Genomic DNA, 1,077,988 nt, shown 5'->3' on the forward strand with positions numbered 1-1,077,988 from the left:
TATGCTACTCCCAAAAATAGTACAGAGCAGGTGGGACAGCTGTAAATACCTAAAGAAATGAGATCTGGGAATCCCAAAATGTTGAACCAAATTTTCAAAAGATCTCAACACTCCGCTCTCATATAGGTCACAGAGTGTAGTAACCCCCCTCACAATCCACGACTAGAAGAAAGGGGACTTATTAATACATAATTTTGGGTTCAGCCATACGCTCATGGCAACATTTAAATAAATGTCCGAATTAAACACTCTGGACACTTTTAACGAGGTGTAATTTAACTTCTCTAGTTAGTTTGATAGAAAGGCTTTGCAATGGCGAAATAGAGGCAAGAACTTCCTTTTCAATACAAAGACAGGGAGGGGCTCTCTTAGGTGGAAGCGACCAATGAGCCAAATGTCTGAGACCGAACGCATAATAATAAAACACAATCTTGGGTAGGCCTAGCCCACCTTTGTCAATCAGCCTATGTAGCTTACTGGAATGTAATCTGGGACGTTTACATTCCAAATGAAGGACTTCGCTATGCTATCATATTGCTTGGAATAAGAGAGGGGGACATCTATAGGGAGTGACTGTAGCAGCTAGTTGAATTTTGAAATACAATTAATTTTAATAACAATAACCTTCCCAATCATCGATAAATGTAATGAAGCCCACCTGCCCAAATTTTACTCTAACTAAATCAGACAAATTTGCTGGGAAAAAAATGCTCAAATACTTAATGCCCTGTTTGGGCCACTGAAAGGCACCCGGCTGAGAAGCCATTACCAGGCAGTACGCTGTCAGAGCCAAAGCTTCCGATTTAGACCAGTTAACTCTGTATATGTAGAAAAGGAATTTACAATTCTGTGGAGGCAAGGCATAGATCTAGAAGTGTTGGAGATGAATAATAAAATAGCATCTGCGTAAAGCAAAAGCTTATGCAGCACACCTCCCACCATCACCCCTGGAAAATCATCCTCCTTTCTTATTGCGGCTGCTAATGGTTCTAGAACAATAATGGGGAAAGAGGGCAAACCTGCCGGGTGCCCCAATTCAGAGTAAAGTAATCTGAAATAAATTTTTTGTACCGCCGCTACCGGGTGTCTATAAAGTAACTTAATCCATCCAATAAATGTATTTCCAAACCCGTACATTTCCAAAATCTGAAAAAGATAATCCCATTCTGCCATATCAAACACCTTTTCGGTGTCAAGTGAGATGGCAGCAACCGGAGTCTGATCATTCGCCACTGACCACATGATATTGATGAAACACCTAATGTTATCAGAAGAGCTACAGCCCTGAATAAACCCCACCTGATCTATATGTATATGAGATAACTTCACTTAATCAGTTAGCCAAAATTTTTGACAATATTTTAACATCTAGCTGGATCAGGGAAATTGGACAGTAACTCTTACACTCGCTTGGATTTTTGTCCTTTTTAAGAATCAGACTGATCTGGGCTTGTGTCATGGTTGGCGGAAGATTTCCATTCTTTAATGATTCTGTATAAACTTCTAGCAAATGTGGAGCCAATTCTGTAGCATAAGATCTAAAAAACTCAGTGGAAAAGCCATCTGGCCCTTAATTACCTTGCCAAGCTCCTCCAAGTTTATCTCAGAATCAAGTGAATTTTTTGCTCATTTGTCAGTTTAGGGAGTTCTAATGGTTCCACAAATTTTCTGATATCTTCATCAGTAAACGAAGACATGGAACTACAGAGATCAAGATAGAATTCTTTAAAAGCATCTTTAATATCAATGGCCAAGGTAAAAATTTCACCACCAGCAGATTTCACAGAGGGAATGGTAGAAAAAGACTCTCTCTGCTTTATATATCTAGCCAAAAGCTTCCCTACTTTGTCCCCTGACTTAAAGTGTGACTGTCTTGCCCTGAATAACCAAAACTCCACCTTCCATGACAAAATAGTATTATATCTGTATTTCAATTGGGTCAATTCCCTGAGGCCATCAGACAACATTCGGCACTTCTAATATTCCCTTCCAACTCCACGAGTTCTTGTGCTTTGGATTTTTTTGATGAATGAGGCATACTGTATGATCCGACCCCTAAGAACCGCCTTAAGTGCCTCCCAAGCCATGCCCACAGAGGATACTGAGGATCAGTTGTACTGGTTATTTAGATCAGTGTTACTATCAGAAATAATTGATAATTATTTCTTTAGTTATTAATTATTATTTTAATTAATTAATTAAATCTAACTCATTAAAATTTCATATGGGGCTCCTGTAAATGTAGTGTGCTACGTTTAGGAGCGGGTTTGGTTATTAGCAATAATTAATAATTATCAAAGATACTGTCAGGACACCGGTTTGATCAGCCTAGTTGTGTTTGTGTATGTGCCGTTGTTCGTTCGGAATGCATGACTGTCTTGTTTTGTCCGCCCACGCGCTTCGGCGTGTGGTGTTTGTGTTCATTCGCCTGCACGTGTTGTTCTGTTGGGTTTGCCATGCGTTCAACTGTCAGTTTTCGTCCCGCCCTCTTGTTACCCTGTTAGTTCATTATTACACTCATGTGTTACCCCTCATTAGCTTCCCCTTATATTCCCTTCATGTTTTTTGTTCTGTGCCAGATCGTGTTTATGAGTCTAGATAGTTACGTCTTGTCATCTTTCCGTTCCTGGTAGTCTAGTTATCTAGTCAAGCCTTATTTTCTTCAGTTTTGATTTTGCTTTGGATTCCAAGTTATTTCTATTTTGCTTTTCTTTTGCTGTGTCTTGAGCTCTCTAGTTATCCAGCTTGGTCTTGATTTTGTTAGTTAATCCAGTTTATTTACTCCTTCCTTTTTCTATATTTTTTACTTGGCATATTTAATAGGTTTTTTCATTTTTTATTTTATTTTTTCTCCTGTGGCTTGCCTTCAGATCTGTTTTGTCTTTTTTTGTTTTATTTATTTATTTTTTATTTTATTTTTTTTCTCTCCTGTCTCCCCGTCTTATGTTCCCGCCACCTCCGGCTTCCCCGCTGCCATCTCCCTTCCCCCCATCTCACCTGCCACCACTGCCCGTTGCTCCCCCTGTCTTACTCGCCATCGTCCTTGACCTCCTGTGTGGACCGCTCTTGGCTGGGCGTTACCATTCCATGGACTTTGTCTATGTTACCTGAGGCCATCATTGACTGTGGACCTTATCCAGTCTAGCCCTTGCTTCTGTTTGTCAACCGCCTCCTCCCCCCCCCAACTCCCGTTTTCCCAATAAACTGTGTATTACCCTGTAAATTGAATCCTCTTCTTTCTGAACCCTGACAACATCATGCTAGAGGAAGTCAATTTGGTCAGGTTACTAGAACTAGGTATAGTGCCAGATATATGTCAATCCTATTTTCTCATTCTTCTGTAACTGTCAAAGGCAGCTACAGAGGCAGTACAGAGTATGTAACAAATCCATTTATTGCAAAAAAAAAAAAAACAAAAAAAAAAAGTCTGTTGTACATATCACATTCAAAGCTTGAGGGAATATTCCAGGTTCAATACAAGTTAAATTCAATCAAAAGCATTTGTGTCAGTGCTGATTACCACCAAAAAAAAAAAAAAAAAAAAAAAAAAATCTTCCTCGTTCTTCCTTTTCTTCAAATAAAGCACAATTTTGAGGTTACAGTGAGGCACTACCAATGTAAGGAATGCGGCCAACCTTTGGAGATTTTAAAAAAAGGCAAAAATGTGAAGCTTATAATTACATAAAAACACTTACATTAAATCTTCTGTTAAAACGTGTCATATTTGACCTGTTAAAGGTGCATTCAGTAACTTTTCTGTTTGTGTTATCTAGGACTTACACTGACACCTAGCGGCTTGGATGTAGCATTATTTAAAATCAATAGTTTTCAGTTTCAGATGTGTCATGTGTGTTTTGTTGATTCATGTCTTTTATTTTGAAAAGTTTAGTTCCTGTTCCCTTGTCATGTGATTTCATGTTTTCCCTCCATGTGCATGTGTCATGTTTTCATTGGTTTATTGGTTAATTGTCTTGTTAGCTTGTTATCAGTTCTGTTTGTTCATTGGTTTAAGTTCTCCCATGTCTTGTATTTAAGCCTCATGTTCACCATTGTCTTTTGTCAAGTACTAAATGTGATTGTAGATGTTTAAGTCAAGCCACATTTATGGCAAGCCATGTTTTACGGTTCACGTTTGTAGTTAGGGTTATTTGTTATCACGTTTGGATTACTGCACTTGGGTTCTCTACACTTTGTCATCATCATTGCCAGCAGCTAGCAACTACGTTACAAGATGCTATTGTAGAAATGTAGTATTCACAGTCAGCCATGGTTAATTTAATCATTGATTGAAAGTGTCAAATAACAGGATGGTTACTGAGATTCAGCAAGTAGTATTCGGCTGGTCATGTGATTCTAACATGGCAGCCCCTATGTGTGGACCCTCTCCATGTAGAATAAAACAGCTTTTATAAGGTTACTGTCATTAATCCCGCCTTTGTTGTTCCTCCCACCACCAGAGGGCTTCATCTGGGGATTAACTTTAACTCTCTGGACTCCATTTCCCATAATCCGCATACTTGTCACTGATTACCTGCGCTGCTGTTTCTCATTTACTAAGCTATTTAAGTCTCACTCTCACTCTCTGTCATTGCAAAGTCTTGTTTTGCCTTGGCTGACATTTCTAAGCGTTCTGAGTTTTTGAATTATCTGTGTATGATCCTGGAATGTTTACCCTGTTTTGACCCATTGCTGCCTGCCTACTACTACTGCCTTGTTTACCTGGAAATAACCTGTGATTGTCTGCCGCCTGCCCTGACCTCTTGCCTGTTTATTTTCTACCACTCTGGATTGCCTTTGTTAATACTTTCTGGTGATTGACCCTGCCTGTCTGTATTATGACATTTATCATTATTAAAGCTGCACATGGATCTCAAATCTGATGACTCATTACAGTTACTGATATGACTGGAGTCTTCATTTTAATGTGAGTGGTCATGATTTCCTACATATATTGCTAAATTACAATATTATGTCTTTAGGAGTTAAACTATTTTAATGAGGAAAAAAATTACTGAGTGCACTTTTAAGTTGTTTAATCATCACTTTTACGGTCATTTTAGGGATTACAGCATTACATCATGGCAACGAAATTGTAAAATTTAATAAAACTTTACACAAAGGTTAAGAAGCGATTTGTCACAATAAAATCATGTTAACACACATTGTTTACGTCTTGTGGCTATACTTTTGATGGTGAGTATTTTAATGTTTACAGATTGGCCCTATTGACTTCCATTGTAAATGCCTCACTGTAAACAACTTTTTTGCTCTTATATAATAAATAAAATAAATACAATTCCACGTGGAAGGACAAGATGAATTGTATTTATTTTTTTATTTTATTTTTTTGTAATCAACATTTTACCACAAATGCTGTCGATTGAGTTTAATTTGTATTGAACCCAGAATATTCTTAAAGAATGCAATACCAATTTACAAAAATGTAAAATAAATTTTTTTTTTTTTAAAAATAGCAAACTTATCAATCCAATATCTGCAGGAGGATCATCAACATTACAACCTTCATGCCTGGTGACAAAATTCCCAAGGATGTTTCTTGAAAATCAATCTGAGGGCTGAAAAACATTTAATCCTGTAAAAGAACAAGCTACATTGTTATACACCATCAAGCTTTTATTTCTATACATTAATTTCACACAACAAGAAATGTTCAAGCAACTATACCATGTACTCCTTGATGAGGTTGTCAGGATCCTCATTTTGGCAGACAAACAGGGCTTTGATGATACATTCCCTCTTAACATCAATGCATTTTAGAAGGAGATTTCAGCTCTTTAGGTCCATACAATGCAGGTGAATGGGTGCCAAGTTTTGAAGCTCCAAAAAGCAAATATAGCCATCATAAAATGAATCCATATGTCTCCAGTAGATTAATTCATGTCTTCTGAAGATGGACATTAGTAATGTGTGCAGTTATCATACCAGAGAAATTGGCCCAAGAAGTTCCCAGATCCTTCATCCCTGAACTCCCCCTCGCTTGGCAAAGATTCTTCAAAGGTTTTGGAGTGTGTTGCTCTAACTTGAAGAATTTTGACAGTAGGGGTACAGTTGTTATGCTCTCAAAATCAGCACATACATAAAACAGAGATAAAGAACAAGTTACAATTTTAAAGTACATTTAAAAATCCAGTTGCTGCTCCTGTGAATGGTGTTATAGATTGTATTTTGTACAATATAGGGTAATGCAAGACAAACAACAGAATTAAAAAAACAACAATAACCATTTATTGTAATTATAAAAGAAGGTAATCTGGTCAAGCAAAAAAATAATAGTCATAGAAATCCATTTAAATAAAGTTTAAATGTGTAAATTATTCTTAAGTAAAATGAACTCCAATAATCCTTGCAGTGCCCCCATTGAAACATTAAAATTGTTAACAAACTCATAATAATAAAATTGCAATTTAATTACTTAACATCAAATTTATCTCTTCAAATGAAAACACTTGACATCTGCTGTCGACTGTCTCAACTGTTTATTTTCTGCTGCCAGTTGCCCTTTCTGAATGAGCTACTTAATTGAAACGTTCTTTCAAATGAAAAAATTGAGTTAAGCTAAAGAGTCACCTATTCAAGTCAGTTTAACATGATGCAATGGTGTTTGAACAAGAAACCTGATACAATGATGTTAAATCAAAATTAATTGTTTAAATAAAGTGAACAGCCTCAAAAAATAATTTGAGTGTAGATAAAACTTTGTTACTTGCAGAATTTAGTGAAGAATTTATTACGTTTTTTTTTTTTTTTTTGTGGTTTCTCACATTTAATACAGTATTATCATCAACAGTTATACACCACGCTGTGTCACAACAACTTTTTTGTTTCATTTTCATTTTTTAATTTTCATTTTCACCATTCAAGATTGCTAAAAGCCTGAATGGCTGGAAATAGATAAGCATTTATATGAAAGTCTGGCAGGGCTAGAAGAGGAAGAAACTTATTTAGAACTATAGCTGCACCTCCAAAAAAAAAAAAAAAAAAAAAAAAAAGTGATGTCCGATTACTATGCACGCTGGCAGGAAAAATACATTTAAGAGAGATGAAAAAAAGAGCGATAGGTGGCACATTTTGTGGTGAACTAAAAGGACAGAAAGCAGAGGAGATTGAGGCCAAGAAAAGAACTAAAGTTTGCTTGCTTCCTTCTATTATTTACCGGAACAGAGTCATCAGCTGTGTCTTAAAATAAGGCCAGTCAGTCTATGACTTCACAGGCAATGTTTTGTGTATGACGGCAGCTCGTAAGGAAACATTTTTCTGACAGCTTTCTAAAGGCACCATAAAGTCATGTCTAAATGATCTAAAACAAATTTGACTGAGCTGTAGAGATACCCAAGCAAATATTTTGCAACTACAATGCTTATTTCTTGATAAAAATGGAAGTTGGTCAAATGAAAAACTGTACATTTATAAATCCATTTACTGCTTTTAACGGCTCCATAAGATGCCATTTTTGGTGGTGAAAGAGATATCTATTCTGCCTTCAGAAACTGACCAGATAAAGACATCATAGGCCCTGTTCAGACCTTGTTTTACCATCCATCTCGGGTAATCCGATCACAAGTGGTCAGCACTAAATACAGGTGCGAAAGGGTGCAAAACATTTTGTTATAGGATCACTCAAACCACAGGTCAGGGACGCATATGGCCACATTCCAGTTCTAGTGTGAACAGCAAATATGTCCTGATGTGTATTCGACAACACAAACAGAAATTGCATCATCTGTGTTGGATTTTTAGGGAGGCTGTGAATAAAAGGGTGTTCTTTAACAATGAACATGAATGCTACTGAAAATAAATAAAATATAGACACTTGCTTACATGACATGTTCACGTGTCCATCTTCCTGTTTACTTAACAATAAGAGTGACATAGTTTTCGTGCGAAGCAGACAACAACATCGAGGGGGAGGGTCTCTCGATCAGAACAGAAGTGGTGAATTAAAGGAATATTCAGGGTTCAACACAAATTAAGCTCAATCGACAAAAATTTCTTTTGACTTGTCCCTCCTTTTCTTTAAAAAAAAGCACACATCTGACTCCAGCCAGGTCTCCTAAGCAACCAAATTGGCCCGGTTGCTAGGGAGGGTAGAGTCACATGGGGTAACCTCCTCGTGGTCGCTATAATGTGGTTCATTCTCGGTGAGGCGCGTGGTGAGTTGAGCGCGGATGCCGCAGTGGGTGGCGTGAAGCCTCCACACGTGCTATGTCTCCGTGGCAATGCTTAACAAGCCACATGATAAGATGAGTGGGTTGATGGTCTCAGATGCGGAGGCAACTGGGATTCATCCTCCGCCACCCGGATTGAGGCGAATCACTACGCAACCACGAGGAATTAAAAGCGCACTGGGAATTGGGCATTCCTAATTGGGTTAAAAAAAACAAAAACACATCTGGGTTACAGTAAAGCACTTACAATGGAAGTGCATGGGGCCAGTTTTTTAATGTTAAAATACTCACTTTTTGCTATAGTATAAGTATAGCCGCAAGACGTAAACAATATGAGTGTTAACATGGTTTTAGTGTGATAAAATCACCTACTAACCTTTTCTGTGTAAAGTTATAGCCAATCGAAATTATTTTTTGTGGTAATCAGTATTTTGCCACAAATGCTGTCGACTGATCTTAACTTGTATTGAACCCAGAATATTCCTTTAAGACACATTGGAGACACATGGTGATGCCAGGTGCAAACTGCAATATGTCACAGCTGTCCACTTGTGATCGGATCACCCGAGACGGGTGTTACACTGTAAGCACTAATGTTGTAATTACTGGAAAAAATCAAGTTGTCTTAATTAAACATTAATTGAAATTTTTGGGCTCATAACTTAAATGTCTATGCTCTAACTTATTTATCTTAAAAATCTATAGACTTAATATTTTAAGTGTCAATAACTCAAACAAAACTGAGGCTATGGGGAACACCCATAATTCCTTGCGCTTGAATTATTTAATTATGTTTTCTTGGTCAAAGGGAAATTCTGGAGGCATTTATAAAGTTGTTATTAAGAATTCATAGAGCTTTTAGCTCTTTTGTAGTATTAAGTTTTTTGCAAATAGTTGTTTCGTGTGATGTCCCCATTCAAGTGATCTGTGTCCCCTTTTGACCAGTTGGACCCTGTTAACTCTATCTCAGTTATCCTTTTGCATCAGTTATAATCTTCTTTATTGTATGATCTAAATTTTAGTAAATTCAATTACAATTATTATGTATAACAACAATATTTAAATAGCAAATCTGAGTTTAGTCTACTTGCATCTACCTTAAATAGTTAATTCTGTATGAACACCAAGTTAAGTGAACTTAGTTACACAAGAAGCCATTACACAATTCAACTGAGTAAACGAGTTTATTCAATCAATTGAGTAAAGTTAATTTATTATGCTTTTCAGTGCAGGTCTGAACACGGCCTTAGATTTGGATACACCTTGATGCCTACCTACCTCCAAATGCACCATTTGTAGGCAGCATTTTTTAGGTTTTGGATGCAGCCATCATCTTCCCTTCATTAAACCAGCTGATGAAAGACATTCATGGGTAGTTCTTTCTGGGTGTCATTGTGTGCTGGTGCCGTAAACATGTTTGTCTGTTTATTAACAAAAGTATTTGATAACATGTTAAAAGAGGTGTTTAGTGTACCATGGCAAATTGTTTTTGGTAGGAGGCAGTGTAAAATGCCTAAAGGGATGGAGATTTCCTTTTAGATGCTTTCTGAAAAACATGAATCTTTAAAAAGGCTTTAAGATCCACCTAGAATCCAGCACAACAGCATTATTGCTGAGTTTAGGGTAGCAGGTCTGCACAGGAACACTTGGAACGAATGTTAGCAATGAATTATTTATTACATTTGTGTAAATACTTTACAAAGAGAGAGGGAGAGAGATGTACAAAAATATTAGTATTTTTTTAAAGGAAAAACTATTTCCATGCAACGTATCTATTTTCATACAAGGTGTATTTTTGTCCTTTTTGGAGCTTGACAGAGCATGTAATGTTGCTATATGGAAAAAGAGCTGCATGAAGATTATTCAAATTACTTTTTAGTGTTCCATGGAAAAAAATAACAGCATATGGATTAGGAATGTCAGAATTATAATGTAATTAATGACAGAATTTTTATTTTTGGGTGAGCTATCCCTTTAACAGTGTGAGATCTATCTTTCTCCTGAGTCACATTACATTATGAGTGGATTGATAAAGCTGCTTTGTTTGAAGCTGCGTTTCACTGCTTTGATCTAAGAAACATGAAAATTTTATAAGTAATAATTGATCATGCTCTGACAAAAGTCCATATATATTGCTTTATCTTTCTTGATATAGTAAAGCCCTAATGACAGTAAGAGAGTTTGGAGGAACAGAAATGTACACTAGCGGGACGCAAGATTTATCTTCCATGTGATCTGTAGCATCCTGCTCTCTGAGTGTTCATTTGATCAATACAGAGCGCTCACACATCATGCATTATGGAACATCCATAACTTCTTGGCGGCACCTGGAAGCTGACCAGGACACTGAGGTGCATTGTCGCCCTGGACCTTTTGAGTCCCCCTTTTATTAACCCTATCTGATCCACAGTGTTTAGAACCTAATACTGTCTCTAACTGGTGTGGATGGAGGGGTCGGAAAATGCCATCAGCAGCCTAAATGAGCTTTAATTACAGCTGATATCCAGAAATAGCCAATCTGTCAATCTCAACACTTGCCTCTGTCAGGCGGAGGCAGGGGGAGATGAAGGGGATGGGGGCAAAAAGGCTGGATTTAAATAGTGATCCATTAATTATATCTGTCCACCAGAGTGCTGCTGAGAGTAGAGAAGCGAAAGATAGGAAAAGATTAATCTAGTGCCACAATGCCTTTCAAATTGTTTTGCTGCAGAATTTGGATTGTGGAGTGCTGCTGCCCTCTGTATGTCATGATCAACAGTCACCAATATTTTGCCAATATAAGAATCAAAATGTTGTTGTTGTTTCTGGATTAACATTCCTTTCAAATAAGCATAGTCCTGTCCCTGACCCTAACCATAATCTAAACCTAAAAGGAGATGTTAGGCAGAATGTTATGGACCAACATTCACATATCTTTTTCCCATACAATGAAAGTGAATGGTAACTGAGAATAATACTCTGCCTTTTCTGTGCCACGTAAGAAGTCATACGGGTTTGGAACAACATACGTTTTAGTAAATTAATTTTCAATTTTGGTTGAACTATCCCCCTTTTATCTAATCCTCATCCAGCAAACTTATCAATCTTTCTCTCACTACTTGTCGGACTTTCTATCTCTCTATCTTTCCATGCTCTGCATTGATTGTGCAGTCACATTCAGAACATACATGTACACCCAGACTGCACACAAATCTACAGAGAGCAGGCCAAGCACATCTGCAGAAGAATTTGAATTATACACATGGTCATACATCTTTGTGATACTTGTATTTCTCTGGCTCCAACAGTATGAGAACTGTTTTGATAAGTGTAGAATAATGCCATCACATTCCTTGAGTGTGCATAAATGAATAGATAAGTGAAAAAGTACGTTTATGCACATATGTGATCAAAATGTTAAGCAATGAATGAATGGAGCGAGTTACGAAAAGCAGATGTTTTGCATGCACTTACGAAACACAAAACCCCCAAGGTGTTTTTTAAAAGCGCTGCAGTTTTTTTCCCCTCATAGTTTAATATGCATTTGCCTGGCCCAGAGCAAGTGCAGTATGGGAAGCTAATGAAGCTTGCCATCTGAAAACATTAAAAATCATCTAACCTGAACCTTGCTGTAACAGGAACTGTATGCTTGTACATTAATCAGCCCCCATAATGTAAATCAATATAAGTTCAGTTCTCTTGTGATTCCTCTGATGTAAATGTGGTCTGAACCACAAAAAGCACAGAGTAGGATGCATAGGCTTTGAGCTATGTAACCAATTTGGACACTGATGCACAAGTAAAAGGATGTCTGTGGGATGGTACATGATTGAATCAGCATGTCATTTTCATTACTAATGAATTGCTCTGCATGAGGTCTGCGCAGTCACCAGCGGTTCTATCATAATATCATGTCAGCATGAATTCTTGATGGTTTAAAGAAGGGGTCGGGGGTAGTAAAACATTTATTTTCTTCAATAGATTGAAACTTGGGAAACATTTTCTCTTTAAGTATGCCTTGAATTTTAACTAGATATGATCATGTGTGATAGAATGCTGCTCTAAATTCCATTATTCTCCTGTGTAAGGTGCAGATTTCAGTAAGAAGAATATTAAGATAGTTTGCTGTAGTCATGACAAATCTTTTCACCCCTGGAGACTACTTCTCTGGAGACGACGCTGACTGGTGAACTCAAGAGGGAAAAACAAGTAAAACGACTACAATTATAGGTCATTGACCTAGCAAATGCAACTAATTGAAAGTGAACCAAAACTCACTGTGGTCTATACAAACCCAACAGTTAAATCAACTACTTATTAAAAGGATAGACATAGAGATAAACCACTGACAGGGAGTTCGGAGACCTTAAACACTTTCCTGGGATAAATGTTACCGGTTTCAAACATGGGAGCATGAGTTAGTAACTGTAGAAAATGATGAGAAACAACACAATTTAACATCTGCAGCGTTCTGGCGCTTTCTTTAATTGCTTTGACCTTTTGCCAGAACGTAACTTCCCCATCAATATAGCGTAATTCGCCACCTACAGGCAATTTGTAGAAGACACTAAACTTAAATCCATGTAACTCTGGAACACTTAATAAAGACTCTGATTTATATAATAAAACTGAAAAAAAAAAAAAATTGGGGTGTCTAATTTTTTTAATTATTATTATTATTATGTATTTATTTATTTTTAACCTTAACTTTGTCTTTCACTATCAGACTTATTTCCAGTCTGTCACATTAAGGATCACCCAAAGGAAAATTTTATTACTCCTAGATTGCTCTTTCATAGCTCAGTAACAAACATAACAAATAGAAACAAATTATACTATTGCTGACATACAGTATAGAGCTATAAAATAAATATGTATAGCATAGCTCAGAGAATTTGGTTTTGTGAGAATTTGATGAGAAATGTTAATATTGAAATCTCTGACTTTTGATTGCAGACTAGTATCTGACTACAGTTTGTGACATTGTTGAGTTCTTGTTTGAAACTCTGAAGGTGAAACTTTAGAGATTATTTTGGAAATATCTGACAAGCAAGACACTTAGGTAAAGGTCACCATTTGCACTCAGTGGTCACCATAATCTTGATTCTGTCTAGGAAAAACAAATATGAATGTAAGCAATGAACAAGGAGAGAGAGAAGTTAGTGAACCCAAATGCAGTGTTTAATGAAGAAGACGAATATACCAATACAAATAACACAAGGCTTAATGAACAAAAGGACTACTTAGCTTCAATGCTACTATGGACGCGACTAGACTAGGAATAACTGAACATGAGGGTATAAATAGAGGCACAAATGAAGGTAAACGCAAAACAGCTGAACACAATGATGATGGAGGACAGGTGAGGATGATAACCAGGCATCTTGGGAAATGCAGTGCAGAAAGTGATTTCAACATAAGAGTCTCTCGCCCCAAAAGGGGCGGCTCCCGACTCCCAAATGAAGATGGTTGGTACTAAGGAAGGGATATCAGGCGGACGGCCGGGTCTGATGATCAGGAGGCCAGGGATGAGCCTGCAGACAATCAGGAGGCCAGGAATGAGCCTGTGGACGATCAGGAGACCAGGGATGAGCTACAGGGGGTGGAGCCACATTTGGAGTTGAGACTCAGGAGGAGGAGCCAGAGGTGGAGCATGCGGAGCCGCAGGAGGAGCAGGGATTTGAGTTCCAGTAGGAGGATCCGGAGGTGGAGCGGGTGGAACCGCTGGAGGATCAGGGCTTTGAGATTCAGGAGGAGGAGCAGAGATTTGCGTTTCAGGAAGAGGAGCCAGAGGTGGAGCAGGCGGAGCCACAGGAAGAGCAGGGATTTGAGTCTTGGGAGGAGGAGCTGGAGACGGAGTGGGCAGTGTCTCTGGGGGAGTGGATGGGACAGCTGGAAGAGGAGAGGGTGGAGTCGTGGAAGACTCAGAAAGCGGAGTCATGGAAGACTCAGTGGGCGGAGTCGTGGCAGACTTAGAGGGCGGAGTTGTGGCAGACTCAGAGGGCAGAGTCGTGGAAGACTCAGATATATAAGTCTCAATATAGGATTGTTCTCTTAGGAAAGTCGATGTCTAGAGAACATCGACATTCAAAAGGAAAACAATGACTTGAATCCGAGCACTGACATCCCCTGCCAGCCCTTGACACAGGTGCATGCAGAACAATACTAAAATATTTCTCTTTAAAGTATAACAAAGTTTACTGATGCAGTAATATCAGTTAATAATCAATACAATGCAGTCGATATCTTCCAACTTCCAACTACAAACTAAACAGTAACATGATTAGATATGGTAACAAATAAGCCTATAATACATGAGAGGAAGGTATGTTTGTGTGTGTGGGTGTAAGGAGAGAAGGAGGGCACAAAATGGCGGACGTGGTTCTTGTGTAGAGTACGTCACGCGAGGTTTCTGGCCAGAGAATGTGGCCGCGAATGTGGGCGGAGAAACTGGTTAATTGCGCCTGCCCATTTAACGCTTGTCTCCGCTGTTACGATAACTGACAAAGCTGGGCTCTATCACCAAGTTATCTGCTCGCCAAATGTGTGTGTGGGTATGTTTGTGAGGGGACGTGTGTGTGTGTGGTTAGTATGAGAGTGAGAGAACAGAGTGATGGCACCGAAGCCACTATAATCTAAAGCGATTTTTTTTAGATTATAGTGGCGAAGAAGCACCGAGAACCTTTTACTGCATGTTGAGAGTAAATGTTTGGTTTTACTTATTCCGTGTAATGTGTATCTAAAGACGAAATTCATGCAATCCATTCACATTCTTTACAGTCAAAAAAAAAAAAAAAAAAAAAGCATTTAATTCTAATCACACATATGTGGTAAAGAAGCCATTCGAATCCACTCTAGTTAATGTGCGCTCAACCGAAATACTTCTATGACGCCTGCTGAACTGCCAAATTCTTGAAGAGACAGTACTGTTTTAGGACATGTTCTACAGATGAATGTAAATACTTGTAAATAATAAAATTAAGCATGTAAACAATAAACATGTTACAAAATATATACCGATAAGTCAAAACATTATGACCACTCACAGGTGAAGCGAATAACGTTGATCATCTCCTAACAAGACCACATGTCAAGGTCTGAGTAAATTAGATGGTAAGCGAACAATCTCGTTCTCGTAGTCAACATGTTGAATGCAGGAGAAATGGGCAGGAGTAAATACCTGAGCGACTTTATTAAGGGCCAAATTGTTTTGTTCAGACGACTGGGTCAATGCATCTCTGAAACGGCAATGCTTGTGGGGTGCTCCCGGTCACTAGTGGTGAGTGCTTACCGGCAGTGGTCCGAGGAGGGATAAACCATAAACCGGTGACAGGGTGTTGTGCACCCAAGGCTCATCGATGCATGAGGGCAACGACGGCTATCCCATCTGGTCCGAACTGACAGAAGGTCTATTGTGTCACAAGTCACAGAAAATTTGAATGATGGTTACGGGAGGAATATTTCACAACACACAGTGCAACGCATCCTGCTGCACATGGGGCTGTGTAGCCACAAACTGGTCAGAGTGTCCATGATGACCCCTGTCCACTGTCAAAAGCGCCTACAATGGGCACACAATCATCGGAACTGCACCTTGAAGCAGTGGAAGAAGGTCGCCTGGTCCGATGAGTCACGTTTTCTTTTACATCATGTGGACAGCCATGTATGTGTACGCCGTTTACCTGGGGAAGTGATGGCACCAGGATGCACTGTGGGAAGACGATGAGCCGGTGGAGGGAGTGTGATGCTCTGGGTAATGTTCTGCTGGGAAACCCTGGGTCCAGCCATTCATGTGGAGGTCAATTTGATACGTGCCACCTTCCTAAACATTGTTGCAGACCAGGTACACTCCTTCATGGCAATGGTATTCCCTGATGGCAGTGGCCTCTTTCAGCAGGATAATGCACCCTGCCACACTGCACACATTGCTCAGGAATGGTTTGAGGAACATGATATAGAGTTCAAGGTGTTGCCCTGGCCTCCAAATTCCCCAGATCTCAGTCCGATTGAGCATCTGTGGGATGTCCTGGACCAACAAGTCTGATCCACGGCGGCTCCACCTCGCAAATTACAGGACTTGAAGTATCTGCTGCAATTGTCTTGGTGCCAGATACCACAAGACAACTTCAGGGGTGTTGTAGAGTCCATGCCTTGGTGGGTCGGTGCTGTTTTGGCAGCACAAGGAGGACCAACATCATATTAGGCAGGTGACTATAATGTTTTGACTATAAAGCTTAAAAAGCTTAAATGTGACCAAAATGATGTCAAACTAATGATAAAATAAAATGTGTAATGTTAATATTCTCACAATGTACCTAGTTATATGGTGTCCTGTATAAATAACAGCTGGGGTTAGAGTTTAACATAAAAAAGATGCTCATCACAAGTCTGAACTATCCATTTTATAATGCAATGTATTTTATGCAATGTACTGACCAATGTAAGGAATAAAGCTGCCTTCATAACTGCTCAGTTGTTTGTGATTCACTGTAATTCCCATACAGTAGATGCATGGACTGTCCAAAAGTCTTTTAAGTTTCCACTAATCATCATTGCGGAAAGACATAAAAGAGAAATCCAACCACCCACTGTCTCCCCAGACCATCCAATCACAATAAACATCAATCTTTTGTCAAGCAATTTCTTTTGGGATGTTTAAAACTTCCCTGTCTGATTAAAGAACAAAAGGAAATGGTTAATTATTTTTAGATGTGGAATGGGCTCCCACAAAGATGAGTTTAATCAATTGTAATTAATTCTGTTGGTTATGGCCAGTGGAGCTTGACGAGTCAAAGAAGGGGTTGAGGATATTGAACTCCATTGAAAACCCATTAATGCCTAATAAGAGAGGGGAAGTGGAAAAACTATGGCGAGATATAAAAGGATACAAACGTACAAATCTAAATTTGCTTTTTCTTTTTTGACAGATCTGGAACTTGAAGGTTCACCTTTACTCATGCATTCATCATGAGTGATTGTTAGAGATGACAAAATGGCCTTGATAGACTAATGCTTACAGTGTACTTAGTTGGGCCTCCGTCTTTTGGTTGCTCCCATTCTGTCAGTCTGTCCACTGCTTTGGAAATTCTGGACATCCCAGTCACAGCTAATTATCAAACATTTATTCTGTCTTTCAGGCTGAACAAAGGGAAATTGGTCTATACAGAACACACACTACCTACAAAGGCATGCTGACCTTGCCTTCACTTTACTTTTCATTAATTCGTTTAGTTTCGAAACTGGAGGGATGCAGGCTGACAATAGCACTTGAAAAATAATTAGGTGCTTTCACAGATGCTAATCAGGTCCATATGAAGTGCCTCAAATAACTTTTACATGTGCTTATTGCAGCATGTCATAAACAGTACAATAAAATGGAATGACTGATAAAGAAAGGTGTAAGGTGCTGGATATCAACTTAAGGAATGGCATGGTGCTGCTTGTGATGTCAGGTTGACTATAAAACTATTAAAATAATTAATTAAAAGCATATAGGGTCACAAAAATTAAGTAAAAAATAAATAAAAAATACCCTATAACTGCAGAATTCACTAACACACATATGCATCACATATCTATCTCCTGAACTGCCATAAAGTTAGGCTAATCAACTTTTTAATGCCAATCAAACAGCCAGCATCTGAAGTGCACCCAGCTTCTGCAGTTTGAGATCAGTAACATTATAGACATTACAGGCGTGACGTGACTCAAAAATATAGCTAGCTAAGCTACCACCTACTCTACAGAAAAATTCAGTGAAGTACCTTAAAAACTACACTTTACAGAAAGTAGCTAGTTACACTACAAGCTGTACGGCAAAAGTAGCTAAATTGCTACATTTAAGCTACTTTATTTTTTTATAAAAACTATATATATATATATATATATATATATATATATATATATATGAAATATCAAAAACAGTTAGCTGTATAAAAAACATCTCCAAACAGTTGTATCTTACACTGTGAATTTCACAGTACCAGTATTTCCTTTCAAAAAGTAAACTACTATGGCGTTACCATGGTAGAGTGATGGTATTGGATACCATGATATTCTGATGGACAAACATACTGAATTATTATTACCATTTGCATGTATATTCATGTTTCTTCAAAGAATACCATGGTACTACCTCGTTACATGTCAAGCCATAGTAATATACTTTGATGCATGATTTTTTGATTTGCCACACTTTTGTCTGGAATTTTGACTACCTATAGTAAAGAGTCGTTCGCAAGCTGCACATACGGGTGTTGAGTTTAATGATCTACTTCGTCACTGGCACACAGTATGATGCAGGTTCAGTTTCATTGCTTTTGGGTAAATATGTAAGAGATAATCCACGGCTAGGTGTGTGTTAAATGATTTTAATGCATGACGTGAAGCGGAGGATAGTTGCCTCTGCGAAGTGCATTCAAATGGTTTAACACACACCTAGCCATGGAATATCCCTCTTATACCATGGTCACTTGCCAGCATTGATTAATTACAACTGTCATGGATTTTTACCGTGCAAATTTTGACTGGAAGAATGACAATAATTGTTGAATTTACCTACGGGTCGATCAAATTTAAACAAAACAAACTGTTCTAAATCAGACACAGAGATAAAGTAGTGAGATAATATATCATTTATTTCAATGAATTAAATAAAAAGCTGTGCGAACAATTGGAAAAATAGACGTGAGTTTTTTTGAGACCAAACACTCTTTAAAATCCAGCAATAATAACAGCCACATAATGTAGAATGGATGGCACTCCTCAGAACATGTAATATTTAATTCCTTTTCTTTGTCCCACTTTATCCATCGCTCTTGTTTTTATCTGTGTTCCAAAGAATCCGTTTGCTGTTTTACGGAGTGAGAAACAACTCCAAATGAACAAGTTCGTGAGTGAGTTGTCCAAATGATTCAGACCGAATTGTGAACCGATTCAGACCGCTTTATTAAGCCATTTGACCAATTCATTCTTAAAGAGATAGTTCACCCAAAAATGAAAATTCAGTCATTATTTACTCACACCTGTATTGGTCTAACCCCATATAACTTTTTTCTTAACACAAAAGGAGATTTGGTGTGAAACAAACTGAAATCTAATGTATTATTTAGTAAAAATGTTCACTGACCGTTATTCTCCTCTGCGTGTTCATGAGTCTGCATGCAAGCTTTAGAGCTCTTTGCACGAGAGCAACAGTAGTTATGTAGTACACACAAGATGGGGCGTTCAAGTGAAAACACGTTTTGTTTCATTTCAACAGGACCACCTGTGATATTAACAACAGAAAACACAACATAGCTGCACACAAACCAGAGAACAGAACTTAAAAACATGTCTGAAGAGTTTGTAGTGAAAGAATAGGTACATTTCAATGTCATATGGGGTTATAACAACACAGGGGTGAGTAAACAATGACTGAATTTTAATTTTAATATTTGGGTGAACTAATCCTTTAAGAACCAATTCAAAAGAGTGATTCATTAACAAATTGGACATCACTTGTTTTAGTTCTGATTCTAAGCAGCCGAAAGAAAATTCCAGACAGACAACTTGCTGAAATTTTGTCAGGGAACATGTAACACTCTAGCGAGTATAAACGCTAACTTTCATTGCCTTATTCATGAGTTATGGTTATGGTGCAGTCAGTAACTTTTGTCTTTGTGTAATCTTTGGTCAAACCAGTCTGTGTGGAAACTTTTAAACCGTAAGTGTTAAAACTAGCCCTGCCTTAGTTTGTGCCCCGCTCTCCCTCTACATTCAAATTACACTTATATTTGGGAAAATATGTTCAATGAATGAAAACAGACGTTTTGTAGTATTTTGAAATATATGTTGCATATAGTATGTACAAGTACATTTGTGGCCATAAATATTGGCACCCTTGGTAAATATGAGCAAAGAGGTCTGTGAAAAATATGTCTTTATTGTTTATACTTTTGAACTTTCATTAAAAATATTCACAAAAATCTTTCCTCTAATGTATATCAAACAACAGCAAACACAGCAAAAATGTATTTTATCAAATATATGTGTGGCACAATTATTGGCACCCTTTTATTCAATACTTTGTACAACCTCCTTTTGCCAAGATAACAGCTCTGAGTCTTCTCCTATAATGCCTAGTGAGGTTGTAGAACACCTGGCAAGGGATCTGAGACCATTCCTCAATACTGAATCTCTCCAGATCCTTCAAATTCCGAGGTCCACGCTGGTGGACTCTCCTCTTCAATTTACCCCACAGGTTTTCTATAAGGTTTAGGTCAGGGGACTGGGATGGCCATGGCAGAACCTTGATTTTGTGGTCAGTGAACCATATTTGTGTTGATTTTGATGTGTTTTGGATCATTGTCCTGCTGGAAGATCCAACCAGGGCCCATTTTAAGCTTACTGGCAAAGGCAGTCAGGTTTTTATTTTTTATTTGTTGGTATTTGATTCCATGATGCCATATATCGAAACAAGATGTCCAGGACCTCTGGCATAAAAACAGCCCCACAGTGTTAAAGATCCGTGGGCATGAGGTACTTTTCCATATGGCTACTTCTCTGCGTGAGCCAAACCCATCTCTGATGTTTGCTGCCAAAAAGCTCCATTTTTGTTTCATCTGACCATAGAACCCGGTCGCATTTGAAGTTCCAGTAGTGTCTGGCAAACTGAAGATGCTTGAGTTTGTTGTTGGATGAGAGCAGAGGCTTTTTTCTTGAAACCCTCCCAAACAACTTGTTGTGATGTAGGTGACGTCTGATTGTAGTTTTGGAGATTTCTGACCCCAAGACCCAACTAATTTCTGCAAATTTTCTAGTTGTGTTCCTTGGAGAATTTTTGGCCACTCAAACCATCCTCCTCACCGTGCGTGGAGACAATATAGACACACGTCCTCTTCCAGGCCGATTCTTAACATCTCCAGTTGATTGGAAGTTCTTGATTATTGCCCTGATGGTGGAAATGGGTATTTGAATTCTTTAGCTATTTTCTTATAGCCACTTCCCATTTTGTGAAGCTCAACAACCTTTTGTTGCACATCATAACTTTATTCTTTGGTCTTACCCATTGTGATGGATGACTAAGGGAATTTGGCTTGTTGCCTCATATTTATATCCCTGTGAAACAGGAAAGTCATGGCTGAACAATTTCATGTTCCTAGTCACCCAGGTGTACTAAAAAAAAAAAAAAATATATATATATATATATATATATATATATATATATATATATATATATATATATATATATATATATATGAATGGGAATATACTTCAGATATATTTTACTCATAATAATTTCTAGGAGTGCCAATAATTGTGGCAAACGTGTTTTGGAGAAACAATTCAAGTAAACTTTCAATTATTTTACTTGAATTAAAGGTTAGATTTTTGTGAATAATTTGAATGAAAGATCAAAAGCATAAACAATAAAGACATATTTTTCACAGCCTTCTTTGCTCATATTTACCAAGGGTGCCAATATTTTTGGCCACAACTGTATGTGACTTTTTTATATCAGTGAAAACCTTATATGAATAAACATATATTTCAGATATGTGTATTGCATATATTGGCATATATCAGACTGCTGCAAGACAGTGGAAAGGATTTCTGGTTAAATGATTTGGAAGTGTGTCTTTGAAATGTCCAGGTAAACCCATTACATGAAATAATAAATATAGAATGATATTGTTGAACTTGAATACATGGTTAAGGCATAAAGCAGACAGAATAATAAAAAGAGAAAGACAAGGTACTTGGGAAAGAGGTTCTGAGTGAAGAATCTGGCATCAAAGACACAAGATGGATAACCAAAATCACACACACACGCACGCACACACACACACACATGTTGGTGTGGCTATCCTTATTAGGACTCTCCATAGACATAATGATTTTTATACTGTACGAACTATAGATTCTATCCCCAACCCTAACCCTAACCCTACCCCTAAACCTAACCCTCACAAAAAACTTTCTGCATTTTTTTAATTTTCAAAAAAACATCATTTAGTATGTTTTTTAAGCAATTGAAATTATGGGAACACTAGAAATGTCCTCATAAACCACATTTATAGCATAATACCCTTGTAATTACCAGTTTGTAACCTAAAAAAAAAATGTCCTCGTAAATCACCCAAACACGCCCACACACATATACACACACACACACACTTAATTCTTATTTGACACCTCTATATAGCAGCAGGTATCTACTCACAAACTTTAAAGCACTGATATTTTTATTTTATTTATGTCATTTTTTTTATTTAAGAACTTTCATTATCAGATGGACAGAGCTGTTAACCAATCTAAAATGTATGTTCTATGAGTGCCATCTGGTGGTGGGAGGGTCTCTAGCTCCAGTGCCAACTGAAATGTCATGCCAAGATTTGGAAGGTCTGGGCCAATTTAATACACTGTAAAAGGTTTTATAGTTGGTAATGGGTATATCCTACAGACTCTAATTAAAACCTCCTCTTTATATTTCTTTGAAATACGCATGAATCACTTGAATTGACGGGAATAGCTTTGGCCTCTCTAAAATAATTGGCACAGCTAATGAGTGCAACAAATGGGTGTTAAATCACCATATAGCTCTCTCTTAATGAAAGATTAATTAAATCCCAGCTTGTCTCACTCATTCACATGTCTGAGGTCAGCAATTCTCATAAATCAAACCTGTTCTCAGTTTCTTTCTTGCACCGTCAGTGCATCAACATAATTTCACTTTTTCTTTTCATGCATAAAGGACAGATTTGTCCACTCTACACTCCATCCTAACAAACCACAGTTCATATACCATTCTGACAGGAACTCATGATTGACGATTCATTTAATGAATATACAGCACAGGGATTTACTTAAATGTTTAATATTTCTTTAAAATGCATTATACCTGTGTGTAACATGGTTAAAATGGGAAAGGAGGCGGGAACCGGCTGAACAGTCAAAATAATGTTTAATGAAAACTTAAAAAGACACAAACATAAACACACACGGCAGCTGCATGTGGCTCTCTCTCTCCCGAACTGCCGCATCCGGCTCAGCCTTATCCCTCTCCTTGGCTGATTAGCCCGACTGGGGCCGGCCGTGTGCCTTCCTCCTCTTCACATACCTCCTTCCTTTGCCTCAGGCCGGGGAACACCCGGCATGACGTACATCCCACCCCTCCTTTCTGGGGGGGGTAGTTCTCCTTCCTGCCGCACCTGCCGGCAGACTTTCCCCTCCTTTTGAGACCTGGGAGGGAGACAAGGGGAGGGAAAAGAAGAGAGAGAAAAAAAATTGCTCGCCGGTTCCCAGACACGCCGTCGCCTGGTCTTCGACCACTCCTCCACCCTCTGGCGGACAACAGCCACTCCTCCCCGGGCGGACCGGAGCGAGTCCTCTGACCCCTGGCAGATGGAATGCCCCTCCGCCTTCTGGAGGCCGGTAGCGAGCCCCTCCGTCCCTGGCAGTGGCTCCACCGCTCCAGGCAGCCGCAGCGAGCCTCTCCTCCCCTCGCAGATGGCGGCCGTTCCTCCGACCCCTCCGCATTCTGGTGGCCAGCAGTGAGCCCCTCCTCCCCTCGTGGACGGCGGTCGTTTCTCCGCGTCCAGGCAGCTGGCAGCAACTCGGCTGCTCCTTTGGGCGGACGGCAGTGGCGAGGACTCAACAACAGCGCATCCCTCCTCCTTCCCGGGTTGCAGGACCAATGTAACATGGTTAAAATGGGCAAGGAGGAGGCGGGAACTGGCTGAACAGTCAAAATAATGTTTAATGAAAACTTAAAAAGACACAAACATTAACACACACCGCAGCTGCGTGTGGCTCTCTCTCCCGAACTGCCACATCCGGCTCGGCCTTATCCCTCTCTTCGGTTGATTAGCCCGATTGGGTCCGGCCGTGCGCACTCATGGCCCGGCCCCGCCCTCCTCCTTGTCAAACTGTGCAAGAGGAATGAATTATGGCTCTGAAATTTAAACGGAAATGAATCAACTTGTGACAGGGGAAATCCCATGTGTATAGTTATATATCTAAAGTATGTTTCACCTCATGCAGTACTTCTAATTGTATGTTAAAACTGTAGTAAGATTGTATATGATTTATGTATTTATTACTGTTAGAATATTTGTTTTACACAGAAATACTCTATATTGCTATGTCAATTGCTTAATAAACTCACTAAAAAGCTATAATGTTTTTATATTGAATTATATAATTATATTTTATAATGGTCATTATTCTTTGTAATGGCTGCTTGGAATTTGGAGCAATTTGTCTTGTAAAAAACACTTTAAAATAAAATATAACTGACATGTATTGAATTTAATTGAATAAAAAATAAGACAGTCAGCAAATAAGAACAAATGAAGGTGATGGTACTTTTTCTATTTTTGTAGTGGCCAATTAAAAAAATTTTTATAATATAATATAACATTTACCGTATATACAATTAATGTATAATATAATATAATATAATATATTCGATTTACCCAAATGCCTTTATTTTGAAAATATGGCTTTTATTGTGAAAAATGAAAACGCTTTTCCGGTTGACGTCAAGTAGCGTCACTTAAGTTGCCGAATTGTTTTTTCCGCGAATGCGCACTGTCTGCAGTCAGTGTACGGTTTAACACACTGGGCTGAAACAGATTGAGATTATGACCAGCTGAAGTTACAACTAGCATCAAGAACAAGTTTAATTCGAGTTCATTGCTGCAACTACAGCAGAGTGAGTTTAGATGTTTTAAAGTAGTATTCATGTTCAAATAAGACAATTCTGAACTGTCTTGCATGTTGTTATTTCCACAGTTCTGTCTGGATTTTTCCGACAGCATGTCAAATCCTAAAACAGCTGGAGCTGATGCTGGATCAGTGGTGTCGGACCCTCAGCACTCCCAAAAGCTGCTAAGGGCCCTTCAGTCTTTTAGGCAAGATGATTGTTTTCAAGATGCAGTGCTTGTTTTGGAAGGTGAAGAGATCCCTGTACAGAAGAACATTCTTGCTGCTGCTAGTCCATACATAAGGTATGATATAGTAACCTATAACATTTGAAAATCTCCTACATGTAATGGGTCTTAGACGTGTTTTTGAAACAGTTATGTTTGGGAGAGATCAGATGTAGAACTGGTGTGATTGCTCAGACATGTAGCAGACCCTTGAGCAATGTGTCATGTGGGTGTGCCAAACAGCCCCACCTTGCCTGTTTCTGTTAGTCAGTACTTTTAAAAAGTGTGACCTAGTTTTAAATCCACCTGACTAAACTTTAACAATAAACAAAATATTTTAGTTTCTGTTCTTTGTTTCATCTTTGTTGCTTTTGAAGCCTAAGAATAGAAATACCATAACCCAAATGTACATACAGCAGTCAGTGTCATACCGGGACAGAGAGGAGGGGATATACTCGAAGGATGGATGCATGACTAAATGCCCTAATGTTTTTGTTCTGTATTATAAACACAGGCTTCGCTCGCCTAGAGTGCTTTACTTCATTCAGGAGAAAAAAATTTGGTTTCTTCTATTGTATAAATTAGGTTTAAGGGTTTCCACAGTCATGGAAAAAAACTGGATTTCCAGGCCTGGGAAAATCATAGAAATTAAAGGTCAACTGAGAGTGGATTTTGCCGATGCTGATAACTAAGCTGTTGGAAAAGGCTGATAACTGATTAATCGGCCAATAGCTTTTTTAATGGATTTATTGAGTGTTTAAAATAAATATTTAGTCTTTCCTTACTGTGACAGGCACAATCATAAATGCAACAAGAGTCTAAAATGAATGAAATCCCAGATGCAGTTTATTGTGCAACCAAAATCCCAATAAAAACCAGAAAAAAATAAGACTTGGTCCATAACGCAGGGCTTTTATTTATAACCAAGACCAAAATACACCAGGACTGTTATTTAAAAAAAAAAACAAAAAAAAAAACAATTATGTGCTCCCAGTTCACACAACCACATACAGGAAACAAAACATTCACTCTTAGAATCATTTAAAATGTATTGCAATAGGCTAATAAATACTGTAGCAGTAATTCTTCAACAATAGATCATCATTTATTAATAGATCATCAGCGATTAGGTAATAAAAACAGACATTTTCCCTTTTCTTTACGGACCCCATCAGTCAAAATCAACATGAATATTAACATTAACATGAACTTATCATTAAAGTATATCTACTTAACAACAAAACATCTTTGGAGTTCTTATTTTATAACCATTTATAAATAATAATTAAAAACCAAAACTATAAAGGGAATAGAAAGAAAACAGAGAGATGAACAGGAATGTGGAATATGTTTGAAAAATAGACTCCTCGTGTGCTTTTTATGGGTTTTGCCCATAAACTTTACATGTGACCCTAACTGCTCACTCACATTAACATACATAAAGGGTATTAGTTTTATGTATTTATTTGTCTGCTATTATTAGTAGTAGTAGTATAATTAACCCCCCTTTTTTTCCTCTTTGAATCAGAGTAACTGAAACTGTTAAGTACTGTTTTGTGTCATTTATAATCTAATGTGGTGAGGAATTAAATTTATTTTTGCCCTTGTTTTTGGAATGAGGTACTCTGTATGTTTGTTGTGAGGAGATCTGTTTTTATAGAAGACAGGAAAATTTATAGGAAGCAATCAACGCAACAATGCTTTGCGGTTCTTCTTCTGTGTCTTTATTTCTTTCAAGAATGTGCACTGTACATTATGTATGATGATACTGATTATACATATCATTAATAAACCTAAAAAACCTAAAACTATTGGCAACTATTGGCTTTGATTTTTGCCGATAACTGATAGTTCCAAAAAGTAATAAAAGTTCTCAAATACAGTATTTAATCAAATAGAAATTGCTCTTTGTATGTAATCTTTATAAAGTAATTTATGAAAATACTTATCCAGTGATCACAAACGACAGGAAAAGTAATGGAAACTCATTGGTCAAAAGGGTGTGTGAACCCTGTAATATATTTAAACAATCTCTTTCTTGTAGATCAAAGATTTAGACTCATTGTACAACCTGTTTCTAGGACCAAATTAAATTACAGCCCACCAAAGGAGGATGGATCTGTATACAAAATTGAGTTACAAGGGATCTCTGTGCCCACCATGAGACAGATCTTGGACTACATTTTCAGTGGAGAGGTGATAATATTCATTTACATTTACATGTATTTATGACTGTGTCAAACTATTTGCATGGCTCACACGGTCATGGAATTTAAATTTTAATTGTAATTTACAAGCCTGTAGGTATCTGGGCATTTTTAATAAAATATTAAAAAGTCATAGACATTTCTGTAGTGAAGTATGCTCAGGTAAAGAATTATTTATCGTCAAGAAATAGCTCTTTGTGAGTGTAACATCTATGAAATGTTATTAAGAGTCCTTGTTAATCACAAATAACTGGAAAAATCATGGAAATTCATTGGTCAAAAGGTGTGTGGACCTTGTAGATAGTTTCCATTGTCATTTTGACAATCTCAGTTGGATGACTGTAAAGAGGGCCAAACAAAAGTCAGCTCTTTGGTGGTCTGATTTCTAGATTACCCTGAGTGAAGACACCATCCAGGATGTGGTCCAGGCTGCTGATCTTCTGCTCCTCACTGACCTCAAATCTCTGTGCTGTCAGTTCCTGGAGAGCTGCATTACCGCAGAGAACTGCATTGGCATCCGGGTCTTCTCCTTGCATTACTGCCTACACCATGTCTACCATGTGGCCACAGAGTACCTGCAGACACATTTTCGAGACGTGGCCAACACGGTGGAGTTCTTGGAGCAGCCGCCGGATCGCCTGTGTGAGCTGCTGTCTATGGAGAAGCTCAACGTGGGGAATGAAAGGCACGTGCTGGAGGCCGTGGTCCGCTGGCTCGGCCATGACATTGAAGCTCGGCGAGTGAGTGGGACGGGGGTTCTGGAAATGTCCCTAAAATTCTATATGAACCATTTAGGGATTCACTGATTTGTATGTAATCAGTGCATATACAGATATTATGTACAGTTGAAGTCAGAACACTTAGGTTGTAGTCATTAAAACCAAATTTATAACCACTCCACAGATTTAATATTAGCAAACTATAGTTTTGGCAAGTCGTTTAGGACATCTACTTTGTGCATGATACAAGTCATTTTTTCAACAATTGTTTACAGACAGATTGTTTCATTTTTAATTGACTAAATCACAATTCTAGTGGGTTAAAAGTTTACATACACTAAGTTAACTGTGCCTTTAAGCAGCTTGTAAAATTCCAGAAAATGATGTCAAGCCTTTAGGCAATTAGCCAATTAGCTTCTGATAGGAGGTGTACTGAATTGGAGGTGTACCTGTGGATGTATTTTAAGGCCTACCTTCAAACTCAGTGCCTCTTTGCTTGACATCATGGGGAAATTAAAAAAAATTAGCCAAGACCTCAGAAAAAAAAAAAAATTACTTTTTGGAGAAATGTCCTCCAAAAATGGTCTAGTGAAACAAAAATTAAACTGTTTGGACATAACCATCGTTATGTTTGGAGGAAAAAGGGTGAGGCTTGCAAGCCGAAGAACACCATCCCAACCATGAAGCATGGGGGTGGCAGCATCATGTTGTGAGGGTGCTATGTTGCAGGAGGGACTTGTGCACACAAAATAGATGGCATCATGAGGAAGGAAAATTATGTGGCAATATTGAAGCAACATCTCAAGTCATCAGCCAGGAAGTTAAAGCTCAGTCGCAAATAGGTCTTCCAATTGGACAGTGACCCCAAGCATACCTCCAAAGTTGTGGCAAAATGGCTTAAGGACAACAAAGTCAAGGTATTGGAGTGGCCATCACAAAGCCCTAACCTCAGTCTGATAGAAAATTTGTGGGCAGAACTGAAAAATCATGTGCAAGCAAGGAGGCCTACAACCTGGCTCAGTTACACCAGTTCTGTCTGGAGGAATGGGCCAAATTCCAGCAAGTTATTGTGAGAAGCTTGTGGAAGGCTACCCAAAATGTTTGACCCAAGTTAAACAATTTAAAGGCAATGCTACCAAATACTAACAAAGTGTATGTAAACTTCTGACCCACTGGGAATGTGATGAAAGAAATAAAAGCTGAAATAAATCATTCTCTCTACTATTATTCTGACATTTCAAATTTTTAAAATAGAGATCCTAACTGACCTAAGACGGGGATTGTTTTCTCGTGTAAACGTCAGGAATTGTGAAAAACTTTCAAAATTCAAAAGAATTGAGTTTAAATGTATTTGGCTAAGGTGTATGTAAACTTCTGACTTCAACTGTGTGTGTGTGTGTGTGTGTGTGTGTGTGTGTGTGTGTGTGTGTGTCTAATATATATATATATATATATATACAGGTGCTGGTCATATAATTAGAATATCATCAAAAAGTTGATTTATTTCACTAATTCCATTCAAAAAGTGAAACTTGTATATTATATTCATTCATTACACACAGACTGATATATTTCAAATGTTTATTTCTTTTAATTTTGATGATTATAACTGACAACTAAGGAAAATCCCAAATTCAGTTTCTCAGAAAATTAGAATATTGTGAAAAGGTTCAATATTGAAGACACCTGGTGCCACACTCTAATCAGCTAATTAACTCAAAACACCTGCAAAGGCCTTTAAATGGTCTCTCAGTCTAGTTCTGTACGCTACACAATCATGGGGAAGACTGCTGACTTGACAGTTGTCCAAAAGACGACCATTGACATGTTGCACAAGGAGGGCAAGACACAAAAGGTCATTGCAAAAGAGGCTGGCTGTTCATATAGCTCTGTGTCCAAGCACATTAATAGAGAGGCGAAGGGAAGGAAAAGATGTGGTAGAAAAAAGTGTACAAGCAATAGGGATAACCGCACCCTGGAGAGGACTGTGAAACAAAACCCATTCAAAAATGTGGGGGAGAACCACTACGCACAGACGTATGCAAGACATGGGTTTCAGCTGTCGCATTCCTTGTGTCAAGCCACTCTTGAACAACAGACAGCGTCTGAAGCGTCTTGCCTGGGCTAAAGACAAAAAGGACTGGACTGCTGCTGAGTGGTCCAAAGTTATGTTCTCTGATGAAAGTAAATTTTGCATTTCCTTTGGAAATCAGGGTCCCAGAGTCTGGAGGAAGAGAGGAGAGGCACACAATCCACGTTGCTTGAGGTCCAGTGTAAAGTTTCCACAGTCAGTGATGGTTTGGGGTGCCATGTCATCTGCTGGTGTTGGTCCACTGTGTTTTCTGAGGTCCAAGGTCAACGCAGCCGTATACCAGGAAGTTTTAGAGCACTTCATGCTTCCTGCTGCTGACCAACTTTATGGAGATGCAGATTTCATTTTCCAACAGGACTTGGCACCTGCACACAGTGCCAAAGCAACCAGTATCTGGTTTAAGGACCATGGTATCCCTGTTCTTAATTGGCCAGCAAACTCGCCTGACCTTAACCCCATAGAAAATCTATGGGGTATTGTGAAGAGGAAGATGCGATATGCCAGACCCAACAATGCAGAAGAGCTGAAGGACACTATCAGAGCAACCTGGGCTCTCATAACACCTGAGCAGTGCCACAGACTGCTCGACTCCATGCCACGCCGCATTGCTGCAGTAATTCAGGCAAAAGGAGCCCCAACTAAGTATTGAGTGCTGTACATGCTCATACTTTTCATGTTCATACTTTTCAGTTAGCCAAGATTTCTAAAGATCCTTTCTTTGTATTGGTCTTAAGTAATATTCTAATTTTCTGAGATACTGAATTTGGGATTTTCCTTAGTTGTCAGTTATAATCATCAAAATTAAAAGAAATAAACATTTGAAATATATCAGTCTGTGTGTAATGAATGAATATAATATACAAGTTTCACTTTTTGAATGGAATTAGTGAAATAAATCAACTTTTTGTTGATATTCTAATTATATGACCAGCACCTGTATGTATGTATATATATATATATATATATATATTAGTATACATGTGTGTGCATCTCATGAACGAGTGTGCACGGACCATTGTATGGTGTCTGTTTCAGTTCAAACTGAAAAAACATTACCACTGAAGTCATTTCATTCCCTAGTGCATCATGGTAACTCGCCACTGTCTGGCTGCTCTAGTAACATGGACAGCGCCAGCCTTCTACCAACAGGGTGTTATGCTGGGTCAAGTTTCAGAAAGAAAGTGCTGACCACAAATGCACCAACACAGGTTGTGTAATGCACACCCGACTTTCGACACCTGGAAACAGGTGCGAAACGGTTGTGACATGTCAACCGCCTAGAGCTGCTGGCTGTCTTTCTAGCTTTGAGAGCTTTTCATTCCGATATTGTGTAACACCACATTCTGATTCGTTCGGCTAATAGAACAGTTGTGGCGTATATATGTCGCCATGTCGCGCTTGCCCACGTATGGCCGGCGAAACGCAAGTATGTGCTTCCCCCAGTGAGCCTCCTTCATTCTGTCATCAGCAAAGTCCGAGTGGACATGGAAACAGTTCTGTTAATTGCACTGAAATGGCCCAATCAGTCCTGGTTTCTGGAGATGGTAGAAATACTGGACGGGCCTCTATGGGAAATACCGCTGAAGAAAGATCTTCACTCTCAAACACAAGGCACGGTTTGGCATCCCCAGCCAAAGCTGCAAAGCCTACACGTGTGGCCTTTGATGGAGTGTGCTAAACACGCCAGAACTGATGCATTCAGTCATGAACATCATTTTATAGGCCAGAGCGCTGTCCACAAGATGCCTCTACATGCTAAAATGGAATGTATTCACTGATTGGTGTTTTTCACATGGCAAAGACCCAGTAAACTGACCCGTACATTAAATTCTCATATTTCTTCAAGAGCGATTAGATGCAGTACTCACTCCATCAACTCTCAAAGTTTATGTAGTGATTATATCTGCGTATCACGCACCTGAAGCCGGCACCACTATAGGCAAGCATGATTTAATCAAAGTTCCTTAGAGGAGCAAAATGATTAAATCCACCTCGTCCCAACTTGGGACCTAACTTTGGTCCTAAAAGCTCTCACAGGGCCCCCTTTCGAGCCTTTGGACTCTGTTTATTTGCGCATGCTCTCCATTAAGACCGCACTACTGCTGGCTCTGGCCTCAGTAAAATGGGTCTGTGACTTACGTGCACTATCAATTGACAATTCATGTCTGGAGTTTGGGCCCCAGTCTTTCAAAAGCTACTGTCAAACCCAGAAAAGGTTATGTGCCTAAGGTTCTAACCATGCCCTTCAGAGTGCAGGTGGTTCACCTTCAAGCCTTTTTCCCTCCTCCGTTTAATTCGGATGAGGAACAATCCTTGCATTTGTTATGCCCTATGCGGGCGCTATGTGCTATGTTGAGTGCACCCTCCAGTTCAGACTGTCTGATCAGCTCTTTGTGTGCTCTGGAGGATGCACAAAAGGAATGCCTGTCTCCAAGCAAAGACTTTCTCACTGGATCGTTGATGCAATTGCCCTAACTTACGAGTCACAGGGTAAGATTTGCCCAATTGGTGTTAAAGCATGCTCAACTAGAGGCATGGCCTCCTCATGGGCATGGACGAATGGTGTGTCTTTACAAGACATATGTTTTGAAGCTGGATGGTCTTTTCAAAACACATTTGCAAGGTTTAACAACCTAGATGTAACGTCTCTCTCTACACAAGTCCTCTCTGTTTAGAGCGCTTGCTATTTTATTTGCCAAACATATACTTATGCCCCTCCCTTTAAGTACAGCTCTCCATCATTTTACACAACCGCCTGCATTCAGGCCGTTGTAATTTTTCCATAAAGTCACAAGCACTTTCATTATAAATAAACTCCCTTCCCGACTGGGTTCATGAAGGGGTTAATTCATACTATATGACTATAGTTCATATACACATTCTGAGTGCTCCCCTCATGGCCCAACATGAGGGTCACTCACTTGTGGCATACTTATGTCGGTCACCGTCCCGCAGGACTGCGGCATCATGTTTCCTCTCTGGAAGGTTATATCGTGTAGTACAGCATGATGGGATTATGTTCCCCATATGCATTAGCAAATGCAGTGTCAAGTGTACTGAGTCATAAGGGAATGTTTCGGTTACGTACATAACCTCGGTTCCCTGAGACGAAGGGAACAAGACATTGCAAACGCTGGCCACAATACAAGACTCGGAGATCTTTTGAGGTGCGAGCGATGGGCTCCTTGTCCCTCAGTCAGAAAATTCTGAGGAATGGTGTTTGCGCGCCTGCTTTTATAGTGAACAGCTTTGCGTCTAAAAGGATGGGGCTCAAACACCATAGCCAATATTAGAATATTGGGGTTATTGTAGAGAGGTTTCAACTAGGGTCATGTGGAAGGACACTCCCTATATTCGTTAGCAAACGAAATGTCTCGTTCCCTTCACCTCAGCGAACCGAGGTTACATACGTAACCGAGAAGTTTTCTTGACCAGCGGACGCGGTCCTCATCTGTGTCCTCGTCTGTGCGCATCACCTGTGCATGCGCTGGCCATTGACTGTAAAAAGAGTGTCACAAACAGTTGTAGTGTGCATGCGTCAAACGAGTTTCTATTCGTTCGTGTTCAGAAAAGTATAAGCAATGCGGTCGTGCGGGCATGTCTCTTTGGTGCAAAAAATGCGGGTCATTTAACATAAACAAGCCCAAAACACACCAAGGACTCTTTATTTTGATATGATGGAGATGTTGCTCTGTTATTATGCTCTATATTTAATAATTTACCAAAGAAACCTTTTTATAGCCCAGTGGTGAATTCACAGGGCCAGCAAAGCCTTCTCTGCTGGCCTAACATGCCAAATAAATAACAAAATTTCATCCTTTTATTCTCAATCACCTTTTTTCCTATGTATTTTTAATCGCTTTCCACTCTTAATTAATCTACAAGCAAATAGAGAAAAATTAAAAGTTTATCCAGTCAGAATTTATTCCTTGATGCTTACAAGCAAAGTGTGACAACTGTTTCACAAATCACATGCCCGAAGCAGCGCGTGAGTCTGAGCTCCACCCCTCAGGCCTCAGAATTTCCACAGAATCCCTCAACAGTGCAAATGAATGGGCATCTAATGTCAGATTCATCAGCCAATCAGATTGATTTATTTGTTCTTGGTGGGTGTGATCTTTAGGATATGTCCCAGTGGAGACCTTCTAGCTGGCCTTGAGTGATGTAATCATGCTTTAAATGACGTAATTTGAAAGCGAAGAGCGCGAGATCTTGCTGACGAGTCAACTGTCATTACTGCCGCTACCGCCATTGAGAAAGAGATCCTTATGGATTTACAAACCTGAGAAGTTCTGCATGACCATGTGATTGCTTAATTTATTAATCGGGAAAGGAGGACTGATTTTCACTTCAAGAAAATTGGTTAGTGCTTTTTGCATTATTGCAACATCAAGAATTTTCTAAGTGTAAATTATGCTGCTTGAGCATTCAGTGTCAGATCAAGTTTTGAGAAGTAGTGCTGCTTTCCATTCAATTTGGAAAGTCGGATTTTACAACTTCCTGAGAAATTCTCAACTCCGATTTCGCCGAGATGCAGGGGCATAATGTCACACAAACATGTCGACACTCAGGGAGATATACAAAGTAAGTGATAAACATTCACTTTATTAAGTAATATCGATAAATGAGTTCGTTTCCACATTACATGATATTAAAGCTTGTTTAACAAACGCCTGCAGAAACAGGTGTATAAAACATGGTAAATTATAATCTCTTTTGATAATCGTACACCTGAAGCACAAATGTTAGCGCTGCAGCATTGTTTATCAGTTGGGTTGCTAGGAGACATCTCTAATGAGAGTCAAACCCCTGCTAAGCTAATGGGAGTGTTGCAGTTCCGAATATCAGGGAATGGAATGCATTTATGGTCGGAGATAACAAGTAGGAAGATCTCACATCCGATTTGAATGGAACGCAGCATAACCATGTACCCTGACGAAATGAAATTTATTGCAAGCAACATTTAAATCGCAAATATTATTAGATAGATTTTTCCAGGTATTATAGACCTCCTTGGTCGATTTATATGAAAAATGATGATTTTTGAATGTCTGCTCGGGAGACGTTCATTTCACAAAACGGTCATGCTACAGTTAAAATTAGGCTTGCTTGAGCATTAAGTGTCGTTTCAAGTTCTGGTTTTCGTGCATGGACATGTTTTTTGTGATTAACTATTTTATTGATTTTTTTTTTTTTTTCCAAAGCAAACAAACAAATCATATATACAATAAATCAACATTAACTCCCACTACTACCCCTCCCCAATCAAGAACCCCACCCGACCCCAAACGAACATCCCTATGGTCTTACCAAAGTACACATTTATACAATGAATAAAATAATAACAATAATAAATAAACAAAAAACAAAAAAAATAATAAAATACACATACATACATATATATATATATATATATATATTCCACCACACATTCCCCTTCATTCACCCATCACAACCATTATTATTCTATAACACCCATACAGATATAGTCTTTCTTAAAGAAACTCATCTCTCCCTGCAGGAAGCTGAAAAATTTGGGAAGATTTGGGGTGGGCATGTTTTCTTTAGTGCTGGCTCAAGTAAGAGTAGGGGGGTCATTATAGTGATAAACATCTACAATTCAAATTTCTCAAACAGACTAAAGATAAATTAGGAAGAGTCATTATTGTTTTAGCTGAAATTCAGGGGCAAAGGTTGATTTTGGCTAATATTTACGCACCTAACATTGATGATCTGGGCTTTTTTATAGATCTTGAAGGGATGTTGCAAGCCGCTGGCACCCCTCATGATATAATATTGGGAGGATACTTTAATCTTTTGATGGACTCCTTGATCATAGTGAAACAAAAGTGTGTAAGCCCCCTAGAGCAACGGTGACACTTCACAGGATGTGGTCTTATAGATATTTGGAGACTTTTAAACCCATCTGGTAGGGATTATACATTTTTTTCCTCAATCCATAAGATTTATTCTAGAATAGATTTTATTTTTAAATATCTAAGTCCCTCATTTCATCTGTTGTTGATTGGTCAGTTGGAAAGATTTTAGTCTCAGATTACGCCCTGGTGAGTTTAGAGGTGTTGCCACATACGGAGAAAAAGAAATCATATAGTTGGCACTTTAATGTATCCCTTTTGCAAAATCCTGATTTCCAACAAATGTTAAAGACTGAAATCAATGTTTATATGGAGACCAACTGGTCCTCAGTATCTTCTGTCGGTGTGGCTTGGGAGGCACTTAAAGCAGTATGCCTCATTCACCAAAAAATCCAAAGCACGAGAACTTGTGGAGTTGGAAGGGAATATTAGAAGTGCAGAGGCAGAGCTGAAGCACAGAATGTCGTCTGATGGCCTCAGAGAATTGACCCGACTGAAATATAGATATAAAACTATTTTATCACGGAAGGTGGAGTTTTGGCTATTCAGGGCAAGACAGTCATACTTTGAGTCGGGGGACAAAGCAGGGAAGCTTTTGGCTAGATATATAAAGCAGAGAGAGTCTTTCTACCATTCCCTCAGTGAAATCTGCTGATGGTGAAATTTTTACCTAGGCCATTGATATTAATAATGCTTTTAAAGAATTCTATCTTGATCTTTATAGTTCCACGTCTTCGTCTACTGATGAGGATATTAGAAACTTTGTGGAACCATTAGAACTTCCTAAACTGACGACTGAGCAACAAAATTCTCTTGATTCTGAGATAAACTTGGAGGAGCTTGATGAGGTAATTAAGGCCTTGCCTACAGGCAAGTCTCCGGGGCCAGATGGTTTTGGCTGATTTTTTTAGATCTTATGCTACAGAATTGGCTCCACTTTTGTGTTTATACAAGTTTATACTGAATCATTAAAGAATGGGAAGCTTCCTCCAACCATGGCACAAGCCCGGATCAGTCTGATTCTTAAAAAGGACAAAGATCCAAGCGAGTGTAAAAGTTACTGTCCAATTTCCCTGATCCAGCTAGATGTACAAATTTTGGCTAACCGATTAAGTAAAGTTAAGACATCTCTTATACATATAGATCAGGTGGGGTTTATTCGGGGCCGTAGCTCTTCAGATAACATTAGGCGTTTCATCAATATTATGTGGTCAATGGCGAACGATCAGGCTCTGGTCGCTGCCATCTCACTTGACGCCGAAAAGGCGTTTGATATGGTAGAATGAGATTATCTTTTTAAGATTTTGGAAATATATGGGTTCGTGAGTACATTTATTGGGTGGATTAAGTTACTTTATAGACACCCTGTAGCAGCGGTACAAACAAATTGATTAATTTCAGATTCTTTTACTCTAAATAGGGGCACTCAGCAGGGTTGCCCTCTTTCCCCATTATTGTTCTGTCTTGCCCTGGAACCATTAGCAGCCGCGATAAAGGAGGATGATTTTCCAGGGGTGAGGTATGGCGCATAAGCTTCTGCTTTACGCAGATGATATTTTATTATTTGTCTCTGACCCTACTAGATCTATGCCTTGCCTCCACAGAATTATTAATTCCTTTTCCAAATTCTCAGGATACAAAGTCAATTGGGCTAAATCCGAAGCTTTGGCTCTGACAGCATACTGCCCATTAACGGCTTTTCAGAAGGGCACCTTCCAGTGGCCCAAACAGGGAATCAAATATTTGGGTATTTTATTCCCAGCAAATTTGTCAGATTTAGTTAGAGATAATTTTTACCCTAAAATAAAAAGATTTGAGCGATGTGGACAGGTGGGCTTCATTACATTTATCGATGATTGGGAAGGTTAATGTTATTAAAATGAATTGTATTCCAAAATTCAACAACCTGCTACAGTCTCTCCCTGTAGATGTCCCCCTCTCTTATTTCAAGCCATATGATAGCATAGCGAAGTCCTTCATTTGGAATGGAAAGCGTCCCAGGTTACATTTCAGTAAGTTGCATAGGCTGATTGACAAAGGTGGGCTAGGCCTACCCAATATTTTTTTTTTATTATTATGCATTCGGTCTCAGGCATTTGGCTCATTGATCGCTTCCACCTGAGTGAGCCCCTCCCTGGTTTCGTATTGAACAAGAAGTCCTTGCCCCTATTTTGCCATTACAAAGCCTTTCTATCAAACTAACCGGAGAAGCTCATTTGCACCCTGTTATTTTGCATTTGCACTCAGTATGGACAAAAGTGTCCAGAGTGCTTAATTCAGACATTTATCTGAATGCTGCCTCAAGCATTTGGCTGAACCCAAAATTATGTATTGATAAATCCCCCTTCTGCTGGTCAGAGTGGATTGCAAGGGGGGTTAATACACTCAGTGACCTATATGAGAGTGGAGTGTTGAGATCTTTTGGTAATTTGGCTCTACATTTTGGGATTCCCAGATTTCAGTTTTTTAGGTATTTATTGATGGGCGGTCATCAACGTAGGCAATAAATACATAAAAGATTGGGTCCTCACCAGTGTGATGATAGGCAGGCAGATTGTGATCTAGGGGGCTTACACATTTTTGCTTCATTATGATCAAGGACTGAGTCCATCAAAAGATTAAAGTCTCCTCCCAATATTATATCATGAGGGGTGCCAGCGGCTTGCAACATCCCTTCAAGATCTATAAAAAAGCCCAGATCATCAATGTTAGGTGCGTAAATATTAGCCAAAATCAACCTTTGCCCCTGAATTTCAGCTAAAACAATAATGACTCTTCCTAATTTATCTTTAGTCTGTTTGAGAAATTTGAATTGTAGATGTTTATTTATCACTATAATGACCCCCCTACTCTTACTTGAGCCAGCACTAAAGAAAACATGCCCACCCCATATCTTCCCAAATTTTTCAGCTTCCTGCAGGGAGAGATGAGTTTCTTTAAGAAAGACTATATCATGTTTCTTATGTTTAATAAAATAAATAACCTTCCTTTTTATGGGGTGCCCCAGCCCATTCACATTCCTTGTGGAGAGAGACAATCCACTCAAATTAACATTTGACATTTTGTTATAGTAGAAAAAATAAACTGTGTGTCAAAAATAAGATTATACAGACCACATTCCCCATTAGTACAACAATAAAATCCCAAACTTCCCCCCGAACAAAACAAACTGAAAAAAAAAAAATGTGCGCATTGTGCGCGGGGTTAATGGCGCCAACCGGCATCAATCCCTCTAAACTCAAAAGGTCCATGTTCACAAAAGAGAGCCCCCGCGACAACTTTGCCATCGGATTGCTCAAGTCCAGTGCTTCTGCGCAAATTTTGTGAGGCAAAATTACATAACAGAAAATACTTTGTAAAACAGACCCCAGCCAACAGGCAGAATAAATCGAAACAACATGTAGATTCATTCACAGAACTGTCTCGAAGGTGTGTTCCTCCACAAAACAAATTCTAGCTGATATAAAGCCGTTCAGTTTCCACGGACAGACAAACAATTGTTCAGTGAGCCGGCTGTTATGAGTGCAGCAGATGACGTAATCATTCTAATGTCCCTTAAAAACTTTCCACAAAAACAAACTCCAGCCAACAGGAGGCATAAGCACAAAGAACGAACAGATTCATCCACAACACTGTCCCGAAGCAGTGTAATTCCACAAAACAAACTCCAACCGCTAGGCGAACCAGCATAAAAAGAAACAAAATAGACATTCCGGTTCCTCGGATGATCAAGTGTGTATTGAGCGAGTCAAATTCACTCGGAGGCCGCGTAAAAAAAATACACATTGACTTACTCAGTCTGTCAACTTTATAAAGGACGTCCTTTATGTGAGCATGTAGATGTTTTGCGGTCATCCATAGTGACCATTCTCAATCTGGCCGGGAACTTCAGTGTAAAAGCGATCTTCCGTCAATGCAAAAGTTTCTTGGAGTTATGCCACAAAACAAACTCCAGAAAATATTGTGATACTTCCAAGAAAGCTTTCCTTTGCTCCTCGCCTGGCGCAACACGAAATCTTTATCGGATGATTTTGGCCAGAATTGATCGGGGCCTGTCTCCGTCAGCAGATCTGCAAGCCGGGACTCTGTGAGCTCACTCGATTTCCAGTTTATGGTCTGTTATGTCGAGCAGACTCGGGAAGAGCTCGTCCAGGAATTCCACCATATCTCTGCCCTCTTCATGCTCAGGAATTCCAACAATTTGTATGTTATTCCTTCAGTTCATATTTTCAAGATATTCCAGTTTTTCCAAAATGTGTTGCAAGTCTATTTCGAACGCGGGTGGATTAGCGGATAATTCCCTCTCCGATGATTCCAGATAATCGATTCCTTTTTCAACTTCTGTCACTCTTGTGACCAACTCGGAGAATTTTTCTTCCATCGCCGTAATCGATCGACGTATTACAGCGAGATCCTCCAAGTCAGCAACAACCTTCGTCAGCATCACCGAGATGTTGGACAGTTGATGCTGGATTTCTTGTCCCGAAGTGCTTTCCAAATCGAGTCCCCAGCTCGCAGTCCCATCAGAGGCCTCAGCTTGAACACGTAAGTGTCTTTTAATGTCTCCAGAGTCTGAGGATTTTGACTTCTTTGCCATGTTTACCTCAAAGAGCAAATATGTAACTGGGTGTATCAAATCTCACCGGATTATAACATAAAAATAATAAAAAAAACTAGCAAAGTGCACAGAGCCAGTCGCTCACACGTATGCTCCTCGCATGGCGTCACATGAGCCCCCCCCCCGCGTGGACGTGTTTTTAAAATGTCAATTGGTATTACTAGTTAGCTGTGACAAAATGTATGATGCCCAAAGGCACAGGGTGTCTTATTCATTGTGAAACTGTGTTTTCTTAATGGCATGAATCACACTGAAGGCCTAGACTTTTAATGCACGGCCCGCCACTGTTATAGCCTATATATTTACCAGACAAAGGGTTTTGTGTGTGTGTGTGAGAGTGTGTGTGTGTGTGTGTGTGTGTGTGAGAGTGTGTGTGTGTGTGTGAGAGTGTGTGTGTGTGTTTATATATATATATATATATATATATATATATATATATATATATACATGAGGTTTAAAGAGGTATAAACTATTATTATTCACAAGAAATGAAGTTGCAGACACGATGACAGAGTGCTGACAGAGCACATTTACCTTATACACACATTTTCTTTGCATACCTTTGCTTCAGTTTAGAATACTTGATTATCTAATCAAAATTAAAAAAAATGGATTGGCGTGAGGATAAAAATATGAATGAAAATTGTCAATGATCAAAGATTTAGATACAGCAAATCCCCACATGGTGTTAGTGATTGTTTTTATTTCACCTCTAGGGGCAGATGTTCTAACTGTAGAATCTTCTCACATTGGCCAGAGAGGAATAAAACAAAGAAAAAATTGGCATAAATATTCACCGATTATCCAATATTTCCAAAAAGCAACTTAATAAATTAATCGGTAAAACTGATATATACCGGTCTACCTCTGGCTGCAATATTGCCCTAATCAGGCAGATGCTGATCATTTATAAAACTACTACTAGCCGATACCGATATGGCCAATATGCCATACATCCCTAGTCTAGATTCTTTACCAGATTTAGCAGAACTTATTGTATATTCAGGTTTTTTTTTTTTTTTTTTTTTTGGCCAGTAGTAAATTAGGTTATTTCATTTGTGTCTCATTTTATGTCAAATCCCATGGTCTCTAAAGCAGGCATTTACATACAACCTAATTAGAGCATATGAAGGTGCAAACATCCCTACATTTTAGCAACTTTTTCAAACCCTCTGAGAGTTGCTTATCTGTGCCTTCTCTCTAGGTCCAAATGAAGGAAGTGATGTCTGCCGTGTGGATTAAAGGTCTGGACAAGAGCTACCTCCAGGACCAGATGCTGAGAGATTCCCTGATGAGGGAGGTGATAGGGAAGTGCTGCATGGAGTCTCTGGGAGGAGCAGATCAGCAGGGGGAGGCACTGCTCGCTGCATTTAAACCCCGCGGCTACTCAGAGTGTATCGTAATAGTGGGGGGTGAGGAAAGGATGTGAGTATTAACATGTGTAATATAATTAAAACTTGATTAGGAGAGATCTGGTTGATTTTACTGTGTTCCTTTGTGTATTAAGTGAAACTTCAGAGTGAATGTTCATGAATTTTTTTGTCCTGTGTTCGGTTTGTAATCCAGCTCTCGGAAGCCCACAGCAGCAGCACGCTGCATGTGTCCTCTTTATGACCGCAGCAGGCAGCTGTGGATCGAATTGCAGTCTATGAACGAGAAGCGCGTTGGACACGGGGTAGTGTCAGCAGGTGTGTTAAAATGCTTATTTTTAACTTTCAATTTAGACAATAATTAAGACATGTTTGGATGTCATGTAAATTATTAAAGGGATGGTTCACCCCAAAATGAAAATTCTCTCCTCATTTACTCACCCTCATGCCATCCCAGATATGTATGACTTTCTTCTGCAGAACACAAACAAAGATTTTAAGAAGAATATCTCTGCTCTGTAGGTCCCAACAATGCAAGTGAATGGTGACCAGAACTTTGAAGCTCCAAAAAGCACATAAAGGCAGCATAAAATAATCCATAAGACTCCAGTGGTTAAATCCATGTCTTCAGAAGCGCTATTATAGGTGTGGGTGAGAAACAGATAAATATTTAAGTCCTTTTTTACTATCAATCTCCACTTTCACTTTTACTTCATCTGTTGTTTTTGCTGATACACATTCTTCTTGTATATAGACTGGGCAGGGAGGAGAATTTATAGTAAAATTTGACTTAGGTGTGGGTGAGAAACAGATAAATATTTAAGTCAAATTTTACTATAAATTCTCCTCCCTGCCCAGTCTATATACAAGAAGAATGTGTATCAGCAAAAACAACAGATGAAGTAAAAGTGAAAGTGGAGATTGATAGTAAAAAAGGACTTAAATATTTATCTGTTTCTCACCCACAGCTATCATATCGCTTCTGAAGACAGGTATTTAACCACTGGAGTCTTATGGATTATTTTTATGTAGGCATGCATCGTCCATCCTGAGGATCAAAGTGCTTGCATCCATATGTATTACTGGTATAATGGTGGCTTGTCTCTCCGATTAGAGGGATACCTGTTTGCAATAGGAGGAATGGATGAGAACAAAACTGTGTTGAGCAGTGGAGAGAAATATGACCCAGAAACCAATACCTGGACACCAATCCCAGCAATGATGCAGGTATTCCTGCCAAACATGCACAGAACATCCAAAAAAGTTTGCTGGCCTTAGCTGGTCTTCTAGCTTCGTCGGGCTGATCTGGTTTGCTGGTTTTAGAGGGGTTCTGGGCACTTTTCAACTGAAGATGGGCTTGACTAAGCTGGGAGACCATCTTAGACTAGTTAAAACCAGCTTAGGCTACCAGCTGATGTGCAGGCACTTAATAAACAACATACATAGTTAATTTGTTTAGAAAGAAACATATATTTTATTTGGATTTGATTATGCTAAATGTATTCTTATTTAAATGGTCATTTTGATGTAGTTCCAGATACCAGCAGGTGTCAGAATTGTGCTACTGTTTTTTCTTGTTTCTGTTAAGGCCCGACAACACTTTGGAATTGCAGAGCTGGATGGTCTGATTTATGTTCTGGGTGGGGAAAACAAGGACACTGAGGTTCTGCTTACGATGGAGGTGTTTGACCCCCATTGCAACGTCTGGAGAACCCATCCAAAAATGACCACAGTGCGCAAGGTGAGATTTCGCTGTTTTTGCTGTAAAAATCCTCACCCTTACATTGCAATACTCTCCTACATCTCTTACTTGTGTGGATGTGTGTATCTTCATTTTCCAGTTTGGTTGTTGTGCCACCATGAAAAAGAGGCTCTACGTGATGGGTGGTGGATCGTACGGGAAGGTGTATGACTCTGTGGAGTTCTATGACCCCAAAACTCAGCAGTGGACTACAGTCTGTCCTCTTAAGGAGCGGAGGTAAAGTGATACATTTACATTTATTAGCTGTATCACTATTACTATTCCTCTCACTTGGTGCTAAAAGTTTTAACCTTCGGCCCATATGCTGTTACTCTTATAAGTGGTAAGACTTTCGATATTTCACCTCGTGGACGAAAATCCCATAGACTGGAGGAGGTACCTGAGGTATATCTAGAGACCAGAATATGATAGAGACTTTGGGGTGGGATCTTTTGACTTTGGACAGTAAGCACTAAAAAAACAGTCGTAACACTGTTTTTGGCAACCACCCACAATACTGCATTTAATTCAGGAAATGTACAATTCTAGTTCATTTAGCAGACACTTTATGCAGCTTGACTTATAAATGATGAATTACATGAGCATAAGCACAGTAATCTATTCATATGTTATGTTAAAAATAGACAAGAATTTGATTTATGATCAATGAGGTGATTTTATTTTCTATGTATCATTCACAAAAGTCCCATTTTAGTATCTAAAAATAAAAATGTGTTCGCAATTTTGTGTAAAGGTCTATATTTTCTATATAAGGTCTATACAAGGCAAAAATGTTTCAAGTTACAAATCCGTCCCCTAGAGTTTCATTGTAGAGCATCATTTTTACTTAAAAGACAGTGATGTAATTTTATTATGTTTAGGTAACCAGATCTTTAGTGTAGAAATGTGAAAGAGGTTACATTATTTTTAAAGGGATAGTTCACCCAAAAATTAAAATTCTCTCATCATTTAGTCACCCTCATGCCATCCCAGATGTGTATGACTTTTTTCTTCTTCTGAACACAAACGATGATTTTTAGAAGAATATTACAGCTCTGTAGGTCCATACAATGCAAGTGAATGATAGCCAGAACTTTGAAGGTCCAAAAAGCACATAGAGGCAGCATAAAAATAATCCATATGACTCAAGTGATTAAATCCATATCTTCAGAAGTGATATGATAAATGTGGGTGAGATCAATATTTAAGTCCTTTTATATTATACATTCTCCTTCCTGCCCAGTAGGTTGCGACATGCACAACGAATGTGAATCACCAAAAACCAAAGAAGAAGAATGTGAATGTGGAGATTTATAGTAAAAAAGGACTTAAATATTGATTTGTTTCTCACCCACATCTATCATATTGCTTCTGAAGACATTGATTTACCCACTGGAGTCTTCTGGATTACTTTTATGCTGCCTTTATGTGCTTTCTGGACCTTCAAAGTTCTGGTCACCATTCACTTGAATTGTATGAACCTACAGAGCAGAGATCTTCTAAAAATCTTCATTTGTTTTCTGCAGAAGAAAAAAGTCATATACATGTAGGATAACATGAGGGTGAGTAAATGATGAGAGAATTTTCATTTTTGGGTGAACTGTCCCTTTAATGGGAAAACAGCAGACTCAGTCATTCAGAGCAACTTGGGCTCCATTCATTTCAATCTGCAAATATTTTGAACGCTCAAATTGGTATGCACTTTGTAAATGTGAATTTAGGGAATGTTTTTTTCCCCACCCAGAGAAATGTCATAATTTTAAAGGGAAGGCAGCATGTCTTCATAAGGGTCTAATGACTGTGAATGCTTAGACACACCCTGTGATGTGTGATGCCTTGCAGATGTGTCTTTAGAACAATAGTAGACAAGGAAACTATCAGTCTAAACCCATGGAAACTGGAACTAACTGGAAACACTTGAGCTTTGACCCATCTGCATAAAAATAAATAGTCATTTTTCTTGATGTTCTTGTCTTGTTTGTGATGTAGAGTAATCATGTCCATGTGTGTACTTAAAAATGCAGTCAGTTTTTTTTGTTTTTTTTTATAATTGCTAAACTTTCAAAACATACATGCATAGTAATAGTAGAATAGTTTTAATATATTAAATATGTTTAAAATGATACACACTCACATGAGATGAAGACTTTTAGAGAAAAATTGTTAGTCTACATATGGTGCTGGGTGCTTAATATTACTGGATTTATCACAATGATCACTTGTAATTGAACTCTTTCACTTGCAGAATCAGTTAATCATGGCTGACTGCAAATAAATTCTGTCCACAGATTTGGAGCGGTAGCATGTGGCATTGGACTAGAGCTCTACGTGTTTGGTGGTGTTAGGAACAGAGACACTGACAATCCAGAGTCCAGCCAGATGACCATCGCCAAGTCTGAGTTCTTCCATGATGAATTGAAAAGGTGTGTTCTTCAAAACAACACTCAGACAGACCGGAGTCATGTTCATGCAGATGCTAATCACTCATTCTTTCTTTCATTCTCTCCAGGTGGATGTTCTTGGATGACCAAAACCTCTGTATACAAGCCACATCATCCTTTGTGTATGGAGCTGTTCCCATTGGTCCCAGTATATATGTAGTAGGAGAACTTGACACAGGTAAGCTTATAAGCGTTCTTTCTTTGAAATCCTCTGTCAAGGAGTTTTCTTTTTATTTATATTTCTTATTTAATAAACAAAATTTTCCTGGAAAACCAAAAAAGTACCTTAAAGCTCTGTTACTGGACCATTCTGGGAACATTCGATTTTGATTCCCAGAACGGTCCAATAACAGAGCTTTAAGGTACTTTTTTGGTTTTCCAGGAAAATGTTGTTTATTAAATAAGAAATATAAATAAAAATAGAAGGTAAGTGTTATATGATTCTTGTTTGCTCTTCACATCTGTTCATTATAATGCATTAAAAATCCCATAAACTAAAGTTAAATGAATGCTCTGGGTTCAAAACAAGCTTAGTTCATGCTGTTTTTTTTTTTTTGTTTTTTTTTTATCACAGAAAATATTTTGTCCTGCAGTTAGGGTTGTGTGGTATACTGGTACTAAAAAGTACTGCGGTACTGAAAGTCAGGGCCATTTCTGAGCATATGGGGGCCCTAAGCGAATTCCTACTTGGAGTCCCCCACTGTATCAAGGCCCACCCAAGAATGGCACCACAATACAGTCTTCAACAAATTTGAACTTAAAATTGGAACATATAATTTACACAAAATGCAAACAATGAACAATAAATTACCAATAAAGATCAATACAAATGAACAATAAATGACTATAAATAACAATATATAACTATATCCCAACAATTTAAATAAAATGTTTTTATATGTTTTTTAAAAATGACCTTGTATTGCAGGGCCCCCCAAGTGGTCGCTTATAGCTAGAAACGGCCCTGCTAAAAGTTTACCATTTAGATATCATTAAGCAAATTTCGGTACCTGACCCGGACGACAATGTGCTGCTATTCAACACCGTTCTGGCAGTATAAACAAGAGGTTTTCTTTGTTTTGTTTGTTTTTTCATTTAATTAAATAATATTTAACTAAATATTTATTTTGCTACATGAAATGCCGCACAGGGACTTCTGGGAACACTGTTGAATTAATCTGTGACTTGTTTTTAAAGTGAGTTCATTCAAATGAACTCTCTGAAAAAAAAAAAAAAAGAGTTCACTAAAACAAATCTTCCCAACACTATTTGAGAGAGAGATAGTATAGTCTAGGAAAGTATGTTTGCTTATTGCCTCAACTTGGTGGATTATAAGGCTGCGTGTGCAATGTGATGAAGAAACAGCGATGTAACCTTTAGCAAATTATTTGTTTTTACAACAGGTTAGTAGCAAAGTATTTTGAAAACTGCTGATATACTGTCGCGCTAATGTAAAATGTAGTAAAATGTTTTAGTATCACTACTTTTAGTTTCTTACTCCCCAAAACTGCTAAGCGCACAAACTGGTATACCTGTGTTTGTGTAGAGCATACTTACTACGTTATATATATTTCTTGAGTTTTTTTTTTTGTCTTCAGGTACTAGTTTTGACTATGTCCGAGAGTTCCGCAGAAGCACAGGGACCTGGCACCCTACCAGACCACTCATGCCTTCTGATCTGAGTAAAACGAGCTGTGCCGCCCTACGCATCGCCAACTGTAAACTGTTCCGCCTGCAGCTTCAACAAGGCCAGTTCCGGATCCGGGTTCAGTCCACATAAACAGAATTTACATCCTCACCACTGAGTCCTACGTTATGTCACTCCTCCGTCATCTGCTGGTATAGAGGAGGATGCCAGGGGTTGTGGAATTGAAGTGGCTACAGCTGAGGTTTGGTTTTAGTAAGAAAAAGGGTTGAATGAACTGGGCTTTTTTTTATGTTTGTTGTCTTTTGTAAGGGAATGAATTGGATGTTCCCTTTCTATTTTGAGTGATTGTGACAAAGAGTGGGCTGGGGGGAAATCGATTCACGATTTTTTTTTTTCAAAGTGTTCTGAATCAGTCCACCAAAAGTCATAATCTGAATTTTAAGTTACTTATTAATAATTGTGTTCATTGAAAAACATAAACAGGAGAGACTGTTACAGATAAAGATAGGTGCCATCCAATGCGCTGTATTGGGAAAAACATGAAGCGAAGGGTGCATCAGCAGCCACAAAAAGGTATGCTTATTCATGCAAACAAACAAACTCATGAGCCTTCAAAACATGCTTCGTTTTACAACGTCTTGTAAAACAACCAGCTAATTCTCTTTTTCATAATCTTTGAATATGTTTTTCACAGGAATCAATGTCACAAGACACAGTGAATGGAGTGTTTTAAAGTTGATCATTCTCTTGCACAGCTATTGAAAAAAAGATGCACGTTGATTAAGAACTAGAAAGTTTAAGATTGCTCTTCTCTGATGCGTTTTTTTTCATTGACGCAGAGCCACCTATGATACTACTTTATGATACCGCTTATTTTATTTTTATTTGTGGGTCAGAGCAGATATATTTGAGTCTGGCTTTAATGCAGAATATTTACACAGAATCTGGCAACAAGCCACCTTCTCTCACACAAGGTTTGCACGCATATGCTGTTGCTGAAAAACTGAGATTCATCAAGGATAATTTTGGAATCAGATTATGACTCCCTGAATCAAAATCGTATCGAATCATGAGATGCCTAAAAATTCCCACCCTTATTTTTGACTCCTATTCACAGGAAACACTGGTAGAATAGGGCCTGTTCTCAGTTTTCAGTTTTAATGGTTTATTTGAACAGTTTAAAATAGGATTTACCTGTCTGCTGCTTGTTAAACTAACACTTAAAAATTAGTGAGGGAGGTTAATGTTGCCTTTTATATACAGTTATAGTTGAGTATTAAATGTGGGTGCAGTAATAAGGGAACAAATCAAACACTTATCAGGGCTAGTGGTACATAATTTGTTGCTAAAGTTTCTGTCTACTGTACAATCAGTGTAGAGAAGGAGTGTCAGATTACTGAAATGGTTTAAGATGTCTTAATATTAGTACTGTTAGTGTTTTTTTTTTTTTTTCATTTATTATAGCAATTTCACTTTTTAAATTTGCATAAATATATTTTATTTCAAAATGCAGTGCATTAATTTCTAAGGCATTCAGTTAATTGGTGGCCTTCTCATTAACTGTATTTTAAACTTGTTTTGCAATATGAAGGCTGGTAATTACATTTAATTACATTACATTTGTTAGTGCCATCTATATTTAATTAGTAAATACAGATTGTTTTGTGTATTGAAAACAGAAACCTATGGTCCTGTTCTTATGCAGTCCATTTGTTAGAAAGCAAACAGAACAGAATGAAGCAGTTTTAATGTCAAATAGCTTAAATGCATTGTGTTATATAAATGCCATAAAAAAAAAAACTTAATTAATCTTAAAAGTTAACATGCTAACACTTGACAATAAGGTTCCATTCATTAATATTAGTTAATGGTATCATGAACAATCAACAGTATATTATTACAGAATGTGTTAATCTTTGTTCATGTTAGTTAATAAAAATAAAATTGTTCATTGTTAGTTCATGATAGTTCATAGTGCATTAACTAATGTTAACATACAACTTTTGATTAAAAATATGTATTACTATGTTGAAGTTAACATTAAACAAGATTAATAAATGCTGTAAAAGTATTGTTCATTGTTAGTTTATGTTAACTAATATTAACAAATGGGACCTTATTGTGAAGTGTCAACGTTAACGTTACCTTAGGCAGTCATAGTTAAAAATTCAAAAATAAAAATTCTCCTTATGATGAAAGTGAACGGTGACTGAGTCTGTCATTCTGCCTAACATCTCCTTTTGTGTTCCATGGAAGAAAGCCATACAGGTTTAGATCAACTTGATGGTGAGTAAATGATGACAGAATATTCGTAGATGTGTTTTTGATTTGACACGTGTGTGAGAGTATCACACCTGCCCCTATTAAGAGTTTTAGAGTATGTACACTAAGCTAATGGCAGATGTGTTGTATTGTCAAAATGGCAACCAAGGGTGGTGGAAGTTTGCATATTTTATGTGCCTGGCTGGCTATATTATAATCTGCCCATTTTATCTGATCAAATTTAGCTGTTGGTTTCATATCCAGGGACTCTGAAAGCCACAACATGTCAGAAATAGATGCAAGTCGCAGTTCTCACCCTTATGTGGTGAGATGTATTTTGTGAATGACCCCTGAACTGGCTTTCCTGTCAGTGTGGATGTTTTTTGGCATCTGGTGACCCCATTTGTTCTGTGCATGATTTAGCTGCTGCTGTCTGTTCTATTTGAAGGGACAAACATTGCATATTCACCACCATGGAAATGCACACCAATAGCAGAAATATAGAATAGAACACACTGGGCACTCTCATTTGTCAAAAATGATTCCAAAGCAAGGATTTCCTGAAGAAGAGGAATGTAGACACACAAAATACTAGGGCCAACTATTATTTTTGGCGTCCACACCAAGTGCACTGGTCACTAGATAGAAGGTATGCATTGTGCAACAACGTTTAAGTGGAACAGTGTTTTCTGTATCATAACAAAAAATGCAGTTGTTATTGACATCTAATTTCAAGTTGATCCAAAGTACTGTCCGATTGCAGAATACAAGAACTATGTGTTCATGGCCAAGACTCCATACACAATACTTGCTCAAGGAAATGATCAAGACAGTCACTTTATTATAAACATTGTCATGACTCAATTTGCACAAAACACTAAAACATTTCATGTCTGCCAGAACAGTGTGATTTAATCAAATGTAACAAATGCAAAGTGGTATTCTGGTGTTTTACTCTGTACTTATTTAATGTTTATGGATGTTTTGGCGAGCAAGTATGGCTATTAAATTGGCCTCTAATGTAGAAATATCTGTCTGCCTCTCAATAAAATATGATGCAGAAGTTCTTGTTGTTTCTTTTCCATGTTTATAAAAAAAATTGCATGAAGCCTTTAGATGTGAATCAAGAAATAAAACAAAGAATTAAGACTGTTTACACAATCTAAACATTTGTATTCTAACTTGTTCACCCAAAAATGACATTTCTGTCATCATTTACTCACCCTCATGCCATCTCAGATGTGTATGACTTTCTTTATTCTACAGAGCACAAATGAAGATTTTTAGAAGAATATCTCAGCTCTGTAGGTCCATACAATGCAGTTGAATGGTGAGCAAAATTTTGAAGCTCCATTGGTTTAATTTGTCTTTTGAAGCAATCCAGTCAGTTTTGGATCGCTATATATAGTAATGATAAGATTACTATAATCTTGACATCAGCAGTCACCTTTGCGATCATAATTTCAAGCTTGATTACTCTTACTAGCACCATCTAGGGCTCTGCGCATGCACTGGGAAATGTAATTGAGCTTGAAATCATGATTGTGCCTAGAGACTGCAGTGGCAAGATGTACAGTGAAAAAGGCTTCAGAAGACGTGGATTAAACCACTGGAGTATTATGGATTACTTTTATGCTGCCTTTATGTGCTTTTTGGAACTTCAAAATTTTGGTCACCATTCACTTGCATTGTATGGACTTACAGAGCTAAAATATTCTTCTAAAAATCTTTGTGTTCAGCAGAAGAAAGTCATACACATCTGGTATGGCATGAGGGTGAGTACATTTTGAGAGAATTCTAATTTTGGGGGGAACTTTTCCTTTAAAGAATTGCAGTTATAAACTGGTAAATGTCTCAACATTTCAAGAACACGTCTGGGTCAAATTTCACCCCAAAATCAAAACAAATATATACTGTATATATTATATTATATCATTTTGTCATTAAAATAAAGACAAATATTGACCCCGCCCAAAATAAAAACATTTAAATTAATTATTTATTTAAACTTCTGTCTCTCTCTCTGTCATTGTATTACAGTAATGGCAATGAGAACTTTTGGGTGAAATGTGCTTAATTTTCATGAAAATAAAACTGCAAAAATAATAATGGCTCTAAAATAGACTGGATTTTCTTAATGCAAAATATTGTGCATTTATTTTTTCCTTTGATTTTGGGGTGAAAATAGACTCTTTTTTTTTTTTTCATGCCATTCACTAATACAATGATAAATGGCATAAATGCAAATATTTTGCATTCATACTAGCTTTGAGAATGCCAGTTTACCTTGATCAGACCCTTTTAAATTTTTCCCCTTTTGAACTTTTTATTTGTAAATATTATAGATTCCCCTCCGTTATTACAAGTAAATGTTAGCAAGAGCAAAAATCCTTCCTTCAGGCAGAATGACAATGTAGTGAGTACAGTATTCACTGAGTACACAAGCGGCAAGCCAACCTCTCGTAAAACTGAAACTCGTGAGGAATTTAGTAATTTGTGGATTGTTGCATAACTCTGGTATGTTACCAAAGGTTGGATTTTTTTTTTTTTTTTTTTTTTTTGTGGTGTAAATGATGATGTGTTTGATGTGTACGAACATGTTGTGTCATGTGTGTTTGTATGAATAAACAGTGCGGGACAGGCGCATTATTAACAGGATTACTGAAGATAAACAGGATGGAGTAAATTCTCTCAAACTGGGCCGCTCACATGATGGCACGTAATTTAACCAGAGGTCTTATGACACTGATGGGTAGCTAGTGTTGTTTGGACAGACACTGGGTTTCTCCTGGTTCAGACTAGGTGTGTGGGGTCTAAACATGTCCTTTTTGACCCACGGCCCTGTCCACAAAAAAATCCTGAATATAAAATAAAATAGGGTTGACCAGAAACGTATGTTGATGTCCATCTGTTAAAAGCAATCCTATCAGGATCTCTGAAAATCCTGCAAGTATACATGGACTGAAATGTTTTTTTCATTCAGTGCAATGTTTTAAATTAAAGATTTGATTATAAGATTGTAGCTGAAGTTGTAAAGCATAGTGCCAGCAATGCCAAGGTCAAGAATTCAATTCCCAGGGAAAGTCGCTTTGAAAATGTGGAAATACTGCATGTTTGGATGCAGTGCGGTTCAAAAATCCACGTTGAAAATTTGGGATTCAAAATCTATTTGAAACCTGGACATAAAGTTTTACAATTTAAAATGTTTAAAACAAACAAATGACTGAAAATGAATAAGAAATAAATAAGATCGGTCACACATTTCCATCAGCAAATTTGTGACATTGACCATGTTCACTCCTTTATACTGTACAAAAGGTCAGATTTACTTTCTTTTATTGAAGCACACAAGATATTCTGTGGAACATTCTCAAATCATGCTGGGAAACATGAATCAACAGGTTTTGCATAATCTTGTGGAATCCATGCCAGCTCAAGTGCATGTCGTCATTATAGCAAAAGGGAGACATATGAAATACTAATAAAATCTGAGTTTCGTGTTCATTTTATGATGCTATAATACTATGTAAAAAAAATAAAATAATTTTAAATCTTGTCAAATTAAAAAAATGCTACATTTTCCAACATCAAACTCTTCCAAATGAAAACCTTTGGATCTCACTGTAAATGTGGAATATCTGCCAAATGTATAAATGAAAAAGCAGATTTTCTAACGTAAACCATCTCTGTGCAAGTCATTGTCATAAAAAGCATCATGACCGTTCTTGCCCATAAGAATGAATATAACTTCTAACTTACAATTGACAGCATTTTTATAGACTGCCCAAGATGTATGGGAGAAAAGAAAATGATTTGCATACTGGAGGGTTTTCCTGTAAAGACTTCATCATCAGAGAACCAACCAACCACAGACAGCTGTTTCACTTTCGGTCACAACATGTGACTCTATATTTACAGTTTGTGAATGGGTATTGCATATTTGGTCAAACACATGATAAAGAGCTTTTTTTTATTATTATTATTGGTCAGAGCAATGCAACAGTGACCGTTTACAAAAAGACCACAGCAAGAAGTACGTCTTGTTTCATTTAGTCTGCATGAATTTCATTGCATTAAATAACAAAATATCAAACCATGTTGTATCTGCACACAAATGATGAAAGACCTTTTCTCAGAACTCACTTCGCTTTTATGAGCAGTTTTTTTGCTAATAATTTAACTATCTATTCCCAAGGTGACTTTTGCATAGATGCATAAACTCAGTTCCTCTCAAGTTCACACAGGTGCCCTAGCAGAGTAACCACAGGTGTAGTTCACATTGTAAAAGTGTCCAAATACATAAAAAATGAAGTCATTACCCTTAATTTCATTTGAGAATTTATTTTAAAAGCAATTTAATTTCTTTCATTCAAATTAAGTCAGTTTCATTCAGCCTACATTATTTAGTTGAATTAGGTCAAATCAATGTACTATAGTAGTTTAACTCAACTTTATTAGGTTCATCAGACTAAATTTACTCATGTTTAATTTAATTTTCTTATGTTGGTCCAACTAAATTTATTAATTATTAGTACAGTATATGCCAGGTGAAAAAGTATACTGTCAATTTGATAGCAGAGAGCTAAGCAGCACTCAAATCAAACATCATTTGAAAGTGAAAGTCTGTCCTCAAACTAAGCACATGCGCCATACTTCACCACAATGGTAACCCTCAAAACTCCAGCCTAACAGACACTCTTTTTAAATACCAATAGAACAGAACATTAAACATTAATTTATCTGCTCCGATTCTCATCTTACTCAAAAATGCATAAAATAACACTTAATTTCAACTTTCGTCCACCCCATCCAGTCCCATGCTGGGAAATGGAAATCCCCTGTCCAGTTTCATCAATGCTACAAAAAGTATTCATTTAGTCCACACTCAAATGGATTAAATTTGACATTTGAATGTGGATTGCATTAGTTCATTTTAATTAAGTAAACTGACCAACCTGCATAAATCCTTTTTATAGTGTAATTTTGAACAATATATCTAGTGTTTTATCATTTGAAACCTAAAACTTTTTTTTTTTTTTTTTTGTGAAATGGATTGCTTTAAAAATGCATTTATGCTTTATTTCTTTAAAACAAATGCCATTTGGTTTTACATTTTGTTAATGTTATACAGTGCATCCGGAAAGTATTCACAGCGCTTCACTTTTTCCACATTTTGTTATGTTACAGCTTTATTCCAAAATGGATTAAATTCATTATTTTCATCAAAATTCTACAAACAATACCCCATAATGACAACGTGAAAGAAGTTTTTTTGAAATCTTTGCAAATGTCTTAAAAAAAACAAAAAAAAAAAACAACAAAAAATCACATGTACACAAGTATTCACAGCCTTTGCTCAATACTTTGTTGAAGCTCCTTTGGCACCAATTACAGCCTCAAGTCTTTTTGAGTATGATGCTACAAGCTTGGCACACCTATTTTTGGGCAGTTTCTCCCATTCTTCTTTGCAGGACCTCTCAAGCTCCATCAGGTTGGATGGGGAGTGTCGGTGCACAGCCATTTTCAGATCTCGCCAGAGATGTTCAATCGGGTTCAAGTCTGGGCTCTGGCTGGGCCACTCAAGGACATTCACAGAGTTGTCCCAGAGCCACTCCTTTGTTATCTTGGCTGTGTGCTTAGGGTCGTTGTCCTGTTGGAAGATGAACCTTCGCCCCAGTCTGAGGTCCAGAGCGCTCTGGAGCAGGTTTTCATCAAGGTTGTCTCTGTACATTGCTGCATTCATCTTTCCCTCGATCCTGACTAGTCTCCCAGTTCCTGCTGCTGAAAAACATCCCCACAGCATGATGCTGCCACCACCATGCTTCACTGTAGGGATGGTATTGGCCAGGTGATGAGTGGTGCCTGGTTTCCTCCAGACATGACGCTTGCCATTCAGGCCAAAGAGTTCAATCTTTGTTTCTCATGGTCTGAGAGTCCTTCAGGTGCCTTTTGGCAAACTCCAGGTGGGCTGTCATGTGCCTTTTACTGAGGAGTGGCTTCCGTATGGCCACTCTACCATACAGGCCTGATTGGTGGCGTGCTGCAGAGATGGTTGTTCTTCTGGAAGTTTCTCCTCTCTCCACAGAGAAATGCTGGAGCTCTGTCAGAGTGACCATCAGGTTCTTGGTCACCTCCCTGACAAAGGCCCTTCTCCCCCGATCGCTCAGTTTGGCCAGGCGGCCAGCTCTAGGAAGAGTCCTGGTGGTTCCAAACTTCTTCCATTTACGGATAATGGAGGCCACTGTGCTCATTGGGACCTTCAATGCTGCAGAAATTTTTCTGTACCCTTCCCCAGATCTGTGCCTCGATATAATCCTGTCTCGGAGGTCTACAGACAATTCCTTGGACTTCATGGCTTGGTTTGTGCTCTGAAATGCACTGTTAACTGTGGGACCTTATATAGACAGGTGTGTGCCTTTCCAAATCATGTCCAATCAACTGATTTTACCACAGGTGGACTCCAATCAAGTTGTAGAAACATCTCAGGGATGATCAGTGGAAACAGGATGCACCTGAGCTCAATTTTGAGTGTCATGGCAAAGGCTGTGAATACTGATACACGTGATTTTATTTTATTTTTTTTGTTTTTTATTTTTAATAAATTTGCAAAGATTTCAAACAAACTTCTTTCATGATTGTCATTATAGGGTATTGTTTGTAGAATTTTGAGGAAAATGATGAATTTAATCCATTTTGGAATAAGGCTGTAACATGACAAAATGTGGAAAAAGTGAAGCGCTGTGAATACTTTCCGGATGCACTGTATAATGCAATGACATTCTATGTCCAAATATTATTTGGGGCCCAAGCAAGCCAAAAACAAGAGACTTCCTCTGTTTAGTGTACCGCAGTCAGTTACGTGACCACGTTTAAAGTCATGGTGAATTGCATCATGACTGCATATGATCTGGTAGGCCTGATTCATTTCCTTGTTGATGGGAAATGCATCACTTGAATTGTAAATCAAGTGATGCAGATTGCTTTTCTTCTGTAATTTTGGTTGCTTACACAGCACTTTTACCACAGTATTCCCAGCAGGCATATTATACCTTTATACCAGCAACTGTACTTAGAAAAAAGTTGTCAGCAAAAGGCAGGCCAGCGTGCTTGAATGTTCAGATCTTCCTCCAGGGATTAATCAGGCTAGTATCAGTCCTTGAGGTGGTGATATCATTGTCTCCGAAATGTACACACTTTGTGTATCAGCATAATAGTCAGTGTAAAATTTAGTGGTCCCATCCTCTCCAACTATGTCATTAGGAATGGAGGCCATTTAAAAAGTAATTTGTTATATTTTTGTGCCAGTGACATGGTACACCAAGGAATATCTTTTAGCACAGTGTTTCCCAACCTTCTTGTCTTATGTACCCCCAAAACCCCTCATCATTAAGGCTCAAGTACTGTCATCAACCTCAAATCAGAAATGTGTTCATATTATACTAGATATCATTTAGCATTTTGATTAATATTATTATTCACTTTAAAAAAATAATCAATACTGTGGGTAAAAAACTGACTCGCAAAGTAGTACATATGTTTTGCTAAAATCATGAGATTATTTATTAATCAATTATTTATTTTAATCCATTGAAAGCCCACATATTTTAAAGTCGTAATTTTTCAAAACAAAATCATAATCTGTCCAAGAGCCTCCTGGAACATGTTTAAAGGGATAGTTCACCCCAAATTGAAAAATATGTCATCTTTTACTCACCCTTATATTGTTCCAACCCCATATGAATTTCCTTTAGCAGTAGAACACAAAAGGAGATGTTTGGCAAAACTTCAGTCCCCATTCACTTTTATTGTATATGTAAAAAATATGCAATGAAAGGAAATGGTGACTAAGGCCTAACATCTCCTTTTGTGTTCCATGAAAGAAAGGAAGTCATTTGGGTAAATGACGGGACTGTAATTTTTTTGGGAGAACTATCCTTTTTTATGTACCCCTTGGGTTACATGTACCCCTAGTTAAGAATTACAGTTTTAGGACACTAAACCCATAGCAGAAGAGTCAGATAAGCCACGGGTCAAATTTATATTGCACTATAATCACTAGTATATGCATTGTAATCTATGACAGAATGAGAGAGAAGATAAGAATCTCACTTCCCTTTACCTTACTGACATTTCATAAGTCATTTTACATCTCTGAACATTGGTGTATTTGAATTAAAGGTTTTATGCTTTGAATTTGTACAGTAGGTGTATGAACAAACACTGTTTCTGTTGGTTTTGGTTATTTTCTCTGCACTGTCACAGCTCTTGCTGAAAAGATATGTTGTCACCAATGCATAAATAAAGATTACAAGCACAGTAACAAAGTTGTTCTAGGCATGGGAGTGTTGTTTGGAGGGTGGGTTGCCCTGCTTACTGCGTCGTCCCAAGTAATCTCGTGCAGTTAATGAGAAATGTGAGCGGTCAAGAGAAATATCCTAGTTGAATAAATACCCAACACAAATGACCAAATGTGGGCCTATTTATTTTCAGACATTGCAGTTTAAGGCAAACAAAAGTCGAAAAGAGTCCTGTTAACTAAAACGCAATGAGAGGAATTTCAAACTTCTTAATTTTATAAGCATATTCCTTCCGTTCTATTGGTACACAATGGTAAAATCTAAAATTAATCACATATACAAACATACTTTGAAGCATATAGGCCTATATTAAATGGCTATATTTCAGCATCTATGTTTTGAGTAAAATATCCAGTTGCATAAATGTTTGTTTCTCTATTGGTAGATATACAGTATATGGTATGGTTGTATACAGTATTTGTATGTTATATACTGTATACAACTATCTTAAAGGGGTCATGAAATGCTCTTTTTTTTGTTTTGTTTTATTATCTTCCCTGAGGTCCATTGATAATGTTAGTAACATTTATTTATTTATTTCATTAAAACTGTCATTATTTAGTAATATATGATCAGTTTTCACCCTGTCATTGGCCATTTGTCTGAAACGCTCAGTTTTGGCCTAAGTGCCTCCCTAGAATTTCAACGTAAACACCCACTGTTATGATTGGCTTACATTGTGCAGCCCCTCAAATTCAGCTATTTTTAAAACTCAATCGAAAGAGAATGAACAAGCTCCACAACATTGTAAAATTAAATTTCAGGGGTTACACATAACGCACATTCAACACAATGCATCTGAATATATTAAACTGCTCATCTCAAGCACAACTGTTAACACTCACACCACACCAGACCCGAGAGTCGTGTCACATCAAAAGCAATAGAACCCATTACAATCAATGATGCTGTCTACCATGGAAGGGTCCGTTGCGGCACGTTGCGCCGACAGTAAACGCATGTCCCGTTCCATTTTGCGCTGCATGGCTAGTGCTACTACTGCCATCAACACAAATAAATGGTTTAGAAAATTTGTGTTGACACACTCAGTGTATACAGTCTCAAGCCGTTGCGTCATGTCAATGGACGTGCCCGGTGTAAACAGGGTGTCAGCTCCATAAACTATCAAACAAGTCATAACATTTGAAATATTCTTAAATGAACTTTTTACTTACTGTTTTGCATCGGTTCCAAGTGTTTTAACTGCCCCATCCTTCAATAACAGTGCCTTTGCAAAGCTTGAATTGTTTTATGACTGTTCACAAGCAATCCATGCTGAAATACACTGAAGACACATCCACGTGACATACAGAGTTCAAAGCACGGTGTAAACTACGCACACACATCCATTTTCCAGTATCATTCTGCCGGAAACACATCTAAATGGTCAAATACCATTGTTTTCATACACCAACAATTAAAAATAGCACAGATGGGCGAATGAACATTTTGTTGAACATCCCCTCTTCAGGGTTGTAACTTGACACTGCATCTTTTAAAAGTGGCGCAAGATATGTATTAAGTGGTCAAAGAAGTCTGTCTAGTGCATGTTTAAATACAAAAATAATTGAAAATAGTCCAGATGGGTCCCTTTTAGTGGTAAGGAATAGTTAGGTTACAGTAGGCCTTGTTGGTCCTTCACTCTCAGTTTACGAACTGAAGCACCAGAGAGCGGGCCAAGGGTGCGATGATGTGAAGTAGGCGTTGATGTTTTTGAGCTGTAGAGGCGGTCATAAATTAATGTACCCCCTAGTGACATAGGGAAGTAGAGAACAAGGCATTTTGCAGCTTGGTTTCATTTAATGCTTTTATTGCATTGGGGATTAAGTTCTAAATTCTGAAATTGACAATGTTTTTATGGTAGAAAGACCTCTTATATGTTAAAATGTCTAGGAAAATGTGATTCCTCATGACATGACCCCTTTAAATTTGCCCACTTTTTGTGAATTGTATCTAATATACAAGACTAAAATTGTAATAATAATATATTTTTAATAGCTGTTGGGTAAACAAGTAACCACAATGAAACCACATTGGGATATATTAAGACCGGGTTAGGGTCAGGGTAGATTTTGGTAGATTGATGGTAGATTTTAATCGAAAAGCTGAACTGTGTACTCAAGGTGTGGGCATTTTTCATATAAAGGTCAGGCTGGGGGAGTTTTTCACATGTTTATGTTGTAATTTTAAAGAATTCATTCATTACAATTTTGTTTACCACAAATGGTTTGATATACGTATTTCTTAGTTACCCTTCCAATTTTTACTGTCATGAATTGCTGTGCATTTCAAAATGGCTTTACTACCTAAAATGAGCAGAAAGCCTAAATAGCCCATAATGCATTTTAAATACAAGCAGACTTACCCCGCTGTAGGAGCATTGGTCACAAAAGGTCAGTGTGTGTTAAATTAATTGTATCTTTTTCCTGGGCAATAAAGGTGAAATGTTCAATAGCTTGTTTTGTATTCAAGACTTAAAGATGTGTCTATAGAGTAAAATAACCCTGTAGTAAAATTGTGACAGTTAGATCCAGTCTACCCTGATCTCATTCAGTCAATTTTTTTTTTTTTTTTTTTTTTTTTTTTACATTTAGGTGACATTCAAATGTTGTCAAATCAGCCTTTATCCAGCTGAACTGCGTATAATTTACGAAAGCTTGTGTTCCACTGGACAGATTGCTCATCTTCAGCAACAAAGAAGCCCTACAGCACCAATGTGGACAGAAGACAGTATGACATAAATCCTACGCTCTCTTTCTTTTCTCCATTTTGCGCGAGAGAGGGGAAGTGCGCGCTCCCTATCAAACAGAGACAGTGGCGAGAAAAAAAACGCACGGCGCGCATCCGTTCACCTCCCCATTGACGTCACTCCGGTATCACATGAACGAGCCGGGACCAATCCACACACAGTCCTATCGAAGCACTCGGTTCCTACTCTGAGATAGGGAGGAAAAAACGATAGAAAAAGCGGAACCATGACTCCCAGCATCTGAAGAACAAAACACTCTGTATGCGGTTATTGTTTGACATTTTTGCGAGGAAGACTGGAATAATATGCTGTGGACAGAGACGGAATGGATATGGCAATGGGCCGAACGTATTAAATAAAGGAAAGACATAAGGAAACGTTGGACTACATCGAACCCTTCCTCGTTTGGACGGGCTTGTTTAATGGCTTCATTTCTCGCCGTCACCGATTCTAGCCTTTTCTGTTCCACCAGTGTTATTAAACGCACTGAGGTCGAATCACGGTGGATCGCGTGAGCCAAACACTGGGACGACCATTAGGGGCTGTTCAAACCGAACGCATTTTTGTGCTAAACGACAAATAGAACGGAACGCAGTTGTCTCGAGACGCGTTTTTGATAGTTAACCTTCTTTTTTTTACCTGACGCGACGTCCCTGGGAAACAAAAAACAGCGCAGACGGACGCTTAAACGTGTTTGGTGTGAACGGCCCCTTATTCGGCATCGAAATCAGAAGACATCCACCTGATCTTATCCAACGCCCTCGACTTTCCCTCAGCTTCAACATGGATTTTAACGGCAGCGGCGGGGGAAACGAATTGCACAACAATCAGTTTTATCCGTCCGAAGAGAGTAAGCCGCTGCTCGGAGAAATGTCCGCGCAGCAGCCGCCGCCGCTGGAGGGGAATAATAATCACAAAGCGGGGCCCTGCAGCAAGAGGACCCTTCTACACTGCAGCAGCAGCGGGATGAGATACAAACTGCTCCAGGAGGGAGACATCCAGGTGTGCGTGGTCAAGCATCCGCGGACCTTCCTCAGTAAGATCCTCACCTCGAAATTTTTACGGAGGTGGGAGCCGCACCACCTCACCTTGACGGACAGCAGTCTAGTGTCTGCCACGGTAAGATCACCTCAGGAGGGCTTGGTTTGACGTATAAGCTGTAAATGCATCATGTTAAAATGAGGAAAAAAATAAAGGTTAAGTTTGGCGGATGTGTTTCGAAATAGGCTTGCAAACACATGTTGACGTCATAACAACAACTGAAAAGTTCCCCGTTACATTCTCTCCTTGTTTTCCGGGTTTGTGTATTATGATTTGTTAATTCATGGTAACATTATTGCAGATGCTTCTCTTTTTTGGGGGGCGGCATTCTCCATTACATCTCCACACAAAGTTTATCCATTCAGCATTAATGAATAACATTTCTCTCTCTCTCTCTCTCTCTCTCTCTCTCTCTCTCTCTCTCTCTCTCTCTCTCTCTCTCTCATGCATCCAATATACTCTTATTGTGAACAGACAAATACTGTCATATTAACATTAGTGCCAAGATACGAATCCAAAGATTACCGTCCAGAAAACTGTATTCATAAACTAAGAAACACCTGGGCTTGTTTTTCTGAGCTCAAATATGTTCACTGGCCTCAATTGGAGGACATTTTCTTTGTCCATGTATCTGTGCTAAAGGATTTGGGCCTACTACTTTCTGTATGCAATAATGTAGGGTTAATGTTTATCAGAATTATTAAGATAATGAGTGATACTCTTGCTATTCCAAAACATATGTTCTAATTTGTCAAATTATGCAGTGAAATAAGATTTACAGCTGGATGTGTCAGTACTGAATTGTCAGTGAAGATTTTTGGAGCAGCTATTCATTTACTTACACAAGTACAAACAATGTAATTGCTGTTTAGTTCTAGTTTTCCTGTTGTCACATTTGCAAGTGTCTCTGACATGTTTGAGTTGTTAAGTTATTCACAAACATTAGGAAGTTCATGTTATTGCTGCTCAAGAGGCCTGTCAATGGGAAAGTAATGGATTCATCAATCTGGGAGATTTCTTAGAATCCACTTGATGCCGGTTATTTTTAAAAAGTGAAAACATATGAAGTTGTGCAGGCTGTCACTCAATATTATCCATCATTAGGCTTGATGTGGAGGGGTCAGTCCTATTCCACAGTGTCTGTGTCAAATGAGTAGACTAAATCATATCTCAAATGTGCCTCTGGAGTCTTGCTAGCATGCTATGTTGTTTTCTCTTAGTTCAGTGTAGGTCATCCTTACAGTATGCCCATGGAGCAATTATTGCCATCAAATGGCTGATTAGATTAAAGGTATAACTTTTACAGCCATATTTCATCGTTCTGATATGATCGAATTAGCTGTTAACTTCTTCCTGAAACAAATGTTTCAAAATGAATTAGATTGCTTGTTGAACAACGGTCTGACTGTCAGATGAAGCCCAGTCGCTGATACTGAGAGGCCCTCTGGATTTCTAAAGCTAGTTGAGAATAGCCCAAGCCAGACATATTTTTACGTTTTCTGCTATATGTTGTTATTTTGCAAAGGTGTAAGTAATTTGATAGCGTTTACAGAAAATATTGAGTTCAAAAAGTCAGTCTACCATCAAAAAGTTTTTTTTTATTTATTTTTTTATTTAACATTGTCTGTTCTGTCATTAAGTAGTGGTTTTCTTGTAGTTGTAAGGTCTCTAATAGATGTGTAGCTAGTGACTCGTGTTCAGTTGACCATAGCTAATGGAGGTAGTAGTCTGTGGCTAATGTTCTCTTTTGCCATATACTGGCCTGTTTGTGATTTCTACTGAGCGTTATACCATTGTGCTTAAGAAAGAGGTCAGGAAGTCAAGAGAAAGGGTTTAATGTAGATATTAAAGTTGAAGTGTGTAATGAATTTTTACATTAAATCACTTTCTCCTATCCCTGCTTAAAGGAATAATTCAGCCTAAAATGAAAGTTCCCTCATCATTTACTCATACACATTTTCATACACACATCTGGTATGGCATGAGGGTGAGTAAATGATGAGGGAACTTTCATGTTTGGCTGAACTACTCCTTTAATATTTAGAGTAGGGATGCACGATATATCGGTGGCCGATATATTATTGGCTGATAACCGGAAAAATCTATATATTATTATTGCACTGATAATGGAATTACTGCTGATTTATTTTCACCAATAATTTGTTACGGTTTATTTGCTTGCGGCTAAGAATCTCTGACTGCCTGCGGCTTTGTTCCTTCAGGCAGGGACTCAGGCAGTCTCAAGCGACAGTGCGCGTGCCCATACACAACGTGTCTGTGTGAGTGAGAGCCAAGTTCATCATGGCGCTCTTTGAGGATTATTTCAACATCAATTTGGGCTGGTTTTAGTCATCTGCTGTAAGTAACGACATCTCATTTCTGATATTCTGTTTGTTTCATGAGGCAATAAATAAAAACTTGACAAAAACATGTTTGTTACTTAGGGACAAGCATTTTCACTCATTACTTCATGAAACATAAACAGAATGTGGGAAATAGCACGTTGTTACTTACAGAACAGCATGTGATTAAAACAAGTCTAAACACAACCTATAATAGTACATTTATCTCAAAATAATTCTCACAGAGTGACTTGATATGGCTAAAAACACTAGTTTCTGAGTAAAGTGAATGTGCATGTTGTATTTTACTAGTTGAGACTTTTCTACCGTTATGACTCATGACTATTCAATCTGTATGATCTTACCTATTCCCATTATGATTATTATGATCACATTTCATAAGTTTTACAGTGAAACAGTTACAGATGAGCGCTGTAACAAATGTCTGTGAATGAGACGCGCATAAGCACAAATACATAACACACATAAACCTCTGCTGCACTCTCAGTCTGGCTGCTGTCATAAGTATTGCACCACGCATACAGAGATTAGGGTTTGTATTGTGTGTTTTGTTTTTTAATGTTCGTTACATGTAGTTTATCACCTCATTTTGGTTTAATGCATCTACAGATAGTCATCAAGATTACTGTAAATACTCATATAAATAGGCACTATACAATTTATGCAAGTTTATTGTCATTTATTTATAATTTAAACCCTAATCCAAACCTTAAATAGCAGCAAGTTCAAATTCCAATCTTAAAATGACAGCTATTTTTCAAAAGAGAAGGTTTTGATGAATTAGCTAGCAGTTCCAGGATAAAGGATTAATAATGAAAAAACATTTTTAAATATCGGTTATCGATATTGGCCACAATGAGCTGTGAATTATCGGTTATCGGTATTAGGGCTGTCAATTGAGCAGAGAAGATAAATTAGAATTTTTACCTTAAATATTTTCAAAATTCGAATAATATTAGAATTTTAATGTCAGCTGATTCTTAAACTGACGTTGTTTCCTTAGTCCACAAGAGGGTGCAATAAATACATAAACCATACAGCACCATTATATTATTGCAAAGAACATTCCTGGCTGTTAAAAAAGAGCATTTCATTTTCTACTAATGTGCATAAAATAACTAAATAAAAAGTTTTAGCCGGTCCATATTCTTAAATGTTCAGTCAAAAGTAAAATGGGGAGGGGGGGGGGACGCTTCAATAGGCAGTCCACATGGTGTTACACATGCACTGATGCCACAGTATACTACCCCAGACACAAGCTGTATAATAACAGCGAAATACCACATTGTTTTTATTCATTAGAGTTGTATGTAGGGTAGCAATATTCCCAGATAGCAGAGGTATTCGGCTGAACTCAGTGGTGAAGCGACTCAGACTATGAGCACAGGCCAGGGGCTGTTCAAACAGATGGAACACAATAGACTGGAACAGAGTGCGAGGATCTCGAGACACACATAAACTAATTACTTAATCTGAGAAATGCTTATAAGAGTGAAAGACACAATGGCCAAGTACCTCCATCTACTGTAAGGGGCTGTTCACACCGAACGTGTCACTTTTGCAACCATCCCATTTGTTTTACTTTGTAAACATGCGCTAGATGAACGTCTTGTTTCGCTTTATTTTTTTTTTATTCAGCGTCTCGTGCAGGAGCACTGTTTTTTAGATGCTGTGTCTCATTAAAAAGAACTTTAAAAGTATATTGAGACACCTGATTTCTGTTCAACTGTATTTGTTGCGCTGTTTCTAGCCTTTTTAGCGCAAGAATGCGATTGATCTGAAGTCATTGTCAGTGCTTGGCACACATCTTGTGCTTGTTTGTCCATCGACAAATACCAATCGGTATCGGCCCAGAAATTCCATATCAGTGCATTATTAATTCAGAAACTACTATAAATAAGCCATATGTTGATTTCTCTGAAGTGTAAACACTGATTTGTGGAACTATCAAAACATCGCTCTGTTTGTTTAAGCATCTTGACCAGCCTGACACAGCAACATTGGCTTAACCAATAGAGCGCAATAGTGCCAGCCCACTTTTTCAGCCGTCTGTGTTCCAGAAAGTACAGGTGTATCTCAATAAATTAGAATGTCATGGAAAAGTTCATTTATTTCAGTAATTCAACTCAAATTGTGAAACTCGTGTATTAAATAAATTCAATGCACACAGACTGAAGTAGTTTAAGTCTTTGGTTCTTTTAATTGTGATGATTTTGGCTCACATTTAACAAAAACCCACCAATTCACTATCTCAACAAATTAGAATATGGTGACATGCCAATCAGCTAATCAACTCAAAACACCTGCAAAGGTTTCCTGAGCCTTCAAAATGGTCTCTCAGTTTGGTTCACTAGGCTACACAATCATGGGGAAGACTGCTGATCTGACAGTTGTCCAGAAGACAATCATTGACACCCTTCACAAGGAGGGTAAGCCACAAACATTCATTGCCAAAGAAGATGGCTGTTCACAGAGTGCTGTATCCAAGCATGTTAACAGAAAGTTTAGTGGAAGGAAAAAGTGTGGAAGAAAAAGATGCACAACCAACCGAGAGAACCGCAGCCTTATGAGGATTGTCAAGCAAAATCGATTCAAGAATTTGGGTGAACTTCACAAGGAATGGACTGAGGCTGGGGTCAAGGCATCAAGAGCCACCACACACAGACGTGTCAAGGAATTTGGCTACAGTTGTCGTATTCCTCTTGTTAAGCCACTCCTGAACCACAGACAACGTCAGAGGCGTCTTACCTGGGCTAAGGAGAAGAAGAACTGGACTGTTACCCAGTAGTCCAAAGTCCTCTTTTCAGATGAGAGCAAGTTTTGTATTTCATTTGGAAACCAAGGTCCTAGAGTCTGGAGGAAGGGTGGAGAAGCTCATAGCCCAAGTTGCTTGAAGTCCAGTGTTAAGTTTCCACAGTCTGTGATGATTTGGGGTGCAATGTCATCTGCTGGTGTTGGTCCGTTGTGTTTTTTGAAAACCAAAATCACTGCACCTGTTTACCAAGAAATTTTGGAGCACTTCATGCTTCCTTCTGCTGACCAGCTTTTTAAAGATGCTGATTTCATTTTCCAGCAGGATTTGGCACCTGCCCACACTGCCAAAAGCACCAAAAGTTGGTCAAATGACCATGGTGTTGGTGTGCTTGACTGGCCAGCAAACTCACCAGACCTGAACCCCATAGAGAATCTATGGGGTATTGTCAAGAGGAAAATGAGAAACAAGAGACCAAAAAATGCAGATGAGCTGAAGGCCACTGTCAAAGAAACCTGGGCTTCCATACCACCTCAGCAGTGCCACAAACTGATCACCTCCATGCCACGCCGAATTGAGGCAGTAATTAAAGCAAAAGGAGCCCCTACCAAGTATTGAGTACATATACAGTAAATGAACATACTTTCCAGAAGGCCAACAATTCACTAAAAATGTTTTCTTTTTTTATTGATCTTATGATGTATTCTAATTTTTTGAGATAGTGAATTGGTGGGTTTTTGTTAAATGTGAGCCAAAATCATCACAGTTAAAAGAACCAAAAACTTAAACTACTTCAGTCTGTGTGCATTGAATTTATTTAATACACGAGTTTCACAATCTGAGTTGAATTACTGAAATAAATGAACTTTTCCATGACATTCTAATTTATTGAGATGCACCTGTATTTTTCCCATTCATTTCTTCCACAGACTTTTAAAAAAATCCTCAATTAAAGAGTTGTAATGCATGAACCAAACAAACCAGCTCCAAGGCAAAAAAAGTATCTGAAAATCGGACAAAAAGACAGAGGTACAAGTCTGTGTACTTACTGTCTTTCATGAGGGTATGAACTACAATCCCATGAAGCATTGCAAATGACTTAATCTTATATAAAACTATGGAAATATATAAAACTATTGATTTTAGGTTGTTGATTATAAGTATAGAAACAGTATAGTTTGTTTATTGTGAAATATTCTGATATACACAAATATATAAGTAGTTTGAGAGTACAGGGAGATCAACTTGTTTGCGTCATTTAGAGTGAGTCATTGGAGTGGGCGGTCGCTTTCGGTATTATTTCACGGATCTTTCACTGTTGCAGCTGTACCACAGGGAGTGTAGTTGTTCACCAGGAATTCCACTATTAAAAGCAATTTTCAAACAATGAAGCATATACCATCAATAAACGACCTCGGAGCTCATGGTAGGTCTGTCTTTAAAGGTTTATAAGTTAGTGTTGAAAATTTATTTGTCTATGGAAGAAATTAATGGGATTTTTACTTCTGGAATCAAGAGTGTTGCACTCTAGAGTGTGAGTTTGGGGTGAAGTGATCAGGAAACCTGTTTGAAAACTGTTTGTCATTAATTTAGCAATTCCGTTTGGTGGTGTAGCAGTTAGTTCATCCAAAAACCTTGCGCTTATGTGGAACATAAAAGGAGATGTTAATCAGAATGTTAGGGACTGACAGCCTCAGTCACCATTCACTTTCATTGCATCTTTTCTCCATACAATGAAAGTGAAAGTCATACACTATTGGAACAACATGAGATTGAAGTGATTATAAATTAAGCCAATTATTTCCTTTTTTTGGGTGAACTATTCTTTTAAGTATATACATTTGGTATTTTCAGACATTTCCTGACTCCAGGCTCTGCTACCTTACCTGGTGTTTGGTGATGCCTCTAAAAACTGTGCTAGGGTGTCATTTAGATTGAAATTACATTTATCTCTGATGTTCTCAAAATACAGGACCTCATTCGTGTCGGAGATGGAACACATGACGGCAACCAGATGATAAAAATGCATTCTTTTTCTCAAGATGCTGGCTATTTTCCACTTTTTGTCTTAAGAACTAGGGACAGACAAAACATTTGGCATTTTGATAGCTAATTTTCGAAAAGTGTAGTCAGCTTTGTGGAAAATGATCTCACAAGAAGAGATGAAAGATGTGACTCACCCCTTGTCTCTAAGCTCTCTGAGCCTAAATTATATTTGCGTAACAGCAACCCATTATAAATACTTCCTGTCACTATTTCATTTTAAAAGACATCAAAAATCCTGCCTCTCAATGCACATTTATGTCTGTGCTCTCAAGCACTCACCATTTTGTTTGTGTTGCAGGGTATTGTTGCTGTTCAAGTCAGATCCTGTGAACTAGATAAAGTACCAGATGAGACAACAGTCTATGTAGTATAGACAATATGTAGAAAGGTGGGAGCTGCACAACTCTCTTTTGCTATTTTGTGATACCAGAGATCGATACTAAACACCTGGGTTCATTGTGTTTTGAGAGATAACAATCCATAGAAAAGGCTCTTCACGTGGTTGTCTTAGTTTAGCTCGAGGATACCTGTTTACAAATGTAGCTCTGTACAGTATGGTACACTTCTGATAGAGTTATGGCATTTTGAGGGACACTGATAACTAAAGCTGGTCCTGATGAATTCAGCGAAGGACAACCAGGTCATAAGACTTTTACAGGGTTCCACCATTCAGAACTGAAATGAGAATGCCTTAAAATTCCCATTTAAGTCCTGAATTTGAATTTAGGTAGCAAACAGGATGGATAATTGTAATTAAATGTGAATATAAAATGGCATGAAATTTAGTGGGGGGGGGGATGGGGATAATAGGGTTCAAAACAGTGTTACTATGAATGCAAACTTTAATACAGTGAAAAAGACACTCTGTTAGCATAACATAAATATATATAAATAAATAAAAAGTTCCAACATTCTTTTGAAAGTCCATGTACTAAAATATAATATTTGATGCCATGAGTGTAGCTTCATTTACTATTAGTACTATTTTCATTTACTATTAGTATTTATAGTATTATATTTAATAGTATTATTTTGAATGGCCATGGAAAATGAAGCAATGTGATAACAATTTTACCTGGTCGCAAAAAGTAGTCCGTTAATTTACCTGATGAATTTTCACCTTTTGCTGACCCTTTATGCTTCGCAGAGCTAATGTGTGCTTCGAAATCACTTGCACCTTTATTAGCAACTGACACATAAGCGCCAGCATTACATGTCATACATTCTGCTTCCCACGGATCTTGACCTGGATGAAAGCATGGGAATTTTTGTGCAAATCTTCTGTAAATTTGCACTTTCATTTGAGCATTGTTTCCACTCAGCTGTCATTTGCTGCTACTGTCAAGCAACTGTTTGATGCCGAACACAACAGCACTTCGCACGTTCGCGGAGAGATTGACAGGCAGGAATTTGGCCAATAGTTGCTGCAAGACTCTTATAATCGACCAGTTGGTGTGCGAGAAGGCGGGACTTACAGAGAGGGGTTAAAGCAATGCAAATATGCGCGCACACACAATGAAGCATTACACCAGATGCACATCATAATGCAGTTAAAGCCGAATCCCAGACATTGTCACAAATTTAGAAATCCCGGCCGGACGCTTTTTTAAGGTCCGAAAAAGAGGACTTGTCCGGGAAAAAGAGGACGTATGGTCACCCTATGTTAGATCATAAAATTTGTATCTTGTAAGACCTTTGATATTAGGGCAAAAGTCGTATTCTTGATGATAATGTTTGTATTGTTTTTCTATAAAAATATCTAAAAATCCTTAAAACAAGATTTGCTTTATTTTATTTAGAAACAACACTGCATAAGATATTTAGGCTTTTTTCAGATAATACATTTTTAACGTATATTTTGTCTTACTGTCCTGGCAGATTTTTTATATTCAAAACAAGTGAAAAAATCTACCAGTGCTGAAGAAGTAATCCAAAGTATTTAGAATACGTTACTGACCTTGAGTAATCTAATGGAATATGTTACAAATTACATTTTACAGCATGTATTCTGTAATCTGTAGTGGAATACATTCCAAAAGTAACCCTCCCAATTATTTTAATGTTTGTTTTAATGTACAATGATTAATTATGATTAATCACAGAAAAGTGTGCGATTAATTAGTTAAAAATTTGATTCGATTGATTAGCTGATTAGATAATCACATGAATAAGTAGGTGTACAGGTGTTCCTAATAAAGTGCTAGGTTGACAGCCAAAAGTTTGGAATAATGTACAGATTTTGCTGTTTCAGAAGGAAATTGGTACTTTAATTTACCAAAGTGTCATTCAACTGATCACAAAGTATAGTCAGAACATTACTGATGTAAAAAACAGCACCATCACTATTTGAAAAAGTCATTTTTGATCAACTCTAGACAGGCCCCATTTCCAGTAGCCATCACTCCAACATCTTATCCTTGAGTAATCATGCTAAATTGCTAATTTGGTACTAGAAAATCACTTGCAATTATATCAAACACAGCTGAAAGCAATTTGGTTTGTTAAATGAAGCTTAACATTGTCTTTGTGTTTGTTTTTGAGTTGCCACAGTATGCAATAGACTGGCATGTCTTAAGGTCAATATTAGGGCAAAAATGGCAAAAAAGAAACAGATTACGATATCGTAAATCTCAGTATCGGCCGATACCGATCCCAAGCCGATACCAGTGTTGTTTTTTTGCATAATCAGTTTAGAATATCTTTACATTATTGTGTGGAACTAATTGGGTGTACTCTTTAATATGTAAAGAAACACAAACCTCTAACTACACATTATTTCGATATAAATGTATAGCTTATTTAGAAACACTTTATTATTAATTAGTATACTGGATAATGTAGCAGCAAAATTAACAGTAATTCCAGTCTGTCAAGTCTTCAGTAGAAAAGAACCAGTGTTTTTTTTTGTTTTTTTTTTTTTAATGTTTCAAGTTGTATCTGGACTTTAAAGGATTCAGATCTCTTTTTTGTTCAATTTAATTGTAAGACATCAGTCCAATTTTCATTCACACAGTTATTTTTTCAAATTCATTTAACTTAAATATTGTTATAAATTGTAAACAAATACTAATGATGACAATAATAATAATTAATTGTTATTAATATTATTATTATTATTATTGACTTAATTTTAAATACAACAGATATATTTAAAATATATTTAAATCATGCACTTTTTAAACCCTCACGCTTTTATTTTGACAGTCTAAACTCTCCAGGAATTCCTGTATGTGTCTGTTTGTAGGCAAGTTCACAGAAGTTTAATTCACTTCTTATTCAAATTCTGGTAAAATGCATGTCCGGTGCCTTTCTAAATGCATATTATATGTGAACCGAACTATTGAGCATCTACATCCGAGATGCTGTTCTTGAGTAGCGCTCAAATATTGCGCACCGTTGTGAAGGTTAAAAATAGCCGCGAGTGCATCACTAGCCTGTGTGTGAGTTTGTGTCAACAGAGCAGCACCATTCACTAACTCGTTGGCGCTGCACATACTATATATTTACTTATTAAACAGCCTTTTGTGATTCACAGAGCTATCGCACATCTTCAAGTGGCTTTGAATAAAATGCACGAGTCATATGGACTACTTTATGTTTTAATGATTCTTTTATGTCATTTTTTGAGCTTAACAGTAACAAACATGACTAACACACAGTATCGGATTTGGATTGGGCTCGTCGGACCGATACCTGATCCATCTAAAAGCTTCAGTATCGGAGCCGATACCGATCCAGGTATCGGATCGGTGCACCCCTACTAGAAACTCATCAGTCAATCATTGTTTTGAGGAATGAAGGCTATACAATGCTTGAAATTGCCAAAAAACTGAAGTTTTCATACAAAGGTGTACACTACAGTCTTCAAAGACAAAAGACAACTGGCTCTAACAAGGACAGTAAGAGATGTGGAAGGCCCAGATACAACTAAACAAGAAAATAAGTACATCAGAGTCTCTAGTTTGAGAAATAGACACCTCACATGTCCTCAGCTGACAGCTTCATTGAATTCTACCCGCTCAACACCAGTTTCATGTACAACAGTAAGAGAAGACTCAAGTGGTGCAGGCCTTATGGGAAGAATTGCAAAGAAAAAGCCACTTTTGAAACAGAAAAACAAAAGGAAAAGGTTAGAGTGGGCAAAGAAACACAGACATTGGACAACAGATAATTGGAAAAGATTGTTATGGACCTTAACTCCATTGAGCTTTTGTGGGATCAGCTAGACTGTAAGGTGCGTGAGAAGTGCCTGATAAGACACATCTATGGCAAGTACTACAGGAAGTGTGGGGTTAAATGTCATCTGAGTATCTGGACAAACTGACAGCTAGAATGCCAAGGATCTGCAAATCTGTCATTGCTGCACGTGGAGGATTTTTTGATGAGAACTCTTTGAAGAAGTTAAGTTCTGAAATTTTTTTTCAAATTGTAATTTTTCACGTTATTAATGTCCTGACTATACATTGTGATCAGTTGAATGCCACTTTGGTGAAGAAAAGTACCAATTTCTTTCCATAAGAGCAAAATCTGTACATTATTCCAAACTTTTGGCTGTGTGTGTGTGTGTGTGAATGTAATATATACACACACACACACACACACACACACACACACACATATACATACAGGGTTGGGAGGGTTACTTTTTAAATGTATTCCTACAGGAAAACAATACAAAAATTATTATCAAGAATAAGATTTTTGCCCTAATATCAATGGTCTTAATTTCTTTTTTTTCTAGTATGATCCAACATGAATTTTCTTGATAAAAAAATATGATCGAGCCTTGTAACGTGCAAATGAAATGGCTAGAAATAGCATTTTAGCTTAGCGTAAAGCTGACAATTTACACAAGGTTTATTTCTATTTCGTCTGCTCCAAACTTACTCCTCTGTCTGCTCGTATGAATATAACACATCATAAGAAAGTGTTTCACCGCTGTTCAAATGCACTTTGGATCACATCATTTATATGTATAAATGTTTTCCATCTGAAAGAACTAAATATTAAATGAAACAAATGACAATAAAATGCAAAGTAATCTCTTCAGTAATCAAAATACTTTTTGAATGTAACTGTATTCTAATTACCAATGATTTAAATTGTAACTGTAGTGGAATACAGTTACTTATATTTTGTATTTTAAATACGTATTCCCGTTACATGTATTCTGTTACTCCCCAACCCTGTGTGTGTGTGTGTGTGTGTGTGTGTGTGTGTGTGTGTGTGTGTGTGTGTATATTCCTTATATAATAAATGGATTCAGATTTTATGTCCATGTTTATTTTTATGTGGTGGACATGAGTGGCAAAATTGTTAGTGCTAATTATTTTGATAGAATTGTATTGAACTTCATTTAGATAAACATGTTTAATCAAAAATAGTCATAATTATTCAAAATAACTATGTAATAATCAATGTTTTGTCACAAAACTTGTCATCTTGGACTAATAAATGTTGTGTGACTGTGTTGAATTCCTGTTACATTCATTAAAATTTAAATTCCAATTCAACTTCCTGTGTGGAATGGCCAGTTCAGTTCAAAGGCCAACTGAATTAAATGGAAGGTGATTCTAACTCATAATTTTGCCCAGCCATGAACACCTGTAACATACACTTTTTAACTTAAGTTTTGGGCTTTCTGTTGCAACAAACAAGACTACAGTGAAGACTAGGCACATAAACTATTGTGACTCCCTGAGATCCCTTCGGCTACCATCCAAATATGCACTGTAATTGAGATGTAGGAGCTGGCTTTGTTTTTTTGTAGCTCAGAAAACCCATTAAAATAAAATGTTCAAACACTGGCAGCAGGGTTTCAGATAAACTGTTTTGCATATACTAGGTGGTTTGTTTCTCGAAATTGTAGAGGTCTTTCATTATTGTTGCAGCTTGAAAATATGAAAGGAAATCGTTTTTGTATTTCATAGAGATGGCTTTAAAATAACATGTTAAACGTTAAGAATGCATATTCATAGTTTATACTGGGCCAGGTGAATCACATAATGCAGCCATGTTGATAAAAGATTCTGATTCTGAGATATTTTTTGATAGAGATCCAGCCTCAATGTATAGGGCTTTGTCTTTGGTCGTTCACATGATCATCTTTGGGGCAGTTTGGGGGCAACTTGGAATGGGATTCTCATCATATTTACTGTGTTGAATAGGTTAAGTGAGTACTTGATAAGGAATAGTTCATAGGAAAGTAAAAATTCTGTTATTATCTACTTATCTACATAGTGTTCTAAACCTGAATTACTTTCTGTTCTGTGTGGGACATAAAAGATGACAGGCAGAATGTTTGTCTCAGTAACCATTCACTGTCCTTGCATATTTCAAACTGTAAAATTGCATGGTGACTGAGGTTTTGATTCTGCCTAACATCTCCGTTTTGTGTTTCACGGAAGAAAGAACCATAATTGCCACAATTATGAACACGCTCTGTCATACTGCACATTGCAAAATGTATTTTAAAACAGAGATTTCACTGTATCTTGCATACATTGGTGAAGATTACGACACCCTCTGAGTAAACTGGCTTGGGGGTGGCTATAATTCATGAAGCCATACAATTAAAATGGCAGATATATCATTTGATATCAGTTGTGCCAATTATGTGTTCACTTTTTATCTGCAAGGCTGTTGAGGTTTAAAAACAGAATTGACATTGCCACATCCGTAATGTAGACACTCGCCACCGAAGTTCCTACGCATAAAGCATCTAAGATCATCGAGTTGTGGTTAGTCTGACGCATGAATAGAGGATGGGAGCCTGAAATTCAGCCTTTTCAGCCCACCAAGGCAAAAATGATTCTGTCCCTAGATAGTCGTATTTCTGAATTACAACAATACACAGAACAGCCACATCATCTGAAGTTTGTTGGTTTCACATCTATGAATCAGCTCTATTTTAAGCTGAAGTGTGCATTTTTTTTTCCCATGTTAAAATACTTTGTCCTATCCCATCTTATTATGCACAACTGTAAGACAATTATAAGAAAGCAATTTTCAGGTTGATTTCCTAGAAACATTAGACTCTGTGGCAGTATAAAAACATTGTTCTGTTTGTATTAGCATCCATACCAGCCCGACACAGCAACATTTGCTCAACCAATGGCATCTGTTTGTTGACCAATGGAAAACACTCCGTTTGGTGACTCTAGAGGTGCAGAAATTACACACTTTTGCACTGTACTTTGAAAACTGGTTTTAAAATAGGCTAGATATTTCACTTTATGTAACTATTTTTTTTATTTTAGCTATATTGTAAGTCATTTGCTATGTCCCAGGCATTTCTTTGGACTAGATCTTACAAGGGATATGTTTGTGTTTTGATCTTGCAAGTCCATGTGTCACATCTGCAGACCACATATCTGGACACGTATCTGTTTGCATTGCATGGTTTTGTGCCTTATTGCTTCATGTAGCTATGTGGATATTTTAAATGGATATACAGTTGAAGTCAGAAGTTTACATACACATTAGCCAAATACACTTAAACTCAGCTTTTAACAATTCCTGACATATAATTCTAGAAAACATTCCCTGACTTATGTCAGTTAGGATCACTATTTTAAGAATGTGAAATGTTAGAATAATAGTAGAGAGAATGATTTATTTCAGCTTTTATTTATTTCAGAAGTTTACATACAATTTGTTAGTATTTGGTAGCATTGCCTTTAAATTGTTTAACTTGGGTCAAACATTTTGGGTAGCCTTCCACAAGCTTCTTACAATAAGTTGCTGGAATTTTGGCCCGTTCCTCCAGACAGAACTGGTGTAACTGAGTCAGGTTTGTAGGCCTCCTTGCTCGCACACGCTTTTTCATTTCTACCCACACATTTTCTATCGGATTGAGGTCAGGGCTTTGTGATGGCCACTGCAATACCTTGACTTTGTTGTCCTTAAGCCATTTTGCCACAACTTTGGAGGTATGCTTGGGGTCATTGTCCAATTGGAAGACCCATTTGCGACCGAGTTTTAACTTCCTGGCCGATGTCTTGAGATGTTGCTTCAATATATACACATACTTTTCATTCCTCATGATGCCATCTATTTTGTGAAGTGCACCATTTCTTCCTGTAGCAAAGCACCCCCACAACATGATGCTGCCACCCCATGCTTCATGGTTGGGTTGGTGTTCCTCGGCTTGCAAGCCTCACCCTTTTTCCTCTAAACATAACAATGGTCATTGTGGCCATTTTGTTTCATCAGACCAGAGGACATTTCTCCAAAAAGTAATATCTTTGTCCCCATTTGCACTTGTAAACTTCAGTCTGGCTTTTCTATGGTGGTTTTGGAGCAGTGGCTTCTTCCTTGCTGAGCAGCCTTTCAGGCTATGTTGATATTGGACTCATTTTACTGTGGATATAGATACTTGCCTACCAGCATCTAACAAGGTCCTTTGCTGTTGTTCTGGGATTGATTTGCATTTTTCGCACCAAACTAAGTTCATCTATAGGAGACAGAATGCGGTTTGATGGCTGCATGTTCCCATGGCGTTTATACTTGCGTACTATTGTTTATACAGATGAACGTGGTACCTTCAGGCATTTGGAAATTGCTCCCAACGATAAACCAGACTTGTGGAGGTCCACTATTTTTTTTTCTGAGGTCTTGGCTTATTTCTTTTGATTTTCCCATGATGTCAAGCAAAGAGGCACTGAGTTTGAAGGTAGGCCTTAAAATACATCCTCAGGTACACCTCCAGTGGACTCCAATTTGCCAATTAGCCTATCAGAAGCTAATTGCCTAAAGGCTTGACATCATTTTCTGGAATTTTCCAAGCTGCTTAAAGGCACAGTCAACTTAGTGTATGTAAACTTCTGACCCACTGGAATTGTGATATAGTAAATTAAAAATTAAACAATCTGTCTATAAACAATTGTTGGAAAAATTACTTGTGTCATGCACAAGGCAGATGTCCTAAAAGACTTGCCAAAACTATAGTTTGCTAATATAATATGAAATCTGTGGAGTGGTTAAAAAATGAGTTTTAATGACTTCAACCTAAACTTCTGACTTCAACTGTATGAAGCTAATTGAAGCCAGCTGTCTTTTGGAATCTGGAATTTAGTATTGTGTAGGGTCCATAGACGTGCAGTCCTACCCGTTTGTACAGTAACACTTTTTGTAGAAGTTCCTCTGTTGCTTTTGGTGATTTATATAAACAGTATCTTGTAGATTAAAGGTAAACTCTAACTTCAGTGAACTCATTCATAATTTTGTAAAGACAGCTTAGTTGGTGGGAGACTTGCCCTGGGTTCCTCTTTCTAGCTTGCCATGGTTTGCTGTTAATATATCATTGGTGAAGTGTTTAGCCGGAAGAAGCCATTTTGACTTTGGGAGAGAGTGCATTGTTGCAAATTATGTCTACACACATTTGCATTTGCTTGTACAGTTATGCAAAAGCATGTGAAATGGCAAGTTTTTATGAGGGCTGCACTTTTTCTTGACTTGGACATTGATGACCATAAATGTATGTGGTCTTTATTCCATTTCTAAGACTCATTAATCGTCCGGTATTTGGCCATTTTGAGATCATCAGAATCGGCCAATAACTATGCATGCCTAACTAATTAGCTGAAGTGTTGGGTGATTCTCATGAAACCTGTCCTTGTTCTATTGAACCCCAAATCAATTAAAATTTTGAATACTAAAACATCAGAAATCAGAAACATCAGAAATTTCTCAAATTTCTCTCTGCAGTGGAACAAAAAAGGAGATGTTAAGAAGAATGTAAGTCTCAGTCACCGTTGACTGTCACTGCATCTTTTTTCATTCCATGAAAGTGAATGGTGACTAAAACTAACATTTTCCCTAACATCTTCCGCTGAAAAAAGAAAGTCATAAAGGTTTCCAACAGCATGTAGGTAAGTGATGACATTTTCATTTTTGTGTGAACTATCACTTTAGTGTACAGTCAATACTCACCAGTTACATTAAAAATGGCCGTTTTAATGTTTACAAAATGTATTGAAAATGTTTACAGATTAAATCATGAAAGAGAAACTTGCTGCATAATCAGTTATGTACATTGAAAACAGATAATATAATGTATAGTAAAGATAGATCATATTAACATATTCTATTTAAAATTAATATTATACTATTTAAACAATTTTATTATTATTTATGTAAATTATTTCATACTTATTATATTTGACTGATTCACATGGCAGAGAAAATACCTGTATACATCAGATGAGATGTTTACTCTAGAGAGATGGAGATAAGAGATGTAACTGGTGTTTAAGCCTTTCTATTCACCCTGCACATGCACATGAGTTGATCTGGATAGCTTTACACAAAGCATTTTTTTATTTCTGCCTTTCTTGTCAAAGGTGCTGTAATATGAGAGAGTGCCACGAAGTGAAAGGCGGTAAAACTAGATTGCTCCAGCCTCACGCACTTGCAAGTTGCAGCGGACAGCTTTGTTGATTATAAACGGGAGCAATCGTTTTATCGCATCGCTTGCTTAGAGACACGGTACAACACCATTTGCATGTCAGATTAATTAACCTTTATGAAGGTTTATACACTACCGTTCAAAAGTTTAGGGTCAGTTACTCATTCTTTATTGTAACTTTTTTTTCTTTTTTTTTCTACATTTTAGAATAATAGTAAAGTCATCACTATGGAACTATGGAATAATAGAAATGGGAATTATGTTGTGACTAAACAAAATCCAAAATAAATCAAAACTGTGTTATATTTTAGCATCTTCAAGGTGGCCACACTTTGCCTAGAATTTGCAGACATGTACTCTTAACATTTTCTCAACCAGCTTCTTGAGGTATCACCCTGGGATGCTTTTTAAACAGTACTGAAGGAGTTTCCATCTATGTTGGGCACTTATTGGCTGCTTTTCTTTATTATTTGGTCCAAGTCATCAATTTCAAAAAACGTTTTTTTTTTATTCAATTTTTGTTTTATAATTAAATAAATTAATATGGTTGCACAAATATATTTTTGTCTACAAAACTAATTTCAAACATTTAAGCATACACCTTCAGATCAAAAGATTTTTAAGATCATGAGAAACATTTCAGTCAAGTGTTTCAAAACTTTCGACTGGTAGTGTATATATATTTCATTTTTTTTTTTTTTTTTTTTTTTTTATATTGCCTTAGTCTTTCTTTACGGATACTGGATGGCCCAGACACAGAGACTACAAGAGTGCAAATTGAAAGAAATTCCAGATGCAGTTTATTGTGCTACTCCAATCCCAATCAATAATTACCAGAAGAAGAAAAAAAGTGCTACATAATATGGGACTTTTAATTATAAAGAAGCCCAATATACACTTGGGACTATTATTTTGAAATGTCTGCACTCTCAGATGTGAATCTGAATCAAACTGCTAACCTGAGCTCCTGAGTTCAAACCCTCCGTTCTTTTCAGGTGATTCATGACAAAGACCCGGTTCAAAAGAGTTATTTGTTCACGACTCTCTCGTGCTGGGTTTGTTGTTGCGTGCGGTGAAGCGAGCTCATCAGAAACAGAAAGGGGTGAAAGCGGCTCGAGACACAATGGTGGTGCGCGCTTTAAAGATGTGTTCAATAACTCACAAGATGATATCTGATGAAACCGCATATGAACACACACAACCTGACTGTCGCCAATGGCGACTAGATGTTAAATTATTGTCACAATCAATTATTTTTGGTCGCATTTGCGACCATTTTAGTCGCAGTCTGGAGTCCTGATAATATCTCTCGATGAATTTCAGACCCTGTGTTGACTAATATTATTAACTAATGTTAACAAATTGAATCTTGTAAATTGTTACCTTTTTGATTCTTTTGCTTTTGGAGTACAATAAGACCAGGACATTTTCTTGACAGGTTTCGTGAGGATCACCCTGTTAGTTCCTATTGTATCAGCTCCAAAATCTTCCAAAAGCCTTGTCAATAAAGGGAATATATTTCTTAAATATAAATTTCCATTTGCTATAATATACTAGTGGTCGACCAATATGGGTTTTTCAATGGTGGATATCGATATGTAGAGAGAGGGGTGGCAGATATCCTGATATATATGTGAAATAAGCTATTACAATGTAATTAAAGCAGCTAAGACGTAGATATACACTTAATTTAAATAAACATTGTCTTATACAATATTTACTTGAAATTCACTAAAGACATTTTTATTTTTATTTTGAATTATCCTTTGACAAGACTGTCAGTATTAGAGCTAGTGAACACATCTTTTTTTATCGGACAAGTGAGAATAGTTATCGGCAGATAAGATTTTATCAGCCTGATCGATATATCTGTATTATATCAGTCATCGGCCACCAAGTTCTCTGTTTATCTGTTTCAGCATTGGCCATATCAGTCAACCACTATTAGAAAAGGTGTAGTCAGTATTTCTTGAGCATTTCTTAATTTGTGCTTGCTATACTTGGAGTTCCTCACAGTTTGGTAGGTGCTACGCTGGCGGATGCTCTCTGAGATCAGTTTGTCAGTTATAGAGACGCCACCTGAACACACTGATGTTTTTCTCCAGATTGTTTTCCATCTGGATCTCTCTGGCAAAAAAAAACAACATATTTCTTCATTTCATCTCTTTGTTTCCATGGCAACATAGCAATGGTGAGAAGAGAGCTATTCAACTCCTCCTTAAGGAAGAATTGCACCATGAAAAACTGCCTTAAAGAGACAGAGGAAGAAAAATTTTTACTTCTGGGAACAGAGAAGTGGAAAGGAGGACAGATAGAGAGAAAAGGACATAGAGTGACACAAAGATAAGCTGATAAAGCATAAGGCTCAGCACAAGTTCGTATATCACATCGTCAAACAGGATATCGTAGCTATGACAACCTTTAAAGACATTTTTTATATAAACACTTGTGGTGACATTTACCCTGTCATTATTTACACACCCTCATGTTTCAAACCAGCATGACTTTCTTCCATGGAACACAAAAGGAGATGTTAGGCAAAATGTTAGCCTCTGTCACCATTCACTTTCATTGTATTAGAGCAGCATTGACAGTCTTCAAATTTTCTCTGTTTTGGGTAAACTATCCCTTTAAGAGAAACAAGTGTAGACCTCAGCCATTTATCTGGGATCCTGCCATCTTGGGCCCCTTGTTTGCTGCACGTGTGGCACGTGCTCCATTGTACACATGCCTGCAAGCGAATGCAAATAGCACACGTGATTGATTACTTTAAAAATGAGATATCATTAAAAAGATACTTATCACACAGGCTCTTTAAAATGAAGTCAGCTTCAACCCCCCCATAAGCCGTGCATCTCGAATCTACAGCAGATGGGGGAAGGGCCGTGTGGAGAACAGCCAGTTGGTCTATCACCTAAGAGTGGGGGATGTAAATATAAGACAGGCCTGGTTTATTCTGTCACAGAAAGAAGGGAGATATTGTGTGTTTGTTTGAGAGAGCGAGAGGTGCAGAGAGAATGAGTTAAAGAAAGGAACTGCTTGTTTGCTCTGTTGAACTGGGTGGCTTGACACAAATACAGGAACTGTGGTTTGGTTTGAGTCTAGAGGGAGAGCAGCAAAAATAAAGCAATAGCCTGTTTGTGCAAATGCGGAGGGAGGGAGGGAGGGCGGCTCTAATAATGGAAGAGCCTGTTGCCAGGCTGCAGGGGAGGGAGGGTGGCTAATAAAGTAGCAGCCGCAGTGAACAGCCTGTTGACATTTGAGTCATGTGACCACCAGTACTACTGTCAGGAGTGGAACTCAGAAAAGAGCCACAACAGGCTGTGTGACAAATAATGAAAATGAAGAAGCTCCTGTAGTCATTTGAAGATCCATGTGAAGTGAAGGTGAACCTTGTCTTTAAATACTCTGTAAATGGCCCATATGAGGAACCGGGTGTATGAAGAGTGTGTTCATAATCTATAGAGGAACTTATCTATTCCCTTTGACTTGGATCTGAGAACAATTTTTTCAGTTCACCAAAAATGAAAATTCTGTCATCACTGACTCATCAAATATGAATTATTTTCTTCTGTAGAACACAAAAGGAGAAATTGTAAAGAATGCTCACACTTCTCTTTCCCGTACATGGAAAGCACACAGTTACCAGAGAACAGTTACAAAAAAAAAGCACAATATGCAGTAAATAGTCTACACAACTTGCTGTATTCCAGGTCTTCTGAAGCCATATGATATCAATGAAACCAAACAACATTGCATCTTGTGAGTTATTTAACCAAGCATGATACCAAGTGTAGAAAAGTAAAATATGCGGAAAACGAATGGAATTTGAGAGCTGCGGCAGAGGGCAAAACTATCAGTGAATAACGACTTAAATTTTGGTCTGTTTCTCACACCAAACTATTGAATGGCTTCAGGAGACTTGGAATATAACACAAGTTGTATGAACTACTTTTTTATTGTGCTTTTATGGTGCTTCTTACTTGTAAGTGAAAGACCAATGTTAGTCAAAACTTCTCCTTTACAGTTCCACAGAAGAAAGAATATCATACAGGTTTTAAATGACAAAAGAGTGAGTAAATGATGACAGATGTTTTTTTTTTTGTTTGTTTTTTTAACTTCTGGGTGAACTTTATCTTAATATAAAAAGATGCAAGATAAAATTTCTAGAAATCAGTTTCACAGCATTTTCAGTGATGTTTTTGTATGTTTATTGCAAATATGAACATGCCTCTTCCTGTCTCTGCAGCCCACTGGATACATGGAGGCCCCTCTGTCTTACAGCACTATAGAAGACCTGCAGCTGTTTTCCTGGGACAATGCCCCTAAATACTGTGTCCAGCTAAGCTTTCCTGGAGGGACAGTCCTCCTGCAGGTATCACCAGCCCCCTCACATTTTCACTATGCTCACGCTGCAGTTATCTTCTTAGTCTGACTCAGTTTGCGAATGTTTGTGTGCACTCACAGGCTGCTAACAGCTATCTGCGGGACCAGTGGTTTCACTCTATACAGTGGAAGGTAAGGTCACACATATTTAGGAAGTCTACACTTGCAAAAAGCATTAATCTAATGACATTTTCATGCTTTTAAAAAGAGTATCATTTTATAGTACTGTTCATACATATAAGTGGACACTTAATCAGGGTTCACACAAGGTCCTTGAAGTATATAAAGTTCTTGAATTTAGCTTTTAGGAATTGAAGTATTTGTATGACTAAACATGCTCAGAAGTGCTTGAAATGAAAACAGAACACATCTTTTGCATAATGTGTGTCCATCAAAGATGAAATACACTCACTCCACTTTCATTGAATAATATGTCTTTTAATACTCTTTCTGTTTCTTAGTCATACAAATCCATGTAAACACAATGTAAATTCTTGTAAATTGTACACATTATTTCAAACTCTTATAATAACTTTAAGCTCATCATTATTATATATGCAATTTCATGACATTATTATGCAGAATTTGACGTTTTTAAAAAGATAAAATGTGGTCCTAATAATGATGACAAATGATAAACTATAAAAAAATTTAAAACATGGTACACTTTCACATTCCTTTATACAGTATATAGTGCATTACTTTTCAATTAATGTTACATTAACATTAATTGTTAATGGTCTGTTCACACCGTATTGGAATTACTGAAATTACGAGTTTCTGACTTAAATACTGTTCACGTCGCTTGTTATAAAAATACAATTGATGCTAGATCTTTCCTCATTACTAACTTGACTTTTCTAAGCCATTTTTCAATTACTTTTATCCAAAGCTCATTTTTAATGGAAGTCAGTTACCTTAAAGTACAGGAGTAGGTCATCACTTTAACAATGAACATGTTTCACTAAATTCAACAACCATTCAATGTCCAAAATACTTTTTATTTGAATTGTGAACTGTGTATCTATTATTTTTGAATTTAAAAGTTAACAAACTACTGTACTTTTTGTGAAATGTTCTGCTTGAAAAGTGTGCTTGTGCTATCTTTCTTTAAAATACAATTGGTTTGATAATTTATTGACATTCATGCATTAATGTCTCTTATTTGTCCAAATACTTAGAAAAACATTTTTAATAAAAAAGAATAGACTATACAATAAAGTCTCCAACCCAATCACCACAGCTTATTTCTGTGCAAATTCACTGTAATATTTCACATCTTAATGTAGTTCAACAGCTGTTATCAAATATGTGACCTCTGCTGCATTATAGCAGTAAAATGCGCACCGGTTTCATAACTGTTGGTTGCATTGGTAAAAGGCAGGTGTGTGTAATCTGGGTTATGCATCTGCCATTGATTCATACGCAGAAAAAGACCTACAAGTACCGCAAGGTTCTGAATAACCCAAGCCGCTGGGACGTGGTACTGAAGGAGATCAGAGCTCTGGTGGATATGGCCCTGACATCACCTCTGCAGGACGAGTCCATTCATCAGGCCCCACTACATATCATCTCCACCCTGCTCGCTGAGGTACAGCACACAGACACGCTTACCTAGCTATTTAAATGGGAACACACCATAGAAATTTAAGTAGACTTCTCTTCTGCCCTACAAAGCGAAAATGCTTTAACAACACAGAAACTGAGAAAAATAGCCAAATCCCACTTTGTTTTTTCTGAATCTGAGCATAGTTTAGCCAAACCCATCTGTCACAGGGCAGATCATAGTCTAAGAATTTAGACTCAGTTTTGAAAAATGTGTAGTTACAGCATTTTGGCAGTATTGTTCTCAAGTAAATCTGTCACTATTACTATTACTCATACTTCGGGATGAGTAATAGTAACAAAAATTTGAACGGACCCTAACCCTGCATACAGACATGAATTATACCTCAAATCGTGTGACTTGAGGAAAGGTGTGCTATTATGTTTCTAAGCATTCCGTCTTAATTTTATCTGGTGGATAATACAATGGACAAAAAAATTTATTTCAAGGAGGGTTCTGAGTCATATCTTGTGGCCAGAATATCATAGAGACTTTATCACCTAGAATCATCCTTGCAACCACACAGAATACACTAGCAACCACATAGCAACTCATTGGCAACCACCCACAACACCTTAGCATCATGACGATGACTTATGCACAGGCAAGCACCACTCACATTTTCTTTAGACAATGTAAAAAATCTAGTTGAAATACTACACACTAATCCAAACCCTTTAAGAAAACATTTTTTAAATGATCGAAACAACAATTTTTTAATGAACCACTTTTCCCTTTTAACATCCCCAAAAGGAGGCTTTGTCATCAGACTTAACATCTTTTGACATTTTTCTGCAAATAGTCCCTGCAGTGTAAAGTTACAAACACCAGCACTCGAGCGGTATCCGGCATTCTTCTTGGGTTATGAGTCTCATGCATTAATTGAGGTGCATGTTATATGTCTCAAAGTCAGTGTGCAGTTTTCTAAGTCTAACTAAGATATCTGTGGTTGCCTGTGTGGCTGTTGTTTAAAGAGGATGTGTTACATTTTAAATGACAACACTACGCAGTTCCTACGGAATGAACACTTCCCTTTCTTCAGAGTTCTTGCAGAGAGAGGATGCATAAGATTTAGTGCATGAAGATTAGAGGTCAATCGATACCGATAACTAAGGTCATGGAAAAGACCAATAATATATTAATCGGCCTATAGTTTATAGAATGTTAAAATATTTTTTTTATCTTTCTGTACTATGATGGGCACAGACACAGAGGCTTCAAGAGTCCAAAATAAATAAAATCACAGATGCAGTTTGTTCAACCAAAATTCCAAAATAACCAGAAAAAAAAAAAAAAAAGATTTGATAAATAATGCTGAACTTTTAACTATAACAAGCCTAAAACACACAAGGGACTGTTATTTTGATATGATCGAGACTTGGCTCCGTTACATATATATTTAACCAGATTAGGTTTAATGAGGAATAAGGTTTATTATTATGTGCTAAATGAGCATGTTTTCATATACTAAATTTTTTTGTTTGTTGTTGTTGCATGCCCTCGCTTCAATTTAGGACACTTGATTATCTGATCAAAATAACAAAAATACAAATTAAAGTGAGGATAAAAATATGGTTGAATATTGCCAATACGAGATGTCAGTGATTGTTTATATTTCACCTCTGGTGCTGTTAAAAGAACTGTTGAATCCTCTAACGCTGGCCACAGAGGAATAAAAAAAAAATCTATCAGCAACTATCGGCTGGGGTTGACACGATACAGTAGTCGGTACCAATACCAATAAAATGTCATGATTCTCGATACCAATTTCGTTACCACAATCATGCCATTGAACATGCTCCTTTAGCCTATTGTAACAAAGTTAAATGTATCCATGTAAATTATAAATAAAAAAAATTGCATGTTTGCTTGAACTGTTTCTCAATTAAGTAAATATTGCTTTTAAATTTTTTTTAAATAGGACCCTATGAAATTAGTTTGAATTATTTTTTCTACATTTTTTTCCATCCCATGTTTTAAAAGTTTAATTCAATTTCATCATCAAAATGGTGTCTAATTAAATTAATTAGAAAATAGAACGATTAATTTTCAACATAACATTGCATTTTTTTATCAAATGAAGTGCTTCAGTAAAGATCCTCACAGCAAAATCTAAAACACAGTATTGGTCTTAATTTGTCAAATAAAGTGCTGCACAACAGAGCATCACATTATAAATGAAAGCATTGATGAAAACTTAAATTCAATATGTGCAGTACTCTTGCTTGAGAGATATTGCTTAAATATAATTATAATAATGATTATTATTACAGGAAAGTAACGGTAGTAATATTTTTCTGTCGTGATTTCTTCCATTTTTACGCATCAAGCTTTTATTTTGATGTTTAGGTTTTTCAGTTTTTTTGTGTTTTTGATGGCAGTTTCACATCTCCAGATAAGACATTGGTCTTATGGTCCAGTGCGATTTTTAAAGTGCAAAATGCTGAGATTAAACTATATAAAAATGTAGTTTGCAGTCGTGTGTCAGTCAGGCAGTGCACGGGGACCGAATTGAGTCTGTGCTCTGTACTACCGGTACTGCAGAAACACTGGTATCGTTACATCTTTTTTAATTTTAGTATCAACTTGATACCAAAGTACCCGTAATTTTTACATCCCTAATATCGGCATAGATTTTTGCAGACAACCAATAGTTCCAAAAAAACAATCGCACCGATTCATCAATAAAACCAATATATTGGTTTACCTCTAATGAAGATTATTATTTGTCTTTCAGTCCCACTTAAACTAAGCATTTCACCGCACAGAAGGTTTCAAAAGTTCTAAAAACAGATCTCTTACAGTCCTTTTGAACAAGGGATTGTATGCTGGAGTCACACAGTGTTTCCTAAGAAGTACATTAACATTTTAAAAGCAGGACTCGTTGGTTGTTGAGTCACTTTGTTGTGGCACTGCTGCCCAGTGAGCTCTTAACGATTCATTTGTGTCATTTCCTTCCCAGAACACCAACCTCAGTGCTCAGGACCATGAGAACATCATTGTGGTGAGTGGGTCTGCTTTTTTTTTTTGTCAGTGGCTTTTAGAAAGATGAAGACGCATGTTCTTTACACAGTGTGTGTGAAACCCCATTGCTAACGAAAGCAGAGTTACGTAATGTGTCTTAAGGCTCAGTGAAACACACTTTAGAATAAAATTGACTTGAAAATGTAGATTCAACACCATAGAAACAGGATATGTATGCATAGCTGTGTTGGAGTAGCTTCTGAAGGTTATGCGCTTCCTTAAAATGTGAATGAAAAGCAACAAAACTCTACATGTCTGTGGGGAAGGTGAATAATGGTTATAATCTATCCATAGGCCATTGCACCCCTGCTGGAGAATAACCACCCTCCTCCTGACCTGTGTGAATTCTTCTGCAAGGTAAATGGGGCTACAAATCTGACTGTTCTTCAGAAGTATAGGTCCAATAGTGGTGTTTGCTAAGGCAAGCATCACTTTTACTGGTTAAAGCATAAATATTAAACTTTGGCTTGCACCTTGTTCATTTATGCTGCTGAAATGAAGGATACCTTAAATTGTGCAGCTCGTTGAGGAAAAATGTGCTGTTACTCTTCTAAGCGATCAAACTTAGTTTACATCTGTTGGACGCAAAACAGCCAAAACAATCCCATAGCTATCACCCAGAATACCCTAGCAACGTCTTGACAACCACATAGCAATGCACTAAAAACCACTCAGAACACTTTATCAACCTTATACTAAAGTCCTGGCAACCACCCACAACACCCTAGCATCATGGCGGCAAGTTTTGCATGGATAAGAACCACTTACATTTTTGTCAGTACATGTAAAAATCTAGCTCAGCATTGAAAAACCTTTAGCAAATAAAGCATTTTCATTTCCCATATTTCTTTAAGGGGATTACCAGTAATGATGTTTGTGATTTTAATAATGTATTCATCTATATGGGTTTTTGCTGTTCCTCTACTTAGCACTGTAGGGAGCGCCCTCGGTCGATGGTGGTGATTGAAGTGTTCACTCCTGTGGTTCAGAGGATCCTCAAACATAATATGGTAAGTGTGTGTATGCTACATTAGAGGTGCTCTCGAGTTCACACATCACTGCTCCCTTGTTTATGGACTCTTCCTATGTTTTCCTCTGGTTGCAGGACTTTGGGAAATGCCCCAGACTACGTCTCTTTACTCAGGAGTATATTTTGGCTCTGAATGAACTCAATGCTGGGATGGAAGTGGTCAAGAAGTTTATTCACAGGTGAGTGACGTTTTCCCTTCTACAAACACACAGCCCACACTTACCAGAGAAAGTGCTCTTTCCCTTTACAAGTAAAACTCCGTAATAGTGGTCGACCAATATGGCCAATAACAGATAATGATGGGAAATAAGACTTACAGTGGGGTCTGAGACCACATTGAAAATCTGACATTCTAAATCTAATTTCAACCTGGATATAAACAAACACATTTAGGATTTAGAGATATTAAAACAACAAAATATAATGTAATATGAATGAGAAATATTTAAGATTCTGCCCTATTTCTGGGTCACTAATCGAATGTAAGCAAACTGTGACATTGACCATGTTTGTACAAATGGTCAGATGTCCTTGCTTCCATTAAAGCACATAAGATGCTCTTTAGAACATTCTCAAATCATGCTGGATAACATGGATAATTAAGTTTTGCACCAACTTATGGAGTCTATGCCAGCTATGCCTATGCCTATGCATGCTGTCATTACACAAAAGGAAACACATATCAAATACAGAGACATTTTCACTGAAGTTGTTATGCTGATTAAATAAACTGTAATTAAATCAATTGTGTTAATTTCGAAAATTGCTAGCGGTCTTAGACTTCAAACCCCACTATATATAAAATTGCTGAAATTAAATGAATCTTATTTACATATTTACTCAAATTTCAAGAAAGAAAAAAATTAAAAACAGAAAATGATTATTACTAGTATGGTTTATATATATGTGTGTGTGTGTGTGTGTGTGTAGTTTATTATTAGTTTATTTCAAGGGGCACAGTTATCAGGCAAATCCAGTTATTGCTAAATGGCCAAATTGGCCCAATTTATTGGTCTCTCAGTACTCTATAAAAAGAACCCAGACCTTCATAAGTACACAAACTGTAAAATCCTTTTATCTGTCTAACTGTGTCAGTTTAATGGTCTCTTTAGGACCATGCCCTGTGCACTTACTTCCTGTTACAGCTTTGTTGTTTTTTTCCATCATTCTAAGTGTGTTTGGGTGTAGGAGTTCTGCTAACCCGACCTTTTCATACATGTAATGATTACAGCATGCACGGTCCCACCGGACAGTGCCCTCATCCTCGGGTACTCCCCAATCTCGTGGCGGTGTGCCTGGCTGCCATCTACTCTTGCTACGAAGAGTTCATCAACAGGTGCGTCCGATTCACTGATTAGTCTAGACTCATCCCTCCATGAAAACGTGATGTACCCTTGAGACCTGAGCTGAAAACATTTCTCTGAATCGAATTTACCTACGTGCTGATCCTTAAATAATCTTAAAATATTCAAGCCCACTTTTCCTAACTTTTCAGGTGTTTTTTTTTTTTTGTGTGTGTGTGATAAACAGTGACATGGCAGTGATGTGACATTTTTGGTCTCAGCTGTCGTGTTTGTGTCGTTACTCTGAGCTTCTGGGCCGTGGTGAGCCCACCTGAGAGGTATAAGGAACTATTTTCAAAAAGTTTCCATGATCCTCACTAACTAATGAGAGCGAGGCGCTTCAGAGCTCTCTCCCCAGACTTGCTTTTTCTTGCTCTCTGTTCACTCAGTCTCCAATGGCCGTTTGAATAATTTCCGTAGCTACAGTTCATGGATATTTTGAAGGTGCGCATTTACTTGTGTTTACCATGTAAAATTTGTTTATACCTTTCTCAGATGTTACATTTGCCATCATCTTAGTCATTTGTCCGATAGTTACTTGTTAGGTCTTTCAAATGATGTGTAGACAATTGATCATTTACTTCATCACAAAAAGGATGTGGAAAACACCATGTGCATGTAGCCTACTTTTTATTATAAATACTTGAGAACTATTTTCTTCCTAATAAATATTCAGTCCGCTATATTTTAATACATTTAGGCTGTCTTAAATTTAACAAATAAAATTAATACTTATTGTTCGATTGAAATATTTATTTATAAAGAAACGGTCCAACACTGATTACTTTTCTCAAACAAGCCAACAATGTACGTTTGTGTCGCAAAGGTAACATGACGTGCGTTGCACAAGCAGCTGTGTGCACTCTAGCTTTAGATGACTGTATATGCATTTTTCTCAAATCGCTCGCTTGTTTACTGAATGCATTTGCACTGAAATTGATTAATCGACAATTGGTAAGCGAAATTGTTTAAATTACTAATGAATATTAACCCTATCATCAATTAATCATGAACATCCCTATTTATTACAATGTGCAAATATTGAGAGCTGCCCCTTTAACTAGGGCTGGGTATTGATAAAGATTTCCTGATTCGATTCAGATTCACAAGCTTTCGATTCTGATCTCGAGTCGATTGGGTACATTTCAGTTACTATGTCCATTTTGATTACATATGAAAGAAATTCTCTCTCAGCTTATACTCTTAATTATAAAGGGACCTTCTAGGCAACTCTTCTAGGTCCAGTTCGAAAATAAATTTTACATATTATATTTTATCATTAGTTTTTCATCAAATTGGTCACAAATTTGTTTTTAATTTTTTTCAATTTTTTTTCTCCAAATTAACTCTATTCCATCAATTAATGTCTTGAAATTGCATATGTTATGTTGCATATATGTTTCTGTTACATGTTTGTTTACTTGCATAATTTGTACTATTTACAAGTATTTACATTGATATGTAGAACATGTGCTAAATCAGTATTGTCTTTTTAAGACTACTGGCATTGCCAGTGAGTGCATATAACCAGAAGATGTGCATGGTTTCTAAAGCAGATCCATGTGTGATTAGAATTAAAAGTTTCTTGGTTTTTTGTTGTTGTTTTTAATCAACAACTAACTGTAAAGAACAGAAAGGGTATTAAAAGAGACATTATTCAATGACATATGGATCCGTGAATCTTGTCTTTTAGGAGTTAAACTAAACTTTTACTCTCAACACTCTCAATACTACTCAATCACTAGTGAGAGAAATCTGAACATTTACCAGCCAGTGGCTAATCAGAGACATTTTTAGTCATATAGTGCGAGATTTGGTCGCATATGTGAGTGATTTACTTGCATTATAGAGGGCTGCCACATAAAGTGAAAGATCGATCTTGGGATTTAAGAATCGATATCCAGGTCGTTCAAATGAAGATCGCTACCCATCGGGAAATAGATATTTTAACCCAGCCCTACTCTTAACTATTTCTTTCTCTCGCTCTCTTGTCAGTCGGGACAACTCTCCCAGTCTGAAGGAGATCCGGAACGGTTGTCAACAGCAAAGTGAGAGGAAGCCGCCCATGCCCTTGCGTCTGCTGCGGCCCGAGCCGCCTATGCCACCCCTGAACACCACCCTGTCCCCTTCCCCAGCCCTTCCCCTCTCACCACCACCTTCCATCGTGAACTCCAGTGAGATCCTGGTGGAACTGGAGCGGAACAACAACACCGCTAACACACTTCGTAAGGCCCCTGCAGAGGGCGACAGTGAGCCCAACCTGATCGACTGTCTACTGGTCAGCCCTGCGCTCAATGCCCTGTCCATTCAGCTGCCTGCCCACGCCGACAGAGTGCTGGGATGTTTCGCTCTTATCCTCAAGATGCTGTAAGTGTGGCATCACTGGATCTTTCTCTGCTGAAATTACAATCTGGCCTGTTTAAGCTGCATGCATGTAAGGGCAATATAGCATTGTCTCTGATTGTCAGTGTTAGGAAAACTACTTTGAAACTTTTGAAAGGTTCTCAGAATGTAACATACTTACAACAGTCAAGTTATCCTTTTGAAAAGGTAGTAACAGAAAGTAGCTATCTACATTAAAGGGATAGTTCACCCAAAAATGTAAATTCTCTCATCTTTTACTCACCCTCATGCCATCCACAGATGTGTATGACTTTATTTCTTCTGCAGAACACAAATGAAGATTTTTAGAAGAATATCTCAGCTCTGCAGGTCCATACAATGCAACCGAATGTTGGCCAGAACTTTGAAGGTTCAAAAAGAACATAAAGGCAACTTAAAAGTAATCCATATGACTCCAGTGGTTTAATTCATATCTTCAGAAGCGATATGATAGGTGTAAGAAATTGATCTATATTAAAGTCTTTTTTTTATACAAGTCTTCTAGTAAAAAAGGACTTAAATATTGATCTGTTTCTTACCCACACCTATCATATCACTTCTAGATTTAACCACTGGATATCATATGGATTACTTTTATGCTTCCTTTATTTGGTTTTTGAACCTTCAAAGTTCTGGCCACCATTCACTTGCATTGTATGGGCCTACAGAGCTGAGAAATTCTTCTAAATATCTTTTTGTTCAGCAGAAGAAAGTCATACATATCTGGGATAGCATGAGGGTGAGTAAATGATGAGAGAATTTTCATTTTTGGGTGAACTATGCCTTTAAAGCTATTTAAGGGGATGAAATCTTTCAGATAGTTATCAGATATAATTTTCAAAAGCATTTTTTCCATTTATTTATTTATTTATTTTTTGGCTCTCAAGGATCTCAGTTGAGGTGATCGCATCAAACTTACTCGATTACTGCTCTAACAGTGTTTTATTTGTTGTATTTAGTCTTAATGTGTTCAACAAAATATTTATTTGCTACAGAAAGAAGTAAAATGATGTGCAGTGTCTGTTGGAAACACTGTTGAGTGATGATGCAAATAAATTGACGAAAGGAATCTATTTTTTTTTTAACCATTTCCTTGAAATGAATGGTGTGAACAAACTGATTCATTAAATTTGCTGAATTGAAAACACTACTTAAAAATGTTCATTTAGTAGCACCACTACTTAATTTAGTTACTACCCAACACTACTGATAAGACAAGTGTTCAAATTATTGTTTTTGTGGGGAAAAATCAAACTCAACCATGTGCAAACTTTGGAGGGAACTCGAGCCTGCCTGCATATTTGTAACAGCCACTTTGTTACTTCATTAACCCGGTTCCATTCTAGCCTTTACCACCTCCACCTGATTCTATTGTTAGCCATCAGGTTGCAGATCACAACTGGGCCTGGCAGGTTTCAGCTTTCACATTAAGCAGCAGCCATTGCCCAAATATACAAAATTACTTTATTTCCCTCTGTTCTCACTCTTCCTGCTTCATCTGTCTTTCTAATTTCTTGGCCTTTTTCTCTTTGCAGATCAGACTATGATGACTGGAGACCAGCACTGGCCAGCCTGCTTCAACCCATCCCCTTTCCAAAAGAGTAAGAGCATCCACTTCCTTCTCATCCTGTTTTACCTTTCTTTTACAACAATGGCTTTCTTTGGAATCTGTTGGTATGCGTCATCCTCTGCTGATCTATTAAAATTTCAACTGTTTATAGTAAACAATAGACCTTAAGCACTGGTCACATTATTTTGCTGAAGGGTAATCACTGGCACAAGACTGATAGCAAGAGAGATTAATATATATATATATATATATATTAATATATACACATACACACAGTTGTGCTCAAAAGTTTGCATACCCTGGCAGAAATTGTGAAATTTTGGCATTGATTTTGAAAATATTACTGATCATGATCATGTCTTTTATTTAAGGATAGTGATCATATGAAGCCATTTATTATCACATAGTTGTTTGGCTCCTTTTTAAATCATAATGATAACAGAAATCACCCAAATGGCCCTGATCAAAAGTTTACATACCCTTGAATGTTTGGCTTTGTTACAGACACACAAGGTGACACACACAGGTATAAATGGCAATTAAAGTTTAATTTCCCACACCTGTGGTTTTTTAAATTGCAATTAGTGTCTGTGTATAAATAGTCAATGAGTTTGTTAGCTCTCACGTGGATGCACTGAGCAGGCTAGATACTGAGCCATGGGGAGCAGAAAAGAACTGTCAAAAGACCTGTGTAACAAGATAATGGAACTTTATAAAGATGAAAGGATATAAAAAGATATCCAAAGCCTTGAAAATGCCAGTCAGTACTGTTCAATCACTTATTAAGAAGTGGAAAATTCAGGGATCTCTTGATACCAAGCCAAGGTCAGGTAGACCAAGAAAGATTTCAGCCACAACTGCCAGAAGAATTGTTCAGGATACAAAGAAAAACCCACAGGTAACCTCAGGAGAAATACAGGCTGCTCTGGAAAAAGACGGTGTGGTTGTTTCAAGGAGCACTCTGCTTTTGAGCACAACTGTATATATGTGTTTGTGTGTATATATATATATATTACACAGTATATATTTTTTGTTGTTGTTAATTTTAGAATCTGCATGGATAAACTATTGGCCAGTGTTACTCGACACATGGTAGTAATGTAGTTTTGTTGCCCTTTCCGCTCAGTATAATACTTGTGCAAATTAAAAGATGTTTCTGCAAACAGTATTTTAAAATGAGGACCTTTGCAGAATAAGAAGTCAACGTCTTGGAACATGACTCATGCGTATAATCATAAAAAAAGATTTTCAACTCTACATGCGTAGTCCTGAACATTTCACAGACAAAACACGATGACATGACACTTACAATCACATAACATGACATTACTTAAAGAGAACAAACATGACAACAATGAGGCCATCATTTGTTGATTTATTCATGCAGAGGTGCGTGCTGGGACACAGAGTCCAGCATTTAGCACTGCAGAAATCACTTTTTTTTAAAAAAATTTTTATGTCGCATAGTGATTAGCAATAAAAAATACAAATGACTTCTGGTTTTTAATGTCCACATCACTTGCCATTGTTATTGTGGCTTTTTGGCCTACTTCATTTTCTCTCTCTCTCATTCTCTGTGGTTCCCTTTCGTAACATGGAGAAAGCCTCGTATCAGGGGCTGTGTGTACGTGAGGTGGGTTGGTCTCTGGAGGGGTGGTGTGCAAGGGAAAGTACTGACGTGGGCGAGCCACAGCAGGGCTCTGCAGTGGGATTGTGGGTATTGGCAGAGGTGTCTCGGGTCCTTTGTGGCTCCTGTAATTGGCCCTGCAGGACGGGCCGCATCATTACAGATCTCCTACAGAGCCCTGCGGTTGCCACAAGTGGGGGGCTCACCTGCGCTCGTACGCCATGCCGAGCTTTCAGCCTTCATTAGACAAAGTTAACAACAGCCAGACACATCCCAGAGCACTCATAATAAAAACATGCAAAACACTTTATGAAGTCCGCACAGACACACACGACACTTGTAATGACTGAAATTGTAACATGATGCATGTCAAGGCAAGAACGCTTACATACAGTACAGGCTGAGAAAGCAACTTGTGTAATATATGCCTGATATACATTGTGTAAATCATATGCCTGATTCAAACCTATTTCTCTGTGTCTTCTCTCTTCTTCAGGGCCCTTGCACATGCCAAATTCACAAAGTAAGTGACATCAGTAATGCCCCTACTATATACAGGACATACAGCACATTAAAAAGAGAAACTTAAAAAGGCTTTATATTAAACATCAGTGACCTACTATCAGCTTTTCCTATGTTACAGTAAGTGTTAAAGGAATGTTTTGGGTTTAATACAAGTTAAGCTCTATCGACATCATTTGTGGCATAATGTCCATACCACATTTGACTCATCCATCAGTTTTTTTAGATAAAGCAAAAATAGCAGATAAAGCACTTGCAATAGAAGTACACAAGATCAGGCAAACCATTAAATACACACTCTTCCGAAATGCCTTGTTGATGAGAGAGGTCAACGGAGAATGTCCAGACTGGTTCGAGCTGACAGAAAGGCTACGGTAACTCGGATAACCAGTCTGTTCAATTGTAATGAGCAGAATAGCATCTCAGAATCTTGAGGCAGATGGGCTACAACAGCAGAAGACCACATCTGGCACATTATTAGGGCCATATTGTTCCAAATAAAGTACTCAGTGAGTGTATATGAAATCTTTCAACTCATGTCATGACCATGTAAAGCCAGCAAACCCTTAACTTTTGCATTATATGCATAAGGATACCAGAAATGGACTATGTAGATGGCGAAAATTATGCTGGTAACACATGACCAGAAGTTCATCTGCTTGCAATAGTAGTGGCACCACTAAAAGGGTGATTTAGACAATTTTAGACATCAAATAATACATTATTTCAATGGAAGAATTGTTGTAATCGCTACGGTATAACATAAATACGATTGTATAATTCTGCTTTTAAACACTCTGGTCAACATGCCCCATAGACTTCCATTATAAGTGGATTCATTTTGAATGTGATTTATGCTTGTTTTTTACTGACTGGGGAACTCGGCAGCAGCTTATTAGTTGATAGAACCTGACTTGTTTTAAACCCGGAACATTTCTTTAAGTTCTGAAAGTTGAGTGAATTATTATGAAACTTAAATAGTGTTAGTTTAAGCTGACATGTTTCATGTCATCTAACAGACTGGTTGTGTTTTATTTATTTTAACAGAGAGCTGAAATATGTCATTCAGAGGTTTGCAGAGGACCCCAGACAAGAGGTGAGACATGCAAATTGTAGTTTGTAGAAAGGGTGTTGTTTGATTTACGTCCAAAATAGAATGTTTGCTTAACTTTGCAACAGAAGACTTAGTAAACAATGGTTTGTTAAGCTTGATTCAGCATTTGTGAATGTATATATATGTGTCTCTCACAGGTCCACTCCTGTTTGCTCAGCGTGCGCTCTGGAAAAGACGGGTGGTTCCAACTCTACAGTCCAGGAGGCGTAGCTTGCGATGATGACGGAGAGCTGTTTGCTAGCATGGTATGAAAGTGTTCTTATGAAATAAGAGATGTCTTCCTTAACTCTCCCGCCACTGTATTTACTTTTATGGTCTGATGTCTTTCGTTCCTCACAGGTCCACATCCTCATGGGTTCCTGCTACAAGACAAAGAAATTTCTTCTGTCCCTGGCCGAAAATAAACTGGGACCCTGCATGCTCTTGGCCCTGCGGGGGAACCAGACCATGGTGGAGGTACAAATGACTGACTATTGCTCAAAAAATCTAGTGAGCTGTCCTCTCAGCCAACATTTTAGGAATCATAGGCACACTCTTAACATGATGCTGCTTTCAAAGATGCTCGTTTATGGTAGGCTCAGCTCTCAAGGGCATGTCCAAAGTGTAAATTCACTGACCGCCTGATGCATATTGCACACAAAAATGGCAGGAGGTGGCTGAATATCTGCAGTTCCAATCTGATTGACTGGCTTTATGCAACATCTGAAAAATGGGGTGCCCTCGTCTTACCATAAATGAAAGTTGTGTTTACAAAGAATTGGCTTGAAACAATGAGCACTTTTGATGAAGAACTTTAATCATTGGATTTGCCAGGTTTGTAGCATCAAATCTTTTGCACTTTGTTTTCAGAGTTATGTCTGTGAAAATAATCTTCACTTATTACTTTTGGACAGACAGAAATTCTGATTACAAAGTCAACACACATTTGTTGGGATTTCTTATGTGTTATTTGTACACTGCTAAGCAATTATTTAGTTTTCCATGCTGGTATCAACTATTTTGGATAAACCCGCCCCTCTTTTCTTTCACAAATTTTCTTGTCTAAGTGGGCAGTTCTTGGTCATTAGCTTAGCATCATGCTAACATCAGACATACAGAATCAACATTGATGGTGCATTTCAAGTTCTTCTGGGAAGTTCGAACTTATGAGGTCAGAAATCGTAAATACGATGTGATGTGCATTCAAGTAATTTTAGTCAGAACGAACAGACCCATTTTGCAATTTCATATTTCTTTCTCTCTTTTTACTTACTACTGTAGCAAAGGCAGGAAGCTTTTTTAGCACCAAATTCAACAAAATAAAGAGCAAAGCCACACATGAGGTGTGTAACTAATGCTTTATTTATCTATTTTATAATTCTTGTACGGCCAAATATAATGATAGGGAATGAAGTTTGGGTGCAAATGCTTGTTGCTGCATTAACCAACTAAATGAGTCTCATTTTCTGGCCAGTTTTATCATTATTCTTCATTAATATTACAAAAAATGCATGCAAACTAAATCCCTCACGGCCTTGTTTTCATTCACATCAAAAATAAAAAATGGTGCTGCTGTGAATAAGGTCTATATACTTTTGAATTCAGAAGTTTGCATACACTTAGGTTGAAATCATTAAAACTCATTTTTTAACCACTCCACAGATTTAATATTAGAAACTATAGCTTTGGCAAGTCGTTTAGGACATCTACTTTGTGCATGACACAAGTAATTTTTCCAACAATTGTTTACAGACAGATTGTTTCACTTTTAATTGACTATATCACAATTCCAGTGGGTCAGAAGTTTACATACACAAAGTTAACTGTGCCTTTAAGCAGCTTGCAAAATTCCAGAAAATTATGTCAAGCCTTTAGACAATTAGCTTCTGATAGGTGGATGTATTTTAAGGCCTACCTTCAAACTCAGTGACTCTTTACTTGACATCATGGGAAAGTCAAAAGAAATCAGCCAAGACCTCAGAAAAAAAATTTTTGGACCTCCACAAGTCTGGTTCATCCTTGGAGCAATTTTCAAATGCCTGAAGGTACCACGTTCATCTGTACAAACAATAGTACGCAAGTATAAACACCATGGGACAACGTTGCCATAATACTGCTCAGGAAGGAGATTCATTCTGTCTCCTAGAGATGAATGTAGTTTGGTGCAAAAAGTGCAAATCAATCCCAGAACAACAGCAAAGGAACTTGTGAAGATGCTGGAGGAAACAGGTAGACAAGTATCTGTATCCACAGTAAAACAAGTCCTATATCGACATAACCTGAAAAGTTGCTCAGCAAGGAAGAAGCCTGATGGCACAATGAGGAAGAAAAATGATGTGGATATATTGAAGCAACATCTCAAAACATCAGCCAGGAAGTTAAAACTCGGACACAAATGGGTCTTCCAAATGGACAATGACCACAAGCATACCTCCAAAGTTGTGGCAAAATGCCTTAAGGACAACAAAGTCAAGGTATTGGAGTGGCCATCACAAAGCCCTGACCTCAATCCGATAGAAAATTTGTGGGCAGAACTGAAAAAGCATGTGCGAGCAAGGAGGCCTACAAACCTGACTCAGTTACACCAGTTCTGTCTGGAAGAATGGGCCAAAATTCCAGCAACTTATTGTGAGAAGTTTGTGGATGGCTAACCAAAACGTTTGACCCAAGTTAAACAATTTAAAGGCAATGCTACCAAATACTAACAAACTTATTAGTAAACTTCTGACCCACTAGAAATTTGATGAAAGAAATAGAAGCTGAAATAAATCATTCGCTCTACTATTATTCTGACATTTCACATTCTTAAAATAGAGATCCTAACTGACCTAAGACAGGGAATGTTTTCTACGATTAAATGTCAGGAATTGTGAAAAACTGAGTTTAAATGTATTTGGCTAAGGTGTATGTGCATATGAGAGTAACTGTTAATGTGTTGTTGTCCATGAAGAGTGTTTCAAATCGGTCACTTATGAGGCTCTTTTATCCTTTAGGATGCTGCCTTTTGAAGGTAATTACCTAGGTAGACAGAATACAGCTCACTAGGTTTATGAACAGAGATTATCTGTGGAGAGTGTGTGTTCCTAACGCTTAGAAACTCTGTACTGTAGCAGTCATCTCTGTGTTTGTGTGTGTTCTAAGCAGATCTTGTGCTTGATGCTGGAATACAACATCATAGAGAACAAGGACACTCAGCTACAGATCATCTCCACTCTGGAGAGCACCCAGGTCGGCTTGCGCATGTACGAACAACTGTGCGACAGACAGAGAGAGCTTAAAGAACTGGTGAGTGCACAAACCAATTTCACAAATCAGCACCCGAGACATTTTTATTGCCATGCACAGACTTAGATAATACGACTGTCAGTCATTGCTGTGTCATGAGAGTGCAAGCTCTGCCTGTTGGTTTAACGCAGTGCTCTAATTGTCACAGAAACACACAAGTGACCCATTTACAGCCATCCTACATATACAGTGCTGAATGCACTCTCAAGCGCCACCTGGTGTTTGATCTAAAAACTGCAGAGCAACTAGTAAAAGATCGGTCTTTTTTTTCTCTCTTTAGCAAAGAAAAGGAGGACCCACTCGACTCACTCTGCCCTCAAAATCTACAGTGAGTGTGTTTGTGCAAAGAATTACTATCTAGCTATGTAAAAATACACTGAAGGGGTTTATTTTGCGATAATAACCAATAACCTGGACATTATCCTGCTTATTATGAAGCTATTGCCTATTATAAATAAATGGATGTGAATTGTAGTATGTGAGAAGAGACCACAGAGTGATATGAGAGACATGAAACTAGCACAGCTATGTAGGAAATCAGTTGCAATTATAGTAGGCAACATTCAATTATACAATTTAGCGGTTGTTATACAAAAATATCTGACTGCAGAATGCAACGACTGACCAATAAGTATGATAATTCCTGCAGGCAGTGTAATAAACTACAATGTATCTTGTGGATTGGAATGTTCCACAAGCCTTTTTCCTTCAACATGTGTATTTGTTTTTTTCTAGGATGCTGACTTGGCTCGTTTGCTAATCTCTGGTTCCTTCGGCAACCTGGAGAACCTCAGCTTGGCATTCACCAATGTCACCAGTGCCTGCGCCGAACAGCTCATCAAGCTGCCATCCCTCAAACAGCTCAACCTGTGGTCCACCCAGGTCTCAACTCTCTCTCTCTTTCCTTGTGCCTATTCCACAAAAATAAAAATCTCTACTATTTTGTAACTGTTTAGTAAGTGTGGCTCTGAACAAGTAGCTATATGAGTTTAAAAGCAGTCGACCCCATCCCAATAGTATATTGGAATATGCTACCTTACAATGCATTTTTTGTGAATTTAGGCACCTCTATATTTATTTAATGTTCTTGCTACTAAATATAGGCACTTCTAGATGTAATGTTCTTGTTCTTAAAGGGATAGTTCACCCAAAAATGAAAATTCTCTCATCATTTACTAACCCTCATGCCATTCCAAATGTGTATGACTTTCTTTTGCTGAAAACAAACGAAGATTTTTAGAAGAATATCTCAGCTCTGTAGGTCCCCACAATGCAATAGAATGGTGACCAGAAATGTGAAACTCCAAAAGCACATAAAGGCAGCATTAAAGTTAATCCATATGGCTTCAGTGGTTTAACCCTTTAAGCTCTGAAGATGTTTTATAAAGATTTCCTGTTTCAGTGGCATACCCAAAATTAAAGACTTATAACTCGACAAAAAAAACAAGGATGGTCAAGCTTTTAAAAAGTTTTAATGATATAGATTATGATAAATTCTGATACTCTCAGCCAAGGAAATCACAAAAAAACGTGAGCAAAAAATGACATTTTTTTTTCTACATTTTTCTGATTTGACATTATATATCTCAAGGTGTAAATAAGGTAGCTCCGAAAAAAGCTTTTGTTTTGTTCCCAATCATGTCCCCTGTACGCATATATACCTTTTGTGTTGATATGACAAAGCAATCAAAAGTTATAGCATTACAAAAATTATGTATCCTAGTGTCCAAAAACATCACCAGACAAATAAAACATAATAATTGTACATAAGAACTGATTACACATGCAAATATAACAATGACTAAACTATAGTTTTGGCAAGTCGTTTAGGACATCTACTTTGTGCTTGACAAGAGTAATTTTCCAACAATTGTTTACAGACAAATTGTTTCACTTTTAATTGACTGTATAACAATTCCAGTGGGTCAGAAGTTTACATACACTTAAGTTAACTGTGCCTTTAAGCGGCTTGGAAAATTCCAGAAAATTATGTCAAGACTTTAGAGAATTAGCCAATTAGCTTCTGATAGGTGGTGTATTGAATTGGAGGTGTACCTGTGGATATATTTTAAGGCCTACCTTCAAACTCAGTGCCTCTTTGCTTGACATCATGGGAAAATCAAAAGAAATCGGTCAAGACCTCAGAAAAAAAATTGTGGACCTTCACAAGTCTGGTTCATCCTTGGGAGCAATTTCCAAACACCTGAAGGTACCATATTTATCTGTACAAATAGTATGCAAGTATAAACACCATGGGACCACGCAGCCATCATACCACTCGGGAAGGTGACGCATTCTGCCTGAACGTAGTTTGGTACGAAAAGTGATCTAGTGAGCTGTCCTCTCAGCCAAAGGATCTTGTGAAGATGCTGGAGGAAATGGGTAGACAAGTATCTATATCCACAGTAAAACAAGTCCTATATCAACATAATCTGAAAGGCTGCTCAGCAAGGAAGAAGCTACTGCTCCAAAACTGCCATAAAAGAGCCAGACTACAGTTTGCAAGTGCACATGGGGACAGCATTTTTTGGTCTTTGATCTTTCTGGTCTGATGAAACAAAAATGGAACTGTTTGGCCATAATGACCATCGTTATGTTTGGAGGAATAAGGGTGAGGCTTGCAAGCCGAAGAACACCATCCCAACCATGAAGCATGGGGGTGGCAGCATCATGTTGTGGGGGTGCTTTGCTGCAGGAGGTACTTACTGGTGCACTTCACAAAATAAATGGCATCATGAGGAAGGAAAATTATGTGTATATATTGAAGCAACATCTCAAGACATCTGCCAGGAAGTTAAAGCTCATTCGCAAATGGGTCTTCCAAATGGACGATGACCCCCAGCATACCTCCAGAGTTGTGGCAAAATGGCTTAAGGACAACAAAGCCAAGGTATTGGAGTGGTCATCACAAAGCCCTGACCTCAATCCGATAGAATATTTGTGGGCAGAACTGAAAAAGCGTGTGCAAGCAAGGAGGCCAACAATCCTGACAGTTCTGTCTGGACGAATGGGCCAAAATTCCAGCAACTTATTGTGAGAAGCTTGTGGAAGGCTACCCAAAACATTTGACCCAAGTTAAACAATTTAAAGGCAATGCTACCAAATACTAACAAAGTGCATGTAAACTTCTGACCCACTGGGTATGTGATGAAAAAAATAAAAGCTGAAATGAATCATTCTCTCTACTATTATTCTGACATTTCACATTCTGATTTTCTCTCCAATTTGGAATGCCAAATTCCCAGTGCGCTCTAATTCCTCGTGGTGGCATAGTGACTCACCTCAATCTGGGTGGCGGAGGATGAATCTCAGTTGCCTCCGTGTCTGAGATTGCCAATCCACGTATCTTAACCCGTGGCTTGTTGAGCGCGTTACCACAGAGACATAGCGCGTGTGTAGGCTTCACACTATTCTCCATGACATCCATAACTCACCATGCACCCCACCGAGAGCGAGAACCACATTATAGCGAACACGAGGAGGTTACCCCATGTGACTCTACCCTCCCTAGCAAACAGGGCCAAATTGGTTGCTTAGAAGACCTGGCTGGTGTCACTTAGTACGCCCTGGATTTGAACTCGCAACTCCAGGGGTGGTAGTCAGCATCTTTACTCACTGAGCTACACAGGCCCCCTAACATTTCACTTTCTTAAAATAAAGTTGTGATCCTAACTGACCTAAGACAGGGAATGTTTTCCACGATTAAATGTCAGGAATTGTGAAAAACCGAGTTTAAATGTGTTTGGCTAAACTTCTGACTTGAGCTGTATGCTCTCTCTCCAAAGCATGTAGGCATGAGTAACGAGATCTCATTCAGTTCCATTCTGTGTCATTTGAGCCATCATTGAGTCTGTCATGTCAAAAGTAATTACAGTGAACATCGCTGCCCAAATTTGGATGACTTCCACCTCTGGCTTCAGCGATCGAAATCCTAATTCGATTGGTTTTGCGTTCCATGACGCTGGACAGTGTACTACATAATTTCCGATGAAGTCATCTGATCCAGGAAATCTGACGTGTTTTAGCCAGATAGCACATTATGTGCTGTGTGCACGTGCTTCGTGTGGATTATCTAATGATCTATGCATCCAATTAAGTTGTGTGTGGGCTTGTTTTAAAGGTAATCACCTCCTCTAAGTAATGTTATGTAATATCTTATGGTCTTTTAATTATTTGTGAAGTTATAAGCGAAAACATGGCAAATAAGCAACACCTGTTTACATATAACATGTATATCAAAGACACATACTTAGCTTTTACTCGGGTATATTTTTGTCTCTGGGTTAAAAAAAAACAACTTTCCAACAACATTTGACACATGGCTATTTGATCAGTTTGATGTTTTTACCAATTGCAATAATATGTGCAGTGCAATTTTTTTTAAATAAATTATCAAATTCTGATTTGTCTGCAGATTTCAAAGCACTTGTTCTGTTGTTGACACTTGTTTTTTTAAATGCATTATACAGTACAGCTTCTAAGTTTTCAAATGATACCTATTTTGTGTTGGTCAAGACTGTAGTTAGTAATATTTTGATAATTTTGTTTTTTTCCCATGGGCCCATCCGAGCTTAAAAAGGTTAATATGTGTTCCGAAGCAATATGATAAGTGTTGGTGAGAAACAGATCAATATTCTTGGGTGAAAAAATGCCTTTAAATTAGGCACCTGTTCACTTATTAAATGTTCTTGCTCAATTTCTCTTTAATTTTTTATTTAAATTAATTTTTTATTTATTTTTTTGACTTGGTTTGCATTCTCTTTCTCAGTTTGGAGACGCTGGACTGCGCTTGCTGTCAGAGCACCTGGCCTGTCTGCAGGTTCTGAACTTGTGTGAGACTCCAGTCACAGATGCAGGCCTGCTCTCCCTCAGCTGTAAGAGCACAATGAACATTTGTCTTACTCAAATCTGAGTTATGCAGCTCAGATTTCCCTCCCACCCAATATTCATATTAGTGGTTGATCAGTATGTCTACACTTCACCCCTTCAATCAATCTTTCAATTTCAAACTTTAACTTTCACATTAGCCTCTCCAACCAAATCTTAAACAACTGGTCACATCCAGGCAGTTTTATTAGACTATTTAGTTTGAGATGGACCACTTGAAATATGGCAAGTGTAGAAAAGGAAGTCCCGCCTTACAGGTAAAATAGCCAATTACCTTTTAGATGCAGACATCGCATGTCAGTTAACTCAAGAACGTGCATGTGCATTAGCTGAAGCAGCCCGAAAAATAGCTTTTTGTTTTTTTGTTTTTATTAATGATCTGTGCTAAAGAAGCACAATTTATGTTACCATTATTGTCAGATTTTACTGCTGATGTAAAATGTTATTTGATCGTAATCTTGACCAGCCATTTTGGATATTTCTGTCTTAACCCATTCAGGAGCTGTACTTTTATGCCGCTTGTTTACATAGAAAATAGCTGCCCGGAAGAATTCCCAACATAGCCACCGAAAAAGCAGTGCCCACTAACATTTCTAAAGATTGCATGTAATTTTGTAAATTATCTCGAGTTAAGGAGTCCTTAACAAATGTGAATTTTAATTTCACAGAGCAGTCAGTGCATGCTCTAGGTATTACACTGTATGTAGTACAACTGATTTAAATGACTTTTTCAACAATTAACTTATCTTTTTTTTTTTTTTTTTTTTAAGCTATGAAAAGCCTGTGTAGCCTGAATATGAACAGTACTAAACTCACCGCGGACACCTATGAGGACCTGAAGGTAAGAGGCTTATGATTCAAGCAGGCCCTCAGAGTGTGTTTAATGATTGCAGCATAGCTCTTCTCTTTCTCAGTCTTTGTGTAGTTTTTACTGAACAAAGTTTAAGGGCAACCAAATGTAGGTTTTTATTCTTTATATGCACAACGTGAATTAGGACATGTTCCTGGAACAATATTCCTAATGTCTTCTAATATCCTAATGATATCTAAACATCTTTTTCGTCCCACCCACAGGCTAAACTACCCAACCTGAAGGAAGTGGACGTTCGCTACACAGAGGCATGGTGAACTGTTCAGCATCATCAATTCTCACTGAGATTTCTAAACGCTGGAAATCGCAGACACATCATCAGAACACAACATAATCACAAACGTGGAGAAACGAGGACTGTATTTATAGGAACATCATTCAAACACAAGGACCTCCTGATATATCATAAATGTGTCTCATCCAAATATAAAGACGCTCTTTGTAGTGGCATCAAAATGCAAGAATATGTCTTGTGTGACATCATCAGCACAGGAACCTTGTTTCTAATGAATCATAAAGGGGACTTTTTCACTTTCAACTGTTTGTTTGTTCTTGCCTTTTATCTCAGACCCCTCGAAGGAACCGTGTCCCCTGTTAGTACCTGTGTGTCAGCCGTATCTGGCTTTCCTTACATCACCATCCCTTAAAACTATGGATTTCATCACTTTGTCCTTTTTTCCCAGAAGTCAATGTTGATTTGTCCTTCTTGAACTACATGGAGCCATTTCCCCTGTGGTACCAGCGTCTGGTGAAGGCCTGAATATTCAGAGCCACATTCCAGTACAGTTTTGATATCACCTCTTGTGTGGAAAGCCAAAATTTCCATTTTGTTACATTTGTGCTTGGTCCTTTCAGTTCAGTCATTTTTCTTCCTCTGAGAAATTCCTTGTGTAAAATGTGTCTAACAATGCTCACTTCTTGACACATTCATCTCTATCTCTCTGAAAATCATTTTTTATCAACTTGAAAAAGCATATTTTTCCATACACTGCTTTCATATGTATGTTTGTAAAGAAAAAAATATGTATCCCATTTTGGCATTTTTTAAGCAGACATTTCAGGGGCTTTGCTCTACAGCAAAACAGAAAAACGAAAATTTTTGTTTCTTTTTTCTTTTCTTTTTTCTTTTTTTTTTGCAGCCACATTGTACAGTGTAATTTTGATTTTACACCCATATTTAAGAGCACGTTTGTCCAGGAAGTAGTCTGGGACTACTTTGTATTTATGAGCCCCATTTATTTGGTTGCTCTGGTCTTTTTTTTTTATTTTTTGTTTATTTTTATTTTATCATCAAGTACTTTTGTCAAGCAAACTGAACCAAAATGGTGCCTAAAAACATTTTCTGTAAAGATTGCATCACTTAGCAACTCTGAGGTAAGTCAGCATAGTTGTACATAGATATACATTATTGACTTTAAAACCAATTAATAGGCTTTATTATTCCCTGTAAACATGTCGTGGTTGCCTCTAGCGGTCGATAGGAGTCCACCACGAGTGTATGGTTAAGAAAACTATCGAGCCAAGATTTCTGCTATGTTCATTATGGCTTGTTATGCAGTTTAACCTTTTTTACATTTTGTTTTTTCGCTCGTGTTAATGTCTCTCCGAAAACATATAGTTTATCATCATTGTAATAAGTTACAATTAATGTCTTGACTAGTAAAGAACTATTACAAAAGAGGCAGATCTTGCAAGTAATTACTTGTTGAAGAAATATCTCGTAGTGAGCAATAAAACTGTCAATTTAAGTTACAATTGTAACTTAAATTGAGAGGTTTTCTTTAGAAATTCTTATTTTGATCCATGTTTACAAAGGAGTGTCTGTCTCAACTCACACTTAAACTAGCGATAAATAGACTGTGTTCCGAGTTGCTGCCCCGTCCATGTGGCCGGTCTTTAACTTAGCAGTTTTTGATAGGTCGAGCTTGTGTGTTTTTTAAATTTAACACAGAAATAGACACCGTCCAGGGGAGTTCAGTGCTGGGTGCCATAAATGTCTCTGGCACCAACTTGCGTTCTGCCATCTTTGGTCTGAACCTTGCGTAGTTGCATACTGTATAATGTACATACGAGTGTATATAATTTCCCTCCACTCTCTGTCTGATATTTTTGTTTCTCTTTCTCTCATGTTTTTGGGAGACTTTTGTTGCCTTCATTTTTTAAATGAGTGCATATGGTCGCCTGTTTTGGTTCACTCCCTCCCACAGGCCAAGTGCACTGTCATTGTGTTCAGTGGTTATTTCTATTTAATTTTTTTGGACAATTTGATGTGTAATCCTTTTTTTTTTTTTTTTTTTTTTTTTGCATGTTGCATCTGCAGATGTCGCATTTTGTAATTTTATCATGGAGATTAAAATATAAAGGATAAAATCACTAGTTCTGAAACCAGCCTTACACTTCCACCCTTCAACCACTTACCATGTGGATCAGTACACATTTCTAAAAGCGAGTGGTGTGCGAGCCTGTGCACAACGCAGTAAACCGAAGGATTATATTGGGCTTGTGATATTGATGTTGAAGCAAGGTACAGTTCTGCATTTGTGAGTGGACTAAAAAAACTGCCATTTTATACACTGGTGGAAACATTAAAGTCACATTTGTTTAATGGTTTTCAGTCTCGGCGTATATCAGCAGACCAAATTTCTCTGCAGGGGAAGGAGTTGAGAAGGCTGGGTTCCCCCCAACCCTCATTTTGCTAAAAAAGATATACAAATACCACCTTTTTCTCTTGATCCAAAAACTATTAAGAGTGGAAATCTAGTTTCTACTTCAGTAACTTGGGAAACTGTTTCCTCCACACCTCTGATTTATTTGTTATATCCTGTGGAGTTCATTGTGCTATTTGTGTTTCCAATGTCTCACTACCAACATATTTTAATGTCTTGTTATTTTCAGCTCCCACCCCCCCCCCCTCCCTTTTTTTTAAAAAAGCACTTTCCACAATGTTGAATTGAGACTGAGTCTTAATATGATGTTGGTGGGGTTCCTATGGCCCCTGTGATACAGTTGTGTACATACAAATAAGAACTACATTTCCCATGATGCCTGGAGTTTCTTCTGTGTTTATCTGCTTCTATCTACAGCTGGGTTGCTGCTGCTGCTGCTGCTCTATGGCTGTTGTAATGAGAACACACAACCTTCAACAGGAAAATAAGCCTAATATGTGAACCAGTTTCAATCAAAATAAACTGTCTGAATATGTTTCAAATAGAAAGCTTGGAAAGGTTTTTTTTTATTGGTATTGATATTTTATCTGAATATTCACCCTTGTGATGTTATTTTAAAGGAAGTGAGAACTACTGTTCTATATCAAATAATAATGACAGTCCCATTTAAAACAAGTAACAGCATGTAACACTAATGGTATTTTGCCAATCTCTGTTGCATGAATCCAAACGTGAGCACATTGACAAATACACACCTAACAGTATATGGGCAAATGTAAATATCACAGCTAATTTAAATCGTATCTTTTCATTCTGGTAGCTCCTCTGTAGTACCCCCCCCCCCACAGTAGGTCCACAAGTTGACTTCACATCCTTGGTAATCTGGGGGCAGGGGGCAAGAACTGCCAAACAAATCCTTCACAGCAAAGAAATAAACCATATGCTTCTTTCCAACACATGGGCATTGTCAAGCCTTCTAATTTCTCTTAGGTCAGATTTGCTGATTACTTCAATCCTTTAGAGAAAACAAATGGACCCATATTACATCACTTTTCAGGACACTGTTTATTGCTCAGTGGAATGACAAAGACAGTCAAGGCCTTTTAACTCCAGAGGCGACACCACATTAAAAGTGAGGTGAATGATTGCTGTTAAAGTTTTGTTATTAGTCCATATCTATTTGCTTGAAGGTCATCTAGATGCTAGTGTACTTTTTAATGTTGACAAAATATATTTTCAGAAGATATAAGCATTTAAAATCTGCAACCTCTCTCTTTCGGCTAAAAAGATTTAGGCACATCCATGACATCACCTAGAGGTTGAGAAACCTTATCCAATCAAATGCTTTATAGAATGAGAAGACACCCTCCCCTACAACTCTTCAGCACTGGCTGAGTATTAACTGGTGCTGATCATGCCTTCACAGAGCACTTTGAGGGGAGCACAATCTAAGAAATGTCAATAAGAATCGCTTAAAAAGTGAGTTCTGTCCGACCATTATCACTTTTCAGCCTTCAGAAGCTCTCACAGTGGAGGGTAATTGTCTTTGAAGTGAATAGGGCGAGCAATAGGTATGATCACTTCTGAATGAGACCTGCCAACACGGGAGCTAGACTAGAGGAAAATTCCTGGAGTTTATGTATAATCTTTGTGCAGCCGGAGGTTTCTTGGAATGTACTGCTTAAGTGTTCTTTATTCTTTATGCTCAGGTGCACTTTGAAAACATACATGCAGTATACTGTATATTACCTTTTACTCACTTGTTTGTCGACTTGCACAATGGCTCCAGCCTCATCGTAAGCAATGACAGTGGTGTGCTGTGTGTGTTTGTGGGCTGGTTATGGATACATATTGTCAGCCTAGATCATCGTTCGGTTCTCAAGTCTTTGGAAAAGCTGGCCGATATAATCACTTCTCAAGTTCGCGGCTCTGACAAGAGCAACATGGTGGAAAGGGGTTTGTGTGTGTGGCTGAAAACCAAAGGGTACTGGCTATTTTAACAAATGGGATGAGTCGTTTGACAACCCGCCTCCACTTCCTGTTTCTGTAGGAAATTATTAAATGAAATGATGATGATGTGCTCAATGGCAGGGTTGGCTGGAAAGACGAGGAGCTTGGTCTTCGCTAGGTTGAGTTAGAGGGGGTATTCCTTTATCCAGGCCGAGGCAGGTTGTGCCAGCTTCATTTTCGAATGCCCAAAGTATAAAAACAGTGTTGATTCATTACACTTTTGCTTACCAAGCCACAGTATTGCCACAATGAATGCGTGTAATCATTATCTGAAATCTAAATTAAACATAATGATGTGATTGACAGTGATTGGCTGCCGACTGGTGTTTTCTACTAATTTGAATTTCTCAACTTTTTGATGCTCTCGACAGCCCTCAACGCTTTCTCCGCACCGCTGTCAATCCCACAATCCCCTGTGCTAGTGAGGCACTCGACTCCCACATGAATTAATTGAAAATGGCTGCTCAGCTCCATTCACCACGCGCCAAAGGACACGTACCGTCATTGTAAAAAACAACCTCGCATTTCAGTGTACACGTTCGGTTCAGGTGTTAATGGCTTCATAGGAATCCATTGTTTCTATTCAAAATGTTAAATGCTGTGAGAAATTTCCATTGGTGTGAAAAGGCCTTAATACTGTGGGGTTTTAATATTTCTGGTTTTACTTTCATTCCTGTGATGGTGTTTAATCATCCACTTTCACTGCATGGAAAACAGCGGCTTGAACATTTTTCAAAATATTTCCTTTTGTCTTCAACAAATGAAATAAAATACAGGTTTGGAATGAGGTTGAGCAAATAAAAACAAAATTTTCCATTTTGGGTGAACTACACCTTTAATACTAATAACTAATATTGGCATAGTTAATGATAAAGAGTTCTGACAGTCTAAAAGAGAGATATCAGTTTATGTGTTCCTCACCTTAACCTTCAATACTGTACATTTACATGCACAAAAAGAGATGCAAGCTCCAGGTTTTCACTAAACCCGTTCTTCAGAGGGACAGACCGATACCCTAATAAAAATAGTAAAGGGTCATAAATTGGATGAAATTATCACCTTTTTTCAGAGATTTCATTGGCTGTAGGTTTTTCAGTCTTCAACTAGTTCTAAATTTTGGGGCTTTACAGTACAACATTTAGCTAAAATATTTTGGATGGACTTACCTGAGCAAATACTTCTAAAAGGAAAGTTGCCTGGGCGAGAAAATTACCATCAGAGAACATATCCTCCTCATAAACTACAAAGCGCAGGAAAGAAATGTCAGGGTCATCCACCTCAAAATATTTTGGTGGATTTGTTGGGCCCAGCCACACTGGATTTAGTCCATTGTACTCTTTGAGGATATCATCAACATTTAACACTGTTGTTATCTAAGTCACTTAAAGAAAAAGGTCACTTAAAAGTGGAACACACAAGAATTTTTTTTTTAAGAACTGTTATGCAGCTCTTGCCATACAAGAACAGTTCATAGTGACCACATCTGTAAAAGTAAGTTTTGCTTCTTTTGAAGCTCAGAAGCCCCTGTTTATTGAATATCAGTTTAACAAACAGAATAACATTCTTTTTGTGTTCTTAAAACTCTCAGACATCTTAACCCTCTCCCTTACTGAAGAAAGCAGTCTTGAAACTAGTCATCTGCTTGACCTATACTGCTTCTGTATGGCCACAGCTCAACCTGCACAAATGGACCGATAATGTGATCCGGATTGGGAAGATGCCTAGCTGCTATTACCTGCAAGAAACAGAACATTGCCTTTTTCCACAGTTGTACCTTGCAAATATAAAGAGAAGAAAAACGTATTCTATTCTTGTATTCTGATTGAACAGTCATCATTCTAGAAAAACAATAGACTGAATTAACAAGGAATACAGTGTAAAATGAAAATTATTTACTCTGATTCTGATGTTTTGTTTTGATGTCTTGTTCTTGTTCTGGTTTAAGTACACAGCCTGTACCTCCATTCAAACTGAAGAGAGCTCTGTTTAGCTGAATGAACTTATCTGGGGGGAGAGAGAGAGAGATATCACTGAGGTGCTCCTTAAGGTTTAATTTGAGACTAGTTCTGAAGTTCAAAAATAAAGCAATGTTCTGGGTTAAATACAGTAAAGCTCTATCGACAGCATCTGTGGCATTCTGTCTATTAGGCTACCACAAAAAATATATCTTAAAAATGTGTTGACATTTACATGTTTAAAATGCAAGTTTATGGGGGAACATATCCCATTTTGCCCGACAGACTTCAATAGACCTTATTCACAGTAGCAGCATCTTTGACGGGAATGAAAACGAGGCTGTGAGGGATAAACTTAGTGTCACTTTAATGAAATGTACTGTATAAATCTAAAAGCTCCAAGATCACATCTGGAGTTTTTTGTCTACTGAGATCTCTTGAAAAGATATTTTTCAATGTTTCATCAGTGGAACGATCCAAAACCCTTTCAACAACTGCACAGCCCATTAAAGAGACTGTACACCTATCCCTCACAGCCTCGTTCATTCCAGTCAAAAATCAAAGATGTCGCTGCTGTGAATAAGGTCTATTGCAAGTAGTTCTCTTTCGAAGGAACTTCTACGTTGTGTAATGACGCAATGGGCACACGTCAGTGGTCACATGGTCTGAAGCCCTATACAATCATGCCAATTAATTGGCGCTTAAGCGACGCCCATAAGGAGCTACGTCATGGGCTCCTTATAGGCGCCCGCTTCGGCGCCATGGAGGAACTTCATCAAGAATCACATTTTCTCACTACTAGGTGCTATCCGGTGGCATTTGTGAAAATTTCGGCTCTGTGCTTGAGAAAATGGAGTACGGACGGACACTGGACTCTTCCTCATGTTTGTTGCCCTCCCCCCGAGCGAAAGTGCCACTCTTGCCCGTCAGACATGCTCTTGATGGCTGGCGTTTGGCCCAGCTCAGCGGTCATTTTCTGGTGAATCTGCATGCGAAGCCACGCGCTTCGTCAGACACCAACAATAAGAAACCATGTATAAGAACGGTAAGAAAACAAAATGGGTTTTGTGTAGTTCTAAGAGAGCTTGCATGAATGAGGCAGTTGGAGGCACGGCCTCTGCCTCTCTCTCTCTTCCCTGTTCGGAGTGCTGTCGTGTGGTGGATGAGATCCTGCATGGACTGGTGAACCCCGGCCGTGGAATAAGGAGGCTGGAATAAGAGAAAATTCCCCAACTGAGTGATGGCGAACCAATGCACAGAGTGCTTCGTTGGTGCCATTATTCTCTCGGGATTCTATCAGGAGATGCAAGGTATTTGAACTCATTTTTTGCCCATTTCAATGGATTACCTGGGCGTTCTTGCGAGAGAAGAGACACTCACTGCTATCTCTGCTCGATTATTTCGATGACTACGGAATGATGCTTTATTCAGACAGCTGTTGGATCTACAAACGATGGTTTTCCAGTCCAACCAAGTGCATCGCATTAAAGAGTGTCTGTTTGAATTCACAGACTTCGTGTGGACTTTTACACAATCTCCCTCCGCGGCTCATGCTGGGGAACGAGTCAGTCAAGGCGATGCTTTTGTTTGCGAAGGTGATGGAAAAACGGACTTTGTGCCTCCTCATACGAATTGAGGTTAGCAAACGCTTCCCCCCTGCATGTTCACTTCTCACATGAGCGCTTGGAGTTAGGATGGGCGCCGTTCAGATGACCGCAGTCTTCCGGCCAGCCAAAGCCCACTAACGTGTTTATTGATGAAGCAGAGGACATTATCGTGTCAAGTTCGCCGTTCATCACTCCTCGAACGTTCGAAATTGTGTCTCATTTCTCCCCCAGTGAATCACTTTGTGGGATTAATGTTGAGTACACAAAGCGGCATTAGAAGACCAGGTGCAGGATCGGGCGGACGGGGACAGTGGCCGCTGCTGGGCCATGGTCAGAGGAGTTAGTGGAGATCACTCGGCAGCGGGTGAGGTCAGAGGTGGCACAGGACAGGTCAGACCAGGCAGGGACCCTGAATTCGGATTCGTCGACAGCCAAAGGGGTCTGAACAGGTTCGTCAACAACCACAGGGGACTGGACAGGCTCGTCGACGGCCACAGGGGACTAGATGGATTCGTCTATGGCGGCGAGATTTGGGAAAAAACAGACTCAGCTACATGCACATATACACCACAAACACAGACAAACAGAAAACAGACAGGGACCAAGGGTCAGACGGAGCAGGATCACGGCACGTGGGGCCTTTAGCCCCGTTGTTGTACCCTATACATAAGAAATGGGGGGGGGGGGACTGAAAATATGTAATATAAAAAATAATTTATGTTTGGATGTGTAGGAAGAACATTCTGAGTTTCCAACATTTATCAAACAATAGTTTGGCAAAAGGGACTATTTCTTCCTACGTATATACGTACTTTGTGATCTTACGTTATAAACGTAAACATTTCCTATGGGTTTATCTACATAGGAAATACTCCAAAAATTACATAAAGGTCACATAAAAGTAATCCATATGTTCAGAAGTGATATTATAGATGTGGGTGAGAAACAGATCAATATTTAAGTCCTTTATTCCCATACATCTCCACTTTCACTTTCACATTTTTAAAGTAAAATGGAGATTTCTGGTTAAAAGGATTTATGTGATCTGTTTCTCACAAGTTTTATGTGGCCTTTATGTGATTTTTGGCACTTCAAAGGTCTGGTCACCATTCATTTGTATTGTATAGACCAACAGAGCTGAGATATTCTTCTAAAAATCTTTGTTTGTTTTCTGCAGAAGACAGAAGGTCCTACACATCTGGGATGGCATGTGGGTGAGTAAATGATGAGATAATTTTCATTTTTAGATGAACTATTCCTTTAACAGTAGGTGTAGAACATGAGAATATACTGTATAAAGGTAAACATACAATTTCCTCTTCTGTCACATACCAGCAGTTTGGAAGTTGAGAGCCACTATTTGGCAGCCTAATTTCCATGCAGGACAAGGGTCAAAGTTGTAGGAATCAACCTGGCCCTTGGAGGGATATACACAGGTAAGTGCTTTCTGGTTATACTCCAGAATGTCGTCTTCTTTTGGAATCATATCATCCGGAATGGAGCGGACCTCTTTGTAGCTGTATTTTTCTGAGATATCATACAAGTTGAAAATACAGAATGGAATATTAAATGAAATGTCCAGTTCAAAAAAAGTGTATGAGGTCTTTTATTTTGCTAAGTAAGTAAAGATTTTTCAAAAGGGCACAGAGTATTATTAATCTTTAATAATCTTTATGCTGAGAATGAGTGCAAATAACAGCTTGCATCTTTGGTGTGTATTTACACAGGTAATAAATGTTACAGATCTTACCAACATTACACTTAGATATGTCCTCCACACATTTACATTGGTTACCTAAAGGATTATCTTCAGCAACCTGAGTCAAATCAATTAAAGGGTTAATTCAGCCAAAAATAAAAACCATGTAATCATTTCCTTACCCTCATGTTGTTTCAAACCTGTATGACTTCCGTTGAACACAATAATTGTTAGGCAGAATGCTATGCACTGCCAGCCTAATTTACCATTCACTTTCACTGTATGAAAAAGGAGCATAATCAACATTTTTTTTTTAACTTTTTCCTCTTGTGTTCCATGGAAGAAAGTCAAATGGCTTTGGAACTACATAAAGGTGTGTAAATGATGACAGATTTTTTATGTTTGGGTGAACTAACCCTTTAATAAACCTGAAAGAATATATGAATCAAGTCTATTTTAGACCACTTCAAGGATGTAAACACTAACAAAGAAAGGAATTAGAATGTTATTGACCCTGAAGCACTTCTGGTATCATTACCGGATTCTTTAAATAAGGCTCTGAATTAACATACTTTCTCAAAGAACATCAAATGTTTACCTGAAGTGACTTATCCATACATGTTGTTTATATTAATTGCATCTACACGAGAGAGACGAAGAAATTGTATCATAGTTTAAATGCTCACAATTATTTCCTCAGCAGTGAGATCGGGAATATTGGATTGCTCCTGTTATAATCAATAAAGCTGTTTAATGAAGCTGTCTGCGTGACCTGCGGATAAGGTAAGGATTTATTTTTTTAAAGATAAAAATACTTTTCTGGATAAAATTGTCTGGTAAATAACTAAATGTAAAAGTAAATGACTTGTGCTGCCTTATTCATTATAATGGGGGCGATAGTCTCTTTTAGAACTCTACCTCTAAATCTTACAAAGATGTGTGATACAGTTGTTTATACTGCACGTATCTCGCTTCACTGCTGCAGTTCATGCGTTCATTTTGTGCTTTTTCTGAAATATAAACACTTTAATTTCTGTTTGTTCCAGGTATCCAGGGAGCATCCAGCCACCGAACAACATGATCCACATTTTAACCTTTTCATGAGTAGGGTCTAAATTTCCCTGCATTGCCCTCTGGAGTGAGTTATTTCTGCATGTGACACTGCACAGCCGGTAGAGGGGGCAGAGTGTAGATGAGTATTTTTTTATTTTATTTAAATGTTTGATTTCTTGTCATTAAAAAATTAAAAATACTGTAATATAGTAAACATGTGAACAAATGGGTTATGTCTGCTGTACTGTATTTGTTTTTTTGTTTTTTTTTTGTTTATATACAGCTATAATAAAACAAATTAACAAATTATATTAGCAGTCCGGTTTGCCTATGCACAGTTTGACATTTCAGACATCGTGTGTGTGTGTCTGTGTGTCTGTGTGTGTGTGTGTGTGTGTGTGTGTAACAAGCACTAATGTAAACAGAGGTGTCTGCGTGATAATCGCGCTCAACATGTGTTCACAGTGAGTATATAATTTTAAACTGTTATCGTGGTGCTTTTGTGATAGTTTGACTCTGTTTCAGAAAATAGATGTATTATATGCCTGAAAAGATTGTTTGAGTTGCTGTATGTGTGAATGAACCTGCACCTAAGCAGATGTGGCCGCATGCATGGGAAGATCGCGTTTAGATATGATGGCTGTGCAAATACAAGCTGTGAACTGTTATCATGGTACTTTGGTGACAGTTTGGCTGTTTGTTACATAAAATACACATATTATGTGCTTGAAAAGACTTTGAGTAACTGTTTGTTTGACGAATGACAACCGCTACTAATGTAAAGAAACATTTCAGCACGCATCGAAGGAAGATCGTTTTTGATGTATTGACTGGGCGTATAAGAGCTGTAAACTTTATATCATGGTACTTTGCTGACAAGTTGGATGTAATTATATAAAATGAACTTATTTTGTGGTTTAAAAACTGTATGAGTAAAACCGCCTTTTCACTGGATCCAACAAATGACAGACCGGAAGTCATTCATTTCCAATAGAGAGTCGCACGGGGGCTGCGTGATGTTCTGACTGTCTCCAGATGCGACATTTTCAGATCTGATTTGAGCCTCAGCTGCATTAAAATATTTAAATTCGTGCGACTAGACCATATGCGACCGCCCGACCGGAAGTGATGTATTCATGCAAAACTATCAGCGCGAATTAAGAAATATCAATAGATTTTGTCCTAAACTTTTTTCTAAATGCCTGCTACTTCTGTATTTTGTAAAATTAATAATGTAGAAGAAAATTGTTTACATTGCAAATATCATAAAAAGCTTTTGGAATTACAGTAAACATGTGATTAAATGTGTACATGTGTCATTTATTTCTGCACACGCAAAACATACAGTTGTGCTCAAACGTTTGCATACCCTGGCAGAAACTGTGAAATTTTGGCATTGATTTTATTTAAGGATAGTGATCATATGAAGCCATTTATTATCATATAGTTGTTTGGCTCCTTTTTAAATCATAATGGTAACAGAAATTACCCAAATGGCCCTGATCAAAAGTTTACATTCCCTTGAATGTTTGGCCTTGTTTCAGACACACAAGGTGACACACACAGGTTTAAATTGCAATTAAAGGTTAATTTCCCACACCTGTGGCTTTTTAAATTGCAATTAGTGTCTGTGTGTAAATAGCCAATGAGTTTGTTAGCTCTCACGTGGATGCACTGAGCAGGCTAGATACTGAGCCATGGGGAGCAGAAAAGAACTGTCAAAAGACCTGTGTAACAAGGTAATGGAACTTTATAAAGATGGAAAAGGATATAAAAAGATATCCAGAGCCTTGAAAATGCCAGTCAGTACTGTTCAATCACTTATTAAGAAGTGGAAAATTCGGAGATCTCTTGATACCAAGCCAAGGTCAGGTAGACCAAGAAAGATTTCAGCCACAACTGCCAGAAGAATTGTTCGGGATACAAAGAAAAACCCACAGGTAACCTCAGGAGAAATACAGGCTGCTCTGGAAAAAGATGGTGTGGTTGTTTCAAGGAGCACAATATGACGATACTTGAACAAAAATGAGCTGCATGGTTGAGTTGCCAGAAAGAAGCCTTTACTGCGCCAATGCCACAAAAAAGCCCGGTTACAATATGCCTGACAACAACTTGACATGCCTCACAGCTTCTGGCACACTGTAATTTGGAGTGACGAGACCAAAATAGAGCTTTATGGTCACAACCATAAGCGTTATGTTTGGAGAGGGGTCAACAAGGCCTATATTGAAAAGAATACTATCACCACTGTGAAGCATGGTGGTGGCTCACTGATGTTATGGGGGGGTGTGAGCTCTAAAGGCACGGGGAATCTTATGAAAGCCGCGCATGAGACGCTCTTGGACATTCCAGCATGACAATGACCCTAAGCACAAGGCCAAGTTGACCCTCCAGTGGTTACAGCAGAAAAAGGTGAAGGTTCTGGAGTGGCCATCACGTCTCCTGACCTTAATATCATCGAACCACTCTGGGGAGATCTCAAACGTTTGGTCCATGCAAGACGACCAAAGACTTTGCATGACCTGGAGGCATTTTGCCAAAACGAATGGGCAGCTATACCACCTGCAAGAATTTGGGGCCTCATAGACAACTATTACAAAAGACTGCACGCTGTCATTGATGCTAAAGGGGGCAATACACAGTATTAAGAGCTAAGGGTATGCAGACTATTGAACAGGGGTCATTTAATTTTTTTCTTTGTTGCCATGTTTTGTTTTATGATTGTGCCATTCTGTTATAACCTACAGTTGAATATGAATCCCATAAGAAATAAAAGAAATGTGTTTTGCCTGCTCACTCATGTTTTCTTTAAAAAATGGTACATATATTACCAATTCTCCAAGAGTATGCAAACCTATTGAGCACAACTGTATTTAAAATCACATCTATGAATTTCTGATTCATATTTGCTGAATTAGGGTTGTTGCTGCTGTTAATTATCAAAATATTAACTATAAAAACAGTAATATGATAAATAATACTGTTAATGATAAATACTGAGTGAATATTAATCCTTAATTTTATTGAATTCATTCATCTGCTCAACAAAATCACACACAGTATTGTCATTCTGAGGTAAAGCTCATTGCAAGCAAAATGACAATTCATCACGACTGCCACTAGGGGGAGAAATATGACAGTCATATGTGAATGTCTGAGACGGTGAAAAGGTGGCTTAACTGTGCGAATATAAATTACAGGCGCTTGACCGGTGCAGCCTGTGTCAGCGTGAAAGACTATCTGAATATGGCAACTTGTAACGTATCTGACTGTTGCAGAAACCCATATGTTTGACGCTACTCTGCAGGGCCCAGTTATTAACCGTCACATATGTGTGACAGTACCTATGAAAGTGCCTCCTGCTATTGTTTTGAATGAGTTCAACATATCTTCCTTAGGAATAAAATGTCTCTCTCTCAGTTTGTGCATCTCAGCCATGGGTTAATTTAAATTTCCACTCATGACAGAAATCAACATAAAATTAAAAAAAAAACATTAAACTTTTTTTATTTTTTTTTATGAATTTCCAATTATCAGCCAGTCAACATACATAATTTGCTATTATTATAAAGTCATATCTCCCCTTTCAATTTCTCTTTTCTCTTGAATTCTCTCACCATACAGAAGTGTTCTGCTAATTCTGGTGTTACAGGGTAGTGTAGCTTTATCTTGTCATTAAAAGGCTTCTTTTGAAAATAGTTGACCATCTCCACAAGGCTAAAAAACTCAGTTTTCTGACAACATATACATGATGTCATCTCTGTATATCAGATGATGCTCGATATCCCCTTCAACTCTGAATTTCAAGAAAACAAATAAACAAATTAAGATGAATACTGAGAGGTTAGTAAGTGCCTGTGAGGAATAGAGAGGAAAAAAATCTGAGGAACCTGATGAGGGAAAAGGTGTCAGGCTCTTTTCTTTGTCTGATGAGGAAGGCTCCATCTCGAGGAATCCTCAGCAGATAGTCCTCTGCCTCATCTGGACTGAGATTACTGTAAAACAACTTTAAGATGAAAACGGTTTGACATTTGGCTTTGGCTCTCTAGCTGTTTCTATTAGTTTTAATGGTATACAAACGATCTGTCATTCCACTGAAAGGCATACAGTATATACTCACTGAGTGCTTTATTAGGAACACTATGGTCATAATAAAGTGCCCGATGTGGTCTGTTGTAGCCCATCCGCCTCAAGGTTCAACGTGTTGTGCATTCTGCTACTACAATTGTACGGAGTGGTTATCTGAGTTACCGTAGCCTTTCTATCAGCTCGAACCAGTCTGGCCATTCTCCGTTGACCTCTCTCATCAACAAGGCGTTTCTGTCCACAGAACTTCCGCTCACTGGATGTTTATTGTTTCTGGCACCATTCTGAGTAAACTCTAGAGACTGTTGTGTATGAAACTCCCAGGAGATCAGCAGTTACATAAATACTCAAACCAGCCTGTCTGGCACCAAAAATCATGCCACGGTCCAAATCACTGAGATCACATTTTTCCCCATTCTGATGGATGATGTGAACATTAACTGAAGCTCCTGACTCGTATCTGCTTGATTTTATGCACTGCTGCCACACGATTGGCTGATTATATAATTGCATGTATAAGTCGGTGTTCCTAAAAAACTGTTAAAAGTTGATTGTCTTGATGGGACATTATAATGCATTATAAATTTGAAGAATTTATACAACTTATAAATACAATGTCTATTATCTCAATTACTTACCTTATTTTCATCATCCCTTTTCTCCTCAGAATAGTACAGCTTGTTATCTGAGATCACACAGTCATGCTTGTAAAACCATGCTTTTGTAAAAAAACATATTGAAAAAATATAAAATTGGCAGCAAATCAGTTATTAATAGGTGAACCAAACATCTGTATCTGTCTTTTTCTGTCTCAAAGCAGATCATATACAATATATATACACACACACAGAATATACACTACCGTTCAAAAGTTTGGGGTCACTTGCATGAAATGTTTCTCATGATCTTAAAAATCTTTTGATCTGAAGGCATATGCTTAAATGTTTGAAATTCATTTTGTAGACAAAAATATAATTGTGCCAACATATTAATTTATTTAATTACAAAACAAAAATGTTATTTAAAAAAAAAAGGTTTTGAAATGGATGACTTGGACTAAATAATTAATATTTAATAATTAAGATAATTAACTATCTTTTTAAGATTTTGGAAATGTATGGGTTCGGGAGTACATTTATTGGTTGGATTAAGTTACTTTATAGACACCCTGTAGTGGCGGTACAAACAAATGGATTAATTTCAGATTATTTCACTCTGGATAGGGGCACTCGGCAGGGCTGCCCTCTTTCCCCATTATTGTTCTGTCTTGCCCTGGAACCATTAGCAGCTGCAATAAGAAAGGAGGATGATTTTCCAGGGGTGATGGTGGGAGTTGTGGCACATAAGCTTCTGCTTTACGCAGATGATATTTTATTGTTTGTCTCTGAACCTACTAGATCTATGCCTTGCCTCCACAGGATTATTCATTCCTTTTCCAAGTTCTCAGGACACAAAGTCAGTTGGGCTAAATCGGAAGCTTTGGCTCTGACAGCGTACTGCCCAGTAACGGCTTTTCAGCCGGGCACCTTCCAGTGGCCCAAACAGGGCATTAAGTATTTGGGGATTTTATTCCCAGCAAATTTGTCTGATTTAGTTAGTGTCAATTTTGACCCTTTAATAAAAAGATTTTCGAGCGATGTGGGCAGGTGGGCTTCATTACATTTATCGATGATTGAGAAGGTTAATGTTATTAAAATGAATTGTATTCCAAAATTTAACTACCTGCTACAATCTCTCCCTGCAGATGTCCCCCTCTCTTATTTCAAGGAATTTGATAGCATAGCGAAGTCCTTCATTTGGAATGGTAAACGTCCCAGATTGCATTTTAATAAGTTACATAGGCCAATTGACAAAGGAGGGCTAGGCCTACCCAAGATTTAGTTTTATTATTATTCATTCAGTCTCAGACATTTGGCTCATTGGTCACTTCCACCTGAGAGAGCCCCTCCCTGGTTTGTTATTGAACAGGCAGTTCTTGCCCCTATTTCGGCATTACAAATCATCTCTATCAAACTAATCGAAAAAGTTAAGTTATACCCCGTTATTTCATATTTACACTCGGTTTGGACTAAAGTGTCCAGATTGTTTAAATTGGACACTTATTTAAATGTTGCCTCGAGCATATGGCAGAACCCAAGATTGTGTATTGGCAAGTCCCCTTTCTGCTGGCCAGAGTGGATTGTAAGGGGGGGTTGCTACACTCAGTGACCTACATGAAAGTGGAGTGTTGAGATCATTTGAAAACTTGGTCCAACATTTTGGGATCCCCAGACCTCAGTTTTATAGGTATTTACAACTGCGCCACCTGCTTTGTTCTATTTTTGGGAGTAGCACACATCCCCCCAAAGGAGGCAGATGCTTTGGGAGAGGTGATTGCGGCTTTTGGAAAAGGTCATGAGGCATCAGTGTACTACTCCCTGTTAATTCAGAGTATGGGGGATGGAGCCTTAACTTCTCTCAAGAGAGTATGGGAGAAAGATTTCAACTTGGCATTGGAGGAAGGAGTGTGGGCTTAGATTCTTAAAAACATTAAGTCTGCATCTAGAGATGCAAGGGTGCGTCTTATACAATTCAAAATTTTGCATAGATTTTATTGGACCCCATCTAGACTGTATAGACTTGGTCTTAAAGACACTCTCACCTGCTGGTGATGCCAGTCGGAGGATGGAGATATGGCCCATGTTTTTTGGTGGTGTGTCGAGATCCAGAAATTCTGGTCGAAGGTTCAGAATTTTGTGTGCGACGTGGTTGCACTCGGGTTTCGTTTTGCCCCAGACTTTGTGTTCTGAGCGATGGGGCGGTCATCGATGTGGGGGATGGCCATATAGAGAACTAGGTTCTGACCTGTGTAATGATCGCCAGGCAGGTTATTTTGAGGGGTTGGAGGTCAGCTGGTGCGCTCCCATATCCGGAGTGGTGCACGGAGGTGGGGAGGGTGGCAACTTATGAGGAGGTGTCATCGGGAAGACGGGGAGGCTTGGATATGTTTATACAGAAATGGGGCAGGTATTTGGAGTTTTGGAGGGCTCTCAGGTGGGGTGTGGAGAGAGTAGTGTAATATAGTTAGTATGATTATTATGTGTGTGTATGTATGTACTGTATGTATGTGTATATATACATACAGTACATACATGTATGTATATGTATGTATTTATGTTTTTTTATACATACATATACAAACATAAATGCATACACACACATATATATATATATATATATATATATATATATATATATGTATGTATATGTATATATATATATATATGTGTATATGTGTGTACTGTATATACATATATATATATATATATCTATATATATATACATATATGTATATGTACACACATGGTATATGTATATATTTTTGTGGGTATGTGTGTGTCTGTTTAAATGTTGATTTCTATATATATACTTATATATGATCATAGGTTTATTTATAGGGTTATGAGTATAAATATTGATTTATATATATATATATATATATATAAAATATATGTTGTACATTTCATTGTTATTGTATGATTTAATAAAAAATGTTAATTACAAAAAAAAAAAAAGAAAAGCAGCCACTAAGTGCCCAGCATATAGATGGGAACTCCTTCAATACTGTTTAAAAAGCATCCCAGGGTGATACCTCAAGAAGTTGGTTGAGAAAATGTCAAGAGTACATTTCTGCAAAATCTAGGCAAAGTGTGGCCACTTTGAAGATGCTAAAATATAACACAGTTTTGATTTATTTTGGATTTTTTAGTCACAACATAATTCCCATATTTCCATTTCTATTATTCTATAGTTGCGATGACTTTACTATTATTCTAAAATGTAAAAAAATAAATAAAAAATAAAGAATGAGTAAGTGACCCTAAACTTTTGAACGGTAGTGTATATACAGTATATACTGTATATCATTTTAAAGTACCTTATTAATCGGATCCCAGATGTAGAGATCTCCTTCCTTCTCTATTCCACTGCTTTCTTTACCTTTTCTGAACTGCTTTGAAAAATAAAAAAATAAAATTATTAAATTGAAGGACAGAAACTGTAAAAACACAAAATACCAAAAGAAGAAGAAGAAGAAGAAACTTATAACACCTAACACTGCCTTCATTTATTCAAATCCTTAAAATTTCACATTTATACTTTCGGCAAAAAGATTTTAAAATTGTTGGAGAAAAGGAAACATGGTCTAATATGGAGAAATAAAAAAATAATAAAAAACAGAAAGACAGGTATGTACAACATATGTACCTTCTGCCTGTAAATGTTTCCAATTGTTCTGAAGCTATCCAATTTTCCTTTTACACCCATGTTTCTTTTTTCTTCCTCAAGTTGTTCAGAACAAACAGAAAATTACACATAATAAGACAAATCAGAAAATAATATTAACCAACTTATGTGTGCATTTATTATGTTAGACATATGAAAATAGTTATTTTTTCATAATTCTGGACATGACGACTGTTACGTCACTCGCTGCTAACTGATATAGATATACCAAATACTGACTATACTTCCACTGTCTGAACAAACAAATGCAATTTCATAACTTTCTAAATTACTTTTGTGGACTCTCAGTCCAAAAAATCACATTTGAACTGAGAGCAGTGTTGACAAAGCCTTAGTAAACAGCCTTAGACTACTTAATTAATAGAAATGTAACAAAATATTATAAAGATATCATAAATAAATGTATAGTTAGGGTCGTTGGTGGATTATATATCCTTGTAATGTGATTGACAGGATTAGATGAATACGTTTCTGCCAGACTTTCTTTTGAACTCCATTTGTAGAAAGCTTTATGACTTTAATGGTGTGATCGTTGTCTTGTATTTTCTGGTGCTGTTAAAGAGAGTAGAGAATCATGCACTGTGACACACTGATAACACAGCATTGTTACTCAATGTACTGAACTAAAGCTTTGTTTTCTACCTTGATGATGATTTTACCCTTCAGCTGGTTTGGTGTAGGCAGTTGATCTGCTTCTGTTTCAAATGTCTCAGTCAAGAGTTTGTCTTGGAACACATCCCGTAACATCTTAGCCATCATTTTCTGTTGCGTGATATCACAGTGTTCTTCAATGGACAGCACCACAGGGTACCTGCCAAAAGTTTTACACTGATGTAGTAACATTGATATTGTTAAATTTACACTGAACAATGATAATGTAATCAAATAAATGTGTTAATAATATCTGTTGTTGAGGACTAACTCAACAAGCATGATCATTGATGGCCTTCACCACATCCCTAAACTTTATCTTTGAGGTCATGGTCTGACCATGGTATATGACAGGTTCCTCTGGACCATTCCAGCAGTCCACTGCATTACACAAAAAATAATAAATAACATTCATTTTAACCATAAAATATAAAAGTAACTATCCTTTAAGGCCAAACAACAACAAAAAATGAAGTCAACAACCTGGGCTGCATTTCCCAAAAGGATTGCAAGCTTAAGTTGATTGTAGAGACCATTGGCGTCAATGGTCTCTACGATCAACTTAAGCTTACAATGCTTTTTACAATTACATTTTTCAATATGAATCCTTTTATACAGATGAAGCAAAACGGACATAAAAAAAAAATTAGAAATACAGGTGTAGTTCATTAACACTCAATGCAGCGACAACCCAGCCTCAGGCAGCATACATAAGCTTCTACTGATGACTTACTGCACAGTTGATCACCAGTTAAATACCTGTGAAAAAAGTAAAAACATGAAGTAACACAGGAAGTCCTCAAGGAGCTGCGTGTGTTCCCTATCTATCACTCACTCGATGTTGTGTCGATGTAGTGACACTAGGGGTCACCCTTTGGAGCCCCAAACACCTCTGATCTTTGAGAAAAGGCCAATGGGAATTGGCGAGTGGAATTTGCATGCCACTCCCCCGGACATACGGGTATAAAAGGAGCTGGCTCGCAACCACTCATTCAGATTTTCTCTTCGGAGTCGAGCGGTTGTGTTCAGTGAGCTGAATTCCTCTGCCGGTCCATTCACCTCAAAAAAGCTGTTGGATTTACGGTGCATTACAGCGGTTTCTCCCCCTCGTGCACCGGTGGAGTGCAGAGAACGCACCTGGGTGCTTCAGCAGCATAAAAGAGTATATTCTTCTACTGAAAGAGTATATTTTCCTTCTAAAAGAGTGGCACTGACAGAGAGCGTCTTTTTAAAGATGTCTTTCCGTCTGTGTTTAATTCCTGGTTGCGGTCATTATCTCTCCGCTTCCGACGGCCATGATTGCTGTCTCATGTGCTTGGGCGCTGCCCACACGGAGACAGCGTTCATGGACGGGTCATGACCTCACTGCGAGAACAGAGGGAAAGCCTTCATCAGAGGGAAAGCCACCCCAGCGGCTCCCCGGCTCGGTCCTTCTACCTACAGGTATGAGGCCTCGTCGGTTAGCACTGGGGGCGATTTGGGGACCCCAGTGGGAGCTGCTCTGCCGGGTAACCTCCCAAGGACCTCCCAATCCCCATTATGCTCATTTGCCCTGGTCGAGTTCTGGGATGAGACCGCCGGCTCGTCTCAGGGCAAGTTCGCGATCTCATTCAGCTCTCGTGAAGTGGATGAGCTCTCGATCACAGCATCGGAGAGCGGGCTGGTCCAGTCTGACGCCGAAGACTCAACTGGGCTCCCACCTTCGGGACACGGAGCTGGCGGCCATGCTTGCCCGGGTGGCTGCGAGCGTCAGGCTGGAGTGGAACCCTCCACTCCCCCCTGAACCCTCACAGCTTGACGATTGGTTCCTGGGCTCAGAGCGCCGCTCACGGCCATGCCCCATCCCAGTCTCTTTCTTCCCAGAGGTGCATGAGGAGCTCATGAGATCGTGGCAGGCACCTTTCACTGCCCGGACCCAATCTCTCAGCTCCTCCGCTTTCACTACCCTTGACGGTGGTGCTGCCAGGGGGTACTCGGCGATTCTCCAGATGGATAAGGCGGTTGCGGTGCCGGCGTGCAGTCGCCTGCAGGAAGCAGACGCCCCCCCGTCTCATGGCCCACTGCCAAGAACCCGAGGAAGGCTTCAAAGCGCTCCTGAGATGGGCGACCCAGGGACATGGAGACCCGCTGCATTGGAGGTGGTAAGCAGACCACTCCATCCCCCGGTGGAGGGCCGGGAGGAGAATCTTTGGTTTTCCTTTTCAAGAAAAGAGCGGTTTCCTCATTCCCTGGGTCAAACATCCAGTGTTCATGGCCATCATTATCATGACCGCCGGACACCGCACCTTTACGGCAGGCACGGTGCTCCAGAGGCAGGCCCCCCGCCCCTGCGTGTCCAGCTGTGGCACAAACACACCCATGCCAGGGCGGTTGTGATGGACTATGAGGACGGTTTCCCTCCTCACCCTCCCTGACCAGTCCTATGGTGGGTATCTGGAGCCAGGAAAGTGCTTCGATGTCCCCAGTCTCAGCACGGCCACGAGTTCGGGATTCGAGCCCCCTCAACGTGGCGCCTCAGGCTTCGCCCCACCGCGAGGCCCCACCTGCTGGTACATCTGATGTGATTGTCCCCTTGGTCCCCCTCGCCCGGAGCTTGGAGGTGTGGTGTGCACTCTCCAACCTGTCGCGATGGCTGACCAGGACCATCCTACTTGGCTATGCGATTCAGTTTGCCAGGCATCTGTCCGGGTTCAACAGCATCCGTTTCACCTCAGTGAAGGGCGAGAACGCCGCTGCCCTGCATACGGAGATCGGGACCCTTCTGCGGAAGGACGCGATAGAGCCTGTCCCTCCAGCCGATATGAAGAAGGGGTTCTACAGCCCCTACTTCATCGTACCAAAGAAAGGCGGTGGGTTGTGGCCAATCTTAAACCTGTGAGTACTGAACCGGGCCTTGCACAGACTCCCGTTCAAGATGCTGATGCAGAAATGCATTTTAGCAAGCATTCGGCATCAAGATTGGTTGCGCCGGTAGACCTGAAGGACATGTACTTCCACATCTCAGTTTTACCTCAACACAGGCCCTTCCTGCGGTTTGCCTTCGAGGGCCAGGCATACCAGTACAAGGTCCTCCCCTTCAGTCTGTCCCTGTCACCTCGCATCTTCACGAAAGTCATTGAGGCAGCCCTTCCCAAGGGGGCATCCGCATCCTCAACTACCTCGATGACTGGCTAATTCTAGCTCACTCTAGAGACTTGTTGTGTGCGCATAGGGACCTGGTGCTCAGGCACCTCAGCCGGTTTGGGCTTTGGGTCAACTGGGAAAAGAGCAAGCTCTCCCCGGTTCAGAGCATCTCTTTTCTCAGGTTGGAGTTAGACTCAGTCTCGATGATGGCATGCCCTCGAGCGAGCATGCGCAGTCAGTGCTGAACTGCCTGAAGTTGTTCAGGCAGAGAATGGCAGTCCCACTGAAGCAATTTCAGAGGCTCCTGGGGCATATGGCGTCCTCGGCGGCGGTCACGGTGCTCAGGCTGATGCATATGAGACCGCTTCAGCGCTGTGGATGCACTGTTGTGGCAGGCCACGCTCAGGGGAGAGTGGAGACTCCACCCCAGGTGGTCCAGCTGATTTGGAGTCGATTCGGTCAAGCGCAGGTAGACCTGTTCGCTTCTCGGGAATCCTCCCACTGCCCGCTCTGGTATGCCCTGACCGAGGCTCCCCTTGGCACAGATGCGCTGGCACACAGCCAGCAAGTATGCGTACCCCCCAGTGAGCCTACTTGCACAGACCCTGTGCAAGGTCAGGGTGGACGAGGAGCAGGTCATCCTAGTAACTCCTTACTGGCCCACCCAGACTTGGTTCTCGGACCTCACACTCCTCACAACAGCCCCCCCTGGCGAATTCCCCTGAGGAAGTACCTTCTTTCTCAGGGACGGGGCACCATCTGGCACCCCGGTGGTAGACACGATCACTCAGGCTAGGGCTTCCTCTACGAGGTGCCTGTATGCCTTGAAGTGATGTCTGTTCGCTAAGTGGTGTTCTTCCCGACGCGAAGACCCCCAGAAATGCGCAGTCATGTCGGTGCTTTCCTTCCTGCAGGAGAGGCTGGAGGGGCGGCTGTCCCCCTCCACCTTGAAGTTGTACGTGGCCGCTGTAGTGGCGCACCATGATGCAGTTGATGGTAAGTCTCTCGGGAAGCATGACCTGATCATCAGGTTCCTTAGAGGCATGAGGAGGCTGAATTCTCCCAGACCGCACCTCATTCCCTCATGGGATCTCTCCATGATCCTACGGGGCCTGCGGGGAGCCCAGTTTCAGCCCCTGGAGTCAGTTGAGCTAAAGGCACTCTCTTTGAAGACTGCCCTCCTGACTGCGCTAACGTCAATCAAGAGGGTAGGGGACCTGCAGGCATTCTCTGTCAGCGACACATGCCTGGAGTTCGGTCCGGGCTACTCTCACGTGGTCCTGAGACCCCGATGGGGCTATGTGCCCAAGGTTCCCACGACCCCATTTCAGGATCAGGTGGTGAACCTGCAAGCGCTGCTCCAGGAGGAGGCAGACCCAGCCTTGTCATTGCTGTGTCCGGTGCATGCTTTGTGCATCTATTTGGATCGCACGCAGAGTTTTAGACGCTCTGAGCAGCTCTTTGTCTGCTTTGGAGGACAGCGGAAAGGGAACGCTGTCTCCAAACAGAGGATCGCCCACTGGGTCATTGATGCCATCGCCTTGGCATATCATGCCCAGGACGTGCCACCCCCCTTGGGGCTATGAGCATACTCTACCAGGAGTGTGGCGGCCTCCTGGGCCCTGACCAATGGTGCCTCTTTAGCAGACATCTGTAGAGCAACACCCAATACCTTCGCGAGATTCTACAATCTCCGGGTTGAGCCGGTTTCGTCCCGTGTATTGTCAGGTATTGCAGGACAACTGGCCATGTGTACCACTTGCGCATAGCACCTTTCCCCTCCTGGAGGGGGAGACGTGTGCTTTTTACCCCCCAGCCATGTTTACGAGACCGTGGACCCTGGATGTCCTTCCTCTTTAGCCCTGTGGCAGGTGAGTTCGCGGAGAAACTCGATGCTGGCTCAGTATGTGTGCTAGTATGCCCTGTACTGGGGTAGGTGCTACACATGCGCTGGTTGCCTGTCTGTAACCCCGAGTGATGTATCTTCCGTGAGACGGTTTCCCTGTTGGTAAAACTGCATCTTCCTTGGGCAGAGTCCCTCTCTGCCACTGGTCGCCATATTTGTAGAGCTCCATCCCCTCTGGGTAGGACCTACCACGGGGACTTCTCCACATGCGACACTGCCGACAAAACTAGGTAAGACCATGTGACGTATTTCCACACAATTACCTCCCCTTCGGGCAGGGTGTGGTCTCTGCGGTGACACCCCCCCAATGCGGACACTTATGGCCCCCAGCTAATCGATTTCCACTCTTTTTTTGGGGAGAATAAGGAAGAGAAGATGCCAAGGGTGGGGTAGCCTGTCCCCATTTTTGGGCAGTCAACTTGTCCCCGAGGTGCGGGGGACCGTATGACGCTCGTAGGAGCATTGGGGGAGGTTACGTGACGGCTAGGTGCGCTGGCTACGAGGCACGCAATGGTCTGCCCGTCTCGCACCACCAGTACACGTAACACAGTTCAGTTAGTTTTGGCGTTTCGTATAGGGACTCCTAGTGTCACTACATTGACACAACGTTGTGTCCCTCCTGTCACAACAATGAACTACCCACTGAAATGGCCGGGACCTCGTCTCGGGTCCTCAGCACAAAACCTGAATGAGTGGTTGCGAGCCAGCTCATTTTATACCCGTATGTCCGGGGGGGTGGCATGCAAATTCCACTCACCAATTCCCATTGGCCTTTTCTCAAAGATCAGAGGTGTTTGGGGCTCCCAAGTGTGACCCCTAGTGTCACTACATCGACACAACATCTCATTCCCTCCATCAGGGAATGGAGGTTATGAAAGTAACCAGGATGTTTTATGAGCAAGCATGAAGAACAGCAATACTGACATGTTGTGTGACGAGTTGATCCAGTAGTGAGTTAGAGGGTTGTTCATATCTAGTTGACAGATCTCTGAGAACTTCTCATCCCAAATAGAGGTTTCTTTGGAGAAGAGAAAACTGAGGAACTAAAAAGAAATCCGTGTGAAAATTGCAAATGCAAATGAACACAAAGCCTAACCGAATCACGGATGTTTTTACAATTTAGCCGTAACATCGGTTTGACATTGGATCTCATTTGAAAAGCCTCATATTTCTTCTGACTACAGTATTTTGAGACCTGAACATGATATGCAGATTCTTCATTATTATAATATTTTCTTTTATTGCTCTCGATTGCAATTGTTTTTAAACAGCAGAATAAGTTTTTTTTATTGATGAAACCAAACTAAACCAAACAGATCTTCATAACCTATACCTCTCCAATAGTAAACTCTGGGTCATTGGATTTCCTCAAGGTATCATCGATGAATATGGTCATCAACTTTCGTACTTGATTACATTTTTTGGCCCAAGCCTCCTACAGACAGAAACAAACATATAGTTCATTTTTGAATGAAAGACTGTTTTCCTCATGGGTAGGATGATATGGATGAATGGTTGTGTGACTGGGTGTATGGAAGGATGGATAATAGATAAGATTAATAGGATGGATAAGATAGATAGAAAGACTTCTGTCTACTCTTTGCTTATATAAAAGGAATAGTTGAAAATCATGGAGCAGAATTGCAGAGGAATCAGGCTTATTAGTGTTCCTGCAGAGAAATACATACAAAATACTCTTAAATCATAAAAAAAATATATATAAAATAATAATAATAATAATAATCTATAAGCTGCATGAGTTCACAAGGCCTTTAAAAAGTCATATCATGTTTTTTCCTGTGGTTACCTTTAATGTTATAATGTTATATTTATGTGCAAAACCAGTAATAAGTTAATTCAAACAGTCCAAGTTTTTAATGAAATTTTTTTCTGAAAGTGACAGTATGTTTTAATAGTACAATGAACTGTCTTATTTCAAAAGATCAAGGACATTTTAGTTTCTCATGATATGACCATTTTAAGCAAATATACAACATTTTACCTCATTATGAAGGCTGCGGGGCCCTTTTCAAACTCTTCTAGTATCTAACAAAATTATAAAGATAATATTTAAACTAGGGCTCATATGATAATAGACAAATAAACATGTTCAATACTAATACTGTAATGACCTCCATGTATAATGGAATTGATCACCAACTAACCTCTAACTCAAAATGCTTTCTACACAGCAAAACAGAATTGCACTCACCATTTTCTGGTTTTCAAACATCAGAAGATTGTAGAATTTGTAAAACTGCTCAAAATCCAGGACTTCTTTCTTTGCTCCCACCATCTGAAAATACAATGTTCAGATGTGTAATATATGACACAAAATACTCTCTACTCTCTAAAGAGTATTCGATAATAAGGAATAGTCTACTACATCATATGCAAAATATTCAGTTCATTCAGAATGTACAATGCAGGTTATATGCCACATACAGTTGAAGTCAGAAGTTTACATACACTTAAGCCAAATACATTTAAACTCAGTTTTTCACAATTCTTGACATTTAATCTTAGAAAACATTCCCTGTCTTAGGTCAGTTAGGATCACTACTTTATTTTAAGAATGTGAAATGTCAAAATAATTGTAGAGAGAATGATATATTTCAGATTTTATTTCTTTCAACACATTCTCAGTGGGTCAGAAGTTTACATACACTTTGTTAGTATTTGGTAGCATTGCCTTTAAATTGTTTAACTTGGGTCAGATGTTTTGGGTAGCCTTCCAAAAGCTTCTCACAATAAGTTGCTGGAATTTTGGCCCATTCCTCCAGACAGAACTTGTGTAACTTGAGTCAGGTTTGTAGGCCTCCATGCTCGCACATGGTTTTTCAGTTCTGCCCACAGATTTTCTATCAGATTGAGGTCAGGGCTTTGTGATGGCCACTCCAATACCTTGACTTTGTTGTCCTTAAGCCATTTTGCCACAACTTCGGAGGTGTGCTTGTGGTCATTGTCCATTTGGAAGACCCATTTGCGACCGAGCTTTATCTTCATGGCTGATGTCTTGTGATGTTGCTTCAATATATCCACATAATTTTCCTTCCTCATGATGCCATTTATTTTGTGAAGTGCACAAGTCCCTCCTGCAGCAAAGGACCCCCACAACATGATGCTGCCACCCCCATGATTCACAGTTTGGATGGTGTTCTTCAGCTTGCAAGCCTCACCCTTTTTCCTCCAAACATAACGATGGTCATTATGGCCAAAAAGTTCCATTTTTGTTTCATCAGACCAGAGGAAATTTCTACAAAAAGTAAGATCTTTGTCCCCGTGTGCACTTGCAAACTGTAGTCTGGCTTTTTTATGGCAGTTTTGGAGCATTGGCTTCTTCCTTGCTGAGCAGCCTTTCAGTTTATGTCGATATAGGACTCATTTTACTGTGGATATAGATACTTGTCTACCTGTTTCCTCCAGCATCTTCACAAGGTCCTTTGCTGTTTTTCTGGGATTGATTTGCACTTTTTGCACCAAACTACGTTCATCTCTTCGAGACAGAATGTGTCTCCATCCTGAGTGATATGATGGCTGCGTGGTCCCATGGTGTTTATACTTGCGCACTATTGTTTGTACAGATGAACGTGGTACCTTCAGGTGTTTGGAAATTGCTCCCAAGGATGAACCAGACTTGCGGAGGTCCACACATTTTTTTCTGCTGTCTTGGCTGATTTCTTTAGATTTTCCCGTGATGTCAAGCAAAGAGGCACTGAGTTTGAAGGTAGGCCTGAAAATACAGCCACATGAACACCTCCAATTCAGTATACATCCTATCAGAAGCTAATTGTCAATTTGTCTAAAGGCTTTACATCATTTTCAGGAATTTTTCAAGCTGCTTAAAGGCACAGTTAACTTAGTGTATGTAAATTTCTGACCCACTGGAATTGTGATATAGTCATTTAAAAGTGAAACAATCTGTCTGTAAACAATTGTTGGAAAAATTACTTGTGTCATGCACAAAGTAGATGTCCTAAACGACTTGCCAAAACTACAGTTTGCTAATATTAAATCTGTGGAGTGGTTAAAAAATGAGTTTTATTGACTTCAATCTAAGTGTATGTAAAATTCTGAATTCTGACAACGCAAATCTATTCTCCAGAAAACGACCACCTGGTACTGTAAAGTTCATCTGTGGCAAAAGAGACTTCAACTCTTTCAGGGTGATACTGTGGGAGACAGACAGCATGAAAGAGCAGTAATTGTGCGAGACAGGAACTATAATGAATGTTCTGTGACAGTGGATGAGAGGAGAGTGCAAAAGAAAGAGGAGAACATGTTTTTCTTTGTCTGATCAACAGAGTACATCTGCTTCCTCAGCCAACTAAAGTAGAGGGAAAAACAGTAAATAAAGCACATCATTAGTATTAGAGTTTACAGATCAACTACAATTACGTTGTGTGTGTGTGTGTGTGTGTGTGTGTGTGTGTAGGTTTTACTTTACCAAATGTCCCCACAAGGATAGTAAAACCTGAGATCACCTGTGTTGTGAGGACCAGCCAGCGGTCTTCACAAGGGAAATGGCATATTAAATGATGTTTTTTTGAAAATGTAAAAATGCAAAAAGGTTTCTGTGAGGTTTAGAGGTAGGGTTAGGGTTATGGGATAGAATCTATAGTTTGTACAGTATAAAAATCATTATGTCTATGGAGGTGTGTGTGTGTGTGTGTGTGTATACCTCTCTATAATCTCTGGTGTGTCAGTGTCTTCTGTCTGAGTAACTCCAATCCTGTCAACCATTTTTCTGCTTCTTCCACTGAATCAGCTGTTGAACATCAAATACTGTACCATCGCAATATAAGCACAGACAATGCAGTATAATCATAATAACATTGTGAGATGGTGTAGTGATCAAAGGTGAGCAAAACAGTGTGCCTTTTGTGTATGCTATCAAATATTTTAACTAGTTTTTTTACCATTTAGCTAAAGTGATATCTAATGCCATCTTGTGCATTTACGATGTGCAAGGGATTTTATGCCTATCACTCATACTCAGTGATTTTAGAATAAACTCAGATCCATAGAAGATGGTGAAACAGGTTTCACTGTCCTGCTGAACAACTTTGTCAGATTGCCGAAAGATTTTTTGAAATTTGTTTCCCCTGTTCTCATTAAATCGCTGGAAATCCTTGAATGTCTACCATTGACGGACCTCTTTGATCTAAAAAATGTCCACTGTAAATACACTTACAAAAATAAACATATCTTTTTTAAGAAAATTGTAAATTACATTTTTAAACACATCACACCAGAGCAAGGTACTTCCTACATTGAGTCGTATATTTTAATTAGAATTTTATTTAACTGATTTCATATTCCAGGATATGATGTCACGGGGGAGGACTTCTGACATTCACATGCTCTTTAAAACTTTCACATCTCTCCTCTGCCCTCCCACTCCCACATCCTCTCTAACAGCTGATGACTTTACCACTTTTTTCACAGACAAAATAACAAATAATCACAAATCACAAAAAACAAATAATGTTATATAAAAAAATTAAAATATATTGTCTACTCACTTTCCTGCAACAATAAAACAAGCAGCTTTAAAATATGTATTCTTTTTATTTATTTATTTATTGGATTTTCTCCCCTTTTCTCCCCAATCTGGCATGCCCAATTCCCAATGTGCTCTAGGTCCTCGTGGTGGCGTTGTGATGCGCCTCAGTCCGGGTGGTGGAGGACGAATCTCAGTTGCCTCCATGTTTGAGACCGTCAATCCATGCATCTTATCATGTGGCTTGTTGAGTGCGTTACCGTGGAGACCTATCGTGTGTGAAGGCTTCACGATATTCTCTGCGGCATCCACGCACAACTCACCATGCACCCCACCGAGAGCGAGAACCACATTATAGCGACCATGAGGAGGTTAACCCAAAGTGATTCTACCCACCCTAGCAACCGGGCCAATTGGCGCGTCAGGTCTCAATGCAAGATAACTGAAATATCCAATGAAAAAAACGCTTTTAGGATAAATGAGCCACGGGCCAGATTAAACCATGTGGAGGGCCGGTTCCGGCCCACGGGCCATAAGTTACCCATGTCTGCTCAAGAATCCATCGGACCTATACAGGTATTTTCTCTGTTATGGAAATCAGTCAATTAATTAATTAAAAGTATTTTAATATATACATAATAATACAGTAATATAAATACTATAATATTAAGAATATACATAATATGAAGGTATTACATTTACATTCCAAAGCGACTTACAAATGAGGAATACAGCAAAAGCGATTTGTCAAAATGAGGCAATAACATGAGAAGTGCTGCAATACAAAATTTCAAGTGCTCACGAAAGAGATTTGTCTTTAGATGTTTCTTAAAAGTAGGTAGAGAATCAGCTGCTCAGGTGGAGTTCAGAAGGACATTCCACCAGCGAGGAACGGTGAAAGTGAAAGTGAGAGAGAGATTTTGTGCCTCTGTGAGATGGCACCACGAGATGCTGTTCACCCACTGATTGCAAGCTTCTGGAGGGCACATAGACTCGAAGTAGTGAATGTAAATGGGGGGGGGGGGGGGGTACAGAACCAGTGGCACAGATAGGAAAGGTCTAATCTTCCTAATGTTGTACAATGCAAATCTTCATGGCTGTCTTTGCAATGTGGTCCGTGAAGTTCAACTGATCGTCAACCACAACCCGAGATTTCTGGTTGTCTTTGATGGTGTGACAGTTGACGGGTCTAGCTGAATGGTAAAGTTATGTTGTATCGCTGGGCTCGCTGGAACAACGAGAAGTTCCATCTTTGCTAGGTTGAGTTGGAGGTAGTGATTTTTCATCAAGCATGAGATGCCTACAAAGCTGGAATGAGAGGTAGAGTTGTGTGTCATCAGCATAACAATGAAAGGAAAAGCCATGTGCCTAAATTACAGATCCCAGTGATATCATGTATATTGAGAAGAGGAGAGGCCCAAGTACAGGACTCCCAGGTACCCCAGTAACTAGTCTGTGTGACTTGGACAACACTCCCCTCCAAGACAACCTGAAGGTCCTACCTGTTAGTTAAGACTCAAACCAGTGGAGTGCGGTTCCCATGATGCCCATTTTTGAGAGGGTGGAAAAGAGGATCTGGTGGTTAACCATATCGAAAGCAGCAGACAGATCCAGTAGAATGAGAACAGATGATTTGAATTCTGCTCTCGCCAGCCTCAGAGCTTCGGTGACGGACAACAAGGCAGTTTTAGTTGAATGTTCACTTTTGAATAAAGACTAGTTACTGTCTAGCAGGTTGTTCTGGGAGAGAAAAGAGGAGACCTGGTTGAATATGACTCATTCAATTGTTTTGGCTATGAAGGGGAGGAGAGAAACCGGTTAATTTTCTAAGATTGGAAGCTTTAGTGTGGGTTTGTTAAGCAGTGGGGTTACTAAAGCCTGCTTGAATGTATTGGGAAAGGTACCAGTGAAGAGAGAGGTGTTAATAAAGTGTGTGAGTGCAGGCAGGATAGGAGGAATGGCCTGGAGGAGATAGTAGGTGTTGGGCCTCATGTGTTCAGATAGAGGACAAAGGAGGGGACAAAGAAGACAAAGGCAGGCCTAACACAGTCGTAAAAAACCTAACTCAAGCCCCCACATTCCAAGTCATAAATTAAGAATTCAGACTGCGTAATCTGCATATAGGAAGCGGAGGCCCTAGTTCCATCTGTCTGTGTTTGATATGTAAGGAATTGAATAGTCAGCCATTTTTATCAAAAAAAAAAGAAAATTAAGTTGGTGGAGAGGAAAGAGGGTGTGGCTGTGTCCACTGGTTGAATCCAGATCTCAGTCAAGGCTTGGATGTTGAGATCTGATTGGCTAGCACTGGCAGGAATGAAGTCAGCTTTGTTTACAGCTGACTGGCAGTTCCAAGACCAATAACACATGAATGGCTCAAATCAAAAGTACTTAGTAATTAGTAGAGATGAACATTCTGCCTAACATCTCCTTTTGTGTTCTGACTTTACTGTGATCTTAATGTGATTCCAACTAGCTGTAAATGATGGCGATGGAGGCTTTTGTTTTGTTTTTTTCTTCCTTTTGTCTTTCTTTCTCTCTGGACAAGTAACTTTTTTACCCAAACAAGTGAATGACCAATTTACTACCATGAAGGACAAGCACATGACTATGTTTAATGTTGAGCCCTGCATGTAGGTAAATATGGTATGTTCGCTGGGTAGGGAGTCACCCTCGATTGTTTAGCTGCTATATACAGGACAATCGATGTCCCAGCGTGTTCATTTCAGCAATAGTACGGGACATTCTGGCTAATATGAGACAGCTGATACAGCTGGCAACTTTACTTGCATATACTACATAACTATCTTTCATTGCAATCCGTGCTACACATTCTTCTTAAAATAACTGACTCTCAAATCAGTATTTTGTAAGCAATTACGTATTTCTTTGGTAAGTAACTGTATTATAAGCACTATCCGTTCCACATTGGAGTCCTGATCATGGTTTATTTTGTGATAAAAATGGCTGACTATTCAATTCCTTACATATCAAACACAGACAGATGGAAATAGGGCCTCTGCTTCCTATATGCAGATTACGCAGTCTGAATTCTGATTCCCTAGTATGGTTATGGTTAGGGGTAGGTGTAGGGGTGCGCTACAGGGATAGGGGAATGAAAATCTAGCAAGAAGTCAGATTTCAGCACAACACAGGCCCTAGATGGAACACTAGAATTAAATGCGTTACTCACCAGCATTAATGTTGTGTCCAGTATAGTTGGCACTGTTCCATCTTTCCATATAAGTTTCATTACAAAGCCTGAATCATAATGATTCTTAAAAGTTCATTATCCATACAGAAATGTGCCAAAAAAGAATAGTCCGACAATGAGGCGTTCAGGAACTTTGTTTAAATAAATTTAAGCCACTCGTTCCTAACTTTGGGATCCTTCGGAAAGCTATGCAACCAGGAACATAACATCTGGGGACCTTACTGGACATCTTAATCTTCATTGGTTAAAAGCAAACTACATTAACAGTATGTTGTGGAGTTGGGGATATTCAAATGACACTGCACTGTGACATTACAATACAGCCGATTTAAAAACGAGTCTGTTTGCAGAGTGGAAACAATAGATGCTCTTTTGGACTGGAGAGGAGGTTTTGATTTCTGAAACTTACTGAATGTATTTATAGAACAATTACCTCTTATGTCAAAAAATCAAGGAAACTTGTATTCCTCATGTCATGACCTCTTTAAAATATGACGCGACCCAACATTCATGACTTTCATATGGACACATGTAGTATTAGTAATGCTGGCTTATAGGAATGATGATCTTTGTTGTTTGAGCTTTTTATGTTATGCTAATCTTCATTCATATGCAGAAAGTGACATCTGTTCCGTATTTGTTCCTTGTTAAAGTTAGTCACCAGTGCTTCTGTTGAATTTCAGTAGTCCTGTATTTGCTTCCTTGTATTACTTTTTCCCTTATGTCCAGGGGCTTTCCATTTTGTGCACTTTCATTTCTGAGATATTTGTAGTTTTCCTTTGAAGCCATTTTTCGTATTCCTTTCAATTTCAGTTATCAATGTCATATTGTATTTCCTTTTAGTGTCCTTTGCATATTTCCATCCATCTGTAGTGCTCTCTGACTCAAAACTTTTGTACTCCATTGAATTATAAATTATGTGGAAGCGTCTGGTTATCAAATCACCTGTTTTTTTTTTGTTGTTTTTTTTTTGTTTGTTTTTCATTCCTTCCTCTTTTAGCTCTAGATTATATCTATTTGTATGATAAACCTTATTCCTAGTATTAGGCCTAAGTATTGAATTCAGCATCAAGAAGCTGGGCAGTGCAGTCACTTGTTGTGTATGTGAATTCTTTTAATTTCAGCTTCCCTTGATTAGTGGATAGGATCCCACAGGACTAATCAGAATGATGGCGCGTCCATCATGCTGGTAATACCAGTATTTTGGCATGGCTAGAACAAAAGTAAGTAACAGCTGTGAAGTGAAATATATGTATTATACAGTACTACACAGTATATATACAGTTGTGCTCAAAAGTTTGCATACCCTTGGTGAATTGGTAATATTCATTTACCATTTCAAAGTACCATTTTTAAAGAAAACATGAGTGAGCAAGCAAAACACATTTCTTTTATTTCTTATGGGATTCATATTCAACTGTAGGTTATAACAGAATGGCACAATCATAAAACAAAACATGGAAACAAAGAAAAAAATGAAATGATCCCTGTTCTTCATACCCTTAGTTCTTAATACTGTATATTGCCCCCTTTAGTATCAATGACAGCGTGCAGTCTTTTGTAAAAGTTGTTTATGAGGCCCCAAATTCTTGCAGGTGGTATAGCTGCCCATTCGTCTTGGCAAAATGCCTCCAGGTCATGCAAAGTCTTTGGTCGTCTTGCATGAACCGCACGTTTGAGATCTCCCCAGAGTGGCTCGATGATATTAAGGTCAGGAGACTGTGATGGCCACTCCAGAACCTTCAACTTTTTCTGCTGTAACCACTGGAGGGTCAACTTGGCCTTGTGCTTAGTGTCATTGTCGTGCTGGAAAGTCCAAGAGCGTCCCATGCGCAGCTTTCGTGCAGAAGAATGCAAATTGTCTGCCAGTATTTTCTGATAACATGCTGCATTCATCTTGCCATCAATTTTCACAAGATTCCCCATGCCTTTAGAGCTCACACACCCCCAAAACATCAGTGAGCCACCACCATGCTTCACAGTGGGGATGGTATTCTTTTCACTATAGGCCTTGTTGACCCCTCTCCATACATAGCGCTTATGGTTGTGACCATAAAGCTCTATTTTGGTCTCGTCACTCCAAATTACAGTGTGCCAGAAGCTGTGAGGCGTGTCAAGGTGTTGTCGGGCATATTGTAACCGAGCTTTTTTGTGGCACTGGCGCAGTAAAGGCTTCTTTCTGGCAACTCAACCATGCAGCTCATTTTTGTTCAAGTATCGTCGTATTGTGCTCCTTGAAACAACCACACCGTCTTTTTCCAGAGCAGCCTGTATTTCTCCTGAGGTTACCTGTGGGTTTTTCTTTGTATCCCGAACAATTCTTCTGGCAGTTGTGGCTGAAATCTTTCTTGGTCTACCTGACCCTGACTTTCCACTTCCACTTTTCCACTTCTTAATAAGTGATTGAACAGTACTGACTGGCATTTTCAAGGCTCTGGATATCTTTTTATATCCTTTTCCATCTTTATAAAGTTCCATTACCTTGTTATGCAGGTCTTTTGACAGTTCTTTTCTGCTCCCCATGGCTCAGTCTCTAGCCTGCTCAGTGCATCCACGTGAGAGCTAACAAACTCATTGGCTATTTATATACAGGCACTAATTGCAATTTAAAAAGCCACAGGTGTGGGAAATTAACATTTAATTGCCATTTAAACCTGTGCGTCACCTTGTGTGTCTGAAACAAAGTCAAACATTCAAGAGTATGTAAACTTTTGATCAGGGCCATTTGGGTGATTTCTGTTATCATTATGATTTAAAAAGGAGCCAAGCAACTATGTGATGATAAATGGCTTCATATGATCACTATCCTTAAATAAAAGACAGATTTTTGCATGATCAGTCATATTTTCAAAATCAATGCCAAAATTTCACAATTTCTACCAGGGTATGCAAAATTTTGAGCACAACTGTACCGTATGTATGTGTATATATATATATATATAAAGTACACAGCATAAATGAGTATACCCCAAACACATTCATCTCTCTCTCTTTACAAATAAGACATATCTGGTGTTCATTTATAATGTAATGTTTAAGCAACTCTGGTTTATCTGATACTAATGAAACATGTCAATACTAAACAGTATAAAAATTACTTATTAAAATGATGAAAGGCCATGTTGCAAAAATGAGTACACCTTCCTGAAAGTTATAATATAAAACTTAATAAAATATTTTCTGGTGCTAGATGAGGGACATTGATCAGCAGATTATTCTATTGAACCATCACACTCAAATAGACATAGATGGTTAAAGTGTACAAGTTTTACTTGTCTCATTGAGTCACTCTCAGACTCAATGCTGACAACAAATGGACCACATGGGAGAGAACTGTCAAGTAAATGAAAAAAGAAAATGATTTAATTGCACAAAAGGGAACAATGGTACAAGAGTATTAGCAAATCACTGTTATTGGCTCAAAACACAGTAGCAAAAGTAACACAGAAATTAAAAAAGAATGGACTTGTGACAAGATTGCTGAAATGTTCAGGCAGTCACTGTAAGCTTTCACCTCATGATGAGCGATTTTCACTAAGAATTGCCAAGCATGTGCCTCAGAGCTGGCAAAAGCTGTGGGAAGCCAAACTGGAGGGATTGTTTCATCTCACACAGTAAAAGACACACCCTGCTAAGAAGTTGTCATCCACACAGGAAGGCACTGCTGAACCCAAAGCATAAAAAGCTTGTTTAGCTTTTGCTAAGGGCCCACTCTGATAAAGGTGCAGACCTTTGAGAATCTATTGTTTTTGGATCTGATGGAATCCAAAATGCATGGTGTCACACAGGAGTACAGTGGGAAGTGCATGGTACCCACAGTGATGTACAGTGGTGGTAAAGTTCTTATATGGGGATTCAGGTGTGCTGAAGGTGTGGGGGAATTGTACTTCATCAATGGCATAATGAACTCACAGATGTTTTTGTTTTTTTGTTCAAAATCTTAAAAGAGAAGATGGCACCCTCTCTTCCCACCACAAAGTTGGGCATTTTTTTTTTACCATGACCATGCCACTGCTGCATTCCTATGGATAAACAAGAAAGTATGTCACCCAACCTCAACCCTATTTAAGCACCTGTGGGGTGCAAGTCGAGCATCACTCCCCATTAAACAGAGTACTCAAGGAGGTCATCCTCCAGGAGTGGAAGAGGATGTGCGTGACAATATGTCATGAACTTGTACATGTGATGTCAAGAAGGGTCAGAGCAGTATTTAAAAGTTATGGAAGACTTTCTAAGTACTAAAATATTGTACACTATTTGAATTTATTCAAGGGCGTACTCATTTTTGCAACCCTTTACTTAAGCAAAACTGCCTAATTTAATTAATTTACAGATATTGATAACATATATTTCAATTATGTTATTAAGTATATGTTAAATACATTTCAATTTTGTCATCTTTGCATAAATTGTAATAGTAATCATTTAGAAATAGAATTATATCTTTATGTTCAGAGGGGGTGTACTCATTTATGCTGTGTACTGTATTGTTGGTGCCAGACAGGCTGGTTTGAGTATTTCTGTAACTGTTGATCTCCTGGGATTTTCACGCACAACAGTCTCTAGAATTTACTCAGAATGGTACCAAAAACAAAAAACATCCAGTGAGCAGCAGTTCTGTGGATGGAAATGCCTTGTTGATGAGTGAGGTCAACGGAGAATGGCCAGACTAGTTCAAACTGACAAAGTCTGCGGTAGCTCAGATAACCGCTCTGTACAATCGTGGTGAGAGGAATATCATCTCAGAATGATATTCTGAAATGCGGGTTGGTGCTGTTTTGGCAGCACGAGGGGGACCTACACAATATTAGGCAGGTGGTTTTAATGTTGTGGCTGATCGGTGTGTATATATATATATATATATATATATATATATATATATAAGCAGGGTTGGGGAGTAACAGAATACATGTAACAGGATTACGTATTTAAAATACAAAATACAAGTAACTGTATTCCACTACAATTACAATTTAATTCATTGGTAATTAGAATACAGTTACATTCAAAAATAATTTTGATTACTGAAATAAAATTTTATTGTCATTTCATTTAATATTTAGTCCTTTCAGATGGAAAACATTTATACATATAAATGATGCGATCCAAAGTGCATTTGAACAGCAGTGAAACACTTTCTTATGATGTGTTACATTCATACGAGCAGACAGAGAAGTAAGTTTGAAGTAAATTTGGAGCAGAAGAAATAGAAATAAACCTTGTGTAAATTGTCAGCTTTACGCTAAGATAAAATGCTATTTCTAGCCAATTTACAAGCACATGTTACCAGGCACGATCATATTTTTTTATGAAGAAAATTCATGTTGGATCATAATTTCTTTTTTCTAGTAAGACCTTTCATATTAGGGCAAAAATCTTATTCTTGATAATAATTTTTGTATTGTTTTCCTGTAAACATATCTAAAAATCCTTAAAACAAGATCAGTTTGATTTCTCTTGTTTTAGAAACAACACTGCATAAGATATTTAGGTTTTTCAGAGAATGTAGTTTTAACGTGTATTTGTCTTACTGTACTGGCAGAGTTTTTATAGTCAAAACAAGTGAAAAAATCTACCAGTGCTGAAGAAGTAATCCAAAGTATTTAGAACATGTTACTGACCTTGAGTAATCTAACAGAATATGTTACAAATTACATTTTACAGCATGTATTCTGTAATCTGTAGTGGAATACATTTCAAAAGTAACCCTCCCAACCCTGTATATAAGTATGGGTGACATCATTATGAAAGAAGTTGACTCATGCTTGTCAACTGTAAACTTTTACACTCAGATTCTAGGTTTCAATTCGACAGTTATCACTGAAGTCTACAGAGTAGCACTTTAACCTCTTTTACAATTTTATTACGTTCAATATCTGACCAAACCAGTGCGCATATTAAAAACATGAAAAGAAACTAAATAAATAACATGCCTTGATTATGTTATTTCATATAATGAATTCATTTTCAATAGAAGAGTTTAATACAGTGTCAAATATATGAATGAGAAATGATACAATCTGATAAAGACAGTCTTGATTAACAGTTTCACAGTTAACACAAAAATCCTTCATCCAGTTTCAACCCAATTTAAAGAGGTTTACAGCTTACAGCTCTTGGGAGTCTGGCAGAACATTTAGCTGATAGTTTACACCTTCAAAAGAGACTTTATTCTTGTGTGCACAAAAGTGAGATGGCTGCAACTTCCCATTTTTTGTGGCCTGTTAGGTCACCAGCAGTAATAGAGCAGCAGAACCCAAGAGGAAGAGACCCTTAAGAACATTAGAACCAGGGAGGGAGGCAACTAGACATTCAACAGATTTTTCCTCATGAGTAGAACTTGCTGTTGTTTATTTTTTGCTGTTTATTTATCCTGTAGAGAGAACGATGGACAGATATGAATATCCTCACAGAAAGTGTGATGGGTCTAACTAAGTACACTCACTTTTTCTCAGTGTATGTGAACTCCTGCGAGAGGTCATCACGGCGATGAGGGGCTGCGGCACGCTGTAGGTTGGAGTGAGTGTCATAGAGGCAGAATTCGCTGTTAAAATCTGCCTGCTTTTGCAATTGCTTTGAGGAGGAGTAGAGTTCTTCCTGTGCTTTCTGAAGAAACAAGTCAGATATAACAGGGGATTTCCATTAAACTAACATGTTATTTATTAAAGCCGAAGTGTGTAATATTTTAGATGTTAAAATACTTTCTCCAATTCCAGCGTAATATGCAGAGAAAAATAAGTAAGCCATTTATAGGTGGATTTCGGTGAAAAGTGTAATCACTGTGGCACTATCAAAACTTTGCAACCAACCCAACACAGCAACATTGCTCACCCAATGGCATGAGTTTGGGACGGGACTAACGGTTTGGTCGACCAATCACTATTTTTGTAATTCCGTTTAGTGACCCTTGTGGCGCTGAAAATACACACTTCAGTTTTAAAGCAAAATTTGATTTTCTTTCCTAAAACAAAAGATTTTATTTAGAGATCATGGTGTTAAAAAGATTTTAATAAGCTGTTTCTTACCTCCACCTGCTGTGTATCAACATACACCAGAAGAGATGCAAGCTCCAGGTTTTCACTGAACCCGTTCTTTAAAGGGACAGACCGATACCCTGTGCAAGCAACAAGCTTGTTTTGTTTTGTACCAAAACACCAATTTGTGTCATGGAATAGAGATTTACAAAAATGTCTTCATTTTGTAGTGCATTTGTGCGAGCTGACAGACTTACCTGTGCGAACACCTTTCACAGGGAAAGTTGCCTGGGCCAGGAAATTGGGGTCAGAGAACATGTCCTCCTCAAAGACAACAAAACGTAAAAAGGTGAGGTCTGGCTCATATACGTTGAAAGTAACTTCCTCTGAAGGCTGATGGTGCGGCCCAAGCCACACAGGGTACAGACCATTATCATCTGTGGATACAGACACATCAAACTCTGCTTATTTTGCTGCAATCTACCAAGGTTGATGGATATAAAGTTATAAAAGTATTATAAAAAACTAACTGTCAAAACTAACATTAATAAGTCATTAATTAAGCAATGAGGTACTATGCTTTCCTGATTTCTTATTAGGTATCTATTTTTAAAGGTCTAGCTATTTTATCTTGTTAAAATCTGATTCCTAATTCCAGATTCCTAATTGAAGAGTTTTTCTGTGTCTTACGGCAAACAATAGTCTTGAATTTGTTGTCATCTGTTTGGCCACATAGTTCGATCTCTACAAAGGGGCTGGCAATGCTGCGACCAGGTTTGGGTAGATGCCGTGCTGCTATCACCTGAGGAACAGAAAAATGTACATGCGACATCTAGAAACATAATCATACTCAGACAATTTTATATTCATTAATCTAAGTCAGGGGTTTTCAAAGTCATGGACAGTAAGCACCCCCTCTGAGAAAATGTACAAGACCTCGCCCCCCCCTTAACCCCCCAAAGTAAATAATAAAAAACATAGCCTAAACATTTTTAAATATAAATAAAGCAGGTACATTCTTGCCACTTATTTGAATATATAGGTATTTTCCTCCAGTGTTATATTATACACTGCCTGGCTAAAAAAAAGTTGCATATTCTAATATTTCGTTGGACCGCCTTTAGCTTTGATTAAGGCGTGTATTCGTCATGGCATTGTTTCGACAACCTTATGTCACAACATTTATTTCTGTCCAGAGTTGCATGAATTTTTGGCCCAGATCTTGAATTCATGACAGGAAAGTCAAACCACTCCGTAAAGTCTTCTCCAGCACATCCCAAAGACTTTCAATGGGGTTAAGGTCTGGAATCTGTGGTGGCCAATTCATGTGTGAAAATGATTCCTCATACTCCCTGAACCACTCTTTCACAATTTGAGCCCGATGAATCTTGGCATTGTTGTCCTGGAATATGCCCATGCCGTCAGGTAAGAAAAAATCCATTGATGGGATAACCTGGTCATTCAGAACATTCAGGTAGTCAGCTGACTTCATTTTATTGCTGCATAATGTTGCTGAGTCTACACCTGACCAACTGAAGCAAACCCAGATCATAACACTGCCTCCAGAGGCTTGTACAATGCATGTACTATGCATGACGGGTGCATCACTTCATACGCTTCCCTTCTTACCCTGATGCACTCATCACTTTGGAATAGGGTAAATTTGGACTCATTAGACCACATTACCTTTTTCCATTGTCCACAGTCCAATCTTTATGCTCCCTAGCAAACTGAAGTTGTTTTTTCCAATTAGCCTCACTAACAAGTGGCTTTCTTGTGGCCACACAGCTGTTTAGTCCCAATCCTGTAAGTTCTCATCACATTGTTCATGTGGAAATGCTCTAATTTTCACTATTAAACATAGCCGTGAGTTCTACTGGCGATTTTTTTACAATGTGACTTCAAGCGTTTTAGTGATCTCCGATCACAATCATTCAAGGTATTATTCCGACCACATTTCTTCCACAAAGCTGATGGTTCACCACTATCCTTCCATGTTTTAATAATGTGTTGGACAGTTCTTTACCCAATTCCAGTGATTTCAGCAATCTCCTTTGTTTTCTTTGATGCAGGCCAATAATTTGCCCCTTCTGAAACACAGTAACATCTTTTCCACGACCACGGGGTACATCTTCCGATATGGTTGTTTAAGAAACGAGGAGCTACACACTGCATCAGTTAGGGTTAAAAGAATTGTTGCCAGCTGAAACATATGAATCACTGCAATAATGATCCAATCATAGGCTCTTAAGTATCTGCTTATTTAAATCGAAACAGTAACTTTTTTTTTTGGCCAGGCAGTGTAAAAAGTCATCATATTTCAGATGTTGGAGCAATTCACCATTGCTGATCAATACCCTTAAATACATTCTGACAGACTCATTCAGTCAATGCGTCAAACACTGATGCGTGATGAACAGCTATAAAGGTTTCTATTAATAATATTAAACCATATTCTGCGTTATATTTATTAAAAATACAGGTTTGTTCTCATGACAATGAGAATATTTAACTGTTTTAGCCTATATCTGTGATAAACTCGCATCACATAAGCCAGTCTCCGTCTCTATTGTAAAACTGCACCTGTCACAAACACATGAAGACCCATCGACCCAATATCATGTTGAACTCGTAATAATGGACGCGTGTGACTTTGTTTCGCATTTCGGATTTTCTGCGTTCTTGATAAACTTGTGCAGCTGTTTGTCACTGAGGTGACAGAAGACGTCAGTCACAACAGATGATCTTAATTGACAGTTTTATTTGCTCACGCCTCTACATCATCAGCGAGTGTCAGAATATCATTCTTACAATACGAATTTAAATGTAATGCTGCATTTCCTAAAAACAAATTACCGGCCAAATAGCGAGTTGATTACTCAAACTCCAGTATCGTTTCTTCTTGACATAACACGTCTACAGAGGCAGAATATGAATGAACAGAAGCTGAGCTTTATGGCTTTATAATAGATTTGCCAATGCATAGGACACCTTTAGAGCACGCACATGGCCTCCCTGAGCGAGTGCAGGGAGATTTCATAGAGCAGCGTACTGTATATTTGAGAGCTGTGTCCAGTTTTGAGGGACGTCCCTATGTGAGCTGAGAGATTTGTGCTGGCACAACCGGTACATGGATGCACTCTCGCATGATATGCATGTTGTGCTCAAGACATAACAGTATTATAACACCATAGAGCTACAGTCTATTAAGCTGTACTATGGTCTATTAAGCTAATAATTTTCACTGATATTCACAATTAATTTGTATAGTATTTATGTATCTTTTGATTTCACTTGGTGAATTTATCATCAATCTCCGTGCCTCCCCTAAAATGCTCTGCTGGCTCCCAGTTTGAAAACCGTGGCTCTAAGTATTGATGAAAGCAATTTATAGTGTTGTTTTGAAGAAAATTTAAAATTAATTTAGGTAAGTTAGAAAATGTTCAGAAGTGGATTTTCCATGTCAAGCTGAACACTGAACAATTGAGATGCATCAGAATAACATTTCTACGTTAAAAAAAGAAGCAGGAGTTGTTCAGTTCTTAAACTCATAACTGAATGTTCCTCTGTGTGAATCGGGAATATGGATCATGTCTTACCCTAATGGTGATGGTATATTTGACATTCTTCTTCTCTTGATAAGGGTCATAATTATCTGACCGCATCAGCTCAGGCTGGAGCACATATCCTGTGCCTCCGTTCAGACTGAAGAGGGCGCTGTTCAGCTGAGTGTACTTATCTGAGGAGAGAAGTAACTAAAGGATTTAAAGGGCTAGTTCATTTTTGAGCATCTGTTATTTCCTCTTCTTATTTTTATTTTACAGTAGGGTGACCATACAACCTCTTTTTCCGGGCGTGAAAAATGCCCCCCCCCCCCCCCGAGATTTAAAAATGGACACGTTCTCTCTCTCCATCGCCTGCCTGCTCACTCTTTGCACATGCAAAAGAGATTGCCAGAGTGCTCTGCCACTCTCATCCAGAAACATCAATAACTTAAGTACACTTTTAAAAGTACATTCCCCAACATTTTTAACTGGAATTGCTGACCATATTGAAACAACATTAAATATACTACGTATCATAGAAATTTAAACTACTATGACAGATAAAAACAGATTGTGATGGAAATTTTACAACTCAATCCATCAGATATTTGTAGCGCAACCTCTGTATGTGACCTGTAAAGCTGGCACTTGCATGTCAATGGCAAAAAAGTCAGAAATACAATTAAAAAGGTCAGGTCATGTGAGGGGAGAAACAAGCCCTGGGTCTCTATTCACATAGTATCCATACAAAATATTGTGACGAGCACCAAAACTTTATTAGAGTTTGTAATAAAAAATTTATCTTTAGGGAAGTACACCAGGGCACAGCAGGAGAACTGAAAAGAAGTGTAGTATAAAAAATATTTTTAATAGCATCTGGACACAATAATATGGTCACCCTATCTTACAGTATTCTTGCATTATTCATAAAAGTTTGTATGTTTCTCACCTTCTCCTAATTTTAAACGTTCCTTAAACAAACCTTTCAATGAGCGCGTTTACATGCACACCAATATGCTGATTACTCCCAAAATTCAGCTTATTTTAAAAATTGATAAAGCAAGAAAACCGTGTTTACATGAGATTTAAAATAATCGCGTTATTCTCTGGTTTTGATGTCAAACCGTGAAGAGACGTGCTCAACATGTGCGTACATTGGATAAGCCGGTGAGACCACCGGCAAAGGTGTTTACATGCCACTCAAAATCGCCGTGATGGGCAAAAATCTACCCATGTCGACCGGTTTATTCTTACCGATAAAAGAACACTGTTTATTACGTTTACATAACCACACGCGTTTTCGGCTTATTAAGCATGATCGTGTAAGAACGTGCATGTAAAAGGCTCATTGTGTAATTATCTCTCTGCCTCTGCGTAATTATTACCTGCATTTTGAAAGTTAAGAGCCACCATGTGGCAGCCACACATCCACAGAGGATACGGGTCATAGTTGGAGGAATCCACCCTTTGTGCCTTAGGGTAAATGCGGCTCAGTGCTTTGCGGTTATACTTAATAAGTTGAGCTGACTTGCTTTTGTTGGGTACCTTATTCTCTATGAAGGAGCGGACCTCTTTGTAGGTATAATTGTCTGAAATACAAGAGAAAGAATTGTTTAGACATCACCGAGTTCTATAAAAACAATTTTCCTTATTATTATATAGTTATAAATTGATCTATGATACATACAGTTGCCCCAAAAGTATTTGGACCCTACACAATACAAAATATATGAATGTCAATGCATTATTACTAGGGTTGTAAAAAAAAAATTTGTATCGTATTGTATCGTATGATACAACGCTCACTATACAATACCATATGTACTGTACGATACATAAACAAACACATTATAGTGTAATTAAAACCAAGCAGCGCAATACTGAGAGCTGTGAAACAGTCTCCTCCCCGGAGAGGTGGCGCTGAGTGCTCACAGGAAAACAGAGCAACACACTTATAGTCAATCAATGGCAAATGGCAAGTAGATTGTACTCTAGCGGTACATTTTTTTTTTTTGCCAAACAACAGTTTCAGGTCCTGGTGCTACAGTACATCAAACATGTCGTTTTATTTATGCCGACATCACCGCACAAATCGGTGGATTTGTGAGGCAGAAACATTAGCAGTAAGTTTAACAGCCGCCTCTCCCAGCTGACACTGAGCGTGACATGCACAGTAAGACGCTCTTAAGTCATGAGACTTAACTATCAAAAAACAGCTTATTCAAAAGACTGACAACGTAAGAAACCCGCGATTACATGAGACTTATAATTATCTGCTTTTGACTTCAAAATGTCAACAGCTTTGAGAACAACACTTGTGCACATATTATAAGCTGGAAATAACGCCGGTAAAGTTTACATGCAAAGTGAAATGGGGGAAGAGAAAAGAATTATGTGTGCCGATTGGTTTTTGCTCAAGCCGCTAAATAATATTGGATTATGTACATATATTGTAAAACCAGAGGTCAGGGTTTTTTTTCACCACTAAATAACACAGAAAGGAGTTTTTTCCTTGCCACAGTCATTTCAGCTTGTTCACAGGGGGCTTTCAGACAACAAGGCATGATTTTCTATAATGCTGCTTTGAAACTATATGTATTGTGAAAAGTGCTATACAAATATAAATGACTAGAGTGTAGACAAACTTATTTTCTCAAGAAAAACATGAAAATTGTCAGTTCATATTAGTTTTTCTCAACAATCAAACAAAATAAATGCAGTGCTGCTGTTTAAGTTCATTAGAGCTCTGCTTTTTGTTGCCAATATCAGACACTTTTGTGGCATTTATGATTTAAAAGACATTTATGTCGAATCCTTGAATAAGTTTCAGCGAAACATTTGTGAGTGCTCGTTTCGTATTGTATCGTATCGTGAGGCTATGCATCGTATCATATCATATCGTGAAATTTATGTATCATTACTTGCCTAATTATTACATTAAAAAATATTACACCAAATAGCATTTATTTTACAGAAAGATAGCACAGGCACACTTTTCAAGCAAAACATTTGCCAAAAAGATTTTTGTTGGATTTGAATACACAATTCTAATACAACTGATATACTGTTGAAAATTAGGACAAAAAGTAATTGGACACTTTCTGGCTGCCAAACATTGTGGAGAATGTCCATAGTTAATGTGAAGACATTCACCTGAGGTTACTCCTGTGTGAACTTGAGGAGAACTGATTTTATACATCAATTAAAAATCACTTTGGGTCCAGTTGGTTAAACGTAATTGCAAAATGGACCAGAAAAGTGAAGTTAGTTCTGAGAAAAAGTTTAGCATCATTTGGTTGGAGATGCCATTTGGTTTAAATCTGTAGCGTATAATTTGTGCGCCACTAGTGCCGCTGAACGGAATTTCAAAAAGAAACATTGTTTTCAAACAAGCTTTCCGAATATGCCTTCCCTGTCTGTTACTGACTGAACAAACATATAGTTCTGCTCCCAACTCACGCTATTGGTAAATGTTGTTGTGTTGGTATAGACGGCCATTCAAAACAAACAATTTTTATAGCTGAATATAACTTACTGTTGTCTCTGGCATAGAAGAAATTATTTTAACACCAAAAAAGTTAACACACTTCAGCTTTAATAATTTACTATCTTATTTCTGAATTGGCATAAGTGTCCAAATACTCTTTAGGGCCACTGTATGTAATCTTATATGTAATCAAATAGGTATACATGCATATTTAATTCATCATAAAAATCTGAACTGTGACTGTACCAAAGCGGTCCTTATCTTTGCTGCGAGGCTGGCAGTAAACGACTATTTCTGACATCTCACTGGCGACCTCCTCTTTGCTCTCAACCTCGTTCTGTTTTATTTTCTGTAATGGGAACGTTTTATAAACATTTATAAACTTCAAACTTGCAAGTAGTCAAGTAATGCACCATATGTCAATTTGATTGATGAGGAGGCATGGCCGGAAGTAGCTGATAGATGTTTATGTTTGATAACAATAGCCGGAAATGGTAGTCCAGATATGTGTTTGAGAGATAACAATAGCCGGATGTGTGTTTGGAGGATAACAATAGCCGGAAATGGTAAACCTTCCGGTAGAAACGTCCGGCCACGCCCCCTCATCAATCAATTTGACTTAAGGTGTATTACATGACTACTCTTACATTATAGTTCCTGCCTAAATCCTCCTTAGGCCCTGTCTACACCCAACAATTAAACACCCCCTGAATCTGTCTGGTTAAAGTCAAACAATACTGTATATACAGGTTATGTTAAGTATCTTAAGTGAGATTTTAAATCATAGGAAGTGAATATGTTCAGTCCAACAGGCACTATAAAAGACTTTATACAGGAAAAAGAAGAAAGATCCAAACATGAGTGTGTGATCTGAGCATGTCTGAGACAGACCTCAAACTTTTGGTTTTCCTCTCTCTGTGTGATGTCCCAGGCCACCTGATACCATTCATACAGTTCCTCAGTGGTCTCAGTGGCCAAATCAAATGGCATCATGTCCTCTTTATTTTCCTTATTCTGCAATGTCACCACCACAGGCCTGCCATGTTTGGCTGAGCGAACTGGAAATGAAGTGAGAGCAAAATCAGTTTGATTAGCAAATTAAGATTTTGATAACATCACAAATCATATTGAACATTGCCTATACAGGTGTAAAAGGGATAGCTCAACCAAAAATAAAAATTCTGTCATCATTCATGTTGTTTTTAAACCAGTAAGACTTACTTTCTTCTATGGAACACAATAGCAGATGTTAGGGAGAGTGTCAGCCTCAGTCACCATTCACTTTCATTGTATGGTTGTAAGAAGTTGCATTGAAAGTGAAAGGTGACTGAGGCTAACATTCTAAAAAAAGTAATGCTGTTTGGTACAACATGAAGTTGGGTAAATGATGACAGAACTGTTTTCTGTCATTTTTGGGTGAATTATCCCTTTCAATGACTCGATGATTATGAAGATAATCTTACCAACAGTACACTTTGAGATGTCCACTACCCCTTTACATAGGTCACCTAATGGATTTTCCTCCTCAGCCTAAAAGAGAACATGTATTCTTAAAGACGTTCTGTGTTTTAATGTGGGTATTAGGGCTGCATGATATGGAGGAAAATGTGATATGTAATAAGTTGTTGCACAATGCAGTATGGAACGCGATAATCCTATGGTGACGCACGGAACGTCGGAACTCCCACCGCCCAAATAAACTGAAGTTTATTGGGCAAAAAAAGGACTGTCTATCCCAGAGATCACAAACATAGTTTCTAAAAAAAAAAATTGACTTTCCGACTAAACAAAATATTGAAATTTACAATTAGATTTAGTCCAGTTTTCAGCCATAAAAGCTGAGGGTATTTTTTTAACGTCTTGACATTATTTTTATTCATAAAGGACAACTTCACTGTTGTTATTTTATTATTTAAATTTGTTTCACGAATGAAGCAAGGGTTGTAACACCAGTTACAAATTCTCTTAAAAGATACATTTTCTAAGATGGTGTCAATGATCAGACTAAAATAAATCAATCATACCATTAAATTTTTTTTTCCAGTATAAATCTTTCACATGAACATTAAACAATGTAACACTAATGACATTTTTAAATGAACCATGTGCAAAAATGACAGGTAAAATGTAAATTATTAACTTTTTCAACATGGTGGGATTCAACAAAGAATGTGTAAAACAATATAGAGTCAGTCCATTTCTTATTAATTTAATAAAAGGTTAGGTTAAAGAATGCTACCTTTTAAACTGGGTTTCTTGACTATTTGCAATCTTTTGTCAGGATCCTGTCACTTTGTCAGTCTGGGTTTTTGTTGTGACAGGATCCTGACACTCTTGTTCTATGTCGGGTGTTGTATTTTGTTTGTTGTCTCTGTGTGAGCATATGGCTTCGGGTTGTGGTTTCCCTGCCGTGCGCTCTTCGGTCGGTCTTGTGTTTCATGTTCGGAGCATGGTGTATGGATCCTGACACTCCTGTCTGGTTCGTTTTTGGTTCTGGTGTCAGGATCCGTACACTCATACTCCATGTCTTGTCTTTTATTGGTGTGAGTGCATTGCTCTTATGTCATCTTGTGGCATGCACTCATGTCAGTTGTTTGTGTCTTGTCTCTTGCGACCTCGGGTGCGCTTCGTGATTCGTCTTAACGTTGTGCTGGGGTTCGGTCACTTCTGTCTTAGATGCTGGTTTTATTTGTGGCCGAACTCTCGCACAGGTGTCTTGTCTTGTTTTGTCGCCTGTTGCGTGCATCGCATGGTGTTTGCTTTGCGATGTATGCTCAGGCTTTGTCTAGTGTGAGAGTGCATGGTATGGCATTGCTTTGTTGCCGTTGCCATGCATTCTCTTGTTTTGTCTGTCAGCTGGCATGAGCGCATGTTGCCTTACTGTCCTGGCGATATGTGCTTGTGCCATTTGGGAGTTTGTGTTTTGTGAGAGCATGTGGCTTTGTTTTGTTTCTGTTTTGCCTCATGTCTCTCAGTCCTGCGTCATACCCCACCTCCTTGTTTGCCCATTATCATTTCATTTGTCTCATCTGCCCTGCCTGTTAATTTGATTTTTCTCCCTTTTTAGTCTCCTCGTGTGCGCTGTCCTGTGCCAGTTCGTCTTGTTCTCTCGTCCTGTCGGTCCTTTGTTTTTGCTCCTTTTTGATCCAGCATAGCCCTGGACCTTGTTTTTCCCCTATTGGGTAGTTTGTGTTTTTTGGCTTTGTTTTTGGTACTAATAAAATCTTTTTGCTTCACTCTGCGTTTGGGTCCTGCCTCTGCTAATCGTGACACCTTTTCATGATTGAAAAGTCAAGGGACATGTTTGTCACCATATTTTGATAATGACCCAGTTGTCTTATGTTCCAAATTGCAAATACACACTCACCGGCCACTTTATTAGGTAAACCTGTACATCTACTTATTCATGCGATTATCTAATCAGCCAGTTGTGTGGCAGCAGTGTAATGTATAAAATCATGCAGATATGGGTCAGGAGCTTCAGTTAATGTTCACATCAACCATCAGAATGGAGATCTCAGTGATTTAGATCATGGCATGATTGTTGGTGCCAGACAGGCTGATTTGAATATTTCTGAATATTTTCATGCACAACAGTCTCTAGAGTGTATAGAGAATTGTGCAAAAAGCAAAAAACATCCAGTGAGTGGCAGTTCTGTGGGCGAAAATGGCTTGTTGATGACAGAGGTCAGAGGAGAATGGCCAGACTGATCCAAGCTGACAGGAAGGTGACAGAAACCCAAATAACCATATGTTACAACAGTTCTATGCAGAAAAGCATTTCTGAACATACAACAGTCGAACACTGAGGCAGATGGGCTACAGCAGCAGAAGACCCCTCCGGGTCCCACAACTTTCAGCTTAGAACAAGAAACTGAGCCTGCAGTGGGCACAGGCTCACCAAAACTGGACAGCAGACAACTGGAAAAACATCACTTGGTCTGACAAATATGCTGAGGTACACAAATGGTAGGCCCACTCCATCCTCAGTTTTCTGTTCTTGGCTGACTGAAGTGCAACCCAATGTGGTCTTCTGATGTTGTAGCCCATCCACCTCAAGGTTTGACGTGCTGTGCATTCTGAGATGCTATTCTGCTCACTACAACTGTACAGAGGGGTTATCTGAGTTACCGTAGCCTTTCTGTCAGCTCAAACCAGTCTGGCCATTCTCTGTTGACCTCTCTCACCAACAAAGAGTCTTCTGTCCACAGGACTGCCGCTCACTGGATGTTTTTTGTTTTTTGCAACATTCTGAGTAAACTCTAGTGACTGTTGTGCGTGAAAATCTCAGGAGATCAGCAGTTATAGAAATACTCAAACTAACCCATCTGGCACCAACAATCATGCCACAGTCCAAATCACTGAGATCACATTTTTTACCCATTCTGATGGTTGATGTGAACATTAACTGAAGCTTCTGACCCATATCTGCATGATTTTATCCATTACACTACTACCACACGATTGGCTGATTAGATAATCGCATGAATAAGTAGATGTACAGGTGAACCTAATAAAGTGTCCGGTGACTGTATAATATTGCATATAATATATATGGTTTTACCATTAGCTACATATCCGCAAATGTAACACACCTCATCATTTGAGTCAGAAATAGTTTTTGGAGAAACACTATTTTTGTCCAGGCTTTCAAACTCTGTCAATTTTATCACGAAATTCAAACAAAGAAAATTTTGTTTTACTTTAATGCTTTGTGTGACAGATTGTGGTACCTGCCTATTCAAACGGAGTGGGGAACAACGCTCTCTCCAACTTATAGCACAAAAAAAACTAAACATAAATGAACATCAGAGGGTATGTTAAATGATACAATACAACTTACTGAAATGTCTCATCTCTCATGTAATTGCCCAATCTGTTAATGTTGAAATGACAATGGAGAAAATGAATGGGGAATATCTCAAGCTTTTCGGCCTATGCACACTATAAGCACACACACTAAGTGACAATCGCGTGCTCAGTCTACTTTCTGCTATTAGCGTTGCCATAAACATTATTTTTTACAGTATTAAAATCATTCAGTTATCGCAAGCCTTTGCAATATGCATATCACAATATATACATTCGCTATATTACAATACATGCAATATATCGTGCAGCCCTAGTGGGTATACTGTATGTTTGTATGCATTAATGCAAATGACTACCAAGTACCAATTGACATGTTTGTTTACACCCAAATTCTTCCTGAGTGAGTTAATATGGTTTACCTGGTAATTGGCCTCAGGTAAGGAATTGGCCACTTCTTCTACATAATTTGAAGGGAAATATTGCTGCAGTTTCCCTCCATAGTCTCCTTTCCACCTGAAAGAAATGACACAATAAGAAATGAAATAGTGGTGTGGTAATTAAATGTAATCAATCACAGACAGTATAATTACAGTTAATTACAGTATTTCATTATCTAGATAATATTAAGAGAATCTCACCATCCGTTAGCCTCCTTGGTCACATTATGGATCAAAGCACCCTTGTAAAAGCTAAGTTCATCTGGTCGCATGGCCCTGTAGTCATATAGGGCTTTCACTGTGCTTTGGGGCTGCAGTACAACAACACATCAACATGAGTACAATTTTGCTACGATTTGCAACAGCACTGGGGCAAACCATACAACTTCTTAGCAGTTCTAAGAGCCTGTAAGGCTCTAGTTTCCTGAAATCATTTCTCTTTAAAGAAATATTCCAGGTTCAATACAAGTTAAGCTCAATTGACAGCATTTGTGGCATAATGTTGATTGCCACAAAAATGTATTTCGATGTCCCTCCATTAAAAAAAGCAAAATCGAGGTTACAGTGAGGCACTTACAGTTGAAGTCAGAAGTTTACATACACCTTAGCCAAATACATTTAATCTCAGTTTTTCACAATTCCTGACATTTGATCATAGAAAACTTTCCCTGTCTTACATCAGTTAGGATTACTACTTTATTTTAAGAATGTGAAATGTCAGAATAATATTTGAGAGAATGATATATTTCAGCTTTTATATTTTCATCACATTCCCAATGGGTCAGAAGTTTACATACACTGTGTTAGTATTTGGTAGCATTGCCTTTAAATTGTTTAACTCGGGTCAAACGTTTTGGGTAGCCTTCCACAAGCTTCTCACAATAAACTGCTGAAATTTTGGCCCATCCTCCAGACAGAACTGGTGTAACTGAGTCAGGTTTGTAGGCCTCCTTGCTCGCACATGCTTTTTCAGTTCTGCCAACAAATTTTCTATCAAATTGAGGTCAGGGCTTTGTGATGGCCACTCCAATACCTTGACTTTGTTGTCCTTAAGCCATTTTGCCACAAATTTGGAGGTATGCTTGTGGTCATTGTCCATTTGGAAGACCCATTTGCGACCAAGCTTTAACTTCTTGGCTGATGTCTTGAGATGTTGCTTCAATATATCCACATAATTTTCTTTCCTCATGATGCCATCTATTTTGTGAAGTGCACCAGTCCCTCCTGCAGCAAAGCACCCCCACAACACGATGCTGCCACCCCCATGCTTCACGGTTGGGATGGTGTTCTTCAGCTTGCAAGCCTCACCCTTTTTCCTCTAAACATAACGATGGTCATTATGGCCAAAAAGTTCCATTTTTGTTTCATCAGACTAGAGGAAATTTCTCCAAAAAGTAAGATCTTTGTCCCCATGTGCACTTGCAAACTGCAGTCTGGCTTTTTTATGGCAGTTTTGGAGCATTGGCTTCTTCCTTGCAGAGCAGCCTTTTAGGTTATGTCAATATAGTAAGTAAGTAAGTAAAATGTATTTCTAAAGCACACTCAAACACAGCAAAGCTGACCGAAGTGCTGAACAGAAAAATCTACAATACAGTAAAATAAAATAAATACATTAAAATACATACAATAAAATGTGACAAGACAATCTCAATTGATACTGCAAAATGCTAGAGAATACAAGTGTGTTTTAAGCCTGCATTTAAAATAGACAGTGATGAAGCTTGTCTAATGTCAAGTGGTAGCTGATTCCATAGCCTAGGGGCAGCAACTGCAAAGGCTCTATCACCCTTAAGTATAAAACATGACCGGGGAATATGCAATAATAGTTTGTCTGCAGATCTTAAAGACCTAGTAGGTACGTATGGCTGTATCAAATCCCTAATATATGTGGGGCCTGGTCATTAAGAGCTTTAAAAACAAACAACAGTATTTTAAATTGTATCCTGAAATAAACAGGAAGCCAGTGCAGAGAGGCTAGGATTGGGGTAATATGATCAATTTTCTAGATGATGTCAAAAATCTGGCCATAGCATTTTAAACCAATTGAAGACCAAAATAAAGGGAATTGCAATAATCCAATCGAGAAGTGATAAAGGCATGAATAACAGTCTCCAGGTCTTGAAAAGATAAAGCTGATTTAAATTTAGCAATCATTCGTAACTGATAAAAACTGTTTTTCACTACTGAATTTATCTGTCCGACTAAGCCCAAGTCAGAATCTATAATGACACCAAGATTCCTTACATGCGAGTTAACATTGGGGAAGTATTGGCCAAGCTTATTAGCAAGAGTGCTTCTAGATTCAGCAGAACCAAAAATAATCATTTCAGTCTTATCATTGTTTAGCTGGAGAAAGTTACTCGATAACCACTTTTTTATGTCTTCAAAACAGTCCAAGAGAGGTTGAACAGAATCACCTGATTTCAATGGCAGATAAAGCTGTGTGTCATCAGCGTAAAGATGAAACAAGATATTATGTCTCCTAATAATATTTCCAAGAGGGAGCATATACAAATTAAAAAGAATTGGCCCCAGAATGGATCCCTGTGGGACCCCACAGAGGACAGGAGCTACAGATGAAGAGAAACTATCCATAGTGACAGAAAAAACCCTATCTGTGAGATAAAATTTAAACCACTGTACCAGTCCAATGTTCCAACATCACAAGGAGAATGCTATGATCCACTGTATCAAAAGCAGCAGTAAGGTCTAATGGAATTAGTACAGCATTTTTCCCAGAGTCAACCGTAGACAGTATATCATTAAACACTTTCAGCAAAGCTGATTCTGTGCTATGATAAGTTGTAAAACCTGATTGTAGAGGTTCAAAAATGTCTGTTGACTTTAAGAATGGAAGTAATTGGGATAACACCACTTTCTCTAACAATTTAGATAGAAATGGCAGCTTGGAAACAGGCCGATAGTTATTTAAACAATTTTGATCTAAACCAGGTTTCTTAAGTAGAGGTTGGACAGCTGCATGTTTAAAACATCCTGGGACAATACCATTTTATAGGGAAGAATTTATCATTTTTTGTATACTCGGACCGATAGTTGCAAAAGTTGTTTTTAAAATATTACCTGGAACAATATCGTGTGGCGAGGTAGTAGGCCTCATATCACTAACTATGTCACTAAGATCAGAGAGAGAGACATGCTGAAAACCAGAGAAATCAGCAGAACCAGTAACCAAATTAAATACAATATCCGATGGAGTATTGGTGAAAGGTGGCGAATGGTATTAATTTTCTCTTGGAAAAAAGTCATGAATTTGTCACAGATCACCCTAGAGGGAGCAACATTATAATGACAGCTTGTCTTGTGGCTATACCTTTGAAACAGAGAGTATTTTAATGTTTACATTTTTTTTTTTTTTTTAAGGAAAGCAGGGGCAAGTCAAAATTATTTTTGTGGTAATCAATATTTTGCCACAAATGCTGTCAATTGAGCTTAACTTGTGTTGAACCCGGAATATTCCCTTAAAGGGAATTTAAAGAGTTAGAAACATTGAACAGTGCCACATATATGTCATACAGGCTACACATGACATTGCTGTTTTAGTCAGGGTGCATTTCCTCTTTCGAGACGATCAGTTTCCTATGAAAGAAAAAGATAGCCAGCAGTAGCACTTCCTCTCCAGCCTACAAGAGATGACCTCTAGTGCATGCTAACATGTAACAGTATTTTCTCTTTAAAGTGCTTACCAGAGAAGGCTCTATCTCGTTGGCCTCGACATACTGTTTCGATTCATAAAGTGAAGCAGAAATGTTTATCTGAAAAAAAAGTCAAAAGGAAGAAAGTCGAAAAAAAAGTTTCTTAGACTTTTCTCCATGCACAATAGATTTAAGCTAACAACATTTCTTTGCTTGAACCAAGAAGGTGAATTTTATTGATTGTTAGAAAACTGTTTTGATCCTGGAAAGGTGAATCTGAAATCCAGATTTTCAGTGATATTACTAATTATTAAACAGCTGATTCTAAAGCACTGCTTTGGTTGAATTTCGAAACGTTTTAAAACAACAGGCAAACAATATACACATAAACTGATAAAATGTATATAAGATATGTGACTTTATGAAATTTTATCATTAGTGCTTGAGTAATATTCCAAAATCATTCCTTCTAAAATCTAAGATAGCATTGCCATGCTGTACTGTCTAATACTTCAGTATGCCTTTCTGTTGAGTATATTGTAGTCTAATAATATACAGTATTTTAATTCTTTATTATATTAAGTATATTAATATAAGCGTTGTGTATTATTCATGATTTATGTAGTTTTTACTCTGCATGTAATTTTTAGGAATACATATTTAATCCAGTTAAGATTAACTGAAATATATATTTGGAATATATATAAAATTTAAAAAATGTATGCTGCGCATATTATGTTGCTTATTCTAAATGGTTGGCCTGAGCTTTGACTGAAAAAAGGGGCAATGAAAGGTGGTCATGGTAACTGAACCAAGATAGCTACTACAGATGAAAGCATGCAAGCGTAACATGCAAACTGTGGCCTGAGCAGAGGAACACGTGACTTTGTTCACAACTTTGAAGAATCTATGCAAACACGGCATGCAGAGAAAAAAATGCTTTTCAATCACTGCACTTTGTTTTGTAGTACTGCTTGCAGCTTGTGAAGGAACATTGTTTTGCAAGGTTTTTCTTACCGAACTAAATCGCTCCACTAGTTCTGGTGTCACAGGGTAACGCAGTTTGATCTTCCGATAAAGAGGTTTCTTTCGGAAATAGTCGACCAGTTCCACCAAGCTCTCAAACTCACTTGAGGTGCCAAGCACGTACATAGCGCCGTCTTTGTGTATCCGACAGTGCTTCACCATCCCTTCACCTCTATATGTCAGCAGAGAGAAAGCTGTTAGAGATTTTTATTTTAACTGACATCCATATCCAAACTGACTTACTGCATACTTTTTGCAGGGATAGTCCCTCTGGAGCACAATAAAACACTTGCACAAGGGCATAATGATGAAAGATCATGAACCATGCCATGAATCATACCAGTCCAAATCTTTACCACTAGTCAACATGATAACATCACCCCAGTCTAAACAACAAATATATTTCTTAAAAAATGGCTGACTTGAATAGCATGAACGTTTATTAGAGTTTTGTGCCCTATCTACACTATTGTATATCAGTTCTGCTCCTGAAAACTGCACATTTTGGATATCTCCCTTATCTGCCTAAGGGCATTGCTAGTTGCTAGAGTTCCTAGTTGCTTCTGGGTAGCTTTTTGGTTACTTACTGGCTCAAGCCATAAAAGCCTACCTCAACTCTCTATGATATTCTGGTCCCTAGATATACCTCAGTCCCTCCATCAATGTAAGAGTATGACATATTTTGCCCATTTTATCGTCCGCCAGGCAAAAATCCAATCCAATCATGCAGAAAAGTAATAGCAGACCTCAAGTCAACAAGCTGCATGATTTTAAGGTATCCAACATGGTCGTAGACCATGAGGTATCAACCATGAGGGACGAGTTGCATGACTAAGTTTAATTCTTGGGTTTAGCAAGCACCACTAATGGGGACAAGGAAAATAAAGAGCAGCACCTAAAGGTGATGGCGTAAGAGTCTGAATCTTCTCTCTGTCTGATGAGGAATGCTCCATCTCGAGGGATCCTCAGCAGATAGTCTTCTGCCTCGCCTCGACTCAGATTACTGTAAAACCATCTGGAGATGAGAAAACCACAACTTCATGTTTACAACTTGAAGTTGTAAATTTTGAGTGTTAGCACAGGAGCTGTGAGTTTGACCACGTGGTCTTCTACAGCCCTTCTGGCCAGGATGTGGTAAACACCACATCCCGGGAGTGTGTGTGTGTGTGTGTGTGTGTTTGAGTAGAGGCAAGTGTAGACGAACCCTTCATGCAGGTGCTGGTCTGGTCGAGGCACAAATTCAGTGAGATGCAGGTTGAAATCCTGACAGCGCAGCAGGTTTTCTCTGTAATGCTGGATGAGTGCATACACACTGGGGAAGTGCAGGTTGTCTGTGAGGAAATACACAGTGTTTCCTCCGTCTATGCAGGAGCGGATTCGACAGTGCTGAACTCTTCCACCGCGCCTACAAAGACACATCAGGGTGAGCAGCTGCACTGGGGCATGGAGTGGAAGGGGGGCCCACGATGGCCGCCTGACAGGTGCTGAAAATGACCAAGGGCCACCTTCCCAACGCCCCCTATAACCCACCCCTTGCCCTATTTTTTTTTTCGAGGTCCACTAATGATGCTAAGGCTGACGAGTGTAGTTTCTGTGACACTTATGTCATCAAACGAATTGCAAAAATAAACATTGTTTTCAAACAGATTTTCGATTATTCCCCTTGTCTGCCATTAGTTGATATAACAGACAGTTCGCCCCAAACCAGTGCCATTGGTTGAGCCAATGTTGCTGTGTCGGGCTCCACAGGCTGATCAAACAGATAAATGTTTGAAAGAGCCACAATGTTTAAGTTTTGGTGGAAATAAACCAACAAATGGTTTACTTATAGTTGTCTTTGCATATTAAGCTGGGATAAGAGGAAGTATTTTAACATAAAAAAACTACACATATCAGCTTTGAGATTTCTGCACAAAAAATAATTTAATAATTTCGTTTTTTTAAAGCCAGTGTCCACCCTTTCTCTGACCCTGTTTACTGTCATGGCGGAGAAAACGTTTTAAGAGAATACTGCTGAGCAAGTAAGGGTAAAGTCAGTATATTTATAGCAGCTTTCCTGTATAATAACGCATCCAGTTAATGGCACAATCTTTTGAAGGTAACTCTATCACCCCCTGGAGTACCCAGGTTTGTTCCCAAAATGGTAATGCGAGAATGCACATTAGGCATTGTAGAGCCGAGGAGGGCGGGGCCGGGCTGGAATGAGACACACCCGGTACCCAATCAGCCTGATGGGGCGCGCGAGGGTTAAAAGCGGCCGGGGAAGACAGTTCGAGAGAGAGAGAATTGCAGGCAGCTGTACTGTGTGTGTTTTTGGTTGTGTGTTTTGTTTAAATTGTTTATTAAATTATTATTTAAGTTGTCAAGCCGGTTCTCGCCTCCTCCTTTCCACTAAACCCCCTTACAGGCATGTTAAACCGGACCGCACGTTGGCAATGAGGTGGCCAAGCACTCGCATCTGTGTTCACGTAGTTGCATAAGTATGCCTTTAGAATCAAACAGGCCATTTAATGAGAACGAGAAAATAAAATTTTAATTAAATGAGAAATGACCCACTTTTTGCAGCTTAGCTTAGACAAATGTTCTCTTTGAACTGGGTAGGACGTTTTGAGTTTTGGAAGTATGACAAAATGTTTTCAAAGTACAATTAAGGAAAATCTGATTCCTGTATTTGATGATCAAGTTTGAAAATTTGATGATATGACACCTTTAATAAAATATCAACTGCACAACCAGTTTCATCTGTTTATACAGATTTTGAAAAGAATAATGTAAAATAACATTAACTAAATATAAAGAAAAGAAAAAAAAATAAAAAATAAAGAGAAAACAGGAAGTGAAAAGTGTAAGAGCAGGCTCACATTACCAGAATGACAGGGTGCAATCGTTGACAAACGTGTCGCTCTCTCGCACCAGAAACGTTCCGTCAACCCCTCCTGATTCTGCACAAAATTCCTGCAGCAGTCTCTCGGCTGTCTGTCTGCCCTCTGACATCCTGCCGTGAAACCAGGGCTCTGCCTGATGAAGCTCTGTACCCTGAAATGACAAAGAATGACTTAATCTTAAAAGTGATGGTTCACAGACCTGGGTAGCTCAGCGAGTATTGACGCTGACAACCACCCCTGGAGTCGCGAGTTCGAATCCAGGGCGTGCTGAGTGACTCCAGCCAGGTCTCCTAAGCAACCAAATTGGCCCGGTTGCTAGGGAGGGTAGAGTCACATGGAGTAACCACCTCGTGGTCGCTATAATGTGGTTCTCGCTCTCAGTGGGGCACATGGTGAGTTGTGCGTGGATGCAGTGGATGTGCCTCCACACGCACTACGTCTCCGCGGCAATGCGCTCAACAAGCCACGTGTTGTGACGGTCTCAGACGCGGAGGCAACTGAGATTTGTCCTCCGCCACTTGGATTGAGGTGAGTCACTACGCCACCACGAGGACTTAGAGCACATTGGGAATTGGGCATTCCAAATTGGGGAGAAAATCAAAAACCAATAAGGGATTTTCACTCAAAAATAATCAAAGTTCTTTGTGAGGAACACAAAAGAAGATCTTAATGACTGATTGACAGTCTCAGTCATCATACACTTTCATTGTGAGAAAAAAAAGATGCAATGAAAGTGAATGGTGACTGAGACTGTCAGTCTTAAAATTCTGTTTAAACATCAACTTTTGTGTTCTACAGAAGAAAGAAAGTCTTACTGGTTCGGGACAATATGAGGGTGAGTAAATAATGAATATCATTCTAAAATAGCATCATGGTGATTCACCTTTCCAATGTCCTCTTCTAGTTCATTCTCTTCAGCATAGTACAACATCTTATTCTCGATCACACAGTAGTGCTTATACCATCTCTAAACATGGACACATTTACACAGAAACAAGAGAAGTTAAACAAAAAGGGCAGCAGCAGTAAGATCAAACAAACAGCATAATTAACCCTTTGTTAAACCCCACCTTAAAAACTTTACTGATCCATCATGCCATGGCAACTACTGCTATGAATTAGAACAGTTCAGTTCTTTTACACTAATGTTATCAGCTATAATTGCAGTCAAATGAGCTTAGCAAAGGTTCGATTGCTTAAACATATATCAACAGTCACATGATAAATGTCATCACACAAGCCCATGGTGGAGATGAATTTTGGTAAATTCGCGTGAATTTCGTGTGAATTTGGTGAATTTTGGTACCTCATCTATTGGATCCCAGATGAAAAGCTCTCCCTGCTTATCACCTTTCCGTAGATCCTTTTTACCAAAGGTTTCATCAATATTCAGTTTCTTGTGCTGTACAGAAAATTGAGTAGCAAACCATATTATATGACATTCTATTTCATTGTACAGTGAAGGATGACTGACAGTGAATGGCTCTTCAGGTTCCAATTAAGCTTTTTTTTACCTTGATGATGATCTTGCCCTTTAGTTGGGTTGGTGAGGGCAGTTGTTGAGCCTCTGGTTCCAGAGGTTCGGTCAGGAGTTTGTCCTGGAAAACCTCTTTGAACTCCTTAGCCATTATTTTCTGCTGCTTGAGATCACAGTGTTCCTCTATGGACAGCACCACAGGGTACCTGCCAACAGTGGCCACATTCATAAACACTTCAAAATGGCACTTGCATTTCCAGGCACACAAAAAACTACATGTAAAAGGCATAATTACAAAGTACTCATGTATACAAATGTAAAATATAGTAACGTATTTAAAAAGTAAATAACTGAAGAAACAGACAAGCAACTTTTGGGGAATATCATCAAATATTTCACCCCAAAATCAAAGGAAAAAGAAAACAAATAAAGAAAATTAAGCTTATTTTAGGACCATTAGGCTTTTGTGCATTGTGACATTATTTTCATGACAATTAAGCACATTTTCTCCAAATAAATCCCATTATCATAATGTGTCCAGACATTTACCCTTGAGTTTTTTGTAATTCCCATTATTCTAAATGGTGATCCTGATTAGATTTCCATTAGTGTACAACAGTACAAAAATACTGTAATACTATGATTTCAATTAGCATAAATTAAAGGTAGTTCAACAAATACTACTATAATGTACAAATACAATACAATTTAAATAATACATTATTATTCCTATATTAACATATTAATATTACAATAATATTCATATTTTCAACAGTAATAAGAATTTAGGGGAAAATGTGCTTAACTGCCATGAAAGTAATGTCTCAATGCAAAACATCCTAATGGTCAAAAGATAAACTTAGACAATTGACATTTCTTTTGATTTTGGGATGAAATATAACCCATACATGTTCTTAAAGGGGTAGTTCATCCAAAAATTAAAATTCTCCCATCATTTACTCACCCTCATGCCATCAATCATCCTTAAGGATGTCGTTTTGGCTGCCGCCTCACTCTGGAGCTGTTTGTTTGTCTTTAGTTTTGTTTCGTCTTGTTGTATTTACTTAAATGCACTTTTTTCCCTTTCGTTTCACACACCCATAAAATTGACATTTTTAGATTTAATTGGTGTGTGGGGTTGGGCTGCTCTGCTCACCGGCCTGGTACAGTGTCTTACCCAGTCTACCTGATTCCACCAGCCTGCTTACCTGGCGGCGTTTGCAGCGCGGTTGATGTGGACGGCGTGTCTGTGCTTTGTGACAGAGGGATTTTGCGGCGTGGTGCCTGTCATCATTGTGTGTTCCCGTTCGCCATTTGGCATCCTGGAGTTTGTACTTGTCTTGGCTCTGTGGCGTGGGAGATGCGGGTCGACGCGGGATGCTTGGTGCCATCCACTCCTCGAGGGACAACTCTGGTCATGTCATTTTTTTCGCCCCTCTGCTCATTTCTTTTGAACTATGCACTTCCACATTTTCACTTTGGACTATACATTTTACTCCTGGATTGTTATGTTGTGCTTTTGTGGACTGTATTGTTTTAGTGATTTGTGTTTGTGTGGCCTATTGTTTTTGTGTTTTGTTTTGATGTATTTATGTTTGTTGTTGCATGTAAATAGCTTTGAGCTCGGGAAAAGCACTATATAAATTAAACGTATTATTATTATTATTATTATTATTATCTTAGATGTGTATGACTTTCTTTTTTTCTGCTGAACACAAATAAAGATTTTTAGAAGAATATCTCACCTCTGTAGGTCCATACAATGCAAGTAAATGGTGACCAGACCTTTCAAGCTCCAAAGAGCACATAAAGGCAGCATAAAAAGCGATATGATATGATAGAAGCAATATGATAGGTGTGGTTAAGAAACAGATCAATATTTAAATATTTTTTTTTACCATAAATCTCCACTTTCACTTTTACGTACATATTCTGAAAGTGAAAACGAAAGTGGAGATTAAGAGTAAAAAAAGGATTTAAATATTGACCTGTTTCTCACCCAAAGCAACTGCATCCCTTCTGAAGACATAGATTTCACCACTGGAGTCATATAGATTACTTTTATGCTGCCTTAATGTGATTTATGGAGCTTGAATGTTCTGGTCACCATTCACTTGCATTGTATGGACCTACAGAGCTGAAATATTCTTCTAAAAATCTTTGTTTGTGCTCAGCAGAAGACAGAAAGTCATATACATCTACAATGTCATGAGAGTGGGTAAATGATGAAAGAATTTAAATTTTGGGGTGAACTATCCCTTTAACAGGCCTTTAAAGAGTTAGTTCACCCAAATCTCTGATAATTTACTCACCCTCATGCCATTTGAGACGTTTATTACTTTCTTTCTTCTACAAAACACTTTAGAAGATTTGTAGAAAAAGATCCAGGCCCAGCAGGTCCTTAGAATGGGAGTGGATGGTGATTAGATATTTGTAGGTCCAAAAAGCACAGATAGTCAGCATAAAAGCAATCCATCCTGTCTCCAGCGGTGACATAAATGTCTTCTAAAGTGAATCGATCACTTTGTGTGTGAAAAAGAACGATATTTAAGCACTTTTTAACATAAAAGTTCGCTTCTAGTCATGCATTGACAAATGGCCGAATTTACCCAAGCGCTCCAGTGACGCAAGCGCCATCCACTCCCATTCTAAGGACATTCTGAGCCTGGATCTTTTTCTACAAATCTTCAAAAGTGTTTTGCAGAAGAAAGAAAGTCATACACATCTCAGATGTCATGTGGGTGAGTAAATTATCAGAGAATTTTCATTTTTGGGTGAACTATCCCTTTAACAGATTCACCTATTAACCATATTCACATAAATGTGTTAATGTATGTTGTCAGATACTAACTCAGATGTTGCAAAAGCATGCTCATTTATTGCCTTCACCACATCCTTAAACTTTATCTTGGAGGTTCTGGTCCAGCCGTGGTATATGATAGGTTCCTCTGGACCATTCCAGCAGTCCACTGAAATACCAAACATGTAAACATTAAGGTCATTGGGCTCTGCCTTTAAACATCCATTGATTTAAGAACAAGTTTATCACTTCATTACCTATACATACTTCAATGTAACATCATAATAGGAAGCAGAAAAAGACATGCATTAGTTTAACAGAATATTTCTGAGAAACGCGGGTGTAATTCACTAACACTCAACGCAGCGACAACCCAGCCTCAGGCAGCGTACATAAGCTTCTGTTGATGACTCACTGCGCAGTTGATCACCAGTTAAATATCTGTGAAAAAAAGTAAAACACATGAAGTAACACAGGAAGTCATCATCAAAAAGAGGAGCTGCATATGTTTTATGAGCAATATGCAGAACTGCAGTACTGACGTGTTGTGTGATGAGTTGATCCAGTAGTGAGACAGAGGGTTGTTCATATCCAGTTGACATATCTCTGAGAACTTCTCATCCCAAATACAGTTTTCTTTGGAAAAGAGAAAACTAAGGAACTAGAGCAAGGAAAAAAAGAGAAAGTTTGTAAATGTATTACTTGAAAATATAATCAAAATAAACAGAGCTCAATAAGCGGTACCTCTTCAACCGTAAAGGCTGGATCATTGGTCTTCCTCATGGTATCATCGATGAAGATGGTCATCAACTCTCGGACCTGATTCACATTGTTGGCCCAAGTCTCCTACAAACACAATAAATTTACAGTACATTTCTGAATGAAATGGCATTTTCAATGTAAAGAAGGTATGGATAGAAAGATGTCAATCTTACTCTCTGCTGATATAAAAGGAATCTTTGGAAATCGGTAAGTTGCACAGGCTGATCATTGTTACTGCAGAAAAATGCATACAAAACACTCTTAAATAACCAATAAGATCTTCAGCATGAGCTCACAACAGACATTTAAAGCACTGATTAAACCAAAACAAAGCACAATTTCTCACCCCATGATGAAGGTACAGGTCTCCTTTTTAAACTCATCTAGTATCTAACAAAATGACAAACAACATACAGTGAGGATGAAAAATACTACATAGCCAAAAGTATGTGGGCACTCCCTTCTAATTAACGGGTTTGGCTATTTTAGCAACACGCTAACATTACTAACAGTTGTATAAAATCAAGCATGCAATCTCCCTAGACAAACGTTTTGTGTACCAGAGTGTACCAAAGAACTCAGTGACATTCAGCTTGGCACTGTCATAGGGCGCAACCAGTAAAAGTTTGTGAGTTTGGTGTGGTAGAACTTGACTGGCCTGCACAAAGCCTAGACCTGAACCACTGAACACCTTTGGGATAAATTGGAACAGCTGCTGCAAGCCAGGACCCATCACACAACATCAGTGCCTGACCTCACTAATTTTCTTGTGTCTGAAAGAGAGCAAATCCTGACAACCATATTCTAACATATAATGCAAAGCTTTCCCAGCAGAATAAAGACAAATTCCCCAAATGCTAATGACTTTGAATATTCAATAAACACAAATGGGTGTAGTGTTTGGGTTTCCACATACTTTTGGTCATGTAGTGTATATTTAAAAAGATAGTTCACCCAAAAATGAAAATTCTCTCATTATTTACTCACCCTCATACCATCCCAGATGTGTATGAATTTCTTTCTTCTGCAAAACACAAACGAAGATCTTTAGAAGAATATCTCAGCTCTGTTGGTCCTTACAATGCAAGTGAATGGTGACCAGACCTTTGAAGTTCCAAAAAGCACATAAAGGCAAAATAAAAGTAATCCATAAGACTCCAGTGGTTTAATCCATATCTTCAGAAGCAATATGATAGGTGTGGGTGAGAAACAGATCAATATTAAGGTCCTTTTTTTTACTATAAATCTCCACTTTGACTTTCACATTCTTTCACATTTTGAAAGTGAAAGTCAAAGTAGAGATTTATGGTACAAAAGGACTTAAATGTCACTTCTGAAGATATGGTTCAAACCACTGGAGTCTTATGGATTACTTTTATGTGATCTTTATATGAATTTTGGACCGTCTAAGTTCTGGTCACCATTCACTTGCATTGTAAGGACCAACATAGCTGAGATATTCTTTTTTAAAAGATCTTTTTTAGTGTTCTGCAGAAGAAAGAATGTCATCTGGGATGGCATGAGGGTGAGTAAATGATGAGAGAATTTAAATTTTTTGGTGAACTATCCCTTTAATAATTATGTACTAAACTTTGAATAATGGAATGGCACTGATAAATAAATTGCATCCAAGTCAAAACTCTTTCTTATCAGCAAAAATTGCACTCACCAACTTCTGGTTTTCAAATATCAAAAGATTGTAGAATTTGTGAAACTGCTCAAAATCCAGGACTTCTTTCTTTGCTCCCACCGCCTGGAATTATGATGTTCAGACTTTTAGTAAACTGAACACATCTTTAAAAACTATTTCTGGATCAAAATAATTCATCATCTATAATAATTCAAACATTTTCTTAAGAGAATTATTTTTTTTTTTTTTTTTACGTTTTGCTATATTATAACACAAAGCGTACACTTCAGCAAACATAATGGAAGAATGTAGTTCATACCGCAACCCTGTCCTTCAGAAAACGTCCACTTGGTACTTTAATGTTCATCTGTGGCAAAAGAGTCTTCAGCTCTTTCAGGGTGATACTGTGGGAGACAGACAGCATGAAAGAGCAGTAATTGTGCAAGACAGAAACTATAATGAATGTTCTGTGACAGTGGATGAGAGGAGAGTGCAAAAGAAAGAGGTGAACCTGTTTTTCTTTGTCTGATCAACAGAGTACATCTGCTTCCTCAGCCAACTAAAGTTGAGGGAAAAACAGTAAATAAAGCACATCATTAGTATTAGAGTTTACAGATAAACTACAATTACATTTTATATGTGTGTGTGTGTGGTTGGGTGGTTTACGAGGAATTTTTTTAATGTTATAAACTGGTAATTACAAGGGTATTATACTATAAATGTGGTTTATGAGGACATTTCTAGTGTCTCCATAATTCAAATCGCTTAAAAAAACATATTAAACGATGTTTTATTGAAAATGTAAAACTGCAGAAAGTTTTTTGTGAGGGTTAGGTTTAGGGGTAGGGGTAGGGTTAGGGTTAGGGAATAGAATCTATAGTTCATACAGTATAAAAATCATTATGTCTATGGAGAGTCCTCATAAGGATAGCCGCACCAACGTGTGTGTGTGTGTGTGTGTGTACCTTTCTATAATCTCCGGTGTGTGAGCAGCCAATGTCTCCTGTCTGAGTAACTCCAATCCTGTCAGCCATTTTTCTGCATCCTCCACTGAATCAGCTGTAGAAAAGCATAAGCAATCAGTGCTAAAGAAAATTATCGGATCCTTTTAGAAAACATGACCACACTTTTTAAGTCATTTCAAGGCTCAGCAATAAGGATGCTGCCAATAAAGTGATTTGAACTGAATGTTTATGTAATATGAATGAGAAAACACACGTACCCCCCAGACTAAGAGTGTTTAGAACAAACTGAGAGCCGTAGAATATGGTAAAGCATGTGTTTGGGTGTGTATTTTTGTCCTTGCTGTCCTTGAATCGATCAAAGTCCTTAGAGTTTTTTCCTGGTCGTACTTCCCGGATCTCAAAAAGGTCCACTGCAAAAAGATATTAATTCATGTAGATAAGCCACTGACTGATAGACTAGGTTCATCAAACATTGTGCAGAAAGTAAGTCAAGATACTGGAGAAACAACACAACAAAATGAGGAATTCATCAGATCAGATCAGAAAGATTGGAGAACAGTAATTTTAATCGTTTTGAACAATTATTTATTTTCATGAATGCATGCAAAATATAACAGATTGGCCTTTTTTTTTTTTTTTTTTTTTTTTTTTAAATAAAAGTGTAGGGTGTGTTAGTATAGTGGTAAAATTGTTGTTTAACTTGTAAGGGACACAGGTTCAAATACTGACCAAATAAATAATTGTTGTTTTCATAAACCAAGCAACATTGCACCTGAACTTGACAGATCATCATACATTTTCATTGTATGGAAAGAGCAGTTTTGACCATTTAATAAGTCCTTTCGTGTTTCACAAAAAAGAAATAGGAGTGGCACAAAGGTGGGTAGATAATGACAGAATTTTCAGTTTTAAGCAAATGATCTGCGGAAGGACTGACAAAATTAGGACAAGTTTTTTGGTGATTTCTGCCATACGGTTTTAGACAAACACGTTTTTAATATATATATATATATATATATATATATATATATATATATATATATATATATATATATATATATATATATATATATCGTGCAAACTAAATCATGCAACTTAATTAACAAACATACAAATAATATTTTTTGAAAGTTGCATTCGAAATACTCTTGGTTCAAAAATCTGATGGGGCAATGAGCATGACGGTTCAGAGTAACATGGTAAAAAAAGAAATAGGAGTCATATACAAAAGGAGGAGTAGAACAAAGATTACATGGTGATGAAAAGAAAAGTAGCCAAGAAAATGTGTTGAATGCCAAAACAAAGTGGAAGTTCAGAGGGTGAGAAAGACGTTACTGACAACAAAATTTCAGTTCACTGGTCAAAGTATTCACCTAAAACTTCACAGTTTCTTTGGTTAGGATTGTTGTCTGTGTACACAGCTGCCCACAGAGTCATTAGACAGCTCAATAAGTTTTGAGACACAACCCATCATTGATGTTTGAAACAAGCTCTCTATTATTGCCCATATCAACCTGTTAAGTCTGAGCACCAATTCATCTCACTGAGATAGTCTTTATATACAATTGTTAGGGAATTCATTTAAATTACTCTAGAAACAATAAAAAGAGCAACCCATATTAAATGTTTACTGCATTATACAAACATAATTCTAATATACGAACATAATTACAACAATTTTTTTTAAATAAATGCTCCCAAAGGAGTAACACGTGTGCAAGTCCTGTGGTCTTACATAGACATAGCCTTGGTTTGGGTCACATTAATCAATGTTTTGGTCTGGATATCAGCCTCGAGGGGTCTTAGTCTTGGTCTGGATGTCGAGGGTCTTGAGTCGTGAATTTGTTGCATATATGGCCACATTATATGACATCCTGTCAATTAGCATGGCGCTAGCAAAGCCAAGATCATGGGTTTGATTTCCAAGGAAACGCACTTACACATAAAATGTTTAGCTTGACTGCACTGTAAGCCGTTTCGGATAAAAGTGTCTGCCAAATATAAGTAATTACTATCATAATTACTATTAAATGGATAATTCACCAAAATTCAGTCACCATTCACTTTTATTGCATCTTTGTTTTGGCTTAAATGAAAATGAATGGTGAATGGTAACAATCTGCCTAATATCTCCTTTTGCGTTCCACAGAAGTTGTACAACATGTACAGAATTATTTTTGGGTGGACTATCCCTTTAAGTTCAGTTAGAGGGAAGGCACTCACACACTCCTTCGGTCTTGTCAGCGGTACGTGTCCAGGCCACCTGTCTGGTCTCCATGATAACTTGCACGGTTAACCTCTCCATTCTTTGTCTGTACACGGTCATCACTATTCCCATCTCCAAGTCCCGCTTAATCAGACTCTTCTTGTACTCAGTCAGGTCTCCCTGCTGAGTGCAGCCCGCCATCTCTGTCTTTCGCCACACACTGACAAAGACAAATGGGCACAAGCTTTATGTATGACTGAATCATATAGCAAAAAATATGAAGAAATATGTGTACTTTAAATGTTAAAACTAATTAATAATTTCTTTTTTTTTCAAGTGATTACATGCAGTAAGCCAGTCATTATTGCAAAAATGAACCCAACACCTAAAGCTAAGTGGCCTTGTATAATTCTGAAGGGGTTTATTTAAGCTAAAAAGTATGAGAGGCAGTGCTATACTCTGTTTCGTGTCATGCATAACAACGTCCTTCATCCGTGACTATATTCACAATATGGCAGTTTTCAATGCCTTATTGCTTTTATAAAACACTTACCACATAATAATAAATTTAGGGCACAAATGTTCATTAAAAAATGTAAGAATGCACACTGAGAAACACCTAGTGTCCCTGACAGTAAACAAAAATGTGTTATGCACCAACTTGGTGAAAAGGTCATAGCTGTGCTTTAGCACGAAAAAGCACGGCTATTGACAAATCAGCATCCAGGACGGAACTATCCGTTTTATAATTTGCAAAAATGATTGGCTAACTGTCTTTTATTTACTTATTTGGTTAGTGGCACTGTAATAAGTGGGATAATGTACAGTTAGCCAGTTGTTATCATAAAATAGTCCCCTTTTAGGATGAGACAAGACCCCTTCACTTTGTGTCAGGGTCCTGATCGCCCTGCTTTGGTTTTTGCAATAATGACTGGTTGACTGTAAACAGACATTAAATTTTGATTTGAGTCTAAATTATTTTATTATATGACAAGAAAGAGAGTGTGGAGTGATGCGAGACACGTGGAATTAGCACAGTGTAGGAGATTGTACAGTGTGCTCTTTCTATAGACAGATGCAAAGAAATTTACTCAATCTTATAAGTTGTATTCTCTAAAGCAATTTAAAAGTTGTCAGAATGATTCATGGCTTCACAGTGGCATCAGTTTACCCATTCCTTTACACCAGTTTTGGGTGAAAAAAAAAACTAAGAATCATTTGTGGATATGATGATGACAATATCGATACTGTAACTGCTACTACTGTAGTTTCCCAATCATGCATGCAAGCTCAGATAATAGAATTAATGACACCTACAAAGGAATATCACCAGCAGTTATCTGTGACTGCACAGTGCGGCTTTCATCGTGTTAATAGAGATGCCAGTTTTCCAAACAATTGAAGCATGACAAGCTAAATAGAATGTTTCAAGTCTCGTTCCCTACAGAAGATCATATTTGCATTGCAAATGAGCAAGTACAGTTGGGTATGGTGGAGCTGTCTAGAGAGCTGAACCAAGACCCTCTTTAAAAGTTATCTATTAACCTAGAAAATTCAATGTGGTTTCACTTCAGAAACCTTTGCACATTATCCCATACCCTCCCCCTTCCATTTTAAGCTTTCTCTGTGAAAGAAAGAAAATGAGAGAGAGTGAGAGCTCTCTTACATTACATTTTTACACAATCACCAATCTTTAAATCTTCCTAACAGTATTATATACCCAACAATCATTTGTAGTTTGAAATAAATGAAGACAGGACACAGATAAGGGGAGAGCGTGAAGATCAGTTATTCTACAATTTAAGGTAATTACACAATTCCTCTGCCACAACTGGGTTTGTCTTTATTGTTCAAGTAGCTAATTGTTGTCATTTAAAACAAAAGGAGGATGAGGAGACACACCTGCTTGTGAAGAATTAACATTTTATAGATCACAGAACTGTAGTGTACAATTTCGCACATTTTTATAGAGTATCTTGTTTTGTACATTTGCAAAAAGAAGATTTCAACTAACGGTTTTCCTGGACTGAAGATGAATAAAACATCTTCCTTGCTATATATATATATATTAAACACTCCTTAAACATGAACAATGTATATTTAGTAGAAAAACGTATTAGTTTTTATTAATTTTTAGGTCCAAAGCAGTATACAAATAAATAGCTTACATTACCGTCTTAATTGTATCATCCAGATGAAAAAAAAGCTGCTTACCCAAGTTTAGAGAATAAGATCAGTCGCCAATTTGAAAACGAATTGCTGTCAACAATCAAATTCTCAATTTAAAACATTAAAAAGTAATTTAGCATTGGGGGAAAAAAGTCTATGATCAGTCTAGTCACAATGTGGTCAGTTCCTCTATTCACTCAACACAAGGAAGTGAAGAGTGCATTTAGAGAATAAAAAATCCGGAAACAAAATTATCTATGCAAAATCCCCAGGGACCAGAGGGCGATGACTTTTGTGCACTTGCGCGAATGTAAAAGATACCAAAAGCGCAACTATGGCTTGCAGGAGAAGCGTTAATCTGAATGATAATTATTCAAGTTGACATATTAATCAAAGGCGCATGTTGCCATTGTTGACGTCACTGTCATCGTGACATAATTTGCCCCCTTTCACTCTCAGTTACATTTCGTGACATAGTAATTCATTACTTTTGACAAATTAGATGTATACACCCTTTTAAAGTAAAAAAAAAAAAAAAAAAAATTCTAAGCAGTCTTTACATCCAAGTCTCATGATATGAAAATGAAAGCACCTGTGAAGGCAGCTGGGCGCTGGCTGTCAAAGTGTTGATGAAAATGAGTCGTCCGAAATGATTTTAGCGACCGACTCCCGAAAAGATCTGTATTGAAAAATATTCCTTCTGGACGTGAGTTTTATGTGCCATGTAGCCTCGAATGTAAATTCCGTGTTTAACTCATGGTACCCCGATTTACATATCTAACGTCACTTTCCAGTTCATTTGCATACATCCAGCGTGAAAAAAGTTCACCGACCAGAAGAGGCTGTCGGGTTACTTGTAACGTTATAAACATCCCTTACAAACATGTACCATTGTAACCGGTTTACATTCAGAATGACCTTAGTTTCGACAGTTCCTACAATAAAACTTTATTTGGTACACTAACCACCAAATTAAAACGACATATTCTGAAAGCTCTTACAGTGGTAACAAAACTGTAGAAACATGTTATTTTGACAGAAACTAGAGTAGTTGCCATGGTTAGTTTCTGTAAAGTAACATAATCTGAGGAAATCTAGATTTGGGTGAGAAGTGGTGAACTGCCTTTCTTTTACATTTTCAGTGTGAGAAATTATTTGTGCTCAGACAATTCAAAGGTAAACATGTCATTTTTTAATTTTATTTTTTTTACTATCTGTTTATTGAGAACTATATTTCCAGCACATACAGACAAGACAAAATGCAGACATATAAGGCTGATCATAACCTGAACAGATATTTGATGTGAAATGTCAGCTCCAGTCACACACTGTCAATACTCTGTGTTTAACAGTGTTCGACAGTATGTCTTTGTGTGCACATTATAATATTCGACAAAAAGCAGGAAACCAGCTCCTAGCTTTTGCATATTAACATAAAAACTATACTGTGAGAATGGCTCAATTTGACTAGACAAAGTGCTTCATAAGAGTGTGGTTTCCTCCTGGCAATATCATATCTCATTTGTCATAATTCATGCCAGTCTAAAAAACAAAACCAAACAGTGAGGGAAAAAAAAACAATGTTCACACCATCACAGCCCGGCCACAACTTCCTCCTCGTCACACTCCTCCCCCGCCCAATTCAGGCCGGGGTGCTGATCTGACTAACTCCCCCCCATCTCTGGAGGGGAGACGCTACCCTTCCGGCCGTTCTGTCAGCCGGTGGTCCACACCGCCTCCTGGGAACCCGGGGGAGAGACAAGGGGAGGCATGGGGAGAGGGAAAGGGCGAGCGGAGACACACAGAGAGAGAGAGAGAGAGAGGAGAGAGAGAGAGAAGAACTTGCTCGCCGGCTCCCGGACACACTTTCACCCAGTCCTTAACCGCTACTCCGCCCTCTGGCGGGTGCCAGCTCGCTCTTCCCCCGGTGGATGGCAGCGGTTCCTCCAGCTCTCGGCGGCTGGCAGTGACCCCTCCATCCCCAGGCAGATGGTCGTGGCTGCTCCCCTGGCGGATGGCAGTGGCGAGGACTCCGCGTTAACGCATCCTTCTTCCCTCATGGGTTCTGGCACCACTGTAACAGCATAAGGATGGGCAAGGAGGAGGCAGGAACTGGCTGAACAGTCAACATAAAGGTTTAATGATATAAATGAACTTAAAACAACATAAAACATAAACGAACATACACACATGCAATGCGGCCATGTGCGTCTCTCTCTCTCTCTCTCTCGAACTGGCATCTCCGGCTCCCCTTTATCTCGCGCTCCTGTTGATCAGCAGATTCAGTGCCGGCCGTGCAGCCTCACGGCCCGGCCACGCCCTCCTCCTCGTCACAGAACCCAAGGAACCAAATGGAAACAAATCCACTTCTGTGGAACACAAAAGGAGATGTTAGGCTGTATGTTAGTTTCAGTCACCATTCACGTTTATTGCATCTTTTTTCCATACCATGACAGTGAATGGTGAATGAATGTGATTCTGCCTGACATCTTATGTGTTGAATGAAAGTAAGTTAATATATGTTTGAAAGAACACAATTGAAATGTTACACATTTCATTCACCCATGTGTGAATTAAAGGGTTAGTTCACCCAGAAATAAAAATTCTCTCATTTATGACTTTCTTTCTTCTGCTAAATACAAACAAAGATTTTAAGAATATTTCAGCTCTGTAGGTCCATACAAAGCAAGTGAATGGTGACCAAAAATTGGAAGGTCTAAAAAGCACATAAAGGCAGCAAAAAAGTAATCCAGAAGACTCCAGTGGTTAAATTCATGTCTTCAGAAGCGATATGATAAGTGTGGGTAAGAAACAGATCAATATTTAAGTCCTTTTTTATTTTTATTTTAATTTTTGGGTGAACTATTCCTTTAAAACAGTAACATATCATCACTGACCTGCTCCTGTTCCTCGGATGGCTGACCAACGCCCCACACCTCCAGAGTGTCCAATTTAAAGTCCTCCTCTCCTGACAGCTGAGGGCTGCCATATGTGGTGTAGCACGGTTGAGCTCTACCGTGGCCATGGCTAAAATTGCTGTCCAGCCACAACCCAAAAAACCCATGCTGACCACCCATACCCTAAAAAAAGACATTTTAAAGAGACATTTTGTTTAAAATAAACTACTACAAATAGCTGCATAGTGTACAGGTATTTGCTGCACATAAAGCCTTGAACAGAGTATAACACTGATCTCACCAACCATTAGGCATAGTCTGCTAGCCCTGGTTCAAGTGCATGTAATGAATGTGGTGCAGATGAACACTCGCATGAAAGGAAACACAGAGAAGAGGAAGCACCTGGAATCGCCTTGTGCAAAATGAAGCAAAACATTAATATCAATACACAACCATTCTCAATAGTGGCTGAAGATTATGTTTTAATGCTCTCATCCCACACTCTCACCATGGAATTGAGGTTTGACCTCCCAGCTTTGAGAAGTAAAGCCTCCAAAGATATGGCCTTTTGTGTCTTTTATCAACAAGACCGTGGGACCCTGGCCTTTGCAGTTGCCCACCAGTCGGGTGAAGCTATCCCCATGTATGTCTGTGGAGAATAACAACCTCCAGGGGGTGCTGTGCCCTGCAGGCAGCTGAGGTAGCAGGAACACCAGAAGAGGTAGATTCAAGAGACAGTGGAAATCACTCCAGGGAGCATATCGACACTGGGGCAACATAGTTGGGGGAGGACAGCCCGATTTCTAGGCCCTCGCCAATCAGGAGCTCCAAGAACAAAGCCATTGCTGAGATCCGGAACAGCCAGTCTTCCAGACAAGGAATGTCACACATATTCTGATCTATAGTAGCAATAAGTAATGATTAGTTCAAAACACATTCAAAGATTGATGACTTATGTCATGAAGAAACAAATATAATTTTTTTTTTTTATCTTGTGAGGTAAATATATTATAGTTTTAGTGTTTTATATCCATTGGCAACATTGGCATACCCCATGAATATGGTTGAATATAGTCCTGATGGGTTTCATTAAAGGAATAATCCAGGTTCAATACAAGTTCAGCTCAGTGAACAACATTTGTGGAATAATGTTGCTTACCACAAAAAAACAACAACAACAACAAAAAAAGTAGACTCGCCCCTGTTTATTAAAAAAGTAAGTAACTGATTTTATCACACTAAAATCATGTTAAGTGATTTTGTTTATGTCTTTAGGATATACTACAGAAACAATATTTATTTCTGCATTTATGGACTGGCCCCATTTCTTTTTTCTTTTTTGTCTTTTTTTTTGGGGAAATCACAAAAATCCCACAAATGCTGTCAACTGACCTTAACTATTGAACCCGGAATATACCTGTAGGTACTTGCCTGATTTGAGGATGATTTCCTTTAATGCTGCCACACTGTACTAAATGTTTGTCACTTTGCTAATCATTAAACTGGTGCAATAAAGCATTCATGTCTACTATGCTGTACAAACGAAGCTCTTCTCTAAACATACACTTTATGCATAGACTTAATTGTCATTTGAACTTAATGTAAAACTCCATTCCTATCATTACTTACGACACTGATACAAACCTGAAGATTTTAATTCAGAAGTCAATTGTTCTGCCATCAACCTAACGCCTTGAGGGCCATCATCCATGTGATCTGGTTGCCAAGCTCGCAGATGCCCCCTGTGCGTTAGAGTCTGTAATGCAGCAGAAACCAGGTCTTCCACTAGCTAGTGTCAATAAAACATTAAAAATCGCCATCTTAAAATCTTACAGCACCAAGCAAATTAGATAATATTCTAATTATTTAGAAATGTAATGGAGATGCTTTGTTGTTAAATAATTTAGCAACTGACTTAGGAACTGCTCGGTTGTTGCAGCAGCAGCTTTTGCACCCTCTGCCATCACCAAGAATAACGGTGCACGCTCCTCTGCAGTTCCCTGAAGAATATCTGCCAGAAATATCACTAACTGCTCTTGGTGACTTACCCCACCACCAGGAGGCAGTGGCACTCCTGGATCAACACTGTGTGTGCCCTGGAATACTCTCTTTATCATTAATTCTGAGGCCATCTTTCCCATTGCCATCTGCAACAAATAAAATAATAAATTAAATTAAATTAAATTAAATTAAAATAAAATAAAATTATATATATATAATGGGGGGATCATGGCCCCTAACCACAGTTTTAGCAATAAATGCGCTGAGTTAATATGCGTTATTAATAAAAAAAATTGTATACCCTTTCTTATATGCTGAAATTAGAACTTTCCTGACCCCTGACTTATTAAAACAAAAAAAAAAAAAAAAAAACATCTTTTATATGTTAAAAATAAATATATTTATTTTTATCTTTTCGATTATTTGTCTCCTTTATCTTATTTATGTATACATTTTGTTTGGTTTATACGTATTTTATTTTTTATTTATTTTTCTTTCTTCACCTGTACTTGTCTTTATGACTCAGTGATTGTATTTATACATTGTTTGATCTTACTGAACATTTATATAGTAAAAAAAAAAAAAAAAAATCCACCGTTTTAGCACCATTTGTGGACTTTTCGGACGGTCCTTTACCCACCATAGGCACATTTTCCAACTTCAATGTTAAATTAGCGATCTGGAACGATTTCACCGTGACGCCATCTGACCAGCTTAAATACGGGACAAATCACGTCCCATACTGATTTGATAGGGGACGTTTAATTTTATCTTTAAATACGGGACGATCCCGTATTTTACGGGACGGGTGGCAACCCTATCTACAACATTGTCGGTGTTCCCCATACCCCTGGAGAGCAATAACACAAATTAATATAAATAAAAGATTTAGTTAAAAAAATAAAAATAACAGGGGCATAAAGGAATATATGAATATATGCTTAGTTTCAGCCGCCGTCTTATACAAATGTTCATGGGAAAATATGAAACACAGCGCACACTTGAATTATGAGAAAAGTGAACTGAGAATTTAAAAACTTGACCCACGGTTCAGTTTGACATTTTAAACCACGATGTAAACACACATCCAAAACATTTCCTGGTTGCAAACTCACGTCACAGGCAGATGACCAATGAATGGAGAGAAACTTTAAACTGCTCGGTGATTGGCTGGCCCAGATCCGCGTTGCGTCGGAGCATAACGTTTCCTTTGAACTTAGTTATATATTAATCATTTTGTTTTATTTATCTGTTTATTTTGTATATATTATAAATTATACATATATGTATAATTAGTTTTTTTTTCTGAATTCAGTCCCATTGCTTTACTGTTTTTTATAGCTACTGTCCCATCAGGGTTGGGAGGGTTACTTTTGAAATGTATTCCACTTTTACAGAATACATGCTGTAAAATGTAATTTGTAACGTATTCTGTTAGATTACTCATCTTCAGTAACGTAATCTAAATACTTTGGATTACTTCTTCAGCACAGGCAGATTTTTTCACTCGATTTGACTATAAAAAGATAATAACAAGTGAAAAAAAAAAACATCTGTCAGTACAGTAAGACAAAATACCCTAATATTACAAATACTTTCTCTGAAAAAATCCTAAATATTTTATGCAGTGTTGCTTTTACAATAAGATAAAGTAAATGTATATTTTTTCAAAGGATTTTTAGATATTTTACCAGAAAACAAGAATAAGATTTTTTGCAGTACATCTTTGCCCTAATATTAAAGGTCTTACTAGAGAAAAATCATTTTCTAACATGGACTTTCCTGATAGAAAAAAATATAATCGTGCCTTGTAACAGGTGCATGTAAAAGGGCTATAAATAGCATTTTAGCTTAGCATAAAGCTAAATGTTTACATGACAATTAACACAAAGTTAACTATTTCTGCTGCTCCAAACTTCAAAACCCCAAGGAGTGTACACAACCACATCTTTTTCTGACTGTATTTATGTGATTCTATCCAGGTGCGGCTCGTCTATATGGGCAGGTAGGGCAGAGCCCAGCCTAAATGTTCATCCACTTTAAAACATAGATCCATACAAGAAACTGCCAAAAAGGTAATTTGTTTGCCTGTAAATGTGTTCGAAATGCTGACATTTGTATTGAAAAGCAGGCCTAGGATAAGTTTTGATCCAATTTTTAAGTCTTAAAGTAGCTGAAAGCTCCGTTACACAGTATTTGATGTAGATATACAAGCATGTGGCAGAAAGTCTGCTGCTGTCCCGAACTCTACAGCGCCCCTCAGTTATCTAATGGAAATCCGTGGTCAAATATGTTACTGCAACAAGCCCTCATTGAGACCCATTAGGGCAGAAATTAGTCTGCCCATACATAGCGTCAAACCAAAGGTAACTTTGTATTAGTGCGCGTCAGCAGTGTGACAGATTGTGAACATGGCGAGCATTATCGATGAACGTGTGTTTAACAGCGTATCATTTCTATTGCAAATTTAAGACATTGGCCATCAAATAGCATGGTCCTGTAAAGCCAAACATAAAAAAATAGTCTGGCGATCAAAACATAAGGGTAGGTGATAAGACATTGAATGTTTTGTATGACAACAAATTGTATGTCAAAAAGACTTGGCTCTTGAAATTTTCTGTTTTAAATTTATTGTGATTTAAATCATTATTATCATTATAAATCATTTAGTTTTTTAGTACTGTGGAAATGTGGAAATGGCATAGTTCTGTTTCTCTCCCTCTCCTCCATGGTGTTCTTCAACAGCACTTAACATTATAATATATATATTTTCTCCCCAATTTGGAATGCCCAATACCCAATCTCTCTAAGTCCTCATGGTGGCATAGTGACTCGCCTCAGTCCGGGTGGTGGAGGACAAATCTCAGTTGCCTCCTCATCTAAGACCGTCAATCCATGCATTTTATCACGTGGCTTGTTGAGCACGTTACCACGGAGACTTAGTGTGTGTGGAGGCTTCACGCCATTCTCCGCGGCATCCATGCACATCTCACCACACACCCCACCTAAAGCGAGAACCACATTATAGCATCCACGAGGAGGTTAACCCATGTGACTCTACCCTCCCTAGCAACCGGGCCAATTTGGTTGCTTAGGAGAGCTGGCTGGAGTCATTCAGCACACCCTGGATTCGAACTCGTGACTCCAGGGGTGGTAGTCCGCGTCTTTACTCGCTGAGCTACCCAGGCCCCATAAAATAACATTTTGATTTAGATTTTGATATGCAACAATTCAACATTTTAAGAAAAGCATTCTTATTTAGAATATCATAATATTATGTTCTAAGGGTGCCGCCTTGAGGTGGAATAATGCAACGGCATCACATATTGTGTCAGCGCGTTTGTGTTTGAATAATGAGTTAAACAAGTTGAATAATGTAAAAGAAATGAAAAAAATAAACGGAATGGGGTGGGGGAATCTGCCCCACTTATATCTGTGGTCACGAGCCGCTACTGATTCTATGGCCCTGTCCCAATACCCACACTTGCGGTCTTGGCCACTTGAGTGCACATGCACGCGACAGGAAGTAGGTGTTCAAGACTGTCCATGTCTAAAGCATGCAAAACTCAATGCACTTAACCCACACTGAATCCACACTAGCGTGAATACCGCTTTGGAGCGGTCTTTCAGGCTAAGTGTATCCCAGAGTTCATCAAATTCAGGAGCCACACCTGATATTTCATATTTTACAGCAGTTATGGACAACGCAATTTTACAGTTAAGCATTTTTTAATGTGCAACGTATTGAAAATCAAAATGAGTAAAAATAATTAACTTTTACAATTATTTTCACACAATAAAAACATTATTAAAAAAATTACTTACATATTTTCTACAGCACAATTCACTTCCAATAACCAGTAGTGTATTAATAAATGAAAAGATAGGTAAAATTTTCAGTTATTTATTATTTTATGTAGGCTATAACAGTCACTGCTACCAAAAACAATCAGTCTTCAGCTGAGTGAAAATACAAAAACAGCTGTCACAACCAGCACCAACATCTTTAAGTCTACAAGTGTTCCAGCGTGCAATCAAAAGTCATCCACAGACTCGCAGTCTTCACGTCTACTTGCACACTAGTGGCCAAACACCGGAAATACGTAAGACAAGTGGGTAAGTAGGCAAGACCAAAATCACAAGTGGGGGTATTGGGACAGAGCCTATCTATTAAGCTCCCAAAGGAAAAGTTCCTCAATGAGGTCATTTCCACCTTTTCACTCATAACAGTGAAAGTGCCCTCTGTCTCCTCGTGTGAATGTAACATGTAAGAAAGTGTTTCACCACTGTTCAGATGCTCCTCGGATCGCATCATTTATATGAATAAATGTTTTCCAAATGAATAGACTAAATATTAAATGAAACAAATGACAATAAAATGCAAAGTAATCTCTCAGTAACCAAAATACTATTATTATTAAACTTACTATGTAACTGTATTCCAATTACCAACTATTTAAATTGTAAATGTAGTGGAATACAGCTACTGCTATTTTGTATTTTAAATATGTAATCCCATTACATGTATTCTGTTACTCCCCAACCCTGGCCATTGTCATTTTGCAATGCTGTGAGAAATACATTTCACCAACCATTTCATCATGTGCATAAGGACTCTTACATAAATTATTAAGAAAGTTATTACAAAAGAAATGTCGACATCTTTTGTTTATGTGGCAAAAATACTAATATGTCCTTTTTTATGGGAGATACTAACATTATTTTTTCTACTCACATATTGGGAGACAATTGGGCAACTCCAAAACAGATGGGACGATGTTTCCCATTCATCTTTGCAAAACACACATTTACTGTATCATCTTTAATAATACAATCTTTGAAGGATATATATCCTGAGACTTTCTTCTTCTTCTTCTTCTTCTTCTTCTTTTGTTGACATTCTGACAAAAAAAAATATTGGAATTTTCCATTCAGTTCAGTTCAGTTTTTGCCCATAAAAGCTGAGGGTAAACATTTTTTAACATCTCAACATTATTTCTATTCATAAAGGACCATTTGACTGTTGTTATTTATTATTTATACCTAATTTTGTTTCACAAGCAAGCATTGTTCACCAGTGACAAATTCTTTTAAAATGTGAATTTTCTAAGATGTATCAATAGCATCACAAAACACTGATCAGACTAAAATCAATAAATCTTACCATTTTATCAATAAAAATCTTTCACATGAAAATTAAACAATGTAACACCAATAACATATTTAAATGAAGCATGTGGAGAAAAAAAATACAGTACAGAAAAGTGCACTCAGTAACTTTTGTCTTTATGTCATCTTAGACTTACACTGACACCTAGTGGCTTGGATGCAGCATAATTTAAAATCAATAGTTTTCAGTTTCAGATGCTATTGTAGAAATGTAGTATTCACAGACGGCCATGATTACTTTAATAAATGAGTGAAAGTGTCAAATAACAGGATGGTTACTGAGATTAAGCGAGTAGTATTCGGCTGGTCATGTGATTCTAACATGGCAGCCCCCATGTGCGGACCATCTCCATGTAGAATAAAACAGCTTTTATAAGGTTACTGATATGACTGAAGTCTTCATTTTAATGTGAGTGGTAATAATATTATACATTCCTTAGAAAATTACAATTTATTTATTTAGGAGTAAAACCTTTTTAATTACTGAGTGTACCTTTAAAATGTAATTTAATAACTTTTTCAACATGGTGGGAAAACTACTATATACACATTTATGCAGCCTGTTTTTCCTCTGAACTTTTACACAGTTTTCTGCATTTTCAAAATACAAGTTTTTAACATTGATAACATAAATCAAGAAACAATTTTTTTATATTATTTAAATGATTAATTATTATTTTTTATTTAATTATTATTATATTTATTTATTTATTTTGCTTTTTTGCACACTTGTTAGGCCTTTCACTAATGCTGGACTGATGAGTAAAAAATTAATATATAAATAACTGTAAATGTCATAGAAATTGTGTTTCAGATGAAGGGTTTTTTCAGGCAATTGACAAATTCCAATATTTTTTCTAAAACAAATTTTTTTAAACGTGTGAAACAATTTGGAATAAAAAAAATGTCATATTGTTTAATAAAAGGTTACGTTAAAGAATGATGCCTTTTAAATTATGTTTCTGGACTTTTTAAAATCTTTTTCATGACTGAAAATTCAAGGGACATGTTTGTCACCATATTTTGATAATGAAACTCCTATGAATAATCTGGTATGTTAATTCTGTAATTATCTTTGTTGTGAAGTTGGCCTGTTTGTTGCATCGATTCATCATACATACATTCTTCCAATTAATACAGTCCACATTAATATTCCAATATACAGTATCACATCAGCAAACTATTTTGACAGTCATTGGGAAGATGCAGCTTCTCTTGTTGACCAGAAGAGGGCAGACTCATGCAGCCAGTTAAACCAGAAGCCTTTTCGTTGCCGTGGAGCTTTACGGATCTTTCTCAGCAGGCGATGAAAAACGCCTTTTAAGGGCATAAGATTCATGTGAGAGCTGGGCGTGATGCTTGCTGACGTTCAACAGTCTTCTCCAGAAATGTTAAATGATTCCGTTTAAGGGCATTTCCATCAAAGGGACATTGTGTTATTTAAAAAAAAGGAAATGGATGTAGGCAAATCAGATGATCAGCAGGGATGGATAGTATTCACTTGGATGCGACTGAAACATTAAGTGACCGTCATGTTTGATAAATGACTCGCGAAACCCAAACTAGTGGAGTAGCGGACTGCGCATGCGCATTCATCATCCGCTCAGCAGGCTGTCATGTTGAACCCGGTGTCAGTGCTTAAAAGGTTGAGATTCTCTCTCCTGCTGTGAGAGGATTTCCTACCTCTCAGAAGTCAATGCTGGCAGATCATCACTGACCAAGACACAAATACTCCAGTATCAGAAATTAACAGGGCTCTGGGCAAAAAAACAAAACAAACATTTCAAGTGACAAAAATGCCCTGAATATTTAAATTGTGGGGGTGAAAATAGCTAACCTTTGATTATATTGTTTTATAGTCTGCTCTCTGCCTATCTAGTTTAGAATGGGTTTGAAATATTTGACATATAGGGATGACATGTAGTGTTTTATTTGGGGGAATTTTTTTTTTTTAATTTTTGTTAAAATATTGCCCTATTTAAACAGTTAATTTCTGACACTGATACACACTCACACACACACGGTGCGGCTATCCTTATGAGGACCCTCCATAGACATAATTATTTTTATACTGTACGAATTATAGATTATATCCCCTAAACCTACCCCTAAACCTAACCCTCACAAAAAAAATGTTCTGCATTTTTACATAAAAAAAAAAAATTAAAAAAAATCGAATGTTTTTTTAAGCGATTTTACACTAGAAATGTCCTCATAAACCAAATTTATAACATAATAACCTTGTAATTACCAGTTTGTAACCTAAAAAAATTTCCTCGTAAACCACCCAAACCCACCCCCACACACACACACAGTGCACTCTTTTTACTGCAAATCAACCTGCTCACAGTATGAACATGCATAGACCTAATTGGTTTCACTTTGTTGTTCCTGTGGAAGTATTGTGCTCACCGACTGACCATGAAGAACCATTGAACGCATATGGAGAGAAGTGAACTCTCATTTACTTCTTGCTGAGAATAACTGTTGAACTATGAGTTATTTATGGACTATAATATATACATATGTTATGGCTGTGTTTCCCACACTGGTTTCCTATTGCCAGAGTATGTGATTCCCTGTGATAACTCATTATTCGACCCCAAGTGTTGCAAGTGTTGCATAATATAATCATTAGTATTGAAAGGTCACATTTTATACACTAGCTATGTAGATCTCTGAACATGTTTCTGACAGGCACAGACAAAGCCTGACAGAAATGCATAACTATTTTAACAAAGCAAAAAAGTGGATAGGTGGCCTGTCTCTGGCTGTAACCTTACAGTCACTTTCTGTGGCAGGTCCAATCTGCAAGTAGAGACATGAGGTTTTGCTCTTTCTTTTCTCTGCTTCTTCTTTCTCCTTCCCTTGACTGCCACTTTCTTTCCACAGCCCTATATGGTAACAGTCTTTCAGCACAGTATACAGGAAATGGTGAAAAAATTAGCAACCCACACTCATAGAAGTGCTTGCACACACACACACACACACACTCACAAACTGTTCTGTCTGTTCACTTTTCATTCATTTGTGTTTATGCTTCACCATTTACTGTTACCACTGAGCCGTTTAAACAAGGAACCAAAAATGTTAAAAAAAATATATAATTCTTAAACTTTTAGTGTGTATATATATATATATATATATATATATATATATATATATATATATATATATATATATATATATATATATATATATATTTCTGACATATCCTGCCCTTTCATTTGCATTTCATTACACACACACATTACTTTATGTACTAACTAGTGAAAATGTATGTTAGCTTGCTAATTACATGCTGGACGGAAGCGCTACAGAGTATAGTTTAGTTCCTATGCTATCGTTAACACAGCAATTGCTCAGTGAAGCGAGAAATCAGTTTCATGTAGGAAATGTACCTGTCCTCATCATTAGCTTAAGCTCGACTCTTCCCCATTGTGGTAACCCCCAAAACTCCAACATAACAGAAACTCTTCTAAATCTCAACATAACAAAACATTAAATGCTAGCAAGTATCCCTTCTGAAAAACAAAAAACAAAAAAACAATAGAACTCCTCAAAGAAATTCTAATGGTTTTAATGCTAATTGTATTGGTTTTAATGGAAACTATAATAGTCTGGGTGGGTCTGTACTGGTAATGTGTTGGCTTCTATTGGTGTCATGTTATGTCTAGTGGATAACATTAGAGACCAATACATATCTATAATGGAAGACAATACATACAATTAAATCCTAATTGAATATGACCCAAAACACACTAGACTCGTAATGGTATTTGTAGTGGAAACCATTTGAATTTCTATTGTTTTTTTCAGCAGGAATATCCCCCTTTATATTTAATGGTTAAAAGACTAAATTACTAAATATTCATCTTTCACAAAAAGACATAAAACAATTTAATTTTAAAATGTACTCTCCCTATTGAATGCCATGAAAGCATGCTGGGAAATGGAAATTCCCTGCCCATTTCATCAAAGCTATACCGCAAAAAAGTATTCATGTAGTCCCAACTTAAATGGATTCAATAAACTTCCATTTTTACAAATTTAAATAGACAGAATGCAATTAAATTAATTGTGACAAAATATTTTAGAATTGTGTTGTTTTAGTTCAAGTAAATTAAACAAGCAGCAATAAATTCTTTTTTTTTTTTTTCTTTTGTGTTGGTATCTACAGGTGACATTTTATTTAAAAAAATTATTATATATATTTTTTTCTAATGGGACTGTTTCAAATTATTTTGGCTTTGCTTATTAGGTGTGAAGGAAAAGCAAACAAAACCTCTCTGATTGCTATGGAATAACACATGCAAAAAGAGTCACAAAGTGTGACATGTTAGAGGACTGAATATCTGAGTCATGCTACAAATGAATTTAAACAAAAGAAACAACTTAAGGAAAGAGCATAGATCATTTATTATTAAATGCTACAGAATCCAGTTTTCATTTAATCATACAGTACACGAGTGCTTTTGTGGTTATAACATTAGACAGCTGTGTGAGAATATCTGAGCAGAGTATTCCGGCAGACCTCTTGCAGACTCAATCCAGCTCTCAAGGGTGTAGATTTGGCTTGAACATTGGTATTTTCCAATACATATTGTAATACTACTCCATTTTAAAATTGAATAAATTAAGTCTTAATGAAATGTGAGGGGAAATGATGGCATGCATTTTATTACAGGGGGTATCCTTGAGAGATGAGTTTTAGAGTGATAAAATAGTCATAATCAAACACTCAAATTTGTTTGGGACTATAAAAACTGACCTTTTCACTTGACCTTTCATAGTAATGTATACAGTATTTCTCCGTTTTGGATTCCTATTAGCACACTAGTATGTGAAATTGATCAATAAATAAATACCTTTGTTACACAGCTCGTTGACCCATATACAAAAGAGTTATAGCCCAATTAAAAGCAAATTTCTTGTGGATAAACAATTCAAGGAGGTACATTAATTTGTTTTGGATAATTCAAATAGTGTCAAATCAGTTTTGAATAAGGAGGACCGGCTTTCTGGGGACGGTGTTATTTCCTGTTTCAGTACAGTAAAATTGAGTCGGTACCTGCTTTAATACATTTACAGTATGAATTTTGTCAGCTCCTATATTTTGTTGCTATATAACTAGGGTTTTTGAAGGTTAAATTCTGCCCCATACTTGAGGCTGTTTCCAGACCACCACTTAGTTAGCATTACAAATTGAGCCTTCTCATAGCTCTAGAACATTCAGAAGGGGGCTGAATCCAACCCACCAATGAATATACATACGGTCACTGAATGTGGGGAATGCATTAACTCTTGTACAAAGAGTGTTATATATATGCAAATGTGTGAAAATATTGCTGTTTTCTTGGTTGAATCAGTCTAATCTTGAGGCTATTTTCTCACAACCAGTCAGCATTTCTGGAAATCTGGTCATCAAATAACTCCAGAACTTTAAAGACATGGTTTTAATTACTTAGACTTATCACAATGACATATGAGAACAATGGCACTTTGGGCAAATACACTGTTTGGATTGTTGGGAACCTTATTGTCAATGGGGACCAAACTCTTCGCCAGCAGGTTAGTGACGATGGGACCACCAGGTATGGCTAGCTGGAGTACAGCTTGTTAGCCCATGACAAAAGCAGCACTGTGCCAGAATTTGAATGGTACAGAGGAACATTGAGAAGTGACCCATTCACTCAATCTCAAAGGGTCCCCCTTTCTCGCCCCAGTTCAGTGCCATCATCTTTCTTCCCCCCAAGATAGACTCAACCAATCTAAACACCAACAGTCCCTCTAAACCCTACTCACACCACATCCTTATCAGTGGCGCTAGGCTGGCTCTGCCCTTAGGCCCTGTAGATGTAAATATAAGTTTGGATGTAAACAAATTTTACAAATTTCCCTTGAACAGCAGCTCCGAAGAGTCAGAGAGTTAAGCCTTTGTAATAAGGCTAAAACAGCAGAACTATGAGTGAACCTTGCCCTCGACTTGGTTTCTTCCAGGCAAGAGCCACGGAAAGTTAACAACAGTTTGTTCTTGTCAAACACCTCCCACACTACTTGACAACCCGAAATCAAAATAAGATTTGGAGACATAAGATGTTAATACATATACTGGACATTTCCTTTATTTAATAGTCACACACAAACTCATCACATGACTTTAGCAATGTGTGTGGGGTATGAAGTAGGCTTGAACTGGGAGACCTCAGGAATGCAGGAAGGATCTGAGCAGAATAGCTGGCAGTGACTTCCTTGACAACAAGATGCCAAGGATTCCTTTGAAACATGTCCACACACACATACTTCTTCAAAACACACATTCTGTATGACAGGAAGATGTAGAAAAGCAAGCGAGCAATGCTCTTGGTGGAAGTTGTGGAGTTGTTGGAACACGCACACCTCATAAACAGGCAGAGAGATAAGAAAAAAGACTAGCCTGCATGACTGTGTGTGTGTGTGTGTGTGTGTGTGTGTGTGAGTGTAGGTTAAACAGGGCATTCTTGATGACAAGAGTGAATACAAAGCTGGTCCTTCTCTGTGACAAGAGACTAATTAACCTTCACGTGTAATTTATCTCATTAAAGCAGTCCCCACAGTAACTCAGCGACACCTGTCCTGCCCACACATGCTTTTTAAACTAAGCTCAGTTAAAAACACATCTAAACTAGATTTTTTACATGCAAAACTCGCTAGCACAATGCTAGGGTGTTCTGGTTGGTTGCCAGGGCATTGCTACTGTATGTGGTTGCTAAGATGTTCCGAGTGTTTTTTATCATGTTGGTATGCGGTTGCTAGGTGGTTACAAGTCAAAAGAGTCCACCCCTAACTGTCTCTGTGATATTCTGGTCCTTAGATATGGCTTGAGTCCCTCCTCCAATTAAGTCCATGGGATTGTCTTAGCCATTTTATCATCCACAAGGCAAAACTAAATAAATCTGATTGTTTAGAAAAGCAATAAAACACCTCTCCTCAACAAACCAAACAATTTAATGTATTATTCATGTCATTAGCACATGCCAAAGGTTAATACTTAGGGTTAAGGGTTGGGGTTAGTGTTTACAACCCCTAACTCCAAGTATGAGCAATATTAACAGTGATGTTTGCCATTTACAAAGCACAACTCATATAAGATGTGCAACACACCTCTCAACCAGCTGTCCCCTGTTGTGACTAGGCTGTAGCAATGCTAAGCTCTATTGACCTAATTGAGCAAACTATTAGGAGAATGCAAACACAAAACAAAGATGATCTTTCACATGGCCCAATTTCTGCCTCCTTTCAGAGTGCTCTCTTACGTCGACATTCCTCACGGCTCTTTGCCACCAAAACTCAGCATCATAAAAGCAGCCTGGAAGAAGCTTATAGATTATGGATTAAGCAATTATGCAGTTGGGTTTACATCTGTTGGACTAAATGGCAGACAGGGAGAGGAGGAAGAGAGATTGGGGGAGGAGAGAGAATAGAGGTTAGAAAAAGGGGGGTTGAAATGGGGGGAGGGGGGTATATGGGGGAGAGGACAAGCTTTGGAGCAGATCAGCTTGGCTTGAGGCAGCCTAACCACAGTGGTGGCCATGACAACAACCGGGACTCCCCCATGCCCCCTTGGATTGTTAGCATTTGTGCAGAAAAGCGGTGCCGTGCAAAGTGGCTTGCATTACCTAAGCAGGGCAAAAGGCCCAATCGTTCTCACTCCAATAAAGTCAAACATTCACAGAAACACAACACTCTTGTCAAAGCAAAATGGAATACACAAGGACAAATCATCTTGAAAAAAATGACAATTTTATTCTGAAATGATTGCTTTTGTGCTCATCTTTTTGCTTTCTTGGCTCCTGGAGGCATTTGTATTCCCAAGGATGAACCACAGGTCATATTGTTAATGTAAATAAAGCCTACAATTTAAGAAAAAAAAACATTCTTAGGGGTTTTTGATTTAAACTGAAATGAAGGCTACACTAGAGAAATGGCTGCTCCTTGGTTTGGTGGAGAGATAGTGATACAGCCAATGAAAGAAGTTCGAGGGCTATACGCTCATTTAAGTCTCTGCCCCCTTGCATGCAAGTTAGCCAGTCACAGTGCAGTGTCTGCAAACATACACACACACACACACACACAAATGCACACATTCTATTATGTCTACCTCTCCATGGGAGATTAAGACAGTAAACACAGTTATCTGTATTAGGAGTCAGCAGGGAGATGAACATTCATTTAAACCCCTATAAAGAATCCCATGCTGGACTCACATGCTCTTTGTTGCTTCCATTGTAAATGTTATGAAAGCATATCACAGTGATGACAACTCTGATCATAAGCCAAGGAGCTTCCTCAAAAACTCTAATTACAGTTACAAAAATGCCCCAGAAGAAAAACACAACCTCATAGCACTAGATGAGATGACAGTGAGATGATGCACAGTACAGTAGATAAATCATCCATGATCAGACTGGAAGAGGGATGGGTCGCCGTGATTTTGCCAAGTAAGATGTGTTTTTGGATCAACATATTTTGAGTCCTGGCTGGAACAATCCTAATCCTCCATAAAACCCTTTACCTAACCTGCACCTTAACCTATTTGTGAACTACCCATAAAATCAGAGGGAATGATAGATTAAATGGGTTACAAGCCCCTAACTTCCAACCCTAAGCCTAACCATAAACCCTACCCCTTTCCTGAAAATGAATTGGTTCATAGGAATGTTGTTCCAAGACCAATATAACAAGTATTTTGATGTATGAACACATCTTTCTTGGCAATATCACAGTTCCCAAGAGGGATGAGGTATGTATGTATGTTTGTCTAAGTGTGTGTATGTGTTTGTTTGTGGGTGCATGTCTGACATGGGTTTTCCCCCTTCCTTCTCATCCAGTTTGGATGTCCCAACCCCATAGAAACCCCTCCCCAAGTTTTATTCGGCCTGGGCATCGTAGTTGGCCCCACCAGCCTTCTTCAGCTCATTGCGAAGGTAGTCTTCCTCCAATTCCCGAGGATCACTGATCATAAACTCCTTGGCAAAGTTCTGCAAAGAGAACAGAGGAAAAACCCATGATTCCACTTAAGTGGGATGCAGAGATGGAAAAAGAGAGATTTTGTGCCTGAATGCAAAAATCAGTTTGAAGCATCAATGAAAACCACAATGATCTGTGCACCAGGGTGTGACTTATTTTGTAAGTTTGAGACTTGCATACAGGCAGAATTAGGCAACGCAAACTGAAAACCCACCTGAACGATGTCTTTTACCAGTGTCTTGTCAGTGCTAATCTTGGCCCTTTGTAGTCCACTGACATTCTCACCAATCCAGGTGATGAGGGTGAACTTGGCCCGCTTACTCATGGCATCACCTGTTGTGATCCTCACAAACCCGAAGAGACGGGCATCATCTGAGAGTCAGAGAGAAAGCAAGCCTGAACAAAGAGGACTAGTTTTGAAATAAAGGGAAACGTTTGCCATTTTCAACACAAAATGCAGTTCACAAACCATTTCACTTCTGTAATATGACTTATTTCAAAGTGGAACATAATATTTAACAAGGGAAAAAAAATCTAGGACAGGACTTGATTTTATCCATCGGGATTTGGTTGGATCCATGCCAGAATGGATCCAGGTAATTGGAAGGGAGGGGCTGAAAAAGCAAGAGGGATTCGTGAAATCAGCCAAAAAGGAAAGCCGTTTCAGTGGCGAAGTGGTGTCAATTAGACTGTTGACTTTAATATCAACATCACAATGTAATCCATTGTTTTGTCTTTACAGCTTATAGCTAAACTTTGTTCAGTGACAAGGACAAGCTCGATATGAATAAACACTATCCCCATTGTGGGAAATGTTTTGAATTTACACTATTGCATTGTTTTCATTTCTAGAGGAAGACATCATGATATGAAATGCAATCTGAGAACATCATGTGCAAGTGTTGGACAAGGCTGAGAAACTGAGCCACTATGATATCATAATAAATGAGGAAAAACAAGGCAGGGAGAAAGTGGATGAGGATGGGAGGTGTTCTAGTTAATAGACTGTATTGATAAGGGTGATTTAGGGTACAATATTTTCTCTGCAACACTCCCAATATACCTCTTTCTCAGACAGAGCTTAAAAATTAGCCACTCACTCCCAAATGTGCTACAACTGCATTGCAGTGGCACTGGGACTAGGTTCAAAGATAACATCGATTACACTTAACTCAATGGCTTGTATCTCCATTGGCTGCATAGACATAGTATCATTGATAGTTTTATACAGAGGACTGCCCTCTCCTAACAAATTTCTATTTACAGTACCAAGATACAAGGCATATTAGGTGTAACAATCAGCTGTACACTCCTTTGCACTTTGATCTCCTTTACAGATCTGTGAGAAAACAGTTCTAAAAAGCGTTTTCTTAACTTAAGGGGTCTGTTGCAACCATAACTTTATGCTTACACTACACAAACATATAGTATATTATATAGTTAAAGCATTTGCTATAGGGCAAATTAAGACAAAAATAATTAATTTGTTTTAAAAATGGCTGCTAGAAACATCACAGTCTAGTTCTGTCCTGACTTGAAACAATGTATTGTGTATGATTTACAGTAGTTAAATAAGATCCTGTAGGACTTTCCTGGAAAGCTAATGCCCAAGTGAAATCCCCTGGCGCTACTTGACAATGATATTATCTGGTTTTCTGTTGTTGATTAACTGGGTTTATAGTTTAAGAAGCTAAGTCATTGATACTGTCAGTTGTATGTGGCACTTCACCACAATGGCTTGAAATTCTCAAAAAAAAAAAAGAAAAGGGGGCGATAATTCTGAGTCACATTACAAAGACATCTGAAGGACCCCTGCTGTATTTTAACAGAAATGAAACCTCAAATTTGGGAAGTGAGCAATGCTTACCAGCACCCTGTGTGTCAACTTACCATGTCAGCTGTGGGAAAGCATAGACTCTAGTAAAAAAGACAATTGTGTTGTCTGTTTTACAATGCTGTGAAAACACTGCCGTTTTCTCAATGTGTGGGGCTTAGTTGCCCACACGACTACTTCCTCTTGTACGTAGGATGTACGGTCTAACTTCCAATTAGTCAGTGCTTGTGCTGACTATGTACTACATACTCTACTTTCAATATGACTATGATGATGCAGCAAAAATACAATTAAAATAGTAAATAAAGTGTTAGACCTCTCTAAAAGCCTTATAAAGTTAAATTAGCCACACATTTTTCAGATTTAATGAAATGCAAAGACAATTTATCAGAAAACATGTCTTCAGAACAATTGTCAACTTAGTAAAATCTTGCACTTGTGCCAGGGGCTCTTTATACTATCATAAAACCACATAAGCAGTTCATAATGCTGTTAGTTGATACTTTGATACTTCTTTACAAGCAGCAATTGATTTGATTTTGCACCATTCAAAACCGAGGTTGGGGACTGTAATGCCAACTGATCTATACCAAACAAAATAGCAAATAATCTTAATTATAGCAGGATTTAACAGTCTTATGTCTGGCTGACACATTAGCGATCATACCTTTTCTGTACATATATAAAATACACTACATAACTTCATAAATGAACTTTATGATAAAAGGATGTTACAAAGTATTCTCCAGCAAAAAAAAGAGTTGATATCTTTTAAAGGATGAAATCCTTGTTAATCTGTTAATCTACAGTGGCAAAAGCCAAAGTATTAAAACACTTCTTGTAAGTTTACGTTTGCCAGTGGCAGCACAACATACTCTTTTGCGACCGAGCACCACGCCCAAGTCTCTGTTCATTTAGGATGACAGAACAAGAGGCAAGAAATGACATCATTTTCATTCTTCAGTGGAACTGGACTCTCTGGTCTTCTTTACCGTTATAAAATACACTATTTTGTGCAGTATACACTGTGGCTCAATTGATCCCACAAACCATAGACACATTTGAATAAATATCAGTTGGAAGATGGTGCCTTATGTTTAAGTAATAAAAAAGGAATTCACAATATATTTATTTTTGTAAGAATTAAAATGCCTCTGATTAAACTGATCACCCTGACAATGCTGTAGCCTTTTCATTTCATCTTGGACAAGTATGAAACCATATATGGTATTGTCAACCTTGGAATATGAAAAACTTCCGTGTGTTCAATGTGACGCAGACCTTAACACATGATTGATTGATTGATTGATTGACTGATTGCCTCTGCTGAGCAAAAAGCCCCAACTTATACCTTCAGAACATTCCTCAACAATAATCAATTAAAGTGAACAATAGAGAATGAACTTACCTGTACATTGACTCTTGAATTCGCCATAGTCGGACCCGTGACCCCCTGGTACAATGGTAGATCCGTCATACTTAAAAGATGCCCTTTAAAACAGCAAAACGGATATTTTATAACTGTTGCCAAAATGTTACTGTGGCTGTAACTCAAAACCTAGAAAGTGCCCTACTTAGACGGCATTTACGTGCCTAATATGCGCGCCTATGTCCCAAAATGCTGTCTATGTAGGCTGCTCACTAGGTTTGTGTTAAAGAATCATCCCTACGTGTTGCCCTAGCGCCAAACAGTCATAATCATATAAAAGCAGCATTTTATAGGCTTGTTACAGTGTATCAGTAAAGAGATTATATTTGTTGAAAATGTAACGAGTTCAGCGACCGCGCGCCAAAACAGAGCACCGGTCTAGTAAAATCAAGTCAATCCACTGCAGGCTACACTCACCAGCTGATATCAGAGCCGTCATCTCGGACCAGATTGTATGCTTCTCTGCAAGCATCTTTGTCAATTCGCGTTGCCATTTCGACGATGAAAAGGAGAAACAATGAATCTAAATGCTGGACAATACCAACAGAAATGAGACAGACGTAGTTTAAATTCCAAAGTGTGACAAAGGAGATGCAGACAGGCTGGTGTGGCAGGGAAGTGTCTTCTCTCAGTGGTATGGAGTAGTAAGTAATTTCACAACTCGATTCATTCCCTGTTGCCTCTTAATGGGCGTTAGTGGTGTTTGTCTGTCAGGTCGCTGTTCCTGTGAATAAGGCAATGGTACTCCCTCCTAACGGCCAACCTGGGTATTGTGCTGAATTAAATCCACCCAGTTCTGTTTGATGTCATCTAACAGTTTAGAATCTCTGCCATCTTGTGGATCTTGCACAAAAAAGAAGGGTTGCACTCACTAGTTATGCAAGATTTGGATAACAGAGCATAATAATTAACATAAATGGCAGATTCTCACGAAGATATGTCAGGGTTACATTTCACCTCAAATCAAAAGAGAAAATGAAGAAATTGTACTAAGCATGAAGATAATGAAGTGTACTTTTAGAATCATGAAGATGATTTGCGTTGACTTGAGACAGCAGGACATGCATCGTTCGAGCACAAAGGGGTCATTCTAAAAAACAAAAACAAAAAATACTTTCCAACTTACAAAATGTTATATTCTGTTCCGTTTTCGCCCTTAAAAGCTGAGGGTAAACATTTATTTGTTTATTACATTCTGCCATTATTTTAACTCATAAAGGACAACTTTACTGTTGTGCTTTATTTTATCATTTAATTTGGTTTCACGAATGAAGCAAGGGTTGTAACACCAGTGACTATAACACCAGTGACAAATTCTCTTAAAAGATGGTGTCAGTGATTAGACTAAAATATAGAAATCATACCATGAAATACTTTTTTTTCCTCACATGAACATCAAACAATGTGACACCAATCACAATCAGAATCAGCTGTAATGGACAAAAATGGTGGGTTGTCTTATGTTTAAAACACGTTTTAAAGTACATAAAGCATGCAGCTTTTTATCTTTGAGTTTATCTGAGGCTGAGACAAAAGTTTGTGGGACCTTTTCAGTAATATTTAAATTTACTATATAAATGACACCCCACAGATGTACATTTCAACTTTTTTCAGAGGTCTGGTCTAATCTAGGGGAGCCATATATAATTCAATATAATATCAATATAACATTAAATGAAAGATTTTATTATTATTATTATTATTATTATTATTATTATTATTATTATTACTATTACTGAGTAGACTTTTATTTTGAAATAAAGAGTATGTGCGCCACGGATGTAATAACTTGTCAGGAGCTTCACTCTGTCACTGTCGTCTATGTTGATACCGAGTAACAGTAAACACGGACAAAGAATGGTAAAATGGTAAAATATTACCTTCATTGTACTGTTTGGAAATCACAGTTGCACCGATAAAATATGTGTAATTGCATTGAATATCAGGGAAACAGTCGCTAATTATTGTGTAATGCTTCTCTGCTTTTGTAAAACTGCCTAGCTCAACAGCAAAAGTTTCCTTTTGACTTTCTGTGTTCTTGTTTTCGACATTTCCTTTAATTAATATTTTTATATGATTGTTTTTGAGAGGGTTTGCTTAGCACAGCTATCTCCTTCTGTTGTATAGTTTACGGTTATATTTGAGACACTCTCATATTACTGAATAGCAGTATGACGTTACCAGAGCCATTATCATTTCTTATGATAATGAATTATGATTATCGAGTAAATAATGTTTATATTTTATAGATAGTCTCATGGCAGATGATACAATGGACAGTGGGAAGCAAGCTCGTCTTTCACGTCCACACAAAATAAGTGAATCTTCAAAGGTATGCTTGACCACTGTCACATTAAAAGTTTTAGTTATATAAAACACAGATTTTAATTTGTTGTATTATATTAACCCATTGCACACCTAATAATTTTATTATGAATAATGTTTTCTGTTTTTTTTATTTATTTATGTAGTAATTTAAAGGGGTAGTTCACCAAAAAAAAAAAAAAAAATAGCAATAATAAAATCTGCAATTATTTACTTTTTTCTTCCATGGAAAGCAAAAGATGTCAGGCAGAATGACAGCCTCAGTCACTATTCACTTTAATTGCCTCATTTACCCCCCCACCCCCAATGTAATGAATGGTGACTGAGGCTTTTGTGGTCCAAAGAAAGCCTTATGGGTCTAAATAATTACAGAATTTGTATTTATGGATGAACTGTCCCTTTGTAATGTATAGTAGGCTAACTTATTAATCTCATGAACAACAGGTGTATAGATGGGCGGACCAGGCTAGCTACCTCCTTCAAGGTTTGAATGAGCAAAGAGAGCACGGCCAGCTGTGTGATGTTGTTCTGGTGGCAGATGACCAGCGAGTCCCTGCACATCGGGCCCTGCTGGCAGTGTCCAGTGCTTATTTCCATGCTATGTTCACCTTGGGAATGCGAGAGGAACATGAGGCTGAAGTAGAGCTGGTGGGAGCTTCGTATGTTGGTGTCAAAGCAGTAGTAGACTTCCTGTACAGTGGGGAGTTACCTCTTGATGGTGGAAACATCGACTATGTCCTGGAGACTGCTCACCTGCTGCAGGTGTGGCAGGCTGTGGATTTCTGTTGCCAGTACTTGGAAAAAGAGGTACGTGAAGACAACTACCTGTATTTACAGGAGCTTGCCTTGCTGTACAGCCTGGATAGGCTGGACGCCTTCATAGACCGCTTCATTCTGGAGCATTTTTTCACACTATCTGTTACACCTGAGTTCCTGCAAGATGTTCGGCTGCCCAAGCTTTGTGCGTACCTGGCAGATGAACAGGTGCAGCATGAGAACGAGCGAGATCTTCTACAGGTCACCTTGAAGTGGCTGACTCACAGACCTGAACGTGCTGTTTTCGCACAACAGCTCCTCTCCATCATTCGTTTTGCCCTCATCCCACCCGATGAACTTGCAGGGAGTGCACTGCCAGCCATACGTTCCCTGCTACCTCCAGACGCAGGCTGTGAGGCTTTAGTGGAGGAGGCACTGGGCTACCACACTCGACTCAGTGCCCAACCTGTACTGCAGACAACACGCACAGGCCTTAGAGGAGGTGTGGAGCGTCTTCTGTTAGTGGGAGGGGAGGTGTCTGAACGTGGAGAGGAACTGAGTGCAGAAGTGTGCTGGCTGGATGAAGAAGCAGGAAAATGGGTCGTGGAGACTGAACTTCCAGCTCAGAGAAGTCACCATTGTGTTGCTGTTCTGGGTGGATTTATCTTCACAGCAGGGGGAAGCTCATCGCGAGACAATGGGGGAGATTCTGCAAGCAACTTGCTGTATCGATATGACCCCCGAAGCAACCTGTGGGTTAAGGTAATTTTCTTCACTCTTGACAGTCACAGACATTTAAGTGCCAACAGCAGGGCTCCAGACTGTCACTAAATGGTCGCTCAGTCCCACTGTCAGAATATTTTAACTTATCGCTATATAAATTAGGAGTTAATTAAATTTTTACAGATGTAATTTTTATCTGGGTCCCAACTAAAAATCAGTGCTTCACTGTGAATAATACAGTAACAGTATTATTGTTAATTGGTGCAATGCAATAATATTATCACTGTTATTATTGGTTTCTTTTCTTTAATTTTTCATGTTTAAGGTTTTCGCCAACTTGTGCTATCAAATCGGGTGTTGGGACCACCATTTGTAGAACTTGATGGCACCAGTGCCACTGCTTTCATATGTTAGTCTGGAGCACAAACAGGTTATGTTAAGAGTAGCAGAACAAACTAGAGAAGGAGGTACAGAAAATGTAAAGTCTAATACAATTCTGTTTTGTATTCTGTTCTGCAGTATAATATACTGCTTTACCATGTGACTGGTAGAAATGGTGCCATAGTTTAAAAGTTAATCCAAATGACCTCTTATTTGTAGGGTGCCCCCATGAATCAGCGGCGTGTGGATTTCTATCTGGGGACCATGGAGGACTGTCTTATAGCTGTGGGTGGACGCAATGATAGCGGTGCTTTGTCCTCTGTAGAAGTGTACCATCCTGCAGAGGACTACTGGTCCTACGTAGCAGGATTGCCCAGGTTCTTTATTTGTTTTTCATCAGTATCTCTTTAGTTTATTTGTTATGTGTTCCAGAGTTTTTAAAATTCTGAATTTGCTCTCTTTCCATTAGATTTGACCATGCCCAAAGTATGTTGAATTGTATTTTTTTTTTTTTAGGAATGACACGAAACAGAATTTATTGAATTACAATTCAAAGAAACTCAACACATTTATAGAACTGAGGAATTTTATTAGTGTGAAATAAACAAAATTGTGCAACAACAGGTCACTTAAATGTTTTAAGGTTTTCATCTTGTGTTCCATCAAGTTTGCTTTATAATGTTTCAATCCCATTTTAAGACTTGAAGTGACAATGAAGTGTTATTCATCATGATCCACAAATATATACATAAAATGAATACAGCTTTCTATTGGTGGCAAACAATGATTATTAATATCATCTAATGTTCCTCCAGTTTAATTCTATTTTATTCTACTCCTTTAAATCAGAATTTAAACCACAATTATGTACATCTTGTTTGCCACCTAAAATTCAGAAATTGAATTGTAATTTAAAAGGCATTCTCAATTCCATTCTGAATGGTGCACAGCCATAATGTATACATCTATTTGTACTTCTGTCACAAATAAAGATAATTATGTTGGCTTGACAAAGAAATGGAAACGTAATGTTCGTGATTTCAAATTTCAACTGTCAAAATGTTTACATTTAAACACAAATGAGCCAAGAGTATGAAACGGCATGTTCGTTATTTCAAATTCCAACTGTCTAAACATTCAAATTTAAATACACAAGACCTTTTAAGCTGCTATCAATGCTTTGTCAAGCCAGCATCAAAGTTTTTCTTGACAAACTTTATACACACACACACAGTGGTGGCCAAAAATATTGGTTCAGGTCAGGGGACTGACCATGGCAGAACCTTGATTTTGTGGTCGGTGAACCATTTTTGTGTTGATTTTGATGTTTGTTTTGGATCATTGTCCTGCTGGAATATCCAGCCAGGACCCATTTTAAGCTTACTGGCAGAGGCAATCAGGTTTTGATTTTTTTATCTGTTGGTATTTGATAGAGTCTGTGATACCATGTATCTGAACAAGATGTCCAGGACCTCTGGCAGACAGCCCCACAACATTAAAGATCCAGCACCACATTAAACCGTGGGCGTTGGGTACTTCATCTCTGTGTGTGCCAAACCCATCTCTGGTGTTTACTGCCAACAAGCTCTTTTTTTTGTTTTTGTTTCATCTGACCATAGAACCCGGTCGCATTTGAAGTTCCAGTAGTGTCTGGCAAACAGAAGATGCTTGAGTTTGTTGTTGGATGAGAGCAGAGGCTTTTTTTTTTTTAAACCCTCCCAAACAATTTGTGGTGATGTAAGTGATGTCTGATATTTTTTTTTTTTTTTTAGACTTTCTGACTCCAAGACCCAACTCATTTCTGCAACTGTCCATCTGTGATCCTTGGAGATTCTTTGGCCACTCACACCATCCTCCTCACTGTGCGTGGAGACAATATAGACACACGTCCTTTTCCGGGCCGATTCTTAAGATCTCCAGTTGATTGTAAATTGTTAATTATTGCCCTGATGTTGAAAATGGGCATTTTCAATGCTTTGGCTATTTTCTTATAGCCACTTCCCATTTTGTGAAGCTCAACAACATTTTGCGGCACATCAGAACTATATTCTTTAGTCTAACCCACGGTGATTGATAATTAAGGGAATTTGGCCTGTGTGTTACCTCATATTTATACCCTTGTGAAACTGGAACTCATGGCTGAACAATTTCATGTTCCTTAACACCCAGGTGCACTAAAAAATATAAAATATGAATGGGGAATATACTTCAGATATATTTTGCTCTTAAGGATTTCTAGGGGTGCCAATAATTGTGGCCAACGTGTTTTGAAGAAAACTATTTATTTAATAATGAGATATTTCACCTCTTTAAATTGTTTTACTTCAATTAAAGGTTAGATTTTTGTGTTTTTTGTTTTGTTTTGTTTTTTGGAGTGAAATATGAAAAGGTTAACAATGCAGATTCTTTTTCACAGACTTCTTTGCTCATATTTACCAAGGTTACCAATATTTTTGGCCACTACTTTGTGTATGTATGTATTTATATATATATATATATATATATATATATATTACACACACCGATCAGCTACAACCACCTGCCTGATATAGTGTAGGTCCCCCCGTGCCGCTAAAACAGCGCCAACCCGCATCTCAGAATAGCGTTCTAAAAAGATATTCTTCTCACCACAATTGTACAGATTGGTTATCTGAGTTACCGTAGACTTTGTCAGTTCGAACCAGTCTGGCCATTCTCTGTTGACCGCTCTCATCAACAAGGCATTTCCATCCACTGAACTGCCACTCACTGGATGTGTTTTGTTTTTGGCACCATTCTGAGTAAACTCTAGAAATTGTTGTGCGTGAAAATCCCAGGAGATCAGCAGTTACAGAAATACTCAAAACAGCCCATCTGGTACCAACAATCATACCACGGTCGAAATCTCTGAGATCACTTTTTTTCCACATTCTGATGGTTGATGTGAACATTAACTGAAGCTCCTGACCGGTATTGGCATGATTTTATGCATTGCACTGCTGCCACACAATTGGCTGATTAGATAATCACATGAATAAGTAGGTGTACACGTGTTCCTAATAAAAAAAAAAATGGCTAATAAAAAAAACCATATATATATATATTAAAAAAATATATAATTTTCTTATCTTTTTCCATAGATTCACATATGGTCATGCAGGTACAATTCATAAGAGCATTGTCTACATATCAGGAGGCCATGATTACCAGATCGGCCCATACAGACGTGACATGTTAAGTTATGAACCAAAAACTGGGGACACATGGACAGAGCGACAGCCCATGATTCTGGCACGAGGCTGGCACTGTATGGCCTCTTTGGAAGATAGGATCTATGTCATTGGAGGCAGTAATGACCATGAAGACAGTATGGAACGTTTTGATGTGTTGGGGGTGGAAGCTTTTGACCCACAGACTGATCAGTGGACCAAGATAGCCCCTCTCCTCTACCCTAACAGTGAAGCAGGGGTGGCAGTCTGGGATGGAAAGATCTATATACTGGGAGGGTATACCTGGGAGGCCATGGACTTCTCTCAGGGCACTCAAGTATTTGTTCCAGACAAGAGCCAATGGGTCTTGGGTCCAAACCTACCGAAGCACATTGCTGGAGCTTCGGCATGTGTGTGCCTTGTCAGACCTCAGCAGACCAGCAGTATTGAGGTCAGTACATCAGGACTCAAAGAGAAAGACAAGCAGAATCCCAACCATGAGCTACATTGGTGATTGTCTGGGGATCCTCTTGCACCCAAAATAGTGACCCAAGTGATGCATTGATCTTGACACTTCTATGGCAGAATTGATGGTTTCTGAATATGTTGGTTGTCATAAGCCTGCTGTTAATGGCTACTTTTTAACTCCTTTCAAAAAGTAGAGGACATCTGGAGATACTGTGAGGTCCGTTAGACCAGTTTAATATAAGTTTAAAAGCCCAGACTAACAGTGTAGTTTGTTCACCATTTGGTACAACCTTTCTGGAGTTTTCAGAAGGTCCTGTGACCTGCTGAAGGATCAGTCCTTCTGCGTTACAATTAAAACTGAAGTGACCATTTTACATGACTAGTTCTAGTGTTTTTCTAGATGGTGTCTTAAGTATTCTGTAATGCCTCAAAAGGATAGTTGAACCAAAAATGAAATTTCTGACTTTTACTCACCCTCGTGTTGTTCCTGTGTGACTCCTGTGTTCCAATGGAACAAAAAAGGAGATAATAGACAAAGTTAGCCTCATTCATGTTTCCACACAATGAGTAAATGATGACTGAGGCTAACATTCTGCTTAACATCTCCTTTTGTTTTCCACAGATGAAAGTTCAACAGGTTAAAACAATATGAGGGTGAGTAAATAATGGCAATTTAAATTTTTGGATGACTTATCCCTTTAAATTAAAATGAGAATTTTTGGGTGAACTATTCCTTTAATGTAGTTACAGTAAGAGCTGTGCATGTATTTAGAATATAATTTAATCATTACAAATGTCAGTGCCTAATTTCAGTTTAGCAATGTACATATGAAGAGCTGAACCTAAAAATCAAACTAATGTCTTTACTCCAACATCCTGATGTGCTTGGTCATTTTTTCTTGATGGGAAATATCCAAGGCTATCACTTTACTTGAAGGGGTAGAAGGGATGGGATTCCAGTCTAAGGGGCAACAACAAAGGCCAGTTAGCTGCTATCTAGCTGTAGTGTGTGAGATGTATCAAGGCTTCTATTGATACAGTCAATTAATTGCTGCTCATATTCCTCATTATTCATAACATAATATTGTATAACACATGAACAACTTGTGTTTTGTGACAAAGATGTAGCCTACTGCCAAGCAGGCAGTAGTATTCCATTCTGAGCAAAACCCTAGTTTGACAGTTATGCCAGTCCTCTTTGACCAGTCAAACACATCTTAACCAGTTCAAGGAATATTCCGGGTTCAATACAATTTAAGATCAGTCAACAGCATTTATAGCAGAATGTTGATTAACACAAAGAGAAATATCGACTTGTCCCTCCTTAAAAAAAAAAAGCACAAATCTAGGTTACAGTGAGACACTTACAATGGAAGTGAATGGGGCCATTTATGGAGGGTTTAAAGTCAGAAATGTGGAGCTGCTAATTTTATAAAAGCACTTACATGAATTCTTCTGATAAAATTCATGTATTGTTTGAGCTGTAAATTTGTTTAAATCATCATTTTTAGTCATTTAGGGGTTGTTGTCATTACATCGTCATGGTAACGAAGTAGTAAAATTGGCTATAGCTTTACACAGAAAAGGTTAGTAAGCGATTTTAATCACACTAAAATCATGTTAACACGCATTGTCTATGTCTTGTGGCTATACTTTTGAGTATTTTAACGTTTATGGATTTACTCCATTCACTTTCCATTGTAAGTGGAGCCCAGATTTTTGCTTTTTTTTTTTTTTTAAAGAAAAGGAGACACAAGTCAAAATCCATTTTTGTGGTAATCAGTATTATGCCACATAATGCTATCAACTGAGCGTAATTGGTATTGATCCTGGAATATTCCTTTAATTAGTTACGGTGTTTGGGATTATTTGAAAATTAGGCTGGTGTGTAACAGGGACTAAACTCAAGAAGGTACAGTAGATCTCAGTGACTCCAGCTCTAGATGCAGTAGGATGATAGAATGTCAGGTACTCTTACTGTGTTATGATACAGGCTTTCCAGTCACGATTCAGAGAGTTAAGAGCATTCATGTCCTCTTCATCCAGAGTGAAATCAAAGATCTGCACTCAGACAGACAATAATGACATCATTTCTATAATAAACCCTAACCTTAATCAAGATTTTAAATGTTTGGATTAATTCAAGATATCAAAAATGAGAGCTTTTGACCTTTATTATGTCAGTTAAATATTTTCCTTTGTTATGTGCTATGGTGAAACATGTGGAAATACACAGAATATTTAGAAATGAGAAGTTTACCTTTGTGTTCTCCAATATGTGGTGGGGTTTTGTACTCTTCGGGATCACTGCAATGCCTTGCTGAATGTGATATCTCAATAAAACCTGCAGCACAATCAAACACAACATTAAAACCCAAAAAGAGGATAGTAGATGTATGATGTGTGGAACAGATTTACAGAAGTTCGAAGATGTACATGACCTGTGCCGGGGTCCGTCTGTGCTTCTTGGCTACATCCCCAACCACAGGATCCTCCAGTAACTTCATGGGATCTGTGTCTCCTCTTTGGCTATGAGTAAAGACGCATAGCAAAATAGCATCTGGTGATGTCATGATTAGGTTATAATCTTAAAATGTTTTGATAGTACTTGAGTACCCAGTATTCTCATTAGCTTTTCTTGAGATTCAGATCTTTTGAGTCTTTGAAAACACAGGACTTGTAGTCCTACATAGTTTGAACTTACTATTGTGCAGGTCTCCCAGGTGAGCCAAATGGACTGTATGCTGTGAGAGCAATGTTCTTGGACTTACAGTAATCAATCAAATCAGTTTGAACCAGGTAAGGATGGAGCTCCACCTGTAGATGGAGATATATTGATTATATTTACATGTGCAAAAAAAAAAAAAAAAAAAAAAATCAAGGTTACCTTTAATGCCATTTTATCTAGATGATATATTTCTCAAGTTACTGGTGCACTAATTGGACTTAAATGCAGCATGGATGCAGAATCTTTTAAAAGCAATAGTTTTCAGTTACTGATGCCATTGTAGAGATTCACTATTCACAGTCAGCCCTGATTTATTTAATCCATGAGTTAAAGTAAAGCGGTTATTGAGATTTAGCAAGTAGGATTCACTGGGTTATGTGATCTAACATGGCCGCTCCCATGAGGAGAGACCCGCTGCATTCAAAATTGCATACTACCATACTATTATTTCTGCCATAGACAGTTATGGCAGAAGTAGTATGGGTGGTATGCAATTCCGAACTCAGCTATAGTGATAGGTCTTCATTTCATATGTGTGGGCATGATATTAAACATGTTTTTTTCTTTAGGAGTAAAACTTTTATTAATAAATAAAAATGACTGAGTACATCTTTGAATACATATCTAGTTTTTTGTTTAAGTTGGAAAGCTGTTTCAACAGCATAACAAAACCTCATTTGATCTATTGTGTAAGCTGTAAAAGGCACATGTAAAAACTAAGATAATATGGCGTTACAAGGATCTGAGTACCTGATTAACAGCTGGTGGGATTTTGGCCACAGACAGCAATCTCTCCAGTTGCATGATTGAAAAATTTGACACTCCAATACTTTTTACCTTTCCTGAGTGTTTTAAATCTTCCATTCCCTGCAAGATGTTACAATACACTGTTAAGACCATGAAGAATGACAACATAGAAACTGAAACCTGAGGACATTATTAGTAATCTTCACATTATATTTGGAGTGTTGCAGGTTAGCATTACCTTCCACACATCCACATAGTCAGTGTCACTTGTGAGAATCTTTCCATCCTTTTCTGGGAAAAGCTCATCGCCCATTTTCTGTGGGTTATTGTTAAACAGTAAACAATAAGTAGACTTTAAAATAGCAATTAAGATCATTTGGTAGAGTAAAATAACCAAAATAGTAATCCACTACAAATTGCTTATTTTTCTTTTTATTGTAATCAGATTACTTTACTAAGTACTTAATTGAAAAAGAAATCACATCACATTACTTTTACGTTACTTTTTAAAACACTTCTACTCAACAAATTTGAAATAATGTCTATCTTTCTTTCTTGTTCATTGTTACACACATCATACACAGCACCTCACATTTCTCCTTCACAATGACTCGTTACGTGGCCATAATTCATGTATTCTACATAAATAATTGTGGCATGGGGGGGCGTGGTCAGGTGCATGTAACAGCGGCCCACCATACCACAATAATATATTAGAAATAAGCATAACCCTATAAAAGTAATTTAATTAATTGAAAGCCAGTAACTGTAATCTGATTACAAGTATTTAAAATGTAATGCATCACACTACTTTTTTGACTTAAATGTTATTAGATTACAGTAACTAATTACTTTTTTAAATGGATTACACCCAAAAAATGAAAATAAATGATGCTCAGACTAAATAAGGGAAACTTATTTAAATAATTCTGTGAGATACTGAACATTCCAACAAACTATGTTTCGGAGGCTGTGCTAATAACTGATTTTGATTAATTAATGTTAAGGTGTATGTACACTGACCTCAAAAAGTAATTGGACATGTATTCCAACAAAAACATATGAATCTCATTGCATCAGTTAACAAAATATAAAAACAAGTGGCATTTATTAAAGTTGTTCATGAACACTTTTTGAGGAAAAGTTTCACAAAAAGTAGTTTATTGAGTTTTAAATGATAAAACAATGGGAAATTACATTCTAAATTTAGACAAAAAAGGTACACTCTCTGGTTGTCAAACTTAGTGCAACATGTCCGTAAAAGTTAAAGTGATAAACTACACCCGTGGGACCTGTTAGTTTAAAATAATTGCAAAAATGTCTTTGAAAAAAATGAAATTTGCTTTGAGTGCATTTTTAAGTGTTACATAAGTGTCCTATACTTAATGGGGCCTCTGTGTGTTCTTGTATTACCTTTAGTCCTACTGGAAAGTGCACTAGGTAGAGGTCAAGGTACTCCAGCTGAAGGTCATTTAGGGATCTGTTTAGGCAAATAGGAATGTCCTCTGGTGCATGGTGAGTACACCACAGCTGCGAAAGAGAAGCAGCATGTACATTTTTTATTTTTTGCTTCTTTTTGATTTGGCTATATATGAACATTGACTTTCAGCCAGGTGAGAGCACAGACATTATACCAACTTACTTTACTGACTATGAACATATCCTGGCGTCTGATGATGCCCTGCTGCATCTTGGATTCGATGGCCTTGCCCAGCTCTACCTCATTCCTATAACTGTAGGCTGTGTCTATGTGGCGATATCCAGCAGCAATAGCTGCTTCAGCTGCCCTCTGACACATACCTGGGCTAATGCCCTGTTTACAATGTAGTAAAATATTAAATCGTTGCTTGCTTCTATTGCATAAGATTACACAGTTAAACAGTAAAGGATTATCACTGTAAGAAAGAAGTAACATATTTAAATATATACTATCTATCTGTCTATCTATCTATCTATCTATCTATCTATCTATCTATCTATATATATATATATATACACACACACACACACACACACACACACACACACACACAACCTATACCTGTATGTATAACGAATAAATAGTACACTGTATATTTGTGTGTATACAAATTGTATGTATAAAAAGTGCAATGCCATACATACTGACATGTATCTGATATGTATGTGTGGTTAATATGAGGTTATTGAAAAAAGTAATGCTACCTCTGGCTTCCATGTTCCAAGTCCTAGCAGTGGCATGTACGTGCCATCATTTAGTTCAATCTTTCTAGGTTGTCCAGTTCTCTCCTCCATGTGAAGATTTGTTCTATGCAATATGAGTAGCAGATAAGTGAACTGAATTGTTCTTCCTGTATTTATCTTATGCCTCAATAATTTTCTTTATTAGATCTTCCTTTTTGCCTTCTCAGCACTGCCTTCTCTTTATCTTTGCAGTTAATCATTGAATTTGACATGGAGTGTTTCTCTCTGTGTGTGTGTGTGTGTGTGTATGTGTGTGTGAGTGCAGGCAATTTACCAGTATGGAGCCTTATGTGTGTTTCCTGAGTATATAGCCTGTTGGCACAAATGTGAAGGTGACCTTTAGAACTAAGCTCATGTGACCCTCCGTTACTTCCTTGAGATCTGGGTGAAAATCAGGAAGCCAACACGGTCTCTTTCTGTCTCATCCTTTATACTCTCGTACTCATAATCATTCACTCTCTCTCTCATTCAATTTTCAATTAAAGAAGTCCCCAAATGTCAGGGTTTTTTTTTGTGTGTGTGTGTGTGTCAGATTTAGCTCAGATTTCATACACACAAAGAGACTGATGCACAAGTGTCAAGTTTTGCTGAAAATACTTATTAAAAAGTAAAGAAAGGTACAGAAGTTACAAAAAAGTGTAGACAGAGCACAAGTTTGGTACTATCATTGTATTCTGTAATTCATATATCAAACAGCAGAGTGCAGCAGAGTAAGTCAGACAGCCACAGATAGAAAAAATGAAAGAGAGTGATGTATTTAGTGTTGGTTAAGTTACTTAAAAATAGTAATATACTACAAATAACTAATTATTTATATAAAATTGTAATAAGATTACTTAACTAATTACTTCATTTAAAAAGTAATCAGATAACTAATTAAATTACTTTTGAATTAACTTTCTAAAACATTTCCACTCAACAAATTCAAAATAGTGTCTATATTTCTTTCTTGCTCATCATTACACACAAGTCATATGCTCAGCATCTGAAACTGAAAACTACTGATTTTAAATGATGCTACATCCAAGCCGCTAGGTGTCAGTGTAAGTCTAAGATGACAGACAAAATTTACTGAGTGCACCTTTAAAGAGGGTTACCTGAGTATTTATTTAAGAAAATGTCTAAAATTGCTTTGCACTTGAAGTCTAATAAGACATTTTTGTCATGACATTGAACCTTAAAGAAAAAGAAAACTTCTTGAGATTTATATTTATTTTTTATTTAAATAGCATTTGATATGTAACACTTGAAAATCAAAATCAAATGAACATTAGATGTCATATTATATGCACCAAATATGTCATTATGATCCTACAAAATCTTCGTGAAAATGGTTGAGCATACAAATTTTTATTTATTTATGTCAGTAATTGGCATAACATGGCGTAATTGTTAAGATCATAAGGCTCATTACACCTATATTTTACACATATTCCCCATATTAAAAATATAGCGAATTGAAATAAATAAACGGATTACTGTTGTACATAATCATAATACTGAAGTGGGTCCTGACAACCTTATTATTGGTATACTACCTTCATTTTTATGAAATAAAATAAAGCAATAAACTTCCAGCCTTAAAGCAAATTACAAGGACAAATCAGAGTACACACAAATGCAAGGATGGAGTGGAGAGAAATAATATCAAGGAGAAATAAAAGGATGGAGTGGAAGGAAATATATTAGATGGGGAGATCAGTAACATATAAGATTAAAAACCCAAAATTTGAATAAAGAACTGCTTAAAGAAGTAATTATATATTAAATGATGATGATTATTTCTCTTTGGCTTTTCTGATTAATTGATTAAATAGAAATGTAATTAGCAATTATCCTCCCCTACAAAGGCAAAACGCAAAATTGAGTTTTGACTGAAATCAAGACTTTTAGACTATGATCTGTGCTGTGACAGATGAGTTTGGCTCATATGCTAAAATTCAGAGAAAACTTGATGTGAAAATGCAGTAACTACAATATCCACATCAAAATAATTTGATGGATGGACAGATAGATGCATGAATAAATGGAAAGTAATGCCATGTCAGCACCATAGGTTATTTTCATGGCAAAAATAGTTTAAAGCGCAATTACAAAAAACAACAAACTATCACAGCACTGTAAAAATATGTAAATAAAAGAGATTTAAGACGCGAGGTGAAGACAGCATCTCTCAGCGACACCGAACATACAACAGGGGAAACAGAAGCACTTGTCCTGTAAAACACAGTATCCAGCCGGTGCCGTGAACGGTACCATCAGCTAACATTGGCTGGTGTGGTGCTTTACAATTCAGGTCAAGTTTCCATTTCGCGAACACCCGCAGCGTAATTTTGGGGAGCTGAGGTGGAGGGAGAGGGAGATATTTGATGAGTTTGAAGAGGTTGCCTGTGGTACATTAACATAAGCCACATATAGTCACTGCTAGAGACACCACCAGGCTTCTTTACGGGCCCTAAACATCTATGCATTGCACGAAAATATGACATTATTACCATTCTTGCTCGCCTGATGTCTCGGACTCTCTGGTTTGCAGCAGCTGCTTCTTGAGTGTGTCGTTGCATTTGGCCAATGACAAAAATAGAAAAATACTACAAATTTCTAGTACTATTTTGTGATTGGTTGGGGCGGTACAGCCCACCCTCAATGTTTGCAACACATAGCCCACCCCTAAATTGCTTTTAACCAATGCACAAATCGTTAAAAATCTAATATTTTATTTAATTATGTGCCAAATGTTTGATTGGGTGGGAAAGACTCACGTTTGGGTGGGCTCAGCCCACCCCTGCCCATGCCTACATCCAGCCGCGCTTGTAAGGTATTATAGGAGATTTAAAATGTATGATTTTTGCACCCCTGGGTCTCAGATCCCACTGTATTTTCAGACCTTTGTCACATGTAATGCAAATAACTGTCTCCTCTCTTTCAACATTCTCATTCTGCAGCTTTGTTCACCATTTCAGTCTGCCCTTTAACCTCTCCTTTCCTCCTTTTTCTATGTCTCTCTATGTCTGTTTATTTCATTGGTCCAGTTCATTGCTGTCTTGACTGTAAGGTCGATAATGGCATGCACAGAACTCTCTGATCCGAACACAAGCCTCCACCATTGTCTCTTCTGGTACTGTTACCACAATTCGGAAGAAGTTTGGATATTCAAATGCCTAAAGAGACAGACATAGAGAAAACACAATATAATGTGATGTAATGTAATATAGTTTAATGTTATATTATATTATACAAAGAGTGTAACACATTATTGTAAAAAAATAATAGGTTAGACTACACAGTTAAAATAACAGAATAAGGTAAACAGGAGTGATAATTTATTCACCGTAGCAGGCAAACAGAACACAGATTGCTCTGTGACCAGCCGTTCAGTAAACTCCACATCATTTTGGAATTCTGGGAATTGCTCCATCTCAATGCCCACCTAAGGATGAACACACACAAAGCACATTAAACCTCTGCTAACTTGAAACTTTGCTCTTTACCTGCTCTTTTAGATGGCCATTGAGACAAACTTATATCCTAAGTGCCTAAGTGCCAAATATACATTAGGTAAGTGTCCTCCAGGCCATTTTAAAAAGTTGAAGTATGTAATTTCTGCTCCATTAGTGTGGAATTGCAAAAATAATGACAGTTTTCAAACAAGTTCCCTGAACACTCCCCCCTGTCATCCATTGGTTGGACAAAAAGATAGTCTTTCCCAAAACTGAGGCTTTTAGTTGAGTCATTGCTGCCATGTCATGCTGATCAGTATGCTCAAATAAACAGCACAATTGTGACAGTGCCACAGGGTTTATATTTTGGGGGAATCAACCTACAAATGGCTTGCTTGTAGTTGTCTCTGCATGTTAAGCTGGGACAGGATAAAGTATTTTAACATAGAGAAAATATAGACATTAAGTTTATTAACAATGACACTTCACTTTTATCGATTCTTATCTTCATGGAAATCAACAACATAATGCAGGAAATACACTCACCATAATGTACATGGCTCCAGATGGCATCACTGGATTCAGTCCGGGAACAGTTGACAACTCTGAGAAACATATCTCTGAGTTTGACTTAGAGAGAACATACAAAAGTGTGCTGTTGTCAGTTTTAGAAACAGAAGATTCAAAGTCTCTCACTGAAATTGTTCTCCTTTTACCTTAAGGAAGCTGATTGTGCTATGGTAGAATGATGGTGGTGTATTATTCAGAATGCCCTCTAATGCTCCCTGGACCACAGTACAGGGTCCCAAAATTCGCTGGCTTAGTTTCACAAGACCTTCCCGAATCTAAAGTGAATATTAGGATTGCAAGTTTGATATTAAGTCAAGTCAGATGTATTTGCATACTCTTATATTAATACCATGGTACTGATTATCACATTCACTGATGATCACCAAACTCATATACGATGGTATACTCTGTAGAACATTACACAGTAAAGAATATCATGGTACTTGTTGTAAGTGTAGTGCTTTTCATAATGCACAGAATTACAGAATTCCTTTACATTACTTTAAAGAATTTTATTTATTAGTATTTATTAGTGTGTTTTTTTCCTGTTATCTCTTTAAGAAAATACAGGTGAGAGGCTAATACTTACTCCGGTTCCAAAGATGTTGTTACGATCATGGATGAGGATCCAACCCATCCTCCATCCTGGAACCAACCACCGCTTGGCAAGACCACCACAGGACAGGATGGGCACATCACTGCTGAGGGATGCCATAGGGTGAAAGTCACAGCCAGGGAAAACCTACAGAATTATGTATATACACAAAATATCTCAGTCTACTCATTACAACACTGTAAATCATAATATTTATTCTTAAAACATGTTATTATATTATAGTATATTAAATTATTTTACTGTATATTACAATGGCAAGAAAAAATATGTGAACCCTTTGGAATTAGCTGGTTTTCTGCATTATTGGTCATACAATATAATCTCCTCTTCATTAAAGTCACAAGTATAGACAAACACAATGTGCTTAAGCTTACAACATACAAACAATTATAATATTTCATTTCTTTATTAAACACATTCCCTTAAACATTTACAGTGCTGTGGAAAAAGTAAGTGAACCTGTTTCCGGTAGCTGTGAATTAGACCTGCACAACGTTCAGAAGGAATTTTGGACAGTTCTTCCTTACAGAACTGCTTCAGCTCAGCCATATTCTTAGGATGTCTGGTGTGAACCAGGTCATTCCACAGCATCTCTGTTGGGTTAAGGTCTGGGCTCTGACTGGTCCACTCCAAAAGATGGATTCATTCTGTAGTGGATTTACTTTGATGTTTAGGGTCATTGTCCTTCTGCATTACCCAATTTCAACTGAGCTTCAGCTGGTGCACAGCCACCCTGACATTATCCTGTAGAACATCTTGATAAACTTGGAAATTTATTTTTCCCTTGATGATGGCAACTGGTCCAGGCAAAGCAGCCCCAAATCATGATACTTCACTGTTGGGATGATGTTTTCATGTTGGTATGCTGTGCCCTTTTTACGCCATACATAGTGTTGCATGTTCTTCCCCGTTTCATCAGTCCACAAATATTTTTTCCTAGTAGCGTTGTGGAGTGTCAAGGTGGTCTTTGCCAAACTTCAGGCACGCAGCAATGTTTTTGTTGGAAACAAAGAGGTCCTTTGTGGTGACCTACCATGGACACCGTGCTTGTTTAATGTTTTACATATAGTAGTCTCATGAACAGAGATGTTATTCAGTTCCAGTGATTCCTTCAAGTCCTCAGCTGTCACTCTAGGGTCCTTTTTTACCTCATTGAGCATTCTGTGGTGTGCCCTTTGAGTCATCTTGGCTGGAAGGACACTTCTAGGGAGAGTAGTCACAGTACTAAATCGTCTCCATTTATAGACCATTTGTCTAACTGTGAACAGATGAATATCTAAGTTCTATACGCCTGTCGGTGATGCTGACGAAGGTTGTAGAGGATCTTTCTGTAATACGTCGATCGATCACCATTCACTGAGATGGTTACAAGAATGGTGGATGTTGAGAAACGGACTGATTATCTGGAGTCATCTGAGAGGGAATTAGCTGCTCACCCACAAGCGACCAAGACGGACTTGCAATGTGTTTTGGAAAAATTTGAAGATTTAGAGAATCGTAGCCGGCGCAACAATGTCCGAATTGTTGGAATTCCTGAGAAAGAAGAAAGCTGAGATATGGTGAAATTCCTAGATGAGCTCTTCCACAGTCTGCTCGACATACCAGGTCATAATCTGGAAATCGAGTGAGCTCACAGATTCCTGGCTCGTAGATCCACTGAGGGAGACAGGCCCCGATCAATTCTGGCCAAATTTCTGAGATCAACCGATAAAGATCTTGTGTTGCACGAGGCGAGGAGTAAAGGAAGGCTTTTTTGGAAGAACCACAACATTTTCTTGTTCCCAGACTTTGTAAATTTGACAAGAGAGAAACGTGATCAATTCAAGAAATGCAAGAAATTCTTACGTCAGCAGAGGGTGGCTTTTGCACTGATGTTCCTGGCCAAATTGAGAATAGATACTAAGCATTCAAGGCCATATAAATATACATGCCCACAGCAAGCATTGTCCTTCATAAAGTCAATGGACTGAGTAGGTTATTGTGTGATGCTGTCTATGCGGCCGAGTGGACCTGACTCACTGAACATTCACTTGACCGTCCGAGAAACTGAGCGCCTTCTTTGTTCCTTTTTGTGCTGGTTCTGCCTAGCGGCTGGAGTTTGTTTTGTGGAGTAACACTCCTTCGGAACAGTTTGTAGATGAATCTGCATATTATTTGTTCTTATGCCTCCTGTTGGTTGGAGTTTGTTTTCTGGAATTTTTCTTGCAATCATTGGAGTGATTAAGGCACTTGTTGCTCTCGTGTATCAGCCGAGTGAGCCTGACTCACTGAACATTCACATGACTGTCCGGGGAAACTGAGTGCCTTTTTTTTTTTTGTTTTTTTTTTTTGTGCTGGTTCCGCCTAGCGGCTGGAGTTTGTTTTGTGGAATAACACACCTTCGGGACAGTTATGTATGAATCTATACATCTTTGTGTTTATCCCGCCTATTGGCTGGAGTTTGTTTTACAGATTATTTTCTGTTGTGTAATTCTGTCTCACAAAATTTGTATAGAAGCACCGGACTTGAGCAATCTCTTGTTGCAGGGGCTCTTATAGGCGTACATGGACTGTTTGAGTTTAGAGGGATAGACGCCGGTTGGCGCTGTCGTGCGTGGGGTTAATGCACATGTTTTGTTTGTTGCTCTAATATTGGAATGTGGTCTTTATAATTTTGTTTTTGACACACAATCTATTTTTTATAATATGTCAAATGTTAATATGAGTGGATTATCTTTCTCCACGTGGAATGTGAGTGGGTTGGGGCACCCCATAAAAAGGAAGGAAGGTTATTTCTTTTCTTAAATGTAAGAAATATGATATAGTGTTTCTTCAAGAAATGCATCTTTCCCCACTGGAAGCTGAAAAATTTGGGAAGATATGGGGTGGACATGTTTTCTTTAGTGCTGGCTCAAGTAAGAGCAGGGGTGTCATTACATTACATCTACAATTCAAATGTCTCAAACAGATTAATGATAAATTAGGAAGAGTCATTATTGTTTTAGCAGAAATTCAGGGGCAAAGGTTGATTTTGGCTAATATTTACGCACCTAACGTTTATGATCAGGGCTTTTTTATAGATCTTGAAGGGATGTTACAAGTCACTGGCTCCCCTCATGATATAATATTGGGAGGAGACTTTAATCTTTTGATGGACTCAGTCCTTGATCATAGTGAAGCAAATGTGTGTAAGCCCCCTAGAGCAACACACAGGCTTCACAGGATGTGTAAAAATCTTGGTCTTATAGATATTTGGAGACTTTTGAACCCATCTGGTAGGGACTATACATTTTTTTCATCAGTCCATAAGATTTATTCTAGAATAGATATATATATATATATATATAGTATAGTCCCTCATTTCATCTGTTGTGGATTGCTCAACTGGAAACATCTTAGTCTCAGATCACGCCCTGGTGAGTTTAGAGGTGTTGCCACATATGGAGAAAAAGAAATCATATAGTTGGCACTTTAATGTATCCCTTTTGCAAAATCCTGAATTCCCACAAATGTTAAAGGCTGAAATCAGTGTTTATATGGAGACCAACTGGACCTCAGTAACCTCTGTGGGCATGGCTTGGGAGGCACATAAAGCAGTTCTTAGGGGTCAGATCATCCAGTATGCCTCATTCATCAAAAAATCCAAAGCATGAGAACTCGTGGAGTTGGAAGGGAATATTAAAACTGCTGAGGCAGAGCTGACGCACCAAATGTTGCCTGATGGCCTTAGAGAATTGACCCAATTGAAATACAGATATAATACTATTTTGTCACGGAAGGTGGAGTTTTGGCTATTCAGGGCAAGACAGTCATACTTTGAGTCCGGGGACAAAGCAGGGAAGCTTTTGTCTAGATATATAAAGCAGAGAAAACTGCTGGTGGTGAAATATTTACCACAGCCATTGATATTAATAATGCTTTTAAAGAATTCTATCTTGATCTTTATAGTTCCACATCTTCATCTACTGATGAGGATATTAGAAACTTTGTGGAACCATTAGAACTCCCTAAACTGACAACTGAGCAAAAAAATTCTCTTGATTCTGAGATAACCTTCGAGGAGCTCGGCGAGGTAATTAAGGTCTTTCCTACAGGCAAGGCTCCAGGGCCAGATGGTTTTGCCGCTGAATTTTTTAGATCTTATGCTACAGAACTGGATCCACTTTTGTTAGAAGTTTATATGGAATCATTAAAGAATGGAAAGCTTCTGCCCACCATGACACAAGCCCGAATCAGTCTGATTCTTAAAAAGGACAAAGATCCAAGTGAATGTAAGAGTTACTGTCCAATTTCCCTGATCCAGCTAGACGTTAAAATATTGTCAAAAATTTTGGCTAACCGATTAAGTTATGACATCTCTTACACATACAGATCAGGTGGGGTTTATTCGGGGCCGCAGCTCTTCTGATAACATTAGGCGTTTCATCAATATTATGTGGTCAGTGGCAAATGATCAGACTCCGGTCACGGCCATCTCACTTGACGCTGAAATGCGTTTGATATGGTAGAATTAGATTATCTTTTTAAGATTTTGGAAATATACGGGTTCGGGAATACTTTTATTGGATGGATTAAGTTACTTTATAGACACCCGGTAGCGGCGGTACAAATAAATGGATTAATTTCAGATTATTTTACTCTGGATAGGGACACCCGGCAGGGTTGCCTCTTTCCCCATTATTGTTCTGTCTTGCCCTGGAACCATTAGCAGCCACGATAAGAAAGGAGGATAATTGTCCAGGGGTGATGGTGGGAGGTGTGGCGCATAATCTTCTGCTTTACACAGATGATATTTTATTATTCGTCTCTGACCCTTATAGATCTATGCCTTGCCTCCACAGAATTATTAATTCCTTTTCTAAATTCTCAGGATACAGAGTTAATTGGTCTAAATCCGAAGCTTTGGCTCTGACAGCGTACTGCCCGATAACGGCTTTTCAGCCGGGTGCCTTTCAGTGGCCCAAACAGGGCATTAAGTATTTGGTTATTTTTTCCCAGCAAATTTATGTGATTTAGTTAGAGTTAATTTTGACCCTTTAATGAAAGGTTTTCAAGCGATGTGGGCAGGTGGGCTTCATTACATTTGTCGATGATTGGGAAGGTTAATGTTATTAAAATGAATTGTATTCCAAAATTCAGCTACCTGCTACAGTCACTCCCTATAGATGTCCCCTTCTCTTATTTCAAGCAATCTGATAGCATAGCGAAGTCCTTAATTTGAAATGGGAAACGTCCCAGATTACAGTTCTGTAAGCTGCATAGGCCGATTGACAAATGTGGGCTAGGCCTACCCAAGTTTTGTTTTATTATTATGCGTTCGAGTCTCAGACATTTGGCTCATTGGTTGCGTCCACCTGAGAGAGCCCTTCCCTATTTTTGGGAGCAGCATACACCCCCCGCCCCTAAAACGGCAGATACTCTGGGTGTGGTGATTACTATTTTTGGAAAAGGTCATGAGGCATCAGTGTATTACGCTCTGCTAATTCAGTCCACCTGAGAGAGCCCTTCCCTGGTTTTGTATTGAACAGGAAGTTCTTGCCCCTATTTCGCCATTACAAAGCCTTTCTATCAAACTAACTGGAGAAGTTAAATTACACCCCGTTATCTCGCATTTACACTCGGTATGGGCAAAAGTGTCCAGAGTGTTTAATTCAGAAATTTATTTAAATGTTGCCTCGAGTTTATGGCTTAACCCAAAATTATGTATTAATAATTCCTCTCTCTGCTGGTCAGAGTGGATTGTGAGGAAGGTTAATACACTCGGTGACCTATATGAGAGCGGAGTGTTGAGATCCTTTGAAAATCTGGTTCAACATTTTGGGATTCCCAGATCTCAGTTTTTTAGGTATTTACATCTGTGCCACCTGCTCCGTACTATTTTTGGGAGTAGCATACACCCCCCGCCCCTAAAACGGCAGATACTCTGGGTGTGATGATTACTATTTTTGGAAAACGTCATGAGGTATCAATGTATTACTCCCTGCTAATTCAGAGTCTGGGGGACGGAGCTTCAACTTCTCTCAAGAGATTACGGGAGAAAGATTTAAACTTGGTATTGGAGGAGAGAGAGTGGGCTAGGATTCTAAAAAACATCAAGTCTGCATCTAGAGAAGCAAGTGTGCGCCTTATGCAATTCAAAATTTTACATTGATTCTATTGGACCCTCTCTAGATTGTATAGGCTTGGTCTTAAAGACACACCCATCTGCTGGCGATGCCAGTCAAAGGATGGAGACATAACCCATATCTTTTGGGGGTGTGTTAAGATCCAGGAGTTTTGGTTGAAGGTTCAGAGTCTTGTGAGTGATGTATTGGGCACTCGGATTTCATTTTGCCCCAGACTTCCTATGTATATGGGGCGGTCATCAACGTTGAGAATAGACACATAAAGAGTTGGGTCCTAACCAGCATCATGATCGCCAGACAGATTCTTTAAGGGGTTGGAGGTTGGCTGGAGCGCCCTCATTTCAGGAGTGGTGTTCAGAGATGGGGAGGGTGGCGGCCTTTGAAGAAGGGTCTTTTAGAAGGCCAGGGAAATTGAATTTGTTTATGGAGAAATGGGGCGGATATCTGATGTTGCTGGACGTGTGATTATTATTATTATTATTATTATTTTTATTTGTTATTTTTTTATTTATTTTTTTATTTTTATTTTATATAATCATGTGTATGTACTCATATGTGACCACAGGAATGTGGTCAGGGCGGGGTTGGGAATTGGGAGGGGGAGGGGTGGTTGTGTGTGGTTTAAATATTGATTCCATGTATATATGTTTTGCTCTCCTTTATTTAATGTAGGAATCAATAAAAAATGTTAATTACAAAAAATTATTGGATTCCAGGTTTGCCAACTACTGAGAGAGAGAGAGAGTTTCTTCCCCATAGTTTTTGTGGTCGTCCGCCTGGCTCTAATTATGCTTATGGCTTGATTTTCAGTAGATGGATCCGCCCCTTCTACCATTGGCTAAAATACTTTAATCTGCAGTGCTGGTCCAACCTTCTCTCACAAGCTCATTTATAGAAGCATTTAATCAGAAGACTTGTTGTTTTTAACAGGGTCCAGACGGCAGGGCTACCAGGAGGGTGCCTTATACTGCACCAGAACAAAGACACATTCTGTCTCAAAGTGGCCAGTCAACACGCAACCTGCAGTGACGTACGGGATGCGTCCCTCTCCTTGCTCTCTAACTTGCCTGCAATGCATCATCGTCACGTATGAGCTAATTACAAACATATGTGATGAAAAGTGCATAGTCACTGAGGTACATTGAAGCTGCTTACGGGTAAACAGTGGGACAACTGATTTATTGGGCTAGAAACACCCCAGACTACCTCCTGCTGATAATACAAAACTAAACATGCACCATCTCCACATAACTGGTCTCTCTTGTCCACTACTGTACAGAGTTGTGGACCTGTTGCCCCCAGCTCTAACATTACTTGTCCTTCATGACCTAAAGCTCAGAGTCCTGATGTGGTCTCCAATGCTGGACTGGGCTGAGCTGAGCCAGGGAAAAGCACACCACCCAACTTCCCTCTTTCTTTGTCTGTCACAAAGAATGTGCTTCACTGGTAGACAGTGAGGCCTTGAATGCCAGTGCCATGTTTCAAATAAAGGCAGCATGAAATCCTGGAACTTGGAAACCCCAAGAGCTGGAAGACTGCACCCATTACATGTAGGAGTAAGGGGCCATTCAAACAGGATACGTAAATGGGTCTGTCTTCACTTTTTTATTATTTTCTATGCACTAGACTGACGTTTTGACCATTGCACCATGTCTCACTGTTTTACAGTGTCTTGTGTCATGAGCGCAGCATGTTTCAGGTGCTGTGTTATGTTAAATGATTTTCAACTTTAAAAACGTGTCTTGAGACACCAGCATTCAGACAAGTTTGTTGCATTGTTCCAAGCTTTTTTAATGCAAGAAAGTGGCAAATACACGAGTCTGTTTGAAAACATGCCTTTTTTTGCAATTCCGTTTGGTGACATTAGTGTTACAGAAATTCCACACTTAATTTTTAAGCTGCTGACATTTTGGTTGTTTTTACATTGTCACAATGGTCATTCACAAATCCGGAGTTTCAACTTGTACTTACGAGGTCAACAAAGATGTGAATGGTTTTCACAAGTTAAAAAATTGTTATTACAGTAATCCTAACATGATGTGAATGCAACATGGCGTGAAGTTGCTATTGTTGAAAATTGTGTGCTAGCTTGAATGTAAGACACAGTCTAGTCATTTACAGGGTTATTTACAAGACTACTGTGATAATACCGGTGGTCTGCTTGACCTTTGAGTACCTGATCAAATTGAATGTGGACAGAACTTGGAAAATTAAGAGTTCTGAGACAGTCATTTCAATGTATTTGCATCTATATATGTTTTCTTATTGGATGTGTGCTCACCATGTCTCCATAGATTTCATCAGCAAGGATAGGGATGCAGTTTCTTGAGGCAACTAGACCACAAATAATATTAGTGGATTAATATCTTGGAATTTTCTGACAGTTCAAAAAATCTTTGCTCAAGGTATGTTCATAAAAGACGGTAATTAATTAGTGCATTTACCAGAGAGTATCTTCTGCAGGTGCTCCTTGTTGAACACAGAGCCGCAAGGATTGGATGGGTTGTTGACAATCAGGCAGGTTGTTTTCTCATCAACCAGACTCTCTAGATGCTGAAAATCAATCTCCCAGGATTTTTCTGGCTAGAAAATCAAAACATCAATTCAAGTTACAAAGACACTAGTATTAGGCATGGTACAGTCAATTTGAATTTGCAAAATATGACGCTTTGCTGATGTGGATGAGGCATCTACTGTATCATCATATAATCTCACTATTACCTAGCTGGAAAAGAGATTACATAAGCACTATTGATAAAGATTAAATCCATTTTATATTCAATAGCAAATGCAGCCCTATATTCTTCAATTTGTCCAAACAAAATTATTATTTACTTCAGTTGTGTTAGGACTTACTAAATATACAGTATGTTTATCATGATCAACATCATCAGGTTAATTTAAGTTGTCATCAAGGCTTTTTTTATCTATTAAATCTTAAAAACAAGTGTGTTGTTATTATTGCGCTATGTATGTCTGTGTGTCTGTGTGATGTATATGGTAGGGTTAATGGGGGGAACATTCCCCATGATTTATCGATCCCAGATGTGCAACATGTAAGAATGACACAGCTATTTTCCCTCCTACACTAGTCTTTTATCTTTAGAAACCTCCAAACCAACCCTATCCCACCCCCTGCTGTCACATGTTGTTTGTGTATTGCAATTATACATTTTTTCTTAACAGCATGGTGAACTTGAGGTCCTTCTCTAGTTTTGTAATTTGCTACTTTTTTCTATACATTTTTACTCTTTTTTTTTTTTTTTCTTATTTTCAGTCCACATGTTGACCAGGGTGATGAAAGTTTATGATTGATTTACACACCACCTCTTACTTATGTAACCTGTATGATTTCCTCACCAGCAGATTGTAAAGCTTGACATGGATGCCCATTGACACTGCCAGTGTCTTGTAGAGGGAGAACCCAGGACATGGAATTAATATATTATCTCCTGGGTTACACAACACACTGATGGCCAATTCTATAGCCTGACTACAACCACTGGCCAAGATCACATCCTACAGATAAATAAAAAACATATTATAAATATTATTAAAGTATTAATACATTTATGAAAATATTTACTTGTCATCTTTTCACAGTCAACAAACATCTTATAGATAAAATTATAATGATACGTGACACACTTTTGCTTCCAGTGGAGCTTCTGGGCGACTGCAGAAGTTTGCCACAGCCTCTCTGCTCTTTTGGTAACCTTTGCATTTGACAAACATTTGGTTAAGCTTTTTTCATGGAGACCAAATCGTGTTAATATACACAACACAAATTTTATCAGAATGAAAAGGGTGGATGTATTTTGTTGTTTTATGCCAAATGCAGCTATTAACTTCTCTGAACACAAAATCATTAAAATTCAGCATTACATCACAATATGTATTAATCTATAACATTGCATGTGTGGATTGTGAGCTGGAAATGAATGTGCAAGTCTCACCAACTGAAGGAGCATATCCATTGTATTTGTGCGAGTTTATCGCCTCCTTCATTGCCTGTAAAACAGAGTCATCTGTTGGCAAATTCCCAAACACAGTTGGGTCACCTGGTGGCAAATAAAAAGTTAAACAGACAAGAAAGAAATGTAGAACATATGGAGTATTATGTAGACAAAGATACCAGACTTTGCTTTAGTTAAAACAAAGGATTTCAAGAATGAAACAGCTAGCTACAGCTATTACATTTACACTCAAAAAATATAGATTTTAGCCTATTTTATTTCAATTTCAAATTCCATCAAATTGAATTGTGTAATGTTTAACATTAGATTAATTAAACTTAAAATATTTTGTTTTTCTTTATTTTATTTTATTAAACATTATGAAATTAAATTTGATGCAGTTTTGTAATTAAATTGAAATGCATAAATCTTAATAAATAAATAAATAAATAAATTGTGTAATATTGACAACAATTTTTTTTGGTTTCAGCTGTCTATTATAGTTGTATAAATGTACCTGCCATTTGAATAACTAACGAACTAACTAAAATGAATATTTTTTGTTTTAAATATTAATATAAAAACAATATTTTAATACATATTATTACACATAATTTTAAATATATTTCATATACAATATTACATTATATTATTGCAAATGTATTAGTATTTTAATATTTACACACTATGTGACTCAAAACTTACCAATGGAAAGGGCAATCATAGGTTTGTCAGGGTTGGGGGTGAGTTTCATCCCATCCACTATAGCTCGGATGGGGTTGAGTGTGTTCTTGGACATCTCTGATGCTCTGACGGTCCATCTCTGCCTTTGGCTCTTCAGTTTGGAGGGGTTGACAAGAGTGTTAATGCTCACATGATGCACACTGTTCCCATTCATGAAGTTCCCATTGATGCCATTACGGTGGATGCCATTCTGGACCCCATTCATTTTCACCACAAAAGATAATTTTTCCTTCTCTTTGAGCCTGTTGAAAGAGACAAAAAAGTATGACATGACAATTGCCACTCATGAAATTAAAAAATAAAAAATACAATAACTTAACATTTATACATGTTACTTTTATATTATTGGTTGTGATATTCCATAGATAAATCAAATTAGTTGCCAACATTCCATGGATAAATATATCCTATTTTTACATGCATTAAACATAAATCGCACAATTTACAATATTCTTTAGTGTCAGAAAGTAAGAAAGAAAGAATAAAACAATGCATGCACATTTTTTTTTACAGTAAATATACAGTAAATACATTTACCTGATCATAGAGAATTACAAAAAATAAAATTAAAAAGCTAAATATTTAGCAAAAATACCACTCTCTCTTTTTTAGTAAACCCCAAATAAATCAAACTCATATATATATACAAATGATGCAATAAATATGATAGCGACTCTACTATAATCAATAGCATGTGATAAATACCTTAGTATGTATTTGTTTTTAAATATCACGCTCCAAAGACTGGGAATGAGTTAAAAAAAAGTAAATATGTGTATCGAATGATTAAGTCAGTATACAGACCGGCTTTATACTGAACCCCCCAAAATGGGTGTTGAACCCTACCCATACTTTCATTGGCGGAGACTGAGGGCAGTCCAAAACTCCCCTGTTACATCATAAGTGTAAAATTCTTTATTTTGGGGGGGTTGAACCTCATACATCTCTTTCTAGAAGCTGCTGTGAACCTGCGATGCACCGGATACATGCACGGGATCCGTTAGACTGATGCGCAAAAGCGCAAGGTTCAATGCTTGTCATGTCTCCACAACCCAATCCTACTCATGAAACTGCGCTCCTTTAGTTATCCTTTCTTTTAGAACTATTCAATACGGCATCACTTCCTATTAATCAATCAGTCTTTTCAAATCGATTAAAATCTTTTCAAAGGATGTCATTTGGCGCATTTTGCGTAACGAAGTAAAAGGAGCAAAGAGAAATCATCCGATGATAACCTTGTGTCAAAATCGATAAAAGGTCCCTACAACAGCAGCTCCTGCGCCGTATGGTGACCGAACACTGTGGTGTATTTCAGTTTTTGATAGTATTATATTATTAACAGTTATCATCAAACATCTGTTTTGAGTCCTCTGCATCTGTAATGAGATAAAGGGACTGGCTGCCTCCACATCTGTCTTACATAAGTTAAACTCACGTTTTTTGGGGGGAGGGCTGGAGTTATTTCACCATTTTATTGGTGCTTCATCTGTTTGGTTATTCAGCTTTTATGTAAGCAAAGTGGTTTAGTTTGTGCAAAGCCTTTGGTTAACTATCTCAAATGGGGAGTCAAAGTTTTAGAGGAGTCAAAATTATTCCAAACCTATTCCAACTTTTGTGAAAAACCACATATTCTGAGAGAGATATTAACTTTATATGAGTGAAGGGTGTTTAGGATCTGTATGCCTTGTGAAAAGGTCTGGGATTGCTGCAGAACTGAGATGTTATGGGAACACTTTACAATAAGGTTCCATTAGTTAGCAACATTAGTTAACATGAACTAACAGTCAACAATACATTTACAGCATTATCTTGGTTAATGGTTTCAACATATACTAATACATTTTTAAAATCAAAAGTTGTGTATGTTAACATTAGTTAATGCATTATGAACTAACATGAACTAACAATGAATAACTGTATTTTATTCACTAACATTAACTAAGATTGATAAATGCTGTAAAATATATATTGTTCATTGTTTGTTCATGATACCTAATGCATTAACTAATGAAAACGAATGGAACATTATTGTAAAGTGTTATCGATGTTAGTTTTAGAAATACGTGTTTTTAGCAATGGTCTAAAGTCTTTGGAAAGGCTCTGTTGGCTTTAGTCATTGCCTGATTTGTCCAGCCTGTGTAAACATGATTTGATTCATTAACCAAATAAGCACACACTGACTTTCAGACATTTGCTATGTGTACATTATCACAATAACTCATCATAAAAAGGTGCTCTGATCTGCTTGTATGTGATCAGCATGTGATCTGAAACCCCATATTAATATGAATTAAAAATGAATAGGAAAAAAGCTGCCACTTTTTTCAACTCCTAGTATCCTGATCTTAAGATCAAGCTAAAGCAGTCTTCTTTATCTTGTTTACAGGTATTATTTAAGCTATTTTATCTAGCTCAAAACAGTGAAATAATATAGCACAGCTGAGCGGGCTATCTGACGCAATAATTACATAGTGTGGTTTAACATAAAAAAAAGTTTACACACAAGTCAGCTAAATACACGTCAGAATGGACAGTTTTGGACAGCACTACCCTTGAACTTTAAACCTACAAATCTTTTTCATGTTCTTCTTCAGCTTGGCGTAACAACCTTTTAAAGAAACCAACACATCTACACAATACACTCAGTTTACACACTAAACTGCCTCGATGTGATCTCTGAACTGGAAGTAGGGTCAATGCAACCTGGACAATGTACACTAATGTAGGGTGCGCTTTACCTCACAAAATCTCTCTCTAGAGGTCTGTCCTTACATAACCCTTACAGTTCAACCAGAAGAAGAATGTCAAAATACATTCACTGAAATACGTCACAACAATAACCCACCTTAAACCATCCATGTCACTAAACCAACAGCACATGGTGTTCCAGTCGTCCTCAAACCTGTTCCTGGAGGCCGCTCAATACTACATGTTTTGGATGTCTCCTCAATCAAACACACCTGATTCATCTCATCAGCTCCTTAGTGGAGACTCCAAAACTTAAATTGTGTGTGTCAGAAAAGGGGCGACATGCAAAATGTGCAGTGCTGGGGGGCCTCCAGGACTGGTTTGGGAACCACTGTGTTAGGCAACCATCTTCAGGGCTCCACAACATGATTGATTGCAGATAATACACTCACAGAGCACTTTATTAGGAACACATGTTCAACTACTTATTCATGCGATTATCTAATCAGCCAATCGTGGGGCAGCAGTGCAATGCATAAAATCATGCAGATAAGGGTTAGCGCTTCAGTTAAAGTTCACATCAACCATCAGAATGGGGAAAATATTTGATCTCAGTGATTTCGGCTGTGGCATGATTGTTGGTGCCACATGGGCTGGTTTGAGTATTGGTGGCAAAAACAAAAAACATCCAGTGAGGGGCAGTTCTGTGGATTGAAACGCCTTGTTGATGAGAGAGGTCAATGGAGAATGGCCAGACTGGTTCGAGCTGACAGAAAGGCTACGGGTCGGTAACTCAGATAACCACTAATCTCAGAATGCAAAACATGTCGAACCTTCAGGCGGATGGGCTACAACAGCAGAATACCTCATCTAGCACTTTATTAGGACCACAGTGTTTCTAATAAAGTGTTCAGTGAGAGTATACCAGACACACACATTGTTCTGCAAATCCAAAATGAAGTAACTTTTAATTTACCCGAAAATGAAAGTTTTAATTGGGTTTCTTTGACTATTATCTGTTCTGTCTTGAGACTCAAGCTCAACTATGCTCAGTTTCAGATAAAACAGAGACTATTTTAAATTTTCAGCTGGATAATCATAAAACTTTGAAACCATTTTTTCAGTTTCAGTGTTAGTATAGTTCTTGCATTTTGGCTTTGTAGAGAATTGTATTTTAGCCATAGAAATATTATTGTGCAATCAATGTTTTGATAAACAAAAGATTTATTTAACATAAGCATTTTGAAGTTGCATAGATTATTGAAACTGGTAAATTAGCTGTTTTGTTGTGTTACCAAAATGCAACTGCAGGATTACATACTCAGCTGGGTGGGTTGTGCCATGGGATAATTCACCAAAAAAATGACAATTCTGTCATCATTTACTCACCCTCATGTCGTTCCAAACCTACATTACTTTCTTTCTTATGTAGAACACAAAAAGAGATGTTTGGCAGAAATTTAGCCTCAGTCACCATTCACTTTCACTTCATCTTTCCCACCCATATAATGAAAGTGAATGGTGACTGAAGCTGACTTCTTTCTAACATCTCCTTTTTTGTAATATGGAAGAAATAAAGTTGTACTGGTTTGGAACAACATGCCTAAATGATAAGAGAATTCTTTTTTTAAAGGGATAGTTCACCCAAAAATGAAATTTCTCTCATCATTTATTCACCCTCATGCCATCCCATATGTGTATGACTTTCTTTCTTCTGCTGAACACAAATTAACATTTTGAGAAGAATATTTCAGCTCTGTTGGTCCTTTCAAAGCAAGTGAATGGTGACCAGAAATCTGAAGGTCAAAAAGCAGATAAAACAGAAAAAAAGAGAAACAGATCAATATTTAAGTATTTATTTTAATATAATAAATCTCCACTTTCACTTTTATTTTCACATCTGAAAAAGAAAGTGAAAGTGGAGATTGATAGTAAAACAAAAAAGACTTAAATATTGATCTGTTTCTCACCCACACCTATCATATCACTTCTGAAGATATGGATTTAACCACTGGAGTCTTATGAATAATTTTTATGCTGCTTTTATCTGCTTTTTGGACCTTCAAAGGTCTGGTCACCATTCACTTGCACTGTATGGACCCTCAGAGCTGAAATATTCTTCTAAAAATCTTAGTTTGTGTTCAGAAGAAAGAAAGTCATACACATCTGGGATAGCATTAAGGTGAGTAAATTATGAGAATTTTTTTTAGTGAACTATCCCTTTAAGCCCCCCTAAATACTTTAATAATTTAAATAGTCACATAGACATTATATATTTCTGGTGTTCTCTGCATTTAGTCCTCGTTAGGCTTGTACTCGGGGTCATCAGAGTCTGTTTCTGAGTCAGAGTCTGTATCAGAGTACAGACTATTTACATCAAAAAACATGTATTCCTGTTCTTCAGCATCTTGTTCTTTTTCTGAGATGTCACTGGCTGAAGTCGTGGCCCTGGCAAATTCCTCCTTGCTTAGTCTATGAAGCCGCACTTGAGGTTGAAGCCACTTGGACTGCATGAGAAAGCTCTGACTCTCTAGGGACAGTTTCAAATTGTGTCCATTGTTTTTGCTTGGATCAGTGAAGACAACGGAAGCTAAAACCTGTCCTACAGTTTCTAGAATCTGTCCTGCATTGATTCTTGGGGTGCTTATTAATTGCTTTGAGGCAGTAGATTTTGACGATGAGGAAGACTGAGGAGAAACCTGCTCCTTTGAGGATGTTGATGTTAAAATGTTTTGCTGATGTGAGGAGGACTCTGGTGAAAGAGTTACTTGCTCGATGTAGGACATTGAAATGTTCGTAGAGGATGAATCCTGGTGTGAGGACACAGATGTGTTAGTGGACAAGGAGTGTTGGTTTGGAGAGGCGTGTCTAAGGGCTACAGTTTGAAGAGGTGGAGTGCTTTGCGGTGATGTTGGAGTGCATTCAGCATGTACAGCATCCACATCAAGTTCTTCAGAACATTCCTGTAGGATGCTCTTCATTTTTTTACCATGTCTAGAGCACATCTGCTCTGCAAGTTCATGTTCAGGCTCTTTTTGTTCTGTGTCTAAATCAGTCTTTGTCTGTTTCTGCTGCCGACTGCTCCATACTGGTTCCTTCTCCTCATGCAGAGATGGGCTGAAGTCAATCTGATTGATCTCAGGCTCAAGTGAACCAGACACCTGCGTAGATGTAAGCATCGGTCCATCATCACACATTTCCTTTGAGCTTTGCGGAGTTAAAGTGGTTCCTCTGTCTCTGTTCTGCCACAAGCCCTGGGACAGACAGAACTCTTTCAAACATGTTTGTGAGAGTCTATCTTCCTTTGTGCTTTCCTGAGATGGTCTAAAGGCCACATGTAGGGTTCCATGGGATGGATTAACAACTTCAACGTTCCTCTGTTCCTCACTTGTGATTGAATTGAGTGATGGTGCAGTGCTGTCATCAAGGCTCAGATTTGTTGTCACAGCTAAAAGATCAAGAAAACACAGATGAAGTTAAAGTAATATTTTAAAGATGATATGACATAATCAGGGTCAAAACATTATTTCTCACCGCAGTGTAGGAGCCTCCTTAGAGCTATGGCTTGAGAGGCACCATCTCTTGAAAGTAATTGGTTCAGAATCTTCTCTCCTTTTCCCTGTGGATAGGTCTGTTTCAGTACCTGGAAATATTCACATACAAATACAGACAGATTAGAGAAGATGGAATCAACCAGAAATGCACCTAATCTAGATGCAAAAGCATATAAACAAACATGCACACTGAAGCATCATGTAATGTGGCTCCTAGAGATTTAAATAGATTCAAATTTTATAATAACTTCAAATCTAATAAAAATAAACAGATGCACACACCTGTTCAATGTATGTAAGCTGTGGCAGGGCTTTATCGAGCTCTTCCAAATAGTGTGATAGTCTCTCCTCCAGTTTCTGTGCATAGCGTTCACCATATTGCTCCTCTATTAAATCCTGTAAAATTGAATTACTGGGTAACACTTTACAAGGTTCTGTTTGTTAACATTAGTAAACAACATTAGTTAACACAAACTAACAATGAACAATATTTCTTAACAGCATTTATTAATCTTGGTTAATGTTAATTTCAGCTTATTAGTAATACATTTTTAAAATCAAAATTGTGTTTGTTAACATTAATTAATGCACTATGAACTAACAATGAAAAATTGTATTTTTATTAACTAACATTAACAAAGATTAATAAATGCTGTAAAAATATATATATTGTTCATTGTTAGTTCATGATGCCAAATGCATTAAGTAATGTTAACCTTACACACAAGTCAGCTAAACCTATGGAACCTTATTGTAAAGTGTTACCAGTAACTGCTTTTTATAATCACGTCACAAGCTTTTTGATTTGACAACCTGATGTTATGTAAAGTGCCAAAAAAAAGATATACTTTAAGAAAATTACAACTAAGAAGATGTAAAAAATATATTTTAAACACTGTAGGTCTGACAGTTGTACAAACCCGAATGTAAGCCTCGCGTGTTTCCCTGTTTCTCGCTAGAACGTGAGCAAAGGACTTGAAATCTTCTCTGTTCTTCTGCATTAGCTTCATGTGCCTTTGGCTCTGTAAAAAAAAGTAAAGAAAAGAAAAATGTCAAACATTTCTCCAGTGAAAAAAATCACAATAAATGAGAGAGATAGATAATGGCAGTCTGAAGAGAAAGAGAGAGAGAGAGAGAGAGAGAGAGAGAGAGAGAGAGAGAGAGAGAGAGAGAGAAAACACATTTACTCAGCAGCTGTATTTGAAACCCCATTGCAGCAGAGGTGACTAGTTTTTTTTTTTTAAATACCAGGGTAATATAACACAAAAAATAATGTTATAAATGTACATTAAATAATTAAAACTATTAAAAAGGTTGCTAGACTTACACTGTTAAAGGTGGATATATGCCATCACAGTGAAAAGTGGCCATTGATCCTTTATCTTTGCTCTTTTATGCTATTTTGTTGACCCCTGGTGGAAGGAGATTTTACTTACGCATTTGTGATACTCAGGCAGGCTGTTGGGAAACAGGCTTTCAATCTTTTCAGAGATTTTAGCAGTGATCTGGTCATTCCACAACATCCACATAACAACCTAAAGCCAGCACACAAAATAATTTATGATTTGTAATGCTGTTATACCAAACAGATGAAAAGAATAGTTCACCCAAAAATGAAAATTCTCTCATTATTTACTCACCATCATGCCATCCCAGACATGTTTGACTTTCTTTCTTCTACTGAACACAAACGAAGCTTTTTAAAAGAATAATTAAACTAATAATAATAATAATAAACATCCATACAATAAGTGAGCAGTGACCAACATTTTGAAGCTCCAAAAAGCACATAAAGGCAGTTTAAATGTAATCCATAAGACTCCAGTGGTTAAATCCATGTCTTCAGAAGCGATATGATAGGTGTGGGTGAGAAACAGATCAAAGTCCCTTTTTACTATAAATTCTCTCCCGGCCCATTAGGTGACGATATGCACTAAGAATGAGAATCGCCAAAAACAAAAGAAGAAGAATGTGAAAGTGAAGCTTTTGGAGCTTCACAAGTTTGGTCACCATTCACTTGCATTGTATGGACCTACAGAGATGAGATATTTTTCTAAAAATCTTTGTTTGTGTTCAGCAGAAGAAATAAAGTCATACACATCTGGGATAGCATGAGGGTGAGTAAATGATGAGAACATTTTCATTTTTGGGTGAACTATCCTTTTGATAATATTCAAACAATTTGAAAGACCATGAAAGATACATCAAATAACAATTTATGAAAGAGAGTTTATTTTCCGAGTGACCTGTTCGATCAAAACAGTGTCTCACCAGTGTCTGCAGACCAAACATGAGCTTCATGTGTTTGATGGGAGTCACCAGTCGTGGCACAAGCCTGTATGTAAAATCCAGAAACTCAGTGACTCTCTCAAAGTGCTCAATGTCTCTGGTTTGAACGATTCTCCAGACCTCTGCCGCCACCACACGGATCTTGCATGGCTCTTCAAGACTCAAAATATTCCAATCACCTTCTAGCCATAATGGAGGCCCGAGAACTGAAATGAGTAAAACATGATTGGACCTCCAATTTGGCCAAATGTGGCTTATTGTCCTTTAGCAATGAAATAGGACATTTTAAACCCATAACAATAAAATTACACCGAGTTCATTTAAAATCCAAATCCACCATAAATTTGAAGACGGGTAGGTGCCAAATAACTATGAACTTCACTTTTATTAACATCAAGATTTTAGCTTACAATCCAATAAAATCCAATATTGGTCGACCTCTACCCAAAAGTATTTCATGTCAACCTACCTAGATACTGTGCAATATGCAATCAAATCATGATGACAAAACAGAGTAACTAGTCTTTAATAAATGTGTAATTACAAACAAACACATGGATTCAAGGGGTGTTACTGCAATTAAAAAAAGTTTATTACCTTCTAAGACCTCCATCATCCGTTTACTCCAGGCATATTCAATGATCCATAATGGTAAAGAAGGAATAAGGACTGAGCAGGCTTTCTCCGACCACAAGTTTTCATTCATCCCAGCCATTGCAGCAGATTGAGTCTGCAACACTCATGTTGTCCAGGAGTTTCAGCAGCAAGCATCAGCATCAGTTGTTTTCAGTGCAGAGAAAGATTTGAGTCTGACATCCAATCACACTCCGGTGGGATGAAGCCCATTTAAACGTCAAATTCTGTAAGGCATGCCCGGGCAGGCTTAGGATGTAGATGACGGAACTGATGTTTGGAACTGGCTAGTGGGTAAAATATTTAAAAAAAACATCAAAGTTAGATCACGGAATAATTTAATCTTGACATCAGTGTTACAGCGATTGCAGAAAGCGTTCAAAGGTCAGTCCAAAAAAAAAAAAAAAAAAAAAAAAAAAACAACTGCATATGTGGACCGCGATGTTTTAAAACACGCACAACTGGAAGAAGGTGGCAAAATAAAAGTGCATTTCCGTAATAAGGTCAAAAAAAACTTTTAAACTACCACTCGGGGAAATTTTTACTGTTGGTATAGATTAATATAGATAAAACATACTGAAATTAGATTCGTGTCTGTGCTTAGCACTAATAACGTTATTGTATCATTAATAAAAATGCGATTATTTGATGCAAGAGAAAGTGAAAGTGTACAAAAAGGGGACAAAAAATTTACTACAGGGTCAAATAAATAAAATAATAATATTTTTTTTAACAACTTTTACTATACACAAAGGGAACTGTTTGATTCATATGTTTCCTGTGACCAGACAAATACTACGCAATAATTATTTTAGTCATACCTAAAAAAAGTTCTTTAAAAAAATATATTAAATAAACAAATAATGTCTGTTTTGAGGTTAAACATTTCAAACAGCAAATGTCTGCGAGTTTTTAGACAAAATCTCACTATACAATCCGAAATTTGCTATTTTAACCCTTAAATGCATGGGAATTTTACCAAACACTCTATCAAAAACGGATCTACAAAATACCCAGATACTGTAAAACTTTCAAAATATTATCAAGACAATTATTTTTCATATATCAAAAGAGATAATGCACCAAATCAGGACAAATCTAGAACAGTATTCATTAATTTCACACTTAAATTTCATGAGATGTAAGTGGCTGTCAAACAAATATTGAGCTACACATAAGATACACATAAGCTACACATAAACTACACATAAATATTTTCTCAGGCACTTATTGAGTCTAAATAGGTGCACAACTTACATAATTTCAATAGTATACCCAAATGACAATTGTCATGTGTTGTACTTGCTATAGTTTACTTCCATGTTGTTTCTTCATCAAATAGCAATGTCAAATGTAAATCAAGTCAATCACTGAAACAACAGTGTAACTCGAGTAAGAAATAGCATGTATAATATGTATGTTTACACGGATATGGGATACATATAATTCACCATTGTCGCTCAGAAAATCAACGTGATAGTATTTATTTGTTTGAAAATACTACTAACTTATCTTGTAATAAACAAAGAAATAGATATCCTGTGATAGTAAACTTATGAAATATTATAAAGAGGGGTTGGCACAACTCCAAAAAATGGATGAGGTACATGGGGTTGAAATGAGGTCCTGGGTCTCTAAAGACCCGAGGTATGTGTTTAAGGATTAAAACGTGACATGTATGGATCAGTTCTTTCGTCTATTTTATAAACTCATAAGACTATAATGGATTGGTAAAACACAACTATTTTCAAGGCAGTTTTGTTTATAAAGTGACTCACAAACTCTCAATAACAAACTGACTTTTATTTTGAAAAAAAGGTTTTCAGCTTCACACTTCGGACAGAAAGCATGACAAAGCGTTTGTTGGTTTGATGTGCTAACTTTTGGTTTGATTTTTTGTCTGCCGAATTTTGGAACATCCGATGTCACAACTTTTATTCTGTTGATAGGAATTCTAACGGCTGAATTTGAAGGTAAGAGTAGGCCTACCACACTCTTGTTTTATTAATTGGCCCTTTAGACAATGCTTGTAAATGTGTTTTTGAGTTGTTTATTATACATCCATGCATATATTTTATATACAGATGTTTCAAATGTATTAATGAGTGAGACTTGATACACCCATTTATTATTAAAATATATTTTTTAGATTATGTCCCTAAATAACTGTGTTTGCACTTTGCAGGGTATACTGTGATATTTCCAAGATGCCACCACGCGTCGATGACATAATGAAACTATGTTGCGAACTATCTGCAAATCAGCAAGTGAAGACAACAGTGAAGCAGTCTGGTAAAGGGGCAGCGGCAGCCGGTGGTCTTGCTTTTGCAGGAGGATTAATAGGAGGTCCTCTGGGCATTGCAGTGGGCAAGTACCAGTAGCATTCACGCCTTTAGTACAAGTGTCAACCTTACATACAAACCTTTATGATTGTGTTATGTTCAGTTCAATCATGTGCACTTCTGTCTTTGTAAGGTGGGGCTGTTGGAGGTCTGCTTGGCTGCTGGATGACAAGTGGACAGTTTAAACCTCTCCCCCAGGTTATCATGGAACTGACACCAGACCAGCAGCGCAGGCTTTATGAGGATGTTATGGGCATTTTAGACTCAATAACATGGACTGATGTTGCACAGCTGACTGCCCTTGTAATGGGAAATGCCACACTCCAGCAGCAGGTGACTGCTACCCTTCTTAGCTATATTCAAAGGGAGCTTCAAGCGGAGGTGCACTATGTAGATTGACACCATCTTTTTGTCAACATTTTAAAATCGTGTAATCAGATGTTGTTGATTGAAGGCTTGAGTACTGTAATTGTAATTGGCAGATGAAATTTTATATATGAAGTTGACAAGGAATGCATATTTTTCTTGAAAATAATTTCCTTGGATAATGTGTGGTTTGTTTTCAGGGCATATCATGATTAATAACTATTTAATGGTGGTTTGGGGTGTATCTCTTTAAGGACGCAGTTTACAGTTTTGAACAAATGTGACTATGATATTGTTGAAATTTATTTAATGATTAAAATATTATTATTATTTTTTTTATCCAACAGATCTCGATTTGTTTATTTATAACCATGATTTACAGTACATGCTTTAAAATATAATTTTTGTTATGAATTTGGCAAGACACATAAAAGCATTCAGAGAAATTGTCCATCGTCTATCCAACAATTACAGTGTCATCATCAGGAAACTCATAGTAAGGCACCTCCAGGTTGAGGGGTGCAGGTCCTTTTCTGATCTGTCCCGAGGCATCACAATGTGACCCATGGCAGGGGCAGTAGTACCCGCCATAGTCACCGGCATTTGCTAATGGGACACAGCCAAGGTGAGTACACACACCAATGACAATACCCTTGAGGGCTTGGTGACGTGATCTTTGTTATGCTGGGGATCTTGGAGCTCTGAGAGAACTACGTCCTGCTCAACTGCAATCTTCTCTGTTCTCTCCCATGACGAACAAAGAGCGGTTTGCCTCTCCACTTGAAGGTCATGTTTTTCCCATCTGGAATATCTGACAACTTGATCTCAATTTTGGACAAGGCCAAGATGTCAGCAGATGCACTCATTGAAGAAACGAATTGGGTGACCAGTTTTGGCCGTGTAGACGCACACAACAGCAGTAGATCCACTAGTTAAGAGAAGGCCTTCCTAGCATTGCTATTCTCCTGAGAAAACTTCTTTGGATCCAACATTTCAGAGTATAATCAGAGAACTCGGGGCCTTTGATATCAGTGTGACCAAAACGGACTCCAAAGTTGCCTAAAAGGACATATAAATCACAAAAACTCATTCCAGAGACTGTAGTATTAAAGTTAGCTTCATAAAGGATTTCTCTTTTATGTTAAATGGTTAGTTTAGTTCACTCAAATTTTAAAATGTCATCATTACTGAAAACCTCAGTCACCATTCACTTTCATTGTATGGAAATAAGATGCAATGAAATTTAATGGTGACTAAAAATGTTAATTCTCCCTAACATCCCCTTTTATTTTCAATGGTAAAAAAAAAAGAGTTATATAGGTTTGAAAGAACATGAGGGTGACAAAATAAAATAATTTTCATTTTTGAGTAAACCCCATTTAAAGGGATAGTTCATCAAAAAATTAAAATTGTCTCATTATTTACTCACGCTCATGCCATCTCAGATGTGTATGACTTTCTTCTGCAGAACACAAACAAAGATTTTCAAAAGAATATTTCAGCTCTTTAGGTTCAAACAGTACAAGTGAATGGTGACCAGAACTTTGAAGCTCCAAAAATCACATAAAAGTAATTCATACAACTCCAGATGTCTTCAGAAGTGATATGTTAGGTGTAGGTGAGAAACAGATCAATATTGAAGTCATTTTTTACTATAAATCTCCACTTTAATTGTCTGAAAGTGAAAGTGGAGATTTAGAGTAAAAAAGGATTGAAATAGTGATCGGTTTCTCACCCAAAATGATTGCATCGCTTCAGAAGACTGATTTAACCACTGGAGTTTTATGGATTACTTTTATGCTGCCTGTATGTGATTTTTGGAGCTTCAAAGTTCTGATCACCATTCACTTGCATTGTATTGGCCTACAGAGCTGAGGTATTCTTCTAAAAAGCTTTGTTAAAACGAGTCTTGTTTGACCACATATATCTATATTATGCATCTTTAATTTATTAAACATATGTAATATGTCAACTGATTTATTGTGATTTTATAAGGAGGTCTTACAAAGATTGATACACTGGTCAACAATCAGTGACATTAACCTCTCTGAAGAGATTCAAGCTAAGCAAAACAAGTAAATATCCTTTTGTAGAATACCTCCTCACCTCCTCCCCTCCTTCCCATGAGCCTGCAAGCAAGGGGACATAATTTTAAAGCAGTTTCCGAACCCCTCACCGCCCGTGGGGTCACACGTCACCGACCTTTGAGATAACTTGTACAATTCAAACCCCTCCTACATCTCTTCATAAGTCACCGGGCTACTGCCTAGGCGAAAAGCGCAAATAATAAAAATAATTCTTCCATAAGACCGTTTAAATGATAAAGTACATATATAATTTACGTATTCAATCAAATTAGTATCACTTTATAGTTTAATTATTTTATCTTTTGCAAATACTTGTTATACTTTTGTTCAGGCAGTTAAACGGGCAGTCTCTGAGAAATGTAAACAGTGGTAGAAATCCGCAGGATGGTCACCTGAAAATCAAACATGAGATTTTTTCGTCGCAAAATAGCGATAATAGTTGTTCTGGCTTATGCGATATTTTCACTGTATGCCGCATACAATGTGTTTTTCAACAAGAGGGTTATTAATCGTGTTCATCGAGTTGTGAAAAAAGGCTCTGCGATTGTAGGTAAGAGAATGAATGATCATGATGACCAAAATCGTCTCACGTGTTTGTTATATTAAATTAAATAAATTGTACACTACATATATTACATCACATTTAGTGTAAAGGCAATAAAAATCCTGCTGAAATTAAAGAAAGAAGCTAAAACCTGCCTAAGCTGGTAAGAGGGTCTGAGCAGCCTGACCTGCTACAAAATCGCCCCAAACCCCTCTAAAACCAGACAACTGTCTAGACTGGGCGACCAGCTGGGATATAAACTATCATGTTTAATGTATGCTTTTAATCAGGTGTGTCTAAATGAATGAGCGTAGCCATACAACTATACAGTTTGTGCATTATTTCCTATTGACCCTTTCAGTGACGTCACTTTTTACCCGCAGCCGCCACATTTGTGACCATCAGCGGGAGGAAACATTGGTGGTCACTGGAAAAACACCCATAAAGCGATATCAAGAAAAACATCAAAAATAGCTTTTGATCCATGCCAAGTCTCAGGAATGGTGTATACAGGTCTCAAGTCAGTGCAAATGTTGCCAAATTTGACTTTCGCCGACATTATAATATATTGTTTCTATGATTTACCACCGGACGCCGGCGACTATGATGCTGTCACACATAAAATTCACTCTGTGTTCACCCGCTATCGGCTTAGAATGATTTTCTTCCCGACCGGACTGATCCCGCTAAATTTAGATCTTGTTTCCAGAATCTCACATTTAAATTTTACCCTAAAGAAAGAGAGAGAGAGAGAGAGAGATTGGGGATAACAAATATAAAATGTAGGCTATAAAATAATTGTATTTGTTATTTTTATTTGTCTTATCAAGATACAGAATTCTTAACATTTTACTGTCAACACCGTAGAAAAATGTCACAGAGAAAAATAAATGAAATGCAACATCTGTCACAAAATTATAAGCCAAAAAATTTTAACAAACGAAAACTATTGGCCTACTAGCTATACTGCAAAATGAAAATATATATATATATATTTTACCGAACTATTTAAAACATCCATGCAAGAACAGAATGTTGCTGACAGAAGACGGTTTCACTACCGAACATCTCTCCTCCAAAATCCGACCACAAAGGCTGAATGCTCTCTCTGAAGGTTCACTCATGGCCGGGATGCAAAGAACATATCTTGCCAGGTTGCTCAGGGCAGAGAATTGGGAACTGTGTGAATGCCACCATTGCAGAACGTTTTGTTCACTTGATAGTTCAAGTTTCAGGGTGCTATATTCCTGAAGCTGGATATCCAAGGATTTTGATCCACACGTTTCTTCAGTATCGTCCTCTCAATCTGCAAATTTACAGAGAACAGCAGGCCTTTTGGCAGGTGTCGACTCAACATCCTCACCATCTGTATCAAACTTTAAATCTGCGATCATCTCCTTGACACCCTGTATTACCTCCTGTCTCCCTCTTTCATCCATCATTTTCAAACCTCACAGATTTGGTGTCAGAAAGATTGCTATTCGATAAAGCATGTGAACAGAATGTGGTGAAGTGTTGTCTGTTGACAGAAATTCCTTCAGCCGTGTTACACAGACGGATGCGATTTCAGAGAGCACAGGGTCCTTTGTGGCTGACGTACAGTGCTCAATAATCTCACTGACCATGGAAGAACCAGTGAGGCACTTGGAGCTGTGTTGTCCGTTTCCAAGTCGTCAGTTGCCTCTTTGAAGGGTTTAAGGAATGAAACAACCGACTTGGGCGTGTTGGTGCTGATGCATCCAATCTTGTCATAATTATTGCTTTCAGCCAGCACAGATGCAGTGTCTTCATACTGTTCCAAAACAGAATTCAGCATGTCAAAATTGGAGTTCCACTGTGTCTCAACGGATTGTTTCAGTGACTTTTTCAGCTTGCCCTGCTGTCCTGAATGTTTGAAATATGTGACCAACTTTATAACATCAGTGAGGATCCCAGCAACCTCTGGTGACATTTCCATCATGGCAGGAGCAAACGCACTGGACAGGGTCACGTTTAGTATGTGCACTGTGCAATTTAGTCTCGTGAATTCTCGTGGGGAACAGACCATGTTGGCTTCACGATCTGTAACAAAAACTATCTTTCTGCCCATTTCTGCTGCATCAATGCCAAATACTCTGAGATTCTGCAGCAGGTGCCTTCTAATGGCTTCACCCATCTTTGAGGTGCTTGGGTCGAAAGGGCAGCAAAAAGCACTCTTGAATGTAGCTCAGATTGGTCATTAATGTTATGAATAGTTGCCGACAAAAAGGATGTTTTGCGATAGGTTTCTGCCCATATGTCTGCTGTAATTGCACATCCGAATTTGGATATTATTGCAGTGATTTCGTCAACAACATTTCTACGTAGATTCTGAGCCCTCGTTTCAACATGTTTTGATACTGTTGTTGGGTGTGTTAGTATCTCACTGACATCGAATTTTCCTATTTTTGCTGCTGTGTTGACCAAATGTTGGGCTAGCTGATTGAAACCTTTTCCAGACACAGTATCATATGGTCGAATGTCTTGGCAAACAAATTCAACAAAATTTTCTGTGGTCTCTTTTATTTAACTGCTCTGGCACCAGCTTGGATTTTGTAAATGTCAGTTTAGTTTGTCACTTTGTGATGAGGCATGAGTGCTGCCTTAAAACCAGAGGTTCCAGTCTTGTGGCTGCTGAACGGGACAACTTTTAGACATTTATCACATCACGCAAAGGGTAATTTTTTTCCACCTTCGTCTATGACGTGTGAAAATGACTCCCATACATCAGACTTACCTGATGTGGGCTTCTCAGCACTAAACTGACCATTTTCCAGTCCAAGCTGAACATCCTTCAACGACAGCGTATCCACGCTTTGCTTTGTCATCCTTAGTTTGCTCTGTCACTCACAGACCACCTGCCTGCTCTGAGGACTGTTATTATGCACATGCTGTGCAACGTATGACTCAGAAAGCACTCGTCCGTGCGTGCAGCTCGTGCATAATACAGTCCTCAGAGCAGGCTATGCAGGTGGTCAATAAGAATGAGTAAAGCGTGGATATGCTGTTGTCAAAGGGTGTCGGGAGCGGGCTATTGTCAGACCACCCGCTCCCATCCAAAGTACACCAGAGTTACTGACCGCTACCATCTTTAATTCAGAAATTTAATCCCACGCCGCAAGAAGTCTGAACGGGTCCCGCGGGAGAGCCGCGGGAATGCAGACCTCTAGGATGGTGTTCTTCGGCTTGCAAGCCTCACCCTTTTTCCTCCAAACATAATGATGGTCATTATGGCCTAACAGTTCCATTTGTTTTTCATCAAACCAGAGAAAATTTCTCCAAAAAGTAAGATTTTTGTCCCCATGTGCAAACTGTAGTCTGGCTTATGGCGGTTTTGGAGCAGTGGCTTCTTCCTCGCTGAGCAGCCTTTCAGGTTATGTCGATATAGGACTTGTTTTACTGTGGATATAGATACTTGTCTACCTGTTTCCTCTAGCACAGGGGTCGGGAACCTATGGCTCATAATCCACAAGTGGCTCTTTGTTAAAAATCAAGTGGCTCGTCTGGTGTCTCACCATTCACCAACACATGATCGTTTAAAACTTTCTAGAGATAATTTTCCTGCAGAAAGTGTTGGCGCAATTACAAAGCTTAAAGTCAATGACACTGTTTGATTTCCTTTCTCCCAAATTTGTTGAACAGCTTCCAGGTGAACAAGGTTTGAAATTAATACCCACCAAATGCAAAGCAATGGGGGTAATTTTGCTGATGTACCAGCCACTGTGGAGGGCGATCTGTAAGACTTCTCGGAGTCATATATGACAAGAAATTAGACACAAAAACACGTGTTTGACGAAATGTGTGATTATATTTTGAAGAACAGAGTAAAGAAAAGCCGCTGATGCTCGTCTGATTTTATATGTGTACGCAGTGAGTTCTGCTGTTCACGAGTGCAATGAAAGTGCTTCTCCAAGACACGCACATGCATAGAGTTCTGGGCCTTATTTGCTAATAACTATTGATCTTAGCAGTTATGAGCATTTTCTATGAGCGATTTTACAAATGTTTTTTTTTATGTGCGCCCAGGGTGTGAAATAGCACCCGCCACCCGCAAAATGCGATGAGGCTCAATCCAGTTCGCGAGCTCCTTGTCCAAATGCAGGAATTTCATGTGCATTTTGTTCCTCTACCCCACAATAGGTGGGTGACCTCTAAGACGTCTTGGAGTGGCACATGACAAGAAATGCTATTAGTCACAAAGACACGCGCTTGAGAAACTTTATTATATTTTATCATATAAGAACAGACAAAAGAAAAGCCATCAATGCTTGTGTCTGGTTCGCTGTTTGTTCAGAGGCATGCAGCAGGACCCTGTCTCATGGAACACGCGCATGTAAAGAGTCATCACTCCTTTTTCTCTGTGTCGTTTATGAGAATGCTCCAAATGATCTCCGATCATCTCAGGAGGTGCAGTGAGTTTCGCTTTATTTCCATGGAGCAGTTTGGGGTTAACATGCATTGTGAACGCAACACTGCAGGTTTAGTAACATATATAAACTCAGCAAAAAAAGAAACATCCCTTTTTCAGGACAATGTATTTCATAGATAATTTTGTAAAAATCCAAATAACTTTACAGATCTTTATTGTAAAGGGTTTAAACAATGTTTTCCATGCTTGTTCAATGAACCGTAAACAGTTAATGAACATGCACCTGTGGAACGGTCGTTAAGACACTAACAGTTTACAGACGGTAGGCAATTAATGTCAGAGTTATAAAAACTTTGGACACTAAAGAGACCTTTCTACTGACTCTGAAAAAACACCAAAAGAAAGATGCCCAGGGTCCCTGCTCATCTGCGTGAACGTGCCTTAGGCATGCTGCATGGAGGCATGAGGACTGCAGATGTGGCCAGGGCAATAAATTGCAATGTCCATACTGTGAGACACCTAAGACAGCGCTACAGGGAGACAGGAAGGACAGCTGATCATCCTCGCAGTAGCAGACCATGTGAAACAACACCTGCACAGGATCGGTACATCCGAATATCACACCTGCAGGACAGGTACAGGATGGCAACAACAACTGGCTGAGTTACACCAGGAATGCACAATCACTCCATCAGTGCTCAGACTGTCCGCAATAGGCTGAGAGAAGCTGGGCTGAGGGCTTGTAGGCCTGTTGTAAGGCAGGTCCTTACCAGACATGACCAGCAACAACGTCGCCTATGGGCACAAACCCACCTTAGCTGGACCAGACAGGACTGGCAAAAAGTGCTCTTCACTGACGAGTTGCAGTTTTGTCTCACCAGGGGTGATGGTTGGACTCGCGTTTATCGTCGAAGGAATGAGTGTTACAACGAGGCCTGTACTCTGGAGCGGGATCGATTTGGAGGTGGAGGGTCCGTCATGGTCTGGGGCGGTGTGTTACAGCATCATCGGACTGAGCTTGTTGTCATTACAGGCAATCTCAATGCTGTGCATTACAGGGAAGACATCCTCCTCCCTCATGTGGTACCCTTAATGCAGGCTCATCCTGACATGACCCTCCAGCATGACAATGCCACCAGCTATACTGCTCGTTCTGTGCATGATTTCCTGCAAGACAGAAATATCAGTGTTCTGCCATGGCCAGCAAAGAGGCCGGATCTCAATCCCATTGAGCACGTCTGGGACCTGTTGGATTGGAGGGTGAGGGCTAGGGCCCATTCCCCCCAGAAATGTCCGGGAACTTGCAAGTGCCTTGGTGGAGTGTGGGGTAACATCTCACAGCAAGAACTGGCAAATCTGGTGCAGTCCATGAGGAGGAGATGCACTGCAGTAATTAATGCAGCTGGTGGCCACACCAGATACTGACTGTGACTTTTGATTTTGACCCCCCCTTTGTTCAGGGACACATTATTCCATTTCTGTTAGTCACATGTCTGTGAAACTTGTTCAGTTTATGTCTCAGTTGTTGATTCTTTTTAATTTCATACAAATATTTACACATGTTAAGTTTGCTGAAAATAAAAGCAGTTGAAAGTGAGAGGACGTTTCTTTTTTTGCTGACCGGTAGTTATATACACTACCGGTCAAAACTTTTGAAACACTTGACTGAAATGTTCCTCATGATCTTAAAAATCTTTTGATCTGAAGGCGTATGCTTAAATATTTGAAATTAGTTTTGCAGACAAAAATATAATTGTGCCAACATATTAATTTATTTAATTACAAAACTTAAATTTAATTAAAAAAAATAAAAAAAAGTTTTTGAAATGGATGACTTGGACCAAATAATTTATTATATTATTACTTTATTATAATTTGAAAAAACAAATTCTAATAAAGAATGAGTAAGTGTTTCAAAACTTTTGACCGGTAGTGTATATGTGTGTATATATATATATATATATATATATATATATATATATATATATATATATATATATATATATATATATATATACATTTGTGCTCAAACGTTTGCATACCCTGGCAGAAATTGTGAAATTTTGGCATAGATTTTGAAAATATGACTGATCATGCAAAAAAACTGTCTTTTATTTAAGGATAGTGATCATATGAAGCCATTTATTATCACATAGTTGTTTGGCTCCTTTTTAAATCATAATGATAACAGAAATCACCCAAATGGCCCTGAACAAAAGTTTACATACCCTTGAATGTTTGGCCTTGTTACAGACACACAAGGTGACACACACAGGTTTAAATGGCAATTAAAGGTTAATTTCCCATACCTGTGGCTTTTTAAATTGCAATTAGTGTCTGTGTATAAATGGTTAATGAGTTTGTTAGCTCTCACGTGGATGCACTGAGCAGGCTAGATACTGAGCCATGGGGAGCAGAAAAGAACTGTCAAAAGACCTGCGTAACAAGGTAATGGAACTTTATAAAGATGGAAAAGGATGGAGCCACGTGACGCCATGCGAAGTGTGAGAGACAGCTCTGTGCACTTTGCTAATTTGTAAATTATTTTCATGATATAATCTGGTGAAATTCGATACACCCAGTTACACATTTACTGTTTGAGGTAAACATGGCAAAGAAGTCAAAATCCTCGGGCTCTGGAGACATTAAAAGACACTTACGGGTTCAAGATGAAAGCCCAGACAGGCCTGTGGACCGGGGACTCGATTTGGGTGGCGCGGTGGGAGAAGGAATCCAATGTCAACTGTCCAACATGTCGGTGATGTTGACGAAGGTACTTGCGGACTTGGAGGATCTCGCTTTAATACGTCAATCGATTACGGCGATGGAAAAAAAATTCTCTGAGCTAGTCACAAGAGTGACAGATGTTGAAAAATGAATCGATTATTTGGAGGCATCAGAGAGGGAATTAGCCGCTAATCCGCCCACGACCAAAGTTGATTTGGAACGTGTTCTTGAAAAGCTTGAAGATCTTGAGAATAGAAGCCACAGGAATAACATTCGAATTGTTGGAATTCCTGAGCATGAGGAGGGCAGAGATATGGTGAATTTCCTAGATGAGCTTTTCCCGAGTCTGCTCGACATAACAGGCCACAAGCTGGAAATCTAGCGAGCTCACAGATCTGCTGAGGGAGAAAGGCCCCGATCGATTCTGGCCAAATTTTTGAGACCATCCGATAAAGATCTCATGTTGCGCCAGGCGAGGAGCAAAGAAAAGCTTTTTTGGAAGAATTACAATATTTTCATGTCCCCGGATCTTCAGCGGAAGATCACTTTTGCTTTGATGTTTCCGGCCAGACTGAGAATAAACACCAAGGACGGCAGCAAAGTATTTACATGTCCCAATCAGGCAATGTCTTTTATTGAAACAATGGGTGAGTAACCATTGGGTGTTTTTCTTGTGAGTGGATTGACTCACTGTACATACTTTGGCTTTTGGAGGAAGCTGGGCACCATTTTTGTTTCTTTTTGCATTGGCTCCGACGAGTGGTTGGAGTTTGTTTTGTTTTGTGGATTAACACTTTTCCTTAAAGAAACTTTTGCATTGACGGAAGATCACTTTTACAATGAAGTTCCTGGGTAGATTGAGAATCGACACTACAGATGACCGCAAAATATCTACATGCCCACACAAAGGATGTCTTTTATAAAGTTGGCAGACTGTTTAAATTATGGGATATACTTTTATGCGGTCTCCGAGTGAACTGACTCTTGACCATCCGAGGAACTGGGATGCGTGTTTCGTTTCCTTTTGTGCTGGTCCCGCCTAGCGGTTGGAGCTTGTTTTGTTAAATAACACTACTTCAGGACAGTTATTTATAAATCTGTCAGTTCCTGGTGCTTATGCCTCCTGTTGGCTGGAGTATGATTTGTGGAGTATTTTCGTGGGACATTGGAATGATTATGTCATCTGCTGCACTCATCAGCTGGCTCACTGAAGATTTGTTTGTCTGACCGAGGAAACTGAACAGCTTTATATCAGCTGGAATTTGTTTTGTGAAGGAACACATCTTCGAGACAGTTCTGTGAATGAGTCTACATGTTTTTTGTGTTTATTCTGCCTATTGGCTGGGGTTTGTTTTACAAAATATTTGATGTTATGTAATTTAGCCTTACAAATTTGTGTGGCAAAATTGAGCAATCCGATGGCAAAGTTGTCACGGGGGCTCTCGTAGGCGTACATGGACTATTTGAGTTTAAAGAGATTGACGCAAGTTGGCGCTGTCGTGCGTGGGGTTAATGCGCACGTTTTTCTTTTTTCTGTTTGTTTTGTTCGGGGGGGAGTTCGGGGTTTTATTGTTGCATTAATGTTGAAATGTGGTCTTCATAATTTTGTCTTTGGCACGCAATTTATTTTTTCTATTATATCAAAATGTCAAATGTTAATATGAGTGTACTATCTCTCGCCACATGGAATTTGAATGGGTTGGGGCACCCCATAAAAACAAGGAAGGTTATTTATTTTCTTAAACGTAAGTTTAGAGAGTTTAGAGGAGTTGCCACATATAGAGAAAAAGAAATGATATAGTTGGCGCCTTAATGTATCCCTTTTGCAAAATCCTGATTTCCAACAAATGTTAAAGACTGAAATCAATATTTATATGGAGACCAACTGGCCCTCGGTATCCTCTGTGGGCATGGCTTGGGAGGCACTTAAGGCGGTTCTTAGGGGTCAGATCATACAGTATGCCTCATTCATCAAAATATCCAAAGCATAAGAATTCGTGGAGTTGGAAGGAAATATTAAAACTGCAGAGGCAGAGCTGAAGTGCCGTATGTCATCTGATGGCCTCAGAGAATTGACCCGATTGAAATACAGATATAATACTATTTTGTCACAGAATGTGGAGTTTTGGTTATTCAGGGCAAAACAGTCACACTTTGAGTTGGGGGACAAAGCAGGGAAGCTTTTGGCTAGATATATAAAGCAGAGAGAGTCTCTTTCTATCATTCCCTCAGTGAAATCTGCTGGTGGTGAAATTTTTACCTCAGCCATTGATATTAATAATGCCTTTAATGAGTTCTATCTTGATCTTTATAGTTCCACGTCTTCGTCTACTGATGAAGATATTAGAAACTTTGTGGAACCATTAGATCTTCTTAAACTGAAGACTGAGCAAAAAAACGCTCTTGATTCTGAGATAAGCTTGGAGGAGCTTGACAAGGTAATAAAGTCCCTACCTACTGGCAAGGCTCCTGGGCCAGATGGTTTTGCCACAGAATTGTTTAGATCTTATGCTACAGAACTGGCTCTTCTTTTGTTAGAAGTTTATACTGAATCATTAAAGAATGGAAAGCTTCCTCCAACCATGACACAAGCCCGGATCAGTCTTATTCTTAAAAAGGACAAAGATCCAAGTGAGTGTAAAAGTTACCATCCAATCTCCCTGATCCAACTAGATGTAAAAATGTTGTCAAAAATGTACGCTAACCGATTAAGTAAGGTTATGACATCTCTTATACATATAGATCAGGTGGGGTTTATTCGGGGCCACAGCTCTTCTGATAACATCAGGCGTCTCATCAATATCATGTGGTCAGTAGTGAATGATCAGTCTCCGGTCGCCGCCATCTTACTTGATGCCGAAAAGGCGTTTGATATGGTAGAATGGGATTATCTTTTTAAGATTTTGGCATTAAGTATTTAGGGATTTTATTCCCAGCAAATTTGTCTGATTAGTTAGTGTTAATTTTGACCCTTTAATAAAAAGGTTTTCGAGTGATGTAGGCAGGTGGGCTTCATTACATTTATCGATGATTGGGAAGGTTATTGTTATTAAAATGAACTGTATTCCAAAATTTAACTACCTGCTACAATCTCTCCCTTTAGATGTCCCCCTGTCTTATTTCAAGCAATTTGATAGCATACGAAGTCTTTCATTTGGAATGGTAAACGTCCCAGAATACATAGGCCGATAGACAAAGGTGGGCTAGGCCTACCCAAGATTTTGTTTAATTACTATGCGTTCAGTCTCAGACATTTGGCTCATTGGTCACTTCCACCTGAGAGAGCCCCTCCCTGGTTTGTTATTGAACAGGCAGTTCTTGCCCCTATTTCGCCACTACAAAGCATCTCTATCAAACTAATTGGAAAAGTTAAGTTACACCCCGTTATTTCACATTTACACTCGGTATGGACTAAAGTGTGCAGATTGTTTAAATTGGACACTTATTTAAATGTTGCCTCGAGCATATGGCAGAACCCAAGATTGTGTATTGGCAAGTCCCCTTTCTGCTGGCCAGAGTGGATTGTGAGGGGGGTTGCTACACTCGGTGACTTATATGGAAGTGGAGTGTTGAGATCGTTTGAAAACTTGGTCCAACATTTTGGGATCCCCAGACCTCAGTTTTATAGGTATTTACAACTGCGCCACCTGCTTTGTACTATTTTTGGGAGTAGCACACACACCCCTAAGGAGGCAGATGCTTTGGGAGAGGTGATTGCGGCTTTTGGAAAAGGTCATGAGGCATCAGTGTATTACTTCCTGTTAATTCAGAGTCTGGGGGACGGAGCCTTAACTTCTCTCAAGAGAGTTTGGGAGAAAGATTTCAACTTGGCATTGGAGGAAGGAGTGTGGGCTAAGATTTTTAAAATGTTAAGTCTGCATCTAGAGATACAAGGTTGCGTCTTATACAATTCAAAATTTTGCATAGATTTTATTGGACCCCCTCTAGACTGTATAGGCTTGGTCTTAAAGACACACCCACCTGCTGGAGATGCCAATCGGAGGATGGAGACATGGCTCATGTTTTTTGGTGTTGTGTCGAGATCCAGAAATTCTGGTCGAAGGTTCAGAATTTTGTGTGCGACGTGGTTGCACTCGGGTTTCGTTTTGACCCAGACTTTGTGTTCTGAGCGATGAGGCGGTCATCGATGTGGGGGATGGCCATATAGAGAACTGGGTTCTGACCTGTGTGATGATCGCCAGGCAGGTTATTTTGAGGGGTTGGAGGTCAGCTGGTGCGCTCCCATATCCGGAGTGGTGCACGGAGGTGGGGAGGGTGGCAGCTTATGAGGAGGTGTCATCGGGAAGACGGGGTGGCTTGGATATGTTTATACGGAAATGGGGCAGGTATTTGGAGATTTTGGAGGGCTCTCAGGTGGGGTGTGGAGAGAGTAGTGTAATATAGTTAGTATGATTATTATGTGTGTGTATGGATGTATGTATGTTTGTATATGTATGTATATATATATATTTTTTATATATATATATATATGTGTGTGTCTGTTTGATTTTTATTTCTATATATTTACTTATGTTTGACCACAGGGTTGTTTTTTTGGGGGGCGGGGTGGGGTTGGGGAGGGGGGTTGTGGGGCTTAAATGTTGATTTTATATATATATATATATATATATATATATATATATATATATATATATATATATATGTTTTGCATTTTATTGTTATTGTATGATTTAATAATAAAAAAATAAAAAATAAAAAAAAAGATGGAAAAGGATATAAAAAGATTTCCAAAGCCTTGAAAATGCCAGTCAGTACTGTTCAATCACTTATTAAGAGTGGAAAATTTGGGGATCCCTTGATACCAAGCCAAGGTCAGGTAGACCAAGAAAGATTTCAGCCACAACTGCCAGAAGAATTGTTCGGGATACAAAGAAAAACCCACAGGTAACCTCAGGAGAAATACAGGCTGCTCTGGAAAAAGATGGTGTGGTTGTTTCCAGGAGCACAATACGACGATACTTAAACATATGAAAAGTATATTCGGTACTTGAATCTTGTGAAAGTTGATGGCAAGATGAATGCAGCATGTTATCAGAAAATACTGGCAGACAATTTGCATTCTTCTGCACGAAAGCTGCGCATGGGACGCTCTTGGACTTTCCAGCACGACAATGACCCTAAGCACAAGGCCAAGTTGACCCTCCAGTGGTTCAAAAAGGTGAAGGTTCTGGAGTGGCCATCACAGTCTCCTGACCTTAATATCATCGAGCCACTCTGGGGAGATCTCAAATGTGCGGTTCATGCAAGACAACCAAAGACTTTGCATGACCTGGAGGCATTTTGCCAAGACGAATGGGCAGCTATACCACCTGCAAGAATTTGGGGCCTCATAGACAACTATTACAAAAGACTGCACGCTGTCATTGATGCTAAAGGGGGCAATACACAGTATTAAGAACTAAGGGTATGCAGACTTATGAACAGGGGTCATTTCATTTTTTTCATTGTTGCCATGTTTTGTTTTATGATTGTGCCATTCTGTTATAACCTACAGTTGAATATGAATCCCATAAGAAATAAAAGAAATGTTTTGCCTGCTCACTCATGTTTTCTTTAAAAATGGTACATACATTCTCCAAGGGTATGCAAACTTTTGAGCACAACTGTATATATATATATAGATATATGCATGCATGCATGTATGTATTAAACAAAGACAAATGTGATTCAATCATAAAATAATACAAGACACCTTGAACCTAAGATTGATTTCTATTTTCTTTTCTTTAGGCAGCATTAACTGTATTACCAAAACGCAATACAAACACATTCGATAAGAACATGTATTTGGCAGCATTTTTTTGTGAACACATGGGAATTTATTAGGCTTATTTATTATGATTATTATTATTATCTTTACATTTATAATTGTCTTTAGTTCCTCATTTTTTGGCTATTAGTAATTTTTCACCTGTTGTCATTGACGGATGCTTGCGTGATGGCAAATGGAGCCTTTGGAGATGGTAAATGTTTGGATTTGGGGAGGTGGTTATATATAAGATTTTTTGATCACTTTGTTATTTTAATTGCTTTTTTTTTGGGGGGGGGGGGTGGTGTTCATTTAAAGTGCAATTTGAATTTAGAATTTAGCAATTTGAATGTCTTTTACGTTTTTCATGTTTCAATAAATTAATAGAATTTTTAAAGCAAAATCAATAAAGCAAAAATATTCACTGACCCTCGGCAGGGGGGGTTGACGATATAACCGGATATCAAGAAATTTTTTACAGCAATTATCGTTAAAATATTTTTTTACATATCGCCCAGCCCAAAAGGGAACAATTGTTAAATGAAGTAATTCTATGGAGACCCGCACAAACACGTGTACTCAATTCCATATTGCAACATGTTACCTATTAATTGTTGCATATTTGTTTGTTTTTGAGTATGGGCATAATAAACATTTTATTTTATTGTAAATTATTAGTTTGTGCTATGGCTCTTTCTAAAAAATGCATCAACCAAAAATTGCAAAATTGGCTCCTTAGTGAAAAAAGGTTCCCGACCCCTGCTCTAGCATCTTCACAAGTTCCTTTGCTGTTGTTCTGGGATTGATTTGCACTTTTCGCACCAAACTACGTTCATCTCTAGGAGACAGAATGTGTCTCCTTCCTGAGCAGTATTATGGCAGCGTTGTCCCATGGTGTTTATACTTGCGTACTATTGTTTGTACAGATGAACGTGGTACCTTCAGACGTTTGGAAATTGCTCCCATGGATGAACCAGACTTGTGGAGGGCCACAATTTTTTTTCTGAGGTCTTGGCTGATTTCTTTTGATTTTCCCATGATGTCAAGCAAAGAGGCACTGAGTTTGAAGGTAGGCCTTAAAATACATCCACAGGAACACCTCCAATTCAGTACACCTCCTATCAGAAGCTAATTGTCTAAAGGCTTGACATAATTTTCAGGAATTTTTCAAGCTGCTTAAAGGCACAGTTAACTTAGTGTATGTAAACTTCTGACCCACTGGAATTGTGATATAGTCAATTAAAAGTTAAACAATCTGTCTATAAACAATTGTTGGAAAAATTACTCGTGACATGCACAAAGTAGATGTCCTAAACAACTTGCCAAAACTATAGTTTGCTAATATTAAATCTGTGGAGTGGCTAAAAAATGAGTTTTAATGGGGGGCCTGGGTAGCTCATCGAGTATTGACGCTGGCTTCCACCCCTGGAGTCGTGAGTTCGAATCCAGGGCATGCTGAGTGACTCCAGTCAGGTCTCCTAAGCAACCAAATTGGCCAAGTTGCTAGGGAGGGTAGAGTCACATGGGGTAACCTCTTCGTGGTCACAATTAGGGGTTCTTGCTCTCAATGGGGCATGTGGTAAGGATCGCAGAGAGTAGCATGAGCCCCCACATGCTGTGAGTCTCCGTGGTGTCATGCACAACGAGCCACGTTATAAGATGCGCGGAGGCAACTGAGACTTGTCTTCCAACACCCGGATTTAGGTGAGTAACCGCGCCACCACGAGGACGTACTAAGTAGTGAGAACTGGGCATTCCAAATTGGGAGAAAAGAGGATAAAAAATAATAAAAAAAGAGTGTATGACAACCTAAGTGTATGTAAACTTCTTACTTCAACTGTACCTTTAGTCTGGGTGTTATGAATAACATCTTCCTATAGTGTATGTGCATTTCCAGTTTAATTGTATCCGACTCGATGATGTTATAAATATAATTGGCATGTGTACAGATAACTGATATGTCTGAATAAATGAGCAAAGACCCACAAGTGTTTTTATCCCTGCTCTCTCCTTTCATCGCTGCTTAACTTTGGAGGAATGAAGCCATGTCACTTAAAAGATAAAACTTGAAAGAAAATTTAAAGAAAAATAAAATTTTGGCTCTGGCAAGTAAACAGCAGTATCACTGTAGAATTTTTTTTTGCAGAATTTTGTCGCATCCCACAGCGCAGCACATTGAAAGTATATGGAATTTTGGTCACAGACATGGCGTCGCGTTCATACAGTGATGTCATATGAAACAAGTCTTTTGAAATCCTCATTAAAACAATGATTTGTTGAATTTTTGTCCATGTTTCCAGATAGTGGAAAAGCAGGAGAGGAAGAGTGGAACCCATGGGAAGAAGACGAGCTTGCCTACTCCATCTCAGTTCTGCAGAAGCGGAGAGATGCTTTCAGATCGTACCAAGATCAGATTGCAAAGAACAGGCTAAAACGATATAAAGTTCAGATCTTGGGCAAAGCAGCCATAGGCAAGTAATTGTTTGTTTGCTGATTGCATTGCATTGAATTGGCCAGTTAATTGTTAGCTGGTGGTTATTAAAAGTAAGCAAATGTTATTAAAGTAATAAGACATGTTTACCCTTAAAGGTTCACTCAGTAATTTTTTTTCCTCATTTAAAAAGTTTTACTTCTAAAGAAATGTATAGTAATTTTGATTATGTATAAAATCATGAACACTCATGTGAGATGAAGAGTTCAGTCATATCAGTAACCTAAAGCTGTTTTATTCTACATGGAGCAGGGGCACCTCATGGGGGCAGCCATGTTTGCATCACATGACCAGCCGAATACTAGCTTAATCTCAGTAACTGCCCTGTTAGTGGACAATTGACACTTTCACTCATGGATAAAATTAATCCTGGTTTACTGTAAATAGTGACTTTTTACAATGGCATTGGTAACTGAAAACTACTGTTTAGTGATGCAGCAGCAGGCCACTAGGTGTCAGTGTAAACCACTTTGACATATTTCAAAAAATTACGCACCTTTAACATTTTCCTAGGACTGTATTTGTGGGAGCATATTTTAGAGGGGCCTCTCAACCCACCTGACAAATCCAGCCAATGGAGAGAAGGGGAAATTCAGTCAGGGAAGATCAATTTCAGGTAAGATTTTCACAGAGTTTAACTAAAAGGTGGAAAAGACAGATTAACTATAGGACTATTTGATTTGAAGTGAAACGCACAATAAAGGCATTTTTAAATGGTCATATAACAACTAACCTTGTGGTGTCTTTCAGTGCCTCATTTTTGAAAAAGAAAAAGAAAAAAGTAATGTGTTTATCAGAGAGCCTGGTATTCTGTTTCAGGAACCATCATTTGATAATCTCTGTTATCACAATCTGTCCCCAGTTTCTACACAGGGCCAGCAGTAGTCCAAGGTCACATTTCTCTGGACACAGACAGTGTGGTATTGGTGCTGAATGGCCGTGAGCAACAAAAAATCTCCTACTCCATCCAGTGGCTGCAGTATTTCCAGGGTCTGGTGCAGGCCCACACTGTTTCTCGATTGGCTGTGGTGCTTTTGGGCAATGAGCAGTGCAATAATGATTGGATCAGCCCTTACCTTAAGAGGCACGGCGGGTTTGTGGACCTGCTCTTTCTTGTGTATGACAGTCCTTGGGTCAATAACAAAGACATCTTTCAGTGGCCTCTTGGTGTTGCCACGTAAGATCCTCCTTTTTTAATAATTATTACTGTTTTACATGTAGAATGTAGAATTTTGAATAGCATTTAAAAACATATACCTGTTTCTTTCAATAAGTTTCCTTGTTTACATTTCTCTGCAGATACAGGCATTTCCCAGTAGTCACACTTAGCATACAGATGGTGAACTCTGTTAGGCCATACCTCTGCAACTTCCTCGGAACTGTCTACAATAACTCCTCTAGGGAAACTCTGATGGGCATCCTAAAGCAGAACATCATGGAAAAAGAGTGTTTCATGCATGTTAGAGAGAAGTATGTATATCTGAAAGCAATGTCTGTTATCTCATCTGAAACTTTATTCACTATCAAGACCAAATTAAATATTACCAGATAAATGCAGTTGTAAAATACTTAAAGGCGAAATATGGAATTTTACTGCACGACTAGTGGCACCAAACAGAAAATAATAAATAATGACACTCCACTCATCTACAATTGGTCTGTCAAATCTATTCATGACATTAGTCAGCCAAATGTTGCTGTGTCGGGCTGATCAGGATGCTCAAATAAACAGAGCAATGTTTTGAAAGCGCCACAGAGCCACAGCGTTTACACTTCTAGGGTAAATCAACCTACAAATATTAAACTGGGATAGGAGCAAGTATTTTAACATTAGAAAAATTCACCTATACTTCACCTATAAGTTATGCTAGGTGTTTGGTTAATGAGTAAGTATATCTTGTAGTAATGTATTTACATTTTTGAGCTAGCCCATGTAATAATATTTTTCTATTGTTTACCTCTAAAACCTTCTGTTTTCAACTGCCAAAAAAATGTATCCTGAACATTGCTGGATTGTGCAAGTACTTTGTTTTCTAATACGTCTTGCATGTTGTGTCATTAGGTGGCTTCCTGAGGAAACGGCAGACACCTCCAGACAGTACCAGATGGCACTTGCGCAAAGTGACCTCACCCTTTGTCCAGTGGGAGTGAACACAGAGTGCTATCGCATCTACGAGGCCTGTGCCTATGGCTCTGTGCCTGTGGTGGAGGACGTCCTGACTCCTGGGGCCTGTGCAGCCAGCCATCGGTCCCCGCTTCGACTACTTAAAGATGCAGGAGCACCCTTCATCTTCCTCAAGGACTGGAGGGAGCTGTCTGCCATCATGGAGAGGGAGAGAGGCATGAGCCAGAAAGCAAAAACAGAGAGGAGGATGAGACTGCTGGAGTGGTACAGAGGGTTTCGTCAGCAGATGAAGGACAAATTCACAGAGGTCTTGGAGGATGCCTTTTTCAAAGTCAGCTAGGATGAGATCGGGGGAAAGTTAATATAGTCTCTCATATAGAATGAAAAAGCTGGTAAAGCAGATGCTATGCATTAACATCCATTTTGGTTGTCACTTATTTTTAGAGACATTTAATCATTTAGTTTGTACACAGTGATTTTGTTTAATTTAAGGTGTTTACCATCTGCTACTGTGTATTAATGCCCTCCATGTCAACTGTCAACTATTATTTTATTATAAATCATGGTGATTCCATGAAAATAACATTGCAAAAAAAATAAAATAAAAATAAATCTGTATACTTGCTTATGGTACAGTGAGTGTTTGTGTGTGTGTGTTTAATTAAAGGAATATTCAGTGTTCAAGTTAAGCTCAATCGATAGCATTTGTGGCATAATTTGATTATCACAAAAATGTATTTCGACTGGTCCCTTCTTTTATTAAAGAAAAGAAGCAAACATCTGGGTTACAGTAAGGCACTTGTACACATTCTCAGACTTCCTTAAAGTCTATGATGTTAAATAGTGCTTTTGACTCAAATACACTGGATTGTATTTGGCGGTATTTTGTTTTTGATGTCAAGGAAGATTGCTCGGATGAGGGACAGAGAAATGGAGTGCGTGTCTGACAGCTGTGAGCAAGGCTGTGCTATGTGACAAGCATTGCCGCTATGTCACCCATGACTAAAGGGAAGGAAAACACTTTGACAAGTTTTAAAGTTAACGACTGATAAGGGCATGATTCAGAGTAAATTCATTATTCATGATTCATTAGTGTTTTCATAGATCACATGCACATCTTTCACATATCTTTATTTTTAAGGGTGATGCCAGCTGCATAATTTTAGGGGGCTGAGATGAAAAACAGGGTCTAGCAATGCCTAAGCTCCAAATTTCTATATATATATATATATATAATATGTATAGATATATATAGATATAGTAGTTGGTTTGAACTGGATTGCAAAACTTCTAAATGTTAATATTGTATGTTTGATTTTAGAAACACTCTTGCTTATTGTGTAAACTACAGAAATATTGATATTAATCAAATATGGCACTGTGTAAGTTACTCTGTGTAAGCAATCTGCCGAATGCTGAAAAATATTTGAGTGAACATTGGTGGTGACTTGTTGGTAACTGGATGCTCTGATTTGATCGAAGGTTGTACTTGGCCTAAAAAGTTTGAGAAGCACTGTTTTATATCATGCACGAAGTTTCAGAACTGCACTTACGTGTAATAGCAAACACCCGCCAGTAGGCGTCCCACACAACACACTGTAATGCATCTATCCGTGTTGTTACTATATAGGAAAGCGAGTTGTTAAAAATAAAAACAACGCTTACTTTAAATCTTAGAAAAGTCTGTTTTTAGAAATTATCTGCACTTTTAAAGGATTCAGATTGTAGAGTAACGATTTTAAGCTTTTGGATGCATCAATCTCAAATGCACATTTCGCAATACGTTTTAAATATCTTTGTTTTCTTTATTAAGATTAGAATCCAATATCTTAGATTGTTTAGTTTTATTGACAACATAAAAGGATTTCAGGTTGACAATTGTTAGAAAAGTTGTCAATCCCGTCCACATTTCCGCTTCGTGCACCCCCTCCACCTCCAATCCCTCCCATTTCCAACCGCTTGCTTATCCAGCTGCTTTGAGGTCAGTCAGAATCCCTATAAACTGTCCAGACACACGGACGCGAAGAAGGGTGCTGGAAATCACGCAAGCCATCAATAACATGTCATTGTGTTGCTCTGTCTGTCCAGATCCGTCGGCGGGTGACTGAAGACAGTTCGGAGGGCTGCTGAATCGCTCTCGTTGGAACTAGCCGTGGACATTTGCCGAAAGAGAAGGGTTACTCGGGAGCGACTCATGTGGCGGCGCCGACAGGAAACTCTGAGCTTTGATTCCGCTGACGGCGACTCCTCAGTTCGATTCGGAATCATACTGAACTCGAGCGCGCGGGCATTGAACATTTGCGCCGTTTTCTTTTTGGGATTTTCAGCCTGAGCAACTTGAAAGAATCTTAGGAAGAAAAATAAACAAATACTAATTAAACACCCTTATTACTGCACTACTGATCAGCCCGTGGGACGATTGTAAAAATGTCGAGTCCTCTTCCGAAGTTCAAAAAGGATAAGGAGATCATTGTAGAGTACGAGAGTCAAGTCAAAGGTAAGAATCGCTAGTTTCGAAGAGCCTTTCCCCCCGTGAAACGCAGTAGGTTGGATGGCTTGTAAGTGAGGCAGTGGTTCAGTGAAAGTATTTAATCATTGAACATCTGCGACAGCTCACTAAGGGGAACTGAGCATCATGCAGATAGTGGGATGCACAGATTGAAAATTTTAGGCAAAGAATTGGAAGAACGTGCATAAGATAATGTTTTTGCAAACAACAGGTTTGGTAGAAGCGTATCACGTGTTGTTCCCGTGCTCAAATATGCAATCTGGTGATTTAGTGTTTGTACACACTGTGCTCAGCTCCAGTATTCAGTGTATGTAGTAAACATAACCCAGCACATGGTTTAAAGGCACATTTAAACCATGTGCTGGGTTATATTTACTGCATAAAAGTGCCTTTAGAGCATGTAATCTTTTTATTTATGGTAGTAGCAGAAATACAACTTCTGGCTTCCAATGTCATGTCAATTTAGTATTTCTAGAAATTCATTTTCCATTCCAGGCCTTTAAAAAAAAGTCATTGACTTACAAGGGAATGTAAGATTTCTGGCTCTAAAATTATCTGGTCAGAAATCATTCTGTGTGACAGCCATTTCTATAAAATGTCCTTATCCAGTAATAATCATGAATGATTGGAAAAGTCATGCAAATGTAATGGTCAAAAGTGTGGGAAGGTCAAAGGGGGTTGGAACAACATACAGTAAGGTTGTGTATATGATGACATAATTTACATTTTGGGGAGAACTATTCACTGTAGAAACAAACTTTATTAAAACGTCCCTCTTTTCAGAAAACTAGGCTGGATAGTCCATTTCCTTTTATTGGCATGAGCATCATTGGGGCAGGAAAGAGTCTGTTGATGCATTGTAGTAACCATGGGGATTTGGCATCATGCCAAGGGCTGAGTTCTCCAGGGCTGTGTGCAGACAAAAATGCCTATTATTTATGTAGAGAAAGAAGTGTGTTGGTTGGAGCAGCAGTGCTCATTTGGCAGAAATGTTCAGCCCATTGCTCTGATGATGACTGTTAATAGCACCATGATGCACAGAATCTGCCTTTGCAGAGCAACTCATCAACTTTGTCAGCCAAGCCAAATGAGCTTGTAATAACAGAAGACACCCCTCAGATTAACAGCCATGCTATTTTTTCCCACTACTGAAGGAAGACCTGTTCATGTACAAACTTTATAAGGTCGGGAGGTGTGTTGACTTTGTTTTATGACTTTGGTATTGTGTTCCAAAGGTAGGCATTCATATCAGGTAGAGGTGAATGAAACATTTTGTCTGGCTGAACACTTTTATGAACTTTCTCGTTTGCATGGAGCATTCATTTTCTGAGTATTTGCATACTGCAATGCCGTCATCATGACTTTTCAAATAATTTGGCCCTGTCACATTGTTACAGTGACTTGACCTTTCCATTAGAACGTAATCAACCTGACTTGGGACATTTTGGGGATAGGCTTCCTTTGCAACACTGAGGTTGTTGCAAATGTGATACTGTGACTGAGAGAAGAGTTCAGAACTATAACTGGAATCCCTCTTTATCAGCTTATGCCTGGGACTCGTGTCCTAAGTGCTGTGGTGTTTGTGTTACAGGCTCTTGGTGTTTGTTTGTTCCCTCAGCCTTCTTATCTCCTGATCTTTCCATTGCTTAAAATCATACATAATATTATTGATGCAAAGGTTCTACATTTGAGTCAATACCAGTTATAGTTTCCCAGCTATAAAGTCAACATGAAATGGCATTCAAACCCATTTTACTTCCATGGTCTGATAGATTTCCGAGTGAAACATAATATCACGAGATCACGATATGGTGGCATTTGATTTGATCCATTTTGAATGGATTGTGATAAGTGGGTGTTGCCTACCAGAATGGAGTCAGGTGGTTGGAAGGGGGAGGGGTAGAAAAACAAAAGGGCTTGGTGTAGGGCTGGGCGATAAAATGATCTCTATTTATCACGATAAAAAAATTCATGATATCGATAAGATTTTGAGTAATTTTTCGATATTTAGCCTGTGTTCTACATCTAAACGATCAGGTGCGTGTCGCTAAAAACGAAAGCAGTTTGGCTTTCTCAGACTGTATGAAGTTGCTAAAGTTAGCTGCCTTGCTAACGATTAGGCTACGCCAGTCACTGCGGTCCAGATGAGGACTGGCGCAAGACATCATGACGATGGTTGCGCCCTCTCATCGGCTCTAGTGAGCAGCATGACAAAACAACAGTGCTGTGTACACTAGATCTAATCTTTCTGCACTGTATTCTTAAATATTTTTCTCTAGCACCGAACATGTTTCATTTATGCCCTGTCCCGCTCTGCACGTGTTGCCTCTTTTCCCCACATGAGTAGACATGAGGCGCTGCATAAGTTAACGTGGTTCCAGAGTGCCTTTAGACCATAACATTGTTTCCTTCTAAATTTAGCTTTATTAATCAGTAAGTTATGAGCCTTAAATAATAAACAAGTAGATTTCTGTTCTAATATTGTGAAATTAATCAGATGACATCATCTCTGGCATGGATGACAAGACAATAAAATTACTAGTTTGTAGCCTAGTCTTTCTCAAATTAATGAAAATTAAAAAATGATCTATTCATACTTTTACATTTTCTAAATTTCTCTCAGGGGATACCGCTGAACCACTATACAGTATCATTTCTCAGTAACAAGGGCTTCTATGTCCTTATACTTGCTATCTGAATGTAACGAAATATAAAAATTATTGAATGTAAAAATTATATATTGTCATTATGCTTCAAAACAAACAGATGATCTTTTAACATTCATATCCAACTGCACTTGATTGATAAATTCTATAAAATATTTAACAAAAAATTTAGAATATTCTTCAGACACCACTGCTTTGGCTGTCTCTGGGCCAAATGCAGTTTTGTATAGGCTTTTTTTGACTGTTTAGGAATTTTTTTGAACTCTGATATGGGTTGGGAACAATGTTAGTGTTTATTTTCAGAATGTATTCTTGGGTGAATTATCCCTTTAAGAGTACTTCTTAATAGTAATCAAGCATTTAACATTTTTAAATTTGCTCAATACAAAGGTTACACTTCACATAGTCTTTGACTGTTTTGCACAGTTTCCACTTGTTTTGGTTTTTCCCATCTATAAAATGTTTGATCATTTTCAGTTTTAACTCTGAGTCATATTGTTTGCCTTAGCACCATTATGAGTCACATGAAGCTTATTTTAGAGTTATCAGGTTAGGTCAGCCAGCCAGGAATGAAAGGTGCGAGGATCCCACTGGTACTTTGTCTTCTCGCTCCACATAGAACTGCAGGAGAACCCAACAGTCAGTCTTATCAACACCCAAACCTGCTTTATCCATCACCTAGCAAGTCCTCTGTGCAACACTGACTACATAGAGGTAACAATGTAGGAGGAACAGAACAAAATATTAAAAGGTGCCAAGATGCAACACTGAGGCACTGATGTAAGGGCTTTCAGGGGAGCTGATTCAAGCCTTTAAAACTAGTTTAAGGTAAGTTTGGATGTTTGTTTTATTTTTGTATTCAGCCAAATGCAAATAAATTAAAAGAGTGTCATCCAAATAGAAGTGTATTTAGCCTACATTATAGTTTTTACTGAAAATACAAAATATTATTGTAACAGTTGAAGGTATGGGCACAGAAAGGAGGAGACAGGAAGCAATGACACATTTCAGGGGCACGTTCAGCCCCGACAAAACGTAGCAAAACGTTTATTTAAACAGAAATGGTGGTGCGTTGAACACCCTGTTGTGTTATGCAAGCATTGCAACTATGGCAGCTGAGAAGGCCATTTGCGTTCTTTTCGAAGAATTTTCGGAGCTTGATGAAATCTGTTTAAATACGTGTTTAATACTACAAAATATGCTTGATGTTACAATCACTGCCCTTGCCATCCAGAACAGCAGAGAACATCCCAATCGAGTGAAGGGATATGTGGAAACTGTGGTTCCTAATTATGGTGATCCAACATTTGCCTCGCATTTCAGGATAAGGCAAGCATTTCTTCTAATGTCTTCAATTGCTACACACACCAAGCTGCAGTGGACACATTTGTAAAGGACTTTTGTTGGATCCATTGTGCGCACTGGCTTTTTAATACGGTGGGGTTTATATATACGTCGCTGCTGATTGGGTAACACCTCTGACACACCCACCAAATGAGAGAAAACGTACCTCAAAGCCTGTTTCGCACCATTTCGAGGAAATGTTCAACCCGGAAACCATAGCAAAACGGTGCACACCGTTTTGAGATTGAACGTGCCCGAGGTCAGGCTTTATTTTCTTTAAAAAATAACTATAATAATTACAACCAGTTTGACGAGCCACACCATTCCCTCTATCCCGCAAACAGACACACAACCACGCCCCCATCCCCACAATAACCTAAACAATAAACTGTCTAATTATACTTTGTAAAGCATAGTAGTGTTACTTCATAACAAGTGTAGAGATGGGTAAACTTATAATCCAGACCCTTGGCCTGCTGGCAAAGCACAGTACCATTGTTTTCTCTGGCCAGATTGTTCGTTTGATGTCGCACAGTTGGCATTCCTCTCATGGCACCAGGTCATGACTCACTGGCTTTTCCTGCTGACTGCTGACAGGGCCGCTGTCCACAACCTGTCATGCAAGAATATTTCCCCCCATAAATATTATAACCTCTAACGCAGATTTCCAATAAGGCACAAATGCCTTCTCATGTTCTGCTGAGTGAGGCATCAGTTGAGCAGTAGCCCGTTTATGTTCATTTAATTTTATTATGTTTACATAATATTTTTAGTTGTAAGTTGTGACTTAAAAATAGAGTGGTTCTCAACTGGTATTGCTTCAGGACCCAGATTTTATATTGGGCATCATGCGGTGACCTTGCGTGGTACCAGAATATTTCTCGAACAAATATAATCAAAAATGGTCTTAAAAATAAAACATGGAAGTTTATTAATGGAATTGGCCATGTTGGAATAGGCCTAATTTGGCTGTTTTTTATTACGTGAAGTTGAATTTGATGAATAAGATGAATTTGCACCAAAATATGATTGGCATCAACAACGAAAGATTAGGGAAGTGTTTTCTCCTCCATTTTAAAAATGGGTAAGACTATTTATTTTGCTATCCTAACAATGCCGCATTAGTTGCATTTAATTATTTGCATTTAGCATTGTTTTTTTCCCCTGATGTCTGCGACCTGTCAGAACAGACCTGTGACTCATTTTGGGTCATGACTCACCAGTTGCGAACCACTGGTTTAGAGATGCAGGAAATATTTGAAATGTGATCACTGCTGGTTAGTTACTCATCTTGTGTAATTTTTAGTGAGCTTTAAGTTGTTACTTTTACTTCATCACAGTGACACCAGTCTTGATAAATTATGAAAGAGCTGTGAGTTCATTGTCTAAAAATGGCCTGAGTAATGTGCAATGTAGCGAAAGTGATCTTGTAGACTCTGTCACTGTTTGGGCTATCCTGAGGCTTGTGTAATGTTCAGTGCTACTGAATACTGAGTAAGTGCTCATTCACAGTTTACACTTCATTTTCTCTAGTTGAGCTTCACCATGAGTGTCTAATTATTTCGTAATAAGAGCATGGACATTAGTCATCATGAATACTGTCAAAGTCATCATGTGATCTTTGATTTTTGAATACTGACATGTTTGTCTGTGTTCAGTCCATATACACTGAACATAGACACCGACATGCCAGTGTTTAGTAGTAGCTGTTTTTTTTTTTTTAATTTACTTCCTGAGTGAGTAATCCAAACCAATTCAGTGAGGAGGTGAGTTTTCAAATTAATCCATGATTCAGATCCTGTGTTCTTTTTTGGATTGATTCACCAGTCCATTCGACTGATTCATTAAAAAGAATCACCCTAATTGAGGGATTCATTGGCATATTGAATTGTTCGTTTTTGTATGTAGTCAGCAATAGAAAGTTGTTGACCTAATTATCAATATATTATTTAGAGGCACCCAAACTTTCTCTATCTTCTAGGTAATGCATTTTTTTTTTCGATGTTAAAACAAGTTATCCAATCTTAATATGCAGAGACAACAATAAGTAAGCCATTTATAGTTGATTCACCCAAAAGGTGTAAACACTTTGGCTTATTTTATTTTGTCAAAATATTTCTCTCTATGCTTGAGCATCCCAACCAGCCAGACACAGCAACATTGGCTCAACCAATGGCATGAGTTTGTTTCAAAGTCATTATTTTTGCAATTTAATTTAATTACACTGGTAGTGAAGAAATTACACACTTCACTTTTATATCTAGTTTGAAAGTCTCAGAAAATTGCTTTTTATTTTAGGCTATATTATAAACAAGTTCCAAAAACAAACCCTAAAAAACAGTTTTTTTTTTTTTATTTTGGATTTTTCCCCTTTTTTCACCCAATTTGGAATGCCCAATTCCCAGTGCGCTTTTTAAGTCCTCGTGGTCGCATAGTGATTCGCCTCAGTCCAGGTGGCGGAGGACGAATCCCAGTTGCTGCCGCGTCTGAGACCATCAACCCGCGCATCTTATCTCGTGGTTTGTTGAGCGCGTTGCCACAGAGACATAGCGCGTGTGGAGGCTTCACACCATCCACCGCGGCATCTGTGCTCAACTCACCACATGCCCCACTTAGAACGAACCACATTATAGCGACCACGATGGGGTTACCCCATGAGACTCTACCCTCCCTAGCAACTGGGCCAATTTAGTTGCTTAGGAGACCTGGCTGGAGTCACTCAGCATGCCCTGGGATTCGAACTAGCAAACTCCAGGGGTGGTAGCCAGCGTCTTTTACCACTGAGATACCCAGGCCCCTCAAAAATCAGCTTTAAGTAAATAAAACATTGCCTTCTTTTCACACACATGCCATTAGGATTCACCACCCCAAATATCCTTCAAAGAAGTCTCCAAATACCTGCCATCTGCTCTGGCCTTTGTGCTTGATTCTAGTGCCCAAACAGTGGATGTTCACCCTTGATGATGGAGGAGTGAGTGGGGGTTATTGATGGGACCATCTGTGTCCACTATCTCTCTTTCTTGTTTGATAGACAGCCTGGTCTCCTGCCTGGTCTCCTGCCTGGTCTTTCCACACATGCTGGGCTTTTCTCTTAACCCTATAAAATTCTGCTTCTCTCCACCCTCCATGAGTCCACTATCCCAAACCTTAATTAACAATACCAGTGCAAGTCATGGTATTGTTATGGAACGTACCAAATAGAAACTAGCTTTTGTTTACAAGTTTAACTTCAGGCAGAAACATAATCTAAGCAGATACATGAACGCAGATGCGAGCTCTTGGCCACCATGTGCTGTCCGGTTGAACATGCTAAACGTGCGTTCCTGTGTTACCATGGTAGGAACAAACCAGGAAAAAACAAGTTCTTAAGGGGCGATAGAGTTACCTTCAAACGTCCGTTCTATTAAACTGGATGTGTTCTTATTCTAATAAGCTGCTAAAAATATGTTTATTTAAACTAACTTCAGCAATATTCTCTTCAAACAGTTGCGCTGCCATGACAGCGTTTGGCTTAGAAGAGAAAACTCATCGTAGATGTGGACAGTTCACACTAATCCTGCTATAGCACTCTTTGTGGGAACGCTGAGAATGCAACGTGAACTTGCGTTGGGTCTGACAAATTTCAGAACGCAATGACACGTGGAATAAAGCTTGCGTAGCAAAATGTGTTTGCATTCACGTAATTGCGTAGAGTATGTTTCAGCCTTTGGGCTGTTCCTTGTGTGTCTGTTATACAACATTGAAGTGGCAGATTTTTTTTTTTTATCAAAGGTCCTTTTTGAGAAGTTTTAAGCCAATTACTTTATGATATGTTACACATTGCGATACATAATCTAAATTGCATCACAACATCATAATCATGATTGAAACTATGCGACACACCTTGAGAGAGAGTGAATCTGCTGGAATTGTTTTAATCTTCATGCGATTTATTTTACTTGTCAGTATGGCGCCACATAGATACAACTCTTTACAGCACTGAGTTTCAGAGTTTGCGCTTTAGACGACCTGCATCTTCATCAATTAAATTAAATGAACTATTTGAATTTATGTATAAATGGATCTAAATCAATACATGGATCTAAATTGTCAATGCAGTATTGTGAGAAAAAGAATCACAATACATTCATATATGATTCTAATGATATCCCTGTTTTTGAGCATCATTTTTTTTTTTTTTTGTATGTGTGTGGCCACACCAGCACATATTCAGATAGAAAATCAGCAGATAAGGTCTCAGGTAAGCTTTCTTAGCCCTCAGATCTAAATACATTTTGTTAAGTAAAGCATCGTCATGGAATGAAGCAGAAGGTGAGAGATTTCTTCTAAGTCACGGTCCCAGCTCCAGTTTAACCTAATTGCTTTAATCTCTTCTAATCGCCTCTCTCCACCTATCTTGCACTCTCAGAAACTGAAAAGTGTATTAGTTGTCTAGTGGAGTGGCTCTTAATAATGGTTATTGTAAACATTCTGTTTCCTCCATTTGCTGAAACAGAGTGTTTGTCTTTCTACTTCTACTGAGCTTGAATGATAACAGTGGTTTGTTCAAAAGCCCATCCATTGACCTGCATTGATCTCAGCTGATTCCCAAGCAAAACCTTCCTCTGCATAATCATTGCTGTCAATTATATATTGAGTTGAATGAGGTTTTATATTAGGTAGGCTAATTGTTAATGGCATTGATTTCATTTTTCATATTAGATTGCATTAACAGGATGATTTTATTATGGAAGCTGATCTGAAATGTGCAATCAGCTTTAATTTGCTTCAGCAAGCCAATTATTGACCATTAAGAGAAGCAGCAAAGAATCAAGACAGCAATAAAGAATCGTTCCAACCATAAGGATGACGGTGCATTTCTTTGACACGCTGGCAGGTTTGCATGGTTTCATAAGATGTATTATTTCTGGGCAACTAGTCACCAAAAAAACAGAATTAAAAAAAAAAAAAAAAAAAAAGGTTTTCAGACAGGTCTTCCATTGGGTGGAAAAACATAAAAACCTTATGTTGGAAATTAGGGCTGGGCGATATATCGAATATTAACGATATAATAGAGATACTTTTGCTGACGATGTAAAATTGACGAATATCATTAATATTGCGATGATTTTAATGTGCTTTCATTTGGTCATTAAGTTTCATAAAAAGTGCATCAGTAGACCAATTTCACGATTCTTCAGGGCTGCACAATTAAACAAAATAAAATCAAAATGGCAAGTTGGTCATATGTGATTATTAATTGACAAAAGGTTGTGATTTAAAGACAGATAAACATGGTCTGTGTGTGATTCAGAACAAACCAGTGATGCGCTGATCTGTGTGCTCGCGCATGGCGGCGCTCTCAGATCAGTTCACGTGCATTGTGAAATCAAAGTAACGCAGGTTCAAGCATTCGTGCAATTCCAAACATTAGTAACAGTTACAAGTTATTATACAAATCTACAAACGCGGCACAGAATAACAGACAAGGAGTTGATTACAGCGTTTCAGGAAATGCGGAACATTGTAAACTGTCAAATACACACTGCCTTTTTTTGTCACAATAAAAGCTCCTTGTGAAGTTGAAGTAAATATGACAGTACTGTCGGTGTCAAAATAAAAGCCCCCGGGTGAAGATGAAGTAAACAGGATAGAAATAATATTACTTTTGCATAACGCAAATCTAATAATCAGAATAATAATGAGAATTCGGCATTATATTATAATGATCATCCTGACATGTCCCACGATAATAATTTAGTATTATGCAATGTTCAACTGGGGTTTCAAAAATAAGTCAGTGAAGTAGATTTGCACAATAAAAACATTTGAAGGTAAATAATGCTTTTTATGAAGCTACTATGCATCATTGTGTATGAAATATAAAGTGCATATCAATGAAAATTATCGAATTTCATTCTCCCTTGTGTTTATTTAATGAAAAAGGAATTATTAGATGTTTTATTTAATGTCTTTATCTACTTTGCTACAATGGCTGTTGAAAAGGATGTAATGATGGTTCCTCTGATTAAAAAAAACAAACAAAAAAACACTTGAAATGATTTGTCGGCATTATCGAAAAAATTGTTGACAAAAATTTCCGTTGCCGAATAGTCATTTAATCTCATTTAATGCAACATGAGATCACATTAAACTCTAATGATGACGAGAGCAGCACTGCAGTTTGCACCTGACTGAGGAGAGGAAGAATTACACAGCTCACAGTCCAAACGCACTCCAAACTTTCCAAACTGCTTTAGGTGATATAGATCGCAAAGTATGAGGGAATTGTTATGCAAAAATGCAAAATAATAAATACAGAAGCACTCTCGTTGTGGAATAAGCGGAGCCTGAGATGCCGCTTCGCTGAAGCAAAACTTGCAGTAACATTTAATGCGTTATAGCTTTATTAAAGTTCAAATAATACGGAAGCAGATCATGTAAATAACTACAAACTCCGAAACTGGCATTTCTCTGTGCAGTCAGAGCTTCTTCTATGAGTTGCGCGAATGTCCCGATCTAAGGGGGAGAGATTGAAACTGCACTCAGCTGAGGCACACTCTGTCGCAGGGACACTCATCCCTCGAGTGCGCACACTTAATGCAGCTAGATTGTAACGTGATGACTCGCGACTTATTGAATCATAATTTACTGTATGTGTCACTGTGCTTTTCTTACCGTGAAGAAAATTGGCAATACACAGCTTTATTAATAAAAGAGTTTCTTTTTTTTTTTTTTTTTTTTTTTTTTTTAAAAGAGTTGGAAAGATGGATTGAAGTGAACAAAAAAGTTAGAGAGGGTAGTCTTCGCCCCAATATACACTGCAACAAAATACGTTTTTGATTTGTTTTTGTTTTGGCTTGTTTTACAATATAAATATCTAAAACTCCTTAAAACAACATACATTTTCTTTAGCAGTTATATAATGACTATAATATTATTGTTGTATATAATATTTTAAATATTTAAAAATATCTAAAAATCCTTTAAAAAAAGATGCATTCACCTGAGAAGCAGCATATAAGATATTTAGACTTGCTTTTAGAGAATAGATATTTTGTCTTTACTGCACTTGCAGAAGTATAACCAAGTGAAAAAATACACTTATATACAAAATACACTTATTTTTAAGAGACATTCTCTTAAAGCAAGTCTAAATATCTTAAATGTTGCTTCTCAAGTAAATGTATCTTGTTTTAAGGATTTTTAGACTATTTTAAATGGAAAACAAGACAAAACACTTGATAACAATAGGATTTTTTGCAGGGAATTTCTTTACTGAATTAAACTTAATAAAAAGTATTTTTTTCCCTTTAATTCAGTGAATGTCATTTAGAGGTATTTTTAAAAGATGATTTTGTCCTCCTTTATTGTTAGTAAGCACGTTTAATACAACCTTTTAAGTCGGGGAACGAGCTGAATAAGAGCTAATCGGTTAAGAGCTAATTATTAATCATTGCAATAATCGCCGAATAGTCAAATAATCGTTCTTTAATCATTAGATTAACCGATTATCAAAATAATCCTTAGTTGCAGTCCTACGTTTGAGCCATTTTAGAGCAAATACATAATTATCGAGATATATATTTCGAATATCGTCAATAGGCTGAAAAATATCTAGATATAATTTAAGACATATCGCCCAGCCCTATTGGAAATGTAATATGATGTATTTTCAATTGAAACAGGATATTCATAAGAAAAAATTTTGGACAGGACTTCCATTGGGAATTGATTGGATCGTGAAAGTGGGTGTTACACACCAGAATGGAGCCAGGTGGTTGGATGGGGAATCCAATTAAAACATTGATTATTCACTTATCACAACAAAACTAAATGTTAAGGACATAAAACACAACAGTTCTTGGATTATTTCGAGTGAGTCAATGAATTCAGTCAGATTGTACCAGTCATTTCCGACTGAATCATAAGTCTTGTGTTGCAGTGCTGAAAAGCACTGTCTGTTTATTTTAGTCCAGTTTTCGGTCCGCTTCGCCGAAAGGATGCACGTTCAAGAACCGTTAACTGAACTGAACTTCATGAAAACCACTCTGTTCCGTTATTATAATGCAATAATTACCAGAGAATTTGTGTGTGTGTGATGGTTGTGTAATTAAAATGTACACGTATTTCCACTCAAAATCCGAGAGTGGTCTTCCCTCCTTCCTGATGGTGTGAATGGTCCTGAACTTTGCCTTCATCCTTCTTATAGATTTACAGCTAACTGAGTCTATCGATGAACAGCAGGAAACTATCCAAGGGCTGTTCTGTCTAAACACTGCAGGCCTTAGAGGCCTACAGATTCCCCTTGAAGACAAACCTGGAACATTACTTATAGAAGCTGACACAGACATTAACGGATAGGAAAAAGCACCCGCCAGAGTGGCGACACTGCAAAAATCACCAGCCAAATACAAAATGTACCTGCATTTGGCTCTTGCTGGGTGTTAATTTCGGACCCTGGCCACTGCTGAAAAGCAGTGCAGGAAACACAGATCTATAGGGTAAGTTTTGATATCATGGTGACTTTTTTTATTGTTGTACTCTGTTTTTCAGCTTTTGATGAATATTTAATGCAACTATTTCTCTCTTTTGCTTGCTTTTCTCCCAACAGATTAGAAGCCTCTGATGGTTGTGTATGTGTTTCCTTAGCAACCACACTGATTACTCTGTCATTGTTTATCGTTGGTTGCTCAAAGCAACCCAAGATGTCTCCTCGCAGCACCTGCATTGTCTCCCACTAAAGCACTCATCATCCCTTGGGTTGTTATTGATCACGCCAAGTCGTACACGCACATGGTTGCCCCGTTACAGATTGTAGGCTATTGCATAGTCATTTTATGCCATGTTTAAAGCTTATTTGTTGTATAACTTTGTTGCAGCTCTTTGCATTGGCCATCATGCTCTCTGAGTGTATGATTGGATAGTCTACAGACTTGGCTGTTCTTGCTGTATAACTGTCGTTGGCACTCAGCCCAGCTTGTCTTTGTTTGTGCATCCTACTTAAATTAATGCAATTGCAAACAATCAAATATTTGGTAGCTACCACAAACGAGCAGCTTTTATTGTGCTGACATGTCAGGCCATGTATGCCATCATCAAAATAGATGGTCTCATTTACCCTTAGTCAGAGTAGACACCATATTTTATTTTTCAAGAATGAAATGGCTTGTAAAGGGATTAAAGTACAGCCTGTTTAATGGATTGTACTGTTGTATAACTTTTTTTTTTTTATCATTCAATCGACGAAACATTAAAAAGAAAAATTTCCGGTGGACAAAAACTCTAGAATATCTTCCCAGACTAAAGGCCCAGGTATACTTCTTTTTTGCTGGTCGACAGCATTGCCTTTTGTGAGTATACTTTTCTGATTGCGAACGAATAGGATCGCGTTCGCCGCACGCGCACTACAACTGCTTTGTGACTCTTTTAGTACAGTCAGTGGCCAGCGCATGCACAGACGAGGACCGCATGTGCGACTCAAGAAAACCTAGGCGCCGCGCAGCTGCACTGATGATGCAATTTGCGTCACACATACTGTGCGTGGAGGGATCCGCAACGCGCATGCCTGAAGTTTTAACTTTGGCCTTTAGGTTTATAATAGTTAAGTTTAGCATAGGAAGTGATAACTTGGCAATTCATTTGTGAAATATTAAAGTTGCAGGACATCCCTAGTTGGTTCTATCAAAATCAGTGTGGCCAAGTGTGAAATCTTGGCTGCAGCCATTCACACTGAAAGTGATTTGGTCATACAAATCCACTAATAGTCATCAATTTCCAGTGAGAATTTTGAAGCGGCATGAGTGACAATGACCGTTAATGATGTGATAAAATTGTGCAGAGTTTAATTTTTAAATTAGCAATGATACAATGTGACAACTGCCAAAGACAGTGGAAGTCATGTGATCCACCACCTGATACAGTTAAATACTGTAGTTTAGTTTTAGCAGCAGGCTTTACTATGCCCTGTAGACAGAAAGTTTAGCAGGGGAAACTTGCTTCACACAAAATGTCCCAAAATATTGCTCTGAAATATTGTACTGTTTCTTTCTTAGACTGCGTGGCAATCTCTTCTGCCACCATAAAATTAATCTCCTGCCACAATTATCTCTACCCAACCCCCTTCCTCTTTTCTCCCGGCTTGACCCTTTGAACCGAAGGTTGAGGAGGTAGGTGGGGGGTTCAAACCTAGCCTAATCGGTAGCCAAAGGCCATGCTTTCACCAAACCTTCTTGAAAAGATGTCTGGGGCCACTGGCACTGAATCATTGGGGGTAGTAATCTTTTGGAAGCCAATGGTCAGGCATGAAATGTCAGGGAAAGGCTTTCCCCGTCTTTGTCTGCTTTAAGCCTGATTGATTATCACTTGTGACAAAGGCACAGCCCTGTCCTTTATTCATGCAAGTCATTCAATGCAGTGTCATCACAGTGAAGTCCTCCCTCTATGGTTTTGCACCTGGTAGGGTCTGTTTTTAGGGTTGATGTTGGGAATTGTTTGCCATGAGTTCTGTATCTTTCCCACACGATAAATTTGTGGTCAGGGTGTGAGCTGCGGTCTTAAAGACTCAGGGCCCTCAGGGCCACAGGCCCTTCTCATGTGCCGTGCCCCAGACTGTGCGGCTCTCTCCCTGGAGGGGAAAACTTCAGACAGGGCTGTGGTTCCAGCCACGGATGTGTGGGACTCCCCAATGAAAATCCCATTTATTGATACAAATATCAGCACCGTAGTTCTTTTCTAAGCTTGCCACAAGCAGTCACACTTGGAAAGCCTGTTATTCAGACCCTTTTAAGAAATTAAAAAAATCCTCTCCTTTAAATTGGTGCTTTGTTACAGTTCAGTGACCTTTTTAAGCTTCTGCACATAACTATTAAGTCAAAGTGTGATTTATTGTAAAAAAAACGAAAGGAATTAAAATGTTTTTAAATCCATAAGTTTATAAATCCATATTGAAGATTATACTTCCCAGTTGTTTTTACATAATTACATTTATCTATTTCAGCGTGGATGGAGAGTGCTTTGAAAACGAAAATGCCGTTTTAAAATGTATCTGGATTAATGTGGAGGTAGCCTGTTGGACAAAAAGCATGGAGGAGAGCGATTAATATGGATGCATTGATCTTATGTAGAATTTATGTACATTAAATGTACATCTTAAAAAAATATGTATGTGTGTGTATATATATATAGCTAAATATTAACACATAATGGCTTAAAATGATAAAAAGCATCATCTTTGCATTCTTCATGACTTGTAAATACAACATTTTCATTTTATATTTCAGTGATTTTCATGACTCCCACTAAGCATTGAAGTCTTGTGCAGGAAGTGTATTATAAACACTTGTTTTAACATTTGGGAGATGATAAAGAAGCCTGTTGTCTTTTTGTATAGATCCATCATATGTGAAAATTACTCACTAGAGTAGCATCTTTTGCAGTTCATCTGTTTTGTTCAGAGTAATTTTTTCCCACCCCCTGCACTGAGCTGCATATGGTCTGTGCATGCATCTGCTTGTGGTTGATGATTGTTATGGGGCTTTACCATTCATGTATAGAATACAAAACCCTCTCAAAGCAAAACTGTTGACTGTAGTCGAACCACAGAAAACAACACTACCATGATCATATTTTAGTATGTGTGGATGAAGCATGTGTTTTAACGATGCTCAGGCAATCTTTTGTGATATGTTGAACACTTAACTCAGGTTTCTGATCATTAAGGGCCTTGGGTCCTATCCAGATGTTACGCTGGCCTGTAGAATTAGCTAGAAAAAACAAGGCTGCATGGCACGCGTACAATCTGCACATACTGTTCTGATGATGAAATTTGTGTCGCATGCACTATGCGTGAGATGTACTGACAGTCTATGTAATTTATTAGTCTGTTTTATCATCCACCAGACAGAAATCGCTGTTCAAATTCCTAACCCTAAGTATGAGCAGTTCCGCTAAGTAGTTACATCATTGTTTTAGGTAATGTTGGTATTTCGTGCTGGTTGGATGCTCAAAGTGGTATGTTTTGATTGTGGCACAGGCTAAATTGGTTAAATTTTTCGGGGAAATCAATATACAAAGTCATACTTATAGTTGTCTCTGAATATTAATCCTGGATAGGAGAAAATATTTTTACATTCCTGAAATTAAACATCACCTTTAAGTCTGTTGAGCAGTGTTAGGTGATAACTGTCCATTTTGCACAATCTTTTATGTTCTTTGTCCCTTGCCTATTTCCTTTCTCACTGGTGTAATATAGCCTCTGGCAAAGCTGTGACTGGACATCCTGTGGTCACCAGCTTAAATTATTCATCCATTTTTTACATTGGGTTATCGCACGTTACAAAAATACCTTCTAAAATGCAGAGTAATGAGTCAATGAGAGGGAGTTTTCTAAGGTCACGGATAGTCTCCCTTGTGTTAATCAAGTTTTCCCCTCTACATTTCTGCTGATTTCCATGTAAAACTACCCTGAAACCTTGGGCTCAGTACAGGCTGTACAAAGCAGCAAGGTAGTGCAGGTTACATAGGATTTATATATTTTTTTTCGCAGTAGGGCTTCTATGTAGGTCTTTTGTTTTTCAGGTCGGATGGAAAAGGAGCATGCTCGCTTTGACGTGTCTCCCAGAAGAACTGGTTTGGTTTTATAATGGCTTGAAGTAACAGGGCTGACAGCCTGGTTGAGCATTGCTCTGCTTAAAAGAACAGTTACTCAAGGACACAGAGCAGCTAGCACCGAAAAAAGACAGCGCTTGACACTGTGAACATTGAAGTGCTTTTGCGCACACTTATATCCATGTTGTGCCGCGGCTCCTTTTAGCCAGAAGAGAAGCTTTTGAGTGAGAGCGATTGAGATGGGGATTCAGTGCATGTTTGCATGTGACATTCTGCCGTTGCCAATAAGTGCTTAGTTTCAAGAATGCAGTTTGTGCTAAATATTCATGGGTCTTAATGGGCGTAATGTGCTGCTTGAAACTAATTACCAATAGGTGAGTTATCTAGCTTAGATGAGAGGTTTTAATTGATCTAGGATGGAGATTTCGCAGTGGAGTGCTTAGTGCAGTTAAAAAGGAAATCATGTTTATCCACGGTGTATTGAAACTCCAATTTCTTATTCCCATAAGCTCTGTTCCAAACCTCAAGTTCTCGAATCATAATCACATCTATGATTCCTAAAAGTGTCTCACTAGGTTTAGGAACAGAGCTATTTTCACTCAAGTATCCTTATCAGGTAGAATAGGCTTGTTTTTTGGTCTTGCAGTAGCAGAGAACTAAGATCCATTGTCAATGATTTGCCTGTAAGATTCTAAACAAAAGAATGTTTCTAAGCACCTATATATCTTGCTTTTCCTTTAAACGAAGGTTCTGCTTACAGGGCAAGTGCGTGAAACCATTTTAATCAGCGTGACATGTGGTAACACTGTTGCCCCTCTGAAGGAGAGTGATTTGTTTTGTTTAATGGCATTTCGTTGTGGTGATAAATGGTCAGCTGGCTCAGATGCACGACCATGAACAGAGGGAAGATGTCTTTTGGTTTGGCGGAACAGCAGCACTGCTGATAAATGACCCTGTTTTGCTTTTACCTGCATACGAGACACCGGTATGTGTACTTTGGAAATATGACAGTGGACTATGTGGCCTATGCCTCTCAGTTCTTTTCTGCTAAAGGAATCTGAATGGATTGGTCATGATGGCCAGCTAGTCGACTAGTCACCCAAAAACCAACTAGTTGATTAATGAGGTCATCTAGTTTATCTAGTTTTTTTTCTTCCACTTTTTGGACTATTAAAACACTGTGCAGACAGATGCACATAACGCGTTCGGTTTGAATGGCTCCTTATGTATCTACAATTCTCCACAAGTACTGAGTGATTGATTTTGTACATCAGAATGATCCATGAAAAGCAAAGGCGAAACAGACCAGCGACATAGAGAAAAGGGCTCTAAAATGCCCTGAGAGGAAATATCCTGGAGATAAGAGGATGTGGTTTTCTCCAGTTCCACCACAATGCCTTCCACTGTAATTACTCAGCAATCTGGCCCCTAATGTAAGCAAGTGGAGGTTTATAAATTGGGTTAACCCTTGAAACCCAAGTAATAGTTCACCCAAAAATCTAAAATTCTCTCATCATTTGCTCACCTTCATGCCATCCTAGACGTGTATGACTTTCTGTCTTCTGCAGAACAAGATTTTTAGAAGAATATTTCAGCTCTGTAGGTCAAACAGTGCAAGTGATTTCAGGCTCAATTACGCTTCCTAGCACCATCTAGCACTCTGCGCATGCGTCAAGCACTAGGAAGTGTAATTGAGCCTGAAACCATGATCATGCGTTAGATAGCTTCAGAAGATGTGGATTAAACCACTGGAGTCTTATGGATTACTTTTTATGCTGCATTTATGTGCTTTTTGGAGCCTCAAAGTTTTGGTCACCATTCACTTCCATTGTTTGGACCTACAGAGCTGAGATATGCTTCTAAAAATCTTCATTTGTGTTCTGCAGAAAAAAAAGTAAACGTCTGGGATGGCAAAATGGTGGTAAATGATGAGAGAATTTACATTTTTGGCTGAACTATTTCTGTAAAGACCTTATTGTGCAGTTTAAATAGCTTTTATGAGAGATGATAGAGAAAAATTGGAACAGGGCTTGAGTGAAATTCCATCCTTTTTTATGGTTTCATTTTGGCCTGTATAGTCGTTCGTGTGCTTGTTAAAGGGGATGTGCAAATCTACCGATTTTCATTATTGACTAGTTGGTGTTAAGGATAATGTATAATTAGGCTTGTTTCAGAGGGATACACAGTCATTAAGTGGGATACACGGTTGTTAAGCGCAGCATGTCAACATGGTAGCGAATGGATATTCAACAAATAAACAGGCTAAATAACTATCAAAGTAAGAAGTAAGAGAGGCTCCAGTACAAAACCGCACAAAACTGCTTATGTGCATTCTGAACGCAGAATGACGCGCTTCAACGTAACCGGAGTGCTTCAGGGCGATCCTTGCTGCCCATTCAAAAGTGCAGAACTGCTAGATAATATTGCGGGCCGGGTACACATCTAGATGCGCCATCCACCGCGGGATACGCACTCAACTCACCACGTGCGCCATCGAGAACGAACCACATTATAGCGACCACGAGGAGGTTACCCCATGTGACTCTACCCTCCCTAGCAACCGGGCCAATTTGGTTGCTTAGGACACCTGGCTGGAGTCACTCAGCACACCCTGGGATTCGAAATAGTGAACTAGCGAACTCCAGGGGTGGTAGCCAGCGTCTTTTACCACTGAGCTACCCAGGCCCCGCTCAAAGCATTCTTTAATCACTCCGCTCCAGCTCCACTACGGGTTTTCCATTTCCCGCTACTCGCTCACATCACGCTCCAGGATTAGAGACACCCCGCTCCATGTTCGCTCCATGGCAAAATTAGTGCCTAACTACCTCACCACTGTAAAGTTTTTTCAGTATGCTTTTAAACATCACAACCATCCATGCAGATGTATTGAGTGAAAATAAATACACAATACTAGGAGAAAAGCTATAATGTGCTTTATTGGATCACTAACATTAGCCCAAGACTAAATTAAATTATTTTTATAGCTTACTTTTGAAACATGTCTGCAACATTCTCTGCATTTAATAAATCGAATAAATTACTAGACGAAAAAACAATAAATAAAAAATATAAATTACCAAACGAAAAAAAAAATGACCAGAACGAAAACAAAACATTAAATTAAATCAAATTAATAAATTACCAAACAAAAAACAAAACAAAAAATGATTAGGCCTATGTATTATTGCCTAATAATTGCCTATTATTTTCTATTATTGCACTCCTTTTAATTAACCGTGCCTTATAATTCTGTGAATGAAAAGTTCCATTCTCAGAGTGTTCTACACTTTTTAATCAAAACTAGATAAGACTATCAAAACTATGTCAAATGCAGAATTCATTTTAATACTAGCTTTTGATTTTTTTAAAGATTTTAAATCTACCTCTCTCTGTTCAAGTTTGCTGAGCTTCTTCATCTGCAAATGTATAATGCATAAATTAGCCTACAGCACTAAAATACATTTAGATGGCAATTTGATTGTAAGTCAAACTACACAATATTAACATATTGATTAGTTCAGTTGGAGTTTTAGGTCTTTAAAAGTTCAATTCTATTTAATGCTGAGCATAATAGCCTACAGTTAAGATTGCAATGCATCAGATGTCAAAATATTTAATAGGGGAGAAAGATATAGGCCTATATATGTATTACTGACCTTTAGATTTTCTCTCCACATGTAAATGGATTATAATCGTGTTTTCTTGACACGGCTTTTAGGATTTCACAATGAACTTTTGATCATGGCATAACACCTCCCCACTAGTGTTCTTCTTCACCCTCCCTGCATTAATTTTCAATATATGCCAGTTGATGTAGGAATAAAGAGACGAAACATGAGCATGAAGTTAACTCGAGCTTTACCGCAAGCTTACCTCAATAATGGGGAGCGTGTACAGAATACAGAGAGTGAAAGCGAAAGTAACCTTCACGCTGGCGGTTGAATTTTACCAAGTGCCGCTAGATTTTAAGATGTATTTTATTTTTTTATTTTTTTTATCACATTCTTCATGATTAGATCAGAAATTCCATCTTTCCTTCATGCCAATAGTGTTTAACACTGCTTAACACTTGGTGAATTATTGCACTAAGGGCCATTAACAGGTGTTGTGCTCATGACGGAGCATTAGTGGAGCGCTCTTGAAGCGAGAGAAAACAATGGGCTCCGATTATTTTATTTTTTTTTTATTTGTTTTTTTTAAAACCCGCTCCTCACTCCAGGCAAAATCATGCCGCTCCACTCCTCGCTCTGCTTCCACTCCGCTCCACTCCGCTCCACTCACATACAGTGCATCCGGAAAGTATTCACAGCGCTTCACTTTTTCCACATTTTGTTATGTTACAGCCTTATTCCAAAATGGATTATATTCATTATTTTCCTCAAAATTCTACAAACAATACCCCATAATGACAACGTGAAAGAAGTTTGTTTGAAGTCTTTGCAAATTTATTAAAAATTAAAAACGAAAAGAAAAATCACGTACATAAGTATTCACAGCCTTTGCCATGACATTCAAAATTGAGCTCAGGTGCATCCTGTTTCCACTGATCATCCTTGAGATGTTTCTACAACTTGATTGGAGTCCACGTGTGGTAAATTCAGTTGATTGGACATGATTTGGAAAGGCACACACCTGTCTATATAACATCCCACAGTTAACAGTGCATGTCAGAGCACAAACCAAGCCATGAAGTCCAAGGAATTGTCTGTAGACCTCCGAGACAGGATTGTATCGAGGCACAGATCTGGGGAAGGGTACAGAAACATTTCTGCAGCACTGAAGGTCCCAATGAGCACAGTGGCCTCCATCATCCATAAATGGAAGAAGTTTGGAACCACCAGGACTCTTCCTAGAGCTGGCTGCCCGGCCAAACTGAGCGATCGAGGGAGAAGGGCCTTAGTCAGGGAGGTGACCAAGAACCCGATGGTCACTCTGACAGAGCTCCAGCGTTTCTCTGTGGAGAGAGGAGAACCTTCCAGAAGAACAACCATCTCTGCAGCACTCCACCAATCAGGCCTGTATGGTAGAGTGGCCAGACGGAAGCCACTCCTCAGTAAAAGGCACATGACAGCCCACCTGGAGTTTGCCAAAAGACACCTGAAGGACTCTCAGACCATGAGAAACAAAGATTGAACTCTTTGGCCTGAATGGCAAGAGTCATGTCTGGAGGAAACCAGGCACCGCTCATCACCTGGCCAATACCATCCCTACAGTGAAGCATGGTGGTGGCAGCATCATGCTGTGGGGATGTTTTTCAGCGGCAGGAACTGGGAGACTAGTCAGGATCGAGGGAAAGATGAATGCAGCAATGTACAGAGACACCCTTGATGAAAACCTGCTCCAGAGTGCTCTGGACCTCAGACTGGGGCGAAGGTTCATCTTCCAACAGGACAACGACCCTAAGCACACAGCCAAGATATCAAAGGAGTGGCTCCGGGACAACTCTGTGAATGTCCTTGAGTGGCTCAGCCAGAGCCCAGACTTGAACCCGATTGAAAATCTCTGGAGAGATCTGAAAATGGTTGTGCACCAACGCTCCCCATCCAACCTGATGGAGCTTGAGAGGTCCTGCAAAGAAGAATGGGAGAAACAGCCCAAAAATAGGTGTGCCAATCTTGTAGCATAATACTCAAAAAGACTTGAGGCTGTAACTGGTGCCAAAGGTGCTTCAACAAAGTATTGAGCAAAGGCTGTGAATACTTATGTACATGTGATTTTTTTTTTTTTTTCATTTTTTATTTTTAATACATTTGCAAAGATTTCAAAAAAACTTCTTTCACGTTGTCATTATGGGGTATTGTTTGTAGAATTTTGAGGAAAATAATGAATTTAATCCATTTTGGAATAAGGCTGTAACATAACAAAATGTGGAAAAAGTGAAGCGCTGTGAATACTTTCCGGATGCACTGTACTCTGTTCATGACATAAAGCAGTTTAAACCTTATTTCTGCAACTATTTATTTAAGCAGTGTCAGTCAGAATCAGCAAAATACTTTAATCTCTCCACACCTCACAAATCCATCACCTCACAAATACAGGAATATTACTCACAGCAGAGGATTTAACGTCCGACAGTGATCATCTTGAAATGTATTGTTGATTTGGGGCTAAACCTAAAGCTTTTGAGACTAAACATCTTGCAGAGGTTTTTACAGTGATGACTGTTATTCAAGTTATCATCACGCAAAAACACTCTCCAAGTGTCTTTTAATTAATTTGAGAAATGTGTCAGTAGTCGACCCCACTAATCGACTACTAGTCAGTTGGTGGACGACTAGCCGATTAGACGACCATCATGGCACATCCCTACTTGGTATTATACCATGCTGCATTATTAAGCAAGCATTTTTGTCTTCTAATTAGCTGTTTAGTGGTTATTTGTTTTTGTTACATATTTACTATTCTTGTTTTGTACTTTTGTGTTTAATTCCGACTTGCAATGGAGACCACACAGACACTCAAACATGAATATGATTTCAGAAAGACATTTATGAATGATTTATCAAAGAGATTTAAGAATGTTGTTCAGTACTGTATATCATTACTGCAGTTTTGTTTACAGTATAACATACCGCTTACACGTCCTTCAAATCTGTGACCCTTCAAATGCATGATTTTCTGTCTGTGTGAGTGTTTATAGAAATAAGAGTGTGACGAGAGAGAGAGAGAGACAGGCATAGTACACATCTGTGGATCATATCTGTTGTGTGGTTGTCCAGCTGAGATGTGTCTGTGGCCCCAGCTGTTCCTTTAAGATAAGAAGCCATATTCTCATTTACTCAAACCTTATTCAAAGCACATAACCCCTGCCTTAGACAAACTTTCCCTTCTCTGAACATCTCCACATTAGCCTAATACACAGCCCTTTTTATGGGCTCGTTGGTTGTGCATGTTAAATGTGAAAGGTTATGAGGACAAATCTGTATGAAGATGTAGCCTATTGCAGATACATTTAGTTACTCAGCAAAGTAACTGTATGCAAATTGGTGAGAAGTAGGCTATAATTCAAAAACAGTTACTAAGTTAATTGAATTGGTGATTGGAATACAGTGATCCAGTGGTCGGCAACCTTTCTGACATGGAGTGTCATTTTTTTATTTTCCTAGTTAATGGCTGTGCCGACGTATAAAAATATTGTCATTTAGAGCATCTATTTGCAGAAAATGACAACTGGCAGACCTCGAATGATGCAAAGAAAACAAGTTCATATTCATTTTTAAACAACACAATACTAACGTTTTAACGTAGGAAGAGTTCAGAAATCAATATTTGGTGGAATAACCCTGATTTTCAATCCCAGCTTTCATGTATCTTTGCACGCTTTCCACCAGTCTTTCACATTGCTGACTTTATGCCACTCCTGGCACAAAGATTCAAGCAGGAATTCATCAGACACTGGAATGGAATATCGCGTGCCGTTTTGCGGCCCTCTTCAGCCTATCATGACACGTTCAGTTTATGACGGCCCGTTCGCCCCGTTTCTCGGCCGGCCCACCGGGAAAAGTTCTGGTTCTCCCTGTGGACAGTCCACCCCTGTGTAGAGATACTGATTTAAGAAGCATTTGGATTGGTCTCTTAATGTTTTTCAGAACTGTGTGTATATATACATATATGTATGTATATATATATATATATATATATGTATGTGTATGTATGTATGTATGTGTGTGTGTGTGTGCATGTATGTGAAGTTTGAGTCCACTTGTGAAAATGTTTCTATTTTGCATTTTTCTAATTTAATCATTTATTTTTTTTATTACAAATGATATTATCAGCATAACAGACTGAGTGACTTGAGTGAACCTGATGATTATGATATAATCATGATCCTGCATGTGAATTTTCACAGAGCATCTTAAATGCTTTAATGAAAGAAAACCTGTCCATTTGTAGGTTACTAAATGAGTTACAGTTAATGTCACAAATTTGCTTATTTGATTACTGATCATGAAATTGTGCAATCTTAAATATTTCTTCTATTATGTCATACTACATTTTCAAAATCACACAAAGGGGTAATTACTAGCACGCGATCAACAGCGAGAGTGTAGCAGGCTATTTTACTTGTACGAAGTTTTTCGCACCTGCATTCAAATCTACATCTTGATATAGTGTTTTCATCAGCTGAATCGGAGACTAAACACTATTAAAGTGCGAGGAGACTCGTGCTGCGTGCAAGTCATTTGCACATCACAAGCCGATCAACTATTTTGCCATTTTCGGTGAATCACACCTACAAAATCCTAAAACGTTATTTCCAGGTTTAATTTATATTTTGATTAGACTCAGATTTGTATGTTTTCTCTTTTCATCTTTTAATGTAATTTTGAGTGTGACTGGTTAAAGGAGGGTGTACTTGTTGCTGGGTTGGAAATCTCATGGTTTCATAGTGGTGTTTTCCTTATTACATCATGTGTTGTTCTGAAAGCATTAAGAAACAAATGAAACACGGAATGTAGGCTGTCATCCGCGCAGCCTGACAGAAGCGGGCGTGTTTACTCGCGTGATTAAGCGAACGTGAAGTGCTGCCAGCTTGCACGTGCTGCAGGAGTCTGTTGGGTATACTGCAGTCTCATCACATTTGAACTTTTTGTTTAGTCTCCCATTCAGCTCTTGAAAACATTTTGTGTGATCATGAGGAAGGATTACATCAAAATGTAGATTGGAATGCAGGTGCTTAATTTCATCTAAATAAAATAGTCTACTCCTCTCTCGCCGTTACTGGCGTGCCAGTGTTTACCCCTCCGTGTGCCAATGCTGGCACGCGTGCCATAGGTTGCCGACCCCTACAATGCTCCATTGTCATTTCACATTTTCTTTCCTGATTGGCCATATGGTGAGACATCATGTTGTGGTTAGTAATAATTGTGGTAATGCCAATCTGTGGCCTAATTGAGATCAACTAGCGTCCTTGTAGCATAGACAGGTTGCAAGGATGAACTCACTTCTTGATCTTATGTCCTTTATAGATGTAATCTGTTCTTCCTGGTTGACCAAGGACCACCTCACCACAGAGACATCCAGAGTAGTTGGCTGTTCAAAACAACACTATAGTGCTTTGCCACATCATATGTTTCCCATTTCTCTGACAATATCTTTTTATCCATGGCTAACACCTCTATTATGCATAGACTTCAACATTTATAGTACTGAATAAAAACATGTCTGAATACTTTAAACTTTTAAGTTGGATTTTTCACTTCTCAATTTAATTTTCTAAGTACAAACAAGAACAAAAAAAGCAACCTTATCCCATATAATGTGCTGTTCCCAGTATGTATCCTCATGTTAACTGCCTTTGTCCATATTTCAGTATCCTTTGTTGGTGATTATACAGTGTGCAGGTTTTGTTTCCATTCACTCTTTCTAAGACCTTCTATTTGTAGTGGATGAGCCGTTGTGTACGTTGTCGCCATTGTCTACAGCCCAGAGACGAACATATCATTGACATAAAAGAACAACAGGAATTAACATGATGTAATGCTGAGCGGGATCCACAACATAATACATGACATGTCAATAGTACATCTGCCTGTTCTCTCAGGGTAGACAAAAGGGTTTAGTCAATCAGTCAAAGGCACTCCTCAACAATTTCTTAATAGGAGGGATTTGTGTAAGTAGGTAGGTGTGACATATTTCCTGTATAATTGAAAAGTAGTTTACCTTGCAGCATTGCAGCTGTTTTCTTTACCCCAACGACAGGTTGATTTGGGTATCAAAAGTGAAATATTTGCCATTTTCACAGCCTTTCATATAGAGGTTGATGAAGTTACAACTTGTGCAGCTCTTTGGCATATTCAGACTTGTTGAATGCCAAAATTTTCCCATCCCACAAACTTCTTAGTAGCATCTCAGAACTACAATTATAAGCTCTTGATTCACAGAGGCTACTCTTCACTTTCCTGAGGGATAGAGAGTCTCTCATTTTACCTCTAATTACGTCCTTGTCACGTGAATCTTTCTCCCCCAAAGCAAACATACCATGACAGATATTCAAGCTCAACAGGCTTGGACTTGAATGTCAATGTGTCCTAAGGTTACTTTCCATGCACTTGTTTAGTTGAAAATGCCCGCACTTTTGAAGAGCCACTGGTTGTTTTTCACAGAATAGGGGGAGTAGGGAATTAGATGGGGAAATCGGAGGCAAACACGGTTTGATCTAGGAAATGGCCTAGGACAAGCACTGATGGGTAATGTCTGCCATGTGGCCCTGTGGTATCTTAATTCTAATTGTCCTCTGAAGTTGTTCATGATGGGCCACACTGTGTAATTTGTCTTTTAGGCACACATGTGTTGTCCTGCTGTGTGTTGTGGACAATTATAGTTCTCTTCTGTGTCTTGAGTTTAGTCCCTTGTTTTGTTTAGTTTGGTAAAATGAATGTGCTAATGGTGAGTATTTACATCACTTTTGGTGTGAATGGGCCATTTGTCTGTAATTTGTCTTTCTTTTTCACATAGTGTTAAAGGGCCTTAAGTCCATGTCCACACTAATATGTTTTTGGTTAAAAACTACGTTTTCTATGTCTATCATCATTGTTTTCCAAAGTAAAAAGTACTAAAGAGCACTTTCAAAAGTCTACGTTTTGGTATAGGAAAAGGTGCCCTAGTGTGGGAGGTGTAAACATAGAGTTTTCAAACAAAAATTATTGGTGGACGTGGCCTAAAACTTGCCTGAATGCAAGCATGATAACATCATTCTTAATAATTGTAGTTGTTAAAAGATTTTTACCTAACCTACAAATGATAATCCAGCCAATCTCTATACAAATGTTTTTTAAAGTTCTTATTCTGCAATTTTGCATAACTGGAAAAGTCATGGAAATTAATTGGTCAAAAAGCGAGGGAACCCTACATTCGATACCATCACTCAACCAGTGTACTGCCACAGTACGTTTTCATTAGGGAATTCAAAATCATAGTTTGATTTTGAGGCTTTTTACATATTACAGGCACAAAAGCACATTATTGCTTTTTTAATAAAGTCAATTAAACACAAATTTTTCTAATGTGTCAGTGTCTCTTATAAAATTAGACATCTGTTTATTACATTAAATGCAAATGTCATGGCAGGGTCAAGCTGGAGCATTTAGGTGGTTATGAAGATGGACCAGGCAATAAAATCTTTAATAAGTGAGATTTATGGCGTTTAAAACCAAGAGGATTTGCTGTTTTGTCAGAACGCCCATTAGCTTGCTAGCATTCAGCATACGAGCGGTTCTGCTAGCCTTGATCTGATTAGAGATGGTTGGCCTTTTAGAAGTAAACAGCACATAGACAGATTGGGTTTAGTGATTGTTTGTCATATATCACCTTTGTGGTGCTGCTTAAGACCAGGTTACATGAAAGAGTCAGTCATGGGAGCATAGACAGGGACTCAATATTAACTATCCAATCAAACAGTGTAGAGTTAAAAGGGGTTATATCATGCTTTTTTTTGTTTTGTTTTTTTTTTTACTTTTCCTTGAGGTTCAGTTATAATGGTAGTAAAGGCTTTTGCATAATTTAGTACTAAACAGAATTTTTCCACCCTGTCTCTGGCCTTCTTTCTGAAATAGGTTTTCTGTGCCATGTTCCCTGTACGACTTCAGTATACTGTGTTATGATTGGCTTACATCTTTGAAGTGCAAACATCCCCCGCCAACACTCATGGAACTGTTTTTTTCCAAGAATAAAAGAATGAAAACGTGCAAGCAATTTATAAAATCCCCTGAATGCATTCAGTCTAGGCAGTCATTAGCCACAACGGCCAATGGCCTTTGGCCCACTGATTACCCTTGGGCCAAACAAGGCCAAGTGGGGATTGAGTCAGGTTCAATGTCAAAGGAGTTTTGCCGAACTTGTCAGGATATGTATCCAGCGCACAACAGTATAAGTCCGGTAAAAAATAAAGAAATGCACAATACAAATCTGTTAAAACACACAATGGACAAAGCGGTGCCCAAAGAAATTACTTTCCATGGTTTGGTGAACTTTCATAGACTGTGTGCTGAGACATCGTCCTGCTGATAGTGGAGAGACCACTCTGGACACCATGGCATTTACAGTCGATGAGTTGTTATTGCTAATTTATCTTGCTAGCAAGCTAATGTTTACATTCGATATAAACTTGATATTCTAGATCACTAAATAACATGATACCTCAACTTGAGCTTCCCTTTTTCTTGTGAAATGGGTGAGGTGTGTGACGTTGGCACCTGGGCGGCGTATTAAGGGTGGGTTTTAGGGCAACACTGCGGGGCTATTGGCCCGATGGAGGGAACGCAGATCGATTTTGGTCTTGCGGCTCGAGGTCAGAGGCTATTGGCCCTGGCTGGACAGTTGTTAGCCCTGGCTTGCACTGGCCCGATAGTGGAAAAGCGGCTATTAATAGATGTCCCAGTTTATGTGACGCACACAATCAAACTATAACAATTGTTCTGACTGAAATAACAATCGAAAACTGAACAAACTCGACGAATACTTATATTATTAGGCATACAAAATTTGATGATACAATAATGCTTTATAAAGCTGATAACAGTGAAAATAGTTCAGACTACCACAAGCTGTAAATGTGACAAGTTAATAAATCTGTATCCAGCTGTAATAATAGACGGTCGATCCAGGTGTTCGCCTCTTTTGTCTGGCTGCTTCCACACATATCCCGTTTAATGGGTAATATGGGATATTCGCTGGGTGGGTAGACACCCCCTGGATTATTTCACAATTTGAATGGGGGAGGGGATCGCCCTTGACTGTTTTGCTGCTTGAATACGGGATAAGGACATCCCAGTGCGTTCATTTCGGCCATAATAGGGGATGTTAGGTTGGCTAATATGAGAAGTGAGACTGCAGCCACTAGCATATACAACACCTTTGTCTTTTGTTGCACTCTGCTTTATGCATTCTTCTAGAGATGAACGATTAATCTAAATTAAATAGAATCAAAATCGTGATAGGATGAATTACGATTATCAAACTGCAAAGGCTGTGATTTAAATAAATAGTCCGCACGTGCTGCATGCTGCACTTAATATATGAGTGCAGCTCTGTTCTCTGTAGTGTTACACATATTTAAAGCACACGTGATGCTAATGAGCTGAGCGCATTAAATTTACAGCTCTCTAGATACACTAATTGCAAATTTGTGTTATTCCAAATATTCTTGGCCACTAAAGTTACTTTCCAAATCTAAAGTAACCTCAAAACACCAGGTTTTTGTTGACAGAAGAGTGGATGAGAGCATTTCTCTGCATTAAAATGCCATTGTCAATTCTACTACTTCCTTCAGTGTACCACCAAAATAAAAGCTTCCACCAAAATAAGGGCCCGCATAGCTACACCGCATGCAGGTTAAGAAAATATTACATGAATATGGTTATGTTTTATAATAATATTAATAATAATAGTTTTTGTTAATATTATAATAATATTAATATTTTACATATATTTTCATAATAATTAATTAACTTAATAACTTACTATTGGGTTCCAAAAAATAACGATGTGGGCTTTTCATTGGGCTAAGACCCTATCACAAAGTCAACAAAAAACAGTTACATAGTGAACAGATAAAATGTGAAGATGATGTGAATTAGTTTATTTCCCTCTGTGTTTCACTTTATATATTTAGTTTAGTTATTATTAAGAGGACTCAAGTAGAGGTCGACTGATAGTGGATTTTGCCGATACCGATAACTTAGGTGGTGGAAAAGGCCGATAACTGATTAAAAGCTGAGTTTTTAAAATCGATTCGTAGAGTGTTACAACATTTTCTTAGTCGGCACAGACTTAGGGGGCTTTCACACTGGGCATGTTTGCTGCGGTCCGATTCCGGGTGCGATTGTTCCCGTTGCCCCCCGCAGCTTTGGTCAGGTTTCACACTCACTCGATTCTATCGAACCCCAGTCCATTTGCATTCATCTTACGTCATCACAAACACGCATGGAGAACACAATTTTTTTGTTATTTTGGTGCCATTATGCACAGTAGACTGAACGACAACTGCGTATATGTGCGATTCATGGTGTAACTCATCAGATGTCCAGGGGAAGGCGGCTTGCTGCTGCTCGCAAACGGCGTTTTTTTTTTGAGGAGACAGCTGATTGCAAGGAATTAATTTGCATCTTTGTTTACACTGCACGCTTACGCTCGTGTCCAAGGTGAAGTTATCGCCACTGTCATCTCCTATTATACCCTATATTTATAACCTATAATAGTATTTATATATAGTATTTATAAGGTGTATAGATAGATAGACGTCCTCATCGGCTAAAACGCATGCGCAGGTTACTTTACTTCCTGAACGAGTGCGCACCTGAGACCGAGTTGCTTTACATTCTCACGAATCGCACTACAGTTCCATTGCAACCGAACTCAGACCACCTCCTACAGGTAGTCTCGGGTTCGGTACCGTGGTGCGCTCCCTGTTCCGCATGACAGCTTTTCACATTACCAATTTTTCATGCGAACCGTGCTGTGTTTCAAACTAAATTGCCAGCGTGAAAGCACCCTTAGAGGCATAGTTATTTGCAGATTACAGATAGTTCCAAAAATCAACTATCGGCACTGATTAATCGGTAAAACCGATATATCAGTGTACCTCTAGACTTAAATGTGAACACCCTTTCTTGAACAGTATTTCTATTGGCAGTAGAGCATGTGTGCCAATTACTTTATTTTGGTCAAAATGAAACATACTAGTTTTTTTATGTTAATAAAATGCAAAATACCTCAGCCACTCAGTTCAGTGGGACGATTACGTATGTTGTGGAGGCAGGGATATTCAAATGAACACTCCATTTCTATGTCAATATGGGGCCAATGTCAAAACGAGTCGTTTTTGTAGGGTGGAAACAATAAATGCTCTTTTTGGACTGGATAGGAAGCTTACAAACATGCAGTATGTTTCATTGTACAATTACCTATTATGTCAAAATATCAAGGAAAATTTGATTCCTTATGACTAGACCCCTTTTGGTCATTTTCATTCAGAGATTTATGCATTATCATTGGCTTGTCCAAAACAGTGCCTTTATCAGTTTTTGTTATGCTTAAGACATGTTTTGTGGGGTTAAGTATTTTATATACACCAATCAGCCACAATATTATACCATCTGCCTAATATCGTGTAGGTCCCCCTTGTGCCGCCAAAACAGCTCTGACCCGTCGAGGCATGGACTCCACAAGACCTCTGAAGGTGTCCTGTGGTATCTGGCACCAAAACGTTAGCAGCAGATCCTTTAAGTCCTGTAAGTTGCGAGGTGGGGCCTCCATGGATCGGACTAGTTGGTACATCACATTCCATAGATACTCAACCGGATTGAGATCTGGGGAATTGGGAGGCCAAGTCAACACCTTGAACTCTTTGTTATGATCCTCAAACCATTCCTGAACAATTTATGCAGTGTGGCAGAGCGCATTATCCTGCTGAAAGAGGCCACTGCTATCAGGGAATACCATTGTCATGAAGGGGTATATATGGTCTGCAACAATCTTTAGGTAGATGGTACGTATCAAAGTAATATCCACATGAATGCCAGGACCCAAGGTTTCACTGCAGAACATTACCCAGAGCATCACACCGCTTCCGCCGGCCTGCCTTCTTTCCATAGTGCATCCTGCTGCCATCTCTTCCCCAGGTAAACAACAAACACACACCTGGCTGTCCACATGATCTAAAAGAAAATGTGATTCATCACACCAGGCCATCTTCTTCCATTGCTCCATGGTCCAGTTCTGACGGTCATGTGCCCATTGTACTCGCTTTCGGCGGTAGACAGGGGTCAGCATGGTCACTCTGATCGGTCTGTGGCTACACAGCCCCATACGCAGCAAGCTGCGATACACTGTGTGTTCTGACACCTTCTATCATGGCCAGCATTAAGTTTTTCAGCAATTTGTGCTACAGTAGCTCTTCTGTGGGATCACCAGATGGGCTAGCCTTCACTCCCCATGTGCATCGATGAGCCTTGGGCGCCCATGACCCTGTCGCCGGTTCCCTGGTTGTCCTTCCTTGGAAGGAACTAACCACTGCATACTGGGAACAGCCACAAGACCTGCCATTTTCTGCTCAGATCCTTATGCTTGCTCATTTTAGCTTCCAACACATGAAATTCAAGAACTGACTGTTCACTTGCTGCCTAATATATCCCACCCCTTGACAAGTGCCATTGTTACAAGATAATCGACGTTATTCACTTTACCTGTCAGTGGTTTTAATGTTGTGGCTGATCTGTGTGTGTGTGTGTGTGTGTGTGTGTGTGTGTGTGTACATTAGAGACCAAAAGTTTGGAATAATGTACAGATTTTGCTGTTTCGGAAGGAAATTGGTACTTTAATTCACCAAAGTAGCATTCAACTGATCACAAAGTGATCAGAACATTACTGATGTAAAAAACAGCACCATCACTATTTGAAAAAAGTACTTTTTGATAAAATCTAGACAGGCCCCATTTCCAGCAGCAATCAACACCTTATCCTTGAGTAATCATGCTAAATTGCTAATTTGGTACTAGAAAATCACTTGCCATTATATCAAACACAGTTGAAAGCTATTTGGTTTGTTAAATGAAGCTTAACATTGTCTTGTGTTTGTTTTTGAATTGCCACAGTGTGCAATAGACTGGCATGTCTTAAGGTCAATATTAGTCCAAAAATGGCAAAAAAGAAATGGCTTTCTCTAGAAACTCATCAGTCAATCATTGTTTTGAGGAATGAAGGCTATAAAATGCTTGAAATTGCCAAAAAAACTGAAGATTTCATACAAAGGTATACACTATAGTCTTCAAAGACAAAGGACAACTGGCTCTAACAAGGACAGAAAGAGATGTGGAAGACCAGATGTACAACTAAACAAGAGGATAAGTACATCAGAGTCTCTAGTTTGAGAAATAGACACCTCACATTTCCTCAGCTGACAGCTTCATTGAATTCTACCTCCTCAACACCAGTTTCATGTACAACAGTAAAGAGAAGACTCAGGGGTGCAGGCCTTATGAGAAGAATTGCAAAGAAAAAGCCACTTTTGAAACAGAAAAACAAAAAGAAAAGGTTAGATTGGGCAAAGAAACACAGACATTGGACAACAGATAATTGGAAGAGTGTTATGGATCTATTTTGTTATTAACAATTTTCATTGATTCCATGCAGCAAATCACATAGACATAACAGAAAATGCAACATCAAACCATTTGAAATCATAACTTTTTTTCCCTCCCCAAACATTAACCCCCCCACCCTGCAACAATAAAACCCTGAACTTCCCCCCGAACAAAACAAACAGAAAAAAGAAAAAGGTGCGCATTAACCCTACACACGACAGCGCCAACCGGCGTTGATCCCTCTAAACTCGAAGAGTCCATGCACGCCTACGAGAGTCCCCGTGACAACTTTGCCATCGGATTGCTCAAGCCCGGTGTTTCTATACAAATTTTGAGGCAAAATTACATAACAGAAAATACTTTTTAACAAACTCCAGCCAGTAGAAGGCATAAGCACAAAGAAAAAGCAGATTCATCCACAGCTGTCCCGAAGGTGTGTTCCTCCATAAAACAAACTCCAGCCGATAGGCGGAACCAGCACAAAAAGAAACAAAACTGGCATCCCGTTTCCTCGGACGGTCAAGTGATATTTAACGAGTCAAGTTGACTCAGAGGCTACATAAGAAACACAACATGATTTCCTCAGTCCATCAACTCTATAAAAGACATCGCTTGTTGTAGGCATGTAGATATTTTGCGGTCATCCTTATCACTGACCCGAGAACTTCAGTGTAAAAGCGATCTTCCGTCAATGCAAAAGTTTCTTGAAGGAGTGTTATTCCACAAAACAAACTCCAGCCGCTAGGCGGAACCAACACAAAAAGAAACAAAATGGTGCCCAACTTCCTCAGACAGCCAAGAGTAAGTAGAGCGAGTCAATCCACTCACATAAGAAACACCAAATGGCTTACTCACTCCAATGTTTTTATAAAGGACAGTGCTTGCTTGGGGCATAAAAATACTTTGCGGCCATCCTAAGTATTTATACTCAGTTTGGCCGGGAACATCAGTGCAAAAGCAGTCTTCCGTTGATGTAAGTGTTTCTTGCATTCTTTGAATCGATCATGTTTCTCTCTTGTCAAATTCGCAAAGTCTGGGAACAAGAAAATGTTGTCATTCTTCCAAGAAAGCTTTCCTTTGCTCCTCGCCTCGCGTAACACAAGATCTTTATCGGATGATCTCAGGAATTTGGCCAGAATTGAACGGGGCCTCTCCTTCCGTGGATCTGCGAGCCGGGACTCTGTGAGCTCGCTCGATTTCCAGCTTATGGCCTGTTATGTCAAGCAGACTCGGGAAGAGCTCATCTAGGAATTTCACCATATCTCTGCCCTCCTCATGATCAAGAATTCCAACAATTTGGATGTTATTCCTGCGGCTCCTATTCTCAAGTTCTTCAAGTTTTTCAAGAATGTGTTCCAAATCAACTTTGGTCGCCAGCGGATTATCAGATAATTCCCTCTCCGTTGACTCCAGATAATTGATCCGCTTCTCAACATCTGCCACTCTTGTAACAAACTCTTCAATTGTGTTTCCATCGCCGTAATCGATCAACGTATTACAGCAAGATCTTCTAAATCAGCGACAACTTTCATCAGCATCATAAATATGTTGGATAGTTGACGCTGAATATCTCCCGCCGCACCAGTCAAACCGAGTCTCCGGTCTGCAGGCCCGTCAAAGGTTTCAGCTTGAGCACGTAAGTGTCTTTTAATATCTCCAGAGCCCGAGGATTTTGAATTTGACATATTGACTTCAAAGAGCAAATATGTAGCAGGGTGTATGAAATCTCACCGGATTATAACACAAAAATAACTAAAAACTGGCAAAGTGCACACCTACACATCCGCCCCTCGCATGGCGTCACGTGACTCCGAGTGTTATGGATCTTAACCTCATTGAGCTTTTGTGGGATCAGCTAGACTGTAAGGTGCATGAGAAGTGCCCGATAAGACAGCCACATCTATGGCAAGTGCTACAGGAAGTGTGGGGTAAAATGTCACCTGAGTATCTGGACAAACTGACAGCTAGAATGCCAAGGATCTGCAAAGCTGTCATTACTGCACGTGGAGGATTTTTTTATGAGAAATCATAGAAATAGTTTAATAGTATTTGTAATAGTAATTTTTCACGTTATTGATGTCCTGACAATACATTGTGATCAGTTGAATGCCACTTTGGTGAATAAAAGTACCAATTTGTTTCCATAAGAGCAAAATCTGTACATTATTCCAAACTTATGGCCGCCTGTGTGTGTGTGTGTGTGTGTGTGTGTGTGTGTGTGTGTGTGTATGTGTGTATGTGTGTGTGTGTGTATGTATGTATGTATGTATGTATGTATTAACTCCCATAAACTCCCTTGCAAAATATAGGTGCTTCAACTTCACAATATTTTGGCAGGCCTATGAGATTGAATTATTTTTAAGTCAACCAAGTTATAAAATTTTTCCAATAACAGTGTAAAATGAGCTATAGTACAGTATCAGTGAGTATTTGTTGGGAAATGTGCTTAATTGTCATGAAAATAACAGCACATTGCAAAAGATCTTCATAGTCTTAAAAATTGGCTTCATTCTTTATGCTAAATAAAATTCCAGTTCCAAAGTTTTTGTGAGATTCGCCCAATTTCCATATCCATATAAGGTACTTCAAATAATATAATTGGGTTACTGTGGTACATATGCAAAACATGGTAATTCCATGGAACTTTTAAATGAAATGTTTAGGTTCTATGAATTCTTGCTCTAAGACTGCGATGCCTCCTGTCCATCAGCTTTAAGCACCCTCTGGTGTTAGTGTCAGGGGCTGTCAGGTTGGGTCGAGCCATTCTGGCTTGAGCGGTCTTGCTCTCCTCTGAACTCCTCACAGTGGGCAGTCAGACAAGAGACTTTTAGCCCGGCAGGGAATGCTAATGTTCTCTGACGGAACCTACCTCATGTCCACAGTGCACTGTAGTAGTGTGATGGGCTAAAGCCACTGTGACCTGTCAGCAGAGCCCTTGATCTGCCCACATGTGAAGTTAGTTAGTTAGTTAGTTCTGTCATCCTATCTAGATTACATATCTGATCAGCCTTTTGGTGAAAACCATCTTTGTCCTTTTGATAGAAAGTTGGCCTTGTTCAAATACTGTGTTTAGCTGTAGTATTTTATGTAATACTTTGCTAGCATTGTGTAAAGAATTAAAGTAATCATTTAGCTGAAGCTATCTGAAGTGGTTTAAAGCTAGGATATACTTTGTTTTTCTGCATGCCTTTCAGTCTCATGCCAGGTCGAGCACTTAGCCTTTCAAAGTATGCACTAGCTCTTTTAACCATGAACCAGTGTCAATGGCAGCCACATTTACTGATGCAGATTGTCCGCATGTCTAGAAACACCAGGCTGCACACGGACAGTCCGCGCATACTGTGCTGATGACTAAATTTGCGTCACGCACACTACGCTTGAGACATAGCTGCACACGGTAAACTAAGTATGCTTTAGAGAATGACGTGTGGTATATGCATGGGTGGGATAACATGTCACATGTCAACTGTTGGAGGATGGAGTTCTGCAGGTGTCTTATAGACTTTTGCAGTTGCATAGAATATTGGACAGTGCAGATGTGTGTTTGGATTCAACTAGTACTGTGCAGGTGTGTACGATTGAACTGCCTCTTGTGTGGTCTGTAGGGCCCCGTCAGGCTATTCCAACGTCCCCCAAAGCATTGAATGCATAAATTGCTGAGTTTCTTGAATAGAGTTATCACTTCAAACACCACACTGCAGGGCATTTGGACTAACTACTGCATTTTTACCACGATCATTGGAGTGGTATTTATAGAAGATTAGTTTTTCCTTCTTGACGTGAACAATCCGTTTGATCTCAAGTTGCGATAAGGTATGAACCTTCGTAAATTTACTTGGGCAAACATTGTTGTGTTTGAATATTCTTGACCTTCTAGATTTTGGGAAAACTCCCAGCTAATTAAAGGATTTCACACATTTCCAAGGGTTTTCCTCCAAATGTTGGTCTTCAAAGGGCATGTTCTGGCAGCTCCCTCAAACAGTTTGCCGATCAAACGTAGTTTTTACGATGGAAAGGGGATGAAACGTTAACCCCGGTTCTCTTTTTACAACTTTTCTCGCTGGCATACTCCAAACAAAAGAACAAAGCAAGCCCAAGAAGCATAGAGTGTCATCTTGCAACATAGTGGCTATTTTTTTCAGCCAAAAAATTTGTGAGAAAAACTGAGAAAGTAATCCTTTTGCAGTATGAAACTGAAGAATGAGTGCTTGTATTGAGTTTCTTGTGATGCTCTTTCCCTCGCCTGAGGGCACATGAAGTAGCTCGGGAAGGTCTAGATATAATTTACTGAGAGCAATTCCAGTCTTTTCTCACCTTTCCCTCTCTCACTTTGTTATTTAAAACTCATTTAAAGATACTTAAAGGGATAGTTCACTCAAAAAATAAAGTCTGAGCTTTTTTTCTGAAAATATGATCTTCCATTGGCTGATGTTTCTTTCATATGTCGAGCTCACACAGATATCAGACAGCAGCTGAATAAACAACATTCCCCTTCACAATCTACCAATTACTTATGGCACATCTTGCATTTCTTCGGCTCTGCTACTTTATTTGGTTTGGATTTGAGTGATGACTCTCAAGGGCCACTGTAATTATGGCCAATGATTGATGTACTGCATATATCTGCATGGAGTGAGCCTGTCTCCTCTTGTTGGGAGGTTCTGTAGAAACCACTTGAGTGTTTGCTATTGGGTCACTGTGGCTGAAACTAACTTTTCTCTTAAAGCTGCTGTAAGCAACTTTCATTCATTCATTCATGCACACATAAAATGTCCTTACTACCTGATTGATATCAGTGAAATATGTTCAGCTTGCCTGTGTTTGCCAGTCAAATGGAGAACCTGGAGGCAGTTCTATCAAAACACTAAGTTATTTGACATGTAATTTTCTGGCTCAGCCAACGATGTGAGTTTTGGGCGGGATTACATGTTTGTCTGAACAATTATTGATGGGGTCTGTGTTTGGAAAACCATTTTTTTCCCACTATGTAGGCCTATAAATTGTTGACTTCATTGTTCACATTTTCTACAACATGGAAATTGTTCACATTCGACCTCATTGAAACACATTTTCTACCTGAAACGGATATAGTCAAACACTTATCTGAGTAAAACAGTCAAAATACTTGTAGACTTCTACTGCCTTTTTGTATGTAAAATTATAGACAAATTTAGTCATTCCCATTCCTGAAATATAATACTATATAAATTTATATAGCATTATATTGTTAGATGTATACAAATTTTTTTAGATGTTTTCCTGGGTTCAAGTAGCCTAAATTATCTGGATTTAATAATTAGATTATTGTTTAATTCTTTTAGTTTCAGATTTGCTTTGCTTGGCCCACGCATAACAAAATACTGCCAAAGCTGGATTTGAGTCCACACTCGGCTCATTTATTTGTCTAACTTCCTGATATTTTTCTCAGTTTTGTATGACAACTTCTTAAATGCTGTTTCACTGGCTTCTGTGCTTTGCCTTGGTCTATTAAAGGAAATCTCCAAACACTGAGTTACTATGGGTATGCTATTGATACATGTTTAAAATTTGAGGAGAGCAGTGATGTTTAAAAGTGGAGGAGTTAATTTGAGGTCAGAGGAGTTCAGGCAGTGAGGTGTAATTTGGTCCAATTGAAGCCCAGAACAGGAAGGATCTGCTTCTCTGCTTCTAGGTCAGTAGACCACAGTCTGACCAGACTCCAAAGACTGATAAATGCCTTGGGGCCAGTCCTTCCTGTTTGTGTATGTTTTTGTATGCAGGCCTCCAGACCGTCTCAGAAAATGGTAATGAGCTAATAGCTGGACATATCCCTCTGAGGTTCAAACTTCCTATTGGGTCTAAGGAAGACTTGCAGTCAGAAAAAACAACATGGGAGCCCCGTGTTCATGTTGTCGCCACATGAAATGACTTTTATAGAGTAAAAACTACGAATGTCGTGCCTAAGTTTCACAGTTTTCTACATTAAGTCAGAAAGAAATTGTTTAATATGACATGCTTTGGAATATATGTGCAAAAATACATATTTTCAAAACTGAGTAGATGGGTTGCCTGAATGGCTAGTCGACAATTGGTTTAAAGAAGTTGTATAAATATGCTGGATTCATGTTTACCTGGGTGTTTACATAAGAACAAGTTATTTTTTGTTCAAAAATAGTTTGACAAAATACAGTAGAATGGAAAATAATTAAGGGGTGTCGGGATGTGATTTTAAAAGTTGGACTATTTTGTAATACTTACAATGCTGTATTAAAAGCACTGTACCCCTTGTAGAATGCCCAAAAATCAGCGTAATACAATGCAACGCCCAAAAACATCTGTCTGAATAGCTATAATGTTGATGTTTTATAAGCCAATGATTTTAAAGCTGAAGAATGTAACTTTTCTTTCAGATACTTTCTCATGTCCCAGCTTAATATGCAGAGACAACTATAAGTAAGCCATTCATAGGTTAATTTTCTCGAAAACTGTAAGCACTGCGTTTCTGTGGGGCTATGAAAATAGTTTTTTTTTTTTTTTTTAATTCTTTTATTACTTTTGAGGAAGAATTATTTCATACAACATATAAGATACAACATATAAGACATACAATACAATTCTTGTAAAAAAAAAAAAGCGTGTTACACATACTTTTTTTTTTTTTTTAGAGCTTACAGTAAATCCAATACCTGATTCTAACTATATTTTAAATAAAAATTCTAAACAAACAAAAAAATGTATTAATACAATTCCACTGACTCATACGTATCTTTTTTTTTTTGTTTTTTTTGTTGTAATTAATTTTTTTTTATTAAATCATACACTAGCTATGAAATGTAAACACATATATATATATATATATATATATATATATAAAATCAACATTTAAACCCTGCCCCCCCAAAAAACAACCCTGTGGTCAAACATAAGAAAATATATAGAAATAAAAATCCAACAGACACACACATATACATATATAAAAAAATAAATATATATATACACACATACATACATACATACATACATATACAAACATAAATACATATACATATAAATACACATACATCCATACATACACACACATAATAATCATACTAACTATAATACACTACTCTCTCCACACCCCACCCGAGAGCCCTCCAAAAACTCCAAATACCTGCCCCATTTCCGAATAAACTTATCCAAACCACCCCGTCTTCTGGATGACACCTCCTCATAAGCTGCCACCCTCCCCACCTCCGTGCACCACTCCGGATATGGGGGCACACCAGCTGACCTCCAACCCCTCAGAATAACCTTCCTGGCAATCATCACACATGTCAGAACCCAGTTCTCTATATGGCCATCCCCCACATCGATGACCGCCCCATCGCCCAGAACACAAAGTCTGGGGCAAAACTAAACCTGAGTGCCCACCACGTCGCACACAAAATTCTGAACCTTCGACCTGAATTTCTGGATCTCGACACACCACCAAAAAACATGGGCCATGTCTCCATCCTCCGACTGGCATCTCCAGCAGGTGGGTGTGTCTTTAAGACCAAGTCTATACAGTCTAGAGGGGGTCCAATAAAATCTATGCAAAATTTTGAATTGTATAAGACGCACCCTTGCATCACTAGATGCAGACTTAATGTTTTTAAGAATCTTAGCCCACACTCCTTCCTCCAATGCCAAGTTGAAATCTTTCTCCCATACTCTCTTGAGAGAAGTTAAGGCTCCATCCCCCATACTCTGAATTAACAGGGAGTAGTACACTGATGCCTCATGACCTTTTCCAAAAGCCGCAATCACCTCTCCCAAAGCATCTGCTTCCTTAGGGGGATGTGTGCCACTCCCAAAAATAGTACAAAGCAGGTTGCGCAGTTGTAAATACCTATAAAACTGAGGTCTGGGGATCCCAAAATGTTGGACCAAGTTTTCAAACGATCTCAACACACCACTTTCATATAGGTCACCGAGTGTAGCAACACCCCTCACAATCCACTCTGGCCAGCAGAAAGGAGACTTGCCAATACACAGTCTTGGGTTCTGCCATATGCTCGAGGCAACATTTAAATAAGTGTCCAATTTAAACAATCTGGACACTTTAGTCCAAACCGAGTGTAAATGCGAAATAACGGGGTATAACTTAACTTTTTCGATTAGTTTGATAGAGATGATTTGTAATGCCGAAATAGGGGCAAGAACTGCCTGTTCAATAATAAACCAGGGAGGGGCTCTCTCAGGTGGAAGTGACAATGAGCCAAATGTCTGAGACTGAACGCATAGTAATAAAACAAAATCTTGGGTAGGCCTAGCCCTCCTTTGTCTATCGGCCCCTATTACTTATTAAAATGCAATCTGGGATGTTTACCATTCCAAATGAAGGACTTCGCTATGCTATCAAATTCCTTGAAATAAGAGAGGGGGACATCTACAGGGAGAGATTGTACCAGGTAGTTAAATTTTGGAATACAATTCATTTTAATAACAAAATGTATCTTTGTTTTGAGCGACCCACTTATACCCGCCCCAACAACATTACTCAACCAATGGCATGAGTTGGGGGTGGCAGTATCTCTTTGTTTGACCAACGGCAGACGGGGGACATATTCAGAAAGCTGTTTTAAAAACAAAGTTTATTTTTGCAATTATTTTTGGTGGTGCTAGTGGTGCAGAAATTACATACTTCAGCTTTAAATAATAAAAGATTCTAGATAAATTAATTGGCCACTAATTGACTAGTTGGCCATCCTTGACCCATACTTTGGAATTAAACCTCAAACATCTAGCCTATTCATTTATTTTCTTCTGCAGTTATTTTAATTAACATTTGCACTTGATATTTTCACAAATGTTGAGTTACATTGGTGGACAAGAACTTATGACATCTGAATTGATGTCTTTTGGCCATTTATTGTTCAATCCTGCATGGATTGTTGCTTGATTATGTCAAACAGATTTTGTGCCAATAGGCAAAATTACAAGAGGTCTGTGATATCTGGTTTTCCCCTTGGGGATCAATAGTTCTGTCTTACCATAAGTGTGTTGTATGCCATTATTTTGCCTGTGTCTATAATATCAATCAGATGATGAATGTTGGGATTGTACTGCACATTGTGGCTACCATGCCATGCAAGACTGTGCTGAAACACTTGCATCTTGGCAGTAAATGGCCATTCTCATAAACCCATTTGAAACTGATTTTCCTTTTGGATTTTTTGAGCGATGCCTACTGCCCAGCCCGGAGCGGGCACTGCTGTGCTGCCATACACTGTAAGATAATGTAATGACATCACATAAAGTAATGAAAGCAATAGTTCATCCAAAAATGAAAATTATGTCATTATTTACTCAGTCCAAACATTGAAAGTGCAAAGACCTGTAAAAACATTTATTTTTGTACTCCACGGAAGTCATACGGGTTCAGGGAGTGAAATATGTCAGAATTTTCATTTTTGGGTAAACTGTTCCTTTAAAATGCATACCCAGATGGCTGTTTTTAGATCTTTTCATCTTGAAAGCGTCACAATCTAATTAACATCTTCTAAACGTCTTAGAAAGATCAGATTAACAAACATTTGTAATAATAAACGTCTCAAAGATACCTGCAGAATGTCTTATTGACATCCGAGAGGAAACGTCTTTTATACGTATTGTAGATGAGCAAACAACCAAAAAAAAAAAACGTCTTCCAGATGTAAACACGCACATTATATAGACGTCTGGGTGATGCATGTGTGCTATCACGTTAACGACTGACTCAAACTCCCATTGAGTTCTTGCAATATACTCTGGCACTTTTATGTAGAAAGTTTATGACTGAATTAGATATTTTGATACAACCCAATGACACCATTACTATGCAAGGTTTTAGTTTTGCATTAATATATGTTCCAGAAAGTAGGCAGCCTTTTGAACATCAAAGTCAACTATCAAAAGAGTTTGGATAAAGTTGTTGTACTTGATTTCTATTTAGTTTTAGCCTCACTGCAGAGATAGGGCTGTAGTACAGTTGAAGTCAGAAGTTTACGTACACTTTAGTTTGCGTACACATTAAAACAAATTTTTTAACCACTCCACAGATTTAATATTGGCAAACTATAGTTTTGGCAAGTCGTTTAGGACATCTACTTTGTGCATGACACAAGTAATTTTTCCAACAATTGTTTACAGACAGATTTTTTCACTTTTAATTGACTATCACAGTTCCAGTGGGTCAGAAGTTTACATACACCAAGTTAACTGTGCCTTTTAAACAGCTTGGAAAATTCCAGAAAATGATGTCAAGCCTTTAGACAATTAGCCAATTAGCTTCTGATAGGAGGTGTAGTGAATTGAAGGTGTATCTGTGGATGTATTTTAAGGCCTGCCTTCAAACTCAGTGCCTCTTTGCTTGACATCATGGGAAAATCTAAATTAATCAGCCAAGACCTCAGAAAAAAAAAATTGTGGACCTCCACAAGTCTGGATTATGCTTGGAAGCAATTTCCAAATGCTTGAAGGTACCACGGTTTATCTGTACAAACAATAGCATGCAAGTATAAACACCATGGGACCACAGAACCATCATACCGCTCATGAAGGAGCCGCATTCTGTCTCCTAGAGATGAATGAAGTTTACTGCAAAAAGTGTAAATAAATCCCAGAACAACAGCAAAGGACCTCCTGATGCTGCGATACTGCCTGCCTGATGGTAGCAGTGAGGGCATCCCATGGTTTGGGTGGCCGGAGTCTCTGATCCTCCGAGCTTTTTTTCACACAACGCCTGGTATATATAGTTGTGCTCAAAAGTTTGCATACCCTGGCAAAAATTGTGAAATTTTGGCTAAACATTTAGAGCAGGTTAGATACTGAGCCATGGGGAGCAGAAAAGAACTGTCAATAGACCTGCATAACAAGACAATGGAACTTTATAAAGATGGAAAAGGATATAAAAAGATATCCAAAGCTTTGAAAATGCCAGTCAGTACTGTTCAATCATTTATTAAGAAGTGGAAAATTCGGGGATCTCTTGATACCAAGCCAAGGTCAGGTAGACCAAGAAAAATTTCAGTCACAACTGCCAGAAGGATTGTTCGGGATACAAAGAAAAACCCAGAGGTAACTTCAGGAGAAATACAGGCTGCTCTGGAAAAAGACGGTGTGGTTGTTTCAAGGAGCACAATACTTGTTGATCCCTCTCCAAACAGTCAGTAGTGTTGAACTGTCCTTCAGTCTTGTCCCTGTACTGGCGTTTGGCTGGTCTGATAGTTTTGCGGAGGGCATAAGTCATGCTCCTCCGTGTTCCCGGAATTAAAAGCGGAGGTCCACGCATTAAGTGTCGCACGAACATCGCTATTAATCCATGGTTTCTGGTTAGGGTAGAGCCGTATAGTTTTGGTTGGTACAACGTCCTCTATGCACTTACTGATGAAACATGATATGCTATCAGTGTATACCTAGATGTCGTCATCAGAGGCGGACCGGAACATCTCCCAGTCCGCGTGATCAAAACAGTCTTGTAGCACAGAATCAGATTGGTCCGACCAGCACTGGATTGTTTTGAGGGCGGGTACTTCCTGTTTCAGTTTCTGCCTGTAAGCGGGTAGAAGGAGAACAGATGAGTGGTCTGATTTGCCAAATGGTGGGCGGGATTTGTAGCCACCCCGGAAGGGAGAGTAGCAATGGTCCAAAACCCGGTCCCCTCGTGTGTCGAAACTGATGTGTTGGAAGTATTTCGGTGCGATTGATTTGAAATTGGCTTTGTTAAAGTCCCCGGTCACAATGAATGCGGCGTCAGGGTGGGTGGTTTCCTGCTCACTTATACTCTCATACAGTTCCTTGAGTGTCCAGTCTGTGTCGTCTTGTTGCGGGATGTACACAGCTGTGATAATGACCGCTGTGAATTCCCTCATTAGGCAGAATGGCCGACACAGAAGCATGAGAATTTCCAGATCAGGAGAGCAGAAAGACTTGATAGAATGTACGTTCCTCTGATCACATCAGGATTTGTTGATCATAAAACATACACCACCACCTCTGCTTTTACCTGAGTGTTCTTTCGCTCTATCTGCTCGGTGCTCGATGGCTGAGTCTGGAATCTCCGCAGACATCCAAGTTTCTGCAAGACAGATAATGCAGCAGTCCCTCGTCTCACATTGGAAAGAGATCTGCGCTCTCAGCTCACAGAGCTTGTTGTCCAGAGACTGAAAATTTGCCAGTACAATACTGGGTAGCAGGGGTGGATTTGTGTGACGTCTTTGTCTGATGAGAACGCCGGCTCTCCTTCCCCGGGCTGCCCAGATAAAGGGCTCCACTGCCGTGTTTGTAAACAGCGGGTTGGCATTGAGGAATTTAAAGTCCGGTTTTCTGTGTGCTATTGCAGAACCAATTTCCAAAAGTGTTTGTCTATCGTAGATGAGGAGGCAGACAACATCCAAGACAAAAAACATAAGAACTGTAGACAAAACAAAAAAAAACTGCAATGTTTGGTCGGAGCTCGCAACGCAGCAGCCATACTCGGCGTAATCTTGAACTATTTAATTATGTGGAGATATTGAAGCAACATCTTAAGACATCAGCCAGGAAGTTAAAGCTCAGCCGCAAATGGGTCTTCCAAATGGACAATGACCCCAAGCATACCTCCAAAGTTGTGGTAAAATAGCTTAAGGACAACAAAGTCAAGGTATTGCAGTGGCCATCACAAAGCCCTGATCTCAATCCGATAGAAAATTTGTGGGCAGAACTGAAAAAGCGTGTGCGTGCAAGGAGGCCTACAAACCTGACTCAATTACACCAGTTCTGTCAGGAGGAATGGGCCAAAATTCCAGCAACTTATTGTGAGAAGCTTGTGGAAGGCTACCCAAAACGTTTGACCCAAGTTAAACAAATTAAAGGCAATGCTACCAAATACTAACAAAGTGTATGTTAACTTCTGACCCACTGGGAATTAGGGCTGTCAATTGAGCAGAGAAACTAAATTTGAATTTGTACCTTAAATATTAATTAATATTAAAATATTAATAATATTCAAATTTTAAAGTCAGCTGATTTTTAAATTGACATTGTTCCCTTAGTCCACAAGAGGGCACATTAAATACATAAACCATACAGCACAGTTATATGATTGCAAAGAACATTCCTGACTATTAAAAAGAGCATTCCATTTTTAACTAATGTGCATAAAATAAATAAATACGTTTTAGTCAGTCCATATTCTCAAATGTTAAGTCAAAAGTAAAATAAGGTGGGTAGACGCTTCAATATACAGTTCACATGGTGTCACACTTGCACTGATGCCACAGTATATATACTATCCCAGAATCAAGCTTCATAATATCAGCAAAATACCACATTGTTTTATTCATTACAGTTGTATGTAGGGTAGCAACATTCCCAGATAGCAGTGGTATTCGGCTGAACTCGGTGGTGAAGTGGCTCAGACTATGAGCCCAGCCCAGGCCAGGGGCTGTTCAAACAGATGGAACACAACAGAATGGAACCGAGCGTGAGGATCTCGAGACACACATTTTCAAGTTGAACATCTTTCATGACAAAGCGTTTAAAAAAACATATTGCTTAATCTAAGAAACGCTTTTAAGAGAGCAAGACGCAACAGCCAAGTTCCTCCACTAACCGTAAGGGTCTGTTCACACCGAACGCTTTTGCAACCATCCATTTGTTTTTCTATGTAAACTGTGCTAGACAAACATCTTTGTTTCTCTTTGTTTTTGTTTATTCAGAGTCTCGTGCAGGTGCGCTGTTTGGATGCAGTGTCTAATTAAAAAGAACTTTAAAAAGCATCTTGAGACGCTTGTTGTTAAACTGTATTTGTTGCACTGTGTCTAACCATTTTTAGTGCAAGAATGCGATCGATCTGAAGTGTTCGTCAGTTCTTGGCACACACAAAATTCGATTGCACAGTTTTTAGCATTCAATTGTGCATTTTTTTCTTAAATTAGATGAATATTCGAAATTCACATTTTTATTTGACAGCCCTACTGGGAATGTGATGAAAGAAATGAAATATTTCTCTCTCCTCACGGTCTGGTCACCTTGTCAGGTTTAGGTTCTACCTGACAGGACCGTGGCAGTATCGGCCTGTCTTTGGGTTTTATGTTCCCCCTTTGTGAGCACATTGGTCCAGTTGTTTGGAACGTCGTGCGCGCGTCACCTCCGTGTGCTCTCCGGTGATGTTATGGTTCTGTCAACTGGTCCGGTTGGGCTTTGTCTGACGAGGACCATGACATCATCATCCCCTGTCTGTCTTTTGTTTCATGTTTTGTGTGGTCACCTTGCCAGGTTGTGTTCGCCTGTGGAGGTCCGTGGCATCATCGCCCCTTGTCTGTTTTGTCAAAGTGTTTTTACGTTTTGCCCTTATGTGTCTTAGGTGTCGCTGGCATGCTGAATTAGCGTTTCCATGGGAACACTGATCATTACAACCTTCAGCTGTGAGCGACAACTGCCTCGTGTTTGTTTCTCTTATTTTATTGGCTGTGGTTAGTTCCAGAAGAGGAGTTACCTTCTGTGCTCATTGGTCACTGCCCTCGCCAGTTCGGTGCCCAGTTGTTGAGGAGGATTCTTCAGATCTCTGCCCGTGTCTCAGGGGAGGATCAAGTTTGCCTGGGCTTGTTTGATTTGAGTTTAAAAAGGAACTGTTTTGTGTTTGATTAATAAACCCAATTGATTGAACTTTCCCTTTGCTCTTGGGTACTGTCCTTCCCCGCATCGTGACTTCTCTACTATTATTCTGACATTTCACATTCTTAAAATAAAGTAGTGATCCTAACTGACCTAAGACATGGAATGTTTTCTGTGATTAAATATCAGGAATTGTGAAAACTGTATTTTAAATGTATTTGGCTAAGGTGTATGTATACTTCTGACTTCAACTGTATGTCCTGTGTTAATTTGCTGTGAGAACAGTGTGGTTCACTGGGTGCAACTTAACAAGACAGCCTTTTAGAGGTAGAAGGCAGCCTAACCTTCTTTTTGAGCTGTCAGAATTGAATAGACTCTCCCTGATGGACTGGAGTTGGTAAAAATCAATCTGACCACGGGCAATCACATTGCACGCATCTGTGTTCCTGAGCCAGAGCGTAAAGTCCACTGACTGACGTCTCCCAGCTGTGCTGAACTATGAAAACGGGATATTCCCTTGACCACTGACCACCTGCCTACCTGTCTTCAAAACAACAGTCACTATCTGTTATTTGTATGAAAGGGAAGTTTTGTTCCCATATAGAAGGTCTGCCTGTGATACTGATTTTTACTAGAATGGTTATTTATGATAGCTCGATCTTTCTAATTCATCATTCATACGGCTGCACAATTATTATTACTTTATAATGTATTGCCATTAAAGGGATAGTTTATCCAAATGTGAAAATTCTCTCAGCATATACTCACCCTCATGCCATCCCAGATGTGTGTGACTTTCTTCACAAATGAAGATTTTTTGAAGAATATTTCAGCTCTGTAGGTCCATACAATGTAAGTGAATGGTGACCAGAACTCAGAAGGTCCAAAAAAGGCATAAATGTAGTATAAAAGTAATCCATATGACTCCAGTGGGTAAATCAATGTCTTCAGAAGCGATATGATAGGTGTGAGTGAGAAACAGATCAATATTTAAGTCCTTTTTTTTACTTTAAATCTCCACTTTTGACCAGCCCCAACCAGTAGGTGGCTGAATGTGAAAGTGAAGATTTATAGTAATAAAGGACTTAAATATTAATCTGTTTCTCACCCACACCTATCATATCGCTTCTAAAGACATTGATTTACCCACTGGAGTCATATAAAATATAAATCAGTATATAAAGAAGCAGTCGTAAGTAAGCCATTGGTAGACCATTTGTTATATGGCTCTGTGGCACTTTCAGAGCAACGCTCAGTTTGTTTGAGAATCCTGACCAACCGAAATGAGTTTGGGGTGGGACTATTTGTTTTTTGACCAATGGAATATGGGCGGAGTGTTTGGGAAATTTGTTTGAAAACGGTCAGTATTTATGCAGTTTCGTTTGGTAGTGCTGCTTTCACAGGAATTACACAGTTCACCTGGCGTGTACTTGGTCTAATGTCTGTTGCTTTGTCAGAGAAGTAAAGTAATTTTTCTATTCATGGATGTTTAATGGAGGTTATTCAAGTTCATTAACTGTATCCCAGTAAGCTCTAAATTAACCCTGTCCCTGTTGTTAGCTCACATTCTTTCCAGCACTTTGAAGTATAGCATTTAATCTTAAATATAGCTCATCGCAGTCATTAGCTATCTCAGGAACCCATCTGTGGATACTGAATTGTTGTTAAAAGTTAACTGTAGAGACAGACAGCGGTGGGCTGATCAGCTTGGATTCTACCTTCAGGTCTTATTTGTGTAGTATCAGACAGCGCACAGGTGCTCACTTCTATCTTTATGTTTGAAGTGGATCACAGGGGCTTTGATCCGACACATGGTCTCTCACATGCTTCACCACAACTGCTCCGTACAGATGTTTACCATACACTTGACCTCACGGGACCAGGAATGCTCTTTGTAATCATGGAAGGTCACTTGATACCAGTGACTAGGAGAGACGAGTGTAAAAGTTAGAACTGTACTCAGAATCCTTTGAAAGTTTGGAAGGTAATGGTGTAGTACACTCAAAAATATAATTTTAAGATTTATTCATTTCAATTTCATAAATTTCCATCAAATTGAATTGAATAATCATAAAAAAAAAATTAAAAAAAAGGTTTCATTAATTTAATTATATTACACAACTCAATTCGATGGAAATTTGTTATAAAATTGAAATGCTTAAATCTTTTTTTTTTGTTGTTGTTGTTGTTGTGTATATTGTGTAAAGGATAATGTACAGTCATCCGGTGATTAATGCAAAATCAACCATGTTACTTGATACTGAAAAATACTAATACTGAAGAGCAGTATTAGATCAGTTAACAAATCAGATTTTTGATGTTTGGTGCTAGATAATAATATTTTGCCTATTTATCTTAAGAGAAATCAGCCAGATTTTTTTTTTATCCAAAAATAATAATAAAATAAAATAAAAAAATGTGTGAATAAGTAAACCGCAAAATAATATAGTGCAAATTTTAAGTTCAGAATTTCATAAATTTCTAGTAGGGATCACCTGCTGTGAGCAATGTTCCTGTTATGCTTAATCCTAGTTTTTTTGTGAGGACTAATAGTTTTTTTTTAGTTATTTAACACATTTTTATCATCTGATGCTGATCATACCCTTGAATATAAGTAATGTGAGAGAGGAAGTTTAAATGTATATCATGGTATGGTGCTGCAAAGCTTCTACAGTGTGCTGCAAATGTAATGAGCTCCATTTCCTGTGACAAGGGGGCAATAGAATGAGGAAACTGGAGGTAATTTGGTGAAAACTGCTTGTTAAATGAAGTGGAGTGCCTCCATGGCTGTACGAGCTGTACACACACTGGCTTAAGAGAATCATTAGGTTTGTTTCTGGGACCATTCCTCATTCTGGCTGTAATGAAACACAGGGCAAGGGTATTTACCTGAAGAGTCTGGATTACTTTAACATTGCTGATACTGCAAAATGAAACTGCTCGGGGCAAATTTGAATGCTTTATTTATAGAAGATATATTGTTGACCATTTATAGCATTGTAGCCTGACGTCACTAAGCAGCTAGCAATAGGTTTCCAAAGCACTTTTGAAGATGGCAGTGAAACTGTTCTGAATTTGCCTCTGGTAGTGATGTGCAAAATTACGTCTTTTCAAATCAACTTTTGGGTGGCTTGCCTGAACAGCTAATCGACAAATCGGTTTTAAGGAAGTCCTGTATAAACAGCCTAATTTTAGTTTTTGATAGACATTTTGTGTTTGTAGTTACAGGCTCTTGTTCTAACGAACCGTGTTTGATTGTTTGTTCAGAGATCCGAGCCCAGTTGGTGGAACAGCAGAAATGTCTGGAGCAGCAGACGGACATGAGGGTGCAGCTCCTTCAGGACCTCCAGGACTTCTTCCGCAAAAAGTCAGAGATCGAGATGGAGTACTCGCGCAACTTGGAGAAGCTGGCCGAACGCTTCATGGCCAAGACCAGAAGCACAAAGGATCACCAGCAATATAAGTGAGTGTGTTATGTGAGTGTTGGGGTTCATTAGGGATGCACAATATATTAGTCACTATATTGGACAATATATATATATATATATATATAATATTTTAAATTATTGGTATAGAGTGCAACAGTCTGGTCAAAAATCCAGTAAAAATCCAATTTATTTTTTCCATAGACTAATTTATTTTCAACTATAATTTATAAACCTTTAAAGACAGGCCTACGGTGAGCTTTGAGGTTGTTCATCGATAGTATATGCTTCCGTTAAAGCCATCCATCTGCGTTATTTCAACTTCATTGTTTAAAAATCGTCTTTAATAGTGGAAATCCTGTTGAACAACAATATTAACCATGGTCCTGCAGAGAAAGCTTTACCAAACAGAGAACTGCGGCCAACAAAGCCAGTGAAATAAGCCCGGAATCCCATGATGCTCTCATGAATGATGCAAACGAGTCGATCTCCCTGCACTCTCAAACTACTTGTACATTTGTGTTGTTGGGCCTCATGTATTCAGATAGAAGAAAAAGGCAGGCCTAACACAGTCGTAAAACCTAACTCAGGCCCACATAACAAGTCATAAATCTTACTGATAAAAACCGCGCCAAAATCAAACAAAGGGAGTCCAAAACAGACTACAAATCCCATGAAGCCTTGCTCACTAAAGGATCGAACTCTCAACTCCTATTGGATGAGGCACACGACAGAACGCCCCTCAACCATGATATCATCAGGAGTAGAAATACCTCTGAAATGCTTCCGGGATTTGCTTCCGGCAACTTTGCTCGCCGTGTGTAGACGCAGCTCATCGCTGCTCTCAGGTGTAGCCTCGTGGCACAAGGAAGTAACGTCCGACTTGAAACTGTGGCCATACAATCTCCATCTTGCTGGACGAGTTGAGATTACTCTGTGTTCCACCGAACACTAACGGATCCGAAGGAGACCGCTGAGCAATCCGCATCTTCATCCGTTTGCCTGCAGAAGTGAAGAAAGAAGATTTCTCTTCCCTCTTCCAAGTCGACGTCGCTGATTTCTCCGCCAGCCCGCCAAGAATCAGCAGCCGTACCGCCCGCCGACAGAGCGAGGAAACGGCCTCCCGTCATCACCCGAGCCTCGAGGAACCGAGTCGGAGTTAAAGGATGGATGAACACACATTCTGTATCCTCATGCGATTCAAGTTAGAGGTTTACGTCTGGGCAGAGATAGAATATTATAGTGTGTTATTCTTTGTATCAAGGTTATTGCTTGTACAGTTTACGGACCACCGATTCTGCTCATTGCGGCTAATACTCAGGGTATTAATTATCACGAATGAGATTTGCTGTATTGTAGTCCAACCACATTGGACTGTTGTGCATTTCCGCCATCGCGGGTGAAACCGGCAAACTGAGTTTATCCATTAAAGAATCAAAGACCGCGGGACGGTTTACGAGCCGTCCACCGCATCTCTGAGTGATAAACTAACAGCTGCTTTCTCTCCCACGATCGTGAAACCGGCTTTGGGGCCATCACTTAATTCTCTCTCTCGTACTAACCACACACACGCGACCCCTCGCAAACATTCTCGCACACGTTTTTGGCTAGTAGATAGCTTCGTGATAAAACTCAGCTTTGTCCCTAAGCTATCGTTCAAGCAGATACACGTGGTAACTGGTAGACACCATTAACTGGTTTCTCTCCGCCCACATTCGCGGCCATATTTTCTGGCCGGAAGTCTCGCGTGACATACTCTCCACGAGAGTCACATCCACAATTTTGTGCGCGTCCCTCCTTACACACACACACACACACCCTCATGTGTTATAGGATTATTTTGATTTCCATATCTAATCATATCACTGTTTAGTTTGTAGTTGTAAGTCGGACGTTTATTGACTGCATTGTATTAACTATTAATTGATATTACTGCATAAATAAACTTTGTTATATTTCAAATAGAAGTGTTTTGGTTTGTTTTGCATACACCTGTGTCATGCTGACGGGATGTCAGTGTTCGGATTCAAGCCTTCATTCATTGTTTTTTTCCCGAAAATCGATATTCTTCGGATGTCGATTTTCCTAAGAAAACAATCTAATATTGAGACTGTTTTACTATCTGGTTATTAGTCCCTGATTTCAGGGTGGTGCCCCGTCAATGTTAATCCTTATTAATATTCTATTGATTTTTGATAATTGATAATTATCTTTGATGATTGTTGATTTTGAAGGATCAGTAAGCTAGTGTTAATTTTAAAGTTTCATCGATGTTAATGATTAGTGATTATCTTTGATAATTGTTGATTTAAAGGATTAAAAAAAGCTAACATTGATTCTCATCAATGTTCTATTGATTTTAATAATTAATAATTATCTTTGATAATTATTAATTATTGCTAATAATCAAACCCGCTCCTAAACGTAGTGCACTACATTTACTGGAGCCCCATATGAGGTTTTAATGAGTTAGATTCAATTAATTAATTTAAATATTAATTAATAACTAAATAAATAATTACCAATTATTTCTGATAGTAACACTGATCTAAACAACCAGTAAAGCCCTACAGTGTATATCAGAATATTTAGCAATAGACTTAAACTATATTGTTTCTATACTTATAATCAACAACCTAAAATCAATAGTTTTATATATTTCCATAATTTTATATTTTATTACGTCATTCGCAACGCTTCATGGGATTGTAGGCTGTGCCCTCATGAAAGATGGTAAGTACACAGTCTTGTAACTTTTGTCTTTTTGTTGGATTTTCAAATACTTTTTTGCCTTAAAACAGTCTGTAATATTGCAATTCACCTCAGAGCTGGTTGGTTTGGTTCATGCTTTACAACTCTTTAATGGAGGATTTTATGAAAAGTCTATGGAAGAAATGAATGGGAAAAATACATCCGGAACCCAGACGGCTGAACAATTGTGGGTGGGGACTGTTGCGCTCAATTGGTCTGCTATTGGAAGCAGATGATATCAAGGTTTATTTTTTCCAGTTCAAAAGCATACATTTTTCTATGCCAGGTTACAGATGTATTACTGTTATCCATCTTTTCTATCGAACCTAAAATAAATTTGATGTTTGATTTTACTTGAAGCTTGACCATTTCTAGATTGGCGCTAGTTTGTAAACACGTTTTTTAAATTTTTATTACAGACAATAGATTTAGCATAGATTTATTATATCTGCCATCATATCGGTTATCAACTGTAATAAAAATAATTATCTCCTATCAGTATCAACCAACATTCCTATATTTATGCATCAGTAGTATGAATGCACATGTCTGCATGTATATGCTCTTTTATTAGCTGTCTGGATTGTGGATGGTTCTTGGATCGCCTCTTTTGGGGTTTGAACCTAGAACCAATTGCTCACCGGCCCAGATCTTCAACCAGTGTTATTTTACTTTATCCATTATTATTGTTGTCTAACAGAATTATAATTGTACTAAGATTGAACATTTCCACTTCTTTCAAATTACCTTGTGTACTACAGTATATATTTCAAATATTGACCATCTTTAAATCAAAATGATGCTGTTTTATCAGTCTTTTATTCAACAAGTGTTGAAAAAAAATATTTCTTGTGTTTGATTCCACATTAATAAATGGCATTCCAAAGAGTTGACATTTGATGCCATGCTCTACATTTCCCATCTCAAATGTATTCTTAAAATTTTTTTGAATTTATTTAGAAAAAAATGTATTTATTTCTTTATTAATAAGTAAACATGAAGAATAGAAATGCAATATCTGATCAAGGTAGGCTTGACAGGGTCGCCCATTGTTCTGAATCAATTTCCATATTTTATTCTTTCTCTAAACAAATTGGTTACCTCACACTTGCTCTACAGTAATATTCTCTCCTTACTAATTGGTCTTTGCAAGGCTGTGCCAAAGCCCTTATCCCAAGAAAATGTTTAAGTTATATATATATACATGTATGAAACTAATAGTTCCAACTCCAAATTTTGATGAGCTACATTGTAAGCCAATGTAAAATAACCCCTATACACACCTGTGGCTGTGACCACACATCTGTTGAATTCTGTATTAATTTTCCTAGTCTATATCGCTATTGCCCCATTAGTTAGGCTAATGAACTGTATTGGTGGAAGAATCATGTTGTGCCTAAGTGCCCCCCTTTAACCATTGAAAACTCATTGTAATTAACAGACCCTCATGGTCTTAAACCAGCTTTTAAAAATTCTTCTTTTCTACTAACATTTTCCCTGTATGGTGCTGTTTTGGGACCATGAGCCCTGTGACATGTTGACAGTTATAAAGCATGATCTTGGTCTCATTATGTCAGTCACTGGATGGAAAAGACACTCAACATCTACATTATGTTGCTACAGAAACTGCTGGTACAATACTAAATATTAAGTGTTTTTGCCTTTCACTTCTGTAAATAGATCAATGTCCAGCATAAGAGCCCAAAAATGAGTCCAGCAGTTGTGGTATCTGGTAATAGAGAATCTGGATCAGGGTACTTGCGGTTTTTGTGGCCTGTCAGTTTGTGAACTCTGTAAGCTCCGTGAGTCAGACTCCTTGACTGGTCATCATACATTTTCATTGTATGGAAGAGAGTAGTTTGGACATTCTACTAAACTTCTCTTTTAGTGTTCCAAGAAAGAAAAAAAGTCATGCAGGTTTTGAGTAAATGATGACGGAATTTACATTTTGGGGGAACAATCCTTTTAACAGATACAGAAATACAGAAGGGCAGTGTAAGATTCTTGGTGATGTAAGTTTCTCTTTTTTTTTTTTCTGGAAAATTGTTGGGAGATTAAAAAACCTGTGACATGCTGCCGTGAGGTTGGGTGGCCATTTCTAAAGCCAGTTTAGTTTAGCTGTTTGTGTTGGATGAATTAGGATCAAAATGAGCTTGTAGATTAGCCTATAATCAGCTGGAATATCCAGACACCCCAGAGTTGTTCGACAGAACATTTTTAAGCTTTTGTAATCAAGAAATTTTTACAAGGTCTCTATAAAAGCTAAACTTGGATAAGATGTCTTGTAACCACAGGGCTTCAGTAAAGAGGCCCAGTTTGTGACCTCTACATTGTATACCAATTTGTTCCATAGTCCAGAGGTCTGGAACTAGTGTCTGACCAATGGCGTCAAGAGGGAACCAGCTGAGCCATAGCAGAGGGTGTGCTTTATCACTTTAAATTGGCCGGACATATACTGTCAGCAGAATTCCGCAAAACAAGTGAGAGGGAAGATTTAGTGACTTTGTCAAGATACAAAAAATTTGCTCTACCTGTGGGATTATAGACACAGTTCACTGCAGAAAACGGAATCAATCTTCATAACATTTCTGTTGACTCAAGTGTGGAGGTTGGATATCAGAAAGATCATCTGTATCGTCAGATGCGTTAACACGCACCCTTTCAAGACAACTAAACATTATTTATTGTGAGCTGTGTGGTTAGTTTTGTGTCGTCGTGGCGACACAGCAGCTTGTGCTTAGTATAGTGATTGTATTTGTTGAGCTAACAAGCGTTGCACACTATTTGTCCAGGGAGGGATACTTGAGTCATGATGAGAATTATTTAATTAGATGCATCATACAGCTGCCACTCCTTGGATACCAGATTTTCTTTAGATTATTTGTCATTTAGCAGATGCTTGTTATCTAAAAAGACTGACTACAGGGACAGTTTCCCTGGAGGATCCTAGGGTTAGTGCCTTTTTCAAGGGTACAGTGGAGATGGCTCCATCACATCAACTCTTCAGTTTATGGATCATACCTAACAAGGATTGAACATTTAAACTTGGGAAAACCTTCATCTTGGATCTTTAACCATTACAACAGGGGGTCCTCCCACATTTGTTTGATTACTGTGGAATAATAAAAATATGTTCAGCAAAAATACAATATGAAAATACAATATGTTCAGCTAAATGATTCACTGTCCCTCCTACAATCACATGTTTTAAGTAAATTAAAATGTAATGTGCACGTCTCTAGACACAATTATTATTTTAATGGCTTTGCAATCACAACCATAATAACAAATTATGCAAATACTAAATGCATAATGTAATCATTGGTCAGGCTCTATTTAACGCATATGTAAGGCATCAGAGATGCCTAATACAGCAGTAAGTTCAGTTTGGTTTCAAAGCATTACAGATCTATTTGCCAGCATGATCAGTTCAGTTGATGACCTTGTTGTTAGTTGCCAAACCCTCCTACACTGGCACTTAAAAATCTATGAACTGTCAATACAATGTTTGCAATCTGCAGGATGTTTACACCAACATAGAATTAAGTTCCTCTGGCTACAGTGTTGATGTTTACTGTATTGCATCTAGTTTTTATTTATATTTACACTGTGATGGACCTATTTGGTGGGTGATTGTAAACTCAAAATTATCTTTTGGTTGGTAACCAAGTGTAATTCAATTTCCCTTACAAAAAATCTAAACTAGCCTCAAACTCATTATTTTCACATGCAAATGAGCATTTGATTCACCACAAATGTTTTCCAGAAGTTTCCAGCTCTTCGCCAGTAGTGGTGAACCTCCGGCAAACCTTTGGCAACAATGGACAATTTGCCGCAAGTTTACCGCAAAGCTAATTTGCATGTGAAAATTATTTGTGGTGAATTTGCACCAAGTTTGCGTCAAAGTTTCCATGAACTCTCAATTTTCGTAAGGGTTACTGTCACTAATGTAGCTATAAAGACATGGTAACACCTGGGAAGGGAACATTGGTAAAAAATGTTAGGCATTTATAGTGCATAATCAGTGATAATGAGACTGATATGTACTCCTTATAACAAAGTAAAAAGCAATCCTTTCTCATGATCATGAAGATTTTAAGCCTGTTTCCTCATTCTATTTCATCCCCATACATTTAATTTTACAGTTAAAGTTTTTTTGATGCCTTCTCTCCATTTCCAATATGTCTTTGCTCACTTAAGTATTTTAAAATGTTGATTTTCCTAAAAAGTCTACTACTTTACAATATACAGTGGTTCTGCTCATCTGCAGTGTGACACTTCACAGTGGATTAGTGCTCTGCTCTGTCATCTCATACAATGCATATGATTCTCAATGTCTGTGGAGTTTCCAGTTTATGAGCGGTCAGCTTCCCACATTCACTTTAAAGCACGCTGCTCATGCAGACTAAGATTGCCGCCTTTCGTGGTTTAACAATCACGCTATTCTTTTTTTTTTTTTTTTTTTTTTTTTATCAAAATGTTCGTACTTGTGTGTGAGCATTTGGAAGCACTTGCGTGTCAGTCAGACAGTGTGCAGGTATCGAACTGAGTTAGTCCTCGGTAATACCAGTACTGCTTAAACACTGGTAATCGCTATTTGGATTTAAAAGGGACCTATTATGCAAAATTCACTTTTACATGGTGTTTGAACATAAATGTGAGTCGGCAGTGTGTGTACACAACCACCCTATAATGTTAAAAGTCCACCCACTCCTCTTTCTTATATTTCTATTAATCTAAATCTGTGTCTCAAAGTGATTGGTTTTCGTTTCTGCTCTAACTTGACATCATGTTAGAGCAGGCCTCGCCCACGACTGGTGACGGCTCCACCCTATTATCATAGATCCTCCCCTGAGTGATCTACACACAGTCCGCCATTTTTTTACGCGCTGGAGCAGCTACGGTGAAGAATAATGTCTCAGCTTCGCAAGCGTCATAAGTGTTCTGTTGTTGGCTGTAAAAGAGACTTCATGTACTCCCGGCATCAGAGCCATTGAAGACGCAGTCGACAAGTTGTTTTTGAAGCAAATGTGCCCCAAGCAGGATTTTCCAAAAATTTGATTCTCAAACATGGATCAGTACCAAGTGTTCGTGTTCCAGCTTTAAATCCTGCAGATGTGAGTATCACACTTTATATTTTGTGAATGTTTGCAAATCGCCTTTCCGAATGTGCTTGTTAGCTGATTCCACGGCTAATGCAGCTAAAGTTACCATTGTCTCTGATTGTATTCACGGAGACCAGAGCTATGCCGTTATTTTTACGCTTACTGTCTGTATAATAATAGGGGGTGGGGAGCAGCAGCTCATATGCATTTAAAGAGACACACACGAAAACGGCGTATTTTTGATTCCACCCAAAAAGAGGCATTTACAGCATGGTATAATAAATGATCCGTGGGGTATTTTTAGCTGAAACTTCACAGACACATTCTGGGGACACCTGAGACTTGTATTACATCTTGTAAAAAGGGCAATAATAGGTCTCCTTTAAATAAGCAGATACTTAAGAGCCTGTGATTGGATCATTATTGCAGTGATTAATATGTTTCAGCTGGGAACAATTCTTTTAACCCTAACTGATACAGCGTGTAGCTTCTCATTTCTTAAACAACCATGTCGGAAGATGTATCTCGTGGTCGTGGAAAAGATGTTACTGTGGGGGAAGCGCATGAAGCGATGCACCCGTCATGAATTGTGCCCACTGTACAAGCCTCTGGAGGCGGTGTTATAGTCTGGGATAGTGTTGTCAAAAGTACCGGTACTTCGGTATCAAGTTGTACTAAAATAAAAAAGATGTAACAATACCAGTAATTCTACAGTACCGAGCACCGACTCCATCCGGTACCAGCGCGCATTATGACCGACACATGGCTGCTTTAAAATACTCACACCCTTATTTGAGCTTGTGCTCTGCTGCTCCTTTTACACTGAAATGCACAACTAATCAAATTAAAATCATGATATGGCCTAGTGTGATTATTAAACCACAAAATGCTGCAGTCTTAGTTTGTATGAGCTGCATGAGCTTTAAATGAATGTGTGAAGCAGACCACTCATTCACTGGAAACACCACAGACTATGAGAATCATTTACGTTGTATGAGAGATGACAGAGCAGAGCACTAATCCACTCTGAAGCATTATTTTTATATAATTTATATAATTAAATCACAGCATTTGCGCATTAACGATCACACTGAGCCAAGTAGCAAACTGTTTATCCGGAGAGGTTAAACTTCTGTCAAAAATACATGTAAAAATAAAGCACGATTCATAATAAAATCTAAATGCCTGAAATTGAAATGGCAAAAGAAATATATTATAACTGTATAGTAAAATGTAATCATCACTGCAGAAATTATAATAATGATTATTATAATAATAATAAATAATGATTAATGAATAATGATTGTAATAATAATAATAAAGCAATATATCACAAGCAAGAGTGCTTTTGTACTGAATAAAAGCTTGTTAAAAAATGCAATAGTATGTTGACAAGTAATTGTTCTATTTCTTTTACTTGTTAAAGGTTTTTTAAAAGTTTAAGGAAAATGTTTTGATTTAGACACCATTTTGATAATGAAATTAAATTAAAATGTAAAACGTAGAATTCTGGGAAAATAATTAAAGAATATGGGGAAAAAATAAAACAGATTTCAGTAGGGCCCTGCTTAAACACATGTTAGAAACATGTTAGAAGGAAAGATGCATATCTTTTAATTTATTATTTACATTGAAATATAACTTTAAATAGGCTAAAGGAGTGAATTCAATAGCACATTATCATATTAGCACATTTTTTCTGTGGTATCGAAATTGGTATCGAGAACTGTCAAATTTAACTGGTATCGGTACCGACTACTGAAATTTTGGTTCCGTGACAACACTAGTCTGGCGTTGCTTCAGTTGGTCAGGTCTAGGCTCAGCAACCTTATACAGCAGTTAAATGAAGTCAGCTGACTACCTGAATGTACTGAATGACCAGGTTATCCCATCAATGGATTTTTTCTTCCCTGACGGCACGGGCATATTCCAGGACGACAATGCCAAGATTCATCGGGCTCAAATTGTGAAAGAGCGAGGAATCATTTTCACACATGAATTGGCCACCTTAACCCCATTGAAAGTCTTTCGGATGTGCTGGAGAAGACTTTACGGAGTGGTTAGAGTCTCCTGTCATCAATACAAGATTTCTGCCAAAAATTCATGTAACTCTGGACAGAAATAAATGTGACGTTGCATAAGGTTGTCAAAATGACGAGTGGGCGCCATAATCAAACCTAGAGGTGGTCCAGTGAAATATTAGAGTTTGTAATTTAAAAAAAAAAAAACATTTTTGGCTGCAGTGTATAAACTGCCAATAATGTAATTTGTTTGCCCGTAAAAGTGATTAAAATGATGAAATATGTATTCAAAAGCAGGCCTAGTATAAGTTTTTATCCTATTTTTAAGTTGTAAAGTAGCTGAAAGCTCTGTTACACCAGTGGTTCTCAAAGTATGGGGCGGTATTGGTATTGTAAGGGGGACGCGGACAGGGATGTGGTCAGACATTTTGGGGGGCAGGGGCTCTAGTGGAAAAAAGGGCACTTCTCATAATTATTTATTTATTTTTTTTAAACAAAACGTTAAATATATTAACTGACTTCCTTACCAATTTTTTTTAATTCCCTCACACTCATGCAATTGTTTCATACTCAACAGATTTCTACAAAATAATCATTTCACACAGAGACCATGGTCTTCTTTAGTATTCACCTCAGGACATGGTCACGACGTCTCTGGAACGTCAGCCAAGATACTTAAAAATGGAACTTTACCAAGACGTTGTCACAACGTTGTCAGAAAGTAATGTCACGCTGACGAAAGGACGACTAACTGGCGACGTCGTCAGAATGTACTGTGTTTGCGGGGATGAAATATACCTTCTTTCTTAAAATTAGAGGAAGAATTAATGCTGATATCTCAACTGACTTGAACATGCTAAACTTACATGACACGATCAAGCAATTGTCCTTCTTCATTACGAAAAGCATCCTCCACATCCATGATGATTAATAGCAGTTGGCGCAGATCTGCTGCTGCCGTTCAATGTTCTACGCATGATTATCTGCATATTTAAACATAACATTTCAGGGGAAAAGACTCTTGATGCAAGTCATTAACTGGGGAAGTTCTGTGGTGATATGCTTTAATTATTTTGTTTATCCTATTCACCTGCAGTGCCTTGTCAAATGTATGCAAATTAGAGCATTTTAATTAGTTAACGCCTAATTTGCATATCAGTGTGGCGATTGTGGTGACGTTATTAGACACAAATTTTACTGTATTCACCTGTAGTGTCTCCATTAAGTACAGTACATTAGCCTGTATGGTCATGATATATTGCCTTAACTCAACCTTAGCTAACTTATTACATTAGCTAGTAGCTCATGAGTCATACATATTAGCAAGACACAAGTTAACTATATTTGTCTTTTGGCTAATTAGCTGTAAAGTCGAGGCACTGGTAGCTTCATCTTTTGTTCATCACCACTCACCTCCACACAAGCCAAGAAAAACACAACTGGCATAGGAGCTGGGAGAGGCTGCTGCCTGTCTGTGTGTCTGATGTGCTGATGTGTGCTGCACTGCTGCGCGGAGACACGGAGGGAGAGAGAGAGAGCGACAAAGTCTCATCTCACGACCTGATATTTTGATTTTTTATTAAATTAATATATTTGTTTGACAGGGAAGCTCTGCGCAAACAGGAATATATATATATATATATATATATATATTTATTAAAAAAAGCACCCCAGAAAAAAGGGCAGGTGCTCAAGCCCCCTTTGATGTCTATGTGTGCACGTGCCTGGACCCGTTCTCAAATCACTTTCACACATTCAGCAAAAATAGTGACAATACACGCAAGAACCAATGTGCGCAATTTCTACACCTCTGCTTTTTCTCCTGCTTTGTTTAAACTTTTGGCAGACACCGCAGCGCGAACTGCACAAAGCATGTAATAGTGTCAGGTGCGCTCTCAAGATGCGCTTATGTAAACAAAGATGTCTCGCGCACCAGTTTCAAAAGGGGGAAACGATGAATTAACACTGATTGCCTATTTCGGTCAGTCCCTCACACAACACTATCAAATGGCTTTTTGGAAGACTTGTATGGTGCTTTTGGAACTTGGACAGCCTATCACCATCCTTTCATCCCTCAGTTTTGTCGATGGCACGTAGTACCTGTTTCTTTTCTCAGCGCTGGCCAGGATGGTCCAATCACAGTCATTTATTATTACTTGAAGTTTCTGGAGTTTAAAAATCTTTTATAGATACTACTGAGGCGGATTAACATTCACAGGTATGAATCCTTGAAATTAATATTATTATCTTAAAAAAAAAAAAAAAAAAAATATCCAGTGTACATGTCTCCATTGAGAGAAAAACGTTCTGCTATTTAAATGCAGATGATTAGAGGATCCGGTTTGCAATGTGTTCATGCCCAGGGGTTGCTCCTGCAGCAGTATCACTTTTTATTTATTTATTTTCCTTCTGTTTTTGTATGGTTTGAAAGTATATAGGCATAATTAAAATGTTTTATGTATTTATGTAATACAGAAATTATACACAAAATAACAGAACAAATGTTCATTCATTCAGATTCTTTTTCAGTTTTTTATTCAGTTTTCATAGTATGTTTAAATGAAAATTTTTTACGTGATATGAAGATGAAAGAAAATTCTGATTTAGGTTTTCCTTTTTGGTGGGGGGGGGCACGAATGTTTTTGTTGTTTCAAAGAGGGACGTGACCAAATAAATTTGAGAACCACTGCATTACACTGTGTTTGATATACACTCAATGAGCACTTTATTAGGAACACTGTGGTCATAATAAAATAAAGTGCCCTACGTGGTCTTCTGATGTTGTAGCCCATCCGCCTCAAGGTTTGACATGTTGTGCATTCTGAGATGCTATTCTGCTCACTACAAGTGTACAGAGTGGTTATCTAAGTTACCGTAGTTTTTCTGTCTGGCCAGTCTCCGTTGACCTCTCTCATCAGCAAGGCATTTGTTTCCGTCTGCAGAACTGGATGAATTTAATTTTTGGCACCATTCTGAGTAAACTCTAGAGACTGTTGTGTGTGAAAATCCCATGAGATGAGCCATTACAGAAGTACTCAAACCAGCCCGACTGGCACCAACAATCATGCCATGGTCGAAATCACTGAGATAAAATTTTTCCCCATTCTTTTTTCTTTTCTCCCCTTTTCTCCCCAATTTGGAATGCCCAATTCCCAATGTGCTCTAAGTCCTCGTGGTGGCGTAATAACTTGCCTCAATCCGGCTGGTGGAGGACGAATCTCGGTTGCCTCTGCATCTGAGACCGTCAATCCACGCATCTTATCACGTGGCTTGTTGAGTGCGTTACCGCGGAGACCTAGCACGTGTGGAGGCTTCATGCTATTCTCTGCAGCATCCACGCACAACTCACCCACCCGCCCCACCGAGAGGGAGAACCACATTATAGCGACCACGAGGAGGTTAACCCAACGTGACTCTACCCACCCTAGCAACCGGGCCAGTTGGTTGCTTAGGAAGCCTGACTGGAGTCACTCAGCATGCCCAGGATTCGAACTTGCGACTCCAGGTGTAGTAGTCAGCGTCTTTACTTGCTGAGCTACTCAGGCCCCCATTTTTTTTCCCCACATTCTGATGGTTGATGTGAACATTAACTGAAGCTCCTGACCCGTATCTGCATAATTTTATGCATTGCACTGCTGCTACATGATTGGCTGATTAGATAATCGCATGAATAAGTAGGTGTGCAGGTGTTCCTAATAAAGTGCTCAGTGAGTGTAGATATTCAAACATGTGGGTCAAAAGTCTGCTGCCCTCCCGAACTCCACAACGCCCTTCCGTTTTTCCAATGGAAATCTGTGGACAAATACGGTACTGCAATGAGCTCTCAGTGAGACCCATTGGGGCAGAAATTAATCTGCCCATACGTAGTTCCAAACCAAAGGTAACTTTAGTATTAATGCGTGCCAGCAGTGTGACAGGTTGCGAACATGGTGAGCACTATCGATGAATGTGTACAGCTGATCAGCTTATCATTTCTATTGCAAATTCAAATTACAAATTGGCCATCAAACAACTTGGTCCTGACAAGCCAGACATAAAAAATAGATTGGCAATCAAAAGATAAGTGTAGGTGATAAGACATTGTAAGTTTTGTGATGATGACAAATTGTTTTTCAAAAAGCCTTGGCTCTTGAAACTTTGTTTTAAATTTACTGTGATTTAAAACATTATTATCATTGTTACATTATTATCAAATATGTAAATGGAAGGTAGATATTTCTGTTTCTCTCCCTCTCCTCCTGGGGGTTCTTCAACAACACTTAACATTATAATATATCAATTAATTTAGATTTTAATCAACAAGTCAACATTTTAAGAAAAGCATTCTTATGTAGAATATCATATGTTCTAAGGGTTGTGCCTTGAGGTGGAATAATGCAAGGACATCACATATTGTGTCAGCTTGTTTGTGTTTGAATAATGAGTTGAATAATGTAAAAACTTTAAAAAAAAAAAAGTTAGATCTGCCCCACCTATATCTGTGGTAACGAGGCGCTACTGGTCGACTTGGTAACAAAGTACTGGTAATTCTGACATCCTTAATACCTACACTGCCCTTGTAAATGATCTAGACTTACTACTCGTTTGCCCTGATTTTCAGCAACATTCTTTACTGGCTGGTTTCTTCTCTCAACTCATTGAAAAGATTTATAATCCATTCTGCTTTGTGCAATGATTCAGTAAGCAACAGGATTTGTGCTGCTGTGCATTAGACCATAGAGGTGGACACTCAGTAGCCCTTTGGAGGGACAGATGGACATTTGGAGGCCAATTATTATTTAATCTTGTCTGATCAGTAGCACTGATTTACAGCAACTTTGAATTATCCAGTTGGTTCTCTGTTTTTAGCAGAACTGGCTTTTATATCAGTCCTGATTAGTCATTTGGTTCCCAAATTAACTCATCATGCTCGACATGGGCCAATAGAATCTATATGTCTCGAGTGGATCGCTATGATGGAACTTTTATAATGTAAATTTATAATTTGATAACCCCAAATGGACTGAACCTAGTATGTCCATTCTTGAGCCCATAGAAGCCAGGCTTCCCATTACCTTCCTGCACTGACCTCAAGGACAGTATGCACCATTTCCCTTTGCACTTCCTGGACCCATCACCTCTCTCACTTCAGTCACACCCAGTTTTGTAAGGAAATAGTTGTCCCCAGAGTGCTTTCTTATCTAGGGACCTATTAATTTTTATTTGTTTTTCTAAATTCGTTTATATGTTCAATATTAATTTTTCTGGTTTCTATGTTTTAATATAGCATTAACCATCACAGGACACAGATGCTGTTCAGATTCATTCTGAATATAGCAGTTAGTGGTGAATTTCAGAGTTATTTTAGCAGACTTGTTTGTCTCTTCGACATTCCGACATTTTTATAGAATGTAGCACCAAGCATGCGAGCCCCTGACACAAACACAACTTTCCAATCAAAAATGGGTTGGCTCATTATTTTATTTGACAATTCATTACACCACAGCAGAAAATTTGCATTTTCAATACTTTATGATGGCTTTTGATTAATTTCATCCAAACTGTTCATCAAATTCCAGTTGATGTCATTATGACAACTGTATCCTGTGATTTTCATTTGGATTTGCCGCATTGTGGAAATCATAGGGCTTACTTTTTCCTGCACTGTGTTTGTCTTCTTCCCTAGCACACTGGACTCAAGTATTTATTTTTTTAAATCTAATTTGAAGTTATTGGCCAATTTAAAATGTTGCAATTTCCATTTATGTTGGTTTGTGAAGTAGACAATTACCTAAGATTGCTTTCGCATTCTCGGAACAAAATGCAGGTATTGTCCATGTGACTTTAACATTTCTATATTGTTATTCATGCATTCCAGCACTGGGGTGGCAAAAGCTATTTTTGCTACTTCATTAATCCAAATCACATGAACACTTCTGCTGTCCGACACAGCATGACTCCGTCACGTTAATAACATACAGTACACGCTTCACGCAGGAAGGAGAACAGAGTGCACACTTAAGAGTCTGAGACAGTCTTATGAAAGGATTTACAGTAATTGCAGACTGACAGAAAATGCACTGGCTCCCATAATTCTCCCTGCAATCTGAATCCCCCTCCTACGAACAGCATGTTCATATGCGACCATGCATCTCTAGGCTTTTAGCTCAATTACATTATCCATTTGATCCATTCTGGCATAGATGACTGATCCTTCAACTCTGGGTTTTGAAACATGTTACTTCGAGGAATGTCTTTCATCTAAGAGACTTATGGATTTAGTCAGCTGAAAGTTTGTTTCCTGTTTTGTAGAATGATATGAAGGTTAAAACTTTAATGTTTAAGCTCAGCTGCTGCGGATACAGATGTCTTTGTCTCTTTTTTACATTTTGGATGTCTTTATGGCTCAGGTCATAGATGTGTAGGGAGGCCAAAGGCCTTCACCAGCAGCGATGACATGCGTTGCCTGTTTTGTTTGCTGGGTTAAGGAGGAAACGGAGTTGAAAATTACTTCCATATATTTCCTGCCATACAAAACAGCAAATCCCACCCCCTCAAAAAAATATTTGTGGATCAAGGTTTAGTTTATATAAAAAGGTGTTGCATTCAGATTACAAAACAAGAACATTCTATGGTCTAGACATGCTTGGACAGTAGGAAATCCACTACTTCCCATTGTTCTCTATTTTAGGTGGTGCTTGCTAAATTCCATGCATTCTCATTGAATGAGGGACCTGAACCATATCTCGGGAACATAATATATTTGAGACTTAGGCCACATCCACAATACATTTTCGGTTGATTTTTTTATGTTGGTATGCCTCTGTATGCCATGGGCTTCCTGGGGCCAACTGCCAAGTGCCCTGGTCGGCCGATTACCCTTGGGCCAACTGGGGATTGAGGCGGGGTCAATGTCAAAGGCAGAGTTTCACTGAGTCAGGTCAGAAGTTTCAGCACCAAAATACTCCATTTAATCAGTTTTTCATATCTAGCTACCAGCTTACCTCAACAGATCAATGAAGAATGGAGAATCGGCAGTACTGGTCAGTAGAAGAAATCAGGGCTCTTCTGAATATTTGGGCTGATGAAAATGTGTAACGTCAGATCGATGTGGCATCAGCTGAATGAAGACGTGATTAAGTACTGAAGTTAAGTTTGAGGTCCGAGGCTATTGTTCCAAGCTGACCAGTTGATAGGCCTGGCTCACACTGGCCCAATTGTGGAAAAGTTTGTCTTATTTTACATCTTATAATGACTGTTTAATGGTCATTAAACAATTGTTTGTCATACTGCAGGTATGTTATGATCTTATAAGTTCAGAAATAGGATATCTTTCTGAAACTGCACTGGCACTGCATGCGTGCTACAAAGTATCTACAATCATGCATACTTAAATAGGCCACCTATCATAAAGGGAAGAGATGAGAGGGATGGTAATGCATGTGATCTACGTGCATAGCTTTTAGTGTGAGCCGAGCTGGGAAGATGGATCCGTATGCAGTCTCATCCAGTTTTTGAGCTAAGAGCACAGGTGGGCCTGACAGTTTGAAGAGGGGAGCCTTTCATTGGGTTTGATCATTCTCTCTCTTTCTCTTTATCTTATGCAGGAAGGACCAGAATCTCTTGTCCCCGGTAAACTGCTGGTACCTGTTGTTGAACCAGGTTCGAAGGGAGAGCAAAGATCATGCAACTCTAAGTGACATTTATCTGAACAATGTCATCATGCGCTTCATGCAGATTAGTGAAGACTCCACACGCCTTCTAAAAAAGGTCAGAACTGTTTTCCTTTTACTTTATTACTACTAATTTGTCCTCTCATGTGAATATTAAAGCTACAGCTGCCACAATTGTGACTACTTCATAATTATGTCATATGATGTATAACTTCTCAAAGATATTTTTGGCAACATAACTGTAAAAAAAAAAAAAAAAAAAAAAGCAGTTCCTAAAACTAGTGTCACTATTTTTTGTCTGATGTTATTGTTATTCCTCTTTCCTCTTTTTTGTAATTCATCTCTTTAAAAGTTTTTTTGTTTCCATTTATAGTCATTTCAAGTAGTTTCTGTTACACTTCCTGAAGTAAGGACTCTTCTAGGAACATAGGCTAAGTTTGGAATGGCATATATAGATAATAGTAAAAAAAAAAATAAAATAGTAAGCAATAGTATAATTTTTATATTTAGGAAACATTAACACAATATTCTCCTCATTTAAAGTATACCTGTTTGCACTTAGTTTTTGTTAAAGCCAGATGTGGGGCATATTATGCTTTTTGTGGTATGGAGTTATTTGTGTGCCTGTATTCGCTCGTCAGATTTACAATGTTGGTCCGACCATATGGGACCTCTGCTTCTAGGCTGTGGTTCTGTTTGAAAAGTTCCTAAAGCTTGAGCTCTAATCATGGCCTCCTGCCTCTCGTTTGATGTTTGTGGCCTCATGGCCGAGAAGACGTGGCGGTCCCTGCAACGCAGACCACAGAAAGGGGACAACGCCCAAACAGATTATGTGCTGCCATGCGTGCGAGTCATATGAGTCGACCATAACAGCAAATTACAAGGCTGGAATGTAGGAGGCAAATGTCCAACGAGGGTTATTCAAGGGGCTTGACCAGCAGATCTGACCTGAGGGATGTATAAAAGCAGAGATGGATAAAGGCCTTGGGGTTTTCTACTACCCCCTTTCCACCGACACTGCAACTGCTATTGCCCAGTCTATCCCTTTTCTGCACATTTCCACCGAACAAACATGGTTCTGGGCCGAAAAATCAGCTCCACAATGGCCCCTTGGAATATTCCGGCTTCAATACAATTTAAGCTCAATTGACATCATTTGTGCCATAAATGTTGATTACCACAAAAATGTATTTTGACTTGTGCACTTAGAATGGAAGTGAATGGGGCCAAATGGAAAAAAATTGCTTACTAACCTTTTCTGTCAAGTTATATCCAATTTTTAGTGCTGTCAGTCGATTAAATTATTTAATCGCGATTAATAGCATATTTGTTTTCTAGTTAATCGTGATTAATCACAGATTTTGAAAGTGCTGAAATTGTACACTATATATACTTATTTTATTGTCAAAATTTATTTATTTCCATCTTAGGAAGAAAACAAAACAATATTTAGCAATATAATGCTTTATTAACGTTTTCGTCCCCACTAGTCCCCACATAGGTTGCATATTCATTGCAATAGGCATTAAATCTCTTAAACTCTCATCATCCATACTATTAATCTGCCGGTAGACTGTGTCTATCAGCTTTCCTACAGCAATTGTGAAGCTGCATTCATGATTCGTGTCAGGGCAGCAACACCAGCATCGAGCGCCTCTTTGAACTCACCATGCACCTTACATAGGGCTTGTTTTGTACATCAAATAGCGCTTGGAGCTCCTTTCTCCATAATTTTATCACTGACAGGGTAGCACTGTCAAAGATTCTTTTATTTAATGAGATAACAACCTCCGCGGCTCTATCATTGGAGGGCACATAATGGTCAACTTTAGCACGATAAGACAGTTCTACCCATAGAATGTCTATGGGACTGCAGTGCTAAGCTTGTTTGCTATCCTTGGTAGAAGGGCTCTGGCGCTGTGGTGTGTGCGTCAGTGTAATGACTCCGGGCGAATACAATCCAAAGTTTCCACCTTTCACACCAGTGTGAATGTATTAACGATAAATGCATTAACAGCGATTAAGAAAAATTAACGCGTTAAACATTTTAAATTAATACGCATTAATTTTGAGAGCTATACCAATTTTACAACTTTTTTTGCCTGAAGACGCAACACTGTAAACCCTGTAATCCCTTTAAATTACGATTTAAACAACTTTATAGCTCAAATAATTCATAAGAGTACATAGAATTTTAACAGAAGAATTAATGTAAGTGCTTTTATAATACTATAAGCTTCATGTTTCTGCCTGTTAAACCTTTCAAATATTGGCCCATTGTTGAAAGTGCCTCACTCTAAACTCGATTTTTGCTTTTTTTAAAGAAATGAAGGGACAAGTCCAAATAATTTTTTGTGGTAATCAACATTATGCCACAAATGCTTTCAATTGTGCTTAACTTGTTTTGAACCCGGAATATTCCTTTTAATCTCTTGGTCTAGAATCAGGTACCATTAATGTCACTAACTGAGAGGTGGGATATTGTCCTCACCAAGTACAGTTTTCGAAACAGCAACATTTCAAAACACAAAACAAAACTACATTGTCATTGCTCTCATTATATTAAAAAAGGTGTCTATGCTTCAAGAGATTATGCGCATTCAGTTTACAGACACCACATTCTTGTTTCTGACACACTGCACAATTTTTTATATACACTGTATTGCCAAAAGTATTCGCTCATCTGCCTTTAGACGCATATGAACTTAAGTGACATCCCATTCTTAATCCATAGGGTTTAATATGACGTTGGCCAACCCTTTGCAGCTATAACAGCTTCAACTCTTCTGGGAAGGCTTTCCACAAGGTTTAGGAGTGTGTTTATGGGAATTTTTGACCATTCTTCCAGAAGCGCATTTGTGAGGTCAGACACTGATGTTGGACAAGAAGGCCTGGCTCGCAGTCTTCGCTCTAATTCATCCCAAAGGTGCTCTATCGGGTTGAGGTCAGGACTCTGTGCAGGCCAGTCAAGTTCTTCCACACCAAACTCGCTCATCCATGTCTTTATGGACCTTGCTTTGTGCACTGGTGTGCAGTCATGTTGGAACAGGAAGGGGCCATCCCCAAACTGTTCCCACAAAGTTGGGAGCATGGAATTGTCCAAAATCTCTTGAATGATGAAGCATTCAGAGTTCCTTTTACTGGAACTAAGGGGCCAAGCCCAGCTCCTGAAAAACAACCCCACACCATAATCCCCCTCCACCAAACTTCACAGTTGGCACAATGCAGTCAGACAAGTACCGTTCTCCTGGCAAGCGCCAAACCCAGACTCGTCCATCAGATTGCCAGATGGAGAAGCGTGATTCGTCACTCCAGAGAACGCGTCTCCACTGCTCTAGAGTCCAGTGGCGGCATGCTTTACACCACTGCATCCGACGCTTTGCATTGCACTTGGTGATGTATGGCTTGGATGCAGCTGCTCGGCCATGGAAACCCATTCCATGAAGCTCTCTACGCACTGTTCTTGAGCTAATCTGAAAGCCACATGAACTTTGGAGGTCTGTAGCGATTGACTCTGCAGAAAGTTGGCGACCTCTGCGCACTATGCGCCTCAGCATCCGCTGACCCCGCTCTGTCATTTTACGTGGTCTACCACTTCATGGCTGAGTTGCTGTCATTCCCAATCGCTTCCACTTTGTTATAATACCACTGAGAGTTGACTGTGGAATATTTAGTAGCGAGGAAATTTCACGACTGGACTTGTTGCACAGGTGGCATCCTATCACAGTACCACGCTGGAATTCACTGAGCTCCTGAGAGCGGCCCATTCTTTCACAAATGTTTGTAGAAGCAGTCTGCATGCCTAGGTGCTTCATTTTATACACCTGTGGCCATGGAAGTGATTGGAACACCTGAATTCAATTATTTGGATGGGTGAGCGAATACTTTTGGCAATATAGTGTATATCTTATGTATAATTTGATTACTATGATTTGTATTCATTATCTATTTAAATAACTTTTAACCTTTCCATAAAAGCATATAATGGCACAATAATGCCAAAATTAAATAACTTTGGATATTAAATTACTTTCTCACAACTAAAAGTAAAACTATTACATATTTGTTCAGCTTTCAAGTCAGTGGAAACATGAGCCGAGGTCTCCCGGCAAAGCATCAGTTTTGGTACCAGCACTATTTTGGTGGAAGTGGGTATGTGTTGGAAATTTAATCATGGTCTTATGTGGAGTGTTGTACCCTTCTTTCATTATTGCATGCTTACACAAGGGGAAGGTACCCATTACAGTAAGCAGGGTTAAAAACTCTATTTATGTCTCCTTAGTGCTCCTCACAGTGGTTTTCAGAACAATGTGTGCCTTACATTCAAGGGTAATAAATACATCTACATCACAGTGGAGGAGATGCCCTTGGCTTTATAGTAAAAACAACTAGTTGTCTATTAATACATCTCATAATCTGCAAATATAATGACATATTCAAAAAGGCAGGTCTCCCTCTATTGCCCCTGTTTACATAAACACTTATAAGTATGCAGCTCTTATGTGACTAGTTATATAACAAGGCCACTTCTTTCACATAACATCTTGCTCTCTTCTCTCTCAATGTGTTGATTAGAGTGGCAGAAGAGATAGGGTAGTGGGTTGGTTCCCCTCAAAGGCACTGTATGTTGTTTGTGGGGGGCAGTCAGTCACCCATGGAGTTAAAACTGCCCTTCCCTGTAATCAGTGCACCCCGCTTCCTTTGATCACAACATAATTTCAGTAATGATCCCCACACACAGAAGTCTGAAGCCCTTGCACTCTCCTCAGCCCTCCGAGGCACAGCTGCAACAGTGTCACAATGAGGCACTCTCTCACGCTCTTCTTCCAAGAGGTAGACTTTGAGAATGTTTATTTGAAAGATAGTAAGAGACTTGTAAGTTTTGTTTGCTAAGGCAAACATCATTATTACAGCTGCTCATTTGAACAAACCCATAACCCTAAGTATTTAACTTTGCCGTATTACTCGTCCCACACTGTTTTTAAGAAGTCCCAAGGCATTAGTTGATAAGTAAACAGTACGTCTGGTAAGTAATCAGTACGTCTACATGCAATTTAAAAGTTCGATTTCATTCAGACTAAAACAATAATAAAAAAAAAATAATGTAAACACTTAAGTTCAACTGAAAGATGTTAAAGCGATTTGCGATTGTAGCTCAGCTTTGTCTAACATGTATACGTGTAAATTGGACCACAGTCGGCAGACATGACGCGTGACGTGTATTCAACACCTCGGTTCCTTCAGTCCTTCCTTCAAATATTTTATTTTTTCAAACTCTAGGAATTGAGGTTCCTTAAAAAGAATGAAAATCTAAATGGGAAAGGATGTGCTAAAAGATCTGTGGAGTGATGTTGTAAATGTAATATACATTACCAATGCATCATTCGAGCATCCCACCGCAGATGGAGCACATGCTTCTAGGTTGCATTTACAATGAGGAATTCCATCACGGTTGAACAGATTTCATCACATGCATTTTGTTTTCATTATTTATGCTTTCACTAGTTTTGAAGAGTATTTATAGAATACAAGGTAGATTTGGAATTCTCATGACTCACTTAATTGCTCAAAGGAGAAGTTTGGTCTTTCATGGACGCCAATCATTTTCTTAGCAATGCTCACCTTATCAATCTAGTTGATAAACCCAGAGTCTTTCTCTGAACAAGTTTTATTTAGCCTTTATTTAGCCAGTGATGTATGTACTACATAATACTGTAGTAAAGTATGAATTGAAACACACAATACAGGCATGAATAAATAGAATTCCACTATGGGAGACCTGATCATAAAATATGATGCTGTAAAGCTATCTAGAGGCATCACATATGTTATACTGCTGTGAGCATTTTTATTTAGTTCCAGCTCAACTGGTAATGCATGGCACTATTAATACATACCCAGATGTATTCTTGGAATGTATACCTAGAATGCACTGGAAGCTGCTTTAAATAAAATTGTCTGCCAAATGAATACATGTAAAGTCTACTACCACCACTGTGACTTAACTGTTTGACATGGATTGTTTTTTTTTACTGGTTTCTACATGAGCTCTGCTTCTGTCAACTCTCATGTTCGTGCCTTGGAGGTTGTCAGTGTTTTATAGCTAGATTAATTTTAATGGAACATTGTAATTCTGTATATCCAGAGTATTGGTATGGTTATTTATGTAGTCCTTAAAGTTGACATACGGATGTAGTTCTACCTTGACATGACGTGTACAAGCCCAGCATCTAAGTTGCAAAGTCAGGGACATCCATATGCAAGCTTGAGATCCCATGTCCCACATTAACAGAAAAGTGATGATTAGGCTTGGTATGGGATCTTTGAAATGGTGTGCTTTAAGGAAACATGCCTGTGATTCAGTTGCATTGCATTAACATTTATATTGTACTTTTATCAGACACTTATCCAAAGCACCTTACAAACAAGGAATACAACTGTGATGAGGAGGAGGGCGTGGCAGGGCTGTGATGGAGCACGGCCGGCGCTGAATCGGCTGATCAGTGGGAGAGTGAGATAAGGGGCGGCCGGAGACACCGGTTCGAGAGAGAGAGAGAGATACACGCAGCTGCATTGTACACGTTTGTTTTAAGTTGAGTTCTCATTAAAGTTTATGTTGACTGTTCTGCCGGTTCCCGCCTCCTCCTTGCCCGTCCTTTATACTGTTATAGTGGTGCAGAAACCTGGGAGGGAGGAGGGATTCGCTGTCGCGGAGTCCTCGCCACTGCCATCCGCCAGGGTAGCAGCCATGGCCGTCTGCCTGGGGACGGAGGGGTCACTGCTGTCCGCCGAGAGCTGGAGGAGCCGCGGCCATCTGCCGAGAAGGGAAGGAGCGGTTCCGTCTGCCAGGGGCCGGAAGACTCACTGCCGTCCGCCGGGGAGGAGTGAGCTGGTGTTCGCCAGAGGGTGGAGGAGCGGTTGAGGACCGGGCGACAGCGCCTGTGGGAGCTGGCGAGCAAATTCTCTTTCTCTCTCTCTCTCTCTGTGTCTCTGCTCGCCCTTTTCCTCTCCCCACGCCTCCCCTCGTCTCTCCCCCCAGGTTCACAGAGGCAGGGTGGACCACCGGCTGACAGAACGGCCAGAAGGGCAGCATCTCCCCCCCTGAGATGGGGGGAGTTATTTAGACCGGTGGCACCCCAGCCTGAATCGGTCAGGGAGGAGTGTGACGAGGAGGAGGGCATGGGTATCTATTGTAAGGCATTACAGGATAACCAGGTATGTGTTGTAGGACATCCCAAAGATAACCAGATATCTGTTGTTGGACATCTGAAAGATAACCAGATATCTGTTGTTGGACATCTGAAAGATTTCCAGATATCTGTTGTAAGACATCCCAAAGATTTACAGATATCTATCATAGAACATCCCACATTTTTTCATATATCTGTTGTAAGAAAATGCTAAAATTTCCAGATATCTAATGTAGGACATCCCAAATATTTATAGATATCTATTGTTGGACATCCAGAAATTTCCCGAAATATGTTGTAGGACATTACAAGATTTCAAATATTTATTGTAGGACATTCAGAGATTTCCAGATATCTGTTGTAGGAAATGCAAAGATTTCCAGATATCTGTTGAAGGACATCCCAAAGATTTCCAGATATCTGTTATAGGGCATTCCAAGTTTTCCAAATATCTGCTGTAGAACATCTCAAGAGTTTCAGATATTTGTTGTAGGAGATCCTGAGATTTCCACATATTCGTTGTAGGACATCCTGAGATTTCAGACAGAGTTGAAGACAGAGTTGAAGTCAGAAGTTTACATACACCTTAGACAAATACATTTAAACTCAATTCCTGACATTTTAATTTTCAATTCCTCAATTCACAATTCCTGACATTTTAAACATTCCCTGTCTTAGGTTAGTTAGGATCACTACTTTATTTTAAGAATGTGAAATGTCAGAATAATAGTAAAGAAAATATTTCAGCTTTTATTTTTTTTTCATCACATTACCAGTGGGTCAGAAATTTACATACACTTTGTTAGTATTTGGTATCATTGCCTTTACATTTTTTAACTTGGGTCAAACGTTTTGGGTAGCCTTCCACAAGCTTCTCACAATAAGTTGCTATAATTTTGGCCCATTCCTCCAGACGGAACTGGTGTAACTGAGTCAAGTTTGTAGGCCTCCTTGCTCGCACATGCTTTTTCAGTTCTGCCCACAAATTGTCTATCAGATTGAGGTCAGGGCTTTGTGATGGACACTCCAATACCTTGAGTTTGTTGTCCTTAAGCCATTTTGCCACAACTTTGGAGGTATGCTTGGGGTCATTGTCCATTTGGAAGACCCATTTGCGACCGAGCTTTAACTTCCTGGCTGAAGTCTTGATGTTGCTTCAATATATCCACATCATTTTCCTTCCTCATGATGCCATCTATTTTGTGAAGTGTACCAGTCCCTCCTGCAACAATGAACCCCCACAACATGATGCTGCCACCCCCATGCTTCACGGTTGGGATGGTGTTCTTCAGCTTGCAAGCCTCACCCTTTTTCCTCCAAACTTAACGATGGTCATTATGGCCAAACAGTTAAATTTTTTTGCATCAGACCAGAAGACATTTCTCAAAGTAAGATCTTTGTCCCCATGTACACTTGCAAACTGTAGTCTGGGTTTTTTATGGCGGTTTTGGAGCAGTGGCTTCTTCCTTGCTGAGCAGCCTTTCAGGTTATGTTGATATAGGACTCATTTTACTGTGGATATAGATACTTGTCTGCTTGTTTCCTCCAGCATCTTCACAAGGTCCTTTGTTGTTGTTCTGGGATTGATTTACACTTTTCGCACCAAACTACATTCATCTCTAGGAGACAGAATGCGTCTCCTTCCTGAGCAGTATGATAGCTGCGTGGTCTCGTGGTGTTTATACTTGCGTACTGTTATTTGTACAGATGAATGTGGGTCCTTCAGGCCTTTAGAAATTGCTCCCAAGGATGAACCAGACTTGTGGAGGTCCACAATTGTTTTTCTGAGGTCTTGGCTGATTTCTTTAGATTTTCCCATGATGTCAAGCAAAGAGGCACTGAGTTTGAAGGTAGGCCTTAAAATACATCCACAGGTACACCTCCAGTTGACTCCAATTAGCCTATCAGAAGTTAATTGGCTAATTGCCTAAAGGCTTGACATCATTTTCTGGGATTTTCCAAGCTGCTTAAAGGCAAAGTTAACTTAGTGTATGTAAACTTCTGACCCACTGGAATTGTGATAGTCAATTAAAAGTCTGACTGAAGAAAGTCTGAAAAGAAACAGTCTGACTGTAAACAATTGTTGGAAAAATTACTTGTGTCATGCACAAAGTAGATATCCTAAATGTCTTGCCAAAACTATAGTTTGCTAATATGAAATCTGTGGATTGATTAAAAAATTAGTTTTAATGACTTTAACCTAAGTGTATGTAAACTTCTGTCTTTAACTGTATCTGTTGTTGGACATCTCAAGATTTCCAGATATCTGTTTTAGGGCATCCCATTCAGTTTAAATACCATTAACTCTAGGCTCTTCCTAATGTGTAATCAGCCATATTCAGTCTGGTTTTGACTGCACCTGTATACATTAAACCACTCCCTTTTCTCAATCTTTTACTCCATTCCCAACTTGGCTTGACTGCCTGTACTGTACTGTGAGTCACGGTTGATGAACTTCGCATTAAGCAGTGTGTGTGTGTGTGTGTTCCTCTGTGTGTCTGGATGTGAACACATGTACAAACACACAGCTGTCGGCTCTTGTGTTTGCTTTTGAGAGGTAGTGTAAAAGAGTGCAGTATGGTTGTTTGAAGACATTAACTGGATTAGTTTAACTCTTGACCTCCTGACAACACATGTGACCTGTGTTACACTTGCATTCCAGGACAATTTAAGTCATATTAGAGCGCTTTGACATTAGAGAAAGCTATGACGGAGTGTTTTTAAGGGATATGAATGCTTAAGATTTGTTTTGAGCAGGAGTGTAGCAACCGTTATTACTGTGAGGGCCCTTCCCACTTTGAGAAATTTCTAAGTTGAAAATTGTTTCCTAATTAATATTCATGACAGTGATTCATTAATATTCAAAATGTATATACAGTTGTGCTCAAGTTTGCATAACCTGGCAGAAATTGTGAAATTTTGGCATGGATTTTGAAAATATGACTGATCATGCAAAAAAACTGTCTTTTATTTAAGGATAGTGATCATATGAAGCCATTTATTATCACATAGTTGTTTGGCTCCTTTTTAAATCATAATGGTAACAGAAATCTCCCAAATGGCCCTGAACAAAAGTTTACATACCCTTGAATGTTTGGCCTTGTTACAGACACACAAGGTGACACATACAGGTTTAAATGGCAATTTCAACAGATCAACAGATGCCTATGTCAGAGTTTGCTGCAATAAAAGTTTACATTTTATGTTGCATGATGAAGCTTCACATTTGCAAACCCTTTCCCCCCCTCTAACTTCATACACCACACCATCCCCATTTTCTCTCACACAGCGTGAACTCTAGTATGAAATTACCCTGAAATGACTGGGTAACACTTTACAATAAGGTTGCATTTGTTAACAATAGTTTCAGCATATACTAATACATTTTTAAATGTAAAAGCTGTATACACTGACATAAGTTAATGCAAAATGATCTAACATGAACTAAGCATGAACAATTTTATTTTAATTAATTAACAAAGATTACTAAATTCTGTTAACATACAGTATATTGTTCACTGTTTGTTCATAATTCCAAATGTTAACAAATACAACCATATTGTAAAGTTTTACCAATGACCGAAATCCACAGAGTGTTGAATAAGGATAATATCTCCAGTCCCTTACACATGCATACAGTGAGAAAAAATTGTTTTGTTTAAAGAAGTTGTTGCCTCTGGGTTATCCAGATTGACTCCAGTCTATGCAAAAGCTGTAGCAGAAGGATTTGCTCATAGAACCCTTGAGCATTGACTGATTGTTAGGAATGGTGCGTGGAATCAGATTAGTAGAGATATAATTGGGTTAGTGGGAGTCTAGAGTGCCCTGCGAGACAGAAAGATCAGCTGCACATAGGTAATCCACACAAGCTAAAACTTGAAGCAAATGGTACAACTGCAACGTGCAAATCTTCAGTGTAAAGAGCTGGTGTAAAAGTGTGTATACAGTGTCATTGTGTTAGACATAGTTCATTGTATAGCTTGTTAATTTATTGCAAATTTTGGTTTATTGTTTGTTTGATTACATATGTATATGTTTCTGTTGATTACTACTGACAGCGATTAGGTGTTAGTAAAAAGCTGAAGTTTAATTTTTTTTATATTTATTTTTTTATTTTTTAAATAAATTGTATGTTTGATGTAGTATGCTTGTAAGGCCAGGGAGTCATGTTTATATGCATACATTAAATGCTTCATGCTGTGCACAGTAATTTGTTGATAGATAGCATATCATTCAATGTTCAAACTAGCACACCATTGGAATTTACAGTGTGAACACACACACACACACACACACACACACACGCACGCACACATGCACACACACAAACACATGCTTAAAGCACATATGTTTTCAGTTAGTGAAATGTGACCTGATTGCTGATGCCTCTTCCATTTTTTTGTATCTCTCTCTCTCTCTCTCTCTCTCTCTCTCTCTCTCTCTCACTCTTTAGAGTAAAGAAATCACCTTTCAGCTGCAAGAGGATCTGATGAAAGTCCTCAACGAGCTCTATACGGTAAATACTGTGATGAGACCACTCTCTGTGACAGCCTCTTAGTCTGATTTCAAGCCAATGCATATTTAATTAATAAAGCAGGATGGTTGACATTTGAGAAGCTACAGGCTGTACTGGGCCGGTTAAACTATAGTTGAACCATCTGCTATGACCTCTTGTGAGCTCCTCAAAGTAAAAAAACTTTCATACTCATATCATTTTGGAAACCATAGCTTTAGGCTACAGCAGACCTTGTCTTAGCCTGACACGTTACACCCACAGACTGCCTACAGTTTGTTCCAGTGATTGTCTGATGCATATTGCTCACTGAAATGCTAAACACTTGCCAAAATTGCAAGCTCAGTTCTGATTGGCTAACTTAATTGCAACTTTTGGACAGTCATTATAGTTTTAAATGTTTAATTTAAATTTAAATTTTTTCTTTCAGTTTAGTTTAGTTTTCATTTATTTATCAACCTTTATTTAACCAGGAAAGGCTCTTGAGATAACAAATCTCTTTTTCAAGAGTGTCCTGGCCAAGATAGGCAGCAGCAAGTCATTTCACAGTTACAAACAGACAACATGAAACAAATAAAATAAAAAAATACAATCAAAAACCTAACAACACTAGTTAAAAACATTGACAGGACAAAGAATCGGTCTCAAAAGCTTTCATCAATGACTTAAAAACACTTAGTGGGACAAGTTTTTCCATTTTTAGGCTACCTTGTAAGGCATTCTAAGACGATGGAGCAGTGTACATAAAAGCCCTTTTGCCAAGATTAGTTCTAGCATTAGGGACAGTTAGTAAAATAAGGTCCTGTGACCGAAGTGAATAACAGCTACTTTTAAAAATAATAAAAATGCACAAATAAGATGGGAGAAACCCCAGAATGGCTTTATAGATAAAAATATGCCAGTGACTGAGCCTACGGGTGCCTAGAGAAGGCCAGCCAACCTTTTCATATAAAGTGCAATGATGAGTAACAGTTTTGCAGTTTAGAATAAATCTCAGTGCTCCATGGTAAAGGGTGTCAGTTGATTTCAAACACTGGGCAGAAGCATTCATATATAAAATATCACCATAGTCCAGCATAGGCAAAAATGTGTCTAACACCAGCCTCCTTTTAGCCTCAAAAGAAAAACAAGCCTTATGTCTGAAATAAAATCCCAGTTTCAGCTTCAGTTTTTTTGTAAGTTGCTGAATATGGGGCTGAAAAGAAAGACTATCATCAACTAAAATCCCAAGATATTTATATGAAGTAACAGAATCAATTGAATCACCTTGAAAAGTAGTAATTGGTGGAAGCTTCTGGGGCCTTTTCTTTGCTTTAGAAATAGCATTTGGTTTTCATTCGAGGCTTAGTTTTAGTTTTTTCAGTGTTTTAAAATATTTCTCAGGGCTGTCTAGTGTTATCGCTGTCATGGCATTTTTTTATGTTTATTGAAGGCAGGATGTAAAGTTTAAAATTTTTAAATATACAATGAATTGTATACAATGCAATATTTTATTTTAAATATTATGTATTATTTCAGTACATTTTGTAGTCATGAAAATGTATTACGTTTTTGTTGTTTTTCCAATTGTTTTATTTCTATTTCAGTTAACGAAAATGTTTTCATTTTGTTTTTGTTTTCATTATCTCTGATTAACTATTTTTTATTGATTCACATATTGAACATAGAAAAACAAAACATATATACACAGAATCAACAATTAACCCCCACTATTATCCCTCCCAATCCCCAACCCCACCCTGGCCACCAGCAACATCCCAGTGGTCATACATGATTGTAGACACACACACACAAAAAATAATCACACATCCAGAAACACCAGATATCCGCCCCATTTCCCCACAAACAAGTTCAATTTCCCCAGTCATCTAAATGACCCTTCTTCAAAGGCCACCACCCTCCCCATCTCTGAGCACCACTCCTGAAATGAGGGTGCTCCAGCCGACCTCCATCCCCTTAAAACTATGTCTGGCGATCATGACACTGGTTAGGACCCAACTCTTGATGTGTCTATTCTCTACATTGATGACCACCCCATCGCCCAAAATACAGAGTCTGGGGCAAAATGAAACCCGAGTGCCCAATACATCACACACAAAATTCTGAACCTTCAACCAAAACTCCTGGATCTTAACACACCACCAAAAGACATGGATTATGTCTCCATCCTCTGATTGGCATTGCCAGCAGGTGGGTGTGTCTTTAAGACCCATCCTATACAATCTAGAGGGGGTCCAATAGAATCGATGTAAAATCTTAAATTGTATAAGGCGCATTTAATTTTTGTGTCTCTAGATGCAGACTTGATGTTTTTTAGAATCCTATCCCACTCTCCCTCCTCCAATACCAAGTTTAAATCTTTCTACCATAATCTCTTTAAAGAAGATAAAGCTCCGTTCCCCAGACTATGAATTAGCAGGGAGTAATACACTGATGCCTCATGACCTTTTCCAAAAGTGGTAATCACCCCACCCAGAGTATCTGCTGCTTTAGGGAGGTGTATGCTACTCCCAGAGATAGTACAGAGCAGGTGGCGCAGCTGTAAATACCTAAAGAACTGAGATCTGGGATTCTCAAAATGTTGAACCAAATTTTCAAAGGATCTCAACACTCCACTCTCATATAGGTCACCGAGTGTAGTAACCCACTCACAATCCACTCTGACCAGCAGAAAGGGGACTTATTAATACATAATTTTGGGTTCAGCCATATGCTCGAGGCAACATTTAAATAAATTTCTGAATTAAACACTGGACACTTTTGTCCATACTGAGTGCAAATGCGAGATAACTGGGTGTAACTTAACTTATCCAGTTAGTTTGATAGAAAGGCATTGCAATGGCAAAATAGGGGCAAGAACTTCCTGTTCAATACAAAACCAGGGAGGGGCTTTCTCAGGCGAAAGCGCCCAATGAGCCAAATGTCTGAGACTGAACGCATAATAATAAAAACTAAATCTTGGGTAGGCCTAGCCCACCTTTGTCAATCAACCTATGCAGCTTACTGAAATGTAATCTGGGATGTTTCCCATTCCAAATGAAGGACTTTGCTATGCTATCAAATTGCTTGAAATAAGAGAGGGGGACATCTATATGGAGAGACTGTAGCAGGTAGTTGAATTCATTTTAAAAACATTAACCTTCCCAATCATCGACAAATGTAATGAAGCCCACCTGCCCACATCACTCAAAAAACTTTTTATTTAAGGGTCAAAATTAACTCTAACTAAATCAAACAAATTTGCTGGGAATAAAATGCCCAAATACTTAATGCCCTGTTTGGGCCACTGAAAGGCTCCCGGCTGAAAAGCCGTTATCAAGCAGTATGCTGTCAGATACATAGCTTTGGATTTAGACCAATTAACTCTGTATCCCAAGAACTTAGAAAAGGAGTGAATAATTCTGTGGAGGCAAGGCATAGATCTAGAAGGGTCAGAGACGAATAATAAAATATCATCTGCGTAAAGCAGAAGATTATGCGTCACACCTCCCGCCATCACCCCTGGACAATTATCCTCCTTTCTTATCGTGGCTGCTAATGGTTCCAGGGCAAGACAGAACAATAATAGGGAAAAAGGCAACCCTGCCGGGTGCCCCTATCCAGAGGAAAATAATCTGAAATTAATCAATTTGTTTGTACCACCGCTACCGGGTGTCTATAAAGTAACTTAATCCATCCAATAAACATACTCCCAAACGCATACATTTCCAAAATCTTAAAAAGATAATCCCATTCTACCATATCAAATGCCTTTTTGGCGTCAAGTGAGATGGCAGCGACCGGAGTCTGATCATTCGCCACTGACCACATGATATTGATGAAATGCCTAATGTTATCAGAAGAGCTATGGCCCTGAATAAACCCCACCTGATCTATATGTATAAGAGATGTCATAACTTAATCGGTTAGCCAAAATTTTTGACAATATTTTATCTAGATGGATCAGGGAATTTGGATGGTAACTCTTACACTCGCTTGAATCTTTGATCCTTTTTAAGAATCAGACTGATCCGGGCTTGCATCATGGTTGGTGGAAGCTTTCCATTCTTTAATGATTTCATATAAACTTCTAGCAAAAGTGGAGCCAATTCTGTAGCAAAAGTTCTAAAAAACTCAGTGGCAAAGCCATCTGGCCCCAGAGCCTTGCCTGTAGGCAAGGCCTTAATTACCTTGCAAAGCTCCTCCAAGGTTGTCTCAGAATCAAGAGAATTGTTTTGCTCATTTGTCAGTTTAGGGAGTTCTAATGGTTCCTCAAAGTTTCTAATATCTTCATCAGTAGATGAAGACGTGGAACTATAGAGATCAAGATAATAATGCTTTTAAAGAATTCTAATATCAATGGCAGAGGTAAAAATTTCACCACCATCAGATTTAACTGAGGGAATGGTAGAAAAGGACTCTCTCTGCTTTATATATTTAGCCAAAAGCTTCCCTGCTTTGTCCCTCGACACAAAGTATGACTGTCTTGCCCTGAATAGCCAAAACTCCACCTTCCACGACAAAATAGTATTATATCTGTATTTTGATCGTGTCAATTTCCTGAGGCCATTCGACGACATTTGGCCTCGGCACTTTTAATATTCCCTTCCAATTCCACGAGTTTTTGTGCTTTGGATTTTTTGGTGAATGAGGCATACTGTATGATCCGACCCCTAACAACCACCTTAAATGCCTCCCAAGCCACACCCACAGAGGATACTGAGGACCAGTTGGTCCCCATATAAACATTGATTTCAGCCTTTAACATTTGTTGGAATTCAGGATTTTGCAAAAAGGATACATCAAAGCTCCAACTATATGGTTTCTTTTTGTCTGTATGTGGCAACATTTCTAAACTCACCAGGGCATGATCTAAGACTAATATGTTTCCAATTGAGCAGTCAACAACAGATGAAATGTTTAAAAGTCCAACCTACCAGATGGGTTCAAAAGTCTCCAAATATCTGTAAGACCAAGATTTTTACACATCCTGTGAAGCGTCACTGTTGCTCTAGGAGGCTTACACACTTTTGCTTCACTATGATCAAGGACTGAGTCCATCAAAAGATTAAAGTCTCCTCCCAATATTATATCATGAGGGGTGCCAGCGACTTGCAACATCCCTTCAAGATCTATAAAAAAGCCCTGATCATCAGCGTTAGGTGCGTAAATATTAGCCAAAATCAACCTTTGCCCCTGAATTTCAGCTAAAACAGTAACTCTTCCTAATTTATCTTTACTCTGTTTGAGACATTTTAATTGTAGATGCTATTTATCAATGTAATGACTCCCCTGCTCTTACTTGAGCCAGCACTAAAGAAATCATGCCCACCCCATATCTTCCCAAATTTTTCAGCTTCCTGCGGGGAAAGATGAGTTTCTTGAAGAAACACTATATCATATTTCTTATGTTTAAGAAAAGAAATAACTTACCTTCTTTTTATGGGGTGCCCCAACCCATTCACATTCCACGCAGAGAGAGATAATCCACTCATATTAACGTATGACATTTTGACACATGAGGAAAAAATAGATTGTGTGTCAAAAACAATATTATAAAGACCACATTCCAACATTAGTGCAACAGTCAAACCCCGAACTTCCCCCAGAACCAAACAAACAGAAAAAAGAAAATGTGCACATTAACCCCACGCACGACATCGCCAACCGGCGTCCATCCTTCTAAACTCAAACAGTCCATGTACGCCTACGAGAGCCCCCATGACAACTTTGCCATCGGATTGCTCAAGTCTGGTGTTTCTATAAAAATGTTGTGAGACAGAATTACATAACAGAAGAAAATCTATAAAACAAACTCCATCAAATAGGCGGGATAAACCCGAAGAACGTGAAGATTCATCCACATAACTGTCCCAAATGTGTGTTCCTCCATAAAACATGCTTCAGATGCTAGCAGAACCAGCACAAAAAAAAAAAGAAAAAAAAGCTGTTCAGTTTCCTCAGGCAGTCAAACGAATGTTCAGTGAGCCGGCTGTTACATGAGTGCAACAGATGACCTAATCACTCCAATGTCCTGCAAAAAATACTCCACAAAACAAACTCCAACCAATAGGAGGCATAAGCACAAAGAACGTGCAGATTCATCCACAACGCTGTCCCGAAAGAGTGTTATTCCACAAAACAAACTCCAGCTGCTAGGCACAACCAGCACCAAAAGAAACAAAAAAGGCGCCCAAAAAAGTCAAGTGAATGTTCAGTGAGTCGGTCCACTCGCTGCAAAGTGAGTATCACACAATGACTTACTCCATTGACTTTATGCAGGACATCGCTTTTTGGGGACATGTAAATACTTTGCGGCCATCCTTAGCATCTATTCTCAATTTGGCCAGGAACATCAGTGCAAAAGCGACCTTCCGTTGATGTAAGAGTTTCTTTCATTCCTTGAATCAATCACATTTCTCTACTGTTGAATTCGCAAAGTCTGGGAACAAGAAAATGTTGTGGTTCTTCCAAGAAAGCCTTCCTTTACTCCTCGCCTCGCGTAACACAAGATCTTTATTGGATGATCTCAGAAATTTGGCCAGAATTGATCGGGGCCTGTCTCCCTCCACGGATCTCCGAACCGGAACTCTGTGAGCTCACTCAATTTCCAGCTTATGGCCTGTAATGTCGAGCAGACTCAGAAAGAGCCCGTCCAGAAGTTCCACCATATTCTGACCCTCTGCTCGCTCGGGAATTCCAACAATTCGGATGTTGTTCTGTCGGTTACGATTCTCCATATCTTCCAACTTTTCCCAAATGTGTTCCAAGTCTGCCTGGGTCGCTAGCGGGTTAGCAGCTAATTCCCTCTCCGATGACTCCAGATAATCAATCCGTTTCTCAGCATCCGCCACTCTTGTAACCACATCAGTGAGTTTCGTATTCCTCTTGCCAATACGTTCATCAATTGTTGCTGAATTTTCTTCACCTCACTGGCCAAACTGACTCCCGGGCTTTCGGCCTGCTGCTCGAGGGCTTTAGCTTGAGCACGTAAGTGCCTTTTAGTGTCTCCAGAGCCCGTGGATTTTGAATTCTTTGACAGTGTCTTCCTAGAACAGTTAATGTATCATTAATATTGACAGGGTGTATCGATTTATGACACAAAAAGTATTAAAACTAGCGAAGTAAGCAGAGATCACTGTTCACATGTCTGAATCTCGCATGGCGCCACGCGACTCTGTTTTCATTATCAATAATGACACTGATTCAGAAGTTTACATTTATGGGAATTTATTTGGGGATTTCTATAAAGTCATTAGTTGACAGACACTGTGCCATTATTTGAATGAGTTTGCTCCTCGCAGGTCTATTATTATGGTATCATTGGTATAAAACACTCTAAACAACACATGAAAAAGAAAACGAATTGTGATTAGTCACTTTAAATCTCAGACAAACAATATCGTCCTGTCTAGGGGGTCGTTCACACTGAACACGTTTTCTGCTGTTTTTTACGTCTTTTTATGCAAACATGTGCTTTAACCTTTGTGCCGTATCTTGCCATTTTTCAGTGTCTCGCGAAGGAGCACCGCATTTTTTAAATAGCTTATTCTTTTAAAAAGAACGTCAACTTTTAACACCATGGCTCAAGACACCTGCATTCTATTCTATATGTTGTGCTGCATCTAGCTTTTTTAGCGCAAGCACTTCTTTGATCTGAACAGCCCCTGAGTGGATAGTTCTTAGAAAGTTTTTGCTGCAAAGTGGGCTTGACTTTAAGCAATAGTCAAAAGTTTGGCTTTGCGAGACTGCAGCAGACCGGAACTCCCTGACCCAAACAGGACATAGCCAATGGAAAAAGACCCATAAAACTGCCTGTACTTTCAGCATACATTTCACATCTCTGACCTTGGTAGATTACAATGCTTACACCAATAATCAATAGTTAATTCCCCACTTTAATTGCAGCTGTCAGGCCTACCGCAACTGCTCTGAAGATTCATGTGTCCTTTGCTTCCCCTGTGGTCTTAATAAGATGCTAATGTATTCTCAGGTTGTATAAACACCTGTGCAGACTGAGAGCTTGTCCTATGTGTTTGCATAGCGCAACATTGTGTTATGTGTTTTTTCTTTAAATCTGTTAGTTTTTACTTTAACTGTATATCCTAACAAGGTGAAAGACAATAAAGCATTAAATTGCATATCTTCAAAGTTATTGTACGTTTTGTCTTAACCAGCTGTGACAGTCAAAAGCGTGGCATGTTTTTGATGTGTCATGTGAGTAGCTCCACCCACAGTGTAATCTTATTGGCCTATGCATCAGTATTTGAAACGTTGAATGTGCTCTGTGTGATTTTGTCATTTCGGACAGCATGGGAACCCATTGAGAAACCTCAGCCTAGATTCTTTTATTTAAGTCATCAAGAGCTTTGTAGCATTTACATTTGGAGAACATTTGTTCTTTTAATCACACACCACTGCTCCATTTGATCAGTCTAAAAGTGTATCATTCCTTATGACCTGAATTAGCCTTCTGAGGGAAACACTCCTTTAGGGCCGTTGCATCAGAAACCCTCCATGCAAACCACAGCCAGTAAAATAACAGGTCTGTTGCGACTCTAAAATTGGTCCTTCTAAAACAAGCAGAAATGTAAACAGAGTTCCAGCCCAGTAAGTGGATAGCCTGGCCCACGGTTTGGTCTGCCATCCTAGCCATGTGTCTAATTATACATCCCTGGACAACAGAGCACTGTGCTGCTCTGACTGAACATATTTATAAACAATATTTAGTTTGGTTGGCGTTTTATAGTCAAGTTGCCTTTTTAGGCCTTTTGAGGCTTTACTGTACTATGAATTATAATGCTGCGTGACTGCCACAGCGATTATGGCCTGGACTGACCCTCCTTTCAGGGGTCTAACCATCAATGACTCCTTGTAATCAGCTGGGTTCTCAGTCACCTTTGATTGAGGAGAAGGCAGAGAGAATTTTTTAATACAGTCCAAGCTGATGAACAGAGCTTAACACTTGAGTGTTACAGTCAGGTTTCAAAAGAGGCTTATAATGCAAAAGGCACAAAAACCATTAAAGTCGTTATCTTGCAAAGTATCTTGCTGTTAATGGTTTCATTTCTTGCTATCTAACGGCTGTCCTCTCACCTTTTCCTTTTCGTCTTGTTAGCGGTGCCTGCTAAGGAAACATCACTATTACTATAGAGCGCAAGATCTGGTTCCGGAAGTAATCCCATTCACTTCAGGGGAAGGGATTTTTAACGATAACTTGTAAACCTTTAAAGACAGACCCACTGTGAGCTTCGAGGATGTTAATTGATGGTATATGCTTCTGCTGAAGTCACCAGTCTGTGTTATATCAACTTCACTTTTTTTTTTTAATCACGTTTTATAGCAGAATTTATTGCAAATGACTACACTACCCATGATCCTGCAGAGAATGATCTGCCAATCAGAGAATCTCAGCCAACAACGCACGCGAACAGAGCTATGTAGCGAACGTCCACTCCCTAACAAGTGGCTTTCTTGTGGCCACACAGCTGTTTAGTCCCAATCCTGTAAGTTCTCGTCGCATTGTTCATGTGGAAATGCTCTTACTTTCACTATTAAACATAGCCGTGAGTTCTACTGGCGATTTTTTTTACAATGTGACTTTAAGCGTTTTAGTGATCTCCAATCATGATCATTCGTTTTTTTTTTTTCGACCACATTTCTTCCACGAATCTGACGGTTCACCACTATCCTTCCATGTTTTAATAATGTGTTGGACAGTTCTTAACACAGTTCCAGTGATTTCAGCAATCTCCTTAGTTGTTCTTTGCTTGATGCAGGCCAATAATTTGCCCCTTCTGAAACGCAGTAACATCTTTTCCACGACCACAGGGTACATCTTCCGATATGGTTGTTTAAGAAATGAGGAGCTACACACTGCATCAGTTAGGGTTAAAAGAATTGTTGCCAGCTGAAACATATTAATCACTGCAATAATGATCCAATCATAGGCTCTTAAATACCTGCTTATTTAAATCCAAACAGCGACTTTTTTTTTTTTTTTTTTTTTGACAGAATTTTGCAAAATATTCAGTTAAATGCAAATTTATAATTACACTGTTTCACAATAATCTTAAAATATATTAATTTTTTTTTTTTTTCAGTTATGCCATTCGCAGTGCTTCATGGGATTTTAGTACATTCCCTCAATCACCTCGTTTTGTACCTTTTTCTTTTTGTCCGATTTTCAGATTTATTTATTTATTTTTTCATTAAGGATTTTATGGAAGAAATAACTAGGAAAATACCAGAACCAAGACGGCTGAAAAAGCAGACAGGCACTTTTACGCTGTATTGTTTTAAAGGCATAGTTCACCCTTAAATGTAAATTCTGTCATCATTTACTCACCCTCATGTTGTTCCAAACCCTTATGAATTTCTATCTTCTGTGGAAAAAAGGCAGAATGTTAGAGACTGACAGTCTCAGTCAACATTCACTTCCATTGCATCATTTTCCGTACAATGAAAGTAAATGGTGACTGAGACTAATAATCTGCCTAATATCTCCTTTTAGATTTTATTTACTGGCAAGCACTACTTTAGAAATTTTCTTCAGGAAATGTAAAAATCTAGTCTCAATATTGTCATTCACTTCAAACTTGACTCTTTCTCCTCCTTATTTCTTAAAAGCCTACTGACATTGCTTATCATGTTCAGTCACGCAGTGCCACTGTTACATTTTTTACATTGTGTCAAACCTTTTAGTGTTGATTAGGAACTCCTTCATGAAGAGTTTGACATTTAAGGCATAATTAGCTTGTTAGTACAGGCTAATGCTCTGAGTCATATCCTAATGCTTGTTAGAAAATTCATCTGATTAGGAGTAATAGCCACCTAACCAAAACAATGACTCAAAGTGGTCTGAACTACATTTACCGCACTTTACTTTGCAGTTTCATATCACAATAATGGAATATTATCACAGGAGTCTAGCACTCCATACTGTGTTATTCATCTGAAATGCTCAGAGTTTGATGAACTTAGTTGCTAAGGTACCAAAAATACTAACTGCACAGCATCTGGTTGATTGTTTAAAGGCGTTGTACACTTTTTTTTTTTTTTGTATTTTTTTTTTTGTATGTTAATATACTTTATCTTATCCCAGCTTAATATGCAGAGACAATTATTAGTAAGCCATTTGTAACTGCAATTGCCAGCACACTTCAAACTGATTGTTTTAGTCTCTCTGTCAGTACCAGTAGAATTAAGGGAATTGTTTAGTGAAAATATGAGCCCCAATATGGCCCATTAAGAGGCTAGCATTTCCCTAATGGTCAGAAAAAGAAATGAGAAAACTTTAAATGGTTCCTCTTTGAAAGTCTACTTAAAAGGGTATAGTAGTTCACCCAGAAATTCTCACTCATGTGTTTTCCAAACCTGTATGACTTGATGCAAATCAAGGTACACTACCGTTCAAAAGTTTGGGGTCGCTTGCCTGAAATGTTTCTCATGATCTTAAAAACCTTTTGATCTGAAGGTGTATGCTTAAATGTTTGAAATGAGTTTTGTAGACAAAAATATAATTGTCCCAACATATCAATTTATTTAATTACAAAACTAAAATTTTATAACAAAAAAATTTTTTTTAAATGGATGACTTGGACCAAATAATTAAGAAAAGCAGCCACTAAGTGCCCAGCATATAGATGGGAACTCCAATACTGTTTAAAAAGAATCCCAGGGTGATACCTCAAGAAGTTGGTTGAGAAACTGCCAAGAGTACATTTCTGCAAAATCTAGGCAAAGTGTGGCCACTTTGAAGATGCTAAAATACAACAGTTTTGATTTATTTTGGATTTTTTTAGTCACAACATAATTCCCATATTTCTATTTCTATTATTCCATAGTTTTGATGACTTTACTATTATTCAAAAATGTGAAGAAGAAAAAAATTATAATAAAAAATGAGTAAGTGACCATAAACTTTTGAACAGTAGTGCATATGAGGGAGGAAATTATGTAATTATATACTGTCTTAAACCATTTCAACATTTCCATTGGTACTTTTCTGCATACAAAAGTGTAAAAAAGCAGTTTCTCTAGAGAATTGAATTATTCGTGTCAAGTGGGAGGATGAAAGTGCTTTAGCTCAGATCAACAGCTGCTGCACCTCTCTAGATCTCAGCTGGCTGTTGTTGAACTTTGAACTCTGACCTCTGGGTTTCGCAGGTGATGAAAACCTACCATATGTATCACACGGAAAGCATCAGTGCCGAGAGTAAGCTGAAAGAGGCAGAAAAGCAGGAGGAGAAACAGATCGGGCGCACTGGAGATCCGGTCTTTCACATCCGGCTAGAGGACAGACCCCAGAGATGGAGCTCTGTGAAGAAGATTGAGAAGATGAAGGAGAAGGTAAATGAGAAAAAGTCTTTAATAGTTCATAACAACTAGGCTAAACCATGACGAACCCTTCAAAGCTGATGAGGACTCGAAAGAAACTATCAAAAAGAACTGAAAGAATCAAGTTTATGTTAGGTTTTCTTTTCACCAATGCACATAAAAAGTATACCGCATGAAGTGATTGAATATGCCCATCTTGGAGAATCCCAAGAAATGTCTGGAAAATATTTCACCCCAAAAGCAAAAAAGAGAAAGCGAGAGAGAAAATAAATTGTATTGTGCATAATGAAAGTGAAGCAAATTGTAGCAAAAAATACATCAGTGAATCTTACAAAAAAAAAAAAAAAAATGTCTGGGTCATATTTCCCACAAAATCACAAGAAAAAACAATAAAATATAATTTGCATAATGGAAATGAAGACTATTTTAGGACCATGTTTTGGATTGTGATATTATTTTTATGACACTTTTACTGCCAGTAGCCTACTAAAATGTGAGAAAATCTCATTCTCATTACTGCAATGTGAGAAAAATTATATATTTTGTACATTTTAAATTACTATTGAAAAGTTACATTTTAAGTATACATGATGGAAATGTGTGTTGCACTGAAATTAATTGAGCTGATTTTAAATCTTCAAGTCCTTTTCAAGTTATTGTTTCCAGACTGGATCATTACTGTGTAACACATTAGACGTTTTTCACATTACAGCTATTCTAGTTTGGAGGGACAATGTGTTTAATCGTCATGAAAAGAAATTGCACAATGCAAAAAATCTAATTGGTCCTAAAATAAGCTTTTCTTTTGGTTTTGGTGGAAATACAGTATGACCCAGATATTTCTTTTGAGATTCACCAATCTTTGGGATCCTAAATTTAGTGTTAAAAAAAAAAAAAAAAGGTTCATTCCACAAGGTGTGGACCTGTGTTTTAATGCGTTAGACTTTTTTTTTTTATGGAACCCATTCCTGAGCACTATTTTCCCAGAGCAGGCCACACTGTATCATCTTAGTTGATCTGCTTTCTGTTAAAGCCGGCTGTGACAAATGATTTAACAGCTGTGAGATTGTTTTTTCCATTGATACTTCCTGGAATGAAGCATTGTGGGATGGTTAAAATATGGAAGTTCAAGTGAGTCACTTTCTTTAGGTCAGTTACTCAACTTAGTCGACCAGCGTGGATCTGCATGTTTGTAATAAGAAACTCATGCAGGAAATGAGTAATACTTGTTCTGTAAACCTATTTAAACGCATACAGTGGGGTTCAAAAGTCCACATCGTAAATTTGACATTCTACATTTAAATCTAGAAATAAAGTTTTTGGATTTAGAAAAATAAATAAAGACATATTATAATGTAAAATAAATATGAAATATTTAAGGTTCTGCACTAGAGGTCGACCGAAAGTGGATTTTGCCAATACCGATAACTAAGGTGGTGAAATGGGCCGATAAACAATTAATCGGCAGATAGTTTTTAAAATCTGTTTATTGAATGTTAAAACATTTTATTAGTCTTTCCTTACTGTGATGGGCACTGACATAGAGGCTAAAAGAGTCCAAAATTAGTAAAATAAAAAAGTAAACATTGTCATATGGGCTAATAAATACTGTATAAGCAGTAATTAACAGTAGATAATCATTCATCAATAATTTCAAATTAATAATCTTAAACCATAACTATGACTTGGCTCCATTACAATCCTCAATGTAAATATTCAACAAATGTAGCTTTTTATAGCCTATATATATTCACCAGATGGCCACAGAGGAACTATCGGTAACTATCAGTGTTGTTTATTTCCGATTACTGATAGTTCCAAAAAGCAACCATTGGCATGAATAGTAGGTAAAACCAATCAGTCGACCTCTATTCTGCACTATTACTAGGTAATTTGTGACATTAACCATGTTACCTACTCCTTTGTTGAAAAGGTCAGATTTTCTTGTTTCCATTGAAACGCACAGGATCAAAAATTCTCAGATCATGCTTTTGCATAAACTTTTGGAGTCCATGACAGATTGAATGCATAATGTCATTAAAGTAAAAAGGGAACACACCACATACTAAGACATTTTTCAGTTCATCTTTTTACTGAAATTGTTATGCTGATACTATAATTTGTCTCAGACTTTTGGACTCCGTTGTAGTTGTGCCCTGTTAATTTGTTGCCTTCATTATTCTTTATGTACCTTGATTCTTTGCCATTTATATGCTTATGTTCATCTCAGTTGTTATTTTTGGTTGTATTTGTTTGCCAGTCATTTCACAAGAGATCTTCAAGGAACAGACTGTGTGCAGAGATAAAAGCAAGCTTTTGTGTTCAAAGTGTTTTGTTACCTATATTTAAACCTGTTTTCTCATTCAGTTTTTTTTTTTCCCTGCACTCTCTTTCTCTCATCAGAGACAAGCCAAGTACTCAGAGAACAAGCTGAAGTCGATCAAAGCTCGGAACGAATACCTGCTGACACTTGAAGCCACTAATGCTTCAATCTTCAAGTATTACATTCACGACTTGTCAGACTTAATAGACGTAAGTACCAGAGAAAGAAAAGTAGGTGCAGGGATTCTTTAGTAGATGAAGAAACTTTGTGTGACAAGTAGTACAGTTATAAATAGAATGGGATGGCTAAATATGAAAAAAAATTGCAGTCGTTTTCACCATTTTGTTGGATAAAGCCCCGCTGAATATGCGTCTTTGTCTATTCACCTGCTTTGATCAGAGGGAATGTTTAGACTCCCCACGAGAGCTATATCAACCTTGCATTCAAGTTTAAGCTCTTAAGAATCCAAATGCAGGTGTGTCTGGCAGGAATGAGATCAGTGTTTAAAAGTACACTGAGATTATATTGCATTGTTATTTTTATTGGACCTGTGTCTCCAAACAACCATTCGAACCTGTTATTAGATGACATTTTATGAAGCCCTTATTGTTGAATATATTTGTCTGAAAGAGAATGAGGGGTTTATAATAGCCAGCTACCTTCTAAGGGAGCATTCTAACCAAGATAGAACCTGATCAGCAATGCATTACATAGGCAACTCATTATGTTTTGAAGCAGAGTTCGTAAAATGGTGCACAGTAAGTGCTTCGTGTGTGGCATGAACTGGCCCTCATGGAGAAAAAGCAAAGGAAATAGTGGTGGTTTAGACATGTGGGTGGAGAAATACAGCACCATACCACTGACCCCATATCTAGCTATGCCAGGGTTTCTACTGTGCCATGAAACTATGCCCTCTTTTTGCATGATTTCTATAATTCCAGCAGACATTTACAAAAGAAAGTTTGGATTTTTCAGTGCAATGTACTGTCAGAGAAGTATATATTGCTCTACTTTCATACTTTTATATTAAGTTGAGTGCCTGTTTTATATTTAGAATAAAAGGAGAGGACTTTTCTGTGAATCTTTTTTATGAATGAATGAACGTTACATTTATATAATGCTTTTCTGACACTACACTCAAAGCGCTTTACACAGTGAACATGGGACTCTTCTCAACCACCACCAGTATGCAACATCCACCTGGATGATGCGACGGCAGCCATAGTATGCTCACCACAGCTATTTGTGGAGAGGAGAGGGTGGAGTGGTAGAGCCAATACATTTTTAGGAGGCCATGATTGATAAGGGCCAACAGGTGGAATTTGGCCAGGACACTGGCATTACACTGGCATTACAGCTCTACTCTTCTCAAGAAATGTCCTAGGATTTTTATTGACCAGAGAGAGTCAGGACAATGCCTTTTTTTACAGTAAAGTGTCCCCATCACTATACTGGGGAATTAGGACCCACACAGACCACAGGGTGAGCACCCCCTGCTGGCCTCCCTAATACCTCTTCCAGCAGCAACCATAGTTTTCCCCAGTAGGTCTCCCATCCAGGTACTGACCAGGCTCAACCCTGCTTAGCTTCATTGGGCAGCCGGTCTTGAGCTACAGGGTGATATGGCTGCTGGAAATTTTTAGAATAACCAGAATTAATGTGCTTTCGTTTACATTTCACTCTGCTGTGATTATAAAGTTGAGCATCCAGCAATATTATTTTCATATATGAAACTAAAGATTCTCTGCAAGGGGTTTGATAGGAGTGTTTCAGCGAAGTGCTTGCGTAGTTATTTTTTTAGACATTGCATTGAAGGAGAAAGAGTATGAGTCATTTTTCCACTGCGTTGAGTTGCTTCTAACCAGTTGATACCTTCAGATGTCTAGGGATGAAAATTATGTGGCTGTGATTCCATTTTCACTTGAAGACCCCATGAAATCAGAATTAGAGTTAATTAGAGGTTTGTAGCTTTAAATAGTTTTCTTCCATGTCTATTAGCTTTGAGACCATCTATATGTTAGTGTACTCCTAGAAGTTGACAATATTCAACTTTCTGTTACATTTCCAGTCAAAATGTACAATCTTTCACTTCAAGGAAAACAGATAAAACATATTGATGACTCATCTTGCACTACATGGATTTTTGTCCAGTCAGATGCTCTCTAGAATGAGACTGTTCCACCCCTCGATACCACCTGTATCCTTCTAGCAAATTGGGGTTGAACAGACTAGGCGACTACAACAAATGCGGTCGACATCGTCAGCCTGAGGTTAACTAGTCACTCGTTACATGATTTATAAAACTCGTCTGTATGAAATACAGCGGGTGTGAAGCCCAGTGGCTTTGCACTGAAAAGGCGCAGTGGCTTAAATATATGATGTGGTGTTCTTTCTAACTCATTGAATGACACGCACACAGAATGCACTTCAGAACTGGTGTTAGTTTACTGTGTCGCTCTGTTCGACAATGTAACCTGCAATATATGCAAATTGGCCACAAAATGGCCTTCAAATATAACCGAAATTCTAGTGTTATGCTGACCTGGATGCTGTTTGCTCCTTCAAGAACACGATTCGCCAACAGTTTAGAATAGCGCTTCAAGTTGGAGTCCACTGACACGACGGAATGCATCCCCATTGTCGTCTGCACGCTAGATCCTTTGGCCGCCTGAAATCCATCCAAACAAGCGGCTGCAAGAGGTAGTCTAGGCTAAGCTAAATATGTTCAAACACTTATGTTATCTTTTAGCTATGTTATAGCTCGACGTATACCTACCTGTTGTGGCACACTTCTAATGAAAAGGTGCTTACAAGGAGATAATGTTTTGGTTGATGTTTATTTCATCCGATCCATTCACATACAAAACAACACTTAGACCATCTGTCATTATTTTCTCCTCAGGTGTCAAACTACTATGGCAACCCCAGGCACAGTCTAGCTGTGTTTGTATTTTTGTAAATACATATAATTAGCTAAAACCATGTTTTTCTAGCAAGTCAGTCCACTGGTTGGCCATCTTTGGACTCTCTTTGGAAGCTATTTCCAGTCATGAAAGTGCAGCTCATATCTACTTGAATGGGGGAGCAAGATTATGATCAAAGAACATACACTATATTGCCAAAAGTATTCGCTCACCCATCCAAATAATCCAAATAATCCAAATAATCACTTCCATGGCCACAGGTGTATAAAATGAAGCACCTAGGCATGTAGACTGCTTCTACAAACATTTGTGAAAGAATGGGCCGCTCTCAGGAGCTCAGTGAATTCCAGCATGGTACTGTGATAGGATGCCACCTGTGCAACAAGTCCAGTCGTGAAATTTCCTCGCTACTAAATATTCCACAGTCAACTGTCAGTGGTATTATAACAAAGTGGAAGCGATTGGGAATGACAGCAACTCAGCCACGAAGTGGTAGGCCACGTAAAATGACAGAGCGGTGTCAGCGGATGCTGAGGGGCATAGTGCGCAGAGGTCGCCAACTTTCTGCAGAGTCAATCGCTACAGACCTCCAAAGTTCATGTGGCCTTCAGATTAGTACAAGAACAGTGCGTAGAGAGCTTCATGGAATGGATTTCCATGGCCGAGCAGCTGCATCCAAGCCATACATCACCAAGTGCAATGCAAAGCGTCGGATGCAGTGGTGTAAAGCACGCCGCCACTGGACTCTAGAGCAGTGGAGACGCGTTCTCTGGAGTGACGAATCACGCTTCTCCATCTGGCAATCTGATGGACGAGTCTGGGTTTGGCGGTTGCCAGGAGAACGGTACTTGTCTGACTGCATTGTGCCAACTGTGAAGTTTGGTGGAGGGGGGATTATGATGTGGGGTTGTTTTTCAGGAGCTGGGCTTGGCCCCTTAGTTCCAGTGAAAGGAACTCTGAATGCTTCAGCATACCAAGAGATTTTGGACAATTCCATGCTCCCAACTATGTGGGAACAGTTTGGGGATGGCCCCTTCCTGTTCCAACATGACTGCGCACTAGTGCACAAAGCAAGGTCCATAAAGACATGGATGAGCGAGTTTGGTGTGGAAGAACTTGACTGGCCTGCACAGAGTCCTGACCTCAACCCGATAGAGCACCTTTGGGATGAATTAGAGCGAAGACTGCGAGCCAGGCCTTCTCGTCCAACATCAGTGTCCGACCTCACAAATGCGCTTCTGGAAGAATGGTCAAAAATTCCCATAAACACACTCCTAAACCTTGTGGAAAGCCTTCCCAGAAGAGTTGAAGCTGTTATAGCTGCAAAGGGTGGGCCGACATCATATTAAACCCTATGGATTAAGAATGGGATGTCACTTAAGTTCATATGCGTCTAAAGGCAGATGAGCGAATACTTTTGGCAATATAGTGTATTTCAAATCAACATTAAAATCTGACAACACTGGTATCATAAATTGTGCTGCTTTACCTCAGATTACGCTAACAAAAATGCAGATTTCCTGGCTTGTCTTAAAGGTGGTTAGCTTTTTTACCTGTAAGGTGGGACTTTCTACATCTGTTGGGCGTTCCAATTTCTCCCAATATTTTTTTTATAGAAATGGCCCGTCTCTGCTAAATAGTCTCTGCTAAAACCCATTGCGTGGGTGGGTGGGGCTTTAGTCGGGTGTGTGGTGGTTTGGGTGTGGGATGACGTCACGACTAGTAGAATTCGACTCGACTAATGGGCTCGACTAGTCGACAATTAAAAATCAGTAGTTGTGAAACCCCTACTAGCAAGTAGCAAATAATGGTTCATGATTGTGACATAACTAAAAAGGATTTGCTATTAAAATAGGGACAAGCCCTTCAATATGATGTGTTTTAATAGGAGATACGTCAACACAGGAAAGAAAACTGAGCTCGTCAAACGGTTCTGGTTCCTTAACGACTATTTTGGTACATTTGTACTTCAGGAAGTATGACTGAATAAGAACTGGTGTTTGCTTCCTCTGCAATGTGCTGTCTCACCAGAAAGAGAGATGAAGGCAGTGAGACAGGCAGGCAGACAGACAGAGATGAGCTGGAACGGCTTTTTACTTCACTCTATCCACTGTTTTGTGCCGTCTCACCAGAATTGGGGAAACCGACAGCAATGGAGAGGCTAAAAGAGTGATCAAGAAAGAGCCAAAGAGACTGCAAAAAAATAAAAAATAAATAAAAATAAAAATTCTTAATCAGTATTTTTGTCTTGTTGTGTAGTAAAAAGTCATATTATATTATATCATATAATATATATCTACCTGTCATTAGGTTTATTTTTTTTACTCCATTGGGAAATAGTTTTTTCTTGATTTAAGCATAACTCTAACAATAGAATCAGAATCAGCTTTATTACCAAGTATGCTTACACATACAAGGAATTTGTCTTGGTGACAGGAGCTTCCAGTGTACAACAATACTAAAACAATACAAAAACAGCAGGAAGACATAGATAATAAAAAAAAAATACAACTAATTATACACATACGTACTGACACACACATACATACATACTTTTATACACATGGGTAGTGCAAACACAAATCTGTTATGTACAGTGCAAATGTTTTATTTTTATTTTTATTTTTATTTTTTTATCAGAGGAATGAAATGGCAGAAGAGGTTGGATGTGTTGGATAAATATAAGAAAGACTAAACTGTGTATTGCACATAGTTATTGCTCAATGGGGCAATTTAACTGTTCATGAGATGGATAGCCTGAGGGAAAAAACTGTTCCTGTGCCTGACGGTTCTGGTGCTCAGAGCTCTGAAGTGTCGGCCAGAAGGCAACAGTTCAAAAAGGTAGTGGGCAGGGTGAGTGGGGTCCAGAGTGATTTTTCCAGCCTTTTTCCTCACTCTGGAAGTGTATAGTTCTTGAAGGGGGGGCAGGGGGCAACTAATAATCCTCTCAGCAGTCCAAACTGTCCTTTGTATTCTTCCGATGTCTGATTTCGTAGCTGAACCAAACAAGACAGTTATTGAAGTGCAGAGGACAGACTCAATGACTGCTGAGTAAACCTGTATCAGCAGCGCCTGTGGCAGGTTGAATTTCCTGCTGGCGAAGGAAGTACAACCTCTGCTGGGCCTTTTTCCCAATGGAGTCAATGTGGGTCTCCCACTTCAGGTCCTGTGAGATGGTAGTGCCCAGGAACCTGAATGACTCCACTGCTGCCACAGTGCTGTTTAGAATGGTGAGGGGGGTCAGTGTTGGGGTGCTTCTCCTAAAGTCCACGATGATCTCCACCATTCTGAGCGTGTTCAGCTCAAGGTTGTTTTGACTGCACCAGACAGCCAGCTGTTCAACCTCCCTTCTGTATGCAGACTCATCGTTATCTCGGATGAGGCAGATGACAGTGGTGTCATCTGCAAACTTCAGGAGCTTGACAGAGGGGTCCTTGGTGATGCAGTCATTGGTGTAGAGGGAGAAGAGTAGTGGAGGAGCACACATCCCTGGGGGGCACCAGTGCTGATTGTCCAGGTGCTAGAAGTGAGTTTCCCCTGTCTCACAAGCTGCTGCCTGTCTGTCAGAAAGCTGGTGATCCACTGACAGATAGACATGGGAACAGAGAGTTGGTGTAATTTATTCTGGAGTATAGCTGGGATGATGATGTTGAAAGCTGAACTGAAGTTCACAAAAAGGATCCTTGCATATGTCCCTGGTCTGTCCAGATGTTGCAGGATATGATGTAATCCTATGTTGACTGCATCATCCACAGACCTGTTTGCTCGATAAACAAATTGAAGGGGATCTAGAAAGGGTCCAGTGATGTTCTTCAGGTGGGCCAACACCAGTCTCTTAAATGATTTCATGACCACAGACGTCAGGGCGACAGGTGTGTAGTCATTAAGTCCTGTGATTTTTGGTTTCTTTGGGACAGGAATAATGATTGAGCATTTGAAGCAGCATGGGACTTCACACTGCTCCAGTGATCTATTGAAGATCTGTGTGAAGATGGGGGCCAGCTGGTTAGCACAGGATCGAAGACACGCTGGTGAGACGCCATCTGGGCCTGAAGCCTTCCTCGTCTTTTGTTTCCGAAAGACACGGCTCACATCATCTTCACAGATCTTAAGTGCAGGTTGAGTAGCAGGAGGGGGGTTGCAGGAGGTGTTGGTGTTTGTGTGAAGTGAATGTCAGAGTGGGTGTGGGGTGTGAGATTGGGCCTTTCAAATCTGCAGTAGAACACATTCAGGTCGTCAGCCAGTTGTTGGTTCCCTACAGGGTTGGGGGTAGGAGTCCTGTAATTTGTGAGTTGTTTCATGCCATTCCACACTGATGCAGGGTTGTTAGCTGAAAACTTGTTTTTCTTGTTTTGTTTTGTTTTGTTTAAACTTGTTGAAAACTTGTTTTTCAGCTTCTCAGAGTATCTTCTTTTAGCCACTCTGATTTCCCTGTTCAGTGTGTTCCTGGCCTGATTGTACAAGACTTTATCCCCACCCCTGTAAGCATCCTCTTTGGCCTGACGAAGCTGCCTGAGCTCTGCTGTAAACCACGGTTTGTCGTTGTTGAACTTTAAATAAGTCCTAGTAGGAATGCACATACCCTCACAGAAACTGATATATGATGTAACAGTAACTGTGAGCTCGTCCAGGTCTGTGGCTGCAGCCTCAAAAACACTCCAATCCATGCAATCGAAGCAGGCTTGTAGTTCCCGCTCTCCTTCATTGGTCCATCTCTTTACAGTCCTTACTACTGGCTTGGTTGATTTTAATTTCTGCCTGTAGGTTGGAAGAAGATGAACCAGACAGTGATCAGATAGTCCCAAAGCTGCTCAAGGAACAGAGCGATATGCATCCTTTATTGTTGTGTAACAATGATCCAGTATGTTCCTGTCTCTGGTGGGGCATGTGATGTGCTGTTTGTATTTGGGCAGTTCTCGTGTGATGTTAAAATCCACAATAATAATAATAACTGAGTCCGGGTATTGTTGTTCCATGTCTGTAATTTGGTCAGCCAGCTGTTACAGCGCTGTTCAAACACGCGTTTGGTGCGATATACACGATAGAAAGGCTTACAGTTAATAAAGAGCGCTTCCAAATTAGGACAGCACATCCTCTTTAACGTTGTTACATCTGTACACCAACTTTCATTGATATAAAAGCATGTTCCACCGCCTCTCGTTTTCCCCGTTAACTCTGAAAAAAGCTGGAAGCCCAGCAGATGTAACGTGCTGTCCGGAATGGCTTCACTCAGCCAGGTTTCTGTGAAGCATAAGGCAGCAGAGGTTGAAAAGTCCTTGTTTGTGCAGGTGAGGAGATGAAGTTTGTCCGTTTTGTTAGGAAGAGAGTGGAGATTCGCTAAGTGAATACTCTGCAGCGCTGTTCGAAATCCGTGCCGACGGAGTTTGACCAGCGCACCGGCTCATCACCCTCGCGTCTCTTGAACAGCAGAGCTGCGCCTCCAACTAAAATGTCTAGCAAAACGTCTGAATATTCGAAAACCGGGAAAAGATTGTCTGGTACATGCTGTTGAATGTTCAGCAGTTCGTCTCTGTTAAAACTGACTGGAAAAAAGATTACTATACACAGGACAAACAAACAAAAACAACAAAAGAACTGAGGAGCTCCACACCGAGGCAGCCATCTGCGGCGCCATCATGATGATCTACGCCATCATGATGATCTGTGATGATCAATATAGGGAAAACAAGGACAAACTGTTTGCTAATGGAGAATAAGTTGAATTTAAGATATATTTTTGAAAACTAGTCTTATTATATTAAACAAGTTTGCTTGTCGAGTTAATTTATTATGTTCTAAGGATGTTTAGATGTTTTTACTGGAAAACAAGGCAAAAAACCTGATTCTTGCACTTAGAGAGAGAGAGAGAGAGAGAGCATTACATTTAGTGGGCAATGTGGACAGCTACAGTAGCTGGATCCATTTGATTGCTCTGGCTGCATCAGCATCAAAACTCTTAAATCAATCAGCAGACCAACAGGCTGAGCACTCCAAAATGATTATTAAATAAGATGGAAAGCAGTGGACTCTGAAGGTGGCAGACTCTTTGGGAGCCAAACGCTGGCAGCTATTCCAGTGACGAGCACAGTGAGATCTTAAATAACCTCTTCAAGGACGGCACATTTCTCCATATTTTATTATCCAGGACACCGTTTCTCATATCAGTTCCCCATGACTCCTGCTGTATATCAGAGTCTAAATCAAAATATGAAAACTCCTGCCAGTCTACTCACGTTTAGCCTGTAGCAACTTTGCTACCAGGCTGTTTCACACAAGTCTTCAGCGTCCAAGGTTATATAAAGACAGCACACAGAATAGAATACAGTGAGTATGTATTAGGCCATCTTAGACTGTTTAGATACAGGGACACAAATATTCTCAAAGCCACAGTGTGGCAGCGGGGGCGTGGTCAAGCATCTCTCCGGAGAGAGAGAAAGCGGTAAGGGCGCTTACACCTGAGCTAAATTATGTCTAACACCTGTCTCTAATTTCAGTGAGCACGGGGAGAGCGGCATAAATAGAGACACGCTGCAAATAGAACGGAGAGAGAACCTGGGCATGACAGACCCAAACAAGAAGCAAAGAGTTTTTATTACAAGTGATGAGAGTTTATTTTGTGAAGTGGTGTGTGATTGTAGATTTGCTTAGTGCCTAAACGCAAAGACTGTGAGACTGTAATTGTGCTGCATAGAGAGGAAATAAATCCTTACCTGAACCAGGAAAGCTGCTTCTCGCCGCCTCCTTACACACAGTTGCTCATAGAATGTGTTTGGAATGTCATACACTAGCTGTTAGGAAGATCTGACACTTGCTGGAACTGTGGTGGCGTGGCCTAGTGGTTAAAGATCTGGGCTGGTAACCAAGAGTTTGTAAGTTCGAACCCTTTAAGGAATATCACTCCCAGAAAATGAAAATTCTGATTTACTCACCCTCATGTCGTTTCAAACCTGTATGACTTTCTTTCTTATGCGGTTTTAATTAATATCTCGGCCCATCTTTTCAATACAATTGCAGTGGATAGTGCCTCACTTTGAAGATTTATGAAGGATGCAAAAGTATCATAAAAGTAGTCCATGTGATTTGTGCATCATATTCAATGTCTTTTGAAGGTATGCAACAGGTTTTGGTAAGAAACAACCCAAATTGTAATTGTAAAAACCCATGTGTGCATGAGAGAAGCTCATTTATGCAAGAATCCGCATTATTTTTGCATTAAGAAAGCAAGAAATATGAATACATAACATTGTAATTACCTCCAAGCTCATAAGTAGGAACTTTTTTTTAGAAGTAACTGAAGGCACCATATGCAGTATTAACTAGAGATATTATTTTTCCCTTTTTTTAAAGGGATGGTTCACCTAAAAATGAATATTCTCTCATCATTTACTCACCCTCATACCATCCCAGATGCATATGACTTTCTTCTGCAGAACACAAACAGAGATTTCTCTTAAATATCTCAGCTCTGTAGGTCCTTATAATGCAAGTGAATGGTGGCCAGAAATTTTATGTTCCAAAAAGCACATAAAGGCAGCATAAAAGTAATCCATAAGACTCCAGTGGTCATACTGCCTTTATGTGCTTTTTGAATCTTCAAAGTTCTCTGTGCCTCTCTCTCTGCCCTTATAGTGCTGTGATCTGGGGTACCATGCCTCTCTGAACCGGGCTTTGCGGACCTATCTCTCGGCCGAATATAACCTGGAGACATCCCGTCACGAAGGCCTGGACATCATAGAGAATGCCGTGGACAGTCTGGACCCCCGTAGTGACCGCCAGCGTTTCATGGAAATGTACCCTACTGCCTTCTGCCCACCCTTCAAATTTGAGTTCCAACCACATATGGGAGATGAGGTCAGATTTAAACAAAGCAATACCACCACACCCTTGAACATATGTGTACACTCGCACTTATACATTACAGTGGGATCCAAAATCTGAGTAGTGAAAATGCTTCTGTTTTGCATTTTTGTAAATCAATCAACGTTTAATGCACATTATCAGCTTAAAAATTATTTCGAAGTTTAAATTTAGAAATTTTAATCCCAGATTTACAATGTGGTCTTGGACTTTTAGTTTCCATTGTATTTACACAATAGCAACCACACTGACACCCAGTGCTTTGGTTCAGCTACATCCTAATTCTGAGATGTCTTAACAACCATTGTAACCTCACATTCCATACCTGAAAGCAGACATTACATTTCATTTGTACAAAAACAATGAGGTGCATGTGTGCCTCCCATGGTATACCTGCTAGCCCATCCGTTAACCTGAACGTTAATATTGTCTCAGCCTGTACTGAAATGTATGAGGTCATGCAGGATACAGAGTGGAAAAAAGCATGTTAATGAAATTCTGATTTAGATGTGGTCCGGGTTGCTTTATATCCCTATTTTATTGTGTCTCAGCTAACAGCATGGTGTTTACGCAGAGTTCTGGGAGCAGATCATATTGCATTTCTCACCGTCAAGTCACTTTTTAGAAAGCGTTTGTTGGATTAATGCTCCCTAATTGGCCATTTTGTCACTGATATAATGTTTATGCATGGTTAACAACCTGTTGTTTTGTGGTCGTGCCTGCACTCTCAGTTAGTGAAAACAACTGAGGTTTTGCGTAATAAGGGCAGAATATAATGCACATGCCAGGTGTTTAAGTTATATCTTCCAATCTGGGATGAGATTCCTCCCTTTGGGAGTTGTTCTATTGTAGTAGATTCTCGAATGGTTGCCGTCATCTTTTTCTTAAATAATTGGACATTATTAAAGTCAAAATGACCTTAATTTACTTTCTTAATGCACATTCCTGATCTTATTTTGCACAATTCATCAATGCACATTACTCCAAGTTAAAAAAAAATAATTAAAAGTAATAACTTGCTCCGCCTTTAAAACAAACCCTTCCCCTCCAACCTCCTTGCTCCACTTTCCATGATCCAATCATTTTGTAATATATAAAATCAAGTTTTGCCTTATTTTTTGTCTTGTTGAATATCTTGTTTAATTTGTAATATGTCCGATTATGTTTTCAAGTAAAATTGGTTGGAATGGTATTTCATGGAATTGTGTGCATTGTCTCAAAGGTACTGACAAATCTGCAGAGGAGGACAATTAGAGCTCTCTTGTAATTTGAGGTCTTGTCTTGTTTTTCAGGTGTGCCAGATCACGGCCCAACCTCCTGTGCAGGCTGAACTCTTGCTGAGGTTCCAGCAGCTGCAGTCCCGGCTGGCAACTCTTAAGATCGAGAGTGAGGAGGTAAGGCAGTGGTTCTCAATATTTTTGGTTCATGACCCCCTTTAAAACTAGAACTTTTTTTTATTAAAAGTTTGATAAAAAAAAAAAAATACTATGTAAACTGAATGCATACATTTTTCACTGATTTTTTATAAAAAAAAAAATGAATTCTGAAATAAGAATCTGAAAACAATCTTCTTCTTAAAATCTTAATATAAACTTTTTATCACTAAACCTACATTGTTCTGCTATTTTATGTATACTTTCTTTGTTACATAAATAAGATTTTTTTTTAACTAGGTTTATATATCTATTGAACATCCAAAAATATAATAAATACAAGTGATAGTGCTTGCAGGATATATATTAACTCAACATAAAATTAAATTTGTTATTTACTCAACCTTCTCGATCCAAACGAGTACGACTTTTTTATCCGTAAAGCACAATATTGAGGGATGAGAGGATCATGATTGTGACTGTCAAGCTCCAAAAGCACATAAATGCACCATAAATGTCCATATCACTTGTGCGCTATATTTCAAGTCTACTGAAGCCATTCAATAGTGTTGTGTGAAGAACAGACTGAAATGTAAGTGTTAATTCACTGAAATCTTCCTCTTCACCCATTCGATTCGAAAGAACATCATTGTTTACATAAACGCAGCTCAGTGAGCATCCCTGACACCACATGTGAGAACGTGAACTGAGAACCTCTGAAGTAAGGGAACCTTGCTCACGTGTAGCCAGATTTTTGACTTGAGTCATGATGTCTGATCCACATTGCAGCTTATTCTGGCCCAGAACCGCCCACTTAGACAGGAAGAGACATTCTAACTGTCATATTAAGAGACTTAACCACATTTTGTTTTGTTTTGTTTTGTTTTTATGCGTCATTTAGGGGTGTTCTAATAATGGCGCAAGGAGACATCCCAGGTGTCCTGGAACTTGAACGCAAAGTTTTCTGAAGACTTTCCCAGAAATGTGTACAATTCACTTTGGATAAAAAGCGTTTGCTAAATAGCAATTCTATGAGACGATGACCACGTTGAAGTGCGTAATTAAATTTGAGAATCTTGTTAAATAAGTTAGACAAGTCCAGGAACACACATCCCATAACTTCCCATTGCATTCGAGCGAGACCGCTTTGCAGTGTGTTTGCTTAATTGAGTTGGCAAGAGCTGATCATAAAAGAGGCTTTGGAAGACTTACAAGAAATACTTTTTTCGCTCCCTGCAGAGTTTTCGCTGTCCTCAAGATAACCACAGTGACGCACAGACAGGCTTCTCTCAGTATCAAACATTTCCTTTGTTCTTCTCTCAGACTGTGTGTGTCTTTTTCACATTTTATTATCTGTGTCTCCACCAAGGCTGCAACATTTTAATCAGTCTTTAAAGTTATCGTGTACATCATAGATGAACGAGTGTCTTGCATGTCCCCTTCTCTTATCTCCTTCCTGTTATTTCACTGCTGTGTGCAGATTCTTTTTAGCTTTTTATAGAGGGCTGTGAGTGGACACAGAGATTATTTTGATGCACAGACAGAGTCAGAATATGGTACTGACTGTGTCATTAGGTTCACATGATAAAGACTATATAGTATTTCTAGAGCACAGATTTATCTTGTGTTGTCATATAGGTTAGGACGAAGCCTCGAAGCTATCTTCATCAATATTTTGATGCAGCTTTGGAAAGATTCAAACTGCAGGTTGTGTTATTGCGTGAATCTTATGAAAACTTGTGCAGGTCACATTTCACCCCAGAATTAAAACAAACGCAGAAGAAATTGTATTTTGCATACAGAAAAAAAAGCCATTAAGTTTGTATAATGTTCCTCTCAAATTTAAATTTTCAATACAGTATAAAATTACATAAATACTTGAAATAATATATCATAGATTTTTCTGCATTACAGTAATGAATGTTTTTTTTTGTTTTTTTGCTGCATTACGGTAATGAATTAGAGGGGAAATTGTCACAATAATGTCACAATGCAAAAAACAATTCTAATTGAATGGTCCTATGTATAAGTTAATCATTTTTTTTATGCAAAATCAAAATTTGTTCACAAAAGGCTGAAAACTGTCTGAAACCTTTATTTTGCACAATGCATTTCCTCTAATTTCACTCAAATATATTCAGTGCATCTGGAAAGTATTCACAGCGCTTCACTTTTCCACATTTTGTTATGTTACAGCCTTATTCCAAAATGGATTAAATTCATTATTTTCCTCATAATTCTACAAACAATACCCCATAATGACAACAGTTTGTTTGAAGTCTTTGCAAATTTATTAAAAATAAAAACGAAAAAAATCACATGTACATAAGTATTCACAGCCTTTGCCATGACACTCAAAATTGAGCTCAGGTGCATCCTGTTTCCACTGATCATCCTTGAGATGTTTCTACAACTTGATTGAAGTCCACCTGTGGTAAATTCAGTTGATTGGACATGATTTGGAAAGGCACACACCTGTCTATGTAAGGTCCCACAGTTAACAGTGCATGTCAGAGCACAAACCAAGCCATGAAGTCCAAGAAATTGTCTGTAGACCTCCGAAACAGGATTGTATCGAGGTTCAGATCTGGGGAAGGGTACAGAAAAATTTCTGCAGCATTGAAGGTCCCAATGAGCACAGTGGCCTCCATCATCCGTAAATGGAAGAAGTTTGGAACCACCAGGACTCTTCCTAGAGCTGGCCGCCCAGCCAAACTGAGCGATCGGGGGAGAAGGGCCTTAGTCAGGGAGCGTGACCAAGAACCCGATGGTCATTCTGACAGAGCTCCAGCTTTTCTCTGTGGAGAGAGGAGTACCTTCCAGAAGAACAACCATCTCTGCAGCACTCCACCAATCAGGCCTGTATGGTAGAGTGGCCAGACGGAAGCCACTCCTCAGTAAAAGGCACATGACAGCCCGCCTGGAGTTTGCCAAAAGGCACCTGAAGGACTCTCAGGCCATGAGAAACAAAGATTGAACTCTTTGGCCTGAATGGCAAGCGTCATGTCTGGAGGAAACCAGGCACCGCTCATCACCTGGCCAATACCATCCCTACATGAAGCATGGTGGTGGCAGCATCATGCTGTGGGGATGTTTTTGAGCGGCAGGAACTGGGAGACTAGTCAGGATCGAGGGAAAGATGAATGCAGCAATGTATAGAGACATCCTTGATGAAAACCTGCTCCAGAGCGCTCTGGATCTCAGACTGGGGTGAAGGTTCATCTTCCAACAGGACAACGACCCTAAGCACACAGCCAAGATATCAAAGGAGTGGCTCCGGGACAACTCTGTGAATGTCCTTGAGTGGCCCAGCCAGAGCCCAGACTTGAACCCGATTGAACATCTCTGGAGAGATCTGAAAATGGCTGTGCAACGACGCTCCCCATCCAACCTGATGGAGCTTGAGAGGTCCTGCAAAGAAGAATGGGAGAAACTGACCAAAAATTGGTGTGCCAAGCTTATAGCATCATACTCAAAAAGACTTGAGGCTGTAATTGGTGCCAAAGGTGCTTCAACAAAGTATTGAGCAAAGGCTGTAAATACTTATGTACATGTGATTTTTTTTTATTTATTTTTTTATAAATTTGCAAAGATTTCAAACAAACTTCTTTCACATTGACATTATGGGGTATTGTTTGTAGAATATTGAGGAAAATAATGAATATAATCCATTTTGGAATAAGGCTGTAACATAACAAAATGTGGAAAAAGTGAAGCGCTGTGAATACTTTCCGGATGCACTGTATGAAGACAGAACATGTGTATTATCCATTGACGAGCCTTTGGTAGCCAAATTTAGGAGCTGACATAAGGAGGAAGGACCTTTGACCCTGTTTATACCTGGTATTAAGATGCGTTTCAGGTGATCCAATTACATGTGGTCAGCCCTAAATACAGGTCTAAATGGGGTCTTAAATGTTTTGTGATCAGATCAAAAACCACATAAAGAGGCAGTCAAAAAAGCATGTGACCACATCGCATTTGAAGTGTAAATGCTATCCGTCCTGAGTGCATCCTGGACAACAGCAAAGCGTCACCCCTCACATGTCAATCAACTGCTGCGCTTACATAAAAGTTTTAACTTTGCCAGTTACTAGTGGCTTTTAAAGGAAATAACCGTCTGATCGGAAAACTTGAAAAAGCGGATAAATACACAAGCACGAGAACTTCACAGAACTTTTTTCTCTGAGTCTGATATCAACATGCAGGGACACAGATGACAAGCACACATATCTGAAGCTCCTTTAATACAGGTAATTCACTAAAATAACGGATTTAATTCTGCTTGTAATGTTGCATATGTGCTTGGATTAATTTTCAGATGCATCTGGGAGAAACAACGCACCGATTTTTCACACATTCTTTGTCTTTTGTGACCTTTTTGGTGCTTTAATGTCATGCAGTAACACACGGACATATTGACTGATGTACACTCACTGAGCACTTTATTAGGAACACTATACTAATACTAGGTAGGGCCTCACTTTGCTCTCAGAACAGCCTCAATTCTTTGTGGCAGGGAATTTACAAGATGTTGGAAACATTCCTGTGAGATTCTGGCCCATGTTGACATTGCATCACATTATTTGTGCAGATTTGTCAGCTGCACATTCATGCTGTGAATCTCCTGTTCTACCACATCCCAAATGTGTTCAATTGGATTCAGATCCGGTGACTGGGAAGGCCACTGAACAGTGAACTCATTGTCATGTTTATGAATCCAGTTTGAGACAACTTTTGCTTAGTGACATAGTTCATTATTATGCTGGAAGTAGCCATTAGAAGATGGGTAAATTGTGGCCATGAAGGGATTCACATGGTCAGCAACAATAGTCAAATAGACTCTGGCATTCAAGCTATGATTGATTGGTAGTTACGGGCCCAAAGTGTGCCAAAAAAACATTCCCCACCCCATTACATCACCACCAGCCTGGACTGTTGACACAAGGCAGGTCGGGTCCATAACTTCATGTTGTTGGTGACCCTACCATCTGTGTGCCTCTACAGAAATCGAGATTCATCAGACCAGGATTCGTTTTTCCACTCTTCAACTGTCCAGTTTTGGTTAGCGTGTACCCACTGCAGTCTCAACTTTTTGTTCTTGGCTGACAGAAATTGAACCCGACATGTTCTTCTGCTGTTGTAGCCCATCCGCCTCAAGATTCAAAGTGCTGTGCATTCTGATATGCTGTTCTGTTCACCACAACTGTACAGAGTGGTTATGCGAGTTACCGTAGCCTTTGTCAGCTCGAAACAGACTGGCCATTCTCCGTTGACCTCTCTCATCAACAAGGCGTTTCTGTCAGCAGTGGCATTTGCCACTCTCAGGATGTTTTTTTTTTGCCACCATTCTGAGTAAACTCTAGGTGATGACCTTTGATTTGGCTCGCCTTGCTGTATATGACAAGAGGGGGTGAAAGAGGGGAAAAAATGCTATTGACACAGCTTTTCATTGCATTAATTTAGCAGATTGCAGAGTAATGATTTTTATATAATGAAATCATAAAGGAGGGGAACCAGGGCAACTTTCATATTTTAATATAATACAGTTTGCAGGGCCTGAAATTTGGTGCAGGATTGCAGGTATTGCGCATAATTTTAATAATTCCTGCAAGTTCCATGTTCATAATGCTGGAAATTTTGAATCCAGGGCGTGCTGAGTGACTCCAGCCAGGTCTCCTAAGCAACCAATTTGGCCCAGTTGCTAGGGAGGGTAGAGTCACATGGGGTAACCTCCTCGTGGTCGCTATATTGTGGCTTGCTCTCGGTGGGGCACGTGGTCAGTTGTGCGTCGATGCCGCGGGGAATAGCTTGAAGCTTCCACACGCGCTATGTCTCTGTGGTAACGCGCTCAACAAGCCACGTGATGAGATGTGCGGATTGACGGTCTCAGACACGGAGGCAACCGAGATTCGTCCTCCGCCACCCGGATTGAGGCACTACACCACCACGAGGACTTAGAGCGCATTGGGAATTGGGCATTCCAAATTGGGGAGAAAAGGGGAGAAAAAATAAATAAATTAATAATAATATCTGGATGTGTTAAATAGCCTTGATGTTAAAAAAAAAAAAAAAAAAAAAAAACCTTATTAATGATACAATAATAATTTTACAGAACATTTACCACTGTATAAATCATATCTCTGACTACTGTTCATTGTTAAATGTTTACTTTTGCATTGTTTTTGTAAGTTTTTTTTTTTTTAAGCTTATCATTCCAAATCTGGAGAAATGCTGTCATCTACTCCTGTGTGTCGGTGCATTAGTTTTGTAGGCTATGTTAATTTAATAGCCAAAATATTTGGAAATATGTGAATGAGAAAAAAAGTTTTGTTTCAGTAACTATGCACATTATGCAATGCAGAGGTCATGCAGTTGTTTAAATGAAAGTATTTGGCATAAAAGGATGACAGTCATTTTTAAGGCAAAAAAAATGACCTTTTTAAAGGTAAAAAAATGCCCCTCATATGAACCTTGTAAGGGGGGAATTCCCACCCACCCCCATTTCTTATAATGCTAATTTTACCTTCGGCCCACGGCCCTCAATAGGAAAAAGTTTAGGCACATCTGCTCTAGAGACTGTTGTGCATGAAAATCCCAGGAGATCATCAGTTTCAGAAACATTCAAACCAACCCGTCTGGCACCAACAATCAATGAGATCACATTTCTTCCCTATTTGGATTGTCGATGTGAACTTTAACTGAAGCTCCTGACCTGTATCTGAATACTTTTATGCATTGCACTGCTGCCACATGATAGGCTGATTAGAAAATAGCATGAATAACTAGGTGTACAGGTGTTCCTAATAAAGTGCTCAGTGAGTGTATGTCATCATGAAATGGAGACCCCTCCAAATCCGAGCACAAGTGGTCACAGTAGGCGCATTTAATCGACCAGGTATAAACAGCGATGTGTCTCGCCTGTCCCCATGTGATCGGATCACCCGAGACGCATCTTAATACCAAGCGTAAATGGAGTCATTGAATATCAGCCAAACAGCATGGCTGTATGTGTAATGTTCAGGCAGGGCAGGGCAGAGCAAGCAAGACGATGACGAGATGAATGTGAGAACCCAAGTGCAGTTTATTATTCAGTGCCAACAAAACATAAGATACAAAACAAGAGACTAGACTTGACTAGACTTGAACATTACACCAAAACAATACTCAACAAAGGACTAGAGAACATGAGGGCTATAAATACGCAGACTAGGTAAACAAGTTAACAAGACAATGAAACATGAACCAATAACAAGACTAAACTAATAACAAGATAACCAGGCAATAACCATATGAACCAATGACATAACAGAACTGATAACAAGACTCATGAACACAAACCAATGAGGAGACAGGACTAATAAACATAGTGGAACAAGAGGGTCATATGACAGTAACATGACAAGGAATTAATAAGAACTAAACACATGAAAACATGGCAGGAACAAGGAACTTAGTTTTTAAAATAAAAGACATGAACAAAAACACATGAAAACGTGACACATCCCCCCACAAGGGGCGGCTCCTGACGCCCAAACATAAACACACAATAGCGTTCAATAGGGAGCTGGGGGGGTGGCGGGGTCTTAGAGGCATGCGGTGGCAGAGACTGGAAATGACCTCCATGGTCATGAGCATGGGCAGTGACAGGGTAACAGTCTCCATGGTCGTGAGCATGGGCAGTGACAGGGGAAGGCCTTCATGGTCGTGAGCATGGGCAGTGATGGGAACGATCTCCGTGGTCGTGAGCACAGGCAGAGACTGGGGAATGACCTCCGTGGTCGTGAGCATGGGCAGAGACTGGGGAATGACCTCCATGGTTGTGAGTATGGGCAGTGATGGGGGAATTGGATGGCGGAGCCGTGGTAGGCTCGAGGGGCGGAGCCATGGGAGGCTTGATGAAGGAAGACGGAGCCGTGGCAGGCTCAGGGGATGGAGCCATGGCAGACTCGGGTCATGGCGACTTGGCATGACGGGATAGGCTTGCCGACTTGAAAAGGCGGGGCAGACATGGCGACATGGCAAGGCGTTGTTGACGTGGCAACAAGGCATAACCTGGCAGATGTGGCAACATAGCATGATAAGGCAGATATGGCGGCCGAGGCTTCAGGAGCTGGCTCTGGGACGGATGAGGCTCCAGGAGCTGGCCCTGGGGACGGACGAGGCTCTAGGAGCTGGCCCTGGGGACGGACGAGGCTCCAGGAGCTGGCCCTGGGGACGGACGAGGCTTGCAACGCTGGCTCTGGGACCATGGCAGGCGTGGGCGCTGGCTTGTGGGCGGAACTCTGGCTTGGCGGACTCAGACGATGGCGAAATCAGGGCGGCCGAGGGCTCGGATGAGACAGTTACTGTAGGAGTGCCGTGTTCCTCATCAGCCACTCCCACAGTGAAGGCTGAGCCACTCAGTCAAAGAGCAAAGTCAATATTTTAGACCAAAGTCCAACTATATCTGCCTCCAGGCAACATGGAGTATATGGGCTCATTTAGCCCAAAATGGAAAATGTACTTGAGGGTGATCTCATTGAAATCCACCTTGCTAGCCAGAGCGCTGAAGTCTTCTACATATTCCTCCACAGAACGGTTTCCCATTATTCAGTGCCAACAAAACATAAGATACAAAACAAGAGACCAGACTTGACTTGACTTGAACAACATTACACCAAAACAATACTCGACAAAAGACTAGAGAACATAAGGGCTATAAATACACAGACTAGGTAAACAAGTTAACAAGACAGTGAAACATGAACCAATAACAAGACTAAACTAATAACAAGATAACCAGGCAATAACCATATGAACCAATGACATAACAGAACTGATAACAAGACTCATGAACACAAACCAATGAGGAGACAGGACTAATAAACATAGTGGAACAAGAGGGTCATATGACAGTAACATGACAAGGAACCAATAAGAACTAAACACATGAAAACATGGCAGGAACAGGAAATCACATGACAGGAACAAGGAACTTAGTTTTCAAAATAAAAGACATGAACAAAAACACACAAAAACGTGACAGTATGCCAATACTGATAATCTCCAAATATCGCCTGAATAATTACCCTGATGAATATATTGGTTTATCACTAGTACAGTGCATTGTTAATTAGAATAAAAATCATATACTATATGATGAGTGTTCGTAGTGACTGGACCAATGACCAGGATAAAAGGAAAAGGAAGCACACAGCAAGTGGATATAAGGTCAGGGGACTTCCTGATGGCTTCAAACATGTGGCATCAGCCTCAAGGTCTGCTGAAGAGCCTCACATTAAACAGAAAATAGTGTTGGTACAAACCAAAGCCGAGTTTTTTGTGCAGCTGTTTCCTAGACCCTTCACTGCATTAGAGGACAAAAGAAATGAACTGATGAATACTTTATGCTTTAGACTAATAACAGCTATAAAGCACTCATCCTGGTAGGTTTTGACTTGGGCTTCAAACACACCTTTACCGCATACAAAGGAAGAATAAATCTTTTTTTGAAAACTTCCTGTCTCATCCTTTCTTTTTTTTTTTTTTTTCAGATATCATCCCCTTCATTTTACATTTCGCCTCTAGAGCTAATAATTGAATAATGTAAATAGTGTTTGCTCTAGAGATTAGGATAAGATTGGTCTTCTCTGAGGAGAATTGACAGTGTTATCTCTCTTTCTTGTTCTCCCTTTATCTTTCTCTCACTCCTATTCTCCCTCCCTCCTGAAATTCCCCAATGGATAATATGTTCACATCAGACACTAAAACCCTACTAAGGCATTTCACAGTTGGCTGTAGGAAGTGTCTGTTTGTTTTGCCGCAGATAATACTCTGGGGGGCACATCAAAAAGCTTTGAGATCTGCGTTGTACTCATACTGCTTTGTGAATCACTGATCGTATGATTGCGGCCCTCTCTGCTGCCTTTGTACTGATTATTGGGCCCTTCTGTTAGTACTAATACTTGATTGCCACAGTGATGCAGATGTGCCAAAACATCAACCATTTGCATTTCTTCTTATTACCCCGAGTAGATTGTTCTAATCTGAATTTTAGTTTTCAAGTACATTTTATGGATTTGGTGTATTACAATGCATTCAGGTTATAAATGTTTTATATATACTATGTGTGTTCCTTGGGACTCGAACCCATGATCTAGGCATTGCAAGTGCCATGCTCTACCAGTTGAACTACAGGAACATAGATTATTTTACACATGAAATTATTTTGTAATGCTTAATAATAACTTTAATTAAAAGGTAATTAACACACATTAAGCAACACTTAATAAATCAGTAGTTGATGTAAATTCCAATATGAATTCATATGGAAATGTTTAAATTACATTTTCATGACATTTCATTAAAACTTTATTTTTTTCAGCAAGTTAAAAGCCATCCTTGACCTTTGTTAAGGTTAATAGTTGGCCTCTATGAGCGCAGTGCAAGAATATACTCGTTAGCTAGAAAGTCTCTATTTTATAAAACTGAATAGTTTGGATAATATATATATATTTCTTTTTTTTATTTTTATTTTTTATAAATAATTATTTGTAAAAAATGTTTATTAATATGGCTGTGAATTGATTAAAATTGTAGCTAATTAATCGGACAGTTTTCTGTGATTAATTGCAATTATTTATGGTGGTACATTAAAACAAACATTAAAATATAATCATAACTATCTTTACTGTCTCAAAGAACTTGCCAGAAATTGGTTAGTTGTCATTCATTTTAATTATTTAAATATGCATGTTAATGTTTTTTTGTTTTTGCGGATAGAGTTAAACACATTTTTTACAGGTAAGTACAGTTGAAGTCAGAAGTTTATATACACCTTAGCCAAATACATTTAAACTCAGTTTTTCACAATTCCTGAAATTTAATCGTAGAAAACATTCCCTGTTTTATGTCAGTTAGCATCACTACTTTATTTTAAGAATGTGAAATGTCAGGATAAAAGTAGAGAGAATGATTTATGTCAGCTTTTATTTCTTTCATCACATTCCCAGTGGGTCAGAAGTTTATGTACACTTTATTAGTATTTGGTAGCATTGCCTTCAAATTGTTTAGCTTGGGTCAAACGTTTTGGGTTGCCTTCCACAAGCTTCTCACAGTAAGTTGCTGGAATTTTGGCCCATTCCTCCAGACAGAACTGGTGTAACTGAGTCAGGTTTGTAGGCCTCCTTGCTCGCACATGCTTTTTCAGTTCTGCCAACAAAGTTTCTATCAGACTGAGGTCAGGGCTTTGTGATGGCCACTCCAATACTTTGACTTTGTTGTCCTTAAGCCATTTTGCCACAACTTTGGAGGTATGCCTGGGGTCATTGTCCATTTGGAAGACCCATTTGCGACCAGGCTTTAACTTCCTGGCTGATGTCTTGAGATGTTGCTTCAATATATCTACATAATTTTCCTTCCTCATGATGCCATCTATTTTGTGAAGTGCACCAAAACACCCCCACAACACAATGCTGCCACCACTATGCCTCACGGTTGGGGTGGTGTTCTTCGGCTTACAAGTCTCACCCTTTTTCCTCCAAACATAATGATGGTCATAATGGCCAAACTGTTCAATTTTTATTTCATTAGACCAGAGGACATTTGTCCCCATGTGCACTTGCAAACTGCAGTCTGGCTTTTTTATGCCAGTTTTGGAGTAGTGGCTTCTTCCTTGATGAGCAGCCTTTCAGGTTATGTCGATATAGGACTCGTTTTACTGTGGATATAGATACTTGTCTACCTGTTTCCTCCAGCATCTTCACAAGGTCCTTTGCTGTTGTTCTGGGATTGATTTGCACTTTTCGCACCAAACTGTGTTCATCTCTAGGAGACAGAATGTGTCTCCTTCCTGAGCAGTATGATGGCTGTGTGGTCCCATGGTGTTTATACTTGCGTACTGTTGTTTGTACAGATGAACATGCTACCTTCAGGCGTTTGGAAATTGCTTTCAAGGATGAACCAGACTTGTGGAGGTCCACAATTTTTTTCTGAGGTCTTGGCTTATTTCTTTTGATTTTCCCATGATGTCAAGCAAAGAGGCACTGAGTTTGAAGGTTAAAATACATTCACAGGTACACCTCCTATCAGAAGCTAATTGGCTAATTGTCTAAAGGCTTGACATCATTTTCTGTAATTTTCCAAGCTGCTTAAAGGCACAGTTAACTCAATGTATTTAAACTTCTGACCCACTGAAATTGTGATATAGTCAATTAAAAGTTAAAAAATCTGTCTGTAAACAATTGTTGGAAAAATTGCTCTTGACATGCACAAAGTAGATGTCCTAAACGACTTGCCAAAATGCTAGTTTGCTAATATTAAATCTGTGGAGTGGTTAAAAATGAGTTTTAATGACTTCAACCTAAGTGTATGTAAACTTCTGACTTTAACTGTATATACTGTACATGCCATAATAAACATGCATCAAATGGGCAGATTCAATTCATATAAAGCTTTATTGGCAAGATAAACTTTAGTGTACATTGCCAGTGCATTTTTGGACACTTTACATACAGATATAAAGCAAACTGAATGCTGAAGTTTAATTTGCTGAAGTTTAAAATCTCTATCACACAGTTTCTCTTGCGTGGTTTAATTTTTGACTCTGGTTTAGATGACAGTGACAGATGTGTTTATTCTCCTGGAAATGTATATATACTGATTTTGGCCACAGGAAGTGGGGGAAAACATTTGTGAAGTTTCAGGAAGTGGGAAAAAATACTGGTTAATTGCACAGATTTTTTTGAATGCTTTAAACAGTCCACTATACATCGGAAATATTAATGCGTTAATTTCCAAGCCCTAATTATCAATGAAAGTTATGAAGTATTGCCAGTGGATTTTTTCACAGAATTTGAAAATTGTCAATCATTATGAATGACAGTATTATTTGATGGTAGGACATTTATTTATTTATTATTGTATTTTTTTATTTTTTTATATTTGCAGAAAATGTTTTTTATTTAATAAAACATTTCTGAAATTAAATCAATATTTATTTTACAAAATATTTTTACTCTAAATTCAATTTTTACCACATTTTACCACAACAAGTCCAATTTCCCCAGTCTTCTAAACGACCCTTCTTCAAAGCCCGCCACCCTCCCCGTCTCCGAGAACCACTCCTGAAATGAGGGCGCTCCAGCCAACCTCCATCCCCTTAAAATGATCTGTCTGGCAATCATGACACTGGTTAGGACCCAACTCTTTATGTCTATTCTCTACATCAATGACCACCCCATCACCCAAAATACAGAGTCTGGGGTAAAATGAAACCCGAGTGCCCAATACATCACACACAAAACTCTGAACCTTCAACCAAAACTCTTGGATCTTAACACACCAACAAAAGACATGGGTTGTGTCTCCATCCTCTGATTGGCATTGCCAGTATGTGGGTGTGTCTTTAAGACCAAGCCAATACAATCTAGAGGGTGTCCAATAGAATCAATGTAAAATTTGAATTGCATAAGGGGCACCCTTACATCTCTAGATGCAGACTTGACGTGTTTTAAAATCCTAGCCCACACTTCCTCCTCCAATACCAAGTTTAAATCTTTCTCCCATAGTCTCTTGATAGAAGTTAAAGCTCCGATCCCCAGACTCTGAATTAGCAGGGAGTAATACACTGATGCCTCATGACCTTTTCCAAAATTAGTAATCACCCCACCCAGAGTGTCTGCCGCTTTAGGGGGGTATATGCTGCTCCCAAAAATAGTACAGAACAGAAGAACTGTAATCTGGGAATCCCAAAATGTTGAACCAAATTTTCAAAGGATCTCAACACTCCGCTCTCATATAGGTCACCGAGTGTAGTAACCCCCTCACAATCCACTCTGACCAGCAGAGAGGGGAATTATTAATACATAATTTTGGGGTCAGCCATATGCTCGAGGCAACATTTAAATAAATGTCAGAATTAAACACTGGACACTTTTGTCCATACCGAGTGCAAAAACTTAATTTCTCCATTTAGTTTGATAGGCTTTGTAATGGCGAAATAGGGCCAAGAATACAAAACCAGGGAGGGGCTCTCTCAGGTGGAAGCGACCAATGAGCCAAATGTCTGAGATCGAACGCATAATAATAAAACAAAATCTTGGGTAGGCCTAGCCTACCTTTGTCAATCGGCCTATGCAACTTACTGAAATGTAATCTGGGACGTTTCCCATTCCAAATGAAGGACTTCGCTATGCTATCAAATTGCTGGAAATAAGAGAGGGGGACATCTACAGGGAGAGACTGTAGCAGGTAGTTGAATTTTGGAATACAATTCATTTTAATAACATTAACCTTCCCAATCATTGATAGATGTAATAAAGCCCACCTGCCCACATCGCTCGAAAAACTTTTTATTAAAGGGTCAAAAGGAACTCTAACTAAATCACACAAACTTGCTGGGAATAAAATGCCCAAATACTTAATGCCCTGTTAGGGCCACTGAAAGGCTCCCAGCTGAAAAGCCGTTATCGGGCAGTACGCTGTCAGAGCCAAAGCTTCGGATTTAGGCCAATTAACTCTGTATCCTGAGAACTTAGAAAAGGAATGAATAATTCTGTGGAGGCAAGACATAGATCTAGTAGGGTCGGAGACAAACAATAAAATATCATCTGCGTAAAGCAAACACTTATGCGCCATACCTCCCGCCATCACCCCTGGAAAATCATCTTCCTTTCTTATCGTGGCTGCTAATGGTTCCAGGGCAAGACGGAACAATAATGGGGAAAGAGGGCAGCCCTGCCGGGTGCCCCTATCCAGAGTAAAGTAATCTGAAATTAATCCATTTGTTTGTACCGCCGCTACCGAGTGTCTATAAAGTAACTTAATCCATCCAATAAATTTATTCCCAAACCCGTACATTTCCAAAATCTTAAAAAGATAATCCCATTTTACCATATCAAACTTCTTTTCGGTGTCAAGTGAGATGGCAGCGACCGGAGTCTGATCATTCGCTACTGACCACATGATATTGATGAAACGCCTGATGATATCAGAAGAGCTGTGGCCCCGAATAAACCCCACCTGATCTATATGTATAAGAGATATCATAACTTAATCGGTTAGCCAAAACGTTTCACAATATTTTAACGTCTAGCTGGATCAGGGAAGTTGGACGGTAACCCATACACTCGCTTGGATCTTTGTAAAAAATCACTGGAGGGTCTGGGCAAGCAGTGTTAGTGTTATTTAAAAAAAAAGGAAAAAAAAATCTCTCTTCATTTCAAGTCATTTAATTTGATTGCTCTCTGTGGGTGCCATCTGTAATCTGGATTTTTTTTAAATATAAAATATACAGAATTCCTACAGAACTAAGACCTTGTCCCATTTCAGATAAAGAAGACCTCAGAAGCCACTCTCACTACCATTCAGGACATGGTAACCATTGAGGACTACGACGTGTCAGAATGCTTCCATCATAGCCGTTCGACCGAATCAGTCAAGTCCACAGTGTCAGAAACCTACCTCAGCAAGCCGAGCATCGCCAAGAGACGTGCCAACCAGCAGGAGACGGAGCAGTTCTATTTTATGGTCGGTTTATGTGTCACGAAGATTTATTTTTAATCAGATGCTATAATCAAAGAAAAATGTTGCAAAGGCTTGTTATAGAGTTAGGTTTTCCACTTATGGTTTGATAGAAAACAGCTCAGCTCGAGTGTGCTTAAGTCACCTGCAGTCAAATACTTCTGGTCTCATGCTGGTCTCAATCATGCCTCCTCACAGAAATTCCGTGAGTATCTGGAGGGCAGCAATCTCATCACTAAGCTCCAGGCTAAGCATGATCTACTGAAGAGGACCATCGGTGATGGTAACGTTTGCCTTTGTATGGTCGTACTAACATCAGAACTTTGCACTGCATGGATGGATATACTGTATGTACTACATGAATTATATCACTTTAAGCCCAGACAAGTTCACTGAACTTAAACATTTTATGGAAACTCGTTGCCCTAAAAAAGTGAATTTTTCTGTGGTAAAAAAGTTGGTTTGACTCAACTTCACTTAGTTGTTATCTTTGCTTTGACTCAAGTTACATTGATATAAAATATAATTTTTTTAACTAAAGAATACTTGAGACAACAGGTAATACAATTGAAAAACCATTTGATTTAAGTAATGTTGACTTGACCTGTTTTATTCAAATATCATAAATATAATTAACTTTTTTTAAATACTTTTACACTTTGTCTGCATACTTTATGCAAAGTACACAAAACAATCTTTGCTATTTAAGGCATTAGCAAATTGCAACGCAAATACAGTATGTGATTACTAGTGAAGGAGCCATATGGACCTCAACATTTGACACACACACCTCAGTAATGGTGACAATCAGCAAACATCAAGTAAAAAGATGAGCTCTGAAAATCACCACACAACTATTAACTGTCAGTGATAACACAAACAACAACAGTACAGATAAAGTCTGCAAACAGCAAACAATAAGCCTATAACACTAACACTAACCATAAAAAAATATTCATACTGCAATGCATGCAAATCAGCAACACTGTTCAGTATTAAACAGTTTGTTTAGACAAATTTGTTAAGCTAGTTGGGACAACATTTAGGGTGATATTCTTTGTCTAACATGTGTTCAGATTCAAAGTAATTTACATTTCTCAGATTTTGCCATAAATTAAAGTTAACTGTTAAGTGACACCAGTTTTAGTTGATTCAGCGTATGTTTTTGTGTTGATTTGGCAAATACGCTTGTTAATTCAACTTAAATATACAAGATGATTCAATGAGAATGGACTAAAACAAGCTCAGATAAATTGATTGAACTTAAAAAATCCAGTTGAATAAGAGAAATCATTAAAATCATCCACCTATCTCAAAACACTTAAGTAATGGAGGTAATATTTTAGGATTTATGTTTGTTGTACTTACAATTTTGATCCAAATCCTCATGGCCAATAACTAGGAAAATATTTCAGTTAAAGAAAATTAGATTGTTGGAGCAATGGCACATGCTCCTGACACATTGAGCTTAGGTGCTCATGTGGGTGATGCTGGTTCGAGTCCGGCCTTGTCCTGATATTTTCCGGTCACTGTCTACTCTATATCTGTCTAAAAACAGCTGGAACATTTTTTTATTTAGTTTTTTGACCTGCTACTTTATTTTTGTTGCCTTGTAATCATCACTGGACCTCGTAACTGTATATATTAATTGTTATAGCAGAAAGCTTGTAATCCCTCTTCATCACCTCAGCACCCCCTGAACCCAGTGCCTTTCCATATTTTGGTGCCTGGGGCATTTCAGTTTTCTTTTGTAAACAGTAGACTTGACTGTCAGGGGCTGCTGAGCCTGAGTGCTGTGTGGGTGGGCTCGACAAAGCTGTCAGAAACCATGTTCCCTTATCTTTCCTTAAAATCAACCATAGCCTGTGTCTTTTTAGGCACTAGTCTGCTTGCAGGATTCTGACATTGTTATTTCAGTGTTTTTATAGATAAACAAGGTACTTGTAGCTAAAACTTCTCAGTTGCCATTGCAGCAGTTTGGAAATGTGATATTTCTCTACAAAACCTAATAATGTCCTAAAGGTGTGAATGTGTGGATGTCCAGTTCTAGACAGATGGCTGGCTGCATGTGCTTTACAAAGCATAAACAAAACCTTCCCCAGGGACTCTAAAGAACTGTCCTTTCATTCTTTCTCTCTCTCTCTCTCTCTCTCTCTCTCTCTCTCTCTCATGCAGGTTACCGGCCTGAGTACGCAACCACAAGGTAAAATCCTTCACTACCATATTCAAGGTTTTGTCTTGTCATGAAATATTGCATTATGGCTAGCTGTTTCTCAAAGATTGCAAGACTGTGGCATGAAATTAGTACTTTTACTGTAATTTGTCTGGCTCTATATGGTCTTCTTAGACTTTTTCTAACACTTGGATACAATTAACTGATGCATTGAAGCCCAGATCACACAAAATGTATAACATATCATAGCCTATGTATTATCCATAGCCTGTTTGTTGGTGAGGACTATCGTATTTTTTTTCTGCTATTAAAGCTATGCATTTAACTTTAACGTTAGTCTGAAACAAATTTGCCTTAACTGAAAAAGTACTTGTGAGAAAGGAGACCTGAAAGTTAAAGAGATAAGAGAGATGCATGAGAGATGGAAACAGTAGAACAGATGCTTGTGACTCTTCACTGCCATAATTCACCATATGACTCTGTTCCCCAGGGCTCCTCTTCACAATACATTGCTCCAATAGCTCCCTTTAGATTTGACTTCACTCAGAGACATAAGAAGCCTATTGGGCACAATTTGTAAGCAAATGAAAAGGCACTTCCCTACTGAGGAAGGGACATTTTTGCTGTATTGGTTTAGATTCTTTTTGACTCTGAAGAGTGGTGCTAAAACATTAGGTTTTGGAATGAATTGAACTAAGTGGCATTTACGTGAGACGAAGAAATAATGGAACTTGGAGGATGGTGTTTTTATGCTAAGCTGTTGCAAGCATGTTTAGACAACTAGCAGAGCTCACTTTATTCTATGTTTCAAGAGCTATTGGGAACATTGAATCAGTTCTGTCAGAAGACAAGGACTGCATTTTGATATCAAAATTAGCCAAAGTTTTAGGTACCCTTTACAATACCAGCAACCCCCAAACCTATTCTGAACCAAAAGATTTCGTGCCTTGACATCTCTCACAAACCCATCGCCTGCTGTTTCCAGCAGATATGGCATTTCCATGGCCTTTGATGTGTGGTGGAAGTGAAGTTTATGAACAGGACATTGGCATGTGCAGATCACTGAGCTAAGCACATAGGAGATTACCGCTTACCCCAAATAACCTGAAATCACATGTCCACCACTCTATCCTGTCCTTCCAAAGTTGCAAACACTTGTCCTATAAACCATGTGTGGGATATTTACACATCAGTAGTGCTTGCTAAGGCAAGCATCACTATTACCAATGCTTGTTCTTGTGATTAGGTAATTTTAACAAACCCCTAACCTAAATATAAAACTTTGGTGCATAACTTGTCCTGCACACCTTTTGCTACAATTATCAAATCATGATCTTGCTTGTTGAAGACGGTATGGTATAACTTTTCTAAGCAATCGGACATACGTTTTTTTACCTGGAGGACGATAAATGGCGCAAAAAGCCCATAGACTTGCATTGAAAGTTAGACCCAAGCCATATCTAGGAACCAGAATATCATATTGGCAGTGATCTCTTTTGACCTATCACCTAGAAAACACCTAGCAATGAGTTATAGCACCTTAGCAAATGCATGGCAATGCCCTGGCAACTACCCAGAACACCCTAGCTCTTTGGCAAGTTTTGCAAGCACACTTTTTATTCAGAAAATGAAAGACTGGTTTGGTCTGTCCATTTTAAGCAACCTGTCGGTTTTACTTGCAATGCTTTTGAATTTATTATAGAGTAGTAACACACAGCTTTTAAAAATTCACAAAGCACATTCTTTTTATAGGGAATGTCTTTGAATGTTCTCAGTTAAGTTTGGTCATTGACGAATAACTCTAGTAGGCTTTTTACAGGGAGTGACAGAGCGTCGGATATTCAAGATTAAACATGTTAACCTCTCTTTATAGGCCTCCCAGTCTTCCTCCTAAACCGTTTGGCACTCACAGGTCCAGGCCACGCTCTGTATTTAACGTTAAGCTGTTTAATGGCAATTTGGAGTCATTTGTTAAGGTACTTAGAGCAGTGGGTGCTGTACTACTACCTGTTCTGAACACCGCCGTTTGAAGCCATAATGATCCACAGCTACTTGCTTCTACTTGACTGATCATTATGGCTGGGGAACATTTTTAAACAGAGCAGAAACATGGGGGAGTGTGTGTGGATGGAGATAATGTGCGCCTCAGGCATCAACATTCACATAGTTGCTTCTGGGCAGCTTGAACGCTTAAAGAAATACTATCCCAAAAATGAAAATCCTTTTTAATATAATCACTCTCTAGTCGTTTCAATTTCATATGCTGTTATTTTTGTTGTCACACAAAAGTAGAATATTTAATTGTTAATTAACATTAGTAAATGCATTAGGTATTATGAACTGACAATGAACAATACTTTTTTTGTAGCATTTATTAATCTTGGTTAATGTTAATTTATGAAAATACTATTGATCATTGTTTGTTCATGTTCATAATACATTAACTAATGTTAACGTACACAACTTTTAAAGGGGCCATGACATAAAGGAATCACATTTTCCTTGATCTTTTGACATATAAGTGGTCATTGTTCTATAAAAACATACTGTAAGTTTCAGAACTCAAACCTTTCTCCTCACTGCAAAAAGAGCATTTGTTGTAACCAAGCTGCCAAAACGACTCGTTCTTTTCTTCCTCCACATTGTGATGTCACACTGTAGTAGACATTTGCATCTGACCACCTCCACAACAACACATCAACGCCTACTCTACCTTTAATCATTTCTAGGGCTCCAGATTGTGACTAAAATTGTCGCAAATGTGACCAAAAATAATTTATTGCGACAACAATTTAAAATCTATTCGCCATTGGTGACAGTCGGGTTGTTTGCGTTCATATGCCATTTCGTCAGATTTCATCTTGTGAATACATCTTTAGAGCATGCACCACCAGTGTGTCTCGAGCCGCTTTTCACACTTTCTGTTTCAGATAAATGTTTGCACCTTGTGCTATTACACAAGGTGCAAACATTCATTGATGCTCAAGAAGGCAACACACTACTATATGCATACTATGCTTTATGTAAATATCTGCTTATGTAGATTCTGAAGGGCAATACTAAATAAAAAAAAATGTATCTCTTATATTTGTATAAATTATGAAAGGGGTGTGAACAGTGATGAGACAAAAGGGGAACGCAAACTTGCGTATCTTCTCAACTATACACCGATCAGCCACAACATTAAAACCACCTGTCTAATATTGTGTAGGTCCCCCTCGTGCTGCCAATACAGTGCCAACCTGCATCTCAGAATAGCATTCTGAGATGATATTCTTCTCGCCACAATTGTACAGAGCGATTATCTGAGTTACCGTAGACTTTGTCAGTTCGAACCAGTCTGGCCATTCTATGTTGACCTCTCTCATCAACAAGGCATTTCCATCCGCAGAACTGCTGCTCACTGGATGTTTTTGTTTTTGGCACCATTCTGAGTAAATTCTGGAGACTCTTGTGCGTGAAAATCTTAGGAGATCTGCAGTTACCGAAATACTCAAACCAGCCCATCTGGCACCAACAATCATGCCACGGTCCAAATCACTGAGATCACATTTTTTCCCCATTCTGATGGTTGATGTGAACATTAACTGAAGCTCCTGACCCGTATATGCATGATTTTATGCACTGTACTGCTGCCACACGATTGGCTGATTAGATAATTGCATGGATGATTGTAGGTGCCAGATGGGCTGGTTTGAGTATTTCTGTAACTGCTGATCTCCTGAGATTTTCACACACAAAAATCTCTAGAATTTACTCAGAATGGTGCCGGCCCCCACCACCACAGCCTTGTTGATGAGAGAGGTCAACAGAGAATGGCCAGAATGGTTTGAACTGACGAAGTCTCCGGTAACTCAGATAACCGCTCTGTACAGTTGTGTTGAGAGGAATAGCTATTCTGAGTTGTCGCTGTTTTGGTGGCATGAGGGGGACCTACACAATATTAGGCAGGTGGTTTTAATGTTGTGGCTGATTGGTGTATATATATTTATTAAACCTCAGATTAATGGGTTATCAGCTGTCTTCCTTCTGCTTTCTATCTTGTTTCTGAGCAACAATCTAAATCGAGCAATTATATGATTTGGTGATGAAAAAGCCATTTTTTTAGTCTGGAGCCCTGCTTCCGTAGCCCGCCCAGTAGCGGTGAGCATTGAGATGGCAAGAAGAGTGAGCAGGTCCGTTAAGAGCGGAGAGCCAATCATAACAATGAGCGTTTACTGTAAAGTCTTAAAGGAGAAGCAGCACCTTATAACAGAGGGTCAGAATGAGTGTGGTTACAAATATATGACTGTTTTTTTTTGTCCAAAAGAAACTTTATTAATATTAGAAGTCAACCTAAAGGAACATATTAAAATAATAAAAAAAGGCATGTCATGACCCCTTTAATTACATTTTTTTACTGGTATATGTTGAAATTAACATTAACCAAGTGCTGTAAAAGTATTGTTCACTGTGAGTTCTTGTTAACTATTGTTTTAAATGATGTTAACAAATATAACCTCATTGTAAAGTTTCACCGAATTGTTATGCAGCCTTTGTCATACATGTGCAGTTCATCGTGACCAGGGGCTGACAAGTTTCAAAAATACAAATATAAAACACCATAAAACTATTATAAAAATAATCCATATGACTTGTGCACTATATTCCAAGTCTTTTCAAGAAGGTGACTTACCATTTTCAAATTCTGGACTCAACCACGCAAGCGTTGGAGGAGGGCAAGATTATCAGTGAATAATGATTCAGTGACTTAAATTTAGGTCTTTTCGTTACACAAATCTATTGTATGCCTTCAGAAAGGTTGGAATACACGATGAGCCAAAACATTATGACTTACTCACGGTTGACGCAAATAACATTGACCATCTCCTAACAAGGCCACATGCCAAGGTCTGGATAGATTAGATGGTAAGCGAACAATCAGTTCTCATAGTCAACAAGTTGAATGCAGGAGAAATGGGCAGGAGTAAAGACCTGAGTGACTTTGACAAGGGCCAAATTGTTATGGCCAGCTGACTGGGTCAGAGCATCTCTGAAATGTCAAGGCTTGTGGGGTGCTCCCGGTCAGCAGTGGTGAGTACCTACCGACAGAGGTCCAGTGAGGGACAAACCACAAACCGGCGACAGGGTTTTAGGCACCCAAAGCTCATCGATGCATCTGGTCCTGTCTGGTCTGAACCGACAGAAGGCCTTCTGTGGCACAAGTCACAGAAAATGTTAATGATGGTTACGGGAGGAATGTTTCACAACACACAGTGCATCGCACCCTGCTGCGTATGGGTCTGTGTAGCCGCACACCAGTCATAGTGCCCAGGATGACCCCTGTCCACCATCAAAAGCGCCTAAAATGGGCACGCGAGCATCGGAACTGGACCTTGGAGCAGTGGAGGAAGGTCTTTTCGTTACACAAATCTATTGTATGCCTTCAGAAAGGTTGGAATGGTCCGATGAGTCCGGTTGTCTATTACATCACGTGGATGGCCGTGAATGTGTGTGCCTTTTACACTGTGGGATGCACTGTGGGAAGATGATAAGCCGGTGGAGGGAGTGTGATGCTCTGGGCAATGTTCTGCTGGGAAACCCTAGGTCTGGCCATTCATGTGGACATCAATTTGACACGTGCCACCTACCTAAACATCATTGCAGTCCAGGTACACCCCTTCATGGCAATGGTATTCCCTGTTGGCAGTGGCCTCTTTCAGCAGGATAATGTGCCCTGACACACTGCACACATTTTTCGGGAATGGTTTGAGGAACATGATGAAGAGTTCAAGGTGTTGCCCAGGCCTCCAAATTCCCCAGATCTCAATCCGTTTGAGCATCTGTGGGATGTCCTGGACCAACCAGTCTGATCCACGGCAGCTCCACCTCGCAACTTACAGGGCTTAAAGGATCTGCTGCTAATGTCTTGATGTCAGATACCACAGGACACTTTCAGGAGTCTTGTACAGTCCATGCCTCTGCGAGTCGGCGCTGTTTTGGCGGCACATGGAGGACCAAGAGCATATTAGGCAGGTGGTCATAATGTTTTGGCTCATCAGTGTATAGTACACAAATCATTTAGACTTTTATAGTGCTTTTTTGGGGCGTTGTTGGCCCTCTTTAGAGCTTGAGTGCAGTGGTCACTATGAAGTGTCATTGCATAGCAATTTAAAGCTGCTTAAATATTGTTAAAAACATTCTCCTATTGTTTTCCACACAAAACAATATGGGTTCGGAACGGTTTTGAAATGACATGAGGGATTTTTGGTGTACTATTGCTTTAAACATGCATACTCAAATTTTAGATGCAGAGACTTAAAAATGCACAGTTTATATGTGAGAAAGTTATGGGATGAAAGGATATAATGCTGTGTCAGCACAAACATCCCCCCCCACCCACAACCTCTCTCTCTTTCTCTCTGTGAGGCTGAAGCTAATGGTGTCATTGGAAGACTAATAATGATGTTGTAGGCTGTTTTTGGTGGCTTTAGTGCTGGGACCAAATAACCTGGGGATCGCCTCTTTCTTTCTTCTGTGTTTTTTCCCCGCTCTCTTGCTGTATTCTCTCTCGTTCTGCTGTCCCCTTCTCATAGCCGCGGACGACGGAACTCTCACACAAGGCATCAGGTACAGAAACAGTCGGCTTGCTCTGAATGGCTCATTGCTGCACATTTGTCAAAGCTTCCTGCAGATCGACTTCCAATCACCTTTGCTTATTAAGGAGTTCTAAACCATGTATATTGGTGTCCCAAAGTCTGAGACCACATTGCAAATCTTTTTTTTTATTTTTTATAATTTATTTTATTTAATCATGGAAATAAACAGCATAAGGGGGACATACTAAATAATATGAAATTCTGAAATTCATGTCACTCATGTTGTTATGCTGATAAAATACGTAGTTGGTAATGAAATGTTTGTATTAGAAAAATGCTAAAAATAAGCATTTTCATTAGTCAAATCTCAGACTTTAAGACCCACAGTATGTACCCATGTATGTGTCATAGATGAGAGCATGTCCTTCTTGGACATCCCAGACCAAGATACCCACCATAGAAATCCATTAAGTTTAATGGAGAGAATGGAGCCCACATTGTTTCTGTTAACTTGATTAGAATTGTATTATTAGTTTTAAAAAAGTTTTATTCTGAATATGTCATTTAAATATAAGGCAATCAACATTCATTTACTCATATAGTGCATTTCATACACTGGTAATTCAGAGTGCTTTACACTAGCATAATAAAGAAAAGAAGAAATACATTTAAAAAAATAATAAAAATATGTTTATAAAATATGTATAAATTATTTTGAATAATATTTAAATACTTTAAATAGTATTTACTATAAATATAGCTACAAATGATTAAAATAAGTGAGAAATGAAGAAACCGCTAATTAAAAATGGATAAAAATTATTTATAAGGAAAGAAAATACCAATATAAGGACATAAATGGAACAAAAATAATGCCATGCCATAAAGTAGAACTGAAATGCAGCACAGTGCCTTATTTTATTATGTATTCTGCTACAAATTTGCACACAAATCCTTTTTGATTCAAGCATAGACCCGAGTTGTATTAGCCGGTAGAGATGTTTTAAGAATTTATTGAGACATATCAATATTTGAACACTCTCAGGGCAGAACATTTTGTATGCACCATACTGCACGGAGCATAGCTGGGAAATATAGCCCCTGCGAGATCTGCCTCTGTTCCTGGCACTGGCACAGAGCTATGGCTTGGCACATTCCCTGGGTTAAAAGCAGATAACAGCGTTTTTAAAGGCATGTAAGATAGAGTGCTGCCAAACACACAACAAACAGCTCTAACTGCTAACAACAGGCAGCTTGAACGTAGGATTTACATAGCTGGATTAACAAAAGCATGTCAGCCATGTTCAGAATCAGTGTTCGGCAGCAGCCAACATTTATTTTTCCACTCTTGGCATTAGGTCCATTCATATTCAAGAACCATGTTGACACACAGATTTAAGTTGTCATTTAATTTCCTGTCTCTTTAAGAACTTTGACTGGAGCATGATAGGGTAGAAGATCATTTGAATTTATTTGCTTTTTTAAATCTTAGGCGTTCACTTTTAAATAGCACTTTAAAAAATGTTTAAAACTAAAAACCAATGGGCTTTGTAAGGGTTTTCCAAGAAGGATTGCTCTCCCATCTCTGACACTGATGGTACGTGCAGGGTTCCCACGCTCATGGAAAACCTGAAAATATCGGGGAATTTTCACATTTTGATTCTCGGATCTGGAAAAGTCATGGAAGTTGATAAAAATATTTAACAAAATAATGGACATTTCTTCAGTGAATAAACTTTTTTTTTTTCTAGTTATCATCATTTCTAAAACATTTCAATGGCTTGAAATTGCTCTTTGTAAAATCTCCATAAAATGATTTAAAAAATCCTTATCCAGTGATCACAAATTACTGGAAAAGTCATGGAAATTAATTTGGCAAAAGGAGTGGGGACTCTGCGCATGGTGGTATATTTTCAATGATTGTATAAATGTTCATTAGATATTAATAGTTTAGAGCATAGATTGTTTGTACTAATGTTATGTCCACATTCGTTGTTTTTTAAGGACTCTGGACAAGCAATACCGCGAGTTGTTGAGAGTTGTATTCGATTTATTAATCTATATGGTAAGTTACATCACCAATAATACCTATAACTCCGCAGAATAGTCCACCATTGTCATTATAGCACCAGAATAAGCCAAAGAGGAAGCTAATATTTATGCATTTGTCATGAAATTCTTCTCAACTTCTCCAAGTTAACAGCTACCTGTCGTTACATTGTCCTCTTCCAGTTATCCCCAATTTGGGGCTGATCCAACAAGTTGTCAGTCCCGTTTTGTGTGCCTTGCCGAATCCGCCCCATTCCGGCCTAAGCCATGCAGAGACTTGCTTTAGCTCTATTTTCAGTTCAGTGTGCCTCCCAGCCGATGCCAGAGGACACTCAGTCCAAAGAGGTCTTTATCATTTTCGGCTCCTGTGTAAACTGTGCGAAGATGATCGTAGATCTTGCATGTCTATTATAAGCACTGAATGTTCTCTCTGTGTGGCCGTCTTACTGGAACTGTAGAGAAGTTTTTAATTAATCTGTTCTGACCCGTAGCCAGGCTTTCCATTAAAAGCTAATCCAGTCTGACGGATGTTTTTGTAGAAGTTGATTGCGGTCTCTCTTCTTCATTCAATATCTTTAATTAGAAAAAGGGAAATTTTCTAAAGCTCAGCTTTTGAGTTGGGGAATTGAATGTAGTTACTATGGACCAGCCTTTATTTCCAGCGGATTTAAATGGACGGACATATGAGTGAGACCCTGCATATCTCATTTAAAAGCTTAACAAACTAATTTTCTGTTTCTCTTTAGGTCTTCAACATCAAGGAATTTTCAGAGTTTCTGGATCTCAAGTTGAAGTCAATGATATCAAGAACTCGTTTGAGAGAGGTGGGTGTGTAAGGCCCCGTTTCCACTTGGTATTACGATGCATCTCGGTTGATCCGATCACATGTGGTCAGGTGAGACACATCGCTGTTTACACCTGGTCACTTAAATGCATCTCCTGTGACCACTTGTGTTCGGATTTGGAGGGGAGGGTCTCTGTTTCATGATGACATACATCAATCACTATATCAGTGCATATTTATACTGCATGATAATAAAGCGAAACAAAGTCAGAAAAGACAAAGAAGGCGTGAAACAAATGGCATGCTGTTTTTCCTAGATGCGGTTGAAATTTAAATGCTTGGGGTCATTGTCCATTTGGAAGACCCATTTGTGACTGAGCTTTAACTTCATGGCTGATGTCTTGAGATGTTGCTTCAATATATCCACATAAGTTTCCTTCCTCATGATGCCATCTATTTTGTGAAGTGCACCAGTCCCTCCTGCAGCAAAGCACCCCCACAACATGATGCTGCCACCCCCATGCTTCAAGGTTGGGATGGTGTTCTTCGGCTTGTAAGCCTCACCCATTTCCCTTCATACATAATGATGGTCATTATGGCCAAACAGTTCAATTTTTGTTTCATCAGACCAGAGGACATTTCTCCAAAAAGTAAGATATTTGTCTTCATGTGCACTTGCAAACTGAGTTTGAAGGTAGGCCTTAAAATACATCCACAGGTACACCTCCAATTCAGTACACCTCCTATCAGAAGCTGATTGTCTAAAGGTTTGACATCATTTTCTGGAATTTTCCAAGCTGCTGAAAGGCACAGTTAACTTAGTGTATGTAAACTTCTGACCCACTGGAATTGTGATATAGTCAATTGAAAGTGAAACAATCTGTCTGTAAAAATTGTTGGAAAAATGACTTGTCATGCACAAAGTAGATGTCCTAAAGGACTTGCTGGAACTATAGTTTGCTAATGTGAAATATGTGGAGTGGTTAAAAAATGAGTTTTAATGACTTCAACCTAAGTGTTTGTAATTCTGACTTCAACTGTATGTGTTGATATCAGACATACTAAAGAAGATCCATGAAGCTGTCATGAATGTGTATATATCCGCTTTTTAAAATATTCTGATCATACGGTTATTTCCTTTCAAAGCGGTTCATTGACAGGTGAGGGGTGGCGCTTCACTGCTGCCGAGATGCATATAAGTCACACCTACCAATGGCATTAAGATGATGTTTAGCAGCCAAAAGTTTGCCCAGGCAAACTGTTTATGAACCACCGAAACGAATGCAAAAACACCTTTTTGGCCAGATTGTTATGAAGTTAAAATAGTGCCTAAATGATTTGCATGTGCAGAGTAAGATTTATAAAAGTGTCAATTAAGTTACAAGCGTGATAGAAAAATGTGCATGCACAGAGTTAGATTTGTGAAAGCGTAAATAAAATTGCAAGCGTAAAAATAATTTGCATGGCCACAGAACGTTTTGTGAAGGCGTAAATCAGGTCGCAAGCGTAAGAAACAAATATTAACAATACTTTAATGCTTTGCATAAGTGTAATTTCATGTGTTGTGGATCTGTAATTGTGTATTAACACAAAGTAAATTTGGTGTGTATTCTTCTGACTTCCTTTTTTTCGCACTTACATTTCTGGCACTGTTTTTGCGCCTAAACATGGTCAGAAACATTGCAAACCTGCAATCAGCAATATGCAAGCAAAGAAGGGGTGTCATGAACAGCAAAACGGATGGACTGCGTAGATTCATAACACATGAATTACACTTATGCAAAGCATTAAAGTATTGTTAATATTTGTTTCTTACGCTTGCAACTTGATTTACGCCTTCACAAAACGTTCTGTGCGCATGCAATTTATTTTTATGCTTGCAATCTGATTTAAGCTTTCACAAATCTTACTCTGTACATGCAAATCATTTAGGCACAATTTTACCTTCATAGATTTTGTTCTAAATTATTTCACATTGTTTGTTTTTTGACTTCGTATCAAGTATATTGGAACCATTTGTAGGTTGACCTCCCAAAAACCTGTTTGGAAACAATAATCTTTGTTTGGTGCTACTAGTGGCACAAAAAGTATACATATTTACATTACTTCAGAGTTTTTTTTTTGTTTTGTTTTTTCAGGGTTATTCATTCATTAGATTATAAACATTTGATATTGCCATGTTGATAAAATGGTTGGCTCCTTTATGATAAATTGCTTGTGTCTACTAAATGAATAAATGTGAACAATCCAACTGAGAAGTGACATTTAAAGACATATGAAATGTCTCGTAGGTAATGATCCCCTGACAGATGAAGAGAATAACCATGATATAAACTCTGTGGCGGGGGTTTTGAAACTCTACTTTCGTGGTCTGGAGAATTCTCTGTTTCCAAAGGAGAGATTCAGTGATCTCATCTCCTGTGTCAGTAAGTGGATTCTTTTTTTTAATTTTTTTGCTATAGACTGAATAATATCAATGTATGTTCTAGGGATGTGCAAAACTACCAATTTTCATAATCAAATAGTCGGTCAGTTGTTTGAACGACTAGTCAAAGGGTTAGTGTTTTTTTTTTTTTTTCTTTTCTCCCTAATTTGGAATGACCAATTCCTGATGAGCTCTAAGTCCTTGTGGTGGCGTAGTGACTTGCCTCAATCCGGGTGGCAGAGGAAGAATCTCAGTTGCCTCCGTGTCTGAGACCGCCAATCCACGCATCTTATCACGTGGCTTGTTGAGCGCGTTACCGCGGAGACCTAGTGCGTGTGGAGGCTTCACGCTATTCTCTGCGGCATCCACGCACAACTCACCACGCGCCCCACCGGGAGCGAGAACCACATTATGGTGACCACGAGGAGGTTAACCCAATGTGACTCTCTCCACCCTAGCAACCGGGCCAATTGGTTGCTTAGGAAGCCTGACTGGAGTCACTCAGCACGCCCTGGATTGCGACTCCAGGTGTGGTAGTCAGCGTCTTTACTTGCTGAGCTACCCAGGCCCCCGAATAGTTAGTGTTAAGGATAATGTATAATTAGGCTACGCTATGTTCACGTGACAGATTAGACGCCTTTTAGAGGGATATACGGACGCTAAGTGCAGCACTTCAGCATGGTATCTAACGGATATTCAACAAATAAATAGGCTTAATAACTATAACATAGCACAAAACTATCAAAGTTAGAAATAATAAGGCTCCAATACAGAGCCGCACAAAACAGCTTATGCGCATCCTGAATGCAGTATGACATGCTTCAATGTAACCGGAGTGCTTTAGGGTGATCCGCTGCACATTCAAAAGCGCAGAACTGTAAGATAATATTGCATGTACACATCAAGTTCATGACATTAAGCAGTTTAAAGCTTTTTTACTGCAACTATTTATTTAAGCCATGTCAGACAGAATCTGCAAAATACTTCAGTCTCTCCACATCACCTTACAAATACAGGAATATTACTCACAGCAGAGGATTTCATGTCTGGAAGTGATTATCTTGAAATGTATTGTTGATGTGGTGCTTTGCTGTAACAACAGTGCAGAAAAATACTTTTTGAAGACTGTTTCACTGTGCTGACTGTTATTCACTGTTAAGCACAGTAAGCTGGCATCATGCAAAAAAGTTGCATCTCCCATTAAAACCACCACAACTAAAAATACTATGTTCATAGTCTACCCCACTTATCGACTAGTGGATTAGCTGACCACCCTGGCACATCCCTAGTATGTCGTGAATACATGTGTGTGCATGACTGAATGTCTATTGATGTGCAGCTGTAAATCTGTCATTGATTGTAAATGTGAATTAACAGTGCTTTGAATTGTGAATGTTTGCTCTCAGATAAAGAGAGCTTCTTCTTTTTGCCCACAACAGTGGCACAGTGACTTTCTTCTCTGTAGGACAAGACATCCACTGCCTTAGGCTAAAGCCAACAGCCTTGCACACACACTGTTACAGCAACCACAATATAACATATTAGCACTTCAATTGGTCCTTTAACAGGCATGAATGCAACTTTGTGTGAGTTTGAAAGAGTTCAGAAAGCATGCATTATCACGATCTCAGTGAGGGTACACTGCTCTGAATGAATGCAGTTTGATACCATGAAGCTTAATCTTTTTTGCTGGATTTGAGGGGTATCATTTGTCATCCACAGCTGGGATCAAGCAGAAAGAGAGTTTGTGGAGAGTTGCACCACTTTTTACTTGAGTTGTACAGAAGTAAATCTAATAAATCTATTAAAATTGTCTGCTAAATGCATAACTGTAAATGTCACACGCTGGCGTAAAAACATAACTTGTTAAAAAATAGGGCTGAAACGATTATGCGACATTATCGACAACTTCGACAATAACACATTTTCGTTGTTGAATAGTAGTTTGATGTCATTTAACATAACATGAGATCATATGAAACTCTAATGATGGCGTGCGAGAGCAGCACTGCAGCTCGTGCCTGACTGAGGAGTGGAAGAAAACACAGCTCACAGTCCAGATGCATTCTAAACAGCTTTAGGTGATGTAGATTGCAAAGTATGAGGGGAATTATACAAAAATACCAAATAAGTAAATACAGAAGCACTCTCGTTGCAGAATAAGTGGAGCCGGAGATGCCGCTCCGCTGAAGCAAAACTTGCATGTCGAGCGTCTTTTAAGGAAACACCCCGGCATTACATCTTTAATGCAGTTATATTGAATGCGTTATAGCTTTATTAAAGTTCAAATAATACGGAAGCAGGTCATGTAAATAACTACAAACTCCAAAACTGGCATTTCTCTGTGCGGTCAGTGCCTCTTCTATGAGTTGCGTGAAGTGTCCTGATCTAAGGGGGAGAGATTGAAACTGCACTCGGCTGAGGCACACTCTGTCGCGGGGACGCTCATCCCTTGAGTGCGCACACTTAATGCAGCTAGATTATAACGTGATGACTCGTGACTTATTGAACCATAATATATGTGTCACTGTGCATTTCATATCGTGAATATAATTATACACTGCAAAAAAATACGTTTTTGTTTTGGCTTGTTTTCCAAATAAATATCTAAAACTCTTTTAACACAACATGCATTTACTTCAGCAGCTATACTGCAGAAGAAAAAAATGTTGTCTGAGAATGTTGAATATAATATTAAAAATACGAATATTTTAAAATATCTAAAAATCTTTAAAAAAAGATGCATTCACCTGAGAAGCAGCATATAAGATATTTAGACTTGCTTTTAGAGAATAGATCTTGAATATAAGTGTATTTTGTATTTACTGGACTCGCAGAAGTATAGCCAAGTGAAAAAATACACTTATATACAAAATACACATATTTGTCTCTTAAAGCAAGTCTAAATATCTTATGTTGCTTCTCAAGTAAATGTATCTTGTTTTAAGGATTTTTAGACAATTTTAAATGGAAAACAAGACAAAACACTTGATAACAATAGGATTTTTTACTGAATTAAACTTAATAAAACTTAATGAAAAAAACTTCCCTTTAGTTCAGTGAATGTCATTTAGAGGTATGTTTAAAAGATGATTTTGTCTTCTTTATTGTTAGCAAGCATGCTTATTACAACCTTTTAAGTCTGGGCCCAAACTGAATAGTCGGTTAAGTGCTAATGATTAATCATTGCAATAATCCCCAAATAGTTGAATAATCATTCTTAAGCAGCCGGTAAACAGACTTTTCTTAAAAAGGGAGATGTTGGGTATGTTTTTAGTTGTGCAGTCAGTCGATTAATTTTTTTTATCATGATTAATCGCATAATTTTTCATAGTTAATAGCAATTCACTGCAGATTTTGGAAGTGCTGAAATTTGACATTCTTTTTTTGTCAAAATACATTTATTTCCTTTTTAGGAAAGAAAGCAAAACATTATGTAACAATAGAATGCTTTATTAACATTTTCCAAACAAAGCCTTCCACAGTATAAAGATAGAAATGCACTAAAATAGCACCAATTTGAGTAACATTCAACATTTACCCAAAGTCTAAGTGGGAGTTTGACTAATTGAAATAACTAGTCTCCCCACAGGTTGTATATTCATTGCAATGGGCATTAAATCTCTTAAACTCTCATCCTCCACAATATTAATCACTCGGGAGACTATGTCTATCCGCTTTGTTACAGCAATCGTGGAGCCACGTTCATGTGTCAATGCCAGCGTCAACCGCTGCTTTTATCTCCATATGAAAAGCAGTGCAGACAGCGTCTCATTCTACGTTTTCGTGATAGTTAAGACTTGACCTGCTCCTGTGGTAATTGCGCCTTAAAGAGGCTTTAAAGTACTTGCTTTCTTCTCTGGGCTTGTTTTGTACATACAGATGCCGTTAAGAGGTCCTTTCCCATCGCTGTTGTGGTGTATGCGTCAGTTTAATGACTCCATGCGGACACATTGCAAAGGTTCCGCCCTAGTTCCACCAGAGTTTTTGCTGGTTTATGCTATATTAATTGTATAAATGCGTTAATCGCAATTAAGAAAAAATAAAGCATTAAACATTTTTAATTAATCACATGCATTAACGCATTAATTTTGACAGCTCTAGTTTTTAGTGATCATAGCAGTAGCAGTTCATCAAATGATGGACAAGGATGTTATAACCAGGGATATATCAAGTAGTCGAGCACACTTTCTGCACTTTTACGAGCTGATTCGGGTGTCTTGATTGCAGTGGTGAAGCAATTCAAAGTATGCCAGATTGTGGTAGGCTGCTGCATCCTCCACAAGCTAGCATTCAGAACCGGCCTGCAAGATGGAGAACTGTGGCGTAATTGCGCCGGTACCTGATTTGCATAATTCATTTAGTGAACCAGCTGCTAAAACAAAACAACATTGACAGTGAGTGCAAATACACAACGCTATCAAGTGCCGCAAAACAAAGATTTCTTAGTTAATACCCTCAAAATCTGTGCATATCACTTTCCAAGTTCTCTATCCTCTGCAGCTCTATATATATGCTGTCAGAGTTTTTCATACACTGCTCTTAGGAGATCAGTTTGTGTTGTGTAGCAGGAGACATGTGTCTCCTCTGGTGAGTCTCGACTGCCTTTAAATTGCTTCATTTGCTCAGGATGCATGTTGGAAAGGAAGGAATAACACAGCTTAGCATTTTCCCAAAAGCCCCTATGACAGATATTTTTCTTCTGATGGTGACATGGTTATTTTAAGCTGCTATCAGAGGATGAAATCAGGGATATGGGTGCGCTAAAGCAGCTATGGATGACAGCAGATCACATTGTTTTTTTGTTGTTGTTGTTGTTCTACAGAGGCTGCCTTGTGAAAGTGCTGTTTGTGTTAGGTGACCTAACCATGGAATCTAAATAGGTCATATAGTTAATCTTAAGTAATGTTTGTAATGCAATATTGGAGTACTTCTTACTGCACAGTATACAGTGTTACTGTTTACTGCTGACTTTTTATACCACATGCAATATGCAACAATAAATCTGTCAAACAATAGTGTTATTGTCAGTGTTGGGTGTATCCGATTATAAAGTAATTAATAACTGTAATATTATTACTGTTTTGTCAAAAAAAAAGTAGTGTAAAACATTACATTTGAAATTCTTGTAATGAGATTACAGTTAATAACTTTCAATTAAAGTACTTTTAAGTAAATTAGTTGTGCTAAAGTAATATGTATAATACATCTAAAATATGAATTCATATGTATGTCTGTTAGCATTTCTGTGTGCGGCTGAAGGGCGTGCAACAATGAATTAGATGAGAAAATATAGACATTTTGAATTTGACCGGAAAACCAAAAGCTTTTCTAGGAAAACTTACTTTGAAAAAGAAAAATTATTTGTAAAGTGATTACATTTTAGTAGAAGTAATTAGTAATTTGTGGTGGATTACTTATTTTGAGTAACTTACCCAACACTGGTTATTGTTGTCTTACGACATTACATTCAATATTTGATTCAGAAAGTGGTGTCCAGTTATTATCGCAGAAAAATTTTGCATTTCTATCAGTTGTTATTATTTCAATCAAGACAGAGGTGTTAAAAATTGCAGTTGATATTACTTTTTATTCATTCACAACACTGAAAATGGATGGTCAAGTTGAGCACATTGCATTGCACTTGCATTGTAAAAAAAAAAGTTATCCGTTTTCTCTGTTGTATACAACACATTTTGGAAATTGTCATTTGGGTATTCCATGCATACAAAAAACTGGAATATTGCAAATAGTATACATGTGCATATAGCTAAAATAGTTTAAATAGCGTGGTCGTATGCTATTTCGAGCATAGCCTGACAACGCATGACTAAAGAGAGATGGAGACAGCAAGAAATGTGTGTTGGAATTCCAGAGGGGACAGGAAGTACAGTAAGTTGCAAGGGTACAGTAGAGAAAGCCCACTGAATATTGTGTACATTCACAGGCGAAGAGCTGCAGGAATACTCCCACAGATATCTGGGATTCCAGTTTTCTGGATTAAGCTTTAAGCTCCTTTGAAAAAAGAGTTGATTAATTTTGAGACTTTACAGCATTTAATGCTCTGTTAATCAGCTTCATTAAGTCCAGGGCACACCCACCCATTTAATTTAAATGAATACAAATGAATCGCTTCATTTTGTAGTCACTGTCCCTTAAAATAACTCTTGTTTAATGCAGTCTGCTCTGCCTGGTGGTAAAAACACTAAATCAGTGAGTGTGCGACCGATACACCTACACTATATGTTGTGTCCGCTGTTATGGACTTCTTTGTAAAGTGCAAGTATACTTCACACTAACCGCATTTACACTGTCAACAACTCCGATATTTTTTTTAAACAATAGACATTCACTAGACATTCTGCTGTTGACCCTAGACATACTGATGTTTTTGTCCCCATAATTAGCTCAGCCTTGTAAATAATTCATAGATGGTATGGTTATCAGTGAATACTTAGGATACTTAGGCCTGTTAAGTGGCGTGGATGACATTGGTGGCCCTAAATAATCATTGCTGAATGTCATGACAGAACAAGTGGAGTACGTTTTCAAATCTGATCCCATCATTCTCTCACATGCACGAATGTTAATGTCATCATAAATCTATGACATTTTCATGTGCTTGGCCATGGTCGCATTAAACCTAACAAGGTGTGTGGAACGCTTATCCCGTATTATGTCTTGAATATTGGTATGAGTTTTCTCTCTAGTTGTACTTGATCTGTTTTACTTGAGTTAAATTAGTTATTGTTATATTGACATTATTTCTCATTGTTTTTCTTTATTTTTGTTTCTTTCTCTCTCTCTCGCTCTCTTTCTCTTTCAGGAATAGATAATCTGTATGAGAGAGCTCTGTATATTCGTAAGATTCTCCTGACTGTGCCCAGATCAGTGCTTGTGGTCATGCGTTATCTGTTCGCCTTTCTCAACCAGTAAGTCTGAATGTACTCTCTCAAACATTCTGAAATCTTTAAAAAGTATTTGAAATAATGTACAGTTGTTTATTAATCATAAATTATATGCTGCTTTCAGTTAAAAAGACAATAGAACTCAAACTTGTCCACAGAGTATATGATTATTTATGGATTCATAATATCTAGTCTTGTTAGCATTACATCCAAGAAAGAATCTGAAGCACTTACAAATTTAATATGCACATTGTCATTGTGTAAATTCAGAAAATAAAGAGCACTACAATTGCTTTGCTCTGAAGAAATCTCCACTTTGAGTTAAATAGCAGTCAGATTAGAAACCTTTTGACTGACTGTTTTCCACATATCTTAGACGGGATATCTCAGTCAGTGGAATAAGGAGTGTAAACATTCAGTAGGATGTTCGGTTCGTTAACCTGAATCTTTAGAACACATCACTGTCAAACAAAACGGAGGAGTATTGCCCATTCTTTCCACATGAACAAATCTCACTCACAATTTATTCACTTGTTCACACAGTTCAATTAGAGTAAGCCACTACCTTTGCTTTTGTTTGTTCAGCTACATCTCTTTGAGCTAATGGAGCGTCGTACTGGTTCACTCTGAAGTTGTATTCCAATTTGACATCCAGTTACAAAATATGTCCCCAAAATAGTCTGATTTAAACTCCCCACAAGACCTCTGTGTGCATTTTCCCTATCCCTTTTTGATTTGTAACTAGTAGCACCTAATAAACAAACAAAAAAAACAAAAAATTCTAGAGCAAATATTTTTCCTAAAAATGTATGTCCACATAGTATGTGGACAGCGAGACTACGTTGTGAAATTTTAAATAGCACTTAGCTATAGAAAGTCAGATTTTTTTTATCAAATTGTTTGTTTCCAGGAGTGTTGGTTATTCATGCTTTTGAGATGTTACAGACATTACAGCTGATTTTCTGTAAATCTGAATAAATAATTTTTATTCAAAGTAATGTCCAGCATCATCCAATCACTGCCAACCATGTTAAAATAAAATGTAGTATTAGCAAATTCTGAATCTATGTACTGATTACTGTACTGAATCCATTGTCCCATGACTGCCAAACATGCTGAGTGGTCCAAACATCATCTGCAGCCTGAAACTGGACTTTTGGTCGGATTTTAGGAGTGAATGCACTTAGTTGCATAGGAAAGCTATAGGATGCTCCCTTGCTCCCTATTTAGTGAATGACTAAAACTCCAGTGTGCTATCTGTCTTCACTGGTCTCAGAACAGTTTGAAATGCACCTTATTTTCATTCTAAATCCATATAAAGCCTCTGAAAGCAACATTTTTCAGCTTTTGGATTAACCCATTTATTCTCAATGTGAAAATGAATGTTAATGAATAGAATCGTATTGCACAGTGATAACAAAATAAAATATAACACAATGTATATTAAAATGAAGTGAAATGACCCACAGATGTGTTAGAGCTGAAAGTTATTCAGAATAACTAACATGTTTTTTTCTACTTTTGAGGAAATGCAGTATGAGTTTCCACATATGTGGACATCATGTTTATCAGGGCACTGACGTGTGAAAAAAGGAACATATCTTTTAATGCGGCATGTCAAACGAAACTAGAGACTCTCCTCTTTACAACCAAACAAGTTTCATTGAAAAAACTTAAAGATTTCTTACCAGAGGCACTTTTGTTGGCGCTTCATCCATAGGAGCGCTTCAAGGAAATCAACGTCATGTTGTTGTGTCACATGACTCGGTGTGGCAGAAGTTTAACCATTTAAATGACAGTCTAGAGTCTTGTGAACAGTATTCAGCTGGTTTTTATTTATTTACATTATGCGTTGCGTATAGCGAAGTTAAAATACAATGTCCACGCATGTGGACACAGGGTCACACAAGGTTAAAGAACCCATGAAATCTAAATATTAATTTTAGGCTTTTTTTAGGCTCCATGTCTGTTAGCTTTGAAGTAGTTTATATGCTAGTGTACTTCTAAAAGTTAACGAAATTAGCCTGTATAATTGACAGTCTTTCTCTTCTGGGAAAACGGACCAAAATAATGATGATTCATCTTGCACTACACAGATTTTTGTTCAGTAAAACACTCTCTAGATAGAAAAACTTTATGTTAATGGTTAATTTAATGGCTGTGACATAACTAAAGCCTTTTGGATATATAAAACAAAATGGGTCAAGCCCTTCGATATGTCCCACCCAAACTTCCTGCTTCAATAAAAACATCAACACAGGGAAAATGTTATGGGGTCTTTAGTTTTATCAGGTATTATAAATAAAGTGGGTATTATGATATTACCCCAGTGTGAGATAAAAGTGCCTACATACATTTTCCATAAATGCTTAATTAGGTAAAGAATTGACATGTCTTTAAATGAAACCCTCTAAGGCTCTTGCTTTTTTGCTGGCTGTCCTCAGGCATGTACAGTAAGTCATGTCACGTGTAATAACATTTTTCTGCCTAATGTCCTGATTGCTTGCTCCTATTTACTGCAGCCTGTCCCAATACAGCGATGAGAATATGATGGACCCCTATAATTTGGCCATCTGCTTTGGACCCACCCTCATGCCCACCCCAGACACGCAAGACCAGGTCTCCTGCCAGGCTCATGTCAATGAGGTCATCAAAACCATCATCATCCACCACGAGACCATCTTTCCTGACGCAAAGGAGCTTGACGGCCCTTTGTACGAGAAGTGTATGGCTGGTGACGACTATTGGTGAGTGCTGTGATGGGAGAAATTTGGTGTAGTGTATTCATTTTTTTTTTTTTTTTTTTGTTAATTATTAGTTATTGTCTGGACAGCTCTGTCTGGGTATTTCAAATCAAAATCAAATCACTTTATTGTCACTCAACCATATACTCAAGTGCAACAGTGGGTGAAAGTCTTGTGTGCAGTTCCAAGCAACATAGCAGTATGACAATTACAATAAACATCTGATTTACACATAACACAGGTGATGTTACACAACACAATATACAGTATACACCTAATAATATACAATATACAGTATACACAAAATAAGAAGACTGTATACAATAATAATAATATACAATATACAGTATACCCAAAATAAGAAGACTGTATACAATAAAAATTCACTGTACCCTCCCCCCCATGTAATCAGTGGAAATAAATATGAAGTGTTGTGTTGACATTCAGCTGTTGGTTGATAGTCAGTTGCCAGTGTGTTATTAAGAGAAGTATAAATGTGAGTCCAGTTTGAGGCTAATAAAGTGGGCTGGTGCGGATCCTGATGCTGCGATACCGCCTGCCTGATGGTAGCAGTGAGAGCACCCATGGCTCGGGTGGCTGGAGTCTCTGATGATCCTCTGAGCTTTTTTCATACACCGCCTAGTATATATGTCCTGGAGGGAGGGAAGCTCACCTCCAATGATGTGTCTGGCAGTTTGCACCACCCTTTGCAGGGCTTTGCGGTTGTGGGGTGTGCTGTTGACGTACCAGGCGGAGATGCAGCCAGTCAGGATGCTCTCTACAGTGCTGGTGTAGAACCATGTGAGGATGTGGTGGTTCATTCCAAACTTCCTCAGCCATCTCAGGAAGAAGAGGTGCTGGTGAGCCTTCTTCACAACAGCCTCAGTTTGGACAGACCATGTGAGTTCCTCAGTGATGTGGACACAGAGTAACTGCTGACTCTCTCCACTGGTGCTCCATTGATGGTGATGGGGCTGTGTTCCCTGTCTTTTCTCCTGAAGTCCACCACAAGCTCCTTGATTTTACTGACGTTGAGGGAGAGGTTGTGCACCTCCTCTCTGTAGTTTCATCATTGTCAGTGATTGTCAGCTACCACTATTGTATCATCAGCAAACTTAATGATGGCATTGGAGCTGTGTTGCCACACAGTCATGTGTGTATAGGGAATACAGGAGTGGGCTGAGAACACAGCCCTGCGGGGCTCCAGTGTTGAGGGTCAGTGATGAGATGTTGCTGCCTATTCTAACCACCTGGCATCTGCTTGACAGGAAGTCCAGGATCCAACTACACAGCGAGCTGTTTAAGCTCAGAGCCCGGAGTTTCACATCAAGCTTGGAGGGCACTATGGTGTTGAATGCTGAGCTGTAATCTACAAACAGCATTCTCACATATGTGTTCCTTTTTTCCAGGTGGGAGAGAGCCGTGTGTAGTGTAGATGCAATGGCATCATCAGTGGTTAAGCAAACTGCAGTGAGTCCAGTGAGGCAGGCAGCACAGAGCAGATGTAATCTCTGATTAGTCTCTCAAAGCATTTGCTGATGATGGGGTCAGAGCAGCAGGATGCCAGTAATTTAAGCAAGTGATTTTGGATTGCTTTGGTACAGGCACAATGGTGGACGTTTTAAAGCATGTGGGGACCACAGACAAGGAGAGGGAGGGGTAGTGTGGGACCTAGTGGTTAAAGATATGGGCTGATAATGTTGCAGCCATCCAGAACATCCTAGTAAACACACAGCAAAGCCCTGGCAACTGGCCACAACATACTCACATCCTGGATGCTACTTTTGAATGTCAAAATGGAGTTAGTCAGAGCTACAATGTATCACTGATTTTGTTAGTACAGTTTAGGGATGTGACAATTCTAGTTGTTTCATCAGAGACAGTAGGATAGATACCTACCGTAAAGTACCTACCTACAATTAAGGTTTGACAGGAAGAAAATTGTGCCACTTTGCATAATTTATATTAACTGAGTGTGGATTCTGGTTATGATAGTAATTAATTTTCTTCCAAACTGTAAAATAGCTGAAAATGGTGTTTAAAATATGGAATATTCTGTGTTCAGTACAAATGAAGCTCAATCGACAGCATTTGTGACATAATATTGATTACCACAAAAAATAATTTTGACTTTCTCCTCCTGTTCTTTAAAAAAAAAAAAAAAAGTAAAAATCTAGGTTCTAGTGAGGCACTTACAATGGAAGTGAATGGGGCCAATCCGTAAACATTAAAATACTCACTATTTCAAAAGTATAGCCAGAAGACGTTAACAATATGCATGTTAACATGATTTTAGTGTGATGAAATCACTTACTAACCTTTTCTGTGTAAAGTTACAGACAATTTTACAACTTCGTTGCCATGATGACGTAATGTCAACAAACACTAAAACCCTAAAACAACTGTAAAAATTATGATTTAAACAACTTTACAGCTCAAACAATACATGAGTTTTAACAGAAGAATTAATGCAAGTGCTTTTATAAAATTATAAGCTTCACATTTCTGCCTTTTAACCCTCCAAAAATTGGCCCCATTCACTTCCATTGTAATTGCCTCACTGTAATCCAGATTTTTGCTTTTTTATTTTATAAGAAAATAATTTTTTGTGATAATCAACATTATGCCACAAATGCTGTTGATTGAGCTTAACTTGTATTAAACCCAGAATATTCCTTTAACTGACCATATGTTCAGTGTTAATACTTTAATTCTTTCTTTTTGAGGATATGGTTGGCCCTAGGACAAAGGTTTGTGTTTAAGACATGCTAAATATCGCAGGTATGTGTGCCAGGATGTAGAGATCCAGCTATGTCTTAGCTGTGTTTGGACTCTGTGGGGGTAATTTTGTTAACTGATGAGGTGTCAATGGGGAACTCTTAAGCTGAGGTAGGAAATGTTTTAGAGGTTAAAGGGTTTGGAGATCTGCTTCAACTAGGTGAACCAGACTGAAACCATCTCAGTAATTGCCACCATTAAGGTATGGAAAGATCGCCAGCCAATCCAATGCTCATTACTTTCCAAAATATACAGTGGGGTCCAAAAGTCAACATTGAAAATGTGGGATTCAAAATCAATTTTTAAGAAAATAGTTAAAGTTTTAGGATTTTTACTAATGCATAGAAACTTCAAATAAATAAGAAATATTTAAGATTCTGCTCTGCGGTCATCGTGTTAATAACTTTGTACAAAAGGTCAGATTTAACTTGCTTTCATTGAAGCACACATGATGCTCTTTGAAACATTCTCAAATCATGCTGGTCAATGCCAGCTCAAGTGCATGCTGTCAATAAAGCAAAAGGGTGGACATACCAAATACTGAGAAATTCTTGTTCTTATTTAAAAATAGGGAAAACTGTATTAAATAAAAAAATGTAAGCCTTTTCACTAGTGATTTCAGATATTTGCACCCAACTGTACATGGAGGAAAAAGGAATTTTCCACCAGCTCCACAGCTGTGTGTGTTGGCGTGTGATTTTGTTTTCTCAAAAAGAGCAGCCTAACTCAGCCTCCCCCTAAACTGAAGCAAAACACCTGCCACTGCAAGTATCTGTACAAGAGCATTTCAGATGTTACTACCTCTTTAAAGTAATGGTTTACCCAATAATGAAAATGTTCATGTTGTTTCAAACTTGTATAACAGTTTTATTCTGTGGAACACAAAAGGAGATGTTAGGCAGAATGTTAGCCTCAGTCAACATTCATTTTCATTGTATGGAGAAACGTCAATGGTGACTAACATACTGCCTAACATCTCCTTTTGTGTTCCACAGAAGAAGTAATGTCATAAGGGTTTGGAACAACAGGGTGAGTAAATTATAACAGAAGTTTAATTTTTGGGTTAACTAGCCTTTTAAACTCGGCAAAGTGAGTTCTCATATTTTCCCCTGTGGTGGCGTGACGTGGGAGTGGCAGTGCTCAGTTTGAAATGGCTTTATTTTGTGTCAGAGGTAATCTGCAAGGATGTGAAGGGCATTAGTGCCAGTCTCCGTAACCACGCTGTGTCACTGCCAGAATCTCAATCGCCCTCCACAACTCCTCCTGCATACTAATGACAGCCTTTTTACTTGATACAGAGTTTTACTCTGACTATTACTTTACCCACATTGTTTTTCCCTGTGTATTTGTTTTGCGCCCATTTAAAATTAATTAATAAAAATTTTAGTTTTGCAAAAATTCATACAGTACATAAGCATAAACTTCACAATTTATGTGTGCGTTTCAAAAAAGCCTTTAAATCAAAGGTGTTTAGGATAATGTGAAATATGGATTAATTTAGGTGTGTCCAAATTTCAGCTTACTGTATTTGGCTTTATAAATGGATCATCGGCTCTATATTCTGATTGGATGAGCCATGTTAGAAGCCTCCGTAAAATAGTTAGTATACGCACACCTGTTTCCACACTTCATTTAAATTCTATATTAAAGGGATAGTTCACCCAAAAATGAAAATTCTCTCATCATTTACTCACTTTCATGCCATCCCAGATATGTAGAACTTTCTTCTGCTGAACACAAACAAAGATTTTTAGAAGAACATCTCAGCTCTGTTGGTCCTTACAATGCAAGTGAATGGTGACCAGACCTTTCAAGCTCCAAAAAGAACATAAAGGCAGCATGAAAGTAATCCATACGACTCCAGTGGTTTCATTTATGTCTTCTGAAGTTATGCAATCGCTTTGGGTGAAAAACAGATCAGTATTTCAATCCTTTTAAGTATAAATCTTCACTTTCACTTTCAGAATGTGAAAGTGGAGATTTATAGTAAAAAATGACTATTTCTAGGATATTGATCTGTTTCTCACCCACACCTATCATATCGCTTCTGAAGATATGGATTTAGCCACTGGAGTTAATGGATTACTTTTATGCTGCCTTTATGTGCTTTTTGGAGCTTGAAAGGTCTGGTCACCATTCTTTTGCATTGTATGGACCTACAGAGCTGAAATATTCTTCTAAATATCTTCATTTGTGTTCTGCAGAAGAAAGAAAGTCATACACATCTGGGATGGTATGAGGGTGAGTAAATGATGAGAGAATTTTCATTTTTGGGTGAACTATTCCTTTAATGCGGAAAGTTGCTACAAACCATTGAAACAGTAAAGGACTATATTACTTGGTGTGAGAATTATTTATTGTGTTTATTTAAAATGCAATTGATTATTTATTAAACATTTGTTTTTTATCATGTTGCTGTTTCAGCTGTTTTTTTATAAGCAATAAGTCACTGTCCATTATGATGATTTTATCACAATAAAGAGGGTTTTAGGTAGTTTGCTTCACATTGTACCTAATAAAAACCTTTAACCATGGTGGAAACACTGTAATGCATGGCCTCTCATGGTTTCTTACTATAAAATAAGATGTTCATTGATTGTCTCCTCTTTTCTGGTTTTCTCTTGCAGTGAGAGTCCGTACAGTGAACATGGAGCTCTAGAGGAGGCTGATCAGGATGGAGGAACAGAGACCCACACCAGTGAAGATGGTATGTTTATTTTGTTATCAACACTCTGAAGGGGTATGTACTGTATGACATCCCTTGCCTGTGTATGTGTAAGACTGTTAAAGTGCTTTGATGAGGTCATAGGGTTAGGTCATCTATTCCTGTCCAGTCAGTGACCTTGCATTCTTTGAATTGGCTCAGCTGGACTTTAGCCAATAAGCATCAATCCTCTAGATTAATTTTACTTCATTTGACCTATTCTGATATGGCCAGTCAAGGGTTAATCCCTGTGTGCTCTGTCTTTTGGGTAATCCTATCTTTTACAGCTTTAAGTGAAATGATCGTTAAGAGAACAGAACTTGGTCAAACTATTCGGTTCTTTATTTTGTATTAGAATTCCTTGGGAGGAGAAACGGATCCCTAAACACAGGAAGGGGGTTTAATCAAACATGCTAAATGCTCTCGGTAGCCTTAGGTGCTTGCAAGTGCCATTGGATTGATATAAGCCTGTAATGGCAATATAAATAATCAATTTTAATGATGCCCTATAAGATGCACAAAAAACTGATTAATCTAAATGTACACTTATTTTACTCACTGCTTACTTAAGATTCACTAGAAGATCCAATCATCTGATTAATCAGCCTGAGCAGTATATCACTTGCCACATGTAAAGTCTCCACTGCAATGCCTTAAACTGAAGCTTTTGTGTAGTTTTAGTATTAAAAAAAAAAATCTCACTGTCACAAACACACACATACCAGATGCTTGGCTCTTCTGACATATGAACCAATTCCCGAATGTAATACGAGAAATAAACTGCTGTTTCAGGCTGTGAAGACTCTAGTCTTTCATTTTTTTCCTCCTGTATATCAAAAGAAAGAGATGAAAATATTGTTGCTGACCTGCATGCTACCCTACTGAAAATAGACACATTGCCTGTCTCCCTCCATACCTGAACAATGACTGTTTTCTTCTGCTTGATTTAATATGAGCAATGGGAAGTCTGTTTTTGCCATATCTAAGGTTTCTATGACAGACAAGACTGACTATTTTATCCTATTGTTCAAGAGTTAACATTTATGCAGGGAATTCACTCTTTATTCTCAGGCTTGACAAAATGTAGCAAAAATACTATAAACAGATGAACTTTGTGATAGTCACCCTGATGTTGTTGCAAACCTGTATGAGTTTCTTTCTTCTTTCTGTTGAACACAAAAGGAGATGTTAAGCCGCATGTTAGCCTCAGTCACCATTCACTTTTATTGTATGGAAAAAAAGATGCAACGAAAGTGAACAGTAAGGCTAACATTCTGCCTAACATCAACTTTTGTGTTGGAAGCAAGAAAGGTTTGGAACAACATGGGGGTGGAAAAACTATGCTTTTAAGACTTGACCTGTGCTTAAACATCATGAGGATTTGATACTTGTGTCCAACTCTGGCATCATGCCATCATCTATCATCCAATCACTGCTTCTCAAAACAGGCAGATCTCATATCTGCAGTAAAATAAACAGAAACTAAAGCCTCTGTAAATCACCATCAGACCTCCAGATCTGCATCTCTGCATGCTGAAGATTAGTTTTGACGGTTCCCATCTCACTGTCTATTTAAAACTCATATATTTTTTTCAGTCCTGGGCACTGAGAAGCCTGATACTGCAAGTATGTCAAGGTTTCCATTAACTAACACAGCCTGCAAGATTGTAAAATCACTCTCAGCTTTCATGGTTTTGCTCCAGATATTTTCCTCATGGAGGTATTGAGGAAGTTCTTCCCATTGGAGACTCCTTAAGAAATTGACCCTTCACTAAGCCCCCCCTTAAAAGCGTTTCTGACCAATCCTGTCAATCTGTTGCCCCACCACCATTACTCTGACAAGCGTTTGCCTTATTACAATGAGAGCCTATGGGAGTAATGTGTGTTTGAGCAAATTTAAGTGGGATTTTACAAAAATGATCGAACAAAAGGAAGAAAAAAAAAGTTGTTGCTGGGTCACAAGTAAATAGTAACACAAGGTACCTAGAGAGGATACACGCATTGTTTTTTCTTTCTTTTAAAAAAAAAATCTTTAAACATATATTGAGAAGAGCATGCTATGGATTAAAATGTGTCATTCCTCATTCCCAAATGAACGTATAACATCATCAAGGACACCCTACATTTGCTCCAAGGTAAATTAAATCTAATAACTTAACATTAATTAAAATATTGATCTTAGGTCTTAGTAAAGGTAATAGTAAATAAAAAGTTCACAGCATCAAAATGAGTGTGTTATGAGTCTTTATAAGCAGTTCTTTTTACTTACACTAATGTTATGAGGTTTGTTATTGCTATCAATTGACGTTTTTCTCTTTTCAAGTGACTGTAATAATCATTTGCCTCATTTCTGATCCACAGTCTACACAGTTTACAATCAAATTACTGTGTAATTTAACGATTTATTTTACAAAAAACGTCAGATAAATATGTCTTACAATGCCACTCTTCATTCCAGCCCACATAATAATATTATCCATTCCGTTTATGAGAATATTTTGCAAAAACCACACCGTTCACGGCAATCTCCCATTCATTTCAATTCAATTCAATTCCTATTCTTTTTAAGGCAATATTGTTGATATACCTTAAAAAATTCTGGTTAGGGTTTTTTATAAACCACTAAACCTAACTTCCACAATTTCCTCAGGCTTTCAGTCTAAAGCACTTAACATACAGATTACATTAAAAATTTCATTTGTAGATAATTTCAGTCGTAGGAGTGCTTTATATTTTTGTAAGCTGTATACTTGAGAAATGTAAGATTTAAGTTCAAAAATCTCCCATTGACTTACATTCATAGAATGTTCAGCATTCAAAATGTAACTGACAGTGATGACAGTTTTGCATACTGAATTGTGATTGACCCACTGATCAATAATATTATCTATTATAATAATATATTATTAGTGTTGTCAGTTGATTACTATTTTTAATTGATTAATTGCATAATTTTTGTAGTTAACACAATTAATCGCAGATTTTTAAAGTCCTGAAATGTGACTCTAAATATACTACTTTTCCTGTCAAAATGCATTTATTTCCTTAGGAAAAAAAACCAAAACAATATGTAACAATATAGTGCTTATTTATCATATTCCAAACAAAACCTTCCACAATATAAAGATAGAAATGCACTTAAATAGAACCAAATCAAGTAACATTAAATGTTTCCCAAAGTCTAAGTGGGAGGTTGACTAATTGAAAGAACTAGACCACATATTGGTTGCATATTCATTGTAATGGGCATTAAATCTCTTAAACTCTCATCCTCCACAAAATTAATCAGATGGCAGACTGTGGCTATCCACTTTGCTACAGCAATCATGAAGCCACGTTAATGATTCGCTTCAGGGCATCAACACTAGTGTCAAGTGCTGCTTTTAACCCCACATGAAAAGCGCTTGCAATCAAAAACATCTCATTCTGCGTTTTGGTGATAGTTAAGACTTGACATGCTTCTGTGGTAATTAAAATGTGCCTTACGTAGGCTGAAAAATACTTGATTGCTGTAACAAGTTCCATCTAGGCTTGTTTTGCACAACAAATAGCGTTAAGAGCTCTTTTCCCCATCACTTTATCCCTGATACTGAATCACTGTTGTGTGTGTGTGTTGTGGTGTGTCCGTCAGTGTAATGACTCTGGGCAGACATATAACAAAGGTTCCGCCCTTCCAACCAGTGTTTATGCTGGTTTATGCTGTATTAACAGTAAATGCATTAATCGTGAAAACGTTTTTTAATGAATCGCATATGTTAACGCGTTAATTTTGAGAGCTCTATATATTATATAATAAATATAATATTATATTATCTATATAGATATTTCTCAATTAGAGATCAATGGATTGACCCTGTCTGCTTTGTCAAATTTTATCCATTTATAACTAAGCTTACCTTAAACTTTATTGTTTTGCTACCTTGCATGCTTTTACACTATTGTTGCTGCAAATGGCCAGAAATCTCTTGTGTCTGATCTCAATTATGAGTAACTCCCTTACAATGTATATTTTGTCTCAGTTTCATATAAAAAAATTGTTGGGGTAAGATTACTTTCCTAAATCCTCTCTGAAAAGAGCACTCTTCAGAGTGTTCCATGTATTTATCAGCTGCCATTATTATAGAGAAATGTCGGCCCATGGGCCTGTTAACCCTGCCAAGGAAATGGTGCCTGGACTCTTAAACGTATAGCTACGTATATATCAGCCTGTTCAAGCCAGTGATTCAGCATCTGTCCTTAATCACTACTTCTGAAAGAGGGGATCATCTGGTCTCAGGATCCGTCTGGAAATCCACTTTGCTGAGTGAATGGATCCCCGCTATTTATTCAGTGTCATTTACTCATTCAAGTGAACTGGAATGAGCAGACTGAGGCCACGGCCACACTAATATGTTTTCGTTTGAAAACATATCTTTTTCTCAAAGTTTTGGCCTTCTGTCCACACTGAGATGGCGTTTTTGACAGCGAAAACTCAAAAATGCTCTCCCAAGTGGATACATTTAAAAACGTTGTCTTCACTTTGTAGTGTGGATGGGGGAAATGGAGATATCTGAAAACCATGAGGTATTTGTTGTCATGTGATGCAGTCATATGATCCATTCAACCCAAACAATCAAGATGGCGGCCCATGTTATAGCGGCATTGTTGTGCCTGCTATTCATTTTGATAGCATTGTTAAGTATAAATGTTACTTTGTACAGCCTTCACATTGCATTCCTTCAAAGGTGACAGGAAGTTTACCCGGAATTGCTTTCCGTGGACGGAACACGGGGAAAATTGCATTTCAGACCGTACGTGGAAGGACTATTTTCTGCATGTGCAGTAAGGGGATTTATGAGTTTTCATACAGATTTAAGAGGTTTCAGTGTGGATGAGCAACTTTTGGAAAATGCTTAAAAATGGTAGTGTGGACAGAGAGCGTTTAGAAAATGAAAACGCCATTTTCAAATGTATCCGGTTTAATGTGGACGTACCCTCAATACACCAATGGAATGGAAACAAGATGGAATCAGATTTTCAAAAGATTCTTAAGAATAAAATTGACAGTTGGTTGGAGAGGAGGAGCTGGAAAGTAAGAGGGTTTTGTGATGTCAGCAGAATGGAAATTTATTTCAGAGGTGGAGCAAGTTATTACATTTTAATGAGGTTACCTTTTTTCTTTTGAATAACTTGCACCGCAGGATTGTTCATAGTAAGACCAGAAATGTTTTCTAAGAAAGCAAATGTGGCCAGTTTCTACTTCATGTTGACTTGAGTATGATGTATCTGAAACATTTTAAACTTTTACAACATGTGGTTTTGCTACAAGACGAAACATTTTTAACGGACCCCTGACGATGTTGCAAAGAGCTAATTTTCTCCTCTTAATGGCAGAACTCTTGCAGTCTGTATGCAAATCTCTAATTAAAACATGTTAAAAATAGGAAATACAGCTTACCAACACAGTTTTCACTCTGTCAGACTCTTTTCTCCTGGGTCTGCTTGAAGTCAGCGGTGCTGGTGGGTAAGTCACTGCTACAGCAGTATAACTTTAGCTGGAACCCCAGCAAGAGTAGTTTGCTCTCCACTGTAGCAACAATAGTTCCATATGGTACAATATTCAGTGATCCAGGGCAGGTTAGCAGATGCAGGAACAACACTTTAATGTCTGCAAGTAAAAATAGCACCATAACAATAGAGTTGCAGCCTCTTTAGACCTCCAGAATTAATTAAGAGTACATTGCTGAAGTGCCTTTGTATAATTTAGCGAGCAGGGTTTTGGACCAAACAGTGAAGGTAAATGAATGTGTCAGTAGAATGTACAGTTGTTAAATTTTTTTGTTATAAATAGGGAATAAATATCAGAGGCTCAATTCATGTTTTAATATGTTTAGCAATGGATGTGTTATGACAAACTTCTCGTAAGCATTTTTGCAGGTCTGTAGTGCTTTCATAATCTCATTTTTGTACTTTTCTTTCCCTTGTTTTGATTGCTTCTCAAGATAAGCCCACACATAGTCTGGTAACTTCCTTCTTGCCAATCTTGTTCACAAGCACTGTCTTGGCAGCACTATAATACATGAACAGGCTTCCCAAGGATACTGAGGGAATGAGTGTGTCTGTCAGACAAGAGAAGGGGTCATGTTGATCTCCAACCTGTCCTCTTTATTAATCAGGTGTCTGGACTCAGAGTAGCCCTATTTATTCAGACATTAATCACATGGCAGTCATGTTTCATTGACTCATTAACATTTATAGACGTTTATATAAATTGGAAAAGCATTTCCAATTATATTTTTGGCCTCTCATTTGTTATAGGAGGCTTTTAGTGTCTTGCCTATTGAAAAAGAATTCGTTTTAGTTGCATTCAACTATATATTAGACATTTGTACTTCAGGTTTTATGGATGTGGTACCATGGTAATACTATGTTTTTTGTGGGTTTTTTTACATTACCATGACATGTTATATATACCAGCAACATGTTATATAATTATACAATATATATATATATATATATATATATATATATATATATATATATATATATATATATATATATATATGTGTATAATTATATACACACACACACACTGGTGGCCAAAAGTTTGGAATAATGTACAGATGTTGCTCTTATGGAAAGAAATTGGTACTTTTATTCACCAAAGTAGCATTCAACTGATCACAGTGTATAGTCAGGACATTAATAACGTGAAAAATTACTATTACAATTTGAAATTACTTCAAAGAGTTCTCAAAACATCCTCCACGTGCAGCAACGACAGCTTTGCAGATCCTTGGCATTCTAGCTGTCAGTTTGTCCAGATACTAAGGTGGCATATCACCCTACACTTCCTGTAGCATTTGCCATAGATGTGGCTGTCTTGTCAGGCACGTCTCACGCACCTTACAGTCTTGCTGATCCAACAAATGCTCAATGGAGTTAAGATCCATAACACTCTTTTCCAATTATTTGTTGTCCAATGTCTGTGTTTCTGTGCCCAACCTAACCTTTTCTTTTTGTTTTTCTGTTTCAAAAGTGGCTTTTTCTTTGCACTTCTTCCCATAAGGCCTGCACCCCTGAGTCTTCTCTTTACTGTTGTACATGAAACTGGTGTTGAGCGGGTAGAATTCAATGAAGCTGTCAGCTGAGAACATGTGAGGCATCTATTTCTCAAACTAGAGTCTGATGTACTTATCCTCTTGTTTAGTTGTACATCTGGCCTGCTACATCGCTTTCTGTCCTTGTTAGAGCCAGTTGTCCTTTGTCTTTGAAGACTGTAGTGTATACCTTTCTATGAAATCTTCAGTTTTTTGGCAATTTCAAGCATTGTATAGCCTTCATTCCTCAAAAAAATTATTGACTGATGAGTTTTTAAAGAAAGCTGTTTCTTTTTTTTGCCATTTTTGACCTAATATTGACCTTAAGACATGCCAGTCTATTGCAGAATGTGGCAACTCAAAGACAAACACAAAGACAATGTTAAGCTTCATTAAACGAACCAAATAGCTTTAAACTGTGTTTGATATAATGGCAAGTGATTTTCTTGTACCAAATTAGCAATTTAGTATGATTACTCAAGGATAAGGTGTTGAAGTGATGGCTGCTGGAAATGGGGCATGTCTAGAGTTGATCAAAAATCACTTTTTTCAAATAGTGATGGTGCTGTTTTTTTGCATCAGTAATGTCCTTACTATACTTTGTGATCAGTTGAATGCCACTTTGGTGAATTAAAGTACCAATTTCCTTCAGAAACAGCAAAATTTTTACATTATTCCAAACTTTTGGCCGCCTGTGTGTGTGTGTGTGTGTGTGATATATATATATATATATATATATATATATATATATATATATATATATATATATATATATATATATATACACACCGATCAGCCACAACATTAAAACCACCTGCCTAATATTGTGTAGGTCCCCCTCGTGCCACTAAAACAGTGCCAACTCGCATCTCAGAATAGCATTCTGAGATGATATTCTTCTCACCACAATTGTACAGAGTGGTTATCTGAGTTACCATAGACTTTGTAAGTTTGAACCAGTCTGGCCTTTCTCTGTTGACCTCTCTCATCAAAAAGGCATTCCCAGGAGTCACGTGACACCATGTGAGGTTCGGACGTGTGAATGGCGAGTTTTGATACTTTTAATGATATAAACCGGTGAGATTTGATACACCCTGAACCATAACTGTTCTAGGAAGACAACATGTCAAAGAATTCAAAATCCTCGGGCTCAAGAGACATTAAAAGCCACTTGCGTGCTCAAGCTGATGCCCCTCTGGAGGCGTCGGACCAGGGAGTCAATTTGGCCGCAGAGGTGAAAGAGATTCGGCATGAATTACTGAACATGTCGGCAATGCTGACGAAGGTCGTTGCTGACTTGGAGGATCTTGCTGCAATATGTCGATCGATCACTGCCATGGAGACGAAATTCACTGGTGTGGTTACAAGAGTGGTGGATGTCGAGAAATGGATCGAATATCTGGAGTCACCGAAGAGGGAATTAGCTGGTAATCCGCTAGCGACCATAGCAGACTTGGAGCGTGTCTGGGAAAAGTTGGAGGATATGGAAAATGGTAGTCGGCGAAACAGCGTCCGAATTGTTGGAATTCCTGAGCGAGTAGAGGGTCAGAATATGGTGGAATTTCTGGACGGGCTCTTTTCGAGTCTGCTCGACATAACCGGCCATAAACTGGAAATCGAACGTGCTCACAGAGTTCCGGCTCGGCGATCCGCTGAGGGAGACAGGCCCCGATCAATTCTGGCCAAATTTCTGAGATCATCCGATAAAGATCTTGTGTTACATGAGGCGAGGAGTAAAGGAAGGCTTTCTTGAAAGAACCACAACATTTTCTTGTTCCCAGACTTTGCGAATTCGACGAGAGAAACATGATCGATTCAAGGAATGCAAGAAACTCTTACATCAACGGAAGGTCGCTTTTGCACTGATATTCCCGGCCAAATTGAGAATAGATGCTAAGGATGGCCGCAAAGTATTTACATGTCCCCAACAAGCATTGTCGTTCATAAAGTCAGTGGAGTGAGTAAGTCGTTGTGTGATTCTCACGTTGCAGCCGAGTGGGCCTGACTCACTGAACGTTCAATTGACCATCCGAGGAAACAGGGTGCCTTTTTTGTTTCTTTTTGTGCTGGCTCCGCCTAGCAGCTGGAGTTTGTTTTGTGTAATAACACTCCTTCTGGGAAGTGTTGTGGATGAATCTGCACGTTCTTTGTGCTTATGCCTCGTATCGGTTGGAGTTTGTTTTGTGGAGTATTTATGGCAGGACATTGGAGTGATTGGGTCATCTGTTGCACTTAGGTGACAGTCAAATGGACCGGCTCACTGAACATTCATTTGACTGCACGAGGAAACTGAATGGCTTTTTTTTTTTTTTTTTGTGCTGGTTCCGCTAGTAGCTGAAGCTTGTTTTGTGGAGAAACACACCTTCGGGACAGTTATGTGGATGAATCTACATGTTCTTTGTGTTTATCTCGCCTGTTGGCTGGAGCTCGTTTAATAGATTTTCTTCTGTTATGTAATTCTGTCTCACAAAATTTGCATAGAAACACCGGACTTGAGCAATCCAACGGCAAAGTTGTCGCAGGTGCTCTGGTAGGCATACATGGACTGATTGAGTTTAGAGGGATGGACGCCAGTTGGCGCTGTCGTGTGGGGGGTTAATGCGCGTGTTTTTCTGTTTGTTTGGTTTTGGGGGACGTTTGGGGTTTGATTGTTGCACTAATGTTGGAATGTGGTCTTTATAATTTAGTTTTTGACACACAATCTATTTTTTCTAATATATCAAAATGTCAGATGTTAATATGAGTGGATTGTCTCTCTCCATGTGGAATGTGAATGGGTTGGGGCACCCCATAAAAAGAAAGAAAGTTATTTATCTTCTTAAACGTAAGAAATATGATATAGTGTTTCTTCAGGAAATGCATCTTTCCCCGCAGGATGCGAAAAAAATTGGGCAGATATGGGGTGGACATGTTTTCTTTTGTGCTGGCTCAAGTAAGAGCAGGGGAGGCATTATATTGATAAGTGAACATCTACAATTCAAATATCTCAGAGTAAAGATAAATTAGGAAGAGTCATTATTGTTTTAGCAGAAATCCAGGGGCAAAGGTTGATTTTGGCTAATATATACGCACCTAACGCTGATGATCAGGGCTTTTTTATTGATCTCGAAGGGATGTTGCAAGCCGCTGGCACCCCTCATGATATAATATTGGGAGGAGACTTTAATCTATTGGTGGATTCAATCCTTGATCATAGTGAAACAAAAGGGTGCAAGCCCCCTAGAGCAACATTGATGTTTCACAGGATGTGTAAAAATCTTGGTCTTACAGATATTTGGAGACTTTTGAACCCATCTTGGAGGGACTATACATTCTTTTCATCAGTCCATAAGATTTATTCTAGAATAGATTTTTTTTATATATATATATATATATATATATATATATATATATCTAAGTCCCTCATTTCATCTGTTGTGGATTGCTCAACTGGAAACATCTTAGTCTCAGATCACGCCCTGGTGAGTTTAGAGATGTTGCCACACACAGAGAAAAAAAAATCATATAGTTGGCGCTTTAAGGTATCACTTTTCCAAAATCCTGAATTCCAACAAATGTTAAAGGCTGAAATCAGTGTTTACATGGAGACCAACTTGTCCTCAGTATCTTCTGTGGGCATGGCTTGGGAGGCACTTAAGGTGGTTCTTAGGGGTCGGATAATACAGTGTGCCTCATTCATCAAAAAATCCAAAGCACAAGAACTCGTGGAGTTGGAAGGTAATATTAAAAGTGCAGAGACAGAGCTGAAGTGCCGAATGTCGTCTGATGGCCTCAGAGAATTGACCCGATTGAAATACAGATATAATACTTTTTTGGAAATATACGGGTTCGAGAATACTTTTATTGGATGGATTAAGTTTCTTTATAGACACCTGGTAGTGGTGGTACAAACAAATGGATTAATTTCAGATTATTTTACTCTGGATAGGGGCACCCTGCAGGGTTGCCCTCTTTCCCCATTATTGTTCTGTCTTGCCCTGGAACCATTAACAGCCGCGATAAGAAAAGGAGATTGTCCAGGGGAATGGCACATAAGCTTCTGCTTTATGCAGATGATATTTTATTATTCGTCTCCGACCCCGTTAGATCTATGCCTTGCCTCCACAGAATTATTCATTCCTTTTCTAAGTTCTCAGGATACAGAGTCAATTGGTCTAAATTCGAAGCTTTGGCTTTGACAGAATACTGCCCAGTAACAGCTTTTCAGCTGGGCGCCTTCCAGTGGCCCAAACAGGGCATTAAGTATTTGGGCATTTTATTCCCAGCAAATTTGTCTGATTTAGTTAGTTAATTTTGACCCCTTAATAAAAAGGTTTTCGAGCGATGTGGGCAGGTGGGCTTCATTACGTTTATCTATGATTGAGAAGGTTAATGTTATTAAAATGAATTGTATTCCAAAATGTAACTACCTGCTACAATCTCTCCCTGAAGATGTCCGCCTCTCTTATTTCAAGCAATTTGATAGCATAGCGAAGTCCGTTATTTGGAATGGTAAGCATCCCAGATTACATTTCAATAATTTTCATAGGCCGATTTACAAAGGTGGGCTAGGCCTACCCAAGATTTTGTATATTATTATTATATTAGGGGTGTGATGATACAATTAGCTCACGAGACGATACACGATACTGGGTTCACAAGAACGAGACGAGACAATATTTTAACACTATATACACAACCGGTCAAAAGTTTTGAAACACGTACTCGTCAAAACTATGGAATAACATAAATGGAACTATGGGAATTATGTTGTGACTAAACAAAATTCAAAATAAATCAAAACTATGTTATATTTTAGCATCTTCAAAGTAGTCACCCTTTGCCTAGAATTTGCAGACATGTACTCCTGACATTTTCTCAACCAACTTCTTGAGGTATCACCCTGGGATGCTTTTTAAACAGTAATGAAGGAGTTCCCATCTATGTTGGGCACTTATTGGCTGCTTTTCTTTATTATTTGGTCCAAGTCATCAATTTCAAAACTTTTTATTTATTTATTTATTTATTTTTATTAAATTTTAGTTTTATAATGAAATAAATTAATATGGTTGCACAATTATATTTTTGTCTAGAAAACTAATTTCAAACATTTAAGCCTACGCCTTCAGATCAAAAGATTTTTAAGATCACGAGAAACATTACATGTTTCAAAAATTTTCAAAACATAAATGTTAGTGTATATGACTGGAAAAATAGTATTTTATTCGACTGAAATCACAAAATGCAAAACAATGCAGGTGCATTTTGAAATGTTTTAACTAATCATCTTGTAATGAATGTCACTTCAGTTCTACTTTCTGAGTATGAATTATCATATGCAGTAAAAGACAGAACAATATGCAAGCACTGTATAAGGTTTTGCCACAAACTCAACTGACTGGCTTCTCTCCTGTATGATTTCACATGAGTCTCTTCAGACCTGGTTGATTTTAGTTGAGAGCTGCAGTGGTTCTGTAGGTGTCTTTGCATAGTGCTTGTGTTAGCCGCGGTGTACGGCACTATTTTCTTACAGTGCTTACATATTGGCTGTGTCTCGTTTGGAAGGCTGCGTCCTCCGGAGGTCGCATTTGTCGGCCGCATACGTCATCGAAAAAAATTAAATGAGACAGCTTCGATGACATATGCGGCCGATAAATGAGACCTCCAGAGGACGTAGCCTTCCAGACGAGACACAGCCTTTGTTCGCGTCTTGTCTGTCACTCTGTCACTGTTTATTGTTTCCTAAAATGCTGCCACACAAATAATTTAAAAGTGGCGGGGGCATCTTCTATGCTAATTTCACCCTCACACTCCGTCATGCTGATATCATGAGACAGCTTTTCACCTCAACGAGAAATATTGTCGAGAATCTCGAGAAAGATTTAAACTTAGTTTTGGAGGAGGGAGTGTGGGCTAGGATTCTAAAAAATGTCAAATCTGCATCTAGAGATGCAAGGGTGCGCCTTATGCAATTCAAGATTTTACATAGATTTTATTGGACCCCCTCTAGATTGTGTAGGCTTGGTCTTAAAGGCACACCCACCTGCTGGCGATGCCAATCGGAGGATGGAGACACGGGCCATGTTTTTTGGTGGTATGTTGAGATCCAGGAATTTTGGTTGAAGGTTCAGAGATTTGTGTGTGATGTGTTGGGCACTCGAGATTAATTTTGCCCCAGACTCTGTTTTGATTGATGGGGCGGTCATCGATGTAGGGATTAACACATAAAAAATTGTGTTCTGACCAGTGTAATGATCGCCAGGCAAATTGTTTTATGGGGTTGGAGGTCGGCTGGGGTGCCTCCATTTCAGGAGTGGTGCACGGAGATGGGGAGGGTGGCGGCTTTTGAGGAAATGTTATTTATAACATGGGGTAATTTAGATTTGTTTGTTGGGAAATGGGGCAACTAATATATATATATATATATATATATATATATATATATCAGTTGTGCTCAAAAGTTTGCATACCCTGGCAGAAATTGTGAAATTTTGGCATTGATTTTGAAAATATGACTGATCATGCAAAAAAAACTGTCTTTTATTTAAGGATGATGATCATATGAAGCCATTTATTATCACATAGTTATTTGGCTCCTTTTTAAATCATAATGATAACAGAAATCACCCAAATGGCCCTGATCAAAAGTTTACATACCCTTGAATGTTTGGCCTTGTTACAGACACATAAGGTGACACACACAGGTTTAAATGGCAATTAAAGGTTAATTTCCCACAAGGTTCTTTCTTGCAACTCGACCATGCAGCTCATTTTTGTTCAAGTATCGTCGTATTGTGCTCCTTGAAACAACCACACCGTCTTTTTCCAGAGCAGCCTGTATTTCTCCTGAGGTTACCTGTGGGTTTGTCTTTGTATCCCGAACAATTCTTCTGGCAGTTGTGGCTGAAATCTTTCTCGGTCTACCTGACCTTGGCTTGGTATCAAGAGATCCCTGAATTTTCCACTTCTTAATAAGTGATTGAACAGTACTGACTGGCATTTTCAAGGCTCTGGATATATTTTTATATCCTTTTCCATCTTTATATAGTTCCATTACCTTGTTATGCAGGTCTTTTGACAGTTCTTTTCTGCTCCCCATGGCTCAGTATCTAGCCTCCTCAGTGCATCCACGTGAGAGCTAACAAACTCATTGACTATTTATACACAGACACTAATTGCAATTTAAAAAGCCACAGGTGTGGGAAATTAACCTTTAACTGCCATTTAAACCTGTGTGTGTCACCTTGTGTGTCTGTAACAAGGCCAAACATTCGGGTATGTAAACTTTTGATCAGGGCCATTTGGGTAATTTCTGTTACCATTATGATTTAAAAAGGAGCCAAACAACTATGTGATAATAAATGGCTTCATATGATCACTATCCTTAAATAAAAGACAGTTGTTTTTTTTTGCATGATCAGTCATATTTTCAAAATCAATGCCAATATTTCACAATTTCTGCCAGGGTATGCAAACTTTTGAGCACAACTGTATATATATAATACATATATACAAACATACAGTGGCAAGTAGTAGTATGTGAATTACCTGCATTTATGTATAAATTTGTTTTAAAATCTGGTTTGACCTTAATCTAAGTTATGACAATGAACAAACACAATCAGTTTTAACAAATAACACAAAGTATTGTATTGGTATTGTACATATTGAATACATCATTCAAACATTTACAGTGTAGGTTGGAAAAAGTATGTGTACACCTAGTCTAATGACATCAAGAAGATTGCTTGATTATTCAGAGGATGAGAACGCCCCGTTCTGCCAGTGCTGCAGCTACTTCGCATGCATTGAAGTCTGCTGTCTGCTCTCTAATGAGTCCATACATAAAGGGGGTCAAGGCAGCAAAGGCGCATACAGCAGCAGATCAGAAATCCCCATAACACTGATGCATACAAATGTGCCCATTCACATGCCAATTCATTCGACTTAGTACCATAAATAGCACCAACCAGTGCATGAATGGTGCGTATTCTCTCCCTTTAGCCGTTTTATGTAGCATATGTCAACATTGCAGAAATCAATGACTGCACCCATGCGTAAAAACAAATTGATCACGCACAAGTTATAATCAGAAATTCTCTAATGGAAATCTTGTGGCAGTGATGATGGTGTATGATGAATTGTTCTTAAAGGGATAGATCACACATTTTTTTATTTTATTTTTTTTTTTATTTTGTTATTAACATTTTTATTGATTCATAAATTAACACACACATAAAAAAACAACATGTATATAATGAATCAGTCACTTTAAACATTAAACCCCCACCATATCCCTTCCCCCTACCAAACTCCCAACCCACCCTGACCCCCGCATGAACACCCCTGTGGTCAATAGAATATAGACACACACACACAAAAAAAAAAAAAAACAAAAAAAATAATCAAGTATAATAAAAAATAAAAAATAAAAACCTCTAAACTACTCCCTCCACCACCCCTCCTCGAGATTCCTCCAAAAATGCTAGGTAATTGCCCCATTTCTTATTATAAAAATCCCTAACTCCCATCCTTCTGCTCGACCCCTCCTCGAAGGCAGCCACCCTCCCCATCTCCGCACACCACTCCGGGAACGAGGGTGCCCCATCCGACTTCCAACTCCTCAAAATAAGCTGCCTACCAATCATCACACTGGTCAAAACCCAGTCCTTCTTGTACTTATCCTCCAAATCCATGACCTTCCCATTTCCCAAATTACAGAGTCTAGGGCAGAACGAGACCTGAGTGCCCAACACATCACACACAAAACTTTGCACCTTCAGCCAAATTTCTTGAATCTTACGACACCCCCAAAAAACATGGGTTGTGTCTCCATCTTCTGATTGACATCGCCAGCAGGTGGGTGTGTCTTTAAGTCCAAGCCTATACAATCTAGAGGGGGTCTAATAGACTCTATGTAAAATCTTGAATTGCATAAGGCGAACCCTTGCATCTCTAGATGCAGATTTGACATTTTTTAGAATCCTAGCCCACACTCCCTCCTCTAATACCAAGTCAAGATCCTTCTCCCACAATCTCTTAAGAGAAGCTGAAGCTCCGTCCCCCAGACTCTGAATTAGCAGGGAGTAATACACCGATGCCTCATGACCTTTTCCGAAAGCAGTAATCACCTCTCCCAGAGTATCTGCCACTTTAGGGGGGTGTAAACACTCCCAAAAACAGTACAAATCAGGTGGCACAACTGTAAATACTTATAGAACTGAGATCTGGGAATCCCAAAAAGTTGAACCAAATTTTGAAAGGATCTCAGCACTACACTCTCTTATAGGTCACCGAGTATAGAAACCCCCCTCCCAATCCATTCTAACCAGCAAAAAGGGGACTTGTTGATGCATAATTTGGGGTTCAGCCATATGCTCGAGGCAACATTTAAATAAATGTCTGAATTAAACACTCTGGACACCTTTGTCCATACGATCACAAAAAAAATTAACATTTAACATTTCCTTTGACAGAATTTGTGTGAGGGTGTATGTATGGAAGCCCAGGAATGCCATTTACAAAAGAATGAAGGAATAAATAATCAATCTATTAATTTGAAAATAAACTTTTTAATAAATAAATCATTTTATAAATGGACATAAAAAGACACATTTAAATGTGTTTAATTTATGTTTTAAAATGTACTTATATTTAGCAATAAAATAGCACATTAATAAGTCATTTTTAAATGCTCCTTTTAAATGGCGTTTTAAAAAGCATTTGGCAATTCATTTTCTTCATCCATTTTCCAGTTGCTTTTCTTTATTATTTGACTTTTCCTTTTCTCTTACCATTTGTCAATCCATAGCTGAAGCCCAGGAGTGCCAATTAAAAAAGAATGAAGTAATAAATTATCAATCGATTAATTTTAAAATAACTTGAATGAATAAATCAATTTATAAATCGACATAAAAAGACACATTTAAATGTGTTTAATTAAAGTTTAAAAATGTCATTATATTTAACAATAAAATTGTGCACTAATAAATCATATTTATTTCATCTTTAAAATGTCATTAAATGTAGCAATAAATTAGTACATTAATGAGTCTTTTAAATGCACTTTTTAATGCACTTTAAAAGCACCTTTAAAATTGCATTTTAAATAGGTATTTGGCAATTGCTTTTCCTCATCCATTTGCCAATGGCTCTTCTTTTTCATATTGCTTTTCATTTTCTTTTTCCTTTTCTTTAACCAATTGAGAATCAAGTTTAAAAAAATGCCATTGGACTGTTGACTCGTGAGAGCAACCAATGAAATTTCGGGTTTCTCACACACTCTACCTGTTTTCCTCTGATTGCACGCCTTACTTTATCTTTGGATTCTGCCCGCGTGTCGGGAGACTTGTTCTGGGCACCACACCACAATTCAAAGGATTGTTTGGACCTCCACAGCACACACATTGAAGGACACACTATCCTCGCTGTAGCGCTTTTGTGTAGACTGTTTCATTAAAGACTTGTGAGCTTTACCTCTGCTTTTGGGTCCTGTCTTTCCCCAGCATGACAGGCCCTACCTGAGTATGCACAGTGATATGTGTCCGGATATGTGTCACTTAACATAAATTTTACTGGGAAAAAAAGACCTTCTAGTCGTGTAAACGAAAGATAACACTTTATTAAGCTTTATAAACAGAAAACGTTTAGCAAAGTTTCATTGTGTCCCATTGCTTATTATCGATGATCTCACAGTGCACAGAGGGTACAATATATGGGCTTTGTTCACAAATATGGCAGAGAGAGCGGTCATTCAGTAATGAAACAGGTGAATACCTGTAAGGTCAGGCAGTGCAGAGAAGCAATTGCTTTAGTAACTTCCATGAAGTTTGCACCCCATATAATTAAATCATACCATTCGTTTGTGCTGATTTGTGCCACAAAAATGAACGGTTGTGCTGGTTCGGTGTTTGAGATATTAGACATAATTTTTTTGACTGTGTGACATCACTTTCCACCCCTTGTGGTCCAAATCACTTCAAACAGGTGCCGTTCATTTGTGCTCAATTTGTGACATTAAAAGAAACATCATAAAGTTTTCCATTCTTTGTATTTAACAAGCTTTTGGGAGCCGTGAAATCGCACAGGCTAAACCCTATGTCAATCACTCTCACCTGTCTCCATCGTTTGTGCTCGCTTCTGGTTTGTGCCGTGTTTGGTATCGTTGAAGCATTCATTTTTTGGCAAAGATTAATGATAACTTTTTCCTTTCTTTGTATTAAACAATATACTGAACCTCCTGTGCACTGTGAGATGATCGATCATAAGCACTGGGACACAATGAAACATTGCTAAACTGCTTCTGTTTATAAAGCTTTATAAAGTGTTATCATTCGTTTACACAACCAGAAGGTCTTTTTTTTCCAGTAAAATTTATGTTAAGTGACTGTTTCATTTCACACAATTCTAGCAGAGAAAGGGTAAAACACTTGTTGGTTATTGCTTTTTTTTTCCTCTCGGAAAATGTCTGGTCTAAATCTTGGACATTTTACCTCAAACATCTTTGACATGTTAATTGCCATTATCTGGGTCATTCAATTTTGCCTATAACATAATCGATTAAGGTACAATTAAAATGTAAATTCATTCAAAATTCAAATTCAAAATGTTAAATCCATAAGGCCTAGACTACAATTGTAAAAGAGGAATGTGATAAAAGAATGTGTACATTGTGTATTTACTGTGTGTATAGCTCCTGTCAGTCAATAAACATCTTTATGAAGATGAGCACAACAAAAGATTAAGCACAAACTTTGTGACATTATAAACAGATATACACAGCAGGTTGCTGTGGGGGAAAAAATAAATAAAAAATTATATATATATATATATATATATATATAAATATTAACTTTCATTTGAAAGAGACACTTTCATAATACACAACATTAGTTTAAACACTACCATTTGTTCCAAAAAAGTGTGCTCGCTTGCCTTCTCTGTATCATCAGCTGACTGTCATTCCGACAGTCCACCTTTTCTCGATCATACACAGGCAATTATTTTAATAAAAAGAAAATATTTAAAGATGATCATACCATGTTTTTGTTTTTTTTAAATGTGATATAACTGAGAGGGGATGTGTGTTTTCTTCAGTATAAGTTCTGTCCATTGGCTTTCTCCAGCGACTTGCTCACCTCCGTTGCGTGTTTCATTTCGGGGCGCAGGTCGAGAGGCTGGTTCTGTTCACAGCATTACGATTACCAGCTCCGATCCTGACACATATCACTGTGCATGCTCAGGTAGGGCCTGTCACGCTGGGGAAAGACAGGACCGAAAAGCAGAGGTAAAGCTCACAAGTCTTTAATGAAACAGTCTACACAAAAGCGCTACAGTGCCAGCTCGGTTGAGCTCAAAAGGAAGCTGCTGGAGCGGGGATAGTGTGTTCGTCAGTGTGTGAGCTGTGGAGGTCCGGAACAATCAGTTGAATTGTGGTGTGGTGTGAAGCAGAGCCCAGAACAAGTCTCCCGACACGTGGGCAGAAACCAAGGAATCCTCCTCGAGCACGATCACCAGGCAATGGTGATCTGATGGGCAAACACCACTGGAGACAAAGCAACCAACAGAATGGAACTTCACACTAAACAGGAGAACAACTTTAAGGTACAGCAAACAATAAACCAGCAAACATACAGGGAACACACAAGAGATAAAGTAAGGCGTGCAATCAGAGGAAAACAGGTAGAGTATGTGAGAAACCCATTACCGTAATCGACACCTCCCCTGAAGCGATCAGCGTTCCCATGGAAATGCTGATTAAGCTCACCGACTCCACCTGTGAAACACGAGGGAGAGAGAAAACAAACAACAGAATGAACCGGCAAACACCGGAGCCATGACTGCGCCACGTTCAGTATTTCACAGCAACAGTGAACGAGCCACCATTAACTTCTGATATGTTTTGCATCCGTTTCTTATGCGCAGGTTCAATAATATCATATAAACTGCTTGTACCATCGTCCAATGACAGGCCGTCTTACATCCTCTTCGAGTAGCATGTGGGAGAGGGGGTGTGTCTTATAACTGAATCGAAAGTTCATTGGATGCTTTCATGAGTCAACAGTCCAATGGCATTTTTTTTAAACTTGATTCTCAATTGGTTAAAGAAAAGGAAAATCAAAACGAAAAAGAAGAGCCATTGGCAAATGGATGAGGAAAAGCAATTGCCAAATACCTATTTAAATGCAATTTAAAAGGTGCTTTTAAAGTGCATTAAAAAGTGCTTTTAAAAGACTCATTAATGTACTAATTTATTGCTACATTTAATGACATTTTAAAGATGAAATAAATATGATTTATTAGTGCACAATTTTATTGTTAAATATAATGACATTTTTAAACTTTTAATTAAACACATTTAAATGTGTCTTTTTATGTCGATTTATAAATTGATTTATTTATTCAAGTTTTTATTTTCAAATTAATCGATTGATAATTTATTCTTTCATTCTTTTTTAATTGGCACTCCTGGGCTTCAGCTGGTATGGATTGACATGGTAAGAGAAAAGGAAAAGTCAAATAATAAAGAAAAGCAACTGGCAAATGGATGAAGAAAATGAATTGCCAAATGCTTTTTAAAACGCCATTTAAAAGGTGCATTTAAAAATGACTTATTAATGTGCTATTTTATTGCTAAATATAAGTACATTTTAAAACATGAATCAAATAAACACATTTAAATGTGTCTATATATTTGTCCATTTATAAACTGGTTTATTCACATTTCTGTTTTCAAATTAATAGATTGATCATTTATTCCTTCATTCTTTTGTAAATGGCACTCCTGGACTTCCATAGTTATGTTGTTCCAAACCCAAATTATTTTCTTTCTTGCATGGAACTCTAGAGGAAATTTTAGGCAGAGTATTAGCCTCAGTCACCATTTACTTTAATTGCATGGAAAAAAGATGCAATGAAAGTAAATGGTGACTGAAGCTAACATTCTAGGTGAGAAAATTATAGAAATTCAATTTTTAGGTGAACTATTCCTTTAAATATTTTCTGCTGATTCTTTTCTCCTGTACAGAGGGGGAGCCCATTGAAGCCATTGCAAAGTTTGACTACGTGGGGCGCTCTGCACGGGAACTGTCTTTTAAAAAGGGTGCGTCTCTGCTGCTGTACCAGAGAGCGTCAGATGACTGGTGGGAGGGCAGACATAATGGCATAGATGGCCTAGTGCCTCACCAGTACATTGTTGTGCAGGACATGTGAGTATCTGATAAATTGTTCTAGAAAAAAAGCGAAAGTCATGGTTACAGTAATTCAATTAACGATGCAGTAGAAGTACATGGTCCAAGGCATTAAGTATTAAAATACAATACTCTCTGTGTAAAGTTATCAACACTTGTTATGACCATGTAAAGCTAGTAAATGGGGTTACTATCGCACGATACATGCAAGGTTACCAGAACAGGACATGACATAACTATCTGTAAAGCACTGTTTAATTTTTGTTTAAAAAAATATAATTTACTCACCCTCATGTTGTTCCAAACGTATATTACTTTTTTCCTTATGCAGAATACAAAAGGATCATTTTTAATAAACATTCCAGTCTGTCTTTTCAGTACAATGGCAGTTGATAGTCACTCATTCTAAAGCTTAAAAATGACCCAAAAGAATCATAAAAGTAGTCCATGCGACTTGTGCATCATATTCCAAAGGTGCATCTAAAACTGCACACTTCTGCACTATTCTACGGCATTTTGTTGTGTAAGCAGTGCAAGTAGTATGTTTACACTGAAAATGCAACAAAAAGAATAGTACTACGAGTACGAGGATGATATACTTCTTGAACCAAAAAAACAGTGTGAAAATAGCTGTGTGAATAGGTACATTATTTGAGATGTGTTGAACTGAGTTTGGCTAACGTGCTAAAAAATAACGGCAAAACATTGCGTGCGTTTGAAATGTAATTTTCGTCAGCTGAAAAACAGTGAATGCCTCCATGTAGTAAAAAATCATTAGTGTGCCATTTGGGACAGTACTCCACTTTGAAATTTCATACACTACATGGCAGTGCATAGTGTAAAATGTATAAGTGTATGGTGCATCATTTAGGACACAGCTCAAGTCTTCTGAAGGCTTACAGTAGGTTTTGATGAGAAACAACCCAAAATCTAAGCCATGGGGAAAATAATTAGAACTCATAGAAGTCATACGTGTTCGGAACGACATGAGAATTATTAGTGAATAATGACAGAATTTTCAATTTTGGGTGAATTATTCCTTTAAAGTGCGTTGCATTTTTAACTTTCTTTTGATTTACTATATTGAAATTAAGCGAGAAATACTGGTTTTAGCTTAACTTGTATTGAACCTGGAACATACCTTTAAAATGCCATTATTTTCATTACTTCATACATTAAAACCTCATTACCCATACTTTTACAATAATATCCTTCCTAGAAATGGGCATCGCTTGAGGTTGGTTGTGCTACGAACTCACCAACTAACCACCACACAAATGCTACAGCCGCGTTGTCTGGGGTAAATAGAAAGGCTGAATAGCCGGTAATCCTAACATTAAAGTCTGTGTTGCCAGTAACTCGGCGTGAAAGTAAAATGTGTTAAACTATTGTGTATATGTTTGTGAAAGGCGGGAGTAGTTCCTAATACCTTAGCATCCCCAGCGAGCCCAATCGTCAGGTTTAGTTCAAACTAGAGGAAGATAAAGTCCCAAAATAGGCAATTACCAATTTGTCCATAAAACGGACAAAAGGGGGAAGAGAGGAAAATGGATGGCTTTTCTGAAGGAATTCGTGCGCACATCCGCTTCTCTGCCTCGCAGCATCTCCACCTATTTGGCGTCTCCACCAGATTGGTGTCACCTGGATCCGCCTCCACCTGGTCAGAGTCCTCTCTCAAATAAGCACTTCCCCTTCCATTACAGGAAATTGCAAAGGAATGCATAGGTACTCTCCCCCCCCCAAGCGGAGTGTGTATTGAGGAAGTGTGGTGTCTATCTGAGCACCTAATCTATTCCTTTTTTTTATTTATTTATTTTTTATTTGGCATGCCCAATTCCCAATGCGCTCTAGGTCCTCGTGGTCACCTCAATCTGGGTGGTGGAGGATGAATCTCAGTTGCCTTCATGTCTGAGACCGTCAATCCGTGCATTTTATCACGTGGCTTGTTGAGCGCGTTACAGCGGAGACCTAGCGCGTGTGGAGGCTTCACACTATTCTCCGCGGCATCCACGCACAACTCGCCACGTGCCCCACCAAGAGCGAGAACCACATTATAGCAACCACGAGGAGGTTTACCCAACGTGACTCTACCCACCCTAGCAACCGGGCCAACTGGTTGCTTAGGAAGCCTTACTGGAATCACTCAGCACGCCCTGGATTCGAACTTGTGACTCCAGATGTGGTAGATAGCGTCTTTACTAGCTGAGCTACCCAGGCCCCCCACCTAATCTATTCCTAACACCTGCAACACTATACTGTGCACCATCTTCCTCTGATAAACCCCTTTATTGTCATGGCAATTTGTTTCCCGCGGGCAATCGTTGGCACCTAGTTGAACAGATTATGTCTCATAAAGGGAAAGATCTAATGGATCAGGCAGAGTGCTGAGTGACTCCAACAACGGAGCCCATACCAGCCCACACACCACTGTGTGTGTGTGTGTGTGTATGTGTATCAATAATTCACATCATTACCCTCTGCTGATGTGTGTTCTCGTCTCGTGGCACTGGGGCTAGAGAATTTACTGCCCTGTGTGGAGAGGGAGTTTAAGAGCCCTTAGACCAGCAGTGTCAGACCCTCCTTCTCATAAAAGATCTTAAAAAGAGCTAGAGCTAGAGAATAGAGGGGATGGCAGAGGGACCGCTCACAAACAGACAGGATATCCTCTGTCAGCACTGAAAAAGGAGTGAAGGAATTAGCTGATAGAAGTGTCTTTTTGGTGCAATAAAGAAAAGGCACACATGCGACCCTATGAACTGTCCAATAAACATAAAACTAAAACTTTAAAGATGTACTCAGTAATCAAAAATGTAAAACATTCTTTTATGAATTAGCATTTAAAGTGTAAACAAGGGTGAGAATGCATTTTTGTGGGAATTGGAACTCTTCTATTATCTCAGTTGTCAAGTGTTGTTGCACTTAAAAGGGAGCACATGAGTTTATGACTGTTTGTTTTTGGTTTATGGCAGGGATGACACGTTCTCAGACACTCTGAGTCAGAAAGCGGACAGTGAGGCCAGCAGTGGACATGGAGGAGACGAGAAATTCTCCAGCAGGGACATGGGATCTCCAACGGACAGCAGGCTACCTGATCCATACATCAGTAGGTAAGTGTACAATTACAGATCCTAGAATCCCTCTTGCTTAAAACTATAAAAGGCAACATATACTAGTGCACTCCCTGCTGACTCTTTGACCATTTGAGCACAGTAAACTTTGATAGAGAACATGACATTGAAGTTAGGGGCCTTTCACACAGGACACGCTTTGCGCTCCATCTGTGCTATTTTTTAATCGTCGGTCTAAGTATAAATGTGCTCGACAGACATCTTTGGCAGCCATGTTTTTAAAATGCATTGTCCATTTAGGGGCCATTCACACAGGACAGGTTTCTGCATTTAGAAACGACGCAGCAATCACAATGGTCAAACAAGTCCATCTAGCGAATGTTTACATACAATAGAAAAACAATTAAAGGTGCTTTCACACATTTTGTTTTTTTAGTTTAGTTTAGAGCTTTATTAATCCCAATGGGGCAATTAGTTCAGACTGTCATGGTGCTTCACATATATAGACAACACTTAATACACATACATACAAATACTCAAAATGCATAAAATATATAGAGGGAAAAGATAAATAAATAATAGAAAAATGTATTGTGTTTGTTACATAAATGACTTGCTTCAGGTACAAAAGTCAGTCACTTCGTATCATTTGGGTCCAAACCATGGACTGATTGCTGCATCACCGTGCGTACAAGTGGTAGCTGTTTACCACTGTAACTAGGCAAAAACTTAGTAAGACATCAGCTTCACTATGTTATTGAAGTGAATTCGTCTCTTTGGATTTACCATCAAAACTTTACATGCAAAGAATGACACAAATGTTTGTCTGCCACGGATGCATTGAATGTGCAATGGTGTAAAGAATGTTATCATTTGTCTGTTGCGAGCCCGTGGATGCATTGCAAGAGATGTGGAGAATGTGAGCTGCTCTCTGTAGGCGATTTATTTGGAGAGAGGCAGGTATGAGAAATGCATTATACTATAATAATTGCGACCGTGAGCCTGCAAAGACACAAGATGTACATCATCAGGGTTGGGAAGGTTACTTTTAAAAAGTATTCCGCTACAGATTACAGAATACCTGCTGTAAAATGTAGCTTGTGACATATTCATTTCAATTAAAGGTCAGTAATATAATCTAAATACTTTGGATTGCATCTTCAGCACTGGCAGATTTTTTCAATTGTTTTGACTATAAACAAGTAAATAAAGTAAGAAAATACACTTTACTGTAAAAATACATTCTCCGAAAAAAAGCCTAAATATCTTATGCAGTTTTGCTACTCAAGTAAATTTTACTTGTTTTAAAGACAACAAGATTTAAATTCTCAGTAAGAATTAAATTTTTGCAGTACATCTTTGCCCTGTAATTCAAAGCTTTTACTAGAAAAAAAGTTATGCTCTAACATGAATTTTCTTCATTGAATTCATTATAAAATATAGTTTTATATATAGAAAAGATGCATGTAAAGGAAAGAAATGGCATTTTAGCTTAGCATAAAGCTAAATGTTCACATGACAGTTTACATAAGTTTAACTATTTTTGCTGCTCCAAAATTCAAAATCCAACAGAGTGTACACAATGACGTACTGTTCTGATTGTGTGTGGATTATGTTCATAAAATGAGGCAGAAAATATATTATTTGTAGCTTTTTATATGATGTTAAAGGCTACATTGGTTAGCATTTCTTGTAAAAATAAAAAATAAATAAAAAAATTCCCTAACCACATAAAAAACATTGACAAGACATGTAATCATGTATTTATTGGATTTATGTTTTATCTGTCAAAGCATTTCTGTTTTTTGTTAAGCTGTAGCTACTCTCTAAAGACAAAGTAATCTCACCTGTTGATGTGCATGCGCCCCCCACCGCCCCCCAAGAACTGATGTCACTTTGCTTAAATTAGTTCACATATACTATATAATCTAGTCAAAAAAAGAGTTAATAATGTTGACATTATAAAGATGTATAATTTGTCAACATTATGAACAATTTTGAACAGCACACTATATGGTAAACGTGAACTAATTTAAGCAAAGCAAAGACAAACCCATGGGTGGGGTCAATGAGCATCAACTTAAGTAATGAAAATACATTTTGAATGTAAGTATTCTGATTACCAATTATTTAAATTGTAACTGTAGTGGAATACAGCTACTAATATTTAGATTTTTAATATGTAATTCCGTTTCATGTATTCTGTTACTCCCCAACCCTAGCCATCGTCAATAGTGGTTCACTTTTTCGAATTAGGATGATTGCATTCATATTAGCAGGGAACCATACCAGATTTCACATGAACAGTACCCCAGACCACTTTTTCAAGGTGATTTGCGTGTGCACACACGAGTTCGGAAAAGAGCATTCACATAATCCAAACGCACCAATCTTTGAGGTCAAGTGAAAAGCACCCTAAGAAACTGCAGTTGGATGCAAGAACAAACTATCTATTTTCTAACCCTCACAAAACTTCATACGAGGGTTCTTAAGAGTATGAGGAACATTCTCAATTCCTGCAGTTTGCAGCTTATGACGGTTGAGGGCATGCCCTCATTTTGAACCTGTTTTGTTTTAGGCCTACTTTGAACATTCTTTGTGTTACTGTGTAACTTTACACTTGTGTTTGTTCTGCTCTGTTCTATATTTCATTCTGTTGATTTGTTTTGTATTCATTTTGTCCCTGGATTGCACTCTTTGTCACGTACATCTATGTTTCCTGCCTCTTAAATCTTTCATTGCATTTTTCTTTATTTCGATGTTCTCCATGTCCCTCCGTAAGTGCATTTATCAAACAAACTTCCTCAAGGAAGAGGATGGCTTCCTCTGCGATTTATAAACTGAATGAAATTATGGCAATCAAATCCTAAAGTGGTCTCCAAAAGACAAATATCCCCTTTGAAATGTCAGCACTTTTCCTAGAAGAGGGGGTGATGTACTCAAACACAAACTCGGTACGTTTACATTCAGTTTGCCAGAAATCTGAATAAGCAGTGACGGTGTGATTATTGCAGTACAATAACAGACTCCATGCAGCACAGTTGAAATAAAAGTACACTAAGAATTAAAGGTATAGTTCACTCAAAATTAAAATGATCATCATTTATTCTCCCTCTTGTTGTTCCAAACTCGTATGACTTACTTTCTTCCATAGAGCACAAAGGAGATGTTAGGCAGAATGTTAGGGACTGACAGTCTCAATCGTCTAGTAACATCTCTTCTAGTGTACCACGGAAAAAGATAGCAATGTGGGTTTTTAACAACGTGAGGGTGAGTAAATGATGACAGAATTTTTAATGTCCCGCATGAAAATATAAGTGGTCCATGCTGCAGTGTATCATTGCATTGCAGCAGCATTTTAATACAGTGCAGTACGCCCCCTGCTGGACAAACTTCTGCTCAACTGCTATATTGGATACAATTGCACTCAGATCCAAGCCAGTCCCTCTTACTTTAATTTTAATCATTGCAAGCAACACATTAGTATCATATGATATAGTTACATAACACATAAATGTATGCATCAAGGATTGTCAAAATGATTATAAGCGCATTAAGTACAAATTAAGCAGAGTCATGTTTGAACAGCTATGATAGATCTCGCTAATTGAGATCATTTATGTGTTATGTAGCAACCCACAGAAATTAGAGACCACGTGATGAAACAGTTTAGCTGTTAGCTCGAAAATGAAAACAACCTGTGATATGTATGTCATCTGTGCTTTTAAAGGGATAGTTCATCCAAAAATGAAAATTCTGGCATTGTTTACACACCCTCATTTAGTTCCAAACCCATATGACTCTTTCCATACAATGAGAGTTTAAAGTGACAATGCCTGTCAAGCTCCAAAAAAAGCACCATAAAAGTTGTCCATACAACATTTCAAGTCTTTTGAAGCCTTACGATAGTGTTGTGTGAAAAACAGGCTGAAATTAAGTTATTGTTCACTGAAAATTTCTTCTTTCACAAAAGTAGTTTTACACAGAAAAAAACAGCATACAGGTTTAGAATGACATGAGGGTGTGTAAATAATGTCAGAATTTTCATAATTGGGTGAACTATTCCTTTAAGCATTGAACCTTAATTGGTCAAGTAATTTTTATTTATTTTTTTTAAAGAGAGAGATATCTTGATATTTTAGCTTTATGCAACCTCTTTGGTTCCCAAATGTCGATTTTAATCCTCACCCCAGGCATCTTTTCTGTGAAGCTCTTTTGGTTTGTCTAAAACTGTGAAATCTGCAGTCATAATGCATCAATATTGCACATGCTAAGCAACATGTCATGAATATGCAGAGTAGGTCTTACAAAAGACACTGTGGAGATGCTTCTGACACTCATGCTAATTATGAATTAGTGCTGAAGGTTAGTGGTAAAAGCACACATGCTTGACGTTGCCAAATGCAGTGTGTGATGGCTAGTATGTACCCATGTGAGTTTAAACCATGTCCACCACGTAGCATTTAGCTAACAGTATTCAAAATAGTGAGTGTTGTGGAGGCGGACAGATTAAAAGGCAGGTATTTTTATCTCTAAACACCTCAGGTATGTAAATATACTTATTATACACTTAAATATGCATTAGAAGGCCAGAAGAAACTTTCACCATTGTTGTTTTTGACTCTTTTAAAATTTTTAAATGTGTAACCACAGTATTTGGAAATTGAGCAATCTATTTAAATTCCTCTCTTTCTTCATTTTATTCTCCACATCTTTTTGAAATTATATTAAACTGCTTAACAGAATGATTCCATTCAAACTTTGTATTGTAGATTGTAATTTTGTAATTTATTTTTCTGTTTCTATCTGTTTTTATAAGCATTATACTTTTAGTACATACAAAATTCAAGATTAAAAATTTACCATTGACTTAGACTTAAAATGTTTGTTATTCAAAATCTAACTAACAGCAATGATGGTATTGTGATATTTGCATACTGAATTGATCTATTTAACCATCTATAACCATCTTTACTCTGCAAAGACGGCACAGAAAATTATCATGACAAATGCAAATTTTCGGCAAACTGTGTTATTTCTGCTCCCCTATGTCGCTAAATAGAATTGCACTAATGGTGACTGATTTCTTAGTTTCAAACATGAAAACACTCCCTCTGTCTGCCATTGGTCAAGTGAATAGTGAATTTCTACAATGGCACTTGTAACCGAAAACTACTTTGTTTGAATGATGCAGCATCCAGGCCACTAGGTGTCAGTGTAAGCCACTTCAACATACATAAAAAAAAAAAAATAATGACTGAGTGCACCTTTAAAGATGACTCTGCATATTAAGTCGGGATAGGAGTAAGTAGTTTACATCTCCTTTCAGGGGTCTTTTGTGCATTTCATTTACACAGCTTACATAAAACCTTAAGTCATTTTTATTTGTATAGCACTTTTCACAACACACATCGTTTCAAAGCAGCTTTACAGGAAATCATGCATTAACAAAATAAAATGTAAACTGTAATATCTATAAAGTCTTAGTGATCATTATGTAGTTTGATTAAATATGATTGTAAATTGTGTATAGAAATTAAATAATTTAATATTAATTGTATTTAGAAACCCAGTAAGCAAGCTGAAGGCAAGCCAAAGATGTTGGTTAATGGAGAAAAATAACCTTGGGAGAAACCAGGCTCACTGTGGGGGCCAGTTCCCCTGTAGCTAACCAGCATGAATATAATGCCAATATTAGTTATTTGTGTGCAGTGCAAATCATGGTTTAAAATGAGTAAACTAAGTAAGTGTTAAGGTCCATTTGTTTTGTTTTTTGTGTTTTTTTTTTTTTTTTTTTTTTGTTTTTTTTTTTGGTTAAATAAAAAAAATTACATTTTTTATTTTAAGATTAATGACTAATGTCTTTGAAGTCCATCCTGGATTAACTGCATAAGTTCACATAGATGTATTGTCCTTTGTTAGGTGGCTGCTGAAGGCTTTTGTTGGCAGTTAAATGATAGTCTATTCTATTTTAAGAGTGTAGTACATCAATAGACAAAGGTGATGCAGTTAGAGATAAATGATGAGGTGCATCACAGTTCAACCTGCAGTTAATTTCGGTGGGGTCCATCCTAAATCCAAGGTTCAGGCAGTGGCGTATGAAGTATCCCATGTCTTACAGTTGGAGTTGGCATCACTTCATCCTCTGAAGTCAAAAGATTGAAGTGATGTCTGGCTGGCACTGGCTGTAGTTTGTCGTTATCTCTAAGCGACTCGTAGCAGTGGAGTCTGACACAAAGCAGGAACAGAGCTGGATCTGGCTGGCTCTGGTAACCTCGAGATATGAATCCCAAGGTTGAGACAGGGAAACAAATAAAATAATATTAGCGTAGATGCCATTCAATTTTATGCAGAGGTATAGATCAAGATGGATGTTTCTGGTTCTGGCAGACCTAACTAAAGCAGCCTAATTGTGAGTTGAAGGATAAATTAGGTGTATGCCTGGCAAAATAGAGTCTTTAGTCTAGACTTAAACTGAGTGAGTGTGTCTGCATCCCGGACAGTGTTTAACACAATTTTTTACTGCCTTCCAAACACTTGTATTTCCTTCAGGACATGCAAATCTATTTGCTTATAAATCTATATTTTTCTTCCTATCTTTCCTCCTTGTTTAGCCGACACAGGAAGAGAAGTGACCCCCCAACCCGCCGGCCTCCAGCCCGGCCCTCTGACGCTCACTGCATGGTCCACCCCTCTCAGTGCCACCACAATAACCACAGCAGCCACGGTAGTCACGGCACACCAGACTTGGGCTCCAAAGTGATGGGTCACTACAGCCCGCGGGACATGCTGAGGGGAAGAGGACACATACCCATGGACAGTCCCGAGAGACGCAGACGGATGGGCCACGGCAGCCTGACCAACATTAGCCGCCACGAGTCGATAAAGAAGATGGAAAGCCCGCCCATCCGCAGGTCCACATCTTCAGGCCAGTACACAAGCTTCACCGAGCCTCACGGCAAGAGTCTGGATGCAGAGACCATCGCACAGGTCAGCGGGAGGCGAGCGACGACGCCCCTCACACCATGCGCAGCAGGCCCAGCCCTGTAACATAGTCAGTTACTGCCTCATGTTACTAATGACTAATGCGTATCTGTACAAAACACACATAATCACACACACATACACACACTGTCAGATTTAAAGAAGGCCTAGTTATGGAACAAAGAACGACATCAGTAATAGGTTGAACCCTTAATTTTACACTAACTATCCACTCACTAAGTATGTGTAAATAATCACCAGTGGTTTCAGAACATTTATTGCGTCCCCTTAATACTGTATTTCAAGTATTGTGCCACTTATCCTCCTGGGACCCAGTAAAAACGTTGTTTTCGTTATTATACTATAATGTATTTTAGTAATTATAGTTTACACATTATTTTTAAAAACATGGACAAATAAAAGTATTCCCGACTTCCTTAAATTCTTTATATTTTTTGTTGGCATCTTGCAATACAAAAAAAAAATTATAATAATTAGAGTAGGTGCTTGGCAAAGTGTCACGGCAAAATCTCATATTTCATTCAGATGTTATTTTGGGGGGGCAATTCTCACAAAACCTGTCAAGAAAATGTCCCTGTCCAATTTTACTACAAAATCAAAATAAGAAATTTTATTTTTCACATACAAAATGAAGCCTATTTATAGAGCTTTTTTACATTATGGCATTATTTTCACAGTTTTCAAGATATGCACATATTACCACAATGGGAAAAAAGATGGTTATTATAATTCTCTCATTAACACAACGTGAAAGAATTATTTAAATTGAAAAGTATTTATACGTCATAGCAGTACATCCTTGGTACTGCCTTTAATTTTTGCTGATTTTAATTTTAAAAATCATTTTACAACAGCATCTTTTTTATTATAATACAGTAAAAAATGACTGTTACAGTAATGAGTCATCATTGAAAAAAATGGTAAAAGTAAAACATCCGGATGCATTACGGTAATGAAAATTGGGTGGTTAAATGTGCTTAAGTGTCCTGAAAATAATTATAAAAAATAAAAATGTAATGGTCCTCAATGAAGGCTTCATTTTCTTTATGCGAAATATACAGAGGGCATGTATAAAATAAATAAACAAATACTCTGAAAATTGAAATTAATAGTATGCCTAGTTGATTATACACCTACTGTTCCTTTTTCAAACATTTTTTTTGATGTCAGACATTTAAAAAAAAAAAAAAAACAATGAGTGAAATTTTCAATTACCAAAACCTCAAACATTTGGGATATTGGAAAAGCCCAGGATGTCCTCTTTAAGAGACACCAGAGTTACTGTTGAATGTATGATCTCAGAAAAATTCACTTAAACAAATTGCTGGGTCCCAGAAGGTTAAATATTAGCTTTGTTCATTACTAACAATCTAACCGTTTCACAAACTCTGTAAGTAAATTTGACATTATTGTTGTAACGATGGTCAGTGCATGGAGTGTACTTGTCAAGTTAACCTTGTGTGGCATGCACCGAGGAATGATAAATATTATTATTATAATTCTGTCTCAGTCTGTGCAGTTATATTGGCTTCAGTGGCTTTGTAGAAACTGGTTCGTTAAAGTAGTAGCGTCTGCGAATAAGGCTAGCTTGCGCATGTCCAACAGTAGTATCGCTGAGCTCAGTCAAATAATATTTCACTCAAAATCAAACTCACACATTCAGTACTGGCCCGTGGCTTAGCAGTTAATGTAATCCATAAATTTTCGGCCTTGGTGCTCATGTAGGAGATGCAGGTTTGAATCCAGTCAGTGTCACCCCATCATTTCTTTCACCTTTGTACTGTCAAAATACCATACTTTATAATCATCATATTCTGTATTACCATTCCCCGTCCCTTGTCTCTCTATGATTGTCTCTCTGTCTCTCCTGTAGGACATTGAGGAGACGATGAACACTGCTCTGAATGAGCTGAAGGAGCTAGAAAGGCAGAGTTCTGCCAAACATGCCCCTGATGTGGTGCTGGACACCCTGGAGCAGATGAAGAATGTTCCCACTCCGGCCAGCTCCACCGAGTCCCTCAGCCAACTGCACGGTCTCCTGCTGCGGCCCGCCGTCACCGAGCTGCCCATGCGCCGTAGCACAAGTTCGTCCAGCGACACCATGAGCACCTTCAAGCCCGCAGTGGCTCCACGCATGGGGGTGCAGCTCAAGCCCCCTGCTCTGCGGCCCAAGCCCATGGTGACCATACCTAAGACGGGAGCAGCGCAGCATCCGGCGCCCCCTCCACAGGATCCACTAGACAAATCCTGCACCATGTGACCTTATTCAGGGACAGAGAGGACACAACAGTTGAGGGACAACATAAGATAAAGACCACTGCAATAGGAGCTAGATTTATAGTTTGACTTCCATTTGTGGTTCTTCTTGTTGCTCTGTGGCATCAATGTCCTCTCCAACATTTCATTTGCTTTAGAGAGGAATGGACTAAAGCAAATAAACTGTAGGTTAAATACAGAAACTTTAATACAGATGTAGAAATAAGTCTCTTGATACTTTGTTACTGTGATCAGCATTACCAAGCTCACTAGCTGGGCTTTGAAAATGTGTGTATGAAATGTTAATGTTATAGGGTGAACTAAAGAGATAGTTCACCCAAAAATGAACATTCTCTCATCATTTACTCACCCTCATGCCATCCCAGATGTGTATGACTTACTGACCTTTTCCATTTTTGTGTAAATTATCCCTTTAAACAGGTGTGTACTATTTTAGAGGGTTATACTTGCTCTTGCGTGTAGGTGTAACTTGTCACTTTAATAAAACAAAGGGACATTCTTAGATCTTGTAGAGCAAGATACCTATAATGTACTGTTTGCTTGCATGTACAACACCTTATTTCCCTCTGTGATACTCTGTGTGAATAGATTAAGGAATTCAGACTTTGATACTAAAGAAAGCAACAATTCACTTTGGCTTCCTGTGTGGTTAGGGTGACTTTTTACATCAGTAGTTTACATCCAGACTGCTAAATGTGAATAATACAGAAACTAAGCGGGGTCTTTGGTTTCTTTGTGTGTTTACAGCTTACGGGAAATATAGTCTTTACATCTCAGAGTGTTTGTCTAGTTGAACCTGCCTGGTTGGCTTTTTGACTTTTTGGAGTGAGTGGAATGTTGATGTTGGAAACCTCACTGCCACATTAGGGCATGTAATGTTACATCTGATGCCCATTCTGATTGGCTGTTGGAGGCAGTTGGAAGTTGTCAACTCCTAAGTTGTATCTGCAAGGCTTTACTTTGAATATTATATTTTTTGATAATAATATTTGAATATATGCCCAGTGAGTTTGCATACACCACATCTGCATTGAACATGTTGAACAACCATTTCCCCAGTTGAATGGTTACTTTGTTCATTTGTTAAGTACTTCAATAATTTTCTTATTTAGATAGATATATATTATATATACAAATGTACATCCACTAAACCTTTTTTCTTATCTACATTACATTGTCCCAGATCAAAGAGTTGCTCACTAGAGGCAATGTTTTCTTTCTATATTTGTTTTAGTATCTGTCTGCTTGGTTAGATGTACAGTGCTGTGGAAAGAATCTGCCCCATCCTGATTTCTTCTGTTTTTGTGTGTTTTTCATACTAAATTGTTTTAGATCTCAAACATGATATAACATAAAACAAAGGCAACCTGAGTAAACACAAAATACAGTTTTCAAATATATATATATATATATATATAATTGAAGCAAAAAAAGTTATCCAACACCTATGTCACTCATGTGAAAAACTAACTACCCCCTTTAACTTAATGGCTGGTTGTGCCACCTTTAGAAGCAACAACTGCTAGCAAACGCTTCCAATAACTGGAGATCAGACTTTCACAACACTGTGGTGGAATTTTGGCCCACTCTTCTTTGCAGAACTGCTTTACTTCAGCCACATTGAAAGGTTTTTGAGCATGACCTGCCCATTTAAGGCTCTGCCACAGCATCTCAATCGGGTTCAAGTCAGGACTTTGACTAGACCACTCCAAAACTTTAATTTAGCTTCTTTTGAGCCATTCAGAGGTGGACTTACTCCTATGCTTTGGATCATTGTCTTGCTGCATAATCCAGTTGTGCTTGAGCTTCAACTCTGATGACCGATGACTGGTCATTGTCCTTTAGGATTTTTTTGGTAGAGAGCAGAATGTTTCCCTCAAACAAGGTCACCTGGCCCTGAAGAAGCAAAGCATCCCCACACCATCACACCACCACCACTATGCTTGACCGTAGGTATGATGTTCTTTTTGTGGAATTCTGTGTTTGATTTAAACCAGATGTAACAGGACCCCTGTCTTCGAAACAGTTCCACTTTCGACTCATCAGTTCACAGAACATTCTCCCAAAAGCTTTGAGGATCATCAAAGTGTGTTTTGGCAAAATTCAAACGAGCCTTAATGTTCTTTTGGGTTAGCAGTGGTTTTCACCTCACCACACTTCCATGGATGCCATTTTTGGCCAGTATCTTTCTGATAGTGGAATCATGAACAGTGACCTTTATTGATGCGTGAGAGGCCTGCAGTTCCTTGGATGTTGTCCTTGACTTCCTGGATGAGTTGCGCTGTGTTCTTGGAGGAATTTTGGAAGGTCGGCCACTTCTGGGAAGGTTCACGACTGTGCCAAGTTTTATCTGCTTGGAGATAATGGCTCTCACTCTGGTTCTTTGGAGTCCCAGAGCCTTTGAAATAGCTTTGTAACCCTTCCCAGACTGTTGTATTTCAATCACCTTTTTCCATCATCATTTCTTGAATTTCTTTAGACCTTTGGCATAGTGTGCTACTGGGTGAGACCTTTTAGCTGACTTCATGCTGCTGAAACACTTCTATTTATGTGTTGATTTGATTGAACAGGGCTGACAGTAATCAGGCCTGGGTGTGTCTAGTCCAGCTAAACCCTGTTATGAATGCAGTTTCATAGATTTGAGGATTTAGTAACTAACGGGGCAAATACTTTCACACAAGCCCAGTTGGTATTGGATAACTTTTTTGCTTCAATAAATAACATTATCATTTAAAAACTGTATTTTGTGTTTACTCAGATTGCCTTTTTTATATTAGATTTTGTTTGAATTTTTGAAACAATTTAGTATGAGATATACCAAAAAACAGAAGAAATCATGGGCAGATACTTTTGTGAATAGTTAAGTCTAGCTGACAAAAAACGTGAAGTTGTTCTACAAGTGCTGCTTAGAATGTGATACGGATAGTTTACAAAAAGCTTTCCTAGTCTGCTTAGCTGTCTAAATGCTCGGCTTGGCTCTATCCTATAAAGCATGAATGATAATCCTTGTAGTTGTGATGTGCAAGTACTTTTCTAGAAACATTTTGAAAAGATTTAAGGCAGTAGTTCTTGTTGTTTCACCAAACAAGGGAATGACACTGATAGCCATGGACTTAGAGACTGTTACTGCAGTACTTTAATGGAATAGTACTGGTTTTCTTGTTATCTCCCATTAACCCTTTTTAATAATGTCACTTACAGCGCCTCACCCAAATTAAAGGGATAGTTCACCCAAAAATAAATAAAATGTTTACTCACCTAGATGTTGTTCCTAACCTGTTTGATTTTCTCTCTTCTGTGGAAAACAGAAGAAGTAAGGAAGAGTGTTAGCCTCAGTCACCATTCACTGCAAGATACCCAAAGACGAAGAATTTGCACTCACAAAAGGCCAGTGATTTAACTCCAACCAGATAAAGAGCCAAAATCACAATAGCTGTAATGGGATTTCATTTATAGTATTTCAATCCGACAATAATGCATCCATTTCTGACATTAATGATGAATCGTACAAGTGCATTTATATTATTACAACAGTTTGACAACACAAAAGCTTATAATGTGTGTGTGCTTGTACTGTATTCATTGATAATTATACATAAATGTACTCACATTTAGGTAGAATATGTTCTGAAATGTGTTTGGATGACTATACAGAATTTTGCCCATTGTCCATTACTGAACCAAGGGAACAAACTGCATCTAACTTTAAGGAAAATATAAGCAATGCCTGTTTTTAACATTTAATTATAAGGTTGTTGAGCATACTAAAGCCTTTTGTTTACCAATTGTTACTGAGCAATATTACAAACAAAGTTTTTTTTTTTTTTTTAAAAGAGTACATTACATTGATAAGCCTTATAAAATAGTGTTCTCCCTGCAAATCTATAAACAGTAGCGAATCTCTGTACTTAATAGCTGTTATAACGGTGTTGCCATGAATATCTCTGTACTATGTACTTGTGAAGTGCCTTTAAAACTATTTTAGAGAAACTTCATACAAACGTCCTCTGTGCTGTGGCATTCTTATTTCAGATCCAGTGTACCCAGTTGGGATTACAGTAAATAAATTATTACTAACATGGTTCTGTTAATTAAGTTGTATGAATGGTCAAGTAAAGATACTGCTTATCCGTTGTGATGGCACTTTTATGTAAGACTGTATATTTGGCATGTGACATCCTAAAAAGTTGTAGAGCTCTTTGGAGGATTGCTCCTTTCTAATAAAGAACATAGTTTGGCAAGTCTACTGTGGTATTGGTCTTGTATCTCCATCTTCTCCACCCTATGAAAGCTTTTAAAGCTAATGTTTTTAAGAGACTATACTTTTATTATTATTATTATTTAGAAATGCACAGTACAGTATTATGTGTTTTTGTTTTTAGCGGTGTAGTTACAAATAAATAATTTTCATCATTATTAATACAAAGTATTATTATAAACATTTTTTAATAAAAATAATACGTTTTTAAGTATGGTCTTGATTTCCCAAATTCTACTGCTAATAAGCTCTGGTGCAAGCAACGGCAGAGCATTTTGAAAAACAAAGTCAGGTGACAACGTTGTTCCAAACAACCTTTATTATGTGTCTTGCTTTAGTGCCTTGTTTTGTAAAATTGACTGCTAAACTACATGGTTCATTGTTTCTCGTTATGTGCACTAGAGTCCTATTAACCCTTCATAATGATGTCACATACACCGCACCCAAATTAACAGGATAGTTCATCCTAAAATTAACAATCGTTTACTCACGCTCATGTTGTTTTCAAACCTGTTTGATTTTCTCTCTTCTGTGGAATACAGATGATGTAAGGAAGAATCTTAACCTCAGTCACCATTCAGTTTCATTGTATGGAAAAAAGACGCAAGTGAAAGTGAATGATGACTAAGACTAACAAACTGCTTAACATGAACAACATGAGGGTGAGTAAATGATGACAGAATTCTCATTTTGGGGTGAACTATCCCTTTAAATTACTTCAAAACTACAGGGATTCTTGAAATGACTAGGAAATACTGCTTAAGATGTTTTAACATTTCCTTAAATAATGTTGTCAGCACTAAAATAAAGATTTATTGAATGAGTTGACTTGAAATTTCAAGCAGTTTCAGCAGTGTCCTGTTCAGAACATTTTTTGTTCAGAAGCTTTATATGATGTAATGTTAAGATTAATTACTATGGTTAGAGTAATAAATAATCTCAAATTATGATTCTTGACATCAATAGGATTATTGTAAATTAGATCACTGGAATCATGTTAATGAAATTATAAAAGGAAATAATGATTAAAGGAAGGTATTCAAATTATTTCAGCTGAACCAATATAGCATTCAGTGAATAAAATTAAGTAGAATTGCAATTCTGTTTTCAATATTAGTTATTCACAGACATCTAAGATCTTTTTGGCAGATCATTCTTTACTAATTTAGAGACAATGACCTAGATTATGTGGCACTTCAAGATTCATTTTAATTTTAAAATATTTTGATTTAAAAAAATATACCATTTTGGTTAACTTCAAACCAATCATTAACATAATACTTTACAGAAATTCATTATGGTAGCCGTAATTTCCATCAAATAACTTACAGTTGTAAGAAAAAGTATGTGAAACCTTTGGAATTAGCTGGTTTTCTGCATTAATTGGTCATAAAATTTGATTTCATCTTCATCAAAAGTCACAAGTATAGACAAACACGTTCTTAAGCTAACAACACACAAATAATTATAATCTTTCATGCCTTTATTGAACATATTGTAATGGTGGCGGGCCCGAAAACCAGAATAAACTTTGAAATTTAAATAATTACAAGATAATTCGGGCACCAGACAGGTCTAAGCCTGTCAACTAGTAGAATTTAAACCCTAAAGAATAGCTCACAAAAACCACCAGTTACATATACCAAACAAAAATCAAACACCACAAACAACTGAATGCAGTTCAATATGATATATTTTTTACCCCATCCATAACACAATCATAAAGCACAGTGTTCAACAAAATATAGTTATAAATCAAAAATAAAAAACTATAGCTGAAAGTCTATCGGTGATGCTGGACTCCTGCACCTTTATTTTTTAATCAAAATCGGCAGATTTCGAGTGTCCCTTTCACTCAAAAGTATCAACCCCAAAACAACCCCCCCCCCCCAAAAAAAAGAACAGGGAGAAAAGAAATAAAGAAGAGTTAATTAGATCTGCACCAAAAAGGTTACGAATTTAAAAGGGGAAAAAAAAACTCTAAAGCGCTACACTCACTCCGAGCGAGGCGCAAATGTGGGGCTGTGAATGTATGCGAATAGGTGTGTTTGTGAGTGTGTGTGCGTGTGCATGCGTGTGTGTATGTATACCACTGACCATGGATGGCAGGGGGGACTATTCCAGGGGAGCTTGAGGTTCCAGAGAAGCAGACACAAGTCGAATACCTGAATTTGTTACTTGTCAACGCTCTTCGGCATTAGAAGATGACAACACTCTGCAGCCAGCATCAGGAAGTGCGTGTGTAACCCCTTCACTCCGGCGTTAACACCGGCCAAACACAGCGTGCGTCCCACTCTAGCTCAGGAACTGATCTCGTAAACCCTCAGGTAATCCGTGCACCTCTCTTTTTCCTAGATCCTCTCCACTCTCCCTTTTCTCCATCTTTACCTTCCTTTTACAATTTTCGCCTAATAGTTTCTGTTCCATATATGGGCATGGAAGGGGCGGATATCCCCCCTGGGAAAAACAACCCATGGTTGACGGTAATGAAAACGTGTGTGTGTTCTTTATTTAGAAACCCAAGAAATCCTCATCCTTGTTGGTGGTCTCCTGGAATATCTCCATGAGTTTTTCTCTTCCTTGGGACTCCAACTCCTCAGCAGTTGGGTAGCACAGTTTCGAATTCCAAATGTGCGCTGTTCAGACATCCTCCCCAGTTGACTCCAGCGCTATCTGATAATTTAACGGTCCTAATCTCTTTAACACTCGGTAAGGACCTTTCCATAAGGAAATTCCTTAACCAAACACGGTCTTTTTCTTTGAAGGAGGCCTCTCATCTTTTTTTTATTGTAGCTTCTTAATTGTAGTTTCTGGGCTTTTTTACAGCACTCATCTACTTTTAACTTCAGCTGGGCTAGATGGTTGACCATATCATAGGATGGAATGGATGGTGAAAGGTTTTTCCCATGTAGTAATTTGTCCATTGGGCCTTGCAGTTTCCTTCCCAGTTGGAGCTCTGCGGGGGACATACCAATGCTTTCCTGAATGGCTGAGTTAATTGAAAAACGGAGTTCAGGTAAATACTGATCCCATTTTTTGTGGTTGTCATCAACATATGAGGCAATCATGCATTTTAAGGTGCGGTTCACTCTCTCCGTCATATTTGTTTGTGGGTGCTATGCAGTTGTTAATTTTTGGGTGATGTTCCATTTAGCACACAGCTCCTTGAATATGGAGGAAACAAACTGGGTCCCACGGTCAGACAGAATTTAGTCTGGAACGCCCCATCGGGTGAGGATTTCTGTCCGAAGAATCGTTGCTATGGTTTGTGCATTTGCGTTGTGCATGAGGAAAAACTTGACCCAGCGAGAGAAGTAATCTATAAAAACCAGAAGGTACTCATGTCGATGGGTGCTGCTTGGCAATGGACCCATTATGTCCATCCCTACCATTTTGTTGTGTTATGATAACAGGTTGTAGCTTGCCAGCCGGTTTCTGATTTTCACTCGAGTGTTTGACATTTTATACAACACTTAACATGGTGTTTTACGTCTGTCCACATCCCTGGCCGAAAAACAACATCCTGCAGTTGTTTGTAGGTCTTATAGATACCTCCATGGCCACTTAAAGGATTAGAATGGTAGTATTGAAGGACAGATGGGACGAGACTGCTTGAGAGGTACACTCGGTAGTGGACTTGGCCATTTGACAGGTGGGTCTTGTGATATAATGTGTCCTCCACAACTTCATGTGTGTCTTTCCAATTATTGTTGTTCTCTGCCAATGCTTTAAATAACTTTATAATTGTAGGGTCTTTATGTTGTTCTTCCCAAATGGCGGCAGCAGAGACTAGAAGATTGTCATTCTCTTTCTGGCTGGAGTACAGGCCACAACCAGGTATGCTGGGAACTATAGAAAGAGCATCAGGTGCTACATTTAGTTTACCTTTATGGTATTCAATGACAAAATCAAACTTTTGCAATCGTAGGACCCATCTAATGAGACGGCTGGTGGTTTTCAGGGAGGTCATAACCCATTGCAGTGCAGTATGGTCGGTGACTACAGTGAACATCTTGTGCTCCAGGTAATGCTGCCATTTTTCAAGTGCCCATACGACTGCAAGACATTCTTTCTCAGTAGCGGAGTAGTTGGTTTCAGCTTTGTTTTTGGTTCAGATTGCATAGGCAATAACTTCCTCCAGTCCCTGGTCTTTCCTTTGTGCTAATACAGCCCCAAGACCTGTGTTGCTTTCATCTGTATAAACAGTGAACGGAAGTTGGAAATTTGGATGGCCAAGGATAGGAGGCGTGCCTCCAACTGCTCAAAAGCTTCCTGGCATTGGGGTGACCAATGAAAAGAATGTCCCTTTTTTTCAGTGCATTGATGGGTTCAGCGATCTTGGAGAAGTTTGGTACAAACCGGTGGTACCACCCGGCTAATTCAAGGAAGCGCTGGAACTCTTTGATGTTTTGTGGTACAGGGTAAGACCTGATTGCCTCAACCTTAAGTCTGCAGTGATGCCATTGATGCTAACAACATGCCCCCGGAACGTAATTTCTTTAAGGCAGAACTTGCTCTTTTTTAGGTTGATGGTCAGCCCAGCATCCTGTAGTCTGTAGAGAATGGTTTGGAGGTCTTTGAAGTGCTGAGCTACAGATGGTGAGTAGATAATAATGTCGTCAGTATAGACGAAACAAATACTTCCTCATAACTCTCCCATAGCCATAGTCTCCATCAGCCTTTGGAATGTTGCAGGTGCATTCTTTAACCCAAATCGCATGACATTAAAGTGTTAGAGCCCTGATGGAGTGAAGAATGCAGTCTTTGGTTTGTTTTGAGGGTCCAAAACCACCTGCCAGTAGCCACTGTTGAGGTCAATGGTAGAAAAAAGTGTTGCCCCAGAGAGTGATTCTAGGATCTCAGTGATGTTTGGGAGTGGGTAAGCATCATTCTCTGTGATAGCATTAACTTTACGATAGTCAACACAAAATCTAAGGCTGGCATCTTACTTTGGGACCAGGACGACAGGGGAGGCCCAGCCAGAGTGTGATGGTTCAACAATTCCTGCATTCAACATCTCCTCAAGTTGCTCCTTTACTACAGCTTGTTTGGCAGGGGACATGTGATAAGGATGCTGCTTGATGGGGACTTGATGGTGTGTGTAAATGCAGTGTTGCAGGACATCAGTATGCCCTTGTTGAAGGGAACACACCTGAGTGTTTGTCTCTAGGATTTTTCTCAGTCTGTGTTTTTCATCAGGAGGTAAGTGTGCTTCACTTACTGCATTGTCAATTAAAGTTTTTTCATCTGTAATAACAGGAGATGATATGAGTGTAGGTTGGGGGGGGGGGGGGGGTAATAGAACTTCATTGTGAAAGACTTCGGGTGAAAATCTTTGCACGTTGTCCTGTTTTCTGGCGTTGAGGGCTGATGTCAGGTACACTTGCATTGCCGGGTTGAAACGGATGTTCCTCCTGTGGGTTGGACATGAATGAATATTTTCTGTCAATTACGTTGATTTGTAGGCCACTGAAGAAGATGAAATCCAATCCCAAAACTACAGCATAGGCGAGTGCTTGGGGGGAGAGAACAGCAACAGGTAAGGTAAAGGTTTTGTTGTGAAAATGAATTTGTATCTGTAGACATCCTAAAGGCACCTCCGTTTCGCCATTAGCCAGATACAGTGGACCAAGAGACCAAGGGTGAAGTTTCTCTGAAGGTGAGAGCTTTTCCCACAAACTCATGGATCATGGTATAGCTTTGCCCTTGTATCCACAATGGTCTTTCCAGACCAACCGCCAATGCAGATTGGGAAGATTAACTGTTGAGGGATGACAGCAGGAGTAATAGGGGCTGTTATGAGAGGCAGTTTCTTGGAGGCTGACAAAATTTTGTTTGTTGTAGCAGTAGCCTAGTTTCCATCCACTTTTCATGCTTTGTTATCGACAAAGTGAAAATGCGTAAAAAAAAGAAAATGCAAAATTTGCCGTCTTCTGCCTGTTTCCATTCAAATGGCCTTTTATTGATAAAAATGGTGTGCGTGATGACGTCATGCCTAAAAAAAAACACTTTGTCGCATAGGTTTTGGTTTAGCGCAAAAGAAATCTGCCCTAAAGCCGTTTCTGTTCAGAAATGTGTGTTTATCGCTAATTCGCCTCCCAGATGTCCCTAATTTTTTTTTCCTCCAAAGTTTTGGTAAAATGGGGAGAGTATTGAGACAATTCATTGAAATTAGCCAGCTTACTGCCATTTTAATTTCACAAATAAATGCAATCAGAAGTGGAGGAATTGCAATCAAAAGGGAGCAGTTACCCTTCTGAGGACTGTAATATTGGTCCTCCTGATGTTGCACCTATTGGTTCCGACCCGAAAGCGAATCGTCATGGCCCTGTTCAAGCTGGCAACCTGCACCAAGTAGTGGGGGAAACTTTCGGTCTTAGTATAAGGACCATCCATCGATGTGTATATGCTGTGTGCACAGCGATTAAAGAAATACTGATGCGGTGAAATATCAGGGTTTACATACGATACATTCCTGATATTCAATAGGCTATTTTGAACAATCATCTAATCTAAAGCATCGCCATCACAACTGCATTATGTCCCGCATATTTGTCCGGCAACTTTTAAAGACCAACTGAACTTGATTGTCATCTCAAATTAATTTTAGCGTCATAATGCAATTTACATTTTCTGAAGAAGCTCAGCAAATGTGATGGTTAGATTTAAAATATTTAAATGTTTTAAAATGTTCAAAAGCTTGTTTTCTGAAAGTGAACTTAGCATTGGACAAATAGTTCTGATAGTTTATAGTCTTGAAAAAAGTCTAGAACATTCTGAGAATGTAATTCAGACTTTTTTCGCCTACAGAACAGGGTAAAGCTAATTTAAGTTTGTGTAAAGAAAAGGACTATATAGGTCTAAAAATATAATTTTTTTCGTTTGGTAATTATTTTTTTTTTAATTTAATGCTTTTTTTTCATTTGGTAATTTATTTAATTTAATACAGGGAATTGTGCCGGCATTTTTTCAAAAGTAAACTAAGCAAGAATTTTATAGAATTGGGCTATATGTTAGTGTTTCAGAAAAGCACACTGAAGCATTTCTCCTAGTATTTTGTATTTATTTTTAAATTTTAAACATCTTTGTGCACAGAAATGATGTTTTTTTGTATTTTGGTCTAATTCCATGACTGCTGTCTATTATTTTGAATGGTGTGGAAAAGCAATTTTAATAAATAAATGGATGACTACCACGATTAAATTAAATCACAAACTGGCCATTAATTTGTTCTCCGTGCACTTGTCAATGTGCATGATATGAGATATTTGTGTTGGCACTCCTGGAAGTGTCATGTTTGCAGCATCAAATCTATATGCCGTTAAGATCAATCCATAATCACGTACAATAAATTGGCTTTCAAGGATGTATACTGTTGTCATGATTAACACAGGCTAAAGTTAGGGGTAAATTCTGTTATGACACACTACATTTTTGCGTTAATGCCAATTTTCTTGACAAAGTGTTTCCAAATCAGGTTTTCACGACATTTGAAGCATCGACATAGTTTATGTGCTAGAGTTAAACGGAAAAATATTATGTCTACACTTGTGAAATTTTAACGATAATTTGCGTTTCCATCAGCTTTATTTTGATGGGCTAAAACTTTTCGCAAAAAATCCTTGGATAGAAACTTAGTGACAGAATTGTTAGCTGCTTGACTTCCCGGCTTATGAGAGTGAAATGTCCGTTGACTGTGCTGTTTCACAGATTGATTTGGTGATGAAGAGGTATAATGTGGACAGTAGCCTGGTGAATGGTGTCCCTTACATCTCCAACATTGCACTAGAGGCTTATCAGTGGATTTGTTAGTAATGGATTTTTGAGGCACTTCTGGTGAAGGTATTCGGCCCATACATCTTTCATATGTATCTCTCTCCAGCTGATGCTCCAATTTGACAAGTTCCTCAACTGTGTTGACATGACTGCGTTGCTGGCTGGTGAGGTAAGGTTTTATATTTTTAAGAATCATTTTGACCATTTCACTTTCTGTTAAGGAGGGCTTCCACCTTTTGCAGAGAGCTCTATACGTATTTGGGTAATGCACTGATTACACTCAGTAGATAGTTGCTCGTGATCTTTTTGAAGGTTCTTTTGTATAGCTCTAATATCCACCTGAAGTTCTACCTGGAGCTGTTCCACCATGAAGCGAACTTCAGAAAGCAAGGTAGACTTAACTCTTTGTAGTTCCTGTGTTATCATCACTTTCGTGGCCTTAAGTAATTGATCTGAATCTGCCTCTCCCTGGTGTTTAGTTAACATGGTGAGAATTTGATGTTGGTTGGCTTCCATTTTGGCAGTCAAGTCTGAGAGTTGCCTTTAGTTGTGGGAAGTTGCAGTTTTTTGCCCCTGGGTAAGTTCACTCACATCTCTCTCTTGATGTTTCATGAAATCAAACAGGTTGTCCCAATTACCTTGTATTTGAGCAGTAAGATGGTGAATTTCTTTTCCAGGAGTTGGGAGAATACCAGGCAGATCATGCTGTGCCACTGAAGATGGAGGTGAAGTTTGAAAAGAGGTGCATAGTTGCATGGGATCTGGTTCCTGTTGGCAGGTGTGGGCTTGGACAAGAGAGCTGCCATCTGGTGTCGGGGAGGCAAAATGCACATGGGTTCCAGGCATGATACTGCTGAACTGAGTGGGTGTGGGATGAAAGGTGGGAGCATGTGTTGGAGGGAAACCTCCTGATTGCTGCTGTAGTCATTGCACAGGTGGCCAGACTGGGGTTGATATGTCTAGAGGTGGATCAATTTCCACATAAGTGGATTTGGGGGGGGGGGGTCGAAACGGCCATCTTTGTAGTGTTTGTATATCAATGAAGCATGTAAAATGTTATGCAAATAATCAATAAATGAAATGAGTGAATTTAAATGTGTCAGTTTCTTGGGGCCACAGGGGGGTAGAAACAAAACAAAAAAATAAATAAACAGTCAAAAGGTAACTTTTCACAATTGGGCAACCAGTGTACCTTTTACTCACACACCAAGTACAAAACACAACACCAAGTATTCTGGAGGGTCATGTCAGGATGAGCCTGCAGGAAGGGTACCACATGAGGGAGGAGGATGTCTTTCCTGTGATGCACAACATTGAGATTGCCTGCAATGACAACAAGCTCACTTCGATGATGCTGTAACACACTGCCCCAGACCATGACGGACCCTCCAGCTCCAAATCGATCCCGCTCCAGAGTACAGGCCTCGATGTCCTTTGACAATAAACGTGAGTCCAACCATCACCCCTGGTGAGACAAAACCATGACTCGTCATTGAAGAGCACTTTTTGCCAGTCCTGTCTGGTCCAGCGAAGGTGGGTTTGTGCCCATAGGCGACACTGTTGCCGGTGATGTCTGGTAAGGACCTGCCTTACAACAGGCCTACAAGCCCTCAGTCCAGCCACTCTCAGCCTATTGCAGACAGTACGAGCACTGATGGAGGGATTGTGTTCCTAGTGTAACTCGGGCAGTAGTTGTTGCCATCCTGTACCTGTCCCACAGGGGTGATATTCAGATGTACCGATCCTGTGCTGGAGCTGTTACACATGGTCTGCCACTGCGAGGACGATCAGCTGTCCTTCCTGTAGCACTGTCTTAGGCGCATCAGCAGTCCTCATGCCTCCATGCAACATGCCTAAGGCACGTTCACGCAGATGAGCAGGGACCCTGGGGCGAAATAGGGGCAAGAACTTCCTGTTCAATACAAAACCAGGGAGGGGCTCTCTCAGGTGGAAGCGACCAATGAGCCAAATGTCTGAGACCGAACGCATAATAATAAAGCAAAATCTTGGGTAGGCCTAGCCCACCTTTGTCAATTGGCCTATGTAACTTATTGAAATGTAATCTGGGATGCTTATTCCAAATGAAGGACTTCGCTATGCCATCAAATTGCTTGAAATAAGAGGGGGACATCTACTGGGAGAGATTGTAACAGGTAGTTAAATTTTGGAATACAATTAATTTTAATAACATTAACCTTCCCAATCATAGATAAAGGTCATGACGCCCACCTGCCCACATCGCTCAAAAACCTTTTTTATTAAGGGATCAAAATGAACTGGGAATAAAATGCCCAAATACTTAATACCCTGTTTGGGCCACTGGAAGGCGCCTGGCTGGAAAGCCGTTACTAGGCAGTATGCTGTCAGAGCCAAAGCTTCGGATTTAGACCAATTGACTCTGTCAAATTAGAAAAGGAATTAATAATTCTGTGGAGGCAAGGCATAGATCTAGTAAGGTCAGAGACAAATAATAAAATATCATCTGCGTAAAGCAAAAGTTTATGCGCCACACCTCTCGCCACCACCCCTGGAAAATCATCTTCCCTTCTTATCGTGGCTGCTAATGGTTCCAGGGCAAGACAGAACAATAATGGGGAAAGAGGGTAACCCTGCCAGGTGCCCCTTGGCTTGTAAAAAGCGAAAAAAAAAAAAAAAAAAAAAAAAACAGTATTCACAGCCTTTGCCATGACACACAAAATTGAGCTCAGGTGCATCCTGTTTCCACTGATCTTCCTTGAGATGTTTCTACAACTTGATTGGAGTCCACCTGTGGTAAATTCAGTTGATTGGACATGATTTGGAAAGGCACACACATGTCTATATAAGGTCCCACAGTTAACAGTGCATGTCAGAACACAAACCAAGCCATGAAGTCCAAGGAATTGTCTGTAGACCTCCGAGACAGGATTGTATCGAGGTTCAGATCTGGGGAAGGGTACAGAAAAATTTCTGCAGCATTGAAGGTCCCAATGAGCACAGTGGCCTCCATCATCCGTAAATGGAAGAAGTTTGGAACCACCAGGACTCTTCCTAGAGCTGGCCGCCTGGCCAAACTGAGCGATCGGGGGAGAAGGGCCTTAGTCAAGGAGGTGACCAAGAACCCAATGGTCACTCTGACAGAGCTCCAGCATTTCTCTGTGGAGAGAGGAGAAACTTCCAGAAGAACAACCATCTCTGCAGCACTCCACCAATCAGGCCTGTATGGTAGAGTGGCCAGACGGAAGCCACTCCTCAGTAAAAGGCACATGACAGCCTGCCAGGAGTTTGCCAAAAGGCACCTGAAGGACTCTCAGACCATGAGAAACAATGATTGAACTCTTTGGCCTGAATGGCAAGCGTCATGCCTGGAGGAAACCAGGCACCACTCATCACCTGGCCAATACCATCCCTACAGTGAAGCATGGTGGTGGCAACATCATGCTCTGGGGATGTTTTTCAGCGGCAGGAACTGGGAGACTAGTCAGGATCGAGGGAAAGATGAATGCAGCAATGTATAGAGACATCCTTGATGAAAACCTGCTCCAGAGTGCTCTGGACCTCAGACTGGGGCAAAGGTTCATCTTCCAACAGGACAACGACCCTAAGCACACAGCCAAGATAACAAAGGGACAACTCTGTGAATGTCCTCGAGTGGCCCAGCCAGAGCCCAGACTTGAACCCGATTGAACATCTCTGGAGAGATCTGAAAATGGCTGTGCACCAACGCTCCCCATCCAACCTGATGGAGCTTGAGAGGTCCTGCAAAGAAGAATGGGAGAAACTGCCCAAAAATAGGTGTGCCAAGCTTGTAGCATCATACTCAAAAAGACCTGAGGCTGTAACTGGTGCCAAAGGTGCTTCAACAAAGTATTGAGCAAAGGCTGTGAATACTTATGTACATGTGATTTGTTTCGTTTTTTATTTTTAATAAATTTGCAAAGATTTCAAACAAACTTCTTTCATGTTGTCATTATGGGGTATTGTTTGTAGAATTTTGAGGAAAATAATGAATTTAATCCATTTTGGAATAAGGCTGTAACATAACAAAATGTGGAAAAAGTGAAGCGCTGTGAATACTTTCCGGATGCACTGTAAACTTCTAACAAAAGTGGAGCCAGTTCTGCAGCATAAGCTCTAAAAATTCAGTGGCGCAGCCATCTGGCCCCGGAGCCTTAATTACCTCACCAAGCTCCTCCAAGGTTATCTCAGAATCAAGAGAATTATTTTGCTCCGTCATCAGTTTAGGGAGTTCTAATGGTTCCACAAAGTTTCTAATATCTTCATCAGTAGACAAAGACGTGGAACTATAGAGATCAAGATATAATTCTTTAAAAGCATTATTAATATCAATGACCGAGGTAAATATCTCACCACCAGCAGATTTCACTGAGGGAATGGTAGAAAAAGACTCTTTACATATAGCCAAAAGCTTCCCTGCTTTGTCCCCTGACTCAAAGTATGACTGTCTTGCCCCGAATAACCAAAACACTGACAAAGTAGTATTATATCTGTATTTCAATCGGGTCAATCAGATGACATTCGGCATTTCAGCTCTGCCTCTGCACTTTTAATATTCCTTTCCAACTCCACAAGTTCTCGTGCTTTGGATTTTTTTGATGAATGAGGCATACTGTATGACCTGACCTCTAAGAACTGCCTTAAGTGCCTCCCAAGCCATGCCCACAGAGGATACTGAGGACCAGTTGGTCTCCATATAAACATTGATTTCAGCCTTTAACATTTGTTGGAAATCAGGATTTTGCAAGAGAGATACATTAAAGTTCCAACTATATAATTTCTTATTCTCTGTATGTGGCAACACCTCTAAACTCACCAGGGCATGATCTGAGACTAAGATGTTTCCAACTGAGCAATCCACAGATGAAATTAGGGACTTGGATATAAAAATAAAAAAAATCTACTCTAGAATAAATCTTATGGACTGATGAAAAAAAAAAATTATAGTCTCTCCCAGATGGGTTTAAAAGTCTGCAAATATCTGTAAGACCAAGATCCTGTGAGGCATCAATGTTGCTCTAGGGGGCTTACACACATTTGCTTAACTATGATTAAGGACTGAGTCCATCAAAAGATTAAAGACTCCCAATGTTATATCATGAGGGGTGCCAGCGGCTTGCAACATCCCTTCAATATCTATAAAAAAGCCCTGATCATCAGCGTTAGTTGCGTAAATATTAGCCAAAATCAACCTAAGCCCCTGAATTTCTGCTAAAACAATAATGACTCTTCCAAATTTATCTTTAATCTGTTTGAGACATTTGAATTGTAGATGTTTACTCAATGTAATGACTCCCCTGCACTTATTTGAGCCAGCACTAAAGAAAACATGTCCACCCCATATCTTGGCTTACTCACCCCATTGTCTCTATGAAGCATAATGCTTGCTGTGGGCATGTTATTATTTTGCGGCCAACCTTAGTATGTATTCTCAGTTTAGCTGGAAACATCAGTGCAAAAGTGATCTTCCGTTGATGTAAGAGTTTCTTGCATTCCTTGAATTGATCACGTTTCTCTCGTCGAATTCGCAAAGTCTGGGAACAAGAAAATGCTGTTTTTTCCAAGAAAGCCTTCCTTTACTCCTCGCCTAACACAAGATCTTTATGGGATGATCTCAGAAATTTGGCCAGAATTGATCGGGGCCTGTCTCCCTCAGCGGATCTGCGATCCGGGACTCCATGAGCTTGCTCGATTTCCAGCTTATGGCCTGTTATGTCGAGCAGACTCTGGAAGAGCTCGTCTAGGAACTTCACCATATCTCGGCCTTCCTCATGCTCAGGAATTCCAACAATTTGGACATTGTTTCGCCGATTACGATTCTCCAAATCCTCCAGTTTTTCTCCAAATGCGTTCCAAGTCTATCTTGGTCACTAGCGGATTAACAGCTAATTCCCTCTCCGATGACTCCAGATAATCGATCCATTTCTCGATGTCCCCAATTCTTGTAACCAACTCAAAGAATTTTGCCTCCATCGCCGTAATCGATCGACGCATTACAGCAAGATCCTCCAGGTCTGCTATGACTTTCGCCAGCATTACAGACATGCTCACCAGTTGCCGCTGAATTTCTCCCTCCACACCGTCCAAACCAAGTCCCTGGTCTGCAGGCCTGTCTGAGGTATCAGCTTGAGCACGTAAGTGTCTTTTAATATCTCCAGAGCCCGAGGATTTTGAATTCTTTGACATTTTGACTTCTTAGAACAGTTATGTAGCAGGGTGTATAGAATCTCACCGGTTTGATACAAAAATAATTAAAAACTAGCAAAGCGCACCACGTCTGACACCCGCATGGCGCCACGCGACCCCTCTGTATTCCAAAATTTTATTACCTGCTGCAGTCTCTCCCTGTAGATGTCCCCCTCTCTTATTTCAAGCAATTTGATAGCATAGCGAAGTCATGGTAATGGTAAGCATCCCAGATTACATTTCAATAAGTTACATAGGCCGATTGTCAAAGGTGGGCTAGGCCTACCCAAGATTTTGTTTTATCATTATGCATTTGGTCTCTGACATTTGGCTCATTGGTCACTTCCACCTGAGAGAGCCCCTCCCTGGTTTTGTCTTGAACAGGAAGTTCTTGCCCCATTTTGCCATTGCAAAGCCTTTCTAATCAAACTAACCGGAGAAGTTACACCACGTTATCTCGCATTTGCACTCGGTATGGACAAAAGTGTCCAGAGTGTTTAATTCTGACATTTATTTAAATGTTTCCTTGAGCATATGGCTGAACCCCAAATTATGTATTAAAAAGTTCCGTTTTTGCTGGTCAGAGTGGATCATGAGGGGGGTTACTACACTCGTTGACCTATATGAGAGTGGAGTGTTGAGAACTTTGAAAATTTGGTTCAACATTTTGGGATTCCCAGATCTCCATTCTATAAGTATTTACAGCTGCGCCACCTGCTCTGTACTGTTTTTGGGAGTAGTTTACACCCCCCTAAAGCAGCATATACTCTGGGAGTGGTGATTACTGCTTTTGGAAAAGGTCATGAGGCATCGGTGTATTACTTCCTGCTAATTCAGAGTCTGGGGGACTTGGTATTGGAGGAGGGAGTGTGGGCTAGGATTCTAAAAAGCATTAAGTCTGCATCTAGAGATGCAGGGGTGTGCCTTATGCAATTCAAGATTTTACACAGATTCTGTTGGACCCCCTTTAGATTGTATAGGCTTGGTCTTAAAGATGCATCCACCTGCTGGCGCTGTCAGTCAGAAGATGGAGACACAACCCATGTCTTTTTGGGGTGTGTTAAGATTCAAGAATTTTGGTTGAAGATTGAGTTTTATGTGTGAGGTATTGGGCACTCAGATTTAATTTTGCCCCAGACTCTGTATTTTAGGCGATGGGGCGGTCATCAATATGGAGAATAAGCACATAAAAAACTGGGTCCAAACTAGCATTATGATCGCCAGACAGATAGTTTTAAGGGGATTGAAGTCGGCTGGAGCGCCTCTCTTTCAGGAGTGGTGCTCGGAGATGGGCAGGGTGGCAGCTTTTGAGGAGGGGTCATCCAGAAGACTGGGGAATTTAGACTTGTTTGTGGGGAAATGGGAGGGCTTTGGAGGGCTCTCGGGGAGGGACAGTGGAGAGAGAGGTGTAGTTGATAATGTGTGTGATTATTATATATATATTTTTTTGTTTTGTTTTTTTGTTTGTTTGTGTGTCTATAATCATTTGACCCCTGGGGTGTTGTTGGAGGAGTAATAGTGGGGGTTAAATATTGATTCTGTTTGTATATGTTTTGCTTTTCTTTGTTTAATAGATTAATCAAAAAAAAAAAAAAAAAAGACGGCTTGATAGATTTGCAGTGATATCATAAGATGATAAATGTAAAAAAAAAAAAAAAAAAAAGATTTGTTAATTTTGTGTGTGTGTGTGTTCATTATTGTAACTTAGATGAAGATCAAACCAGATTAAGACAAATTTGCAGGTATTTCTGAATGGTTCACATACTTTTTCTTGACACTGTAGTTATTACAGCTATTGTTAAAAAATGTGACACACACACACACACACACACACACACACACACACACACACACACACACACACACACACACACAGCGTGCACAATTATTAGGCAAGTGAGTATTCTGATCTTATTATTTCCATGCAAATTTTCCAGCTCCAAACCATATAAACTTGAATGCTTGTTGGGTTCAACAATTTTCAGGTGATATATATTTGTGTAATGAGGGAGGGTGTGGCGAAAGTGACTAACACCTTATATCAAGGTGTGCAAAATTATTAGGCAGCTTCATTACATTAAAAAGATTTAACTGGCACTGAAAAGTCAAAAATTTTAAAATGCCTTTCAGATGGATGCAACACTCTTGAAATAGCTAAACTATTGATGCGTGACCACCAGACAATCAAACGTTTTGTTGCGAATAGTCAACTGGGGTGCAAAAAAACGTATGGAGAAGAAAAGGCGCAAATTAACTGCAAAAGACTTGAAGAATTAAACATGAAGCTACCAGGAAACCATTATCCTCCAATGCTACCATATTCCAGAACTGCAACCTACCCGGAGTGTCCAGAAGTACAAGGTGCCAAGTGCTCAGAGACATGGCCAAGGTCAAGAAGGCTGAAACACGACCACCACTGAATATATTCACAAGCTGAAGCATCAAGATTGGGCAAAGAAATACCTGAAGACAGATTTTTCCAAGGTTTTATGGACAGATGAAATGAGAGTGACTCTTGATGGACCAGATGGATGGGCCCGTGGCTGGATCACTAATGGACACAGGGCACCACTTTGAGTAAGGCGCCAGCAAGGTGGAGAGGGGTACTGGTATGGACTGCTAACATTAAGGATGAGGTAGTTGGACCTTTTCAAGTTGAAGATGGACTGAAACTCAACTCTCAAACCTACTGCCAGTTTCTGGAAAGTACTTTCTTCAAGCAGTGGTACAGGAAGAAGTCCTCAGCATTCAAGAAGGCCATGATCTTTATGCAGGACAATGCTCCATCACATGCATCCAAGTACTCCACTGCTTGGATAGCCAGTAAGGGCCTCAAAGATGCCCAAATAATGACTTGGCCCCCTTCCTCACCAGACTTAAATCCTATTGAGAACTTGTGGGTCCTTCTCAAACATGAGATTTACAGTGAGGAAGACAATACACCTTTTTGAACAGCAATTGGGAGGCTGTGGTTGCTGCTTCAGCGAAAGTTGATCGTGAACAGATCAAGAAACGGACAAATTCCATGGATTGAAGGCTCATGACAGTTATTGAAAAGAAGGGTGGCTATATTGGTCACTGAATATTTTTGAAAGGCCAAAAATGTTATTTAATTGTCATTTTGTGTTACTTATTTGTTGCGCTTACTCTAAAAATTGAGAAAACAATTGAGTTGGGAGAAATTATTTTTGTAATTCATTTGCCTAATAATTGTACACACTTATATATTCCCCTGAGAAAGACAAAACGTACTTTTTCTTTGTTAAACATTCAGGTTTGAGGTTCAATAACATTTTGGATTGACTGAGAGCATTGTGTTTGTTCAACAATAAAATTAATCCTGAGGAATACATTTTGCCTAATAATTGTGCACACAGTGTGTGTGTGTGTATATATCACACACACACACACACACACAGTATATATATATATATATATATATATATATATATATATATATATATATATATATATATATTGTGAATGCTTCTTACACACTTGGGAGGTACTATATTAGTTTATTATAATTTTACAGTAGTAACAGTAACTGTAGTAACTCGTATCCTGCAAGAAATTATGGTTACCATGAATTTAGTTAAAGATCTATATCAAGCCACAAACGCCAGGTGGCGCTTTTTCGCTTTCGTTTCTGTTTAAATGCCTCAAACCATCAGCAAGACGCAGCAAATCGAGAAACGAAGCACCGTCTTTAAAGGCCTCTTCGAAAATGGCATCTATCGTGTCTAAATACATTTATAACTTTCTCTGTAAAAACGAGGGCAGTTCAGATTACGGTAAAGTGGAGAAGAATTTACGGCAGAGTTTCACGGTGGCGGATCAGGTGTTGTCTCTGGTGCTCGATGACCAGGAGAGGTTTGTTATAAAAGAGGATGAAGACTCGAACACCAACTCAGTACTGGGTGCTGACAGTCTGATCATTGCCAAAACCTCGCTGTGAAGAACTGCACCTGTGCGGGTACTTCGTGTGTGGAAACTGTTGATTTGGGGAAGTGATTGTTCAGGTCTGTTGTTAGAATGAATACGTTGGAATAGTTCATGCTGTATTATATTGTAAAAATCACAAAATGTATTTCGACTAAATAACTGACCATAGCTTCCGACTGGGCATACTACTGTTGAATCCAAACTAGTTAATATGGAATCTACTTCAAAGAGTGTATAATCTGTGTCATTTATTTTAGAATAATTGCAATAACAATACTGTAGTTTTTGTTGAAATACCATATATAACTATGGTATTTTGGTGGAGACAATAGTTACCATGGTAACATTTGGGTAAGGGTTGGTGGTGCCATCAGTGCAAGACAGTTACATCTCAGTTCCGTGGACAACACTGCAGATACGTAGTAGGCCATACATGGGTTTTTATGCAACCATGGATATTTTTTGTCCTGTATATATGTAAACCTTTGCAATATATTCCAATACTATATATTGCAATATATTTCATTTGTTTATGTTAATCACAGGTTAAAATGCAAGAATTCTCATGACTTGGCCTCAGGTCAGTATCTATTAAATGTGTACAAGTTAGTTATCTCATCATGGTTTAGTCAAATTACTCTGGTTAAGGCCGGCACGTCTGGCTCTGGCCGACATAATAAATTACGTTCCAAGGTGATGTAATTTTTTTAAATACTTTTTTGTAGGCCAACTTAGTGATAGTTTGCCCCCAAAATTAAAATACTCTCATCATTTACTCACCCTCATGCAGTGTTAGGTGTAATGCATTACCAACTAATTAATTACTGTAACTTTTTCATTGAATAAAAAGGGATTACTCTTAATTTCAGTAATTTAATTAGGTACTTCTGATTGTGTTAAATACTGTATAGACTATAGAACAATTCTATATAAAACAATAGTGAATTTAAAATCTAAATTTAACATCTAATGTTAAAATATGTTTTCTAGTTTAACGCTGCCCCCTTAACTTCTTTGGCCTGTTCATGAATAATTTGATTTTATATGATTTATTTGAAAGAATTAAAAGAACAGTGTCATGTCTATCCTTGTATTTTTCATCTGGTCGAGGTTGATAAGGGTTTTAGAAAGTAATAAGTAATGCAGTTACATTTCAAACAAAGTAATTAGTACAGTAATCCAATTACACTGTAGAAGATATAATTAGTAGTGAGTTATTACTTTTTTAGAGTAACTTACCCAACACTGTCCTCATGCCATCTCAGATATGTATAACTTACTTTCTTCTGCTTCTAAAATTATTAGTTTTTGTTCAGAATATTTCAGCTCTGTAGGTCCATACAATGCAAGTGAATGGTGGCCAGAACTTTGAAGGTCCAAAAAGTGCATAAAGACAGCATACAAGTAATCCATATGACTACTGTGGTTAAATCCATGTCTTCAGAAGCAATATGATACTGTAGTCCTTTTTTACTATCAATCTCCACTTCCACATTCTTTTGTTTTTGTTGGCGATATGCATGAAAAATTCAAATCGCCACCTACTGGGCAGGAATGAGAATTTATTGTAAAAAAGGACTTAAAGGTGCTGGAAGCGATTTTTTTTTTTTTTTATGGAATTGCATGCAGAAAATCCACATAACAATCCCTGAAAGATATGACTGAAACAAGTGTCCTGAGATATCTCGCCCGTCTCTGTGACGGCATTAGACTGTGTAAACAGTAAACAATGTGACTGCGGGCACATTCTTTAATCAGCCAATCAGAAGACTTTGATGTGCTTTATGTCTGTCAATCATATTATACTTTCTCATAATGTAGTAGTTGAAGCGGTTCATTCAGGTATAACGTCATATAACAGTTGTCAGCTTAAGGCGCTAATGTGTTTGACAACCGCGTGAAGGTGACGGTCAATGCTATCTTTGGAGGGCGGTGTTTTGTGTCTCTAATTCAACGGCTCAGTCTCGTGGAAGTTCCAGAATGGCTAAAAGCTCTTATAGCACCTTTAAAAATATGTCTGTTTCTAACCTACACCTATCAGCAGTAAAATATTTCTAAAAAGCGCTATTCATGTCTGTGTAAAATTACTGAATGCACATTTAATATGCAAGACAACTATACTGCCCTACAAAAGGCAAACGCAGTAAGTACACCTAAACTGAGAAGAATAGTTTCAAAGATTTTTGATTGTCCAAACCTGTCGGTCACAGGACAGATCACAGTCTAAAAAGACACTATTTCAGTCATTACTCAGTTTTGACAATGTGGTTACTGCATTTTACATTTGCATTGTAGTCTCAGGGTTGGGCTGTAATGGATTACATGTAACAGCATTACGTTTTATTATTTATTTATTTTATTATTCTTTGCAAGTCCAATCAAATAATGGGTTAAGAAAGAATAAAATACTGTAGTTGACCACAAACTGCCTTCCGTTTGTCTTCTGCCTTCCATAAAAATAAAAAAAATAATATATATATATATATATATATATTTTTTTTTTTTCCCAACTCCACATCTAAAGAAACTAGCTTTTCAGATCCACTTAGATTAGTTAAAAGTGGAAATGCAGTGGTTCAGGTAAGATGATAACATATCACACATAATTCTTCCAATTGTGCCTTATCTTTATGAATATGTATTCTAAAAGTATTCTTGTATTCTGAAAACGTTACTTTTTATTTGATGTATTCGGAATACTTTACTGAATATATTGAAGAAAGAGTATTTAGTATTCAGCCCAGAATACTTTCTTAAAGTAATTTGCCCAACCCTGACTGTGGTATAGACCTTATACACAGTAGTGCCATGTTTAATTTTTGTCCAGAAAGCACAAGTTGTGAAAATTAGATGTGATTTGATCTTTATACAGCTTTTTACAGTGCATGCCATTGAAGAGACTCCAAGTCCATCCCTCATAGCTTTGTTTTCATTCACGTCTAAAATCAAATATGGCGCTACTGTGAATAAGGCCTACCTTATACGTAAACCATTCATAGGTTGATTCCCTGGAGAAGTGTAAACTCTGTGATGCTATCAAAACATTGCTCTGTTTGTTTGAACACCCTGACCAGCCCAAAACAGCAACATTGACTCAACCAGTGGTGTGAGTTTGGGACCGGGCTATCCGTTTGTCCAACCCATGGAAGATGGGGTTAGGGTTGGTGTTCAGGAAACTTGCTTAAAAATCATCATTGTTTTTGTAATTTCATTTGGTGACACTGATGGTGTAGAAATGATACATTTCACCTTTTCACCTAATTTTCTAGAGCAACTAGTTTTTCTAAAAATGTATGTCTACATATGTACACCAATAAGCAATGGCATACATATGTGAAACACACAAGTGACGCCGAGCCCTGGGAAAGAGTGCAATCGACATACCCTGCCTCAGGATCAAACTATTCTCTGCACTACCCAACATTCACTGTGACCAAATCACTGTAGTGAAATCAACATTATTTATTTTTAGTTGTATTAAAGGAATATTAAGAGTGGAAACAGGAAATCAGATCAGAAAGAGTGGGACAAAACGCAGATTAGAACCGCAGTCGCTAGGAAAACACTACTCATTAACGCACCGTCTTCATATCCCATTGCAACGAAACCTGTTGTTTAGTTTGTCATGTATTTCTGTGGTTCCACCAGACTATTGGGGTGGAAATAGCTGCACTGTGTGGCAGATGCTATTTACACCAGGGTGCAAACAAACACTCCAAATTTTTAAATAATACCAAGCTATAGAAAGTCAGATTTGTTTATGTTTCCAGTGTTTGTTATTCATGTTTTTGAGACATTACAGACATTACAGCTGATTTTCTGTAAAGCTGCTTTGGAACAATGTGTATTGGGAAAAGCACAAATACTAATTATTTGACTTGTTACAGTGTTTTTTCTACTTTGGCAACAGTCTCAAATGTTCTCTCTTTGCACTGTCAAACAAACAATTGATAGCTGGTGCTGAAGCACTTTACCAATCAGAAATTAGCATATTTATAAGTAATGGCCAAGATCATCCAATCACTGCCAACCATGTTAAAATAAAATTATACATTATGAATTCTGAATCTGAATCTATGTACGGATTATCATTGTCCCATGTCTGCCAACCATGTTGAGTGGTTCAAACATCATCTGCAGCCTGAAACTGAACTTTTGGTAGGAAGTTTAATCTAAAAATGTAAGCGATAAATCACTTAAATTTTAAAAATGGCATATCGGATGAAATTTGAGACTAATCATTTGACTCAAACAGGTTTCAATGTAAAAACTTACATAGGTTTCTTACCAGATGTCCCAAAGACAAACTCAGCTGAGATTGATGCCATGTTTTGTCACATGACTCTGTACGTCAGAAGTGTAACCTTTTTGTAACAGTTCAAGGATGGGCAAGGAGGTGGCGGGAACCAGCTGACCAGTCAACGAAAAGTTTAATGATATAAAAGAACTTAAAACATAGAACATTAAAGACGAACACACATGCAGCACGGCTACGTGCGTGTCTCTCTCTCTCTCGATCGAACAGGCATCTCCAGCTCCCCTTTGTCTCACTCTTCCGCTGATCAGCTGATTCAGTGCCAGCCGTGCAGTCTCATGGCCCGGCCACGCCCTCCTCGTCACACTCCTCCCCCGCCCGATTCAGGCCGGGGCGCCACTGGTCTAACACCCACCCCCCATCTCTGGAGGGGAGACGCTGCCCTTCCAGCCGTTCTGTCAGCCGGTGGTCCACCCCATCTCCTCTGAACATGGGGGAGAGATGAGGGGTGGTGTGGGGAGAGGGAAAGGGCGAGCGGAGACACACAGAGAGAGAGGAGAGAGAAGATTTGCTCGCTGGCTCCCAGATGTGCTGTCGTCCAGTCCTCAACCAGTCCTCCGTCCTCTGGGGACGCCAGCTCGCTCCTCTCCCGGCGGATGGCAGTGAATCCACCGGTCCCTGGCAGACGGAACCACTCCTCCCCTTCTTCGGCAGACCCCAGCTCGCTCCTCCCCCTGTGGACGGCAGCGAATCCACCGGTCCCTGGCAGATGGAACCACTTCTCCCCTTCTTCGGCAGACAGCAACGGTTCCTCTGGCTCTCGAAGGCCGGCAGTGATCCCTCAGTCTCCAGGCAGACAGCCGCGGCTGCTCCCCCGGCGGATGGCAGCGGCGATGACTCCACACCATTACATCCCTCTGGATCCTTTATCTTGCTCTCCCACTGATCAGCTGATGCAGCGCCGGCCGTGCAGCCTCACGGCCCAGCCACGCCCTCTTCGTCACACTTTTACTGACAGCCAAGAGTCTCCTGAATTGAGATCAGTCAGTTTAAATGAAATGAAATTAGGTATTGCGTATAGCGAAGCCAAAATACAACATCCAGACAACGTCAACGCAGTTTCCATGAGGTTAAGATGAACTACCGTGCCCTCCTCTCCAGCCCAGACAAATGCCATACTGTAAAATGGATTACAGACGTTAAGTGCTTACAGACCTTATGTGGCTCAGCCAGACTTTGTCCATTTATTTGAGTCCTTAATCTGAAATTCTTCTCCTTTCATAAGATACATTGTTGTGCCTCTTATCTCTGTTTATGTAGGTTGGCTCTCATTAAAACAAGGGGAATGGAGAACATGGCAGCTGTAAGTTTAAGACATCTTGCACCAGCCTGCACCTGTGCCAGCACTTCCTGCAGGATGACTGCAAGTTTGGAGCTGCTTGCAAAAGGGCCCACAGCTTGGATGCACAGGCTCAGAAAATTCTCAATGGCCATGGGGTCAGTCCAGAAAACATGTGCAAACTCCAAGATATACAAGAACAAGTTACTGATCACCTCTTCTCAAGAGAGACCCGTCAAGAAGAAAGAGCACACAGGTGAATGAAAAAAAGAACAAGAACTAGTGATTGTCTTGGTTCTGCTTTACACCATGTTATAAACAGGCAGAATGCAATAAGATTCCAGCAACCAGCCATTTGCCTCTCCACACTGAACTCGAAACTACCACGTGATGCAGCACAATTACAGGCAGTCAGAACATGATGTGTAATTTAGCGTAAACAGTGTACTGGGCTACACAGCACAGTGTTTAGAAATAGAAACAGTAACACTTTTCACATTAGTTAACAGGAACTAACAATGAACAATACTTTACAGCATTTATTAATCTTTGTTAATTTTAATTTCAACATAATACATTTTAAAATCAAAAGTTGTATATGTTAACATTAGTTAATGCACTATGAGCTAACAATGAACAATTGTATTATAACATTAACAAAAATTAATAAATGCTGTAAAAAATATATTGTTCATTAGTTCATGATACTGTAGTGATTTCTACTCAATTCACCGATGACCTAGTGATTTTTGAACACGTGTCACTTAAGGTGTGGTTATGAGTGTATCAGATGACCCCTCCCCCTTTGCAATACGGGGCACCATTTAAGAATACTATCTTAATTTAAGAACACTCCCAAAAGAGCTGTTCGATAATTTAGAATTAATGTAAACTAGATGGAGTTGGTCAGCTGATTTATCTGAAGGATTTGTGAGAGTCTGGACAACTAGTAGAGTCTTTGATCATCAACACAATGAAGACACAGGTGTAATAAAATTAATGAAATGTATTAACAATAGATATGCAAGAGTAAATACCACAACGATTAATAATGCTAATAACGAATATGCACTGCTAAAGGATAATAAACTAATAACCAAAAAGGAAAATACTGAATTAAAACAAATAAATGATTTGAACACAGAGTGGATAAATGCAATGCTGTTGAACTGAATGTAGCAATGGGAGAGAATTGTATAGGAATGCGCCTTATGGGAAACCACCTAATGGCTCTGGCAAAATGGTGATAAATAATGCTTATTTATCATTAAACAAATAATATACCTATTATTTGTAACAAGCTGACCCCAGGTAACTGTTATCTAAGCAAGTTAGAAAAACATATGCTGCAGGTATAAACTAATGCCAAGGTCTCTAGAAATTGGTTTGGTAATGTATATATATATATATATATATACACACACACACACACACACACACACACGTTCCACACAGTCGGGTGATCAGTCTGGCAACAGAGACGTCTTCCACTGGCGATGCGGGTAGCATGCAGTGGGAAGGGCGCAGAGTTGCGATCGTTAGTCGTTGCCACGCTGGGCTGGAAGATGCTGAACTTCAGTTGCGCCAAGGGGGTCCTTAAAGACTGGACTGGGCAGCTGGGTCAGTTGAATCTTCACAGGGTCCTTAGCAGGCTGGCTGCGTTACTGAGGAGCCGTGTGAGACAGGCAATGTCTGCCGATGCAGAGATCCTTTGTGGACTGGGCTGCGCTGCTGGAGGGGCCGTAAGGGTCAGATAAGGTCCCTCAATGCTGGGGCCCTTTTTCACCTAGAGTGCAGCAATATAGCAATAAAGCAATATAAAAAGGTTTTGCTCACAAAAGCTTAACCTCAACTATTTTGTAGCCTCTTTCCTCGTCAGGTCAGAAACTCCGGATGTGGTGTGTCTGCTAATGTCTCCTGCCCCATCAAGTTGGAAATGCAGGACAAGGGTGTGTCTACCCGGGGGACATATTTATCTCTTTCTGATGAGGAGGAGATTGAAATCTGGCGCCTTTCCGATCCTGGAGTGTGATTGGCCACTGGTGTCTGAAATAGCCACGGTGTTGCCCAACCTAGTATGGAACTCATTTGCATAGCATAAAGTACAGTGTTAAAACAGTGTCTTAAACGTTTTACCCATGCATTATTTCTTTACCAAACCTCTTTCAAATTATTAAAGGCATTGTATGGAACAGATAGTGAACAAACACGATAAGAAATGGTCAAGTCATCGTCCATGCATTCATTTATCTGTTAATAGGTCTGTCCTGTAAACTGTTGTGTTAACAGTCAACAACCATTAACATAAACTGTGCTTTCCATGAAGATAGATTGGATGTGTTGCAGTTTATATTAAGACCTCCAAACCTATAGATCTATAGAATAGATTTCTGTGGCCCTCCATTGCTGCTGTATCCGGGAGGTCCTGAAGGAATTTATGGCAGTTAGGAATGAGTTTGGAGGGTGCAGAAGGTCCCCCCTTCTTAAAACAGATGATGATCGACAGTATCGGGAAATGGCAAAGCCATGGATCTAGGAAGTTGCCAAATATATTAAACAGTGGCCAGGATGTGAAACTAGCACCCTTAAAATGCGACGAGGCTGAATCCAGTTTGCAAGTTCCTCGTCCACATGTATTTCATGCGTGGGTAATTTTGCACATCTACTCTGAGATGTGGGTTGTCACTGTTTTGGTGGCACGAGGGGGACCTACAAAATATTAGGCAGGTGGTTTTAATGTTGTGGCTGATTGATGTATATTACTGAACCTGCAGAGTTGCATTCACAATGCATGCTTACCATGTGGAAATAAAGCGAACTAAACTCACAGCACCTCCTGAGATGATCGGAGATAATTTGCAGCATTCTCATAGATGACATTATTCTTGCAAACAGTTTTCAGATGAATGAAACAGAGAAAAAAGGAGTGAAAACTCTTTACATGTGCTTGTTCCACATGACAGGCTCATGCTGCACATCTCTGAACAAACAGCGAATCAGACAAGCATTGACAGCTTTTTTTTTTGCCTGTTCTTGAAAATATAATAAAGTGTGGGTTAGGTTTCTTCAAGCGACTAACAGCATTTCTTGTCACGTGTCACTCCGAGACGTCTTGAAATACATTTGGACGAGGAACTTGCAAACTGGATTCAGCCTTGTCGCATTTTGCAGGTGCTAGTTTCACATCCTGGCCACTGTTTAATATATTTGGCAACTTCCAAGATCTCTAAAATTTTCTCAGAATGGTGCCAAAAACAAAAAACATCCAGTGAGCGGCAAATACTATTCCGAGATGCGGGTTGGTGCTGTTTTGGAAGCACGAGGGGAACCTACACAATATTAGGCAGGCTGTTTTAATGTTGTGGCTGATCGGTGTATATATTTGTATTACAAAAATAAAGATGAAAGTGATTAAATCAAAGTAATACAAGACACTTTCATCTTGAACCTAGAATTTAGTTTTCTTTTCTTTAGGCAGTGTTAACTATTACCAAAACGCAATACAAACAGAAATTCGATAAGAACACATGTGACAAGGACGGCGTGGCTGGGCTGTGAGGATACACGCCTGGCGCTGAGTTGCCTAATCAGCGGGAGGGAGAGACACACACGCAGCCGCTCTGTGTGTGTTTATGTTGCTGTGTTTTCAGTTTGATGTTCTGTTTAATTAAAGTTTTGTTGTTTGTTATTCCGGTTCCCACATCCTCTTTTCCCTCCCGGGCTTCGGCACTAATGTAACAAGTTTCTTAAGATGGGCAAGGAGGCGGCGGGAACCAGCTGAACAGTCAATGTAAAAATTTAATCAAACAGAACATCAAACTGAAAATACAGCAACAAACACACAGAGCGGCTGCGTATGTCTGTCTCTCTCTCTCTCTCTCTCTCTCTCTCTCTCTCTCTCTCTCTCTGTCATCCCTGGCTCTTCCCTTATATCCCTCCCGCTGATTAGGCAACTCAGCGCCGGGCATGTCTCCTCACAGCCCGGCCACGACCTCCTCCTCGTCACACTCCTCCGCAGCCCGATTCAGGCCAGGGTGCCATCCGGACTGGCTTACTTCCCCGCCCCCCATCTCTGGAGGGGAGACGCTGCCCGATGGTCCTCCCCGCCTCCTGAGAATCTGAGAGAGATGAGGGGAGGGAGGGGGAGAGAGCGAGCAAGTGGGAGAGACAGAGAAAATGCTCTTCTTCGGCTCCTGCGGGCACACCGCCCACCCAGTCCTCAGCCGCTTCTCCGTCCCCTGGCGGACAGCAACGGCTCCTTCTCCTGGCAGACAGCAACGGCTCCCCCGCTTCCCGGCAGAGGCAAGTTCTCCCGGACAGCGTGCCCTTCCTCCTTTCCCGGGTTTTGGCACCAGTGTAACAGTTTGGGAAAGGAGGATGCGGGAACCGGAGTAACAAACAACAAAACTTTAAATCAAACAGAACATCAAACTGAAAATACAGCAACAGAGCAGCCGTGTGTGTGTTTTCTCTCTCTCTCAACTCCCCCGGCTCTTCCCTTATCTCCCTTCCACTGATTAGGCAACTCAGCGCCAGGCATTTATCCTCATGGCCCGGCCAAGCCCTCCTCCTCGTCACAACACATTTGGCAGCATTTTTTTGGGAACACAAGGGAATTTATAAGGCTTATTTTTATTATTATTGTCTTTACATTTATAATTGCCTTTAGTTCTTAATCTGTAGGCTATTAGTAATTTTCCACCTGTTGTCGTTGACAGATGCTTGCGTGATGGCAAATGGAGCCGTTTGAGATGATAAATGTTTGGATTTCGGGAAGTGGTTAAGATTTTTTGATCACTTCGTTATTTTATTGCTTTTATTGTTTAGTTTAAAGTGCAATTTGAATTTAGAAATGTCTTTTGTTTTTCGTGTTTCAATACATTTTTAAAGCAAAATCAATTAAGCAAAACAATTCACCGACTCAAGGCAGGTGGGTTGACTATGTAATCGTATATCGCAATATTTTTTAAGGTGATTATCGATCAAATCATTTTTATATATCGCCCAGCCCTATAGGACACAGTGTTATTAAGCATAGATGTTTGTATCTGTAGAATTCTATGCTATTCATTGTTCTCCTCTTCTTCATGTTCATGGGAAGGTCTCTACCTCTAGACCAGGGGTTGCAACCTATGGCACGCGTGCCAGCATTGGCACGCGGAGGGGTAATCACTGGCACGCCAGCAACGGCGAGAGAGGAGTAGACTATTTTATTTATATCAATTCAGCACCTGCATTCCAATCTACATCTTGATGTAATCCTTCCTCATGATCACGCAGCGTGTTTTTATGAGCTGAATGGGAGGCTAAACAAGAAGTTTAAATGTGATGAGACTGCAGTATACCCAACAGACTTGTGCAGCGCGTGCAAGCCATTCACCTATCACGAGCAGGTAGTGCTTCATTTTCTCTTAATCGCATGAGTAAACGCGCCCACTTTGCTTTGGTCAGACTGCGCGGATGACAGCCTACATTCAGTGTTTCATTTTTTTTCTTTTTGCTTTCAGAATAAACACATGATGTAATAAGAAAAACACCATTATTAATCTTTGAGATTTCCAACACAGCATACAAGTACACCCTCCTTAACCATGGACATTCAAAATTACATTAAACAATTAAAAGAGAAAACAAACCCACATGGTGGGGTTAGAAAATCTGTTTGGCCTCCCATTCATCTGATGAAAACACACTGCGTGATAATGAGGAATGATTACATCAAGATATATATTGGAATGCATATGGGAAAAACGTCTATAAATAAAATAGCCTGCTCCTCTCTCGCTGTTGCTTGCGTGCTAATGATTAAATGATTAGTGACATAATATAATATTTAAAATTCCACACAATTTCGTGATCAGTCATCAAATAAGCAAATTTGTGACATTAACTTTGTTAACTCATAACACAAAAGGACAGGTTTTCTTTCATTAAACCACTTTAGATGCTCTGAAAATTCACATGCAGGATCATGATTATATCATAATCAGTGTTTGCACTAAATTTTCACTCAAACTGTTTAATATAATTTGTAATGAAAAATAAATGATTAAATTAGAAAAATGCAAAATAGTTGTCGGCACAGCCATTGACCAGGAAAAAAAAAATAAATAAAAATGGCACTCCATGTCAAAAAGGTTGCCGACCCCTGCTCTAGATGATACTTAATGGTATCATCATCTTCATGTAGGTCTTATTTAGTTCTGTGTAGTCTCACGTAGTTCTGTGTTTGTTTTATGTTGTTTTATGTAGCACCCTGGAGGAACGTTGTTTCATTTCACTGTGTACTGTACTAGCTGTATATGGTTGAAATGACAATAAAAGCCACTTGACGGGTCCTTTCAATCTATCTTGACTGCAGCTGTTCCAGCAGTGAGAGAGAGCACCAGACACAAATCCAGTAGCTCCATCCAGTAGCTCAGCTTCAGTGAAGCCGATCACAATTAAATCTGCCTCTATTTCGTACGCGCTGGATGTAGTTTCAAAGGAAATGATGATGTTGAACTCCTTAATTCTAAGGGGCTGTTCACACAGGACGTGTTCTAGCATTCAGAAACAGCTAGACACAGTGCTTTAAAATAGAACAGAATGCAAATGTCTTGAGAACATGTCTTGTGTGTACGACCCCTAATTGTAAGACTTGAGGACACTTTGTTAAATGTGTTTTATGGTCAAAATGATATATTATTCGTGTTTCTCCATTTTAGACAAGTGTGTCCATTTCCACCACCATCTACCCTATAAATGGCAGATTTAAATTAAATGAAATTTTCTGCCAAATGAAGAGGAGATCGAGAAGGCATTCTGTAGTCCATTGGATGATTTGAGGTATATTTGTTTTATTTTGTTGATTTGTTTACATAAATTTCATTTGCTTGTCTTTTTAAATCATTCCCACCTGCTCCATTTTCAACATTGCAGTATTACTCAGACCAGTGTAGGGAATGATGTGGTGAATTTTGTCTCAATGACATTTGGAGGGTCGTCAGTCAACCATTCACAGCATCCTCTATTACTAAACCCCCTCACTTTATACTGACCACTGAATGGCTGTGGTACTGGGGGGTGGGGAGGTGGATGGACGGAATATGGCAAAGGGGTCAGTGATGTAATTGTGATATTCTCATTTTAATTTCAACCTACATTAAGTTATTAAACCTGTTGAGGAATCATGTGATGTTACTCTTATTACACTGGAAAAAAAACAAAAAAAAAAAATCACGTACATCTTAATGGTATAAAATTAAATAAAATCCACTTTAAAGTGCTGCAAGCGATTTTTTTCATGGAAAGGTATGCAAGAATTTTTCCTACTCCCTGAAAGATATTAATGAAATAAGTGTAATAAGATATCTCACCTGTCACCTAGACTTTGTAAATGGCCAAAAAAAAAAACTATCATTTTGCACTCTCTCATAGTATTGTAGTTGCAGCAAATTGAGGCTAACTGACATTTTTATGCCATGTTGTTCATAACAGTTATATTAAATAACAGGCACTATTGCTGCTGCTGTTGTTTTAAACAACCATTTCTGCACGATGTTGGTCTCAAAGCTCATTTGTTATCTTTAGAGTGCAGGGTTTTGGAAAAAGGGGGCGTGGCTAATTCAACAGCTCAGTCTTGTGGAAGTAGAACGGCTGAAATCGCTTAAAACACGGATGACGTTGACAGTCAGAATTTTTTTTTATCATAAGTGGGTTATTTTGATGAAAACTAACTTTAGACTGCACAAAACAAGAATTTACCAATTTAACTAAATTAGCACACAAAAAAAGCAGTGTAAATAAACTTGCAAACAGTGAAACCATGCAACATTAATTATTCAAGCCCAGTGCATGCTGGGAATAAAAGCTTCTTAATTTTATTTACTTCAAGGTATCAAACAATCATAAATATTTATTTACAAGCTAGAGCATTAATGTTTATATGTTTGAATGTAGAATTTACTTGTTTTCAAGTTCACGCTTTAACTTAGTGTTGAAAATACTTAATCTTTTCTACTATATTTACTTCACCTCCGAATTATTTTTTGTGTAGATATTAAGGCTATTATTTAGGTTCAATACCTACAAATAATTATGTAAATAATCTGTTGGCCTTTGGTTTGATTTTACTCCTTAAAAGTTTAGCAGACATTACTGTTTGACTCTAACAGGAAGATGCAAAGCTTGTGGCCTCAGTCACTTCAGAAATCGTTGAGATTTAAATAACACAAAAACAACACTAAAATCACTTTCAGGCATGTATCAGCAAAATCTGAAGTGCAAAACTGTAAGAGAGATTTGAAGGAGACCACGTTTTGTGTCTGCTCAAGAAGTCAAGAGCAAAATTAAGGGGTAAGATTGCACACACATTATTTGATTCTTATAAACATGTTATTATTTATCACTAGTCTAGTGATGATAGGTGTGGGTGAGAAACAGATCAATATTTAAGTCCTTTTGTACTATAAATATTCACTAGTAAAAAGGATTGAAATATTGATCTGCTTCTCACCCAAAGTGATTGAATCGCTTCAGAAGATATGGATTGTAATTGTAGTCCTGCTCAGGTGGATGGCCAGCCCAAGCTGACTCTCCTTAGTTTAAGTTAAGTAGTAAGTTGGGATCCATTTGTCCAAGAAAATTCAAGTAAATCCAAGGCAAAACGAGGAAACAAACATCAAGTCCAGTATTGAGATATCCAGCAAAGACCATTGCAGCACACACCAGTCCTTTACCAAAAGCAACTATAATAGCTCATTATACAGGTGTGTTGCATTAACTGCTTTATGGTCCCAAGCCCCGCCCCTAATACTTACCAAGAAGGAGGGTTGAGAGATTATGGCTAAAATTATCTACAAAACAAAGTCTGTTTGTTAAGTGGTTCAGGCTAAATTAATTGCAGAAGTTTAATACCTAGGGTTAGAGTTTTAGGAAAACCCCTATTCCAAATCTTTTAGGAATATCAATATAGAGCTGCCTTGCAAACACAGTAATAATACTTTGAAGTATGTTCCATTTAATTAAAGGTATCTTTGTTTTTTCCAAGGCAAAAAGAACAAATGACTGAGATGAATGGAGGGAAGGGAGTCGACCAGCGTTACCTTTTCCATGGTACGGATGAGTCTGATAGAGGCCATATGTCAGCAGAACTTTGACTGGAGGATCTGTGGCAGTCACGGAACACTTTATGGGAGAGGTACAACATTTGTTTCATGCAGCATATATAGCAGCAATGTAATATGCGATAAATGCTATTTTTGAAAACTTACCCAAATGTTGAAAGTTTGCTGAATGTATTTATCAGTGTTTAACAGGCAGCCATTTTGCTATAGATGGTTCATACTCTGACAGATAGGCAAAATCCAGGACCAAGACCAAGAAGATGTTTGTGTCACTGGTGCTAGTCGGAGAGTTCACAAAGGGTAACATTACTTTAGTCCGACCTCCACAGAAGAAAACCAATCAAAACCTTTACGACAGCTGTGTTGACAATTAAACCAATCCGGCCATTTTTGTAGTTTTTGAGAAGTACCAGATCTATCCTGAGTACATCATTGTATACTCCTAATTTGTAGTATGATATCAAAACATGTTTGATTATAAAACATGTTGATATTGTAAGCAATTGTTATTTAAATTGTTAGGCTTACATATCTGGAAAATAACCAACATCTCTTAGCATTATTTTTCTGTCAGGTTAATTTTTTTGTTGTCTATCACTACAATACAATTTATTGATTTTTTGTAACTGAAATGTTTTTTTGTTTTTTTTCTAAAGTAACTTTACTGACATACCCTCTGTGACAGACTCTGTGATGAAAATAGCAAATTTTTTGAAAAAAAAAAAAAAAATGCAATAATAACTGTACTTGTTTAAAAGAAAACAAAATTAACAGCCAGATACAATTGTACAACCTGATACAGTCTACCTTTTCACAAGTGCTGGTATTATAAATCAATAGTCGATTTTTATTGCACTAGATTTTAAGCACTGATTTTTGTGCACAATACAAAAAAATACAATGTTAAGTCGAGAGCTGGCAAAATATAGCACCGTATGTACAACATCTGAGCATTACTCATGCCTATTTAAAAAAAATAATTTTCATGTTTTAGCTTTGGCTGTTGACATTGTATTTAATTTATGATTAATTAGGTGTTGATATAATTGATGTGAGCATACTGTACAAGACGGACAAGAGGAAGTGGAACATTTACTAGGTAAATCATTAGGAGTGTCATTGAATATAGAGACTTGTGCCACTGACCTCTGGTGGTAAGATTGAGAAATGAAGGGTGTGATTGTGACAGTCTCTGAGTAAAAAGACAGCATGTAAAACTTAACCAGACTAAAAGATTCTGCCCACTTTGCAACATATTTTGGCCAAGAACCCCCTGGTTATACAGGAAGTGGCTGTCTGATAAGTATAATCACCAACCACAGTTTGCTTGTTTTGTGAGGTGTACCCTCCTGGAGTTGTGCTTCTGTTAAAGGGGTAGTTCAGCCAAAAATTAATATTCTCTCATTATTTACTCAACCGCATGCCATCCCACATGTGTATGACATACTTTTTTCTGCTGAACACAAATTAAGATTTGTTTAAGAATATTTAATCTCTGTAGGTCCTAAAAATGCAAGTGAATGGGTACCAAATTATTGAAGTACCAAAAGCACATACAGGCAGCATAAAAGTAATCCATAAGACTCCAGTGGTTAAATCTATGTCTTCAGAAGTGATATGATAGGTGTGGGTAAGAAACAGATATATATTTAAACCCTTTATACTATCAATCTCCACTTTCACATTCTTCTTTTTTTTTTTCTGATGATTCACATTCTTTATGTATATCACAATATTGACCACTGGAGTCTTATGAATTACTTCAATGCTGCCTTTATGTGCTTTTGGAGTTTCAAAATTTTGGTATGCATTAACTTGCATTGTATGGACCTACAGAACTGAGATATTCTTATAAAATTGTCATTTGTGTTCAGCAGAAGAAATTCACACATCTGGGATAGCATGAGGGTGAGTAAATGATGAGAGAATTTTCATTTTGGGGTGAACTATCCCTTTAAGAAAACCACAAAAAGCTCAGTTGTTTAAAACTCCACATATTATAACTCTAAAAACACCAGATTTTTTTCCCTTGCATTTTAGTGTTTGTTATCAAAATAATGCAATAATGAGTATATATAAGATTATCCTCCCTTTATGAGTAGTGGTTGACCGATATGGGTTTTTTAGTGGCCGATAACGATATCCAGAGAGCAGGGTGGTCAATAAGCCAATACAATGCCGATATACAGTATAATGCCACACAATTTATTATAGTAAATAACACATACATAAAATTGCTACAATAAATATAGTACATTTATTTAGCACAATATTTACTCAAATTAATTAAAAAAATAAATTAAAAAAATCATTTCTTGTGTTTTAGATGGGTTTTGTTTAGTCATCAAATTTTTTTTAAAAGTTTTTATTTTTATATTTGCCTTTATATCATTAGACAAGACAGTTAAAAGTTACAAGGAACTGTTGATGAGAGAGAGAGAGAAACAAGCGAGCACTTCGTCATGAGCTCCTGCAACTTTTTCACGGCTCTGATATGCAGGACAGTTTAAATAAGACGTTGTACGCCGGTCTATTATTGTAGTAACACGATGGCAAGTAACAACACATCTAACTGTGACTGGTCGTTTACATGTCACAGACGGGTCTGTCACATGCAAGCAAGCGATTCTCTGTGCCCTCACGGCTTGGGAAACTAATTGGGTTAACAGAAAAATTTATCGGCCGATGCAGATCATTTAAAAACTCAGAATATCATCTGATTTATCGGCCTCTGCGATATATCGGTCAACCACTATTCATGATGTTCTTATGTTGGGTAAAAATGCAGCATTCAGTCCAACCTGAACCTCAATAATCATGTTAAGGTGCTGCACTGCAGCTTTAAGAAAAACAATTAAAGGATGTAAAAATATCATATCCAAAATAATTTCTAGAGTGGAAATAAGGCAAGACAGACCTCTTCTTTTAACTTAGAGGCAGTTCAGTTCCTTTTATAGTTACATTTACGTCAAAATTGAATTAACCTTAAAATCTGTCCAATTCTTTCATTCATATTACACTGAAAATCAGTTTTAATGAAATAAGATATATTTGACCATATTTCCATCCTAGTTAAAGGACATGATTATTATCTTCAGTGAGGGTAATAAGAGGAAAATCACATTGCTGAACTGATCGTCCCAGCAAAACAGGCTGTTGGACAATGTGTGCGTATAAAGGCTGTTTCTTAAAGACGTCTGCACTAGTACTGATATATTAAATTCATTTGTCAGCCGATTACAGAATAAAAGTTTACAGTAGACATTTGGTTAGTGATTAATTTGAAGTAATATGATTAGAAAAGAATCAGATTCTAAATCGTGGAATTGAAACCATTATCAGGACTCCTCAAATCCTCAATTCTCTCTCTTGGTGATTTTGACAAGAATACTGTTCTTGGGTCCAAGGGTGGTGCTTGACTTCAACTCCAGAGGAACCTGTGTGTACAAGACAAGAAAATGAAGACCATTATTAACAGTAGCGTCGTCTTTAATTTTTACGGGAATGACAACGAAGATGTGAGGCTTCAGTTGGTTGTACTTTTGTTTAAAGGGATTGTTCATCCAAAAATGAAAATTCTCTCATCATTTACTCACCCTAATGCCATCCCAGATATGTAGGACTTTCATCTGCTGAACACAAACAAAGATTTTTAGAAGAATATTTCAGCTCTGTATGTCCTTTCAATTCAAGTGAATGGTGACCAGAAATCAGATCTGAAAGTAAAACTAGACAAGTGCCACATGTGACTTTTAGATTGGAAAATGAAAGTGGAGATTAATGGTAAAAAAGAACTTAAATACTGATCTGTTTCTTATCCAAATCTATCATATCACTTTTGAAGATATGGATTTAACCACTGGAGTCGTATGGATTACTTTTATTCTGTCTTTATCTGCTTTTTGGACCTCCAGATTTCTGGTCACCATTCACTTGAATTGTATGGACCAACAGAGCTGAAATATTCTTCTAAAGATCTTCATTTGTGTTCAGCAGAAGAAATAAAGTCATACACATCTGGGATGGTATGAGGGTGAGTAAATGATGAGAGAATTTTCATTTTTAGTGAAATATCCTTTAAAGTGTTATGGATCGTACTGACCAAAAAAAAAAAAAAAACATATTTCCACAAAAAAAAAAAAAAAAAAACGTCAGTAGACAAAAAACATCAAGGAGCTTTGTACAGTGCATGCCACTGAAGAGACTTTAAATGCAAGTCTATCCCTCATGGCCTCATTTTCATTCACGTCAAAAATCAAATACCTGTGAGGTCTCTAAACCTGTTTCATGTCCTTAGAAAACCTCCAGTTTACTGGCTACAAATAGTTGAGAAACAGTATCTTCATTCAAGTTCCTAAAATGTGCAAGAAAAAATATCTAAGCCCACTGAAGTTGAAGAGGTTTGCTATCCGAGTGAGATGGGACCCGGTTCGGGTCGGTATTTTCAAGTATAACTTCGGGTTCAGGTATACAAATACTTTCATAATATATATTTAATACAATATAGGCTATATTTATGTGTCATATTATATATTTTATTTTAATGTAACTTGTTTAATGCATGCACTTTCACTTGCAGATGCGCAAACAGTTGAGCTGTTCACACCGAACGTGTTTTAGTGTGCGGCAGTTTTTATTTTTACCCTTTAACTCTGGTGCGCTGAAGTGCTTTGTATGTTTACTGTTACAACAGTATATTGTTACAAATTTGTTCTACAAGATAGTATACAACACAGATAGTTCACATTGTTCAAGCTAGCCAGCTAATATTCATTAAGAATATTGTCATTTTCTATTATAAACTTTTATCGTTATAAACATAACCCAAAACTGCTTGAAGAACCACATACACAAACAAACAATATACCATAGAAAATATTTATTGGCAAAATGTTTAATCTGTCCTAATTATTCCTTTTCTATAGATTAAAGTTATATTAACAGCACAAAAAATATTATTACAATAAATGTCACATTTAGCTTGGTTATTATTTAGTGGATTTAACTAACTCCAAAAGATTCACTGTCTGTCATAAACTCGTGACTCTGGTCTTCTGAATTCATTCAAAAGATTAGTTCATATTTGTTCATTTTGGCATAATTCATTAATTTGACCATTTTTGTAAAATCACACTTTTACGCCAGTAGGTGGCAACAAATTAACCTCTTATGTGTTTTGATTGAGTCAATCAAAAAAAAAAAAAAAAAAAAAAAGAGAACTGCTGAAACGACTCTAATTATACTTTATGAAAATGTGTGTGTCTACTAAGAGAATTCAGCAGTGTTTAAGCGTCATAAGCATTTCCCCACAAATGTCAAAGAAGCATAGCTATATGTTTTTGAACTGATGTGCATGACTATCAAGATATACAAAAAAGACAATTTCAGCCTAAAAATGGTTTCAGTTAAGTCCTGATGTCTTCGTAGTGTCATCTTGAGTCACTTTTACTCATAATTCATCCAGCTACTTTCTCTTTTTTTTTTTAATGAAATTACTGAACTAAACAAACAACATTCCTTCTCTCCTTCAGTCGTTCTACAGTAAAGACGCTGATCCTCACATGTTCATTAATAATTTTGTTGAAACTAAAATGACCAACAGTTTCAGTCTAGGGGCGTATTTGTTCAGTGTGTCAAACCAATGATATACTCCTACACAGCCCACACTCGAATGCTGTTGGCTCGCTCAATAGTCAGTCTTTACAAGTGGGAAAAGCCACCAAAACAGTCTACCACTTCAAACTAGTGCAGTACTGTCACTGTTTATAGACCTCACAAGAGGCGATCACATATTTGCGTGCTGATTGCTAGGTCACAGATTTTAAGGGGGGCTGAAATAAAATGTAGGGGGAGCTGAAGCCCTCTTAAATAAGGTCTAGTTTGGTTCTGTCTTAAAATTTGATTGATCTGATCATACAATCTCAGGTACTTCATCTTAAAGCCTGTGCAGACCTCTACAAAAGTTGCTCTTTCCCAGTCCAACATTTAATAACAAACCTCTGTGCCCTTGCAGCCCACAACATTGAACCTCCTCAATATGTGAACCAGAGCTACTTTAATCTCCAGCTGGGCCAATCTCATGCCCACACAGCTGCGTGGCCCTGCTCCAAACGGCAGATATACAAATGGGTGCCGGCTGGCCTTGGCTTCTGGAGTGAACCTGAGATAAAACACAGAGTTTAATGTTAGCAAATCACACGGCAGACTCTGTGTATGGCTCGTTGAAAAATATCTATAAAATATCCAAATGTGGACATACATTTTTAGGAAAACTATTTGGTCTAAAAAGATATATATTTTTTTCCTTTTTGCATGTTTCTTAGGGGCTACAAGTTACAAATCAAAAAGGGAAATGGAAATGCACACAGCAGTTACGCTTGGGTCTCAGGAGGTTAATAAAAAATTCCACTCGTGTGGCCATAAACATACTCTAGATGAGAAATTTGAACCCTAAAATGCTGCAGAATTATCATACATGTTATGCAAAATTTGCTACTTGATCTTTAACACTCAATTTGACAAGCTCATGAAAATCTGTGGCTGTGCATTTCTGATGCAACTCATATACCAATGCATACGAGTTGGATTTCAGGCCTTGTTGCTTCAGTAATATGGTAGTTACTGACTGCAAAATAGTTCACCTCTCTGGTATGAATTTCTCCGGTTCGGGCCAGTGCTCTGGGTCATGGTGAAGGAACCCAACAGGGATATCCAGGGATGCCCCTTTAGGCAGAATCTGTCCGTTTACCACACAGTCTGGCCCTATTTCTCGTGAAAACCTGTGACAAAATACACAAAACCAACAAGAACACATTCACTCTTGGAATCATTGCGTGCACTCCCAAATCATTTCAATTGTATTTTTATTAGATGGGGCTATGTCTTTCATAATAATCCGTGCTATTGGTTCCATGCATGCACATTAACTGGGTTATGAAATCGGCTGATGTACCTGAATGCAGGTGGGTAGAGTCTGAGTGCCTCACAGATGACCATGTCTAAATACTTCAACTCTTGGATATTAGTGTAATCTACTGTCTCCTACAAGAGAAAATTAAACACATTCAGCATGATAACACCAAGGCCTGTCTAGAATTATTTTTGCAGTCACTATGTATGATCAGTAGGGGGAAGCACCGCAGAAATAATCACAGCCACACTGAAGAGGAGGGTAATTTCAGTTTTAAAACATGCCATTGACTCGAATCCATTTCACAGAACATAAAAGGCTTTTTTTTTGTTTTTTTTTATTTTGTATAAATATAATAGAAAATGAAAATAAAAGACTGACCAACTATTCTCAGATCAGTTTCTATATATAATATTCTATTCTGTTTCTCACTGTTGTAATAATTTCTGTTGTTTGTTATGTCTTTGTGTGAACTGAACGAAGAAAGCCACAGCAGAGAAGGCAGTGCTGAGCAGTCTATTACTGCATGTCTCTGTGAAAATAGGGGTCAGACACTGATCACGCTCCCTTGCATTTCTGCCCACATCCTCTGCCTCTATGTACCCCAGACATTCAATGCGGGCATTATAAAAGACTAGCTGTTCAAAAGTCACTCTGTTCCAACATTAAAAGCATACGTTACAGGGATGAAAGGATGCAGTGGGGTGAGAAAGGGGCAAATTTTGCCATGCTGGATACAGTCCCCTGCCCCCCATTCTCTGGCTACACTGTCACTTATCATTAGGTGTCATTCTGGTGCGAAGTGACATGTCTGTAATGAAATGCTGGTAAGGATAGTATGCAGTATACAAGTAGGGTTTTTAAATAACAGACTCACTTGGGACTGAGAGGTGCTGTTGAATTTTTGAAGACTTGAAGGTTTTATAAGTCTCAGGCAGAGAGGAATTAAATGTCCCTTATAATAAAAGTGTGGTAATTCAGTAAAGCCACTACTGTTATTAAAAAGATTAAAATGAGAAAAAGACTTGAACTATTGAACTCTTTGAAGGAGATCTCATATCAATATATTATGAATTTTACAGTGGTAACAAGTACATTTTTACAGTTTTACATGTAGTTGATAGAGTGTTCTGGATGGTTGCTTACTGGCCCAAGTCAAGAGTCCATCTCCAAATCTCCATGAGTTTCTGCTCCATAGATACGGCTCAAACCACTTCTTCCAAGTAAGTCCATGGGATATTTTTCAATTTTATCATCTACCAAGCGAAAATAGTCTGATCACTGAGAAAAGTAGCACACCTCTTCCCAATAAGCCGCATGATTTGAGGTATCATTCATGTCCATAGCACAAGCGGTGCAGGACGAGTTACACACAAAAGTTTCAAGGAATGTTTCGGGTTCAATACAAGTTAAAGAAATAGTTCACCCAAAAATGAAAATTCTCTCATCATTTACTCACCCTTATGCCATCCCAGATGTGTATGACTTTCTTCTTCTGAATACAAACAATGATTTTTAGAAGAATATTTCAGCTCTGTTGGTCCATAGAATGCAGGTGAAATGTGGCAAGAACTTTTTTTTTCTCCCCAATTTGGAATGCCCAATTCCCTATGTGGAGGACAAATTCCAGTTGTCTCCACGTCTGAGACCATCAATCCGCGCATCTTATCACGTGGCTTGCTAAGCGCGTTACCGCGGAGATGTAGCACGTGTGGAGGCTTCACGCTATTCTCTGTGGCATATAAGCACAACTCACCACCGCCCCACCGAGAGCGAGAACCACATTATAGCAACCACGAGGAGGTTACCCCATGTGACTCTACCCTCCCTAGCAACCGGGCCAATTTGGTTGCTTAGGAGACCTGGCTGGAGTCACTCAGCATGCCCTGGATTCGAACTTGCCACTCCAGAGGTGGTAGTCAGCGTCTACTCGCTGAGCTACCCAGGCGGCAAGAACTTTGAAGGTCCAAAAAGCACATAAATGCAGCATAAAATAATCCATATAAATCAAGTAGTTAAATCCATGTCTTCAGAAGTCCTATGATAGGTGTGGGTGAGAAACAGATCAATATTTAAGTCCTTTTTTTTAACTATAAATCTCCACTTTCACTTTCACATTCTTCTTTTGTTTTTGGTGATTTGCATTCTGCATGCATATCACCACCTGCTGGACAGGGAGGAGAATTTATAATATAAAAGGACTTAAATATTGATCTGCTTCTCACCCACACCTATCATATTGCTTCTGAAGACATGGATTTAACCACTGGAGTCATATGGATTACTTTTATGCTGCCTTTATGTGCTTTTTGGACCTTCAAAGTTCTGGCCACCATTCACTTGCATTGTGAGGACCTATTTTGGCAGACAATGTGGGTACCATGGTGAATTTTTGTAAAATACCAATACTGCATATCTAACATATTTTAACTTCATCCCTGCCTAAAACTAAAATCCATGCAAAATTTACACTGTATGACATTTGCTTCAGTGTGTAAGGGGCATCTTTGATTCAGCTGGCACTGCTGTGTGTTATTTCAATAATTCTTTCAGTGGATATGAAGTATTCACCAAATTTCTGCCAAAACGAAAGACCCTGTCTCTGTTTATTCCCTGACTCACAGCCTGAAGTATGACTAAATTTAACTCCACTGAATGCACAATGATGCCTCAAAAATCACAAAGCAAGGTCAGACAGCCCTGCAGAGAGGCTTACCAATTTTTCTTGTTTCAGCTGATTCTCTTTTGTCTCTTCAGGCTTTCATCAAACAAACAACTAAACAAAAGCCCAGTGCAAAGATTCTGTAATGTCTATAATAGGTCTTACACAATGTACCCATAATGCATTCCTGTATGCATCAAACTGGATATGTTTTGCTTGAATGCTGCAATAATTAATGACTGTGATCAGGGACTAAAGGCAATTCTGGCTCAAAGTGGCTTTTCTGAAAGTATGCATCACAGAGTTCAGTAGGATACAATACAAAGCATAACAGATGACAGACAGGGTGACATCTGGCTGCTTTCATACCGTGTGCAGATGGGGGGAGGGTTAATAAATGTGCTAGATCCTGTGTAGAATTACTGTATAACCATGGCACAGAGTAGAGAATTTTGTGGACTGACACTTTAGTTAGTAGTCTCAGCCTCAGACGGCTTGCCTCTTTTAGTCTAAACATGTCTCCAGTATGTTTACAGTCACCTCACCCTCAAAAATGTTAATTATTGAACCTCTTTTAAAGATCAGAAGTATTTCAGATGTACTGTAAGCATTTTTCTAAATTCATGATGGGCTCTCTTTGAATTTAATTGCACATTTGCTTGTTCTCATACTACAACAACAAACACGCTCCCCTACAAAAGTACCCTAATGTATTCTCATTAAGTCACTTAAAAAGTAACAGAACATATCATTAAAATCCAAAAGCCCGAACTGTTTGAATTAATAAAACAAGAAATGTGGTCTCTACGGAAATATTTTGACCTAAAAATACCCAATCGTTTCCTTCAAATTCATTTAGAGAGAGACAAAAAAAGCCTTGCCGTGTTCAAAGGAGCACCCTGCTAAAACAACTCATTTCCCTGCATATTTCTGTGCCCCTTGGTATTAATATCAACCTCTTTTCAGAAAATGAGATTCATTTTTCTTGCGCGAGTGTGTGTATTAAGTGTTCACAGGCCTTGGAGCAGAGGCGGCCTGCCTCCTTACGTCTCCCTTCATTCCCGTCAAGCAAGAGAGATGATCAATCAATTCGGGGATTTTAGATATTTAACCTCCTGTTTATGGATAGCTGAACATGATGTGTGCATGTGTATTTGACATGCATGTTAAGACTGAATTTTCTACATAACTGGATGATCACATAGATTACATCAAAGGTTCTCAAGTGGTTACATTTCAGGACCAAGATTTTACATTGGGCATCAAGTGGCGACCCAACACCGTACCAAAATAGTTTATTGTACAAAAGTAAACAAACATGTTCATGGTTTTTGAGGATGAGGGCATATCATGCCACCTGTCTATGTTGGCATCTGCCTAGCTTCTACTAAGTGACAGATGAATTTACGCCAAAATACAAGAATGTTTGATTAGATGCACTGTTTTTGACATTAACAACAAAATATCTGGCTAATTTAAATGTTTTCTTGGCTATTTCAAAGAGAATAAGCCTCTTTATTTTGCTATCCCAACAATACACAATTATATGGTTAGTTGCACTATATTATTTGCATTTCGCATTGTTCTTTTCCTGCTGTCTGTAACCATATCAGAACAGACCTTCTGCCCATTTTTGGGTTGTGACCCACCAGTTGCTTTACATTATACCTTATTTTCCCTTTTTCAGGCCTTTTTCTTTCTTCGGACAATCATTTTCCCCCTTTGTAAATGTAGTCCCCTGAGTTCTATGGGAAGTGTGTGTTGGCGGGTGTCTATGGGTTGGAAACGGCTATGGCTCCTTATCTCGCCCGTCCCTTTAGGGTTTCCACAAAAACGGTTATTTATTGTTATTTATAGTGATGGAGGCATGCATTTTCAAAAAGGAGATTGCTCAGTGGGACTGTTTCTGCATCAACACACTGAATGTCATCTTGCATTGTCTTCTGATAGCATGGGAAAGGGGCAGATAGGCGGGAAGACTTATTGTGTTTCTGATACCAATAATGCACCCACAGATGTTCAACTATCATATCTTTTTAATGTGACGTCATGTGAATAGAGAAGGAACATTCAAAACCAACAATAGAAAAGAGGCTTTTTTTGTGAGTATTTGAAGAGCATTGTAAAACAAATGAACAACATTGGAGCAATATTATCATATTGCTGTTGCCACTATTTTATAAAACAATAAGCCACTCAAGACTATGCGTTACAGTGATTATATCCCAGTAAAAAAGTTATCACAGGTATGAGGTGTTCTGTTTTCATAGTAACGAGTCTCAAATGGCTTATTGCTTTACTCTGAAATTTTGAGTTGAGACTGAATCATAATCTTGGTTCCAAGTTTGAGTGACGGGATTTAATATTGTGGCTATTTCAAAAACATTTATTCATTTCTGAGCAATATATATAACACAAAAGATATTGCTTTTCCATTAAACAAAATTAACATTTAAATGGAAGTTTTGGGCAGTTTAGAACTGAATGAACACCTTTGGTTTCCTTCAAGCCTTGAAATCAGCCCCAAGCGGTGATTATTTCCTTGCCCAAATGGTTCATTAGGAAAGCTAATTGCAGGGAGTGTCAGAGACATTGATTGTGCTCTTATCAACTTGAGACAGCCTATGTCAGACAACTGTGGGCTGGCTGTATGAATGATGTCGTGCTGGCCAATGCTTGAACCAAAGAATGAGGGACAAACAATGGACAAACTAATTAAAAATGCTTAATTAAAATCACCTGAGCAGAAAATCAACACTTTGTCATGGTCTGAATGGTTGACGGAGGAGATATTGTGCCAGTGTCAGTCGCAAGGCCTCTATAGGTAGGGAAGAGTCTGGTGGATTTGACCATTTTAGCTCAGGACACGTTAAGGAGTTGCTAACTACTTTTCTTTTGAACAAATACTGTTTAGAAGGTGCGTTCACACTGGTAGACCTGTAAAGGTCATGTCAGGAGGAATCAACTTTTCCTTGATATTTTGACATATAAGAGGTCATTCTACTATAAAAACATACTGTAAATGTCAGAACTCAAAAATGAATCCCAAATGCAATAAAAGCATTTATTGAAACTAAGCTGTAAAAAACGTCTCTACAGCAGCAAAATCAACGCCTACTTTACATAATCGCACCCTTGGCGACCAGTTTGTAAACAAAGCGAAAGCAGAAATATTCCTGAACACCAAAGGGGAACCATCTGGACCATTTTTTATTTTTTTTGTATAAACATGCAGTAGATAGACCACTGTCATGTATCTCGCACCACTTAGATCATGGAAGCGGGTCAGGTTACTTTTGAAGTCTGATTAAATATGAACTATATAAAACATTTAAAAAGGAAAACATTTGACTAAAACTGATTTAATGACATTGCTGACGGTTTATTATATATTTGAAAAGTGCTACTGCATTAGTTGTAAGTTATAGGCAGTATATAAATAAATATAGATATACAAGTTTTTAAGGCAGTACTGTCCTTGCTGATTAAAAATGAACAAATCACCAAGGTGCATTTTCTCTAGACTGCATTAAGGCGCTAAAATTATGGTGACGGTCTACCTTTACAATTGTCGTACACAATCAATTTAGTTAGCACAATATGAAGAAACATCATCCGTTTCCGGACTACTTCAAGAGTAAGCAGACAAGAGACATTAATCCCAAAAGTTCAAAACTCAGTTTTGGAGGATGCCAGCACGTCAGAAGCCCGCCCGGTTTCTCCCCATCAGGTGCTCACCTCCATCTCCGCTCTCTCTACATCCAGCACAGTCACTGTTCAAGTGAATGCTGCAGGAATCTTACAAGCTAATCAACCAATTATAAAAGGTAATGTTGTTGTCTTTAATGAAATTGAGGAAAACTCGAGTCTCCTCATAAGTCCAAGTGTTCCTCTCCGATATGCTGTTTGTTGTGAGGACAGATGTGATGTAAATTCTGTCATGACACTACATTTTTTTGCGATAATGCAAAATTTTGTCATGTTTTTGACCAAAAATAGTTTTTGACTAAATCTGATGCATCGACAAAGGATTTATGCACTAAAGTTAAATGAAAAAATATTATGTAGACACTTGTGAAATCTTTTCGTTAATTTATGTTTCCATTAGCTATATCGGTAAACATTTTGATGTGCTAAATCTTAAAAAAAAAACAAAAAAAAAAACTACTTAGTTATTGTCGCTTTTATGCAGTCAAAGCACTGGCATTAAACAACAAAATTTAACCTGCCTTTGCCGTGGATGATTTCCACAACTGTGAAACAAATAATATGATTCAAGCTGTGTGTAAACCCTGAAATTTAGTTTCATGTTTTGGAGCTTGTTCATTCTCTTCCGACTGAGTTTCAAATATGGCTGTATTCCAGAGGCTGCACAATGTTAGTTAGTCATAACAGTGGGCATTTACATTTAAGTTTAAAGGGGGCGCTGAGGCCAGAACTAAGCGTTTCACACAGAGGGCCAGAGACCGGGTGGAAAATGATCATATATTACTAAATAATGTTTTGGTGCAAAAAAACTTTAATAACATTATCAGTAGTATTATCAGAAGATAATAACATTATTAACAAAAGAGCATGTCATGGTCCGTTTAATATTCTTTTATAGACAGCACTCTGAGAACAACTATGCCATGTATTTTAGAAGCAATTCTATGACAGATGCAAGCTGCATGCAAACAGAGTTTGCCATTTAAAAACACTACCACATAATTTATACAAAGTTTCTGATCTGGGCTCTGAGATTCTCTGTGCAGTTGGGGGGAAAAGCTACCTTGGGGCTTCTAAAATGCAATAGTGGGGGGACCCAAATCTACACAAAACTAACCCCCGTATTAAACAAATTATGTTTGCAATAACACTGTCATTCTTCTCTGGGATTCTCAGACTTACTGGTCTGCTGTTGAGAATGAGGTTTCCATGTATACATCTTTTATTAATTCAACAGTTTCAATGGTTTGTTCCATTCCAGCCCATGTATTTATTGAAGCTTCAGGAGAATTTGTGCAAATATCCAATCTAAAGCCGCTGTGATGGGAAGTGCATTGAAGCTTCAACTGAAGGCAGGTTGTAAAGGTTTCAAATGTTATAATAAACTTTTTATAAAAATCTGTGACAAGAACTGTGACAAAATCACAGTTAATCTTTGACTGTGACAACATTTTTGCTAAATTATATTGCGTGGCTCCTTACATGTATCGCGGCACTTCCAAGGTGAAATGGCACATGTGTGGCGCTAAAAGTGAGTTAAACATTTCCCAAACAAATGTTTTTTTTTTTTTTACATTTAATGCTCTATTGAGTTTTAAATCAACAAAACCTACCTCCCTACCCTTAACCTTAAACCTAATCGATAGTTTCATTAAAGCAAATGTGAAACAACCATGTCATTTTGTGGTACTCTTATGACACTTGCATGCTCTTCAGTACTCGTATCCTGGTCCTTTGCATCGCAAGTGCAATGCTCTATCAGTTGAGCTACCGCACAATTTAATCCCTCTTGAACAAGTTTGTAAATGTAGTTGGCTTTGTATGCAACGTTAAAATGTATGGTCTTACATGTCACGCCTTATAGTAAGTGTTTTGATGTCATAAGATAGCATTAAAACGGCAAAAATTAAATGTTTATGAATTTATAATCTGTTGTTTTACTCGTGAATTGTGTTAAAAGGAATAAAAGCCAATGTTGTTGTAGCGCCTCTAGTGTTCATTTCACCAAGAAAGTGCCAAAATGTGTACATGAGCCATGTAAAACTAATTTTGCAAAAATGTAGGTATAGTAACGTGATCCTATGAAACCAAGTGGTTTCAATTGTTTTTATGAATCATGAAAATATATTTAGTTTAGTTTCAGTTTTTCCAATTATTTTAGTCTTTTTTTTATTTCAGTTTTTTGCTAAAACTTTTATTTCAAAGTTTTTGCTAATGATAACAACAATGGGTTGGGTTCCAACAAGACCACATTAATCCCTGGCCCCATTATGCTTGCATCCCCACCGTCCATTCGGCTAGGCCGTGAACTCGCTGTGCGTCTCATCCATGTACCTGATGCTCATTATATTCTTCACATGGCCCTGCCGTGTGTCTGTGGTAGAGCTTTTACAGCCCAGCGCTGCCTTTGGGATTTAACACCCCCCACCCCCCACCCTCCCACAGACACGGACACCTTTTATTCAATTTGACTCAATGTGTAGGAAAATACAGCTGTAATGGACAATTAAATGACAGGTCATGAGGCTCCCTACCGCAAAAGCAATTATGAGGGGTTTTCGCCATCATGATTCTGCCAGAGACTGCAGCTAAAATGCTCATTACTGTGGATGCAGCTCCACGCAGTTTGGCTCACCTTTGCTTCCGCCAGACAGGTATGCTTACCTTCACTTATTATGCAAGGGATACTATGTAAATTATACCATGTTTCTCAGAAAGTGCACACATATGTTCACTGAGAAGGCTTTGTTCCCAGTGGTCGACTTGGTGTTCAGCAACTGACTAGTCAATTAGTGAGGTTGACTAATATATATATATATATATATATATATATATATATATATATATATACACTATATTGCCAAAAGTATTCGCTCATCTGCCTTTAGACGCATATGAACTTAAGTGACATCCCATTCTTAATCCATAGGGTTTAATATGACGTCGGCCCACCCTTTGCAGCTATAACAGCTTCAGCTCTTCTGGGAAGGCTTTCCACAAGGTTTAGGAGTGTGTTTATGGGAATTTTTGACCATTCTTCCAGAAGCGCATTTGTGAGGTCAGACACTGATGTTGGACGAGAAGGCCTGGCTTGCAGTCTTCGCTCTAATTCATCCCAAAGGTGCTCTATCGGGTTGAGGTCAGGACTCTGTGCAGGCAAGTCAAGTTCTTCCACACCAAACTCGCTCATCCATGTCTTTATGGACCTTGCTTTGTGCACTGGTGCGCAGTCATGTTGGAACAGGAAGGGGCCATCCCCAAACTGTTCCCACAAAGTTGGGAGCATGGAATTGTCCAAAATCTCTTGGTATGCTGAAGCATTCAGAGTTCCTTTCACTGGAACTAAGGGGCCAAGCCCAGCTCCTGAAAAACAACCCCACACCATAATCCCCCTCCACCAAACTTCACAGCTGGCACAATGTAGTCAGACAAGTACCGTTCTCCTGGCAACCACCAAACCCAGACTCGTCCATCAGATTGCCAGATGGAGAAGCGTGATTCGTCACTCCAGAGAACGCGTCTCCACTGCTCTAGAGTCCAGTGGCGGCGTGCTTTACACCACTGCATCCGACACTTTGCATTGCACTTGGTGATGTATGGCTTGGATGCAGCTGCTCGGCCATGGAAACCCATTCCATGAAGCTCTCTACGCACTGTTCTTGAGCTAATCTGAAGGCCACATGAACTTTGGAGGTCTGTAGCGATTGACTCTGCAGAAAGTTGGCGACCTCTGCGCACTATGCGCCTCAGCATCCGCTGACCCAACTCTGTCATTTTACGTGGCCTACCACTTCGTGGCTGAGTTGCTGTCATTCCCAATCGCTTCCACTTTGTTATAATACTACTGACAGTTGACTGTGGAATATTTAGTAGCGAGGAAATTTCACGACTGGACTTGTTGCACAGGAGGCATCCTATCACAGTACCATGCTGGAATTCACTGAGCTCCTGAGAGCGGCCCATTCTTTCACAAATGTTTGTAGAAGCAGTCTGCATGCCTAGGTGCTTCATTTTATACACCTGTGGCCATGGAAGTGATTGGAACACCTGAATTCAATTATTTGGATGGGTGAGCGAATACTTTTGGCAATATAGTGTATATATATATTATACAGTTGTGCTCAAAAGTTTGCATACCCTGACAGAAATTGTGAAATTTTGGCATTGATTTTGAAAATATGACTGATCATGTCTTTTATTTAAGGATAGTGATCATATGAAGCCATTTATTATCACATAGCTGTTTGGCTCCTTTTTAAATCATAATGATAACAGAAATCACCCAAATGGCCCAGCTGCATGGTCGAGTTGCCAGAAAGAAACCTTTACTGCGGCAATGCCACAAAAAAGCCTGGTTACAATATACCCGACAACACCTTGACATGCCTCACAGCTTCTGGCACACTGAAATTTGGAGTGACGAGACCAAAATAGAGCTTTATGGTCACAACCATAAGCGCTATGTTTGGAGAGGGGTCAACAAGGCCTATAGTGAAAAGAATACTAATATTTTGTAATGTTTTGGGGGTGTGTGAGCTCTAAAGGCACGGGGAACCTTGTGAAAATTGATGGCAAGATGAATGCAGCATGTTATCTGAAAATACTGGAAGACAATTTGCATTCTTCTGCACGAAAGCTGCGTATGGGACGCTCTTGGACTTTCCAGCATGACAATGAACCTAAGCACAAGGCCAAGTTGACCCTCCAGTGGTTACAGCTGAAAAAGGTGCAGGTTCTGGAGTGGCCATCACAGTCTCCTGACCTTAATATCATCGAGCCACTCTGGGGAGATCTCAGACGTGCGGTTCATGCAAGACGACCAAAGACTTTGCATGACCTGGAGGCATTTTGCCAGGATGAATGGGCAGCTATACCACCTGCAAGAATTTGGGGCCTCATAGACAACTATTACAAAAGACTGCACGCTGTCATTGATGCTAAAGGGGGCAATACACAGTATTAAGAACAAAGGGTATGCATACTTTTGAACAGTGGTCATTTAATTTTTTTCTTTGTTGCCATGTTTTGTTTTATGATTGTGCCATTCTGTTATAACCTACAGTTGAATATGAATCCCATAAAAAAAAAAAAAAAAAAAAAATGGTTTTGCCTGCTCACTCATGTTTTCTGTAAAAATGGTACATATATTACCAGTTCTCCAAGGGTATGCAAACTTTTGAGCACAACTGTGTATATATATATATATATATATATATATATATATATATATATATATATATATAAAATTATACGTGGCGGTTCTTTAATTAGCGTGCTGTGCTTTAGCTGTTAGACATTGTGCACAGTAAAACCCTTTCAGAAAACCTTTTCATCCACATTCAGATTGTTCTATCTGGTCATTGCGTTGCGTCCTGCACAGTTATTTGAGCGTTTCACTGTGAGTAGTTTTTTGTTTTTTTAATCACATTTTCTCCCAATTTGGAATGCCCAAATCCCACTAAGTAGGTTCTCCTGGTGGCGCGGTTACTCACCTCAATCCGGGTGGCTTCAGAGACAGTCAATGTCACGTGACTTATCACACGCATCTTATTACGTGGCTCGCTGTGCATGACATGCAGAGGCTCACAGAACGGGAGGGTCACGCTACTCTTCGCGATCCACGCACAACTTCTGTTCATCTGTTCGAGGTGGATCGTGCTATTCCCACAAGGTGCGTTCTTGCGTCTGTCATATTTTTGTTGGTCTATGTGCACAAGTATCTCACTGTGTTTGCATCACGTTTTGCTAGTTTTCAGCGTCTCGAGCATAAGCTGAGTTGTGCAAAGTTGTGTAAAGTTAATTGAAACCTTTAAAAACTGTGTCTCGAGACCAGTGCATTCAGATTTGTGCTCCATCCAGCTGTCTTTAAACTCAAGAATGCATCCTGCTCTGACTTGTTTTTTGCTGTTTTCTTTCAGTGAAAAGTGTGGTTCGTTTCCTGTACAGCTTAGGCTACGCTGACTGCCCCTTTCTGATGGAATTTATGTACGGCCTGATTAATTGCGTTATTTTTAAACGCGTTATTTTTTACATAATTAAACGCAATGAATTAACGCGTTAAAAATCGACAGCCTTAGTTTGAACGTTTCGCCACAAGTATTGTGTTTTTAAGATGGCATGTCAAGATAAAAATAGTCCTTTTTAAAACATGTTTTGTGTTAAACACATTCAGACGGATGTCTTTGTTGCGTCACATTTCGCACAGTTTTTTGTGTCTCTCGCCATAAGCGTTGTGTTTTTAAGACGCAGTATCAAGTAAAAAAAAAAAATCCTTTTTAAAAAAGCGTGTTTTGAGACATGCATTCTGTTCCATTTTGTTTTTCCTCTGTCTAGCTATTTTTGAATGCAAGAACATGTCTTATGTAATAGCCCCCTAAGAAAAATGTTCAATTAGGTGACCATTTTAGGTGACAAGTCATTTAGGCATCCTACAAACTGGCTGATTTAAAAAAAATATGTAGTTTTGCACATCTCTAGATGCTATACAGCTCTCATATATAATATATACACACCTTGTTTGAACAAAGCCTAACAATGGCAGGTAAATAATAAAACACATTTTCATTACCACCGTGGCTGCATCATTTGCATATCCCCCAGGATTCACAGCGGTGGTGATTCGCAAACAATGGCAGGCAGCCGATAGCTGTTGACATTCGACGTACACGCATCAGGCTGCGGTGCGGCTGACTGGCTGAGGTTCTGTTATGTTTGTTTAAATAAAGCACATTATAACTCTCCTTCCTTCCTGTCTCAAGGGTCCTTACATACTCTGGCTCCTCTACAGTGGCAGTAGAGGTTTGATGACTCCATCTGCTCCGTTCCATTACACATGCAGAGGAGATCGAAAGGCCGGAGCACAAAGACCAAATAACAAACAGGGGAGTCGTTTCGTGCTTTCCACAGTATCAACATCATAACAACACAATAGGGTCATCTGTTCTAAGGATGTGAAAAACTACAGTTGTTCTTTTCATATGTCCCTTGTTTGTTTTGTTTATTATTGCTGTAATGTTTTATTCTGCCATTTTGGCCACAAAATTATATATATAACAACGTTATTTTTCAAGTCACACAAGTATAGCTTCTATCTAATTGAATGGCGTAAGACCGAAATCTCCAAAACAGCTGGTCAAGATTATGTTCAAATAACATAATTCAAATCAGTAATATAATCTGACAACAATGGTATCAAAACATTAGCTCAAATCACACAAAAAATTGCTATTTTAAGTAAACTAAAAAGCATGGTCTCTATCAAAAAGCTGATTGGCTTTTTTATTTTTTTATTTTTTTTTATTAAAATTTTTTATTGTTTCCAAGACAGACAAAAATAAATTTAACCACAAAATTATGCATTTGGAATCAACTTATATCCCTTTATAGGGGTTTTAAGTTGCAGACCTGATGCTGTTTAGGATCTTAGCCCACTCTCCCTCCTCCAATACCAAGTTTAAATCTTTCTCCCATAATCTCTAAGACAAAGCTCCATCCTCCAGACTCTGAATTAACAGGGAGTAATACACTGATGCCTCATGACCTTTCCCATAAGCAGTAATCACCATTTCTGTCACCAGAGTATCTGCTGCTTTAGGGGGGTGTACACCACTCCCAAAAACAGTACAGAGCAGGTGGCGCAGATGTAAAAACCTAAAGAACAAAATGTTGAACTAAATTATCAAAAGATCTCAGTACTCCACTCTCGTATAGGTCACCGAGTGTAGTAACCCCCCTCCCAATCCACTCTGACCAACAGAAAGAGGACTTATTAATATGTAATTTAGGGTTCAGCCATATGCTTGAGGCAACATTTAAATAAATGTCCGAATTAAACACTCTGGACACTTTAGTCCAAACCATGTGCAAATGCGAAATAACGGGGTGTGACTTAACTTCTCTGGTTAGTTTGATCGAAAGGCTTTGCAATGGCGAAATAGGGGCAAGAACTTCCTGTTCAATATGAAATCAGGGAGGAGCTCTCTCAGGTGGAAGTGACCAATGAGCCAAATGTCAAAGACCGAACACATAATAATAAAACAATCTTGGGTAGGCCTAGCCCACCCTTGTCAATCGGCCTATGTAATTTATTGAAATGTAATCTGTGACGTTTATCATTCCAAATGAAGGACTTTGCTATGCTATTGAATTGTTTGAAATAAGAGAGGGGGACATCTGCAGGGAGAGACTGTAGCAAGTAGTTACATTTTGGAATACAATTAACTTTAATAACATTAACCTTCCCAATCATAGATAAATATAATGAAGCCCACCTGCCCACATCGCTCGAAAACCTTATAATTAAAGGGTCAAAATTAACTCTAACTAAATCACATAAATTTAGAAAAGGAATGGAGAATTCTGTGGAGGCAAGGCATAGATCTAGTGGGGTCGGAGACGAATAATAAAATATCATCTGCGTAAAGCAGAAGCTTATGCGCCACACCTCCCGCCATCAGACCTAGAAAATCATCCTCCTTTCTTATTGCAGCTGTTAATGGTTCCAGGGCAAGACAGAACAATAATGGGGAAAGAGGACAACCCTGCTGAGTACCCCTATCCAGAGTAAAATAATCTGAAATTAATCAATTTGTTTGATCCGCTGCTACAGGGTGTCTATAAAGTAACTTAATCCATCCATTAAAAGTATTCCCGAACCCATATATTTCCAAAATCTTAAAAAGATAATCCCATTCTACCATATCAAATGCCTTTTTGGCATCAAGTGAGATGGCAGCGACCAGAGTCTGATCATTCGCCACTGACCACATGACATTGATGAAACGCCTAATGTTGTCAGAAGAGCTGCGGCCCCAAATAAACCCCACCTGATCTGTATGTATAAGAGATGTCATAACTTTACTTAATCAGTTAGCCAGAATTTTTGACAAAATGTTTACATCTAGCTGGATCAGGGAAATTGGACGGTAACTTTTACACTCACTTGGATCTTTGTCCTTTTTAAGAATCAGACTAATCCGGGCTTGTGTCTTGGTTGGAGGAAGCTTTCCATTCTTTAATGATTCCGTATAAACTTCTAACAAATGTGGAGCCAGTTCTGTAGCATAAGATCTAAAAAAATCAGCGGCAAAACCATCTGGCCCCAGAGCCTTGCCTGTAGGTAAGGCCTTAATTACCTCGTCAATCTCCTCCAAGGTTATTTCAGAATCAAGAGAATTTTTTTGCTCAGTCGACAATTTAGGGAGTTCTAATGGTTCCACAAAATTTCTAATATCTTCATCAGTAGACGAATACATGGAACTATAAAGATCAAGATAGAATTCTTTAAAAGCATTATTAATATCAATGGCCGAGGTGAAAATATCACCACCAGCAGATTTCACTGAGGGAATGGTAGAAAGAGACTCTCTCTGTTTTATATATCTAGCCAAATGTTTTCCTGCTTTGTCCCCCGACTCAAAGTATGACTGTCTTGCCCTGAATAACCAAAACTTAACTTCCTGTGACAAAATAGTATTATCTGTATTTCAATTGTGTCAATTCTCTGAGGCCATTAGACAACATTCGGCACTTCAGCTCTGCCTCGGCACTTTTAATATTCCTTCCAACTCCACGAGTTCTTGTGCTTTGGATTTTTCGATGAATGAGGCATACTGTATGATCCGACCCCTAAGAACTGCCTTAAGTGCCTCCCAAGCCATGCCTACAGTGGATACTGAGGACCAGTTGGTCTCCATGTAAACACTGATTTCAGCCTTTAACATTTGTTGAAAATCAGGATTTTGCAAAAGGGATACATTAAAGCACCAACTATATGATTTTTTTTTCTCCATATATGGCAACACCTCTAAACTCACCAGGGCGTGATCTGAGACTAAAATGTTTCCATTTGAGCAATCAACAACAGATAAAATGAGGGATTTAGATATATATATATATATATATATATATATATATATATATATAAAAATCTATTCTAGAATAAATCTAACGGATTGATGAAAAAAATGTATAGTCCCTCCCAGATGGGTTCAAAAGTCTCTAAATATCTGTAAGACCAAGATTTTTACACATTCTGTGAAGCGTCAAGGATGCTCTAGGGGGCTTACACACTTTTGCTTCACTGTGATCAAGGACTGAGTCCATCAAAAGATTAAAGTCTCCTCCCAATACCATATTATGAGGGGTGCCAACAGTTTGCAACATCCCCTCAAGATTTATAAAAAAAAGCCCTGATCATCAGCATTAGGCATGTAAATATTAGCCAAAATCAGACTTTGCCCCTGAATTTCAGCTAAAACAATAATGACTCTTCCTAATTTATCTTTAGTCTGTTTGAGACATTTGAATTGTAGATGTTTATTTATCAGTATAATGACTCCCTTACTCTTACTTGAGCCAGCACTAAAGAAAACATATCCACCCCATATCTTCCCAAACTTTTCAGCTTCCTGCGGGGAAAGATGAGTTTCTTGAAGAAACACTATATCATATTTCTTACGTTTTTATGGGGTGCCCCAACCCATTCACATTCCATGTTGAGAGAGACAATCCACTCATATTAACCTTTGACATTTTGATATAATATAAATAATAAATTGTGTCAAAACTAAATTATAAAGACCACATTTCAACATCAGTGCAACAATCAAACCTGGAGCTCCCCCGTGAACAAAACAAACAGAAAAAAGACAAACGTGCGCGTTAACCCCGCGCACGACAGCGCCAACCGGCGTCAATCCCTCTAAACTCAAAGAGTCCATGTACGCCTTCAAGAGCCCCCGTAACAATTTTGCCATCGGAATGCTCAAGTCCGGTGCCTCTGCACAAATTTTGTGAGGCAAAATTACATAACAGAAGACATTTTATGAAACAAACTCCAGCCAATAGAAGGCATAAGCGCAAAGAACAAGCAGATTCATCCACAGCTGTCCCGAAGATATGTTCATCCACAAAACAAACTCCAGCCGCTAGGCGGAACCAGCACAAAAAAAAACAGGCGTCCTGGTTTCTCGGATGGTCAAGTGTATATTTAACGAGTCGAGTTGACTCAGAGGCCACATAAGGAACACACCATGATTTCCTCATTCCATCAACTCTATAAAAGACTTCGCTTGTTGTAGGCATGTAGATATTTTGCTGTTATCCTTATCACTGGCCGGGAACTTCAGTGTAAAAGCGGTCTTCCATCAATGCAAATGTTTCTTGAAAGAGTGACACTCCACAAAACAAACTCCAGCCGCTAGGCGGAACCAACACAAAAAGAAACAAAAATGGTGCCCAACTTCCTCATACAGCCAGAGTAAGAATAGCGAGTCAGTCCACTTACATGAGAAACATCAAATGGCTTACTCACTTCAATGTATTTAAGAATGACAGTGCTTGCTTGGGACATGTGAATACTTTGCAGCCATCCTTCGTTTCTATTCTCAGTTTGGCTGGAAACATCAGAGCAAAAGCGATCTTCCGTTGATGCAAGAGTTTCTTACACTCCTTGAATCGATCACGTTTCTCTCTTTTCGAACTCGAAAAGTCTGGGAACAAGAAAATGTTGTGATTCTTCCAAGAAAGCTTTCCTTTGCTCCTCGCCTCACGCAACACGAGATCTTTATCAGATGATCTCAGAAATTTGGCCAGAATTGATCGGGGCCTGTGTCCCTCAGCAGATATGCGAGCCGGGACTCTGTGAGCTCGCTCGATTTCCAGCTTGCGGTCAGTTATGTTGAGCAGACTCGGGAAGAGCTCGTCTAGGAATTTCACCATATCTCTGCCCTCTTCGTGCTCAGGAATTCCAACAATTTGGATGTTATTCCTATTCTCAAGATTTTCAAGTTTTTCAAGAATGTGTTCCAAATCAACTTTGGTCACCAGCGGATTATCAGATAATTCCCTCTCCGATGACTCCAGATAATCGACCCGCATCTCAAAATCTGCCACTCTTGTAACTAACTCAGAGAATTTTGTTTCCATCGCCGATCTTCTAAGTCAGCAACAACTTTCATCAGCATCACAAACATGTTGGACAGTTGACGCTGAATTTCTCCCGCTGTGCCATTCAAACTGAGTCCCCAGTCTGCAGGCCCAGAGGTTTCAGCTTGAGCGCATAAGTGTCTTTTAATATCTCCAGAGCCCGAAGATTTTGAATATTTTGACATATTGACTACAAAGGCAAATATGTAGCAGGGTGTATCAAATCTCACCAGATTATAACGCAAAAATAATTAAAAACCAGCAAAGTGCGCAGAGCTCATCGTTCACGTCTGTTTCTTGCATGTTGTCACGTGGCATTCTCCATTCATATAAGAATGACCCATCATCCTTATGATATCTCTGTCAATTCTCTAATAAGCATAAAAATGCATATTACACACAAATATCGGGTAGTTAGTCCATTTTTAAAAAGATTGTACTAAGTTCAATTAAATTCTGTTTAAATTGAATAAATTATATTTATAACTGCACACCAATATGCAAAATGAATAAATGTAGACAGGCACACGCACAACACTGGCGCAAATTGGAAAAGCCAGTAAAAACGGCAGTAAAGGAATTTATATGCAGAGTGAAATAGTGGTAATATGCAAAAATCTAGGTGTGCCGACTGGTTTATGATTAAACCATTTATGACATTAGTTTGATAAAAGATAATTGTTTTCATTGACCACACATGTTATTGGCCTATTAAGCATAAATGGTGGAAGATGTTGCATGTAAATGCATTCATCGACATTATTTTCACTTTGTTCTCTATCTTGGAATAATTTTTTAACTAATTTTGTCACAATGCTTTATGGGACTGCCTTAGATTTTGGCCAAAAATAAGATATCTTCCTTTTGAGACAGCCTTTGCATCAGGAGCATGCCTATAATGCCTTAAAATGAAGTTCCAAATGTAAGTTCAGGAAGAGCTTGTTAATCTAGGCCTGCCAATCATATCCCAAGGATATACAGTATATAAGCGGCTGCTTCCCTCGCACCTGTAACGATTATTCCGGCATCTGCATCACAGGAGCATTCATGTAAATTCGGCCATTTGCCAACGCCTGACTAGAAGCGATCTTTTATAGTTAAAAAGTGTATCATTTCGTTCTTTTTTGCACACAAAGTGATCGATTCCCTTTAGAAGACATTAATGTCACCACTAGATTTTTTTTAAATGCTGACTATCTGTGCTTTTTGGACCTACAAATATCTAATCAACATCCTCTCCCATTCTAAGGACCTGCTGAGCATGGATCTTTTTCTACAAATCTTCAAATGTGTTTTGCAGAAGAAAGAAAGTCATACACATCTCAGATGGCATGAGGGTGAGTAAATTATCAGAGAATTTAAATTTTCGGGTGAACTCTCCCTTTAATGCCTATTTATGGCATATCTTTCTCTCTCTCCATTGTTCTTTTCATCAATGCTCAAATAAAGTATTAAAATGAAAAGATAAAAGATGAAAAGAAGACAGGAACAGAGTAAACTGCACTAGAAAACACATGCAAGCTATTTGCATTCACTCAGGTAAGCAGCATACACATCATTTCCTAAATTGGCGAGGCTGTTGCATTAGGAATGAGAGAGGCAACAGCCACTTCAATGGGAACCGACAGATACAGCGCTGTGGTTCCGGAAGGATCAAAGGCTGTGTTATTGAATTTAGCTTTGAGCGCTTTCAGGGAGGGAAGAGGAGCCCATCAATGTTCTGAATAAGGGAAAGAGCCCCCTGGAGGCCAAGCCTCAGAGGCACGTCACCAATGAATTATTCACAGATAGGAAAGGCTGGCTACCGGCTGCTCTCTCTCACTCTGCGTCCTTCTGTTTCCTTCTTTTGCCATTTTTTCCCATCTTTTTCTCTGCTATTTTCAATCTGTATCCAAGTATTAACAGTATTCTGTTTGTGATAACCTCTTGCACTCAATAGATTGTTCATAAACTAGAAGAAAAAAACTGATTCAAACAGCCACCTAATTTGGTTTCCTGGTCTTAGGATGGTTAAGCTGGTCTCAACCTGATCAGTCTGGTCAAGCCTTCAGCTGGTCTTGCTGGTCTGCCAGCTGGTCTTCTAGCCTGACCAGCTGATAAGTGCCCAAATCCCTATGAAACTATTAAAATAGACAAGCCAATCCAGCTTGACCAGGCAGCGAAACTCGCTAACCAATGAGTGATGTATGCAGTCATGAAATCAGTGACGCTCCATTCAAAATCCGAACACAAGTGGTCAAAGGAGACGCTTTGAGACACAAATAAAGATCAGGTGTAAACAGTGATGTGTCTCGTCTGTCCACTTGTGATTGGATTGCCTGAAATGTATATTAATACCAGATGTACACAGGGACTATGATGTCTTAAAATGCTGTCTAGGTAGGCAGCTCACTAGATACTGGGACAGAGCTAGTATCTCTTCTCTCTGGATTGCTCTCTCTCACTTCTGGCGATGCTTAATTGTGTATTATGACTGTGCACCGCCAACACTTGTTGTCCGGATTTTCATTCTCCCTGTCCCTTCCTCTCTTCCTCCCTTTCTTGCACCCAACAACACACCGAGATATCACACTTGGCTGACCAGATCATTAAATTCTTTCCCAGAGCTATCTGGAGAGACTCAGTTTGTCAGTCAGACCACATCAACAAGATAATAACCGAACCCTGCTTTTTTGTTTAGGAACTTAATTATCTGTATTCTAATATCTATTTTTGGTTCAGCTTATTTTCCTCAAATACACTATCAGTCAAAAGTTTGGACACACTTTAGTGGATTTATGCCTAAGCTAAACCTATTTATCCTAAAGGGTGTCTACTTTGAAGAAGTTAAAATATAAGGTAGTTCTGATTTGTTGAACATATTTTGGTCACTATATTACTCCCATAATTCGATTTGTTACTTAAAGGTGCAATATGTAAATATTTTCATCTTAGCCTTTTTTTTTTGCCAATGTGTGAACAGCTTGTAACACAACTTAAAAAATGAGCCCTTCCTAGGTTGCCTATTAAAGCCTATAGACTGATTTTCATGCAAAGGGAACGGGTCGCTTTTGCCGGGAAAATCCAAAGGATGTGACGTTTATACGCGCTCCCGAGAGTCTTGCCTCAGTGCTTCCACTATTCAACAGCGACAACAAACTGCAACACTAGGTAACGTTATCTTAGAAATGGAATCCAGCAAACGGCCGGCTCCCAGTACAACACTGATTCCTACACAAACTCCGAGTAAGCCAAAAAAAAAAAAACATTTATCTACTGAATCCAGTCTAGCTAAGCGGGAACGTGATCGTGGTCGAGTGAAAACTAGAGTGAACATTGGCAAGGCATTTGATTCCTGGTGGGACCTTCGTTCAGTTTTGGGGATCAAAACCCCCCTGAATTGGCATTCTTCTTATTGGACAGGTAAGCTTACATAACTGCAAAGCATGTGAAATATAGTACCATAAGGATTGATCTGTGTAATTTTAGCTAACTTGGTCTTGCCTGCTAACGCTGACGAATTGCAAGCTACCTTGCTTCGTAATTTCAACGATCTTCTCTTTATACTAAAAGTCATGTATACAGGATAAATTTAAGCAAATAGGCTGGTTTCTTATTCATAGTACAACATATGACATACAAAATATACAATAGTGCAACATAACAGTGCAACAGTAAACTGTCTGGTATAGTTCGGTAGTATGTAGCTGTATGTGTGTATCAGTATGCTATGTTAGCTGATAAGTAGTTCTAGTTTAGTCTCAAAGTGTGTAGTAAACAATCATAACTGTGTAATTTTAATTATGCTACCTCTTCTGTCAGCATGATGCCAGTGAATCATGTTCAGCCTCTTTGTATGTTACGTCATTGTTTTGGTCGATGCTCGCTTGCGTCTCTATGGAGTGTGTGCACGAGCGTGAGCGCGAGCACAAGCAACAGGGAGCTGGCTGCAGTTCACTTAACGGCCACAGGTGTCATTTTGGTTGTCACAGGTGGTTTGGCTGTCGGACAGACGTTAGAAGCTCGTTGTTGTTTAAAATAAATGTTCATCAAGCTCACATTGTCAGTAAAACTCACCTGAACAGACTGTATCGATCAAAGATTCTTTTAAGGAGAAGATCTGCATTTATACACTATGGCCTTAATTTTGTTTTCCTGTTATGTTGTAAAGAATCAATACAAACAAGCTAATCTGTATTAGGACCTACAGTAAGCATTTTGAAACCTGATTTGGATCGTGAATCACATAAAAACATGTCCAGGTCACATTTCACCTCAAAATCAAAAGAATCAATATACAGGTCATATTTAGCAAAACAACGAAGCCTATTTTTAGGACCATTAAGATTCTTTTCTTTTCCATTGTGGAATTATTTTCATGACAATCAAGCACATTTCCCCCAAAAAATTCTCATTAGTAAATGTCATTCTCAACAGTGATTCTTACAACTATAATAAATCATTTTTAATTTTTAATTTTATTTTTATTCAGCACAAATGAAACAATGAGGGTGGCATTCAACTGATCACAAAGTATAGTAAGGACATTACTGATGTAATAAACAGCACCATCACTATTTGAAAAAATTCATTTTTAGGCCCCATTTCCAGCAGCCATCACTCCAACACCTTATCCTTGAGTAAACATGCTAAACTGCTAATTTGGTACTAGAAAATCACTTGCCATTATATCAGAAAAAGCTATTTGATTTGTTAAATGAAGCTTAACATTGTCTTTGTGTTTGTTTTTGAGTTGCCACAGTATGCAATAGACTGACATGTCTTAAGGACAATATTAGGTCAAAAATGGCAAAAAAAGAAACCGCATTCTCTAGAAACTCGTCAGTCAATTATTATTTTGATGAATGAAGGCTATACAATGCTTGAAATTGCCAAAAACTGAAGATTTCATACAAAGGTGTACACTACAGTCTTCAAAGACAAAGGTCAACTGGCTCTAACGAGGACAGAAAGAGATGTGGAAGGCCAGATGTACAACTAAACAAGAAAATAAGTACATCAGAGTCTCTAGTTTGAGAAATAGATGCCTCACATGTCCTCAGCTGACAGCTTCATTGAATTCTACCCGCTCAACACCAGTTTCATGTACAACAGTAAAGAGAAGACTCAGGGGTGCAGGCCTTATGGGAAGAATTGCAAAGAAAAAGCCACTTTTGAAACAGAAAATCTAAAGGAAAAGGTAAGAGTGAGCAAAGAAACACAGACATTGGACAACAGATAACTGGAAAAGATTGTTGTGGATCTTAACCCCATTGAGCTTTTGTGGGATCAGCTTGACTGTAAGGTGCATGAGAAGTGCCTGACAAGACAGCCACATCTATGGCAAGTACTACAGGAAGCGTGGGGTTAAATGTCACCTGAGGATCTGGACAAACTGACAGCTAGATTGCCAAGGATCTGCAAAGCTGTCATTGCTGCACGTGGAGGATTTTTTTCAAATTGTAATAGTAATTTTTCATGTTATTAATGTGCTGACTATACATTGTGATCAGTTGAATATATATATATATATATATATATATATATATATATATATATATATATATATATATATATACACACACTACCGGTCAAAAGTTTTGAAACACTCATTCTTTATTGTAATTTTTTTTTCTTCACATTTTAGAATAATAGTTAAGTCATCAAAACTATGGAATAACATAAATGGAACTATGGGAATTATGTTGTGACTAAATAAAATCCAAAGTAAATCAAAACTATGTTATATTTTAGCATCTTCAAAGTAGTCACCCTTTGCCTAGAATTTGCAGACATGTACTCCTGACATTTTCTCAAAATTAATGTAAACTTGCCCTCCTTTTCCTAAAAAAACAAAACAAAATCTAGGTTCTAGTGAGACCCTTACAATGGAAGTGAATGGGGCCAATCCGTAAAAGTTTAATATTCACCGTATCAAAAGTATAGCCACAAGACGTTAACAATATGCGTGTTAACATGATTTTAGTGTGATAAAATCACTTACAAACCTTTTCTGTGTAAAGTTATAGCCAATATTACAACTTTGTTGCCACGACAATGCCAACAAACCTGAAAAGATGACTGTAAAAAATTATGATTTAAACTTTAAAGCTCAAATAATACACAAGTTTTAACAGAAAAATTAATGTAAGTGCTATTATAAAATTAAAACCTTCACATTTCTGCCTTTTAACCCTCCAAAAATTGGCCCTATTCACTTCCATTGTAAGTGCCCCACTGTAACCTTGATTTTTGCTGTTTTTTTTAAAAAAGAGGACAGACGAGTCGAAATCTTATGTGGTAATCAACATTATGCCACAAATGCTGTTGACTGAGCTCAACTTGTATTGAACCCGGAATATTCCTTTAATCGTCATGAAAATAATGTCACAATGCAAAAAACGTAAAAAACAATAAAATGATCCTAAAACATGGTTTATTTTCTTTAAGCAAAATGCAATTTCTTATTTCTTTCTTCTGATTTTACCTGTCCTTGACAGGTTTCATGAGATTCATCCTATTGCATACAATGAGGAGGTGAAGCCTATGTGACAGGAGGTGAATGAGAAAGATGAAGACGTTAAGAATAAAAACAGGGATTATCCCTTGGACAAAATCAGCCTCTCTTGATACTGAGCCGTATGTTTGATTGTATCTCTCTCAAAAAAAAAAAAAAGAAGAAAAATGAAACAACTTAAACAACTAATTTTGCTCTGTTTCTGGCCCCCTTTGCCCCCATCTCCCACCTCTGGATAACTCATTAGGTAAAGCTCTGCTTCAGCTCCCTGTTATTTATGCAGATAAAAAAGGAAAATTAATGACGGGCACCTGGGGAGGCACCATGCAGCCCTGGAAGAGAAAATGAAAGGCTAGAGCTGCAGACACAATGTGTGCAGCTGGTGGCACGTTCACCAAGTCAGTTGAGCGAGCTATTAACATGTTTGTCACTTTAAATGTCCCAGTGGTAAAAATCAAGCTGCCAAATTGATGACAGTTATTCCAGAATTTACCCTTGACATATAGTTTGTTTTTTTTTTTTGTTTTTTTGCTTTTTTTGGGATTTTTCCCCTTTTTCTCCCAATTTGGAATGCCCAATTCCCAATGCGCTCTAAGTCCTCGTGGTCGCATAGTGATTCGCAGTCCAGGTGGCGGAGGACGAATCCCAGTTGCCTCCGCGTCTGAGACAGTCAACCCGCGCATCTTATCACGTGGCTTGTTGAGCGTGTTGCCACGGAGACATAGCGCATGTGGAGGCTTCACGCCATCTACCGCGGCAACCTCGCTCAATTCACCATGCGCCCCACCGAGAACAAACCACATTATAGCGACCATGAGGAGGTTACCCCATGTGACTCTACCCTCCCTAGCAACCAGGCCAATTTGGTTGCTTAGGAGACCTGGCTGGAGTCACTCAGCATGCCCTGGGATTCGAACTAGCGAACTCCAGGGGTGGTAGCCAGCGTATTTTACCACTGAGCTACCCAGGCCCCATGACATATAGTTTGTTAAGGCTACGGGTGTGTAAGCGAGAAATGGTAATTTATCTCAGTCAGCTCAATGGTTTATCCACAAATGCAATATCCTCAACCTTGTGTCATCCCAAACTCATTTGATTTTCTTTTTAATGGAACACAGAAGGAGAAATTTTACAGAATGCTAAGCTACTAAAATTTACAGAATACTCTTTCCAAAAATGAAAGCAGACAGTGAACACGGGCTATCCAAGCTCCAAAATGGACAAAAAGCAACATAAAAGAATCATAAAAGTAGTCCATATGACTTGTGCGCTATATTCCATGTCTTCTGAAGCTATACTGCCTAACATCCACATCTAGATGCATTTTTGGTTGAACTGTCCCTTTAAAATGGCAGTTTTATTGCACTGCTTGTAATCCTTACTGCTTTTATAACTTATAAATAAGCTGTTTTATTTGAAAACTTCATGGCAAGCAGGTTTATAAACATCTATTCGGTTCATGTTCTATCCCGAGGATCCTGCCAGATAAACTCAAAAGCAAGGGGAAAAATTTAAAGCATGATGGGTGAGCGTGATGTGTTGACAGCTCTTTTCCAGATGTGTTACTTAAGAAAACCATCAAAAAATTATGCATTATCATGAGACTCTTCAGAACAGATTTTTAGACTAACGGCAGAAACATATTTAGCGCAAGTACACAAAGGCTTACGCATATACTTAGTCAAAGCAGTGCAAGTGCTCAGTTAGTGCTATGACATTTACAAACCTTGGTACTCAAGGGGGTGATAGAGTTACTGTGCCATTAAACTGTAATATATTTAAAGAGCACCTATAATGGTTTTTCAAATATTACCTTTCATGTAGTGTGTTATATAGCTGTTTGTGAATGTAAAAAATCTGCAAAGTTTAAAAAATCAAAGTGCATGACAAATGGAGTTATTGACTCCCAAACGAAAGAACCGATTCTGAACACCTGAAACGAGTCGTTAGTAATTCCAGACTTACTTCCTGTACTAACCTACGTAATTTGGTAACAACAAACCTGCCTCTGGTCTTCATTCGCTGCTCGTGAACAGCTTTGACCCGTCCTCAAACACTACACTAAGCGGTAGACCAATCACAACAGACTGGGACATCTGACCAATCAGAGCAGAGTAGGCTCTCTGAAAGGAAGAGTTTATAATGAATTGTTTAGAAGGGATCATTGACCGAGTCATTTTTGACACTGGAAAAAAAAGGTAATGCTGCAATTTAAATTATGTGTTAAAGTGTTTTTTGATCTTGGATGCATGTAAATCTATTGTATGAGACCTTTAAAACAAAATTAGGCACATTTAAAAACCATAATAGGTAACTTTAAGGTAGCTAGCTAAAAACATTAATGTTGACTTTAACTGACTTGCTCAGCACGATTCTCTTCAAACTGTTGCTACACCATGACAGTAGTTGACAGAAAAAAGAAAATTTATTGCAAAAGACAGTTTATGCTAATATCTGCAATAGCGTCCCTTGCGATGCTGTTGTTGCATATTTCACTACAATTTGAAGAGAAAATACTTTTACTCCGATACATTTCTTCAGACACTTTCATTACTTTTGCGGCTGTACACTGCAAGAAAAAACACTGCTCCAAATATAAACTGCATGCGGTTCGGTGATCGTGATGTCTGATAGATGAAAGAATCATTTGAGGTGAATCTTTTGGTCAATTTGATCTTTTTGAATCAGTTAAACCAGTTCAAAAAGTGGACTGAATCTGAATCAAAATCACGAGTGAAACCCCAGACAACAAGTGTTTTTTTTGTCTCTCCCAGAATCTAAAGAGAAGAGACTGTTCATGTAAGTTTTAATCTTGGACTTCAAAGACATTAGTCATTAATCTTACAGTTCATACAAAATCTTTGTTTAACACTGACCCTTAACACTTACTTAGTTTAATATTTTTAAACCATGACTTGCACTATACATAAGTAATATTGGCATTATATTCATGATGTTAGCCAGAGGAGAACTGGCCCCCACAGTCAGTCTGGTTTCTCCCAAGGTTATTTTTCTCCATTAACCAGCATCTTATGGAGTTTTGTGTTCCTTGCCACAGTCGCCTTCGGCTTGCTCACTGGGGTTCTAAATACAATTATTATTTAATTATTTATTTTTAAACAATTCACAGTCGTATTTTAACAAACTACACAATGATGACTCTAAGACATTATAGATATTACAGTTTTATCTTCTGTTAATGTGTAATGAACTGGCCATGGAGACGGTGTTAGGATCCATGTGCAGGAAGTTTATTAAAGTACACAAGCAAACAATCCAAATCGGCAGGCAAATAGAGGTAGTTGTTAAGCAGGCGATATAATACAATAAACCAAAAAGACAGTCCAACAAGGCAAACAAAACAAAGGGCTATCCAAAAGGCAGTAAATCCAGGAAAACGGGCAATGGTCATTACAAGAGAACAATCAGCAATGGCAATGGAAAAACGCTTTGTAAGGCAGGGTAAACTGGCAATACTTCGCAATGAACAATGGAACAGCATGGTATTTATATAGTTCAAAACAGGAAGTCACCAAAGAAGAAATGGTACAGAGTTAGTATTCGGGAGAGGGCTCCCTCTGGTGGTTGGTAGGAGGAGTAACAACCTCGGATGTTACAGAACCCCCCCCCACGAACAACTCCTGGTGTTCTTCTGCTGGGATGTCCCCTTGGTCGTGGTGCTGGACGATTAGGATGGGCATGATGAAATTCTTGGATCAGGGACGGGTCCAATATGTCCTTGGCGGCTACCCATGATCTCTCCTCTGGTCCGTAGCCCTCCCAGTCCACCAAGTATTGCATCTGGCTCCCTTGTCATCTTGAGTCCATGATCTCTCTGACCATATACGCTGGGGCTCCATCTACCTCCAATGGAGGTGGTGGCTCAGAATCCATGGTTCCAGAGCCAGACGCCAGGTGGACGGGTTTCAGCAAGGACACATGGAAGGAAGGAGAGATGCGGTAATTAGCAGGAAGTTCTAAACGGTAGGTAATTGGGTTTATTTGATGGATAATTCTGAAAGGACCCACATACCTGCTTCCTGCAGGGTAGCTGCAACTTGAGATCCCTTGTGGACAACCAGACCCTCTGTCCTGGCTGATAGTTGGGATGGGGGTGCCTCCGTCGGTCAGCCTGGAAGAGTTGTGCTCTGACCGCTTGCTGTAGCCGGACATGTGCGCTGTCCCACACCCTCTTGCTTCGCTTCATCCAATCATCCACCGTTGGCACCGTAGAAGGTTCTCCTGACCAAGGAAACATTGGGGGTTGGTAGCCCAGCATGCATTGGAAGGGGGTTAGACCCATAGAGGTATGAGTGAGGGAATTCTGTGCATATTCGGCCCAGGGCAGGAAATCGCTCCACTTCTCCTGTTCACGGCTACAATAACTCCGAAGATATCTGCCTATCTCTTGGTTTAGACGTTCCACCTGTCCATTGGCCCGAGGGTGGTAACTAGAGGGGAGACTCACATTGATATCCAGTTGTTTTCAGAAAGCCTGCCAAACTCGGGACGTGAACTGTGGACCTCTGTCAGACACGATGTCCTCTGGTATTCCATAGACCCTAAAGACTTGGTGGAACAAATCATTAGCGGTTTCCATGGCAGTGGGTAAACCCTTGAGAGGGACAAGTCTACATGATTTAGAAAATTGATCTATTATTACCAGAATGGTAGTGTTACCATGGGAGTTTGGCAGGTCTGTGACGAAGTCGATGGACAAGTGGGACCATGGTCTTTGTGGTATTGGCAGTGATGCCATTCTTTGAGGGCTGTTTCATGGAAAGTAATTCCTTATTTCCCACATCATAGTTACGTTCTGCAGAGTTCAATTTTCTGGAGAAAAAGGCACAAGGGCAAAGCTTGCCTGGTGTTCCGTGACGTTGTTACAGGACCACTCCAATCCCGCAATCTGAAGCATCTACCTCAATGACGAAGGGAAGATTGGGGTCAGGATGTTTCTATCTGAGCAGTCGTGAAGCTTGACTTGAGGGAGATGAAGGCCTGGTATGAGGCATCATTCCAAGGCAATTTGTTGGGCTTTCCCCTTGAGCAATGACGTGAGTGGGGCTGCAATGATGCTGTAATTCCTGATAAAACAGTGATAGAAGTTGGAGAAGCCCAGAAACCGCTGTAGTTCCTTGATTTTTGAAGGTCGAGGCCATTCGGTGACTGCTGTTATCTTAGAGACATCCATCTCTACACCTTGATGGCTGATATTGTAACCTAGGAAAGTGGTATGAGAGGTATGGAACTCACATTTTTCTGCCATGACAAATAGTTGGTGTTCCTAGAGACGTGATAGAACTTTCTTGACCTGCTGGATATGTTGTTCCATGTCTTTTGAGTAGATGAGGATGTCGTCAATGTAAGCCACCACACAATGATTCAGTAAGTCTCTGAATATCTCATTGATAAAAGACTGGAAAACCGAGGGGGCGTTAGCAAGTCCATAAGGCATGACCAAATATTCATAGTGCCCCCTGGTGGTGATGAAAGCAGTTTTCCACTCATCCCCTTCTGGATCCTGACAAGGTTATAAGCACTTCTCAGATCAAGTTTGGTATAGATCTTTGCCTCACGGAGTTGTTCAAGGGCTGAGGAGATAAGCGGTAATTGGTAACGGTACTTTATGGTGACAGAGTTCAGGCCTTGATAGTCAGTACAGGGACGTAGACCTCCATCCTTCTTCTCTACGAAAAAGAACACTGCAGCAGCTGGGGAGGTAGAGGGATAGATGTAACCGGAGGCAAGGGCTTCCTCAATGTAATTCTCCATGGCGAGGGTCTCGGGGCGTGACAGTGCATATGTCTTGCTTTTCGGAGGGGCTGTATTGGACAGAAGTTCAATGGCGCAGTCCCATGGACGATGAGGAGGAAGTTGTGTAGCTTTGATTTTGCTAAACACCTCACTGAACTCTGCATACTCCTTGGGGATCGTGGGCTCCTTCTATGATTTGGGGCTCTCAATACTGGTGATAAGAAAAGGCATGGAAACAGAAACATGGAGACAATGTTTGTGACAAAAACTTGACCATCGCGTGAGCTCACCTTGGTTCCAAGTTATCGATGGGTCCTGGATGGCCAGCCAGGGATGACCCAGGATAAGAGCATGCTTGGGTGAGTTGATGACATATAGTGAGATTTTTTTCTACATGAAAAAGTCCAACCTTGATGGTTATCGGAACACTCTGTTGGGTTATGCCAGTACCAATAGGAGTGTTGTCAACAGTGGTGATGTTAATCGTTGGGGAGCATTGAATGGTGGGTATGTTGAGTTCTTGTACAATCTCCTGACCTCTATAAGTAACAGAAAATTATGTGAAACGTGTGATACAGTGTTCACTGTTCTCACATTTTGCCTTGACTCAGGAGAACTTGATTTCTTGTATGGGCATGCAGCGTTGAGATGACCTGGTGAGCCACAATAAAAGCAAAGGTTTTCATTGCATCGACGTCAGCGTTCGTCCATAGAAATGCGAGCGTAAGCAACTTGCATGGGTTCGGGTGATACGGTGGATGCCTGGGCCTGTACTGAGACTGTAGAATTTGAGGCGAAGCATTTTGAAGCAGGTTATCCATCTTGATGGCCATAGTTATATATTCAGAAAGAGTAGTACCTTCACCCTTACAGGTCAACTCCATCCTGAGTTTTAGGTTAAGCCCCTCACTGAAAACAGACTTCAGAGTGACATCATTCCATCCACTCTGAGCCGCTAGTGTCCTGAACAGAACTGCATAATCCGCTGCTGATCGATGACCCTGGCGTAGATGAAGAAGCTGAACAGAGATATCTTGGCCGCCCGCTGGATATTCGAAGACTTTGATTTGTTGAACGAAGTAATCAAATGAAACCTGGATTTTAGGATCTTTATCCCAAAGAGCGCTGGCCCAATAGAGAGCTTTGCTGGTATGCAGTGACATCATAAAAGCACATTTTCTGGCATCTTGATCAAATGATTCAGGTTGATTTGAGAAATATACTTTGCATTGTCATAAAACCCGGCATTTTTCAGCAGAACCATCAAACTTATCAGGTAGAGCACAGCTTACTGGTTTAGCATGGGGAGCTGGCAGTAAGTGAATGTATTGTGTCAAACATTTATTGGCAGCTCGTAGGTTGTTCAGCTGGTCTTGGTAAGCCCATAATACCTCGCACTGGTGCACGAATGCGGCCTGGAGCTGTGAAACTTCCGCTGGATCCATGTTGGGCAAAGTATTCTGTAACAAACTAGCCATGGAGACGGTGTTAGGATCCAGGTGCAGGAAGTTTATTAAAGTACACAAGCAAACAATCCAAATCGGCAGGCAAATAGAGGTAGTTGTTAAGCAGGCGGTATAATACAATAAACCAAAAAGACAGTCCAACAAGGCAAACAAAACAAAGGGGTATCCAAAAGGCAGTGAATCCAGGAAAACGGGCAATGGTCATAACAAGAGAACAATCAGCAATGGAAAAACGCTTGGTAAGGCAGGGTAAACTGGCAATACTTCACAATGAACAATGGAACAGCATGGTATTTATATAGTTCAAATCAGGAGGTCACCAAAGAAGAAATGGTACAGAGTTATTATTGGGAGAGGGCTCCCTCTGGTGGTTGGTAGGAGGGGTAACAACCTTGGATGTTACATAATGCCTGATCTTCTGTAAAACTGCTTTGAAACGATGTGTGTTGTGAAAGGCCCTATACAAATAAAAATGACTTGACTAAGGGGTGGGGGTCAATAAATTAATTGAGACATTTTTGTCTTAAACATTATGAATGTTGTAAAATGCTGATAAAGGTGTGAGCAATAAGATTTGTTCAACTCTCCTGCCTTTCCTCGAGAAGTGTTCATATGTGTAATATCTAGTTTGTAAGTCAATAAAATGCAGTTACCAATTACATTTTACCCAGATACCAATTGTATTAATCAGTGAGCACGTTTAAAAGCATGTTCTTACACTAATTATGCATAAAAAGCCGACAATGGGTGTGGTCATGTAAACGCATTAAACGGCTTTCCTCAGTGTAAGGTCACAAACCGCTTAAGAATAAACTGATCGACAAGGTAGATTTTTGGCCATTACCCCGATTTCACATTCTTGGTTTGACTGATTTTTTTCATAAGCTGATTTTGCGAGTTATCAGCATATTGGTGTGCATGTAAACAATATAAGAATGAATGAATGTGATGAAAGGGTAGACAGAAGGACGCAGAGCTGAACTAATGCAGCTTTTGATCCCTTCCTCCAGTGGGCATCTGCTAGGTCCTGGCTGCAGGCTTTAGGATTCAACAGATACAGGTATGGGTTTATGAAGCATCAGCCATTACCATTTACATCCATTCACATGTTTAATAAGCAACACTGCGGCTGATGGATATGATGACAGACAGCAAAATTAAACTGAATATTTACAGTTTTTGAAGAAAATGTGACTGGTGCTTGCCCATACAAAACTCACTGTCACAATGCAAGGGTGTTCCTATGTGGTTGCTAGGGTATTCTGACGCAGCAAAAATCAAAGCTAAAGTCTGATCGCTTAGAAATGTAACAAGATGTATGATTTGAGGTATCATTTATGTCCATAGCACAAATGGTGCAGGACGAGTTAGACCCTGAAGTTTAATACTAAGGGTTAGGGGTTTGTTCAAATCCACAATCCTAAGTATGACCAATAATTGTAGATGTTTGGTTTAGCACCACTAACTAACAGAGAAAAGGACAGATAAACAGACTAATTGGGACTACATTTTAAAGATTCAGAAAAGTTGCAACATTGTGAAGCAGCCTGTGTTTGGATGATTATGCACAGCATTGTGAATATTATGGTTGGCTTGTACAAGTGTTTGATTTGCAGTAGTTCATGTTTGCAATGATGATAGTGCTTCTGTTGATTTCATGTCTTATGTGTGCATAATGTGCATACTCATGAGAGAGATTGGTGATTGATTCTCAGTTTAAACCTGTAATTTGTGCTGCAGAGGGCCAGAGAGGGTGGATATAGCAGAGGAGGGGGAGGGTCAGTTGCAGAAAAAAAGTTTCTAAATCAGTGTGCATTATTAGAAGAGGCAGGGATGACTCAGTATCGTGTTGCTTTTTCGTGTTTGTTCCTCCTCATTGTCTCGGGGGTCACAATCCCCTGCAGTCTGAGGTTCCACCATCTCAAGTTAACAAAACATTTTACAAGATTCTGCATCATGCACTTTTAATGAAATCAGTGAAAATTAAGATTACATGTAATGTGTGTGTATTAAGATAAACTGTTAAAGAGGAGAATAAGGGAATGGGCAGAATCTTTTCAATATGTAGTGACAAACATTGCAATTACTATTGTTTATCCTTTTGAACAAAGTGTTAAACTTCCGACTTCACACTGTTTGTGCTATGGACAGGAATGCTAATTTAAATTGTGCAACTTGTTGAGGAGAAGTGTGCTATTATTTTTCTAAGCAATCAGATTTTTTTCTGGTGGATAAAAAATAGCTAAAACAAAATCCCACAGATTTACATTGGAACAGGTGGGCACTTCTGACTCCAGAACACCCTAACAACCACCCACAACATGGCAGCATAATGGTGGTGTCTCACAATTTTTTCAAAAAAGATAACAATGTTGTTCCACAAATGATTCTCACCAAATAATTCTTTAAAAAAATTGAAAAATGTTGGTTTACATGTGTAAATGGCATATTAATCTTTGACTCACATGTCTGGTGAAGAACTTGTCCACTTCCTTTTGGACTTTGGCCTGGCAGTCTGGGTGGATTGCTAACAGGTAGCACATGAATGCTAGTGTGTTGCTGCTCGTCTCGTATCCGGCCAACAGGAAGATGAAGGACTGACCCACGATCTCATCATCTGTTATCATTCTCTTCTGCTGGGTGCGCTTGCTGGATGCATGGCCAGGACTGTTTTCCTGTCCGTTGTCTGTCCCCTGCTCTGTGCAAGCCAGTTCATCGGCGTGGTTTACCACATCAAAATGCTCCAGAGACAAACACTCACTGCTGCTTCTCACATCCAGCATCAGCTGCAGGAAATCCCGTCGTCACTGTAGACAACAGTAAACATAGATCACAAAAACTGTGCAGTTTATACAATCCTAAAGTGGTTAGTTGGTCTCTCAAGTAGAGGTTGACCAATAGGGGATTTTGCCGATACCCATAACTAAGGTGGCGGAAAAGACAGATAAATGATTAATCGGCCAGTAGTTTTCAAAATCTTTCCTTACAACCATGGGCGCATACAGAGTAGCTACAAGAGTCCAAAATTAATAAAATGCCAGATGAAGTTTATTGTTCAACTAAAATCCCAATAATAACCAGAAAAAAATGAAGATTTGGTGCACAAAGTGGGACTTTTACCTATAATCCATCCCATAACTATACACAAGGGATTGTTATTTTGAAATGACAGTGTCTTGGCTCCGTTACAATGCTCTATATTTAAGTATTTGCCAAATTAAGCTTTTTATAGCCTTTATATTCACCAGATGAAGAGTTTTGTGTATTTATAGATATTTCACCAGATAAGGTTTGTGGAATAAAGTTAATTATTATTTAGAAGATATGAAGTTGGACACATGATTTATGTGCTGATGGGGCACGTTTTCATATGGTTTCATTTTTCTTGCACGCACTCGCTTCAATTTAGAACACTTGATTATTTAATCAAAATAACAAAATATGCACACTGAAGTGAGGACAAAATTTGGATGAATATAGTCAATGATTACATATTTTGATACAGCAAATCCCCAGGTGATTGTTAATCAAGAATACTAATAAAAATCTGCAACTATCAGTATAGGCTTTTGCCGATAGCCGATAGTTGCAAAAAGCAACTTTTAATCAGTAAAACCGATATAATTGTCTACCTCTACTCTCAAGTTGACCAAGCTGGTTAGGCTAGTCTGTTTAGATGGTTTTAGAGGCATCTTGGACACTTTTCAGATAGTCAGGCCAGCTAAACAATAAGGATGTGCAAAACTACATATTTTCATAATCAACAAGTCGGTGGGCTGCCCAAACGACTAGTCAACTGTCTTAAGGGAAGCCCTGTATATTAAGGCTGGTTTTGGGTTTACCTGACTCCAATCAGACGTTGTATCAGACATGTTCTTGTGTTCAGAAACAGCTAGACAGAGCACAACTAAACTGAACAGAATGCAGGGGTCTAAAAATATTTCGTAGTTTAAACTTGACATGCAGTATTTGTGGGTTACACTCAAAAACAAAGCAAGACGCAACGCAACGGCCAAAAACATCTGTCTGAATGTAAATGCCTGTAACAACAAAAATATTAGATACAAATATATACATTATAAGAAATTTTTTTTTATAAAGTAGTCGACCTCACTAAATGACTAGTGCTGCTGGACAAGCCGCCTCTGCCGCCTCTGCCCTGCACGCCATGGCTCTCCTGCAGGTCCACCAAGCCAAGGTGCTAAAAGAACTGCACGAGGGTAATTCCACCCCAGATCTGATGCAGGAACTGCGCTCTGCGACTGACCTCGCACTCCGAGCGACAAAGGTCACGGTGCGGTCTCTCGGGCGGACGATGTCCACATTAGTGGTCCAGGAGCACCACCTTTGGCTCAACCTGGTCGAGATGGGTGAGGCCGACATGACACGGTTCCTTGCTGCCCCCATCTCCCAGGCTGGCCTATTCGGCGACACCGTCGAGGACTTTTCCCAGCAGTTCTCAACGGTGAAGCAGCAGACGGAGGCTATCCGGCATATCCTGCCCCGGCGCGGCTCAAGATCCCGCACCCCATCTGCTCGTCGCCAAGGGCATCCCCCTGCGGTGACTGCACCGGCTCCGCCGCAGCCCGCCCCTTTGGCCCAGCCCCGGCGTGGAGCCCACCACAGGAAGCAGATGCCGCACGTCTCACGGCCGGCCACTAAGAACCCACGAAGGTCGTCAAAGCACCCCTGAGACGGGCGACCCAGGGTCGACGAAACCCAGTGCATTGGAGCTAGTAGTAAGACCACTCCATCCCCCGGTGGAGGGCCGGGTGGAGAATCTTTTGTTGCCTTTTTATTTGATTTCGCCGCATGCCCAAGTGGCTGCGGTACCCAACAGTTCAGCAAAAGAGCGGTTTCCTCCTTCCCTGGGTCACATACCCAGTGTGCACAGTCGTCATCATGACCACTGTCCATGGGTTTTTCCTTGCAGGATTGGTGCTCCAGCAGCGGTCTCCCCGCCCCTGCGTGCCCAGCTGTGGCACACATCCGCCCCCGATGTGACAGTCTCCAAGGGTAGCGAGGACAGGCCTCTTCCTCCCCTGTCCCAGGCTGTTCCAGGGTGGTCACAAGGAGCCAGGTAAGTGCTTCAATGTCCCTAGACTCAGCACGGCCACGATGTGGTGTGGCACCTCGAGCTCTGCCCCGCCGCGAGGCCCCATCTGCCAGTACGTCCAACGATGTTGTCCCTTTGGTCCCCTTTGTGCGGAACTTGAATGCGTGGTTTGCACTTTCCAATCCATCGCGATGGCTGGTCTGGACCGTCTGACTCGGCTACACGATTCAGTTTGCCAGGCATCTGCCCAGGTTCAGCTGTATCCACTTCACCTTGGTGAAGGACGAAAACGCTGCTACCTTGCACATGGAGATCGCTACCCTCCTACGGAATAGAACCTGTCCCTCCGGCCGAGATGAAGAAGGGGTTTTACAGCCCCTACTTCATTGTACCGAAAAAAGTCGGTGGGTTGTGGCCAATCGTGGACCTGCGAGTACTGAACTGGGCTTTACACAGACTCCCGTTCAAGATGCTGACACAAAAACACATTCTGGCGAGCGTCCGGCATCAAATTGGTTCGCGGCGGTAGACCTGAAAGACGCGTACTTTCATGTCTCGATTCTACCTCGACACAGACCCTTCCTGCAGTTTGCATTCGAGGGTCAGGCATATCAGTACAAGGTCCTCCCTTTCGGCCTGTCCTTGTCCCCTCGCATCATCATGAAGGTCGCAGAGGCAGCCCTTGCCCCGTTAAGGGAAGTGGGCATCTGCATTCTCAACTATCTCGAAAATTGGCTAATCCTTGCTCACTCTCGGGACATGTTGTGCACACAGGGACTTGGTGCTCTCACACCTCAGCCGATTAGGGCTTTGGGTCAACTGGGAAAAGAGCAAGCTCCTCCTGGTTCAGAGCATCTCTTTTCTGGGTTTGGAGTTGGACTCTTTGACAGCACGCCTCACGAACGAGCGTGCACAGTTGGTGCTGGCCTGTTTGAAGGCGTTCAAACAGAAAACAGCGGTTTCACTGAAACTCTTTCAGAGGCTCCTGGAGCATATGGCATCCTCAGCGGTGGCCACCCTGCTCGGGTTGATGCATATGAGACTGCTTCAGCACTGGCTTCAGACTTGAGTCCCGAGATGGGCATGGTGCCACGGGACACATCGTGTGGTCATCACGCCGGTCTGTCACCGTCTCTTCAGCCCTTGGACCAACCTCTCGTTTCTACGGGCAGGTGTTCCCCTAGAGCAGGTCTCCAGGTGCATCGTGGTCATGACAGACGCCTCCAAAACGGGCTGGGGTGCTGTTTGCAATGGGCATGCAGCCGCCGGCTTATGAACGGGCCCTTTGCAAACATCAACTGCCTCGAGTTGTTGGCAATTCTGCTCACCCTGCAGAGGTTCCGGCCGTTGATCCAGGGCAAGCACATGTTAGTTCAGACAGACAACACGGCAACAGTAGCATATGTCAACTGCCAAGGCGGTCCGCGCTCTCGTTGTATGTCACAACTCACCCGCCGTCTCCTCCTCTGGAGTCGCCAGCACTTCAAGTCGCTGCAAGCCACTCACATCCCGGGCAACCTCAACACTACAGCGGACATGCTGTCATGGCAGGTTACCCTCAGGGGAGAGTGGAGACTCCACCCTCAGGTGGTCCAGCTGATTTGGAGTCGATTTGGACAGGCACAGGTAGACCTGTTCGCCTCCCAAGAATCCTCCCACTGCTCGCTCTGGTACGCCCTGACCGATGCACCCCTCGGCAGAGACGCACTGGCACACAGCTGGCCTCCTGGCCTATGCAAATAGGCATTTCCCTCAGTGGTAGACACAATCACTCAGGCTAGGGCCCCCACTACGAGACGCCTGTATGCCTTTAAGTGGCGTCTGTTCACTAAGTGGTGTTCTTCCCGACGGGAAGACCCCCAGAGATGCACAGTTAGATCGGTGCTTTCCTTCCTGCAGGAGAGGTTGGAAGGGCGGCTGTCCCCTTCCACCTTGAAGGTGTACGTTGCTGCTATAGCAGCACACCACGACACAGTGGACGGTAAGTTCTTAGGGAAGCATGACCTGATCATCAGGTTCCTGAGAGGCGCCAGGAGGCTGAACCCCTCCAGACCACGCCTCATTCCCTCATGGGACCTCTCTGTAGTTCTTCAGGGTCTACAGAGAGCCCCCTTTGAGCCTTTGCAGTCAGCTGAGCTTAAGGCACTCTCCTTGAAGACTGCCCTCCTGACTGTGCTCACTTCCATCAAGAGGGTAGGAGACCTGCAAGCATTCTCTGTCAGCGAAACACGCCTGGAGTTCGGTCTGGGCTACTCTCATGTGATCTTGAGACTCCAACCGGGCTATGTGCCCAAGTTTCCCACGACCCCTTTTAGGGACCAGGTGGTGAACCTGCGAGCACTGCCCCAGGAGGAGGCAGACCCAGCCCTGTTGTTGCTGTGTCCGGTGCGTGCTTTACGCATCTATTTGGATCACACACAGAGCTTTAGGATCTCTGAGCAGCTCTTTGTCTGCTTTGGCGCACAGCGGAAAGGAAGCACTGTCTCCAAGCAGAGGATTGCCCACTGGCTCATTGACGCCATAGCTATGGCATATCACGCCCAGGAAGTGCCGCCCCCGGTAGAGCTACGAGCCCAATCTACCAGGGGTGTAGCGGCCTCCTGGGCCCTGGCCAAGGGTGCCTTTCTAACAGACATTTGCAGAGCAGCGGGCTGGGCAACACCCAACACTTTGCAAGGTTCTGCAACCTCCGGGTGGAACCGGTTTCGTCCCAGGTAGTGGCACACAATACAAGCAGATAAGCCCGGGATAGCCAGCCAGGTGTATCGCTTGCACATAGCGCCTTTCACCTCCTCTGAGCTGAAGACGTGTGTCATTAATTCCCAGTAGTGTTCACAAACTATGTTCCCTGGTTGACTTCCTCCGAGCCCTGTGGCAGTTGAGTTTTCAGAGAGACTCGCTGCTGGCCCAGTACACATGCTAACTAAGAGCCCTGTTCTGGGGTAGGTGCTCCGCATGTGGCGGTTCCCTGTAAGGTAACCCCATGTGATGTATATCTTCCGCTAATTCGTTTCCCTGTTGGCAAACTGTGTCTTCCTTGGGCAGAGCCTCCTCTGCCACAGTCTCCATGTTTGTAGCAACTCCTCCCCCGTTGGGTAGGATCTACCATGAGACACTCCACATGGTCGGCAAGACCATGTGACGTATTTTTCCACTTAAATATCCCCCCCTTTCTTTGGGTGAGGTGTGGTCTCCGCGGTGTCCCCTAGACCTGGCGGCCCAGTCGGATAATCCCCCTTTTTTTAGGGAGTGGAAAAAGAGAAGGGGAAAAGAGGCCACGACTGGGTTAGCCTGTCTCTATCTTATGGGTAGTCGATGTTCAACACTCATAACTATGTTGCGGGAGGTTACGTGTCGGCCTGGTGCGCTGGCTACGAGGCACACAGTTGTCTGCCCATCACACACCGCCAGTTCACGTAACACAGTTCAGCCAGTTGCGGCGTTTTGTATAGGGACCACTAGTGTCACTACATCGACACAACGTCGAGTGAGTGACAGATAGGGAATGTCCTAGTTACTTGTGTAACCTCCGTTCCCTGATGGAGGGAACGAGACGTTGTGTCCCTCCTGCCACAACGCTGAACTACCCGATGAAATGGCCGGACCTTGTCTCGGCTCCTCAGCATAAAACCTGAATGAGTGGTTGCATACCAGCTCCTTTTATACCCGTATGTACGGGGGAGTGGCATGCAAATACCACTAGGAGGTATTTGCCAGGCTGGGAGACCAGCTTAAAACAAGTAAAACCAGAAATCTACTATACCTTAGGTTGGTTTAAGTTGTTGCTTTTTTTGAAGGATTGAGCATAGCTGTACCTGTTCTGGAGGCAGATCATCCCTCTGTTTAATTATCTTCTGGATACAGCTGATAAAGAAACTTAATTTAATCTCTCTGCTTATTGGGGAGAAGGCCAGCGAGAGGTGCGAGGAGGAATGGAAATGCAACTGCAGAAAACCCCAAAATGGAAAGAAAAACATTAAAACATTATTTGATGGACCTTCAGCTATAAGACCAAGAACAATGTACCTTTTTCCTCTTACTCATATCATGAATATGCTAATCACAATATCTGCATAATAAAAATTAATTTCATATTGTCGTCTGTTGGGAGCACTTTCCAAAGTGTGATATCCATTGTCAAATAATTTAGACTAATTCTGTAATGAATACTTATGTTGGAAGCACACGGTTGCCTGAACTGAGCTCTAGTTTATACGATGGTCAGACATACGGAAGAATATCATCAGGGGTTGGAAAAAGGTGGAAGCGAAGAACTTGGAGGCGTGGTGCACGAACGGGTCATCTGGATTGTTCTGGGAGTCCACCTGCGTACCAAACGCCACACTGGCAATCACATCCATTGTGAAGCAGCCGAAACGCCAACAAAAACAGATATAGCATTTCATACTTCTTATTACTTATAATAACATAACAGTGGCATCTGCAAACAAATGATGCTAAACATTTTCCCAGAACTAACTGTGAGCCATTTTTGCAATTACTTTTAACCAACTGGTACCAAGGTGATATTTAGTGGAGGAATAATGTCAGTTCCATTCAAGTTCACACATGTACCACTAACATCTGACAACCACAAAGTATCCAATTACCTTTTATCTTAATTTTAAACAATATGTCTATTTTTTAAATTTTTTTATTTATTTGTATTTTTTATGTTTTGCTTAAAGAGGGTATTTGTGCCATATTTCTTTGAAATAAATGCCACTTCGTTTAATATTTTGTTATCTAATGCAATAGCATTCACTGTATTTAAGGCAAAGAAATCCATACTTGTGTATGTCAAAGCTGTCACCATACTTGGCATGGGTCTTCAGGTTTCTCAGTAACGTCTCTGTGGCTGTGTTGATTAGGGGAACCATCTGCAAAATGAGTAATGTGCCCACACAGACGTTAACATTAGTAAACACCACAAACCAACATAAAGGAGTTAGATTATAGCAAATTACCACAAAGCAGATAACACAAAATGACTGCTGTCTAATGTTCATATTTTCCTCTAAACTAAGGACCACAATTACACAGAACAAATAATGAAAATAATTTGTTTGATTTGATCAGATAAACAGATATAATACATTTTTTGCAACAGTCCTGAAGAGCACATGCGAGACAGCCGTGAGGTGAGCCCTTTAACACCTGTTTGTTCCTTGATACCATGACCAATGGGATGAGCTTGATATAATTATCTCAAAATAACTTATTAGCTTGCCCACAGAGAAAATAATGTTCAGTGTACCCTTTCAAAAAGTACTCTGGCAGTACTTGGTGTACTTTGGTGTTACGACCCTGGCCTTCCTCTCTCTGTCCTACGGTGGCAGTGTGGGATAGTTTCTGGTTGGCTGGGGGACGTAATTGTTTAATTGATTTGTTTGGGGGTGTGGTATATAAGTAACCCTCTTTTGTTCAGTCTAGGCTCTCTCTCTCTCTTTAGGGTAGGATCACCTCTCCAGAGGAGTCACAACTCTCTGCTCGATATTCACCTGCAGCAACCAGCCCCATATGATGTTTGTTTTGTTTAAACCCCTAGATATTTTTGCTTACTATGTTCATTTGTACTTAATTTATGATAAATCTATTTTCTTAATTGCATTTTGTGTCTGACTCCCCCCTTTATGTTGCGGTCTTTAACGAGCCAGCCAAAACATAAATTGGGGGCTCGTCCGGGATCATATGGAGCTGTGCTGGTGAGTATGTGATTTGAGTGCTCACCTTTTTGTGAATGAGTTAACTCCAGTTAGTGAGTGTGTTTCCAGCTGGAGTGCCTGTGCAATCCTTCCTACAGAGCACTATTTGTGGTTTTAGTTTATTTTGCCTTATTTTTTAAGGTTATTCTGGGTGGAGGTTTAAATCTCTGTTGGGTGTAGGCTTTTGGTCTTCAAGACTAATTGTCACAGAGTTAAGCGTTTAATGCTGCCCCAAGCCAGGTACACACTTTGAAGGCTAGATAGGGTTTAGTTCGTTTTATATTTGTTCAGCTAGGAACTGGAGTTTCTCATTAGTTAATCATGGTGACACTCACTTGTGTTACTACCTTGTTTTATTTGTTTATGCTGCTATTTGTTAGTGCCTACCTTGTTTGTTTGAAGAGGATCTTCAGTAACTTGTGGTAAGTCTTTGTGATTCTGTGATTAGGTAGGATTTGTAACGGGTGTGTGCTGTGGTTTTCTTTGACGCTATGGCATATGGAACTTGTAGTCGTTGCCATAGTAATTTTTAGTTGTGTCACACATTTGATGGCACTGTTTGCTCTGCACTTGTGTTAAGCTTTTATCCTTTACTGTTCAGACTTAAAATGTCTTCGGTACTCGAAGATTTCTCTGTGTGCCCTTTTGAAGTTTTACTTGAAAGGTGCACAAGGAAAATATTTCTTCCCCCAGCCAACCAGAAACTATCCCACACTGCCACAATAGGACAGAGAGAGGAAGGCCTGGGTCATAACACATGGTACAGTGATTGGTATCAAATGTTAAATACAACTTTTGAAATATACCATAGAATGGAATTATTACCTAAGAGAAAGAATAGTACTACCATGGTACATGCAAAAAAAAAAAAAAAAAAACAGTACATTGTGTTAAACATGATGGTTAATTCAGCAATGCAGTAATACTATAAATAATGTTGTCATTACTTGAACAAAACAGGTTTAAAAGAGGTGCAGTAAACAAAACTTTAAAATTATCAGGTAATTAAGCAGTGAAGGCCAGATGCATGATTGTGTGTATTACCAATTTTGTCCACTAAAAGGAGACACAAGATAAGTAGTTCTTGAGAGTCTTTAAACCCTTCAATGAGTTCCCTTTACTCTGTGTGGAATGTGTCAATGCGTGCATAAATAATAACAAATAAACAATATCTAGCCACAGCCATTAGTGTCATGTTCCAAGCATATAGGAATTTTTCATAATGACACAATGTTCCTTTTCAATTCAGTGTTTATTTCTTTAGAAAACTACACTGCTCCACCTGTGCTTGTTTGGTCCATTAATTCAGGAGGAGAGGAGAGGACCAGAGATGACACAAAGGGCTCAAGACAGCTTAAGCTACTCTAGGCACAAGATTCTGGGAACTGCCCTCTTTCACACCTGCCATCTCTTTTTCTCTTCCTTTCTATGTCAGCCAGATGAGAGGCTGCCCACACTCTATGTTCAGGGCTCTGACTCTCCTCTCTGACACCCATGACTGCAGCCGTGATAAGCCAGCAGCTCTTATAAGACCTATTGATCCTGTCTGCTCAAGAGGAGAGAGCCAGAGAAAGAGATGTATGATAGAACAGGAGAATGAAAAAGAAAACACGCAATATACAGGGTGTTCTGTCCAGGCTACTGTTGCTGAGAAGCCAGCAAAGTCATTTCAGCTTTCAATTACTTCACCAAAAGTAGATCAACATCATATCTACAATTTTTTAATTTAGGTACCCTGTTAAAAAGGCTTACACTACCATACATTTCCATGCTGGTCCAAGCTTTTCCCACCTATTTTTCTAAGGATTTTTTATATGCCCACCTAAAATGAGTAATGATTCATGTCAAAGGTTGCCAGAGCAACAAGCTGGCTTTTGTCCTATAACTTTTTTTAACTATTGAGGTCCGATCACACTACACTTCACGCTCCATTCACTACCATCCGAACGTGGGTGACTGGAAATGCATGCTCATGTGAAGAAATATAGCTTTTCATTGTGGATGAAAGTTCAAGTTTGGTGAACTCTGACCTGAGAATATGGATGGCTAGTAGAAGTGTGACCAACAGAAGATAACCTCACACAGTGACCTCTTTGCTCAATTCAAAGAATACATATTTCAAAGCAGAAAGTTTTAATGTTATTTTTATATTATATTATCTTTTATCATTTTAAATTTAATATTATTCACTATTTGTAATAAATTATTTCTCAAAACGTCATTATATTCAGTCTGTTGTGCTGTCTGAAATCATTTCGCATGTTCACATTTTTGTGACTGCCCCACTAAAAGTACTGTGATGCTGTAGTACTTTTAGTGAATTGTGGATTTTTTATTTTACTAAGTACACAGAGATTCTCTCTAAGCGTTGACCTGAAGTCACAACTCGTGTCTGACTTGGCTGAACAATCAATCAATATTTACCAACCAATCATATGTTCTGTTTCAGGAAGGAGGTGGGACATTTCCAGCATTTACAGTGAAAAGTTGATCTGAGAGTCATGATTACATATAAATGAATTTATTATAAGTGAACATGATTATGCATTTGAACACAACTTTTACTATCAATCTTTGTGAAAATATTAATTTCACCAGTGCTAGATTTTTGATGCTCTATGCTCGTAACTCTTTGGTTAGTTGTACCAGTAACCATTAATATCACTCGTAATAACAAGAACATTTCAATAAAAACTATCACTTTAAATAGAAACTCTCTTTATCTGGCTATGGGTCTTGATAAATTCACAGTATGCCCTCACAAAAAATGCCCCATCTTGATTTCCAGATAAACTTGAGCTTTTCAGCATTCTAGATGTATTTTAGATCAGTGGTTCTCAACCTTTTTGACTCCAAGGCCCCCCAATCTCCGAGACTATATTTGAAGGCGCCCTCGCCTGAAACTAGATGTGTCTGATTAAAATAATGAATCATGGATATTTTTTTTTTCTAGAAGTTTCAGTAAGAGTCAGTTTATAATTTGTAGGCATACATCTTAAAAAACATTTTTTTTTTTTTTGTGCATTTTTATTAAGTTTAATTATTTTAATATTTCTTATTTTAAATTATATCTTATATTTAAATTAATTTTAAGTCAACTTGAGGCCCCCCTGGAAGTGTGCTGAGGCCCACTAGTGGGTCCCGTCCCCCTGGTTGAGAACCACCATTTTAGACCACAAAGTGTTCAGTTTCTGGAAGACACACAAATGTAACTAAATTGTTAAACTACATAGTATAAGCTAAAGCTTTTTTATACAACACAATGTTCAACATTCTGTATTCACCAGTGGGTCAAGTGATATCTAAGTTTTACTGGAACAAATTAAATCTCTCTGAGGCTTTACTTTATAGTAGAATAAGATGCATAGGTGTGTGTTTGTGTTTGTGCGTGCATGCGTGCGTGTGTGTGTGAGTGTGTGCTGATGCATATTGACTGCATGTAGGCAGACAGATGAGGACGACTGAAGAGGCTGATGGAGAGCGACAGGAGTGGTGTCCTCTGTCTCTTTCTGCCACTACACCACAGCTAATGAAAATCAATACAGGCAGCAAGTGCATTTGCATGCACATTTATACACATACACACACACAACCTGGGGCTTGGTTATACATTAAATATTCAGGCAAGCTGAATTCTGAACCCTATTTGATTTCACATAAAATCCTCAGCCAGTAGCAGCTAATATTTAACAGTGGAACGTATTACTTGTTTGAAAAGCGTCAGGCCATACTGTGGTTTAAAAATGCAAACACAACAGTTCTGTTTACTGTAATTAAGTTAATGGACATGCTTTCAGAAGCAGCTCAGAGGCTTGGATTAGCATGCACTGTAAAGATGTTTACGAGCTCATTAGAAGTTTGCATATTTGCCACAGTGCAACAGAATTGATGTGTGTGGATTGCTAGTGCACGATGTCACACCATGCCAAATTTAGCTTGGGTGAATGTCACTCAAGTGTTATGGATATTCGGTGTCATGAGTATGTGTTTTTTTTTCTTCCCCTTTTTTCAGCACACACAAAGCAGCCCAGCAGCATACATGGGAAGCCCAGAAGTGCCCAGCAGCATACATGGGAACTCCTTCAACAATGTTTATTAAAAGGCATCCCAGGGACTGTGTTTTGATTTGAACGTGCTGTAATCCAGGCAAAGGCTGGCAACTTTGAAGAAGCTACGTTGTTTTGGTAACTGCATAATTCCCATATTTCCATTTGTGTTATTTAATCATTTTTATGACTTTACTATTATTCTAAAATGTAGAAAATTTTATTAATAAAGAATAAATTGGTGTGTCCAAAGTTTTACCGGTACTGCATGCATTTCTTTTGTTTTGATTTCTGTTTGTAATTATCTATTAAATAAGTTATTACATTTATGTAATTCATTAATGTTAATGATTATTCTGTATTTAACAAGCCTTTTTGTTTTGGTTCACTCAAGCAAAGAAATATACAGAGCCCCTTAGAGGACAGGGTGGGATGTTTTTTTTTTATTATTATCTAAAATAGTTTTGCGTTCCCTCACAATAAGTTTTGCATTCCCTCGCAATAGTTTTTCATTCCATCGCAATAAATGTACCATGGTTTTACAATAGTAACCATATTTTAATCTTGATTTTCGTAGTAAAACCATAGTAATAATACAGGAAAATGAAAACTATGGTAATAAAACACACGCAAAACTATTTCAGAAAAAAATTCCCACTCTGTCCTTTAAGGGGCTCTGTAGAAATACATATGTGGAATATGAAATTACATATGTTAATTTCAGCAGTGCATCTAAAAAATATCAATATTTTTGACGGTACACATATCCCAAAAGCCGATTCTCTCTTTCTTAGGGTATGAAATCATCTGCTATTCTTGGCAACGCTAAAAGAGGACACAAACTCACATAGGGCCAGCTTCCAAGAAATGTTTATGCCCAAGACTAAAAGATATTTTCGATTAAGAAATCAACATTGACAACATAATAAAAACCAGGACTCATTTAATCTGAGATTTGTTTAATCCTATTCAATCATTCAGTGGTACATGAAAAAGCAGTCACATGAGACACATGAGACACAGGAGAATCGATCGTGCTCTGTCATGTGAGAGCTGATGAGTGGTAATTCAAAACCCAGGAAGACAAACAGCAATTAACTGCTGTCATCAAAGACCACCCAATCACAACTCAGCAGTCACATGTCTCAGCCAATCACAGCTCCCTAGTCTGGCCAATCATACATTTTCAGCTGACAGCTTCATCTCTGTCTGTTTATTTTTGTCCTATGAAGAGAGTCGACTGTGCTTCTCTACTGTCCAAGAGTGATAGGTTGCACTCATTTCTCAGAGTCTGCTGCAGACATTACGACCTCAGAGGGCACCTCTTTACTGCCCTCTCCTTTCCATTCAGTGTTTTAAGGAGAAAAAAAGGGGGCAAGAGCTCCAAACCACCAGCAAACATATAGGGAGCCCCTAACCTAACCCTTTCCCTAACCGTGTGTGGAAATGACGCCCCCTTTTGGAGTTGTCACAAACCCCCTTTTGGAGTAACCCCTCCCCTTTCTGGAGTACCTCCACCCTCTTTTGGAGATTTTGCCCCCATTTAGAGATCTCTGGCCTGCAGCTATACCTACTGGGTTTTAAGGGGCTTGAGTCTTATCACCTAACTCTGATTGTATGGGTAGTGTGTTTAGGGTTAGTGTAAGGTTGGGGTAACTGCCTCATTAACATACTAATTCATGTCTTAATAAAAATCTAAAAATGGTAAAAGGTTTGTGAGGGTTTGGCTTAGGGGTAAAGTTAGGAGATAGAAAATATCATTAGCTCAGCATAAAAGCACCTGAAGTCAATGGAAAGTCCCTACCATCATGGAAAAACAAGCATGTGCATTTGCTTGTGAGAAAAAAAGGGTAGGGAAATTTTCATCCTTGTGGGAATCTGAACATCATGCTTATCTGAACATCTGATAGTGAATCTCATGGCCTATGCAGAATTAATATCTTATGCAAATAAAATCTTTTTGAAACAATTTTGAATGGCTAGAAACCCGAGAACCTCTAAAGATCCAAGTTTTTGTTCCAGCTGATTTTAAAAGTGCTACACTTCATTTATCAACTCAAGGGCGTAACATGTGATTACATAAAAACAACTGCTTCTCAGAAAAGCTTAATGTTTTGTGCACACAATTAGATTACAAGAAAGCAAAACTCACCTCTTTCATCTTGGCTGCACTGAAAGACGGTGTGAGGACGCTGCGGACACGTTTCCAGCGTTCATCCTTTAACATGATCAGACTCTCGCTCATGGGTTTAGTGCCGACTCTAAGTGTCTGCAGAGAGGACACATATGAGGGTTTTCAAAAGGACATAATTAACCAGATAAGCCTAACAGTTTATTTGAACCAGGCACAATTCGACTTGTTTCAGTGACAAACAATAAGCATGTCCACATTGAATGTAAAATTGTTGTTCGATATCACAGGATCATAGCCAGTTAGATCATATTTGATGTTAGGTATACATCTGTAGCATTATGTCAGTATTTTAAATACTTGAGTAGAGTATATTTCAGGACTAAAAGACAAGCCATCGGAAAGTATAAAGACTTTTCTCAGACTGAAAGTGTTTGAAAGTGTTAAAAGAAAGAATGGATCCGTCTTGGCAGTGTTACTTGAATAATAGTTTTGGGTTCATTGTATTGCACACTTCGCTGACCAGGCATAGTTTGTTAGGCTGTTGGGTTGACTTTGATGATTAGGGTTTGCGTGTAGATATTTGTTCATTTGCGCTAACAGCAGCCAACACATCCAATTTGTTTGTTTTTTTGGTGCCATGGCAATCTAGTTTATGAGTTCTTTCCCACTGTCGGTTAGACATGGTGTTTGGTTTCTAAATTGTAAATTTGCTTGTGTAAAGAGGTATGCACCCATCCATGCACACAAAGACACACAGGTCAAGAGGTAGCTGATAAGCCCCATTTGCGCACATGGATTTCGTATTGATCTGGCCCTGCCATAATCGTTTTTTTTTGCACATCACCCAGCAGGCTCTGCTCTAGTAGCAAGGCCATCTAATGACCTTTGACTCTGCTTTGATACATAAGTCATGTGATCATTAGTTTTTGACCTCTCTGGTCAGGCAGAGTTCAAAGCTCTGGAGCCTTGTGACAATGCCTTACCGTTCAAATAGTATGTGCTTTCACTATTCATTCATACTTACACATACACACCTACATAAAATCCCATTGACTGCGAAAAAACCGAATGTAATACATCAAACCAGTCCCTGTTATTGATTTAGTGGATTTTAAGATATAGATAGCATGTGTGATCATAAATGCTGAGCTATGTGATGACATCAAACAGGAATTTAATGATGCAAGAAATATTGTACACACTTCAAAAGTACGCAAAACACAGACGTGAATGCTTGTCCAACGCAAGCAAGTGTGCCGTTCCATTCTACAAACTTAGCGAGTTTTTGCGTTACTGTGGCTGCAAGAAACCCAAGCACTCAAGATAGCAATAGAGTTAATTTCAAATGTATGCAGAATTAAATAAGATACCTTATCATTCAAGTACCTAGCTATAAAGATGTCAACTTTGACTTAAAACCCCAATTCCGAAAAAGTTGGGACAGTATAAAAAAATGCTACTAAAAACAAAAAGGAGTGATTTGTAAATTATATTCACCAGCACTACAACTAAACAATGAAATTCCTTGTGAATTTCATTGTTTTTCGAAAATGTACAGTAATTTCAAATCAGATGATTGCAACACGCTCCAAAAAAGTTGAGACAGGCAATTTAAGACTAATAACAATTTGACGAGTTAAAATAACAAGGCAATGTGAAAAAGGAGATATTAAACAGGTGAGGCAATTGTGTCATAGTATATAAAGGACCCTCCAAAAACAGCCTAGTCCTTCATGAGAAAGGATCATTCGAGACTTGTCAATTTGCCAACAGATGCTTCTGCAAAATAATCCAGCACTTTGACAAATTGGAAGGATTTTGGGCATCTCACCCTCTACAGTGCACAATATATTTAAAAGATTCAAGGAATCTGGTCAAATCTCGGTGCGTAAAGGGCAAGACGAAAACCACTTCTGAATGCGCGTGATCTCTGATCCCTCAGACGTCACTGTCTTAACATCCTTCATCTGTAATGGATATCATGAACATGGGCTTGGAATTACTATAGTAATTACTTTGTTAGTCAACACCACTTGCCGCTGCATCTACAGATGCAAGTTAAGACATTACTATGCAAAGCAGAAGTCCTACAGCAACACTGTCCAGGAGCGCTGCCGACTTTCTGGGCTCGGTCTCATCTGAGATGGAAAGTAGAACAGTGGAACTGTGTTTTTTGGTCCGATGAGTCCACATTTCAAATAGTTTTTGAAAAACAGCCTTCGTGTTCTCCGGGCCAAAGAGAAAAAGGACCATCTGAGCTTCAGGTCCAAAAGCCAGTATCTATATGGGGCAGGGGTGTGTCAGTGCCCATGGCATGGGTAACTCGCACATCTGTGAGGGCCCCGTTAATGCAGACAGATATGTAAAAATTCTGGAGCAGCATATACTGCCATCCAACACCGTCTTTTCCAGAGATGTCCTGTAATTTTCAGCAGGACAACTTCAAACCACATACTGGCCGAATAAGCAGAGAGTGCGGGTGCTAGATTGGCCTGCCTGCAGTCCTGACCATCTCCAATTGAGAATGTGTGGTGCATTATGAAGCGCACAATACGGCAACAAAGACCCCGAACAATTGTGCAGCTGAAGACCTGCATAATGGATGAATGGGGGAAAATTCCACTTTCTAAACTTAAACTTGTGTCTTCAGTGCCTAAATGCTTAATAAGTATTATAAGAAGAAATGGTGATGTTTCACAGTGGTAAACACTCGACTGTCCCAACTTTTTTGGAGTGTGTTGCAATCATCTGATTTGAAATTACTGTACATAAAAAAAAAAAAATTAAAAGAAAATGAAATTCACAAGGTAAAACATTATATGATGTGTACTTGTATTGATTTCAATACAGCAAAGGGTGAATATAATTTATAAATAACTCCTTTTTGCTTTTATTAGCATTTTTCATACTGTCCCAACTTTTTCGGAATTGGGGTTGTAATGCTCAGCAAGACTGAGTGCCCCTTGAGGCAATGCAGAGAATGCAATGCGATTGTGTACCTGCTTTGCATTATTAATTGTGTTCTGACACATTTTGAAATGCAAAAATGCTAGAAATCGAAAGCGTTTTCATTTACATACTTTTGTTTTGGTCCTATTAATGCAACTTGAGATATGCATTGTTCAGTGTGTGTGTGTGTGTGGGCGGGTTATGTGGTTTACGAGTATTTTTTTTTTAGGTTACAAACTGGTAATTACAAGGGTATTATGCTATAAATGTGGTTTATGAGGACATTTCTAGTGTCCCCATAATTAAAATCACTTAAAAAAACATACTAAACTATGTTTTATTGAAAATGTAAAAATGCAGAAAGTTTTTTTGTGAGGGTTAGGGTTAGGGGACAAAATCTATAGTTCGTACAGTATAAAAATCATTATGTCTATGGAGAGTCCTCATAATGATAGCTGCACCAACGTGTGTGTGTGTGTGTGTGTGTGTGTGTGTGTGTGTAATTAGCCTGTGTAAATGTCACCCTCACCATCCTGTTGGGGAATTTACTGAATTCCTTCACCATCACCTGTCTGAGCATATCGGGGTCTGCTACTATCACAACAGGTCTCTGTCCTAAATAATAACTGACACACACACAGCAAGCAAACAAGATAAAATTAAACAGAGCACCAGTCATATTCCATGGGAATAGCAGGAGAGAAAAGAACAAAGGACAAACACACATAGACAACACATTAAACAGCATGTCTGTGGCTGCAGACCCTGCAGTCACCGTCATATCTGTGACAGGATTACAGATACACATCTGTCTCACACACCACTTGTGTGTGCGTCAAGGTCAGCTTAGAATAGAGAAGTTTGATGAGGCTGCTTGGTCCTTTTTTTTGGTCTCGCATGGCAGCTTTCACTGCTGAGATGGTGAGGTCATACCATCTACACTGTGAAATGGAGGATTGAGAGCATGTGTGTGTCATTGCATGTGCCAGCATGAGGGACTGTCTACCTCTTGGATGCAACTTCCTTTTGACTGCAATTACCTTCCTGATAATCAATTTTATGGGAAATAGCAGGAACAAGTAGATAATTAAACACATTTATTTTTGGATATGAAAGCTTTTAGGCAAATAACTAGAGCCATTAATCTAGTCCATACAAGCTGTGGAGGCTTCCCTTTTCCAGCAGAAGGCGATGCTAAGGTTCATTACCATGTACAGTGGCTGAAAATGCACATTTAAAGGGATAGTTCACCCAAAAATTAATATTTTGTCATAATTTTTATTTTAACAAAAGTTATAGTAAAAAAGTACTTAAATATTGATCTGTTTCTCAACTACACCTATCATATTGCTTCTGAAAACATGGATTAAACCACTGGAGTCGTATGGATTACTTTTATGTTGCCTGTATGTGGTTTTTTGACCTTCAATGCACCATTCACTTGCATTGTATGGACCTACAGAGCTATTCCTATAAAACATTTACTTTGTCTTCAGCAGAAGAAAGAAAGTCATACACATCTGGGATTGCACAAGGGTGAATAAATGATGAGAGAATGATCAGTTTTGGGTGAAATAACCATTTAAGTTCCCTGCTTTGATACAGACGAACTCATTTTTACTAGTTTGACACTCTGTAACAATTTGTAAAGAGCAATTGTTATACGGTCAGCTGAAGAAAATTATTTAAGGTTTATTTTATTATTTATATAAGTCATTTTTTGCATAGACACATACCTTAAAATTTTGGCTACAAAATTAAAAAATAAAATGGGGGTGGGGGGGGGCACTTTAAGAGGCACTAAACGATTAATTAAAAACAACAAAAATGGAAAAGGTAACATATCAAAATATCAAAACATTAAACCTCTGTAAAAATCTGGCTTCATAACATAGTTGACCCTTTGCCAATGTGGTTTGATTATGTTAGCTTGTTTACCAAAGAGTTATGACAAAAATATGATGATAGTGAAAATTGTATTTGGAGGGTAGAATACACAGAAATGATTCTAATTTAAGAGCGTTTGAACTAGTTGTTAGAAACCAACATATAAAACCTCTGCTACACAAAAAAAAAAAAAAAAACTAATTCGTGTAATTGGTCTTTTCACTCTAAATATTATCGTTACTGAGATTTAGCCCTTGTGAAAACATTTGTGACAACTAGCCCCAGTCTCCCATATATGGCCACATCGATCCATTGATATCAGTCGTTGAAAAACACATCTGCCTATAGGTTGACCACAATAGCAAATGGTGTCTTTCAGTAAGGAATGAAATCTCTCTCATGGCTTCTGGTTAGCCATTTCAAGATGTTCTAAAATCCAGTGGCGAATTCTCAGGGCCAGCAAAGCCTTCTCTGCTGGCCTAACATGCCAAATAAATAAATATTGTTCATCCTTTCATCCTCAATCACCTTTTTGCCAATGTATTTTTAATCGCTTTCCACTACTAATAGAGAAAAACTAAAGAATTTATTCCTTGATGCTTACAAGCAAAGTTTATTTTACTGTTTCACAAATCACATGCCCGAAGCAGTGTGTAAGTCTGAGCTCCAACCCCTCAGGCCTTCAGAATTTCCACAGAATCCCTCAACAGTGCAAATGAATGGGCAACTAAAGTCAGATTGTCAGATTCATCAGCTAATCAAATTTATTTATTTGTTCTTGGTGGGTGTGATCTTTAGGATATTTAATGGTCGAGGACTTCTAGCTGGCCTTGAGTGACACAATCATGCGACGTAATTTAAAAGCGAAGAGCACGAGATCTTGCTAACAGTTGGCTGTCATCACTGCCACTATTGCCATTGAGAAAGAGATTCTTATGGATTTAAAAACACGAGATGTTCTGCATGACCATGTGATTGCTTAATTTATTAAACAGGAAAGGAGGACTGATTTTCACTTCAAGTAAATTGGTAAGTGCTTTTTGAATAGTTATAGCAACATCAGGAGTTTTCTAAGTGTAAATTAGGCTGCTTGAGCATTCAGTGTCAGATCAAGTTTTGAAAAGTAATGCTGCATTCCATTCAACTCGGAAAGTCAGATTTTACAACTTCTTATTAGGAAAAGTGCAATGGAATGCATCTTGAAGTCAGAATTACAACTTGTAGGCTCGTGCAGAAATTTCGCCAAGATGCAGGGGCATGATGTCACACAAACATGTTGACACTCAGGGAGATATACAAAGTAAGTAATAAACATTCACTTTATTAAGTAATATCGATAAATGAGTTCGTTTCCACATTACATGATATTAAAGCTTGTTTAACAAATGCCTGCAGAAACAGGTGTATAAAACATTATAATCTCTTTTGATAATCGTACACCTGAAGCACAAATGCTAGCACTGCAGCATTGTTTATCTGTTGGGTTGCTAGGTGACATCTCTAATGAGAGTAAAACCCCTGCTAAGCTAACGGGAGTGTTGCAGTTCCGAATATCGGGGAATGGAATGCATTTATGGTTGGAGATCGGAGATATCAAGTAGAAATATCCCTCATCCAACTTGAATGGAACGCAGGCTAACGGTGTTACCTGATGAAATGAAATTTATTGCAAGCAACATTTAAATCGCTAATATTATTAGATAGATTTTTCCAGGTATTTTAGACCTCCTTGGTAGATTCATATGAAAAATTATGATTTTTGATGTTCATTTCACAAAACAGTCATGCTGCAGTTAAAATTAAGCTTGCTTGAGCATTAAGTGACGTTTCAAGTTTTGGCTTTCGTGCGTGGAACTAGTTAGTTTCGTTTCGTACTAGTTAGCTGCGATATAATGTATGAAGCCCAAAGGCATAGGGTGTCTTATTCATTGTGAAACTGTGTTTTCTTAATGGCATTAATCACACTGAAGGCCTAGATTTTAAATGCACGGCCTGCCGCAGCTCAAATCATATCTGAAACGTATTGTGGGGTAGCGCCCCACAATATGAGGAAAAAGAGGAAAAGCACCCTTTCAGCTCATTTTAAGCTGAGCGCTCCTGCAATGCTCTGCAACTTCTCAACTTAGATGACTGATGTCTTGTGCACTGAGAGCTGACAAGGGTTTTAAGAAAAGTGCAAACTGCAAAGCACTGATATGTATTTCAAAGCCCTTTGATTCTGGCGAGGAACTCAGGCTCTTGGATTACTCTAACTGAAAGATGTCATAATGTCTCCTGACATATATCCACATGACTCTGAATTAGATCCCCTTTTCCAGTTCAGACACCCAAAATAGACCCCCGATACCTACCCCAATGAGCACACAAACACACACGAGCAGACAAAACCACCATCATTCTGATTCTTTGCTCCTCCATTTGCCTCAAATTAAACACAGGAATCCCTGCGCCACATTGTGCTTTGATCTCCACCGAGAAGTCGGCCTCTAAGAAGCAGGCATATTAAAACACAATGTCTGGCCACTGACTGACTAAATTAGGGGACACTGGGTGCTCTGTGAGTGGCTGATGCTGTCTGAATATGAATGACATGACAGTGAACAAGGGCTTCATGGGTGCTGGGAGAATTTCATGTCGATTAAACATCTTATGCTCAGACTGTTTTTTGTTGAAGTAATTCTATAAATGTGGAAATGACTAAAGCAATCATGTCCCCTACTTCCATTTCCTTACAGAAATATAATCAGAAAAATAATTTTCTATTACAAAGTTGGTAATGAGAGATCTTTCATGTTTCACTTGGCAAAACAAATAGGTTTCTTATATTAATGTTTATTAATGTCTTTGAAAAAAGATCAAATAAAGGCTGTTTTCACTCAGACATAAGTCATAGGTTTAGTAATTACAGCATTAATTGAGAAAGAAACAATAGAAATGAGAAACTTCAATACATTTTCATTTACATTTATTAATTTGGCTTTTGGCCACAGAAGCTAAGAGTAAACTGGAGGAAGCCTTACCCACAAACTCGTCCATACTTGTTTATAATGTCTTTATGTGCTCCAAAAAAAACCTAAATGAAAGCAGGAAAAAAAATAATTTAGTGTGAAAACATCACAATAAAACTTTTCTAAGTCACACATATGGATCAATTTATTTTAAAGTGACAAATCATCCTCTACAATTATCTAAATCAACAATGAAAAGCTTAAGATGAAAATGCTTCCCAGCTGTGTTAAATCTTATAAAGCGGATGTGACAAACTGAGGGACAGGTTAATCATTTTTCCAGTACAGTCCCTTTAAAACAAAGGTGTGTGAAAGTATGTGTGTGTGTGTGTGTGTGTGTGTGTGTGTGTGTGTGTGTGTGTGTGTGTGTTTGTGTGGGTAACAGTGACTTTCCACAGAGACAATTTAACAGAGACGGGCCACTTCTATAGAGCAGTCTGGTTCCAGAAAAATCCCATTCATTTATTCCTTAGACTAATTGTTTTTTAATGATAACATATAAACCTATAAAGACAGACCTACCGTGAACTTCAAGGTTGTTGATCAATGGTATATGCTTCCGTCAAAGCCATCCATCTGTGTTATTTCAGCTTCATTGTTTAAAAATCATGTTTGATAGCGGAATTCATGGAAAACAACTACATTACCCATGGTCCAGCAGAGAAAGAGCCACCAATCAGAGAACCACTGTGAATGACATAATCGAGTCCATGTCCCTTTACCCTTAAACTACTTATATATTTGTACATATCGGAATATTTTGCAATAAATTTAAAATATATTGTTTCTATACTTATAATCAACAACCTAAAAAAAATAGATTTAGACTTTTTTACTGCACTTTCATGACTGGAAAAAGCTTCCCAAGAGTGCTCCAAAGATGGCCACCAGTGGACTGACTTGCAAGAAAGACTTTGCTTTCCCTTATTTTCAATGTTTATCCCAGACTCCTGGGCTACATCAAAAAGGCTTCACTGAATAAACAAAATACCTGAAGGGAGATCTTTGAGTTGTTGTTTTTAAAATTTACCATGGTGTTATTCACAGCACAGTTTAGATAGAATCACTACTGTATACAACACAATTGTATTGCTCAGAAAGACAGATCTGATTTGTTGAACTTTCAGCTTTTTGTTCTTAGTGGGAGGGCACTTTCTCCAAGATTAGCATTTTCACAAACATTTGCATGCAGTGTCAGTAATTATGTCAACTCTTTGACACTATGCTGCATGTATTAGATCTGCCACTAAGATCAGCGGTGTCAGTCTTTTGCAGCAACGGGATAATTGGGTGACTGCACTTGTCTACCAGTAGGGGACAATACAGAGAAAATACTGAGCATAGCATTGGCTCTATCAAAGTTTATTGATGTGTACTGAGAGTATAATACAAGTACATAGGTTACTTATTGTGATCACTGTGCATATTGATTGTTGTCATATCTATCTATCTATCTATCTATCTATCTATCTATCCATCCATCCATCCATCCATCCATCCATCCATATACCTAGTTTATATGGCTAGTAGGATATAGTTAAGCTGTTACACAACAAAACAACCACTGATCATTAAGCACAATCTGAGATCACACACACAGATAAAGAGTGCTGGTTTGGTATGCATGGCAGCCGGTTGCTCGGCTGTCTCTTCTAACGAAGGAGTCGACGGTGCTGGCACCAAATTCCTGCCCTCCCTTCTTCAACCCATTGTTCCTGCAGTCTCCCTGGTGGGCATTAGGCAGAGACGCATACTTGTGTGTGTGTGTGTGTGTGTGTGTGTGTGTGTTCCTCAGTGAACATTAAGCAGTGGGATGTACCCTTCTGTCCTGATGTCCTCTCCTTCAGCCTTTTATTACTGTTCTGTCATATGGAAGAGACAAGAGATAGACTGAGTGCATCTGTGCATGTTCCTAGGGGTGTGTGTGTTTCTGTGTGTGTCTATGTGCTGTAGTGAAGTTAAAGGGATAGTTCACCCAAAAATGAAAATTCTGACATCATTTACTCACCCTCATGTTGTTCCAAACTCACATGACTTTCATTTTTTGTTAAACACAAAAAGGTGAATTTTTCAAGAATATCTTGGCCACTTTTTCATATAATGAAAGTGAAAGAGGAGTCTAGCTCCAAAATGAGAAGATTCACCTTTAAAAGTATACAAAAGGTCCATATGGCTCATGAGCTACATTCCAAGTCTTTTGAAGTACAGTAATGTGATAGATTCGTGTGAGGATGAGAATGAAATGTAAAAGTAATTGACTGATTATGTTTCCCTCTGTAAACTGTTAAATGTTGTGACAGGATCGTTGAACTCGAGAACCGGATCAGTCCGATTTATGAACCAATCATTCAGACCTACAGTTGAAGTCAGAAGTTTACATATGCTTAGGGTAAAGTCATTAAAACATCCTGGTTACTTGCGTAACCTCTGTTCCCTGATGGAGGGAACGAGACGTTGTGTCGATGTTGTGACACTAGGGGTCACTCTTGGGAGCCCGAGACACCTCTGGTCTTTGATAAAAGGCCAATGAAAATTTGCATACCACTCCTCTGGACATACGGGTATAAAAGGAACTGGTATGCAACCACTCATTCAGGTTTTATGCTGAGGAGCCGAGACAAGATCCCAGTCATTTCAGCATGTAGTTCAGCGTTGTGGCAGGAGGGACACAATGTCTCATTCCCTATCTGTCACTCACTCGACGTTGTATCGATGTAGTGACACTAGGGGTCCCTATACAAAACGCTGCAACTGGCTGAACTGTGTTATGTGAACTGGCGGTGTGTGACGGGCAGACCACTGTGTGCCTCATAGCCAGTGCACCAGGCCGACACGTAATCTCCCCCAACACTGCTATGAGTGTTGAACGGCCCTTTGCGACAAGTCGACCTCCCAAAAGATAGAGACAGGCAAGCCCAGTCGTGGCCTCTTAATCCCCCTTTTTTTTCCCACTCCCCAAAAAAAAGGGGGATTAACCGACTGGGCCGACCAGGTCTAGTCGGGGGGGTGTCCATCCCAAGGGACACCACGGAGACCACACCCGGCCCAGAGAGAGGGGGGGGGTATTTAAGTGGAAATACGTAACATGGTCTTGCCGAGCTATGTCGGAAGTATGTCATGTGGAGAATTCCCATGGTAGGTCCTACCCTACGGGGGAGGAGTTACTACAAGCATGGAGACTGGGGCAGAGGGGCCTCTGCCCAAGGAAGATGCAGTTTGCTAACAGGGAAACGAATTAGCGGAAGATATACGTCGCATGGGGTTACCTACAGGGAACCGCCACATGCGGAGCACCTACCCCAGTACAGGGCTTTAGTTAGCACGTGTACTGGGCCGGCAGCAAGTCTCTCTGAAAACTGGTCTGCCACAGGACTCGGAGGAAATCAACCAGGGAACACAGTTTGTGAACACTACTGGGAAATAACGGTGCACGTCTTCAGCTCAGAGGAGGTGAAAGGCGCTATATGCAAGCGATACCCCCGGCCGGCTATCCCGGACTTATCCGCTTGTATTGCGTGCCACTACCTGGGATGAAACCGGTTCCACCCGGAGGTTTTAGAACCTTGCAAAGGTGTTGGGTGTTGCCCAGCCCGCTGCTCTGCAAATGTCTGTTAGAGAGGCACCCCTGGTCAAGGCCCAGGAGGCCGCTACACCCCTGGTAGAATGGGCTTGTAGCCCTACCAGGGGCGGCACGTCCTGGGCATGATATGCCATAGTTATGGCGTCAATGAGCCTGTGGGCGATCCTCTGGTTGGAGACAGCGCTTCCTTTCCGCTGTCCACCAAAGCAGACAAAGAGCTGCTCAGAGACTCTAAAGCTCTGCGTGCGATCCAATGCGTAAATCGCGCACCGGACACAGCAACGTCAGGGCTGGGTCTGCCTCCTCCTGGGGCAGCGCTTGCAGGTTCACCACCTGGTCCCTAAAAGGGGTCGCACATAGCCCGGTCGGGGTCTCAGGATCACATGAGAGTAGCCCGGACCGAACTCCAGGCACGTTTCGCTGACAGAGAACGCTTGCAGGTCTCCTACCCTCTTGATGGAAATGAGCGCAGTCAGGAGGGCAGTCTTCAGGAGAGTGCCTTAAGCTCAGCTGACTGCAAAGGCTCAAAGGGGGCTCTCTGTAGACCCTGAAGAACTACAGAGAAGTCCCATGAGGGAACGAGGCGCGGTCTGAAGGGATTCAGCCTCCTGGTGCCTCTCAGGAACCTGATGATCAGGTTGTGCTTCCCTAAGGACTTACCGTCCACTGTGTCGTGGTGCACCGCTATAGCGGCTACATACACCTTCAAGGTGGAAGGGGACAGCCGCCCTTCCAACCTCTCCTGCAGGAAGGAAAGCACCGATCCGACTGCGCATCTCTGGGGGTCTTCCCGTTGGGAAGAGCACCACTTAGCGAACAGACACCACTTAAAGGCATACAGGCGCCTCATAGAGGGGGCCCTAGCCTGAGTGATCGTGTCTACCACCGCGGATGTGCAGGGGCGGGGAGACCGCCGCTGGAGCGCCAACCCTGCAAGGATGAAAAGGTGGACGGTGGTCGTGATGATGGCCCTGCACACCAGTTATGTGATCCAGGGTGACCTTTTGCTGAAATGTTGGGTACCGCAGCCACTTGGGCACTTGGGAAATTAAATGAAAAAGCAACAAAAGATTCTCCTCCCGGCCCTCCACAGATGGAGTGGTCTGCTTACCAGCTCCAAGGTGGGTTTCATCGTCCCTGGGTCGCCCGTCTCAGAGGCGTTTCAAAGCCTTCCGTGGGTTCTTGGTGGCCGGCTGTGAGACGGGTGGCGTCTGCTTCCGGTGGTGGGCTCCATGCCGGGGCCGGGCCGAAGGGGCCATGGCGTGCAGGGCGGAGGCGGCTTGTCCAGCGGCACTGTAGGCTTTGGCCGTCAGGGACGACATGAACCTACAGGCCTTTTATCAAACACTAGAGGTGTCTCGGGCTCCCAAGAGTGACCCCTATTGTCACTACATCGACACAACATTGAGTGAGTGACAGATAGGGAACTCATTTTTTAACCACTCCACAGATTTCATATTAGCAAACTATAGTATTGGCAAGTCGTTTAGGACATCTACTTTGTGCATGACACAAGTAATTTTTCCAACAATTGTTTACAAACAGATTGTTTCACTTTTAATTGACTATATCACAATTCCAGTGGGTCAGAAGTTTACATACACTATGTTAACTGTGCCTTTCAGCAGCTTGGAAAATTCCAGAAAATGATGTCAAGCCTTTAGGCAATTAGCCAAGTAGCTTCTGATAGGCTAATTGGCTAATTGGAGTCAATTGGAGGTGAATCTGTGGATGGTTCATCCTTGGGAGCAATTTCCAAACGCCTGAACACGTTCATCTGTAAAAAAAAACAGTACGCAATTATAAACACCATGGGACCACGCAGCCATCATACCGCTCAGGAAGGAGACACATTCTGTCTCCTAGAGATGAACGTAGTTTGGTGCGAAAAGTGCAAATCAATCCCAGAACAACAGCAAAGGAACTTGTGAAGATGCTGGAGGAAACAGGTAGACATGTTTCTATATCCACATTAAAATGAGTCCTATATCCACATAACCTGAAAAGCAAGGAAGAAGCCACTGCTCCAAAACCACCATAGAGAAGCCAGACTACAGTTTGCAAGTGCACATGGGGACAAAGATCTGAATTTTTGGAGAAATGTCCTCTGGTCTGATAAAAACAAAAATTTAACTGTTTGGCCATAGCATCCATCGCTGTTTGGAGGAAAAAGAGTGAGGCTTGCAAGCCAAAGAACACCATCCCAACCATGAAGCATGGGGGTTGCAGCATCATGTTGTGGGGGTGTTTTAGTAAAGGAGGGACTGGTACACTTCACAAAATAGATGGTATCATGAGGAAGGAAAATTATGTAGATATATTGAAGCAACATCTCAAGACATCAGCCAGGAAGTTAAAGCTCGGTCACAAATGGGTCTTCCAAATGGACAATGACCCCAAGCATACCTCCAAAGTTGTGGCAAAATGGCTTAAGTCCAATGAGTGGCTATCACAAAGCCCTGACCTTAATCCGATAGACAATTTGTAGGCAGAAATGAAAAAGCGTGTGCGAGCACCTGACTCAGTTCCACCAGTTCTGTCTGGAGGAATGGGCCAAAATTCTTGTTGTGAGAAGCTCGTGGAAGGCTACCCAAAATGTTTGATCCAAGTTAAAAATGTAAGTCAATGCTACCAAATTCTAACAACGTGTACGTAAACTTCTGACCCACTGGGAATGTGATGAAATAAATAAAAGCTGAAATAAATCATTCTCTCTACTATTATTCTAACATTTCACATTCTTAAAATAAAGTTGTGATCCTAACTGACCTAAGACAGGGAATGCTTTCTACGATTAAATGTCAGGAATTGTGAGAAACTGAGTTTAAATGTATTTGGCTAAGGTGTATGTAAACTTCTGTCTTCAACTCTATTTGGTGAACCAGATCAAGTGTCTCATTGAAAAGATTGGTCTCAAAGCAAATGATTCATTGAATGATTTATGAATCAGATATTGCTTCTTTTCTCATGAACTCTACAAGGAAAGTTTGGACAGATGTCATGATTTTCAGTGAATAATGAATTAAATTGCCAGCTGGAATATAACTTTTATTTTGTTGTTTTTTTTTTTTTTGTTATTTTGTTATTTTATTTTTTCTTATACGCAAAAGAGTTATTCAGAAATTCACCTTTTATGTTTCACGGAAGAGAACAAATCATACGCGTTTAGAACAACATGAGGGTGAGTAAATACTAAATGATTACAGAATTTGAATTGTTTTGTGAACTATCCCTTTAACAGGAGATCAGAGCCCTGAACACCACAGCTCAGTTCAAACAAATGAGCCGCCTCTGCCTTTGGCTTCATTTGGGGATTCATTTTAGATGGATACGATCAATAAACCCAGACCTGACTGAGGCGGACAGTCAGCGATCTCCAGTGTGTCCTATTGGAATTCTCTTAAAAGATTAGCCACTTCCAGTTGTTTTCCTGCACATATTCGACCTTGACATCTAGGAGGGTTCGAACACTGCATTGCCTCTCTTTGTCTCAGCCACAAATAATATTTCATGTCACTCAGAGTTATGCAGGCAGACCTTCAGTGTGTCAAAGAGGGTGTGAATTGAGGTATGGGATATGCTTTTTCAAGGATAGATCTGTGAAAGAGAGACAATTAAAGAGGCTATATTCTATTCTACATTGAAGCTTTTTATAATTTTTTCCCCCTGAAGTGTGCTTATGATGTAAATCATCATCATCTTGTTTGGCGTGCTTTGTTTGGCGTAATGTTCTGATTGGTGGAACTTTATCTCCAGGATTCATGCGTAGTGTAGTCCTTCACCAGAAATTCTGCTTTTTAAATGAAGTTGAAATAATGCAGACTGATGGCTTTGACAGAAGCATATTCCAACAATTAACAACCTCTGTGCTCACAGTAGGTCTGTCTTTAAAGGTTTAAGTTATCATTAAAAAAACAATTACCCTATATGGAAGAATTAATGCGACTTCTACTTCTGAAATCAGACTGTTGCGCTCATTTAGATAGGAAGGGTCTGTCTGAAAGACATGTAAAGTGACCAATCACAGTTTGTTTTGTTTTTATGTGTCATTTGGGAGCAGGGTTTTTTTTATAATAATAGACTGGAAAACATTATGGTGGCATAGCAGACTCCATAAACGGCTGTCACAGTAGAAATTAGTGGAAAATGTATGTAGACTTTGTAATCAGAATTAATGTCCATCAAAAATACAAATTATCAATTTTCCACAGACATAAAAAAAAGCTCAATATACAGTTCTGCTCACTGGTCATGGGTCTAGTGTACTTGCTACTAGTGCCTCAAACAAAACTATATCATTCAAAGTTTCAATGCCATTTACCTTGCAAAAACAATAATTGTAAATGCCCAGAACCCAAACAAGAATTGACTTCCAGAAATGGTGTATAAATCAGGCAATCTGATTGGATCTTGAAATGAAGAAGGAGTTTCTGAAATCAAACTCTTATTTCAAAAGAGCAAGGACTGGTTTTTCACAATATTTTCCATGTGTGTGTGTTTGCAATACGGAGAGAAAGAAACTGCCGCTAGGTTGTTAATGACAGTAAATGGAGCAAATCTCATGTATTTGACTGTTGTGTTTTGTAATGGAGTGTGGCATGATAACGTGCTGTTGTGGGTTGCGAGAGACTCTCTCGTCTAGTTTCTAAATGCAGAAGTGGGTAGTAACATGCTACATTTACTCCGTAACATTTACTTGAGTAACTTTTTAGAGAAAATGTACTTTTAAGAGTAGATTTAATGGTGGGTACATTTTACTCTTCCTCAAGTGAAATTCAAATGAAAAAAATGTATTCTTCATTACAGTGGGGGACGTTACTGTCGTTACATTACTGGTTTTAATAAATGTTAATAAATGCGTAATTCATTGAGAGATTTTTGCATGGGATTTTACAGCACCGTAACTTTACAGCGGCGCTCTGTCACTCGAATCAAGTTCATCACTGCAGCGACAGCAGTAAGTGCTCAAAACAAACACTTTCTTTATTTCACACAGTGAAAATGAAGAGTTACGTTTATGCAATGCCTTCATTCAACACCAAAACAAGTGGGAATTTCAGCATACAGAATTACGGATTCAACAAAGAAAACATATTGCGGTAAGTTGTGGTGATAATGATAATGCAAACTTGTTTGTTATGGTAATGGTCAGTTTCAGCGTGATTCTGTACCTACGGGCTCTGTTGATCTCAGTTTTTAATTATACATTTTCTTATATCAGTGCTGCAATACCTCAGTACATATAAATTCATGTTACAAACTGTCTACAATGGACGCAAGCGATATCGTGTCGCAACACCATGCGGATGCATCCATTGTGGACAGCGTCATTGATTATAATGGGAGCAATTTGTGTTTGTCGCATCGTGCTGCACCTGCGTCTGATGTAGACAGAACTTTATTTTTATACAAGATAATGCAGCACGAGCATACAGCCATATGCGTTATAAATCACGTATGCGATGCATTTTTCTAAACGCGCTTCTAAACACAAAGATAAGGTGCAACTTCACTTTTTATTGCACAAAACTAATGATCCAAATTATTTTGTCAGTGTATATACTATAAGCTACAGAATATACTGAACTAAGAATCCATGCAGGACTATAAAAGTTGTGAAATAGTGACATTAGGCATTAATAACACATGATCTTGCTTTGGTTCATATCTAAGAATATACAATATTATACATAATAATATAAATGAGCCTGTGAAACATTATTTTTTTCCTGTAATAACTAATTTTCAAACCCGATCTGTCGAGCAACCTTAAAGTGATAGTTCACCCATAAATTATTAATATTCTGTCATCATTTAGACACACTCTCACTTTTCCAAACCTTTGTGTCTTTGTTTTCTCTGGATGCAAAAACAAGGTGTTAGGCAGAATGTTAGGGACTGACATCCTCAGTCACCATTCACTTTCAAAAATGACAAACAAATGGAAGTGAATGGTGAGGCTAAAATTCTGTCTAACATTAAGTGTGTTCATTGTGTCCAAGTCATACTGGTTTAGAACATGAGGGTGAATAAATGGTATCATCATTTTCATTTTTAAACAATCACTGTAACAGTGGGTATAAAGGATAACATAGGTGCATGATTCATGCATGTAAGGTGTTAAAATTAATAATCAGCTCTTTGCAATGTAATTTGCAATGTAACTAGGAACTCAATACTTGAGTAATCTTTTAATTCTATACTTTCTTACTCTTACTCAAGTAATTATTAACATTAGTACTTTTACTTCTTCTTGAGTAATTTTTATTTATTTATTTTTTATCCCCTTTTTCGCCCCAATTTGGAATGCCCAATTCCCACTACTTAATAGGTCCTCGTGGTGGCACGGTTACTCACCTCAATCCGGGTGGCAGAGGACAAGTCTCAGTTGCCTCCGATTCTGAGACAGTCAATCCACGCATCTTATCACGTGGCTTGTTATGCATGACACCACGGAGACTCCCAGCATGTAGAGGCTCATGCTACTCTCTGTGATTCATGCACAACTTACCATGCGCCCCATTGAGAGCAAGAACCACTAATCACAACCACAAGGATTTTATCCCATGTGACTCTACCCTCCCTAGCAACCGGGCCAATTTGGTTGCTTAGGAGACCTGGCTGGAGTCACTCAGCACACCCTGGATTCGAACTTGCGACTCCAGGGGTGGTAGTCAGTGTCAATACTCGCTGAGCTACCCAGGCCCCGAGTAATTATTTTTAAAAGACTTAATACTTTTACTTGAGTACAGTTTTTGGCTACTCTACCCACCTCTGTCTAAATGTGACTCAATCTGCCCCTCCATCCACGACATTGTCCATCTCTGTACATTACTTCCTGTTACCTATGATCCTCCCACACACTCCTGCTTCTCTCTCACTTTTTGTCCTAGAAAACATTCTAAATATATTATTATTGTTTCCTCTTCTTCCTTTCAGTCTCACACCCCTTTCTTTAGAATGGAATACTAACTTACTGTACAGTTGAAGTTAGAAGTTTACATACACCTTAGCCAAATACGTTTAAACTCAGTTTTTCACAATTAATGACCTTTAATCGTAGAAAAAACTCCCTGTCTTAGGTGAGTTAGGCTCACTACTTTATTTTAAGAATGTGAAATGTCAGAATAATAGTAGAGAGAATGATTTTTTAAGCTTTGAATCTTTGGTCAGAAGTTTAAATTCACTTTGTTAGTATTTGGTAGAATTGCCTTTAAATTGTTTAACTTGGGTCAAACATTTTGGGTAGTCTTCCACAAGCTTCTCACAATAAGTTGCTGGAATTTTGGCCCATTCCTCCTGACAGACCTGGTGTAACTGAATCAGGTTTGTAGGCCCCCTTGCTCGCACATGCTTTTTCAGTTCTGCCCACAAATTGTCTATCGGATTGAGGTCAGGGCTTTGTGATAGCCACTCATTGGACTTTGTTGTCCTTAAGCCATTTTGACACAACTTTGTAGGTATACTTGGGTCACTGTCCATTTAGAAGACCCATTTGCGACAGAGCTTTAACTTCCTGGCTGATGTCTTGAGATTTTGCTTCAATATATCCACATAATTTTCCTTCCTCATGATGCCATCTATTTTGTGAAGTACATCAGTCCCTCCTGCGGCAAAGCACCCCCACAACATGATGCTGCCACCCCATGCTTCACGGATGGGATGGTGTTCTTCGGCTTGCAAGCCTCACCCTTTTTCCTCCACACATAACGATGGTCATTATGGTCAAATATTTTAATTTTTGTTTCATCAGACCAGAGGACATTTCTACAAAAAGATCTTTGTCCCCATGTGCACTTGCAAACTGTAGTCTGGCTTTTTTGTGGCAGTTTTAGATCAGTGGTTTCTTCCAAAGGGATAGTTCATCCAAACATTAACATTCTGACATCATTTACTCATATGTTGTTTCAAACCTTTATGACTTTCCTTCTAACGTAGAACACAATAGGAGATGTTAGGTAGAATGTTAGCCCCAGTCACCATTCACTTTCATTGCACTTTTCCCATACAATTAAAGTGAATGATAACTGAGGCTGTCATTTTGTCTAACATCTCCTTTTTTGTTACTGCAAAAACTGCAAAAACATTTGCATACTCTGCAAAGCATAAGTGCTATATAAAGGAACAGTAAGAATAGTATGGTAGTATGCTATTCTGAACACAGCTAATGTCTTTATTTCTCCTTTTCTCTTTTGCAATGACTCCCCTTTCCTTTGTTTCTTTTTCCATCTCAGTGAATTTCTAACTTGAAATGCAGTCACCTGCCTCTTGAGAGTGGATTGCGTATGTGTCTCTAGTGCCAATAACATAAAACACTCACATATACACACTCATAGAGACCTACAGGATTTAGCTGAGAGGATGGCCTCTGGAAGTGGGTCAGAGGATTCTGCTGTAGCAATGCTCTGGAGACCAGTGTTTGTGAGACGGACTGTGCTGACGTGTGCATATATCCACACACACACACTAATACACACCCACAAAGGGTGCACTACAACATACAACAGCACACATAATAAAAAAGCACATACCATTTAGTTTACCTGGGGAGGTTCATCTAGACATGCAGTAATTATGCAAGATGAAGCCACATGCATATTGATGCCTCTCTCTCACTTCCTTCTAATAACATTTAATGAAAATGAGGAAGACTTGAATTGAGATGAAAAGAACAGATAAAGGAAAAGAGACAGACAGACCAAGAGGGAGCAAAGAAAGAAGTGGTCTTGTCATAACCAGGTGATGGAGAGATAGAATGAAATGAGCACTGCGAACGACAAGCTGTCCAGCCCACCATGACTGTCTGACAGTAACATATTGTTCTGGGAATCTATTCAGAACCACGAGAGTGTCAGTATTTTTTAAAGCTTGCGAGTGTGCCGATGGCATAAAAAACACACTGACGGGATGCTCCAACATGCTTTAATTTTAGCCCAAAATTGTTAAAGAGGTCATGTCATGAGGAATCAAATTTTTCTTGATATTTGGACATAAAAGAGGTCATTCTATTATAAAAACATAATGTAAATTTCAGAACTCAAAATTTAATCCCCAATGCAATAAAAGTATTTATTGAAACCAAGTTGCCTTGTTCTCTACTTCCGCGACTTCCCTATGTCACCAGGGGGCTCATTAATTCATGACCACCAATACAGCAAAAAAACATCAATGCTTACCTTAAGTCATCGCATCCTTGGGCACGCCCACAGGCATTCAGTTCGTTCAAACAGAGAGAGATCACGACAAACAGGCCTAGTGTGTAAACTATTCCTGAACACGAAAGAGGACACATCTGGACTATTTTTAATAGTTTTTGTATATAAACATGCACTACACAGACGTCATAACCACTTTGGTGCATTCCCAGCTACAGTGCACGATAATACTGTAAATGTGTGTGTCTTCATTGTGCTTTAGAAATTATGTATGTGCAGTTGTTCGGCTCATATCAGTGTGAACTGTATGTTTTTCCGGCTCATATCAGCGTGGATTGCTTGTAAACCAGTGATAATTCAACTCAAGCTTTGCAAAGGAACTGTTATTGAAGGATGGGGCAGTTAAAAACACTGTTGGATCCAATCTCAAAACCAGTAAACAGTGTCACTCATGAATATTTCAAATGTCATGACTGTTTGATAGGTAATGGTGCTGCTATGCTTACAGTGTGCATTAGGTGTAAACCCTAAATTTAGTTTTATAATGTTATGGAGGTTCCTTCTCTTCCGATCGAGTTTCAAATATAGCTGTATTTGAGGGGCTGCACGATGTTAGCCAGTCATAACAGTGGGCATTTACATTGAAGTTTAAAGGGGACGCTGAGGCCAAAACCAAGCGTTTTAGACGGAGGGCAAAAGACACTGTGAAAAATTCATATATTACAAATTTTGGTGCAAAAAATACTTTACTAATTTTATCAGTGGACCTCAGGTAAGATAATAAAATTATGTCATGACCCTTTTAAAAAAATAGAAGTCAAATTTCTATATATAGAAAATGAAGCTTATTTTTATAACATGAGGATTTTTTGCATTGTGACATTTTCATAAAAAATAAAATGCATCCTCCTCCCAAATCCTCATTAACATATGCATCTTAATTCTTATTATTCTCAGTGATAATTCTCATTAGATTCTCATAACTGTAATACAGTATTTTTTCCTTAACCAAATGTGAGTTTGGGGTGGGCCCATTTTTTGGGGGCCAACCAATGAAATGTGGGGGACTGGGGAAGTGTTCTGGAAACCAGTTTGAAAACAAAGTTATTACTTTCACAATTTTGCTTGGTGCTGCTAGTTGCGCAGAAATTACATACTTAACTTTTATATTTTATATATATATATATATATATATATATATATATATATATATATATATATATATATATAGTATATGTATATATAGTATATTTAGATATATTTTTTATATTTCAAATATTTTAAAGAATATATAGTTATTTGGGGCAGAATACATTTTTTAATAGGGATCATTTCTTTATGTAAAATTTATATAATTTCTTACTTTTTCCCCCCTTTTCTATTGTGGGGTAAAATATGACCATTGGGATCAAACAGCCCTACAGCTCTGAAATCTTGTCCTCTATCTCCTCTAATACACATCCAATCATTATCATTAAAACTAAAGAAAGAAGAAAATGAGTGTCCTGAAGGTAGCTCGTGATTTGCTATATTACACTGTGGGACTCAAAAAAAAAAAAACTGGAAGAAATAAACATGTTAATTTTGCAATATTAAACTCACCCACTCCTCACCTTTCCTTTATATTTCCATTGTAAAAGTACATTATTCTGCACAGAGGGTAATCTGTTTGGGAATCACACGGTATTAGATGTCATTAGCGGTGAGTCATCTTTAATGAACAAATCTAATGAAGTGCAGCTCAATGAGAGAAACATAATTTTTCCAGCTTTGGTGGGTGGTACAAGGTGTATGTGTGTGTGTGTGTGTGTGTGTGAGAGAGAGAGAGAGAGAGAGAGAGAGAGAGAGAGAGAGAGAGAGAGAGAGAGAGAGAGAGAGAGTGAATGCATTTTGTTTTCTTCTAAAATGAACAAAAGGTTTTACGTTTCGAAACAGCATGAGGTTCCCAAAAAATGGTGAGGGCTTTGGATGTTTGATGCTACAGCATTCCAAGACAGAGAAGGGGTAGACAGAATACCTATTAAAATAGAAAGACAGAGATGTTCAGTGAGAACCTCTTTACTTTTTGGTAAGTGAGTGTGTGTGAGCATTATGAGAAAACCACCTAGAAAGAACATGGACGCAATAAACAGAGAAAAAACAACTATAATCAATAGGAGTGAATTAAATTCTCCAAAATAACAGGCATATGCTGTCCAGCTCATTTTGCACTCATATGCGTATTTATTTTTTGTCCAAAGAACATGACCACCTCAGTACCACCTGTGCTGTGTCTGATTAGTAATATCAAGTAGCAAATCATAGTTCATGGCTTTAATGCAGACTATGTCTATTGTCTACATAGTCTATTGACTATGCAAAAAAAAAAAAAAAAAAAAGGTAAATTAGTTCCTAAAAGATTTGCTTGTGTAAAGTAATATTTGTAAAACTGTAAATAAAGTAACAAGCATGATAGAATGATTTGAATGTACAGAGTAAGATATGTGAAAGTGTAAATCAAATTGCAAGCATAAACAAAATTGTATGCACAAAGAACGTTTTGTAAAGGTGCGGGTAGATCCGCCTTGCACTTGCAAAACTCTTATGGGTGAGAAGGTCCAAAGCGTGCAAAATTATTTCTGGAAAATATTTTCTCCACAAACACGTCATTTAAATTTTACACATACAGACTGAATCTACACGGTCAATTCGTTTTGCTGTTCATGAAACCATTTTTTTTTTTTGGGGGGGGGGGGGGGAGTCAGAAGTCAGAAGAATACAGATGAAATGTATTTTGTGTTAATATGAAGTTACAGATTCACAAACATGAATTACACTTATGCAAATCATTAAAATATTGCAAATCTTTTTTTTTTTTTTAACGATTGCAATTTGATTTACACTTTCACAAATCTTTCTCTGCGCATTCAAATCTTTCTATGACGCTTGTAACTTCATTTACACTTTTACAAATCTTACTCTACACATGCACATTTTTAAGAACTAATTTACAGGACCTTCACAGATATGCCCCATCCAGACTTCCTGTTTCAATAGTTCTACGTCAGTAAATATTATGATACAATTTTCATTTTTGGATAAACTATTCCTTTAAACAGGGGTCTGCAACCTATGTCACCCATGCCACCACTGGCACGCTGAGGTGTAATCACTGGCGCGTGAACAACAGCCAAAGAGTAATATGTTTTTGTAACAGGTAAAGGATGGGCAAGGAGGAGGCGGGAAACGGCTGAACAGTCAACATAAAGTTTAATGATATAAATGAACTTTACAACATAAAACATAAAGGAACACAGACACACATGCTGCGCTGCCACGTGCTTCTCTCTCTCTCTCTTGAACTGGCGCCTCCGGCTCCCCTTTATCTCGCTCTCCCGCTGATCAGCTGATTTAACGCCAGACATGTATCATCACGGCCCAGCCGCGCCTTCCTCCTCATCACAGTTTTTTATTTATGTATATGAAGTCCCTCACACCTGCATGCCAATCTACTTCTTGATGTAATCCTTCCTCATAATCACGCAGCGTATTTTCTATACTTATGACCTTAATAAGAAGCTAAACACTATTAAAGTGTGACGAAACTGTGCTCGTCCGTTGACTAGCATGCAAACCATATGCGCATCATGAGCGCAATGTGGCGCAGATCAATTCAGGCAGCACTTGACTTTCATTGAATCATTCAATTAAACGTGTCCATTTTGTGACAATGGCGCTGTGCGGTTGAGCAGATGACAGCCTACATTCTCTTGTTTTATTTGTTACTTTTTGCCTCAGAACAACACTTGATGTAAACTAGAACATACCACTATCAATTAGAAATTTTCAAACTAGCACAAACGATGCTTAAACCACAATGACGGTGACTCTTCCTTACGAAAATTAACCATGGTTTTACTATAGTAATATTGTAGTAACAATGACTGTTGTAACCATACTTTTGGCAGAAACCATGGTTTGACTACAATAAAATTATTGTATCCATAGTAACGCTGGTTTTACTGTAGTAATATTGTAGCAGTAATTTTGTGGTTCCTATTGTTTTACTACAAATACCATTGTTAAACTGGTTACTGTAGTAAAACCATGATTTATTTTTGTAAGGGCTAAAAACTACATAATTTAGGGAATTAATAATACATAATTAAAGAGCAAACCCAAATGCACAAAATGGGGTTAAAAATTCGATTCAAAATTTAAATTAAACCTGGACCTAAATAATTACATTTTTAAACAAGGAAATGTTATAATTAACAAAATGAATAAGAAATATATAAGATTTCACACAATTTTACAAAATCAAATAAGCAATGTGACATTTACCATATTAACTCCTTTTGTACAAAAAGTCAGGTTCCCTAGCATTCACTGAAGCACACAAGATTCATTGTGGAAAATTCTCAAATAATGCTGGGATAACATAGACCATTAAGTTTTGTTCATGCCAGCTTGAGTGCATGCTGTCTTTAAAGCTGAAAGAGGACCTACCCATATTAATTGTTATTAAGAAACTCTGAAATTCATGTTAATTATAACATATTTAATATATGCAGTATATTAAATAAAACATGTTAATTAGTTATATTGTCATTGTGGACTCTAAACACATTTTTTTTTAAACAGATTTGGGGGGTTGGGGGTGTGTTGGCACAGTGATTAACAAGTACAATAAAACATGGCACTTCATGTCAAAAAGGTTGCTGACCCCTGCTTTAAAAAGTCTTAATTCAATGGAGAAAGAGAGTAGCGACACATTCACATTTGTTCTAATAATCACTGGAGCACCGAAAACCATTTGCAAGTTAAGATACACATTTATATGACTTACTAATCATGTTTGGCTAGTAATATCAGACTCTGAACATTGTGGCAGAAAGCAACTGCCACCCATCTCCCTGCAAAAAAAAAATAAAAAAAAATTACTGTACTGTAACCAAAAGATTCTGACATCAATCTCTTTCATAATCTCCAGCACAGCAGGAGTTCATTACCATATTAATTGTCAGATTAGAGAGCGGGTCTTAACACGTGCTGTAAAAAAAGCCAGAATGATAACTCATTTTATGACATGCTCTTAATTACACAGAGGCACGTCACATCCTCAAACTCGTCCCGGCTGTGAATGAGAATGAATCACCGGTCAAATCTGTCCAGATTCAGAACTAATTTTCACTCCAGCCACAAATATATCCCCCCAACAACCCCCCCCCCCCCCACCCCACCACCGCCGTCAGATGCTACAGACAGACCTCCTCTCGCCATTCAACCCATAATTGGTTTAATCTTACACCAAACTTCTGTGAAAGACATCCACAGATCTCAACAAGCTATCAGGATGAGTCAATGAGAAGATCGAGTTCTTTCCCAATAGTTGTGGGAAAGTCTTCCAGCAAAACAGGGCCAAAGTTGATTTGGCTTTCATAATTAGCAGATTGGAATACTGTCAACCGTCTGTTCCAGCTTTGGTGAGGTTCGATTGAAAATCTTTGGGAAACATTAATGTTTTTCTCAAAAGAGCAGGTGTGAATGAAGTGTGATATTGCCCATTTGAAGCAGAATGTAGCATATTTTCATTCTGAGAGTGCTATCTGTTTCATACTGGCACAGTTTACAATGTTGGTCATCAGCAATCAAATGTAAATGTGTGTGGTGTGTTCATGTCATGTCGGAATTCGTCTCTTCGTAGAACTCATAATTACAAGTTGTAAAATGAGAATTCTATGGAAGCTCCGACTTGTGACGTTATGTAAAAAGAACCAATATGGCAGCTGCCTCAACAGTTAAAGTTAGTTTAGAGATATTTCTGTTTGATATTCCATTTTATTATAGACAGTGTTACCCAGGGTCGGACTGGGACTAAAAAGTGGCCCTGGACTTTCTGGCCCAGAGCGGCCCACCAAACCCGGCCTGCAACACACCACACCATAACACACCAGCTCAGTGATATCATTTTCCGACTCAATTTCAATTTTCAAGTTGAAATAAAAATGTTTCTATTGACTGCTAGTCATGACAATGGGACCCACCAGTGCATAAACTTTAAAACATATAAAACCACTGTAAATGTGATGAGTGGATTTTTTAGAGAAAGCACTAAAAATAAGCACTATATAGCTCAAACATATAATATGTCCAAAACTTTTTTCCCAACATACAGATGTAAGGGTAAAATGTACATGAAAGTACAGGAGGAAGTGTGTATTTTAGGTCAGCATTTCTTCAAAGTTTTTAAAGATCTTAATCACGTTTCAACTTTGTTCTAGAAGTGCAAATTAACTATTGTCTTAATATGAGGTTGTGGAAACAACAAGTATAATAATAATTTATTATATATGTACAGTATATATAGCTATACAAGATCATAAAATGTTGTTTAAAATAGATGAAGAAAGTGTCACATAGCAGGACAATGATGACAATGTTTAAAATGTTTTTAAAAAAATAAAACATTTCTGAATTTACCCAAGTGCTCCCGTGACGTAAGCGCGATGGCACGTGAACTGACGCGTGACAGACACACAACCAATGAGTTGAAGGAACGTGCCAACGCGCTTGCATCACAGGAGCACTCAGGTAAATTCTGCCATTGTCACTGCCTGACTGGAAGCGATCTTTTATAGTTAAAAAGTGCTAAATATTGTTCTTTTTCACACACAAAGTGATCGATTCGCTTTAGAAGACATTAATGTCACCACTGGAGATAGGATGGATTTCTTTTTTGCTGACTATCTGTGCTTTTTGGACCTACAAATATCTAATCACTATCCACTCCCATTCTAAGGACCTGCTGACCCTGGATCTTTTTGTATAACTCTTCAGAAGTGTTTTGCAGAAGAAAGAAAGTCATACACATCTCAGATGGCATGAGGGTGAGTAAATTATCAGAGAATTTTCATTTTTGGATGAACTATCCCTTTAAAGTGTAAATCTTTGCAGATATTTTGCAGATTAATTGCTCATATTTTTACTCTATGTGAGTTTATTGCATCTTTATATCTGCAGTGTTTTAATTCCTTTCCCAGATTATTCTTGAGAAACAGTGAAAAGCCCTATGCTTTGACAAATGCTGTTTCTGCTATCCTTCAAACAAAGTAAGCCTCAAAGCCTCAAATATCCACAAAGTAATATTTTTCATGACTTATTTTCTGCATTTTTATCAGAAGTGAGTATTATTCAGCAAGCCGCACTTCTGCTCCTAGTAATGCTTTGCGGTATGAATAAATTATGCAAATTGTTATGTACTGCTCATAGCTTTACTGTTTGCCTATGTTATTTATGCTGCTGTTATTGTATTTGTTGTAACTTGCAGTTATTTTTCATTTTGTGATTATTCAGAGCTCATCTTATACTTAATATGTTGTCTTTAGCTGTCACCATTATTGTGATTTTTATGTCAAATAATGAAGTCCACGCGAGGTATGGTGTTAATGCGCACATATGGATATGCGCTCCGATGAGTAAGTAATTTCAAAATAAAGTGCCAAGGCAGAGCTGAAGCACCGAATGTTGTCTGATGGCCTCAGAGGATTGACCCGACTGAAATACAGATATAATACTATTTTGTCACAGAAGGTGGAGTTTTGTCTATTCAGGGCAAGACAGTCATACTTTGAGTCAGAGGACAAAGCAGGGAAGCTTTTGGCTAGATATATAAAGCAGAGAGAGTCTTTTTCTACCATTCCCTCAGTGAAATCTGATGGTGGTGAAATATTTACCTCAGCCATTGATATTAATAATGCTTTTAAAGAATTAAATCTTGGTCTCTGTAGTTCCATGTCTTTGATCCAACTGATGAAGATATTAGAAACTTTGTGGAACCATTAGAACTCCCTAAACTGACGACTGAGCAAAAAATTATCTTAATTCTGAGATAACCTTGGAGGAGCTTGGCGAGGTAATTAAGGCCTTGCCTACAGGCAAGGCTCTGGGGGCCAGACGGCTTTGCTGCTGAATTTTTTAGATCTTATGCTACAGAACTGGCTCCACTTTTGTTAGAAGTTTATATGGAATCATTAAAAAATGGATAGCTTCCACCAACCATGACACAAGCCTGGATCAGTCTGTCATTAACAATTTTTATTGATTCCACACTCAAATCAACACAAACAGCACATGAAAACACAGATTAACTTTCAACAAATATTCACCCCCTCCCTCCCCTCCCCTCCCCTCCCCTCCACCCAACACACATCCCAGTGGTCAGACACCGAATAATAACAGACACACATACAAGCAGACAGTCCAAAGAAAATACTCAGACATAAAAAAAAACACAAACAATTGCCCAACAAAAAGGGTTCCACACATCAATTAATTACATACACACCATTTATAGTGTCCCTCTCCACTGTTCCTCCCTGGCAATCCTCCAAGAAGGCCAAATAAGTGCCCCACTTCTTCTCCAAGGCACCCAAGCTGCCCAGCCATCTATGCGACATCTTATCAAAGGCCGCCACTCTGCCCAATTCGGTGCACCACTCATGAAATGAGGGTGCACCAGCCGACTTCCATCCCCCAAGGATCACTTTCCTGCCGATCATCACACTGGTAAGGACCCAGTTTTTAATGTGTGTATTCCCTAAGTTAACCCCTGCCCCATCAACCAAAATACAAAGTCTGGGGCAGAATGAAATCTGAGTGCTCAGGATCTCACAGACATAACTCTGAACCCTCGACCAAAACTCTTGAATCTTAATACAATACCAAAAAACATGGGCTATGTCACCATCCTCTGATTGGCATCACCAACAGGTGGGTGTAACTTTAAGACCAAGCCTATGCAATCTAGAGGGAGTCCAATAAAAACGATGCAGAATCTTAAATTGAATGAGGTGCATCCTTGCATCCCTAGACACAGATTTGACATTTTTAAAAATCCTACCCCATTCTTCATCCTCCAGTACTAAATTCAAGTCTTTCTCCCATAATTTCTTGAGAGATGTCAAAACCCCGTCCCCTAGACTCTGAATTAGCCAGGAATAGTACGCTGAAGCTTCGTGACCATTTCCAAAAGCCTCTAGTACCATCTCAAGAGTGTCTGCAGCTTTAGGGGGCTGCATACTACACCCAAAGATGGCACAAAGTAGATGGCGCAGCTGTAAGTACCTGAAGAATTGAGATCTGGGAATCCCAAACTGATGTGTAATATTTTCAAAGGATCTCAATGCTCTATTTTCATACAGGTCACCCAGCGTAGCAACTCCCTTCTCAATCCATTCTGTCCAGCAAAAAGGGGACTTGTTAATACACAATTTAGGGTTTAACCAGATACTTGCGGCAACGTTCAGGTAAATGTCTGAATTGAGCACGTGGGAAACTTTTGTCCACACTAACTGAATGTGTGAGATAACGGGATGTGTCTTTACTTCTCCGGGCAGCTTGGTAGAAAGACATTGCAATGGCAAGATAGGGGCAAGGACCTCCTGTTCGATAAAAAGCCAGGGAGGAGCTCTTTCAGGCAGATGCGACCAATGCGCCAAATGTCTGAGACAAAAAGCACAATAGTAAAACAATATTTTGGAGAGACCTAACCCACCTTTGTCAACTGGCCTGTGTAACTTGTTAGAATTCATTCGAGGACGTTTACCATTCCAGATAAAAGATTTAGCAATACTATCAAATTGTTTAAATAAAAGAGGGGAACTTCAATGGGGAGAGACTGTAATAGGTAGTTACATTTTGGAATACAATTCATTTTTATAACATTAACCTTCCCAATCATAGATAATTGTAATGAAGCCCACCTTTCCACATCACTCGAAAACTTTTTTATTAAAGGGTCAAAATTAACTCTAATTAAGTCACATAAATTTGCTGGGAATAAAATACCCAAATACTTAATGCCCTGTTTGGGCCACTGAAAGGCGCCTGGCTGAAAAGCCATTACCAGACAGTATGCTGTCATAGCCAAAGCTTCGGATTTAGACCAATTAACTCTGTATCCCGAAAATTTAGAGAAGGAATTAATAATTCTGTGGAGGCAAGGCATAGATCTAGTGGGGTCAAAGATGAATAATAAAATTAGCAGAAAAATAAAAGCAAAAGCTTATGCGCCACACCTCCCGCCACCTCCCCCGGAAAATCATCCTCCTTTCTTATCGCGGCTGCTAATGGTTCCAGAGCAAGACAGAACAATAATGGGGAAAGAGGGCAGCCCTGCCGGGTGCCCCTATTCAGAGTAAAATAATCTGTACATTAATCCATTACATTTGTACTGCTGCTACAGGGTGTCTATAAAGTAACTTAATCCAACCAGTAAATGTACTCCCGAACCCATATATTTCCAAAATCTAAAAAAGATAATCCCATTCTACCATATCAAATGCCTTTTTGGCATCAAATGAGATGGCAGCAACCAGAGACTGATCATTTGCCACTGACCACATGATATTAATGAAATGCCTAATGCTATCAGAAGAGCTACGGCCCCGAATAAACCCCACTTGATCTATATGTATAAGAGATGTCATAACTTTACTTAACCGGTTAGCCAAAATGTTTGACAACATTTTTACATCTAGCTGGATCAGGGAAATTGGACGGTAACTTTTACACTCGCTTGGATCTTTGTCCTTTTTAGAATCAGACTGATACAGGCTTGAACAAAAACTCAGCGGCAAAGCCGTCTGGCCCGGGAGCCTTGCCTGTAGGTAAGGACTTAATTACCTCGTTAAGCTCCTCCAAGGTTTTTCTTGCCCTGAATAACCAATACTCCACCTTCCGCGACAAAATAGTATTATATTTGTATTTCAATCAGGTCAATTCTCTGAGGCTGTCAGATGACATATGGCGCTTCAGCTCTGCCTCAGCATTTTTAATATTCCGTTCTATCTCCACGAGTTCTCGAGCTTTGGATTTTTTGATGAATGAGGCATATTGTATGATCCGGCCCCTAAGAACCGCCTTAAGTGCCTCCCAAGCCATGCCCACAGAGGATACTGAGGACCAGTTGGTCTCCATATAAACATTGATTTCAGTCTTTAACATTTGTTGGAAATCAGGATTTTGCAAAAGGGATACATTAAAGCGCCAACTATATGATTTCTTTTCCTCTGTGTGTGGCAACATCTCTAAACACACCAGGGCGTGATCTGAGACTAAGATGTTTCCAATTGAGCAGTCAACAACAGATGAAATGAGAGACTTAAACATAAAAAAAAAATCTATTCTAGAATAAATCTTATGGACTGATGAAAAAAATGTATAGTCCCTACCAGATGGGTTCAAAAGTCGCCAAATATCTACAAGACCAAGATTTTTACACATCCTGTGAAGCGTCAATGTTGCTCTAGGGGGCTTACACACTTTTGCTTCACTATGATCAAGGACTGAGTCCAACAAAAGATTAAAGTCTCCTCCCAATATTATATCATGATGGGTGCCAGTGGCTTGCAACATACCCTCAAGATCTATAAAAAAGCCCTGATCATCAGCGTTAGGTGCGTAAATATTAGCCAAAATCAACCTTTGCCCTTGAATGTCTGCTAAAACAATAATGACTCTTCCTAATTTATCTTTAATCTGTTTTAGACATTTTAATTGTAGATGTTTATTTATCAGTATAATGACTCCCCTATTCTTACTTGAACCAGCACTAAAGAAAACATATCCACCCCATATCTTCCCAAATTTTTCAGCTTCCTGCAGGGAAAGATGCGTTTCTTGAAGAAAGACTATATCATATTTCTTACGCTTAAGAAAATAAATAACCTTCCTTCTTTTTATGGGATGCCCCAACCCATTCACATTCCACGTGGAGAGTGATAATCCACTCATTTTAACATCTGATATATTGATATAATGAAGAAAAAAAAATAGTGTGTCAAAAATAAGATTATACAGACCACATTCCCCATTAATGCAACAATCAAACCCCGAACAGAACAAACAGAAAAAAGAAAAATGTGCGCATTAATCCCGCGCACAACAGCGCCAACTGGCGTCAATCCCTCTAAACTCAAAGAGTCCATGTCAACTTTTCCATTGGATTGCTCAAATCCAATGCTTTTATACAAATTTTGTGAGGCAAAATTACATAACAGAAAATATTTGTAAAACATACCCCAGCCAACAGGCAAAATAAACACAAAGAACATGTAGATTCATTCACAGAACTGTCTCAAAGGTGTGTTCCTCCACAAAATAAACTCGATGTTGGTGTCGATGTAGTGACACTAGGGGTCACTCTTGGCTCCCGCCTTGGTCCTTTTACCCACGGGTAAGAGGCCAGCACGGCTAGCACTGGGGGCGATTTGGGGACCCCAATGGGACCGCCTCCGCCGGGTATCCCCCCGCAGACCTCCCATTCCCCAGCACGCCCGATCGGGCTTCCGGGTGAGTCTGCCGGCTCGTCTCACGGCGAGTTCGACCTCTTATTTGGAGCCCGCGAAAGTGATGAGTTCTCGAGCGCAGCATCAGAGTGCGGGCTCGTCCAGTCGGAAGCCTCAGCTGGGCTCCTCCCTTCGGGGTCGATTGCCCAGTCACAGGCTGATGCGGAGGTGACGACATGCTTTCCCGGGCAGCCGCGAGCATTGCTAGAGTGGAACTCACTGCTCTTCCCTGAACCCTCGCGGCTCGGTGATTGGTTCCTGGGCTCGAGGCGCCGCTCAAATCCACGCCCCGCCCCCGTTCCTTTCTTCCCGGAAGTGCATGAAGAGCTGACAATTCTTTTCAGCTTCCCCGCCCTCACTACCCTAGATGGTGGGGCGGCCAAGGGCTATTCGGCAATCCCCCGGTGGATAAAGGCGCTCGTGGTGCACCTATGCCCGCAGAGCGCCACCACCTGGCGCGGGTGCCCAAAGCCCCCGTCCAAGGCCTGTAGGTTTACGTCATCTCTGACATATGTCATATGTTTATGGCATATGTCGCCTAGGACATGTCGCCCCCGGTAGGGCTACCAGCCCATTCTACCAGGGGTATAACGGCTCCCTGGGCCCTGGCCAGGGGTGCCTCTCTAACAGACATTTGCAGAGCAGCGGGCTGGGCAACACCCAACACCTGTGCAAGGTTCTACAACCTCCGGGTGGAACCGGTTTCGTCCCAGGTAGTGGCACGCAACATAAGCAGATAACCCTGGGATAGCTGACCGGGTGTATAGCTTGCACATAGCACCTTCCACCTCCCTTGGAGCTGAAGACGTGTGCCATTAATTCCCAGTAGTGTTCACAAACTATGTTCCCTGGTTGACTTCCTCCCAGCCCGGTGGCAGTCGAGTTTTCGGAGAGACTCGCTGCCGGTCCAGTACACGCGCTAACTAAGAGCCCTGTTCTGGGGTAGGTGCTCCGCATGTGGCGGTTCCCTGTAAGGCTAACCCCATGCGATCTATATCTTCAGCTAGTTCGTTTCCCTGCTGGCAAACTGCATCTTCCTTGGGCAGAGCCCCTCTGCCCCATTCTCCATGTTTGTAGTAACTCCGCTACCTTAAAGCCTCTCCACATGGTTGGAAAGACCATGTGACGTATTCTTCCACTTAAATATCCCCCCCCTCTTTGGGCGAGGTGTGGTCTCCGCGGTGTCTTCCCTTTGGGAGGGACACCCACCGACTAGACCTGGCGGCCCAGTCGGATAATCCCCCTTCTTTTTTAGGGAGTGGAAAAAGAGAAGGGGAAAAGAGGCCACGACTGGGTTAAGCCTGTCTCTATTTTTGGGTAGTCGACTTGTCCCCAAAAAGGGCCATTCGACACTCATAACTATGTTGGGGGAGGTTATGTGTTGACCTGGTGTGCTGGCTATGAGGCACACAGCAAGTCTGCCCACCACACACCGACAGTTCACGTAACACAGTTCAGCCTTGTGGCGTTTTGTATAGGGACACCTAGTGTCACTACATCGACACCAACGTCGAGTGAGTGACAGATAGGGAATGTCATGGTTACTGGTGTAACCTCCATTCCCTGATGGAGGGAACGAGACGTTGTGTCCCTCCTGCCACAACACTGAACTACCCGCTGAAATGGCCAGACCTTATATCGGCTCCTCAGCGTAAAACCTGAATGAGTGGTTGCATACCAGCTCCTTTTATAACCGTATGTCCGGGGGAGTGGCATGCAAATACCACTCGGCAATTTTCATTGGCCTTTTATCAAAGACCAGAGGTGTCTCGGGCTCCCAAGAGTGACCCCTAGTGTCACTACATCGACACCAATGTCTCGTTCCCTCCATCAGGGAACAGAGGTTACACCAGTAACCATGACGTTATGAGTGCAGCTGATGACATAATCATTCCAATGTCTTGCAAAAATACTCCACATAACAAACTCCAGCCAACAGGAGGCATAAGTGCAAAGAGTGAACAGATTCATCCTCAAATGAACCAAAGGAGTGTTAATCAACAAAACAAGCTCCAGCCGATAGGCGGAACCAGCACACAAAAAAAAAAAAAAGAAAAAAAAACAGGCATCCCGGTTCCTTGGATGATCAAGAGTCAAATTCACTCAGAGGTCATGCAAAAAAAAATACACCATGGCTTACTCAGTCCATCAACTTTATAAAAGACGTCCTTTATGTGAGCATGTAGATATTTTGCGGTCATCCATAGTGTCCATTCTCAATCTGGCCTGGAACTTCAGTGTAAAAGCGATCTTCTGTCAATGCAAAAGTTTCTTGGAGTCATGCCACAAAACAAACTCCAGCCGCTAGGTGGAGCCAACGCAAAAAGAAACAAAAATGGTGCCCAGCTTCCTCGGACAGTCGAGACACTAAACAGTGAGTCAGTCCACTCACATAAGAAACGCCCAATGGTTTATTCACCCATAGTTTGTATGAAGGCCAGTGCCTTTTTGGGGCATAAAAATACTTTGCTGCCATCCTTGGTGACTATTCTCAGTTTGGCCGGAAACATCAGTGCAAAAGCGGTCTTCCGTTGATGTAAGAGTTTCTTACATTCCTTGAACCGATCGCGTTTCTCTCTTGTCGAATTCACAAAATCCAGGAACAAGAAAATATTGTGATTCTTCCAAGAAATCTTTCCTTTGCTCCTCGCCTGACGCAACACGAGATCTTTATCGGATGATCTCAGAAATTTGGCCAGAATTGATCGGGGTCTGTCTCCCTCAGCAGATCCACGAGCCGGGACTCTGTGAGCTCGCTCGATTTCCAGTTTATGGGCTGTTATGTCGAGCAGACTCGGGAAGAGCTCGTCAAGGTATTTCACCATATCTGTGCCCTCTTCATGCTCAGGAATTCCAACAATCCGTATGTTATTCCTTCGGCTCATATTTTCAAAATATTCAAGTTTTTCCAAAATAGATTCCAAGTCTGTTTTGGATACGGGCGGATTAGCAGATAAATCACTTTCCGATGATTCCAAATAATCAATCCGTTTCTCAACATACGACACTCTTGAGACCAACTCAGAGAATTTTGTTTCCATCGCCGTAATCGATCGACGTATTACAGCGAGATCTTCCAAGTCAGCAACAACCTTCGTCAGCATCACCGAGATGTTGGTCAGCTGACACTGAATTTCATCTCCCAACATGCTTCCCAAATCGAGTCCCCGGCTCGCAGTCCTGTCAGAGGCCTCAGCTTGAACATGTAAGTGTCTTTTAATGTCTCCAGAGTCTGAGGATTTTGACTTCTTTGCCATGTTTACCTCAAAGAGCAAATGTGTAACTGGGTGTATCTAATCTCACCGGATTATGATATGAAAATAATAAAAAACTAGCAAAGTGCACACAGCTAGTCACTCATGTCTGCTCCTCACATGGCATCACGTGACTCCAGCCGGGATCAGTCTGATTCTTAAAAAGGACAAAGATCCAAGCGAGTGTAGGAGTTACCGTCCAATTTCCCTGATCCAGCTAGATGCAAAAACATTGTCCAAAATTTTGGCTAACCAAGTAAAGTTATGACATCTCTTATACATATAGATCAGATGGGGTTTATTAGGGGCCACAGCTCTTCTGATAACATTAGGCATTTCATCAATATAATGTGGTCAGTGGTGAATGATCAGTCTCCAGTCGCTGCTATCTCACTTGATGCCGAAAAGGCATTTGATATGGTAGAATGGGATTATCTTTTTAAGATTTTGGAAATTTATGGGTTCGGGAATACTTTTATTGGATGGATTAAGTTACTTTATAGACACCCGGTAGCAGCGGTACAAACAAATGGATTAATTTCAGATTATTTTACTCTGAATAGGGGCACCCGGCAGGGTTGCCCTCTTTCCCCATTATTGTTCTGTCTTGCCCTGGAACCATTAGCAGCCATGATAAGAAAAGAAGATGATTTTCCAGGTGTGGTGGTAGGTATGGTGCACTTTGCTTTACGCAGATGATATTTTATTATTTGTCTCTGACCCCACTAGATCTATGCCTTGCCTCCACAGAATTATTAATTCATTTTTTATTTATTTTTTTGGGATTTTTCCCCTTTTTCACCCAATTTGGAATGCCCATTTGTCAGTGCGCTTTTATTTCCTCGTGGTCGCGTAGTGATCCGCCTCAATCCGGGTGGCGGAGGATGAATCCCAGCTGCCTCCACATCTGAGACCATCAACCCGCGCATCTTATCATGTGGTTTGGCATTTATCACATGGCATTTTATTCCCAGCAAATTTGTGTGATTTAATTATAAAAAGGTTTTCGAGCAATGTGGGCAGATGGGCTTCATTATATTTATCTATGATAGGGAAGGTTAATGTTATTAAAATTAATTGTATTCCAAAATTCAACTACCTGCTACAATCTCTCCTTGTAGATGTCCCCCTCCCTTATTTCAAGAAATTTTATAGCATAGTGAAGTCCTTCATTTGGACTGGTACATTTTCATTTCAATAAGTTACATAGGCCGATTGACAAAGGTGGGCTAGGCCTACCCAAGATTTGTTTTTATTATTATGCATTCATTCTCAGACATTTGGCTCATTGGTCACTTCCACCTGAGAGAGCCCCTCCCTGGTTTTGTACTGAACAGGAAGTTCTTGCCCCTATTTCGCCATTGTAAAGCCTTTCTATTAAACTAACCGGAGAAGTTAAGTTACACCCCGTTATCTCGCATTTGCACTCGGTATGAACAAAAGTGTCCAGAGTGTTTAATTCGGACATTTATTTAAATGTTGCCTAGAGCATATGGCTGAACCCAAAATGATGTATTAATAAGTCCCCTTCCTCTTCTGTCACTCACTCGACGTTGTGTCGATGTAGTGACACTAGGGGTCGCTCTTGAGAGTCCCTCACTCCCTGGGTCACATAGCCAGTGAGGCAACCAGGCACTGAGCACCTGCGACTTAGACGCCGCGAACGCGGACCCCCCACCTTCGCGTGTCCGGTCGCACCACACTCACACCCACTGCCAGGTGGTTGTGACAGACCACGAGGACGGTCAAAAAGTCCCTCCTCCCCCATCGCCGACCCCACCGACGCCGGGTATATGGTAAGTGCTTCGAGGGTCCCCTCAGCGCAGCCACGAGTTCGAGATGAAGCGAGGCCCCTCGACGTGGCATCCCCTTCTCCCTCCCGCCGCGAGGCCCCACCCACAGGTTTGTTAAATGCGATCATCCCATTAGTGCCCCTCGCCCGGTGCTTGGACGCGTGGCTAGCGCTTTCCAACCCGTCGCGGTGGTTGGCCAGGACCATCCGACTCGGCTACGCGATTCAGTTCGCCAGGTGCCCGCCCCGGTTCAGCAGCGTCCGCTTCACTTCGGTGAGGGGTGAGAATGCCACCACCTTGCATGCGGAGATCGCGACCCTTCTGCGCAAGGGTGCGATAGAGCCTGTCCCTCCAGCTGAGATGAAGAAAGGATTTTACAGCCCTTACTTCATCATACCGAAGAAAGGCAGTGGGTTGCGGCCAATCTTGGACCTGCGAGTTCTGAACCGGGCCTTGCACAGACTCCCGTTCAAGATGCTGACGCCAAAGCACATTTTGCCAAGTGTCCGGCATCAAGATTGGTTTGTGGTGGTAGACCTGAAGGATGCGTACTTTCACGTCTCAGTTCTACCTCGACACAGACCCTTCCTATGGTTTGCTTTCGACGGCCGGGCGTATAAGTACAAGGTCCTCCCCTTCAGCCTGTCCCTGTCCCCTCGCATCTTCACGAAAGTCACAGAGGCATCTCTTGCCCATTAAGGGAAGTGGTTGTCCGCATACTCAACTATCTTGATGACTGGCTGATTCTAGCTCACTCTCGAGAGTTGCTATGCGCACACAGGGACCTCGTGCTCAGGCACCTCAGCTGGCTAGGGTTTCGGGTCAACTGGGGAAAGAGCAAGCTCTCCCCGGTTCAGAGCATCTCTTTTCTCGGCATGGAGTTAGACCTGAGCGAGGCTGGGGTGCCGTGTGCAATGGGCACAAAGCCGCTGGCTCCTGGACAGGACCGCGACTGTGTTGGCACATCAACTGCCTGGAGTTGCTGGCAGTATTGCTCACCCTGCGGAGGCTTTTGCCGTTGATCCGGGGCAAGCATATGTTGGTCCGGATGGACAACACAGCGACAGTAGTGTATATAAATCACCAAGGTGGCTTACGCTCATGTCGCATGTCGCAACTCGCCCACCATCTCCTCCTATGGGGTCAGCGGCGACTGAGGCATCTGAGAACCATGGCACCTCTCTAGCAGACATCTGCAGGGCAGCGGGCTGAGCGACACCCAATACCTTCGCGAGAATTTACAATTTCCGGGTTGAGCCGGTTTCGTCCCATGTTCTGTCAGGTACAAACAGGTAAGTTCAGGAATATGGACAGCTGGCCGGATATATTGCTTGCGTATAACGCCTTTCGCCTTTAAAGAGACGAAGATGTGCGCTTCTTTTCCCATGCAAGTTCACAAACCCGTGAACCCTGGATGTCCTTCCTCCCTAGCCCTGTGGCTCGTGAATTCAGTGGAGGAATTCACAGCTGGAACCAGTACGTGTGCTAATATGCCCTTACTGAGGTAGGTGCTCCTCAGGTGCCGGTTACTCTGGTAACTCCCTGTGATGTATTTTCCGCAGTACAGTCTCCCTGTCGGCAGACCTGCGTCTCCCTTTGACAGAGCCCTCTCTGTCCCCGGTTGCTGTGTTTGTAGAGTTCCTCCCCTTTCAGGCAGGACCTACCTCTGCGCCTCTTCCATGTGCGGCTCTGAGCCCACATGATGTGCTTGCCACATGTTACCTCCCTCCAGGCAGGATGTGGTCTCCGTGGGGTCTTTTCCCCCTGAAAGAATAGGATAGGAAAAGAACACCTTCCCCGGCGCATATATTGAGCGTTAAAATGGCCCCGCCGAATAACTGAATACTCTGTGGAGAGAAATTATAGAGAGAAAAGGCTACAGCTGGCGCGGCCTGCTTCCATACTAGAAAAACGTCAAGTCTACATCTAGAGATGCAAGGGTGTGCCTTATGCAATTTAAGATTTTACATCAATTCTATTGGACCCCCACTAGATTGTATAGGCTTGGCCTTAAAGCACACCCATCTGCTGGTGATGTCAATCAGAAGATGGGGACACAACCCATGTTTTTTGGTGGTGTTTTAAGATCCAAGAATTTTGGTTGAGGTTTCAGAGCTTTATGTGTAACGTATTGGACACTCAATTTTCATTTTGCCCCAAACTCTGTATCTTAGGCAATGGGGCGGTCATAAAATATAGGGGATAGACCATGCTGAGTGACTCCAGCCAGGTCTCCTAAGCAATCAAATTGCTAGGGAGGGTAGAGTCACATGGGTAACCTCCTCGTGGTCACTATAATGTGGTTCGCTCTCGGTGGGGTGCGTGGTGAGTTGTGCTTGGATGCCGCGGAGAATAGCGTGAAGCCTCCACACGCGCTATGTCTCCCCAGTAACGTGCTCAACAAGCCACGTGACAAGATATGCGGGTTGACGGTCTCAGACGTGGAGGCAACTGAGATTCGTCCTCTGCCACCCGGATTAAGTGAGTCACTACACCACAATGAGGACATAGAGCGCATTTGGAATGTTCGGGGGGAGGGGATTAATGTATATAATTTGATTCCGTATTTTATGTTATGTTTATTTATTTTATGAATGGAATCAATCAAAATTGTTAAGAACTGTAATTTCAAAATAAAAGACATTACATTATTTCAAACTAAAAATCATTTAATTGGCTTTACCTAACAGTTTACTGACTATTCGCTCTCTAATGGGGTTCGCGCGGGCATGTCGGACCCCAGGGTGGCCTCCTATATCGCCTGTAGGATGGGTCGGTACTTGTGCAGCAGCGGGACGGCCCAAATTACCCAGCGGCCCACTGGGAAAACGCCCGGTGCTCCCGATGGCCAGTCTGCCCCTGGTATTACCTGGAGTGCTTTCTCTGTTCTTAAACATTTTGCAATAACATATAGAGGTGATTTAATTAATTAATTTAGTGATCAACTATTTTGCTGTCAACAACATTTTGGCATTATGAATGCTGCCATAGAAACAAATAATTCCTCTGTACGAAGACATGAACGGCTCCTGTTTGCCATGATACTGTATGTCTGTTTAATAAGAACAGAAAAAGTGTCTTTTCTATTCTCCCAGAGAACTTGATATTATGGAATAACATGAGTTAGTTATAGATTAGTTTCCCTTGGCATAAGCCCCATCCTACAATTATCGCTTAGGCTTCCATTTCTATTCCATTTATATGACTATAGACCTCAACTAATTTATCTTATACAAAGTAACACACCACCGCTTGAACATCAAGTGTTGTTCAATGCAAGACTGAGCTGACTGACAAATCCAGTGAGGCATTTCCTCTATGTGACCCTCTAGTCTAGATAAACAGATGTTGATGTAGCTTATCAGTAAACATTTAACAGAGAGATGTGCCACAGGCTAAACACACTGGGAAAAGGCCAGAGTGCAAATGTTGGCACTTAAAATACCACTAAAACCCACACCCAGCCTGCATGTTAAATATTTACCTAAACTTCACCCTCTGTCCTAGACAAATTTGACTTTTAAGGTCTTTGGGTCTTCAGGTCTTATAAGGTAAGAAAGGAGCACTGTAGGGCTCCTCTCCTAACAACAAAACAAACACATACATTTGTCAACAAAAACGTATTAAATCTTTTTTGACTTAAAAAATGTATGTGGGTAGAATGCAACAAGAAGTCATAACTGGACATTTCTACAAACCCAAACTTTCCAGATTGGCTCCTCCAAGGTTTATATAGTAGTTTGTGGAGTGTTTTTAAAACATCCTGAAGTGATTAAAATGTATGACTTTAGGGTGAGTTCTAACTTTTGGGGTGAACAAGCAGGATTCTGAGTCCCTGTTAGAGAAGAAGAGATTGAAACAGCCATCTCTGACTGACAGCAGGTGACTCACCATGTTGTTTTCAGAGACAGGCTGAAGGGAACAGGCTAGCCAGTGTTCTCGTTAGGGACAAAATATCAAGTGCTAGAAAAGAGGTGAGATATATTGAAGGGGTGAACAAGAACTGAGAAATGAAAAAGGTGAGGTTGAAATTCAGGAAGGGTGAAAAAAAAGTTTGTTTTTTTCTTCTGGTCGCATCAAGCACAGTGAGCCATCTACAGAAGTACAAAAGTTAAAAAAAAATAATTATGCTGCCTTCAAAGATAGTTAGTTTTTGGCCAAATTCTGTGTATTCATGTAACCTTTGTGGAGAAAACAATTCCAGAATGCATTGCAACAACTCCTTGCCAAATCCATCCAAGATGGTGGACGAACATGTTGATTATAAATATACACTTTAATGCCATATGAATAAAAAAAGTTTTATCTCATTAAAAATTTACAGTTTTACCCAGCATTTGAGTGAGTTATGTATTTTTATTACATGGCTCTCAGAAATACTCAGTTCTGATTGGTCAATGGCACCACCTAGCGGTCTGATATTTCTCTGTAACAACCGCACATCCACGTATCAGACCGCTGATCCGGGTATTGCAAGCCATTTTTACTGCTACTTGGATCACTGTGTGATCTTATACAAGTAAGCTAATAAAATAATATCAACTAAAATCAATGTTTCATGTGCATTTATTTATTTCTTTAGTAAGTCGCCTTTAAATAAGCTGTATAATGAGAAGTCAGACGGTCATTAATTACAAAATAAACACCAACAGAACTTTCATTCCTTTTATATAATTACATAATTTAAATGCAAATAATTATTTTTTGTCCATGTTTTTATTTATTTGGTTAGTAGCCATGTAATAAGCGGGATGATGTACAGTCAGCCGGTTGTTATCACAAAATAAACCACATCAAAACTTATGGCATCATTAGCTTAGCAACATGCTAATGTCAAACTACTGAAAATGAGTTGAGTCCCCTGTAAGCTTCGTGTAAGGCGCACTGTTTATATAATGCCCATAGTTGCTGCCTATGTACAACATTCCAAATCAGGCTAATAATGTATGAGGTTCTATTACAAACAGTATGCTGTTTTAGAAGGCAGCTGCCTATGGAGGAAACAGTGTTGGGGATGCTACTTACTCTAGCTTCACACACTACAAGCGTCTCATAACTTAAAGTTAAACTACACTCAAGCTACACTCTTTAAAAAAGTCATTAGCTACACTACAAAATACTAACAAAAAATAACTAACTACACTGAAGCTATTTAAAGAAGAAAATGTTTAAATATTTAAATATATAACAACCAGACTATATCATTATTATTATTTTATTTAATAATATGACCTGATAGTTATATATTTAATCAGGGTGACATAAAACAATTAGGGTGACAACATTAAATTAAACATGAATTTATACAACATATAAAGTTAAAAAAAAAAGAAAAAAAAATAGAACACAGTCGAAATATAGTGATAAACAGCAGCAATTAACAAAATATTTTGCTTCAAAAAAGAATACGGTGACTTCTGGCAAAGTCCCTGTAAGGCTGTGCAGCCCAATGCTAAATATAAGGGAATAGTTTATTTTAGTCTGTTCATATACATGAACTGTTCAAAAGAACCGATTCACTTAAAAGTGAACTCAGCACCTTTTGCATTTGTGTAATCTTGGACCTACAGTGACACCTGATTTTGAAGGATGCAGCATCCTTCAAAATCAGTAGTTTTTAGTTACAGATGCCACTGTAGAAATTCACTATACAGTTAGCCATGATTACTTTAATAAAAAAAAAAAAAAAAGTGTCAACGCAGTTACTAAGATTAAGCCCGTAGTATTTGGCTGGTCATGTGATTCTAACACAGCAGCCCCCATGTAGACCCTCTCCATGTAGAATAAAACAGCTTTTATAAGGTTTCTGATATCACTAGAGTATTCATTTAATGTGATGGCTCGTGATTTTATACCTATGTTTCAAAATTACTTTTAATTTCTTAAGGAGCAAAAATTTGTAATGAGGAAAAAATTACTGAGTGCACCTTTAAATTATTTGGATTCCCAGTGGTACATATAAGAGAAAGAGAGAGGACGGTTTATGTGAGAGCGTTTGATTATCCCTTGGCTCCATTGCTGCGTTAGTAATACAATGTGACAAATTAAGCTTATTGTGATGCTGCAGCGCTACTAGTTGGAAAATTAGCTTGTTACTAGAAAAGCTATACTATTGTGAATACAGCGGAGCAACTGTCACGCTACTGAAAAATGTAAGCAAGTAGCATACTACTCCCCAACAGAGGTGTCTGTCAGAATGTGAATGGCATAGAGGAGAACAATACAAAGCCCGTCAGACCCTAGTAGAAGTTGCTAGTTGCTCTTAAATTACAGGCATAGAAGACAAAAAGAGATAGAAAAAGAAAGAGAGTGTGCTGGTGATGCATTCACAGATCCAGCATCACAGTGGATCTCACAACAGCTCTAATCAGAGGCAGGACACTGTGTACATGTGATGGAAGCATCCGAAACCTTTACACACATATTTGCACAGATATCACACACTGTGAGTAACAACAGAAGTCTTGCTGGAGTCTTGCAAAGGGTATTGCCACTTTTAAAGAAGTGAATTATCAAATGAACTCAATAAATGATAAATATGATAAATACGAGCTGTGGTTGATCACTTTATATGTTGGTCAGACTCTTTCTTCCTGTCTAATAAGTGGGCGTTTTTTGACCAGAATAGTGCCAATAGTCATAAGTCTGGCTACATGGGACAACTATCTCCTCCTAGTCTTTATCAAACTATTGCATCCCACAACTACACTACAAAACAAACATACTTTTAAGCCCTTAGCTTTTTACTAAATTCCCCATCAAGCTACATTTCAATACTCATTTTAAATGTTACGAAGCAGATGGTTCTGTCTCAAAGGACAAGTTAGTATTTGCCCTCAGACATACACATCGATCCTGCTGGGCATAAAAGCGCTGGCTATAATTGCTCTGAGCTAATTCTAGCATCTCTCTTGATCATCAATAACAAATTTGATTTATTTTCTGTTGTTAAGAATGTAGTAAAATGGGCACCAATAACAGAGCATTGATTCATACAGGATTAGCCTGTTGGACAATAGTTTCAGCATGGCCACAAAATCATAATCACAAACTATTCTCTGTCTCTTTCTCTCTAGTACACAGACACACACTAACTCCATAAAGTGTGCAGTTGCAGTCACATGGACAACACTATGCCAGCTCTCCACTCAGAAGTCCACTGATGGTGCTTTGGGACTGGGTGGGCTACAGAGTGGGTAAGGGATGCCCAGAATTGCTTAAGCGGTCTGGTGGTGGGCAGAGGATAAGGTCCCCTGTGGAGCGTGAGCAGTACCCAGACCTGGATCAGACACTTGCTGGTCACGCTGCAGTAGTGAGCTCAGACCAAACATTTATCTCAGAGAACAGAGAGCTGCTGCGATTGATCAGCTGTGGAAGAGGAGGCGAAATGGTCCAACACAACACTAAACAACCGGCGACGGTGAGGCAAGTAACACACAGCAACGACAAACAGAGAGCCAAATGACAAGTCAAAAAAACACATTTCAAATGTATGCAACAACTAAAAAATATTCCAATTACAAGGGCATTTTTGCCTCCACATTTTGAACTTCGGGGGCATTTTTGTCACTTACGGTGCCATTTTTGCCCATGGTTAATGTGGCTGTGTCTAGAAGGTAACCCCCCGGCAGCCAAAGTCTCGCGAGAGTCTCATTCGCTGTAACTAAGTTTAGGTTTAGGGTTAGATTTAGTGGTAGGGTTAAGTTTAGGTTTAGGGGTAGGGTTTCTGTAGGACTCTAAAGAAACCCAAAAACACAGTGTGTAAACATTCAATGCGGCTCTCCCGAGATTTTAGGTAACTGAGGGGTTACCTTCTAGACATGACCGGTTAATTTTTGACCCTGGATCAAATGTGGTTTAAAATTACTTCACTGCTCATTTGCATAAAGTTAAACTCTGCTCAGCAATGCATCACCAATAATCTCTGTCACTCCTGTTGTCTCAAATCGCCAAAAAACAATGAAAACATCTGGTCGCTTGGTCCTAGCAAATCACTGTCATTGTGAAGGCACCTTTAGCCTGCATCACCACACAAAAGACACACACATACAAAAAAATCAGGACTTTAAGCTTCTTTCTCATGGACACTATTCTCTAGCTATTCATGCATATTGTATTATCAAATAAATGCTGAGTAGCTTATTGAACAATTTAAACCTTGACATATTTACATTTGATTTTTGCACTGTAGACATTTATTTTTACAATGTTGTGCACTGTTACTGTACACAAAGTAATTTTTGAGAGCTTTCTGTGGAAGAAATAACCAACCTACACAACTGATGATGTACGATATTCTTGTTTAAAGACCCATGCCATCATGCTATGCAAACTAATGGCTGGATAAGTGGATAGGTGCACGTTAAAAGCCCTTTGCTGAGTTCTGAGGGCTTTTTTTTAATTACTTCTAATTTCTCTCATGCATCTAACAATCACATTTTAGCACAACAGCCTTTATTACAGTTTTCCTCAATCGCTTTGGCTCATTTTTGAAACAGTCTAAACATTCTCTAAACTGTAAGTGCAATGGTCACAACTGTTTAATGGGACATCACAACTCTATTGCATGTCTGAAAAATTTAACTCACCCAAAACATTTAATTCATGCTTCAAAACCTAGTTATCGTGTCAGTAAATTGGCCAATGCCACCAAAATTTTAAGTTTTTTTGTCATCATGTGAGCCGTACTGGTCAAAATGTTTAGATGTTTTTTCACCATGGCAGTCAACCCTGGAAATGTTATATACAAATTTCATTTTTGTTCTTCTTTTTTGTTGACACTGACTGTTTACTGTACTATACAAGAATGTCAGTTTTGTCTAGCTGAATGCTATTTTGTATCACACTGAGCTTTTTATATATCGATTTCAACAGTACATAAAAGTTTACTTGGAAAAGTCAATACTGTACAATACTGTTGTACACAGAAAAAGGATATGCACATTTGTATGTATACAGTAAATTTATTTTTGTAGCAATGTGTTACATGTAAACAGAAAATTCACATTTGCATGTCCATTTTTACACATTTCTTACATGTAAAGTCATATATAGTGAACAGAAAATTGCCACAAAATGACATTGTTCAGAGATTTTAACTTAATGTTTTGAAAAAAATTATTCTCATTCGAGAATTGAGCCAAAGCGATTGAGAAAAACTGTAATGAAATAGTTCACCCAAAAATGAAAATTCTGTCAGTATTTACTCAGCATTATGTCGTTCCAAACCCTTACGACTTCTCTCTTCTCTGGAACACATGAGGTGAACTTTCGAAAAATATCCTGACCATTCTACTCCATTTAAATGAAAATTTGTCAGGACTGGGTCTGTCAAGCACCATAAAAGTATCATAATAGTGCTCCATATATTTGTTTGTTATATTCCAAATCTTGGAATATAAAATGAATACAATTAAGATTCATTTGTGTGTGGAACAGACATAAATTTAAGTCATTATTCACTGAAAATTTTGACATCAACCCTAGCTAGGTATGACTAATTCGTGAACGAATCATTATTTTCAAGCACATCTTTTCAATGAATCGGTTGATCCAGTTCAAACAATTCCAGGTCTATACGATTCATTCACAAATCAGACTGATCCAGTTCTTGAGTTCAACTCACTGACTCAATAACAACAGACTACCGGAGAGGAAGATTATCTGTGAATAAAAGCCTAAAATCTGATCTATTCATTACACAATTGCTATTGTATACTTGGAATATAGCATATGAGTTGTATGTGCCACTTTTATGATGCTTTTTTATTTATTTTTTATTTTTTTAGCTTTCCTCACTCACTCTCACTCTATGAAAAGAGTGGCCAGAATATTCTTGAAAAATGCAAACTTTGTTTTTGTTTTTGTTTTTTTGAGCTTTCCTCACTCACTTTTACTCTATGAAAAGAGTGGCCAGAATATTCTTGAAAAATGCCTTTTTTTTTTTTTTTTTACAGAATAAAGAGTCATATGCGATTAGAACGACATCATTTTTGGGTGAACTATTCCTTCCACACAAACACAGACACAAAGTCCCTTCATGTCATAGTTTCAGTCCGTATCACCTCAATACTATCTTAACTAAGCATGTTGGCTGCAAAATGAATTTACCATCGTCAAACATTCATCAATGTGCCCCTTCAAATCGAAGAAAGTAGAGAAGAAAAAACAAAATAGAAAATGGACAGAGTGAGCAACTCTGAAAAGAAGTATATCTTGTGTTGTTACCTCCTCAACACTAAAGAGTATTGTGTGTGCAGGTGCACATGTGTAGCCAGCTGTGAGACAACAATAACCAAAAACAGGCTGAACATTTTCACTAAAATAGACATGTGAACGGGCCTGCTGTGAGATCTCTCTCGTCTGCATTAATCATGTTGATCCCTCCGGTTCCATTACACCTCCTTAGGACCCAATCCTGTTCTACCGAGCCTTTCCACACAAAACATGGTGCTATTTAAGGCCCTCAGCAGGGACTACGCCACGTCTCGGCAGACTAACTCGTTAAAGACGGCAAAGAGAGACTGTATCAATCTGAGGCCCTCAAAAACATGATGTAAAAGGGCACTGACTTAAAATGAAGTATGTAAGTGCACTTTAACAATAGATCGAGTTCCAGTACCCTATTGGCCACATTATGCCGACTCACTGACGAGTGCCATCTCCTTTCAGACATTTTTTAATCGGCTCAAGTGTGTTTACCTTCCCTTGTGGCGTGACTGGAAGTGCGTTGCGTCAGCAGCATGGAAGACCCATGTACGGATCCCACCTTGAAACCAGGAAATAATCATGTTAACCAGTGATGAACGCAATTCGGAGGTTGCATTTTCCCTCTAACATTAAATTATTATTCCACTGATGGTTAGTTTTAAGTTTGGGATTTGGGTTGGGGGGTTCAGTTGATAAAATATGCATTCCTCTTCACTGTGTTACAGCCAGTACAGCTGAAAACAATCCGCTTGCACAACCCACTTGCACAACTCGCTTGCACAATTTGCTTGTGGCGCCCCTCCGTGGACATTTCACCCAGAAAATGTAGCTCACATGTGCCCATTCGCCAAACAATACTTACCTCTTTGGCCACTGTGGGCAGTGTTTTGCATTTCGGTAAGTACAGACCGATTTTAGCTAAAAGTCAACCTACCGTTTCCGATTTCACAGTGAATTCAGTCTGGTGAACCACCTTTGGCTGGTTAAAGGTAGTTTTTTTTTTTCTAGGACTGGGCAATAAAAAAATATTGATATTTATAAAACATTTAAAAATGATATCGATGATAAACTTTTGAGTAAATTTCGATATTGTTTTACATGTTCTACATCTAGACGATTGGATCAGGTACATCTTGCTAAAAACGCAAGCAGTTCGGCAAAGTTATACACACAACTAGCTAACTAAATCACAGTCATGAAATCAGCCTGTTAGCTACAGTACCTAGCTTTCCGGCTAATATGATTCTGTTGTGCACCGAACAAGACAACACTGACAATGCAATACAGCTATTGACTGAACACAACAGCAACTCCAACATCAACCATTGCTGTTTATTTACGTATTATTTAGTTCAACTTTTTTTGCATGATCCATTGCTCTGTCACAGGAAAGAAAGTGTTTCTTCTTGTGATGTTTATTTGGCAGTTGGCAATCCAGCTTATGGTGAATTACCGCCACCTACTGAGCTGGAGTGTGGAGCGTCACAAAGTCCTTCATTGGAGTCAAACGTCAGCTAAAGATGATGAAATTGGTGGCATTTCATTGAAAAGAAGTCACACACACCTCATGTAGGATTAAATCCTAAACTGAGTATACTTAAAATATAGTTTACCCTCCGGGGTTTACTTGTAAACAAACAAGTTATATTTACATTAATTCCTGAAGTCTAACAAACAAGTGGAATGCATTTCGTTCCCCATTAATGGTATGAAATGTATATTGTGATAAATATTGATATCGAACGATATGAAAAAAATGCTATGATAATATTTTTGGCCATATCGCCCAGCCCAAGGACAAACTCATACACATAGAACATTTCAACAAACAACATGGAGGAAGGGCTTGGGGTCTTTTTTTGCTCTGATTTGCACAGAATAAGATGAAGAGTATAAAGAGTCTAAAAAATAAGCATGAGACATGGGCAGCAGTTGCTTCAGTTGCTAGATCTCAAACAATCTGGCTGCAATCTGAGGCTTTTGAGCTTCAGTCTTGTAGTTTGGGCTTGGCTTAAGAATACTGAGCCAGATACAAATGTAGCAGCTATGGAAAGATGATCTACTGTGAAATCATATCATAATGAGAGTGAATTAATGCAAGCTGCAGGAGGGCTCAACAGACTCCTTTTAGTGTTTTCCAGCCATCTGACAGCACAGCCAAACCACACCAAAGGCATTATGGAAGTGACAGCTGACTGTCGTCACCTTATACTCTTATAATTATATAACTATTGTGCAATATAAGATTTAATCTATGTATAACTCTCCTACGGCACATCTGCAGCAAAAGGTGTCAAGACAATTTGGTTACAGGCTTTAATGGTGTGTGCTAGGGAACTCTATTTCCATATTAGCGGGCCTATCTACCACGGCAGTCTCGCACAGCGAGCGCGAAGCTCATTTACAACAGAGGGTTGATCTGGGTGAAATTAGAGTAGATTACCATATTTAGATTTATTAGGTGCCTGTCGCTGTAGAAACGGACGAGCGTTGCAGAGGTGTGAACGTTTGATATGATTAACATCTGTGATGGATGAGCTGTCCAACGGCCCTCAATTAAACAATAACTATTCTACAGGCTGGCCAATGACAAAGAAAGTCAAGTGTGTGCAAGTGCTTGCCTGCCAAGTCAGCTGTCCACAGCTTGATGCGATCAGTATTGAATGGTCTTTGCTGAGGCTCTGCTTGCACACTGAAGGGCAGAGATAGTCACTTAGATTGGGCCACTGGGGCCCCAAAGGGAGCAGACAATCAAGCACTGTGGGGTTTCAAAGCAATGAAGGTAAAAAGAGAGACTGACTGAAGCTAACATGGAGGAATTTTAGTCCAACTAAACATACACTGTGCACTAAACATTCATAAAGGAATTGTTCACACAAAAATTTACATTTTGTCATTAATTACTCATCTTTATGTTGTTCCAAACCTGTATGACTTTCTTCCCTCTGTGGAAAACAGAGAATCTTCACGTCTTTTTGCCATATAATTAAAGTGAATAGTTACTCTGCGGTGTCACACTCCATACAGACAACCCCCCCCCCCCCCACCCAAAAAACAGTAGAAGTATTCGATATGGCTTGTGTACAATTTTGACTATTAATTCTTCTGAAGCTATACAATCACTTTGTGTGATGACAGACCGAAATTGAATTCATTAATCACTCTCAAATCAAATGTAATCATTGAACAAGTCCTGCATACAGTGCCCTAACCAAATATGGCGTCTCGTCAATAATATCAAACCTTACATGTCATGACATTATGACGTTGTAGGTAATGCAGCCTATCCATGGCTGTACAGTGCAATGCAAGCAAAAATTATAATATGGTATGACAAATTTGAACCCATGCACATGTGTGCAGTAAGAGTCTTGTAGATGCACTGCAACAAAGAACTTGTACAAGGGGTCTGATATCTGCTTTATTTTGCCAAATCTAAAGCACTCGAACTTTAGCGGGTTGCCATGGACACATTGTCACAGTTGTATTAATGTTCATTCTTGGCAACGTGGTGATCATGCTGATCACGATTCAAAATTAAAGTAGTAGTAAATAATAAAAATAGTGATAAATAGCCTAATTAAAAAAATTACAATAAAACGTCCTGGTTACTTGCGTAACCTCCGTTCCCTGATGGAGGGAACGAGACGTTGTGTCGATGTAGTGACACTAGGGGTCACTCTTGGGAGCCCGAGACACCTCTGGTCTTTGATAAAAGACCAATGAAAATTGCCGAGTGGTATTTGCATGCCACTCCCCCGGAAATACGGGTATAAAAGGAGCTGGTATGCAACCACTCATTCAGGTTTTATGCTGAGGAGCCGAGACAAGGTCCGGCCATTTCAGCGGGTAGTTCAGCGTTATGGCAGGAGGGACACAAAGTCTCCTTCCCTCCATCAGGGAACGGAGGTTACGCAAGTAACCAGGATGTTCCCTATCTGTCACTCACTCAACGTTGTGTCGATATAGTGACACTAGGGGTCCCTATATGAAACGCCACAACTGGCTGAACTGTGTTACGTGAACTGGCGGTGTGTGACGGGCAGACCACTGTGTGCCTCGTAGCCAGCACACCAGGTCGACACGTAACCTCCCCCAACATAGTTATGAGTGTCGAACGGCCCTTTGGGGACAAGTCGACTACCCAAGAAATAGAGACAGGCTAACCCAGTTGTGGCCTCTTTTCCCCTTCTTTTTTTCCACTCCCTAAAAAAGAAGAGGGATTATCTGACTGGGCCGCCAGGTCTAGTCGAGGGGTGTCCCTCCCAAGGGGAGGACACCACGGAGACCACACCTCGCCCAAAGAGAGGGGGGGGAATTTAAGTGGAAAAATACGTCACATGGTCTTACTGACCATGTGGAGATTCTTCAAGGTAGATCCTGCCCAATGGGGTAGGAGTTACTACAAACATGGAGACTGGGGCAGAGGGGCTCTGCCCAAGGAAGACGCAGTTTGCCAACAGGGAAACTAATTAACGGAAGATATATATCACATGGGGTTTTACCTTACAGGGAACCACCACATGCGGAGCACCTACCCCAGAACAGGGCTCTTAGTTAGCACATGTACTGGGCCGGCATCGAGTCTCTCCGAAAACTCGACTGCCACAGGGCTCGGAGGAAGTCAACCAGGGAACATAGTTTGTGAAAACTACTGGGAATTAATGGCAAACATCTTCAGCTCAAAAGAGGTGGAAGGTGCTATGTGCAAGCGATACACCCAGCCGGCTATCCCAGGCTTATCCGCTTGTATTGTGTGCCACTACCTGGGATGAAACCGGTTCCACCCAGAGGTTGTAGAACCTTGCAAAGGTGTTGGGTGTTGCCCAGCCTGCTGCTCTGCAAATGTCTGTTAGAGAGGCACCCCTGGCCAGGGCCCAAGAGGCCGCTACACCCCTGGTAGAATGGGCTCGTAGCCCTACCGGGGGCGACATGTCCTGGGTGTGATATGCCAAAGCCATGGCATCAATGAGCCAGTGTGTGATCCTCTGCTTGGAGACAGTGCTTCCTTTCCGCTGTGCACCAAAGCAGACAAAGAGCTGCTCAGAGATCCTAAAGCTCTGCGTGCGATCCAAATAGATGCGTAAAGCGTGCACCGGACACAGCAACGACAGGGCTGGGTCTGCCTCCTCCTGGGGTGGTGGGAACCTTGGGCACATAGTCCGGTCGGGGTCTCAGGATCACGTGAGAGTAGCCCGGACCGAACTCCAGGCACGTTTCGCTGACAGAGAACACTTGCAGGTCTCCTACCCTCTTGACCGCAGTCAGGAGGGCAGTCTTCAAGGAGAGTGCCTTAAGCTCAGCTGACTGCAAAGGCTCAAAGGGGGCTCTCCGTAGACCCTGAAGGACTACAGAGAGATCCCATGAGGGAACGAGGCACGGTCTGGAGGGATTCAGCCTCCTGGCGCCTCTCAGGAACCTGATGATCAGGTCGTGCTTCCCTAAGGACTTACCGTCGACTGCGTCGTGGTGTGCTGCTATGGCGGCAACGTACACCTTCATGGTGGGAGGGGACAGCCTCCCTTCCAACCTCTCCTGCAGGAAGGAAAGCACTGATCCGACTGCGCATCTCTGGGGGTCTTCATGTCGGGAAGAACACCACTTAGCAAACAGACGCCACTTAAAGGCATACAGGCACCTCATAGAGGGGGCCCTAGCCTGAGTGATCATGTCTACCACCGTGGGTGGTGAACTGCTTAGGTCTTCCGCGTCCCGTCCAGGGGCCAGACATGGAGATTCCAGAAGTCTGGTCGCGGGTGCCAGATGGTGCCCCGTCCCTGAGAAAGAAGATCCTTCCTCAGGGGAATTCGCCGGGGGGGGGGGGGGCTGTGTTGAGTAGCGTGAGGTCTGAGAACCACGTCTGGGTGGGCCAGTAGGGTGCTACCAGGACGACCTGCTCCTCGTCCTCCCTGACCTTGCACAGGGTCTGTGCAAGTAGGCTCACTGGGGGAATGCATATTTGCGCAGGCCAGGGGGCCAGCTGTGTGCCAGCGCATCTATGCTGAGGGGGGCCTCGGTGAGGGCGTACCAGAGCGGGCAGTGGGAGGATTCTTGGGAGGCGAACAGATCCACCTGTGCCCGTCCGAATCGACTCCAAATCAGCTGGACCACCTGAGGGTGGATTCTCCACTCTCCCCTGAGGGTAACCTGCCATGACAGTGTGTCTGATGTAGTGTTGAGGTTGCCCAGGATGTGAGTGGCTCGCAGCGACTTGAAGTGCTGCTGACTCCAGAGGAGGAGATGGCGGGTGAGTTGTGACATACAATGAGAGCGCAGACTGCCTTGGCGGTTGACATATGCTACCGTTGCCATGTTGTCTGTCCGAACTAACACGTGCTTGCCCTGGATCAATGGCCGAAACCTCCGCAGGGCAAGCAGAATTGCCAACAACTCAAGGCAGTTGATGTGCCAATGCAGTCGTGGGCCCATTCACAGGCCGGCGGTTGCGTGCCCGTTCTGACCACGACGCGCCTGGAGACCAGTTCTAGGGGAACACCTGAGGTGTGAGAGCACCAAGTCCCTGTGTGCGCACAGCATGTCCTGAGAGTGAGCTTGATAGTTGAGAATGTGACTGCCAACCTCCCTTAACGGGACAAGGGCTGCCTCTGCGACTTTCGTAAAGACGCGAGGAGACAGGGACAGGCCGAAAGGGAGGACCTTGTACTGATACGCCTGACCCTCGAATGCAAACCGCAGGAAGGGTCTGTGTCAAGGTAGAATCGAGACGTGGAAGTATGCGTCCTTCAGGTCTACCGCCGCGAACCAATCTTGATGCCGGACGCTCACCAGAATGCGTTTTTGCGTCAGCATCTTGAACGGAGGTCTGTGTAAAGCCTGGTTCAGTACCCGCAGGTCCAAGATTGGCCGCAACCCACCACCTTTTTTAGGTACGATGAAGTAGGGGCTGTAAAACCCCTTCTTCATCTCGGCCGGAGGGACAGGTTCTGTCACGCCCTTCCGTAGGAGGGTAGCGATCTCCGCGCGCAAGGTAGCAGCATTTTCGTCCTTGGCCAAGGTGAAGTGGATACGCTGAACCTGGGCGGGCACCTGGCAAACTGAATTGCGTAGCCGAGTCGGACGGTCCAGACCAGCCATCGCGACGGATTGGAAAGCGCAAGCCACGCATCCAAGTTCCACGCAAGGGGGACCAAGGGGACAATGTCATCGGATGTACCGGCAGGTGGGGCCTCACGGCGGAGCTCGAGGTGCCACACCACGTCGTAGCCATGCTAAGTCTAGGGACATCGAAGCACTTACCTGGCTCCTTGTGACCACCCCCGGAACAGCCTAGGATGGGGGAGGAAGAGGCCTGTCCTCATAACCTGTGGAGACTGCCACATCGGGGGCGGCTGTGTGCCACAGCTGGGCGCTCAGGGGTGGGAAGACCACCACTGGAGCGCCAATCCTGCAAGGAAAAACCCGTGGACTGTAGTCATGATGACGACTGTGCACACCGGGTATGTGACCCAGGGAAGAAGGAAACCGCTCTTTTGCTGAACTGTTGGGTACCGCAGCCACTTGGGTATGCAGCGAAATCAAACAAAAAGGCAACAAAAGATTCTCCACCCGGCCCTCCACTGGGGGATGGAGTGGTCTTCTTACCAGCTCCAGGTGAGTGAGTTTCTTCGTCCCTGGGTCGCCCGTCTCAGGGGCGCTCTGACGACCTCCGTGGGTTCTTAGCAGCCGACTGTGAGACAGGTGGCATCTGCTTCCTGCGGTGGGCTCCACGCCGGGGCCTGGCCGAAGGGGCGGGCTGCGGCGGAGCCGGTGCAGTCACCGCAGGGGGACGCCCTTGGCGACGAGCAGATGGGGTGTGGGATCTTGAGCCGCGCCAGGGCAGGATATGCCGGATAGCCTCCGTCTGTTGCTTCACCACCGAGAACTGCTGGGCAAAGTCCTCGATGGTGTCGCCGAATAGGCCAGCCTGGGAAATGGGGGCAGCAAGGAACCGTGTCTTGTCAGCCTCACTCATCTCGACCAGGTTGAGCCAAAGGTGGCGCTCCTGGACCACTAATGTGGCCATCGTCCGCCCGAGAGACCGCGCCGTGACCTTCGTCGCTCGGAGAGCGAGGTCGGTCACTGAGCGCAGTTCCTGCATCAAATCTGGGGCAGAAATACCCTCGTGCAGTTCTTTCAACGCCTTGGCTTGGTGAACCTGCAGGAGAGCCATGGCGTGCAGGGCAGAGGCGGCTTGTCCAGCAGCACTGTAGGCTTTAGCCGTCAGGGACGACGTGAACCTACAGGGCTTGGACGGGAGCATAGGTACACCACGAGCGCCTTATCCACCGGGGGAATCGCCGTATAGCCCCTGGCCGCCCCGCCATCGAGGGTAGTGAGGGCGGGGGAACTGCGGAATTGGGGCCGGGCAGTATAAGGTGCCCCCCATGATTTCATAAGCTCCTCATGCACTTCCGGGAAGAAAGGCACTGGAGTAGGGCGTGGCTGCTTTGAGCAGCATGGCTGCTTTGAGTGCCGTGAGCCCAGGAACCAATCATCGAGCAGCGAGGGTTCAGGGGAGAGCGGAAGGTTCCACTCTAACCCGACGCTCGCGGCCGCATGTCCGTCATTTCTGCATCAGCCTGTGACTGGGCAATCGTCCCTGAGGGGGGGAGCCCAGCTGAGGCTTCTGCGTCCGACTGAACAAGCCCGCTCTCCGATGCTGCACTCAAGAGCTCATCATCTTCGCGGGCTCCGAACAAGAGGCCAGACTCGCCGTGAGACGAGCCGGCAGACTCATCCGGAAGCCCAACTGGTGCAGACGAGTGTGTTGGGGAATGGGAGGTTCGCGGGGGGATACCCGGCAGAGGCGATCCCATTGGGGTCCCCAAATCGCCCCCAGTGCTAGCAGCGCTGTCCTCATACCCGTAGGTAGAAGGACCGAGGCGGGGAAAGCAAAACGAAAGCAAGCCGCGACCGCAACGTTGCCATGGTCATGTTCTCGCAGTGAGAACATGAACCATCCACGAACGCTGCCTCCGTGTGGGTCGCGCCCAGACACAAAAGACAGCGATCATGACCATCCGAAGTTGAGAGATAACGACCGCAACCAGGAATAACACACAATCGGAAAGGCATCTTTAAAAAGACGCATCTTTAAAAAGATGTTCCGTGTGTGCCGCTCTTTTAGAGAAATATACTCTTTTAGAGAAGTAAACTCTTTCAGAAAATATACTTTCTTTTTTCTGCCAAAGCGCCCAGGGGCGTTCTCTGCAGTGCACCAGTGCAGAGGAGGGAGAAGCCGCTAAAATGCGCCGTCAGATCCAGCAGAGGTGAATGAACAGTAGTTGTTCAGCTCAGTGAGCATGACCATTCGGCTCCGAAGAGAAAATCTGGATGAGTGGTTGTATACCAGCTCCTTTTATACCCGTATGTCCGGGGGAGTGGCATGCAAATACCACTCGCCAATTTTCACTGGCCTTTTATCAAAGACCAGAGGTGTCTCGGGCTCCCAAGAGTGACCCTTAGTGTCACTACATCGACACAATATTGAGTGAGTGACAGATAGGGAACAGTTTCAGCCATATTCTGTGTGCTAATGTTCTAATTTGTGCTAATGAATTTTTAAATCACTAGCACCGGTGCTAACACCTAAAAAAGCAAGCATACAGTCCTATCTAAAATCTTGACAATAGTTAATGCAGTAATTTAATGTTAATGCAATAAAGTTACAGCACTAACACCAAATAACAATACATTAAAAAAAAAATAGGGATTGGGATACATCAAGATGCTCTTGAGGTCCTTTGAACTCCAGTAAAATAGCCTCCTGAAAAGGGGAGTTGTCCTTCACAATCTATTGCAAACTCACATTCAGGTCTACATTCTGGTATGGAAGGCTAACATTTTACAATCTAATCAATTCCAAATTTATAAAATCAAGTACGGTGCCTAAAAAATGTTTTTCTCATTGAATATCCTGTTTCAATCAGAAATACAACATATGACTAATTCATGTGTCTTGCTTTAAAGGGTTAGTTCACCCAAAAATTTTATCATTTACTCACCCTAATGCCATCGCAGATGTGTATGACTTTCTTCTGCTGTACACAAACAAAGATTTTTAGAAGATTATCTCAACTCTGTAGGTCCAAACAATGCAAGTGAATGGTGACCAGAACTCAAAAACTCAAAAAAGGAGATAAAGTCAACATAAAAGTAATCCATAACACTCCGTTGGTTTAATCAATGTCTTCTGAAGAGATTCAGAATACAGAATACAGATTGTTTTGCATTAGAACAGACTCCCAAATATAACTCGTTTTCACTGTACATCTTGAATGCATTCTCCTTGGAGATCATGATTTCAAGCTCGGTTACACCTTCTACAGTGCCATCTAGTGCTCTGTGCATGTGTCGTGCACTAGGAAGTGTAATCAAGCTTGAAATCATGATCGTGCCTTGAGACTGCAATGACAAGATGTGTAGTGAAAAAGGAGTTACATTTTGGTTTGTTCTCACACAAAACCAACTGGATCACTTCAGAAGACATTGATTAAACCACTTGAGTCTGATGGATTATGTTTATGCTGACTTTATCTCCTTTTTGGAGCTTCAAAGGCCTGATCACCATTCACCTGCGCTGTATGGATCTACAGAGCTGAAATATTCTTCTAAAATTCTTTGTTTGTGTTCTGCAGAAGAAAGAAAGACACACATCTGGGATGGCATGAGGGTGAGTACATGATGAAAGACTTTAAATTTTCTATCCCTTTAAGGGCACAATGTTGGTGGCACATGGCTCAGTTCTTTTGGGAATTGAACCAGCAACCAAGTTACCAGCCGATCTTAACCACTCAACCCCATCTATGATCTCGAACATTACAAAGAGTGCGAAGTAAAACAGATCACATGGGGTGATTTTTAATTAAATCGATGGAATCATAACCTAACACCTCTGACTGGTTGCAATGGTTTAATTACATCATGCATGAGGATTACGATTTACGATTACGAGTCTCCTGCAATGAATCCAAAGAGTTCATTTTATGGACAAGAGATAAAGAGGGAAAAGGTGAAAGTGAGAGAGAGTCCTTATGATATCACAGCAGATGTCACAAATCTTAGTGCATGACCTTTCTGAAACGGTGCCTGTTGTTTATGCAGTCAGTCCAGAGGGCGACAGATGGGTTCACACTTGACTCGGTCTCTTAAATTTTATGAGAAGATCTATTAGAATATGTCATCTTCTCCAGTCAGCCTTGCCAGTGGAGAGATTCGGTCATAGTCACAAGGCTCCAATGCAGAGTGTGTTTAGTGAGAGGGATTAGCAAGTTTTCAATGAGGAAAAAAAAAAAAACTACTCCGGTTTCAAGGAAGGGGAAATTTACAGTCTTTATGGGGAACAAGACACATTTTGAATGTAATGAGAACAGAGAAACAACACAAGAAACTAGATGTTTACTTTTTTTTAAAGGAAATGTGAGTGATGTATGATCGTGCATAAGTTGCTGCCACAATTCTAGGGTGTTGTGGGTGGCTGCTAGGGCATTGCAATGCAGTTGCTAAGATGTTCTGTGGTGTGTTAGGTGGTTGCTTACTAGCCCAAATAAAAAAAGGGCACCCCCAATTCTCTATGATATCCTGTTTTTGTTGTTGCCTGTTTAATTGTCCAAAAATAGTAAGTCTGATCACTTACAAAGCTGGGATCTATAAATAGCACACCTCTCTTCAAGTTAGGGGTTTGTATTCATACCCCAGGTATGAATCTATTCATACCCCAGGTATGAATTATAATAATGATTCTTATAATAGTGATTATAGTGATGAATACTGATTAGAATAGTGATTCATTTTACGTGAAGACTTCTAAAAAAAACTGATTTAGTTTAATTAAAATTCTGATTTATATTCTTGACTTCTATATTTGCACAAAAAAAAAACAAAAAAAAAAAACAGAAGAGTTGAGTTGCTCGAGTCGTCATTCCATTTAATTTTTTTTCAGTGTCAACATGTAACTTTGAAACTGAACCGAACAGATTTAGTTGCCAGTAAGTGACGCCAGGACTGTCTCCATTCCCCTCTCATTAGGCGTTTGTGTGTAATGGGGCAGAAGGGGACAGAGTTCATAAAAAGTTCAGCTCACTTCTAATCATGCTTTGCTCACATTCTGATGACAGCAAGCATACGTTTCTATGGACCTTCCTTTATTATACGCTACAATTTACTGGTCCAAACTGGCCTTTTAAATATGGTGTAACTAGAGTCCAAAATCAATATTTGCCGAGCACCAAATCAAAATTTGTTTTGGCAAGTAAATAAAACAGAGTTACTTGTCAGTGACTGGTAACTTAATAAAGAACTCCAACATGGTTAAAGTCAATTTGTTTATTGTTTTGTTAGTCACTGGACTAATACATAGATCATTAAGGCATGAGCTAAAATGACAGATTGGTCCCATGGTAAAGTTTTCACCTCTAGTACAAGGTGTTTCCTAATGTAACTTCTTATTTTAATAAACAAAGATCGCATCTGCATGTCAGTGGATGTATATCATGAGTGGGGACACATCTGTTTGCATTTTGTTTTGCGAGTTTATCGCACGTCTGATGCACGAGAACATTGCCGCCTGCTTTCACTCAATGTCACTGATAAAAGCCGCATCATAACATTAAAAAATAGCAAACACCAATGCTGGATCGCCACTTATTATAACACACACATACTAAATGGAAACACCTGTTTAAGAAATGGAGATGTTTCTTCTGAATTAGACACTAATCTGACAAAAGCTATTTCAAAAAGTGGCAGGGACAAAATTGGCAGAAGCAAAAAGTGGAGGGGACATGTCCCACCTGTAAATGATGCCTGTGGTTAATTTTTTTCACGAGGTTCTTTTGCGTTTTGGCAAACCCTTGTTGCAAACAATTAGCTGTACTGATGCAAATTCACAAAATTAATTGCAATTTTTGCAATAACATTTCCTCAGAGGTAAATGTTCTTCCATAATGATGTCTTTTGTGTTTTAAGAGGTTTTGGCATGAATTACATGTTTGAAGAGCTGTGTCTCAAGGACACAAAAATTATATTTTACAGTGCAGTGAAGTCTCAAATCAGGGGACTAATCCTCTAATATGGCTAATTTGCCTGGGGACATGGCCAAAAAAAAAAATGCTTATTTGGACAATAAAGTCAAAAATGAAAATCATGTCATCATTCACTCACCCTCATATTGTTCCAAGGCTGCTTGGCTTTATCTATGGAACACAAAAAGGAGATGTTAAGCAGAATGACAGCCTCAGTCACCATTCCTTTACATTGTATAGAAAAAAGATGCAATGAAAGTGAATGGTGACTGAGGCTAACATTCTACCTAACATCTCCTTTTGTGTTCCACGTATGAAATTGCAACATTCCAATGGGTTTGCAACAAAATACCATAAGAGTAAATGCTGACAGACTTTTCATTTTTGTGTAAACTATCCCTTTATTGATACAGCCTCTTCGATATCTTACATTTTCTACAATCTTTGTCATGGCTAACCTCGTGCAGAAATGTTTCATCCCTTGATATAAATCTCCATTTGCACTGTGACAAAATGAGAGCGGTCTTACATAACTAACCTCTTTAAGTCCACTGTGAATGACAGTTGCTCCTTGCTAACAGACAGACATTTACTTGTTCTGAAAAACTAAGTGTGTGTGTGTTTAAGACAGCTAAAAGTTAATTAACAAGGACAACATATGCACCCTATGGGGGGAAGTAGTTGATTGCAATCTCATCTTTAAAGTTATTAATTTAATATAAATCTCTTTAAGATGTCAGTCTTAAATTTTCTGGAATAATTTGAATTTCTTAGATAACATCAGATAACCTATAATTGAATTTATTAGATAACCTTGAAGAAATAACTCCAGCACTGAAAGACTGCTAAGTGTTTACAAGTTGAGTTTAATGTATGAACATCGAAGAATGTGATTTTTTTTCCTGTGTGCTTGAATATTACACTCCTATAGTGATTTTATATAGAGCCACGGGTCGTGGCACCACTTAACAAAGCAGTGATGCTATTAACACCATTAAATAATGACCCCAATGGATATAAAAATTAGAAGAAAAACAAAGCATTTAACTGAAAGAAAAGACATTACTTTACATATTTTCCAGTCTAAAAAGATAAGTTCATAAACCTTAATTAACCTGCAAGCTCTGTTGTCCAGAGAACTCTTTTGTTGCTGTGGATAACATGAAAAAACATTCTACACTCACTGTCAGTTGAAGAAAATGAACAAGAATTTAGGGACTGAATAAGCTCTGTAAAGATGTGGCTGGAATTAAACTTGCTAATTCTACATGACAATAAAAAAGTTCTGACATGAACAAAACTAAATATAACCCTAACTGAGACCTGCAGCTCTAATCAGGTTGCCTCACATGTCTTGAGTCATTTCATTATAACTGCATTGTTAAAATAAACCTTCATTTAAATGCTGGGAACTTTACAGTTCCAGTTAGTGGCATCTGCTGTCTTACTAAAACATATATAAATACAAACACTCACTGAGCACTTTATTAGGAACACTATGGTCCTATTAAAGTGCCCAGCGTGGTCTTCTGCTGTTGTAGCCCATCCGCCTCAAGGTTCGATATGTTGTGCATTCTGAGATGCTGTTCTGCTCACTACAATTGTATAGAGTGGTTATCTGAGTTACCGTAGCCTTTCTGTCAGCTCGAACCAGTCATTCTCTGTTGACCTCTCTCATCATCAAGGTGTTTTCGTCCACAGAACTACCCCTCACTGGATGGTTTTTGGCACCATTCTGAGTAAACTCTAGAGACTGTTGCACATGAAAATCTCAGGTGATCAGCAGTTACAGAAATATTCAAACCAGCCCGTCTGGCACCAACAATCATGTCACGGTCGAAATCACTGAGATCACACCTCCTTGCTCGCACACGCTTTTCAGTTCTGCCCACAAATTTTCTATCGGATTGAGGTCAGGGCTTTGTGATGGCCACTCCAATACCTTGACTTTGTTGTCCTTAAGCCATTTTGCCACAACTTTGGAGGTATGCTTTGGGTCATTCTGGAAGACTCATTTGCGACAAGGTTTAACTTCCTGACTGATGTCTTGAGATGTTGCTTCAATATATGCACATATTTGTCCTTAATCATGATGCCATCTATTTTGTGAAGTGCACCAGACCCTCCTGCAGCAAAGCACCTCCACAACATGATGCTGCCACCCCCATGCTTACGGTTGGGAAGGTGTTATTCGGCTTGCAAGCCTCAACCTTTTTCCTCCAAACATAACAATGGTCATTATGGCCAAACAGTTCAATGTTTGTTTAATCAGACCAGAGGACATTTCTCCAAAAATTCAGATCTTTGTCCCCATATGAGCTTGCAAATTGTAGTCTGGCTTTTTAATGGCGGTTTTGGAGCAGTGGCTTCTTCCTTGCTGAGCAGCCTTTCAGGTTATGTCGATATAGGACTCGTTTTACTGTGGATATAGATACTTGTCTACCTGTTTCCTCCAGCATCTTCACAAGGTCCTTTGCTGTTGTTCTGGGATTGATTTGCACTTTTCGCACCAAACTATGTTCATCTCTAGGAGACAGAATGCATCACCATCCTGAGCGATATGATGGCTGCGTGGTCCCATGGTGTTTATACTTACGTATTATTGTTTGTACAGATGAACGTGGTACCTTCAGACATTTGGAAATTGCTCCCAAGGATGAATTTCTTTTGATTTTCCCATGATGTCAAGCAAAGAGGCACTGAGTTTAAAGGTAGGCCTTAAAATACATCCACAGGTACACCTCCAATTCAGTACACCTCATATCAGAAGCTAATTGGCTAATTGTCTACAGGCTTGACATCATTTTCTGGAATTTTCCAAGCTGCTTAAAGGCACAGTTATCTGGAATTGTGATATAGTCTATTAAATGTTATACAATCTGTCTGTAAACTATTGTTGGAAAAATTACTCATGTCATGCACAAAGTAGATGTCCTAAACAACTTTCCAGAACTATATGTCTGCTAATATTAAATCTGTGGAGTGGTTAAATTAAATGAGTTTTAATAACTTCAACCTAAGTGTATGTAAACTTGTCTATGTTCTAAAATAGATGATGAATTTCAATAGAAGTTGAATATTGGATGTCTGGTTATGGCATATCTTTGTATATTGCATACATCTTTGAACTTTGCACACACCTCCTTGTATCTATGTGTCAGAATAACCACTTTATCCATCTACTATACATACCAATAGAAAGATACACATCCATTATTGTGTGATATTTATTATCATTTGATCTCATGCTCTGATCCCAGCTAAATGTATCCAGAACAAATTGGAGTATGAAAACTTTGAATCAAGCTTTGAGATTAATTTATCTGAAGATGTTTATCAGGCCTTGATGATTACCTCTATCTTTACCCCTGTTGTCTGTTTCCACAGTTTTGTATTTCTCAGGCATTTTTCCAGGAAACTAATTTTTTTCTTCAACCCTGTCCTCGAATGACATTAAAATGGGTCCTGAATCTGGACACTGTCTGCAATCAAACAGTAAGACATTTAAATGCTAAGTGCACAGGCCCATGTGATTGGAATTTGATCAGATCACTCAGTTCTCCTCCTGAGGAAAACAAGCCTGAACTGTTTAGATCTTACTGTGATAAGAACATCTCACATCGGTCATGAGAAATTACACTGGCACTGTAATCTGTGGAGAACAAATTGTTTGTGATACAATAGGAAAACTCATGATGGAGGCGTAGGTTGAATCAGTAAAGAAGGCAGAGGAACAGCAGAAAGAGGCACACAGTCACAGGGAGTCCACTTGCCTCGACTCCAAACCATTTCAGAACGCCACCTAAGAGCTCCATGATGAGACCTGTCACTTACACCAATGGCTTCCTGCACACAGAGGAGATAGTGTCATGGAAGTGTTGGCAGGTGTTGCAGTATATCAGATTCAATTCAGTGGAAAGCACCACTCACATTGAAAATGCTTTAGAAAATGTAAAAATAAAAAGATGAACTTTCACTATTGTCAATTTTACTCAAACCTCTCATGTTCATATTAAAAACAATTTTTTTTAAATCATGTAACCAAGTGAACTTAAATTAACAGAGTTTACTTAACTAAAAAGATATCTTCTCTGATTAACTTAATTTGCATTGTTTTGGACAACATTCATATTTTTTTGTTCGGTTAACTGAAACTGGTCAGCGGATTTCAAGTTCCCAGCCGCTTTGCATGAGACTCGACAGAGAGAGTAAATGTTAAAATGAAGTGTTATTGTATGTGTCTTTGTGCAAGATGATTATAAAGGGGAGACTTGTTTGCGTTTAATGTTTTATGTTGAGATTTTGTTGCACTCAGTAGTGCTTCCAACCAGCTTGTGTTTAGCATGCTAACATTTCCTGTAATTATCTAGCATATCACTAAAATAGTTGCATTTGAGTTACTTTGACATGTTCAATTTTGTTGGGTTTACTTGATTCAGTTAGTTTTTCTCTACTTAAATTATTTAAGTTAAAATTACACAGACATTTTAATTTAAGAAAACTCATTTCAAACATGTGGAACCACTGTCCATGACTGAATCAAGTTCTACAAAAGAGTTATTTTTTGAGTGTATTAAAATTCAGATTAAACACAACAACTACTGTATCACCAGTCTAAATGCCACTATACTTAGGCCTAAATAAAATAAAATTGGTTGAATTGTCCTGTGACTCTTGTTTTATACACCTCACTCACTATCACAATGTTTATTAAGATAAAAACAAAATATAATTGTAAATGATTAACCAGCACAGCACAGTCCCTCTACAAAGAGGCACGTCAAACAATCAAGAAAGCCTGTTAAAACTATAAAGACAGCTTTTTTTTTACAGCTGTCATGAGGAACAGAAACTGCATATCAGACTACATTTATATAATACATACAAAATGGGAATTTTGAACATTACAAGAACCAATCAGAATACACCTAGTTTACATAATAATGTTAACTTCAGTGTCATCGACAAATGGATGTCGAGGTGATAAAATTGATACAGCTATAAAAATAAATCGATTAAAGGTGCTGTACACGGTTTTTTCTTTATTTATTTATTTTTATTTTTTATGGAATGGTATGTAGACAATGTTCCTACTCCCTGAAAGATATCACTGAAATAAGTGTCCTAAGATATCTCACCGGTCTCTGTGTCAGCACTAGACTCTGTAAACAACAAACAAAAACGTGTCCGCGGTCTTTGCCGCTTTCTGCCTTTAAATGATTGTGCGCGTTCTCGTAGAGTTGTACTTGAAATTATTGAGGCTTGATGCCATATTCAGATTCATAATAGCTGACAGTTGATGGCGCTATTTTGCTTCTGTTGTGTTTGGTTGTGTCCTTAACTTTGATGTGCAGTGTTGTAGAAAGAGGGGGCGTGGCTAATTCAACTGCTCAGTCTTGTGGAATATAGAAGGGCTAAAATCGATTACAGCTCCTTTAAACACGTGTTAAGTTCGTAGAAATGTAATCTTTGTGTCCAATTTTGTTTCGTACATTTTTGAAAAAACATTTATAGCATTTTCTAAAATAAATAAATAAATAATGTGGGGTAACCATCTAATAAAAGGTATTAAAATAATTTTATTGCACCTTGGCTTGAATACATGGAATACATACACCATGGCATGTACACAAATTAGCCTATTCATTAATTTTATAAATGTTTTCAAATATAGTTTTTTTTTTTTTTTTTTTTTTGCACCAAAAAAAAAAAAATAAAAAATAATTACAAATATCATTTAATTTTTGAGTCAAGAATATCAAGACGTTTTCTCAGGGTTACTACATATGACCTGAACAACATGTGTCTTTTCGTAAAAATGTCAAAATATGTGATATGTTTTAAAACTTCACACACAGTCTTGAGGGTCTAATTGGGTCCTCTCTGGTTTGTTTAATTTATTTTTATTTATTTTTTGGTCACATGACAACAAAATGGCAACCTACATGTTGGTTACACCAAATGACTTGGATTTGGTGAAGTTTTTCAAATATCAATAATATTTTTAAAACCAAATATTTTTCCCTGCTTACTTAAAAAAAATGAATGAAAGAAAAAAGACATATTAGCCTAACAAAATATTATTCTGAGGCCAGCATTTCTTTCTCTCTCTCTCTCTCTCTCTCTCTCTCTCTCTCTCTCTCTCTTTCTCTCTCTCTCTCTCTTTCTTTTTTTAGATTCAGCTTTATATGAGAGTGATTTTTTTTTTTTTTTATTGTCTTCGGACGGTTACACTGAAAACATGTTCATCATAGAAGAGGTAATGTACTTGTTGTGTGAACTGCATTTGTAATGTATTTTTGAATAACTTAATAGATTTGGACAAAAAAAAAAAAAAAAAAAAAAAAAATGAGCATCACTTAATGACACTTCAACAAGCAAAACTACCAAGCAGCAACTAAACCTTATTTTAAAAAGATGTGGTTAGAGTAAAGTAAGCACAGCTGCTAATACATGACTATAGAAAATGACCCTACATTGAGACAGCAGTTAACACAGGCAAGAACCACAGAAAGCGCATATGAAAGAGAAGTCATAAATATCTGGTACAGTGGGGGAAGCAAAATCACTTTCTTGCCTTTGTTCAGTTCACGCAGCTCAGAGTAACAAAACTCTTAAATCTTAACAATTTTAGAGGAGACTTAACAATTGTTGTTTACAATCAAATTCCTCCAACCTTCTAAAGAGTAATTTACACTGACCCAACAAACATGAACAAACCCCAACATTTCAAACATTCTAAAGTTGGCTGTGGGATTTAGAATGTTGTAAAACATCATTTTTATTGGAACCCTACAGTGTTTAGTCTGAGTCACATGTGTTTCATGATTTCTCTGACAGAGTTTTCTCTAAAGTCCCAAAACAGGCTCTCAATTGTGAGCAAAAGGTTCTGAGATGCAACATATGACCGAGTTCCTGTCAGCGAATGTGAAGATGCTCTTCCATGTCAGTGTGAGGTATGAATTTGCGGGCTAAAAAAAAAAAAAAGACGACATCTATAAGAGTCTGCTACTTGCCAGAACACACCAGCTGAAGGTAAAGAGTGCATACTTCAACAGGTTATAGTGATGTTTCTCCACACATTTTTATATTTGTGAAGCTATGGGTATACAATAGCCCCAAAACATTTTTGGACACTTAAAGCCCACTTAAAAATGTATGACTGGCTTTGCATTAGATAACAAAATAGCATTATTTTAAGGACAGTTCAAGCACACTTTTCACAAAAGAAGTTTGTTTATAATGATAAATAGATATAGAGATCAAAAATGAAGACAAAATGTTTGGAAATATGAAATTCATCCATTTTCTACGAATGGCTGAAGTGTCCAAAAATGTTTTGGGGCCACTGTAAATGACATGTTATATAGCAAGCTGTAAGTATGGATATCATTATTTTACTGATTTCTGTAAAACAGCCAGTTGGAGAGGTTATTGTTTCTGCTCTTTAGCACACCTCCCTGTCTAGACATTACTTCAGAAACTGTGGCTTTACAGATATGTCACAGAATAAGAAAAGCATCAGATACGGCTTACCAAGCACAGACATTTCAGGACATAGACCTGAGTTCAAGCACGGCCAAATCATGTTGCATTTTAACTTGCCATAATGACGCAATAATGTACGATTAACATTTAACAGATATCACTTATTCTGTGTGAACAAAATCTGAGTTTTGACAAATAAGTACATGCTCATTTGCTAAACACAACAGTAAGAAGAGATCAAGGCTATAAAAATAGAAATCACACTAATAAGAGGATGAATTATGACACATTACTCATGCTCAAACAGTGACAATGACATGCATTAATAATCTGTACATAAATAATTACATTTTAGGACATATAAAAGGTAACTGTTATTCTACGAAAACATGGGCGCAAAACTTAGAACAGCAATGTCATTATTGCAAAGTCAGCGAATTTGTACATACTATGTGATTGTGAAAGAATTGATGTTTGTTTATAATCCTGTGGCAATGATCACAGTGGTGTGTTCAAAAGCCCATCCACTGGCCTGTATTGATCTCAGCTGATCCCCAAAAACATTGCTATGCATTATTGCTGTCATTTATACTTTGAGTTGACTGAGGCTTTAAATTAGGTAGTCTAATTGTTAATGGCATTGATTTCAGTTCTCCTATTAGATTGCATTCGTCACACTGTTCAACACAATACTGCTGAGAAGAATATAATTCGTTAAATTATTTGATATTGGAAGGGCTCAATTATGTTATAGACAAGGAAAAGGTACTGGCTGAAAAAAAAAATGATTGTCATCGCCAAATTTGAATTTAAAACGTTTTTTTAAAACTTTGTTTTAATGTCTAGCAGTCATATATTCTTCAGGCTGTAAACTACCTTTAAACTACCTTTAAACCCAGTGTTTTGTAACCGACTCCATTCAGCAATGTACGTAATGTGATTATCATGGTCATTTACACAGGTAATAATGTTCCGCTTGTTTACGAGAAATTGTGCTGTTATAGTGTGATGAAAGGATTAGTTGATCACGGTAGTAAACAATTTAAACAGTGCATTTACCTTGTTCGTAAACAGGAGCTCATGCGATGATTTTCTTGGAACATGTAGTCTCGTCAAAAAAAATAAAAACAAAACTACACTTACTCATGCAATGGCTTGACGTACTTGTAGTTTGCACTGATATCAAGTTCAGCGTTTTCTACAAGGTTGAGGACTAGACACATATTAACACACACACATATATGTTATATAACATATATAAAACCTTTATTTTTTTTAGTCTTTAAATTATTTTGTTTTATTATTAATTAAAAGACTATTAATTTTAATACTAATACTACTAATAATAATAATACTAATTATTATTGTTGTTGTTATTATTATATTTGTAGTAGTAATAGTGGTAGTAGTAGTAGTAGTAGTAGTAGTAGTAGTAGGCTAGTATTAAAATAAGTAATAATGTTAAAAAGGCCTGAACTGAAATAAAAAAAATTAAATAATGGACGAAAGAAAATAAGATAGAAAGAAAAAAGAAATTCAATTATAATATAGAAATTTAATTTACTATTTAATACCAAATACACAATCATAATCCCCCTATTTTATTGTTTGCTTTTAATTTTTTACATTTGATTCATATAACAGTTATGTCATGATTTTTTAGAACAAAGTTTTAAGGATTAAATGTTGTTTGACCCCCCCAGTTGTTTTAATATATTCGGTACTGGATAACAGATTACTCACATCTAGCATGAGGCTTCGTAGTAATCCGATTGCGCTGGACTTCATTCTGTGCAAATTCAGTGACGTCACTGGACAGTCTCACTTAGACACGATTCGTAGCACGCAGAATCATCCAACCTGTGACAAAATTCATGCCAGTTCCTTTTTTAATTGCAATAATCAAATATCACCAATTTTTGGCCAAGAACATGTACAACTCACATTATGAACACACAGTGCACAAAGGTTAGAGCAAACAGATTATACTACGGGGAAATGAAAACTTAATTGATTGAAATTCTTAACAAAGATGTAAAATATTGAAAATATTGAAATTATTGAAACGACTATCCTGTATCTATAATGCAATATGGCATTGTTTTTTGTACATTTGTGCCATTTGAAACACTCAGAATATACAAGTTATTGTTCATAGTAGGCCTAAATCCTATTCAAGTAAGATATAAGTTATTATAGTATTATTACAGTAGTATTATAATCTAAATAATACATTGTTGTTTAAGTTTATTATTTAATGAATTGCTCCCAACATTAAACACAGCGAAAATAAATAATTCCATATACAATACCAATACATAATGTAATACAGTAGCCTACAGTCTAGCACACTAAATATACAAAACAATCCAATTACAGAATTGTGTTACAAAACAAAGTGCTGTGCAAAAGTTTTAGGCACTTGTGAAAAATGTTGCATAGTGAGGATGTCTTCAAAAATAACGCCATAAATAGTTTACATTTATCACTTAATGTCATACAAAGTCCAGTAAACATAAAAAAGCTAAATCAATATTTGGTGTGACCACCTTTGCCTTTAAAACAGCACCAATTCTCCTAGGTACACCTGGACACAGTTTTTCTTGGTTGTTGGCAGATAGGATGTTCCAAGCTTCTTGGAGAATTCACCACAGTTCTTCTATCTATTTAGGCTGTCTCAATTGCTTCTGTCTCTTTGTAATCTCAGACTGACAGGATGTTCAGTTGGGTGTTCAGTGTGGGGGCCATGACATCTGTTGCAGGGCTCCCTGTTCTTCTATTCTAATATTTTCTATTTGCAAAAGTAATGTTTGGGAGTCTAACATTTATATTTCCTATTGACACACTAAAGCTGAAAATATAAATAACCATCTTAAGACAACTGCTTTTGTGAAACAATTTATGTGCAAGACTTTTGCACAGTACTGTAAATGTTGGTAAAAGTGCATTTTAGCATAGTTATTACTACAATACATTAAGCAAATATTGTTACTAAATTAAACAAAATGGAGAAAGATTATGAAAGCATCTTATACTGTTTGAGACCCATATTCATCTATTTGATTTTTACAGCAGCAACATGTATGGTAGCCTATTTTTTAAAGAACCTTGTGAAGAATACCATGGTACATAAATAATCAGTACTACGGTATGTCAAAGCACCACTGTATTAACATCTGATACCATCGCTATACCATGGTGTTATCTCAGTACTTTTTGTAAGGGAACAAAAAGTGGTATTTTGGTAGAAAATGCATTTTGTATTTACAGTATATACAAGGGTGATCAGACGTCCCCGTTTTTTCCCGAGCGTTCAAAACAGCCTGCATATTAGTGAATTATATTACATGGCAAGAATCTTAGTCCGAACAGCAAAGCCTACCATGTGCTGTATATTTTGACCAGTAGAGGGGGCTGCTCGCTATAGCAGCTTCATATTCATTTGTCTTCCTTTACTGATTACGTCGGGCCAGTTTTGCCATTAAGAACTGGACCAGGCAATTGAAGAGGCTTATCATCATTGTTATAAACTTCAAGGTAAGGCACACACTAGCTATTTATGTTATAAAGTTATATTTTTATGTATTTTATAACAGGTTCTGAACTCGGCACAGGATTGTATTAGACGTTTGGCCTTCATAATGTGGGAATTCCTGCACAGACCACACAAACTTTAACATGCTGGTGAAAAGTAGCCAAATTAATCCCTGCAGATGAACAAATAAAATCAATAATTGTATCTTTAATCAGTGTGTGTTGTGTATATCAGCGCTATCGGCCCACCATCCCCTCTCCCTCCCTCTCGCACTAGTAATATCACACACTGACTAAAGAAAGTGCCTTCTCACATATTTGCTCATTTGTTGTTTTAAAATATATCCGAAATAAATTTCAAAGAAGAATTTGACATTAATAACATGGAAAAATAAATAAAAATGTATAATAAAATATCTGCATAGAAACGTACAGTTAGTACATCACAGCATAGATTACTGTATTTTTATTGAGTAAACTAATGGCACAATGGCAATGCACTGATATAGTGTAGTAGTAGTAATAATAATAATAATAATAATAATAATAATAATAATTCCACTAACTGTTACTTACTATACCTTTTTATTCAAATGATTATTTATTTATTTTATTTTAGTATCAAATGCTGTTTTAAATGTACTCAAAATTTAAAGGCAACCAGGTTACTTACTTTTTTAAGTTAAACCAAAATAATTTCTTACAGTGCATAGTTCAGCACATCACCACATTCACCATGGTCAAAATACATAAAATCCGATTTGTCCCCTTTTTTAATAAGTAGCATGAAATTTCAGTGACCTATTGACCACTGAACTTGAAATGTCCCCGTTTTTCATTTCAGAAATCTGGTCACCTTATACAAGGGCTGTGGGTCTATTTAACGTGATCGATTAGATCATCGTTTGATTAGGCATCCCGTTCAAAGCAATCGATAATCTCGTCGTTCGATTACCACTCAAAGTCTCTCCGCTCGCTCGCTCGTTTCTGCCCATTGCAACTTTTGCAGGCACTCACTCACTCCACAGACATGAACGCCAGCAGCTGAACACAACACCTGCAATCTGGCTCTTTTAGGAGCCAAAACAGACATCCAAACCCGTGGAGTTAACATACAGACATCCTCATTTCACATACCCTTTGGAGCGATCATCAAACTGAAATTCTGGATGTAATGGTTTATTCTTTTACCCCTTTCTCTCCCCGATGAACTGGGGTAGTAATGCAGGAGACAGCAGCGAATCTGTCCGCTGCTCAAGATGGCAGATTTTTATTGAGTTCTGAACAGTGCTGTCGCTTCATTTTTTGCCATGAATAACAGGAATCCTTGCACCGATGGCCCCTGTATACGAAGGTAAGATCTACAGCCTTCACGGGTGTGAAATTAATGTCAAACCTGCGCATAATTTACTGTCATTATTCACTCTCTCTGCAGAGAGACCGTTGGGTCCAGAGTTTTATTACCAATCTATTACTATTAAAGAGGATGCAATTGTTGCATTGTTGTTATTAACGCAACATGGGGTTGATCTACTATTAGTTAGTTGTTGAATTTGTGCATCTTTAGTTTGAATAATGACGATAATGCGTTTTAAACAGCGAACCCCCCTCTTCTTCATCATCGCGCATGCTGTCTCTCCCCTTGTGTTTATTCTAATAGCCTCTCATTATAATATATCACATTTGACACTTTTGATTGTTATGCGTATATATTCTCTATGCTATATAGCCTATAATAGTTCATATGAACGTGTTTAGGCAATAGACGAAACATAAAGAGAAAAGTGAATATGAAACGAACAGGCAAGGTGTCTAAAGATTGTAACATTATTAGCTACTTTTTTTTTTTTTTTTGTTTGTTTTTTTACATTTACACCCACTATTATTTCATTGTTGTGCTATATGCATATATTCTTTATGTTCGTATATAATAATGTAGATAATATTATCCTGTTTAGGTAATAGATGAAAAGAAAAGTGGACATGAAGCAAACCTGATGTATTAAGATAAAGCGTTATGACTGTAACATTACTCATTACTTTTTACATTTATACTCACTATTACAAAGTGCAGTAATCACAATAATACACGGTGTGTGCTGTAATGGTTTGGTGCAATTCATCAGAACTAATACCGGTGTGGTTTATGTGGTACACTGCAGTATTAGGGTGACTATTAGGCATTTATAGTGCACAAATGAACGAAGAATATAGTGCATCTATAACAGTGTTTTAACTTTCTCAGCTTTGTGGAATTTTGTACTCCGTGAGGGGTGAAATCGATTCATCAGCAGCCGTTTTGTTCTCCAGAGAGTATCCTGGGGTCCAACACTTCAGGACGTGTCTCAAAACCTCATGAGCTACCTACCTAGATAGCAGTTTTTGGGGCATAATAGGCGCGTGCAGCGTTATTGGCCACCATACTGTAGGTGCGTTGTCAACAATGTGGTCTATGTAGGCAGCTTACTACGTTTTGGATGGTTTCAGACTGTGATGAATCCTAAAAAATTTTTTTTTTTTTTTTTTATCATTTGGAAATGGAACATTGTGTACGAACATTCCGGTCCTTTATACTCCCAAAAATGCCATGTTCGGACAGCTGTCGTTATTGGCTCGTCCACGAATTCAATTTATTGTTACGTGTGCGTAAAAGGACAGCTGATGTATGCATAGAATGATTGAGTTCAATTTTTCCTGTCAATTCAGGAATTAGGATCATATCCTCGATTGATTAACCATGCTCCCTCTGCTGGTGATAGAGCAAAGCCCCCTGCATCTCCTAAGGGGACGTTCACAGTGCCACGATCACAAACAAAACCAACTAAGCTAATTTAAGAAGCAATCAGCAGGACAGTAACCCGTTAGTCACATGGTGACGCTTATAAAGTGTAAAGAGAAGCTGAAATTATACAGTACATGCTGTTTGGAGGTAGAAATGACAGTGTGCTGGTGGTTTCACTTTCTCTCATCTTGGAATGGTAATGTGGGACACGTCAAACATTATTCTGTATTATCCATATGTCTTGTGTGATATTCTACATTTATTTACATAGCTTTTACATACCAGATGCCTGGTAATGCAAATTGTTTTAAATTTTATTTTTTTATTTATTTATTTTTTTAAATATGTTTATCACTTTCATTCCTTGTTTCACTTTCAGTTTTGTTTCATTATCAAGTTACAAAATGTGCAAAAATGTAAGCCTACATTCTTTGTGACTTCACCTGTTTGTCTGCTTTAATGTGGCGATTTTGGCCGTGTTATTACCTCGCTAATGCTGAATAATTGCTGTTTGTTGCTTTTTGTGGTTTTGTCTGTCTGTTTGATCTACTCATTCTCTATTTGAATGCATATTAAAACTGGATGTGAGTGGATTTTATGACCATGCACTGGTCATGCTTGTTTAGCATTTATTTATGCACTGCTCATCTCATGCCTGCTAGATGTCTAGTGTAGTTAACCCAAAAATGGAAGTTCTGTTTCTGTCTGAGATTCACTCTCCTTCATGTTGTTCCAAAACCAAATGTGTTTCTTTCTTCTGTGGAACACAAAATGCTTGGAACTTTATGCAGTGGTACTTTCTCAGAGAAGGCAAGGGAAATTCGGACGAGAAATATAATCGACTGTACATGTATAGCAGTCATATTTCTAAAATTACACTGTCCAACAGCGACACCAGCAGATAAAGTTTCAGAGGGAGGCATCGCCTCTCTTTCCTCCCATTGAGCTCCTAAAGTTTGCGTGAATGTGAGTGGGGTAACCGTGGAATATAGGCAAAAAGTCACGTGAGAGGAGGCAACGTCTCCACTTTGATTTGATTTGTCATTACCCTGTCATTCATTCTTCAGTGCAAAAATTCCCAATCAGCCTATAATGCTCGCTGCAGATCGTCGTAAATGGAGTGAACTGGTGGAAGTGGGTGAATGATTACAGAGTAAACAACCAACATGGACAGCACCACTTCTGGTCACGTCAGAATCAAAATTAACTTAATAAAATTGAACATGTAATGGTCTGTGAGTGAGCAGGTTTTAGTGAGCACTTCTGTTCATGTAAAGGCACAGCTCCGTGTTATCATGACAACTGTGGTGCTTACCGAGGAGTAAATGATACGAAAATAAGGTGATTATTAAAAATAATAGCCGAGCAGCAATTTATAGTAATAGATACATGAAATTTTCTTGTTGCTGTATAATTGTAAGTATTGTCTTTGAAGCAATGGAAAAAAAAATAGAATGACTTAGTTTAATAAATAGTCTGTTAATATGAGCATACAAAACATTAGAGTACAGAATGCATGTTAATAATGTAAGTTAAAAGGTATTCCATATCCCTTACCATACAGAAATCTGATATATGGCCATAAACATTTAAACTGTAGTTCTTATATTTGGTCAGACATATTCAAATTCCAGTTTGATTTGAGATAATATATGTTACATATATGATTTTTTTTTGTAGTATTTTAACATATATGTTTTTGCATACATGCACAAGTATGTGACTTTTTATATCAGTGAAAACCATACATGAACATATATATTTGTTTTTCATACTATATATTGTAATATATCAAATTTCTATTTGAGTTTCACCTGAAAACTGTATAAATGTCAAATGGAATTGAAATATGAATTTACACTGGACCAAAAAAACAAACAAACAAAAAACAAACAAACCCTGAGATGACAATTTGCCTCCTAATTTCAAATGACCACCACACGCAACTGCCTTTAAAGAGCACCTATTATGGTTTTTCAAATATTACCTTTCATGTAGTGTGTTATATAGCTATTTGTGAATGTAAAAAAAATTCTACAAAGTTTCAAAAATCAAAGTGCATAACAAATGGAGTTAGTCGTTAGTAATTCCAGACTTACTTCCTGTACTAACCTACATAATTTGATAACAAAAAAGCCACTTCTGGTCTTCATTCGCTGCTCGCGAACAGCTTTGACCTGCCCTCAAACACTACACTAAGCGGTAGACCAATCACAACAGACTGGGACATCTGACCTATCAGAGCAGGGTAGGCTCTCTGAAAGGAGGTGTTAAGAATGAATCCTTTAGTACGGATCATTGAATGAGTCGTTTTTGATACTGGGAAAAAAAAGGTAATGCTGCAATTTAAATTATGAGCAAATTAAAGTGTTTTTTGACCTTGGATGCATGTAAATCTATTGTATGAGATCTTTAAAACAAAATTAGGCACGTTTAAAAACCATAATAGGTGCTCTTTAAGGCTCTTGCACACTTGTGTTTAGTTCTTTTCAAAACCAGGATTGAAAGACCTTTCAGTTTGGGAATAAATAACTGTGTTAGTTCTCCAGTTTAGGGTACTGACTGACATTTGTAATTCCAGTCCATAGTGAGAGCTCTTTGTTGTTGCCTTTTCCCCAACACTGATGTGTCTTTGTGGAGCGTTGTGCAGGCCCAGTGCTCTGGCTCAATCCCATACTGAAGAGTAATCTGGGGCCAGAGGATTCTTGGCACCTGGCCCCTCTGTTTCCATCCAAGTTGCGAATTTAATTCATGCGAAAAACCATATCGCGAAAACAATCTGTGAATAAAGCAGCGTTTCCATCCCATGTTTTCAAAAGAACAAAATAGTCACTTCCGGAGAAATTGTAGCCACTGTGACTCTTTTATTTATGAAATACTCGTGATTTAGAGCACACAGACAAAACACTTTAGAAGAACTTTGTCTCATGTCTTGGAGCGACAGAACGTCACAGTTCTGGGAGCACTATGTGTGTGCATTCCTCCTTCCTTTGGTCTTTGCCTTGCCAATCTATAATATATTTTTCAAAAGTGTCAATAAACCTGCTCTCGATATTGAAAAATGCGCATAAAAATATGTGGATGGAAACCCAGACATGTCGACAAGTGCCTGATGTGAGGACCAGGACAACCTGTCCCTACAGCAGAAGGAAGCAAAATAGACAAACATTTTTTTCCTTTGGAATAATTTGCACTGATGAATAGTTCACAATAAGACCAGGAATGCATATTAAGAAAATAATCAGGATACATTTTTGATTCCATGTTGACTAAAGAACCAACATTATTTTTTTTATTCTTTAAACCATGTGAAATTGAAAGTTTATTTTAGTTCTGTTTGACCTTCTTGGTTTCCCTTAGTTTGAGTTGAAGCTGTGTTCTCCACTTGCCAATTGTCTAGGTGCAACTTTTTCTAAGTTGTCTCTCCGTTTTGGTGAAGCTGATTAATATATCCCTAACTGATTTGAACCCATGCCCAAGGTCCAAGGTCATTGCCAGTCAAGCATTGCAGAGAATTGCAGGAAAATCTGTACGTTTGGAGGTCATTTCCTTTGAGTTTGCATTGTTGGCCCCTTGATTGAGAGGAAATGCTGCTTTTGTGATGACACTGAAGCACTGACACACTTCATTTGGCAGACACTCAAATGGTTACTCTCAAAGCTATCCATATTTGAAAACAACAATGGCTGTGCATGGCACAGGTCACTCTCATGCCCAGTGCATTATCCTCACAAAAGTCCTTAAGGAAATGTTGCTTCACTGTGGGTCAATGAATGAAGCACAGTCTTGCAGAAGGTGATTATGCTGTCCACATCTTATGCTCCTTTGAAACCTGAGGGACATTTGAGCTCTCAGAACTTCAGTGGGGAAATGGCTCACAGGTGTGCTCTGTTGCCCAAGGGAGCAGAATTGTGGGATATGGGGGTTGGTTAATAAATGGGATCTGTACTGACAGAAACCAAAAGTGTAGAGGATTAAGGCTGGGTCCTGTATTTCTGATGTATACCCTTCTCTTAAAAGAGCCCATGAAATCGTTTGGCAAGAACAGTTTTTTGTGTTGTATTTTGTATTGGATCCAGAAGTTTTAATGGGACACATCGAAGGACTTATTCCATTTTTTTAAATAGCTAATAGGCTTCAGTTATGTCACAGTCAAGAACCTACTTGATAGTTATAGTTGCCGGTGGCATTAGAGGGAGGGAGGATATTGTTCAAGAGAGGATTTAATAGGAAAACAATCTGTCTAGTGCAGGATGAGTCAAATAATATTTTTGGTGCATATTCATGGAAGAGAAAAACTTTTAAGATATACTGTCTACTTAATTTTTTTTTTTTTTTTTACTTTAAAGTGTACACTAGCATATAGATGGCTTCAAAGCTACTAGACATGGAATAAAAGCCACAAAACATCTTTAATTTCTGCTCTGTACCTCGCCTTCTTGGGCTCTACAGCACATGATCTGTGGATTACATTATGGGATTCTGTTATTTTGTCATATGTGTGTAATTTGCCTCCATGTCATGCTCTGAACTCATGTTGACTTATGTAATAATTTGTTATGTAACTTCATTTGCCAGTTTAAATGACTAATTTGCTTTTCTCTATTTGTGAACATCTTGGCATGAAACTATTATGCCACCATAAGGTTGCAAGGAGACAGATGCCTATGATGTTTGCCCAAGAGCCCTCACCACATGCACTCTGCCGGGGTAGGTGAGTTCAGCATTGATTCTCAGTCATGCGGAAGGAGGCATCCAGCTGCAAGCCTTTCTGTTTATTTCATGATGCGGCCGTCTGCCTGGATATAATGCAGCGCCAAGGGCATTTTTAGACAATGCCGAGTGTCATACCTTTCTACACCCACTCCTATCCTGCAGCGCTGATGCATTCTGAGATATGTGGCGTGTTGACTTCGTAAACAAAAGGTTTGCATTTAGTTGCGAGGCTATGTCAACATACGGTCACTTAGAGAGGTAAACGGCAATGAAAATGCAAAGGCAAATTTAGGAATAGGATAAGCAAAGCAAGCAAGGAAGTTTCTTGTTTTTAAACACCACAAACAGGCCTTTTTTAACTCATTCCGCCTGATCTGGTGGATGTTCTTTTTTTTCTTAAGGATTGGGGGTCTAACTGGCATGTTTCCTTTGATCAGATATGAGAGGATCAGTTCACGCTGTGGTCTCTCTCGGCTGCATTCTTCCACCAACAAAGAGAAATGAAAGGGGGGCTTTTTTCACAGCTGAATTTGCGGAGCTGTAATCACATGGCAATTACTCCTTCATGAAGGGAACCATTCATTTTGCCTTCACACCTATGGTTACCGGCACCACTGTTCTTATCAGCAGCCCCACTGACTGATGGAATTCAGCTGTTATTGTGCAATGCAATACTGCTTATTCATATACCTCAGGGCTACAGTTATTGTAAGAATAGTTCACCTGAAAATAAAGATTCTGTCATCATTTCCTCATTTACTGATGTTGTTCCAAATCGGTATGACTTTCTTTCTTCCGCGGAACACAAAACGAGATGTTGGGCAAAATGTGAGCCTCACTCACCATTCACTTCCATTGCATCTTTTTTCCATAAAATGAAAGTGCGTGGCGACTGAGGCTAACGTCTTCTTTTGTGTTGGTGAAATTTCCCTTTGATTCTGGTTAAATGCACAACTAAGATTAATTGTTTGGTGGCATAGGGATCTTTGTTTTTCATCCAACATATTTAACTGTAAGTACATGGAAATGCAAGGTGGTTTTGGGTTTTTAAAGACTTCATCTGTTTTTATGTGTACATGTGCAGATTTTCCATCTGAAGATGGGTTTTTGTAATATGGGTTACTGTGCATGATCACAAATGGATGAAACTGGGGGTTAAATTGGCTCACAATGCATTCATTGGTCATTCAGCAAGCTCTCCCCCAGCCCCCCTCCCCATTCTGCCCATGCCATGCCATGCCATGCCAGCTTGTTGGAAGCACATTGTCAGTGCCCTATATAATCCTATTGTTGTTGAGAAGCCCTCATGAAACCCCCAGCTCAGTCTGGCTGCATTATTGGGGTGTAATGTACAATTCGAACTTGATATGATGGATTAGCTTTGCCACTGCCCTGAAATATTTCACGATTAGAACCTGAACGCTGCAGCATGAAGAAGCATGTTCATGGGTGAGATATATATAATTTGTAGATTTAATCGCTGTCAGTGTGAATGCAGCTTCAGAGTCAATTCTTTTCTATTCTTTTGGCATTCTTGCCAATCAGGAAATGTTGCCATCTGGATTCGAACTTGCGTTGCCCATGTGAGCTTGTAATGTACGTTAACTAGTAGGCACTGACTCAGACTTCTTTTTTAAACATTGCTTGGAGGTGAAGTAGTCAGAAGAATAGAGAAGGACCTAAAAGAGTGTAAGATATTGTCAATAAAGTAGTCTATACAGTCACTCAATGCAGGGCTCTTCAGAGGTTGGTTGCTACCCAACCTCTCATTCTCATGTTTTTGTGCACCTCTTATATTGAAAGCACCAGACAGTGTTGCAGGTCAAAACCCTCCCTCTACAGGCAGTGATTGTGGGGTTTGGCTGTCCAGCCAGACTGTAGGCTCTTCACAGATGGCTGCAGGTAGTGTGACACGCTTGGCCGATAACCAAAGGACTTCAAAGCCCCAGACAGTCAGAACAGAGCAAAGCGAGTCTGCCCCACTTTTGATGTGCGCCTAGCGGAGAGAGCAAGCGACACTGGCGCGCCAACAGACCAATATGCTCTTAAGAGCCGGAGATGAATGGCCCCATTGCCCCTTAATGAGCTCTGCCTGAAAACCCATCATGCTCAAACACACACACAGGTCTTCTGTGTCAAGAAAGCTTTATGAGTTAAGATTAGTTTCTAGAGATGGGGAGGGTTCTTGACTAATCTTCCAACAACTGACTAATTGATTAGTGAGGTTGACTAGTTTATCTAGAGTTTTTTTTTAAAGCGGCGAAGTGGCCTCCTTAAAGGGACTGACAGCTTGCTAAAACCTTCTCTAAGAATTTGCATCTTTAAATACACCCACTTTTAAAGCACAACGCTACAGCCATCAGCGGGCCAGACAGAGAAAGAACGTTTCTATGATAGTTTTGTGCAATAAAGGGTTATAAAAATGTAGCCTGATTTTTTGTTGAATATCTCCCGTTAAAAACTTCTTAAGTAAAAGTCTTAACTTATAACTGATCTATTCTTGCTCTTTTTAGCTTCTTTGTTTTTCTTTGAATTTCTGGAGTGCGGTGAAGGTTGCAAAAGTTAGGAGGATGAGAGATATGCATTGGGTTACTGATGTGAGAAGTAGGCTATGGATTTCAGTCTATACACTCTGTTGACTGCCTTCTGAACCAAACCATCGTTCAACATACACTCGAGAGAAAGGCAGACAAGTAAAGTAAGGGTGTGGAGAGATGCGGTATCTTCCATCCTTTCCATCCTATCCTCTGCTGGGGTGCATCTTGCAGGGCAGATATCTCTGAGGTTAATAATTGAAAGGATGCTGGTGGATTGTTGGCAGGGGTGTAGTTGTGTGTTGTCTGTAACCTTTGTGTGTGTGAGTAGCCCTCCCCTCTATTAAGATCAATGACACATACAGGCCTGCCCTCCCCTCTGCATATCCCATGACCGGTCAGGGCAACTGTTCGCTTAAGCGGAGCCTGGAAAATCTCTCTCTACTCCCCTTCTCTGTTTCTAGCTCTGTCTCTGTCTCCTAGAAAGGCCAAGTACTGACCTTTTGCTATGAAAGCATGGCCTTTGCCGTTTCAGGGATTGTTGTTGTTACCTTGCAAACTTGATGACCATGAACAGGAGACTTAGCAAGAACAAGGGAGATGGAGGTTGAGGATTCTACAGCAATGGATCAGTTCTTGTGACTATAATATGCTCCTATTTGCTCTGTCCTCCTTGGACGCTGATACAATATGTATAATTGGGTGAAAACTAAGCATCAACACTGAGACTAGGGCTATTGAGTATTCACGCTATATTCTTGATTTTGCCAGCCAGATCACATGAGAAAGTGACGTGTAGCTTCCAAAAGTATACCACACCAGAGTTTCCGCTAAGAAATTTTGGTGCCGGTCAACGTGTCTGGGAATGATAAAGTTTGCCGGACAGTTTTTATTTTGTGCTGCGATGGGCTATGCATAATAATTATATATAATAATGACACAATGAATTCAAATGAACGGTAAACGTTTGTTCATTATAGCTGCTTTTCCATTCAAAATGAATTTCATTTTTACAGCCGTCATGGTATTAGCATCTAATTTAAATAATAATAATAAAAAATAAAAATAAAACGTTCAACAGAGGGCAAAGCAGAAAAAATTAACTTGAAATTTGCCACATCTTTTCGTTTACAAAGAAATATTAAAATAAAAAATCATTAGGATATTTCATATAATTTCTCACCTTGGCTAATTTTCCTTGGCTCTTTATTTTTCAGATTTTTCGTGGTAAAGAAGCGTTTTTCTGCTGAAGTGAAGTTAAATGTGTGGAGTGTTTCAATACAACTTGACATTCACATAAGCCTGTTGTCCTTTTCCTCCAAAAGACATAAACGCAAGGCTGTTTTAATGTAGGCTAATTCTGAAGTGAGAAGCTTCTCTCAAGGCACGCGGGAAGGGAATAACGGCTGCTTTTGCCAGTGTGCGGGATACAACGTGCTTTAGTTGCGGATTAGGATTTCGCAAGCTTCGGGAGTGTCCGATAATGTTTGAATTTTTCTGACAATAGGACATTTTAACAGTCAAAACCGGTAATTACCGGCTAACAGAAACCCTGCCCTATACCCATGTTCCCAAAAATTAACTCTATACTGCAAATTACTGACAAGCATCATGGCTCATCAGATATTTTTGCATTAGTTCAACACTGATACACTTTCTCTCTAGTGCTACCTCCAGTGCAGGTTCCAGTCCAGTGGGAACCAGGAAGTAATTGCGTTCACATAACAATGATGAGCATGATTCTGAGGTTGAATTTTCGCTCTAAAATTTTATTTTTACTCCACTAATGGTCAGGTTTTGGGTTGGGATTGGTTTTGCGGGGTAGAGTTAATAAAATATGCATTCCTGTTGACTGTATTACAACATTTACAACTAAAAACAACCCTTGCTTTTTGCACCTCTCTGTGGATTTTTCACCTGGAAACTGGAGCTTACACGTGCCCATACATTCAACAACACTTCCAGCTTTGGTCACTGGGGGGTAAGCACAGACCGATTTCAGCTGCAGAACGTTTGACCTACATATGCCAAATTTACAGTCTGAATTTTGCTGGTGATATAAATACACAACATCATATTTATCATAATTTGAACTTTTTATTTGGCCATTAAGTTTCCTAAATACTGCAACATTTATGCAATCTTTCCTTGTATTGATACTCATAAGAGTGTAAAGACTTTATGGTTGATTCATTTCTGTGAATCAGTTCAAACCTTTTTTTTTTAACGAATCAACTGATAACTCTGATTCAATGATCACTTTGCATCTACACTCAAAAAGGTTCACTGAAGTGTATGTGTGGCATTTAACATTTTTAAATAACTAAACATGTAAACTTACTGAAGTTTTAGGTTTTTATATCTTTATTACTATCTATTGTTATGCCCTGACTGGTGCATATGAATGAAAATTATTAAATATCATTCATCCTTGTGTTTACTTAGTGACAAAAATGTGTGGACAGCATGCTTTGATTTTTTATAGATTTATTTTTACTGTATATTACTTTTACATTAAGCATTTTGAATATAAATGAGTTTGGTATAAATGTTGAGATTGAATTTCATCGAAAAGGTTGATAGATATTACCAAAATAAAATTTGTTTAGCTCTATCGCCCAGTCCTAACTGAGACTTTTTCCCTTGTTGACTCTAGTTACTATAGTATTTATTTGAGGCTAGACACTCCCTTTCATGTGTCTTGCTGAAAGCCAGTGTTGCCTTTGGTGACATGGACAGGCTGACTGATTAGAGGCTTCTCTCTTTTAGGAGTATGAGACCAGAATGTCTCAATCCACGAATCCCTTTGGGATGTGCTGCGGGGACATTATAACCTCTAATGCTACTGACTCTCAACGAGGCTCAGAGACAAGTCCTGTCAATAATGTATATGTGTCCCCTTTTATCTTCAGAAAGAGTAAGAATGTGAGTCACATGTTTGTGGTACATAACAGAGGTTTTCTGTCATGTTTAAAGAGGGACCACAGCATGGATTCAGCCCTCAGGTTGAGAGAGATAGAAAGACAAGAGCGCGAGAGAAACAAAAGCTTTTTTCGAATGTTATTTGTAGGTTAAAAGAACAGTTAATTAAAAAATGGAAATTCTTTCATAATTTACTTACCTTAATGTCTTTCTAAGCTCCTAATATTTTCTCTCTTCTTCAAGTCTACCCCCATATATATAACAACTTCAATTTTGGTCTTTTCTTCAAACAAAGCTATCAAATGGCTTCAGAAGACCAGAGTCGTCTGAACTACGTTTATGGTGCTTGTTGGTCCTTTTGACAGCCCCTGTTATACTTTAATTGTACAGAAAGGAACAGTGTTGATATTCATCAAAACATCTCCATTTGTGTTCCACAGAAAAAAGAAAGTCATAGAGGGAGTGAGCAATTTATGACATAAATTTAAGTTTTTGGATGAACTATTCTTTTAAGTATTGATACAGATTTTCAGATTCACAAGTTCTTGATTCGATTCTGATTTTTAATCGATTCTATATCAGTTCATATGGGTATATTTCAGTTATTATGTCCATTTTGCTTATGTATAAAATAAATTATCTGCCAGCTAATGCTTTTATTTATACAGGGGACCTTCTAACTAGGTACATTATGAAAACATTAATTACAAAATATATATTTTATTTGTTTTTCATCATTTTGGTTACATTTGAGCTTTTTTAAAATGTACAAATCCATGTATCCCATCAATAAATATTATATTATATTGCATATATTATATTTTGTTACATGTGTATTGTTTAATGCATAATTTTTACTATTTACAAGAATTTCCATTGATTTGTAGAACACGTGTTAAAAATCGGCACTGTCTCTTTAAGAAAACTGGCAGTTCTATAAGGAGTATCTGCAAATGAGTGCATGTTAATGAGAGAGACCTCGAATGGCATCTTTACCTCATCTGTGCTGTGATTAGAATTAAATGTTTATTTTTTGTTTTGTTGTTTTTGATCAACAATTGACTATAAAGAGCAGAAAGAATATTAAAAGAAATATAATTCAGTGGACAAATGGATTGCGTGAATCTCGTCTTTGGACACACATTACACTGAACGAGTCAAACCAAACTTTTACTCTGAACCTGCAGTGAATGGATCTATGTGCTCAATTTCTTTGCCAATATACAGTACTTCTTAATCACTGCTGAGTGAAATCTGAACATTTACCAGCCAGTGGCTAATTACAGACAGAGAGTTGCGCAAATAAGTAAAAGATCGATCTTAGGATTTAAGAATCGATTTCGAGAGTGTTCCAATGAAGATTGCGATGCATCGGATAATCTATATTTTTACACAGTCCTGAGTGTGAGGGCCATTTTGCCACTGTGACTTGAAATGTCTCATATGGGTGACACTGCTAATGCCATGTGCATGAACTCTGATTCATTTGAGAGGGAAGGATATTTACACATACACATGTTGGTGCAGCTATCATTATGAGGACTCTCCATAGACATAATGATTTTTATACTGTACGAACTATTGATTCTATCCTCTAACCCTAACAAATTTGTCCCCAAACTAAAGCTAAGTACACACACACACACACACACACACACACACACACACACACACACACATGTTGGTGTGGCTGTCCTTATGAGGACTCTCCATAGACATAATGATTTTTATACTGTACGAACTATAGATTCTGTCCCTTAACCCTAACCCTAACCCTACCCCTAAACCTAATCCTCACAAAAAACTTTCTGCATTTTTACATTTTCAATAAAACATAGTTTAGTATGATTTTTAAGCAATTTCAATTATCGGGACACTAGAAATGTCCTCATAAACCACATTTATAGCATAATACCCTTGTAATTACCAGTTTGTAACCTAAAAAAATGTCCTCGTAAACCACTTAAACCTGCCCACACACACACACACACACACACACACACACACACACACACACACACACACACACACAATAGCCTCATGCTGAAGAGAAAGCAGGGAACAGATGGGTTGAATGCTTATCACAATATGACACATGGACTGTGTGTGTGTGTGGTTATCAGACCGTCACTGGTGTCAGTGCTGATCCTTTTCTGTAGCCCTGCTCTCCACCAGCCAGTGCTCATAAACAAACATGTTTTGGAAACAGTTCTGTGTGGCTTGCCATTGGCTGTTCAAAAGACTGATCAAGTCTGTCTGGTTCCTTGGCACTTTGGTGTGATCTGATCCTGAGAGATCTGTTTTAATGTGTGCCTGTAAATGTGCCCGTCTGTCTATCTGAGAGGAAGGGTACATATCCGTCTGTTTAGCAGAGCATGAAGCAAATGACATAACCTGTCATACATATTAGTGGTAATGGATTTCACAGCAATACAGGGCCACCCATATAACATATGCAAAGTTCCACACAAAGAGATTATATGAGAAAGAACACATTCTTTTCTGTGAATTCTATCTTGGGTGTCTGTGTCCTCTCGTAATAGATAGATAGATAGATAGATAGATAGATAGATAGATAGATAGATAGATAGATAGATAGATAGATAGATAGATTGATTGATTGATTGCAAGATAGATAGATAGATAGATAGAAAGATGGATTGATTGATTGATTGATTGATTGATTTCTATAGCTTCTGAAAACTCATTCCTCAATAGAGGGTGTTGTTTGGATCTGATAGAGTACACTGTCTTAGTCTGATAGAGCACAGACTTCTTGGATCTAGAAGTTTTCTTCTGGGTCATTCTTTATTTAAGGGCACTTTTTACTACTTGAATTTTCCTGATTTATTTATTTATTTTAAATTGATTACAAAAGGCAAGTTAAAAGTCTGGCTAGGCAACAAGCCCTGATTTAACTGTTTAATCCTTTTAAAAAGTAAAGTAACTCAAGAGACACAATGAAAAGTTTTAATGCTAGAATGTCCAAATGGCTATTGCGGACTCCACAAGACCTCTGAAGGTGTCCTGTGGTATCTGGCACCAAGACGTTAGCAGCAGATCCTTCAAGTCCTGTAAGTTGCGAGGTGGGGCCTCCATGGATCGGAATTGTTGGTCCAGCACATCCCATAGATGCTCAATCAGCTTGAGATCTGGGGAATTTGGAGGCCAAGTCAACACCTTGAACTCTTTGTCATGTTCCTCAAACCATTCCTGAACAATTTTTGCAGTGTGGCAGGGCACATTATCCTGCTGAAAGACACCACTGCCATCAGGGAATACCATTGCCATGAAGTATGTGGTCTGTAGCAATCTTTAGGTAGGTGGTACGTGTCAAAGTAACAGCCACATGAAAGCCAGGACCCAAGGTTTCCCAGCAGAACATTGCCCAGAGCATCACACTGCCTCTGCTGGCCTGCCTTCTTCCCATGGTGCATCCTGTTGCACACGCTGTCCACATGATCTAAAAGAAAACGTGATTCATCAGACCAGGCCACCTTCTTCCATTGCTCCATGGTCCAGTTCTGATGCTCATGTGCACATTGTAGGCGCTTTCAGCGATGGACATGGGTCAGCATGCAAGCGCAGCAAGCGGCGATACACTGTGTGTTCTGACACCTTTCTATCATGGCCAGCATTAAGTTTTTCAGCAATTTGTGCTACAGTAGCTCTACTGTGGGATCGGACCAGACGGGCTAGCCTTCGCTCCCCACGTGCATCAATGAGCCTTGGGCACCCATGACCACCAGTTGTCCTTCCTTGGACCACTTTTGGTAGGTACTAATCACTGCACACCGGGAACAGCCCACAAGACCTGACATTTTGGAGATGCTCTGACCCAAATCGTCTAGCCATCACAATTTGGCCCTTGTCAAAGTCGCTCAGATCCTTACGCTTGCCCATTTTTCCTGCTTCCAACACATGAAATTCAAGAACTGACTGTTCACTTGCTGCCTAATATATCCCACCCCTTGACAGGTGCCATTGTAACGAGATAAAAATGTTATTCACTTCACCTCTCAGTGGATTTAATGTTATGGCTGATAAGTGTATATTAGGGGACATAAAAGTTCCCCTTAAGAATCACCCCTATATGTGGGTATTTTGTGGTTAAGATAATTAAAGAAAACACAGTAAAGCTATTAGAATGGGTCTGGCTTTTATCATTTAATTTGTCTTTTATAAAGGTCATAAAGGGAATAAAAAATTTTTTTTGGCCAATGTACAACTCATTCATCATTTTATAGCCAAAACCAATTAATCTACTTAAGCAGACTCTGATAGAGTCATGGATTACATTATTTTAAAACTTATTGTTGTGCTCTGTGTGTATGTGTACTGTGTTTCTGTTTTGTTCTTTTGTTCTGTCCAGGCCTGTAATTCATTTTTGCCTCCCCAGAAAATGTCAGCTCGCTCAATAATCAGATTACTCATACTTTATAGCTTTTGCCGATGTATTAATATGTTGTATATGTTGTTCACTTATCACTAACGTCAGTGCCTGGCAGGACACCATGCTTTGTTTACAGAACTCTCAGCACTGCTGCTCTAGAAAACCTAATTTGTGCCTTAAACTTAAAGGAAAAGTTCACACAAAAATGAAAATTCTGTCATCATTTGCTCACCATCATGTCGCTCCAAACCTGTTTGACTTTCTTTCTATGCACAAAAGGAGACGTTAGGCAGCTCCTTAGGCTGCTATTACCAAGCTGCTGAAAGCATAACAGCTACGACAAAAGGCAAGATTCCAGTCTCTTCCTCACACAAAGCTATTATATGGCTTCAGAAGACTTGAATATTCAAGGACAAATTGTATGAACTACTTTTTTGTTTTTTGGAGCTTGAAAGCCCATGGTCACTATTTGCTTTCACTGTATTGATCTTTTCATCTGGATCTTTTATTGTATGTTTTGCATTTGCATTGGAGTCATTCAGGTTCCTGGGCAATACCATCTCACAGGACCTGAAGTGGGAGACCCATATTGACTCCATTGTGAAAAAGGCCCAGCAGAGGTTGTACTTCCTTTGCCAGCTGAGGAACCTGCCACAGGCGCTGCTGATACAGTTCTACTCAGCAGTCACTGAGTCTGTCCTCTGCACTTCAGTAACTGTCTGGTTTGGTGCAGCTATGAAATTGGACATCAGAAGACTACAAAGGACAGTTCGGACTGCTGAGAGGATTATTGGTTGCCCCCTCCCCTCCCTTCAAGAACTGTACACTTCCAGAGTGAGGAAAAGGGCTGGAAAAGTCACTCTGGACCCCACTCACCCAGCCCACTACCTTTTTGAACAGTTGCCTTCTGGACGGTGCTACAGAGCACTGAGTACCAGAACTGACAGGCACAGGAACAGTTTTTTCCCTCAGGCTTTCCATCTCATGAACATTAAAACTGCCCCATTGAGCAATAAATATGTGCAATACAAAGCTTAGTCTATTTATATTTATCCAACAAACCCTACCTCTTATGCCATACATTCCCTTGCACTGTATATAACAGATTTGTCTTATTATGTATTTCTGTATATACTTATATTTTCTATTCACTATTTATTTTTAGTCTTGTTGTTGTATTGTTTTTATACTGGAAGCTTCTGGCACCAAGACATATTCTTTGTATATGTATGCATACGTGGCAATAAAGCTCATTCTGATTCTGATTTAGGTTAAAATCATGTTTGAACAACATGAGGGTGAGTAAATGACACAATTTTCATTTTTGGGTGCACTGTTTCTTTAAAGAGGGGCATATTCTACCAATTTTTCCCCTTAAGCTCACTTATAATTAGTCAAGGATTTTGGGAGCAAAAACATTTATTTACAGTTGAAGCCCTGACATTTAATCGTACATTACATTCCCTGTTTAGGTCAGTTAGGATCATACTTTATTTTAAGAATGTGAAATGTCAGAATAATAGTAGAGCGAATGATTTATTTCAGCTTTTATTTCTTTCATCACATTCCCAGTGGGTCAGAAGTTTACGTACATACACTTTGTTAGTATTTGGTAGCATTGCCTTTAAATTATTTAACTTGGGTCAAATGTTTTGGGTAGCCTTCCACAAGCTTCTCACAATAAGTTGCTGGAATTTTGGCCCATTCCTCCAGACAAAACTGGTCAGGTTTTTAGACCTCCTTGCTCGCACATGCTTTTTCAGTTCTGCCCACAAATTCTCTGTTGGATTGAGTTCAGGGCTTTGTGATGGCCACTCCAGTACCTTGACTTTGTTGTCCTTAATCCATTTTGGCACAACTTTGGAGGTATGTTTGGGGTCATTGTCCTTTTGGAAGACCCATTTGCAACTGAGCTTTAACTTCCTGGCTGATGTCTTGAGATGTTGCTTCAATATATTCACATAATTTTCCTTCCTCATGATGCCATCTATTTTGTGAAGTGCACCAGTCCCTCCTGCAGCAAAGCACCCACACAACATGATGCTGCCAACCCTAAGCTTCACGGTTGGGATGGTGTTCTTCAACTTGCAAGCGTCACCCTTTTTCCTCCAAACATAAAGATGCATTATGGCCAAAAAGTACGATCTTTGTCCCCATGTGCACTTGCAAACTATAGTCTTGTTTTTTATGGCGGTTTTGAAGCAGTCTTTCTTGCTGAGCAGCCTTTCAGGTTATGTTAATATAGGACTCGTTTTACTGTGGATATAGATACTTGTCTACCTGTTTCCTCCAGCATCTTCACAAGGTCCTTTGGTGTTGTTCTGGGATTGATTTGCACTTTTCGCACCAAACTACATTCATCTCTAGGAGACAGAATGTGTCTCCTTCCTGAGTGGTATGATGGCTGCGTGGTCCCATGGTGTTTATACTTGCGTACTGTTGTTTGTACAGATGAACCTTAAGGCGTTTGGAAATTGCTCCCAAGGATGAACCAGACTTGTGGAGGTCCACAATGTTTTTTTCTAAGGTCTTGGCTGATTTCTTTTGATTTCCCCATGATGTCAAGCAAAGTGGCACTGAGTTTGAAGGTAGGCCTTAAAATACATTCACAGGTACACCCCCAATTGACTCCAATTAGCCAATCAGAAGCTAATTTGCTAATTGCCTAAAGGCTTGACATCATTTTCTGGAATTTTCCAAGCTGCTTAAAGGCACAGTTAACTTAGTGAAATTAAACTTCTGACCCACTCGAATTGTGATATAGTCAATTGAAAGTGAAACAATCTGTCTGTAAACAATTGTTGGAAAAATTAATCATGTCATGCACAAAATAGATGTCCTAAATGACTTGCCAAAACTATAGTTTGCTAATATGAAATCTGTGGAGTGGTTAAAAAATGAGTTTTAATGACTTCAACCTAAGTGTATGTAAACTTCTGACTTCAACTGTAGTTTTACATGACCATTTTCCACCCTCTCAATATTTGGTTAGGTTGATTGTGACTTCAAAACAGTGACTAATATCTAAATGCCCTTGTTTTGCAACTTTAATGAGTTTCATTATATAGTCTGGGTCTACTATGACTACATTACACTTTTTTATATTTTCCGCGACATGTCCCCTTTAAGAGTCTTAATGCCTTCCCATCATTCCATGTAACTTTCTGCCGTAGGGTTAAAGAGGTCGACCGACCACACACACAAACACACACATTCTTTACTGTGATGTATGTGAAGGAAGAAGCAGTCATTATGTATCCTGAAGAGTTCGCCTGCGAGGACTTTGGCATATTAGTCTTGTCTGTTTATCTCTGTGTGGTATTCTCCAGAACAGTCATTTGTGTAAAGGTTAAACTTCATGGAAAGAACAAACTGAACCAGCGACTGACAGATGTTCAGAATTCCTTAAGTTATACTAAGAAATGGAAGGTTCATTAACTGGTGCATTTTAGAACCTTTTTTTTTTAAAGAAAAATACAATGGAACCATGCAAATATATATTTTCTATCCTTTTGATGATACTTTCATTTTATGTAAGCTTTTTTGTTCATTTAGAGGCTGCTATCAACTTGTTTTTTGGTTAAAAAGAGTTGTTTTGTCAGGGTAAAGAATAAGGGTGGGAATCAATAGAGACCTGGTGATAAAAAGCTAGATTGATCGTCAGAGCTGTAGCCTCATGGACAAGTGCTTTGACATGTGGTGCAGTAGCATCATGGGCAACCTGAGTTAAAGTTCCAACTTGAGGTCCTTTTTCTCGATCCTGATCCCTTTTTCTCACAGTCATTTCGGTCTCTCTCTCTCTCTCTCTCTCTCTCTCTCTCTCTCTCTCTCTCTCTCTCTCTCTCCTACACTAACATATCTAATAAAGGTGAAAAATGCCAAAAATATAAAAAGTTATATTAATATCTGGGATACGATACAATAATATTGCAATTTCTTATGTTTGTGTATTACAATTCAAAAATGTTATATACAGTATAGTGAGCTTTTTGATGTTGTTTCTGATTCATCTAGAATAGCAAGACAAAATATGTGTATCCATTGGAATTACCTGCATTTACTGTATGTATAAATTTGTCTTAAAATCTGGTTTGATCTTCATCTAAGACAATAATGAACAAAAACAATCTGTTTTAACTAATAACACACAAATGATTGTATTGGTCTTGTACATATTGAATACATCATTCAAACATTCACAGTGTAGGTTGGAAAAAGTATGTGAACACCTAGGCTAATGATGTCAATAAAAGCTAATTAGAATCAGGAGTTGGCAAACCTGGCATCCAATTAAAAATGAGATTGGAGGTGTGGGTTAGATCTACTTTGACTTATAAAAAGCACTCAAACATGAGTTTGCTATTCACAAGAATCATCTGTTGACATGGACCATGCCTCACAAAATAGAGATCTCAGAAGACTTATGATCAAGAATTGCTGCTTTGCATGAAGCTGGAAAGGGTTACAAAGTTATCTCGAAGAGCTTAGATAGATCTCTACACAGACACAGTTATATAAATGGAGACGATTTAGTACTGTGGCTACTCTCCCTAGAAGTGGCTGTCCAGCCACTCAATGACTCAAAGGGCACACTGCAGAATGCTCGATGAGGTAAAAAAAGAAGCCTAGAGTGACAGCTAAAGACTTGAAGGAATCACTGTAACTGGTTAACATCTCTGTTCATGAGTCTACTATAATGAAAACATTAAACAGGCATAGTGTCCATGGCAGAACACCACGAAGGAAGCCGCTGCTTTCCAACAAAAACATTTCTGAGTGCCTGAAGTTTGCCAAAGACCACCTTGACACTCCACAATGCTACTGGAATTTTTTTTTTGTGGACTAATGAAACTACGGTTGAATTGTTTGGTAAGAACTCGCAGCACTACGTATGGCGCAAAAAGGGCACCGCATTCCAACATGAAAACATCATACCAGCTGTGAAGTATGGTGGAGGGAGCATCATGATTTGCAGCTGCTTTGCTGCTACAGAGTCTGGACCGCTTGCCATCATTGAGGGAAAAATGAATTCCCAAGTTTATCAAGATATCCTACAGGATAATGTCAAGGTGGCTGTGCTCCAGCTGAAGCTCAGTAGAAGTTGGGTGATGCAGCAGGACAATGATCCTAAACATTGAAGTAAATCCACTACATAATACAGGCTTAAAAAAAAAATACAGATTATATTACTGTATATGAAAGATTATAATTGTTTGTGTTTTGTTAGTTTAAGCACATTGTGTTTGACTATACTTGTGACTTTGATGAATATGAGATCACATTTTTTGACCAAAGAGTTCACATACTTTTCTTGCCACAGTATATCAGACTTTGGTTCTTGATGCAACAGGTGCTGAACTTTTTGCTTTACTTCATCATAGAGCCATATAAGTAACATAGAGCATAGGTACAAGAGGGTGGGGGGAGAAGACGTGAGGGAATTATATTGCAATCCATGGTGTTTACTGTTACACAAAGCCCTTCAATTGAGCGGTACTGAGGATAAATGCCTCAGATAAATACTGGCGTACAAATAAAAAAAGTTATGGACTTCTAATCTTGCCTCGTTCTGAGTTTGCATTTTGGTCGAAATGAAATAATTGAGTGTATGTCGTGCTAATGCTGCAGAAAGTTTGATCTTCTCGCACCCTTGCTCTGAGTGGTGGTCAGTCTCTTTTTACCCAAAAGTATTTTTGTGGGAAAATTTTTGTGGGAAAACAGATTCTTGGCATTGCGAGGTAAAACCCTTCCACCTGTAGTAAAGAAACACTTTAGTCAATGGGGCACTTTTATATATGCCACATTTATCCTTAGTGTCACAACTGCAGGTTGTGCTCTGTGTGTGTATGTGTGTGTGTGTGTGTGTGTGTGTGTGTGTTGTCTATACATGCCATATGTGTATGTGTGCACTCTTGGTGTCTGAATTTTGTTTCATCTGTGCTGGCTTGGCTCTGTGGTTAAAGTCTGGCATGTTGCTCAGGTCCCTTCCTTTGAAGTGCCAACAGCGCAGCAAAAACCTGCAAAACATACTTTCGCAAGCACATCGACACACATATACACACATACAGACAAGCAAATTGCTCATGGTTTGTTAATATACCTCAGAGATTCCAACGAAGAGAGCCAAATAAAATAAAACAAACCTTTACTTAACGTAATTAATGCATAATAAATTCACCTTGTCACAGTTGTTTTATTAGCACTGTTGTACCTCATGGAGAATGCTGTGGTTTAGTGGGTGGCTGCAGGAGTGTATCGATATGGTGTTCTCTCTCGCTGTTGTAGTATGATAACAGGACTGAACAAATTGTTTCTTATCGGGTGCTTGTCCCTAAACAGCGCTCTTTTTAGTTTTAATGCTGTTGGAGTGCAGACGGAATTAGTCAGCTGCTACTGAAGCATCGAAGTAGCTACTGTGAAGTCTTAAAGTGGCTTGACCCCTATACTCTTAAAGGGATAATTCACAGAAAACTTTAAATTCTGTCATCCAAACTGTATGTTTTTCATTCTTAAAACACAAAAGGAGTTATTTTACGCTGAAGCTTCTCTTTCCCATGCAATGGATGTGAATTTTGGAACATTGTGCCAAGCTCCAATAAGGACCAAGAACTTTGGTAAATTTTCATAGCCGTTCCCTTGTGATGCCCTTTAAACTGGAAGAAGCTTGGTTAACGTAGTTATCTCCCACCCTCCCATGATGTTTTCTCCATATGTCTTCAATATCCCCTCCTAAACATATGGTTTCCTCTCTTCTCCCTCACACACACCCATCCACTTAACAGCCTTGATAAGCAGTCAGTAACATGCTGTTTGGTGTGGCCATTAAGCCTGTATGCGACAGTGTGTGTGTGTTGTTTGTTTGCCTTTTCTCCGGCCATTAGAACACATGTCAATGACTTTAGCTGCTCCCACCCCAGCTGCTCTGCCCGCTTGGTGCACTAACACCCAGACTGAGCTTTTTCACCAAATACCACACAAGCACCGCACTAACGGGTCACGTTGGGACATAACATGCACGTGAACATCCATATCCCTCTTCATTCTGCATCATCCATATATTTATCTAACCCAGAGGAAAATTGTATTGCTCAGAGGTTGATATTTCAAAGCTGAAATGTGTAGTTTTTAGTGATAGACTGATATATCGGCCAGGCCAATTAATAATAACCATGTTCGCTTGGTCGATTAATAGAAGTGTCAACCTTCCCTTGTGTCAGTTCCCAAATCTACCAAAAGATTTGTCAGTGCATAGTCAACACTTTCTCTTTTCAAGTTTTTTTTTTTATGTTGATGCAGATTTGAGTAAATAAGTGTTTATTTCACTTTAGAAATTTTGTGTACATCTGATTTGCTGTTGTTAAATTGAACTATGTTTATCAGCATTTATATCGGCCATCCTGCTCTCTAGATATTGGCATCGGCCATTGAAAAACCAATATCGGATGACCACTAGTAGAGCCCGACCGATATGGGATTTTTGAGACCGATACCTATACCGATTTTAGAGGGGGGAAATTCACAGATTACCGATATGGTGGCCAATATAGCTAATTTTTGAGCTGGAATGAAAACAGACCTTTTCTATGTGGATTGTGCACCGATTTTGCACCAATATGACTATGCAAAGGTACTCAGAATGCTGCTTTCTTAAACAAATATTTTTATCAAAGAATATTTGACATTATTATTATACATTGTCAACAAATTCTAGAAATGAACACTGAGAAAATAAAGAATAAATAAAAATACAATAAATAGCTAAATAAAAATCAGTACTGTATGTTTACTATCGGTCAATGGCTGACCATTAAAATAAAGAATAAATTCTAATAAAATAAATAGCTAAATAAACATCAGTACTGTTTAGTATCAGTCAAATGCTGACCATTTAAATAAAGAATAAATAAAAATACAATAATTAGCTAAATAAACATCAGTACTGTATGTTTAGTATCAGTCAAATGCTGACCATTAAAATAAAGAATAAATAAAAATAAAATAAATAGCTAAATAAACATCAGTACTGTTTAGTATCAGTCAAATACTGACTATTAAAATAAAGAATAAATTAAAAATAAAATAAATAGCTAAATAAACATCAGTAGTACTGTTTAGTATCAGTAAAATGCTGACCGTTTAAATAACGAATAAAAACAAATAAAATAAATAGCTAAATAAACATCAGGGGCCGGTTGCACCAGCTATACGTACGTTACAACTTAGCCTAGTTGTGGCTTAAATGGGCACTAAGTCAAAATTTATGCACTACTAAATATTTGAGCGTTGCACCATTAAATTTAGGTAGGACGTAACCCTACATATAAACTAAATATTTACGGAAGCCTCCGACCAGGAGCAACTGATGGAATAAAAAAGCAGACTCACTTAATGACATCAGTGAGCTCATGTTTTGGTTGACAGGCTTCAGTCCTTTCGACATATATGATGGTGTTGGCATTTACACTTGTTTACATTTACGAGAGAGAGAGAAAAAAACATACTTTAAGTGGCTCTTCAGCATGAAACTGATCTAACGGTGCAGTTTTTAGGGTGTGTCGCCCGGTGTCAAGTTTCAACAGATTCAAAATATATATAGGATATTAAAATGAATAAATGTCTATTTTTCCAGCCTGTTGTATTAGTATTTATTTATCACCCCTTATTTATTTTAGATACAGTTCCTATATATTATTATTTGCTATAATATTTATTAAATCTACTTTTATTACGTATCCTATTTTAATGTCTGGAAAACCAGACTTTTAAATATTACATTTTATAAATGCAACAACTGGAATTGTTCAGTTGAAGGGGGTACCAAACTGTGAATCCTGAACAAAACAGTTTGGTGAATACATGTTTACACGCTGACAAGGTATGAAAGTAGCTATGTGATTAGCTAGTTAGCTATAAGCTCATTGCCACGGAGAGCAAAAGATGGACTTTATTTACTTTCCAGCATTGTGTTTCGCCAACTAGGTAACAACATAGCGTGAAATCAACACTCAACAGACACAATCCACTACCGCACCGTTGTCTGCTGAGCTGCAAAAAGATGCTCAAATGTTCACCTTTCAATCTGCTACATTACTGACTGCACTGACAAACTATAGCTGGCTAACATAACAAACAGATGTGTTCAACATGAGTGACATGGTTGTCAGGGACAGGGTTGTCAATGAATTTGGGATAATATCAGCCGACTGATATATCGGTCGGGCACTAACCACTAGTAATGTCTATGCCACTAGTGTCACCAAACAGAATTTTAGAAATGTTGACTATTGACTATATTCAGACGGGTTTCCCCAAACAATCCCTCTGTCTGCCATAAAACAGATAGCCCCTCCCCTAAACTCATACCATTTGTTGAGCCAGTGTTGCTGTATCGAGCTAATTGAGAGGCTCAGATATGCAGAGCAGTGTTTTGATAGCACCACAGAGCCACAGCCACGCTTTTAGGTGAAATCAGCCTACAAATGGCTTACTTATAGTTGTCTCTGCATATTAAGCTTGGAAAGCAGAAAGTGTTTTAACATAAAAAGTAAACATGCTATGTCAAAAAAAATATGTAGCATTGGAGAGTCATCCTTTTAATTGATTCACCCAAAACCGTCTCATATACCGTCGTCTCTTTCATATACAGGGTGAGGAATCTGATTCACTGTAGTCAATCAGTTCATTCAGAAATTAACAAATTCAAGATTCGAGTTCCTCTACCATACCAAAGTCTTTCTAGCTAGTCAGTCCACTGGCAGCCATCTTTGAAATGCAGCCAGTAATGAAAGTGCAGCTCCTATCTACTTTAACGGGGGAACACCGAAATCTCAAAAACGGTTGGTCAAGATTACAATAAAAGAACATATTTCAAATCAGCAATAAAATCTGACATCACTGGAATCATAAATTGTGCTTCTTCTAAACACTGAACACGTTCTCGAGTTGATTGACAGGCAATGTCTTTGTCTAAAAGGTGATTGGCTCTTTTAACTGTAAGGTGGGACTTCCTTTTTACATCAGTTGACCGTTGGGCATTACAATTTCTCCTTTTCATTTTAATAGAAGTGGTGCTCTGCTTAATAGTCTCTGACCATACATAGTATTTAAGGTATTCTTTTTTTATGCCGAAATATTTGTTAAAATGCTGCTGTTGATTACTATTTTTTTGTTTATAATTTAGGTTCTACTTCTTAATGTATGTAGTGTGAATTTATGTTCATGTTTAGGGATTATCAGTACTTAATTGAGATTCATTATTCAAAAACCCTGAGAACTTGGTATCTTGGCAAATCTGAGCACATTTTGAAACATTATTGGGATCTCATCTGAAACTCTAGAAGAGACATGTGGAATCACTGGGGTCTTTTCTCAAGCATAAAAATCTGCAAAGCAGGAGATGTAGCAAAAATCTTAATTTGCTCTCAGCCCAGTGCTGTTTTGGAGAAACAACTGTGATTTTAAAGAGAACTCATTTGTGATTTTTTTCGTTCCTATGGGCAGGTCTGTCCTTGCAACTTGCGTTTACATGCACATATGTGTGATTCATGCACAACCCTAATAGTAATCAGATAGGCAAACATTAGCACTAAGTGGTAATGCTTTATTTATGTTGTGCCTGTGTGAGTATGGTCTTTGTAGCTGCCTCTGTGTTTCGTTCCATAAATAGATTGGCATGTGATTTGTAAATGAGGACTGGGTGGTCAAGATCCTGCAGCATACACACTCTCTCGCTCTGTCCTTCTCTTTCTGGAGGTCTTATGGTTGAAGAGTTGAGCATGACTGTAAGCTCAACATGCAAACCAGACGACACACCCAGGCAGAAGAATAATCAGCCTAAGTAATGCTTCTGTGTGTGCTATGTGTCTCATTTCCTGCTGGCACTCTCCCTATCTTCACACAATGCACGAAGTGTGTGCTCCCAGCCGCTCAGAGCTCTCTGAAATGTGCTGGCCCCACTCTGCTCTGGAGGTGAGAGATACACCGTGTTATGAATAGAGACAATAGCCAGAGGTTTCCTGCTCCCACTCTCTGTGGAGCTACTGGGTTTTATTAGACGAGACAGACGGAGCGAGAAAGAGAAGGGGGTGGATGATAGAAGAGGTTAGAGAGTAATGGATTGAGGGGAGATTTTTTATTATTATTAAAACTATTTGTTATTATGGTTCCGCTGTAGCTTTCAAGTGTCATTCGCGTCTATCGAAATGTAGCTCATCAAGATGCATCGTGACTAAAATTAAGAATCCAGAATGCTTCTAATCTCTAATTTAAAGGGAGAGATAATGTCTCTTACTCTTTCTGTTGCTCCATTTCTCTAGTTTATATTTTATGATTAAATAAGTTGTTCCCTATCTGTCATTGTGTCGATGTAGTGACACTAGGGGTCACTCTTGGGAGCCCGAGACACCTCTGGTCTTTGATAAAAGGCTAATGAAAATTGGCGAGTGGTATTTGCATGCCACTCCCCCGGACATACGGGTATAAAAGGAGCTGGTATGCAACCACTCATTCAGATTTTCTCTTCGGAGCCGAACGGTCATGCTCATTGAGCTGAATACTACTGTTCATTCACCTCTGCTGGATCTGATGGCGCATTTCAGCGGCTTCTCCCTCCTCTGCACTGGTGCACTGCAGAGAAAGCCCCTGGGCGCTTCGGCAGAAAAAGAAGAGAGTATATTTTCTGAAAGAGCTTTTCCTCCTCTAAAAGAGTATATATTTCTCTAAAAGAGCGGCACACACGGAACATCTTTTTAAAGACGCATCTTTTTAAAGATGCCTTTCCGATTGTGTGTTATTTCTGGTTGCGGTCGTTATCTCTCAACTTCGGATGGTCATGATCGCTGTCTTTCGTGTCTGGGCGCAACCCACACGGAGGCAGCGTTTGTGGATGGTTCATGTTCTCACTGCGAGAACATGACCATGACCATGACCATGACCATGACAACATTGCGGTCGCGGCTTGCTTTCGTAAGAAAGCAAGCCACCCCAGCGGCTCCCCGCCTCGGTCCTTCTACCTACGGGTATGAGGCCAGCGTGGCTAGCACTGGGGGCAATTTCTCACGGCGAGTCTGGCTTCTTGTTCGGAGCCCGCAGTACACGACTACCGTCCACAGGTTTTTTTCTTGCAGGATTGGCGCTCCAGCGGTGGCCTTTCTGCCCCTGAGCGCCCAGCTGTGGCACACAGCCGCCCCAATGTGGCAGTCTCCACGGGTTACGAGGACAGGCCTCCTTCCTCCCCCGTCCCAGGCTGTTCCGGGGGTGGTCACAAGGAGCCAGGTAAGTGCTTCGATGTCCTTAGACTCAGCACGGCCATGACGTGGTGTGGCACCTCGCGCTCCGCCCCGCCGCGAGGCCCCACCTGCCGGTACGTCCGACGACGTTGTCCCCTTGGTCCCCCTCACGCAGAAATTGGACGCGTGGCTCGCGCTTTCCAATCCATCGCGATGGCTGATCCGGACCGTCCGACTCGGCAACGTGATTTAGTTCGCCAGGTGCCCGCCCAGGTTCAGCGGTATTCACTTCACCTTGGTCAAGAGCGAAAACGCTGCCACCCTGCGCACGGAGATCACTACCCTCCTACAGAAGGACGCGATAGAACCTATCCCTCCAGCCGAGATGAAGAAAGGGTTTTACAGCCCCTACTTCATCGTACCGAAAAAGGCAGTGGGTTGCGGCCAATCTTGGACCTGCGAGTACTGAACCGGGCTTTACACAGACTCCTGTTCAAGATGCTGATGCAAAAACGCATTCTGGTGAGCGTCCGGCATCAAGATTGGTTAGCGGCGGTTGACCTGAAGGATGCGTTCTTCCACGTCTCGATCCTTCCTCGACACAGACCCTTCCTGCGGTTTGCATTCGAGGGTCAGGCGTATCAGTACAAGGTCCTCCCTTTCGGCCTGTCCCTGTCTCCTCGCATCTTTATGAAGATCACAGTGGCTGCCCTTGCCCCGATAAAGGAGATGGGCATTCACATTCTCAACTATCTTGATGACTGGTTAATCCTAGCTCACTCTCGAGACATGTTGTGTGCACACAGGGACCTAGTGCTCTCACACCTCAGCTGACTAGGGCTTCAGGTCAACTGGGAAAAGAGCAAGCTCCTCCCGGTTCAGAGCATCTCTTTTCTCAGTTTGGAGTTGGACTCAGTCTCCTTGACGGCGCGCCTTACGAACGAGCGTGCTCAGTTGGTGCTGGCCTGTTTGAAGGCGTTCAAACAGAAAACAGCAGTTCCACTGAAACCTTTTCAGAGGCTTCTGGGGCATATGGTGTCCTCGGCGGTAATATGGCGTCCTCGGCGGTGGCCACCCTGCTTGGGTTGATGCATATGAGGCCGCTTCAGCACTGGCTTCAGACTCGAGTCCCGAGATGGGCATGGCGCCACGGGACACATCGCATGGCCATCACACCGGTCTGTCACCATCTTTTCAGCCCTTGGACCGACCTCTCATTTCTACGAGCAGGTGTTCCTTTAGAACTGGTCTCCAGGCATGTCGGGGTCACGACAGATGCATCCAAAACGGGCTGGGGTGCTGTTTGCAACGGACACGCAGCCGCCAGCCTCTGGATGGGTCCGCGACTGCATTGGCACATCAACTGCCTCGAGTTGTTGGCAATTCTGCTCACCCTGCGGAGGTTCCGGCTGTTGATCCAGGGCAAGCACGTGTTAGTTCGGACAGACAGCATGGCAACAGTAGCATATGTCAACCGCCAAGGCAGTCTGCGCTCTCATTGTATGTCACAACTCGCCCGCCGTCTCCTCCTCTGGAGTCAGCAGCACTTCAAGTCGCTGCGAGCCACTCACATCCCGGGCAACCTCAACACTACAGCGGACGCGCTGTCATGGCAGGTTACCCTCAAGGGAGAGTGGAGACTCCACCCTCAGGTGGTCCAGCTGATTTGGAGTCGATTCGGACAGCACAGGTGGACCTGCTCGCCTCCCAAGAATCCTCCCACTGCCCACTCTGTTACGCCCTCACCGAGGCTCCCCTCGGCATAGATGTGCTGGCACACAGCTGGCCCCCTGGTCTACGCAAATATGCGTTTCCCCCAGTGAGCCTGCTTGCACAGACCCTGTGCAAGGTCAGGGAGGATGAGGAGCAGGTCGTCCTGGTAGCTCCCTACTGGCCCACCCAGACATGGTTCTCGGACCTCACACTCCTCGCGACAGCTCCCCCCTGGTGAATTCCCCTGAGGAAGGACCTTCTTTCTCAGCGACGGGGCACCCTCTGGCACCCGCGCCCAGACCTCTGGAATCTCCATGTCTATCCCCTAGACGGGACCCAGAAGACCTAAGCGGTCTACCACCCGCGGTGGTAGACACGACCACTCAGGCTAGGGCCCCCTCTACGAGGCGCCTGTATGCCTTTAAGTGGCGTCTGTTCACTAAGTGGTGTTCTTCCCGATGCGAAGACGCCCAGAGATGCACAGTCGGATCAGTGCTTTCCTTCCTGCAGGAGAGGTTGGAAGGGAGGCTGTCCCCTTCCACCGTGAAGGTGTACGTTGCCGCCATAGCAGCACACCACGACGCAGTTGACAGTAAGTCCTTAGGAAAGCACGACCTGATCATCAGGTTCCTGAGAGGTGCCAGGAGGCTGAATCCCTCCAGACCATGCCTCGTTCCCTCATGGGACCTCTCTGTAGTTCTTCAGGGTCTACAGAGGCCCCCTTTTGAGCCTTTGCAGTCAGCCGAGCTTAAGGCACTCTCCTTGAAGACTGCCCTCCTGACTGCGCTCACTTCCATCAAGAGGGTAGGTGACCTGCAAGTGTTCTCTGTCAGTGAAACGTGCCTGGAGTTCGGTCCGGGTTACACTCACGTGATCCTGAAACCCCGACCGGGCTATGTGCCCAAGGTTCCCACCACCCCTTTTAGGGACCAGGTGGTGAACCTGCAAGCGCTGACCCAGGAGGAGGCAGACCCAGCCCTGTCGTTGCTGTGTCTGGTGTGCACTTTACGCATCTATTTGGATCGCACGCAGAGCTTTAGGATCTCTGAGCAGCTCTTTGTCTGTTTTGGTGCACAGCGGAAAGGAAGCGCTCCAAGCAAAGGATCGCCCATTGGCTCATTGACACCATAACTATGGCATATCTCGCCCAGGACATGCCGCCCCCGGTAGGGCTACGAGCCCATTCTACCAGGGGTGTAGCGGCTTCCTGGGCCCTGGCCAGAGGTGCCTCTCTAACAGACATTTGCAGAGCAGCGGGCTGGGCAACACCCAACACCTTTGCAAGGTTCCACAACCTCCGGGTGGAACCAGTTTCATCCCAGGTAGTGGCACGCAACACAAACGGATAAGCCCGGGATAGCTGGCGGGGTGTATCGCTTGCACATAGCGCCTTCCACCTCCTTTTGAGCTGAAGACGTGCACCATTAATTCCCAGTAGTGTTCACAAACTTTGTTCCCTGGTTGACCTCCTCCGAGCCCTGTGGCAGTCGAGTTTTCAGAGAGACTCGCTGCCGGCCCAGTACACGTGCTAACTAAGGGTCCCGTTCTGGGGTAGGTGCTCCGCATGTGGCGTCTTCCTAGGGCAGAGCCCCTCTGCCCCAGTCTCCATGATTGTAGTAACTCTACCCCGTAGGGTAGGATCTACCTTGAAGACTCTCCACATGGTCGGAAAGACCATGTGACGTATTCTTCCACTTAAATATCCCCCCCTCTTTTTGGGCAAGGTGTGGTCTCCGTGGTGTCTTCCCCTTGGGAGGGACACCCCTCGACTAGACCTGGCGGCCCAGTTGGATAATCCCCCTTCTTTTTCAGGGAGTGGAAAAAGAGAAGGGGAAAAGAGGCCACGACTGGGTTAAGCCTGTCTCTATCTTTTGGGTAGTCGACTTGTCCCCAAAGGGCCGTTCGACACTCATAACTATGTTGGGGGAGGTTACGTGTCGACCTGGTGTGCTGGCTATGAGGCACACAGTAGTCTGCCCACCACACACCGCCAGTTCACGTAACACAATTCAGCCAATTGTGGTGTTTCGTATAGGGACCCCTAGTGTCACTACATCGACACAACGTCGAGTGAGTGACAGATAGGGAACGTCATGGTTACTTGTGTAACCTCCGTTCCCTGATGGAAGGAACGAGACTTTGTGTCCCTCCTGCCACAACGCTGAACTACTCGCTGAAATGGCCGGACCTTATATCGGCTCCTCAGCATAAAACCTGAATGAGTGGTTGCATACCAGCTCCTTTTATACCCGTATGTCCGGGGGAGTGGCATGCAAATACCACTCGCCAATTTTCATTGGCCTTTTATCAAAGACCAGAGGTGTCTCGGGCTCCCAAGAGTGACCCCTAGTGTCACTAAATCGACACAACGTCTCGTTCCCTCCATCAGGGAATGGAGGTTACACAAGTAAGCATGACGTTTTCGACACAGCAAATATCTTAAGATTTTTACCCTCTTTAAAACTGGATACAAGAAGCATCTAGGGAGTGCCATTGTTACCAGTAATTTCAAGGTAAAGTTGTAAAATGTCTTTAAATTGGACTAATTTGAACAGTTATACTAAATGTGTGCTGTTATAATAGCAGGACTTTGTCTTCGTGAAAAAAAAAGAAAAATGAAAGAAAAAAAGAACAACGCAACATTATATTGTGTTCATGACCACAGTGTTGTATCCTTAATCCTCCTGATCCTGTCCTCCTGATTGAACTGAGTGGGGAGTCGTGGGGCCTGGGTAGCTCAGTGGTAAAATGCGCTGGCTACCACCCTTGGAGTTCGCTAGTTCGCTTGTTCGAATCCCAGGGCATGCTGAGTGACTCCAGCCAGGTCTCCTAAGCAACCAAATTGGCCTGGTTGCTAGGGAGGGTAGAGTCACATGGGGTAACCTCCTTGTGGTCACTATAATGTGGTTTGTTCTCGGTGGGGCACATGGTGAATTGAGCGTGGTTGCCGCGGTGGATGGCGTGAAGCCTCCACACGCGCTATGTCTCCATGGCAACGCGCTCAACAAGCCACGTGATAAGATGCGCGGGTTGACTGTCTCAGACGCGGAGGCAACTGGGATTCCTCCTCCACCACCCGGACTGAGGCGAATCACTATGTGACCACGAGGACTTAGAGCGCATTGGGAATTGGGCATTCCAAATTGGGAGAAAAAGGGGAAAAATCCCCCCCCCCCCAAAAAAAAACTGAGTGGGGAGTCTAAGTTAACACCAAAAGACTTGGAAACGCATACCACTAGTATTTTGGTGGAAATTTACTAGATTAATTTTTATAATAATAATAATATTTTTTTTTATTATATATATTTTTTTACCTTTTATTCTTTGATATTATCCATTTTATCTTTCATTTTATCATTCTTTTTCAGTTACTCTGCATATATTGTTTTTGGGTATCTTTCATTTTGCATGACTTGAAATGCAGCTAAGCTGAAAATACTTGCAATTATTTGTCACGTAAATAAAACACATTAAAACTGAAACAGGAGAGGGAAAAAAGGACAAGACCTCAAGAAAAAAAAATGTGCAAGACAAAGTCAGCAGAGGGATTGTTTGATTGCAAGAGTGTCAGGAGACAGCAGAAAGGATAAAGTGGCCAAATTAAAGGAGGATGGGTGCTGAAAAAGATCATTCCAGATCAGGAGAAACAAAACCTGGAGAGCTAACAAAAAAAGGTCTCATAGAAAGGTAGATAATGGGGATAGAAAAGGACAAAAGCAATGTTTTAAGTGTGTTTTTTAGAGATAGGAGAGTAAAGGTCTCCTGTTTTTCCTCCCCCCTGATGGCATGCTACAGTGGGCATCGCTCTGAACTACAGGGGATAATGCTTTGTCTAGACAAGCGGAGGTCAATTCATTAACCACTGATTTCTTCCCTGGACCATTTTCCCAAAAGCCTCTGTCCTGGATCAAACAGAACAGACAAAGCAAACCTCTGCAGAACATGGTCCTTTCTTTGTGTTTAACCCTTAAGCCAGACAGCAGTCTCAAAGTCAGAATTTTGAGAATTATGATTTAGTATGAATTATAGGACTTGAAACCAATTTTGTGTGTTTACTAGAATTTCTTAGGATTTAGTTAGAATTCATTGGAGTTAGCAATTTTTATTTAGTGGTGCTTGCTTTTTAAACAAGGCTTTTTCAAAATGCTTATCCCTAAGTATTACATTTTTGGCATGCAACTCATCCCGCACCGTTTGTACTGCAGACATGAGTGATACCTCAAAACATAAGGTTTGGTGAGCATAGATGTGCTATTACTTTTCTAAGAAATCAAACTTTTGATTTTCAACTGGTGAATGATAAAACGGTTGCAAAATCTCATTGACACGAGACCCGAGGCGTATCTGCAGTAGGGACCAAAATATTATTTGGTCCCAAAGAGTCTTGGTGGTGTGCTCTTTTAATTACACTGAAAATCCTTATAAGTTGACTCTACTCATTTGATTGAGTAAACTCGTTCCTTCAAATGAATTGAGTAATGGTGTCTCCAAAACATACGTAATTAAGTTCAATTAACATGGTGTTAATATAGAATGAACTTAACTTCAGTATTTAGGTTAAGTTAACTAGATGAAAGGAGACTTAACTCAGATTTGCTATTTAAATGTTGTTTCCACTGTTGTTCAGTTTTAGATCAAACAATAGCACAGCTCAAATAAAGATCATAACTGATTGTAGGTCAGTCATTAAATAAACTTAATTCTCCAAAGAAATGCATATATATCTGCACTTTAAATGCACATGCACAAAGAGAATTAGTCAACAGGGTCCAACCTGACCAATGGGGACACTGATCACACTAATGGTTACATCACACAAAGCAACTATTTGCAACAAAACAACATAAATAATACTAAAAAAGAGCTAAAAACCTTTATAAATTCTTAATTACAACTATTTAAATGCCCCCATAACTTCCTTTTGACGACGGAAACATAATTAAATAATTCAAGCAGAAAGCATTATGGCTATTCCCCATAGCCTCAATTTTGTACACAAGTTTGAGTTATTAACACTTAAAATCTTAAGTCTATGGATGTTTAAGATAAATAAGTTAAATGAACTTAAATATTTGAGTTATGAGCCCAAAACCTGATATTTCAAGTAATACTTAATAAAGAAGACAACTTGATATTTCCAGTAATGACAACTTTAAGGTTTACATTGCAGGGCCAGTAAGCAACCACAGTGAACACCCTAACATTGTGGTCTTGAGGTTAACACGGGTTGAGCACCACTAACATTTTCTACAGAAAATCTTCTTTATAATCTCATTTTCTTGCAGTTAAGTCACAGCTTCACTATGTTAATATTTTTCATAGAACAATTAACAAACTTTGTTGGACTGTGCATTTACCTAACCCCTGATCTCAAAACAGCAAAAAACAGAGGATTAACCAACCCTTCACAAAAGACAAATGCAGTAATAGGCCTAGTTCTTCCTGAAATAAACTGACCATTAGCATTTCAACGCACTGCTTGTAAAAGGCAGATAAATAACCCTCTGGTATGCTCAGTGGCAGTGCATTAAACCAGCCCACTCTGTGAGGTATGCCGAAAGCTGGGTGGCACTACCAGAGGCATTCCAGCATTGTAAATATGAAACAATGGCCCGGACTGGTTGTATTCTCACTGCAGAGTTCAGAAATTCAAGTAAACTTCACCCGTTGAGTTTCTACAGGGCTTTTCTATGATATCAATGCATAAACATCATTCCAACAACAACAGAGAAAGGGTGGAAGTCAACTAGGCCATAAACACTTGCACTGGTCTCATTGAATAGCTGTAGAGTTTGAAAGGGAGTAAATGCATTGTCGTAATGTGCATGTTGTTTGGAGATAACATCCTGACCATTTGAACTCTCACTCTTTGTTCTATAAAAGACATAGCTGCATTTGTTGAAGAGTGTCTTCGGGTAACAGCATGCAGTTTTGGACCGGTTGACAGAACTGTCACTTGCCTTTTTTGGCCAGTACTGCGTCGATGTGTTCTACATGCTGTGTTGATGTGTTTTTATGCGAACCCTTGTAATGCTTTGCAAATATTTGGTGTCTGTGCTGTCTTGAACAATGTGGTTGTTGAATTCTTCAGATTTAAATATAGCTAGGCTGATATAGATTTAAAAAAAAAAATTGTGGTGGGTTCAGTGAAAATGTTAGCAGGGCAAGTTCAATTCTCAACTACTGGCCTAAACAAAAATCACTATTATTGAGCTGTGGGCATGTCTCTGTTCAAAGTCAGGTTAGGACATAGACTTCTAGTTTGGTTCCTCCCACAAGAACATGACAGAGTATGACTTGGCGAGACATGGACTTGGAGGTACTTGCCGGGACCGGATTGGATTAAAAAAAACATAATGGAGCCATGATGAATTAGATAGCGGTTTTGTTGCTCAGTAGTATTCTGAATATGTCAGATGCCCCCAGGACTAGATTACCAGTCATGTCTGACGCAAAGAATTTCAGGGATGTTCCGTCTGATCAGCTATCGCTATGGGAGATTTATTACTTTGGAGGCTTCAACTCTAACTTTGAAATACACACATACGCATGCGCACACGCACACGCACAGCTTTTGACCATGTACAAATTATTTTTAGCGTATAGATCTGGCAAAGAAAGGCGTAATCCAAGGAGAGACATCTGGCGTAGTAGTTTATGGGATTAACATGGCCCTCACTCCTAATAGCCCTAGAGGATGTTCTTAATTATTTGCTCCATCAACATAATGCTATGAAAGGCCTAAAATATTGGAAACTGCTTGGATCAATATAAATATATAATATATAGCGTAATATAAAATATGTAGCATATATCATCTTGTATATGGGGTGTAATGTAGTAGTATATATTGAATATTGGGATATAAACTGTGAAGATTATAGAGGATCTACAGTACAAGCGGCTGGGTTTAAGCTATAGATTATGTGCCTCACATATGTAATATAGGTTACAGGGGATTTATGTTAAATTGTATGGACCGTATAACGCACGAATACAGCATAGACTGCATGGCTGATGTTTCTAATTAAATTAAAATGGTAATCAAATTTCAAAGTCTTAAAAAAAAAGGGCATTAGAGCTAAAACCAAATGACCATTGAAATGATGAGCACTGTCAAATATAAAAGGAAAGGAGATGGAGAGAGAGAGAGAGAGAGAGAGAGCATGAGAGATTTAAAAGTAAAAGAAAAAAGTTGAGAATCAGAAAGCTCATTTTAAAACTGTAGCTATCAAGACTCGTAATAATGATGAAGTGTTCATGCAAAGTTTCCTCCCTCTGTTTCCTGTCTTGAGAATATTGTTGCGTCAAGGAATTTCTCAAACCAAGTGAGATTCATTATCTTCTTGTAAGATGAGACCACAAAGGAAAAAGTAATTATTCTTATAGATGTTCATTTTGTATGGAAAACATCACAGGAGATCCATTGTATATTTTATGTCCCCTGTGGCAGAATAGAGACATTCAAGATGGCTCTGGTTGTGTTTTCTAGATACAGTGTATATATCAGTGTGAAAGACCTCATGAAATCACTTGACGAGCACAGTTTTTGTTGATGTATTTCCTATTGAAACAGGATGTTTGGGTAAATAGGATATCTAGAAGGGCTCATCCCATTTTCTGTAAAAAAAGCCAATAGCCTTTAGTTACCTCCAAGCCATGAATATTATTTGCTACTTTATAGTCGATTGCAGGTGGTATTAGGGGGAAGAACATTGTAATTTTTGAGATCATTTGATTGGACAAAAATATGTGTAGTGCAAGATGAGTCATCAATATTTTTGGTCTATTTTCTCAGGTAAATTTGGATTATGCTAAAGGATAATATTGTCAACATTTAGAAGTACCCTAACATTTTAGATGGCTTCAAAGCTAATAGGCATGGACTAAAAGTACATGTCGAAAGTACAAAACTACAATTTTGATTTCATGGGTTCTTGTAACGTTGGACTGCCAATGACAGGCAGATGAAAATGTGAACAAAACATAAACAAGAACTTGACTAACTTGACTATAAAACAAAACATAAACATGAACGTGAACTTGACTTGACTTGATCATGGAACTAACATTACACAAACAATACTCGACCAAAGGACCATGGCAAAAATGAGGGTATAAATACATAGACAAGGGTAACATCAACCAATGAACAGACAGAACTATAAACAAGATAACAAGACAATGAACTTAAACCAATGACAAACTAAAACTGATAACAAGACTATAACCAATGGGAAACAGACACAATGAACATGAGGGAAACAGGATGATCACATGACTTGACATGGAAACAGGGAATTACATGACATGGCAGGGAAACAGGAAATAACATGACATGGAACACAAAATAAAAGACATTAACGCAAAACATGAACAAAAACATATCCAAACGTGACAGTTCTTAAGGAATTAAGTCTAATATACACTCACTGAGCACTTTATTAGGAAGACTATGGTCTTAATAAAGTGTCCAACATTTGTCTTCTACTGTTGTAGCCCATCTGCCTTAAGGTTCAAGATGTTGTGGATTCTGAGATGCTATTCTGCTCACTACAATTGTACAGAGTGGTTATCTGAGTTACCGTAGCCTTTCTTTCAGCTCAAATCAATCTGGCCATTCTCTGTTGACCTCTCTCATCAACAAGGCGTTTCTGTCCACAGAACTGCTGCTCACTGGATGTTTTTGTGTTTTTGCCACCGTTCTGAGTAAACTCTGGAGACAGTTGTGTGTGAAAATCCCAGGAGATCAGCATTTACAGAAATACTCAAACCAGCCCGTCTGGCACCAACAGTCATGCCATGGTCGAAATCACTGAGATCACTTTTTTTTACCCATTCTGATGATAGATGTGAACATTAACTGAAGCTCCTGACCCATATCTGCATGACTTTATGCATTGCACTGCTGCCACAAAATTGGCTGATTAGATAATCGCATGAATAAGCATGTGTACATGTGTACCTAATAAAGTGCACAGTGAGTGTATATGGTTGTATTTGACATTGCCAATTTTCTGTGTAGTTTTCATGTATTCTTTTATTTAATAAGTACATAAAACCAACTCTCCTTGCAACATTTAATCCAACATTGAATCTTGATGTAGAAGGTTTTAAAGCATTGCCTGTGTACAATATTTGTGTCCCAGAGATCACAGGAATCTTCCATTCATGCTGGCAGCAGATTATCATAATTGAGACTTGCTTGCACAGGAATGTAGTAAAAGTATTGTGCATCACAATAGCAGTTGATGTATGTGTGGTAGGAAATGCACACCAGAGGAGCCTTTTATTTCCTAGTGGGCTTATTCAGGCCACTTTGGAGATTCCATAAATAGTGTTACAGCGTCCTCTGTATGTAATCCTCTCTTTAATGTAGTAATTATTTTAGCACTACAAACAGTGCTGTATTGCGAGGGCTATTTCTGGGTTGTTGTTTGCTTGGAGAAGCGTCACCTGATCTGGTGCAGAGAGAGTTCCCAGAACCCCAATCCTGCTCAGTTCTGCTTGTGCTGTTTTGTTTTGAGAATCTGAAGTTGAGATGTTATTCAGATGTTTCAGGTTCAAGCAGTTTTTCTTTTTAAATGCTTCTGGAAAAGCAATGTACATCTCCCTGAGGTAAACGGTGCAATGTGTTGCATCCGTGGGCTACATTTCTTTTTTGAGGAAATTGCAATCATTCCTTGAGACACGCGCAATTTGCTATGGCCTTGGTTTTGACGTGTGCTTGGTGATGTATTTTATTTTTCAGTGTCCTTGGAGGTCTTTTAAGTACATGCGGGTAGCACACTGTTTTTACAGAAATTCTTGAGGAACTGTAAAGAATCAATATTTTCTCTGCATACATTAATATTGCATATTTAGCCAATTCACTTAAGGATTCCATTGTGTAAACAGTGGAGAGCAGGGTCAGTGTTTTCGTGAAGAAAACCATCAGTTGGTTTATAACTGTATAATGATGCACACACAGATTTATTTAGCTATGTAAATGAAATTGTATAGTTGTATTGTTTTCAAATAAAGCTAATCATAATTACTACAGATTAATCCTAATAGATGTTTTGCATTTTGAAATAATAAAAGTAATTATGTTTTGGTACATTTATCTAACTTCTGGGGACATATTTCACCAGATTAGTCTGGGCTAGATAGATATGGCTAGGTTAGAAACACACACATACACAGGAGCTGTCAAGCCATGCATGTTATTGGAAAAGTTTTTTGATATATAGTTGATATATAATGTCTATTCACTTAATGTAACAATATTCATAAATATACAGTATATGGGAAAACCAGTCCAGGTGCTGACCTGAAGCAGGCTCTGTCAACGTTAGTTTTAAGCCTGAACACTGATGAGCAATCAAAGTGCAAGTGTGCAGGGTATTTGTAAAACGGTTATTTTATTAGTTAGCATCTGGACTCTAAGTCTATTAAACTGGCCTGCCGTGACCTGTAAGAGTTTTATTTAAAGCTTATACTCGAATTTCATTCTAAGTCTTACATTCCCTCCTCTCACTTTCTCTCTCTCTCTTCCCCACCTCTTTTTCTTCAGGTATGGCCTCGCAAGTGCAAGTCTTCTCCCCTCACACTCTCCAGTCAAGTGCCTTCTTTAGCGTGAAGAAACTGAAGGTGGAGCAGAGTTGCAACTGGGATATGACAGGGTACGGCACGCACAGCAAGGTCTACAGTCAGAACAGCAAGCAGAGTGTCTCAGTTGCCCCATTGGGCATCAGCGGCGCCAGTCTCCAGGTCTCCAACTCTTCCCTGTCCTACGAACAGGCCCTCCTCTTCCCAGCCGGCTCAGGGCACATAGTAGTGGCCTCGGCCAGCAGCACATCTGGGGCAGCTGGTCAACTGTTGGGCAGCACCGGCAGTAGTGGGAGCGGCAGTGGAGGCCACAACCTGACACGCCGCAGCACCGTCAGTCTGCTGGATACGTACCAGCGATGCGGGCTTAAGCGGAAAAGTGAAGAGCTGGACAACAACAACGGCAGTGGCAGTGGAAGTAGCGTGCACGTGGTCGAGGAGCAACAGCCAACCGCACCCATGATTCAGAACAGTTTGCAGAGCGGGAACACCGCTGCAACGGCGACAGCATCCACTACAGCGACGTCCAAGAATAGTGGGGCCAATAGTGAGGGTGACTACCAGCTCTTGCAACATGAGGTGCTTTGCTCTATGACCAACACCTATGAGGTGCTGGAGTTCCTGGGTCGAGGTACTTTCGGGCAAGTGGTGAAGTGCTGGAAACGGGGGACCAGTGAGATAGTGGCTATCAAGATCCTGAAGAACCACCCTTCTTACGCACGGCAAGGCCAGATTGAGGTGAGCATCTTGGCACGGCTGAGCACAGAGAGTGCGGATGACTACAACTTTGTTAGGGCGTACGAGTGCTTCCAGCACAAGAACCACACGTGCCTGGTCTTCGAGATGTTAGAGCAGAACCTGTACGACTTCCTCAAGCAGAACAAGTTCAGCCCGTTGCCGCTCAAGTACATACGACCGATCCTGCAGCAGGTGGCCACTGCCCTCATGAAGCTCAAGAGCCTTGGACTGATCCACGCTGACCTGAAACCCGAGAACATCATGCTTGTAGACCCAGCTCGGCAGCCCTACAGGGTCAAGGTCATTGACTTTGGTTCTGCAAGTCACGTCTCCAAAGCTGTGTGCTCTACCTACTTGCAATCTAGATACTACAGGTAAGGCAGTCGCCACTTGTTTTGTAAGAGAAGGAAATGTTGTCCTGGCTTTCATCAAAATTACTCCTTTTAAAATGTTCTCTGTAAAAAGTTATTTTTCAATTTGTAGGTAGTTGTCCTATTATTCCTGGTGGTGTGCACACTATATTAAAAAACCCAGAACTTCCACTACCTGTGCTGTTAGAGGGAGTCATAAAATTCAAAGGCTTGCTGAGAAACCGCTTCCTTATCTTGTTTAATGTGATAAAAACATCTTGTGTCCTGCTTTAAAAATTAAAATTGTCTGTTTAGTGTGTTTTACAACATGGTACAGCTTCATGGTGGCAGCACCTAGTAGATATTTGCAGCAGATCTTTTTTCCTCTCTTGCTTCAGTCTTCTCTGATCGAAAAAATCCTGCTTAAACCAGCCTAAGATGGCTGATCTTTTTGGTGCTCTTAAGGCTAGGGTATACTTATTTTTCCACATGCCATTCCTTCCAGCACACTTTCGAGCACTTAACATTTCAAAGTATATTCTTTTGACTGCACGCCAATATGGACTCGATCGACAAATGTTCACTACAAATGCTTTATGATACTCATTTATCATAGTCAATGGCATTATTCTTTGCTGGTCTTTTGCTGGCATTTTGTCTAGTATAAGATGGTCTAGCTGGTCTCCCTTCCTGGCCAAGCTGGTGTTCAGCTGGTTTAGCTTGTTTCCCAGCCTGGCCAGCTGACAGTGCCCAAAACAGGCTAGAAGATCAATTAGACTGGCAAACCAGCTGTTTTTTCAGTGGGGATACTGTCCTCATTGGAGTTCCTAGGAATAAGCAATATGTTTTGAAAAGCAGCCCAAAGAAATGCATTATGAAGGAGTTGTCTGTAAGCAAGGGGCTAGTTACATTTCGTCTCTCCTTAGGGATGAAGATATGGGGTCACTCTCAGTTCCCCAGCAATATTTTCCTGTAATCCACACCAGAGTGCCAACATTAGAAACAGATGCCTCACTTAAAAGCTGCTTATTTTTTCACCAGTCAACTCTTTCATTTACATATAGCCGTGTTTGGGTTTCACGGGCCAGATTGGGCAGTTTTGTGTAGACTTAGGCCCAGTTCACACAGAAGCTTGTTCTGTTGGGTTGCCGTGTTGCAGACTAAGAGTGGGTTAGGGTAGGTGTATGACCACACAGCAACCCCGAGAGAAACCCAGAGGAATGAGTCAGTCCAAGTGCTGCCAGATGTGTTCTACATAGACGTAACTTTTAGGATGCCACCAGCATTGCTACTAAACGAGGGCAGACATATTTCAAGCTATGAAAATGCTTGTCTTGTTTAGGAAATTACAGAGGAGAGTGGAAACTATCAAGAAGTGTGTTGACTGCTCGATTCTTCTTTCAAATTGTGCTTATGTCATTGGTTAAAATGTAGGAAAACGATCTAAGATCAAACAGGCTGAATATAACAGAACAACATGCTTTGGGCTCAAGGTCACAGTAAATGAGCATTTAATTAATGATCTATCCAAGTTTGTTGAAGAAGATTTGCAGAGGGATTTACAAGTAATCTGCTGCTGACAAACATAATCATCTCTCCAAACTCTCTAAAAACAAAAACAAGACACAGTGATTGGACTAAAAATATTCTTTCCACCATTTGTTAGAGATCTGTTTAAGGCAAGCAGTTTCAAATAGATTATATTAGAAACTGACCATCAAATGCCCATCTTATTGATAACTGAGCAATTGTCACTGTTTTCATTGTTGAATTAAGATGAAGGAGATGAGTTAAGTGCAAAGACTTGGATGGGAGGTGTTATTACTGGTAGCTTTGGTGTTCTCACTCTCTTGTGGAAGTCCATGCAGAAGATGATCCCTTAATTTCCTCTCTTCTGGAATAAAGAGTAAAAAACAGCTGACAATGAACAGATTCGACACACCGCCATCAGCCCTTAGCCTTGGTGAAAGGAAGAATAAGACATAAGAGAGACTAGGGCTGGGGGATAAACTATAGATATTTATCATTTTTTTAAAAATTGATATAGATGATAAACTTTTGAGTATTTTTCGATTTTCGATATTTAGCCTATGTTCTACATCCAGACAATCGGACCAGGTATGTCTCGCTGAAAATGCAAGCAGTTTGGTAAAGTTATATACACAACTAGCTAACTGAATCACAGTCATGAAGTATTAGCAGGCTAGCAACATAGCCCTGCTGTCACGGAATCTTTGTAATGAGGCTCGGTAGCCGCTAGCTAACTATCCAACTAATATCGTTGTGTACCGAACAAGACAGCACTGACAATGCTCCTACATCAAAACCATTGCTGTTTTATTTATGTACTATTTAGTTAAACGGGTTTTCATGATCCATAGTGCTGCCACAGGCAAGAAAGTGTTTCTTCGTGTGATGTTTATTTGGTTGTAGCAGTCCAGCTTATGGTGCATTACCGCCACCTGAGCTGGAGTGTGGAGCATCACAGAGTCTTTCAGTGGAGTCAAACGTCAGCTAAAGATTATGAAATTGGCAGCATTTCATCGAAAAGAGGTCACACACACCTTATGTAGGATTAAATCCTAAACTGAGTATACTTAAAAGGTAGCTTACCCTCTGGGGTTTACTTGTAAACAAACAATTTATGTTAACATTCATCCTTGAGGTTTAACAAACATGTGGAATGCATTTCCTCCTCCATTAATGGTATGAAATTTATATCATGATTAGGGCTGCAACTAACGATTATTTTGATAATCGACTAATCTAACGATTATTAGAATGATTATTCGACTATTCGGGTGATTATTTCAATGATTAATCATTAGCTCTTAACCGACTATTCAGCTTGTGCCCGAGTTAAAATGTTGTATTAAATGTGCTTTCTAACAATAAAGATGACAAAATCATCTCTGAATGACATTCACTGAATTACAAGGAAAACAAATACTTTCTATTGTTTAATTCATAAAAAATAAAAAAAATCACTGTAAAAAATCCTATTGTAATCAAGTGTTTTTGTCTTGTTTTTAATTTAAAATGATCTAAAAATCCTTAAAACAAGATACATTTACTTGAGGAGCAACATATAAGATATTTAGACTTGCTTTCAGAGAACGTATCAGAGAATTTATCTTGAATATAAGTGTATTTTGAATATAAGTGTATTTTGAATATAAGTGTATTTTTTCACTTGTTCATACTTTTGCTAGTGCAGCAAAGTCACCTGAAAGGAAGTCAAAACATATTATATGTTGCTTCTCAGGTAAATGTTTCTTGTTGTAAGGATTTTTTGATGTTTTAAAATATTTAAATATTGAATATTATATTCAACATTCTCCATTATCAATTTTTTCTTCTGCAGTAGAGCTCCTAAAGTAAATGTACGAGATTTCAATATTTATATTGGAAAACAAACCAAAAAAGACAAATCTAAAACCAATTTTTTGCATTGTATAATGGGCTAAGACTGCACTCTCTCACCTTTATGGTCACTTTGATTAATCTTTAACTCACAAAAAACAAACTCTCTCTTCCTAATAGAGCTCGAATATCAGATTTTTTTCACGATAAGATACACACCGTGACACATATATTATGATTCACTACATCGGGAGCTATCCCGTTATAATCTAGCTGCAGCAAGCACGCGCGAGTGATGAGCGTCTCCGGGCGAGACAGTGTATCAGCCAGGAGAAGTTTGAAACTCTCTCACGCTGTTTTTCAAGCGGCTCTGACCGCACAGAGCAATGCCAGTTTCAGAGTTTGAGCTATTTATACAACCTGCATCCTTATTATTTGAACTTTAACAAAGGATGCATTAAAGAAATAACGCCGGGGTGTTTCCTTTTTAGACACTCTGACAGGCAAGTTTTGGTCAAGCGGATCATCAGATACGACATTGCTTCTGTATTTACTTATTTTGCATTTTTGTATAATTCCCTCATACTTTGCGATCTACATCACCTTAATCTATTTGGAAAGTTTGGAGTGCATCTGGACTGTGAGCTATATTTTCTTCCTCTCCTAAATCAAGCACAAGCTGAAGTGCTGCTCTCCTGTGTCATCATTAGCATTTCAAATGATCTCATGTTGCGTTAAATGAGATCAAACGACTATTCGACAACGGAAATGTTTTATTGTCGATGTTGTCGATAACTTTGATTAAGCGTTTCAGCCCTAATCATGATAAATATCAATATCGAACAATATAAACCAAAATATCGTATTAATATTTTTTGCCATATCGACCAGCCCCAAGAGAGACTATGTTTTTGTTAATGATGCTTGCTAAGGCAAACATTACTATTTTAATACACAATTTACAATCATATTTAATCAAACTACACAATGATCACATGATTTTCTGTAAAGCTGCTTTGAAACTATGTGTGTTGTAAAAAGCGCTATGCAAATAAAAATGACTTGACTATTACTATAGCTCATCAGTGTGTAATCCGTCCTGAACCATTTGTAATACAGACTGAATGATACATGAATAATACCTAAAAATCATGCGGCTTGATGAGGAGAGGTGTGCTATTCCCTTTCTAAGTGATTGGAATTTCCGTGATGGATTATAAATAAGCGAAAAAATCCCAAAGATTTACATTGTAGGTGGGATCCGAGCCCTATCTAGAGATCAGAATATCAAAGAGACTTGGGGGAAACCCCAGTTAACAACTGCCCAAAACACCCTATCAACCATCTACAGTAGCAATGCCCTAGCAACCACCCAGAACACCCTAGCAACCGCATAACAACATCCTAGAATTGTGGCTGCATCTTTTGCATGGGAAAACAACACAATATGTAAAAATCAAATTTAAGAGACGTATTAGAGTTCATATTCCTTCTGATAAATTAATTGCAGTTCTAATTTAATATATATATTAATATCACTGCAGTGATTTGTTGTATTTCTATACTGAAAGTAATAAGATACTCAATATTTCAATCAGACCTTAGCCCACTGTATCCACTGGCTCGCACCTCATTTTTCAGTAACAGGACACACAGACAGAAATTTTGCCAGCAGCGACCCACCTGTAGAAGCCTCCCACAGAGTTATATAGCCCTGGGAGAGGATCGCACTGTTCTTGGAACACTCTGACTGTCTAATACAGGCTTCTGCTAAAACGGGGGCTTATTTTTCATTTCTCATAAGGAAAGAACTTAAAATGGCAATGGGAGAGAAAGATTGTGGTTTTCTAGGAGGATCAGCAGCATTTTCAGCAGCAATACTTTGCTTAACGGCTGCTACTGGTGAAAAATCTGCAGAGTGAAGTGAATACAGCGTTGATTTATCTTCGTACATCATATAATGAGTGTAGATTGTCAAAGATCCTCCCTGCTGGCTTAAGGAAAGAGTTCATCCAAAAAATTAAAATTCTAAAAACCTGTATGACTTTCTTTCTTCTGTGGAACACAAAAGGAGTTATTAGGCAGAATGTTAGCCTTTGTCACTTTCATTGCATTTTTTGTCCATAAAATTAAAATGAATGGTGACTGAGATAATGTAATAATGAGGGTGAATAAATAATGATAGAATTTAAATTTTTGGACGAACTATCCCTTTAATGGTGCGTAGAACAAAGCCACAACCAAGAACTACATCAAACCACTCTAGAATAGAAAAAAGACAGTAATCACTCTCGCTTCTCTCAATCTGTGTTGATTTTCTACATCTTGTCACGTCTGTCACGTCATCATCCCTTCTTGCTCACGGACTCTAAGTTTGACACTGTCATGGACTTTTATGTTGTAGTTTTTCCCCACACTTCATTTCCCAGCATGCACCATCATCATTACGTTACTTGTTTCCCATCAGTGTTCCCAGTTGTACCTTGTATTGTGATTTCCTGTGTTTGCGTATATTCCCTCCTGTTTCCTCACTCGTTGTCTAGTCTCATCTATTGTGGTATTGAGCTGAAGTCATTCTTTTGTTTACCAAGCCTAGTGCTATTTTTGTTTTATATTGTCTTCATCATCATCATTAAAATCTACATTTTGGTTCAACCAGCATCTCTCTCCTTGTTCATGCTGACACATCTGGACTGCTGATGAGAACAGCACTGCATCAAGGAAGATTAACACAGGCATGTTCTGTCATTAAACCTTATGAAAAACTTGAGAATTAATGCTAACTGATGCACCAAGGTTACCAAACATTTCTATTGAATTCAGGGGCTTTTAAGAGAACTTACGTAAAGACATACTTGCTCCTGCATCTTCCAATTTGTTCCCCTGCAGTTATTTGTTTTGTCAGTGTTTTTAAATCCAAGGGACTATTACCTGCGACCTTCGATAGGACATGATGCTCCAAATATTGCCTTTGCATATTTTTAACTAAAGGCCCAACAGCCCTTCTCTCCATCTATCTCTGCTTCCTAAAAGGCTCCACTTTAAGATGTGCCATCAGCTGTAAAAGTGACTGTGGAAGACTCCCAGCAAGACATTTTCAAAGTCTCAGCAGCTTGCTGTTGGCTTTGGTGTCATTCTCCTTCCGCAAACGACCTGTGAAAGCTTCCACAAGCGGATGTCAGCACTGGCAGCATAGACCCTGTCAGCTGTTCTTCATATCTTTACTGCTGCTGCTCAACGCAAACGCACAATCTGTCTGTTCGAGTGGTATTTGATCTGTTGAACAGGAGCAGTTGTAGTACATTGGATTTAAGAGCTCCTATAACATAAATGTAGCTAGATTTATAGATTTTCTTTTTGCAGAGATAAATTGACAAAAGCAAACAAAGCAATGCTAATAAGGTAAACATTAGCAAGGTAATCAACTGCGTACACATGCTAGCCACGGAAAAATACAGCTGAGGCTCGTGACTCGTGTTGAATTAGGTATTTACAGCCATATTAAAGTAGTAAACAGCAGTTATACGCTGTTTAAAGGTGAAGTATGTCATTTCGGCACCATTAGAGGCACCAAACGGAATTGCAGAAAAGAACGGTATGTTCGTTTTCCATTGGTTGTGCAGATGGATAGTCCTGCCTCAAACTCGCGTCACATGTAATTAGCAATATTTTGATAGCACCACAGAGCCACAGTGTTAAAAATTTTCAAGGGAATGAAAACATAAATGGCTTACTTATAGATGTCTCAACACGCACATTCAACTAGGATAAAATATTTTTTTTAACATCCAAAAACTTCCGCACATCCCATCAAAGTTTTTTTTTTTTTTTTTACGTTTGTTCTGTGTCTTAGAAGAAATACCTTTTCTTTTGTGTTATCTGGTACTTTTTACTATCTAGCCTTGCCAGCATGACATCTTTGATATATTTGCACAAGGCCATCATTCCATTGGTCTGAGGTCGTGAAACTGGCAAAGTCTTGCCTGTTCCTAACACTCTGTTTATTCAGGTTACGTCAGCGTAACTCCCTGTGCCCTAGCCGCGGTCTGAGCTAGCTAATGATGTAACAGGTAAATCTGACTAGCTTACCCTTGGACCAAATAAAGGAGCTTACAGTCTTGTCCCAGTTAGGCCTTTTGCCCCTTCTATCTTCAAGCTTAAGTATGTAACTTTTTCTGTTAAAATACTTTCCAAGCTTAATATGCAGAGACAACTATAAGTAAGCTAATCATAGGTTCATTTTCTTAAACTGTAAACACTGTGTATTTGTGGTGCTATGAAAATTCCTCTTGTTTGTTTTGAGTGACTCGTCTTTACAAACACAATAACGGTAGTTGTGGGCAGACCTATATCTTTGTTTGACCAACGGCAGACGGCGTATTCAGAAAGCTGTATTGCAGTTCTGTTTGGTGGCGCTAGTGGCACAGAAATGACATACTCCATCTTTAAAAGAATAGTTTAATCAAAAATAAACATTCTGTAATCATGTACTCACCCTCATGTTGTTCCAAATCTGACTTTCGTCCTTTAGTGGAACACAAAAGAAAATGTTACCATTCACTTTCTTTATATAGCAAATGGAGCAACAGATCAACATTCTTCAAAATGTTTCCTCTTGTGTTCCATGCAAAAAAAAAGTCATACAAGTTTGTAACGACATGAGCATGAGTAAATGATGACAGAATTTTCATATTTGGGTGAATTATCCCTTTAAATGGGAGATGATGGTATATTGCGAACGGAATTTCCTCGTTGAAGTTTGAGGTTTTTGTAAAATCGCAGTCATCAGCTGTGCATGTTGGAGTGTTACATTGACACGGCTGCGGTTGGAACGAGGAGAGCAGATGTGCGGCATATGCTGTCATGTGCAGTCTCTCTCTCTTTTTCTACATCCACCACCCGTTCCCCTCCAATCCCGCCCCTACCCCTAGCTGTCGTCAGTTCTCTGCGCACTTTGAAGGCCCTGCTGGGTTCGGTATTGTGAGTCATACCGGGTAGAGGTCACTGAGGAAGAGACAGCATGGCCACTCAGTGTGTCAGTCAATACTCTCCAAACGTCAGAGCCTTAATATAGGAGGGCTTGAGGGGGAAGAGAGCATGCTTTGCACATTTTCCTACGATAGGCTAGAATTCAGCTCAAAGCCAAATAGGATCTACAGAGCATGACCTTGCTTTCTTTAGAATGTCCAATGCACTAATGGCCAAAACTCGTAACCTGAGGAATTTTGCTTAAGAATCTATTTATTTGCATACATCGATTATAACGCTGTGGCCTGAATGTGCTATGTGAATGTTCCTCATAACCTGATCTTGAATGTATTGTTCGGATTTGAACAACCCCTAACCCAAATATTAAGCTTTAGTGTTATCAGTCAGACTTTAATTTCAACTAGCAGATGATAAAACGTGCAAACAATTCCATAGACTTACATTGAAAAAGGGGCGTGAGCTAAATCTAGGTACTAGAATATTGTAGAGACTTGGGGTGGGCTCTTTTGACTTGGGCCATAAAGCAACCACCCAGAACACCCTAGCAACTACCTAACAAAGCCCTATCATCGTGGAGGCAATCATATTCTTCAGACAATGTAACAATCAAATTGTTTCAGATGTTGTTTCTCATTCTAAACAGCACCAACAAGAGAGGAGACAACCCCGTATTATCAATATGTTCATCTAAAGAACGTCACAGGAAACATGATCCATTTCTGGGACAAAACAATAGTGTGAGCAGTCAAAAGCTGCCTATCTTATGTTTATAAATGAACCACCGTTCCAGGACATTTACAGTGGCTTCGTGGCAGGCATTATGAAGCACTTGATGAATGAGGTTGCTACTAGTTACTGTTCTCTCAAGCGTACGTAAGGCATCTTTTTATTCCAAAGCGACTGAGCAGTGGGATTTGCTTACACAGAGCCAAGCTTGAATATGAGTTTGTCTGATGAGTTTAGTCTGTAGCAACCAAATTCTATTGGTCCATCCATAATGCAACAAAAACATAAACTGGACACTTTTCGAAGACTGCAAGGATGTATTTCCGCCTTAAAGGTGCACTAAGTAATTTTTTCCTCATTAGAATGTTTTACTCCTAATGAAATGAATTGTAATTTTGCAATATATGTAGGAAAATGAAAACTCCAGTCATATCAGTAATCTTATAAAAGCTGTTTTATTCTACATCGAGAGGGTCTGCACATGGGGGCTGCCATGTTAGAATCACATGATCAGCCGAATACTACTCGCTTAATCTCAGTAACAGTCCCATTATTTGACACTTTCACTCATTAAAGTAATTATGGCCGTCTGTGAATACTACATTTCTACAATAGCATCTGAAACTGAAAACTATTGATTTTAAATGATGCTGCATCCAAGCCACTAGATTTTAGTGTATGTCCAAGATGACACAAGTGCACCTTTAATTTAGCAGGTTAAATTTAGCAATTTTTGTATTTTACATTTTTTAATTATATAATATGTATTTATTTATATCATAATATTTTGTGTTGTATTACACAGCATTAATATAAAGAAAATCCTAACATTGCTATGATTGAGTTTCAAATACAGCTGCTGAGGGAGTGACAGTAAAAAAATTGTGTTGTAATTGTAATCCACCTCTATCTATTTTCTGTTTTCTTTTTTCACATTTTTTTTTTCTTTTGCTGTTGGAGCAAATGGGAACACAAAAATAATATTAGCTGTGGTCTCCCATCCATTTCTAAAGAAGTTTACCCCTCTATAGTTGCATTCCAAATCCAGAAATGTGAGAATGGTACATATACATCACTGGGGTCTTAGATATGCTATTCACAAGAAAGAATGAGTTTGTTTGTAATGCTCAGATAGAATACTAATATAATAATGCACTTTGCCAAAGAGGTAGATCACTGTTATGGCAAAAATCAGCCGTGACATTTTCTTTGTTATTAAGATATTTTTTTTTCTGTAAAGAAAATGGAACAATGCACATTTTTTTTATTTTTTTTTTTTTATAACTGACGGACATAGAGGTGCATGGATGAAAGGGTGTTTTTTTTTTTTCCTGCTTCAGACCAGGAATTACTTTTATGAGACATTCAACCTTTTGTGAAGATGAGTGACAGAAATGTAATAACTGGCCCCTCATTTAATTTGCCTATGGGGTACTCGCTTCATAGTGTCTTACTTTCTCCCTAGCGGTGCAAGAGACAAGTAGCTAATTAACTCCTACTCAAGCATCTTAACACCACGCCGATCACTCAATGATTTTACCACGCTGTGAAATCACGCTGTGAAATCACGCCATTACCCTCCCATATTGTTTGGAAGGAGAACAGTGTGTGTAATCATACATTTGACAGATATCGATAATGCTAATCCATTTTAAGGTCAACATGAAATCAAAATTGACTTTTTTATTTCCTTAATACATATTCCAGGTCTTTTTGTGCATGATTCAATCAGTGCATGTTATTCTAAAGAAAATGTGGTAACACTTTATGATAAGGTTCTATTCGTTAACACTAGTAAATGTATTAGGTATCATGTACTAACAGTGAACCGTTGTTTTAAAACATTTATAAATATTAGTTCATGTTAATTTTTGAAAATACAATAGTTCATTGTTAGCTCATGTTAGTTCATAATGCATTAATGTTAACATAACATTTTTCATTTTAAAAATGTATTAGTATATGTTGATATTTACATTAATAAATGGTGCAAAAGGATTGTTCATTGGTAGTTCATGTTAACTAATGTAATTAACAAATATTAACGAGGGCCTGGGTAACTCAGCAAGTAAAGACACTGACTACCAAACCTGAAGTCGCAAGTTCGAATCCAGGGCGTGCTGAGTGACTCCAGTCAGGCTTCCTAAGCAACCAATTGGCCCGGTTGCTAGGGTGGGTAGAGTCATGTTGCGTTAACCTTCTCGTGGTCGCTATAATGTGGTTCTCGCTCTCGGTGGGGCACGTGGTGAGTTGTGCGTGGATGTCGCGGAGGATGGCGTGAAGCCTCCACATGCCCCAAGTCTCCGCAGTAATGCGCTCAACGAGCCACGTGATAAGATGTGTGGATAGACGGTCTCGGACATGGAGGCAACTGAGATTCATCCTCTGACACCCGGATTGTGACAAGTCACTACGCCACCATGAGGACTTAGAGCACATTGGGAATTGGGCATTCCAAATTGGGGAGAAAAAAAAAATATTAACAAATACAACCTTCTTGTAATTGTTACCGAAAATGTTTGTCTTCATAATATTTCATCAAAATGTAATAACTTGCTCCACTTCTGAAACGACTTTCCTTTTCATCTGACGTCACCTCCGCTATTTGGGCTGTTGGATTCTGTTAACCACAATAGCTATTTAGGCATCAATTTAGGCCACTGTTACTATAAATAATACAGCCTTTCTAAAATTTTGCAATTGGTTTTCCAATCAAGATGCAGGTGAGGGTGAACTTGAACTTGACCTTCAGTCTCCTTGTCCCTTTTAAAAACTTTTAAAAACTTCTTCAAAAGTGGGTGTCGCCACTTTTCACCATATAGTCAGTTCCCAATTACTAAAATGCTCATACATTTTCTTTTTCGTTGAATATTATTTCACTCGTAAATATGTCTGTAACACTTCTCCGTGGAAGGAGGAGGCGAGAAGCAGATTTCCTGGTTCAGGTAAGGATTTTTATTTCCCTCTCTACAGCAGGTGTACACTCTTAGAGCTTTTTATGTTGTTCAGTAAGCCACTTCACAAAATAAACTCTCAACATTTACAATAATTAAGTCTTCGCTTCACACTCTGGTCTCTGGTGCCCAGGCTCTCTCTCTCGTCTACCTGCTGTGTGGCTCTATTTATGCCGCTCTCCCCGTGCTCACTGAAATTAGAGACAGGTGTTAGACATAATTTAGCTCAGGTGTAAGCGCCCTTACCGCTTTCTCTCTCTCCGGAGAGATGCTTGACCACGCCCCCGCTGCCACAATGTCAAATTAAGGAAGTACAATATGTAGTGAATGCCGTTTTTATGTTGACTGAGTGCTCTTTCACAGATTTTTTCACCAGTGTGTCCTTAATGTATATGTTTTTTTTTGTTGTTGTTGTTGTTCTGAAGGTTACTTAGCTCTCGCTGTATTGGCTAGTACATCCCGTGCTTCATAGAAATTACAAGCTGTGATCTTGCCTGCCCATTTGTATGCCTTTGTGCCAAGGCGTTTCCATCCACTGTCGGTTATGAGACTTTTAGTAGTGACCACCACTGTATTCTCCAGTGACATTATTGCTTTTTCTTATATTGCATGGATTTGGTGACATCTAGTCTGTAGTCTCCCCAGACTAAATAAACCATAATCCCGTCTGCAAGCCTGGAGTTTGCACTCACATGCTTTATAAACCTTTCCATTTTATAGTTGCTATCACAAATGCAGAATTTTAAGATGCTGAACTCCACCTCATATTTTGTTTGATGTTGGTAGTGCCGCAGAAAATACATTCTTCAGATTTAATTATGTAATGACGGTGCTACCTTATATTATCATTTACAGTTAAGTGTTTCGCATACAATGCAGCGGTATTTCCACAGAAACAAATTTGTTTGGATGGTCAGTGTCCAGCTTTACTGTGGTAGGGTTTTGGGCCAGGTCCCAGGGCAGTTTATGGGCATTATGTGTTTTGTGAACATACAGTAAGTAGCCTGCTCTCCACTCATTTTCCAGCAAATGTCTGGCTCTCAGGGAGTTTTTTTTCAAAGTCATAAACATTTCCACCACATCTCAAGTTATGTATTGTGTTTGATAGCATTCTGTGGTGGAAATTACATTTAAAACATTTTTGAATTAGCATTTTATGTATCCTAAATATAAATACACACAATTAAATACTTTTTTTCAGTTTTTGCATATTTTGCAGTACCATACAGTAACATTTAACTATTGATATACAGTAAATCATTATCACTTAATAAATATTGAAATTTGTTTATTTCACTTTTTATTGAGATGATCAAAGGCAAAAATGTAAATGTAATAAAAATATTTGTATTATGAATATTCAAATTTTAAAATTGAAAGTCTGGGTGAAATTTTTACATGAGAGTTATTTGAAAAGTAGCAAAAAAAAAGATGATGGCATGGTAAAGTTTCCAATACCACCATATATATATATATATATATATATATATATATATATATATATATATTTTTTTTTTTTTTTAAATATAAATTCACCCCTTGCAGATAAAAGTGCCCGTAGTTAAAGAAAGAACCTTCTATGTATTCATCAATGACAGAGCTGTCTCTAATTTGTGTGTTCAAACAATGTTGTATCAATATATTCATAGCCTTGTTTCTGAAGACCAAAGTGCATGGTACATTCCTTTAAATTTATGATATGAAAATACCAGGCGTGAGATTTGCATGCTGTTGATATAGCAAAGCTCAGATCTGTCAAATCTTATTTCAGCCAAGTTAATAAATAATGAAAGATGATTAGAAGACTTTATAATGCTGAACTACATCAGTGTATTAAGTTGCATCGGTTTGGGCCCGAGACGTAATTTGTTTGGAAAAATAATTACTCATGTATCAAATCCCTATTAATTATTAAAGAGGGTTAGCATTCCAAATGTGCCTTTTGCAGTGAGGTCATCTGGAATAGTTTCTAATGTTTGGATGGACATGTTATAGCCTCAAACCAAGGGGGAAAATGGTACTCATTAAACAGACCTCAGTTTCTTTTATCTGCAAACTTTAAGGGAACACATTAAGTCTTTACACTTGCACTTTTTTCTTTTTTTTTTTTTTTTTGCTCTGTACAAAAAGTTAATGCATGGCCAAACACTTTGTTTATGATTGCATTTAGTTTTCAGTGGTTTCATGTTGGTTAAGGGCAGGGTCAAAAAGTAAATAACAGTTTGTGCATTGGACATTTGAGTTTTTATTTGCAAGAAAACAATTTTGCAAAGGGGCATTCACTGACAAAAAAAATACCATGGTTTATACCATGTTTTATAGAATTGCAATACCATGGTATTTTTTTTAATTTTTTAAAAAGTATCTGGGAGTACCATGCATATATTTCTTGATTTGTGACTGTGCTAATCATTCAGTACCATGATATATATCAAAGTACCATAATAGTATCATCTGGTACCATCATTAGGAATGTGAATTACATATTTTAAAAATTGACTAGTTTGTGGCTTGTCTCAACACTTTTATAAGAATATGTTTAATTTAATTTTGAAAAGAGAAGGAACAAGATAGCCCATTGCATCTCTCTTCCATAATTCTATATTGTCTTATTTTAGCTCGGGTGGCTGTCTCCTGCATGTGGTGAAAACACAATTATTAACAGACATGCTGAGACTGGTTATCAATGACAGAGGAACATTGTGTCCCTCTGTGATATCATCATCCTCAACACAATATTACCCTCATTAGGCTTAGAGAAGGGTGGCACAGGGACTGGAAGGACTTCACACACACAGACTCATATAAACACTCTTTAATTAGCCTCTGTATATGTCTGTCAGCTGATGGCACTTGTTGAGTTCTGGTCAAAATGCGCAACAGCCACATTTCTGAAAATATTGACCATTTTCATTAATCTATAAAGGACTTTATTGAACCTGTCCTTCCTTTTAAGAATGTAACCAAATATTTAAGATGGGGGGGGTTGGTAAATTATTGAAGTGGTTATTAAAAAAACCCACATTGATAAACTTCTAATCTGAATATTGGGGGGTATGAATCAGTGGGTGCCTCTCATCTATCTGTCTATCTGTCTGTCTGTCTGTTTAAATTACAGCATCCATCCATCCATCCGTCCATCCATCCATATAAAAGGTGTTTGTGTTTTAAGTTTGAGAATTTCACACTTAGCGTTACTCAAAGGTTTTGCCAGGCATTCTGTCCAGTGCAGCTTCATATTCAGAGAGCACAAGGATATGTTCGCAGAGAGTAAAAAATGGTTTTACAGGTAAGTTTGTGTGGAACGCCCTTATATGGTAATATGTAACTGCAGGTTTGCGCTTCCTCATTTAGAATAATCCGCATTGATCAACATTAGAATGTAAGGAAGACGAAATATCATTGCATACGCACCTGTGAGAACTTTTTCTGCACACAGAGGAACAGTTAACGCAATCATTATTAAATGAGACTTTATGTCTGTGGTGGTTATGTCCCTGTATCATTTACATAGACATCCATCTAAAATGTCTTTGTTTTTAAAGAGAGCACAGCACATACAATCCAGGCTATTTCTGTTCGTACCAAGTTCATGGCATTTCTTGTCAAACAAAATGAATTTTTGCAGGCTCAGGAGATCTCCTTGATAAAAACAAACTGACATTGCTACAGCGAACATGTTCACAATCTTTTATATTGCATGGATAATCCCCTTCTGTTTGCTTGGGTATATTCTTGGCCTGTTTGTGGAACATTCATATAGATAAGATATATGTTTAGATAATAAAATGCTTACATAAACTGTCACATGCATAGTTTGTGTGCTTACATAAGCAATCCTGAATTAAGCATGTCACTTCATTTAACTTCATGCCTTGGCTTCTTCCTAAATCAACTGGCATAAACCTGTTCATCACAAACCCACTGTGTCTTCAGAAACACTTGCTACCTGTTTCTATTTTAATAAATGCTATATTTCGACTCAGTAATGCATTGTTAATAGGAGTAATGTTGAATCACTCTCCTATGTTCTCTGCTCCAGCCTTTCGCTGTTCTTTTAACGTTGAAAGAGTGGCCTAACTAACCGCTCCTTCCCAGCATGCATTGCTCTTCTCATGCAAATCACCACCGGCCTCCCTGGGCTGCCTGCTTAAGTACTTTAGATTCATTAATGTGTGAAAGACGTGGGGCAAATGAAATTCTAAATGAAATGAATGTATGCATCGCTAAGTCTCTCTCTCTTTCACTCGTTCTCACTTTCTGCCACCCAGACACGGAGGGCATATTGATGAAGAGTCTTTTGTTTTTATGCTGGCAGGAGCCAATTCCGTTGCAGTTGCGTAGGTGCTGCAAACGTTGAGCGTGGAATATAGGGTTCAACTCCCTTTTTCGTTAAATAATAGTGCTTCCTTGCTATGACAGGCATCACTATTACTTTTGCTCATACTTAAGGTTAGGGATTTGATCGTACTTCGATTAACCTTAATAATATGGATTATTATACTTGGGCATCATACCTCAATTCATACGGCTTGTTGAGGAAAGGTGTGCTATTACTTTTCAAAGAGATCATACTTAAGATTTTTGCCTGGTGGATGATAAATTGACAAACATTTTTACATAAATTTACAGTGGAGGAGCCTGAGCCATATTTAGGGACCAGAATATCATAGAGACTTGGGTGTGGCTTTTCTGGTGAACAATAAACCTTATTCCTCATTAAACCTCATCTGGTGAAATATATAAATACAAAACCTTTTATCTGGTAAATATATAGGCTATAAAAACTTAATTTGGTAATTACTTAAATCTAAAGCATTTTAACAGAGCTGTCATTTCAAAATAAGAGTCCCCAGTGTGTTTTGAGCTTGTTTATAGATAAAAGTCTTACATTGCACCTTTTTCTGGTTATCATTGGGATTTTGGTTGAAAAATAAACTGCATCTGGGATTTTATTCATTTTAGACTCTTGTAGCCTCTATGTCTGTGCCCGTCATATTAAGGATAGAATAAGAAGAATTTTTTTAACATTCTATAAATCGATTTTAAATTGATTATTCAGTTATCTGCCTTTTCCACCACCTTAGTTTTCGATATCAACAAAATCCACTATCAGTCGACCTCTAGTTGGGAAGAACTGAAATGTGCAGTAGATGGTGGGAAATCAAAAAATATGCAGTACTTGGAGGATTTTTCTTAAGAAAAGTGGGCTGCTTCACTGCTCAGGACAAAGCAGGGACTCATGCACAACTATTACAAAATATACAAGCAGTCATTGATCATCAAGGAAACAACACACCATATCAATAACCAAGTTATTCATTTGTGTAAATTCAGTTATTAATTTTTGTTGTGGAATATATGTAAATATCTGTTATGTCAAATAGCTTCATCAGGACAGTGAATATGAAAAAACAAACCATTTTTATGATCTCACATCTTTTTTTAATGATAAATATGCAAACGCAAACATATACACTCAACTTTAATTGGTCTGGAACATATTTTTACAGTTGAAGATGAAGCATGCAGCAGTGTCAATACCAAGGATCTCTCAGTATCTCTACCTGCCAATCCAAACATACATATACGGAGAGACGCATACAGATGCATTCTTCACTCTCTCAATACCCAAGCGTGACCTTATAGTGTGCGGCCTGAAAAGAAAACATTGGATGTTCCTGCACCACCCACCTCTCCACTCGCAGGGGTTGTGGCAGTTAAAACTGGACACAAAACCCCCTCGACATCCTAACTGACTTGCATCATTCAGGGGGTCTCCATGGCAACGCAGACACAAAGGGATGGCCTGGAGAGGAGTAGTCAGTGTGGGGGTGTGCTGTGGAGGAGAGAGATTATTGTGATTAGACCAGCAGTAGATTATGTGGGGTTGGCCCCACCAGAAACACTGTCAGTGTGTCTGTGTGTACATACATATATATATATATATATATATGTATGTATATATATACATATATGTGTGTGTGTGTATATATATATATATATAGTATATATACAGTGTGTATATATATATATATATATATATGCTAGTGTGCATGCTGTCATTAAAGCAATGAGGGAGATTCCAAATAGTAAGTAATTCTGAAATAAATTTTGTAGCTTATTATTACAGGCAGATCCTATTTCTCCCCTATGCAGTGCACTGCAGGACCTGCTTTGCTTTTTTAACTTGCTAGTCTGGTTGAGACATTCTGCTTTTTAAATTGGCTGCACAGTGTGGGTGGTAGATATTTCAGCTTTTCAAAGTTTTTCCTCCTCTTTTGAGAACGGTAAAGCTTTAATTGAGCTCATTTTGTTGGGAATTTAAGTAACAGTTATGATCAAAGAGCCCAACCGCTGTTTAAGACATGTCCTTAACCCCTCAGCCCATTTGCCTGCCTTCGAGAATGTGTTATTTCAAGTGCACTGTCTGGCCAATATTCACTTTATAAACAATTAAGGCTATTGAGACTATCTATATATAGAGGATTAAAATATAACAAAATTGAAAACTAACTAAATATCAAAGAATGATGATTGATGTGAAAAAATGTTGTACTTTTAAAGATTTTTTGCACTTCTGTTTTTGCAGTTCAAAACAACAGAACTCACATTTTACATGTTTGTACTATATAAAGTAGAATATCACTAAAATTCATATTATCCATATGTTGGGCAATTCCCAGGAAATGTCAACCATTTCATGGAAAAATAAAAAGTTTCAGAAGGAACAAAACACCCTTTTAAGTTCTATTGTGGTATAACGGATAATGCCATACATGCCGCTAGAGAGTGCCACTTGCTTACACAATGCTGACTGAATCGCTGATTGCAGTCTATTTTTAAGCTTTCAAGGTTTAGTAATCATACAAGACCATATTGCGATTTCAGTCTTAACTCAATCAGTCGTGCAGCCTTAATGGATACCATACCAATGTCAAAGTTTGCTGGTTTCAAAGCGTTTTGGATGGTTTTACCTCATCATGTGTAGGTGTAAGTGCCTCTTTTACAACTGTCACATCAGTAACAACAGTTTTTCCTCATTAATGTGAGAACGACAATGATTAAAAATGAAATTTAATATATGCTTGGGAGTGCCAACCCTTCTACATTATTTCTGGATTATGCATTTGAATTCACAGAGTTTTAAGAAAGTGTGATGACAATTAATTATAAATAAGCCATAGTTATCATATCGCGTTTACATGTTTAAAACCGATTTGTCGATGGTTTAAATTTGGTCAGTAATTGGTTGATAAATATAAGTGGCCGATACATCAGTGCATCCCTAATTATATATATGTGTGTATATATATATATATATATATATATATATATATATATATATATATATATATATATATATATATATATAGACACATACACACACACACACACTGTATATCTATCTATCTATCTATATAGATACTATATAGATATAGATATAGATATGTATATATAGTTAACATCAACCAAGATTAATAAGTGTTGTAAAAGTAGTGTTCATTGTTAGTTCATTTTACTTTTGCGTTTACTAATGTTTGCGAGTACAACCTTATTGTAAACTAAAATGTATTTTTGTCTTTCTAGAAGCAATGTCAAAATACCAACCTGGTCTCACAGAATCACGTACATGTTTCTAATCAGAAACACTTCCTTTTTGCTCTGTTCCTCAAACAACGATATCTTACTGTATGACATCAAAACAACTTTACTATAGTGCATGACTTGTATTATTGTTTACATTGAATGACTAACTACATTTACAAGCTTATTTAAACAAGTTAAAACTGTGCTGTAGCTCAACTTGTAGACCAGTCTACATGTGAGCCGAAAGTGACACCACAAAATGACGTGGTTGCTTCAGCAATTGTCACATTTGCTTTTTATGACACTATCAGTTAGGTTTAAGGTTTAGGGTAGGGAGATTGGTTGGTTTTGTTGATTTAGAGCATAACCCTTAAAAACCTCATGTGTTTGGAAGAACATTTAACTCACTTTTAGCACTACACAGTTGACAGTTCACCTCAGAACTGCCGCAAAACGTGTAATGAACTACGTAATGTCGTTTTGCAAAAATGTTGCAACAGTCACGTAATTTTAATGAGATTAGGCTGTAAAATAGGCTGTCTTCCAAGTACACTGCACTGCCTTCTCAGATGTGATGCTACAGTATGGTAACTCCTTGGAGTTCTCCTCTTTTGTTTTCACTCCATGTATTTGTTTATTGTGTGATTTATGGTGGGGATGGTCGCTAATTGTGTTAGACAGGTGTATGATGAATGGTGCATTGTGGGAAGCACCTAAAACATTCCTACTGGATGAATGGAGAAGCAGGAAGAAGAAAACTCTTTTAGGTGAAAAGAAATTTAATGCGACTAGGACGAGCCACTGTGACCAAAGCAAATAATAACAGCCTGAATGGAGCTGGCAGCGTTCAATTCCATGACATTAAAGGATGAATCAAGAGCTTGGAACATCGCCTAATAGACAGACCTTGATAGACTCGGGATAGCGAAAGCAGGCATCCTTGCAAATGAATCAAATGCTTATGGAAACAATATATTATTGTCCGAAAGCTGTAGACCAAATCTAACATTCTTAGATTTCAATTATGCAGGTTCCAAACCCACTTTCTCCAGAGTTTGGAAAACTGCTTTCACACATCATCCCAACAAATCAAACTGACATCAAACGGATTTGAGGCCACCCCCTAGCTCCACCCCTGGCCCACACTGAAAGTTCTGGTGTGAAAGCACCCTTAAAATGAAATTTTTTGCATGATAATATATCTGACATGAGATCTTCAGGGAGTTGACCATGTCAGGTGAGAGAAACATGATGCTTATTTTCACATGAGCTGGTAAATCATAGCCTAGTCTAAAATAACAGGGTAGATTTACACTAAATGCTGCTTCCACTATCGCTGCCATTCACAGGAAATACACTCATGAAGCAGAAAAGAGCCCCATACCCCCCTCTCCCATCTTCAAATGCTATAATTTGCCTTGTGAAACAGGTTTTTTTTATTGTATATATAAAAATTGCTTTATCCTCAGGGAGGAACACATGGGAGGAGGGAGGAATGTATTGTTTTTTAAAGTGCCACTATTGGTCTACTGTATAAATTATGCATGTAAGGACATGCCATTCCTTTTTCTAATAATGTAAATGTTTGACCAAATGGACCGTCTCGGAAATATTTGATGGACTTTCTCACCTACAGTGGTTTTAAATGTGATATATCATTGGAGACATCTCTGCTGTTCTTGTAATATGATGCAATTGAGGTCTGTGAATCTGTAAACGGACAAGCTGATGTCTGTTTCCACCTTTGTTATGATTTAAAAATGGTTGGGGTTTTGCAACTTTTATTTCTAGGGACAGTGAAGAAAGAACAGGAAATGATGGTGAGAAGAGGGGCGAATGGAATTGGGAAATGTCACGAGCCATATTTGAACCATTGAACATCACATCTCCAACATAATGCTTCACATAATGTGTTTATGTGATTTCGTTTTTTTTATTATTATTTTTTTTTAATTAGAATTGGGTTTTCACTTGGAACTCTCGCCCAAAGTTTTGGAACTTTATGTAACATTGATATGGTGACGTAATTCTTGTGGTACTCTGCAGTTTATTTAATTGCTTATGTCACTGTTTCTTAACCAGTCGTAAATTTTAATTCCTACTTATATAATGATCTAAACGCCATAATAAAGTGACATAAATTAAGTATATTGCCTCTGTCAGATATACAGTATAGTCTGATTCCTTGAATTAGTATCACATACTTTATCTGACAGTGAAACGCATAATGAGTGGTCAATAATTATTTTCTCTTTAAGATGATGTGTTTACATATATTATTTATCTGACAGTGAAATGCGTAATGAGTGGTCAGTAATTATTTTCTCTTTAAGATGATGTGTTTACATATATTATTGATCTATCAAGTCCACCTCCATAGAAATGGTAGGCTGTGAAGCGTTGTTATGTTCCCTCAACATCGACAGGAGAGAACACTTTGTTCTAAGTGGAAAAATGATACACAACCCATCAGTGATTGAAGATTGATTGGTCTGTTGGGTAGAACAACATTGCTGTCTGCAAAAGCAATTACTAATTAATTTTTATAGGTTTCCCTTTTAATGTGAAATGATCACTAAGTAACTGTGTCAACTGTAAAAGTTTTACCCCTAAAGAAACGAATTGTACTTTTGAAAAATATGTTTAAAGTACGTACAGTATGAAAGTTATTATAAGTAAATATGTACACTGATATAAGAAAAAGAGTCTAGGTATTTCTATGGTGCCTTGTAATTTCTTGTAATTTTGACTATATCTCACAGTTGTGACTTTATTTCTCGTAATTGCGACTATAGTCTATATCTGCCAGTTGCGACTTTATTTCTTGTAATTTTGACTTTATGTCTCGCAATTGGGGCTTTATTTCTCGTAATCTCAACTATAGCCTATATCTGGAAATTGCGACTTTATTTCTTGTAATTGCAATTTTATTTCTCACAATTGCCACTTTATTTTCAATAATTGCAAGTTTAAATCTCGCAATTGAATTTTTATATTGGAATTAAGAAAAAAAGTCACAATTACGAGACATAAAGTAGCATTTTCTAGATAATTCATATTCAGAATAACTTTTTGTTTCTCCTGTTGCATGATCAAGGCACCTTGCATTTCAGTGGCCTAAATATGCCTATTTTTTCCTCATGTGGCATTTTAACCCCTCATGGTGGCCACCATCTTTAGATCCCCTGACCAGAACAGTACTACTCCCTGTATGTTGGTTACCCCCTGTTATTGGATGCTTTTGGTTGTGGAATAAATTAATCGTTTGTGACAAAATATACACCTGCCAATAAGGTTTTTCTATAATGTCATTGCTAACCGAAAACATTTGCTTTTGTGTGATGATCCATCTATGAAAGTAGGTGAAAGAAACATTGCTGTATTGGTCAGAGAAACTTTTAAAATTTACTTTACTTTATCTTTTAATATGCAATAGTCACAAATGTGAATCTGAAGGCCTTTTAACTCCACGCCTGTTGTGTCTAAACCAGAACGGCAGTGAAGCATCAAATATTTGCGCCAGAACTATTCGCACCAAGTCTGATGCAGAGTTTACATCACTCGCTGATAGAGATTGGAATGAATTGGTCACCATCTGAAAAAAATCAAAATAAAAATCAATCTAGCCTTTGAACAGACACAACAGATCATTGCCGCACAATATTTCAAACTTGGTTTGAAGAAATTTCTAAGATGCATTGTTTCGTAGCTTGTGTTTTTTCTGCTGAAAATAAGTAGGCCGTGACAGTGAAACAAATTAATGTCAAAGAAAAATTTTAATCCTCATTAATTTATATCCTTTCATTACACACACCTAAACTTGATGAAGGATTAGATAAGCAGGTTGTGGGTACTGAATTATTACTGACACATGCAAACTGTCACTCAGGAACACGGAAGGCAACCTTTTGGGATCTGAGTTGTCAAGCATGTCCGACATCTCCTCATACTTCACGGGGATATAAACTGTTCTCAACCCTTGGGAACAATATGACGTCATCACCATAAGTGGAGTCAACCATAAGTGGACCATCAGTGGGATGTGGCCCATCCAGCTGTTCACACCTGTGTATTCTTAAAGTAGTAGACAATCGGATGATGGTCTTGAACTTCATAACAATTATTTTTGTAACACCAGTTATTGTGGATGCAGCATCAGACAAAAGCAAAAGTTTTTGGTTTACCGAGGTCATTGATTAAATACCCTATTTACAGGCATATTTGTCACATGATAATGGGGGTCACTATGATAAAGTGAGTAGTATTAAGCTGGTCATGTGATTTTATTATGGCAGCCATCATGATGCAGTAACCTGCCCCATGTATAAAGAAATATATTTTTCTGAGCCACTGATCTTATGAGAGCGTACATCATTTTAAACATTCGCCAGCAGTAATAATCATTGCTTTAGGTGTAAACTTTTAGCAAGAGCTAAACATGCCCCCATAAACTGCCATTTGGGCAGGAATAAAAAAATAAAAAAATAAATAAATAAAAAAACATGTATTTCTATGATTGTTCAGCATTGCAACAAAGGGCCTTGTCAGTCTAGCCTATTCGTTAATGGATACAACATACTCATTTTCAGGGTCAGGGGTCAATATACTAATAAGATTCTCATGCAGTTTTCATACTCACACTTTGATACACACATGCATGCATGCACACCCACTCACAATAACCATGAACGTCCAGATTGTTTTTCTCCAAGCTTTGGCTGTTAAACTAAAATGTGCGATGCAGCAAAGTGCTGGTGTTTTCATTCTCTGTAATTAGAACATCCCACCAGTTTTGAAAAAAGAAAAAAAATCTAAACTAATGTTTAATTTGCCTCCTGCTCAAAGGCAGGCCTTTGTTATTGCCACGGCAATTAACTTTATGCACAAGCCTAGGCATTTCCTGTGACTAAAGTAATTTACATAGAACAAATCAGAAAAAACAATCAACCCCCCCGCGCACAAACACACATATTTAAATGACACCTAGCAACAGTGGCTGCCATGTTACAATGGCATTGTGGGAAGGATCCCTGTCCCCCATGAGTGCCAGCATCACCCCCCTCCCCTCTCACACCGTTACCACAGCGATGGGATTCCAGAGCCAAAGCTTCTAATTGAACTGCTTGATTATTAGGTACGAATGTAATTAGACACATATCCTTCCCTAACACACACATGCACACTATGTCGTGGATGGTCACACTTTATGCTGCTTGGTTTGGCCTTAGATGCTCTATAGAAATGTTCTACCGCTACTAACTGAGTCTGGTCTGGTATTAACCCTTTTCGATTTGCTAAGTGACCCACGCTGACCACTAAATTAAGCACACATGGTCAATATGTGCTTAGTGGTCATATTTAATGCAGTACACACCAAGATACATCAGCTTGCTGTAGACGTGCCTGTGGTGGAGCTTTTTGTGTTGGATGTGTGTAAACATTTGTGTATGTGTCTTACAGGTGTGTGTGGCTGCTAACAGGTGTGTTTTTGTCAGCTGGTTCCGGAGAGGAAGTATAGAAGCGTGACCATCTTTGCAGTTAATTTCGTAAAGATTTAAGAGATTTAGACCAGAATGAAGTTAACCAAAAAGATTATTCCTTCAGTTCTGCTTTTGAAAAGCTGAGAAGGTTACAGAATGAAATTTAAAGGTGAAGTGTGTAATTTTTTCTATGTTCAAATTGATGCTCAGCTTAAAATACAAACTACAAGTAAGCCATTTGTTGGTTGATTCTCCCAAAAAGTGTAAACACTGCGGTTTTGCGTTGCTATCAAAACATTGCTGTTTGTTTGAGCTTCCTGACCAGCCCGACATAGCAACACTGACTCATCCAAAGGCGTGAGTATGGGGCAGGACTATCAGTTTGTTAGGCTAAAAGCAGACAACAGTACTGTTAGGGGAAACCTGTTAGAAAACTTTTTTGTTTTTTGTTTTTGGTTTGGTTCTATTTGGTTCTGTTTGATTTGGTTCAGTTATGTTTTGTTTGGTTTTGTTTTTTTGTTTGGTTTGGTGTTTTGTTTTTTTCTGTTTAGTTTTTTGTTTGGTTTGTTTTTTGTTTGGTTTTTGCAATTCCTTTTGGTGCTGCTAGAGGGGCAGAAATCAAACACTTAAACTTTAAAGAACCATGTTTGTTTAAAAAAAATTTTTTTTAGAGATTAGACAAAGTTAGAAGGAGATGCAGACTGGAATTGGGACATGCAGTATGATGCAGGTTAGATTCGAACATACATGCCTCCATGAACATGTGTACTTCCCCATGTGCCACAACTCTAATAAAGAAAGTGGTTTAACACAGTTACATTCTGTAACTTTCTCTTTCCCTTTTGCTAATGGTTGAGTGAGAAGAACCCCTGGGTGTATTTTCGGTTTTCCCCGATTTCCTATTTTTTTTTTTTTTTTTTTTTTTTTTTTTTTTGTGAATCTCATCGTTATCTTCCCTTCCTCATTGTTCTCCTTTTTTCTCTTTTTTTCCCCTCACTCTCGCGTCCAGCCTCTTGCTGGAATGATGCGGCCAAGCTCCCGATCTGTATTTCAAAGGAAAGGAATTCTGTAATGAGTTTCCCATCTCTCTCCTAGTCGTGGAAGACCTGCTTTGGAAGCTAATTGAACCTGACACCTATGTCTGGGGGAAAGCTCTTGGGTGCTGCATGAATTTTTTTGAGGGTGCAGCACAGGTTTTTACAAAAATCTGTGTTTTCTAGGGTGAACAGACGCTTGTGTCTGACCCAATCATCTTGAAGTACCATTCAGGTCTGGATTAAAGGCTGTTCATGAATTACATTTAGACCAGTAAAATACCACTGTTGAATGAAATCCTCCATCTCTCACCTGTACTGACAAGATCAGAAATGTAAACATGTTTTTCCCCCACAGACCTCTTGCAGACCAAACACACAGACATTTCGCTACGTGAGTTACATGTGTTCTAGCTAGCAGACTGAAATTCCACACAAACACACACACAATCTGGGAGTGTTTTATGTCTCTCAGTCCATGCGGGCAGTATGTAATTTACTACCTGGCTCAGTGTTAGGAGACATGCTACATGCCACATGCTATAGACGCAATGGAAATTTACAGTCAATAGAGGGTAGAACATTTTTTACCACCTGTGTTTTTGCTCTTCGATTGAGTCTTCGATTCAAAAGTTAAAAAAATGAAGAGAGAAAAATGTCTACATAGAAAAGGGTGACCGTAAGCAACCATTCGAGAGTTGTTAAAGCCAATATGAAATCTCATTCCTAAGCCATTTTACTTCTAAAATGTGTCATTTTTCATAGTGAAACAGGATATTCTAGATTAAAAATTAAAAATAAATGTTTTTTCTTTAAGGTATTGTGCACTGATAAATCGTTCACAGTAAGACCAGGAGCATGCATTAAGAAAATAAATGGGTCAATTTTGATTTCATGTTGACTTTAAAGTTAAATGACATAAAGACGAGATGATTATGAGTAGAAGGCTGTATATTAAAGTCGGCAGGATAGGGGGATGTTGAAAAAGAGAAGGAGGTATGGATGTGTTTTAGGATGGGAAGGGTGCCGGGGGGGTTGCAGAAGTGTGGGGAATGGTGGCAGGTTCGGTGGATGTTATTTCATCTTATGTCACAGCAATCAATCAGAGTCATTATAAGCTGCTGAGGGAGCCAGCCCGTGCACGGATTGATAGCCGTGTAAATAATAGCACCTATGATTAGAATGGCCAGGCTGTCCAATTAAAAAATCATTAATTGAAGAGAGGGGATACTGTGTGTGTTTGTGTGTGTGTGTGTGTGTGTGTGTGTGTGTGTGTATGTGTGTGTGTGTGTGTGTGTGTGTCTGCAGCCGTCTACTGGAGGGTACAGCTCTTTTGACACATTGTGGTTTAATCTTATTTCTGCACTGGACTGGTACAGTCAGGATCCAGAAAAAACTATCGGCATGAGGCAAATGCAAGTAAATAATTGCCTTTGGTGAGTTAATAAATTGGTGTTACTGGCCTTTGACCAGTAAGTGTTAGAACGATAGTTACTCGTTTTAGCAGGGTTTTTTTTTGTTGTTGACATAAGCGAATACAATCAGAGAAATGTAGTCTGTCTGTCTGTCTGTCTGTCGTGTATGTATTTGTGTGTGTGTGTGTGTGTGTGTGTGTGTGTGTATATATATATATATATATGTTGAAAAGCCCATATAATAAATCTATTTAGGACAGATTGACAAATTCAAAAATGATTACCAATGATAGGATTATGTTCAATAATATGGAAATAAACAATAAATTGCCTTCTAAAGACACTTTTTGTATTGTCTTATCAATGCTTGACTCTTATGCCACAATAATGTAATTTGTATCATCTGAATTATTATATTATAATAAATATAATTAATAATTCTAATATATATTATATTTATAATTAAATATATTTATAATTATTTAATCATATCGAATTCTTGTTATTTGAGGGCCTTTCTTGGCAAATATGTGCGATTAATTGCTATTTGATTAATTAATCGACATATCATGTAATTAATTCTATTACAAATTTTAATCGATAGACTGCCCTAATATATATATATATATATATATATATATATATATATATATATATATATATATATATAGATAGATAGATAGATAGATAGATAGATAGATAGACAGATACTAAATATATATGTTGACTTAATAAAAGTCGATTGAAGATCAAATTATTATTATTATTATTATTATTATTATTATTATTATTATTTTATAGTAAAGCATCTGCCAAGAATATGAATGTCATAAAATATAAATTGTCAACTTTTAGGTGAACACACTCATGACCTAAAGCTAAAAGCAGAATATGGGCAATATAATTTTCTGAGAACATAAAACATGATGACTCTCGTGTGCTTTATGAAAGACAGAGGTAACGGTTGAACATGGGTGGCCTCCATCTCCTATTTGTATTTATTCAGCTCACACTAATAATGTTTACGCTTTGAATAAGACTTTCAATAATAAGTGTAATTTAATATTCTAAACATGGGGAGAAATAAAACTCGATTCATTAGTGTTTGTATTCTTTGCCCACGAAAAAGCTAGACTACAGCTGGCTGATAGGAGAGGGTTGCAGAGTGAAATAGAGGCAGAGAAAAAATACAGCTGTGTTCTTGGCATCCCGCTCTGTCCTGGGGTACGAGACAGACCAGCTAATTTCCTGTCTGAGGGCCAGAGTGCCCTCTTTCAGCACCCAGTTCATTTTCATCTATTCCACTATCCTTATACATACTCTCTCTCTCTCTCTCTCTCTCTCTCTTTATTCTCTCATTTTCTTCAACTCACTTCCTCCTTTTAGTGGTGTCTTATGTAATTGTCCAGATCAGAGATGACCAGAACAACACCCTTCTCTCTGCACTTCACAGAACAGCCCTGACTCACCCTTCCTCATCTTTCCCAGACTGTCACAGCTGTCTACAGCTCTGTCTCACTCTTTCCATCCGTCCCATTCACTCTCTCTGCTCTATTGCCTCTCTCTCTGTCTCACCCCTGTATCTGCTCCACCTGCTGGTGTCTTAGTTCTCCTTGAATCTTTAGAATACAGATCTGTTTGTCAGATGTGCAGTGTTGTGCTCTGTCTCGCAATAAAGCATGCAGGAATCTCCAGGGATAGTTCAGAGCCAGTTTACTGTTGTTAAGTTTGTCTTGCTTTGTCATATCTCTGATATGTGTGTGGGTTTGGGGTGTTGTCCTGACCTAGCTTGAGTATTTGGTATGTTTAGATAAGATGTCAAATTTCTGGAACAGCTGGAAATACCACAAGTCACCTCAACTTTTGTTATCCTCTCCATCCCCATGCTGTCATCTGATTGGCTTTGATAATCATGTATGCTTATGAGCAATTCCAGTAGAAGTACAAAGCTATTGTCACACCATTTGTATGTTATGCAGATAAGAGTCATGACATGTTTTTTTTCTTTTTTCTGTTTAGATTGGGAAATTAACTTGTAAATCACTGAAGCGCAGTAACTTCATACACTGTAAACCCTTACAAGTTAGCAAAAGTCAAAAAAATTGGAGACAATCAGTTACATCAAATGTTTTAAGTTAATAAACTCCCAAGTTTAAGATTTTGAATTTGTACTACACATCATGTTAATTGCTCTTAACCTGAAATATTGAGTAAGTTAACTCATACATTTTAATGTCACTAAACTTTAAATTTAACTCTTTGGCTGAACTTCAAATTACAATGTAAGCTCAATTTAAATACTTAAAGTAGAGGGAACCTAACTAGCTTGAACTAGCTAGTACTGCTAATGTTAGCATGCTCAATGCATGCTAACTGGAAACACTTGATTAGCATAGCAATTACTCAAAAGTAAAGCAAAATTGTAGAACATTTACTCTCCTTATCGAGTTCCATGCAAAGCATGCTAGAAAACAGAAATCCCCTGCCCAGTTTCAGTTAAAATTAAGTTCCTGTAAATTTATAAAGACAAGTTCATTTAACTCAATACAATTCAGGTTACTTAAAAGGTGTCAGTTTTGTGAACTCAGAAGAAAGAGAAAGTTCTAAATACTCATCAAGGTTAATTTATTTGAACTAATTTGTATGATATATTTTTCCCTACTCAAAATTATTTAATTATTTTGAGCAGGAGGGTTTACAGTGTAAATGTGTGCTTATTGATATAAGTTTTGATCCCTCTTTTGAAACCATGAGATATGGATGGTCAAAAAAATAAATAATGCAATTTCCTTAAAATCTATTGTATCTCTGTTTCAGTAAAACATAGACTTAAATTAACAATTTAAAGGGAGTTTTGTTATTATACCTTTTTTCATGGTATGGTTGACATTTTGTTGTGAACTTAAGGTAAACATTTTTAGGTACCGCTGTCTTTTGTGTCCAGAACTTTGTCACATCGTCAACTCTCATTGAAAGTAAATGACTTTTGGCCACTCTGTCGCTGCACATTACTGTCAGTGTGAATGCCCTTTTTTGTTGTACCTCTGCCAAGCATTTATAGACATTTGTTTGACAGTGGTGGCAAATAGAGCAAAAGGATTCGTACACAAAGTAGTAGTTCAATGACATGACTAATGAAAAGCGAAATAAACTGCATTAAAAGGTGTTTGCTAATATGTTCATTGATATGATTGTGTCAAGGACTCAACACCCTGTGTTTTTGTTTTTTCAATTTTAGGGCAATGGGTCTTGTAAACAAAGCCATCTTTGTGTGATGTTTTTGAAAAAGACAGGTTACATTCGCCACTGTGGACACAGCTGGTGCAACAGTTGCTTCAACACATGCCAATTGACTTCCACAGGAGCCGTCTACCTCGGGCTGCGATTCCAGAACCGGAAAGGCCTCTCTCTTCGGGGCTTTATTATTGCACCTTTGTTCACGAGACTGATAGTTCCCCTAGACCATAGAGGTGTATCTGTAAGGAAGTGACACCTGTTTTTTTCTCCCCACAAATCTCTAAATTAGAGCTGTCACATGCCTGCCTGTATCACGTCATAGCTATGAGATTGCCTACGCAGGGCTCTTGTTTAGAATGACGGGCAATTTGTCACCGTTTTAATGCCTTTTCTTTATAGTTGCTGTTCCCAGAGCAGGCCAGCCTGTTTGGTTTATCATTACTTGCTCAAGGACGCTTTGATGCCGTGATCAGTGCCGTTAGAGTGATATTGGTTGCTTATTTATTTATTTTTTTTTGCCTGATAAAAGGATCTGTCCAGATGTTTAGTGCCCCAGAGTGTGAGAGCAGAAGCCAGTCATGATACAAGTCTGCATGACAACACACACAAAGAAGAAGAGGGATGTGTCTGAGCACCTGAGCAGTTATGTGCTATCCAGACATCCTCACTCTGTTTCAAAACCTAGTGAGCAAAAAGGCAGAATTACTGAAAATTGCCATATCCCATCAGATATTTTTGCATAAATTCAAGTGTGATCATTTTTCCCTCTGGCACTACTAATAGCTTGTGGCTCAATCAACCTCCAAGAGACGGGTTCTGGTCCCATGGAAACCAGGAAGTAATCGCATTCACACAAACAATGGTGAGCACGATTCAAAGGTTGTATTTTCCCTCTAAAATTAAATTTTTACGGCACTGACGGTTATGGTTTAGGGTTAGGGTTTGGGTTAGGGTGTAGGGTTAATAAAATATGCATTAATTTTGACTTTATTACAGCTAAAAATACAACTCTCTTTTGGCGTCACTCTGTGGACATTTCACACTGAAACTGGAGCTCACACATGCCCATACGTTCAATAACACTTCCAGCTTCGGCCACTGGGGGCAGGGTTTTATATTTTGTCAAGCACAAAATGTCAGCAGCAGAACTTTAAAACTTCCATCTCTGAATTTGCCATGCGATCTGTCTGCTGAACTCAAACTTTATTTAAATTAAATGCTAGTTGAGTGCCATGTAGCTGCCTATGTAAAGCGTTCTAATTCAATAGAGCGCAACAGTGCCCCCCCCCCAATTATTTAACCGTCTGGGTTCCGGAAGTATTTTTCCCATTAATTTCTAAAAATTAAAGAGATGTAAAGCAAGAACCAAACCAACAAGCTCCGAGGTGAATCGCAACATTACAGACTTTTTTAAAGCAAAAAAGTATTTGAAAATCTGACAAAAAGACAAAGGTACAAGTCTGTGTACATACCGTCTTTCATGAGGGCACGGACTACAATCCCAAGAAGCATTGCGAATGACACAATCAAATATAAAACCATGGAAATACAGTATAGAGCTCATGGTAGGTCTGTCTTTAAAGGTTTATAAGTTAGCGTTGAAAATCAATTAGCTTATGGAAGAAATTAATGGGATTTTTACTTCCGGAACCAGGCTGTTGCGCTCTATAGCTTGTGAGGTTTCATGACAGTTAGAATGCTGCCTTAGAAGGCAGCTGCCTAAGTAGGCAGTAGAATGTGAGGCAGATCACTAGGTTTTGGAGCGGAACTCCTCTTTACTGTAAACACTGCATTTTATATGTATAATTTTTAGTGTGCGTGCATGCACTTACAGGTGAGGTGGCCGCATACTGTACATCTTGGCTTTATCCTTGTAGAGACAGATGTGCAGAAGCATTGTGTGTGTACACATTCATTCTCACTTTCTTTCTCGCTCTCTCTCTGGCAGCTGCACATAATCAGGATAATGCATCTGCATCTTCAGTTTATCTGACCCTGGAACTGTGGTTACTGTTTACAGTTTGCAGTCCATTATAACACAGTCCAAACAGTTTTCTCCTTGTCTACATTAGGGCTGCAACTTACTATTATTTTGATAATCGATTAATCTAACGATTATTAGAACGTCTATTCGACTATTCGGCGATTATTGCAAAGATTAATTATTAGCTCTTATCCGATTATTCAGCTTGTGCCCCGACTTAAAAGGTTGTATTAAACGTGCTTACTAACAATAAAGAGGACAAAATCATCTTTTAAAAATACCTCTAAATGACATTCACTGAATTAAAGGGAAAAAAATACTTTTTATTAAGTTTAATTCAGTAAAGAAATTCCCTGCAAAAAATCCTATTGTTATCAAGTGTTTTGTCTTGTTTTCCATTTAAAATAGTCTAAAAATCCTTAAAACAAGATACATTTACTTGAGAAGCAACATTTAAGATATTTAGACTTGCTTTAAGAGAATGTCTCTTAAAAATAAGTGTATTTTGTATATAAGTGTATTTTTTCACTTGGTTATACTTCTGCAAGTGCAGTAAAGACAAAATATCTATTCTCTAAAAGCAAGTCTAAATATCTTATACGCTGCTTCTCAGGTGAATGCATCTTTTTTTAAAGGATTTTTAGATATTTTTAAATATTTAAAACATTATATACAACAATAATATTATAGTCATTATATAACTGCTAAAGAAAATGTATGTTGTTTTAAAGGAGTTTTAGATATTTATATTGTAAAACAAGCCAAAACAAAAACTAATCAAAAACATATTTTGTTGCAGTGTATAATGGGGTGAAGACTACCCTCTCTCACCTTTCTGTTCACTTCAATCCATCTTTAACTCACAAAACAAATATTGCCAGTTTTCTTCACGATAAGAAATGCACATTGGCACATATATTATGATTCAATAAGTCACGAGCCATCACGTTATAATCTAGCTGCATTAAGCATACACACTCTAGCTGAATTAAGTGTGGGCAAACATCTTTTTGTATTAATGGTGTTTGCTTAGGCATGCATCACTATTTCTATAGTTCATTTTTAGGTTTAGGGATTTTTCAAAATCCTTAATATTAGTATAAGTAATAACTTTGGTGTGTAATATATCTTGCATTGCTTGGGCTATGGACAGGATTGATTCCTTAAATCATGTGGCTTGTTGAGGAGAGTGTGCTATTAGTTTTCTAAGCAATAAGACTTGTGAATTCCGCTTAGTGGACGATAAAACTGGAAAAATCCTGTTGACTTACATTGAAGGAATGAACTGAGCCATGTCTAGAGACCAGGATATCATAGAGATTGACTTAGGCCAATAAGTAACCACCTAGCAACAACCCAGAACACTCTAGCAACCACCTAGCAGCACCCAAGCAACCATCCAGTACACCTTAGCAACTATTCAGCAATGCAATTAAAAACAAATTAGAACACTTCAGCAACTGCATAGCAATGCCCAGGCAACCACCCACAACACCCTAACATTGTGGTGGTGGCTGGTTTTCTATTATAGTGTTTCAATGAACAGAGCAGGACAAAGGCAATTTACACCCCCACTCTTTTTGAACTGAGGTTACAGTGAATACGATAAGAAATCATTTGTTTATGTGTATTGAAGGATGAAACAATGGGTATTGTTATGGAGAGTTGATCACACTCTGCAGGCCACAGGTGGTTGTATGGGTTGGAGTTAATCACCTGTCAGAGCAAACGTTAATGAAGTTATCCCCTTCTGTTCTCATCAGCATGTGAAAAGACGCAATGTCAAAGATGGTATTTTCAGAGATATTATTGCAATTGCACTGTGCTGAATGGTAATGACAAACATCCATAGGGACGTTTCCTGGGGTTTTGTTTGAGAGTGATGTTTAATTTATGAACAAATCGTTCTTTAGAACTGATTCTTTTAAATGATACGGTCAAACCAATTTGGGTAGCATTTATAAATCACTGGAATTATACACAGTTAATATAATGTGTTCCTGTAGCTAACCTGTTAGAGCAAGACGTTACCAATGCCAAGGCCATAGATTCAATTCTCATGGAATGCATTTAATGATAAAACAAATAGCTTGAATTCACTAAAGTCGCTTTTAGGCCAAAAAGCATCTGTTAAAAGCATAAATATTCAAATCAAAAACATGGTAATAAACAGCAGTATTTAACTAAAAGTAAGTATTTTTATAAAAGTATTTTACTATAAAAATGTTATGTAGTCTAGAATGCCACGTTGAACCCATCCTAACAAACTGATTCACTAAAATGAATCCCTTTGAATCCTTGCATTTTTTTGCGCATGACAGCACAATCGTTGTCCCTGTTCCACTTTTATTAGTAATTATCCTCCCTTTCATCACCCCTGTGTGTGTGTGTGTGTGAGGGGGAGAGAGATAGTGAGAGATATTGTGTTTGTGTGAAGGCAGAAGAATGCAGCATGGCTAATTGCGGTGTAACGTATCTGCAGGCAGATTAAGTGCTCAGTTCTAAGGAGCACGATAAACGCAAACACAGCTAGTCTCTCTCTCTTTATCTCTCTCTCTCTCTCTTTCTTTCTTTTTCCATTGCAGCCTGTCTGTCTCTTCTGGTCAGTGGTTTTGTAGGGGTTTGTTGAGTAGACAGAAGAGCAGTATTGTTTCCCATTCATGGAACAGAAAGGAGGGAACAGCTTGGGGTTCACCACAGAGCTTCTGAGATTTCAGAAAAGGTGTGATTATTTTCAAGCTTTTGTGCACTATTATATGTTGACACCTCTCTCTCGAACCCAAACATCCACCCCTAAGTTGATTTGCTGGTTTACGTTGGTCTAGTTGTTGACCCAGCCTGACCAAGCTTGAAAACCACCAAATTAGACCAACCTGATCAGGGTGGTAAACCAACTAAGAACAGAAAACTGGCTTAGGCTTAGGCTGGTTTTAGCTGTTTCATGTACTGTTAATGAAAAAGTGTGTACTTTTGAGTATGTAGTAAGCCAATATATGCCATTATTAGGACATACTACAGTCATAAAATTGTGTCATGATACCACAGACACCTTGAGGCATACAATTATGTTAGTATTTGCATCTAGCTGAATTAATTGTTACTTAACTATGTTCCTCACCAAATTTCTTCCAGATAAAGTAAACTGACACAAATTTCACTTGCATAGCGTGAACACATTAGCCCAAAAAGCACGCACATACTGAATGCGTACTTTGAAAATCCACCGGAAATAGTAAGTAGTATTCCATCTGGGCGTACTATTTTCAACATACTATGGTTTTGGAAGCACTAATCCAAATCTAGCATACTTTATAAGATGTTATACCGCATGCTGTAAAGGGGTCGAGGGGGTAACGAGGGAACAGAGAGAGATGGAGGTGTGATAGAGGCACATTACTGATTTATCTGGTCAGTGTAGGTGAGAATTTTTCCCTCTCTTTGTCTCAGAAGCAGAGAAAGAAATAACAGACTTTATGCTTCTCAGAAGCAATGGTCTGAGACTGAGTGTGGTGTGTGGGCTCAGAACCGCAGCCATCCACAGCCAGCAGAACATTTCATGCGTTAGATGGACGTCTTTGACCGGTGCACCACATCTCTGTTTTTTTTTTTTCAGCATCTCGGTTTTGACACTGTGAAATGTTACTACAGTAACTGTTGTATAAATATCATATAGTATTATATTGACTATCGACTACCCTGCTCTCTAGATATCAGCATTTGCCATTGAAAATCCTTGTAGGGCGACCACTAGTTTGAGCATTGTACAGCAGACCACAACACTGAAATACACAAAAATTGCATGTCACGACACAGTTCACTATCACTCTTGTATGATGTATATTTTTCCAGACTACACACACACACACACACACACATACACACCAGAAAGACAACAAACTGTGTTGTTTATTCCACCCATGAAGCGTCTGAGGCTGTTTTCATTTAGGGTGTGTGTCTGAGAAAGTTGTGGGAAGAGAGTTCCACTTGTAGCGTGTTTCACTTGGGGCTCGACAGCTAATGTGAAAGTGTCCATTAAGAGTCTCATTCTTTAGACCTTTTCCTTGAGCAGAAAACTCTCAACGTGACCCACATACTTACAGAGGGTGCTTAAAAGAGAGCTGGAGCGAGGGACAGAGAAAAGGGAGGGAGAATGGGCAGAAGAGAGAAGAAGAGGTGGAGGAGAGTGAGGCTAAGAGAGCTTTGGGCTCATGGCTGGGGTCACTCAGGTGGTCTCTCTCTCACTCTCTCTCTCTCTCTCTCTCTCTCTCTCTCTCTCTCTCTCTCTTCCCCTTCAATTTCAATTTTCAATTTCAGAAGTGCTGTATTGGAATGCTTGTCTTAAACACAATATTACCAAAGCATCCATACAAGTTTGAAGAGCAGACACAGAAAAATGGTGATAGTAATAAAATAAATAAATAAATAAGCAGTCTCAGGTGGAAAAGCAGTAGGAGAATGAGACGTGTGTGTGGCAATAGATTACAGCCCTGTGACGCGCCGCATGGCTTCCCGCCCTCCTTTTGTTTGTTCAGCGGGACTCACAGGCGCCTGGGTGATATATGGATCAGAATACTAATCTTTGCTTCTTGCGTCTTTTCTTCTACATTAGTTGCACGCAAAGGAAGTTGTCAATGACACAGAGACTGATGAATTGTGTTTAAGGACCATGTGTGTTTTTGTGTGCTATCCAGACTTCTACCGGGCTGGAGTCAGTCTGGACACTTCCAGGACACCAACAGTCTCCATATTTAATCTCTACAGTAATTATGTAACATTTGTGGTAGAAATGACAAAGAAAATAAAGCATTTACTTATGTAGTTCCAAACCCGTTTGACTTTCTTACTTTAGAAAGTCTCAGGCAACAGTCACTTTCAATGTATCAAAAAAAGATGCAATGAAAGTTTATGGCAACTAAAGCTGTCAGTCCCTACAGTTCTGCAAAAGCCTGCTCTCATGAAGGTGTTTGTAACAGTGACATTTACAGAGAAGAGGCCATCAATTTGCTTTTTCTCTCCCCTTCTCTCACTCTCTACGTTTTCCCATTTTCCTTCTCCTCTTTCTGTCCTGGGAATGCTAATGACGGAATAAAGGGAGTTGAGAGAGTGACAGCGTCGTCAGCGATTTCCTCTGCATTTTGAAGAGAGAGAGGGAGGGAGAGGTTCACAGGGCCTTGAAATGAAAGAGCACTCCCACAATAAGAGTACAATAACAGGGAGGACTATTTCCAAGGTTGTTTTAGTAAGTTGTTGAAGCGCAGGGGAGAGATGACCCCACGCTCAGACTCCGTGGAGATAGAAATCTAAACAGCTTCCCCTGACTCCCTTGTTCTCATTCTCACACTCCACTGGACTGTTTGTTTTGTCTCTATCGTTTACCTCCCCTCCTGTTCCAGTGGATTTGGAGCACAGTGAATGATAATAGAATTTTCATTTTTGGAAAAACTATCCCTTTAAAATGCTGTCTACTCAGGCCCACTAGGTTTTGGAACAGAGCCCATCTCTTTTTTTCTCTGTCACACTGAGTCTCATTTTTCTCATGTCCTCTCAATCCATCTCTCTTGCAGTCACAGGTGTGGAGGAGGCATGGATCTCCCCTTGCTGAGCTCACCACGCAATGTTTATTAAAATGGCATGCCAGAAACTTTCGGCCTCTCGTGCTTTAGCAGGCTTTGATCACATGAATATTAAAATTGGTCTTGGGGTAGTGCGGCCATAAGCAGGCTGCTCAGATGATCAGGTCTCTTTTCATGAGAAGGAGAGGAAGGGGAAAGGAATGAAGCTGAATATGGGAAAACCACAAGAATATCACACCATTCAACATAATATAACCACATTTCTCTGTCATATATGAGTAAGTCAGAGTAAATATTATTATTACTGGGAATAATTTGTATTCATTGCTCTGATTTATTTATTTTAAAGAGACTTGAGATGGAGGTTATCAACAATATGTCAATATGGAATATGTCATTTAAAAGTGAGTTTTAATTAGGGATGCACAATAAATCTGTGACTATATTAGTATGGGACTATATTAGCTGGTTTGTAAATGATCGGTGTCGGTCAAATTAGGCCGATATTGGAAACAGATAATGTCAGGGTTTATTTTTGTTTTCCAGTTCAAAAAGCATAATATATTTGACATTTTGGAAGTACTAAACAGTTACAAGTATATTTATTACTGTATTGTAAAACATTTAAGGCAACGTCCACACTAATATGTTTTTGTCTGAAAGAGCATCTTTTTCTCTACATTTTGGCTTTCTGTCGACATTGAGACTGTGTTTTTGACAGCGGAAACGGAACTTTTCGAAAACACTCTCCCAAGATGATAAATTTGAAAATGCCATCTTCCAATGTAGTGTGGACAGGGGAAATGAAGATATCTAAAAACTATCATATATTTGTTGTCATGTGACGCAGTCATGTGATCCATTCAACCCAAACAATCAAAATGGCGGCCCATGTTGTAGTGACTTTGTTGTGCCTGCTATTAACTTTGATAGCATTGTTAAAGATAAATGTTACTTTGTACAACCTTCACATTGCATTCCTTCAAAGGCGATGTCCAGTGTGGACGGAGAGCGTTTCAAAAACGAAAACGTCGTTTTCAGATGTATCCGGATTAATGTGGACATAGCCTTAGATTGGAGCTTAAATGTGAGCGTTTTCTTTTTTGTTAAAAAAACAGATGATTAATAATGAAATCTGTGACTATATCGTATCAGCCAATAAAAGCTGGTTAGTAAATTATCGGTGTCGATTGGATTAGGCTGATATTGGAAAGAGATAATGTGATGGTTTATTTTTGTTTTCCACTTCAAACAACATACTATATTTTATGTTTCAGAAGTACTAAACAGTTATATTTGTTACTGTAATGTACTGTAAAACATTTTAGGCCATGTCCTTACTAATACATTTTCGTTTGAAAGTGCATCTTTTTCTCTACATTTTGGCTTTCCATTGACACTGAGATTGTGTTGTTGACAGCGAAAACTGAGCTCTTCTAAAAACCCTCTCCCAAGTGGATACATTTTAAAACGCAGTCTGCACATTGTAGTGTGGACAGGGAAAACTGAGAAATCTGAAAACAATAATGTATTTGTTGTCATGTGACACAGTCGTGATCCATTCAACATTTAATAATCAAGATGGTGGCCCATGTTGAAGCATTGTTGTTGTGCCTGCTTTTCACTTTGATAGCATCGTTAAAGATATATGTTACTTTACACAACCTTCACATTGCAATCCTTCAAAGGCGATAAGGAAGTTTACTCGGAATTGCTGTCCGGTGATGGAACACAAGGACAATTGCGTTCCGGACCGTACTTGGAACGGCGATGTTTTGCATTCGCAGTAAGATGATTTAAGAGTTTTCATACGTTTTTGTGTGAATGAGCAACTTTTTGAAAACACTTGAAAACGGCAGTGTGGACGGAGAGCATTTCGTAAAAGAAAACACCATTTTCAAATATATACAGATTAATGTGGAGGTAGTCTTAGATTGGAGCTCTAAACTTTGTAAGTAAACGTTAAACAGAAGTTGATTTATAACGATATCGGTGACTATATCGGTATCAGCCAATATAAGCTGGTTTGTAAATGAAATGTGTTCATCTGATAAGGCCAATATTAGAAATAAATTGATAAATATTAGATTTATTTTTGTTTTCCAATTCAAACAGCATACTATATTTGATGTTTCAGAAGTACTAAACATTTATATTTGTTACTGTAATGTAAAACATTTTAAATGTGAACATTTTCTTTTTTGTTCAATTTTAGACAGAACGTCGAGTGAGTGACAGATAGGGAATGTCCTGGTTACTTGCGTAACCTCCGTTCCCTGATTGAAGGAACGAGACATTGTGTCCCTCCTGCCACAACGCTGAATGAGTGGTTGCATACAGCTCCTTTTATACCCGTATGTCCGGGGGAGTGGCATGCAAATACCACTCGCCAATTTTCATTGGCCTTTTATCAAAGACCAGAGGTGTCTCGGGCTCCCAAGAGTGACCCCTAGTGTCACTACATCGACACAACATCTCATTCCCTCCATCAGGGAATGGAGGTTACGCAAGTAACCAGGACGTTCCCTATCTGTCACTCACTCGACGTTGTGTCGATGTAGTTGGCTGTGTGCCAGTGCGTCTGTGCCGAGGGGGGCCTCGGTCAGGGCGTACCAGAGCGGGCAGTGGGAGGATTCTTGGGGGGCGAACAGGTCCACCTGTGCCTGTCCGAATCGACTCCAAATCAGCTGGACCACCTGAGGGTGGAGTCTACACTCTCCCCTGAGGGTAACCTGCCGTGACAGCGTGTCCGCTGTAATGTTGAGGTTGCCCGGGATGTGAGTGGCTCGCAGCGACTTGAAGTGCTGCTGGCTCCAGAGGAGGAGACGGCGGGCGAGTTGTGACATACAATGAGAGCGCAGACCGCCTTGGCGGTTGACATATGCTACCGTTGCCATGTTGTCTGTCTGAACTAACACGTGCTTGCCCTGGATCAACGGCCGAAACCTCCGCAGGGCGAGCAGAATTGCCGACAACTCGAGGCAGTTGATGTGCCAATGCAATCGCGGGCCCGTCCACAAGCCGGTGGCTGCGTGCCCGTTGCAAACAGCGCCCCAGCCCGTTTTGGAGGCGTCTGTCATGACCACGACGCACCTGGAGACCTGTTCTAGGGGAACACCTACCCATAGAAACAAGAGGTTGGTCCAAGGGCTGAAAAGATGGTGACAGACCGGCGTGATGACCATGCGATGTGTCCCGTGGTGCCATGCCCATCTCGGGACTCGAGTCTGAAGCCAGTGCTGAAGCGGTCTCATATGCATCAACCCAAGCGGGGTGGCCACCGCTGAGGATGCCATATGCCCCAAGAGCCTCTGTAAAAGTTTCAGTGGAAACGCTGTTTTCTGTTTGAACGCCTTCAAACAGGCCAGCACCGAATGGGTGCGCTCGTTCGTGAGGCGCACTGTCAAAGAGACTGAGTCCAACTCCAAACCGAGGAAAGAGATGCTCTGAACAGGGAGGAGCTTGCTCTTTTCCCAGTTGACCCGAAGCCCTAGTCGGCTGAGGTGTGAGAGCACCAAGTCCCTGTGTGCGCACAACATGTCCCGAGAGTGAGCTAGGTATAGCCAGTCGTTGAGATAGTTGAGAATGCGAATGCCCACCTCCCTTAACGGGGCATGGGCTGCCTCTGCGACCTTCGTGAAGACGCGAGGAGACAAGGACAGGCCAAAAGGGAGGACCTTGTACTGATACACCTGACCCTCGAATGCAAACTGCAGGAAGGGTCTGTGTCGAGGTAGAATCTAGACGTGGATGTACGCTTCCTTCAGGTCTACCGCCGCGAACCAATCTTGATGCCGGACACTCACCAGAATGTGTTTTTGCGTCAGCATCTTGAACGGAAGTCTGTAAAGCCCGGTTCAGTACTCGCAGGTCCAAGATTGGCCGCAACCCACCGCCTTTTTTTCAGTACGATGAAGTAGGGGCTGTAAAACCCCTACGGTTCAGCAAAAGAGCGGTTTCCTTCTTCCCTGGGTCACATACCCAGTGTGCACGGTCGTCATCACGACTACTGTCCACGAGTTTTTCCTTGCAGGATTGGCGCTCCAGCGGTGGTCTTCCCGCCCCTGAACGCCCAACTGTGGCACACATCTGCCCCCGATGTGACAGTCTCCACTGGTCACGAGGACATACCAGCTCCTTTTATACCCGTATGTCCGGGGGAGTGGCATGCAAATACCACTCGCCAATTTTCATTGGCCTTTTATCAAAGACCAGAGGTGTCTCGGGCTCCCAAGAGTGACCCCTAGTGTCACTACATCGACACAACATCGAGTGAGTGACAGATAGGGAACAGTAATTGATTTATAATGATATTGGTGACAACATTAGTATCAGCCATTATTAACTGATTTATAAATTATTGTTGTCAATCTGATTAGCCCTATATTCAGATGCCAGAGCCTCAAATAGCAACTATGTGGTTTGGGTATTCAGGAGAATGTTGATACTGTTGTCAATGACAGAAGAAAGCTCTCTTTCACTTTGTTTGTGTGAGTGGGGGGACATTGACCCTCAACGGATGTCAAAGCAGGGAGGATGTTCACGTCTGTCATTCCACACCATGTAGGCGCTGACTGAGCCCATATTCACAAAACATTTACACCCTGGCAAGAGACTGCCTGTCTATACTTACACTCCAAAGTTTATTTTATATGTTGCAGTGATACTTATGTTGGGTGCAAAGATCTTCAAGCAACACGTGTTGTTCCTGTGCTTGTTTACACATGTTGATTTGTGGAGTTGTGTACAAGAAAAAGCTCCCACAGCTGTGTGTGTGTACAGTTTGGTTTAGGGTAGTTAGGGTTAATCTATTGTAATTATTTTTAGCTTTATATAAAATCAGTAGAAGAATGTGCTGTCATGCAAAGGCAAAACGCAGTAACTATACTGTACTTTAAATATGTATTTTGTCAAAATTATGACCAAAATCAGATCTCTTAATCTATGATCTGTCCTGTGACAGATGGTTTTGGCTCAGATTCATGTGCATCTAATTAAAAAAACTTAGAACCCATCTTTCTTGGTTTCAGTGTTGCTGTTGTTACTGTGTTTTGCCCCTTTAGAGAATTATGGTATGTTCCCCTTTAGATAGATCAGTAAATGTGTGCGAGTGTGTGTGTGTTCTTACTTTTAAATGTGTGTATATTCTGCATGTGGGCATGCCATGCAAATATCAGAACCAGGAGAAGATGTTTGCACTTTTACGCATCTTTTCACCCATGCATGTAGTACATTTCAGCTGCACGGCGACAACGAATGCAAACAAACACACACCTGTGTGCCACAGCCTGACAATCCTAACCATCTCACACATCTCACAAACTATGCCACAAATGAACTCAAACACACTCACTATTGGACCTCATATTTCCGTGTGTGTGTGTGTGGATATGTGTGTCTGGAACAGGGCTGTGAATTTTTCACCACAGATTTTTGAATTACGAGCAGAGGTTTTATACGCAAGAGAATGAGGATGGTGGTTAGTGCCGTGTGTGTGTTTATCACACCCACTGAAATTCCTGCATCAGCAGCTGCTGGTCAGTTTTGCATATGGCAATGGAAGGAGAGACAGAAAAGATGGAAGTGGGATGTGAATTTGCATACGTGGTGGCCATAATGTGTCCTCAGTGTCACAGAGAGTGATGTATCTTGGGATGGAGCAGCAGACACATGGGGCAACGTGGCATGACATCACATCACGTCATGCACCACATACAGTACTTTATTCATGCTGGCCATACTGGACCTGGCTGATTTATGCTGGTTTGATGCTGGTCTTGCTGGTGGACCAGCATTGCTATTAGGGCATAGCTATTAGGGCTGTGTCTATACAATCAAATATAGATATTTTTAAATACTTTTTCTCATTATATTGTATAGATACAGTAGATCCATGTATCGATATTTATATTTAACTTCTTGTGTATTCATATCACATAAACACTCATTAATCAATTTAATGAGCTCACCAAGAGACAAAAACATGATGTTTCGAGCTACATGCTTTTCATTAGACATACCCAAATGAATTGGAATTGAAATTGGAATTGAAAATTATGAAAATGTGATGTATCACAATATATGGAATCATGACGTGTATTGCAATACGTATTGTTTCGTGAGGTGCCAGGTGATATCATTCAGCTCTAATAGCTATGAGTCTCACAATCATAATGTAATACATATAACTAATAATGTTCTGTAAATGCAGATGTGGTCCTCGAAGAATTTGATGAGATAAGAAATGTTTTGAGTTCATATTGAAACATCTGATTTTGATTGCAGACTTTAGAGAACCAAAAAACTCCATTTAATTCCATTGCTCTCTAGGAGCAACAGTTGAGATAGAAGACATCTTTGCAATTTTATTTCCTACGATTGTTTGTTTTTTCCTTGACAGCCTTTTTGCTGAGCTGGCACCCGACAGGCACATTGTGTGTGTGTGTGTGTGTGTGTGTGTGTTTGTGTGTGTAATATACACATTTCTGACACCTTTAAGACTTTATGAAAGTCTTTTAAGGGATAGTCATCTGAAAATTAATGTTCTCACCACTGACTTTCTTTCTAATGAAACACAAAAGGAGATGTTAGGCTAATGTAAGTCTCAGTTACCATACCCTTTCATTGCATTTTTTTACATTCTGTCATTCTGCCTAACATCTTTTTTGTTCCACGGAAGAAAGAAAGTGATATTGACAGTATTTACAATTTTTATTTTTTGTGAAAAAAATGGAATGATGATTAACAAGAGAAAGGCCGTGTCAACCTAGAGTAATGCCATGCCACATGCTGTCTCTCACCTCCCACCCCCACCTGCAGTGTCCGTGGAAACAAATGTATTTAGAGTTTGTCTGTATTACACAACTCAGTAATCTTAAATGGTACAATGAGGTCTTAGACCTCACATGTAACGAATGCCAACTTTGGTTTTGATGGAACAGGTTGCACATTAACTGCTTTGGTCCAAAATATGTGAACGTCTGTTTTCCTTTGGCCTTCTGAGTTAAAGACCAAGTATTGCACCATAGATCAAAACTCTGTTTGAACTTACTATTCAAACCATTAACAAACCTATAAAAGTAAGGATACTTTGAAAATGGAGAAGTTAGCAGACGTTAGCAGCATAACCTGATAGTAGTTCAGGTCCAATGTTGCATGGTAGCATCAACCTGAGTTTGAATCTGGCTTAAGTCATTAAATTATAATTTCCTAGCTCTCTTACTGTCTCTGTTAAAATAAAATAGCAAAAATTAAATAAATAAATATGGAGAACAACTGAACATTTCAGATGGGTTTCTATCTCTGTCTTTTAAAGCATATGTCAGTTAAAGGTGCAGTAAGTGATTTTTTTCATGGTAAGATATGCTACTGCCTGAAAGATATTAATAAAATAAGTGTTGTGAGATATCTCACCTGTTTCTGTGACAGCACTAGACTCTGTAAACAGCAAACAAAATGTGTCCACGGGCTGCGGTCTCTGACACTTTCTGCCTGGCAATCATTGTGCGCTTTCTCATAGTATTGTAGTTGCAGCAAATTATTGAGACTTAATGCCATTTTTATGCTATGTTGCTCATAACAGTTGTCAGTTGAGGGCGCTATTTCACTGATCCGTGTCGGTCTCAACAAAGGTAATTTGGTGTCTTTAGAGTGTGGGGTTTTGGAAAGAGGGGGCGTGGCTAATTGTGGAAATTGTATAACAGCTAAAATCACTTTCAACACTTTTTGTTTACACTCTTAAAAATAATGGTTCTAAGTAGAGCTAGGAAAGGTTTTACAGTCCAACCTTTTTTGAGTTCTTACGATGCCTTCTAACAGCTCTCTAGAATACTTGATTCTGATTGGTCTGATTTGATGTCTCTCATATCACTCTGCAGTCTCTGTCTTCTCGCATAATTGAACTATTTCACTCAAATCAATATTTCATGTCCATGTATATGTTTATTTTGTATTTAGCCATGTAATAAGCAGGATAATGTACAGTCATCACAAAATAAACCCCTTCAGGCACCCTGTCAGTGTTTATTTAGCAAAAATGACCAGCAGACTGTATGTTACATAGGAGAATCTTTTTTAGTTCCATGGTTATTTAGAAAATCGTCTATAGCCTGGTGCTTCAAAGAACCCAGAAGGACTTCTCCTGAGACCTAGAACCAATATGCTCATTTGACAAACCTATTTGTGCCATCATGTTGGATCTTAAAGAGAAGAGTCTTCTTTGCTGAACATCTGTAGACCCTTTATTTTTAAGAATGTGTAGCTATACAAAAGTCTTAAATCTGATTTATTCTGATCTGGCTGTTCTTAAAGTTGATCATTAATTTCTTTATGTGTTTCTCTAGAGCTCCAGAGATCATCCTGGGTCTGCTCTTCAGTGAGGCCATAGACATGTGGTCCCTGGGTTGTGTCATCGCTGAGCTGTTCCTGGGCTGGCCCCTTTACCCCGGAGCATCTGAGTATGACCAGGTAAGACATGTCTAATTGTTTAATACATCGTGATGAAAACAGAATAGAGCTGTGAGATGAGGGCTGCCAAGGTTCCAGACATGTGATGATGGTTCACCTAGTCTAAAGTTTCCACCTAGTACATTTCTGTCATCATTTACTTACCCTCATGATTTTTTTTCTTCCGTGGAACACAAAGGAAGTTTATCAGAATGTTGACACTGCTCTGTTTCATTCAATAAAAGTAAATGGAAACCAGGGACTGTCAAGCTAAAAACTGACTAAAAGCAGGAACAACATGAGTGAGTATATGATTACATACCGGTAATATTAATTTTATATATGAAGAAATCACTTATTGGAAAATGAGTTTGAGATTTGAGTAATGAAATCCCTGATACTAATTTTTAAAGATAGTCTAAAACAAGGCAGAGGACATGTTTGATTTTGTGTGTGAGAGTGTGTGTGTTTGCGTGTGTGGCCCGGCCAAGAGCCATCTCCTTTCTCAGAAAAATGGCTGCAAAAACATCCCGCAATTACTGTTTGTGCTTAAAAGAGAGAAAACAACTGACTGCTGGCTAGGCCCCTGCACCCTCAGCTCTCCTCAAGTGCTGTGTGTTTGTGTGTGTGGCGTCTCTCAGACTTTCATCTCTCTCTGGCCCCTCCATAGTTCTGGACACATGCCACAAACTGCCCAATTAGCCCAGATCCTGAGCTCTAGAGCAATGCCTTCTCTTTAAAAACAGATCCTGGCTTCATTGAACAGCCCAGGGCTAATGTTCTAGCTCTAAGCAAACCAAGACCATCTTTAACAAGCTCTTAAACACAGCAAAGAACTTTGCAGATTTGTTCCCCACCATCTCTTTGTACCACAAATAAATAGGATTTTTTTCGACCCTTCATTTAAAGCATTTATGAGGTCTTGTGTTTGTCAAGTAGTTTGGGAGGCAATCAAACATTAAGCACTCATGGCATTTTACCTCGGCTGCCCCGTTTAGTCAAGCCATTTCTGGGTGTTTCTTGGGCAGTACTTTTGGCCATGTGAACTTCTCTCACTAGTTTATTTAATTTGCCTGCTAACAATGTCCAACAGTGGACATGCATGTCCAATAAGAGAATTCTCTCATTTTCTGAACGAACAAATGTCGTTTCCATCACATTTCAAATTATGTATTTGTTATGGAAATTACATGTGAAAAATTTTGGAATAAAGTGGCGGACTCTTTGGACTTTCTAAGGCTAATTTCATAGCTAGCATTTAATATATCCTAATATTTTATGCTTTTTACATAAAATTACTTACTGATTAGAAATGACACAAATATTCGGTCTCATTTACCTTGATTTTACTTTATTTTCTCTACATGTCACAAATCTCATATTTAATCTCAAGCATGCTATTCACCGACACTGTTGTCTCCTTGGTAAACAAGTAAACTAACAATTGAAAAACTCAAATTCTGATAAAAAATGTTGGAGAGACATTTTTTCATCATTTTCACACAATAAATATTGCTATGGTTTATGTTTATTGCACTCTTTTAATATGAACATAGTTTTAAAAATGTAATAATTAATATTTTTATGATGTATTGTCTTATCTTAAAGGGATAGTTTACCCAAAAATTTACATTCTCTCATCATTTACTCACCCTCATGCCATCCACTGGAGTAGTATGGATTACTTTTATGGTGCCACCATTTACTTGCATTGAAAGTACCTACTGAGTTGAGATATTCTTCTAAAAATCATAGTTTGTGTTCTGCAGAAGAAAAGAAAGTCATACACATCTGGAATGGCATGAAAGTGAATAAATGATGAGAATTTTCATTTATGGGTGAACTATCCCTTTAAGATTGAAAGTCAAGGTCTGGAGTAAAACAAGGGTAAAACAATACATTATATTCATAAAAGGCATTTGAAAAGTAGTAAAAGGCATGGTAAAAAAAACAAGTTTCCAAGACAGTTTTAATGTGACCTCCATATAACAAAAAGAAGTTGAAACAAAACATAAAAGTCCCTGAAGTTGAACAAAGTCTATGAAGGCCAACTGTGTACAAGGGCTACTATTGATTTTGACACTTAAAAACAGAGCTTGAGAAGTTATTTTTGAGTCCTTTTAACTCATTGCAACACTTTGAAAACATGAGCAAGAATCCTCCATAAGTAAACACACACACAAAAAGCTGAATTTTAATTGACAAATGATTCAACGCAATAATCAAGGTCTCATGAATAACTATGAGCTCAGTCTTTCGGTTTTTATATTGGTTGATTGGCAGGGGTCATTGAAGAGATTATTATTATTGTTGATTCTCTTGGCTGCCAAACCCTTGTATTTTAGCCTTTCAGGTGTGTGAATGACATTCAGTGTAATTGCGGCACCCAGGCAGACCTGTAAAAATACGTTTTGGCAGGGGAAATAAGTCTCGTGGTGACTGCATTCATCACCGATGCTGTTTACTCAGCTTCTAATGCCGGAATGTTGAGGTTGTGTCAATTAACGTGGCAGCTGAGTGACTGATATGTTTTTAGGCAGACAAAATGTCGTCAGCCTGTTTTCTCACTCACTGTTATGATTTTCCCATTGATAGCCCATTTATAATGTTAAGGTTTCCTGCACCAAGAACAGTCGTAATATAGTTTTGTGTGACCATTTTCCACCCTCTCTGGCTGTTAAACGGGCTACTGTACCTTTAAGACTTTAAAAAAATCTTAAAGTCGTTTCAAAGGTGGAACAAGTTATTACATTTTAATTAAAGATTACAAAGACAAACTTTTATTCCTTTGAAAAAATGTGCACTGAATCATGCACAATAATACCAATGTGTATTTAAAAAGTAAATAGGGTCAAATTTGATTTCATGTTGACTTAAAGTAAAATAATATTTTCCATCTGCTTTAAGTGTATCAAGGCAGATTCAGCACGGAATGTATGACATCAGTTCTAGATCTCAAATCACTTCTGTTTATGTCTTCCACTAGATCCGGTACATCTCTCAAACACAGGGCTTACCAGCGGAGTATCTGTTGAGTGCAGGGACGAAAACAACCAGGTTTTTCAACAGAGACCCTGACTCCACCTATCCTCTATGGAGACTGAAGGTAAAATCTCACACTGCTACTTTCACATTTCCTTGCTCTGTCTAAGGGCTTAGATTTGGCTTGAACATTTACATCTTTCCATTGATCATGGTGTAAATAACTGGGGGGTTGTACTTGCTTGTTTTGATTATGGGGGGTTTTGATTATTAGAAAGTAATTGTAATATGAAGCTTTAAAGGAATATTCCGGGTGCAATACAAGTAAAGCTCAATCGACAGCATTTTGACCATAGTGTTCCTAATAAAGTGCTCAGTGAGTGTATTTTTTCTGTTAAACTCATGTATTTTGTTTAAATAGTCATTTTTACAGTTGTTTTAGGGTTTTAGAGTTTGTTTACATTACATCGTCATGGCAACAAAGTTGTAAAATTGCATATAACTTTACACAGAAAAGGTTAGTAAGTGATTTCATCACACTAAAATCATGTTAACATGCATATTGTTAACGTCTTCTGGCTATACTTTTGAAATAGTGAGTATTTTAACGTTTACGGATTGGCCCCATTCACTTCCATTGTAAGTGCCTCACTGTATCCCAGATTTTTGCTTTTTTTAAAGAAAAGGAGGGGCAAGTCAAAATGAATTTTTGTGGAAATAAATTTTATGTCACAAATGCTGTCAAATGATCTTAAATTGTAGTGATCCAAGAATATTATTTTAAAGTGATCTGAGAATGAACAATACTTTTACAGCATTATTAAATCTTGACTTATATTAATTTCTACATGTACTAATACATTTTTAATATTAAAAATAAAGTTATGTAACATAATTAAGAACTAACATGTACTGTACTAACAATGAACAATAGTATATTTTTAAAGTAACATTAACCAAGATCAACAAATGCGTGGGGAAAAAATACATTACACGTGCATATGTTACCAATTACAAAATAATATTCCTCAAGCAACAACCCCCCATGAAAATGATTAAATTGTGTAAACTATCACTTTAAAGTTAAATTGAGGCATCCACTACAGCCTATAAACAAACCAGGAGGCTAATGTGTTCGAAATGGATTTTGTGTGAGAGGACTTGACAACCGAATCCTGCTTAACGTCCCTCTCTCAATTTCCATCTTTATTCTTACCTATTTCTCTCCACCTTCCCCATCCTTACTGGATCGTTGGCTGGTTGCCCATCGTCAATAAAGAGTTTTCTCTCCAGATTAACTTTGCTGAACTTTGAAAGCTTTACATGGTGAATCGTAAATGCAGACGTTTTATAATATTAAGCCCTTCTTGGTCCACCTCAATAAAACTAAGGTTCCTCCCTTTCCCGCCATACATACAGATCTAATAAAACTAGAAAAGCTTAAAACGTTCACTCTGCATTGTCGATACACCCTTGCACTCTGTGGCCTCAATGCTTGTGACTTGAAATGTTGAAATAGTGTCCTCGATGTTAAGTACTGTACTTCCCAAAAGAAATTGTTCTTGCTCAAATGATTGATCTTTCACAGCTTTAGAACAGGGGTCGGCAACCTTTTTGACATGGATTGCCATTTTTTATATTCCTAGTCAATGGCTGTGCTGACACCGACTGCAGTATACCCAACAGACGCGTGCAGCATGTGCAAGCCATTTGCGCATCACAAAACAATCAACTGTTTAGCCCTTTTTGGTGAATCACATCTGCAAAATCCCAAAACTTTATTTCCAGGTTTAATTTATATTTTGAATAGACTTTAAAAGCTTTTTGAACCCCACGATGTGGGTTTATGTTTTCTCTTTTAATTGTTTAATGTAAATTTGAGTGTGACCCTGGTTTAAGGAGAGTGTACCTGTATGCTGGGTTGGAAATCTCAAGGATTAATAATGGTGTTTTCCTTATTACATCACGTGTTGTTCTGAAAGCAAAAAGAAACAAATGAAACACTGAATGTAGGCTGTCATCAGTGCAGCCTGGCCAAAGCAAAGCGGGCGCTTTTACTCGTGCGATTAACCAGAAGTGAAGCGCTGTTGGCTCATGATGCGTGAATGGCTTGCACGCTCTGCACGAGTCTGTTAGGTATACTGCAGTCACGTCACATTTAAACTTTTTGTTTAGTCTCCCATTCAGCTGATGAAAACACACTGTGTGATCATGAGGAAGGATTACGTCAAGATATAGATTGGAATGCAGGTGCAGAATTTCATATGAATAAAATAGTCTACTCCTCTCTCGCCATTGCTAGCGTGCCAGTGATTACCCCTCCGTGTGCCAATGCTGGCACGCGTGCCATAGGTTGCTGACCCCTGCTCTAGAAACTTCATTGAGTTCTCAGTTATGTTTTTTTTTTTTTTGTGTCAACTTTGCATCAGATGTTTCTCCTAAAGTTCTTTGACATACAGTAAAAGTATACTGCTATAAAATGAGTGTGAATAGCATAGCACAGATCATTTGTTTTTGGATGAAATTGATATATTTGATATATTTGAGTTTGTACTGAAATCTCAGGCTTGGCAGAACTTTGGTATCTTGTCAAATCCGAGCACAGTTGAGATATTTTTTAGATCAAAACCTTGGAAATAGACACGTGAGATTACTAGGGTGTTCTCAGGAAGAAAAAAAAAAGAGAAGCGGTAGACAACAAAAGCCTCCATTTTCACTCCATTTAATCTCACTGTTGTCTAGAAGAACAAATGAGATATCTTTAATATCTCATGATTTTTCATTCTTATGAGTTTTGATGTCAAAATCTCTCTCTGTGTCAGTTTCCTTTGCCCATAAAATGTATATGTACACTCACTGTGCACTTTATTAGGAACACCTGTACACCTAATTATACATGCGATTATCTAATCAGCCAATCATGTGGCAGCAGTGCAATGCATAAAATAATACAAATACAGGTCAGGAGCTTCAGTTAATGTTCACATCAACCACCAGAATGGGGGGAAAAATGTGATCTCAGTGATTTTGACCGTGGCATGTTTGTTGGTACCAGATGGGCTGGTTTGAGTATTTCTGTAACTGCTGATCTCCTGGGATTTTCACACACAACAGTCTCTAGAGTGTAAAGAGTATGGTGCCAAAAACATCCAGTGAGCGGCAGTTCTGTGGACAGAAATGCCTTTTTGATGAGAACGGACAACGGAGAATGGCTAGACTGGTTTGAGCTGACAGAAAGGCTACAGCAACTCAGATAACTCTGTACAATTGTAGTGAACAGAATAGTATCTCAGAATGCACAACATCTCAGACCTTGAGGTGAATGGGCTACAACAGCAGAAGACCACATAAATAATTAATGTTGTGCTGCCATCTCTGTATATGCTATTCCTGATGTGAAAGCGCTTTTCAGTCTTAATAAGAACTTTCAAGTGGAGGCTATCTTGAGAGATGAGTCAGTCATATCATGGTACAGTAGGTTTAGATTGAGCACCTGCTGACAATATTCCTTTTTGTGCTTGCAGACACCTGAAGACCACGAGGCAGAGACTGGGATCAAATCTAAGGAAGCTCGCAAGTATATCTTCAACTGCCTGGATGATATGGCACAGGTAGGAGTTTGTATCTTTGTTCCTACCACAAAACCTGTCTCCAGCTTCAACAGAAGAAAACAATATGGCTCAACGCTAATAATAACCTTCCTTTCACTCTCACTATTAAAGTGTTTTTTCTCCAAACTGGTGTGGAGAGTTTCCAGTAATACTCACACCTCTGTTAGACAACAGAAACCTATGGTGTTATGTAACAAAGGACATGACTCAAAAGCACAATGGTGAACTAACGCTGCATGGGAACCTCAGTTCCCTGGGTGCTACTCAACGATGAGACACATGACATATGACCTTTTCATTCTGTGAGTTATTGAAATCAGCATGTCTCATCACCGGCCAGCCAATGTCTGAACAGGCCAAGTCACGCTTTTGCCAACAATGATGCAAACTTCAGTTTGGATATTTCCATAGGAACCGACTCCATCCCACCTCATCAGATTAAAACGGCTGATCCAATTTACAGCAAATTCAGATGAATTCATAAATAACGAATTATGCTTGTGCTCAGACATGCTTAATCTGCAATGTATTTACAATGTGTTTTACAAGAATTAGATCAGAGCTTTGATTTCAGGTCAGGTCTTTTGGCATTATGATGTAAGATATGATACTGACTTGCTCTGTGTAAAGAACTAGTTCACCAGGTTTTGCGTTGGAACGTGATGTCAAGTCCATCAACAGACAGATAGGCAGTGAAACAGGCAGAGTACATTTAGACAGACATTTTAATGTGCACAAAGACAATCAGTACGTTTACATGCACTTTAAATGTTCGATTTTCATCATGTAAACGCTTTAGCGAAGTTGGACTAATAGACCTAGATAATGCGTTTGTAGCTTGGCTTCATCCAGCATATATACATGTTAATTGGACCACAAGTGGCCACGGCATTGTGCGCTTGCTCCGAAAGACAGAGAGGATGCATGACATGTATTTAACCGTATTTGACATACTTCGTTGAAATATTCGATTAAGCATTTTATCATGTATACTTGGTCAGACCGATGAAGACTGTAGTTTGACAACACAAAAACCAGCTGTAGCTTGATTGACACTGCGCATGTAAACGTATTGAATGTATTTTTATTACGCAAGATAAACGTATTTCTAAGAATCTCAATCGCAAGAAACAATGTAACCAGGCGCAATGCAATAAGTTCCACCGACAAGCAATTTGTGGTGCTAACGACCGCGATAATGTTAATACATACTGATTCTACATGTTTGATGTTTAATGTACAGTTATGGGAGCAGGATTTTGGACAGACACAATGTCGTAAAAACAGAAACCAAGCGATCGACAGAATGTCCTTGCACCTTTTTATTGCGTTTCGCTTTATCACGTCGCATCTGTAAGGACACAATGTAACACGCTTACATGACAAAATGTTGTCTCCTATGATGTTAATAGTTTTATTTATTTATTTTCATTTTTGGCCACCACTTCATCACACTGTGATTGTCATGACAACACAAAATTTGAAATTGCCATTGATTTGCATTTTACACATTTACACATAGAACCCTGCCTCATTGAGGGATGAAAGAGTATAGTTTCACTAAAATACTCCCCCAGTGTGCCTTTGATAAGGAGAAAGGTATTAGACATACTCAAGAAAGCAAATAAATAAAGAATAATTATTAGAATTATAATAATGATTATATACATACTATTTTATTATTACTATTAATAATATAATTAATAATTATTATAATGATCATTAATAATAGTATTAAAATAATTATAATATATTATGTAGCAATATACAAATATAATTAATAATAAGTAAACAATATTGATATATTTATATATTAATTGTTTTGTATTTATTATAAAAGTTATTATTCATAAAATGAAGAAAATGATTGTTACTATTTATTAAATTATTTAAAATAAATATTATTATTATTATTAAGTAAACAATTTGAAAAAAAAAAAAAATTAAACAAGCATGAAATCTTTGCAATGAGCAACTGAACAATGTAAAGACACCTTCAGAGTCCCAAAGAGAACAGACAGGAAAGAGTGTGTGTGTGTGCTTGTGTTTGCTCGGTTTCTGCTGTTGCAAGCACTGCCAGAGTGTGTGTGGAGCATCTACACCGCTGTCTTCATGATATGCACCTGCCTTTAAATGTTTACACTCAGAGTAAGACACTTGTGCATTCACCTGATTTAAGCCGAACAGTCAGATCTGAGATGGAGAACAAGTTGAGAAGAATGGTTGTTCTGAATTTCATCATCTTCTAGAGACAGGTTACTAAATGTGTGTGCAATTTGTGCACAGCAGCTACTGTATGCAGTCGCTTCTCTCATGTGTGTCTCCCAAAGCGGCTCACATTCTGCACCCTGCTCTAGTCCAGCTGACCACGGGCTGATTATATTCCCCTCGTGTCAAAGATTATTTCTTTATCATGCACCAGGCTTTCAGAAAACAGAGTAGAGAGAGAGAGAGAGAGAGGAAGATAAAGAGAGCCAGAAAGAGTGGATAGGCCTAGAATAGCTTGCATAAAAAGAAAAAGGACTTAGATTTGCACACGTGACTGGCAGTTTATCTGATAGCTCGGGGAGGTTAGGCCACAGATAAACAGCATGCGCTAGCCATCTCTGAGCAAGATTCCCAAAAAACAGCTCTGCTTTACTGGCCAAAAACCCAAATCAGACAACACACACTCACTAATGCATTCACACATTTACATTCAGAAAGAAATAGTTCTGGTGCAGGTTGATTTCATGTTGTCTTATTTGACTAAATTACATGTCATACTTTTTTTTTCTCACCTTTTTATGTCTGCTTCAGTTTCTAAGATGTTACCTAAAGGTTTAGTGAATAGCAGTAAATATGAGAGCAAATATTTGGGAATATCAAAGAGATGGAAGATTGTTACTGTCCTCAGAGAACGACACATGCTGACTGACAGATCTGCGTGTATTATTAGATATGTACATGCCAAGCACTGCGAGACGAGGGGGTTATTCACACTCAGATGCTTGCATGTATTATTTACAAATGCTGTAAGATGTAAGTAGGCTCAGAAGATACTGTTGACAGATTCCCTCATTTGGGAACACTCAGGCTTTGAATGCTTACATAGAACACACATTCAGTCCTTAAGGATTATTCATTCCACAATTATGATTGCTAATTATCTCTATTTCCCAAATTCAGGGTTTAGCATGGTCCAACACGCATTTTATGCAGAATTTACAAATATTGTCTGAAAATGCTGCTTTTGTAATTTTGCTTAATCGCACAGCAATAAACTTTTTATCGCCTGGCCAAAATGGAATCAGCAGACTTTTTTTTTTTTTTGCATTTTCTATGCTAATTGTTTTGGAAAAAATCTGCTGACCGGTGTTCTAAGGCACTGTTCACAGAGAACATGTTTTTTGTGTTAAAAAAAGCTAGGTGCAGTGCAACAAACAAAACAGACTGCAGGTGTCTCAAGACGTTAAATAGAACGAGTTTACATAGAAAAACAATTCCAAAACAGCACAAATGGGCGCAAAAAATTCTGCTGAATTTTGTGGAATTCTTTGATGATATCTAAAGTAACTGATAAAGAAGCAGTCAAATTAAGAAGACAAGAGCTAGTAAACTACAATTCTTATTGCTTTCTGTCTGTCCCTTTCGCACCCTCATTTTTGCTGTTTGCAGGTGAATATGACCACAGATTTGGAAGGCAGTGACATGTTGGTGGAGAAGGCAGACAGGAGAGAGTTTATCGACCTGCTGACCAAGATGCTGACCATCGATGCAGACAAGAGAATCACACCCATAGAGACCCTCAACCACCCCTTCGTCACAATGACACATCTATTGGACTTCCCACACAGCACACAGTCAGTTGAACTATATCAGCAGTACCAGACCACATGAAGAGTCTTGTATAGTTTATAATGAATAAATATGGGTTATGGTGAAATGTTGCATTCAGATTACTGACCTTGTCCATTGTTCCTACAGTGTCAAATCCTGCTTCCAGAACATGGAGATTTGCAAGCGTCGGGTGAACATGTATGACACAGTCAATCAGAGCAAGACCCCTTTTATAACACATGTAGCCCCCAGCACCTCTACCAATCTCACCATGACCTTCAATAACCATCTTAACACTGTGCACAGCCAGGTCAGTAGTCACTCACACACGTTTACCTATATAATGTATATAAATGAAGATACAGTATATACCATATATATATATATATTTTGTTTTTATTTATTTATTTTTATGATAATTACTATAGACTAACCCTTTACCTACCCTTAAAAGAAAACTTGCATTTAAAAAAAAAAAATATTCCAATTGAGGATGTACCCAAATTTACCCAAAGGGTGGTTTTGTCAGATTTAGCTTACTGCTGGAGACAAAGTTTTCTCTGAACTAGGTAAAGGTAAACACACATTCACCTAAATGGTAGTTTCCTATCTATATGGCAATATCACATTACCTTCTGTTGTTCCTAAATAAAGCAAATTATAATCACGATTGACTAACCCAAACTCTAATCCTAAAAAAGAAAATAAATGTTCAGTCTCTTTATGATTCATATTTATATTTTTAGGGTGTTGCGTTTTTTTATTTTTATTTTTTATTATTTTGCTGACTTCTTGGATATTTTGCAGCAATTTTGACCACAAAAGTTTAGTTTGGTCAGAAACGTACATGCATTCACACTTACAAGCTGTATATGACGACATTTTCCCCCATATTTGAGTAAAAAGTTGCCATCAAAAAACTCAGATTTTCCTTGGCATTTCCCTTAAAGCTGCACATAAATAATTGCATTACATGCACAGACCCATTTGCAGTGGGACAATCTAAAGAAATTAGTGTAGCACTGCACCATTGACCACTGGCAGTATTGAATGACTTCCTTCTGGTGTCAGCACACCAGTCGTCATATAGGCCATTTGGGCTATGTGTGTGTGTGTGTGTGTGTGTGTGTGTTCAGCCTTGCAGCCCTCTGTCACAATGTGCTGATTAACAAGATGACAGCTTCTACTTCCTGCTTGGCTTGCGTTTTACTACTTTGCGGCCTTAAGGATTGCACAACTTTGTTTCCTTCTCTCCTTTTGTTTCCTCCTGTTTTGCCTCAGTGCAGTTTAGCTTCACCAGGGAGCGTTTGTTGAAACTGCTGACAGAGAGCCAGGCATGAATCTTGTAATTCCTTCATTTTGAGTTCTTAGATCCACCCGAACTCCCCTCAAATAAACAATGTCTGAAGTCAAAAAGTCATACAGCTGTAATGTTGTAGCATATACCTTTGCCTTTCTCTGACATCAAAATATGAACAAATGCAAACAATTATGGCACTTTTGCAAGCCGAATTTTAACACAAACTTGTCATTATATACACTTACCACAAGCAAACCTGTTTAATCAGGTGCAAATTGCGCTGAAATGGTGCTGTGTCATATATATTTAAATTAAGTCATTGACATTCTTTTCAGCACAAATACTATAAAATCTATGCTTAAAAAACATAGTGCCTTTTTTGCAAAACTCAGCGCTATTTATCTGGCACGACTGGGCGCTAAAACAACGCAGACATTGCATACAAATAAACGGCGCTATCAGTAAATGCAATTTCTTTTTTGTGAATTTCCCCCTCAGCATCTCCCTGACATAAGAGATTAATTTTATGTATAGTCTGGTATGTGTTGGTCTAAGTTCGCATTGAGTATTTGTGTAGTTGTGTGTAAGACAGAGGGAAAGATCATGTACTATAGCATTAGCCAGCTGCGAGGCTGAAGTGTTTATTTTGTGTGATGAATGCCATGGGGGTGTATTGATTAACTCTCTCCCCTGGTGCTCGTCGACCTTGCTAAACAGGGAAAATGAAAAATGAAAAGCACTGTACTGAATTCTCCCTGTACAAACTTTACTAAAAAGGCTATAATTACTAGCAGTAGCATGAGATGAAGCCATATTGCTTTGGTAACAGATGAAAGTGAATACCACTAGCCTCAATTAAACAAACAGGTTTTGAAGGGGCGTCAGAGTTTATCAAAGACAAAGACACATTGTTTTTTTTTTTTTGTTTTTTTTTTTTCAAATGTTCAACATTAACCAGATCTTGGAACCAGGTTAGGGTTAGGTGTATGGTTGTTACAGGACTCTAAATAAACACAGTTATGAAAATCACATGTGAATCTCACAAGACCTTTCACAGAACAAGGGTTACCTTCTTGACATGGCCCATTCGGACCTGAGACTTGACATTTCACATATGAGCACCACAGCTCAACATATCAGTGGCAGAGCATTTGGCTTGACCACTAAGTCATGGCTCTAATCATTCTTTTTAGTTCTTTAGTGTACAGAGAGGACAGGAAATCATGGGTAAAGAGAGGGGGAATTAGTTGGAAACATGATGCATGCCAGACTCGAACGCACATTTCCCAAATGAGCACCGCAGCTCAACATATCAATGTTGGAGCATGTCAAATCAAGTCAATTTTAATTTGTAAAGCACCTTTCACAACACACATCGTTTCAAAGCAGCTTTACAGAAAATCATGCATTAACAGAAAATGAAATTTTAATATCTATAAAGTCTTAGAGTCATCATTGTGTAGTTTGATAAAATACAATTGTGAATTGTTTAAAAATAAGGAATTAAATAATAATTGTATTTAGAACCCCAGTGAGCAAGGAACACAAAACTCCATAAGATCAGCATGTGTGCTGACCACTAAGCCATGTCTCTGGCCATTCTTTTTATTTATTTATTTATTTGCTTTTTGTCTCAGTTTATCTATAGAAATAGTAGAGTGAGCACAGGAAATCACCAGCCATTCTTTATTTTACTATTTCTTTTTTTGCTTTTTGTTACAGTTTATTTATAGAAATAGTACATTTACATTAATTCATTTGGCAGACGCTTTTATCCAAAGCGACTTACAGTGCACTTATTACTGGGACAATCCCCCTGGAGCAACCTGGAGTTAAGTGCCTTTCTCAAGGACACAATGGTGATGGCTGTGGGGATTGAACCAGCAACCTGATTACCAGTTATGTGCTTTAGCCCACTACGCCACCACCACTCCAGTAGTAGAGTGAGGAGAGGAAATCATGGGTAAAGAGAGGGGGAATTAGATGTGAACATGATGCAGGCCAGATTCAAACCCACATTTCCCATATGAGCACCACAGCTCAACATATCAATATCTGAGCATGTGTGCTGACCACGAAGCCAGTACTCCAACCATTCTTTTTTAGTTTTGGCAGATGTGGATGTCATCTTCTCTAATGAGTGTATGCACTTTCCTCTCTATGGTAATGTTATTGCACTCATATTTTTACTTCTAGCTATATTTTTTGTTATTATAGAGAGAAAGTGACTAAGATAGAAAGATCTGTACAGTTCTATCGAAGAACATATTCAGTTCACTGTTCTAGACCGGAGAGAGGGAGTTCCCTCGTTCATCGGCACAAATTCCACATTGATAGATGAATAAACAGATGAATGTGCTGCAGTCAGGCCGGATTAAAAAGCACTGGAGGGGAAATCTAGTGTGGAGGCTTTGAAGAACAGATTGTCTCTCCCCTCACCAGTTAGATCTGTGTGTATATTTAATCATAGCTTAGTGCAAAGAGGGATCATTATCTGCTGTTAATGAGACTGTGCAAATTCAATAAGTTGAAGAGTCTTGCATTGATGGAGACTGTAACACAAGAGCATTGATTGAAGCTCTCTCACCTCTCTTTTCCTCTTCCCTCTCACTTAATATGTCATTTTATGAAATATGCCTGAACCCTTATACAGCCAGCGCGGAATAACAGCTAATAGAGCATTTGTCTGGAAGTTGCTGAACATTGTTATGGTATTTGGACCGAGAAATTTCTCGAAATTTGACCCATGCTTGCTGTTTACAGTTGATGTTGTAGGGTTGCCATGTTGGTGTGACAAAGACAGAACAATAACCGATTAAAACTAGCCCAAATCCAACTCAATGCCAAAACACAAAATATGCCATTCTGAATGCAAAAACACAGATTTTATATTATGCATTTTCAGATTTCCTTTCATTTGATGGTCTGCTATATAAAGCTGTGGCATTAAAAAAAATTGCAAAGTTTAACATGCGTCAAGGTCATAACCTTTGAGTGGAAAAAAAACAAGCCTGATAAAGCCAATGTCATCATTGCCAGATGTTTTGTAAAATGTACAAAGTTACTAATGTTTTACTTTTATATTATATCAATTTAATAAAGACATGTACAATTAATATTGTTTGGGTTATATATCAAACCTTCAACTATGTTTAAAAGAAGTCCAGTTGCACAGAAAATTAGCACACCTGGCAACTCTGTGTCATTGGATCGCATTTTATTTGTACATCTATCTTCGTTTTGCTTATATCAACAGTTTATTTTCATTGTTTGCTATAATTTGGAATTTTGCCCCATAATCCCTCATTGTGGCTCCACCCACTTCCCATATACCACACCCACTTCTTCATGCTTTTATTTGTTTGTCTTTTGTTTGTTTGTTCGTTGAACCCATCAATTCCTTTAGGCCACCAACCTGGCTCCCTCTTCCACCAGTGCCACCCTTTCCCTTGCCAATCCTGATGTCTCCATTCTAAATTACCAATCTGCACTCTACCAGCCTTCTGCGGCCTCTATGGCCGCCGTGGCCCCCAGGACCATGCCCCTCCAGCCTGGTGCGCCCCAACTCTGTGCCGCCCGACCAGATCCCTTCCAGCAGGCCCTTATCGTCTGCCCACCTGGCTTCCAAGGTGTGTTATGCTAAAAAATTGGTTATACACAGTAGCTACATTGCAGATTTAATTGGCTCCTGATACACACTATTTATATAGATGATTGTACCAGCCATACTATGAATGTAGCCATCTAATGGTGTTCCCCATGTTATTTTTTCCCAGGTTTGCAGGCATCACCTTCTAAACACACTGGCTACTCAGTGCGGATGGATAATGCGGTTCCCATAGTAACACAGGCCCCTGGTGCCCAACCTCTGCAGATCCAACCAGGCCTTCTGACACAGGTATAGCAAGACATTGCCCCCATTGCCATAGCAATAAAAAGCCACATGTCCTAAACTAATTACACCCCTCAGACTTTCCCAAATTCACAATTACATCCGAATTTGGCTCCAAAGAAGAGCAATTAGCATGACCTACTTTGTTGTAATGATATAAGCATAATTCACTCCCCCTTCAACAAAGCCGAGATGACACTCTCATTTTGTGGCCAGTAGATTAATTGAAGCTGGGCTGAGTTTATCTCAGTATGCACTGCAAGCAAGTTAAAGGGATAGTTCACCCAAAAATGAAAATTCTGTCATTTACTCACCCTCATGTTGTTCCAAACCCATGTGACTGTCTTGCTTCCTTGGAACACAAAAGATTATGTCAGGCAGAATGTTAGCCTCAGTCACCATTCGCTTTCATTGCATCTCTTTTCCTTACAATGAAAGTGAATAGTGACTGAGTGTGCAAGTCCTAATGTTCTAACTAACATCTCTTTTTGTATTCCATGAAGAAAATAAAGTTCATAAAGGTTTGGAACGACATGAGAGGGAGTAAATGATGACAGAATTAGCATTTTTGGGTGAACTAATCCTTTATTTTTCACATTGTATGAACAACCGGCCTTTTGCTTGTTGGAAATTTTACCCCACTGTTGGGTTTCTTTCCAACCACATTTAAAGACCAAACAACAGTTTTCTTGAAGTTTGGGGTAGTCGTGGTGATGAGCATGATGAAGGTTGGTTAAAATGTCATACACTGGATCTGCCGTTGCTAGTTCGAAAGATGCGCACAAGCCTCCGTTACTAATACGTAAACCACACTTTGGAACTAGTTACGACAGCTTGGGTTGTTTCTGACAAGTTATTGGAAAAACAAGGATGTGTGTGTGTGTATGAGAGAGAAAGAGAGAGAGAGACGTGATTACCTTGCAGTGATGAACAGTAAAGCCGCCTTTTCACTGCATCCGACAAACGACAGACAATAGACCTGAAGTCATTTGTTTCCAATGGAGGCACAGGGGCTGCATGGGGATCAGACCATCTATGGATGCAACATTTTCGGATCTGATTTGAGCTTTGGCTGCATTGAAATATTTCAATTTATGCATCTAGATCATATGTGACTGCCCAATTGGATGTGGTGTATTCATTTAAAACTATCAGCGCAAAGTAGCCCTGAGAGCATGTCGCGACTCTCAGCTGTGATCGGCAGTAATGCTGAAGATGTTATTCTAACTCTATTTCTCTGCTATAGTTTTATAGCAAAAGTGAGAGACAATTCCGGATTAGCGGAGTGAGAGACAATTCCAGATAACTTGAAAGTAATTTGCGCACTGAATGACAACACAGTTTGTTAATGTCAGCTCGACTCATTCACAGGGCCCTGCTGAAAAGACCACACCAGCTTATGTTGTGTTTTAGGTGCTGGTCCCCCAGCATGGGATGCTGGTGAGCTGGTGTCTCCACCAGGCTTTTAAACTATCTTAACCAGCTTCATCAGAAAGAAAATGCAGGACAACCAGCTTCACCAGCTTGGTTTTGCTGGTGTAAAGCATAGCTACGCTGGTCCACCAGCTAGACCAGCACCAAGCCAGCACTAACCAGCAGAACCAGCCTAGACTAACATGGGAATTGCATGGTTAAGCTGGTCTTTTTAGCAGGGGGATGAATGAAAACTGACATATCTTACTGCTTGTGATTAACAGTGGTATGCCAGATTAAAATTGGCAACACATTTCCGTCTTTTCTCTCTGAATTCTTTAATGCTTCAGGGCCTCAACTACCCCCCTCAACCCAATCAGTCAGACCGCATCACTCTTGGTGCCAGTGGAGTGGGTCTCTACAAGGCCGCGGCTTTTATCTGGAACAGGAATGCAGAAAATGCGAAAACAATTGGCGAGGGAGCAGCGGTGCTCTCAGAGCCCTGGGGGTAACAAAAGGCTTTCACCCCGCGAGGGCAGAAAAGCTGTTAGAGGGGGTTAGTTTAGTTAAAGAGATTGCCTTGCATGGAAAACTCTACTCTTATCTGGGTTACCATGCCTGGGCAGACGGTACAATTACACAACCCAACCCAGAGTGAAAAAGGAGGATGCAAAGTGTCAGCAATGTAGGCAAAGGGCTTTGGGGACAGAGTTCTGATGGAAATATTCGTGTCTCTGTTGTCATGGGTGGAAAAAGTATGTAAAGGAAGCATTCAAGGTATGCACTTTAAAGCTGAAGTATGCCATTTCTGCGATACTAGTGCCACCGAACAGAACTGCAAAAATAAACAATGTCAAAACAGCTTTCTGATTCTGCTGTTGTTCAAACCATCAGATAGTCCCGCCCCCAACTCACGCCATTGGTTGAGTAACGTTGTTGGGGTGGGTCTAAGCGGCTCACTCAAAACAAACAAAGGAATTTTATAGTGCTAGTGCCACAAAGACAGTGTTTACAGTTTGAGAAAATTAACCTATGCATGGCTTACTTATAGTTCTCTCTGCATATTAAGCTGGGATAGAAGAAAGTCTTTTAACACTGAAAAAGTTACATATTTAAGGTCTCTCACAATAGCCTAAATGAAATTGCTAAATGTAAGTGCATTCCCATTGTCAAACGAATACATGCCAAACTTATTAAAAACATTAATAATGCCATTTAATAATGATATTATAATGTTTGCTTCAGACAAAACGCCATTTTCTTGCAATCCATGGCATGTGTTTCTAGTGCAACACTGCATCAATAAAGCATTTGGGGCCATGTGTTACAGTGATTTTTACCATGAGTAAGTGGTGTTCTCAGGCACATCGTGAAGTGGACACCATTATCCATGTTAAAATCACTGTAATGCATACCCTTGAGTGATTAATGGCTTTTATAAAACTGTGGCAACAGCAAAATGATATAAAAGACACCTATGTTCAATAAATAGTTATACATTTATTTAGAATAATAATCAGAATAAATAATTATTCACCAAGAAATGTAGTTCATTAGCCAAACTATAGGCTATTTATGGTAGCCAAGCTAAGAATGTGCAGTCACCGCTTTATGTGCATTTTACAATGACTTTGAGTGCAGCTCATCTATTTTCAAGTGAAAACTATCTGTTTTATAAATGGAAAAACAAAGTAACAGGAAATGTGTAATCACACCCGGACAAATATCGTAAAACGGGGTTACCACGGTCATGGATTTTAAACCTTAAAATGCCTGGAAAAGTCATGGAAATGTCTATAGTGAATATGAATTTTTGTAGTTATGCTAAGACCTGGAGGATCTTTCATCAGCTAGAAAATGCTCTGTGAGTGCAGTCTCTATAAAAATATCTTTAAAAATAAGTCATTATCCAATAATCTCAAACAACTGGAAAAGTCATGAAATTTCATTAGACAAAAGGTGTGGGAACCCTGTAAAAGTATTTTTTCCCTATCACCCTACCCTCCCTCTTTTGTTTGAGTGCTGTGGTCCATGCCAATTGGCCAGTAAATAGATGTGCAAAGGGTATTAAAGAAACAATTCATTAGTTGTACATTAAACTGCTAATCAATAAAGCTGCATTAAACTATTAGAGGTGCAGACAGTCTTCTTCAAGCTCACATCTTTAGACAAATTATGCCTGGCACTCCCCGCACTCCTCCACAGCCATACAAAGAAGCCCCTCACAAAGCCTCTGAATGGGGCCCCTGAATTTAATTAATGTCAGAGTTGATTTGGAAAATGTCTAACACATCAGCACACTGCCTGGGAGATGCCACATCTCTTTATTAAGGCAGACTCTTATCTTTTATACAAGCTGGAGCCAAGGCTGTACATGGTATGTATGGCCCAATCTCTGGCCTTCATCTAAATATTGGTGCCAAGGAATCGAGGGAGGGATATAAATTAAGTTCCAATTAAATTTGGGGAAGCTTTTTGTTATTCTACAGGGCCATATTTTTTGTTTTCTTTAATTTACTGGTGCTTTTCTTTATCAAAGCTGTCCTGCTCTTATAAGCATGCTTTTGTTTTCAAACCAAGGAGGGTGGTTGTGTTGCGATTTTTTGTTTTGTTTTTGCTTGTTTACAATGTATGGCTTCTGTGCATATTTCATGAAATGACATCTCCTGCATCTAGGCCTTGAATGCTGACAGTAGTGTGTCTTAAATAACTAAATGACCCCTTTGGTAGTTGTTTGGCACAGTTTAGCACTTACTAGTGCAAGTCATTTCTTGAAATAGCAGTATCCTTTTTCTCCTCTCTTCAAATACACTGGTGCAGTACACTGGCCTGTTTAGCTGTGGCATTGCCCTGTGACTAGATATAGCGGGTACATCATGGTGCTAGCAACACCAGGGTCATGGGTCCGATTCCCAGGGAATGCATGGAACACACTGATGAAATGTGTATGCCAAAAACACTAAGTCGCTTTGGATAAACGCATCTGCAAAATGCATTAATGTAAATCTAGATGTGCTGGGTTATGGCGGGTTCACACTGACAGCGAATAAATCGCTGGAGGTCGGAAAGTCTCTTTGCTGATGGATGCTAGTAGGCATTCCTACTTGACTGCAGCATCCAACTCTATCAGGAGGCGAATCACATGAGTTTAACTGCCTGCACTCTCGTTGGTTGTCTGTGTATAGAGTGCAACAGCGCCTGCCCACTTATTTAGCTGTCAGGGTTCTGGAAGTATTTTTCCCCATTAATATTTTGCATAGGCTTTTCATAAAATCCTCCATAAAATAGTTGTAAGCCATGAACCAAACCAACCAGCTCCGAGGTAAATCGCAAAATTATAAACTTTGTTTTGAAGTAAAAAAATTATTTGAAAATTGGACAAAAAAAAACAAAGATACAAGTCTGTGTACTTACTGTCTTTCATGAGGGCACGAACTACAATTCCATGAAGCATTGAGAATGATGTAATTGAATAAAAACAATGTGAATATATAAAACTGTTGATTTTAGTTTGTTGATTAGAAGTATAGAAACAATATTTTTTACGTTTATTACAAAATATTCCGATATGTACAAATATATAAGTAGTTTAAGGGTGAAGGTAGACCGACTTTGTTGCATCATTCACAGTACGTCATGTTAGTGGGCGGTCGCTCCGAGGCATGTTTCGCAGGCTTGGTTGGACGCAGTTCTCTGATTGATGAAGCTTTCTCTGCTGGACCATGGGTAATGTAGTTGTTTACCATGAAGTCTGCTATCAAATACAATTTTTAAACAATGAAGTTGAAATAACACAGACAGATGGCTTCAATGGAAGCATATACAGTACCATCGATGAACAACCTCAGAGCTTAAGGAAGGTCTGTCTAGGTTTAAGTTTTATAAGTTATTGTTGAAAATCAATGGAAAAAAATGAATGGGATTTTTACTTACTGACTGTTGCACTCTGTTGCATAGCTGCTTATTTGAACACTGCTAAACTTTGTTGCATCACCAATGCTCATGTCGCTAAAAATCAGCAACTCTTATTGAAATGACTCAAAGAAATGTTCCAGGTTCAATACAAGGTAAGCTTAATCGACAGCATGATTTTTATCTCATCCCTCATTAAAAAAAAGAAGCAAAAAATCATAGATACAGTAAGTCACTTACAATGGATGTGAATGGGGCCAGTTCATGTTAAAATACACATAACGTTATAGACACATAGACATTATATTTGTTATCATGATTTAAAATGTAATAAAATCAAGGATTTACTGCCATTTTGACATTACAGTATTTACGTTGTCATGACAGCGAAGTTGTAATACTGGATATAACTTTACATAGAAAAGGTTAGTAAGTGATTTTATCACAATAAAATCATGTAATGTTTATGTCTTGTGGCTATACTTTTGAAACAGTGAGTATTTTAACATTTACGGATTGGCCCCATTCACTTGCATTGTAAGTGCCTCACTGTAACCCAGGTTTTTTCTGGTTTTAAAGAATAAGAGGGACAAGTCGAAATTAATTTGAGTGGTAATCAACATTATGCCACAAATGCTGCCGATTAAGCTTTTAAGCTTAATTTGTATTGAACCCCGAATATTCTTTTAACCCTCAGGGTTGGATTTTTTCCTCATAACAGCGGAAACAGCTTCCATCGTTTTTGGGCATACAGATAAGTGTAAGACATCATTAGAAACTATAAAGGGTCTACTTTTATTTGTGTACACTCACAATAACAACAAAACCTTGTGCTTTTGTAAAGTAAAGAAAATAAACAGGGTGCGCTTTCAGCCGTCTCCGTCTCCGCAAGCATCTTTCTGAAACAAGTCAAAAAAATGAAGTGAAACTCTGCGAATACTTATCAGACAAACATGATACATATGTCTAAAGAAAGCTTAAAATTGAAATTTAAAACAAATATTCTCCTGCAATGTAATCTGTATGAAGCAAAGCGATGTACAGTTTCTCCTGGCTCAGCTAATTATCCCTAATGTGATCCCACCCACGTGCAGAGGGTGCTATTCATACGGTAATGTGCCGAGGCGATCAATGCAAATGGTAAACGCCCCCGAGGCAAGTTATATATATATTATATATGTGTATATATATATAATAATTTTTTTTTTTTTTTTTTTAATGAAATTTATTCCTGTGATCAAAGCTGAATTTTCAGCATCAGTCTTCAGTGTCACATGATCCTTCAGAAATCATTCTAATATGCTTATTTGCAATGTTGAAAACAGTTGTGTACAATTTCTTTCAGGATTCTTTGATGAATAGAAAGTTCAAAATAACAGCATTTATCTGAAAAAGAAAGCTTTTGTAACATTATACACTTCCATTCAAAAGTTTGGGGTCAGTAAGAATTTTTATTATTATTATTATTATTATTATTATTATTATTTGTTTTTTTTTGTTTTTTTTGGAAAGAAATTAATACTTTTATTCAGCAAGGATGCATTATATTGATCAAAAGTGACAGTAAAGACATTTATAAATGTCACAAAAGCTTTCTATTTCAGATAAATGCTGTTATTTTGAACTTTATATTCATCAAAGAATCCTGAAAAAAAAAATTATATATTGTGTATATGCCCTATATCAGATATTACATTTTATTCTGTTCCCAGAGGAGGGGTCTTTGTCTCCTCAGGTGTGAATCACATCAGTATTCATCATTCATGCCTCCTCGCATATGGCCTTTCTAACACTAAAAGTGTCTTACAAAAGTTAAATGACTATATTGTTTTGTATGAATGAGTGATCAGGATGGTTTTCACATCATTTTGTAGCAAAAACTTCAGGCTACAAGATCCAGTTCTCAAAAGTCTTGTGAACAAATGTTTAGTATGTGTTATATGGCCTTATTTCAGTGACTTAAAATTTTTGTTTTTTCAAAAACCACACATAAACGTTATTTTCTCAAAAATACAAACATTTACATACATGTTGCTCACATATTATTGTAGCCCAGTTTGTGCTGAATACAGTGTTATCAGACTTTAGCCATTAATATGTTTTTAAGCAACCGAAAAAAGCACAAATGTCAAGGCATGTCAAAAGCTCTCCAGGGCCCAAAACACCCTCAGACCCCAGAGGGTTAACCTTTATTGAATCTGGAACATTCCTTTAATGGATGTGTAATGAATGACTTTTGGTCATTTTGTCACTACAAATCATTGACAGTGTGAACACTCATCAATGGATCTCCATATGAGCAGAACCAGACCTCTTTGGTAGTAACCCTTTCTTTATCTTGCTTTCTTTCTCTCTTCCTAACCCCTTTCCCTCTACCCCGACCCTGCAGCAGGCCTGGCCGTCTGGCACCCAACAGATCCTCCTACCCCCGGCATGGCAGCAGCTTACACATACATCCGTGCAACATGCCACCGTCATCCCAGACTCCATGACCAGCTCGCAGCCTCTGGCCAACTGGAGGTGAGATACCACCATACCCTCACTGCTAAAGAGGACAGTTCTGCAGCCCTGTGTACAAGAACTTGCTAGATAGTGCATCCCATTTTCTCTTAGACCTTGAGACAAAGGGAGACAAAAATAATGAGTAACATTTGCAGCGCCCTCACTGTTTTTTTTTTTAAGCTGATCTGGTTCAGTTTCATCATGGTTTATAGGGACTCCATTGGTTTTAAAATCAATTAAATCCTCACAAATGCCAACTGAAAAGGGATTCATCCTATACACATTCTTGCTGATTCTAAACTGGTCTTGTGGAACTCAAAAGATCTATTTTAAGATATCTTGACTGGTGATCCATATATTTCATGACAGTTTGGTAGCGCAAGACTGGGTTTTAATAATCTTCTAGATCAGTGGTTCTTAAGCTGGGTGCGTGGAGAGTTTGAAAGGGAGGCCTAAACACACAGACTATTTATAATTATTCATTTATTACAGTTTTTTTAATCGCGAAAAAGTGCCCATAAATACTTAAGCAACACATGTGTTTTGGAAGTATTAATGAATATTAACTAAATTATAATAAGGATCCAGATATCCGGGAATGATGTAATTTGCTTGATGGCCTTTAATAGCAAAGGTCTACCATTAACAGACACACAGCTGTCACAAGTAAATGCCTTGAAGCTTCATATGCGGTCTCACAACACATTGCTAAATGGAAAACCTCACACCATTGGCAAGACATTGGTTTTGCCTGCTGCAAAAGCTGTGTGTGCAGAATCATGTTCGGTGAAAGCTCTGCAGTGCAATTAAGTTCAATTCCACTGTCATACTACACCCGTCAGTCGCAGAATATCTGATCACGCCAATGATGTTAGAGAACAATTACTGGACTTAATTAGGCAGAGCCCATACTATGCAATAAAGCTAGATGAGAGAATTGATGTTGCTGGACAAGCACAAATACTCTCTTATGTAAGGTTTGTGAAAGTCCAGAATATTGAGGAAAATGTTCTGTTCTGTCATCCTCTTCCATCCCACACAACTGGCGAAGCAATTTTTAGTGTCTTGGATCATTTCATTCAAGATGAAAAAGTGGGCCGGGAGAAATGCAATGTTGGGTATGAGTGAATCGTAATGCACATTTAGCGGCTCCTCTAGCAAAATGGACCCATTGCATGATTCTGTGAATCACTGGCAGCCAAAAAATGCCCTAACAACTGGAGTATGTTCTGCAGCAAGCTGTACATGTAATTCATTTTATCAAGGCACGGCCACTGAACTCACGCTTGTTTTTTTTAATGTGCCAGGAAATTGGGGTCTGAACATGAGCAGCTTCTCCTGCACACAGAGATCTGCTGACTCTCAAGAGGGAGAGTGCTGTAGCATCTTTGTGACATGCAAACCTTCTGCTTCTTGCTGACAAAATCAGTGCTTTTATTCCAAAATTGGACCTCTGGCGTGATCGTCAGACTTTGACATGTTCCCATGCTTTTCCGATTTCACCAAGGAATTAAGCCGGTCTATAGATATCTCTCCTATTACACCTGCAATATTAGCACACTTAAATGCACTGAAACAGCAGTTCTGATCCTATTTCTCAAAGGACTACAGTTATTTTTGTGTGTTCGAGATCCATTCATTTGCACAGCTAAAGATCTTACTTTGGAAATGGAAGAATAAAATTTCGAATAAGGGAGAGACAGCAGGTAAAACATCTATTTGGCACTTTTTCCATTGCCTTGTTTTGGGAGGTATTAATGGACGCGTATCATTAGTTGTGTGACACAGCTATAAAATTGCTTTTGCCTTTCGCCACCACATATTTGTGCGAAGCAGGGTTTTCAAAATTGACGTTACTGAAGAAAAAAAAAACGCTATCGTGCACATGTCGAAGACGATCTCGGACTGTCCCTGGCCAATATTGAACGCGGATTGAGCTGCTTTGCAGAACAATGCAAGCTCATCTTTCACACTGATAGGCCACATTTGACTGCATTTGTTTCTAGATGCATATAATAAAGCATATAAAAAAATATTATTCTCCTTCATTGATTTTTCTTCTTTTTCAACAATTGATTGTTCTTTATTAAAGTTCAAATTCTTATTCAATTTAAACTTCTTATCCAAGTTCTTATTCATCAATTTCTTAATGCCTAAAATAAAAAAGGGCATATTACAGACAGACAGAGTCAGGAGCTTCAGTTAAAGTTCACATCAACCATCAAAATGGAGAAAAAATGTGACCGTGGCATGATTGTTGGTGCCAGATGGGCTGGTTTGAGTATTTTTGTAACTGCTGATCTCCTGGGATTTTCACACACAACAGTCTCTAGAATTTACTCAGAATGTTGCAAAAACCAAAAAACATCCAGTGAGCAGCAGTTCTGTGGACAGAAACACCTTGTTGATGAGAGAGGTCAACAGAGAATGGCCAGATTGGTTCGAACTGACAAAGTCTACGGTAACTCAATCAGCAGGAGAGAGAGATAAGGAGGAGCCGGGGACGCCAGAGAGAGAGAGAGAGACACACACGGAGCAATGTTTGTGTGTGTCTGCGTGTCAGTGTTCTGCTGAAAATCAAAGTTTTATGTTGTGTTGTGTTTAATTAAAAGTCTTTTTGGTTGATTTCCCGCTTCCTCCTTTCTGATGAACAAGAGGCTTGTCTGCCACAGTGGTGCCGAAACCCAGGATTGGAGGAATGTAACATGGTTCGTTGTTGTGTGGGAAGGAGGAAGCTGGGACCGGGTGAACAATCCATGTCAGATGTTTATTGAACACTTTTCAGTGTATAACAAAAGCTTGCTTTTCAGCAGACACGTTCAACATAAAGACACACACACAGACAGCTTTGTGCGTCTCTCTCTCTCTCTCTCTCTCTCTCTCTCTCTCCTGCTGATTGGGGCAACTCGGCACCAGGCATGCACCCTCACGGCCCGGCCCTCCTCCTCATATATACGGTGTACTGTGTGTGTGTGTGTGTGTGTGTGTGTATATATATATATATATATATATATATACACACACACACAGTTGAAGTCAGATGTTTACATACACCTTAGCCAAATACATTTAAACTCAGTTTTTCACAATTCCTGACATTTAATCATAGAAAACATTCCCTGTCTTAGGTCAGTTAGGATCACTACTTTATTTTAAGAATGTGAAATGTTAGAATAATAGTAGAGAGAATGATTTATTTCAGATTTTATTTCTTTCAACACATTCTCAGTGGGTCAGAAGTTTACATACACTTTGTTAGTATTTGGTAGCATTGCCATTTGTTTAATTTGGGTCAAATGCTTTGGGTAGCCTTCCAAAAGCTTCTCACAATAAGTTGCTGGAATTTTGGCCCATTCCTCCAGACAGAACTGGTGTAACTGAGTCAGGTTTGTAGGCCTCCTTGCTCGCACACGCTTTTTCAGTTCTACCCAAAAATTTTCAGTCAGATTGAGGTCAGGGCTTTGTGATGGCCACTCCAGTACCTTGACTTTGTTTGTCCTTAAGCCATTATGCCACAAGTTTGGAGGTATGCTTGGGGTCATTGTCCATTTGGAAGACCCATTTGCGACCAAGTTTTAACTTCCTGGCTGATGTCTTGAGATTTTGCTTCAGTATTAATTTTTACCACATAAATCAACTTGCCAAAACTATAGTTTGCTAATATTAAATCTGTGGAGTGGTTAAAATTAGTTTTCAATTAATTTACAGTTTCAACTTAATTGTATGTAAAGTTCTGACTTCAACTGTGTGTATATATATTATACATTCAGAGTAAATTCTATAGACTGTTGTGCATGAAAATCCCAGGAGATCAGCAGTTACAGAAATACTCAAACCAGCCCATCTGGCTCCAACAGTCATCCAATGGCACATACAGTGCATAAAATCACGCAGATACAGGTCAGGAGCTTCAGTTAATGTTAACATCAGAATGGGGAAAATGGGGAAAACCATGGCATGATTGGTGCCAGATGGGCTGGTTTGTGTATTTCTGTGACTGCTGATCTGCTGGGATTTTCACACACAACAGTCTCTAGAATTTACTTAGAATGGTGCCAAGAACAAAAAAAAACATCCAGTGAGTGGCAGTTCTGTGGACAGAAATGCCTTGTTGATGAGAGAGGTCAACAGAGAATGGCCAGATTGGTTCGAACTGATAAAGTCTACGATAACTCAGATAACCACTCTGTAATATTGTGGTGAGAAGAATATCAGCTTAGAATGCTATTCTGAGATGCGGGTTGGCGCTGTTTTGGAGTCACGATGGGGACCTACACAATATTAGACAGGTGGATTTAATGTTGTGGCTTATCGGTGTATAGTGTTGATGAAATATGACAATGTTTACTTTTAAGTGTTTATACTGTAATACGTTGTAGTTTATTGTAGACAGGGGCGGATTATGATTAGCAAGGGTCCCGGGACCAATTTTCTTTTATAATTGTGAGAGCTTTGAAGGGCTGAAAGGTGTGGGGCTCAAAAAGAATGGTCATTTGGTCATTTTTTGGGAAATTCTGTTTGGAACGTCCCTACAGCTTGGTTACCATTATTTTTCCATCGAAAAGCCCTGCTAAGGCATCATTTAAGCCTTTTCAAAGTATCTAAAAATACCCTAGACTACATTACATTGACAGAATATTTAAATGAGCTATGAGTCTGTTTTGGAATGTTCGTAATTTCAAACTTCAGCTCTCAAAACTTACACACAAGCCCTTTAAAAGGTGCTCACATGACTGAGCTGTTGAATTAGCCACCCCCCTCATTCTAAAACCCTGCCCTCCAGAGATCATTTTGAGAACAAAACTGAGCAAAAGAGCGACATTATTTGTTCCTGTGGCTGTCAACAGTGTCACAATCGCACTCTCAACTGACAAACATTTATAGCCTCAATGATCCGCTTCAAATACAACACTATGAGCATGAGCAAAATGATTGACTGGTGAAAAGCGTCAATGTCCGCGGTCTGTGGACACATATTTGTTTGCTGTTTACAAAGTCTACATCTGTCACAGAGACCGGTGAAATATCTTAGGACACTTATTTCATAAATATCTTTAAGGGAGTAGGAAAATGTTTTGCATACTTTTCCATGAAAAAAAATCGCTTACAGTACATTTAATCTGCTTTAAGGTGCTTCCTCCTTTCTTTCTTACTGTTAAACCTGTAAAAATGTCTAACTTCAAGCATTTTAAACTTTCAGGCAAGGTTTTGTCAGACCAACATTATAGTTTGTCTCAACAAACTTTACATACTGTATCTAGTTTAATCAATACTTTTGAACCACACAAAGTAAAATATTAATATTTTCTTTTTCCCAACCACCTAAGCCTAAGTAACCCAAGTTATTTTTTTGTAATGTAGGGCAAACATGCAGTTGTAGCAATGAGTAGTATAATAAATGTTTTTGTTCGACAGCACTTTCATACAAAGAGTAAAGCTTAACCATATAAAGCCTAATTAAATAATAGTCAGAAAATTATATTTTTAAACCTATTTTTCTATAAAATAATGAAATTTAAAGCACATGTTGCTTGAATTCAATAAATACTAATTTTGGAATATCAGTAACAATATAAACATTATAGTTAATTTTACTTTATCAAAATCAGCAAAGATTTCACACAAAAAAGATGAGTGCATTAAAATATGAAGGTAGCTATTCTGAAAATTAATTTACAAGGTCTTCTTCTTCCAGAAGAGCATGGAAACTTTCACCAGGTGGCGTTATAAGATTATAGAGTGGCTCAAAAAATGTAATTAGAAACACGAAGGCAAAAGGCCTTATAAGAGGGCTGGGGGCCCTCATAGTCACAGGGCCTTGTTAAGGGGGCCTTGTATAAGCTGTGGGGCCCACATATTTAAGCATATACAAACATTTGTTTTCAAAGTTGATGGGCTGCGAGACCTTGCTATAACCTACATAAAATGTTTCAGTGTTGAATGAACAACTGATCCTGTTGATAGATTTAATTTATTGTTCCCCTTAAGGGAAGACATGCACATTCTGCAAAGACACTCAAAGAAAGTGAATTGCAGGCAGGAAAAATGCAGGAAACAGGAACATCATAATACAATTCATTTTAAACATGATAAAACATATCACTACTGTACATGTCTCATCTAATAATTATGGTCTTTCACTGTTGAATTATTCATTTAGAATCACAGCATGAAAACGTCACATCATCATCACTACTCACAGAGAGCTCAGGAAAAACACAGTTCCTTTTTATACTCAGTAATAATGCCATGTCAAAACATGTGAAGCATTCACAAAGGCCAACGCTGAATAGAAATGAACAAACTCTCAAAATTTCTAATGAACTTTCAGCACATGTACACACACCTGTTAGCACAATGATGCTATTGTTTATGTAATGCATTGCGCTCCGTTTCTGGACGTATCGTAGCCAGATCATAACGTGGATAATATAAGTAATCCCCACTGTTGACTTCTTACCAATAAAGTGAAAAGAGCACACAAACAAATTATTCCAGTCTTTTTCAAACAGATGTTCCTAAGTCAATCCTTCTGTAGGCAGCCGACAGAAGAAGCAGCATCTGGGACTGGAGCGCTTTGCTTTGCGAGTGGTTTCTGATCATAACATTGCTGTTTTAGATAAAAATTTAGTGTCTTTTGATTATTAGGATAATCATTAACTGCACATATTGTCCGGGGAATTCTAAAGACATCTTACAAAATTTAAAAAGCAAGAATCTAACCGCATGACACGTGAGCAAACAGAGACCGGCTACACACAAAACGCCAACCAATCTCACTTCGTCTAGCCAACTGGAAATTCCGCCCACCTAGTGAAATACAGTGGACTCACTGAGAATATTGTGGATAGGCTACCAATTTAAAAAATACCATTGGCAGATTAACTGGCTTTCTTTCAACATATTATCAAATCAGCACAATCCAATATCGGTCGACCACTAATTTGTATCTATTTATATAATGGTACATAAACCAATTTGAATGTGATATACACTGGAGGCCAAAAGTTTGGAATAATGTACAGATTTTGCTGTTGCGGAAGGAAATTGTACTTTAATTCACCAAAGTGGCATTCAACTGGTCACAAAGTATAGTCAGGACATTACTGATGTAAAAAACAGCACAATCACTATTTGAAAAAGTCATTTTTTATCAAATCTAAACAGGCCCCATTTCCAGCAGCCATCACTCCAACACCTTATCCTTGAGTAATCATGCTAAATTGCTAATTTGGTATGAGAAAATCACTTGCCATTATATCAAACATGGCTGAAAGCTATTTGGTTTGTTAAATGAAGCTTAACATTGTCTTTGTGTTTGTTTTTGAGTTGCCACAGTGTGCAATAGACTGGCATGTCTTAAGGTCAATATTAGGTCAAAAATGGCAAATAAGAAACCGCTTTCTCTAGAAACTCATCAGTCAATCATTGTTTTGAGAAATTAAGGCTATGCAATGCTTGAAATCATCAAAGAACTGAAGATATCATACAAAGGTGTACACTACAGTCTTCAAAGACAAAGGACAACTGGCTCTAACATACAGAAAGAGATGTGGAAGGCCAGATGTACAACTAAACAAGAGGATATGTACATCAGAGTCTCTAGAAATAGACGCCTCACATGTCCTCAGCTGACAGCTTCATTGAATTCTACCCGCTCAACACCAGTTTCATAACGGTAAAGAGAAGACTCAGGGGTGCAGGCCTTATGGGAAGAATTGTAAAGAAAAAGCCACTTTTGAAATAGAAAAACAAAATAAAAGGTTAGCGTGGTTAAAGAAACAGACATTGGACAACAGATAATTGGAAAAGAGTGTTATGGATCTTAACCCCATTGAGCATTTGTGGGATCAGCTTGACTGTAAGGTGCGTGAGAAGTGCCTTGAAAAGACAGCCACATCTATGGCAAGTACTACAGGAAGCATGGGGTGAAATGTCACCCGAGTATCTGGACAAACTGACAGCTAGAATGCCAAGGATCTGCAAAGCTGTCATTGCTGCATGTGAAGGATTTTTTGATGAGAACTCTTTGAAGTACTTTAAGTAGTTAAAATTGTAATAGTAAATTTTCACTTTATTTATTTATTTTTTCTTCGATTTTCTCCCCTTTTTCTCCCCAACTTGGAATGCCCAATTCCCAATACGCTCTAAGTTCTCGTGGTGGCATAGTGACTCGCCTCAATCCGTGTGGCGGAGGACGAATCTCAGTTGCCTCCGCGTCTGAGACCGACACTCCACGCATTTTATCACGTGGCTTGTTGGGCACATTACCACGGAGACATAGCGCGTATGGAGGCTTCATACCATTCTCCACGGCATCCATGCACAACTCACCACGCGCCCCACCGAGAGCGAACCACATTATAGCGACCACGAGAAGGTTACCCCATGCAACTGGGCCAATTTGATTGCTTAGGAGACCTGGCTGGAGTCACTCAGCATGCCCTGGATTAGAACTCGTGACTCTAGGGGTGGTAGTCAGATTCTTTACTCACTGAGGTACCCAGGCCCCCCTACATTTTCACTTTATTAATGTCCTGACTATATTGTATATGACTGACACACTGTGATTAATTGAATGCCACTTTGGTGATTAAAAGTACCAATTTCTTTCCATAAGAGCAAAATCTGTACATTATTTTAAACTTTTGGCCACCAGTGTATATAAACAACTAAAAAAAAAGAATAAAAAAAAAAAAAAGAGTTTTGGCCACATTTGACTGCATTTGTTCCTAGATGCGTACAATTACTCATATACAAAAACAATTATAAATAATGATTCGCCTTCTATATATAAATTTTTGACTCACAAACATTCCTTTTGCAAATAGAATAGAAAAGAAGAACAGGGAGCCCTGCAACAGATGTCATGGCCCCCACAGAGCCCCCCACTGAACATCGTGTCAGTCTGGGATTACATGAAGAGACAGAAGCAATTGAGACAGCCTAAATAGATAGAAGAACTGTGGCGATTTCTCCAAGAAGCTTGGAACATCCGATCTGCCAACAACCAAGAAAAACTGTGTCCAGGTGTACCTAGGAGAATTGGTGCTGTTTTAAAGGCAAAGGTGGCCACACCAAATATTGATTTAGCTTTTTAATGTTTACTGGACTTGGTATGACGTTAATTGAGAAATGAAAACTAATTATGGCATTATTTTTGAAGACATCCTCACTATGCAAAATTTTTCACAAGTGCCTAAAACTTTTGCACGGTACTGTATATTACTCATAATAACTCAATAATATAATCCACACTTTTTTATAAAGTGACATTTGGGGGTGGGATGCCATTGAGAACCACTGTCCTAGATTATGGACTAAGGAGATCAAATTATCTAGGTTGCTTAGTCTGCACCTACAAAGCCAACATGCCTTTTGAATTATTAATTTAGAATGAAGAAAAATAATATTTTAAGTAATTATTCCGGTTCAGCATATTGTATTTGGGATTCTGTATTTAGAATTCATGTTGAATTCTTGTATTAGAGGCATTCTTGTCTCAGATCAGTGTGTGCAGAAGTGCTTCTCTGGCTTGGACAGATTAATGGAGTCGGATCGTGCTTACCTGCATGTCTTGAGCGTATTATGGATAAATCACTTTAGCGCCTTAAACTCAGCCCACAGGGCTCAGTTGTCCTGAGACAGTCCTGTTGGAAAAGTGTCGCACTTTGACTGCAGAGTGAGGAATTTCTCCTCTGAGATCCATTGGCACTCTCTATGCTCTATTTACTGCAGTCACTGCTGCCTCCTCTGACCAAATGTTGCATTACATATATTCTTCAGTTACAGTAGAAACTGTTGTAAATGCTGATTGTTGAAGATTGGATACAGTTCTAGATTCTAGTCCCTAATAAAATGAATATGTTCAGACCTGCATGAAAGGAGCTGAGAAGAAGCTTTTTAAGGAGCTTCTTCTCAGTGTTGAGGAGACTACCTTAAAACTACCTACACGCTGCTCATAAAGTAGCAGTCAACCTACTCTTTTTGAAAACTAGCTACACTACAAGCTACTAACAAAATGACATTGCTAAATTCAGGGGTTTTGAATGAATAAATCTTGGTTAGGGTGGCAACATTAAACTTGAACAGATACGTTCTGATAAACAAAAAGAATATAACATCAAAAACATTATGAACAGCAGCATTCAGCATTTATTTAGGAAATATCTCATCTAGTTTTGCATCAGGTGAATTTAATAATGTTTAGATGTTTAGGACAGGATTTTTGCACTTTGTTTTAATACACTATTTATAGGACATGGCTTAATTTTGTTTGTTTTGTTTCAGGAATTCACATCCCCATGGCAGCCATTACAATCCCATAATGCAACAGCCGGCCTTACTGGCGGGTCACGTCACTCTGCCCTCTCAGCAACCTCTCAATGTGGGTGTGGCTCATGTCATGAGACAGCCATCAAACAATAACTCCTCCTCCAAAAAAAACAAGCAGCACCAGATGAACAACAGGTCAGCCAACACATACATCAATAAGCTCTTTCCAACTGCAGGTACTAAAACCCGTTTTAGGTCATTTTCCCCGGGAATAGTACTTTTTGTCGTTTTCGCACTTGAGGAACTATAGTTCCTCAAAGCCGTTTAAGGGGATATTTTTTAGCTCCTACTCCATGGTGGGTACTTCTTGGGCGTATAGGGACTTTGGGAGGTGCTGCAGCCTGTACTTTGTCAAAAATCTATGACACACAAAGCATTGAGAAAGGAGAGGAGTCCACAGCTGCCATCTTTAAACAAACTAGCTGCTAGCCTGCAACTCTGCTCTAATTTTACAATTCCCTTAACATAAATAACATAATAGGTATTTACGTAAAGCTGCGCCACCTGCTCTGTATTGTTTTTGGGAGTAGCACACACCCCCCTAAAGTGGCAGATACCCTGGGAGTGGTGATTACTGTTTTTGGAAAAGGTCATGAGGCATCAGTGTATTACTCCCTGCTGATTCAGAGTCTGGGGATCGGAGCTTTAACTTCTATCAAGAGATTATGGGAGAAAGATTTAAACTTGGTATTGGAGGAGGGAGTGTGGGCTAGGATTCTAAAAAAACTTCAAGTCTGCATCTAGAGATGCAAGGGTGTGCCTTATGCAATTTAAGATTTACATAGATTCTATTGGACCCCCTCTTGATTGCATAGGCTTGGTCTTAAAGACACACCCACCTGCTGGTGATGCCAATCAGAAGATGGAGACACAACCCAAGTTTTTTGGGGGTGTGGTAAGATCCAAGAATTTTGGTTGAAGGTACAGAGTTTTGTGTGTGACGTATTGGGCACTCAAATTTCATTTTGCCCCAGACTCTGTATTTTGGGAGATGGGGTGGTCATAAATTTAGGGGATAAACACAAACAAATTGGGTTTTGACCAGTGTTATGATTGGTAGGCAGGTTATTTTAAGGGGATGGAAGTCGGATGGAGCCCCTCATTTCCGAAGTGGTGTGCGGAGATGGGGAGGGTGGCTGCTTTCGAGGAGGGGTCAAGCAGAAGGATGGGGGTTAAGAATTTGTTTGATAGGAAATGGGGCAACTACTTAATGTTTTTGGGATCTCTCGGGGAGGGGCGGTGGAGAGAGTAGTTTTGTTTTAATTATACATGATTATTATATTTTCTTTTTTGTTTCATTTTTCTGTTTTTGTGTGCGTGTGTGTATTCCTATTGGGACCACAGGGGTCATCGTTGGGGGTTGGGGTGTGTGATTGGGAAGGGGAGGGGTGATAGTGGGGGTTTAATGTTAAATGTGATTCATATATATGTTGTGGTTTTTTCTTTGTGATAAGTCTATGAATCAACAAAAATGTTAATTTAAAAAAAAAAAAAACATAAAACTGTAATATACTTTGGAAGTACCATGGCACAGTGATGGTATCAGATGGTAATATTTATATGACAGGGTATTTACATAGTACTTCAAGGTACTTTCTTAGAATACCATGGTATTACTATAGTACATGTCCAGAAAACATGGTATCAGATTGTAATATTCATATGGTATTTACATGGTACTCCAAGGTACTTCAAAGAATGCCATGGTATTACTATGGTGATTGTCTAAAAAACATGATATCAGATGCAAATGTCTTCTGTTTAACAGCATAAGAATAAAAAGAAATGATTTGAACTGCTGTTCTTCGGTCTTTCACAGGAACGTTTCAGCCTATGACGTGTCCTCCTCCCAGGTGGTGGCGTCACCTCAGCGATCTAAACGAGTGAAGGAAAACACCCCTCCACGCTGTGCTGTGGTTCAAAACGGGCTGTCCTCTACCTGCGCCCCATCACAGACCTGTGGGGGTGGAGGAGGAGGGGGGTGGGGGGGAGAGCAGGCATGTAGTACCACACGAGACCACCACGGCCAGCACAAACCACTGCGCCAAACCATTGTCATCCCAGACACCCCGAGCCCAGCCGTCAGTATCATCACCATTAGCAGTGACACAGATGAGGAGGACGACCACAAACAGCCCACTAACACCAGGTCAGCACAATGAAAAACGTCCACTCTTTTGGGGGGCACCGTTTCGGTGTAGCTCACTCATTGGCTCCCCACAGTAGTAAAAGTTTTCTCCCAGGTCCCATGAATTTATACAACGGCCCTCCGTAAGGACAATGTGAAACAGCATTTGCAGTGTAATTAATTTCTGAAATATGAAATATTTTTGAATAAAACACAATGTTTAGCTGGTAATGATGAAGGCTAGAATTTTATCCATCAGGATTTAGTTTATGTTCAGCTATGATATCGTTTGTTATTATTTAAAAAAAAAAAAAATTTAAAGGTTCAAATTTATTAAATTTTGATGAAAGATTATAAGTCAGCATTTGTTTACTATGGAATAACGTACACTGATAAATCATGCACAGTAAGACCAGTGATATTTATTAAGAAGGTAAACATGATCAATTTCACTTTCATGTTGTCTCTAAAATGCCAACTCAACTCGGAAAATACAGGATAATGCCTTAAAATTAACATCTGTTTGGAGAGTTTAAGGTTTAAGCTAACAAATATTACATTAGTATGAAGGTTGAAGGATGATTACACAAAACAATGTTTGAATAACTTTAACATTATGCCCCACTACTATTACCAGTAGTGACTCACATGTTTTATCTTCTCCACAGCACGTCATCCAAACATAGGAAGAATGTGATCAGCTGTGTGACCGTCCATGATTCCCCTGACTCTGACTCCAGCAACACAAGCCCTTATGCTGTGGAGTCCCGGCCTAATGGCACCAACGCCAATGGCTATGACTCCAAAGGTGCAGTCCTGGACACCGGGAACCCCCGCACCATCATCATCCCCCCTCTGAAGAGCCAGAACGGCGAAAACATGGGAGAGTGTGATAGATTATTGCCTGGTGAGACACGAGAAGGGCTGATAAGATGACAGAGAACAAGGGATATTTGGCATGGCCTGAAACTAAAACCAGTTTAATCTGACAGCTCAATGCTGACTTACTAGATGTCTGTCATTGCCAAAGCTATGGCCAGTGTTGGGTAGTAATGGCCTACATGTAATATGGATTATGTAATGAAATAATAAAAAAATAAATAAAATAAAAAACAGGTACAAGTAATTAGATTATATATTGAATTTTTGTGATATGTGCTCAATCAGATTACAGGTACTTTTTCATTGATTACATGATTACATATTGATTACATTACCATCAGCAAACAGCAATAACTAGTGTGCAATTCACTACATACACTGAAGACATGCTGTCTCATTTGACCACATGCAAAAAATAGCTGGCAGCCAAAAGTTTGAAATAATGTACATATTTTGCTCTTATGGAAAGAAATTGGTACTTTTAATCACTAAAGTGGCATTCAACTGATCACAATGTGTCAGTCATATACAATATTTTAAAATACAAGTTTAGGGGGGCCTGGGTAGCTCAGCGAGTAAAGACACTGACCACCACCCCTGGAGTCGCGAGCTCGAATCCAGGGCATGCTTAGTGACTCCAGCCAGGTCTCCCAAGCAACCAAACTGGCACGGTTGCTAGGGAGGGTAGAGTCACACGGGGTAACCTCCTCGTGGTTGCGATTAGTGGTTCTCGCTCTCAATGGGGCACGTGGTAAGTTGTGCATGGATCGCAGAGAACAGCATGAGCCTCCACATGCTGCAAGTCTCTGCGGTTTCATGCACAGCGAGCCACGTGATAAGATGCACAGATCTCAGTCCAGATTGAGGTGAGTAACCGTGCCACCATGAAGACCTAGTAAATTGTGGGAATTGGGCATGCCAAATTGGGGAGAATTAATTTTTAAAAAAAATGACAAAAAACATATTCAGGGTGATAAAAAACACCATGTCAAAGTTTATTTTCTGATTGTAGTTGACTGTACATTATACATTATTTAAACAGATAACTTTGTAATCTCTGTATTGGTATGTTATTTGTAAAAGAGGATGACCATAACATGTTTTATCCATTTCAACAGATATAGTGAGCCACCAGAACTCCACCTACAAATTCAAGACCTCCAACGGAGGTTTGTCTGGCAACAACCATTTGTCAGGGGGCATGGCTGTAGGCGGGTCATACCGGCAGCAGCGCTTGGGGCCACACCCCTTTCAGCAGCAGCCTCTGAATCTAAGTCAGGTATTTCACGAGTTTTTTGTGTCTGCTTTCTTAATTTGTGTATTAATCCATAAAAGCAACATTTAAAACAGTAATATTATCTTGATTAGGCCCAGCAGCACATGGCAGTCGACCGAAACCGGCGGCAACAAGCCTACATCACCCCCACTATGGCCACCCAGGCTCAGTACTCCTTCCACAATAGCCCCACCCACACAGCTAACATCCACCCACATTTGGCCCCACCTCATCTGCCCGGGCAGCCTCACCTCTACACCTACACTGCTCCCACTGCCCTGGGCTCAACCGGCACGGTGGCACACTTGGTCGCTTCACAGGGCTCAGCGCGCCACGCAGTCCAGCACGCCAGCTACCCCCCAGGTATTGTCCACCAGGTGCCTGTTAGCATGGGCCACCGTGTGCTGCCCTCACCCACCCTGCACCACGGCCAGTACCAGGCCCAGTTTGCACACCAGACCTACATCAGCGCTTCACCTGCCTCTACTGTCTACACTGGATACCCGCTGAGCCCGACCAAGATGAACCAGTACCCTTACCTCTAAAGATGAAACACTGGAGCCCAGCCAATCGCTGCTTACCATTTGTCCCCCTAACCCCGCCCAGAGACAGAGAGACAAGCTGAATGCCCATCAACCCTTAAACCCGCCCCCTTGTTCCTTCATGCTTAAACTTGAAGACAATGAAGATGCTGATGGATTGAGGAAGTGTACTCTGAGAGGAAACGAAAGGGTACTAAGGAGATCTCGTTTAGATACGTTTTATTTTGCCTTCTTAAAGGGCCAGTTAACTTTTCATTATTTGGGTTTTTGTTTTCTTCTGAATAGAAGTTGAAGAAGTTTTAGCTTTCTTAATTTCTTTTACAACAAGGTCTCATTAACAGGCCATTTGGGAGAGACAGAGTTTTGTTTAACCAAGGTTTTTTTGGTTTTCCCGTTCTTGAAATCATTCGCTGACTGTTGAGCCGAGTTTGAATTCCTAAGAATTTTTTTTGGATAAGGTGAAATACGGATATCTGCTGCTCTTCAAAGAATAAAAAAAAATAATGATGGCCTTGAACTGTCTTAAACGTTTCCAAATTACATGTGGTGAATGGTATGCATATACTCCACCGCGCTCTCCAGCAAACACCTGGGAGGAATCTTCTGGAAATATGCCGAAAAGACAACAACATTTTTTTATAGTGTAATTATAGACTTTTCATTGTTTGTGTTAATATTTAGAAAAGAAAATACTGTTTGTTATTCAGTAGAACATTAGCCGGGCCCCTCTTTGTAGAATGTAGCATTCTGCACCCATTTATTTAATTGCGAACCTTTCTGATACCAATAGACTCTTTGTTTTCCTCTTTCAATGTGATTGCACAAAGTGGTTAAAATAACATAGGCATGTTAAACATGGTAGTCGGTCATGTGTTTTGCGTGCATGTGTGCGCGTGTGCTGCAGTCTGTCACGTGTGGTACACCCTTTGCACATCTGTGCAACGTATTCCTTCACAGTCTTAGGTTTATCATTGTTACCTCATAGTGCCTTACATATATTACAACAGTTTACTTGGCTGAAAACCCTGTAGAACCAGATATGCTAGACAGAGAGTTGGCTCCTATTTTGAACATCTTTATCCAAGCTGTTTTTAAGTTCCAGGTGTAAGCGTTAGCCCTTAAATGTTATTTATGCTCTATTTTGTAAATTCACAAAAAACAAAAACAAAAAAAAGCACTTACAACGTGCTTGTTTTGCGTGCATGAGGTCGTTTAACTTTAAGATACTTGCCTGGGGTAATGAACCAAAGTCATCATTTAAAAATAAATAACATTTGTTCTGGGTAGTGGATATAATTATACAGTATATAGCTTATTTACTGTACATACCGTAGCTATACGTTTTAGTCAGCTTGCAATCAATGCAATGTCACTGATTTAAGGCTGTATATGTCATAAAATGGAGATTACATGTATATTTGATGGGAAAAGCCAAGTATCACTCAATCAATTTAAGATTGCCCTGCTGAAATACCAGCTTAGACAAGTATGAATTTCTGTGCTGGTTTGGTGCTGATGGACCAGCACTGCTCTAGTGAAGCTAGTTGACCAAGCTAGGCTTGCTGGTTAAGCTAGTTAAGAAGCCTGGTGGAGACACCAGCATCCAAAACACAACATACACTGGTCTTTTCAGCAGGACAGGCTACACAATTCATCTATAATGAAAAAAATGGGCTAAAATTCTGCATGTGTTCAAATAAAGCACACCAGGCCTGGAGAGGATGTTGGAGAAGAGGAGCTGTTTGTGGAAGACTGAACTTAACAGTCTGTCTGAGCCTGGGCAGAAATGGCTTAGAAACCGTAAACCTGGGAGGGTTTGAGAAAGAGAGAGTCTTGTTTGGGGTTGGAGACACTATGGTGCTTGTGGATGGTGGTGGATTTTGGTGGAAATTGGTGGAGAGCAAGGGAAGAGGGCAAATCCACATTTTTAATGAGAATAGCATGTTGGCTTTGAGCACGTTGGCTGAAGGGAGCCGTGCAGCAGTAAGCACTGCATGACTGCACACCATACTCTGATTCATGCATTCACTAGAGGTTCTGTGAAGATCTTTGGGTTGTTAATTCTCATGTTCACTCTAGGGGCTCGAACAGCCCCCTTGCATGAGCTACAACAACATGCATCGGGACTACATCAAAATTGGTTTTGTATTTTTTACTATTTGTCTTACCGTAGGAATCACTTGTGATACAGGCGTCACGTCAGTAAAGAGATGACGAAAGTGTAGAAAACTGTGGGCCAATGCTTGTTTTAATGTTTTTTGCTGCTTAATTTAACATTGATATATTAGCCAATCATTTGATTTAAACCATGTCCTAAACTGGCACAACACGATAAAGTGACAAATGACTAAAGCTTACACAAAGTGGTCGGAAGTCATTCATTTACAATGACAACTGGCGATTTGAAGCGTCATGGGCAACAGAGGCCATTAGCGACACAACAATATTGAGCATTCTTTAACTTTATGCAAAAACAGCTGCACTCATGTGATTCACCTCATGATAAAGTTGGATACAGCAGTTGAGTAGGCATGCCTACAAGCAAACAAAAGTACAGTGACTTGGCGACCTTCCGTGATTTCATTGCTGTCTGTGTTTCAAACCAGTCCTGACAGTGGGCACGTTTATGCTTAATATGACGACAGCATGTAAGGTCATGTAAATGCCTTAACGGCGATCTTATATTGGGGTAAGAATAAACGACTTAAGCGAATAACATTCAGCACTTGTTGATTTTTGCCCATTACCCCAGTTTCACTCTTTATGTAAACACCTTTAACAGAGTTCTTGCTGGCAATGTGCATAAGTGCTTGTGTTTTGATGTCAAAAGCAGACAATAACCCAAATTGTTTTGAATAAGCTGATTTTTGATAGTTATCCGCATATTGGTTCGCATGTAAACACATTAATTGTGTCATTGTTTGGTTTGTATTTCTTCCTCTTCTTGCTGGATTGTCCTACCCACAATGAAATCTGATTGGTTGAAAATCCAGCTCCACATAACTGTACATTAAACATCAGATATGTTTTGATTGACTGTAATTATGTGGTCGTATAGCATAGCAATGTTGTCATCGCTGGAAACTTTGCATCATGCAGTGCATTCATGTTGCGTTGTGCCTGGTTAGGACTCAGTGTTAGTGTGTTGGTTTTGTTTTTATGTCTACATAATTCACATTGTGGGCACATGCATATGGAGTATTGAATATATCCCTTTTGCCCTCATGTTATGCCATAGAAATTGCATTTGAAGTAGTTTTGTTTTTACGTTGTTGAGATGTGTCTACTTTACTGTTTTATTTTGCTAGGTATATTGTGTTCCTGTAGAGTGTTGCAATACTTTTTGTGGATGTTTATTAATGCAAGCCTTTTATTGTGTTATTTGTCAAACATCCTTTTTTTTTTTTTTATTTCTGGTGGTCGATATGTAACCGTGGTGTTTGGTATTCAAATGTGTACCCTAGTATGGTAGAAAGCATAGACTTGTGTCAATGTGCTTTGCCAAGGTCTGACACCAGTTACATTTTGAAATAGAAGCTTTTGATAGCTTGTCAGTTTGATTCACAAAGCTGTGTGTTATTTTGTAGCCCAGTAAGGGATGCCAATAGTTTTTTTCTGTTGTATTTGTGCTTGAATGAGAATAGAAGAAGCTTAAACAAACCTACAGAACTCACAGTTAAAGAAAGGCTCCTTCATTGTTAGTCACAAAAAACAAAAAAACAAACAAAAAAAACACATTCCATTCCAGAAGAAGCCATTTCTATAGTCTCACAGGGACTTGCCTGTATGACCAAATCTGGGCTTTACTGGCATTTAAGGACATATTGTTCTTCCCACCAAAGATAATCAGCATGTAATTGATGCACAGACTTGTCTATTGCTGTAATGGAGAAGACAGAGTGTTTCAATAACATTTGAGAAAAAAAAAAAAAGCAGGTTTGATCAGGTCAGTGCCAGAAAGGAACATGTAAATGAATAGAATAAACAAAATATACAACACATTTACATTCAAAATATATGACACAAAATATATGGAACATTCACATTCTCTTAGATCATACATTGCCATTTGTTTCGGTGTGAGCACAGTGTTACCCTGTTTTTTGTTTTTTTTTTTTTTTTTTGTAGCTTTCACATACATTGTGTCAGTGTTAGTGCTCTTTGTGGATAATAATAATAAAAAAAAAACCCTCTCCCAATCACTAATTACATCTGATAAAGGATTTATATCGGAAAGTAAAGCCCTTAACCTAAGATTTTAAGATGTCAGTTTTCTTTTAAAGCTGGTTAAAGTTGATTAGCTCGAAAAGTGTAAACAATGTGGCTCTGTGGCGCTTTCATCATCACTCTTTTTTGTGTAAGCTGTCCGTCATAGCAACATTGGCTCAAACAATGGCATGAGTTTGGGGCAGAACTATTTGTTTGATTTACAAATAGCTGTTCATAAGCTTTACTGGTTTTGTTCTAACTAAATATTTAAGAACCTGAGAGATAAATTAGTGCTTCTTATTGTGGCCTTTATGAATTGAATCTGAGTGATTACGTTAATAAACTGGTCACTAGTGCAAAATTAATGTAAAATATCTGATGTACATGATCTTTGTTGTGTTATGTATATCTTGTCATTGTTGGACTGTAACACCGGCAAGTAATTACTAAAATGCAATAAGTCTCACTACATTAACTTGATTTAGCATTACTCTGATCAATACTAGGTTTTGAACGAATATATAAATTATAAATTTATTTTAATGCGAGTTACATTATAGAAAGCCCTATTGACCTTACAAATGTAAATGTCTGTTTTATGGAATTCTGAATACAGAAAAAATTCATAACATTTTGTGATGTAACTTTTTTTTTTTTTTTTTTTTTTTATGTCTGAACTGTAAACATTGAAGTATGCATACATTTTATATTACCAAAATGTGATAAGTCTTAAAAGGAAGCATTCATACAATTTACAATTTGTAAATTGCCATATAATGTAAACCACTCATGTCAAAATACTGCCATCTTTTCTATTAAGTGTACATGAAGCTTTAAGTAACAGTGGGCATGTGCTGTATTGGCTATATTTATTTTTGGTTTTAAAATATACAACCTACAATCAACACATAAAAACCAGCGTTCCCAAAAGCAATGGATCCCGCCAAACTAAGGATTGAAAAAAAACAAAAAACATTGCTGGTCAAGTCCATGAGAACTGTTGGATGGCACCCGAATCACTACAAGAATATTTCAAAGCACATGATTATGAATTAACTCAAAGCTTGTAGATAACAAAGGATTGTTGTTTATTTCTTGTTTTTATGCTCATCGAAATGGCCACATACTGACACATTTTGTTTTGCTTGTGTACCATATATGTTTTAAAATGATTGATTTTCCATGTGTGGGCAGAAAGAGAAATATTAGGGGTTTAAAGAGGTCATTGAACTTATCATGTATGAATGTGCTAAGAGGCCAAATATGACAATATGGCCATTCTCTATACATTGTTTTAGAAGCAAAGAAGGTAAACATTTTTATACTTATTTACAGCCCTAAGTCCCAATTAGGAAAATGTACTATGGAGTGACAAATGTAAGCATCTGTATGTATTAGTTATTACTGCAGTTTACAAGTGTAAATACCATTTATTCACTCTTGGACAACAAACACCAGTGAATGCAAGTGAACTTATTTGTGAAAGTTCTAAAGCTGTCAGTTCAACACTGACAGAAATGTAATTTGTCACACAAGTCACCACAGTAACCTGCTATGTAGCTGTGATGCAGAGTAGCCGTTTGTGCAGCCATTAACGTGAACAATTTTCTACTTGCACAGCAGCCAAACATTCACAGTAAAATGTCAAAACTAAATATTTTTCTACAATGTCTCAAGACCTAAGAAAGCATCTGACCCCGAACCCTAATTTTGTCGATTGCTGTATGGTTCATCTGTAGCGTGTACCACATTAGTTGTTGTCAAAGCTTTTGTGTGCTGCAGTATTTCCAGGTATACTTATTTGTTTATTGTCCATTTTTATTATTATTATTCTGATTTTGCTTTGTTTATTGGGGATTTGAAGAAGTGTGATGTCTTATTATTTCAGTCTGTTAACGTAGCACTGTATGTACCCTGTACCTTAGGCTAATATTATTAAGTATGCTATGAGAATGGATATTTTACTGGCTTTATAGAATGTTAAATTAAATATTATAATTACAATAATTAGAATGATTTAACTCCTAAAAACTGAGTTGCTACTAAGCGCTTGTGTTACCATTACAAATGTTGTGTGCTTCTCTTAATAATTTTCGTTGTAGAAAAAAAATGAGTGAATTTTATTAGGCTTCAACAACTAATGATAGCAGCAGTGTAAATTCACGGAGGATTTTTAACAAACACAGGTGGTTATGGAAGAAGATAGTTATTTTAATCATTCTATTTACTAACTGTAGGGTGTGAAGGGGCTCGCGTTGTGGTGAACTATGTTATAGCTTGTTATTCACTGTTACTTTTGATCATTTTTCGGTCTCCAAGGTGAATCGAGTTATTAAAGGAAATTTGTATGCTCACATATGCATATTGTATATGTGTAGAAATGTAATCACAATTTGTCTTGGATTTACATTAAACTGTTAAGTCACGGCATCAGTCTCGGCTGTTTGACTGGTTCTTCACACAGCTATTTTGAGTTTCTGACTCATTTCAAGTCCATACTTATAGTTTCAATATTGAATCTATTTTACACAAGACAATATCATATTTTACCAAATAAAAAGGATCTCTGTGGTAGGCTACACATTTACACACTCACCAGACATTCAAAAACTTAAACATACATTAAAGTATTAGGTTAATGACTATGGTCCTAATAAAGTGCCGAACATGGTCTTCTGCTGTTGTAGACCATCAGCCTCAAGGTTCAAGATGTTGTGGATTCTGAGATGCTATTCTGCTCACTACAACTGTACAGAGTGGTTATCTGAGTTACTGTAGACTTTCTGTCAGCTCAAATCAATCTGGCCATTCTCTGTTGACCTCTCTCATCAACAAGGCGTTTCTGTCCACAGAACTGCTGCTCACTGGATGTTTTTTGGCACCATTTGGAGAAAATTTTAGGGACTGTTGTGCTTGAAAATCTCAGGAGATCAGCAGTTACAGAAATACTAAAAGCAGTCTGTCTGGCATCAACAATCATGCCACGGTCCAAATCACTGAGATCAAATTTTTCCCCATTCTGATGGTTGATGTGAACATTAACTGAAGCTCCTGGCCCGTATCTGCATGATTTTATGCACCGCACTGCTGATTAGATAATCGCATGAATAAGGGGTTCATGTGGATAAAGTGCTCAGTGAGCGTATCTTCATGAGAAATGCCACATTTCACTGTAAAATCTAATTGATTGACCGTGCATAGATTTTTTTAAAGAAATCGTTTTGCATGCTTTTTTCTAAGTAATGTTTTTATTTCAATATTTAAATTGAGTTATAACATGTCTTATACAGTATAAGAGAAATTATGACTGGACTCTAAGTTAGCCATATGGCACACTGGATTATCCTCAGTACTTCTTAGTGCACAAAAATCTGCACTTTTGTAAAGTTCATTTGAGTGAAGAAGAATGACTTCTGGGGCCAATTTCATCATAATGGACTAACATTCAAAAAATATCCACTGACCCACAAACTGAAATAATGTTACTAGAATGGATACCAGTCTCAAATCGGAAAAGTGCATACATATTTTGCGGTAAAACTGAAGGTTAATAATAATAATAATGATAATAATATCTGATTACTGGGATTTGATTAGGTGAGGAACCTGAAGGGGAAATAAAAGGTTCCTTTTAAAATGTACTATTATTACTTTTACACTCTGGGAGCCCAAACATAAAAACACTAAAGTCAGTCTCATCAGAACATAAGGGTTAAAAACAAAAAAACAAAGACGATGCCAACCATTCAAATTCAGGCATTCATCTTCACCACGTTCATTGTCTCAAAAAAGCATGACGTCATTCTATATGTCGTCATGCGAATGTTGATGTTGCTCTCGATGGCCACTAGAGAGCGGTGTGACATTAGAAACAAAATATCTAATAAACCGCATCATTAGTCTCGTCGGTTGTGTCGTGTAGGATAAAGTAAATAAATAAAATAAATAAACTAAATGTTTTCGAACTTATTATTTGTAAAACATACAATCATACACAATCACCCCAGGGTCAGAGAGGTGAAACAGGGGTAATATGGGGTGAGCTCGGTCCTTTCAACTATACAAAAAAATCTAGAAGCAACATGGACGGATAACGTCAACATATAGCAGCTGCAGCACTTATAGCCGTTGTAACGCACAGTTAACATAATGCAATATTCTTACGCCCAAAGATCCGGTAACAATTCGCGTTGCCGTGAAACCACAGGCGCCGGTGGTGGTGTCAACCTAACCCAGATTACTGAAGGACGGCGCGGGGAGCCAATGGCCACAGAGACACTCAATATAGTCCTGCTGTATGGCAAGGGGAGGATTTAGTGCAATCCCGAGAAGAATAGTGTGGTTGCATCTGAGAAAGTAAGTGATGCTCAGACGCGATCCGCGTGAAAAATGTCTCGTGTCATGCAATCGTGGGAGACAGAAGGTTTAATCCTGATCTGGAATTAGATATTATGGACGCTAATGACTTCAGACCGCTGTAAAAGTTGGGTTTGAAGGTAAGGACATGCTTTTGTAGGTTGTGCATGTGCTAAAAGCCTTTCTTTGCTTCAAAATAAACTGATATAGATCCGAGGTAAAGTTGTACCGTAAATACTAGACTTGTGTTTAGTAACAACAAGTGGCAAAAGTAGGCAGTTAAGGTCCTCGAGTTAAATGCATCATCAACCAACCATGTTTTAATTTATGGACAGTGACTGATTGCAATCATTTGTCAAAAAGATACCGTTATTTTTCAGCCATCTACTACATCATAAAACAATATTATATCTACTTAGCTCCGGTAGCTAGTCCAAGTTAGCCCTAATAACACACCAAAGTCCCAAGATTTCTAACCATTTGGCTCATACGGTAGATGATTGAATGGTTATCCAGCACTGGAAATCCCGACTGGAAGCCTAATCCGCGTGCAACAGCTTAACCGGGGCTTTAGCACGCGCGAGCAAGTTCACAAACCCTTTGCATTGATCCCGATACATGTAATGAACGTGAATATGGACGTTTTGTCCTTTAAAAAGCACATTAGGCAAACATCGTTGAAATTTTGCTTTTAAAGTCTGAGCTCGTGCAACATGCACGGTTAAGGAACAAAGGAACTGTGCAGCTCGCGCTTGTAGTGTCACGATGAAAATGCACAACTGTCGTTTTAAATCTCATTATGGAGTTGTATGCGAGGATATTATTTGTTTAATGTATGATTAAATCGTTTAACGGTGTTATGAAAGTAGTGTCATGCTCTGAAATGTGACCAGAATCTGACCTATATAACAGTGTACCTGTTTGTTTTCATCTGCTGCAGTGCAAATACTAGTCAGAGGTGTGGATTGTGTCTCCTGGAATCACCTCGGAAGAAACATGAGTTTCTCTCAATGGAGGGTCTAATGATGGAGGGACGAGGGCAGGTCGCCATCTGCGTGCTGTTGGCCGGGTTTATGATGATGTTCGTCTCCATGGTGATCGCTGATTCACCTGCTGCAGGTAAGTGACGTCATGGTCTGCTTCATTTGGGAAGGGTGATCAGTTTTCAGCTCGTAACTGGATGGGTTCATTAGCTAGATAACAGGAATTTGGCCTTTTGTAAGAGACACTGTTGTAACGTGAAGTGGTTTCTTTCTCACATACAATTTTTCTATATAACATGTTAGCAGCAGCAGCTTACAAACAGATCTTGTTTTGCTTCAGGACCCAGAATTTTCAGGGGCTACCCAACACAGGTTGTTTATTGTACATAAGTAAACAAAAATGTCCTTCAAATCAAACACTGATATACATTTATATATTTATTAATGGTTATTTATTAGTATGAGCATGAACTTTGTTTTTGTAGTTGGAGTGTTTGGTTTGTTAATGCCGATTGTTTCATGCACTCTACAGCCAACAGTGTAAACCACAATGCTCAAAATAATTCATTCAAATAAATGAACCTTGATGAGTATTTACAACTTTCTCTTTCCTTTGAGTTCACAAAACTGACACCTTTTATGTAACCTGAATTGTTTTATTGTTTTGAGGTTTATTAATTAAATTTAACTGATACTCGGCAGGGGATTTCTATTTCCCAGCATGCTTTGTATGGCACTCCACAGGGAGAGTAATTTAAAGTGTTAAATAATGTGTCTTTGTGCAAGGTGAATGTATAGGGGGATACTTGTTAGTGTTTAATGTTTTGTTGTCTTATTTAGAAGAGTTTCTGTTATGTTGAAGTTTTTTGGGTTACTATTATGGTGAATAGTGGAACTTGAGCTTAGGTTGAGGACAGGTACAATTTAAGATTGTTCTACAGTACGTTGTTTTACTTGTTAAAGGTGCTGTAAGCAATTTCAGCTGTTCTACTTCCACAACACTGAGCCATTGAATTAGCCATGCTCACTCTTTCCAAAACCCCGCACTCCAAAGATAACAAATGAGCTTTACTGAGACCGACATCATGCTGAAACGGTTGTTTAAACAGTGGTTCCCAACCCTGTTCCTGGAGGTCCCCCAACACTACACATTTTGGTTTTCTCCCGAATCAAACACACCTGATTCAACTCATCAGCTCTTTAGTGGAGACTCCAAGACCTGAAATGGGTGTGTCAGAAAAAGGAGATATACAGAATGTGCAGTGTTGGGGGTCCTCCAGGAACAGGGTTGGGAACCACTGGCAAAACAACAGCAGTGAAATAGCGCCCTCAGCTGACAACTGTTATGAACAACATGGCTTAAAAATGGCAGTAAGCCTCAATAGCCACTTTTTCACCATTGGGCTGAATGGTTCTGAGCATGGTACGGAGCGGTTACAGTAGCATTTCCACTTGAGCATGGTTGGGCACGGCACGATTATAAACTGTTCTTGGCCCGGATTTCTCGGCACGTTTAGCTAACCGTACTCAACTGTGCTGGTGGAATGGCTTTAGTACGTGGTGAGTTGTTTAGTGTATCTTCATGATTTTATTATGATGGTTTAACTAGTATTGTAGCCTACATTTATTTTTCTACATGCCTTGTTCATCAGGGAAGTAGATTACTAGCTCATTTAAACTCAAAATACATCAATATATTCTCACTAACTATTTTAATATAATACTTTATATAATATTTTGTCAATAAATATCAGTTTGTAGCTAGTCTGGGAACTTATACCTTTCTGCATGTTCGTGTTTGGTAACAAACACAAGCCCTCAGCAAATGATGGTAAACCTCTCGTCTTATTCTCTTTACTTTCCTTTTTGCGGCATGGTCCATGTGCTGTTTGTTAGCAGAGTAAAACAAGGGAAAAAAGCAGTCGTAAAAACTGGGATATGTGATCATCCTCCATAGTGCACCGCATTCGCTCCACTGTTGACCTCTCATGCCATCGCCATAAGACAGATCTGTTGCGTACCACAGTGGAAAAAGAAACCTTAACTGTGCTATCTGACCCGAATAGGCACGGAATGGTATGGTTTTGCGATGAAAACTGTTCGGCCCAGTGGTGGAAAAGCGGCTACTAATTTGCTGCAACTACAATACTATGAGAATGCGCAAAATGATTGACAGGTCAAAAGCGTCATTGTCCGTGGCCCAGGGGAACATTTTTGCATACCTTTCCATGAAAAAAATCCATGTCCGTGGTAACTATTTTCAGCATCTGAGGTGCAAGTTGGCTCATCATGTAACGTTAGGCTATTTGTATTGTAGTTGAAGTAATCAAGTTGAAGTAACGCTACTGTTTTAACTGCGTCTCGTTTACCATGCTTTGTGGGTGTGACTTTTTTGCCGTGTCATCACCATTCATATCTATACAACCAATGTGTTTATGATTAAATTACTACTAGAGCACAAAATTGTTTACAAGAGCACAAAGTTCTTCATAGATCTAGCCTCTTAATTTTGCTCTCAAAGTGCACCAGATTGATGCCTTTAACTTTAAAATGTACAAAAGGTTCTTACGGGGGGAGCATGCCCCCGACCCCCATAGAGGGTCCGAGGTCCACCCACCACAGTCTCACAAAATCCTGTGGGAAACACTGGATCTCCTGGGATTTTCACGCACAACAGTCTCTAGAGTTTACTCAGAATGGTGTCGAAAACAAAAAACATCCAGTGAGCGACAGTTCTGTGGACAGAAATGCCTTGTTGATGGGAGAGGTCAACGGAGAATGGCCAGACTGGTTCGAGCTGACAGAAAGGCTACGGTAACTCAGATAACCTCTCTGTACAATTGTAGTGAGCAGAATAACATCTCAGAATGCACAACATGTCAAACCTTGAGGTGGATGCACTACAAAAGCAAAAGACAATGTTGGGCACTTTATTAAGACCATAATGTTCCTAATAAAGTGTATTTACTATATTCCATGTCAGAGACTTAAATGTATGGTTTTAGAACCCAAGCAAACATTACCTTTTGCAGACAACTGTACTAAAGTGCAAACTTAAGAGCCATGCTAAAGTTACTCATTCATTTTTAAAGATGTTAAAGTTTGTGGATGACACATTAAAGAAGGTTCGCTTAGATCAGTTGCCAGAGTAAACCCGACCGTTACTGTTTCATCCCATTGCCCATTTATTCAAGCTGAAAATTAATGTTAGGAGCTTATCATTGAGTCAGGTGTGCAGTGTTAAACACTATTGAGCTGCTTATGCAAACCTTTTTAGAACCAGGTGCAAGATATGCTTAAAGGAAAAGTGCACCAAAAAATAACTCACCCTCTTGTGTTCCAAAACCGTATTACATTCTATCTTCCATGAAACACAAAAGCAGATGTTAGGCAGAATGTTAACCTTAGTCACCATTCACTTTTATTGCATTTTTCCATGCAATCAAAGTCAGTCTCCATGGAAGAACAAGTAAGTAACTGGTTTGTAAATGATCACATTTTTTAGGGGTGAATTATCCCTTGATATCATACCTCTTCAGTATTTAACATTATAAGGGTAGTCCATATTGCAAAACTCCTAAGGACAGGGCTGTGTTTTCAAGGCATTTGGTATTCACATCAATCAGATCTGTGTTGTGAAAACACCATTACTGTCTTTCCAACCGTACCAGTCTGTTGTGACAATTTATTCAGCTCTTTGAGTCATCATATTCGAAGCCTGGAAGAGTCTAGTCAGTTCTGTCTCGTCTTTTTTTTCCCTTTTAAACCAAGACCGAATCCCTCTTCTTGTTCTCTGAGAATGCCTGGCATGAAGATTTAAAAACCTTTTCAAAGAGTGGAGTTGGATTATTGTATGGATATAGGCAGTATGAATATAAATCAGATTGTCCTGTAGATTTTAATGGGTTCAGGTCTTCTGATATCTTCCAATATCTTCCACTCAGAAACACTGGTATAATTCGAACACTGGTCACCACAGTGACACCAGAGAGGAGAGAGCTGGATTGCATTTGCGAATAGTCATTTAGCCCACATTTGCCAGATTTGAGTGAATGGTGTCAGTTGATACATCTGGTACATTTATATGTTGTAATGTAATTACTAACATGGGTGCCTGCAGGATTTCATCTGAGGGTACGCACAGAAATCTGCCTTGTACAACCTTATATCTAGGGGAGTCAGGGGGCATGCTCCTCCGGGAGAATTATTTTGCAAAAACAACAAAGCATTCAATTCTGGTCACTTTGAGAAAGCATTTTTCTTTTCTCGAGTATGAGTAGCGTTCATGTAACTATTGGCTAAAGCATTTCTTCCAGTAACCGTTCAGAACAGACATGTTCTCGTGCTAAAAAAGCAAAACGCACCACAACGAATAGAGCAGAACGCAGGTGTCTCGAGACGCGTTTTTATCAGTTGAAGTTCTTTTTTAACTTAAAGCGGCTTCTAAAAATGTAGCACTCCCTTGAGAGATCCTAAAAACACAGTGAAACGTGACGCAGTTGTCTAAAGACATCCATCTAGCGAATGTTTACATGGAAAACAATTGAAAAACAGCGCGAGCAGAGGCAAAAACATGTTCAAACTGAACAGCCCCTTGTTCACATGATACAGCACTAGCTCAAATTTCTCAAAGTTACCTCACAAAAAGACAGCCTTTTGTTTCAGTTGACTGTTGGTAAATTTGCACTGTATCCAGTGCTATATTCGTAAATATCCCGACACTGTTTTACTGTGTGAGAACCCGCTCCAAATGATTCAGTGAGAGAGCGCTCTGAACGAATTATACTGAATCACGAATCGATTCAGACCATTTTGCAAGACCGGCCAATTGGCCAATTCACTGAAAAGAACCGACTCAAAAGAATTATTAGTTCGCAAATTGGTCATCGCTGGTTCTTTTAAACAGCCACAGGACACACTTCATGATTGATGAAATAGTCTGAGAGTAAATATTTCTCACATCAGTCGGAGCTCTCATGGTACGCACAGTGTGTACGGCCGTACAGCTGGTTGCGCCACTGATTACTAAAGCTTAGCAGCTGAAATGTTTCCATCATCTGGTAGCACACTATGGAGTCAAACTTATTACATATATTTGCAAAAAAATAAAGTATTGCAAAAGACAAAGCCGTATTAAATTGCAAAAAACGATATATGTTGTAAATGAAACCCGAGAATTGAGATCCTTTTTTTAATCTGCAACAGACTTTTGGCATCAATTATTTTGCAACGCTTCTTTTCACTTTGCGGAAAGTATTTTTTTCTTTGCGATGCTTTTTTTAATGTTTGTGTTACCTTTTCCCTTTGCGCTTCATTTCTTTTTACGCTTCACTATGTGGCACTGTTTTGACATGGGGCAGAGTTTAGAGTATGACGACATCATGTGGGGCATGGCTTATTCACAGGTCAAGGAGCATGTGCAGTTTACATGCACCATGGGGCCACTAACTTCAAAACAAGTGGACGCGGTCAGTGGAAAAATGTCACTGCAATTTAAGGTTTGTCATTTTTAGGGTGAAAGTCCTGGTTACAGTGCCTTGTGCTACTTGTAGCTTTTTAGCTAATATCACTGGGATGTGTCGTTTGATGTTACAGTCTGCTATTTTCACCTCAACTAGGTTTTTAAAAACCCCTATTTACATAAAGGGAAGTATGTGTTTGTGCCATCAAAGCCTTGATTACAGTTCTTAATATTACCTGTCTGACCAAAACACTTGACACTGTTTCATGGTGTTTGTCGTTGTCAAAAGAATTGATGCCAAAAGTCTGATGCAGATTAAAAAATGGATCTCAATTCTCTGGATTCATTTACAACATACATTGTTTTTTGCAGCTTTGTCTTTTGCAATACTTTATTTGATTTTTTTTTCAAATATATAAGGCATCATATTGACTCCATAGCACACAGCTGTTTTAGTCTGACTGCATGCATTTTGAAATTACACTGCAAGCTTCATCTTGGTGCTGTGATGTAGGTCAGACGGTTTTTATATTACCTGAAAATGATAGGAGAGGCTAGTCATAATTAACATCAAAGGCATTAAACAGGTCTATAAAGAAGAGCTGAGACACACATATTCAACTATATTCAAAGCAGTGTAGAATAGACTGGGGGCTATGGGTGGGTGTATTCAAAGCCTCATCCGCCTCTTAATGGTGCAAGTCAATAAGGCATGTGTGTGGACATTTGTGTGTGTTTATACATGCTTTCATTTCTTTTGGTCTCAGCCAAAGGCCCAGCCCTCTCACCAGGACCCATCTACATCTCAGTACGTTCACATTGACGGCTTTCCTTGGCATAGTTTTGTATCACATGACCCTTTCGTTTAAGGTTTTAACTGGAACCTAAACAACAGCCTGCTTGTCTTCTCTGTGTTATGATGTGAATGTGCAGTATTTCTCGTTGGAAGCGAGGTGTTTGTGACCTGATTGAGCAGAGAGCATTGGTGATGCAACCAAGAATGCAAATGTGTCTCATGGCAGTGTGAAAATTTGGGTTACACCTTGTTCTTATGACTATTTATTTACTTAACTACTTAGTCATTTTAACAAAAACATACTTGCTGTATACTGTAATTAGACCAATTTTTGTGGATCATCATGTAATTATGTGTGAGTGGTGCTTGTGCGTGCAAAACTCACTGCCATGATGTTAGGCTTTCTAGGTGTTTCTATGGTGTTTCTAGGTGGTTGCTTACATTGGCCCAAGTCAAAAAAGCCCACCAACATCTGTCTGTGATATTCTGATTCTTAGATATTGGTCAGGTCCCTCCTTCAAATTTCTTTTGACCGTTTAATCATCCAACAGGCGAAAATCATACGTCGCATCACCTTGAAAAGTAATAGCAGAATTTTTCTCAACAAGCAGTATGATTTGAGATATCATTCATGGTACAGGTTTCACACCAAAGTTTAAAACTTAGTCTTAGGGGTTTGTTCTAAGTATGAGCAATAGTATAGTGAGGCTTTCCAGGAAACACAACTAGTAATGTTCCAGATGTTCCAATGTACCAGAGGGGTCATTCTTAAATAATGTTGACTTTCCAACTAACAAAATATTGACATTTCCAATTCTTTTTTTTTTTTTTTTTTTTGCCAATAAAAGCTGAGGGTAAAAATGTTTTACATCTTGACATTATTTTTATTCATAAAGGACAACTTCACTGTTGTTCTTTATTTAATTTATTTTATTTGTTTTACGAATGATGCAAGGTTGTAATACCAGTGCGATAAAACTAGTGACAAATTCTCATAAAAGATTGTTGTCAAGACTGATCAGATAAATCACACCATTAAATCAGTTTTTTCAATAAACATCTTTCACATGAACATTGTTTAATGTCACTCTAATTACATATTTAAATGAGCCATATATAAAAAATTACAGGTACAATGTACATTTAATTACTTTTTCAACATAGTGGGGAAAACCACTATATGCACATTTGAGCAGCCTCTTCCTCTGAATTTTGACCTTGGAAGTTATTTTCCACAACTTTTTGTATTTTTAAAATAAAAGTTTTTAACAGTGATAACACCAATGACATTAAATCAAGAGACAAACATGATTTTTAAATGATTTAAATGATTAATTACTTATTTTGTTTTGCTTTTTTGCACACTTATTAGGCTTTGCGCTAATGCTTGACCTGAGAAAATAAAATGAGTCAAAAATAAATGCATAAATAACTTTAAATGTCATTGAAATGGTGTTCGCAATTGACAAATTCAAATATACTGTATTTTCTAAAAAAATATAGAGTCAAACCATTTCTTATTATTTAGCTAACAAAAGGTTAGGTTATAGAATAATGCCTTTTTAAATGGGGTTTCTTGACTATTTGAAACCTTTTTCATGACTATGAAAAATGCTATTCTGAGATGCAAGTTGGTGCTGTTTTGGCGGCACGAGGGGGATCTACACAATATTAGGCAGGTGGTTTTAATGTTGTGGCTGATCGGTGTATGTAATAAGCCACTCAAGCTGTCCAAGTCAGTGCTTCCCTATAGGGCAATCTACTTTTTTTGTAGATTGCCCTATAGGGAATGTTTTTGCACATGGTTTTGAATGGCATCCGGTAAGTGATGTTCACGTGACCCCGATCAGACGCACTTCAGAGGGATATACTGACTATGCGCAGTACTTCAGTATGGTGACTAACAGATAGTCAACAAAAAATAAGCTAAATAACTATTACATCTCATTGCAAGACTCCAATACAGAGCGGCACGAAACCTTAACGCAGAATGACGTGCTTCGATGTAACCGGAGTGCTTTTCAAAAGCACAGGTATCTAGTTCATAACATCAAGCAGTTTAAACTTTTTTTACTGTAACTTTTAAGCAGTGTCAGACAGAATCAGCAAAATACTTTAATCTCTCCACGTCACTTCATAAATACGCTAGCATTACTCACAGCAGAGAATTTAAAGTCCGGTAGTGATTGGCTATGAAATGTATCGATGCAATGCTTTGATGGCTGGAACAGCAGTGCATAAAAAGACTAAACCTAAAGCATTAGAGATGAAACTTCTTGCAGATGGTTTTAACGTGCTGACTGTTATACATTGTTAAGCACAGCAAGTCATCATCATGCAAAAGGAAGCAGCCTCAACATTTTTCAAAAATTATACTCTTCTGTTCCATTGAAGAAAGTCATACAAGTTTGGAATGATACAGTATGAGGTGAGTAAATGAGGACAGAATTCTAATTTCTGGGTGAACTTTTCCTTTAATGTTCCTGTAAATGAAAAGCTGTCTCTCAAAATCTACACACGGTGTCAGAGCTTTCAGGAGAGCATTGTTGATTTCTTGTCATTGCGTGCGGTTCAGCACAAAACTTCTGGCTTATTACAAGTGTTGCCTCTTTTACAAGTGAAACCTGATCTGTTTGGGATGACAATGGGCACATTCATTATTCATGTGCTCTGGGGCTGGGGATGGAGATCAATACTACAGGCCCATCAAAAGCCACAGGAGCTGGATACTGAGACTGAATGGTGTATAAGCAAACAAAGTCCCATTGTGGAACTGTTGGAACTGGGACTGTTGGATCACGGCCCATTCAATGGCCAACTCTTGCATTGCCGAGGAGTTTTTGTAAGGATATTGGTTTGTCTTTTACTGTGGGGGATCAACTTGGTCAAGGTCAGGCCAGTGGGAGCAACATGATCACATGGGAAGTCGGCATGTTGTTTACGAGAGTTCCGGTATCCTACGATCGGCCACATCTCCAGCATGTTTAACTTTCCCATGGCGCGACTGGAAGCACATTGCGTCAGCAGCGTGGGAAACCCGGGTTTCGGATGATGTGTTGAAACCAGGAAGTAATCGCATTCGCATAATCAGTGACAAGCATGATTCAGAGGTTGTGTTTTTCCCTCTAACATTAAATTTTTACTCCACTGATTTTTTAGGTTTAGGTTTGGAGTTGAGAAAATATGCATGTGGAGCGGGACGTGGTTGTGTGTCTGTCACTGGGGAGAGAGGAAGCGGTAAGAGCCATCACCTGGAGATTATTGATACTAAACACCTGTGTCTCATTTCAGTGACGGCAGAGACTGGTGTGAAAAGGCCGGCGAAGAGGCAGAGAGAGTGCGAACCAGACACACCCCGAAGCTATACGCTGCAAAGCGTTTATTTAGTACTTTAAGTTCGTTCTGACTGTTATCAGTGAAGCTGTGTCTGCAAAGTGAAAAGACTTTCTGAAAAGCACCTTTCTGAATTAAACTTGGAGAATAAAATCACACTTACGTGGACTGCAACCCCAGCCCCCGCTTCCTTCTTACTGAAACCTGCTGCAATGCATTCCTTACAGCTGATAACAACTCGCTTCAGAACTCGCTTGTGGCGCCCCTCCATGGACATTTCACCTAGAAAATGTACACTGTCGGCCAAAAGTTTGGAATAATGTACAGATTTTGCTGTTTCGGAAGGAAATTGGTACTTTAATTCACCAAAGTGGCATTCAACTGATCACAAAGTATAGTCTGGACATTACTGATGTAAAAAAACAGCACCGTCACTGTTTGAAAAAAGTCATTTTTGATCAAATCTGGACAGGCCCCATTTCCAGCAGCCATAACTCCAACACCTTATCCTTGAGTAATCATGCTAAATTGCTAATTTGGTACTAGATATCACTTCCCATTATATCAAACACAGTCGAAAGCTATTTGGTTTGTTAAATGAAGCTTAACATTGTCTTTGTGTTTGTTTTTGAGTTGCCACAGTATGCAATAAATTGGCATGTCTTAAGGTCAATATTAGGTCAAAAATGCCAAAAAAGAAACAGCTTTCTCTAGAAACTCGTCAGTCAATCATTGTTTTGAGGAATGAAGGCTATACAATGCTTGAAATTGCCAAAAAACTGAAGATTTCATACAAAGGTGTACACTACAGTCTTCAGAGACAAAGGACAACTGGCTCTAACAAGGGCAGAAAGAGATGTGGAAGGCCTTGTTATGTACAACTAAACAAGTGGATAAGTATATCAGAGTCTCTAGTTTGAGAAATAGACACCTCAAATGTCCTCAGCTGACAGCTTCATTGAATTCTACCCGCTCAACACCAGTTTCATTTACAACAGTAAAGAGAAGACTCAGGGGTGCAGGCCTTATGGGAAGAATTGCAAAGAAAAAGCCACTTTTGAAACAGAAAAACAAAAAGAAAAGGTTAGAGTGGGCAAAGAAACACAGACATTGGACAACAGATAATTGGAAAAGAGTGTTATAGATCTTAACCCCATTGAGCTTTTGTGGGATCAGCTAGACTGTAAGGTGCGTGAGACGTGCCTGACAAGCCAGCCACATCTATGGCAAGTGCTACAGGAAGCGTGGGGTGAATTGTCACCTGAGTATCTGGACAAACCAAGGATCTGCAAAGCTATCATTGCTGCATGTGGAGGATTTTTTTTTTCTCCCCTTTTCTCCCCAATTTGGAATGCCCAGTTCCCAATGTGCTCGAAGTCCTCATGGTGCTGTAGTGACTCAATCCGGGTAGCGGAGGACGAATCTCAGTTGTCTCCATGTCTGAGACCGTCAATCCGTGCATCTTATCATGTGGCTTGTTGAGCGCTTTTCCACAGAGACATGGTGTGTCTGGAGGCTCATGCTATTCTCCGCAGCATCCACGCACAACACACCACGTGCCCCACCGAGAGCGAGAAACACGTTATAGCGACCACGAGAAGGTTAACCCAACATGACTCTACCCTCCCTAGCAACCGGGACAATTTGGTTGCTTAGGAGACCTGTTTGGAGTCACTCAGCACGCCCTGGATTCGAACTCACGACTCCAGGGGTGGTAGTCAGCATCTTTACTCACTGAGCTACCCAGGCCCCCCATGTGGAGGATTTTTGGATGAGAACTCTTTGAAGTAGTTTAAGAAGTTCACAAGTTCAAATTTTTTTTCAAATTGTAATAGTAATTTTTCATGTTGTTAATGTCCTCCTGACTATACATAGTGGTCAGTTGAATGCCACTTTGTTGAATAAAAGTACCAATTTCTTTCCATAAGAGCAACATCTGTACATTATTCCAAATTTTGGCCACCAGTGTAGCTCACACGTGCTCATTTGCCCAACAACACTTAACCGCTTTTGGCCACTGTGGGCAGTGTTTTGAATTTCGGGTGACCACAGACCGATATTAGCTAAAGAAAAGTCAACATACTGTTTCCGATTTCACCGTGATATCAGCCTTGGGAAAGAGAGGTGCTTTTTGACTTTGTAGTCACAGGATGTAGTAAAATGTACAAATAATAGATTTGTTGCTCTGTGGTGCTATCAAAATATTACTCAAACCAGATATATATAGAAATATTCGCTCAACCAATGGCGTGTGTCTGGAAGGGGCTACTGTATATTTTTGTCCAACCAGTGGCTGACAGTGCAATGGCGCAAAAATGGTACACCTCACCTTTTAATATACAGTTATGTGTGGTAGGATTTTGAACCAGTGAGATTTTATGCAGGCAGGCTACCCAGCATGACATGACAAATATAGAAACCAAGCGACCAATACAAATGCAGCTGGTTAGACTAAAACTCATATTAACAACAAGGTGTAAATCCAATGTTTGTAGGGGGTTTTATTATTTATTTACAGAATGAAGATGAAAGAAGCTTGAACTTAACTAAGTTTAATGAACACAATTTGTTCGCTCCATAGAGAAAGTGTGCACCACTTTGTGCTGTTTCTACCCCATTGTTTCAAGACATCTGCTAGTAATTTTGCCTCTGTTCATTTTTAGGGGTAAAACCCCTTTAACAAGGTATTTTTCCACAGTCTCATAGATTTTACATTCATTGAGCATTTCTTCTCATTTTACAGCCCACAATGACATAAAAAGCTCTGGGATGCACTAACATAGCAATACTTTTTTTTTTTTTTTTTTTAGTCACTGTTTCAAGCATGCGATCTTGACAAGCTGCCCGGCTTCAGCCAGCAAATTGTCAAAGTAAAGCTGACGTTTGTGTGTTTGTATGTAATAACTAGGCAGGTGTCTTATTCTGTCTGCATTACATTCACACTACGTTTATAGCAGACAGCTTGTTTTCTCTTTGTTGGTTGAAATTCATAATGGAGAAAAGCTGATCATAAAAATAAAAACAGATCAGGACTCAGTTGTCATACAACTTGTATGCTATATTCCAAGTCTATATTCTATACAGTATATCTGTATTCTATATGTACTATATTGTAAGTCTTAAGCCGTATAATAGCTTTGCTTGAGTAACAGACCAAAATTTAAGTCTGTATTCACTGAAAATATATCCCTCCACACTAGCTTGCAAATCATGTTCGTGCCTCAAATTTGCTGTGGAGCATGCAAGAACTAATGCCTAATGGCATCATTGACGTCAAACTTGGTGTGATGTGTCTTGTGCTCCTATTTCAAATTTGGACAAGAGCAAATTAGATTTGAGACTACCCTGATGTGCATTTAAAAAAAAAAAAAAAAACTGAACCCATAGGCCAACAACTGTTCTTCCGCTTTTGTTTTGTAGAGTAGTCACTTGGTGCGACACTCTAAGATAAGAGGGCTCTATTTTAGTTTTTAGTCAATGGAACTGAGTGGATGGAGACCTGTGAGTCTGAGATAGTGCCCAGCTCATGTCAGAGACATCGCACTATAGTAAGCAGCCTTTTTAAAACTACCCATTTGACCATGACATCCACTAGAGATCTATATACTGATATTTCAGTTATCTATCATCTTTGTTTTGAGTGCAGAGTTTAGTCTTTTTTTTCTTCTTATTAATACCAGACCTTAGGTTAGATTAATATGAATTCTGATTTCAGTTACTCCATAAACAGGCTGCATGTATGGTTCTGTGACTTTTTCAATCTTTTGTGAACTGTATTTGAGGTAGCTGTGAAAGCTTGACAGAAGGTTGACATGGATGCCATATTGTATTGGGCTGAGATCTCTGTATGGTTCAACTCACTACTAGATCATCTCACTCCTAACAGATTGTTACAACTGAGCACAGCCGAGTTTATGGGGAATTAATTCACCAAGCTCACACAAAATGTAATAAAAATAAATCATAGATATATCAGAAATCTTTGGGTAAAGTCATCAAAATTGTTGGCACTAGTTTATACAATTGAAAAATCTTGCTATGTGGTCACTACTTGACATTTTGCAATCAGATATAATAAAAAGATTATCCTCCACATACCACAAGAAATAAACATCTCAAAAGAGATCATTTTTTTAATATCTCAATTGTTTCTCCTATACAGGTATGAGATCAAATGGAGACTTTTGCTTAGATCTCTTGCTTCCCCAGTAATCTCATATGACTCTCCTATAGAGTTTCAGAAGAAATCTAAACAATCTCAGACTGTGCTCAGATCTGTCAGTCAGAGACTTCATTATGAATTCACAAATCTCTCATCAAATTCTTCCCAGACCCAATAATCTGATCTATGCTGTCCCCAGTACTTTTATAGCTGTATACTGTATGTAAAAATAACGATTTTCTGACGCAACGCAATCTTCATTTGAATGATCTTGATATCGATTCTTAAATCCCAAGATCGATCTTTTACTTTATGCAGCAACCCTCTACAGTGTGAGTAAATCACTCGCATATGTGACCAAATTTCGTGCTATGCAACAAAAAATGTCTGGGATTGCCACTGGCTGGTAAATGTCTCTCTTCAAAGTCCTTTTCAAGGCAAGTCAGTACTCTTGGCAGCCATCTTGGGAATGCTCCCAGGCAGCTATTTTCTATTAATACAAGCCACATACAGTACAGCTTCTATCTACTTAAATGGGGAAAGAACGATATCTCCATTTCCATCTCAATCACAATTTCATCATCAAAATGTGTCTAATCAAATTAATCCAAACTTCAATCAAATTAAAATAGAACAGTGACTTTTCAACAACAACAAAAAACACCTTTGGTCTTGTTTTATGTCAAATAAAGTCCTGCACAACAGAGCATCACATTATAAATGAAAACACTGAAAACTTCTAGCACTCTTGGCTTGTGAGATATAGGTTCAATATAATAATAAAATTCATTTTACTAAACACTAGTAATATATTTCTGTTATAATTTCTTAAAGCTGCACTACGTAACTTTGTGCTCTCTAGTGACATCTTTGGTTGAAACTTAAAATTGCAAGCAATTTGCGGAAGAACACTTTATGTGAATTGTGTTTCGGCACTGCTCTTCTGATGGATGAATCACGTGATTTGAGCTTTGCCTGTGTGTGATCATGACTGGAGATATTCAGAGCCGGAGTCATAACATGCTATTTTCATGTTGATATAATGTTATATAATTAAACATTTAAAACTGAAATATTACTTGCTTTGTTGAAGATAAAGAACACTCATATCCACATATTTTGAATGAGTTAATTTTACACTTATTTTGCTTTTCTGACACTACACTCAAAGTGCTTTTACATAGAGAACAGGGGATTCAGTCTTCTCAATCACCAGTTACAGTATATTTGAATGATTATTCAAGTGTTTGTGTTTTATCTACTATTAATGTTTGTTTTGTACTACACTTATTTTAAGAGGTGATACTCATGATATGGCTGATACGAGTTCAATAGAAGACTTTATTATTGTTATGTTGTATTGTAAATAAGGATTCAATAATGATGGGGATAAAATATAATTGAAAATAATAACATTCAACTAATATGCTTAAATATGCAATATAACAATTTTCAAGAAGTCAATTTCAGAAGTCATAAATATTAGTAAACATGTAACTTCACCGGACAACGTAGATACATCACGCTCAGTTAACACACAAGTAATGTTTGATTCATACAAGCATGACAAGCAATATTAGCTTCAACAACCCTACCAGACAACATATCCAAGCATTATAGCTGGTAAACAACTTCGCCAAATGGATAACAGATAAACATCCATCCAGATTTCTGTGATGCTGTCCTGATCTGTGTGAGTGTGACTGAACTGAACATAGTTTCTTTCTTCTTTTTAACAGCGACTCACAAACTAAAACAGTGCATTATCACCATCTGTTGTTTACATGCGAATGCGACAGCCGGTTCTTCTTCCCTATATTCACGGACATGACATATTGACGCAAGAATGTATGTCATAAGCCAGCGATTTCGTGCCAAATGGGACCCGACAGCTCAAAATACAAATAATGTTTTTAGGCTTACCGTAGTGAATCGGGGTAAGGTAAGAACATTGATTTGAACACTGGTTGTTTATGTACTCAATCAATAATGGCAATTTGCTCATTTTTAACCAAAAAATCTTACATAGCTTTTATTTTGAATCTAACTTTAATTTTGACTTGAAGTTGGTAGTTTCACTATTCCCGGCTTGTATAGCTAATGCGCATGCGCATTCTGGAGTTTATTGACAATTGATGTATTTATCTAAAAGGTGATTGGCTCTTTTACCTATAAGGCGGGACTTTGTTTTTTCTACATCAGCCGTATTGGGCGTTCCAATTTCTCCCATTAATTTTAATACAAGTGCTCTGTTTCGTGCTAAACAGTCTTTGCTCTCTTGTTAATGTGCGCTCAATGGCTGTTGTGAGTAGTCTTAAAGTTACAGTAACGATTTATCACGTGTTCTACTTACCAATGTAAATACTTGTAAGTAGTACAAATTATGCATGTAAACAATAAACATGTAACAAAAATATATATGCAATATAATATATGCAATTTCAAGACATAAATTGATGGAATAGAAAAGCTAAAATGTAACAATATGATGAAAAACTAATGAAAATGTAACTTGTAAAATTAATATTTTAAAATTGTACCTAGAAGGGTTGCCTAGAAGATTAGAAGTAAGTTTATAATTAAGAGCATTAGCTGAGAGGGAATTTATTTCATTGATAAGCAAATTGGGCAAAATATGAATCGATATCGAATCGGTATCAAATCAAATTGAGATCTTGTGAATCAGAGTCAGCTCAAACCTGGAAGTCTTTATCAATACCCAGCCCTTATAATTTGTCTATTTTTATTTGTTCTAAGGAATTTAACGAGAAACATCTGAGACAGTCCTCAAATAATAATATGAAACAACCAATAAACAACCAATAAAATGTTCCTCTGGGCTTTCATAATCATTCACAATTTGCAATGCATTTTATTGCTCTTGAGAAAAGATCTCGTCTGATGATGTTTTGGTGCGAGAGGTGCTTCACTGAGTCCTCTCTTCATGAGTCTGGCTGTTTTGTTGCTAAAAGGTCCAGAAGTTTATACTGCAAGTTGAGTCCAGCCCCGAGTACGAAGCCCGCAGTGACACAGTCTTAAGGGCCTCTCAGGTTACAGGCCTGGCCTGGCCTTCCTGTCTTCCGAAGAAGGGGTGGGGGGGTGAACGTGCAGGGAACTTGAGCGTTCTCCAGTGAATTACACAATACACCAGTTATGAAAAAGTCTGCTTCTCTAGAGACCATCGCAATGTTAGGATTTAAAGTTTGTCCCCACCTGCCTCATTACATCCCCTACTCTTTATCAGTCACTCTGTTTTTCTCTTTTTCTGACACATTTGGGGTGTTCCTGCACGAGGTTTGCACTCTTTTTCGCAGTTAGGCTCTTTGTTTTAAAGGGATAGCTCACCCAAAAATGAAAATTCTGTCATTTACATGTTATTCCAAGCCCATATGAATCTCTTTCTTCCATGGACCACAAACAATGTTAAGTAGTATGTTAGTCTCAACTGCTATTTACTTTCAGTGAATCTTTTTTTCCATACAATGAAAGTGAATGATGATTGAGGCTGTTATTTTGCCTAACATCTCTTTTTGTGTTCCATGGAAGAAAGTCATACAGGTTTGAAACTACATGAGGATCAGTAAATGATGACAGAATTTTTATTTTTGGGTCACCTATCCAGCACAGCACGTTTGCGCACAGCATCTTGGCTTGAAAAAAAAATGTGTCAGTTACTAATCACCTGCAATCCAGTTTAAACGGGCACTAAATATGCTGAAATTGCTGGTTTTTGCTGTGCCTTGTCTAGCACCACATTTTTGGTGTGTTTGCACAATGAACTGATTTGGATCATTCCTTTAGTGAATTGGGTACTAAAACAACAAAGACAGTGCATACTAATAAACAATGCTATCAGTGGGCTCAATTTGTTCATAATGAATTCCCCCGGAGTGTTTATGGTGACTATGAGCAGACATGACCTCAGTCAGATCAATGGAAACAAGCAGAGAAACACTGTTTGGCCTGACATGACTCAGCTCTGCTGTGTGCCATGTTAGGTAACATGTTCCAGCCTGGTTTTACTCGAAACACAGTCAGGCTCTGAACCCAAACCAACAGCACCAGATGTTAGCCTGGAAAAATCAGGCGAATTTGGTTATTTTTACCAATTTTTATTTTTTGGTGCATTTGAAAAGTTGTCTCAGCCTTGTGTTTATAATATCGAGAGTGTTCGTGATATGAGGGAAGCCATTTGTGTGCTGTGTTTACCCTGTTCTCATATCCTTACTTTCAGTCAGCAGTAGTTCAGTCTGTGGCCGTACATGGGAAGTTTTATTCATCCTGAGCACTTAGCCACTGATAAGACAAACAACAGATCTCTGTTCAGTGTCAGATGGACCATTCCATCCCTCACGCTTTTTTTCGCTAACACAAAAGAATGCTGGCTGTGCTTTGTCGACACAAACTTTGAATGTGTGTCATTTTTTATGAAATATTCTGTTATATTGAAAATATTTTCTAACTACAGCAGTACCTTGAATATGTTGGTACAATGGATGTCAGTTGTCAAAAGTACCGGTACTTCAGTACCAAGTCGATACTAAAATAGAGATGTCACAATACCAGTGTTTATAAATGCAGTAGTACCAAGCACCGACAATTTAATACCCGCTCGCTGTCTGACTGATGCAAGACTGCTTTCAAATGCTCACTCGCTAATTTGACATATTTGGCAAAAGCTCCAGACTAAAAAAATGACTTGGGAGCCATTGGCTCCTAAACTGAAACATTAAGGAGCCAAATAACTGTTTTTAGTCACCAAATCACAGAATTGCTCGATTTAGATTGCTGTAGAAAGCCAAAGAAAAGGAAGACAGCTGATAACCCATTAATCTGAGGTTTAATAAACAGTATATATTGTTGAGAAGATAAGTTTGCATTCCCTTTTGTCTCAAATGTTCACACCCATTTCATAATTTATACAAATATAAAGAAAATATTTTATGTAGTACTGCTCTTCAGAATCTACATTATAGATATTTACATAAAGTATAGGATGCATATAGTAATAATGTGTTGCCTTCTTGAGCATCAATGAATGTTTGCACCTTGTGTAATAGCTGTGTACAAGTCCCTCAATTGTCCTAAGTGTTAAAAGCTAGATTTTATATATATATATATATATATATATATATATACAGTTGTGCTCAAAAGTTTGCATACCCTGGCAGAAATTGTGAAATTTTGGCATTGATTTTGAAAATATGACTGATCATGCAAAAAAGAACTGTCTTTTATTCTAAGGATAGTGATGATGTGAAGCCATTTTAGTTATCACATAGTTGTTTGGCTCCTTTTTAAATCATAATGATAACAGAAATCACCCAAATGGCCCTGATCAAAAGTTTACATACCCTTGAGTGTTTGGCCTTGTTACAGACACACAAGGTGACACACACAGGTTTAAATGGCAATTAAAGATTAATTTCCCACACCTGTGGCTTTTTAAATTGCAATTAGTGTCTGTGTATAAATAGTCAATGAGTTTGTTAGCTCTCACGTGGATGCACTGAGCAGACTAGATACTGAGCCATGGGGAGCAGAAAAGAACTGTCAAAAGATCTGCGTAACAAGGTAATGGAACTTTATAAAGATGGAAAAGGATATAAAAAGATATCTAAAGTCTTGAAAATGCCAGTCAGTACTGTTCATTCACTTATTAAGAAGTGGAAAATTCGGGGATCTCTTGATACCAAGCCAAGGTCAGGTAGGCCAAGAAAGATTTCAGCCACAACTGCCAGAAGAATTGTTTGGGATACAAAGACAAACCCACAGGTAACCTCAGGAGAAATACAGGCTGCTCTGGAAAAAGACAGTGTGGTTGTTTCAAGGAGCACAATACGACGATACTTGAACAAAAATGAGCTGCATGGTCGAGTTGCCAGAACGAAGCCTTTACTGCGCCAATGCCACAAAAAAGCCTGGTTACAATATGCCCGACAACACCCTTGACACGCCTCAGCTTCTGGCACACTGTTTGGAGTGACGAGACCAAAATAGAGCTTTATGGTCACAACCATAAGTGCTATGTTTGGAGAGGGGTCAACAAGGCCTATAGTGAAAATAATACCATCCCCACTGTGAAGCATGGTGGTGGCTCACTGATGTTTTGGGGGTGTGTGAGCTCTAAAGACACAGAGAATCTTGTGAAAATTGATGGCAAGATGAATGCAGCATGTTATCAGAAAATACTAGCAGACAATTTGCATTCTTCTGCATGAAAGCTGCGCATGGGACGCACTTGGACTTTCCAGCATGACAGTGACCCTAAGCACAAGGCCAAGTTGACCCTCCAGTGGTTACAGCAGAAAAAGCCTTAATATCATTGAGCCACTCTGGGGAGATCTCAAATGTGCGGTTCATGCAAGACGACCAAAGACTTTGCAAGATCTGGAGGCATTTTGCCAAGACGAATGGGCAGCTATACCACCTGCAAGAATTTGGGGCCTCATAGACAACTATTACAAAAGACTGCACGCTGTCATTGATGCTAAAGGGGGCAATACACAGTATTAAGAACTAAGGGTATACAGACTTTTGAACAGGGGTCATTTCATTTTTTTCTTTGTTGCCATGTTTTGTTTTATGATTGTGCCATTCTGTGATAACCTACAGTTGAATATGAATCCCATAAGAAATAAAAGAAATGTGTTTTGCCTGCTCACTCATGTTTTCTTTAAAAATGGTACATATATTACCAATTCTCCAAGGGTGTGCAAACTTTTGAGCACAACTGATTTTTTCATTTTGTAAACACTTTATGAAGTAATTTGTTTAGTCACCATTTTGATGCTGAAGTTGAATTAAACTTTAAAACATGGAATTCAGAAAAAATTAATTGTAAAACACAAGATTTGGGAAAATATAAAATGTTTCATAGGGCCCTACTTGAAAAAAACTTGAAGCAATGTTTATTTAATTGAAAAACACTTAAAGGATTTTAATTTATAATTTACATTTAAATTTTAACTTTTTAAATAGGCCAAAAAAAACTGTTCAATAGCATATGATCAATTTTTGCAAGCGGAATCAAAATTGGGATCGAGAATTGTGAAATTTTAGTGATATTGGTACCAACTGCTGGTATCATGACAACCCTAGTTGGCACAGTTAGATCATTTTGCAATTTTATATAAAGAAATTTTTTTTAAAAACATTTTTATATTCCAAATAATTTAAGTTTTGTTAACATGCAAAAATGTGCAAGAATATAAACCAAAACAGTCATCTTGCACAAGTATGTAGTACACTGTACTGTGGGTTGTAAATGTATGAGAAACCACCTTGAATAACAGTCTTCCCCCCCCGATAAAAGCTGAGATAAATCTTTATCTGAGATAAAACAAATGTCATCACAGACTCTTCCTTGATTGTTCTATTAGGCTGCGCATAGGGAGTCTGTGCCAGCGTTAGCGAGAGGCAGTCACGCAATGGGATCTGCTCAAAGCAGAAACATGTGTGGACAAAGGCGATAGCAACAACCATCAAATGAAACTTTCCCTAGAATAAGCCTGGCAAATGAAAGGAAATGACATCATTTGGGGGTATGTCTTGGCTGTAGGCTTGTTTTTTGTTTATTTTCACAGCTGCAACATTCAAATTATCCAACCCTAACAATTAAGTGTAGGACGTCTCATAAATTGCTCATAAAAATGTAAAAAATTACAAAAAAATACAGTGGTAATACTACAGTATTTTTTTAACATGTGCCATAGTATTCTTTGAAGTACCTTTGGATCAAATAACATAATACAATGAGGTGTAAATATTATGGTACATGTACATGTTAATTAGTGGTACACCATAATATGGGCCAGGGTGATTAATTTGACAAAATTATATTTGGCCTCTAAGATTATCGACATTGGCCAGTAACCTGTCAGTTCGTCCGAATACAAAAATTATTATTTCCACCTTGTATCATTTGCAAACTATACTGGGGGCCTTGTCAATGAATAATAAAACAAATTAGTCATTTTTTTTAATCAGCATTTTTGTAATCATTTCATTTGCTGTCATTAAATTGTATTTTATATATCTGCATCATATCGGCCACCATTGTCTCTAGATATCGGTATTGACATCGGCCACTGAAAAACTTGTATCAGTCAACTTTATGGTAATCATGTAGGATTTTGGTATTTATCAAAGTACCAATGTACCATTTCGACTGGATTCAATTCAGGGGCCTGCGATCAATATTACGATGTTATGTACCTATTTTACACAATCAGTTACATTTATTATCTCACAAATGCAACCAAAATATAATTTGAATAATTTATTGAGCACTCTGACTTCAGTTCTTGCAAGTACTTCCTGTAATTCAGTTATTGGAAAAAAATTATATACAAAATAAAGTCACATACATGTGCAGGGCTCGACAGTAAGGACTGCCCGATGGCCCGGGGCCAGTATGAGAGAGATTCGGGCCAGTTGCTAGAACTGTCACTTGCCCGATCGGGCCAGTGCTGCATTTATAACATTAGTGCAAGCAAACAAGCAAGAGAGCACAAAAATTACACTGAGCAAATAAAGTATTGTAACCGACGAGCAAGTGCGATTCTATTTAGCTCGCAAAGATGCATGAGAGCATAATATACTGGACGCACCAAGGCACAGTTGCGTGCACGCATAAGAGCATGCAGACACCGAGCGCACTCTCCTAGCACTGTCCTCGCTCTTTTCCAAGTGTCTTAGCAGCAGCTATTACCAATGTGAAGAAAATAGCAGGAAAACCGGGCCAGTACAAAAAATCCTTAGCGTTGAGCGCTGATGTGATCATCAATCATTTGACAGTCCAAAATACTTCCATACCCACGACTTGTTTCCGACAGTAGAGTATGTGCTATCTGTGTTTTTTCTTGACTACATCTTCCACAGTTGTATTGAAAAATTCTGTTACAGTTTACTGTGATAAATGTTAGTAAGGGTGTTTATGTGTAGATGTGAAAAGTCTTGTAATTGATGTTGGTGCAGGGCAGGTGTTTTCTCTTTCCCTAGTCAGTGCTGCTCAGAATGCCAGTGCTGTCGAACCGTTTGACATGGTTGAATTGTTCCATCATACTTTAAAATAGAAAGACCACATGTAGAATTAAAATGGTCGCATGCGCCACGATATTGAGGGAAGCCCGATTTAATCGCGCATGTGAGCTGCTCTACGCTATCCTGTCACAGGAGCTCGTGCTCAAATTTAAATCCCTCCGCACACATCCGCGTCCCATATGAAAAGCATATTTAGTGCTTATAAAGTGAGATTAATATCATAAGGTTGCTGCATTGTATGACGGACATGTGTGGCATTAGTGTTAAAATAAACGTGTATCTTAAAAATATATACATCGATATTTACGCGTTGTATCAATGACATCGCATCGTTAGTTATTTGATCGATGCATCGATCCAGATCGATGGATCGTTACACCCCTACACAGTACAACTTTTTTTGTAAGGATTGGCTGAGACAAAAGAAGTCTGTATTGTTTGTAACCCTTTCTATTAAACACTGTTAAATTAATTCACTGCACAACACTTCAGAGGCATTGAGTATTTGAAAATAAGTCTGTTTTTGGCTTTAGACAGACTTTGTTCATGATTGGTTTTCTCAGTTATTTCTTCTGCTAACAAATGGACAGGAGTTTAGCGAGGAGCAAATTACATTTGGGTGTGCTAAATTGAATCATTTATATGGGTTTGATCTGATTTTGGCCTCCTTGTGGTTTCAGCCCAAGACGTCATCCAATTCACAAACAGAGAGAAAGAGAGAGACATACTAACATTGAACATAATCCTGTTTCTGTCTTAGTTCATTTAATTTTAGATCCCTTTGTGTTTTATTTTGAAAGCACCATTCAATATACTTCCATAGTTTATTAAGGAAATCGATCGTCCATCGGTTGTAAGTGTTATTTTGTTAACGATACAGCCATGGGAGACTCAAAATGGAGTTTAACTGTAGCTCTGTTTTGTCGTATGATAATTGATATGATATTGTTTTTCATGATATTTCTTTTCTTGCATTTATTTGCATGCAGAATTGTGATTGGTATTTTCTTTTTCTTATATTATTCTAATTATCAATAGCCACCTTTACACTGCAAAAGCAGCACAGAAGCCTACAATCTAAGCGGATCTAAAACTTTAGCACTATTCTTTTGCAAGCATTGCTATTACCTTAAGGAAATGCACATCTATTATTTAATCTTGGTCTTTCAAATGAAGTATTGTGTTGTTGTGTACCTAATTATTTAATTGTGCTCTGTACATAATGTTTTTAATGTCTAATAAACCTTTATTGGCTGGTTTTAGCTTTTAAGGCCATTTAAGCTAACACTTTGTTCATAAATACTTCCATGATTTAGAGAGCATTCGTGTAGGAACATACATAACAAGCATAAAGGAGTATATGAATATAGAACACGTTTATGTGATACAAATGACATTTGAACACAGAAAAGAAGAGATCTTTGTTTTTTGTTTTTTTTTTTTGGGAGGGGTGGGGGGGTTTTGTAAAGGAAGTTGGTCATTACGACATAGTGTTATGACGTGTTATGAAATCATTACAACTTTCAAAGTTTTTTTTAGTTTTTTTATTCTGGCCAGTATAAAGCTTGTGAATGGGTTTTTTTCCCCTTACCCTTAATAGTTTCACTGGGATTTGCTTTATGCCTTTTTATGTCTTTTCATTTCAAAGCATTATGCTTGAATAGTGTTTTATATTACACTGTTGCTGGTCACTGGTTTACATTAGACTGGCAATGTATGTTGAAATAGTTTAGGAAAAGTTTGGACACACTCATTCTTTATTATAGCTTTTTCACATTTTAGAATAATAGTATTGTCATAAAAACTATGAAATAAGGCACAAGTATGGTTGTTGTGACACAACATGTTAAATCCATCATATATTTTAGCTTCTTTAACCCTTTAAGCTCTGAAGGTGTTTTTAAAGATTTCCTGTCACAGTGGCATACCCAAAATTAAAGACTTCTAACTCTACAAAAACACATGGAGGGTCAAGTGTTTAGTATAATTTTAAAGAAAAGTTTTCAATATATTTAATGATATAGAATAGATTATGATACATTCTGAGACTATCAGCCTAAGAATCTGCTGAAAAATCACAAAAGACTTTCTTTTTTTTATTTTATTTAATCTTTTTTTCTTATTATTTTTCTGATTTGACATTATATATCTCAGTGTGTAAATAAGGTAGCTCTTTGTTTTGTTCCCAGTCATGTCTCCTGTACGTGAGTATCAATTTTGTGTTGATATGACAAAGGGATCAAAAGTTATAGCAATACTAAAATTATTTACCCTGGTTTCCAAAAAAGGCTCCAAACAAATAAAACATAATAATTGTACATAAGAACTAATTACACATGCAAATACAATAATGAAAAAAGGTATGCTCTCTCCAAAGCATGCAGGCTTGAGTAACGAGATCTCATTCAGTTCCATTCTGTGTCATTTGAGCCATCACTGATCAGTGTCATGTACTTGGCGCCATCTATGGTGCCCATATGTAATTAGAGTGAACAATCCTCTCTGTCCATATTTGGATGATGTTCCTTGTTTGGGGTAAAAAGAAGTTCTAAACAGCCTAGAAACGGTATACTGTTCACAAACATTCAGACACCTGCCACACCACTGTGGAAGGTGTTTAAAGGAGCATTTAAATATGATGATGCTACATGTAAAACCTAAACTAATGTGACATAAAAAATGTGTTATCAATGACTTTATGCCTCATTCTGTGAAGTCAGTAAAAGATGCTTTTTTTTTATCCACTCGATGAGTAATATATATGCAGTAGAAAATTTTTTTATTTGCCTTGTTTACACAGAATTCATGACACTAATGCGCTAACACGCTATATGAGTCCATAATATGCACGTATTACACACTTTTATTGTAATTTATGATGACACTCATACAATTGCAAAGATGGGTGTACAGTAATTATGGGCAAAATACAGACAAAAGAATGACGATAAGAGAGGCATATCTTACTTTGGGCGGATGTGTAATTGGCTTTCGCTGCAGTTGGCGCTTAAGAGTATTTGAGTAGATTTGATTCCTTTTGTAGACTAATTAAACAAAAAAATCACATGACATGGTCTTGCACGCCTGTGTGTTCACATTGAATACTGACTGAAAAGCGTAAACAAAGTAGTAGGTGGAGCCTCAGGTCACACCTGCCGATGACGTGGACCAAAGGCAGCAAGAAGGTGTTAAGCTGCCGGTTAGAAGTTTTCCTAAAAGTTCACCCAGGCGAGCTGTTCCGAACAACCGAATGAAACAGAAAAAACATATTTTCTAAATGACGTCATAACCATTCGTTCTCCGATTTCGTATGAAGTATATACAGTATAGGCCTTCATTTTAAGCAAGTAACTTTTGATCAACAGGTTTTTAATATTGCAAAAACATAAATTGAGTTTGACTCAATTTAGGTTTTGACTGGGGACCTGGGTAGCTCAGTGGTAAAAGACGCTGGCTACCACCCCTGGAGTTTGCTAGTTCGAATCCCAGGGCGTGCTGAGTGACGCCAGCCAGGTCTCCTAAGCAACCAAATTGGCCCGGTTGCTAGGGAGGGTAGACTCACATGGGGTAAACTCCTCGTGGTCGCTATAATGTGGTTCGTTCTCAGTGGGGCACGTGGTGAGTTGAGCGTGGATGCCGCGGTGGATGGCGTGAAGCCTCCACACGCGCTATGTCTCCGTGGCAACGCGCTCAACAAGTTACGTGATAAGATGCGTGGGTTGGCGGTCTCAGACGCGGAGGCGAATCACTACGCGACCACGAGGCCTTAAAAGCACATAGGGAATTGGACATTCCAAATTGGGGGAAAAAGAAAAAAAAAAAAAAAAAACTATTTACCTGGTATATTGGGTTTACATTTTGCATGCATCTGTTTTATAGTTATTATGTGTGTGTTTATCGTCCTATTGACATTTACATTTCTATTTGATATGTATCTCTTAGGTTGATCTCCCTGTCTGTGAAAGCGATAGCTCTAACAATGCCAGACTGTTCATGCGTTACACGGTTACTTTTCTGTAGCAGGTGGCAGAGGTAATTGTTGCCACTCTCTTCTGTAGAGTCATGGTATTCCTCCGCTGCCTGTCTGTCGGCTGAGAGGCTGCCTGCCATTTCTCAAGATAAACACTGTTAATTTGGGCTGAAGGTGACCCTCTGACAATGAATTATTGAACTCGTCTGTCGATCAGGATTATGGAGTCACTCCATCATTAATTACTTAACTATCTTTTCTTGAATGTTGTCTTAAGTTTCTATTGATGCCTTGATCATCCTGCTTGCACACAATGGTGACAACAAAAGAATGTATTGGTAGAGTAATGGTTTCAAAGATTAAATTTCATGGGATACTTTGACTTCTTGGGATTCCGCAGTGGAGATCAACAAGAAAGTTCACCCAGAAATTAGAATTCTGTTTACTCACCCTTATGTCATTCCAAACAAGATAAGTTCATAGAGACAAAATGTGATTATCAAAGCCTTGTCTAAAAGTTTAAAAGTCTTCTGAAGCCATATGATAGCTTTGTGTGAGGAAATTGTTATTCACTCAAAACGTTCCCCTCCATTTTCTTGTTTGTTTAGAATAACTGAACTTCACTAGAAAGAGCAGAGGATATAAACTGTGCTAGGGGACAGAGTCATCTTTGCTTGTCAGTCAAGGATATGTTCACAACTTGCCGTTAGATGTTTCCAAAACTGGGTCAACAATCTATTTTGAATAGCCTTGCATAGAAAAGCACTAGTGGTTGAGGCTTAAATCTTGAACGCCTGTCCTCTGTTATTGAATGGGTGGAGCAGGGGACGTAAGAATAGAAACATAAATGTCCGAGCTCTCACCCAATGAGGTCAGGCAGTAATCTGTGCCTCTTTTGTCCTGTTCATTAGCATCACTCTTGTTCAGTGACCTGAGAAATTGTGGATCAGCAATTGATGTTCGGTTGTGATAGTTGAATGCATTGGCATTCACACGTGTGTCATCATTACCAATAGTAAGGCTTATTAATTTCACTGACTTCACTTTCAAAGAGACTGATATATCAAACATAGACTCTTGATTCCTGTAGAGATCATAGCTTTATCAATCATGTAGATGAAATGCAATAATAATGTAGCACTGGGATTGTGGTTTCCTTACAGCTGTACAATAACACTCTCATTTAGTTTACTGAGATCTCTTGTTGATGTGCTTTACAAGACTTATTTCTGATCCCAATTTTCATACTTTTAATAGTATGCAAGATGAGAAGTAGTGTGTCCCAAATCTTGGGTACCTGGATGAAATACTTTTCTACTGCTTTAGGCTTGCTCTCTGTTTTTTAGTCATGATTGTCTGTTTTATTGGTCCGTCGTCTTTACAGAGGCCTCAAACACTTGTCCCTGAATATTGCAGTGAGTAATGCCATCTTATAGAGTATCAAAGAAAAATGTATCCTCAAGAAACCTAAAAGCAGAGAATGCTGGCCTGATTAATATAGCATAGGCTTTTGTGTGACTACATATGATAAAATCTACACTTAGAAAATTAATTCCAGAAAGATGCTGGTTATTTGCTGTTTCACTGTTGTCACTGATTTCTTTTTTTTTTTTTTTTATGGCTTGTCATCGCTTTAAAGTGGTCAGTGGACTTGGCTGATGGTATGGAATTTTCTCTAACGCTGTTTCTTTTGATAACAGAGCCTATGTTTTATTGGGAGGATTGTAATCCCTTTTATCCATGTCTTTTTTTTTTTTTTTTTTTACTTTTTGGGGGGAACAGATGTCTTAATATAGCTTTGTGGGTTAGAAGCCAGAGTGGATGATGTCCGTGTGTGGGATTCTTTAGAAGTCTGAGTGATGCTGAGTCACAAATATGTCTGGCTTATGCTTTGAATCTGTGATGTTTTTGAATGATTACTGTGATTCCATGAATCGTATTCAAGTTTATATTTTATCATGATGTCTAAATGTGTCATTTAATTATAATCTTGAGTTGCGTGGATTGGAATGCGATTTGTTGCAGGTGCCTATTAGTAGAATTTGAATATAAATTGCAAAGCAGTATACTGTATGTGTGGGGGGAAAAAACTCTTTAGATTCAGAACTGGTAATTGTGTCATATGAATGAAAGTGATTCAACCAGACATTTATGAATGTTAATTCCATTGGCAGCGCTAGGGCTGGGCTACCGGGGCTTAAACCACAAAAGTTTTCCATAAATCCCCAGATGTTTTTATTATTTTGTTGTGATGTCAGAAGTACCAGTGCTTCAGTATTTTATGTTGATACTAAAACATATTATATATTAACAATACATTTTAATATTAAGTAATATATATATAAATATATATATTTATATATATAATATAAATTAATGTTACCTGTCTTTCTATAGTATCGATAACACCAAATACAGACTCAATTTAGTACAAACGTGCTGTCTTGATGGCAGCTGCATTCCAACACTCATGTATGTGCACGCATGCAAGAAGAGCACTCGAAACACACAGTTGCGGCTGTGTGTGTCTGGTCAAAATTCCTGTCTTGGTGAGACCAAATATTTAGATGCATAACCCTGAAAACAAACAGTAATATATTTAGATGTGCTCGAAGAATTTGCAAACTTTACAAGCTAGGACATTTGCTTTTTTGGAAAACACTTTTATTAAGACAGGATGCAATGAACCTTGCGAACTTTGGCAATCTAGCAACAAATTTTTCTTATAGTCACTGGGCTTGGGATCAGTGCCTTTTTCACGCATCGGTAATCAGAAGATTTTCCCGATGATTATATATATATATATATATATATATATATATATATATTTTTTTTTTTTTTTTTTTTTTTTTCAGATATAAATAGAGCTGCTTGTTGTACAATAGTCATCGTCTCTTCAGACATACAGACAACACAACTTTGGTAAACTGTGAGCAGCAAGGTTAATTAAAGGAGTCGCACACGCTATTCTAAAATTCAAAACAATTTTTTTTTTTCTACAAATGTACGCACACACCGCCACGGGCGCAAGTCACATAGTTTTCCATTAAATTCAACCCAAATCATTAAACGTAAATAAATTGCATAATAAACATTGCGCAGTTACACCAGTTTCATACGTGAACCTGCAAGCTCATCAAAGTCACTTACAAAAAACCTTTGTAACTTTGGACTGCCATCTGTGTCTCTTCAGCACGTCCTGTGTGTGTGTGTTTGTGTATGTGTGTGATTGTGACCACAACCGGCTTCAGTAAATGGTATATCGCCCTCTTGTGGTCTCCCAATCTATTGTGCCAGACTGTTGAGGCTAATTTTAATATATTGATAAAATAATGTGCCAATCAATAATCGATATATCGATATTTTATGACATCCCTAATAGTCACCTATTTTAGCCTATTGACAGCCTGCTATCTTCTAAACTAACTTAAAAAACCAGATGAATCAATAGCCTAATAGGTTTCAAAATTGTAGATTGTACACAATGTGTGTCGAACTATGGAAAGCCAAAAGGGACAATATAGTGTTTGGTTTTTGTTTTGGGTTTTTTTTTATCACTTTTTACTGAACAAAGTGTTAAAAGCACGCAATTTCTAATATTTGAGCTCATCTAAAGCTGAGACAAAAGCTAGTGGGATGTTTAGTGTCTGCAACATTTAAAGATTTATTATAAAAATGACATCTCACAGATGTCACATTTAAACTTTTATTGTAAAGTGTGTTATATTCAAAGGATGGCCCCTTATGTATCCACAGAGGTCTGGGTTGGTGATCTGCCCCCAGTTAATACCAGGTGAAAATGGGGTGTTTTTATGTGTCTGTGTGGATTGAAACTGTCATTAAAATGCCTTTACTAAGCCCTCTTGTTGTAGTTTATCGGTCTCGCCACACTTCTTCACACACTCTTTAAGATGTTCTTATCCTTCATTAAGAAGCTCCTCACCTTTGCCTTCCATCCTCCGTCTCAGAATGGGCCATTTCATTAATGTGCAGCTGCCCAAACACTGGCAGCTTTTATGCCAACCTCTGCACCCGCTGTAAAGGCCAATGCTGATGGAAAGTTTATAAAATGTGTAGTGGAATATAAACCAGACAGACTGATGCTTCTCTCAGGAATCTGTATTGAAAGTAGAACACTTAATTATTTAAATACTCTCCTGTTTCCTGGTCTTGGCATATTCCAAACCACCCGCTCTTGTTCAAGATTTTGACAAGCTAAACTCATTCGAAAGCATTTGTGGCATATTGTTGATTACCACAGATATTAATTTTGACCTCTCCTTTTCTTAAAAAAAAAAAGAAGCAAAAGTCTGGTTTACAGTGAGACACTTACAATGGAAGTAAATGGGGCCAATCTGTAAACGTTAAAATATTCACTGTTTAAAAAGTATAGCCACAAGACATAAACAGTGTGCGTGGTAACATGATTTTAATGTGATAAAATTGCTTGCTAACCTTTTCTGTGTAAAGCTATATCCAGTTTGTATAACTTCATTGCAACGTAATTGCATACTGTGAAATTTAGTGGATTTTTTCTTTTGCTGTTGGACCAAATGGGAACGCAACAAAAGTATTTGCTGTGGTCTCCAAATCACATCTATAGAAGTTTACCCCACTGTTACCCCAGAAATGATAAAAAGGGTCAATGACCATGTTAAGCAATGTTATCTATCATGCTCACACCACAGGTCAAAACTTGAACTGATGTCTAGTTGTTTAATAGGAAATGCTAATTGCTCTATAGTGTGTAACCTTGTATAGGACCAATTTTTGAACTTGAATGTTGATCAAATTAGTCCACCAAATTTGCATTCATTATGAAAACATAAAATTTCATTCATAAGGCACATATTTATGCAATACATTGCACAATGTTTTGCTACTCTCTTTAGTTTGCATTGAATTGTTTCATTTATCGCTTTTTACTGTCTTTTTGTTTCACTTAGAATGGCCTTTGGAGGCTCCAAGCATGCCAAAGGAGTCTTCAGTGGAAGTGCTGCATAATGCACCCTCTGCCTTGTCTGGATCCATCACCTTGTCTGGATTTTCTCTTTCACCTAGTTCAGTTCCACCCAATGTCATAGAGAATTACAATTACAATCACAATGTTAACACTGTGTTTGGATCAGTATTTCCTAACTCCCTGAACTCTGCCCCTAGCCCAGAGCCTCTTAGTACACCCCCTTTACATTCTTTAGAGTCTGAAGAGGGACATGGATCTACCCCCAAAGTTTTCTCCAGACAGCGTCGAGAACTCAAGTCTCCAGTGCCTACGTCCCATAGTGCACCCTCATCTTGGGAAGCTATCAGTCTTGCTCCCCACTTCTCACAGGCTACAGACAATTCATCTCTGCTGTCTTCTTTGCCTTCTAATGGACTTGATTCTCCTTGGAGAACTCCAATGGAACCTCCTGTCCCTTCCCCTGATATCCAATATAAGATGGTGCAAATCAATGACACTGAAGTTCCTGTTGGAAACCGAGTGGAACCATCCAGCAGAATCCAAGACCTTCAATTACAACCCAGCTATAACCCGTATGTCCAACATGATGCAGGCTATCAGCAGTTAGAGCTAAGCCATGCTGTTTTTGTACACTATCAAATGACGTCGTCCTCCGTTGAGCCAACTATGGGTCCACCTGAAGACTTTTTCCCAACTAACACCATGGATGTGGACTATGGTTCTGGAGATTACTTGGAAACAATGTCCTTCATGGGATCTGAAGGAGATGACTACTCCATGACTACCAATGTACTCTCTGATGTGTACAATTTTGAGGACACAAACTTCGAGACCTATGACACCACGTTCCCTTCAAGAGTTGTGATGTCATTTTCCAGCAAACACATATATCCCTTCTTTACTAGTGTTACTAGTTCTTTCTCCAGTATACATGTTGAAAGTACTCCTAGTCAAACCTCCAGTTTGACGAGCAATTCAGCCTCAATTGTACCCACCTCTGATTGGGCAACATCTTTGAATTTGACAACCACTGTGCCCCTTACCTTGTTTACAACTCCAGTTTTTACCAGTAAACCAAACATTTTGACCACTGAGCTTGTCCACATTTCCCCATCCCTTCCAATCATCCAACCAACCGGAGTACATTCATTACCAATTCTCCAAACAACTTCAGATATTTTAAACCAGAATCAGTCAGTCAGTGAGAGCTCAGAGTTGGTCCCTGACTGGACAGGCACTATTACCATCCAACCCACAGATGTTCTTTTACCAGACATGAACAGTTTGGAGTATTACACCATTCAACTGACCAAGGACAATGGTAGCTCGCCAGATCACACTGCCAATCAAACAACCTCTAGTCTTTTCTCCATCATTCCAATCAGCACCACACATATTGTATCCACAAGAACATACTCCGTTGACCCAAGTTACATACTTACAGCTATGTTTGATGATGAGCTACAGCCTGCAGATAATAGTTCGTGGACTGAGGAATCCTCAACAGATATCTCTGGATTTGAGCCTTTTAACACCACTATCCTGGACCTCTCAGAAATTAGACCAAGTCTTACAAATACTACAGTGCCATATTTGGAACCATCATTCACACCGACACCCTCAATGGACCCTTCAGCTTCATTGGGGGATCAGAACTCAACCACTGATTGGTCCATCACACCTTCTGGAGCTTACAACACATCCATTCTGGTGACTTATCCTCCTTTTACCGAGGAACCAGATGTTCACCTGTCATCTACCATTAACGACAGCCAATGGGTTATCATCTCAGTTCCAACCCCCTCTGAGACCCTCTTTCCTAGTACTGTACTTACCAGTAATGTAGTCACCACCTCTATCAGTGTTTCTGCATACCCAACTGACTCGACCTTTAATGTCACCTCCACCCCTCCTCCGACAGACATGGTTGACGAGGAGTTCATGTCCGAAACTCCATCTGACACCCCTATCGCCATGGTTACTGATAGTGATAACACCTCACCAATTAGTAGCTTTACAACCACATCCCCCACAGTATTACATAATGACACAGCTGTGACATCATTTTCTATAACAAACTCCAACAACATAACAGTGACTACCCTGGAAGACTCATTAGTTACAACCCTAAGCACAACCCCTCCTACAACCACTGCCCGGAAGTATCTCTGCAACATTACCAAGCCTGACTCCTACTTAATCAGAGTTGGTAAGATGTTAAAAAAAAATTATTTGCTTCACAGGTTGCAAAGTTTTACACCAATACTTGTGTACATTTTTGAGAATCAATGTGCAACTCTATGCATAAAGCATTAATGTAACCTAGCAATAACTGGATTGACAACCTTGCCAAGGCTCCAAAAATAACATTAAGGCTAGTATTTGCTCTGTTTTAGGGTTTCCTCCTGGGTCTACTGCTGGATATGCCAAAGCCAAAGTCAGAGAGATTCTCAAAACAGAGTACAATCGCTCTGTGGAGATACAGGTACTCCAGACATTGTTTTTAAAGTTCTGCTCATACACAAATCTAATTTTTTATTTTTTATGGTTTCAAAGTGATGCCATTCAATGGTGTTGTGCAATTGTTTTTTCTTTAAGAAATGTTTGATATTTTGATTTATGTGATTTATTTCTTAGTGTTTGAGAGAAGTTAATCAGAAACACTTGTTGATTGGAAAACTTCAACAAGCCTCCATCAGGGTGGGGGTGGGGGCAGTTGGGTGAAGCTTAAGTAATTTATTTATTTAATTTAAAATTAACCAATGCAGTTGTAAAATTAGCAATAAAGTGTGGCATCTACCAATAAAAAGTAAAAAAAATATATATATATATATCCATGCCCCTTGTTTGATGTTGAATTTGCACGAGAATAACTACTTTAAATGTTATTTCTTTGTATTTACCAGTCACTTCTCAAGAAATCTATTGAAAAAGAACAAGAATAAAAATGAATCCTGCTATTCAGACTGAATCACTGAATCTTTCGAGGTGTTGTGTAATGACTGAACCCCAGTCTTGTGTCAAATTTCAGTTGGAGCATCAGGAAAAATCTTCCTTTCCTGTTTTATCTCTTGAGTCCTCATGAATAAACAACACTTAATTTGGCTCAAAGGGAACAAACTACGTCTTTGTAGCTGTAAATTAATCACTACTGATACAGTGGAATGCAAAAGTTTGGGCACCCCTGACCAAAATTTCTGTTGCTGTGAATGGTTAAGTGAGTAGAAGATTAATTGATCTCCAAAAGGCATAAAGTTAAAGATGAAACATTTTTTTAAACATTTTAAGCAAGGTAAGTGTATTATTTTTCTTTTGCACAATTTTAGAGTGAAAAAAAAGGAAAGGAGCACCATGCAAATGTTTGGGCACCCCAAGAGATTTGAGCTTTCAGATAACTTTTACCAAGATCTCAGACTTTAATTAGCTTGTTAGGGCTATGGCTTGTTCACAATCATCGTTTGGAAAGACCAGGTGGTGCAAATTTCAAAGTTTTACAAATACTCTGACTCCTCAAACCTTGTCCCAACAATCAGCAGGCATGGGCTCCTCTAAGCAGCTGCCTAGCACTCTGAAAATTTAAATAATTGATGCCCACAAAGCGGGAGAATGCTATAAGAAGATAGCAAAGCGTTTTCAGGTAGCCGTTTCCTCAGTTCGTAATATAATTAAGAAATGGCAGTTAACAGGAATGATGGAGGTCAAGTTGAGGTCTGGAAGACCAAGAAAACTTTCAGAGGGAACTGCTCGTAGGATTGCTAGAAAGGGAAATCAAAACCCCTGTTTGACTGCAAAAGACCTTAAGGAAGATTTAGCAGACTCTGGTGTAGTGGTGCACTGTTCTACTGTGCAGCAACACCTGCACAAATATGACCTTCATGGAAGAGGCATGAGAAGAAAACCTTTCCTGCGTCCTCACCACAAAATTCAGCATCAGAAGTTTGCAAATGAACATCTAAACAAGCCTGATGCATTCTGGAAACAAGTCATGTGGACTGATGAAGTTAAAATATAACTTTTTGGCCACAATGAGCAAAGGTATGTTTGGAGCAAAAAGGGTACAGAATTTCATGAAAAGAACACCTCTCCAACTGTTAAGCACGGGTGGATCGATCATGCTTTGGGCTTGTGTTGCAGCTAGCGGCATGGGGAAGATTTCACTGGTAGAAGGAAGAATGGATTAAATTAAATACCAGCAAATTCTGGAAGCAAACATCACACCATCTGTAAAAAAGCTGAAGATGAAAAGAGGATGGCTTCTGCTACCGTATAACGATCCTAAACACAACTCAAAATCCACAATGGACGACCTCAAGAGGAGCAAGCTGAATGTTTTGCCATGGCCCTCACAGTCCCCTGACCTAAATATCGAAAATCTGTGGATAGTCCTCAAAAGAGCAGTGCATGCAAGACGGCCCAAGAATCACAGAACTAGAAGCCTTTTGCAATGAAGAATGGGCGAAATATCCCCCAAACAAGAATTGAAAGACTCTTAGCTGGCCACAAAAAGCGTTTACAAGCTGTGATACTTGCCAGGGGGTGTTAATAAATACTGACCATGCAGGGTGCCCAAACTTTTGCTTCGGGCCCTTTTCCTTTTTTGTTTTTTTGAAACTGTAAAAGATGGGAATAAAAAAGTAAAATTGCTTAAAATATGAAAGAAATATGTCATCTTTAACTTTATGCCTTTTGGAAATCAGGCCATCTTTTGCTCGCTTAGCTATTCACAGCAACAGAAATTTTGATCAGGGGTGCCCAAACTTTTGCATGCCACTGTATATGCATGCTCATTGAAAAGCTTTTTTCTGTATTTTCCCATGTGCTTCAATTTGAAGTTGCTATTACAAATATAACATATCCTTGAGATCTTCTGTGCATAATAACTGCATTGTCTGTCGTAGGTTGTGAAAGCCCCTCCAGACTTTGTGTTTCGTGCTGTGTCTGGTGCTGTGGTTTACACTGCCATATCAGTCATTAATTCTCTGAGACTCTCTGCTTGGACCACAAGTTCCTTTATCAGTGTGTCACCCATCAGCCCTGAACCAAGCCTACAATATCACATACATTCAGGTACAGCATATTAGGACTACAGTAACAGTCAGTGGGAGATTGCTCATTACAATTCTTGAACCATCTTTCTATATTTTTTAGCTACCTACAGTATGTAAGGGCTAGTCAACTGGTCATCATTGCAAAATATACCCCAACAGGGTGATCAGTCTCATTATCAGTCTTATTTTGCGATAATGATCGGCTGGCTGTAAATTATCCCGCTTATTACACGATTGCTTACCAAATAAATAAATACAGTACATACCTAAAAAATTGACCTGAGTTTAAGTAATTTTATTAGGTTACTTAAACAATTACAGTATATTGTTATTATGGACAATAATCATTATTCAGAAATGTTTGACTGCTGAATGCTGCCGTTGACCAATCAGAATAGACTATGCAAGAGATCTGTGTAGTAATGGACATTAATAGCTCAATATGTTATGCATTTTGCCAAGCATGTTGATTTAAAATGGCAGGCTAATAGATTGAACAGGAAAATAATCAGTGATAAAATATGAGATGCTCATGATTTAAATACTAACATGTTTCGTAACATTGACAGAGTGTGTATAAATTTTTTCTGTCTTCAGTGCTTCAGTTTGTACCCAGCCATATAGATGTGCGAATGTGCACCTTCAGTGAGCAGATTGAGAAGGGTTTGATCTCAGCCTTAGCTGAAGTCCGCAGACGCTCACTGGAATCCACAAACTTCACTGTACATGTAAGTACAGTTTCCGCAACTGTCGCAGTTACTATGTTTTTATGTTAAAGCAAAGTCATTCGCCATATAAAAATCTAATGTTCTGATCATGTTTAGGTATAACATTTTGTTCCTATCATTAATTCAGTTTGTTATCCAGCTTATGGTGTAAAGAGCTCAACTCTCAATACGAGTTTCAGACAGCAATGACTTGATACTGAGCCCCTTCAGATTCTCTTTATTACTTCAAATTTTATTCAAATAGCTTAAATTTCTTTTAGTAATAAAGTAACTGCAATTAATTTAAATGTTCCAAATCAGGATTAAAATGTACGTTTTTTTTTTTTTTTTTTTTTTTTTTTTTGGTATGCTGTAACAAGGAAGTTTTTGATCTAGGCCAAAAAAAAACAAAAACAAAAAAAATACCATTTGTTTTTCAATTTTATTGAATCAAGCTCGTTTTGTGATGGAAATTCAAAACTTGTTCCACTTCAGTGTGAAGTAGGATGACATCATCTCCAGCTGTTTGTTCTGATTAGATTGAAGGAAAGAGCAGGATTGTTCAGTTCAACCGTTGTCAAGGCAACAAAACTAATGGCTCTTATTCATTTCAATTCAGATGCTGTATGTGTCATTTTAAATTGAATGTGAATCCAGGAAAGACTTTTGTGCTGAGCACCTATGACATGAACTTTCATTGATGAAATGTATATAGTTCATGTCTACTAATTAACCCACAATTTTTATTATTTATTTATATTTTATGAATTCTCATAATTTCCTAATTTGACCTGAAACTCTGGATAAAAAATATTAATCAAAATATATCCCTTTGATGTTGTTCTTTGCCGTCAGCAACAAAATTTCAAAGCTATTTTCTTACTGTCTGAATATAAATCTCTGGTTATAATTTCTCTCATAGATGCAGAAAGTTGCTGTAGTTTCAAATAATTGTAGCTTTGAGACTAAATTGTTTTGCAGATTTTAAACATCACATTGAGTCCCGTGGTCATGACGTTACAACAGCAGAAGATTCCTGTGGAGATCACGTTTGCGGTGCGTGATGTCCGTGGGTATGTGCCAGGGTCAGAGGTCAGCGCCCAGCTTCGCTTCCTTAGTGTAGTTGAGTACAGCTACTACCTGGGCTACCCAGTACAGCAAATCGCAGAGCGTGAGTCCACACTTACAAACACTAATTTTTGTTTGATCACAGGAACACACACAAATATTACAGCTTATCAACCATCTTGACAAGCTAATGATTATAAATGAGCAAAAGGTTTATGCTGTATTTTCTAGCAGGGCTGAAGACAATCTGATGTGTTGTATGTGTCAATGAAAATGGTGTTACATTTTAAAAGGATAGTTCACCCAAAAATGAAAATTCGCTCATCATTTACTCCCCCTCATGCCATCCCAGATGTGTATGACTTTCTTTCTTCTGCTGAACACAAAGATTTTTAAAGAATATCTCCACTCTGTTGATCCATACAATGCAAGTGAAAGGTGACTAGACCTTTTAAGCCCCAAAAAGCAAATAAAGGCAGCAGAAAATTAATCTGGTTAAATCCATATCTTCAGAAGCGATATTATAGGTGTGGGTAAGAAACAGATCAATATTTCAGTCCTTTTTTACTATAAGTCTCCACTTTCACTTTCACATTCTTTCACATTCTCAAAGTGAAAGTGGAGATTTATGGTCAAAAAGGTCTTAAATATTTATCGGTTTCTCACACAAATTGATTGCATTGCTTCAGAAAATATATATTAAACCCCTGGAGTTGTATGGATTACTTTTATGCTGCCTTTAAATTTACATTTTAATTAAATAAGATGTTTTTCCCCCTTTCTCTCCATCATTAGCTTTCCACTACCCTGAGCTGAATACAACTCAACTGCTTCGTTCCTCATGGGTCAGGACAGGTACTTATCTGCTAAAGTTCTTCCAGAATAGTAACACACTGGTATTCCAAAGTAATGTTAATATACCATCAAATAATCTTAATAGTCTTTTTGGAGAGATGTAATGATTCAGTTCTCAGATAAAGTCAGTGTTTCCTAATCAGTCTAAACATCCTTAAAACAAGATTTTTTTAAAAGATCTTTGAACAACATTTACTTGAAGCAAAATTGCATAAGCTATTTAGACTTAATTTCTTGAATCAAATAAATGTTTCTTAATCCATTGGCAATTATTTTCTTCTTGTTTTAAGTAAGATTTATGCTTAAGAAAAAAGTAATTCGCAAATGGTGTGTGTGTGTGTGTGTGTGTGTGTGTGGTCAGTGTTGTTGGGAGTGTTAGACCAGCGTGTGAGGGACAGGGTCTTCCAGGCAACCATTGAGCGTAGATTGGCTCTGCTGCTGGGTGATGCGCTGAGGACAGGCCGTCGCTTTAAGAGAGCGACTAATGTTGGTAACAACAGTGTGCAGGTTTGTGTAAATCTATTCCCATTTGTACATCTTTTACTTTTTATGTGCTTTTCTTCAGCGAATAGTGAAAAGTGTGTGTCATGGGACCATAGACATTTGCTGTATATTTACTCTTGCTCTCTTTGGATGAGATCATTAAATTAATTAACAGAGCTCTTCCTATGTGTCCGCATCTGATGCCTCTTTGGTTTCTTAATCAGTCTGTGTCTTTGTGCCACATCCCCACACCTGCTCTCCCTCGGCGAATCATCATTCAGGGACAGAAGTATCCATGGCAACACCCTCCTATTCATCCCTGGCCGGGGAGCCACTCAAAAAACAACCAATTTACTGGCGAATGGCTGGCACATCATACACCAGATAAATAATTGAACACAGCTAGCAGACAGCCTGAGTGATTTTTAAAGCATTAATTGTTGTTCTGCCCACAAAGTAAAGATTTTCCAGTTACATAGAGATTATGGAGTGCGGGACTGACCGTGCATTAACCTTCCTCAGTTACAGTTATAGCTGGCCGGTTTGGTTTCCGAATTACTTGGTGATAATGACAAGACATAGCGCAGTCATCGTAACACTGTCATTAAAAAACGAATTAGCTGGGAACAAATAGGGCTGTGTTAATGATGCTCTATGATGTACTTTCTAATTTTAGAGTGGTGACGAATTCTGAAATATCATACAAGCACACTGATTCTTAAAGTGAAGGTTAAAGACATCCAACTAATAAAATCTGCCAAGTAGTTGGATAGGCAAGCATCATTACTACTGCTCATTCTTAGAGATTTGAACAAATCCCTAACTCCAAGTATTAAACTTTAGTGCGTAAATCATTCTGCACTCTTTGTGAACCACTCTGAACCACTTAGCAACCACATAGCAATGCCCTAGCAACCATCCAGAACACCCAAGTTTTGTAGGGGCAAGCACCACTCACAAATGTAAAAATCTAGTTGTGATATGGAGTAGACATCCTCTATGCTACCTCTTATAATGCACCCTTAGGTACTGTAGCAGCACTCTCAAAATGAGCTTTTAATGTCTCTGGTCAGTGAGGGTTCACCACTCGGGGCTCTTAATGTGAGGTTAGCCCACATGCTGCCACTCTCTTTCCACCCCAATAACCCTGCAGACTAGAAATATATTAGAGCTAGATCTTAGACCCCCAGTCTGTCCCTCTCTGAAGAAAAATGTATCTTCCAGTAAAGCCTTTTTCGGTTTTGTCATGAAAATGTTTAAATTTAAGAAGCTAATTGTAACCTATTCAAAATTCATATTCCTGACTTGTGTTTGTGTGCGAGGAACAATTGGCATTTGTATACATGCAATTAAAGACCCCTTGAAATCACTTGACAAGTTTCCTTTTTTTTCTCCCCTTTTCTCCCAATTTGGAATGTCCAATTCCCACTACTTAGTAGGTCCTTGTGGTGGCGCGGTTACTCACCTCAATCTGGGTGGCGGAGGACAAGTCTCAGTCTCCGAATGTGGAGGCTCATGCTACCCTCCGCGATCCATGCACAACTTACAATGCGCCCCATTGAGAGCGAGAGCCACTAATCGCGACTGCAAGGAGGTTACCCCATGTGACTCTGCCCTCCCTAGCAACCGGGCCAATTTGGTTGCTTAGGAGACCTGGCTGGAGTCACTCAGCACGCTATAGATTCGAACTCGTGACTCCAGGGGTGGTTGTCAGCGTCAATACTCACTGAGCTACCAGGACCCTCGACAAGTTTCCTTTTCTGTGTTGATGTATTTTCTACTGAAACATGTTGAAGTATTTCCTATTGGAAGTTTGATTGGACAAAAGCCTGTGTAGTGCAAAAGGAGTCTTATATATTTTGGTCTTTTTTTTTTACTTTTTTTTTTTTTTAAGTATCTTGATGGTATCAGGGAATGACAAAAATTTTACTTTTGTGTTTAGTTGCATCAAACTTTGTATAAACAAGCCTCTTGTTTTTATTTTGTTCAGATTGTACAGACCACACGTCTGGTGGGCCCTGACAACCCCTTGGAGATTATCTACTTTGTAGAAGGAGCAAATGGACAGAGATTTCCTGCCGCAACCACAGCGAACATGCTCAACAGTCTGGACATGCAACATGCAGCTATTGTCATGGGTTTCCGATTTCAGGGAATATTGGCACAGCGTGAGCATTCAGAACTTTTAATTTTTTCAGTAGAAAAAATCATAAGAGAGAAACTATATAGCATTAACTTTATTACATGGCTCTCTGGAATACTTGATTCTGATTGGTCAATGGTGCCAACTAGAGGTCTGATATTTCTGAGAAACAACCATCAACAACCAGTTGTTATAGCAAATTAAACCCCTTCAGTGTGATACAAGACCCCTCAGCTTCGCTTCAGGGTCCTGATCTGCCTGTCGGAGTTTATTTTGCGATAACAACCGGCTGATTGTACATTGTCTCTTACATAATGACTACCACAGAAAATTGAATTTATCATTTAAATGATTTCCATATTTTAGTTAGGTAGCATATCAGACAGTGTTTTTATGGTTGTATTCTTTATTTCTGCTTGCTCTAAATGTCAAAAGAGTTGAGTTCAGATAGCATGAAATCTGTTTGAGAGCTCTGCCTTTTTATGTAACATTTATATGACAGGCTTACAGCTGCATCACCCACAGCAAAAACGGTGGATAAATTAGACTAAATATGGTAACTTCCTGTTGTATAACACCTTAGACCTGTTAAATGAGCTCAAAAACAGGACAAACCCAATTTATGGAATAAGTGTTTCCAATACAAGTGCTAGTGCTAAGCGCAGCGCTATGCCATAAGTCATTCACGTAAAGTCATTGAGCATGGCCAGGAAGTTTTGGTATTTTCGTGCAAGCATGCGCTAAGTCTAGGCGTAAGTGGGTTAGGTGAAATTGCACACGCAAAGCGCTAATGGGCGGGGTGCAATTTAATTCTTAGGTTCTTCTCCAGCACCATCTGCTTCCTATTATATAGTTGATTCTGTCAAGCACCAGCGATATAAACAAAGACAGCACATTCATAAGAAGTTGGTAGTGTAAATGGACTGCAATGACTTAGAAGAATAGAAATATAGACTTATGTTCTTATGTGCATTAGCTGTTGAATGTCAGGCATATTTCTATGACAATGACATGCTCCTTTTATACGCATGGAAAACGTGGTTCTCGTCAGGATTTGGATTTACGCTTCGTTAAATTATAGAGAATGTAAGTATTATTAAAAATTTTCATCTACTGACACACAAATCATGACTAGTGTTAAGTGTTTGTATCTGAACTCAATTTTACCAAAAATATTTCTAAATTCAAATTTCACTTAAAATATCATCAAAATAACTAAGTGGTCAAAAATATAATACCAAATTCAGACATTTTACTCTTCCACCGGCCCCTTTTGCAGACTTAAAAATCAATTTAAAATAACAATACAAATTAGGTCATAAATACAATTTTAAATATAAACATGATAAGAATTAATAATTGAAAATAAACCATGACCTTAAGATAGTTCAACACAAATCTCATAAATATTTGTTTCATAAAACGGCTACAACGTCATGGAAATAATTTTTTTCCACTATATTTTCAGTGGCTGCCTTTTTAGAGCGTTCCATATCAGTAACTTACGAGGTTCCACTTTGGTTAGGATGCTGCCTTAGAACATAACTACCAACTACTATGTAGGCAGTAGACAGCAAGGCAGCTCATTGGGTTTTGGAACAAAGCTACGTGGCGAAAATACTCAAACCATACTTGTAGTCTTAAATGTGAATGAGGCATGATTACCATACATGAGTGAATATTACATACTGTTCTTAGTCACTGACATGTATCCTTCTGCCCTCTCTGTATGTTCAGCTATGGAGAAACAGGCCTCACCTCCCTCAGACACTGAGAAGACCAACACATGGATAATCGTGGGGGTGGTGGTCCCTGTGCTGGTGGTGATCATTATCATAACCATCCTGTACTGGAAACTCTGCCGCACAGACAAACTGGAATTCCAGCCAGACACCATGAGCACTGTCCAACAGAGACAGAAGGTAAGAGAGAGACGGGAAAACTCGGTGTAATGATTTAAAAGTAATTAAATGTTTAAAGTGCTCTTTCAGCCCTCGTTATGAAACTCCCCCAGAGATGTCATAACTTTCTTTCCTTCTGAATGGGTCAGCAGTAGGTCATATGGGTCGTTTTTGTGTTTTGTTTTGTGTCCAGCATGTCTGCTGGGTTGTGTCAGTGATATTGCTAATCAGTCAGTGGGCTCCTGTGTGTCTGAGCTGCTTATCTCAAATCTCACTGAGTGATTTAAATTACTCTGTGTTAGGACGCTGGCTAGATGTGTGTGCGTGCGTGTGTGTGTTATATACGATCTGAATCGGTTACATGAAGAGGTGGCTTTTTAGATGGCTAACCGCTACTCTGCCTGTTTTTATACATACACAGTCATACTTTCATTGGGAAGTCTGATTATTATAGTGAATCATTACATTGTTTATGATTCCAGAATTTCACCCACCTAATAGTTTTACCCCAAAACATCTCTACAGTCGAGTGAATGAAAAACGCTTTGTGAAACTGTCAAACTGATTCACAAGTTCTTTTCTATTGGTTTGAAAGAATCATTAAAAAGAACAGATTCAAAAAGAATTATTTGTTTACAAATCGAACAACACTGATTTACAAATGCTTTGCAAATTAATTTGAACAAATCATTTAAAAGAACCCAAGGGCATAGATTTGGCTTGACCTTTGGGGTGGTTGCAGCGTGAAGCATTTATCCATATTTCCATTGATCATGGTATAAATAATGGGAGGGGGGGGGGGGGGTTACCAGTTAAAAATAATGATTTGTTCATGAAGTATGTTACTGGTGCTGTTTTACATCTATAACCAGACTTGTCATGCACAAGCACACACGCATGTGGATTCACAGCAGTAATTAAGTCTAATGCTCATCTGGCTTTTTGGTTGATGCTCAGCAGTGAAGGTCTTATCCAGAGCAGCACACTACTCCTCATGGTCTGAACTCTGGATTCAACCACACTTAGCTGAGGAGCACAAACTCATTATTCTGTACACTCCACATATGTCTCTTCACACATTTCTGCTCCATACCATACCACACCACCTTCAGTAACTCCCCCGCTCTCTTATAAACTCTCAACAGTGTCCCTTCTAAGTCCTTCAATGAGGTCCTCTGGTTTAATCATTTTAATGATAGTCTGGTTCTCACATTTTTCATTGTTAAGGTCTCTCCCTGGAAAATCTATTTTAACAGATTTTTATGGGCAGTGGGAGAGTTTTAATTATTTCTGCTATTCCGTTTGGTGCCACAAGTGCTACAGAAATGTTACAATTTTACCTTATAAGGTTATGCCTTAATCTTTTTAACATGGCTGCCTTATTTCACACCGAGGAATTGATCAGTGTTGTAAAGACTGTATCATGCATGTCTTTCATATCAATCTTTAATTTTCCATTGATTTTACTACTTGTGCACTTTCAAACACATTTGGAGATGTATATACATATAGAACCTCTCTCTTTCTTTCTCTCTCTCTCTTTCTCTCCCATGTTCTCCATCTAACACATAGCCATTCATATCTTAACACTTTATTTCCTCCCCCATGCTTGTACAGTCTACCACCTCATTACAGAAATCCATACCAGCAATCCAAAAATCAATGACTCCTATCAAGAGCAAAGAGCTTTTAGAGAGTAGTGATGAAGAGGAGGAAGAAGAAGAGGAGGAGGAGGAGGAAGAAGAAGAAGAAGAAGAAGAAGAAGAAGAAGAAGAAGAAGAAGAGGAGGAGGAAGAAGAAGAGGAGGAGGAGGAAGAAAGGAGAGAGGAGAAGGTAGAGACTGGTAGAGGAGTCATCGTAGTTTACTGTAGACCATAGAATAGTCCTCCAGTTAGTTCCCATACAGGAAGTACAAGACTCAGAGGAGTGTTGCGCCAGCATGAGTGTAGCTGTGTTAACATTTTCGGTGTTTGTACAGTTTTAGCGCTGCAAAAAAAGAATCTTAATTAAGCATCCTTAAAACAAGACTGATGTATTTGGTAAGCAAAATTGTGATACTAAGAATATATCTGGAATTATTTTTCTCACCCCATTTGCCAAATTGCTTTTTTTTTTTTTTTTTTTTAAGTATAAACCTCAAAAACTGTATTAGATTTATACTTAAAATAAGAGAAAAAAGTATTTACAAATTGGGTAAGAAAAAACATTGAATTCAAGATATACTCTCTGAAGACCAGAATTTACTTCTTATAAAATTTTGCTTCTCAAGTACACTTATGATGTCTTATGTTGTCTTAAAAATGACACAAAATACTAATTAAGAAAATGATTTTTGCAGTGAGTTCTGTCTGGACCCTTTTGACATGAATAGGTGTGTGTGTAGTACAGTCAAAAGAAGCGTTAAGGGTAACATGATCAGTTTCAATCAAATGCTGATGGAAACGCAAGCAACATCTAATTCCCACCTTCATCCAAATCAGAAACCTGTTATTGGCGCCAGAAGCATTAAGAAAAAGGAGAGTATTGAGGAAGAAGAGGAGGAGGAGGAGGAGGAGGAGGAGGAGGAGGAAGAAGAAGAAGATGAGGAGGAGGATGAAGAAGAAGAAGCCAAGGAAGAACCCAAGAAAGCTATAAAGAAACAGTTGCCATATAGTATGAGAACGCCGGAGGTATACCTGAACTGTACAGTAATCCATAGGAGTGGTGTGATGTAGTGATGTATTTCTTAGAATCCTGTAGCTAGTCCTATTTACAGTATTATCAATTGCTGATAATCTCCCTTCATGATAGCCACAGCAATCAGGACAAATATATAATCCCAACACCAGATGTATGTACAGTATTTGAATGTGTCGTCAACATCTTCATCTCTGGCCATTTGGTGTAAGTCTGGGTAACCTGGACTGAATTGTGGCCTAGATTAGGTATTGCTGCAGTGCAAGCTCAAAGAAATGAGATAAGAGCTTGCTTTGTTATGTACAGCCTAATTTGCATTTGAAAGGGAATGTGAAAATAGACATTGTCCCAGAAGATGAGCATATTTCAGTGAAATTGGCTCTATTGTGGCAGTTCTGTTCACTGCACAACACAAAAGCTTCTCGGCTTGTGCATTTTTCATACATTTCTGTGTTTTCTGGCAATGTATGAAACTATTTAACAGAATTTAACATGGCCCATTGTGACTTTTTGGTTTGTTTGGGCTGGAATATCATAAAACAAATAACCGTGATTCAACACCAATAGCTGTGCCGCATTCAGTTTATAAAGTTATAAATCAGTTGAACATTTTCAACCAATCATGACTGAAATCATTTTGAAATTTGATTACCGTAGCAACTTTTTTGTCTTGATTTTAAACTCTTGATTCCATTGGTCTTAAAGGGCTAGTTGACAAAAAATTAAAAGGCGTCAATAAAGCAAAAGTGGATGGTGATTTACAGGTGGGCTGCACAATTAATCAAATAAATAATTGAGATTACAATTACAGCTGTCACAATTAACTAATCGTGAAAAGTGTCAATTATAGCCATACATGTAGATCTACTCATGTTGTGTCAAAATTTTCAATTTCATTTTCTATTTTACATAGAAACGTTTTTGCTGTGGTTGATAATTTTATGACATTTCCTTTGCTTGCTTCTGTGTATGATTTATTCAAATTTTGAATTAAAGCTTTGTTTATATGCTTCTGATTGGGCCAATGTAAAGTTGACCGTTTAGGTAACTAGTCTTGATAAAACAACAAAGTCATTCATAAACATCGTTCTCAGCTAGTTTTGGATGTGTAGCCAACATAAAGAATATGGCATGCAGTTGATCCACCCCAAATAAGCATTTTTATGTAAATTCTATTAATGGAAATCAAACACAATTAGAATATAAAGAGAAATAATCAACAGTTATTATTTTGTCATAATTGTGCAGCCCTAATTTACAGTATACTGTCAAACTACAAAAAGGACAAAAAGCACCATAAAAGTAGTTCAAACAACATACCAAGTCTTCTAAAGCCGTACAATAGCTTTGTGTGAGCAACAGAATAAAATTACTCGTCCCCTCTGTTCTAGCTCTCACATCTCATTCGTGCATGCTCGCATTCAAACTTCAACCATGTTTAACGCCAGTGGTGCCAAACTGCGTATTTTTTCCTATTTTTCCTACTATTGCTTAAACTGCACCACATATAGTTTATATTTTGAAACTTTTACATCCAGCTGTTTAAATATGTTCAAAATTATCAGTCAATCATGGTTTAACCCTTTAAGCTCAGATGGGCATTACAGAACATAAAATATCACATACCATTACTTAGTGGAGGTGATTATCTTTCAAACAAGCCCACACACAAGGTAATCAGATGCATAGATCATTAGATAATTGATACGAAGCACAATGTGCGCACAGCATGTGGCTATCTGGCATTTTGCAGTCTGGCTGAAAACACGTTAGCTTTCCTGGATCAGATGACGTTATCGGAAATGATTTAGCGTCATGGAACGCTAAACCAATCGGATTTGGTTCAGATCGAGGTAAAAAGTCTTCCATATTTTGGCAGAGAGACATGTGATTGGTTACTGTTACATTTGGCCACCAGGAGATGGCGGCAAGTACATAACACAGACTCAATAACGACTCATGCCACTGATTCTGTGAAATCTCATTACTAAAATCATGTATGCATGCTATGCAAACCTTTAGTCATTGTTGTGTTTGCATGTGTAATTAGTTCTTATGCACAATTATTATGTTTTTTTTGTTTGGAGAGGCTTTTGGACACTAGGATAAATTATTTTTGTAATGCTATAACTTTTGATTGCTTTTGTTGAATCAACACATAATATTAGTAAGCTACAGCTGACATGATTGGGTACAAAACAAAAGCAGTTTTTCAGAGCCACCTTATTTACACCCTGAGATATACAGTATAATGTCAAAATAAAAAATAAATGTAAAAAAATTCAGCAGTGTCTTAGGCTAGCATTCCCAGAATTTATCATAATCTATATCATTAAAAAGTTTTCTTTAAAATTGTAACAAACACAATTTTTTATAAGCCTTTAATTTTTGGTATGCCTCTGAAACAGGAAATCTTTAAAAACACCCTCAGAGCTTAAAGGGTTAAATCACCTTGAAATGTTATTACCCTGAAAACTTGTTTTCTCTGTTTTAATCTCTAATTCCATTTGGTCTTTTTTTCGCAAAAAAACAAAACAAAAAAAAAAAACACATTATGCCTGTGTGATTCTTAAATGGATAGTTCACCCAAAAATATTCTGTAATAATTTACATATGACTTACTTTCACCACAGTGAACAAGCTTCTCTCACAGCGCCTAGGAATGTGCAGCGGATGTCAAGATTTTCACTGAAATGTGACTTAAATTTCAGGATGTTTCTCACCAATAACCACTGCCATTGTATTGGAAAGACAAAGAGGTGTTATTAATTTAAACATCTCCTTTTGTGATCTGCATAAGAAAGAATGTTATGTGGGTTTGGAACAACATGAGTTATAACAAAAAAATTGACAGTATTATTTTTTTGGGTGAGCTATTCCTTTTAAAGTGGGGGGGGGGTTTCTGCATGATCAAACCACAAGCTTTGTAAGCCTCTTGTCTTGAAACCCTCCACTGGTTTTAAAATGACTGCTGATCTCTAACAGAGCCTGTGGGCATTAGCTTGCTCTGCTGTTGTGTTTGTTCGGTTTGTTTAATCTCTTACAGTGCAGCAGACAGACAGGCCATTACAGCCCCGTCTAGCAGGTCTGGCCCGTGGTCAGTCCACTGACCTTTAATCAAGTGCATCCAATTTGAATGATCACTCTCCTGTTTTTGATCATTCTCTCTTGATTATTCTCATATCGGTTAATTACTGTTGCTCTTGCTCAGTTGAATACTTTGACTCAATATAATGGAGTTATGGAACCTGATATTCCATAACTCACAAATTGTTTATGCCTTGTTGCAAGGTTATTAGTTTTGAATTTTTTTTTAGTTTGTTTTTATTTTCAGTTTGTTATTTCAAGTTGGTCTAGCTTTCATTAGTTCTTAGTCTATAATTTTTTATTTATTTATTTATTTATTTTTGTATTTTCTAGTTTCAGTTTATTTTTTCAGTATTTATGTATTTTTGTTTTCATACTTAATGGCTATAAGTTAATGTGTTTACTGATATCATTTAAATATGTTAAACACTGTTTAAATCTTAAATCAGTCATAGTTACATAAAGCTGTCAAACTTTAATAAACTCAAATAAAATAAAAATGACCATTTAATTTATTTATAGTTTTTGATATACCGTATATTATAAAGTATTTTAGTTTTGTTTCAGTTTTTCCAATTATGCTTTTATTTTTATCTCTGTTTATTTCCATTGAATGTTATTTCATTTTTGTTAACAGCGATAACACTGCCTTGTTTATGTGTCCATTCACATTGGCATTTCTTAAGGCAGCTGGATCGTAGCCTGACCTGATTCTGTCTTGTTTTTTGTTTTTTTTATTAGTATGTGTTCTCTTTTTAAGTAAACATTTAGTCATTTAGCTTTCATTCCTCAGTCCCCTTTGCAATCCCTCTATTTCCTGCACAAACTTAACTCTGCATAAAAGTAAAAAAAAAAGATTCTATTAAAAATAGTCTCCAAATTAACTTTTCCTCTCTTTCCTGCTGTCTCTCTGGTGGTGGTCTTCAGCTGCAGGCTCCCAGTGTAAAGGGTTTTGACTTTGCCAAGCTGCACATGGGCCAGCACAGTAAGGATGACCTCATGGTCATACAAGAGCCGTTACCACTTCCTGTGACCACTAAGGAGCAGAAACCAACCGAGAACGCAGAGGTGCTCACACCAAAGTCCAAAACCTCCTCCAAAACTTCCCGCAATGGCCAGCGCCGCAGGGGCCAGTAAGTGAATGTTTTTTTCATATCCAGGATCAGAATTTTTACCCATAAATCAGTTAACAAGCATAACATGCAGATTTAATAGCATAGCATAAAAATAACAAAATTACATAAAAATAACATAATAATGAAATTACAAATGTGTTGCGTTAATAAAGTATGTTTTGCTGCATAAAACTCATATTACAATAACGTGTTAATTTATTTAAAGGCAGAAATTCAATTATGAGTTGAAGAAATACTGATCAATAGAAAGCTTTTTAGAAGGATTACATCTCACACACTAATCGATAGAAGGGTCTTTGGAGTTAAATTACCACAGATCTTGCAAACACGATCTTAGCCAAGTTGCCTGCACACATGTTATAAATAGACAGATGTCATATAATTCAAATAGATTCCAATACTGTATTAGTCAATATGGGATAATCCATATTTGTAGGCTATACTTACTGCTTATATAATAGACAACCAGTTTTTAGATTTTTGTACCATGCATCTGTAACATTTACCAACCAGTCTGAGCTAAAATAATCAGTCAGAAATGATAAATTCCTAATAATTAAGATGTTTCGAAAGTTAAAGATGCTGTAAGCAATTTTAGCCGTTCTAGAAATTCCACAAGCTGAGCCATTGGATTAGCCAGACCACCTTTTTCCAAAACCCTGCACTCCTAACATACCAAATGAGCTTTATTGAGATCGACGCGAGCAGAAATGGTTGTTAAAAACAACAGCAGCAAAATAGTGCCCTCAACTGACCACTGTTATGTGCAACATGGCATAAAATAGGCGTTATGCCTCAATAATTTGCTGCAACTGCAATACTATGAGAGCGTGCAAAATTATTGATAAGCAGAAAGTGTCATTGTCCACGGTCACATTTTTGTTTGCTGTTTACGGAGTCTAGAGTTGTCACAGAGACCGGTGAGATATCTTACGAAACTTATTTTATTAATATCTTACAGGGAGTAGTAAACATTTTTGCATACCTTTCCATGAAAAAAATCGCTTACAGCACCTTTAATTGATCCAATTTTTCTGGACCAATAGATAAACCTCCAGCAATATGTTGAATACGTAATGGAGCCAGCACCTAGTCACAACCCTTTGGTGGTCACATTATATCTGAAAGAGCACTTTAGAAGCATGACAGGATTAGGTCATCTTCTTCACGCTTTTCCCCTGGAGACTCATGCCTCATCAAAACTGAATGAGGATTAATATTGTTGTCTGTCAAAATGGATGCATAAAAGGAGATCCCAGAATCATGTAATGAAGTTATATCTGTTAAACATAATTTTTTTTTATTATTAGTCTTGTTGTAATTCATTGTTTTAGTCTTTCAATGGCTCAGGATACAGAGTTTTGTATGTGTCTTTTGCACAGAATTTCTCCATCTGAGGGGGATTCTGTAGGCAGTGATCCGTCCAGTGATAGAGGAACTCCTGATGAGGGTATGAGACCTGCTAGTCTGCCCAGCGATCCCAAACAATCACGAAAAGTTGTGGTTAATGGATTAAATGGTACGTTTATTGGCTTTGATTTTGACTCCAAGCATTTTGAGTAGTGCTGTGGTGACACAATCATATCCTCCTGAGACCCCACATCCACATGCGTGGACGTTACGTTTTGGCTTCGCTATAGGCTATGCATAATTTTTATTTCATTTAAACCAACTGATCTCAGTTCGTGAGACTCTAGGTTGTCCTTAAAGGGTTAAACCTTTGACGCACTGAGTCATGTGTTTTTGTTTATTTTTCATATTAATAAAGCCCATCTACTCCGAGTCCTCGCCCTCTCTCTCTCCAACCCAACCTTGACAAAATCAGCATAAAACGATCATAAAATTAATGAAAATGAATTACCATGAAATCAACAGCAGCGATATCGCTTGGGTCAAAGCTTTTAATTCTTAGTACTCGCTGATAGTCCATTACCTATTCCAAAGCTGAGGTGCAAGATATTATCTTATGAATAGCAAGAATATTCTAAAAGAGCAGGATATTTTAAAAGAGCAGAGTTCCACTGAGTCACACAGCTAACAGCTGTGTCAAGTTTTATGTCAAGTTTCATGCAGTGGACTCCAGTGCATCAGCAGCATCAGTAGAGCGATAGGCTACGTTTCATATTGCCTCATGTTTTGCAGTTGAATTATTGTGTACCCTGCGGGCAGGACCTTTAGCGATAGCATCCACTAGATCCATTGAAGCAATTAAATTCAGCAATGTAAATGCTAGGTCAAAGCTAACAGCTCAAGACTCTGTCACACTTACTTTTAACCCTTACTACTTAGTAGTAGTCCATCACCTATTCCTCAGCTGAGGTGCATATGCTCAAAATGTTCATCTGTAAGACTATAACACTTCGGGTTAAGAATATGATATTGATATGAAAATGATCAAGAAATTATTATAAATTTACTGCCGTTGACTTGTTAATAAGTAATCATGTAATCTATAAAAAGTAACTGTAGTCCAATTATGAGTATTTAAAAATATTTATTTAATCCAATTCCAAGTACTTGATTTGTGTAATCTGATTACGTAATCCAGATTACTTGTAATTCGTTACTACCCAGCACTGCTAATTTCTGATGTAATGTCTGTAACGTCTCAAAAACATGAATAACCAACACTTCTGGAAACAGTAAACAATTTGATTTAAAAAAAATAAAAAAATCTGACTTTCTATAGCTTGGTATTTAAAATTTCACAATTTAGTCCCACTGTCCCACTTAATTTTTTAGGAAAACTAAAACTATTTGGTGTAAAAAAAAAAAAAAAAAAAATTAAAACAAATAAATAAATATATACATATATATATATATATATATATATATATATATATATATATATATATATATATATATATATATATATATATGTATATATATATATATATTATTGTTATTATTATTATTATTATTTATTTGCATGTTTCTTAGGTGCTACTAGTTACAAATCAAAAAGGGGAATGGAAAATGTACACAGCAGTCAGGCTCGGGTCTCAGGAGGATATACTAAATTATGATTCTTTTTCTCACAGTTTTTCACTGATACTGAGATCTTTGTAGCAATACTATTTTTATTTAAATGTGTGGATTCGTATCATTTCTAACAGTTCAATGAGTGAAGAAGCAGATAATTTAAATAAGCACTAACTCTAATACCAGCATTTCTCAGTGCGGTCGGAGCCACGTCTACACAGAAATTTGTTTTTGTTTTGTTTTCTAGTAAGAATAGCTAAACATCAATAAAAAAAAAAGATACATTTACTTAAAAGCAAAAATGTATTATAAGATCTTTTTTTAATTTTTTTTTTTAGAAAATGTTTATACATTTTTCTTACAACATTGGCAAACAAATTGTTATTTTTTTATGCATAAATCTCACTGATTTATTCTAAAACAAGAAAAAGCTGTTTGACAAAGAGTTAAGGGAAATGCGCTTAATTCAAAATACCTTGTCTTATCGCATGCAGTTTTATAAGACTGTTTAGATATTTTTATAGGAAAATATGACAAAAAATACTGAAGAATATGTGATTTAAAAATGTACAGAGTTGGAAAGTAAGGAAACCTGCAACATTCAGGGGAAGATTTGTGGCTTTCCCTCTTGATTTGTTCTCCAGTCAGCCAGACCTCATTCATACTGTCTCATATGTGTGGAATGACTAACCCTCGACTTCACTCTTGGCTGCTTGGATTTCTCTCTCTCCCTTTATGTATCTCTCACTCTCTATTCTCTCTAAGTCTCTATGTGTGTTCTCTTTTGACAGTGCCTGTGGCGATGACCCTCTCTCAACACTCATTTCTGCTCTCTCAGACTAAATAGGATACAGTCTGACTAGCCAATAAATGACTCTTATCAACTCTCTCTGTCTCTCTTGCTCTCTCTCTGTCTGATTGTTCTCTTTAACGTATAAACCTCTTCTCTCTCTCTCTTCATCCCCCATTTTTGTCTGATCCCTCCTGCTTACTTTTTTCTTCGCTCCTCCCTTTCAAAAGCACTTTCCTATCCTTTAATCCCCCTCCTCTCATCATTATGTTCTGGTGATAACATTGTTTTCCAAGATAGTGTTGCCTTACCCTCTTATACATATAACTCATTTAATACAAATATTGTGTGTGGAGTTTCTACCCATTTCTCTTGATGTTCTCTTCATACCAATGTCTTCTGAGAACATGTAACTTTTCTCTTTCTCTTTTTCATTCCTTTCATCCGTTCACCCTTCTGTTACTGGCCCACAGGAAAGAATAGAATTGGTAAGACTGACTCTGTCTGCTGTGGTACTTTTAGCAGCTAGTTAAGTTCTCATTTATATATTAATATATTTGTTTCATAGATTTCTTGAATGGTCATTCTGATAATATTTTCTTAGACACAATGTATCAGAGAGAGAGATCTTTACCTTCATTTTAAAATGAGTGCCTATAGAATTAGGCAGACACCTAATTTACTGACAGCATTTATTTAGATATTGAGGAGCACATTAAATATGTGTAAATATGTGTGGAATCCACTTATAATTACCTTGGGAACAGTTGATTACAAATAACTGCAAAAATGGCTCAAGTTAGTTCTAGTATTGTGTAGTATCATTTGTATCCAAATACTTTTGGGGCCGCTGTATACAGAAATATAATAAATTAAATTGCGACCATAGAAGAACAATTGTACAATATGTCATATGTGTAATATCGCAGAGTACCCTTATATATATTTTCCTTTATAGGTCCACCACCAATGAATGGTATGGATGAGCCCTTATCTTCAGCCTCCATCTTTGAGCATGTGGACCGAATGTCCCGCGCAACTGACGGTCCCAAGCGTCTACCAAACAAAATCCAGCTCATCGCCATGCAGCCGATGCCAGCCCTGCCCCTACCCAGCCCTACTGCCAATGACAGGGCTGCAGAGAATGCCAAGCTCAACAAAGAGGTCAGTATTACTCAGTCGCCTTCACTTTTCATGCATTTCTACTAATTAAGCATTATATTGAGAACATTTGTTTTTGCTTTTGTCTTGGGTTTCCATTTGAATCCTCATGGTCCACAACATGAACTTTAAATAAAGTTTTAAAAACCATTATCAACATTTATAAATATGGGAAAAAGTGTATCCAAGATCGTTTGATATAAGCTCCTCTTTGACTGTATGCCTTTATGGTGACCAGATCCAGGTGGCTTTGAGGCATAAATCCGAGATTGAGCACCATCGTAATAAAATTAGACTAAGGGCCAAAAGGAAGGGCCATTATGACTTCCCCGCCATGGATGATCTCGTTGATGGGCTTGGTGACACTAAAGAGCAGGACCGGATCTATCAGAAGGCTCAGATGCAGATTGACAAGATACTAGATCCAGATATTCACATGCCATCTCTCTACACAGAGCCAAAGAAAAGGTAAAAGAGGACCCCAAGATCTATGACCATATAACTGAGAATGTGACTAATCCTGGTTAAGGAATATTCAAAGCATGTCCAAATTTTTAGTACAATAAACATGCATTGACAAGATTTTAATACATAACAGTTTGACTCTGTGAACTCAAATATAGTACTGCCATGATTTTTTATTTGGAGTCTAGATGATGTTTTACATTGTTTGAATGCTGAAAATCTCACTTCTTTCATTCAAGTATTTTAACTTTTTAACCCTTGTGTTGTGTTCGTTTGTGCTAACACGTTTTGTGTTCCCGGTCAAAAATGACCGGCCTACTAAGATTGATAATAAATCTGTTGTATTGCATATATTATCCCAAAGTACTGCATTAGATCTTTTTGTCAACTTCTTTTTTTAGTAATTATGACAGGTTTTGTACTTCTTTTTTTAACATATTTTAAATAATATATATAATGTATTTTATTGACAGAACGATTATTGAACTGAGCTCATACTGGGGTAGTTGGGGGCATTCCCTGCAGAAAAAATACAAATAATAATTATGTAATAAATGAATAACAACTTGGTTGATCTAAACAAAATATGTGTAATTTTAAAGCTCAGAATCTGGAGTTTACAATGCATATAAATGATCCTTCCAATTCGTAAATAATGCTTTTTAATTTGGTGACAAATTAGAACTGTTTTGTTCTCATAATTTGCAGATTTGTAATCACAGCAATTATATTCAGAGTTGGTAAAAACATGATAAAAATATGAAATAACCATGTGTTATATATCATTGGAAAGTTCTCAATTAGTAAAATGCAATGAGCAAATTAGTTTCACTCAGAGGCCAAAATGCAGTGGGTATTAGTGTATGAAATTCCCGTTGACACACATAAATATAATAAACAGGAGTGTCTTTTTGTCACCTTTTTCCTTATTACTTCCTGAAAAATACATATAACATGACATATTGTAACTTACAGCTGACTATCCCGATTCAAACGAGCCCAAACACAACATAATATGATTAGTAGATCTTGAAGTGTTTGTATACGTGCGTGTTTCAAAGTTATGAAAATGTACTAAAAAAAAATTGTGTTCAGATGCCCCGTGTGAACAAAGTCATGGAATTTATTCCAACTGGATGAAATAAACTACAGTTTTCAGAAGAAAAAAATACCGGAGCACAATATAAGGGTTAAGCTAGAACAGAATATTGTATACTTTTGCATCATTTAGACACATCAATGTGCCTTTAGGATTGGAACAGTCCCAGGACAGCAAAATCTCTTGTCCACTTAACATACATTTCTAAAGCATGTGTAATCACTTAGGATTGTGTGTGTTTTGCTGCAATAGAGGGAAGCATTCTCCTAAACAGAGGAAGAAACAGATTAACGGAGATCTGACAGATGCTGACAGAGCCCGACTCATAACGACAGACAGTGATGGGACATACAGGAAATACCCAGGGGTCAATAACATAGCATATGTGGTCAGTGCCCTGAAGAGACCTGTATTCTCTCTCTCTCTCTCTCTCTCTCTCTCTCTCTCTCTCTCTCTCTCTCCACTGTTATTCTTATGTAATCAACTTCAAACTTTCTTTCTTTCCTGTTCTCTCCATATATTTGTAATTCAAAACATTTCTATTTTAGGTATGATTTAATGGATGGCTGCACGATAATAGTTAAAATTATATTCACGATTATTTTGCTCAAAATTATAATCACAGTTATTAATAACAATTATTCTGTCTTTTGAAATTTGTATTTAAAAATAAGAGAGTAAAATAAATCAAACAAATTGAAATAAATTATTATTAATAATTAAATACAATATTAATGTTTCTGTAATTTATTTCTTGCAGCATTGCTCTGCAGTTACAAGCTTTTATTTTTTAAGGAAAACTGAAGGAAGAGCTTAAAATTTCTGTGTGTAGTTGAGTTGGCGACAGCTTTGTGCTCCTCATTTCAGATTAAAAATAAAAAAATGCTCTCATTTCCTCTTCTGTCCTCAAAACAGCAGTAACTTGCAGCGGCCAAACATATTTGGAATTATGCAAATGTGCAATTAAAGTAAATCTGGAGCACTTTAAATATAACACAGTCAGTGCATGTAAGCGAACCGCTCAAAGTGAAAAGCACATATAAAAATGATGTGAAAAACACAGTATTATGAGCCTCATACATGTTCTGAGTATGTTTAATATGCTACAGACAGAATGGAGCGGTGCAGGTATGAGGATACGACATGCGGCTGCGTATTTCAGAGCATGCTTGAAGGTAAAAAAAGATTTTCTGAAGAGAGCGTGATTGGTCAGTTGAGGCAAAAATGTACTTTTAATGAGTTTGTGATTTGGTCTATCTTCCGAGAATGTACAACAATTTGCAACTTTACCTGGCTGCTAATTTTTGCTTACTGGCTTAGTAATACCACAGACGATTATGCTTAATTAACCATGAGAGGCAGAAACTGTGATCATGGTTAAAATACTATTAGGGCTGCACAATTAATTTTATGTATTTAAATGTAAACCAAGAATTTTTCCACTTAGATAAGGGTTAAAGGCTAAAGAATGAGTACTAGCAGCAAATATGTTTAAAATGATGCACACTCTCATAACTCCAGGCTAGGCATGTGACGGTATCAAATTTTCACATCACGATAATTGCTGAAGCTTTTATCAAGGTATACGGTATTATCACGGTATTGAATTGCATTACAAAAATGGGTTAAAAGTTAAACAAACTTTATTAATGGCAAGTTTAATTACTTTTTTCATTACCAAACTAGCCTTTAAATTAACAGATAACAAAGACCTTTGAAAAGACCCCTGAACATTTTAATAAACGAATGCTTGTTTTTTCTGGATAGTAAGCCAGATGCTATTATATAGTAAGGTGCAAGCTACAAATGTAATAACCACTAGTTTACACACTGTATGGCAATGTAATATTGAATATTAATATTGAAATCATCATTGTGTAATTACATGACTTAGTATAAGCTGATTCCAACTGTATTTTAGTTGTTACTACAAGACACAAACGTTACTGTGTAGTAAGCAGAGTTTTACCGTACTACTCTTCAGCCACTTGAAAGCAAGCTACACGTTATCTGCAAATGGCAACAACAGTTCACTTTCTTTGTCATCTTAGTTGTCACTTAGCTATTTGTCTCATAGAGTGTTTTCTCTCAATTTTCAAAAACAGTTTGGAAAAACGAGCAGAACTGTCATAACTTACCTTTATCTCGCTGAATTGCACAAGACGATTGTCCAGCAGATGAGTGAACATGTTGCCAGTTTTCTGCCACATGTTTTACACAAAGGGAAACCATCCTCGACCAACAACCCCTCTGCATTTTTATGGAACCCAAAATACTTCCACACTTCCGACTTAACCCTTTTAGATGGCAAATAAATTCGGCTAAGTTCCTCCTTCAGCCATGCTTCTCATCCATGCTGTTTTGTTTACATCAAGAGTGTGCATGTGTCATTTGTGTGTTGTGAATCTCAATTCGTTGATAAAAAAAATACTATGCGATTTAGAAAAAACTAAATAATTATTAATGGTATTTTGAAGTGCCCACGATAACAATATCAAGCATGATAATTACTGTGATATACTGTATTACTGAATACCATCACATGCCTACTTCAGGCATATCAGTGGCCTAGAAATAGGTGTTATTTTACGTATGGTTGGTCGCCCCATCATGGTGGCCATTATGTTGAGACTAGCCAAATACTACTGAACTTTTGGTTGTGGAATAAATTAATCATGGGTGACAAATACACATCATAAAATGGCATCTGTAAACCAAAAATATTTGCTTTTGTGTGATGCTGTATCCAAGCTGATAGGTGTTATTATGAAGTTCAAGACCACTGTCATATCTGCCAGCAAAACATAAACAAAAAATTACTTTGTGCACCTTTACATTTAATATCTGTGACCTTATGCCAAAATGATCATACATTATGCAAATATTTTGTCCTTAGTTCTTTCTCTCACTTTTGTCTTGCAGTCGGATCCAGACCAAGGCCCTGATCATCACAGCCCATCACCGACGGATGATGTGTTCCATGGCCCGATTTCTCCTCCCCCAGGCCATCCTCCTCCCCCACCCCCATACCTCCCCCCTCAACCATCTATAGAAGAGGCCCGCCAGCAAATGCACTCTCTACTGGATGATGCCTTTGCCCTTGTGTCCCCTACCTCTCAGGGCAGCACAGCTGGCATTACCCTGCCCGGGGTTGGGCTCAACCCTGGAGCCCTGCCCCCCTCAAGCCCGCCATCCCGCGACCCGCGGCCCTGGGGCCCAGGATACCCGCCCCTGAATCCCTACACAGGGGTAAGAAATGATCTGCGGTGAATTATCAAAAAAATTGCACTTTTAGCACATACAATACCAATACCCTGTGGTTTTCAGAGATAACATACAGGGCAAATTCCAATTAAAAGTGATCATCCCTATGCCCTACTCACTCCTGTTCTACTCTGTTCCTTTATGTTCCTCAATCATTCATCATTGACAACATTCATCCATATATTATATCCTCACTTCAATGTATATTTAGTTATTTTGATTAGATAATCAAATTGAAGCGAAGACATGCAACGAAAAATGCGACTATATACATATACCACATATGCTTGACTTATGTATGTGATATAGCACCCCCTTTTGGACCCGGGTCCACAGGTAAAGTTTGTATATATACAGGTGTATACATATATATAAAACTCTTCATCTGGTTAATATATTGGCTATAAAACTCTTCATCTCGTTAATATATTGGCTATAAAACTCTTCATCTGGTTAATATATTGGCTATAAAAAGATTAATTTGGCAAATACTTAAATATAGAGCATTGTAACAGAGCCAAGTCTGTCATTTCAAAATATAAGTCCTGTGTGTTTCGGCCTTGTTTATAGTTAAAAGTCATGCATAATGTACCATATCTTAATTTTTTCTTACTATTATTGGGATTTTGGCAATAAGCAACTTCTAAGATTGTATTTATTTTGTACTCTTGTAGCCTCTGTGTCTGTGCCTATCATAGTAAGGAAAGACTTTGAAAATTTTTATAAATTATTCTATAAATCAATTTTAAAAACTATTGGCCAAATAATCGGTTATCGACCTTTTCCATCACCTTAGTTATCGGTATCAGCAAAATCCACTATTGGTCGACCTCTAGTAAAAATGTACCCTTCACTAACAGTCTTTTCTTTTGTTTGGAATGACGCTTCGAGATGCATCCACTTTTCATAATGCCTTTCAAGGGCGCAAAAAATGCCATTTGGAAAACTCCCACAGTGTCCTGAAAAAATTTTTATTTGTTGAATTAATAAATTACATTTAATTACAGCTCTGTGTGTATTTGCCTGGTTGACAATTATGCAGGCAACAAAATGACATAACACTAAAGGAGGGACCCAAATCATATCTAGGGATCAGAAAATTATAAAAACTTGTGGGTCTGATTTGGGCCAGTAAGAAACCATCTACAACATACAAGCAACCACGTAGCAATGCCCTGGCAACCACCCACAAGACCCTAGCATTGTGGCACTACTTACATTTTCTTCAGAACTTGTAAAACTCAAGTTGTTAATATGTTGTTGGAACACTATCACATGTCTGTCGTGTTTTCAGTATGCTAGTCCCTGGTTGAAGAGAATTAGATCCATACACTTCTCTGTTAAGGATGCACCCATCTGTCAAGCACACCTTAACCCCAGTCATCAGGGTCAAATTAACACAGCTACTGACCCTGGAACTGCCTCTCTTATTCCAGCTCTTAATTAACCTCAACCAAACTGATCACAGATCAGCTCTTGATTGCAGTTAAGCATTGATGTCTCTGAGAAGCCTACGACTAATTGTGGATAAACTCTCACTAATATTCCGCACCACTTAGAAATCTGCCCAAAGAGTCAGAGATGGCAAACACAATTTTTTCAGTGAATATAACAAAGTCTGATAAAGGAATAGTTCACCCACAAAATGAAAATTCTATGAATTGTCATTGTATGAAAAAAGGAAGAAAAAAAGTCATATTGTTTTTGAGCAACTTGGGGTGAGTAAAAGATGATGAAATGTTCATTTTTGGGTGAACTATTCCTTTAAATAATCCATTTTATGTATTAAATCATGGAGGATTGTGAAACCACCAAGAATTATCAGGCTATTTTAAGATCAAGAACTTTGTGTCTTTCTTTCTTTCAGAGATACGCTGACTTGGGTCTGCCTCCTTCCACTGTACAAGGTTTACTGCATAGGTGAGTTGAGTCTGAGGTTTTTGTGCCCCTATGCAATCTGTCCCTCCCCCAGTCCATCCTTTCTTTCTGTTCCTCCTTTCTGACTGTGTACTGTCTGACTGTCTCTATCTCTCACACACAGACAGGTCAGAGCATGGCTATTCATCTATTATACACACAGGTCATGTTTATTTCAGCACTGTGATGTTTCTTGTCTGTGCCGCATGTCTATTCGCTGCACTAGTTGAACAGACAGTGCAAAACAGTGTCAGAAATTAACTTCTTTATTAAGGTGCGATACTTGCCATCTAGAATAGATTTGTACCTTTATGAGGGCATTTTTTCCTAACATATAACACATAGGGTGTGTCCATTTATGTCTAATACTTCAATCATACCAATAACTAAATAGGCCTGGAATTGAATACTGTAAAATAAATCAATTATTACATAACATTAAAATGCATTTTAGTTACATGGGGCATTTTTGTCACTAAGTAGTAGCATTTTTGCCCTGAGCACTGTTTCATTTCTGACCTTGGTGCAAATACCTGTATCCATGCTTACATACACATACACACACACTTTTGTTTTTTGTCATGATGGGAACATTCCATTGATTTCTGCTGTTTTCAAACTGAGCTAATGATATTTTCTGTCAGCTAAACCCAACCCTCACACAAACCTTACAGCATTTACTTACATTACAACATTACTTAATATGTTTATTACACTATTTTCCTCAAAACAATGACTACAAATATTAATAACTAGTCTTGACCAACACAAAATTGGTATCATTTTAAAGTTTAGAAGCTGTACTTTACATGTACAGTATGTAGGCATTATGACCAAAAGTGAACAAGTGCTTTGAAATTTGAAGACAAATCAGAAGTGTTCTGTTTTGATAATTGAATAATAATTTGCACTGTACATATTATTGTAATCGGTAAAAATATAAAACTGATCAAATAGCTTGTGTCATATGTCGTTTGAAAGAGTAGAATTCAAACAAACTTTGTTTTTCTCACAGACAAAAATATAGCAAGTAATAGCCAAGTATGTCTTTGACATACATGTTACATGTAAACAGGTGTTGCTTATATGCCGCGTTTTTGCTTATAACTTCACGAAAAAGAAATTGAACATAAAATATCACATACCATAACTTAGAGGAGGCGATTATCTTAAATGAGAACACGCATAATAATCAAATGCAATCGAATTAGAATGCATAGATCATTAGATAATCTACACACAGTACAATGTGCACACAACACATAATGTGCTATCTGGCTAAAAATACATTAGCTTTTCTGGATCAGATGACTTCATCGGAAATTATGTAGTACGTTGTCCAGTGTCATGGAATGCTAAACCAATCGTATTAGGATTCAGATCGCTGCAACCAGAGGTGAAAGTCATCCAAATAAGGGCTGATCTTTCACTCTAATTACATATGGCCACCACTAGATGGCACAAGTACATGACAGAGTCAATGATGGTTCAAATGACACAGAATGGAACTGAATGAGATCTGTCATGGCTAAGAAAGCGAGGCAGGACCCAAACACAGGGAGGCAAGGATGTGGGCTTTATTTACAATAACATACAACCAAAACACCCACGAGGGGGGAAAAACAGAAACAGAATGATAAACTTGAAAAACTTAACCAGAAACCGACCGAAATTAATAACAGGAACAGGATCATCCAACTGGAGACAAACATTTAACAGCAAGAACAGCAGGGGGCCTGGGTAGCTCAGCAAGTAAAGATGCTGACTACCACACCTGGAGTCACAAGTTCGAATCCAGGGTGTGCTGAGTAACTCCAGTCAGGCTTCCTAAGCAACCAATTGGCCCGGTTGCTAGGGTGGGTAGGGTCACGTCGGGTTAACTTCCTCATGGTTCTCGCTCTCGGTGGGGCGCGTGGTGATTTGTGCGTGGATGCTACGGTGAATAGCTTGAGCCTCCACATGCGTTAGGTCTCTGCTGTAACGCGCTCAACAAGCCACGTGATAAGATGCGCGGATTGACGGTCTCAGACGCGGAGATTTGTCCTCCGCTGCCCAGAGTCACTACGCCACCACGAGGACTTGGAGCGCATTGGGAATTGGGCATGCCAAATTGGAGAAAATCCACAACAAAAAAACCCAGCAAGAACAGGAAACGATTCAACACAGGACTCAACACGAGGGGTGCTTAAGAAGGGAAAGTTTTGATAGGGAGCAGGTGCCGCTGATGATGGGATAATTGGAGAACAAGCTGTTGTCTGGGTAACGGAGCTGGTGTTCTTCACGTGGCACATGCGAAACACAAGAGGGAGAGAGAGAGAGAGAGAGAGAGAGACAAAACCAATACAGGAAAACACTGACAACTGACAGTCCGAGGAGACACAGTCAGGCTAGACTGTGACAGAGATCACATTACTCATGCCTGTATGCTTTGGAGAGAGAGCATACCTTTAGTCATTGTTGTATTTGCATGTGTAATTACTTCTTTGTACAATTATTATGTTTTATTTGTTTGGAGAGGCTTTTGGACACGTAGAGATGTTTTTGGACATTAGGATAAATTATATTTGTAATGCTATCACCTTTGACTGCTTTTTTTTGTATCAACACAAAATTGTACTCCGTTTCAGGTGACAAGATTGGGAACAAAACAAAAGCAGTTTCTTCGAGCTTCCTTATTTACACCCTGAGATATATAATGTCAAATCAGAAAAATAAGAAAAAAAGTGATTTTTGTGTTTTTTTTGTTTGTTTTTTTTTTCAGCAGTTTCTTAGGCTGAGAGTTACAGAATTTATCATATTCTATATCATTAAAAAAATTGAAAGGTTTTCTTTAAAATTATACCAAACACTTGATACTCCTTTTTATATGTTGTTGTTTTTGTCGAGTTATAAGCCTTTAATTTTGGGTATGCCATTGAAACAGGAAATCTTTAAAAAAAAAAAAAAAAAAAAAAAAAAAAACACCCTCAGAGCTTGAAAGGTTAAAGACACACTCTTGATGTTGGAATGCAGAGTAATTTGTTAACAGCTGATTTATGACATGCAGTCTTTTTTATTGTTACAGACAGGGTTTAGGGTCCGGCTACATCCCTTCAGGAGAAGCCCTTCCTGTTGAACAGCTGCTGTCAGAGTCACTCTACACTGGTCGAGGGTGTCACACAGATGAGCTGCCCTCCTCTGCCAGGCCCCGACCTGTAGGTGGGACTACAGGTATGTTCTGACATGATTAACTGGAAACAAACTGCTTAAATGAACTCAACTTAGTCAAACAATTCTAAAGTACAGTATTCATATTAAAATTTCTATCATCTGGAACTCATACTAATTTAAATACAGTAGGAATTCTATAAGAATCAAATAAAGATAGATCCTTTCTAGCTTTATCTTTAGAACCTTACTTGTACTGAAATGATGTCTTGCTAGTTGTCAGTTAAAGGAAATCACACAGGAAGATTAATATTTATTGATTATTTAATTTTTACGTTTTAATTAAATTTGAACAAGGGCAATTTATTCTTCTAATAATCATAGAAGCCCTATTTGGAACTTGTATATAACGTTTATGGCACATGTTTGTTTATAGGTACTCAGCTGCACCATTTAAACCACGTTGGTATGACGGGTCGTGTAAGTGAGAGCAGGCAGCCTGGTGGGTTAAACTGGGGCCCGTATCATGAGGACGACAACAAGCTTGCTAACAACAGAGAACCTGTAAGTTTGAAATGCTCCACAGTGTGTGGTTTTGAAAGAGTTTGATGTTGCAACCATGAGCACATTGACATATGACCGTCCAAATGTATGGATCAACTCAGTAAATTAGGGGGCACACTGACAATTTAGTCAGAAACAGAGCATGGTTTGCATGAAAAATTGTTAATATGAAAGCTGTTTTGTGGACCTTGGTATCGAACCTGAGATTACCTGTAGGAGCTGCTCTGAGTTCGGTTGCAATAGAACTGTGGCACAGTTCACATGAGTGAGAAAACAACCTGTACTCTGGTCTGCACTTGTTCAGGAAGTAAAATAACTTCATCAGTTGCACAAAAACACACACACACACGTGCACCATGAGTGGCAGGGGAACATAAGCAGTGCTGCTACAACTGTTCGCAACCAGCTCCTCAAAAAAGACAGTTTTCGAGCATCAGATATAGTCGCCTTCTCCTGGACATGCATATCTGCTAAATTATGGCATGCAACACACAGAGGTGCAAATTTTGTTTACTCTGGTGTGCATAATGACACCAAATAATTTTTTAAAAAAACACAAATATAGCGGCCCACGTTGTGTTCTCCATCATGTACACGTTTGCGATGACGCAAGTTGATGACGGAAAAGTATGTAAACCACCTTAGACACCCTGATGAACAATGCTGGTACGTTATTGTTAACCTGTCACATCCAAGGTTATTTACATATTGATGTCTTAAAAGTACAGAAGCAAAATCAGCCTGTTTATTTGAAATGGTCATGTAAAACCAAATTAGCATGGTTTTTGGTGCATGAAGCCTTGATTAACAAAAGCTGGGTTTGAACAGTGGCAAGAAAAAGTATGTGAATAATATTGGTATGCTGTGCCCTTTTATGCCATATGTAGTGCTGCGTGTTCTTCCCAACAATTCAACCTTAGTTTCATCAGTCCACAAAACATTTTCCCAGTAGCGTTAGCTGGTCTTTGCCAGTTTAATGTTTTCCGTATAGTAGGCTTATGAACAGAGATGTTAACCAGTTCCAATGATTCCTTCAAGTCTTTAGCTGTCACTCTAGGGTCCTTTTTTACCTCATTGAGCATTCTGCGGTGTGCCCTTTGAGTCATCTTGGCTGGACGGCCACTTCTAGGAAGAGTAGCCACTGTACTAAATCGTCTCCATTTATAGATAATTTGTCTAACTGTGAACAGATGAATATCTAAGCTCTTCGAGATGTCTTTGTAACCCTTTTCAGCTTTATGCAAAACAACAATTCTTGATCGTAGGTCTTCTGAGATCTCTTTTTTTGTGAGGCATAGTCCACGTAAGCAGATGTTTTTTGTGAATAGCAAACTCAAAATGTTTGAGTGCTTTTTATAAGTCAAAGTAGCTCTAACCCACACCTCCAATCTCGTTTTATTAATTGGATGCCAGGTTTGCCATCTCCTGACTTTATTTAGCTTTTGTTGACATCATTAGCCTAGGGGTTCACATACTTTTTCCAACCTACAATGTGAATGTTTGAATGATGTATTCAGTATGTACAAACACAATAATTTGTGTGTTATTAGTTAAAACAGATTGTGTTTGTTCATTATTGTAACTTAGATGAAGATCAAACCAGATTTTAAGACAGATTTACACATAAATGCAGTTAATTCCAAAGGGTTCACATACTTTTTCTTGCCACTGTAAGTGAACTTCAAGGAGGAAAATGAAATGCCACATATAAAAGTGTAGAATATGTCTTCTCTAAACTAACTTCTGTAGCTATTATTTTTTCTGCCTCTGAATGGGCTTTCTCTCATTTTCCAGTCTTTTAATAACTTTTTTCTTCTAATCTTTTCCTCCATGCTTTCCTTTTTTCCCCCCATTCATTCCTTCCTTCCTTCCTTCCTTCCCTCTTCCTGTTTTTTCCATAATTTCTTTGTGTAGGTTCTTGGCTCTCTTGACTACACCTCCATCTCTGTGTTCCAGACCTCCAGGAACGGCCTAAAGGAGCCATCTGCCACTCCTCCCCACCTGGACTCTCTCGGCCTGGGCTATCCTCCCTCCGCTCCCCCCGAGGAGCCTTCCCCTCCAACCCATTCATCCGCCTCACTCATCAAAGCCATCCGAGAGGAACTCATGCGGCTCTCCCAGAAACAGGCAGCGGTACCCAGCTACCACAGCTGAGACCTGCCCCTGTGGCTCCACCCCGTGAAAACTGCACTACACTGCACTGTACTTCCCATGGAAGTGGCTTTTTTGAGATGACGACGACTGTATGTCCTGTAACTGCTGTTGCTGCCGCCCTGTGGCACAAAAGCATTAGGACAGGAAGAGTAGACATTTATCCTTTATTCCCATGTTCATTTCCAGTTTTCTCCATAGTGTTGTTCATTAGCACATGCAGTGTCCCAAGACTGAGGAAGAACCTTTTTTACCTTCTATTCAGTGAGGTGTCATTGCAGCCTATACAGTTCAGTAGCAATTAACTTCTCTGTGGTCTCTACATTGACTGATATTGAAGCCAAAATATGGTCACCACTCGTTCTGTTAGAGGTGTGTGTGTGTTTTTATTTTCACACCGTGTTGTTTTTTTGCTGTGTACAATGCCTTTTTATTTTAAGAATTTTATACCTTGCACTGGCTCTTGATTCTCATCCATGAAAATGAACTGCTTTTTGATACCTTCAAAAACCTTTCTGAACTAATTTCCATATTGTCCAAAAAAAAAATGTAATTTAATTGTCATCCCCTATTTTCCTTTACAGAGGTAACATTTTTGCCTTAACCCTGAGTCACTAGGATAAGCCTACAGTAATTATTTTATTTTCAGAGGTGTTTGATTCAATTTGGCAGGAAATTTCAGGCATCGTCATTCTTCCTAGCTTGTTTGCATACTGTTCGTAAACAAAGAAAAATAGGTCCAATAGCAGAAATGCTACTTAATTGCTCAAACGACATACTTTCCAGATATACATCTTGTAGGACTTTTTTACTATCTGTGACTCTTTGTGTAGCTAGTCAGATCCACTCTGATATGATCATAGGCAACCATGGGTACCTCAAACCATCAGAATAATTTGTCAGAAGAACAATGCCGAAGATCAACTGACGTAAAAAACATGTTTCAACCACAGATGTTGATAGAGAACCCAGAAATCCGTACTGTACCTTTAATTATCCTTATCCTTTTTCTCCAGGAAAGATAGATACAGTATACAGTTCCATTTATGTCTTTGCTGAACTATGCAGTGGAGGACGCTGTCTTTACATTAAAGGAGTGTTATGGGTACTCGTCCCTCAGTTGTAAAGATGAACAAAAAAAATCTTGTTTACAATAATGCACTTACAAAAAAGAAGTCTACAGGGGAAGGCATTGCACTGGAATAATTGTTCAAAAAGCACTATTTTGAAAGTGAAGCCACAAGACTTAAACATATGTTTTAACATGAGGTGTGTGTGATTTGTTTACTAGTAAAATATATTGCTAACCTCGCCTGTGCAAATTTGGAATTCAGTATTTTGACTCATTGTAAAGCTGGTTAACAATGAGTTAAGTAGCCTACACTTTAGGCGCTACAATGGAAGTGAATGGGGCCAATGTTTGGAGGATTTAAACAAAGAAATGTGAAGATTACAATTTTATAAAAGCACTTTAATTCTTCTATTAAAAGTCATGTATTATTTGAGCAATAAAGTTGTCAAAATCGTTGTTTACTGGGATTACACGGTTTGCGGCCTTACATCGTCATGGCAACAAATTTGGACATAATTTTAAAATATTCGTTTTATTACTCTAAATTCATTTTAACACACATATTGTTTGTCTTGTGGCTATATTTTTGAAACAGTGAGTATTTTAACGTTTACAGATTGTCCCCATTCACTTCCATTGTAAGTGTCTCACTGGAACCTAGATTTTTGCTTATTTTTAAAGAAAAGGAGGAACGAGTTGAAATTAATTTTTGTGGAAATCAATATTATGCCACAAATACTTTCAATTGAGCTCCTTTAACTCTGTACATTTGTTGGGCCATTTCTTTGCCCAAAATGTAATCTTTCACATTGTGTCCAGTGTGGAACTAAGAGTCAGTAAGTGGTGAATGACACCCATAGTGTACTCTCCTGAGTATGTGTAGTATCACTACTGTGTAAATGATATTTGAAGACAATACTACATTTTAAAGATATGAAGAAAAAATTGAATTGTTTCAAGTTGAAGTATTTTAAGGTCGGGGTTAGGCCAACATCTTTCCTTTACTGTTCTGTGGCCATGAAGTGCTCATCAATCCATAGCAATAATGTTTTTGAAGTGTTTAATGTGTTACAGGATGCAGTGTTGCTCATTAAACTGCTGTTGATCAACTGGTAATACAATATGTTCCTCTATGACTCCGTGCTTGTAGAGCGTTTGGTGTGGTAGAAGTGCATAAAACATGGTCACTGTAATTATAGTATTAGATTACACTCAGTGAAAGTCTCCAGTTCAAAACACTGATCCTTCAACTATTTGTACCTTATTTAATGCTCAAAATGTGTTCATGCCTTGTGATTAAAACTATTTTTTATGTTGATGTTGAAAACAGGAGGATTATCTTGTTATCTCTGCCCTTGTTTATATGTTGGAATGAGTTTTCTGCTCGCTATTTTGTTGGAATTTCATTGATCTGTAGTTACAATTCTACTGATTCTTTATTTAAGTGACAATTAAAAAGTATTACCATATGGATGTTGTTTGCCTCATCCAACTTTGTTAAGTCATTGATACAGAGCGCAGAATCCTGATACACTCTAAAAAAGGCTGGGTTAAAATATGGGACAGAACACACGTTGAGCTAAACTAAACCAGCAAGTTAGGTTGTTCATTTGAACCCAGCAAATGGGTTATTTATTCAACCCAAATGCTGGTTCATTTTTTTAAGGAATGCTGGGTTAATTTGATCTCATAAGTGGGTTAATATTTTCAGATTGTTTTTTCCTTAAAGAAATATTGTAAAATAAACCACACCATAAACAAATGTGTAAACATGGTAGCTTATTTATTTTGGATTAATATAAATACATGTAATAAGTACATTTAAACTCATTTTACAAATGTTTTAATAAACAGCATGTAGAACAATAAAGTAACATTTATAATTCATGTTAAATACACTAGGCATTAAAAACATTAATGTATTAACAATACCCATTATATTATTAAAAGGATAGTTCACCCAAAAATGAAAAATCTCTCATTTGCTCACCCTCATCCCAGATGTGTATGACTTACTTTCGTCTGCTTCTAAATTTATTTGTTTTTGTTCAGAATATTTCAGCTCTGTTGGTCCATTCTGTGCAAGTGAATAGTGGCCAGAACTTTGAAGCTCCAAAAACTACATAAGGGCAGCATGAAAGTAATTCATAAGACTCCAGTGGTTAAATCCATGTCTTCAAAAGTGATATGATAGGTGTGGGTGAGAGACAGATCAATATTAAAGTCCATTCTTACTCTAAATCACCTCAACTGTTCTGACGCCGCCGCTGGGTTGTCGCATTGGGGTGGAGGGAAGGATGTATTTATAGTATATAGTATAGTTTCAACTTCCAGTGAAAATGACCCACAAAAACTACACAACAGAGAAAAATATAACCCAATAAAATGACCCAACAGGCCACACTCAGCATTTTTAAGAGTGAAGTGTTTATGTCTGCATAACTTTCCATGGACAATCTGAATTCAAACACACTTTGAACACCTAGCTGATGCAACCAAACCTTTTATTCACTTAATGAAAGACCTTTCAGATCTTTATAGGTTCACTTCCACAGAGTTGCTCAGCCTCCAGGATTTTGAGCTCATTTATTTGCGTTCAGCATGCGCCTTCCGCTATACTTTTTATTTGAAGAGCGATTTCTGAATTTTTAAAGTATTATCTGACTGAAAAAACATTTGCTATGAAATTACAGTCTACTAAATCCTTTTCGTAGAGTTTATTTAGCTTTTATAGGGTTTTACCATTGTGCATAGACTTTATATACGCCGAAAATATATTTTAGACTAGGGTGACCATACGTCCTCTTTTTCCAGGACATGTCCTCTTTTTCAGACCTTAAAAAAGTGTCTGGCCGGGATTTCTAAATTTGTGACAATGTCTGGGATTCGGCTTTAGCTGCATTATGATGTGCATCTGGTGTAATGCTTCATTGTGTGTGCGCGCATATTTGCATTGCTTTAACCCCTCTTTGTAAGTCCCACCTTCTCGCACACCAATTGGTCGATTATAAGAGTCTTGCAGCAACTATTGGCCAAATTCCTGACTGTCAATTTCTCTGCGAACGCGCGAAGAGGTGTTGTGTTCGGCATCAAACAGTTGCTTGACAGTAGCAGCAAATGACAGCTGAGTGGAAACAATGTTCAAATGAAAGTGCAAATTTACAGAAGATTTGCACAAAAACTTCCCATGCTTTCATCCAGGTCGAGATCCGTGGGAAACAGAATGTATGACATGTAATGCTGGCGCTTATGTGTCAGTTGCTAATAAAGGTGCAAGTGATTTGGGCCGTTTACACGACAACGTTTTCAACTAAAAACGGAAAAATGTTTATGCGTTTTGGGGCCTGAAAACGCAAACTTTTGAAAACAGGTTTCAAAGTGCACGTTTTTGAAAACGATATCGTTATCGTCTCCGTGTAAACATACAAAAACGCGAATTTGTGAAAACGATGACGTCATACGCACGCGTATTACGTGTTATATAAAGAATGATGGATTGATAGGCATCAATTTGAGATGTATAATTATCAATATGAATACTGGTGTCTGTGCAAATAACAATAATCAACAATTTATTCATTTGGAGTGTTTTGTATGAAGTGTGAACATTGTACAGTAGGCAGAACCTGCAATTTGAAAATCTTGAAATTAATGTATGGATTCAGATGGGAAAAATGTATTTGTATTTTAAATGTTATTGATTTATTTTTATTTGATGTACTTTTACCCTGCAATTCATTCACCCACCGCTTATGTATACAGCCTATAGACAGAGATGTGATACCATGTACAGTATTCAATGATATGCTTAGAATATGAAAACATGAGGCAGTGAAAATGCATGTTAGATCCAGTGTACACAAGACCTCTCTCTCCGTCAGAAGATATCCATATATCAGAGTTCTGTCTGATATACAAAACCAGTCAACATCAACAGCTTATGTTAACTTACTCTCCTACCAGCCCAAGAGTCAGCAGGGGGAATACAGAAGAAGGCAGGAGACGAAGTGATAGTAAAATGAGCAGAGTTTATTGAATAATCTTGAGAGTTCAGTCTATAGGCATGCGCGCGAGTACTTCAAAACAACGCGCGAGACATTCAAAACTACAATGGCGGACGACAGGCTGTGTTTGTGCTGCTCAAGATTTTGAGTTTATGGACGCTTCTCCAGCAAAGTGTAGATTTACTGCATTACTACTACGACCAGCGATCGCCATCTTCATTGTTTGTATTCACCACTCTGTGGAAGAATGCTTATGAGCGCATGCGCGTAGTGTTTCTTTACGTAGTGACATCGCAACTACTGTCCTGGCATGCATAATACAGTGTTTTAGTCGTTTTCGCGGATCCGTGTGAACGGGGATCGTTTTGACAACGTTGTCGTCTGTACGCGAAACTTTTCAAAAACACAAAGGAAAAACTTGTCCATAGTACATAGAAGCACACATTAGCTCTGCGAAGCATAAAGGGTCAGCAAAAGGTGAAAATTCATCAGGTAAATTAACGGACTACTTTTTGCGACCAGGTAAAATTGTTATCACATTGCTTCATTTCCCATGGCCATTCAAAATAATACTATTAAATATAATACTATACATACTAATAGTAAATGAAGCTACACTCATGGCATCAAATATTATATTTTAGTACATGGACATTCAAAAGAATGCTGGAACTTTTTATTTATTTATATATATTTATGTTATGTTAATAGAGTGTCTTTTTCACTGTATTAAAGTTTGCATTCGTAGTAACACTGTTTTGAACCCTATTATCCCCCACCCTATTTTAGACGCTTTGTTAAACCAACGAGTAGGGAAAAAGTCTGAAATGTCTTAAACAGACTACTCTAACACATACTATCTTTCTTAATTTTTAAGACATTATATGGTATTTTCAATCAAGATATATGTACATTAATCTAACTAAAGACGGCTCTTGAGTCATTCAGTGAATGTAAAGTAGTTTGTCTACTCTTGTGCATTTACAGTGCAAAAGCGATAGAGGGCGCAAAATGCTTTAGAATTAATATGAAATATTTTTTAAACTTGAAATAACCAACTAAACTATTAACTAAATTCCAATACTACAGTTGAAGTCATAAGTTTACATACACCTTAGCCAAATACATTTAAACTCAGTTTTTCACAATTCCTGACATTAAATCGTAGAAAACATTCCCTAACTTATGTCAGTTAGCATCACTACTTTATTTTAAGAATGTGAAATGTTAGAATAATAGTAGAGAGAATTATTTATTTCAGATTTTATTTATTTCATCACATTCCCAGTGGGTCAGAAGTTTACATACACTTTGTTAGTATTTGGTAGCATTGACTTTAAATTTTTTAACTTGGGTCAAATGTTTTGGGTAGCCTTCCACAAGCAAAGTTGCTGGAATTTTGGCCCATTCCTCCAGACAGAATTGGTGTAACTGAGTCAGGTTTTTAGACCTCCTTGCTCGCAGTCGCTTTTTCAGTTCTGCCCACAAATTTTCTAGCGGATTGAGGTCAGGGCTTTGTGATGGCCACTCCAATACCTTGACTTTCTTGTTCTTAAGCCACAACTTTGGAGGTATGCTTGGGGTCATTGTCCATTTGGAAGACCCGTTTGCGACCAAGCTTTAACTTCCTGGCTGATGTCTTGAGATGTTGCTTCAAAATATCCACATAATTTTCATTCCTCATGATGTCATCTATTTTGGGAAGTGCACCAGTCCCTCCTGCAGCAAAGCACCCCCACAACATGATGCTGCCTACCCCCACCCCCCCCCCCCCCCCCCCCCCATGCTTCACGGTTAGGATGGTGTTCGTCAGCTTGCAAGCCTCACCCTTTTTCCTCCACACATAACGATGGTCATTATGGCTAAACAGTTAAAAAAAAAAATTAATTAGACCAGAGGACATTTCTTCAAAAAGTAAGATCTTTGTCCTCATTTGCGCTTGCAAATTGTAGTCTGCCTTTTTATGGCGGTTTTGGAGCAGTGGCTTCTTCCTTGCTGAGCAACCTTTCAGTTTATGTCGATATAGGACTCGTTTTACTGTGGATATAGATACTTGTCTGCTTGTTTCCTCCAGCATCTTCACAAGGTCCTTTGCTGTTGTTCTGGGATTGATTTGCACTTTTCGTACCAAACTACATTCATCAGAATGCGTCTCCTTCCTGAGCGGTATGATGGCTGCGTGGTCCCATGGTGTTTATACTTGCGTACTATTGTTTGTACAGATGAACGTGGTACCATCAGGCGTTTGGAAATTGCTCCTAAGGATGAATTTCTTTTGATTTTCCCATGATGTCAAGCAAAGAGGCACTGAGTTTGAAGGTAGGCCTTAAAACACATCCACAGGTACACCTCCAATTCAGTACACCTCATATCAAAACTAACTGGCTAAATGTATAAAGGCTTGACATCATTTTCTGGAATTTTCCAAGCTGCTTAAAGGCAAAGTTAACTTAGTGAATGTAAACTTCTGACCCACTGGAATTGTGATATAGTCAGTTAAAAGTGAAACAATCTGTCTGTAAACAATTGGTGGAAAAATTACTTGTGTCATGCACATAATAGATGTCCTAAATGACTTGCCAAAACTATAGATTGCTAATATTAAATCTGTGGAGTGGTTAAAAAATGAGTTTTAACCTAAGTGTATGTAAACTTCTGACTTCAATTGTATATCATTAGCAGCTTTATTAGAAAAAATAAAACTGTTTTCGCATTCAGGTTCCTGGGCACTACCATCTCACAGGACCTGAATTGGGAGAACCACATTGACTCCATTGTGAAAAAGGCCCAGCAGAGTACTTCCTTTGCCACTTGAGGAAGTTCAACCTGCCACAGGCGTTGCTGATACAGTTCTACTCAGCAGTCACTGAGTCTGTCCTCTGCACTTCAATAACTGTCTGGTTTGGTGCAGCAACAAAACTGGACATAAGAAGACTACAAAGGACAGTTCGGAGAGCTGAAAGGATTATTGGTTGCCCCTGCCCTCCCTTCAAGAACTATACACTTCCAGAGTGGGGAAAAGGGCTCGAAAAATCACTCTGGACCCCACTCACCCAGCCCACTACCTTTTTGAACTGTTTCCTTCTGGATGGTGCTACAGAGCACTGAGCACCAGAACTGTCAGGCACAGGAACAGTTTTTTCCCTCAGGCTATCCAGCTCATGAACAGTTAAAAACTATACTATAATTACGTGCAATACACAGCCTAGTCAAATATATTATTTAACATACCCTACCTCTTCTGCATTACATTCCCTTGCACTGTATATAACAGATTTGTATTTGTACATACCATATATATATATTTTTGTCTTATTGTGTATTTCTATATATACTTATATTTCTACTCGCTTTTTATTTTTATTCTATTTATTATTATTATTATTATTATTATTATTATTATTATTATCTCTGTCTTGTTGTTGTATTGTTTGTGCACTGGAAGCTTCTGTCACCAAGACAAATTCCTTGTATGTGGAAGCATACTTGGCAATAAAGCTCATTCTGATTCTGATTCTTTTACATTTTACTTTGAAACTTTTACAAAAAGCAGTAATCGATGTTACAGTGAGGCACTTACAATGCAATTGAATGGTTGGAAGGTTTAAAGACAGAAATGTGAAGCTTGTAATTTTATCAAAGCACTTACATTAATTCTTCTGTTAAAACTTGTTTATCATTTGAGCTGTAAAGTTTTTAAAATCATAGTTTTTGTAAGATTTTGTAGGACTACCCCTCCCCCTCCCCAATCAAGAACCCCACCCCGACCCCAAACGAACATCCCACTGGTCATATATAAGTACACACACAGAAAATAAATAAATAAATACATAAATATATATATATATATATATATATATATATATATATATATATATATATATATATATATATATATATATATATATAATAATCATACAACTCTAAAACTATGCTTCTCTCTCCACAGTCCCACTCTGAGAGCCCCCCAAAAACATCAAATATCTACCCCATTTCCCATTAAATGAATCCCATATCCCCAGCCTTCTACACATGACCTCTTCGAAGGCTGCTACCCTCCCCATCTCCTCGCGCCATTCCCGAATTGAGGGCACTCCCACCGACCCCTTAAAACAATCTGCCTGCCTATCATCGCACTGGTCAGGACCCAATTTTTTATGTATTTGTCTCCTATGTCAAATGCCCAACACGTCACACACAAAACTCTGTACCCTCAACCAAAATTCCTGGATCTCAGCACACCACCAAAAAACATGGGCCGTGTCTCCATCCTCCGATTGGCAACGCCAGCAGGTGGGTGTGTCTTTAAGACCAAGCCTATTCAATCTAGAGAGGGTTCAATAGAATCTGTGTAGAATAAGTCGCATCGTTGTATCTCTAGATACAGTCTTGACGTTTTTTAGAATCCTAGCCCACACTCCCTCCTCCAACACCAAATTAAAATCTTTCTCCCATAATCTCTTGATAGAAGTTAAAGCTCCATCACCCAGACTTTGAACTAGCAGGGAGTAATACACTGATGCCTCATGACCTTTTCCAAAAGCAGTAATCACCACTCCCAGAGTGTCTGCCACTTTAGGGGGGTGTATACTACTCACAAAAATAGTACAGAGCAGGTGGCGCAGCTGTAAATACCTAGAAACCGAGATCTGGGAATCCCAAAATGTTGAACCATATTATCAAAGGATCTCAACACTCCACTCTCATAAAGGTCACCGAGCGTAGAACCCCCCCCCCCCCAACAATCAACTCTGACCAGCAGAAGGGGAACATATCCATACATAATTTTGGGTTCAGCCATATGCTCAAGGCAGCATTCAAATAAATGTCCAAATTAAACACTCTGGACACTTTTGTCCATACCGAGTGCAAATGCGAGATAACGGGGTGTAACTTAACTTCTATTGTTAGTTTGATAGAAAGACTTTGCAATGGCAAAATAGGGGCAAGAACGTCCTGTTCAATACAAAACCAGGGAGGGGCTCTCTCAGGTGGAAGCTACCAATAAGCCAAATATCTGAAACCGAATGCGTAATAATAAAACAAATTCTTGGGTAGACCTAGCCCACATTTGTCAATTGGCCTATGTAATTTGTTGAAATGTAATCTGGGACTCTTACCATTCTAAATGAAGGTCTTCACTATGCTATCAAATTGCTTGAAATAAGAGAGGGGGACATCTACAGGAAGAGACTGTAACAGGTAGTTGAATTTTGGAATACAATTCATTTTAATAACATTAACCTTCCCTATCATAGATAAACGTAATGAAGCCCACCTGCCCACATTGCTCGAAAACCTTTTTATTAAAGGGTCAAAATTAACTCTAACTAAATCACACAAATTTGCTGGGAATAAAATGCCCAAATACTTAATGCCCTGTTTGAGCCACTGGAAGGTACCCGGTTGAAAAGCTGTTACTGGGCAGTATGCTGTCAGAGCCAAAGCTTTGGATTTAGACCAATTGACTCTGTATCCTAAGAATTTAGAAAAGGAATTAATAATCCTGTGGAGGCAAGGCATAGATCTAGTGGGGTCAGAGACAAATAATCAAATATAATCTGCATAAAGTAAAAGCTTATGCGCCACACCTCCCGCCATCACCCCTGGAAAATCATCCTCCTTTCTTATCGCGGCTGCTAATGGTTCCAGGGCAAGACAGAACAATAATGGGGAAAGAGGGCAACCCTTCCGGGTGTCCCTACCCAGAGTAAAATAATCTGAAATTAATCCATTTGTTGGTACCGCAGCTACCGTGTGTCTATAAAGTAACTTGCTAATACTAATAAAAGTATTTCCGGGGGGGGCCTGGGTAGCTCAGTGGTAAAAAATGCTGGCTACCACCCCTGGAGTTCCCTAGTTTGAATCCCAGGGCGTGCTGAGTGACTCCAGCCAGGTCTCCTAAGCAACCAAATTGGCCCGGTTGCTAGGGAGAGTAGAGTCACATGGGGTAACCTCCTCATGGTCGGTATAATGTGGTTCGTTCTCGGTGGGGCGTGTGGTGAGTTGAGCGTGGTTGCCGCGGTGGATGGCATGAAGCCTCCACATGTGCTATGTCTCCGTGGCAATGCGATCAACAAGCCAAGTGATAAGATGCGCGGGTTGACGGTCTCAGATAGCAGTGACCAGAGTGATCATTTGCCACTGACCACATGATATTGATGAATAAACTCCACCTGATCTATATATATAAGAGATGTCATAACTTCACTTAATCGATTTGTTAGTATTAGTTAGGACAGTAACTCTTACACTCGCTTGGATCTTTGTGCTTTTTAAGAATCAGACTGATCCGGGCTTGTGTCTTGGTTGGCGGAAGCTTTCCATTCTTTAATGATTCCGTATAAACTTCTAACAAAAGTGGAGTCAGATCTGTAGCATAAGATCTAAAAAATTCAGTGGCAAAGCCATCTGGCCCTGGAGTCTTGCCTGTAGTTAAAGCCTTAATTACCTCGTCAATTTTTTTGCTCAGTCGTCAGTTTAGGGAAATCTAATGGTTCCACAAGTTTATAATATCCTCATCAGTAGACGAAGACATGGAACTATAAAGATCAAGATAGAATTCTTTAAAAGCATTATTAATATCAATGACCGAGGTAAATATTTCAGCACTAGCAGTTTTCACTGAGGAAATGGTAGAAAAAGACTCTTTCTGCTTTATATATCTTGCCAAAAGCTTCCCTGCTTTATCCCACGACTCAAAGTATGACTGTCTTGCCCTAAATAACAAAAACTCCACCTTCCGCGACAAAATAGTATTATATCTGTATTTCAATCGGGTCAATTCTCTGAGGCCATCAGACAGCATTCTGCGCTTCAGCTCTGCCTCGGCACTTTTAATATTCCCTGCTATTTTTGGTGAATGATGCATACTGTATGATCCGACCCCTAAGAACTGCCTTAAGTGCCTCCCAAGCCATGCCCACAGAGGATACCGAGGACCAGTTGGTCTCCATATAAACACTGATTTCAGCCTTTAACATTTGTTGAAAATCAGGATTTTGCAAAAGGGATATATTCTAGAATAAATCTTATGGACTGATGGAAAAAATATATAGTCCCTACCAGATGGGTTCAAAAGTCTCCAAATATCTGTAAGAACAAGATTTTTACATATCCTGTGAAGCGTCAATGTTGCTCTAGGGGGCTTGCACACTTTTGCTTCACTATGATCAAGGACTGAGTCCATCAAAAGATTAAAGTCTCCTCCCAATATTATATCATGAGGGGTTCCAGCGTCTTGCAACATCCCTTCAAGATCTATAAAAAAGCCCTGATCATCAATGTTAGGTGCATAAATATTAGCCAAAATCAACCTTTGCCCCTGAATTTCTGCTAAAACAATAATGACTCTTCCTAATTTATCTTTAATCTGTTTGAAACATTTGAATTGTAGATGCTTACTTATCAATGTAATGACTCCCCTGCTCTTACTTGAGCCAGTGCTAAAGAAAACATGTCCACCCCATATCTTCCTAAATTTTTCAGCTTCCTGTGGGGAAAGATGCATTTGAAGAAACACAATATCATATTTCATATCATATTTCATATTTTAAGAAAATAAATAATCTTCCTTCTTTTTATGGGGTGCCCCAAATCATTCACATTCCATATGGAGAGAGACAATCCACTCATATTAACATCTGACATTCTGACATGTTAGAAAAAATAGATTGTGTGTCAAAAACTAAATTATAAAGTGCAACATTAGTGCAATAATCCAACCCCAAACTTCCCCCAGAACCAAACAAACAGAAAAAAGAAAAACGTGCATATTAACCCCGCGCACAACAGCGCCAACCAGCGTCCATCCCTCTAAACTCAAACAGTCCATGTACGCCTACGAGAGTCCCCACGACAACTTTGCCATTGGATTGTTGAAGTCCGGTGCTTCTATACAAATTTTGTGAGACAGAATTACATAACAGAAAGTAATCTATAAAACAAACTCCAGCCAATAGGAGGCATAAACACAAAGAACATGTAGATTCATCCACATAACTGCTCCGAAGGTGTGTTCCTCCACAAAACAAACTTCAGCCTCTAGCGGAACCAGCACACACACACACACACAAAAAGCCTTTCAGTTTCCTTGGACAGTCAAACAAATGTTTAGTGAGCCGGCTGTTCATAAGTGCAGCAGATGACTTCATCCTTCCAAAGTCCTGCAAAAAAATACTCCACAAAATACTCCACAAAACAAACTCCAGCCAATAGGAGGTATAAGCACGAAGAACGAGCAGTTTCATCCACAACTGTCGCAAAGGAGTGTTATTCCACAAAACAAACTCCAGCCCCTAGGCAGAACCAACACAAAAAGAAATAAAATGGCAGAGCCATGGAATGCGGAGGCATGAGAGGCTCAAGGGGCGGGGCCATGGAGAACTGGATACCCGGAGAGTAGCCGAAGACTCGAAGGGCCAGAGTGCCGGTGGGACTGAGGACCAAGGTGGAGCCGTAGGGAAGGAGGTCCCCGGTGGAGCTGACGGATCGGAGGGACAGGGCGCAGCCAGAGGATCGGAGAGCCCTTGCCTGCTCAGGAGAACTAAGGGTGGGTACAAGGGCGGGAACCATCTCCAGGTCCAACTGTTCAGATGTGGCCATGACATGGCGTGGAACAGACTCAGGCGTGGCTGTGACGTGGCATGGAGCAGGCTCACGCGTGGCTGTGACATGGCATGGAGCAGGCTCAGGCATGGCTGTGACGTGGCATGGAGCAGGCTCAGAGGCATGGAGCAGGCTCAGGCATGGCTGTGACGTGGCATGGAGCAGGCTCAGGCGTGGCTGTGACGTGGCATGGAGCAGGCTCAGGCGTGGCTATGACGTGGCATGGAGCAGGCTGAGGCGTGGCTGTGACGTGGCATGGAGCAGGCTGAGCAACCATGATGAGGAACTCTGGCTCGGCGGCCATGACGTGAAACTCTGGCTCGGCGGCCATGACGTGGACCTCTGGCTCGGCGGCCATGTCGTGGACCTCTGGCTCGGCGGCCATGTCGTGGACCTCTGGCTCGGCGGCCATGTCGTGGACCTCTGGCTCGGCGGCCATGTCGTGGACCTCTGGCTCGGCGGCCATGTCGTGGACCTCTGGCTTGGCGGCCATGTCGTGGACCTCTGGCTTGGCGGCCATGTCGTGGACCTCTGGCTCGGCGTCCACCTCCCCCACAGTGAACGTGGAACCAATAATCTGCAAGGCGAGGTCGATATATTGAGCCAGGTTGTAGGTACTCTGACCGCCTGCCATCAGAGAAGATATGGGCTCATTTAATCCAAATCGGAAACAGTTCCTGAGGGCCACCTCATTAAAATCCACCTGGCATCCTAGAGCGCAAAAATCCTCCACGTAATCCTCCAGGGGATGATACCCCTGACATAGGCGGAGGAGCTGGATTGCTGGGTTCATTTTCCAGGTCAGGTATTTCTGTAATGTTGCGCTGGCACTGGCAATGACGAAGAGACGATGACGATGACGTGAAGAACCCAAGTGCAGTTTATTAACAAACGTGAAATCCAATAACCATTACTCCAAACGTGAACAAAAACAAAACATGAACTAGACTAAACTTGACTTGAACAAAACATAAACATGAACTTGACTTGACTAAACTTAACATGGCATGACTAGACTATGAAACATACATTACATCAACAATACTTGACAAAGGACAATGGAAAACATGAGGATTTAAATACATGGACATGGGAGAACAAACCAATGAACAAACAGAACTCTAAACAAGACAACAAGACAATCAACCAATGAAAACAAGACACTTGAACATGGAGGGAAAACATGAAATCACATGACAAGGGAACCACATGACATGAAATAGAATTTTCAAAATAAAAGACATGAAATACAAGAATCAAGAAAATACACATGACAGTAACCCATATTTCTTTCTCTTTTGTTTTTAAGAAAAAGAGGAACGAGTCTAAATTTATTTTGGTGGTAATCAACATTATGCCACAAATGCTGTTGACTGAGTTTAACTTGTATTGAATCCAGAATATTCCTTTAATTATGCAGGCCTCATGCAATCCTTCAAAATAAATGTAAATAAACAATATTATTATGCTATAGTAACTTTACATCATGATCCTCTCTCTCTCTCTCTCTCTCTCTCTCTCTCTCACTCACACACACACACACACACCCACACACACTAAGCTCATATTTCTCTATTGCTTATATGGTACCTTGGCACACTTGTGGTGGAGTGGAAGCAGCAGTCCCGTTTACATTATCGAACAAAAGGGCTCATCAATTTTTCAGCAGCTCTGCATTGTTCAATTTGTCCACCATGTGTAAAGTGGCGAGCGAGTGCTAACATTTGCCTTGTCAAATGCAGGGTAATGAGACATATTTTCAGACCTACTGTATCTATATTTACCACCACAGCACTCATGTATGTGATATTAAGTTGTAACAGAGGCCTACTTGCCTTTATATTGTGTGATTTCCTTTCCTGCCATGTGTTTTGTAGTTTTACACTATAGTTCATTAAAGAAAAGCCCAGCATGGCTTATCATCAGCATATGTTGTGTTTTGGACACAATTCCATCAATACGGTACGTTTTGCCACTTAAATGCTCACGTCTTAATTTTAGCCAAAATACAGGACAGTTGTCAACCATAGATGTGCTGGTGTACCCTCCAGACTTCCACACAATGCATTTAATCATTTATTTATTAGTCTCACAGGATTCTCAATATAAGCATATTTCACATTTAATGACCCCTGACTAGTTGACCTTGTTATTTTTTTTGTTTGGTCCCAATGTGTGGCTCTGATGACTCTGATAATGCTTTATCACTCATTTGTTCCTCACCACAATTTAGTTTCCCTAAGGGCCTATCAGTTACAGTGGCCCTGAAACCCAACACCTCTGCTTGGCACATTGGGATGTGCAAGAACAATGGCACATGGCCTTGGCAGGGGGAGTACCTGCTCAGGTAATCAAATACTCTGGACACCCCACAAACCCATCATTCACAAAGCCCCAGAGCCTCACATTCATTCTCATACAGAGCTGGTTAACCAGGAGATGGTGAACTACTTCTGACACAACAAAACGCAGAGCATTCAATAGGTTTTAAGCTAATAAATCGACAGAGATGTGTTTGGAAGAAGTCTCTCAGAAGCATTCATGGGCTTTTGTGCAGACATCATTAAAGTTTTTGCAGCTAGACTTGCTTGAGTTCTTCTACAAAACATGTTGAGGTACTGGACAGATCTTCATTGCTTGCAGCAAAATCCTTGGAGGTCAATATTTCTTGGATCTCGTGCATGGAACCATGGAAAAGCATCAAACAGTGATGGTATCCTGAAATGCTTTTGCGTATTAGGATCTCATCCATAAACTGGAATCTTGAATCAAAATGGGATCTGATTGGTTACTGAAAGCTGTATTATTTTTTGCAAAGTTACTGCTTCTATCCTCTGCCGTGATGCACGGGCTCCCGTGCTCGGCGTTGCAGTACTGTTTCGGTGGACCTCCAGAGGTGTCTGCCGAGCCTGTTTTATACCTGAACTCAGAAGTCTCCAGAAATGGGTCGGATCCTTCCATGGACCTGACTGTTTTCTCCCAGCCTGGCCCAAGAAACCCAATCAAGACTGAGAGCCAGCCTTCATTTAGCTGCATCTCTATCCAAGCCAAGACTAATGGGACTCACCCCAAGACCAAAGAGCTGGACAAAGACAACAACCACACACTTCATTCCTATCCAAGCTCAGAGGGGTTCTCAGAGAATGAGGGTACCCAGGATAAGAGCCCAGTCCTGGACACCAAATGGCCACATATTCCTCACCCAACCATCATTAGGCCAGCCAAAGTAAGAACATATATGTGTTAAAGGTACATTCAGTAGTTTGGAGCCAATTAAAAAAGTTTTACACATTAACGAATTAAGCAAAAAAGGTTTGAAGCAAGAAGACAGAATTGACCAGCAAAGGCAAAAAAACTAGAGTAAGCATCGGTAAGGAATCTATGTCTTCATTCGTTTAGTGCAAAGTAACTTGGCACAGCGATTGTTGTGGATTTTGTGTAAACCATGACTTGGGTTGCTTGAAAACAAAACAAGTTCGTCAAAAACAATATTCATGGACATCCTAAATTTGATCATCAAAAACAATTCTAATCTTTCCTTTACCTTGACATTCTGTATCACTAGATAATGAGGTTCATTTTTTGCTAAGCAGTTCTCTAATAAAGGTAATAACTGTCTTTAGAAATAATGTGAAACGTAGACAGTCTCCAAAGATTATTGATATGAGGGACAATAATAATTTATCCTTAACAGTAGAAGCATGCTCACTTGATTTCTGACGTTTGTTTTTAGACAAAGCATTTATATTATAGTAGTAAATAATAACTGTAGAAATGACCTCAAACTCCAAAATTTTCCAGATGCAAATGATTTTCCAGAGCTGGCGGGGGCAGCAAAGACGATCATGCTAATCCACATCGATAGATGGCAGTACAGCGTCTAACACCACTGTTGTATCGGTACCTAAAATACACGAAGAAGAGCAATGTTAGCTAGAGAACTATTGAATGCCCCTTTAAATTTCTACTGGTATTTTACTTGCGTTCTTGCAACATGTTATTTGATATGATGTCAAATCTCTTGAAATACGATACTGGAAATGCTCTTGCAATGCAAGAGTCCTGTCATTTCAAATCTAGGATAGTTTTAAAGGGATAGTTCACCAAAAATGAAAATTCCCTCATCATTTACTCAACCTCATGTCATCCCAGATGTGTATGACTTTCTTTCTTCTGCTGAACACTAACGAAGAATATCTCAGCTATGTATGTCCATATATTTTTGTCCTTGTGGGTTTGGGAATGTGGGAAAAATGTCTAGACAACTTAAACAACACATCAGTGAACATAAAAGTTCCATTAGACCAAAGGATATGAATGAACCAGTTGCAGTTCATTTTATTAATTTTAATCATGATGTTTCAACTTTACAGTTCATTGGGATTGAAAAGGTAAGGGTGCTACCTAGAGGTGGAGATATAGACCGTGTACTACAAAGACGTGAGTTTTTTTTGGATTTACTCTCTCCAAACTTTAGCTCCAATGGGTCTTAATGATGAGCTTCCTTTTAATGTTATGCTGTGATGATGAAATTGAGATGTGTTTTGTACACAAAATTATTTGTAAATGTATACTATGCAGTGGAAATTTAATTTTGATATGTTTTGTAAACTAATGTATTTTGAATTGTGTGTTTTATGTGCAATCTTGATGATGAATTATTGGATTAAGGGGATTATACTGTATAGCTTCTTTATTATTATTTGACTTTGGGTAGTTATTGTTTTCATGAATTTGTTGTTTCCTGGTGTCATTTTGATATGGTAACTTCAGAGGTTATATCTGTTTAGAATGTCCACTTGGAGGTGTACTCCTCTCTTTTGTCTTTCTAATAAAAAAAGGGGATAGGTTGTCACACTTTTGCTGATTGTCATTGGCTGTGACGGTTTTTGTAACTTCATATTTTAAATACGCATGTGATACACTCTTTTTCAAATACTTGATGAAGGTCACATGACCGAAACATTGTATTAATTCATTAAATTGTTTATTCGCAAGCAACAGCAGTGTGCAGGATTTTTTCTTGTTTACTTATCTCAGTTGTTTTCCTATGCACCTGCTGATACTTTATCAGGTGTGCGGTGGTTTTTTCTTCTTTTTTGTACATATGTCCATACAATGCAACTGAATGGTGACCAGAACTTTGAAGCTCCAAAAAGAATATAAGGCAGCATATAAGTAATCCATAAGACTCCAGTGATTTAATCCATGTTTTCTGAAGTGATATGATAGGTGTGGATGAGAAACAAATCAATATTTAAGTCTTTTTTTACTATAAAGCTCGACCTTTGACCAGCCCCAACCAGTAGGTGGCGAAATGCACAAAGAATGTAAATTGCCAAAAACCAAAGAAGAATGTGGAAGTGAAAGTGGAGATTTGTAGTAAAAAAGGAGTTAAATATAGATCTGTTTCTCACCCACACCTATCATATCACTTCTGGAGATATAGATTTAACCACTGGATACTTTTATGCTGACTTTATAGGCTTTTTGGACCTTTAAAGTTCTGGTCACCATTCACTTGCATTGAATGGAACTACAGAGCTCAAATATTCTTCCAAAAATCTTTGTTCAGCAGAAGAAATAAAGTCATACACATCTGGGATGGCATGAGGGTGAGTAAATGATGAGAGGATTTTCATTTTTGTGTGAACTATTGAGAAATAGAGTCAAATCGTATTAGGCTTGGAGACAATAAGTAAAATCTAGTCTACTGAGGTGCTCTTTTAACCTCTTTATCAGTATCTGTGTGTATGCATGTTTAGATAAGCCATCTAAACTCGTCCTCACAGACAAGTCAAACCGGTTGTGCACAAGTTTTATTTGCCCCAACTTTAGTGACTGAGAGGAATAGTTAACCCAAAAATTTTCTCCAAAAATACTCTTTTGTTTACTTACCTGCATGTTGTTTCAAACCCTTCTTTCTTCTGTGGAACACAAAAGGAGATGTTAAGCCGAATGTTAGCCTCAGTTACCATTCACTTTAATTGTATGGAAAAAAGATGCAATGACAGTGAATCATGACTGAGGCTGAGAAAGTTTTGCCTAACATCAACTTTTGTGTTCTACGTAAGAAAAAAAGTCATCTCAGCTCATCTCAAAGTCATCATCTTAACTAATCACAATACACATTACAGCACAAAAGTATGCATAGTAGACGATCAGAAAATGATAAATGTCACCATAATCTCTACTGGATACACAGTTTAAACAAATCCTGCATGATAGATAAAATAATTTAATGATGAGTATTTTTACAAATGTGCCAAAATTGGTTTAGATTTTTTTATTTAACAGAATGAGGGAAAGACTTTCCATTGGTTCTGGACTTTTAAGCTTAACTTGATTGGGAGCGTCACTGTAAAGGTTAGGACTAGCCTGGTCTGCTGTTGTTTAAGATGATTTGAGGTCTCTGTCCATGACCAAGGCTTAAAAGCTCCATATGTGCAGGGCTCAAACCATTTTTGTGTGTGCGCATGTGTGTGTGTTTGTGTGGCTGGCTGCATAATCGACATTTTGCTAATTAAACGGCTTTTGTAAATTTAACAAGCATAGACACGTGGTCCCTGTAAACAACGAAGCTGTAGGCTGCTACACATATGAAATTTGCTGTGGTTAAATATGGCAGTGTGCAATGGTAGGTGTGTTTTTCTGATAGTGTGATAGATTTTGATTGTGATCTGACTGTGCAAAAATACATTTTTTAATTTAATTTAATCAGTGGAGTAGTCATTGCGTAAGCTCACTCCTTTAACGGTCTGCTACACACAATAAACACAGAGGCTGAATTAAAACATTAAAATAAGGTCCCTTTTAACAATAGTGTCTAACCAGAGGAACATATTATTGCTCAGAGGTTGCTCTTTCACAGCTCAGAAGACTTAACGGAGTTCCCAGTTTTGCTATCTATATCTAAGTTTCAACTTTGTCCTAAATGTTTCTCATAAAATTTCTTAGGATTAATAAAAAATATACTCAAATGAGACAATTGCTGATATAGAGTAATATTATCGAGCAATACCATTAATGTGGATAGTATAGCTCAGATAATTTGGCTTTGAGAGAATTTGAAGAGAAATGTATGAGCTCACGTTGAAATTTCTCATTTCTGAGCACAATGTGAGGTATTGTTGAGATCTCTTTTGAAACTCTGATTACTGGGGACTTTTTCAGAATCAGGACACTTAAGCAACAGTCTCAATTTAATCTCAAAGGGCCTTATTCACGAAACACAAGCAGACCAAATTTCTGTGTAAATGTACAGTGTTGGGTAAGTTATTACAACAAAAGTAATCCACTACAAATTACTAACTACTCTAAAATTACAATCAGATTACTTTACTGATTACTTCATTAGAAAAGTAATCACAATACTAATTATTTTACTTTTAAGTTACTTTCTAAAACACGAAATAATAGGCTTGGGATCGACGCATCGATAATCGGAAGATTTTCCCGATGATTATCGATATATATATATATATATATATATATATATATATATATATATATATATATATATAAGGATTTTTTCAGATATAAATAGGGCTACCCAGTTCAAAATAGTCTGTCTTTTCAAACACATTTCTCAAAATAACTTTGGTAAAGCTTGAACGACAGGATAAATTAAAGCTAAATCAAAAATACATACAGAGAATTTGCATAATAATTTCTAATAGTTGTTTGCACAGTTAAACCAGTTTCATATACTAACCTGCAAACTTATCAATGTCACTTTCATTCTTGAAGTACAAAAACCTTTGTAAATTTTTTGTGTATGCATGCTATGCAAGGAGCTCTCAAATATATCACCCCCTTGTGGTCTCCCAACGCTATTACGTCAGACATTCAACAGAAGCCCAACTGAGTGAGTGGGAAAGCACGCAAATTAGGCTTCCAATTTAAATGTCAGCTAATGTTAATATGTCGATGCCTCAAAAAAATATAAATAAAATATGTGCCGATCAATAATCGATATATCAATATTTTATGACATGCCTACTAAATAACATATGAACATATGAATTCACATTTTAATTGTATTACACATAATATATTTTTTAGAAATATTTGTTACCCAAGTAATGTACTAAAAAATAATTACTTTCATTGAAAGTCAGTAACTGTAATCTGATTACAAGAATTTAAAATGTAATACATTACACCACAAAACACTTTTTGTTCCTAAAAATAATGAGATTACAGTAACTAATTACTTTGTAATCCAATTACTCCCAACACTGAAAATTAACATACATTTTTGTTTGGAATATAATGTGACTGTTTATGTACAAATAGGTTTATAAACGATTTACAGAGAAATTCAGGTTGTGTTTCATGAATAAGAGCCATCTATGTCTAGATGAAACAATCTGAGATATTAAAGAGATGTCATTTTTAATTTTTCTTTCCTCTGGGTAGAGTCTTATATTTTAGTTTAGGCTTAAGTGACAGTCCAATATGTTCATTCTGTTTTTATGTTTTGAACTCTCCTGTGCACTGGTTGTAAATGTCTGAAAGTACCATGTGACATCATGTGTGACCTCCGGATCCATAAAACAGGATCAATGACCCATATTTTGTAATGATAACCAAAAACATGCTTTTGCTATCACCCAGCCCTTGTATCACTGGTCAAATTAGAATCAAGTGTGCAAAATAAATAAATAAAAACAAGCTCCTGGTAGCTTGTGATGACGCACACTTAATGCATCTTGTATCTTGTAGCATGTCACCACTGCCATAAATTCAGCCCCTCTTCTCATCATCACAAGGATTGATCGTCCCTATGTGTGACCTCTGGTAGCACAGCCTGTCCTTCACTTGCCCCAGGGAAGTGTACAAGTAATGTTTAGATTAATGCCAAATAGACACTTTTGTCCCTGTTATTTGTCTTTTTATTCAAACAAAGAATTCCAAAGGCATGTCATCAATGATCCCACTGTGTCTGTCTTGATGTTCTGCTACAGGTGCAGATACAAGCTGAGTTTGGAATGGCACACTGGCATACTAGCATACCACTCTTTCTATTTCTGCTGTTCAAAAAAATTAACATACTTTGCACAGTATACATATTATATACTGCAGAAATAGTAAGAGTAATATGCTACTATAGTATGGCATTCTGAACTCAGCCACAGACTGGTTTTACTGTAATATCACACTAACATACTGTATACTGTACTCTTACTGTTGTGCAGCAGGTATATTCATAACCTATAATTGCAAAATAACTGTTTATTTCCAAGATGGTAACTAGACACCACTTGCTGAATTACCTGTAAACATGCAATGTGATGAGATTATGTGATCAATGACGTTAGGTCATGTGACAACAATCTACCAATATTACTGTTTGAAACATTTATTGTGGAAAAATGCCTACTGTTTCACCTGTTTCAAAGGGATAGTTCACCCAAAAATGAAAATTTTCTCGTCATTTATTCACCCTCATGCCATCCCTGATGTGTATGACTTTCTTCTGCTAAACACAAACAAAGATTTTTAGAAGAATATTTCAGCTTTATAGGTCCATACAATGCAAGTAAATTGTGGCCAGAACTTTGAAGCGTCAAAAAGCACATAAAGGCAGCACAAAAGTAAATTATGAAATTGTTTAATTTTTGGGTGAAATATCCCTTTAAAAAAAAACAGTAGACAGCATAGAGTGAAGGCTACAGCACAGTATTCAATAAAGTAGAAATCTAGTATTCCATTCCGAAGAAAGCCATACACACATAGACTAAGTTCAGAATAGCATACTATCTATATACTGCAGATATAGTAAGAGTGTTATGATAATAAACTACATTATTTTGAACATAGCAATAGAGATTCGCACACACAAAAACTGACAGTGTAGTAGAAGCATCTGATGAGTGTGCTCATGGTGAAATAATATGTTAATTTAAGACACCTGGCATCCACAAAGATAGGTCAGTTACGCTCTCGAGATGAAATGCAGTGAAAGTGTGTGTGTGTGTGTGTGTGTGTGTGTGTGTGTGGTCAGTTAAAGAGAAGTAGGGGGATGGATGCCATTAAAGGCCTATCACTTTTCTGTAGTACCCTCTAACTGTGCATGTGTCTGTGTGTGTTAGTGAAGTGTACAAGCTTATGTGAAACATGATTCAGAGATGAAATCATGTTACATTTATTAAGTTATCATGTGCTGTGTATTTTGTGCCTCATATAAAAGTCATGTAATGAGAGCGTATATTTTCTTCCTAAGTTACCACCATTATCACAAGCACAAAGTAATGCCTTCATCGCTGGATATAAAACACAGAATATGCACTTCAAATAAAATTCATCAAATTCAGTGAGGGACCATTTAGATTTAGTGCTAGACAATATAATTGTTTAGTTCTAATGAAGTCTTATAATAACAACAAGTTATTTGAGTTAATTATAACTTCACATAATCTTAACTTTAACTCTATGTGATTTAAAAGGGGTTTGAGTATGTAAGTGTGAAGATGTTTAGTGATGTTCAGTGGAAAATCTAGATGACTGTCCAAATCAACCCAACCACGCCTCCTTTATCTAGGACACAGGAAAAAGGAAAAGCATGTTGAAAAAGGGAAATCTGAATGTGTGCACATTGCCTGTCTATGAATTTGTTTGTGAACTCCTAGTCAGTAGTTGTAGAAGTGAACATCAATATATTTGTATTTAAGGATAATCCCTAAGAAAAAACACGAAAGATTCTGAACAAATTTGATAAGTATATAAATAAAATGCCAATAACTAATTTTCTTTCTTTCTTTCTTTCTTTCTTTCTTTCTTTAAACAGTGCCATTTCTATAAAATTTTCCAACAATCAAAAATTATGTGAGTGACTTGCTGCATGATCTAAAATTACAAAGCAAGTCACTTTGGAATGCATGTTTCCTTTCTAATTCTCAAAGTGATGTTATTTTTCTAAAGTAAGTCATAAGTCTGGAAAAAATTGCTGTGCAGGAATGTCGGATTTCTCAGACTGTCTCCAAGGAGCTCTTATTAGGCCCAGTGACTTTTATATCATTCAGGGTCAGCGCTCTGATTTCTAAAATGTTTCTAGTGGACGTTAGGAATACATCATTAAATGTTAAAACTATATATGTGTGTTTGAAACAGATTTACTGACAGTGTTCTTTATTTTCATTGTGTGCTGGAAATAGGAGCAACCAATCCAGGAAGACTTTCCAGTCAGTACCGATTATAATGATTCAGAGGGTGGAACGTTATCAGGTACAGAGAACACACACACACACACACACACACACACACACACACACACACACTTCAAGGACGGATCATTTCTAACGGGCAGAGGATGGACAGCTATCAGAAAACAACACAGATTTCCTCTTCTTCTTTTCCTCCCTGAGTTGCAGACAGAGATTTGGAGAGGAAATCTATTCAAACACACTCAGTGGAAAAAGACAGCGGTTGTGCAGCCTTTGTGGAAAATATAATCACATTGAATTGTGTACAGACAGAATCTGCAGCTTGGTCAAGGACCTTTTAATAAACAAGGGAAAACACTTTTTAGTTCTTCTTCTCATGTCTTATTATGGTTGGCTTGTTAGAGTATGTTTTGAGGACATATGGTCAATGTCAAGGTCAATTTATTTGTAGAGCACATTTTAAAACAACAAGTGTATACCAAAGTGCTGTACATGGGCAAATAAAACAATGAATTAAGGAGAAATAAAAAAGATTGACATTAAATACAATAAACAACACAATATACATTCATACAAATGCCAAAGAATATAGATACATCTTCAGACGTGATTTAAAAAGGTGAAGAGTAGGAGTGGATTTAATGTCCAGAGGTATGTTATTCCATAGTCTAGGGCCAACTACGGAGAAGGCACGATCCCCTTTAAACTTCAAGTGTGAGCGTGGTGTATGCAGGAGAATTTTATCAGAGGATCTGAGAGTCCTGGAGGATTGTTGATGACTAAGGAGTTCAGAGAGTTATGATGGGGCTAAACCATTTATAGCTTTCAAAACAAATAACAAAATCTTAAAATTAATCCTGTATTACACTGGTAACCAGTGAAGAGATGATAGAACAGGTGAAATACTTTCCCTCTTCCTTGTTCCAGTCAGCAACTTAGCAGCTGCATTTTGGACTAACTGCAAGCGATACAAAGATGAATGACCAAGACCCATGTACAAGGCATTACTGTAGTCAAGTCTGGATGAGATGAAGGCATGAATAACTATCTCCAAATCCTTAGATGAGAGCAATGGTCTTAATTTAGCAATCAACCTGAGTTGGAAAAAGCTGCCCTTCACCACAGCACTTATTTGTTTTTCAAAATTTAGAACCGAGTCAAAGATCACACCCAAGTTTTTAGCAAAGGGGTGAACATTTAATGACAGGGTTGCTAGATTGCTAGTGATATCAGAGACAGTGCTAGGGAGGCCAGACACAACAATTTCAGTCCTGCTCTCATTTAGCTGGAGAAAGTTTCTTGCTGTCCAGCATTTAATATCCTCAAAGCATTTAAAAATGGCAGAATATGAATTATCAGAACTAAGTGGGACATACAGCTATGTATCATCGGCATAACAATGATATGAAATGTAATATTTCCTAAAAATTTAACCCAGGGGAAGCATATATAAAGAAAAGAAAATAGGACCCAATATGGAACCTTGAGGTACCCCACAAGTGAAAGATGCAGTGGGAGAGGAAGAATTCCCAATTCCTATCTGAGAGGTATGATGTAAACTAATCTAAGGCTGTGCCATTATTACCGACTTCACGCCTAAGATGGTCTAAAGTGAGCAGTAAATCATTTGTCACCTTGAGTAGTGCAGACCCTGTGCTGTGATGAGCTCTAAAACCAGACTGTTTGTCTAAAATGTTGTTTTCAGATAAGAATGAAGAGATCTAAGAAAAACTCCTGGATTTTTTATGAAAATGGCAGTTTAGAAATGGGCCGGAAATAATTAAGGTTGGTAGGATCCAAATTTGGCTTCTTAAGAAGTGGCTGGACCACTGCTTGATTAAAGCAGGTTGGAACAATGCCATTATATAAGGAGCTATTCATAATAGTCAACACACTAGAACCAACAGTGTCCAGCCGAGCAGGAATAACATCAACAGAAGAGGTGGTAGGCTTTATTAACTCAGTGAGAGATATAGGTTCAAACCCATCAAACAAAACAGAACAAGTGACTGGTTCAGAGGTGTCATGACTACTAATGTTAATGCAAGATCGTAAAGCATCAACCTTACTGTAACAAGTGTAGGGCTTTACTGGTTGTCTAGATCAGTGTTACTATCAGAAATAATTAATAATTATTTCTTTAGTTATTAATTAATATTTAAATTAATTAATTGGATCTAACTCATTAAAACCTCATATGGGGCTCCAGTAAATGTAGTGCGCTACGTTTAGGAGCAACTTTGGTTATTAGCAATAATTAATAATTATCAAAGACAATTATTAATTATTAAAATCAATAGAACATTGATGAGAATCAATGTTAGCTTTTTAATCCTTTAAATCAACAATTATCAAAGATAATCATTAATTGTTAACATCGCTGAAACATTAATTAAAATTAACACTAGCTTATTGATCATTCAAATTCAACAATCATCAAAGATAATTATCAATTATCAAAAATCAATAGAATATTAATAAGGATTAACATTGACGGGGCACCACCCTGAAATCAGGGACTAATAACCAGATAGTATAACAGTCTCAATATTAGATTGTTTCCCTAGGAAAATCGACATCCGAAGAATATCGATTTTCGGGAAAAAACAATGAATGAAGGCTTGAATCCGAAAACTGACATCCCGTCAGCATGACACAGGTGTATGCAAAACAAACCAAAACACTTCTCTTTGTAACATAAAGTTTATTTATGCAGTAATATCAATTAATAATTAATACAATGCAGTCAATAAACTTCCGACTTACAACTACAACATAAACAGTGATATGATTAGATATGGAAATCAAAATAATCCTATAACACATAGGGTATGTGTGTGTGTGTGTGTGTGTGTGTGTGTGTGTGTGTGTGTAAGGAGGGACACGCACAAAATGGCGGACGTGACTTTCATGGAGAGTATGTCACGCGAGACTTCCGGCCAGGGAATATGACCGCGAATGGGGGCGGAGATGGCGTCTACCAGTTACCGCGTATATCCGCTTGTACGATAGCTTAGGGACAAAGCTGGGCTTTAGCATTTAAGCTATGTACGAGCCAGAATGTTTGTGAGGGGTCGCGTGCCTGCGTGTGTGTGTGTGTGTGTGTGTGTAATTAGTATGAGAGAGAGAGAGAGAGAAGTGACAGCCGTAAAGCTGATTTTGCGATTGTGGGAGAGAAAGCAGCTGTTTAGTTCATCGCTCAGAGACGTGGTGGACGGCTCGTAAACAGTCCCGCGTTATTTGACTCTTTAATGGATGAATTCAGTTTCTGTTTCACCCGCGATGGCGAAATTGCACAACAATCCAATTTGGTTGGACCACAATACAGCAAAACAAATTTGTGATAATTAATACCCTGAGTATTAATAATGAGCGGACATGGCAGTCCGTAAACTGTACAAGCAAAAACCTTGAAACACAAGAATAACACACTGTAATATTCTATCTCTGCCCAGACGTAAAACTCTAACACATGAGGACACAGGTAGAATGTGTGTCCCTCCGTCCTTTAACTCTGACCCGGTTCCTTGAGGGTTGGGTGATGACGGGAGGCCATTTCCTCGCTCTGTCGGCGTACGGTACGGCTGTTGATTCTCGGCGGGCTGGCGGAGAACTCAGAAATGTCAATTTGATTGAAGAAGGAAGAGAAATCTTTAATCTCTTCACTTCTGCAGGCAAACGGATGAAGATGCGAATTGCTCGGCGGTCTCCTTCAGATCCGTTAGAGTGTTTGGTTGAACAGAGTAATCTCAACTCATCCAGCGAGATGGAGATTGTATGGCTACAGCTTCAAGTCAGACATTACTTCCTTGTGCCACGAGGTTGCACCGGAGAGCAGCAAAAAAACTAAGTCTATATTCGGTGAACTAAGTTGCTAGAAGCAAATTCTGGATGCATTTCAGGATTATTTAAACTCCTGATGATGTCATGTTTGAGGGACATTCTGTTGTGTGCCTCATCCAATAGGAGTTGAGAGCTCGATCCTTTAGTGAGCAAGGCTTCATGGATCTGTAGTCTGTTTTGGACTCCCTTTGTTTGATTTTGGCGCGATTTTTATCAGTAAAATTTATGACTTAGAAGGTGGGGGCTTGAGTTATGTTTTTACGACTGTGTTAGGCCTGCCTTTGTCTTCTATCTGAATACATGAGGCCCAACAATTTCTTTATACATTGAAAAATGTCATTAAATGTCTATGTGTTTGTCAAGCCGGTCCCAGCTTCCTCCTTTGCCATCTTTAATTGTTACACAGAGAAAGTGGCTGGATGAATTATGAGTAAAAGTTATTGATTATATTACAATGACATCAGGACGTAATTGAATCACTAATTTATTATTTTTAGGCTAATATCATTGTCTTTTTGTATAGTCATGCACAGCAGTTCACAAAATGATAGCTATGCTTTGTTGCCATTTGTGGGGAAGACACTTACGATGATCAAACACTGCTGAATTTTTGTAGTAGATTTGTAGAGAAGTATAATTAGACTTGTTTCAACTGTGAACGACTCGGTGCTTTATCAGTGGTTTAACTCAAAACATATAAAAGACATTCATTTGTTGCTAGCTACTGGTTAAGTTGTGAATTACAAAAATTGTCACTGAATGAATCAGTGAAGAAATCTAAATGACAGACAAAGAAACATCATCTACTTTACTAAATAAATGTTACATTTATTGTAGTAATAGGGTTCCGTGATGTTTGATATAATTTTAAACTACAGAAGTTGTACAATTATTGATTCATGTTCTATATTTTATGTCAAAAAGATATGATTAAGACAGATGAAACTTACTGCCAATAAATAGACAGTAACAATAATATATGGTTTGTCTGTAGTCTTCAAGCGATTTTTGGTTATTTTTATAACTTTATAAGTGTTTAATGTAGAAAATGACCATGTTCTGAAAGCATATTAGCTGGCTAGCTTAAATGATGTAAAAACAGTTTAAAAAACAAAACACCATCTATGCAACAGAGTGTAATACATTAAATGCATACATCTTCTACCACACCTGGAGTCGCAAGTTCAAATCCAGGGCGTACTGAGTGACTCCAGTCAGGCTTCCTAAGCAACCAGTTGGCCCCGTTGCTAGGGTGGGTAGAGTCACGTTGGGTTAACCTCCTCGTGGTCGCTATAATGTGGTTCTCGCTCTCGGTGGGGTGCGTGTTGAGTTGTGCATGGAAGCCTCCACACACGCTAGGTCTTTGCTGTAATACGCTCAACAAGCCACGTGATAAGATGCGCGGATTGACTGTCTCAGACATGGAGGCAACAGAGATTCGTCCTCCATCACCCGGATTGAGGCAAGTCACTTCGCCACCACGAGGACCTAGAGCACATTGGGAATTGGGCATGCCAGATTGGGGAGAAAAAGGGAGAAAAACCCCCCAAAAAGTTTTACAAAATGCATACAAATTATAGTGTAATTTGGGGGGTAGATGGAGAATTTTCTGCGTTATGGCTTTTCATTTTTTTGAAAGCCCTTCATGTGTCAAAAGCTCCCAGTAAATAAACACACACTTGACAAGGCGATCATGAATAACCCATTTATAAAGATTCTAAGGTAGCTTTAAGCTATTCCTCCATCGATGCGTGTAAATAAGGGTCCGGCGATTTTATAGTTTATTAGATTCTATAAAATTAGATGGATTTTCCTTTTACTTTCTCCTTTTTTTTTTAAGATCTGTGTGTGAGTTTGTCGATATATGCACACTTTCAAGGCTTGTTTTTGAAGATTTGTGTGTGAGTGTGATTAGATATACACACAAACTGGAATCTGTGTGTGTGTGCATTTCTTTCCCCATCCGGTCTGAAGACCCTGCTGATTCAGCATATTTATAGTCAGTTGGTGGGTCAGTCAGGCTGTTCGCCATTGTTCTCTGCTGTTCTGTCCACCTCCAGTGCGTCATATATTTGATGTGCCCAGAGAACCGGAATTGCCCTACAAAACCTCTTTGTTTATGTTGCATATCTGTGTGTTCATGTTTGTGTATCCTTATGAGAGAAAATCAGTGTGTTGTAGCTACAACAGACATCCTTAATTCAGTGTTTCTTGTCATGTCTCACTAGAAAATCTGTCAGGAAGGGGGACAGTACTGTACAACAAAGATGAACAGAGCTCATGACTTTGTGGCACATTTTGACGTCTTATGGATAGTTGTGGGACTTTATGTAGAGATCAGCTAAATTTGAACCAGAAAGAATGGCTTTTAAAATGTTCATAATTACAACATAGTGCAGTATTGCTAAAATAGTCAAGTCAAAGTTTATTTCTATAGCACATTTAAAAGCAACAGAAGCTGACCCAAATTGCTGCACATCAATAAATCGTGCACGTGCACATCAGGTGCATGCAATAAAATAAAAATTTTTAAAAACATTGAAATAAATACAAATACACAGATCTACATAAGGTTAAGGATGCTTAAGATTTCTTAAATTGTACCAAGAACAACTATTAAAACCTCAAATTGAGTCAAAAGCTAAAGAATATAGATGGGGTTTTATGCTGGATTTAAAAAAAACTGGATTCTCTGACAAATATGAGAAGCAGGAAACTTAAACAAAAGTCTCAATTTAATCTCATTCCTGTCTAAGAGAAACAATTGAGATATTAAATACATTTCATTTGGGATTTTATTTCCTATAGGTGTAAAAAGGGATAATTTTCTATCCGTTCCGGAGTGGAACTTCAATAAACTGCCCTTGAAGGTCTCTGCGTTGTCTTTTCTGAGTGCTGAAGCAAAGCAATTATTGTTAATTCACACATTTGATTCCGTTATTCATTTTATCTGACTCCAATTTTATATTAATCTGACTCCAATTTTAAGTTGACCTCTAATTTATATTTAAGCTCTAATTAATTTCTGATCATTCTTTTAATTTAACATTTTTAGGTTATTGATTACTCTAAATCCTCTTCTATTCATTGTCCTTTTGATCTTTGGAGACTTACGCCGGCCGTTATTAAATTACGTAAACCTCCCAAAAATGGATAGCCAGTTCCATTCTTAGACAGCGGTTTGGCCTGTCTCCTAACCAGACGATATTGCCGCTTAGTCACGTACATACAACTTGCTAAGGTGGGCGGTGAGCAGTGACTGAGAGTCTTTAAATGGCTTTCTCCTACCCGGTTGTCCTAGGTGGTTGTCCTACCTGGTTGTCCTGAGTGGTTTAAATTCAAACTGAGAGTCTTTAAATGGCTTCCTCCTATATTAAAGCTCCAGTAATGATATAAATGATTTCGGAGAAATTCAGAATAAATCAAATAATAACAATTTATTTGTCAGGTAGGATATAAAACATTGTTGCAGAAATTCAAATCAAAGCCAATTTCACATGATCAGAATAAACAAGCATTACTAAAAATAAAAGACAAGTCAGAGAAACATATCTGACAAAACTACATGCAGCGGTACAGCATGGGAGATCTGCTCACAGATTCCCCGAGCTTCTTGCCAACTTTCCTTAAATACCCAGACAGAATAAACATTGTGTACCAAATGGTATTATCCTTTGAACAATGAGAATTTGGGGGTGAATGGGTTCTTGACTTCCTGGGGTTTAACCTTGTTAACATACAGGAGATCATTTAAATTGTAGGTCAAGGAGGGGGATAGACCTCCAGAATTATGCAGTATTTGGCAAAGACCTTATAACTTTGTCACCATTAGTTTTATCAACATGGGAGAGAGACCACTATACCAGTCGCACAGAGACCTCTTAAATGATATCAAACACATACAGTTGCATTCTTTGTTTTCATGGTATTTGTTATATTTTTACATCTAAATCTTGTGTCTTTGCATTGGTCCTGAGCTGTTGAAGGGGAGAAGGGGGAGAGAGAAGAGGGGGCAGCAAGGCGATTTGCAATTTATCACACGTGGTGATATTTCAGTGTAGATTTCAGCTTTTGTGAGAGAGTTCTATGACGTTGATTCTTGCAGAGTTCTTTGACTTTTACCGGAAATGGCACCTTTTGGTTGTAGACATCCAGGTGCCAGCCTTACATAGAACTGATTGCTGTCTGTCTCTCAGCTTGATTCTTTCACTTTCAATTTTTCTATCTCCTGTTTAGACAACTTGTAAGAGCATGTTTCCTTCCACCATTTCTTGCAACATTTGCAATACAGTTATGTAATACATGTGTGTGTGTGTGTGTGTGTGTGTGTGTGTGTGTGTGTGTGTGTGTGTTTCCGTGTACAGATGCCTCTGCAAGCATGTGTGATCTTGCATGTATCAGTTCTGCATTAAGACTTCACATCTAATACTTCAACCACGGCTGCATCCTCTAATGTGTGTTCAAAGCTTAATCGTGATTGAGTGTCATTGATACTTGGGAATTAAAAAAACAACCTTTTATATCACACACCTCTGCAACGCCTCTCTCCTGCACCAACCACTCCATTCATCCCAATCAGCTTCATTAGCTAAAGTGCTCAGAGTATGCCGAGATTCTGTGTGTGTGACTCTTTCCGGGTAGATGCTGTCTGAGTGACAGAAACAGCCTGCAGTTTTAAGACTGAGGGCTGTCTTTGAAAATACGATCAATCAGATGTAAATACAGCAAGCTTTATGTTACTTAGAACAGTCCAATACTCTTATAATTTATATTGAGGATTCCAGATGAGATCAACCTCTCTTAAGTGGATAAAGTGGTTGGATTCAGTCTGTGCGGTCATCTGTGGATGACAATAATTTGCATGACAAACATTTCAAATGGATATGCAAAATATTTAACAACAAGTGGATGATAAATAAGCTACTTAGTGGTTGGGACTGAGAAATCTCTCAATAATATGTAATAAGATAATGGGAGTGTGATCCTACACTGCATTATATTTTGTACAATGATTATTGATGACTCATTTAGTAATGGTCAATGTGTGTCTGAAAGTACTGAGCTACAGTTTTGGGAAACAATTGTCATCAAAAGTAAGCTAAATCTGACATAACCTCCATTTGGGGACATTTAGGGGCATTCCAATAAAGCAAATACATTTATTTTATGGCCTAGGGTTAAAGCTAATGTGTGTAATTTTTTCAGTGTTAAAATACTTTCTCTTATCTCAGTTAAATATGCAGAGAAAACTATACGTCAACTATTCATAGGTTGATTTCCCCGAAAAGTGTTTGCACTTTGGCTCAATGACACATTCAATATTGCTCTGTTTGTTTGAGTGGCCCTCCAGCCCATAGCAACATTGGCTCAACCAATGGCGTGAGTATGGACTATCTGTTTGTTTGGCCATTGGAAGAAAAAGGATGTATTATACTTATTATAATTAGCTTTATATAGAAACAGTAGACGTTTATGGGATATCCCCATTTAGATATAAACAGTATGTAAACTTTAAATCTAAAAAAGTGATCTCGCTCTTTTAATGATGATCTTATGCCAATGGACATCCTGTGATGTCATCATATAATTGCACTTCATAACAATGCTTTTTCACTTGAAGCAACCAACCGATAAGGATTTGATCATGTGTTAACTTGTGAGTATGTACATTAGATATGACTAGTCCTTAACAGAGTCTGATTATGATTAACACACAATTCACCCTCATATTCTTAATATAATTTTCCATAGTAGAGCCATAGTTTCAGGACACTGAGCAATTAATCTAAAAGAAAGCACTTTATTATTATTATTATTATTATTATTATTATTATTATTATTATTTCTCAGAGTAGGTTTATTTTTGAAAGTTCATTTCTCCATAGCCACATACTCTAGTCTTGGCAATAAATAAATAAATAAATAATTTCACAGATATTGCCCAGGAAAAAAGATACACTTAAATGATGAACACAAACTGAACTTTTGCTCAGCTTCGAATCATTTTTCTATAGCCAGTAATGCAACTGATAGTCTAATAGACTACACAGAATGCATTAAGCTTTCCTGTGTCATGTGGTACAGGACTAAGTACATTTAAAAAACACTGAAATGCTTGTACACTTTTAAAAGCATAGCTTAATTCAGTTACAGTGGTTGAGTAAAATGTACAAAGCATGAGTGAGTAAAATTATTTGAGAATTTCTAAAGTGAGTAGCCTTTACCTAAAAATATGTTTGTTTGTTTTTATGTTTGTTTTTTTAACAATTTTTATTGATTTCATTCATAAGACAAACAAACACATCATAAAATAGGGAATCAATTATATACAGTAAACCCCTCCCCCCAAACATGGGTTGTGTCCCCGTCTTCTGATTGGCATCGCCAGCAGTTGGGTGTGTCTTTAAGACCAAGCCTATACAATCTAGAGGGGGTCCAGCAGAATCGATGTAAATCTTAATTTACATCAGACGCACCCTTGCATCTTTAGATGTAGACTTGACGTTTTTTAGAATCCTAGCCCACATTCCCTCCCCTCCAGTACCAAGTTTAAATCTTTCTCCCATAATCTCTTGAGAGAAGTTGAAGCTCCGTCCCCAGACTCTGAATTAACAGGAGTAATACACTGATGCCTCATGACCTTTTCCAAAGGCAGTAATCACCACTTCTAGAGTATCTGCCACTTTAGGGGGGTGTGTGCTACTCCCAAAAATAGTAAAGAGCAGGTGGTGCAGTTGTAAATACCTAAAGAACTGAGATCTGGGAATCCTAAAATGTTGAACCATATTTTCAAAAGATCTCAACAATCCACTCTCAAACAGGTCACTGAGCGTATTAACCCACAGAATCCACTCTGACCAGCAGAAAGGGGACTTAATTATCCGTAATTTTGGGTTCATCCATATCCTCTAGGCAACATTTAAACAAATGTCAGAATTAAACACACTGGACACTTTTGTCCATACCGCGTGCAAATGCGAGATAACGGGGTGTGACTTCTCCGGTTAGTTTAATGGAAAGGCTTTGCAATGGCAAAATAGGGGCAAGAACTTCCTTTTCAATACAAAACCAGAGAGGGTGGAAGCGACCAATGAGCCAAATGTCTGAGACTGAATGCATAATAATAAAACAAAATCTTGGGTAGGCCTAGCCCACCTTTGTCAATCGGCCTATGTAACTTATTGAAATGTAACCTGGGAAGCTTACCATTCCAAATGAAGGACTTCGATATGCTATCAAATTGCTTGAAATAAGAGAGGGGGACATCTACAGGGAGTGACTGTAGCAGGTAGTTGAATTTTGTAATACAATTCATTTTAATAACATTAACCTTCACTATCATAGATACATTTAATGAAGCCCACCTGCCCACATCCCTCGAAATCCTTTTTTTTAGGGGGTCAAAATTAACTCTAACTAAATCAGACAAATTTGCTGGGAATAAAATGCCCAAATACTTATTGCCCTGTTTGAGCCACTGGAAGGCACCCGGCTGAAAAGCCGTTACTGGGCAGTACGCTGTCAGAGCCAAAGCTTTGGATTTATACCAAGTGAACTTAGAAAAGGAACTGATAATTCTGTGGAGGCAAGGCATAGATCTAGTGGGGTCAGAGACGAATAATAAAATATCATCTGTGTAAAGTAAAAGCTTATGTGCCATACCTCCCACCATCACCCCTGGAAAATCATCTTCCCTTCTTATCGCAGCTGCTAATGGTTCCAGGGCAAGACAGAACAATAATGGGGAAAGAGGGCAACCCTGCCGGGTGCCCCTGTCCAGAGTAAAATTATCTGAAATTAATCCATTTGTTTGTGCCACTGCTAAAGGGTGTCTATAAAGTAACTTAATCCATCCAATAAAAGTATTTCCAAACCCATACATTTCCAAAATCTTAAAAAGATAATCCCACTCTACCATATCAAATGCTTTTTCGGCATCAAGTGAGATGGCAGCGACGGAGTCTGATCATTCGCCACTGACCACATGATATTAATGAGATGCCTAATGTTATCAGAAGAGCTACGGCCCTGAATAAACCCCACCTGATCTATATGTATAAGAGATGTCATAACTTTACTTAATCGTTTAGCCAGAATTTTTGCCAACATTTTTACATCTAGCTGGATCAGGGAAATTGGACGGTAACTTTGTCCTTTTTAAGAATCAGACTGATCCGGGCTTGCATCATGGTTGGAGGAAGTTTTCCATTCTTTAATGATTCTGTATAAACATCTAATAAAAGTGGAGCCAATTCTGTAGCATAAGATCTAAAAAACTCAGCGGCAAAGCCGTCTGGCCCGGTAGCCTTGCCTGTAGGTAAGGACTTAATTACCTTGTCAAGCTCCTCCAAGGTTATCTCAGAATCAAGACAATTTTTTTGCTCAGTCATCAATTTTGGAAGTTCTAATGGTTCCACAAATTTTCTAATACCTTCATAAGTAGACGAAGAGGTGGAGCTATAAAGATCAATATAGAATTCTTTAAAAGCATTATTAATATCAATGGCCAAGGTAAAAATTTCAACACCAGCAGATTTCACTGAGGGAATGGTAGAAAAAGACTCTCTCTGCTTTATATATCTAGCCAAAAGCTTCCCTGCTTTGTCCCCTGACTCAAAGTATGACTGTCTTGCCCTGAATAACCAAAACTCCACTTTCTGCAACAAAATAGTATTATATCTGTATTTCAATCGGGTCAATTCTCTGAGGCCATCAGAAGACATTTGACGCTTCAGCTCTGCCTCAGCATTTTTAATATTCCCTTCTAACTCCACAAGTTCTCGTGCTTTAGATTTTTTGATAAATGAGGCATACTGTATGATCTGGCCCTAAGAACCACCTTAAGTGCCTCCCAAGCCACGCCCACAGAGGATACTGAAGACCAGTTGATCTCCATATAAATATTGATTTCAGTCTTTAATATTTGTTGGAAATCAGGATACATTAAAGTGCCAACTATATGATTTCTTTTTCTCTGTATGTGGCAACATCTCTAAGTTCACCAGGGCATGATCTGAGACTAAGATGTTTCCAATTGAGCAATCAACAACAGATGAAATGAGGGATTTAGATTTTTTTTTTTTTAAATCTATTCTATAATAAATCTTATGAACTGATGAAAAAAATGTATAGTCCCTCCCAGATGGGTTCAAAAGTTGCCAAATATCTGCAAGACCAAGATTTTTACACATCCTGTGAAGCGTCAGTGTTGCTCTAGGGGGCTTACACACTTTTGCTTCACTGTGATCAAGGACTGAATCCATCAATAGATTAAAGTCTCCTCCCAATATTATATCATGAGGGGTGCCAGCGGCTTGCAACATCCCCTCAAGATCTATAAAAAAAGCCCTGATCATCAGCATTAGGTGCATAAATATTAGCCAAAATCAATCTTTGCCCCTGAATTTCTGCTAAAACAATAATGACTCTTCCTAATTTATCTTTGATCTGTTTGAGAAATTTGAATTGTAGATGACCCCCCTACTCTTACTTGAGCCAGCAATAAAGAAAACATGTCCACCCCATAGCTTCCCAAATTTTTCAGCTTCCTGTGGGGAAAGATGTGTTTCTTGAAGAAAGACTATATCATATTTCTTACGCTTAAGAAAATAAATAACTTTCCTTCTTTTTATGGGGTGCCCAAACAAATTCACATTCCATGTGGAGAGAGACAATCTGTTCATATTAACATTTGACATATTGATATAATGAAAAAAATACATTGTGTGTCAAAAGCAAGATTATACAGGCCACATTCCCCATTAATGCAACAATCAAACCCCGAACTTTCCTCCTAACAAAACAAACAGAAAAAAGAAAAACGTGTGCATTAACCCTGTGCATGACAGCGCCAACCGGTGTCATTCCCTCTAAACTCAAAAGGTCCATGTATGCATACGAGAACCCCCGCGACAACTTTGCCATCGGATTGCTCAAGTCCGGTGCTTCTGCACAAATTTTGTGAGGCAAAATTTCATATCAGAAAATACTTTGTAAAACAGAACCCAGCCAACAGACAGAGTAAACACAAAGAACATGTAGATTCATTCACGGAACACGAAACAGACAATTGTTCAGTGAGCCGGCTGTTCTGAGTGCAGCAGATGACGTTATCATTCTAATGTCCCTTAAAAATACTCCACAAAACAAATTCCAGCCAACAGGAGGCGTAAGCACAAAGAACGATCAGATTCATCCACAGCTGACCCGAGGCAGTATTATTCAACAAAACAAACTCCAGCTGCTAGGCGGAGCCAGCACCTAAAGAAACAAAACAGGCATCCCGGTTCTTCGGATGATCAAGAATCAAATTCACTCGAAGGCCGTGTAAAAAAAAAAATACACCATGACTTATTCAGTCTGTCAAATTTATATAAGACATCCTTTATGTGAGCGTGTGGATATTTTTTGGTCATTAATAGTGTCCATTCTCAATCTGGCCGGGAACTTCAGTGTAAAAGCGATCTTCCGTCAATGCAAAAGTTTCTTGGAGTGTCATGCCACAAAACAAACTCCAGCCGCTAGGCGGAGCCAACGCAGAAAGAAACAAAAAAATCGGAGACAGTCGAGACACTGAACAGCGAGTCAGTCCACTCACATAAGAAACGCCCAATGGTTTACTCACCCATCGTTTGTATGAAGGCCAGTGCCTTTTTGGGGCATAAAAATACTTTGCTGCCATCCTTGGGGTCTATTCTCAGTTTGGCCGGAAACATCAGTGCAAAAGCGATCTTCCATTGATGTAAGAGTTTCTTACATTCCTTGAACCGATTGCGTTTCTCTCGTCGAATTCGCAAATTCCGGAAACAAGAAAATATTGTGATTCTTCCAAGAAAGCTTCCCTTTGCTCCTCGCCTGGCGCAACACGAGATCTTTATCGGATGATCTCAGAAATTTGGCCAGAATCGATCGGGGCCTGTCTCTCTCAGCAGATCTCCGAGCCGGGACTCTGTGAGCTCGCTCGATTTCCAGTTTATGGCCTGTTATGTCGAGCAGACTCGGGAAGAGCTCGTCCAGGAATTTCACCATATCTCTGCCCTCTTCACACTCAGGAATTCCAACAATTCGAATATTTTTCCTTCTATTCCTATTTTCAAGATCTTCCAGTTTTTCAAAAATAATTTCCAAATCTGTTTTGGACGCGGGCGGATTAGCGGATAATTCCCTTTCTGATGATTCCAGATAATCAAATCATTTCTCAACTTCTGACACTCTCGTGACCAACTCAGAGAATTTTGTTTCCATCACCGTAATCGATCGACGTATTACAGTGAGATCCTCCAAGTCAGCAACAACCTTCATCATGTCTCCAGAGTCTGAGGATTTTGACTTCTTTGCCATGTTTTCCTCAAAGAGCAAATACGTAACTGTGTGTATCGAATCTCACCGGTTATAACATGAAATTAATAAAACAAAACAGCAAAGTGCGCAGAGCTAGCCGCTCACACATCTGCTTCTTGCATGGTGTTACGTGACCACCCCTAAAAGCATTATTAATATCAATGGCCGAGGTAAATATTTCACCACCAGCAGATTTCACTGAGGGAATGGTAGAAAAATAATCTCTCTACTTTATATATCTAGCTAAAAGCTTCCCTGCTTTGTCTCCTGACTCAAAGTATGACTGTCCTGAGTTTCCGGGGACGCCATGCGAGAAGCAGACGTGTGAGACACGAGCTCTGTGAACTTTGCTAGTTTTTAAATTATTTTCATGTTATAATCTGGTGAGATTCGATACACCCAGTTACGTACTTGCTCTTTGAGGTAAACATGGCAAAGAAGTCAAAATCCTCGGACTCTGGAGACATTAAAAGACACTTACATGTTCAAGCTGAGGCCTCTGACGGGACTGCGAGACGGGGACTCGATTTGGACGGCACGTCGGTAGATGAAATTCAGTGTCAACTGTCCAACATGTCGGTGATGTTGACGAAGGTTGTTGCTGACTTGGAGGATCTTGCTGTAATACGTCGATCGATTACGGTGATGGAAACAAAATTCTCTGAGTTGTTTACAGGAGTGACAGAAGTTGAAAAATTAATCGATTATCTTGAGTCATCGGAAAGGGAATTATCCACTAATCCGCCCGCGTCCAAAACAGATTTGGAATTCATTTCGGAAAAACTGGAATATTTTGAAAATAGAAGCCGAAGAAATAACATACGAATTGTTGGAATTCCTGAGCATGAAGAGGGCAGAGATATGGTGGAATTCCTGGATGAGCTCTTCCCGAGTCTGCTCGACATAACAGGCAACAAGCTGGAAATCGAGCGAGCTCACAGAGTCCCTGCTCGGAGATCTGCTGAGGGAGACAGGCCCCGATCGATTTTGGCCAAATTTCTGAGATCATCCGATAAAGATCTCGTGTTGCGCCAGGCGAGGAGCAAAGGGAAGCTTTCTTGGAAGAACCATAATATTTTCTTGTTCACGGACTTTGCGAATTCGACAAGAGAGAAATGCGATCGGTTCAAGGAATGTAAGAAACTCTTACACCAGTGAAAGATCTCGTTTGCTCTGATGTTTCCAGCCAAACTGAGAATAGAAACGAAGAATGGTTGCAAAGTATTTACATGTCCAAAACAGGCACTCTCCTTCATAAGTACATTGGAGTAAGCTATTTGATGTTTCTTATATTAGTGGACTGACTCGTGGTTCCGTAACTCTATTATCTGAGGTGCCATTTTTGTTTCTTTTTGCGCTGGCTCAGCCTAGCGGCTGGAGTTTGTTTTGTGGCATGACTCCAAGAAACTTTTGCATTGACGGAAGATCTTTTTTACACTGAAGTTTCTGGCCAGATCGAGAATGGACACTTTGTATGATCGCAAAATATCTACATGCTCACATAAAGGACGTCTTTTATAAAGTTGATGGCTGAGTAAGTTATGGTGGTTTTTTTTTTGTTTGTTTTTTTTTTTTTTGTGGCCTCCGAGTTAGTTTGGCTCTTGATCATCCGAGGAACCTGGATGCCGGTTTTGTTTTTCGTGCTGGCTCCGCCTAGTGGATGGAGCTTGTTCTGTTGAATATCACTCCTTTGGAACAGCTGTGGATAAATCTGTTTGTTCTTTGTGCTTATTCCTCCTGCTGGCTGGAGTCTGTTTTGTTGAGTATTTTTATGGGACACTGGAATGATTATGTCATCCGCTGAACTCATAACAGCTGGCTCACTGAACAATTGCTTGTCTGTCCGAGGAAACTGAACGGCTTTATATCAGCTGGAGTTTATTTTGTGGAGGAACACACCTTCGAGACAGTTCTGTGAATGAGTCTACATGTTTTTTCTGTTATTCTGCCTGTTGGCTGGGGTCTGTTTTACAAAGTATTTTCTGTTATGTAATTTTGCCTTACGAAATTTGTATAGAAGTACCGGACTTGAGCAATCCGATGGCAAAGTTGTCGCGGGGGATCTCGTAGGCGTATATGGACTCTTTGAGTTTTAAGGGATTGACGCCGGTTGGCGCTGTCGTACGTGGGGTTAACGCGCACGTGTAGAGCCGAGGAGGGCAGAGCCGGGCTGGAATGATGCACGCCCAGTCCCCAATCAGCCTGATGGGGCGCGCGAGGGATAAAGGCGGCCGGGGATGATGGTTCGAGAGAGAGAATTACAGGCAGCTGTACTGTGTGTGTGGTTATGGTTGTGTGTTTTTGGTTAAGTTGTTCATTAAATTATTATTTAAGTTGTCAAGCTGGTTCTCGCCTCCTCCTTTTCCTCTAACCCCCCTTACACTGGTGCGTCATTCCAGCCCGGCCCCGCCCTCCTCGGCTCTACAGCACGTTTTTCTTTTTTCTGTTTGTTTTGTTCGGGGAGAAGTTCAGGGTTTGATTGTTGCATTAATGGGGAATGTGGTCTGTGTAATCTTGTTTTTGACACACAATTTATTTATTTTTATTATATCAATATGTCAAATGTTAATTTGAATAAGCTGTCTCTCTCCACATAGAATGTGAATGGGCTGGGGCACCCCATAAAAAGAACGAAGGTTGTTTATTTTCTTAAACGTAAGAAATATGATATAGTGTTTCTACAAGAAACACATCTTTCCCCACAGGAAGCTGAAAGATTTGGGAAGATATGGGGTGGACATGTTTTCTTTAGTGTTGGCTCAAGTAAGAGCAGGGGAGTCATTATATTGATTAATAAACATCTACAATTCAAATTTCTCAAACAGATTAAAGATAAATTAGGAAGATTAATTATTGTTTTAGCTGAAATTCAGGGGCAAAGGTTGATTTTGGCTAATATTTACGCACCTAACGCTGATGATCAGGGCTTTTTTGTAGATCTTGAAGGGATGTTGCAAGCTGCTGGCACCCCTCATGATATAATATTGGGAGGAGACTTTAATCTTTTGATGGACTCAGTCCTTGATCACAGTGAAGCAAAAGTGTGTAAGCCCCCTAGAGCAACACTGACGCTTCACAGGATGTGTAAAAATCTTGGTCTTGCAGAAATTTGGCAACATTTGAACCCATCTGGTAGGGACTATACATTTTTTTCATCAGTCCATAAGGTTTATTCTAGAATATATTTATTTTTGATATCTAAGTCCCTCATTTCATCTGTTGCAGATTGCTCAATTGGAAACATTTTAGTCTCGGATCACGCCCTGGTGAGTTTGGAGATGTTGCCACATACGGAGAAAAATAAATCATATAGTTGGCGCTTTAATGTATCCCTTTTGTAAAATCCTGATTTCCAACAAATGTTAAAGACCGAAATCAATGTTTATATGGAGACCAATTGGTCCTCAGTATCCTCTGTGGGCATGGCTTGGGAGGCACTTTAGGCAGTTCTTAAGGGTCGGATCATACAGTATGCCTCATTCACCAAAAAATCCAAAGCACGAGAACTTGTGGAGTTGGAAGAGAATATTAAAAGTGCAGAGGCAGAGCTGAAGCGCAGAATGTCATCTGATGCCTCAGAGAGTTGACTAGATTGAAATACAGATATAATGCTATTTTGCCGCGGAAAGTGGAGTTTTGGTTATTCAGGGCAAGACAGTCATACTTTGAGTCGTGGGACAAAGCAGGGAAGCTTTTGGCTAGATATATAAAGCAGAGAGAGTCTTTTTCTACTATTCCCTCAGTGAAATCTGCTGGTGGTGAAATATTTACCTCGGCCACTGATATTAATAATGCTTTTAAAGAATTCTATATTGATCTTTATAGTTCTACGTCTTCATCTACTGATGAAGATATTAGAAACTTTGTGGAACCATTAAAACTTCCTAAACTGATGACTGAGCAAAGAAATTGTCTTGATTCTGAGATAACCTTGGAGGAACTTGACAAGGTAATTAAGGCCTTACCTACAGGCAAAGCTCCGGGGCCAGATGGTTCTGCTGCTGAATTTTTTAGATCTTATGCTACAGAACTGGCTCCACTTTTGTTAGAAGTTTATACAGAATCATTAAAGAACGGAAAGCTTCCTCCAACCATGACACAAGCCCGGATCAGTCTGATTCTTAAAAAGGACAAAGATCCGTATGTGTGTAAATGTTACCGACCAATTTCTCTGATCCAGCTAGATGTAAAAATTTTGTCCAAAATTTTGGCTAATCGTTTAAGTAAGGTTATGACATCTCTTATACATATAGATCAGGTGGGGTTTATTCGGGGCCACAGCTCTTCTGATAACATCAGGCGTTTCATTAATATCATGTGGTCAGTAGTGAATGATCAGTCTCCGGTCACTGCCATTTCACTTGATGCCGAAAAGGCATTTGATATGGTAGAATGGGATTATCTATTTAAGATTTTAGAAATGTATGGGTTCGGGAGTACATTCATTGGTTGATTTAAGTTACTTTATAGACACCCTGTTGCAGCAGTACAAACAAATGGACTAATTTCAGATTATTTTACTCTGGATAGGGGCACACGGCAGGGTTGCCCTCTTTCCCCATTATTGTTCTGTCTTACCCTGGAACCATTAGCAGCTGCGATAAGAAAGGAGGAGGATTTTCCAGGGGTGGAGGCGGGAGGTATGGCGCATTAGCTTCTGCTTTACGCAGATGATATTTTCTTATTCATCTCCGACCCCACTAGATCTATGCCTGCCCTCCACAGAATTATTCATTCCTTTTCCAAGTTCTCAGGATACAAAGTCAATTGTTCTAAATCCGAAGCTTTGTCTCTGACAGCATACTGCCCAGTAACGGCTTTCCAGCCGGGCGCCTTTCAGTGGCCCAAACAGGGCATTAAGTATTTGGGTATTTTATTCCCAGCAAATTTGTCTGATTTAGTTAGAGTTAATTTTGACCCTTTAATAAAAAGGTTTTCGAGCGATGTGGACAGATGGGCTTCATTACATTTATCGATGATTGGGAAGATTAATGTTATTAAAATGAATTGTATTCCAAAATTCAAATACTTGCTACAGTCTCTCCCTGTAGATGTCCCCCTATCTTATTTTAAGCAATTTGATAGCATAGCGAAGTCCTTCATTTGGAATGGTAAACATCCCTGACTACATTCCAACAAATTACATAGGCCGATTGACAAAGGTGGGTTAGGCTTACCCAAGATTTTGTTTTATTATTATGCATTCGGTCTCAGGCATTTGGCTCATTGGTCGCTTCCACCTGAAAGAGCCCCTCCCTGGTTTTCTATTGAACAGGAAGTCCTTGCCCCTATTTCACCATTGCAAAGTCTTTCTATTAAACTAACCGGAGAAGTTAAGTCACACCCCGTTATTTCACATTTGCACATGATATGGACAAGAGTGGCCAGAGTATTTAATTTGGACGTTTATTTAAATGTTGCCTCATGCATATGGCTGAACCCAAAATTATGTATCAATAAGTCCCCTTTCTGTTGGTCAGAGTGGATTGTGAGAGGGGTTGTTACACTCGGCGACCTGTATGAGAGTGGAGTGTTGAGATCTTTTGAGAATCTGGGTCATCATTTTGGGATTCCCAGATCTCAGTTTTATAGGTATTTACAGCTGCGCCACATGCTCTGTACTATTTTTGGGAGTAGCACACACCCCCCTAAAGCGGCAGATGCTTTGGGAGAGGTGATTACTGCTTTTGGAAACGGTCATGAGGCATCAGTGTATTACTCCCTGCTGGTTCGGTGTCTGGGGGATGGAGCTTTAGCTTCTATCAAGAGATTATGGGAAAAAGATTTGAATATGGTATTGGAGGAAAAAGTGTGGACTAGGATTCTAAAAAATGTCAAGTCTGCATCTAGAGATGCAAGGGTTCGCCTTATGCAATTTAAGATTCTACATAGATTTTACTGGACCCCCTCTAGATTATATAGGCTTGGTCTTAAAGACACACCCAAATGCTGGCATTATCAATCAGAAGTTGGAGACACAACTCATGCCTTTTGGGGGTGTGTTAAGATTCAAGATTTGTGGATGAAGGTGCAGAGCTATTTGTTTGACGTTTTTGGCACTCAAGTTTTGCTTTGCCCCAGACTTTGTATTTTGGGTGACTGAGCTGTCATAAATTTGAGGGACAAATTTATAAAAAATTGGGTTTTAACAAGAGTTATGATTAGCAGACAAGTCATTTTAAGGGGTTGGAAGTCCGACGGAGCGGCATCATTTCTAGAGTGGTGTACAGAGATGGGGATGGTGGCAGCGTTTGAAGAAGGGGTATCTAGAGGATTGGGTAATTTGGACTTGTTTATGGGAAAATGGGGCAAATCTTTGGCATTTCTGGAGGGCTCTCGGGGAGGGACATTGGAGAGAGAAATGTAGAGGTTATGTGTGTGAATAATTATATTTTATGAATTATTAATTTTTTAATATTTGTTTTTGTGTGTCTATAATTATGTTGGACCACTGGGATGTTGTTTTGGGTAGGATTGGTGGGGGGGGTAGTAATAGAGGGGGTTAATTATTGATTCTGTTTGTATATGTTCTTGCTTGTGTGTGTTAATATAGGAATCAATAAAAAATGTTAATAAAAAAAAAAAAAAAAAGTATGACTGTCTTGCCCTGAATAGCCAAAACTCCACCTTCGGCGACAAAATAGTATTATATCTGAATTTCGATCGGGTCAATTCTCTGAGGCCATCAGATGACATTCGGCACTTCAGCTCTGCCTCGGCACTTTTAATATTCCCTTCTAACTCCACGAGTTTGATAACTGGTGGAAAAGGTTGATAACTGATTAACTGGCCAATAGTTTTTAAAATGTATTTATAGAATTATTTATGCACAAGTATTTTCTTACTATGACGGGAACATACACAGAAGCAACAAGAGTCCAAGATAAATAAAATCTCAGAAGTTGCTTATTGCTCAACGAAAATCTGAATAATGGTAAGAAAAAATTCAGATATAGTGCGTAATGCGGGACTTTTAACGATAAACAAGTTCAAAACACACAGGGGACTCTTATTTTGAAATAATAGGCTTGGCTCCGTTAAAATGCTCTATATTTAAGTATTTAACAAATTAAGCTTTTTATAGCCTATTTATTCATCAGATGAAGCATTTTATGTATATATGTATAAACTTTATTAGATGAGGTTAAATGAAGAATAAGGTTGATTTTTATTTACAAGATATGTTGCCATATATTCGTATTTTTTGTTGCAAGTCCTCGCTTCAATTTAGATACTTAATTATCTAATCAAAATAACAAAATATGCGTTGAAGTGAGGATAAAAATATGGATGAATATTGTCAATGATGAAAGATTGAGGAACACGGATCAGTAAAAAAAAAAAACTATCTGCAACTATCAGCATAGATTTTTGCTGATAACAGATTTCCAAAAAGTAACTATCGCAACGATTAATTGATAAAACCGATATTTTGGTCTACCTCTACTGGGAAGGAATAACCTGCTTCACTGATCCTTTAATCTCACTTTATATTAAATACATTACAAATTCAGGTTCAAATTATTTTGAAACCTATGGAAATAACATGCATTTTAAGTTAAAATCATGCATGTAATCCAAGATTTCTTGTTCACATGGCAAAATGCTTGAGAGTTAATTCATAAATAGAATGGAATCGATTGAATATTACAGTGGAACTCCAAAGAGCTGCAAATGAAAAACATATGCATGGCATTCATGTTACCTCGTTTTAGTGCTGCTTTTAATTTCTCTCTGCATACCCAATAAAAATATAGTCACTATGTGACTGACTTGTGGTTCCGTGCTGTTGGATAGACATGTATGCTTTTGAAAAAGAAAAAAAAAAGGTTAAGTGACATCAAATGATTCAAATGTTTCCTTTTAGAAAAAGAGTTTTTGGCACTCCTCTCCTAATCTTTAATAGTAACTTATGTAGAGAGTTCTGATTGGTCCATTGGTTCAATTATGCAAATACAAAACAACATAAACATACATACATTTGTAGATTTGCAGACAAAAATAACCAGAAAAAGAAACACTTGCAAACAATGACTGCAATAAACATGAACACATGTTGAACTCCATGGCTTTTCCCCAAGTGAATCTTGCTTGCACACTTTGACCAATCGGGCAACACAGCTGATTAGGGATAGTAATTTGCCTTTTTTTTAAAACACATCCAGTCAAGTTTTCCCTAGAGTGTAGTCTTCCCGAGTGTGCACTAAACGTTTAAACATATGTGACTCTTCATTTGACATTGTACTTTATGTCACAGCCTCATTAAAACAGATGGCCTGAAGTCACTTTTAAGAAAATAACACTTCCTCATTCCATATTAAACATAATATTTTGACTGCAATGCTATTGATAGACAAACTGTTATCCTTTCGATTATTGTGTAAAAGTCATATTTACATCATGCAAGGACCATATAGGCCAATGGAGATAAAAATTAGATGTTTTTACAGTATGACACCTGAGAAACAAAATATAATGGGGATCATAAGGACAATGTTATGGAGATTAAATAAAAAGTAATTTGAATCAGTGGAAAATGTGTAAAAATTAACTCCCAGTGTGACAAAACTCTGGAAAAAACAGGTGTATTTTCCTGTAACATGCAATCTCATTGGTTAAATGAGTCCCCAGCCCATTTAAAGTAGGTCACAGACATACACTATGGTCACAACCACTTATTTATAGTGTTCTGCTCTTTTGGCAATAAGCTAGCATGATCAAAGGGGACAATAGTTAAAGTTTAAACTCTGGCAATTGTACATCTACAAGTACATGAAAGTAAATGACTTTAGGGTGGGTTCTGTGTAACTGAAGAAAAATCCTTTAACGTTGAAGTGTGTAATTTTTTTTGGATATTAAAATGCTTTACCCTATTCCTGCTTCATACTGTATTCAGTGATATGCAACTGATGAACTAAGTAATCCATTTGTAGTTTAGGAAACCTTTTTGAAAATCATTATTTTAGCAGTTCCATTTGGTGACCCAAGTGGCAATTACATACTTCAGCTTCAAATATAATTTGTGAATGTAAATTTAAGAAATTTTCAGTTACACAGATCATCTCATACTTCATAATTATTACGAGAGTAATCTAACTCTAAAAGTAGTGTACCTCTCTCTAACTGGTATTTGAAGACATTGGTCTTCAAAGTGATTGCTTTAGGCCACCGCAATAGAGGAAGTCAGAGTCATTGCCATGTTTCAGTCATTTCAAATTGTAATTTCCTGTTGTATAGTAAACAGGTTGAGACTGGTTAGAGAGGGTACAGGAAATCAATCACAAGGATTATCTCAAACTGATAATGCAGATTGGCTGGAGCCAGAAATAATGTATTTCTTTCTTCTGCTAAACAAATATAAAGATTTTTAGAAGAATATCTCAGCTCTGTAGGTCCATACAATGCTAGTGAATGGTGACCAGACCTTTGAAGGTGCAAAAAGCACATAAAGGCAGCATAAAAGTAATCCACATGACTCCATTGGTTTAATCCATATCTTCTGAAGCGATATGATAGGTGTGGGTGAGAAACAGATAAATATTTAAGTCATTTTTTACTATAAATACTCCTACGTGCCCAGCAGGTGGCGATATACACAGAGAATGCGAATCACCAAAAACAAAAGAAGAATGTGAAAGTGAAAGCGAAAGTGGAGATTTATAATAAAAAACAACCTAAATATTGATCTGTTTCTTGCCCACACTTATCATATCACTTAAGAAGACATGGATTAAACCACTTCGGTCTTATGGATTACTTTTATGCTGCCTTCATGTGATTTTTGGATCTTCAAAGTTTTGGTCACCATTCACTTGCATTGTATGAACCTATAGAGCTAAAATATTTATTAAATAATCAGTCACTTCTCATTTACTGAACTTTACTGACCATGAACATGATTAGTTATAGTTCGATATACAGTAGATATGCCTAAAATATGTTTAAATCTCAAAGTAGACTAATTGTTGGTTTGTATTTAAAACTCTTGAATATGAACAGACAGATGGGAGCTCATTACAAACCAACAATTGGTCTACTCACATGCAGAACCAAACAGATTTTAAAGTAACTTCCACTTACCATTACACTTAAAAGGGCACAAGTTTGTAAGCACACTTTGTGGGGTTCATATCTATAACTACTACTTCTATATATACACTGTTTCTTGCATGAATGAACACATACTAATAAAAGATACAGTGTTTCGTTTTCCCTCCAAGTCCCTCTCACATCTTAGAGCTCACATACTGTGAAAGAATGGCTTGGGATTGCCTGCTTTTTTTCTGTCTCATCCAAACATTAGGACCCCTCCCAAATTCCCGTAACCTCTTGTTCACATACGTTCCCTGAAAGTCAGTTGGGATTGCATTCTGTATAACCTCTGGAGCAGTTATGACTCATGACTCAAGTTGTCTGGTGATTCTCTCTGCCTTGCTCCACACATGATCCATGGATGGAGAATGCATTGCATCAATACACTGATGTACCAGTAAAACCCACAAACTGGTTCTGAGGGAGCTGCCATTCATTAAATGATACAAATATGAATATGTAAGGGATAATGTAGAGTCAGTCTGTCATTATCTCAAAATAAACTCAGTCAGGGTGATCAGGACCTTGACGTGAAGTGGACTGTACTTTATCCTGCATATTACTTAGTTACCAAATAAATGAATACATAGACATGAAATTATTTGAATTGAAAACTAATTTTATCATGTGAGAAGACATAGGCATAGGATATGAGAGACATGAAACTAGCACAGCAATGTAGGAAATAAGAGACTTATCAAAACAAATATGTTTATGCCAAAATACACTGAAAAACATGAATAGTAAGATTTACTTAATTTTTATTTAGCAAGTTTTTGCACACAATTTTTCTAAGTAAATGGTATAAAATCAAGTAAAATCTACTTAACATCATGACATAATCTACTGATTAAAGTGAGTGAGTAAATTTAAATTAAACATTTCTCATAATACAATAATTTTCGCTTACAAATCTGACATACATGGTACTACTTAAATATAATTTATATGAACATTTTATTAGAACATTTCACATTTTGGACTTTCCTCATAAAAACATTCCACAGGAAAGCTTAATGCATGCTATGTAGTCTATTAGACAACATCATCTTGATTAGAAAAGGTGATAGAAAAAAAGATTACAGAGCTGTGCACGCAGACCACAACTCTTGGTGCAAAAAACACGATGACAGTGATCATCAACAGATACTTTTTTTGATCATGTATGGGTCATTTTGAGTAGAAAATGACCAAAACAAGAAGTTACCAAATGTAATGACAAAATCAACAATAAAAATGGTGTAAATAAATCTGAAACAGTGAAACCATGCAAGCTCATTAATTATTCAAGCCTGGTGCATGCTGGGAAAACCAGCTTCAAAATGTTAAGTAAAATGTACTTATTATATATATTTACCTGTAAAATTTACTCAAATTAGCAAATAAATATGACAACGTTTGTTTTTTTTTTTACTTTAGGATTGATACATGATGACACATTGTGAAGATAACAAACAAATATAAATAATATTTACTTAAAAGCTAGAGCAACCTATGGCACACGTGCCAGCATTGGCAAGCGGAGGGGTAATCACTGGCATGCCAGCAACTGCGAGAGAGGAGTAGACTATTTTATTCATGTGAAATTCTGCACCTGCATTCCAATCTATATCTTGGTGTATTCCTTCCTCATGATCACGCAGCGTGTTTTCATCAGCTGAATGGGAGACTAAACAAAAAGTTAAAATGTGACGAGACTGCAGTATACCCAACAGACTCCTGTAGCACGTGCAAGCCATTCGCGCATCAAGAGTAAAAGTGCCTGCTTTGCTTTGGTCAGGCTGCGCAGATGAGAGCCTACAATCCATGTTTCATTTGTTTCTATTTGTTTTCAGAACAACACGTGATGTAATAAGGAAAACACCATTATTAATCCTTGAGATTTCCAACCCAGCATACAGGTACACCCTCCTTAAACCAGGGTCACACTCAAATTTACATTAAACAATTAAAAGAGAAAACATAAACCCACATCGTGGGTTCAAATATCTTTTTAAGTCTATTCAAAATATAAATTAAACCTGGAAATCGGCCATTGACCAGGAAAATAAAAAAATCATAATCAGTATCAGCTTTATTGCCAAGTATGCTTACACATACAAGTAATTTGTCTTGGTGACAGGAGCTTCCAGTGTACAACAATACAAAAACACTACAAAAACAGCAGCAAGACATATATAATAATAAAAAATAATTATACACATACGTACATACACAGACACACACATACATACATACATACACATATACACATACGTAGTGCAAATCTAATACAAATCTGTTATCTGTTATGTACAGTGCAAATGTTTGTTTTTTTTTGTTTGTTTGTTTTTTTTCTCAGAGGAATGAAATGGCAGAAGAGGTTGGATGTGTTGGATAAATATAAAAAAGACTAAACTGTGTATTGCACATAGTTATTGCTCAACAGGGCAGTTTTAACTGTTCATGAGATGGATAGCCTGAGGGAAAAAACTGTTCCTGTGCCTGACAGTTCTGGTGCTCAGAGCTCTGAAGCGTCGGCCAGAAGGCAACAGTTCAAAAAGGTAGTGGGCAGGGTGAGTGGGGTCCAGAGTGATTTTTCCAGCCTTTTTCCTCACTCTGGAAGTGTATAGTTCTTGAAGGGGGGGCAGGGGTTAACCAATAATACTCTCAGCAGTCCGAACTGTCCTTTGTAGTCTTCTGATGTCTGATTTCATAGCTGAACCAAACCAGACAGTTATTGAAGTGCAGAGGACAGACTCAATAACTGCTGAGTTGATCTGTATCAGCAGCGCCTGTGGCAGGTTGAACTTCCTCAGCTGGCGAAGGAAGTACAACCTCTGCTGGGCTTTCTTCGCAATGGAGTCAATGTGTGTCTCCCACTTCAAGTCCTGTAAGACGGTAGTGCCCAGGAACCTGAATGACTCCACTGCTGCCACAGTGCTGTTTAGAATGGTGAGGGGGGGTCAGTGTTGGGGTGTTTCTCCTAAAGTCCACAATGATCTCCACCGTTCTGAGTGTGTTCAGCTCAAGGTTGTTTTGACTGCACCAGACAGGCAGCTGTTCAACCTCCCTTCTGTATGCAGACTCATCGTCATCTCGGATGAGGCAGATGACAGTGGTGTCGTCTGCAAACTTCAGGAGCTTGACAGAGGGGTCCTTGGCGATGCAGTCATCGGTGTAGAGGGAGAGGAGTAGTGGGGAGAGCACACATCTCTTGGGGGCACCAGTGCTGATTGTACAGGTGCTGGAAATGAGTTTCCCCTGTCTCACAAGCTGCTGCCTGTCCGTCAGAAAGCTGGTAATCCACTGACAGATAGACATGGGAACAGAGAGTTGGTGTAATTTATTCTGGAGTATAGCTGGGATGATGGTGTTGAAAGCTGAACTGAAGTCCACAAAAAGGATCCTTGCATATGTCCCTGGTCTGTCCAGATGTTGCAGGATATGATGCAATCCCATGTTGACTGCATCATCCACAGACCTGTTTGCTTGATAAGCGAATTGAAGGGGATCTATAAAGGGTCCAGTGATGTACTTCAGGTGGGCCAACACCAGTCTCTCAAATGGTTTCATGACCACAGACGTCAGGGCGATAGGTCTGTAGTCATTAAGTCCTGTGATTTTTGGTTTCTTTGGGACAGGAATAATGATTGAGCGTTTGAAGCAGCATTGGACTTCATACTGCTCCAGTGATCTATTGAAGATCTGTGTGAAGATGGGGGCCAGCTGGTTAGCACTGGATCGAAGACACGCTGGTGAGACGCCATCTGGGCCTGAAGCTTTCCTCGTCTTTTGTTTCCGAAAGACCCAGCTCACATCATCTTCACAGATCTTAAGTGCAGGTTGAGTAGCAGGAGGGGGGAGGAGGGGGGTTGCAGGAGGCGTTGGTGTTTGTGTGAAGTGAAGGTCAGAGTGGGTGTGGGGTGTGAGATTGGGCCTTTCAAATCTGCAGTAGAACACATTCAGGTCATCAGCCAGTTGTTGGTTCCCTACAGGGTTGGGGGTAGGAGTCCTGTAATTTGTGAGTTGTTTCATGCCACTCCACACTGATGCAGGGTTGTTAGCTGAAAACTTGTTTTTCAGCTTCTCAGAGTATCTTCTTTTAGCCACTCTGATTTCCCTGTTCAGTGTGTTCCTGGCCTGATTGTACAAGACTTTATCCCCACCCCTGTAAGCATCCTCTTTGGCCTGACGAAGCTGCCTGAGATCTGCTGTAAACCACGGTTTGTCATTGTTGAACTTTAAATAAGTCCTAGAAGGAATGCACATATCCTCACAGAAACTGATATATGATGTAACAGTATCTGTGAGCTCGTCCAGGTCTGTGGCTGCAGCCTCAAAAACACTCCAATCCGTGCAATCGAAGCAGGCTTATAGTTCCCGCTCTGCTTCATTGGTCCATCTCTTTACAGTCCTTACTACTGGCTTGGTTGATTTTAATTTCTGCCTGTAGGTTGGACGAAGATGAACCAGACAGTGATCAGAGAGTCCCAAAGCTGCTCTAGGAACAGAGCAATATGCATCCTTTATTGTTGTGTAGCAATGATCCAGTATATTTCTGTCTCTGGTTGGGCATGTAATGTGCTGTTTGTATTTGGGCAGTTCACGTGTGAAGTTTGCTTTGTTCAAATCCCCAAGAATAATAATAACTGAGTCCGGATATTGTTGTTCTGTGTCTGTGATTTGATCAGTCAGCTGTTGCAGCGCTGTGTTCACACACGCGTTTAATGCGATATACACACTCACCGGAATAAACGAGGAAAACTCCCGCGGCGAGTAGAACGGCATACAGTTAATAAAAAGCGCTTCCAAATTAGGACAGCACATCCTCTTTAACGTTGTTACATCTGTACACCAACTTTCATTGATGTAAAAGCATGTTCCACCGCCTCTCGTTTTCCCCGTTAACTCTGCGATGCGATCCGCTCTGAACACCTGAAAGCCCGGCTGATGTAATGTGCTGTCCGGAATGGCTTCACTCAGCCAGGTTTCTGTGAAGCACAAGGCAGCAGAAAAGTCCTTGTTTGTATGGGTGAAGAGATGTAGTTCGTCCGTTTGTTAGGAAGAGAGCGGAGATTCGCTAGATGAATGCTCGGCAGTGCTGTTCGAAAGCCGCGCCGACAGAGTCTGACCAGCGCGCCTGCTCGTCTCCCTCGCCTGCGTCTCATAGCGCTTTTAAACAACACAGCTGCGCCTCCAACTAAAATGCCCAGCAAAACATCCGAATATTCAAAAACCGGGAAAAGATTATCTGGTATATGCTGCCGAATGTTCAGCAGTTCGTCCCTGGTAAAACTGACTGGAAAAAGATTACTAAACACAGGACAAACAAACAAAAACAACAAAAGAACTGAAGAGCTACACACCGAGGCAGCCATCCACGGCACCATCTTGATGTGTATCATGTCAAAACGGTTGCCGAACCCTGAGTTAGAGCATACATTTTTAAATGTTTGAATTGAGTACAAATGTAGAATTTACTTAATATTTTCAAGTTCATGCTTAAAATAACCCATTCAATGTAGAAAATACTCAGCTATATTTACTTAACCACAAAATAATTTTTTCAGTGTATCAAAATTACTAGTTACTGTTCCTACAGTAAAATCATAATGATTGAATATGGGATTTACTTTAAACATTGTAAGAAACTTTACAATAACTATAGTATTTTAACTGTAACCATGGTAAAATTTTGTAAGAGAGAGAGAGAGAGAGAGAGAGAGAGAGAGAGAAAGAGAGAGAGAGTAGTTTTGCTTGTTGCATGACCCTCTATGCTTTTTATCTCTGTCCCATCGCTGCAGTGTGTCTTCACACAGGACATTCTCTTGAGTTCTTGTATGATACATCTGTGTTCAACTGTCATAGCACCACAGTCACAGGAATTCCGGTGTTTTACACAACACACGTCCTACACAAGCGCATGAATCGGCGAGGGGGCAACGAGGGCGGAGCTTTACTGATAGCTACTCTGGGAAAATAGGGGGTGGAAAAACGGGGTATCCTGTCGAATGACGGGGGTAGTGTGGCTTTTGTGGTCCAGACAGCTGTCCTTCCTAAGCCGATTATTTTAAATAATCCACTTGCAGAAACCAGTGAACAAAGTCAAATCATGACAGACTGCTATTTTTAAGTGTTTTATTTCAAACCATAAAAATATTTCTTTTTGTCAGGAATTATTTGAATATAGAATATGTTATGAATGACTGTACCGGTCCTGGACAGTCAGATTTAAAGGGATAATGTACAATCCTATTTGCTTTCTGTGCGCTGTATCCTTAAAGACCGTTCATACTGAACGCTAAAAATCTAGTCATATGTATCAGAAAACCGTCTGTCTAACGCATTTTTACAAAGGAAAAGAATGGAAAAACAGCGCGGACGGACGCAAAACATGTTCGGTGTGAACAGCCCCTTAGTTCCGCCCACCGAAACCGCACCACGCCCAGTCAGCTCTCGGGGTCTCCCCTGCTCATAAATAATCATAAGCACAAATGGGCGGAGCATCACATGTGACTAAGCGTTGGGTCATATTGTTCGCCCGCCCCCCATTAATTTACATTGCTAAGGGTCCTGTCTTCAACTGAACTGTTTCCAAAAGAGAAAGAGAGAGGGACAAATATTTAGCAGACACACCTTAATAACAAGAGAGGTAATCTGAAAGTGAACTGATGCCTTTTCTCCTTCTGAGGTCAGTCTGAAGAACTTTCCACAGAGAAGTAGCGTTCAAGATTGATTTTGAGGTATGTGTGTTTTGAAGACGCTTTGCATCGTAACGCATTTATTTATTGTAGTATAAATGAGACGGGCGTTATTGAAAACAACGTTTATGAACACAGTCATATGATGCATTTCTCATATAATGCATGGATCAAACAATGACCAACAGAACAATAAAGCGCTCAAATCACGCGCAGAACAATGGCAAACAAATATAAATAATTGAAGTCGTCATGTTTCCCATAACATATGACTGTTTATAACTTAAATATGTATTTTTTATTAGAAGTTTTTTTCAGGGTAAATATTTGAATGGTAAACATTATATTATTTGCATCACATTCTGAACAAATGAGTACATTAGAGAAAATAAATGCAAATTTATATTATTATAATGATGCAGTTTAAGTAAAAAGTAAAGCGTGAGTAGTTGTTAGGGACAGCAACAATTAAAAGCACATGGGACGTGTCATGTCTGTCTCACTGCATAACAGTGTCTCGTTCACTATTTACAGTCAAATCGTTCTGTTTCAGCTGCTTATACCTTAGATTTTATTTTTCAATTATTATTATTATTATTATTATTATTATTATTTTATGCAAACTGTAGGAGAACTTATACTATTTATTTGTGCACACCTCAAAACAGAGATGTCTGGTGTTATTCTAATTCACTCTTACAGCAGATATCATGCAGAGACAAACATAATCGGATGCCCAATAGTGTCTTTGAGATCAGCTTGTCACAAGTAAATTTTTCAGTATGTTTTTAATGTTCAGGATGATCATACAAAAATGGATTATGTGTATTGGAGGGGATATTGGGAGTAGGGAGGGGTTGGTCCTGACCACATGTGTTTGCAATTTTGAGGCTGTTTCGTTTAACGCCTTACATCTGATTTTTGCTCTTTGAACCAGTCCCCCCCCAGTGCTAGTGAAGCCTTCCGTTTCTGTGTTTGTATCTCTTTCTCTATCTTTTCTCTCACACACACATGCTATCATACTCTGTGCGGGGTTTTACGCTCTATATAACTGTGAATGTGAAATAGAGAAAGTGAGATTGAGAGAAAGACAGTAATGACTTCGGACTTCCCGTACATGATGATGTTGTCCCCTGTGGACGGGTAGGATGGGAGAGGAGATGAGTGATTAGAGCTTCTCAGTGAAGTCACTCTGTGTCCTCAGCGATACAAAACAGCAAAGGAGGTATTAGGATGTCCAGTCATGGTAGCGCACTTATGGATGTGTTGCCGTAATTAACATCCTATTCAGACTGTCCTTGTGTTCTAGAATCAACTCTGTTTCTGTAATTTGACCTTTCTCAATACAATACTGTCATTATTGCTTAGCCTCTTTTTCTTCAGTGGAACACAAAAAGAGAATGTTAGCTTCAGTCTTCATTTTAACATGGTAGAAAGTCATACAGGTTTAGAACAACGTGAGGGTGAGGACGTGATAACAGATCTGTTATTTTTGGGTGAACTATGCATTTTAAAATATTTTCTCATATCACAACTTTATAAACAAGCCATTTCTAGGTTGATTCCCCCCAAAAATTGTAAACACTGTGGCCCAGTGGTTCTATCCAGACATTGCTCTGGATGTTTGAGCACCCCGAACAGCCAGTGAATTTTGGCCAGGCTATGTTTGTCCAACCAATGGAAGATGATTATTTTTGCAACTCTGTTTGGTGATGCTAGTGGCACAGATGAGACACACTTCACTTTTAAAATAGGAATTGAAATGCAGTGACAAATAGAATAGCATCTAGAATGGATTATTTATTGCTTTATATTTTCCCATGGGATCCTTTAGTGTACTATCAACATCTTTAAAATGCTTGTATATTAAAAATTGACACTTGCACTTTTAATTCCCCAGCAAAGTGGAAGTGCCTGGGAATGTCCATTGTTGGAATTACCCTGTTTTTTCTTGGTTATCTGAACACATGCTCCTATGAGTCAGCATCACACTGGGTTCAATATGGAATGTTGTCTACACTGCATATTGAGCCAGTGTGCTGAATACTGATTAAGCTTATGAACATGTTGCCCTAGAGGAACTTGTTTACGGAACAGAGCATGGCCACTTCTGTATACTGCCAATGAGACTATGGATCTTTGTTTTGGTCTGCATGTTCACGTGTGTGTGAGCACGACAGTTCTCAGTGATGCTCAGTGTGCTTTGTTCTCTTCCAGTCTCTTTGTTTAACTGTTACCGTTTCCCCAGTCTGCCCATTTATAACTCAAAGCTTCTCATCTCTCCTATCTCATATACATATTATAAATCATGCTAATACATCATTTTAATATGACTGCATATGTGCTTCAGTGATACAAAGGAATGGCATGGATCTCCTCATTAAAGCATGATGCAATATTTATGTTTGGTTTGAAATCATATGGAGTGTGTGTTATGTTCTTTGTTTCCCGTTGCCATGGATTTCCACTGTGACGTTTTAATCCAAGTGCTGGATTTTGAGCTGTTATACTAAACTATACAGTCTGTTTTGGGTAGACATTAGGATTAAATTTTGTGATTGATAGTTTAAGATAGGAAATCTTAGAACTTTCAGAGAACTATGAAAGTGTTTATCAGAGGTTCCATTTATTATTGTGTCAAACATACATGCATACTGTTGTGTTTGTTTGGGCATGAACAAAAGAGTTTAGCCCCAAACCAGTTATTACTGTCTCAAGCATCTTTGACTTAATATTAGGAGAGAGGCGGAATAAAATGGACAGGTAATATGTGGTCTGTCAAGTAACGTGATACAACACTTTGTTTTAAATGTGAAACATGCATAGCTCAATATCTTATGCAGTTTAAGTAGGATACATTTTTAGTGGGACAATAAATCTAGGTTAGAGGGATAGATTGGGGTTTACAATATTGGTTAACAGAATCATTTTTACATCATAAAATTAAAAAGGTTTTCATTTCACATTTCAATTAAAATAGGAGTTGGAAAGTAGAGCTGTCAACATGGCTGAGAAACTAAATTATAATTTTTCACTGAAATACTACCAAAATTCGAATTATATTGAAATATAATATTCAAAAATGATTTCAGGTAGGGGTGAAAAATCTACAAGACATCTGGTTATTAAATCGACATTGTCTCCTACATCTACAACTGTGTGCTACAAATCAATATAAACTATCAGCACCATGTAGCAGCAATTGTTTATTGCAAAGAACATATCTGGCTGTTAACAAATGTGCGTAAAATGGCACAACTGCCAAAGACCTCCACCTCTGGGGTCGTTCACTATGAACGCATCCACTTTCCAAAATTCAAATCCTCATTTTAGCATCTGAATGTGTGTTTTTATCTTAAATTCGACAAATATTCGAATTTCAAATTTTAATTTGACATCCTAATTGGAAAGATAGAAGTAGGAAACGTAATGGTTTTCTTGTGTTTCCTGTAATAATTTGTGTCTTTTACAGCATCATGAAGGTCCATGCGTAATCTGTAGCATTTGCATGTTGTTTGTGCAAGAGTTCGGGTGTATGTTGTGTGAATTATAGATCTGTAGAGTAATCCAGACATGGACAGTTGTCTGTAAATCCTTTAGTCTGATCTGTCCAATAGCTGCCTGGCATTCTGTTGCTGACACTGATTTTTATCCCTTTAAATCAAACAGAGAAACATAAAAATCATATATCTCCTCTTCTCTCTCGCCCCACATGGTTAAAAAGAAAGCTCACGGGGCAGAAAGTAGGCTGGACTAATGGATATTGTGTTTGATTCATGACCACAGGATATATCACTGATCTCAATTAGGATGTTGAAGAATCTGATGAAACATTCTGTTCTGTGGCATGTTTCATATTAGTTTAATAGCAGCCCAAAGCGAATGAGGAGAGATGTGCCATCATACATGTATCTAGATTTTTTGCATTTTCTAATGAAAATATGAGCAGTACTAGTACATGCAAAACGTGCACCATGATGCTAAGATGTCTTGGGTGGTTGTCAGGGCATTGCTTTGCGTTGCGTAGGTTTTCTCAGTGCTTTTTAGTATGTTGATATATGGTTGTTATGGTGATCTAGGTGGTTTCTAGAGCATTAAGGTTGTTGCTTATTGGTAAAATAAGCTTCTATATGATATGGCTCGGGTCCTTTTAATGCATGTTTTCATCTGTTTTATCGTCCAGCAGGCAAAAATAATCATAAGTCTGATCACTTAGTAAAGAAATAGCACACCTCTCCTCAACAAGCAGAAACAGAATAGGAAGTTGAATATTAAGTGCAAATCCCTAAACCACTTTGCTAAGCATCACTTACTAAACTTGCTCTGACTTTAAGAAGAAACACAGATGCATTGTGGACACTGTAGTTTTTGCACAGGTTCTCATTCACTTGAAACGTATCTGTCTGTGCTGACAGGCAGCGCCAGGATCAGCAGTCTCTTTGATGGCTTATCAACATTATCATATGGCAGCAGTTAGCTATTTGTGCTATCACCCCTCTGTAAGTGAGTGTGTGTGCAGAAGTGCTTGTGTTTAGGACGATTATTTAGAGTTCCCTCTTTATGCACCTAGTGCATTAAATGTTTTGGTATTAACTAGATATGTGGATTTTGTTTATTTTGACCTTTTTGCCACTTTTATTTAAAATGCAGTGGAGAGAGGACAGGAAGTAATGAGGAAATGTTGCGAGCTAGGTTCAAAGTTAATTTTCCCATATGAGCGCCACCAGTCAATTCGTCCAAGCTAGTAGCTAGACCATGGGCTTGTGATTCTGATCTACTGTTATTGTCATTATTTGAAACATTAGTTAGGAATCGTACATTTTACATTCAAACACACACGTATGTCCCCACACACACCTCTCACCTCTCATACGCCCTTTAACGCAATGTGTGACACAGCAGGTGCTGGCCACAGCTGAGCAGAATCAATGGTCCCTCTGTTGTGCTGTCTTTGTTCTATAGCACACAGTTGCTTGATCCCTCATAGGCATACTCTCACACACCTGACCCATTCTGGACAGTTGCTGCACCCCCTGATTTGGTCCCCATATGGACATGGAGTTCAATATTGTCTTCAGCATTGAGATACAAATTTAGGTGTAGCTTACACTCCATTATAGCTCGACTTTTATCCATTGTTCCCATTCAAAAGCTCGTTCAGAACAACAAACGCATTGAAAAAACTTGGTGTGAACAGGTCTTAAGGCAGAAGTATACTTTGGTGAGAAGCATGACACAGACTTCGTCATCAACAGAGTGCTCAAGCACTGAACGTGCGCAGCATGATTTTTCTTACCATGCATCTTTGAATGCGCATGCGCCTGGAGTTATTTGCACTACTTAGTGGGTCCACAAAGTAACAACACACACACTTGAGCTGTTGCTGTCACAGAGAAGCACTAGAAGATGTAATTGCCAGTAAACAACAGGAGACAACAGTGGATGTGCACGTCAAGGAGGTTAGGAGATACCTGTATTTGCATAACTTGAGTCTGAATAATATAAAAACATATTTATGGCTCTAAACTCTTGAAGATAAATAGTCCGGTGTCTCATAGCAGTCATAGCGTGCATGCACCAACTGCCTCTGTATGCATACACAGTACAATGAATTATACTTTGACAGGTTCATGTTCGACTAGGCAGACACTAAGCATTCACATCAAAACCAAAGTATACTTTGGGCTTTAGTTGGCTGTGGGTGCCAATAGCACCCATAGAAGCTCCACTAGGCCAATGATCTATTCAAAGAGTTCAGTTTTTTGTTAAAGGTGATGTCATATTCAATATGTGTGTGTGTGTGTGTGTGTGTGTTAAAAAGCCTTTGCAGGTTCATCACATTCCTGTGATGTGACAACATGGTGTTTAACTCTTTCTGAATAATCTCCATTCAGACACTATCTCTCTGTCACAGCTCCCCTACCTCCGCAGGCCTCTCCAATGCACGCACACACACACACACACACACACACACACACACACACACAAACATGCGTTTGCTTATAGCAACACAATACACAGAGAACACATTTCTGTATAATTTTAAAACACAATCCCACTTATGACTGTTTTTGGTCATTCCAGTTTTTAGTCATAGTTGAAATAGAACAGAATTCAAGTGAAGACTGAAGCAGTAAAAGCAGAAGAAAGGTTTGTGGGGTTGGTGGATGAGAAGAACAGGAAGTAGATTTTACTTCTTACTGTTAGTACCACAATTAGGTGACCACAAAAATGAGTAAAGGCAAAAATGAGTATGCTTATCAGTAGGGGGTTGATGAGACAGATGTTTGAACACCAGTGATGCACCAGTGTTGTATACAGGGTGGTAGATTTCAGTTTCTTCTAGTAAAGATAACATAAATGTTGAACATTTGTACTTATTTGTTTCTTGAATCAGGAACAATAATACATTTTGTTTCACTGGTGTCACTGTGTCCCTTATTTTTTGTGTGAAGATAGCATTTAAACATGCACATGCATGCCTTTCAACTTCCTTCGTGAATATGATCTGTCATTTTTTGTTCATTGGTAAATTCACAGAGAAGAAGAGAATATGTATTTGTCTATATGTGTATTCTACAAGCTAAACGTCTTATAGCGCTTCACTGGAAAAAGTTGGTGAAAAGGTTTTTTTACTTTTCCCTACACTGTTGGTAGGTCCATTGGTAGCCGTGTGCGGCCAACAGCTGAGACTCTTCCTTAAAGTCTTTCATTTCACGTCGTTTCATTTGTCGCTAACGAGAGGAACGTCTGCACCTCGTTTATTGACCACGGCATGGTTTTGTGCACAGCCATTTCTTTGTATAATTCGAAAGTCACGTGAACAAATGATATTGCTGTCGCTGTTGCTAACTTGAAAACTAGCGGGTTGATGTCCCGTGTCGTTCCACAGGGCTTAATTCTTGGCCCTGTTTTGATTTCTCTATATATGCTTCCTCTGGGCTCCATTTTTAACAGATACGGAGTGTCCTTTCATCTCTATGCTGACAACACCCAAATTTATCTCCCTTTAAAGCGTGACAACAAACATGCCTTACAGCCCATATTAGACTGTTTAGATGAACTCAAATTATGGCTTACAAATAACTTTTTAAAGCTGAATGAGAGTAAAACTGAAATCATCCTGTTTTGCTCAAATAACAACAGTGCATGTGATTTTGACCTAGACTCTCTCTCAGCTTATAGGACCGTGTGCGCTAGGAACTCTGTGTTCAGTTTGACAGCAACCTACATTTGATAAATAGATAAGCGCTGTGGTAAAATCATGTTCTTATCATCTTCGTTTGTTAACTAAGGTTATGCCATTCTTGTTTGAAACAGTGATCCATGCTTTTGTTACTTCTCGCCTGTATTACTGTAACTCGCTTTACATTGGTGCCCCTTATTCGTCTATTTCACGTCTTCAGCTTGTTCAAAATGCTGCGGCTATGCTCCTTAAGGGGAAACGCAAATTTGAGCACATCACACTGGTCTTGATTTCATTGCACTGGCTTCCTGTTAAATTTAGAATTGATTTAAAAATTGTATTGTTTGTATTTAAATCTCTCCATAACCAGGCGCCACAGTACACAGTACTACAGCCAACTTGCTGCACCCGTACACTCCATCAAGATCTCTTAGATCTGGTGAATCTGAATTGCTTTGTGTTCCCAGGTCTAAACTTAAGAATAGTGGTGATCGTGCCTTTGCTGTTGTTGGACCTAAGCTATGGAACAGTCTTCCGGCACATATTAGAACTGCCTCAACTATCTCGGCTTTTAAAACTAAATTTAAAACGTATCTATTTTCCTTGGCTTTTAACATTCCTTGAACTTTTTTGTTTTGATCTTTGTAAGTTTATTGTTTATTGTTATTACATGTCTTGATTGTTGTCTTTTTATATATTGTGCAGAACTTTGGTCAACCTCAGTTGTTTTTAAATGTGCTATATAAATAAACATCGATTGATTGATTGATTGATTGATTGATTCTAAATAGTCTCTGGTGCAACTTCAAGGTAAAAGCGCTTCACATGTGCTATAAGTAAATGTCTTATTCACTATGCACTGTATGTATGTAAAGGACCTCTGTTCGGTCGGGAAAGGAGGAGGCAGGAGCCGGATACACATTCAACAAGACTTTAATTAACACAAACGCTGAACTGAAAGCATAATATCACACCATAATCACACACGAACACTGCTGCATGTGTGTGTGTGTCTCTCTCTCTCTCTCTCTCTCTCCGGCGTCCCTAGCTCCTCCTTTATCACTCTTCTGCTGATTGGGCAACTCCGCAACGGATGTGCATCCTCACGGCCCAGCCACACCCTTCTCCTTGTCACAATGTACAATTGGTTTGATTCTGTATTTTTTGAGCATATAGGATTGTTAATGTATTTACTTTTAGTAAATGCGACATGCCATCCATGGTTGCTGGACTACTGTGTGTACTGTTATTTCTTCTAACTAATATATTAACAATTTCTTAATGTGCAAATAAATTACAAAAATTTGATGACTAAACAGAAATCAGAAGAAACTGCTATCTATCATTTAAAATACAATATTATTTTTTTAGATTCTTTTTTACAAAATTTTGTGTGAAATTGAGTAAATATAGTGCTAAATAAGAGTTTAGTATTTTTTTTTTTTTTAGCAATTTATGTTTATATTATTTACTATATTAAATTGTGTGATATAGCAGCATTGTATCGGCGTATCGGCCTCCCTGCTCTCTGGATATCGGCACTGGCCACTAAAAAGGCCATATCGGTCGACCACTATTTTTGACATCCACTGCCACCGGAGAGCAGCACAAGGTAAAGTCAGTGATTCTGTTATTGTATTTTATTAGTTCCAGAGAGTGAGAGTCTGTCAGTCCAGATGCACTGTTCTCTGTTTGACCTGATTTGAGTGTTTATTCGAGTATATCAGTTCTCCTCTCCACTGGAGCAGAGACTTGAACACAATCCCCAATGCAATGCCCAGGTGGGTCAACATTGTTACAGATGGCATGAGTATGAGCGCTGTGTTGGTGTTTGCCTCTGTGTGAGCATATGGGCTGAATCAGTTTTTATTGTTATTTGTAGTTCTAATGAGCTGTACTTTGTACATGTGACTTGTTTTAATTATATGGACAATAGACAGGCTTTTAGTATTCAATCCTATTGTTAAAGAGGGTCAAGGAGTAATTATTTTCCTGATTCAGAGTACTGTAAACTTTGTCAGTTCAAACCAGTCTGGCCATTCTCTGTTGACCTCTCTCATCAACAAGGCGTTTCCTTCCACAGAACTGCCGCTCACTGGTTGTTTTTTGTTTTTGGCACCATTCTGAGTAAACTCTAGAGACTGTTGTGTGTGAAAATCCCAGGAGATCAGCAGTTACAGAAATACTCAGACCAGCCCATCTGGAACCAACAATCATGCCACAGTCCAAATCACTGAGATCACATTTTTCCCCATTCTGATGGTTGATGTGAACATTAACTGAAGCTCCTGACCCATATCTGCATGTTTTTATGCACTGCACTGCTGCCACATGATTGGCTGATTAGATAATCGCATGGATGATTGTTGGTGCATGGTCATGCGATTGATTAAACGGGAAAGGAGGACTGATTTTCACTTCAAGCAAATTGGTAAGTGCTTTTTGCATTGTTATAGCAACATTAGGAGTTTTTTAAGTGTAATCAATTGCATGATCATGCAGAACATCTCGTGTTTTTAAATCCATAAGGATCTCTTTCTCAATGGCAATACCAGCAGTGATGACAGCCGACTTCGATCTCGCGCTCATCGCTTTCAAATAATGTACATCACTTAAAGCGTGATTGTGTCACTCAAGGCCAGCTAGAAGGCCTGGACTGGGACATATCCTAAAGACCACACCCACCAAGAACAAATAAATCAGTCTGATTGGCTGATGAATCTGACAATCTGACTTTAGATGCCTATTCACTTGCACTGTTGAGGGATTCTGTGGAAATTCTGAAGGCCTGACGGGGTGGAGCTCAGACTCACGCGCTGCTTTGGGAGCATGGCTTCAGGTATGCGATTGGTGAAACAGTTGTCACACTTTGCTGTAAGCATCGAGGAATAACTTCTGATTGGATAAACGTTTTTTGCTATTTGTTTGTAGATGAATTAGGAGTGGAAAGCCATTGAAAATACATTTCAGTGAGAATGAAAGGATGAAAAAATATGTATTTATTAGGCCATTTATTATGTTACGCCAGCAGAGAAGGCTTTGCTGGCCCTGAGAAATCGCCACTGAGTGTATGTATATCTGAAGTACAGACTTAAAGGAATATTCCAGGTTAAACACAATTTAAGCTCAGTGGACATCTGTGGCATGCTGTCAATTTCCACAGAAACTAAAATTGACTCATCCCTCAATTTGTTAAATCAAACAAACAACAAAAAGAAAACATGTCCAGAAATGCACTTACAGTGGAAGTAAATGGGGCAACCATTGTATGCTTGTCCCATAGACTTCAATTGCACGTGGATAACTGTCAATGCATTTTTTGTTTTTATAAGCTGAGGTACCAGTCAAAATTATTTGCTGTGAATATCCTGGAATATTCTTTTTTAAGGTTTAAGACCAGTTTCTGCTCTGTAAATCATCAATGGTGGTCTGAGTGAAGGGAAAATTGACGGTGCATGAGAAAATGAGGGGTAGAAACAAATCATCTAGAGAGGAAAGTTGATACGAATTGATACCTCTGTGGTCTATAGGACTGGCGGGGTGGAAAGTGGGGTGGGGGATGGTGCTCAATGCCTTTATTGCGGGAAATAAAGGGTGGTTCACCAATAAGGTTTGAGTTGAGATTGCTCTTAGGAAAGGGTGTAAAGATTTTGATGGACAAAGTTGTATAAATTCAGTAGAAGTAAATGCAGTATAACGAATAGGTGAAAGTGACAGCAATAATGTGCTAATGAAAAGGTTTTTGGATTGGGGAGGGACTAATATACCCCCCTGCTGGGTTAAACTGTGCCCAATGAGGGTCAGATGGTGCAATAGACTACCAGCTGCTCCCTTCCTCCCTGCATGTCTCTATGCCTAATGAGAGGTTCAAAACAGGGGAACAAAGAAGTGGCATCCTTTCTACGTCCTCCTTGTGTGTGTTTCGCGTGCATGTGCATGAATCTCACAGATACCCTATTTTATAAAATGTGAACACAATGGCTAGGGATTTTTCAGGGTTTGTGTCTGTTTCCTGTTATTGCAGTCCCATGTCTTTGCCCAAGGATTCTGTGTGCGTGTGGATGGGCTTGTGTATTGAAGATGGGAGGGGAAACCGAGGGTGATTGATTGGGGTGTGCACGCCCTCTGGTCTGTCCTTTTATATTGTAGGTTGTAAAATGACCAACAAAAATGTATTGGGCTGTATGGAGGCAATAGCTTCTTAAAGCACTTTGTGTAGAAACATGTACTGACATTGCTGATCATGCTATTGGGGTCATGTTTCAAGACTGTGATTTTTGGATGTTTAGAAAGCAATAGCCACATGGCTTTTAGAAAAAAACCTCACAAACCATGAACTAACTACATAAACATAAACCCTAATTTCATTTAGAAATGGTCTGGGTAGCACCCTTATGGCTGGTGTTAAAAGGGAGAGGTGTTTATTTAACATGAAATTAATATTAACCCTATTTACTTTATTAATACATGTTCTTGGCCTTATCGTAAACGATTCGTCAGCCAAGATCTCTTATTTCTTGGTCCCTCCCCTCTGACCACCTTGATTCCAACAATTCCTGATGGATAAAATCAAGTTCCACTCTACATTGTTTCTTCGTTATTGCTGTTGAATAGCATGTTTCACTCAGAAATGTGTCACATTATGGAAGTAAAATGGGTTGTCAATGCTGACTTAAAATATAATGTTTAGACTTTCTTTTATGCAGCAATGAAAGTGTGTAGGCATCTGAGAACCACCCAATAAAAGTTACATAAAAATATAACTTCAAGAGTTAGTTCACAATGAGTTAGTTTTCAAAAATGAAAATTCTGTCATCATTTACTTGCCCTTATGTCTTTCCAAACCTGTATGACTTTCCTTCTTCTTTGGAACACAAAAGACAAATTTTTCATACATTGAAAGTTACGACTCTCGTGCAATGACTCTCATCCATTTCTTCCATTGTTCGGTAACAGTCTTGTTCAAACAGACATGATTAGTGTGGCCGCTCAAATAAACAGAGCAATATTTTGATGGTGCCACAGTGTTTACACTTTTCGGGGAAAATATCGATGGCTTACTTCTAGTCCTCTTGAAATTTTATGTTTTTAAGCTGTGCACAATAGCACATCAGCTCCAAATGTTTAACACATTAAAGGAATATTCTGGGTTCAATACAAGTTAAGCTCAATTGACAGCATTTGTGGCATAATGTCCACAAAAGAATTATTTTGACTTGTGCCTCCTTTTCGTAAAAAAAGCGAAAATCGAAGTTACAGTGAGGCACTTAGAATGGAAGTGAATGGAGCCAATTTTTTGAGGGTTTAAAGTAGTGGTCGACCGATATGGGTTTTTTAATGGCTGATGCCAATATCCAGAAAGCAGGGTGGCTGATAGGCTGATATAATACCGATGTATCACACAATTTAATATAGTATAACATAAACATAAAATTGCTTATTTAGCACTATATTTACTCAATATTACACAAAATTTTAACTTTGTAAAAATTAACCTAAAAAAAGATTGTATTTTAAATGATAGCAGTTTCTTCAGATTTTTGTTTGGTCATCACATTTTTGTAATTTATTTGCACATGAAGAAATTGTTAATATATTAGTATATATAGTAATATAATATATAGTATATTATATAGATAATAGATAGTCTAGCAACCATGGATGGCATGTGCGCATTAGTAGTCGCATTTTCTCACAAATTACCGAATCAAACCAATTGTACATACAGAGCATAGTGAAATGACATTTATTCATAGCGCATGTGAAGCACTTTTACTTTAAAGAGCCCATATTATGCTCATTTACAGGTTCATAATTTTATTTTGGGGGACTACTAGAATAGGTTTACATGCTTTAATGTTCAAAAAACACATGACTTTTCTCATACTGTAAATTGCTGCAGCACCTCTTTTCACCCTCTGTCTGAAACGCTGTTTTATCTCCTGCCTCTCTAACCCCCCCCTTCCGAAAAGCCCAGTCTGCTCTGATTGGTCAGCTGGCCCAGTCTGTTGTGATTGGTCAACCGCTTAGAGTGTGTGTCAGAAATGTAACGCCCCTTACCATAACCGAGTTTCAGCTTAAAGTAGCCCTTAGGCGGGCATTATGCTTATGTGTTACATAGTGACCTAGCTAAGTCATGTAAGTAAGTAATGGCTGGACTGCAAACCAGGCGTTTCAGGCAGTTCAGGAGTAGGGCTGCAACTAACGATTATCTTGATAATCGATTAATCTAACGATTATTAGAACGATTATTCGACTATTCTGCGATCATTGCAACGATTAATAATTTGCTCTTAACCGATTATTCAGCTTGAGCCTCGACTTAAAAGGTTGTATTAAACGTGCTTACTAACAGTAAAGAGGACAAAATCATTTTTTAAAAAATATCTCTAAATGACATTCACTGAATTAAAGGGAAAAATACTTTTTAAATTTAATTCAGTAAAGAAATTCACTGCAAAAAATCCTATTGTTATCAAGTGTTTTTTGTCTTGTTTTCCATTTAAAATGGTCAAAATCCTTAAAACGAGACACATATTCAGACTTGCTTTAAGAGAATGTATCTTATATATAAGTATATTTTGTATATAAGTGTATTTGTTTCACTTGGTTATACTTCTGCAAGTGCAGTTAAGACAAATTATACTTATATTCAAGATCTATTCTCTAAAAGCAAGTCTAAATATCTTATATGCTGCTTCTCAGGTGAATGCATCTTTTTTTAAATGGTTTTTAGATATTTTAAAATATTTGTATTTTTAATATTATATTCAACATTCTCAGATAACAGTTTATCGCGAGTCATCACGTAATAATCTAGCTGCATTAAGCGAGCGCGCTCGAGGGATGAGTGTTCCCGCGACAGAGAGTGCATGAGCCGGGTGCAGTTTCAATCTCTCCCCCTTAGATCAGGACACTTTGCGCAACTCGGAAGAGGCGCTGACTGCACAGAGAAATGCCAGTTTCGGAGTTTGTAATTATTTACATGATCTGCTTCGTATTATTTGAACTTTAATAAAGCTATAATGCATTAAATTTAACTGCATTTAAAATGTAACGCCGGGGTGTTTCCTTTAAAGACGCTCGACGCGCAAGTTTTGCTTCAGCGAAGCGGTTCTCCGGCTCCACTTATTCCACAACGAGAGTGCTTCTCTATTTACTTATTGCTTTTTTTGTATAATTCCCTCATACTTTGCGATCTACTTCACCTAAAGCTGTTTGGAAAGTTTGGAGTGCTTCTGGACTATGAGCTGTCTTTTCTTCCTCTCCTCAGTCTGGCACGAACTGCAGTGCTGCTCTCACGCATCATCATTAGAGTTTAAAACGACTATTCGACAACGGAAATTTTTGTCGACAATTTTTTATTGTCGACGTTTTCGATAACGTCGACTAATCGTTTCAGCCCTATTCCGGAGCAGTGTTGCCGTGGACTTTGTGCTTTGTAACTTTGTAGACATTTTACATGCACAAACAGCTATATTACACACTAAATGGAAGGTAAAATCCCAAAAAGCATAATAGGGTCTCTTTAAGGTTGCACTCACGTGTTCGTTCGGATCCAGCAATCTCCTGACAGTTTAAATGGGCTGAATGACCTGCTTGGATTGTCACGGACTGGCCATCATGATTTATGAATAAGAGGAACTTTTGATCCTGATCCTGAAGTATTAATTCTGGCTAATTGGATATGTGCTTCAGAGGAAGACGTATGAAGAGTGCTCGAATGGAAGAAATGGCTGGATTTTCATGAGGATCGTGAATTACATCTGTTTAAATGAGATATCTGCATATTTGCAGACAATATGATAGAAGTATGATATTTGCCTTTTTATCATTAGACAAGAAAGTTAAAAGTTACAGGGAAATGCTGAGGAGAGGCTGACAGAAAACGTGGCTTAGAGGAAGAAATACTGTATGAGCGCTTCACAGGATGCTGGATTTCCTAAAGTTTTGTGAGGTTTGTTTATTACATAGGTTTAAATGAGATATCCGCATATTTGTATTATATTAGTTTCATTTTTATTTATTTATTTATTCCCCCCCTTTTTCTCCCAATTTGGAATGCCCAATTCCCAATGTGCTTTTAAGTCCTCGTGGTCGTGTAGTGATTCGCCTCAGTTCGGGTGGCGGAGGACGAATCCCAGTTACCTCCACGTCTGAGACAGTCAACCCGCGCATCTTATCACGTGGCTTGTTGAGCGCGTTGCCACGGAGACCTAGCGCGTGTGGAGGCTTCACGCCACCCACCGCGGCAACCACGCTCAACTCACCATGCGCCCCACCGAGAACGAACCACATTATAGCGACCACGAGGAGTTTACCCCATGTGACTCTACCCTCCCTAGCAACCGGACCAATTTGGTTGCTTAGGAGACCTGGCTGGAGTCACTCGGCACGCCCTGGGATTCGAGCTAGCGAACTCCAGGGGTGGTAGCCAGCGTATTTTACCACTGAGCTACCCAGGCCCCTCTTATATTAGTTTCATTGATATTTTATGAAGGTAAAATAGTGCCTAAATGATTTGCATTCACAGGAAAGCGTAAATCAGATTGCAAGCGAATTTGTTTTGCGTGCACACAGAACATTTTGTAAAGGTGTAAATCAAGTTACAAGCGTAAGAAAAAAATTATCAGCAATACTTTAATGCTTAAGTGTAATTCATGTGTTGTGAATCTGTAATTTCATATTAACACAAAGTAAATGTGGTCCGTATTCTTCTGACTTCCTTTTTTTCCGCACTTACACTTTTGGCACTGTTTTTGTGCCTAAACATGGTCAGAAACATTGCAAACCTGCAATCAGCAATATGCAAGCAAAGAAAGGGTGTCATGATCAGCAAAACGGATGGACTGCGTAGAATCAGTCTGTATGTGTAAAATAAACTACTGCAAACGTGTAAATGATTTGTGTTTGTGGCATAAATATTTTCCAGAAATAATCTGATATACACTGTTCCATCTTCCCTTTGTTGCGCTCACACTTGGCACGAATGTCTTACTGAAAAGAGTTTTGTGAGTTTTGCTAGCGTGAGGGTGGAGGCGGGTCTACCTGCTTCTAGTAAACAATCAAATGAGGTTTTCCTTGACCAGTGTACACTGACCTGATTGTTTTAATAATGTGACAGACAGCTACTTCTTCATAAGGCTCAGCATCGTTACCTCTGGGCATCTCTCCTCTCTTAAATATTAATTTTTTATTTGTGAGAGTAAAGTTGAGCCGACACCTTTTATTGATATAAATATGATTCTCAATCTGGTGTTCAAATGTTTCTTGTTGTTGCTGTTCATTAGGCTATTTTTATTATATTTACTTTTAATTATCATTGGCAAGGCATTTTGATAAATAGATGGAATTAGATGGTATCACAGAACTCATGCTAGAAAACAGTTTAATAAAGTAAGCCATATTAAACAAAACTCTGAACAGATAGATAGATAGTTTACTTGTATCATTTTCTTTTATAGAATTAATTCTATGAGACCAGCAAGTTCAATCTATCCATCCACACATTTGCCATGCCAATGATAATAAAAAGTAAATAAAATATAATTAAAATAATAAACAGCATCAAGAAGAAACATTTGAACACCAGATTGAGAATCATATTTATATCAATAAAAGGTGTCGGCTCAACTTTACTCTCACAAATAAAAAATGTGTATGTATTAATATTTAAGAGAGGAGAGATGCCCAGAGGAACGATGCTGAGCTTATGTCATGTTATTAAACCAATCAGGTCAGAGTAAACTGGTCAAGGAAAACCTCATTTGGTTGGTTAATAGAAGCAGGTAGACCCGCCTCCACCCTCACGGTAGCAGAACTCTTTTCGGTGAGAAATTTGTGCCAAAAGTGTGAGCGCAACAAAGGGAAGATGGAACAGTGTATATCAGATTATTTCTGGAAAATATTTATGCCACAAACACAAACCATTTACACGTTTGCAGTAGTTTATTTTACACATACAGACTGATTCTACATGGTCAATCCATTTTGCTGTTCATGACACCCTTACTTTGCTTACATATCGCTGATTGCAGGTTTGCAATGTTTCTGGCCATGTTTAGGTGGAAAAACAGTGTCGGAAGTGTCAGTCAGAAGAATACAAACCACATTTATTTTGTGTTAATATGAAATTCACAACACATGAATTACACTTAAGAAAGCATTAAAGTGTTGCTAATCATTTTTTTCTTATGCTTGCAACTTGGTTTACACCTTTACAAAACGTTCTGTGCGTATGCAATTTATTTTTACGCTTGCAATTTTATTTACACTTTCACAAATCTTTCTCTGTGCATGCAAATTTTTCTATCATGCTTTTAACTTCATTTATGCTTTTACAAATCTTACACTGCGCTTGCAAATCATTTAGGCACTATTTTACCTTCATAATATTTGCCTTTTTATCATTAGACAAGACAGTTCAAAGAAACAGGGAACCGTGGCGGGAATCAGCGGCTCTGATATGCAGACCGTTTAAATGAGACTGTATTGCACAGTCTTGCAAATTGTCTATTATTGTAGTATCATGATGGCACGTAACAAAAAAACAAACAAATTGTGACTGGTCGTTTACATGTCTCAGATGCTTAACATGCAAGCAGGCGATTCTCATTGCCCTCGCAGCCCTAAGAAAAAAATCGGCCAAAAAGGGAAATTTATTGGCCGATGTCGATAATTAAAATATTCTGAATATCGTCCGATTTATCGACCTCCACGATATATCAGTCGCCCACTAGTTTAAAGGCAGAAATGTGAAGCTTGTAATTTTTTTTAAAGCACTTACATTAATCATTCTGTTTAAACTTGTGTATTGTTTGAGCTGTGAAGTTGTTCAAATCATAGTTTTTACGGTCATTTTATGGTTTGCGGTATGTCATCATCGCAACGTTATAGTAAAATTGGATATCAATTTAAACAGAAAAGGTAAGTAAGCGATTTTACACTAAAATCATGTTAACACGCATTTTGTTTGTCTTGTGGCTATACTTTTGAAACAGAGATTATTTTAACCTTTACGAATTGGCCCCATTCACTTCCATTATAAGTGCCTCACTGTAACCTAAATTTTTGCCACAGAAAAATTATTTTTGTGGTAATCAACATTATGCCAAAATGCTGTCAATTGAGCTTAACCTGTTTTGAATATTCCTTTAATACAAATTTGTCTGAAGTGCATGATCACACAAATTAATTGTGGCATTAAATGATGAGAAGTCCACACAATGTATATGTCTTTAAGGTGGAACATGGAAACAAACCAAGGACTGGCAAACAGATGCCTGCCTAACACCTTCAAACCTTCAGTACTTAATGAGTGAGTGACTAGACATTTTACAAGCATTCCCTTTATACTTACATGCACAAACACATAGGCCTACACAAGTGCAAAGAAATGCTCTCATGTATTATTGGCAAAATAAAGGAGGTAGTTCTATGCTTAATCTTTCTGAAAGTACATTGAAATGACTTGGAAGTGCTAGTGTGTTTATGCTTTGCTTTGGACACGCCTGTATGTTTAGTATTGTGGTAGTCACCATAGAGAGGTCTGTGCCCTACACGAGGTTGAAAAGTGCAGCTCTGTAATTAAAAGCTGGATATGGGCTTTTTTATTAAACACACTTGTCCAGGAGGTTTCCCTGTGTAGAAAATTATGTGAAAGTAAACCATGCTCGGAATGTTGTTAATACTGAGACAGGCGGTTTAATGGGGTTCAGTTCACATAATAATAGTGCGTGGTTGATTAAGTTTGTTTATAGAAATGTTAGATACTGTATAGTTCACCCAAATAAAATAGTTGTTGTTGGCGGCCTCTAGCGGCCATCAAGCGAACTGCAGCGCGTATATGTTTACTGCATATGGGATAGATTCTTAAACGTCAATGCTTCTTAGATTTATTTTATGCTTGAATTTAAATGCAGTACGATATCTTTTCTATAATAATGACAGTGTATGTGAGATAACCTTTTAACTTGGCTTCATCTAAACATTTCAACTTTGTGTTCTCTCAACGAATGATGTAGCCTAATTTTAAATGGCTATTAAAATGATAATGCTACATTGTGTCATATGGATTTATGAGCACTTTGAAACGGTGCATTCTGTACTCTTAATGTAGAAGCACTCTGGATACATTTCTGTAGCCCCTCAATGTTTAATATTTTCCTTCTTGGTACAATATCCAAAGTTTCCCCCATATTTGGAAGAATACCTGTGTGAATTTCTCTGTTGGGAGTGTTCACTGTGTTTGATGTGTATTTCAGGCAGGAGTCTTTAATGTTTATAATGTGGTAAAAGGTTAACCGGGATGTTTGAGGGAGCTGCTCTGTCAGGATTGGGTGGGCTGTGTTAGGTAATAAAGACATCAGGCAGAGTCAGAAGAAAAGTGTGCTGTTTATAGAGCGCTGCGTTCAGTCACAGAGATACAGAGCTGAGAGATTCATCTGTTTAACTGAGGAAAGTACAGTGTTCACCTTAGTTTTTTAATAACACTCATTTGCAAAGATGACTACCATGTTCAGATACCCTGTGTTTCCAGTCCTTCCAGGTGAGATTTTGGGCATCAAATGCATGCGGGTAGTTGATAAATAACATGGATATGCACTTTTTTTCCCCAACATCAAGATTGTAGGTTACATTTTGTAGGCTGTATATATGTATAAGGGAAAATGTTAGTTTTAGGTGCTGTAACTGGTCACAATGATCACAAATTTACCTTTTATCTGTTTTGCGATTCATTTAAGTAGCCTTTTGGTGTGAATTATTATTATTTTTAATTTTTTTTTAAAGTGCTAATATTTCATGTGGAGTCTCAATAATGTATGTAAAATATAATATAAAAACTGCATGTAAAAATGCTGTTTGAAATGATGTTTGAAATTTTATGTCAGTTACCCATGTACTGAGTTATGTTAATAACCTAGATGTACTTAATGATGTTTTGGAGCTCATAATTGCACATATATGTGTTATATATTGTTTTATAATATATTGTTCCCACTATAGTAATTAATTATACAGTAGAAACATGCAATATGTGTGACGTGCACTGATGTAAAGTGTCATCAATTGCTGTTTATCAAATATATTCTACAAATCGTTTATAAAGTTGATTCAGGATCGTAATGGGCACAAAGCTGCGTGCTAAATGATACATGCTTGTTTGTTTTGTTAATTTAAAATTAGTGTCAACCATATGCCTGTAAACAGAGAACCATGTGAGATAATCTGTTTAATGATATGATAATATGAGAGCATTTCCTGATATCAAAGTTTCAGTGAAAGCAAAAGTATGGATTTGATTATTATTTTATTGCTTTATATTTTTATTACAGATTATACAGGTAGTTTTTTCTTAATAGATTATATGTAAATACTCTTGTCAAACTCTTGACTTATTCTTTTCACATGCCATATTTATCTTATAATGTTTATATGGAGTGTGACTCATTATGTCACTTGCAAATGAAGTGCTGATTGATGTGTTTATCAATCGAAAACAGTTTATGATGTTTTTGTCATGATTGCAGTCTGTATGCATGCAGTTTTAGTTTGCAATCTGCAATAAGTTGCATTTAGTTACAGTTCCTTATTCATCAGATCAGTTACTGTAACTTTAATAAAAGAATAAATGGCCACATTTTTCATCTGATCTCTACACTGAGTGCATCAACTCCTGGTTATGTTATAATAGAACCAGTGTCAGAAATTAACTTTTTTTTAAAGGGGCAATATTTACCCCTGGATTTAATTTTCAGGGGCATTTTTTTTTCTTTTATGAGGGCATATTTGTCTCATCCGTTTACTTCAATTTAATCAATTCATTAATACAAATTGTCAAGATTTTGAATTAAGTTAGAAAGAAGATTTAGAATTTACTACCTCTTACCCTAAAAGTTCAATTAACATGCAACAGCCAACATGTGAATAACAAGGACTGTAATAAAATATTAAGAACTATATCAGATGCTACAAATAAAAAGCTAAATAATTTCATTATTTTGCCCCTGCATTTTGAATTGTGGGGGCATATTTGTCATCTTTGGTGGCATTTTTGCCATGAGCCCCCATTCATTTCTGACCCTGAATAGAACCTATAATAGATGAAGAATTTTAAGTCTCTCTCTCTCTCTCTATGGCAGTTCTGGACCAGACAGAAGTACCAGAAAGACTGTCCCGTGTGCGGAGCATAATGGCCGAGCCAGACTATATGGATGGGGACAGTGATGAACTCATTAAACCCCAGAAACTCATCAACCCGGTGAAGACTTCCAGAAATCATCAGGATTTGCACAGAGAGCTCCTCATGAACCAGAAAAGGTGATGCACCTTAAAGGGATAGTTAACCCAAAATTGAAAGTTCTCTCATCATTTACTCCCCTTCATGTTGTTCCAAAGCTGTATGGACTTACTTTCTTCCATGGAACACAAGAGGAGATGTTGAACAGAGTGTTAGCATCAGTCACCATTCACTTTCATTGTATGGAAAAAAACATGCAAAAAGTGAATGGTGATTTAGACATCTCCTTTCGTGTACCTCTTCCCTCATTGCATCTTGGCTCTCATTTGTGAAATGCATCCTTTTTTTCTTTTTTTTTTTTTTTTGCTACGCCCCCACCCTACTGCAATCTTGTTTCCTCCTCTCACATTCATATGTGCATCATTATCATCACCACTGCGGTGATGAGTCTTGGCAAAACACTTTGTTCAGAACATGCTGTGTGGCCATGTGAGTGATGTGACCATATATAAACTATGTTGTGGAGGACTTAAAAGCCAGGGTGGGTCTTGTTTCAACCTGAAGGGGGTTAATTTTGCATGTACATTATTCAGGTTATTACACTACTACAAAACAGATAAATGCACTTGAAATATTGATTTGAATTGAAATAATTGTATTGTGTTTGAAGATAGAGTCTATGAGGTGATATACAGTATAAGATAAAACTAGCACAGCTGTGTAGGTAATCGGTTGCCTTGAACAAGTTTAGCAGTCATTATAGAAAATATTTAACTGTAGAATGCTGCGATTGACCAATCAGAATCAAGTATTACAGATCCATGTAGTAAATGCCTAGATGTCTTCCTTATGTGCCACATAAAGATCAATTTCAGCTGTTCCACTGTTGCATAATTAACAAATGGGTTCTTGAAAAGTAAGAGTCAGTTTGAAAATTGATGCTACCCTGAGGACATTCTGGGTAAGATGAATGATTTCTCCCTGTCAGATCCATCTGTGTTTGTGTGCTGTATCTAGGTAGACGGAGGCCAGGAAAAAAACGCACTGGAAACAATAAGTTTGAGTCATTCGTTCTAGCCTTCTCTTTCTTTCTCTTTTTTTGTTTCGCGCTCATTGGTAGTAGTGGTTATGAACAGTGGCAGCAAGGAGGACACATACTCCCGACTATGTAAACCTTTTTTTTTTTTTTTTTTTTAATTTGGAAGTTATTAGGAAGATCCCTCGGAGGTAGATGTTGTTCTCGCAGCATTAATGTGAATAAGAATGGATAAGTCACAGCAAAAGTCCTAAAAGTCAGTTACCAAGATGATTATATAAACTGCTGTCAACTTACTCTCACCTCCTACTTCAGTTGTTATTAGTTGAACATGAAGAGATGATTGTGTCCCCTGCAGTTCAGTGCTGAAATATTGTAGTATTCCAACAGAAAAGGGCCAAATTCACCCAAAAATGAAGATTCTGTCATCATTTACTCACCCTCATGTTGTTCTAAACTTGTATGACTAAATCTTCAGTGGAACACAAAAGGAGATATTAGGCAGAATACTAGCCTAAGTCACCAATAATTTACTAAATTAAAATGATCAGTCCAAATGTAAATACTAAATTGCACCTGATTAAAATTTGTACAAATGTTGGTGTTTGCTCTTGGGTGATATTTCATACTGGTTTAGCTTCTATGGTATTTAAATTCCACTATATAAAGACTGCAACTGATTTTTGTATAATGTTTGAATTTAATTTATACGTAAATTCATTAACAGTGAAGTGTGGACATTTTTGTTAAAATTCTTCTCCTATCTCAGCATAATATGAAAAGTTAGCTATAAGTAATCCATTTGTAGGTTGATTTTTTTTTTTACCCGAAAAGTGTAAACACTGTGGCTCTGTGGAGCTATCAAAAAATTGCTCTTTTTTTTTTTTTGAGCATCTGCCCAGTCCCACATAGCAACATTGGCTCAACCAATGGCATGAGTTGGGGGCGGGAGCTGTTTTGTTATTCCCAATATCTGTTAACCTAGAGTGTTTAAGAAACCTGTTTGAAGGGGGGGTCACGTGATGCCATGCGAGGAGCAGACGTGTAAGCAACGAGCTCTGCGCACTTTGCAAGTTTTTAAATTATTTTCATGTTATAATACGGTGAGATTCGATACACCCAGTTACATATTTGTACTTTGAGGTAAACATGGCAAAGAAGTCAAAATCCTCAGGCTCTGGAGACATTAAAAGACACTTACATGCTCAAGCTGAAACTTCTGACGGGCCTGCGGACCAGGGACTCAGTTTGAATGGTGTAGCGGGAGAAATCCAGCGTCAACTGTCCAACATGTTTGTGATGCTGACGAAAGTTGTTGCTGACTTCAGATCTCACTGTAATACGTTGATTGATTACGGCGATGGAAACAAAATTCTCTGAGTTGGTTACAAGAGTGGCAGATGTTGAGAAGGATCGATTATCTGGAGTCATCGGAGAGGGAATTATCTGATAATCCTCTGGTGACCAAAGTTGATTTGGAACACGTTCTTGAAAAACTTGAAGATCTTGAGAACAGGAGCCGCAGGAATAACATCCGAATTGTTGGAATTCCTGAGCATGAGGAGGGCAGAGATATGGTGAAATTCCTAGACGAGCTCTTCCAGAGTCTGCTCGACATAACAGGCCACAAGCTGGAAATCAAGCAAGCTCACAGGGTTCTGGCTCGTAGATTGGCTGAGGGAGACAGGCCCCGATCAATCCTGGCCAAATTCCTGAGATCATCCGATAAAGATCTTGTGTTACGCGAGGCGAGGAGCAAAGGAAAGCTTTCTTGGAAGAACCACAACATTTTCTTGTTCCCAGATTTTGCGAATTCGATGAGAGAAATGTGATCAATTCAAGGAATGCAAGAAACTTTTACATCAACACAAGATCGCTTTTGCACTGATGTTCCTGGTCAAACTGTGTATAAATACTAAGGATGGTCGCGAAGTATTTTTATGCCCCAAGAAAGCACTGTAAACTAAATACATTGAAGTGAGTAAGCCATTTGGTGTTTCTCATGTGAGTGGATTGACTCGCTGTACTTACTCTTGGCTGTCTGAGGAAGCTGGGTGCCATTTTTGTTTCTTTTTGTGTTGGTTCCGCCTAGCAGCTTGAGTTTGTTTTGTGGAATAACACTTCTCCTTCAAGAAACTTTTGCATTGATGGAAGATCGCTTTTACACTGAAGTTCCCGGCCAGTGATAAGGATGACCGCAAAATATCTACATGCCTACAACAAGCGACGTCTTTTATAGAGTTGATGGACTGAGGAAATCATGGTGTGTTTCTTATGTTTCTTATCGTTAAATATACACTGGACCGTCTGAGGAACCGGGACGCCTGTTTTGTTTCTTTTTGTGCTGTTTCCGCCTAGCGGCTGGAGTCTGTTTTGTGGAGGAACATACCTTCGGGACAGCTATGGATGAATCTGCTTGTTCTTTGTGCTTATGCCTTCTATTGGCTACAGTTTGTTTTACAAAGTATTTTCTGTTATGTAATTTTGCCTCACAAAATTTATATAGAAGCTCCGGATTGAGCAATCCGATGGCAAAGTTGTTGCGGGGGTTCTCGTAGGCGTACATGGACTCTTTGAGTTTAGAGGGATTGATGCCGGTTGGCGCTGTCATGCGCAGGGTTAATGCACAAATGTTTCTTTTTTCTGTTTGTTTTGTTCGGGGTTTTATTGTTGCACTAAAGCTGAAATGTGGTCTTTATAATTTTGTTTTTGACACACAATTTATTTTTTCTATTATATCAAAATGTCAAATGTTAATGTGAGTGGATTGTCTCTCTCCACATGGAATGTGAATGGGTTGGGGCACCCCATAAAAAGAAGGAAGGTAATTTGGGAAGATATGGGATGGACATGTTTTCTTAAGTGCTTGCTCAAGTAAAAGCAGGAGAGTCATTATATTGATAAATAAACATCTACAATTCAAATATCTCAAACAGATTAATGATAAATTAGGAAGAGTCATTATTGTTTTAGCTGAAATTCAGAGGCAAAGGTTGATTTTGGCTAATATTTACACACCTAATGCTAATGATCAGGGCTTTTTTATTGATCTCGAAGGGATGTTGCAAGCTGCTGGCACCCCTCATGATATAATACTGGGAGGAGACTTTAATCTTTTGATGGACTCAGTCCTTGATCGTAGTGAAGCAAAAGTGTGTAAGCCCCCTAGAGCAACATTGACGCTTCACAGGATGTGTAAAAATCTTGATCTTACAGATATTTGGAGACTTTTGAACCCATCTGGTAGGGACTATAAATTTTTTTCATCAGTCCATAAGATTTATTCTAGAATAGATTTTTTTTTAATATATCCAAGTCCCTCATTTCGTCTGTTGTGGATTGCTCAATTGGAAACATCTTAGTCAGATCATGCCCTGGTGAGTTTAGAGATGTTGCCACATACAGAGAAAAATAAATCATATAGATGGCGCTTTAATGTATCCCTTTTGCAAGGGATAAAGACTGAAATCAATGTTTATATGGAGACCAACTGGTCCTCAGTATCTTCTGTCGTCATGGCTTGGGAGGCACTTAAGGCGGTTCTTAGGGGTCAGATCATAAATTTTTTACTAAAAAATCCAAAGCACGAGAACTCGTGTAGTTGGAAGGTAATATTAAAAGTGCAGAGGCAGAGCTGAAGCGCCGAATGTGGTCTGATGAATTTATTCCGGTGAGTGTGTATATCGCACCAAACGCGTGTTTGAACACAGCGCTGCAACAGCTGGCTGATCAGATCACAGACATGGAACAACAATACCCGGACTCAGTTATTATTATTCTTGGGAATTTTAACAAAGCAAATCTCACATGTGAACTGCCCAAATACAAACAGCATATCACATGCCGCACCAGAGACGGGAACATACTGGATCATTGTTACATAACAATAAAGGATGCATATCGCTCTGTCCCTAGAGCAGCTTTGGGACTCTCTGATCACTGTCTGGTTCATCTTCTTCCAACCTACAGGCAGAAATTAAAATCAACCAAGCCAGTAGTAAGGACTGTAAAGAGATGGACCAATGAAGCAGAGCGGGAGCTACAAGCCTGCTTTGACTGCACTGATTGGAGTGTTTTTGAGGCTGCAGCCACAGACCTGGACGAGCTCACAGATACTGTTACATCATATATCAGTTTCTGTGGGGATATGTGCATTCCTAATAGGACTTACTTAAAGTTCAACAATGACAAACCGTGGTTTACAGCAGAGCTCAGGCAGCTTCGTCAGGCCAAAGAGGATGCTTACAGGGGTGGGGATAAAGTCTTGTACAATCAGGCCAGGAACACACTGAACAGGGATATCAGAGAGGCTAAAAGAAGTTACTCTGAGAAGCTGAAAAACAAGTTTTCAACCCTGTAGGGAACCAACAACTGGCTGATGACCTGAATGTGTTCTACTGCAAATTTGAAAGGCCCAATCTCACACCCTGGAATATGGACTCAAGATGGCGCCGAGTATGGCTGCTGCGTTGCGAGCTCCGACACAACATAGCAATGGTTTGTTTTGTTTACAATTCTTATGTTTTTTGTCTTGGATGTTGTCTGCCTTATTGTCTACGACAGACAAACACTTTTGGACATTGGTTCAGCGATCTCACACCGAAAACCGGACTTCACATTCCTCAATGCCGACCCGCTGTTTACAAACACGCAAGCGGAGCCCTTTGTCTGGGCAGCACGGCCGCGGAAACGCAGGAGGAAAAGGGGAAACAGAGCCGGCGTTCTCATCAGAGTAAGACGCCGCGCAAATGGACCCCCGCTACCCACTATTCTACTGGCAAATGTTCAGTCTCTGGATAACAAGCTCTGCGAGCTGAAAGCGCGGATCTCTTTCCAACGAGAGACGAGGGACTGCTGCATTATCTGCCTTACGGAAACTTGGATGTCTGCGGAGATTCCAGACTCAGCCATTGAACCCGCGGGGTTCTCCATGCTCCGAGCGGACAGAGCGAAAGACCTCTCAGGTAAAACTAGAGGAGGTGGTGTATGTTTTATGATCAACAAATCCTGGTGTGATCAGAGGAACGTACATTCCATCAAGTCTTTCTGTTCTCCTGATCTGGAATTTCTTATGCTTCTGTGTCGACCATTCTGGCTACCGAGGGAATTCACAGCGGTCATTATCACTGCTGTGTACATTCCCCCACAAGCCGACACAGACCGGGCACTCAAGGAACTGTATGGGAGTATAAGTGAGCAGGAAACCGCGCACCCTGAGGCCGCGTTCATTGTGACCGGGGACTTTAATAAAGCCAGTTTAAAATCAGTCGCACCAAAATATCACCAGCACATTAGTTTCAACACACGAGGGGACCGGGTTTTGGACCATTGCTACTCTCCGTTCCGGGATGGCTACAAATCCCTCCCCCGCCCACCATTTGGCAAATCGGACCACTCTTCCATTCTGCTTCTGCCCGCTTACAGGCAGAAATTGAAACAGGAAGCACCCACCCTCAGAACGATCCAGTGCTGGTCAGACCAATCAGACTCTACGCTACAAGACTGTTTTGATCGCACGGACTGGGAGATGTTCCGGTCCGCCTCTGATGACGACATCGAGCTTTACGCTGATAGCGTAATGTGTTTCATCAGAACGTGCGTAGAGAAAGTGATTCCGACCAGAACTGTGCGAATCTATCCGAATCAGAAGCCGTGGATCAATAGCGATGTTCGCACGGCACTCAATGTGCGGACCTCCGCTTTTAATTCCGGGAACGCGGAGGAGCATAAACAAGCCAGTTATGCCCTCCGAAAAACTATCAAAACAGCAAAACGCCAGTACAGGAGCAAGATTGAAGGACAGTTTAACACCACCAACTCTAGAAGCATGTGGCAGGGAATTAACATCATCACGGACTTTAAAGGGAATAAAAACTCCGCCATGAACACCGCTGCCTCTCTACCGGATGAGCTAAATACTTTTTATGCTCGTTTCGAGGGAAATAACACCGCCCTCGCGGAGAGAGCTCTCACGGCCGAAGCTACAGAGGTTAGTTCACTCTCCGTCTCTGTAGCGGATGTAACCCGATCCTTCCGACGGGTGAATATCCGCAAAGCCGCGGGTCCAGACGGCATTCCGGGCCGCGTCATCAGAGCGTGCGCGAACCAGCTGGCTGGTGTTTTTACGGACATTTTCAACCTTTCCCTCTCTTTGTCTGTAGTCCCCACATGCTTTAAAACATCCACCATTGTGCCTGTTCCAAAACAATCAAAAATAACTTGTTTAAATGACTGGCGTCCTGTTGCTCTGACCCCCATCATCAGCAAATGTTTTGAGAGACTAATCAGAGATTACATCTGCTCTGTATTACCACTCAATCTTGACCCGCTGCAGTTTGCATACCGCAACAACCGCTCCACTGATGATGCCATTGCATCTACAATACACACTGCTCTCTCCCACCTGGAAAAAAAGAACACTTATGTGAGAATGTTGTTTGTAGACTACAGCTCAGCATTCAACACCATAGTGCCCTCCAAGCTAGATGAGAAACTCCGGGCTCTGGGCTTAAACAGCTCGCTGTGCAGCTGGATCCTGGACTTCCTGTCAAGCAGACACCAGGTGGTTAGAATAGGCAGCAACATCTCCTCATCACTGACCCTCAACACTGGAGCCCCGCAGGGCTGTGTTCTCAGCCCACTACTGTATTCCCTGTACACACATGACTGTGTGGCAACACATAACTCCAATGCCATCATTAAGTTTGCTGATGACACGACGGTGGTTGGTCTGATCACTGACAATGATGAAACAGCCTACAGAGAGGAGGTGCACACTCTGACACACTGGTGTCAGGAGCACAACCTCTCCCTCAACGTCAGTAAGACAAAGGAGCTTGTGGTGGACTTCAGAAGAAAAGACAGAGAACACAGTCCAATCACCATCAATGGAGCACCAGTGGAGAGAGTCAGCAGCTTCAAGTTCCTGGGTGTCCACATCACTGAGGAACTCACATGGTCCGTCCACACTGAAGTCGTTGTGAAGAAGGCTCATCAGCGCCTCTTCTTCCTGAGACGGCTGAGGAAGTTTGGAATGAACCGCCACATCCTCACACGGTTCTACACCTGCACTGTGGAGAGCATCCTGACTGGCTGTATCTCCGCCTGGTACGGCAATAGCACTGCCCACAACCGCAAAGCACTGCAAAGGGTGGTGCGAACTGCCAAACACATCATCGGAGGTGAGCTTCCCTCCCTCCAGGAAATATATACAAGGCGGTGTGTGAAAAAAGCTCGGAGGATCATCAGAGACTCCAGCCACCCGAGCCATGGGCTGTTCTCACTGCTACCATCAGGTAGGCGGTATCGCAGCATCAGGACCCGTACCAGCCGACTCCATGATAGCTTCTTCTCCCAAGCAATCAGACTTCTGAACTCTTGATCTCCCACAATCAAAATACATCAGCCCTGCACTTTATTACTCTTTTATCTCACACCGGACTGTCATAAATTATATTACTGTTATTATATGATGTCTTTCTTAACAACTGACTATCAACCGACAGCCTGAATGTCAATACAGTACAATACTGTACATTCTATATATATACACTTTTTTAATATATATTTTAATTTTTAATTTTTATTGAATAATGTGTATCTATATAGTATCCATATAGTAAAAAAAACAAAAAAAACAGCATATTGTATACTGTACAGTGTATGTTATTATTTGTATATTGTTGAGTGTAATTATGTGTATAACAGATGTTTAAATTGTGTTGTGTTAATTTGATGTTTTAAGTTGTGTAATTATGTATAACAGATGTTTAAATTGTGTTGTGTTAATTTGATGTTTTAAGTTGAGTGTAATTATGTGTATAACAGATGCTTAAATTGTGTTGTGTTAATTTGATGTTATTGTAAATTGGTATATGTCTCATCACTGTCACGACTGCTATGTTGATCGGAACTGCACCCAAGAATTTCACACACCATTGCACTTGTGTATATGGCTGTGTGACAATAAAGTGATTTGATTTTGATTTGATTTGACACCCCACACCCACTCTGACCTTCACTTCACACAAACACCAACACCTCCTGCAACCCCCTCCTCCCCCAGCTACTCAACCTGTACTTAAGATCTGTGAAGATGATGTGAGCTGCGTCTTTCGGAAACAAAAGACGAGGAAGCCTTCAGGCCCAGATGGCGTCTCACCAGCGTGTCTTCGATCCTGTGCTAACCAGCTGGCCCCCATCTTCACACAGATCTTCAATAGATCACTGGAGCAGTGTTAAGTCCCATGCTGCCTCAAATGCTCAATCATTATTCCTGTCCCAAAGAAACCAAAAATCACAGGACTTAATGACTACACACCTGTCGCCCTGACGTCTGTGGTCATGAAATCATTTGAGAGACTGGTGATGACCCACCTGAAGAACATCACTGGACCCTTTCTAGATCCCCTTCAATTTGCTTATCGAGCAAACAGGTCTGTGGATGATGCAGTCAACATAGGATTGCATCATATCCTGCAACATCTGGACAGACCAGGGACATATGCAAGGATCCTATTTGTGGACTTCAGTTCAGCTTTCAACACCATCATCCCAGCTATACTCCAGAATAAATTACACCAACTCTCTGTTCCCATGTCTATCTGTCAGTGGATTACCAGCTTTCTGATGGACAGGCAGCAGCTTGTGAGACAGGGGAAACTCACTTTTAGCACATGTACAGTCAGCACTGGTGCCCCCCAGGGATGTGTGCTCTCCCCACTACTCTTCTCCCTCTACACCAATGATTGCATCGCCAAGGACCCCTCTGTCAAGCTCCTGAAGTTTGCAGACGACACCACTGTCATCTGCCTCATCCGAGATGACGATGAGTCTGCATACAGAAGGGAGGTTGAACAGCTGGCTGTCTGGTGCAGTCAAAACAACCTTGAGCTGAACACACTCAGAACGGTGGAGATCATTGTGGACTTTAGGAGAAACACCCCAACACTGACCCCCCCCTCACCATTCTAAACAGCACTGTGGCAGCAGTGGAGTCATTCAGGTTCCTGGGCACTACCATCTCACAGGACCTGAAGTGGGAGACCCACATTGACTCCATTGTGAAAAAGGCCCAGCAGAGGTTGTACTTCCTTCGCCAGCTGAGGAAATTCAACCTGCCACAGGCGCTGCTGATACAGTTTTACTCAGCAGTTATTGAGTCTGTCCTCTGCACTTCAATAACTGTCTGGTTTGGTTCAGCTACGAAATCAGACATCAGAAGACTACAAAGGACAGTTCGGACTGCTGAGAGGATTAATGGTTGCCCTCTGCCCCCCCCTTCAAGAACTATACACTTCCAGAGTGAGGAAGAAGGCTGGAAAAATCACTCTGGACCCCACTCACCCTGCCCACTATCTTTTTGAACTGTTGCCTTCTGGCCGACACTTCAGAGCTCTGAGCACCAGAACTGTCAGGCACAGGAACAGTTTTTTTCCCTCAGGCTATCCATCTTATGAACAGTTAAATTGCCCCGTTGAGCAATAACTATGTGCAATACACAGTTTAGTCTTTCTTATATTTATCCAACACATCCAACCTCTTCTGCCATTTCATTCCTCTAAAAAAAAAAAACTAAAAAAACATTTGCACTGTACATAACAGATTGTATTAGATTTGCACTACCCATGTGTATGTGCTTATGTATGTATGTGTGTGTCTGTACGAATGTATATAATTAGTTAGATTTTTAATTTTTTATTATTATCTATGTCTTGCTGCTGTTTTTTTATTGTTTTTGTATTGTTGTACACTGGAAGCTCCTTTCACCAGACAAATTACTTGTATGTGTAAGCATACTCGGCAATAAAGCTGATTCTGATTCTGATGGCCTCAGAGAATTGACCCGATTGAAATACAGATATAATACTATTTTGTCGCGGAAAGTGGAGTTTTGGTTATTCAGGGCAAGACAGTCATACTTTGAGTCAGGGGATAAAGCAGGGAAGCTTTTGGCTAGATATATAAAGCAGAAAGAGTCTTTTTCTACCATTTCCTCAGTGAAATCTGCTGGTGGTGAAATTTTTACCTTGGCCATTGATATTAATAATGCCTTTAAAGAGATCTTGATATTTATAGTTCCACGTCTTCGTCTACTGCTGAAGATATTAGAAAATTTGTGGATCCATTAGAACTTCCTAAACTGAAGACTGAGCAAAAAAATTATCTTGATTCTGAGATAAACTTGGAGGAGCTTGACGAGGTAATTAAGGCCTTACCTACTGGCAAGGCTCCGGGGCCAGATGGTTTTGCCGCTGAATTTTTTAGATCTTATGCTACAGAAATGGCTCCACTTTTGTTAGAAGTTTATACTGAATCATTAAAGAATGGAAAGCTTCCCCCAACCATGACATAAGCCCGGATCAGTCTGATTCTTAAAAAGGACAAATATCCAAGCGAGTGTAAAAGTTACCATCCAATTTCCCTGATCCAGCTAATTTTGTCAAAAATTTTGGCTAACCGATTAAGTTATGACATCTCTTATACATATAGATCAGGTGGGGTTTATTCAGGGCCAAAGCTCTTCTGATAACATTAGGTGTTTCATCAATATCATGTGGTCAGTGGCGTATGATCAGACTCCGGTTGCTGCCATCTCACTTGACGCCGAAAAGGTGCTTGATATGGTAGAATGGGATTATTTTTTTAAGATTTTGGAAATATATGGGTTCGGAAATACTTTTATTGGATGGATTAAGTTACTTTATAGACACCCTGTAGCGGCGGTACAAACAAATGGATTAATTTCAGATTATTTTACTCTGGATAGGGGCACCCGGCAGGGTTGCCTTCTTTCCCCATTATTGTTCTGTCTTGCCCTGGAACCATTAGCAGCTGCGATAAGAAAGGAGGATGATTTTCCAGGGGTGATGGCGGGAGGTGTGGCGCATAAGCTTTTGCTTTACGCAGATTATATTTTATTATTCGTCTCCAACCCTACTAGATCTATGCCTTGCCTCCACAGAATTATCAGTTCCTTTTCTAAATATTCGGGATACAGAGTTAATTGGTCTAAATCCGAAGTTTTGGCTCTGACTGCGTACTGCCCAGTAATGGCTTTTCAGCCGGGCACCTTTCAATGGCCCAAACAGGGCATTAAGTATTTGGGTATTTTTTTCCCAGTAAAAGGTTTTCGAGCGATGTGGGCAGGTGGGCTTCATTACATTTATCAATGATTGGGAAGGTTAATGTTATTAAAATGAATTGTATTCCAAAATATAACTACCTGCTACAGTCTCTCCCTGTAGATGTCCCCCTCTCTTATTTCAAGCAGTTTGATAGCATAGCGAATCCTTCATTTGGAATGGTAAGCATCCCAAATTGCGTTTCAATAAGTTACATAGGCTGATTGACAAAGGTGGGCTAGGCCTACCCAAGATTTTGTTTTATTACTATGCGTTCAGTCTCAGACATTTGGCTCATTGGTTGCTTCCACCTGAGAGAGCCCTTCCCTGGTTTAGTATTGAACAGGAAGTTCTTGCCCCTATTTCGCCATTGCAAAGCCTCTCTATCAAACTATTCAGAGAAGTTACACCCCGTTATTTTGCATTTGCACTCGGTATGGACAACAGTGTCCAGAGTGTTTAACTCGGACATTTATTTAAATTTTTTAATGTGGGGTTTAAAAGTTGATATATGTGTGTGTGTGTGTGTGTGTGTGTGTGTGTGTGTGTTTCTTTATTATTGTAAGATTTAATAAAAAATGTTAATTATATAAAAAAAGAAACCTATTTGAAAACACGTGTTTTGTGTTTTCGTTAAGATGTTACTGACTCATACTTGATAGGGAGTGGAAATTATGAGTGCAAGTGCTTGTTTTGGTTTTTAAAGAAAGGGAACACTTCCATAACCTAAATGGGATTAGTTCCAGCTGTGGTGCTGGGAGAGATGCTGATAGATGTAGAGTTACATAAGAAGGATTACAGCATCCCAAAGACTTCCCACCCTCCCTTTCTCTTTCTTTCTCCCTCTCTCGCCCACCTTCTGTCTGCCCACCCTGCTGTGTACTAGCACACAAAGTGTTTCTGTACACTGAAAATGTTACAAAATTGCTTCTATGGCCAGGGCAGAAGGTGAAGAACATTGAGTGATGGAGTTCAGACTATATATAGTCCATTTCGTCATATATTAGATAATGCATTGAGTCAGGAGGGCAGGGGTGGACTCGGAGGCTTTTAAAGTATATAATCAAGGCCTGAATCTTTCTTGCCTTTTCTTTCTTTATCTGTCTCAGTCTGTTTCTCACTTCTTAGTTATTTTGTCCAGCTGACTGTGATGAGTAACCAGAGAGAAGTAGGGACAAACTAACAGTTTCTCAGGGACCAATGTGTTCCTGCAGACAGTACTGTTATATAATCAGTGACGGCATACATTGAATTACCAAGGTAGAAAAATCTTCAGGAATGCCAAAGCCCCTCTCTGTACACAGATATCTTTTCATTCCAGCTATTGAAATGATAACATCAAACCATCAGTCTTATTTCAGGGTTCCCACGTGTCCTGGAAAACCTGAAATTTTGCAATGCAGTTTTCCAGTCATGGAAAAGTCATGGAAAATGAAAAAATTACCTAAATATCCTGGAAAATAATCATTTGTCCTGGAAATAATTTTAATTTAATAGAACTATGTGACTGTGTTGTTAACAAGATGTTGTTAAATTTACAAAAACATGGTAACGATCGTAACAATCGTATTCGTATCATGTTGTCACACGTCAATTGTTAATGTTTAACTGTCATGAACATAACCTTGTCACATACATTTTCATCTGCCATCATCTCTGCTTTGCTCAGATGAAATAGTTTAAGTATTGATTTAGTACAAAATAACCACAAAAACATTATAAGTGAGTTATAAGAGTTATAAAATTTACACAGCGATGACGGTTGGACCACTGATCTTTTTTAAACCAATTCATACTCTGAGTTGGTAGTGTGGTGATTCGGCCTTCACACCTCGGTATGTGAATTAATTTTCAATAATTCAACGATCAGAGTCTGCTTATACCTCGGTTACCACATGTATTATGCGGAAAACGTGGACAGAGTCACAGAATCTAGTCATAAAAATGACATTAGCTATAAAACGCGGAATGTCTGAAATTCATTGTTTGAATGCACAATTAAACAAATCAAAGTTTAATTGAATAAATATATAATCTGCAAGTGATGAATGTGTGAAGCCGGCTGCTCATACACTGAAAACACCTCATCATGATCATCACACGCACTCTTGTGTGTGAGATAACAGAGAGCAGAGCACACTGAAGTGCGCAGCACATACAAACTATGTATTTATTTAATTAAATCACAGCTTTACAGGGATAAATAATCACACCGGGACATGTAGTGAACTGCTAATCTGGAGGAGAAAAATGACTGCCAAAAACACACAGAAAAGCCAAAATAAAAGCTTGATTTAAATGGACGCATGTATTTTTGCTTAAGTATTACACTTCTTGGGCACATAAAATGTCCTGGAAATGTCCTGGAAAATTGTGCCTTGAAAAGAGTGGGAACCCTGTAATACTTTGTGAAGGTCTTGTACAAACCTTGAAATTGTCAGTGCCACATGTTTTTGTTTTTTTAATTTCTTCTCTTGACATTTTCACCAATGAAACAAGCATGTCACAGCTCATGTTTTCAGTCCAGTGTCTGATGCAAATTTGTTGAAATTTGTCATTCAGACTGTTTAGTGCAACACAGAGGAAGCATAAATGCATTTGCACAGGAATCCCAATCGTGGGAAACAAGACCCAAAACACATCCTTATAGCAGGTGTAAACGGGGTCAAGGCGGCTATGATGTGTCATGTCATTTACGTAGAACCAAATCTGCATCAGAACCACGTCTTATATGCACAGACCCTTATAGGAGAGGGAGGGAATAACATTTCTGAAATAGTTTTGCATTCTCCCAAAATTGTTCGCATCCTCTCACAATATGTTTTGTGTTCCCTCGCAATAGCTTTATCCATCACTTACGAAAATTAACCATGACTTTATTACAGTGGTTAGACTGTGGTATTCGTTGTAAATGGAACTATGTTTTTAAAACTGGTCAAATAGCCATGTGTCATATGTCATTGGAAATCTCTCAAAGAGTAAAATACATCCAGCCTATTTGTTTTACTTACAGACATACATATAGCGGGTGATAGCTAAGTACATGTCTTTGAAATACTGTACATGTTACATGTAAACCGGTGTTGCTTTTAAGTGTTTTCGCTTATAACTTCACAAAATATAAACAGAACATAAAATATCATAGCATTACTTAGAGGAGGGGATTTCTGTTAAAACGAGCCCACGCACAACGTAATCGGATTCATAGATCATTAGATAATCCACACGAAGCACAATGTGCACACAACACATAATGTGCTTTCTGGTTAAAAACACGTTAGCTTTCCTGGATCAGATGACTTAATCAAAAATGATGTTTTTGATTGGAACTGAATGAGATCTCGTTACTCATGCCTACATGCTTTGGAGAGAGAGCATATCTTTAGTCATTGTTGTATTTGCATGTGGAATCAGTTCTTATGTACAATTATTATGTTTTATTCGTTTGGAGAGGCTTTTGGACACTAGGAAAAATTAGTTTTGTAATGCTATCACTTTTGATTGCTTTGTTATATCAACACAAAATTGTACTCCGTTTCAGGTGACATGATTGGGAACAAAACAAAAGCAGTTTCTTGGAGCTTCCTTATTTACACCCTGAGATATATAATGTCAAATCAGAAAAATAAGGAAAAAAGTTTTTGGCTCAAGTTTTTCTGTGATTTTTCAGCAGTTTCTTAGGCTAATAGCCTCATAATTGATCATAATCTGTATCCTTAAAAAATTGGAAAGTTTTCTTTAAAATGATACCAAACAATTCACCCTCTTTGTTTTTTTATAGAGTTATATGCCTTTAATTGTGGGCGTGCCACTGAAACCAGAAATCTTTAAAAACACCTTACTTATAGGGTTAAGTTCAATAAAGTAATCAAACCCAACCATTGTTCCACTTATTACTAAATGACAAAGACAGCACAACCATAAAACGACACCTGTGGACAGGTGGCTCGAATTAGAACAGTGTCTTTTATGAGGGCTCACAAGGTGAAAAAAACTTGTTTTTTGGTGTGTTGCTACGTCTTGTACACAGTCGAGCACTTAACATTTCAAAGAATACTCTTTCGAGCATGAGCCTATGCGGACGTGTTCGAAGCATGCGCACTACTACTGCTTTGTGATGCTCTTTAGTACAGTCAACAACAGGCTGTCCAGATGATATGCACAGATATGGACTGTCTGCATGTTTAGAAGAACTAGGCTGCACGCGGACTGTGCTGATGACAATTTAAATCACGTGCACTGTGCGCGAGACATAGTGTTGCGCGGAAAACCAAAGTATACTTTGTCCTTTAGAGTCTTGTTGTTAATTGTAGCAATAGATTGATGTACAGTTGTGCTCAAAAGTTTGCATACCCTGGCAGAAATTGTGAAATTTTGGCATTGATTTTGAAAATATGACTGATCATGCAAAATGTCTTTTATTTAGGGATAGTGATGATATGAAGCCATTTATTATCACATAGTTGTTTGGCTCCTTTTTAAATCATAATGATAACAGAAATCACCCAAATAGCCCTGATCAAAAGTTTACATACCCTTGAATGTTTGGCCTTGTTACAGACACACAAGGTGACACACACAGGTTTAAATGGCAATTATAGGTTAATTTCCCACACCTGTGGCTTTTAAAATTGCAATTAGTGTCTGTGTATAAATAGTCAATGAGTTTGTTAGCTCTCACGTGGATGCACTGAGCAGGCTAGATACTGAGCCACGGGGAGCAGAAAAGAACTAACAAAAGACCTGTGTAACGAGGTAATGGAACTTTATAAAGATGGAAAAGGATATAAAAAGATATCCAAAGCCTTGAAAATGCCAGTCAGTACTGTTCAATCACTTATTAAGAAGTGGAAAATTCGGGGATCTCTTGATACCAAGCCATGCTCAGGTAGACCAAGAAAGATTTCAGCCACAACTGCCAGAAGAATTGTTTGGGATACAAAGACAAACCCACAGGTAACCTCAGGAGAAATACAGGCTGCTCTGGAAAAAGACGGTGTGGTTGTTTCAAGGAACACAATACGACGATACTTAAACAAAAATGAGCTGCATGGTCGAGTTGCCAGAAAGAAGCCTTTACTGCGCCAATGCCACAAAAAAGCCCGGTTACAATATGCCCGACAACACCTTGACACGCCTCACAGCTTCTGGCACACTGTAATTTGGAGTGACGAGACCAAAATAGAGCTTTATGGTCACAACCATAAGCACTATGTTTGGAGAGGGGTCAACAAGGCCTATAGTGAAAAGAATACCATCCCCACTGTGAAGCATGGTGGTGGCTCACTGATGTTTTGGGGATGTGTGAGCTCTAAAGGCACGGGGAATCTTGTGAAAATTGATGGCAAGATGAATGCAGCATGTTATCAGAAAATACTGGCAGACAATTTGCATTCTTCTGCAGGAAAGCTGCACATGGGACGCTCTTGGACTTTCCAGCACGACAATGACCCTAAGCACAAGGCCAAGTTGACCTTCCAGTGGTTACAGCAGAAAAAGGTGAAGGTTCTGGAGTGGCCATCACAGTCTCCTGACCTTAATATCATCAAGCCACTCTGGGGAGATCTCAAATGTGCGGTTCATGCAAGACAACCAAAGACTTTGCATGACCTGGAGGCATTTTGCCAAGACGAATGGGCAGCTATACCACCTGCAAGAATTTGGGGCCTCATAGACAACTATTACAAAAGACTGCACGCTGTCATTGATGCTAAAGGGGGCAATACACAGTATTAAGAACTAAGGGTATGCAGACTTTTGAACAGGGGTCATTTCATTTTTTTCTTTGTTGCCATGTTTTGTTTTATGATTGTGCCATTCTGTTATAACCTACAGTTGAATATGAATCCCATAAGAAATAAAAGAAATGTGTTTTGCCTGCTCACTCATGTTTTCTTTAAAAATGGTACATATATTACCAATTCTCCAAGGGTATGCAAACTTTTGAGCACAACTGTATATCTAAGACCGATATAAGATAAGTACATCTTATTTACTAACATTAAATTGCATTAAATTAACTCCCAATAAATCAGCCCCTTGCCACTCTGCTCTCTAGATATCGTTTATCACATTGACCGATTACTTAATTATAATTTAGACTGCGATATCACAAATATTTGTATAGTCCGAGCAGGAAATAGTGAAGTATATCTGACCTACAAGTGAGCAATAATCTTTAGCAAAAAATAGGAATAAACCAACTAATAAAACACTTGACTAAGCCATACTGAATATCAATAGCATCACAGAGTTAAAAGAAGTTAAATCAGTTCTTAAAAGCCTTTATTTTTCCCCTTTCTGATTTGTTTTCCTCTTGTGAAAGAAAAGCCTCATCATCTTATCAGATGGAGCAAAAGTCGCCACTTAGCAACACAGATTACATGCTGATTTAATCATTCATAGGAAATGTGCCCTGAACCGTAAACCAATGAATAGTTTCCTAGTTCTGACTGATTCTTCTTATCAAGCTTGTGGTATGTAGCTGTATTGAAAGCACATTCATAAATTCCATGGATCAAAGAAGGTGTTATCTGTCCGGCTGATATATTCAACCCATACATCTGTGTAATTAATGTCTGATGTGCTGTTGTTCTTCTGTAACAGAGAAGAAACATTAAACACAGTGCATACAGCTGTTTTACTTATTGTAATGGAATGAATAGTTGGAGGAAGAAAGTGACAGTGTTCTGAAACTAAATAAGTGTCATGACAAAAAAATAGAGGAAAGGCAGATGTGTTTTCTGGACTCAAATGGCAGAGGTTCTCATAATTCCAGTTTTTTGTTCTCTCATCCTCAAGTCATATAACTGCTACCCAAACAGCCAAAACATTTCAAAGCTCTGATATTCTCGTCTGATCCTCTCGTTTTTTTCTTCATACTAGTCAAGTTTTGGAAGGATGGACAGAACGACAAAGCAGTCTAACAGTAATCTGGTGTGTTGTTGTTTATAACACTTAAATGACTTGATGCATGATAAATCAGAATTGTGGTATAGTAATAGTCTGATTTATGAGCCAGGGTGATTATTTGGTCAATATTTAGCAACTTTTTTATAGGCATTGTACTGACCGAAAATTGTGCCAGCTTAGGCAATTAACAACCCCTCCCTTGTCTAAAATCCAAAATCTACTGTCAGCCTTGTCAATGGATAGTGGACATATAGATGTATAGTGTATATAGACTCTGCTCACTCTTTTCTAATTACTCTGATGCTCTCTCAGTGTCAGCATCGGCCTTTGAAAATCCCTATACTTTGACTGCTACACCAAATATACCAGACAGGTTTCTGGGAAATTCATTACATGTGGACAATATTCTATATACTAGGGATGCACTGATGTATCGAAACAATTGGCCAAATTAAAACCATCGGCAAATTCGTTTTAAGCATGAAAACGCATATATGAAAAATCGATGGTTCATTTATAATTAATTATCAACACACTTTGAATTCAAATGCACAATCCAGAAATAATGATAGCCACAGAATGAAGAAGGATTGGCACTCCTAAGAACATCTAATATTTAATTTATAATTTTCATTCTCACATTGAGGAAAAAAGTAATTACAGACGTGACAGTTGAGAAAGCGGCACTTACCTATTACGGCTGGGCAATATGGACCAAAATAGGCTGAATGGTGATACACAATAAATATCTCTGTATTTTCTATGAGGTGGACTAAATGTTCAGTTGTAAGTCAAAGCCACAAGTGAGATGGTAAATGAAGCTTGCAACGTGCTTTGTTCGGGGCAGAAGACTTTTCGGGCTGTGACGGCTTCGTGGCTGGGGTTGTAGTAGCAGCACAAAGTTTAACAAATACTGCAGTTTATGATGCTGTTGTAAATTGTGGAAGAGATTTGAAGTGCTTCCACTTTTGGATGCAACCTGTTTATGGCATTCTCTACAGATGACATGCAGGGCTCGACATTAAAGCATTGTGATGTTGTGATAGCAAACAGTCAGTAAAAAATAACAAAAGAAAAGCAATGAATAGAAATAAAAAAAATTAAAAAAACACTATAGAAAAAAAATACAAATTATGAAAACAGTGCTTTTTAACAGCTTTTTAAAAAAATTAATAGTATCAAGTATTCAATTAAACATTCAGAATGAATTTGACATAAAACTACTACTGGTCTTCCCTGTATGAAAAATACTTTAATACTTTTATACTAGAGTTATACAAGTATAGTTATCCAGCCAAGAGCAGTTAGCGGCAGATCTAACATACAAGTCGTACATTTAGATACAAATCAGCTTTTCCCCCAGTGTTTACATTCACTTTATACATAACTCTTTGTGTTTACATGAACACCTTATCAAGACGGGCATTTTGGCGGAATTTTGCGTTCTCGGAGCGAAAGCGCGCCGCACACACACAAGCCGCCTGTCAGTCAAACAGCGCCCATCTCCAAATAATTGAACCATTGTTTTTCTTTTTACTAACCAGGTCATCTTCGGCAGTGTGAATTGGAGCTGTGTCTCCCATGTTGCAGGAGAACTTGTGAGTGAGTGGGGCGGGGTTTGCGAGCAGACGCAGAGGGAGAGTGGGGGCGGGGTTGCGTGGATATGGGCTTTTCCCAATCAGTGGGCATTTTCAATCCATTGAGATTCCCTACTTTCATTGGTTAGTTTAGAAATGCCCATCCCGGTTTCAGAAAGCCCACAGATTTCTACAGTGAGATTCCCTACTTTCATTGGATAGTTTAGAAACGGCCATCCCGGTTTGAAAACACCCACAGATTTGAAAAGGTCTCAGTTACGTACGTAACCTCGGTTCCCTGAGATGAAGAGAAAGAGACATTGTGTTTTGCTAACGCATATGGGGAGTGTCCTTCCACATGACCTAGTTGAAACCTCTCTACAATAACGCCAATATTCTAATATTGGCTATGGTGTTTGAGCTCCGCCTTTTTAAGCGCGAAGCTGTCCACTATAAAAGCAGGTGCACAAACAGCATTCCTCAGAATTTTCTGACTGATGAACAAGGAGCACATCACGTGCACCTCAAAAGAACTCTGAGTCTTGTAGTACGGCCAGTGTTCTCAATGTCTCATGAACTATAGTCATATAGTATGAATTAACCCCTTCATGAACCCAGTCGGGAAGGGAGTTTATTTATAATGAAAGTGCTTGTGACTTTATGGTAAATTACAACGGCCTGAATGCAGGCGGTTATGTAAAATGAAAAAAGGTTGCCTGTACTTAAAGGAAGGGGCGTAAGTATATGTTTGGCAAACTAAATAGCAAGCTCTCTAAACAGAGAGGACTTGTGACGAGAGAGACGTTATGTCTAGGTTGTAAAACCTTGCGAATGTGTTTTGAGAAGACCATTCTGCTGCAAAACATATGTCTTGTAAAGACACACCGTTCATCCATGCCCATGAGGAGGCCATGCCTCTAGTTGAGTGTGCTTTAACACCAATTGGGCAAATCATACAGTTGCCTTATTCCATTGAGCATGGGGAGAGTGGCATATAAGCAGCCACACCACCAGCAGAGAGGGTGAGAGAGTCTGGCACAAAGAAGGCCACAGTGCTCCTGAAGCTGTTACGTTTAACCTGTTATGTTTATGAAGCTGATGTGTTTAAGTGACTACGTGTTTATGAAGCTGATGTGTTAAACGCCTACATGCCTGTGAAGCTGATGAGTTTGTGAAGTTGTAAAGCACTGAAGTGGACTATTAAATGTCCTACCTGAGCCAGGAAAAACCTGCTTCCCTGTGTTCTCCTTCCCACCTGTTGTGAAGCTGTTCTACAGAATGTTTTCTATGATTAAATGTCAGGAAAGTCCCTACCTACTGGCAAGGCTCCGGGGCCAGATGGTTTTGCTGCAGAATTTTTTAGATCTTATGCTACAGAACTGGCTCCACATTTGTTAGAAGTTTATACTGAATCATTAAAGAATGGAAAGCTTCCGCCAACCATGACACAAGCCCAGATCAGTCTGATTCTTAAAAAGGACAAAGATCCAAGCGAGTGTAAAAGTTACCGTCCAATCTCCCTGATCCAACGAGATGTAAAATTGTTGTCAAAAGTTTTGGCTAACCGATTAAGTAAGGTTATGACATCTCTTATACATATAGATCAGGTGGGGTTTATTCGGGGCCGTAGCTCTTCTGATAACATCAGGCGTCTCATCAATATCATGTGGTCAGTAGCGAATGATCAGTCTCCTGTCGCTGCCATCTTACTTGACGCCGAAAAGGCGTTTGATATGGTAGAATGGGATTATCTTTTTAAGATTTTGGAAATGTATGGGTTCGGGAGTACATTTATTGGTTGGATTAAGTTACTTTATAGACACCCTGCAGCAGCGGTACAAACAAATGGATTAATTTCATTTTACTCTGGATAGGGGCACTCGAGGGCTGCCCTCTTTCCCCATTATTGTTCTGTCTTGCCCTGGAACCATTAGCAGCCACGATAAGAAAGGAGGATGATTTTCCAGGGGTGGTTGCGGGAGGTGTGGCACATAAGCTTCTGCTTTACGCAGATGATATTTTATTATTTGTCTCTGAACCTACTAGATCTATGCCTTGTCTCCACAGAATTTTCCAAGTTCTCAGGTTACAAAGTCAATTGGTCTAAATCCGAATCTTTGGCTCTGACAGCGTACTGTCCAGTAACGGCTTTCCAGCCGGGCGCCTTCCAGCGGCCCAAACAGGGCATTAAGTATTTGGGGATTTTATTCCCAGCACATTTGTCTGATTTAGTTAGAGTTAATTTTGACCCTTTAATAAAAAGGTTTTCGAGTGATGTGGGCAGGTGGGCTTCATTACATTTATCGGTGACTGTGAAGGTTAATGTTATTCAAAATTTAACTACCTGCTACAATCTCTCCCTGTAGATGTCCCCCTCTCTTATTTCAAGCAGTTTGATAGCATAGCGAAGTCCTTCATTTGGAATGGTAAACATCCCAGATTGCATTTTAATAAGTTACATAGGCATAGACAAAGGTGGGCTAGGCCTACCCAAGATTTTGTTTTATTACTATGCGTTCAGTCTCAGACATTTGGCTCATTGGTCACTTCCATCTGAGAGAGCCCCTAGCTGGTTTGTTCTTGCCCCTATTTCGCCATTACAAAGCATCTCTATCAAACTAATCGGAAAAGTTAAGCTACACCCCGTTATTTCGCATTTACACTCGGTATGGACTAAAGTGTCCAGATTGTTTAAATTGGACACTTATTTAAATGTTGCCTCGAGCATATGGCAGAACCCAAGATTGTGTAATGGCAAGTCTCCTTTCTGCTGGCCAGAGTGGATTGTGAGGGGTGTTGCTACACTCGGTGACCTATATGAAAGTGGAGTGTTGAGATCGTTTGAAAACTTGGTCCAACATTTTGGGATCCCCAGACCTCAGTTTTATAGGTATTTACAACTGCTCCACCTGCTTTGTACTATCTTTGGGAGTAGCACACACCCCCCTAAGGAGGCAGATGCTTTGGGAGAGGTGATTTTGGCTTTTGGAAAAGGTCATGAGGCATCAGTGTATTACTCCCTGTTAATTCAGAGTCTGGGAGATGGAGCCTTAACTTCTCACAAGAGAGTATGGGAGAAAGATTTCAACTTGGCATTGGAGGAAGGAGTGTGGGCTAAGTTTCTTAAAAACGGTATGTCTGCAAGTGTGCGTCTTTATACAATTCAGAATTTTGCATAGATTTTATTGGACCCCCTCTAGACTGTATAGGCTTGTTTATATATTGTGTGTATATATAAATATATATATATATATATATGTGTGTGTGTGTGTGTGTGTGTGTGTGTGTGTGTATATGTGTATATACATGTGTGTGTGTGTGTGTGTGTGTCTTGTTATTATAAGATTTTAAAAAAAAAATCATCATTCTGTTATTATTTTTATTTTTTTATCTTCTATTTAAAATTTTGGCCTGTCATGTGTTCAGATCTAATCAATGTTCAATGGAAATTATTTATTGTTAGAACAGAGAAAAAGCTTTTGTACCTCTTTGCACATTTTTAAAATATAATTCCTAAGCAAAACAGTGATCTGATGACAAAATAAGGTAAGTGGCAAAGTATTGGTATCGGCCAAAAACTTTCATATCGGTGCATCCCTACTATATACTTTAAGTTTTTCATAAATAACTAGGCCAGTGCTAGTTCAATTGGAGAAACATGAAATGGAGAATTGCACAACAACAATGTCAATGCAAAATAGTAATTTAAAATGGTTAATCTCTATGCTCTAAATGTACAGCAGCCTCTGGCCATCCAGCCATACTGGATTACACTATGTGGGGCAATCAGGATTTTCACAAGGACATGTTCACAGTCCACACTCTCGCATTATGTAACTGCATGGATTATTATCATCCACAAATTGTGTTAGATTCATGACATATTTTGCTCTCTCATTGAGGCGGACCCCTGATCTATATCATTGAGTGAAATTAATGTGTTATGAAACTGAATGCTGTTCTCATGGTGTTCCAGATTGTAGCACTTTTATTGTATTATTTTATATTGGGTTGTCTGGAAGAATAGTTACTGGTTATTCCTGGCATAAAGCCACGATAAATGGTGTACAGATACTGATTGGCAGTTAGTGGTGTTTGCTAAGACAAGCATCATTGTTATTATTGCTCATATTTAGGGTTAGAAATAGGGTTAGAACAAACTTCGGCAAATACAGTAACTGGTCCAGCTTGTGATACGAACATTAATGATACCTCAAATCATGCAGCTTATTGGGGAGAGTTGTGCTTATACTTTGATATGCAGTCAGATATTTTTTGCCTGATGGATGATAAAACAAATCCCACTGACTTTCTTTGAAGAAGGGACTTGAGCATATCTAGATACTGGAATATCATATAACCATGAAAATACTTTTTACTTATTTTCAAGTGTTCTTATTGTCTCCTTTTTTTATATATATAGAGGCCTCGCTCCTCAAAATAAGCCAGAACTCCAGAAGGTGATGGAGAAGAGGAAGAGAGACCAGGTGCTGAAGGCTCAGAAAGAGGAGCTAGAGGCCCACAAGAAAAGATCAGACCTTGAAATCGAACTCATGAAGAGACGGGAGACACTTGAACAGGTTGGTCCCATCCTATCAAAATAAAATTGACATATATGCAAACATTTATTTTGTCATTATTTACTCATCCGAATGTTGTTCCAAATTCATGTGACTTTCTTTTTTCTGTGAAACACAAAAAGAGATGTTAGAGTGTTAGCCTCAGTCACCATTTGCTTTCATTTAATCTTTTTTCCATACAATGAAAGTGAATGGTGACTGAGACTGTCAGTCCCTAACATTCTTCCTAACATGTGTTTTTATATTCCACCAAAGAAAGTCATACAGCTTTGGAACAACATGAGGGTATGTCAATGTTGGCAGAATGTTCATTTTTGGGTCAATTGTCGCTTTAACTATTTTCTTTCTCTATTTAGTTGGAACTAGAGAATCATAAAATTGAAGAGGAGCAAGAAAACACCCCAGAGTTCGTCAAAATGAAAAGCAATCTGAGAAGAACCAAACAGGAAGTGGATGGGCAGGAGCGTGCCACCTAGAAACATTTGTTGACATGACAACTAGACTGTGGTTTGTGGGGATTTCCTGGTGTTCCTCCCCCATGTGTCCCTGTGAAACATGTGACTATAAATGATTGGTTCCAATTGCCTGCTTGCAGACTCAACCAGTATTCACTTTTGTCCTGAACAACAATCAAATTTACACACATAATGTACGCAAACAAACTCTTGCACATGGGCACAGCCTCTTTGCCACTGGTTGACTGGCTTCAAAGAACATGCATGGTGGAACAGAGTCAACACGATTTCGTTGTGGGTGAGGGCTTTTTCTTTTCTTTTCTTTTTTTGGAGGGGGACACATTTTTTACTATTTCTATTTTTGAAAGCTGAAATGGGACACTGGATGGACTCTTTTAAGCCAAAAACAACGCTCTTTTATTTATGCTCAGTGTAAGCTTTTTGTTAGAAGTGGCTCCTCAAGTTCAAGACTCACATTTTCCTCTTGGTTGAGAATTAAAAAAAAAAAAAGAAAAAGTGACCTAAATATAAAATTCCAACGAAGTTTTGCTTGTGTGATGCGCCATGCTTGCTTTTTATAAATTGTAATATTTGTGCTCTCCCTCTGCTAAATTTCATAAGTAATACTAGTTCTAGGTTTGTGAATTTTCTTTTACAAATGTTTTTGTTATACTTTTTTACAAATATGTTACTAATAACTTAATACGCTTTAGTTCAATGTGATATTCAATGCAAGGGCATCAGTTTTCTTCACTTGAGTGGTAGCTGTTTGCAATCAGAAAAGTCGAAAGAGAACATAAGAAGTTTATTAAAAGAGACACTTGGTTTTGTGTAGATTTGAGCCAGTAAATAACCATTCCTTGTGTTCCCTTAAACCTTCTTTTAATAAATATTATTTTATCATGTTGAATTGTATGTTAATTCCATCTCTGTTTGAATCTCTGCATGAACAAAAGTAATCTCATAAAGAGATTTTCCACTACCACAATGGAAATTAAAAATACCACAATTAAGTATTTTATTCAGATGAATGTCAGATAGAATAGATGAGAGAATGGATAAAAAAAACATGAAGTCCAGCAAATTCAAGCATTCACAGAATATAAAAAGGTAGGAGCTGGTGAGTCATATGGCATCTGCACAGCAAGATCTGCACCTCCCATGAAATAAAATGAAACTGTCCCTGTGAAGGGATCAACATGAGTCTAAAACACCACTCAAAGCTGTTATTTTTATATCTGAACCCCTCAAACTCTACACCAGTCTTTACATTTCTTATAGTAAGTATAGTGACACTTTTTTTTTATTATTTAGTGTCTGACAATGCAGCAAACTTTATAGTCAAATGCATAGGGAATATGTTGCTACAATGTCGTGAGAATGACCTCTTTTTGGTCACTACACATAAACAGCCATCAAAATAATAAATACAGTAGATATGAAAATAGAGCAAATCTCAATTCCAGGGTTTCTTATGTTACTGCTCTGTGGAACAGCTGGCAACAGAGATTGGAGGGAGTAAACTATGTCAAAGAGACAGACATGGTTGTGAAAAATTGAGTGGACTTTCACAGCTGCAATAACTCAGAAATGTACAAATGTAAATGTAATTGTTTCACACTATTTGGGATATATTTAGCACATTGTGTCTCAAAGGGGACTTTTATCTTATGATCTATGTACGGTCTTTAGACGTTTTGGCTTATGGAAAATTAAATGGGTAGAATCTGCTTTTTAAAGGGGTCATGAACATACCTTTTTTTTTTTTTTTTTTTTTATTCCTTGAGGTTCACTTATAAAGTTAGGACAGTTTATTACACAAAATACAGTCATGTATTTGTAAAACATGATCATTTTCCACCCTCATTCTGACCCTCTGTCAGAAACGCTTGGTTTTGGTGCTTTTTCTCCTTTAAGACTTGCCAGTAAACGCCCACTGTTCTGATTGGCTCTCTGCTCTTGACTGACCTGCTCTCTCTACTTGCCTGCTCACTGCTCACTGCTACTGAGTGGGGCTACGGAAGGGAGTAAAGGTAAAGTGGGCGTTGATGTGTTGTTGTAGAGGTGGTCAGATGGAAATGTCTACCACAGTGTGACATCACAATGAGGAGGAAGCAGAAAACGAGTTGTTTTGGCAGCTTGGTTTGAACAAATGCTCTTTTTGCAGTGAGGAGGAAGTTTTGAGTTTTTAAACTTACAGTATATTTTTATAGTACAATGACCTCTTAGATGTCAAAAGATCAAGAAAAATTGTACTCCTCATGTCATGACCCCTTTAAGAAAAAAAAAATTGTCAAACTATAGAGCCTACTTTTCTTCTAGGTTGACAGTTTTATAATTGAGATTACTTACCTGATTTGAAACTAATATTTAAAAAAATTATCTGATCCAGGAAAAACTAGTTTTTTACATAAAGTTAATGTATCACTGAAAGTTTCTGCAAAGCTGTTTAATTAACATCTCGAAATACCACACACTGGAATCTATATTTGCGTACCATATTTATAAAAGTGTGAACAAAAAAGGAGAAAAAAGGTTCAAACAAAACTCATCTCATCAATTGTAATATAATTTTTTGTAAAAGTCAGCTAACATTATACTCTTTTTGGACATGTGCCATGGTAATACAATATTATTATTTTAAGGACCTTGGAGATCCATGTAAATACCATGGTCTGTGTTAATCTCTCAGTAAATAAAGAATTTATAATGCAATGACATAACTTAGCCGTAAGGGTGCATTTGTGTACTTTGAGTTCATATACCTTGGAGCTAATTTCCACTTGCTGGAGTATCAGCTAGGTATAGGTAAGTATGCGAGTTTGTATTTGAGTTCAATTGAAAATGTTATGGTTTGTGAAAAGGGAAAATAATAGTCCTTAAAGCAATATTCCAGGTTCAATACAAGTTAAAGGGATAGTTCACCCAAAAATGAAAATTCTCTAATCATTTACTCACCCTCATGTCATCTAAAATGTGTATGACTTTCTTTCTTCTGCTGAACACAAAGATTTTTAGAAGAATATTTAAGCTCTGTTGGTCCATACAATGCAAGTGAATGGTGACCAGACCTTTGAAGCTTCAAAAAAGGAGATAAAGGTAGCTTAAAACTAATCCATCAGACTCCAGTGGTTTAATCAATGTCTTCTGAAGCAATCCAGTTGGTCCGGGGTGAGAACAGACCAAAATATAACTCCCTTTTCACTGCACATCTTGCCTTTGCAGTCTAGGCACAATCATGATTTGAAGCTTGATTACATTTTCTATAGCGCCATCTAGTGCTCTGAGCATACATCAAGAACTAGGAAGTGTAATCATCTGGGATGGCATGAGTAAATGATGAGAGAATCTTCATCTTTGGCTGAACTATCCCTTTAAACCCAATTGACAGCATTTGTGGCATAATGTTGATTACCACAAAAATTAGTTTTGACCCATCCCTCTTTTCTTTTTTTTTTTAAGCAAAAAACTCTGTTACTATGAGGTACTTACAATGGAAGTGAATGGGGCAAATCCATAAACGATAAAATACTCTCTATTTATAAAGTATAGCCACAAGACGTAAACTATATGCACATTAACATGATTTTAGTGTGATAAAATCACTTACTAACCATTTCTGTGAAAAGTTATATCAAGTTTTAGAATTTCGTTGCCTTGACCACGTACCGCTGTAAACACTAAAACCCTTAAAGGTGCACTCAGCGGTTCCTGAGAAACTGCTGATATTCGAACTCAGCTGCCTAAACAAACACACCCCTCCCTTCAGTGCTCCTATGGAAGCTCCGCCCCCCAAATTCATGTACACTAGACGGTTTTAAGCACACCAACTCCAGACACTCACAACTCTCCTGCTACTAAATCTAACATCGCAACAACAGCATATATGGGTTCTGTGAAACATAGCAACATTTATGTTACCCACCTATCGAGAAATAAAAGAGCAACTTCTGCATCCGTCTTCAAACCTTTTACCTCTTGGAGGTCTCTCCACCACTGAAAAGCCTTGCCGATGTTGATGCAGCTCCTAGCCCTCAACTTATCATAATCCTTCTTTTTTCAGTTTATATGCGTCTGACCTTTTTCTTTTGGTCTGTTTCTCACCCATTTGTCCTCCTTGGAGTTTAGAAAGTTCACATCAACCAGATTTGCTATCGCTCTTCAAATGAGTTTCCCTCTCACTCTGCCCCCACCCCCCATCCTGTGCACACACAAGAACCACCCCCTGCTGCTGATTGGCTGGAGTAATGTTGTGTGTATTGGTCCAATCCACTTTGTTTTTGTCCCATTTCCAAAACCAGTGCTGTGTACTAATACTAGATTTTTTTTCAGCCCACCCACAGAACGGACAGCTAGCAGACTGTGTGGAGATATTTGCAGAATTTGACAAAAAGTGTATTGGATTAGAATTACCGAGTGCACCTTTAAACGACCATAAAAATGCAGATTAATAAAACTTTACCGCTCAAATAATAGTTTTAACAGAAAACTTAATTTAAGCACTTCTATAAAATTGTAAGCTTCCCATTTCTGCCTTTAAAACCTCCTAAATGTGTCCCCATTCACTTCCATTGTAAGTGCCTCAATGTAACTCAATGTTTTTTTTGTTTGTTTTTTTTTTAAGAAAAGGTGGTATGAGTCAAAATAATTTTTGTGGTAATCAACATTATGCCACCAATGCTGTCGAATGACCTTAACTTGTATTGAACCCGGAATATTCCTTTAATTTGTGTATAGTGTGGGCAAACTGTAACCTGTGACGCATATAAGGCTAGTGGCTCTGGCTCAGCAGCAGCCTGTCAGGCAATATGTGGGGTACCTCTAAAGAGATCACAATTGGGCGGAAAAGTTTCTATCTTCAACTGATTTACTCTGAGACATTATTGATTGTCTTCCTCCGGGGGGCGCTTGGCGGACCAGCAAACCAAATCCTCCATAGTCGCATTGAAATTGTCCTCATGTGTCCATTAAAAATACAATGATTTAAATCAATTACATGCAAGTAACAACATCCGACACACAAATATATACCCGACCCAATATCTTCTGCAAAACGTTTTTATAATATGCTTGTAACCACATTGGACTGACCAACAACGAGTTCCTTTAAATGTACCACGTGACAACACAGTCTATTTTTTTTTTTTTTTTTTTTTTTTTTTTTTTTTTTTTTTTTTTTTTGCTTCAGCAACAGTCTGGACAATAACTTGCGAATAATAATTACAAAGAGAGTTTAAATTAAAATTGTAAAAAGAAGAGTTAAAATAGATTACAAGTCCCATCGTTCCTGATCAACAATAGATGCCCTAAAGCCCCGCCCATTTCAGGACCCCGTTGTAATGATCATTTCCATTTTACCCACTTTTTCATTACTACACGATAACGTTTTTTATTGATTACCCCAAAACAACAACAAAATTAATGTTGGAAAAAAACATTTATAAAAGAAATAAATGCGTACATTAATTATGAGTGTGAATTAATATATATATATATATATATATATATATATATATATATATATATATATATATATATATATATATATATTTGTTTTTTTATTTACAAAATAAATCGAAAGTTCTGTTTTCAAACCGGCAAAGTCTCGGGCAGTCCAGTCACGCTTCAGTCATGGCGGCGCAGATGGCGGTAAATTCAGGTGTGTCATATTATAGCTTTATTTCTTTCCCCCTCCTCATATTTTGGTTCTTGAATTGCATTTTGTAGTCTAACTGGTTTCGTTTGCTATGTCCAGCTTCATGGTTTCTAACTGGAAAGCTTAATTAAGGTTTAGTAAATGTAAAATGCAGTCTGTTGATTTTCAGGAAGTTTTTTATTCGTTAAAAATACAATAAAGATTGATTACTGACAAAAGTACGTTATATAAACCACAGTTACAGATTTTAAATAAGTATTACTTAATCAACTCTCTACGTGAACATATTTTTTAACCATGCGTACACTTTGTTGTCATAACCGTTAAATTACATTATGTATTATAATGTAAATTAGTATTAATAGGTGTAAAGTCGTTGTAAAACAAGCATCTATGCGATATACTTTGTGGACTGTTGATTTTAATTTGAGCTAATTCAGTTCATGCCTCATAGCCAAAACACATGAAACTATACACCAAGTTGATATCATTTGGCTGTATGTTGTATTACGACATATTATGAAGGCGATTCAACAACAACATTGAATTAAAGAATTTATTTTTTTTGTGTGTTTACTTGTGCGTATTCTTGTTACAAATTGAACAGCATCAATCACCACAAACCAATTGTGTCAATTACCAATACAGAAAGTACAGTATGTACAATCTGAACAGCCCATCAACACTGCCACCTCCCCAAATCTCATTAACTGAGTGTCTTTATATATATATATATATATATATATATATATATATATATATATATATATATATATATAAAACCAAGATTTTGTGGCTATTTTGTTTTAAATGTTTAAAATGTGTTTGCAGGAGCCAGTCTGTGGGGCCCACTGAAGGAGCTCTGGGAAGCTGTGGAAGGAGCGATATGGAGACGTCAGCCAGAGAGTGTTCATCTGTTAGATCTGCAGTTGAAGAAACACAAGCCCTACTTTCTTTCCCTCTTCAAAAATCCAGTAGGTTTTCCTTTTTATAGTTTCAAAACACTGACATTTCAGTTATGTATGCTAGCATGAATTTAAATTTAAAGTAGGAAAATTTTGTGTACCCATAAATGTATGCACGACTTCTTGTAAAATACAGTCATTTTTCATTTTGCAAAACAGCCAAAGAGTGCAGAACAGAGGGAGAAGGTTCGGAAAGCAAGCACAGAAGGCATTGCTATACAGGGTCAGCAAGGAGCTCGGCTACTTCCTGAGCAGCTCATCTCCGAAGCCTTCATCCTTAGTGACCTTTTTGACCTGGGAGAACTAGCTGCCCTAGAACTGCTGCTGGCAGGTACACACAAGTTCTGTTGATAGGAGGCATACATTATCAACTTCAAGTTGCTTTTACTAATGTGATCTTTATGTCTGTCTTTAGGAGAGCACCAGCAGCCTCATTTCCCTGGGCTGACTCGAGGCCTGGTAGCTGTACTCCTCTACTGGGATGGCAAGCGCTGTGTGGCCAACTCTCTTCGTTCACTCATTCAGTCTAGACATGGGAAGACTTTCACCCTTGACTTGAGGTTTGGAGCTCTTCCTTCAGGAAACCACCGTAGTTTATCTCAAGATCTTGGTGTTTACCCAATTAGGATATATTTTTTCCCAGTACTTTAAAAACGGGGAAACCCTTGGGAGCTCTCAAGAAAATGGGACTTTGTTCCCACAGTCTTTGTTGCAGATTGCACTTTTCTGCTGTAAGCGATTTTTAGCTGTTCTAGAACTTCCACCAGGCTAGCTGTTGAATTAGCCACGCCCCCTCTTTCCAAAACCCTGCACACCTAATACAAATGCACACACACCCAAACACACCAGAGACTGTTGTTAATCTCTCTCATCAACAAGGTGTTTCCATCTGCAGAACTGCCGCTCACTGGATGTTTTTTGTTTTTGGCACCATTCTGAGTAAATTCTAGAGACTGTTGTGTGTGAAAATCCCAGGAGATCAGCAGTTACAGAAATACTCAAACCAGCTCATCTGGCACCAACAATCATGCCACGGTCCAAATCACTGAGATCACATTTATCCCCATTCTGATGATTGATGTGAACATTAACTGAAGCTCCTGACCCGTATCTGCATGATTGGGTGTATTACACTGCTGCCACATGATTGGCTGATTAGATAATCGCAATGATAAGGTGTACAGGTGTTCCTAATAAAGTGCTCAGTGAGTGTATATGGGCTGCCCTTTGAACACTTACAATGATTGACAGGTAGAATATCTTTTGATTGGCTAAACAAATGATCGGAGGACATCTTTTATTCTGCTTTTTATCGAGCTTAAGTCTGTTACAGAGACAGGTGTGATATTTAATGTCACCTATTTCAGTGATATTGGAATGGTAATAGAGGTGGTTTCTGCATGTTATTTAATTTAAAAAATCACTTACAGCACCTTTAAGTCCATGTCTGTTGTCTTTGAGGCCATCAGTATGTGACTGTACTCATAAAAGTTGACAAAATGAACTTTTAGTAGATATACTTCTTTAAAATTTACAGCCTTGGGAAAATGGATCAAAAATATTGAAGACTCATCTGACCATAATACAAGTTTTTCTCAATCGTGTTTTTATCCTTGGTTGGTTGTTTTTAATTTGAGAGTTTTATTTCATTACCATTTTTTCTATTGTTGTGTTCTCAACCCCTGCAGTCCCGAATTGGTGAATCTGACCACACGACTCACAGATGAACTGATGGCTCAGGGTTTGACAAAGCAAATTCTGAACTTGATCTCAGAAATCAGTCTGACCCGTGAGTTTGAGCGGCTTCAGAAGGAGCGAGGTCTTGGCAATGAGAAGCACAGGAAAGAGGTGATACAATGCTTCAGCTGGGCTTCTGTGCAGATTGATAATTGCATATGCAAATAATGCAAAAGCTTAACTTTCTTATTTTTTCATATGGTACAGGTATCTGACCTCATCAAAGAGTGCAGACAGTCATTGGCAGAATGTTTGTTTGCATGGACGTGCCAGTCACCTCTAAGCAAAGATGACACCCTGGCCCTCATTGGTTACTTGGAGACAGTGACAGCCGAAGCTGACGGCTCATTGGATAGCGTCAACCTTGCTTTAGTCATGGCATTGCTTTATTGCCTGGATGTTAGTTTCCTGGAGCAAGGAATGGAGGATAGAGAAGGTATTAATGCTTTAATACAACCCTCTTTGGTATCTATGGGTGCTTTATTACTATATAGTAATTATATATAGTAGGATAATTGAATATTTGCATTGTTATTGGATATATTTTATTATTGTATGGTTTAAAAGAATAGTTCACCCAGGAATGAAAATTGTCATTATTTACTCACCCTCATACATTTTTGTGTGTGCATTAGACTTGCTCCAGGCTTTGCCTTTATTGACGGAGAAGCAGTATGTGTCAGCAGTGCACAGTCGGCTGGTGGAGGGTCAGGGCTGGAAGCTGCCAGGACTGCAGGCAGTGGTGCAGTTGGCTTGGGCTCTGTCTCTGAGAGCCCTTTCACAACTTCCACAGGGAGCAGGTACCTACACACCTTACATGGCTGTGGAATGATTTGGACACACTCGAACTTGAAGAAATGTCATTGCATTAGATTTCAAAATATCATAAGTTGAATTCATTTTAAAGAGCACTTTTCAAGCAAAACATTTTACAAAAAGAAGTTTGTTTATATTATGAAATAAAAGATATTCTGTTGAAAATTAAGATAAAAAGTATTTGGACTCTTTCTGGTTGTCATACATTAAAGGGATAGTTCACCCAAAAATGAAAATTCTCATCATTTTCGCACCCTCATGCCATCCCAGATGTGTATTACTTTTTCTTCTGCTGAACACAAACGAAGATTTTTAGAAGAATATTTCAGCTCTGTAGCTCCATACAATGCAAGTAAATGGTGACTAGACATTTGAAGCTCCAGAAAGCACATAAAGGCAGCATGAAAGTAATCCATAAGACTGCAGTGGTTTAATCCATCTCTTCTGAAGTGATCTAATTGGTTTTAGGTGAGAACAGACCGAAAACTCATTTTTCACTGTACATCTTGCAATTGCAGTCTCTAGACATGATTATCTTGAAATCATGATCGCCAAGGAGATTGCTGATGTCAAGACTTATAGTAAAGAAGTATTTAAATATTGATCTGTTTTTCACCCAAATCCGATTGAATTGCTTCAGAAGACAAGTATTAAACCAATGGAGTCTTATGGATTACTTTTTTGCTGCATTTATGTGATTTTTGGAGCTTCAAAGTTTTGGTCGCCATTCACTTGCATTGTATGGACCTACAGAGCTGAAATATTCTTCTAAAAATTTTCATTTGTGTTCTTCAGAAGAAAGAAAGTCATACACATCTGGGATGGCACAAGGGTGAGTAAATGATGAGAGAATTTTCATTTTTGGGTGAACTATCCCTTTAATGGAACATGTCCTTATTTAATGAGGGAAATTCACTTTACACATCCTTTTAAATTGACCTTGGGACCAGTTGGTTGCAAAAATGTCAAATAAAAGTTTATCAAGTCAGTCTACTTCATTCTCTCTCTCTTTTTTTATTTTTTTTATTTTTATTTATTTTTTATTTTTTTTTGTCTGTTCAGCCTTAGTGGAGTTCACAGAGGCAGATGAAGCTCTGGCTGACCAGGCCCTGCTGGGAGGAGTCTTTCTCTTCCTTACAGAGGGCATCCTGGGTAGTGATGGCTTCAGCCAAGAGGAATTCTACACTCGGCGACTGCATTCTCTCATTACTGATTTCCTGGCTCTCATGCCCATGAAGGTAAGAGGAGATTGATTATGCAGTGAATCATTAATTTATTCACATTGTTATTCCTGATTTCCAATTATGATGTTACATATAGTGTGTTCATGAAGATTGTGAAAAAAGAGTGTTCTTTGCAGGTAAAGCAGTTGCGTAACCGTGCCGATGAAGATGCTCGACTGGTCCACATGGCTCTGCAGATGGGAAGCGAGTCGCCATCCTCTCTACGCAAGGATCTGGATCACCTCATGATCCTTGTAAGTCTTGCTTTACATTTAGCACTTACACTTACACACATGCAGTGATTAATTTTTGTATAAAATAACAATGCTTTGTATAACTCTACAGCCATGAAATGACTTATCTTGACCATTACTTCCAAAATTGCATTACCTCTATTTAATTTTGTCTTGAGGAATTACAGTGCAGAAATGTTATTTTATGCACCACATTTATTAGTAATATAGCACAAAACTGGGCTTTTTAAGAAATTCTAAATGCTGCAGACTGCGGTGTTGACACTTATGTGTGTGTGTTTGTGTGTCTGATTCTAGATTGGAGAGTTTTACAGAAAAGATCCATTTGGACTAGAGCTGGCCCTGGAGTTCTGGTGCTCTTCTGAGTCTCTTCAGCACACCTCACTCACGGGATCTTTTCTTGGAGTAGCTCTACAGCGACCCCCTCACAAACAGGTGTCAGAGCTGTGTCTAAGTTGGTAACCGAAAGGTTGCAGGTTTGAACCCCAGAAAGGGTGATCCAACTTTCATCATTTCTTTAGATTAATTGCCGGCCTACATTTATGAATATATATTTGTGTTTGTCACATCAGGTGGTTCTCTCTAAGTTTGTGCGTCAGATGGGTGATCTGCTCCCTGCTACTCTGTACATCCCTTATTTACGCATGCTGAGAGGACTTGCTAATGGTCCTCAGTGCTCGCACTATTGCTTCAGTCTGCTCAAAACCAACGGAGCTCCACACGGTAACCACACTTCTAGAGCATACAAGAAGATGCTGTAAAATGAGTGCTGTGTGAATGGCCCCTAAGAGTTTATTTCTGTGGACTGCTTCAGGAGAGAACCGTCAGGGTGGGGTGTCAGGCAGTCTTGTGTCGTGGGAGCACTTTTTCCACTCTCTCATGCTCTACCATGAGAACCTGCGGCGGGACGTGCCTAGTGTCGACAGCACGCAGTACCGCCACCCGCCAATCAGAGGCATCACTCAGAGAGAGCTGGAAGGCCTCACTGCATTCCTGCAGCTACTCACCACTATCATCACATGGGTATTACACATATACATACAGTTATAGATTACAGAATGCTATGAACCCAAGTGTGTTCAGTTCTACAGCACTGACTACTACAGTTAACACATTAGTCAGAAGTAGGGCTGGGTCAAAATTTTGACTTTCCAATGAAATATTAATTCATTATTTCCTACCTTGTGAATTACAATTGAATTGAAATGGAAAATTTGTGCTAATACTCAGCTCTATTCACGTCATCTAGCTATCATTTAGATATGATTGTTCTAGCTGCAGTTTTTATTCTCTTTTTAAGGTGTATGAGTGTTCACTCTTGTTCTTATGTTTTTCAGAGTGAGAATGCACGCCTGGCTCTTTGCGAGCACCCTCAGTGGACACCTGTGGTGGTGATGTTGGGCTTACTGCAGTGTAGTGTTCAGCCTGTACTGAAAGCTCAGATCCTTCACGCTCTTGCTGCCTTCGGCAAATCACCAGAGATTGCTGCCTCCCTCTGGCAGTCTCTGGAGTACACGCAGGTACACAAAAACCAAACAAACCTATGCTGGAAGAAAGAATTGAATTAACCACACTTAGGCCTGTTATGGTTATTAAATATTCATCTGATCGTGGTTATTTGATCTAACTACAGTTATTTGAGGTAATAAGAGATTATTGTGCTTCAAATTCCTATCACATTTTACTATATAATAGTGAATATATAAATGCCATGAATGGCGCGATTGTGTGTCATTCAGTTGAACTCCAAGCGTCATTGAGCTGCACCGCGGATGTCAACCAGAGCAGCTCCTGTCCAGAAGAGCATGTAAAGCACTCTGATGAAGTCCGAAAATATAAATGAACAAATAAAAACTTTGATAGTGAACACAAAGCACTCCAATTTTACTTTAACGATCGTGTAATGACATATGTTCCTGATAGAGGTTTCATACACACAGTGTTAATCAAACAGTGGCACAGAGACGTATGCCTACTCTATTTCTGTGGAGTGATAAAATTATTAAACTAAATCTCAAAGGTTTTGCTTCATGTGAAATAAGGGCTTGTGGGTTTAATTAAGAGTATTAAAATAGTGTGAAAGTGAAGAAATTAGGACAGAAATCTTTTACTTTATAATATAATATTATAATATAAGAAAAATATATTTTATATTATATTTTGTAATGAAAAAATAAAATATAATTTTTTTTAAATGAGTTCCAAAAACAACAATTGTCAATTTAAAATGTAAAAATGTATGTAAATGTAAAGTTGACCAAAAAGAGACATTTTATGTATTTAGAAATATTTTGATATTTAAAAAATATTTTTGTCATTTATATAGTTTTAAAGCCTTAAAGAAATCATATATCCCTATTGTATTATTTGATTTATATATTTGAAGTGAAATATGTAAAAATGACTTCTTAAGGTGTATGAAGCACACATGCACCTTAAGAAATATGACAATTTATATGACTACTAATAGTGAAAGCCCTTAAAGAGACAATTAATTGTCATAATCGCAGTTATTTGTTTGACAATTAATTGTCAGCCAAATTAATTCTTGTGACAGCTTTAACCACACTTACAAGTTTAGTAGGAGTCAGATACTTTGAAAGTGAAATAGGCAAACTGTTTTGGTAATAGTATTTATATGGTTTTTTACAGTTTATTTCCTTGGACATCATTGGTGTTGGTATTGATTGTTATGTTTGTTTAACATTCTCAGATCCTGCAGACAGTTAAAGCTCCTGGCCAGAAACAGGCAGCAGGGATTGAGGTGAGCTTGTCTTATTACAAACAGTGTGTAAACTGTACATATGTGTTCTACTGTGGCATTCACTTTTGTTTGTTTTTTCCTGTAGGTGGAGCTAAATGAGATTGAATCCAGCTGTGAGGAGTATCCCCTGACAAGAGCCTTTTGTCATCTGATCAGTACTCTGGTAGAGAGTGCACTTCCTGTGAATCTTGGAGCAGGACTGCGTGCACCAGGATTTCAGCCTTACCTTGACTTCATGCGTGACTCTGTTTTCCTGGCCTTCCCCACACGGGCCTACCGCCGCCCAGCAGAAAAGGTTTGATGCTTTCAATAGTTTTTTTCTATAGTTTTTCTTCTATATACACCAATCAGCCACAACATTAAAACCACCTGCCTAATATTGTGTAGGTCCCCCTCGTGCCACCAAAACAGTGCCAACCCATGCTATTGTTCTCACCACAATTGTACAGAGCGGTTTGAGTTACTGTAGACTTTGTCAATTCAAACCAGTCTGGCCATTCTCTGTTGATCTCTCTCATCAACAAGGCATTTCTGTCCACAGAACTGCCCCTCACTGGATGTATTTTGTTTTTGGCACCATCCTGAGTAAATTCTAGAGACTGTTGTATGTGAAAATCCCAGGAGATCAGCAGTTACAAAAATACTCAAACCAGCCCGTCTGGCATATTGATGAAATGCCTATTGAATGTTATCAGAAGAGCTGCGGCCCTGAATAAACCCCAGCTGATCTAAGAGATGTCATAACTTTACTTAATTGGTTAGCCAGGATTTTTGCCAATATTTTCTAGCTGGATCAGGGAAATTGGACGGTAACTTTTACACTCGCTTGGATCTTTGTCCTTTTTAAGAATCAGACTGATCTGGGCTTGTGTCATGGTTGGCGGAAGCTTTCCATTCTTTAATGATTCAGTATAAACTTCTAACAAAAGTGGAGCCAGATCTGTAGTATAAGATCTAAAAAATTCAGCAGCAAAACCATCTGGTCCCGGAGCCTTGCCTGTATGCAAGTCTTTAATTACCTCGCCAAGCTCCTCCAAGTTTATCTCAGAATCAAGATAACAGTCGTCAGTTAAGGGAGTTCTAATGGTTCCACAAAGTTTCTAATATCTTCGTCAGTAGATGAAGACGTGGAACTGTAGAGATCAAGATAGAATTCTTTAAAAGCATTATTAATATCAATGGTCGAGGTAAATATTTCACCACCAGCAGATTTCACTGAGGGAATGGTAGAAAAAGACTCTCTCTGCTTTATATATCTAGCCAAAAGCTTCCCTGCTTTGTCCCCTGACTCAAAGTATGACTGTCTTGCCCTGAATAGCCAAAACTCCACCTTCTGCGACAAAATAGTATTATATCTGTATTTCAATCGGGTCAATTCTCTGAGGCCATTAGACAGCTATGGCAAGGAGGAGGGCGGGGCTGGGCCGTGATGATGCACGCCAGGCCCCTAATCAGGCTAATGAAGCCCACAAGAGGGATAAAGGTGGCCGGAGGCGGCAGTTCGGGAGAGAGAGAGCTACAGGCAGCTGCCCTGTATGCGTTTGTGTTATATGTCTTTTGCTTTAAGTTAATTATTAAATGATTATTTATATTGTCAAGCCGGTTCTCACCTCTTCCTTTCCCTTTTACCCCGTTACAATGACATTCGGTGTTTCAGCTCTGCCTCGGCACTTTTAATATTCCCCTCCAAATCTTGTGCTTTGGATTTTTTGATGAATGAGGCATACTGTATGATCCGGCCCCTAAGAACCTCCTTAAGTGCCTCCCAAGCCACGCCCACAGAGGATACTGAGGACCAGTTGGTCTCCACATAAACACTGATTTCAGCCTTTAGCATTTGTTGAAATTCAGGATTTTGCAAAAAATGATACATTAAAGCCCAACTATATGATTTCTTTTTCTCCATATGTGGCAACACCTCTAAACTCACCAGGGCGTGATCTGAGACTAAGATGTTTCCAATTGAGCAATCTGCAACAGATGAAATGAGGGACTTAGATATAAAAAATAAAAAAAATAAAAAAAAATCTATTCTAGAATAAATTTTATGGACTGATGACAAAAATGTCCCTCCCAGATGAGTTCAAAAGTCTCCAAATATCTGTAAGACCAAGATTTTTACACATCCTGTGAAGCGTCACTGTTGCTCTAGGGGACTTGCACACTTTTGATTCAGTATGATCAAGGACTGAGTCCATCAAAAGATTAAAGTCTCCTCCCAATATTATATAATGAGGGGTGCAAGTGGCTTGCAACACCCCTTCAAAATCTATAAAAAAGCCCTGATCATCAACGTTAGGTGCGTAAATATTAGTCAAAATCACCCTTTGCCCCTGAATTTCTGCTAAAACAATAATGACTCTTCCTAATTTATCTTTAATCAGTTTGAGACATTTGAATTGTAGATGTTTACTTATCAGTCTAATGACTCCCCTGCTCTTACTTGAGCCAGCACTAAAGAAAACATGTCCACACCATAACTGAATATGAAATATTCAGAAATAACTTTCCTTCTTTTTATGGGGTGCCCCAACTCATTCACATTCCACGTGGAGAGAGACAATCCACTCATATTAACATTTACATTTTGACATATAATAAAAAATAGATTGTGTATAAAGACCACATTCCACATTGGTGCAAAAATCAACCTCCGAAATTTCCACAGAACAGAAAAAACAGAAAAAAGAAAAATGTGCGCATTAACCCTGCACACGACATTGCCAACTGGCATCCATCACTTTAAACTCGAACAGTCCATGTACGCCTACGAGAGCCCCCGCGACAACTTTGCCGTCGGATTGCTCAAGTCTGGTGTTTCTATACAAAAATTTGTTAGACAGAATTACACAAAAGATGATAGTCTATAAAACAGACTCCAGCCAGTAAGCGAAAAAAACAAACAAAAAAAAACATGTCGATTCATCCACTTAACTGTCTCGAAGGTGTGTGCCTCCACAAAACAAGCTCCAGCCGCTAGCGGAACCAGCACAAAAAATAAAAAATAAAATGGGCCGTTCAGTTCTTCGGGCAGTCAAACTCACTCAAATGTCCTGCAAGAAATATTCCACAAAACCAACTCCAGCCAACAGGAGGCATAAGCACCCAAAACAAGCAGATGTATCCACAAGCTGTCCCAAAGAAATGATATTACACAAAACAAACTCCAGCCGCTAGACGGAACCAGCACAAAAAGAAACGAAAAAGGCGCTCAGCTTCCTCGAACAGTCGAGTGTATGTTTAATGAGACAGGTCCACTAGGCGGCCACATGAAAATCACCAAATGGCTTACTCCAATGTTTTTATGAAGGACAGTGCTTGCTGTGGGCATGTAAATTCTCTACGTCCATCGTTAGTATCTGTTCTCAGTTTGGCCTGAAACATCAGTGCAAAAGCGATCTTCCGTTGATGTAAAAGTTTCTTGCATTCCTTGAATCGATCACGTTTCTCTCTTGTCGAAGTCGCCAAGTCTGGGAACAAGAAAATGATGTGGTTCTTCCAAGGAAGCTCTCCTTTGCTCCTCGCCTCGCGTAACACGAAATCTTTATTGGATGATCTCAGAAATTTGGCCAGAATTGATCGGGGCCTGTCTCCCTCCGCGGACCTGCGAGCCGGGACTCTGTGAGCTCACTCGATTTCCAGCTTATTGCCTGTTATGTCGAGACTTGGGAAGAGCTCATCTAGGAATTTCACCATATCTCAGCCTTCCTCATGCTCAGGAATTCCAACAATTCTAACACTGTTTCGTTGATTACAATTCTCCAAATCCTCCAGTTTTTCCCAGATGCATTCCAAATCTCCCTTGGCCACTAGCGGATGACTCCAGAAAAATCGATCCGTCTCTTGACGTCCAACAATCTTGTAACCAACTCTGAGAATTTCGTCTCCATGGAAGTAACCACTCGACTTAATACAGCAAGATCCTCCAAGTCTGCAACGACTTTCGTCAGCATTGCCGAGACATTCATCAATTCACGCCGGATTTCTTTCAGTTCACCGTCCGAATTGAGTCCGGGGCTTTCGGCCTGTTGCTCCGGGGAATCGGCCCGAGCACATAAGTGTCTTTTAATATCTCCAGAGCATGAAGATTTTTCCTAGAACTGTCTTCTTAGAACAGTACGAATCAGGGTGTATCGAATCTCACCGATTTATGACACAAAGAGTAATAAAATTAGCAAAGTGCGCAGAGCTCACCGCTCACACGTCCGCTTCTCACATGGTGTCAAGTACCCCATCAGATATGCAGCTTTTTTAAGGTTTAGTAATCAGACAGGGCCATATTGCGATTTCAATCTTAATTAAATCATGCAGCATTAATGGATATCATACAGTATATCAGAAGTCAAAGTCTGCTGGTTTCAAAGCATTTTGAAAGTTTCCCTAATCATGTTGCCTATAGGTAAGTGCAGTTTTCACAACTTTTTATGCACTTTTTCCGCATTAACATAAGAACGAGAATACAAATTATATATTACATGTTCTTAGGAGTGCAAACCCTTCTACATATTGTGGCTATTATTAATTCTGAATTGTGCATTAAAATTCACAAAGTTTTTACAAAGTGAGTTACTAATTAATTATAAATCAACCAGCAGTTTTTCATATCGGCATTTTCATGCTTATAACCGATTTGCCGATGGCTTTAATTTAGTCAATAATTGGCCTATAAATATCAGCAGCTGATACATCTGTGCATCCCTACTTATAGGTGCACCTTCTGTTCAATTTCGTTGCACTCCGTCTTGCTGTTTTTAATGCTGTGTGAATGGGCACTAATGCATCTATTTTAACTTGTTTAGTGGGAGGTAGCAGAAGCAGTGCTGGAGGTATTTCATAAACTTCTAAAAGAATATGAGCCACAGACGTCAGACTTTCTGCAGGAGATGGTGGAGTTGCAGGGAGAGCAGGTGCTGGCCCATAAGCCCCCGGGGCACAGCCTAATGTTCCACCTGCTGAATGACTCGCCCACCCTCTCTCTCTGTCTCAGCCTGCTGGAGGAGGGCGCCCACCAGCTAGACACCTATGCCTCCTTCCCTGGTTAGTATGAGAGCTGCTTTTTGGCAGAAACTTTCCATCATATTACAGCTGCAGAGTTGTCTGCAGTGCTTTCGTTATTAATTTATTTACAAACATAATATTTAACTATAGTGTAATACAAATTATAGAAAGTAAAATACTTCAATATTGTGTGAATTAAAAAAACAAAAAATTAAATACGTTGTCCTATCCCAGCTTAATTTGAGACAACTATAATAGAAGTCTAAATGAAAAAAATTAGAAGTCTTAACACTGTGCTTTATGGTACTTTCAACTTTGCTCTCTTTGTTTGAGCATCCCAATCAGCCTGACATAGCAACACTGGCTCAACCAATGGTATAAGTTTGGGGCGGGGCTATCGGTTTGTTCGACCAATGGAAGACATTTTTGGGTGCAGAAATTCAACAATTCACCCTGTGAATCTAAATTTAATGACACTTCTATTTGAGTTCAAATGAACTTATGATCTATTAAGCATTATAAAATATAATAATGTCAGTTTTGTTAAGTTTTTATATAGTGTTACCAATATTCTATATTTAGATAGCACTGTGCAATCCTGACTAATTTTTACAATTTCAAGTAAATGTTGAATGATAAATGTTGTTGTAGGTAAAAAGCAGTTGGAGTCTGCAGTGCTTCACTGTCTGTGTTTACTGGAGCTGGCTTTGCAGAAAGAGGTGACTTTTATAGACTTAATGAGAGAGAGTCAGACATCACTGTTGGTCTCTCCTCTGGAGCAGCTCCTGCAGGGTGTCTGTGCTCGGAGCAGGCGGGCCGATCACATCAGCAACATTGCCAGGTTACCCCTTCCTCCATTCACTTTCAAATGCACATTAGTTTTTGACCAGTATAGGTCTGATTCAGCGATACCCTGGATCATCTTTGGCTTTTTGCCCTCACAGGTACCTGTACCATAGCAGCTCAAACCCTGAGGCTGCATTCCAGAGCGCCAAGATCCTGCAGCGTATCGCACGCTACCCAAACATCCAGGCCAGACTGGTCGGAGACTTTACACATGACCAGGTAAGAGACTCTAGGGCCAGGGAGTCTTGACATTTGCCATTTAATAGAGATTCAAACTTGAATGGTTGCATGAATGTTACAGAATGTTTTTGATTTGAATAATGTAAAATAAGACTAAAATGTTTGTAATGAGCAGGCCTTGAGTGAGAAACTAATGGCTGGTTTTGTGGAGTGTCTGGACAGTGAAGAAGCTCAAGAAGGAGTAGCTGCAGATGGTGAGTCAGTATATAATAATAGAGCTATCTATAACCAATATTATAAATGAGCATTAGTAATTAATGTTTTATGAACAATTTAATTGTATAATTTATATAATTGTATATTAAATATATTTGTATATTTAATAATTTGACTATTAAATGCATTTAAAATGTTTAAAAAATAATAAATTAAATGCATTTGTACTTTTATAAAATGTAATCATAATTAAGCATGATAATTATTATTATTAATAATAAATTAAGAAATAATCATAATGAGGTATTTGAAAATAGAAAATGAGCAATTATGCATGTCTATTGGGGGCCTGGGTAGCTCACGCTGACTATCACACCTGGAGTCACGAGTTCAGATCCCAGGGTATGCTGAGTGACTCCAGCCAGGTCTCCTAAGCAACCAAATTGGCCCGGTTGCTAGGGAGGGTAGAGTCACATGGGGTAACCTCCTTGCGGTCCCTATAATGTGGTTTTCGCTCTCGGTGGGGCGCATGGTGAGTTGTGCGTGGATGCCACCACCGGATTGAGGCAATGCCACCACGAGGACTTAGAGCGCATTGGGAATTGGGCATTCCAAATTGGGGGGAAAATAAAAATAAATAAAACAATTATGCATGTCTATTAACTGGGGTGTCAAAATATTTTGGATTTGAAATGAGGGCAAGTTTATTGTTATTGGCTAATGCTGATTATCTAAAAATCGCCAAATATCAGATGATTAAGGGTCTTGGCCTATATATCATTACTAATACTAAAGCAGTGTCTTAGACCATTTGTTCTTGGTTCAGACACAGACCCTGAGAAACGGGAAGCCAAGATCCGTCATGAAACACAAATCCATATCCTGAACCTGTTGATTACATCTCTGGAGCTCAAGGGACCCAACCTGGGCCTGTATCTTCTGGGCTATGAAGTCAAGAAGCCAGTTTCTTCCACTAACCTGCAGGACCCAGGTGAAATCTCCACTCAATATTTAAAGCAGGGCTCTGATGTGTATCCCACACCATCACATGTTTTTATATGTATAGTTATGAAATGTGCAATGTTATTGTATTTAAATTTAAAATGGACTGTTGGTTGAGTCTATATAACTATAGCTTTGAACTGGAACCTTGTATTTTTTTCCATAAGGTGTTCTTGGCTGTCCACGGAGCTGTCTGCATGCGATCCTCAGTCTGCTCCAGAGAGGCAGTGAGAGCCGTTCTGGACCTGTGCTCACCAAACAGGCCCCTCACCTGGCTGAACTCTGCTACCAGGTACACACATTTACTGCCCAGTTTAATTGATTTACGTTCAGACACTGTCAAGCTAAAATATGTATGTTGTGTGTCTGTCTGTACCAGGTGATCTATCAGCTGTGTGCATGTCCTGACACCTCTGGGCCCACCATGCGATACCTCAGGACCAGCCAAGACTTCTTGTTTTCTCACCTGCAGCACTTGCCGTTCATCCTACCAGGTGAGTGCTAGTTGTCGTGTTTTTTACTGCCTAACATCTCTGTTTGTGTTCCACATAAGAAAGTCATACAGATTTGGAACAACATAGATAGCTATAAATTTATGAATCAACAGATAAAGTCCCACAGACATTCTGTCACCTTGTAAGCACAAGATTTCATGCGTACTGACAGTGGCAACTGGTGGCCGAGGCTGGTAGCACATGCTAATTGTTAGCTAGCAAGAAAAAGTTATCATCGTTGCTTTTTGAGGGGAAGAAAAATTTCAGAGAAAAAATATATTGAGATAAAAGAAAACAAAAAAACATTCACCTTGCGGTTGAAGGCGTCCATATTTTACGAACCGTCATTATGACAAAAAATTCACATATTTAAAATGTTCAGTTTTTTTTTTTACTAGACAAAATACTATCTCCCGTTCTTGTTTTGTTATTTTGATTGTCATGTGCTATGTAACCTCTGATCATCGTAACATGTTTGCATATAAAGTGTAAGAACCTCAGAGTGTCTCAGTTTTGATTGATTCAATGTTAATGTCCCATAGGGAATGAGATCGCTGCTTTATCTCAGATGTCCTGGTTGATGAAGACTGCAGCCATCGAGCTCAGAGTGACCTCATTGAACCGCCAGCGATCACACACTCAAAGACTTCTCAACCTCTTGCTCGATGATCAACCACACACATTACATGCAGCAGGTAATACACATAATCACACACAGCAATACAGCATTCCTGTCAGAGTGGAGGGGAAACATTCATGACAGTTTGTTTCTCTTTTGTAGCTGATGGAGAGACAGGCATGGAGGAAGAAAGTAGATCAGTCAGTGGCTTCTTACACTTTGGCACCGTCTCTAAAGGTAAGGGAAACCCTTTATGTACTGACCTAGTCACACAGAGTCAGACTTTTGACTACTGACCTAAAGTCTATCACAAATTGCAGCTTATTCTGATCAAGAACTTCCCATTTAGACAGCAAAGATCTGACAGATTTGTAAATGACCAACCACAGTCTGTTTTTTACATTCTGATGTATAGGGGAGGGTTCATCTGATCATATAGCTGTTATTAGGAAAAAAATTAGAAATGGTTTTCATCAGCTCTTGCCATTTTTGTGCGGGACTAGCACAATTAAGTACAATATGTTTTTTTGTTTTAGTACGCAGGAGGCTTTTGAGTATTCTGGATGCCATAGACTTCAGTCAGGAGGCCCCAGAGCTTTTGCAGCTTGACTTCTTTGAGCGTGCTCAGATTGAACAGGTCATCACTAACTGTGAACATGTCAACGAACAGGGACACACGGTCTGCAATGTCAAGGTATGTGGGTGTAACACTGACCTGTTGTACTATGCTTAAAAAAAAAAAAAACATTATCATGCATTAATATTTTGTTTGTTAATCAATTTGCAGTTGCTTCATCGAGTTTTAGTTGCAGAAATCAATGCACTGCAGGGCATGGCTGCCATTGGTCAAAGACCGCTGCTAATGGAGGTGAGTGTGTCTCTGAAATTTGAAGACAAAAAACACAAGTAATGAGACCTGAAAGCAGTAAACACCATTCCTTTTTTAATTATTTATTTTTATTATCAATTTGCAAAAAAAACAACAAAAAAAACATTTGTAACATATTCACAACAGAGCCAATAAGAAAAAAAACCTATGGGGTATTCTCTCAGCCATTTACACAAATGTATAGAATTATAGACTTCTATCAATTAGTTGGTGTCTTTACTAATGTACACTCTCCATTTCACCCAGTAACTTAAGTGTCAGAATTTGCAATGATGCTCCAGTATGCTGTCAAACCTAACCATGCTGCAACAGTCAAATCTGACTGTGTTGCAAAGAAAAGACAGAGTAATTGGTCATTTATTTCAAACAACAAACATTAAAATTCTAGCATAAACTTTGTCACACAGGGGTCAGACTCGGACTTAGACGTCTCTGGTATGCGTGGACCGGTTTGTCTACACTTGTGAGAGCCGAATGTCCTCACCAGTAAAAAAAAAAAAAAGGCACTTAAACATGTCAGATGATTTTGATCTTCAAATCTAATAATGTGCACATTTGCGGGATGGTTAGGTTTAGGGGTAGAGTTTGGAAATAGAAAATATCTTTAGCCTGATTTGAAATCAGTCGAAGTCTTTGGGAAGTCCTTACTAATATAGACAAACAAGCCTGTGTGTATGGGTGCGTTGTGGATGTTTTGATGGCCCTGTTTCCATCTGGTATTAAGATGCGTTTCGGGTGATCCGATCACATGTGGTCAGCCCTAAATACAGGCCAAAACTGGGTATAAAACGTTTTGTGATCAGATCATAGAAACCACATACAAATGTGGTCAAAAACACGTGACCACATCACATTTGAGGTGTAAATGCTAATCCGTCCTGTATTTGTCCCGGCTGCAGTGAAGAACCACCCCTCACCTGTCAATCATCCGCAGCGCTAAAACAAGTTTACATTTTGCTGGTTACGAGCAGCTTTAAAAGGAAATAACCGTCCGATCAGAAAATTTAAAAAGTGGATACATACACAATCACGAGAGCTTCAAGAATCTTCTTTACTGTGTCTGATATCAACACAGATGACAGAACGAACACCTGAAGCTCCTTTCTTTAAAACAGGTAATCCACTAAAATAACGGATAATCCTGTTTGACATTGCATTTGTGCTTGGATTAAATTCCAACCGCATCTGGGACAAACGGTGCACCATTTTTTATTTTTTTATTTTGTGTCGTCTTTGTCTTTTCTGACTTTGTTGTGCTTTCATATCATGCAGTAACGCACTGGCATAGTGATTGATGTATGTCGTCATGAAACAGAGACCCTCCCTCCAAATCCAAACACAGGTGGTCACAGGAGGCGCATTTAAACGACCGGGTGTAAACAGCGATGTGTCTCACCTGACCACATGTGATCAGATCACCCAAAATGCATCTTAATACCAGGTGGAAACAGGGCCATAGCCTCACCCCTTCATTTATGTATGTGTGTGTGTGTGTGTGTTCTGCATTGTCTGATTTATTTATTTTTATTTGACAAGTAGAAAAATTGCTCTGTGTTTTAGTCTCACCCATTCATTTCATATGGTGGGTAAAATTTAACCCGAACAGTATGAATGGGGTAGTGTTTGATAAAACCACCTAGACTCATCGAATCGAAGTCCAGTTTTTTTTGTGTGTTCAGATTGCTAGTGTAGGAAAAGTCACCAAGTCTCATACCACTCAGATAAAGGAAACAATTTTTACTAAATGAACTAAAAAGAAACAGGTCAAAAATGACCCAAAAAGTGCCTAAGGGTAAAGGGAAGCAGTCATGGAGATTAACTTCCCCCGTGTGACTGCCTTAGCAGTAAATAGTGGGGTCAACGTCCCCTGTATCATTCTCTTCCATACATGTCTGTATATCCATTTTTAATTGTCTAACAGTTTCTTTGATTTAATATTCCTTTGTTAAGCCTCCACAGTGTGCTCCTTTTTTGAGTATTCATATCTATTGTCAAATGTACTACATTATGATCTTAAAGGTCAGCTACACTGATTTTACATTCTTTCACTCTATATCACTCTATAATTGATTTGTGAGTAAACATTGTGTGGCACTGAATAATGAGTGTATCCCTCTCTAAAGGATGGAGATCCCTTCACACTTCCATTAAACCTAATTTTGCCAAATGAGTTCCTAATGAACTGTTATATTTGTCATTTGCTGTTACTGTGGCCAGTAGTATCCAAATTTTGGTCTATTACAACATCTAAGTCTCCTCCGATTCATAAACCACTACATCAAATAAGGTTTTAAAGTTCTTGCCACTTTCAGGGGAAGCATTCACATTCACCACAGTAACCAGTTTGTTCTCGATTTTACACCTGACAATGATGTATCTTCCTTCCTTGTCACTTATTTCTTTACAGCTTTCAAAACAGACAGAGTGGGGATAAGAATTGCCACTCCTCTCCCAATCAACACTTTTCATCACCTGTCATATATTTTCTAAAGCAAGCTTTCTTGTCCTTTTGTGTCACTTGTCTTTGTTCTCTATAATCCTGTGTCTCTCCTTTGGCTGATTGGTTCTTTGATGTCTCTCCATCTCTGTATCAGGAGGTGAACTCAATCCTTCAGCAGGTGGTGGAAAGGAACCGTGTGAGACGCAGTCTGAATGCTAAGCGTCACTCTCTGCAGAGCTGGAGGAGTCTGGTGGAGACCATACTCACTGCCTGTCCTGCAGAGCTCATCCCAGCAGACCAGAGACAACTGATCATCAGAGACCTGTTGCTAGACCTGCACGACAAAGTAGGAAAAACAGACTGAACAAAAGAGAGCATATAGGCATGTTCTTACGGTGGTTTATGGTGATTTGAGTTTCTTCTTTCTCTGTTCTCAAGGTTTTATCGGAAGATGCCGCAGGTGAACTGATGCCAATCGTAGCTGGGACAGTCTTTACCTTAACGGCTCACCTCAGCCAATCAGTGCTGTCAGAGCAGCAGGGGGCGGGGCCAGTGGGTGGATCTGCATCAGGATTTGCTTCAATTGCAAACTCCGGCCTTCACCTCATCCTAAGGAAGCTGCTGGACTTTATCTTGTGCACAGGTTAGAAGGGTGTGGTTCATTCTTGAGACTAAGCAGCTTACATGGGTATTTTTTATTGCACTGTCAAAGAGTAAATGGTTAACGGTATGCCTTTACATAATAAAGGTGGAGGTTTTCAGCGTCTGCGGGCTCACCTCTATGGTGCTCTGCTCTACTACCTGCAAATTGCCCAGAAACCTGAGGAACCGGAGACATTGCAGACAGGTATAATTTCCTGTTGCAAAGAGAATTTTCTCATTATAAATACTTATTGCATGTGAGCAAATGTTTACAAAATTGCTGCCTATTAAAAGCGTCTCAAATCAGTCACTTAGAGGATCAATTTTGGTTAGAATGCTGTTTATGTAGACATGAATGTTGTGTCTGCATGTGGGCATGTAGACCTGCCCAAGGTTTAAGACCCAGCCAAACTAGTGTTAAGCCATATATTCTTTATGTTCTTTAAACTATAAATTCATAGTAAATTACTAATTTGGTTTGAACTTGGGGTGAGTTTGCAGGTTCATCCATGTGGGAGCGCTTGACTGCCCCTGAAGATTGTTTCTCCAAGCTGCAGAGAGAGAACCTGGTCATCATCGAGAGCTACGGCACTGCTCTTATGGAAGTGGTTTGCAGAGATGCTTGTGATGGCCATGAGATTGGCAGGGTAAGACCAAACAAATCAACATCATTGCAAGTCATCAAAGAGTTGCTCAGAGAAGAGCTATTATCGGGGCTGTTGGCATAGCAGCATGTTCCTCAGTTCATTCAAGCAAATCCTCTGTTTTTTAGATGCTGGCTCTGGCCGTGTTGGACAGGGTGTTGTCTATAGACAGGCAGTGCCAGTGGCTGGTGTATCTGTGTAACAGTGGCTATCTGCGTGTGCTGGTCGAGAGCCTGAGACAAGATGACGTTGCCTTGCTAACTCTGCTCACACCTCAGCCTCCACTACTGAAACCTTTATACATCTATGAGTCCAAAATGGCACTGCTGACCCGTGTGGCTAAGACAGCACAAGGTGCGATGGAGCTCCTGCGGTGTGGGCTGGTCGGTCAGCTGGTGGAATGCCAGGTCTTCCATATGCTGCCTCAGAACGATGCACTCAGGTCAGAACTCTAGAATATAGAGTCTATGCTAAAGAAAAACATATGTTTCCGTTATTGGTTGCACTACTCTGGTCTTACTCTCTGCATTTGTCCATCTCTCTTCTAGAGTGTTTGGGCAGAGAGATCCTTCAGGGTTTATTCCTAGTCCTCTAGAGCGGTACAGACAAATCCTTCTTCCTACGCTCAGACTTATGCAGGTCATCTTAACCTCCACCACCACTCAGCACCAGCAGGGGGCAGCACAGGTAAGAACATACTTAAAGGATAATTCACCCAAAAAGTGAATAACTCGCCCTCATGTTGTTCCAAACCTATATAACTTTCCGTGGAACACAAAAGGAGATGTTAGGCAGAATGACTGCCTCAGTCACCATTCGCTTTCATTGTATGGAAAAAAAGATGCAATGAAAGTGAATGGTGACTAACATATTACCTAACATATGAAAGAAAGACAAATGGGTTTTTAACAACACGATAGTGAGTAAATTATGAAAATTGTTATTTTTGGGTGAACTTAGTAACTTTTGTCTTTGTGTCATCTTGGAATTACATTGACACCTAGCGGCTTGGATGCAGCATCATTTAAAATCAAACATTTTCAGCTTCAGATGCTATTGTAGAAATGTAGTATTCACAGTCAGCCATGATTAATCAATGAGTGAAAGTGTCAAATAACAGGACGGTTACTGAGATTAAGCAAGTAGTATTCGTCTGATCATGAGATTCTGACATGGCAGCCCCCATGTGGACCCTCTCCATGTAGAACAGGGCTAATCAACTTCGGAAAGGTCAGGGGCCGAAAAGCTGGATCCCTGTACCCTCAAGGGCTACACTATTAATTTGTATGATTATATATATATATATATATAGAAAGTTAAAAATTTTACTGTAAGAATGTTGGAATGTTAGTTAACGGGATAGTTCACCTAAAAATGAAAATTCTGTCATCATTTACTCACCTTCATGCCACCCTAGAAGTGTATAACTTTCTTCTGCTAAAGACAAATGATGATTATTTAGAAAATATATCTCCGCTTTGTGGATGAGAGACAGATCAGTATTTAAGTCATTGGCTTTTTTACCATAAATCTCCACTTTCACTTTCAGATGTGAAAGTGAAACTAAACGAGCGCCATATGTGACTTACAGATGTGAAAGTGGAGATTTATAGAAAAAAAGGACTTAAATATTGATCCGTTTCTCACCCACACCTATAACATCTGAAGACATATATTTAACCACTAGATTACTTTTATGCTGCCTATATGTGCTTTTTTGAGCTTTAAAGTTCTGGCCACCAATGACTTGCACCAACAGAGCTGAGATATTCTTCTAAAAATCTTCATTTGTGTTCAGCAGAAGAAAGAAAGACATAAACATTTAGGTTGGCATGAGGGTGAGTAAATGATGACAGAAATTTCATTTTTGGGTGAACTATCCCTTTTAGTAATTATTTTAAACATAAGGGGTGTAACAGTTCGATTTTCTGATATAGATCTGTTGTGTTGTTACTGTTATTGTCATCTAACAAACACCATTAGTGTTCAACATCACGTAAACCAGAGATATGTTAAAAAACGAGCGATATATCCAAAATTAGCACCAAATGTTTTTTTTTTGTTGTTTTTTTTTTTTCTCTGTAAATACTGTTGTCATGACGAGTACATATCTCTGATGAGCTATTCAAGAAACTGGACAGATTCACAGCATGTTGAGCAACTCAAGCGAGACTGCAAGCGCGCATGTTTGATTGACAGACCACACTTGAGGGCACATGTACTGTGTATGAATGTGCGTGCAGACTGACCGCCGCTCTCATAACATCAGCTATGCTCAGATTTTTATTTTATTATTTATTTGTACAATCCTCTTGCAGTTGAATTCCCTCTCTAACGTGATTCAGCAATGTAGAGAACTAGCGTAAATCCTCATGAAAATGGACACCTCACAATTCATACGGATTTGATAGGCTGCTGATAGATATATTTCTGATAATGATATAACGCAGGCCGCAAAAGAACGCTCGGGCCGCGTGTTGAGATGCGCTAATGTAGAATAAAACGGCTTTTATAAGATTACTGATATGACAGGAGTCTTCATTTTAATGTAAGTGCTCATGATTTTATACATACAGTATATTGAAAAATTTGTGCACCTTTAAATAATAGGGCTGGCAAAGTTAATGCATTAGAGGGATAGTTTTCCAAAAATGAAAATTCTCTCATCATTTACTCACCCTCATGCCATCCCAGATGTGTTTGACTTACTTTCTTCTGCTGAACACAAAGATTTTTAAAGAATATTTCAGCTCTGTAGGTCCATACAGTGCTTAAAGTCCATAAAGTCAATGGGGTCCAAAAACTTTGAAGCTTCAAAAAGCACAAAGGCAGCATAAAATTAATCCATACCATTCCAATAGATTAATCAATGTCTCCAGAGGCGATTCAGTTGGTTTTGGTTAAGAACAGACCAAACTGTACATCTTGCCATTGCAGTCTCCTTGGCAATCATGATTTCAAGCTTGATTACACTTCCTGCCACCATCTAGTGCACTGCGCATAGTAAAGCCCTAGGAAGTGTAATCGAGCTTGAAATCATGATTGTGCCTAGAGACTGCAATGGCAAGATGTACAGTAAAAAATGATTTACATTTGGTCTGTTCTTAACCAAAACCAATTGAATCGCCTCAGAAGACATGGATTAAACCACTGGAGATTTCTGGATTACTTTTATGCTGCCTTTATGTGCTTTTTGGAGCTTGAAAGTGCTTGTCATCATTCACTTGCATTGTATGGACCTACAGAGCTGAAATATTCTTTTAAAAATCCTTGTTTGTGTTCTACAGAAGAAAGTAAATCATACACATGGCATGAGTGTGAGTATATGATGACAGAATTTTCATTTTTGGATGAACTGCTACTACCTTATGAGTTTAATTACACGTTGACTGTTGTAACAGTTGTTCAACAATATTAATGCATTTACCTAATTTTTCTGACTGGTGGGAATAAGTGTTCATGCTCCAGGCTCTGCTTTACAAGTTAATGATGATGAAGAAGACTTTCTTAAAAGCCTATTTATTAATAGGACTGGGCAATAATACGATATCAGTATTTATCGTAAAAAAAGTTTTTGATATTGATAAACTTAGCTCGATAAACTCGATATTTAGCCTTTGTTCTACATCTAGATGATCGGATCAGATATGTGTCACTAAAAAAACGCAAGCAGTTCGGCAAAGTTATACACACAGCTAGCTAACTGAATCACAGTCATGAAATCAGCCTGTTAGGATGTACTAGCAGGCAGGTCAGCTGAAGATGATGAAATTGGCAAACTTTTATCAAAAAGTGGCCACACACCTACTGAAGGATTAAATCATAATCTGAGTATACTTTACACTCTAACAAACATGTGGAATGTAGTTCTGCCCCCATTAATGGTATGAAAATTCTATCATGATTAATATTGATAACGATCGATATGAGAAAAATATTGTGATAATTTTTTTTGCCATATTGCCCAGCCCTAATTATTCACAAATCAAAGGCAAATTCTGTTTTTGAGATACTACAAACAAATCATGACTTCAATTGTGATTGATTATTGTAGTCTATTGTTAGCCCTTAATAGTATTTAACTACTCCAAAAAAGGGCAGTGTTTACAGCAAAAACAGTTGGTTAATTTAAAGTTATTTGTGTGTATTTTATGTCATAGGTGCTCCAATGGCTCATTGTTCACTCTGATGTCATTCAATCCATCCTGCACGGTCATGATGTGAGTATGGGAGCTCTACAGGTACTCTCTCTGCTCATGGCCATCATCAGCAAGACTGCACTGCCAGGTACTACAGCAACAAAACTCTCAATGTATTTGCTTCATAATTATTATCATATTATGATCAAATGTAAGTACACTGAGATGACAGTGTCACAATTTTGTGTTTGCTTTTGTTTTTAAGGAGCACTCGAGATTGGACAGGAAATCAACAGTGCTGCCCTTATGGAGTTACAGGGGCACATTGGCAGATTCCAGGTGAAATATTTCAAATGAAACTAGATTTCTTGAAGAACATACCAGTGCAGGCATGTCAGTAAAAGAATAGCGTTAAATGCTTAAGGTGCACAGAGCTACTGTGTAGTAATTGCAAGGAAGACCCATTAAGCAAATTAAAGAAAAAAGTCCAATCACAATTCATTATGGGAGTGTTACAACGATGTCATCACTGTTTAAATACTGAAAATGCTACCAGTAAAGTATAACGTTTACAAACACAAAACTAGATAGAACACCTAAGGCTGAAATCATCTACAAGACAAAGTTTGAGTGGAATCTGTATGTTAAATGGTTCTAGAACAAACCCTAACCAGAATGTTTGAGCAATATCAGTGCAGTGCTGCTATGCAAGCTCTGTAAGTACTAAAATGTATTTCATTGGGGCCTTGTGCACTTGGGACACTTTTTCTTTCTTGAACACACAAGTGGACAAGTGCATATGCTTCCTCAGTTGACTTTGTTTCTCTCTCAGCGTCAGTCACTGTCTCTACTTGTGCGGCTGGTCGGTACTGATCGCGCTCGCTACCTGAAGCAGATTGAGGAAACCATTGCCCCTGGTGACCTTGCAGAGAAGAGAGAGGAGATGGAGGTTGCCATGCAACAGGTGTGATGTCACCATGGTGCCTGTGCCCACTGACTTTTGTCTGTAACCTCTGTAGGTGGTTTCAAATGTTACACTACTCTTTGTATCATGTGATTTTTCAGATTTGTGCAAATATTATGGAGTACTGCCAGACGCTACTGCTGCAGAGCTCAGCTGAGGCCCAGTTCACTCTCTGCCTCTTCAGCCCCTCAGCAAGTGAACCAGCAGGTTGGTCATTAATACAAGCAATAATATTGTAATATTAATACAATTCATATTTTTTAAATATAGTCTGATTAGGATTATTGTAGTTATAGAACTCATTGAATTAGAATTTAGTTTGTATTTATATTTAATTTTTAATTTACCTTTCAATTTAGTTCTATTTTCATTCATTTTTACTCTGGTTGTTAGTTTTTTCAGTGTTTTCTAATTTTAGTTTAGTTTTTAAGGACTTAATGGATTTTAGGACTTGAGGATACAAATTAAACGTTTAACACTTACATTTCTGAGGCCCATTTAATGTTATCGCTATCTAGTGGCGTTTTCATATTTAATGAAGGCGGGTTTGTAAAATTTAGTAAAATACTGTGCATCAAAAACTAAAATTAATTGATGGTCATTTTTATTTTAGTTAGTTTTGGAGTCATGAAAAATTATTTTAGTTCCGGTTTTTGCAATGATGTATATTTATATCAGTGAAAGGTGCACAGTTTTTTTTTGTTGTTGTTGTTTTGGATTACTAAAATTTTAAACAAAGAAATTCATTTTCATATTTCTGAAAAAAAAATTGTTTTTGTAATGTACACTCACATGAGACAAAGAAACTAGTCTATCAGTGTTAGAAAAAAAGTTGCTTTATTCTACATATGGCGCTAGGAGCACATTTATGAGATTCACCATGTTGAGACCATAAAACCAACCAAATATTACTCGATTAATCTTAAAGGGACAGTTCACCAAAAATGAAAATCCTCTCAAAATTTTCTCACCCTCATGCCATCCCAGATGTGTGTGACTTTCTTTTCTTCTGCTGAACACTATTGAAGATTTTTAGAAGAATATCTCAACTCTGTAGGTCCAAAAAGCACATAAAGACAATAAAAGTAATCCAAAAGACTCCAGTGGGTAAATCCATGATATGATAGGTGTGGGGGAGAAACAGATCAATATTTAAGTCCTTTTTTACTATAAATCTCCGATTTCACTTTCACATTCTGAAATAGTATATTAAAAAAGGAGTCATATGGATTACTTTTATGCTGCCTTTTATGTGCTTTTTGGAGCTTTAAAGTTTTGGACCCCGTTCACTTGTATTGTATGAAGCTACAGAGCTGAAATAATCTTCTAAAGATTTTCGTTTGTGTTCTGCAGAAGAAATAAAGTCATACACATCTGGGATGGCATGAGGGTGAGTCAATGATGAGAGAATTTTCTTTTTAGGGTGAACTGTCCCTTTAATAATCCCCTGAAATTGACCACTTTCTGTCACAGAATAAATTAATCATCTCTGACTGCAGTTAGCACATTTCCTATTGTCGTTTGGGCACTTATGTCAGCGAAACATAAAAATTAATGAGTGTACTTTTTAATGAAAATATTCTAATTTAGTTTTAACAGTAATAACACTGGAGTTTCCCTGTGTATCTTCTGTATCAGATGTGTCCATTCCCTCTGCGCGTGTTCCCAGCCTCGGTTTGGTTCTCCTCCTGCTGAAGAACAGTGCCACTGACTTCTTTAGATACCATGACAACCACAGACAGAGCCTGAGCAAGCTGGAGAGAGTGGAACAGCTCCCCCCTGAAGAACTTAAGGAGGTATACACAAAAGGATGGGGGAAAAAAACATGGTGTATATAGTAGTGGATTTTGCCGCTATCAATAACAAAGGTGGTGGAAAAGTCCGATAACCATTAATCAGCCTATAGTTTTTCAAATTGATTAATAGAATGTTCCAAAATGTTTTTAGTCGACACAAAGGCCAGAGAACAAAATGAATAAAATCCCAGATGTAGTTTATTTTTCAACCAAAATCCCAATAATAATCAGAAAAAAAGAAGTTTGGATGCATAATGTGGGACTTTTAACCCTAAACCAGACTGAAACACACCAGGGACTCTTTTTTGGAATGAGTGACTTGGCTTCATTGCAATGTTCTATTTTTAATATTTAACAAATTAAGCTTTTTATAGCCTATATTATTTTAATTATTATTCACAATATATGAAGTTAGAGACATGATGTATGTGATGACGAGGGACGTTTCCATATATTTGCATTTTTCTTTGCATGCCCTTGCTTCAATTTTTTTTTTTTTGGGGGGGGGATTTTTCCCCTTTTTCTCCCAATTTGGAATGCCCAATTCCCAATGCGCTCTAAGTCCTTGTGGTTGCATAGTGATTCGCCTCAGTCCGGGTGGCGGAGGACGAATCCCAGTTGCCTCCGCGGCTGAGACAGCTTCACACCATCCACCGCGGCAACCACGCTCAATTCACCATGCGCCCCACCGAGAACAAACCACATTATAGCGACCACGAGGAGGTTACCCCATGTGACTCTACCCTCCCTAGCAACCGGGCCAATTTGGTTGCTTAGGAGACCTGGCTGGAGTCACTCAGCACGCCCTGGGATTCGAACTAGCGAACTCCAGGGGTGGTAGCCAGCGTATTTTACCACTGAGCTACCCAGGCCCCACTTCCTTGCTTCAATTTTAAAAAACGTAATTATCAGAGGAACACGGAGGAATAAAAAACTATCAGCATAGATTTTTGCAGATAACTGATAGTTTCAAAAAGCAACTATAGACACAGATTAATCAATAAAACCGATATATCAGTCTGCCTCTAGTATATACACGTACAGTAGAATGAAATCAAGATGAACACTCTTTCAATACCCATTTTGCCCAGTAATGGTGTTGGTGCTGAAGCCAGCCAATGTTTCCACTGACTTGAGAGCTTAATGACAGTGTTACTGGCTACGTTACTTCATAAACTGCCCACAAACAAACATGGCACATCAGTCTTTATTTATAAGTCTTAGTCCTAGTAAGTACAGTAGTACTGCAGTAGCAATTCCTTTTTTGTTTTATATTCAGTTTTTCCTTATTGTTGGTTTAAAGTGTTTGTAACTGGGCAGACATAAGCTGCATATGTTTTATACTTCTTTGTGTACCTTATACAGCTGTGCCAGGGTCTGGTGTCAGGTTCTGCTGGAGTGGAAAAGATCCCGTCAGTGCAGAGAAATGTGCTTGCCAAACGCCGGCTTATCCAGTTGGTCAACTACCGAGCCAAACTGCTTTCCCTCTGCTCTTGTATCCTAACACTCACTTCAGCAGGCTCGGTTTATTCTATTAATTTCCTTGCAAAATTTAGGGGTGGCCTTCGTTTTTCTTTTTTTTTTAAAGCAGTATCCTCTGAAATATACTTTGTTGTTTGCTTTTATTTTGGGTTTGATTAGGTTTTGTGTGCATATTGCTAACACAAGGGGAAAGGCAACACCCTACATGTTTTTCTTGACATTTCTGTCTGAAGATATTATTGAGACATGCCTGTTTGTGATTTGGCGCCACCTAGAGTTCTACATGCTCTACTGTACTCCAAGTGACCCTAAAGACACGCTGCTGCCAGGTTACAAAGGTGAACTGACCCTAAATCTTTCTTGAAAGATTGAATTTGATTTCATGTTCTGTTGTTTTTAAATGCATAATGTATGGAGAGATGTTTGCCAAATAAGTCTGTATAATCCCTTTCTTTGTGTAGATCCTAATGCGGGCAGAAGGTTAGGTGTGTCAAGAGTGAGCCAGCAAGATCTTGAACAGGTGCATCTTTTAGAAAAATGTATTTGTACTGTGGTGATATTAGATGGTAATATCATAGTACTTTGATATATGTACACGTCATGGGTCTGAATGTATACCATATTAATGTACCATGGTATTTACATGGTCCAAAATAACTTGGTATAACCATAGTGGTTCCATGTTACTTTTTAATTTAGTGATGCCTGTATGAAGTAGGTCTTATTTTATTAAAAAGAGGAAATTATATGAAAAGTTAGATATTAAAATAATTTTTGGTGTGTGATGGTTGTTCTTGTTGACACTTTACTGTGTGTATAGTTGCAGAGTGATGTGGCAAACAGCTTTAACGAGCCACTACAGAGGAAGTTGTTGGAGGTGGAAGGGCTGTATGGCAAAGCCCGCTCCCGCCACACCTTCATACAGGCCCTGACGCGCAGGATCCGGGGACTAGTGCACCATGCCAAGGGCTGAACACTCACATTCCTTGAAGAAATAGTGTGACACATGGATCTTTTGGCTGAGGAGAGACATAATCTAAACTTTAATGACATGTACAAGTCTGCAGTTTTGATTACAATAATCACTCATGAAATTTTCTGGCTATGAGCAAAATGTCTTAGTGTACTGCTTTTTTTCCTTATGTGGTAAATAAACGATTTTCTAACAGACAACCCTCTTATTGTAGAGTATTTTCTGACTTAATGGTTTGTTAAAAAGGAAAGGCATTTTGCGAAATACAATGTTTTTTTTTGTAGAAATGTCAAATACAGTTGTTAAATCTTACACTGGAACTTTATTGTTTGTGCAAATACTAAACACTTGTGACTCCGATGACTTGCATGGTGAGGGAGAGAGATCTTATTTAATTTTACAACGTACACTTTATAGAAGACAGTAAAGCACAATAGATCTTCAGTTTCAGTTGGTACGTATAAAACGGGGTCTGTCTCAGCCCTGATTAATTCTACAGAGCCGGCTGAGGAAACAATGGAAGGGACTCTATGAACTAAAACCATCAGGTTATATTCAGATTGCATGGTATGGATTCTCTCAAATGGCAAATATTGTTGGAGCACACATCAATTCATGATGAATTTACAAAGATAGCACTTAAGTTGATTTAATTGCTATCTAGTGTGTCCATGAAAATGTGTAACAATGTATATTATAAAACAGACAATCCTGGTCCTCAAATCTGATTGGCTTAGTGGCATTTTAAGATTGCTGATATTTAGTATAACAGCATTGGGAAACTTAACTTTACTTAAGTGGTAAGTATAGAAACAACATAGTTTATGCTTATTGCGAAATATAACTATATATAAATGTATAAATAGTTTGGGATTTCAGGGAGATCAACTCGTTTGCGTCATTCAGAGTTTGTCATGGTAGTGGCTGGTCACTTCCATTCTTATTTTGCAGGCGTTGTTGGCCGCAGTTCTCTGATTGGTGGATCTTTCTCTGCTGGGCCATGGGTAATGTAGTTGTTTAACAGGAATTGCGCTTTTAAAGGCAATTTTAAACAATGAAGTTTAAATAACGCAGATGGATGCTTCAACGGGAGCATATACCATTGATGAACAACCTCGAAGCTTATGGTAGGTCTATCTTTAAAGGTTTATAAGTTAGCATTGAAAATCAATAGAGCTGTTTAGCCGTGACATCAATTTGTAGGCAAACCCGGAAGTCTAATTCGCCATGGGTTCCCTCTGAATTTTCCTATGGGTTTTTATAATGGGGTTTTTGAACCTATGTGTAAAATAAGGTCTGTGGTTAACATTACTCGACGATATGTGGACGTTTTTTTCTACAACATAAATTACATACAACTAAGACATGTGACTAACAGAAATGGAATAATGTGTCCCTGAACAAAGGCAGGGTCAAAATCAGAAGTAACAGTCAGTATCTGGTGTGGCCACCAGCTGCATTAAGAACTGCAGTGCATCTCCTCCTCATGGACTGCACCAGATTTGCCAGTTCTTGCTGTGAGATGTTACCCCACTTTTCCACAAAGGCACTTGCAAGTTCCCAGACATTTCTAGGGGGAATGGCCCTAACCCTAGCCCTCACCCTCCGATCCAACAGGTCCCAGATGTGCTCAATGGAATTGAGATCTGGGCTCTTCGCTGGCCATGGCAGAACACTGACTTTCCTGTCTTGCAGGAAATCATGCACAGAACGAACAGTATGGCTAGTGACACTGTCATGCCGGAGGGTCATGTCAGGATGAGCCTGCAGGAAGGGTACCACATGAGGGAGGAGGATGTCTTCCCTTTAACTCACAGCGTTGAGATTGCCTGCAATGACAACAAGCTCAGTCCGATGATGCTGTGACACACCGCCCCAGACCATGACGGACCTTCCACCTCCAAATCGATCCTGCTCCAGAATACAGGCCTCGGTGTAACGCTCATTCCTTCGACGATAAACGCGAGTCCGACCATCACCCCTGGTCAGACAAAACCATGACTCGTCAGTGAAGAGCACTTTTTGCCAGTCCTGTCTGGTCCAGCGAAGGTGGATTTATGCCCATAGGCGACATTGTTGCCGGTGATGTCTAGTAAGGACCTGCCTTACAACAGGCCTACAAGTCCTCAGGCCAGCCTGAGCACTGATGGAGGGATTGTGCTTTCCTGGTCTAACTCGGGCAGTTGTTTTTCCATCCTGTACCTGTCCCGCAGGTGTGATATTCGGATGTACTGATCCTATGCAGGTGTTGTTACATGTGGTCTGCCACTGCAAGGATGATCAGCTGTCCTTCCTGTCTCCCTGTAGCGCTGTCTTAGGCGTCTCACAGTACGGACATTGCAATTTATTGCCCTGGCCACATCTGCAGTCCTCATGCCTCCATGCAGCATGCCTAAGGAGTGTTCACGCAGATGAGCAGGGACCCTGGGCATCTTTCTTTTGGTGTTTTTCAGAGTCAGTAGAAAGGTCTCTTTAGTGCCATAAGTTTTTATAACTCTGACATTAATTGCCTACCGTCTGTAAACTGATAGTGTCTTAACGACCGTTCCACAGGTGCATGTTCATTAATTGTTTATGGTTCATTGAATAAGCATGGAAAACATTGTTTAAACCCTTTACAATAAAGATCTGTAAAGTTATTTAGATTTTTACAAAATTATCTTTAAAATACAGTGTCCTGAATAAGGGTTGTTTCTTTTTTTGCTGAGTTTACACACACACACACACATATATATATATATATATATATATATATATATATATTTATTTTTATTTTTTTTTCACACAATATGCAATTGCTTTGTAAGGATACACATCTGCCGAAGCACTGCGGGGAATCAGGTTGCTGAAGCAGCCCGTTCACCAGCGTGAAGATTCCACCCGCTGACTCGTGTATATCGACGGCGAAGGGTAGAGGGCTTCTAGACAAGAGATGAATCGCTGTCTTGAAGAAACTCTGAGGAAATGGTGCTTGTGCACCTGCTTTTATAGCGGACAGCTTCGCGCCAAAACAGGCGGGGCTCAAACACCATAGCCAATATTAGAATATTGGCCTTATTGTAGAGAGGTTTCAACTATGTCATGTAAGAAGGCACTCCCCATATGCGTTAATCAGCGCAATGTCAAGTGTACTGAGTCGTAAGGGAACAGCAATTTTCACAGCACGGTGTTTACAGTTTTAGAGAAAATTAACCTATGAATGGCTTACTTATATTTGTCTCTGCATATTAAGCTGGGATATGAGAAAGTATTGAAAACGTAAAAAGTTTTATACTTCAGCTTTAAAGGCCAAAACACGGAAGTGAATGAGAACGATTCATTCACTTAAAAGATTCGTTCAAAAATACTGATTAGTTTCAATGGAACACAGCTCGCGTGAGAGCAGTGCAGAGAGTAGAGTTGTGCTTGATGGCGTCTCTTGGAACAACTTTCGCAGGCGGAGAAGAAAGGCACGAACTGAATCACCAAATTTTTGTCTGAAATGTAAGTCGTTCAATATTATTTACTTGTTTGTTGAAAATTGTGTAACAGCAATATCACAATGGCAACCAGAGGCCGCGCTGAAGCACAGCCGTGCTTAATTAAACAATGTCCTTAGCACATCTCATTCAGAAAATATGGACACAGGAAAAAACATTAAAATAAATAAATTAATAATAATGATATATATATATATATATATATATATATATATATATATATATATACAACGCTCTCAACTGTAAAGATATATTTCAAGGTAAAGTATACTTTAAAATTGTAATTTCAGGTTCATTGATTTCACCACACAGTGTGCTTCCCTGGAAACGTCACATAATAGATTTTTAAATCGCGGTTTCTTATAACGAAATTTGCTTCATCTGTCAGATTAATGATTGTGAATGAAAGCCATTGCTTGCCTGAATCAAACAACTTTCAAGATGCTTACATTATGATGAGGCCAAAATCAATTAGCAGTGTGATTGTAACTCTGCACAGATTATGCAGGCCTAAAAATTAAGGATGGGCGGATCGATCCTCAAGTATCCATACTTCCGATACTGATGTTGTATCAAAAATATCGATCCTCACACAAAAATACTGATTCTAATATATATATATATATATATATACATTTCTCAAAGTCACATCTTTACAGGATGGTAATACTGTGCATACTATACCATTTTGAAAGAGTTAGGAATAGGATGTTGTTTCTTAGATATTCATCAATAATTTCCATCTGATTTTAGGGTAGGGTTAGGGTTGGTGTAATGCATGTACTGTATTACTACAGCAAACATAAACTCTTACCATGTAAAATCATTCACTCATCTCTCACACTTAAATTGAGCAGACTGGACTGCACATGCATATATTTATTAACATTAACCAAAGAGTAATAATGTGTTGTCTCTCAGATTGTAGGCCTATTGGATTGTATGGATTGTCCTGTAACTTTTATTCCACAGTTATCCACAAGGTGGTGATGAAGACCTAAATTCAACTCTTTGTTATCCACAAAAGAAACATTCCTCAATATTTTAATCTATTTGGACATATTATATCAACCCAAACGAACACATATATTTATTCATTTATTTACTGTATTAACGCTACTCTGACTCTTTTCTTTCATCTCAGCACTTGAATTGTTTCTCGATCTACAGTGTCAATGTGTCAATATTTGACTTGTGTCTCTTGCTATCACAAATACAGTATGTGTACTTACTCAGTAAGTTGCTTTAGCAGTGTCTGTCAAGAACAGAGCTGTAATTCCATTTCTCTTTTATTTTATTTTATCTAGGATTTTAGTCAGACCTGATTACTATGAAAGACTGATTATACGTTTAATATATAAAATAGTGAAATTAACCTAAATTGCATATTCTAAGAGATTTGACACATTTATAGCGGTGACGCGACAACAGCGGGTTTGTGTGTGTGTGTGTGTGTGAAGTTTGTTTTCACAGGCTGAAAGTGCGAGTGTCAGAGACACACCACAGGCGAGCACAGCATCACATCAGTGTGTGGCCACTGGGTGACATCACACTCCCTGAATAAATGATCTAAATGTTTTTCTGTTTTAGTTTCACATTGTTTTGCCACAGCAGCCCTGCAGCCGTGACACGGAGTGATTCGAGCCCCCTCATCGCATGCAGCGGAGCCAGGCTGCATTGTGGCAAATGAGGCAGACAGGCAGTAAATAACAGTTGCCGTGATGCTTTCAGCTACTGCAGCGCTGCCAAACAAGCCCTGAAACACCAGCCCTGCGGAAACAGCCATCCCGCCTCCACAATTTGTGCACTTAACACCTCGCTTGGCACACGACAGGTGCTTATTACCCTGCACTGGGGTCCCGTACTGCACTAGTGTTCATGTGAATAGAACCTCTCCCTCATCTTCATTATCATCATCATCTTCGGTAACACTTTACAATATGGTTCCATTGGTTAACACTGGTTAACATTGGCTAATGCATTAGGTCTCATGAACTAACAATGAACAATCCTTACTGTAGCCCCATCATCATCATATTCCTCATCTTCATCACCATGATCTTTAATTGTAATATTCTTCATCATCACCATCTTCATCCTTACTGTTGTACCATCATCATCATATTACTCATCTTCATCACTATTATCTTTAATCGTAATATTCTTCATCTTCATCATCTTCATCCATACTGTAGCACCATCATCATCATCATCATTCCTCACCTTCATCACCATTATCTTGTAATATTCTTAAACATCATCATCATCATGTTCCTCATCTTCATTACCATTATCTTTAATCGTAATATTCTTCATCATTACTGTTGTACCATCATCATATTCCTCATCTTCATCACCATTATATTTAATCATAATATTCTTCATCATCTTCATCACATCTTCATCCTTACTGTAGCACCATGATCATCATATTCCTCATCTTCCTCACTATTATATTTAATCATAATATTCTTCATCTTCATCATCTTCATCCGTTCTGTAGCACCGTCAACATCATTCCTCATCACCAATATCTTGTAATATTCTTTATCAACTTCATCATCATCTTCATCCTTACTGTAGCACCATCATCATCATGTTCCTCATCTTCATCGCCATTATCTTTAATTTTAATATTCTTCATCACCATCTTCATCACCATTATATTGTAGTATCCTTTATCTTCTTCTTCATCTTCATCCTTACTGTAACATGATGATCACAATCATATTTCTCATCTTCTTCACCATAATCTTCATTCTACATCACCTTTAGCGTCGTCATCATCATCATCTTGATGATCATCTAACCATGGACAAATAACCTTGATCAAAACTTCGTCTTCATCTTCCTTACCTCCTTTTTTTTCTCATTATTATTTAAAATTTAATTTCTGCCAATACTAATCCATTTGACACATTTAAAACACCCATTAAAGTTGTCAACTAGGTTGTAGTCTTGTTCTTAATGGTATTATATAAATTTTAGGCAATTGATTGCTATTCCTCAACTGTCGGAGCCTCAGATTCGACCTCTAGAACAGCATCCATGTTGGTCCTTGACATGCCCTCACTTTGTATGTGGTTTTGGGAAAAGCAAGAACATGCTCATAAATTAAGTTTATCTGGCTTCTAAGTGTAAATCATGACAAGCTCTCCGTCTCAAATTATTCTCAAATGAGTTCAAGATCATTTCAAACCTGCAGTTGTTTCACAGCTGTATATTTGCTCTTCTGAATTGGGAAAAATAGTGTATTAAAGCTGAAGTTTGGAAAAAAAAAGTTTGATGGAACACAGTGTCCTAATGAATAATTAAGCTTGAGAATGTCTCACATCGGCAATGTTCCTGGATTGCGATCACGATCGTCTCGTGGAAGTCCTTACCTCTCAAAGTTACAGTCTCAGCTGTCATTATCGTCTCCTAGCACTGTGGTTGACAATTCAAAAACATGACTGGGATCACAGCTCTTTTTGTCCTTGTCAATCACTGGAACGTCATTTGTGTCTCCGGGCCACAGGCGGGACTTTAGGGAGGGAGTGTCACACGGCATTACAGTCCTGCAAACAGAGCAAAAAGCAGCTTTTTAACATAACAAAAAACCACGCGATGCATTATTAAACGGGCAGATCAGGCACAATTTGAGTAAAGATGTTGAATGTTGAGCCGCGGGTTTCAGTGGTGAGCAGCAGCGACCACTCTGCTGCACGCAGCATGAATAAATTATGATCACAAGATCAGCAGCGTCCGACATGAACTCTGTGTGAGAGTCCAGTTGTAGTGACTGACACACACAAACACGCACACATGTAAACAAACAAACACTCACTTACACACACACTTCAGGTGGTCTTACACTCTTGGGTCTCTCTTACCTGATCAACATTAATTTGCAGTAGATGCAGTGTGGGCAAAAAGACCAGCAACGTCTCTAGAGAGAGAGAGAGTGTGTGTGTGTGTGTGTGTGTGAGTGATAGTGTGTATGTTGTTTTCTCTGAGGGGACGATGGTCTGATTAGTCTGTTTGGGATACACACTCTTTCTCTCTCTATGACCTTGGGAAGTTTTACCACAATCCTTGAATCAGACATTGCAAGAGAAAATAACACCATATTCTCAGATGCATTTTGCTTCTATATCGTACGGTTCTGTGTGTGTGTGTGTGTGTGAGAGAGAGAGTGTTAGACATCAGGTTTTATCAAAAATATTTGACTGAGACCAAGATTGCAATAAAGACCCCATTAAACCAAAATTTTAGCTCATAAAATAGTATTACAGTGTTTTTCTTTCCAGAAAATGGACCAAAAACATTGAAACATCATCTCCTCCACGGGGGCATACACATTTTTGTTCAATAAAATGCTGTCTAGAATGAAAATGTCCCTTCCCCGAAATCAGGCCTATTCAGCTGGTGTCCCACAGGTTAAATCCGCCCGTTTGAAATTTTCAGTGGCTCGCTTGAGTTTGTCAGCTGTCTTGGGGACTGTTCACTCTGTTTTTCAATTGTTCTCCTCTGCCAACCTGTGCTAGAAGGACGTCACACCACGTCTTGATGTTTTTGCAGTGTCTTGTACAGGAGCAGCACATTTTTAGATGCTTTTAGAGGTTGCACTACAAATAATCATTATCCTTCATTTTGACAGAATGGAAAGATTAAAGAACTAAAATCATGGAAGACTGACAAACGTGAGTTCGGAGCAATAGAAATGTTCTATTAATTAATTTGGTCAAGAAATTTGAAAAGTCAAAACACAGATTATTTATTTCTATAGTGAACTAATATTATTGGCTTACTATAACACAATATCTGTTGATAAAAGCTTTTCCATAACAAAATACCCTGGCTTGGCCTACGCACCCTGAAGATTTTTCCTATCTGGCCCACTTGTCGATGAAGTAGAATAACCCTGCCCTAAATTATAAATATCACCTTAGCAAGTAGCAAATCATGGGCTGTGTTTGGAAAAGAATACTACCATTCTACTCTTACTATATCTGTAGTTGTATGCAGTACATATTCTGTGTGCAGTATGTGAATTTTCTGTATACTTGAAATACTTGGACCTACAACATAATGTGCAATATACAACAGAACACACTATGATGTACTGCATCTTACAATACAATGCACTCAACTTAATCTTCCGGTTCATTCATCACACAGGAAATGGAAGTAAGATCAATCGCAAGTTTTTACATATTTCTTGGCTCAATATTTGATGAGGCATTGTTTTTACCCAAAATTGAAATAATTTTAATTAAAAAAATAAATAAATCATTTCCAAGAACTCGCTGAGCACATGCACCATAATTAAGTCATTTGACATCAATGTAGGATACTACTGTTTAAAATGTTTACCGTTACATGGTGCCTAATCTGCATATTTTCTCAAAACCAATAGGCATTTTACAATGCACAGTAATTATTAACTAGTATTCCATTCTGTGCATAGCCATGGGTTTGTCAGGCTTTGACATAAACACTATTTTCAAAACAAGGAAAATCCCAAAATCCCACTTTCAATGGAAGAGTATTTGTCCATTTTATGGGGTCTTTATTGTATAATGCTACAATATCCCTGCTTGTACTGGATGCTTTTATTTTGTGGTAATCAACATTATGCCACAAATGCCACCTCCGCCAGTGCCTTCAGTGCAGCTGTGGGGTCATCAGCTGAGAGCCACCCATCATAGATGTTTCACCCCATTAATCCTGGAACATCTTCTGGTGGTGGGGCAGCGGTCAGGGACGTCTACCTGCCACTCCCTGTAGCTGGACACTGGATCATTTCCATCGCCTCTTATTCTTGCCTTTCCATCAAGACATTCCTCCTTTACAGGACCCAACATGCAGACAAGGTTCAATGACTCCCCAATGAAGAAATCCTAACCTATGTCCCAAGGCCTCTGCAATGCTGACACATACCATACCCACCGTGCGGTATGTAACCTCCCATGTGACCATACGTGCCGACATGGTGGCTAAGGCTGTGCTAGCCCCACTGACACTGTTAATGCGTGTTCCGTGCCCCCGGTTCCATATGGCATAACCACCCATCGAACATGCGCTCCAAAACGGTGGCTTAGGTAGAATGTAATTAATATCGCTGTTATTTTTAAGCACTGTCAATGCAAGCAACCCCCTTACCCGGTCAGATCAAGCTGCAATGGAATATTCCAAGGTTTTACATGACTGGCAGGTTCGTAAATGGGTGAATGCGAGCCACACCACTTGTTAAGTTTGTGTGATTTCACCGTATACGCTCTTGCTAGGTGTCCGTGTAAGTCCAAGTCGATATAAACAAAACATTAATGAGTGCACTTTTAACTACTACTAACTAAAGACTAATGATAATGACGGCTATTGCATATCAATAATGACCAGTTAATAAAACCTGTAAGTGATTACAATAGAGCGTATCATGTTGTTGTTACTCATAGTGGACAGTATGATTTAAAGTCAAGTCATTTTTATTTGTATAGCACTTTTCACAACACACATCGTTTCAAAGCAGCTTTACAGGAAATCATGCATTAACAAAAAAAATTTTTTTTTTTACTGTAATATCTATAAAGTCTTGGTGATCATTATGTAGTTTGATTAAATATGATTGTAAATTGTGTATAGAAATAATTTTATATTAATTGTATTTAGAAACCCAGTAAGCAAGCCGAAGGCAAGCCAAAGATGTTGGTTAATGGAGAAAAATAACCTTGGGAGAAACCAGGCTCACTGTGGGGGCCAGTTCCCCTCTAGCTAACCAGCATGAATATAATGCCAATATTAGTTATTTGTGTGCAGTGCAAATCATGGTTTAAAATGAGTAAACTAAGTAAGTGTTAAGGGTCAGTGTTTAAAACAAAGATTTTGTATGAACTGTAAGATTAATGACTAAGGTATTTGAATTCCATCCTGGATTAACTGCAGAAGTTCACATAGATGCATTGTCCTTTGTTAATTGGCTGATGAAGGCTTTTGTTGGCAATTAAATGATAGTCTATTCCATTTTAAGTATGTAGTCAGAGATCAGTTAGGTGCATCGCAGTTCCAGTGGCAGATCATTTCAGTGAAGTCTATCCTAAGTCCAAGGTTCAGGCAGTGGCATATGAAGTATCCCATGTCTTATGGTAGGAGTTGGAATCAGTTCATTCTCTGAAGTCCATCATAAGAGACTGTAGTGATATCTGGCTGGCACAGGCTGCATTTAGTCATAATCACTCAGCGACACGTAGCAGTGGAGTCTGACACCAAGCAGGAACAGAGCTGGATCAGGCTGGCTCTGGTAACGATATGAATCCCGAGGTTGAGACAGGGAAACAAATAGAATAATATTAGCGTAGATCCCATTCAATTTATTGCAGAGTTATAGATCATGACAAAAGCCTAACTAAAGCAGCCTAATTGTGAGTTGATGGATAAATTAGGTGTATGCCTGACTGAATAGATGAGTCTTTAGTCTAGATTTAAAGGAATAGTTCACCCAAAAATGAAAATGTGCTGATAATTTACTCACCCTCAGGCCATCCAAGATGTGTCTGAGTTTCTTTCTTCATCAAAACAGAATTTAAGACTTTTAGGATTTCATTTCAGGCCTCCTCCTTTAAGCAATGCAAGTGAATGTACAAAATTTTTTGACGGTCCAAAATGCATATTTAATAAAAATAATCTCCAGTCGACAAATAAAGTGCTTCTGAACCCAAACGATTGATTATTTTTAGAAACAAAACATTACTTATATACTTTTAACTACAAATGTTCGCTTCCGTACATCTCTGTGACATGCGCTCATGAGAGGGATGACATAAGCCCGTTGGTAAGGTCACACGTCACGTGGAGGAGTCAGAAGGCGTGTCATTGTTTACAAGAGAAACTTGCACAGACCACAGACCAAGCGCCGTTCACAAACCAAAACAGTCCAAAACAATTTCAAAACAATATAAAATAAAATAAAAAATAATTTCCAAATAATAATAATAATAAAAAAAAAACATTACTGCAGTAAATAACCATCCTTTATTTCGGAGCAATGCCGTTGTATTGTCTACTTGTGCTTTTTCTTTAGCAGAAATATCTGGCTATATGACTGTCAGGAATTCAAGCCACACAAGTTGCACTTAGTAAAAACCAAGTGTCCTTTGTGTGAGACTTGACAGCGAAGTGGCGTGAAGGTGAATTATTTATGCAGGCAGTGATGAGTGAGTGAATTGAGTGCAGGTGCGGTGAATTAGAAATCAGGTGATAGTGTAGACTGCGGTTCACGTGATGCCATGTGAGAGACAGATGTGTGAGACACGAGCTCTGCGAACTTTGCTAGTTTTTAATGATTTTCATGTTGTGATCCGGTGAGATTCGATACACCCAATTACGTACTTGCTCTTTGAGGTAAATATGGCAAAATTCTCAGACTCTAGACATTAAAAGACACTTGCGTGTTCAAGCTGAGGCCTCTGACAGGACTGCAGACCGGAGACACGATTTGGACGGCACGTCGAGAGAAGATATTCAGCATCAGTTGTCCAACATTTTGGTGATGTTGACGAAGGTTCTTGCTGACTTGGAGGATCTTGCTGTAATACGTCGATCGATTACAGCGATGGAAACAAAATTCTCCGAGTTGTTTACAAGAGTGACAGAAGTTGAAAAACGAATCGATTATCTTGAGTCATCGGAAAGGGAATTAACCGCTAATCCGCCCGCGTCCAAAACAGATTTGGAATTAATTTAGGAAAAACTGGAATATTTTGAAAATATGAGCCGAAGGAATAACATACGAATTGTTGGAATTCCTGAGCATGAAGAGGGCAGAGATATGGTGAAATTCCTGGACGAGTTTTTCCCGAGTCTGCTGGACATAACAGGCCACAAGCTGGAAATCGAGCGAGCTCACAGAGTCCCGGCTCGCAGATCTACTGAGTGAGACAGACCCCGATCAATTCTGGCCAGATTTCTGAAATCATCCGATAAAGATCTCGTGTTGCGCCAGGCGAGGAGCAAAGGGAAGCTTTCTTGGAAGAACCATAATATTTTCTTGTTCCCGGACTTTGCGAATTCCACGAGTGAAACGCGATCGGTTCAAGGAATGCAAGAAACTCTTACATCAGAAAAAGATCTCGTTTGCTCTGATGTTCCTGGCCAAACTGAGAATAGAAACGAAGAATGGTCGCAAAGTATTTACTTGTCCAAAACAGGCACTCTCCTTTATAAATACATTGGAATAAGCCATTTGATGTTTCTTATATTAGTGGACTGACTCGCGGTTCAGGAACTCTATTATCTGAGGAAGCTGGGTGCCGTTTTTGTTTCTTTTTGCGTTGACTCCGCCTAGCGGCTGGAGTTTGTTTTGTGGCATGACTCCAAGAAACTTTTGCATTGACGGAAGATCTTTATCCCCCGGCCAGATCGAGAATGGACACTTTGGATGACCACAAAATATCTATATGCTCACATAAAGGATGTCTTTTATAAAGTTGATGACTGAGTAAGTTATGGTGTGTTTTTTTTGTTTGTTTTTTTTTTTTTTTGCGCGGCCTCCGAGTTAGTTTGGCTCTTGATCATCCGAGGAACCGGGATGCCAGTTTTGTTTTTCGCGCTGGCTTTGCCTAACGGCTGGAGCTTGTTTTGTGGAATTACACTACTTCGGGACAGTTGTGGTTAAATATGTTTGTTCTTTGTGCTTATGCCTCCTAGTAGAATGGTTACCTCATCTGCTGCACTCATAACAGCCAGCTCACTGAACAATTGTTTGTCTGTCCGAGAAAACTGAACGGCTTTATATCAGCTGGAATTTATTTTGTGGAGGAACACACCTTCGAGACAGTTCTGTGAATGAATCTACATGTTTTTTCTGTTATTCTGCCTGTTGGCTGGGGTATGTTTTACAAAGTATATTCTGTATTATAATTGTGCCTCTCAAAATTTGTGCAGAAGCACCGGACTTGAGCAATCTGATGGCAAAGTTGTCGCGGGGGCTCTCGTAGGCGTACATGGACTCTGAGTTTTGAGGGATTGTCGCCAGTTGGCGCTGTCGCGCGCGGGGTTAATGTGCGCGTTTTTCTTTTTTCTGTTTGTTTTGTTCCGGGGGAAGTTCGGGGTTTGATTGTTGCATTAATGGGGAGTGTGGTCTGTATAATTTTGTTTTTGACACACTCATTTTTTTAATTTTTTTTTTATTATATCAGTATGTCAAATGTTAATGTGAATGGGTTATCTCTCTCCACATGGAATGTGAATGGGTTGGGGCACCCCATAAAAAGAAGGAAGGTTATTTCTGTTCTTAAGCGCAAGAAATATGATATAGTGTTTCTTCAAGAAACGCATCTTTCCCTGCAAGAAGCTGAAAAATTTGGGAAGATATGGGGTAGGCATGTTTTCTTTAGTGCTGGCTCAAGTAAGAGCAGGGGAGTCATTACACTGATTAATAAACATCTACAGTTCAAATGTCTCAAACAGATTAAAGATAAATTAGGAAGAGTCATTGTTGTGTTAGGAGAAATTCAGGGGCAAAGGTTAATTTTGGCTAATATTTACGCACCTAACGTTGATGATCAGGGCTTTTTTATAGATCTTGAAGGGATGTTGCAAGCTGCTGGCATCTCTCATGACATAATATTGGGAGGAGACTTTAATCTTTTGATGGACTCAGTCCTTGATCACAGTGAAGCAAAAGTGTGTAAACCCACTAGAGCTACATTGACACTTTACAAGATCTGTAAAAATCTTGGTCTTGTAGATATCTGGTGACTTTTGAACCCATCTGGTAGGGATTATACATTTTTTTTATCAGTTCATAAGATTTACTCTAGAATAGATTTTTTTGTTATATCTAAGTCCCTCATTTCATCTGTTGTTGATTGCTCAATTGGAAATATCTTAGTCTCAGATCACGCCCTGGTTTAGAGAGATTGCCACATACAGAGAAAAGGAAATCATATAATTGGTGCTTTAATGTATCCCTTTTGCAAAATCCTGATTTTCAACAAATGTTAAAGACTGAAATCAATGTTTATATGGAGAGCAACTGGTCCTCGGTATCCTCTGTGGGCGTGGCTTGGGAGGCACTTAAGGTGGTTCTTAGGGGTCGAATCATACAGTATGCCTCATTTATCAAAAAATTCAAAGCACAAGAACTTGTGGAGTTGGAAGGAAATATTAAAAGTGCCGAGGCAGAGCTGAAGCGCCGTATGTCAGCTGATGGCCTCAGAGAATTGACCCAATTGAAATATAGATATAATACTATTTTGTCGCAGAAAGTGGAGTTTTGGTTGTTCAGGGCAAGACAGTCATACTCTGAGTCAGGGGACAAAGCAGGGAAGCTTTTGGCTAGATATATAAAGCAGAGGGAGTCTTTTTTTTACCATTCCCTCAGTGAAATCTGCTGGTGATGAAATATTTACCTCAGCCATTGATATTAATAATGCCTTTAAAGAATTCTGTCTTGATCTCTATAGTTCCATGTCTTCGTCTACTGATGAAGATATTAGAAACTTTGTGGAACCATTAGAACTCCCTAAACTGACGAATGAGCAAAAAAACTCTCTTGATTCTGAGATAATCCTGGAGGAACTTGACGAGGTAATCAAGTCCCTACCTACTGGAAAGGCTCCGGGGCCAGATGGTTTTGCCGCTGAATTTTTTAGATGTTATGTTACAGAACTGGCTCCACTTTTGTTAGAAGTTTATACTGAATCATTAAAGAATGGAAAGCTTCCACCAACCATGACACAAGCCCGGATCAGTCTGATTCTTAAAAAGGACAAAGATCCAAGCGAGTGTAAAAGTTACCGTCCAATTTCCCTGATCCAGCTAGATGTAAAAATTCTGGCTAAAATTTTGGCTAACCGATTAAGTAAAGTTATGACATCTCTTATACATATAGATCAGGTGGGGTTTATTCGGGGCCGTAGCTCTTCTGATAATATTAGGCATTTCATCAGTATCATGTGGTCAGTAGTGAATGATCAGACTCCGGTCGCTGCCATCTCACTTGACGCCGAAAAGGCGTTTGATATGGTAGAATGGGATTATCTTTTTAAGATTTTGGAAATGGGTTCGGGGTTCGGGAGTACATTTATTGGTTGGATCAAGTTACTTTATAAACATCCTGCAGCAGCGGTACAAACAAATAGATTAATTTCAGATTATTTTACTCTGGATAGGGGCACCCGTCAGGGTTGCCCTCTTTCCCCATTATTGTTCTGTCTTGCCCTGGAACCATTAGCAGCCGCGATAAGAAAAGATGATGATTTTCCAGGGGTGGTGGCGGGAGGTGTGGCACATAAGCTTCTGCTTTATGCAGATGATATTTTATTATTCGTCTCCGACCCCACTAGATCTATGCCTTGCCTCCACAGAATTATTAATTCCTTTTCCAAGTTCTCAGGATACAAAGTCAACTGGTCTAAATCCGAAGCTTTGGCTTTGACAGCATACTGTCCAGTAACGGCCTTCCAACCAGGCGCCTTCCAGTGGCCCAAATGGGGCATTAAGTATTTGGGCATTTTATTCCCAACAAATTTGTCTGATTTAGTCAGAGTTAATATTGACCCTTTAATAAAAACGGTTTTCGAGCGATGTAGACAGGTGGGCTTCATTACATTTATCTATGATTGGGAAGGTTAATGTTATTAAAATGAACTGTATTCCAAAATTTAACTACTTGCTACAGTCTCTCCCGGTAGATGTCCCCCTCTCTTATTTCAAGCAATTTGATAGTATAGTGAAGTCTTTCATTTGGAGTGGTAAGCGCCCCAGACTACATTTCAATAAATTACATAGGCCGATTGACAAAGGTGGGCTAGGCCTACCCAAGATTTTGTTTTATTATTATGCATTCGGTCTCAGACATTTGGCTCATTGGTCGCTTCCACCTGAAAGAGCCCCTCCCTGGTTCTGCATTGAACAAGAACTCCTTGCCTCTATTTTGCCATTGCACAGCCTTTCCATCAAACTAAATAGAGAAGTTAAAACACACCCCATTATTTCACATTTACACTCAGTATGGACAAAAGTGTCCAGAGTGTTTAATTCAGATATTTATCTAAATGTTTCCTCGAGCCTATGGCTAAACCCCAAACTATGCATTAATAAGTCCCCTTTTTGTTGGTCAGAGTGGATTGCGAGGGGGGTTAATTCACTCGGTGATCTTTACGAGAGCGGTGTGATGAGATCCTTTGAAAATCTGGTTCAATATTTTGGGATCCCCAGATCTCAGTTTTTTAGGTATCTTCAGTTACGCCATTTGTTCTGTACTATTTTTGGGAATAGCATACACCCGCCTAAAGCAGCAGATACTCTAGGAGTGGTGATTTCTGCTTTTGGAAAGGGCCATGAGACATCAGCGTATTACTCCTTATTAATTCAGAGTCTGGGGGACGGAGTCTCAACCACTCTCAAGAGATTATGGGAGAAAGATTTAAACCTGGAATTGGAGGAGAGAGAATGGGCTAGGATTTAAAAAAACATAAAAACTGCATCGAGAGATGCAAGGGTGCACCTTATACAATTCAAGATTTTACATCGGTTCTATTGGACCCCCTCTAAATTGTATAGGCTTGGTCTTAAAGACACACCCACCTGCTGGCGATGCCAATCAGAGGAAGGAGACATGGCCCATGTTTTTTTGGTGGTGCACTGAGATTCAGGAATTTTGGTTGAAGGTACAGAGTGTTCTGTGTGACGTGTTGGGCATTCGGATTTCGTTTTCGTTTTGCCTCTGTGTTTTGGGTGATGGGGCGGTCATCGACGTAGGTGATAAATACATAAACAACTGGGTGCTCACCAGTGCGATGATAGGCTGGCAGATTGTTTTAAGGGGTTGGAAGTCGGTGGGAGCACCCTCAATTCGGGAGTGGTGCGAGGAGATGGGAAGGGTGGCAGCCTTCGAAGAGGTAACATGTAGAAGGCTGGGGATATGGGATTCTTTTATTGGGAAATGGGGTAGATATTTGACGTTTTTGGGGGGCTCTCACAGTGGGTCTGTGGAGAGAGAGGTATAGTTTAGAGTTGTATGTTTATTATAGGTGTATGTATGTGTGTGTGTATATGTTTGTGTGTGTGTATATATATATATATATATATATACTGTATATATATTTATTTATTATTTTATTCTCTGTAAATGTGTGTACTTATGTAAGACCACTGGGATGTTCGTTTGGGGTGGGGTTCTTGATCGGGGAGGGGAAGTAGTGGGTGTTAATGTTGAATCATTGTATATATGTTTTGTTTTTCTTTGTTTTGAAAATTAATAAAAATGTTAATCACAAGAAATCAGGTGATGAGGAGCGGAGCACTGAGGGAGGTGCAGAGCCCGAGGGAGGCGTGGCAATGACAAAGTTTTCACACATACCTGAGTTCGCTGGAAAAACAGCACGGGCACAGCCGATGAATTCAGATATCGACCCTTTGTGTCATTCGATGGTCTGAAATCCTCAGGGGTAAAATGTTCACTGCACACCCTCCAATGTTTGAGAGAATGTAGGGGTGTACTGATATCCAGGTTCAGCGCGCTAAGCCAGAGTTTCAATCGCTCATGATCATGTATAGGCAATCGATGAAAAGTTAATATTTTTCCCGCCGTGCATTTTCTTTGGGGTTTCTGAAAGTTGAAGCATCCAGGATACACAAACCAAATGACCATTTTGAACAATACACTTATACAAATACAAATCTACAGCAAAGACAATTAAACTTTTGTACAGCTCTCCTTCTCTTGTAAACAATGATGTGCTTCCTGCCTCCTCCTCCACATGACGCGTGACCTTACCAACGAGCTTACGTCATACCTCTCATGAGCGCACGTCACAGAGATGTACGGAAGCGAACATTTGTAGTTAAAAAAGTATATAAGTATTGTTTTGTTTCTCAAAATAATCAATCGTTTGGGTTCAGAAGAACTTTATTTGTCAACTGGAGTCGTGTGGATTATTTTGATGCACCCTAAATATGCATTTTGGACCATCAAAAACATTCACTTGCTTTGTTTAAAGGAATGAAATCCTAAAAATCTTAAATTCTGTTTTGATGAAGAAATAAACCTTGAGGGTGAGTAAATTATCAGCAAATTTTCATTTTTGGGTGAACCATTCCTTTAAACTGAGTGTGTCTGTGTCCCAAACATTGCGAGGAGTTAATAATATTAAGAAGAGGTTCTGATTTAAAGCTCCATCCTCCTCGGGAGACTGCAGTGTGGTGGGCATTTTCAAAGATTTTGAAGCTCATTGTGTCAGGTAGACATCTCTGGTCAATCCTTTTGTTCCCACTTGGGAACCTCTTATAAAAAGACAAGTCTAGGTTTTTCGCTCTAAAAGCTCGTGCCAATAACACAGTTTCCATAGCGATCCAAGTGCATAACTGCCTAAAACACAGCATGGAGACAGTGCAGTCCAAACGACCTTTGACCCCTGACCTTCTACTAGATGATATGGATCAATAGGAGCTGTTAAAGTTCTTTGAGCTGAATGGAAATTTGTGAAAAGAATAACTGTGATCTTCAGCCAGTAAACAGTGTCAAACGTTTGAATAGAAGCTCCATTTCAGACTTGAAAATCTGTTTCTTCCTCAATCCCTCCTTCATCATCTTTTCTTCTTTTCCCTGAACTTGTGTGACTTTCTCTTTCTCTCTGTTTTCAGCTGAATTGAAGTGAGTGTTTGAAATTCACTGTTTAACTGTGTGTCGAGTTTCCCGGCATTGAGTGTACAAGCAGACAGAGGTCAGAGGTCACAGACTCGTGTTTTTGAGTAGAGCTGAGATAGAGGCGAGACCACAGGGCAACATGTGTGCACACACACACCAATCAGTCATGGCAAATTTACAACAAAAGCAGAGAAGATCCATGATACTAATTGCTTTTATGAGATCGTCATTTCAAAGCAGATCTTTTCGAATCTAAAGCATAAAGTGAAGAAAATGACACTCATGAAACCCTTTGTTAGTGTATTTTAAAGCACTGCAGTCTCAAAGTGTTACTGTAAAACATCTGTAAATTAATTAATAATTAAATCTGATTTTATATCATTTTAAATGTGTAATTTATATTGTTGTTAATGTTATAGACATTTTAGAAAATTAACTTGTCCTTTCATGTTCTCTTTAGAATGCAATTGATTTGTAATGGATCGTTGCAAACTAATCCAAATAGAAGCCCTACCAAGCAATGCTGTGTGTGTGTGTATGATCCACATGGTGTGTGTGTGTGTGTGTGTGTCTACCAGAGTGTGTGTGATTGGTTCTGATGGGTCCTGGTGGGTTTGGTTGGGCTCAGCAGAGGGTCGTATTGATGTGGTTACATAGATAAAAATCATCATCTCTCTTGTGATTTACATTTGCTGGGCATTCAGTTACATGATTATATATAATTGTTTTTACGAAACCTCATTTGATTGTATTCATTTTATTAAAGAATCATCACTGAAAGTAGGGGTGGGCAATAACACCAAAATCTTATATCACGATATGAGTAATTTTATATCACAATTACTAATAAAAATCAAAAAAAAAAATCTGGAAAATCAATAAAAGTATTAATTTTTATAATTGTAAACCTTATTGTAATGCCTATTTTTGATAACACAGTTAGTGAATTAGTTTCTAAATGAAAACTGCTTACTCTTATATAATTTCCTGTTTATTTGGAACTTGACAAATAAAAATAAAAAAACTTAAACTTTAAATTAACCTTACCATAATGCTAAATTTCACATCATGCCACATAACAGTCTGATATGTTGACCAGTATTATTATTATTATTATTATATTTTTTTCCTCAAGAAACTCCAGATATTCTCAAAGCAATGCAACAAAGGAAATAATACATAAGTATAAAAATTTTTTTTGCAGAAAATCAATGTCAAATAAATATAAACACAAAAATATATATTTTTGAGCAAATGAATGCGGAGCACATCTTTTGGCTTTCATAATATTCGTTTGCGTGCTTCATTTTGTGTTGGTAAAACAGATTGCTTGTATTACAATGAGTGATTATCGTCGCACAGCACGGTTTGGAGATTACATTTTTGAAGTTTTTGTTTTACTTCAAGATGCTATGGGAAACTAACTTGATTTAATTAACACCTAATTTTTATAGGGCTAGTAATCTTCTGAATGTGCATGAATACAGCATCTTACTGAGGTGAGACTTTGCTTTTAGTGAAAATGTTTATATTCTAACAAATATGAATTCTTTTCATTAGGCTCTTAAAGATCTCCACATCTAAAGGCAGAAATGGCCATTTTGTTTCCTAATATCAAACAGAATTTAGTAAGGGTGATGATATAGTTTAAAAACCCTTATTTTGGTACTTGACACGTTGTTGTAGCAGTTTTCCTCATCAGTGGTGGTTAGAATGTCAGGCTGTTTGAAATGTTTGACTTCGTCTATAGAGCTTTAAGGTAAACAAATCTTCTCAGAAGAATTCTTACGGGTCATTCAAGTTTTGTTGTCTGCGCCGCGATATCGAGAGAAGCCAAATTGAGTGGCGTGAGTGATCCCGCTCTGCACTCTTCTGTCTCTGGAGCACAGATATCGGGAAACCTGCTCGACTAGTGTGCACTTGCATGCTCCGGGTATTTAATTGCCTGAAACGGATGCGCATGTAAGATGAGAAGCATATTTAGTGCTTATGAAGCGCAGAATGCGAAATGAATGTCATAAAATTTGCTTCGGCATCCTGGAATTTGATAGATACGCCCAGGACACACACACGGATATTTACATATCGCGATATGTACAATATAGCTAAATCTCTATTGATTGACACTTTATATCGTCGCCAAGATATATATTGTCATATCACCCAGCCTTTACTGAAAGTACATTTAGTCATTTGGCAGAAGTTTTTATATAAAGTGACATTTTGTCAGTATGTGCGTTCCCTGGGAATCAAACCCATGATTTTACATGCACTTTAATAGTTCGATTTCAGTTGGCACTGTTAGGTAGTAATGGATTACATGTAATTTTGAGTAGATGTAATCAGATTACAAAAATATGCTTGTAATTGGATTACATAACATTTTAAAATGTGCATAGATTAGTTACATTTTTGGATTACTTGAATACATTTTTGATTACATTAATAATCAGCTAACATCAATATCTTGTGGATTTATTGATTATGCTCCTAACTTTTAATTTTAGTGGTCTGACCCCGAGTTATGTGCAATAGGCCAGGTAGAACTGCATACATTGAAGACAGTGTGGTCCCGTTCTTCAATTGACCACATACAAAAATAATTTTTTAAAAGACATGGGGAAAAAAGCCTTTTTGTAACTTACAAATAGCAAGTTACTGTTTGATTTCATGTTTACAAATCTTTAATAAATTAAGTATTAATGGATACTGAATACACTTAAAATGAATGATTACATTTTCAAAACATGCAATAAGTAATCCAAAATACTCAGATTAGATTACCCAAAAGTGTAATCTAAAAGATTACATTTCTGATTACAATTTTAGTCTTGTAATTTGTAATTAGTACCAGATTTCATTTCAGAAGTAATCTACCCAACAATATCAGTTGGACCAAAACAATAATTTGTCTATTTGAAATGTAATGTAAACGCTTCAGTCCGACTGAATTGCACCAGTCTGATTTTTGTGAAGTCCGAATAACAGACCTACAATAATGATTGTAGCTTGGCTTTATCCAGCAAGTATAAAAGTTAATCGGACCACAACTGGCCTCGGCGTTGTGCGCTTGCTCCGTATTGTGAAATCAGGACAAAAAAGTATGTTAAACGTAACCACAATCAACCACGTATATTGTCACACAAGCAAATGTACCTCAATATAAAATGTGTCAGTTCATATTTTTTTATATATATATATATATATATATATATATATATATATATATATATATGTTGAATTACATGATTCGGGCAAAATACCAATAATGGTGGCAGCAGTGATATAAATGTTGTCTCTTCGTCAATTAAACAGCACAGTCTGTGAGGTGTGCTTGTAATATCAGCGTGGATCAAATGTGTTTTGCTGATTTTATGGAATATACTGTGGTGGTGTCTAATGGCACACTTTCATTCAATCATATGAGTTAATGTGAGGCTGCAGTGTGCTAATATAATCTCTTCTGCTACCGTATGTGTCACATTTCAGCATGTCTGATACTAATGTAATATCCTTTCACTATGCCATCCATCCACACACCCGCCCAAAGGTGAGGTAAAACACTTCCATCCTGTCAGCAGCGCCTGACCAATAAAACTTCAGTCAAATGATTTGAGAAAGATGATGCCCTGATAAGCAAAAAAACTGTGTTCTTCCAAGCTTAAAAATGGCAACCCTTTCTTCAAAGATCTCTTGACTTGATGAATAACGGAACACCAGCTCTGAACTTCTTGAGTTCATCCCCCCCAACCCCCCCCACCCTCGCTCTTACTGCGTCCAGGCGCTAACACCCACCCCCGTCTGTGCCGTTGGGCCATAATGGATTTTTATCAGCCTAAAGTATCAGAACTGATTTGAGGAGTCCCTCTGCTGCTCTAGAATTCCTTTTGAAATGCCTTCCTCTGGTCTTCTCATTGCACTAGCCTGGGGCAATGGCCTTCAGAGATCACAATGTTATTAATATAAACATGTCAAAACGCATGCTGAAATTCAAAACAGGGGTGCCAAAATGTCAAGGTGTCAAACTGCTGAAATATAAATCACGCTTAAATATTCTAAACCACTGGAAAAATTGCCTTACTGCAAATAGCTGTTACAATGCAGATAATGCAGGAACTAACGACTCAAGATGGCGCCGAGTATGGCTGCTGCGTTGCGAGCTCCGACACAACATAGTATTGTTTTGTTTGTTTTGTTCACAATTCTTATGTTTTTTGTCTTGGATGTTGTCTGCCTTATTGTCTACGACAGACAAACACTTTTGGACATTGGATCAGCAATTTCACACCGTAAACCGGACTTCAAATTTCTCAGTGCCGACCCGCTGTTTACAAACACGCAAGCGGAGCCCTTTGTCTGGGCAGCACGGCCGTGGAAACGCAAAAGGAAAAGGGGAAACAGAGCCAGCGTTCTCATCAGAGTAAGACACCGCGCAAATCGACCCCCGCTACCCACTATTCTACTGGCAAATGATCAGTCTCTGGATAACAAGCTCTGCGAGCTGAAAGCGCGGATCTCTTTCCAATGAGATACAAGGGACTGCTGCATTATCTGCCTTACGGAAACTTGGATGTCTGCGGAGATTCCAGACTCAGCCATTGAACCCGCGGGGTTCTCTGTGCACCGAGCGGACAGAGCGAAAGACTTGTCAGGTAAAAGCAGAGGAGGTGGTGTATGTTTTATGATCAACAAATCCTGGTGTGATCAGAGGAACGTACATTCTGTCAAGTCTTTCTGCTCTCCTGATCTGGAATTACTTGCGCTTCTGTGTCGACCATTCTGGCTACCAAGGGAATTCACAGCGGTCATTATCACAGCTGTGTACATCCCCCCCCACAAGCCGACACAGACCGGGCACTCAAGGAACTGTATGGGAGTATAAGTGAGCAGGAAACCGCGGACCCTGAGGCCGCGTTCATTGTGACCGGGGACTTTAATAAAGCCAGTTTAAAATCAGTCGCACCAAAATACCACCAGCACATTAGTTTCAACACACGAGGGGACCGGGTTTTGGACCATTGCTACTCTCCCTTCCGGGATGCCTATAAATCCCTCCCCCGCCCACCATTTGGCAAATCGGACCACTCTTCCATTCTGCTTCTGCCGCTTACAGGCAGAAACTGAAACAGGAAGCACCCACCCTCAGAACGATCCAGTGCTGGTCGGACCAATCAGATTCCATGCTACAAGACTGTTTTGATCACACGGACTGGGAGATGTTCCGGTCCGCCTCTGATGACGACATCGAGCTTTACGCTGATAGCGTAATGTGTTTCATCAAAAAGTGTGTGGAGGACGTGGTTCTGACCAGAACAATACGGATCTATCCGAAAATACAAACCATGGATAAATAACGATGTTCGCGCGGCACTTAATGTGCGGACCTCCGCTTTTAATTCTGGGAACGCGGAGGAGCATAAACAAGCCAGTTATGCCCTCCGAAAAACTATCAGAACTGCAAAACGCCAGTACAGGAGCAAGATTGAAGGACAGTTTAACACCACCAACTCTAGAAGCATGTGGCAGGGAATTAACATCATCACGGACTTTAAAGGGCATAAAAACTCCGCCATGAACACTGCTGCCTCTCTCCCGGATGAGCTAAATACTTTTTATGCTCGTTTTGAGGGAAATAACACCGCCCTTGCTGAGAGAGCGCTCACGGCCGAAGCTACAGAGGTTAGTTCACTCTCCGTCTCTGTAGCGGATGTAACCCGATCCTTCCGACGGGTGAATATCCGCAAAGCTGCGGGCCCAGACGGCATTCCGGGCCGCGTCATCAGAGCGTGCGCGAACCAGCTGGCTGGTGTTTTTACGGACATTTTCAACCTTTCCCTCTCTTTGTCTGTAGTCCCCACATGCTTTAAAACGTCCACCATTGTGTCTGTTCCAAAGCAATCCAAAATCACTTGCTTAAATGACTGGAGTCCTGTTGCTCTGACCCCCATCATCAGTAAATGCTTTGAGAGACTAATCAGAGATTACATCTGCTCTGTGCTGCCTCTCTCTCTTGATCCATTGCAGTTTGCATACCGCAACAACCGCTCCACTGAGGATGCCATTGCATCTACAATACACACTGCTCTCTCCCACCTGGAAAAAAAGAACACTTATGTGAGAATGCTGTTTGTAGATTACAGCTCAGCATTCAACACCATAGTGCCCTCCAAGCTAGATGAGAAACTCCGGGCTCTGGGCTTAAACAGCTCGCTGTGCAGCTGGATCCTGGACTTCCTGTCAAGCAGACGCCAGGTGGTTAGAAGAGGCAGCATCATCTCCTCATCACTGACCCTCAACACTGGGGTTCTCAGCCCACTACTGTATTCCTTGTACACACATGACTGTGTGGCAACACATAGCTCCAACGCCATCATTAAGTTGGCTGATGACACGACGGTGGTAGGTCTGATCACTGACAATGATGAAACAGCCTACAGAGAGGAGGTGCACACTCTGACACACTGGTGTCAGGAGCACAACCTCTCCCTCAACGTCAGTAAGACAAAGGGGCTTGTGGTGGACTTCAGAAGAAAAGACAGAGAACACAGTCCCATCACCATCAATGGAGCACCAGTGGAGAGAGTCAGCAGCTTCAAGTTCCTGGGTGTCCACATCACTGAGGAACTCACATGGTCCGTCCACACTGAAGTCGTTGTGAAGAAGGCTCATCAGCGTCTCTTCTTCCTGAGACGGCTGAGGAAGTTTGGAATGAACCGCCACATCCTCACACCTGCACTGTAGAGAGCATCCTGACTGGCTGCATCTCCGCCTGGTACGGCAATATCACCGCCCACAACCGCAAAGCACTGCAAAGGGTGGCGCGAACTGCCAGACACATCATCGGAGGTGAGCTTCCCTCCCCCCAGGAAATATATACAAGGCGGTGTGTGAAAAAAGCTCGGAGGATCATCAGAGACTCCAGCCACCCGAGCCATGGGCTGTTCTCACTGCTACTATCAGGTAGGCGGTATCGCAGCATCAGGACCCGCACCAGCCAACTCCATGACAGCTTCTTCCCCCAAGCAATCAGACTTTTGAACTCTTGATCTCTCATGATCAAAATACATCAGCACTGCACTTTATTACTCTTATATCTCACACATCATAAATTATATTATTATTATGTTATATTCTCTCTTAACAACTTACTATCAACCGACAGCCTGAATGTCAATACAGTACAATACTGTACATTCTATATATACTATATATATTTTTTTATATATTTTTTTATTTTTTATTTTTATTGAATAATGTGTATCTATATAGTGCGTATTGTATACTGTAGAGTGTATGTTATTATTTGTATATTGTGTTGTGTGTAATTATGTGTATATTAGACTTTAAATTGTGTTGTGTTAATTTGATGTTATTGTAAATTGGTATATGTCTCATCACTGTCATGACTGCTATGTTGATCGGAACTGCACCCAAGAATTTCACACACCATTGCACTTGTATATATGGCTGTGTGACAAAGTGATTTGATTTGATTTGATTTGATTTGATTGAATTTGAAATAAAGTCATTTTGCTACACACTAAAGGTGGGGCAGACATATGCAGCTCCTTAATAAACTCTATAAGCAGGGTACCATTCAAGGTCAAGAGGGAAACAGTACATCCTCTGCCTAATTTGTACAATGTTGCATGTAAAGAAAACAAAAGTACATTGCACACTACTGGCCTGATAAAATATATAGTACTGTGCAAACGTTTTAGGCACTTGTGAAAAACTTTCAAACTGAGGATTTCTTAAAAAAATAATGACATAAATAGTTTTCATTAATCAGTTAACGTCATACAAATCCCAGTAAACAGAAAAAGGGCTAAATCAATATTTGGTGTGAACACTTTTGCCTTCAAAACACCACCAATTCTCCTACTTACACCTGGACACAGTTTTTCTTGGTTGTTGGCAGATAGGATGTTCCAAGCTTCTTGGAGAATTCACCACAGTTCTTTTATTTATTTAGGCTGTCTCAATTGCTTCTGTCTCTTCATGTAATCTCAGACTGACACGATGTTCAGTGGGGGGCTCTGTGAGGGCCATGCCATCTGTTGCAGGGCTCCCTGTTCTATTCTATTCTATTCTATTCTATTTGCAAAAGTAATATTTGGGAGTATAAAATGTACATTTCCTGTTGACACACTAAAGTAGCACATATAAATAACCATCTCAAGACAAATGTTTTTGTGAAACATCTTATGTGCCTAAGACTTTTGCACAGTGCTGTATAATATATATATTAAATGAAATGTAAATGCTACATATAGATGTGAAAAAAGAAAGTCATACACAAAGGAGTAAGGCGGTCGCTCAGCAGATACACACTTCCTGTGGCTAAAACTGACATTTCCAGTAATTTAAAAAAAATGCATTGGCAATGTACACTTAAGTTTTTCTTGCTAATAACTCTCAATATGAATTGAATCTGCCCATTTGATCCTATTATTAAAAAAAAGTCCACTGAAAAACGACAGAAGATTTTCCTAACTTTTAATTACAGCATGTCAACTGATTTTATGGCATGTATACATACAGTGCATTCAGAAAGTATTCAGACCCCTTCATTTTTTTCACATTTTATCTTGCAGCCTTATGCTAAATTGTTTTAAATGATTTATTTTTTCACATCAATCTACACTCCATACCCCATAATGACAAAGCAAAAACCAGATTTTTGATAACTTTTGCAAATTTATTAAAAAGAAAAAACTGAAATATCACATTGATATAAGTATTCAGACCCTTAACTCAGTACTTAGTTGAAGCACCTTTGGCAGTGATTACAGCCTCAAGTCTTTTTGGGTATGATGCGACAAGTTTTGCACACTTGGATTTGGGGATTTTCTGACATTCTTCTCTGCAGATCCTCTCAGGCTCTGTCAGGATGGATGGGGACCGTCGGTGGACAGCCATTTTCAGGTCTCTCCAGAGATTTTCAATTGGATTCAAGTCCAGACTCTGGCTGGGCCAAGGGCCTGCCCATCCTACGGGCAATACAGGCAGCTGCCTAGGGCCCCAACGTGCCTAAGGGATTTCCACAACCATGCAAAGTAAATGAACAAGTCATAAATTTAAGAAATATTGATGAATTTTATTTCGAAATTCTCCGCAGTTCAATGGTTTCGATTACGCACATAGGAGAGCATGCAACACGTGTGGAGCTTATCATTTAACATACAAATCACAATGATGGTGAAAACTAAAAACAAAATATTACGTATAAAATGAGTTCTGAATAATCACAAAAAGACAAATAACTGAAAGTTACAACAAATAAAATAACAGCAGTGCATATTAAATCAGCAAGAAGTAAAGCTTAGCAGTACACACTAATCTGCATAGTTTATTCATAACGCAAAGCATTGCAGGGAACTGGAGCACGCCTTCTTATCACAGTATTATTTGACACAGATCGCACACCTTGCTGAATAATGCATATGCCTGACAGAAGTCTTTAAGGTTTATTTTGTGTAAAGGATAGTAGAAACACTGCTTGACAAATCATTAGGGCTTTTCACATTTTCTCAAAATAATCTGATGGGGAAGGAATTCACACACTATGGATATAAAAATGAAAAAAAAAAAAAACTCAGAGTAAACATATAAGCAATTAATCTGGAAAATAACTAAACCATCCTATCTGCAAAGATCTCTGCTCTCTAAGAGGTATGTGTTTATTCTTTACATTTGTTTACAAATATATATTTCGAGGTGTTGTTTTTATAGGCCCTATTTAAAATATGCTGTAGTTCCCTGATTTTCACTGATGTTTTAACTTTTGCACACATTCTGGCCAACTCTAAATAAACATTTACACATAGTTATGTGGGTAGTTGAAATGGAATTTCAAGCATCATCAGCAGTGTCCTATACTATCTAAAACTATTTTAAACAGCATTTTCTTATTTTGTGTTACTTTGATGGGTAACACTTATGGTTGTATTTGTTACCATTACTCTTGGTAACTCTTACTCTTAATTAATAATACTTAATCATGGTTAGTGTTCATTTCTACATATACAGGACCATTTTTAACATTAAAATTGTATAAGATAATGTTAGTTAATACAATATGAACTAACATGAACAACCAATACATTTTTATAAATTAACTAATTAGCCAAGATTAATAAATGCTGGAAAATTGTATTATACATTGTAAATGATACCTAATGCAAACCGTATTGTAAAATGTTACCCAGTAATTATCATACTTGCAGTTTACATGACCTCATATTAATTGAGACATTGGTTTATTTGTACTTATAGAAAAAAGTTGAAAGGCGATCAAAATATGGCGATACAATTATGACTTGTCACAGCAACTAAAATACACATTTTACACAATCCCTTATGCATGCATGTTAACCTAACATTTTCATGTTGGGAAAAAAGCTATTGGACACGTTATTTGTCATCTACTGAACTATACAGTATAGTTCTCCTTTTTAGTGCTTTCTATTTAAAAAAAATTGGCTCCACGTTTGCAGTGGTTCTATGGATATTTTAAAGTTATGACTATTTTCACACTGGGGGGGCCCATTTTTATGATTTCGGGCCCCACAAACCCACAGTCCGGGCCACACAAGGACATTCACAGAGTTGTCCCTAAGCCACTCTTGCGTTGTCTTGGCTGTGTGCTTAGGGTCATTGTCCTTTTGGAAGGTGAAGCTTCAGCCCAGTCTGAGGTCCTGAGTGCTCTGGACCAGGTTTTCATTAAGAATATCTCTGTATTTTTCTGCATTCAGCTTTCCTTCAACCCTGACCAGTCCCCCAGTCCCTGCCGCTAAAAAACACCCCCACTGCATGATGCTACCACCACCATGCTGCACCGTTGGGATGGTATTGCGCAGGTGATGAGCAGTGCCTGGTTTCCGCTTGGAATTGAGGCCAAACAGTTCAATCTTCATTTCATCAGACCAGAGAATCTTGTTTCTCACAGACTGAGATCGGTGGAGTGTTGCAGTGATGGTTGTCCTTCTGCAAGTTTCTCTCATCTCCACACATGATCTCTGGAGCTCAACCAGAGTGACCATCGGGTTCTTTGTCACCTCTCTTACCAAGGCCCTTCTCTCCTGATTGCTCAGTTTGGCTGGGCGGCCAGCTCTAGGAAGAGTACAGATTGTTCCAAACTACTTCCGTTTAAGAATTATGGAGGCCACTGTGCTCTTGGGAGCCTTCAGTGCAGCTGAAATTTCTTGTAGCCTTCCCCAAATCTCTGCCTCGACACAATCCTATCTCTGAGCTCTGCAGGCAGTTCCTTTGACCTCATGGCAACATATTGTTTGTCAGATTATATCATTTAAAGACTGGCATTTAGTGATTAGACAATAAAAAAGTGGCTTTAGATGTCAACATATTGTTTGCTTTCAGCCCACAGTAATCCATTTTGCAATTGAGTTCATCAGTACGTCAGAGGTAGACATCCAATCAGATTTAGCAATGTGCTGAATTCACTGGTTAACGTTAAATAACAAATTATTCCATCAAAATTATGTATCTGTCTTGAAGAGAGTGTAAAGTTGAATCTCATCTGAAGTTGACGCATTCTTTGTGCAATAACTGATGCAACGTGGAGTGGCACTTCTTGTCTGGTATGTGACACCCTTTAAGGGTTAGGGCTTTGAGTTGAGTTGTGGTTGTGTTTGTAGTTTAAGTTGGGTTGGGGTTGTGTTTGTGGTTTGAGTTTGTGGTGGAGTTGAGTTGGGGTTAGGATATGTTGTGGTTGTGGTTAACTTTAAGATCAAGCAGAACATTCACTGTCCATGAACAGAGTGAGGGGGATCATAGTTACACGGCATGAAAAGCATTCATGTGCTTGTCATGCTGAATTAAGGTTAACATGTGGCCTGGGAATGCACTACATCTGTGACATAGAGTAGGAGAGCAGGCGGAGATACAGGCTTACCTGATGTGTTCTGTCACCTCTTCTGCCCTGCTGATCGCATACGGCTGTTTGGAGCGGCTCCAGGCGTCCACACATCACTGTGCATCTGTTCCAACGCAGAGTGGAATGCTTCTCGGCGACATCTGAAATGCACACACACATTTGATTATACAAACACACTTACTTTAAAATTTTCATTTGAATTTTAGCACTACTCTTTTTCATTTCATTTTTATTTTATTTTCAGTAACGTGCTAAGCAGTAGAAAGTTTTCATTTAATTGTTTTCCTCTATGTAAATTATTGTGACCATACCTTTTAATGGTCATCTGAGAATTAAATCTTAGATTTTAGTCAGATTACCAGTTTGAATATCCTTTATAATAAGGGTATAATAATAATATGATAATAATAATAATAATAATAATAGCTCTAATTAAATTAAATAAAAACAGCAACAAAAAAAAAAGAAAATGCAGCTGTAAGGGGGTTCAATGGAAAGGAGGAGGCGAGAAACGGCTTAATAACATAAATAATAATTTAATAAACAACTTAAACACACAACCAAAAACCACACAGTACAGCTGCCTGCAATTCTCTCTCTCGAACTGTCGTCCCCGGCCGCCTTTATCCCTCGCGCACCCCATCAGGCTGATTGGGGACCTGGTGTGTCTCATTCCAGCCCGGCCCCGCCCTCCTCGGCTCTACAGCAGCTTCATGGGTCAATGTAAATATCCAGAAAAAGCATAAAAACAATTACAAAAAATAAATAAAAAGAATAAGAAAAACTAGAACAACAAAAGTGTAATAATCTCAAACAAGATGAAAATTAGAAGAAAAAAAAGAGAATATAATTATTAAAAAAATGTAATCAAAAGATCATTTAAAAAGATTGTACATCTTCAGATGCTTTTATTAATATGAATGCTTGGAGCGTGTCTCAGCCAGGTAAGGCTGTTTAACTTATCCATTGTATACATGTATACAAATATATTAAACTGTGTGATTCGTTTAAATGTTTTGCCTAACTTGTACAGTAAAAGTGACCCTTGTTAAATGCAGCATCTGGAAAGCATCTTAAGACTGAAACTGATGTTTTTTTCTCTACTTTCCATGGTGAGAGTAAAGAGTCTAGGATAGTGGAATTATTTCTCCAATCACATTAAAGCTTGACACATCATCTGAAAAGTTGAAATTATACCCTGAACTTCAAAAGTGGCATCAAAATACTTTGACACAAAACATATTTTTCAGTAAAATATATTTGATTTCAGTGCCTTTAGCATTCATGTAAACAACACCGATATGACTGGAGATGTATGTCTGTGCTCTTTGATCTGCGTGTTCACCCTTTGATCTGTCTATGAGAGTGAAAAATTTATTTTCCAGGGGGGGCTGGGGCAGGCGCTGCTGTGACCCCTCTGAAGCAGGAGACACCAGCTCAAAATGCTCCTGGAAACCTGCAAATGAAAGCTCATTATACTCATATATGTCTATTAATCCATGACCTGTGATGCCTTAAAGGCTATAAACAGCTAAAATATTACATTTTGGAGAGATTTGTATGCTAAATTTGACAAGGCTTTTGGTCTCAATTCAGCTATATTTTCATTTTAAGAGCTGAAATCCTCCTCAGAGTGCTTCAAATACTAATGGTTCTAATCACTGGCCTTCAGAAACATGGAGCAATAGTATGAGAGTTTGCTCTAGCTGTTTGAGGCTATGAATTTCAAACCTGGAAGTGTCAGTATGTGCTGGGATCTGCTGAGATCATTAGCATATTACTGCTGCACAGCAGCTCATAGCTGTCATGGAGAATTTCTTCTCGCTTGCTGCCATTTTCTAATTGTCCACTCGGAGCTCTCAACTCCACTCAGAGCATTTGTTCTGAAACAAGGCCTTGTGGGTAGTAAGAGGGGCTCAATGGCCACTGGTGTGTCTTTACGTTGTAATGTGCCACTCTAGATCTTGCATACAAGCCCGGGAGGCCACCCAGCTTTGCGGGCGACAGGGCACAAGCACTAATATGAACACACATAGAAGGGGTTTATTTGGCAATAATAACAGGCTGACTGTAGATCATCCTGCTTATTACATGGCTACTTACCAAATAAGTAATTAAATGGACATGAAATATTGACTTGAGTTGAGATTACTTTATTATGTGTGAAGAAAGAGACCATGGAGTGTCCAGAAACAGCTGAATTGCAACCTCCGGTTTGTGTCAGATTTCTGTTAGGTGTTTATATAGCAAAAATTACCATCTAAATAATTGCCAAGTAAATAAATAAATGGACATGAAATATTGATTTGAGTTGAAATTATTTGATTTGCTTACTTGTAGAGATCGCAGAGTGGTATGAGAAATGGGTGATTCTCACGAAAACTGTCAAGAAAATGTTCTGCTCATATTTAAACCCAAATCTATAAAAAAAACAAAACAAAAAAAACAACAACATGAAATTATATTTTACATAAAGAAAAAGAAGCCTACATTACAGACCATTAAGATTTTTTGCATTGTGACTTTACTTTCAGGACACTTAAAGGTGTGCTCAGTAACTTTTTTTCCTCATTAAAAACGTTTTACTCCTAAAGAAATGAATTGTAATTTTGAAATCATGACCATTCACATAGTATTAGGACTCCAATCATATCAGTAATCTTATCCACCTTATTTTGTAACGTGGAAGTAAGCAGCGGCTGCATTTCCGCATAATGTGTAAAAGTTCAGCTGTTATTGACTGCAATGTAAATAAATAGAAGGATAATAATACCAGAATTTAGTGATAGAAGTTTATAAACTATCACAAAACCACAGGATGTACAGCAGAATGATGGCCTGATGTCAGATCATTTTCTAACTTCAGCATTTATAGTAAAAGAGTAAGTAAATCATTCACATGTTGCTGTGTGTTGTTGTATTGAAGAGACGGTAATAAAATCTGCTTCTTACTTTACCGAGATCGTGACGATGCAGTCTTTCTTGTCTCCATGTAAACCTCCATTTATATGTACCTGCATAACCTCCAATGATTTTTTTTTTTTTTTTTTTTTTTTTGTTTATTCCCAAAGGCAGTGTTTCACAAGCCATGCTGAATGCGAGATCTGCATGTTTGTTTACTATGCACTGCTAAGAAAGAGAGAATGCTCTCTGACAAGAACGGGTAGTAAAATGTGTTTATTATTTTGCCAAGATGAAACAAGATTCAGTTTTGGTGCAAAGAAAGTTAAAGCAGCATTTGCCCAGCAGCTTTCTGCTCTCTGCTGGTTGTGTAAAGTTTGTGGAGGCGTGTCAGAAGGCGTGGAGGACTGTCCTGTCGGCGCCTGATCTCTCATTCATTCTGTCTGTGCAACAGTGTGATAAAACCATGGCAAAATGCGATATACGGTAAAATGATATGCGTTCAAAACCAATGAGTTTATGAAAATAATAATTAATTATAATAATATGATGACATATATTGCCAGCCTGTAATATAAAGCAGTGTAATGTGGTATTTTTGTATCGTTAAAATAGCTGGAAGTGGCTGATACCAGAATTGGTCCACATTCAAGGTTGATGATGGCGGCGCCCTAGTTTTGCTGAAAAATAAGGTTGATAAAAGCTGTGTTATTCTGCATCGAGAGGGTCCCCTCATGGGGTTGCCATGTTAGAATCACATGACCAGCTGAATACTACCAGAGACTATTTAGCAGAGATGGGCGACTTCTATTAAAATGAATGGAAGAAATTGGAACGCCCAGCGGTCAACGGATGTAGAAAGGATGTCCCAACTTATAGGTAAAAGAGCCAATCATCTTTTAGATACAGACATCGCCTGTCAATCAACTCGAGAACACGCATGCGCATTAGCTATTTATTTATTTTTCTTCGTAATCTGAGGTAAAAAAGCACAATTTGTGATACCAGTGTTGTCAGATTTTACTGCTGATGGTAATTGTTGAAATATGTTTTTTGATCGTAATCTTGACCAACCGATTTGGAGATTTCGGTGTTTCCCCATTCAAGTAGATAGGAGCTGTACTTGTATGCCACTTGTTTACATAAAAAAAATAGCAGCCCGGGAGTGTCAAAGTGGACAGTCAAGTGGACTGACTTGCTAAAAAAGACTTTGATGCTACACAATGGATCTCAGTAACCACCCTGTTACTGGACACTTTCACTCTTAGATTAAATCAATCATGGCTGACTGTGAAGAATTAATTTCTACAATGGCAGATTGTGTTTGATAGATGCTGCATCCACACTACTAAGTGTCAGTGTATGTCCAAAATTAAAAAAATTACTGAGTGCACCTTTAAAGGAATATTCTGGGTTCAATACAAATTAAGCTAAAATGTGTAATTGTCATGAAAATAATCTCACTTTACATGGTGACATTATTTTCATGCCAACATCTTAATGGCCCTAAAAGTTGGTTTCATTTTTCATAGGCAAAATTTAATTTCTAGAACCAGGACATTTTTTTGACTGGTTTCATGACAATCACCCAAGTAGGAAAGATGACATAATACCCAGATCACTAGTGAAATATCACTTTATCTCCAGATGTGCAGCCATTATTCAGAAATATCAGACCGTTGGATGCTGCAGTTGACCAATTAGAATTGATTATTCGAGAAAGCCATGTAATATTGCACATATAATTACTGTAGAATAAATTCAGTGTTCACTTTTGAGGATGAAGAGTTTATTTTTTCATTGCAATATCAATCCGAAGTGTCCAGTTCAGAGATGGTTAAATGTCGAGTAGAGCAACTATCACAGGGTCATGTTTCAAGCAGTGTATTGTCTCTGCGTCAGTGTATTGATTTCTTCTTTTCAAAAGTCTATTTTTAAAAAGGCTTTAAGTGACCTGACACCAGCAGACAGAGGCACAGTCACTGCTCCGATGCATACAGTACTGTGCAAAAGTTTTAAGCACTTGTGAAAAATGTTGCATAGTGAGGATGTCTTCAAAAATAATGACATAAATAGTTTTCATTTATCACTTGATGTCATACAAAATCCAGTAAACATAAAAAAGCTAAATATTCGGTTTGACCACCTTTGCCTTTAAAACAGCACCAATTCTCCTAGGTACACCTGGACACAGTTTTCCCTGGTTGTTGGCAGATAGGATGTTCCAAGCTTCTTGGAGAATTCACCACAGTTCTTCTATCTATTTCGGCTGTCTCAATTGCTTCTGTCTCTTTATGTAATCTCAGACTGACAGGATGTTCAGTTGGGGGCTTTGTGGGGGCCATGACATCTGTTGCAGGGCTCCCTGTTCTTCTATTCTAATCTTTTCTATTTGCAAAAGTAATGTTTGGGAGTATAACATTTATATTTCCTATTGACACACTAAAGCTGAATATATAAATAACCATCTTAAGACAAATGCTTTTGTGAAACATCTTATGTGCCTAAGACTTTTGCACAGAACTGTATAATGCTTTACAAAGGCCAGCGCAAAGAAACTGTTGGTTGAAATATAACTTTCTCTCCAACTCTTGTATTAACTTTTTGAAGATGCATTTTCAGTGTAATTTTGAAAGATGTGAGCTCATATTTGTTAATTACAATCAAATTGTTGGGTTATTAGCAGTGAAACTAGTGTTTAGATTGGTCATCCAGCATGCGGCTCCAGATGTCTTCTGATGATGAGCTGCTGATGGAGAGAATTGACTGGCTCTCTACTGCTGCTACAGTAATACATTTGACTCACCATGAATGAGGTGCAAAGCAGCAGGTTTCCTGTCCATATCCATGAATCCACAATTAGACTGACAGGACAGTTACACAAAGTGACATGTTCATGTGTGGGATCATTGCACTGTGATTAATATAATTGATTGTATATTGAGGAATTTGTATATGGGTGAGAATAAAGTTTTGCAGCTCTCTATGAACTTACATCACTTGTTAAACACTCCTTTAACAGCGTATTTACTTCATTTATGTAATTCTAACATAAAGAGTAGTTTGTTTTATATATAGATAATGACAAAAAGATTTGCATGCACAGAGTAGGATTTGTAAAAGTGCAAATACAATTGTAAGCATAACTTTTTTTTTGGCATTCTCATCAATTGTTTTGTAAAGGTGTAATCAAGTTGCAAGCATAAGAAAAAAAGATTTGCGGTATTTAAATGATTTGCATAGGTGTAAATCATGTGTTGTGAATCTGTAATTTCATATTAACATGAAATAAATTGTATCTGTATTATTCACTCTTAAAATCTTTGTACTGTTTTCGACAAAATCTGGCCAAAAACATTGCAAACCTGCAAACAGCAATATGCAAGCAAAGTAAGGGTGTCATGAACAGCAAAATGGATAAACTGCATAGAATCAGTCTATATGTGTAAAAATAAACTACTGCAAAAGTGTAAATGATTTTGTGGTGAAAACAGTTTCCAGAAATAATCCAATACAAAATGTTCTGTCTTTCCATTTGTTGCGCTCACGCTTTTGCCACAACGTTCTCACTCACAAGAGTTTTGCAAGCATGAGTGGAAAGACAGGTCTACCTGTTTCTTTTAACCAATCAAATTAAGTTTTCGCTGAACAGTTTACTCTGATCTGATTGGTTAAATAACGTGACAGACACCAGCTTCTTCGTTTGGCTCAGTATCGTTCCTCTGGTAGAACAGGATCTCTCGACTCTTATCTTCCTGAGGTCCGAGCTTGACTGCTGTGTGCATTTTCCATTTCCCCTTTTGATTTGTAACTAGTAGCACCTAATAAACATGCAAAAAAATAAAATAAATAAAATTAGAGAGCAAATAGTTTTCCTAAAAATGTATGTCCACATATGTGGACAGCGGGACTAAGTTGTAAAATTTTAATAATTCCAAGTCAGATTTGTTATATTGTTTATGTTTCCAGGAGTGTTGGTTATTCATGTTTTTGAGATGTTACAGACATAAGAAATTAGCATAATTAATTCTGATTCAAATGAATGGCCAGCATCATCCAATCACTGCCAAATATGATAAATAAAATGATACATTATAAATTTGAAAAAAATCTATGTACTGATTACCATTGTCCCTTGTCTGCCAGACATGTTGAGTGGTCCAAACATCATCTGCAGCCTGAAACTGAACATTTGGTCAGATTTTAGGAGTGAATGCACATAGTTGCATAGGAAAGCTATATGATGCTCCCTTGCTCCCTATTTAGTGAATGACTTAACCTCCAGTATGCTGTCTGTTTGCACTGGTCTCAGAACAGTCAGAACCTTATTTTCATACTAATGCCATATAAAGCCTCTAAAAGCAAAAAAAAAAAAATAATAATTCTCATTGTGATAATGCACAGTAAATAGAGGGCTCATTCAATAATTGGTGGTATATTTCATGTCAACAAAAAAGTATTAAAAGTGCTCTCAATAAAACAACTATTGGTTTAAGTTCATATTTGTCTTTGATGTAACATCTGCTAGTTGCAAAGCTTAAGCATTAAACACCTTTTTTTGTATTATTTGTCAACTATGTTACATACAAACTGCATGCCCTTACAGACACTGATTAAATGCTACACTTCAAGTAAAACACATAATTAAGAGTTATTTTGTCTGTTCTGCCACATGTGCAGTAATTCTTTTAAAATAATTTTAAGAATTGTATGTTTTTGTAGATATTCATGTGATATTTTCAGCATGGTCACAAGTGACAGTAAAACATTTTATCATAAATCTGCCTTAAATATAAAATATTGGTAGTTTTAAGAGATGTTATGCAAAACTCTAAAATTTGAAGGAGATCAGAAGCAGCATTCTTTTTATTTGAAAAAAAAAAAAAAAAAAAAAAAAACAAGCAGTAACATAGCTGACCGTGTAAGTAACAGATGAAAAACCAATATCCTGCTTATTTCACAAAATACAATGACACTATTTACATAAGAAGATCATTGTTTTAACTTGCAAAGGAACAATATCTAGTTAATTTTGTCAAATCAATTAGAATCAGAATGAGATTTATTGCCAAGTATGCTTCCACATACAAGGAATTTTTCTTAGTGACTGGAGCTTCCTGTGCACAAACAATACAACAAGACAGAGATAATAAAAACATATTGAATAAAAAACGATTAAATGTCCCTTAATCCCTACTCATCATGATTCACATGCATACACGCACACATGCACGAGGGCAAACACCCTCATACAGGCCTAAATTATGGGAAAAAAATCTATTGAAAATAATTCATTATCATCAGTGGGCACAATAGGGTCATGTCAACTATGTTACCCAAGAGTTGGCCCTGGAGTGTATCTTGGTTGACAGATAACATTGTTGACAAGTCTCCCATTTTGACTCATAATTTCAATGGTAGGTCTTGCCTGGCCAACCACATGTCATTTTCTTGATCAGGTTAACCTCAAATTTGAATATATATTTTAGTTAAAATCATAAAAATATTGCAAACCATAATGTACCCAACATAGCTGACGGTCAATTAATATACTCCTTGACAATAAGCTATTGTAGTTAAAATATTGAAAAAAAATGAAAAGACACTTACCGTTATGTGTTCAAAATGTCCATCATAGAGGAAAATGACATCACATGATGTTAGTCACATGGTTTTGGGATACCCCTTTTTCTCTTTATTTTTTTTGCCGGGGGAGGGGGGTGTTTGGGTTGGAACAGTTGGCAGAACTTTTGTGGATATGAGTAAAATAAGATATCTTCTGTATTAAAATGTCAAACTCAATCTAAAAAAATTTTTTTAATTTTTCTGAAGTGTTTAGAATTGAGATATAAAATATGTTGAATTTAACATTTTTGATTCATTATTTTGAACTTCAGACCCACTCACTTCAAAAACGGACAATGCAAAAAATGTCAGTTAAGAAACATCCTGGCAATTTCAAGCAAAATGAAACATGGGGTGTACAAAATATTTGTGTGATATTAAAATATGCTTTCCCTTAATGGATAAAATGGGATATTTCTGAAGAAAACGGATAAAAATATATAATTATCATCAATGGACATTAAATGTACCCTAAAATATAAAATGAGCCATAGGATTTCTAATGAAAAACTTACACTGTCGTCCACTATAGTGGTCATTGTGTTTAACTGTGTGCCATTTCGCGATAAATCGCTCAAATTTAAAAAATGGCAAATCAGATTAAACTAGAGACTAATCTTTTGTCTCAAACAAGTGTAAATGTAAAAACTTAATTAGGTTTCTTACCAGAAGTAGTTTTGTTGGCTTTTCTCCCAAAGATAAACTCATCTTTGATCTGCGCCATGTTGTTTTGTCACATGATTGTGTACGTTGAAATTTTAACACTTTACTAGTGTTAAATAGAGTCTTCTGAACTGAGATCAGCATTGCATACGGGGCCTGGGTAGCTCAGTGGTACAAGACGCTGGCTACCACCACAAAATCATGTCCAATCAACTGAATTTACCACAGGTGGACTTCAATCAAGTTGTAGAAACATCTCAAGGATGATCAGTGGAAACAGGATGCACCTGAGCTCAATTTTGAGTGTCATGGCAAAGGCTGTGAATACTTATGTACATGTGATTTTTTTTTTTTTTTTTTTTTTTTTTTTTTTTTTAATAACTTTGCAAAGATTTCAAACAAACTTCTTTCACGTTGTCATTATGGGGTATTGTTTGTAGAATTTTGAGGAAAATAATGAATTTAATCCATTTTTGGAATAAGGCTGTAACATAACAAAATGTGGAAAAAGTGAAGCGCTGTGAATACTTTCCGGATGCACTGTAAATGCACTGTAAATATGCAATCTGGTATTCAAATGTTTCTTGTTGAACTATATTTTTAATTACTTTTTGGCCATATTTAGGTGAAAAAACAGAAGTCAGAAGAATACAGATCAAATTTATTTAATTTTAATATGAAATTACAGATTCACAACATAATTTACACTTATGCAAAGAATTTAAATACTGAAAATGTTTTTTTCTTACGATTGCAATGTAAATCTTTACAAAACGTTTGGTGCACATTAAAAAAAAAATGACGCTTGCAATTGTATTTACACTTTCACAAATCTTACTTTGCGCATGCAAATCTTTTTGGCATTAAATTATCTACATAGTTTTAGACCTCAGTAAGCAGCACAATGGGATAATGACAGCAAGAATAAAGGAAAAACATTGAGAAAACAAAGAAAACACCTGTCCTTTAGCGGGATTGAAAAATAATCCATCAGGACTTCAGAAAATCTGTGACAGTTGCTTAATAAGAACTAGCAACAGGTTTATCAGTTGTTGTACCACGGTATTGTATTTTAAAGAAAATTAGCGGAGTTGTTGTACGCTGTAATGAATGAGAGCCTTGAGACAAAAAGATTGTAGGATCTAAGTGCAGCCATAGATCCACCACCAAAACTAGAAACCTAGAAGGCAAGAACACTCCAACACTACAGCCTGGCAAGGACACAAACTGTCAAAGACACATAAAACATGAGGGCATTGTATTTCAAAAGGACTAACATTGGGTGCGTCTCAATCAGCTCCCTAGTTAAGTAGTCAGGACACTGATCAGTGAGTCAGCCATTTTTAGGGTGGTCTCAATCGCAAAATCGTTCCAGGGCACTGAAACGTTCGCTCCCTAAAAAATCCCACAATGCACCGTAAAAACCAATGTGCATTGTTTCTCAATATGTTCCCATACCGGAAACGTCATCATGTCTTCTGAAGTCTTTCAAGTCATTCGAAGTGTAAATATATGATGTCAAAGTCTTATTTTCTCTTTAAAAGAGATGTTTTTTGTAATGTCTTTTCTCCATAATGACCATGAAAGGGAAACAATCTTTAAAAGTAGGTTTAAAATACACTTATTTATATTTTTAATTCTCTATTTAATGTCCTTTAACTTTCATAATAACACTGTACATTTGAATATCTTGAACGAAAATGAACGATAGTGTCATTTATACAGCGATGTTACTGATTTGTAACATGCGCTTGAATGCATGAGCTCCTTATCGTGTCGCAGTCGAGTCATAAGTGTCCCAATGTTCAGTGGATGAACACCCTTGCCAGTGCCCAAATTCGTGTTCACGATAGGCTGATTCACGAGTCGACATAGTGAGCTGATTGAGATGCACCCAAGGTTAACAATACTTATTACAAAACACACCTGAGACTTATCACAAGGAAGACAGGAAATGAGACAAGACAAAAAAACAAGATCAATATTTTGTCCAAAAAAAAAGTGTTACAACCCCAGCTTTGCATTTTTTAAGAAAATTAGCTTAGGAATGGATTGAAAAGCAGGTTTGTGTTTGTTTTTTCTTGTTAAATTTAAAGAAACCAGAGGAGCTGGTGGCATGGATGGTGGCCTAGATTCATCAATTCTCACTTTAGGACACTTTTACAATGAGTCTCTACAATGGAAACATACTCGCCTCAAGAGAGATGGCTGAATTTGTTTCTTTCTGCCCAGAGGAAACATTAGGAAAACATTGCACATAGCATTACTCTGCGAACATTGTTGACCATATTGAGTTTATACGTGACCTTTGGGTAACAAGACTGATGGTGTCAGGAACTGGGACTTCCTGTTAGAACTCAATGCGGATGGAAGGTCAATTTGAGATTGTCTCAGAGGTACAAAGAAAGGAGGAAGGAATTTAGATTTAGAAATTAATTTAGCTGAGTGATTATGTCATGCTCTGACTGGATCATGTGGGTGTGAGTGTAGTAGTGTGATGTCTTAAACTCTTAACCTCTTATTCTAATTTTACTAAAACTAAAATTTTTACATCCTAGTTCTTCACACTTTGAAGTTCAAAGAGCATCTGAAGAAGCTCCAGTTGGAATACATTTATGTGAAGAGACTAACAGCACTTATCTAATACAAGCATTAATTACAAGAATATTTCACACAGTTGGAGGCATGGCCTTGTGGTTGTGCATGTGCTCCTATGTGTTACGCGGCAGTGCTGTTGACCTGAGTACGAGTCTGAGTTGGATCGTTTGTAACTCCACCTCTGCACCCCCACACAAAATTCTCCCTCTAGTTGACTAGAGTTTAGTCACTTCTAAACTTTCTTATTGACTTAAGGCAAAAGCCCATGAAAATAATTTTAAAAAAAAACTATATTACAGACAGAAGTCATGGATTTTAGTGCTACTAACAATGACTACCCTTGCAAAAATGGAGTCTTTGCATTGAAATGGCAGTTAATATGTTGTAAATTTGCAGCAAACAAAACAATTTGCCTCACATTATTGCTGAAAGTTTGCAGCTCGTGATCGGTAGCGGTTTACCTAAAACAATGGACAATTTGCCAGTGCTGGCAAACACTTCTATGGCAAATCTGTGGCAACAATGTGTTTCAAGGACACTATTACGAAGATGACTTCCTAAAAGTAGCTAATAAAAAAAATCCTACGCTCCAAGAAAACCATAAGATTTGAAATCATAGTGTTATTCTCTGCTTTTGACATCAAAATGTAAACACTCATGTACACAAGACTTGTGTACATTGGATAAGCCGGTAAAAGTTTTTACACATAACACAAAATTGGGGTAATGGGCAAAAATCTAGGTGTGCCCATCAGTTAATGCTTAAACAGTTTATGACCTTGCCCTTATAAAAGAAAACCATTTAAGGGGTTTAAATGACCTTCTGTTGCTGGCTTAAGCATAATCGGTACAAGACCGTGCATATAAACGCACTCAGTGAACCATCTTATAAATAAAGGTTTTGGCATGTATGGTTCCATGAAGAATAGGCTTGGGATTGATGTGTGAAAAAGGCATAGATCCAAAGCCTATTCTTCATGGAACCATAATAATCGGAAGATTTTCCAGATGATTATTAATATATATCAGGAGTTTTTTCTGATTTAAATTGGGTAGCAAAATAGTCTGTCTTTTCAAACATATTTCTCAACACAACTTTGGTAAAGTGTGAGCGGCAGGATAAATTTAATGGGGTCGCACACCGGACATGTCTGGCGGATAACATTCTAAAATTCGAAACAATTATTTTCTACAAAGGTACGCACTCACCACCAATGCTCAGCGTCAAAATTCTGCAGTGCCACGAAGCGCAACTTGCATAGTTTTCCATTAAAATCGAACCAAATCATCATAAATCATCATAAAAGGACAAATATTACTTACTCTAGCAATCACTGGATGATACATTGTGTATATGTATCTTTCATATAGCCTACACAATGTATTTTAAGTATGTTATTTTGTGGTTTGACAGCTTGAATGAAACCTATTCAAGGCTACATACAGAGAAATTGCATAAATGTTGCCTAACCTGCAAACTCGTCAGCTTCACTTGGTTCATTATTGAGGTACAAAAACCTTTGTAACATTGGACTGCCATCTGCTGTCATCCCCTGTGTGCACGTGTGTGTGTGTGTGTGAGAGAGATACCTCGACCGGCTTCAGTAAATGTTATATCATCCTCTAGTGGTCTCCCAACGTTATTACGCCAGATTGTTAAACAAAGGCCAGCTGAGTGAATTGGAAAACACACAAATTAAGCTTCGAATTTAAATGTCGGCTAATTTTAATATATCGATGCCTCAAAAATATATCAATAAAATAACGTGCCGATCAGTAATTGATATATCGATATTTTATGACATCCCTAATGAAGAACCTTTTACATTCTTGTAACCTTCCCATTGTACAAAATGTTCTTTAGACTATAAAAATGGTTCTTCTATGGCATCTCTGCGAAAACTCCTTTTTGGAACCTTTATTTTTAAGGTCATGTCCATTTTAATCCATTGAAGTTTGAAAACACATTGATTTTGCTACGTTACGCTTCTCATCCACACTTGAAGGCCGTTTTTTTCCACCGAAAAGGGAGACTTCCGAAAACGCTCTCCATAACTGCATACTTAGAAAAACAATGATGTTAGGAATCTGAAAACGTAAACAGATTTGTGTGGACATGGCCTAAGAATAAAGATTTTGGTGCAAAGCTCATTTGCATGTGAAAATAATGAGTGGCAAATTTGTGGCATGTTTGCCACAGGGGTTAGCCAAAACTGTAGACTTTTGTAAGGGTGCATGTCTAGCAACAGCTCCTGGTGTACACAACAGCATTAAATGCTTTAAAGAAATGACATCATCAGGGTACATTGGAACTGGACACATTCAAGCAATAAGCTTTTTGAGACAACATTTTTATGTCTTTTATAGTCAATACAGATTGATAATTCAATACATTTTATCATTAAAAAGATTGTGAAGAATAAATTCCAATGTCCATGTCCTCCCAAATTGTCCTTTATTAAACTTCAACCAGCCCATTTGAGCTGGGGATGTGCATGTGGCCGCAGTCATATGACATGCAGATTGGCTGATCTGCTGTGATGTAGTATATATGACATGCTGGTCAGAGCACATCCCTAATAAGAGCAATGAAGACACACTGGGGCAACAAAAGGCAGCTGTTTGCTCACCAGTCAGGTGGAATGACACGATTGAAGCGGCGAGTCTGAACTGAAGACCATCCGAGCAGAAGCTCTGAATATCTGCATGCTTCCAATTACTGGCTGACCTGCCAGCAGCCAGTAGCACACACACATACGCACACACATTCCTGAGCTCAGGGATTAATACTCCTTTTGATTAAGACAGCACTGAGCTTTATTGCTAAACCCACAATGTGGGTTATATTGCTTGAACTTTATGTATGTTTAAAACAACATCCAGTTTACATGTTTGTTTGCCAAAAGTTTTAAATGCTTGATTTCCGTGATTCTGTCTCAAGATTAAATAAGTTTAGGATCTGTCATTTTAAGGTTACTGTCCATTACATGTGATCTTGTCATGCAGATCAGTGGCTGTAATTGTTCCTGTTTACTTTCAAATTGGAGCCCCAGAATAAATATCAATATCAGAGCAGAATAAACGTCTTTCAGAGAGCTGACTGTGAAATTTTGAAAGAGAACAGAGGGAATTATTAATGAAGAGCAAACCTGCGGTGAATACACTTAATTCACGTATAGAAAGTGCACAGCTTGTTAACACTTTAAAGATGTCTTGGGGGCCAATAGACGTGTTCTCTTCACTTAATACAGTGAGGTATGTATTGCAGTATAGTTAGTGAAGTTGAGGCATTTGTTTATCGTCATATTCTTTGTGGTCATTTGGCCCTGTGGAAGAAATTTTTGGTATCAGTGTGATGGGATGGTGTGTGTGGAGGGGGTGGGGTGTTATAAAGCACATCTGGTCGAGTATGTGGGTGTTGCTCAGAGCAGCTCAACTTCCCGTACCAGTCTGAGCTGTCGCACGGTTGATTTACACCGCTCTAATGTCATGGAACAAAAACATGGAAACTGAGCCATATAGAGTGAATTCCTCATAAGTTGAGAGATTATGATTCAGTGTGTGTAGGGAGGAGTGTAGCTTTTACCAAAAGTACACAAATCTACACACACACACATTAGTTTTTTTTTTTTATCTTTGTGGGGACTTTCCAATGACTTTTTTTCCATTGATTGAGCTAATGAGATTTTATATCCCCTAACCCTACACCTAACCCCCACACAAGCATTTCTGGATTTTTGCATTTTCATTAAGACAATATTTACAACTCTCATGCTTGAATCCAGGAACCCTCTGTTTCTTTTTTCCATTCTTTATCCAGGGATAAATGCCATTTGAGTTTGTGTTTATTCATTGACACAAAAATTGTTTTGGCAATGACTCGGGCTGACTTCAGTTGAGTACTTGTCTATTCTGTTTGGGAGGCTCTCTGAGTGTGTGAAAGATTAATGCAAACTCTGGATTACCAATGCCATTGCAGGCATTACACCAGAGTCTATTGATTTTCCTTCAGCTCATCCGAAAGAAGAAAAGAGAGAGGGCTATTCTCCTCAGAGATGCTGCATGTCTGTTTTACCAAGAGCTTCTCACGTCCAAATTTACTCAGCTGAGTTGCTATCACAGGATGCTCTTCCCCAATAATATACACAATAAATGCTGGAACATTCTTATCAGTCATAGAGGGACTTAAAACGCACTGACATTCATAATTGACAGCACAGAATCATACTCTTCTATTCTTTAGACTTTAAACTTTATAACTTTAAAAACTGTGAGCGTTTACAGTAAAACCACCTTGATATCCCTATATATGCAAAACTCATGCGTGGCATATCCTCAATAGCTGTTTCAGCGGTGTAAGTGTGATGATGTCATTAAGTACTGGACACTTTAATCTACTTCTTTACAGCCCACAACGTTTGCTTAGACCTGCAAGTTGTCCTGCATATTAAGTACACTGGCGGCCAAAAGTTTGGAATAATGTAAAGATTTTGCTCTTATGGAAAGAAATTGGTACTTTTATTCACCAAAGTGGAATTCAACTGATCACAGTGTATAGTCAGGACATTAATAACATGTAAAATTACTATTACAATTTGAAAGAAATGTTCAGAACTTCTTAAACTACTTCAAAGAGTTCTCATCAAACAATCCTCCACGTGCAGCAATGACAGCTTTGCAGATCTTTGGCATTCTAGCTGTCAGTTTGTCCAGATACGCAGATGACATTTCACCCCACGCTTCCTGTAGTACTAGCCATAGATGTGGCTGTCTTGTCAGGCACTTCTCACGCACCTTACAGTCTAGCTGATCCCACAAAAGCTCAATGGGGTTAAGATCTATAACACTCTTTTCCAATTATCTGTTGTCTAATGTCAAGTCAAGTCATTTTTATTTGTATAGCGCCTTTCACAACACACATAGTTTCAAAGCAGCTTTACAGAAGATCAGGCATTAACAGAAGATAAAAGTGTAATATCTATAATGTCTTAGAGTCATCATTGTGTATTTTGATAAAATACGATTGTGAATTGTGTTTAAAAATAAGTAATTAAATAATAATTGTATTTATATCCCCAGTGAGCAAGCCGAAGGCGACTGTGGCAAGGAACACAAAACTCCATAAGATGTTGGTTAATGGAGAAAAATAACCTTGGGAGAAACCAGGCTCACTGTGGGGGTCAGTTCCCCTCTGGCTAACATCATGAATATTATGCAATATTACTTATGTATAGTGCAAGTCATGGTTTAAAATTATTTGTAATTAAAAAAAATTATTGATTCAAAGAGAAAACACAACAGAGAAAAACACAACATATACACATCGAATCAACATTTAACTTTTACCACTCATTAACATCCCTCCCCAAACACCAACCCCACCCTACCCCAAAGAACACCCCTGTGGTCACATAAAATATTACACACACACAAACAATAAAATAAAAAATAAATAAATAAAAATAAATACAAAATAAAATATATAATAAACATACATAGTTAAACTAAAAATCTCCCTCCTCATCCCTTCCCCTAGAGTCCTCCAAAACTGCCAAATAACTACCCCACTTCCTGAAAAATAAGTCCTCCAGCCCCAGCCTTCCATCTATTATCTTCTCATAAGCCGCCACCCTCCCCATCTCCGCACACCACTCCGGAAATGGTGGCGCTCCGTCTGGCTTCTATCCTCTTAAAATAATTTGGCTACCGATCATCACGCCAGTCAGAACCCAATTTTTTTATATATTTGTCGCCCGAATTTATAACTAATAAGTCTGGGGCAAAGTAAAATTTGAGTGCCCAGAATATCATGGAAATAATTCTGAATCTTTAACCAAAAATCTTGGATCTTAATGCATCCCCAAAAAATGCTGTGTCTCCAACTTCTGATTGGCATCGCCAGCAGGTGGGTGTGTCTTTAAGACCAAGCCTATATAATCTAGAGGGGGTCCAGTAAAATCTTTGTAAAATCTTAAATTGCATATGGCGAACCCTTGCATCTCTAGATGCAGACTTGACATTTTTCAGAATCTTAGTCCACACTCCATCCTCCAATACCAAATACAAATCTTTCTTCCATAATTTCTTAATAGAAGTTAAGGCTCCATCCCCCATACTCTGAATTAACAGGGAGTAGTACACTGATGCCTCATGACCTTTTCCAAAAGCTGCAATCACCTCTCCCAAAGCATCTGCCTCCTTAGGGGGGTGTGTGCTACTCCCAAAAATAGTACAAAGCAGGTGGCGCAATTGTAAATACCTATAATACTGAGGTCTGGGGAGCCCAAAATGTTGGACCAAGTTTTCAAACGATCTCAACACTTCACTTTCATATAGGTCACCGAGTGTAGCAACCCCCCCTCACAATCCACTCTGGCCAGCAGAAAGGGGACTTGCCAATACACAATCTTGGGTTCTGCCATATGCTCGAGGCAACATTTAAATAAGTGTCCAATTTAAACAATCTGGACACTTTAGTCCATACCGAGTGTAAATGCGAAATAACGGGGTGTAACTTAACTTTACCAATTAGTTTGATAGGGATGCTTTGTAACGGCGAAATAGGGGCAAGAACTGCCTGTTCAATAACAAACCAGGGAGGGGCTCTCTCGGGTGGAAGTGAACAATGAGCCAAATGTCTAAGACTGAAGGGTAGGCCTAGCCCACCTTTGTCAATCGGCCTATGTAACTTATTAAAATGTAATCTGGGACTTTTACCATTCCAGATGAAGGACTTCGCTATGCTGTCGAATTGCTTGAAATAAGAGAGGGGGACATCTACAGGTAGGGACTGTAGCAGGTAGTTACATTTTGGAATACAATTCATTTTAATAACATTAATCTTCCCAATCATCGATAAATGTAATGAAGCCCACCTGCCCACATCGCTCGAAAATCTTTTTATTAAAGGGTCAAAACTGACACTAACTAAATCAGACAAAATTGCTGGGAATAAAATCCCCAAATACTTAATGCCCTGCTTGGGCCATTGGAAGGCACCCGGCTGAAAAGCCGTTACTGGACAGTACGCTGTCAGAGCCAAAGCTTCGGATTTAGACCAATTAACTTTGAGAACTTGGAAAAAGAATTAATAATTCTGTGGAGGCAAGGCATAGATCTAGTAGGTTCAGAGACAAATAATAAAATATAATCTGCGTAAAGCAGAAGCTTATGTGCCACACCTCCTGCCACCACCCCTGGAAAATCATCTTCCTTTCTTATCGCGGCTGCTAATGGTTCCAGGGCAAGACAGAACAATAAAGGGGAAAGAGGGCAGCCCTGCCGAGTGCCCCTATCCAGAGTAATATAATCTGAAATTAATCCATTTGTTTGTACTGCTGCTACAGGGTGTTTGTAAAGTAACCTGATCCAACCAATAAATGTACTCCCGAACCCATATATTTCCAAAATCTTAAAAAGATAATCCCATTCTACCATATCAAACGCCTTTTCGGCGTCAAGTGAGATGGCAGGGACCGGAGTCTGATCATTCGCCACTGACCACATAATATTGATGAGACGCCTGATGTTATCAGAAGAGCTGCGGCCCTGAATAAATCCCACCTGATCTATATGTATAAGAGATGTCATAACCTTACTTAATCGGTTAGCCAAAATTTTTGACAATATTTTTACATCTAGTTGGATCAGGGAGATTGGATGGTAACTTTTACACTCGCTTGGATCTTTGTCCTTTTTAAGAATCAGACTGATCTGGGCTTGTGTCATGGTTGGAGGAAGCTTTCCATTCTTTAATGATTCAGTATAAACTTCTAACAAAAGTGGAGCCAGTTCTGTAGCATAGGATCTAAAAAATTCTGCGGCAAAACCATCTGGCCCCGGAGTCTTGCCAGTAAGTAGGGACTTAATTACCTCGTCAAGCTCCTCCAAGGTTATCTCAGAATCAAGAGATTTTTTTTGCTCAGTCGTCAGTTTAGGAAGTTCTAATGGTTCCACAAAGTTTCTAATATCTTCATCAGTAGACGAAGACGTGGAACTTTAAAGATCAATATAGAATTCTTTAAAAGCATTATTAATATCAATGGCTGAGGTAAAAATTTCACCACCAGCAGATTTCACTGAGGGAATGATAGAAAGAGACTCTCTCTGCTTTATATATCTAGCCAAAAGCTTCCCAGCTTTGTCCCCCGACTCAGAGTATGACTGTCTTGCCCTGAATAACCAAAACTCCACTTTCCACGACAAAACAGTATTATATCTATATTTCAATTGGGTCAATTCTCTGAGGCCATCAGCTGACATACGGCGCTTCAGCTCTGCCTCTGCACTTTTAATATTTCCTTCCAACTCCACAAGTTCTCGTGATTTGGATTTTTTGGTGAATGAGGCATACTTTATGATCCGACCCCTAAGAACCGCCTTAAGTGCCTCCCAAGCCATGCCCACAGAGGATACTGCGGACCAGTTGGTCTCCATATAAACATTGATTTCAGTCTTTAACATTTGTTGGAAATCAGGATTTTGCAAAAGGGACACATTAAGGCACCAACTATATGATTTATTTTTCTCTGTATATGGCAACACCTCTAAACTCACCAGAGCATGATCTGAGACTAAGATATTTCCAATTGAGCAATCAACAATAGATGAAATGAGGGATTTGGATATAAAAAAAAAAAAAAAACTATTCTAGAAAATCTTATGGACTGATGAAAAAAATGTATAGTCCCTACCGGATGGGTTCAAAAGTCTCCAAATATCTGTAAGACCAAGATTTTTACACATCCTGTGAAGTGTCAATGTTGCTCTAGGGGGCTTATACACTTTTGTTTCACTATGATCAAGAACTAAGTCCATCAAAAGATTAAAGTCTCCTCCCAATATTATATCATGAGGGGTGCCAGCTGCTTGCAACATCCCTTCAAGATCTATAAAAAAGCCCTGATCATCAGCGTTAGGTGCGTAAATATTAGCCAAAATTAACCTTTGCCCCTGAATTTCAGCTAAAACAATAATGACTCTTCCTAATTTATCTTTAATCTGTTTGAGAGATTTGAATTGTAGATGTTTATTTACCAATATAATGACTCCCTTGCTCTTACTTGAGCCAGCACTAAAAAAAACATGTCCACCCCATATCTTCCCAATTTTTTCAGCTTCCTGTGGGGAGAGATGTGTTTTTTGAAGAAACACTATATCATATTTCTTACGTTTAAGAAAAGTAATAACCTTCCTTCTTTTTATGGGGTGCCCCAACCCATTTACATTCCATGTGGAGAGAGATAGTACACTAATATTAACAACTGACATACTGATATAGTAGAAAAAATAAATTGTGTGTCAAAAACAAAATTATACAGACCACATTCCCCATTAGTGAAACAATCAAACCCCGAACTTCCCCCCGAACAAAACAAACAGAAAAAAGAAAAACGTGCGCATTAACCCCACGCACAACAGCGCCAACCGCCGACAATCCCTCTAAACTCAAAAGGTCCATGAATGCCCATGAGCCCCCACGACAACTTTGCCATCGGATTGCACAATTTTGCCTCACAAATTTGTAAGGCAAAATTACATAACAGAAAATACTTTGTAAAATAAGCCCAGTCAATAGGAAGAATGAACACAAAGGACATGTAGATTCATTCACAGAACTGTCTCAAAGGTGTGATCTTCCACAAAACAAATTCCAGCTGATATAAAACTGTTCAGCGGATGATGTAATCATTCCAATGTCCCGTAAAAATACTCAACAAAACAAACCACAGCCAGCAGGAGGAATAAGCATGAAGAACGAACAGATTAATCCACAGCTGTTCCAAAGGAGTGTTTTTCAACCGAACAAGCTCCAGCCGCTAGGCGGAACCAATACAAAAAGAAACAAAACCGGCATCCCGGTTCCCCGGATGGTCGAGTCAATTCACTCGGAGGCCGCATAAAAGTATATACAATGACTTACACAATCCATCAACTTTATAAAAGACATCCTTTGTGTGAGCATGTAGATATTCTGCGGTCATCCGTAGTCTCCACCCCTAAACCGGCCGGGAACTTCAATGCAGAAGTAATCCTTCATCAATGCAAAAGTCTCTTCAAGGAAAAGTGTTACCCACAAAACAAGCTCCAGCAATTCGGACATTATTCCTGCGGCTTCTATTCTCAAGATCTTCAAGCTTTTCAAGGAGATGTTCCAAATCGACTTTGGTCGCGGGCGGATTAGCGGTTAATTCCCTCTCTGAAGACTCCAAATAATCGATTCGTTTCTCAGCATCCGACACTCTTGTAACTATCTCAGAGAATTTTATTTCCATCACCGTAATCAATCGACATATTACAACGAGATCCTCTAAGTCAGCAAGAACCTTCGTCAGTATCACCGATATGTTGGACAACTGACGCTGGATCACCTCTCCCGCCACGCCATCCAAATCGAGTCCCCGGTCTGTAGGCCTGTTGGGGCTTTCATCCTGAACACGTAAGTGTCTTTTAATGTCTCCAGAGCCCGAGGATTTTGACTTCTTTGCCATGTTTTGCCTCAAAGAGCAAATGTGTAACTGGGTGTATTAAATTTCACCAAATTATAACATGAAAATAATCAAAAATTTAGCAAAGTGCGCAGAGCTCATCGCTCACACGTCTGCTTCTTGCATTGTCGTCACCCCGTTTTTTCATGGTTTAAAATTATGAAACTATGTAAGTGTTAAGGGCCAGTGTTTAAAACAAAGATTTTGTATGAACTGTAAGATTAATGACTAATGTCTTTGAAGTCCATCCTGGATTAACTGCAGAAGTTCACATAGATGCAATTGTCCTTGTTTGTTGGCTGATGAAGGGTTTTGTTGGCAATTAATTGATAGTCTATGTATTCCATTTCATGAGTGTAGTCCATCATTAGACAGAGGTGATGCAGGTAGAGCTCAGTTAGGTGCATCGCAGTTCAACCAGGCCGGTAATTTCGGTGAGGTCTATCCTAAGTCCAAGGTTCAGGCAGTGGCATATGAAGTATGCCATGTCTTGTGGTTGGAGTTGGCATCAGTTCATCCTCTGAAGTCCATTGTAATAAACGTTTACTGGCAAGTGATGTTTGGCTGACACCGGCTGCTATTAGTCATCAACACAGCGACACATAGCAGTTGAGTCCAACACGAAACAGGAATGGAGCTGGATCCAGCCAGTTCTGGTGACCTCAGGATAGGAGTCCCGAGGTTGAGACAGGGAAACAAATAAAATAATATTAGCATAGATGCCATTCAATTTATTGCAGAGTTATAGATCATGATCACTGTTTCTGGTTCTGGCAGACCTAACTAAAGCAGCCTAATTGTGAGTTGAAGGATAAATTAGGTGTATACCTGGCTAAATAGATGAGTCTTTAGTCTAGACTTAAACTGAGTGAGTGTGTCTGCATTTCGAACAGTGTTAGGGAAACTATTCCATAGTTTAGGAGCCAAATATGAAAAGGATCTACCTCCTTTTGTGGATTTTGATATTCTAGGAACTATTAACAGGCCAGAATTTTGCGATCGTAATGAACGTGATGGAATATAGTGTGGTAGAAGGTCACTTAAGTACTGCGGAGCTTGACCATTTAAAGCTTTGTATGTAGTTAACAGAATTTTAAGATTACATTTTTCAATTAACAGGTAGTCAGTGTAACAATGCTAAAATGGGGCTAACATGATCATATTTCTTGGTTTTTGTCAGCACTTTGGCTGCTGCATTTTGAACCAATTGAAGTTTATTTATTGATCTTGCTGGACATCCTCCCAGTAATGCATTACAATAATCTAGTCTTGAGGTCATGAATGCATGAATTAGTTTTTCGGCATCAGTAACTGAGAGCATGTGTCGTAATTTAGCAATATTTCTTAGGTGGAAGAATGCTGTTCTACCAACATTGGTAATTTGATTTTCAAAGGACAGATTGCTATCATATATAACACCTAAGTTCTTTGCTGTTGAAGATGATGTAACAGTACATCCATCGAGAGTCAAATTATATTTTAGCGGCTTATTTTTAGAGGTTTTTGGTCCAATAATTAGTACCTCTGTTTTGTCGGAATTGAGTAGAAGGAAATATCTGGCCATCCAATCTTTTATTTCATTGATACACTCTGTTTTGAAGAAATATAAAGTTGGGTATTGTTGGCATAACAGTGGAAACTTATTTCATGATTCCTGATAATATCTTACAGGGGAAGCGTATACAAGGAGAAAAGCAGAGGCCCTAAAACTGATCCCTGTGGCACACCATACTTTACTTTTGTTTGGTTTGACAATTCCTCATTTACATAGACAAAGTGGTAGCAGTCTGCTAAAAAGGACCTGAACCATGTTAATGCAACTCCACAAATGCCAACATAATTCTCTAGCCTATTCAAGAGAATGTTGTGATCTATCATGTCAAATGCAGCACTAAGATCTAAAAGCACTAGAAGTGAAATGCAGCCGCGATCAGATCAGTCATTTGTAACTCTGATAAGTGCAGTCTCTGTACTGTTATGAGGCCTAAATCCTGACTGAAATTGTTCATATATACTATTTCTCTGTAGAAATGAACATATTTGGGAGGATACTACCTTTTCTAGTATTTTCGACATAAACGGGAGATTTGAAATCAGTCTATAATTAGCCAGTTCTCCAGGATCAAGTTGTGGCTTCTTAATAAGCAGTTTGATAACTGCCATTTTAAAGTTTCTTGGGACATGTCCTAAGGGTAGCGAGGAGTTAATAATATTAAGAAGAGGTTCTGAGATTACAGGGAATTCCTCTTTTAAGAGCTTGGTTGGTATTGGATCTAACAAACATGTTGTGGCTTTTGATGTTTCGATAAGTTTTGTTAGCTCTTCATGACCTATGACAGCGAAGGATTGAAGTTGCATGTGAGGAAAATTATGAGATTGTTTTCTGAGGTGCTGTGACAGATGATTGCATAATTCCAATTTTATTTCTGATTATTTCAATTTTATCAGTAAAGAAATTAATGAAGTCTTTACTCTTGTGCTGCGACGGAATATCTGGTTCTGTTGAGGCTTTATTCCTAACCAATTTAGCCACAGTACTGAATAAACACCTAGGATTGTTGTGGTTATTTTCTATGAGTTTGCTAAAATATGCTGACCTGGCAGCTTTTAGTGCCTGTCTGTAGCTACAGACACTATCCTTCCATGCACCGCGAAATACCTCTAATTTTGTATTCTTCCACTTGCGCTCCATTTTCCGAGCTGCTCTCTTGAGAGCATGAGTGTGATCATAGTACCATGATCCAGGGCTTTTTTCTTTAATTTTCTTTAATCGAAGGGGGGCGACAATATCAAGAGTGCTAGAGATGACTGTATTTATATTTTCTGTTATTTCATCAAGTTCTTCTAGGCTTTGGGGTTTATTGAGTGTATGAGATAGATCTGGAAGATTATTAGTGAAGCTATCTTTAGTGGTCGAAAGAATAGTTCTACCTGAATGATAGCGTGGTGTAGATTGAGTAACATTAGCTGAACGCAGCAAACAAGAGACGAGGTAATGATCCGAGACATCATCGCTCTGCGGCAGAATTTCTATATTATCAACTCCATATAACAGAATTAAATCTAGCGTATGATTATGGCGATGAGTTGGTCCTGTTACATTTTGTCTGACTCCAAGAGAGATGAGTATATCGATAAATGCTAATCCCAGTGTGTCATTTTCATTATCTATGTGAATGTTGAAGTCACCAACAATTAAAGCTCTATCTACAGTAACTACAAAATCTGATAACAAATTTGCAAATTCACCAAGGAAATCAGAATAAGGCCCGGGTGATCTATATATTGTAGCAAGAGTAAAAGACGACAGAGTTTTTTTATTTATATCTGACGGTGTCACATTAAGCATTATTAGTTCAAAAGACTTAAACTTATATCCTGTCCTCTGAGTAACACCAAAAACTTCATTTTAAATTGTAGCAACACCTCCTCCTCGACCCTTCAGACGAGGCTCATGTTTATAACAATAACCTGGGGGAGCAGATTCATTTAAACTAATATATTCATCCAGTTTAAGCCAGGTTTCAGTCAAAGAGAGCGCATCCAAACTATGATCTGTAATAATTTAATTTACAATTAGTGCTTTGGTAGAAAGAGATCTAATGTTTAGTAGCCCTATCTTTATATGATGTTTATCTTTAATTTGTTTGTTTTGTTCAAGTTTGACCTTAATCAAATTTTTTTTAAATGATTTAGTGAGGGTTTTGTGTTTGGTAGTTCGGGGAACAGACACCGTCTCTATATGATATCTAGGTGTTACAGTCTCTATGTGTTGTAGTTTATGTGACCTGTGTGACATCTCAAGGCAGCTAGCAGACGTTCGGATTAACCAGTTTGTCTGCTTCCTGACTTAGGCCCCAGTTAGTCAAATACTATTATTATTAAGACTATGAGCCAAATTACTAGAGAGGAGAGTGGCACCTTCCCTGGAGGGATGGAGTCCGTTTCTCTTTAGCAGGTCAGATCTACCCCAAAAACTCTTCCAATTGTCTATAAATCCTATGCTATTCTCCAGACAGACACCACTCAGACATCCAGCCATTCAGTGACACTAATCTACTATAAACCTCTTCACCACGACGAGCAGTGAGGGGGCCAGAGCATATACAGTGTCTGACTTTGCAAATTCACACACCTCTTTAACATTATCTCTAGTGATTTCCGACTGGCGAAGCCAGACGTCATTAGTGCCGACATGAATAAGAATTTTAGAAAATCTACGTTTAGCATTAACCAGCACTTGTAAATTTGATGTCAGATGCTCTGGCACCCGAAATGCATTTAACAATTGTGGCTGGAGTCTCTATTTCCACATTCCTTAGAATCACCAATAACAAGGGCTCCTTCAACATGATTCTCAGTGGGTGCATCACTGAGTGGGGAGAATCGATTGGAAACTCTCACAGGAACGAGAGAGTGGTGTCGCTTTGCTGAGCGAGTATGCCACCGAGATGTCACCCAAACGCCCTGCTGCGGGGGCTCTACAGCCGGAACCATAGTGTGTGCGTTGCTCTCTGTACTGCCCGCACCTGAAACAGTATCTACCGGCTTCTCTTTCTCACTGACCTCCACTAGCGTTCGGATGCGTGTCTCGAACTCATTAACCTTCTCCGTCATTTATCACATGTGAATCCCTCACTGCTGATGGAAGAGGCTATTGTAAACATGTGACATGCAATGCAGGAAGAAATAACATGAGTGGATGCCATGACTTATCTCAGTTGTTTGTTGTTGTTGTCGGTTGTTCCTGAGCGGTGAGGGTTTGAGATCGATGTGAATCCCTCACGCAATTGTTTGTTGTTGTTGGTTGTTCTTGATAAGAGGTGCATTGAGATCAGTGCAATAATCCATGTAACACAGAGGAGAAAAACGGTTGCACGCTGTAAAATGCACGCAGTTTAATCGCGATAAAAATAGAAAGCAGATGCACGTGGAAAATGCATGCAGTTGAACCGCGATAAGAGAATAATGTGGGGAAAAACCTGATGTGTACTGAAAAATGGCAGATGTTAAGGATTAAAGGCTGAAAACAGATAGATAAGCGATGCTAAAAAAGCTAGCAGGCTACAAACACAGACTTGAGCTAGGTGCCAGCAGCAACAGGTAAAATACACACAGATGAAACAGTAGAAAAGCGGAAAAACCCGAAACACGCGGTAAAATGACAAAGGATAAAAAGACGAACGTATGAGAATAAGAATAAGCAATGCTAAGCAGGCTACAAACACTCATGCAGCGTGCCGTTAGCAACAGGAACAGGTAAATAAGGATGAGTTAGAGTCCGATAGAAGTGTAATTTTATAATGTGATTTCAACTGTGTTTGATATAATGGCAAGTGATTTTTCTAGTACCAAATTAGCAATTTAGCATGATTACTCAAGGATAAGGTGTTGGAGTGATGGCTGCTGGAAATGGGGCCTGTCTAGATTTGATAATATAAAATAATAATAAAAATAAAATAATATAATAATATTTCAAATAGTGATGGTGTCGTTTTTTACATCAGTAATGTCCTGACTATGCTTTGTGATCAGCTGAATGCCACTTTGGTGAATTAAAGTACCACTTTCCTTCTGAAACAGCAAAATCTGTACATTATTCCAAACTGTTGGCCGCCAGTGTGTATAACAAAATATATTTTTTTCCAGAATAAGTCATAAAACCTGTAGATTTACCATTGCCATCTATACTGATTTTGAAGATTTTATATGTTAAACCTCATCTTTACTGTAAGAGAGTATACACTAGACAATAGACACAAGATTTGCTTTTTCAAGGCCTGGGACGATTGATTCATGAACCCCAGGACTCTGTAGAGATACTCAACTTGTAATATGAAGTGTAAGTTACTTTGGATAAACAGTGTCTGTTAAGAAATAACCAATAAATGTCAGTGATCTTTTGAACATTTTAAGTCAAGTTTTAGGCTTAGGGTTCTATAAAAACCTAACAATTTTACCAACCACATGCTTAGACTGATACACTTTCATGTGAGAATTGTTTATTGGTAGTGGGTTATGTCTGGCAATGATGTTTGTCATTAAAGCTAGGGTGTGTAATCCAGAGAGGCCAGCAGTTAGCAAGCTAGCTTTGAAAGCATAGAGTCCACCCTCGCTTCAGAGGTGTCTCCAAAGCCACGCCTCCTCTATCACACATGAACACACACACAGAGCAGAGCCTAAGCGTTGTAGAAGTTTCTAACACGGTCTTTTCTTGTTTCCTTTTACTGGTGGCTCTATGGCAGAAATAGTAAGAGTAGTATGGCAGTATGCCATTACCAAGGTGTTTATTCTGACATTTTCAATTCTGTTAAACTCTCCAAATCCATGTTCTTATAAAAGTACTTAATGTTAATATCATGTTATATTATGTTTATCATAGTAATATCATGTTTATTCATAAAAAACAATTTAAAATGATTAAAAATACTCCTTTATTGGTATTCAAAATAATACAGGCTTTTATTGGACTTTCTTCTAGTACACACAGCAGACACTGTATTAAGCACCACACAACCTTTTCAAATAAATAAGGTTTCATGATATTATATGTAAAATTCAAGCATTGTCTATCTGAATTCCACTTCGTCTGCAATAAAGAAAGTAAACATCATGCGATCTTCCATGACTGAAGTAGGTTAAGCAGACTACTGAAAGCGCAAAGTGTCCGGCTTGACGGCTGTCTTTTCAAGACTCTTCCCCCGACTGCAACCTTGCAAATCTTGTTGATCGGTAAGTCGAGGCACACCTAATGAATGTTTTCCTGGTCAGATGTAGGCATGGACAGGGTGAGTTGAGCCTACCCAAATGTGTGTATTGCCCACCCAAATTAACCAAGTCGCCGAAACAATGGGGGTTTCCCCATTGCAAGTTGTTGCTCAAGATGACGTCAAAGTGACATCATTATGTTGTTTACAAAGAGTCGTAGAAGTATGCCAAAAATCATGCAAACACCTTTGTCTTTATTTTGGGGCCACCATGTATAAAGATTAATTTTAACAAAATTTTGTAAAATATAAAAAATAGCATTGGTGCACGTAACAACATAAGTCAGATAAGTTTGATTCAGCTGACAAACAATCAAAACCATCATTTCAGCTGGGCTACTTCCCAACCAATCATATTTTCCATTTCAACTGAGGGGTGGGACATTTTCAGCATTACCATGAAGTAATGCTCTTGTGCAGGGGTTGCATGGAATATAGTTTCCTTTATATTTCAGGAAGGGGTGTCCCTTGCAAGGGGATCATCATTTTTAGGGGTACTTGGCATCAAAAAGTTTGAAAACCCTTGCTTCAGTGCGAGTTTTATTGCGTTCCTACTAACAAACATTGTAAACATTCTTCATACATTTTAGCTTTTTTTAATTGCGTATGGCAGTTGCCAAACCATGGCTGCTAAGTAAATGTAAAAACTTATTTTAATGGAAACAATCAGAATCAATCGCAGAGTTTTAGTTTGTTTTATGACACAAAGTAAATTGATCAAAATAAGTAGGTTTAAGGTTATACGTAATTTCACCTCATGCATGCATGCACATGCATAATTCCATACACACGTGACAGTGTGGTAATGGTGGGAAGCGTGTGCGGTTGGCAGGGGCTGCTTGATGTAAAAAAACAAAACATAGATATCTGCTCAATATAAATTGCCTAAAAGGTTTTTTATGATTAACATTTTTATTAAAACACAGAAAAACAAAACATAAATACACAAAATCAACTTTTAACACCCACTACCAACCCTCCCCATCCCCAACCCCACTCCGAACCTCAACAAACACCCCTGTGGTCTTACATGAACACATACAAATGGAAACAAAATATATAAAATACATATATATAAAAATCACACACACTGACAATTACCGCTCTCTCTCCACTATTCCATCCGAGAACCCTCCAAGAATGCTAAATATCCACCCCATTTTCCAACAAACAAATCCAGATTCCCTAATCTTCTATAAGACCCCTCCTCTAAGGCTACCACTCTTTCCATCTCTGAGCACCATTCCTGAAACGGGGGCACTCCAACTGACTTCCAACCCCTCAAAATCACCTGTCTGGCAACCATAACACAGGTTAGGACCCAATCCTCCACATGTTTATTCTCCACATTGATTACGCCCCATCTCCCAAAATACAGAGTCTGGGGCAAAACGAAACCCGAGTGCCCAAGACGCCACATACAAAATTCTGAACCCTCAACCAAAACCCTTGGATCTTAACGTACCCCCAAAAAACATGGGTTGTGTCTCCATCCTTCGATTGGCATCGCCAGCAGGTAGGTGTGTCTTTAAGACCAAGCCTATACAATCTAGAGGGGGTCCAGTAGAATCTATGTAAAATCTTGAACTGCATAAGGTGAACCCTTGCATCTCTAGATACAGACTTGACATTTTATAGAATCCTAGCCCGCACTCCCTCCTCCAATACCAAGTTTAAATCTTTCTCCCATAATCTCTTGATAGAAGTTAGAGCTCCATCCCCCAGACTCTGAATTAACAGGGAGTAATACACAGATGCCTCATGAACTTTTCCAAAAGCAGTAATCACCTCTCCCAGAGTATCTGCCGCTTTAGGGGGGTGTATGCAACTCCCAAAAACAATACAGATCAGCTGGTGCAGCTGTAAATACTTAAAGAACTGAGATCTGGGAATCCCAAAATGTTGATCCAAATTTTCAGACGATCTCAACACTCCGCTCTCATATAGGTCATCGAGTGTAGCAACCCCCCTCACAATCCACTCTGACCAGCAAAAAGGGGACTTATCAATACATAATTTTGGGTTCTGCCATATGCTCGAGGCAACATTTAAATAAATGTCCGAATTAAACACTCTGGACACTTTTGTCCATACCGAGTGCAAATGCGAGATAACGGGGTGTAACTTAACTTCTCCAATTAGTTTGATAGAAAGGCTTTGCAATGGCGAAATAGGAGCAAGAACTTCCTGTTCAATACAAAACCAGGGAGGGGCTCTCTCAGGTGGAAATGACCAGTGAGCCAAATGTCTGAGACCAAATGCTTAATAATAAAACAAAATCTTGGGTAGGCCTAGCCCACCTTTGTCAATCGGTCTATGTAACTTATTAAAATGTAATCTAGGAAGCTTACCATTCCAAATGAAGGACTTCGCTATGCTATCAAATTGCTTGAAATAAGAGAGGGGGACATCTATAGGGAGTGACTGTAGAAGGTAGTTGAATTTTGGAATACAATTCATTTTAATAACATTAACCTTCCCAATCATAGATAAATGTAATGAAGCCCACCTGCCCACATCGCTCGAGAACCTTTTTATTAAGGGATCAAAATTAACTAAATCAGACAGATTTGCCAGGAATAAAATGCCCAAATATTTAATGCCCTGTTTGGGCCACTGGAAGGTGTCAGGCTGGAAAGCTGTTACTGGGAGGTGCGCTGTCAGAGCCACAGCTTCGGATTTAGACCAATTAACTGTATACTGAGAACTTAGAAAAGGAATTAATAATTCTGTGGAGGCAAGGCATAGATCTAACGGGGTCGGAGACAAATAATAAAATATCATCTGCATAGAGCAAAAGCTTATGCGCCACACCTCCCGCCATCACCCCTGGAAAATCATCCTTCTTTCTTATCGCTGCTGCTAATGGTTCCAGGGCAAGACAGAACAATAATGGGGAAAGAGGGCAACCCTGACGGGTGCCCCTATCCAGAGTAAAATAATCTGAAATTAATCCATTTGTTTGTATAAAGTAACTTAATCCATCCAATAAAAGTATTCCCGAACCCATATATTTCCAAAATCTTAAAAAGATAATCCCATTCTACCATATCAAACATCTTTTTGGCGTCAAGTAAGATGACAGCGACTGGAGTCTGATGATTCACCACTGACAACATGATATTGATGAAACGCCTAATGTTATCAGAAGAGCTGCGGCCCCGAATAAACCCCACCTGATCTATGTGTATTAGAGGTGTCATAACTTAATCGGTTAGCCAAAATTTTTGACAATATTTTTACATCTAGCTGGATCAGGGAAATTGGATGATAATTCGCTTGGATCTTTGTCTTTTTTAAGAATCAGACTGATCCGGGCTTGTTTCATAGTTGGCGGAAGCTTTCCATTCTTTAATGATTCTGTATAAACTTCTAACAAAAGTGGAACCAGTTCTGTAGCATAAGATCTAAAAAATTCATCGGCAAAGCCATCTGGCCCCGGAGACTTGCCTGTTGGCAAGGCCTTAATTACCTCGCCAAGCTCCTCCAAGTTTATCTCAGAATCAAGATAATTTTTTTGCTCAGTCGTCAGTTTAGGAAGTTCTAATAGTTCCACAAAGTTTCTGATATCTTCATCTTCAAGATATGGAACTATAAAGATCAAGATAGAATTCTTTAAAAGCATTATTAATATCAATGGCCAAGGTAAAAATTTCACCACCAGCAGATTTCACTGAGGAAATGGTAGAAAAAGACTCTCTCTGCTTTATATATCTAGCCAAAAGCTTCCCTGCTTTGTCCCCCAACTCAAAGTATGACTGTCTTGCCCTGAATAATTAAAACTCCACCTTCCGCGACAAAATAGTATTATATCTGTATTTCAGTCGGGTCAATTCTCTGAGGCCATCAGACGACATTCGGCGCTTCAGCTCTGCCTCGGCACTTTTAATATTCCCTTCCAACTCCACGAGTTCTCGTGCTTTGGATTATTTTGATGAATGAGGCATACTGTATTATCCGACCCCTAAGAACCGCCTTAAGTGCCTCCCAAGTCACACCCACAGAGGATACTGAGGAAATTGCCTAAAAGGTTCAAAGAATCCACAATATTTGTTACAAATTTAGATTCACATTTATTAATTATTTATTATTATTGTTGGATGCTGTTAATGTTTGCCAATTTATGCACAAATTACTTGCTTAATTTTTTAAGGCTTTATTGTTAAATATTTTTTATTCATTAATATGTGACCTGCTCCATCATTTTGAGTCAGTTTGACCTAGAAACACATTTGGAGTTGTATGCACACTATATAGTAAAAAGGAAGTCTAAGATTTCTAACTAAATAATTATTATGTTTTTACTCTCTGGGACGGTGACTCCAAAGAATCACATATATTTGTTTAAAAATAGCTATTAAAATTATATGCACAAGCTTGAGTTGGGAAAGTCCTCAGGGTGGGACATTTGTAAAACTGTGTGTGTGCTGATAGATCTTGCTCTAGTTGTGTCAGAGCGGTGGCTGCGTTAGGGCAGGTGTGTCTCTGGCTCAGACACGTATCACCATGAAACAATCAGCTCATTGTACAACATCCACATTCCAGTTGCCACATGAGCGTCTCAAAGCTGCAGCTCTTCACGGCCATCTGTGAGCCAGCAGTGACTGTGGCCCTGCACACCTACACCACTGCCTTTACTTCAACCATGCAGAGCTGTTTCTGGTTTTCTCTGATTCAAGACTATGGTTTTTCTTCAGTTCTGAATAAATATTCCGTTGTTTTGACCCCTTCCGTAAGAAGAACTTTTACTTTTGATTGTGCGATCTAAAGTGACACATTCTGGGAGTGTCTGAGCAGAATCCAGAGTGATTTTGTTAGGCAGGGTTGGGTGTCTGGACAAGGTCTCTAAGCTGTTTTATAGTTTAACCAGCCTTGACTTGTAGGATGGTGACATGTATCTGCTGACTAGCAGGATCAGCGCACTAAGCTGCAGTCTGATGCTTGAAAGGCTTTTGGCATGTGCTGCGTTTTTCACCCTTGACTGAAAGCATATGCTGCGTACTGTGTTAGTTTGTGTGTAATAGTCAGAGTATACATGTGTTACTATATGAATGTGTGTGTGTGTGTGTCCGTGTCCAGGGGTTCCTGGCCATTTCCGACACATCTGGCAGCGCTTGGCTCCTTCAGGTGAATCATGTCTCTTGGGAGGCTGCCTCCGTGTGTATGTGTGTGTGTGTGTGTGTGGGAAGCTGGCTTGCAGCAGTGTGGCATCTGCAGTGTGGCAGGAAGTATGTGAATCTGTCTCACAGTTAATTCAGTCACCACATGCTTTTCTAATTCCACCCCATCACCCCATCACCCCCTTAGCCCTTAAAGGGGAACGTCAGACACAGAATGTGTAATTACATGCAGTTGACGATCTTTCTGTGGTAGTTTGGGGTGGGTGCAGCTAACTGGTTGTGACAGAAGCAAAGGGAAGATTTAAACAGGAGAGGTGGAACACTTTTGAGTCATAACATCAGTACAGTAGCACATGTATGTGCAGTTCTGACAGCACGTCTTTTTGCATGGCCGACGATGAGCAGCTTTCACACCTGCAAGCCCCAACACACATCAGCTGCCTGGGGCGGCACATGCCTGCGTCTGTGATCAGCAGATAACAACTTCAAAACTGCAACCCTTCACCAATATCTACAAACATCTCAACATTTAACCTTAACTTGTGCTAAAACCAAAGATTGGAAACAAAAAATACTAACCTTAAACCTCAACTATAACCCTACACTCAAGGGAAGAGAGAAGACCTGATCTACAGATAGTGGAAGAACTCTTGAGAATTGTCTTTCTCCTTCTGTAACACAAACACACACACACACACACACACACACACACACACAGAGATGATCTCTCTCATAGTGTGTGTTATCAGGTGCAGGGAGTAGGGGTCATGAGGGAATCAGGCAGTGAGTGAGTTTATCTCCACCCTAATGAAGCGGAGTTAGGATGGAGACACAGAACACACATACACCCTCAAACTAAAATAAACAGGCTCGCCAGCAGCATTCATACACTTTCATATAAACATGCTGCACCCTACACTGACACCAGGTCTGTCTCTCTCTGTGTAGGGGTGTGATGGTTTACACCTGCTGGTTCAAATCACGATTTTCTTTACCTTCTTCATTCCATTCTACTGAATTATTATTACATTTATGTTGTATAATGTGCTTAGAAAGAATTTCACAGTTTTGATTGAGTGAGAATAAGTTATTGAAAATTATTGTTGAGAATTTTGTAATGATTTAAGCTTATCACCAAGGTAACAATATCTAGCTGGCTAATATTTAGATATTTAGATTTAATTAGAAATTACAAGAATAACTTTTTTGAAAGTTTGAAATTGTTTGAAAATAATAATAAAATAAAATAAAAAAATCAGTTATGTTTTGCTTTCCAGCAAAGCTAGGTTTTATTGTAATTTTTTATCAATATATACATTCATTATTTTTTTTTATATATTATAATAATATATAATATAATTAAAATAATATACTATAAAATAAAAATTAAATAAACATTTATTTTATTTATTTGTCATGGGGCCAGTGAAAATGTTAGCAGGGCAAGTAAAAATCTGAAAAACTGGCCTGACGGTGCTAGCAGAACAAATTCTTACTGTTAAGCCCTGATTCTCTATAATCATATAATACAGTTTTTTGTTTTTTTTTTTTCATTTTTTTTTTTCAGCTCTATTAAGAAATATAATCTTTGGCAGTAATGCCATTTTATATATATATATATATATATATATATATATATATATATATATATATATATATATATATAAACACTTAAAGGAATAGTACACCCAAAACTTTCAAGCACCACAAAGCACATAAAGGCAGCATAAAGGTACTCCATCCGATTTGAGTGGTTTAATCGATGTCTTCTGAAGTGAAACGACAGCTTCTGTCTGAGAAACAGACCAAAAAATGTAACACCTTTTCCACTATAAATTTGCAGTCTCCTTGGTGTGTTCATGAGAGAAGCTCGATAACACTTCCTCATGCTTGACGCATGCGCAGAGCGCATGTACAGCATTACATTTTGGTCTGTTTCTCACCCAAAACTGGTTGTATCGCTATATAGATTACTTTTAAGCTGCCATTATGTCCTTTTTGGAGCTTGAACGTTTTGGACCTGCATTGTATGGACAATAATGCACAATACTGTATATCCTTCAAAAAATCTTTATTTGTGTTCCTCAGAAGTAAGAAAGTCATACTAGTTTGAGGCAACATAAGGGTGAGTAAATGATGAGAGAATTATCATTTTTAATACTCTAAGCATTTAGCAGCTACTAAACACATACACCAGTTTCTTCCACTGACACTTAAATGTGTTATCTTTGATTTAACTTTATACACTCCTTATGAAGTTGTTTATGTATGTGTGTGTGAGAAAGCCACAAAAAAGAGGGTGTTGCAGAGTGATAGTGACACTGACTGGTGTGTGTGTGTGTGTGTATGTGAGGGTGGACTGCTGGGCGTTTGGGTGTGCAGTGTTTGGCTGGTAATTCTGATCGTGTCCCCTGCTGAAAGATTCCAGAAGCTTCGCCTGCTCTCAGGGGCTCCTGTGTCATGCGTTTGTCATCATGACCTCTGACCTCTCAGGCCAGCGTGGCAGCAGGAATGCAGAAGATGTTTACGTTGTTGAGACTGATGGAGTCCAGGTGTCCGTTTCAGTCGCAACATTTCTCTCTCTCTGTCCTCTCTTTCTCTCTGTCTTTCCTTCTTATCATTCTCTATATGTCTCTGTCACCCCTCCTATTCTGCCTGAGCTATTTGTTTTTATTCCACAGGATAAAAGGCATTATAATTTTAGTTTAAAATATCACAGTTTAAAATTTTTAATTCTGTTAGAACTTTGTTTTTTAGTGGCAAATGAATTATATGCACCAAGATGGAGTAAAGAAAGTGGACGCATTGTCAGCGTATGTGTCCATCTATCAGTCTATCATTGCATCTGCTGATGGCTTTGTGAAGTGCTCTCTAACTTCTGGAAAGTTTTCCATTCCCCAACGCCCCCCCCCCCCAGCACCACACCGTCCTTTTAAAAGGCCATTAAACTGTGTTGTAATGCAAACGGTAATTCTAAAGAGACCAAACAGGTGTCCGATGTGCAGGCAGCGTGTCTAATGTAGCTATTACATGGACAACAGCAGATTATCATAAAAGCATCTCTCCTTAATGTGGACTGGACTGATCAATAGCAGACTGATGATGAGACACACACACACACACACACACACACACACACACACTGCAGAATGGAACTGATATGCACTACACTTTATTAATCTTCTCTAGTGACACACACACACAGTGTTGATGAAGGTGTGTTTATGTTCACTTTGTGGTTGAGAGCCATTTGTTGTTCTGTTCATCTGAAATGAACAAAATTCCAGCAGGGTTCAGGTTAGGGTTTAGGATTACGGTTTAATTAAGAGTCTGGATGATTTGGGTTAGGGTTAGAGTTAACATTACCCCATTTACCTTTACTCTGCCTCTCTATACATCTGTGTGCGCTTGCCTGAGGCTCGTCCAGTTCCTCTGTGAGCGAAGAGAAGAGAGAGTTCAGAGGTCACGCTGCTCCTCCACAACCATCTGACATAACATCTTTCTGAAAGTAGCATGGCTGTTTGGTTTGAGTATGAGGACTTTTCATGGTTCACCGTGGCCTCCAGCTCATTCAAAGTCTGTATTTTTAGACTCACTATGAAATAGAAGGTGCTCTTCGCTGCTCTCTGCGTTTTTGAAGTACTCTCTGCGGGCACAACGCTTTTACTGATACCTTTTTTGGATTTAAAAGATCTTCATTAATGCACCATGAGCTTTTTCATCATTCCAGTGGAGTGAGAGAAAGCTTATTTAACGTGCTGTGAGCTTGGTATTATGTTTCATGTCATTTTGTTCAGTTCTTTGAAATAATCTATAAAATGCTTTGAATCATGGCATGCTACAGTGCTTTCTTCTATCCCAGCTTAAAATGCAGAGACAGCTATAAGTAAGCCATTCGTTGCTTGATTTCCTTAACCCTAGAACACGTATGTAACCCCCCTTGTTTATGCATATGTGGGTCAGAAATGACCTAGGTGAAATCTAGATGCTTATTCTTTATAATACTACTTTTCTTTTTTTGTAAAAAATCTAAAATTAAAAAAAAAAATCAAATTCAAATTTTTAAAAAGGTTGAAATATCTTTTATTTAATTCTGAAGAGTTTCAGACACATTGAAAATGGAGTAGGACTTTTGGGTGTTAATGGTGCACTTTATACTCTGAGTGTGAAGTTAAAAAGAAACTACCCACTAAAATGCTATCCTTGTCCATTGTGTCATGTGTATTTTGTTGATCCATGTTTTTCATGTCTTTTATTTTGAAATTCTAGTTTCTGTTCCCTAGTCATGTGATGTCCTGTTTTCCCTCTATGTTCATGTGTCTTGTTTTCATTTAATCATCTTGTTTAGAGTTCTGTTTGTTCATTGGTTTATGTTCTCCCATGTCATGTATTTAACATTGTTACACATTGTGAATATTCAGTGTAGCTGTGTACGAAGCACTGCCCACACAGAGATCACTGGCAAACCAAGCAACTTCCTATTGGTCAACGCGGCGAAATTCGCCTGTCAAAGTTCACAAAAGTTGAACTCCACTTCAAATCCGCGAGGGGAAATTCTTCATCACCAGAAGTCTATTCCGCAAAATTCATGATCGTGTGGATTCCCACTGAGATGACTGTTTCGCCTTGGCATCTTGCAATAGGTATAAAGTCAAGCACTTTGGATATAAACATCAGCTCAGTGACAAATTTCAATACTTGCATACTACACATTCACATATATTTAAGTACATAGCAAATGGAAACTGAAAACAAGCAGTATTACATAAATAATATTAGTGTTAAATGCATTGAATACCATAGGAAACAAATGCATTATAAAGGACCCACATATGCATTCTAGGGGTAGTGATGCAAATTCTTTTATAATAAAAAAAAAATATTCAACTAAATAAAAAACTTCACATGACAGAAGACACCTTAACTGAGGAATACTTGTAGAGACAGATCAAAAGACCACTTCATGTAAAAAATTATATCTTAAAAACTAGATGCTCGGTCATTTTTGACCTACATATGCGTTCTAGGGTTTAAGACTGTAAACACTCCCTGCTTCCGAAATCGCATATTGTCAGAGTATGTACTGTACTTGATGAAGGACGCACTTCTCGGCCAGTAAAACCATATGTTCTTTAGGTATGCATGCAAATAGTATGAATAGATTCTGGACATACTTCAATCCTGGGACGTGTGTATTGATCTGTGACCCGAATATAGAACAACAACCACTAATAATCTACTTTGGTGTTGTTATTCAAGCACCATTTAAGTACAAGAAACAGTGTTCTTGGTATATATAACACTTACAGATGAGAAGAGCCTTCCGACCTGTGGTTCCCTGCCATTCTTTTGAACATGATGTCGTCTCAGATCCCAAGGGATTATGGAATCGTAAAGTGTTCAGTTGATCCGCACTTCAGAATCTCATCGGAAATAGTAGGTCATCCAGGTATTTCTCTATGAATACTGAGGATTCAGACATACTACTCCATTGGCATCCTGCTTTTGGCATACTACTTAGTAGGGAAGTATGGATATTCAGACTCAGCAACTGTGTCACTGGGGCGCAATAAAAATATTGCACTGTTTATTTGAGCGTCCCGACTGCCTGACACAGTAATATTGACTCAACCAATAGCATTAGTTTGGGGCGGGACTATCTGTGTGTTTGATCAATGGCAGATGGAGGGAGTATTTGTAAAAGCTATTTGAAAACTGTTTATTTGTCAGTTCCGTTTGGTGGCAGATTATTTTGTTTTAATATCAAAATGTTACTGAGTCCCTTTTATGCTAGCTGATTTTATAGAAGTTGACTGTAATTAAAGCTATATATGCTGTAGGGCTGCACAATTATTCAAAATAAAATCACCAGTTGACCTTGTGTGATTAATAAACCGCAAAGGGCTGTGATTTAATTAAATAAATAAATTGTCTGCTCGCTTCAAAGTTTATGTGCACTGCTCTGTCCTTTATTTATTGTGCATTATTACAGTGTTTTCAGAGTGGTTCTGTGCTCCACAATTTCATCTCATGCTTAGAGTGTCAGAAGTGCTCCAAGTTCAGTTCCGTTTGTTTATGTGCGCTAAGTGCGATATATTTAATGCACTCCAGAGTCACTTTAATTTCACTTTTGCATCATATATGTTTGGCTGCTACAAGTTCATATACAAATACAAATAATACACCTCATGACACCAGGTATTTGTGTACAGAGAAGGAGATGTTAAAATGAGGAACACATTACACAGCTGTTGTAAATGTGAACTCAGCTACTGTACAGACAAACTATTCATGCAGATGTTGCCAAAATAAAAGTTTGATGGTTTAGAACTCATTGGTTTAACTGAACCGCTTAGCAATGCCCTGTGCAAGGAAATACATACAGAAATAATATACTGTTGTTTAATAATAATAACAATCAGTATTATATTACAATAAGTTGACTGTTCCAAAAAATTATGATGATAAGTGGACAAAGAAGAATGAAGATATGAACAAAACAAAAACATTACCACATTTTGGTCAACAGGAATCATTTACTAGTTTTTTGTTTACCATATCATAGTTTAAATCACAATCGCAATATTTTTCAAAATAATTGCAATATGACTTTTTGTCCAAATCGTGCAGCCCTTATATGCTGTATATGTATATGAAGTGATGCGTGTTTGCCTGCTATCACTGTTAGCAGTTAGTATGAGCCAGTGCTCAGCGTTATGCCGACTCCAGACCACAGCCTCAGGGAGAAGATCAGCAAAACGAATTCTGCCTTAAAAAAAGCAATCTTACAAATAGCAGCGCTGCAATCCAGCCAATTTCTGCATGTTGATTTGATAAGCATCCTCTGGGTCCCACTGCACTACTGCGGGCTTCCCATGTGTGACTTCATAAAATTTGCCTCTTACAAATAAAGCTTTGATCTGTAAGTAATACAGATTTAACTGAATATTTCAAGCTTCATTAGTTACACAGTAATAGTTCCTGCCATTTTGCTTGTTGTAAATGTGTAGTTATGGAGAGGAGATGCCCATTCACTCTATCTGTGTCGGAGTGCCGAAAACCTGTTAAAACCTGCTCTGTAATGGATTAAACACAGCGTGTTTTTACCTGCTATGTAATTGGTGTATTAAAATGCCAAGAGATTGTGCACAGTTTTTGATGAACCTCAGTCAAATTTCATCTCATCAGCATTGTACATATAAGTAAATTTCAAGAATCGATTTTTGTATATGGATGTTTCTTCAACTGCAGCAATTTTAGCACTGTGGATTTATAGAATGTAAAGTCTGGTTAAAACATTTTTCACTATATTTTAATTTTAATCTACTAACAATGTCTAAGTGTATGTACAAGCACAACAGGAGATTTATATCATGTTTGTAATTTCTTCTGAAATATAATAAAATTCCCATCATGGTGTCATTTCCACCACATCTCAGATTCTGTATTGTGTTTAATAGATATTCCGTGGTGAAAATGACGCAGATGGAAATTACATTTTTAAATAAAATAGTTCTTTAAATAAAATAGTTGCCTATTATGTTAATTTCAGAGCTACCCTTCTGCTAACCTTCTATGTATCTTAAAGACACACAATTAAATAATATTTTCACACTTTTTGCGTAATTTGGCAAATTTACGGCTTGATTTGAAAATGATGCCCAATACAAATACTCTGCTCACAAGTGATATTATCCTTGAATTTTTTTTTTTTTTCTTCCAACTTCACTTGTTTCATATTTCATCTCAAGATTTCTCTTCACTGATCACTTCTCTCAACTTGGTTAACAAAACTTAAAAAAAAAAAAAAAAAAAGAAAAAGAAATTTTAAATAGGTGCAAAATTGCTTGGTGTGGTAAAAATGACATCACAGCTGTACTGAAAAATAAAATGTGTTGGTTTAAATTAATTCAATAGTGGACATTGGTTCCATACAATGAAAATGAGTTTCTTTGATATGAAATTAAAATGTAGTCTCTACTCAAATACTTTGTGTAGCAAAAACCTAATTGAATTGAGTTAACCCAACTTAAATTTGATCTGTTCAAATTTTCAAATTTGATCTGTTGTTGCTAGCTATCAACAAGCACATTTGCGTATTGTAACATATATAATTTTGTATTGTATAACAAGTATGGTGCTGCTGAGAGTTCACAGATTCCCAATCAGTCATTAAACTGATGATCCCTCTGTATTAGCTTCATGAGAAAAGCAATACTCACTGGTTTTTCAGTAATAATACCCAACCTTGACCTAACCATTAGCTCCACTCTTCTCAACAAAAAATATTAAACATGACAGAAACAGAACATTAAACATTAACAAGTATCTTGATTGTTTAATTTTGCACAGAAATACGTTAAAATAACACTTCATGGTGGGACCTGGGTAGCTCAGCAAGTAAAGACGCTGACTACCACACCTGGAGTCACGAGTTCGAATCCAGGGCGTGCTGAGTGACTCCAGTCAGGCTTCCTAAGCAACCAATGGGCCCGGTTGCTAGGGTGGGTAGAGTCACGTTGGGTCAACCTCCTCAGGGTCGCTATAATGTGGTTCTCGCACTCGGTGGGGCACGTGGTGCGTTGTGCGTGGATGCTGCGGAGAATAGCGTGAAGCCTCTACACGAGCTAGGTCTCCATGGTAATGCGCTTAACAAGCCACGTGATTAGATGCACGGATTGGCGGTCTCAGACACGGAGGCAACTGAGAGTCATCCTCCGCCACCCGGATTTAGGCGAGTCACTACACCACCACGAGGACCTAGAGTGTATTGGGAATCGGGCATTCCAAATTGGGGAGAAAAAGGGGAGAAAAAAAAAATTACACTTCATTTTAAAATTGGCTTTCCCAATCCAGTCTCGTGCAAAGCATGCTGGGAACTGGAAATCCCCTGCCCGGTTTAAGCCGTATATTGATGCAACCAATATTATTCACATAGTTCCAACACAATTGGATGAAGTGAACATACTGTAGATGGATTGTACACAATGAAATTAAGTTAAAACCAAAATTCTAAAGAATTGTTTTGCATGAGCTCATTTTAAATAAGTTAATTGAGAAAGCAGTAAAAATCATGTTGAGTGAACAGCATCTGTTAGAAATCTGAATACCATTTAAACATTTCATAGCAATGTAATATCACTTTTTGATGACTGTGTAGAATATCACTTGGACTTCAAACAATATAATTAAGTTCTCATGTCAAACATAAATGTATTGAGTTGATCTCAAGTGTACTGGTTTAGTATTTTCAATAGAGCTGCTTTCCCTTTTTTCAGTGTGTGGGACTTATGGTACTTTTTAAAAAATTGATAGAAATCATTTTCACACAATACATATTGAAATGGTTTGTTTATTTCACTCTGTTTAGATGATCATAGTATGGGTCTGAAACAAGACTAAATCATACATATACGCATTTGAAAAGTAAAAAAAAAAAAAAGATGAAGGCCTGGTAAAAAAGTTACAAATTCAGTTTTAACAAGACAAAAAGTGTGTGTGTATGTGTGTGTGTGTGTGTGTGTGTATATATATATATATATATATATATATATATGTGAAATCTATTCGTTTTCATGAAAATCAACCCCAGGGAAATGAAATGGCCCGAAATTGAAGAAACACCCATATAGAGTGGCACAATTAGCAGAAACTTTCTTCAATGGATTTGCTGATATGTTCTTTAATCCAAGTGCTCTTGGGACGCTAAATGATTCATTGAAAAATCCTTCATATTGTTGAAGCCTCAGTCTTTTAACTGCCGGCGTTTGAACAATCCAGCAAGAGAGAGGTGATCATATCAAAGTGTTTTTGTAAAGAACATATGTCTGTTAGGTTATTATCTTATAAAAGCTTTGTGTTTTTTATTTATTTATTTTTTCAGGATTTGAACAAGACCATCAGAATTATCGCTAACAAAAACATTCTAGTGAGCAAAAGGCTTCGTTTTGAGATTGATCAGGGCTGTTAAAGCACGCACACACACATATACACACACACTGTGCTGGAGTGTGTCTTGTGCTGGGCTGCATTGATTTCATGCATTACTCAAACTGCTGGAGAGAGTGTGTTCAGGTTCAGCATCTCTCCTGACTGACTGCATTAGGAGCCTCCAGCCTTTGTGATTCCTTTTGATCAAATCTGTGTGAGAGACGCATGTCATGGCCTCATCCAGCCAGCTGTGAGGAGACTAGCCCGCCACCCAGTGGGGGAGGGGTGTGTGTGTGTGTGTGTGTGTGTGTGTGTGTGAGTGATCTCCTAAGGTGAGAGGCAGAGAGTACGGCGAGTGGGAGGGTCTCATTCCACTTCCAGCGCCCACTTCCAGCACACTCATCCTGGACACTACAGAGCGCGCTCACACACTCGCACGGGCCTGTGCACTCAGAGCAGCAGGAGAAAGTGTGTGTTGTGTTGTGTGGTTGAGTGATGGATCTCGCGCAGTAGAACTTGTACGGACAGGAGCTGTTGGAATGGCAAACTGCTCGGAAACACTGCAAACTTCAGTCTGATCAACATGTCTGAGGTGAGAAGTTTTCTGTTGTGTTTCTTTCCTTTTAGTGGCTCTACCGAAATTAATCAAGAACAAAGGATGTGGATTGTGAGTTATTTAGGGAATTGTTGCAGTGGAAAAACTCAGTTAGTTTGCTGCTCTGTGGGGTGTGTGCATCTTTGTGGGGAACTGACAACTGAATTGACAGCTTTTGGTGTATTGGTCATAAATTAGCTGAACTGTTCTCATTACTATGAATAATGAAAATGAAGTAAATATAGATTTATATAGATTCAGTGATTTGCTTACTAGATCTTCCAGGAGAAACTTTTTTGTAGAGTTAAAATGTGTTCACAATTGTGTGTGTCTGTCTGTGTTTTAGTTGGTCGCCTACTGGAATGTAATTCTAGACAAGAGTAATGTTCTTGTCACAGCCATAATGCAACAACTAGCCAAGCTGGGTAAATGTGTGTGTGTGTGTGTGTGTATAGAATAAACAAATGTAATATTAAAAACACTCGTTTCAGTCTATCAGCATTTCCACTGAACTCTTAACACACATTCAGACTCAGTGGAAGACTTTTGTGAATGGGATGTTTGGCAGACACAGACAACAGGAGACAAATTTGTTCCTTCGATTTCTATAAAGCAATTTGACTTCCTGGCAGTTTTAAGAGGTCTTCTTTTCCTTTGCTCTTTGTTCAAACTCTGAGTTTGAGTCCTGTAATGGGACGAAGACCCCGTTTCTGGGCGGGCGTAAATGGCCTTGGGGCGTGAAAGATTTGTGTGCGTGTGTGTTTTGTGTGTGTGTTTGTATGCAGCGTTCATTAAGCTTTTGTTGATCTGTCACCGCTGTTTGGTGATACAGGCCTGTGCTGTGATCTGACTGAGTGAAACTGTTACAGGTAATTCTACGGCGGCTTTTTTCTCGGCCAGTACTCACATATGCTAACTTGACAATTTTGTCTTAAACTTTGTGGTCTTTGTGGAACAGCAAACTTGTTCTGCACACAATATCTGTCTGATATTCCGTGATATTTAAACGTAACAGTTAATATTTTACTTGTAAACTTCAAATTTTAGTCATTTATTTAAAATCAATTTATAAAAAGTATGTACAAATGCAATATTCATAATTTTCATAGGATACTTATATTTATAAGTTATATGTAATATGTTTTTTTTAGAAATGTAATTATTTGTAAAATATGAATATCTATTAAAAATTGTGTAGACAGTCATAGCATCAGCCATTAAATTTTATTATTTTACTGCTTGTGAAAATATTAATTTGCACGTTTGAATCTAATGGCGTGTGTGCATTTTTTTTTTTTTTTTTTTTTTTGTTTAGTACGCTAGTGTTACTGTATTTCATGTTTGTGTGAAGGACATTCTGCTTTCATTTGAAGGTCTCAGGATTTGTCCTTCTGCATGAAATCAGATGTGCGTTCACAAATAAATCAGCTGGCTTTCTACAATTAACCATAAATGAATCCTTCTAAAAAAAAATGTGTATCAAATTTAATATCCCATTAATAGATATATAAAAAATGTATTAAAAAATGTACACAAATTAATTTTTGAAATAAAACTATTTTATGGATTATTTCGACTGATGACTTACTGTCCAATGACTCTCGTAATGTATGTGCATTGAAAGGTTTATAGGTATGTCCATTATCAGTTCTTTCTCGTCAGAGAGTTGCATAGTGCTTTCCGGTCAAATCTCCAATAACAATAACAGGACTACAGGCAGTAATAGAGCTGGGCCTTGTAGTTATAATGTTGTCTGATATCTTGGCTTATATCTTGTTTTATCGTAATGTAAATTTGAACTGTGGATGATGTACTTTTATTATTATTATTATTATTATTGTTCTGTAGATCCTAACGACATAAAACATTTTAAGACTAAAGTTTCTTTAATAAGGTGAAATTGCACAAAACCTGTATGAACCTCAGCAGCTAAAGCTGTGTATATGTGTGTACAGAGCATGTACAAGAAGTGTACAGAGGAGTTTATGTACTGAGGTCTAAAAATCTGAAACCACAAGTGAAAGTGAACTTTTTTGCATTCTTTTCTCATCAGACACGAAATTTGAAATTATACTATGTAAAAGTGAAAAGTCAAATTTTATTATTGAAATACTTTTAGTGAAAAACTGAATTCAAAAATGTACATGAATTTGAGAAGGTTTTAGTATTTGGTGTATGTCGTCTCTTTTGCTCTAATAACGGCATGAACAGAATCTGATGATCATGTTATCCAGCATGATTTGATAATGTTCCAAAGAGCATCTTGTGTGCTTCAATGGAAGCAAGGAAATCTGACCATCTGTACAAAGAAGTTAACATAGTCAGTGTTACAAATTGCTTATTTAATAGGTGATCTAGAAATAGTACAAAATCTGAAATATCTTCATTTTGCATCTCAAATGTTCAAATCGTAAAACTTCATCTCCAGTTGAATTTTTTTTTTTTATGCATTTGTATATACAGTATTTATGTGTGTATGAGTGTGGAGCCAGTTCTGAAGTGTTTTCTAGTAATTAGGGAACTTCACATTGACTTGAAAATAATGACAAGTGAAAGCATGACATACAGTACATATAACATTAGGATCTATGCGTTCCTGTAAAGTTATCGATATGCAACACAGAACACAGCGTGTGTAACATCGAAATGTGTATTTGAGCGTTTCTTGAATTATATTATTGTTATGTGTGTTTGAACAGGCTATTTGCTGTACGGTGGTGAATTGCAACTGTGACTGTTTCATACCAGGTAAACTGAGGCGGCGACTCTGTGAGCACTGCAGACATGGCTGGGTTGCCCACGGTGAGTTTTACATTTAGTACAATATTAACATTGTAATTGCGAATTAAATCTATGTGACTCAAAAATGGGTTCAGGTTACTAATGGCCAGTTTTGACTCCCAAGATCATTTTTGTTCCTCTTTATAACAGTTAATTGGTAACACTTTACAATAAGGTTCCTTTTGTTAACATTGGTTAACAACATTAACATGAATTAAAAATGAACAATACTTATACAGCATTTATTCATCTTGTTTAATGTTAATTTCAACATATAGTAATAATACATTTTTAAAATCAAAATTTGTATATGTTAATATTAGTTAATGCACTATGAGCTTACATGAACTTACAATGAACAATTGTATTTTTATTAACTAACATTAACAAAAATGTATAAATGCTGTAAAAAAAAATATATATATATACAGTGTTGTTCATTGTTAGTTCCTGATACCTAATGCATTAACTAATGTAAACAAATGGAACCTTATAGATGTTTTATAGATGATGATAATTTACATTTTTACAAATTTTTAGATTTTACTGACTATAATCTTTCAAACATTAATTACTAACCCTAACGCAATGTAAAATCATGTTTATGTCAGCATTCTCATGACATTTTGAAAATCGATCTGCACACTTAAACCCAAAACTATAAAATATTGATTTGTCTGTTTTGCTGAATTGCAGCTTTAAGTAAACTGAAAGTTCATCACATGTACCAGGGATGTCAGGTGGAGATTGTTCACTCCAACGTGGTGTTTGACATCTGTAGTCTGATGCTTTATGGGACCCAGGCAATCCCAGTACGTCTAAAGATCCTTCTGGATCGACTCTTCAGTGTTCTTAAGCAGGAGGAGGTCATTCAGATTCTAAACGCACTAGACTGGACATTACAGGACTATATTCGCGGTTATGTCCTGCAGGTGAGCCGCCGATCTCTTCCATTCACTTGACTGATTTATGTTCCAGCTAAACCCTACATACTTAAATGTGAGATGTGTAATTACAGTTTTGTCACTTTTTTTCCTCAAAAACCAAGTGGTGAGCCACCAAGATTTCTTAGCTCTATTTGCTTATCAAGTATTCAGGTTCCTCTGGTGGAGAATTTAAAGTTAAAGCCTCTTCAGACCTCCAGATGAATGCTGTATGATGAAAAATGTATTCTGGTTACAACATGAAGCTGCTGCATGACTTTCAAAGCCTGCTGGCACTCAAGAGTAATTACAGGCGGACTGAAAGACTTGCCCGACTCCCCTCTGATCTCTCCCCTCCCCTCCCACTCCGACAGGGAAACCCGCTTCATCTAAATGAAGAAAAATTACTCTCTAGAATGAATAACTCTGCTTCGGTAATTAGACCTCTGAAGTCTACATGCATTAGATCTATGGATGACTTGTTAGTTAGTAACAGTGTCAGTCTGTCAGAAGTTATGGAGTATTTTAGGGTCCAAGTGCATGAAATTTGTTGGTTTAAAATTCATAATGCAAACGGTATTCCTTGTGTGTGTGTGTGTGTGTAGGATGTGGCCGGTAAGGTTTTGGACCGCTGGGCCATAATGACTTTCGAAGAGGAGATTGTTACGCTGCAGCAGTTTCTGCGTTTTGGAGAGACAAAGTCCATTGTGGAGCTGATGGCTCTGCAGGATAAGGAAGGACAAGCAGTTGTTGTTCCAAGTACTCGAACCAATTCTGACATCCGCAGCTTCATCGAAAGCAGCATGCAGCGTTCTGTGCGACTGCCGGCGAAAGCAGAATCACCCAGCTGTAGTAACGGGCATCATTTTGAGACTCTAGTGAACAGTATGGCCCTCATGCTGCCACTGCAACTGCTGAATTCTGCTCCAGTGCCATTGCTGAGCTCCTGTAGTGATTCCAGCTGCCATGAGGCACAAACGAGACATGAGCCTTCGGAACGAAGCCTCAGCAGCTCTGCTCCATTCAACATGGGGCCTGTGAGGGCAGAGGTAATGCTGGACACAGAATCTACAAAGATAGAAGCAGAAGAGTTTAACATGAGTGGAGACTCCTCTCCCTCCACCCCCTGTACGCCCTCCATCACCTCTGAAATCACACAGATGTCCCCTGAGAACAGGATGAGGTGTTCGGAGAAGAGCGGAAGCATGAAAAAGGGTCGTGTGTTCTGCAGTGCCTGTGAGAAAACCTTTTACGACAAAGGCACGCTGAAGATACATTATAATGCTGTTCATTTGAAGATCAAACACAAGTGCACCATTGAAGGCTGCAACATGGTGTTCAGCTCCTTACGCAGTCGGAACAGGCACAGTGCTAATCCAAACCCACGGCTGCACATGCCGATGAACCGCAATAATCGGGACAGGGACCTCCGGGGCGGTCTGAGCCCGAGGCAGGAAGACGATGGTGAGGACGAAAAGAGGGAGTTCGGATCTGTCCCGGAAAGCAGGACCATCTCGAGTTTCATCATCCGCAACTCCGAGACCAAGCTGCACAGCTCTTTCTCCAGCATGAGTCAGACTGGAATCCTCTTTCCTAATCTAAAGACCGTTCAGCCTGTACTTCCGTTTTACAGAAGCCTGGTGACCCCAGCGGAACTGGCTCATACCCCTGGCAGCCTGCCCTCTCTCCCACTGCTGTCCTCCTCTGTTCCCATCAATGCCAGTAACGTGGAGACCAGCTCGGAGCCGGTGCCCAAAAAGAAGTCTAGAAAGTCCAGCATGCCCATCAAGATCGAGAAAGATGAGTTGGCAACAGAGGAGGAGATGCCACCCCTCAGCCCCTGTACTGACACAGAAAGGTGTGATGTCATCAGCACGGGGCGTGTAACGCATGGAGGACCTGTGGACTGTGACGTTCGTAATCAGTTGAGCCCCAACTCGCGCAACACAGAGCTGGAGATCAGTCATATCCTCTCGCAGTCTTCTCCTTCTCGCTACAACACCAAACAGAAGGAGAATGAATGCTCTAGTGAGAAAGAACGGGGGTCCCCAGAATCTGAGGAGCCACCATGCAGTTCACAAGCAGACCAACCCTGCGGTCACAATTGTGAAGAGAGAGGGCACAGATTGACAAATGTAACATTGCACAGAAACATCGCAAGCAACAGTGAAAACTGTGTAGACGGCTGCAGTGATCCAGAGACCGTATGCACAGATGATATAGAAGATGCATCCCACCCATGTGAGATCTGCAATAAGACTTTCAAAAACCCTTACAGTGTAAAAATGCATTATCGAAACGTGCACTTGAAGGAGATGCACATGTGCACTGTGGATGGCTGCAATGCTGCGTTTCCCTCCCGTCGCAGCAGGGACCGGTAAGGGTAACGGTTAGGGTTGAGGGAAATTTTTAAATATGCCTGAACATTTATTGTGTTAAAGGAATATTCCGGGTTCAATGCAAGATAAGCTTGATCGACAACATTTGTGGCATAATATTGATTATCACAAAAAATAAATTTGACTCGTCCCTCCTTTTAAGAACAATTCTGGGTCATAAAATGAAAGTGAATGGGGTCAATCCGTATGTTAAAATACTCACTATTTCAAAAGTATAGCCACAAGACAAAAACAGTATTCGTGTTAACATGATTTCAGTGAGATAAAATCGCTTACTAACCTTTTCTGTATAAAGTTATAGCCAATTTTACAACTTCGTTGCCATGATGACTTAACGCTGTAAACCCAAACCCAAAAACAACCGTTAAAACAACAATTTAAACAACTTTACAGCTCAAATAAAACATGAGTTCTAACAAAATAATTAATGTAAGTGCCTTTATAAAATTATAAGCTTCACCTTTCTCTTTTAAACCTTTCAAAAATTGGCCCCATTCACTTCCACACTGTAACCCAGATTTTATATTTATTTATTTTAAAGAAAATGAGGAATGAGTTGAAATTACTTTTTGTGGTAATATACATTATGCCACAAATGCTGCCAGTTGCGCTTAATTTGTACTGAACGTGGAATATTCCTTTAATGCATCAGGGTTAGTGTTAAGGTTAGAGTAAGAGTAAATGATAATTCTCTCATCATTTACTCATCCTAATGCCAACTTAAATGTGTTTTACTTTCTTCTGTGGAACACAAACAAAGATATTTTGATGGAGATATGATGTGATTATATCCATACAATGCAAGTGAATGGGGTCCAAACTTTGAAGCTCCAAAAAGCACTAAGGCAGCATAAAAGTAATCTGTATGACTCGAGTGGTTTAATCCATGTCTTCTGAAATGATATGATCCCTTTGGGTAAGAAACAGACAAAATTTAAGTACTTTTTCACTATAAATCTTGACATCTGGCCTGAATATAACACAGTGCAGGCTTCAAGACAGTGATATTTTGATGCTGTAAGCGGTTGCCAGGTCCTTAATCGCAGTATCATTATACATCAATAAGATGTTGCAATTGCCTTTTCTAGTGTTTACCATCAACCTTTTGGCCATCACGGTATATTTTAAAAGCTTGCCAAAAAGACTCAAATCTCCATCATTTTCTCTGTATTTTCAAAATAGCCCAACTGGTCTTGAAAAACGTGAAGCTGGCAACACTGCATCTGGTTCATGTACAGTGCTCTGCACATGCGTCAAGTGCATGGAGGTGTGTGGAGCGCCAAGCAGACTAAGGTCTGTTTCTCACCCTAACCAATCGTATTACTTAGAAGACATGGATTAATTAAACATCTTGTGTTGTGTGGATTATTTTTGTGCTGCCTTTATATGCTTTTTGAAGCTTGAATGTTTTGGACCCCATTGACTTATATTGTATAGACAAAAAATCCTCATTCATTCTTCAAAATATCTACGTTTGTGTTCTGAAAAATAAAGAAAGTCAGGCAAGTTTGGTACAGAATGAGGGTGAATGAGAGAATTATCATTTTTGGGAGAACTATCCCTTCAAAATTGTTTTCATACATTAAGTATTAAATAAGTATGTTGGTTTCCTCTTGAAACATTTTTTGCTTTTAATTCTCTAGACACAGTGCAAACCTGAATCTGCACCACAGGCTGTTGACAACAGATCATTCAGGAACGTCTTCTCTTCGCAGAGAACATCCAGACGTCCCTCACAAAGAGTCCCTGAGCCAGATGTCCGTCATCTTTAAACGGAGTAACCGCACAGGCCTTGTGTTCCCCATGAGTAAATTACTGGAGAGAGCAGATGAGCCAGTAGAGGACGCAGTGGAGGAAGAAGCCGTATTAGACCTGAGCACCAGAGGAAGTGCGCACTCTTCATGGGACTCTGATGTGGGCAGCGAGGAAGGGCTCCCTCTAGAGGACAGTGATGAGAGTTGCGATGGAATGAGTGTTGACGCGTCCACATCTCCGCCGTGCCTCAGCCAGCAGTCTCACAGCTCATCACCCATTACCTGCCATATGTGTCAGAAAGTTTACAGCAACAAAGGCACATTCAGGGCTCATTATAAAACAGTGCACCTTCGCCTCCTTCACAAGTGCAAAGTTCCAGGATGTGATACTACATTCTCCTCTGTTAGAAGCCGCAACAGACACAGTCAGAATCCAAATTTACACCGTAACCTTGCAATGAATACCTCCCTCAAACAGGAGTAGGTCAAACATATTATTCACACATATATACACAGAGCCATATTCTCATAAATCTAGTCATAGAGTCACTCTTGTCCAATAAGTTTCAAAAGCGCTCTATATACTATGTACTGCACATTCAAGAGTAATGTACATAACTGGAAAGAAACATCCATTAAGGACATGTTCAGATATGTTCTTCATCTCAAACGTGATTACTACTTAGGACCCTTCCCTTGTATTTATTGACTTGTACAGAGCAAGATAGACACAGATATTCCATATAGTTTCTCAATTGTGGGTTATGAGGTGACAAGTTTTCCATATAAAATAATTATTGCAATGCGAAGTGAAAAAGACACTGTCCAACACATGAGAAAGCATATGCAGAACCAAAACTTTCCTTGCTATTATATTTTAATTCCCCCCATTCATTATCCAAAGCCACATAAAGGCCATGTATTGATATCATTCCCTGCACTTATTCATTGAGGGAACACATCTTTCCTCAGCATGAGACTTAAGACAGAACATTGATAGAGCATGAGAGAGTGAGAGAGTGAGTGAGTGAGTGAGTGAGAGAGAGAGAGAGAGAGAGCAACAGTGTTAAAGTGAGTGTTGAAGTAAGCGAGAGAGTGAATGTAATTGGGAGAATAAGCTGTTTGACTGATGGTGCAGGGCTCACCTCATCATTTACTGCAGTGAAGTTTCTTGTAGTATACAAATATGTTGATTTGCTGTTCTGTTTTTATTACGAAGCAATCAGTAAAGATTTTGTTGCCGTTTGAATCAATGTGGTCTTTTAAGAGGCTGTTGTGTTAAGTAAGTTATTGTGTGTATGTTTTATCTTGTTTAATTTGTTATTCTTGTGGAGACCAAAGATTCTTAATCCAGGATGGTGTGTGAAGCAGCACAAACAACTAGTACATCCAAATGTTTTAGAAACTTCAGGCTGCACACCATAGTGCCTGTGAATGCTTTAGCACAGGCTGCTCTGAAGACATTTGAACACATTCTTACAATATATACACAATGATGTTGCTTTGCTTTTACTTTATGAAGCACATGATGCTTTAGCAAGGTCTGGTTTAATGACATTGGACTGAAAAAGCAAATTAAGACTTTCTGTAGTTATGCACATACATAAAAGAGTCTTACACTGGCAGAGCAACAAACCCAACACAAGCACACAAACCAATGGTACATTTATTTCTGTTTAACTGTATGTTTTATGTATACTGTATAATAATTTGTAACCTAAAAGAAAAAGGAAAATATATGTGCTGTAACTAAAGCATTCCGTTTACTGTTTCAGATTTGCATCAATTTTAAAATGATGTCAGAGATTTTTGACTCTGAAATGTTTCATTTGATAAGCAGGAATAACTAGGTTATAATACAGATCTATACCTAACCTGGAATCATTTATTCATGTTCTATTGAATATGTTTTGTCTGTGTTAATAAACAATTATTTAAAAACATCAGTAATATTCACCATTTCACTTTCAGTTAGTTGGAACTAATTTAATTTATGGGTCATTGATTTGACACACATTTAATTATTGTGTCCAAACCTATTAACTTTTTCATAAAAACATTCAAATGCATTTCATACAATGACTTGAATACACTTATTCTGTGATGAACATGTTTTACATTTCTGAATTAAAACTCATTTTGATATTTTGTATCAAAATGCAAAAATGTCAAGGTTGTATGACTGTCTTGAGATCATACAGAAATTAAGTCTCATTAAAAGGATGAAATTGTTATAAGAAAACTGCAGAGAATATGGCTAAATCTGTACTTCATGAGGATATTTTGTGTAAAGAATATTCAACAAATTAGAAGCTGTGAAAACAGGTGAATAATGTTTGTAGTTTTGAGAAACGTGGCTTAGTTGCAAGATTTTAAAGGGATAGTTCACCCAAAAATGAAAATTCTCTCCTCATTTACTCACCCTCATGTTATTCCAGATGTGTATGACTTTCTTTCTTCTGCTGAACACAAACGAAGATTTTTAGAAGAATATTTCAGCTCTGTAGGTCCATACAATGCAAGTGAATGGTGGCCAGAACTTTTAAGCTCCAAAAAGCACATAAAGGCAGCATGAAAGTAATCCATATTACTCCAGTGGTTTAATCCATGTCTTCTGAAGAAATATTATAAGTGTGGGTGAGAAGCATCAATATTTAAGTCCTTTTTTACTATCAGTCTCCGCTTCCACTTTAACATTCTTCTTATGTTTTTGGCAATTCGCATTCTATGTGCATATTGCCACCTACTGCGTAAATGATGAGAGAATTTCCATTTTTGGGTGAACTATGCCTTTAAGTAATGATTTGGGATTTTGGGCCTGTAGAATCAGTTTATTTTTATAGCAATCAAGAAAGAATGTATTATAGTGTTTTCCCAGCAAAAATTCTGACCTCCTCAAGTTTAATTAAGCGCACTCATTAAACTACCTAAAAAGTGCCTATTCAAATGTAGGCCTAAGTGTACATATAAAAAAAACTTGCCTTGAAAGTCTTCCCGGCATGCTACAGTAGGGGGGGCAGGAAAAACTTTAGTACTAATTTATTGGATTACTTACCTGAATATTTGGCGTCACCTGCTGGTTAATTCCGGTTTTGGCATCTACATTGGGTGCAATGAATTACGTACAGTTGGATGGGTTTCTAACCTCATCTCTGAAGCTGGGTGACCGTCTGGGCAGAGGTAGGCTTAGTCTATTGTATATATACACATTATAGAAGTCGTGAAGTCTTAAATAGGGGTGTCTAAACCCTGATTTCCCAATCAGCCAAAAGACTCGGGCATGCCAGATCTTACCTGATTTCAGAAGCAAAGCTTGGTTAGTGTGAGGATGGTAGGCCTCCTGTGAAGTTCAGGTGCTCTAGGTGTATACTTTGCATTGTTTAGTTTTACATACCAGAGATCATATCATTAATAGCAAAGTCAAAACCCCGGCTTTCTCAGTCAGCCAAAGGATTCAGGGCATGGCAGGTCTAGTTTGTTTCCCGAAGATTAAGCAGGACTGGGCTTGGATAGTAGTCAAGTCAAGTCCAGTAGTCAAGTAATACTACTTGGATGGGAGATTGTCTGGGAAGATCAGAGGCCGTAAGCCTATACTTTCAATTCTGTAAATGTACAAACCAGAGGACATAGCATATGTAGTGGAGTCAAAAGCACGGCAAGTAGTACTTGAATGGAGACTGCCTTGGAAGATCGGATGCTCTAGTCTAGGTCTATTCTTTCTTTCATTTGTTTAAATTTATAATCCAGAGGACATAAAAGTCAAAACACCAGTGTTAACCATCAGTACAAACTCTTGGTACATGCAAGCTCTAGCCAGAAATCAAAAGCTGGGCAGGGTTGGGCTTTGTTAATACTTGAAAGGGAGACGGAATGATCAGATTCTCCTGGCCTATTCTTTCAACCGATTTAATTTACAACACTATTGGGTCTGATCACTCTGTTCAGTCAGTGATAAGTGGAAATAGTCAAAAGAAAGAAGATAGGTTCAGGGGTATAGACCTACCAGAGGTATATATCTTTTATGGGATGTCATTGAATAAAGAATATCACAGATGTATTCAAAGGAACTGGCTGGTTAGGTTTTCTTTCTTTTTTCATCGTAAACCAAATACGTAGTTTCTCATTCCTTTAATTACTCCCTGAAGTATTTTTTGCTTTTTAACTCTTTAGTAATATGCATAACATATAGTCTTTTAAATGAAGTAGTTTAAGATCTTTAGGGGCCAAGCCTCGAAGAAGCCGTAGCCCCTATTGCATTCGTTAGTTTTCTGTATTATTATTCTTCTGGCTAGGAGTCTATGGCAGCTCATAGAACCGTACACTGATAGGGGTGGTCATGAATAGCCCCCATACCAAATTTGGGGTCTCTAGGACATATCAATAGCACCACCACCATGTCACAAATTCACTTTTCTTTTGAGTGTATCTTTTGAACTGTTTGTCCTAGAGACATAATTCTTTTTTGTCTGATTACTCCTCCTGTTGATTCCAATGGACTTCTTACATTAAAACTCATCTTGGATTATGATGTTTACAATTTAAACCTTTCACATCCTTTAAACTTGGTCTGATTTTCCCAAACAATGGCTCAAAATAATCTCCAGACCGAGCCGCACAGATATGACTTCACTTCATTTTGATTTTTGCAATTATTGAAAAGTTACAGCATTGTGAATTTAACAAGGTCGACGTGAAATAGGATTTAAGGCTAAATCTCAGCAACACTTTGTCCTATTGAAACGAAACTTGGTATGCTTCATCAGGACCATGATCTGAGGGTACATGCAGAGTTTGGAGACAGCGCCACCTATGGGTCAAGAAATTTGAAAAATTGTTGCTTTTGCCCATAACTTTTGAACCATGTGTCCTAAAATTTGAAAAAGTTGGTGTCTCTGGATTCCTTGGGTCATGAGGATTTCAATGATACCCATTTTCCAATATCGGCCATACTGCCTCTCTGCTATTTTGAATTATATTAAAATGTTTTATATCTTTTGAAGGCATTGTCGGAATTTTGATAGAAAATGTTTATGCTTCATCAACATCATGTCCTGAGGATACCTGAGAAATTTGGAGACATCGCCACATTGTCATCAAAATGCTTATTCAATATTAGCTAAAGTTTTCAGAAAATGCAGAGAGAAATTTCAAAATGTATTTATTTATATTTTATTTTAAATCTTCTGACTCCCAGCTTCATATGTCTCTTTAGCACTTTGAATATTATTATAAACATTTTATCTTTTGAATGCTTTGTCGGATTTGAATGAAAATTGGGATGCGTCTTCGACATCAAGTCCTGAGGGTACCTGAGCTGTTTGAAGACAGCACACCTATATTTAAAAAGAAAACCAACACTTGTATGCTGACTCTAAGCTCAGCTTGTCTCTTTGCCACTTATTGAGCATGACAGCTGAGTGGCATAGTGTGTTAAGCACTGAACTATAATGCTAAAACTCATGGGTTTGAATCATCACATAAGTTGGTCATCCAGTTTGATTTCTCTTTTATTGGAGTCTTTGTACTGTGCTTACTGAATGATTGCAGGGCTAACTGAATTTCGATTTTCATGTTTGTTGTAAAGTTACTTCAATATGAAGTTGATCATGGTAACTGCTGTGTTTGGCTGTGCTTATTGTCAGCATGGTATGACACTTTGGTGGCTGTCAACCATGAAGCAGCATGGTTCAGTGGATTGTGCACAGAGCTGTAATACAGAAAGGTACAGGTTTGAATGAACCCTGCTTGGGATGATTTGTATACAAGTGTGCATTTGCAAAATACACCATAGCCACTCTGAGAATCCTATAGGTCCTGTTGGCCATAAAGGCAATATAAGCTATTTTGGGGGCTTGGCCCTGGAATGGCTGCTTGCAGAGGTATATATATATATATATATATATATATATTATTGGCCCCTTTATTTAACACTAACCTAACCTTAATGTCTGAACCCTAGTCCTAACCATAATTCCTAACTCCTAAATCTGACTCTAACCCTAACCATGAACCTAAAATACTGAGAATTAGTGAAGCTAATACTAACATAAAAACCAAAGAACTGGTTGTTGATGTTAGGAAAACTAGGAGGAAGAACTACTTGTCAATGATGAAGCAGTGGAAAGAGTGTAATGATCACTTGTGCAATGTAATGTGTAATATGAACTGTAACATTCATCCATTTTAGAGATTATGTTCAATAAACAAGTGTACTAATACTAACCAGCATGAGAAAGTTTTTTTTCCCGTCATTTTATTTCATTTGTAGTATTTATCCCTTTAAAAGCAAAAAAGCTTGCATACATTTATTTAAGTTTGTTAATGAGGTTATCAACACTTACTTTATGCATTACACACATTATATGTGTGTCATTTCCCTTTATTTCAGGTAAAAAGTGTGATGGACTCCAGATTAAGGGACTGTTTATAACATCTTTCATCATAAAAAAATAATAAAAACTCAAATATATGTTTTGCCATTTAGTTGTACATTTCTATCATAACGAGATGTACATTTCTGTTTTGGAGACTCATTTAATTTGCAACAGTGAAATTTCTCAGATTTTTGTCAGTTTAATAGTGACTGAAATCCTGTTAATATAAAAGACATACTATTAAGACAATTGTTCTGTTTACAATTTTTGTGCTTTTCCTTTAAAAAAAAAAACTTGAATTCAAACACGTGTTTGTTTGTGTGTCTGGAATACATGACTGTACATATTCGACATAATGTAAAAAAAAAAAAAAAAAAAAAAAAAAAAAAAAGAATATGAAATGACAAAACCTCCAAAAGTCCCGTGAACATTTCATGACGACAGGACCGTGCTGTAGTGTTTGAGGAAGAAGAGAAGGGAAGAGCTGTTTCTACAGGCCTTTCTCCTCTTTCGTTATTTATTTCCTTATTAACGGCCATCAAAACATTGATGCTCGATCGTTCGACCTGCGCAATATCGTGTAGTATTTGACTTCAGTGAGAGTGTGTGTGTCGCGATGGCTCGCCCACGGCCTCGGGAATATAAAGCAGGAGATTTGGTTTTCGCCAAGATGAAGGGATACCCGCACTGGCCGGCGAGGGTGAGTACGAGCGGCAACCGAGCAGAGCGGTGGGGAGGCCGGTTACTGGAGTGTGTAGCGGCCGATACACACCCCCAACCCGCGCAGCGCGTGCGGCTCCATCTGCGTGGAAATAAAAAACAAATGGCGGGAAGATGTTCTTAATGCGTCAGTAAATGTCTCCGCCGCGCGGACCATCAGTGTGAAAGCATTTTTTGGCCTGTGGTGTGACTTTTTTCGCCCTGTTCACATGGTTTAAGGCTCCGTGTCATTATAGACGTTTGTAAAGTGTTTGAATGGCGGGAATGGTATGGTTGAGTTATTTTCATGGGTGGTGAGTGTATGTGTGTTTGTGCTGCTGTTAATATCCGGCAGCTCATATGGGCCGAAACCCGTCGGCCCGCGCGGGAAACACGTTTATTTACAACCCACTTGAATTACATTAAATTACACCGAACCCCACCAGACTAAAAGAAGGTTCCGTTTAAAGCGAACCTGTGTGTGTAAGAGAGAGAGAGAGAGAAGTAAATATGGGCCGCGAACAGCGTGTTTGGGTTTCGGTACATTTCAGGATCATGTCAACTGATTATGTATTCTTACATTTATTTTCATGAATGTCTATCTAGTTTCACAATAAACTCCTAAACAGAAGAAAACATGCTGTTCTGGAGTTTTGACACCACGACATTCGGAACTGAGATAAAAACATCTAATCTGATCCACAAAGTCTATTAAAAAGCAATTATTTAAGGTTTACAGTATCGCAACGATTAATCTGTGCAGTGTCAGGACTGAATACACGTGGCAAACACGTGTATAGCTGTTGGGGATAAATGGTTTTGATATGATGTTGCTCTTATAAAATTGACCTGTTGGTGTCAATCAACATTTCTGTGTCTGTATGTGAAATGGGGCAAATGTGTTAATGAAGTCGCTCCATGTTCCAGGTTCATTGCAGGTGTGTTATGATATCAAAGACAGAAAGTACAAACCAAAAAAAGTATGAAATGGCTGACAGATGTGTCAAAAGTTGATCTGTTTTGTTATGTCCTTTTAAAGGGATAGTCCACTCAAAAATGTAACTTCTTTAATAATTTATTCACCCTCATGTCATCCCAGATGTGTGTGACTTTCTTTCTTCTGCAGAACACAAATGAAGATTTTTAGAAGAATATCTCAGCTCTGCAGGTCCATACAATGCAAGTGAATGGTGACCAGAACTTTGAAGCCCCAAAAAGCACATAAAGGCAGCATAACATTACTTCCACAAGACTCCAGTGGTTTAATCAATGTCTTCTGAAGGGATCTAATTGGTTTTGGGTGAAAATAGACTAAAATATAACTCCCTTTTCACTATAAATCTTGACATCAGCAGTCTGCTTGGCGCTCAAGGTTTCAAGCGCAATTACACTTCCTAGCATTTTGCACATGCGTCAAGCACTGGAAAGTGTAATCGAGCTTGAAATCATGATCGTGCTTAGAGACTGCAATGGCAAGATGTACAGTGAAAAATGAGTTATATTTGGTCTATTCTCACCCAAAACCAATCATATCACTTCTGAAGAGATAGATTTGACCACTGGAGTCTTATGGATTACTTTTATGCTGTCTTTATGTTCTTTTTTGGAGTTTCCACTTTCACTTGCATTGTATGGACCTACAGAGCTGAAATATTCCTCTAAAAACCTAAGAAAGTCACACACATCTGGGATGGCATGAGGGTAAATCAATTATGATTTTTCATTTTTGGGTCAACTATCCCTTTAAAAAATCAACAATGTTTATTCCTTTACACTCTTATGACACACATTCAGAATAATCTTCCTAAACATTCCACAAGTTTCAGCACTGGTTATTGTGTCTTTCTCCTGATTGCTTGTAGATTGATGAGCTGCCAGAGGGTGCTGTGAAGCCACCAGCTAATAAATACCCCATCTTCTTTTTTGGCACCCATGAAACGTAAGTTTGTTTTGTGTAGAATGTGAGTGTGTAGTGCATGTGTTTGTGTTTCAGTAAAACATTCCTGATGAACGACTGTATAAATAATCAATAATCAGACACAGTATGTGTGTCTCTGCCCTCCCGCAGTGCTTTCCTGGGCCCAAAAGACCTGCTGCCCTACAAGGAATATAAAGACAAGTTTGGAAAGTCAAACAAGAGAAAAGGATTTAATGAAGGGCTGTGGGAAATTGAAAACAATCCTGGTGTCAAATTTACTGGTTACCAGGTCAGTTATGGGATTTTTGTGACCAAAATTTTTTTTTGTGAGGGCATGTAATGTGATAGGGCATAACCCTTAACTCTGCTACCAAAACTGTATGTTTAGGTCATGCAACAGCAGAGTTCATCAGAGACGGAAGGAGAGGGCGGGAATGCCGCTGATGCGAGCAGCGAGGGAGAAGAGGGCGATTCTGGCGGTGAGGAAGAGGAAGGAAAGATGAAGAGTGACAAGGTCGGGTCCAAGCGGAAAAAGAGTTCATCCTCAAAGGTGCAGAATTAGGATGTTTTCTTTTTTTTTTTTCTTTTTTTTTTAACTTGACACAGCTTTAAGTTTAATCAGCATTAAGTGTGATTTCATATGACTTAGAATGGATACTGCTGTATGTCATTCGATTTCTTTTTCAAATGACTTAGTTTTCATTTGGTTGGTGTAAATCTCATGTGATGCCAAAGGTCACTGCAGGCTCAGGTCAGTAGGGGGCAGAATATGCAATAGGATAGCTGCAAATTGTAGTGCAAAATATAGTGAATAGGGCTGTTGTAGTCCTAAAAACCAAAAGAGAATTGACATTTTCAAGCCATGGGTTCCCTCAGGAATTTCGAATATGGTTTTTGATTAAAATAATAGTACAACGAGTAAAATAAGGTACAACGTTGCTAAATAAAGACTACAACTACCATGATGTTTGTGACTTTATGTGCTTGACAAGTCCTACCATAACTGTTTTAGTCCTTAAAGGGGTAGTTCACCTTAAAAATTAAAATTCTCTCATCATTTACTCACCCTCATGCCATCTAAAACTTGTATGAATTTCTTTCTTCTGTGGAACACAAATTATTTTTATTTTTTTATGGTGTTTTTGTCCATACATTGCAAGTCAATGGGGTTGAAAACTTTTGAGCTCCAAAAAGGACATTAATAGATTTGTTGTGAAAAAGGAGTTACTTTTTGGTCTGTTTCTTACATAAGTGATTTTATCGCTTCAGAAGACATAGATTAAACCACTCGAGATGCATGGATTACTTTTATGCTGCCTTTATGTGCTTTTTGGAGCTTGAAAGTGTTGGACTTGAAATGTATAGACAAAACAAATGTGTTCTGCAGAAGAAAAAGTCATACGGGTTGGCTGAGTAAATGCACTATTCCTTTAAGAACTGACTTAAATTATTTTTTTAGTCGTAGTATTCCTTGTTTAAGTTAATAATGTTGGAAATAAATCTGATTGATCACAGTTGAAATTTCATCTTTACTGTATATTCCACACAGAGCGCTGCCAAGAGATAATGGTCTAAATACTGTATTTCCATAACCTCATGAAACCTTTGTACACTAGAATGATGAGTCGTCTCTGTTTGAATCTGAGTAATATTAATCAAAATCAATATTCAAAATAAGTTCAGCTTGAATAATCCAAATCTGACAGGTGTGAAGCCAAGTTCATCGCTGAAGGGTTTTATATATTTTAGAAAATAAGTCTGAATTGCTTACACCCCTGTCGCAGACCCCTTGCTTAGCAACAGCTGTTGCCTAGCAACAGTCTTGGATGTTCATATATGCAGGGAAGGTTACTGTGCTACTTGAACATGTTTAGTGTAGCCGCAGTTCTATCAGATTTCTTTCATTGCTGTTGATTTGTGAAGATCATTTTAGCTCATGAGCAGAACGTAGTTGAAGAACTGCAGCCTGGCAGGACAAGTGACCTGCTGCCCTTTAGGGTCAGGGGTCAACGTGTTTCATAAAGCATGTTTTCTGGTTAACATTCTCTTAGATGTCGTCCAAGCTGTCCAGGAAGTGTTCGGGTGATGAAGATCTGCAGAAGGATGGAAAAGATGAAGAGGAGGGCTCAGAGGCTGGTGACCATGACAACAATATCCTAAACTCTTCAGACAAGACATGCAGTCAAGTGGTGAGAACATTTAATATGCATGTCAAGAGCAATCTTTTATGATGGTCAGGTAATCATCATGAACAGGTAAAATACAGTAAAATTTCTGAAAGACAAATCATAAATGACTCTCAAAATATGAAGTTACTGAGTTGATTTGATCATAATTTATAACAGTGTTGAGTAATAACAGCATAACAGTATAAGTGCTCAGTAACTAGGGCTGTCTATTTAATGCATTGATTTAGAGTGGTTAATTATATAAAAAATAACATATAAAAAAATTAACGCAATTAATTGTACCCCCTGACCCATACGTAAATTCCCTGATAAAAGTATGTATTTTGCTACCATCGGAACTATTCAAGCTTGAAGTACATTTAACTTAGTGTTTTTTCAAGCCGCATCAGCAGAAGGTGGTCCGTGCACCTCGTCAAACCTCACAAGCAGCGCAGCCACAGAATGAGAGCCGGTCATACATGACACATTCTTGACAGCTGGACGAAACAACACAATGCAGGGGTCTCAAGACACGATTTTTTTTTCCTCTCCCCTTTTTCTCCCCAATTTGGAATGCCCAATTACCCAATGCACTCTAAATCCTCATGGTGGCGTAATGACTTGCCTCAATCCGGGTGGCGGAGGACAAATCCCAGTTGCCTCCGCGTCTGAGACCGTCAGCCCATGCATCTTATCATGTGGCTTGTTGAGTGCGTTACCGCGGAGACATAGTGCATATGGAGGCTTCACGGCATCGACCGCGGCATCCGCGCTCAACTCGCCACGCGCCCCACCGAGAGCGAGAACCACATTATAGCGACCACGAGGAGGTTACCCCATGTGACTATACCCTCCCTAACAACCGGGCCAATTTGGTTGCTTAGGAGACCTGGCTGGAGTCACTCAGCACACCCTGGATTCGAACTCGCAAACTCCAGGGGTGGTAGTCGGCGTTTTTACTCGCTGAGCTACCCAGGCCCCCCTTGAGACACGATTTTTTTGAGTTTCAACTACTTTTAACTTTCCACAGCATCCTAAAAAGACAGCATTTATGATGCTGTATCCAGCGAGATTCTCAAAGCGTCCGTCTAATGGATATGTACATAAACCGACAGTTAAAAATAGCACAGACGGAACACAAGTACGCGTCCTGTGAGAATAGGACAGAATGACCAACTCAATTGCAAAATGGATTTCTGTCGACTGTAGGCTTTTTTTCGATGATATGGAAATAAAACATCATACAGTGGCAATATTTTTGTTTGAAAGTAGCGGTTTCCTTCGTGGTGTCCTGCCATGGACACTATGCCTGTTTAATGTTTTCCGTATAGTAGGCTTATGAACAGAGATGTTAACCAGTTCCAGTGATTCCTTCAAGTCTTTAGCTGTCACTCTAGGGTCCTTTTTTACCTCATTGAGCATTCTGCGGTGTGCCCTTTGAGTCATCTTGGCTGGACGGCCACTTCTAGGGAGAGTAGCCACAGTACTAAATCGTCTCCATTTATAGATAATTTGTCTAACTGTGAACAGATGAATATCTAAGCTCTTCGAGATGTCTTTGTAACCCTTTTCAGCTTTATGCAAAACAACAATTCTTGATCGTAGGTCTTCTGAGATCTCTTTTTTTTTTTTTTTTGTGAGACATGGTCCACGTAAGCAGATGCTTCTTGTGAATAGCAAACAAAAAATGTTTGAGTGCTTTTTATAAGTTAAAGTAGCTCTAACTCATACCTCGTTTTATTAATTGGATGCCAGGTTTGCCAATCCTGACTCTAATTAGCTCTTTTAGCCAACCTACACTGTGAATTTTTGAATGATGTATTACATTTTTACTAGAGCAATATAATAATTTGTTTGTCTATACTTGTGACTTTGATTTGATTTTATGACCAATTAATGCAGAAAACCAGCTAATTCCAAAGGGTTCATAAACTTTTTCTGGCCACTGTATATATACTTCTAAAGCCACTATTTCTATTGGCCTATGATATCAATGCTTTACTTATCTGCCACAATAATGCAATGTATTTCAATCTGAATTAATAATTATATATTTGAATTATTATGTCTTAATTATATTGAATTAGGGGCCTTTCTCAGCAAATATTTATATATGCAGTTAATTGCACTGAATTCGATGAATTAATCAGCATATCATGTAAAAATTTGAATCGAATGACAGCCCTAGTAGTTATAACTATCTACACTAGTACCTGTCAGGTAAAAATCACTGAAGAAAACAATAGAAAAAAATTGAATTAGTGTGTGTGCTGAGAATCTAAGTCCGCTCCTGGATTGTTGTGATGTGGCATCATAACTGTGAGTGTTGTCATGAGTAATGTTTGAAGGTACAAAGTCAGCACTCTCAGTTAATATTTAATGACCCCATGAAACCAACATGATGAGAAGCATATTTGATTCATGTCTTTTAAAAGTCACATACATTTCATAGTTCAAAGTGTGTCCACTAGGGGTCCCAGTACTACAACTATTGTGTTTGAATTGTGTCTTCTGTTTGTGTCTTTTGCAGCAGAATCAGTCACTCCGGGAGGATCACTAGACTAGATGATCAGAAAATGGCTTGCGACGGCTCATATGTGATATTGTAAATGTACATTTTGGCAACTTATACTGATCGCTTGCAAACTCCTAGACATTATTATACATTTGATCATCTGTTTATTCTGGGTCAAATCAAACACATACATAGTAACACACAGTATACGTAATGCTTGGGATTAAACACAAACTACAGTCATTTCTTCATGCTGTTTTGAGTTTAGATTTAGCTCAAACCCATCTCGGATCTCTCATCTTTAGCATCGTTTCTCCTGTGCTGCTCATTAATGTGTGTTGTGTTTGACATTTCTTTCTTTCATTAGGAACAAACAGACAAACCGGTCAGACATTTGTATGTTTAACAAAATGTTTTCCCACTTTTATGTAATCAGACAAAAAGAATGGAAAAAAGTAGAATATGTATGAAGTATTGTGCACAAACAGAGAAAACTCAATATTATCTCCATACATTAGAATGTAGGACCTCTGTACAATTAGCCCACTGCTCATCTTTATAAGACAGTGAAATATCTGTTTCTGTGTCAGTGAATTGATTATTTTCTAGTGGCATGCTGGCTTTTACCTTCATTCCGTAGTTCACGTTTCATACTCGCGTTTCTGATGTTGAAAATGTCAGTCCGTTAATCCAGACCACGTTAATCACAAGTCCTCTTCCCTGCAGAAAACATGCCCTTGATTTGTTAAAATTTTATTTCTTGTCTTTGTTTTATATAAAGAATATATTCTATTTATTTTTTATGATAGTAGATGACACATCTGTGGTAAATTGTCACTCATCAATGTAGATGTCACTTTATTTTAATTTGTATTACCCTCATACATGTTGCATTTTCAAGGTTTGTAGCTACATGTAAACTGTTTTTCCTGTTTATTGACAACAAATTTTACAGAATAAACTCATTGGAATGCAAATGGTTTGCTGTTGGTTCATTTTTCAATATATTACATCTGACAGACAAAGTGAGTTTTCATTTCAGTCAGATCTTTATCATGTTTTATCGAAGTCTATTTGCAATATACTTCTGTTATCACTTTGTTCAATTTTGAGTTAAATTCTGAAACAAAATCAGGATACTGGTCCAACAAAAGCCACATTAAAACATTACTAACCCATTATTGAGCTTTTTAACAGAATACATACAGACAGTACATGAAACAGAACAGGCAAATATTTATTGTGTTAATAAATTTAAACTAAATTAATCAGAAGCTACATAATCTGTATTACACGAGTTTGCCACCAGAGAGTGTTTTCTGCAGAGTTCTGTCTTGCTTCTCATTTTAGTATTATAGACAGTCACTCCAGGTTTACTGTTTTGAAGTTTTGCCTGTGAGTGTTAAAGGGTTAGTTCACCCCAAAAATGAAAATTCTTTCGTCATTTACTCACCCTCATGCCATCCCAGATGTGTATGACTTTCTTTCTTCTGCTGAACACAAAGATTTTTAGAAGAATATTTCAGCTCTGTTGGTCCATACAATGCAAGTAAATAGTGACCAGAACTTTGAAACTCCAAAAAGCATATAAATGCAGCATAAAAGTAATCCATAAGACTCCAGTGGTTAAATTCATATCTTCAGAAGTGATATGATAAATGTGGGTGAGAAACAGATAAATATTTAAGTCCTTTTTTTCTATAACAGGGTTGCTGCAGACTTTTTACGACTTTTTTTTAAGACCTGAACAAAAACCATTTATACCGTATATCCATACAGAACAAACCCACACAATCTCAAAATAAATCATAGATTCTTTCACTTAAACCGGCTGGGGCACACATTCAACAAGGCCTTAGAACTTGTAATACTGCTTATCAGCAAAACAGTGTATGTGCAAGTTTAAAATACTCAAGACATGTTTTTATATATATACCCATCATATTAAAATTGGTTTATATACTAAAACATATTAATTAGACGTCGACCAATATTGGATTTTGCTGATACAAATAGTAATGTGAAAGACAAAAACAGAATAATCTGCCTATTATAAATTTCAATGCTTAATTTCTACCATGTGTGATCTGTGCAAATTAAAATAAAATGACTTAAGACTAATAGTTTTTAAAATCGATATATTTTTTTTTATTATTATTTTTATTATTATTATTATTTCTATCCTTTGACAGGACGGGCCAAAGCAGATTATCGTGCAACCAAAATACCAATAATAACCAGAAAGAGAAAGAAAGCAAAAAAAAAAAAAAAAAAAAAAAAAAAAAAATTTTGTGCATAATGCAAGACTTTTAACAATAAACAAGCCCGAAATTCACCAGGGACTCTTATTTTTGAAATGTATGTGCTTCACTGCTTCCAGCTGCTCATTAAAACAGATAAGGTAAATAAAATATGCACTCTCATGGTCATCTACAAGGTATTGCAATATAAACACTTAAAAGTAAACATTGTCATAATCAACAGTAGATCATCAGCGATCACTTGTCATAACTATCCGATATTCATTGATTTCTAAACGCTCTGAAGCCGCTGGAAACACTGAATCTCAAGTTCCTCCGCATGCTTTTTACTTTAAAGCCCGCACACACTGGCAAAATTGTGCTGTAGTAAAGACACCTCCACTTAAATCTCTGCGCTCTTAAAGGCACCTCCGGGCACCTTTACATTTGTGAAGGACACCTTTAGATTTGTGAATGAAAGGGGCAGGGGCTTACGCCCCTGTAGCCCCCATTCTGTGCATGTCAGGGCCAGGATTAGTTCAATTATTGTATCTTGGATTACAGATTTTGGATTTAAATGATCTACATAAACATTTGCAGATAATCCGCCTAAGTATGATGCATTACTGAGACTCGATTGATAACTCTCAAATTTTTCATTTTGTAAGCTGAGATGATAACATTTTACAATAAGGTTCTATTTGTTAACATTAGTTAATGCATTAGGTATCATGAACTAACTATGAACAATATATATTTTACAGCATTTATCAATCTTAGTTAATGTTAGTGAATAAAATACAGTTATTCATTGTTAGTTCATGTTAGTTCATAATGCATTAACTAATGTTAACATACACAACTTTTGATTTTAAAAATGTATTAGTATATGTTGAAACCATTAACCAAGATAATGCTGTAAATGTATTGTTGACTGTTAGTTCATGTTAACTAATGTTGCTAACTAATGGAACCTTATTGTAAAGTGTTCGCACAGAGATGAAAAAAGTAGGGTATTTTAGCTGCTTTGAAAGTTTTGTCACAACAAATTAAAACTTTTAATTAAAAAATGTAAAGCTAAAGTGTTTAATGTCTGCACCACTAGCTTCACCAAACAGAATAGTCAACATAATTACTGTTTTCAAACAGATTCCAGAAACCTTCCTGAATTGACATCTACAAATGAAAATGAAGTGAATATAAAATGAACTTGAAAGCAATCCCTCATGTGAAAATGTACCTTCATGATGCCGCAGGTGGATGTTGCTGTCCAGTTGTGTTTAGTAATCGTTCTCACTCAGATTTACTGCCACTTGCTGCTGTGATGAAAAGCACGAGGCGCGTGATGCAGCGGAAGCAGAGTGTTGATGCAGCAGCACATACAGCAGAATAAACGTGAGGAAAAAGTGCCAGCCACTCTGAAGTCATGCGGTATGTAAAGGGTGTCCGAGTGTGTAGTGACGCCCCGGTATGCATGAACTGAGCCTGACAGTAAACACGAGCACACAGATTTAGAGTAAGTGTGGAATGTGTGACTCTATTTATATCTGAAGCTTTCACATGCTGACACTAACTGTACAAAACAAACTTTTCAAGGACACACACACAGAGCTGCTCCAAACAACACAGACAGGCCTGTTTCTCTCTCTCTCTCTCACACACACACACACACACACTACTCGTTTTATAAGGGTGATGATGGTTTGGGGGACAGGATTGCCCAATTTCCATTGCACTCTAAGTCCTTGTGGTGGCGTAGTGACTTGCCTCCCTCCAGGTGGCAGAGGATGAATCTCAGTTGCCTCCGCGTCTGAGACCATCAATCCGCGCATCTTATCACGTGGCTTGTTTAGCGCATTACTGTGGAGACCTAGCGCGTGTGGAGGCTCACGCTATTCTCTGCGGCATCCACGCACAACTCACCACGCGCCCCACAGAGAGTGAGAACCACATTATAGCGACAACGTTACCCCATGTGACTCTACCCTCCCTAGCAACCGGGCCAATTTGGTTGCTTAGGAGACCTGGCTGGAGTCACTCAGCACACCCTGAATTCGAACTCACGACTCCAGGGGAGGTAGTCAGCATCTTTACTTGCTGAGCTACCCAGGCCCCCACAAGAGTTAATCATTATTAACACACAAGTTGTACTTCATCTTTGTAGCATGTTTACCAAAAGCATAGTTTTCAGTGCATAAAAAATATTCGTAATTTAACAAGAGCCTCAGACCACTCATAAATTCATGATGTGCAACTAAAACTTATCTTTCTCCTTGCTGTCACAATTTATTATAGACAAATTAAAAAGTTGCCAGTCATCTTACTGGTTTACTTGCGTACGTAGGCTAAGTTGATGTTAACTCGTATGACTTTCTTCTGCGGAACACAAATGAACATATTTTGCAGGTTATTTGAGATGTTGAGTTTGCAGGATATATTGCGTACTTTTAAAATGTACCGCGGTCACCAATAAGGTTGATAGTAAACACTAGAAATTAATATGCAATGTCTTATTGATGTATAATAACACCAGGATTGAGGACCTGGTAACCGCTTTCAGCATCATTGCTTTCAAAGCATCACAGTCTTGAAACCTGTTCTGTGTTCCACTTCCAATCGGGCCGGATATCAAGATTTATAGTGAATCAGGACTTAAATTTTTTTCTGTTTCTCACCTACAACCGATCATATCACTTCTGAAGACATGGATTAAACCACTTGAGTTGTATGGATTGCTTTTTTGCTGCCTTTATGTCCTTTTTGGAGCTTCAAAGTTCTGACCACCATTCACTTGCATTGTATGGATATAGTCACATCATATCTCCATCAAAATATCTTCATTTGTGTTCCACAGAAGAAAGTCATACAAGTTTGAGATGGCATGAAGGTGAGTACAGGATGAGAGACTTTTTGGGTGAACTGTTCCTTTAAAACTGTTATTCACAATGTTATTGTAAAACCCAGTCCAGCTCTGATAGAGATGTATCTGCTCACCAAGCCTCTAAGAATGCAGAATGCTGTGGCCACCACAAGGAGAATTGTAAAGATGAGGTCCACTGGTCTTTGTAACACTGTTTTCCTTTGGTCTTCCAGAATATTCTAAAAGAGAGTAAAAGCCAGTTTAAACTCTGTTGTCTTAAGGGCCGGTCACACTAGGCTTTGAGCATACACATTTTTTTCAGACAACGCAATGGACCAGGATATGATGTCACGTGGAATGGCTTTTTGTGTAAGTAAATACTAATATATTCAAAGTTTTAATATATATTGTCTACTCACGTTCCTGCAAAACTAAAAAAACACAGCTTTGAAATATGTATTCTTTATATTGAGTGTACGTGTGTGTGTCTGAGTGAATGTGTTTTCATGCCATTTGTTGTGGATCCAGTGAAGAAGATTGATTAAACACTCTGAAACACTTCCACACTAATACATAGACATATAACAGATGCAGCAGAAAGAGGATATTCAACTGGACACCCTATTTTCCTGAGAAAGCGAGACATAAACACACGCATACACTGTTTAACTCATAAATCAATATAGATTGACTGATACAGAGCTGAAAAACTAATCTTAATACTTCCATATATATTTAAAAGCAGCACTTCAGCAGTACAAACACTGATATTTCCTCTCATACTTACCCACAACATTCCCTGGAATGTAAACTATTATTCGCATGAGCACGGATCCGTCCCAGAAGGACCCAATCGCTCTGTATCTCACTCTACAAACACGACCATGAATGCATTAGTTTGTTTGTGTGCTGTTATGCACTTGTGTATGTATGTGGTGTGTGTGTTTTAACACAAGAGGACACACAAGTTCATTTGTGCATATACGTTATATGTGTATTTTGTTGGTAATGTGTGATTGTGTTGATGGTGTAGAAGTCAAAAATCCTCTGAAGAAAAATAAAAAGGGGGTTGTAAATATGTAATACTGTATGTAAGAGTGTTGGGTGTTTATAAAAGATGTATTGCTAGATACGAACCCCCACACTGTGGCTGTGACCATCAGCAGGTACGAGTTAATACACACAGAGAACGGTAATAATATACATAAATAAAGCAGTTAGAGTAAATGTATACTTATGTAGACTATTTATATATTACTGACAGGTAGGTCTAGTTAGTAAAACATGCAACTGTATAGAATTTCTTTATTTTTCTGTCCGTATTTTGGACAATTATATTGGATTTAAATAATATTGTAAACATTTCTATTATTTTAACAATTCATGTAATAATTCATGCTCAGTCTGCTCTGAACCCATTAATTTGATTGTGCTGTACTTGTCCAAATAAACCCCTCAAAGTCAAGTATATGGGGGTTTTCCATGGTTGATTATTACATTATTTGGTCCCCCCAGTCCTGAATATGTAGTGCTTAGTGCTGTTTGGGAGTGTTGAGCTCACAACTTCTTTCTCAACATTTAAACATGCTAATTTGTGTCTCCTTTCTTTCTCAGAGTGAATGTGTACCAGTGTTTCTAAAAGAGGTAGAGCTGCAGGTGAATATTATCTGACAGTCCTGTGTCCGCATGTCTATGTGTGTTGTGTTGGAGGTGAAGGATTTTAGCTGACTGTAAAGGTTAAGATGTTTTGTGTGTTTATGCCGTGCTTTGTTTAAATCTGGAGGTTTCTTAAAGGAGGAAACCAATTTGTTGTTAACTGGTATGTTTAGCAGCCTTTTGGTTCTTGTTCAAACTTGTGAAACTGTCTGTATATTTTATATATTATTAATAATAACAATACCTTTATATAGAACACATAGAATCAATTATAAGTACAATTACTAAATTAATAAATAGTTCAAACAAAAGCAGACATAAGTTCCATAGTAAGACATTAAAGTTGCAATATGTAATACATTTACTGTACTAATGCATAAAACATAATCATAATATGTTATCAGAGATTTAGGAAACATGCTAAGTTGAAATACTGGCTTCTGCGATAACAATGCTACAGCCAGTATATTCTACTTTGAAATGTCTGTTCTGGGCTGGAATTTCTGTTTGTGTTTTGGCCTGTGTGATCCCGCCCACTGCCCACTCACCAATAGTATTTTGACAACCGGGGTTGCCAGATCTGAAACTAGTTATCGAGCAAACACAGTGTGCAGCAGCCATGGAAGTCAACAATACATCTAGCTAACATTGACAGAGTTATAAAAAAATCCACATGAGCTGGTTTATAATGTGCAAACAATAAAAACATTGCAAACGTGTACATTAGCTCAGTGTTTCTCAACTGGTGGGTGGCGACCCAAAAGTCTTCACTTGATATTTCGGGATGCAGACCTCAACACTGATGTGACCCATTCCAATTCTAGTGAGACTTTTCTAGTTTAAAGCGTTGAGGAAGTGAAGTCAAACCCATCAAACAGTAGGCAGCCCTGACATGCCAAACAGCAATGAGGAGGAAATGAGCAACACTGTGCTATGTGCCAATAATAAAAAAAAACAAATTCATTACACATCATCACCTTTACAAAGTTTCACGATTTTATGAGTTATTTTTTTCATCAGTAATATAATTTTATTAATATCATTACAATTATTTAAGACTAGCAACACTGACCTAATCATGGTAATGAGGAGCCTTTCATCCTGTGTAATATGTATGTTCTGTTTGAATTATGTTTGAAATTAGGATACAAACAGGATACTAATGGGCTCATAGCATATAAATAAATATACTCTTCAATTTTTAAAAGGGGGGAAGAAAACTTCCTGTAACTTTTGTTGTTGACATCAACAACAAAAATAATGTCACTTGATGCATGTCCTTGTACTTGAAAACCATGAACAAAACTATGCAATATAAAAGGAAATGCGACACAGGATACATTAAATACAAGTTACGTTTTTACTGTAGTGGGTCGCCACTTGATTTCCAATGTAAAATCTCGTTCTGAAGCAAAACCATTTGAGAACCACTGCATTAGCTGATCAACTTACAGTGTAAGGCTGGTCACTTGCCATTGTCATTTTACTCTAGTGATGGGTCGTTCATGAACGATTTGTTCATTTTAAACGAATCTTTTATGTGACTCAGAAGAACGAGTAGTCTCAGAGAGTGATTCCTTCATTTTGTGTTGACCGCGCATGTGCATTGCGCAACCTCTGTTCGTTTGTTACGTGAAAACCGCATAGGCGCTGTACAGGAAACAGAAATGATTAGTTCACCTTTCAACTCTTTTGGTCTGAGTGGTTCGTTCTTTTGTCATGTGACAGCCGTATTCACTATGCATTGCTCTCACAGGAAACAGAAATGATTAGTTCACCTCTCGAGTCTTCTGATCCGAGTCATTCGTTCTTTTGTCACGCGTATACGCTATGCACATACGGCTGTCACGCGACAAAAGAACGAACGACTCGGACAAGAAGATTTCAGAGGTGAACTAATCATTTCTGTTTCTCATAATTTGTCCTTGGCTGCATTATCAATTTTTCCTTATTGGGACTATAATCAAAGTTTGCATAAGTAGACGTGTTGGGGGGGATTTTGCTATTGAAAATTTAAAAATTTAATTCTGCTCAAATGAACGAAATGACTTGAATGAAGATTCGTTCATTTTGCTGAACGAGACTCAAAGATTAAAGTCACTAAAATGATCCGATCTTCCCATCACTAGTTTACTCGTTCCTGTTGCGTGTCCTCAACCTGGCAACCCGCGTGAGCTTCGAGTCTGGGGTGGATTGGACGGGGGACACAACTTTCTCCAATATTTAGAATTTGGACTGCAGTACCCATTTTTAACGCTTGATGTCAATGTTACATATTGCTCCTTTAACAAAGCAGAACTGGTCAACCACTGATTAAATATGCTATATGCAAATCTATATAAATATGTTTCTTAGTCGGCAGATCTGATATTCTGAGCAGATTTTCCTTTTCCGAGGACATGAGGAACTTCAAATAGTCAGACTTCATTTGAAATGAATAATGGTGATGTATTAAAACCATTTGAATTCTCTATAATGAACAGCAATAGAGCAGAAGTGTCCAATATTAACACATATTGTTGACTGAACAACTGAATGCGTTACCATTTATTCCACATGGACACAAGGTCAGATATGAAAACATGCCCATAAACAGGGTGAAGATTAAGTTCAGATTTTAACCACATCTATCCATCTGTAATATCATATTGCAGCACTAGCTGGCAGTGCAGTCTTGTTTCTTGGTGTGGTGGCAAATAGAATTCACAATAGATTCACAACCTCAGATATAGAACCTTAAACAGTAATCCATGAACTGTAGTTAAAGGGATAGTTCACCAAAAAATTACAATTCTCTAAATATTTATTCACCCTCATGCCATCCCAGATGTGTATGCATTTCTTTCTTCTGCTGAACACAAACAAAGATTTTTAGAAGAATATCTCAATATGTTTCATCCCTCAGAGTGACCTGTCCTGGGATTTATTACTTTGCTCCATCCATCCATCCATCCAATAATTAAATATATTAATGTCACTTATATTTTTACTTTCTATAAAAGAATATTAATATTGATTAAATTCAGAATAGCCTCAATTGCCATTAAATGAATGTTGTATTGATACTGTCCATAAATGGCCAAAAATCACACATGATAAATCTTAAAAAGTTCACAGTGTCATTCGTCCTGCCATACATATATTTACACAGTGTACACATAGCTACAAACTCCTGCAAACAATCATAATCTTTCCATTTCCTCTCATTTTTATTGCATGAAACATTTGTGATAGATCTACATGGGTGTAGTTGCGTGTGTTTTGTGTCTTCTGTGTGCAGAGGCGGACCTACAGGACAGGCAAGCTAGGCCATTGCCTGGGGCACCAAGGTGGGGGCCCCCCGTGGGCGGCAGTAAAAGTAGTTCACTGCAACAACACTTGAAAGCAATGACTGGGTGAGGGGGTGAGACAGTGTGCTGCAGGGGGGGCCAAGAGACAGACAGATAACACAAGAACTGCTGTGTACCAGTTCACATGTTTGCCTGCATTGTGTAAGGGACGGACGGGATGAGAGAGTGAGACAGATACAGTGAGAGAGAGAGAGACAGGCATGACAGCACTGTTTCACATTTTTTCACACTCACTGTTGACGGATGAATGAGCTGCAGTTAGCCTGAATAATTCTGTTTGCTCAGACATCATCTACAACGTTTTTGTCTGTTATTTCTCAGGTGTGTTTGCATGTGCTGACTGCAGTGTGATGATGTATAGTGACTCAGATTGGACCTTTGTGTACCCATCAGCCCATACTGCTCTAGATGTGTCACATTTGCTTTGATTCATTCAGATCTGTTTTCTAGATGTGAATTCTGTTGTTATGCATAAAAGGAATGTTCATTTTTCACTGGATGAACTCAGACACTATGATAAAAGCTTCACTTTTCAGTAAGGAATGATTTTAATGATTTTACTTACACAAGAATGAAAGTACAGTTCAATTTAGAAGAGGAAAGAGATGCACGAGGCAAAACAAATAACCTAATTTCAAGTAAACACTGGAGATCAGATCGTGTGAACGTGTGATCTGTGTCAGTCAGGGTCATCAGGAGTCACCGGTTACTGTAATGTGACCTCTGACTGTAGGACTCGTGACTCGAGTATCGTTCACCGCGGCGGTCGTTCCAGCGGCGCTCCGGGAAATACTGTCCGCGACTCCTGCCCTCATGGTGCCGCTGCTCTGGACCTCTAAAGACACACATACACACGCATTTACAAATACACTATATTGCCAAAAGTATTTGCTCATCTGCCTTTAGACGCATATGAACTTAAGTGACATCCCATTCTTAATCTGTAGGGTTTAATATGACGTCGGCCCACCCTTTGCAGCTATAACAGCTTCAACTCTTCTGGTAAGGCTTTCCACAAGGTTTAGGAGTGCGTTTATGGGAATTTTTGACCATTCCTCCAGAAGCGCATTTGTGAGGTCAGACACTGATGTTGGACGAGAAGGCCTGGCTCGCAGTCTTCGCTCTAATTCATCCCAAAGGTGCTCTATCGGGTTGAGGTCAGGACTCTGTGCAGGCCAGTCAAGTTCTTCCACACCAAACTCGCTCATCCATGTCTTTATGGACCTTGCTTTGTGCACTGGTGCGCAGTCATGTTGGAACAGGAAGGGGCCATCCCCAAACTGTTCCCACGAAGTTGGGAGCTTGGAATTGTCCAAAATCTCTTGGTATGCTGAAGCATTCAGAGTTCCTTTCACTGGAAATAAGGGGCCAAGCCCAGCTCCTGAAAAACAACCCCACACCATAATCCCCCCTCCACCAAACTTCACAGTTGGCACAATGCAGTCAGACAAGTACCGTTCTCCTGGCAACCGCCAAACCCAGACTCGTCCATCAGATTGCCAGATGGAGAAGCGTGATTCGTCACTCCAGAGAACGCGTCTCCACTGCTCTAGAGTCCAGTGGCGGCGTGCTTTACACCACTGCATCCGACGCTTTGCATTGCACTTGGTGATGTATGGCTTGGATGCAGCTGCTCAGCCATGGAAACCCATTCCATGAAGCTCTCTACACACTGTTCTTGAGCTAATCTGAAGGCCACATGAACTTTGGAGGTCTGTAGCGATTGACTCTGCAGAAAGTTGGCGACCAATATAGTGTATATTCACTGAGCACAAAAAGAGTTCAGTGACCCCACATCATAATAAATAGACCAAACAAATTATATTTAAACATAACATAAATGCATTATGACTGCATAATAATATTTAGAGGGGTAAAGTTTAATTTAAGTTAAATATTTATTAAATATTCGCTTATGGTTCATAAGAGATCGTCTAAAAAGTCCACACACTGTGCTAAAACGTCACTGGTGTCCAAGGGTTCAAAGCAACTGCCTTGCATGTTCTATCTTAAACACTGTTATTAAAAATAACATTTAAACATTCTAAATATTGTAAATTGTATGTATAACTTACACTTTAATGGAATTAATTAATGAATACTTGGACACATCCGACATTTTAGTGCTGAGGGTGTAATTTTTAGACGGTCCCTTGAAAGCGCTAGTTAATGAAAGCCCAATAGAGTATTTTTAGGCATAATTCTCCAGCTACAACAAGCACTGACCGTTTGAGTTCAATGTCTTATGACTGTATGATATAGTCATATATTCTTTAACCTGATTAGGTTGGCTTGAAAGAGCCAAACTACTGATCTACTATTTAAGCTTATTATTTTTATTCTTCTTCTTAGACAAAATTATCATGAGTAACTCCTACAGTTTTTAAGCTACAACCACCAAATTCGCAACAGACCTTCAGGCTGTTCTGAAGTTTAATAGTTATTTCTTTTCTAACTGATCGAAATTACGGTATTCCCGTATCGGACTTCCGAACAGGACTGATTTTAAATTGTCTCCCATTCAAGGTGTGAAAACTTTTTCCTGTAATAAATCCTTTAGAGGATTCAATCTACTTACTATCACTCCACCACTCATACTTTCTATCTATCACTCCATCACTTTCTTTTTCTATCTTTCCATCACTCCACTCTTTTTATTCTTTCTTTCACTCTATCACTTTAACACCCTAGCAACTGCATACAACCTAGCAACCATTTAGTGCACCCTAGCAACCAAGACCCATTGACTTCCTTTCAAAATGGCTTAGGTGGATATCTCCTGATCAGAATGTCATAGAGTCTTCAGGTTTGACTCATTACACTCAGTCCAGCAAGCAGCCTTTTAGTATCACCCTGGCAACTGCCTAGCAACCAGATGGACTTACCCTAGCAACCATATAACAAAACAGCTATCTCTGCACCACAACATTGTAGAGACTTCAACTTTGGCTTATTTGACTCAAACCAGCAAGTAGCCTTTAAATATCATGCGGGAACATTTTTATCCACACCCTATCAACCATTTAGTGCACCTTAGAAACCAAGTAGCAAATCACATATCTCTGCAGCAGAACTATGTAGAGACTTACGGGTTGGGTCATTTGACTCAGGGTAGCAAAGTGCCTTTTGAGTATCATCTTGGTTGCTGCCTAGCAACCAAATGGGGTTACCCTAGCAACCAAGTAACAAATGACATATCTCTGTACCAGAACATTGTAGAGACTTCCGGTTTCATTCATTTGATTCATTGTAGCAAGGAGCATTTTGAGTATCACTTTGGTAACTGCCTAGCAACCAAATGAGCTCACCCTAGCAACCAAGTAGCAAAACACATATCTCTGCACCAGAACATCGTAGAGACTTCCGGGTTGGGTCATTTGACTCAGGCTAGCAAGGAGCCTTGTTAGTAGCACCCTAGCAGCTGCCTAGCAACCAGATGGGGTCACCCTAGCAACCGAGTAGCAAAAACATATCTCTGCACCAGAACATCATAGAGACTTCTGGGCTGAGACATTTGACTCAGGCTAGTAAGGAGCCTTCTTAGTATCACCCTGGTAACTACCTAGCAACCAAATACAAAAGCGTAGCCTAGCAAAGCAACATGCTAAAACATGCTATCAATGTCTAGCTATGTGTTACAACATGCAAGCAACATGCTAAAGCATATTAGCAATGCCTAGCTAAGCATTCTATCTATCAATAAACTTTCAGACTAGGCTTTTTAAAGCCAACATAAAGTTTGTCCTGACAAACTTCTCTAGTTGTGCTAAAGATATCATTGTAAAATTATCGGTTCCAGAGAGCGTGGGTAGGAGAAACTGAATGTGAAACGAATAACTAACCATCAACACCTGGAGATAAGGTAGAAGTTCAGAGTTAGTTTCGCATCTCTGGTGCCAGCTCCAGTTTCAGCTCTTCTTAATGTGGATTATACAAGCTGTTCTGTTATGCTTGCTCTTATAGTGCAATTTCCCCATGTTATGATCACAAAACCCGATCTGGATATAATATTCTGCCTTTTTGAATGCACCTGAGCCCAACTCATTAGAGATCGCTCTTATTTTGCAAGCATTCATTATAAAATATTTTTTGCATGTATAGCCTACATCTCTTTGGTTTTCATTTCTCGAAACAACATACAGAACACACTTATGTTATTTATAATGAGGTATTTTTGTCTTTTATTTAATGTTTTGCACTGATTAATGCAGAAGCAAGACAAATGTAGTGCAACAAGTTTGACAAAACAAACAGTGAAGCAACTCTGATGAAACAGCACACAGGAACAGATGTAAAGAAACAGGTATGAAGAAACAGCAGCTAGCATTATACAGGGTCATACCGCACCTGCAATGGCACACTTATTATGAAAACACTTAAAAACATAAAATTGGAACCCTTATAAACCATTCCACTATAGCCCAATTAAATGCCTTACCTTCAATGAGAAAGGCTCTTACCAGCATACACTAAGCTCACCACATCAACGCACTTCAGCCTAATAATATATACAGATTAGTTTTTCTCAATCGATTTGGCACATTTACATTGTACATTTGAAACAAATGTACAATTGTCAAAAAACTAAGTACAATCCTCACATCATGTGGTACATTCAGCACACCACTCTATGTGACCTGCAAAAGATGATTACTCAATCAAAAGAATTAACTCATGTTTCAAATGTAAATAAATCCATCAATGAATAAATCATTGTCATCAAAACAAAAGGTTCATTTATCATTGCTTAGACCAAGACAATCAAAATGCAAAGACATTTTGTCAAATGACAGTGTATTCTGAAAGTGTGATAGTTACCCACTATGTAATATTGTGCAGTTGCTAACATTTTATATGTAGGCAGCTGAATAGTATTGATTTCAAAAAGTCATGGCACACACTATACTATCAACAAAACATTTATTCAAACATTTCTCATCATTGTATGTACACACTTTACAGCCAACTGAAAATATGTAAAGAAAGCTTGTACAGAAAAAAAATATATACAACATTCAGGAACTACAATATGTGCAAGAAAAAAGAATATATGCTGCAAGTTCATCAACCTCATGGGTCTTCCAATCTCTCCTCTCTGTCTGGCCACAACATTTCATCTACATCACACCTGATATCCTCCCTAGCAATGCAACGAGGGAAAAATCTTTTGGCATGATGCAGCCACCCCCTACAACAATCTGCTGTGATATCCTCACAACCAGCATCCATTGCACCCAGTAAGGACAACTGGTCGTGAGGACAGTGATCATAGACCTTCCATCTCCATGCAGAAAATAACTCCTCAATGGGATTTAGGAATGAGGAGTATGGTGGGAGAAACTCCATCAAAAAAAGTTGGTGGGCAACAAACCATTCCCTGACTATATTTGAAGGATGGAAACTTACGTTGTCCCAAACTATAACATATGTTGGCAAGTCATTTCTTACCAACCCCCTCTCATTCTCAGGAATTGGGGGGGGGGGAGGGTTATTTGGCTTTTTTGGAAGGTTCTCGGGGAGTGACTGTGGAGAGGGATTTGTAGTTTAGTTGGGTATGTGTTTTATTGATTTTGTTTGAATGTATATCTTGGTTTTTTTTAATGTATTTTTTGTATTTATTTTATTTTGATGATCCAGTTGTTGGCGACCATAGTAGTGCATGTCATTCACAAATAATGTGAATAATTGATTCTGTTTGTTATGTCGTGTTTGTATATTTTATCTTTGGAATCAATAAAATTGTTAATAACAAATAGTCATTTGACGATTGTGCCAAAGTGATTGAGAAAAACTGTAATATTGGTACTGTTGGGTACAGGTGCAAGAATAAAAAGCAAATGCACAACTAACCGGGAGAAAGAGAACAAAGCTGAAGATTTGATCCTGCTGCTTCTCTTGCTAATTAAATGCAAGATATGCACTAAATAGTTTACAGGGAAGATAACAAACACAACGTCCTCTTTATGAACACCATTTATCAATCAAATACTTAACACACATCAATCACAAGGGAGAGGCACACGTGTGCTCAGTAACGGAGAACTTAGCTTAATATTAGCTACAGCATTCTCTTATAAGAGGCGCACACCAAGTGCGCTCAATAGGGAATGCGCATAGACACTGACATACATAATGATTAAAAAAACAAACACATTAAAGCCATCTCAGTCACTTATAATTATGATGCATGAAACTTTTTTAAACTCATAGTAATTGAGATAGATACCTTCATTTAAAAATGCACTTGTTACACTGGACTATTTAAAATGAACTAGTGAATTTAAAAATGTGCTTAAAAATTCTTAAAAGTATCTTAAAGGAAATGGTGACCATTTACAAGACCTGTACATGCTGATTATAGCCTACTGATTAACTTCTAACCTAAAATCTTGATGTAGCCTATCATTCAATTTATCCAAGAATGTTACTGGATTAGTCATTCTAAAGAACAGCATGACAACATGGCTTAAATGTGTGGGTAAAACCAGAATGTCAGGATGTACTGACTTATTGAAACATTTGTCATGAGCCTGTTTTTTTTGTTTGTTTGTTTTTTTTACTCAAATTTGGTGAATCTTTGGTTGTCTTTAAAAAATGTGCATGTCCGCAAATATTAAAACCACAAACGATGTTTTGTGTACAGCTGCCCCCCTACAAGCATACTCGGCACCACCCTGACCCCCCCAGTCAAAATGGTCTAGAATCGCCTCTGAAGCTCTCGTATTTTTTGTCATTGTGAAGCTTTGGTAAACAACGTACATTAGAAGATGTAATCCAAATATGTGTACATTTAGAGACAATTTTATGGATTCTCATATGTTTACTTCACATTTCTTTAGAATTGGATTGTCATTCAGTTTTCCTCTAAATTATGCGACTCTCATGGTGTGTTACATATGGACAGAAAAAGAGGGGTACATATAGAAGAGAGTTATTACATCACAGCTAGTTTATTTTTTCTGTCGAGTTTAGATAAGCAACTTCTACTATGTATTAGATCATTTATTTTTCATGAGTGGTTGAGATGGCATTGCTAGCTTTTGAACCTATACTGTGTTACAAAAATGAATGCTTGTTAGTGAAAGATAGTAGCTTAAATACTCCATGCTTTCTTTTCTCTTTCTAAGAGCATTACTGAAGTCTTTACAACACCCCAGACAAGCACACAATTCAATTCAATCACAATATGGTATTACTGATATCGATATGGCCTTCTCTCATTATTTTACCTAATTCTGTGTGTTACAATGAGAATATTCATGCTGAATTGATCTGATATCTGAATTTATATTATTATTTACTTAATTATTTAGCAGTTCCATGGACTTCCAGTGAAGCCTCCTGCTCTGCTCATGATGAAGATGATCTTCACACATCCAGCAGTGCCATCAGCAGTACCACAACAGCAGGTATTTCCATCACATCAACACCTCATAAAGAGAAAGAGGCCACACCACTCCCCAGCGGTATCACCTCAACAACAGAAGGCAGTCAGATCTCTGTAATAATATCAGATGACCCCGTGCAATGGTGTCAAGTGATGCTGTGTGCTGTAAAATAGCAGTCCTGAGTGCACGTTTAATGTTTTATGTTTTGTTTGTATTACAACGTGCACTTTAAAAAAGAATTATATTATTGCATGAATTTAATATATGTGCATTTTAAATATAGCCTACTGCAAATGTTCTGTTTGAAATGTTCATGTTACTTTTGGAAAATAAATGGTTAGTGTTATAAAAGGGTGTTTGTGTGTGTATTGGGGAGGGAGTTATGCGATTCTGCTGTTCTTCTGCTTTTTCTTCCAGTTGACTGTATTTATGTGACATGCTGCCTGAGGCTGAAGAGGGTGCTTTAGAGGATAAAAATAGATGAACATCAGCCACACAGTAACACACACTCATAAATACTCAAACATACTCACCTCCTCCAGGACAACACATGCTAACTGCACACACACACACAGAACAGCGTCTACACCAGTGATGCGGACTAACACGCCTTTAATTGGCACTTTTCAAGCACTCATCGCACAGTCAGTT

At 38.8% G+C, this 1,077,988-nt stretch overlaps 19 protein-coding genes, 2 long non-coding RNA genes and 2 pseudogenes across 39 annotated transcripts; 13 read left to right on the forward strand and 10 right to left on the reverse strand.

The window, feature by feature from the left end:
- The first annotated feature begins 24,736 nt into the window (after positions 1 to 24,736).
- On the forward strand, positions 24,737 to 55,070 carry LOC127455903 (gigaxonin-like). Its single transcript, XM_051724080.1, has 12 exons — positions 24,737 to 24,861; positions 24,942 to 25,156; positions 27,160 to 27,274; positions 27,675 to 28,025; positions 41,795 to 42,015; positions 42,157 to 42,278; positions 43,075 to 43,187; positions 43,549 to 43,701; positions 43,802 to 43,938; positions 45,990 to 46,124; positions 46,211 to 46,320; positions 47,741 to 55,070. The coding sequence occupies exons 2-12, from the start codon at positions 24,966 to 24,968 to the stop codon at positions 47,920 to 47,922; spliced, it is 1,830 nt and encodes a 609-aa protein (XP_051580040.1). The 5' UTR covers positions 24,737 to 24,861; positions 24,942 to 24,965; the 3' UTR covers positions 47,923 to 55,070.
- Positions 55,071 to 61,189: 6,119 nt separating this feature from the next.
- cmip (c-Maf inducing protein) lies at positions 61,190 to 110,626 on the forward strand. The gene is made up of 21 exons (XM_051724056.1): positions 61,190 to 62,277; positions 84,018 to 84,143; positions 84,236 to 84,286; positions 85,584 to 85,745; positions 88,723 to 88,764; positions 89,079 to 89,141; positions 89,714 to 89,794; positions 89,890 to 89,993; positions 91,046 to 91,150; positions 93,153 to 93,524; positions 95,075 to 95,140; positions 97,233 to 97,259; positions 98,306 to 98,354; positions 98,510 to 98,617; positions 98,712 to 98,828; positions 101,496 to 101,636; positions 101,917 to 101,964; positions 102,372 to 102,518; positions 106,405 to 106,510; positions 107,294 to 107,364; positions 107,598 to 110,626. The coding sequence occupies exons 1-21, from the start codon at positions 61,942 to 61,944 to the stop codon at positions 107,649 to 107,651; spliced, it is 2,376 nt and encodes a 791-aa protein (XP_051580016.1). The 5' UTR covers positions 61,190 to 61,941; the 3' UTR covers positions 107,652 to 110,626.
- A 35,552-nt stretch (positions 110,627 to 146,178) lies between these two features.
- Positions 146,179 to 180,782, reverse strand: plcg2 (phospholipase C, gamma 2). 2 transcript variants are annotated; one of them, XM_051724052.1, is made up of 33 exons: positions 180,569 to 180,782; positions 177,825 to 178,027; positions 175,859 to 176,011; positions 175,602 to 175,695; positions 175,148 to 175,195; positions 174,956 to 175,040; positions 174,676 to 174,759; positions 173,353 to 173,396; positions 173,180 to 173,240; positions 172,989 to 173,090; positions 172,787 to 172,905; positions 172,600 to 172,685; positions 172,296 to 172,413; positions 169,482 to 169,650; positions 169,274 to 169,369; positions 168,851 to 168,934; positions 167,949 to 168,118; positions 166,287 to 166,487; positions 165,978 to 166,097; positions 165,074 to 165,254; positions 164,108 to 164,176; positions 160,605 to 160,714; positions 160,386 to 160,479; positions 156,618 to 156,684; positions 156,046 to 156,212; positions 155,401 to 155,503; positions 153,053 to 153,256; positions 151,722 to 151,861; positions 148,813 to 148,924; positions 148,380 to 148,559; positions 148,174 to 148,262; positions 147,594 to 147,754; positions 146,179 to 147,521 (listed from the first exon to the last, which is right to left on the reverse strand). In XM_051724052.1, the coding sequence occupies exons 2-33, from the start codon at positions 178,006 to 178,008 to the stop codon at positions 147,476 to 147,478; spliced, it is 3,741 nt and encodes a 1,246-aa protein (XP_051580012.1). In that variant the 5' UTR covers positions 178,009 to 178,027; positions 180,569 to 180,782; the 3' UTR covers positions 146,179 to 147,475. The 2 variants fall into 2 exon arrangements, with proteins under 2 accessions (XP_051580012.1, XP_051580011.1); XM_051724051.1 differs by lacking the exon at positions 180,569 to 180,782 and adding an exon at positions 180,022 to 180,278.
- Positions 180,783 to 181,059: 277 nt separating this feature from the next.
- On the reverse strand, positions 181,060 to 185,005 carry LOC127456140 (MTOR-associated protein MEAK7-like; annotated as a pseudogene).
- Positions 185,006 to 197,808: 12,803 nt separating this feature from the next.
- Positions 197,809 to 203,019, reverse strand: LOC127455921 (coactosin-like protein). The gene is made up of 4 exons (XM_051724103.1): positions 202,733 to 203,019; positions 202,295 to 202,377; positions 199,267 to 199,424; positions 197,809 to 199,063 (listed from the first exon to the last, which is right to left on the reverse strand). Exons 1-4 carry the CDS (start codon positions 202,807 to 202,809, stop codon positions 198,953 to 198,955), a joined length of 429 nt encoding a protein of 142 aa, XP_051580063.1. The 5' UTR covers positions 202,810 to 203,019; the 3' UTR covers positions 197,809 to 198,952.
- A 1,070-nt stretch (positions 203,020 to 204,089) lies between these two features.
- On the forward strand, positions 204,090 to 210,212 carry klhl36 (kelch-like family member 36). 2 transcript variants are annotated; one of them, XM_051724077.1, is made up of 5 exons: positions 204,090 to 204,183; positions 204,565 to 204,647; positions 205,085 to 206,158; positions 206,720 to 206,877; positions 209,620 to 210,212. In XM_051724077.1, the coding sequence occupies exons 2-5, from the start codon at positions 204,573 to 204,575 to the stop codon at positions 210,200 to 210,202; spliced, it is 1,890 nt and encodes a 629-aa protein (XP_051580037.1). In that variant the 5' UTR covers positions 204,090 to 204,183; positions 204,565 to 204,572; the 3' UTR covers positions 210,203 to 210,212. The 2 variants fall into 2 exon arrangements, with proteins under 2 accessions (XP_051580037.1, XP_051580038.1); XM_051724078.1 differs by having other exon boundaries at positions 204,093 to 204,175.
- Positions 210,213 to 210,364: 152 nt separating this feature from the next.
- Positions 210,365 to 216,174, reverse strand: zgc:56622 (uncharacterized protein LOC326033 homolog). Of its 2 annotated transcripts, none has more exons than XM_051724096.1 (10): positions 216,129 to 216,174; positions 215,274 to 215,444; positions 215,045 to 215,161; positions 213,870 to 213,947; positions 213,635 to 213,751; positions 212,861 to 212,973; positions 212,598 to 212,685; positions 212,417 to 212,500; positions 212,135 to 212,217; positions 210,365 to 211,117 (listed from the first exon to the last, which is right to left on the reverse strand). In XM_051724096.1, the coding sequence occupies exons 2-10, from the start codon at positions 215,427 to 215,429 to the stop codon at positions 211,084 to 211,086; spliced, it is 870 nt and encodes a 289-aa protein (XP_051580056.1). In that variant the 5' UTR covers positions 215,430 to 215,444; positions 216,129 to 216,174; the 3' UTR covers positions 210,365 to 211,083. The 2 variants fall into 2 exon arrangements, with proteins under 2 accessions (XP_051580056.1, XP_051580054.1); XM_051724094.1 differs by lacking the exon at positions 216,129 to 216,174 and adding an exon at positions 215,816 to 216,112.
- Positions 216,175 to 217,048: 874 nt separating this feature from the next.
- LOC127455909 (tyrosine aminotransferase-like) lies at positions 217,049 to 232,091 on the reverse strand. Its single transcript, XM_051724090.1, has 12 exons — positions 231,990 to 232,091; positions 231,246 to 231,526; positions 230,541 to 230,645; positions 230,233 to 230,300; positions 229,945 to 230,103; positions 229,029 to 229,167; positions 228,866 to 228,918; positions 220,454 to 220,606; positions 220,011 to 220,139; positions 219,841 to 219,924; positions 219,186 to 219,284; positions 217,049 to 219,015 (listed from the first exon to the last, which is right to left on the reverse strand). The coding sequence occupies exons 2-12, from the start codon at positions 231,487 to 231,489 to the stop codon at positions 218,875 to 218,877; spliced, it is 1,374 nt and encodes a 457-aa protein (XP_051580050.1). The 5' UTR covers positions 231,490 to 231,526; positions 231,990 to 232,091; the 3' UTR covers positions 217,049 to 218,874.
- Positions 232,092 to 235,047: 2,956 nt separating this feature from the next.
- On the reverse strand, positions 235,048 to 240,858 carry LOC127455899 (uncharacterized). Its single transcript, XM_051724076.1, has 7 exons — positions 240,413 to 240,858; positions 239,798 to 240,021; positions 238,963 to 239,061; positions 238,447 to 238,548; positions 237,809 to 237,922; positions 237,507 to 237,615; positions 235,048 to 237,420 (listed from the first exon to the last, which is right to left on the reverse strand). The coding sequence occupies exons 1-7, from the start codon at positions 240,528 to 240,530 to the stop codon at positions 236,267 to 236,269; spliced, it is 1,920 nt and encodes a 639-aa protein (XP_051580036.1). The 5' UTR covers positions 240,531 to 240,858; the 3' UTR covers positions 235,048 to 236,266.
- A 1,416-nt stretch (positions 240,859 to 242,274) lies between these two features.
- Positions 242,275 to 243,495, forward strand: zgc:112052 (protein C19orf12 homolog). Its single transcript, XM_051724104.1, has 3 exons — positions 242,275 to 242,421; positions 242,634 to 242,815; positions 242,924 to 243,495. The coding sequence occupies exons 2-3, from the start codon at positions 242,656 to 242,658 to the stop codon at positions 243,187 to 243,189; spliced, it is 426 nt and encodes a 141-aa protein (XP_051580064.1). The 5' UTR covers positions 242,275 to 242,421; positions 242,634 to 242,655; the 3' UTR covers positions 243,190 to 243,495.
- A 100-nt stretch (positions 243,496 to 243,595) lies between these two features.
- Positions 243,596 to 245,281, reverse strand: LOC127456141 (cytochrome b-c1 complex subunit Rieske, mitochondrial-like; annotated as a pseudogene).
- A 305-nt stretch (positions 245,282 to 245,586) lies between these two features.
- LOC127455910 (ribitol-5-phosphate xylosyltransferase 1) lies at positions 245,587 to 263,910 on the forward strand. The gene is made up of 6 exons (XM_051724091.1): positions 245,587 to 245,793; positions 260,972 to 261,142; positions 261,676 to 261,778; positions 262,025 to 262,339; positions 262,462 to 262,632; positions 263,225 to 263,910. The coding sequence occupies exons 1-6, from the start codon at positions 245,649 to 245,651 to the stop codon at positions 263,625 to 263,627; spliced, it is 1,308 nt and encodes a 435-aa protein (XP_051580051.1). The 5' UTR covers positions 245,587 to 245,648; the 3' UTR covers positions 263,628 to 263,910.
- A 1,346-nt stretch (positions 263,911 to 265,256) lies between these two features.
- Positions 265,257 to 455,995, forward strand: srgap1a (SLIT-ROBO Rho GTPase activating protein 1a). 2 transcript variants are annotated; one of them, XM_051724425.1, is made up of 22 exons: positions 265,257 to 265,784; positions 317,323 to 317,518; positions 334,944 to 335,106; positions 346,653 to 346,715; positions 358,860 to 359,042; positions 361,434 to 361,562; positions 371,907 to 372,128; positions 373,427 to 373,528; positions 388,820 to 389,017; positions 389,210 to 389,294; positions 391,187 to 391,214; positions 397,760 to 397,793; positions 399,767 to 399,827; positions 400,558 to 400,635; positions 402,887 to 403,021; positions 409,847 to 409,952; positions 412,451 to 412,675; positions 418,078 to 418,157; positions 439,239 to 439,419; positions 442,371 to 442,508; positions 449,084 to 449,459; positions 451,348 to 455,995. In XM_051724425.1, exons 1-22 carry the CDS (start codon positions 265,715 to 265,717, stop codon positions 451,732 to 451,734), a joined length of 3,240 nt encoding a protein of 1,079 aa, XP_051580385.1. In that variant the 5' UTR covers positions 265,257 to 265,714; the 3' UTR covers positions 451,735 to 455,995. The 2 variants fall into 2 exon arrangements, with proteins under 2 accessions (XP_051580385.1, XP_051580386.1); XM_051724426.1 differs by having other exon boundaries at positions 449,084 to 449,523; positions 451,348 to 451,486.
- A 17,664-nt stretch (positions 455,996 to 473,659) lies between these two features.
- parp12a (poly (ADP-ribose) polymerase family, member 12a) lies at positions 473,660 to 490,002 on the forward strand. Its single transcript, XM_051724476.1, is given in 13 exon segments — positions 473,660 to 473,914; positions 479,489 to 479,763; positions 481,147 to 481,255; positions 481,387 to 481,456; positions 486,215 to 486,335; positions 486,429 to 486,502; positions 486,505 to 486,568; positions 486,570 to 486,606; positions 487,664 to 487,730; positions 487,733 to 487,844; positions 488,539 to 488,610; positions 488,612 to 488,688; positions 488,807 to 490,002. Coding segments are annotated over 13 exon segments (1,551 nt in total). The 5' UTR covers positions 473,660 to 473,695; the 3' UTR covers positions 489,061 to 490,002.
- An 805-nt stretch (positions 490,003 to 490,807) lies between these two features.
- On the reverse strand, positions 490,808 to 614,341 carry tbxas1 (thromboxane A synthase 1 (platelet)). The gene is given in 15 exon segments (XM_051723918.1): positions 490,808 to 492,051; positions 494,612 to 494,774; positions 495,256 to 495,393; positions 495,567 to 495,655; positions 530,007 to 530,348; positions 536,413 to 536,476; positions 536,478 to 536,541; positions 536,829 to 536,975; positions 537,387 to 537,477; positions 544,501 to 544,617; positions 547,961 to 548,057; positions 552,339 to 552,391; positions 566,985 to 567,079; positions 609,384 to 609,514; positions 614,216 to 614,341. Coding segments are annotated over 14 exon segments (1,641 nt in total). The 5' UTR covers positions 609,484 to 609,514; positions 614,216 to 614,341; the 3' UTR covers positions 490,808 to 491,970.
- Positions 614,342 to 617,694: 3,353 nt separating this feature from the next.
- Positions 617,695 to 751,681, forward strand: hipk2 (homeodomain interacting protein kinase 2). 5 transcript variants are annotated; one of them, XM_051723917.1, is made up of 17 exons: positions 617,695 to 618,044; positions 619,397 to 619,668; positions 624,119 to 624,186; positions 658,533 to 659,679; positions 706,343 to 706,466; positions 709,432 to 709,551; positions 712,952 to 713,038; positions 716,696 to 716,880; positions 717,005 to 717,167; positions 721,564 to 721,786; positions 721,934 to 722,055; positions 729,764 to 729,894; positions 740,167 to 740,346; positions 742,031 to 742,360; positions 743,008 to 743,246; positions 744,340 to 744,500; positions 744,590 to 751,681. In XM_051723917.1, the coding sequence occupies exons 3-17, from the start codon at positions 624,168 to 624,170 to the stop codon at positions 745,040 to 745,042; spliced, it is 3,684 nt and encodes a 1,227-aa protein (XP_051579877.1). In that variant the 5' UTR covers positions 617,695 to 618,044; positions 619,397 to 619,668; positions 624,119 to 624,167; the 3' UTR covers positions 745,043 to 751,681. The 5 variants fall into 5 exon arrangements, with proteins under 5 accessions (XP_051579877.1, XP_051579876.1, XP_051579874.1 ...); XM_051723916.1 differs by lacking the exon at positions 619,397 to 619,668; XM_051723914.1 differs by lacking the exon at positions 619,397 to 619,668 and having other exon boundaries at positions 624,119 to 624,182.
- Positions 751,682 to 753,582: 1,901 nt separating this feature from the next.
- Positions 753,583 to 825,502, forward strand: LOC127455783 (UPF0606 protein KIAA1549-like). 3 transcript variants are annotated; one of them, XM_051723910.1, is made up of 22 exons: positions 753,583 to 753,744; positions 754,545 to 754,723; positions 786,301 to 788,526; positions 788,714 to 788,802; positions 791,216 to 791,384; positions 791,963 to 792,093; positions 793,054 to 793,243; positions 793,936 to 793,995; positions 794,357 to 794,502; positions 796,469 to 796,646; positions 798,359 to 798,543; positions 805,213 to 805,418; positions 806,804 to 806,940; positions 809,667 to 809,681; positions 810,152 to 810,357; positions 810,593 to 810,822; positions 812,171 to 812,306; positions 814,841 to 815,167; positions 817,050 to 817,102; positions 820,164 to 820,309; positions 820,683 to 820,810; positions 822,725 to 825,502. In XM_051723910.1, the coding sequence occupies exons 2-22, from the start codon at positions 754,615 to 754,617 to the stop codon at positions 822,962 to 822,964; spliced, it is 5,307 nt and encodes a 1,768-aa protein (XP_051579870.1). In that variant the 5' UTR covers positions 753,583 to 753,744; positions 754,545 to 754,614; the 3' UTR covers positions 822,965 to 825,502. The 3 variants fall into 3 exon arrangements, with proteins under 3 accessions (XP_051579870.1, XP_051579872.1, XP_051579871.1); XM_051723912.1 differs by having other exon boundaries at positions 822,767 to 825,502; XM_051723911.1 differs by lacking the exon at positions 809,667 to 809,681.
- A 54,124-nt stretch (positions 825,503 to 879,626) lies between these two features.
- LOC127456240 (protein FAM107B-like) lies at positions 879,627 to 927,784 on the forward strand. Of its 3 annotated transcripts, XM_051724632.1 has the most exons (5): positions 879,627 to 879,812; positions 898,199 to 898,273; positions 901,098 to 901,275; positions 926,267 to 926,423; positions 926,780 to 927,784. In XM_051724632.1, the coding sequence occupies exons 2-5, from the start codon at positions 898,270 to 898,272 to the stop codon at positions 926,897 to 926,899; spliced, it is 459 nt and encodes a 152-aa protein (XP_051580592.1). In that variant the 5' UTR covers positions 879,627 to 879,812; positions 898,199 to 898,269; the 3' UTR covers positions 926,900 to 927,784. The 3 variants fall into 3 exon arrangements, with proteins under 3 accessions (XP_051580592.1, XP_051580593.1, XP_051580591.1); XM_051724633.1 differs by lacking the exon at positions 898,199 to 898,273 and having other exon boundaries at positions 879,628 to 879,812; XM_051724631.1 differs by lacking the exons at positions 879,627 to 879,812; positions 898,199 to 898,273 and adding an exon at positions 899,339 to 899,503.
- A 4,683-nt stretch (positions 927,785 to 932,467) lies between these two features.
- LOC127456119 (nuclear pore complex protein Nup205-like) lies at positions 932,468 to 962,817 on the forward strand. The gene is made up of 41 exons (XM_051724454.1): positions 932,468 to 932,537; positions 933,366 to 933,508; positions 933,659 to 933,830; positions 933,915 to 934,059; positions 935,188 to 935,347; positions 935,444 to 935,672; positions 935,872 to 936,036; positions 937,115 to 937,290; positions 937,413 to 937,529; positions 937,827 to 937,964; positions 938,102 to 938,252; positions 938,344 to 938,552; positions 938,867 to 939,049; positions 940,243 to 940,293; positions 940,379 to 940,588; positions 945,093 to 945,330; positions 945,943 to 946,132; positions 946,236 to 946,356; positions 946,493 to 946,571; positions 947,360 to 947,524; positions 947,703 to 947,827; positions 947,915 to 948,029; positions 948,572 to 948,724; positions 948,811 to 948,885; positions 949,185 to 949,342; positions 949,436 to 949,516; positions 952,132 to 952,323; positions 952,416 to 952,620; positions 952,726 to 952,824; positions 953,121 to 953,266; positions 953,392 to 953,705; positions 953,812 to 953,950; positions 957,424 to 957,550; positions 957,668 to 957,741; positions 958,235 to 958,366; positions 958,468 to 958,573; positions 960,005 to 960,162; positions 961,528 to 961,657; positions 961,878 to 961,982; positions 962,106 to 962,164; positions 962,465 to 962,817. Exons 1-41 carry the CDS (start codon positions 932,510 to 932,512, stop codon positions 962,615 to 962,617), a joined length of 5,916 nt encoding a protein of 1,971 aa, XP_051580414.1. The 5' UTR covers positions 932,468 to 932,509; the 3' UTR covers positions 962,618 to 962,817.
- Positions 962,818 to 990,387: 27,570 nt separating this feature from the next.
- Positions 990,388 to 996,846, reverse strand: LOC127456387 (uncharacterized). Of its 6 annotated transcripts, none has more exons than XR_007899829.1 (5): positions 996,584 to 996,846; positions 995,961 to 996,046; positions 994,185 to 995,854; positions 993,645 to 993,766; positions 990,388 to 990,760 (listed from the first exon to the last, which is right to left on the reverse strand). It is a non-coding gene; the product is annotated as an uncharacterized LOC127456387 (long non-coding RNA). The 6 variants fall into 6 exon arrangements; XR_007899828.1 differs by having other exon boundaries at positions 996,579 to 996,846; XR_007899830.1 differs by having other exon boundaries at positions 994,205 to 996,046.
- A 41,074-nt stretch (positions 996,847 to 1,037,920) lies between these two features.
- Positions 1,037,921 to 1,048,233, forward strand: LOC127456386 (zinc finger protein basonuclin-1-like). 2 transcript variants are annotated; one of them, XM_051724840.1, is made up of 6 exons: positions 1,037,921 to 1,038,309; positions 1,041,012 to 1,041,114; positions 1,041,790 to 1,042,025; positions 1,042,622 to 1,044,393; positions 1,045,598 to 1,045,708; positions 1,046,059 to 1,048,233. In XM_051724840.1, the coding sequence occupies exons 1-6, from the start codon at positions 1,038,301 to 1,038,303 to the stop codon at positions 1,046,651 to 1,046,653; spliced, it is 2,826 nt and encodes a 941-aa protein (XP_051580800.1). In that variant the 5' UTR covers positions 1,037,921 to 1,038,300; the 3' UTR covers positions 1,046,654 to 1,048,233. The 2 variants fall into 2 exon arrangements, with proteins under 2 accessions (XP_051580800.1, XP_051580801.1); XM_051724841.1 differs by lacking the exon at positions 1,045,598 to 1,045,708.
- Positions 1,048,234 to 1,052,935: 4,702 nt separating this feature from the next.
- Positions 1,052,936 to 1,060,820, forward strand: LOC127456201 (hepatoma-derived growth factor-related protein 3-like). The gene is made up of 6 exons (XM_051724569.1): positions 1,052,936 to 1,053,243; positions 1,055,105 to 1,055,181; positions 1,055,311 to 1,055,449; positions 1,055,549 to 1,055,710; positions 1,057,212 to 1,057,349; positions 1,059,859 to 1,060,820. Exons 1-6 carry the CDS (start codon positions 1,053,160 to 1,053,162, stop codon positions 1,059,886 to 1,059,888), a joined length of 630 nt encoding a protein of 209 aa, XP_051580529.1. The 5' UTR covers positions 1,052,936 to 1,053,159; the 3' UTR covers positions 1,059,889 to 1,060,820.
- Positions 1,056,670 to 1,060,565, reverse strand: LOC127456202 (uncharacterized). Its single transcript, XR_007899803.1, has 2 exons — positions 1,060,471 to 1,060,565; positions 1,056,670 to 1,057,253 (listed from the first exon to the last, which is right to left on the reverse strand). It is a non-coding gene; the product is annotated as an uncharacterized LOC127456202 (long non-coding RNA).
- Positions 1,060,821 to 1,077,988: the final 17,168 nt, after the last annotated feature.

Source organism: Myxocyprinus asiaticus, chromosome 18 (genome assembly GCF_019703515.2).
Source record: "Myxocyprinus asiaticus isolate MX2 ecotype Aquarium Trade chromosome 18, UBuf_Myxa_2, whole genome shotgun sequence".
Taxonomy (NCBI): domain Eukaryota; kingdom Metazoa; phylum Chordata; class Actinopteri; order Cypriniformes; family Catostomidae; genus Myxocyprinus; species Myxocyprinus asiaticus.

What these genes read in the sequence shown, in the direction of transcription:
- plcg2 (XM_051724052.1), bottom strand. Translation starts at nt 178,008, where the DNA reads ATGGCGGGCTGCACTCAGCAGGGAGACCTGACTGAGTACAAGAAGAGT. An exon ending in GGGTTGTCGCTGCGTTGAGT is followed by an intron (nt 172,414 to 172,599) that starts GTTAGTGAATTA and finishes TTGGTATTTCAG; the next exon opens with TGGACTGCTGGAATGGTCCA. An exon ending in ATTCAAGACTATTGTTTGCC is followed by an intron (nt 148,560 to 148,812) that starts GTAAGACACAGA and finishes CTGTATCCACAG; the next exon opens with ATGATAATGGTCTGTACCCT.
- LOC127455899 (XM_051724076.1), bottom strand. Translation starts at nt 240,530, where the DNA reads ATGGCTGGGATGAATGAAAACTTGTGGTCGGAGAAAGCCTGCTCAGTC. An exon ending in GATGATGGAGGTCTTAGAAG is followed by an intron (nt 240,022 to 240,412) that starts GTAATAAACTTT and finishes TACTCATTTCAG; the next exon opens with TTCTCGGGCCTCCATTATGG. An exon ending in TGTTTGGTCTGCAGACACTG is followed by an intron (nt 239,062 to 239,797) that starts GTGAGACACTGT and finishes TGCTGGCTTTAG; the next exon opens with GTTGTTATGTGGATGTTGTG.
- zgc:56622 (XM_051724094.1), bottom strand. Translation starts at nt 215,905, where the DNA reads ATGGAGGAGAGAACTGGACAACCTAGAAAGATTGAACTAAATGATGGC. An exon ending in ACTTTCCAGTAGGACTAAAG is followed by an intron (nt 213,948 to 215,044) that starts GTAATACAAGAA and finishes AATAACCCACAG; the next exon opens with AAAATGGGCGATGAGCTTTT. An exon ending in ACATATTGGAGAACACAAAG is followed by an intron (nt 212,218 to 212,416) that starts GTAAACTTCTCA and finishes GTCTGAGTGCAG; the next exon opens with ATCTTTGATTTCACTCTGGA.
- LOC127456201 (XM_051724569.1), top strand. Translation starts at nt 1,053,160, where the DNA reads ATGGCTCGCCCACGGCCTCGGGAATATAAAGCAGGAGATTTGGTTTTC. An exon ending in TTTTTTGGCACCCATGAAAC is followed by an intron (nt 1,055,182 to 1,055,310) that starts GTAAGTTTGTTT and finishes GCCCTCCCGCAG; the next exon opens with TGCTTTCCTGGGCCCAAAAG. An exon ending in TCAAATTTACTGGTTACCAG is followed by an intron (nt 1,055,450 to 1,055,548) that starts GTCAGTTATGGG and finishes CTGTATGTTTAG; the next exon opens with GTCATGCAACAGCAGAGTTC.
- srgap1a (XM_051724425.1), top strand. Translation starts at nt 265,715, where the DNA reads ATGTCGAGTCCTCTTCCGAAGTTCAAAAAGGATAAGGAGATCATTGTA. An exon ending in AAGGATCACCAGCAATATAA is followed by an intron (nt 317,519 to 334,943) that starts GTGAGTGTGTTA and finishes TATCTTATGCAG; the next exon opens with GAAGGACCAGAATCTCTTGT. An exon ending in TGATCTCATCTCCTGTGTCA is followed by an intron (nt 403,022 to 409,846) that starts GTAAGTGGATTC and finishes TTTCTCTTTCAG; the next exon opens with GAATAGATAATCTGTATGAG.
- LOC127456240 (XM_051724631.1), top strand. Translation starts at nt 899,461, where the DNA reads ATGACTACCATGTTCAGATACCCTGTGTTTCCAGTCCTTCCAG. An exon ending in CTCCTCATGAACCAGAAAAG is followed by an intron (nt 901,276 to 926,266) that starts GTGATGCACCTT and finishes TTATATATATAG; the next exon opens with AGGCCTCGCTCCTCAAAATA. An exon ending in GACGGGAGACACTTGAACAG is followed by an intron (nt 926,424 to 926,779) that starts GTTGGTCCCATC and finishes TTCTCTATTTAG; the next exon opens with TTGGAACTAGAGAATCATAA.
- LOC127455921 (XM_051724103.1), bottom strand. Translation starts at nt 202,809, where the DNA reads ATGGCAACGCGAATTGACAAAGATGCTTGCAGAGAAGCATACAATCTG. An exon ending in GACGGCTCTGATATCAGCTG is followed by an intron (nt 202,378 to 202,732) that starts GTGAGTGTAGCC and finishes GCTGTTTTAAAG; the next exon opens with GGCATCTTTTAAGTATGACG. An exon ending in TGGTAAAAGACATCGTTCAG is followed by an intron (nt 199,064 to 199,266) that starts GTGGGTTTTCAG and finishes TTCTCTTTGCAG; the next exon opens with AACTTTGCCAAGGAGTTTAT.
- LOC127455903 (XM_051724080.1), top strand. Translation starts at nt 24,966, where the DNA reads ATGTCAAATCCTAAAACAGCTGGAGCTGATGCTGGATCAGTGGTGTCG. An exon ending in ATGACATTGAAGCTCGGCGA is followed by an intron (nt 28,026 to 41,794) that starts GTGAGTGGGACG and finishes CCTTCTCTCTAG; the next exon opens with GTCCAAATGAAGGAAGTGAT. An exon ending in ACACGGGGTAGTGTCAGCAG is followed by an intron (nt 42,279 to 43,074) that starts GTGTGTTAAAAT and finishes CTCTCCGATTAG; the next exon opens with AGGGATACCTGTTTGCAATA.
- klhl36 (XM_051724077.1), top strand. Translation starts at nt 204,573, where the DNA reads ATGGCAGATGATACAATGGACAGTGGGAAGCAAGCTCGTCTTTCACGT. An exon ending in AAATAAGTGAATCTTCAAAG is followed by an intron (nt 204,648 to 205,084) that starts GTATGCTTGACC and finishes CATGAACAACAG; the next exon opens with GTGTATAGATGGGCGGACCA. An exon ending in GAAGCAACCTGTGGGTTAAG is followed by an intron (nt 206,159 to 206,719) that starts GTAATTTTCTTC and finishes TCTTATTTGTAG; the next exon opens with GGTGCCCCCATGAATCAGCG.
- cmip (XM_051724056.1), top strand. Translation starts at nt 61,942, where the DNA reads ATGGATTTTAACGGCAGCGGCGGGGGAAACGAATTGCACAACAATCAG. An exon ending in AGAGAGAGCTTAAAGAACTG is followed by an intron (nt 101,637 to 101,916) that starts GTGAGTGCACAA and finishes TTCTCTCTTTAG; the next exon opens with CAAAGAAAAGGAGGACCCAC. An exon ending in ACACCTATGAGGACCTGAAG is followed by an intron (nt 107,365 to 107,597) that starts GTAAGAGGCTTA and finishes TCCCACCCACAG; the next exon opens with GCTAAACTACCCAACCTGAA.
- LOC127456386 (XM_051724840.1), top strand. An exon ending in TTCGCGGTTATGTCCTGCAG is followed by an intron (nt 1,042,026 to 1,042,621) that starts GTGAGCCGCCGA and finishes GTGTGTGTGTAG; the next exon opens with GATGTGGCCGGTAAGGTTTT. An exon ending in GGAGCGCCAAGCAGACTAAG is followed by an intron (nt 1,045,709 to 1,046,058) that starts GTCTGTTTCTCA and finishes TTAATTCTCTAG; the next exon opens with ACACAGTGCAAACCTGAATC.
- LOC127455909 (XM_051724090.1), bottom strand. Translation starts at nt 231,489, where the DNA reads ATGAATGGGGTCCAGAATGGCATCCACCGTAATGGCATCAATGGGAAC. An exon ending in TGGATATGCTCCTTCAGTTG is followed by an intron (nt 230,301 to 230,540) that starts GTGAGACTTGCA and finishes TCAAATGCAAAG; the next exon opens with GTTACCAAAAGAGCAGAGAG. An exon ending in GCACAATCAGCTTCCTTAAG is followed by an intron (nt 219,925 to 220,010) that starts GTAAAAGGAGAA and finishes GTTCTCTCTAAG; the next exon opens with TCAAACTCAGAGATATGTTT.
- hipk2 (XM_051723913.1), top strand. An exon ending in GACTTCCCACACAGCACACA is followed by an intron (nt 716,881 to 717,004) that starts GTCAGTTGAACT and finishes TTGTTCCTACAG; the next exon opens with TGTCAAATCCTGCTTCCAGA. An exon ending in AGCCTCTGAATCTAAGTCAG is followed by an intron (nt 744,501 to 744,589) that starts GTATTTCACGAG and finishes TATCTTGATTAG; the next exon opens with GCCCAGCAGCACATGGCAGT.
- LOC127455783 (XM_051723910.1), top strand. Translation starts at nt 754,615, where the DNA reads ATGGAGGGTCTAATGATGGAGGGACGAGGGCAGGTCGCCATCTGCGTG. An exon ending in TTCCTCATGGGTCAGGACAG is followed by an intron (nt 793,996 to 794,356) that starts GTACTTATCTGC and finishes GTGTGTGGTCAG; the next exon opens with TGTTGTTGGGAGTGTTAGAC. An exon ending in TTGGTAACAACAGTGTGCAG is followed by an intron (nt 794,503 to 796,468) that starts GTTTGTGTAAAT and finishes TATTTTGTTCAG; the next exon opens with ATTGTACAGACCACACGTCT.
- zgc:112052 (XM_051724104.1), top strand. Translation starts at nt 242,656, where the DNA reads ATGCCACCACGCGTCGATGACATAATGAAACTATGTTGCGAACTATCT. An exon ending in TCCTCTGGGCATTGCAGTGG is followed by an intron (nt 242,816 to 242,923) that starts GCAAGTACCAGT and finishes TGTCTTTGTAAG; the next exon opens with GTGGGGCTGTTGGAGGTCTG.
- LOC127455910 (XM_051724091.1), top strand. Translation starts at nt 245,649, where the DNA reads ATGAGATTTTTTCGTCGCAAAATAGCGATAATAGTTGTTCTGGCTTAT. An exon ending in AAAAGGCTCTGCGATTGTAG is followed by an intron (nt 245,794 to 260,971) that starts GTAAGAGAATGA and finishes CCATGTTTCCAG; the next exon opens with ATAGTGGAAAAGCAGGAGAG. An exon ending in TCAGGGAAGATCAATTTCAG is followed by an intron (nt 261,779 to 262,024) that starts GTAAGATTTTCA and finishes ATCTGTCCCCAG; the next exon opens with TTTCTACACAGGGCCAGCAG.
- LOC127456119 (XM_051724454.1), top strand. Translation starts at nt 932,510, where the DNA reads ATGGCGGCGCAGATGGCGGTAAATTCAG. An exon ending in ACTTTCACCCTTGACTTGAG is followed by an intron (nt 934,060 to 935,187) that starts GTTTGGAGCTCT and finishes CAACCCCTGCAG; the next exon opens with TCCCGAATTGGTGAATCTGA. An exon ending in CTTGCCGTTCATCCTACCAG is followed by an intron (nt 948,030 to 948,571) that starts GTGAGTGCTAGT and finishes AATGTCCCATAG; the next exon opens with GGAATGAGATCGCTGCTTTA.